We start from the raw sequence: 1,072,665 nt of genomic DNA on the forward strand, positions 1-1,072,665 counted from the left end.
GTTAGGATAGAGGTTTATCACATGTGACTCACCGCCGCCATCGCCCCACACAGGCAATGTGACTCTGTAATGGAATCATGCAGACAGCCTCATTTCCTACAGTATATGTTAGGGGTGTGCCAAAAAAATCGATTCACAGAAGAATCTAGATTCTCATTGGCAACGATTCAGAATCGATCTGAAATGTCCAAGAATCGATTTAATAAATAAATAAAATCAGCTGGCTGTTCGCCTCCATTTTTGTAACTAGCCTATACGGGACGTGAGCGGCAAATCACTAAAACAAAAAGGAAGCAAATGGATGAGAGGGAGATCTTTCGTTCCTACCATTTGCATGTGTTTTATGTCCTGTCAGTTTAACAGGGCGCGCTTGACAGGGCATAAGAACGAGCAGAGAGAGAGAGCCCCGGCCGCGCGCGCGCACTCACCCGAGCGCTGTCTGCTCTCTCTCTCTCCCTCGCGCATATGAATCAAAATCAATTAATACGATGGTGTCGGGAAAAAAAACTCTCCAGTGATGAAATGGTTTCTGTGTTGACAAATCTTGTGCGATATCCTAAACTGCCGAATGCATTGCTTGTTTTTTCTGTTTACATTTCATTGTGAATGCTGCTACGTCAGAGCGGCCAAAGCGTCAACAAGATTCCCCGTACTTTTTTACAAGCGTCCTTGACAGGGCGACCATAGCTTTTTTGCAGCTCAAGTCGGCGGCGGTGTGAACGTACAGTCAGCCGCCAGCTGCAGACCAACGCACACTGCAGTGCTTCACGAAACTCCCTGCCAACTCCGAGAGGGCAAAAAAAAAAAAAAAAAAAAAAAAACTCGGTCTATCGCAGCTTCATCGCCAGGTAGCTTAGGGGTAGGACTATTATTCATTTTGAAAGAAGCACTTTATTTTCATAACTTGTTATTCTTTAAGTTACTGTGTCTGACTGAGAAATATAGATGTTTTTTTGTGTTCACCGGTTGTGTTCTACATGATGTGGTAAACATCTATTTTCAACCATTTTGTATTATGAAGAAGCACTTTTGTTTTGTTCCAACTTATTTTATAGCTAGATACTAATGAGTAGCAATTGAGAACCAGACAATGTTTTTGATTTCTCACTTCCCTGAGAATTGAACTTAATAAATGTGAAAAAGACACTTTAAAGTCTCCGTTTGTCATTCTGTATAGCAAAGCAGATGAGAGTAGATCATGATCAGAAACCCGATTAGAAATCATTATGGATAAAATCGAATCGAATCGTTTTGAATCGAAAATCTTTTTGAATCGAAAATCGATTTTGAATCGAATCGTGGCCTCAAGAATCGGAATCGAATCGAATCGTGAGATGGTAAAAGATTCCCACCCCTAGTATATGTGTATATCAAAGTAAGTGTTAGGCAATGGCTCTCCACCAATGCAACTTAAAAAGACTTGCTTTGGCACAGCTCTATCAGTCGAAGAAAAGCAGTGTGTTTCGATTTGGGGGGGTTAGTGGAGCATGAAACCACTGAGTAACCATTTAGGGTTCAGCACTGAACTGGTATTCTCAGACGGCATACCCACAGAACATTCACTCACCATCTGATGCATAATGTAACAATACGGAAAACGGCAGTTTTTAATCTGATTTACTTGCACAAATTTTCCAGCCAGTGTTGTTATTTTTAACTAAAACAATAAAAATCGTTTTCTTTAATCTAAATAAAGCTGAATTAAAATATATTAGATTAAAAACGTAAACAAAAATTTTACATTTTGATTTAGCAACTAAATGAAATAAAATAAGTTGAAATTACTAAAACTAAAACTGAAATAAAAACTACAAAAACGTGAACTGTTGACACCGACATCAGTTCTGGCAGGTCACGTTAGTCAAATCGCATCAGCTGATCCACATCTACCTATAGGAATACGACGCTTATCACTGTATATAAGCTCCTTCAGTATTATCAGCAGCTATCGCGTTTCTCAGGAGCGAATTACCCTCCTCCGTCCCCAGCTCCTCCTCTCATCAGTCAGGATTTGGCATTTGGGTTTGCCCTTTGAATCAGAATAAATTCTCGAAATGTGTTGTACTTTAAAATCTTGAATTAATGATATCCGCAATACATTCATGTTGGTTCTGTTCAGTTTCCCCGTTATTGCTGCTCTCCCTGCTCATATCCATGCTAGGCTGCACAGATGTGCAGGGAGTTCTCGCCCAGAACGGAAACATAATGCCAATACAAACTGTATGCTAATTGTCAATCGTATTTGACAATAGTGGTCCTGACAGAAGTGACGTCATACACATGCGCATTATGTGTTCAGTCTATAGGTGCGAAGGGGTAATTTACAAAGTGGCATTGCCAACTACTGGCCTGGAATGCATAATACCGAGATTTTCGTGGATCGGTGTGAGAGGGGTTGTTTTGACAACGTTGTCGTCTGTACGCGAAAAACACAAAGTAGCCTACATCGTACTTTTTTTCTCTCATATGTGCTTTTGAGAGAAAAAAGTATGATGTACTTTGTATTGTTCGTTAGTATTTCGTTAGTATTGCTGTTGTGTAAATATAAAACTTAAACTAAATTTTAATGAAAAAAATATAGTCAAAATTTTAATAAATACTATAATAAATTATCTTAAAATAACAGACCAGCTGAACAGATGAACCAAGTAATAAATATTTGTATGTTGATTTAAGGTTCTGGGTTGATAGTGTGCACTTTTGAGGAAGAACCTAAATCACTGGATCTGCAAAAGTTTGCAAGGTTAGTGAAATCTATTTAGGTATATTTCACCTTGTTTTTTTGAGTCTGTACAGTATTCACTGGGAAACTGTGGTGTTGCTAGTGTCATGCTCTACTACAGTTTGTACTACAGGAATAGAATTCTTGGACAGAATAATCTACAATGTGGGCCAGATGTCACAAGTCTGTATATGTGAGACTACTAAAGTATAACTTGTTGCATTTTTCTTGGAATAGCAGCACATAAGCGCCACATATTTATAATCCACATATTTATAATCCATATTAACAGATTACAGCTTTCACAGTGCATGCGTTCGCAACGTGATACGGAACTGAGCCTATTTTTGCAGTGCTCAGCAGAAAATATAGTGAAAATGCACTATGAACATAGCTTTTGCGCAATAGGCTTTTACGAAGCAACATAAAATAATGGAGCAAACTACAAAAAAAATGTATTTAAAAAAAATTACATCTTTTGGCCTGATGCAAGTTCTGCAGTGACACACAAATCCCACTTTTCATTTAATAACCTCACTAAATCCAGATTTTGTAGAGGTATATTTATGGGGTTTATAGCTACATTTTGGCAAATGAGTTCTGTTTAATTAATGGTCAAATTCAAATGTGATTCCCCTTCTCATTTAATTTAGATTGCAAGACGATCAAGTTTAAAAAAATGAATAATCTCCCACGATAGCCAAGTTAGGGCATTTATGAAACTGCATAATGTAGTAACCTAGAAATCACTTTATTTTCTGCAAGCAGCAAAAGCGCTGTCAGTGTGAACTTTGGCCTGCTGTCGCAGTTAATGTGCTGATTCACTTACACACTGCTTAAGCGTGCCGTGCGAAACAGGCTTAAGTTTCAGGAGCTCGTGGTGCGGGCCTCTGGAGGGTTTAGACTGCATTAGTGACTCACTGGAAGAGAACAGGGATACTAGGAGAGAAAGTAAGATGATGAGATGGATGGTTGTAGAAAGGTCGTAGGAGGTAAAGGGACCTAACTCATTGCTGACCCCTGCAGGCTTGATGTCCGGCGTCTCTTAATCTCAATCACAGGGGAACGAGGGCTCATTATTCATTAGTGAGGTGTCTAACGGCAGCCTCGTCCCGTGGTCCCGCACTCATCTCCTGCTCCTTACCTCCGAGGCTTCTTTCTCTCTCATATGCGCTTTTTTCCATCTGTCTCTCGCTCTCTTTTCCCGCCCGCCAGGATGATGACCAGCCGTGATTGTGCTTTGGAAACCTGTCTCAGCCTCCAGCTAAACTGCTCATCCATGACCAATCGATGGTAGAGGAAGATTCAGTGTGTGTGTGTGTGTGTGTGTGTGTGTGCCTGGTCACCTGTGAGTGCATAAGTGCAGATCAGAGAAAATACCTTTAGGTTAAATTTCAATTCCATTGAGCATCATCTGTCCATCCCTGCAGCATCCCAGCTCCCCTCTGGAGCTCAGCCAACCTTTATTACTGAGCAAGAGAGGGAAACGGGCCTGTCACAGGAAAAGTGATAAAGCATCATTACCACACTGCAGAGGAGGAATGAGGGCATCCTGCTCTGACACAACTCCCTTCATAAAGAGCATCGCTCCAGCATATTGGACAGCCAGTCAAAGATCTCCAGCAAAGAACAAAATGACTAGTCTGGTCAAATCCTAGGCTGGTATTGACATATCCTCTTTCATTAAACCCCACTGCGCTGTACCTACTGCTCTTTCACATGACAGATTAAATATTTCATTTCACAAAACAAGTGCTGCCTAGATGAATCTGTACAGATTTATTCAAAAGCATAATTCAAGATTTGAGGCAATTAAAAGCTACATTTCTATGGATTATCTCACTGGCTGTCAAATTTAGTGGCAGTTTATTTAACAATTAAAACATTTATTTAAAAACTGTAAAAAAACTAAAAAAAACGATCTTCATTATTCCAAACTTTTGAGCACAAGTGTGTGTGTATATATACACACATGTGTAAAAGGTTTGATATAATTATGATTTTTATACATTTTTGAAATAAGTTTCTTATGCTTATCAAGGCTGCATTTATTTGATAAAAAATACAATTATTACACTTTAACTATTTAAATATATTTTAAAATGTCATTTATTCCTTTGATAACAAAGCTTAATTTTCAGCAGCCATTACGGTACTTGTGTCACATGATCCTTCAGAAATCATTATAATATGCTGATTTGGAAACCATGATACACTACCATTTAAAAGTTTGGAGTAAGTAAGATATTTTATATAGAATAGATATAGAATATTATTCTATATATGCATATTTTATTCTAATATGATTTTTGTGGATATTATGATTCACAATCATTTATGCTTTGATACGATATGTATTATGAAATGTACTATACAAATAAATGTGAATTGAATTGAAAAGTGTGGGGTATATATAGTGGGACCAAATATATAATATAAATCATATAAAACATTTTTTAAATGAATACTTCTATTTAACAAGGACACATTAAATTGACTCAGTAATATTAAAGACATTTATAATTTTACCAAAACCTTTTTTTTTTATAAATTCTGTTCTTTTAAGAATCCCGAAAAAATATATATCACAGTTTCCACAAAAATATTAAGCAGCAACATTTTAAATATTAAGATCTGTTTTTAATGATTGAGCACCAATAATAAAATAAACATATGGTAAGTGTAACCCAGTGCTAAAAGACTCGCCTAAAAATGTACCAGAAAAAATTCAACTGTTATCAGCTATACTTCTTCCTGTGATATTAAAATGCAGCAAAACAGTCATACAGAAATACTGCTGCCATTGCTTCAGCCTCATATAGCGTAACCATGGCGTGCAGTTGAAATATAGTCTTTATTTCTTCGTCCATATTTGTCTTCTCATCGTTTCAAGGCCATGAAGTAATGCACATTACTTTCCTCATTCAGTTCCGAAGTAATAAATTTGAAGAATTGTGGGGAGATTTTATGATCCATCGCTTTCTGTAGATGGCAGTATTAAGTCAAACATTTCTCAGTGTATTGTGCACTTCCTTGTGTGTGCCTGGAAAGTGTGTGTGACTATTTGTGTGGACAGAGAGTAACCTCAGAGACAAATTCATGCATGCCTGTGTGTTTGTGTGTCCACACAGCAAGGGACATTTCGTAAACAAACGGTTTGATTGCCATGGCTTGTTAGAGCTTTGTTTCAAATCTCTGTTTTATGTAATTTTCCCCATTTGTTTTCATAATACCTTGAATTATATTATCTCCAAACCCTTTGATATAGATATTTAAAGAGATAATCACGTCGTGACAGGATGGCTTTCTCACTATGCTTGCTGAATTTTAAGTTCAGCATTTTTCATGTCTCAAGTGCCAGCTTATAAATATGACAGATAGCCCTCCTGATGCGAAGAGGTGGCAAATGTCATAAAGGGCTGTTATTAAATTTGAGCTATTAAATCATTTTTAGTTTGTCCCATGTGTGAACACACACATGGGGTATAGGCAGAATTTGGCATGGACATGATGTGTGCTGCTGACAATCCATGCTGAGGCTTACAGGTTAAATCAATTGTTTGTTCATTTTTTGTAGACTGAAGCAATTCATTTAACAAACTGCTGTCATCTCCACCCATGATTAACAATCCCTCCAAGACCTCAAGAAGCATCATTGAAGCCCTTCCACTTAGAGAGACTGTAAGAAATCCCACAAAAGCCTCCCATACATTCTAATTCTGCTTTCTAGCTTCTTTCCATTTCATTATAACTCAAAACAAGTCTTAATTTAAGAAGCTCCCGCACCGTCTGTCGGCAGACTTTGAAACCGTTATGACAGATGTCACAACGTTGCCTTCCCCTAACATTGATTGGCTGCCGCCAGGATGGGTTTTGCCTGTCATTTGCATAAAGTTGAACGGTTCCCTACTTTTTGACACTTTTTCACCAATTGTTAAAAATTTCAAATCATCCCCATTTTTTAATACATTATTACAAATTAAAATAACTTTTTTTTTAATAGATTTATATTTATTTAATATATTTATATACAACTAAAAACAGAAAATTTCTTTATGCATTTGCTCATTCATTTACACAATAAAGGCGTTTGGGGGCATGAAAACGCCAACTTTTAAAAAACGTATTCAAAGTGCAAGTTTTTTAAAACGTTACCGTTATCGTCTCAGTGTAAACTACGAAAACGTGAATTTTGTGTAAGTGGTGACGTCATGCCCATGCATGTTGTTCAGTCAGTGATAGGCCCTTGTTTCTTTACAAAGTGACATCGCCAACTACTGGCTTGACATGCATAATACAGCATTTTTAGTACATCGTTAGCATATAAATATACCCTTATATCATAAAAAAAGATGCATTCTGTGTGAGCATTTGTGTTGCATTATTGCAAACCACCCCTGCAAATGTGGGTGTGTGCCAAAATTCACAGAGGGTCCTGATTAAACATGGGTGTGATGTCAGCGGGGCACCGAGGTGTCATGTTCACACATGTGCCAGTGGGCCTGTGGAACTTCAGCAGGTCCATGAGGTTCGCTGTGAGCATCACAGATATTGACAGGGTCAAAACCCTCCACGACACCGCTAGAATAATTATTAGTACAAGGGCTTTGCATTTTTGCATTCGCCATTCTCTCTGTGTTTCATTCTTGCTAATTAAGGCTAAAGGTGAGAAGATAGACTGAGAGAGTGCATAGAATGGCAATGCAAATCCCAACCTGACAGAGTATTCATAAACGCCAAGCAGTGGCGTCAGTTTACCAGGAGTCATGGAGAGTGCAGATGTCGTCATTAAATCTGACCAACTTCGCTGCCGTCATCCATATTCACTGAGTGACCAAAGAATCAGTACGTATGTAGAATCTTTGGAGTGACTCCCATCAGTGCAGAATTGTGACAAAATCTAGAGTGACGTGAAAGTCGAGTGAATTTCTATATGACCGTTCAGACTGAGGTCGCATTGCAAACCATCAGACCTGTATCTGGTTTAGGACCACATACAGAAGTGGCCCAAATCAGAATCAAAAAGATCAGATTCCATGTGGTTTGTGCCGTTCACACTGCTATGAAAAAAACAGACCTGTGTCACAGAAATCGTGTATTTTCGGATACGTTGATGTTGATTTTGGTGATCAATAAACATTTCTTATTATTATCAGTGTTGAAAACAGTTGTCATGCTTTGTAGAAACTGATGCATTTTTTTTTTCAGGATTGTTTGATAATTAGTAAGATCAAAAGAACTGAATTTATTTAAAAAATAAAATCTTTTGTAAAATTACAAATGTCTTTACTGTGACTTTTAAATTTAATGCATCCTTGCTGAATTTTTTTTTTTTTTTCGTACAGACCCCAAACTTTTCAACGGTAGTGTGAAAATAAAAAAATAAAAAATAAAATAAAAAAAGATTAATGACTTATGTTGCACTGCCCAGATTTGGGCTCCCATCGTTAATATGCTTTAGACCAGCTAGCTAAAATGTTTAGTTCAGTGTGTATGCCATGCCAATTAGTGCATTTTCCGAGTTGTGTGTCAAAGGTATGGCAACCTTCATAATGAAGCCAGAGCAACTTTTCTAATGAGGTTTGCATAGCTGGCATGCAATTATTTAATTACTGATTGCAAGATTTTGATACCTTCTCCCCATGGGGTCTTAATAATATAGTTGCTTGACACTAGGCCTTGTTTAACTCGGAGAGACTGCAATCCTTTTAATTGCTGACCTTTAAGGAAGGGCTGACCATTTATTAGAAGAAGCTCAATTACTCCACACTGGACCTCAGCACTTTATTATGGCTACAGAAAACAAAAGGCACACCACTGAAAACTCCACAATTAACAATAGCAACTTATGTGAGACTTTGCAGTAAAAAAGAATGGTTCTTAGATCCAGTAAATAATACTTACTTTTTCTGTGTGTGGTTTAAAATGTTAAAGTTCTAACAACAGCTTTCCGAAATACATAAATGTCTCTCAATGTAGTGTTTCTAATAAAATATTATTTTTTAAGGTGAGCCAATGGGTGGAGCAGGCAAGTTGGATTCATGGTTTTGTGGTTCCGATCTATTAACCCTCTTCCCAGCATACACTGGGCCATGAATAATTAAATGTTTGCTTTGTTCGACAGTTTGCTAATGTTGTAATTTATTTTGTTGTCACATTTAGTTGTCCTGTGCTGTTTTCTTCTACATAAAACAATCCGATTGTCTAAAAGTATTTCATGTCTTCATGTAGACAACAAGCTCTTTGTTCTCCACAATGTGCACGCGATTCAAAACAAATGACAAGCAATAATATTGAACAGTTCAAAAATGAAAGGAACAATTTGCTTTGGTGAGCTTAAAAAAGTTAATTAGATTTAGAATTGTTACAATGATGGCACATTTTAATGTATGGTGATTTGATATTTTGATCAAATTAGTGATTAGTTCAGTCAACGCATTTACTTAAAGTAGCCTAAATATGTAATATATTTTTTAATCTGTTGTTGTATATTTTTTTCAAAACAGGTTCTTCAAAACCCCCAAAAAACAGTGTGAGAACATCTTAATTTGTACACATCTGGCAACAGTTTGCGAAGCAAATATTCAGAATTGAACATGTTTACTTGCTATTTTACATTGCTAGTTGCATGAGTACTGAACAGGGTTAGCAGCAGAGAAGGAACTGAATTCAATTGGTTTTTGCCAAACACAGCTGTGACTATGCTCAAGAAAAATGAGTGCTGCGCATAAAGGAAGTTCAATCCTGAAAGCCTCCAAACTGTTTGTGCTTTGGAGGGGGTCATTGCTGCACAGACACAAGTGCTTACCCTGGAGCGAGCCATTGGCTGTGAATGTGTGGGCAGTCTATGACAGACCTTGCATTCTGTGTACTGAAAACAGTCTTCAATAGGTGTCTGCAGCATCTTCTCATGCAGCCCTGACCACTGGAGCACAAACAGACGCATACACTAAACACTGCTTTATCATTCAGAAATTCACAGCATGATTGAATGTGTTCAAAGCAAGCCATGTTTTCTTGGCAATGCATGTGTTTTTTTTCTCTCTCTCTCTGCCGTTTCTACAGATAAAAGAATTCCTCAATATTTCATGTCCATATATTTATTCATTTTTTAAGTGAGATAATGTCAAGTTAGATGGTCATGGGTTTATTTTGTGTCTGAGTCACCATACATTATCCCTTAAAGGGGTGGTAAAATGCCCTTTTCACAAGATGTAAAATAAGTCTTTGATGTCCCCAGAGTGTGTATGTAAAGGTTTAGCTCAAAATACCCCACAGATATTTTTATATAGCATGTTAAAATTGTCCATTTTTGAGGGTGAGCAAAAACGCACCGTTTTGTGTCTTTTCCTTTAAATGCAAATGAGCTGCTGCTCCCGGCACAGAGGGTGGAGCTTCAACAGCTTGTGTCCTTTTACCTCACACAGACATGCACTGAAAATGTCTAAAACTTTTAGCCTTAAACCGGAGTCAGACAATGATGGAGAGACTCAAGAAGAGGTGACAACATATAGAATGCAACAGGACATTTCTGAATGGTAAGTTGATGAATTTATGTAGCGTATGTGTAGTTATCTTCTAGTCATTGATTAGCATATTCTATTTTGATAATCTATAAATTGTGTTCCTGGACTCTGGAGGCGGGGTTTATGTAAATTCTAGGGTTGGTGATGTCACTAACCCTGGAGGAATGTCATGTAGTCCTTACCAGCCGTTTGTTGTAAAAAGCAATTTCTTTAAAAGCAAATATCTCCCTTTCCTTTGAACTTTGAGCATTGTAACTTTACAGATGTTGTTTATGCTCAAACAGCAACATTACACTAACTAAATTTAGAAAAGTGAAATCATAATCAACCACACCTTTAAATAAATGCTTTGCAACTGTTACCCTTATTGCAAATTGCAGATAATCACAAATCATATCTAATAAAATGTTACTTTTGCAGATATGACAAGGGCAGAAACTAATTACTCCTTGTTTAGAGAAAAGTTTTATCTCCAGAATTAACTTCGCTCACATTTTTGACTATATTTGATCTGTATTTCTATCTAGTATTGGCGTAGTAGGGAGCCAGTGTGAAATCGATTGCCTTGGGCTATTATTGCATGGTATAGGCCAACATGGGAGAACTTGGGTAAATATGTCAGTAGTGTTAAAGGGCAATCCATTAATATGCAGTTTCAGTGACCTTAAACATTTTTTATTGGTTTTTCTGGTCAATCATGCCTTTTTGTGAAATGAATAAAAAATTCAATAACCCGCTTTTTAATTGAATTTATAATTTCATATGTATCATTCATCAGTTCATATTTCTATATTTATTGTTTTTATAACATGCAATTGTAATTTCTGTAAATGGCACTTTTGAAACACCATTTGCAGTTTGATGACAGCATATAACACTCTTTATCAGCAGGGGACGATTTATAAAAGAATTGACCCCTTAAGGCCTAAACCACAAAAGAAAAGAAGTCAAACCAAAAGGTTAGTGTGTACTAAAGTTGCCTACATATTGGATGCATCCAAAGTCGCATACTTCCCTATAGGCGAAAAACAGTATATGACAAATGTAGTATGTCCGAATTCGCAGTACTCATAAAAGAGTATGCAAAAAGTACCCGGATGACCTACTTCTCCCAGCGAGATTCTGAAGTGTGCATATGATGGAAACAAAGGGCAAATTCCAAATGGAAGTGAGCATCTTTATGCTCTCTTCCCTTCAAAGGGCAGAGCTCTTGAAGTGGGGACTTTGGAGAGCAGGGCACTTGCGTGCCATATAGCCGTTTGGAACGTTCCCTTCTAGAGGTGCCCTTCAAGGGTGCAAAAAATGCAGTTTGGACTTTGCCCTTTACTATCCCATGAGGGCATGGGAGAGGATTTATGAATAGGCTTGTTTGACTTCATGAAGCGCTGCGCAGACTGATCGGTGGCTGACTTGAAGCAGTGCATGCCGGTTAGAAATGTTGTCCGACTTGAGAGAGCGCCGACGCCACGCAACTGACATATGCTATCAAAGTATTGCGAGAGCGGTTCGAGAGCAGCCGGACGACTCAGCCGGCGCAGCTTCTCAACAGCTCTGATGACATCACAGCTGTTCCACGATTGGCCGGATTCACAGCATGACAACAATCACTTGTGTTTCGTGTTTATTTGCGCACCTTCAGTTCCACTAATGCTCACAAATCTGTTTTTTAATAGTAAAAGCTCTTTTCATGTTGCAATGTTATATTGTGTCATGTTTATCAAAATAAAACTAATAAAAAAAACTTAGACCACTTCATAGGCTTATGTTGAACAGACGCTGTTTTAAGCAGTAAATAAAGTATTGAATGAGAAACGTGTATTTGGTAAATATTGCATTTATTTCACTTCAGCTGTGGTAAAGTATGCAGCACTAACATCACTACGGGAAGCAGAAAGTGTCCGACTTCACGTCTCCGTTTTTTTCCCCTCAGCTCCTCCCCGCCAGTACCCGGCAACTCTCGCCGATCCAGTCGCAGCCGATGTCCAATACACCTATGGCATTGAAGCAACGAAACTGACGCTGCAGGTCACACGAAAATGACAATATGGAGCATGTAGCTAGTACTACTGTATTACATTCAGGGCCTTTCCAAATACCTTTGCAGTTGACCACTTGTCAACTTACATGACGTATTTCCTGTATTTGGCCCAAGCGCTCGACTCAAGGGGGTAATTCATCCGCCGGAAACTGAAGCCTCCCCGGGCGCCGCAATTGTAGCAGAACTTAACCTGCTCTTAGCATCCCATTGACTCCCATTCATTTTGGCGTCACTTTGACAGCGAATAACTTTACATCTGAGGCGTTTAAAGACTCCATTTGTCCATTATTTATTTCTAAAGAAACACGACAATGTATAAAAGGCTCCATTACCTTGTACCGTACGTTATGGCCCCGTAGAAGCAGTTTTTGTAAAAATAGGCTAACGATTGCGTCATAAACACGCGACTCTCTGTCGCACAGTCGAGAAATTACCGTATAAACCGGCGGAGAAGCTCGCAAGCAATCGGGGGGACGTGGAGTCATAAAGTCTGATAAAGTCAAGGGAGAAGCCCATAGAGAGTGATGAAGTTGCTCCTGCTGCTAGCTCATGGACCGCTAATACTCACGCTCTCCGTCTCTGCGAGATTCGGAAGGGAGTGATTCAGATTTCTCTCGGCACAGCTACTAGAAGACTGACAGCTGTCAGACACGTTGCTCACGTCACCAAGCTCAGTTTGAGCCTGCGCAGTACGCCTGGCGATCAGGAAGTGAGTGCTTCAAATGGGCTTCACTTTTCTCCGTTGAAATCTATGGGGTCGCTGACGCTGTGTCCATCTTATATACTGTCTATGGCTCGACTAGGCGTGAAGACTGCAAGTGTGTGTAGAACTTTTGATTACCCGATGGGATTATTTAGATTTTAAATACTTTGCATTTTAAAATAAACTTCTAAATGTCTGGTCAGTACGGCCTAGTCCCTATAAGCTGTGTAACAGAAGACACAATTTAAAATTGTGGTAGCTACTTCTAATTAAGTGATAAAAAGCAGTTGCAAATGTTGTACAAAATGCACATAGCATATCTTTGCACCAATAAAATGACACTTTAACCATTTGTTTCACTGCCAAATTACATGTAATTATAATATCTGGTTATTAGTTTAACTTACAGTGAATGTTTTCCTCGCTATTGTGCGATTAAGGGGCACGCGATTTCCCGAACAATGCAGGATACGCTTAAGGTCAGGGCAACTTTTTGAGCAATGTTGCTGGGCAATCTTGCCGAGCAATTTTTGCTTGGGCACTTTCCCATTGAAAATGGGCAATCTTTTTCTATCTGGATAATTTAGATCGGTCGTGGGCCCTGTGTCTCATCTGGTTGCTCGTTAATGGCAACATTGCCCTGCAACATTGCCCAAAAAGTTGCCCTGTGCATCATCACCTTTAGACTCGATGCGGTATTCAAAATAGTGTGCGTTTATTGTGCGTTCAGGGCAATGCATCTTTTAGACATGGGACAGTCTTGGGCACTTACTTCCTGTCGCGTGCATGCGCTCTTAAATGGCCAAGACCGCAAGTGTGGGTAGGATATTTGGAAAGGCCCATATTACACACATTCATAGGCTACTATATAGAATGTCATTTTTAGCGGTCGTGAGGACATCATTATTTTACAACTAAGTTTGGAGAGTGTATTTCCATTTGTAGGCTATTTATACCACCCACTGCAGCCTAGGCCTATAGGCTAGGCCTATGTAGCTACGATAGACGTTCGATGGCAAATTAAATATTTGGCTTAACCTAGTGTATGGATCATTAAACACAAAACACAAATAGTGTCATTACTATCTAGAGATTTTGCATTCGGCAGTAAAACGGTGTTTTGTTTAAAACATCTTTAAGATAGTTGACGGTTTGTTTACTGCGCTAGGGGCGCCAAACACCTTGCGCAAGACGAATCTCAACAGATTGCGCTGCGAAAGCCTTTTAATTAAAAAGTAGGCTATTTTTAATTAAAATATTTTATTTAAATGTACTCAACAATCTGCACATGCTCACCTCTATTATGTTGTCCTGGCTACATCTGCAAATTATATCCATGTGGCTTTGCTGCGAAAACTAAATAGCCTAAATTTTAAGTTTTTTTCTCTCGCAATAGCGCATTCCTCATGTTACAATGCCCAGCGATACGTCAGGTGCCTGGAACCCGTTCATAGTCAAGCTCACAGTGCGTTATTGTCCTAATCTATCCGCACACTCTCCGTCTCGTTCTCTCTTTCTCTCTCTTTCTCTCTCTCTCTCTCCTCACACACTGTCGCCTGCAAGCTCATGTGTGCGCGCGCCTAGAAATCCATCTGAATGCGAGGAGTGAAGGAGGGTCGGTGCGCTCTGCAGACAAATTTCACTTGTCATTCCTGAATAACGGCGCTCTACCAGAGGGGCTGGAATCGGACTTCAGCAAAAGAAGTGCGGTGGCCTTCGCCCTCACTCAGCAACGATGTCCGAATATTTCCTCACCTTTCTCGTCATACTGGGATTCGGGGATATATTGTCAAATGTTCAGACACTAAGGGACGCTGATTCAGAGCAAGGTAAGACAGACGCAGCAGCTCTACAATGAAACTTGCACTCGCGGAGCATCCTCTGTCAGCGCATCTACACATTCTGGATGCGATGCGAGTATTTCTTCCGAAATGCATTGGATTGAAATGACAAATAGACAGGTTGAAGGTTGGAATGTTTCACTCGCGTGTTGTAGTTGTCGATGGTGTAATTCAGTTCCCTATGTCTGGTGTGGTGTACTTAGAACCAAAAGTGTCTGAATAGGCTACATGGTGTAAGAGCTTAAGCTCTCATACTCCTTGTAGTGTGATTTTTAAGACGGTGGGCTATGTTGGAGGATATAGTTTCAGGATGTCAAAATAAAATGAAAATGAAAAAAAAAGAAAGTAAATTTTTTGGGGGTAATCATGACAACTTTGTATATCTTTTTAGTTTTTTAGTTTTTAATTGAGACATTAATTAGCTTATTTATTCCGAAATGCATAATAGTGCAATACATAACCGTTTAAACTGAAAAAATTATTGAATTGGTTATTAATACACTTTATAATTTGTATTGAGAGACATTTCCTGAATTCCTTGCTTTATTAAAAAAAAAGTTAGTTTGTTCTTATTCTTGTTGTGTAGGCTATTGGAGTGAGTGAGTGATTTATGTTGCATTATAACATATAATAAAAAATAAAAATAAAAAATATATATATATAGCCTACGAGTTTAGTGTTTAGTGCATTACTATAGTGTTGTGTCTTACCTTGATGGTGTTATGTTTGTATGGGTTTGCATCTTCTCTCTATGGTCATTGTTGCTGAAAAGGCCAATTTTGAGCTGAACTCAAATGAAGTCATCGTATGGCCTTTTGTTGGACTATCTTTGTTAAATTCAGTACAGTAACAAACAGATTTTAATAGTTCAAATAGCCATCCTGTAATGCTTGTAACATTGTCAGTGTTATGTTGTATCATAAAGTTCTAGCAACCCCAAACCACTTCAAGTTGTGAATGTTTAAACTCTTTTGAATTTCACAATGTTTTATATGACTTGTATGTATAAAGGAGATATTAATTTTCTTTGACCTGCACCTCGGATGGTGTGCGTTTGCTTAAGTGTTTTATTAAGGAACTTGTATGACTTGCATAACATAAGCTTTTGTCTGAATAGTTGCTATGTGAGTGACACTGTCTGAGTAATCTAAATCAATAAGGGCAGATATTTAATGAATTTTGATGTGTGAATCAATGAGTATTGCAGGGTTTTTTTTTCACTTGCAGCAAATTCCTGTTCACCGTCGGATTGAGATAAAGCAAAGATCGTCAGCTTGTAGCACAGACAAATCTGTCAAGATTGTTTTCCCCTTGTGCTCTCAATATTAGACGAGAGATGAAAAAGAGATTCTGGTTTCAAGTATCATATCTGAATTCATGCACAATATACAACAGGCAGTTATAGCAAGCTTGTCTATTATAACCAAAAACAACGTTTGTAAATAAGGAGTGTTTACAAATGTTGTGCAGTGATTATGGCCAGTTTTGCAGCTATGTTGCAGAGAAAACAAGATTTGTTTTATTAAAAACCAAAGGGTAAAGTGTTGTATCATAATTAGAAAATTTGTGAATTATTAAAAATGTGTACATTAAACGTCCAAGTTTTGTAACTTAACCTTTCAATGCATCAATCACAATTGACAGTTCTTTAAAAGCCATTTTTATCCATTTATAGTGTGTTGATACAGTTAAACCATCTTTAATAATTTACATTTGACCCTTAAACATTATTAAATATGACTGTCCTCTTTATATGTCACTGTGTGTATTTATGACACCATAAATTCAACATGCCTTTGAAGCACCTCCCTTGAGTATCCAATACTTTTTAAAATCTCATTTATTTCAGTGGACAAATGTCCATCTCAAAATATAATTTTAAATAAATGATATATAAATAATAAATATATTTTTTCATTAACTTTTTTTCTTTTTTTTCTTTGCGATTTAACAACCAAAGGGTTAAGTCGAAGGTAAACACGTGCACTGGGTCTTTGTGTGTACTCATCCAGGTGTGTTCAAGGAGAGAAAGTGCCATTTTCAAAAGCTGCATATTCATCATATCAGACGAATGTAAATGTCACAGTGCCCTGCACCGATATTATCTGAAAAGTAGTTCTCTGAGGCTTGTGTTCTCCTGCTAAATGCCTGCATTTGTATATCCATCGTATGATGAATATGATGTCCTAATTCTCAACACTGCTCATTCACTTATCACTTATATAAAAAATAACAACAATCGCAGTGGATTCATCAGTGTGGTTGTGACTTTAGGTCTCTAGGATGCTTGATAAAACTCGTTCCACAGTCTGTTTAGTGAACCTTTAATCATTGTTTGCCATCTAATCTAGTGTATCGCAGCCAAGAGTTTACAGCACTGGTGCAGGCGGATGGAAAGGCATCATTGAAAAGTAGTTTACTCAAACCACACTTCATTATATCAAACCCTCTTTTATCTTATACGGCGACTCTCGCTTCAGATATTTATCGGCTATTACAAACAGATCAAGGTTGCTGGAAATGTTTCCCCCTTTAAGAGAGCTTGGCGTGCCCCAAAAAGCAGGTTAAGCACTATCCTTTCGTAATGAAATTGGGAGGACGCCCCCAGAGCCTAATTAAATGAGATTATATCTAGGCATGCTGTGCTGGCTTATTGTCCAACTGTGATTTTTACCTGGTATTGGAGGAAAGTCAATAAATGCACAAACAGAGATTGAATAAATGACCTCAGTCATGCAAAGGCAATGTTGATCTGCTACACACTACACACTGTAGGGGGAAATGCTTTTGTGAAACTCAAAGGAAGGGCAGATATCATTGCTGTGTTACAAAATATAGGGAGCTGCTTACGGAGGCAGTTATGTAGGGCATGATCGTAGCGCTCCCGATAGTTATATAATATTGTTATATTTTTATATCTAATTTTTCTGTGTCATGCCTCTTATGTTTATTGTTATTGCACAGTTAGCTTTAATGGCAACATGCAAATGAAAAACTATTGAAATCAATTTGTGATTTTTGTGTTTGCTTCCTATGTTCCAAATCGGTCATTTACGAGATTCCATGATGGGTTAGGATGCCTCCTTAAGGCTAATTCACACTGCGCCGACAGACACCGACCAACGGCAAAAGACACGTTCGTCGGGATTTATCGGATCAGTGTGTTGCCCTTGTTGGCGTCTGCTGCCATTGTCTGTTCTTGTTTTAGCCGATTGAACATGTTAATTCGGTGTTTGTCGGGTCATTTTGACTTCGGGTCAAACTGATTTACTATAATCGTGTGATTGTCAGCATTGGTCGGCGTCTGTTTGTGCGGTGTGAATTTGCCTTTAGCGTGCAGCTGCTATGTAGGTAACAGTGAGGTTTTGGAACATGCTTGTGTTTGCACAGCACTTTCACTCAACGTTAAAGACTGACCTTCTCAGGTTGGTCTACATTTATTTTCATAGGTGCTTTACGTCAATGTCTGAACAGTTTTACTTTAAAAAGTGTTTGTTTTCTTTAAATATATCTGCCATGTGGAACTCATTTAAAGGCTGTTTATGGTTAGTCATGAAAACCCATGCCTCAACTTCAGGTGTTTCCTCCCTCCCTACTAGGTCATTTATCCTGTGGTCTCAGTCTCCAAAGAAAATTAGAACTGCCACAGCTTGGTGAATGACCTTGTAATTATCCATGTGACACTCTATAAAACGGGAAGCAATAAGGCATGCTAATCCTGAGCCAAAGTACTTGCTGAAAGGGGGTTTAGAATGACAAGGGAGATGACAAAGCAAAGCTCTTGTGTTGGTATGAGCAGCAGCCTTGCTTCTGGAAGTGATTCATCTAGCACCTGTGTGGCAGGCTTCATTGTTTTTGTTGGCGTTCTATTGCACGCCCCATTTGTTCCGATTGAAGTTCGGTTGAAGTTGGCCACGCATTCAGCTGAGTCATTAAGTGTTCTGACCTTTGACAGATCGAGTGGTTGTGGCTGAGCTTTGCAGTTGGAGCTTATACTGCAATGCACAGGTAATCTGCTGGCCTATGACATCATGTGCATCTGTATTCTATGTTGACATGCTGGAATCTGCTCTGTGGGATCTAATGGAGAAGGTCAAGATGTTTTATTGGACCACAGGTTTTTCCATCCTGTCTGCAAGGTCCAAAATTAACTTTTTGCCACCCTTGCCAATTGGAATTTTCCGGCCATAAATATGTCTTACATTAAAATAGCTGTGTTTTGCATTGTTTGAATTAAAATAAATCATTTTGTCAGTGATGTAATGGACCGGCCACCCATCCAGGGTGTTTGCTGTGGGATAGGCTCCAGCATCCCTGTGACCCAATATTGGCCTAACGCTTTGGAGAATGGATGAATGGAAGGAGATATTTTTGTCTCTATGGCAATGGAATTATTTATCTGCCCTATTTTGTCTGCATATTATGACAAATATTGGAAATCATTGTGTCAATCAGAGCATAATTTACAATAAAGTCCAGTTATTTAATATTAGTTAATGCATTAACTAACATTAACTAACAATAAGCAATATATTTTTTACAGTATATTTATACATTTTTGTTATCGATAGTTCATAAAAATACAACTGATCATGATTAGTTCATGTAGTTAACTAATGTTAATAAATGGAACCATATTGTAAAGTGCTACCATGGTATTCTACTTTGTTAGGCAATTTGTACATTAGTGACAATCTGACAGTTTTACAATTTGATTTAAAAGGATAGATCACACAAAATTGAAAATTCTGACATTATGTATTCACCCTTATGTTGTTCCATACCTGTATGAATTTTTGAAGAATGTCTGTAACCAACCAGTTTTGGTCACCATTGACTTCCATTGTATATCAGAAAACATGCTGAAAACATTTTCTTTTTCATTTTATGTTCCACAAGAAAGTCATACAGTTTTAAAACGACATGTTAATTATGTTAACGACATTTTGAGTAAATGATGGCAGAATTAAAAAAAATTGGGGTGAACTATCACTTCAATTCATTGGCAATTAACACTTCAATTTACTTGCCAAATCTAATTTGTTCTCACATTGGGCTCTCTGAGTGTTCATTTTAGAGCCTGTGCCATAGTAATCACTTTACAAATATGTAAAGAAAAGTTCTTGAAAAGTATTCACGTCAGTGGCCATGGCTTGAGCACAGTATTTTGGATGCTTTTAATAGCACAGCCAGGAGAGTGCATATGTTGTTATAGTTTGTGATTTATGCACCCATTTTAATTGGATCTGGACAACATTGCATCATGTTCAGAAAACAGTCTGTCAGCTGTTAGATCTTGTAGAACACATGGTGGCCTGTTACCGTAGGCAAGTGCTTGGTGAATCACTTTTGGGCTGGGGTGGAGACCCATGTTCAGACCAGTGCATGTTTGTGCTTTTTCACTGTTGAATGAATTATTCAGAGGTTTAAGATCAAGCTTTTTTGGTGAAATGTGCAGCATAACTTAAGTAATGTGATTAATGAAGCAGTGGATTTTCTCTCTTTCCATATTTTGTCCTTCGTGGAAGGGTTCCGGTCTTTATGAAACATTATTAGAATACATGGAAAGAATTCAATTAGAATTTGACAAAAAGAGATAATGAATTACGGGTATGAAATTATTTATCAGTGTTTATTGTTTTATACTGAAGACTGAAATGAAAGATTAGCAAATATTCTTAATAAGCAAAACAGTGTGCTTTGTGAAAGGCAGAGGAAATTAATCATTATCTCTGTTTAACAGCAAATACATAGACGATTGCCTTCAATAAGAAACCGTTTTCAAAACCAGATATTTGCTACTTTGCATCTGACGAGTTGTATACAGTATTTATGTAAAAATAAATGACACAGCAACAGGTATTGAAAGGGAAAAATATATTAAAATAATACACTTGTGGTGTTTTTACACTTTGTTCATTTGAGGCGACTCCAAGCTGTTTTTATAAATTTTGACATGCAGTATGTACATAATCCAGATGGATTTGTTCAGAGTTCTGGTCTGAGCAGAGTTAATAATAAATACAGTCATTTATTGTTTGTTCATGTTAGTTCACTGTGCATTAAGTAACGTTAACAAATACAACTTTGATTTAAAAAATGCACTCTAAAAAATGCTGGGTTGTTTCAACCCAATTTTGGGTAAAATATGGACAAACCTAGCCGTTGGGTTAAATTTTTACATTACATTTTTAACCCAACATTTGGGTTTGTCCATATTTTACCCAAAATTGGTTTGAAATAACCCAGCATTTTTTAGAGTGTGTATTAGTAAAGGTTGAAATTAACATTAAGATGAATAAATGCTGTAGAAGTATTGTTCATTCTTAGTTATTGTTAACTTTGTTAACTATAATGAATCGTAATTGTAAAATGTTACACAATACACTAACATTCAAAAGTTTGGTGTTGGTAGGTTGGTAAGTCATATTTTTATTCAGCATTGACTAGCCTAATTAAATTGATCAAAAGTGACAGTAAAGACAATTATAATGTGATACAAGATTTTTATTTCAAAAAATGTAAATAAATCCAGGAAAAGAATGTTTCATGGTTTCCACAAAAATATTAAGCACAACTGTTCAATTCAATTCAATATTAATAAGAAATGTATCCTGAGCAGCAAATCAGCATATTAGAATATTTCAGAAGGAACACGTGACCTTGAAGACTGGCTGCTGAAAACTTTGCAATCACAGGAATAAATTAAATTTTAAAATATATATTAAATAGAAAACAGCTTTTTTTAAATTGTAATACGATTTACTTGTTTACTGTATTTTTGATCAAATAAATGTGGCCTAGTGAGCAAACAAAAGTTATTTCAAAAGCATTACAAAATCTTACCAACCACAAACTTTTGAACTTCAGTGGAGTTATACATGTATAGTTCTATTTTCAATTTATGTAATGCATTAATTTTATCAAAGCTACAAAAATCCTCTATTTTAAGTCACTTGGATACAAACATCTTGTAAATGCATAAATATAAATATACATTTTAACGTAAAAAAAGACGTGAGACAGTGTGAATACTAAGAGAACAGGGTACCTTTGCACCCCATTCACTTTTTGGTCCAGGGATCTGACCAAAAAGTCCTAAGGGATCTGAGTTTCATTCTATTAAAGAGGACTCAGACATGCCATAAGGGTTTAGATGGGTGTAAAACTAATGCTTCAGAGCAATATATGCAGACAGTGGACCAGAGCTGCAGAGATTCAACAGTCTGTGAGAACGGGCTAAAGTATAAAGAATAAAGCCTATCAGTCTGACACCTTGAGCCCAGAACAAGTAGTTTGGGCACTCTCATGAGGCATCTCATGGGCTTATAGTTAGCATGTAGCTGTTGATAATTAAAAAAGCATCATCACACAACCAAAGGTTCTTTCAGTCGATGAAGATAGACTGGTTTTCGATGTTATACCACATTAATAAAAAGCTTGTTTTTGGGCAGGCTCCTCAAGGTGCCCTGTGGATATTAGTGGTTCACTCACTTGACATATGGCAAACAAGACCACACACCTGGGGAGAGAGAAAGAGAGAGAGAGAAATCCCAACCCATGGCCAGAGGAGTGTTTGAGAGAATGTCTCTGCCAAACACCTCTACATAATGCCTGCTGTTGTGGCAGTGATTTAGGACCGCCAAACCAGATTAAAAGGGAACTGTCCCAACTGCCACCTGGCACACAGTTGTAGGACTGAGATCCTATTGCTGGAATGTTTTAAACCCATAGTGGAGCCTGATTCATCATCTATCTGTCATTCAGGAGAAAGGCATTCAAAAGGATTTAAGGTGGTTTGATTTAGTTTTACTTGCTTTTATCTTGATATACTTTGATAGAATGAATGATTTGATTCAGTTAATTACCACCAACTTTGGTTTGTAACCCCATGTGGTGGGACTCGTGCAGTGACCTACAGTACATTACATGCCGTTTCATGCAGCTTGCATTCTCTTTGTATTTTTGAATTTTTAAATTTTGCAATTTTCAAAACCATTGTAACATTTGTTAATTAAGAAAGTTTGTTCCCTTCCAAGGGAACTCGAGCTGCGTCGAGACGCGGTGGGAATGCCCCTGCGTGATTGCGTCGTGAAGCACGTGCATAATCAGTCCAATGGTGTGACGAGACGTCATAGGCAGGTGACGTCATATACCAGGAAACTTTAAACCACGCCTGAAAACAGACCACGCTAGCTTCTGTGCCTTCAGCAAGCTCTCTCTGTATACTGTCTCTGTCTATTTGGTGTTGAGACGCCCGTGAGCTATCTTTCTCCTGAGTCAGCATCGTTACTTAAAGCCCCAACGTTACCCACCAAGCCATTAAAAGCCACTTCAGCACTGGTAAAGCGTATTCGGCAGCGGGTCAGGCTGCGGCATGCTAGCATACCATGTCAAATTTGCAAGCATACCAGGCAGATATGCTTAGGGACATGGATGATTGTGAGAAATTTGAGAATTGCGTCGCGCAACAGATTTGTCTCTTCGGGCCACCATGGACACGGCCAAATCAGTAGGCCGGGTTATGGCAGCCCTGGTGGCCACGAAAATACTTTTATGGTTACATTTGTCTGATATGAAGGATAGAGACAGATCTTTTCTTTTGGACGCTCCGCTTTCGCCTTCGGGTCTATTCGGCGACGCTGTAAATACGGTCGTCGATAGATTTAAGGAGGCGAAGAAGCAATCAGCGGTGTTCCAGAAGTTTCTTCCTCACCGATCTAGGTTCAAAGAAACCTTGGTTCCTCGCCCAAGGCCCAGTGCTGGGAGCTTCTTGTCGTTGTGTAACGCTAACGATGGATGTTTCCCTCCCAGGTTGGGGGAAGATCATGAGTGGTCGCTCGACGAAAGGTCTATGGCAGCACCATCTACTTCCTTGGTACATAAATCTGCTAGAATTTATGGTGGTGTTTCAAGCTCTCAAGCACTTCCTGCCAGACCTGAGAGGTCACCATGTGCTTGTCCGCACAGACAACACATCGGTGATCACTGATATCAACAATCAGGGGTGTCTGAGGTCACGTCACCTATGCAAACTGGCTCATCAGATCCTCCTATGGGCCCAAGGGAAATTACTGTCTCTCAGGGCAGTATATATTCCGGGGCATCTAAATAAGGGAGCAGATATCCTGTCGAGGCAGGGGCTGAGGCCTGGGGAATGGAGACTTTACCCCGAGGTGGTGAAGCTCATTTGGGAGAAATTCGGTCAAGCTCAAGTCGACCTATTCGCGTCCTCAGACTGAGACAACTCATTGTCCCATGTGGTGATATCTATGCTCCCGGGAGTTTTGGAGAGGGTTCGCCGGGTAGGGGTCCATCTGTTACTAGTAGCCCCGTACTGGCCGGCCCAAGTTTGGTTCTCGGACCTGGTGTCCCTTCTAGACTGCTCTCCGATGGAGATTGGGGCAAGCATGGGGCATTATTTATCACCCTCGCCCAGAGCTGTGGAAACTGGAGACCATACTCCAATCTAGAGCTCCATCCATGAGGAGACTGTCTGCGCTGAAATGCCGGTTAACTGCCCTGTTGGTACAGTACTCGATTATCTGTGGTATCTGCTTACCACACTCCTCTTGGTGATGCATCATTGGGGAGAGATCCTATAATTTTCTTCGTGGCACCCTGAGGCTGAGGCCTGCACTGCGCACTAGAGCACCGGCTTGGGATTTGGCCGTTGTACTGGAAGGCCTACCGTTGGCTCCCTTCGATTCCATTGAAGAGGTTTCCGAAAAGTTCCTTACACTAAAATTTTTCCTTGCTATTTCTTCTAACAAGAGAATTGGAGATTTGCAAGCCTTGTCGGTTGCTCCTTCGTAACTGGAATTTGTACCTGGTATGGTGAAAGCCTTTATTGACCCTAGACCGGGCTATATTCTTAAGATATAGGCGGGCCCGATAGTGCTGCAGGCCTTCTTTCCTCCACCTTTTAATACACCAGAATCAGATCATGCTGTGTGCCCTATTCGGGCTTTGGATGGCTACATACACAGAACTGCCCTGTGGCGTAAATTGGATCAATTATTCGTCCGTTTCGGGTCACCAAGAAAAGGTTGGTCAACCTTCACCTTTGGCTGTTTTCTTTATCGGGGGTTTTTCTTCATGACATTTGTGATGCGGCAGACTGGTCCTCTCCGTATACATTTGTTCGATTTTACAACTTGGATCTAGGCTCCACTCCAGGGTCTAGGGTGCTTGCTTCTTAGTGTGCACAATGATTTCACACAGACCAGGCATTTGCTATTAGGGCGTCGTGGATTGTAGTGTTCCCACCGCGTCTCGACGTGTCTTTCGCATGTAATCCTGGTTCCCTGAATAGGGAACAAGTTGCTGCGTCGCCCTGCCGTACTCCCTGCATGCCTGTGATCGACTTGCTTCGGCCTATCAGAAGCTAGTGCGTTCTAGGTGGGCTTTATAGTTTCCTGGTCTATGACGTCACCCGCCTATGACGTCTCGTCACACCAATGGACTGATTATACACATGCTTCATGACGCAATCACGCAGGGGCGTTCCCACCGCGTCTTGGCAGTGTCTCGTTCCCTCTTCAGAGAACTAGGGTTGCATACGTAACATAAACATTTTTTACTATTCATTTTAAAATGTACAAGAGGTACCTTAAATAAAGATTTTTTTTTGTTTTTTTTTACCTCTTAACTGTCAGTCCCGTTATGTTATAATTTTAACTGTGGAGTTCATGGTTAAAAAATACATTACCCTTATTTTATATGGATTTGCAGTGCTTCATGGGATTGTAGTTCTTTACCTCATTAACAGTCTTGACTCTTTGTCTTGCATTTTATTAAATTATTTAATTTATTTGTGAATTTATTTTTGCTCAGTTAAAAAAAGTGTACTCTTACAGATCCCAAACTTCTCTAATGTGCATTTAGTTTCCAAAACACTGCTCACAAAACACCCCCTCCCACACACACACAAATGTCAGAAAATAGTTATATTGTCTATTTGACCATTATTCGGTTAGTCGGTTGCTACATAGTCCACTTAACTTTTGTGACCCATCCCTTATTTTAAATGCATTATGTGTTAATAGTATGCAATGTAATGCATGTTAGCTTTCTTTCTCGTTTCAATCTAAAGTCCTTTCAGCAACAACACTCACTGTGCAACTCTTTTCTGGTTGTTTAGGTTCACCACCTGCTGTGGTCTGTCACAGCTGACTTCTTTCTGTTTCTGACTCTTTTTGTTCTAATTAGATACATGCCTGCTTGTTTTTGTTTCTTTTCTTTCTGTACTGGAGAAGTGCATTCACCCTCTCTGCATCTCTGATGCGCCTCAGCGCTCTGTGAAAGCACAGGAGATAAAGCACTCAGCTTCCCAATCTCTGACTGTCTTTCACTTCTAGTCCTCGCTACTGGATAAATAACAGTCATCTGAAATGTTCTTCTGTACTCAGGCTCATAATGTAGAAAACAGAATGGAAAGAAAGCTAAAAGAAAACATGAAAAGCGCCCACCTCCTACAGTTTCTTTTTAGTAGTTTTATAGTAAGTGAACATGACAGAGTAGTATAATGGGTCACAGTTTTGAATTTAGTTACTGATTTTTAAAACTCTTGCAATTTTGTAACCAGTTAACTAAAGGTCTTGAGAGGTCATGTGGTACCTTGATTTTGACCTACAATATTTGGTGTGTGATGTGGGTAATTAAGTGTAAGATTTAGATCATACGGGCTTGTATGAAATAAGATATTTTTTCTCTCCAATTTAATATCTAAAATAATAAATCCTCCAAGTTACCATTTTATTGACATATATAAAATATTTCTTTTTACATGTATTATGTCATCTGTCTGTAATGTTTAGATTAAAATTTGTACTTTAAAAAAAATAGTTTTTACTGAAAAAGGTATAAAAATTCTACTTTGAAGTCATGTAATTTATTAATAAATAATTGTATTTCTTCTTATTGTTTAGGGTGATTTTTGTTATATTTTCTGTTGTTCATGTTAATATTTAGACAGGCCATTTACGATGAACTCTTATTCATCGTGTGGCTTTCTATTTTACTAGCCGTATTATCATGGTGGTTATCAGTACATTTTAAAGTAAAAAGCATAATAGGTTAAATAGAATGTAAATTAACACTATTAATGAAACATACAGTTGTAAATACAGTTATACCTGAAACATTGCCACTGTATTTTTAACAATGAATTTCTGGCAATCACAACTGCTGCTTTTAAACTGTAATTAAATAGGAGATTTTGTTTTCAATTTAGGCAAAGAAGTGTGTGGAATTCAAATGTCTAAGATCACATAGAAATGTGGGATTTTTAAAAACATTATGTTTTAAAATAATCAAGAAATATTTAAGATTCTCTGTTTCTAGGTCATGAAATTCTGAAATTCATGTTCTATTTACGTTTTCAACATTTTATTCAATGATTGTAATTATCCAAAAATTCAAAGAAACATTTAGTGGTCTCAAATTTTTAAAATCTCTCAGTTTGTAGTTGTAATACAGAGACTGATTGACCTCTACAATTCTTCTCACCATAGTTTGTCAGTTTGCCTGGTCTGTTTTGGTAAAAACCAATGAAAACATCCAGATGGATGTGAAAAGCATTTGTAGCATTTCAGCTGATTTGATTTTGAGAATTTTCTGTAGGCCGGTTGATGTTTCATAAGTCACCTGTTATGTTCCCCCACTATAATTAGGGAACAGAAAAACAAGAGGCTGAGAGAGTTTAAAACATTCAGCACGTCATTTTAAAATGAGCCTCAGCGGCTCTACCTCTGTGTGAAAATAGCCTTTCATTATGGAGCTTTTTCATTCCACTGGGATCCCTGCTTTTGGCATCGGTGCTTGTCACTCGCTATTTATCTCTCCTAAAGGCAATTAATTTCTTTGAAACAAAGAAGTCAAAGCCCCCTGGTGTAACAAGCCAACACAGGTGAAGGAAACCAGCTTAGCAAAAATGCCTCAGCAAGGCAGCTTGAGATTGCACTTTGTTTCTAAGGAAACAAAAACTCTTCACCAGGGGATTAATTATGATCAAGTAGCCATTCAAATCAATTGTAATGCCTGAATTTAATGTTGAGTTGATTATTAAATGCAGTCTATTGGAAACAACAGATTGCCCTGGAAAATAATGCCTTGTGGGTCATTCGCTGGCATCCCATGGCTTTGAAAAATCACTTTGTAGTAACTCTTTCAAAATGAATACAGCATGCAGATTACGTTACAGTTTAATGTTTGATCTTTTACCAAATCATTTCGTTTGGACGTGTTTAAAAACAACTGCTTTGTGAAATGCTTTATTAAATTATGTTTCGAACAAAAAAATCTGATTTATGCATTAGAAATATTTGTCCCTTTTCTCAATATTGTCTAAAAGTCTAGAGGGAGCAGCAGAATCAAATTGAGGGCCGAGAGTAACATTGGGTAAGCAGAGATCTCAACGTGGCAGTTTCAGAAATGATTTGCCTTGGATGGAAGAATGTGGATAATGCTGTCATGCTCCCTGCTGATTGACAGGACAGGAGGGACCTGAACTTCATCAAATGAAGTGTGCCGCAGTGGCTGGAGTCTGTGCTGTGTTGAAGTCATGGGTCGACTGCTGTTTTTGATTGCTCAGCTGTCATGCTGACTTGTCTGACACCGGGTGGAGAGGTCAGGCTTTGACTTTTTCTCACTACGTGATCTGGATCCAAGAGTTGAGCCCTTATGTTAGCTGGTTAACAATGTGTTTGCTGGTGTATCTGGACGGAGACTTCTTTAAAAAAAAAAAAAAAAGTAACACTTTGTCCTTAAGAGAGTCCACAGCGAGATCCCGGATTATTCCATCCATGCTGAAAGAGGAAATGTTGAGCGATTATGTGTGCGTTTGTGGACGCTCTGTTGCACTGATATTCTTAAAGTCGGCATGAGAAGTTGGTTTCAAAGGTGGAAAGTAACAAATTGTTTTTTTTAGCGTTACTGTAACTTAGTAAGTCGAGTCAAGTCAAGTCAAGAATATTTGTATAGCGCTTTTCACAATACAGATTGTATCAAAGCAGCTTCACAGTATTAAATTAAAATAATAATAAAACGTCCATATTTGGTAATGCTAAATCAATAGTAGGCTATTATTCATTGATTCATTAAATTGAATATCCCCAACTGAGCAAGCCAAAGGCAACAGTGGCAAGGAAACGAAAAACTCCATCAGGTGACCTAATGGTGACCTAAAACTCCTAATGGAGAAAGTAAAAAACCGGTTTAAATTTTTTTTTTTGCGTTACTGTAATTGAGTAGGCTAACTAGGAATACTTATTTTTTAAGTAGTTTTTAAAATCTGTAATTTTACTTTTACTTAAGAATGTTTTGTTTTAAATATATGCTACTTATCGATATTTTAAATCATCCGTTACTGAGTAAAAAAAAAAAAAAAAAAAAAAAAAAAAATGCTCCGGAAACTACTGCAATGATGGGCGGGAAAACAAACGCACTAAAATCATTAGAAACATAGATGGACAAGACAGACGCCCAGTGAATCAGAACCAGATGAAAGCGAAACGCTGTCGAATTATTACGAAGCGAACCCATGGCCAGTAAGGGAATGCTTTGGATACAGAAAAAATGTACGCATGGTTGTCCTCGAGTAACGTTACAGAGAAATGTGGACACAAAGTGGCTGCAAAATGAGAAAACATTGAACATGTTCGGGAGCACCACCCCTCCGTGCAGATAAAGGTATGTCCAGTTTATAAATTAATGCCGAATGATTTCCGTGATGCAGAGGGAATCCCAGAATCCAGTCACGTAAAACATGCACAATGGTGGATGGATGAATAAATCGAAAGTAGAGCTGTAATAAATCATATCGCAACATGGTCTGTGAATATTAAAGGGGTGGTAAAATGCCCTTTTCACAAGATGTAAAATAAATATCTGATGTCCCCAGAGTGTGTGTGTGAAGTTTTAGCTCAAAATACCCCACAGATATTTTTATATAGAATGTTAAAGTTGGCACTTTTTGAGGGATTGCAAAAAACGCACCGTTTTGTGCCTGGCCCTTTAAATGCAAATGAGCTGCTGCAGAGAGCGGGTTTCAAGAGCTCGTGAGTGTATGGTGCGTTCAAGTCCAGTGTTGCCAACTATTTTCAAAGGAAAGTAGCTAATGCCTTCCCAAAAAGTCACATTAGCATATTCGTGACGTCATCGCGTCGTACTTGCGTTCTGCTTGCCTAATGTGTTTTCTCTCTAAATTAATGCTCACATACTGTATTTAATATATTGTAATATAATATATAATATAGCCAAATTAAAAATAAAGCTGTTCTCATTCCTATAGCCTATATTTTTTTGTCAGACAATAGGCTAGAACGACTATGATAGACTAACTATGAGTGCTTTGAGGTCTCAGAAAAAGCGCTATATCAATGTAACATATTATTATTATTATTATATAGGCCTAGTGAATGACAAAAAAAATGTTTTTGCCTATGTGGAAAATTATCTGAATTGAGAGTTCGGGAACCGGATGAACTAAAGCTCTGTGGTATTAGTAAGTAGCCTATTAAGTAATAAGCACAAGAAAGAAAGGAACTTAAAATGGTCAAACTAAATTATTTAAATAAAAACCCAAAGAAAAGCAGATAAGTGCTTAAAGAGCACCTATTATGACATTTAAAATGTTCCTAATGTTGTTTAGGGAGTCCCCAACAACAGTTTTACATGCATGCAATGACAAAAAACACTTTTGTTGTCGTATAATATGCATTTATTTTTACCTGATTTGCTCACCGACTCCCAAATGAATCGTTCAACGACTCATTTTTCAAACCCCTCCTTTGCGCGACGCTAATCTGCGTTGATTGGTCAGATGACCCAGCAGTGTTTACATAGATAATACTTATGGTTTAAAGCGGAGTACAATGATGCTTTTATCAATTAAATTGTGTTATAATAAGGATTATAGTCCACTGCTTTGTAGTTTGTAGTAAAAAACTAAAAATAAGATAAAGAATGTAATGTTATGTTAGCGAGCATATAGCCCAGAGTTCATATTGTAAAAGCACAATCAGTCTTTGTTTGCGTTAGCCCGATGCATAAACATAACGTTTTTACAAAAAATAAAAAAATAAAATGTAGTTACGTTACTACGAGGTATTACTCTATTCTTTAAGACAACTCCGAAAACAACGACAAACACTTCACATAGGCTATCTCAATACAAGTGCCATTGAAGACCTAGAAGCTAAACGGTGCTTACACAACAAACAAAATAATAATTAAGCATGCTACATAAAACATAAAAGCAACAATTATTAATAACACTTACTGGTTGTGATACGGAGGAGGAAGCTGATGCAAATACACTTGGAACTGAACCTTCCTTCAATATCATCCGGCTCGCGAATCCAAGTTTGAGTGCATTTAAGTTGGTAAAGCAATCGTCTTGAAAATGGCGCGAACAAAGCACAAGGCTCGGACTATACTTCTGTGGTATAGTTGTATATATGAATTGTAGCCACTTAGTCTTCAAATGCTCCTCCTTGGGCAGATGAAAAAAGTTTGCTTTTGAGTCGCACTTCAGAACACAGCGTCTCGTCGCCATGATGTTTTCAAGGTTTCCCTGCTGGCCTTGGAGCGCAATAAGTGGGCGTATCGTATTCAAATAACTTGACAAGTTGACGTCATCTAGTCAGAGAAAAAGCTTCGGTCTTCTAACGATTCATAAAAATGACTCAGAGTCGACTCTTACTTTTGAAAGACAATAACTTTATATACGGTGCACTTTCATATTTCAAACTTTGCAGGATGTTTTTGTTCACTTAGATCTATGTTACACACTACATGAAAGGTAAATTTCAAAATTCCATAATAGGTGCCCTTTAATGTCGAGCCCTATGTTCATTCTCGATTTTTTTTCGTGCTGTAAAGCAGAACGGATGATGAGGTCATGTGCGCTCGCGCTGCCGTTTGCTTGAACTGAGGCGCTGCGCAGTGATCAAGCAGAAAAAGATCGCGACTATATTAAATTAGACAATTGTTATTGTCAAGTTTATTGTGCTTGCAATTTATTACTGTGACAAACAAGACAAAATAAGAGTGTTCTTGCAAAACAGAACATGACAAAATAATCGTTTTTACTCGATTGTACTATTTTGGTGATTGTTGGGAGCCAAAATCGAAATCGAAATCGAAATTCAATTAATTGCACAGCCCTAAGTACAGGTAAATTTAACGGCCTAAAAATCTAGCGGGGCTGGGGGACTCTCCCATGTAGGGTTGTAAAGGTATACAATTTTCACGGTATGATAGCCGTCTCAGAAAATATCACGTTTCACAGCATCCAGCATCAATACCATATGTATTTTATAAATGTATCTTTTTATGAAACTAAAATAAAACATTTGAAGACTTAAACTAAAATAAATTATGATAGAAATATAGGCCTATTACTATTGTAGGCCTACAGTAGAATGTACTTCTCAAAATATTATTAATAATAACAATAACAGTATTTGAAGACTTTTTGTACATTTTGTTGAATTTAATAAAAAAAAAGGATAAAAGTTTGTTCAATTTTCATTTGACCACCGTTTTTGATAATATATTTGTATTAAATCATAAAAAGATACATTTATAAAATACATATGGTATTGATGCTGGATGCTGTGAAACGTGATATTTTCTGAGACGGCTATCATACCGTGAAAATTGTATACCTTTACAACCCTACATGGGAGAGTCCCCCAGCCCCGCTAGATTTTTAGGCCGTTAAATTTACCTGTACTTAGGGCTGTGCAATTAATTGAATTTCGATTTCGATTTCGATTTTGGCTCCCAACAATCACCAAAATAGTACAATCGAGTAAAAACGATTATTTTGTCATGTTCTGTTTTGCAAGAACACTCTTATTTTGTCTTGTTTGTCACAGTAATAAATTGCAAGCACAATAAACTTGACAATAACAATTGTCTAATTTAATATAGTCGCGATCTTTTTCTGCTTGATCACTGCGCAGCGCCTCAGTTCAAGCAAACGGCAGCGCGAGCGCACATGACCTCATCATCCGTTCTGCTTTACAGCACGAAAAAAAATCGAGAATGAACATAGGGCTCGACATTAAAGGGCACCTATTATGGAATTTTGAAATTTACCTTTCATGTAGTGTGTAACATAGATCTAAGTGAACAAAAACATCCTGCAAAGTTTGAAATATGAAAGTGCACCGTATATAAAGTTATTGTCTTTCAAAAGTAAGAGTCGACTCTGAGTCATTTTTATGAATCGTTAGAAGACCGAAGCTTTTTCTCTGACTAGATGACGTCAACTTGTCAAGTTATTTGAATACGATACGCCCACTTATTGCGCTCCAAGGCCAGCAGGGAAACCTTGAAAACATCATGGCGACGAGACGCTGTGTTCTGAAGTGCGACTCAAAAGCAAACTTTTTTCATCTGCCCAAGGAGGAGCATTTGAAGACTAAGTGGCTACAATTCATATATACAACTATACCACAGAAGTATAGTCCGAGCCTTGTGCTTTGTTCGCGCCATTTTCAAGACGATTGCTTTACCAACTTAAATGCACTCAAACTTGGATTCGCGAGCCGGATGATATTGAAGGAAGGTTCAGTTCCAAGTGTATTTGCATCAGCTTCCTCCTCCGTATCACAACCAGTAAGTGTTATTAATAATTGTTGCTTTTATGTTTTATGTAGCATGCTTAATTATTATTTTGTCTGTTGTGTAAGCACCGTTTAGCTTCTAGGTCTTCAATGGCACTTGTATTGAGATAGCCTATGTGAAGTGTTTGTCGTTGTTTTCGGAGTTGTCTTAAAGAATAGAGTAATACCTCGTAGTAACGTAACTACATTTTATTTTTATTTTTTTTGTAAAAACGTTATGTTTATGCATCGGGCTAACGCAAACAAAGACTGATTGTGCTTTTACAATATGAACTCTGGGCTATATGCTCGCTAACATAACATTACATTCTTTATCTTATTTTTAGTTTTTTACTACAAACTACAAAGCAGTGGACTATAATCCTTATTATAACACAATTTAATTGATAAAAGCATCATTGTACTCCGCTTTAAACCATAAGTATTATCTATGTAAACACTGCTGGGTCATCTGACCAATCAACGCAGATTAGCGTCGCGCAAAGGAGGGGTTTGAAAAATGAGTCGTTGAACGATTCATTTGGGAGTCGGTGAGCAAATCAGGTAAAAATAAATGCATATTATACGACAACAAAAGTGTTTTTTGTCATTGCATGCATGTAAAACGGTTGTTGGGGACTCCCTAAACAACATTAGGAACATTTTAAATGTCATAATAGGTGCTCTTTAACACTTGGCTTGTCAAGGAAAAGTGGATTTTTTAACAGTTTCAAGTGAAAGAGTTTTACTTGCCCGACCGATCGAAACGCAAGAATGATTCTGATCTTATACAGTCAGTCAGTGTAAACCGCGATTGGTAATGGATAGTGTATTTCTGGTCGCTGCGCTGCCTGTCTATTTGTGAGAGAGACGTTAGTGGAGAAATCCAGAGGTAAAAATGTTGAGTTTTTTATTTTTCTATTTATAATATATGATATAGTTAAGTAACATAACACGACTAAGGGAGCTGTTCTATAATATCACGATTGCAAATGTTACATTGAATTTATAGTTTAATAAACAAGTAGCCTAGTTAATATGCAAGTTAGTCACTTACGCAATATTGACTGGTTTTGTTCTTTTTCACCGATGATAATAGTTACAAAAGAAAAGCAACACTAAGCCGTGTTTTGTTATTGAATGTTTCAGTATTTTTAACGAATCGTTTTAATGAATGACTCAATGATTAATTTATTAAGTCGGTCACTTGCCGCCACCTATTGGTTTATTGTTTAAAGGCATCATTGATTTTTTATTATTATTTGTTTAAACAATAAGTTCTATAATTTTGCAGTGTAAATTAATTAATTTGATTGATAACAGCCCTTTTTAATAAAGCTGTTTTTGATCAAATGTAAGAATCTGACATGAAAGATAATGCATCATTTTTGTGAAAGTTTTTTTTACTTGAAGCAAAGCAATTTTTCACCACTTGTGAGTTTGCAGGTTTGTTTAATATTTTAAAAAAAAAAAATTAAAATTTAGATTTTTTAAGAATTGTTTAAAGGTGTCTTTTTAATAAATGCAACACGTTCCCAAAGTCATGTGAAATAATCGTGTTACATAATCGTATTTCAATACTGACCAAAATAATCGTGATTATGATTTTTTCCATAATCGAGCAGCCCTACCTGTACTTAAGTAAATTTTCATTGAAGGAATAGTACTTTTACTTGAATAGAATATTGTATTATCAAAATATACTTTACATAGCCTTAAAAAAAAAAAAAAATCGCCATATTTTTTTATTAAAATGTCACATAAATCAGGCCAGGAATGATTTATTAACAAATCCCTCTGAAAATATCTTCAGAATACTGCTAAGTGTATAACTGGAAAGTTTGGTGTACATAGGTGCTACATAGGCTGAGATGTTTGTACTGGAGAATGACAAACTAATTTTGAGAAAATAGCATTTAAAGATTTTTACATTTGTAATGTAAAAAATCATACTTTTTTTTAGTGGAAACAACTATTTACAGACACAATATCTTATCATCATTATAATCATTAGCAACAACAATACAAACCACCTAAATCACATCAAAACTTATAAAACAGCAATTATGGCCTTCAACTGAACAGAAAAACAGTCAAAAACACACATCTAAATGTCAGAGTACGTCACGTGATGCATCTGAACGAATCATGTTGTCAAAAATTGACATCAGCCAATGAGTTTTCGCTTTTAGAGTTAAATGCCCATTGTACTTTCACGATTGGTTGCTGATAAAAATGAAATGACCATATTTGGATCCGACAACAATGTACAGGAGAAAGAGCTTTCCAATGGTGTGTGTGATGACAGGGTGCAGACAGAGATCGCGGAGCAGCGTGTTGATTAAGAACGCCAACTTTTGTTCAGTTAAGGAGAAATCTACAGACGCAAATAGACAAAGTGTAGTAAAACATTTTTTTCACCACAAGTCTGAAAGAAGACATGTTATTGAAGACAAATAGCCTAAAATCTCAAAATTGGCCAGTGAAAAAACCCAATGTTTTTGTCTGCCGTGTCTCGCCTTAAATAGTGCAGTTTTTTAAAGGAATAATTGAGCCAGAAAAAAGTCATTTCAGACTCACTGATCTTCTGTCACACACACACACACACACTCACTCACTCACTCACTCACTCACTCACTCACTCACTCACTCACTCACTCACACACTCACACACACACACACACACACACACACACACACACACACACACACACACACACACACACACACACACACACACACACACACACACACACACACACACACACACACACACACACACACACACACATACACACATACACACACACACAAAGGTATTCCTTTTTTTGTCCATACAATGAAAGTCAGTTGATTTGGATTTAGACACTTTCATTGTATTGTCAAAAACAGTTCTTCAATGTGTTTTTGTTTGGAACGACATGAGGGTGTGTAAATTATGATACAATATTCATTATTCATTATTTCTCCCTTTCAGCAGACTTTCACACCCCACGACTATTACATTTATTTTGGCATAAATAACAGCATCTCAATGCAATTTTAGGCTTAAGAAAATGAAACAAACATGCAATCATCTATCTATAGTTTATTTATTTATTGTTCATTTAATTAAATTCAGTTTTGGATCGCATTGTACCGTAATTTTGTGTTTCGAATGACACAAGGGCGAGTAAATGATGGAATATTCATTTTTGGGTGATTTAAACATCAGGGTATTTATTGAATAAGAATGTATGCAACATAGAGTAATTCAACAATTCAAAAGGATTTAAATGACAAGCCATTGTTGTTTTGAGTGTTGTGCATTAGTATTTTTATCTGGTTTCTTTACATACAACATTTGAAGCTGAAACGTGTCTGAATTAGACATTTTGATTGCTTGTAGTTCAGTGCACCATTATTTTTCTGAAGGTCTTGTTTTTGTCTCCTGCCAAGGCGCATAATGCTTCCTGCAGGGATGTTTTCCTGTTCATAAAGTATCTCGCAGTGCAGGGGATTTTCACTTTGAATATGCTGTTGTCCATGGTAAGTGTCTGTTTCTCGGAGAAGTGTACTGAAGTGGATAATTTGCAGTAACTGTCAAAAGCACAGTCTCACTGTGGATTGTCTAAGATATTACAAGCTAAGGACCAAGAAACAATCCTCTCCCTTTTTTTAGGGATGCAGTTTGTCAAGCAGTAACAGTTCAAGTTAACTTTTCGAGGACAGGAACTTCTCCCTATCTGACTTGTTCCACTTAAACAATCTTTCAAGTGGCTCATGTGACATTCAAAGCCAGACTCTTCCCTCTCCCACCGGATCACCCTAAACAGGTCTTGTCACAATAGCCTGTCACTAGGTGCCAAAATCTGGCTGAATGATTTAGCACATCCTGCCTGTCAAGTCCATTATATCTAATAGAGAACCTGATGCATAGATTCCGTCTGACAGTGTGGCTGTAATCAAAATGCCTTTGTACGATTTGGGCACCTCTTTGCTCCTGGATACGGCAGCCAGCGGGTGCCCTGGGGGACCCTTTGCAGATAGCGCCGCAAAACATTAATTTTCAGATCTGCCGAACGCAAGCAGCGGCCCCCGGCATTGTTTCCCCCTGGAGCCCAGGCGCTTCATTATAAAAAAAAGGTCCTCTCTCACCATCCTCCACAGTATTTTGACCTAATGACTTTTCTGAAGATTCAGTGAGGGATTAAAGCTCATCCTTATTTCTCCCTTTCAGCAGACTTTCACAGCCCACGACTATTACATTTATTTTGGCCGGCGAACAGCATCTCAACATTTGCAATGTTCCTCATTGATTAGACCGCTATGTTTTTCACATGGGCTTAAGAAAATGAAAAGAACATGTAATCCTTTCTGGTTTTAATGTCTGAACCTGCGTAGAATAGAAATGGATGTTAAAATTGGTGTAGGCAGATTGCTAAACATTAGAGTTGCAGAAGTGATGTTCAGCATGAGGATGCATTAATATGTATTAAGTGTGCTCCCAGTCAAATATTCTCTTATAAGAAAAATTTGTGATTGAATGTCACTGTATCATTAGTATTATTTGAACCATTATCAAAGTGAATAACATATTGAGGTTGCTATTTGTTCAATGCTTGTTGAGTGTGAATGCCAGAACAGAGAGCCATTAATAAAGCCCTGTCATATTGTTGCTACAAATGATTTGCAACAGCGTAGAGCGGGTTGGGGCGGGTGGGGAGGTAATTTTTGAGACATTGTGGAAAGGGAAGAATAATTGAAATCTGGAATGTGATATGAACAAGTTACCCCCGCTCTATATAACCATTACAACATGGTTCAGTGAATGTATTCACAACTGTAATACCCTTGCTAAGCCATGCGTGCTAACCTGCTGACAAGCCAAAAAATGTCCTCGTAGTAGCTGTGATTGATACGGCCTGAATTGAGACGTTTCTAGTGCTCATTAAGAACACAAAAGAATGGGAGATCACATTAACTGACTGATTCAACAGCAGCACGTGTGGTGGTTGTACTGTAGGTGCCGTGAAAGTGAGATGATATCCTCATGGTCATTGATTGGCTGATGTAATATGTGTTGAGGATGGAAGGATTTCATCTAGGGACCGCTAAATCTCTCAGGCACTGTGGAGGGTGAAATTACTAAGACGACATGCAATAGTTCCTTTGGGTTGAGTTATATGTATTGCGTTAAATGGATAAATGTTACGGCTGCATAATAATGACAAAAACCCCATCATTATTTTTTATTATTTTCCTTGATAATGATTTATTTTTCAAATAATAAAATGTGTATTATAATTTATGATATTTTTTTGTAGGCAACTGCATGCTATAATATTATTTTTTTTTGTTGTAAGCATTGATTACTTTTTACACCAGTAAAGCTGTTTGCTTTCTACAATTCTGATTGTTTCACAGCAGCTTTACAGCGATTAGTAGGAAAATAATGATCAATGATGCAAACAGAATTCAATTCTGCTGTAAAGCAGTTCTAAAAAAGTGTCATTATACAGAATTATTCTGTTCAGTGTTGATTCAGTTCTGTTCAATTACTGTGTAAACTTCATCAATTACGAAATGAGTTCCGATATATGCAACTCTACAGAAGACAATAATGTCGTTAAAGTGAAAATAAAAAAGTATAGATCCTTTTAGCAGCTTGAAAAACAAAACTGCTATTAAAAAAAAAATATATATATATATATTCACAGGAAATAAGAAACGTGAGAATTATAATGAATGAAGTTGCCACTAGCTATGCTTCCATCCAATGTTGTGAATTTAACTTGGGTCAAATGTTATCTTGTGTTTGGATGCCTGGTTTGGGAACGCAATCGTGTTGAGACATTTCTTTGGCTCAGGCATTTCCGAATGATCAAACCAAATTTTGAGATGCTGTGCAATGAAATTGGTCCACTGGTTAGTCCAGTTATCCAATCACATCATCTGATGAGGCAAAGTCACAATAATTATTTTGTTGCACATCAAGCGATTTATTTGGTAAATGTGTTTCCATTGCATTTTTTAAATATACGTGCATCTTGGCATTTCCATCCAGCGTTTTTTATGCGATATCCCAAAAATGCTCATATAGGTGGATGAAAACCGTTTACACAGTTTCACGAGACTGCTTGAGACCTGCTGTTCAGCGAGAGATTAAATGCTCCCAACAAAGCTTTATAAAGACTTTACTGCACAATTATCTTGTTTACTTGGTGTTCTTTTTGATTAGAATGCTTGCTAGTTTTGTTTTGCGTTGCTTGCTTTCAGTATAGACTGGAACTAAACGATGCAAATTAATACGGTTGCATTCTGTTTAGGGCTTCTTTTTGAGTGTTAGGTGATATTTCTTCAGCATTCATTTTTATAGGCCATCACAAACAGAAGTGAAAAAAAACCCACACCTTGCTTATTAGGAGCAGTTGTCATCACTGATTGGCTTATAGAATAATTCAAATGCCTCTGATTTACAATTGGTGATTGTGATAAGAACCTAAATGGGATAAGAACCGAGGGACCTGTCAATATATTACATTGATATCGGGTGCACACTACAATGATATTGCAATTCTTTATGTTTAGAGTATAGTCATTAAAAACTAAGCTTTTACTCTTTATTTGTCTTTGGTGCTTGACTGGTCAATCAAAAATATTATTGTGTAAAAATTGAGTATAAATTGTGATTAGGGTGAGAAACAGTATTATGATGCAATATATTGCAATACATTGTAATATCATTTTTTTCTGATTATTTGTGTAGCCGTATTATTGCCAAATACACCACTGCTGAACACCATACTACTACTAGTAAATAACAAGGACATGCATGGCAGTGAAAATCCATGTTTTTGGACTAGTCAAATTCTTGGATGGAGGAAAGGCTTAAGGGATCATATGCTGTACATTTTAAAACCGGTGCTTTCATATTCATTGACATCATTTCACAATGCTCCTCAGGCAGTTTGGTACATCGCCATAAAGCACTAGATGTTCCTGTTCAGTCATTTCTTGTGGCATGAGATAAACGGTTTATAATTAGCTAAAGGTAGCAATAATAGACAATCATCTGAATTATGCAGCGTCCTTCCTTTGTAACTCTCGATAAAATAGAAGTTCACATCAATTATTCTGTTGGAGGTCATTTTCTTGAGGTAATGTGATATGCACATATTCAAAACAGGATTGCTTTGAAAATAAGTCTGCTCACTGAAATATAGGGTTCACCTGATGTGATTGGAGACCTGGAACATGGCCAATTTATACTGAATACCAAGTATGCTTTTATTATGCATAGGCTGTACTGTAAAGTACAATGTGTGCTTATAGAACAGTGGACCTTAAAGATCTGGTGAGGAGACTGACCGCTGTCACTGATTTGGATTATAAGGAAAGGCTGTAATACAAGTAATCCACCTCTGACCACCAACACACAGAGGAAAGCAATTTAGAAATGTATAGGTGACATTAAAATTGCCTGCCAATCTCAGCACTCAAGCACCTTTAATTAAACAAGGAATCTGAGTTATAATAAGCCAGTGCCCTGGGAAATGCAGCAGCTCAGATTTCATTTTACAGACCGTTTTATTTGGCGACGGCGCTTCAGCCGCCCTCTCTTTTGCTACCTGATCACAGACACTGATCATTTCTCCTGGTGAGAAAATTGAATTTTCACCTTTTTATATTAGACCAGCTTTATCTAGTATGATTAGAAAAAGAGAAGCTTCCTTTATATGCCACTCTGGATTAATTTGATTTGCCTGCTTTCTGTAGCACACGTAACTTTAAAGATCCTTTGCAGTCGTCACCTAATTGAAATTTCCCCTCTACTCTGATCTACTGATTTATTCCATTTGCATCAAATTCTGCGATAGTCATTTGAGCAGAGAGGCATGAACTGAACTGCGGTTTATAAGATATTAAATCAAAGATTTTATTTCTTTGCCTGGCATTCTTGTACATATCCTACAAGGGCTCTCAATAAGAATATTACAAGGCCCTTTTATAGATTTTTACATGCCTTTCTATTGCGGTGCATTGAATTCAAAGTTTTATCATTGCATGCACTGTGACATGATTAAAAGCACACTAAATCAACACAATTGGGGAAATTGCAAGTATTATGGTTCGTAGACAGCCCTTGCTTTGATTGCATCTGCCCAGTTAATTATTTAATATACACTTAATAGTCTCTTAAAATATTTCTGGCATCAGCAAGGTTCAGCGTTTTCTCATAATATTTCGAAGGCAACTCAAATTGCACTGTTTGGTAAGCACTGGCCTAATGATTTTGTTTACTTTCAAGCAGCAATTTGTCCATACTAGAATAATTCATAATTGTTTGTTTTTTGAGGCTGTTCCATATGTCTTTGTCCATTCACCAAAAGAACAAGATGTCACAGGATGACTTCATAAAAGCACAGGATTCGAGACAGGAGAATTGAAATTGTGCATTTGTATGCTCTGACACAGCAAGCGAGACGATGCATAATATATGGGCATTTTTAATGCGATTCTGTGAGTCAGAGCATATTCTGCTTAACATGTCTATCATAGGGATGTGCAAAACTGCACATCTTAGAAATCAGCTAGTCGGTAGGTTGCCTGAAAGACTGGTTGGTTAATTGTTCTTAAGAAGGTCAGTTTCCTAGGCGGCTTTTTAAGTAAGATGCTTTCTTGCGTTTAAATACAGTTAGTTGTAGCACAACGGAATGGAACACAGGGATCTCGAGATTCGTTTTTAAAATGCATTTAAATATAAGTTTTAGTATATTTTTTACCAGTGTCTGGTTCCAACTGGGGCAAATTGTGTAGCTCTATACAAACAAGCACAGCAACCCAGGAGTTTATTTTATTTTATATATATATATATATATATATATATATATATATATATATATATATTTTTTTTTACATTTTTTTTTTTTAATATATATATTTTTAAAATCTTATTTTAATATCAATCACAATTTTTTTTATTAAAAAATATCATAATGAAAATTTTCCCCAATCGTGCTGCCCTAACGCAGACCTAGGCTGCTGGTTTCACTGGTTTACGTTTGGGAAATTACTATTGGCTAGCTTTAACTAGAGGTGAAGAATCTCCCTGAAGACAGAAGCGCTGAAGCTTAGTGGCACATTTCAATCAGAAGGAAACAGCAGGGGAGACGTCTTCCATGGGTGGAATCGTTAGTTCTGCTCAATATGGCCAAAAGCGATAGAAACGAGACAGAAAACAACAACAAGAAGAATCATTGCCATTCTGACTATATTTTGTCTGGGCACAGGTTCAGACATTTAATGTAACTGATGTCATTTTTTGTATGCTGCAAGTGTGTGAGATCTTTTCCCATGCCTTCTTCATGTTCATCTTATTCATTTACAACATTTATACCTGTCCAATACATGTTTTTTTTCTCTCCTTTGATTTTTTTTTCTGGCCAACTGTTGCAAGAGCCTGTGGTAGACGTTGTGTGTATTTCAGCTGAAGCACTGAACAATGAAATTACACTTTACTTTGACTTTAAAGGCTTCTTGCCAAGCCCCAGACCAGAGTGATCATTGCCTGAAGGCAGCCCTCGGAGCAGAGCCATAAAACCCAGGTATAGATGTTACCAGGGATGGACTTTGTACCTATCCATACCATTTTACTTTTGGAGAAAGCCACTGGAAAACCTGTTATGATGATGTTCTCAAGCTGACATTTGATGTATGATCTTTACTTTGTGTGAGAGCCCCTCTGCAAAGGTTTGGCTGATAGTACCACTGGAACCTGAATTGGGCTGGTGTTGGACCAGTGGGGAAAAAAAGAGTTGCGGTAACGGTTAATGGTTAATTTTTAATTTGATGGTTAGTTTGCTCTGTACACTTTACTAACTTTGAAAAGTCTGAGGTCAGTAGAATTTTATTTATTTATTTTAAATAAATGAATACTTGGCTTAGCTTAATATTTAGGTTGGCCATCAAACAATTAAATACATTTTTAAAATATATTAAAATAAATACATTTTTAAAATATATTAAAATAGAAAAGAGTTATTAAATATTTCACAATATTACCGTTTTTACCCTTTTTTATTAAATAAATGCAGCCATGGTGAAAATACAAGATGGCTTTAGCTTAGTTTATTTTTAAAATAAGATTTATTAGGATATTCTATTTTTACATCAGTCTTATTATATTAGTCATGAAAAACATACTGAAACCAAATTCACTTATAATTTAAAGAATTAGTTCACACAATTTTATATTTGTAAATTTTATATTATTCTACCCTAAATGTGTCATTATTTACACATGTCGTTCTTATATTGTGTATAGTCCACCCCCAAAAAAAAATTACGGTGAGAATTTTTTTTTTTACGTTTTAGTGTCAGTACTACATTAAACCACTTTATATAATGTTGAATATAATGTATAATAGTGCAATGCAATGGGGAAATATTTGTGGGTCCTAATAATGTAAAATGTCTTATGTTACCAGTAAAAAGTGTCCTACATTATTTTAAATATATCTCAGTGACCGAGTGCAAGCATATTCGTCTAAAATGATTCTGTATTTTCAGCTTCAGAATATTTTGAATATTTTCATTCTGGTGTCACCATTGTCCTGTGCATTGGGTTACCAGCACCAAGTCCAAGCCTATTAATTTACACCCACAATGTAATATCAAATGTAGCATTTTAATTAACAGTAAAAAAATAAATAATATGTCTTGGAGTAGTGCAATAATATTGTATCGTGAGTTCAGTATATATCTGTATCTACAGTATATCTATATTTGTGTATATATATATATATATTGTGAAACATTAAAATATTATCTTTACACATTTTTTGCCATGCAGTGACACTCAAGCTTCCAAAAACACTATTAGGTCACCATAAAATGAGTCTGAATGCGCTACAGTATATTACAAGCCTCCTGAAGCCACACAATAGCTTTGTGAACGAAACACACGACAGTGTATCTTTTTATTGACACTCTTAAAAATAAAGCTTCTTTATCGCAATTTATGGTTCCATGAAGAACCATTCCATTCCACAACAGGTTCTTAATAGTGGGAAAAGGATTTGTGGATTTTTAAAATGGTTTTAAAAATAGTTATTTTAAGAGCTCGTCGATGGTTTTTTTAAGAGGTTCTTTGGGGAACCAAAAATGGTTCTTCTAGGCATCCCTGTGAAAACACCTTTTTTGGAACTATAGTTTTTAAGAGTGCATGTGGCATAGAATGAGATTTGAGAGCTAAATCAAGGGGAACATTATCAGTGATAACAATCTAAATTTCAATCTGTACATCATACCATGCTATCATATGACTTCAAAAGACTTATAATACAGCGCACAGTGAGCGCACATGTCATATATACTAATTTCATGGTTATTTTTATGTTGTTTTTGGTCCTTTGTGAGCTTTGCAATCCATGGTCACTATGAAGTATTCCAAGACTATTTTGTGTTCCACAGATTTTTTTTTTTTAAAGCATGCTGATTTAGCATGACAAGAGGGTGAGTAAATAATACATTTTAATTTTTGGGTGAACTATTCTTTTAAGATGGTTACAAGACAACATATTGGCTACTTTCTGTTCCTTCTCACTGATTCAATCAAATCATACTTTGGCATCAGGGTGTGTTTTTCAGGATGCCGGCCGCTGTGGCAGGCGGGTTTGGCTGCAGATGCTCCTCTGTGATCAGATTTCCAGATACTTGGGTAATGTAGCCCAAACTCTTCTAATGAGAGAACAGCTCTGGGCTCAACAATACATGCCAGCGCACTGAGCCAATTTACGGGGTGTGAAACAGGATGTTTGCAATTGCACAATGCCAATTTAGTGTGTCAGTTATCAATGGCACTACAGCAGTTGTTGTCAAAGGCACTTTTTTGTAGATATGAAAATCACCATGGAATTGTTCAGTCGATGCGTGTTCATGTCAGTTTGTTGCAGGTCATGTATGTCAAATAGGTGTTGTGTTGTGGAATGGCGAGTTCTAGATTATTGGCATATGTACAGTTTTTAATGTATGCTTCTCTCATGAGTATACTGCTTCACATGGTTTGATCGGTGAGGTCGAGGGATTTTTTTTTTATTTTATTTTTAATTGGTGTGCTGACAGCATGGTGTGCTTTAGCTTTAGACAGCTGGCACAGTAAAACCATCTTGGAGATGTTTGGTCTTAAAATTCATTCCTTTTAAAGTACCAATGATACAGCCATATACATGTAGATTGCAGAAGGGTCGATTTGAATCGTCTTCCCTATAACGTAACGTAACGTAAACGTAAAAAACTTTGTCGCTGTACGTCGCTAGTCTCTGTACTATAAGGACGCTTGTGTGCATTCTCAGTGCTGTTGCTCTAAAGTTTTCTGTAGACTGCATGTGTAAATCACTATTTATATATTGCTGGTAAAACGAAGATATTCTAATTTTACTTAAAATAATTAACGATCATTCTTATTAGGCCTAGACTTAAACTAATTAAAAGTAGTATTCCGTTGTTTGGGAGTGTTGTGGTATAAACTACAGAAAAGCTGATCATATGATTAACAAAACAAATGATCGATTTATGAATCAAACTCACCAAGACTGCCGACAGTTTATTTTCCATGCATTATTTTGTTATATGTGGTCATATAAAACAGTGAAATTGCTCCGAAACTCTGTCCTGTCTTGCCTGCACTCGAGACGGTGACGTGTGAGCTCTACTGACAGGCTTCACTCCTATATCAATTCTCTGCTCAATTGGATAGTTTACTTTTCTGAACTTTCGTTGTTTGACTCACGTCACTCACACCTACATTCTGTCGCCAATGGTCAACAGGGCTTAAGTGTTGGTTTTCAATATGGCACTCAAGCATCCCCCCGACTTGTAGTTTTTTAAAAATGTGTATTTTTGCACAAGTTTTAATATTAGACTTTTGCAAGGCTTAGGACCTCCTTGAGACAAACATCACGTGCTTTTGAGTGCTTTAAGAAAAAAGAGTTTTCTAAGCCTTGATGTTTGTGTAAATAATAGTCATGATATTGCTATTGACAGAGCCATTACAGTACTGTATATTAATGTGGTAAAGTCAATTTTATATGTAATTACACTCTTTCAACAGTTCAGCTGTGAAAAGCTTACGTAAAAGCTTTTGTGCTGCACTATTTATACATAGTAGGGTTTAAAACTCTGAGACCACTAGTGATAAAGCTATTTTTTTTTAAAAATATATAATTGATTACATATACAAAACTTGTATGAACTACTTTCAGCATGAAATAGAAATTCACCCTATCTATTTTCTATATGGATGCTATTGATGTAATTGAGAACATCTCATCCATGCAAACGTTTTATTTTTCAAATTTTTTTAGACCTCGCAATTATTGATCAAAATGCCATAAATCAATCACGACTTATCTATGATGATGTATCATGTTGTCTGCCTAAACCCTGCTGCTTACTTACATCAAGCTCACATTCAGATCTGGCTCCATCCAATCAACCAATGGATTGAACCAAGAACCCAACCTACTTTTTTTCTTTTTCGATGGTCTGTTTTAGGGATGCACCGAAATGAAAATTCTTGGTCGAAGCCGAATATAATGAAACACTTGGCCGAAGGCCTATTGCATAAATTACCATTGCATAAATTAAATAGTCAAAATGTGCTTTTTACTATTTTGTCTTGCTTTTCAGAGAAAAAATAAATTACAAAACTACAATTTAAAAATATTTATTTAACATTGAACATTTAATAATATTTATTTAACAATGAACATTTTGTTTACATTCCAGCAGAAATTATACCAACAAAGCACAATATAACTTAAAATAAATAAATTGTTAAACTAATATTTTTTTTATTTGACCATCTTTGAGCTTAGCCTATATTAGGCCTATAACTAACTGCTGAAATAATGTAACGTTTGTATGCCTACAACAAAGTACATGTTTTGTTGTTTGATTAACATTAATATGACACTGACAGGTATTTAAGGCTGCTGTCATTTTAAGACCAAATGCTTGGATCTACTGGTAATACAGTATACTGTCACATATCCGGTTTTCACAGAGTGGTTAAGCCATAACCAACTGTATTTACGTGAGATACTCCACATGATGGCCAGTTTGACTGACACCTGTGTGTCAGTATTTCACCATTCAGGCGCAAAGAGAAGTGAATTCGGGATCGCGCGCTGTCTGAGAGAGCGCTTCTGGTGCACGTGATTCAGCCCGATACAACATTACAGTTATTTATTCACAACTTACTGCGCATAATTTATAACTTGATACTCTTTTTGAATATTCTCGTTAAACACACTCTGACTTGATCTCCGCGCTGACTTGAATTACATTAAATAGTGTTGTAGCCAAAGTTTTTGCAGATGCACCCCTCGACAATTCAGCAGAACAGTGTCTGCAAACGGCCATTTTTACGTCTTTCTCGGACACTTTAAAACGCTTCCACACTGACGACATGTTTGCTGGATTCATAAACTGCTGCCTCTCACTCTATGCTGGTTGCCATTTGATCGCGTCATCAAAAACGTCAGTGTTCGGTAAAATGTATTCTGTCTTTCCACTTATTCGGCAGAACACCGAAAGAGCTTTATTTTATTCGGACGGATCATTTTGGTTGCCGAACAATCGGTGCATCCCTACTAGTCTGTTTCACTCATGACAAATATGGCAGATCTGTCGCTACTTCAGTTCCATCGCAACTTTAATGACAGCAGCACTCGAACTGCATGAACTACACAAGTGTGTGTAAAACCTCATGATCATATTCTCCAGCATGATTTGAGAATGATGCAAAGAACAGCTTGTGTTTCAGTGGAAGCAAGAACTTAGTAGCATAGAAATAGTGCAGGATGTCTCATTCATTTAAGTCAATGTTTAAGAAATACCTTCTATCCCTTCCCTTAAAATGACTTCTGTTAATTGTGTTTTTACAATCCAAGATTTTCACTTGAGGTATCTCTGACTTTCTCACTTTATTATTTAGAAAGAAAGTGGCGCGAGGAACAAAACAGTTGTTAGGGATGGCGCTGTTTTAAAGGAAGTGATATATGACACAAATCCAATTTAAGTTTTTATGCTGAGCATGGTATTAAATATCTATATACATTAAGCACCAGTGTTGTATGGGATGAATCACAGGTGATTTTTCTAGTCTTTACTCATTTGTTTATGGTGCTATTTTGCAGTGTAAGCAGTATGCATCTCTGGGATCATCAGTCACTTGGGTCTGGCTCATTGGAATCGTGGGAATCAGCAGACTGCTCCAGTCTCGACATGAAACTCTCTGCCGCTCGACATTAACACAACAGCACAAACCTAATAAGCTACCATCAATCACTGCAGGTCCTCTGTGGTAAAATTATATTATTTAGGTGTCCAACATGTACCTGCATCTTCAATGTTTAGTCATTCTTTGTATATACAGTCATTAGGGATGAACCGATATGAAAACGTTGGTCGATAACCTATAATTCTTTATATTTGAAAGCTGATAACCGATATATTGCCGAATAAATCTAAACTAATTTATATTTAATTTTTGAGAGCCTTAAAAAACAAGTCTCACCATTAAAAGCCATGTCCCAATCACACAATTATAATGTTATCATAATTGTATGTAGCCTTTATGACTCTTGCGGTGCATGTTGCACTTCTGTGTGTATTGTATTTTCTTTTCTGAAGTGATTTAAATCATATTTCAAGCAATTTAAAACCATTGAACAGTACACATCTGAAGTGTCTCAACTGAAGGAAATAATCCATTATCGGCTTTAATATATTGGCCACATTTTCTCATCGGGCCGATAACATTAAAAATGTACATTATATCATCCAATATATTGTGCATCCCTAACAGTCATATTTACAAATTTATATTTTAATAAGGGAAATTTGACTTCTATATACAAATCCCAAACTTTTTAACAGTAGTGTAAGTTTATTACAAATTTTAATGTTCGATGTACTTCATTCAATTGTGATTGATTTCATTTTATATTCGCTGCATTTATTTATTTTAAACAATTACAGTCATTTAAAGTGTGATGCATAGACATTTGGATAGAAAGATGAAGCCAGGGCTTAAACACAAATCTATATCTTTCTATTTTGCTCTGTGACCTGAGAAGGTTGTGTTTGCTACGTTTTATGGGCCTGAGAGATTCAGCTAATCACAGCCGTCTCTTTTTCACCGCCAAAAAAATCACTCCCACACACACACATTCTCGTATGATTATATTAAAAGAAAATCCGTTCCTGCACTTTTGAAAGACAAATTCATTATGTGGAACAGACAAATAATTGAGGGTGGCTGTAATGAGCATGTTTGAGTCCATTGTTGTAGATCTTCACAGTGTCCACAAATGGAAGCTCAGTGTAGTGAGTCTAATGGCATATTGCTTTTTGATGGGACCACTAAGCCTCTTAATGAGGTTCAGATGCCATGCTCTACATGCAGTGTAAGGTTCTGCTCAAGGTAACATATTGTCCCCCCTCTTGTGACCAAACTAATTCTTTTTGGGCTTTGAGCAATACATGAACACAAGGGTTGAAACTCTGGAAAAAAAAAAAGCATGTTTTTTTAACCATGTGCCCTTTAACACTCTCCTTTACATGTCGTGTGGTCCTGACAAGGCGTTAGTTGAATGATTTAATTATGTATATTTAGCTATGGACATGTCTCTACCAGTAAGGTGCTGTTGGACCTCTGATTGGCTGGAAAGCAGACTGCAGACATGGCGGTGGCCTCCCTAACACCAGGTCTCTCAGTGCATGACCTTATTCCCTGTGACATTCTCCACCATTAATCTTTCGACGTGGAGTGATGGAGTACCCCTCCAAGTCACAATGTAGCTGTGTCACACTGTTTTATGTGTTTCTGATGGGTCGCTCGACCTAGTTGTGAGTCACTTTGCTCAGCCATGAGGTGGCTGTAATTTAATCAGCTCTACCTGAAGGATCACTGCCTCAGGAGTTTGTTTTTTGTTGAAAGCCATTCATGTTGTACGTGTGACATTGTGTGTGTTTTTTATCATATCAAACCAAGAGTCAATTTGCATGCAAATTGCCTTTGGCTAAGTATGACTCACTGACATTTATTTCAGTGACTCATGAAACAGCCCTGATCGTTTTCAGAATTTGTAACACTTTTCATATTTTGTAATTCAATTGTGCTTGATTACTCTGTTCTTCATCATTCCTCGCTGCATAGTAAATAATTAGTTTGATCAATGAAGTGCAAATTAAAATGTTTATTCTTCATGGTGGAATGCTGTTAAAGGTGTTTGTTGTTTATTTACCCTTATGAAGTTTCAGTGGCCGGTCCATATGGAATAGTCTTCCTTTATCTGTGAGGTCTGCATCGTCTGTACATGAATTTAAATCGAAGATACAGACTTATCTTTTTACCCTTGTAAATTCATTACAGGGCTCCAAACAAAAAAATCAAGTAAGGAGCCATTGGCTCCTATAGGGGGAAAAAACAGGCGCCAAATAATTTTTTTAAGAGCCACATAACAATGCATTTACTTTTAGTCACCCTGTTGTGTGCATGTCTCTCCTCTTCTTACAGTTTCAGCATTTTCATCTTGTGAATGTTCTGGGAACTGAAGCTTATTTGGGAACTGAATGTCACTTCCGACTTATGAACTATATACAGTCAAATAATTTTTTTTATATAATAAATAATAAATTCCCGCAGCTCGCATGCACGAGAAACTGCACATGCTAACGGTGCAGTCTGTGGAGCATTCTTCGCGATTATGTGATCGCGTGCATTTTTATGCTTGTTGTTACTGTCCCCGTGTTTTCTCACAGTCTCTTTTTTGAAATGGTTAGTTCCTGTAATGAACTCCGTTTTCCCCGCTATTTCTTCGCTCTTGAACAAAAGTCACAAAAAATTGTTTGTGTCTCGTGATCATACCTCAGTAGGGCTGCACGATCTTGGCCAAAATGATAATCACGATTAATTATCACGATTATTTGTTGATTTGTCACATAGGCTAATTATAACTGCTTTTTACATTCATATTGTGCTACATTTCCTGCTAATGTGCATCAAAATAAAATGGGTCCTCTTATTCACCAAAATTCAGTGCATCTCCAGAATAAATAAAAATAAATAATTTATTAATATTTTAAATTGTATTTATATACATTGTATTTATAATAATTATTAGGATAGACTAGAGATATTATCTTCTTATTATTATTACCTATTATTACATGGCTTGGTTAAATTCTAATGTAGAATGCAGTATGTTATTTCTTGATAAGACACAGTTGCCATGAAAAACATAGCGTTGTCACGGACACGGAAGCAATACAATCATTTTTAAATCAATATTTTGTGTCAAATTATTGATTTATTTGGAAGGTAGCCATGTAAGCGGGATCCCGATGTCAGTGAATACAATTCTGTAGTTGTTATTTGAAAGGTCTCTTGTTTTTTGAAGTCTCTCGCGCGCAGACACCCTCGGTCTCTCTCGCGCACTATTGCTCGCGCACAGACACACGCTGTCTCATCTCGCCCAGTTCGCTTCGCTTTTGTCCAGTCCGGCAAAACATTCTAGTTTCTACATCTAGAAACTAAGCTGTGCGGTGCAGGGAACAACTCTGATTATTGGCTCGTCATGGAGCCAGCGCTAGATTGGCTTTGCAAAAAAAAAAAAAAAAAAAAAAAACCTTTCATATGGAGCGTTCTATGAACAGAATGACGCATTTAAAATATCGCGTATTTTTTGTTAGCAGAGGTGTGTCATGCGTGCTGGTGATTGACAGAGATGAGGATTGCTTGAAGAAGTCCAATATTTTTCGCTTTGACATTTCTTTTCTGGCGCGAAAGGTGACATTCGCTTTACCCGCTCATATTTTGGCGCTTTCACTCAGTTCACACAAAGCGTCTCATTTCATGACGTTAACAAAACAAATGAAGCGATAGGCTACTGGTTATAAAACATGCATGTATGATGCAGATTTTACAATCAAAGGGAGTAAATTTGTATTGTCGCCAATGGCGACCTTGGCAGAAATTTCACTCGCAAATAAATATATTTGGTCGCAAATGCGACCATTTTAGTCGCAGTTTGGAGCCCTGCATTATAACTTTTGGTCTCTTTTAACTCAAATTTAGTTATGTGTTTATTTTATGACTGTGTTTTTACATTTTCTTTGTTCAGCACAGTGGTAAACTTTTGTTGTGTTTATTTGTGCTTTATAAATAAATTAAATGAAATGAATACTAAACTTGATTTTATTTCTTTCATTGAACAAAAAAGGAGACATTTTGATAGTCCCCTCCCCCTTTCTGTGCAAACAAAATGAACAGAGGCTGTTATTTTCAAACTTCAAAAAGGTCACCGTAAAGCACTGCATGGCTTATTTTATGTATACTGTATCAGTTTTTTGAAGCCGTACAGTTATTTATTGATACTTTTTCTCTCCATTTGAGCTGTTAACCACTGCGACCAGAATTAAACTGAAGAACATGTTTGGTCAACCAGATAAACCAGATTCATCAAAAAAGGTCTGACTCTGAAGACCGATTCATTCATGAATCAGACATTACTGCTTTTCTCATAAATAATGAAGATTTCTTTTTTGTGAATAACAGCCTATCACACAAATCTTTTACACCACTTCAAAAGACGTGTGTATACTATATAAACAACAATTTAAAAGATAACCTTTTTGAAAAACAAGTAATTTAATTTACCAAGGATGGATTAAATTGATCAAAAGTGACAGCAAATACATCTATTATGTTAACTTACAAAAGATTTCTATTTCAAATAAATGTTATTTTGAACTCTGTTCATCAAATAAACCTGAATTTTTTTTCTTGAGCACCAAATCAGCATACCGGTATTAAAATAATATCTGAAGAATGTCCCTGGGGCTCCTGAAAATTCAGCTTTTCCATCACAGTAATAAATTACTTTTTAATATTAAACTAGAAAACAGTCATTTGAAGTTGTAATATTTCACAATATTTCTGTTTTTACTGTATTTTTTATTAAATAAATGCAGCCTTGATCATAGACCCCAAACCTTTAGTGTTTATACATGAATGTACGGTATTGTCGTCCATTGAAGAAAGTCATACAGGTTTGGAACAACTTGACAGTGAGTAAGTTATGACACAGTATGTTTGTTTTTCTGTGAACTAATCCTTTAACAGTTTACTATGTTGTCTGTGTGACATTTAACAGTGAGTGTGCTCGACAGTGAAAGCCTAAAGCAGCGCAGACTGATATTACAGCAATGACCCTGGCCTTTTATCAGCCTCGCTGTACCATAGCCTTTAATAAGACTTTATGGATCTAGTGATGGGCAGGTGTGTGGATGGGGTTTATGGATCTGTTGATGAACAATATCGCCCTACTCTCATCCTATCATCACCGTGAGGCAGTACTAAATGAATGCTTTTCTCTCTGTTCAGTAGGCATTATAGCCAGAGGCTTCTCACAAACACTGCTGTGATTCTTGGTGATATGTTTTCATGATGAATTGTGGAGCGATCGCGTCTAGGAGAGTACTGTTTGTCCCAATGTCAAAGATGTGCCTCAGCTTGAAACATTTATTTTTGTGAGGACAGCTGTTGCTGCGGTCCCCTTTCAGCTCTCTGTGGTGCCAACCACCTTGGCATCCCTTAAAAAACGATGTAGATAAAAGGGCTGTATTTGAGGCCATGTCTCAGAACACACAACATATTGTCAGCCCTGAATAAACAAAAAAAAAAGAGACTCATGGCTCAGAATAGATCACAAGCTGTGATTGTACTGCTGCCCGTCTGCTGTAGTTTTAAGTGATACAATCAAGTAATCCCTCTGTAAACATTTTATTATGTTTAGCTTCAGCTTTAATTGCTTTGCTGAGGCATCAAGCGTGTGCCGCAAATTTGAACTTGTCCGTCACCGACACTTGTGGTCAAATTTGTTTTGCTTCTGTAAACACAAATATTTTCTTTTGTAGTATAGTTTCAAAGATAATGCTGGAAGTCTATAAACTGCATGTCAAAGTCTATTAGGCCTGTTTTCTGTTTTCCTGAGAAATTGGTTTTATTTTTAGCTCTTCCTCAAGAGACATCTATGACAATAATTAAATTGGTGTCCCTTAATGTAGGTTATTTATTTATTTTATTACTACACAAACATACATTCATTTTAAGCTAAATCATCAACTCTGTTTTTGGTATAATAGGTTTTAACAGGGTCTTGAGCCTGTTATAATGTTTTTTTGTTAATGGTATTGTAGAGGACACCATACCTTTCAAATGTTTAGGGTCAGTAATGTTTTTGAAGGAAATTAACCTTTAAAATAATTATTTTATTCAGCAAGGATGCATTAAATTAATTAAAAGTGACAGCGAAGAAATGTGTAATGTTACTAAATTTATTGATTAAAAAAATGATGTTCTTTTGACTTTATATTCTTCAAAGAATATAAACACTGATAAAAATGGCTGCTGAAAATTCAGTTTTTAATCAATTTAACCTCACAATATTACTTACTTTTTCTGTATTTTTTATCAGCCTGGGTGGGCATTAGAGACTTCTTTCAAGAGACTTCTTTTTATCTCTTTGTCATCCTGTGTTAAGCTAACAGTCTTTTTTTGTTGAAACGGTACAATCCTTACTTAATTCTTTGCCCTAGAATTTCAATACATTGCCACAAATCTGTCACATAAGATTTGAAACTATTGCGCATGTAGAATTTAAATGGACATTAGCTACTTACTAACTTTATTCCAGATTTCTCTGTGAGCCACCAAGGTTTCTGTACCCAAAGGCATTTGCTCTCAGAGCACAGGAGGGGCTTGCTGGTGATCCTCCTCATTTGAGTGGCTATACTGACAGGCAGGAGGAGGCAGGTTAGAAAGCAAAGCTGCAGTATTACTCCCCTTGCTCTTCAATTTCTCATCTCTGCCTTTGAAATGATACTGTGGCACCCATGAGCCAGAGACTGAATTAATAATGAACAGTCAAGAGACACCCAATGTTCAATTCAGCCAGATATCACCTTGGAGTGACTTTGCTCAGGCCTCAGGTATTGAATCCCGATGGGGGGAAAGATATTTGCAGCAGGGTTTCCTCCTTTAACCCTGCAAAGAGATGAATATGCCTTTTCTCTCCGACGCTGGCCTTGGCGCCCAGATTCGGAGCTCTCGCATCATTGTCACAGGACATAAGCTTCAGTGCAGGGAGTGCTGTGTGATTTTCAGGGTAATTAAACCCATGTCCACCTGCAGTTTCCTTTACTTGTGAAAAGGGAAGCGCTCGCTGTGCCTCAGAGTGGCTTGTTTTTCTTTTATTTGTTTCTTCACTGTAATCTCCACTGAGAGCAGCTCCAATTTTACTGGGCTGGCATCAAGAAATGAGATTGTTCTGCATTTCCTATTGTGCAAACTGATAAATTATGCATCAGTCAAATAGCATTTAGAGCCCGTTGATCAATACATGCCACTGTTTCTATATGACGAATCTCGGTAACGACGCCTTGTCATTCTGTCAAACATCTTTAGCCTGATTCGAAGCACGGTGAAATTTGACCCTGAGAGGAACGTGGATGAAAGAAGAGGCAGATAGACATACATTCCATTACAGGTTTCAATTGCTTTGCTCACGATTCCACCGAGCTGAGGAGCCATTTCCATTTGTGGTCTCATTTTTTATGCATGGCATAAAAAGTATTTATACAGTATAGCCTAAGTGATGACTTTCTGAGGACTTTTTTTTTTGCTAAGCCACTGGTGTTCATTTTGCTCCAACAGCAAAATATAGGAAGGTAACATGAACTTCAAACACGTACAAATATTTTGGAGCTGCAGCTTGGATACTTGCTTCAATTACTGTGGGTTTCCTTAATATCATTTATCCACCATGTTCAGCACTTTGTTCTTTGATTCCAGCTGAGTTTAGTGGATGTGGAATTAAATACCGCAGAGAACGTCTGCGGTCTCAAGGTGGCCACTGGCAGTGAAGTGAGGCGGTTCTTACTAAGGAGGTCTATAATACATGAAGAAAGCTATCCGTTAGCATTCTCATTCATCTCAATATCAGTGTCTTGGCTTGTGAAGGCCGCCACAGTAGTTTGTAGTTTTAACAGTGTTATTTTATTATTATCTATACACTGTTATATAATATTTTTACTATTTTGAATAAGCTTCTTTTTTATATTTTCAGCTTTTTGCTTTAGTAATTGTGCATTTTCATTTGAATTAGCTAGTATTTAAGTATTTATTATTCGTCTCATCGTCTTTATGATTGACACAAATAACTTGAAAAGTAATTCCACTGACAAGGTTAACACCAACTTAGACTCTGCTTCTCCCTTTGTTCGTTAATTATGTCCATAACAGGACTGACTCAATAACGTAGCCTTTCTTACTGATGTGACCTTTTCTTACTGGAGCTACAAATTGAGCATGTTGCTGACAGAGTGTTAAGTGTCAGAGTTATTTGTCAGAGTACTTTTGAGCCCATTCCAGTCAAATAGTCTCAGCGGTGTAATAGTCATCCCCCTCCCTTCTGTAAAAATAATACCTCTATACTGCGTGAATTCTCAAAGCTGTGCTCATCAAAAATAGCCTCCTCTAAAGACCGAAACTCTGAGAGGTGCCAATCCAGAGTTGAATTTTTGTACAGATGCTCCACGCTGCTATTCCACCTCCGCACATCAGATACACTCCTCATATACTCACCATTATTCCGTTACTCCTCATATACCCCCCCCCACCCCCCCACCGTTTTGAAATGGGAATCAGCTTGTGTAGAGGGGTCAAAGAAAGCAAATGGTCGGCAGGTCAGTTCAATTACACAGTGGGTGATTGTCTTCTCACTCTTCGAGGTAAGGGAAGTCTTCATGGTAACTCCCACATCATTCTATTGCTCTCCATTATCTCGCCACATAAACCTCTGTGCATGAGGTGTCTGGTCTCTGGAAACAAACAGGACAAGTGAGCTAAATAAGAATTTTTACTGGAGCACTTTGGCATCACTGGGCACTCTCAATTCTCTCCACTAATGAGCTTGTTAAACAAATGATAGAATATGTGCTAAAAAACAAAAGGCGAGTGATTGGCGAGTAGAGCAGAAGTTCATGATTACACTTCTGTGGTCTTTCTTGGCATTAAACATTAGTATTCACTTTCCCTCTGAACTGTGTGGGAAATGCCATCCCACACGGCATACAATTTGGCTAGGAGCCGAAAGGAAACGAGGGAAAGAATCGTTAAAGTCTGAATTATTCTTTATTTTGAATTAGCCTTTTATAAAGGCATCTTTAGCCTTGATTTGAATACTCGTGTTTTGAAAAGTGGATTAATATGGTACCAATATCAAGTGCTTGATGAATGTGAATCATTGGAAGATATTCTGAAGAAATTCTTGTCATTGTAAGGTCTAAGATTGCCTTTTTAAATCTGTCTAAATTGCCTGAATTCATCACCTGGGATGGAGCACTCTTTAAATGAATTAATCTAGTTTTGAAGGACGTACCTTTTTATGCACAAGAAGGAAACAGAATTAGACCTTGCTAAATGTATGTCAGCAGATGCATTTGCATGTCTGGAACTGAATATGAAATATGGCAAGTAGGGATGCGCAAAACGACAACATTTCTAAAGGTACCTGAAGGACTAGTCGATTAATCACTCTTAATGCTGCATTCCAGAGAAATTTTGAGGTGGGAATAGCAATGCTAAACAGTGAATATATACTGTATTGCATGAATTGTCAATTTTGTTTAGTTTTTCCTGAACCATTTTCAACAATTGCAGTTAAAAAAAAAAATTTAAATGTAAATTAATCTATTTTCCAAATGTATGTTATAAATCTTTTGTGATCCATGAAATGTTTAATTTGATATTGTAATGTTTAATCAAGATGTCATAATAGTTGGATCTTCTCAGATTTTTTTTTTTTTTTTTTTTTGGTGATGTATCCTGGATTTTTCCAATCATTTAAATCCCGCCCCAGCAAACTCGCGTTCATCTTTTTGAGTGCAACACTCACATCTCAAAATCCAATCAACAACCAATGCATAGAAGTCTAATTGTTTGTTTCATGATGTTGACCGTTGTGACCTATACCTATATCAACAGGGTTAGTTCTAGCTTTTGTATTATTGAGACATCATCTCCTTTTGTGGCACAAGCAGTAGCACAGGGAAAGGTAGTAGGGAGGGGAGTTGATGGTCATCAGAGATAGGTGGAATGAGGCGTGCAACAGCCAGGCACAGGGGCGGACAAGCAGACTTTTTTGATGGAGAGCACTGCCGGTTAATGATGACTTATCAAAACGAGAGACCGCGGCTGAGTGACTGCCCAGTAGAATGAGCTTTGTCCCTAGAGATCCTATCCTGGAGAGGACAAATTCCAAGCACTTAGCTTGGAATTCATCTCACTAATCGTGGTTGAAGAGATGAGAGAAAGGGCTATCTCGAGTCCCTGAGAGTGATGGAGACGAATCGGTGCCTCTATCTCTCGCAGATTGGATCTGGAGCGCCTACTGATGCCACTGGTTAGCTCAGACATGTGGTCATGTGATTCAGATTTCCAGAGTGGGTGCCTCAATCAGTAATTAGAGCTAAGTTATTATGACAAGCTTTTAAACGAGAGAAGCGTAATGTATCGACAGACTGATGTTCCACTCACTCCTTCCATGTTACAAAGAACACATTTTTTTTTATCTTAATGAAATTCCCTGTCAGTATAACTTAGTGAAACTGCAGCTCTTGAGTTTTTAGGCAACCTGAGATGGTATGACTGAAGTGTGTGTATGGGTTAGGTTTAGGGTTATTATATACAGTGGGGAGAACAGTATTTGAAACACTACCGATTTTGCAGGTTTTCCCACTTACAAAGCATGTAGAAGTCTGTAATTTGTATCATAGGTACTCTTCAACTGTGAGTGACGGAATCTAAAACAAAAATCATACAATGTGATTTTATGGATTTTTAAGTAATTAATTCACATTTTATTGCATGACATAAGTATTTGATACATCAGAAAAGCAGAATCTAATATATGGTACAAAAACCTTTGTTTGCAATTACAGAGATCATACGTTTCCTGTAGTTCTTGACCAGGTTTGCACACACTGCAGCAGGGATTTTGGCCCACTCCTCCATACAGACATTCTCCAGATCCTTGAGGTTTCGGGGCTGCTGGGCAATACAGACTTTCAGCTCCCTCCAAAGATTTTCTATTGGGTTCAGGTCTGGAGACTGGCTAGGCCACTCCAGGACCTTGAGATGCTTCTTACGGAGCCACTCCTTAGTTGCCCTGGCTGTGTGTTTCGGGTCATTGTCATGCTGGAAGACCCAGCCACGACCCATCTTCAATCCTTTTACTGAGGGAAGGAGGTTTTTGGCCAAGATCTCGCGATACATGGCCCCATCCATCCTCCCCTCAATACGGTGCAGTCGTCCTGTCCCCTTTGCAGAAAAGCATCCCCAAAGAATGATGTTTCCACCTCCATGCTCCATGGGATGGTGTTCTTGGGGTTGTACTCATCCTTCTTCTTCCTCCAAACACGGCGAGCGGAGTTTAGATCAAAAAGCTCTATTTTTGTCTCATCAGACCACATGACCTTCTCCCATTCCTCCTCTGGATCATCCAGATGGTCAATGGCAAACTTCAGACGGGCCTGGACATGCGCTCGTTAGACCCCTAAAATATATATAATATATATATATATATATATAGTGTGTGTGTGTGTGTATAGTCTACAGCAAGTATATATTGTACACACATGCATACATGTGTGTGTGTCTAGACTTGCTGTAGACTCTCTCTTTATATATATATACTTCAGTCATGGAATCTTAGGATGTCTAAACTCAAGAGCTGCAGTTTTTCAAAAGCTCCATTTTTAGATCTTAATGAAATACCCTGTCAGTATACGTTGGTGAAAGTGCAGCTCTTGAGTTTTTAGACATCCTAAGATGGTATGACTGAAATATATATATACGCATACACGTAAAACAGACAGACCGATTTAGGTCAATGTATGTTTATGTCGATTGATGCGCAATTATGTAAAAATACAAGTACATTATATTGTAAACCTTAGTACCTTGCATGATTCATTTAAATACTCTCCTCCCATACATTTTGCGTCTGAAAGGTAAACTCCTACAAATGCAAATTAAATGCGATCAGCCACAAAAATAACCCTGTCCACGGCCTTTCAGCGCAAATTTTTCACTGCTTTTTTTGTGAATCCTTACAGTAGTTTTTTAATGCAATAAAGAAGGTTTGCGCTGGTGCGAGCTGTTAGTAAATCTGGTCCCTAAATTATTACCTGTATAACAAAATTACAGGTTTATTAGAAACGACACACAATGTTTTAATGTAATGGTTATATTACAAAAAAGAAAAAAAGTTAAAGTCTGTTAATTTCAATAATAATAAAAAAGAAAAAAGAAACCACTTGGATAAATTCTCATAGTTAAAGAAACCATATATATATATATGCATAGATAGTATATATGCATATTGGAACCTCATGACTGTTGGATTTGGATACATAATTCGTCTAAGTCTAGAACACATTCTAACCCTCGCCAGTATGCGGTCAGCGTACCTTCAGCCGTGTCTTTTAATTGAAGGAACTGAGAGCCATTTCATAAGGGATGAGGAGAATAGATGTTTCACCTGCCTTTAGCACGCCAAGAATAGAAACAGAATGAAAGAGAATCTCCTGGTGCTCGGTAATGTAATATTACCCCCGGCCACATATTTTAATAGTCAGGGGTAGGTTTTCTAGTGAGGTTGCATTCATTTGCGAAGCCATATCTTGTCTTTGTGCCGCACTACCTGTGGGATGTAAGGATTTGCAAGACCCTGCTATTAATTGTGGGATTTTTAATTGGCTCAATCTCCAGATAAGTGTCAGGTTTTAAATGTAATATTTCTTTAAACGTAATATCATTCCAGTCAACCTTATTGTGCGATAGATCTCTTCTCATATTTTAAGCAATAATGAAGGAAATGAAGGATGATGTATGAACAGGAAATGTGAGAATCTGAAAAAAGCCGCCTGCTAGATGAAAATACCCACACCTGAGTTCAGATCACAATGCATTTGATTCCACTGCCAAATTACTTTTTAAATTATGCATTACTTTTTAATTTGTTGGGCTTGCAGTGGACATAGACTCGCTGTGCAGATGTTATATTGAAGATAAATTAAAAAAGAGGAACAGCATTACCAGACACTCATGGTGGAGGTTAAAGCCCCACCAGAAGGGGGCGTCGCTCAACCTCACCCATTTTTCTGCACCCGCAGGTATGCTTTTTTTTTATTTTTTATTTGCAGTAAATGACCGAGTATAATATTTCAGTTATCACTACATACAAATTAGATGAAAAGGCTCTGTATATTACCTTAAAGGGTTTCTTTCAGGGGTTCCAACCATGGGATCATTTTATGGATTTTTTTTTTATTACTTAATTTGGTTTTGATTAATTTTTATAATAATAACATTTTATGAATTAAACAGTGCGTAAACATACTTTATCAATAGGAAACATTGAAATAACCCATTAAATATAAAATGCAAATTCTCCTTATATAAAACCGTATTAGCATTAAGGGTTTTTTAAAATTGAGTTGAGAAGAGTGTATTATTATCATATATCATTATATCAATCAACATAAAAGAGTCATTATGGCACATTACATTCTATTTTTTATTAGATCCCTTTTCCTTTATTGAGAATGTTAGATCTAACACTTTGTCGTTACAGGCTTTAAAATTGTGCTCTGGAATATGCATAAATATGTAAAGATCACCGTTTGTATGTTAAAATATTCCACCAAGAGCTCACCATTTTCCCATGCTGATAGGAAATGGAAATTTTAAGCTCAGTTACTTACCATGCTCTCAGGGTAAAAGTGTACCCTAGGTTTTATCGCATTCCTCCAAACTGTACCCCGTGTCCTTAGCCCCCATTGACCTTGGTGACAGAAGTGATTACGACCACCTTCTAAACCCACAGGATTAAAACCAGTAGCCTGGTTGTGTAGTAAATCACTTCACCCAGGGTCCATAAAGCTCTCGTGTGCTTTTTCAGTGCACAGAGTGCCTTGCTAATGCCAACTGCATCGCATAGCACTTACTATCCATACGAAAAATGACCCAGCCTCCCGCTAATGCATCATTAACATTCCTGGATGCATAAATTGTGAAAGGTTCACGATTTATGCGCTTGCAGTGTGTGAAGAGCGACAGGATATTTGATGTTGCACAGATAAAGCGATTGCGAATGTTTCACAAAGAGAATGATTGTTGTATGTCCTCAAACTGTTAAAATGCCATTAATGAGAATGCTTCAGTTGTTTATGTTTACTGTGATTTTCATTTCATTTGATTTTATCAGTTATATTTGAAACATCTATTTGACCCACAAAAATTGCCTTCTGCCAAACGTTTCTCAATTATGTATATGCAATATAAATCCGCATTTGCTATAATTTATAACCAGAGAGGCTTCATTGTTTTTCCTTTTGAATGACATTGTACATGAATAATTGCTGAAAACATGACATGGTTACAATTTATTTTACAGTATGTGTACTTGCAGTAGGTTACTTACTCAAGAAAATACTGGTAATATAAGCTAACTACATGGGTTAAGGTTAGGTTTAGGGGTAGGTTCAGGGTTAATAACACAGTTATTGTAATTGCTATAAGTATATAGTATGTACATGCAGAACAGGACTGTAAAATAAAGTGCTACCCATTAAATTATTTGCCCTCAAATGTCAGTGATGTATAGTGCCATCCATATTGCTTTTTTTTGTCGTAAAATTAACCATTTTACAGAATTGCGACCAAGTGATTGGTTTGTACAGTACATCCTCATGACCTCCTTCAAGACTCGACCTTTGGTTATCATAATGAATCCTTCAGTTTTACCTCCATACTAGACTAGAACGCCAAAGAGTAGATGCCACCAAGCTGGCGTGGTAGCCGTCCCACCTGTAGCCATTGCCAGCCTCTGGCGAGGCACAATGAGCTGCCATCTGACGGGCCTGGCACTGCCCCTCTCCCCTCTCAAACCCAGTTAAACCCTCTAGTGTCTGTGCCATCGCAACACTGTCCTCATAGTGTACAGCCATCTGGGCCTGTACAGCCGCTTTAGGGGAGAAACATCAATTTCCATGTTTGCCTCTGAACCTGGGCGTGTTCCACCTTTGAATGAATGCAATCAGACAGTCCTTTGTGTACTTCAGATCTTACTTTGAATTGATGCTCACAATTGATGTTATTAAATGGATGTTATTAGAAAATCCTATCTATCTATCTATCTATCTATCTATCTATCTATCTATCTATCTATCTATCTATCTATCTATCTATCTATCTATCTATCTATCGTTCTATCTATCGTTCTATCTATCGTTCTATCATGCTGTCGTTCCTTCTGTTATTTTGATAACTGAATGTCGTTCTTTGTCTATCTGTCAGTCAAACGTTCGTTCTATTGTTTTATTAATCATTCTATCTAGATCATTCTGTCATTCTATCATTCTATTTATCGTTCTGGCATTCTATCATTACATCTATCCTTCTTCCATTCTAATGTTCTAGCTATCGTTCTTTGTCATTCTGTCGATCGTTCTTTGTCTATCTATCTGTTGATCGATCGATCTATGCACAGTATCTTTTCATAGTTCTACCTATCATTTTATCTAATGTTCAATAAATTATTCTATCTATCATTCTATGACATTCTATGTTTTTGAGCATTACACACTATTAAGTTCTTGTTGGCATTTTCCCATTTTTAAATGCAATGAGTACGGCACTTTTCGCGATCCAAACAATTCCAAAAGAATACTAATTATGGTTCAGCCCTATAATTTTTCCCCTTATAATACCATGTTTCATTCAGAAATATGTCATCATATGGTGGAGAAGTGGATTGCAAACAGTGTTACGTGCTGTCTTTAAGCTGTACCGTGCCATTGTTCACCACAAAAAGCCCTTTTTTAGGCTGTAGAAAAGAGGAAAATATGACACATTAATGGCATCATTAAAGTTAATAGAGGAAAAAGTCTAATCTATGATTGGTAAACACATCACTGCCAGGCTCTGTGTACTATAATTGAAATGAGAGAGAATCATTCATAACAGCAGCATTTTACTTCTATTTCTCAGCATCCTGATAAGATCAGAGGAAGTGGTGGAAAAACCTGTTTGTTTCAGCCTCCTTTATCAATTTAATGTTCTGCAGTACTGACATATAGCAAATAATGTGTTTATTGTAATCTTTCAATGCTTTTAATTATAAATGTTTTGCTTCATACAGATTTCATGAATTTTTTATGATTATATATATATATGATCATTGTTTAAGTTATTGCTCGAGTTGATCTCATAATTGGCCATACAATGCATTCAAATTTACATTAATTACATTTCAAGTCACACAGCAAGGACTTTTCTGAATGCCATATTAATGTTGCTTTTGATTGGCCGGTAATAAGAGGTTGACGATAATCTGATTATATACATTTATCTGATTTCAGTAGAATTAATGTTGTTGAATGTGACATTCTGAAGATTTTTACATATTGTGGTCGATTAGTTGGTTGAGATATACGAGATAAACTTCTATTACGAATATATTGCATTGAGGATATTGAGGGTTTTTTTTCATCTTGAAGCTGTGAGTAATATTGCAAAAAACATTCAGAATTGATCTTTTGCATTATTCAGAAGGTATTTTAAGGGGTGTCGCATTTATGAAAAGTGAAGTGTTCAGTTACTGACAAGTCAGACTTCATCCATTAGCTTTTTAACATTCAGCTGAGCCATTTGTTCCCAGTTGAAAGTCATGCAAGCCAATCTTAAAATCATTCTGTTTTATGATTATCCCACCACTGATAGCTCATATCAGATTAAACGTAGGTGTCTGCATCTTACACTGATGGCGCCAAACAAGACATCCACAGAGAGACTTACATTAAGAGGTCTATTAAGAGTGTCAGGAAGCTTTGAATATGTGTGGATGATTGTTACATGAAATTTTATACTGCCATTAAGGTCTTTCAAGTGCATTAATACTTCATGATGGCAAAATGACAAAAATATTTCAGCTAGATTCTAGTTTTGCATTTATTGTGTGTACATAAATGCATATATATATATATATATATATATATATATATATATATATATATTACACACACACATTTATTTTTTACCTTCTAACGTTGACAATCGTTATTTTTTCGAATGATAAGAACTTATTTTCAATGACCATTTGTTGACAAATATATATTTTAAAAGTTTCAAACTGTATTTTGAAACAATTTCATCTGTAATTGGCATTTTTAGCACACAATTATATCTAATCAATACACAAGTGTGGAAAGAGTCTCACCAATTATATGGTCATTCTGCCACCCTTCCAGAGTTATGACTGGCATGGCTCACTCGCTCTCTCACTCTCGCTCTCTTTATCTGTCTTTCACCATTTCTTTGAGCAGCGTTCTCTCATGACAGCCATGTAGCTGAAGCTCTATTTGTGGACGCTGCATGTGTGTTTGTGTAATATATAGGGCTTATGCGCCGGGCTGCAAGGGCTGGGAGTGTGTGGAGGAGATAGGAGAAAAAGAAAGGAGACCCACTGTTCGTGTCCTCCGCACCTCTACCAGGAACTAACGGCTGCCTCGAGCTTAGCATTGGCATTTTCTTTATTGGCTCATGACGGATTTGGTAGGGATGTTGGGAATAGGCCTGGCAGACCTCAGTACACACGTGGGGGTCAGCTGCATGATTTAGCAGTGATAAGAGCATTGGGAACGGCAGGATTAGTGAACAAGGAGGACGCCAATGAGACCAAAAACACTTGTCTGCTGAGATTTCTGCCTCAACTTCACACGTATAAATCTCTGGACTGCACTGATATATTGCCTCCAGGCCTGCATTGTTTACAACATGCTGGCTGTCCAAATGAGTTGTTTATGCCAAAGAAAGGAGGCAACAGCTATAAATCTGATGTGCAAGATGGGATGTTTGGGTTGGGTGGCACAAGGTTGCTACACGGCGCACACCTGTTGTGCTAAACCACGCAGATAGCCCGAGGTAGAAAAACGGTGGCGTCCGGCGGACATTCTATCATCTGCAGATGCTTGCGGAGGAAATGAGCTGTTATACATCAATAAGACAACATGAGCACAAACAGGATCACATTAGCAAGTTGTTTTCATTATCATTAGCAGGCGTTGTCTTAGCGCAAACACATCTATTTGCACTGGTTGGCCGTTGTAAAGTTACTCTCGGTAGCGTTTGTCACCTTCGTACAAATCGAGCCTCTGATAGTTTAATTACGCTGTCGCCTCCACCTGCGTAAATACAGCCTAAACCATCAAAGTACAGGCGCTAACGATTGCTCACGGGTAGATAATTTCAGTAGGACGGGTAATAGGAAATGAAGCCTGACACATTTATTTACAATGGGGATGCACAGTCTGTGGTTCCCATTAGCAATGTAAATATTTTTAGAGGACGTATTTAAATCAAACGTAATTTCCTCAAGGAAATCTGAGCAGCATGTGCTAATTGGTTTGACTTTGAATGAGACAAAATGTTAAAGTTCCTGAGTGTGCAGTGAAGTATGTGTGTGCGCGTGCAGCTGAAGTTACATGCAAATGCAGCTTTCGAGTGCTCGTGTAATCTCTCAGTTCTACAACTTTTCAGATCTAGCCTCCCGTAGTCGCTCTTTTAAAGCTTCTCCCAAAGAACTCATTTTATTGCCAGGCCAGGAAATGTCTTTATACTCTATCCAGAGGGAGACGTCTAATTTCAAAGACCATTTTTGAGAAGATTTGTAATAATGGCCTCTTGAGTATCTGACAAACATCCGTGAAATGGATTTGAACAGAATAACTCTGAGAGATCCTAAAAGTCATATAATTACAGTTCTTACTAAATGTCCATCCATCCATCCATCCATTAATACTTTCAACTATGTTTATCTTGCCCCAAGTTATAGTTTCAAATTAATTTCCCCTTTACTGGTCATTCAGCTGTTACATTTAAAATTAAGGGGCACACCTTAAATCAGCTTGCATAATTTTGCCCCACAATAACTGTATTACTACTGACAAATGCTTTGATAATAAATAGACTTAACATACAGCAATTATAATGTGCAGTTTTATTTTAAGCTCCAAACTAACATTTGAGGGCAGCAGCATCGGAGCCATGTATTTGGTAGCACTGCGGGGCTGACAATAAAGCACAGAGCTTTAATTATTATCATTCATAATGTCTTAATATTAATTCAAAAGCAAAGCGAGTGAAAAAATATAGATATTAGGGAGTCTGGAGCCCTGATAGTAAAAGCTGTGATATCACATCAGTTTTGCATTAAATGTTTTTACCTTTATTGCATTACATGTATGCATAGTGACTTTTTCTGTGCGTGTTGGTGTTGTTTTCCAGCTGAATATCCACTTGAGGTTCAATAAAGTATTTCAGTCTTTCTATCCAAACTTGGCAGACGGAGTTTCATTCATCCAGATGGAGAGAGAGAGAGAGAGAGAGAGAGAGAGAGAGAGAGAGAGAGAGAGAGAGGTGGGCCCAGCAGATGGTGGACTTAAGTGGTGGGGAACGGATGGGTGTTATAATAGTACAGGTGAAGGAGAGAGCATACTCAGAATTCACTTCACTCTAAGAAAAGTCTTGTAAGAAAATGTGTGCCATCTTACAATTTGTTAAAATTTGTATACGCATTGGTACTATAAAAAAGAAAGAAAAAAAAAAGTGTACATTTTCAAAACTCTTAGTACAAAAATACAAACTGATCACACACATAACACAGCTAGTCATTCTTTCAAAACCTGATTTCATTACAATGCTTTCATTACATTTATACACATTTCAGTCCACTTTATCATTGTTTCAAACACAAGATTATTGTAATTTGGTTTAATCTCCGAAACACAACAGTATGGTCTTCTTTCAATTTAGTACTTTTAACAATTAGTTTATGCAAACAGTGCAATAAACAGGTTTCAAATCAGCCTTGTTGCTGAAATAATTGCAGTAATACAGGCTACAGTTTAGAAACATTACAGAAACATACAGTACACTTACATTACCTAACTTATGTATTTTAATCCATAATGTTTGTAATAGTATCTATCTTCTGTGTGATTATCAAAGGGTGTGATGAAGTTATGAAACTGCCATGAGGTTTTGTGCTAGAACAGAGTTAGCTGGCAATACAGTAAATGTTCTCACTGTGCCATATCTGAATCTGTACTGTAGTTGACCTTTACAGATGAAGGGTGAGTTACAGTAATGTGACTGTCTCTATCATGGTAAACTGTTTACAGTATCACATGGCATACATACTGTTGTGTAAAATGCTGTGTTTGATGCCATCTGTCTTCCTTCTACTGATGCATCTCTGATCAATCTGATGTTAGAATCATTGACATGATGATGTTCACAAATTGCAAATTTCACACACACACACACACACACACACACACACACACACACACACACACACACACACACACACACACACACACACACACACACACACACACACACACACACACACACACACACACACGCACGTTTATCTGGACTTATTTATCTTTAGTTTCACTTTTAATGGACTTTCAGTTTTAATTCATCACGTGTTCCATTTTCTCGCCACTCATCAGTTGCCATGGATATTGCCATGAACTGCTGTTCGTCATCTTCTCATTATCACTGTGTATTTAAGTTCCTCACCTTCACTCTGTTGTTGTTTATGTGGGCAAGTTACACACACTGTAACTTTCTCTTCGTCGTTGTGGATTACCTGAGTTTGTTTTCATTAAAGAACCATTTTTTTTAGAGAAACCTTTTTTTAACTCTCCTTCGTCTTCACCTTCATCTTCATCCTTGTGACAAGTTAAAACATTTTTTTTTTTAAATTTTAACCCAACGTTTAGGTTTGTCCATTTGACCCAAACATGGGTTGAAACACCCCAGCATTTTTTTTAGAGTATATGTTGTAATTTTCAGCAAAATATACTTTACACTATAATTATTAGGGGTGTGACAATACATCTATATGGATCGATGCATCAGTCAAACGTCTAACGATGCGATGCATCGATGCCACACGTAAAATATCGATATGAGGTACCTTTATTTTGACACTTTCCGCATCCTTACGCAGCGTCCGTCTAAGCATTTCCGACAAAGCGTGGATTTTCATTTACTCACCATACTGTCTGCTGGTGTGTCTATGTAACGTTAATCTCCTCAGCTGAAATAGACGCCTGACAAGATTGACTGAACTTTAAACTCGTTTTATCACAAAAGCCGGTATTATCCGCTGTCGCGAGTTCATGTTTTACCGCAGAAACCGACAAGCACTTGTTGTTTGTGAACACAACCCGATAAGTCTGTTTTAGCGAATCAGCGCACCGTATTCAGGTCAGGTGACAAGACTACTAGTCACTTCGAAAAGACACGCTTGCTGAGGGGAGTTTCGTCAAAGTTGACAAAGTGATCGAGGATGGATAATTTCAACGAACTTGATGAACCCGTGATATAATCTTCGGGGCGTAAAAGGAAAATAAAAACTTTTTCACATAACCTTGCTAAAGCAGAATGTTACAATGGTGAGGGAAAAGCCCTCTGTATTGCGTGTAATCACAAAAAAAAAGTTTTTTAGGTGTCTGTGACAGCTGAGGAGATTAACGTTACAAAGATTAACAGAATGTTTTATTATATATCATAGCAATTACTTGGTTTTGTTTGAACCAACTCTGAAACATGAAATGTGGAGTTATCTGCTTTTGCTAGAAAACAAACTTTTTATATATGAATAAACACTTTCAATTTACTCTTTTAATTTTGTTACTTACCTGTATTTTTTTAGTTATTATAACTTAATTAGTATCTGTTAAAAGTTATCTGTTTTTGCAAATGAACTCTTCTGTTATGAGTGTTATATATTTTGGTTGCATTTCTGAGTTAAAAAAATGTCTCAGACTTTAATCTTTAAGATAAATACCTTTTCAATCTAGTCTGAATCTCCAGAGTATTTTTAACATTTGTATTGATATCCTACTTACCAGAATATTACGTCTTACACTGGCCATCGAATCAGTTGCGAATCACTGGGCTTTCATTGGGGGCCCTTGCAATTAAGGATCGTAATTGCTAAATTAACATGTATTATTAATATTTCAACCAAGATTTGATTAATGGACTGCAGTTTAAATATGTGCCCTTCCATCATTGAACTCCGTAATTAGTTGCCTGGAAGAAGCATGAGGGAGCGATGTGGAGATTAAATGTATGAGTGAACATCAGTGATATTTTTAAGGCGGGAAGAGTGACCACCAGCCAAATGCGTCACATGCAGAGATTAATATTTCAAAAGTTTCTGGGAAATTTCCCTAGAAGTTTGGTAAATTGATTAATACGGTCTTTATCTTCAGACACAGAAAAGCAATGCGAGCCCTAGGGATGCGTTAAAGAAGAGTTGTGTGCTGAGAAATCCGAAATGGGATCAATAATTTGAGATACTGTAAAGTCAATATTTCCTTCAAGTCAGTATTGGCAGGTCTCCTTGGTAAATTACTCTAATTTGACAACATTTCCAGTAGGACTCTTCTAAATTGTTCCTTGATAATTTTTTATACATATTATTTTGACCAAATCTTGAGATTAAGATGAAAATGATAATAATCGAGCAGCTGAATACCTTTATTTAATTTTTGAGACTATGTTAAAGTATAGTCCACCAAAAATGTTTTAAGTGCTCTTCTGAACACAAGACATTTATGACAAAAGCCTCTGTTCTTAAAAGTTCTTGAAACCTAACATTTTATTTCTGATAATTTGATGCTTTTGTTAAAATATTTTAATTAAAGCAAAGTGAACTTGAATGACATAATTTATGTGTCCAAAAATGCATTTAGTGGACAAGGCAGGAATTTAGCATTGGATCACACAAGTCTTTTACTGCCCTCACAGTAAGTCATGCAGTAAAAATTGACCACAGTCCTGCTGTTAAAAAGACCAATTGAAACTCACAGAAAAGACATTTGTAATGGTGCACAACAGAAAAACAAACACATTTTAGTTAGTTAATTTTGTTTTTCTTCTATCATCAGTGGCTGGAGTGGGCACCAGTGACAAGTTGGCACAATTCATATACTCTAGATGAGAAGATACTTTTAATTAACTACTCAGTCACTCAGTCATTCTGTACATAAGTGTAAAATGGTATAGAGTCGTGGTATAGTTTTTGTTTAGCATATAGAGGACCCAGGTTAAAATTCCAAATTAATGTTTTTTTAAACCAAGCAACATTTTTTTTAATTATGCATTCCCAATTTCAAGATTCCCTCATCATCAAATGCTCAATACAAGTGAATCTTAAATGAATCTTTAAAAATGCTCATTTAATAACACTGTTTAATGCAATCTTCAGCAGATCTCCGACTTTACATTAGTGTTTTGATGCCGAAACCAAAACACTTTTGTATTGGCCTAAAATATTTGCTTATTGCTAACTCTAAACGACACTTGACAGCCAGTGATGTACCATGCATTTTTGCTTCGAGAAAATTTTCTTTCAAAGTTATATGACATTTCCACTTTTCTATATAGTATGTTACATTGGCAATCTTTAGAAATTCACTTAATGTCTTGCCCATTCCTTGATGGGTTTAGCATGACATACGCTCAACGCACAACAGAGCTCATGAATGAGTGCCCCCACTTCATAAAGCATCAGTTGTGATTTGGGCTTGTTTGTTGTGCACAGTGTAATTAGCTGAGGCCATGAAGGGCACAGGCAGACGGAGGGACATCACTTGATTACGCCCATTAATCATGTCTCAGCGAGACAACCGTAGGAGGATTTGGGAGCTGAAATGGACTGTGTCATTTTCTTAATGCTCCATTTCAGCTTTCGTCTTCAAACCTCCGCTTACCAAAAACTCCTTGCTTATGCTCCACAAAACCGTCTGCTGAGTCATATCTATCACAGAAGTGGCCCTTTACCCAATACTTGTCACATAAATTCTACAGTGGACTTTTCCAGCAACTCATGTCCTGAAAGCGTGTGCCTGCAATTTGGTGTATAATTTGGAGTTGATGGGGTATTTTTTTTTTTTTATGCAGCAAAATAATGCACTACTTCCATTGTAAGAAAAAGGGCATAAACTTGCATCTCTCAAACTCGCCCTGAGAGAACGCCGAAAGCCTTTTGGCGGCGTGAGGCGTGTTTCTCCTCTAAGGGGTTCAGGTTTTTTTTTTCTCACTTCTTCCATTAGTCTGCATTCAGAGTGAATGTGAAAGCAATACCTGACCTGCATAACAAAGCTAAAGAGGTGTGATGCTGGAGTTTTTTTTTACCGGAGTTTAGAAAACAACAATCATAGCTTGCATGAGCAACACATTACGTTAGGTTCAAAATCAACATCTACAGCCATTTACGCATGGGTGACCCAAATTGGTGTCACGTTTGGGTCATATTTTCTCTCTGTCCTTTCTAGTCAATTTTACATTATGCAGTCACATTAAGGCAAACAAGTTTCCATTAGTTTAAAGTGTAATCCATTCGCTAAGAAGCTTTTTTTTTAAAATAACTATTGCGAATCAAATAATGTAACAATCATTTTTGATTCCTTTTTGATAATATGGAAACAGTTTTCATTCATTAACACTGTAAAGCTTGACATGAAATATTAAAACAAGTCTTTTTTTTATATCATGAAAATCTGACTTTTTCCATGTTTAAGTGCTATAATCTGGTCCCTGGTGCATCTACCAACCCAGAAAACATGAAAAGTGACAACCCAGTAACTTATTTTTGGTTCGCTTTTTTCTGCAAGCATGTCAAAAAATAAGCTGATAAGATTTCGCTCCCCTTCTGACGTTGGAAGGGGATCTTATTATAATATTACCGCCCCTTAATCTGCACGTTTCCACCCATGGCGCCGCCATTTGGTTTTCGCAAGGGACAACAGTGTAACCAGTTCTAATGCAGTGGCAAAAGTTCGAGCAAAGCATGCAAACTGTTCTGTCGTTGGCTGCACAGACATGCACAGGACACTATTTGACCAAAACATTTCAGAGCTGTCTTATAAAGACCTCAGGGAACGGTCAACTTGTGTAAAAGTTAAACATGACGGTACATGCAAGTCGATGAGATGAATCAATGTAACTCCACAACAAATACATAAATGTATCCACTAACCATTCAGAAACGTCCAGCTGCAGTCTAAAAGTTGCAATCTCTTCCTGATGCTCTCTGTAAGCCTGCACTCCGCTACTGGCTATTTCTGAGATTTTGGATGAGATTCGCGTCTTTTGTTATTGCTCGTATCCGAAGCTCGTGTAAAGAATCAGCCATCTTCTGAATGGGGGCGGGGAGCAGCAGCTCATTTGCATTTAAAGGGGCACACACAAAAACAGCGTGTTTTTGCTCACACCCAAAAAGGGTCAAATTTGCAACCTATAATAAATTATCTGGGGGGTAATTTGATCTGAAATTTCACAGACACATTCTGGGGACACCATAGATTTATATTACTTATGAATTTATATATCTTGTGAAAAGGGGCATAATGTCGCCTTTAAATGGAACAGTAAAAAAAAGAAAAAAAAACGTAGAAAAAAAAGTTTATCATATTTGAAAAAGTATCAGATTTGATACACCAGGCTTTTACTGCTTATATAAACTTCATAACAGTATGAGACTACATTCATAAAATGCATACATTTTAGATTTATATTTGTATCTCCCAATAATATGTCTTAGTAAGATTATATTTAAATGCTTTTTTATGTAGTTTTTGTTGTTGTGGGGACAAAACATAATGCAATGCATGGAACATGGTTGAGAGATGTTCAAATAAACGTGCTTCAAAAGCCTGATGTATTTTATTTGATACATCTAAAAAATGACGTATTGATAATCAAGTAAACCTAAGATGCTTCAGTCCATTAAGTGTTCATCTTGAAATATTACTAACAATTTAAAGTAAAAAACATTCTTACTATACATGTAGACATGTACCATGGCCTGAATGTGGACATTTCTGCAATTATTTGAAAATACCTTTTATTTGCTAAAAGTTGATAATGTCGATAATTTAGAGGCTTTAGAAATGTGTGCATCAAATATGATACAGTAGGCTTTATAAGGCTAATATTTATAAAATGTATACATTTGATATTGAGTCATATGAACAACAGGTCAGTAACTACACTGATTTAAGTCTCAAAATAAGTTCAGCTGTATGCGTTTGATTCATTTAAAATAAACTAATCAGAGTCAAATGTTTGGAAATGACTGCATTGTTGTCAGTACAATTTCATAAAATGTATTATTACACTGCTCTGTTTTGGGGTTAACATTTAGTAGCATGAATAATAGTGAAGGAAACTGTATTTTCGTATTGATTGAGTATTTATTCTCATTTGATATACATTTATGAATTTATTTGATTAAAAAAAAAAAAAATCTTCTTCAGAACAGGTTCTTGTTTCCCAAGCCTACACTTCACCTTTAATGAAACAACCTCTACTTTAGCGACACAGTAGCGACACAGTTGAGACCATTAGAAATGCTTGACAAAACTCCATATAGAAGCTATGAATTTCCTCAGTCCTTCTGTAACTATATGGTCACCTTGAATGTAGGTAGGCAGTCATGTGTTTCGTTTCTTTTCTTTTTTTTAACAGGCTTTTGACATTCAGGAGACAGACTCAATGTCTCAACATGGCAATGAACCTCACAAGTGAATTACTCCTTGCGCATTAATCAGTAATACTCACGCGGTGTACCTCTAAACATTTCTTACACATGATATTTCTACATAGCTTGTCAGAAGCACTGTCAGTTATCGTTTTAATTAGGCTTCTAATTGTTCGCTGTGTCTTATCTGTATGGTCCATACTATATCTCGGAGCAGGTGGGGGCAGCGGTGGACACTCTACGCATGAATCCAGCAGCAGGTCTGAGATTATTAATTGAGAGCATCAATAACGGCGAGCTTTGTTCTTCTTTGCCCCGAAGAGCACATTCATCATATGAGGTCAGTGCAGTCAGGCCGGGGAAAATGGGACAGCTTTGGCCACTAGGAGCCCAGATTCACTCCACAGTAAATCTCGCTGGCCTCGCGGCACTGACAAAGTGCCATAGCAGCTGAGACGCTTGGTGTGAGATTACTAAAGCATGTTTCTGCCTGTGGTCGTGTGCTGGGGATGATAAATCCAACCTGGTATTTGGCGCACTTGAATGAAGAACTGATGCTAGATACATAGAATTGGCTTTGACAAGCTTGATTAGGGTGACTGACTGTCCCTGTTTTGGGGGGGAATCCTCAGAAACCAGGGCTCTGAAACAAACAAAATTTTAACAGGAACATAAACGAAAACGAAATCAATTTTAAACATTCTGAATAGAAACGTTTAGCCTATTTGAAATGACCACTAACACGTTAATAACGTTATCTTATCGTTCTGTTTAAGATTTTATTTTGGCAGTCAACCAATCATGAATTCAAATAGTATGGTCTATGCAAATGTAGTCTCGCGTAGCCATACCTTCATTGGCCAAGGACCGCTCAAGGACCGCTCAGAAATCTGGTCACATGGATTTTAAACCAAATAAGGTTTAATATAATAAAAAAATATTAAGAGATCTTTAGAGCATTAAGATTTCACTTGACCTTTTAATTTATAATTTTCATATCCAAAACAAATGTACATAAACATGCAGAATGGACTGTTTTAACATCACAGGACCATTTTTAAATTGTAAAAGTGAAGATGTGAAAGTAATTAAAATTGTGAATACAGTAACTTAAAGCTACACTGTGTAACTTTTTTAGTTTATTCTTAGCTAAAAACACTTAGTTCTTTCAAAAATATATGTGCTCATTAATGTATATTTACTTCGTTCAAGTAATAAAGTATTCTCGTGAGTGTATAATATGCCATTGAAAATACATACGGGTGAGGGGTTCGAATGCCGGTCGCCATGTTGCCCCTCCATCTTGAAAGTACATTAGCCAAAGAGGGACATACCCGTTAATTCATGCTTCGCCTTTCGCGTTTTAACACCCGATGGCACCGTGTCGAATGTGAAGAGGGGGATTGCTTGAGACTGCTATATAAAAACCTGAAAGCCTTTTTGAAAGTCTGTTGCTGATGGAGGATCACTCTTATTCTCGAGGATATGTATCAGAGTCGCCAAGGAAGCAAAAAAGAGAATTAAGACAGCAACGCAACAGGCAAATCAACAAGACAAATGAGACGCGAGCACACACACACGAACTCTCCACGCACATATTCATATGAGACGCGAGCACAAACACACACACACACACACACACACACATCACACACACACACAAACTCTCCACGCACATATTCATATGAGACGCGAGCACACACACACACACACACACACACACACACGAACTCTCCACGCACATATTCATATGAGACGCGAGCACACACACACGCACATATTCATATGAGACGCGAGCACACACACATAATACCTTAAAGATGTGGAAAAGTCGATCAAAAGGGTCGATGCCAACAGCGCGCGATGCAGTATTTGCGGTAAAATAATTGCTGCAAAGACCGGTACCACGACAAATATGATGAAGACCTTGACAGTGCACGGTGTAAACATAAGAGCAGAAAGTTGCTCCGTCTTCGACTGGTAAATGAAGAGATACTTTGTTGATCACTCCAGTGTTTATATTGCAATAAATAATAACCTACTGAATGTAGGCCTACGTACATGGCCGTTCAAAAATGTGTTGGTTAGTCAGATTTTTTTTTTCAGTAAGGATGCATTAAAGTTATCAATGGTGACATTAAAACGTGTGTAATGTTACGAAATATTTCGTTTTTAAATAAATGCTTTTCTTTTAAATTTTTTATTCATCAAAGAATCATGAAAATGTGTATCATAGTTTCCAATAGTTACCTGATAGCTGATGTTAGCAATGAAATGGTAAAAAAATAACGAAAACATAAAACTATTATTCATTTTACATAGATGTCATAACCTATATGTTAACTGACAAATTAAATGACTGCAAATTATAATAGTTTTCTAAAGTAACCTCATCTACGGTGGCCGAGAGAGCTCAACGCGCTGCAACTGAAGAAAACACATGCAAATAAAAAAAAACACATGCAAATAGAAAAAAACACATGCAAATAGGAAAAAACACATGCAAATTAAGAAAACATCTTCATCAGTTTCACAACACACGTGTGCTCCAAATACTCACAACACAACCAAATACAGAAACGCGCTGCAAATAGAACAGAACACAACGGAAATGTTTCCGGCGAACCCAATAAGTGACGGACCCGGCTGTTACGTGCTTGGTGCTTACCATAGACAGTATGGTGCTTACTGCTTATAGCTACTTTCATTTTATTTATTATTATTTTATTTTTTTGCAAAACATACAGAGATGACACGTTTATGACATACAACTTTGTATACAATATACAAAACGTATTTACAATATGTTCAATGTTATAAGAATACTAATCAGATAAGAACAATGAGCTGAAGACTCAAATAAATAAATAAATAAAAAGATAGAGAAAAAGAACATGAGGGAAAGATATTAATCTATACATCAGTTACATTGTACACATTTTGTCATGTTACGTTAAAATAAGTTTCATAAGAAATGTTAGAATGCAGGGTCCAAATATGAGATACTCACACACAGATATAACGCATATTTTAAAAACTGTGTTGTATAAAATCTATATTTATTTGCAACAGTTATGTTAACAGCAATAAAACTATATTTCTGGTAAGAACAGCTATTCAGCTGACGGACACCGCACTGTGTTGTCATGGGAACGTCCCAGGTGAAAATAATGAGGAAATTACGTTGTCTTTCGTTGCTCCCTTCATCAAGTCCGTTCCAAGCGGCTACATAACGGCACACAAGTGCCCTGCTCCCTCCAAAGTCCCCACTTCAAGGGCTCTGCCGTCTGCCCTTCTAAGGGCGTAGGGCATAGGGATGCTCACGAGCAATAAGCACGTACCAGCCGGGTCCGTCACTTATTGGGTTCCCCGGAAACATTTCCGTTGTGTTCTGTTCTATTTGCAGCGCGTTTCTGTATTTGGTTGTGTTGTGAGTATTTGGAGCACACGTGTGTTGTGAAACTGATGAAGATGTTTTCTTAATTTGCATGTGTTTTTTTCTATTTGCATGTGTTTTTTTCTATTTGCATGTGATTTGTTTTATTTGCATGTGTTTTTTTTTTATTTGCATGTGTTTTCTTCAGTTGCTGCGCGTTGAGCTCTCTCGGCCACCGTACTCATCACTTGAAGGAACACTCATGGAGGAGGTCGAACTGGAAGCCATGTTAATCTTGGACTACATTGGCCACCGTAGGAGTTAAAACGAAATCGGAATTGAGAGGAACAGAAACTAATATTCACTGGATGGTCATATACCTTTTCACCGCTAGATGGGAGTAAAAATCACACACTGTAGCTTTAAAAAAGTGGGCAGTCACCTAAAATAGATACCTTCCCTTATTCATTTTGTAACACTCTCAATATTAGCGATGTTACATCAATAAAGATACAAATAGTTCAGTCATTTCCTGATGCAAAAAAGATGTGTATTATACAAACACCCAGAATATACACATGAGCAAAGTCCACCTTGTCGTAACTTATAGTATTTCCTATAGTCTTTGCACTAACAGATGAATTGCATACCTCTTACCGCAACCTTAGATAGTCCCAGACAAATGTACCCCAGCCATTTGTGCTGCATTGAATCAAAAAGTCCAATCAATCACGAAACACTCCAAAACTACACAAGTAAATCCTGCCAGCGAGGCATTTGCTGCAAACAAGGATATCCACCTGGTAAGCTAGAGGTCCGTCAATGGGAAACGTTTCAGAGAAAACAACACACCACACATTGGTTCCTACCCACATAAATACATATTAAATCGTCATTCATGAAGAAAAACACCAGACAGGAAGAAACAAAAACAGTCCAGTCCAGCACAGCATTAAAGGAAATGGAGTCAAAAGATCTTCATAGTATTAGAAATCAGGATATACAACTTGATAACCTTAATACAATTTCCATTCTTACATAACACACTGACATAAATTAAATATAAATATGTAGCTACATAGTTTCCTCCCCCAATCTATGGGATAGTAGGAATATGACCATAGTACCTTTTCAAATTAACAACATTAATACTGTCAGCTTTTTCAGGAGAAAAACATGTAAAACAAATTTTACATTGCATATAATATATATATATATATATATATATATATATATATATATATATATATATATATATATATATATATATATAAATATTGAGAAAAAATTGAATTTGTATGATGATTCAAAAGCTCCGACATGTTATTTATCAAGTACTCACATACTTCATACAAATCAGAAGGTCTTTCTTTCTGCTTTGATCTCATCTGTAAATACATGAGCTTGTGCTTCTTTTGCTGTTTTGTTTTTATCGGTTTTCTCTCTAGCCTTGGATGGGGATTTTTTTTTAAATGCTTCAAAATTGAACTGGATATTTTCTTTATGATTGGTTTGTGCATGTTCAATTCATGCACCATCAGTACATATGAAATAAATACCATAAAATAAATAAATGAAATGGCAGCCGCACAGTTGAGCCTAGAGTACTGAATCATTTGACTGCAGGCAGCATCATGAGGTGTGTTTGTCCGAAAGGACAGCTGTAGTGGACGTGTAGGAATTGTTTAAATATCTCGATGGACCAGAAAGCCTTATGAGCTACATTGAAAAGGTGATGACCAAGCATGGAGGGGCTCACATGTGACGTTAGCTGTGTATTTCCTTACCCTAAAGTTTTACAGACAATCACAAGCGCAGACTTTGAGGATACAAAACCTTTTTTGGCCTTTCTCAACGTAGAATAATTTAGAATGATTTGCAGTAAACAGTCAGTTTCAAAACCAAGAACAAATAAACCACTTACAAGCAATAGAACAAAGTGTAAACAGTGCTTGAAGTTTTTCAGGTATCTAACAGTGGCTTATCAAGTGTTTTTATTATTGAATGAATGTTTGTTTTTGATAGAACAATTCTCTCGCCTCTTCCCTAGTTTTGGATATTTATTTATTTCAGTGCCTTTTGAGAGATTTGTTTAGGAGAAAACAAAAGCATACCTTTTGGAAAACATTTTTCATTAAGAGTGCACTATAATGCCTCTACAGGCATCTTACATCTACTGGATTTTAGTTTTGGAACAGAATATGTATGGCTATGGGTTTTTCTTGTGACTAATTTTTCCAAATTATCCAAGCACTTAGAAGCTGCCCAGATTTATCTTGACTTTGAAAGATATGTCAGATAGCAGAGAAACCAACTCATTCATTCAAATCCTAGGACATAAAATGTTATGTCTAGACAGTGCAGATGCACTTTATGTACTAATACTAGTAGATAGGCTGGTCGTCATTAGCTAATTGAATAAATTCATTAGAAACATAGCTAAGGGAAATTTCTCTTTCCATAGAATGAAAGAGACTGTAAAAAGGATTTTAATGTTAAATGGATTTGAGTGAGTTTTGGGGTATATCTGTTTCTAAGAGAGCTAACATGTTTAGATACCTCTCCGGAGCATTACACAGCTTGGGGGTGGAAAAAAGTGGAAGTGAAAAAAATCAAGAGTAAAATCTGACAAATAAATGTCCTAGCACTAGTGCCTGGGGTGTCAACACAAGGGGGGGAAAACTCCACCATGTGGAACACTCGGCTGTATCTGAACTCTAATGTGATTTTAAATAACTAAAAGGATTAAGAAGGCCATTGCAAAATCCAGATTTCAAAGTGCGGTGAATTATGATGTTTTGCATCTAGTTCCTGTGCTTGTGTGCCGGTTTTAATCCTCTGGAGTGAGTGATTCCCAACCAGGGGTACGTATACTCCAGGGGGTTCCACAGGGCACTTAGAAATAAATATTTTTTGCTTTGTTAAACCTAAAAAAATTAATGAAAAAAAAATCTGTTAATGCAGAAAGTTATAAGGGTAGGGGACAGGCCACTCATATGCAAACAATCGGGAGAAATTATGGCACTCATTATGGCTGTTGTAGGAATGGAAATCACGTCTTTTGGTTAATCAGAGTTTGTTTACTCAGACGGTCCATGTGAAATGAACTGGATCAGCCTAAAACATACATTTTTTGAGCATGATTTAAAGAAGCTACTGCTGCTGTCAGGTCTTGCTGATGATATGAAATATGTTTTGAATTTAACAAGCAGTTGTGGAGATGTCAGTCTTTCTCCATTCAAGTAGATAGGAACTGTACTTGTAGGCCTGTTGCCCACACAGACAACAGCTGTCCAGGAGCCTTAAACTATTTTTGTTTTCTTTTTTAAGAAAAGTAAATTATTTTATGTGTATTATGTTTGTAGTAATATTAATGACAACCTAAAATTAAATACAGCAGAAAAGTGTTTCAAGTCCTGTTACATTTACCCATCAATTTCTTTTGCTCTACAGGAGTGTGTAGAGATGCATGATGTCTATGCAATTTCTGCCTTGAGGTGAATTGGAAAAGAAGCGTACATTTGCTGTGTCAGGTTTAGAGACATTCTACCAGGCTTTTATGAAATGGAATGCATAGGTAAGGGAGAAATCCAGTTTCTTTGTGAGGACAAATTTCAGCTCATCAGTTTTATTGCTGATCAAGTGGACATTGAATGGGTACTCGGTGTGAGTATGAAGACATCACTGTCAAAACCATGTAATTGACCAAACCTTCACCTTCCCCTGACCATGTTAGTGACGTATATACACTTAAATGTATATGACGTATATCAAATGAAAGTTTGACTGTGCTGAGGCTATTAAATGAGAACTGAACTGAACTGGATGATGACATCACTGTTTTCTCCAGAGCTGAGTGTAGCTGAATTGAACTCATTCCATAATTGATGAACTTTACACATGTAGCAAGTGGCTGAATTCTTAGCGACTACGCCAACCCCGAAATATCAGGGAATAAGTTCCACTTAGAAAAGACAAGAGGCGTGAGTTCCCGTACAAAAATAATATTTTATTAAAGCTAAAATAGTTGTCCAACAAGCATTTAAAACTGGAAGTCGCACTCAAATATGCATTTGGTCGAATGAAACCGACTAAAAGGAAAACGAACAATCGTTGCAGGGGCTGATGCTTCCTCTGTGAGAGCGGGCAAGTTCGACAGCACCAGGTACACAAAAGGACCCCGCCAATCAGAATCACACCCTCAAAGTTCACGGAAAATAATGACACATCAATTGTGGCACAGCCATAATGACAACCCTTGGTGAAGTATACAGTAGCCCAATGTGCAGCAAAGAACCAGCCCGCTTCAGGAAGCACTCAGCTCCTACAAAAAGAAAAGAAACCAAGAAAGATCACATTAGAATGTAAATAAATCAAACTAAATCAAAATGTAACAAAACAAAAACCAAGAAAAACACAAATGACAATATACTCAAAATAAACAGAATAGTTAAATGTTACAGGACCGTACACCTTTAAAGACAAAAACAATGAATTATACTGTCACAAAAGTATAAAGATCACCCCACAATTCTAATTACAGCTAATTACAGATAATATTGCAAAATAGCCCGAAACCACTAACTGTTACTACTGCATGGCGGGAATCGATACAATTAATGGAGACTGTTGCAAAACAGTAAGAATCACTACACCGAGGTTAGCAACAGTAGTACAAAACAAATCTACACAAAAACAAATACACAAAGAAATAATACCAACATAACCAAAAGTTAGTGACCGTAATAACCCCCACAAAAATCAATTCTGCACAAACATAAATAAACAACGAAATATTATCAACGCGACCACAGAAAGACACCTTTAAGCCCACTTGGGCATTAGACGAGGATGTGACTGGACACCAAAAGTAGCAGTGTGGCTCAAAGAGCGAAGGGTTGGGTGAGAACTGCTTTCACTCAGTCTCCCTTAACGCATGCAAAGAGGACCGTGATCCGATGACGTATACTCACGACGGCACATACAGAGACCATATAGTAGCTTCTTTAGTGGCTATAACAGCAACAGCTGGTGCTCCGACCTGGCTAGGTTACACTGCAATGCTGCACAGATGGGGGCCCTGAAGGCACACCACACCGAGACCAAACAGCGCACCACACACCGCAAGCCTTAGCCCAACGTCACATTCCATAGTACGTAGCCACGAAAGGAAGGGTCGGGCTTTTGACCATGACACACCTGAAGAGGTAAAAGCAACAGGCTTATATACTGCAGTGGAGCAATAGCTCATTGGTCACTCATTTACTGATTGTGACGTTTTACACGTATCAGAAACCAATCACACAGTTATTGATAAAACCAAATCAACACTGAACTGGCCTCAGCTGAATGAACTTTTTAGACCTGCTTTACAGCAGAATTGACCTCTGTTTGCGTCATTGAATAATTATTTTAGTTTATCCCTGTAAAGCTGCTTTGAAACTATCTCTATCGTATAAAGCGCTACATGTATATAAATAAAAGTGAAATGGTTGCAATTCATGAACCCTTTGGACTACAGGCATAATTATTTTAAATTATAGTAGTCTTTTGGTTTCTTTTGAAAGTAGTCATAGTTTGTTGTCCATTTTGTAGTCATACATTATTTTCTCTCTTCAGATAAGACCAGGATTTCTGAATGTCCCTCATACTTATTTAGAGGAATATTACATTGAATATTTACCAGATACAGTAAAAGTTCCATTTCAAGGCAGTCTTGTGAACACACACAGCTTTTTTCACTCATGCAAGTATAAGTTAGGTCTCAACGAATGAGGAAATACCAAAATATCAAAAAATGACTTTGATTGAAAAACTTTTTGATTTATAGAAATTAGTGTAAATCTTACTGCTCTAAACTTGAAGTTTGATGACATGTAACAAAGAAAAGGCTGGGAGAGGTAGAGTTAAATGGCATCATTAGCTCTAGCACATATCTCAGCCTGACAATCAACCACTATTGTTCTCTTGAACACTTTCCTTAGGCCACCATTTTGGTCACTGCTTTGACCTCATGACATTGCTTTCTCTCCAGCAAGAGTGGCCATTATTGAGCTTGCCCTCACAAACACACTCTAACAGACCCTCACATCACCCAGCCATTGAATTTCTGTTTCTGCTGTTCACAGAAAGAGTGAGGGGGGTATAATTCTGGTTTTACCTGTCAGAGAGGAGAAAAATGAAGGCTCTCTGAGCCTTTTAGGGTGGAAAAAGTGAACAGCATTATTTGTGTCTGGAATAGCTGAAGTGACATGACTCTTTTTCGGTGACAGGCTTCGTCACAGGTCTTTTTGGCTGCTATTTCAGATCCACTTTGGAAGCTTAAAGTAGTGCAGTGTATTTTGTATTGAGTCTTCTGCAAAAATGATTTGATTCCACTATAAGCAAAATGAATAAGTCTCAAATGAATAGGCTGAAATGAGCTTGAGAGTGGTTTTTATTAAATTTAGTGTTGAAATGTTTGAGGTTAGTCAGCATCTCTAAGGATGTGCAGTCAAAATACTTACTAACCTTCATAGAAATGTACTAACCTTTTTAAATTATCCCATAAAACAATTATTAGGAAATGCAGCACCAAATTTATGTTGTGAATGTGTAGCACTAGACATTTAATAAAGAGCATTTAGGTTAGAGGACATCACCCACACGATCTGACTTCATGTCATGATTCGATTAGTATAAATCACGATACTGAACTCAAGATACATTTTTGATACTCCCAAGACATATGGTTAAAGGTTAACAAAAAATTAACTGTTGATTTAAAATTAAAATATTCATGATTCTGAAGCTGAAAATACAGAATTTTTCAGCTCCAGAATCTCACTCTTTCACTGTCTAGATGTATTTAAAATAAGGTAAGCCACTTTTTACTGATAACATAAAACATTTGCCATTATCAGGACCCACAAATATTTCCCCATTGCATTATTATAATTATATTCAACGTTATATATAGTAGTAATTTTTTCACACACAGTAATTTTTGTTGTGGGTGAACTATACACAATACATATTGTCACTATCCAAGATACATATTTTTGAATTTTTTTATTGCGATATATTGTGACATGATATATTGTTACACTCCTAGTATAAAGCGAGGATCAGAAATTTAGGTTTCTATGAAATGATTGGTGAAGTCTGGGTTTATACAAAGTGCATTAGATAATAACAGGTATAGAGGAAAGTTACGTTAAAAAGGCGCAGAATTGTTTGGTATTTTAAGGTGTTCCCATGATGACTTAGCACAACTTAGATGTTATCTCATTTTATTTCTCTCTTCTTCTTTTTTTGAGATCCAAGACATTTGGTATTTTAGTCCTTCAGGCATTTTCAGAGTTAATAATTAATGTTATTAAATGGACTGTATGTCAGTCCAGATACCACAACAATATTTTTTCTCTGTAACTGTTGTTTTTAAATATTATAAACTGAAGTTTGGAAGCGATCCCAAATGTCACATTTGTAAATAATATGTGTAAACTTAGAAAGCAAATATGTTCAGAATGAGATGCCGAGGGTGGGAATCAAGCAAAACTGGCACAATGAGTACAAAATGGAAAACATTGGTGAAGCAAATGTGTGCTGAATGAAAAGACAAGTTGGCTACTGACACTAGTTGAAAAGGACATATCTTTCCTTTCCTGTGTGCAGCTTTATCCACACATCTAAGGGTTTCCCAGGGGATTTCAAAACCCTTTCCCTGGCCTTTAATGAGTACACCATCACTGTAGCACCCGGGCTGTCAACACTTCACGCACAGTTTGAATACAGATGCATTTGAAGGCCCCAAAAGACATATTACAGAAACTAAATAATTGTGAGGTTCAATATTGTTTAGCTAATGTCTGTGATTTAAATATTACTAATAGCTCTTGTTTACTTAAACAATAATGTACCAAGGAAATGCATAGTTATACCAAATATATCAGCCGGCAATATATCTTGCACCTCTAAATAATTTATCCTGATTTATGGCATTTCATCATTCACTCATAATTCAAAAACATCAATGCTTTGTCTCTGACTGTGTTGTATTCCCCAAGTATTATTGTAATCTTCCGTGGTGTGAATGCATTATGATTAACAGATTTATTTGCCTGCATAATGAAACAATTAAATTTCAAAGCTCTTTATGTCAGTCAGTTATGAATCATCTTTCAGTGAAGCTCTACCTCCCTGACAATGGAGCTAGATTTCTTCATATGCATCTGCTGTTGCTGTATGTATTAGATGCTATACCTGCTATTACGTGCTATAATTATGATGAACGGCGTGTCTGGATTTTATCCTTTTTAACAATGCACAGTGCTGCTAACAACATTGTTAACTGGCTGTATGAATAAGGTCACATGTCAAGTAATGAGTCCGACCACTGTAATTAGATACCATTTCTGCTTATTGCAAATAGCCAATTTTCCAATTTATAGCCCATCATTGTTTGTATAATGTTTTGTATTACTGTTCTAGTTTTCTAGACTGACAGACCCTGTATTTGCGTACATCTGAATCTTTGAAAACTTCAGTAGGAGATATTCTGAGATATTTAATTTCAGTTGCTTTTATCTTACCTTGGGCTGTTGAAGATGGATCATTTGAAATGGGCTGTTGTGTGAGTGTTCATTGTGTGTGAAAATCAAAAGCTAGCGGGATCAATACTGAGCCCTGAGGTTCAAGATTGTGTGAAATCAATTCAGCCAATTGCCATTCAGCATGACAGAGCCTTTATGACCCTTAACCCTCACATGCTCCGTACGCGCACCGTTTCAACGAATCATGCTTGTGCATATGACCGTCTTATCTTAACACTGCCTCCCATATTACTTTACTTCCTCTATAGTTAATGCCAGGTCAAACTTTACTGCTCTCTAGAGGTCTTTCACAGCAGATTATTTTATGTCCTCCATTCTTCTACCTGCAGAAGCAGATATACAGTAGCTAATTGATTGAATCATTTGCAGCCCAGATGTGCCATACCCTCTCTCCGTTCTCACAATTTAGGAGGCTTTTAAAAAGCCGTGATCGACTCACATGATGGATTTAAATGAAGCATTCAGGCCTCGTTTTGCTCTTCTTGTTTATTAGAGTCTTACTGGACCCATATAACAGTAAAATTAATATTGATTTTGTTGAAAATCATTGGCTCCTTGTCACTATTAATGGTTGTCAAAACAGTTTGGACTTTCTGATAGCATACTTTCATTTCGAATCTGACATCAGGCTTCAAAAATATCTCTTTTAAGAGCTTTTGAAATAGTTTTAATCTTTTGTCAAAAGTTCTAAGCTGTTATCATAGACAATAGTGCACTTAAAATATCTGTCAATAAGCTTTGAAGCAATGCTTTTTTATATCTTTCACTCTCTGTGTTTCTGGAGGTTATATGGATTTTTCCCTTTTTTGACTTCAGAACAAACTTAGGATTCCTTTTCACTTCATCCTTTTTCTTTTGCTCAAAGCATGTCAATGAGCTGCTAAAAAGCAGTTTAGGTAATTACAAATAGAAGCCATGCTTTAAGCCCATGGGAAGAAAACTTCTCACACTCAGCCCTGTGTAATGATTCTTTAGTTCGTTCATCATTTCCTTATCTCATTGAGCTTCTAGACCTGCGGCAATGACTGTACCAGCCCAGCCCTTGCTTGGAAATCAAGGGCTTCATAATTCAAAAGCGATGTGCTTTTTTGTAGTTTATCTAATCATTTATGGATTTAATAGTGACTGAATTTGCTCTAGTTTTTGTATGGTCTTGTAAAAGGTGGAAAAAAGCCTTAGTTTAAATGCATGCCAATAGATGAAGCGGTTATGTTAATTGTTCCCGCGGTAAGAGCGGACAGCTCTAAAAGTCTCTGGAGAATGGCAGGGTCTGTTGATAATTGAGGTATCCTGGGTTTATGCAAATTAGCTAAGTGACTTTTTCTCCATTAGGACCGTGAATCCAAATAATGACATAAATATGGAAAGATGCAAATAGACAAACTGAATAGTCAGAGTTTTAACCTCCTGTGCTGCCTCTGGGGATAAACCCTTACTGTACAGAACACCTGAGAGTGCGAACAGCGGTTTAATTCAGCAATTCGCAACCACCCACATTATACTGCAGCATTTCAAATGATCTCAGCATACGGAGCAACACTTTATAAGATTAGCCCATTCAGCCGTACTTATTACCACCCACATGCATGATAATGATTACATACATATTATCTTCAGCCAAAACATCAGTTATAACCCATTATTTTTTACCTCAGATTCAGGATCATTAGCAGCTTTAGGCTCCAACTTGATATTGTTACGCTAACTTTGCATTTAGCAATGACATGCGCTTCCCCGATTTTAGTGGAATCAGACTAATCATATCTTCTGAAGGAGGTTTCCTGCTGCGTGAACCCGCTGATTTCATCGGCAGATAAACTGTAAAGCTGCAATATCAGAAGAGTTTGGGCATCTTAAACACAGCCCCCCCTCTGCTGCTTCCCACACAGCGGGAGACTCCTACTGGAAATAATGGTCTAAAGTGGATAAATAAAAAGTCTTTGTCAAGTGCTCATTTGAGTAAAAGGCTCTTATCTCTTTCTTAAAAATGGGTAATATGGATTTCAAGGAACTCAAAAAAAACATCTTTTAATTGTGCTAATTTAAATATCATAGTGTATTGTTTGAGTGCTTTTTTCTGTTATCAGTGCTTCAGAGGCAATCTTTCTTGGCTGTAATGAAACAATGATGTTGAGAGAATAGAACCCTTCACGGCTACCTCAGGAAGACATGTTGTTTAGGGAACCTTGACTGGTGGTTCACCTCATGGAGTGACTGAGATACTGTCTGCTTTAGTGCCCATTATCTTCCCTGATTGATAATCATGGCATGAGAAGGGATATAAACCCATAAATGAGACTCAGCATTGTTAAGAATGCCAGCTGTCAATATGACCTTGAGTGGAGGAAAGAGATTTCGCACAATTCTGATGTTTGATAAATACAGAGGTCACTAGATGCAAATGAGGTCATTTAGATTGAACTAGAGGAGATTTATATGAACTGTGTCTTATTTATAGCATCATTTCTACAGCTATAAAATATAAGCTCATTTAAATTTGTTTTATTTTTTGTTCTTTAACCTTCTCTTTGGATTTATCTCTGTTCACAGCTTGGAATATGTCTCTTGTGAAGAACATTGTGAACACGTACAATGAACATTAACTGAGGTGTATTGAGTGGTGTACACTCCTTCTGTGAGAAACAATTTTTACTTAAAAGAAGTGTCATTGCCTCAAATTGTCTAGTTTTCACACTTTAAAGCTGCAGTCCGGCACTTTTTTGTGTTTAAAAATATAAAAAAAGACATTTTTGAAAAAAAAACGTAACCAGCCAGTGTTCAAAACGATCTGCTTGCCTTACCTCGATTCAAAACGGTAAGCTTGTAATAATGATTTTAATTCCAGTGGTACTGGTGGATTTCCGCGGGAATTTCGAGCATGTCTTTGCGTCATTACGTCACTTCTGTACACATAGAGAAGGAGTCCCCGGCTAGCGTGTGTGGATGATGGAGGTGGAGATTTAGCTTAGCACTTGGTATGGCGGATCCCGAAACTTTAAAGCGACAATCACCAGTGACAACTGGAGATTCACCAGTTGTAAAACCCAAAGACTTCGGACTTCAGATTGGCTACAGAAAAAATATATTTTTCACGTTTTGACGTGATATAAGCAAACGTTAGATTTAATCAGCATGATATAGCTACTGCAATGCTTCCCCCCACCCCCCGAATTTGGTCAGAACAAAAGTGAATGTTACTTACTTGTTCAGATGACATTTTCCGATGAAAATTCTAATGTTGACACTTTCAAAAAGTATACTCTGGGATTGCTGATGACGACGGAGCATCCACAGCGACGCGGCAGCCTCAATACATTGTGTTCATCCGCGCTGTTTCATGCCGATTTACTACCCACGCACATTTAATAATTCCGCGAATAACTGCAATTGCAGATTTCGAACAGAGATGGCGACAAAGAGGAAAAACGACGGACTGCAGCTTTAAGTCAGTTATAATTAAATAACTAAATAGTAAAATCGGTTGGTTTTCTTACGAATGGCGCCACTTAGAAGTGTGTTGCTTAATTTTTTTTAGACGAGTGCAGTAAGTCACAAAATAAAAGGTGTTTAAAAGGTTGAGAACCTTTGCAGTATTTGACGCATCTGCTTTTGTATTTGCACTGTATACATAACTCTGAAATGTGCACATAGTCGCCTATTATAATGTATTGTGAGTTTAAATCCATCTGATGTATACAGAGAATCAGATTGTGCCTTTATTTGTCTTGCATCAAGCAACATAATGAAAGGAAGAATATCTTGTGAGGAGGACTGTACATTTAAAGTCACACTCATGAATAATTCATTGTTTACAAGGTAGATTATACCAAGGAGTCGGCTACTCCGGCAATGGCTGTTAAAAATCTGACTGCGTTCCCTTTGATAATTTGTTGACATGCCCCCGCTGTTGTTTCGAAAATAAAAATGACCTCACTGGAAAAGTGAAGGTCAGGCAGAGCTTAATGAAGGCCCTGTTGTCCTTTCCCATTGATTTCTCTGCTAGCCTGGCTACACACAGTCCGACTGGCTCAGAGTTGCCATGGTAAAGGTCTTTTGGCAGAGGATGTGTTTCCTGGATGGAGTGCCTTGTGGAATTTGTAAATGTGCGGCACCTTCGAGCATCATTATCCCCTCCCCCCCCTCGAATTCAGCTGGTCAGCCACACATCGGCACTAACTGGAGTCCTAAGCGTGGTCTCTGTGAACCCCATTTGATGGGGTTTTTCGGTGGATACGCAGATCAATATGAATGAAAAGTGAAGCAGAACAAACATTTGGGCTCTGACATTCACTGGTGTTATATGGGTGAATCTTGCTGCCGAATGACATTCTCAAGACATTTATGTAATAGGTGTCAGATGATATTAATGTTAATCACGGTTTTCTGATCAAAACTGAGGCAGCTGACATTTAGATCAAAATACCATGTAGTATATGTCAAGGTGAGAATTAAACCGTTCACTGGCCATCTTGGATTGTATAGCTGAAAAACAGAAGCGGATGACGGTTGGATGTGTTTGTGTTAGACGCAAGGTTTACGATGGAGCATTTTTATCCGTTCACAAGTGTCAGAGAAGCATTATATGGATCATAACTAATCTCAAAGGATTTTCACAGCCTTAGAGTGACTTATAACACGATTTCCTATGAAATCCAACTAGGAGAATGTCACATATTACTATGTACATTGACCTTCACATGAAAATGCAGCTTTAGTTACACGTCCTAATAACTTTTTGATGCAAGGTAAGTGGATAGTTCCATGCTGTTGACACAATTCTTTCCTGTCAACTTGGTTTTAATTGACACTAATGATCTCTGTGGCTCAGCAGACTTTCTTGAGTTTGGAAATTGGGAGGTTGTCTTTTTTTATTATAGCTGCGATCAGAAAGCATGGCACCGGTAGGTTGTCAAGGTAAGGAAACGGTCTAGGCCGCGTTGCATGACAGAGAACAGTTGGAAAGATAATGAGACTGAAGCCGCTTGAACAGCTGTTCAGCATCCGGTTAAGGCTTGAATTAAATGTGAAGCAATTCATTTTGAAGGTTATACTGGAGCTTCATTGATTCCGGCTCATTAATGGTCCTCACAATTGTAGATAAGTAAATTAAAACAGTTGTTTTCTTGTTTTCTTCTCTTTGGCTTTATCTCTGTTTACAGCTCAGAATCTGTCTTTTCCCAGATGGCAAAAAAAAGTAATACATACAAATGATAATTACAAATATTTACATAGGCCTATATCTGGCAATAAAATATATTTTTTGCTAATGTGCAAGTTTGAATCTATTTACATAAATATAGTTTGGACACAAATTGGCAATATAAATATAATTTGTCCAAGACATAATTATATTTAAATTGACAATAACATATATATTCAGATTTTAAGTCGATATTTATGTGATGAAAGTCGAGTCAACGCCGACTAGTCGCCGGTGACATCATTAATGAACAAATAAACCTGAACCTGCTGAGACTCGAACACGGGTTGCCTTGTGCACAGCTATGGCATATGACACTGCGCTGCCCACAGGGCTATTACTCTTACAGAACAGCTTATTTTTATCAGGTTTTTTTTGTCTTTTGGTCGTTATAGTTCTCACAGATTTCTGCTCGCTCTAAATCATACAGATAAAGTATGACAGTAAAGATTACATTTATGTGAATGCATTAGTGAGAGAGTGATTGCATGAGAATTAATTCTACCTGGCAGCGTCTCTCTACTAATAGTGAAGCTGTGGGTTTTAGTTTCTAAGAAATATATGCTAGAACTTTTCAGTTTCTAAGCTACTTTATTGATAAATCACAGAATTGATTGATTGATTGATTGATTGTTTCTGTGTGCGAGCGATCTGCACGTGATGTGTGAGCTACTGTCTGTATGTGTGTGCGTTACAATGCAGCAGTGCATTAGTTTAGAATGGCGGTTAACTTGCGTGTACAATAATCTTTTTAAAATCCGATCAATTTTGAGCATCCAGATGATGGTATTTAATCAAACGTATATGTTGGAGCGCTCTCTGGGTATGCATTTATTTGTAATTTTAACTGTTGACAACGGGGCGTAAAAGTGGACTTTGAATATTTATTATCCGGTTGCGCCCTCTATAGGCCAGGATTAGCAACTAGTCGACGTCAAGTTTAAAGCGTCATAGCAGAGCATTAAAGTCTGCTAGTCTGTGCAACATCTAACATAAATGCCTATATATATTTTCCCACATTATACTGTAAGATTAGAAATGTATTTTTCTCGCCCCTTATCTTGAACAGTCTTTTTTCTCACGCAGTGCATTTATTTAGCATATATTTTAAATATATATAAAAATATGATTTATAGCTGTATGGGTAGCTGTATAGTTTTGCATTGAACAACAATATCATGTAAATGATTTCAGCTTATATGTGGCGTAGGCGCTTAGCATCAGACAACTGTTCTCATAATCAAACAAGATTGTCAGAGCATCCATCCAGAGTTCTGAAGGCCATCTCTTCTGTTCACCAGCTCCCTGTCACAGTTTTGCGTATTGAAAGCTGGCGGAACACAAAGGCTGAGGAGCTTTAATGAGCCAAAGTTCTCTTCTCATCGAGGTGGCAGCTTGTGTCAGAAATGAAGCTCATAATAGAATGCCAGTCCAGGCTCCACTGAACATTTCCTACTGTTATGGTAATGGGTTACCGCTACCTCATCAAAGAGTTGGGGCGATTTTGCTCCATTGTTATTTTTATCTTCCTCCCTCATGTCTTCAAAATTATCTCCGAATGACCGCAACATTTAGCAGTTCGGTGTAGCATTTGCTCCTTTCAGATGTAAATTCTGTTTTTGCCTCAGAAAACAAATGATGCAAGATTTTATTCCTTGACAGGCTTGAAGTGTTTTCTTGCAGTTTTTCTGTCTGTGCGTTTTGAACTGTCTGAGGAGAATCTATTGAAACAGAGAGCTTTGGAAGCATCAAACACTCGAGTCAAGAAGTGAAGGCCTCTTGAGGTGAGAGGGAAGGTAAAGTGGTCACTGGTCATTCCAATAATTCAAATTGGGCTAAGCTTTAAAGGGCAAGCTTTGGGGTTTTTATTTTATTTTAAATGGTAACCAATTCAGCTGCAAAGGTGCCTTCAAACTGGACTGGAAATCTTCTATCGAGAGACCTAACTCTGTAGCCAAACGGTTTCTCTCTGCCATTTCTCCTCCAGTTGAACTTGATTCAGCTGAACTTTTTTTTAACTGTCAGTCAACATTTTACTGCAAAATATGAAGCCAGGTAATACTGCACTAGGCAATAAGTTTGGCTTGAAATCCGTTTCAATAACCACTCATCCGAAAATATAGACACATCTTTTTAAATCCACTACAACAATCAAATCACCGTCACTATTCATTGGGGGCCGCAGAATTGCTGTTGTTTTTGTTAGTAAGAATGAAGGACAGAGGGCAGCCATCATCATATTCCCTGTAATTGCTTTTTGACTGATGTGCAGCTGCCATTGAATTGAATCAGGCCAGATTACCAGCCGAGTTTCAGAGCAACTGTGCCTCTAAAGAAACTGAATCAATTGTAGAAGAACCCACCCTCTGAACAATTTGCTAGATCCATTCTTCCCCATAGAACTAATCTTCAGTCATGCTGGAGAGAGATGCAGCGGTGCCTCTTATTGTAAGATGTGCAATAACATTTTTTTTGGCATTTTCAAATTATGTGCGATGAACTTGTGAAATCAGTTGTCTTGTGCTGAATTCCCATGCTGCTGCATCTGAAGATGTGTGTCTGTATATTTCTAACAAAACACCAGTTTAAAACACATCATGCTCAATAGGACATGTGATTTGTTCAGTTCCTATTTGTAAGTGAGATATTAAAAGCATAGTTCAACCATAAAAATGAAAATTCTGTCATCATTTAGACTCCCTCATGTCATTTCAAACCTGTATGACTGCAGAACACAAAGATGTTTTGAAGAATGTTGGGGTCCAAACGCCATTGAACCCCTTTGATTTGTATTGTTTGAACAAAAACGGCACTAAGTCCTTTTTAAACAACATGAAGGTGATTAAATGACAGATTTTTCAATACTAGTACATCCACTTCATGCATCGATTTTTCAGTTTTTTAAAATGAAATACTTCACTGTAGATTTATTGTGCTGTAGATTTAGTGCGATGTCCAACTAAAAACAACCCTGCACTGCAAAACAATTTTTTTTTTCTCACTATTTTTTTTTTTTTTTTTAAGTATTGTTTTCTGTAAAACATTATTGGAATTAAGTGACTGTTTTTAAACAGTCTGCCAAACCGACCCTTTACATTAAAGTTTATTTATTACCCCACTGGCAGATTTTAAAAATATATTTTAAGCATGAAGTTACAAAAACAAGACTTAATATCTTGCGTAATTTTGCTACACAAGTAAATGTATCTAGATTTAAGAATGTTTAGATATTTGTAAAGGTAAACAAGACAAAAATACTGAGGAATTATTATAATTTTTTTTCATTTTGAACAAGGTATTATTCCTGTAGACGAGGTATAATATATGAATTAATCATTGGCATGTAGCAGTGGACTTTTGTCTTAGTATGTGGAAATGGGAACCATTCTATCTACACACAAGCTCCAAAATGGACCACTATCAGCACTAAACATAGAGGTGTAGTGAGAAAATCTGTCCATATACAGTAGGTCGCGGCCTAATTTTGAGGCTTGCTGCTTGAAAGAGATAGAGAGATTGAGAAAGACAGAGAGGGAGAAACCGGGAGCAAGATGAAACCGTTTGACATTTATAATTCTGTCCCTTGATAGTGAATTTGCTCAGCGGGTTGTGTGTGTGTGTGTGTGTGTGTGTGTGTGTGTGTGTGTGTGTGTTAATGTGGTGCTGGTCCATAGCAAGGACAGAGAGCAGTGATGCATAGAATTATTGCTTGCATTTCTGCCTCAACATTTTGAAACTGGAATTGAAATTGGAGCATTTTGGATAATAATAATTTTGATATCTTTATAAATTATGCAGTTTGACTTTGGACATTCAGGGATTTAGAAGTGAAATGCAAGGCCCATTTGAGTGATACCTGCAACTTGATGATCTGACAAATAGTCATATTTTTCTTGCAAATATTGTTGGGCATTTCTGCAATGCTGTTGTTGTACTCATAACAAAAGAGAATGGATAATTTTTTTTCTTGTGATGGACAGAAGTAGCCTGGTTCTACAAGACTCTCGTACATTTCATTTGTACAGAGAGTCTGGCCTCTCTCCATTGACAAGCATTAATGAAGGTGGGTACTCTGGGCAGAACCAATAGTTTTAAACTTCAACAGAGTCCCTCTGGATCTGCCATAACCAATCGCTAACGTTTGGTCGTGACGTATGACGACTCAAGCTAGCGCATGACCCCCCCCCACATACTATGGAAGTCAATGGCTACCGTCAACTGTTTGATTACCCATATTCTTAAAAAATATCTTCTTTTGTGTTCAGAAGAAGAAAGAAAAAATTATAAAATGAAGGAGCTACATAAATGCCGTTTCCAAGAGTGGGTGAAAAAGAAAAATCGTGTTGCCTATCATATAAGGTTCAAAACATTTAAATAGACATCAAGTAGTAGAACACTTGTATATTCTGTATCTTAGATTATTACTCTTGACAGAGAGCTGGTTTGGTTTCTGAGAGACTCGTAGAGACAGCAACGCTGCTTGCTATTGTGCTGTGCCTATTTCATTCATTTGTGTAGGCTATCATATCGTAGGCTACAAGGTTCAAATCATTTAAATATACATATATAAAATAGAACGTGTATGGAGTATTTTAGTTGATATTAGGCTACTCTTGCCAAGCTCTGATTTCTGAGACACTCACGAAGATGGTAACGCGGCTATTTGATTTGCGCTCAATTCATTTATAAAGTTTACATTCATTCACTTCACACACTCATTATTACGTAGTGATGATAGAGGTTTATGTATATTGTGCTTTACCCTGGCTCACCTCTTATCCAGAAAACACGAGGACTGACTGTCAGCTGAATATTTTTTCTATTATTTGTTTTGAAGCCATTATTCGTGCCTTTTCGAATAAGCTATTCGGCTTCAGACGCATTCAGATTATTCCTGCCTGGCTTTTCAGTCAAACTAATTGTCATTACATTCATGTCACTATAATGATTCATTGTATGACTTCATGCATTTCACATGTACTTACTAATCATTATATTTATTAAACAATCATGTAATTTAGACATTTAATGACTGTATTGCACCTCATTCCATACTCCATCTCTGTCTCCACCCCCCTTCTCTCATTAGAGCCCATTTTGTGTGACGTTGGAGAGTTTCTGTGCGGAGACCAGCTGACCTGTGTGTCTGAGAACTGGCTTTGTGATGGGGAACCAGACTGCCCAGATGGTTCTGATGAAGTTCTGGACAAATGTAAGTAACCATTACACCAATCCACAATGCCTCACAACAGATCATTATGTCCTAAACATCTCTACATTCCCATATCCATTCGCCAAAAATCAGCATTACCCTATAGATAATTATGTTCCTTGCCTTGTTTAATTCCAGGTTGCACTTCACATGCAAAGTGCGAGGAATGAGAGCTGGGCATTTTATGGTGATGAAAATGTCCTGATTTTAATATTTAATTGTATTCACGAAAAGATTGATCAGTTTATGCTAAAGCCGTGTGCCCAATTGCTTCCTGTTGATGCAGGGCATTTCCAGAAGAGCTTAATTTATAACAGATTCCAGACACAGTGGGTCAACTATTCTCACCACTGGTATTCTATTATCATTTAGATTAATCATGTTCACTCTGTTTTATTTATAATGCTTTAAAATGGATTCCGGGTGTATTTATCGTGGGGATTTTGTGGAGCTCATTACCATAGATTATGTATCGATAGGAAATGCATTACAATCTGCATTTCACAACAAAATGTGCAGTGGAATTTAATGTGTTTTGAAAGCCAGCACAGACTACTAACGCAAGAGTGTTCTAACAGCACTCAACTGACATGGGTAATTTTATTCATGTGTTTGTGCATATTGGGCACCCTGAGGTTACCGTGTTGCTTTCGATAGTGGGGTAAAATCAGTGAGTAAACTGTGCAGCCCTCTTAATCCAGAAAGCTGTGCACAATTTTTGTCATGCCATTTATTTATGTATGTATCTATCTATGTATTTAGAACGGGCCAATCATATACAGTTGCCAAGGATTGAAATATACGCATAAGAAAAAAGTAAATGTAAATTGTTTTGGTAAAGATTATCCATCAATGATTAAACAAAAAAAGTTCTCAAAAAGTTAGCTGTGGGGTAATGTGCCATCTGCTTCAAATAATGTTTATAATAAGCTTTGCATCTAAATACAGGGATTTATTTTGGAAATACACTGGTCTTTTTAAAGTGGTAGCCAATATGGTTTCCAAAGGTCTGAGGGAGCTCTGGCAAAGCAAAATCCACCTTTCAAAGAAAACAATTAAAAATTTGGTTCCCACATGAATTTATGCACTTGAAGCTACTGTACCTCAGCCACATAAAAGTCTGATCAACTACTAGGACATAGTAGTTTATATTTCATTTTCAAATAATTCGTATTTTCCTGCAGCCATGATGGTTGGAATTGTGGTATAATAAAATCTTAGTTCTGGGATATTTTTTATTTTACTTTTCTTTTCTTTTTTTTGCTTTATTTTTTTTTTTACTTAATTTTAATAAACAACTCATTATTGTACATGGTGAAGTGTAAATTTCTCACATATTCCCCAATTATTCAACTTACCCCTCGACATTGCTTTATATAAAAGCTTGTTTCCGCCACAGAAAAAAAAGGTAATTGCTTCGTTTTATCTCGCAATTGTGACTTTTCCCCCTCAGAATTGGATTTTATAACTTGTAATTGCGTGTTTATATCTCACAATTCTGAGAAAAAAAGTCAGAATTGCAAGATATAATTTTGCAGTTGCGAGAAAAAAGTCAGAATTGCGAGTTTATATATTGCAATTCTGACTTTATAACTTGCAATTCTGACTTTATAACTTGCAATTCTGACTTTATAACTTGCAATTCTGACTTTATAACTTGCAATTCTGACCTTCTTTCTCGCAATTGCGAGTTTATGTCCGAATTTTGAGATACAAAAGTTGCAATTAAATTTTAAATTGTTTTATTCTGTGGTGGAATCAAGCTTCCATAGTTTTCACTGGAATTATTATTATTTTTTTTTTTTTTTTACACTTTCTTCTAATCTAATTTGATAGTGGATATCCTAAAACATAATTTGATGCATTAATTTCACCTCTATCTTTCTCCTTGACTAGAGGTTAACTTAATTTAAAAAAAAAAGAAAGTGTCACAGGTTTCCCCACTTCCTGTTTTGACTGCTATAATTTATCCTCACTTTTTATGCTAAGACACTTCATTAGTTTTGACTCTTCATAGAAAGGACTACATTTCTTTAAAGTCATCGCTCTGAGACAGAACTGGCATTCTTCTTCATTGATTAATTATAATCTTCAAATTAATTGAACTTTTCAAGCACCCTATTGCTTCAAAATTCATGAAAACTATTTTAATTGTCAAGTACAGCTCTAACTAATGTATCCCTCACAGTGGGACTGTTTGTAATATACTATGTCGCTTCTAATATTCTTCAAGTAATATTTGCTTGAGAACAACTTAAATGACTGTCTACTTGTTCTCATGAAACTGAATCTAATGATATAGTCATACTGTAGAAGCGTTCGCCTCTCCACACAAGTCTCCAGTTGCTTCATATCATTATGTTCAACTCTTAATCCTCTTAGTTTTATAATAAGATTAACCTAGACTGTTTTCAATTTCTGAGCCTATCTGTTACCTCATATTAAGTCCTTGGTTTTCATTTTATAGTTATTGTTTTTGCTGTTCCAGTTTCTGGACTGTGCATATTTCCAGTTTTGGCGTGCCCAAGTTCTGCCACCACAGAGAAATGTAATCACCACATTCCCAGGGCCTCCAGGGAAGGGCAGCTGCACGTTTTCAGTGCCACATGGCCAGCGGGAACCTGGATAGGCTGGCCATCCAGCATCCCTATGGGACCAGCTCGACATCTTGGGTTATCAGGGGAGCTGGGAGACAGCCCACTTTCCTGTAATGAAGAAAAACGTATTGCAATGACAGTCTAGAAGCGTTCCAGGCACATCGTGCTGCTACTTATATTGGTCAGTGGAGTATGTACAGTGAAAGTTTTGACATGAGTTATGAGTAGAATGACCATACGGCCGAAATAATCTCTGTATCGCTGAAAGGAATTGCGGAAAGATTGAAAGCTCACTGAAGAACAGCTTTTTAGGATTTTAACAAAAAAGATATGGGTCATTCCAGTGCTTTTGACTTTGTTCCATATGCTCTCGCCTTTTGTCTTGAGTGCAATGTTCTTTATCAGGAAATACAAAGACATGCTTCAGTGACAAATTGCTCTACTATTCCCCCCACCTCCACCCCTCCCTGAAGTTTGAATTGAACAGAGAGAGTAAGAGAGATTGATTTTTGTTTTGTTCTCATTTTTGTTCTGGGCAAAGCATTAACTCACAACACTCGGAAGGCAATGCAGACTGTGATCCACAAGGCGAGCACATGATGTTCTTGTTTTTGAAAAGATGACAGCTGTTTTCTTTAGACATCTGTCAAGTTAAGTATACATTACTGGCCTTTAAATCCTTCTTTAATCAACTATACTTCATAGTACCTGGGTTAAACTTTAACAAGAAGCTCTACGTAAAATGTATTTACTTGGGACACAAGAAATGTCAGTTTTTTCCCCCATTATTTTATCAATGTTTTTTTTCCTTCATTTTCATACTTTTTGTTTTGAGTTACTCTCTATATCAGTGAGCACTTTCTCCCTGATTGATTGTAGTCTTGAGTTTTCTTCCGGGAACGTATCACATTATCCCTCGTTTAAATAATTCCCGCCCAAGACATACACCAAAAAAAAAGGGGGACGGGTCATGGTTGTGTTAGCAGTGTGTGGAAACTTGTGGTGATGGTAAGGGCCGTGACATTTCCGAAACGCGCTCGAAGTGGTTGACCAATCACAACACACTGGTCCAGTCGACCTATTAGGACACATTGGGCCCTATCTTGCACCCAGTGCAAATGACTTTGTACGCATACACAAACTTGTAATATATATTTGCATTTAATCTTACATTCACATTTGCAGTACAACCTCAATAGGCACTTGCAACTTCTCGAATCTGTCCCTGCAAGTTCACATTTCTCGCCTTGACTTTTGCTACTCTTTTCGCAATATATTGGGTGGAAAACTAACTTGTGCACTTGCAACTCAGTGGCGGTGAGAGAGAAAGGGGGGTGTTCAAACGAGCTGTTTTATTGGTTGGCGCCTAGCCAATGAAATAGGACTTCTATTGTACGCGATGATGTCACGAAATCTGTGTTCTCAAACGGGGATGCTCTGAAATGCTATTATTAGTATGGTCATAGTGTTTACTGAGTTTGGTCTTTTTATAATATCGTTTATTTATTTTAATATCAGTCTAATGCATTAAAGGGTTGGTTCACCCAAAAATGAAAATAATGTCATTAATGACTCACCCTCATGTCGTTCTAAGCCCGTAAGACCTCCGTTCATCTTCGGAACACAGTTTAAGATATTTTAGATTTAGTCCGAGAGCTTTCTGTCCCTCCATTGAAAATGTATATACGGTATACTGTCCATGTCCAGAAAGGTAATAAAAACATCATCAAAGTAGTCCATGTGACATCAGTGGGTTAGTTAGAAGTTTTTGAAGTATCGAAAATACTTTTTGGTCCAAAAATAACACAAAATAAGACTTTATTCAGCATTGTATTCTCTCCCGGGTCTGTTGTGAATCTGCGTTCAGGACTCCACAGTAGCCGCGTTTCCATTACCCTTCAAATTGCGCAAATTGAAATTGCGAATTGAAAATACGCTCAATGGAAACACGTCAATTTCGCAAAAACTCTCGTTTATCGCAAACAAGTTTTTACGCTCGCATGAGGAGGTTTTTCAGCCAATTCGAAAAAGGAATATTTCGCAAAACTGCAATGGAAACAGTTTTTGCGCATTTACAGTCACCTGACTTAGAAGACGCGGTGTGTTTGGGGTCCGTGTACGCAAATAATAATAATTATCATCATTATTATAACATTTACTAGGCTACATATTTAGATGACGCTTTTATCCAAAAAAGGAACAAAGCAATTCGTCAAATGTCATTCATAATACGGGTTAGACAATAATAATACAGAGCTGAGATTATCACAAATAAACACAATATTTTGACGCATATCTAAGGGTATGTGTGGAGTGTGGAGCGCGCACTACGTGGCACGGAGGCGCGGGCGTGAACACTTGCATTTTCCGATTAACAGTGAAACAACTTAATATAGCCTACTCTATAATTTCTGGTCATACAGAAAATAATAATACATTATTTGTAACTACTTTTATTTGTGTAAACAATAACAAGAAAATGTTGTGCTTTTGTAAAATAAAATAAAACAATCAGGCGCGTTTTCATGATCTCCCTGAACTGGAGCGCGAGAACTGAAACAAAATATAGCCTATGTAGGCTAAAGCTTGAAATGTCCACTTTAAAACGAACAAATTCGAAATCGAAAGCTAATACATTTTGTTCTGATTAAGTAATCCGTATGAAAGGTGCATTTCTCTCTAAAAGAGCATCTGCTTAACAGCGGAGATGGAGATGTTTTTAGCCGAGTTAGAAAACAATAGTTTAATAATATTAATGGCTCTTCTTATTCAGCACTGCGGGAAAATGTCAATTCCAGGTTCTAATTTGGCCTTAGAAAACCAGTAAAATCGACAAGTTTTCCATATTAATTTGTGAATATTTCACATGTTTAATAAAGGGGAAAAAAGTCATTAAACAAACATCTGAAAATTCGTCGATATTTAGGCCTACTTTTTTGCGCAGCAGTTGGTGTAGCCAGTTTAAATTAAAATTGTGGTGTTCAACTTTGCGTTTTAAAAAGACAACCGTTTATTTTTCGTTTTTCAATTACGGGTTTAAAAAGGAAAAAACGAATGGACACAAAAGTAGCCTACATGGATCGTTTGGAATAGGAGACAGAGTTCTTTATTAAATTCATAAACAATAATTAGCCTATAGGAATACTGGATTCTAAACTTCAAAGAAATGCCACAATCAAAACCTCAGCGCAGAAATGAGGGTGAAACACCCAGAAACTCCTTATATTTCGTTTGGAATATAAGGGTCTTTCCCTGCCATTAATGCTTGGATAACACGTACGTCTCCCTCCATTAATAATAATAATGTCTAATGCGGTGGCTGTGAGATTATATAAACCAACGTCCGCTGCCGTGATTTTTAGAATGACTTTATCGCGAGAGAAAAAAGGAAGTTTTAGTCGCATAACATCGGTTAATGGAAACGCCGTCATTTCGCAATAGTTTTGTATCGATATTTAGATAAAAGCGCAAAACATTCGCGCAAATCTGTAATGGAAACGCGGCTAGTGACGCTGCTGACGTAAGACGCTGATGACGTGTTATCCGGTGCGCCCGAGCTTCGTTTACAGTCTGAGGGAGACGCCCGCTATATTCAAGCTATTCTACATTGTTTGCGTGGATATCATTTTTTTAATGGTGCGTAAATGTGCATGTCGCGGATGAGACACTTTTACAGCGTGCGTTTCCCTCAGTCTATAAATGAAGCTCGGGCGCACCAGATAACACGTCATCAGCGTCTTACGCCATCAGCGTAACTGTGAAGGATTGACAACAGACCCGGGAGAGAATACAATGCTGAATAAAGTCTTATTTTGTGTTATTTTTGGACCAAAAAGTATTTTCGATGCTTCAAAAACTTCTAACTAACCCACTGATGTCACATGGACTACTGTGATGATGTTTTTATTACCTTTCTGGACATGGATAGTATACCGTATACATTTTCAATGGAGGGACAGAAAGCTCTCGGACTAAATCTAAAATATCTTAAACTGTGTTCCGAAGATGAACGGAGGTCTTACGGGCTTAGAACGACATGAGGGTGAGTCATTAATGACATTATTTTCATTTTTGGGTGAACTAACCCTTTAAGCCATGTTAGCGTTTCAGAGCGTCCCCAATCGAGGACACGGATTTCGTGACATCACGTACAATAGAAGTCCCATTTCATTGGCTAGGCGCCAACCAATAAAACGGCTTGTTTGAACACCCCTGCTCCCGCACCCCTTTCTCTCTCTCGCCGCCACTGAGTTGCAAGTGCACAAGTTAGTTTTGCACCTAATATATCGAAATTTGAACTTGCAGGGACAGATTTGAGAAGTTGCAAGTGCCTATTGAGGTTGTACTGCGAATGTGAATGTAAGATTAAATGCAAATATATATTACAAGTTTGTGTCTGTCATTGTATTTCTGTGAATGGCATTTTACACATTTGTGACTACTTGTCTGCAGCTTCAAATTCAGAATACAGGTTTGTGACTATTGCCTGCGAGTGCAAATTTCAACATTCAATTTTTATTTGACAGGTTTTCACATTGGAGCTGTGAGTGTAAATGTTCACATACAATTACAAATATTTATTGTACAAGTTCTCAAATTCACATCTACGTGCTCTGGATTTTGCTACTAATTTACCTTCATATATAAGGATATCTGACAAAGTGGGTTGTCCGTCAAGAACCAGGAAACATAATTCTGAAGACTGCGAAATCACCTTTACCATCATGTAAATCGCGTGCGCTGGCAAATCCACCGTTATAATAGCAATCTGCCATGGAACAAGAGCGCCTGCTTTTAAAGGGAATGTGAGATGACGCTCTGATTGGTTTATTGCACGTTATGCCCAAACCACACTATGAATAATGTAGCTACTTCAGACCAACCCATTTTACATTTGCGTTGGACGCAAGAGTCGTTTATCCCGCCGGTAAAATAGCAACAGCCCTCGAGATCCGCCCACAAAGTTACTTGCGTTTCGCGTTTGATACTTGCGTTTCAGATCGTTAAAATAGGGCCCATTATGCTTTTCTGAAAGAGGGGCATCATAGAGACCAGAACTAAAAACGTTACTGACAGATTGGGAAGAGAAGTGCTGCAAAAATGTAAAATATATTCAATATTATGCGGGGGGTTTTTTTTACATTTATGCATAAAAACCTATTCTAATAGACCCCCCCAAAAAAATACTTTGTAAAAGGGCATAAAAAAATAAAAAAATTCAGTAGACAAACTTTTAACCAGCGCTAAAGAGGTTAAAATTTAGCTGAATGATTCACTGTCCCTTTCACATGAATGTAGATATATTCAGTACAATTTAAATACACAATTTATATACAACTATATGAACGTCAATAATGATTATTTGAATGGCATTGTAAATATCATAACAGAATATGTACATTAATGAATATTGTACAATGCGTGTAATTTTAGGCTTTGATTAAATTCCAACATTCAGTTTTATACAACATGTAACGGGGTTCGTTGTCTTTCTTTGCACTGAGGGCCCTAGGCTTGAAAATGGTTGACCCCAAAGCTAAAGAGCATATCTCACAATATAGCAAAATTGGATGGGAGTTGCGTAGAATTAAAGGGCGGTCTTGCAAAAATATCTAGTTGTCGCTTTCCATCTAAGATGCATAGAAATGCGTATGGATTTTATGAGCACAACTCTCAGGGCAGTTTCTTATGGCCCCTCTCATACTGAAATAAATGGAGAGTAATGTGCCTATTCCCCAGGAGAACTGACACCTGCAGAAAGGAGGTTTGAGAGGTAATGTAGCATAGCATCTTGTTATTGAGCTGAGGGACAGGCATTCGGCATTATGCAATATTTACCTCAATGCCCGCCTCTGAGCACAGACTGAAATGCTGGCAAAATAGACTGTGCGGGAGACATTTATGAGATCATCAGATGACATTTAACTTGATTAACATCTTTTGAGCTCTGTGTTTTATGAGGGCATGTACAGCACATTTTGGAAAAGAAAATACACTGGCATTGCATTAGATAGAAGCATTAGATCTCTTGCCTAAATGATAACAATATATCAGCCCTGGACTTTGGTTTTTGGAGAGTGTGTTGTGCAATAGTTTGGGACAATTTGTCATCTGGACATAAGCAGAATGCTTTTTAAGTTCAGAGCACAAGCTGCTGATATTTTTCACTTGTGATTTTTATATTGTCTCACAACATCAAGACAAGAGCAAAGCAGCTTGTTAGAAGGACAGTTACAAATTAAAGGGAATTTCATTATGCTGGTATTTCTCATTTCATTTTCCCAGTTGTTAGATGCAGTTTCAGCCCACACATATGGACTTAAAATGGTACAATTTCTGTGTTTATATGCGTCCGTACAGGCTGATTTTAAAATGTCCCTACCAATTCTGAAACCAAATCTGCGCCGCTATAATCGTGACAAATTGCCCACAGGCAACAGAACTCCAAAAGCAGCAAGTGGTATGTGATTAACCTGTTAGCCTTCAGCGCCACTTTTGAAAAATCCCCAGAAATAGCATACCCAACCTAAAAAAGATTCAATTAATTGACCCTTTGTCCTAAAAGCTCAAGTATGGTCTCATTTGAAAGCTGACACCTGCCACTTTATTGGAAATGTAGAATGAATTATTGTCATAATGAAAAAAAAATTATGAATAGCTTCAAAGTTGTGTAAGTTATTAGAAATTTATTTTTATGAAACATCTTCATGAAAATTAAATTGAAGTTGGCCCGTCAGCACTCTAGAAATGCACTCCAGCTAAAGACACATGTCTGACCATGTTATATTTAAAATTTGAAGGTGATAAGTCTAAAACTCTGTATTTTGTTAAATGTTTTTCAAGATCATCTCAAATGACTTTATTTTGAATTGACTCTAAAATGCAAACTTGTGTTTATTGTCATCTATTAGCATCTATTCAGTCTATTGTCTCTATTGTTTTGTGGTGCAAACGAGCCCCATTCAGTGTCACTCTCTCCTGCACACATTTACACCTTTCCAGCCGGCTTATGGCCATAAATATTATTTTCCTTTGTCTCCATTATAATCGCTAACGACTGGCTAATCACGGTGTTTCACCCCCTAATTTCTTTCATAATCTTCACTTCACATTTGAAACTGTATCAAATGCCTTTCTTAAATAAAGAAATATTTCAGTAAGCATTCCGATTTAGAAAAAAAATCATAAAAAATAACAGCTAGATGGCAGGTGCAACTAGAGAGCTAGCTAGCATGTTAGCTTAGCACACCATCAATACACGACAATTTATGAGATTAAAACCCTGTTTGTGCTCCAAACTTACTTTATAGTGCAAGTCGAGTGTTTTAAATAATCTTCTATGAGCTTATTTGGCTTCAAAAAAGAAAATCAGACAGAAAATATATGATTTGATATTATTCTGCACTATTGTAAAGTCTATACCGATTAGCATTACATTATACATATAATCTATTATTATAAAAATACCTGACATGGCTCGAAGAACACAGGTAAATCAAATATCATTGCAATCATGTTTATTGTCTTCAAAACATCTTTATCTGCATGTTATAGCGATCTCTGAAAGCTAACGTTAGCTGTGTTTATGTCAGTGACGTCCTGGAAGGTCACAGGTTATTTCTTCTTCGTGAGCTTTCATATTTGGAAAAAACTGTGCATAGAGCGCCCTCATTCTGCTGTATGGATTGAAAACACAGTACATCAGAGTATCCAGCGCTCTTTATGTATACATCGACGCATTTGGATATAAATTCAATAAATATTATTCCTGTCTATAGAAATATGATGTAAACCTATGATAATATATCAATATTTCTCCAAATCTGCACATTTTTGAGCCAAAAGCCCTGAGGAACGTTGTTTTGTCACGCGTTCTCAAGACAACAGCACCGGAGTTTTTTTCTGAATGGAGCAGCTGACGCTCATAATTCATATTAAAGGTATCGACTCATTTTTTCATTACATAAATCCTGACACAAATTAAGACATAACTGTCACTATAAGTTTCTCAGAATACAATAGTGGTCAAATACTGAAACGTGAGACTTATATATTTTTAATGATGTATAGTTTGTCAAGGTAATAACATTAAATATGATAGTAACTTTGAACTATTTAAAAAAAAAACGCTTCAGAGCGTCCTCGCTCTGGTGAAGGTTAACAGGTTTTAAAGAGTAAAATGTGTTTTCATCACCTTATTGTGGCTATCAAAATATATTAAATATATGCGTGTGAGTGTGTATAGCATATATATCATAACTCCAGACATCCAGGGGGTTTGGCATGTAAGCAGGGAGCTTTGGAGATGATCCTTTTAATTTAGTTGGAGCCTCTGTGCTGTGAGAGCCAAGCTGATTCACTTCCTGTGGATGATGCCATCTGCTTGGGGGCAGCAAACAAACAGACAGACCAAACAAAGGCAAAGCTTTCTTCGCTGTCTGTGTGTGAAGCATGCAGAGTTGGGTGCAGCTTAAATAAGGTTGAGACTTGATTTTATTTTCTAAATTGAGAGGTAGTCAGATGTGAATTTTTTACCCAGTGCGTATGTATTTTAGCTCATAAAATCACAGCTGGGTCATTTCTACTATGCAGTTTTTTATTATATATGTTTAAATGTTCTGGACAAAACATTAAATTATTTGTAATGTAAATAAATTAATGTATATTTTTTAAAAGACTGACTTCCTTGGTTACAATGCAGTAAAAAAAAATTAAAGGGGGAATCAAATTGGATTATTATTATTTAGTGCTTTCAGTTGATTATGAAAATGTACTAATTAATCATTAATAATTAATTTTTCTGTAATTAATTGCAATTAAAATATTTTTTAAATATATGCGTCCGTACAGGCTGTGTTTATATGCGTATAATAAAGTGTAATAAATTCACAGTTACTCTCCAAATGCATGTAGAAACAACTTATTTTTAACAGTATATTTTAAATATTTGTTGTAATGGCAATTGTAATGTTGTAATGGCATTTTATGAATGAAGGCCTGTATCACTGATACTAATACTGCTACTGATGTCTCTATGAAATTGATAGCTTTCAATTATAGTGTAATGGCTTTAAAAAAGACATTAAAATATATATATATATTTTTTTTTAAGTGAACTTAAAACAAACTTTACATAAACTCATTATAATAAATGTCATATTTACCTGTAGCCTATATACAGAAATCGAATAAAGTTATCAAACACTTTACAGTTTTGACTGCATAAATTACAAATTAAATATAGAATAATCCTTATTAAATCCTTATTTCTCTGTTATTTCTCTGTTGTTATTCTTTGATTAACATTAACAACAGACATCACAGCTGCAGCAACTGGTTTATTTAGACTGCTGTCACTTCAGATTTGCTGCTGTCCCATATGACTCGGATCTGACGCGCATTTCATTTTCTCACAATTCTTCAAGTTAATAAATTTAAGTTGTTATTTAACTAATTTAAGACTGCTCTTATGAGATTACTCAACACAATGTGCATTTTGCGCACAATACTGGGACGCCGTGTGTGTGTGTGTCACATAGACCGGACATTCACAGAAAGCGAGTTCTCTTTTGTCTTGTCACACTTGAATGGTTTAAAAGCATTTGCTGAGCATGATCATAATGTTGCGCTAGCCAAAGGATGACAGAAAAAATGGATGCTACGTTAAAATTCAACTGAACAAATTAATTGCATGCGTTAACATGCTAATTTTGACAGCACTATTATTATTATTAATTATTGTTGAAATATAATCCTTGAAGGTCACTTATAAGGTTACTAAACAAACAAACAAATACATATGTGGGGAAAACTTCGTTTGCACGTTTGCATGTAAACTGAGAAAAACCATAGACACAGTATGATAAAAACTGAGTTTTAGGCAGCCGATGTCACAGTATGTGACTATTTTCGGGATTCTGATTTGCTAACGTGGTCTTGAGCTTCTCGTTGCACTGCCACCTACAGGTTTGGCATGCTCTTGACGGCATATACACTGGTTCGTGTAACCAACACTTCTCTGAAAAATGACAGGTGTGCACAGATATTTTTAAAAACGGAGAGGGGTGAAATGTCCGTTTATGGAAAAAGCCGTCCACATGTAAACGTAGCCTCAAATAATACATTGTTAAGGGGCGGATCTATTAAGGCCGATATAATCTATCTATCTATCTATCTATCTATCTATCTATCTATCTATCTATCTATCTATCTATCTATCTATCTATCTATCTATCTATCTATCTATCTATCTATCTGTGATTTTCCTTTGATTCCCACACTTATACATACTGATAGTGGCTGTTCTTTCTGTTTATTCACTCATCTCTATAATATTAATGCTATATCAGGTCGTGTTACATTGAGTTTGTAAAGATTTTATCATACTATATTTTAGAATGCGCAATTTTTCTTGGCAGTTATTGTGCTTCCATAGTTAGAGATTCTCTTTTTTTTTTCTTGACAGATCTTTGACTTTCACTGGCGTCTTCTCTTTCACTCCTCCGCTTCTTTTGTTAGGGACAAAATCACTAGCTTGTCACCAGCAGCCTTGTGAAAAGAGCATATTTCAACACCTTGACAGCTTCGCTGTCACGATACCTCTGGATGACATCAAACTACTAAAGCCTACATTAGCCCCCTGCTGTTGTCGAAGAGAACTCTGTTGGTATAAGCTAAGCTTAGAGGCAGGAGAGCAAACAGATGGTTTTCATTCAGTGAAGAAATTGTCTACTGTGAGGCACAATAGCATAGGGACCTTCACCTTCCGCAGTAATGATGAAACTAACACCTCGTCTTTGTAAATAATTGTGCCTGTATGTTATGTGGTGGCAGTTTACAGCCCTTTCAAATATATTCTCAGTTAGACAAATAGAAAACTAAGTATAGGTGCATTATAAGATTATTCTAGACATGTTCAACTGATCATCTATCATGACTAATACATTTCCTACTCAACCTTGCTTTTGCCAAGAGCTACTGTATCTGCATGTCAGATAGCTTTCTAATCTCTAGTATCTAGTATCACAGACTTTCATTGTTACTGTAATTTCATGTATGTAAATGAACAATGTTTACTCGTTCTCCGTATTATCTGAAGCGAGTATCCCCACCCACAGAGAGTTGGATCGACAGAGGGTTATTAACAGAACAGTTATTGTACAGGTAGGTTCATAACTGAAAATTGTATTGTACTATGTCTACTTAAAACAGCATCATGGTAAAAATGGAACACCATGGCAACAGTTTTCTTATCTGTACGTGACAGCTTTTTGGTTCAAGCAGAACTGACAGAATGGCAGTTTCTTTCCGTTTCCCCCTCCGTTTGGCCTAAAACACTGTGGAACAATACAGGTCTACACAATTAGAACTAAAAGTTTGATAAGTAGTATTTCCTACTAAAGCAAGGAGGTGTTTGACTCTGGTTAGTCATTATGGGTGTTGAAGTTTTCCAATATATTTGGCCAAAGGGAAGACAACAGCCATTTTTTTCTCCGTTTTCACTAGTCAGGTAGCGCTGATCATCCCCCATTTCTCCTGTAGAGGCAGCCAAGTTTTATTGGAAGCCTATTTTGCCAGCTGTAAAGTACTGTGAAGTATCAAACTGCCTTTGTCACCACAAGACAGTCTGAGCTCATGTTGGTATTAATTCGTAATGTTTACTTGTACAATTTTCTACATTTGTACACAGTATAAATATGTTCATTATGCATGTACATATACCTACAATGAGATCACATTGCAAATGACCATATGAGTTTTGTTGGAAAAATCAACCTACCAATCAGCTTAATTATAGTTGTATTTGCATATTAAAGGCATAGTTCACCCCAAAAATTAAACTCTGTCATAATTTACTCCACGCCAAACATGAAATTAAATATTTTATGGAACACAAATGATGATATTTTGAAGAATTTTGGGGTCCAGTTAAAATTGGACCCCATTGACTTTCTTTGTGTGAACATTTTAACATTGAAAAAAGTTCAAACAACATCTTTAAGATGGCAGGAAGTGGTAGACAATTTAATTGGACAACAGTCATATTGTATTCAATGAAAGTCACCAAAGAACATGTATTTCATCATCCATTCAGCGGTTTGGGTGACCAACATCCCCTGAAGGCAAGAAGGCAAGCTTGGTGCAAAGTACAAACAGTAGCCTATTTACTTTAAAGGACAGGATGTGAATTGTATCTTTACAATTATTAATATCACAGAATCATTTCCTGTATGTGGATCCTCTCTAGTATATCTGTGCATCTCTGTACCCCGTGTGGAGCTCGAAACTGCGTTCTCCTGTGATTTTATTGAGTTGGGACGAAGCCAAGGGTTATTCTGTGTTCATGAGTACAGTACATTTATTCTCAGAGTAATGGACTGGCAGACTCGAAAACAATGCAGTAAAATATGTCCTTTGCAAATAATTGTTTGCAGATAATTTTTTTCTTTTTGGCTCGGTTTCTCAAAAGAAGCTATGCATTATTTATGTGGATGACATTAATACTAAGGTGTTTCCCTTGGAATAGAGCCCATACTGTGATCTACATAACAACAGACATCAAAAGATTGGGGTATATAAATTCTATCGGCTTTACTATGGATCCAAACACAAAGCCTTCTGAATGCATCAGGTTTTTGAAAGGGACTGAATAGCGGTGTTTAAAAATGCATGGAAGTGTGAATGTGCCGATTCTCCTGCAGGGGCTTTGGTGTGATGTATGGACACTTTATTGAGCAGTGAGTGGTTTTGAATGTGATGTATTAACATGCGGAGCATTGGAAGGCATAGCCCGGCGGAGGAAGTGATGGCTCCATTTCATAGGATGTTGATTACATTACTCCGTGATGATGAATTAGTTTAATTAAATCCAACCAATGATTTACAGAGGATACATGCCAATACATGGTGAGAAACAATGGGCTCTGTTCATATTACTGCCCCGTGGACTTTCTTATTGAAGTTTCTGTTCTTAATAAGCAGAGGTGGGTAGTAACGAAGTACATTTACTTCGTTACATTTACTTGAGTATTTTTTGGGAAAAATTGTACTTTTAAGAGTAGATTTAAATGTGGGTACTTTTTACTTTTACTCGAGTACATTTCTAATAAAAAAACGGTACTTTTACTTCGTTACGTTGAGCGATGTTCCTCTCGTTACTTTATTTTAATGCAATACGTGTTGTTAAATGCGTAGTTTATTCCAAGCGCGCTGTATCTTTTTTCTGGGCATGAGCGATGCTCAATTCACAAATGAATCACTATTTTGAGTCGATTCTGTTTAAAGACTTCATCACACAAGTGGGCAGATCTGTCTAAATCGGTTCGCGAATCAGTTTGTATGATCTGTTCAGTTTCCTGCACGCACTGAATCGTCTGAAGCGCTTTCAATTCACACTCGACTCGGAGTCGTAACAGGAAGATTTAAGAACATCAAGAGCGTTGGATGAAGTGGCCGTGGACCTACAGTACAGTCAAGTGAACGCAAATCTGCAAATGCATAATTTTTGCCAGCGATGAAGATCTCTATTATCTTCGTATGCTGAGGACGATATATCCCGTGGAATATCGTTCCACAGGACGATATTCGATTTAATTTCATTCAGGTAATACATTTTACAACCAAACAGATTATTACGATATGATAGCACTACTTCAAAGTATGACATTACCCGTTTTTTTTGGACATATACATTACTTTATACAATAAATAAGCTACCATTGTCCACATATGAAATGAACACCCGCCATCCCGCGGTAATGTGTGTGTATTGCGCAGTCGCGTGCGAACTCAAATTAAAAACGAATGCCTTTGCCTGCCTTAGACACTGTTGACCAGTTTAAACATGCTTGCAGAAATATACATTTGATTACATTTTGGAGAACAGACAGAAGAAGATCCGTCGATGTGCATTTGATCGTCGTTTGTGTTCAGATGTTCAGTAGCGGTCAGCGCGAGCACATGTGAAGAGTTTTAACTCTTTCTTCTCGGTGTCAATGTTTCCCTTTACATGCCTTTAAATGCAAAACTCTGCAGATTCACTATATTTCGACATTGTCTAATAATCCAACTGTAGTTGTATAAGTTACTATTATACAAACCAAAGGACAGGCAATGATTTTCGGGCTACAGATGGCAGAAATAATGTCTCTTCTGTTTTTGTGGCAAAGATAGCCTATCTAATTATGATAATAATAGTCATTTAAATAAAAAATATCTAAATAATATCATGTTTTATATATATATCATAGTATATATAGGCCTATGATCCGAAGTAACTAACTATAGCTACTTGAGTAGTTTTCTAATTGGATACTTTTCTCATTGGATACTAATTATGATAATAATAGTCATTTAAATAAAAAATATCTAAATAATATCATGTTTTATATATATATCATATATATCGGCCTATGATCCGAAGTAACTAGTAACTAACTACTTGAGTAGTTTTCTCATTGGATACTTTTTTACTCTTACTCAAGTAACTATTAGGATTGTTACTTTTACTTTTACTTTGAGTAAATATTTCTAGAAGTACTTGTACTTTTACTTGAGTACAGTTTTTGGATACTCTACCCACCTCTGTTAATAAGGAGGGGGAGGGATGCTGTGGTGTAGTAGTTAATGTTCAGGTGCTGGTCACTTGAGGGTAGTAGGTTTGTGACGTTTACTATGCAATGTTGTGTGCATACTGCATAGTCAAATTAAAGTCATTGTGAAAGGCCATTTTGTAAATTGTTTGAACCCTTATACATACTTGTATACTGTATCAGTATATATCAGTACACACACACACACACACACACACACACACACACACACACACACACACACACACACACACACACACACACACACACACACATATATATATATATTTTTTTATATATATATATATAATATATATATATAGTTTACAAGTATGTACATTTCAACAGTGATGCATATTATTTATTTATTGATTTGATTTATTGATTAATTGATTTATTGATTTATTGATATTGTAATTGATGTATTAAGGAATATAAGTGAACATCAATCAAACAATAGCACAATATTTGTGTAGTGAGTCATCTAGAATGGCTTGTGGGTAAAGAGAAAAAACATACCTGGGCAAATTTCTGAAATGTGAGTGTTTAATTCACCCTCTGCAGGGAGTTTGATTGACAGGCGATTTGACCAATCATAATCTGACAAAGCAGTCAGGAGAGTTAGTAGATTAACGTCGGTGGATTTGAAAAATGGTGTGTACTGACGTCTTTCCGCGGTTAAAACAACATTCCTTGTGATGTTCATTCATGTTTATTTGATGCTATAAATTAACTAAAAGGAAGAGATGATTGGTTCACAAGGAGCTTTAATTGAGGCTCTACAGCGATCTGTCACGACACATTAAATAGCCACAAAACGGCATTTATTGTTTTAATTTCTTAAAAAAGTTAGCAAATTTGAAAGTTGAGACTTTGTTTCATATCAAAAGTAACCTGCTCTGTCCTGTCTGTCAGTGTCCTCTTTGCTCCGCAATGTATTTTTCTCTGCGTGAGAACCATGGTGTGGCGTGAGAGTGGCATGGCTTGTCGGACATAGCAACAGTAACTAAAGGGGGTGGGTCTTTCTTTGCCAATGGTCAATTGGGCAAAGCCACAAAATCATCATCGTCATCCATAGACCTTAATAAGGCTGTCAGCTGTGCCATTAAAAATCAAACGCATCCTCATCAGAATTTACCGCCTAGTCTTTAAAATCCAATAAATCGAAGTGTTTTCATTAGAGCCCCACATATGGATGTGGAAGGGGAGACATGTGAAATATAGAATTCCTAATATAGAAATAACAAATGCGGACAGTGTGGCCTGAAGCTAATCTCTTTGACATTTGAAGATAAACCCAGGTGGACATGGGAATGAATGCCACTGTCTCTCGGAACCAATTTTAAGAACACAAACTCTGCACCCAATGCAAATGGCGTATGCAGTTTCTTAGAGTAAAAGGAGGGAAATTACAATGCTTCTCTCTTAGGATAGTGAAAAATACACAATGCCACTACACTTACAACAGCTTGACAGATTGCTGTACTGTTGCCAAGAGCATCAACAAGAGGCTGATAGCTAAAAGAGCTAATAAACAGCAAGAAAGAAGGAATTCAAGTGACATGTTTGTACATAACCACAAGGGTTGTGGCTGCTCAGTCAAAGGTGTTACATTTTCAGAGTATTTCAATCCTTGTTTGTATGAGTGAATTTAAACTAGATTTGTGTATCCTGAAGGAAATAACTAATGTTTACAAGTCAGGAAAAAAAAGAATACATTTTAGGTTTTCAGCTTTGGTTCTGTTTAAATGAAAGCCAGTGGTCACGACACTAAATCACATTCCATGTTGTATTTTTTGTAAAATGCCTTTGAGATTCTAATTTAAAAAAAAAAATTGTGCATGAGAAAGGAAGTCATATAGGTTATGAATATATGATTATGATATAATTTAAATTTTTGACTGAACTATCACTTTAATTGTGATTCCAAATTGTAGAGTGTATAATTTCAGTCTCAATCCCAGGGACGATTCTGGCAAGGTTCTCTCAAAGTTATGAACAATGAATCTTCCAGTAACGGTAATGGAATGTTTGTTCAGAATGATCTGGTCTTTAATAATGTTATCTAAACGTTAGCACAAAAACATGTATACATTGTTCATGGAACTTTAAAAATAAAAAATTTAGTTGGCCGTTCGTTTCAACCTTTTTAATAATTACTAACTTTCAGAGAACATTCAAAGGTAATGTTCCCATAATGCAAATTGCAGAATGATCCTATAATGTTTGTTTAACCAAGAAAAAAGGTAAGAAATGGGAAAGGTAGAAAAACTTTCTTAGAACATAGTTTTGTTAGCATTGGAACTTGGTACTGCAAACAGGATCTGTATATATTACTAAATACGAAGTAGAGAGGGAAATTTGCTCAATAGTCAAGGCGCACCACCTACATGAGTACTACATGAACTGTGGCTAAAATAAACAGTGCAAAAGAGTTGAGGGTCAGCTGTAGCCTAAATGGCTGAATATATGCGACGTATATACTAAAGTCAGCTAAAAATGGAGAGAAAGGAATGTTTTTTTTCCCTAGCTGCTAAGAAGATGACCAGCAAGATTGTGTTGTGATTTTCTCATTTTCTTCCAAGCTTTTGCGAGGAGATATGTTCTTTCAAATCACTTTAAAGGGCACCTATTATGGAATTTTGAAATGTACCTTTCATGTAGTGTGTAACATAGATCTAAGTGAACAAAAACATCCTGCAAAGTTTGAAATATGAAAGTGCACCGTATATAAAGTTATTGTCTTTCAAAAGTAAGAGTCGACTCTGAGTCATTTTTATGAATCGTTAGAAGACCGAAGCTTTTTCTCTGACTAGATGACGTCAACTTGTCAAGTTATTTGAATACGATACGCCCACTTATTGCGCTCCAAGGCCAGCAGGGAACATATCATGGCGACGAGACGCTGTGTTCTGAAGTGCAACTCAAAAGCAAACTTTTTTCATCTGCCCAAGGAGGAGCATTTGAAGACTAAGTGGCTACAATTCATATATACAACTATACCACAGAAGTATAGTCCGAGCCTTGTGCTTTGCTCGCGCCATTTTGAAGACGATTGCTTTTTAAATGCACTCAAACTTGGATTCGCGAGCTGACTGATATTGAAGGAAGGTTCAATTCCAAGTGTATTTGCATCAGCTTCCTCCTCCGTATCACAACCTGTAAGTGTTATTAATAATTGTTGCTTTTATGTTTTATGTAGAATGCTTAATAATTATGTTGTTTGTTGTGTAAGCACCGTTTAGCTTCTAGGTCTTCAATGGCAATTGTATTGAGATAGCCTATGTGAAGTGTTTGTCGTTGTTTTCGGAGTTGTCTTAAAGAATAGAATAATACCTCGTAGTAACGTAACTACATTTTATTTTTTTTATTTTTTTTAAAACGTTATGTTTATGCATCGGGCTAATGCAAACAAAGACTGTTTGTGCTTTTACAATATGAACTCTGGGCTATGCTCGCTAACATAACATTATATTCTTTATCTTATTTTTAGTTTTTTACTACAAACTATAAAGCAGTGGACTATAATCATTATTATAACACAATTTAATTGATATAAGCATCATTGTACTCCGTGTTAAACAATAAGTATTATCTATGTAAACACTGCTGGGTCATCTGACCAATCAACGCAGATTAGCGTCGCGCAAAGGAGGGGTTTGGAAAATGAGTCGTTGAACGATTCATTTGGGAGTCGGTGAGCAAATCAGGTAAAAATAAATGCATATTATACGACAACAAAAGTGTTTTTTGTCATTGCATGCATGTAAAACTGTTGTTGGGGACTCCCTAAACAACATTAGGAACATTTAAAATGTCATAATAGGTGCCCTTTAATTAAAGTGTTGCAGCACAAATATTCGTATTATTTGCATATATATGAACATTGCATCTAGGGGCATGTGCTCTTGTGCTGTACTATGTTTTAAATAACCATATTGAGACCTCAAAATCTGAAAACCCCATATGGAGGCGCATCCCTTCTGAGAACGAGATAGTACGTATACCATGGATGGAGCTATATAGGTTTTTTTTGTCTTCTAACTGTTGTAGAGCTGTCTTTTAGCTTGTGTTTTTATTGGACCTGAGGCTTTTCTTTGGTTCTTAGAGATATTGGTGAAAGTGGTGCTCAAAAGGCATGCCCAGGGACCTCATGTACTGCGGACAGTTTGCTTTTCTGTCCAAGGTCAGTTTTAACCTGGCTTTTCTTTCTCAAATGCCAGTGCACTGAACATTTCAAATGTCAATGACCTAAAGCAAGGGAGGGAAAATACATCACTGTGTAGGAGAGAAAATGGAGATAGCAGAAAGGATGAAGGGAAACCTTCTTACGGTAAACAAGAAATGACTTTAGGAGTCTTTAATGTGGGAGTTTATTATACAATGTCAGCGATGTTATAAAAATATTGGTAGAGCCGTACACATAATCATGTGAGAATTACTGGTTATTTACAGTATGTTTGTGACCTTAGAATAGGACCATCATAATACAGCTGCCTGTTGTTAAGAGATGTACATGTTTTATGTTTCTTGTATGATAACAAATCAGATTAGTCTCAGATATGTACAGTAGGTTTTGCAGTGTAAATGCTTGTCTCTGTCGATTATGTTGTTTGTATGTATATGCAAGTACAACATTTGCGGAAAAACATTTATTGTTGTATACATTTTTGCTGTGTTAACAACATTGGTATTGAGATTGAAATTCCGCAGGTATTGGTATTGACTACTGAAATGTTGGCATTGCGTCAACCCTTGTGCTTTCCATCGCAAATTTTTAATCATTTTCCTTGAAAGAATTCATTATTTGAGATTCCTTGATTAAAGAGACAGAATGGATGATTTCATGCGAAAGCCTTTCGTTACACATTAAGTAGATGGATTAGCAACTCCCAGCTGATCTTTCCTCTTTCACATTGAGAAAAGTTGGGTAAATATCACCATGGTTTTTTAATTATAAACAAAATGTGAGGAACAGGGAAAGGGACTGCAGGAAGGGTTTATTTTGGCAGTGGACTATCTTTAATGTGACATTGCACCCATTCCAGCAAGTTAATGAAAAGGCCAAATGATCCAAAATGTTCAGTTGTCAAGGCCCTACTTTGTATGGAGAAAGAGTGCGGACTCCATCTGTATGCTTATTGTTCAGTCCAAATCATTTGATTTCCTGAGACTTCTGGTTCTTTGGGCACCAAATTAAGGCTCGTATTTACATTTCATCCTGAAGGCCTTTTAACACCAGAGCCAGACAGCTGGCATGGCAGAAGATCTTGGACAATAATGAATTCGAGTGAAATAATGTGTGCATTTGTAAGAGGACTTAAACAGTTTTTTTTATATAGAAAAGGTATCAATGCAATTACACCAACTTTAGACTAGCTCCTCTTTTACCACCAGAGGTTGAATAACAATTTAGCACCTGAGCCTGCCTTCTTCAGCCTTATAATGCATTATCCAGTAAGCACTGAAATGCAACTGTTCATTTGTTAGCTTTTTTCACCAAGTGAAACCTGCACAAAATGTGATGCCAATTTAAAAAAAAAAAATCAAGTGATAATTGGATCTGTTTGATTTAGTCATGGGTCTAGCAGTCTTGTGTAGCCAAACCTTCTGTGAGACTCCATAGCAACTTTCATTGGCCAAGGACCGCCCTGACTGGAGTGGGCCTGACTGACATGTAAAGCAGACATGTACATTACACTTACCAAATAAGTACATTATTTGGTAAGTACTAAGTTTGCGCTGATCACATTTCCTTGAAAAAAAGTTGTTCATGTCTTAAAATAGCTTGAATGTAACTCTACACCCTTGCCTCCATTTAGTATACGCGGTTCTATGAATATGCAAATTAGCCCGCCTCCACTCACTCACACCAGCTCAGAGATCCTCTTGCTGACGATCACACGCTGACGCGATTGGTTACAAGGTAGTTTGTGACGTCAGAAACACCAGCGATTTCAAACCGCGTTTTTGAGACTGTCTTTGACTCACTGCAGTTTTAAGGAGAAAATACTCAGCAATGGTGTTGACTTTTTGTACATGGTTTGTCTCAAAGCATATTGAAAACACCACATAGACATACGTATAAAAAATGATTTTTACTACGGGGGGACTTTAAACCATACGCTAATTTGTACTGCTCTTGATTGTGTTGGTGATTATGGAAATGATCCAGCTGCTTCTGTGTTCTTTAATTTGCGCGTTATCAGATCAGTAGAGTTTTCCACTCCCATTGGCGCTTTTTTGGAATTGTGCTCTCACGCTAATTTGCCCTGTTTAGTAAATCTGGCCCTATATAGTGAACTTCACATGAGTCAGGACAACTTTGTTTCTATGCAGACCGTTAAAGAGCGCGACACACAAGTCTCTCTGAAATCCTGTAGAATTCAACCAATCAGATGACGACTTCAAAACTCCCAAAGTGCTTCCAATTTTGTGTGCCTTATGTATCAGACGTTCAGACAATGGTCTGTGGGCATGATGTCTGAGGCTGAGACTATAGGTAATGCCAAGGTCATGGTTAGATTCAGAGGGAACGCATAAACTGATAAGATAAGTTTTGGATAGAAGCATCTGTCAAATGCATGAATGTAAACAACATATTCAGTATAAACTGTTACTCATCTCCAAGTTTTTTTTTTTGTTTTTTTTTTTTTTTTGGACAGCTCTACATGCAAGTATCATAAGCATGTGTTTTCCGCCTCCACTTTCGTGAGTTTTCTCATGATGGAGGACGTTTTGTCACTAGTGCTATCTGGCTTCTAATTCGGTACAGGGTGAAGAGAAATAATTTCCTATCATCCTTCAACTGCACAGACGCCATCTGTGTTATTCGGCATGGTGCATCTGAAACTCCTGAATATTCATCTCTCCCTCTCATCTGATTAGATTAGTCCCCAATCAGTTTGTGAGTGGAATGATTCTGTATTTGACAATGCAGTTTTATTAGGATAATCACAGTTTGTCACAGCCCCTCACTCCACTGCGTTAACAGAGCAATGCATGTGACATGTGCCTCCTCAGTTGTTTTCCTGCTGTATTTACTCATGAATAATGGAAAAGCACATCACGAATGCATAATTAGAGAGATGTTTGCCAGTATATCTGTACAATTTTAATTGAAAATTAGCACGGATATTAATCAACATATTTGGGCCCGGAAATCCCTCTGACACTTATATCTGCCGAGTCATGTATGCATGTAGAGAGGCCGTGGATTGAAACAAATGATGTTTTAATTGAAAAGCCTGTCTTGTATCTTCTCCTCCAAATCTCTGAAGAAACGCCACAAGGTCGTGAGGTTGATTAGCCTGCCTTTTGTACTCACGTTTGAAATATGAGTATGCAAAGTTGAGGTCACTTACATTTGACTTTCCTTAATTTAGAATATCCTTGGGGCTCACGAAGAGGTGGTCTAAAAAGATTTTTTTCTGCACATTTCCATGACAGAGACAAAAAAATAAAACGTCTGTGTAATCAATGAGATGCTTTTGTGAAGAGAATTATTGTTATTGGAAAGCAGAAGTGTGCATTGGCGAGTAAATCATACGCTTATTATATGTTAAAGGATGACAATCCCCCACTAAACGACCCCCTTAATTATGGCGTCATTTTATCTTATGAAGTCAAAATGAAAGCCGATGAATAACCCCGACTCTTCCGGAGGATGTTTTCAGTGGTGCAGGATCAGAGCTCGGAGGAAACTGGGACTCCGGAGATTTGTAAGGGGTCCTGTCAGACGAGCTATAAATCTCACGCTAAGTGGCTGTGTTGCAGTTATGGTAATTGATACCAATGTAGTTAAGGTGCAATGTGACATATTCACAGTGTGCGAGATGGAAGTCGATGTTTCACTTAGACGTGTTTTATGTGTTCTTGTGGCTGCTCAAGCAGATGAGGGTCACCTATGTGCCTCATGAATCTTTAAACAGCTGCTTGGTGCAACCGTGTCAATAGATATCTCTGAGGCTTTGGCTCTCTCTCTCTCTCTCTCTCTCTCTCTCTCTCTCTCTCTCTCTCTCTCTCTCTCTCTCTCTCTCTCTCTCTCTCTCTCTCTCTCTCTCTCTCTCTCTCTCTCTCTCTCTCTCTCACTCACTCACTCACTCACTCACTCACTCACTGAATAGCTTACACTCTAAAAAACGTTGGGTTATTTTGCGTACCCAATAGCTGGGTTAAAAATATTGGGTCGTTCTGTTGGGTTATTCGGAACATTTATTGGGTTGTTTCTATAACAACGCAGTCCATTGGGTTAAAATTCAAATTTCAACGGCTGACCACCACCGCAAGTGTGATAGAAGATACACGGCACGGGTGAGTTAATATTATGGTGCGTTCACACCGGACGCGAATAGCGCGTCAGGCGCGAGTCATTTCAATGTTAAGTCAATGCAAAGACGCGTTACGCGCGTAAAATGCGTGTAACGCGTCTTTGCATTGACTTAACATTGAAATCACTCGCGCCTGACGCGCTATTCGCGTCCGGTGTGTGGGTGCAGTTACACTATAGTATAGAGTATCTATATGCATATTGTATACATGTTATTTTTTTTCGTTATGAAGTGACTTTAAGCTCTTACATAGTATTATTGCCGCTTTTTTTCTGTTTAGATTATTTCCATGTTTATATCTCCCCTGTCGACTGCTTTTCGTCCGCTATCTGCGACGGCACCGATGGTATTTCTTAATACTCGATTGTGATACTCTTCCTCACTTTCTATGTTCTTTCTAATAGCTACTTTGTGGGAAGTTATTCATATTTTCAGATATTTGACCGACGCGCTCGACTTCAAGACCCAGCGGAAGCCTGGTCCATCCAGTGTCGCAGTCACTTACAGGAAGAAGGTAACGTTATGCTGTGTTATATAAAGGCCTACATTGTAGCGCAAATGTCTACTTGGGCTATCCCAACTAGTGTGAATTTAAAATACTACAAAGTGTTAAACTAGGGTGATCATAGTACGTCCTCTTTTTGCACTCCTTCAATACGCCATTCAATGTGTGCCTTTTTTCATTGCCTTCGTAACGTACGTAATGTACGTAACGCAAACATTGGTCAAACTGCATCTCAATATTACCCTCATCACTTTTCAGTGGCACATGGCTCCTGAACAGCGTAAAAAAATCTCAAATGTAAATTCACAAACGATTTACAGAGAAAATTCCTGTGTAAAAGATAAACTATTTTATTATTTGTTTGTTATTGTTTTATTGTTGTGGGCCACAAGTTGAATGGAAGAATGTACTTCATGTATTAAGTTCAATAACATAGATGGTTGCGAATGCATTTGTCAAATAGTGTTTGATGCATTCACAAACTTTTGTCATAACTTTCCCACCATGTCCCATGAATTTATTACAATTCCCAAGAGGGTTTTTTTGGGGTTTTTTTTTTCAGTTTTTAAAAAATAAATCCAGAATAAATCAGAACATTTCTGTTCACACAGAAAGGAAAGCTTTGAGTCACAAATGCATTTTGGAACAATGCTTGCTCATACACACAAACACACACGCAGTGCAACAGTGCATTTGTGAACAGCGCCCTAACATTTAGGGCATCATTTGTGAGACATAACACCCACACAAACACAAATGCAGGTACACACACATGCATACGCAACTTCATTTCTGCTTATTGGTGTTGGTTTTATATACACGTTTTTTTATTTAAAATGTATATTTTTTTCTAGATTTGGTTCATTAAAATAAATAGGTATAATTTGACAATCGGAATCTAAATCTTTTCTTTTAGTGGCATTTTTATTATATTTTTCTATATTTAAAAAAGATTAATCCCACTTGATTTGATTCACCTAGCTTGATTTTTCATATTGAAAAACAAATGTCCACAATTTCTTTGTTACTGCACCATATGAGGTGTTGGTGTGATTTTAACTTTTCTTTTTCTTTATTCATTTTTAGATTGCTCAGGACTTTTTGAAATTTGGGGACATGCATCTCAACGAATCATTTCATATCGCAAGACCGAGAAGAGAGCCTTGCATCTTCCTGTTCAGACTAACATTTCTTCTGGTGAGAAAATCCTGCACAACAGCTCTGTACTTTCATGTCAAGTTGTAATATTTTGTCTATAATATAATGCACTTGTTTAAAGATTAATCCATTGTTCTTTTTGTTTAATGTAAAGACACTCTTGGTGATGTTGCTTTGAAAACCCTGCCAGCTATCCTTCCTCCATTGCCACACAAAACGGGCTGCAAGATAGTTTGGCCCTCTTACCAGGAGGCAAAACAAGCATTTGTTGATTTATAGCCTGTAGGTACATCATTTATGACAACACATTTTGGGTAATATTTGATCCATGTGTGCATATTTACCATTTCAAAATTCTATTTAAAGGTTGGAACAAACATCATTCAATATTTGGAGGTGGAGGAGCAACGGAGGCAATTCCCTCATGTCCTGCAGCTTGGGGATAAATTCACCTGCTCACAAGCCTTCGTCATTATGGGAGGAGCGGCACTAGAGCAAGACAGACTTTTACAAGCTGTGGATACATGCTTTAAATAATTTTATGTTTTAGACATTGAGTATCCAAAGCCTGTTTGGCAGTTTCTGTGCCGGGGGAGTTCCATCAACACACTGTCGCCTACTTGGGCAGTTTATAATTGGATAAAGTGGACTTGATTTTGTTTGTTTTGTTTGTTTATTTGTGTTTTTGTATTCCATGTTTCTTAGAATTTAAAACAGAATTGTAAATTAATTAATTTTAGCATTAATATTCTGTGCCTGGAGGTGTTCCCTCAACACAATGTTGTCTTATGAGGCAGTTTATAATTGCATTACTTTTATTTATTTATTTATTGAAAGAATTTCTTACCTTAAGGAAGTAAATTAAAGCAATTGCAACAATAACTTAATGAAATTTTTTACAACTTATAATGTTTACAACTGTTTATTTGTTTTTGTGCTCCATGTTTCTTAGAACTTAAAACATAATTCTAAATTAATTAATTTTAACATTAATATTCTGTGCCTGGAGGTGTTCCCTCAACACACTGTCACCTTTTTTATTTATTGAAACAATTTCTTACCTTTAGGAAATAAATTAAAACAATTGCAATAATAACTTTTGAATGTAATGCCTTTGAATGTAATGCCATTGAATGTAAATAAAGCATTGCCAATATACTGAAGTTGTAAGTTATTTATTTACATGGCAATAATAGTATAATAATAAAATAATAATACTAGGTTGGTTAAAGCATAATTTTGGCCAAATAACCCAACAAATTAGTTTTTTGTAACCCAATTTATTGGGTAAAACTAGTTACCTAATTTATTGGGTTAAAATAACCCAACATTAGGTCGGTGCTATATCAACCCACCATTGGGTTAGTTGTTGGGTCGTTTTTAACCCAACTTTTTTAAGTGAGTAGCAGTGTATAGCCTATGTAAGCATCTGTTAACTGTACAGAGTAATGCTTTCAAGTAAACACATTTGCATTTGTGGCTGCATTTACAGACTGTTGGTATATTTTTTTTTTATGGAGAAAAGGGCTATTTACAGAAATGCTATTATTTACTGTAAAACATGTTTTAGTGAACTTCATTGTTTATCTCGAGTCTGTCTTTGTAAATTCCTGAATAATGGTGTTTTTGCATGTTTTCAGCTACATATTTAATCATTGTGTAAAATGTATTTAATTTGAGTTTTAAATTAATTAACTTTTTGGTTATGTTCATATTTTGAATAACTTAAACAAAAATCTATAAGATTCCTTTAAAATGGTTCTGCAACTTTATTGCGTTGCATTGTGTGTCTCTCTGTGTGTGTGCATTTATTTGATCAAAAACAGTCAAAACAACAGTAATAAACTGTAAATAATATGATCATTTAAAATGACGCTTAAAAAATGCTTAATAATAACATGCTTTAATCAATTTGAAAATGTTTTTTATTCCTCTAATGGCAAAGCTGAACATTTCTTATTATTATCATGAGGTTTGTTAACGACTGTGTTGCTTAATGTTTTTTGAATCCGATAAGAGAATCCGATAAGAGAAATATATATATATATATATATATATATATATATGTCACGGGTATGGTGCGGATGAAGACAGGCAGAGGCACAAAGCTCCAATTCAAACTTTTACTAATAATACATTTACACAGAAACGGGTACAGGCAGCTGGGTAACACATCCAATACAACGTAACATAAACACACATTGACCGACAACTGAAAGGTGAAAGACAGGAACTTAAATACACAGAGGATGACGAGGGTACAACAGGTGATGACAATGAAGGATGATTAACTGATTAACTAGACAGGTGATGAAAATGAACTAATGATGATGAAGACAACAAACAGAAAGTCCATGACAAACGTGACATAACGCCCCCCTTCAACAAGGCGCGACCTCGCGCCGTAGAACAACAAAGGGGTGGGGGGGTGGGCGCCCTGGAGGCTGATGAAGGGGTGGCCGATCTGGAGCAGGAAGCCTCCAGGGCGGAGCAGGCCTTTCTGGCGGCCAGGGCGGAGCAGGACGTGCAGGCGGCCAGGGCGGAGCAGGACGTGCAGGCGGCCAGGGCGGAGCAGGACGTGCAGGCGGCCAGGGCGGAGCAGGACGTGCAGGCGGCCAGGGCGGAGCAGGACGAGCAGGCGGCCAGGGCGGAGCAGGACGTGCAGGCGGCCAGGGCGGAGCAGGACGTGCAGGCGGCCAGGGCGGAGCAGGACGTGCAGGCGGCCAGGGCGGAGCAGGACGTGCAGGCGGCCAGGGCGGAGCAGGACGTGCAGGCGGCCAGGACCCTTCGGGCGGCCATGGCGGTGTGGACCCTTCGGGCGGCCATGGCGGTGTGGACCCTTCGGGCGGCCATGGCGGTGTGGACCCTTCGGGCGGCCATGGTGGTGTGGACCCTTCGGGCGGCCATGGCGGTGTGGACCCTTCGGGCGGCCATGGCGGTGTGGACCCTTCGGGCGGCCATGGGAACCGTGTCGGAAGGACCTCCACGATCCCCTCAGAGGACTTATTGCCCCCCCCCAAAATTTTCTTGGGGAGGTCAGCACTGGACTGGACCAGCGGCGAAGAGGGCTCTGAGCTGACCGGGGCCAGCGGCGAAGGCGGTCCTGGGCTGGACGGGACCAGCGGCGAAGTCACTGGGCTGGACTGGACCAGCGGCGAAGGCTCTGGGCTGGACGGGACCAGCGGCGAAGGCTCTGGGCTGGACGGGACCAGCGGCGAAGGCTCTGGGCTGGACGGGACCAGCGGCGAAGGCTCTGGGCTGGACGGGACCAGCGGTACAGGAAGCTCTGGGCTGGACGGGACCAGCGGTGCAGGAAGCTCTGGGCTGGACGGGACCAGCGGTGCAGGAAGCTCTGGGCTGGACGGGACCAGCGGTGCAGGAAGCTCTGGGCTGGACGGGACCAGCGGTGCAGGAAGCTCTGGGCTGGACGGGACCAGCGGTACAGGAAGCTCTGGACTGGACGGAACCAGCGGTGCAGGAAGCTCTGGGCTGGACGGGACCAGCGGTGCAGGAAGCTCTGGGCTGGACGGGACCAGCGGTGCAGGAAGCTCTGGGCTGGACGGGACCAGCGGTGCAGGAAGCTCTGTGCTGGGCAGCGATAAGGGCTCTGTGCTGGGCAGCGATGAGGGCTCTGTGCTGGGCAGCGATGAGGGCTCTGTGCTGGGCAGCGATGAGGGCTCTGTGCTGGGCAGCGATGAGGGCTCTGTGCTGGGCAGCGATGAGGGCTCTGTGCTGGGCAGCGATGAGGGCTCTGTGCTGGGCAGCGATGAGGGCTCTGTGCTGGGCAGCGATGAGGGCTCTGTGCTGGGCAGCGATGAGGGCTCTGTGCTGGGCAGCGATGAGGGCTCTGTGCTGGGCAGCGATGAGGGCTCTGTGCTGGGCAGCGATGAGGGCTCTGGCGCAGGAAGCTCTGGGCTGGACGGGACCAGCGGTGCAGGCGGCTTGGAGCTGGACGTCAACCGTCCAGGGTCGAAGAGGGACCAAAGCGGAGAATGGTGTCGGGGTCCATCTCGACCACCGCCTCTACTGCGGCCTCCACGGGTCCCGCGAAATCTGGCCAGACGGGTTCCCTCAAACGATCCTCCATGGGCAAAGGCTGGGAGATCTTGGCTCTCCTTGGCCAGGACGAAAATTTTTACCCACTCGTCCATTTTAGGGGGGTCGGTCAATCTGTCACGGGTATGGTGCGGATGAAGACAGGCAGAGGCACAAAGCTCCAATTCAAACTTTTACTAATAATACATTTACACAGAAACGGGTACAGGCAGCTGGGTAACACATCCAATACAACGTAACATAAACACACATTGACCGACAACTGAAAGGTGAAAGACAGGAACTTAAATACACAGAGGATGACGAGGGTACAACAGGTGATGACAATGAAGGATGATTAACTGATTAACTAGACAGGTGATGAAAATGAACTAATGATGATGAAGACAACAAACAGAAAGTCCATGACAAACGTGACAATATATATATATATATATATATATATTAGAAACATTTATTTGAAATCTTTTGTAACATTACAAATATCTCTGTCACTTTTAATCAACTTGAATGTGTGAAGCAGAATAAAAGTAAGAATTTCTATAAATATATATTTAATAATATAATTTATTAAAAAAAACATACTGACACCAAACTTTATTTATTTTTTATTTATTTTTTGTTGTATAAATTTCTCCTGTTTGATTAAACTGGTTCTGCAGCCTTATTGCATTGCAGAACTTTACTTTTACAGTACGAGATGTATTGGCTTTATCCTGCTAATTAAATGAACATTCATTAGGATAGGTAAGAGGAAGGATGAATTGTAAATGAGAATCCTGTTCCCATTCTATTAGCCATTTCTCTTAAAGAACAACAGACAGGAAATGGTGCTGAAGGAAAGTTTTTGCCACAACATTAAATCACTCTGGGGCTGGCAGTGCATTTTAAGCTAAATTCAATCAACTGGATTGTTCCCCATTTTCATTTGCATCCCTTAAAGCTTAGCAAATTGAAACAAGTGACATTTGTCTGAACTCCATAGATTTGCATTGAACTGTCTTAGTAGTTATTAAAGTAACTACTTACAGTGCAGTGAAGTTGTGCAGATGATATGCTTTTACAAAATTACACCATACGCGTATGTAAACCATCATTCTCTCCTGTTCTTTAGGTACGGTGGAGGTGATAGTCAGATGTCCCCTAAATCACATACAGTGTATCGGGACAAGAAAGTGCATTCACTTCAACAAGCTCTGTAATGGGGCAAAAGACTGCGAGGACGGTTTTGACGAAGGAGTCCACTGTAGAGGTGAGTACCCTAAAGTAGGCCATTATAATGTCTGTGGAAGATATTAGCTATGCAGGTACTGTACTGTGATCTGTCAATATCAATAAACTCACAGTTTGGACACCATCCACATTTATTTTGATAGCCTAATGCCGCATATTTGTACATGAATTGGCTCTAGTGGAAGGAGAACAGGTGAATGACGCAGCAGGTGTGATGTTGGACACACTCTACTCTTGTTCACAATCATCCAAGCCACAATAACAAGCAGGTGGAGCCACCTGGGCTCTGTGATATGACAATACCGACTCAGCAGTTGGCATTGGGTGGATGCCTGTTAGTTGAGGCGACGCACCTCAGGCTGGCCAAGAGTGTGACCTTTGGTGAACTGGACGAGTGTGGCACCCAGCTGGGCAGTGCCAGGAGCATCTGATCCTGCCCTTTGATCTAGAGCCTGACTGAAAACAGGCCATTGACCCATTTAACCACACAAGATTATAATGTCAGTTGGATTGCTGGGGTTCCTGCAGAGAAGCAACATGTTATTTAGTCTAGAGAGACTAGTGGAAGAAAAGTAAATACTTTTGTATTGCTGGATAAATGTGACCGTGCATGTTTTTAGGTTTCATTACACAGCGAGATTCAAAGGTTTGTTTGTTTACAGTATTTACTTGCATACTTATTTACTTACATAGTTACCTTATTTATTTATAATAAATATGGCACATTTAAACCAAGCGTACAGTTAGTTCTGGCAGGTCACGTTAGTCAAGCTCGCATCAGCTGATCCACGTCTACCTATAGGAATACGACGCATATCACAGAATCCCCATATAAGCTTCTTCAGTATTATCAGCAGCTATCGTGTTTCTCAGGAGCGAATTACCCTCCTCCATCCCCAGCTCCACCTCTCACCCAGTCAGGATGGCATTCTGATTCTCCTTTGAATCAGAATAAATTCTCAAATTATGTTGTACTGTACATTCAAATATTGACCAAAAAGATATCTGCAATACATTCATGTTGGTTCTGTTCTGTTTCCCCTAAGGGGGGTTATGCTGCTCTTATCCATGCTAGGCTGCATAGATGTGCAGGGAGTTCTTGCCCAGAACAGAACCATACCGCCAATCCAAACTGTATGTTAAATGTCAACCATCTTTGACAATAGTGGTCCTGACAGAAATTATCTAAAAAAAGGGCAGTATTTTTTTTTTGTTGTTGTTTTTTTTGTATTATTTCTTGAAGTAAACAGAAAATTAATTGTAAAAGCAGCAAATATTTATTCAGTATTTCTAGATTTTGTAAATTAGATAAAAAATGTTAAACAGAAGCATTTTCACTAGGGATCTCTTTTGGATCCTACTGCAAATTCACTTCAAATTATATTTACTCTCACAGAAACAGTGGCAAGGTGTCTGTTTTTTATGGTCTACATTGCTATATAAAAAACAATATTTTATTTTGTGTTTGTAGTAGTATTACCCTTCTTGATCATATTAGCGCTTTCCTTATCAGGTTTATCTGCCCCGAAGGAAGGGCTAACCTCAAAACACATTTTCTCCGACAGAAGAACCAATCACCTTCCAGCACAAGGAAAGAGATTGGTCTAGTTCAGTGGGCAGAAAGATTAAGGTTTTGACTTGACGTATTGTAGATAAAGAGAGAGGTGCTCGGAGCCTGAAGTGATGCATCACAGAAAGTTATCCTTGGGTGTTAGGAAGCATTAAGAGACATTATGTTCATTGTTCTCCTCCTCCATTTGTTTGTTTTTAGATACAGCTAATTAAGCAACCAGTGCCTGGGGCAATAAATCCTTTTTTTCCCCCATTCTACTCTTGCTCAGTTTGCAGACTTCTGGGTTGCCATTTACGTTTGCAAAAACGGAACATTTGCAGTATGACTGCATTCACTGCCGTCATACTGCAAATGTTGTCATTCTTCTGTTTATTTTTTTACCTTTAAATTTATGTTTGTGCAGCTTGTACGAATGGAAAATGACATTAGCTTTTAAACCGCACGCAGCTGTTAGTAATGATACGTCAGACAGATTTACAGGTAGACAGAAGTGGAAAGTCTAGTCACAAGCAGGTGTTTTTGTTAGGGATTTAACCGTCTGCTGAAGTAAGCAACATGGTATACTTCATCAAAGGGGCTAATTGAATGAGTAAGCACTGGCCACTGAGGAGTTTGGGCCAGGACATTCGGCATGTGTTTCCACCCATACACCTGCAGACGGGAGGAAATGAGGTCACGGCGGAGAAGTTGGAGCATGGCAGCTGGGTCTCCGCTGAAACTTTCCCTCCCACTCAAGTAATGAATACATAATGAATCCCAGGAGGGCATTACATAAAATCTGTGCCCATATGGAAGACAAAGACAGCATTCTATTTCACCTTCACACACTTCGGCAATTCTTTATTTTAATGATTGTCCTTCAGTGAAGTGGAGATTTTCAGCGATGGCATGAAAACCTTTTATTTTTTTTCTCCACCACCTGGCTGCCTCTTTTTCAATGTGCAAAATCTCGCTCCTCTCAGCCAGCACTGATACGTGACAGGTGAAGCTGAGAGGCACGTTTGAATTTAGGAGCTTTTAGGTGGAGTTTTCAGAAGTTCCTCACAAGCTGTGAGAGTACAAGTGACAAGAAAAAGTCTCTGTGGCAACAGCATTTGGTCGTAGTCACGTGTGATTATGTGAATGTGTCTCACAAATGGGCTGCCAAAGACATTTTTGCCTGTTTATCAAAATGCCTAATGTCGACCTCGACAATTATCATTAGTTGTAATTTGAAGAACCAACTAATGATAGCCTGAAATCGATATGAAAACGTATTTATGGATTGTTGTTTATAGATTTATAAGGGCTAGTCAAGAGGTATAATTTTGAACTTGTTTATTAGTTTCTTTCTTCTTCAGATTGTATCAACACATCACAGGATACCGATACATGTATCATTATTTTCATAGAAATGACAATGAGGTTTTTTTTTCCGCTAATGAATGGTTTCAAACAAGTTAGTTTAGCAAGCTAATATCAGAACAAATTTCATTTCCATTGCCTTTATGCTGAAATGCAGTCACAACTGAACACCCTTAGGTAATTTAATTGATTGTGCTAGTTACGTGCTTGCATTATGTTCAGTCATTAAAAAGCAGCTCATGATTCCTTTTCTCAAAAGCAATTACATACCAATTAGAGTAATTACAGAAGTAGAAAATAAAAAGAATACTAAGAAGAAAGCTTAGAGAAAGTATCTTGCAGTACAGAGGAAGTCTCGTCTAAGCCCTGAAATGTGATTATAGTAATAATTCTCCATATGTGTTGTACGGTACATTAAAACCGCCTGCTTACTTTTTTTGTTGATGTTTTAGAAAGAAGTCTCTTATGCTCACCAAGGCTGCATTTATTTAATAAAAAATACAGTAAAAACAGTAATATTTTGAGAAATTGGTATTTATTTATTTAACAACGTTTTTATTTATTTATTATTATTATAACAAAAACTACATTTTCAGCTTCATTACTCCAGGCTTCAGTGTCACACAATCCTTCAGAAATATTAAAACATATTAAAACATATTTAAAACAGTTTTATGCTTATTATTTTTGTGGGAACCATGATACATTTTTGATTGTACCTTGATACATGATGATTTTTTTGATGAATGGAAAATTCAGAAGAACAGCATTCACTTAAAATAGAAAACATTAATAACATTATAACATTATAAACAACTGTCACTTTTCAAGTAATTTAATGTATCGTGGCTGAATAAAAGTATTTTTGGTTTTATCTTACTGACCCCAAACTTCTGAATAGTAGTGCAAGTATGATTTTGTATTGTATTGATGTTACCCATACATAATTATATTACTAAACAAAACCCTTGTGTAAAGTAAATGAATAAATGTGCACATCAGCCAGCATTAACTAAATGAAACAGTCATTCCCATAGTTGTACAGATTTGGAGATGGCATTGTTAATAGACAACTCTGCTTTTGCGAAGTAATGAAAAACCATGTCACAGATGTACCTTCCCTCCCTCACTTTGCCTCTCAACAGCATTCAATTATTTCACATGATTAACTTTTAATTTTCAACAATTCATATAAACAAATAAACAGTATCCCCCAGGGTCAGGACAACAGCGGTAACAACGGTACAAATATAAGCCATTTCCTGTTTTCTATTTGGATTAAAGAAAAGTGGAGTGCATTCACCTACACATAAGCTATTTGAATATTTATTGAATTTGTTTTGGAATATCATCCAGAACGCATTAAGCGTTCCCCTCACTAGCTGCTGGTCATTTTCTGATTAAACTGATGATGTTCAGTGGTACTGTTCGCTGTTGTTTGAAGATTGCTCATATTGTTAGTCTCAGTGGGTCACGCACCTTTCATTATCAGGGTACCATAAATGTGAAAGTCAAGTACCTCATTTGAATAGTATAATGGGAGTGTAGCGCTTAATGTGCAGTTGACTATGCTTCCTCTGGGGATAGTCCTAAACCATAATACAGGGTTAAATTTGTGCAATAACAAGCAATCACCGTTGACTTTTTTGACCCGTCTGAGCTCATAAAGGCATAGGCTAACTCTGGAGGATTAACCCTGAAACCAACGCTTCCTAATCCAGGATCCTTTGCTTCATGTTTAGTCTCATAGTCTGATTATTTTCACTAATAGGATTATCTGGAGGAGTAGGAACAGTCTTGTTTGCTGATAATCATGGAATAGCTGGCTTATTTAATATGCTTATGGTTTTTATGCATGACTTATGTGGCGTTTTATACTGAAGGTTGCGTGTTCTCATTGATATTCTATGACAACTAAAATCCAGTCCACAGCAAACATTTAACAAGTTAAACTCGACTGTGACTGACTGATTTCTTCTAGCTTTACCCACTTTCCTTTTTGACTTTTAAAAATGCATCAGTATTTGATGTGCTTCTGTTTATACTGTATCGTCTGAATCATCTGTCAAATAATTACCTCCTGTAATGTCTTGAAAGAACCCCTTACAATCTGCTGATATCAAATCCAATTACAGCGTTATTTTTTCTTTGCAGGAATGGAGGTTTAAAAATGTATTGAGATACTAAATGATTTACACTGATGCTATTGTCTTGCATATTTATGGGAATTTCCAACACATGATTGAATACAGAAGATCATTTATGCTTATTGCTCTTTGGGTTAAGATTTAAGTAACTATTCACAGCTTGGACATTCTTAAAATTCAATCAATCAATCAACCAATCAATCAATGAATTCAATCAGCTATTTAAAATATAATTTTTCTCTATAAATTTTTTCTCTTCCATCTTTGTTTTGTCTGGCCTATATCACATTTGTAGTAATGTGTAATGGAATTATGCCAGAGATTCGTGCACTTTCCATAAACAAACAGCTCTTGATAAATACGGCATTTACTTCAACATCGGAGATAGATGAATTTGGATACATGCTGAATGAACTTTAATTTGTCAAGAGAGTACCATTTTTAACAAATCGAATTCCTCTCAGAGAGGCAGACCTATGGCATGCTTATTAAACACTATTGCTTCTCCAATGACCATGGCTTGTGCAAAGATCAGCATCTTAATTTGGTCCCAGATTAATTAGGGGGCCTTGAAAACCAGGCAAAGGATTGAATTAAGACAGGCCTTGGAGAAGCAAAGGCCACAGAGGTCTCCAGAGCTGGCCTGTAATTAATCCATATGGGGAAGTAAAATTACAGACTTCTGCTGCTCTTTCTTTTCACTCATGTTCATGTTTGTGTGGGTGGAGTAATAAGTAGTTTTCAGTCCATATGTGTGTATCACTTAGAAGAATTTGGTCTTTATGTTATTGATAAGAATAAAAATGGTATGTATTTTGTGCCCACACATAGTTCAACTCTATCATTCATTCAGCACTGGTTTAATTCACTGTGCTCAATGTTCTGTTGGGCTTCCCATTGTAATGGATTATTTGGAGACGTGATCTAGTGGGGAGTGTATAAGCCCTGAAACAGTATGTGGTGGCGTTAATGTGGGCTCAACTCTATTTCCTCTCTCTATCCGAAAAATTTGCCAGTCAAGACAATCTTCTTTAAGTCACACTCAAAAAATTTTAAATCTTGTTTCATAATATAGAAAATATCAAACCAAAAGTCCCTTTTCAGTATGAATAGAAAGTTCAAAACAACAGCATTTATTTGAAATATGTTTTCTTTTATTAAATACTGTCACTTAAAATCAATTTAATATGCTAAAATCCATTGCTGAATTATAGTAGTTCACAATACAAGAGTTTACAATGCAAGGTTTATTAGAAATCTGGATCACATTTTAGATTGGGGTCCAATTCTCACTACTAACTAACTATTAACTACGACTTTTGCCTGAATAAACTGCTTATAACTGCAAAATAAGTGCTTATTAATAGTTAGTACTGTAGTTAAGTTTAGGTATTGGGTAGGATTAAGGAATGTAGAATATGGTCATGCTGAATAAGCCATTAATATGTGCTTTATAAGTACGAATAAACAGCCAATATTAAAAAGCTTGTATCCACAGAAGAAATTAAGTCATATAGGTTTACTTTTTATTTTATAATGTATTGTGTTTTATTCTATTTCAGAAAGTCTCAGAAAGTTGTTACCTATAGGGAAAGAAGTGAGCCAAGACTCCCACTGATCTCTTGCTATGTTTAAAAAAAATAAAAGGGTTCTAAAGATAGAATCTGTCCTTGACATTTTTCTGTAGGAATTTTAAAGGAAGGGTCCCTTAAAAAGGAGACAATTCCCGCATGGCTAGGCCAGGGAGTCAACGGCTTACTGGTGACCCGTCATGTGGCAGCATACCTTGACCTCGAGGACAGTTTTTGATGCACAAGGGGAGGCTGGCTCAGCACAGGAGAGACTGGATGCTGAATTTATGGCAGCGATGACGGGGCACAATAAGCGTCAAGTGCGCCTTGTCACTCGCTGCCAGCAGCATTCCGTTATCACGCCCCTCCTGTGGTGAGCCTTCATGTGGGCCGGGGCGACAATGATTGGAGGGGAAGCGAACCACCTGTCACAAGAAACATAAGAGCTTTGCCATGGAAAAGAGAAAAGAAAAAGATTTTTCACTTCTGGTGTCAAATTCACAAAACATTCTTATTAGCTACTATTTTCTTCTTATTTTATAACTTAAAGGGATACTTCACAGATTAGCATTAAGCTTTGTATCAGTAGAAACCGATAGTATTTTCGAATGACCGTGCTTCCACCCCGCCCCCTCATGTCCCTCTGAGACGAGAGATTTATGTATTTTTTGTCTAGAAAAAATCCTCTGATGACGCAAAAATCATAAGTTTGCGTCATCAGAGGCTTTCCTGGCCAGAGGCTAAAAACTACAGCCAGTAGTAGGAGCTAGTTCCGCATGTTTTCAACCCGCCCATAGTGGGTGGGATCTCACTCACAGAATGTACAAATAGTGTCAGCCACCTTTTTTTTTAAGCTAAGCTAACAGACTCTTGCTCTGTGGAGAAAGCTGAGTAGTAGGTGTAACCATACGTCCTCTTTCTCCCGGACATGTCCAGCCGGGACTGCCCGGGCTCTTCCTCCCGACCGCCAAGCAGGTCTCGCTCCTCCGCTGCAGCAGCTGCTCCGGCCGCCTCACGCTCGTCCACCATCCGCAACTGCTCCCGCTGCACTGCGGCCCGCACAGCCAGCCACGACCATTGGACCCGCGCACCAAACCTCGAGATCGCCCAAAATGTTCGGGACTCTGCTCCTGCTTTCCAGTCGCCATTCACTACGCCTACATTATTACATTATTTGACACAGACACGTACGTGCCAGCTTTGCAGGTCATGCATTCTGCTCCACGCGGATCTCGACCGAGAGGAGAACACAGGAATGTTCTTAGCAATGCTAAAACGCACATCAACCGATCACTTGTTTAACATTTATGTAAACACTACATTCAGATTCATCAATCGGAATGAATTCAGTCCCATTGAAACAAATAGTGTGCATTTAAACATAATGAATGGCGACCGCAGAAACCAAAAGCCGAATCTCGGACATCCCGAAATCCGTCGCGCGAATCCGACGCTCATGGCCACCCGCACGAGCCGCGGACGATTGAGGAACCAGAGGCGGCCGGAGCAGCCGCTGCAGCAGAGGAGCGAGACCCGCCCGGCGGTCAGGAGGAAGAGCCCGGGGAAAATCGTCACGGAGATTTACAATAAAACGGCGTCTTTTCAGTTTTGAGTCAACTAGTAGCCTATTTGTATCAATTCTTTCGATACTGGCCTCAAATCTAATCAAATCTGCCATTATCAGGTAACACCAAAGCCTTAATTTTTCTAGTTAAAAAATGAAAATGTTCTTAAAAAAAATAGTTGTGAAGGTCTTAATAATTTTTCAAGAACTCCAATTAGGAACATGCTTACAGATTTCTTAAAATTATTATGAGATTTTTTTTTTAATTTCTTCTCCTCCTTTTTGTGTGGAAACAGACCCTGGTGTTTACTTCTGCTTTTAAAGGAATAATTCCCCCCTAATTTTGTTTTGCTTTGACTCGTTATAGATGTGTTGTACATGTCACATGATCTTGTTTTAACAAACAAACAAAAAAGAAGTGTAACTTTACTAGCCATGAGATTTTCCAGCATCAGCGGAAGACAGATTGTTGTGAATATCCATCTGTCTGGCTACGTGTCGGGTCATGAGAGCACACCGATGTTTGAAAGCAGATATAAGGATTAGTCTTGGATATCTGTCGGCCTACCGTCTCATTGCCTTGTCTGGCCTTTTGTCTCCACAAAGCATGATGCATCCAATAAAAAGTTCATGAATGCAACTGCTCAAAGTTACGTGGTATGAATGGCAAGATCAGAGCTTAAACCTTTTTCAGGACTATCAAAACACAACCAGTCCTGAAGGTTTTGTAGGTGATTTCAGTTTATCCTCACACACTCTCTACAAATCCCCAACCTCCATCAGTCAGCCAACCTGATGTCAATAACCCAAACATTCACAATTACAAACAGAGAGCATTTCTGAATGGCTGAAAATGCATCTGCCTCTCTCTCGACAATTTTATGTTGTTTACAGAGCAGAAGAATTTCACAGCGACGGGTTATTTCTCAGGACACCTATTTCAGTGATATGTCTGGTAGTTGGGCCATTTTATGCTTGCTATTTAAAAAATGTGTTATGTTGTGCTAACATTGGCAATGAATGCCTTTTGATTAACCATTGAAAAGAAATACTGCGCTAAATAGCAATTACGTACAGTATTTAGTCACAGGTAAACATTCAGTTAATTTCTGACAAGATTTAGTGCAATTACCGATCACTCACCTTGATGCTGAGAAAACGTCCTCACATTTGGTTGATGGAATATTACAGATTTCTTAAGTAAAATTAAATTTTTCTAAGTACTTTTTAAAGATACACCCTATAATTGGTTGATGCTCTTGATTCAACGTGTATTTTGCATTTGCTATTACAAAAGCAGCTTCATCTAAGTGTGTCACGGGTGTTGCTGCTAAGACATGTTATGAAGCAATGAATCCATAAAAACCTGCTTCAGCATGCCAGCTAGAGTCTCAGCCTCAGATGCCATTCTCACAGACCATCTGCAGTTTGTTCACTGACCGCCTGATTCATATTGCACAGAATGACTGAAAAGCACTTTAGCTGTTTCATTTGATTTTATTTTATTTCTTTTTATCATTCATTTCCTTTAACTTTTATTTAAATTTTATAAAACATTTATGTCCAATGTTATTATTATTCTTTTTATGTTTTATTTAGGAATACATTTTTTTGTTTTTAATAATAAAGTCAAGATCCAAGAATGTCAATGAATGTTAATTTTATAACTATTATTATATTATATTATATTACATTATACTATATTATATTATATTATATTTAAGACAAATATTTCTTTATTTTTTTCAAGAGTCAAGAGTCAAAAATCAAGAGTACGGAGTGTCAATTGATGGTCATTTTATAATAATAATAATTATTATTATTTTATTTAAAGACACACCGCGGACTTTATGACCTAAAGATTTGAAGCATACGAGTTATTTTAAATGATTCCCCAGGCCAGTATACAGCGCTTGACACTATCAATGCTCCGAGCAGGGCTGCCCTCTTGAAATAGCGCCTATGCAAGTTTGGAGAAGACGCACCGTCTTTAACCAGGTCATGTGACCTGGAGAATGCCTGGAGAACGAATCGATTTTGCTACTATTTTTTCGCCTGCTCGACTCCTGGCCATGGCTGAGGCAAGGAAAAAGTTTTAAACTGCTTCTGAAGAGGCAAAAAAGAGAAAACGCGAGAGGGATCGTGTAGGTCTTCTTGACTTTTGCGACAGTGCTGCGGCGCTTGTGGCCTCTAGGGGCGCTCGACATGAAAATGTTACAGGTCTAGCGCCCCTAATGGCCAAAAGTTCCGCGGTGTGCCTTTAAGAAAAATATTTTATTTTAATAATAAAATCAGGTGTCAATGGATGCTATTTTTATAACTATATGATTATGATTATTATTAGTAGTAGTATGTTAAAACAATACAATAGGTTGCACAGAAATATAGAGAAATATTTTGGTTATGAAGAATAAATTTCAGATACATGTCTTAATTCTATAAATTAGTGCTCAGTTAATGTCAGTAATCAGACATGAGATGTAAGAAATCAAAGAACAGATTTGCATGCATTCCTTTGACAGTAATGAACGTTTAGCAGTCGCATGTCTTGAAATAGCTGAAGAAAAGCTTCTCTTTAAAAAAAAAAAAAATGTGTGTCTTATTCACACATTTTTTATGAGGCTGGTAAATCGGTTGTCTTTGTAGACTACTAATTGTAATTGTGCAGTTGAATCCACACCCACAAACGTCTGAAAAGTGCAGTGAACAATGGCTGGTTGGGTCTGTTGCCTTTCTCAGGAACTGCCAGATGATTTAATATGTGACAGCCAGACAGAGGGATTCAGAGATGTGCTGATGTGGCCTTTGTTGCTTGCACTGTATAAAAATAATTTTAGGTTGTTGCACTAGTATTCCACTGAGACCTTACAGAAAGAATGACAGGCGGCACAGCAAGGAAGGCAGACAAAAAAACAACTCGAAAGTGAATTTTGGGGTTGTCTTAGTAGAAAATGATCATGTTATGTTCATTTTGTCAGATATTCCACACACAAAATACAATATGTTTTTGCTGTTTGCCTTACAACATGCATTGTGTCTAATATCAGAGCTCAGATCAGTGAAACAGTACACTGGAAAAAAAGTACACTTAACTTTGTCTCTCTATTTTCTTTCCACAGTATAGAAATCATGATTTGTGATGTGTCCAGCCACCTACTTGTATGCCCATTTTGGGATATTGCGTTAAAAAACGCTGGATAGAAACAATATGCGCATAAAAAACTTATGGGCTCAATTGAAGCGGATACATTTTTATCCAATAAGAAGAAATGCGCATACTACGATTGGAAACACATTTACTGATTACGGTAAATCCCTTGATGCACAACAAAAAACTCACGTGACTTTGCCTCATGACACGTGATTCGAGTGACTTTGTATGTGATTGATAATTGGATTAATTGCATAGCATCTCAAATGTTGGTTTTATCATTCTGAAATGCCTGAGCCAAAGTCTATCATCAAAATGATTTGGATTAATTCTCTCCCAGAAGCGTCTAACATGATTGCCTTCTCAAACACCAGGCATCCGAACGCAAGATGACAGCGTTTATTGCGTGTCGTCTGTGCGCTCTGAGACGCAAGACATTTATGATGTAGGAAAAAAATGCCACAGTGGCTTCTCCAACAATTTCCCAGGAAGTGACTATTTTGTTCTCTTGAACATGGGATGGAAAAGCTGCTTTGTTCGCAAATGTTTTATGTGATATTCACTTTTTTTTTTTTTTGTGCATAAGTTAAATGAGCAACTTTGGATGGAAACATATATTTTTTTTTTTTTTTACTTGACTACAGTATATTCTCAGTTTATTCTCAGTAGATTTTCTTTACAATTATGTATTTACTTCTCAAACAATGATTTCTAAAGATTGCAAACATGTGAGGGTCTCATTGGTCATTTAAATTTGCACAATATAGCACAATATAGAAAGTTAATAGAGTATAAGAGGGGTCATTCTGTTCAGCCTTTAAGCTTACAGGGAAGGCTTTATAAAGTGTGCACATGCGTTGCAGGTCTTCAGATACTTCACAGGGGGTCATGGAGGTGTTGGAATATTTAAGGGTCATGCAAGATGAACATATCCAAATCTCATTCTCCTAGCTTCTTGTGAAGGCTTCTGGAGAAGGCATCTATAAAATGTAGCAAGCTTATAAACCTTTTTTATTGCAAAACTTGTGAAATTCACCCTAATACACAATATCATTATCATTTAAGGAGGAAAGAAAAATCAATGTAAGTGCCTAGGTCTTAGTCTGCATGTGTCATTTAGAGAGTGTACTTTGCATTTGTTTTTGGTACTCATTGCAATTGGACAAAAAAAAAGGACCATTTGGATTTATTTATTTTCATCCCCAAGAGATGTAGTTTATTAGGATCATGAACTTTTCTGCATGTGGTATTATGTAGCCAAAAACATTATGCAATTTCTGTGTCTGTTCCTCAATAGTGTTTTGCTAATAGTAACAGCAGATTCCTATTTGATTTTCAATTCAATACAAGAAAAAGGCTCTGGATATACCAATCAGACTGTTTTTAATGAAGGACGCCAAACAACCAGGACACTAGCAGCCACTTCCATTTTAAGCTATCTAAATATAAACAATTTGTTGTTCAGTGAATGTCCACTGTGGAAACTATTAATGAAAAACCTAATAGCCAGGTTGTGCACAACCCTTTTGTGACAGGTTGATTGAATTCTGAGGACCGAATACGATGAAGAATTGCTAAAAGCTTCTGCAGGTCTCCACACAAAACCTTTTTCTTTCCTCGTAGAATTTTCAACAGAAAGGTTAGGTATTTCTTCTAATTCCATCTCTTTTTCCCTGTGTGGAGCACCTCTCTGATTCCACCCGCACGGAGTGCTATTGATCCCCGCCTCTGGCTCACAACTGTCAGTACGCGCTGGCACATCCTTGTGCTGATGGCAAGGAAGGGCTTTTAGAGGGAGTGAAATCAAAAAGCAATTTACATGTTTTTCCCTCACTCTGAAACTCTTCCGCTCTCTCTCTCTCTCTCCTCCCACAGAACTCCTGTCAGCCTGTCACGAGTTGCATTGCCGTTACGGATGCATCATGACCAGAAACGGCACATTCTGCTTCTGTGCGGATGGGTTTGAGGTGGGAGAGGATGGGCGTAGCTGCAGAGGTAGGCTCTCTCAGGGTCACGGCACCAGACATCTCAGACGAATGATCAGCTTTGGGCAACGAGGGGGGGAGAGGGGTGGCCGTCCATCCCCAGGGTGTCTTTTCACACCTCCGTCCTGCTTTATTTGACGCGTGGCATTGACTCCAGAGAGGTCAAAGTGACTTCTCGGCCTGGTTTGGCCTAAATGAGACCCTCTGAGTATGATGTAGAGGCTGGTTGTTGTATACGATGGTGAAATATAGATCAACCATAGCCACTTTATAACTAATCGTCGCTGTAGTAGAAAACAGGCTCAAACTGGAAATTGTTAACAGGGATAGATGTTTTTTGTACCATGAAAACAGTCATATTTGAGGTCTTTTGACTTTAAAAGTGCATTAAAAGTGCAAAAAAAGCACAAATCCTTAATTTTCTGTTGTCAAAACACTAGATATTTTAGATAAACTATAGCTAACATTAAACAACATCTAACATAAAATTATCTAATCATGAATATCTATATCTATCTATCTATCTATCTATCTATCTATCTATCTATCTATCTATCTATCTATCTATCTATCTATCTATCTATCTATCTATCTATCTATCTATCTATCTATCTATCTATCTATCTATCTGTCTGTCTGTCTGTCTGTCTGTCTGTCTGTCTGTCTCTCTCTAAAATCTTAAGTCTAATAGAAAATGAACAATTTTCTGAAAGTTAAACTCTGACTTTGACTCACCGTTTGTTGAAGGAAGATAAAACCTTTATTTTAACACATTTGTACCCTGTTCGTAAAAGGTTCCTCCGGACGTTCAACCAAGACAAATCAGTTAATCACCGTTGGAACATTACACTCCACTACAGCTTTAACAGGCAAAGCTCTGGAGACTGGTGCAAAGCAGGCCTTGCCCGGAGATACTAGGTGGCATAGGGAAAAGCCACAGAGAGGCCACATTAAGTGGATTTTATGTATTTGGGTCATGTTTGAGCACACCTAATTTGTCATAAATGACTCTTCCTCTGTGTACAGATCATGATGAATGTGCCATGTACGGGACATGCAGCCAGACCTGCATGAACACCTATGGGTCATATCGCTGCAGCTGTACAGATGGGTACAGCCTGCAGTCGAACAGACGCTCCTGCATAGCCAAACACGGTAAGAGCATGATGAATTAATGACCAGGGATCTGCATAAGCCGCCTGAAATGTTGTCACGTCCTGATATTGTTCTTTCACAAGAGTGCACTGAGTTGAAACAAGGTGGATTATTACTCTGTGTGATATGAATGAAATTAACTTACAGCAGCACAGCTCTGCTTCAAGCCATCGTTGGAGCTGGTCATTTCCTGACCTTGAAAAACATGATCTAATGTGTGCTTAAAAAAAATGCAATGATGATTAGATAGCGCATGTACTGTATCTGAAACAACTTAAAGCGGTTCTGCTCAGTGATCATCATGCAAATAGGAGAGTTGTCACAAAGGCTATTATAAATTATATTACCGTATATAAATAGTATACATTATATATATATATATATATATATATATATATATATAGGCTATATATAATATAACCTATAAGATTTTGAGTCAACAATCAAATTACACAAGCAGGGGTTGTGTATGTTAATTTGAAAACCTGGTTCGAAAACCCTTTTCAGTTAATCCTTAAAAAAATATATATATATACAAACAACAATGTCAAGTTACTGTATATTAGGCAATCTATAATTTTATAATGTTTGATAACCAAAATAATATATATATATATTAGTTTTTGCTGTTTCATGAATTTATGTAGAATCATTTTACCGCAAACTATTTAATGGCAATAATATTTATTTATTTAAATAAATAAATTATTATTTAAAAAATATATATATTTCAGTACAGAAATTCTCAGTCCTCACCAAGCCATTTATTTCATTAGAAAGACAGGTTTGCCTTTTCCAAGTTAGATTATTTATATAAAAAAAGCTTTCAAGAATCACGCATGAATCCAGACTAATCCAGACTAAACCATACGGTTCAGCCTCTCATTCATAAGAACCTGGAAATTGAGGCAGTTTGCTTTGGACATTCTGCTACAGTCCTTATATCAGTGTTGCTGTGCCAAGGGACAGAAATAATGGAGCTATTGGTGGAAGATAAGCCAGACTTTGAGGATTAAGTGGAGGCTGAGTTTTATGAAGAGCAGGGCCTGAAGGACAGCTATTCTCTGTCTTTATCAGGCCATGCCAATGATTACTTGCCTAATGGCACCTGCCTGTTGAGCGTCTCCATACCAGCCACAAATCCAATCAAGTTTATCATTAAATCGGCTGCTTTTGTAATAAGGTTTTTTTTTATATATAGGAAAAAACCTCACTACAATTCTAAATGGATTCTAATCCCTTTTATAGATTGGTCATTTGTTTGGCCTCAGGTAATTGTTGTCGTTTTAATAAAAAGCGTGATTCATTTCAACCCTTAAATGTTCAATAGCTAGGTTTTTTTTCTACAGCTTTGAGAATTATTATAAAATAAGGAGAAAATTGTTAGTAATAGGAATCTATATATATTACAGTGGACACATATGACCGAGGGTGAATCATCAATAAGGCATCACTTTTATTTCTCTACACCTGTGGACACTGTTTTTCAGGTTTGCTGACGTTGGATTGGCTGCTGTGCTGTGTTTTGTTAATGGCGGACATTAACAAAACATCAAAAAATTCTTATAGTGCATTTAAGCATCATATTTGTGTACAAACTTCTGAGTTATATTTTTAAAAAGTTGATTTAAATACATTTTGAATAATAAAGAAAGTTGAATGTTGTTATAACTGACTTAGACTATAGCTTTTAGGACCCGTTGTGTCATTTGCAGTCTTATGCATTTTGGTGCTGTAAACCCACCCCATAAATGAATTATGTTCATAACACACAATTCATGAATAAAGTGCGTTACAGTATGTGCTAAGTGTGAGGGCCTCAAAGGATGCCTCGTGCAAAGCATTTTGTGACTTAAAAAGATGATGCGTCCTTGTATTGGTGCAGTGCGCTGCGACCGGTCTGCACGTGTTTTAAATTAAATGGAGATTACGCCACTGTACGCTCGGTGGGAAATAGCTAGCAGGCAGCTGCGCACCTTGCTGCTGGATGCAGAATCTGTCCCACGTTTAATCAATGTGACTGCTTTCCTATGAGGAATAAACTGAATATCATTACCCATAAACTTAACTGAACTCCCTGCTCACCCACATTAATATTAATTTAGCAGAAAGAGGTTGTTGCACTGGGATAACTATGAGGTTTCCATTAGATGAGAGTAAAAGCTCATGCATATATATTTCAATGCATTTACTTTCCGCGGCTGTCTGACAGGTGCCAACGGAGGATGACTTAGCCATTAGAAAGGTGAATGTTTAATAAGACTCTTAAAAAATGTATACACTGCAAAAGACTGTATTGATTGATTGGTGATGAACTGATGCAGGGAAAAAACTCACTGCGTGATTTAGCCTATAGAATGTAATTATACTGCCCATAAAGTTCAAGATATCAGGGCAAAAATGCCCTTGTATGAGTTTTTGTCTCATATCTATATCATATGATTATAGTTAAGCAATATCACACAAGTGCTCTTTTGAGCGAATCAAAATGAACCAATGATTCAATGGTCCGGTTTATGATATCAAAGGACCGCAAGAGCGAATCAAGAGCAATCGAGTCCGTCTGCTCTCTAATCGCTCTCGCAATATTTGATGCCATTCACCGATCAGTCTGTGCAGCGCCGGTTCAAGTCAAACAAGCCTATTTACTTCATTCCTGAATGAATCAGCATCTTGAATGAATCATTTTGACATCTACTGGCAGTTTTAGCTTATTATTTAGAGTGTCATTTCAATAATAAAAAAAAACATAATAATCACAATCATATAGGATAGTTTGCCCAACTCTCCTTTGTGGAACATAAAAAAAGATATTTTAAAGAATGTTAGTAACCAAACTGTTTTTGTCTGCAAATGTATCTAAATACCAATTCAGATCCTTCTGGAAAAAAAAGCATGGTCATTGTAAAATTTTGCATAATAAATTCTATGTTGAATCAAATAAAATATTTATCTCTAAAGTTACTTTTTTTAATGTCTACTTGATGGTTTTTTTTTTTTTTTTTTTTTTTTTACACAATAATGACCAAGTTATTTTTAGGGGGAATTTCTCTGGCGAATTTGATGTGCGACTAAATTGTGATTCATTCGATTAAACATTTTTAACGCTTGACAGCCCTTTTATAAATATATATATATAGTATGAATGCATTGTGAATATAATACCCACTTTCACTTTTTAAAATACATTGCAAAACTGAATAAGACCAGAAATGTCCAATGGACTGCTGCTTTTTAAAAATGGGTTTCTTTCCTAAGAGACATACTTCTCAATTACCTGTGCCCTTCGCAGAAGCCTTTATTATCCCATTGAAAGCATGGACTGCCTAGGAAATGCTCGTGTCACTATTTTTCTTTCCATCTATACCAGAACCCGGTGAAAACCCTGCATCGCTGCTGATTGGAGGCTCGGATAATATTATAATCACAGCCCTAAATGGGTCTCGTCTGCAAACCCTCAAACAACTGGACTCAAATGGGACTCATGGCTTGGATTTCAACCACAAAGAGGAATCAGTTTGCTGGGTCACATCTTCAGAGTCCTCCGGACAACTTCGGTGTGCCAGGATGAGGAAAGCAAGCGGCTTCACTAAAGAACAGGAAGTGAAGACGATCCAGAATCTCCACGGTATGGTTCAAAATCTCACGGTATGATTGTATGTTATACACTCCGGGTATACGTTGAGGTTATGGTGCAACAAAACTGATGCATTCGTTTTGATGGGTGATAAGACCAAGACAGTGAAATAATGAATAAGGCTTTTATATAGTGCTTTCATATGAACTGTACACCCAGAGTGCTTTGAGATGACAAAATGTATGGCTGTATGCCATTTAAAATGTATTTTGCCTTTTAAATTCCAGTTTTATGTCAAGCATTAATGTGAAGTAAGAAATATATAAGTTTTACAAAAAATGTCCTTTTCTCATGAGACCTAATGTTCTCCTTCTGAATAAAGTTCTGCTTGACTGCATAGTGCTTATCTAGGCAAGATGTATGGATGCTAAAAGAGCTTATCATTTATTGAACGCTACATGAAGTGCTTTATGCACATTTGGATAGTATATTCTACACAATGTATCCATTAAGATTCATTAAAAGATTCAAATGGAAAATGATTTATTACTCATTTAATAATTAGTCTGTTCATTTTTGGTCTTGAATCAGAGAATAAGAACATGTTCTCATTTCGGGATATTGATCCAAATAATAGCCTCTGTCTAAACTAAGACTTAATTTCTTCATGACTTAATTTCTTCATGAACTGAAATGAGCAAAGCATTTCTAGTGCAGTGCATTAAAAGCCTCTAATGGACCTCAAGTTTATGATTTTGAAAAGAATAAACAACTTGTACTAATATGACTTACTCTATGGGGCACTTTTAGTTTTTTTCAATGTTCATAGACCATTTGGGAGCAGACGTTCACGAAGTACAACATGTTCCTGGATCAACATCTTTGTTAATCCTGGAACAACTTTCCAACCAACCAATCAGATTTGAGGGACACGTTTACAGTTTATGTCAAGTTTAGGCTTACAACCATGGTTAGGCTTCTACATTAGTGTCATTCACCTATAATTTCCCTCTGATGTTAGGGATAACTTATGGGTAGGGTTGGGTTTTGGTGGGATAGAGGGATAGAGTTAGGACACAATTTTCAGACAGGAATGCTGTTCCATGATCAACTAAATATGTTGATCCAGGAACGTGTCTTACTTGGCAAAATAACAGTGGCCCAGATGTCACGGTTATGTTCCTGCAGCTGCGCTCACATTCTGGTGGCAGAAAAACTGTCATTTTCTGCCACCAGGTAGGCTCCACCCAGAAAACACATCATCACTGTTTGCAAACATCCAAATGGTCTATGGCAGGCATTTTTAATTTCAGTTAAAAAAAAAAAACAATAAAAAAAACATAATGCACAGTTTGTTTTACTTTTTCCTTCTAGTGTGTTTATTATGTTATTTAATGTGTTTAATTTGAATACTTTTTTAGCCATTTTAATATTTAATATAATATATTGGTATTATATAAAAATACCAGAATCTGTTTCATTCTGTATGCAAACTGGCACTAGCAACATTGAACAATAGAATATCTACTGAAACCATTGGAAATATTATGCTATGTAGACTATTTGCTTTCATGAATAAAGTTTCTCATGAATATGAATAATTAGCATTTCATGCCACAAGTTCTCAATGACTAGTCAAGGACATGCCATTAATGATAAGTCACATTTATATATTAGCTTGCTTTTTTTAAATTGACACAATTGACACATTTTCCTTTTTTCCAGACGTTGATCATTTAGCCTTTGACTGGCTCACGGGAAACCTTTACTTTGTGGATCAAGCAAGTGACAGGATATTTGTTTGCAACCAGTATGGAGATACGTGTGTTACAGTCATAGACCTCGACCTGTTGAACCCTAAAGCAGTCGCCCTGGATCCTCTAATGGGGTGAGTTGAAAATGCATGAAGCGAGATTTGCTCTTTGACAAGGCTTTTGATGAGCTAAATCCTCTGACATATATCACAATATTTTAGGAAATCATTTCCCCCGAATGTTTCTTGGCTGTGCCGTTCCCAGAGCTAAATATTTACTCTTCTTTTTGACAATGATTGTGCTACGACTCCCGCAGTCAGGAGTGTCATCATTATTCCATGATTTATCCAGCATCCCACAGTCTCGAACACCCTTGCAGAATTCTGCTTTACACAAGTTTTGCTTTGCTTTGACACCACAGAGCCACGGTTGAAACAAGGGATGGCAGATCCCTCAAGTCAGCATGGCGATTGTGGTAATGTTTCTGGAGAAATGAGTTAAGGAACACAAAGAGTCCTCAAAGGAGAGAAGGGAAGCATGATTATTCTAGTTATTAGCTCCTAAAAGGAGCGCTGTGGTAATATTCCCGGCAAGCTTAGAATAGGAATTCAGGAGAGAGTTTGTCCCATTTATTCATGAGAGTGCAAGGACAGGCAGAGCATTCTGTTCCGGGTTTTTTAATGAGACGCCTTGTGCCCAGTGAACCTAAATTGTAGCGCCTGTGTTCAGTAAGACTGAAGACTGCAAGGGGAGCCCAGGCCATCAATTTCACTTTCATTCTTCGGTGTGTGTGGTTGTCATCCCTTTTGTTTTCGTGCTGTGACTCTGACAAAAAACGAAATCCTGACTACCCTGAACGAAGGCGTATTTAAAAGAAATGACAGCTGTTTATCTCTCTGAGTCTAAATGCTGTGTTCTTTCTACTGTGATCATCAACACCCTCTGTGGTCTTTCAAAACCTTTCAAGAGAGTTTGAAAGGAACGCATGGAGGGACGAATTTTCTAGAGTTTGGCATTTTAGTGCTAAAGGGGTGTTTTATTGCTGACTGTGTAAGGCAGAGAAGGTCTGTAGGAATTACAATCCATTCTACAACTAAAAGAGCCAGACTCATGTTTGTTCACTTGAAAACACTTTTTTTTCTAATGTTTTGGCCATGTTTGTGGTGTTACCTGATTTGCATAATTAATTTTTTGTTCAGTGGGTGGAAGTTAAATAATTAATTCGAAGACACATTTTATTATATAAGAAGAATATGTTATCAATAAATAAACATATATACACCACTGTTGCGGATGCACACTTAAGAATGTCGGCAGAAGTAGTCGGTCGCCCAGGTACTTTTGGCGTACTGTTTTTTTAATACTATAGAGTAGGGAAATATTCGATTTTGGACATAGCGTTGGTCTTGTATCCCCGAAATAGCTTCCAGGAGGCATTGCAAATATGGCTGCTGAGTGAACAGACTTTCCTTGAAAGAGACTTTGGTGACGCCTAGCCATTTCCTGACGTCTTTGTTCATTACATGGTCCGATCATGTTAATCACAGGCTGGTTAAGAGAATCTACATCTCCATGACGTGCAGGGCTTGTTTGTTTCACCGACGCTGGCCAGGGCCAAGGGCCACAGAGCCAATGAACAAAAAAACAGCATTTGTTTTAAATCTTTTGTAATATTATAAAATATTATCCGTCCTGAATAAAGTTATCCATTTGTTAACATTTGAAACATTTGTTTCAGTCTTTTTTATTAATTGCAACCCCACGTCAAAAAATATTGACACTTGGCAAGATACAGCATTGCCTTGTTTTTGTATTATTGTTGAAGCTTTCTGTGTGCACTACATATGCTGTATGATACGGCTTTAGAAACATATGGTTCTGGTTTTGAGCTTTTCTCTGGTTCCCATATGTTTTTGAAAGATCCCCTTATTCACCTCGCAGTGCCGACTTGATGCAGAAAATCCGGTTTAGGAAAAATCTTGAAGTCGCCCCTTTTTACCCTTATCAAACAAGCTCAACACTGTTCCTTTTCCATTGACTGTGAATGTGCCTTTTTGTGTCCTTTTATGGTCTATGATGAGCATGTAATTGTACCGACTTAAACGCTTTTTTAAACAGGCTATTGGTGCGTTTACATGAACATAACCCACGGGAATGGCTCCTTCACATTTGTACATGCCCTTCAGTGCATCCAGCTAGTTTCCTCCCGGGATTGTGGGAGAGGAGCACAGCGGTTAAACCTCCAGGCTTCAGCAAAGTGCAGTTTACTACATTACATATCTGTTCTGCTCTTTTTGGTCCTCCTCCTGTAATTGGCGAGATGAGGTTGGAGCTGCTTGTGTGTGAGGGAGGCTGTGGAAACACAGGAGGTCTGTCAGCCTGGAGCGGTGGAGTGAAAACAAAAGAAATTGGGGCGGTTTGTGATAGTAGCTCAGCATGAGGCACAGTAGTTATGGATGGAGTTCACAAAACGCTAAGTGCATAGTTTGTGGTTGTGAAATATTTTTTTTCTCTCCACTATTTTTCAATTTCTCGTCTTCTGCTTTACTGAGGTAGCCTCCGTCCTCTTCTACTCATCTGGAGAGGCTTTATGTAAAATTTAGCTTTCTAATTTGAAACAAAAATCCCAGAGAGGGAATAAGACTGAACTTGGTTTAACCTCGCTTTTCAAAGTCTAAATTAAATTCCCCAAATCAATTTGAAAAAGCGGGGTGAGAGATTTTTTATTTTTTTCCCCCACCATAGAGTGTGAAACTTGAATTTGATTCGGAGCAAAATGAAAACAGAGCTGAGTGCTAATCTCAATACATCCACTATTACAACCCTCTTGTTTGGTAATCTGTCTTGGTGAAAGAACAGGGAGGCATTTTCTGTTCGGCATTCTCTACAGTAATGAAATTCCCCTACGGTCCAGTGTTTGGGTTGGACCATTGTGTCAACTTTCAGTGATTACTTAAAGCCTGGGTCTAAAGGTCTTAAACAGCAGATGAGATGTATGCTTGGGTCAGATTGGTTCCCATTGTGCTTTGTGGTTTGTCTGGGCTTATTGAGTTTGTTATCAAAACCACCAAACAAACAAATACATAAAATATTGTCGATTTATCATTCTCTGGTCATTGTTATGTAGTATTAAAATGCAACTATTCCATTCACTGGAAGAATATCTTCTGCATCCATGTCTCATCTGTTTGTATTATTAGAATCAGATGTAGGAAGTATTATACACGGCAAAGTGAACAATGGCGGGAAATGTTTGCCTCAAATACACAAACTCAGTCCTAAAGCACAGAGAAATGTACAGCATATGCACAGGTTATGGATTTTATTTTAAATTAAGCTTCATGGTGGTCCTCTCATTACCATACAGTTTATACGGTTTTGCTTGTGGGAAATATTTTAGACCTGTTGAACTTCAGTGTTAATTATGACATTTATATTTGTATAATACTAATTCTAATTCTAGATTCTGGTTGGATGAGGATTATATTTATAATTGCAGCAAGTTGCTGCACTGCTTGGCAACGTCTGCAATTATCCTAATTAACTATATTACTTAGCAGGAGAATATTTTATATGGATTTAATAATAAAAGTAGCTATTAATAAAAACAACAACAACAAAAAAACCTTGTTATAAACTATGACGCATGACCTCTCTTGGCTTATTAATTTGCTGAATGCAAACACAAAAAATGCCTTCAGTGTCGTTATTTATTCATTTGAGTTCTACAAATAAAATAAAATGAAATGTTTAATTAACTACAGTATAACAGTAACACATTTCCTAATACACAGTTCTCACAAGTTAACATGTTAAATGTGCACTATACAGATTGAACTACTGTATGTGTGTCTATTAAAAATAAGATGATTTGACCCAACCAACGCACAGATTAAATGGGGATCAGTGGATAATATCATTGATTGCTGTGTGAGGGTTTTTCTTCCATGTAATGCAGCAGGAGGGAGATACTGAACTTGCAGATACCTTATCATCTTTATTCCTCTGTCATTCATTTTGGTGTAATATTTGACATTAAAGATCTGATTCAGATGATTTTCCTGATCTGAATAAGTAATTCAAATAATATAAATATAGTTGTAATTAATTATACATATTTAGATCAGCTATAAGAATTACATTTATATAGCATAATTACCACAATCGACTAACCTGTTCGTCCAGCAAACACTCAGTGATAATTGTTTATTAATTGTAAGAAATGTTCATTTCTGGGGTATAGGAAATAACTGTCTTACCGTACAGTACTACTCCGAGCATGTAGACAAAATCTGCATGATTAGGGACTCCAGTACATGAGCATGAACCACAAACAACTTTATATATGAGGCAAACAAGACTTTATTAACTAGACTAAACACTTAGACTAATCAAACATACACATACATGTTGAGCAATGGAAAGAGAACTGAAGCAGAATACAGGAAAGCAATAAGTTATCACATTGTTTGAACCAGCTTTTATAAACATGCCATAGGAAAAAAAAAAACATTACTGGTGTGCATTTTGAGACAAAGCAATGGCACTGATATATTTTAAGATATGTTGCTTTCAGTTAAAACAGCTCAAACATGCATTTTAGTCTGGGACTAGGCTTAAGCCTTGTCTTTGAAACTGAGGGTTAATGTATCAAATAATGAGACAAAGTTTGATACTTGCATGTCTCGCCAATTTGAATAAAAGTGTCCTGATGTAATTTGTTGAGGCTCTAGTTGATCTACAGTATGCTGAAGTTGATGTGAGATAACCAGTTTGGGGATCTTTGCTAGGATGCTATACATGTGATTTTGTTCATCTACACTGTGCATTTCTGAATCATTCCTTCAAAAGAGTTTTAATTAATACATATGCAAAGCATCCTTATCTTTATGATTTGCTTTTGCTACTATGGCAACTAGAGGGCTGGTTCTGCATCTGTCTGTTAGCAGTGGTTTAGGGGTGGTTCTGTAGAACTCTACCTCATGGTTGGCGTGTTGGGTGAGGGCATTGTAAAAAAAAAAGAAAAAAAAAAAAGAATTGTTGTTCGATCAAATAATAAGTCTGATCATTATAATTTATATTATATATTAATTAGGGCTGTGCAATTAATTGAATTTCGCCAAAATAGTATAATCGAGTAGGCTAAAAACGATTATTTTGTCATGTTCTGTTTTACAAGAACACTCTTATTTTGTCTTGTGTTCTGAATGACACGCGCACATCTGCCCCTCCCGCCATAAACTCTCAGCACAGTCATAAATTGCAAGCACGCTGCACAATAAACTTGACAATAACAATTGTCTAATTTAGTCGTGATCTTTTTCTGCTCGATCACTGCGTAGCGCTTCAGTTCAAGCAAACGGCAGCGCGAGCGCACATGATGACCTCATCATCTGTTCCGCTTTACAGCACGAAAAAAATCGAGAATGAACACAGGGCTCGACATTAAAACTTGTCTGCTTGTCCGGGAAAAGTGGATTTTTTAAAAGTTTCAAGTGAAACTGTTTTACTTGCCCGACCGATCGAAACGCAGTCAGTCAGTGTAAACAGCGATTGGTAATATGGATAGTGTATTTCTGGTCGCTGCGCTGCCTGTCGATTTGTGAGAGAGATGATAGTGGAGAAATCCAGAGGTAAAATGCGGAGTTTTTTTTATTTATAATATATGATATAGTTAAGTAACATAACACGACTAAGGGAGCTGTTCTATAATATCACGATTGCAAATGTTACATTGAATTTATAGTTTAATAAACAAGTAGCCTAGTTTAATATGTAACGTTAGCAGAGTTAGTCACCTAACGTTGCAATTTAGACGCAATATTGACTGGTTTTGTTCTATTTCACCGATGATAATAGTTAGAAAAGAAAAGCAACACCAAGCGCAGTGTTTAACATAACGTTAGTTAACGTTAATGATAGAAAGTGATTTCCAGGCTCGGAATTGCTCACATGTGTAAAAACTCCTAGAGTACCTCTCTCTGTCTTGTGTTAATAGAGTCTCTTTATAATCTCTGTCACTTCATGATTTTCGTAACATTATAAACAGAAAGAAATAATCGAAATTTCAAATTTGCTTGTAAAACTTTGTAAACACAGCAGCTTATGCCATCAAAGATGGCGTCTCCGGGGAGGTCATGTGACATTAATTGGCCTGTGGGAACTAGTTTCAGCATTTTGAACGAATCGTTTTAATGAATGACTCAATTATTCATTTATTAAGACGCTCACTTGCCGCCACCTATTGGTTTATTGTTTAAAGGCATCATTGATTTTTTGTTAAACAGCTCTTTTTATTAAAACTGAATTTGATCAAATGTAAGAATCTGACATGAAAGATAATGCATATTTTTTTTTTTTTTTTTTTTTTTTTTTTTACTTAAGCAAAGCACTGCCTTTTTCACCACTTGTGAGTTTGCAGGTCTATTTCAAAAAGTACAATAGGCTACATGTTCAAATTTCGATTTTTTAAAGAATTGTTGAAAGGTGTCTTTATAATACATGCAACACGTTTCCAAAGTCATGTGAAATAATCGTGTTACATAATCGTGATTTCAATACTGACCAAAATAATCGTGATTATGATTTTTTCCATAGTCGAGCAACCCTAATATTAATAATAAAGTTGGTTGTGTTCTCCAAGGTTGGAAACCGAGATACATTATTATACATTTCTACTGTCACTTTTTATCGATTTAATTCACCCTTGCTGAATAAAAGCATTTTTTTAAACAAAAACCCAAACGTATGAATGGTAGTTTGTTATTATTATTATTTTATTATTATATTATTTATATTAATATTATTATTTATATTATGTAATGTATTTATTTCTTTACTTTAAGAGGCTTGTTACTGAAGTGTTGCATTTTTAAGATGTCATATAAACATTTGCAGCTTGCCAAATTGAAAATGTGCTCTCCAGTTTTGTGCACAATATGAATCAGACAGAGTCAGTGAACGGACTGTGGGCGGACTGAGGTTTTGCCATAGCAGGACAGAGGACTGAGAGTAGCGCATATCTGGTTTGTAATCCAAGAACAGCTTGTTTGTTACATAACAAAATAATGCAGTTAAGGTTTTTTTTTTCCTTGGATGAATTGTTCTTTTCTTTATGAAACAATGTAGAATCGATTTCTGTATTATGGTCTGAACTTATGCAAATGTGAAGGAAAAAACGAATCTGGCTGAGGAACTCGGAACAAGCAAAAAACACCACAGTGTACTGGAACTTTGTGTTACAGAAGCCAATTATTATTATTAATATTATTGTATTGTATTTGTTTTTGGCAGGCAGGAAATCATCACTATTACAAGGTTAAATTATTGAGCTTTCACTAACAAAAGATTTGAAGAGAGTCAGAAAACAAAAGCCTTAGAGATACTTTTTTTTGCATCTTTTACTAATATTCTAATCAGCTAAAAGTCTGACTTTGAAACATTTAATGAGTTCTGCGACTGCAGTCCCCAAGGGACAAATGAAATGACTTACAGGGAAAGGTTGACATTGCGCTGCAAAGAATTCTGGATAACAACAGACTACGAGATGGATCTGCCATGATAAAAAGCTCCTTACGGTGAAGTTTTTAATTTCCTTTATGTTTTATGTTTGCTTCTCTGGAGCAATTAAGCACTTGGGGACCTCTGGCTGCGTGTGAACTCTTTCCTTGTTAGATTCCTAATTAAATTATGTGTTTGCAGTATCAGCCACTAGGTATCTGATGTTGTTAGAGCTAGAACACTCACTCTAGCACACTTTGCATTCACTGGCAGACTTTTTGTAGCTTTTTGTAGCTTGGTCATTTAGCTTAATAATTTATTTGCACACAGAACGGGCAAAAAGGGAACCTTTTTCTTTAGCAGGGCTACTGTTATTGAAATACTTCAAAGGAAGATGGTGTCATTTGATAAATGCATTTATGCATGTCACTAATGAGATCTTGCTTTAATTGGCAACATGTTTTCTGGGTGGAAACAAAAAGAAAGTCTTATAGGAACAACCAGTGATGAAAAATACACTGCACATAAAATATATTGTATTGTGTGTCAAAGTAATGGGTACATTTAAATGAATCGGAAAGACATTCACAAAAAAATAACAATAATGTCATTATTTTAATCAGCCTCATGATGTCCCAAACTTGTGTACCGTATGCTTGAGCTCAAACTGTACGTATGGAAAAGTTTCATTTTGGGTGTGCTCAGTATGTTTTAACAAGAACCTATTACGTTTTTTTCCCCAAATTTTCATTATATCAGTAAGTTCTGTTTCTGAACTCCCTGAAATTAAAGTTATTTCTGGGAACGTACACGTCACAATATTCCTAATTTAAATAATTCCCGCCCAAGACATATGCAAAATCAAGGGGAAAAGGCCCGTTTTCGTTTCTATAGTAGTGTGTTGTCACCATGTCCAGGACACACTTTTTCTCACCCCGGATCTAACACAGTTATAGTGAGGGGCGTGGCATTAAAGCAGTTGACCAATCACAACACACTGATTCAGCACATAGCGCTTTTTGGAAGGAGGGGTTTCATAGAGACATGAACTAAACAGAGTGTTACTGACAGACTTGGAAAAGAGGTGCTGTGAGAATACTGCTGTTTCCATCCACCTATTTTTATGGATATCGCATAAAAAAATGCTGGATGGAAACACCAAAATGTGCATAAATTCTAAAAATGTGCATAAAAAATGATGCTCTAAATTGAGTCGGACAAACTTTTTATTCATTTTTAAACATGCGTATAAACTACGACGGAAAAACATTTACCGTATAAATTCCTCGATGCGCTTCAAAAAAAGTCATGTGACTGCGATGGGACAGCATAACTGGACTAACCAGCGGACCGTTGCACAGCATCTGAAATGCTTTTTTTGGTTGCTCTGAAATGCCTGAGCAAAGTCTGTTGTCAAAGTGGTTGAGTATAATTACCTCCCAGAACTGTTACTCGACTGTGTTCCCAAACAGCTGCTATCCACCTCCGAAAGGAAGATAACTTTATTTCGTTTCGTCTGCGCGCTGTGGCACAAGTCATTTATTATATACAAAATGGTTATATACAGTGGCTTCTCCTACTGCAGCAACTTCCATTTTTCTTAGTGATATTTAGCGCCAGTTTATCAGGAAGTGGCGATTTTGTTCTCTTCGGCTCACTGGTTGGAAACGGTGCTTTATTCGCAAAGGTTTTATGCGTTATTCCAATTTTGCTCATAAATTAAGTTTGCAACTTTGAATGGAAACATAGCTAATGAAAAATATGTGGAAAAAATAAGGTACATTTTGAACATTCAAGCATGAAAAGCTTTTCTAGCAGACCGCAAAAACAAAATGAAGACTTTGTAAAAGGGTATAACAGGTCCTCTTTAAAAAAAAATAACTTTTCTTTCATGATCTCTTGCAGGATGCTCTTTTTCACTGATTATGGGAATACAGCCAAACTAGAGCGCTGCAATATGGATGGCACAAACAGAACACGACTTGTGGATTATAAGGTTGAGCGGCCGACTGCAGTGGCTTTGGACCTGGTGAAGAAGTTGGTGTACTGGGCAGACGCATATCTGGATTACATTGAGATGGTGGATTACAACGGCAAAAACAGACACACTATCATCCAGGGACATCAAGTGAGTTCTTTTTGATACATTTTTTGACTTTGTGATGTATTTTACACTACAGCCGTTCAAAAGTTGGGGATCATTGAGACTTCTATACTAAGTTTCTTAAGCTCTTCAAGGTGACATTTATATGTTTCAAAAGTACAGTAAAAACAGTAATATTGTGAAATGTTATTACAATTCGAAATTAGTATTTTCTATTTGAATATATTTTAAAATGTAATTTATTCCTGTGATGTCAAAGTTTAATTTTTAGCATCATTACTCAGTGTCACATGATCCTTCAGAAATTGTTCTAATATACTGCTTTGGTGTTAAAGAAGAACAGCATTTATTTTAAATAGAAATCTTTTGGAACATTACAAGTGTCTTTACTGTCACTTTTTATCGATTTTACCTTTCCTTGCTGAATAGAAGTATCCCCCCCCCCCCCCTGATTAAAAAATCGTGCTGACCCCAAACTTATGTACTGTATGTGAAATTACAATTGCAATTGAAAATAACATTTTAACAAATGCTGTTTGAATTAATAACGTATTATTTTCTCAGACAGTTGTTCACAGATTGATTTCAGGTATTAATTGGTTATTTATACCCAGCAGCTACTGTATCTGTGTGGCTTGATCTGCGTTTTAATTTCTCACGCTAGTTTTAGCATTAATTAGTCTAAACGGACACATGGGCTACAGAAGCAGATTCACCATTTGAATATTTTACCTGAAGTGCACTTATGAGGACGGTAATTATGGATAATTATTATTCAAAAGTAGACCTCAGCTAAACAACCCAAAGATCTTCTCGCTGTCTGAAAGTGTAGAAGGCCAGAGCAGCAGATTATTGTATGCAGGCAGGTGTGGGTGCATTTGGTTTAATGGTGCTCTTAAATGTGAGCCACGATGTATTGGTGAGGGGTTGCTAACAACACCTTTCATTTCAATCGCAAATGAAGGTGAAATTTTGCAGGGCCTGGAAACTGTATCTTCTCTTTTTAATGTCATTGATTTTTTTAAGGGGTTCCTTATTATGTGATGACACCTTTTTAGTTAGGCGCCCTTCCATGCGAACCCTTATTTTTATTTAAAGCATGATTTGTTAATCGGTTACTCACACTCCACTGCTCTCAACTGTATTCAGTGATATACCGGTACTGTACATTGTGTTCATCTGCAAAACATTAAACATAAATTGGCCCCCAAAGTGTTTGGACACTTAAACCATATTTTTGATTATATAACAATATCAAACCAAATGCCTTTTTTGTTTTGTTTTATAGCTCTAGCATTCTTTTAATTAAAATGTTGCGTAAAATAGTTTTACATTTAAATTAAAATGGGTAGAGTTGACCAAATACAACAGTTTATTTGTGACTTTTCTTATTTCTGTTAATTGCAATTTAATTTTCAGTTGCAATTTTGATTTAAATTTATTTGGATGAAATGTAATACTATTCAGCAAGGATACATTACGGTACATTGATCTCTATTTTAAATAAATTTTAACTTTCTATTAATCAAATAATTGAAATTAAAAAGTTTTAAATTTGAATAAGATTTTATTCTGTTTTTACTGTATTTTTTATCAAATGAATGCAGCATTGATTAGCATAAGAGATTTATTTCATCGTACCGACCCCAAACTTGTGAATGGTTGACTTTATTTTTCATAGCTGTAACTTTTCTTAATCATGACTCAATCTCAAGGTCAATTACAATGTGACTTATGTTAAAATGTGTCTATATATTTCACAATGTCAATTTTCTATTTGATTTTTTTATTTATTTTTTATTTATTGATTGATTGATTGATTGACTGTGAAAACCACCTTTTATATATTATTATGAAATGTAAAAAAAGAGAGTCATATTTAAAGTGATGGACATCTGTGAGAATTGACTTCAAACATCTTTAAGTGTCCAATTTAAATAGGAATAGCCTTATTTTTCCAGAAGTCTTACCTTCTGCTGTAAAGGAACGTGAGGATGAATGATCTCCCTGTAGGTTTAGGTGAAGTACAATGCACATTTTAATGTGCATGTATTTGTGGGCAGAGTTCGGTGGTCCCAGTCTGCTCCTGTCACACAGACGTCGCTTGCAGAGGTAGCATGTAGGCTAGAATCCCTGCACAGAATCAGGCTGTCCCCAGAGAAACACATGCACTCTGTTTGACCCTGCCTGAACTGCCTGAATGCATATCAACACGATTCAGTTCACCTTCAGCTTATCTGAAAATCTGTAATAAAGATTGTGGTTGTTGCCAGGTCAAATTAAGTCTAATAACAGCTTTAGCTAGTGGCTAATTTGATTGTTGAATCAAAGGGAAATATCAAGGGCTGTATCTGTGCCGTTCTGCTTTCCGTTGAGCTTGCAAGGTAATATTTACCTACCTAAGTAACTTCTCAGTGCTCTAATCAACCTGAAATAGTCAATGCTCCTTTTTCTAGGTGGCACACCTGCATGGATTAGCTGTCTTTGAGGACTACTTGTTTGCAACTCGCTCTGAACCCTCCAGTGGAGCGGTGGTAGACATCTTACGGATAAATCGCTTCAATGTCACAGACCCGGAGACGCTAACCAGCATAGGAAATGCAAAAACGATACGGGTTTACCACAAGCTCAGTCAACCAAAAGGTAAAGTATAAGTTGCGCGGGTTTCGGTTGCTTGCCTTTCGGGCATGCTGTTGCTGTTCTGCATCAAACACTCATTGGTTTTTGTTTTTGTTTCTAATTGGGAACATATAAAACGTTATTAATATTTGTAATTTTTGCAGTGTTGAACATTTATTATAGTTTTATTTTAGTAAATGATTAACAATGTATTGTATTTTTAATACAATAATATATTCTTCTACATTACATGTAAGATGGTTATGGCTAATTGCGTATGTGACACCAGTCTCCTCTCCTCAGTCAAGGGCCATGCGTGTGAAGTTGACCCTTATGGTAAGCCTGGAGGATGCTCGCACATCTGCCTTCTCAGCGGGAGCTACAAATCCCGGAGCTGCCGCTGTCGTACCGGATTTAGCCTGGGAAGTGATGGGCAGTCCTGCAAAAGTCAGTCCGCCATAGCTCACAGCCTTTCTTTTGTTCATTCTTGCTGTTCTAAAGTGTTTTTCTGAAATAATAAGATTAATAATAATAATTAGGGCTGTCAGTTGGACGTTTAACCCTGATATATCATATAATTGTATTATTATAATTTTTTTTAAATGCAACTGTTTTTAAACTAAATCTAAAATCTGATTATGATTCAAGCTCTGTAGTTTTTAATTTTGGGTTGCAAAACATATAATACATTGATTATTGAGAGGTTTACAAATAAACGTTCATTAAAGCCCAATGTATCATATTTGATACTCACGTTTTAACATTATTTTTCTAAAAACTATTTATGGATAATCAATAAATGTTGTGAAAGGAGTGTTCTTCTTGAAATATTACAACTTATACAATATACAATTTATTATTACGTTTACTTATAAAAATCACTACAGATTTCGCAGGAAAAATACATTTTTATATTAATACTAAAAGGCATTCAAAAGATTACAGAAGGCATGATCATGTGTACAGCAGTTTTTTAAGCAAAGTTTTGATCATGTTCATAATTTAGAAGCCTTAGAAATTTGTGTATTAAATATGATACAGTGGGATTTATTGGTTAATACTATCAGTTATTAAATAAAAATAAAATGCAATTATATACATTCTGTAAAATTTGTTCTTTGCCAACAAAGTGGAAAAAAAAAATGTACTCAATGATTTTATGACACCTAATGTCACGTCATCCCAGTGGAATTGGTGATGGAATATCTGTTTGTTTTATTTGATTCTCGTCAGCTGGAAATTGAAATGTGTGTTGTTACACTATTAAGCGGGAAGATTGAGTGGTTCTTCATTTGCGCCTGTCTTGGCACTGACTTGGATTGACAGAGATGGAGATGGAGAAGAACTTTTAAGAAGATTGGCCCACATGGTTGTGATGGTATTTTATTGACTGCCTATAGAATGATTCATTACCACCATTACTGCCATTTCCACTCTGTTCCCCCATACGCAGATCCTCCTGATCAATGGACGTTTTACTTAGTTGACAATGAAAGCTATGGGTCAATTAATGATGGTCCTGAGTTAAGCATAAAGTGACTGCAATAATGAACCAAGCTTTGCGTTTTGAGACGTTTCTGATTTATACCTGCACCCAGATGTTCTACTTCCTCCCTCTTTCCATCAGATGAGAAGCTATGCTAAATGACTGTGGCTCCCTTCATCCAATAGTCCCTGTGTTGTTTGATATATAGGTCTCAAAGCGCTTAATTGTCTTTAAGGTAGTGGAGCTCTTCCACTCAGAATGATACATTGAAGTGATACTTATGTGATCTCACCCACATTGGTTTGGTCCATTGAGGAAGGAGGTGGATGTCCCTCTCTTTACCCAGAATGCTCTTCCTTTCCCATCGGCCTAACTCATTACAGAAAGACTGGGCCGCCCTTTGTGTTATGCCCACTGTGACTAGAGGTTAATTTATTTAAGCTTGTTACAAGCCCATGGATAACCTCAGCTTCTGTCGTGCGCCTTTGTGAATCTGACAACGGGAGATTTATTGTTTAAACAGAGTCCCAGTGAACAAAAATATCAATGCTGGAGCTTGTCAAATGAATCCTCTCAATCAAGATAATTTTTGCCTGGGGATGTTAAGTGGGGCTGATTGCTCCCTTCATTTCTGTAACTGAACGCGTCTGCCTGTGCTAGTTTTGGGATTTGTAGATCTTCACACAACTGATGTTTTATTTGGGCTCAAACTTAACAATTATACACTACCGGTCTCACGTTTGGAATAATTACGATATATGTTTTCTCTTTTCCAATGTTTCTCTTCTTGAAAATACAGTAAAACCCACAATATTGTGAAATATTATTACAATTTCTATTTTATAATGTACTTTATTCCTGTGATAGCAAATCTGAATTTTCAGCAGCCATTACTCCAGTCTTCAGACAGGGGAAAAAAATGTAAGATCTAACTGAACAGTTCAAGTACATTTTTACAGTAAAATTTTACTGTCAAATGTACAGTTTTAAGAAGTAAAAAAGGCAAATCAAATTATAATTTACAGTGAAAACTATAAACTGACTTTCCATGACAATTGTATACTGTAAAATTTACTGGTTGCTCTGTAAATATATTTAATATTTTTTTACAGTATTTTTTTTTTTTTTACAGGATTATTCTGGCAACCACATCTACCAGGATTTTTTTTACTGTAAAAACAATAGGGTTTTATAGTGTAATGTTACAAAAGATTTCCATGTCAAATAAACGCTGTTCTTTTGAACTTTCTATTCGTCAAAGAATGCATCATGGTTTCCAAAACATTTTAAACGGCAAAACCTGCTTTCAGCATTTATAATAATAAGAACCATTATTAATATTTGACTTTTGAGTACCAATAACAATTTGTAATAACTGAGCAAATCATCATTTTAGAATGATTTCTGAAGGATCATGTGACAAAATCATTAAAAAAAACTTAAATATTCCAATCTTTTGACCGGTAGTGTACTGTATATGACATACTGTAAAATTACTATGGGTTACACTTTCCATCTGTGTCTTCACAGAACCCAAAAACGATCTTTTCCTCTTCTATGGAAAGGGACGACCTGGGATAATTCGTGGTCTGGACATGAATGTGAAGTCAAGCAATGAGCACATTGTTCCTATCGAGGACTTGGTGAATCCAAGAGCTATAGACTATCACGCAGAAACCGGAAACATTTACTTTGCTGATACTACAAGTTTTTTGATAGGACGGCAGAAAGTTGATGGGAGCAGTCGGGAAACAATTCTCAAAGATGGTAATTATTGTAATCATTTTGCACTTTTTACCTTTTTGACCCTGGAATTACTTGAATTGAAATCATGTAATGAACAAATCATTTAAGGAATTGTGTTTACTTTTACAGATCTTGATAATGTGGAGGGTATTTCAGTGGATTGGATTGGGAATAACCTGTACTGGACCAACGATGGCTACAGAAAAACCATCAGCGTGGCCAGGCTTGAACAGTCTTCTGAAACCAGGAAGACTCTTTTGGAGGGAGACATGTCTCACCCAAGAGCCATAGTGGTGGATCCTCTCAATAGGTACAGAGCCGTGACACTCAATCATACACCTAAGTATGGATTATGTATCATACAGTGATTTGAAATGTTTATCAACATTCATACACAATGACTTATGATTTGGATAGAATTTTTTTTTTTAAGTTGCCGTTTATGTTGTAATCTTTCATTTTACGTAACTAGCAAAAAAAAAAAAGAAAAAAAAGAAGAAGAAATTAATTCAACATTAAATTGAGCATAAGTGACAGTAAATATTTTAAATGTATTAAATATTTCTATCCATCAAAGAATCCTGGAAAAAAAAATCAAAGCATCACAACTGTTTTCAATATTGATAATAATAATAATACTGATAATTAAAAAAAAGTCTTATCAAATCAGCCCATTATTATGACTCATGTGACACTTAAGACTAGAGTAATGGCTGCTGAAAATTCAGCTATCAGAGGAATAAAATATATTAAAAAAGAAAAGGGTTATTTAAAATTTTAATAATATTTCACAATATTACTGTATTTATGATCAAATAAATGCAACCCAGGGCATATTTTAAGCAAAAAACTTCAAATATCTTACTGACCCCTATACTAGTGTACAATTAAAACACTGAAAATTAGAGCATTGAAAGACACTAAGGGCTAAAGCTTAAACTAAAAATAATGAAATGTCGAATACCAGCCAATTAATATCCAATAAAGACTAACACTGATGAATAAAAAATAAGCTAAATTGACAACCGATATTGTGCCAAAATATCAGGCTAAGCTCGTTCTTTGTTTTGTGGGTATGATCATGCAGTATACATTGTATTAACTGAAAAATATGGTTGAAATATGCTTGGAAATGATTGAAAACATAAGTAATACTTCCCTAGTGAAAAAACATATGGCAAAATGTATTTAAAATACATTTATTTCATACCAAGTATACTACAAATCCATTAACATATTTACTGACCTATTGCTTGAGACTGATATAAATATTATAGTTAAACTTTATTTGGAGCACTTCTTTATTCCACGATACACACATTTCTTTATATTAAACCTAAAGTGTGCTTTTATCCCTATTATTAAGGATAGTATGATCTCTGTATAATATCAGTCTTTAAATGCAATAGTTCCACTTTAGCACAATCAAATACTTATCTTTAGTTGGAGCTCAGCACTATTTCCAGATAACTAAAGTGTATTAAGTACAACATGAGTGGTTCCAATTTAGCAGAATTTAAGTATGTCAATTTAGTATACCAAAAGTACAATTGCAGGGTACTTATATTAAGTACATAAATGTGTAAATGTATTTGTAGTATATTTAGTATAAAATAAATGTATTTCAAATACATTTTTAGTATATTTCGTTTTTCACTAGGGTCCTTTAAAACATTAGCAATCTGTGGTGAAATACTGATCTCTACTTACTTCCCACCTGCCCTGAAGGAACAATCATCGTTCCAGTTTATTTAAACATTTGTTTACACTGCATGGCTTCAGAGGCGAATGCAATTGTACATAGTGTAGTGAAGCATGCATGCGCCCATCCACGCGTTCCTCCATCTGTACTGGTTTGTGTGTGTGTGTGCGCATTTGTACCAGTAAGCTGACATGGCACGGTCAGTAAAAAGGGTGAGTTTGATGGCCCAGAGCCAATCTCATTATCACCCTCCCTGAGTGTGAGAGTAACTCATGAATCCTGAGGAGGTGCAGCCAGCCAAGGCTGAAGAAGCGAGATACTGCAATGAGGAAACAACCACTCTCGGCCCTCTCAGATTCAATCACGCAACCTGATCACTCTCTTTTTATCTGATTAAAAAGTACTTAAGTACTGGAGTACTGATTGGTCAATGGTCATCAGATCTTTTGGGCCAAACCACGTGGTATCTTAAGAGTACTTTGAGTACTTTTAATTTATTTATTTTTAAATCTCTGTAAATAAACGTCTTGTTTAAAAGTGTGCACTTGTCATTAAGTAATTAATACATGTTGGAATAGATTTTTGCCATCTTTAGTGAACCCAAGAGGTGTTGATTACTGATTCATTTGAAGAGAGGGAAAGCAAATGCAGAACAGTTTCATTATTTTCAGACACAATGGGTTCATTAGCTCAGAGCCATAATTATATTCATCGCTCAGACCTCACGTTTGTGCAATTTATGCAACTCTCTCTCGCATTTAATGAAGCTAATGTATCTTGAATGGCAGTGCTAACAATAAAATAAGAAATGGGCAATGACATGAAGCTAGAAACTGTTCCTTTGTGAGTTTGTCAACAGATACTCACAAATAGCGCACGTTTGCACAAGTAACATGTAAAAACGGCAACTTATCTCCCAGTCACCACTGCGTGTCATTCCCGATGGGATAACTTCAGTGGTGTGGAAGCGATTAAAATCTGCATTAAAAGCATCGTCTGCTGAACTGCCAGCTCAGAGGATGTCACACAGACTGCATGACTGCATTGAGAGTGGAAAGCTAAAGCTTTCTGGAGCTGGGGCTCAGACAGGAAATGAGAAGCGTGCCTCTTCTAGGTGCCATTGATGTGTCCTGTTTTGACAGGCAGTAAAAAAAAAGACGATGGTGGATGATGGAAATTTAGAGGAGATGTAAATTTTTGACCTCTCCAACAGGGCATCAGAGGATAGAGCACATGAACTTTGAACGCTGGCCAAAATAGAGTGATTCATGTACAGTACATCATACTTCAAAGCAAAGATATTTTTGTGGGTGTTTTTTGAGTGCGGTGAGTGAGTTGGATAACTTATCAAAGTTAAGAGATAGCAGAGTGAGACTTTTTAGGGCCCAAGCCCTGAAAGGGCGCAGAGCCCTATTGTTCTTCTAAGGGTTTTTTGTTATTCTTCTTTATAATAATTTTTTTTCAAGGTTTTTGCCACTTTTGGGGGCCTTAACGTGCTCAAAAACTCTTGAAACTTTGCACACTGGTCAGAACCCGCGGCCATTAGAGCCGGACTGAAGCTGGTACCCGGGCGTGGCAGGGGGGCTCGACAGCGCCCCCTGGAACGGGGTCCGAAAACTTGGTCCATAAATCAAACACGCTTGCATGAAATAATATGAAACTCGGTACACTTATAGATCTCATCGGTTCATATATCCTTCATGCTCTGACTTTTTACCCCAGCCCAACAGGAAGTCGGCTATTTGGCGTAGTTTAAAAAACACATGCAATGGAATTTAAAATACTCCTCCTAGACGATTCAAACAATCACCACGAAACTCGGTGTGCATGAACTCAAGACATTGAGGATGAAAAGTTGCGAGGGGATTTTTGATATCTCGAACGGTTTGGCCGTGGCGAGGAAACGAATTTATGGCGAATATTGGAAACAGGAAGTGTGTTATAACATCCTCATACATTAACTGATCTTGATGAAACTTCAGCAGTGTGTTCGCTGTAAGAGGCCGATCACATGGATGTGACTATTGTGAGTCAAAGTTATAGCGCCACCAACTGGCAGCAGGAAGTGTGTCACTTTCGAAATGCTTTGAAATCACCCTCTTATTTTTACCCGATTTGCTTCAAACTTCATCTGTATAATGTAAACACACGACAGATGTAGACCTGTGAAAGGATTATTGATATCTTTAATACTGTCGCCATGGCAACGCTTTAAACTTTTATATTCTTTTTGGATGCATTTGAGGCTCTTAACATGCTTCAAATTACATGAAACTCAACATGCATTTGACATTTATTGTGTAATAGACATGTGCGAAGTTTCAGAAACGGGCGTGGTAAGGGGCTCAGTAGCGCCACCTTTAGTCAAAAATGGGGTATTAGTTTTACCTACAGTAACCAAACTCGGTACGTATATTCTTCTCTTCGATCCGGACAACTTTCTAATTTACAGTCATTAGCTCCGACCAACAGGAAGTCAGATATTTTGGTTTGAATGTGTACTGTTTGGAGCATTTTCCCTCTGCCCCTCTGTGTGTGTGTGAGGAGGGGGGCTAGTTTAGTTTAACCATTTCTCTGCTGTGTGCAAAATCTCTGGCACTTTTGAGGGCCTTAACATGCTCGAAAACTCTTGAAATTTTGCACACAGGTCAGAACCCGCGGCCATCAGGGCCGGGCTGAAGCTGGTACCCGGGCGTGGCAGGGGGGCTCGACAGCGCCCCCTGGAATGGGATTTGAACACTTGTCCGTATATCAAACACGCTTGCATGAATTAATATGAAACTCGGTACACATATAGATTTAATCGGGCCGAACAACTTTCCCTGGGTCAAGTTTTACGCCAGCCCAACAGGAAGTCGGCTATTACGGGTTGATTGAAGAACGCTTGCTCTCGCATTTGAAACACTTCTCCTAGAGAATTCATCCGATGACCACGAAACTCGGTCAGCATGAAGTCAAGACATGGAGGATGATAAATTGGCAGGGGATTTTTGATATCTCGAACGGTTTGGCCGTGGCGAGGAAACAAATTTATGATTAAAAAAGGATGCATAAAGTGTGTCATAACTTAGTTATAGTTTTACCTACAGTAACCAAACTCGGTACGTATATTCTTCTCTTCGATCCGGACAACTTTCTAATTTACAGTCATTAGCTCCGACCAACAGGAAGTCCGATATTGTGGTTTGAATGTGTATTTTCTCTCTCTCTGTCTCTCTGCCATTCTGTGTGGGGAGGGGAGGGGAGGGGGGATGTGTGTGTGTGTGTGTGTGTGTGTGTGTGTGTGTGTGTGTGTGTGTGTGTGTGTGTGTGTGTGTGTGTGTGTGTGTGTGTGTGTGTGATTTTGGTTGGGTGACAGTTGTAGGTTACAGTTTGACAAGAGTTTATAGTTTAATAAAAGCACAATGTTGTGTTTCATTGCGAGTGTACACAAATATAAGGAAACACTTTGCATTTTGAATGATGGTCTGTATGAACAAAATGACGGAGTATGTTTTTATGTCTCCATTGTTCGATCGAGCCTCACACACACACACACACACACACACACACACACACACACACACACACACACACACACACACACACACACACACACACACACACACACACACAGCATTCCAGCATTGCAATCTTGACATCGCAGCATGTTCATTATAGCCTTAATAAAATATAATAATAAAATAGTCAACCTTACAAATAAAAAGTACACTGCTCTGTTTAAATAGTCATTTGTACAGTTTGTGCCGTTCATAGTAAGCACCGCTCCACTGTGATGTTTCCAAGCACATTTTTGCGCATTTGAAGAGGATAATTTTTCTATATTGGAACGTGAGTGTACAAAGTACAAAGCCTATAAAAAGAATAGTTTAGCATCCAAAAATGTTAATAATATATAATATATATATATAATAATATATATGTTAAAAATAGGGGAAAAAAAGAATTTACATAATATATATATATATATATATATATATATATTTTTTTTTTTTATATATATATATATATATATATATATAATTAAAGCTGCAAGCAGCGATGGAGGGCCCAAGCCGGTGGCACCGCCACCCGGTGCCTTTAGTTCCACTAAAGGCACCAGGGTGGCGGTGCCACCGGCTTGGGCCCGCAATCGCTGCTTGCAGCTTTAATTAGGGCCCAAGCCCTGAAAGGGCGCAGAGCCCTATTGTTCTTCTAAGGGTTTTTTGTTATTCTTCTTTATAATAATTTTTTTTTCAAGGTTTTTGCCACTTTTGGGGGCCTTAACGTGCTCAAAAACTCTTGAAACTTTGCACACGGGTCAGAACCCGCGGCCATTAGAGCCGGACTGAAGCTGGGACCCGGGCGTGGCAGGGGGGCTCGACAGCGCCCCCTGGAACGGGGTCCGAAAACTTGGTCCATAAATCAAACACGCTTGCATGAAATAATATGAAACTCGGTACACTTATAGATCTCATCGGTTCATATATCCTTCATGCTCTGACTTTTTACCCCAGCCCAACAGGAAGTCGGCTATTTGGCGTAGTTTAAAAAACACATGCAATGGAATTTAAAATACTCCTCCTAGACGATTCAAACAATCACCACGAAACTCGGTGTGCATGAAGTCAAGACATTGAGGATGAAAAGTTGCGAGGGGATTTTTGATATCTCGAACGGTTTGGCCGTGGCGAGGAAACGAATTTATGGCGAATATTGGAAACAGGAAGTGTGTTATAACATCCTCATACATTAACTGATCTTGATGAAACTTCAGCAGTGTGTTCGCTGTAAGAGGCCGATCACATAGATGTGACTATTGTGAGTCAAAGTTATAGCGCCACCAACTGGCAGCAGGAAGTGTGTCACTTTCAAAATGCTTTGAAATCACCCTCTTATTTTTACCCGATTTGCTTCAAACTTCATCTGTATAATGTAAACACACGACAGATGTAGACCTGTGAAAGGATGATTGATATCTTTAATACTGTCGCCATGGCAACGCTTTAAACTTTTATATTCTTTTTGGATGCATTTGAGGCTCTTAACATGCTTCAAATTGCATGAAACTCAACATGCATATCACATTTATTGTGTAATAGACATGTGCGAAGTTTCAGAAACGGGCGTGGGAAGGGGCTCATTAGCACCACCTTTAGTCAAAAATGGGGTATTAGTTTTACCTACAGTAACCAAACTCGGTACGTATATTCTTCTCTTCGATCCGGACAACTTTCTAATTTACAGTCATTAGCTCCGACCAACAGGAAGTCAGATATTTTGGTTTGAATGTGTACTGTTTGGAGCATTTTCCCTCTGCCCCTCTGTGCGTGTGTGTGTGTGTGAGGAGGGGGGGGGGGGGCTAGTTTTTTAGTTTAACCATTTATCTGCTGTGTGCAAAATCTCTGGCACTTTTGAGGGCCTTAACGTGCTCGAAAACTCTTGAAATTTTGCACACAGGTCAGAACCCGCGGCCATCAGGGCCAGGCTGAAGCTGGTACCCGGGCGTGGCAGGGGGGCTCGACAGCGCCCCCTGGAATGGGATTCGAACACTTGTCCGTATATCAAACACGCTTGCATGAATTAATATGAAACTCGGTACACATATAGATTTAATCGGGCCGAACAACTTTCCCTGGGTCAAGTTTTACGCCAGCCCAACAGGAAGTCGGCTATTACGGGTTGATTGGAGAACGCTTGCTCTCGCATTTGAAACACTTCTCCTAGAGAATTCATCCGATGACCACGAAACTCGGTCAGCATGAAGTCAAGACATGGAAGATGATAAATTGCCAGGGGATTTTTGATATCTCGAACGGTTTGGCCGTGGCGAGGAAACAAATTTATGATTAAAAAAGGATGCATAAAGTGTGTTATAACTTAGTTAAAGTTTTACCTACAGTAACCAAACTCGGTACGTATATTCTTCTCTTCGATCCGGACAACTTTCTAATTTACAGTCATTAGCTCCGACCAACAGGAAGTCAGATATTGTGGTTTGAATGTGTATTTTCTCTCTCTCTGTCTCTCTGCCATTCTGTGTGTGTGTGTGTCTGTCTGTGTGGGGAGGGGAGGGGAGGGGGGATGTGTGTGTGTGTGTGTGTGTGTGTGTGTGTGTGTGTGTGTGTGTGTGTGTGTGTGTGTGTGTGTGTGATTTTGGTTGGGTGACAGTTGTAGGTTACAGTTTGACAAGAGTTTATAGTTTAACAAAAGCACAATGTTGTGTTTCATTGCGAGTGTACACAAATATAAGGAAACACTTTGCATTTTGAATGATGGTCTGTATGAACAAAATGACGGAGTATGTTTTTATGTCTCCATTGTTCGATCGAGCCTCACACACACACACACACACACACACACACACACACACACACACACACACACACACACACACAGCATTCCAGCATTGCAATCTTGACATCGCAGAATGTTCATTATAGCCTTAATAAAATATAATAATAAAATAGTCAACCTTACATATAAAAATTACACTGCTCTGTTTAAATAGTCATTTGCAGGGCTCTACAGTGCGAGTGTTTCACTCGCATTTGCGCCTAAAAATAGTTATGTGCGAACTTGAAAAATAATTTACGAGCACAGTGTGCGAGTGACGGGCTGTTCTCAATACACTGAACAACAGCGTGATGAAGCAAAGCATCCCATTGATTTCACATGGAACTGAGCAACATAGACAGTATATAAAAGAGCAAGAGGACGTGACAGCGTCGCGACTGCGCGATGTGAACACATAGACAGTAGGCTATGTGTGAAAATAGCATGATGAGGCGCTTAACTTTATGCAAATGAGAGCGACGATTCGCAACCAAGCCGATCACTGAAATAGTGTGGGAAAGTGCGGGAACTGCTGGATTTTAAGTGAGAGAGTCAAGTGAGGTAAAAACTGGAAAGAAAATATTGGTACAATAGTTAAAAATGAAGAACATAAGTTTTTATTTTAAGCGAAAAAGAGATGAGGAGAAAGAGGAATCAGGTGAGACTATATGGAACAGGGTGTCCGCGGGGTCTTAAAAAGTATTAAAAGTTGATAAATCCATTTTAGGAAAATTAAGGCCCTTAAAAGGTATTAAAAAGTCTTAATCCCGATTTTATGAGGTATTAAATTTTGTTCAAGCTTTGTCCAAAGAATTTTGACTCCAAAAAGTATGCATGAATATATTTATTTTCCTCCCCATTAGCCTACTAATAAAAAACAACGGCTGTCGGTCAGTGAGATCAGATCGCCGCATACAGGTGAGGTGATGTCACATATTTTGCGAAACGCGCGGTTAGGTGATGTTAAATAAAAAAACTAAAACTATTAGGTGATGTGTCATCCTCTACATGGCACAAACAACTGTTTATTAAGTTAAAGGTTTGTTGCTGATTAGAACTTGAAGTAGGGCTGTGCGATATCTCTTGATCGTGGATGATAAATGTCTCCACGATCTGCTTTTGAAGAAATATCGTAGGATCGTGCATTCTATCAGTTTGCATTTCTGGCGCCTCCGTCTCAACATACTGTACAGCGCGACGTATATCCACATGAAATGCAGAGGAACGGGACACTGTAGTTCATAAAAATTAATTATTTGCATGTGCTTTAAAGCCTTGCCGGTTAAACATGTCATTCGCTGCTGATGCGCTGTTCTAACGAGCGCTTTTCTGAGCGCAATAACATCCGACGCGCACTTGCACTAAAGCCTGTTAACAGAGATACTGGACTAAGTTATCTTTCGAGTCGTATTGCGCTAATACTGTCAAATACACACAAGGTTTAGATAAACAAAGTTGGTTATGTCTAAAGTGAAAGAACAGTAGAAAAAAATTAAGAAAAAAATCTGGTTGTAAAATGCCTGTAGACTCGTTGCACGCAGATCTTAAAGTGACAGTAGCCCTAATAGTAAACATGCTGCCGCTTGTCCTTAAAGGGACAGTTACCCAAAAATAAAAATTCTGTCATTATTTACTCTCACTCTAATGTTGTTAAATACCTGTATTCATGTATTTCTTGTGCTGAACACAAAAGAAGATATTTTTAGGAGTGTGGCTAAAAGGAGTGTGGCTACTTTTTTGTACTGTGCTCCTAAATTTCTTTGTGTGCTCCTAAATTTTTTCATTTAGGAGCACATGTACTCCTTGGGAAAAAAGTTAGCGTAGAGCCCTGCTTTGTACAGTTTGTGCCGTTCATAATAATTTTTTTAAATTTTTCTATATTGGAACGTGAGTGTACAAAGTGTACAAAGTACAAAGCCTATAAAAAGAATAGTTTAGCATCCAAAAATGTTAATAATATATATATTATTATTATATATATAATAATATATATGTTAAAAATAGGTGGAAAAAAAGAATTTACATAATATATATATATATTTTTTTATATATATATATATAAAAAAAATTAAAGCTGCAAGCAGCGATGGAGGGCCCAAGCCGGTGGCACCGCCACCCGGTGCCTTTAGTTCCACTAAAGGCACCAGGGTGGCGGTGCCACCGGCTTGGGCCCGCAATCGCTGCTTGCAGCTTTAATTCTTCTTCTTCTTCTTCTTCTTCTTCTTCTTTATAATAAATTTTTTTTCAAGGTTTTTGCCACTTTTGGGGGCCTTAACGTGCTCAAAAACTCTTGAAACTTTGCACACTGGTCAGAACCCGCGGCCATTAGAGCTGGACTGAAGCTGGTACCCGGGCGTGGCAGGGGGGCTCGACAGCGCCCCCTGGAACGGGGTCCGAAAACTTGGTCCATAAATCAAACACGCTTGCATGAAATAATATGAAACTCGGTACACTTATAGATCTCATCGGTTCATATATCCTTCATGCTCTGACTTTTTACCCCAGCCCAACAGGAAGTCGGCTATTTGGCGTAGTTTAAAAAACACATGCAATGGAATTTAAAATACTCCTCCTAGACGATTCAAACAATCACCACAAAACTCGGTGTGCATGAAGTCAAGACATTGAGGATGAAAAGTTGCGAGGGGATTTTTGATATCTCGAACGGTTTGGCCGTGGCGAGGAAACGAATTTATGGCGAATATTGGAAACAGGAAGTGTGTTATAACATCCTCATACATGAACTGATCTTGATGAAACTTCAGCAGTGTGTTCGCTGTAAGAAGCCGATCACATGGATGTGACTATTGTGAGTCAAAGTTATAGCGCCACCAACTGGCAGCAGGAAGTGTGTCACTTTCGAAATGCTTTGAAATCACCCTCTTATTTTTACCCGATTTGCTTCAAACTTCATCTGTATAATGTAAACACACGACAGATGTAGACCTGTGAAAGGATTATTGATATCTTTAATACTGTCGCCATGGCAACGCTTTAAACTTTTATATTCTTTTTGGATGCATTTGAGGCTCTTAACATGCTTCAAATTGCATGAAACTCAACATGCATTTGACATTTATTGTGTAATAGACATGTGCGAAGTTTCAGAAACGGGCGTGGTAAGGGGCTCAGTAGCGCCACCTTTAGTCAAAAATGGGGTATTAGTTTTACCTACAGTAACCAAACTCGGTACATATATTCTTCTCTTCGATCCGGACAACTTTCTAATTTACAGTCATTAGCTCCGACCAATAGGAAGTCAGATATTTTGGTTTGAATGTGTACTGTTTGGAGCATTTTCCCTCTGCCCCTCTGCGTCTCTGTGTGTGTGTGTGTGTGTGTGAGGAGGGGGGGTAGTTTAGTTTAACCATTTCTCTGCTGTGTGCAAAATCTCTGGCACTTTTGAGGGCCTTAACATGCTCGAAAACTCTTGAAATTTTGCACACAGGTCAAATGTGGGGCGTGGGATTCGAACACTTGTCCGTATATCAAACACGCTTGCATGAATTAATATGAAACTCGGTACACATATAGATTTAATCGGGCCGAACAACTTTCCCTGGGTCAAGTTTTACGCCAGCCCAACAGGAAGTCGGCTATTACGGGTTGATTGGAGAACGCTTGCTCTCGCATTTGAAACACTTCTCCTAGAGAATTCATCCGATGACCACGAAACTCGGTCAGCATGAAGTCAAGACATGGAAGATGATAAATTGCCAGGGGATTTTTGATATCTCGAACGGTTTGGCCGTGGCGAGGAAACAAATTTATGATTAAAAAAGGATGCATAAAGTGTGTTATAACTTAGTTAAAGTTTTACCTACAGTAACCAAACTCGGTACGTATATTCTTCTCTTCGATCCGGACAACTTTCTAATTTACAGTCATTAGCTCCGACCAACAGGAAGTCAGATATTGTGGTTTGAATGTGTATTTTCTCTCTCTCTGTCTCTCTGCCATTCTGTGTGTGTGTGTGTCTGTCTGTGTGGGGATGGGAGGGGAGGGGGGATGTGTGTGTGTGTGTGTGTGTGTGTGTGTGTGTGTGTGTGTGTGTGTGTGTGTGTGTGTGTGTGTGTGTGTGTGTGTGTGTGTGTGTGTGTGTGTGTGTGTGTGTGTGTGTGTGTGTGTGATTTTGGTTGGGTGACAGTTGTAGGTTACAGTTTGACAAGAGTATATAGTTTAACAAAAGCACAATGTTGTGTTTCATTGCGAGTGTACACAAATATAAGGAAACACTTTGCATTTTGAATGATGGTCTGTATGAACAAAATGACGGAGTATGTTTTTATGTCTCCATTGTTCGATCGAGCCTCACACACACACACACACACACACACACACACACACACAGCATTCCAGCATTGCAATCTTGACATCGCAGAATGTTCATTATAGCCTTAATAAAATATAATAATAAAATAGTCAACCTTACATATAAAAATTACACTGCTCTGTTTAAATAGTCATTTGTACAGTTTGTGCCGTTCATAATAATTTTTTTAAATTTTTCTATATTGGAACGTGAGTGTACAAAGTGTACAAAGTACAAAGCCTATAAAAAGAATAGTTTAGCATCCAAAAATGTTAATAATATATATATTATTATTATATATATAATAATATATATGTTAAAAATAGGGGGGGAAAAGAATTTACATAATATATATATATATATATATATTTTTATATATATATATATATATATATATATATATATATATATATATATATATATATAATTAAAGCTGCAAGCAGCGATGGAGGGCCCAAGCCGGTGGCACCGCCACCCGGTGCCTTTAGTTCCACTAAAGGCACCAGGGTGGCGGTGCCACCGGCTTGGGCCCGCAATCGCTGCTTGCAGCTTTAATATCATTTGATATTTTAACAATTTAATAATTATTACATAACTATACAAAATGATTAGAATAATTATATATAATTATAAAAAAAAACAACATATTTTTTTATATTTTATTTTGCCTTTCGAATATGCATTCTTCATTGTAAATGTAAACATTTGGTTTTGTGTTTACACCAAATGCATTACTTAAATATCTTGATTATGACTGAACAGAATCAAAATACTTTCTTTAAAATATGTAGTACAATTTTCGATCAAATAAATGCAGCCTTGGTGACCATGAGATTTTTCAAAAACATGAAATAACACACTTTGAGAGTAGAGTGAACAGATTATGATAAGTTAATAGATAACAGAGTGAGATAACATCACATTTGAGAATTTAAAAAAAATAATTAAGATTTATTTAATTATAAAAATATTAGAATAATTTAATAATATATAATTATTTATTTTTTAAGAATTTTAAGAATGTTTTTTTTATATATATATCTATTAATTTAAAATGTATTCTTTGACTTTTGGGTAGATATTTTGGGTAAAATATTTGGTAACACTAGTTTAGGATCCATTTATCACTATTAACTAGTTGCTTATTAGCATGCATATTAGGATATTGGCTTTTTATTAGTACTTATAAAGCTCATATTAATGCCTTATTCTGCATGACCATATTCTACATCCCTTAATCCTACCCAATACCTAAACTACTAATGGTATACTAACAACTACCTTACTAAGCAAAAGCCGTAGTTAAAAGTTGGGTAATAGTGATAATTGGACCCTAATCTAAAGTGTGACCAAATGTTTTATTAAAATATCTTAATTATAAACTTTCTTTTTAACCCGTTTAGTTTTTATTAGTACAGTTTTGACTGTGTTGTTTTGACCCACCTGAATGGGCTTATTTATAGTAATGGGGTTAGGGCCCATCATTAGGGGTTGGCCATCTATCAGGTGAGCAGGTGGCACGTTGATCTTTGTCTGCTCTGCTGGATGGGCTTCCCCCTGAAATAACACCCGCCTGTCCTGATTTCTTTATCTCTCCCCCCCAAACAGTATACATCTCTTTGTTGATGCCACAAGCAGCCTGTGATAACATGATAAGAACGAACTTGCCCACCTCAGTAACTCTTTTAGTATCTCAGGTTCTGTCATTTGGACTTTCACGATTTACGTCTCTGTATCTCCATTTTTTTTTTTTTTATATATATATATTTTTTCATCTATGCCCACTTCATTGCTGTCCTATATTCCCAGCAGCAGACTTTCGAAACTGTGGTATTTTTAGCAGGGCAAAACTGATTTTGTAAACTCCTACCAGTTCATAGTGCATAAACCACAGTTTAATGGAGTTCTTATAGTCCTAGCTTGATGCTCCAGTTTAAAGGATTAATGAAGCCTTCAGTTTCTCATCTATTTCTCTGTCTCTCGCATTTCCTCGCCTATATATACTGTGTGTGTGTGTGTGTGTGTGTGTGTGTGTGTATATATACTGTATATATATAATTTTTTGCTTTTCTTCCTTTCTTCCTATCCTGGTGTTATGCCTGTTGCAATTTATGTCTGTATTATTTATTATTTTTTATTTTTTTATGGACAGCAAAGTGGCAGTAAAGATTTTCACGTCGTTACTCTCTCTCTTTTAGAATTTAGAAAATCCTCATCGAAAATTAATAGAAAATAAACTGGTCTTATTACATTTAAATTGACCTAAAAATTATATTCTATTATAAATATTACATATAACATTTTGTGAAGGTTAAAGACCTTTCACTGACCATTAGTTGGAAAAAGGGGGTGAAAAATACTATTTTTAAGAGCCGCAGGCCCTTTTTTGTACTCTACTCGTTGAAAATGCCATGTAATCTTTGCTCATTTTGGTTAGACCCTGCATGTTGTTACATTCAGAACAGAGCAGGATGAGACTCGGAGCATGCTGTTTGCCTTCTGAATAATTCATGGGGTCACGTAGCCAACACGCTGGGACAGAGAGCGCTTGATTCGCCCTTTATCCAATTCTGTTTTATGTGGTGCACATGAAGCAAGACTTCTATCATTGATGAGACAGAAAAGCTTGCGTTGACCGCTGAGTAGTACTCAGAGGCAGCAAATCCCTTAAGCACACTTACTAGGGAAAGGATCATGTCGAAACGTTGACCCAATCACTTTTCAAATATCACTAACCCATTGAGAGTAACAGTTCATGTTGGCACAGGACCTTTCAGTATATCCACAACTAAGAAAAGGAAATGCAAATGAGAGGACCAACCAGAGGAATACCTTTGATATGGATGGTGGCCTTGTTTTCTAGACCCTTTGAGCCACTCACAATTTGTCCTTGGTGTCAATTTATCTTGTTGTTTAACAGTTTTATCTACAGATCAAAATGATTTCCCTTAGGTGTGAGACGCTGACTTTTCCTAAGCATATTTTGTTTGTTCAATGTACATTTTTTTGACTTGGAGGCAATTTGTTTCAATCTGCTTCAGCTGTGAAATTCCTGTCTTAGCGAGTATGTTGTGATTGATATTCATGTCTGCTTCAAACAAAAACAAGAGCTTTTTTTTATGAATTACTCTTACTTTTGGTTTTGGTTGCAGTTGGATGTACTGGACGGATTGGGAAGAGGATGAGGTGAACGACAGCATCGGGAGAATAGAGAAAGCCTGGATGGATGGGTCCAACAGGAAAATATTTGTCACATCTAACATGCTGTGGCCCAATGGACTCACTCTGGACCATGGAATGAGTACCATGTACTGGTGTGATGCCTATTATGATCACATTGAGAGAATCTACCTTAATGGCACTGGGAGAATGGTGAGTAAAATGTTGCTTTTTCATAGCTTCGGAATCTTAATGAATTCCTTAGTTATTTTCACCAGTTTCTCGTAAAATGTCCTGCAATTTAAATATTAAATGTGACAATTGTTAACCAATTAGGCAGTGCTTCCTAAAGTCTGGAAGAGGATTAACATTTAGCTCAGGTTCCCTCATAATTTAATTGAAAACTTTCATAAAATATACCAATCTGAAGCCCCGTTCACACCACCAGCGATTTTGTCGCTGTGTGCCGCTAGTCTCTGTACTGTGAAGTCGCTTGTGGGCGTTGGTAGTGCTGTCGCTCTAATGTTATTGGTTGACTGGACGATCTGGCCATATCTATACTAAATACCATCACAAGTGATACAACTAACTTTATTTTATTTTAATTTGACTAGAAATTATAGGCTCAAAAGAAACAGTATGCTGTTGGGAGAGTGTTTTTATATTCCCATAGCAGTATTCAGTGGATTAAATAATTTACTAGATTAACTATCGATCAAGCAACAAATTAAACTCACTCATACGGTCATAAATTACTAAAACGTCATTCGTATTTGACAAATAATACAGTTTCTTGTCTCTAATAGTCAACACAATGCAGGGGAAACTGTAAAGTGAACTGCAGCAGTGCTAAACTTGCATCAAAAACTTACAACACTCGAACTATAAATGCATGAATTAAACTCACTGAGACTGTCGACAGTTTATTTTCCATGCATCATTTTATTATATCCATGAATGTGGTTAGTCAAATCATATAAGTGAAATCGCCCTCGAACTCTGTCTTGCCTGCACTCCGAGACGGTGACGTAACGTGAGCTCCACTGAAAGTCTTCTTTCCTATTGGTTGTCGCTCGCGAAAATCGCTTCTCATTTGCATAAAGTTGACATTTCTGAACTTTGGTCGCTTGTCTCCTGTCGCTTGACACGCACACATTCTGTCGCCAACGGTCACTGTCGCTCGTGTCGCCGGAAGTCGCCAGCGCTCCATTGAAATTAATGGGATCTTGTCGCTTTGTCGCTGCGTGTCGCTGGCGGTGTGAACGGGGCTTAAGGCATTAGTGAATTTAAGTACCGGTACATTTATAAAAAAAAGCCTTTATTTAGTCATGGCTTTGGCAATTAGTTGACTAAACTGTTTCCTGTTTTGGAAACCAAGTCTTTCCTTTTTTGTTCTGCAACATACTATCCACATTCATACAAAAATGTGAATTTTGTTTCTAATAAGTTGCTAATAAGGACTACAACTTTAATTCTGAAGTTTGCTAATGAGAACTACAACTCCTCAATTAATCACATTTTTAAAGCACACAGTGATTTCAAAATCTACATTTGAGGGTTGATTGTGCATAGTTTATGTTGCTGCACAGAATAGGAAAGTCTCTTCAAGTAATGTTGACCACAGACTTTATTTTACTTGGATCGAAAACCACTTTATAAAAACCCATTAGACATTCCTGAGGGAACCCATGGCAAATTACTTCTGGATAAGACTTCTGGATAGGCCCACGAATTGATGTAATGATTGAAGAGCTCTATTGAGACAAACTTTGACAGAATAAACAAGCTATAAAATGTATGATGAATGCATAGCTTGGACTAATTTGGTCTTACAAGAATGAATTTAATGTGAGAGTGCAGGTTGAGAGTTTGCTGGCATACTGTATCTTTAAAGCATTGAAACATTGTTCAATTTTTCATCCGTTCAAGTTCATCCATCAAGCCATTAGATATTAACCCTTAAAGGAACACTCCGACTTTTTGGGACTTTAACTTATTCACCCCAGATTTAGATCCATACATACCCTTTTCATCTCAGTGTGCTAGCTGGAGCTATTTACCTCCAGTCTTTGTGCTATGCTAGGCTAGCGGTGGGTGCATCAGACAGAGTTACGGCACGCACGGAGATGAAAAGGGACTTATCTAACTCTGGGGGATATGGTGAATAAGCTAAAGTCCCAAAAAGGTTGGCGTGTTCCTTTAAATACATGAATGCTTCGCCAATCTATATCTAACACAGATGGATCTCTACCTGTCGTGATACTATAAAAATCTCCTTATATTAGAGTAACAGTTACAGAAGAATAAAATAAAGCATATTTTGTTACCTTTTGGAGCTTGGAATGGTTCAGTTTGAGCAGATATTTTGGTTCAGAATGGTTCAGTTTGAGCAGATATTTTTAACATCATCACTATCCTCGTCAAAGCTAATTTCAGTACATTTAGCATCTGGCTCATATTCGCCATCTCAAACATATTCTCAAAACTATCATTTTCAACATCTTCTAAGTCAATATTTTGATTGCTGACAGCTTCTTCACCAGATCCACCATCAAGTAACAGTGACGCTAATACTTGATTGCGTTCAGTTCTTGCTCTGCAGTAAATCACTGAGCCACTTCAAGTTTTGCTGATGATAGTTCCTATTCTTTTGTTTTCTGCCTGCGGTAATTGAGTGAATCATCACTTTATCATTGTGTATCAGACATTACTACCTTGTGGAATAAACGTATTCAGTCATCAAAGATTCAATTATTGTTGCACACATTTTTTTTACTTGCACTGTTACACACCTCGGGTCTTCAGCGACCCTTTACAATTTTTACTGAAATGAATGGGAAAACAGGCATTCTTTTATAATATATTTTTTCTTGTTATATTGTTTATAATTAATTGATTGAGGAATACTAAGAAGGTCACTAAAGACCCCCGAGGTATGCGTTTAAGGGTTAAAGAGGAAAAAAGATGTATCCTCTACCACAGTTGTCACAACAACATGGTAATTCTGTTTTTCCACTGTAGGTTGTGTACAGTGGCAGGGAACTCAATCACCCGTTTGGGATTGCACAGTACCAAAATTCCATCTTCTGGACAGAGTACATGAACGCTTCCATCTTCCAGCTGGATCTGGTCTCTGCTGAAGTCACTCTACTGAGAAGTGAAAGACCCCCTCTGTTTGGGCTCCGAGTATATGATGCACAAAGCCAGCTGGGTAAAGTCACTTTAACTCTAAAAGAAAGTTAAATATTACAGAATTACACATTTTTCATCTTCTTTTAAATAATGTTTTAATGAATAATGGTCGGGATTTTTCTTTTTCCTTTTTAATTCATACAGGTAAGTTGGAATTTAAATTGAAATGGCCACAACACAGAGGAATTTGATTTGCAGTGACAGGAAGATGAATTTACTGGATTGAAATTCAAAGAAATTCATCTAATTTTGTTTGTTGGCAGAGCAGGTAACTTTAAGGTCTCTATCCTGAAAGCCTGATTCATGATGGTACCATTTAGAAGACTTTGGAGTATATTAAAGCATTCTGGGAAATTAATAGTTTTTTCCACTACGACAAAAAACAAACAAATATATATTAATGAAAATTGCTGTTCAAAAGTTTGGGCTCAGTAAGATGTTTTTTTTTATATTGAGTAAGGATGCATTCAATTTATTAAATGTTACCGTAAAGATAATTCAAATGTTGCAAGGATTTCTATTTAAAATAAATGCTATTCTTTTTCATTTTCGATTTATTAAAGAAAACAATCTATCATGGTTTCCATAAAAATAGTAAGGGTTAGGGTTGGGCGATATGACCAAAATCTTTTATCACGAGTAGTTTTATTTTATTTCACAATAACTATATACAACATGTAGTTATTTTTGCTGTAAATAAGTTTTTTATGATACATTTTTGATACCATGGCATTTTCATAATGCGCATCACCACTTTCAATATCCAGAAAAAAACAACTAAAGCCAACTACGTTAAAAAAATATATATATATCAAGCTCACTCTTATTGCACTTCAATGGTTTAAAATCACTTGTGTGTGTGTGTGTGTGTGTGTGTGTGTGTGTGTGTGTGTGTGTGTGTGTGTGTGTGTGTGTGTGTGTGTGTGTGTGTGTGTGTGTGTGTGTGTGTGTGTGTGTGTGTGTGTGTGTGTGTGTGTGTGTGTGTGTGTGTGTGTGTGTGTGTGTGTGTGTTATTCAAATACATGAAGCCTTGGTGATCATAAGAGACTCCTTTCAAGAATAAAAAAAAATCTTACCGACCCCAAACGTACTGGATGAATATTGTGATGAATTGAATACACAAAAGAGTCTGGTGAAGAAAAAAAAAACATATCACATAGGCTAGTGCATTCTTTCAGAAAATTCATAATAAATTACTTCTTTTTTTTTTTTTTTTTACACGCAGCACAGCTATTACAGATTTCCATGGCTTTAACTTTTATTAGCATAGACTCAACTGCAGAGCAGGAGCCGTTCTGTTGAGTGGGTGGGTTTAATCTGGTGAAGTGGGGGCTAAAGCTCTGTTTAGAATGTTTAACTCTGTGTGGATGTCTGAGGCAAGGAGGGTTGATTACTGTCATCCTCCCTCATAAGTGCCAGTCACAACAGGTAGAGGGAGGGACACTTCTCAGCGGGGCCCTCGCGCACGCAGACGAGCAGCACAGAGAACACAGGAGTGTGTTCGGCTCCCACATGCTTCATCTCTTACTTACCTGAGGGCGGTGTGTTTTCAGGGGAGCAGGCAGTGTGCTGCATGTCAGAGAGACTCACTCTTTTGAGAAAGACAACGAAGGCAGCTGGGACCAGCAGACTTATATCATGTTTTAAATATTCTCATCTTGACATCCAACTTACAACTCTCTAAACATTGAGATTTGTGACGGGTGAGGGAGTCCCGTTATGTCGTGTGCATCTCCTACCCCCCAAAAATATGGGCTTTTTGACAGTCTACATTCTCAGCAGAAGACAAATTTCTCCAAAGCGCTTGTCGGGAAAAAGATTAATTGTGTTTCCACTCTTTGCAATACCACAGATTGGCCATTACAAAGCGGTTTTTATCTCATTGGTTCAGGCAATGCCTTTCGACCACTCTCTAAATGAAACCTTATTATTGTCCCCATACCTCAACTTAATAAGTGACAGTTTTCTCACAAAACTGTGTTTTTCTCCTCTCCTCCCCCTTCGTAGGTGCCATTGCCCACACAACGAATTATGTCAGTGAAAGGAAAAGAGTGTCAAATGGCTCTCTTCTCCAGTGTTTCCCATAATTTACTTGACATGTGATTAAAAATAATGCCCCCTTGTTCCACCGGCATCCCAGAAGAGCAGGAAATTGGTTCTGAGTGGGCAGTGAGGAAGAACTTTATGTTCTCTGTTTCAAGGAGAGACATTGCTAAAAGCCATAAAGGGATGAACACATAAACAGCTGTCCTGCCAGTGGAAAAGAAGATTTGTAGATATCTGTTGTTTAGTCCTATGTTTGTTTTTTAGGTGACAATGCCTGCCGGGTGAATTATGGTGGTTGTGGTACCCTCTGCTTGGCTGTCCCGGGAGGCCGAGTGTGCGCATGTGCCGACAACCAGCACCTGGACAAGAACAATGTCACATGCTCTGGTAGGCTTTTATATATATATATATATATATATATATATATATATATATATATAATAAATGACAAAACCTAATTGACCATTACTAATCCCAGTGCTTATTTAATTTCATTTTTATTTATTTGTTTTAAATGCTTTTTTAATGGAATTAAAAGTTTACAAATAATTGTATTGTATTTTATTTTATATTTAACTATGCTTTTAAACATTAATTAAAAAACAATTATTTGTATTAAATAAATTGCAAATTTATTGCTTCATTTTTTTCAAGCAGCTCTCCTTAGTCCCATAGAAGTCATCAGTCACTCAATTACAGACAGACATAATCTGTTTATGTTGTTTTACTATTATTATTATTTAGTTTTAATGTTCTATTTGTCATGTTGCAATGCTGTAATAATGAGAAAAGTAACATGCTTGACTCATCTGAAAAAGTAACACTAGTATAATCTCATGCTCAGACGCCACATCACCCAAATGCAGTGTTTGACTATATTTTCCTTGATGTTCTTCCCCTTGAATTCAGTTTCCTATTGTTTTGTTGTTGTTTTTTTCTCCTGAAGACTCTGCAGGTCAAGAGGAGCCCCAGCGGTGCAGAAATGATGAGTTTCAGTGCAGGAACTGGCGCTGCATACGAGCAAATTGGATTTGTGATGGAGATGATGACTGTTTAGATGGCAGTGATGAGGAGGCCCAAATATGCTGTATGTACTTTGTTTTCTTCCTCCCTGATTGGGACGTATAATCCCTGTTGTGCCCGCTTTACTGAACCATCAAACCTCGGGGGCCTCAAGCTGTGTCATTTAGCATGCACACAGTGTCATATATGTCTGTGATGTATCACTCAATACAGAAATTTTCATTTTGTACAGGTATCACAGGTGCCATCCATTTTATACTGACCTAGTAACAAGATGAACACAGCAACAATGTTAATTTATCTTATTTATTTTATTAATGTTTTTTTTTTTTTTTTACGTATCTTATGCTCACCAAGGCTGCATTTATTTGATCAAATACATTACTATTGTGAAATATTATTATAATTTAAAATAGCTGTTTTCTATTTTAAAACAATTTATTCCGGTGATGGCAAAGCTGATTTTTCAGCATCATTATATATGCCAATTTAGTTCTTAATAAAAATTTCTTATTATTAATGTTGAACCTGTCTTCTATATTTGATGAATAGAAAGTTCAAAAGAACAAAAGAACCTAAACATTTGGTGTGTGTGTGTGTGTGTGTGTGTGTGTGTGTGTGTGTGTGTGTGTGTGTGTGTGTGTGTGTGTGTGTGTGTGTGTGTGTGTGTGTGTGTGTGTGTGTGTGTGTGTGTGTGTGTGTGTGTGTGTGTGTGTGTGTGTGTGTGTGTGTGTGTGTGTGTGTGTGTGTGTGTGTGTGTGTGTGTGTGTGTGTGTGTGTGTGTGTGTGTGTGTGTGTGTGTGTGTAATATATTTCCAAGTAATTTTTTTTTTTATAAAATCCTTACCTAGAAGTTGTAATTGTTTTGTAAAGAGAGGAGCCTCAAGGTGATACAAAATAGAAAGTAGCAAAAGTTTAATGTATACAGTGGTCTAATATACAGTTTAGTGGTCATTATGCAAACATTTTTAAATCCACAATGCCCCAAATTGGCCAGTCAAAATCAATTATTCCAGAGAGCTATATAATAATTAAATGATATATGCTGATAAAATATATACTCTAGCTTGAATTGCATTGGATAAAAGCATCTACGTACAGTAAATTTGCACAAGCAGGCTGTTTGCATATAATTTGTTGAAAATTAACAAGTTGCTAATTGACATCTTAGGGGAAAAAAGCGAATGCAATATCAACGCCCGTATCAAAGTTTTCTCCCACGCGCTGCATCCCACTGCACAATCTGCTCATGAGCTAATCGATAAGATAAGCACCCTGTTAAAACGTTGGGGACTGAGTCATTTTTCACTATGAGAAATACTTTAACGTGATGTTCTGCCAGAATTATCAGAATTGCAAAATCAATTTTCTGCTCTGCTGGGATGTCCTATAGTTTAATACGCCTGAAACGTTATTGCCTGATCCCACTTGAATCCGGTTTTCCATTTCATCTGTTACTCATTGTCTGGTGGGTACGCGTTGAGTATCCAGGGTTGTGAGTAATGGTAAGTTCTATTATTAAATAGAGCAAACAGTAGAGGAAAACACAGGCAGTACTTTAAATAAACTCAAATGCCTGAGGGCAAATGCATATTTTTGAGATAAATGTGAAGCTAGCTCAGGAGAATAGATGAATAGCACAATGAAAAGTGCTGTGTCAAAACAAAAGAAGAGTATTATGCATATGAACTCACTTATTTGTAGAGTGGGCTGTCAGCAGTATAACAAAACATGTCAACCCCCCCCCCCCCCTCCCCCACAAAAAAAATACAATAACGAATATATGTCAGGCTTGCAAATTGTTTATGTTCTTAGATAAAATATGTACTTTTTTGACGTGTGATTTATTTTTTTGCTTCCATTGTTCTTTCCAGCTAACCACAGTTGCCCGATTGACCAGTTCAAATGTCCCAATAACCGCTGCATACCCAAGAGGTGGCTTTGTGATGGAACCAATGACTGTGGAGATAATGAAGATGAGTCTAATAAAACATGCTCAGGTAGATTTTTACTCCCTCATACATAACAGATTCACCCACCAACATCTGCCAGTTATACTGTACCATTAACTCATTCTACTTACAGTGGGGTATTTTCATTTCAGAAATAAAACTTAGCAATCATACATTCAACGTACTGTGCTCTTTTAAAAAAAATTATAAATTTTTTCTTTTTTTTTTTCATTTCAGGGTCACACTAAATACCCTTAGAATCAAACTTTATCTTAATATCACTTTTATTATAATTTTTAATATTTATCCATTAACATAATATGATAAGTGGCATAACTAGGTAACTCAAATACACATTTCAGATATAAATTTATGTCACACTTTAGATTAGGGTCCAATTGTCACTATTAATAACTAGGACTTTTGCCTCAATAAACTCCTAATTACTAATTACTGCTAATTAATAGTTAATACGGTAGTTGTTAAGTTTAGGTAGGGTAGGATTGTAGGGATGTAGGATATGGTCATGCAAAATAAGGCATTAATATGTGCTTTATAAGTAATACACAGCTAATATCCTAGTATGCATGCTGATAAGCAACTAGTTAATAGTGAGAATTGGACCTTAAACTGAAGTGTTACCAACATCTTTTGTTGGTAGTGACATGCATATTTTCATGTTTTTAGAGGTTTTCAAAATTAAATTAGCAATACAAATATTAATTCTGTACATACTATTTCAGGTTGCAGTTAAAACTGTTTTAAAACACGTTTTTCAGTTATGAATATTTCAGTTTTTGTTTGCCATTGAGAAGCAAGTGACAGCATAGGACTCTGCAATAGTGATTTACCATTTTTGAAATGTTTGCTTGTTTATTTAATTGCTGATTCTCATTTTAAGCTACCTTCTTAGTTACTAAAATAGGGCAAGGAGCATTGACTTTCTAATGGGAGCTTGAAAATCGATAAGCATGTTTGTGCAACGAAGTGAACTTTCTTTTCCCCAAACTCCTTTTTTCTAACTAGAGTAACACCTGGCCTGTTTCCAGAAGTTAACACTCTTTCACTACTTTAAGTGCTGTAAGATCAATGGAAAGGAAGAACCGATGTGATAAATGCTGTCAACAGTCTGACATCCCTCTGATAAAGCCGGAGACGGCTCAGGCCTTTGTTGACTTGGCAGAAGCTGTTAGAGCAAAGCGATGTGGAACACAAGTGATTATACTGAATCAGTGAGGAGCTGAAATTGACAGCAGATGTTAAAGCGATTTAATATTTCATGATTCAAGATGATCTGAAGCAGAGAATTGCTTGAATTGGCTGTAAAATAGTCTCTGGTGTATCAATGAAATTTTGATCAGTAAGCTCAGAATTAAAGGATTGCCTTTTGGTGGGACTAATTCCTGGAGTCACACATCAGACTAAACCATCTTAAAGAAATTATCTTAGACTTAAGGCGAGACACTACAGGTGAATAGGGTAACATTTTAAAATAATAGATATCACCATGAAACTTCTTCAGTTGATTACTTACACAAGTTCATAAAAAAATGTATTACAAGGTTTTGAAATTTGTATGTTTAATTATGCAAATTAGGCATTATCTCATTAAATATGCGCAATTTTACATATATTTTCGGTAGATAGATCTGAACATATGATAAAGCCAGGTGCAAAATTCTTTTTTTCATTTTGATTACACACAAGATGAAAAAAGATGTTCAGAGGGATTTTCAGGATATTTCTGTTATGGTGGTGAGGAAGTACGAACCCAATCGCAGACAGTAGTCAGGGCAACACGATTTATTAAACAAATAATAGGGAAAACAAAACCCACGAGGGGGCAAAACATAGACAGGACAATGGAGACTAACTAGACTGTGACAGATAACTACAAGAAAAAACAAACAACTAATACAGGCAATGGTGCAACAGGACAACAGCTCTTCACGAGATACTCACGGACTGACAAAGGTTTGACAAGGATTAACAATGAACCGACACAGGACAGCAAACACAAGGGGGTTAAATAGGGAGACTAATGATAACATAACAGGTGACACAGGTAAAGCAATAATGACGAGACTAATGATAACATAACAGGTGACACAGGTAAAGCAATAATGACAAAACGAGGATAACAAGGAGGGCGGGGCTAGAAGACGAGACAACACAAGCACATGGCCCAACAAGGCCATGTGTTTGCACATAAAACATGGGTCTGTCATGATCCTGCCTCAAGAAAGACGATGACTAGATGGCAGAATCATGACAGAACCCCCACCTTAAGGAGCGGCTTCCAGACGCTCCTCAAGGGTACATCAAACACGGGACATGACGGACTGAGACAAAGACACAAACCAACTAAACATGACAAATAACATTAAAGGCAGACACGAAAACACAACGACAGGGTTGGGGTGCAACAATAAAAATAACAAACACTGGAGGGGGGGGCGGAGGAACAAGAGAGTTCATAGGGGAATGTCCAGGGTGGGTGGGTGGGACTGTGGTCTTGGGTTTACGGGGTGAGGGTTGAGGGCGAGGAATCCGAGCAGACTTGGACGGGGAGACACGTGGAACAGTCTTGGGGGAAACAGACTGGGGCTGAGTGCAGACAGGGCTGACCGGGGAAACACAAGGCGACTTGATAGGAGTCTTGATAGGGACAACAGGGGGCGACGATACGGGACGAATCTTGATGGGGGAAACAGTAGGAGATGAAACAGGACTCAAGACAGGGGATGTAGTAGGTGGCTGGGCAGTGGAGAGAGGCAATGCAGCAGCAGGCTGCGGAGCTGGAACCGGGTCATAGAACTCTGCAGACGAATCAGAACCAGCGCTCCTCACATCAGACTCGGAAGACGCGCTTCTCATGTCTGATTCAGGATTCGTATTCACTGCAACCGACTCAGGAACAGCGTTCTCTGCAACCGACTTAGGAACAGCCTTCTCTGCAGCTCTAGGCACGGGGTCTGGGGACAAGACAGGCTTGACAGGGACTTCTAGGATTTTGACAAGACGTGACAAATAATCAGACAGGGTCCTGGCAGCAATGACGACAGGCATCTCCTGACTAGCTGAAACCGACTGTAACACTGCTTTAGCAGCAGAATCGGCCGCGGCTCTCTCTTCAGCTCTCACGACTGCAGACTCATGAGCAACCCTCTCTGCTGCCGGCACTGGAACAGCGTTGACTGAAGCGGATTCTGGAACAGCGTTGACTGAAGCGGGCTCTGGAACAGCGTTGACTGAAGCGGGCTCTGGAACAGCGTTGACTGAAGCGGGCTCTGGAACAGCGTTGACTGAAGCGGGCTCTGGAACAGCGTTGACTGAAGCGGGCTCTGGAACAGCGTTGACTGAAGCGGGCTCTGGAACAGCGTTGACTGAAGCGGGCTCTGGAACAGCGTTGACTGAAGCGGGCTCTGGAACAGCGTTGACTGAAGCGGGCTCTGGAACAGCGTTGACTGAAGCGGGCTCTGGAACAGCGTTGACTGAAGCGGGCTCAGGAGGAGACAGAGATGGAGGACAGAAAGCTCCCTTCTTCCTCCTCTTTCTCCTTGGCCGCGGAGCAGAGACCAAAACCGGGCTTGTGACCAGTAGGGGAAGCTCAGCAGGGACCGTAACTGGTGCTGGGAGGACAGACTCTGGCAGGGTTGACTCCGTCGCTGAAGACTCCGAAGCAGACTCCCACGAGATCCGTCTCCCTCGCTTGCAGCGGAGACTTACAGGTGCGGATGACGCTTCAGGAGTCGAAGTGGGGCACCCCTTTTCCTCCTGCGTAACAACGCCTAAGACGTGACCCTCCGGGATCACGGGCAGCATGGCCGGCGATGACGACATGGGAGTCTGCGGCTCCTTTTGACACAAACGATCCACCACTTCTCGGAAAGAACGGTGGACCAGTCTCTCCCGTACAGCCAGAGGAGGAGGGGTATTGAGACCCGCGATGAAGTAACGGTTGACCAGGATCTCTGGCAAGAAAAATCTCTTCCCTTCCACGACCTGGGCGTACCGTCTCAAGGTCGACTCACCCTGGGGCGGAAAAGGAAGTTTTCCACTCTTACTGTCAGTGATAGCCGACTGCCACCATAGTTCCTGGTCGTCCGAATGTTGCTTGACGGAATCAGACATACTGTCTGCTGGGTTCTCTTTTGGTCGGTTCATTCTGTTATGGTGGTGAGGAAGTACGAACCCAATCGCAGACAGTAGTCAGGGCAACACGATTTATTAAACAAATAACAGGGAAAACAAAACCCACGAGGGGGCAAAACATAGACAGGACAATGGAGACTAACTAGACTGTGACAGATAACTACAAGAAAAAACAAACAACTAATACAGGCAATGGTGCAACAGGACAACAGCTCTTCACGAGATACTCACGGTTTGACAAGGATTAACAATGAACCGACACAGGACAGCAAACACAAGGGGGTTAAATAGGGAGACTAATGATAACATAACAGGTGACACAGGTAAAGCAATAATGACGAGACTAATGATAACATAACAGGTGACACAGGTAAAGCAATAATGACAAAACGAGGATAACAAGGAGGGCGGGGCTAGAAGACGAGACAACACAAGCACATGGCCCAACAAGGCCATGTGTTTGCACATAAAACATGGGTCTGTCATGATCCTGCCTCAAGACCTAAAGAAAGACGATGACTAGATGGCAGAATCATGACAATTTCAGGATATATGCTTTCATGACCTAGGAAATCAAAATATACTGTCCATAGCCTTAAAACAAATCAAATCATTAGCAACAACAATACAAACCACCTAAATGACATCAAACCATATAAACACAGCGTTTATGGCCTTTAACTGAACAGAAAAACAGTCAAAAACACACATCTAAGTGTCAGAGCGCGTCACGTGATGCATCTGAACGAATCATGTTGTCAGAAATTGACATCAGCCAATGAGATTTCGCTTTTAGAGTTAAATGCCCATTATACTTTCACGATTGGTTGCTGATAAAAAGGAAATGATCATATTTGGATCCGACAGCATTGTACAGAAGAGAGAGAGCTTTCCAGGGGTGTGTGAGATTAAAGGAAGCAGAGAGCGATCGCGGAGCAGCGCGTTGATTTAGAACGCCAACTTTTGTTGAATTTCGGATAAATATACAGACACAAACAGACAAAGTGTAGTAAAATAAAGACCTAAATGTGTATTTTTTACTTTTTTTCACCACAAGTTCGAAAGAAGACATGTTATTGAAGACAAATAGCCCAAAATCTCAAAATTGACCAGTGAAAAAAAAAAAACTATGTTTTTGCCTGCCGTGTCTCGCCTTAAATTGATTATCTCATATGTGCGTTTAAACTCTGTCCAGTGGGATTAGAAATCAAGAACTGGTACAAGATTGATTTTTTGACCGATTTATTGATTGATTCATTCATTAATTTATTCATTCATATAATGGTTTTGCTTTTCTTTGTTTGTCTTTTCCCCCCCCAAGAATTGTATTTATTAGTATTGTTCTATTGGAACAATCTGTTCTCTAAATATTTTCTAAACATATTTTTCTTAGCTCAAAATTTTTAGAATTACATTTAATGGAATCATTAAGGGGAATTGGAATAAAATCATTACATTCTTTGCAATTTGCATCTTGGGTGGCCACTGCTAAAAACTCTGAATGTCATAATTAATCAGATTATCTTGTTCCCTTTATGGTTTTGTCTTTAGCCCAGCCATGTCGGGCTGGTCAGTTCACCTGTGGTAATGGTCGCTGTGTACCAGAAGCGTGGCGCTGCGATCAAGATGATGATTGCGGAGACATGTCAGACGAGTCCACGTCCTGTGGTGAGTCACTGTCCTACTAGCTAATTGGCTTGGCAAATTTCACTGTGGTATAACTGGTGACTCTGTCAGTACTGTCATCACCAACCTGCCTTACTTAGGAAAAGTGTCTTTCTTTCCTTTTCCTTTATCTCACTCTATATTATCCCTCCATCAACAGCTACATGTCAATGTTCAGGGACGAGTGCAATGTTAACCATGCACATTCTTCCAGCCCTCGAGTCTGCTTTTAGAAGCAGAAAGGAAATGGGAATTAAACTTAGATGCAAGAGCGTTTAAGAGTGTGGCCGTAATACACATCAGAAATTCTCTGATGTTAAAAGCTCACCATAACTACATCCCAGACTCTGAAAGCAGACTAAAAAAAATGACACAGGGCTTTGAGAGAAAATGACCCAGGAAAGTTACCACTGCAAACTCCCACAGTGAAGTGACTATTCAGAACAGAAAATTCTGGAAATGCTGGGGTTAGACAGGTAGTCGTTTGAGGAGTCTCTTATTACACAAGCAATCTCAGTCAAGAAACATTTCATTATCATCAGTCCTCCTTATGGAAGTGTTATGCTGGTGTCATTTTTTTCTTGAGCCTTAATCTAATCTGACTAAACTAAACCATTTTAAAATTCTGGACAGTTATATTTTACTGTATATGTTTTTTTCCTTTTTACATGTCAGTTTCATACCATCACTAGCTCTCTCTCATGAGAATTGGTTCACATCCTGTTATCTGTTGACTATGCACAAAAATCAACATTCAAGCGTGTGACGCATTGTTTCCCTAGGGTCCCTATACATTTATATGTGCATTTAAAAGGTCTGTGTAAATGCATATTTTCATGGTATCATGGATTCATTATATATCACTTCTCCTTCCTGTCTTTTTTACTCCCTTGAGAACAAAATTTAAATTCTGACTCTTTTCATGCTATGCAGTAAACGTAACTTTCTGGGTTTCTGTCACCAAATGCTGCAAATTGCTCAAAGTGCCATTGTCTTGGTTACCTCTGCTGTGTCTTCGGCTGCCTCAGTACACTCTTTCACAAGCACTCCCAGTGTAAGCAGTAATTAGAGTGCATGCCTGACTTCATTTAATCGTAATCAAGCTGGGCCGAAAGACGGAGCTTCACTGGCTCCCACAACTGCACTGCGCACAACACGTCTGAAACACAGTGACACTCAGCTTGCTGTGTGCTAATTACCATTCTCAAAATATGTTTTGCCTTCTTACAATATTGGTATTCATGTGCAGCTGTGGCATTTTGGTATTAGCCATCACTACCATAAAGAAACAGGAATAGTTCATCCAAATATGAGCAGTTTGTCATCATTTACTCACCCTCATGTCCTTCTAACTTTGAGTTTTATTGATTTTTTTTTAATAGAAAAGAAGTTCGAACTGCTCTTTCCCATGCATTGAAAGTGGATAGTTATACTGCCAAGCTAAAGGACCTTTTGTGTTTTGTGGGGGTGGGGGGTTGTAAATGATGAAAACGTTTTATTTTGGTGAAATTGACCTTTAAACAAGATCCATAAAGTAATTTGCTATGTCTCTTCAGTATTGCTATGCAAAATGCAGATCTTTTTTTTACCATTCAAAATTACGAAAAAATGTTATGCTGATATGTGGTTTTTGACTATGATATGTCATGTGTGACAGTCAGGTTGAGCCTAATGATGCTCTGATTCAAAATAAACAATGTGTGGGAATTGTTATAAAAAATATCATAAATAAATGTTAATTTAGTTATTATTATAAAATCGTATTAATACATTTACGTAATGTATATTGTGTTATTTCTATCATATTTATTAACATAATTAAATTTGAATATACATTTTAAAATGTAGTTTTGCCTTAGGGTAGAGTAGTTTTAATTTAACGTAAATTGCTGCTGCTGTTTTATTTAATAGACAACAATACTGGCTTGTTGAAGTCCTATCTTGAAGATAGGATTTTATTATAATCTAAAAGATATGAATTTGAACTGCCGCTGTCTACTGCACAGATTCTTATAAGTGTTTTTTCCCCCTTCAAATCAGATTTCACTGGGCAGAGTTATCACCCCTGCAGTCTCACTTCTTGTTGTTGAACCTGATCTATTGTGAAAACAGGATGTTGAAAGTAGTAATTGCCAAAGTCAGGGGACTGGAACACTGTTGTGAAATTTAGAAGTGGGATTGTCTGCTGTCAACAATAACAGCAGCATGTTCTGGGAATGAATGTTCAAATAAAACTTTTTTTTTTCTTTTATTTGTTGACTCAACTGTAATCTTGACATGTAACAGTCTTCTCCTAGATTAGCAACACTTCGAATGATGTGCTTTCCAATGACTTCTAAGAGTTCTTATTTGTGCCGGCAAAGGTTTTATTTGTGAGGGGGAAAAACAATTCCCTAAAAGTAATTTTCTCTGGGAAGCCCTTGGGATCTGTTATTTCTGAAATCTCACGTGCTCAGTTTACTGCTGTTCATGTTTTGGAGATGTAACCCAGTGGAGCAAAATTGCCTCTAAAAATGGTGATACCGACGCACATATTCAAGCAATTCTTGCTTAATTCAGTATTACTTTTCACAAGTTCTAACCCAATTACTATATTACGGCCATCATTTCATGACAGTTTAATTGTGCGGTAATAAAGCAACATCAATATGCTTAAACTTCAAAGTGTCCTGAGCATGCATTTTAATGCATTTTGTTCTTAGATGGACTCTCCACTTCCACACACACACACACACGCACACACTGGTGCCCATGTTTTATGGGGACTTCCCATAGACGTAATGGTTATACTGAACAAACTGTGCATTCTACCCCCCTACGCTAACCGTACTCCTAAACCTACCCATCACAGAAAACTTTCTGCATTTCTAGATTTTCAAAACACTTAATTTAGTATGATTTATAGGCTGTTTTCCTCATAGTGACCAAAAAAATGTCCCCATAAGGTCCACAATTACTGGTATTACTATCCTTGTGGGGACAGGTAAGGTAGGGAATACCACACACACACACACACACACACACACACCATGTTTTATGAGGACATCATTGATGTTTGCAGCACAATATTTGAGTCAGATGACCAGTTGCTGAGAAATATAATGTATAGCGTTTCAGTAAAGAAACTATTTTATTAATAAAAGTCACGGGACAGCCTTATTAACAAGTTTATGTGCTCCTGAATGCTTCTGTATGTGCAGTTTAATGTTTAATGAAAGCAGCACATGAATATATAGAACGGTGAAGACTAACTTGAACTACCTGAGCATTAAACTGTTTTTATGCACACCTTCAAGCCAATCAGAATCAAGTAGATTTCCGTCCTTCAGATGAGACGTTAAACCGAGGTCTTGACTCTCTTTGGTCATTAAAAATCCCAGGATGTCCTTCGAAAAAGAGTAGGGGTTCAACGCCGGCATCCTGGCCACATTTGCCCCTTGGCCTCTGTCCATCATGGCCTCCTAATCACCCTCATATACTGATTGGCTTCATCTCTGTCTCCTCTCCACCAGTAAGCTGGTGTGTGGTGGGCGTTCTGGCGCAATATGGTTGCCGTCGCATCATCCAGGTGGATGATGCACATTGGTGGTGGTTGAGGAGACCCCCCCTTCTATGTAAAGCGCTTTAAAGGTTCCAGAAAAAGCGCTATATAAATGTAACAAATAATAATAATTATTATTATTATTATAATAAGTACGGTAATCAGACAGACCATGGTATAAATGCACATATATAAATAAGAGGGATTCTGTTAACACATCGTCTTGATTAAAATACAATATTTTTAGCATTTCATATGTAAATGTATGAACTGTAATCTATTCTATAACAAGAAGCTTGCTTATTCAGTCCCTACAAGCCTTGACCTGCTTGACTGTGTGGATTTTTTTTTCTGACTGAGCTGAGCTGAGAGACACTTTAAAGAGAATCAGATTTTGTTCCTCCACTGTGTGTCATGTCACTATTCCTAACATGCTTATGAGCTCTAGTGCTAAAAGCTTGTAAATGCGCTGGTGCTGTTTTTCTGTAGTAAGTCATCTTTATGTTTAAAAAAGAAAAATCCATTTTCACCAAAGGGATCGTGATCCACAGGTTAATAGCAAAACCTGCTGTAACTCATAATGTTGAAACAATAAGGTTTTGATATCTTTAAATCAACGCTAGTGAAGCGCACAAACCGTGCTATCACATCGCTGGTGTGTTATTGCTTCCTGGTGAGCTCTTATTGCCTCTGACTGTCTTCCACTGCATCTGTGAGGTCTCGTTTTCCCGTTGTTTGTGATTTCTTTTCATTAACCTTAGCTAGAAAATAGCAATAATTCACTGTGACATTTTGCATGACCTTCAGGGTGTCGTGGTTTCCGCAATACTAGCACTAAACCCCAGCGGTATGACTTGTGTAAAAATTCTAAAATGCAACGCGCTGCAAGAGAATAGTTACAGGTTCAAGTTCGCCCCAAAACTTGCAAGAAACTATGAAATTTCCTGAGGACAAAAGAGCCTCCAAATTTAATCTATTAGCATGACAGAGCAATCTGTGCCAGGACAAACTTCTTTTGCAATTTTTCAAAGCTAAAAGCTAAATGAAAAATGGGTTTTCTTCTCCGGTGTATCAAAGAGACAATGATGTATTGGATGGGGTTCAAGCGTCAGGGTTTTTGCGGCGAACGTTTCTCACGCTCTTTGTCTCTGCTCACAGCGTTCCCAACCTGCGAAGCTCTCAGCCAGTTCAGCTGCGCTAATGGGAGGTGCATTAGCATGAAGTGGCATTGTGACTCAGGTAAGTGTATCCAGAAGTAAGAAAATACTTTACCATTTGCTTTACTTGCTCTTCCATTTGGCACTATGATATATTAGCCTATATTCTTGGGAGCTGATAAAGGAAAGCCCGGCACTTTAATTCAATTAAGTCCATTGATCCTACTGTCCAGTCTTTTTTGTTGCACAAGAAATGCATCACATTAATAACCATTAAATATTCACAGATTATTTTATCTGAAATATCTCCATTTCAGATAAAGGAGAGTGTAAAATACAGACCTCTACAATTAATTGCCGGCCCTCAAGGTCTGCAATACATTATTGCCTGAGTGCGGCACTCAATGAACAACAATAAAACCTGCTCTTTTTACATGTTTTTCTTATTTCTTTCGATGTCCCTTTTTTCCCTTTTGTTTCTCAAATGTGATCATTCAGCCAAGATCAGCATATGGCGGTATTTCTTATCCAGGGTCAGGGCCTTCAGATACCTTGCTGATTTTTCAGTACAAAATGAGGCTTGGCGTAATTCGATGCCCTGAAGACTCTTGTCTGAAAAGCTCCTGTGGTGCTGTCCTCAGTTTTTGTCATTTTAGTTCTTAGTATTGTGCAACAAACCATGAGGCACAACAGGGTTAAAGACCCCCTTAAGGAAAATTTCCCATTTTCTGGTACCAAAGTGTATGACGATCTTAAAATCTATTTATTTTTATTGCGTTTTGATGGAACAACACAGTTTGTGAGACAATACATGTTTTAAAAAAAGACCGACCTTATACATTGCTGTTCAAATGTTAAAGTAAGTATTATCTTGGACCCTGGGTTGAATAAGTATTATTATTAGTAGCAGTAGTATTTATGAAATTAATACTTTTATTTAGCATGGAAGCATTTACATGTATCAAAAGTGACAGTGAAGACATTTATAATGTTACAAGAAAAATACATTTCAAATGTGATGTTCTTTTGAACTTTACATTCATAAAAACCGGGGAAAAAACATATGGTTTCCACCAAAATATTTAGAAACACAACTGTTTTCTACACTGATATTAAAAATAAATGTTTCTTGAGCAGCAAAACAGCATATTAGAATGATTTCTGAAGGAGCATGTGACACTGAAGACTGGAGAAAAAGACTAAATTACTGGAATACATTTAAAAAATATTAAAATAGAAAATATTTATTTTTAATGTAAATATTATTTAACAAATTTTTTTTTGTTGTATTTTTGATTATAAAAAATGCAGCCTCGGTGAGAAAAAAAAATCTTGCAAACCCTTAAACATTTGAATGATAGATTATGTGGACACAATACTGTCAAAAGATCTCTATTGCAAGTTAATCAGATATGAATTATGCTTGACTGTACTGTATTTGTGATTGTAGATGATGATTGTGGAGACAACAGTGATGAAGCAGGCTGCATTCACTCGTGTGCTAACGGCCAGTATAAGTGCACCAGCGGCAGATGTATCCCAGACCACTGGGCCTGCGACGGGGACAATGACTGCGGGGACTTCAGTGATGAAAACGTGACTTGTGCTGGTGTTGCCCCTGGTAGGACATCACCTTTCTTTATTTGACCATTTTATAGGGTCCTTTGGGATGTGCATTTAGGTAATTTTGTGCTCTCGGGGTGATTCCTGTAAAATCAAGCTCTGTCTGCACTTTGGTTGGCTGAGGTATGCATGTGTCAGGCGGATACATTTTGCTCTGTGAGCACAATTTTTTAAGTTCTAAAACCTGTATGAATGCCCCTGCATTTTGTTCCATTTGATCATCTGCACGTCGTCTGGATTTGATTATATTAGATATAACTTTATTGTTTATTGTTATCATTGTACAAAAATACAGACCAGTAAAATATAGGTAGCATCTAATCAGAAGTGCAAATATTAATATAGCATATAAATGAATGATAGTAAACTGAAAAGGAGGTGTAAATGGCTTTATAGTATTCAGCAAACGATCTGAGTGAAAATGATCATGTGCAGTGTCTGTGTACCAAGACTGTAATTAAGACCATGAGATAGAGATATTGCCCAATTTTCCATCGTAATCCCCCCCCCCCCCCCCCAAAAAAAAAAGTTTTGTATTAGAAAATTCTGAAAAATTGTCTGTACATTGCTGTCATTTCTGAGTACTCGGGTACTTAGTCACAGTGTGTATGCCATATAAACACATCAGAGTAATCAAAGAGCGTTTAGAGAGGTCGAAATTCCCCGTTACGTTGATTAAAAACGCATTTGTGTTCGTTTCTGTACATGACCAACTTAACCAACCTACGGAGTGGTTTCCAGAGAATCTGTTTAACACGACTAATTAGCAGACTAACAAAGAGCCGAACGATAGCGATCAAGTCAGTGTTGCTTGTAATTGCCTTGGTGCAATGTCCCTAATTTGGGGAACACAAGTTTAAAACTTTCTCTCTTTTCATACACTTGACAGATCTAATCTTATCTGAGCTCACTAGGGAACCACCTTACAGATTTGAATCTTTTAATCTGCTGTAATTACCTCTGAAAGCTGAGGCCAAGTCCTTCAATGCTTTCAGCTCACCAGCTTGTCACAGAAATGTTGGAGCCATTCATCAAACGGGCTCCTGACAGAGGTTCTCGGCTCCTGTCCGTCTCTGAGGGTTTGTCCGGCTCATATCATCCCAGTGCAGGGCTCAGATCACTGTATAACACATGCTCTGTATGTGTAAAGTGGAGGATAGATTGGTAACTCTCAGCATTAGCCTTAAGCAAAGCAGGGAGCCCTTTAGTCTTTAAGGGTTCGTAATGTTAGCTGTCTTTTTCAGGAGGCTATTTGTTTTGTTTGATGGCAGTCTGGGGATTGAGGTAGGTTTTCTGTATAAATATGTTTTTGGAGTATGTATTTAACTCCTGTCAATAGTCAGGGTTCAGAATGAATCAGAAACTGATATGGCAGGCTACAGTAAAGAAGCCTTTTCTTTTGTGCTTGTCCTAAGAAATTCTCGCCCCTGACCTTTCCATTGAAAACGCACAAACACTTTTTGTATTTGCCAGGGTCGGAGAGAATATTTAAATATGTATTAATGTGACTTGATACATCTCAGCCTATTTAACATTATTAAGGCTAGCTGAAGTAATTTGAACTGAAAGCGGAGTTAAAAAAACACTTATGAAACCTTATTTTCTTTTTCTTTTTTTACCTTTCTGTTTCTAATACATTCTTAATGGTTCCATAAATTTGTCAAATATTAATTTGAAGTATTAATTAAATATTGTTAGAAAAGCGTTCTTTAATTCCCAATTGATGAGATCATTTCAATATTGTCTTTATTAGAAGTGGCATAAATTCAATAATGGACTTTACATCTCACAATTAGCGTGATGTGTTTGATTCACTAAAAAGAACAGACTCATTTGTGCTGTGTTGGATTAGGAATTTAAAAAGCTGATAGTCAAGTACCAATAGCACCAGCTAAATGTTTAAGTGCCCATAGATTTCAAATTTGACGATTCTTTATGCAATATTGCAGTATTCATTTTAATGATTTATCTATGCACATCATATTTTCGTTTAATTCATGTGCCCTCATAATGTTTAATCGAAATAACTTGTCCCACTTGCAACGACTTCTCTTCTCTGATGATAATTTTTCAGCACGAGGGCGGGACAACCTGTCCTATAGCAAACCAGGTTCCAATGATCCAATCAATTCCCGATGGACAAAATCAAGTCACGTCCTAAATTTTTTCTCGTTCGACTAGATGTTATACTCGGATATAGTGAGATTTTCGATTCTACAGCTGGAATTGGACTATACTGGTCATGGTGGTGTATGTTTGATTCACTAAAAAGTACTGACTCATTAAAGTCATTTGTTCAGAACTGGAGAATTCACTGGTCACACTGTATGTGTTTGATTCCCTAAAAACATCCAACTCATTAGTGTCATTGTTTCAGGAATTGGACTACTCTGGTCACGCTGTATGTGTTTGATTCACTGAAAAGTAGCAACTCATTAGAGTCATTCAGGAATTGGAGCACCTCAGGCTCACTCTTTTTTTTTTTTTTTTTTTTGTCATGTCCAGCGTTGCCTCCTGTGGAATGCAGTGGAGAGGAGTTTCACTGTCGCGCTGATGGGACCTGCATCCCTGAGCGCTGGCGCTGCGATGGGGATAAAGACTGTGAAGATGGCAGTGACGAAACCAACTGCAAGGGTGTTAAGAGAATATGTGATCCCCAGGCAAAGTTTACCTGCAAAAGCTCAGGTAAGCCTACCAGGTGTTTCTCAGTACCAGTAAGTCTGCTCTGACCTCACTTTTTTTTTGTAACACTGACCTACTGCTATATTTTCCTCTTGTGTTCAATATAACATATCAAATGTAGTAAATTCTATGAAGCAGTGGGTGATATTTTATGCCATGATGTCATCCTTAAGCTTTTAGTTATCTTTGCCTCTTGCAAATTGAGTCGGATGATAAATCCAGCCTGTTTTTCGTTACATGGTGCAATCCTTTGCAATGTTAGAATTTGTATTTATCCAGAACGACTGAGATGAATGGTGTAACTTGTGAGCTTGAATGATTTGTACTTCAGTTATTTCTATTTTGGTAGCAAAACCATTATTCCATGTTAAGTGTTAGCTATTAGAAAAGGTGAGATATGCCATTTCTGTGCCACTGCCCACTAGCTTCGACGAATGGGAAATTAAGACATCTCAAGGTTTTCCAAACGTTCCTCGATCTGCTATTGGTCGGTCAAACAGACAGTTAGTCGCACCTTTGGTTGAGCCAATGTTGCTGTGTTGGATCAAACAGAATAACGTTTTGCTAACACTACAGAGACAGTGTTTACACTTTTCATGAAATAAACCTATGAATATTGTAGCTTGCTTGCAATCTTTTCAGCAGTTAAAGCTGCAGAACATGTTGAATGCATTGGGGTGGAAAAATGTCACATCTCACCTCTACACAAAAATGATTACATGCAGTGTTTCTTTTGAACATATTTTGCTGTAATTTGTATCTATCACACTTTTTTTTTCTCCACTCAGACCATAGTGAAATCAATCAACATGGGGCTTTTTTGATGTAGCAGTCGCCCTAATTGTAAATGATTGCCTTGAAAAGACATCTAGAGCCAAACCATAAAAGAGCTCAAGAATTGTTCGTTGTTTTGTTCCAATCCCTTTTGATGTAAAGAATGTGCTAAAATGCAAAGTACACCCTTTCCGGACCACTGCACTGCAGACCGAATGCCAAATCCCATATCATTTTGACAGGCTCAGAAAGTGTGTTCAACTGTTTATTTGATCATGAAGGTAGACTGAACGCAAGGAAACCTGACTGCCAACCTGACTGTTTTTAAATCCTGGGTTTTTAGTGTTGCAAAGCGTACAAGTTAAAAAGTTTGAGGATCATTTTATCCCTTAATTCTTTGATCACAAAAAATGGCATATTTAAAACAAAAAAAAGTTCTGTGAAAAACTACCTTAAATAGCTTGAATGTAACTCTACATTTCTACGTTCCTTTTCGCAATCTCAGAGTCAAACAGCTGCCATCTAAAAATCAGTCTTCTTAGAAACGTTTTGACCAACTTAAAACGTCAGTGGAGAAAAACATATACATAATTCATCCACTATATTGCTAAATGTGCCCAATTTTTCATATCAACTGAAACATATACCGGGATAACCTGGGTTCTCTTGAGACTCCCCTGCTCAGCAGTTAATGATACGCTAAAGCCCGGCCACACGTTGACATGATTGGTTACAAGGTAATTTGTGACGTACAGTAAGAAACACCGGCGATTTCAAACCTGCAGTCTTTTTTTCACTGCAGTTTTATGGAGAAAACGGTGTTGGCTTATGAATTTGCACATGGTTTGTCTTAAAGCATATAAACACCACAGACATAAACCACATTAAAAACTTGAATTTCACCACAGGGAGTCTTTAAATGGAAAATTACATTTTACAAATATATTAAAATAGAAAAATATTAACAACATTACTGGTTTTACTGTATTTTTGCTCAAACAAATGCAGCCTTTGTTAGACTTTTTTTCTAAACATAAAAATATCTAAACAGCCCCAAACTTTTGAACGGTAATGTACTGTATGTTTCATAATAAAATGTTTAAATAAGTTTTGCAGTTTTGATAAAACGAGTCTCTGTGGGTTAAACGAGCTGACACTTGCTAAAAGCTTCTGTCTGCATCTGACGTCATCACAGCTTGACGTTCCGCCACCTTTTAAAATTTACCCTGATTTATCTTCATGCTCACCTACAAACAACAATTTAAGGCTGACAGCTTGATTTATTAAGAGGTCTGACTGAATGTTGTGTCCCAAGGGAAGTGTATCAGCAAGAGCTGGGTGTGTGATGGTGACAACGACTGTGAAGACCACTCGGATGAAGACTCGTGTGAGTCCTCCATCTGTAAGCCCCCTACTCAGTCCTGTGCGAATGACACCAGCACCTGCTTGCCTCCCAGCAAGATCTGTGATGGGAGAAATGACTGCGCTGACCATTCAGATGAGGGTCCTTTATGTGGTAAGTGCATGCGAGGCTTTGATTAGAGCCTCATCTGCTGTACTGTCCCAAGATTTGATGAAAAAAATATAATTTCAACTCTAAATTAGGATTGGATGAGGCATGTTTGAAGGCACCTGTGACTGGCAGATTATACCTTAATGTGCCTGTGTTGCTTGGCAACTGTAAATAGACTACAATAGGATGATGACCTCTATTTTTTTCTTTGCAGAATATTTATTAATTCCATGTATTAGTATTTGTATTAAAATGCCAATTTATTATTATTATTATTATTAATAATAATTGCTTGGGTATCTGTTGAGCATAATTGCTTTTATCACATTAGCAACAACAACAAAAAACACTTGATCTTGAGCTTTACCGTAATTTGTATGTTTACTACAGTTAAGATCCTCCTTTTACCCATGATAAAATCACTGTAAAGCAGTGTTTTTATTTTATTTATACACGTTAGTATTCATATTTTGGATTAGCTTTTAATGGTATACTTTCAGTTTACATTTAAAATTTAGTTGACTTTTTATTCACTTTATGTGATCTTGTCTATTATATTTTATATATATATATATATATATATATATATATATATATATATATATATATATATATATATATATATATATATATATATATATTAAATTAGTTTTTAGTTCACTTTTAGTTTTAGAAATTTTAGAAGTTCTAGTATGTGGATACTATTGAGTATTTTTAGTATGTGGGTATATTCCTGGAAAAGAAAGACTGTACATTTTAAATGTGAATGTCTGCTAAAGTTAATTTTGTCCGCAGAGCTAACGGACATGGTCTAAAAGCCACAAATCTTTGATTTTTTGAATTCATCCGGCCTTTAATCAATGCAAGTGTCACAGTGCATATTTATCACTGGGTCCATAATGCTTGTGTTCAGAGCCTTATTCACTGTACACCCTGTGACTAACGCTAATTGAAAACGGCTATGGTATTACGTGAGATCTGGTGCATTCGGCAAGAAATGAGAATGAGAAACCAATGAGAACAAAATACCCAAGGAGTATAGATTTGGATTCATTCACTTGAGCAAATCAATATGTATTGTGTTTACCTCTCCATGGGTAAAAAGATTTTGATAATACTGTGCCTACACAGTCGGCATGTCTCTCAGGGCTACTTGAATCTCTTTAAGTTGCATCCTTGAGTGAGTGTAATGGAAAGCCTGCACATGCTCTGTAAACTACAGACACAGGGAAAAATAAGTCCCGTCTGAATCAGAGCTAAACATGAGGATCTGTTTGCCTGTGAAGCCCTCACTGGGGAAAGTGTCTCCTGAGAGTCACCGATGTATAATTCTCTCAGAAATGCGACTAGACAAACATTTCAGTGACTTTCAGTGCATTGCCAGCACTCGCCCATGGGAGCCCACCGTTCATGTTCTGAGGACGATGTGTATTATCTGTCTGACTAGACCTGCTTTTGGCTTGGGCCTCTCATTGCCAATTAGAGTGTGCCAATGGACCTTGAGTGGGTTGACTGACTCAGACCAGCGCAGCAGGACCCAATGCCATTTGTAACCTTTGGGAAGCAGCTATTCTTCACCTCCATATAGACTTCAGGGTCCCCTGTGAAGAAAATTCAATTCTCTCTTACGGCCACAGAGGGGATCATCATAATCAGTAGAGGCAAAGAGACCTTGGAAAGTGTCATTTTCAACAAGCTGTGTTTTCCCTCCCCTTTGTCTTTCTCTCTTAAAAAGGACCAGGTGCTTCTATGAAAAGAAAAGGTTTATCTATTAGAGATGAGAGACTAACAGTACCGGTGTTTGTCTGATCTGTTCTGAAAAGAGATGATGTATCCGAGACCCAGTTTGCATTTATTTTAAACTGAAGAAAAAGGCATTTTCCACCTTGAATGAGTTTGTTTGGCCTGCATAGCATGTGGAGTCGGTCATAATTCAGACCTGTGGTTTCTCGTTGTATCTGCCTCATGAATAATGGAATTACTTGCATAACTTCTTCTTTTTTTTTACACTCTGCTGGTGATGTTGATTAGGTCAGTGTAATGGCATAATGGCCTAGTCAAGAAAGACACACCGAAACTTTTGAGGTGAAGAGCGATAAGCTTTTAGTCTTGTGCAAATGTTCAATCCAAACCAAACCTTCTGTTTCAGTTCACACCTTGAATCTCATATGCCAGCAAACATGGCTTCATATCACCAGCTTTTCAAATTGAATCTCTTTTTGCCCTCACTCTTTCTGTTCCAGAGAAATGTTTGCAAGGTAATGGGGGTTGCAGTCACCAGTGTGCAGTGATCCCCAGCAAAGGGGTGGTGTGTTCATGTCCCACCGGACTCCATCTAGGCTCTGACAACCGAACATGCGAGACAGTGGACTATTGCTCTGCTCACCTAAAGTGCAGTCAGATATGCGAACAGCATAAGACCACTGTCAAGTGCTCCTGTTATTCCGGCTGGAGCCTTGATCCAGATGGAGAGAGCTGCCACAGCACAGGTATTTAAATTCCTCAGACTTGCAGGTTACCATAGAAATGTAGTAAGGGATTCACCGGTCCCCCAAATATATACATACATATATATATGTATGTATGTATGTATATATATATATATATACTGTATATATTAGGGGTTGCACAGACTAGTCGACTGTAATGCTCTGCCATGACGCTTTAAGCTTAATGTCGACTGTTCGCTTGTCATGGCCTATAGAGGGTGCAACAGAAAATAAATCTGTCAAATAAGTCAAACTGTTAAAAGGGCAAATAAATGCATACTCCGAGAGCGCTCCACAAGACATGTTTGATTATACCATCTCTATGCTCAAATTTGATCGTGAGAATGCAAATTTTTAAAAGATTATTGTACACATAAGTTAATCGCCGTTCTAAGCAAATGCTCTGCTGCATTGTAAAGCACACACATAGCTCGCACATCATATGCCGATCGCACGTGCACAATAATTCAGTAGCGCAGAAATGTATTGTCAAAACTGTCCTGTGAATAAAGTTCTAGCATATATTTCTTAGTAACTAAAACCCACAGCTTCACTATTAGTTGAGTGACGCTGCCAGGTAGAATAAATGATCACGCATTTGCTTTCTCACTAATACATTCATATAGGCTAAATTTAATATTTACTGTGCTACTTCATCTTACTAAGAACGAGCAGAAATCTGTGAGAACTATAACGACCCAAAGACAAAAGAACTGATAAAAATAAGCTGTTCTATAGGAGTAATAACCCTGTGGGCAGTGCGGTGTCTTATGCCATAGCTGTGCACAAGGCAACCCGTGTTCGAGTCTCAGCTTGAGGTTCAGGCTTATCTGTTCATTAATGATGTCACCAGCGACTAGTCGACGTTGACTCGACTTTCATCACATAAATGTCGACTTTAAAAAATCAAAAATTTAAAAGTCGTTCAACCTCTAATGATAGTGTTCTGTGAGGAACAGACTGACATTTGAGTATCACAAGAAAGTACAGTAGCAGTATTGATATAGACTAATTATGATTCTCAGTGAAACAACTGCACTGTGCATTTCTGTCTGCCCATAGTGGATCTGTCCACGGTACACAGCAATAAGAGCAACAGTAATACAATGACAGCGGGATACACAGACAGGAGCTTCCCATTGAGAAGCTAATGTCTTTATAGCAGCATGCCTGCCAAATGCTTTTAAATTGTCTCAGGGAATCTGAATTTAGGTCATTAGTCAGAATATGACAACAAGCATCTGTGTGGTATTTTATGGACTTAGTGACATGTATAGCTCTTGAGAGTAAGTTCTTGTTCTAGTAGACAGCTACATTTATAGCTCTCAGCAGGCATCTCCAGTAGAAAATATTTTTTGTCTCTTAGTTTTTTCTTATCTTTTTGTTTTGTTTTTGTTTTGGTCGGGGTGATGTTGCCTAGTTAGTAGATAAAGAGCTGGACTGTAAACTTTTTTTTAAAATATTCAATATAAATTCTATATAATAATATAATATCTATATTATATAATAATTATATATATATATATATATATATATATATATATATATATATATATATATATATATATATACACACCTCAAAAGACCTGCATCTTTTAAGACCCATTTCACCTGCTGCACTTTTAGATCCACATATGAGGGTTTCATTTTTGTTTTTAAAGACCACTCAAGTGTAAAACACCATTATTCTAAGGTTTCTCTAGAAGAACTGTTCCTGTAAATGTCTTTGATTCAAAATATCAGCTTCAAGACTAATTAGTGGTTCTGCATAGAAAACATTTGCATGGCTGACACTTCAACACAAAGCGCAATGCTCTTGTAACCTCTAATGCACAGGTGTGGTGTGTTAATAATCAATTTGTTTCTTCTCCAAGATCCCTTTGAGGCTTTTGTTATCTTCTCTATCCGGCATGAGATCAGACGAATCGACCTTCATAAACGTGACTACAGCCTGCTCGTGCCCGGCCTACGGAACACCATTGCTCTCGACTTCCACTTCAACCGCAGTTTGCTTTACTGGACCGACGTGGTGGAGGATAAGATCTATCGGGGAAAGCTCTCAGAGACCGGAGGTAATGAACACCCAAATTGATGTCCCATTCCCTCTCGGCCTTTGTTTAACCTAAGCTTTAGTTTGAGCAGATATTCTGTTTCCCAATTCCTAGTACGCAGTTCACGTCCCCAGAATAGTAACGCAATACAGTATGCATTGTGCGTACAATGGGTCTTTGAATGAAGCTGAAAACCTCTGAATACCCTTGTATTGTTTTGAAGGCTATTTTGAAGCTGCGTTAAGCACACATCTGAGTCTCTCTCTCAGAGGAGCAGGCCCCCAGAGCAGCTATTGCTCTCTCCTTTTGAATTTCATAAAGCTCTCCACAGCTGAGAATAATTGCAAACAGCTATATTATAGATAGCTGAAAAAAAACTTGTTTACTACTGAGGGAAAACTTTCTTTTCTTTAATGCCAGTGTTTTCTTTTCCTGAGTTTTTTTATTTATTTTCAGAAACCCTGTCAAAAAGCAAATGTTGCGTTTTGGATGCTGATATGGATGTTGGTATGCTGGTGTCCATAGCAGGTTTCTTAAAGGAATAGTTCACCAAAAAGAAATAATATTTTTGAAGAAAGGTTGACTTTCAGTGTATGGACAACCTTTTTTTATGTCATCTTTTATTTCATAGAAGTCATAAGTTTGGAATCAGTGTCAATTAAGTATTATTTAGAATGACTATTATTAATATATTTTCAGGGTATTGCAGAAAGCAAGGTTAACTTACCATCAACATATACCTTGAACTTGCGGTTGATTAACCCAAACCTTGCTTACTCGAGGTATGCAAGTTCAGTCAACCCGGAGTATGAAACACAGGCGTTCCACTTTCAAGAAGTGAAAAATCGGTCAAAATCGAGGGGACGAGGGTCTGTCCATATAAACTTCCCTCGTCCCCTCGATTTTGACCGAGGGAGCAAATCTACACCGATATATACACTTCAAGGAGCTCTACATCCCACAATTCAACTTGATTGTGGCATCACAGCAGATCACGCTTACCTGAAGTGTATAATATATCAAATGTTTTGATAATTAATCGCATAATAGTGTATAATATATTAATTATGTTGAGAGATTTAATCGCATAATTCTTGTAGCTACTTTGTTCACAGTCAAAGTTTATACAATTCTTTTTTGCGTTTGTATAATTTTATTTTTCTCCAGCAGCTTTCCCCAACTTATATGATGGTGTATGAAACAAAGATAATATATTATGGCTGTATAAGTTTATTTTTTATGTTTAGCTATTTTGCTTCCACATTTCTTGTAATATATCACATATGTATACATTATATAGAAAACGTGCCATTGCCAAAAAAAAAAAACACACTTTTGAGTGCAGATCCAATATGTTTGAGATGAGGGCACATAAACTTTTGAAGTTTATTTAGAGCAAAAAAATTAATAAATAATATATATATATATATACACACACACAATATAAAAACAGAAAACATTTTATCTCCCATATACATACACACCTATACACATATTCTGTAGCTACTGTACATACATATATATACATACATATACACATATATACACACACATTACAATTTTGATACATATATCCACACACATTATTTACACATATAATACTTGCTCAAAAGGGAGTGGAAATAAGTATAACTTATTTGCTCTCACCCCCAATTCCTTCCCTTATATTACCCCATAAAGCCGCTGCCGTTAACTGTTAAATCAATAATAATGTATTTGATATGATATTATTTATTTAATATTATAGTTTTTTACAATTATACGTTATGACCGTCTCAATATGCTCTGAATACCTCTGAAGTTAACTAACCCTGGATCATAATTTCATACATAATTATATATATATATATATATATATATATATATATATATATATAGCTTTAATATTTTAGTTTAGTTTTAGTAATTATAATACTTCAACTTCAACTTATTTATTTAAGTGATTTGCCAATCAGCACAATTTTTTTTTTTTTTTTTTTTTTTTAATTGCCGAAAGAAAAAAAATGTTTTAGAGTGAACTACCTCTTTAACTAGCTAAACTTCAAGACTCGTTTTGCCAGCTTCATCAGAAAGACATTGCCAGTTGACCTACATCATTTGCTAGTGAACAACACGACTAGAGCAGCATAAATCAGCTTAGAAATGCATTCTGGTCCAAGCTGGTCTTTTCTGCAAGGAGTAGCATTTTGAAGAGCTCAACACTTCAAAAGAAAGTTCAAAACGACCAGAATGCTTTGCTGTGCTGAATTCAAAACCCCGTCCACCCTATGAACTAGCGTGAGTGGTTTGTTTTGTAGGTGTGACCGGGGTCGAGGTTGTGATTCAGCATGGTTTGGCCACCCCAGAGGGACTTGCCGTGGATTGGATTGCAGGAAACCTTTACTGGATAGACAGCAACTTGGATCAGATTGAGGTGGCCAAGCTGAATGGGGAAATGAGAACGACTTTGATTGCCGGTGGCATGGAGCACCCACGAGCGCTGGCTGTAGACCCAGGACAGGGGTGTGTATTAGTCTCAAAATTTACCACATCCTAATTTTTTTTCCTCATAATCTGCTTTTCTTGTGCACAATCCCTTCAACATTATTCACAGCAGTGAGAGCAAACATTGAAAAAAAAAGTTTCATTCCATTTTTTGTTGTAATTTGCCCTCATAGAGACTATCTTGGGTACATAACAGAGCAATCATATTTCAGGGGACTTGTTTGTCATCTATTACTAATGATAGTTCTAGAATAATGCGCTGCATCTTGCTGTTTATTTGTTGTGGTGTGTTTCTTTTTTTGTCTCTTTGCTCTCAGCTGTGCTCTTCTATTGCTCAGCTCTACATTACTCATGGAGGCATGCTGGAAAAAATGCCTCAAATTTGACAGCATAAGCTCGGAAAAGACACACGATGATCCCAGTAGCATTTGAGGACCTTGAATAATGCTCATATTGACAATAAACAAAACACGGCTAGGAACGCACATATTTTGTTAATCAAAAGCTTTTCACAATATGCCAAAATATTTCTTTAATTTTGTTCAAATTCATTTTAGTTACTATCATTTATTGAAAGAAGCATTTTATTCTACCTCTTGACAATTGAAGGCTATACAAAACTGTATACAAATAACCAATTTTTTTATTTGATAATTATTTCTTAAATGGTTTATTATTTTAGTATTTAAGAATTTATTGAAGAAACATTTTGTTTCACATCTTGCCAATTGAAGGATATACAATATTTTTTTTATAATAAAAAAAATATACATTTTATTCAGAATTATGTGTGGTTACACGTACGCTTTATTTATTTTTTGTTTAACGGTAACTCACTGTTAGGACAGTCTTTTTTTAGTATAATTTAAATTAACTGCATTAACATTTAAGAGTACAACAGTAAAAGGAAAAACACCTCATCTTCACAATCTGCCAAAGCACCTGAGAGAATAGCCTGGAGCGTTTAATATGAAGCTCTTGGACTACTTGCTTTGTGGAATGCAGCTTTTTCTGTGGTCTCTGCCATTTTTAAATGTGTTTTTCATGATACAGTGATGCTTTTAATGGCAGATTTGTTTTTCATACCACATCACACAGGCACAAATAATAGCTCATTAAATAATTTTCACCCTCATTCTTTATCAGGTTTTATCATTGTGTTATGTATTCCTAATGTTGTACAGCTGAAACATTTTTCTTCTGTGAGCAACCCATAGAGGACAAATATGGTATCTCCACAGTCCAACTAGAGCTCATATTGGTGCTCAGTTGGATGACATACTGTAAATTATTTCACTGAAAGCTGAAAAGAACAATTATGGAAAATATTCAAAGACTGATTTCACACTTAGCAGCGTGGCACATTTTAAAAAGGACCTAATTCATTATAGTTACTCTAAAAAATGCCCCACACAGCTGGGTCATGAAGAGGTGTGTTGAAAATGTAGTTCTGAAGGATTAGCTGTCTTTGTGATTAGCAAGTCTTTTATTTATTGAAAGCTTGGTTTAATGACTGGATGCCGTTGGCCAATTAATTGGCCTTCTAAAAAGAAGGCAGCTACATCATTGTAGCAATATTCATGTGACGCCTTTTTGCATGTTTTGTGCTTACCTGCTAGGCTCCTACAAACATTTGGTTGTCAATTTAATTGTTTCTGATGCCTGATGCAGGAACCATGATCACACATTTCATTAGCATTTGAGCTTGATGCAACTATTTAGCATTTTATAATCCCTCTATTACCCCCATTAGAATGTGCCCTTTGCTTTCATGCCACCCCAGAGAACTGTGACACCAGTTAAAATGAACCCTCATGTTTGACATTGACTTCACTGGCAGACAGTTTCCTTACAGCATGCAAATAAAAACAATAATTTGAAATTAGTCTATTATTTTACATTTAAATTTGTAAGCTTTTTTAATGATATAAAGCTTCACTGTTCTCAAGGGCAGCACACTAGTTTATATTAGTTAATTTACTCTGGACAACTCAATAGTCAAGTGTCGTCATGACAGTCAAATAAATATTTTAAGCTGTGTTTTCGATGTATTGGTGTTTTATTAGGAAGAATATGATTTAGACTTTTAGAATGTTTACACTGATGGACTATGGTCAGATATGGTGCTTGACAAATGACAATGTGTTTAGATTAATACTTTATAATAACACCGTGTCCTAACCAGACTCGCCGCGACATGCAATAAAAGCTTATCTTTTCCATGTTAATCAGAGTTATTGTCCTAACTAGCCGCGACTTTTAAAATGGTTTCTATGAAAGTATGATAATGATAATCTCAGGTACTGTTTATTTGCGTTAAAAGCGTCTAATGTGAGTGTGAATATCATTTTGTGTCTTTTATAGCCATACTGAAAGCAACAATGGACAATTCACCTCAGATCTTCAAAATAAATGGAAACAAGGACGTTCAAACTGTCAACTCATTGTGAACAGATTCTATGACAAAGATTGTTTCAGTAACTCAGTATCTATTTTTAATAATGTTAGAATGGTGTAATATTTATGAATTTGATCCATTTCGTTGCAATTGCCGGAAGCCCGCCCATGCGCTCTTCTGATTGGCTGTGCTTTTTGATTGACTATCGCGTCTCATAGTTGCAGAGTGTCTGGTGTGGAAAGACAAACTGTTTGTGGCTGTAATCTTTTTGCATCGCATCTGGTTAGGACACGATGTAAGGGTTTGAAATGAACAACCGCCAGCCCGCCAATTGTGGGTGAAAATCTACTGTGGCGGATAACACGTATAAACACACTAGCCAATTTGGGAGGTTATGGTTCCTAAATTATGATCTATCACTTTTGCATGGCATCGCTATCAGAGCCCTTCTCCTAAAAAGAGCCTCAAACATTAGTAAAACAAAGCGTAAAGATGGTCGCACACTGAGAGAAACGCCACGCAGTGCCACTTCTTTAAAATTTGAACATTGTTTTCTACACGCATACCGGCTGCGCCGGCGTCTATTGAGATGTTCGAGGCACAGTGCTTCCTGTCTAGTGTGCTAAGCTGGAGCCCTATAGGAGACAGATAAGAGCCCACTTTTTCTAATCCATTCTCATAAATGCCGCATGTCCAATACTTTTGGGCAAAAAGCGGCCTAGCATCTTTAGGTAAACTCAAGGCAATTATAAGGGACGTCACAGAGAATTTTGTCTTTATTTATATATTAATTTATTTGAATGGTATCCGCAAACAGTGATTGACTGTCGTAAAGCTGAAAGCAATAGAATGATTCAGAATCAGATTTAATAATAAATGTATTTAAATCTAAGCTATGACATTGATCTGGTTTGTCTCAGATAGTTTTGGCTCGCAGAAGTTCTAAATGGCCGGTAACTTAACAATTTAGTTGCCAAATTGGCTGGTAAGTGAAAAAGTTAATTTCAAGCCCAGTTTATAATCGTTAACATTTTTATTCTGTATGTAGCATACTTTTCTGGACCGACTGGGATGCCACTTTTCCTCGGATTGAGGCAACGTCAATGAGCGGGAGTGGAAGACATGTTGTGTATAAGGACATGGAGATAGGGGCCTGGCCTAATGGACTCACCCTAGACCATCAGGAAAGGAGAATAGTGTGGACAGATGCTCGGTAAGAGCAAATAATAAAATTGCAAATGAAGAATTACATGTTGGTGCACATTACAACAAGCATTGAATTTAAGGCAAAATAGTTTAGCTTAGATGTTATGTTTTTTTTAAGCAATAATAAATACGTTTTGATGGTTATTAGTATAACTTAAACATTAAATTTAAATCAGTAATGAATGAAATGATGGTTTTACATGTGATTCACTTTTATTGTTTGAATCTTTTGCAATAATTGTACAACAAAAGCTGTTTTTCAGGAATGAAAAAACAAAACAAAAGATGTGCTTATTCTTTCAGAATTTCCCTCAGGAAGTTGTCATCATTGTAACATCTTGTTGATATGGACATAGAGTGCTGGTCTCACCTCATGTTTCTTTTTCCCTTCAGCTCAGATGCAATATATTCTGCCCTGTACGATGGCACGGGGGTCATAGAGATCCTCAGGGGGCACGAGTACCTGTCACACCCGTTCGCTGTGTCTCTCTTCGGAGGTGGTGTGTACTGGACAGACTGGAGGACCAACACTTTAGCCAGAGCGAATAAATGGACAGGCCGCAATGTTACTGTGATCCAAAAGACAAGCGCCCAGCCATTTGATCTGGAGATATATCATCCTAGCCGACAACCTCAAGGTGGGTTTTTAATTATTTAAGGGGGTTAATAATGAGTTAACAAAAAGCTAATGCATAATTAAATCATAAAAATGTAGCATTTAAATAAATAAATAATTGTAAAAAGTCCAAATTAAACGCATTAAATATGTCTTTGTTTGCCTGCGACCGTTAAACGGCATCAGTGATCATGCAAATGTGTTGATTTATTGAAATGTTACATACTTTGGGGCATTTTAAGTAAATATATTTCGTCAAGAAGGAGTTCAACTAACAAAGAGGTTTGGGAATCCCTGCCTTAAAATACTGCTGGAGGCAGTTCACTAAGTTTTAAAGTATAAACTTTAAAAGAGTAGCTCTTTTGTGCATTTAATAAATAAAATAATCAAATGGAATTTGTTTATTAAATAAACAGTTTGATTATTTTATTTAATAAATGCATATAATAGCTACTAATTTTTATGTTTACACTTATATTTATGTTTAAATACTGTATTTATGTACTGTCCTGTGGACAACATGCTGACAGAAAAAAAAACCCGCAAAGAAACTGATAAATGATCAAATCACTTGAAATCAAAGAATAATTACAGTGTTGTATATACACTTGCATCATGCAAAGAATTTTGCTCGAGCTAACTAGACTAACAAAGCCTTGTTGCCATAGGGACAACTTCTGTTTAGTATACGTATAACAGGCATCACAGTTTTCTTGAAAATTGCTGGAGGTGTTTAGGCATAAAATCAGAAGAAAAATTGCTACTGAAAAATCTCGCCCTGATGCTGATCATCCAAATGTGAAACAGTGTTTAAACTCTTATTTGACACTCCTTTTTCCTGTTAGCGTTTGTACCCCATGAGCTCATTCTGCATGCAAACCACATCACAGCAAGCCTTGCCGTTTTCACGTTGACCTAACGTGCTTAGCTGCACGTTATTGTAAAAAAAAAATAATAATATGATCTGCCTATGTTCGGGAGACGCAGAGAAGTTTTCCTGCATGCTCTGTGTGGTGAGGATTCATTTGAGCCGAATCCCGCTGATCATTCATTTCTTCTGCCAATTTGGAAGCCCAAACGGCTCTGTTTGAGAGCAGCAGAATAATTGAAAAAGGGGGTCATGCAGAGCGTAAGCAGGCCTGACGTGGACTCAAGATGGGCTCTTTCCTCAACCCAAATTAATTTTAATTGTTTCATGGTACAGTGTCACACAGGGCTTTGTTGCCAGCAAGGGCAGCAGATTATCTTCTGTTAAACAGACAGTGGCTGCTTGAATCTTTGAAGGAAAATGGGGAAACATATCATGCAAAGATCACTTTTATTGGCATTTTCTTTTTAATAGACCGAGCATGATAAAAAAAGTAATATATAGCCTATCGTGCTCAAAATATTACATACACCTTGCAGAATCTGCTAAATGTTAATTATTTTAGCAAAATGAGAGGGATTGTACAAAATGCATGTTATTTTTTTATTTAGTACTGACCTCAATCAAATATTTTACATAAAGATGTTTACATATAGTCCACAAGACAAAAAATAGCTGAATTTATAAAAAAATGACCATGTTCAAAAGGTTACATACCCTTGATTCTTAATACTGTGTCGTTAACTGGATGATCCACTTTTTCTTTTCTTCTTTTTTTGATGGTTGTTCTTGAGTCCCTTGTTTGTCCTGAGCAAAACTGCCCAATGTTCTTCAGCAAAATCCTTCAGGTCAAGGTTCTTAAATATTTTCAGGACTTGAAGGATTTTCCTGAAGAACATTGGGCAGTTTAACTTCTCAGACACACGGACACAAGAACAACCATTACAAAACGAAACAAACAAAAAAACACTCGTGTATACATATCTAATAGCATATATATATTATATTAGTTGTATATTTATAACTAATATTATTAACTCATCTCTGATTTTAAAAAATTGCATTTTTCATTTGTAAAACGTTAACTGAAGTTATTGTGATTTCCAAGTGTGCTAGGTGCCCAGATGTCCAAAAATGTAGCCTTCTGCGAGTGTTCATCAGCCGAAATAATCTGATTTGCATCATTTCAACCAGTCCAAGACTGTAGAGAGCCCTGCCAAAACGGCTCATGTCTCCTGCCACAGCACCGGCAGCCGGGTGACTGTTTTACACCGATAAGTGTCCACAAATTGTGCTACATTGCCAGAGAAGCCAATAAGTATGGCTAATCTAATTTTAAAGAGCTCATGGGAAGGTCTGGCTATTAAAGATGTCCAAAATCTGGGCTCTGGTCCCTTACAGTCCATGACAATTGTGTTTATGTTTGGCCTATGCAGTTCTGGCAGGATAGTGGCGGACCTCTGAGGGTCCGTAGGGAGTGAAAAGGGGCTACGCTAACTAGCCTAATGGGCTAAGGCTACAGCCGTTAGCCGGCCCGTGGTAAATGCATTATGTGTGGTGAAAGAACTGAGGGTTGAGTTTCAAGAGATCGACACCAGTTTGGAGGGCTCCCATTTTTAGTGCCTGTGTGGCCTTCAGTGTTGTAAGCACTTTTCCAGCACATTGCTGACAGGCAAACCACTTTGGAGTTCGCAGACACAGACAGGGTGTATCTTTCCCTATTCGGACAAGGCTGAAGCAGTGAAAATACAAATTATACTCTGCACTCTCTTTACATACAGCGATGTTAAGGTAAAGTCAGATGTATGTTTAAGAAGTTTTATGAAATCAGTGTCTGATTTTTGACTATGAACAAATCAGTACATCCAAATCAAGTGTCTCTATCATGAGTCAAGTGCACTCGCACTGTTTATACTGTATTTATTCGAGCAGCCATTTCCCCCCCACAGAACAGCTGAATGTATAATTAATTCTATGGGATTCTAGCCTATAATTTACTCACTTGAAATTATTTGTTATGCTCACTTGCAAAAATATGCTTTCTACATAAGTGAAATGGGTTCAGCATCGGAAAGAAATAATGGGCCTATATTCAAACACCCACTGGATCAATTATTTACAAGATGCAACTGCTTGTGGAGTTAATTGCATGTAGTTGCTCTGGGTTCGTAGAAGGGTTAAAGTCTCTTGACTACAGGCAGTGGTGCCAACTATATAAATAAACATAATAAATGTTACTTGAACAACAAATCAGCATATTAGAATGATTTCTGAAGGATCATAGGACACTGAAGACTGGAGTAATGATGCTGAAAAAGCAGCGTTCCCATCACAGGAATAAAATATTAAAATCGTGAACAGTTATTTTAATTTGTACAAATCTTACAGTTTTACTGTATTTTTGATCAAATAAATGCAGCCTTCGTGAGCATTAGAGACTTTTTTTTATCTATTTTTACCAACCTCAAACTTTAAATTGTTTTAAAATACATTTTATTTCAGCTATACTTGCAAGAAAACATTTCTCATTTTCATTTAGTTTAACTTATTGTACTTATTATGAAATAAACAGATATAAGAATGAATAATAAATAATGTAGATATAATATATAATAATATAACAACAATATTTAAATAAATAGTTTATAGGTATATAAAAAAAACAATAATAATAATTAAAATATCAAAAACACATAATACAAATATTTACTGTAAATACATGTATGTATTTTTATATACATTATGTTTTAAACTGTGAACATTTCCCAGCATTTGTAATTATTTTCAATTGACCTGCCAACTTCACCAAGAATGACTGAAATGTTGCAGTTTGTTGGGGGCCGTGTGAACCAGCTTTAAACTATAAATGACAAATTAGAGGATGATACTATATGAGGACAGAAATTTCTCTCTTCCTCATTTCAGCTTGCCTTTTAAATAGATCTTTTCAAGGACGATCTTTACCATCAATATGTGGAAGACCTGATGGTTAAATGACTATTCACACCAGTAGCCTTGTAGCCTTTATCTGTCTGCTCAACATTAACTACCGTTGATATATAGAAGCCCCTTTGCAAAGAGTTGTACAAAAGGTCTAAATGTGCCGTGGTGTCAAGAAGATCACAGTGGGCGGAAGACATGAGCTGTCAGCACTGTTCATTCAACCTCAGCTCTTTTCTTTATCCTGGAATTTAGATGAATGTTTTCACTTTGGTATTGCAGTCTTTTGTTTTGCTCCAATTTTATGTTCCCCTTTTTAAATAGACATCTGAACTGTCACATCTCAAACCAAAGGCCATCCCTCCTCATCAAGAAAAGTAATTCCGTCAGTTTGACTGTACAGTAACAGTTTTTTTTTTTTCTGTTGTAAGTCGGCAGCTGTTGTTCCTGGCTTCTTTTAGGAGAGCTGTTCTTCTTAATTCATAAGATGTGATATTGATTTATTCCTTGTTATGTTTTCTTTCCCTGGTCTAAATGCGTGTCACCATGGGTTTTTCAGCCTCAAACCCGTGCGAAGGAAACAATGGAAGAGGTTCTTGCTCCCACCTTTGTCTCATTGATTATAATCGCACGGCATCCTGTTCGTGTCCTCATCTCATGAAGCTCTCCCTCAACAACCGCTCTTGTGTGGGTGAGTAACGTCCTTCACACAAAACAGAACATGCACACATAAGTATGGATCAGTTTGAGCTTTCTAGAGGAAGTATTGACATATATATATATATATACTGTATATATTGTTTTGGCACACAAATCAGCCCTGAAGAAGTTCCTGTTGTATGTGAGGCGATCTGAGATCCGTGGGGTGGACATTGATAATCCATACATGAATGTCATGACTGCTTTGACGGTTCCTGACATTGATGATGTCACTGTGGTGGATTACGACGCTCTTGAGGAAAGGATATATTGGGCGGACGTTAAGACTCAAACAATAAAGCGGTCATTCATCAACGGAACAGGCCTTCAAACGGTCATTTCCGGAGGTGAGTCAAAACAGGTCAAAAACGCATGTTTTTCTATCTTTTTTTTAAATGTTCTGTGTGGTTAGTGTAAGGTTATTCTTAATAAACACCACCTGTGAGAGTTATTTTATTTCTGTGCTGCCTGTTAATAAGTTGTGTTATATTTTTTCTCCTGCTGCCACGTTGTAGGTTTGAGCTGAAATACCGTTTTATTTGGCTGACACTCAGTCTTAAATTGTTTTTTCAATTACTAGAAGACTGTGTTCACAGGCAGCCTGCATTCAAAAAATGACGGTTGAAGGAGTGTGTGGTAGAACATAAATAATATATTACGTGTTAGGAGAGCTCTCTGGGGATTGCTTCTCCGAAATGCATTAAGAAACGCAAAAGTAGTGCGAGATGTAGACTGTGGTAGATTTTCTTAAGTGCTGTCTGTTATCAAGCACAGTGTATGTATTAAACCTTCTCAAGCTGATTAGCATGCCAAGCATGTGCTTTTGCAAGTTATTTGCACACAACATTTTATTATAGCATGCGCAGAAGTGCTGCAGTCACCCATGAGGCTTGTTGTGATGTGCTCCTCTGTGTTAATGGCTATCTCTGCTACGTGCAGATATTCAAAACTGCCGTGGGCTGGCAATAGATTGGCTCTCAAGGAACATGTATTGGCTGAGCTCTGAGAACGAGGAGACGCAGGTCAATGTTGCCCGACTAGACGGATCTCTAAAAACCTCAGTCATCCATGGGATTGATAAACCAAAGTGTCTGACTGTGCACCCAGCCAAAGGGTAAGCAGCCCACATGGACAGATTGCAAGTATGATTAAAAACGATTTTTGTTTGCTCTTATTGCCTATACTTATCAGAAATGTCTTATTAATTGGTGTGAATATCTGAATAAATTAATATACATGTTATTTTCTTCCTCTTCTTCTTCTTAATAATATATTCTTAAATATATGAAATACTACCTTAAATACAAACCACAATAATTATTTTAAATGTTTCACCTAAAATGTTATTTTTTGTTTCATGGTCTAGAAAAATTTACTGGACTGATGGTAGTACAATAAACGTAGCCAATATGGATGGAAGTAACAGGAAAGTTCTTCATCAAAACCAGAGAGAACCAGTTGGTATGTCTGATTTCAGTCTATAAGAGAAAGCTTCAATATTACTTTGTCAATTTTCTCTCTTTGATTCCCTCGCAATTCTTACATTCACAGGGGTTTAAAGCACATGAGTAATTGTTTTTCAAAATTTCTAAATGAAATGCTTGTACTCTATTACATTTCTGAGGACAAAATCGTACTTTTTATTCTGAAAACTACACGAAATATAAGAAAAACAATTTTACGTAACTTATTTAAAACAGGCAGTGAAATCCATTTGAGTCTAAAATGTAACTGGCCACAACTATTATCTTTGTGAAGAGACCTCTGATTAGTCATCCCTATAGTTTTGATCTAAAGCAATTGCTGTAGTTAATTACCTTTAAATATAATCATTGAAAACTTGAACTTAAGTCAATGGTTTCTATAAACTGCTGCTGAATTTAAAGGCTTTGAGGATATTGTCATGCTTACGGACTTTCAGTTTGTTGTCATCAGTTTTATTTGTTCTTAGTTTGTCTTGACCTAGTTTCTCAGTTCGTTCGATTAGTCATTTCGTTAATGTTGTCATTTAATTAGCTAATTTTCCTGGTGTATAAATACGGTTCAGTTCAATGTCGGTCATAGTCAATGTTGGTTGTGTTTATGTTACCTGCAACCTTCCTGTGTATTCGAGTTTCCTTTAAAGGACTATTTTGTTAGATTTCCTGATTCAAGTCTCTTTTGGTTCTTAGACGCGTGACAGATATAAGTTTCATATATGTTACATTTCACTTCCACAGCCTTACAAAATACAAAACCAGGACTCAAAAAAAATTGTGGTTTAACAGGTTGATTTACAAAGTTTGTGCATACCTGGCCTCTTGATTCCATCCATATATGAACATTTACACAGCTCCCATCCTCCAGCTCAATGTGGTTCCTCTGTAGTTTTTTATACCCCTGTGCCTGTACATTCATTGATAATCAAATCAGATGATCCTTTTGTTTTAGAGGCAGTCTTGGAAAAGATGTGTGAGAGTTTAAAAGACTTGTCTGTTGTTGTTGGGAGTATATCATGCACTAGCCCCTCTCTCAATCAAAGCTGTCCTGACACTCAATTGAAATATCCTTCACTTGTCACAATCAATTTTCCCACTCTGTCAAACGCTCGCCGTTTCCACTTTTGAAACAGGTTTTAGACAGAGATTCATTTTAGTCAAGTGATTTAGTGTGTCTCAAAGAGGTCGCAACTATATTTCAAGCTGTAAAAAAAAACATCTCACACTCACACAGATAGATATACAGGATATATAAGGTATTTGTAATGTACCGGTAATGATCTGAACAGGATTTCATACCAGCACTCCAAACAACAGTTTCTAACTGACTTCTTGTTTTCCCTCAGGACTTTCGATTGACTTTCCAGCGGGGAAGATGTATTGGATCAGTTCTGCTAATGGGACTATCAACAGGTGCAATCTGGACGGCAGTGGCTTTGAGGTCATTGAAAGCATGAAGAGGGACTTAACTAAAGCTGCGGCTCTAGCAGTCATGGGTAAGTGATATAGCATCTAATTCCTTCTTCATTAGTCAGGCTCAGGTCAAAGGTTAACCACCATTAACCTTAAGAAAATGACCGCTTACATGTTGATTTGATGGCATATGGCTGATATTTTATCTTCATTTGTTTTTCTAATTAGTTTGAGTTGGAGAATATTGAACGAAATTACTGGACTTTGTTGCTTTGGTAACAGCACACCATGAGGAGCACATTTATAAGAAAAAATAAGTGAACGTTAAAAGTGGTAAAAGAATGTGTAAGTTAGTCTCACATGGCATGCCCTCAGACCATCTGGTTGGTTAGCAGCTGGCTGCTATTTATCAGTTTTATCAGAAACAAAATTGTGTTTAAAAGACACCCGGTTGCAACAATGAGTTTTTCTGAAGAAAAACTGGTTATTGGATTTTGTCAAAGTTTGCAAAGATTTTGTCATTGGATCTTGTAAAGGTTCTGTTTTCTGTTTAAGGCACTTAGCAATTGGACTAGATAATTGATAATAGATCTAGATAATTGATAATAGATCATTGGACTAGATAAGGATTGTATATTCCCCTTATTCCATGTTTATTTTTCTGTACTTTATTTTATACATAAAAAAAGACAACGTACATTTCCATTCATTTCTGTTCTGCTCACAGAGATTGCTGGCCCAGTATTTAAACGAGTCATGATTTACTATCCCTAAATGTCTGGGTAAAAGAACAAACTGTGGTTGGTAATGTTACATATTGGTCAGGTGGTCTTTTTATGTCAAAATGTGCAGTAATTTATCAGAATTAGTTACAGTATGATGATACATTAGACTTTTTCGATAATCAAGTATTGCACTGTGAGTCTACAGCTACTTTGCTTCAGATTGGTAAAGACTGACAAAATAAAAGCATTTTGTCAAAAATAGATTTAATAATTTCCGTTTAGCCCTAGGAAACCCATTATGGAATGAGAATAAAGACCAAATGTTGGTTCCCTGAGGAGCGTAAACATACATCTTAGAAAGTGGAGAAGTTTGATTGATTTAGCTTTATGCAGACCAAGCTAATAAAGGCTGTCTTGGAAGATATCCATTTTATTCAATGCAATTTTTAATCACACACTTTAGGCCTACTGGTATGACTCAAATTATAACTATAAACATTGTCCAGAAGCTGTAATTCTAGGGTTTATAAAGAAGTCAGTCATGCTGGAGAGCATGACGGGGAGAGAGTTGCATAACTTTCAAATGAAAGCAGTAAATAGCAAATCCTGTAATTGTGCGTTTTTACTTTTTTATATTAGACCATTTCTCTTTCTCTTTGCCTAAATGTATTACACTCTCTTGTTTTAGATGTCATCTGACATGTTTTCTCACATTACTCTCTGTCTGTCTTTGTGGGTGGAAACTTATGCCTGTTAATTATTCATTAGCATGTATTTATTTCCCTAAACCCCAGTTTTAACTGATTACACTGTCTGCATGCTGCAAAGGTATTAATCTTTGGAAAACCTCTATAGTCACGTTCTATTTTAGAGCAGCTATGATGAGCTGAAAAAACAAATGCAATTTGTAAGAAGTGGTGACACTCTTTTAATTAAACAAAGTTTGAGTCATTATTAAATTGGGAGCAGAATGCAGGCTGCCACAAAGACTAATGGGTTACTTTCAAAGAAGTAGCACTGTACAGCAAAATGATGCATTCAGTAGCCGCTATCTATCACAATTAATAGGCCTTTGTTCCATTGAGGAAATGCTTTCCATTACTTCTGAAAAAACCTATATGTTTGGTGGACAGTTATGTTTCTCGTTTATAGTATGACAAACTGCCAGAGATGTGTTTATGGTATGCATGTTTTTTGGGGGTTTGCTTGTGTTTGTACTGAAAATGCTTGCTATGCTCTTTCTTGGAAGACTATTATAGGATATGAGTCAAATAGTTCCAAGTGCAACAAATGAATACAGAAATGCAGATGGTTGATTATTTTAGTAGAAAGTTGTATACTGCATCACATTTCTGATAAGATTTTCTTTACCATGCGGATTTTGTCCGTACTGCCCATATAGTGTGCGTGTGTATACACTATCATTTTTAAAAAATGTTTTTAAAGTCTCTTATGCTTACAAGTTTTTTTTTTTCTTGTGATGGCAAAGTTTTCAACTTTTAACAGCCATTACTCCAGTCCTTCAGAAATCGTTCTAATATGATTTGGTGCTCAAGAAATAATTCTCATTATCAGTGTTTAAAACAGTTGTGCTGCTTAATGTTTTTATATATATATATATATATATATATATATATATATATATATATATATATATATATATATATATATATATATATATAATGCTTTAATGGATATAAAGTTCAAAAGAACAGGATTTATTTTAAATTGATTTTTTTTTTTGTAACAATGCAAAAGTATTTATTTTGATCAATTTAATGCTTCTTTGCTGAATAGAAGTATTTATTACTATCAAAAAATAAATCTTATATGACCTCAAACATATACACTGTACACAGTATATACAGTGGTATATGTATATATGTGTGTATATATATATATATATATATATATATATATATATATATATATATATATATATATATATATATATATATATATACACACACAGTATTCACCACATACCACTGGTATTATGGATCAATTCTACAATTTTTTCAAGCTCACACCTCTATAAAGGAAAGACACCTCTATAAAGGCATCTTAGAGCCTGAATAGCCAGGGGCCGATCACATATGCAGGTGGGCGGATGATCTCGCAGTCTCTTGAGTTGGTGTATAAGTGGATGATGAGTGGAATTTCACTTAGAATTCCATGTTTCCCTCTTCCATGCTGAATATGAACCAGTCAAATAATGGCATAAGATCATTTCCTTCTCTTAATGCCTTGCAGATGTACAGCATATTTACCTTACCATGCTTATGCAGTTGATTATAAAGTATAAAATATAAAGTAATCACATCCTCAATGTGAATACGAAAGGAAACAAGGCGAGGAGATGAAAGAGTCTCAGTGTGATTGATGTTATCTGTGTAATAAGTAAAGCAGACTGGGTTCTGCACGTATACTTATATGATAAGACAGCTATCCCTTCCAAGCACACAAAACACTGCTTTTCTTTCAAATACCGGCAGTCTGTGTTTTTATAATGCATACGCCACATTGCCATGCAGGTTACCCACAGAGATCTAAAAGAATGGTATATATTAATATGCAGCATGAGAATGTCATCAGAGAACAAAGAGTCAGATTCAGCATAAAGAGGAAAAATTTGGAATACATTACTTCCCCTTCAGCTCATGTGCACTACAAGTCAAAAATGTGTGTAACAGCCACATACATACTTCATATAAATATATATATATAAGATGCAAAAGCATTTGGCACGTTAGTATTTTCACCCCAAATATTTTTTAAGACAGTTATTTATATATTTTGCTGTAGTGTGTCAGTAGAAATATCAGTTCACATTTCCAAACATTCCTTTTTCCATTAATTGTAATAATCTAGTGATATTTTTGTATGCACAAGGAGTCTGACAACAGCTGGCATGCTCCACACGGAGATCTGATCTCACCATCATCGAGTCTGTCGGTGATTACATGAAGAGACAGACTAAATCCAGAAGAACTGTGGCAACGTCTCCAAGACGCTTGAAGAAACCTGCCTGCAAAACTACAGTTCTGTGTTAAGTTTTAGGCACTTGTGTAAAAATGCTGTAAAGTAAGGATCCTTAAAAAGTAATGTCATAAATAGATTTTATTCATCAATTAACTTTTATTAACTGAATCAAATCAATATTTTCTATGAACACCCTTTGCGTTTAAAACAGCTTTTGTCTTAGGTACACTTGCGCATAGTTTCTCAGGTAGCTTTGCAGGCAGGTTTCTTCTCCTTTTTTGGCACAGATTATAGTTGTTTGCTTATTATCCGCTTATCTCCTCAAAATTACAGGTTGACTGTTCATAGTTTTGAAAGTGAAGGAAACAAACTTTTCTATTAGGCTGTATGATTTCCGTGTGATGATGGGGGATAAGATCTCCAGTCTCTATCGGCTCTATCTCCCTCCTAGCAAAAGCAACATAAATTAGGGCATTTGCCAAGGTTAACCTGTATAACATGCTATCAGTTGATGTCCCCGTAAATTTACTTTGGTCTTGCTGTAACGGAAATGGTTTATGATTTCAGCCACCCGGCACGGTAAAATCAACCACCCTGCAGTATGTGTTGAGGGACAGGCCTTATCATTACAGAGAGCTGTGCAGGGAAATATACTCGGCAGAGACAGATGATCAGGAGATCGATACAAGCGGCGGCTGTTTGAAAGATGCGGCATCATTATTAAGCAAAAAAAAAAAAATCCAATGGCCGCCTTGCATCAAAGTCACATCCGTTATTAGAGCGTGAAACAGTAATTGAAGAGCATGATGACTGAAGAAATGAAAGCAATTTTCCTGACAGGATTCAGTCTTGCCACCTCCTCCTGGTAGAATCTTTAATGGGATGTGACCACTCAGGCAAGTGCAAGCTGCTGTTTAGTGGGCTGTGTGTCACCTTAAGACCTGTGCTGTTCTGTGATCAAACAGTTTAAATGGACATTACACCCAGAAGCAATCATTGATGTCTCTCACCCTGGACAGGTAAAGATTAATATTGACTGCAGTGATGACCTATGCAAGCAATCTTGAATGTCAAATACGCTACTGGCTGCTCAGGGTAGGATGTCATTTATACACAGCTGGCCTCACTACAAAAAGCAAATATCTGCTTGGAGACTCTCTGTGGCCTAAATGACACTATTGTTTGTTTCTGGTTTATGGAGGAGACATTAATATCTTGTTGAAAAATATTTGTGCTTGTACTCATTGCATACATATAAGAGTTTAATCATGCAGTAGGCAACTGCTCTGTTCTAAAACCAAGTGAGCTGCCTACAGAGACAGCTTTTTTAGGGTGACATTTATAGATGTACAAATGCATTGCTGTATACACGTTTAGGGTCGGTACGATTTTTTAAAAGAAGCCTCTAATGCCCTTCAAAGCTGCATTTAAAATACAGTAAAACTAATATTGTGAGATGGTAGTATAATGTAAAATAACTGTTTTATATTTTAATATATATTTTTAAATTATTTATTCCAGTGATGGCAAAGCTGCATTTTTAGCATCATTGCTCCAGTTTTCAGTGTCACATGATCCTTCAGAAATCATTCTAATATGCTGATTTGGTAACATTTCTTATTATCAATGTGGAAAACGGTTGTGCTTTTTTGTGATACTTTTTTTCTCAAGATACTTTGATTAATTGAAATATAGATATTTATAATGAAATATTATACATTTCTGTCAGTTTTGGCCAATTTAACGCATCCTTGATGATTAAAAAATAAATATTTAACTCAACTGTTGGGTTATTTTAACCCAACTGGAGTTTAACCCATTGCATTGGGTTAAAATAACCCACAGTTGGGAAGGTGCTATAATACCACCCCATAGTTTAGGTTATTCGTTTGGTTATTTTTAAGTGAGCATGCTAACGGTCTCTTGATGGGAACTGTGATTAAACTGATTTCGTTGATTCATTTTTCAGCCTTTTCATTCAGTGTCATTCGGTTAATTCAATCCTTCTTTACAAATACAAATATGCGTTTGATTTTACGGTTGCACAGCTACGACTGTCTCCTGTATTCCTGCAGCAGACAGATATGGTCTAGGCTCGGAGCCAAGGACAATCTCTGAGGCCCTTTGTGGCACACTCAGCCTTACAGAGCGGAAACAACACGAGGGGCTTGCTAGCTGCAGCGCCACTGTGAGAATAGATGCACTCTGATGGCTTTGTGAATGAAGAGCCCTTGTCTTCAGCCAGGGCACGTAGCCAGGCTGCCCTGAGCTCTGCCTCATTGACTCACACTGGGAAGGGAACATGCATAATGCTTAAGTCCTATCTCTTTACTTTTCTCGCTCGCTCGCTCTATCTCTCTCTCTCTCTCTCCAACCACCTCCCTCGCCCACCCGTACACTGTAGCGTAGCATAGTTTTGGCACCGAAAAAGAGCACAGCACACCACCGGATTATATGCGTGTGGAATAAAAAGGACAAACAAATGATAATGGCATGTGCCTCCATTGGCAGTCAGACCTACTGGGTCTGTGACTTTGGGAAATAAATAATTCATCTGTTTTTCCAGGTGGCAGGCTGTGGTGGGCCGATGACGATCTGGCTCAGCTGGGGACGGTCGCCAAACGGGATGGACGTAACCCGGTGGTGCTGCGCAATAAGACCAGTGGAGTGGTACACATGAAGGTCTACGACAGAGATGGTCAGAAAGGTGTGCCGTGATACAGTCAATGTTGCCTCAAAAATACTTTGACAAGTGACTGTCTTTGAAATGACTAACTGAAGGGATTTAGCATTTCTTTCCAGTGTTGACGTGCTTTGCATATGTTGTCGCTTTTAGCCTGTAGGCTTTAGTTGAGTCACAAACACGTAGCATGATTTAGCTACTTGATAGTACATCACCATTCTACAGAGCATTTGTTTGGACTTTGGATCTTTGTAGTTTAATATGAGTCATCAATGTTTAAAAAAAAAAAAAAGTCCCGTTTTCCTAGGAGAGAAATATTTCTCATTTTAAATGCATATATATGTGAATTAAGTCTATGTTTAGGGCTCACAAGCAATGATTCGCCTCAAAATGAACAGACATAGACTAAAAGCCACAGCACACTTTTTATTGAGAGTCTTTAAGTAGCATATAAAAACAAATGTACTGAAATAAACAAGGCCATACATTTTGAGCATTATACCATCTTGTTTAATTTATTTGTAAATTGCTACAGTAGCTCTAAATTAGTCAACTGTTTTCTGTTTTCTCTCAGAGATATTTCCTAAGCAGAGATATATTCAGATATTGGTTTTCCATTTTGTGAGTTATTCTGCAAATAATTCACACTAATGGCAGATCCATTAACGGCATTGCTGTGGATCCCACTAAACTGTCGACTTGAATAAGAAATGACCATTAAACGGGCTCAAATGTAAATCTATCCAGCCACCAAATTTCTCCGGCAGCAATTAGCCTCTCTATTCATAATGCGGAGCTGTCTTATTACTGTCGTAGATGTGCAAGCTGAGCTTTCCGTGAAAGCTTGTGCCAATGCACAGTGGTGCAGTTTCCCTCCCCTTCACTTTCAGTTATACAATTAAGACGAGAGTAAGACTTCCGGGAAGAGTGTGAAGTCATCTTGACTTGACGGCAACACTGACACCTTTCATAAAATGAAGGGAGATATTCCAAATTACGATCAGACCAATGTGACCGAGCTTGTTAATATATTGCGTTCATAAAAGTGTAAATTACATGCCTCAGAAACAGAGAATTTTGGGAAATTTTGTGGAAGGGATAATGGATTGCACAAAGTCAAATAAATTAAAGAGATTTCTGAAAACCCGAAAAGGGGGCTTAGCACAGGGTGCCCTGAGTCAATGGAGGGCCTAATCTCCCCTGAGGGCCCCATGATTTCTAACCCCTCATTTCCTCAAGTTAAAAAAACATTTTTAAAAACCTTATTTCGGAACTTAAGATATAAATTGAACAAGTTAACATATTAACTTTGATATGATGGTTTCATTCAGCTTTTTAAAGATATTAAACATTATCATTATATTCTTTTGACAGCCCTAGTTTTTAACAGTAGGACATGGGTTTTTTATTATAACGATCTCTGTGAAATTGCTTTTGGAATGATATCAGAACAGCAGTTTATTTGTCAATTGGCTTTCAAATGAAAATATTTCTCTTCAGGTTTACTGTATAGTTTAAATGTTTTTACCTCCTTTTTTGAAAGAAATTAATACTTAATTTAATAAGGATGCATTAAATTGACTAAAAGTGACAATAAATACATTTACAAAATATTTATTTTGTACTTTCTATTCATCAGAGAATCCTATAAATTATAACAATAATATAGTAATAATAAAATAATGTATCACAGTTTCCACAAAAAAAGTCACTGGTTGAAAACAGTTATTGAGCTTCAAATTAGCATATTAGGATGGTTTCTGAAGGATCATGTGACACTGGAGTAATAGCAGCTTTTTGAAAAATTCAGCTTTTAGCATCACAGGAATAAAATACAATTAATATATATTGAAATAGAAAACAGTTCTTTATATAATAATATTTCACAATATTTTGATCAAATAAATGCAGTCATGGTGAGCATAAGTAATGCTCTTACCAAACGTATGAACAGTAATGTACACATTAGCAATAATAATAAGTATAAAATAAGCCACACTGTCAAGTTAGCAGGGACAAGGAGAGAGGCGGGGATCTAATCGCAGTCTTTATTCCACAACCAAACAAACAAATAGAAACTAGAAAACTATAAACTATACAAAAAACTATAGAAACTAGCAAGGCTAACTATGGGAACAAAGTTAATCACAAGTAAACACTGGGAGCAATGTAAACAGAAAAACACTTCGAAATAACAGTCCAGATATCAAAACCAACAAAACTCAAACTAGTGGACATGTATCACAATTTAATAGAGATTATATATTTTACTCCTGATACATTTTTAATAATTTGCTTTGGCTTAAGTATAATGACAATGTTTAAAATTGTCATAATGTTGTCACGCAATATAAAAGGGTCATACAATGTCAAGAGATTGTTTGTATGAGCAATGGGAGATTTAAAGGGGTTCAGGAAATGTATAAAAGTCATTCATTTTTTCCAGTTTCATCTGACTGTTCAAGTAGATTGGAATACAAACTTCACCCATCACATTTCTGCGTTTAAGAAATATAAATGTTTTCAAAATGGTTTGGAATAGTTCTTTTGCAATAATGTAGAAGTGTTAGAGAAGGAGAAGCCCAACAACTACAGTCAGCACTGTCTCCACTCTCCACAAATAGTTTTCAAGACTTATTTTCAAGACAATTTCATCACCATGTTGTCTCCTCTCATTGCGGTCTCTCAGGTAGGAATGCCTGTCAGTTAAATAATGGTGGTTGCTCTCAGCTCTGTCTGCCCACATCTGAAAACACACGTACATGTGCCTGCACCATTGGCTACAACCTGCGCAGTGACCGTCTCTCCTGCGAAGGTAGGCAGCAGTCGTGACACGTGTCCTTGTGTTTAGCAGGAATGTCATGAATGTTTTCTTCACTTTTAACAACAATTCATGTCTGTTTTTTTCAGTTAGTTACTTGTTTTATTGTGTGGAAGGCGTCTAAAGAAAACTGTGTGACGTTCATTTGACCTCAATCTAACATCTCTCGCTTGCTGTTGTCTATCACAGGCTTGAGTTCTTTTCTGATGTACTCTTTTCATGAGGGGATACGAGGAATCTCTTTGGATCCCAGTGACCACGCAGAGACACTGATGCCCATCAGCGGCACCTTGTTTGCCGTTGGCGTGGACTTTCATGCAGGTACAAACACTGCACTTGCTATGATTCAGCCCTGCTATCTTCTATTCTGTTCACTAGAACCACTCTCTGAATCCTCTGTGTGCACAACAAAGATAAGGCATGTATTGCTTTCTCTGCATTACTTTTTAAAAATGTTGTTTGCTGTCAGATCTACAGTTTTTGTATTAGCTACATACCAGATCAGAAGGGACTCTACAAGACTGTATATCACATGTTGAAGAGATAAACCACTCAGATTGGTTAAACAATTTGATGCAAACAGTAACTCAGATAAATAGTCCCTATTGTATCTCATACTGTAGCTAGAACCATAAGGGACAGAAAGCAGTAGTAGATAATCTAGCAAACGAAAGTAGTGTTGAGATCACAAAGCTGATGGTGTTGAGGGGTTGTTGTCATACTATGCATTATTCATTCTCTGAATGAGGTTAATTTGACAGTGGTCTGATGCAAGATTATTCAGCCCGTTTCGGTGGATCATTTTGTGGTGACAAGTGGCATAAATGAAGTGAGCGTCAAGGGGGCAGTCCACATGTGATGGTACCAAATTATCGTTCTAACAGTCAATACTATGAGACATTTCCATAAACATGCAAACACGTATGCATGCATTAGCACAGACTACCTACTGTAATCATTCAAATGTGACCTGACCTTTCCTTCTCCCATAAACAAACAACCAACAAACACTGTGGTGAAAATACAGTCCATATAGCATTCCATTCAGTTTAGAGCTGATGCAAAGGATAAGTGCGCTATACAGACGATGTGAGGTTACTGTTACTGTTAATCTATGTATTTACTTGTTTGTAAGATATGATGCATTTATTTGTATTATTGTAATTATTCATATTTATTTTATTTTAATAAATATATTCTATATTTTGTTATTGTATTTATTTATTTAAATTATGTAAAGAAAAATAGCACTACACTACTGCTACTACTGTACTACTACTTCTGCTAGTAATAATAATAATAATTAGGTCTGTCAATCAATTAAAACATGTATATTAACATATCTTTTTACATATTTTATCTTATTATGTTAATATTTACATTCTATTTTAAAAATAATATAAATAAATTATGCATAATATTTATTATTAATAATAATAACAATATGATATGATATTATTATTCATTCAAAACATAATTATATGTAATAATAATAATAATTATTATTAATATTATCATTATTATTATTTTATATAGTACTATATTTTTATAGTATAGTACTGTTATATAGTAGTTTTATATATTATATAATAGTATAGTACTATTATATAGTACTATAATAGTATATAGTATATACTATTTTATATAGGTGGTGGTTGAGGAGATTCCCCCCTTCCATATGTGAAGCGCTAATTATTAATAGTAGTAGTATAGTGCTGTTGTCAATAAATAATTTAGCAAGAAAATCATTACCTTGGATTAAAGCGTACTTCATCCTTTGTATCTGCTCTAAACTGAATAGATGTTTATATGTATTCAAACAGATTTTCAGTCACCTTAATTCACCTTAAGTCATTGGACAGGTCTTTTTTTTTCCACGCGCGTGTGGGTTGGGAAACATGGCAGAATTGCTGACCTCAGCAGCAGGGCAATAGAGGCAGATGGTCAGAGAGTTTCTATGCAAATACTCTCGCCTACCACCAGAATCAGCGCATCTCAGGTGAAGAAAACCCCAGTCCAACTCAGCCTATGACAGCTGATTACACATGCATACCATTTGCATGTTATTAAGAGGCAGCCTGTTGGAGCATAAAACAGATGAGGGCCTTCCAGCTGGCTGTTGTCACATGTAAGAAATCCGTTAGCCATGTAAATTCAGCAATAACAGTAGGGTGCAAGTAAATAACTACTCTTGCCGCATTCGGTTGTAGGGCAAAAATACCATTTACATTTAGAGTGTGCTTCTGTCAAAACAATCTTTTAGTCATTGCTAATCATGTTTGATTTGTTTGCTACACAATTTTTGTTTGTCACTTTGAATGTCTCCTTACTAAAAGCTTGTTGGCAACTGTAGTTATTGTTACTGATAAAAAGCATTAGAAATTATTATGGGATCTCTTACAAACCTTATACGACGTTTCCAGGATATATCTGTCCTGTGCTTGCTTGCTTTATTTATTAATTTAAAGCTTCTGAGATGCATTCTCATACACTATTTATGTTACCAGCTTTGCTCCTAATGTGCATAAAAATGTCCTCCTTCATACAGGCAATGATACAATTTACTGGACAGACATGGGTTTAAACCGGATCTCCAGAGCCAAGAGGGATCAGACATGGAGGGAAGACATTATCACCACTGGCATCAACAGAGTGGAGGGCATCGCAGTCGATTGGATTGCTGGTTAGACACAAACATCATTATAAAAATGGAATGCTGCCATTTTTCTATCACTATCTGTCTGTGTATAGTTTTTCAATAAATGGTATTGCTCAGCCCACAATGTCAGCACTTTTCAAGATAAAATCTTTGCATTTTCCTTTCAAAAGTTTAGGTTTAGTACAATTGCTTATAATTTTTGGGGGGAAAAGTATCTTATGGTCACCGAGGCTGCATTTATTTGATATAATAAAATACAATGCAATTTAAAAAAACAGTAATCTTGTGAAGTATTAATATTTTTTATTTTTTTTAACCAGGTAACCTTTACTGGACAGACCATGGCCTCAACCTCATTGAAATTGCTCGTCTAAATGGTCTCTACCGGTCAGTTGTAATATCAGATGGGCTGGATCAGCCAAGAGCCATTGCAGTGCATCCACAGAGAGGGTACGTATATGCCTTTTAGACAATGGATCAGATTCAGCCATGTCTGCTGTTCAGTAATATAAATCTTTAGAAAGACTGCAAATTACTGAGTAAATTTTAGGGAACTATACATGTGTATTAGACCATATAATACAATGAGCTCTTGAGAAATGAAAATGCAGGGGTTTGTTTACCTTTTGAAGGTCAAATACATATTGTGATCTGACTAAGACTGTTTTGCTGACAAATTAGATTTAAAATGTCTTGGCCATCACTAATGAACCAAATGGATAATTTAAAACTAGCAGAAATGCATCTTTAGTTAGTCACAGGCCCATTTTGTAGTCCATTATGGTATTCTTTCAGTAATTAGGATCAACATATATGGTCTCCATGCTAGTTTTTTTTTGTTTGCCTTGATTTTGTTCTTCACACCCTACAATCAGAATCACACACTGAGAAGACACGTTTTAGACATATGAGCGTGTTAACCCATCTACCATATATCTGCTGACAGCAGACAGCATCAGGAGTGGGATCCTCTAAATCCCAGACATCCAAAAAAAGAGCCTCCCATTCAAGCCTAAGGCTATAAAAGCTGTCTTTTCCTTTCTCAGTTGAGTCAAACTTTGAATGACATTTCCTTGGTGGTGTAACAACAGTTATAGACTTTAAAGGAGTAGTTCACCCAAAAATGAAAATTCTGACATCTTTTACTCACCATCATGTCGTTCCAAACCCATACATGCAGCTTACTTTCTGTCAGCACAAAAGTAGAAATTCTGTGATGGTTGCTCTTTACTTTTTCCTTGTATTTTTTAGATAAACGTGTCTGCAAAATAATTAAATGTAATTGTATAGTGAATGGGGAAGCTTTCAAGAGTCAGAGGGGATGCAAACAGTATCATTAAAGTATAATATTGTTATGTTAACGGCTACAACCAAATCATTGAGATCCATACCAGACAGATTTGTGAAGTTTTAAGAATCAATTCAAACCATCACTGAACCGATTCATTTCAAAAGAATGATTTGTTCACAATGATTTATACTTCTCTAATTAATATGCCAAGTTGTTGTAAGGCTGATGTCAATTTATATTTAGTAATAAACAATTGTGTCTCTCAAAACATTATCATAAGGTTTCTGAAGTCTTGCATTACAATTATTTATTGAAAGATTCAGTTCAAACTAATGACCACTTGGACCACTTTATGATACTTTTGCATCCTTTTTTTAGCTTGGAGTCTTCAGATTTTTGTAGGAAAATAGATTTTTGATAGTTCACCAAAAAATTATAACTTGCTGTTAATTTACTCAAACTCAGGCCATCCAAGCTGTTAGTGGCTTTTCTTCTTCTTCAGCAGAACAGTAAAGAAGATGTTCAGCTAAAACTGTGGTCTTCTGTGATTCCTATAATGGAAGTCAATGGCTGCTATTAGTGTGAGATTTTAAAAAAACACATTCAGACAAAACAAAATTAATACCTGCGGCTCAAGAAGAAGCAAAACGATCGGTCTATGCCAGAAGCTGAACATTATTTACAAAATTTTTACCTCTAATCCACAGCCTTGGCAAACGGTCCTGAGCACGTTGGGTGCGTTTACAGTCTGCAGCGTGAGCTTCCTGTCGCATAATGACGTATGTGCTGGAGTGACCTCACACTTTGTTCGATTACTACAGAGAGGGAGGGTGTGTGTTCAACGTCTAAAGCGGTTTGAAAGTACCACTCATCACAATGTCTTATGATTTTGATGTAACACTAGACAACGTGGAATTTTTTGCACAATCATACTTGTTTATACCAGAATACTCTGATCAAGTGCGAGAGATCGAGGAAGCAGCGGCAGGGGAACGTCATCAAGCCTCGGGGAGACAGAGGTCTCTTGAAACGGGGTGGTGTTCTTGTTCTAAGTGTCATGCGATGACAACAGAAGTAGAGAGCCTCTGTTGTCACGAATAGAACATTGCAATGCCACAACTCAAAAAAATCATTGAGGCAGCTGCCTGACTGAAGATCCCGGCTTTTCTCCACTGCTGAGCCCAGCTTTTTGCACATAGTCTTTAGCTTGCCATGTGTAAACTGCAGGCGACACTTTGTCTAGTGGTACAGCGAGATAATTTAAATCATCGGCCATTGTGATGACTGGTACTTTGAAACCGCTTTATCCATCCGCACTGCTGGTGAACACACGCCCTCCCTCAAACAAACAGCGTCAGCTCACGTGAGGTCACTTCCGCGCATACGTCATTATGCGACAGAAAGCTCACGCTCAGGGCCGTTTGCCAAGGCTGTGGATTAGAGGTAAAAATGTTGTAAATAATGTTCATTTTCTTGCATAGGCCGATCGTTACACTTCTTAAGACCTTAATGTATCAGGAGTACAGGTATTTTGTTTTGTCTGCATATGTTTTTTGTTTTTTTTATCTCAAAGTGATGGCACCCATTGACTTCCATTATATGAACCACAGCGGAATACAGTTTCTTCTAAAAAATCTTCTTTACTGTTCTACTCACGAAAAGTCACCTACATCTTGAATGGTCTGAGGGTGAGTAAATGAACAGCAAATTTTCATTTTTGGGTGAACTATCCCTTTAAAGTGAATAAATGATGACGGAATTTTTGGCTGAACTGTTCCTTTAAGGTCTTTAATTGTTAAAATGGTCATCCGAATCAGATTTTTCCAATTAACAGTTACTTATTCTGGACCGAGTGGGGGAAAAATCCTTGCATAGGTCGTGCACGACTGGACGGTTCTGACCAAGTTACCTTGGTCAGTTCTGGCATTGCCTGGCCGAATGGAATCACCATTGACTACGAGGTAGGGTGACATGATTCTACTTCCTGATGCTCGGCTCACTCTCTCTTCTTCTGATGCTGATAAAATAGAGCTGCTCAAAGGGAGAGGTGCTCATTTTCAAATTGCTTTCTAGGAAAATAGATTATACTGGAGCGACGCCCGGACCGACAAGATAGAAAGGATCAACCTTGAAACCGGGGAGGGCCGAGAGATTGTACTGTCAGCCTCCAATGTGGACCTGTTCTCCGTGGCTGTGTTCGGGGCTTACATCTACTGGTCTGACAGGTAATTTATTATTTTACTAAGTGCTACACTCTCCAAAGTGGCCCACGGAGCCAGCTGCTCCAGTCTCAACGGATTAACCCCTTCCGAGCAAGGTTATTATGAGGCCTGCCGTATGTTTATGTCATCTCCCAGGCAGCCTCCATTGGCCTTATGTAAATAAGATGTACCGTAAGTCATCGCCAAGGTGACGTTTTCTCGGCTTTGCCGCTAAAGCAGCTTTTCTGTGTGTTTTAATGAGTCTTGCTGCTTTTAATTAGAAAACTGCCATCATTACGCCAATGTCAGACTCTCTCTCTCTGTGCCGTCTATGGCAGAGCCCACGCCAACGGATCAATCCGCCGCGGATTCAAGAGCGATGCCAACGACGCCGTGACGATGAGAAGTGGTCTTGGCGTCAACCTGAAGGACGTTAAAGTGTTTAACAGAGGCCGGGAGAAAGGTTGAGGTTTCAACTTAATGAGTTTATTTTATTATGCCACATATGTTTTCTTAAAAACAGAACAAGATTTATTCTGATTATCGCAGTGTGCATCCAGTGATGTTTGTCTATGCTTTTGCATGCAGGCACCAACCCGTGTGCGAGGAACAATGGAGGTTGTCAACAGCTGTGTTTTCACTTGGGCAGTGGAAGAAGGACCTGTTCCTGTGCCCATGGGTACTTAGCTGAAGATGGCTTTGCTTGCCAAAGATATGAGGGCTATCTTCTCTACTCTGAAAGGACCATCTTGAAGAGCATCCACTTATCTGACGAGAGTGATCTTAACTCCCCTCTTCAACCTTTTGAGAACCCAGATTACTTCAAGAACGTCGTTGCTCTGGCATTCGATTATCGGCAACAGAGCTCACACCACAACCGCATATTCTTCAGCGACATTCATTTTGGGAATATTCAGATGATCAATGATGACTGGTCAGGAAGACAAGTCATAGTTGACAGTAAGTCTAGTTGGTTTTATTGTACATGCTTTCTTGCAGAAATGGTTGTGAAGGGGTGTTTGGAAAGTCCTGCTAATTGCTTCTTGGTTTGGGTTTTGTGCTAGCCTTTTGATGATCATGAAAGATGTTGCTTCCACAGATTTGGGCACTTGTTTTTGGTCCTGTCGTCGTCCTGATGCAGACTCATTGCAGTGGCCCACATGTTGTTTAATGTTCTGCTGCTAGAACCATTCCAGCCTCTTAGCAGCCATTTGTGAAAGGCCATTTGTTGGAAAGCGTAAGTGGCACTGCCTGTGATGTACAGCAAGGCCTCCATGCATCCAACATCTAGTAAAAGTGTTGTAATAGCTACCTCCATTTTTCCACAACTAAGTGGGACCAATTTAACTGTCAAAAAAGATGTTTAAAACACTGCATCTTTTTCCATGATGGATTCTTGATGGATTAAAATCGCTCGTCTCATTTCCACCGTCCTCAAACTGTAACAGAAATATGAATGGAAGCGGGGTGATATTTTTCAAGATCCTGCCTGTCACTGCTGTTGGAAAGTTCAGAATATGGTTATTGATTTCCTCATGTATGCTATATACGGCAGACATTTCAGCCGCGATCAATATCCACGTCTGATGGTAGCCCACAATGAAAACCTAATATGCCTAATGACTGTGTATTATCCATTTACAATGTAATGAGACAAGGTTTTTGTTGTAAAAAAAAGAAAAAAGATGATGTACTACTTACAGTATTATAGCTTGTTCACTTCGTAATTTCTTATTCAGAACAGATGCAAACATAATTAAGTTCAAATGGCAAATAAGAAGAACGGTGCTCTAACGTAAATGTACACCAGAAATTCTTGAATGAAATTCTTCATGATGGATAGCAGAAATTCAGGGGATGTTCTTAAAGAAATAATTCACCCAAAAATTAGATTTATCATAACTTACTTTTATGGTATGCTTCTTTTCTTAAAGCTTATAATCTTCAGTCCTGAGAAAGAAACCCATACTTTGCTTTATGACAAAACAATTTAAGTAAATTATTAATTTTTTACTTATGTTTCCCCTTTGTTTTCTTTTTCTTTCTTTTTTTGCATGAACTATCTAAATGCAGTTTCTTTGTCCTATGTAAACAGAGAAAAATAAAGTCCTGAATGCCTTTTTGGTATTTAGTAACCCAGCTCATTTCACTTTGCTGAAGTTAATGGGATGCAGATATACTTAGAAAGTGCTGCATGATTAGTGCTTCTACCCACTTGCAGTACTCTCTGAATTCTCTTTTAACTAACCTCATTGCTCCTTAGGTGTTAGACCTTTTCATATTTCAGTTTTACTTAATTTGCCATATCTATCCTCTTGGTGATAATAAAAGGGGGTTTGTTCTGATTCTCTCTTCCCTTTGTTTAGCATATGTGACAAAATATAATTTACAGCAAAAAGAATCACTGCTTTTTTTCTTGCACGTGTAGTGTTAAGACATTAACTGCAGTATGTGATGTTCTTGAAACCTGTGAAATGTGACGATTCTTCATAGGAATTTCAGTGTTACAGCTAAAACTAAATTGCTGTTGAATGCACTACTTTTTTTAAAATTAGTTAAATGCTAATTGCTAAAATGCATTAATAATATGTCAAATTAACTAATTAAATTAAACAATGTCATGCACATTTTTCAAGTGACTAGCATAAAATGCACAATACATTAATACCGATTTTACTGAGAAGTAGGTCTGTAATTTAAAATTAGCTGTACAGTTTTGTTTTGTTTTTTTCTTTCTTTTGAAGAGGATGTAGTGTGTTGAGACATTTTTTATCTAGAAATGCATTTGACCATTCATGTGAACTTTCCATACCGCTACCACGCTGTAACCTTCACAGAGATATCCTCCACCTCTATCCATTTGAGCGTAAGTACCGCAGCCAGGGAGAGTGAGAGAGTGATCTTGACTACAGGTTGAAATGAGCCTGCTCTTTTGATGGCGTCTCCACACTTGAGCTCACTCACTTTTCCAGAGATGAAAGCCAATCCCAGCCATCTCGACTCCATGCACACTCAGGAAACACATACAAACACTCATGCACACTCTGCGTTCTGTCACCGGGAGAGGGCGAGGACGTTAATAATCCGTATTTCCCTAATTAAGTCATACATCCCCTGTTAATTACTCCCTGGCCTCTCTAACAGTTTCTGCAAAGGCAAGCTGTCAGGTACTTTTTATTGTGAATGATTAATTAGTGATGGATTTCTGCAGACTGTTCATAAAGTAGTATCTAAGATTTTTCAAAGTGTGGCATTTTTAGCCACAGCCTCTGCTAAGTCAACCGCAATTGCTATTTAACTGATGAGGTTTCAGACATGACAGCAGATAAAACCTTACAGTTTTATAATGCTTAGTGAGATGTCACTTTGATTTATTATGGTTTTCTGAATGAACTCACTCACTGTGTGATTTCAGTATTAGAAAACCAACATTACCATTTGTGTGTGTGTCTGTGTGTGAACACCATTGCAATGTTTTTTGTTATATTTTTCATTAAAAAATATTACATTAATTCATTACCATGGTCTAATTCCAAAAAACAGTATGATGGTATAAACATAATAGTAAAATAATTGTAAAAAATTCTTAAACTGAGCTATGAATACAAAAAAAGCACAAATGAACACGCAATTTATACATCAAAGAGAGCATACTTTTACTTCACCTTTCCATGTGACTGGTTTCAATATGTCATTAGCCAGCTGGGAAAGAAGCATGGTCAAACTGTAGTTTGTTTTCCTCTCCAGATGTGGGTTCGGTTGAGGGCTTAGCTTATCACCGAGCATGGGACACGATTTACTGGACTAGCTCCACCACCTCAAGCATCAGCAGATACACAGTAGACCAGAGCCGACAAGGAGCCTTCACCAGGCAAGCTGTTGTCACCATGTCTGAGGATGACCATCCCCATGTCTTGGCCCTGGATGAATGTCAAAAGTATGTTTTTTGGTGGTTGTTTTTTGCCTCACTTGGGTATTTGATATTGTTGGTCTGTAAAGAATACTGTCAAATTACAAAAATGACATTGACACATGCTTTTTAGAAATGTTCAATGACAATACTTTCACACTGAAAATAATATAATTTCACATGAGAGTTTGAGTTAGTTGTCATGTGCATTGAAATGCTTATTTGCTCTTAAAAACACCCCAAATGCACCATCATTGCTCATGTGACTTGCGAGAACCACTGAAGTTCAAATGGTGCTGTTTTTCTGCTCCGGCAGAGGGAAAGATTCCATTCACTATAGGCTAAACAAAATGGATACATTCACCCGCTTGACGGAGGAACCTTTGTCGACATGTAATGTGAAGCAAAATTGATTTTTATGTCAGGAGGAAGCATATTGACTTTTAAAATTGAGAGCAAATTGATTCATCACACACAGGAAAACTGACATATATGGAATGTCAATCAGTCAAGAAGGAAAACATTTTAATTAGTTTGACCTCTTCCTATGAGCCAAGCACCGTGTGAAATTTGTTGTGGTTGGAACATTTTTATTCCTGACTGAGCAAAGTAGCAGCTCTCTGGACATAATGGAATGTATATGCACTTAAATATCCCCTCTAAAAGAACCATTTGAGACTGATGAACAGCATTGATATTCAGAAAGATGTGCCGACCCTGAGTTCACTGACTACATTAAACCCTCAACCTTGGAGAGAATATGCTTACTTGGTTATCTGGCACTTTTTCAAATGGACTACAGACTGCTGTTAATTAGAATCTAACCTGAAATGATTAATTGGCATAGAATGTCAGCATGTATCACTAATTTTCAATTAGTCCATGGAATTAGACTGTGAAAGGAATTTTTTAAGAGGAAATGTCAAACAGGCCCTGAGGCCTTTCTGTCCACTACAATTTGTGATGTCGGTGATATTCCCCAGTCCCATAGAGCGGGTTTAAAAATACAGACAGACGACAGTATTGAATCATTTTTCTCTAGTGCCGTCTGTAAAATCGCATCTCTTCCTCTCATTTTCTGTCCTGTGTATTTTATAGCCTCATGTTTTGGACCAATTGGAACGAGCAGCGCCCCAGTATCATGCGCTCCACTCTTGCAGGGAATAACATGAAAGTCATCATTAGCACAGATGTATTCACTCCTAACGGACTCACAATTGACCATAAAGCAGAAAAGCTGTATTTCTCTGATGGCAGCCTTGGCAAAATTGAACGCTGTGAATATGACGGCTCCCAAAGACATGTAAGTATGACTCTTTCTCTGTTTCGTGGTGTTTCGGAGACTTGGTCGTGATTTTTTAAAAGAATAATTTTCCTGTCAAGATACATCATTTTTGTAGCACTTTACAGTAAGGTTCAATTCATTAACATTTAACAATGCATTAGGAATCATATACTAATAATGAACAATATCTACTGCATTTATTAATCTAGATGTATGTTAATTTCTCAAATATAATTTGACATTCATAATATTTGTATACATATTTTTGAATTAGCATTGAACTATAGTATTTTTTTATAAATTAACATTTAACCTAAATTATTAATGCTGTAAAAAATTGTTGTGAAAATAATGTTAACAAATTGAACCTTACTGTCAAGTGTTTCCACAAACTTAATGAAATGATATGCTAATTAATTAATCAACATAATCACAATTAATTGCATATAAATATTTGTTGAGAAAACCCCCCAAATGAAGATGATTCAAATGTCATTTATTTATTTGTATTATTATTATTAATTCTAGAGGGTTTCCTGTTCCAGTTTATTCTTTGTTTATGAATATTTTTGTATTTATTCTTATAGTTGTTGTTTAATTAAGTGCTTTTGATTAGTGGAAATAACAAACACCAGTTGAAGCAATTTCTACTCCTTTTCGAAAACATAAACGTCTGTTGGGTTTTGTGTCCGGTCACTACGTCTACATAATAATGACTTGATGACCACTCAAAGGTCAGCCAACCCCCTAGAGTTATTTGTGTCTGTTGACCCTTCACAAGATTAGTTTAATTGTAATTAATTATTCACTTTAAAGAAACACGACAAAGAGTTCATTAGAGTTCCTCAACCTCCCAAACTAAGCGCACTGATGGTAATGAAAGCTCCTGCTGGGCTGTCCTCTCAACCAGCCAATTAAACTGTGAAGAATTAAGCAAAACTAAATCAACATGGCTTTTGGCAAACTGCCTTACAGTTGGAATCTCCCAACTAGTTTTAGTGAGGGGGATTGTTCGGTAAGTCGGAGCTTAACGCTACGCATGGTTAGACTTTCTCTGATGAAACAGTCTGTGCGGTGCATCATTTACATCATATCCACACAGAGTTGACTATTATTATAGATGTTCATTTTCTGTAATGCCCATCAGAACTGAAAGCAAATGCATGTGGCTATAGTTGTTAGCCGAAAACTCTATTTGACATCTATTTGATCAGATAAACAGAGATAATTAGTGCTGGAGCAGAACGCTTGCACCCCTAAATTTAATTCTGAATCAATATGCTCCATCAAAAACCATCTGGCATGCTCCTCATTCCCCCCCTCATCCCCCCCTTCGGATCTCCAGTTGTTGTTTGCTCAAGCTGGGCTCTCTTAATCAACACCTGTCCTATTTTTCCCACCATGGTGGCAGGGCTAATGTGATCACGGCTACAAGCGTGTTCCTGTTAATGCTCGGGTCTCCAGAGCTGTGGGACATCCTCCCGCCCCACAGCCCGGAAACTCCCTGAAGGAGTCGTGTGATGTATATCCGTGTCCGTCACCATGACACCTGCATTAACACTCTCAGGATCTGGGCTAAACTGGCTGCTGGGGGATTATTTAAAGCACGTGTCCTCTACCTACACATTAGTTTTGGTCCCCTCAAAGAGACTTACCAGTGGTCGTCTGAGTCTGTTTTTGTCTCTTGTTTTTAAGTATAAGCCAATGTTTTGAGCCGTGTGTAAGATGCATTTCTTTATAGAACCATTTTTTTTTTTTTTTTATGGCTGATTATAATGGTGAATATTTTGACAGCAGGATGTTTGAAATTTTAGGGATGCACAGGAATTTTAGGGAATATGTCAGTGCCAAACCATATTAGAGATTTTTATTTATTTATTCCATCTGTCCATATTTGATATATAATCGTGCATGATAATTTTCTCTGGTTTTACATTTTGATTGTCTAACGCTCATTTTATAATATTGATTATTATTTTTAATATGCTTTTTTATTTAACAGTGTTAAATGTAATCTTTAAGAAGTCTCGAAATAAATATTTTTTTTTCATAGTGTACATGATAATACCTAATTCACTTTGTTTGAAACGTTTGATTTGAGCTTTTTAGTGTCTTAATTTTAATTTGTTTAGAAAAGCATTGCATAGCATTTTAATGTCAGCCCTAATATGAAATATTCCCACATAAGAGACTTCTTTCAGACACATTAATAAATAACATAAAACCTGTACGCAATTTTCTCTTTAAGTGACCCTCTGTATTTGTTTTTAGGTGATTGTTAGGTCGGGACCTGGCACGTTTTTTGGACTTGCTATCCATGGAAACTACATTTTTTGGTCTGATTGGACTAGGCGGGCTGTGCTACGAACCAACAAGTTCACTGGAGGAGACACTAAAGTTCTTAGAGCTGATATTCCCCACCAGCCAATGGGAATTATAGCAGTTGCCAAAGACACTAATAGCTGTAAGTATTCCAAAATAAATAATTGGGCACTTAAAGTGCCCTCTGAAACTTTTCATATCTGTGTTTCGTGCTTTGGATTCACAGCTGAGCTTTTGCTGGTGGAGGCTCTTTTTGATTTCTAAGGAATAGTAGGGATGATAAATTAGAATGGACTTATTTAGTAACCAAGCAAACTAAATTAGAGACATAATTAATTTTAAAACGTATCCTCGAGTCGAAGAGGATTCTCTGAACTGTCGCAAGTAGGACATTAAGAAATGGGTTTAAGAGACTCCCGACGGCTTGTGTTTGTGAGCCTGCTGTGAGGGGTTTTCTCCTTTCATTTGTTTGATCACACCATTTTTTGCAGCTGTCTGCCCTTAACCATTTTTACCTAGTGAATGTTACCAGTCAGCACCTCCAGAGAGAGATGTGTGTTCATTCCAAGACAGATTTGAGGATAACTGCTATTTTGATCAGAAATGTGATCTTTCCTATCCTGTACTTTCATCTGACACTATGCCAAGTTAACACACCATCTTTGATTTTTGAGGCTCATTTCCATATTCATGCTGAGTCATAGCGCAATGAATTAGAGATTCTGAAGGCTCTTCATAGGTGTGCTTCGTACAGCTCCCAGAGGTTCTGGAGTCATACCATTTTCTGACAGTCTGCACATTCATTTAAAACTACTTTGATCAATCTGAGTGAATGGACTGCCGGTGGAAATACTTTTTCATTAAAAGAATAATCATTTTTTTCATAATAATTTGAGTGAAAATTGCAATTGCAATTTGGTTTGTCATTGTGCTTTAATGACAGCAGCACTCACACTTCATGAACTGAACACCTGTTCTTCAGCATGCTTTGAGAATGATTATGCTTGTTGTAATGGAAGCAAGAACATTGATGTCTGTACAAAGGGAGTCACATGATCAATTTCACAAATTTGCTTATTTAATTGTAGTCCAGAATTTAGCACTTATTTAAATATAGCAGATTCTGAAATAGTTTTTATTATTATTAATTAAATATTTTCTTTGTTTTAAATATTGTCAGAATCCTCAAATGTTTTTTTTATTTTTTATTGTCATGTTTAATTGGATTTTAAATCCCTTATTTCCAATATGTGCACAAACTTTTGGAAGCTACACTTATAAAATAGTAATTTCCAAAGGCTAACACAGGAAAACAGTACCGTTTTCTTTTTCCATTTATGAGATTACACTTAAGTTTTAACATTTGAAACAACTTTTTTGTTTTGCTTAGAAATTGCACTTTTTGTCAGAACTCCAGGGCATTCAGTGAATAAGCTCCTGACGGTGCCGCACTTGTCGGTGTGCTTTAATAGTCAGCTTTTTTTTAAAGAAAGCAAACCTGTTTTTAGCTCAAAGTTTCATGGATTGCTCACTTCAAAGACTTTGGAATGACTTTTCTCTGGGTCATTGTTTGTTTGTTGTTTAAAATTGTTATTTAGGCTTTTTTTTTTTTTTTTACTCCGAACACTGTTGTGATTGTACGTGATGTTCCCTTGTCCCTCTGTTTCAGGTGAGCTCTCTCCATGCAGGGTTCTGAATGGTGGTTGTGGTGACCTGTGTCTCCTTACTCCAGACGGCACAGTCAACTGCAGCTGCCGAGGAGAGCGGATCCTGCTCGATGACAACAGATGTGTGTGTAAGTTTCGCATTTCGCATTTCACATCCACAGTGACTCTCAGGAAATACGAGACCCTCCATCTCAGAAAGATGTGAAGTGACTTTTCTTTAGCAATTCCAGCATTTATCCTGTGTTTAAGCAAACATCATAATGGATATTGCTAATCTACTGCAGAATTAGGGATTTTAACTTTTCCCATACCTTTTTTACTACGGACATGAATGATACCTCAAATCTTACGAATTGTCGAGTAGAGGCCAATTTTGTCCTATCTATTATTTATTCATAATTTAATTAAAAGTGAAATAAAAATACAATTTGATTTGAATATATCATTTTTATGATGATATATGTATTGGCTGATATATCAGTGCATCCCTAACATATAGGCTGTATATGTGTGTGTGTATGTATGTATGTATGTTAGGGATACATCAATATATATGCCAATAATTGGTATCGCCATGATGAATACATCATGAGTCATCAAGCTTAAAATGGTCCACATATTTTTAAAACCATACAAAGAGTACATTTCTAAGAACAGTATACATGTTGTAGACTGTTTTTTCTTCCTTGTGAAAGATTTTCACCCTAAAAATGAAAAACGATGTACATTTAGAAAAAAAACTTATACTTGCATTGAATACGGGTCATAATTGACTTGTAACCCACAACACTCATGTGAAAGCAACGTTTGCATCACTAAATGAGTCTTCAGAAAATCTAGTACAGTAAGTGTGTAATTTCACCAAATGATGATGCAACTTACAAAAAATAACACATTTTGTTTTGTTTTTATAGCCAAAACATCCTCTTGCAACATCCACACTGAGTTTGAGTGTGGCAACGGGGAATGTATAGACTACCAGCTAACATGTGATGGAATTGCCCACTGCAAAGACAAGTCAGATGAGAAAATGCAATATTGTGGTAAGTAGCCGATCACAACACTTTGCCATATGTACTCTCCGCTCTCACATCATGATAGCAGTAAGAACTCAGAATTGGTTTAAGGTGGCAGTTCCATTCCCTGAGGCTTCAACCTAATAAAATGAGCCGCTACTCCTTACTGCTTTCAACCAGAGGAGCAAATGGGAATAAGCTCAGAGCAACAGAAAGAGTAAATAAGAGAGAGGATGTGAAGCTTTTTTTGCTCTATTGTGAAAGATTTGCTCTCCGTATCGCTAGACAACAGGAGCTGCCGAAAGGGTCACCGTCCTTGCTACAACAGGCGTTGTGTGGCTAACAGCCGCTTTTGTGATGGAGTCGACGACTGTGGGGACAACTCAGATGAGGCATTTTGTAACAGTGGGTATCCAGTGTGTGAATATTATTATTGTGACATTTTGCATATAAATTTCACTTAAAGACGTCATTTATTTTTGCAGTCTATAAAAGAAAATAGGCAGCAAAAAATATATTGCGCTGCTAGTAGGTTTATTTTGGACCATGTTAGACCACAAAAATGACACCCAATTTTCAAGCTGTGAAAGCATTTCACAAGTCATTTTCTTTGGAGCTGTCTGGAAGACCCTGTTATCATCAGCGAATTGCGGTGCATATCATACAAATATCTGCGCACAATATTTCATTCATTTAAGCGCATGTCCAGGTGCTTTAGTCTCTCCGCTCTGTGTAAATGAAGTGTTTCTGTTCCAGATGTCACATGTGCTGCATCTGAGTCATCCTGTCAAGATGGAACTTGCATACCAATATCCTCCTGGTGCAACCAGGTCATCGACTGCGCTGATGCCTCGGATGAAAAGAACTGCAGTAAGGCAGCGTTGCCCATGTTGCAAAGCAGCACACGTTATCTTTATCCTACCATAATAATCATTATCTTGACGTATCTGATTATTATAGACTACAAATGTAGTGCATTCCTAGATTTAACTAAATTCAGCCATCATTTAGTTGCCCTCATATCGTTCAAAACCTGTATGACTGTCTTTCCTCAGTGGAACAGAAAAGGCACATTTTTAGATTAATTTTTAGTTCCAAGAATCTCCTCTCCGCTCTTTCCCATATAATGGAAGTGAAAGGGGACAAAAGGACAAAAAACACCATAAAGTCATTATAGAAGCAATCTGTTTGGACTTTTTGTGTTATAATCTAAGTATTTTGATGTCATTTGATACAGTAACTAGCTTCAAATAACAAAAAGAACAAAATTAAGTCATTATTCACTGAAATTCTTCTCTGCTGTCTCTTTAAAATCCAATATGACAGCATTGACATCAATGACTGTCGTTCAAAAGTTTGGGGTCAATATGGTCTTTATTTGATGAAAAAAACCCAGTAAATATTGTGAAGTATTATTGCAATTTAAAGTAATGGCTGTCTATTTTATTATATGTTAAAGTGTAATTTATTCCTGTGACAACAAAGCATTTTCAGTGTCAGGTGATCCTTCAGAAATCATATTTTATTATTATCAATGCTAAAAACAGTTGCGCAACTTAATAGAGTAGAAGGTTCGGTTTCGGTAACACTTTACAATAAGGTTTCATTAGTTAACTACTTTAGTTAACATGATCTAAGAATGAACAAGACTTCTGCAGCATTTATTAATCTAAATTAATGTTAATTTAAACATTTCTAATGGGGGTCGTAGAATATATACTAACCCAAACTTTTGAATAGTAGTGTAGTTGTATTTTAATGATACTTTCTTGCTTTTATAAATTACTTTAATGCTTTTTTTTTTTTTTTTTTACGTTTTGGGAGACCCAGCTTCATTCACTTTCATTATATTGCAAAGTGCAGCCTAGGTATCTTTTGAGTCGCACGAAAGAGAGTCATGTGAGCAGAACGATCCGTGATTTTGTAAATAATGAGGGGATTTTTATTTTGGGGTGAACTGTCATTTTAATTTTGATTATGGATTGTGTGTGTCTGCATGGATGATCATATGGGTTGGAATCATTTGCATCGACCTGTTATGTCGTCTCATGTGACCTAGATAACAAGGTCTTCCTTCTTCCCCCAGATCACACAGATTGTGCAGACTTTTACAGGATGGGAGTGTCAGAAAAGGTCTTCGTCAGCTGCAACACCACCTCACTCTGCGTTCACCATTCCTGGTTGTGCGATGGAGCCAACGACTGTGGAGATTACGCCGATGAGAGGAACTGTCAGGGTAACGCTCAGTATAACTCTCCATTTGTTAGCTTTGCAGCTTGAGGAAGCCAGGTTCCATTAAAATCGAATTAATTTTGTCGAAACACTATTTATGAAAGGGGTAATGAAGCAGAAACAAGCCCCTGTCTTTTCCTCCTTGCTTGAAGAGCCTCAAAAAGTGTGGAAAGCTGATGAATAATTATTGGTGATTGTCAGACTTGCGAAGAGTAGACATTTAAACACTCTCGCAAGCTGCGGTCCCTTCAAAACCGTTAATGAAAAGGTGGCTTGAAAATTAGTCTTGGCAGGTTTCGGCTTATTACTCATTAGCATGTCAGTGGTTTCAAATAGAAAGCAAGCGTGGAATTTATCGGAGTAGACCTGTTTGAATGGAGATTTACTTTTAATGAGGCAAGAGCACTTTTATACCCTTATAGCTCCTTAGGGAATTGCATCACATAAAGATTTCATCTGCCTGGAAGCGTTTTTTAGGGAGGAAATAATGACCCAAACAACCTCTGGACCAAATTCTCACTACACTAAGCAAATCTTGGACTTTTACGCTCTCCATAATAAAACACATATTTTCTCTGACTGCCGCAGTCTCCCACGGGCAGAAATGTGCAGAAGGCCACTTCGCCTGCCCCAGCGGGAACTGCATCTCCAGTGTGTGGCTTTGTGATGGCCAGAAGGATTGTGAAGATGGTGCAGATGAGTTCCAGTGTGGTAAGCATGACTGGTATTAGCCTCCCATTGCTTTCACTCAGCTTGATTTCTCATGTGGAGCGAGAGATTACGGCCCACCTCTTGCGATGGGCTTTGAATGCAGAAACCAATTCAGCTGCTAATACTGAGGTCAAGAGAAGCATATTCAGGTGATAAAAACCAATCTCCATTTGTGCTTGTGCCCTTGAAAGCTTGCGTGTATGTATATAACTGGAGCCCTGAAAGCATTTTTAGTTCACAAAAAGTTGTATGAAATGGACGGACGGACGGACGGACGGACGGACGGACGGACGGACGGACGGACAGACAGACAGATAGATAGATAGATAGATAGATAGATAGATAGATAGATAGATAGATAGATAGATAGATAGATAGATAGATAGATAGATAGATAGAGACATATGCACATTATCTAACTTGAACATGGAATTCAAAGGATGTTTTTCTCCATAAAATGGCTACATCTTTGCTCACCCTCAGCACTTTGAATGGAGATAGGATATCTGCAAATATAGCAAGAGACCATCAGGGAGTCAAGGTGAATCATGGGAATGTGAGATATATCGTGCTGTGACCCTTAATTTCCTTCTCCATGGTGTAACCCCAGGAGTGGACCACTCTAACTCTTTTGGCTGGCAAAATCTGTCTAGAATAGAACTGAAAGAAAAATAATAATAATATTTGGCTTCGATATAAACTGGCATTTTTTATCGCAATTTGCACATGCTTAGGCATGTTGTAGTATGCTATTTTGTTAACCTATAATTATATTCCTGCAGATCTCTGAGGTATTTTTAATAATGAAAGGATATGAAATATGTCTCTTTTATGTCTACAGTTCAGAAGTTTGAGTTTGGCAAGATGTTTATGTTTTTGAAATAATTGTCTTATGCTTCCCAAAGCTGTGTTTATTTCATCAGAAATATGGTATAAACAGTAATATTGTGAAATATTATTTCAATTTAAAATAAATGTAATGTAATTTATTCCTGTGGTGGGCTAAGCTGAATTTTCAGCAGACATTACTCTAGTCTTCAGTGTCACATGATACTTCAAAAATCATTCTAATGCTTATTTGGTGCTCAAGAAACATTTCTTATTATCTGTTTGGTGACCAAAAAACATTTCTTATTATCAGTGTTGAAAACAGTTGTGCTGCTTAGCATGGGCGTAGGTTTAGGGGGGGACGCTAGGTACTAGTCCCAATCAATATTTTAAAATGACAAAATTGTCCCCACCAATATTTGTGAGAGAATTACGAGGCGGCCGCCTCCGTCAAATTAGGTGCCGCCTTCTGCTCTGGACAAAACTCGGATAGACAGTCACATGCTCAGATACACTTTTTCCACCGTGACGGTTCTGTTGGGTTCCTGTGTCCATTCTGTCCTGTGTCCATCAAACATATTACATGCGCTTCTTGAGGCACACGCGCGCGGTGCGGTCTCTTGCTCTCTCTTCCTCTCTGCCGTGCACGCGCTACGCGGTTTGGAGCACAGTCTCTGTCTCGCGGGCGCGCTCGCGATTCCGGGAGATTTTAACTAATTCGCGGGCATCAGTGAGCCGCTATCAATATGCGGGAGACTCCCGTGATGTCTGTGTTTCTATACTGAAATAATATAGGCATTATTATTGATTTTCATTTGGCAATTTTTCAGCGCGTGGTGGGAGCGTTGGCGCTGACTGAGCATACATTTAATAAAATTAGGGGGAAAATGCCCTTTATAAAGGTAAAAAAAATATATATTCTGATAAGATTGTTTTCCAACAGCGACGCAATGACACATTGACAATTTAAGTTTGAAGGGAGTAAAGCCTCGGTTTAGGCTATTAAAGAAATGTAATTTTGCCAAAAGAAGAACTTTTATTTAAAATAAATGTTATTTTTAAATCACCCTACTACAATGTGACATTTTACCATATTATCATGCTTAACACTGATAATTTGAATAATTGTAATGTGATGATCAGATATCGAAATCAGAGAATATCATAGGTTTGGGCGGGTGGATTATTTATTTTTAACAGTGGATTCTGGTGACTCAAAGTGCACCAGATTAATGAATTTATCTTTAAAATGTACAAAATTTTCTTACGGGTGGGCATGCCCCCGGACCCCTCTAGAGATACCGAGGTCCACCCACAAAAGTACTGTGGAAAACAGAGTAGGCTATATGTTGGTATATGAAAAATACAAATTAAATTATCTTTTTAATAAAATACATCATCAGAATTTTACCAACTCCGCCTAGTTTTGAGCCAGGAAAAAAACCCTGTTGCAGCTATTTGCATCGATTCCCATGGCCAGGACGACAGTACAGGAACACCGTCATTTGATTGGCTGAAAAAATAAGGGGGTGGTGTGGGGGTGGGATGTCCCCACCAAAGCTGAGACCAAACCTACGCCCTTGCTGCTTAGTATTTTTGTGGGAACCATGATACATTTTTTTCTGGACTCTGTTGAAGAGAAAGATTATAAGAACAGCATTTATTTGAAATATTTTGTAACATCACAAATGTCGTTGCTTTCACTTTTTAATGTATTGCATCATTGTTGAATAAACTATGTATTTTTTAAGAAAAACGTTCTGACCCCAAAATTTTGAACGATAGAGTATACAAAGACATAAAAATATGTCGAAATTCGCCATACTACAATTATTATGGACTGACTTAACACAAGAAACAGAAATTGGTTCCGAACACATGCTTTTATTTTGCTTTTCAATATCTTTGGTCAGTTTTGCCACAAAATAAATGTTGTACATTTTAAATCCATATATCAGCTGGAATATTATTTTGTCATCTTGTAAAATTCAGAGGTGGACAGTAACAAAGTACATTTACTTGAGTACTGTACTTAAGTACACTTTTTGAGTACTTGAGAATAATTTTTTCTGGAAACTTTTCACTTTAACTTCACTACATTTGAAAGACAAGTATCGTACTTTGTACTCCACTACAATTCTGTCAAGGTCCTTGAGTAGAAAGTCAGTCAGGGGATGATTTAGGTTGCAGGGGTTGCATTTTGGTTGGAAATAAAAGTCGTGTTGACGTCAGAACCCGACGTTGGCATGACATCAGAACCCTACGTCGGAATTACGTCAGAGAACCCGACGTCGGAATTACGTCAGAGAACCCGACGTCGGACAGATATTGGATTTTGGTTGGAAATGAAAGTTGGATTGATGTCAGAACCCGACTGATGTTGGTTTCTGACGTCAACATGATGTTCATTTGCAACCACAATACAACTTCTGTCCAACGTTGGAGATTAACGTAAATCTGACATTGGATTCTGACATCAACCTAATTTTCATTTTCAACGTTGGGTTTGGTCTTCTAAATGCGAATTTTGTCATTGTTTTGGAGCACACTAGCTTCTAGATAATAGTAAAGGCCATTGCACACTGAGTCCGAAATTTTCGTATGCGTTTTTTCGTATTCGTGATTCGGTGGCTCTGAATTGTCAAACCACCATTCAAACACTATTCAAACTCCTTGTTACGGATGCGAAAAACGCAGAAAATCGAACCCGTTTCGATTTTTTTTATGACGGACGAAAGTTTCGGAGGCAGTGTGCAAGCGTGATTGACATAACGTGAGGTCGTATTTATTTTTTAATGTGCGAAAATTTCGGATGTGAATTTCGGACTCAGTGTGCAATGGCCTTAAGGCTAACATATTCATACTAAAAGGCCAAAAATCTTTAAATGGGGCACTATTTGAGGGAACAGCCATTTGGGTGTCCGAAACCATTGTGGAAGTTATTGAGAGCATTTATTCAATCTCACATTCAATCCCACTACTGGAACTAAGTGTGTTCTAGAAATAAATTTGATATTGATATGAGGGAAGGCAGGCATAGATTCAGAGGCATACGGCACTGTAAGTATTACATGTCAATGCATTGTTTTATTATTGTTGCATTTACTTTTTACTTCTGATACTTAAGTACTTTTAAAAACAAGTAATATTGTACTTGTACTTAGGTAACAATCGGTCTTTACAACTTTTACTTTAACGGAGTAATATTTGACCAGTAGTATCTGTACTTTCACTCAAGTAAGGAAGTTGTGTACTTTGTCCACCTAAAATTGCACTAGCATGTCGACGTCCTCAAAACTGACAGGGGAAGGACTTAAAGCTATAAGTTCCAATTTTAAGGGTAAAATTGCTGCTCAACACCTAGAACATACAGATAGATGTGTATGCAAGTACTATATGTTTGTGAAGGATGCCAGAATAAAGTGTGATTACACAACAAAAGTGCAGAAAACATTATTATTCTGCTTTATTTAATCTTCATATAAAAGCCACTTTGAGAAAGACTGACGTATTGCATGGTTTGTGGTTGCTGTGTTTTGAGAGCACAAGTAATATAAGTGTAATCCAGAGGTCTACTTCAAAGTCTGCTGAATTTAAAAATAAACTATCTCTAAAAGCATTCAGTTTATAGATGAGTTGTAAATTGTGGATGTCATTTTTTTCTAAGCACTGTTATTTGTGATGTGTAAACTATTCTGTTGATAGACTCCTCCTGTCTGTGGAACCAGTTTGCCTGTTCAAAGAACAAGTGCATAGCGAAGCAGTGGCTCTGTGATGGCGAAGATGACTGTGGAGACGGGGTGGACGAGAACGTGGATCTCTGTGGTATGCATTTGACCTCTCCTTCCATTCTGTGTGACTGTAAATGTTCCTTTTTTTATGTGCAAAGACAGCGTTTTGAATTATTTGAGTTTATGCACAGGCTAAATACTATGCAACTATTATAAATTGGCCAATTATAAAAATGCAATCATTTTTTTTAATATATTAGAACATATTGGTGGTAAACAATCGTTTAATTGGACTGTAATGAAATGTCAGTGAGATATTAATGACTTTGCTCTGTTCTTAATAATGGCAAATGCAATTAAACACAATAAATACTTTTCAGAACTTGATAAGCAACACTGAACTTCCAAATGTGTACTATGTGTAACCAGTCCTACTCGACCCTCTCTGAGCGAGATTTTATCCGGCGTCTCCGGCATGGGAGGAAGTCTCTAGTGCCTCTTGAGGCCAGAGGAATGAGGTTTAGATGCTTAGTTCTTACTAGCTTCCCTCTTTTACACTCACCCCCTCAAACCTCACTCTCATCTGGGTCACGGCACCAAATGTGACGGTCTCATTTGACCCGCTCCGGGCGGGTCAAACCGATGTCTTCGGCATGGAAGGCGGCACACAAGGACACTAAAGAATGCTAAAGGACACTAAAGTTCACAGTCTCTAGTATCAGACACTAGCACGCCTATTAAGGCCGGATGAATGAGATTTACACGCCCCCCTCTTACTACTGTAGCTTGCCTCCGTTACTTAGGCATTTGCTAAAAAGCTGTGTGATTCCTCCAGATATTCGTCATTTATATTATATAGACTTGAACAAAAATGAATGATGCATTACTAATAAAATATATTCCAGGCTCGGTGACCTGTGCCCCAGGGTTATTCAGTTGTCCAGGCTCGTACGCATGCGTCCCAAAGCGCTGGTTATGTGATGGGGAGAGAGACTGTCCCGATGGCAGCGATGAGCTCGCAGCGGCCGGCTGTGGTAAATATTCCCATTGATCTGTTTAAAATGCCTTCTGCATGTCGATGTGTTATCGATGAAAGCTCCCTTCAGGTGTTGTTCTAGCAGCGATGTTGGCCATTCATTATAATTGGCTATTTGATACGTGCTCAGGTCAGGATTTAAAAACTCAATGACATCCATTGAATAAGATATGCTTCACCACAGGCACTTCATTAGTGATGCGTTTTGCGTAACATGTTAAGAGTCCAGGCTGTGGTAGAGATGGGTTATGACTAGTACCCCAAGGTGAATAAAAGTCTTAGTGAGAATTAATTAAGCTCAAGGTTCTGATGTTTACCCCGCAGCTCCGAATAACACATGTGATGAGAATTCCTTCAGATGCCTTAACAAAGGCTGCATTCCAAAACGCTTCGTTTGTGACCATGACAACGACTGTGGAGATGGTTCGGATGAATCGGTTGAATGTGGTAAGCATCTTTCTGATTTCACACATCTTTCTGATAAGCAGAGCCATCATTGAGAAAAAAAAATATTTTTCCACATCTATGTCTTTGGTCACTATAGTTACCTGCTTTTCCCTGAAGGAATTTGTGAAAGCGACTTTTATTTATACAGTAAATTGAATAGCATTGAAATGGTAAAGTGCAGTATTTTAATAGAAAGAAATCAAGCAGTTTTCAGTTAATTAAAGCTCTACAGTGAGCCTTAGGCTGCTCTGTGCTCGTATTATTTGTACTATACATTCTTAATTAAGTGGAACAATTTCAAGAATAGTCAATATTGCACTTCAATTATTGGGGTTTCCTAAAATTTTTTTTGTGCTTAAAACTGGAACATCTGTGGGCTTTTTGATGGAGAACTTGGGCCCTGGTCTTCACAACATGAAAGCACAGCCTCTCCACAGGACATCATTCATGTGCATACGCCCTCATAATTTATTACACTGGAACTTATTGCACTGAGGTTAAAATATGTGGAAAATCTGTGTAGTTATTTATAACAAAAGAGATTCAAAGAGATCTCTGTTTCTTGAAACTGTCGCCCAAGATATCTGCAGATAATTTTACTAAAGTGTCACACATCATACAAAGATTTAGAAACAGTCATAATTTACTAACCCTCAAGTTGTTTAAAAAAAAAATGTTTTAATGATGTATATGATATATGCTTATTTTTCACTGAAAACAAAAATGATTTATCAGAGTGTCTCATATTTAAGACTGTAAAGATTCACATAGTCATTTGGATGTTCTTGAATCAAACATTGTAAAAAGAGCAGCTTTGGCATTCCACTAAATATCTGCATTTGTGTTTCCATAGAAGAAAAATGAATCGCTCTTTTTTTCTAAATGAATGAATGCTGTTTGGTCACAGAGTGTGTCAGTGTGCTGACAGTCGTCACTCTTTCCGCAGTGTACCGCTCATGTGGGCCGGATGAGTTCCGCTGCGCTGATGGCCGATGCCTGCTCAGCGCCCAGTGGGAGTGTGATGGTTACCCAGACTGCCCTGACCACTCTGATGAGCTGCCCCTCAACCTCAAATGCCTGGCTGCCGGTAATGGCCCAACAGAGCTGTGCCTGAAATATGTTTGACTGATGGATGTGGGGCTTACTGAACATCTGAGGGAACACAAGTGGCCAAGGAACGTCATAGATAAAAGCAGGGGGCTGAAGTGGATAACTTTGACCTGCGGGGATGGCATGTTTTCAGCTGAGCATACCAAGCATTTAAAAGGAAAAAAAAGACCTTGCACTTACTGGCAGTTACAGAAAGCCAGACATATCATTTGACTTTTGTTGGATTGCAACTTTAATGCCCTATAGCTTTGCAGAGTTAAAGCCATTCAATAATTAGTTTTTTCCAAAAGCATTTTTACATTTTCAGTTTGGGTTTTCAACACAGGTCTGTATTGCTTGTAATTCTTTGTACTTTTCCTTGATTTGTTTTCTTTGTTTTCACTTTCCTCCTTTATTTCTAGAGAGCTTATGCAACAGTTCCTTCTTCATGTGCTCAAATGGACGCTGTATATCTGAGAAGAGTTTATGTGACCTGAAAGATGACTGTGGCGATCACTCAGATGAGAAAAACTGCAATGTCAATGAATGTCTCAACCGCCGTGTCAGCGGATGTACGCAGGATTGTCTGGACTTACCAGTGGGATACAAGGTTGGTCAATAATATCTTTATGTATTGTACAATTGTTCAAGATTTTCTACTTTAATGTCCACAATCATCTAGTTTTGGTGGTGGCACATTATCACTGAAGTAGTCATTAATAAGTTAAGCAAAATGATCCATGTCAATTGCTCCGACAAGATTCGATGACCGCAGTGCATTTAAAGCTTTAGCCAGCGTCTGAGCACTTTTACTCTTACTAGGGAAAGGTACTCCTCTCAGAAAACGTTAAAAAAAAGATGTTTAATTGCTATTTGGAGCATTTGGATTGCTACATGACAGCTTAAATTAACACATTTTTGTGAAAACCTCAAATTCGACCAAAATGGACTTAATTCACTTATTTTGCCTGTAGCTTGTCTTTAGCCTGTGCACGTTCCGACTCATTTTGCCAGAACGGGTCACATATTTAAGCTTCATGTGTCCCTCAAGGCTGACTTTTTTCCCCAGAACTTTTCACAGGACTTTCAAAAAAAGAATTGAAGCAAAGCTTGCCTCCCTAATCAATTATGAAACATTCACAAGTTAATGTCTTTCCAACTATAACATCTGCATTTATAACTAAAAATATTTATTTATAAGCTTAAAAAATTATTTAAAATTTTTTTTTTGATGCAGAGCATTTCATTCTATTTGCAATTCCATATAATTGACCAGCAGCATCAATTGTATCATTTCAGTTATGTATTTATTAATTATTTGTTTGTACATGGTTATTCTATTAAAAGTATATTTATACATTAGTAAAACAATTATACATGTGTGTATTCTTTGTAATGTAAATCAATTGTATACAGTATTATTCAGTTTTCTGAAGAAATACACATCTATACAGTATATCTTGTGCACAGATATGTTATATGAAAAGGACAAAAAGATATTTAAAATCTTTGACTTTTTCATTGCGAGACAGAGTTGCCATATTGCAAATAATAGCAAGTTTCTAAACTTCCTTTTTTTCTGTTTTAAAGATGTGGCAGTTCTTTTCAATCTTGGCTTATTTTATGTGACTTCAAGTTTTGCAAATATGTAACTGTGATGAATTGATTTGCAGAAGCTGCTGTGTTTTTGTTTCTGCAACAGCTTTTCACTGAATTACTTGGGCAAACATTCAAAGAACAAAGAAAAAAAGCTATAGGAGCGATTTGTCCCAGTTTTGTTTCATTGGTACTTAATTGGCATACTCAGATCAAGTTTAAACAAAGACTTGTTCCTTCGGGAGCTGTCTAGAGGCATGCCTGAAGGAGGACGATTTCTGAGCTAATTCTCTCTAGATACAGACACATCTGCTGTGTTACTGATGGGCAAACTAGGTGTCAGGAGTGTCCTGTGATCATCAAAGGTGTTTGGAGGCAGTGTCATTCCCTGGCAGATTTCCAACCAGTCACCCCCAAAATCAATAAACACATCACTGATACTGTAGGTACTGTAGTTGAGTCAAAACCTGTAGGTAAAGAGTCTGACCTCATTCACTGTGGTAGAAATGAAGGGATCATAGGCAAACCATTGAGGTTACAGACTGCGCAAAAAAGCATCAGTCATTAAATCCAGCTACAATGATTTGGAAAATGAATTTGTGAATCTTCATTATCAGTAAAATGCCAGCAGTGTTTTTGTTTTGTTTTTCTAGTACAACTTTTAAACAAAATTATTTGGAACGACATGCAAATGACCTCAAATGATGATAACACAATTGTAATTTTTGAGGGTTATACCTATAAGTTTGTAAAATGGTAATGGCACTGAAACAAAGTGGAATTTTTCCAAGTGGTCTCAGCAGAGAGGTGTCTTTTTTATAAATAGCAATTTCAGAATCAAAACACCTCAATTGTTATTTTTTTCACCAATGTGTGTAGTGTAAGTGTTGGCCAGGATTTCACCTAAAGAATGATGGGAGAACATGTGTTGACGTTGACGAATGCTCCACCACCCTACCCTGCAGTCAGAACTGCACCAACACTTACGGTTCCTTCAAGTGTTTGTGTGTAGATGGCTATGAAGCTTCCAGAAAAGACCCCAACAGCTGCAAGTCTCTTTCAGGTAAGTATCATTTAGTGAATTCCACCCAGAATGTGTTTCAACTGAACTTGATGATTTCAGGCTTGGTTAACTTGACAATTGTCCGGCTCCATTGCATCAAGTCACCTTTATATTTCTCACAGCTGAAGAACCTTTTCTTATACTTGCTGATCTTCATGAAATCAGAAAATTAAGTGTTGATGGATCCAATTACACTCTCCTGAAACAGGTAAAGCTCTACGTCAACTGTTTTTCTAATTGCATAACTCCCATGTATTGTTTATTTTCATATCACATCATATCACACCTTATTGAAAGGTTGCCCATGTAATCTGCCCAACCGAGACTGCTGTACTGCTACATGAAATTGTTACTGGACTTCAGAGACCACATCATAAGATAGAACTGCTGTGTTTGTAAAAGCCTAATGGAGGACCAATTAAGCTGTGGTGACACAGCTGGGATAACAACACAGTGTCTATTGTCTCCGATGCCATTTAAAAAAAACACTAATTGAAGTCATTAACTACTCTCTTGGCTTGGTGGAACATCACATGAAATAATTAAAAACATCCCATTGCTGGTCTTGAAAGTGAGAAGTACTTTTACCTTTTACATTTAATATCAGTTTTTATATCAGCCAGGCTAACTGATTGATATTTTGCCATTTTGTGATTGTAATATTACATAGTATAAAAATGTTGACAGGTCAATGATATATAAACAAATTCTGTTCTCAAAAGCTTTAATGAGTTTTGATTACATATTATAAAAATATATATAATCCTGTATATTTCTATATTATTTCTATATTCTCTATATATATATTACTCAAACTTGCATCATTACAAAAATGTTGGGCTTATAACACACACAGAATTATCAGCAAATTGTAACATTTCCAATTGCGCAGCCAATGCAGAATCCAAAATGAGAAAAAGAAAAAGTTAATATTCCTGTTACAAATAATCACAAAGAAAACATAATTCTGTAATAATTCAAAATAAGTGCTATTTTCAATATATATATATATATATATATATATATATATATATATATATATATATATATATATACAGTATACAGGTATCTGCATTATATTGATCATCAGCCTGTCACTTGGCTATTGAAAAATGTATCTGGAAATTATATCAAACAAAATCCATTAAATATCCTTGCCTTTCCTTTGAGGTTCTACATCACGGTCAGTAATTTGTTTGCAGAGATGAAAAGTTTTCTTCTTTTTTTTCTTTTGCATATTCAACAGCTTATCTGACACAACGTGTTTGGCACACATTTATATTCATGCTCTATGAAATGTCATTTTGACTTTATATGTAACTTCAGATTGGCCTGGTGTAGCAAGTTGTGTTCCATGTGCTATTATCCACAGCTGGTGTCATTAGAGGCCTTCAGTCATTACTATCGAAATAATGATTCTTCGTGAAATGTGAGCTTCCTCAATTCTGCGCTCGTTACATTATTCATACCAATTGAGGCAGGGGAATGTCTATAGGGCTCTCAGAAAACTCTTCCCTTTATGGAGTAGTCTCATCAGCAGTAGTTCAGTTTCATTTATTTCATTTTGTTTAATAAGAGTGAAGGGAGGAAAGCTTTTGCACTTAAAAATGAGTGGACCCTGTGGCCTCTTCCCAACAACGGATGTCTTTGTTGACCTCATTCTAGCATAGTGCATCGTTTGCTCTGTCGAATGCTAGTTTGCAATTTATCGATCTGCCGTACAATATCCATAATTAAAGCATATTTCAGTTTGAAGCATGACCCGTGTAGTAAGGAAGAAATAATAGTCACCTGGTCTTTAGAAGCCCACTTTTATCACGCTGAATGGGTTAATTTTGCAATAATGTCTCGCTTGACTGTACATTGTTCTGCTTATTATTTATCATCTTTCTTCTACATCATAGAAATCACCTGGCCTGGCAACAATATTGCAATATTCATTTATAAATTATCAATATTAATTGCAATATTAATATTGATAATCTACAGTTCATATTACTTTTTATATGGAGTAGTTAACTGACACATTTTATTTCAGTTTAACATATGTTCCTCTTACAGCTCTTTTATTATAATTTTTCTAAGAAATGAACACTTTTATCCAGCAAGGATATTAAATTGATCAAAAGTGACAAAGACTTTTACGTTGTTACGATATATTTCCATTTAAAATAAATGCTGTTCTTTTGTATTTATTGTTCATCAAAGAATTAGCACAACTGTTTTTAAGATTGAAAACTTTATAACCAAATCAGCACATTAGAATGATTTCTAAAGGATCATGTGCAAATGAAGTAATGATTTTGAAAAATCTGATAGGAATAAATTACATTTTTAGATATATTATACAGTTATTTTAAATTGTGCTAATAGTTTACAGTATTACTGTTTTTACTGTATTTTCGATCAGATAAATGCCTCCTTGGTGAGTGCTGCATAAGCGACTGGAAAAATACAGTTTAATTAGGCCATTTTCTATACAGTTGGAAACTAACCATTTTGGCAATATATACAGTAATAATTATACATAATGTTTTCTCTATACCTGTACGGCCTTGCTATAAGTACACCAGACCTATTTGACCTGTATGGATCTCTTATTTGTGTTTTCACTATTGTCACATGAAAACATAACTACTTGTGGCCCTAAGTTAACACTGGCGGTTCTGGCCACAAGATAAAGCTAAATGTCTTTGTGGGTCTCACATTGCTGATGATCTGATGGGGGTATCAAAGCTTTTCTTCATCTGTCATCATGCCCGTCGCACGATCTTAACAGCTGTGATGAAGTGGGCAAAGGAAGGGGGGCCTAGTGAGCGGTAGACTGAGTGACAGCAGCCTGACGTGAACATGACAGTAACGAATGTACCGTCAGGATTCCCTCTGAAGGCTCTCTGAACTGCTTCCCTGGATTCTGAAGCCAGCATCCACGTGCATCCACCGCACACTGCGTCCTCTTCCAAAATCAATACGATGAAGAGACATCAAAAGGAATGTGGTCTCTGTATGTTTCGTGTCTGTAGTACATCCTTGCCAGATCCTGTCGAGATAAGCGTACGCGGAAGTAGCTAATTAAGCCCTCCAGCTAATTGAAAAGCAGAACAAATGCAGAACATCTCATTCTTTTTTGTTCTGCATAGTTGATCTATGCGTGCTGACTGCGGCCTTTACCCAGCTAATGCATCATGCTGGCTGCGCTAACAGTCACATTTGTTGTGCAGTCCATCTCGTGTTGTTACTTAATTCACCTCTATTACCTCTATGCTGTGTTTCTTTCTGACTCCTATAGGGCCTTAACAACATTATCAGCTTAGATTTTGACTACAAGAAGGAGTTCATTTACTGGATTGACTCCAGCAGACCCAGCGGCCGAAGGATAAACAGAATTCGCCTTAACGGCAGTGACCTCAAGGTACGTCTGGTTTCTTATTTAATTATGGTGGGTCACCAAGGACTGAAAATAACGCTAATAGGTCTGGACTAACTGTTATACGGCATGTTAGCAACAGGGATGCGATGAAGAGGTCTAAAGTCAACACCTGAGTATTAGACATCTGTAGTCATACAGCCATAAATATAAATGCTCTTTTTAGCATTATTTGAGGGACTCATTAAGGTCACATGGTTAGCGCTTAGATGCACATCTCTGCCGTGTACCTGCTGAGCAACACTTTTCCCCATCTCATTAGCTTCATTGCAGGGGCCAAGAGCCTCATTTGGCTTCATTACACAGTGTTGCCCCCTCCTGATTTATCACCCCTGCTCAGCACAAGCTAAAGCCATTTGAAATTCATTAGTATTTGTGGGTGTAATCTTCAGACTTTTGGAAATAGAGACAATGCATGCTGGTACAATATGTTTAGATTTGGTAGGAGACTTTTACCCATCATTCGCTGGGGATATAATGATGCGGCTCCTTTGCGGAAGAACAATTAAATTGATGATTTTATTAATACATTATTTAGTGACATGGAGATGCTGTATTATTATTTTTTCCCCACTATATTGGAGACTCATGACAATAAACTGACTTTGACTTAATATAAAAGTGTCTATTCTAAACAATGTCTCAGGGAAATTGGAAACATTTTGAAAGACTCCTGTCCCCCCACACAATCATTTTTCAACTTTCTAACTTCCAGAAAGCAAAACGGGTTCATTAGCACATCAAGATTAAAAAACAGCTTCTACTCCAATGCCATAAGACTGTTTATTAACATTGTTGACACATATATATGATTCCTTCACACTACACACTCATGTAAACTTTAATTAGTCATATCTCATCTCACATCGCTTACCGTAACCGTTAACGGCTTTTTACCATTCTACCTTGAGAATTCCTATTTAATTATTATATTCAAAATATACATTTACAGTATGTATACACTTGCATGCATCCTGCCTCTATGTGGCTGTACATGGCTATGTCTGTGTAGTGTTTGCTTGCACTGCCTTTTTATTTTTTACATTGTATGTTCATAGCTCTACGAGAAGCTCCCCATACAGTATCCATAATTAAATGATTGCCTGTTCCTTCAGTTTGAAGCATGACCTGTGTAGTAAGTAAGAGATAATATGCAGTCTCCTGGACATTAGAAGCCGCTTTTGTCAACCTAAATGGGTTTATTTAGCAATAATGACTAGCTAACTATACATTATCCGGCTTATTATTTATCATCTTACTTCTTCTAAGGAAGTAGAGAAAGAACATCATAGATAAGAACCAATATTTATTTATGCATATTTGTTATTACATAATCAGCTTTTTTCAGACTTTGGATGTATTATTTTGCACAATTGATAGATGGAAGCGAAGAGAAAGTTATAAGACAGCCCCTAGCAAAACAAATTTGAAATCTGGGAACAATGCACCATGGGTTTGATTTCTGTAAATGATGAATAACTCTTGCATTGGAGCATGTTTGGCATGATGCCTCAGGCAGTGCCTTTGGTGTGGTTCAATAAGGGAATTTGTCTATGAATATGTAATGGACCAAAGTTGATATGCGATTGTATATGGCCTTGTTAGGTAGCATGCTGAACCACTACAATCAACTTTCAATTATTTAAGTGATCTGTTTTGGCTCTGTGTATGTGAATACTATATCTTTCGGCCTCATTTACACTGTCAGTGAAATGTGACCCAATTCCGATTTTTTGCTAATATGTGATATAGATCGAATGCGTTCTATGACAGTGTAAACAGGAAAAAAACGAATGCATTCGTATATTTCGAGATCGGTTTTAGGCCTCATTCATATGTGGAAATAAATCAGATATGTGCCAATGCGACTGTCATGCAAACAGGCAGATCAGATTTTCAGAGGCATTAGGTAACGTATCCGCGGTTTAATGACGAGCAATCCCAACGCGCATCTGCAAAGGGACGGATAGCCAGACGAAGCGTTGTGTCGTCGTAGTAGAGGAATGTGGACACAAGTTGACGCAACATATCAAAGGTTGGCTTGCTCGTCCTAAAATTTCGGACCCACTGCTCCTCGTTAAAGCCCGCCATGATTTCATGAGAGTGCGTATCTATAGCAAAAAAAAAATGTATCGTGCCATTAGTTGTCACAAATCATTTTTGGTGAAATCCTTGTGGTGGAGTGTAGATTGATGTGGGAGAAAAAAAGCCATTTAAAGTAGTTTAACAAAGCTGCAACATAACAAAATGTGAAAAAAGGAGTACAAATACTTGTTCTGAGAATCTTTCATCATGGCATTTTGTGCATTCAACGTTTATATATTCAAATGTTGACATTTTAAATGAGTTTGCCTTCGTTTCCACACAAGGCGATCTTTCAAATCAGTGCTGGACCAGATCACTAGAATACCAGAAGCTCTTTCTTTCCCACTCAGAATATTAATGTTTCCTCTCATCCTCTCATCTGGAGGCACTTTCCTGATTGGGGAAATGTTCCTCAATCACTGACATTTCAGAGAATTTTTCAAGCTCAGCTTTGCTGGAATTACTGCTGATGGGGCGTTATTGTCAATTGGCATGGCAACATATGCCCTGTCAGATGACGATGATAGAGAAGATATCAAAGCATGTCATGTCTTGCAGTAACAGATTGCAAGCGTCGCCATTTTGACGGTAAAGTTTGTGTTTCACAAGTATGCAATGGAATATTAGATAGAATAACTAATTTAAAGGAATAGCTTATTCAGAAATTAATATTCTGTCATTATTTATTCACCCTCATTCTAAACCCAAATGACTTATTTCTTCTGTGGAACACAATAGAAGGATTTTGAAGAATGTTCTGGTCACTCGTTTCTATGCAATTACAATGAATGAAGACTGAGGCTTTTAGGAAACAGATCATTCTGATTTAAGAACGAAACATTCCATAAATGACACAAAAGTCATCATAAAAGTCATCCATCTGGAACCAATCATTTCAGTGAATCACCATCTAGTTTACAGTGGTCATAATTCATTCATGAATCAGATTGAGCTGGTTCTTGAGTTCAACTCACTAACTCTAGATACATGTCTGTTACTTACACAAATCTGACTTCAGAGGGCTTAAAATATAGTGCATCGAAGGGACTACTTTTAAGACTTTACTTTTATGGTAATTTGTATCCTGTTTTAAAGCTTGAAATCATGAAATTCCCTCTTCATTGTAATTGCATGAAAAAGAGCGATGAGTCCTCGATTACTCAAATTTTCTACAAAATGCGAGTTGGAAACAGCATTAGATTGATTAAATGACAACAGACTTTTCCAGTTTTGGCTGAACTTTTACTTGAAATACTTTTTTTTTGTTATTTACTTAACACCAACATTCCCATAATCCTACTTGCTCATTACAGAGATATTATGTGATCAGATTATACTGACTGGTCTGAATAATACTTGTTTGCTTTATTAGATTGTTCACCGTACAGCTGTGCCAAGCGCACTGGCTGTCGACTGGATTGGAAAGAACTTGTACTGGTGTGACGTGGAGAGAAAGACGCTGGAAGTGTCCAAATCCAACGGTTTATACCCCACCATCTTAGTGAGCTCTGGCCTGAAGAACCCCACGGACCTGGCCCTGGATGCTCAAACCGGGTACAAATGCTTCCTTTTCAAATTTGCACAATATCCTTTCTACTTTTCACCATCAGTCCAGGGAGACTTCATTTTGTCACGAGAAAAAGAATGAATGCATAGTCTCCCAGAACAATGGGAATAGCTATTCTCTGGTTAAAACAACTGTGATGAGATTGTGTCTCATGTTATATGAAGTTCCTGGATGAGGGTCACTCTCTGTCCCTCAGGTATGTGTTCTGGATTGACTGCTGTGAAAACCCTCACGTCGGTCGAGTTGGCATGGACGGCCAAGGCCAAAGCGTTATTGTGAACAAAGAGATCTACAGCCCCTCAGCTCTAACCATTGACTACACAAACAAGAGAATCTACTGGGCTGATGATAATCACATCCTTTTTGCCAACATGGACGGTTCTCAGAGGCACCGGGGTACAAAATGAGTCTTAAATTTGTTCATTTTCCATGTATTGGATTGCTACCATAACAAGGCAGAATTGGATAAAATAAACTTCAATAAAGCCTTTTAACAGTATGATATTGCAAGACCACAATCTCCTGTGTATATACGCATAGCATATGCAAAAAGAAATCAAAGATATGTTATTATACATTCGCAAAAGTTAAAATGTATATTTCACTTGAGAACAGTGAATTTGAGAGTTGTTAGATAATGATTTTGATTAAATCACTTATATATGCAGTAATTCATCTTTAATGATGGTGCATGGTATGATGCTCTCTACCTCAGTACCTCATGACCACATCCAGGGTGTGATGGGGCTCACACTGTTCGAGGACTTCATTTATTGGACCGACGGGAAGTCCAAATCTCTCCGCCGAGCTCATAAGACCACCGGTGCTAATGCTGTCGAGCTCCTAAATTCATGGCAAGCCATTAAGTCCGTCATTGTCTACCACCCACTGCGCCAGCCTGAAGGTAGACACAGTTTCAAATAAATAGTATATTAATTTTATGCTTGATTTGCCCAGAAATGAAAATGCTTTCATCATTATTTATTCACTCTTACATTACTTTTGTACAATATGGCAAGAGCTGCGTAACTATTCCTTTAAAATGAACTATTCAGAAACAATGCATTTCTATCCCCTTTTTACAGTCCCCAAACACCAATGTCAAGTGGCCAATGGAGGTTGTAGTCACTTGTGTTTACTCTCTCCTGGTGGAGGTCACAAGTGTGCCTGCCCAACTAACTTCTACTTGGCCGCCGATAATAAGACATGCCTGTCCAACTGCACAGCCAGCCAGGTCTGTATGCCAAATTGATGATTCCATGTCATTAGTCGGAACTGCAAGGATTGTTCCAGTTTGTGTAACCCATAACCAATTGACCTTTTTCGCTGTGTTGGACTTTTTTTGCAGTTCCGCTGTGGAACGGATGAGTGCATCCCCTTCTGGTGGAAATGCGATACAGTAGACGACTGCGGTGACGGGTCTGATGAGCCTGCGGATTGTCGTGAGTGCTCAGCTTCCAATGTTACCCAGCCTACAGTGTCTGCACTGTTATTTTGATTTTGAACAGTCTATTATATTAATGTGGTGTCAGAACCAGGGGTTTAAGAACAATCGAAAAAGTGTGTGGGCCACATTATAAACCTCATCAGCCTCTCTTTACAAGTATGATTCTGTTTTATATGCCTAGTTGCCACGGTTACACTCATATGAGACCAGCCTAAAAACATATCTTTCCAGAAACGTCAGCATTATTGTGTTTTTGTCATACAGATTTAATAGGGAGGCCTACTTGTGACAACTATGATTATAAAAATGCAGGCTTTGGTCAGACAACTGTTTTTCTGTTGTTCACGGTAGATGACTTCCTGTAAGCTTCTCAGCGCTCTAACTTGGGTCATGATTATTAATTACATAGTGTGATCTTGTGATTTGCTGAAAGGCAAAAACTGGAAGATGAGCACAAGCCATGTTGGATTACAGTTTATCGCTTGCATGTTCGTTTAAAACTACTGCTTGGCAGAGACTTCAGCTTAATCTTACTGTACGTTCACACCGCCGGCGGCGAGAGTGTCAAATTGGCCGGAAGCCATTCATTTTCAATGAGAGCCGTCGGCGAGCTCCAACGAGGGCGGCGCGTCTTGGACGGCGAGAGCGGCGAGAGCGGCGAGAAGAGTTGAAATTTGTCAACTTTATGGTAATAAGCTATGACGCGGTTCGGCGGCAACCAGCGGCAACCAATCGGAATGTAGAAGTCCTCCGCCTGAGAGGATACCAGAGAACACAATCCTGTAAACTTTGGTTCCGACCACATTAGTTCCTAAGCAAAATGGAGGAAAAGTTAATTATTTCTGTTGCGGGTTTCCCGTTATTGTACGACGTGTCCCTGTTTACATACAGGGACATTAATAAAAAGAACGACGAATGGAAAAAGGTGTCTGAATTTGTTGGTGTTTTGTTACTTTCACATTTAAAAGATTTGAATAGGTTAACTTATACCCTACATGTGGCCAGTATGCACAAAATATGATACTGATTTATGTTCAGTTCTTATTTGCTTTGCGGCTCCTTTAAATAAAGTTTTAAAAAAATCACGCATTCTAAAATCTACGTCAGAGCGCCAGAGAGTCCCCGAATCTCACGGCGTCGATGGCAGGGTGGCGAGAGGGAATTTTGCCGCTCTCGCCGGCGGCGGTGTGAACGTACAGTTAAATTCAGCATGAAAAAGTGATATTCACTTTATCTATTTTCTAAATGCATGCAATTGATCTTGTTGTGAACGATTAATTTAATATATTCATTCATATCATTTATTTATTTATTTATTTACTCTTTTTACCTTTTTAGTCAGAATGTCATACCTCAATCTTTCGGTGAAACAATAGACTTCTCAATGGTGATACCTGCCGGACTTCTTTAATAATTTTGTCTGCATAAACCCCACCCCTTTCTCACATTCAGATCTGCCTCCATCCTATCAATAGAAACCCCGTCCTACTTTTTCTTTTCGACAATCCGTTTCACTCAGATGTATGATTATTGCTACTTCCGTTACATTGCAAGTACTAAAGTCTTTGTTTTTACACACTTGACGACAGTATCACAAAACAAAACGCAGTGGTTATTTTCAAAAACAAGACAAGAAATTCTGTCATTTCTAAAACTGTCTTCCCCACCAGTTATAATGGCCTCTGATTGCACCACATGCCAGTGCTGTTATATACAGTACAGTGCGAAGATGAACTAGTTCACAGCTTCACGCTAGACTGACCTTTAAGTTGCGGGAAAGAATGAACTTTTGTTCTTTCATTTCTGTTTCCCAGTGAGCTTGTTTTTAGATTCACTTTGTGTCTTGGTGATTTCTTGAGCAGAACAAACAGAAAATGACAGGCTGCCGATGGCTGCTGTCAATAGGTGGAACCTCTGTTGTTCGATAAAGTGCAGGGGGCATTAAATATCGTAGAAGTGCTTTTTAGAGAAATAATGGAATGTGGGTTGACCCGCCCATTTCAGGCAACCTCACGCAGCTCGGGTTTAAAACACATACCTATGCGCAAATTGCTTTGAATCCTCCGGAGTTCACTGTTAATTATCATTTTTGCAGCGGAATTCAAATGCCAGCCTGGCCGTTTTCAGTGTGGCACTGGCCTTTGTGCCTTACCTCCCTTCATCTGCGATGGAGAGAATGACTGCGGGGACAACTCAGATGAGGCCAACTGTGGTGAGCAGAATAATACATAATGTACGAAAGCTGTTCTTAAATGCCATGTTCTTATCGACAGATCCATTGCTTTTCCTCTCCGTGTGAGTCTACAGGGTCTTCCTTGTAGAATTCGGTTCCTGTGAAGTATGTGGCATGCATGAGCAAAAAAAAAATCTGCCTGGAATTTTCATCAGCAGCAAATCTTCTGTAGCACAGCTGTCTCTGAATGTCCAATTATACAGACTATTGCTGCTATCAAACGATCAATATCCACTTTAGAAGTATTAGAATAGAGTACAGGGTGTTTTGTCATTTAACGATCGTAATCGGGATGTATTGGGCCAACATGGATTTAAGATTCAAGACGTTTAGTGCTTTTAATACAAAATTATATTGTTCCTCTTTCATCTCAGTTTTATTCTTATTGCATCCCGAAGCATTTCAAAGCAACCAAATTTGACCGGTATATGGATGATCTTGTTGCATTGACCCAGCATGATGACGTATCTAATGGTTTTTCTCACTACAATGTCTCCCCCATTTCCAGATACATACATCTGTCTGTCAGGCCAATTCAAGTGCACCCGAAAGCAGAAGTGTATACCTTTGAATCTTCGTTGCAATGGTCAGGACGACTGCGGGGATGGCGAGGATGAGACAGACTGCCGTAAGCAACGCCATGACACTCTGTGCTCCCTCCATTAAACATTTAACAATAATGGGCCTCATTCTCATAAACTAAAGGGTGTTGTGACAGAATTGTTCAAACTCTGCCAAATTTGGCTTTTCTCCTGTGAATTTAATGATCCAGACTGACAAATCTCAAATGTGGCTTTTATCCCGCCACATGAGTTGGCTGGTTGGGAGCTAAAAGGGTAGCCAGGTGCTTATTAGGTATTCGGGGAGAAAAGGCCCTTCCCTTGGAAAGGTAGCATGACTTGTCAGTGAGAATAGAGTCACCTGGGGTGGAAATGTGCATAAATTTTTGGAAAATTATTTTCTTTAATGCTTTTTCAACTAAACATTTTGTCCAACAGTGAACACATGTTACAAAATAATTCTGTCATTTTTTTCTTTCTTTCTTTTTTTTCTGAACAGTTAAAGGACATTTCCACCACAATGTAATTTCCACCACATCTTATTTAGAAAGGACTGTGGTGGAAATAAAGTGTTTTATTTTATATATAATTATATATATAAATTATATATATATATAAAACGGCAGGTGGCTTTTGTCTGGCTAAGGTAGTTATTGTGTATATAAAGATAATATTATGTTATAAAGATGATGTTGGCATGGTAAAAATGCCTTTACAAGGATTTTACTTTGCCCGTCATACAAAAAAATTAACTTTTTTATCATAAAAAAAAAGGTGCTATATATATATATATATAATTACGTGTCATTCAACTCCCAACCTTGATTAACATTTCTAGGCTGTCATTTTCTCCATTCTTGGGTGGTAATTGCAGAAGACCTTGTCATAACGTAAAGAAAGTGAAAATGTCAATTACATTATTCCTTTCTACTGAATCATGGTCATTATGTTTATGAATGACCTTTACAAGTACAAGTTGTATGTTTTTTTTTTTCCCTCGCACGCTTACAATAGCTTATCCTGCTATTTCCTCTCTGTCTTAATGTTCCAGCTGAGAGCACTTGTTCTCCAGACCAGTTCCAGTGTAAGGCCACCATGCATTGCATCTCAAAGCTGTGGGTGTGCGACGAGGACCCGGACTGTGCTGACGGCTCTGACGAGGCCAATTGTGGTGAGTGGCCACAGTTATTATTCACAAATCAGAGCCTTGGTCAGCCACACGCGCAGACCCATCTGAAAGTCTGATTGAGGCTAATGTCAATTCTGTGTGTTCCCACAGTCTTCTCTCTCTATGATGAAGTGAGGCCAGCTTTAATCATGAGCCACTCGGCTTTTATTAGCTGTGGCTTGTAACAATTCCCCTGTGCCTGTTTTGTTGCCTGAATGCCTGATTTAGTTTGACAGTGGCACATCAGCGGTGGCCTCACATATTGCATTCTTCCTCGGCTATGTGTTCCAGACATTTAAAGTGCCGATGCACCAGCAAAACAATTTCTGAGGGTTCGCTGGACGTAATTTGCTCAGAATAATTTTCTATACTCTATATTGAACAAGCGAGCTGTGTACCTCATTTTATTAGTACCACTCGTTTGATCTATACTGGAAATATAGAGATATACTTCAGAGGTTCACCTAGATGTCTCTATAGGCAACTGCCTTCTATGACTGAATCCTAGTTGAATTGTAACCTCATAAATGACTGATTTGGAACACTACATAGGCAGAAACATTCAACACGTGAAACGGGGGAGACTTTACTCACAGTAGATTTCAATAGTTTTCCCATAGCATATTGCTAAGCTTAAAACATGATACTCTTATAAACACAAAACTATTTGCAGATTTATTTCTTACTTTAAAAAAAATACACTTAAAAAGTTTGGTGTCGGTAAGATTTTTTTGAAAGAAGTTTTTTATGCTCACCAAGGCTGCATTCATTTTATTAAAAATACAGTAAAAACAATTATACTGTGAAATATTATTACAATTAAATTAAACAATTAAAGTGCAATTTGTTCATGTGTTGACAAGGCTGAATTTTCTGTCTTAATTGCACATGATCCTAGAAATCATTCTATTCTAATATGTAGATTTAGTGCTCAAGAAACATTTCAATGTTGAAAACAGTTGTGCTGCTTAATTTTTATTACCAGTAATAGTTTTTTTCAGGATTCTTTGATGAATCTAAAGTTAAAAAGCCTTTACTATCAATTTTGATCAATTTAGCATAAATAAATATATTAATTTCTGTATAAAAAAAATATATATAATAATTACTGACCCCAAACAGGAGTGTAAAATTATTTTATTTTACATTTTTTAAGTAATTATATTTAATTATTTTAAGTAAAATTATTTTATTTTATTTTACTAAGTTATTCTCGGGAATGCATATAGAAAATAAATGTAAAATCATTACATTAAACATACAGTACAGTATCTCATTAATATCATAACTCATTTAGTGCACAACTCTAAAAATAAGTTTTGTAAAAGGAAAAAAAGATAAAAGTGTCTTTTTGGAACATGCCTTAAAAATGCTGCCTTAAAAATTTCGGCTCACTAGGTTTTAGGTCAGAGCCATAGTCTTTTGAACCTTAATCATTAGACTGCACGCCGATGTTGTTCCTTTTTTACTCTAACATCATTGTAGATAATCATTTATTTACATTGTGGATATGACCTCCAAGTAGATTTTTAAAGGCAATTGTCCTCAATTTATGGTGTATATATAACACTGTGACACATCCCAGCAGGGATGATGAACATGGCTTTCCCAAATCGGCCAACAAAAGAAATTAAATCAATATCTTGGCTGTTGCAGGAGGGGAAATTACATTGTCGGAATATGATTGAGAAAATTGGTTTTATTGCATTGGCTGAACAATCTGATGTTGTTATGGATTATCCGTAACTCAGAGAAAAATCCCCCAAATGAGTGACACATCTATGGAACAGTGGAGGGGTCACTTTGTAATTGAGGCGTGACGGCTCCTCTGGTGTCTCCATTGATTTTCCAGACGTGACACACTTTATCTACATCGGACTGCAAGTCATTATAGATCTTTATCTTGGCAATTGATGTCAATTGGTATACCATTAATGTAACAGGGTAGCTTTATTGATACTTACCAGCTCACTTTTTGTAACTCTGGGGATTACAAACATGCATAAATAAGTGGAAATTACTCAAGATCTATGAGTAAATTCTGCCTTGTTGTATCTTAGAAGACCCTAATGGCTTGTACAGTATGTTGTGACATTCATCAGTGTTTGTGAAAGACAATTATTATTATTATTATTATTATTAATTCTATATTACAAAACAATAAGCAGGATTTTTTTTCAGATGCCAGTGTCTCTTGATGTTCCTTTAGAAACGTTCTATCATTATAGTAAAAGCAACATGCCTGTGCCACATAGAGAATATTTAAGGAGAAGAATCTGTCGAGGGAGATATTCTAGGATGCCCTTTTATTATTTCACACTAATGATAACTGGCAAGTATTTTCAGTTTGCGTCTCTTTGGCTGTGTTCTTGGAAAAAAAACATGTCTCTCAATCTACTGTAACAAAAAGTTGTGATCTGATGATATGATCCTCCTGTGTGTTCATTAATGTCACCATAAATCCAAAATTCACAATTCTTATTTTTTTATTGAATATTGTGATATTTAATATGAATGATTCATTGTTCACATCATTGTTTTATTCATTTCAAACCACAATGATCCAGCGATCCAATCCATTCCCAATGGACACAATCAAGTCCCACCCTACATTTGTTCTTGTTTGATAAGCCATTCACTCGGATTGTATTTACACTAGGGAAGAATAGACTATCGCAGCGTCTGTTTCATGCCGACTTTTACAGTTCTTCTTGGCTCTAGCACCTCAGAAAGTTCTTAGTTTATATAACATAAACACTACACGTACTCTGGAAAAAGGTGGAATGAGCTCCTTCAAAAATGTTCATCGCGGATTGTGCAGAGGTGACAAAGTGTTTGATGTTACGTGTCAAGTGTTCAGGTTATTGAGGATAGAAGATATCGGCACCACAGTCAGGTATCTCATCTTATGGTGTGTTAGCCTCTTGAGTGTGGGCATGTTTTGAACTTAGTGTCAGATCCGAGCCCAGGAACCCTGAGGAAATGATGATTACGTGTCGAAATGCAGTAGCATTGCATTAATATTCATGCACTTTTGAAGCCATTTTCATCTGTGTGTTTGTTTGTGTCTGATGAAAAAGATGAAAAGACCTGCGGACCTCATGAATTTCGCTGTGAGAATAACAACTGCATCCCGGACCACTGGAGATGTGACAGCCAGAATGACTGTGGAGACAACTCTGATGAGGAGCATTGCAGTGAGTCGCTCTCATCTCTCTGAGCACAGGAAAGCTTTTTCCACTCTCGTGTTTGTACTAAATTGTTTTAACTGTCAAGAAACATTGTCTGGAATCTTCAGAGGCCAGTTTCACAGAAGATTTCTTGCTTTCTGTCTGTTTGTTTACCATTTGTCTGTTCGGTTCTGATCTTGCTCATATTGCCACAAAGAAAGATCAACTATTTAAGTTTGTTTTATGCCAGGTCATTTTTTTACTTATGTTTCAAACCCATATGTTCTTTACATACAATGACTGTTTATAGTAATCATTGGCTGTCAAATTTTATTTTAAAAAAGGACAAAAAAACTTAACAGCCCATGGCAACTAGAAACTGTTGCGTGGATGAGAAGATCTACAGTATGTGAATGCTCTCTACAGTTTCATTTTTGCTTCCAATGAAATGGCTGTTTTTATCGTCAAATTTTGATAAACCAAATTGTTAGAATATTATCTGGAGAATACTTACTTTTTTCTTTTTTTTTTTAAGTTTAAAATGATGGTAACACTTTACTTAAAGTCTATATAAAGCATTATAAAAGTATTATGCCTTGTAATGCACCTTATTTATAATGCACTGCATGGTCTCATGAATAACTGTAATTAGTGTTATAATACATTATAATACGTATCTATTCATTGAACACACCTTTAATGCATGAAAACATGAAAACGACCAATTTTTAAAATGTAACATTGAATCTGCAAATATTATAATGTATTTAAACTTTATGTAAATGTGAAAAAACATAATGCATTATAATGTAAATTATGAATACCTTTATAATGCATTACACATAAATGCTTCAAGTAAAGTGTTACCAAAATTATTTTAATCTAATTTTATTTAAAATCTTACTTTCAAATAGCTATTAAAAATCACATATGCATATGTGGTTAAAACAACATGAGTTTGAATAAATAATGAGCACGTATAATGTCCAAGATGCTTTCGTTTTAATGGCCCTTTTTCGTACTTTATGTTGTTAAATCAACAGCCTATTTCAAACAGTTTATATTAACAGGTTTTTCTAACCACCCAACATGTTGTTCTAGCCATTACAGCCCGTGAACGGTGAGAACAGCCCTTTTATACGTTCTAATTGCTGATTATTCTGCAAATAGCTCCTTTTAAGTTCTTGGCAAACTTGCAAGAACCTTGAAAACAGATGGTGCAATGCCAATTCATGTCTAAGTGCAAGGCCACTTTGGCAGTTTTGATTTGCTTTTGCTGCCTCTCTGCTAAGGTTTTTACTTCAGTTTTTCCAGTGAGGGCATGGTCAGGGTAGCTGTGCATCTTTAGCTGTCTTATTGTGCTTTCATCTCTGCAGAGCCGGTGACCTGTAATCATAAGGATTTTGCCTGCGCCAGTGGGGACTGTATCTCAGCACGCTTCCGTTGCGATGGTGACTATGACTGCGCTGATAATTCAGATGAGGTCAGTGAATGCTAGATGTCATTTGAGATCAGCACAGCAGTTGTCTTATATTCCCAAACATTTCCTTCTAGCTATTTCAAAGCTGTTTAATCTCGGTTTTCATACACCATTAGTCCTCATAATCTTATGGCTTCATCAACGAGTGATGAAGAGAGTGGATAATTTTTACATTTGACATTGACAAAACTTTAAATTCTGTCCTGACTCTCTCCCTAATTATTATCAATAAACAGTCCAAAAATATCCAAAGATACTCTGAAGTATGAAATGACACCGGACTGAATTCATCCTTGCTTTGTGCTTTTTCAGAAGGATTGCGAGACTCATTGTGCAGAGGATCAGTTTCAATGCCACAACAATCTCTGCATCTCACGTAAATGGTTGTGCGATGGCCAGGAAGACTGCAAGACGGGGGAAGACGAGAGAAATTGCCTAGGAACAGGTAACTTTATCACATCTTATGGTCTTTAAAGCTGAGGTTTATCATTTCTGCACTACTAGCATCGCCAAACAGTTGCAAACAATTATTTCCCTAAATATTTCCCCTGTCAAACACATAGTCCCTCCCCAAACTCACACCATTGGTTGAACTCATGCTTGAGATGCTCAAACAGACAGAGCAATATTGTCATAGCTGTACAAAGACATACATGTACTTCTGCTTTTCGTCTGAATAAACCTACAAAGTATTTGCTTATAGTTGTCTCTGCACATTAACCTGGGATGGGTGGCAGTATGTAAACATTGAGAACATTAAACATTTCAGCTTTAAATGTTTTATAATTACATTCTGATAAGTTCAAATGCTTACTTTTGTCTTCCAAAAGTTGCATAATAAACGTAATACCGTGACTTAGTCAGCTCTCTAGTGTGTTTATTCCTTGGTTAAATTTTAATTTAACCTAAGAACTTATTTAGAAGGCTCAATATTTTATTATGTGCATATTTGCTATAAATCTCCTTTGAAAGTGCTTGAATTGAATTTAACTGTGAAGTGTCCCATTCCAGTTCCAACATCGTATTTTTCTGCACATTAATCAGAATATCTGACTCAAGTAAAAAAAAAAATCAACATTTTATAGTAGTATTTCTATTTTTGAGGTAAAGCTCACTAAAGCCATGCAACTGATTTTAGCATCAACAATAAAAAACAACAACTTCATATGGTCACATGACAAAAACTTTCGATTAAGTGGGTCAGTTTACAGTTTAAAATGTCACAAATTACCCCATTCTTCCTGTACACGTCAGTTGAATGTAGCTGTGTCAGAGTGTTTTTTACCCATCATCTGTTTTGCAGTGCTTCCCTCCTGCTCTCTAAATGAGTATGTGTGCGCCAGTGGAGGATGTGTGTCTGCCAGCCTGAGGTGTGATGGACATGACAACTGTCTGGACAGTTCTGATGAGGTCAGTCCTCTAGAAAGACCCTCTCACCTTACATAAAGCCCTCCGCTCTCAGAAACTGTGCAAAAGTGAAACAAAAACAAAGAGATGTACATGTAGATATTTTGGAAACACGTTTGAGGAAGATACTACTATCCCCTATAAAACCTCTCTAGGGGAAAAACAGATCACAACAGGTTAAAGTGGACAAGCTGGTTCAAGTTCAGTTCAAACTGAAAAACAACATGAAAAAACTTCAATTCTACTTTCTTAATCTCTGAGTGAATCACAGTTGAAAAACAAGAGGGATTCAGCTAAATAGGAACGTTGTAGCGGAAATGACTCTGTTTAGGGGGTTTATTAACTCCAATGAGTCACTATATTCATAAGATATGAATATTTATGTTGCATACATATATTAAATTATTTCCAAATATGGAATGAGTCAAACGTCGCCTTATATTAATACTTAATACGATTACTCGTAATAACCATTAATATAGGTAGGTTAATTTATGTTTAATCAGGGGAATTTAGGTAGAAACACCGTTCAGTTATTTTACACACGTATGTCCAGCAGACGTGCACGCGAAATTTGCATGGGGAACCACCAGTCTGTAACACCGTCAAATATTATTTCTGTGGCCACTAGAAATCATATTTTCGTGTTCTAGACAATTTAAGTATTATATTATAATAGGGTAGAGCTTTGTAACTTGATCTTTTTACGCTTTCATTGACTCAATAATGGAACATAGATAGACAGATTCAATTCAAAAGATTAATGGAATTTAATGTAACACAAACTAACGGTTATAATGTACTAAATCAAAACACACATGAGTAAATATGCATAATAAACAAACAAACTAAAATGATCGCGATGAGAGAGAGAGAGAGAGAGAGAGAGAGAGAGAGAGAGAGAGAGAGAGAGAGAGAGAGAGAGAGAGAGAGAGAGAGAGAGAGAGAGAGAGAGAGAGAGAGAGAGAGAGGGAGAGAGGGAGAGAGTTAGAAGTTTCTGTGAGGAAATCAGAGAAGAATGAGAACTTTGACAAAACAGGTTTTACACAGTTTACATCAAAATGAGACCCCAAAACCTTAGCAATATTTAGACAATCTTAACAGCAGTTCTTTCAGATGGTAAATTTAAGAATAATACGTTACTCTGTCCGTGCCCTTTCTGGTGCGTCTGTTTGGGACTGACGCGTGCGGTCACGTGGAAGAATCTTCAAAACGAAAGTGAGGAGTAACTCAGGTTCAGAGCGTACGCGTATTTTGTCGAGTTAACTTAGGCTTAGGCTGGTATTCTCTTAGGAAGAATACCGATTTGAGTTAGAGTATCAAGAAAATAAAGACTTAGAATAAAAACGAAAAGAAAGCAAACGAAAGCAAGCTTGTGGTGAGTGAGAAAAGTCTCTCTCTGCTGGAATACTGCACTGCACGCAGAGGAGAGCCGCGCGCTACGTTTTGAAGAGATTGAAGTCACGCCTCCCTCCTGTGTAAGGACCAATGGCTTTGGGGCAGGCGTGACCAAAACCCTCGTGGTTCGCTAAGAAACGCCTCCCGGTCGGATGCGCGTTGGAGATTAAATCCGTTATAACCTGATATAAATGGCAGAATGCATAACTTCATAATTTGAGTTGAAGATTCGAAATCAGTAGCCTTCCTGGAATAAAAGCATACCAAAGATTGTGTTTCTGGGGTTTGCTAGCAGGAAATTCCATGATTCTAAGATTACATGAGACTAAAAATAAACATTTCCATTCTTGATTATGACACACACTTATGTTATGACGGTCTATCATCTAGCGACCGTGACACACAATACAAATACATTTTAAAATACATTGAAAAGGGTTGATTTTGATCACAATGTCCAGGACCAGATTGTCTGTGTATGTGTGTGTGTGTGTTTGTTCAGAGTTCGTTCAGACCACGTGTTTGAACTTTTGGTGCTGAGCTCCGGGGAAATACAATGTATGTGCGTTTTCTGAAATTGATTTAATTAGCAACTCGTGGACTTTTGGGTCCAACATCTGTTTAAACAATTCATGGTTTTGTGAGGCGTCTTTTAAGTGTGTGTATGTATGTGCGCTGAGCTGATGAGGTCAGCCGCGAGCGTTTGTCAAGACACTGTCCTGTTGTCCAAAAAGGGTTAATCATTTGTTAATGATCCCCTGATCGCTGTGGACCCCCCCCCCATAGGGGAGTCGTGAACAGATTGGGTTTTGTTGATTTTCTAACAGAGCTTCTGTGAGTGAGTCACATGTCCGGCGCCAGGTCTCTTGTGTTGCAATCCAGGAAGGACAGAGTCGTGTGTGTGAATTAGATTTGATTAAATTAAATCAGCAGCACATAGTTCATCTGACATAGGCTACATATCCCCCCTGGATGAGTTGACAGGGCTTGTATTGGCCTGGTCGAGTCATCCTGGTACCCATGGTCAGATGGCAGGTGCATGGATGGGAGGAGGCTGAAAAGGGTTTACTCAGACTGAGGGCTGAGTTTGATGAGGTCCTCGACCTTCTCTGACGACGTGTCATCCCTTCGAGGGCCCTTCCGGAAACTTACGGCGACTGCCTCTGTGAGTTTGGCTGTAGAGGTTCGGTTTGCGGCGACTCTTCTGAACAGGATGAAGGCCAAGCCCAAGGATAGAGCATGTCCGAGGATGGTGGAGATGCACACGGCAGTGTCCGCTGCGTTCCATGCTTGGATGACAGGCGAAGTGTTCAGAATGGGTAGTCGGGACAGGGCCTGCAGGGCTGAGTCCAGGGAAGTTATGTCTACAATTTGTGACCCCCCTTGTGCAATCCACCTTTCCAGTTCTGGATCTAGAGTGAAGTTCTGGTCCCTGAAGAAAGACGGAATCTCTAGTTCGGATTCGTATTCTTCACTGGGCAGATGGTACAAGGCTAGGTCGTCCAGGTGGAGGATGGCTCCTCGTGGGACTTGAAGCCAGAAACTCTGATTAGGCAGATTGACACGTGTAGCGGTGTCGTGTTGGTCGTAGGTCAATGTTGCTGACCTCACTGGGGTGTTCACGAGCCATCGGTTTCCCACAATTTCGGCTTGCGTCTCGGTGACTTGGCTTCGGGGTTTAGCGTCAGCCGGACAACGTGCGTCGTTGGCCAGGTGTTGCAGGCCGCAGATTCCATCCGTATTGTCCCTGAGAAAAGGTTTGCTGGGACAGAGATAGTGGATGTCTTTGGTGAGTGTGCACATGTGCAGATTTGGGGCCAGGTACAGCTGTGGGTCGCTGTCATGGTAAGCTACTACTTCTGGAGTCCGGACTTTAAACTGGGTGTCACTCTGCCAGAATCCGATGTTGACAACGTCTTTGAGTCGGTAGATTCGGCTTGATTCTATAATGGGCAAATTGAGGAGAAAGCCCACCTCTCGCTGTGCTGGGTCAACATACAGTGGGATGGCACTGCCCAGAGAGTAGGCAAGATGGGTCTGTATTGGATCGGCGGGTGCGGAGATGGCGGAAGCCAGCACGGTTTGCACCATGCTCAAGGGTATTAGATATGGCGGGATTCTACCCATGGCTAAACTGTCAATGGAGGAGCTCACTTCTCGGAGCATGTCGGTCATTAATGCGGTGACCAACTGAGTTTGGGCAAAGTCATTTTGGAAAACTGTGAACAGTTGTTTCATGGAACTCACAGTCTGGTTTAACATGACGCTGTGGGTGTTGAGGACTGTGATGGTTCCTCTCAGTGTCTGGCCTATGGTGGTCAGGGATGCGCTCTGTGTGGTGAGCTGATCTTTCAGCTGTGGAAGTTCCGTCTGGATTTCTGCTACATGTCTTCGTACTGTGGCTATATTCACGGCGTTGACACTGGACATACCAATGTTGAACAGCGTGCCTACGGCAGCAGCGGCTCCGAGCAGCGCTCCCAGGAACCGTTTGGGACGTTTGTTATGGCCTCCCAGTTCGGCCTGTGTGAGGGTCACCTTCTCGAGTTGGTTCAGCATGTGTTCTACGTCGGCGTCGGCGTGGGCGAGGGCAGCTTCTGTCCATCTGGCACCTGCCCAACTGTACTGGGCGACTGACTTTGGGTAATGTGCTCGGTAGACATTTCGAGGGTCGAGTCGCACGTACACCTTCTGGGTATGGGTTCGGCAATTCGTGATAAGCAGTCCGGGCTGCTCTCTCAACACGATTCCCGAGGCCGGTGCTGGGGAGATGAGGTCGGGTGGCGGCTGGCTGCTAGTCGTCTGGAAGCACATGATGATCATCCACAGCAGCATCCTATTACAGGCAAGAGAGAGAGGTGTGGAGGAGAAGGGAGAGAGAGAAGGCACAGGTCAGCGGGGTTGTTCAGGGTATTATGAGACAGTTGTTCTGTTGAGACGACGGTGGTTGAGTCTAGCTCGCATTGGCTTCTTCCTGTCTGTCCCTGTTAGAGGTCACATATCTCTTAATCTGATTGCGGTGGACCCATCTGAGAACTGGTTCTCTAGGCCCCCGTTTTTGCTGGATTTGGTACGCTACAGGGGAAAGTTTGTTCACAATCTCATGAGGTCCAGTCCAGTGGGGCAGAAACTTTTTTGACAGCTGCTTGGGTGGCAAGGCATAACTGTAATACATGACTTTGTCGCCCACGCTGAGTTCCTGGTGTGATGCCTTTCTGTCGTAATAGGCTTTCTGTCCTTCTGCGCTGGTTTTCAGATGTTGCTGGGCGAAAGCGAAAGTTGTTTTCAAGTGTTTGTGGAGCTCGTCCAGGTATTGGGACGTGGTGTAGGCGGTGATGAGGTTGTGGTCTCCTGGCTGGTACAACAGGTGTAAGGGCAGAGTCATCTGCCGCCCAGTCATGAGTTCAAACGGGGACACCCGTGTTGATTCCTGCGGGGTGGCTCGGATGGCCATAAGTACCAGGGGAAGTTTCACATCCCAATCTTTCTGATTAGCCGACACATACTTTCTCAGCATGGCGACCACCGATCTATTTGATCTCTCGACTTGCCCTGATGAGATTGGCTGGTGCGAAATGTGAAGTTTCGCTTGCACCCCGAGGCATCTCCAGATCCTTTGCATGATCTCGGCTGTAAAGTGAGTACCTCTGTCTGAGTTTACTCTTAGTGGCAGTCCGAATCGGGAGAAGATGTGATTCATCAGGAGGTATGCTGTCGTTTGGGCAGTGTCGTTGGGTGCTGGTAGACATTCTACCCACTTGGTAAACTGGCACACCACCGTGAGAAAATACTTATTCCCTCTTGTTGACCGGGGAAGGGGTCCTACCCAGTCAATTTGGAGATCTGACCACGGGAACGTGATTCCTCTGCGTTGCAGTGGGGCTCTGTGGTTTGGGTTTGACGGTTGGAACTGACAGCAGACTAGACACTCTCTCACATACTCGGCCACGTCCTGTTGCATACCCGGCCAGTATGCCACCTGTCTAAGTGTGTCATACGTGGCTCTGGTACCGTGGTGTCCAGCATATGGTGTGTTGTGAGCGTGCGTCAGCATTACCCCCCTTTGGCCAAGTGGCACCACGAGCCTGGGCGGTGTGGTGTCATCGGGGGCAAACCACAGAATGTCGTCGCGCACACGGAGCATGTGTCTGGAGTTATGTAGGTGTCTGAGTGCTGAGTCAGCAGTGATGGTATCAGGTGAGATCGGGTGGCCGGTGGGGTCGGATAGGTGGTTCTTAATTGTCTGTATGGCAGAGTCTGATGCTTGCATTTCAGCAATGTCGTTGTTGGAAATCTGCGGGGTCAGCGATAGCAGCTGTGAAGCTGGGGCTGTAGCAGGCAAGGGCCGTTGGCTGCGGGTGAGTACAGCAACGGTGGGGGTGGGTGTCGGGTTTGGGGAGGACCACGGTTCACCGTGTAGGGCGCCCGCTTTTGCGAGGGCGTCAGTTTGGTCGTTAAAGTCTTTGTCCTGGCCTGGTAGTTTAGAATGTCCTTTCACCTTTTTCCAGTACACTGTGACATCGTGTGTGGTTGTGATGTTCTCACATTCCTGGAACAGGTGCTGGTGCTTGACTGGTTTGTTGTTTGCAGTTTTGAACCCATTCTGTTGCCAGGTCGGAAGATGGCACACAAAACTGAGTCTGGCATAGTTAGAGTCTGTGCAGATGAGAAGTTCTTTGATGTTGTGGACTGCAGCGATTTGCAGAGTTATGAGGATGGCTGCTATTTCTGCATACTGGGAAGACTGGGGACCCAGGTTGAAGTGTTGTGGTGGGCATGGGTGGTTGTCGACCCACAGAATACCGGCACCTGCCTTTAGGATGCCCTCGCTGTTGTAGGAGCATCCATCAACGTAAGCTGTGGGCATACCTTCGCATACATTCATGTCGAAGTACCTGTGACAGGTCAGTTGTGGCTGTTGGGGCTCGGGTGTGTCGAGTACTGCAGCAGGTGAGATGTCAGCGCAGTTCTGACATGCAGCCAGGCCGTTCCCCAGAGCAGACTTGTGATTCTGTGCATATCGGGCCTCCACGTTTCGTCCTTGGAGAGCCATTAGCCAGGTAGCGATGCGTGAGTTTGTGACCACGCCGTCTCTGATACGCTGGCTGTTCAGGAACATTACGGGCTGGTGGCAAGTCTCTATGATGACCTTCTGTGCTCCAATGTAACTGGAGAAACGCTGAATGGCCCATACGGTACAGAGCAAAGCTTTTTCACAGTCTGAGAATTTGCATTCTGGAGGTAGAAGCGTTTTGCTGGCATAAGCGACCACCTTTTTGTCTTGGTCGTGCTGTTGGTATAAGCCAGCACTGAGACATTGGTCCGAGAATCCAGCTTCCAGGTGGAATTCTTTTGTCGGATCGGGGTAAGCAAGGCATGGAGCGGTGCATAAATGTCTTTTTAGTTCTGCCATGGCGTGTTGTTGAGCGTCTGTCCAGACGAAGGGGCAGTCTTTCTTTAGCAGAGCTGTTAGAGGCCTGGCGATGTCTGAGTAGTTTTCGATGAACTGACGAGAGTAGTTGCAGACTCCTAGGAAACTTCGTAGTCCAGAAACGTTAGTGGGAGGCTTGATGTTTTGGATGGCATGAATGCGGTTTGATTGTGGTTCAATACCTTTCGGTCCGATTAGCAAACCCACGTAATTCACCTTGTTGCGGCACCATTGTCCCTTATGGAGGGCTATTTTGGTGCCCGCAGCGGAAAGCTGGTCCAGAACATAGTCTATTTCTTTCAGGTGGTCGGCCACCGTCGTGCTTTTCATGAGCACATCATCGACGTAGATCAGATTACCTCTCATCCTGGCGTCTGGGCAGGCTTTGTTAAGGAAGATGTTGAACTCAGCTGGTGAATTGGCGTATCCGAACGGGCACCTATTGAAGGTGTATTGTCGGTTGCCGAATGTGAATGCCAGCTTGTGTTGGTCCTCTGGGTGCACTGGAATGGTCCAGAATCCTGAGGCCACATCGAGTGTTGAGAAGATAGTGGCACCTCTGATTCGAGGTAGTTCTTGTTCAAGTTGGGTCATGGGCCATCGTGACAGCGGCACCTGTTGATTCAGTTTTCGATAGTCAATGGTGGGCCTCCATTTCCCATTAGGTTTGAGAACGGGCCATATGGGAGCGGAGTAGGTACTGTTGCATGGTCTAATGACACCTTTCTCCAGCATGGACTCGATGATTTCCTGCACCGGTTCATGCGAGGCGATGGGGATTTTGTACTGCTTGACGAAGGTGGGAGGAGCCTCTGGGTGCGTGGGAATGCGCACCGTGTGGAGGTGGGTGAGACCACAGTCTAAAGAGTCTTTAGCAAAGGATTCTTTGAATTTGTAAAGGACTTGTCGGAGCTGCTGGCGGTCTGTATCATCTTTAAGTGCATCGGCAACCAGTAGGATTTGCTGCACCTGTTGTTCAAAACCTTGATACGGTTCTTCAGTGGGTTTGTCATCGGTCGGGTTGGCTTGACAAGGCATAGCAGGTGCATTCGTTTCAGTGTCAGGCTGGTGGGAAACTGTGTACACTGCGAGGTGTTGGTCCTCTGTCAGCTCTGTTCTGCACACATGGTCTTTGGCTACTGACATGACAGATGTGATGGCAATGAATTGAAAGGGTGCTGTGAGCAATGTGTCATCTGCATGCCCGTCAGGTAGCAGTGCAGGCGGGAGGGGCCCTATGACAGGCAATGTCAGTTCAAAGTCATGAAAGTCGTGGCTCACTAGCCATCCGAGTCGGTAGGCTCTTGGGATGCTGATGTCAGTTGCTGTGCAGTTGTTGAACAGAATGTGGACTACCCGAGATGACACTTCGATGAGGGGTGTGGCTTCGAGTGTGAGTCCGAGTTCTCCAGACTCGGGTGAGGGCTGGAAGAAACCCAGGGTGTGGTTTAAGGTTTGGCCACGACGCAGGTTGAGCCGCACTGCGACTCCTTTGGTATAAGCAGGTACCACTGTTCTTTGTTCGTTAATTAGAGTGCAGACTTCTGGGATGGTCTGCCCTGACAGCAGGTTGTCAAGAGTGAAAGGGACAGGTGGCTGTAAAGTCAATGGGGCCCATACAACGTCGTTGAACATGTCCACATGAGCTTTGAGACGAATCAATAAATCTGCTCCAATGTAGACCTCGTGGGCTGGGTCCGGAAGGATCAGGAAGTAATGTGTCAAACACCGATGATTCCATTTCAAGTTCAAAACACAGATCCCTTTTGCAGATATCATGGATGATGGATGCGAGTTCAAGGGGAAACGTGTGCGTTTGCTAGAATAGGGCAGATCTGGTGTGTTGTCCATGATGGTATTGAAAAGGGAGAGGCTTATGGCTGAGTTGTCTGCCCATAGTGCCATAATAATGTCTGTTGTGGTTATGTCCTGCAGCTGCAGGTCAGTGTCCACTTGGGGGCAGTAGTGGTCAGAGTCTTGGGTGGTCTTGAAAGTGCAGAGAAGCGAACTTGAACTTTTCTCAGTTGTTGTGACTGTGTTCTCATGGCTGGCAGAGGGGGTTTCCGTGAACCCTGTGACCTGACAGTCTGGCCCAGCAGATTTGTGTGGCTGGAAGGGGAGGGGTTCGCGCACTTGACTCCAAACCTGGAGGTGTTTGAAGTCCAACAAAGGCTCAAAGCGACCCAGCAGGTCCTTGCCTATGAGAAATGGATAAATGTTCATCGGAGAGACGTAGACGGGATGGACTACGCTCATAGGACCGAGTGCAAGAAGGAGCGGTACAATGTTTCTTAGTTGAATGTCGTCTTGGCTGTAGGATTGCACTTTTAACTCACAGGTGTGGAAATTTAGAGTACGATTTTGTCTTTGAGCGTCACACTTCAGTTTTTCAAACAGTTGAGCAGAAATTAGTGTGAGATCAGAGCCGGTGTCTACCAAGGCTTCTAGCTTAGTGTCTTTTTCCAAGGTTATGGTTAAGTACAATTTTCGTGCCACTCCTTTCTCAATGAGATTCCCGAGGAGCTTTGGTGTGGGGTCTTGTGTGTTTATTGACACGCAGTGAGGGTAGGTTTCGGGTGGCTCGTTTTGGGTGCAGATTGTCAAGACAGCACTGTCTGGTATCTCGTTGTGAGGGCTGCTGCAGACCTGTTCATCAGGTGTTGTTGTCAGCCGGAGTGACTGGTAGGTGTTGTCAGTTTGTGATGCAGCAGTGAGTTTGTTAGTTGGTGACTGACAAACAGTGTTCTGGGGGGAAGTTTCCTGAAGGGGGTGAGTGGAGCTGCTATTTTGTGATGTAACAGCGAGGTTCAGGGGTTGCGTTTTCATAACAGTGTCTATTGGGTTGTCCACAGGAGGAGCGTCGTGAGTGGCGTTGGCTTTAGGCATACGGTGTAGTCATGCAGTGTCAGGTTTGTCCTTGTCTTCTTTGTGAGGTTTCTTTTGGAGAAACTCTCTCAGTACGCTCAGGAGTTCTGCTGCTTCAGACGTTGCTGCGCTGGTTTTGTTGGAGGTGTGCTCCAGCTTGTGTTTACCCGTGTCGCGTCGAGAGGTGTCCCTTGACCGGTTTTCTGGGCTTGGCGATCGGGGAGATGGGGGTTGGTCTCTTCTGGGTCGCCGGTCGGCTTCCCAGTTGCCCCCTCCCTTTTGGTGATGGGAGGAGCGGGGCCGGTCCCCAAATCTCCCGGAGCGGTCGTTTTGCTGTCTTGGACGGGCACCCCCTCGACCGCGCTGTCCTCTGCTGGCCTGGAATGGCCTTGACTCTCTGTTGACGGGTTTGAAAGTGGAGTTCTGTGCGCCCTCTAGTGTCAGTTCTGGGAAGTGTTCAGAAACAGGAAAAATTGTGGGGTGTTTTACAGTTTTTTCAGACACAGTTCTTTGCTTGATGAATGCTTTGTGAGCCAGGTCACGTAACTGTTGAATCGACATAGTCCGTGGACAGACGAGGACTCCCAGATGATTGCTCAAACTTTGGTGAAGATTCCGCAGGAAGAGTGTTTTGAAATTGAGGTCTTCCTCCATGTTGGCCTCATTACGTGATCCGAAGTACACCTGTCGCAGGCGTCCGTAATACTCTTGTGGGGTTTCCAGCCGGGCTTGTTTGAGATCCATCGCTGCGATGATGCCTTGGTCTGACTCTGGATCGGAGAATTCGCGGATCAGGGCTTGTCGTAACTGTGGGTAATTCATTTTGATAGTCTCTGGTTGGCGGTCTAGGAAACTTCTCACGGCACGACCAGATGTGATCCTGAGAAGGTATAACTTGTCCCATGTGGTGACGTGCGCCACAGTTTGTAAGTGAAAGTCAATGTCTTGTAAATAAGCATGCACGTCACTGCCCCCTGCGGGATTTGGGTTGAATGTGGGGATGTTTCTTGCCAACTTGTCCAGTTCTTTAGGAGCTGTGTGGTGGCTGAGGCTCCGCCCCTCCAGGATGGGGCCCTTGTGGCTGCTGGCTGGTGCAGGGTCGTGGTGCGGGCTGTCATCCTCTTCTTCAATTTTGGGGGTGTGGCTGCGGAGCGCAGGCTCGCTGGTGAGGGGAAACGAAGTGATGAGTGTCTCCCCGTCCAGCTCACCTTGCAGCTCCCCCTGCAGCCTGTAAGAGTGTTTGAGTTCTCTGTGGGCCAAGTCAAGTTCGTATTTAAGATCGTGTCTCTGCTGGGTAAGCTCTTTAATTTCAACTCGAGCTGTTTGCAAATGTTTTTCACAGGCCGTGGCCTTAGCGTCTCTGTCTCTTAGTTTACTGTGTGCTCTTTCAATGAGAGCTTCGCAATGTTGCAGTTTGTCGTTGAGTTCCTCCGAAGTTTGTTTCTCCGCCTGCATTTCCTTGTCCGTGTCCATCCTTAAGTCCTCCAGGGCCTTTTGCAGTCTGTCCACTTCCTGTTGGAGTTCCGGGCGTGTTCCGTCTCCGGTGTCGTTCTCCAGGAGTAGCTGATCCAGACGCTCCTGTGCGTGTTCCTTCTCCTTGCGGGCCTCGTCCCGTTGAGTCTGTAGCTTTACTTTTTCCTTTTCCAGATTGACGTTGTCGGTCTCCAGCAGACGCGCCTGTGCCACGAGGTAGTGAGCGAGGCTTCCGATGATCCGGCTCCAGTCTTTTGAGCTGTAGGCCTGCGTGGGGTCGTTGGACATGAGCTCGTCCATGTTGGTGTCCAGTTCCTGCCGGGTCAGGAGCTTTGGGTCGCCGGCGTCCTTGGACAGACAGCCAGTTGTCATGGCGCTCAGCCAAGCATGAAGACCGTCCCACTGTTCCCCAGGGCTGGATGCACGTGACATTTTGGCGTACTGTTGGCGAGACAAAAGAACACAACACACACAAAAAGGGCAAAGACAAACGTGTTGGGAGGTCAACGAGTTCTTAGTACGGTGTGCCGCCTAAAGAACTTTTGGCTAACTGACCTAGATAGTTTAGGAGGGTCGTCGTATGACCCGAAATAGAGGCTGCTCAGTTGTCACTCTATTGCTTAGCTCCTTGGGGTCTCTTTTAGTGAACTGAAAGAGACAAGTCACAACAGAACATGCAGAGCACAAGGATCAGAAGATTGCGGGGGGGAAAGGAAAATTTTAAAGTAAAATAAAACAAATTATAACAGCGCAAATAGCACCTAGGATGTGTCTCCGGGAAGGTATCCGGGGAAATATCTAGGATTCTGTGTCTTGTAATGACTATAATTATTCTTATAAAAAAAAATTTATATCAAGGTTCGGTTTACCTGCGGTGAACTGAGGTTACTCCAGTCGACCCCCCGCGAGCGCGATCAACTCTCCGGCGCCCCAAGCACCTGGCCGCCGCGACCTTGGATCCTTCGTTGCCCTTCTCACGGTTACGCCCTCTCAAACAGGGTGACTTTAAACACAACACTGGTAGTCCCAGAGATACCAACCGGCCGAACGTACTGCAAAAGTGGGTGCGTCACAGAACCCACCAGTAAACTGGAGTGACAGGGGCTGTCGACAGTTTGCTCCGCCTCCCAACAATTGACTTGCACGCTGGCTTGGTGGCTGGTACTCCAGAGCACCAGATTGCTGACGTCACTTACTGCGTGCCGTAACCAATGGTCAGAGCTAAAAGAAACTCAAGAGTCACTGCACGGTCGGCGTTGGCACGTCAGTCGGCAGACTCGCCCACAGAGGACAACCAGGGTCTCCCACAATCCACTGCCGGTGCTACGATTTGTACCTATACGACACACAATATGGGATATACAAGGGATTTTAAAATGAATTAAAATTTGCTTGCTTTTAAACCAAATTGAGTAATGTAAAAGTAATACAAACAAAACAAATGGAACCTGCGGTAGGTAAGGTGTTACCTATTCCCAAAGTAGAAGGTAGTTAGACAGGAGGAAAGTTATTGGAAAATAACCTAACCCGATCGGACGTTTAGCAGAGAACCAATGTGGGTGGAAGCAGGAAGAGGGGAGCGGTAGGCCGCTGCGACGGGTGCTGGAGCCTCAAGGGGGCTTACTTCCTCTCCGTGGATTGCCTTAACTGTTTGAAAAACTTAAATTTCAATTCAAAATTAATCGAAGTTAAATCCAAGTTTCAATTCAAAATCAATCAAAGTCGAATCCCAATTTAAATTTTAAAACTAATCAAAGTCAAATCCCAATTTAAATTTAAAATCAATCAAAGTCAAATCCCCATTTAAATTAAAAATTAATCAAAGTCAAATCCCAATTTAAATTCAAAACTAATCAAAGTCAAATCCCATTTAAATTCAAAATTGATTAAAGTCAAATCCCAATTTAAATTTAAAATTGATTAAAGTTAAGTCCAAATAAACCTGGGAGGAATTAACAAGAGATTAGAATGTTTCCTTATAATTATCGCAATACACACTGAAGTTGTTTTGTAATGATTATACAATAATACTTGGTGAAGGCCTGCTTGGGATTAGGTTACACAGAGTAAATTTGTGGCAGGCTGATAGCTGCCTTGAGAAGGGAGCTGCCTCAAGGGGGCGCTGTTCCCTTCAGGGTGATCAATGTTTGGAATGTGATGAATTAAAAGTGGGGAAAAACAAAACAGCTTAATGTGTTTCAATTTCAAATCAAATCTAAAACGCTGGGGAAAGAAACCAAAGTTTTTTTTTTTGTTTAGTGAAATAGAATGATTTCTAGTAACATTCACTGTAACATAGAAGTTATTAGTAAATTGTTAAATCAAACAAACAACCCGCGGGCCATCGAGGCAGATAGAAATGGGAACAAAGTAGAGCAGAGTGGGTTGAGCAGAGGAGTGGCTGCTGACCTGGAGGGGTACCGCCACAAGGGGCGCGCTTCTCTCTCCAAGTGAGCTACCAGTGGTTTTGGCTGAGAAATTCTATGATCAGAAGTTTTTTTTTTTTCAACTTCTGGAGCTCAAACTCGGGATAAAATGTCTCAGTCCAAAACAAAGAATTGTTCTCAACGATCTTAGCAAACTGTAAATGCAAATATGTATTTAGACAGTTTATTAGATAAACTTCTAATAACGTCGTGAATTTTTTTTTGAAAACACACTCGAGACGGAAATGAATGAACAACAGGTCTTTCCTGCTGTTGGCCACGAGGTGACAGTGTTGCGCTCACGCGGAACACAGTCACGTGGTGGTACTTTGAGAATGTTAGATTGTTTCAGCAAACACAATTTGTACGCGTGCAGTTCTCTTGCAAAACAAAAATCACACTGCAGATACAAGTTGAAGAAGGTCTCGGCGGACCTTCTGTGTCTGATCTTATACAGACACTGGAACGGGTTTCTCACTGGGTAGCTAGGCCAGCTCTATTCGCCCGTATTTATCGTTGCTAACGACATAAAATAAAGATCTTTTTTTTTTCTGACCCGGAGTACGTGCTCTCCCGGGATTTACAGAATACCGGTAAATATGCCTGTGAACTTTCCTTTTGTTCAAAACAGGTCTTTCGACAGATTTACACGAAGACAAGCAAAAGAGATTTTTCTTTCCCTAACTTAGACTGTTTCGAGACTGTATACTGCAGTTTTCCACATCCAGGAAAATACTGGTGGATTACGTTACTGATACGGCTTTTGCCTTACTCAGTTCTTTGAGTCGACTTTATCAATACAAAATTTACGTGCGAATAAACATTAAACTTCCAAAATCACACATGAACATAAATCTGAATCTGTTCCAAAATCAAGTTTGAAAGTGCCAGCGTTCGAACACCATATAATATGTAGCGGAAATGACTCTGTTTAGGGGGTTTATTAACTCCAATGAGTCACTATATTCATAAGATATGAATATTTATGTTGCATACATATATTAAATTATTTCCAAATATGGAATGAGTCAAACGTCGCCTTATATTAATACTTAATACGATTACTCGTAATAACCATTAATATAGGTAGGTTAATTTATGTTTAATCAGGGGAATTTAGGTAGAAACACCGTTCAGTTATTTTACACACGTATGTCCAGCAGACGTGCACGCGAAATTTGCATGGGGAACCACCAGTCTGTAACACCGTCAAATATTATTTCTGTGGCCACTAGAAATCATATTTTCGTGTTCTAGACAATTTAAGTATTATATTATAATAGGGTAGAGCTTTGTAACTTGATCTTTTTACGCTTTCATTGACTCAATAATGGAACATAGATAGACAGATTCAATTCAAAAGATTAATGGAATTTAATGTAACACAAACTAACGGTTATAATGTACTAAATCAAAACACACATGAGTAAATATGCATAATAAACAAACAAACTAAAATGATCGCGATGAGAGAGAGAGAGAGAGAGAGAGAGAGAGAGAGAGAGAGAGAGAGAGAGAGAGAGAGAGAGAGAGAGAGAGGGAGAGAGGGAGAGAGTTAGAAGTTTCTGTGAGGAAATCAGAGAAGAATGAGAACTTTGACAAAACAGGTTTTACACAGTTTACATCAAAATGAGACCCCAAAACCTTAGCAATATTTAGACAATCTTAACAGCAGTTCTTTCAGATGGTAAATTTAAGAATAATACGTTACTCTGTCCGTGCCCTTTCTGGTGCGTCTGTTTGGGACTGACGCGTGCGGTCACGTGGAAGAATCTTCAAAACGAAAGTGAGGAGTAACTCAGGTTCAGAGCGTACGCGTATTTTGTCGAGTTAACTTAGGCTTAGGCTGGTATTCTCTTAGGAAGAATACCGATTTGAGTTAGAGTATCAAGAAAATAAAGACTTAGAATAAAAACGAAAAGAAAGCAAACGAAAGCAAGCTTGTGGTGAGTGAGAAAAGTCTCTCTCTGCTGGAATACTGCACTGCACGCAGAGGAGAGCCGCGCGCTACGTTTTGAAGAGATTGAAGTCACGCCTCCCTCCTGTGTAAGGACCAATGGCTTTGGGGCAGGCGTGACCAAAACCCTCGTGGTTCGCTAAGAAACGCCTCCCGGTCGGATGCGCGTTGGAGATTAAATCCGTTATAACCTGATATAAATGGCAGAATGCATAACTTCATAATTTGAGTTGAAGATTCGAAATCAGTAGCCTTCCTGGAATAAAAGCATACCAAAGATTGTGTTTCTGGGGTTTGCTAGCAGGAAATTCCATGATTCTAAGATTACATGAGACTAAAAATAAACATTTCCATTCTTGATTATGACACACACTTATGTTATGACGGTCTATCATCTAGCGACCGTGACACACAATACAAATACATTTTAAAATACATTGAAAAGGGTTGATTTTGATCACAATGTCCAGGACCAGATTGTCTGTGTATGTGTGTGTGTGTGTTTGTTCAGAGTTCGTTCAGACCACGTGTTTGAACTTTTGGTGCTGAGCTCCGGGGAAATACAATGTATGTGCGTTTTCTGAAATTGATTTAATTAGCAACTCGTGGACTTTTGGGTCCAACATCTGTTTAAACAATTCATGGTTTTGTGAGGCGTCTTTTAAGTGTGTGTATGTATGTGCGCTGAGCTGATGAGGTCAGCCGCGAGCGTTTGTCAAGACACTGTCCTGTTGTCCAAAAAGGGTTAATCATTTGTTAATGATCCCCTGATCGCTGTGGACCCCCCCCATAGGGGAGTCGTGAACAGATTGGGTTTTGTTGATTTTCTAACAGAGCTTCTGTGAGTGAGTCACATGTCCGGCGCCAGGTCTCTTGTGTTGCAATCCAGGAAGGACAGAGTCGTGTGTGTGAATTAGATTTGATTAAATTAAATCAGCAGCACATAGTTCATCTGACATAGGCTACAACGTACATTCAGAAGCAAGGCGAGTTATTCAATTTCTCTGAAGGATTATGACAAAGATTCTTTGTTATGGCATAGCATGCACTGATTAATTCTGCACAATAAAACCAGCAGCATGTATTAAAGGGATCATGTGTTATTTTGTATTATTGGGTGTAATAAAATAGGTAAACATGCTTTAAAGTAAAAAAAAAAAAGAAATACAATATTGTAGCTCCTCTATTCCCAGTCTGTCTGAAATACACTGATTTCTACAAAGCTACTCCTTCCGAAAAGCTCAGATTGCTCTGATTGGCCAGCTGACCCAGTGCGTTGTGATTGGCCAAACGCATCAAGTGTGTCGGAACTGTAACGCCCCTCACCATAATCCCGAGTTTCAGCTACCAAGGCTTATGAAGCATTTGTAAACACACAGTTAATAATAATGTCAGTTCGAGCCCCAGTCGTATTCTGAAAATCTGGATATCAAGCCGATCGATCGGAAACAACTTTGCAAGCATGACTTGAGCAGAACGTTTTACAGTGGAAAGTAGTCTTTGTATATAGCCTGCATTGGCAATGTAATTGATGTGGCACACTGAAACTATTAATTAATAATTAGTTTAATCAGATACATCAGTAATCAAAGGTCCAAACCCAAAGGCATATATAGAACACTAGTACTATATATATTAGTTCAGAATCTCATGTTTGATGATTTGTGCATCAAACAAGCAATTCAAATAACATGATGGTATATTGTATTAATTAACTGTGAGATAAACATATGCACCTTATTGGAAACATAAATTGTTTTGAACATCTAGTATATTAGACTCATGTTCGACTCCATGGAAACAGAGACTTTCTGCACTTTCACAAGTACAGCAAACTCTTTCTCTTGAAAGAGTATTTTAGGCTTACGTTGTTCTGCTCACACCAGATGGACTGTGTCAAGGAGTGCAGAGAAGATGAGTTTCTGTGCAAAAACCATGCTCACTGCATCCCCAAACGATGGCGCTGCGATGACGTGTTTGATTGCGTGGACCACAGCGATGAGGAAAACTGTGGTCATGGTATGAAGATGTTCATATTTATGGTCAAACTTTAGTTTGGGGAACACACATTCACTATTAACTACAACTTTTGCCTCAATAAACTCCTAATGTACTGCTTAATAATAGTTAAGGTAGTTGTTGGTTAAGCTTACGTTTTGAGTAAGATTAAGGGATGTAGAATATGGTCATGCAGAATAAGGCAATAATATGTGCTTTACTAATAAACACCCAATATGCTAGTTATATGCAAGCTAATAAGCAACTAGTTAATAGTGAGAATTGGTCCCCAAACTAAAGTGTCACTGTTTATAATACAAATATTAGTGAATTAAAATATAATATTTTCTGAGACTTTTTTCAGTATTAAATTGTTTTGGACATGATCAAGTTGTTTATGTAGCTATGTGCTTGTTCAGGTTCTCATAACCCTTTTTACTGCAAAATATCCATGCGTTACAGTTTCCAAACCAGTTTAATGTTGTTTATTCAGATGCTTTCTTCTGCCGCCCCGATGAGTTCATCTGCAACAACACCCTGTGTAAGCTGCATGTGTGGGTGTGCGATGGTGAGGATGACTGCGGAGACAACTCTGATGAAGACTCGGAACTGTGCGGTAGGATATTCAACTCTCCCAGTGGAATTGCATGACCTACGGCAGCGCTTTTCACCAGCTGAACTTTCTTTTCATTTTCTGATGTTAAACTCTGTCTGTATGTAGGAGTCACTGACTGCATTACCAATTAAATACACGACATGAGCAAAACTATATCACTGATACTAATGATTCCAAGTTCCAACAAATGAGTCATTTATAAAACACTAGTATAAAAAACATAGCTTTACAATGCAGAGGAAATAGCTCACACTGTAACATTTTGTTCTTATTTCTATAGCCAAACTACCTTGTCCTCCAACAAGGCCATATCGCTGCAGAAATGACAGAGTGTGTCTACGGCTTGATCAAATCTGTAACAATGTGGATAACTGTGGGGACAACTCAGATGAAGATGAATGTGGTAGGCTCATTCACAAGTCTCTGATGATGCCTTTATCCTCAACAGCACAATGCGAAATCCATCTTTTGTGCCATACATTTTATTTAATTGACAAAAAAAGACCTAGTCTAGAATTTAGTGGTGTCATTGTTTTGCTAGCGGTTCCTGAGGTCTTTCGGATACAGACAGCAGTGCTCATTAATCATTCAAATGATCTTAGTAAATTTGATGGAAGACTCTTTGGGTGGTGCTGAATCAGATGTGTCAGCTGAAGTTTGGATTGAAATTGATGTTTTTTTTGTTTTGTTTTCCTATGGGGCCCAAAGCAGAGACTGTGTCAACTAGGCCCAAGCCGTGCGGGAAGGCAGAGTTTACCTGTAGTAATCGTAAATGTATACCCGCACAGCTACAGTGCGACCTGTTTGATGACTGTGGAGATGGAGGATCAGATGAGCAGGACTGCAAGGCTTGTACGTGTTTACCAAATCTCTGATACATCCGTCGGAAAACAAGCAATATCAGATTTAAGGCAGTCCTGGTGGATTACATGGACTCGTGCTGTGCATCTGGAATTGTCATATGAAAATCATTCAGGCTTATCTTACTTATTTTATTTGTCGTCAATGACCAAGCATCAAAACACACACAAGATCAACAAAAAAATCCCATCATGCACTGGGACAGTGGGATGCAAGTATAAAGTATGTCACTTCAAAGCTCTCTCTCTCTTTTTTATTCCAGCTTCAAATGGAGACATATGTGGAAAGAGGATGAATCCATGTGGGGAGGATGCAGTGTGCAATCATACAAACACAAATGCAATTTGCCACTGCAAACCTGGCTTTCAGAGAAATCTCAGAAGCAGAAAGTGTGAAGGTGCTGTCAGACTATCTTCCCTGATTCTGTTAACGTTCAGAAAAATGATTCACTGCTTTATCTGAGGGGGATTTAGACTTTCAATGTAAAGGTGTAGTGTGTCATTTCTGTGACACCAGCGGCACCAAACAGAATTGCAATCTGTTTGTTTGAGCAATTCTGTGCTTAACATTAGCTAAACCAGAGTCAGAAATTAATGGGTTTAAAATGCAGTAAAGTAAATAGTTGTAAAATCCCAGTAATGATTTTTTATATATCTGATATATCAGCGTGATATATTTCCTAATACCATTTATTGGTAACAGTCTATGTAATTAAGTAGACTGAGGATTCATTTTAATGAATTGATTAAACTCAGATTTAAAGTATTTTTTTATTTAAATGGTTTTACTTTGTATCCTGTCCTGTCAATCACTTTATCATTTTGAGGTTTTCTCACAAATGTTTTTTTATTCAAAATGCCTTTTCTTTTTATCAAGCAAGATTTTTTTCAAGGATCAAAAAATTGTCAAGTTTCAGTGTTTTCCTCTCTATGTGGTAAAACTAAACCAGAGGCCAAAGTTTAGCTTAAGCTCCTGAAAATGTTTTGCATTTAAAAGAACATTTCCAGTAAAAGGATTGTGCACTCACATGTAGAGTTTTTTTTTTTTTGCTGGAAATCAATGAGATTCAGTGAGCAGACCACATCTGACGTTTTATTACCAAGCACTCAGCATGTGAAAAATAAATCCTTATAGGTGAACGTCACACAGTTTGCACAGCCAAAAAAATATTTTCCAGAAAGTGCTGTTCCTCAATAACATACTTTTGTCCTTCCCTCTTTTTTTGTTGCAGAAATCAATGAGTGCCTTAACTTTGGCACTTGCTCTCACTATTGCACAAACACAAAAGGATCATACAAATGTACATGTGACAAAAATTATAAGGATATGAATGGTAGCTGCATAGCAAAAGGTAAGGATCTATATTTTCTATTGACTTGACCTTTGGCTTCACTGTGACATTTTATTTAGATTTTGAATCACTTATTAGATATTTTCATACATTAGCTCAGTACACCGGGCCTAGATATACATTTTAAACCATACAAAGCATAAGTATTATTTCTGTGGTACATTTATACTATATGTTGTCATACATATAACTATATATTGTCTTCTTCCTGTAAAGTATTGAGCTTGAATTACTGATTATTGATTGAGTAAAATGCATATTGCTGTGTTAGAATGATGTATCTGCATCTGTAATTGTCAAACTGTTGTCTTAAACCCTAAATGGAATTTAGCCACTTTTCATTTTTTTTGCATATTAATAACTCAACGGGCAGGACCAGAAGATCGAGTGCTCTACATAGCTAATGACACTGAAATCCGAAGTTTTGTGTATCCATTTAACCAGAGCCATGGACACAAAGTACATGCTCGCATCGAGGAAAATGCCCGCATCATTGGGATGGATGCTCTGTATCACCAACAAAAGTTTATCTGGGCTACTCAGTTTAATCCCGGTGGACTTTTTTACAAAGATATCCTAAACAGGAGTCAAACTAAAACAAATGTTGGCATCATAGTAAGTATCATGAGTCTTGTGTGCAGCATACGTCATATTTCCTCAGGAAAATGCTGGATGTTTCCTACTAGTTATTAATTTATATTTCTTCTAATTAATACAGTAATTCTACATTGCATCTCCTTAATGTAATGATATACAGCAAACATTGTATCTGCTTCTATGATGGTATATGTACTTTTCATTGAATTAGTCTATTTTACCGCATAATTGATGTATTTTACCACTACAAACTTTACCACATAAATATAGAGATTTCAGACAAGCAGGATATTATATTTTGATCTTCCCTGTGATTAGTTTGTTTGTTTTATATAAAATATTACTTCAATCATAGTTCAAACCTAGTATGCCTACTTTACCCTATCCGAATATCAAAAGCAGTTTCTGAAATTTTCATGTTTATTTATGAATAGCTTTTTCCTAAAAATACCTTATCGTACGCATAATCTTAAATATTCTGTGATGTCTTGGCCCACATGGGAATCACCTTGTTATCTGGGTGACTTTTGCAGTGCCCAGACTTCCGCAGACCCAGAGATGTGTCAGCTGACTGGGTGACTGGTAATATCTACTGGACAGACCACTCTAGGATGCACTGGTTCAGTTATTACACAGCTCACTGGACCAAGCTTAGATACTCTATTAATGTGGGGCAGCTCAAGGGACCCAACTGCACCCGTCTGATAACTGACATTGCAGGAGAGCCTTATGCCATTACTGTCAATCCAGTCAAAGGGTAGGGGCATGTTTAAATACTATTTAGGCTCCATTGTCTGCTGTTTATTTATTTTTTAAATATATACAGTGGGTGTCAAAAGTCTATAGGCACATTGAAAATAAAGTTTTAGAATTTAAATCAGTTGAAAATGTATGGAAACTTGTTTCCGCCACAGAATAAAAAATAAAAAAGGTAATTGCGACTCTTTATATCGCAATTCTGACTTTTTTTTCTCACAATTGCGTGATATAAAGTCAGAATTGTGAGATATAAACTCGCAGTTCTGAGAAATAAACTGACTTTTTTCCTCAGAACTGCATGTTTATATCGCGCAATTCTGACTTTATAACACGCAATTGGGTGATATAAAGTCAGAATTGTGAGATATAAACATGCAATTCTGAGGAAAAAAGTCGCAATTATCTTTTAAAACTTTGTATTCTGTGGTGGAAACAAGCTTCCATAGAAATGTTATGATTTAAAAATATTTAGGATTCTGAATTACTTATAGGTCACTTATCAAATAAGCAATTTTTTTTACACTGACTTCTGAATCTTGCTGTATATAAACTGGAATACTTGGTATAATATACTAATATTATATTTTTTAAATATTTATTAAGTAAATATTTGACCTGTTTCAGGATGATGTATTGGTCAGTAATAGGTGACCACTCACACATAGAGGAGAGTGCGATGGATGGCTCCATGCGTAGAGTACTTTTGGACAAGAACCTTCGGAGACCCACAGGTATGTTTTTGTATTTCTGTATTTCTCAGTGTGATGGGCATGCACTGTTTTGCAACGCTATCTCCTTGCTTTGAGTCCTCAGCTGTTTTTCTGTGAGTGTGATAAATGAGAGGTTGTTGTTTTGGTTCTTTCTAAAGGGACGTGGTCAAGGTCTGAATGCGTTGTGTAGAAGCTTGTTGGTCTCGCATCCTTTTTCAGTACATCACAGCACTTTCCTCATTTCCGAGTTTGAGGGAATGTTTCAGATGCAATGCCTTTAGGTAAACCTGCAGGCGTGTTCCTCAGGGAGACACTAAGTACCGCTACATTTAACCATGGCCTCCTTTACAGGGGCCAATATTACGCCTCCAGTGCAGCTTTAGGAATCCATCATCTCTAGAAAAGGAACAAAACTGCAACATCCGAGTCTTTAATCAAGAGAGGAAATGTAATGAGTCAAGCAATGCAAACTCAGAGAAATATGGGACAAACTTTTGCTGAGTTTATTTCAGGAAGAGAAAAAGGACACAGATCTGAAGCTTTTGTGCTGAATATGTCCACATTGAAGCAAGGGTTTCTTAAAGGTTATTTAAATGCATAAAAAGTTCAATTTAGCACCTTATTGACCTAAACAGCCTTCGTCCTTCTACAGTCTCACATTTATTTATTTATTTTGGTAAACATATTGCAGTTATGGTCAGTAATAACCTGTTCTCATTTACTGGATCGTTTTCTTGTGAGCTTTTGCTTTTGTGTAATATGTGTATATTCTGTACCAAGCTCTGAAAGTAACTCTTCCCGTCATTTATCTGTAGGGTTGGCGATTGATTACTTCAGCCAGCGTGTGTACTGGGCCGATGCCGAGCTCTCTGTTATTGGTAGTGTCCGTTTCGATGGCTCAGACCCATTGGTGGTCATCGATAGCAAGCAAGGTGAGAAGAACAGTTGAAAGGGAATCTTATAGTATTTCCCTTTGTTCATGTATCTTATGTGCCTGAATTCATTAACCATTGAAATGTTTTTTAGAAGATTTCAGTTTTGTCTAATGTCATTGCTTCACTTCATGCTTGCACAGGAATATCACATCCGTACAGAATAGATATTTTTGAGGATTACATTTATGGAACAGGACTGAAAAATGAAGTTTTCAGAATACACAAATATGGGAAAAAAAACATTGAACCTCTCGATCTGGGTATTGAAAAAACAACAAATGTCCTGATCTCTCATCGTTTCAAGCAGCAGGATGGTAAGAGACCACATTTTCTCTAAATGGTTTCTATTTAGTTCTTTTTCCATTTTCCAAGAGTTATTTTTATGGATCCTAAGAGATTATTTTATAGATTCAGACTACCAGGTTTTTGAAAGAAAATTAGTTTGCAGTGTTTTGAAGGTCAGAGTGATATTCTTCAACGATTGCATGCACAGTATTTTGAGACTGTCATAGTGTTCTGTTCTTATGCCTATAACTTTAAAGTAGGAATCCAAGTCCAGTTGACTAAGTCACCAGAGTTGTTGTATTTACAACTATTATTTCTTGGAACAAAGAAATACATGTTTTTGTTTTGTTTTTTACCTGAGGCGATCACATGGTTTCATTGAGACACTCTACAAAAATGAGTACAGCTCACTAATGTAATGTAACACCCATTTAATTTGCCTCCCCTATGCATTGCGTTTGTGACCGCATTCTAATATGCTGTCTTCTCTGAAGCGGGCCTCCTCTGCTGTCGTTCTTGGTTGCTCTTTGTTATCAGGTTGTGTTAATGGCCTCACAACCTAAAAAAGATCTTTCTGTTCTGGTGGGTTTGTAGTAAGGGGCAGCTGAGCCAGTCCCCACTGACTCATTAAAGTCAGAGATCTAGCCTGCTGGAGATACTTGTGCACTGGCAGCAAAAGCTAAAAGTATAGGTTTGATGTCCTCAGCAAAACACAAAAAATTGATACAGATGTCCCCTTATACTGTCGGCATCTCTGAGTAACGGCTTTCAAATCTGCAGGTTTTGAGGCGCCAGTTCGATGAGATGCTTTGAGAAATTAAATAAATAAGCTGAAAATGTTTTATATGGCACTTTTAGGTAGGTTACAAAATAGGACCTGGAATTTGACTTAACTTTTTTTTTTTTAATAAATGGTGAGTGAAGAAGGGTTAGCGTTTAGAATACGTGGATCATCAATCTCAATATTAAAGTAAATATTACATTTTGTGTAAATTTCTAGTATACATTTCTGGATAAAAAAAGTTATTTTTGCAGTTTATATAATTTCCTTGCAATAAAATAATTTAAATAAACATCAAAAAGCCAGAATGGGTAAATAAAAAAACACTTGCCTAAATTTAGTTATTAGACAAAATGTTGGTTTAGGAATGTAAAATGTGTATTAGGTAGAATTTTTCAGGTATTTATTTGTAAATACCGGTAAATAATTATCATGATTTTAAACGGAAGGTACAATAACATTTATATAAATTAACGCTGAGCTTCAAAGTTAAATGTATGATTTGTCGTTTTTGTATTCAGTGTCCAATCCCTGTCTACGGATGACCTGTGGTTTTATGTGCTTGCTCAATCCAACCGGGGCCAGCTGCACCTGTCCAGAGGGGAAGGCCTTGGTCAATGGCTCTTGTATTGACCCCATTGTCTCAGGTCTGAAGCCTCACTTTACTGTAGGGCTGCTCACTTTGATTTGTTCTTTGCTAAGCCTGCTGTGTTTTTGTCTTTTTGGGGGTCTATATATATATAATTTATTTCATTATGGTAAAGGTGAGCTGTGCCGACCTGCCTGTGAGAATGGAGGGCGTTGCTTGGGCAATGAAAAAGGAGACTGGCGCTGTTACTGCTGGCCCAGTTTCTCTGGAGAACGCTGTGAAGTCAACCACTGTACAGATTACTGCTTAAACGGAGGCACGTGCACTGGCTCACCTCTCGGTAAGAAACTCTCTTAGCTTTGTGTAAATGTAATAACATGACTGAATTATTTGCCTCAGTTTGAGTTTGGAAGTATTTAAATGGTCTTATAATCATTACATACATACTACATGCAACTATTGTGCCCAGCAGTTTCATTACTAGGTTTTTTTTTTAAATGCATTTTTTAAAGAAAGACATCTGTCACCAAAAATGTGTGGCAGTGTGTGTGCTAGTATTAACATAATCTACATTTATTCAAAGCAGCATTATGGACTCTGGTCTGTATGATTTAAAAATATTGAGCACTTTAGAAACGTACAAAAGATTGCTGATGACAAAATCAGCTGAGTGTTTGTGTCTGCACCTCAATTAAAATTAGTCAAGAGTGTCATATTACAGCTTCGTCTATCATAATCAATCAAATGACTGATGAAGCATGCAAGAAAGCAATTATTCTCAACATCAGAATCCTCTGAAAATTGACACATTTCATAATTTTCTCTGGCGATTGTTAATGGCCAAATGAGATGCAGTTATTATTATTACCGGTAAAAAGAATAGTTACTGAGCGACTGCTTTGCTCAATGTATAATTCTGGAGGTCATGTGAACTCAAAACTCAACACCATTTATTGAATCTAAACCAAAAAGCTCATTCCACCTCAGCTTTCTGACCTATAGTGAAAACATTTGAACACATGCACTTTGTACTATGTCTGGAAATTGTCGCTCTGCATGTCCTTTCTAAAGGATCTCAATGCAGTTTAGACACATTTTAGTACTGATTTTTGTTAAGCCTGTCACAGGGGATGCTTAATGTATCAAATGATGAGACTAAGTTTGATACTTGTATGTCTCACCCATTTGAATAAAAGTGTCCTATGCAATTTGTTGAGGCTCCAGTTGATCTATGCTGAAGTTGATGAGAGAGAGAACCAGTTTGAGTCAGAGGATCTTTGAAGAATGGAAAGACAAGGCCGCAGCCTGGCACAAAACTGGACTTTTAGCTCAGCGTCAACTTCATATCAGAATTTCTCAAAATCAGTGTGATCTTTAAACCATAAGGATGCTACAATTCCAGGGATCAGTGAGCCAATGTTAATTTAAACTTTTGGATGGAAAGTGTATGTTCCTTTGTCTTCGAGCATGGTGTTTTGCGTATGTAATTTGATTGGGTATTGATGGAGAAACTATTAAAAGTAGGCCTGTAAACGATTAATCGCATCCAAAATAAAAGTTAGTGTTTACATAATATATGTGTGTGTATTGTGTAAAATTATTTTGTATATATAAATACACATACATGCATGTATATATTTAAGAAAAATGTGTTATTTATATATTAAATAGTTCTATTTATATATAATATAAATCATATATGCAGTATATAAATGCAAATATTTCTTAAATATATACATGCATGTGTGTGTATTTATATATACAAAATAATTATACACAATACACACGCATATATTATGTAAACACAAACTTTTATTTTGGATTCGATTAATCGCAATTAATCATTTACAGCCCTAATTAAAAGTTCTTAAAATAATATTATGCTGCATAGGGATCGACATATGATGTAAATGATCATTCAAGAAATTAAAAAGTCTAAAGTATAAAACATTAATTCAAAGATTTAATATTAAACACTATAAAATAATCTGATCTGGCTCAGTCACTACAAACTCGTGGCCACAAAAAAACTGGATGTTGTTACCTAAACATAAGAAGCTGTGGCCACAAGATATTATCACGTTCCCATAAGTGCTATGTTGTGCTCACAACAACACTAAGTGAACTGAACATGTCCCTTCCCTGTCACAGTAATTATATGACTTCATTCATTTACATAGTTTTTTTTTTTTTAATGCTGGGCACTTTTACACTAAAGCTTTAGCTACCAGAGCTTAGTTCATTTGGTTGCTGTTAAAGCTGTTTTTAGACAGCTTCAATGTATGGTTCTTGTGGACTCCAGTACAGTTTACATTTATAAATTGCCTACTGAAAAAAGATACATTTCTCATCGCCTCTCTGCTGAAATTGCCTTCAGCAAACAACTCACATTCTCTGCAAGTTTTGGTCAAACTGAAAAGGACTAAACAAAAATAAAATGCCCACGTCTGCTACTTATGTGGACACATCTGTCTACTCCGATCATAGGGAAACCCACTTGTCGCTGCATGACAGGCTTCACCGGTCCAAACTGTGAGAGGCGGGTCTGTGATAATCACTGTCTGAATGGAGGCACATGTGAAATAAGCGCTGGAAACCAGCCAGTGTGCCGCTGCTTGGCAGAGTACACGGGCGACCGCTGTCTGTATCGTAAGTATTGTAAGAGATTGCTTGTACCCAGCAGAAATGGTCAGTGACTACATTTTAATTCAATAGGTCAGTGATTCTCATGGCAGCTAATTACATCCACAGTTGTGCCCTTTTAATTCAGTATCATCATAATCCATATTGCTTGTTTAAATCATCCAAGTACCAAGTGAAACAGAAAGAAAGAACTGTGGAGAAAATGATATGATCTCCAGAGAGGGTTTTTCTCTTGAGTTGTTGTATTTTCAACATAGAAGACCAGTCACTAAATTGTGGTTAATGGAACAATTGTTACATTTTGTCTCCACAACTGGTAGCAGCAACATAAAAACCCCATTGAAAGCAAATATTGTATTTGACTCAAAAGGGCATTTGCCAGCATTTGAACGACGTGTGCCCAAAGAGGTTTTCTAAATGCTACTGTAACAACCTTGAGGTGTTTCTGTGCTTTGCTGATAAAGTATTTGTTGTTATAAAGTCTTTGTTATTATAATTTGTTGCAAAACAATTTAATCTGCGCACCCGTAATGCATTTTTAGTGCTGTGCACCCAAGGGGTGACACATTTTCATCTTGGTACCAGTAGATATTTGATGCGGATAATTAAGTCTCATTAAAGCTGTGTAAAATTCTAATTAAACTTGAACATGATATGAAAGAAATGTGCACTTGTTATCTTAATTACCGACATATCTTGTGTTTTATTTTATTTTTTCCATGACAGATATCTGTCATCACCACTGTGTCAATTCCAAGGCGTGTACGCTGTCCGGATCAGGACACGTTGAATGCGTGTGTCCGGCTCGCTATGAAGGGATCAAGTGTGATGTCGACAAGTGCCTGCGCTGCCACGGAGCCCCATGTATCATTGATGGAGATACGGGAGATGTGGCTTGCAAGTTAGTTGGCTGTTTTTTGATATTGCTATAAAATTGTGTGTATGTTTTTTTTAGGCAATACTACTTGTAGACGAACCAAAAGAGAGATTTGAAAACAATCCTTTTTTTACAGTTCCGTTTGACGACGGTATTGCCATAGTAATTGCACATTTTATCTTTAAAAATCATTATTCATCTTAAGCAAATGAAGTGCAGAATTGATGTTGTGCCTTTAATTCTTCTCATTCTGCAAAATATAATTGTATCCAGGATAATACATTTCCAGCACCGATGGTGAACATTCATGTAGCTTATTATAATACAAAGCCTAATTTATGTAATTTATTTATAGGTTAGCCCAGGGGTGTCCAAACTTGGTCCTGGAGGGCCACTGTCCTGCAGAGTTTAGCTCCAACTAGCCTCAAGTTTCAAGCATGCCTAGTAAGACTGATTAGCTATTCAGGTGTGTTTAATGGGAAACTCTGCAGGACAGTGTCCCTCCAGGAGCAGGATTGGACACCCCTGGTTAGCCTGTAAGTTTCCACTTAAATTACCTTTGTAACAATCACATTTTTAGCTCATCCAAATTGTTGTCACTCTGCCAGCTGTACCAGCGGTCGAATCGCCTCCAGCTGCCAGTTGTGCGATGGCTACTGCTATAACGGAGGCACCTGTCATCTTGACCCCGACACCAGCCTACCCTTCTGCCAGTAAGAATGACTAAGTGCCTCCTTTTGTCCACATTCCAAATGCCAGCTATTAGTCCCACATGGCGCACACCCTTGAAAGCCTTACCATTCATTCAGAATGGTTCTACAGAACTCAGAGACTTTGACAGATTTAAAAAGCACAAAGGAACAATTAGGCCACACTCTTAAATGCCTAAAAGCCTACATTTGTTTAAAAATCGAATTACAGCGAGCCTGAAAATGAATAATCAGTGCTACCAAATATAGTACTGTAAGTTTGGGGTCGGTAAGATGTGTTAATGTTTTTGATGATAAGTCTCCTATGCGCTACCAAGGCTACATTTATTTTATCAAAAATACACTAAAAACTGAAATATTGTGATATATTATTACAATTTAAGCATATGTTTAATACATTTTAAAATGTAATTTATTCCTGTGATGGCAAAGCCGAACATTTCTCTAGTCTTCAGTGTCACGTGTTCCTTCAGAAATCATTGTAATATGTATAATATGTATTTATACTAATATACTGATTTGGTGCTCAAAAACATTTCTCATGATTATCAACGTTGAAAACAGTTGTGCTGCCTAGCATTTTGGGAAACTGTGATACATTTGTTTCAGAATTATGTTATGTCTATAAAAGTTCAGCATTAAAATGAAATAGAAATCGTATAAATGAAACACTATAAATACCTTAACTGCCACTTCTGGTCAATGTAATCCTTTCTGAATGAAAGTAATAATTTATTGGTAACACTTTACAATAAGGCCTCACTTGTCAACATTACTTAATGTATTAACTAACATGACCTAACAATGAGCAATTTATTACTGTATTTATTCATCTTTGTAAATGTTAATATTAACAAATACAACTTTTGATTTTAATAATGTATTAGTAAATGGAATTTATATGAACATTAAGATGAATAAATTATGTAGAATTGCTGTATTGTTCATTCTTAGTTATTGTTAACTTAAGTAGGTAACTAATGAAACCTTATCGTAAAGTTTTACCAATTTATTTATTTATAATTTTTTTAATCTTACTGACCCCAAACTTTTGATGTCATAATATCTGTATAATTTTTGGATTACATCTCTTGGACTATTAAATATACTGTAGTTGAAACTGTTGACTGCATAAAGTCCTGATTCATGTCAGCACGAGAAAGATAATTTTCACATGTTTTGTGCGAACATTCCCTATGTATGGGAAATCTCACTTTTTAGTAAACCGTACCGGTTAATTATTAGTGTAAAATCATGAATGGCTTTTGGGCTATCATATTTTGTTTCAGGTGCAGCAGGTGTTTTCTTTTTGTTGTTGTTTTTTGGCTTTGCATTGATAAATGAGGTTAGGCTCTCACAGCGCACGAGCTGCTGACAGGATGTCCACCCTGTGGACTTGTGTATATTGGGACAGCATCCTGAGAACAGCTGGAGTCCAGCTCTGTTTGGTTTGGCAGGCAGGAATGGATACATTTAGAAAGCCTGACAATTTGTTTTGTCGAGAATAAATTCGCTTTTCTATTGCGAGATCAGGAGCTGTTGAAGGCAGTGGCTGCTTGCAGAGCACCACGTGTTTAGGATGTTGATAATAGAGGTAGTAAAGGCCACAAAGCTTTCAGCTGTGACCAATGGAAAAATATTTGTCCCTCACACTTTGATTTGAAGAATTTCACTATTTGTGCTGCAAGTATTCATGGAATGAAAAGGGTTTCGACACCTTGGTTGACAGGGCTCCATATGTACATTTTGTTTTATTTTATTAAAAAACATTTTTGAACATTTGTAAGTAACATTTTAAGTATTTATTTATTTATTTAGACTGTAACATCACAATACAAGGTAAAAGATGAATTTAGAAAATCAATTCTAAAAATATGATAAGGCCTGAAATAGGGCTGTAAACGATAAACCGCGATTAATCGCATTCAAAATAAAAGTTTGTGTTTACATAATATATGTGTGTGTATTGTGTATAATTATTTTGTATATATAAATACACACACATGCATGTATATATTTAAGAAAAAAAATTTGTTTATATATAAAATAGTTCTATTTATATATAATATAAATTATATTAAAAATATATATGCAGTATATAAATGCAAATATTTCTCAAATATATACATGCATGTGTGTATTTATATATACAAAATAATTATACACAATACACACACATATATTATGTAAACACAAACTTTTATTTTGGATGCGATTAATCGTTTACAGCCCTAGCCTGAAAGCAACAATTCACAGTGTTAATGCATCTAGTGTATATGTTTGCACTAAATAAAAACAGTGCAGGTCAAGGCAAAACTCATAATTTTCCACATAACCTTTTAATTGCAAATGGTAACAGCCCTGCTTTGATGAATCTCAGTGAATCATGAGGTCCTATTGTCTTAAATTGCTATTATTCTGTTACGTGTAAAGACCCCAATAAATGGTTAGAGTTAAATGTTCGTTAATGATTTCCCATACGGTCTTTTCCTATGCAAGATATTTACTGTCATAATTTTGTTCCCATCAGATTTTATTAGCTGCAAACGCAGATTGTGACATAAGGCATGTATAACGGATGCTCTTTGAAGTGTGGTGGTTGGCAAGCATTAAATTATCACATATTCAGTCTCCAAACTTAAACAGGTTGTAAATGGTTGTTTTGAAAATCGTCAAATGCTCTATGCAGTTTATGTGGCATTTGTAGCAATGACTGGCATAATTGAGAGAATGGAATCAATTTCTATGCAAATTACCTCTCTCTTTTTTTATTGTGAGGTCCCGATAATGTATTTCATTCACTGGCTCTGAGTCACAGGAAATGTATGGAATGATGGATGTGTATCTGCCAAGCAGTCATCATAGTTGACCTGAAATGAATATCATTTAAATTAATTCCTTATCAAAGCTCATATATTTGGGAAGGCAAAGTTTTTTACTTCAAAGCACAGTTATTTACTTACAAAAAGGAAACACAACTAAGCATTTTTCTAATTTTTTCAGAACCAAAGAATATTCTCTTGAATACAAACAGATCACAAATTAAGTAATTTGCTTTAAAAAAAAAAGCTATATATACTGGACAACGTTTTGGAGAGATGATTTTGATTTAGATGTATTATTTCTTTCTTTCACAAGGTATTGTAGCTGCCAACTTGGAAATTCACAACACATTTACAATTTCATTACTGTCCCCCCTAGATATCTGCGATTAACTCATCTGTCAGCATCCAAACCGGAGACTGCTCAGATGCAGGCTTTACCTCTCTATTGCTTATCCACCACTCACTCTCCGTTCCAGTGAAATCACACAACAACAACAAAAAATTCTGATATGCATACTCTGAAATAAAATTTGGATTGTTTTATTTTTTACAAAGTCAGTCAGCAAGATTCCATCCTACAGCTTCATGGTCTGAAACTCATCATTTCAATTCGAGTTTATTTGTATAGTGTCACAGTAGCTTTACAGAAAAATGCTTGTTTCAAATTTAGAAATCATGGTAATTGAAAATCTGGAAGTTCATTTTTAGTCATTTTACAGTCAATTTTTCTAGGTGCACTGAAATGTTTCAACAGCTAGACATTGCTCATGGTGAGAGTGTATACTGTATGTAGAGGAGAAATATCAGTTTTGAGAATCTGTTAGACATACAAATAGAAATCCACCCAGCATTCTAAGAAAAAACTACAGTAAACATGAACACAAGGGAAAGATCAATGAAAAGTCATGGAAATCCATAGGTGGAAAGTCTGGGAATCCTTGAAGCCCTGCAGAACATAATATTCATATGCAGTGAATATTCCTCAAATACATATTGTTAATTTAATTTCATAGTCATAAAACATGAAAGATCCTAAAACTATAACTAAGACATACATACATACATACATACATACATACATGCATACATACACTTGCTGCTACTGTACATATCATTTGTTTCAGTTCTGTACACTTCTTTCACTTCTTACTGTCCTCACATCACTGCGATGTCTTGCAGCTGTACGGCAGGGTTCAAGAACCAGCGTTGCGATGAGCTGGCCAATCCCTGCGACTACTACTGTCAAAACGAAGGAATATGCACAATAACTGCCTTTAACAAACCTCGATGCAAGTAGGTCCAACTTGTTCACCTGATAAAGACATTTCATCTCCACCAGTCTCCATCCATCCAGCTGATTTACCCTGACCGCTTCCCCACTGTCCACTTCCCATGATCTTACCATCCTCAAGGACACACATCCCATACCCTCGGGATTTTCTCTTTTGTTCTGTATCTGTTTGGGATCCGTATTCTTTTAGCCTGTTTTATTTTTCTAACAGTGTCTGCTTAGGGAAGAATTAATATAGTCAAACAATTAAAAAATGTGACCACACTCGTGTACGGTTTTAATGTGCAAGATCCAGTCTTCACCCTCATATCATACGCCGATAAACAAACATCAAACATCTGTTTAATCATAAACATGACCCCCACTGGACCACTTCCATTTACAAAAAAGATGATTCATGAATTTCTTTCCGCTTTACTGCTTGCCATTTAATGAGTGTTTTCAATTTGTTTCCACTGCACATTTGCCTACTCTTAAAGTGATACTAACACACACACACACACACACACACACACACACACACATACATATATAAGGAAGACTCTTATGCTCTCTAAAAAAAAACTGTTATTTTGTGAAATATTACAATAAATAAAAAAACTAATCCTTCAGAAATCATTCTAATATGTTGATTTGGTGCTCAAGAACCATTTAATATTATCGTCAATTTTGAAAAGTTTTGAAAGTTTTTGTTCCTTTGTATTTTTGTGGAAACCGTGATATACAACCATTGGAAAGTTTGGGGTAAGTGATTTATTTTTATGAATTTATGAAAATTAATACTTTTATTCAGCAAGAATGCATTAAATCAATCAAAAGTGACAGTAAAGACATTTAATGTTAGAAAATGTCAGATTTCAGATGAACACTTCTATTCATTAAACAATCCTGAAAAAAAGTACTATGGTTTTCACAATTTAAGCAGTACAATCTGTTTTCAACATTGATAATAATAAGAACCCATATTAATAATTGAGCATGTGTAACCGGTCCTACTCGACCTGTTCAGAGCAGGATTCAAACCTAGGTCGCTAACAAGGACACTAAAGACTGTAGCCACTAGCGCGCCTCTTGAGTCCAGGGGAGTGAGGTTTACACGCACACCTCCTACTGGCCTACGTCCTTTAGACATGAATCATAATTGAGCACCAAATCAGCATATTAGAATGATTTCTGAAGGATCATGTGACACTGAAGACTGAAGTAATGACTGCTGAAAATTCAGCTTTTCCATCACAGGAATCAATTATTTTTAAATCTATTCAAATAGAAAACCGTTATTTTACATTGTAATGATATGTCACAGTAATACTGTTTTTACTGTAATCATCAAATAAATGCAGCCTTGGTGAGGATAAGAGACTTCTTTCAAAAACAAACTTTTGACCAGTAGTGTATGCATATATTGGTTTAGTTTTGTTTTAAAGCTTTGTGTGTAAGTAACAAATTGTATTTTTGGGTTAACTATTCCTTTAAGTATATGTTAAGCCTTTGTCTGTTTAAATTCATTCTGCAATGCCCAACAAAAACAACATTTCTTCTCTTTTCTGACTTGCCTTCTGTTTGTTTTGACTCTGTTGTTTTAAATCAGATGCTCAGCTAATTGGTCGGGGACGCAGTGCGAGAGGCCGGCCCCCAAGAGCAGCCGCTCCGATAATACAGCTGGAGGTGAGCTTTCACGCTTTATAAAGAGCTCTCCTCTCCTAATTCAATAAGGATTCAGTCCTTCAATTATTAAAATGAAAAGAACCGTTATTTCATCAGTCAAACGACACATCTGAATATACATCTGAGCTTCTCGTTAAATATTGGCTCAATATCTTTTGGGCTGCAGTACTGTTTATTTAATTTTACTGTGATGGAGTATCTAATAATTTCCTGTTCCACCTGCATAGACACCTGGGGAAATAGGCTTAATAGGGGCTTTTGCTTCTGGCTTTTTTCTTGTGTGAAACAGGAAGTATAGCTATCATTGTGCCGTTGGTCCTGCTGGTCATTCTGATTACTACAGTGGTGACCGGTGTCTTCATCTGCAGAAGACGGCAAAGGTACTTTTTGGAATAGTTTTTAAATATAAATACAGGCCTGTCATCTATTAAAAAAATTATCATAGTAAAGATTTTTAAATGTATTATAACATGTACACACATATAATGTGTTTTTCGTTACATCTACACTACTTGAAGCATTTCTGTTTTTTAATTAAAAAAAACTTTAATAAGGAATCTTTGCTCTATGGTATAGCCAACTCATTACAGACATTTATTATTGTGGATGATGAAAATATTGAATAGACCAAAAATGAATGCAGACTGCTGTTTTTTAGCCTGACATGCTTTTAGTGTTGTTGTATCACGTTCATTTGACAGTCCTAGTAATAGTCATTTTGAATACATGTTCAAAAAAGCACAGTACATATAAACAATGTAGTCCTAATTCAAGTGCTTCTCTGTCGCAGGGGGAAACGTGTACAACGGCAGCCCATAACTAATGGAGGCATTAATGTGGAGATTGGCAATCCATCCTACAACATGTATGAGGTGGACCATGACAACCACGCAGATGCCGGAAGCCTTCTCAAACCAAATTTCACACTCGATCCCCAAAAGGTTTGTGTTGGAATATTTTACACCCCCAACACAAGAAATGTTAGAGGTTGATCATGTATATCCATAAATTTCAATGTGGTAGATCCAGTAAGAACGTGCTTCTGGTCTATCCTGGAAAATATCTCTTGAGTAAAATGGCAAGTCTATATGTGTAATATTAACTGTTGCTTTACACCAGAGCTCTTATCTGTTGCCTGCATCCTCTCACCCAGAATATGAAAAATGTCTTTACCTTGCATATTTGCCTCATTAAAGCTGCGAACATTATATTTTTCCCCTTGCAAAGAAATAACTCTGACATGTTTCTAAAAACTCATGCCTTTTAAAAGCAACGCTAAAATGGCAGTAACAAAATGCTCGATTTCACTTGCTTCGTACTGACCGTTTGTTTCGTACCATGGAATATTTCTGTCTAAATAGCAGCGTTACATTGATGTTGTTTAGTGACAATGACGTTTTAAATGTCGACTGCATGCCGGGGCGACTGTGTGTGTTCCAGGGCTGGTGTGTAAAATCCAGTGACCCTTGCACGCTGAATATTCATTCTGTCCCTAAGGAAGTAATACCTGGACAGGTGAACGCCTTGGGCTCCTTTGTCTCAATTATGTAGCGAATCACAGTCATTCTAAATGACATTTTTGCATGCCTGTGATGTGACGGTTTGCATGAATGTGCCAAAGCGTGATAGTAAGTGCATGGCTTTATGGCTCGACTTCTGCTGTGTTCTTCATGTTTTAGTGGTTCATTTATGCAGGAGGTGAGGTTGATGGGGTTGTGAGTGACGCTTATAATATATTTATCATCCTTTGCTGACATCAGCATGTCACCATAAACATGATTGAATATGCTTTTCAAAGCACCAATCCAAATGATGCTACTGAAACCACTTTTGACTCCGGCTGCAGTGGAAGCAACTCCTTGAACCAACTTTAGTCCTGCACAACGTGTTTGTTTTTTTTGTAGTATTTTTAACATGATTTATTTAATGAAATAATTACTATTCATTTTTATACCGTTTTTTGCTTTACCGTTTATTATTATTATTCATTTAAGTTTTTCTTTCATTTGAATTGAATTGAATCTTTTTTTGTGTGTGTGAATGTCAACTGAATGTCAATTTTCCACAATTATCTCTCCAAACAGCCAATGAACTACTCCAATCCGATGTACTCGAAGATGTACCTGGATGGTCAGAACTGTCGCAAACCAGTCCTCAACATTGACGAAAGGAGAGAGCTACTCCCAAAGAAACTTGAGGGGACGATTCGAGAAACCGCCGCATAGCCTGACTACACTTTGTACTCTTTTTCTACTTAAATGTACAAAATGTATAAAACAAAAGGAAAACAAAAAAGATTTTCTATTTCCTATCGGGTTCAGATATCTTGTTTATATTTGATTTCTTGGCACCATCAGCATTGCGCCTCTATGTCTGTTGCGATACTTGGAGTCATACTTGTCCATCTATTTTTCTTTAAACTGTTTTGTCGCTGCACTGCACATGTGACACACAACTGCTCATTTGCACATTGTGGACAGTTAACAAAATTACAACTGCAAAGTATTTTCCTTTTAATTGGTGTTTATTTCTTCCTAAATTTGAAGTACAGTAAGTTGCCTTAGGGCATCATGACAGCTTTTGCCTTTTTTTTTTTCTAGTGTTTACTTCACATTGCACTGTGAGAGTTTTCATTTCCGTATAGTATTAACCTCATTTATCATATTTAATTATGCTAGAAATGCCATATTTATGCCATTTAAAGGGTTTTTGTTATATTCATGTACGACTTTATTCTTTATTTCCCCCTTTTCCGCTTTCTTCCACAACATAGGGCTACACAAGTCAACCACTTGACTTCAGTCAGTTCTTATTGAAGAAATGAGTTTATATCTATCCAGTGTTGTTTGTTTTTGCTTCATGAAGAGATTTTTCATTTCCACCAACCAGAAAAATGCTGCAATTATGAACCATGTTTATGAAACCCAACAATGTGGCATGCTGGGATAGCTCAGCACTGAATGGAAATATTGACCAAGTGCCGTCTCGTCTACGCCTTGACAGCATCTTTACAGAGCTGATATCAGTTTGATGGTCATTGAACTACAATCTGGTAGTTGTGTGTGAGACATGCTACTTTTCTGCTACTTTGCCTGCTTGTGGCTACATTTGAGCTCAGCAATACAGCTACACCGGCTTCATCAAGCAAACTAAAGCTGACTTCATCACTGTTAGACACTAGACCTAGGGCAAGATATCACGTATAGGTCACGGATCGTTCTTGACATGTCATGGATGCCAGAGAGAATCAAAGTTACTGTTACATGGGAGTTTTAGAGATTATGAATTAAATCACATCACCGGTTACTTTCAGAAGGGAAGCTACTAAGAGACAACAGATTTTATAATTTTGTATTTGATTTATATGTTGTTTGGCTGCTTGTATTTTGGAAAAAAATGTATTAAATGTAAGTACTTTTTTATATAAAAAGCAAATCAATATAAAATAAAGACATTTTATTTCCATTTCAAATAGGATTCTGTTTCACTCTGTACTTCACTTCTTTAAAATCTTGCTTTTGGTTTGAGCGACATATTCTGCTTTGTACTTGGGCAGGAGTGTCAGAAGATGGAAAGTCTGAGATGTGAATCAGTAACTTGAAATTGGGTGGTTCAAGTCACATTTCAGTAAGGATCAAATTCTCTCTTGCAGTGATTGTAAAACTGAATGCAAAGTATATAGTGAATACATGTACCAATGCAGTTTTTGGGTGGCCATTACAAAACATGCCTCAATTGCCATGCCTAATTTATTCAGACGAGCGCGTGGCATTGATGCGGTAAATAATTCCCAAATCTTTTTGTACAGGATTGTGTTTTAAGACAATAAGTCTTAAACTAGGGTGACATTATCAGGGTAAAATCCTTTAAATCCGTTTAATGAGGTAACAAAAGCCCATTCCAAATGAAGGCACGATTCCATGCTGAGTGCAAAGCTCCAACATTTCCTATTTCCCATGGGTGCATTTCTGGAATTAACAGAGATCATTCTTGATCATTTCCATGGGTTTTAATGTGCTTCCCTTTGTTACGGAATTATGTAACTCCGTATACTGTTTTGATTGTATATTGTTTGTATACTTTGTTGTGTTTTTTTTTGTCTCTTTCGTTTTTCTTTCATTTGTTCCAAGCAGGATAATACTGATCAGCTGTGAGATGGCTCCACCCCTTTGGTTACCGCGGGCTTAAAGGAATGCTTCCGGCTTCTGAAGGCGAGCTGTTGCGATTCCGGGCCGGTCGCACTTCTCCTGTCTCCTCTCCAGCCGTCAGATCATTTTTCCTGAGTTTGCTTATGTTATGTTTCTGTTATTTTCAGTGATGGTGTTTTTGTAGGGTTGACCTGCCCTTTTCTTTGAAATCCCGTTCGTTCTGTTTTGTTAGTGTATTTAGGGAAATTCGTTGGATTTTGATTTTGGATACTTTGAGGGAAGTTAGTTTTGATATTTTGTTTATTATCCGTTTTGTTTGTTATTTTGGGCCTTGGGTCTTCCTGAAGATTTTACACCCACTGGTTTGTTACTTTGGAGATATTTACATTTTACGTGTGTTTGTTTTTTCATATATTTTCTAATAAAACGTTTATCGTTTTTCTTACCGAAACTTCGGACTCATTGGTTTCTTTTGGTCTGACGACTGGGAGTGGGAGTCGTGTCTATTATTCTTTTTACGATTTAACCTAGACAGATCGTAATAAATGGGGGCTCGTCCGCTGCTTTTTATTAATTTTTTTTTCTTTAGGCCATATTTTGTTTGCTCATTTGATGTTTTCTCTTTTTTTTTTTCGTCTCCGGGGAAAATTTGTTAGAATATCTTGCTGGTGAGTACACTATTTGCTAAATGCATTTATTGTTGTTTCTGATTGGCAGTTTTTACTTGTGTAAAGGGGTTGGAAATAGTTATATAATGGAGTTTAGCATTGAATCCTTTAGACTTTCACCTACTTTTGAAGCATTGGAGAAATGTCGTAAAGCTGACTTGTTTTTGGTGGCTGACTTTTTAATATACCTATTCAAAGAGCTGGGACAAAGGAGGTAATTCGAGAAGCGTTGCGTGAAAAATTAGTGAGGACTGGAATTTTAGAAGGAGTTGAATCCAGTCCAGAGTTACGAAATGCCGAAGCGGGTGTGCAGGGTGCGGAAGCTACTTTTGAGGAATCTGTTGATGGAAACGCTACTGCTAATCCGCTTGTAGGTTTGAACACAGAGGATCTTAAATTGGCAGTTAGGCTCAAAGAACTTGATCTAGAAGTTAAACGGCAGGAGCATAACACACAGCTTTTGAAGATGAAGCAGTACGAGCTGGAAAGCCAAGGCGCGCGTCGTTTGCCGGTGAGTACTTTTAAAGTTCCTGTATCACCTGATAGGCCTACTGTTAATGTTGATTCTCATGTGTCACCTTTTGCAAATTCAAATGAATTTGACATTAGCAGACAAATTCGATTGGTTCCTACGTTTAGAGAATCCGAGGTTGACTCTTATTTTAACGCGTTTGAACGTATAGCTGCCGCCTTGCATTGGCCTAGGGAAATCTGGCCGCTTCTACTTCAGTGCAAGTTGGTTGGGAAAGCGCAGGAGGTATGTGCCTCTATGTCAATTGAAGAGAGTCTTGACTACGATGCATTAAAAGCGTCTGTGCTCAGAGCTTATGAATTAGTCCCCGAAGCGTATCGTCAGAAGTTTCGTTGTCATATAAAAGCTGCCAATCAGACGTTTGTGGAGTTCGCCCGTGACAAGGGAGCTCTTTTTGATAAGTGGTGTCAATCCAGTAAGATAAGTGATTTTGGTAAACTTCGTGAATTGGTATTACTAGAAGATTTCAAGAATTCGTTATCCGATAGAATTGTGGTTCACCTAAATGATCAGAAAGTGACCACACTTTCACAGGCTGCTGTTTGTGCAGATGAATTCGTTCTGACGCACAAAAACAATTTTTTTCCACCTAATCGTCGGGAAAATTCTCAAATTGGGGTGGGTAAAAATGTGAAATATTCGAAAACCGTGGTTCCAAATCAAGTAGAAAATCGTGAATGTTTCTACTGTCACGAATTTGGTCATTTGATCGCTGTGTGTCCAGTACTGAAAAAGAAAAATCAGTCACTAAGAGGGGACAATCCTAAAAGTGTTGGTTTCGTTCGTGTGAAATCGAAAATTAACCTCGATGAACAAAAGGTTGATTCAGTTTATGATCCATTTATTTCTGAGGGTATAGTGTCTTTCGTTGATCAAAAAGAGATAAAATCAATTCGGATTCTCCGTGACACTGGGGCAGCTCAATCGTTCATACTTGATAGTGTGTTACCATTTTCAAAAGATTCGTCATGTAATTCTAATGTCTTGGTTCAAGGCATTGAGCTTGGAATACTTGAAGTACCTTTGCATTTAGTGCATATCAAGTCGGACCTAGTTTCTGGTCCTATTAAAGTTGCCGTACGTCCGCAGTTGCCTATTAGAGGAATTGATCTGATCCTCGGCAATGATCTTGCCGGAGAAAAAGTTTTGCCATTACCCGAAGTGATCAATGATCCGATTTATGAACTTCAAAATTCAAAAGATTTGGCTTCTGAATTTCCTTCAGTGTTTCCTGTGTGCGCGGTTACGCGAGCGCAAGCTCGTAAGTTCGGGATGTAGTAGGTCTTTCCGATAGTTTCTTGAATCTGAGTGAACCTGTTAAAGAATCTCCTAATTCTTTTGATGTTCATGTGCTAGAGCGCTCTAAGTCGCTGTCCACGCATTCGAGTGCTGAAGTTGACCTGTCACTGTTCATTGACAGAGCAACATTCATCACTGAGCAACAACAGGACGTTTCTCTTGCTCGTTGTCGAATGTCAGCGGTGGAGAAAGATGATTTAGATGAGAGACCTATTGCTTATTTCTGGGACGATGGCTTATTAATGCGCAAGTGGTCATCAATTGTTTGTGAATTTGAATGCAATTCAGTTTATCAGATTGTGGTACCTGTAAACTCGCGTTCTCACGTTTTGAATTTGGCTCATGACCATAATTTTTCGGGTCATTTGGGCATCACGAAGACGTATAAACGCATTTTAAGACACTTTTTCTGGCCTGGTTTGAAATCGGATGTAGCGAAATACTGTCGGTCCTGTCACGTCTGTCAGCTCGTTGGGAAGCCAAACCAGACGATTCCTCCTGCTCCTTTGTGTCCGATACCCGTTGTGGGAGAACCGTTTGAACACCTCATATTAGATTGCGTTGGTCCGTTGCCTAAGACGAAAGCTGGCCACAAATATTTACTCACGATGATGTGTACTGCTACTCGTTTCCCAGAGGCTGTGCCATTACGTTCTCTGAGTACTAAGGTTGTTTTGCGGTCTTTGATTAAATTTTTTTCTACTTTTGGGTTACCAAAAATAGTACAGACCGATCAAGGGTCTAACTTTATGTCAAGGGTGTTTAAACAGGTTTTGAAGCAGTTGAATGTAAAGCATCATGTGGCAAGCGCCTATCATCCAGAGTCGCAAGGCGCTTTGGAAAGATTTCACCAGACTTTGAAGTCTATGTTACGTACTTATTGTGCTGATTCTGCGAAAGAATGGGACGAAGGCTTACCATTACTATTGTTTGCTATTCGTGAAACCACACAGGAATCCTTAGGTTTCAGTCCGGCAGACTTGGTTTTTGGACACACTGTCCGAGGTCCGCTCAAGCTTTTGAAAGAAAAGTGGATGTCTAAGGAATCCATTCCTACTAATGTGCTGGATTATGTGAGCTCCTTTCGTGAGCGGTTGCATAAAGTTTGTGATCTGGCTCGTATCTCTCTATCGTGTACTCAAGCGAAGATGAAAGCCCATTTTGATCAAAAGGCTGTTGCCCGTGGTTTCGATAAAGGCGACAGAGTTTTAGTTCTACTCCCAATTTTAGGATCTGCTTTGCAAGCACGTTTTCATGGTCCGTATGTTGTCGAGTCTAAGCTCAGTGAAACTGACTATGTGATATGTACTCCTGACAGGAAAAGGAAGACTCGCCTATGTCATATTAATATGTTAAAATCCTATGTGACGCGAGACGATGACAAAGAGTCTAATAACCCTATTGTCCCGGTAGCTTCTGTTTCTGTGCATGCGACATGTTGTCCCGACGAAGATGGTTTGACTCTACGAAGTATTCCTGTAACTGGCGTGCGATTGCAGAATTCGCAAATTTTAGCAGATTTAGAATCCTTTCTGTCATATCTGCCTAGTTCGTCTCGAAATGACATAAGTGAGCTAATACAAGCTCACAATGCTCTCTTCTCAGATGTGCCTTCTCGTACTACTGCTGCATTTCACGATATTGAAGTAGATCATACGCCGATTAAGCAGCATGCTTACCGTTTAAACCCCACCAAACGTGAATTAATGCAATCTGAGATAAAGTATCTTCTTGACAACGGTTTTGCTGTCCCTAGTAACAGTCCTTGGAGTTCACCTTGTCTTCTGGTTCCCAAGAGTGATGGTTCAGTTCGTTTTTGCACTGACTATCGAAGGGTTAATGCAGTTACGAAAGCAGATTCGTTCCCCCTTCCTCGTATGGAGGATTGTGTGGATAAAGTTGGTTCTGCTGTGTTCGTTACTAAGTTAGATCTACTTAAGGGTTACTGGCAGGTACCCTTAACACCTCGCGCTGCCGAAATTTCTGCGTTTGTCACTCCTGACAACCTATTAGAATACACCGTTATGGCTTTCGGACTTCGAAATGCTCCGGCCACATTTCAGCGCCTTATGAATTCTGTATTAGCCGGTGTTTCTAATTGTGAGGCATACTTGGATGATATTGTGATTTATTCCACCACTTGGGATGATCATCTGAAAACCCTTCTCGACGTTTTTAATCGCTTTCAAGAGGCTTCACTTACTATTAATCTCGCAAAATGCGAGTTTGGTAAAGCTACAGTAACTTACCTGGGAAAGCAGGTGGGTCAGGGACAGGTTTGCCCAGTTTCTGCTAAAGTGCAAGCTATTTTAGAATTCCCAACGCCAAGAACGAAAAAAGAACTGAGACGATTCTTAGGCATGGTGGGTTACTATCGCGGCTTCTGCAGAAATTTTTCAGATATTGTTTTGCCCCTTACGAATCTGCTCTGTCAATCTCGAGACTTTGTCTGGTCTGATCTTTGTCAAACAGCTTTTGATTCAGTTAAAATCTTGTTATGTAGCACCCCTGTGTTAAAAGCCCCAAACTTTTCATTGCCTTTCAAAATTGAAGTGGATGCGAGTGCGAATGGAGCTGGTGCTGCCCTCCTGCAAGAAGACGATCATGGCATGGATCATCCCGTGTGTTACTTCTCGAAGAAGTTTTTGAAGCATCAATTGCATTATAGCACTGTTGAGAAAGAGGCTTTGGCGCTATTGCTGTCTCTTCAACACTTTGAAGTATATGTGGGTTCTAGTCCGTTGCCCGTCAAAGTTTTTACGGATCATAATCAACTAACCTTTCTTGCAAAAATGCGGAACTCTAATCAACGCATTATGCGGTGGGCATTGATTGTACAAGAGTTTAATATTGAAATCTGTTATAAGAAAGGAAAAGAGAATGTGTTAGCAGATGCGTTGTCACGCTCTGTATAGGAATGACGTTGACTCTTAGTGGAGGGGGTGTTACGGAATTATGTAACTCCGTATACTGTTTTGATTGTATATTGTTTGTATACTTTGTTGTGTTTTTTTTTGTCTCTTTCGTTTTTCTTTCATTTGTTCCAAGCAGGATAATACTGATCAGCTGTGAGATGGCTCCACCCCTTTGGTTACCGCGGGCTTAAAGGAATGCTTCCGGCTTCTGAAGGCGAGCTGTTGCGATTCCGGGCCGGTCGCACTTCTCCTGTCTCCTCTCCAGCCGTCAGATCATTTTTCCTGAGTTTGCTTATGTTATGTTTCTGTTATTTTCAGTGATGGTGTTTTTGTAGGGTTGACCTGCCCTTTTCTTTGAAATCCCGTTCGTTCTGTTTTGTTAGTGTATTTAGGGAAATTCGTTGGATTTTGATTTTGGATACTTTGAGGGAAGTTAGTTTTGATATTTTGTTTATTATCCGTTTTGTTTGTTATTTTGGGCCTTGGGTCTTCCTGAAGATTTTACACCCACTGGTTTGTTACTTTGGAGATATTTACATTTTACGTGTGTTTGTTTTTTCATATATTTTCTAATAAAACGTTTATCGTTTTTCTTACCGAAACTTCGGACTCATTGGTTTCTTTTGGTCTGACGACTGGGAGTGGGAGTCATGTCTATTATTCTTTTTACGATTTAACCTAGACAGATCGTAATACCCTTGAATACATATGGTCACAACTTTTGGTGGTTATAGTTTCTGTAACTCAGAACAGAAATATTCATAGAAAGATATGAATTTTTTTAAATGGCAGCATTGATGACTCTACTGACTGCTCGTTGCATGTTACAAAAGGACCTGAAATTATTAAAAATGTACATTTCTCAGTCAACCTTTCCAGTATGCACAATTGTTGCTTGTTCTATATTTCATCTAAATCAAGGACATCGATAGAAAGTCGTCCGTCCCTAAAAGCTGGTTTTCCACTTAATGTTGGGACATGGCTGTGGAAATTTGCTCTCGTTTAAACACATCAGTGAGGTCAGACGCTAATGTTGGCCAATGGGGTCGCTGGTCATCCCAAAGGTGTTCAGGTCTGTGTTTGTGAAGGTCAAGGTTTCTAGTCAAGTTTGACGCAGTAAATCTTTATGGATCTTGATTGATTTGCTGAAGCAGAAAAGGCCCTATAAAGGGATACATGTTAAAGATCTTTATCATATCCCTGATGTATCATCTTTGTGTTGACTGTATCGAGGATTAAACATTTCACATGGTAGATCTTTTCATGACAAAATTAATAATTTCTTGATTTTTTTAAAAATGTCTCTTCTGTTGTTGAACTTGATGAAAGAGAACTATGGTGTCATACTTTATCTCCTCGCTGTTATGATAAAAGCTTGCTAATGACGATATCAAATGAAGCCCGTCATCGATTTCTTAATGGAGCTGGCTGGTTTTATTCATAGGACAAAATTCGGCAACGGTGTAATAAAAGTAAGCCGGAATCCAAGTATTCATTATAGCAATCAATAATGGGAGGAAAAGACATGGTAACAATGAACACCATTCTGCACACTGGCACACAGATTTATGTTTCTCATTTAACAACTCCGCTGTATTCAGGTGGACCCATCAATTGTGCTTATATGAAATAACTGAGACACAATTCATCTGGATAGATATGGAAATAGATATTTCCGTTTTCATTGTCCTAGACAATGAAAAAGGTAAATCACATGACAATTTCATGGATTGTTATTCTTGAGTTAAACAATACACAAGACATCTAGATTGACTTGTGTGATGAAACTGTTTTAACAGCTCTGCTTTAGAGACTTCTGATGGCGACTGAAATATGATGTATATTGTTTAGTGGCGCTAGTTAATATTTTTATGACATGCATCCATTATTCAGTTAAATTCTGAACATTATCTTGGGAGATGAGGAGAAGGATCAGGAGCATTCATAATAAGAGCGTGTGTCTGCCGTATTATTCAGTTTCATCTTGCGTTCTTTATTTCATACAGACACAAATGACAGATATACAGGAGCTTTAAGAACAGGAAGACATACTTCAGAAGAAAGATTTGACTTCTGTTTCCAAGCCTAATAAATTTCACTGTACAGGACAGGACAGGTACTTCAAAGTTTTAAGGTTTCCATGTCCCTTTCATAAGTTTTTGACAGCAGGAACCTATGCCAAAGAGAATATTTTATTGTAAGTCATGAATATGAGTGTGAACGAGTGTAAAATTCCCTCAAAAACAATGAAAATGTCTACCATTATGCCAGAAGTAAATGTATGCACTAGAATTCAAAAGTTTGGACTTGGTAAGATTTTTTATGTTTTTGAAAGAAGTCTCTCATCAAAATGCTCACCAAAGCTGCATTTATTTCATTAAAAAATGTAGTAAAACAGTAATATTGTGAAATGTATTACAGTTTAATACAGCCGTTTTCCATTTTAAAATATAATGTATTCATGTGATGAAAAAAATATATATTTCAGCATAATTAATCCAGTCTTCAGTGTTACATGACCCTTCAGAAATAATTTTAATATTCTGATTTGGTGCTTAAGAATTTTTATTATTATATATATACAGTATATATACTGTATAGTATATATATATATTATTTTTCTCTCTCTGATGAATAGAAAGTTCAAAAGAACAGCATCAGAAAATATTTTTGTATACTCAATCTCTACATTATAACAATTCATTTTATATAAGTCCCTCAAGGCCATTTTCCAGCAGGCATTTGAGCAATCACTATCACAATATCAATTCTAGTTCATTTCAAAGCCCACTTTGGTTGCACAACAAGGTCACTTTGTGAGGTATCAGCTGATCAGGTCAAACCTTCTCTCATGAAAGAGCTGACCTTCAAAGTTTTCAGAGCACTTTGGCTGAAATGAAAGACAGTGAGCAAACAACAGACACCTCTTCAGGGTTTCATAGATTGAGTCTCTGTGGGAGATCGGTTATAAGTTGGCCCCATGTCCAAACGAAACTGAAAGGTGCTGTTAGCCGGAAGCTATAGCATCAACACCATGCTAACACCAACCCTACAATCAAACACGGTGCATTGAAACTGAAAAGAATATCAATAGCACGTACTGGCCAAACCACTCAGACATTTAAAAAAATATGTCTGCCTGGTAATGCACACATCAGATTGCTGTAAACATTCACGATTCTCTTCAACACAGCATGTAACACATATGACAGAAGCATATAGCTTATTGGCAGTAGTGGGAAGTGATGTGATGATTCTATGCCACATAGTGTGCAAGTGTGAAAGGGACTTCCTGTAAGAAGCTGTCATCTCTCTCACTCCAGGCAGCCAGATAAAACAGCAGGGGAGATGATAGGCAAGACACAGTTAAACGTCTCTATTCTGAACATCAGCACTTCAAACACTGATGTGACAAAATTCAGGACCAGCTTTCATGAAACCGCAATGCTTTTTTCTGACATTTTTAGGATCTTTGTGGCCTTTTTAGCCAAAATCTCACTCTGGCGCTATCAACTGAAAATTCCGTCATCATTTACTAACTATGTCATTCAAAACCTGTGATTTTTCTCAGAAGATTAAACAAGCCAAAGGTCCTATAGACGGCATGTCGTTTTAAATGTTATTTGCTAAATTATGCTATACTTGTGCTCAATATAGGAGCACGTAAAAAATGGCACATTGCAACAGGCTCATTGTAAAAACCAACACATTCTCAACTCATCACATCAACTGTTGTTCAGGACCTCTTTAACTTAGGCCGTAACGCATATAATTCGTGCAGGGTACTCCGTTGCTTTCAGTGTTTGCCTCATGCGTCAGCTTAAGACGCAATTCATTATTTGCATTTGTAAAAGTAGAAGATATTGTAGATATTTTGAAACACGTAACCCCAACCCTACCCATTTCTCGACAATATAAAACACATAACAGGCAAAGTGCAGTCACAGATATTTATTATTGTAAAAACTGACCACAAACACAACTCATGATGCATTTTATGATATGGTTCTGAAAGCCATATCTTTATACGAAGAACAGAGTGGAACTTAAGGATTAAATTGCTGAAAATGATCCTGCTCCGTCAATGAATACAGTCATATCGAACTTTAAAAAATGCTGGGTTGTTTTAACCCAATTTTGGGTCAAATATGGACAAACCCAAACATTGGGTTAAATTTTTAAATTGCATTTTTGATCCAACGTTTGGGTTTGTCCATATTTGACCCAAAATTGGGTCAAAACAACCCAGCATTTTGGCAAGTGATGACTGGATGTCAATGGAGGAGAGGCTTTACTACGCTGAATAAAACGCTTATGTGAGGAAATAGCTTGTTTAATGAATCGACAGTCCATCGGCTAATCTTCAACATTTTATCAACATTTCAACAGTTTACACTGAAAAAAAAAAGTTTTATAAGAGAAGATTTTCCACATTTTCCAAATAAACAGACATTATTTTAGTCCAACCAAGAACTGTACAATTCATAATTGGCCTTCCTTTTAAAATGTGTGTGGATTTGACTTGGAGAACGCATTGCATAAAAAAAATGCTGTTGTCTTCAAGAACCTTTAGGAGATTTATTTCAAATAGTGTACAACTCAGATTGAACCACACTTCATTCTAAAACTGATCTGTGTAACACTCCCTGGCTGGAAATTGATGCACATGCTATTTTCTCTGGCGATCATGCCTGCAGACAGAATAGAATGAAACATTTCACCTTCCTCTGTATCAATAAATATAACATTAACTTTTCACAACTGACAATCATTTCCTCTTCTATTTCCAGAGGAGGTTTAGACTCAATTCCATCCATGCACACATCCAAAAGATGATTTCCATCAAGTGTGATCATCACAAGGATTGAATTAGGGTTTGCTGTATCCTTCTAAAATAGCCCTCTCTAAATAACTATTTCCAAACAGCTATGACATTTTTCAATTGGTTTTTAATTATTACTGTTCAAAACGATACTTACATTTTCTTGTATAAAAAAAGGGTTAAAAAAACTCTTAAACGTTTAATAGCTGAAGTTTAATGGACCTGCCACTCTCTGTAATGTCATTAATATCAAACTACAAAACTGACAGGAAAAAGGGAAAACTCACTGCTCTAAATGTGTTTGTTCTTCAATGCTGACAGAAATAATTACTTGAAGAACACTGCTTTCTTAATTGATCAATAGTTTCATGCTTCATGCCATTGTTTTAAATTAATGTATTAATATTTGCATTAATAATCAACTATACTCATTCAGTAAAAGAGTGATTCAATTGCTTATTGACTATTGTTGTAATTATTATGGTATTTTACTGGCATTGGTATCCATCCATTATTGACAAACCCAATCTAACATCTATTTAAGGCGAGACACTACAGGTGAATAGGGGACATTTTTTAGCAGATATCACCATGAAACTTTCCCAGTTGATTACCTACATTAAGATGAGAAAAAAATGTATTACAAGTTTTCTGTAATTTAATGTTTAAATATGGAAATCAGGCAATATCTAAGTAAATACACTAATTTGCATATATTAAAAAACGAAATCTTAGTATTGGATAAAGCCAGGTTCAAAATATTTTTTTCTTTTTGTTCACATATCAGATGGGAAAAAAATTACAGAGGAATTTATGGATATCTACTTTTGTTATCCTGTAAATCAGAATGTACTGCCTTACAAATTTTATTTTCGCCATGTTTTTTGGAATAAAATGTTATATAAATCAGGCTATGAATAATCTATTTACAAATCCCTCTGTAAATGTCTTCATAATATAACTAGGTGTACAAGACTGGAAAGTTTGGTGTATAAGCTGAAGTGGAGATTTCGGACTTGGAGAATGAGAGAAAAGTCATTTTGAGAAAACGGGCTTTAAAGATTTATAATCAGCCAATGAGATTGCGCATTCAGCCGTTTTACTTTCACGATTGGTTGCTTAAAAAAAGGAAATTACCATATTTGGATCCGACAGCATTGTACAGCGATCGCGGAGCACCGGGATGATTCAGAACTTTTGTTGAATTTATGAGAAATCTACAGACGCAAACAAGTGTAGTAAAATAAAGACCTAAATGTGAATTTAGGACTTTTTTTCACCACAAGTCTGAAAGAAGACATGTTATTGAAGACAAATATCCCAAAATTTTAAAATTGACCTGTGTAAAAAAAAAAACATTGTTTGTGTCTGCCGTGTCTCGCCTTAAAGGTGGGGTATGTGATTTGCAAAACGGCTGGCAGATTTTGAAAATACACAACTCAAATGGTCCTACGTTCTTTCCTTTGACTCCACCCATTCAAAGAACATGGACATGGATGGGGGGAGGGGGAATGGTACGACCGATTGATTGACGCACGTCCAATGATTCTAGGTGGTCTTGGAAATGATTGGCTGGAGTTTTTCGAGTCTTGCCCGTTCCACAGATGATTAAATTGCTTAATTTTTATTTCAGTGCTTCTAACTCAGTGGCTGTAAGTGGGTTAGGAATAGGATTTTAAGTGATTTTGAAAAAATGGCCAAAAAAGAGAATTACGTACCCCACCTTTAGGTCCTCCAATATAACATTGCATGCTCGGATATCAGAATTATAATTCTCCCATTCTGAATTCTATTGGATTTAAAATTGAGCTTTTATTGGCCGTTTCTTTCTTTGACTTATACAGTAAGACAGCAGTGACTTGAAGGGGAACCATCATTAATCTTATGGAATAGTGGACACACTGTATGTGCCTGTGTCACTGATTAGCAAACTCATCTGTCTTTTCCCGGTCTGTGGCTTCACCTCCCACTGAATTTGATGGATCTTCCTCTTCTCCAGCAGTCCGGTGGAGCAGTCAGCGTGAGGCCCAGATGGGAGAGGTGGAAACCGTCACCTTAGACACAATGGTAGTCTTCTTTAAAAGCAGACTGAAGGCTTACTGTGTACACTTGAAGTGATGGGCATTTCGACTGAAATATCTGTAATACTCCTAGAAAAAGTAAATGGAGCAAAAATTATCTTGAAACCTCATTAAAACAATTCTGTTTGTATTCCATTGCAAAGTCGAAGCTAGCGCGCCGTAATTTCAGTAATTATATTTTGCAAATGTGTGATTTATTTGCCAATATGACAATTAGCAAATATCATTCACTAGGAATCTTAATTTCCCCCTGAATCTTCAGAACAGTTACAAACAATCACAATTTGCTCAAAGGATGGAAGACAAATGTGAAAATGAATTATTTCCAGGGAAACATGCAGAAAAATTCATAATTTATTCATGAGAGATGACAATGAATCCAAACAGCCGCATGAATAATTGTGGAGCAATTCAAACATATCTTGAATTACAAGCAAAAACCTTCACTAATGACAAATTACAGCTTGCCAGCGAACGGAAAAGACTGTCATAATCCAGCTCACAGACTGACAACAGAAAAAGAGAAAAGAGAAGAAAACATGAAAGGGAGGTAGATTCAAAGGAATCCTGCTGGTTTCCTAGTTCAAGCCGAAGATGAGTGATTTGAGCTCCCATCAGCAGAGACCGGAGCACACAGAGGGAAACTGCTAACCGTGTAGAACAGCAGCTTTCCCTGCTCATCTGACTCAACTCATCCTTGTCAAGGTGGAATGGCTGTTTCCAGGTGGAAAAAAAAGAAAGGAAAGGAAAGAACAGCAAAAAGCCTGTTGGGGGGATCAGACTGCTATTGTTCTCTGATGATGAGCGAATGTTCTTCGTCAAGCTAATGGGACACCAACAAGGGTTTCGAAGAGAGCAATTCGACCTTGTTAAAGTGATCAAACAAGCTGCTGTTTGGATTAGAGCACACACAAAATTACACTTTTTGTTTAAACCAATAGCATATTATATAGATTCATACATATACATAATAACCAGTGCTGGATGTAATGCATTACTACCGTAAGTAATTAATTGCTGTAATTAAAATTTTCTGTAATTTAATTACATTATACTGTACTTCTGATTTAATTACATGAAATATGGACTATAGAACAATTCTATATAAAACTATATTGGACTTTAGCTAAATATTGGACTCTACATCAAAATGTAATGTCTAATTGTTTTTGATGTAACTCTTTAAATATGTTGGTCAGTTCAAGAATAATTTATGCATTTTTATATTATTTATTTGAAAGAATTAAAATAGCAGTTTCATGTCTATCCTTGTATTGTTCAACTGGTCAATGTTGATATGAGATTTAGAAACTAATAAGTATAATGCAATACTTTTTTAGAGAGGAAGTAATTCGTACAATCATCTAATTACACTGTTGAAAGTGACTTTTTTAGAGTAACTTACCCAACACTGATAGAAACATTTACAGTATGGCCAAAAGAGATGTCTGGACTAGGAAAATTGACATTTTCCCACTTTATTCACATATATTATTAAAAATGTGTTAAAAGATGTCAAACATATTGTGTGGTTGTGCTTGGAGTCAATTGTTTTATTTATGATAATGCAATGAAACAAAATTGTGCGGACATAAAAAAACAAGAGAGAACTAACAATGTATCAACTGATTATGCTGTAGTCAATGTATGCTTTTTTATTTTTCCTATGATATTTTTGCATAGTAAAATAAAACCTGCTGTAGTTTGACTTTTTTTGCAAAATAATTTTGTCAGAGAAATACCTTTACCGAGCTTTGTTCTTCCCTAAAATGTATTTATTTATTTGATTCATTAAAAATGGTAACACTTTACAATAATGTTCCATTAGCTAACTACTACAGTTAACAAGACCTAAGAATAAACAATACGGCATTTATTAATCATAATGTTACACTGTGTAGGAATTTCTCCCATCTAGCGGTGAAATTGTATTTTGCATTCAAACGAATAGTGCTCTCTAGCGCCTCGCTTTTTCAAATGCGTGTTGCAACTACGGAAGCCGTTATGTACCGAGAAGCTATGACAACATGTCTTCCAATAGCACTTCATCGAGTTTTCTTTCGGGTGATGAGGTTCGTGATTTCAAACAAACTGCAACTTGACACACAACGAACAAACGAATGTTACAGTGAATCACAGACTAAAAAGCATCTCCAGTGGCTCGGCATAAGTATGATCCTGCATAATGAAGTACCGGGCAGTGCAGCCTTTCAAATTTGCCGGGACAGTGATGCTGGCTTTGAACAAAAACGCGTTGTGGAAACGCGTTGAGGTAGCTAGTGCTTTTTATCCCTCTCTGTTATTATAGTTTTTCAAAATGGCGGAACACACGTAAATAAAGATAAGAAATGATTCGCTTGCGAGGATGAGTCAGATCATTGGCAGAGGTAATTTTACACCAATGAGGACATATTTATGAATAAAGACGGTGATTTTAGCTAATAAAATTCTTAAAAAACTACACAGTGTACCTTTAATTTCATAATTTACTACATTATTAAAATCAAAAGTTGTTTTTGTTTGTTCATGTTAGTTATACAGTAGTATATTTACTAACGTTAACAATGTTCAACTGTTCGTTCATGTTTGTTAATACACTAACTAATTGGCCTTATTGTCCACAATAGGCTACTGTACATGAGCTGTTGCAAATAATTGTACAAATTTATAGATTTACTTATGTACATTTTTGCATTTTACTTTTAATTTGAGGAACATTGGCACATTGACATTTATGTAAGATTTTATATTTTTGTCTCTCCTATCAAATGGCGTGCCAGTAAAAGCCAAGCAAGTTTACACCATTTACACATGTGGCCAGTTGTGTCTAGGGTGATAGCATGTTTATTCAACAGCAGCTAATATGGGATTCACACTCAGTTAACAGATCGCTTCCACCTGACAGACTGCAGCTGGAGGGGCATCATCTCTTCACACTCCAGCGGCCTGACTCACAACAACATGCAAATAATATGCTTGTGTAATCAGCGCTTCATGTCATTTGTTTCCTCACCTGTTACAAATAATCCCGAACTGTGAGCTCTGCGCTACAGTCTGAGAGATGCTACGGACTCAGGCCATCTGTCACTGATCACATCGTTTCCAAGAGGATTTTTTTCACAGGCTCATAAAGGTGTCATAAACAGATACACATGTTTTGACTGGTGGTGATAGTTGTGTGTAAACATGCCCGTTTCTTTAAATGTCTGTATGCTGTACTGTCCCACATCATCAGCCTTTGAAGATGTAGGACAGTGCACTTTCTCATCCTTTCTCTTCTTGTTTGGCGCAAACAGAGTATTCATGCTGTACAAACACGGATGAATGAACAGGATTAATGTTTTAATGACATGTTATTTGAAGGAGGAGGATTTGTTTTTCTATTATACACAAAGGAGTTATAGTTACAGGGGGGTGGGGGGGGGGTAACTTCATATTAGCTCTTCTCACCATAACATAGTCATTTGTAGAAAATGTATTTACATTGTAGGAATTACATTTGGGAGTGAGTGGGGTAAGATGTGTCAGAGTATAAACGCTGTTGGCTATATTCTGGATATTACACATTTTGGTAACACTTTATTATGATGGTCCCTCAATTCAGTTGACTATAAGTAATTTGCAACTACATGTCAACTAACTCTCAGTAGAGTATTAGTAGACTGTCTAATATCCGCTAACTCTTTATTTTGATGATTCTACTGATTCTAAGTGACTTTGCAACTACATGTTAACTTAATCTAACCCTTACCCTACAAGTCTACAAGTACAGTACTCTACTAACAATCTATTGAGAGTTAGTAGACAAATAGGTGCAACGTTACATATAGTCAACAGAATGTGTTTAAGGGACCATCAAAATAAAGTGAAACCCCCATTTTTTTTTTAAGAGGATTTTTTTTTTAAGGAAATAATATGCATAGTGATGTCATAGCACAGAAGAACCATTTTGGCTTCCCAAAATAACTTAGTGAACGGTTCTTAAAGAGCAATTTTTTTCTTAGTGTGAAGAAAATTGCAATAATCTGAAAAATCTTTTCCACAATGAAGAACATTTTGTGAAAAGGAAACGTTCCATAGATATTAAAAGGCTCTTTATGGAATCATCAATGCCAACAAAGAACCTTTATTTTTAAGATTGTTCTCAGAATTAAGCAGACGTGGAAGGGAAACGCTTCAGTTCATCCGTTTCCAGATGAAGTAATCAAACCCACACAATTTAATGTGGATTCGAGAGGGCCGATTTCATCTTTGGATAGCGTAAGTGGATATAAATCATTTAAATATGTTTTGTTAAACATAGTTTTGTGGTTTAACTGCAAATAGCAAAAGCTGGTTTAATCTAATCATGCAAGATGTCACATTAAGTAGACATATTACCACCGCATATTACCGTACATCAGGTTCTCTATTCTAGGTATTTACTCAGATCATTACATTTTCACCAAGATATGACATTTGGTTCAGAGGCAGAAAGGAATGCAATTACACAGAGTGTAAAATACACATAGTATTTCAATAAGCACTGCTAATCTCCAAAGCTGCACATCTGAGCACTGTTGTACTGCAGTACATCCATCTATTTTATACATGCAGTGAGATTTGAGTCTGAGCTCCCAGCACATGTACCTATTATCTGTGCCACAATCAGGCCTGGTGCTCTGGGAGAAACACTTCTGTCAAGAGCCTGAGCGAGAAAATCAGCTAACATCCATAATTACCTTGCCCATTTGGCTGTTGACAATTGAACTTCTTTAATCAAAACACAGCAGGCTCAGACTCCGCTCATCAGCAATAACAAGCTGGCCGAATGCTGAGGTTTCCCCAGCGGACACGCTGTATCCATCTTACTGTTGGTGTACTATTCAGCAGTGCAGTGTTGCAGTCTTTGATTTACTGTCACTGCCAAAGGTGTTGGTTGTAAGTGATAGCAAGATTGCACACATGGATTAATAGCCCATGTTTGCTGTCTTTTACAGCCAGCACCTTAGTTGGCAAGTAGAACGTTCCCGTGAGAAAATGTGGGGGAAAATTCAATATTGATTTAGAAGTAATGCAGGAGACATAGGGGCTATAGTTGACTCAAGGACTCTATCTACGAACCTATTTTGAGTCAAGTACTACAATTGCACAAATGCTTGATTTCTCTATAGTGATTTTTGTATGTTGGTTTCAAACAGCTATTTGGTCAAGATGGTCTTCAATTCTGTTGGCCAAATTAAAATGGCAATATCACCATAGTTTGCTATACAGTGTAAAAAAAAGATTTTTCGAAGTTGCAAATAAAACAAATATGATTGGTTTTACAAGAAAATGCTATTTCAATCTTTCTACTTTCCTAAAAAATCACATGTAATTCAAGTTTAACTTGCTGTGAAATTTACTAGTAATTTCTGAGATCAATTATTAGTAAAGGATAAATGTATCTTCTAAATAGCCAGAATGATTCATTTTTTATTTATTTATTAAACAAAACCAACTAATGATGGTAGATTAGAATTTCAATGCTATTTTCTCACGACATGGATATTTTTCATAAATATCGGGTCAGGGCAAGTTGTCACATGTTTTAAATGTAAATATGATATAATTTCCATTGGCCAGTTGTTTTATTATTTGAAGTCTTGGCTATTTTAAGGTATACACAAATTGGCTAACTGACAAAAATAAACCTAAAAAGACATTTAAGAACATGCTCATAAAAACATGAGCAAAATTTAGTTAAAAGTGTTAATTGAGCTGCCTAATGACACTGAAAAAAAATACAGAGGCTTATATTATCTAAGGCTATACAGAGGCTATATTCAATTCAATTCAATTCAAGTTTATTTGTATAGCGCTTTTCACAATACACATTGTTTCAAAGCAGCTTTACAGAAAATGCATTTCAAAAATATACATACAAAAATACAGTTAGTTAATCATGAAATTTAGGGCATAACATATCGCCGGCGTTGGGTCGTCTCTTCACAGGCGTCGAGTCGTCTCATCACAGGCGTTGGGGCATCTGAAGTCTCCATGAGAGGCTGGATACTAACTGGAGCTGACGAACTCTATTTGAGTTATCTCGGGACAGGCGTCCCGAGATAACAACAAAAAAAAAGGCAGATGGGAAATAATTAGCGTAGCTGCTGTTCTTAATATGAATGCATTTGATCTGATTTAACTGTAGTATAAAAGGTATGAGATGCATCATGTGAATGCTTGGCTAAAGAGATGCGTCTTTAATCTAGTTTTAAACTGGGAGAGCGAGTCTGAACCTCGGACAATATCAGGAAGGCTATTCCAGAGTTTAGGAGCTAGATGTGAAAACGCCCTCCCTCCTTTAGTGGACTTAGATATCCTAGGTACGACCAGAAGCCTCGAATTTAGCGATCTTAAAGAGCGCGATGGAATATATGGCGATAGAAGATCTCTTAAATACACAGGAGCTAAACCATTTAGGGCTTTATAGGTCAGTAACAATACTTTGTAATTGATACGGAACTTAATAGGTAACCAGTGTAGAGATGATAAAATTGGTGTTATATGATCATATTTTCTTGACCTAGTAAGAACTCTAGCAGCTGCATTTTGGACTAACTGTAGCTTGTTTACTGAGGATGCAGGACAACCAGCTAATAGAGCATTACAGTAATCTAGTCTCGAGGTCATGAATGCATGAACTAACTTTTCTGCATCAGAAACTGATAGCATATTACGTAGCTTAGCAATGTTTCTAAGGTGGAAAAAGGCTGTTCTTGTGACATTTGAAATATGATTTTCAAAAGACAAGTTGCGGTCTAGTATAACACCCAGGTCTTTTACTGTAGAGGATAAAGTGACAGGACGTCCATCTAGATTAAGGTTGTATTGTAAGAGGTTTTGTGGGCAGTTTTTTGGACCAATCAGTAATACCTCCGTTTTATCTGAATTTAATAGAAGAAAATTACACGTCATCCAATATTTTATATCTTTAACACACTCTGTCATTTTAGATAATTTAGTGTTATCATCTGGTCTAGATGAAATATATAATTGAGTGTCATCAGCATAACAGTGGAAACTTATTCCATGTTTTCTTATAATATTACCAAGTGGCAGCATATAAATTGAGAATAGCAGGGGGCCTATATCTCTATATGTTTTCCAATAGAAATGATCCCCCAGATTCTAAGGGAAAACCACTAAACTGATAAAATCATTGTCCATGCAGGCTCAAATGGTATTCCTAAACAGTCTGTTCTAAAACAGGACTTTCTTCACTTTCTGGACTGTTTCAACTACATCAGTCAATGTGCATATATCAGGCCCCATTCCCACAATCGGATGGGGCCATTTCATTAGGCTGCTGGGAGTAAACTTGGCTAGCCTCCACATGCGCTGCTCGAGGCATGCACTTCACAGACAACTTCAAATTGTTTTGGTAGCAAAGATCTCTCTTCAAAGCGATCGGGTTTCATCCCTGGGTCTCGAATGTTCATTTCCTTCTATACAGCATCTCTCATCCAACTTTGACAGCTTACATCAACAACAGCAACAACAACAACAGCTACAGGATGATCGGCACCACCAAGCAGCTGACCCCACTATCACAATCACCCCTCCGCCCAGTTGTCACTACACTAAGCAATATGGCTGAAGAAATTAATAATATGCATCTAACCAAGCTCAGGAAGCACTGCACACCAGAAGCAAATTAAGAAAATATCTCAACACATGTGCTGCAATTACGCACAAAACAACCAAATACTGAAACGCGCTGCAAATACTCACAACGCATATATAATCAGGATGAATAAACAAACAAACTCACCTTTCAGGTCATCGACAACACCAATGACAAGTAGACATTGAACAATAAGCATGTCCCAACCAGGTTCGTCACTTATTGGGGTCCCCTTGAAACATTCCCGTTGTGGTCTGTGCTATTTGCTGCTCGTTTCTGTATTCTGTATTCTGCACATGTGTGGTCAAGCTGATAAAAAATTATTGTTTTCTCCAGTTGGTTCTTAGACTGGTTCAGATACTATACCTAAGTAGCAGGAATACTGCATTACACTGGATACCTACACCTCCAGGCGTTACGTCATATCCTGTGGAGTTCCTCAAGGCTCAATTTTGGGTCCTCCATTGTTTAACATATCCATGTTTCTTTAAGCTGGTGTCATTTATCAGTAAAATATTTCCTCTCACCCATATGCAGAACTGCAGATGACATGCAACTCTCTTTCACTTGCACCTTCCACATCTATCTTTTCATTTCCACCCTGCTTGATTGTATAGAGAGCATACAATTGTGGATTTCACAGAACTTTCTACAGCTAAACAAAGATAAGAAACGGGTCTTTGTTATTGGTAATGAAGCACGGAGAACATCTATTGCTTCATATCTTGACTCTCTATCTATAAAAGCCAGTGATAGATAGTGATCAGGTCAAGAAATTGCGAATTATGTTTAACAGTGACCATAGTTTTTAAATGAACATATTAGAAATAACAGCATATTATCACCTCAGAAACATTTCCAAAGTATGCATTTCCTAGAGCACCTATTGCACCTTTAAGCAACATCCACTAAAGTTAGTCCTGGGATAAAATATAACTATTTTTACAAACTCAATGCACTTTTAAGTCAATATCAAATGCTAACTTTTGTCTTCAATGTTTCAGTGTCAGCACATTAATCATGCCTTTCATATTATGCTTCTATTATAAACAGTGAAGTGATCTTCTAACCTTCTAAAGCTAGTTTTGTGTGCTTTTCATCCTTCATTTGTCTGTTTTTGAGGCAATGTTTTACATCCTAGACCCTCTCATGTCCACTGCCATCAAGGAGCTGATATTTATGCATAGCTGAGTGTACGACTTGAAATGCAGGGTGAAAGCACAGTAATTATCTTCCAGGGCAATCAGACACTCTTATCTCCAACGATATGTGGGCTGTTATCTCTTGCTTTGTTATCTATAGGACATTTTAGTGGTCTTCAGTGTATATTTTCAGACGAATTTCATCAATCCCCATTAGAGCAAATGACCTACAATCAGAGCTTTTGTCCTTGAAACTGTTTGTTTTTGCCACTTAGAAATATAAACATATGTCTGGTGATGATAACTAAATAAAAATATACACAATCTTTGGAAGAAAACAAATGGAGGGGGGCAATTTTGTGTCATTCCCAAGTGGTTATGCTTTCTATGCCTACACAATATCCTTGGCCATGGAATTATGTCATTTTAATTTATTTTCCTCAAACATTTTCAACCAAAAAATCACCAGACATGAATTACATGAAGACATTAATGAGGATTTATACGAAAGCACTAATGCTATCTCCTCAAAATGCTCCATGGACTGCTTTCCTGTGGGGAAAATTTTTTAATGTAAATGTAAGATTCTATGGAAAATGTCTCATTTGTCAATCACTTAAGCTTACTATCTATGTTGCACTTTTGCAGTATCATAATAAACGTGTCAACTGTCCTTTTTGTTGTTTATTTTGTATACAGTATACAGAACAAAAAGAAGACCGGTCAAAACACAAAGTTTTTTTTAAATGAATCCAGTGCACTGACCAAACTTTTATTTATTTATTTATTTGGGGGGGAAGTTATTTGCAGAAGTTATACCTTCAAAATGCTAATGGTTGCTAATGGCATGGGAAGTGTTTATGTATCAATACAGGTGCTATTTTCCAGACAACACATTCAGAGATTCGGATTCAGTTTTATAGGGTAAAATTATCAGCACAGAGCAGGGTTGGCTGTGCACTATATTCTACAATTATTGAGTGTAGTTGCTGCTTCCACAGAATGATTACCTTCATTTTCCTGGGTCGTAATTGCAGAAGCGATATGTCTATAATCATATACTGTACATAATTAAGCCACATAACAAGCATCAATTCTCCTGTTCTTTTGTTTGATCTGAAAATACAGTCGAACAAGACTACAATTTATCAAAAACTATTAATCATATACTGTACATCTCGTATAAACATACAGTGCAAATTACATTTTAAATCGGCGATGTGGCAAACAATATATTAATTAAATCAAATATAGATTTGTGTGTTGGTTGCTACAACTACATTGATGCAAAGTTTAAACAGATTATAATGCATTCTGATGTTTCCAGCTAATCTGATAACAGTAAATTCAATTAAGATAATTTTGTTTTTTAATCCTACATTTGGAAATCACTTTTCCAAGAGTTAAATAACTGCTCTAACACTGCAGGGAAACAGTGTTACACTTATTGAATTGAATCCCACAATCAATAGCAGTGTCTTTTGAGTGAATTAAAGTAATTAGATTGAAGAATTAGTGCATCAGCACAAGGCTCTGGTTGTCTCCTGCACATTAGGGGCAATACCTACTTTTTCATGTCTAATACTCATTAGATTACAAAGAAAAAGAACAACGCAAGTCAAATCGCTTTTTTTAAGTTTCTGCATTGTTTTGCTCAACTGGATTGGGTTTAGTGTGTTTTATGAGTGAGAGAGAGAGAGAGAGAGAGAGAGAGAGAGAGAGAGAGAGAGAGAGAGAGAGAGAGAGAGAGAGAGAGAGAGAGAGAGAGAGAGAGAGAGAGAGAGAGAGAGAGAGAGAGAGAGAGAGAGAATTGAATGCAAATGGATTATTTTTCACTTCAAATTGCCACATAATAGTACTAATACCATCAGAATAAAGGCATTGAGAGCGAAGAAATGCATTAAAACTTACAATTTCTGTGCTTGATTTCCTTAAAAGCAACTATTAATCATGTCTTGGAAAATGATATATGACGTGCAATGTATAAGGTATAGACTCTGGATAGTAGCCTACATTTTGGATGAGCCTGATTTCTTCAAAGCTTAAATTCCCATTCCCCTCATTACATTCGGTTTCCCCTGTTACTGTCAGGATTGCAATTATGCCTTCTGCCAATTCACATCTCTGTCTTTTCACACAGGAAAAAGGATATATTTATTCAAACTAAAATAGATTTTTTTTAAATACATGTAATATTCCATATGCATAATAAAATGAACTGTTTTATGCAGTCTTCAGTTATGAATAATTCCACTGTGGGGATAAAAATGCTATGAAAATGCACAAGAGCATTTTGGCAAAAGTGTCCAATTGTGAATGCTGGCACCCCTCAGGGACATTGTGTCATTCTAAAGCTTTTCCTTCCTGTTCAGCTCTAACAGAACTTTAACATGCAGCAGTAATCATGTCATTACATTTGCTCACAGAGAGTGTTACATGAATTCACAAAGGTTCCTGTGCTCTAGAACAAGTGATACCTTTTGTGAACCTTTTGTGACCTGACCTGTGTCATTTTTCATGGCTTTCAGTCATTAAATATGCAAGCAGCCTTTTTGTGTCCATTTTTTTATTTACTATTTAACTTTGCCTGCCCCTCATCCTGCTTCATCAACATTATTTACATTTTATACTATATTATTAACGGGTAGTTCAAATAGCGTGGGGTGGGCAATGTTTAGTCAGACTGGCATGATGTGGTTATGGTTATCAGAGAGACTAGAGATTCAAAATTCGATTCATATCAAGCGATTTGTTAAGTGGTAAAATGCTCTTTTCACAAGATGTAAAATAAATCTATGATGTCCCCAGAGTGGGTGTGTGAAGTTTTAGCTCAAAATACCCCACAGATATTTTTATATAGAATGTTAAAGTTGGCACTTTTTGAGGGTTTTCAAAAACGCTCCGTTTTGTGCCTGGCCCTTTAATGCAAATGAGCTGCTGCAGAGGGCGGGGTTTCAAGAGCTGGTGTGTGTTAGCAGCTGCGATTACCTCACGCAGACACACTAAAATGACAGAAACTGTTCTGCCCTTAACGTTAAAACGGAGTCAGACAAAGATGGAGAGACTCAAGAAGAAGTGACAACATGTAGAACGCAACAGGACGTCTCTGAATGGTTAGTTGATGAATGTATGTTGCATATTCTGTCATGGTAATCTATAAATCGCTCGTATAGGAACTGCTGTGAGATGCACACAGAGTGACTTTCTATTGCATGTGAAAAGACGGATGCTAAAGTTTGAGCTGACTCACAAATGTACTCGTATACAACAACTTTTCCTCTTCTCAACATGGACTGCGTGTTCCCGGGTTGGCGGGGTTAACAGTATGTATTTTAGGGTTGGTGATGTCACTAACCCGGGAGGAATATCGTGTAGTAGTCCCTACCAGTTTGTTGTAGTCCTTTTCTTTAAAAGCAAATATCTTCCTTTGCTTTGAACTTTGAGTGTTGTAACTTTGCAGATGTTTATGCTCAAACAGCAACAATTCACACTAACTAAAGTTAGAAAAGTCAAAATTATACTCAACCACCCCTTTAAAAAATATTGATTAATTTAGAAATGAAACAAAGTGACTATGAATTAATCACAGAATCATTGACTCAAGCAATTTGTTGACAAACACAGATTAATCTAGTGAAACTAAATAAATATTGATACAATTTAAATGATTTTTTAAAACAAGAGACTTGAAGCACCAAAAGCTGGATTTGAAGCAGGGCCATTAACTAAAACTGAAACCCAGAATAAAAAAAAAAGTTACTAGAAACTTTTTTTCAGGTGGCAAGGCAACATTTCTCAATTTTAATTTAGCTTAACTTAATGTACTAAAATAACAAAAAAACTAAAAAAAATTAAAACTATATAGACATATTTGCAGAGGCCCTAAAAAAAATATGAAATGGGAGGAAAAAGGACTTCAATACTTTTTTATTATCTAGCAAAACTTTTGCGTTCCCCCAAGAAACTTTGGCTTCGCTTGGAAAGACCTCAAAAGTTTTGCGTGTAAACGCAAAGTTTCTCTGGGGAATGCAACACATTTGCAAAAGAACCATGTTTAATATTAAATTATTTTTACATCACCATGTCCCTTTAGGGGCAAAAAAAAAAAAAAAAACTTTTAAAAATGACAAAAACACACAACAAAATTACACAAACTTTAAAATGAAAATGAAACCTGAAAATATTAAAATAAAAACAGATTCCAAATATTTAAAACCTTTTTTTTTTACAAACAAAGTCCATATTAAAAATACAATGATAAATAATACAAATTAATTAAATGAATATGTTTTTTTTTTTTTTTTGAGAGAGAGAGATATGGAAAATTAAGTGGCTATCTTCGATAGCATTGATCTATCTTTGGAATAATATGATTCACTAATGAATGTAGCACTATATCTAGAATCTTGACCCTGAGGTTTAAGTGTCTTTTTTTTTCCTTTCCAATTTCTTCTTAGCAAATCAAAGGTGCACAGGTTTCAAAGGAGGAGACATGCTCTCTCTCTCTCTCTCTCTCTCTCTCTCTCTCTGGGCCATAAATCCTTTATAAAACAGTCTATAAATATGATTTATCTTTACTAACATATACTCTTGATACACAATTGCTCAGGGTTCACAAACTGTTTCTCAGAACTACATTTAGACTGACTGTACTTCAATATCTTTCTCAAAATGCACTGAGGCAATGATCATTACAGTGTTTTGTTTTTTGTTTTTTTTAATGAAATTCTTATTGACAAATTTATTTTACGTGTAATGGCAAATAGAGGAATGTATTCAATTCACTTCAGAGAAGTCCATCAACAAAAGAACTGTCTCTCATAGTCTGCTGTCACAGTATTACATGTAATGTCTACGTCTAACTGAGATTGTGCTTTGAATCAATAACTATTCCTGCAGGATTTATTGTCTCGTATCACAGCTTATCCTGGTATACAGGGGCAATCCATATTCCGTCGCACTGAGAATTACAATTACACCAGTGAAGCAGCCATTCAATGCAATTTAGAAGAAAAGAAGATGCATTTTAAAGTAATGACCATCTTTTAAATAGCTCCATCATGCTAATCTTTCAAATTAATGTATATTTGCCCTGAAGAGCCAACAATACACATATATGTTCATCTGGAAATGTCCTTAGCAGCAATGACATCTGAACCACATGTATCTTCCCTCACTGTGACAAAGTTTGGCAAATGTCTCTTCATTCTTGCTACAGAAGGAAGGTCTGCCAATGAGCAGAAAGAACAAAACACATACAGTATTACTGTGCTCACACATCTCTCCTCTTTCTGGTTCACTTGAACTTTCAGATATGTTTATATTATTTAAAATCTTAATGCCGACTAAAATACTTAAGCTTAATGGGTGATATAAAAAAATATCATGCCTTATTATAGGTACACAAAGTTGTAATGGCCATTCATGTCAAACCAAAAGTTCTCAATAGTATTATTAATTTAGTATAACATTTTAATGAGTGCAAACACTGAGTGCACTTAATTTTGGTGTTATCTATGGCATTGTATAATTTAAGTCTTCTATCCAGACACTATTGCAACATGTAATAATGTTGGACAAGGCACTGAAATGTATTGCCCTGTTGCCCTGCTTGACATTAGTGACTTCCACTCCTGAAGAGCTTCTGCACAATTAGATTTATTGTTGTCTCATTACAGTTGCATTATAGTCATGGGGAGCATTGTGAAAGCCCTCAATCTGTAATAATGACAGCCATAGCTTTAGAAGCAATACTGGAGTTAAATCTGGACTGTGGATTGGTGACATCATTTACATGGTCGCTATTTCATTTATCATATCTTTAAATTTCATGCTTACTTCAGAGAGTATGTATAAATAGCACATAATATGTAAATCATAGCATTTTATGTGTCATGTTTGTGTACAAACATTTGATGCTACAGGGTGGATATGCATGCATTCTAACTAAATGTCACAAAACATGCTTAAGGTATTCTAACATCTGAGAATATTTTTTTTTTAGTGATGTGCAATACATCTGTGTGTCATCTGCAGTTTTTTATACTGGAGCCGGGAAAGATTCAGCTTCAAAGTAGATTTCCAATTCCAACCTACAGTACAAGCTACTGATAATTTAAAATATTTAAAGCAGAAGCCATATGACACCAAAATTATTTTCAGGAAATCAACTCAAACAGTGAATCTTCTTTTCTTTCTTTTGTTTCTTTTTTTGAGGGAAAAAAAACCTCCAAAACCAACCAATTCATCAAAAAAAGAAAAGAAAAAAAAATGAATTGAACTGCTTGTTGGAAAAGTAAAATAAGCTTGTTACTGCAAAAGTCACTGTAAAACATCTGTCATGTTAAAAATGCAGTTTTGTAAACAACCATGATGGCTTTATGAAAAGAAAACCTTTACTTTTGTGATTTTTTTTGTTGTTGAAATATTAAAAACATTCTCTCAAGGATAATTAGCTTTTGGTTAGTTTTGCTGCTCCATTCTTTAACCTTCAAATTGTTAGAATGAGATGGAAAACTGAGACACAACTGAAACATGACATACATGAAAAAAGTTTTTGTTTTTTGTTACGACCCTGGTCTAGGGTCAGGGAGGTAACATAAAATAAAATCTTCTGAAAACCTGAATAAACCCTAGATAGATCCTATAATAATAAAAAAAAGTAATAATAATTTTTTTTATATATATATATATATATATGAAGACTTCAGATGCAAAAGCCTCTAAGCGTCATCTGAAATTTTCTTCTAAAATGAAAAAAAAATTATCAAGCTCGTATATTTAGGTTCAGTAATTTCACTTTAATGACAATTAATAGATAATTTTCATTGCCATTAAAGTGAAATAACTGAACATAGACATACAAGCTTGATAAAAATGACCATTCTAGAAGAAAATTTCAGATGGCACTTAGAGGCTTTTGCATCTGAAGTCTGTATATACACTATGTACAGAAAAAGGGCAACACAAATGTCAAAATAAAGAAACGAAATGATAAATGTGATTTCAAAGAATAAGGGCAAAAAAAGACAGATCACATGATATGTACATATGCACACACAATGGCCCTCATTTATCAATCTTGCGTCGAAACGGGCGTATATGTTGGCGTAAGATTATGTTTACACTACTCACCGCCTGATTTATGAAGCTGTGCGTACATTTGAAATTCAGGTGTACGCAATATACCTGCCCTTGATAAATGCCGCGGCTGAAAACGATCGTCATTAGATTAACACGCCCCTATATATTCACGTCTCCGCCTCCCCCACGCCCTCATTTTACGTCATGGACACACGGAAGACGGCAAAGAGGAGAAACTTCTCCGGTGGAAATGCATGGCCGTTTCTCAATATGCGTTCTTGTCTGTACTTGTGTTCTTGTGGACTTGTGAAACGTCATCAGTCGCTGCCCAAGTACTGTCCCAATTCAAAAGTTCACATCTAGCCAAGTCCAGTTCAAATCCCCGGATGTGTTCTTGATCCGCCCCTTTTACCGAGGATGCATGTAGAGGTGACTTGTGCAGACTTGAGACAGACAGGTATCCCAGAATGCATCTCGTCCCACCAGCAAGTGTTAATGGCAGAGGAGAAAACCCGCTTAATATCAAACTACTACTGTTATCGTGTCACGAAATGTAATTCTAAGAGTGTTTCAGTCGAGAATGTAGTTGTTTAAAGCTCAAATCTGAGGTTTATTTATAAAGATAGCGCCTATTTAAAAAATGTATCTGACGTTTTCGGAGTTGTGAGATCCAGGCGATCACCGGGCGCTCAGCGCTCATTAACCCCGACTGGACCAGCTTTTCCTCGGCTAGTGCTTCTGATGTTTGCCGCTGGCTCTGGTGTCTCTAGTCTAGAGGTTAAACATGAGATATAATTCGTCTTCTCTTGTGTATAACGGGCGATCTTTGGTCTCATTAATCTATAATTTGTTCCATGGCAAATCGTTTTGGCTGAGGGCAAAGTGAAGTTTCATAATTTTATATATTTAGGCTATTTTAAGCTGACTTTTGACTGAATTGTTTGCTTTATTTATTTTTATTTACTTATACTTTTATACTGGATATCAGATCATTAAAACGGACATTTAACAAAAAGAGTCAGGGTTGTGTAATTTTATTTTAGGCTATATATTTTAAAATATATATAATATTTTTTATATTTATTTTATTAGGCTATAGCATTCTCTTCACTGTACATGTATAATAAAATAAAATGACACAACCCCGTCTGTTTTTTAAATGTCAGTTTTAATGTTCAATAATGTTTAATATTTTTAAAATGAAAGCAAAAAGAAGCAGGGTTGCGTTTTATTTCGTGTTGTTATGCAGTGAAGATAATCAATGTACACGTTGCCTGAACCACATTTGTGTGGCCATTTAATGTGTTTAAGATTTTTTTTTTAATGAAAAGAGGCAGAGTGTTGTTTTATACCATATTTCGTTTTATTGTTGCCTAAAATATACATAAAGAGATAACCGGAGTAGCCAGAGCGTGCTGAGTGACGCGATCAAGAACGCCGCTGTCCCATTTGCAGAATAACCGGACTTGCGTCCTCTCGTCCTCGGGAGTTCGTTCTCCTAAGTCGAACTTGGCAAGTCTGAACTACCAAGGACGCAAGTCCGAAGTTTGCGTACTTGGTATTGAGAAACGCCCCATATGAAATGGTGGAAATCCAGTTTAAATCGCTGGTTGGTTGAGCAAATTACCTATCACAATGCATTATTTTACAGCATGTGTTTTGAAACTATTAGCGTTGAATTTCGCATGACATCACATGTATTGGGGTGTACAATAGTGATGATGATGTGAATAATTGCATGACAATTTGTAATATTCTTCTTATTAGTATTATGATTTTGATTATTAATGACGCTTATTGTTATCTAGAAGAAGAATGTCGTTGTTATTATTATTATTATTATTTGTATTAGTATTATTATTTAAAAGAAGAAGAATGTCATTTTAATTATTTTGTCAGTCTGAATTATTTTTTGGTCATTGAAAGCCTTTCATTACTGAACCCAGTCCGTGCGCACCTGCCGGGCTTAACTCACAAAAATAAACACTGAAGTGTATAATTTCTATGTTTTTTTTTTTTTTTTTTACAGTGGGTCATAATATATCATATATTTAGTTTGTCAGTGGATTTTGTGGTGTTAGGAATTGTTTTTCTGCGCATTTCAGCACTAACTCAAAACGTGCGTACATGTACACCACCTCCTGAGCTGGCGTAGGATTTGAGCGTGCCGTACGCCAACGTCCATATTGATAAATCGCAAAGTCCCCGTGGTTTTGGGTGTACGCCAGGTGTACGCTGGAAATTTGGTGTACGCACTTTTCATAAATGAGGGCCAATGAGAGGTTATAATAAACTATGTCTTTCACCGTCCCAGCTAGTCTACAATCTTATGACGTGTATAACACGATATTCATCAACTATTATTAATAAAAGAAAACCCTTCAGGAATACTGTAAAACAGGACTATGTAATCACATTTGTCAATAACAATCTGAATGAAATTGTTTTATTTGAAAACTGAAATTTCCAATGATTGTGTCACCATACTGTAAGCTTTCTGCAGGCTACTGTACATCGTTGGGACTGTCTTAATGAGTCTTTATAATTCATTTGATTCATTCACTAAATCGATTTGTTCAAAAATGCTGATTCACTTAAAAACGAATCTTACATATAATTCAGCTGTGGCTTCGTGTGGATTTTTTTTAAAGTAGAGAAAAATAGACAAAGTAACTGATGATATTGTGTATAAAATGTAAGTTGTGTTTGATGGCCAATATGAAGAGAACGTGCTGGATGGGAAGACAACCCTTTTTGTTGGGCCACTCAGAGATAATAAGTCAGAGTTGAGAAAAATTGTAAAGCCGCAGTCTTTGAAACGTCTGGAGCACTGCCTGAGCCAGTGCGATAAAAACCTGTGTTTTCTGAAAACCAATCACTAATACTCAGAGGAGCAGAGATCCAATTAATCTTTGGTGACATGATCTTCAGAGGGATGGCTCTTCTAATTTCTTGTGACATGCTGGGTGTTTGGATCGAATTTCTGAATGTTTCTTTCTCTGCCTTTGAGTTACAGATTGCTTTAACATTCACTGGACTAAAACAATGAACACGAAATCAAATAAACTGAATTTGATAATGCATCCTCGCAGTGGTCACTATTGGCTACATCTGTTTAATTGCTGTACAAATAAAATAGAGAATTTTGATTGAATTGTTATTGTTTAATTGTTGATTATCATCTATGATGACCCTAAAATGAAAAAAAAAAAAAAAAACGGTACAAAAATGTAATTAAAATACATTTATTACATAGTACAAACCATTAACATATTTACTGACATATCGCTTGAGACTTACTGATTATTGCACAGTGCACATTTCTTAATATTAAGCCTAACATTTGTATTACTATCACTGGATAGTATGACCACTGTATAATATCTTTAAATGCAAGATATTTAAAGTGTACCTTAAAGGAGAACTCCGGCACAAAATGAACCTTTGGTCTAATTACACATTGTTACCTAGTCAACCGTTATCTGAGATTCGTTTTCATGATTATCGAATGTAAATAGTTTTATCTCTAAAATCAGTTTAGCCTATAACGCTAGTATAACGCTAGTATATAGGGCATTGAGTAATGCCAAATAAAAACGCAGATGCAAATGCGCTGGAAATTTATGAGATTCTACACAGTTCAGCGCATTTGGATCGGCGTTCCTAGATCGACTGATAGAGTCTGTTTTTCAAAGATGGCTACGCGAAGTTGACTGTATGTATAAAATATCTTCTTATTAAACTGTCTGGACAGTGTCAAAGTTCTCAATGCTTCGGTTTGAAGGTAGGGACCCTCATTATGCAGCCCGGTCTCACCCCAAAACGTCATATACTGACGGGTCTTGACCATACGTCAACATACGACGAAAAGGGCACCCCTATAACGTCAATATGAGACGCAGACATAAGCGCACCAGCAGCGCCTCCTAGCGGTACCCTAACGCATACCTAAACCCAACCATACCCGAATCGTCACACATGGACGTTAAAGGGTACCCTTTTCGTCGTATGTTGCCGTATGGTCAAGACCCGTCAGTATGTGACGTTTTGGGGTGAGACTGTGTTACATTATTGTGGGGCTATTTTGAGCCTTGTTAGTGGTATTAACAAGCGATTTTTATTTGTCATTACTCAATGCCCTATATACTAGCGTTATACTAGCGTTATAGGCTAAACTGTTTTTAGAGATAAAACTATTTACATTCGATAATCATGAAAACAAATCTCAGATAACGGTTGACTAGGTAACAATGTGTAATTAGACCAAAGGTTCATTTTGCGCCGGAGTTCTACTTTAAGTATACTTGTAATAGTTTAATTTAAATATACTTAAGTATATCTTTAGTTGGACCTCAGCACTACTTTCTGTATATGGAAATAACTAAAGTGCTTTAAATACAAAATGACTTGTTCCAATTTAGCAGTATATATTAAGTATATATATATCAATTTAGTATACCAAAAGTACAAATGCAGAAGTACAGTACATACATATGTAAATGTATTAGTAGTATACTTAGTCTAAAATAAATGCATTTCAAATACATTTTGTTATATTTGTTTTTCATAGGGAAAACATATTAGTGTTGTTATTTAAAAAAATGTCTCTATTGGTTGATACAATTCAAAGTATTTAATCGCCTGCACCTCTCTAGGACCAAATTGGCCAAAATATATGTTAATTAGATGGTTGTTTACAATATTAGAATGCAACGTTTTCCAGATGATATTCCCTTTAACAGACATGTTACATAGTACGTTTTCTCAAGATATAAAACAAATCTTACATTGTTACATCAACAGGGTATTTGACTTATTCATTCAAATGATTTGTTGAAATACTTACGTTCCTGCTATGTTTAAGGCAAGAAACAGTATATAGTAGATATCCAAATTCATGGTATTCATAAAACAGAAGACAAAAAGTAACAGTAACCTACTATTTCAGGCGAGATTTTGAAGGACAGATACAATGGACTCTATTATTCCATGAGGCCACATGAGAGGATTTGTGAATGGCAATGAAGTGATGCAAGTGACGCATGACTAGACAATATGACAACATCCATATTACACATTACACATTCATACTATGTATTTTTTAGTGGTCGCAAAATAATAACTTATTTAAAAAGAAGTACCTCAGAGAGTAGAAGATTGCTGATGCAACCTGATTCATTCAGTGCATTACTGAACCCCCTATTCAACTGATTTGTTCAAAAAACCCATTTCATTTAGAAACTAAACAAGTGACTATCTTTGCGTATGAGTTATTGAATAATTTATCCAATAACACAAGAGTTTGTGTTTTGTGACAGTCCATTGGACTGCTGAATAAAAGTAATATCACACACAATTACATTTGTGTTACAGTGAAAAGAGTTTCACTGTTAAATTGTTTTGGAGGTCTGCTGTTTTATTAGATCTTGTAGAATCATGCGTGCGAGTACATGATCTCCTGGCCAGTGTGTTGTTCCATTTTCCTCTCAGTATGGATGAACACGGATCCCTTTGCAGAATGTTTTTCCATATCCAGACAAGTTTAATTCAAGATGCCCTGAGACAAAACAAGTTGGTGCTTAGCAATACAAAATGATATTATTTAATTCGTACAACAATTACGACCATCTGAATATCATGTTGAAATGAGATTAATTAATGCATATGTGTGCACTAGCTCTGACAGGAAGCTTAACCAAAACTTTTTTTTTTTCTCCTGAGAACCCATAAGCCTGAAGAAAAAAGAAAAAGAAAATGTACTTTGGCATAGATGTTGTTTGTATTAATGGAAAAAGTTGAAAAGGACCTTGAAGTGAAATATAGTCATGCACAGCCTTCCCCATATGTTTGGATGATCCATCACTTGAAACCAACCACATAGAAATTAATATTCAGTCCCATTGGTGGAACAGAAGAGTGCATTTCCAGCAGAGCTTCTGCGGTGGGCACTAATTCCCTCCCTGAAGCCCGGTCTCACCCTCCTCCTCATTTCCCACAGGAGCAGGAATGATTGGAGGGGTGACATATCAGCTTCCCACCACCCCACCACTCAGGAGATTCAGTAGCTGTGCTTGGCCGCAGCTGCCACGCTTCAATTTATCATCCTCAAAGGGGACGCCTTGGGACCTCAAACAATCCTGATAGGATGTCCCATCATCAGAATACTGTTAATATTGGCACTCGCTGTGACACTCCAAGGGATTTTTGGAGATGTCAAAAACAGTAGAGGTCCATTTTTTAGGAGGTGCTGTATATTGTATTGGGAATAAGATGTTGGAACTGAACACCCTAACTGGGGAGGATTAATTTTCATGCATAATTAGACAAATCCTCTATGATTGCATCATCTCCATTGCAATAAATGACATACAGTTTAATGTAGATTACAGATCTAGCTAAATACCTGGTTTTTCTGGTAATGAGTTTAAGCAAGACAATAAAGAGAGGGGGGACATAAAGAGATCCAGAGGAAATAATAAACATGGCCACTACCACAAACCACCCCAATTTCTTTTGTTTTCACTCCATTGCTCCAGGCTGACAGACCTCCTGCACTCCCTCACTAGCGGCTCCAACCCCATCTCGCCAATTAGAGAAGGTGGACCAGAGACAATTGCCCTTGTCTAATAACTAACTAACTAACTAGCTTGCAGCCTACTGAAGACTTGAAGAGAAAGCAGCCACTCTCCTTACCCACACTAAAAACATCCTATGCCGAAATTTAAGTTGCATTAATGTGTTGATCCCAAGTGGTCAGGATTTAGCTGGTTTGCCAACTTTGTAGGAAATTATAGAAAACAAAAGTATATTTCTCTTTAGATGGTCATTAAAAATTATGTATACTTTTATTGTATGTATATGCTTATATTTATGATATATATTATACTTAGATTTATAATATACCGTGTGTATATACACATATGGTTCCTATCATCAGAATACTCCATCACATATTTCCCACTATACACCCACTTTATTCCATCATATTCTGTTGCAGAATGAGCACACAAAAAAATCCTTATATTTGTTAAGGAAGTGAAAATGTTTCAATTGTCCAAACGTCTATTTAATTAAGACCAAAATTAATTGAATACAATGGTGACATGTTTTCTCTCTCAAATAGCATTGTGAATTTTTAATTGGTATCCTTAATGGTTTTGTGCCAAATAATACCGCTCAACTGAATAATATCATCTGAAAATGTTGACTGCTTATTTAAACTACTTTACATTGTAGCATCTTCTAGTAGCTACACTGTAAAACTGTTTTTACAGAAAAGTCATGTTGATTGCTTAACTGTAAATATATGGTTAACATTTTTAAATGGTTTAACATCACATTATATGTAATTTTACTGTAAAATAGTGTCAAATATATGTTTTTTTGCGAGTAAAACGTCTCGGTTACGTATGTAACCCTCGATCCCTGAGTACAGGGAACGGAGACGTGTCGTCGGAGGAGTTCCCTGGACGAAAGGGAACTATGAATTATCATATAATTTACAGTAAAAAAACAGTAAAAGGACATTGCCAGAAGTCCATGCGTTACACATCACATACAGTATGATAAAAAAAATATATAAATAATTTGTCTCTTCTTATTTTTGTTATCAGTAATGCACATTAGTGTGTTTTTTTGTTACATTTTATGTGCTTTTTAGTTAATGTTTTCTGCATTATTCTTGTGTCATGTGTGTTACCCTGATGGTGTTATAAAATGTTAACTGCAGGCATCCTAAAAACTGGAAACATTGTCACAGTATTTTTTTACAGTGATTTTCTTTTTACCGTAATTAGTTTTTTTTTTTTTTACAGTGTACAGTTTTAAAGTAGCTTATTCCACATGTGTCACAGTGTGTTTCACACTGCAAAAGCAACAGATATAAAATGCTAAATCTTTTGCAATGTTTTGGCTATGATTTACATGTTTTTATTTAGGAGGCAGATTGGAAAAATGTATCAAAATGTTGGGATGTTTGTTGCCATGATTAGCGACCGTGGGTAAAGTGTAAAATTTCAAAGAAAAACATTTAAAAAATAGCCTTTTAAATGTTATGCAGATTAAATATACCCCAGCATATATAAGGTGAGCATTTTATTTTTATCAATTCTATCTGCATCCGACAGTTACTTCAAAAGGAAATGCTAATTAGAAACTGAACTTCAAAGTCATGCTAACATCTGGCTAAAACGCAAGTTTAAGGTGTAAATTAATTTCACTGTGCATGCAATAACAGTTGTGAGTTATCAAAGTTTTAGACAACATTTTTTCTTTGTCCTTGTCTAGCTTTGTTATGTGTAATCTGTTGGTGAGTTTGTTCATGCTTAAGTTCTTGTTTTGCCAAGTCTTTGTTTTTGTGTATCTGCTCATGTTTTGGATTAAATAAAACTGCACTTGGGTTCAGTAAGCTCACTTCCAGGGGATCCTGTATGTTATAACAGTGAGGTGGTCTAGTACTGAACAATATTGATACACAGCTTGATGGATTGCATCAAACTAGTCCATTTCAACAAAGCACAAAGTTCATTCGACCAACGAATGACCGACAATCCCTTGGCCAGCTGAGGACCTGAGAGTGATTTAGTGTAGTGTGAGGACCAAGGCTTGCATTTGTGACTTCTGAGGCCAAATGGACTGTTATATTTCAGGTGTGTTGTGATTTATACTCCCCTCTGCTACAGTTTAACTCAAGGGGCTGCATTCTAAAGCCAACAATAAATCAACATGTCTCTTTAGAAAAACCTTTTGTTTCTCACTAGTCTACTTCTCACCATTAATTTACTGCGGATGTAGGTTTATTCCATAAGTTTTTTTTGTGGTAAAGGTTTAATGTGTATGATGTAAGACAGTAGCAAACATCCCATAGCTGTTCAATATGCAGGTGAGGTTACAGAAATCACAGTTCATCTGTTTAGGAGGTCATTTGCGCACGCATAAATGACAATTGCATTTTGCATAGTGAGTTGATTGGTTCTTTAAAATAACAGCCTAATGCTTTATTCTTCACAATAAACGTGCTTATTTAGTCATAGCACAGCACAACACTTTTAAATTAATGAAGTTAAACATTGAGAACTTTAAACCTAGAGATACTTCTCCATGTAAATGCTGGTATGATGTATTAACAAGCACTTTAAGTTAGTTTATCTGGATTTGTCATTGATTTATATTTGAAAGCACTACAATATTAGCTTTATAGTTTATAGATGACCAAATGTTTTAGCTATTCCAATTCCCCTCCTCCTTTCTTCTTTCATCAGACACGTTGAATAAAAGAAACTCACATTTTCAAAAATTATGGCGCAGTGGTGTACTAGTCATGAAATCACCAAAGATGTCAAATAGAGTCCCCATAGAGTAATCTGGAGTTAAAGTGTAATAGTTAATGTAATGGTATTGACCATTTAGGGGATTATTATATAAAACTGATTTCAATTACCAATTGAAAAAAGTTTTACTGATCGACTAGTCTGGATTTGCTTTTGAAAACGACTCAAATTGAGGAGGATAGAGAGACCCTTCAGGCAATAAAGAGAAAAACCTAAATGCCACACAAGGTTGCTACTGAATGGAAAACAGGATCATTCCATTGGGGGCACATTTAAACGTGTAATTGCATACAACCAAATTAATTTCCAAGGGGATATGAATCCACTGAGAGCTGCAGCAACTGTCATTACTTCCTCCTCCTTGAGAACTCTGTTGTCGCTCCTAAATATTTTATGATGTTCCTGATAGGATTTCTCTCTAGCTCATTTATGCTGTTTCAAGCTGTAACATTACGGATTTAATCATTTCTTTCTGCCTTTGGAGAACCTGCATTCGGGCAGGTCAGTTCACAAGCGTGCCACGAATGATCTTAAACATATGTCTGATCTGAATTTGTCATTGATATATTTGATAGTACTACAATATTAGGTTCATGGTTTATTGATGATCAAATGTTTTAGCTTTTTCTTTTATTCTCCTTTCTTCATTTATCAGGCATGTTTGATAAAAACAACTTACAATTTCAAAAAGTGCGGGGCAATGGTGCACTCCAAACTAGTCGTGACATCATCAATGATGTCAAACAGAGTCGCCACAGAGTAATCTGGAGTTAAACAGCCCAAGGGCACAATGACAGCAGTTCAGTCTACGATTTAAACCTTTACCTGTGCCAGTCCTAATCTTTAACCACTAAGCCACACTGTTGCCTAACAACCTGTTACACCAAGTATTCTGTTAACTGACAAAAGAAATACTGCTCTAGCATGCCTTTATCCCTGTAGGTATACAGCACAGAGGGCATGTATCATAGGGTGAGAGAGAGTCATAGTAATTTATTAGGAATTAGGGGAAGTCAAACATGACCCAAATACATAAAACCCACTTAATGCCGCCTCATGGTCCCGCTCGAGGAACTTTGTCAGCACGGTAAATGCACAAGTCCGCTGCATTAATGCCAGTGCATTACTGGTCAGTGTATTCATTGCCCTGCATTACAGATGAGTTATGAGGGAAATTTGAATGCTTTTCTGCACAAAACATGTAAAATATGTGTGGAACGGATGGTTGTCAGGTAAGGGGCGCAGTGTAAACCTAAGGCACTGACCACAAAAGCCATGGAGGATTCATCTCATCGCAAGACTTCAGCTAAAAATAGGATCAAGCCCATTTTCTGGTGTGGTATTCTGCTCAGGGCTTTAGTTGGCGCCAAGGGCACAAGAAAATGCGTTTCCATTATCGAAGAGCATCAGCAGCTGATTATTCAGCAGCCCTATTGAATTATCAGCTCTACGGGTCACCTGTGATCTCACTCATTACCCCTTGCTCCGACAAAGTGTCCACTGCCATACTACATTGTAGGGCTTTTATTCTCACTGGGGTCTGAGAGGAAGATGTACAGGAAGTCTGTATAACACCTTCTGTAACAGAACTAAATATATTGGTCCAGCCAGTATCACTTCTTTGAACTTTTTGTATGATAAAAATGTATTGTTATCCAATTGATTTATCAGATTCTGCTGAATAATGAATGATAAAATACAAAAACCGAGTCTTCTCTGTAGCAACACTTTCCACTCTTTTCCTGCTTTCTCACCCTACTGTGCTTAAATGATGTGAATATGAGAACTTCAAGCCTGTGGTAAATGGCAGTTCATTCATTCATCTTGGGTCTAATTCATACTCACAGTTCCTTATTTTCCTGTGCTATTAAAGGGCAAATGGAGAGAGACTCAACTGGGGTAGATTTGAAGGCAGACACACTTTATCATGGTGAAGTTTAAGGCCATTTGGGGTGCTATTCCTGTCATCATATTCCATTTCACATTAGAAATCAGGTCAGACAGTTTCATAAACCATTCATGTTTGCTGGGAGGAAAGTTATAAATAAAGGCCCATTTTTAATTTGCATTTAACTAATGAGAATTTACAATATCATATGACATTTTATAGTGTTTATTAGACATGATTATGCATTAATAGTCTTGTATAATTTTATTAAATAAATAGAGGCATAATTATCAAATTGATAAATGGCTCCTTCCTGGGATTCGGTAATATTTCAAATTGGATTTTAGTTTTTTTTTAAACTGCATATAAATAATTTTCTAAATAGCCCATATAATTAGGCACATATTAAACCTCCAACAAATCATATTTTCCCACCTCAGGCATTTAAGACCTTTTATTAATTTGCAGCGTTCTTCAGATTTAAACACCCAGTGAAAAACTCAACGTAGCTACAGTACGGCGTGAGTTAAACGCAGAAGTATAAATTGGGCTTTGCACGACAATGAAAGGAAAACAGGGAGCCACACAACTTTTCAGGTTTTAGTATTTATTTATATTTTTATTTTGCCACATTTAACTTTGTTGGACTTTCACAAACAATGTTGGAATTTAAAGGGCACCTATTATGACATTTAAAATGTTCCTAATGTTGTTTAGGGAGACCCCAACAACAGTTTTACGTGCATGCAATGTCAAAAAACACTTTTGTTTTCGTATAATATGCATTTATTTTTACCTGATTTGCTCACCGACTGCCAAATGATTCGTTCAACGACTCATTTTTCCAAACCCCTCCTTTGCGCGACGCTAATCTGCGATTGGTCAGATGACCCAGCAGTGTTTACAGAGATAATACTTATTGTTTAACACGGAGTACAATGATGCTTTTATCAATTAAATCGTGTTATAATAATGATTATAGTCCACTGCTTTATAGTTTGTAGTAAAAAACTAAAAATAAGAAAGAATTTAATGTTATGTTAGCGAGCATAGCCCAGAGTTCATATTGTAAAAGCACAATCAGTCTTTGTTTGCATTAGCCCGATGCATAAACATAACGTTTTTACCACAAAAAAAAATGCAGATTTACGTTACTACGAGGTATTACTCTATTCTTTAAGACAACTCCGAAAACAACGACAAACACTTCACATATCTCAATACAATTGTCATTGAAGACCTAGAAGCTAAATGGTGCTTACACAACAAACAAAATAATTATTAAGCATGCTACATAAAATATAAAAGCAACAATTATTAATAACACTTACAGGTTGTGATACGGAGGAGGAAGCTGATGCAAATACACTTAGAAATGAACCTTCCTTCAATATCAGCCGGCTCGCGAATCCAAGTTTGATTGCATTTAAAAAGCAATCGTCTTCAAAATGGCGCGAGCAAAGCACAAGGCTCGGACTATACTTCTGTGGTATAGTTATATGAATTGTAGCCACTTAGTCTTCAAATGCTCCTCCTTGGGCAGATGAAAAAAGTTTGCTTTTGAGTCGCACTTCAGAACACAGCGTCTTGTCGCCATGATGTTTTCCCCTGGCCTTGGAGCGCAATAAGTGGGTGTATCGTATTCAAATAACTTGACAAGTTGACGTCATCTAGTCAGAGAAAAAGCTTCGGTCTTCTAACGATTCATAAAAATGACTCAGAGTCGACTTTTACTTTTGAAAGACAATAACTTTATATACAGTGCACTTTCATATTTCAAACTTTGCAGGATGTTTTTGTTCACTTAGATCTATGTTGCACACTACATGAAAGGTAAATTTCAAAATTCCATAATAGGTTCCCTTTAAATGTCAAAGTATGATTTTTTTCCACATTTGTTTACTATGCATTGATCTTGTTTCAAATATAGCCTGTTTTTCATGCAATAAATCCTTTAAAATGTAATTTTGAGCTCGTATTTATTAATATTACTGTTATTATAATATATAATACTAATTTTGCATGCAGCTGCCACACACAAATATAATTAAAATGCAATGATTTTATTTATTTATTTATTGCAAAACTGTGCAGCCCTTTCCTATATCTCTATCCATGATATTGATCCATAGAAGGATGATTGGATGAGGGATGGATTATGTATGCATATCTATCTATACAGATGCACAAATAATATCAAACTATACAGATAAAATAGTACTGAATTATGTGTGTTACACACAAGTGTTACAACTAACCCCTCTGTCTGTTACAATTAACCCCGCATATGGGGTAAGTTGTAACATTTGCACTTCTTACTTCTTGTAAGTTGTAACATTTGCACTTCTTGCACAGCACTTCTGTCACTTGTACTACAACTGTGCAACTGTACGGAAATGGTAGGTCCTAGAAAAAAATGTTAAGTGTTCATTTGTAGCAGATGCATGTTGCTTGTGTAAAAAAAAAAAAAAAATGAATCTAACTTAATTTTTTTAATAATTGAGCCAAAACCAAAATGTGTTAGGTTGTTCCCTGCTCTCCCCTACTCTATGTCAATGTAAAACAATCAACCCATAAAGAAGACGAACAAGGCAACAATATTACAGTAATATTAAAGGGGTCCTATTATGCCCTTTTACGTAATATTTATGTACCAGAACGTTTCATGCTCGATATTTTTTAAAAAACGCATTCTTTATTTTGACTTACGAAATAAGAAATATGCCGTGATTGGATAAGCTGGCCCAGTGTTTTGTGATTGGCAGAGCTTAGCGCGTGTTCGGAAAATGGCACGTCCCTTCATAACCGCAAGGCAAGCTCTACTCAGATGTAAATATTAACGATTGTGTCAATTTCAAACCATTTCTATATTAACGAACTAGACTCTAGTTACTAGAGGATTGTGCTGAACGGGATTTCAAGCACGGACTTTGCAAACACGGATTTCACAGGACGTTTCAGAGCGGTATGTTTTTTTCTTAATTTTCTTATAGATGTTATCCACCATTTAATCATATTTGTTGGAAAACTATGGTAATAAAAATACGTTAGTAATCGATCACAAAGTCATGGATCATTTTCCTAAGGGGCTCTGAACAGTCTTACAAAAGCAAGAGCTTACAAAAGCAATAGTAAACACTACATCAATATACTGTAATGTTAGTTAGCAGGCTAGTGGAGAGAGCTGCCCTTCGTTTACATCATAGCCGGGTTGACACCAGACCCTTCTCAGTTGTAACTGAGAGTGTGTGTCTGTGGAAGGTTCATTCACAGCCAAATCTCAATTTTGCCGGAAGTTCGTCAGGGTTTCATCATAGGGGCTATCATAGCAACTACATAAAGCTTATAATTGGAACTGTTAGAAAACACAACTACAATAAGACATACTTACAAGTTGTGATCAATAAACAACATATTTTCCCGACAAAATGGGAATGGCTACGTCTTTCAGGAGAAGCTTTTGTGCGTATAGCTCTCTTAGGCTACTCTCTTCTGGAAGCTGTTCTCATTGTGCAGCGCACAGACAAACAGTGAGGTTATAATGTTAAAGGACAAGTTCGGTATTTTACACTTAAAGCCCTGTTTACAGATCGTATCTGACGAAATAGAACGGTTAAGATTAAACTTTGGACACATGCTCCTGTCCTGAGAATTTTAGGTTTATTTAGCTTCCCCCCCCCCCCCCCCCCACCCCCACAATGGTTGTCTATGTGCACTGGCAGATTCCTTCCTAAAACACATTAAACTTTCGTTTACAAAGACGTGAAACTCACCGAGTGGTCAGGGGTGTTCACTGATATGATCCCAAAAAAAATCGCTGAAAAAGATGCTTTCCAACAGGTTTTATCGTAGTGTTTGTCCACCTCCATTGACTTGTATTGAATGTGCTGTGTGAGGTACGATATTCCTCCGCCGCTTCTTCTTCTGCTTCTTCTGTGTATTCAATGAAATGCCAGCGGTTTGCTTGCAATTGGCAAAGGTGCATTATCGCCACCAACTGGTGTCTATTATTCAAGCTCTCAACGGAAGAATCTGGGTGTGACGCATTTGGCAAAATAGGTCCACAAACGCTAAATAAAACTAAAATTCTCGGGACAGGAGCATGTGTCCAAATTTTAATCTTAACCGTTCTATTTCATCAGATACGGTCTGTAAACAGGGCTTTAAGTGTAAAATACCGAACTTGTCCTTTAAGGAACAGTGTTTTTCCTGTGTTCTTGATACTTAAGAAAAGGGAGCCTTCAGTGTGTTACTCTTAAGAAAATGGAACCTTTTTAAATAATAAAACTGATTAATTAAAAAAAAAAAGTTATTTTTCGTAATTCGTATAGGCCTAGGTCATCAGTTTAAATCATAATGGTCATAAAAAGGTCTTAAAATGTCTTAAATTTGACTGATTAAACCCTGGAGAAACCCTGTCTAAAGTAGCCCAACATGACTTCACCCGCTTTCTTGCGTGTACCCGGGGACAGGGTTTATGTAAATGTTAGGGTTGATGTCACCAACCCGGGAAGAAGCTCATTGTAGTCCCTACCAGCCGATTTCTGAAGAAGAAAAAAAACTCCCTTTGCATTGACCTTTGAGCGTTGTAACTTTGCAGATGCTCAAACAGCATTACACACTAACTAAAAGATTAAAAAGTGAAATCATAATCAAGGACCCCCTTTATAAGGCCTACTGATGTTTTCTGCGGTATTAAGTAATACAGTTGATAAATGAGATGCAAGATGGCCGTATTTGTGCTTGTTTATACCGAGAGAGTGAGTTTGTGGTGATTTCCAGGCAGAGGATTTATAGAACAACTTCTTGGCCCAAACTCAGCTGATGAGCTAAAATATCACCACTAAAAGCAGGTGACATCTGCCCTGCTGAAAAGTGATGAGAATTCATTCCTTATTGGACTGCAATAAATTACCATCCAGGTCTTATTATTGTGCTCAGATTTAAACCTAGAGAGCCTGAGGCTTCACATGGAAAGTACACCCCATAATTGGGTTAATGTTGCAAAATTTAATAAAAAAAATGAAAAGGAATAATTTAAGTAGAGACATGTAGCCACTTCAGATCATGTAATTGTGGAAATACTCTTAAAAGATAAAGAAAAAAATCAGTCTCTTGGTTTTACAAATTAATGTTTGACACTATAATATTTTGAGCAGACGGATGAGTTCAAACGTGTTTGACTGAATTAATTTTAATAGGGTTTTGAAGTTAGTGAATGAGCCTTGAATAGCCAGTCATGGGTCTAGACACCACTGCTTATGGTCAAACTGACATAAAGTGGACATAGTATCTAGTTAAATAATTAGCCTCAGTCAAGCAAAACACTGATCTTCAAATCTTTGATGGCATTAACCTGGCAAACTTTAACCAATCCACCATTAAATAAATTAATCCACAATGCATTGTGTGAATACCTATTATTTGCATATTGTTTGGATATATATTGGATAATTGAATATATGATTAGTTTAAAATATTGAATACTCTAGAACCAGGGTTATTATTATAACTTTACTATAACGTTATTATACTTTACTATTACGTTTATTATAACGTTATTATTATAAAACCATGACAAACTCTACTTTAAATACAATACACATTAAATGTAATAAAATAAAATATACAAAAACTTATTTCATCTAGCGAAACAACATTTTGCATTTTAGTTTAGCTAAATGAGCTAATTATCTTGATGAGCTAAAAAACTAAAACTGAAGTAAACATTTATAAAAAAATATATACATTTAAAAAACGTATAGACTTTAGAACAAAATTACTTAAAGTGAAATTCACAGGAAAAGGGCATTCGAATTTCGAAACATAAAATCTTATTAAAAATATCAATAACAACTATATCTCAACAACAGAAAAATAACACTGCATGTAGAAAATTGTTATTCTACAAAATTACTAAATTGATTTGAATAGAAACAAATCCCTTTGTGCCATTATTCATAAGTTGTGTAAATGTAATATGTAAAAATGTGTAAAAAATCAATATGCGAGATGGTCAGTGAACGGGCTTTGTGCATCTGTGGTCTGTGGGCGGCCCATCTGAGGCTGAAACTAAACTGTGTTTGTGCTTTAATTTTATTCCAAGAACTTAAACTCAAATAATCCCCAAATTAAGTTCTAAAGGTTTTAACACGATCTCATTCGCACTGTTCACAGATGTGTTCCGGTAATGTGAAAGGAGAAGTTTCAGAAAAGTTTTTTTTGCCACTAATAAATTCAAATGAATTTTGTGTACTTGGTTGAAATCCATCTCATTAAAACTGCTCCACCACTTTCCTCCTGAGGTCACACATAGTCAATTGTATGATTTGATTCACCGCAGTAAGGTCTAGGTTTCATCTCATTTTGATACAGCACATTAATAACAGTAATAATCTAGTTAACTATCATCATCTGGCAGTTTTCCTCATTCCTTCGTTATTTCCAACGCCAGTCTGTTTATTCACAGACCCCTGTAGAGTGGCTCCTTTGAAAGTCTTTATTGGTTTTCCCATGTGCCTTTAGATGCTGTGATGAACATCTGTTCTGTGTGCATACTGCTGCAGTGTAGGCATAAAGTGCAACCTTAGCCCTGGTGAATAATAACCATTGACAGCCGAGTCTTGCCCTCTGGTGAACTGTTCTTTCATGATTCCAGAAATATCCATGAAAAATCCGAGACAAGCCTCCAACCCCACTGCACTACAGGAGACAGACCTCATACTGTGAGGCCTGCAAAGTTAAAGTAAGAGGGAAGACATTTTGCTCTTAATCATTTATTATGCTTTCACATTATGTCCTGAAACATTTATTTTACTGTATGTCATTCATGCCACAACACAGAAAAAGAAAACAATAAGCAAAAAATGTAGCAGACTTGTAGCAAGTCACGATATGGCAGATATACAAGTGATATTGCATTTATACAACAGGGTGATATTGCGTTTATACAACAGTTTGACGGCACACGTGAGTACATAAGAAACAACAACGGAGTGTCTTTAAAACCTCTCTTTTGTTCAGAACTACTTCCTTCCGCCATAGATTCAAATCTCAAGTTGACAGTTTAATAACAGTTTAACAGTTGAGCCGCCCAAGCTCCCGTTACAAATTCTAAAACGTCCCTTTAGAACTAGTAACGAAGAAAAGTTGAGTTGCTTCATTGAAGCTTGTTGTATTACTATAGTTAGTATTATGTTATTATGAGACAGAGATCGGCTAAACGAGTGTATTACCTGCATCTGATATAGACCCCTTTTCATTTAGTAAACATGGTGACGTTTTTTGTGGGGCTTAGTTGGTTGCAGAAATATCCCTCTGGCCGCTTCACTAATGTTAGTTTGCCAGTTTTGTTAGCTTGTTTTTTAACAATGACTGGAGAAAATCTAATTTTATCTTATTGTGCAAGGTCACTCACTGTCCAGGACAGCGATTGTTATTTGCAAAAGCTAATTTTAACGGATGGAACCAGATTGGCCGACCAGTACACGCTCAGTCAATGGATGGACGATCTGACAGGATTAACGTTAACTCTACCTCCGGTTGAGAAGCTGACATATACACCTACCCGATAGAAACCGAGCGTAAAGAGAGGGCATTTACATTTATAGATGCCTATAACTATGTGCTGAATGGCCATGTAGGCTACAAGACTTGTGGTACGATTCAAAGTTTTGCCTAGCCAGCGCCAAGGCCAGAAGACGACAATGTAAAGATTGACATTACGGTGCAATATTAATTATCTGAATATTTTCTAGAAATAAAAATTCCAGATAAAGCATATTCATATATTTGACTACCCTTTCTTACCAGGTTCTTCAAAAAGTCTAGTCCCAATCAACCAAAACAACAATCATAGATGATTCACAAATAATCACAATAATTTAGAACACATTATGTGATAAAAAAGTAAAATTGGAGCCTGTACTCTGTCGATTCTAGAACCCAACAACACAACAATATGACATTTAATAATAATAATAGTAATTTAAGCTCCTTATTATGTAGTCGAATCTGTGCTGGTTTGTATTGTCCGCCTCCAGTTTTCACTCTGTTTTGCCTCCAGCTAGCGCCGTGACGTAATTGTGACGTCGGCGCAAAAGGGGTCTATAGCATTCATTCTTCTGGTCTATGTCCATGATATTATATTAAAAAAAATCTGTTTGAATATCCGCTGAGGAAAGCGATATGTTCGTTTTTGCGCTAAACAAATTCCTCGTTCTGACTCACTCGTAAAGACAGTCTTTGCTGCCATCAATGGCGTTGTAACTTTCACCGAAGTCCATATCATGATCAACTTTCTCAATATCAAATACGGCATATTATTTATAAAAAATATATATATTTCTTGAACAACAATATTTAAATGAACAATAGGAAATATAAAACAATAGGAACAATATAAAAGACAATAGGAAATAAACACAAGCAAACAATTCAGTCAAACTTACAAGCAGCTCTTGTTCTAGACAGGATTTAAGTGAAATATAGCCTAAATAGTTATGGAACTTGTTTTTCCCCTTAACCAAAATAGATTTGCTCCGGAACAAGGTAACCGATTAAAAAGACCAAAGATTGCCTGTTTGATATACCCCAAATTATTTCTCATGTTTAACCACTATCTACACAGGAGCCAGCGCAAATTCCTGAAGGACTGGCCGAGATGACGCTGACGCTGAATGTTGACAAAAATGGCGGATTCGGCGGATTATAATTGGGTTTGATCGCCTGTCAATCAAACTCCTTGCGACTCCTTGTGAATTGACAACTCACCATGACGTCACAACAATAATAGAAATTCTTTCAGGTGGCAGAAGCCAAGCGTTCCTATGGACACGGTAGTAAATAGCTTGGAAGGGAGACCCACCATCGGCAGTAAAAAATTTATAAAAAAAAAAAAATTTATTAAATATAATGCATTTTTTTTATCATAACAACAAATGTATTTTATAATATAAGTAAAAAAATATAATAAATATTTAATATAGTAGGCCTACACCGAATTAGCAAAATACTCTCTATAGCTCTTTTTTTCTAGTCAAAGTAACGAGCTATAGGCTATATCATGGTCATTAAATGGCTTTTCTGAGGTAAAAGTTATGTGACATAATTGTTCTCCAGCTGTTATATTGACCTCTTTGCGTGGTTGAAAAACACTGATTGGTCGATATTATGTGTGCGGAATATACATTTCGGTAAGTTGCGTGAGAAAATGGATGAGTGGCGTGAGAGCGTGTGAAAAGTGACAATTGCGTGAGTCTCAAGGTCAATGCTTGAGAGTTGGCAGCCCTCTTTTACTTCCGGCAGTGACTGGCAATGAGTCTGATCTTCAAAAGAGACAAGTTTACTAATATTAGTCTCGAATTTCCCCTGCTGAAGATAAATGCTCTGCTATGATTTTGTAGATGAACCGTTTTGAGAATACACGAAGCAGAGTTGAAGGGCAAGCAGGGTTGGCAGCAGAAAGGTAAACGTTGGATGAATCATATAATGTAGAGGATCATTAAGATTTCCTACTTTTAGCACTACTTTTGACGACACAACATCCACTCGCTATAACCTCCTCACCCACAGGAAATCGATAAAACCCAACACTTTTGCTGTATATCTGGCAGCTCAACCCCAAACACAACACGTTTTCATCATCATTTCAACTTTGATTAACAAGAATGTTTTTAACTATGTAACTGTTCCAGTAGCCGGCTGGATCTCTTCAGTTAGTCAGTAGAAGCCGCTCGCGTTCTGCCACCCGGAAGTACCTTGGTGCCTATTGTTTACAAACATTCTGAAATGCCATATTGGTGAATATTTCACAGCTGGAAACGGCTCTCAGCCAATCAGATTCGAGAACCAGAAAAACTGTTGTATAATATAATAAAACTCCACTGACTTTCATTGTAGATGATGGCAGAATTTTTTGGGTGAACTATTTTATTTTGTGTCATATTAAAAACATAAATACAACAATTGAGAAAGCACTGCTGAGTGAGAAACTGTAAGGGGTCTTTTGTGGCTCTGCCTGTATGTCTGATCTGTAGATGGCTGAGACATGACAATTGGGCATGGAAATCATGCTCTGATGTGGAAAATTGCCCCATTATTTTATCATCAAGGGAGAAGCGAGGTATATAAAAACCAGGGACAACAGATGCTGAGTGGGGAAAGGCAAACAACATTGTCGTCAAGATTGTCTTTTGGATGATGTGGTCATCTACGTCTCATAAAAACGTCATGTTGTGCATCACACGTTCACTTACATTTTCCACAGTGCACAGTGTGAAGTCCAAACCATTCTGTGAGCTGTATCTAACTGATAAAACCACTTTGGACGTTATGAACTGAGAAGTGATTGAAAGAAGCATGTAAAATTACAGCATTTACAAATTCACGTTTTCCCCTTGACAACTTGCTTCAGAACAGATGGCTTCACAATCAGGGGGTAGAGCTATTAACAAATTCCTCTCGGACTGGGCATAAGTTGAGAGCTGAATGCCAGGACATGGCGCATGTTCCTCAGCTCAATGAGGCTTGCAGAGAGAAAGAAACTCAATGTCTGACACATTGGCATCAAATCTCTCAGGTTTACCGTATCAAACTGTTTCGCTCCCAGGCACATAACTGTTCCTGCTATCAAACTAGTGAACCATGAAGTTGAGAATTGTCCAGACAAATCACAGTTATCAAGATGTCATTATAGCGTAGATGCCACCCTGGATCTGCAAATGCTGTTTGACAACAAATATGTTCTCCTTGCTAAGATAATACAACACGCTCAAAACTAAACCGCAGATCTCATGGGTCACCCTGCTAAGTCAGCAGAGAGGAAGAGCATGTGTTGACTAATTTCTACTGTAAAGCTGAAACAGTTTCACAAAAAGAGTGTGTGGCTAGATCTTGTTAGCTGCTTCTTACAGAGCTAATGTTTATGTACAGGATAATGTACAGTCAGTTGGTCTTAATAGGTCATTGTATCGCTCTGAAGGGGGTTGTTTTGTGATAATAATTGACTGACTATATTTTATCCTACTTATTCCACGACTACCTGAGAGCGAATCAGACACAAATGACTCCTTCAGAACTGTGAAAGCAGCAAATTCCAAATCAACACTGCGGACCCTAAATCAGATGATCTGTCATTTGGGACGTCATTCAGCTTGAAACAGACTAACTCCAAAACAGAGAACACTTGTAAAAAAGTAATCCCAACTAGAGGAAAGAGCACTCAAGAAGTCAACGTTAGGCAGACGGATTGGTTTGGAGATGGCACAAGCTTGAGCCACATGAGGAAAACACCAAGTAGCATTTGACCCCCAAGACAGAGATCCAAAACAGATCATCTTTCCAAATGACCTCTTTCTGACCTCTTGTCTACAACCTATATACAGTATGTGACTATTATGCTAATTCATGCAATTATTATTACTATTGAATTGAAAGTGTGTCTTGTTTACTATCAGCATAAATGTCTTATCTCAATTTTTGTGTAAATTAAATATGTAAATCATATTCCTATTATATAAATCATTTCTAAATTGTACTCCGCTAAGAGCGGGAAACTTAAGAGAGAATGGGACTAATCAGTTAACATGTAATTTACGGTGAGATGAGGAGAAATAGTCACACCGAGCAGCTTGCTCTCGTCTCACTTAGGCTACTTTTTTACTATTTCCGTTGAGAGTCTCATGTTCTAAGTCAAGTTTTGCCGCAAAACCCGCCATGAACTTTAAACTTCGGTCACGAGAAAGACTCCGTTTCTATTCATCCGCCAACACACAAGAACATGTTAGAATCATCAATAAAGTGTCGTTTGTATTTAAAGAGAAGTGTTCTTGTGTTATGTGCTTGCGGATTTAATGTCTTAAACTGCTGATCTTGTCACCTTGCTAATAAATTGTGATTTCTCTATAGTTTGGATATGAAATATCTGCTACAGAGCTGATTCAACTGAGCGCTGGATGAGTCATTTGTCTGCCGTAAAAGTAGTGATTCTTTCAAAATTCCCTATAAATTCATTAATAATTCCCTTTGACCTGTTTTCCTTACATCACCAAATAAATTAACAAGTGGACACAAAATAGTGATTTAAGCTTGTAGTTTAAAGCTTCTGGCAAAAAAAAAAAATCAAATACTGCCGCAATATTACATTATTAATTTTGATATTTTAGTTAATCTGCAATCCAAGTTATATATTTTTCTATGTGCTAGTTGACATAATTAGCTACAATGATACTTCTTCCTCTATTTTAAGTTCTCATGCAGCTCTTTGTCTCTTATTAGTTTCTTCAGTTGGCAGAGTGATAAAAGAGATATAAATGTATGCTGTAAAAAATGTTTTGTCAGGTTACTAAAGAATGTGATTAATATCATTAACATTTGGTTAACTATATATATATATATATAATTGATTAAATACTATCAATATCATCAATGCAGTTCATTTCAAGATCCTCTGAGACAACAAAGCTAGATTCTTTGTTGCTTCCAATATAAGCCTGGTAAAACATTCACCCTGACTGTCAAACATCACTCGCTCTGGGACAGCCTAGCGTTCAACTGAGGATGAGTTAATCCAGTCGCTTAATTCTGTGCTTACAACTTCAGATGAGGTAGGAATTGTTTGTCTTTGATCTCTCAAGGGTTCGCTCTCGCTCCCGTAACCTGAGCATCTGGTCACACAGATCACTGATCAAAGAGATGAAATCACTCAATGAAGTCAGCGAGTCCGGTCAACAACAGCAGACCCGAATCCGGCTGTGGTTACTGAAATTGAAACTGTATCATCCTCTCAAATAAATGCACTATTTCAACAGAGTTGTTCAGCTCATTGTCCTAAAATCCAGATGAGAATTCACATTTTCTTGCAATTGGATTCTCCTGGAACATCAATTTGTTTTTTAACAAATATTATCATTTTTATAGTAGGCTATGTTTTTGAAAGACGCTTACTGTATGGTAACATTATTAAAATTTAAAGTGACTGTTTTCCATTTGTATATATTTTTAAAATGTAATTCATGAATAAATTTATTAATTTTGTGACCCCAAACTTACGTATATACAGTACAGTGTATAAACCACTACTCTAAAAACCCTTTCGAAATTCCAGAGGAATCCCATTATGAATGATCCATCCAGGTTGGCCTAAAAATTAGGGCATCGGTTCCTTCAGGGCCTTATATAATCTGAAATGATCTGTTTAGTTACAGAATTTTCTGCATCTTGAAATTGAGGCTCAAAGAAAGGAACACTGCTCTTAAATCAGAATATAACAAATGACTCCGCATCCTTTGAATGTATGCCAGTGATTAAAAGCATCAAGACATCAATATGATGTCAAAGTTAAACACTGCATGAATGTTTAAGACACCATTGTCTAATTACACATGATTACTGTAATTAAGAAGTTCAGGACAAAGGGTCGAGCAGTTACTCTATTTCCTAAATGGTAGCTGTCAGTTCGGCAGCAAAGCTCTCAAAAATTCCACTTTCTTTATCGCTCAGTCCAGCATATTGATTCTTTAAGGCTGGCCAATTTTGCAATCGAGGAGCATAGCAAGGTTAATGAGGCAGATGGCACATAAGGAGACTTGTTAAAAGTCTTTGTTGATGAATATCCTTTGTTACAACATTCTGCATTGCTCCAAAAATGTCCTTAGAACATATTTACTCCCCCTACATTTGTTTCTTCAATAGAATATTGTAATTGTAATACCTAAAGTAAACATTATAAATATATATACAGGTGCTGGTCATATAATTAGAATATCATCAAAAAGTTGATTTATTTCAAGAATTCAACTTAACAGGTGAAACTAATTATAAAAAAGGTGTCAGGAAGGAGACCCAAACTTGTGACCTTTGTGAAAGACTATAATTAGGGTTGATACTAAATCTTCAATCTCCCCAGGTTGTCCGGTTAGAACAATAATGATGACGGATATCTACACTCTTATGCCACTATTTTAATGAAACAGTTTGACAATGATGTGAGTTTGTTCATGGTTTCTAAACAGAACAGACAAAAATGGGTTCATGAATAACATTCATACACAATTGTAACAATAAACAATATATCAAAAGTGCAAAATATTAACTAACTGGTACATATAATACTGCGTTGAATTGTACAGACATAATGATTAAACTGCCTGTTTGGCTGAAAAAAATCCACCAATATTTAGTTCTATAACATTTGGCTAAGAAAGGGTTAAGTCGCGCGCCACGTCTGACATGCAGAGCGCGCGTGCTGGTGTCGCTCGATCAGAGTTAAAACCTACGAGGCGCACAACCAAACACAGTGAAATCGCTCTGAACACTACAAAACACGATGAAATTGCTCTAAACACTTTCAAAGATATATGAAGGTGTAAAACTATCATTTAACCTAAATATGGTCTATTATTTAGTTCCAGAAATGCACACATCGATAGGCAAAATAAAGTGTAAGGATTCGAGCATATACTGTATTAATCTAAGCAAGAAGTAGACAACAATATTTACATAGACTCACATTCTCATGGACGCATGAAGCAGAAATGAAGAGATAAAGATATTTTCCCTCAGATATACCAGATCGGGAATAAAGCGAGTGTCTCCGATTACAGTTACATACTAAGTATAGTAGGCCTACGGGGTTGCGCGATAATGGAGACTGTCTGATTGGTGGAGAAAAAAGGGAATGCTGATTGGTCTAACTGTTGCTGAGCACTTATTAAGTGGAAAGTGACACCACAGTAAACTAAATAATAACTTATAATAACACAAACACAAGATAAAGTCAGAACCTTATTAACACTAATATATTATATAGACTCATTACATGCAAAGTGAGATATTTCAAGCCTTTATTTGTTATAATTTTGATGATTATGGCTTACAGCCTATGAGACCCACAAAATCAAAATCCCAGAAAATTAGAATATTACATGAAATCACACAGTAATTACACAGTAATACCATGGTCATTGAACCGCAGGTATTGGTTCTTTTGGCAGTGTGGGCAGATCCTGCTGGAAAATGAAGGAAGCATGAAGTGCTCTGAAAATGTCCTGGTAGACATGCAGCTGTGTTGACTCTGGATTTAATAAAGCACAGTGGACCAAAGTCCTCTTTTCTGATGAGAGCTAATTTTGCATCTCATTTGGAAATCGCGGTCCCAGAGTCTGGAGGAAGAGAGGAGAGGCACAGAATCCACGTTGCTTGAAGTCCAGTGTAAAGTTTCCACAGTCAGTGATGGTTTGGGGTGCCATGTCATCTGCTGGCGTTGGTCCACTGTGTTTTATGAGGTTCAAGGTCAACGCAGCCGTCTACCAGGAAGTTTTAGAGCACTTCATGATTCCTGCTGCTGACCAACTTTATGGAGATGCAGATTTCATTTTCCAACAGGACTTGGCACCTGCACACAGTGCCAAAGCTACCAGTACCTGGTTTAAGGACCATGGTATCCCTGTTCTAAATTGGCCAGCAAACTCGCCTGACCTTAACTCTGGAAAATCTATGGGGTATTGTGAAGAGGAAGATGTGATACGCCAGACCCAACAATGCAGAAGAGCTGAAGGCCACTATCAGAGCAACCTGGGCTCTCATAACACCTGAGCAGTGCCACAGACTATCGACTCCATGCCTCGCATTGCTGCAGTAGTTCAGGCAAAAGGAGCCCCAACTAAGTATTGAGTGCTGTACATGCTCATACTTTTCATGTTCATACTTTTCAGTTGGCCAGCATTTCTAAAAATCCTTTTTTGTATTGGTCTTAAGTAATATTCTTATTTTCTGAGATACTGAATTTGGGATTTTCATTAGTTGTCAGTTATAATCATCAAAATTAAAAGAAATTAACATCTGAAATATATCAGTCTGTGTGTAATGAATGAATATAATATACAAGTTTCACTTTTTGAATGGAATTACTGAATTAAATCAACTTTTCATGATATTCTAATTATATGACCGGCACCTGTATGTTGAGATAATTTGCACTAATATCAAATAATCAACTATATGCTTAACATAGTATTATGTGTATTTGGTTCTGGTTGGCTTGCACTAAACGCTTTAAGCTAGACAACTCTGCTTTAGTCTCATCAGACAACAATATTCCCTTCAAGAAGGCTTCAAGTTGTTTTTAAAATGGCTTCTAGCAAACTCTGGGCACGACTTAATATTGCTATTTCACACCCTCCCAAAGAGGCTCAGTCTGTAAAGTGCCAAAGAGATTGTTGACGTCTGGATAGTTTTCATTTCATTGCCGTATAGCTGGCCTCTTAGACCCTTTTCTGACAATTGCCCTCCTTGTCCTGATGCTCAATTTGACCGGAAGGTCTGATCTTGGGTTGTGGCACAAATTTAATATTTTGTTTCAATGGACTTCATGTTGCTTGGAAGGTTCAAAGACTTGCCAATCTTTTTTATGACTCTTCGTAGCCTTTCTCCCCTCAACAACATAATCTCGACAGCTTCACATGTTCGACTGCAGGATTGATCTGAGCAGTTATTTTATGGTTGAAAACCTCACAAAGTCAGATCAACTTTATTTATACTGTATAGCCGAATATTTGTTGTGCAATCAAACAATGGAACACTGGATTCAAAATGAACATGAAGCAATATCAGTTTACATATCAAATTACAGTACCAGTTTACTATACTGTAAATTGCATTTTTTTTTCTGAAGAAATTTATCCTGAAAAAAAAAAATGTTTCCGCAAAAATATCAAGCAGTATTCAATATCAAACTGTTCTCAATATTGATAATAAATGATTCTTGAATAAATGATATATATATATATATATATATATATATATATATATATATATATAGGTTCAATGTCTCACTTAACACCTCATTTAAGACTCCCTTAGTTTACGCACCTGAAATAACACAGGATTCTCGTGTGACGTACAGTGAGTGAAATAAACTCTTCTTCTCCTATTACAAGTCTCCACCGGGTCACAGAACCACTTATGATTACCCAAGTGAGATTCAGACATGACCTTTTAGAAGAGTAAATATAGTGCTGCCCTCACTTGACTGGTAAAGAGTTCTCAAGAACATGTGACCAACCCGACAACCCATCGTTACCCTGATACCTTTAAAAGCACAGTTATTTGCATATTTCAGATTTAAAATTGATTTTTTTTTTATAACAATATCTAGATAACCTGAATAATATTACAGACTCTTCTAATGGTCCACAAGCGCCCATAAACATAATTTTCGTAGTGTGTCCTTGAACTGAATTGTTAAATCTATATCTGCCATGGCGGTTCATTCCACAGAATGCTTGGCTGGCTCAGGCCTCATGCTTTGATAGCCATCATGAACTGGCAATGGTTTCAATCAGAGAGATTGTGTGTCCATCCCACATCAAGAACCTCCTCAGCCCATATTCTCTGCTTCAGTGTCCATTCTGTGTACATCTTTATCCCTGGGGGGAGGGGGGGGGGGGGCGGTTGGGGGAATGAATTGCTCCAATGGAATTTAGTCGTCACCTTCATTTATAGCACTTTTTACAATACAGATATTTTCAACGCAGCTTTACAGTGATAAAGCTGTCCCAGGGACAGCAGATGTAAACTAGCTATTAGCTAATTCTGGTGCAATTATTTGTAGTTGTGCATTGTCCCTGTAAAAATAAACAATAAAATGAAAATGAAATGATAATAGTAAATGAATACAACAAAGATTCATTATCTTTGATTCATTTTCTAGCTTAACTTTTTAATTGATTAATTTCCTTTGTAAAAATCATTGGTTATTGACATTAGTTATTATTTTAAAAGTCCAGTTCAAACATCTTTCACTTTTAGGTGAAATTACACTTCACAGTGTCTATTGTGCTTTTTACTCAATAAATATAATTTACAATGAAAATTATAAAATAGCAATGAAAATAGAAGTGTTAAATTAGAGGCTGAAAACCAGACTACATGTTGTTTATTAACTTATGCAGTTGTTCATACTGTAATGTGCAAGCAAGTATGGCTAAATACAGTAATAGGATTAAAAATATTACTAATTTAAAAAGCAAATGCAAAATAAATGATTAGTAGTTTGAGAAAAGCATAATAGAATTTAACATAAATTGTTAAATTTTAAATTAGACCATTTCTATTATTGATTGCTATCAGGATGTGAAGAGAGTTTCAACCATTACAACAAAAAGTGTTTATTTTTAATTCATCACTGCTTTTTTTCACTGACCTTCAAATCCTTGTACGTTTAAATGTGTATTAGCTCTGTCCTTGGCTATACATCCATTGGACAGTGTTACTTTGACAATGATTTTGAGGGGGGGGGGGGGAAAGAGGCAAACAACTTCAATGGTGATAGTTGCCTATAGTGATCAAAGCTCTGGATCCCAGAAAGGCAGATTCATGAACTGTCACCATTGTTCCTTTGAGCAAGCTACTTAACCTCAGGCTGTTCCTGGAGGACCAGCCCTTTACTAAGTGAACTGTGAGTCATTTTGCATAAAAAGCATCTGCTAAATGTCAAAACCCGTATAAAAGCCTGATAACATATTTACAGTCAAAGTGAGAAAAGGTCAGAAATATATGAAAAGAGAAATGCCACATTTAAGATATTCTCTAATGGATGTCAGTGAAAGCTCAAGTGGCTCGGTGAAAGAGAACTCCTGATTACAATAAAAGAAGATGTGTTAATTATTTGTTTAAAGGATTAGTTCACCCAAAAAATGTATTGCAACTGTGCCAGTTGAACTCAAGAACCAAATAATTTAGACAAGATTTGTCAACGTAAAGTCATGATGTCATATTGAAAATTCAGAAACTCAAGCTAGAAAAAAATAAAATAAATGTTGTCTGTATTTTACACAAATCTATATGACTTGAAATGTAACGCCAGTCAAATGCACCACTTTAATTATTTTGTCAATTTGGAGCTTAACAACCTCAAAACTCATGCAAACTTCTATTGTAATGAAAAGAGTGTTCAGGATATTCTTCAAATATTCAGCTTTTCTGTTCCATGGAAGAAAGACAAGTGGATGTGCAATGCATCAGGGCAATTCAATGATGACAGAATTTTCCAGTGAACTATTCATGTAAAGCAAAAGAAAATCCAGATGTGAACTTACCAAAAACAAGTTAGATAGTGAATGACTTGAAGCATAAGTCCTTTGGGTTCTCTTTGCCCCAGGAAATATATTATTTATTATAAGCATTCTCTTTTATAAAAAGAATGAGTTTGGGCTGAGCTGAATCTTATGTCACTCTATACACCAAGATAAAATCACAATATCTTAAATATGAAAGGGATATTTCCATCTGATCAATGTTAGTCACATTTTCATACTGTTTGTTTTACTGTTTATATTGATTTCACAAGCAGAGCTGAAAAACAATGCAACAGGCCAACGTTCCCTCGTGAAACAAAGTTGTTTTCTGATCTTTTAAAAGAAACATATGGTTGTAATAATAACAAATATCCTAAAAGGTTTATTTAATAAATAGGTCAGCACTGATTAAAAATAGTGTTGTAAGTAGTATTGTGTGTACTTGTCAAATAAATGTCATTTTGACAGACCAAGAGGGAAAGTCAATATTACCAATAGGTCAGATGTGCAATGTAAATAAACCTGCCCAAGCAAATCAAGCGTATTAGAACAGTGGCTTCAGTATCATGTGACCCAGATAGTAATATTTGTTTCCTGTCCATCACCAGTCCAGTAAAACTCTATCAGATGGAACCTCTCAGGGTTTAATCAATGACATGGATTTGGGTCACTGTTGTAAATGTCTATCTTACTTCAACGGGGTGAATCAGTGTCATTCCCGTAATAGGATGTTGGCAGCTTACACAGGCTGGTGTTTTATGATGATAAGTTGCAAGTTTCCAACTAAATTATACAACAGACTTTAATAGCAATACAGTAGCCTGCTTCCATAAACGATTTGCTGATGACTCAGTTTTAGTCATTTTATACTGCCGGCATGGTTCCCAGATCAAAGAGGCATTGTTTCTTCATAGCGTACTTGGCATAGTTGATATCTGCATTCAAACTATTCATCATCTTGACTCCATTTCAGTCATATTGATTATTAAACACATTACTGACTCTTTTGATTAACATTTGATTAGAATATTTAAAGCCACAAAACTTTAAGTTTACATTAAGTATTGTAAATATGTATATTTATATACACACATATTGTAGCTTAAGTAATTTACAGTAATACAAACACCTAAACTGTAGTACGCTGACAATTATAGCATAAGTCATTTGGCTTGGTTGGACATGTCATTTAATTTATGAGTGCAGTGGATTGCAAACAAGTATCTATCAATCCCAGTGACACAGACGGCTAATGCCAAAACAAGAAGTCCCACAAGATCTAAATATAACAATTTTGCTTTCTAGCATTTCTCCAACTGGCTTTGTTTCAGGGCCCAGATTTTACATTGAACATCAACATTAGTACCAATATTGCACAAAATAAAACAAACACATATATACACTCCTCCCTTTTGGAAGCTTATGAAGTTTACTTATTTTGCTATGCGGAACTGAATATAAAAAATGTTGGACCCATAGATGACCTCACAGAAACTATTGCCAAAGGATCTCAAAGCTATCTCAAAAGCCACTCGTACTGTTCAGTCACATGAGACTATAATCAGTTCGAGTGACGGATCGGTGATGTTTTGCCATAAATGTTCACTTTTTGGCTTCAGAGCAAATCTGCCTTGAGCCTTTTGTTGTTTCTATGTGTAAAGCCATCAAGCCATTGTTTTCTTTTGGCACAGCTCACCCCTCTTGGAATTCAATAAAACTGACTGCAGATCATTAAAAAAAAAGAGACTGATGTTTAAGACTTTGAACAAGAGACATTTAGCTAATGGATGATTAGAACAATGCCAATTATATATTTGTGTATGCCTGAAACCACTAAAACTGCAAGGCAAGAACAAATATTATGGAGACAGAACACTTCAGAGAAATGTTAATATTAGAACCCCTTAATATTAAGATTTATTTTCATTCAGCCAAAGCAACCTGCAATGTAAAAAGGACTTATAATCAATGTTTCAGTATTGCACTAATGGAGATTATGAGCTACTGCTCTGAGATTGACAACTGAGACACAGGAATTTAAGGTACATCCATTTTCTGATATTTTCAATGTGGTTTTCTTTTGTGAACCACTGAATCATTGACACTTTTACATTTTGCAACGGGTGATTTTCACATGCAAACATTCTACCAGACAAATAATATATTTAAGTTCTAAAAATGCACTGTATTATCACAAAATATAAAATAAAAAATTAAATTGGGATATGAACCTATTGAATGGGATATGAAACAGGGAAAATGCAAATGGGTGGAATATTTCAAACAGTTCTTGCTCCCCATGTTAACAAGGTTATGGCTTCCTATCATTAACATTCCTGAGTCAACAATATGCCTTTTAATGTGACAATTAAATACGCACATTTTTTCCTGTCTGTTTTATGTAACAGTGGATATGTTGTGCCTGATTAATCTTGTCAAGCATAAAATAACAAATTATGAATGTTTAATGGACTTGGCTCCAATGAAAAGTAAAGTCAGTTCTTCTGACACAGATATTGTTCAAATTATTCTTATAATTAAAGTGAATGTGTGTGTATGTGTGCGTGCTTGTGTGTGTGTGTGTGTGTGTGGGGGGGGGGGGGCCCTATAATCCCTTTAAATATATTGTATAATAAAAAATACATATTTATCACATTAAACTGTATTATAATAATGAATTTGTAATTAACATAGTTACATAATAATAGTGAATTAATAATAATAAAATCATATTATTTTCTTAAAAAATAGCTCACAAAACACTCAACAACCGACTTTTGTGTTTACCGCATGCACTTTATAAAATGGCCTACTCGCCTACCTGTGCCAGACAATGAGCAGATCTTTGCAGATGAATCCCCGCTCTAGGCTATATCACACTACGGTTTATGCACCAAACACTTGGCTGATGCACAATAAAGTAGGAGGGACATGAATTTGCTAAGGAGCAGCCGATGAAAAGCCCTGCAGCCCATTGGGACACAAAGAACTGTCCAGGCCCATTAAAAAAGACATGTTTTCAAGCACATCTCTTAAAGTGCTCTCAATACAGAGTCACTGCAGCAGCCTAAAGAGTTTGCATAAATGGTGAGAAGCATAAATCCTTAATAGAACAGAGGACTGTGAACAAGCTTTAACAAACTCGCATGCACTCAGAAAAACATCCACCTACCCTGTTTGACCACTGAGTTCATTATTTGTTTCAAAGCCAGCATACTTCTTTTGATTGCTAGCAAGAGAAGATTGAAATCAAATTATATTGAGAATGATTTAGTTTCGTTGTAAAGACAAAACCCCATAAACAACTGCATCCAAAGACCTACTGAGAAAATTAATAAAATTGCACAAGGCAGCATGGCTATGTGACTTCTGTCCACTAGAAGAGGTCAACACTGTAACCTGCATCGTAAAAATCAGATCATCCCAGGCATTTAAACATGTCACCTATATGCTGTCATGACCGTCATAAGTCTCATTGGATAAAGATTCTGCACATAGTCTATCCACTGACTATCTCATGTACATTGCACATACAAAAGTAAAGCACTTTTGCAAGTGGCAATCAGATTGCCTGCATGGCTGATATGGAATTTATGGGGTCAAAGAGGGCAAGCTTGTATTAATTGGGTTCAGAAGGCATCAAGTTAAGATTTGCGAGATTCATGGCATCATCGGCTGAAAAAAGTCACTTCTATCATTGCTGCAGTCAATATTTGATTGAGTTTTTTCCAGACCATCTATTATTGTGGTACTAACTATTTCAGATAAACTCGCCCATTAGCGATACTAAAAGCAAAAAATCTTTTTAATAAAGCGGTTGGTCGCTTTACATGTCAAACTGTCTATTCCAGCTTGCAAACTGTAAAATGAAACCCTATTTGTTTGTGTTGAAGTCTGACGCTGCTAAAAAAAATTCTCAAATGTTACACTTCTCATTTAGCAGAAAGAACATTGACTGTTTATTAACAATATTGCAAAATGCCATTTAAGTCAGTGTGGTTACACAGTTAATTATGAGTTACACGTTTTTCTATTATCTAAAGCACAATGATGTTTGGTGATCTTGAGGGTATTTTGCATAACTTCAGCAACGCCTCATTACAACAAGCAATGGAAATGTTGTCTTAGCAGTCTATGTAAATAGCTTGGCTTATGAAACATCCCAGGGTTCAGCATAATTGTTCACCAAGCACCCAGTTGACATCAATTTGTGTGACAAACTACTTACTCCTCGCTCATCAGGAACCTGCCGATCCTTTGATTCCACAATAGAGGACTGTCTACATCAAATAGCTTCACTCTGGGTGTCTATGCTTTCAAAGCGCTGATGAGCGCAGAAGCCTACTGAATACTACACTAGCTGTTCATTTATCTGACATCTCTAAGATTTAGTAATTGCACTGTTGATTTGGCTGAGAATGGCAATCAAGTGCACAACAAACACTTACAGAGCCTCTGTTCACTAATTAAAAGAGGTTCCATTGCATTTTTTGTAGCATGACAATACCATTATATCTGGACATGTTCAATGGTAATATTCGTTAAAGTACCTTGGTGTGTGTACACTGTACAACTAATAGCAGTGCTGTTGGGGACTAACTAATTCAGTAGCAACGATTACTTTAATTATATTTGTCAGTAGTGACACAGTAGCTGCGTCCCAAATAATTTAGTTTGTTTGGTAACAAGCTAGTTTTCCCAACAAGTAGAAGTGTCAGCACTGAGGCTGTCATGCACACTGCTTCACATCTGAGTGGTACAAGGGGGGTGGAGTGGTACAACGATATGTACCGCAACAATTGCAGAGAAAATAACATTGTGATGTCCAGAAATCTATAGTAAATTGAGTTTAATTTATCGACACAGAAGTCATGTTTAGCGTGATAGTTTCTTTGCATCTACTATAATATTAGTCCCGAGATTCTTCACATCAGTGAATAAATACATTCCCATGGATACGCTCGTGTCTTAATGGTCTGGTGATAACTTTTGTTCAGCTCTCGACCTGTGGTTTGAAGCATAGTTTCTTGTTTGCATGACATGTGGACTTAATAAATCCTTATCTTAAGTCAAATAAGCAAGCTGACATTCAGTACAATCTATACATTTTATTTAGAATATATACAAATGTAATTTACATATTTTAGTTTGTCAAGAGATTTAAATCGTCGTTTTTGAATAGTGTGCATGTGCGAACGTGGTCTACTATGTAAGAACGAGCCTATGATTGAATCTGGAAATAAGGCTAAATAACTGACATAAATTAGAAATGGTCCTCAGATGCCATGTCTGTAATTTAAAGCAAAACATTTAGCGTTAATTCAATCTCAAACAGTTTAATTAAAATAAGTTATTACTCTACCACCTGTGTGACGTCATAAACCAACGTGGTTGAACGACCAATTTGCAACAATATGGTTTCGGGAAGCAGTCGTGACTAGCTAGTTGATTTCTTCAATGATGCATCGTATGGTAGTTAGCAGCGAGTTATGTCGTTGTTCGGGAAACTCCCCCTGATTAGTAAAACGACTCACTTTAAGTCCCTGTGCAGAATGCGGAATACTGGTAACGCTTTAATTAAACATTACTGGTAAGGTTTAATGTATTGACATTAGTTTATGCATTGGGTTTTTACAGCATTTATTCATACACTCTAAACAAAAATGGTGCTAAATAACACTAAAAGTGGTTCATTGGCTTGTAATCATAGGGGAACCACTTTAAGTGCCATATAGCACCTCATCTTTGTCAAATGGTGCTATGTAGAACCATAAGAGCACCTTAACAACCCCAAAGAACCGCTGAAGAACCAAACTGGGCTTAACAGGTTCTTAAAATGGCAGTGGTGCTATATAGCACCATAAGCACTGCAAAGAACCCCTGAAGAACCGCTTAAGAACCACTTTTTTTTAGAGTGTAAAAAACTCATTTTACATGTAAACTTACATTACATAACTTACATTAACAAAAAAGCTGTAAAATAGATCACTGCTAGTTTATAATACCTAATGCACTATCAAATAATAATAAACATATTACATTTCTGTCAGGACCACTATCGTCAAATACGATTGACAATTAGCATACAGTTAGGATTGGCGGTATGGTTCTGTTCTGGCCAAGAACTCCCTGTGCAGCCTAGCCTAGCTATGCTTGATATATATTATAAACAAATATTTTCTTAAATGTTACTTTAAATTATGAGTAGCTACTTTAAATTATAGCTTGCCCGTCATTTTTACATGTATCGGATGTGATCACACCATGACACCACAGTCTTATTTTGTAAGGATTGGATAAGATAATAATAGGCTACTAGCCCAGGTCTGAATGTGTCTTAATGTATAAGGGTCTGAGGCATAACAAGATTGGCAAAGAATTATTACTTAGAGCAAGGACATCAATCAGGAAAGACTGAATTCTCTCTTAGATGAGGCACATCAACCCTCGCCACAGCTCATTATACAATATCTGACCAGAGCCGTAACCACCGTAGATATTAGAAAGACACGTGCCCTCCAACATCACAGTTTAGTGATTGACTAATATATTTTTCAATGATTTGGTCCCTCCAATCATCCTGAATACAGTATGGGTATGTTCTTGTATCTAATGTAGCTTGAAATTGTTTGGTACAAGATGTTTGATTTAGCCATTTTGGCTGAATCTTGCATCCCTGAAATGTCTTCATATTCTTCACAGATGACACACATGCACAGCATCTCATTAATTAGCTAATTAGGTAGGTAATTTGTTTCTTTGTTTTCCTTCGACTCTTCCTATCGCTCCTAGATACACACACACACATGCATACTCACACACATAATGAAAAAAAAGATTCAAGACGGTTGGTTTCCTGCTGTTGTCATAGCAACTTGCTCGGTTTAAGTGACAGACCTCAGGTCTTGAACATGCAAAACTTCACAGGGACTGTGCATCCTCACGGATGATGCCATTCTCTGAGTACCTATCCCACAGGAAGGAGAACTCTGAGCGTGATGTTGATTGACTTCAGCTCAGCATTCAATACCATAGTTGGCCTCAGGCTTGTCGTCAAGCTCAGGGACTTGGGTCTGAATTCCTCACTCTGTCTGTGGATCCTTAACTTGCTGACAGGCAGATCTCAGATCAGGGAGGGGGGTGGGTGGTGGGCAGCTGTACCTCGTCGAGCCTAGAACCTCATACTTCACGCTTCTATATCAACATCATAAAAGCACCAAGTAATCGAGTTAAAAAATAAAGGTTCCAAAAAGAGGGCTTTTGCAGCAATACCATAGAATAACCATTTCAAATAACCTTTCAGTGAACAGTTCTTAAAATAACCATTTTTGTAAAGAACATTTTTACTATTCTGAAGAACCTGTTTCCACTAAAAATAATCTTTTGTACAATGGAAATGTTCATTTAGACAGGTTGCAGCCTATAGGCCTATAGAAAAATTCTGGCTCAAAGGAACAATTAGTTCAGACATATACTTGAAAGCATTCCTCTGGTCTTTAGTGACCTCGGACGTCATTCACTACCCTCCTTCTCATTCATTTTTTAGACATCAACCCTCTTAGTGCCCTATCTTGCACCCAGCGCAAATGACTTTGTACGCCGACGCATGTATCATTCCTATTTTGCACCCGACGCACAGCGGACTTTTCCCTCCACAGACGCACGTCGGTAAATTAGGGCGGTTCAGCAAAAAGAGGAGGCGTGCTCTGGCGCAAACGTTCCCTGGTGCTATTTTGCAGTTTTTGACAACGCGCATACAGTTTGCTTCTCTCATACACAGACACTGCAGTTCATATTTTTGCAAACCATACATAATTAGAAAAAATATTACCACACGAGGAAAATCATTGTGGTGTCCATGATGATGTGAAAAAATAGGCATAAATCTAGTTTACACATTTACCCAAGTTATTCAGGCTAATTGTAGTAGTGACGGATCAAACCTGTTTGATCAATAGTGGCAAGAAACATAAGGACATCTGACAAAGTGGGTTGTCCGTCAAGAACCAGGAAACAAAATTCTGAAGACTGCGAAATCACCTTTATCATCATGTAAGTTGCCGTTATAATAGCAATCCGCCATGGAACAAGCGCGCCTGCTCTTAAAGGGAATGCGAGATGACGCTCTGATTGGTTTATTGCACTCTACGCCCAAACCACCTATGAGTAATGTAGCTACTTCAGACCAACCCATTTTAGATGGAGATCCGCCTACAAAGTTACTTGCGTTTCGTGTTTGATTCTTGTATTTCAGATCATTAAAATAGGGCCCTTAGTATTCCTCAATCAATTCATTATAAACAATATAACGAGGAAAAAAATATTAAATTATCAATTATAAAAGAATGCCTGTTTTCCTATTCATATTTTTTAAAGATTGAATAGGTTCGCCAAAGACCCGAGATGTGTAACAGTGTAAGTATAATTTTTCTGCTCAACAATAATTGAATCTTTGATGACTGAATAAGTGCAATTTACCTTTATTCCACAAGGTGGCAATGTCTGATACACAATGATAAAGTGATGCTTCACTCATAGTTACCGCAGGCAGAAAACCAAATGATAAGTATCATCAGTATCATTAGCAAATCTTGAAATGGCTCAGTGATTTACTGCAGAGCAAGAACTGAACGCAATCAAATGTTAGTGTCACTGTTACTTGACGGTGGATCTGGTGAAGAAGCTGTCAGCGACAGTGTTACAAAACATCTGCTCAAACCAAACCCTTCCAAGCTCCAAAAGGTAACAAAATAGGCATTATTTTATTCTTCTGTAATTGTTACTCTAATATAAGGAGAGTTTAATATTATCACGACATAAAGATCCATCCATGTTAGATATAGATCAGGGTCGCTAAAAACCCGTATACATAATAATGATTGGCAAAACATTCATACATTTAAGGGTTAAACTTTCACATGCCAAGGGGGACTTTTATGGTACTTTTGAGTGCTTTTTTAAGTTTGAAAGCTGTGCCCCCTGTCATTGTAACTGAATTGAATAGAACGACCAGAATATTTCTTTAAAAGTGCTTTTTGTGCTTCACAGAAGTAATAAATTCATGCCGGTTTGGAACAACATCAAGGTGAGTAAATGATGACAGCATTTTATTTGTGTGTGAACTAATCCTTTAAACAACTCAATCTAGTTATCTGAGCCATAGCCTTGTGATTGACTCCGGCCTTGGCCTTATTTTGAGAGCAAGGTTTAATTGACAACTGGCTGAATGAAAGGAGTGTGCTTCCTAACTTCTGCCATGTGGACTAGAATTATTAAAGATACTCTGACAATGGTCTCTTATTGCTACCGTGGCAGGAAAAACACTACTCCATAGCTTGAGGGCCAGCTTGGTGAGGCTCAGGAGGAATTACTACCCTCAAGCCATCCGGATCTTAAATAATGATGCATACTGCTCACCTTCCCCAGAAGAGTAACATAGGCTACCCTTTCTTTCTTTAGCTGTTTATTACTTTTTCCACTATTCTCCACAATAACCTTTAGGCGCTTCAGAAAGTCTTCCCTGCTATTGCAATTCTGCACATGTGACACATAAAACCTTGAACTTGTCCTTTAGCATTTTACTCATCCAAATCCTGTGCAGCTAAATCAGTCAAAAAGCATGTGAGCCAATACTAGATCCTCCGCTACATATAAGAATATTAATAAAGCAATAAGCCACTAGAGGCTGTGCAATAGAATTATAATTTATATATAGTTATAGAACATAATCTGTTTTATTATATATACTGCACTGGTATAGAATGACTGCTCACAGACTGCTATTTTGAGGATTAATCAGTTATTACACAGGTTATATAAATAAAAATTATTTATTTAGAATGTTCTGGGACATTCTTTAGTCTAATGGGAGAAAAAAATACTACTATTATTACAAGAGCTACAGCACTTTATGATTTTTGTATTAGTTCTACCTGATTTATTGCAGTGGCTTTCTGGCTTAGGTTCTGATTGGTCAATGGCGGCACACAGCAGACAAATATTTCTGTATAATGACTGTTGCCCAAAGCAGCACTGTCGCTGACCACTTACTATTTATTTTGCGATAATGATTGACCGAATGCACATTTTCCCACATTTTTTCATACTATAAAAATACAGTATGTGTAGTTTTCATACTGTGTTGACTGTACATCTGCAGATGAGCTGTATCCATCCACTCTTGTTTGAAGTGCATGGGCGCACCCTATTGGACATCTAAGAAATAAAACAGAGAGAGAGAGAAAGAGAGAGAGAGAGAGAGAGAGAGAGAGAGAGAGAGAGCATGTCATGTAGCAAGTGAGCAAATGAAGCAGTTATTCTTCATGCAAATATTCCAGCAAAAAGTGCTCTGAATCTGTCAGTAAAGGCAGTTTGAAGTACCTAATTACATTTGAATTCATGTACAGATAGCTCCCAAGACGCGTTCATAAACCCACTTCAGATATCAAGAAATCATATTACTGAAAAAAAAAATGAAAAAAAAAAGAGGGGACAAGGGTGGATGTTGAGGCACTTGGGGTGTAGCGATACATTTTTAAAATTTCTACAGGGGAAAAGATCATGTTGGAGAGAAATATTCAAATTTCACAACTGCTCACTTTGGTTTTACTCATTGGTATGGAAATCACGATTGGCAAATATGCAAATGACTCTGCCTTCTATGAAATTCTGAAGGGCATGGCGACACTGAGAGAAATGCCAAAGAACTGGGTCCCTCATGATTAAGATCCGCATCCTTCCCCAGGTGAGTTAGTCTCCAGAGACTTTTCATCTTACTGATGCTTTCCTGGATGCTCAACGCTGGCAAATGACAAAAAGCACCCTGAAGTGGCTCAATGTGCAGATCGCATTTATTTATTTCAGGGACGTGTTTATTACCACAGCCTTGGCTACTGCAGGTGTTCAAATTTCCTCTTTGTCCTCTAATGGATCTCTTCTCAATGATTTACTGACAAACAATTCCTACCAAGGGACATCTATGATTTATCCTAAGATACTCCCATGCAGATCGCAAAGTCAGAAGAAGAACCAACCATTCATTGTGTGTTTTGCAAGACAGGAAAGTAATGAGCATGTCCACTGAACCACTGGTGAGTTTGCCAATTAGTTTGTTAATTCAGACCTAAAGCAGAAACCACTCACACTATGTGTCGACAGAATTAGTACCTCTCTCTCTCGCTCTCTCTCAGAGTATAATTGTTTCCTAGCACCCCAGAGGATTTCTTTATCCCAATACAGAGTGACCTTTACGCAAATGCAAGTCATGTGTGAGACAAGGGCCGGCTCAGAGCTGTGCATTAGAAGACTCACAAACCCTTTGTCTGAATTCACCCATGCAGCAAATAGAACAACGGCTGGTTTTTCCTTATAGCACACCGCCAGAAGAACAGTGTCAGTGTCAACCGAACGCACGGCGAGCTTTCTGTGATCACAAACGCTAGGAATGTCTAATTAGCACCAAAGAGAATAATTCAAGCAGGGAACACGACAGCTGATGAGTCCATTATGGATTCTTGGCTTTTATACTCCAATATGAAAAAACATCCTGGTGAGAGCTTGAAGTTGAAGTGCTCACGGACTGGCTTCCTCCGTCAAAAATAGGGTGGTGCACCATTCAGAATGCAACTAAATTGCAATTCAGTGATGGAACTGGAGTTTAATTTGAATCGAAGTAACGAACAGGATGCAGAATTGTAATTCAAATTTAAGAACATAATTATAATGGTCATTTTAATTAGAAACGAATATTACCTGCTGATTTATAATTCAGTTCCCATTTCTATTCGAATTCCAATTCAACTTCGTGTGATACATTGCCAGTTTAATTAAAATGACAACCAGGGAACCGAAAGGGGGATATTTCTGAGTTTGGTCCAACCCTAGTCTCGCGTAGCCAGACCTTCAGACTGACGGCTGAAGGTCTGGAATTCATAGCAGCTTTCTTTGGCCAAGGCCTGCCCGTAAGGCCGTTCGACCGACATGTCAAACAACCAATTACAGTTCGTTTCGTTCAGCGTCACGTTTCGGGGCGTGGAAATGTCCCCACAACAACAGACCGGCGTGCAACAAGTCTCCACTAAGTGCCTCAAACAAAACTCCTGGACATCTCTTAAAGAGTCTATGCCGTGAATCTCGCATACTTTCTACGTTTAGCTGATCTTGATAAATGCTCATTGTCACTCATGTAAACACAACAGTTTTTCTTCCGCAATCACACGTCTGCGCTTTGTTTCCCGGCGGACCGAAAATAAACGCGACACTCGCGCCCCCCAGAAATCCGTTGAAATTCAACCAATCAGATGACGACTTCGACATTCCTGAAGTGTTTCCAGTTAAGTGTACCATATGCATCAGACGTTTAGCCAACGTTCCGTGGGCGTGACGTCTGAGGCTGAGACTAGTCCAACCCTAACAGACAATAAAAGCAGAATGTGAGTATATGCACTGCATTAAACAGAAATTAACCTGCTGTATGACAAACATCTTGAAGGGCAAAGCAAAAACAGGCCATGAAAACACCCAAACAGACCTCTTTATTTAAGTTACTTCCTGATTGACAGCTCTAGTGTATGAATCATTATCAGTATACACCACATTACCTGGAGCTCTACTCTTTCCGATTAAGTCAAAGCTGGCGGTAAAATATCAATCACCTCCAAACAAACACCATTAGTAAGCAGCGTAATGGAAAGCTAACACAGTGATGTGTGTGTGTGTGTGTTGGGCTCTGTCTGTCTGTGAATGTTATTACTGGTCATAATTTCTGTGTGCGATAACTCCCTCAACCCTGAGAATGACGATTTGAGATTGCTTGCCATTGTTTGCTCCCCTCTAGTGATCTGCTTTTAAATTGACTCAGTTTGCCACGTGAACTGGGCTGACCCTTTGTCTTTCCTAAGTAGGAAATTCAAGAAAAATATCAAATTATCTATAACGTCCACTGCGGTTTCTTGAACCCGCAAGAAAATACACAAGCTGTGTGACTTATCGACACGGGAGGCTGATTTGTTTGCGAAAACATCCCTGCATTTCATCACGATTGATTGATGTAGCAGTTTATGCTGACGATTATGAAGCCAACACCCCTAGACATTCAATTACATGTTTATGTGTGTAATATTGATTTTAATAGTAAATCAATTACTCATTTTCCATGACTGACATCTAGTTTGCCTCTATTTGCAGCTGGCGTCGATGAAGTCGTCCGTACTCTCAGAGTACAGATAAAATATAGCATGTTGCACAACACTTTGTGATTTTTTTCTTTCATTTTATTTCATGCGACAGAGGTGTAGTCTAGGCTATCTTTCCTCTGCGCAACCGTCTCCACCTCTATTACCCTGTGCTGTCAGGGTCAACAGTCAAAGGCACCTCTGTTCGTTCCTCTGTGCCACCGTAGCCCCCCATTATGTGTTTCTGGGACCCAGTTTCAGTCCAGGCCATTTGTCACGTTCACCGAATAACCCACAATCATTTAAAGTCAAAAGAGGCATTGTGCATGGTTGGTAAGAAGTGAGCGGCAATGGAACTTTTTTGGAATAGTGCCCAGAGGAACAGGGTCTAGATTCCATATCCGTTTGACTTCCTTCTCAACCCTCTTCTCATTTTAAAATTAAATGAGTGTTTCAAAAAATTTACTAATGCACTTTGTCAATGCTTAGTCTGAGCTCTAAGTAATCATCGTTGTTGATGTTGGGCGCATTATTGAATAGGTAAACATGACATATAAGTGCAGTCTGTCAATGTGACCTTTTTTAAAGATTTGTTTTTCAGTTTATTTTCAAAAGCATTCATGTTATACCAAGAAAAAGAAAAACATTAGGAATTAAACCACTATCTTATATCAATAAGATACCTCAGCTAATAAAATACACTCAGACCAAAAGAAAATCATTCTAATTAGAGATGCACCAACATTAAATTGGTAGTTCACCCAAAAATGACTATTGTGTCATTAATTACTCACCCAAATGTCATTCCAAACCTGTAAGACATTCGTTCGTCTTTGGCACACAAATTAAGATCTTTTTGATGAAATCTGAGAGCTTTCTGTCCCTCTAGACACTTTGACGCTTCAAAAAGTGTATAAAGAGATCGTAAAACGAATCCATATGAATCAAGCGGTTTAGTCCACATTTTCAGAAGAAACGCGATCGATTTATATGATGAACAGACTGAATTTAGGCTTTTATTCACATGTAAACACTGCGTAACACGAGAATGAACCTCATTGTTTCACGCACGTCAAGTGAATATGCTTGAGCTTTTGTATCACAACTGATATGTTTATAAGTAAATACAAGCCTAAATTCAATCTGTTCATCATATAAAGCGATCGAGTCTCTTAAGAAAATTTGGTCTAAACCGCTGAATTCATATGTATAAGTTTTACGATCTCGTTATGAACTTTTTGAATCATCAAAGTGGTAGTTGCCATCTGACAGAAAGCTCTCGGATTAAATCTTAATTTGTGTTCCTAAAGATGAACGAAAGTCTTACGGGTTTGGAACGACATGAGGGTGAGTAATTAATGATAGAATTATAATTTTTGGGAGAACTATCACTTAAACTCTGGCCGCTACTGATAGGCTGATAAGTATTTATTGTTGTGATATGGCCAATAACTGATAAATGAACAATATTATAAATAAATACATACAAAAAGATATGACACCAAAATATTGTTCATCATTCATTTTAATTAGAGACAGTTGTTTTCAAATATTGACATTTGAATCGGACTATTTGCTCTGAACACATGACACAGGCATTAGAAATAAACATTTGAGACGCAAGCTCACGCAAGACGAGAGCCAGATTAAGATGCTGCAGACATCAAAGTCTGCATGAAAGGCTGCCTAATGCTTTATCATCACGTTACAACAAGGGGAAGACAGATGCACGCAGAGCTGTTCTATCAGTCAGGTGATTACAACTCCCCATGGAATACACCGCTGTCATAGGCCCCTCTGATAACCACTGTATGACGACGGCAAGATGCAATTAAGACCACCACAGAGAGCTCCAACTGTCATGCACTGAAAAACACACCACATATATTATTATGGACACAATGAGATGTTTGAAGTCAGTTTGATTTTGGTGAGTAATCACAAACGCATACTTGGCAACTACATCTTACATTAGGCACAGTATAAAAAAAGAAAAACAAACAAAAAGACAAACAAACCTCTTCAAAATTGAGATGAAGGATGGAAACTACTGTATGGAGGGATCAGTAGCTGTACGTTTTGTTCAAGGATACAGCAGAAACTGACAGGCTGTCAGTTTCCACACTGTTGAAGGGCTTCAGCAGTCAGTGGCAGCAAAGCACAGGCTGCATTTGTATTCAGCCAAAGTTTAAGCTACATAATTGGTTGGCTCTGTAGTGAACTTCTGTATCCCGTGGGATGTGATATCTCTCCCAGACTCACAAACTACCACTTTACCACAGTGGTCATGAGAGAATAAAGACAAATGTGGGTTCTTGTTTACATTGAGTTTTACCTCTTTTTTTAGGGCAATATTTAAAGACAGCTTAAAAAGGGAATATGTCAATGTAATGTTTGCATTAAAGTCACCCTGTGGTGAAAATCAAGCTTTTAATGTTGTTTATATGTCTATGTGGTGTTTTTAATATGCTTTAAGACAAACCATGTGCAAATTCATAAGTCAACACCATTGCTGAGTATTTTCTCATTAAAACTGCAGTGAACCAAAGACAGTCTCAAAAACGCAATTCGAAAACGCTGGTGTTTCTGACGTCACAAACTACATTGTAACCAATCACATCAACGAGAGGATCTCTGAGCTGTGAGTGAGTGGAGGCGGGGCTAATTTGCATATTCATAGAACCGTGTATACTAAATGAGGCAATGGTGTAGAGTTACATTCAGAGATTTTTTTTTTTTTTTTCATTAAAAAAACTTTTAGATTTGTCATTTTGGTGATCAAAGATGAGTTTTAATGGATAATATTATAGGGGGACTTTAAAGAATTAGTATTAAAACAATATATAGACTTCAGCAAACTGTTCCAGTCATTTAATTTCAAGTTAAGTTTATTTGAATTTTGTTTTAGCCATTAGTAATTGATTTAAAACAACAGCGATGAGTGTTAAAAGGTTCAATCCTTTAAAAATAAACAACAAATCATGTTTATATAAGCTACACAGACAACATCTTCATCTTTAATAACAGTAAGTTAAATTACTAAAACGTCTGGAGCTTCTCAGTGCAGGTCGTTCATTGAAATGTTCTGGAAAGTGATGTGCTTCGACTGGGAAAAAGGTGCATTATGCTGCAGGTGTTTCAAGTCCAACAATATTCCTCTGTGGTCTGTCAAATTTCACCATTAGTTGCTGTCATATTCTAATGCCTTAAGGTCAGGACTACTCTGTCAGCTGGATTTATCACATTTCAAACCCATCTAGATATTTCATCCGACATTCCTCCAGGAAATTTAACATCATGATAATCCATTATTTTTTTTGTGCTCTATCTACATCACTCTAGTTTTTCGTCAGCCACTCGTCTGCAACTTCATTCAGAGGAGAGCCGTACACGAAACTTCCTCCTTGCAGTGAGTCTAGCTCAGCCAGAGCAATAATGACCTCCTCTGGGAGCAGGGCATCTGTCTGTAATGCCTGGCTGTTGGCTCTAATAGGAGTTTGCCATTCTGTGTGTTAACACTAACAGCTCTGACACCCTATAATGTGCCGTCCACCTCTTCTTTAAACCTTATGATTGGTCTACGGGATTCAGATGAACAGATGTCATTACATCCAATCTAGCTCCATCAGAGGCTCTATTTCAGCGGGCGGATAAGAAGGCCGTGTCTCTAAATTGCAAGGTGGATGGAAAATTAGACAGTGGGAAAAAAAAGAAAAAGAAGAACAAACACTTGAAAACATGGCCGCATTTTTGTTATTCATGGAAAACATGAAAAGATGCGGTTTTCAAAAAGCATCTATTTGAACAGTTCTCAAAACTAAAACATCATCTCTATTTAAAGCCTTCATGGAAGACTTTTATAAATCAGCCATTGCAAAGACTAATGACTAAAACGTTGACATGACGGTCAAGCGCATCTCAGCTGATTAAAGGCAAATCCAACAAAGTAAAAAAGCATAATTAGTCTCTCAAGGCTTTTTTGAAATTCACTGTCAGATATCCTTTAAAAAGTTTCTATCTGAAAATACCTAAATGAATGAAAAGCCATTGAGATCAACTAATGAGTTCACGCTGACCCTTAGATCTTCAAGAACGCATCACATTTATGTTGATTATTTTTCATTCACCAGAATGTTAACTTTACACTGTGTTAATGGGTCACGCTGTAATTAGATCTTATCGTGAGAGGTTTTCAGCTCGGACGTCTTGTGCTTGACCTGATTCTGTGGGTAATTAGCAGTTTCTCTGAACGCTGTTTATTTGGTTGTTGAACAGGGCTGTGCTCCCAGTGCTATATGCTGTAGCTCATCTCTTAAGTCCTCATAACAATGGAGAACAGCATTATGAATATGCAAAGGAGCAGGTCCCCTCCAGGCCTGATAAACGGAAGCAGTGAGCTCCTATGATTAGATTCCCTCCACACTGTTGTGGGGAAGTCGTCAGAGGCATGAGCTGAGTCTTAAGAACAATTAAATGAATAGATGAAATAGTCCATTTGAACTGAAGGACAAATTATTATTATTTTCATTTTAAAATTGAGATAATGCTCAGAGAGAATTTTATTTATGTAATTTTTTCAGTAAACTATATCCTTTTGACAAAGCAAATTGGGTACATTTATTTACATTTCTGACTTTGAAAATTACTTTCATCCAAAGCAGCTAACAGTGCATTGCATTATATTTAAAACCAAGAACATCAAGCGTAGCGTTAGTTCTGTCAGGTCACGTAAGTCAAGCTCGCATCAGCTGACTCTCAGCTGATCCACGTCTACCTATAGGAATACGACTCCCATCACATATATAAGCTCCTCAGTTATATCAGCAGCTATCGCGTTTCTCAGGAGCGAATTACCCTCCTCCATCCCCAGCTCCACCTCTCATCAGTCAGGATTTGGCATTCTGATTCCCCTTGAATCAGAATAAATTCTCGAATTATGTTGTACTTTAAAATCTTGAATTAATGATATCTGCAATACATTCATGTTGGTTCTGTTCTGTTTACCCGTTATTGTTGCTCTCCCTGCTCATATCCATGCTAGGCTGCACGGATGCACAGGGAGTTCTCGCCCAGAACAGAACCACACCGCCAATCCAAACTATATGCTAATTGTCAATCGTATTTGACGATAGTGGGTCCTGACAGAACTGGAGTCTATGCCATTGCTTTTTTTTTTAGCTTTACAAGTGCTATAAAAAATTCAAGGAGGTACTTTTATTAGACTAGTAATGAAAATCATGCAGTGCCTTGACTTAGCTCTGCATCTGACCTAATACCAGAAATCACATTTAGCAGAAACTCTGAGGTGTTTCATTGTACTTCTGTCAAACTTCAGAGCCTTATCAGCTTTGCTGTCCTACTTTGCTATTTCATCCTCCGGAAAGAAGTGGTGGTCAGTGGCAGTAACAACTTACACTGTGCCCCAGCAAGACCATGCAGGCCTTTACATCTAATATCCGCAGGGCTCTGGCCTCTGTGTGACAGTCTCTGGGCTGAGCACGGATTCACTTTTTCCCTGCTGATATTTCCATCTCAGCTGCTATCAGTTAATGAGAGTCAGACTGTGGTTCTGCACCTGCGGAGAGCTGCAGAATCAATCTGGAGGATTGCTGGACTACAAAGTGATCTTCAGTACCATGGACAGAGATTCAATCATCAGCCTACAGCCTCATCTGTCCCGACTGAGTCAAAGGAGCATTATGCTAAACAACTCATTTAAATACTGTAATGACATTTCACACAGGTAACAGAATTACATTTTTGCAATGGATAAAGGCATAAGCTATAGGCAAATTACAATTTTCTCAAAACAGTTGCACTGCTTTGACGGTAAACTTAAAAAATATACATTTTAAAAGGATGATTTAGCAGTCATGCATTAGTTATTCATCAAATGATGATGAAATATATTATTGGATGGATGGATGAATGACTATAATTGACAAAGAATAGATGGATGGATGGATGGAGAATAATTGACAGAAAGAATAAATGATGGATGGATGGAGAACAATTGACAGAATGAATGGATGGATGGAGAAGAATTGACAGAAAGAATAGATGATGGATGGAGAAGAATTGACAGAAAGAATGGATGGATGGATGGATGGAGAAGAATTGACAGAAAGAATGGATGATGAATGGATGGATGGAGAACAATTGACAGAAAGAATTGATGATGAATGGATGGATGGAGAACAATTGACAGAATGGATGATAACAATTGAAAGAAAGAATGGATGGATAGATGGAGAAGAATTAACAGAAAGAATAGATGATGGAGAAGAATTGACAGAAATAATGGATGATGAAGATGAATTGACAGAAAGAATGGATGATGGAGAAGAATTGACAGAAAGAATGGATGATGAATGGATGGATGGAGAACAATTGACAGAACGATGGAGAAGAATTGACAGAAAGAGTAGATGATGAATGGATGGATGGAGAACAATTGACAGAACGATGGAGAAGAATTGACAGAAAGAGTAGATGATGAATGGATGGATGGAGAACAATTGACAGAACGATGGAGAAGAATTGACAGAAAGAGTAGATGATGAATGGATGGATGGAGAACAATTGAAAGAAAAAATGGATGGATAGATGGAGAACAATTAACGGAAAGAATAGATGATGGAGAAGAATTGACAGAAAGAATAGATGATAAATGGATGGAGAACAATTGATAGAACGATGGATAGATGGAGAACAATTAACAAGAAAGAATATGTGATGAACAATTAACAGAAAGAATAAATGATGGATGGAGAACAATTGTCAGAAAGAATGGATGATGAATGGATGGATGGAGAACAATTGATAGAAAGATGGATGATGAATGGATGGAGAACAATTGATAGAACGGATGGATAGATGTATAGGGTGCTTCTTCATGAACTGCTTTGCATAATTACAGAATTTGCATAATTTCTTTCAAACAATGCAGACACCATGTGCAAATAAACACAATTGGCGGCTACAATTCATTCTCAGTGATTTCCCCCTTAGACCTTGCAGTGTGACATTCATCAGTTCTGTTCTAAGATGTGCAATTTGCAGCCAGTGAAATAATAGCTTTAAGATTTATTTGAAGTATTGTTCAGCGAAGAAACCAGAGATGAAATATTCAGCCTTGAGATATTAGGATATCAGTAAAGGGTATTGCTTTCTTTAACAGAAAAAATAATATGACTGCAATAATCCTCAACAAAACAGCTGACTTTTTAAATAAGAGTCTTATTACAAACACTTGAGTGAATATTAAGAGCAGTGCAACAGATACAGAGATGTGTGATCGCATCAGGGGAAATGTCTTGGACCTATTAGTGTCTACCTGCGGATATAGGAGAAAATCTGCGGCTGGACTCAAATTTAGTCAGAAATCATTACTGAAAAAAACATGATCAATCACAGAAATATTCTTTCAGAAGACATAAATCATGGAAAAAAGCAGGAATGTGTTGTGTTAAATATGAGGAAAATATCCCTCTATACGCTTATTTTATAAAAGTTCACTGGCTTCGGGATTCACAATGTTGAAATGGGTGCATAAATAGTTCTCACGGAGAACTATAAAAAATGCCCAGAGGGAGACTTCTTGAGACATTTGCCTCGCTGCTTCTGCCTCTGAACTGTAACCACAGCCACAAATGTTCCCCAAGATTGTCTTAAAATAAGACTAATATCAGTTCAGATCAGTTTTCAGCACATACTTTAGTGGTAATGGTTGCTTTAATACAAACAGCAAGCTCTCATAAACATCAAAACATCTCTTTTTGATAAAAGAAGTTATAAAAAAAAGATGACAACATCAATCATGTACCAATGCAAGGTTTATGAATACACATTGTGCACAGGGTGAATGCAAATGACATTTGAAAGAAGCCTTTTGATCAATATGCAATCTTAAATCCACTCATCCACTACTTCTCTCTTCCAAACAGAACTATACTATCTTTTAGAAATGTGAAACAGCCTAAGACACAAAGTAAATGATCTATTATTCATAATTTTCTCACATATTTTGTTGTTCTGTATGGGTTTGTACTAATAATACTTAATTCCACAACCCAAATAATAGGAAGCAGAGACCTTGTCTAAAGCGTAATACCAGATCTTATATTAAATATATATATATATATATATATATATATACATACATACATACATACATGTATATGGAAACACAAAAGCCACTTTAAAAAAAAAATATTTGACAGCAATCCTTATTTCATAGTTTGAATAATGGTATAAGATTATCTATTTAAGTTATTGTCAAATCTTCTGATTTAGCTTTTCCCTGATAACACTAATGGCTTGAGCGGATATATAAGGAAATGCGTGCATGGAAAAGCATGACATGTTCTTTACTGATAATGGCAAAGGGTGGATATCAGTGCAAAATTGCACGTTTCTTAATTACAGAAGAAAACATACCGTATAATCATGCATAACCTTGCCTAATTGTAGTCTCCATTAAGGTACTTATTGGTTATTGCTACCAAATGCCATGTACGTGTAACAAATGGCATGCATTAGAAAATGTTCATGCGAACCACTGATCCTGATCAATATATTCAGAAACAGTTGCACGTGGCAGCCAGCAGCACAATCTGAATCTGTGGAAACAGCAGGACTGCCATCCAGTGGAGAACTGCAGCACTACTGCGTTAACACCGCTCTCTGTTCTTCTGCTGCCCTGCCAATAGAGCAGAATATTCATAATGCAGTGGTGAACAAAGTTTCAAACTGATTATTACCTTGTGATGAAATGTTGATATTCTCTACCTCTGCGATTTTTTTATATATACTGTGCAACATATTTCTGCTGATGAATTTGAGACCCAACACTAGAAACAAATCATGCCAAGTCAATTCATAAATAAGCTTATAATTTTAGATTTTCTAAATGTATATGTTGAGCCCATTATTAATAATATTAATAAAACAAAAAAGTAGTTGTTTTTGTTAATACTAATATATACTGTTTATAATAATAATAATAATAAACATAATTGTTACATTTAATATTTAAAAATAATTATACATTTAAACCAATAAATGTAGTCCCGAAGTCTTTATAGTTATTACCCTTAGAAAACACTATTGTTATTAACCAGCTTCAACTCCTCCCTCCAAATGCCGGCGTAATGTATCCGATCTTTCAACAGAAGGAGCTGGATAAAATATTCAGAATGCTCAATCTACAATCTGACTTGTGATGCAGTCTGGAATCATAATCACAACATGTCGGTTTGTTTGTCCAGACGAGAACTGGTCCCTCGACTGAGCCTAGTTTCTCCCAAGGTTTTGCCCTCCATTTATGACATCTGATGGAGTTTGGGTTCCTTGCCACTGTCGCCTTTGGCTTGCTTAGTTGGGGACACTTAATATTCAGCAATATTATTGATCTGACTGCACTGACACTATTGGATGAGAACTGAAATGAGCAGGACGATGACATCACTGTTTTCTCCAGAGCTGCTTATAGCTGAATTGAACTCATTCCATAATTGATGAACTTTACACAATTCTTGTAAAGCTGCTTTGAAACAATCTGCAACGTATAAAGCGCTATAAAAATAAAGATTTGACTTAATCTAATACATAAGGTAACTTGATGGCTTTCAATCTTAGAAGTGAAGAACAAGTGATACAAAGGAGGAAAAATGTTTATTTGGCAACATACTTGACATTGTTCTTCTAAAAGCAGTGGAAAACTACAATACAAATAGCAGTTTAGGTTAGGTGATATTTGTATAAAAGAGCCGTTTTAAATGATTGGTGAAACCGCAGCTCCAAGCTCAGAGTGCTAAACAAACACTAAATAAAATGTGTCTTATGTTCAGTCTGAAAATGCTGCAAAGTCATGATGCTTGTTGGCACATTTTCACGCAGAATACATTCTTCTCATAAGACAGTGGTGAAAATGTAACAAGTATTACAAAAATATTTCAATAGAACACCAAAGCATAAAGGCAGATCAGTTCACAGAGGTTAGTAACTTGTAGTTAGGCATGAGGACTTCCTGAAATATATACTTTTGAACCACCAGGTGGCGCTATTGATCAATGCTTCGCATTCTGTCCTCAGTACCACGTGTGCTTTTCAATGGCGCCATTCATAGCAGGTTTTCAAAGTTGAAAATCACAGTACTGACATCTACAAAAACATTCCTTGCTCTCTAAACCATGATCAACAGGAGTTGAAATAAAAATGGATAGATTTGAAAAAACCTGACACAAAAATACTCAAAAGATGTGCACTAAAAAAAAAGAAAAAAAGATAACTTTGCCAACTAAAAACTGTGGAGGGGAAGATATTATAAAGTTAGTGTTGGGCACATGTTGGCCAACTACATTTTATAAAGTCCTAAAGTGCCACAGTCTTCTTTAACCAGTAGCCATAGTGGTCATCATCGTCCATTAAAATGTATGCATACCATTCTTAAATCTAGTTGTTTGAAATTAACTAAGCAAATAAAAGATTGTGATAAAGGCTTACCTCTCCGAGTACAAAACCTTACGCATCAAGTTATTTTAATAAAGAAAAAGCGCTCTGATGGAGTTTCCCTACAGAATTGCAAGTAGATTTGGTGAGGAAAAGTCCATGTGTAGTTCAAAGTAAACAGCATCGCTCTTTGAAGCTCTTCTTATTCTTCTTATTTTTTCCCTTCCCGTTTTTGTCGTTAGTTTCTGACAGCTTTTTAGCACGGACTTCCCTCATTAGATCAAAAAATACCTTTGGAAAAACAAAAGGTTCATTATTGCTCAGTATGACAAGGTTGTATGAAAACGATAATTATCAGTGCAAAAAATATTGTTACTTTTTTATTAAATAATAAAAAAATAAGTTAGAATAAAGAGAAAAAGACTATTCCTTTTGTTGTGTCCCTTTGCAGTTTAAACCTCCCTCATTAGATTAAAAAAAAAAAGAAAATAATCCAAAATTGGATTTTGCTACATTTATTAAACTGTAGCCACCATCATATTTCTGCATTCAAGGCATCTATCATTCCGGAATACAGACTGGATGCATATTATCATAGCAAGTGTATGGTTATGGGCAGCAATGGAACAATTTGTTACTATGCTTCTAAATGGTAAAAAAAAAAAAAAAAAAAAAGATCAAATGAAATAAATAAAAAAAAGAAAAGAAAAAAGATGAAAATCACACACGCACGCACGCACACACACACTTAAAAGTTATACATTTAGAAAAAACAAGCAGAAAAATTACCTTGTCCACATTGGCTCGTGTTTTGGCAGAAGTCTCTACATACTGCACACCCCACTCTTCTGCTTTTCCTCTGGCCTCCGCCACTGAAACCTTCCTCCTATCCTCAAGGTCCGACTTATTTCCAATCACAACCAGTGGAATCTTCTCCTCCTCAGCTTTAACCCGCAGGATCTGCTCCCTGCAAACACGCACTGACACATTTAATGTTGAGTGGTCCAATTTTCCGACTATACAAGGCCACAATGGGAGATCCAATTTTCTGATTATACTAGCTTACAATTCAAGTAGCAAGAATGGTGCAATCTTACTGACCTGAATTCTGCTGTGGCTGTGAAAGACTCGTGCTCTGTTATGGAGAAAACCAACAGGAAACCCTCCCCGCTACGGAAATAATTGTCTCGGATGGCCGCGTAGTCTTCCTGCCCAGCTGTGTCCAAAATGTCAATCTGCACCTCTTCTCCGTCCAACACCACTTTCTTCCTGTAGCTGTCGGCCTTTGTGGGCTCATAATCTTCAACAAACTAAAGGAGAAAAAAATACCAATAGAGTCTCCTGCATCTACCAGATTTTGTACCACATATAGTCTGTTGACTTACCTCATCATACATAAACTGAAGTGTGAGGGCGGACTTTCCTACGCCTCCACTGCCCACCATGATGACCTTGTGCAGGGCGAAGGCGCTCTGACCCTTACTCTTATTGGCTGCCATTTCTAATGGTCTCCGTCAGGTACACCACAAGACGCCCACAGACAAACTGGCACCACCTGTGGAGAAACAAAGTGTTATGGAGAAGCTGAACCATCAACACAAGAACAGGTGTTCATTTAAACTTTAATTTGGATCATGGTACATAAATCATACAATACAAATATATTTTATCAGGCTGGTTCCAAAGCAATTTAGAAATAACACTATACTTTCATAAAACTTTCGGACAATTGTAAAGGTAATCCTTATGGCATGTTTCGTAATAAATTCACCCTAAATAGATGCAAATTATGTATTAAGTTATTGGTATTACTACAAAGCCTGTTGGATTAAAAAAAGGGTTTAAACTTATTTTTATTTTTGGAGGCTTCCTCTGGTCACTCACATATCACATTTACAAAAAAGCAACATATTTTTGCCATGTACATGATTAATATCACAATAACCTAAAAGGAGGACAAAAACATTTCCCACGCATTTATCAAATGCAATACCATGATATTTTTCAAAAGTATATTGGAGCACCAAGTACATGTTCCTGGATCAACATTCCAATCAACCAATCAGATTTGAAGGACAAGTTTACAATGTATGTGAAGTTTAGGGGTACAACCACGGCTGTGTGCTTCAGTGTTATTCACCAATGTTTCCCCTCTCATTTTAGGGATACGTTATGGTTAGGGTACTGTTTTCAAACAGGAATATTGTTCCAGGATCAACAAAAAATGTTGTCTTTAAGGAACACTCCGACTTTTTGGGACTTTAGCCTATTCACCTTATCCCCCAGAGTTAGATAAGTCCATACATACCTTTTTCATCTCCGTGCGTGCTATAAGTCTGTTTGACGCACCCACCGCTAGCCTAGCTTAGCACAAAGACTGGATGTAAATGGTTGCAGCTAGCAAATTAATCCAAATAAGTGACAAAATAAAGCAAACATTTTCCTATTTACATGTTGTGATTTGTATAGTCACAGAGTGTACAAAAAAACAAAGTCACATGAGACACAGACTTATTTTAACTGTATAAATACTGGGAACTATATTCTCTGAAGGCAAGCACTGCTACTTGGGCGGAGTAATAACCGCAGCACCTGAGACGCGCCGTGGTGAGGAGCAGAGAGTTCGTTCAGAGCGCGTCTCAGGTGCTGCGGTTATCACTTCGCCCAAGTAGCAGTGCTTTGCCTTCAGAGAATATAGTTCCCAGTATATACATCCAGTCTTTGTGCTAAGCTAGGCTAGCGGTGGGTGCGTCAAACAGACTTATAGCACGCACGGAGATGAAAAAGGTATGTATGGACTTATCTAACTCTGGGGGATAAGTTGAATAGGCTAAAGTCCCAAAAAGTCGGAGTGTTCCTTTAAGGGAAGCTCACACTACATGACTTTTGGTTGGACTTTGCTGTCACAGACAGATTTCCAGGGTCTGCGACAAAACTCCCGGATTGCGGCTAGATCAGTGCTTGTTGCGTCACCGATGCTTGTCAAGAGCGTCAGAGAAGTGATCTGACATCTGAGCACGTCTCGAGCAGTCACAGACGCTCCCATATTTTCAAACCTGTTTGTTATTATTGCAACATGATTTTGTAGTGTGTGTAATGCAACAACAAGGTGGAACTAATCCAGCCATTCAAAGTGCAGATGGTATAAATAGAAAAATCACGTAATCACTTGAGAGTGAATTTCTCAATACATCAATACATTCACATCACAATACATTTGTAAGGGTCTTTTTTATTTGCATCTTTCTTCTTCTGGACAGCTGTAGCAATGGCTCTCACTTGCCAACGCAACACCAGGGAAAACACCCATTTATGAAATTAAAATATTGTGGAAGGAAAGCCCTGGGTTTATTTTTATGAGCAGCGCTGGTACTTTTCCTATCCACAACATGAGCACAATAAACCACTTATGATGCATTACTTGAAAAGTACACACAACAAAAAAGTGAAACCACATCAACTGAGTGATTCTGGCATAAATGGCACTTAAAAAACGATGTGTACTGACGTCTTTCTGCGGTTGAAACAACATGCCTTATGATGTTCATTCATGTTTACTTGATGCAATAAATTAAATAGAAGGAAGAGATGATCGGTTCACGAGCAGCTTTAACTGAGGCTCTATGGCGATCTGTCATGACACATTAAAGAGCCACAAAACGGCATTTATTGCTTACTTTTTTTTTATGACCAAATTTTAAAGTTGAGACTGTTTCATATCAAAAGTAACCAGTGCGCTGTCAGAGTTCCATGATGTATTTTTCACTGCGTGAGAACATGTGTGGCACCGCGTGAGAGTGGCATTGCTATAGCAACCGTAACTAAAGGGGGCGGGTCTTTGCGAACGGTCAATTAGTGATATGATGCTTACATAGACCGTATATAAGAGGTTACTTATTAAATTGAGAAGTGTAATTTGAGCACTATTTATATGGTGCATTATCTTTGGAGAACCACAGCTGATTAATGAGGATGATACTTAAGCTTAATTAGGTCTGAAATCCGAACAGGCTATTTCTGCATCTTGTTTTAAGACCATTCATAAAAGCATAATAAGATCCACAGAAGAATGTTTCATACTAGTCTTCTTAAGCAGAGGAAAGGGGAACATGACCCACTGCTTCCAGCTATTGTTCCTCGTGGTCCCCAAAAAAACAAAAAACTCTTCAATAGGAAACTAGGACATCGTGCAGGAAGACGCAGGAATCTGCTAACGAAGGCTTATTTAAAGCTGTCCATTTAAGATGCTTGTTGTCCCATTTAGTCATGTCGGGGATGGGCAATATCCCAAAAATAGCTAAAATAATACAATTGTATAATATATTGTACACTATCATTCAAAAGTTTAGAGTCAAAAAGAAGTCAGTAAGACAACACTTGATGCATTTATTTGACCAATAAAATCATGCATAATAATATAGGCTATACCTCAAATATTTACTGGTAACGTAACATCTTGTTACAGAAAACAGTTGTGCTACTTAATATTTTTGTGGAAACCATTTTGATCAAAACCCTCAAAATAACATTTATTCAAAATAGAAATGTTTTGTAACAATTAAAAAGTCTTTATGTCACTTGATTTAAATTGAATGTGTTTTGAATGTAATGCATCACTGCTGAATAAAAGTATGAATTTCTTTTTTTAATCTTACCGACCCCACACATATCCAATAATGTAACAAAAACAAATGGTCAGTGGTTTTATTTGATTGTAGATAGCAGCACTTTCTAGAAACACTTAGGAAAATAGCTCAAGTGTTAAAAGATTGTACTGGTAAAACCCAAATGACAATACTGTGCACAATGTCATCGTTACTGAAAATGCCGGTTAAACAGGGTTAAACAAGGGCTGGGCAATCTAAAATGATGGCAGATATGAATATGACCTACATATGCATGCTTCTTAAGCTTCTGAAACATTAATGATGGCCCTCCTCCGGCTGGGGGAGTTCATTAGGATTCCCTGAGTACTGTCCATTCTGCAACACTCGTTCATCACCAAACCCCTGTGAGTATAGGGCCTGTGGAGCTGCCGTGCCTCTAAAAGCGGTGAGCATTCTTCAGCTGTGTCGCCCAGTGAGCCGCTCTACAGCTGAGGGAGAAGCTCAGAGATCAATGATGGTTCTATTCCCACGCAGCGCAGATTCTCTCATTTTCAGCTGTTTAGATGGATGACAGATTAGAAGAGGGTCACAGATTTCATACAGGAGAGGTATGCCCTCCGCTTGAGTGGAGTGGCAAGCTGACCTATTCAGCTTCACCCTCTCTGATTGCAGGGCTGCTGCGGACAATCACGGGACACGCCAGGAGCTCAGGCAATGATAAAGAAGAGGCCAGAGCAAAGCAGAGCAGGTGACGGTGAATGGGTCAGGGCCAACATTAGTTTAGGGCCAACATTAGTTCATATGGCACACTTCATTCACTGATAAAGGATTCGAAGGATAATTGTAACAAAGGACAGAATATAGCTAAATTAATCATCACTTTAACTATATTAAAAACCCTGGTGTGATGAGTAACACAAAAATGAAATATGGGTAATATAGTGCAATAGTAGTTCACACTTGCGGTATTGAGATACAGAAATTATTTTCCCCCTTTTGTGTAGTTCCTTTTTTCTCTCTCGATTGTACAGTCTTTTTTAAAAGGAAGTGATTGTTCCACTTAATTGTGATTGGCATTTTAATGGCGTTCCTAAAAATCAGCTGTTGCCAGCCATAGGCAAGATCATGAGTTCAATTGCCAGTTATCACTCTTACTGAAAAACACAGCTTTTTTGATGAAAACACTTGCCAAATACATAAATGTACCTTGGATTGACGTTGCAAATCAATACAATAATTAAACCCCTTTTATTTGGACTTTACTAAGTGTTTTAATGTCCACTTTCAAAAACATTGAGGTTGGCCCTGACTCTGTTTATAATACTAAATGTGTCAAAATTACTGCATGCAATTAATTAACATATACTACTGTTTAAAGGGCACCTATTATGACATTTAAAATGTTCCTAATGTTGTTGTGGGAGTCCCCAACAACAGTTTTACATGCATGCAATGACAAAAAACACTTTTGTTTTCGTATAATATGCATTTATTTTTACCTGATTTGCTCACCAACTCCCAAATGATTCGTTCAACGACTCGTTTTTCAAACCCCTCCTTTGCGCGACGCTAATCTGCGTTGATTGGTCAGATGACCCAGCAGTGTTTACAGAGATAATACTTATTTTTAACACGGAGTGCAATGATGCTTTTATCAATTAAATTGTATTATAATAATGATTATAGTCCACTGCTTTATAGTTTGTAGTAAAAAACGAAAAATAAGATAAAGAATTTAATGTTATGTTAGCGAGCATAGCCCAGAGTTCATATTGTAAAAGCACAATCAGTCTTTGTTTGCATTAGCCCGATGCATAAACATAGCGTTTTTACAAAAAAAAAAAATGCAGTTACTTTACTACGAGGTATTACTCTATTCTTTAGACAACTCCGAAAACAACGACAAACACTTCACATATCTCAATACAATTGTCATTGAAGACCTAGAAGCTAAACGGTGCTTACACAACAAACAAAATAATTATTAAGCATGCTACATAAAATATAAAAGCAAAAATTATTAATAACACTTACAGGTTGTGATACGGAGGAGGAAGCTGATGCAAATACACTTGGAACTGAACCTTCCTTCAATATCAGCCGGCTCGCGAATCCAAGTTTGATTGCATTTAAAAAGCAATCGTCTTCAAAATGACGCGAACAAAGCACAAGGCTCGGACTATACTTCTGTGGTATAGTGAATTGTAGCCACTTAGTCTTCAAATGCTCCTCCTTGGGCAGATGAAAAAAGTTTGCTTTTGAGCCGCACTTCAGAACACAGCGTCTCGTCGCCATGATATTTTCCCTGCTGGCCTTGGAGAGCAATAAGTGGGCGTATCGTATTCAAATAACTTGACAAGTTGACGTCATCTAGTCAGAGAAAAAGCTTCGGTCTTCTAATGATTCATAAAAATGACTCAGAGTCGACTCTCACTTTTGAAAGACAATAACTTTATATACGGTGCACTTTCATATTTGAAACTTTGCAGGATGTTTTTGTTCACTTAGATCTATGTTACACACTACATGAAAGGTACATTTCAAAATTCCATAATAGGTGCCCTTTAAGTGTCTCCGTTGTCACATGATCCTTCAGAAATCATTCTAATCTGCTGATTTGGTGCTCAAGAAACATTTATTTTTATTATCAAGGTTTAAAAAAAAGTTGTTCTTCATATTTTTGTGGAAACCATGATGCTTGTTTTTTAGGATTATTTGATGAACAGAAAGTTCATAATTACAGTATTTATTTGAAATATATATTGTTGTTACAATGTAAAAGTCTTTACTGTATGAACAATTGCATGCATCCTTGCTTAATAAAAGTATTAAAGCCCAAAATGATAAACGGTAGTGTACAATGTTTAACATAGTAAATTTTTATATTTTTTTATTTTTTATTATGGTTGACAGTCTCAATAAATACAGATTGTATACCGGTACTTATGAAATGATCGTGCTCAAAGCTGACATTAAACTCTGCTCATAAACTTGAGGTATTAAAGGCAAGCTATCTTGATCGCAGAGAATAAATATTTCAACAGCTATAAAGAACTTTAGCTTGAAGTTGTCTTTCTGGAATTGATTTGACAAAATAATAATAACAAAATAAAATAAACTACACTAAAAAAAAACAAGTAAAACTTACTTCATTTTTCTTTGGCAAGTTTTTGCACGAATATTTTTTAAGTAAATTTCACACGCATATTTTTTAAAGTAAATTTCACATATGGAATTAAGTAAACTCTACTTAACTAAGTTAAGTGAAAGTAACAAAGAAAATAAGTATTTTTACTTGGCTAGTAAAAGGTTGAGTAATATCTATTTAGTTGAAGTTTCCTTTGCAATACATTTCACTCAGACAATATAACAATGGAGTACTAATATAGAATTTACTTAGTTTTTTTTATTCTTGCCTGAACTAACTTTTTCATGTAAATTACAGTTTTTGTCTGTAATATTTACTTCACCAAAAAAATAAACATTTTTATCAGTGTATATAGATCCTCTGACATGCTGTGGGAGAGGAAATATCTGACCTACAGGAAACCAGATGACTTTCTTCACTGAGCTAGGCTTGTATAAAACTTCCTGCCCGGATTGATGGAAAAAACAGTGGGGAAAACTAGGCCAAGAACTGATAGGGCTCCAAACATCCCCCTCTCTCCCTTTCCACATCATACACTCACTTCCTTGCATACTTTCCCTGTGCGCTCTCATACCCTCGAGACCAGTGCCAGCTGGGAACAGACAGCAGAGCAGAGATAAGCTCTCATCTACAACAGAGACCGCAAAAAGGAATGTACAGCGGGGAAACAAATACAGTACAAATAAATAACATGAGCTAGTGTAGGCAGGTTATAAGCTTTGATTCAACGGCAATGCCCTGGTGAAGAATGGGTAAACAAACAATGCACACGCGCACACATCTAGGCTATAGAAACGTATGGAAGCCTTTCAAACGAACACACCTGCATTTCTTACTTGTTACACATACTAGAATAAAAAAAAATCAAATAAAAAAGACATTAATAACCATTTAGTAGCTAATTGCTCCAAATAACAAAGCACATTGGAAGAAGAAAAAAAAAACGGGGGAATTATTTTTTTTTACCTCTACCTGTATTAACCATTTATACAAATCAGAAAATGAATAAGAAAATAGCACTGTTAATGTCAAGTTTAATTTATGTTAATGCCCAGCTACAAATAACAAAGTAGGCCTACATTGGGGAAAAAAACTAAAACCTCTAGTACCTACATTACTAAACTCCAAAAATATAGCCTACTATATAGCCTACATACAATTCATTGTGGTTTCCAGTTGAAATGAACACTAGAGGAAGTAAAAAAAAAAACACCTTTCATTCTTTTCATAAATTATGATTTTTACAGGGGTAGGTTATTTATTACAAAAGACTTTATGTGTGGTTCCTTGCATAATACTACGCTATGACCTATGATGCAGTGCGTGCTTTGTTAAACATACACATTTTCACACTTGCATCATAACATAATCAGCTCCATATGGGGTTTCTAGCGTAGTAAACTTGCTTGGTAATATTATTAGTGACCTGTGAAGGTCAAGTATAGTAACCCATACTCAGAAAGAATGTGTCCTCTGCATTTAACCATCCAAGTTAATGCACACATTAGGAGTAGTAGTGAGTAGTGAACACAAAAACACTGCAAACCATGGACACTCACACCCAGAGCATTGGCATTTTTGCTGCGGCGCCCAAGCAGCGATTGGGGGTTAGGTGCCTTGCTCAAGAGCACCTCAGAAATTTCCTGCCTATTGAGAATCTAACCCACAACCTTCGGGATACCAGTCTGACTCTCAACCCCCCCCCCACCGCAGTGTACCTGGTACAGAATTGCACTTGTGATGCTGAGCACACGGGTGTTCTGTGTTTGGTTTAGGTTTGGGTTAAGGGATGCACCGAAATTTCAGCTACCAAGAATCTTCTACCGAAATGGTTTTGTAGTGCCAAAATCAACAATGACCAAAACAGAAGCTTGCCTTATTGCTTTTAATATGAAGTAAACTCAACTTTAAAATTCTGTCGATTTTTTTACAAAAATTCATACAATAAAAAGTAATTTTGGCGCTTTTTAATGCGCCGTGCCAGATCACTCGGCAGCACGGATCAAGCGCATGTGAACCAATCATCTCATGCCTCTTTACTAATATACAGCTCTAAATAAACATGGGTGAACACCAGAAGGTACGTTGAAAGATACAGTATAACTTACCGAAATGAATCCTGTATCATACATCTCTCAATGTTTCAACCCGGAAAATGAGTAAATAAAACAGCTTGCAGGCCGCTATACAATGTCACTAGTTGGAGGCGAGCAATTTAAGACTAATACCACAGTATAGAAGTAATAAAAGCATGAACAGCCATCACCAGAGATTTGTCAGGAAGAAAGTGTTGGATTTTTGACAAAAGACGAAGTTAATAAAAGCTAGATCCAATTACTGATGAAATATGTTTGTCAAGTTTTAAAGATTTATCCTAAAGAACACCTAAGTTCAGCAAACGCAACGAACTAAAAGCAGATACGCTTCCCAAATCAATGCTATTGGCCTCTATTAGTGGGACCAAAAACGATCACCTCAGTTACACCTCAGTTATAGCCCACAAAAAATTGTGGCCTAGCCAAGATTTAACCTCGTCTAAGCACATTAATAGAGATGTAAATACTGAAGGATAAATCAGTAAATAGAGCTGGGTATTGTCGGCGTAAAAATGGAAAGACATCGCTTGTCTTCCTAGAATGGAACTCAAAGGTAACATGGCTATACAAAGAAAAGAGGGAAGGCACCAACATTGAACATTGAGGAAGACCACAGGCGAGATGAGCAATGGAAAAGGAAAAACTACCTAACTTGAGTAAAAACTTTCTGTCAGATAAATATGACTGAAAACATTTGATGACAGTTCATTTTAACCCCAGCCATGACTCTAATCTAGAAATCAGTGTTGAGTGGTCAACACACAGTATCAAATGCTGCAGATAGGCTAAATCTAAAAGAACAAGGACCACAGAGTCACCAGAGTCAGTAGCTAAAGGTAATTTAACACTCTCAAGAGGGCGGATTCAGTGCTGTGAGCAGACTTAAAACCAGATAAAAAAAAATTTAAGAAATAAAAATACAGTTGAGAAAAGACTGAAGTTGGTAAAAAAAAACAAAATTTACACACCTTAAATGGTAAGACAGAAATAGGATGAAAGTTATTAAAAACAGAAGGGTCCAGTGAAGGCTTCTTGAGCAAGGAAGTGAAGAGTAAGGAACTCTTTGAAGAGTACTCTTTAAGAGTAGCAGGAAGGAACAGAACCAAGAGACACAAAGAAAAAACACCCCCGCCCAACAGTCAACAATTAATAAAAAAAAAAAACTTGGATGTATAATATCAAGAGAAAAAAAGGAGGATTTTTGATAGGTGTCAATTAGGGCAAGGTAAAAAAAAAAATGATTCTCACAGATTTTAAAGATTTTAAAGGGGCTGGGTGTTGTGAGGTTTTGCACTCGTGCACTCAGCCCTCACAACACCCAGCCCCTGTCGGTGATTGGTTGAACACTATTTATTTTGGTTTTGAGTGGTTGGTAAAGGCAATTGTTTTTTGTGTGCAGATCTGAGAATAGGCTGCCTAAAGAGACGCGTTTGTTTACAAATGACCATCTTGTACCATCTCCGAGATGTGCCACGTATTCCGTCATCAAGTTGGAAAGGTCACGAAAAAAAATAATTAAAACAAAGATGTCAGACGATTTTGAAGTTGGAGGAGAAAATGAGATGCAGTTTTTCGCTCTTATACCTTTTTGAACCGGAGTACACACAAATAACTTTGATAGATGACGTGACGCGTGACCTTACTAACGTGATGACGCAATGCGCAATCCTGGAATGTTTTCCTAAAAACACCTTAATTTCTTTTCGACTGAAGGAAGAAAGACATGGATATCTTGGATGACATTGGGGGTAAGGAAATTATCAGGAAAATATTTTTTGGGAAATTTCTAATTTGTGACAGTACTTTTACTTAAACTTATTTTATTCTGGCATAATGTTCTGGTGTTTTTAAGGTCATGATCATTCACTTTATAACTTAACAGTTATTAGGTTAAGTTAATGCCGATCTTCTCGGTGTTGAGGAATACCCTAGTTCACAGAATGTTTTTTTTTTTTTTAACTCACCGTCATGTTGTTTCTATCCTGTTTGCCTTTCTTTTTTCTGTGGAACACAAAATGACACCCTGAAGAATTTTATATTGAAAATAATTTCCGGAATGTTTCTTGTGTTCAGAAGTCTGGATGGAATAACATTAGGTTGTAACCTGACTTTTCATTTGTGATGGGAATCTTTTTCTTAAACTCATTTTATTATGGCATAATGTTCTGGTGTTCTTAATGTCATGATCATTCACTTTATAATTCATTATTCTTGTGTTATCTGGACCGCAGACGGTCATCAGCAATCTTATTTGAGAAAGAAACATTCCGGCCATTATTGCCAATATAAAATTCTTCCAAATTTAATTTTGTGTTCCACATAAAAAAGAAACCCAAACAGGTTTGGAATTGGAACAATATGACGGTGAGTAAAAAAAAAAAAAAAAAAACATTGTGAACTATTCCTCAACACAGAGAAGATCTGCATTAACTGCCAACCAGGACCTGCTATATTTTGTCAGATTTTATAATTTATGAATAAACTAAAAATGTGCTAAAGCTGTGCCGAAAAGCAAAGAATCTATCGCCCAAGGAGCTTGTTTCTCCCTCATACTCAAGGTGAGCATCTCTGCTGAATACTAACCATCTAGAGCTGGGACACAGAGGCTTCATTCAGATATATAAAGGCTATGGTGTTGAACTGGGACGCTACAGCCATGTTGTTATCCAGAAGGAGCATGGAGAAAGGTAAATCTCTTCTGATGGACAATCTCTTTACATATTGCTATTGGATAATATTTTCACACTAATATGAATAACCAAGTAAGAGTAGCAAAATAATTTCCAACTTGCCACGACTCCCTGCTCAGTGGGAAAGGTGGACTTCATTTCAACAGCACTGTGAAAACATTCTCCAGAGCAAGTGAAATAAACGTCTCAAGTATCTCCCCTTTCATTTACAGGGAGGGGAAACAATTTGCTTAGCTGTTAGGCAAACATAAGGAACTTTCCATTCAAATAAATGACAGGTAAAACCTTATGCAAGCAACCAATCTGGAAACAGACTTTTTTTTTAATTGTTACTTAAATTAAAGTTACACTTAAGTTACTATGAGCAAATGTGAAAAGGCATCTACCGATAATTGAGATTGTTGATCTTTTTTCCAATTATGGGCAAAACTGATAATTATATGACCTATAATGTATAAAAGTCTGTAGCAAATATTATTTTTTAAAGAAAACACTGGAAGAGACCTCCATTTACAAAGATGGGCCGAACCACACAGCAGATCCCTCTGTTTATCTCAAACCCTTTTCACACATACTCAGAGACAGGCTCCATTGGGCTCTCACGGGGTTTGCAGGGCAAGAGAAACATCCCATGTGGGAGCATTTACAAGCACAAAGTCAAACCCAAGAGACAAATGACTGAACTAGCTACTGGCCTCACATTCCCCAACATGTTCATCATGACCCTCTGCAAGATTACACAAGAATAATGAATTATGATTCAGTGATGATCATAACATTAAGAACACCAGAACATTACGCCATAATAAAATGAGTTTAAGAAAAAGATTCCATCCTGTCACAAATTAAAAGTCAGGTTACAACAACCTAATGTTATTCCAGACTTCTGAACACAAAAGAAAAAAAAAATATACAGAACATTCCGGACATTATTTTCAAAATGATTTAGGATGTAATTGTGTTCCACAGAAAAAAGAAAGGCAAACAGGTTAGGAACAACATGACGATGAGTTCTGTGACATTCTATGAACTATTCCTCAACACGAGAATATCTGCATTAACTTAACCTGTTAACTGCCAACCAGGAACTGCTACCTGCTGGGGAATGTGGCAAACCAGCACCTCTTGCCTAAGAGGAAGTGCACAGAATATACTAATGATGCTGGTGGTGAGACGGCCTATAATAAAAAGCAGAACTTAACCTAAGCTTTAACCAACGTTTTTTTTTTTTTTTTGGTCAGAAGATCACATGACATAGTAAAAGAGAAACAAATCTAAGGGAAACTGATGACATTCATAAACTTGGCTAGGTTTCTTCAAAAAGTACCCTGATTCACCTCAGAAAGCAATCACTACCACAGAGGTGATTTTTTCAGGGGAAGAAGCCCAGCTCTAAAACATTAACAAAAAAGTTTGACACAAAGACATGATTTTACTGCAAACAGGGTATTCATGAATATGAATTGAAATATGTTCAAAAGCCCACACTGTGTGGGGTCTATTTCAAATTAATGCTGTTCTTATGAAAAACTACATGTATTTTCAACATTGATGATAATAAGAAATGTTTCTTGAGCACCAAATCGGCATTAGAATAATTTCTAAAACGATCCTAATCTAAATCTAAATATTTCTCAAGGATCATGTGACACTGAAGACTGGAGTGATGGCTGCTGAGAATTCAAAAAATTCAATTAAAATAAAAAAACAGCCATTTTAAATACTGATAATATTATTGGTGAGCATGACTTTTTAAAAACAAATATTGCCAACCCCAAACTTTTTAAAGATGGCATATTGTGAGGTATTTGGCAATACCTGCCCCTATAGGCCTACACCTGCAAACGGGGTATAAAATACAATATTATAGATAAAACATAATATATGCATCATATAACAAAGAGGGGCATACAATGAATGATTCAACTTTTCGGCCTACATTTTCCCCCTGTAATCTGATGAAATTCTACACCGACAGGGTCAACAGTTACACATCAACATGACATCTGGAACATTTTATGACTTAGATAGCGAGAATGTTCGCTCAATCATCTAGAATTAGGTTTAATCATAAACTGAGTAGAGAACCATGACTTCACTGTTAAAGTGGGATATTTTGTTGAGGAACATTTTTTTTAAAAAGCATCCGAGCAGGTGATTACTGACAAAACAATGAATATGCTTATTCTACAGCCAGTCTCAATATCAAATCTAGTCTTTTTTTAACACCCACACATCAGCAATAGCCTAAGCCTCTAATACACATTCAACACCAAAGCAGATGCATGTTCCTTTTTGATTGATTTAGTGATATCAATATTATTAAAGTGGCCCTTTTTACAATGACTCACTCTTTCTAACACTTCAGCTTTTTCCAGAGCACATTTTTGCAGTTCAGGGACCATCAGAAACTCTATTTGAGAAAGACCTGATGGCAAATACATTAATAAATGAAATCCAGATATAAAAGTAAATAGTAAAATGTAAACACCGGAGAGCTCCGAAAGTATGAAATATCACCTAAGTAAACATACGTGTCCATATTTTAGTTAAAAAACATGACTACAGAGAACAAAGTCTCAAAATCTTTCAGACTCTAAACCTGCTCAAGTACCCAATGCTACACAGACAACTGGTTAGGAATCACTAACCTAATTAATGCCGAAAACGATGAAATAGCTAAGTAAATTGAGGCAACATCAGCTCAGACGTCCACGTCACACAAAAGACAGATTCTGTCTGCAACAAAGCACAGAAAACAAATTGCAAAGCTTCAAACAGGTAATTATGTGATGAACCCAGAGGCTTGACTTGTTTCAAACCAGCCAATTGAACAAGCCCCATCAACCTAAGGAGAAACTGTTATTTCAGTGTGTGGTACTGCACAAGAATGCAAATTGTTGTTCGTTAAATAAGCATAGTAGCTTACAAGCTAATATCACGCAAGACGCTATCACTCAAGGTATTAAAAGGTAAACAAAAGTTCAGAAATATGAACAGGTCAAGTACTACAGCCAGGGAGTTGATCAAATATGCGCATACAATACTATAATAATAAATGTAAAGATCAAAAATATTTAGGTAACCTGTCCATGATTTTACAAGTCCCATACTGAAGGGCACAGCCACTATTGCCAGAGGTCACACCCAAACATGACTGGTAAAAACTGTGACCACTCAAAATTTAAAATAAAAACAAACCAAAGTAGCTGACATAACAGATTCTGCTCAAGTCAGACTACATGCAGGCTTGCTTTCAAGGTTAATATACGCTAGATACAAGGACATCTGAATCTATATTAATAATAATCAAACTACTAATGAGAAAGAGAAGCACATATTTACAGCCATCTTTCATTAATGGTCAAAAAAGCAACATGGTTTACTAAAGTAAAAACGATTCAGAGCTGGATTATTTTGTGTAAACAAAGGAATCAGCTGAGATGCAAAAAAATAAGGGAAACGCATGCAATGCATTAATGTGCTACATTTTTACCATTAGCCTACATATTATTTAGGTGAATATAGGAGGCTCAGAAGTCCTTGAAAGATTGGTAACAAGTATAATTAACACTTTTCATTCACAAAAGTAAGTGAAACATTCCCTGAACACTTTGATGTCCAAAAATATAATTTATTGTTCAAAATATTAATAATAATATTGTTTTACGTTCTTAACGGTATCCAACAGAAAGACAAAACAGCCACACTACAAAAATAATATAGGTCTAGGTCTATTTTTTACTTATGGGAAATACAAGTTTAGCAATAACTACTACAAACTAATATTTGGTCCCAAACATAATGTCACTTCTGAATGACAACTTAATTGTGCAATTTTTTTGGGATAAACAAGATTCTAAATAAGAACACAATTGAATTGTATGCGTTTAATGTAACGTTGTGTATTTAGGTATGCATATGTTTCAGTTCTTGTTAGAGGGTCCAACAGAGAAACTGAACAGAAAAATAAGTCATATTTAATCAATTTGACTTATTGTTAGTGAGTTTAACGTGCCATATTTTGCCGTTTTACTACCTAAATGTACTTGCTTTAACGTTAGCTACTACTTTATTTGATGAAAAAGAACAGCGATGTAACGTTAAGGGACACACGCTGTACTATATTCATTGAAAGTGTTATATATATTTGATTCATACACGTAAGTTACTAGGCTACACAAGAAGAACATAACGTTAAACGTTGGTGCTTTGAAAATAAACCTCCACATCAATCAAACACGCGCAACATCCGCAAAAAACGCCCGTCTCGCGTGATCTGTCATCAGCTGGGTACAACTAGCAAAATAATTATAACGGCTGTCTTATTCAACTGACATTTTTCATAAAGAGTGAAATATGCACAGAGGGACTTCTAACAACTGACTGTGTCGACCAGTAACAAAAGCTTGAGCTGACGTAGTAGATCATTTCTAGATTTTAAAAACGAGCAAAAGAATGGATAAACAGGAACACAAATAAATACACATTAAGTTACCTCTCGGTGACTTTGTCCTCCACAGTCTCTTCTGCTATCTCGTGGAACGCATTAATCGCCAGTTCCGATACACCCTGTAGTAGTTCCTCTGCAGCTGAAGCTGCTGGTGTCATAAACCCCACCCTCGTATGCAAATTAACAGGATATGATGTCGTTAACCGTAGAACCCGCCCTCGTGAGGAGGGATAAACGGGATATGATGTAATGAACAGAATTTTTTTCTTGATGTAATGAACAGATATGCTGCTACCATCCATAAATTGTGATTCAAGTAATGTTATGTTTAGAAAGTCAGTGTATATTAGTCAATGGTATGACTTTAATAGAAAAATACTGTATTCATAACTGCAACTTTTATAAAGTTTGCAATCCTTATGCATGCCTTTACCTCAGTAATATTAACATTAATATAAAATATTAATATTTAATATTTTAATATGTAATATTAATATAAAATATTAATATTAACAAAAACTGTTCAAATGTTGGTATGATAAGACCTTGAATGCTTCAAAAATGATAACTATTTTTTTTTATCCATTCAAAGGCAGTGAATAACTGTCACAGAAACTACCCTAATCATAATATACAAAAAATATAACACATCACACACACTGGTTTTAAAAGTCTGCATGAACTGGAGGTTGCCATAGTCTCTATTGTGATGTATATCTAGGCTAAGTAAAACGGCTTCTCGGTCAAGAAAAATGAAGGATGGATGGGAAGGATGGATGGGACTCATCCCCCTGATGTTGTGTTGATTGCTGTGTTGTCAAGTTGGCACGCCCTCCCATCAGTGAACACGTCATCAGAGAAGAGATGTCGTTGCAAAAGGAAGTTATTTTGATTAAAGATTATGAGGGGATTAGCCTGGGTTTCCCCAGACTGCCTTTGCGCAGCGCGATTTTATTATCAACGAGAATTGGGTCTGGCGTTAGCCAGGCTATGAGGGGATATGAATTTGAAATAATAATTAATAATAATACTGCATGGATAAAAAAATTATAATAAATACGGCCATATTCCAGAATTTTTTTTATAATGTTATGGTGACTTTAAACTAGCCAATTTTATGCCAAGGATTAACAAATATTAAATATTCCCTTTCTAAAATATTAAAAAATGTATAATTTATTTTATAAAGACCTATTTAGACTGTATTTCCTAAATAAGTTATTAATGTTATATGAAAAATATTAACATTGCAAGCTGACGTTGTAAATTATTTCTAGTCTACCCCACTGGTAATGATAGCAAAGATAGCGTACAGTAAGGTTATGATGCCCCCTATTGTTGAACTTAAATTAATAAATTAAATTATAATTATACCATATACAGACAAATGACAATATAAAATTCAGACAGTTATAACTTATACAAGTGAGCCAAACAGATTCTAGACTAAAGACTATAACGACTAGTCTACTGTATGGTTTTGAGTTTCTCCAGAAATTGAAGTAGGCCTACGTCGCTGGGCCTTCTTCAGGAGGTGTTGTGGTTACAAGAGATGTCCTCATGGACTGTGGAAATTTAAGCTGGAGGGACACACACACACGCCACACCTTATATTTCTCACGCTGAGGAGTGAGGGGTAGCCTAACTTGTCCCTCTATACAATTAATGGAGGCGCAGGCAAACGGAGGGAAGTTCTCTGCCGAGTTCATAGCATCTGTCTCGAGCTATTTTTTTTTTTACAGTCTATGGTCTCGAGTTATACAGAGTTAAATGCCAGCTACCAGCCAATCAGAAATTAGAATTAGTTGTTTCCGTGTAAATTAGGTGTTCCCGCTGCAAGCACGTTCGTTACTAGGCAACACGGCACGCGCACACACGGAGTGGAAGAGCAAGATCTGGTGCGGTTTGCTGTAGGATAGGAACCTCTTCATTTATTTATTTTAGCATTTTGATTTTACGATTCCTGGACGAAATCTCTTGCCTGTGATCAAAGACAGTGAGAGCTGATGTTGAGAAGTAACGTATAGCCAAATTCGTGCTACATTATTTTTGATGCATGAACAACAAGAGTCAAAAACTCTCCAACTGCTTTTAAAGGGGTCATCGGATGCAAAATTCACTTTTATATGGTGTTTGCATATAAATGTGTCTATGGTATTTGCAGTGTGTGGACACACACAACCATACAATGAAAAAAATCCATTCACTTTTTTTTAACCCTTTCGCACACAGGTGTGATTAGAACGGTCAGTGCATCAACTGCTAAATTCAAACGTGCTTTCGCGCGTTGGCTGGCTCTGAGCCTATGGACTATGACAGCGCTTGTCATATATCACAACTATTAGATGTTTTCAACCACATAATGTTTGGTTTAGGTTTCAGGCATTTAAAATCACATAAGTAGCATACTAGCAAACCAATGAATTTGAGTTTGTAAAATACACACTGATGTATATGGAAGCGGCAAGAATAATCCTTTCCATTATAATAATTCATCAGATACACATTGTGTAACGTTAAGTAGCTTTACATTTTACCCTATTCTTCTCCCAGTTCACCGGCCACTTACTATCATGTATTTCGTGAAAACTGGAGGAATTGTGTTGTAAATCCAACAGATCCGATTCTCTAAACTGTGGCACAAACTAACAAAATTTAAGCGAATTTGGTGGGGCAGAGGGGCCGCTGCTGCAAATATTTGGGTAGCTCCTCCCCTAACAGATCTCACTCCAAACTTTTGATAAAACATGAGAGCCCTGCTTTCTGGAAATCAAGGATCCAGTTGCAGAGTGTAGTGTTAAGTAAAATAATGGAGTCATTTACTGGTACGTGTTTAAAGTATAATGAGTGAAGAACCGAAGTCAGTGCACAGCATTATGACAAAAGTGTCTTCACGTGACCCTCTCCTTCATCCACAGCTGAGTGGCTCTGTCTGTAGGCATCATGGGAGCAAATGTCTGTATTTAGCCAAGACATTTTGGTTGGTGGGGATTGGGGAATTATGAGGCTATGACAATCTTCTTACTGAAATGGCATGTGACCGATGATGACATAGGCTACTCCTCGGTCCTCACAGCTCACACGTGACAGGTTTAAACATGTTTGTATCATGGGCATGTTCTGGCTGTGTTAAGCACATTTCGTGGAATTTCTGGTATGCAAGGAAATGGAACACTGGTCATAAATTAAGTAGGAAGACTCTGGTAGGTTTCACAGACCAGGCTGCCTCAGAGTTTACAAGCTCGTGTGCTCGCGAGGTTAAAGACTCTTTCTTTCTTTTCTTTTCTTTTTTTACAGTCTATGGGTTACAGTCAGACCCTCTTGAGAGAGAATTAACGCAACAGAAGGTTCTTCGCCCCTCCTTCTTCTCTTCTACTCTGTCTGGCAGCGACACTTCACAACATCGTTTATCTTTCCGATGAAGATCGATCAATGGGAGGACACAGACATTCACCGACGATTTTTAGCGGTAAGTTATTAGTAAACAACGTAATATAAACGGTTACATTACAGTCAGCCAAAAATATTTGCGCTTCTCTCGACGACCTCTCCACTCGTTGCTATCAGTTTTGAAACAGTTCTTCATCGCGGTCATGTGACACGTTGAGGACTTTCTTTAATAACAAATCACATATAATTTTCTGGTTTAATCAAGTAATTACTCAGCGACCACTGTAAAGCGATTAGGTAAAAATGTATCTTAGTTACTTTCACGTGCCCGTTTTAAATGTCAATAGTAGATGTATAACGGGCTGGGGCTGGGCGTTTACGTGTTAAGAATGATCACGCGGTGGTGAGCAACACATAGCCTAAACGTGGCCCTTTAGATCTACTGTATTTACTTTATAGTTTACTTTAAGATTAATACGACGAATCCCTTACTTAACGTCACATGTCTAGTTATAGGCTATTTTAGTTTTAGTTTTTTAGGTTTAATGTGAGGTGTTTTTTAAACGATGGAAGATATTTCATTTTCAAAAAGTTAACATTTGTTTAAAACAATTAGCATACTTTGTATATATTAAACCATAACCAAACATTACATTTCAACAATTTCCTCTGTACAAAGTTAGAAAAGAGTGTGAATGAGAAGATACATATGCCGGAAACTATTGTTGTCTGTAAACAAAAACAAAAATGAAAGAACAGGAAAAAACATCTGTTCCCTTATCAGTTGGTAAGCATATGATTGGTTCCTTTTATAATTACTGTGTATATTCATATACATACAGTATACATTATGTCAGTAGTGGCAACAAGTAACTTTTTTTGGGTGAGATAGTCACTTTAAGTCATTCAATTAATTCCGTGGCTCTATTTTTGTTGGTGAAATAGACAATTGTAACAATAGTGTGTCAAAATGTATTTTTCTCTTTTGTGTATTAAACTGTTTATATAAAAATAATATTTTATGGTCTAAAATCTCTGTTGCTTACTAGATAGGCTACCTGTTTTCTAGTCAAATATTTGCTCAACACTAACCTAATGTATTACCTATCCGCATAATAAAAATCCCTTTCATTGCAATATTCTTGTTCTGCTGTGTCTGCTATTCTAGAAAGTATTGTTAACCTGACTTCATTAGTAGCCCTTGTGTATTTCATGCTTGTCTTCACAGGGATTAACCCATGAGACTCTCAAAGCCCAAGCATGAACCAGGGGAGCGGTGCTTGTTTGTGGACCCCAGTGCCGCAGAACTGCCCTGCACCATCTGATCGTTACAAGCATGCTTCTTGTGCCCACAGAGGACATGTTTACTTACTAGGTGGTAGAGAAAAATGCTCACTGAGAGATTTCTGGAAATATAATGTGGGTATGTATGTTATTGTTATTTATCTGTGTCTGTCTGCTGCTTTGGACACTTGCACTTGTTATTGCACAGCATATGGTTCCTGCAGCATTTACTGATTATAATTCAGGGGAAATGTCTATATTTTTAGTCTGTAATGAGTGGGCCGAGCTTCCTTGTAATAGTGAAGAAGCACCTGAAGAACTGGAGGAGCACACCATGGTAGCACATCAGGTAATTTATAAATTAATTTATTAATAATAATAAACTCACAGTTGGGGATTGGGTGTTCACAAGTTATAAGGAACAATGTGGCTGTAACATCTTGTCTTGTTTTGTTTTTGTTTCATGTCAGTCATGTCCTTGTCATGTGATTCCCTGTTTGCCATGTGATCATGCCATGTGTCTTGTCATTGGTTTATTGTCTGATCATTGTTCACAGGTGTTACTTGTCTTGTCATTAATCTGTGTATTTAAGCCCTCATGTCATGTTTGCCATGTGTCTTTGGCCCCGTTTACACGTACATGGTTGTTTTGAATAATTTTACCATTCATTTGTTCCCTTTGTTTACACGCAAACAGAGAATTCGCCTCTGAAACCAATCCTTTGTAAAAACTCCGGGCAGAGTGGAGATTTTGGAAAATTTAGTTTGCATGTAAACTGAGAAAAACTGAGTTTTAGGCAGCCGACGTCACAGTATGTGACTATTTTCTGGATTCTGATTGGCTAACGTGGGCTTGAGCTTCTCGTTACACTTTAAACAAACACTTTTCTAAAAACTGACAGGTGTACACTACACAATGTTATTTTTGAAAACGGAGAGGGGTGAAATGTCCGTTTATGAAAATAGCCGTCCACGTGTAAACGTAGCCTTTGTCTTGTATTTTGTTTGTTTGAGTAGCCGCTGTCAGGGAGTCGTGTATTTCATGTTATGCCAAGTCAAGCCAAGCCAAGTCTTTGTTTTGTAGTTTGTATTTTGTTTTATGTTTGGGATCTTTGAATAAACTGCACTTGGGTTCTGCAAACTTGCCTCCAGTGGATCACTACGTTACAGTGGCATTGTAGAATGTACATTTTCATATATTTACATAGATTTAAATTTTCATATCATATTTCTTATAATCAAATAATTATTTCCACTTTTTATTCTTAGGAATTTCTCTATGTCTTCGGAGGAATGCAAGATTCATCGTATACTAACTCAAAAATTCCTTTTTGGGTGTTTGATATAGGTATTTTTTATTGCATATTCAGTGGGGGGAAATTCATAAATTCATTCAAGTGGAATTTTACTACAATTTGTACTACAATTTTATGACAAATTATAAACATAACAATCTAAGATAACAATTTTATTGATCAAAATTAATCTGAATTTCAGATTGTTTTATTATTATTTGTTTTGCTTTACTGACAGCAGCACTTGAGTAGCATAAATGGAGATTTTGTTTTACCACAGCAATATGTAAATTTGTTGTTCACCTCTTCAGTTTTATATTCTCTGCAGTTAAAGAGTGCTGGATTAACTGGAAAACATGGAGTGAAACTTTACAGGTAAACATCTTTGATTTTACAAGACTTACAGCTGAAACACTTTAAAGTCCTTTTATGATAGAAAACTGTTTTTCCAGGGAGTGACACCAGCAAACAGAAAAGGGCACAGTGCTGTCATCTATGGGTCATTTATGTATGTCTATGGTGGATACATTGATATAAGAGGATCAACAAAAGAATTCTGGAAATTTGATTTTGGTGAGTGTTATTACATATTTATGCTTTATGGTAAGCAAGCACCTCCTAAGACATTACCATTACTGTTATCCACCTCAGGGAGGATTTGTGTAATTTACATATAGCTGAATGACCTTTCCAAACTAATTATATTTACTGCATGTTAGATTCCAGGATGTGGTCACTACTAAGCAGTGCACAAGGTGGGCCTGGTCCCAGACATGGTCACTCAGCTATGACACACCAGGACTGTATGTACCTCTTCGGTGGCTTGCAGGGCCTTAGGGAACAGAAGGACCTGTGGAGCTGGAATTTTGCCAGTCAAACCTGGAGCCGCATCAATTTCCAGTGAGTTTCTTTATTAACATTCATCATTCCTTCATTCTTTAATTCTGTCTGTAATATCCATCTATATTCCCTGGCTTCATGATCACAATTGCTGACTATTTTTTCTCAGTAAAATTGTCATACAACTTCTAAACATTCTTTTATCGTGTGAGCCGTCACATGTAAAATGATCCATTCAATTCAATTGTTTTGAAAAAAGCTCAGTGTGGTAAACAATAGCATTCATCTAAACAAAACTGACATACTTGAATAGTAAGGTAAGCAGTCAGTATTAACAAAAAAGTAGAAAAAAACATTTGTATATAGCGAACATTTCCAGGATACACTCCATGGTGAAAAAACATCTAACCATTTTGACCTGTACGACTCATGCTATGACAAAATCTTTGGTGGCATTGGCCAATTAACAACATATTTAGGATATAGTTGAGATGTCCCATAAAACAGCTGTGCAATTGGATATACAGTTTTTAGAGAATGTTAGTTCTGTTTCAAAAAATGAGCCAAAGCGACTGAGGAAGAACTAATCAGAAGCATCTAAACACATATTTCTTCCTCTGCAGTTCTGGTCCCTCCAGGCTGGTTGGTCACTCTGCTGTATTGTTCAAAGACAGCATGCTCATCTTTGGTGGATGGGAAACCCAGAGTTCCCCTCAAAACAGCTTGTGGAGGTTCAACCTGAAGACCGAGACCTGGAAGAAGCTTGCATTCTTGCCTGGATCTGCCTCTCTGTGCCGGATCCATCACTGCAGCATTGGCCTAGGCCAGAGTTTCCAGCCAACAGCACCAAACAACATCTTTTTCAGGGAAATACCCTACTCTCACAACATCAATAACAAGCTGAGACCATTTAAGAACAAGTGCCAACCGTCCCGCAGCACAATGCAAGAGCCCTGTATTGAGCTCCAGACTTTCTACATGGACAATAAGTGTTTACCAGATTTGAGTACTGCACTGAAAGACACTAAGCTGAAAGGAAGCTGTCTTACCTTTGAGAATCAGGAGGCTGTTCGCAAGAAGGGGAATAGTGGTGACCTGACAGAGGAAAACGAGGACGCCATGTTTCTCCATATGCCTGACTTGCTGTTAGTCCTGGGTGGTAAACCCCTACAAGGACAGCATATGATTTCAGTGTGGCATATGACAGTGGCATAAATCTGATGTTTTCAGTGCATTCTACTTTCTCTGTGAGAAAAGAAAAGGCATTAGCAGCAATACCCATATCCTTGCAGGAGAACGTTTGCATTAAAATGGAATTCAGTCATGTACAAACTCTTTACAGCGTCTGTAATTATTACCTTGAAGGTGAAGTTTGTCATTTTGTATGGTACAATACTTTCTCCTCCAAATTGATTGTGTATAGACAATAATCGACAACTATAAGTTAGATATTTGTAGCTTGATTTCCCTGAAAAATGTAAATACTTGCACTCTGAGGTGCCATCAGAATATTGCTCTGTATGTTTCATTGACACAGACTGCAATATTTCTTGACTGTGATTCACATTTACTCTGAAAAAAAACACACCAATTGGGGCTTTTAACTTCTACAGAACGTGTAATTTCTGTAAGAGCCGCACTACATTGGTTAACCTTATTATTTTACTGTGTATCAAAGTTTTCTGTGAAATACCGGTCAAAACTGCTAATTTGAATTTTATTACATGATAGTAATCAATCCAAACATTGTCAGATTTTGTAATGTTCTCTGTGTGTTTTGTAAGATCCACGGATATTGCTGGCAGAACAGTAGCATCATGCAACCTTTGCACATTTATTTTCTTGCATGCCTTCACATTGTTTCAAGATGGCTGCACTTAAATGATTTAATAAGTAATGCATTACACGAGTAATGTGGAATCCATTCTCAACAATTACAATTTGTTACAGCAGTATGTTATCATTGTTATTTATTTTTTTAGATTTAAAAAGTAATCTAGAAAGGTTTAAAAACATATTCATACAGTAGAAAACTAAATCTGTAGCATGTATTAAATAAACTATGCTAGCTAAAAATAGTTAAAATAGTTCTATATTAAAAATATATATAAATTATGCATATACAGTACATATAGTCAAACCAAAATTTATTTAGACACCTTCAACATTTCTCACATTATCATTCGCTATATTTATTCGCTATAGTTTAGAAAATGGTACTAAAATATGACAAGAAGTTATCAAATCAGTTGATATTTCACTGGTCTCACAAATGAATTAGGTTGAATAGCTGTCAGCTGTTAAATTTAAGTACACAATTAGATAATACCAATTTAGGTCAACAAATTACCCCAAAATGCTTAATTTTGTTCAGTATGTGGTGTAAAAAGGTCACATTATCAATTAAAGAAAAAACACTTAGGCAAAACATGGTCAGGTCAAAGTGTCTGAATAATTTTTGGTCCCAAATTTGTATACATTTGTCCACTGAATGAATAATTATTGGGCATAATATGCCAGTTTACTTTATTTAGCTATCCTCACTTACATAAATGAACTATATTGTCCTGCACCCACTAGTAAAACAATGTACAAAATTATATCTGGAGTCTGAATAATTTTTGTTTTGACTGTAATACCAATTATATTATAAATTGACCTGTACACATTTCTACATGCATGTAGTAGCCTATTTATTACCATTTGAGGGCGACAAACTGCCAGTCGCACCATACAGAAATTCAACAAATATACAAATCAAACAGATATTTAGCATATTCAACAATCACTTTAACTCCTTAACTATCATCCACAATATAAATGGATAATTTACCAAGTAAATGGTATTCCATTATGAAAAATGTGACTATTCGAAGATATTATCCCATTGCAAGTGACATCAAAGAACTGAACACAAGACAATGTGTCATCTTTAAATAGTATTTAACTGCATTCTGTTGGGAATTAATTACAATTGTTATATATTAGGAGAAACCACATGTGTGGGTAAAAAGTGTTTATATATGCTGATGATAATCCATATGAAGAATGCCACTTAAGTCATCTTTACAGAAGTGGCACAAGTTATATATTCTGAAGTGGCACAAAGCCCTGTTGTGTATTTTTGCAGAGAGATGGCATCAATACACAAGAATTACAAATGCAAAAGCAATGTTATTAAATTCTTCTTTAAATTATAATAACCTTTACAAATTAATGAAGACATACCGAGGTGCGCCTTGACAATGTAACATGTATTTATTTTGTTGAAGCGATAGATGGCGCCATATCACCACAACGTTACATTGTAATCCCGCTCCTACCCGCACTACAAAAAAGCGATTATCACTGAAATAAACCAGTGTTCATTTGCCAAACAAAGCGACACTTGAGAGAAATTTATTAAAAATTGTCTCAGGCCTTGCAAAAGCGTCCCCATCATTTAAGAGTATATTTTATCAATTGAATCTAAAATGAATGACAATTATAATCATCATCAAACCATACATGTGCTGCTTTATTACATAAAAAAGCACAATGCATTACTGACGTCAAAAGCAACAACTGCTTGTAGGCTATACTTTACTTTTATTTAGGCTACTTAAATGTAGCCTATTGTTCTGCCTTTTGAAAGAAACAGATTTAAGCTAGGTTATGACAAACACTGCAGTCTTGTATATTGACATTGAAAAAGTCCATGTGTAAAAGGTTGTTATAGCCTATCATTTGCAGATCCAGTGTCATGCTGGATAGCGTAAGCTTTTTTTAGCGTATATTAATCTCTCGCGTCCAGTTGGCTGGCTGGGCGTCCCACGTGGTTTGAAGTATAAAAAAGTTAAAGCGCGAGGTGCTTTTAGTGTCGTGATTACGAGAGAAAAGACCAAAGGACAACATCCCTCCTGAGGCTGAAGAAATACGAGAGAACATACACAATTTACAACAATATTACTGAGAGAAGAGGAGCACGAGCACTTGACATTCAGTGCAATTTTGTCCTCAAACAAGAAAGAGTTTTGACTACACTGAACTTTAAAGGAATACACGACTAGTAGCCGGTTTGTTTTGATTCTTCACACAAGTCAATTTGTCAGTTACCCCGGAGATGAGGAGTTTTCGCGCTTTTTAACTGGCGTCAAATAAGACTGATATTTTTGCGACTAGCCCTCATTATTAATCAATGCGTTTACCGTGTTTACACTTTCTGTGAACGTCTCTCAAAAAATGACCGCAAGCATGATGATGAATGGAGATCTGTCAAAGGAGGTTGTTGGAAGTACAACTCTCTCTTGTTTATAGATCAATTTAATTAATGAACTGATTTGTTTGTTGTATGGACACGTTATTTAAGAAAATGAGTATTTACATCCTCTCTCTAACCTGTGTAATGGCTTGCATGCTCTCAGTTCAGTGTAGTCTGGGAGCTGAGACAGTATCTCAGGAGTCTCAGTGTGTCTCTTGTGGACTTGGGCATTCGGATGATTCGGGGCGAATGGACACGGACTTTCTGGAGGCGGTTAAAAGGCACATATTGAACCGACTGCAGATGAGAGAGAGACCAAATATCACTCATCCCATTCCCAAAGCTGCCATGGTAACGGCGCTGCGCAAACTTCACGCGGGTAAAGTTAGGGAGGACGGGAGGGTTGAAATTCCCAACTTAGATGGACATGCTGCCTACAACGAGGTGCAAGAAGAAACGTCGGAAATAATCAGTTTCGCCGAGTCAGGTGTGTACAAGAAATAGCATGTTGCATGGCTACTTTTACCTTAATTGTAGAAGTATTGATATTGTTTATTATATTAGTTATGAAATCATATTTAAGCATATTTTGAACATAATTTAAGCACAGTTAAGCATAATTAAGTACAAGGTTTTCAATTTCTTGCTGTAATTTACATTTATGGAGGGAATTTATTTTAGAGGATGTAATCATCAAACACTAAAAATGTTTTACAGATGAAATATTTCATTTACAGGTCGAATCAATTTATCAACACAGGTTTTCAATACTTTGTACCAAAAGTATTAGCAGTTAACTAGATGCACTTACTATAGGGTTAGGGTATAGGATTGGGGTTTGGTTTAGGGTTAGTTGCATGTAATTATGCCAAATTTATAGTTATTACTATAGTAAATAACGTGTAACAAGGACACATTAAAATAAAGTGTTGCCATGGTGTCAGTACATGCCACGGTGACCTCCTTGTCTGACTTTAGTAAATTGTGACATTCAGTGGGTCTGTTTCTGTTCCAAAACCACTGCAGTCATAGGGAACACATTCTCCAGTTTCATAGGCTGTTTCATGTGTAGTTGGAATCTATCTATCTATCTTTAATAGATTAGATGTAATGCTTATAGTAAAAAAGAAAAGATGTAGGCTAATCATTATAATCACAGAATGCACACACATGCATGCATGCCTCTCTCTCTCTCTCTCTCTCTCTCTCTCTCTCTCTCTATATATATATATATATATATATATATATGTATATATGTGTGTGTGTGTGTGTGTGTGTGTGTGTGTGTGTGTGTGTGTGTGTGTGTGTGTGTGTGTGACTGTGTGCATTCTGTGATTATAATTTAGCCAATACAAGATTTTCATGACAAAGTTCTTGCAGTGATGCAGTAAATTACAGTACTGAATTGCTTTAAACAAGTGTTGCAATTTTGCTACTGTGGGTCTTTGAGGGTTAATGAGACATGCATCCTTGATCTACTATTTGTATGATTATGTAACTGGAGCAATTAGAATACATGACCCTCTCTTAACATACAATTAGATGTGCTGACAGAAAATAATGAGTAGTTTGTCAAATGATGACCTTTGCTAGGTGGCTGTTGAGAAAATTAAAATCCTGGATCATCTTCGGGAACGCCAAAAGAGCATCAAAACCATGGCAATCAAAGTATTACAGATAATTTGTTAATAAGAGGGCAAGAACATGTCCACGCCTTTTGCCTTATTGACAGACAATATAGCAATAAAAAACTTTGAAATGAATATGAACTTTGAATTAAAATTAATAAAACTAATGCCTTTGTATTTACTTCAAAGGAATGTATACTACTTAAATAGTTAAATAGAGTTCCCATGGTCATAGGTAACCTGGAATGTGACGTAATTATGAAATGGTCTGAAAAGTAATGGAAATATAGTGAATGTATATTCAATTACTTTTAAAAACACTTATGCAGCAAGTAACCCTGTCTGAACACCTGAATAAGTCATGGAAATGCATTGGTCAAAAGGAATGGGAACCCTGTAACTAGCATAGTTACCCATTAGTTCCAGTGCAAAGAGAAGCAGCTCTGGATTTAATTTTTTGAACCAGTTCATCTATTATAGCTCTGCGGTTCAGCTCAATTTACAGGAAAATGTATGGAGCTTGTAGAGTGATAAAAACATGGATAACATTTTGCACATTAAGTTCTGTAAATTTGCATAAACACAATTATACAATAGAAGCAGATTTTAATATAGAGATAATCGTAATCTGTCGTCATTATTATGAAGGATAATATTTTTAATACATTTTCCAATATCTGGGTTTGATGCACATTCGAGCTTACACAACTCGGTTCTTTATCTTCTAGTCTCACACACTGCAGCACAATTAGCTTGGACATTATCCGGACTTCTTGCTCCAATAAGAATGATCTGAACACACTCATGACAGCGCAACAAAAGAAGGCAATTATTGAGCGAGTACTGTGCGTTCTTGCTAAACCCAATATGTCAACATTGGGAACAAAAACAACAAAAGAAATCCCTCAGAATAATGCATGAGACATTTGAGTCGTTGTGGGTGACAGAGGCTGGGGTGGGGGGATGGCCTTCTTATATCCTACTCTGAAAATGCATTTCAAATATCAAAGCTCTATCAGGCCTCTTTTCAGTGTCCCCTATTATTCACGACACCTTTGAACCACTGAGCAGCAATGCATCATGAAACTGGCTCTCCGAACCCCCATCTGCCTCAAGGCCAGCTGGCACTAACCCCTCAAGTGAAGGCTGCCAGCCATGGCATAGCATTAGGACAACCCTAGATCTATTCTGCTCAGAGGTACAAAAAGAGGAATTTGTGAGGTATGCAATGTGCAAATCACTGCAGCTGCAGGCAATTGTGCTGCCTCACGTGTTGCATGCTCTTCCCTGCTGTTATGCGCTATGGTGGCAAGCCAGAAGGTGGCTCCTATCTCACTCCATGTTTTAGGAGAGCAATAAGAAGAGGACTGCCAAGGTACAGGAGAGGACGGCTGCCAATTTCAGGTCTCTATTGACACTGTCCTATGGGCCATTTCAGAAGTATTTGGTGTCCCGTAGCCACAGAAGCGGAGCGGTAGATGCTCGCTTCTCATTTGTCAGCGTAACCATTCGGACTCGCTGAACTCTTCGGGACCAGTTCAACACGGGGTATTAAGACTTCATTATTAGACATTATTCAGTGTGGCACAGTGTCCATAAGGTCAAAGAGCCAAACTGATCTCTTTAGAAAATCTTTGTTTTTTTGACATTTGATCCAAGCAGGGAAATTAGAGCCTGTAGTGCTAACTGATTGGCAGACAATCAAAATCTAATCAGGCAGCATGCCATGGTCTTGATCTTATTGATCTTCAACAAGTAGTTCACATTAAGCATTTAAAGCACGAGATTAATCTTCAGTGAAACACAGAAACAAACCTAACGTCCTTTTTCTCAAAAGTACAGTCGCCCGTGCTTATTTTGACAGTATTATGCATGCTTGGTGTCTTGTAGGCTATTGGTTTTTGAGCTTAATTGATTAATAAACACATTGTTAAGAAATGACTCCAAATCTAGAGTAAAATTATTTTTATCTACCAATGAAAAATATAATTACCTGGGAAGTGGCAGCTAAAAAAAAAAATTGTATAGTGTTTTACAATAACAGAAATAACTGTTTGAAATGTGAAATGCATTGATGAAGTGAATATTTGTCATGCTGACTGATTAGATAACTTACCTTTTTGCCTGGTCTGACAATCAACTAGATCAGAGAAGATAGAAGTTAAACGCAGACAGTGAACCACAGGATGCAGAAGCAGCAAGCATACTGAAACTTAAAAAATATTTGAAATATTTTGAAATTAACAGCTGAACCATTAATTTCCTTAAAATAATGTTTTGACAGTTTTGATTTAATTAAAAGCTATTTGATGCAAAGGCAAAGATGACAATGTGATGTAGGTAAGTGTTGATATTGATGGAGAGAAAGTATGCCACAACACATACTGCATCTTGTCTCCCTTTTCGCATTGCCATGGAGAGTGCAAAGTGGACAAGGCCTTGCCCTGTTAAATTCAGTTTTAGCAGGAGCTGTTGAGGCAGGTTGACACTCAAGCACATGGCCATACAAGTATATGTGTATCCAGGGGGCTTATAAAGGCAGGTAACACAGTGAAATAGTGGAGTAATCAGTTCAGTGAATGTGTTCCCTATCATCATAGAACATACTTGTTCACACCTGACACCTCTCCAGGGCTTGATTCTCTGTCACTGATAAACTTTGACTATGTGCCTGCACTGTGGGATATAAAAGTTTTTCTTTACAAACTTGGTTAGGGTTTATCAGAAATGTTGACAGCTAGAATAACTATTATAACACTTTTACTGGAAAATTAAGCCTTACAGTATTGTCATATAATGATTAGTTTGTAGTTTTGAAAACATTTAAGACAATTTTTTAAATGTTCTGAAAAGCAGGGCGAGCCAAGTGCATGTAAAGGCACTGCTACTGTATGTGAGATCAAGCTATGAAATGAAGAAGCCACCTATTGTGGCAAGTTGTTGACATTAAACCAAACTAATCTGTTTGCTAACATGGTTGTTTTACTATTTCAAAACGTGCCAAACAGCTCTGGCTCTGATTCAAATCAGGACTACAGAGAACATGATTCATGTGCGGCTTTCAATATAGATTTCCCTAATTATATCGGGTGGTCAAATAAATCATTGCAATCAAATAATATATACACACACACACACAAATTAACTCTTGCATCTTGGACTACGCAATTCACTAGTGGCCAGTGTCATGTAAATGCCTCATAATGTTTTCATTTGAAGGGCACACGCTCAATGCTAGGCTGTGCCACAGCACTCTCCTAATACCTTTCACAGAGCATTGTGTTGTCAGTCTCTGAGGCTCCAGAAGCTCTGGGTTTTCACAGTTCTCCCTGTGAACTCAATGAACCCCCTGGGGCAAGGCCCACGTCCGACAACCCCCATCCTTTCACCCGGTCCAGCATCTTCAGCCCAAACCATGAGGCCAACTGGACTTGGGCCCAGACCTGTGGCATCTAGTAAATCTTGACAAGTTGGGTAGTTTATGTCAGTGAATGTGGCTAAGGAGAGGTAGTCGTCAGCAGAATCACAACCAGTTTGTGCTATTTCAAATCTGACAAAAGGCATAAACAAGATTGTTTTGTAAGAAAGAACCACCATTAACAAACTTCTTTGGTCTCTTACAGATGATGTGACTCCATCTAAGTCCAGCCTGTACTTCCTGATTTCCAATGAGGGGAATCAGAACCTCTACGTGTTGCAGGCACACCTGTGGCTGTACTTCAAGCTGTTGCCAGGTGCTCAGGAAAAGGGACTGCGACGGAAAGTGACAGTGAGAGTGCACTACTATGAGCCCGGTGGGCAGAACATGCACTGGCCCGTGATGGAAAAACGTGTGGAGTTGAAACGCAGTGGTTGGCACACCTTCCCTGTGTCCGAGGCTGTAAGGGAAATGCTGGCGAAAGGGGGTCGACGTCAGGACCTCGACATCCACTGTGAGGGATGCGCAGCTGCCAATGTTTTGCCCATCCTGGTGGACCCGAGCGACCCCTCACACAGACCCTTTCTGGTGGTTCGCGCCCAGCAGGCAGAAGGGAAGCACCGCATCCGAAAGCGTGGCCTGGAGTGTGACGGCAACAATGGCGGTTTGTGTTGCCGACAGCAATTTTACATTGACTTCCGGCTCATTGGCTGGAACGACTGGATCATCGCGCCAGCAGGGTACTATGGGAACTACTGTGAAGGCAGCTGCCCAGCTTACATGGCAGGTGTTCCGGGCTCTGCCTCGTCGTTTCACACGGCAGTGGTTAACCAGTACCGCATGAGAGGCATGAGTCCTGGATCAGTCAACTCCTGCTGCATACCTACCAAACTCAGCACCATGTCCATGCTCTACTTCGATGATGAGTACAACATCGTCAAGCGCGACGTGCCTAACATGATCGTGGAGGAGTGTGGCTGTGCCTGAACATAATCCATGTTAGGACATGTTACGAAAGCAGTGACAGTCATATTTATGGTCTTTCTGAACCACATGCATATAGATTGTGTTAATATTTGTGCACTCACAAAGTACAATCACGCACATGTGTGTGTGTGCATCAAGCAGTAGATCATCAGATGTATGACAGGGGGGTCCTTCTAATGAACAAAAAGGCTTTGGGATGATAAGGGAAATGGAACAACAACCTGTTTTTTTTTCTAGTTTGCCATTTCTAGACTTAAAAAAAATGGCTCAATACTTTCCTCTCCAACTGCAAAAAGGAGACAAACTGGTGTCACACTTTGATACAAGTACTTAGAAACTGTTTTACAAGCACTGGCATATCTCAATGTCCCTTCTACTTCAGAACACCAGCACTTCAACAGCTTGTTTATGACAATATGACGAATCATTCCAGCTGAGGGGGAGATTTCAAAATCAGTGCATGTCATCATCCCAGTCTTTCCAGAGGCATTCCCTTAGCAATGACTCTAGTTATCTGCGGCATTGTTAAACCATTGTGAGGCTTCTACTCAAACTGCATAACACCTCTGGACAAGGTCATCTTGAAACTACTTCTGCTATTCTACTAATGTGTGCACGTCTCGACTGCATAACTAGAGCATGAGGTCTAACCGGTACAGCACAAACTTCACCGCTTCCTTCATCTGCACAGTTCTGAGACTGACAAACGCTTGCAGCGGTGTGCATTCCGCGGAGCCACTTCCATTCTGTCCAGCTGGTTTACAGGGAGTACAGCACTTGCGAAAACTCTCGAAATGCACAATTTAAAGCACTTGCATAATGCAAAGCCTTCAAAGGGGTACAAAGAGGTGGACCTACCCTTGCCCATAGTCCTTTTAATATAAAGTGCCGCACGAACTATGCAATGTATAGTAATCCTGAACTATGTCAAACTGAATTCTTCTTTCTGCTTGTCTTTAAATCTTTATCAATACTTGAAATGTGATCTTTCGCTTGCTTTCCAAAGCGGATGATTGTTACGATGTTTGCACTGAAAAGTTGCGGGATTAGTAAAAAAAAAAAAAACTGCCATTGAAAATGTTATTTTTATAGTAAAACTGAATTTTGTGAAAAATGTATTGTACCTAATTAATTGTACCAAAGAGGCCAATATTTTAGCTATTATAATAAGGTGGCAAGGCCATTCCAATATTTGTAAAATAATTATTGATAATAATTATTATCCTTCTCAAGAGGCCTAATAATCAGGGTACAACATTATGGATTCCATTTGTAGCTCTGTCTAATTTTTTATACTATGTACAGCAAACCGATGAAACAATCTCTTCCTTGTCTTTAATTTTCCAGTCTTCTATTTAATAAGAGTTATTTCTTAGCTGTTGTTACAAAGTCATAGTTAAACGGATGTCATCTCTGTACAGATTATGTAAAATAAAAATATTCTTTCTTAAATATTTTGTAACTTTAAAATAAATTCTTACTTTGCATCCTTGTGAACAAATTGCTTTTAACAGCGTATCAAAACTACAATACAGATTGTTCATTGACAGTCTGACTGCTGCATGCATTTAAAAGAATATACCCCCTACCCAAGTTAGTCTGCATATATAATTCTGAGTCATGCAACCGCTGAAGTTCTGCAAGTGCGCTTGGTTAACATAATTTGAGGAACACATTGCCTTAACTTAAACCACACACTGAGATATAGATAAACAAATGGAGTATATGCTTCAGTATATGCTTATAAATCAGCATATGCTAAATCAGTATGCTTATATATACACCAGTTAATAAATGTAATGCTCCATGGTTTCAATATTTGTCATTCTTAGTACATTCTTGGCTCAGAGTCAAGAGGGCTCTCACTGAACAACGTGTAGGCACAGAGACTGATTACATCAGAGTGGATCCCCTGAAAGCACTATCAACAAGTACTGCCTTTTCTGAGCCCTACAGGTATAAATGCAAAATATGCGGCACTAAAAAAAACCTTAGGCAAACAGAGACCAGACCAGCACACCTACCAACGGTCAGGGCGTTTCAGCCAAATCCTGGTACAACACTACAAAACAACAAGCACTTTTCAAAACATACCACATAACCCAAGTCAGATAATTACCTGAAGTGTACCTGTCTAACATCTGTCAAGAAAGGCAGATAAAGTGGTGTGAAAAATTACTTGTTTGTAGAAGTCATCTCCAAATGACAGCACAAGATAGATATGAGTCAGAACTGACACCCACATGTAACAAAAATAGTTTTGGAGGTTGGTATGTATGTATTTGTTTGTGTAGGTGGGTGTTCGGCGTGAGAAAAGTAAGAGAGGCGTTCGGAGAGAAGGAGCAGCAGGTAGAGAGGTACAGGCAGAGCTGTCCCGTCATGTAGCGGAGTGTTAACGGTGCCGCTATGACTGCTGGAATGTTAATGACACCATAGCTACGCTGCAGGCAAACTCGTGAAGCCACACACACGTTAAGAAAACACCTCAAACCATCTCACATGACAAAACACATACAATACAATCTGTACACAACATCTGAGGTTAACAGGTGTTAAGAGATTTATGGGGACCAAATTGAATGTAAAACAACATATAGATGCATACTTGCCATAATTTGTCATCAAAATTACCATTATTATGGGTAAAAATGCATTCATAAGCAAACTTATGGATCTACTTGGTTCACATGCACTCGAAGTTTGAAGTGCAGTTCCTAAAACGGTGTTTCTGTGTCAATCAATTTCATGATTTTTTAAAAACAAAACAAAATTGTAAAAAACATGAAATGTATGTACATACACGTACAAAATTACAGTAAAGACTTTCACATTGTTAAAAAAATCTATTTCAAATAACTGCTGTTTTTTTTCACATTAAAGAATTATATTAAAAAAATGGTTTCCACAATTAAGCAGCACACCTGTTTGATAACATTTAACGTTGATAATAATAAGCAATATTACTTGAGCTTCAAATTAGTATATTGGAATGATTTCTGACACTGAAGACTGACTGCTGAAAATTCAGCTTTACCATCAGAAATTACATTTTTAAATATATTTCATAATATTTTCACAATAGTGCTGCTTTTACCATATTTTTTATTAAATAAATGCAGCCTTATAAATAAGAGACTTCTAAAAACATTTGAAAATCTTACCGACTGTAAACTTTTGATATAGTGAACATTAGTAACTGTGACTCAGCTGTATAAATCTATCAAGAATTTCCCTGTGCTTTTCCCCTTTTTATTTTTACAGTGCCATGACGTGTTTTCCAACAGGCAATGTTCGATTTGTTATAATGCATTTTATTTGCATTTGGTTTTATTGCATTAATGAATAACTACACATTTATCCTGCTCCAAATTTTAACATGCATGCAATTTATTGTCACAGAATTTTTGACCCTAGAATTGACCTGCACAAGGCCTGTGAACACTCAGAGGGATTACAGGCCAGAGTAAAAAAGCTTGAGAACTTGCAAGCATACTTGAGTGGCCCAATGAGCAGAAGGTTCATTAATCCAGCAATTCTCCAATGTCTGCACACTTATGCTACTTCAAACATTTAAACGAACAAACTAAACCAAAAAGTTTAAAGACTTTAAAGCTCAAATCTAAATCTAAAATGAATGATCAAAGATCATTCCCAACTGCCATGTTCGAAGGAAACACCTTTTACTTTGCAAGGAAACAACCTAAGGTTTGTCACTCTCCACCTCCCTCCTCCCCTCCACATTGACCCCTTGACTCCCTGAGCACTAGCGTACATTCAAGCCAACAAAGCTTCCATTTGTGCCATGGTTCTACCTAGTACCGACTGGGGGATCAGGGATCAACGAGGGTCACCTCTATAGGGAACCTAGGAGAGAGTCGCCACTGTGAAAGAGCTGATAGTACAGTGTATGGCATAAAAAGGGCAACTAAACACTGAAAGCCCACAGTCAACCACCCCTAACCTTCTGTCTGGCATCCAAAACTCATTTAATATCCATCATAGCCAAACACGATGTTGATGTTGGCTTTGGTCTGGCCATTGGCTGAGCTAAATGAAGCTGCTTTTGTGGCAGTGTTCTGAAGGATGGGATTATTTTAACCTTTGGAGAACGGAAGAAAGGCAGAAAGAAGACTTGTACTTGTGAGTAATTCCCCGCGCGTACGCCACAGTTAAAAGGGGAGCCAAGAGCAAACAGCTGGCCTTTTGTTCAGCCAGGCAGAGTTTCTGCTCGCATTCATGTGACGTGGTGCATGCAAGGGCTGAAACCGCTGACGGTGATAGTGACAATGACGCGTACAAGTGAAACTGCAGCACAGCTCTGCCTTCAAGTTCACAGACAAAGGCCTGCGACTCTCTGATCTCACAACACAAGGAAAATATGGGGGGAAATAAGGGCATATTTGCATCGCCGAGCACACTGTGCGTTTGTGAGAGGGGGAATTCCATTGGAGGGGATTTCAGGTGTGGTTGTACATTCATCGCAGGCCACTTTAAAGCGAGCCATCATGCCTGCGTGGCTCATCACGGCTGACTGAGGGCTCATTATTTTGCAGGTGCCTTATTGTTTTCCATTGTTCAGCCTTTGGGGATTTTTTTATGATTTGACCAAAACAGAGATGCTGACTGTGGGCGTCTCAAGATGCTGCCGTCTCCATCACGAATGGAAGAAAGAAGACCTTTGTGAGGAGAAACTGATGTCGGAAGAGACGTGTAAGAGAGAAGGGCAGTGGAAAGAGTAGCGGAATGTCGCTCTTGGGTGACACGCCTATTGGTTAAAAGGAAGCTAGAAACAAAGGCACAAAGAGAAGGCAACCTGATCAGATGAAAAGACACACAGAGGCTTGACATGCTCTTCTACGCTAATGAATGTGGACAAAGTCAATATATATTGAGGGAATGCTCCACATGGAAGGGAATATTAGGCATCATATCATCAAAATATGTCTGGAGACAATGTATAGGCCTAACTTCAAAATTGACAAGTGAGCCACAGTTGTGCACGCTGCTTCTTTCTCATGGACAAAGCCTCATTAATAAAGGCCTGAGCTGTGAATTATAAATGAAACGTTGACTGACCTAAACTGAATGATTCCCTGAATCTTAAAGCTCTCACACAGGACAGGTTACAGTGCATCCAAGATTGTCCTACATGCTGGATTTTATAGGTCTGAAAGAATTTCATGTATTTGTCAGGTCTGTGCGCCAAAAAGAAAAAATAAGGGTGCATGGGGTGTACAACATTTGAGTTAAATAAATGTATTATCAGGGCATTTAAAGTGCACTTTGTCTTGTTGAAATTTTCAGTGTGAACACAGTAATCACATACAAAATTTCTACTCTAAAAATTGCTTAAAATACATCTATTGCCTTTTTATGGGACCGGGACCAGTACCTGTAACAAGATAATAAAATGTAATTATAAAAAGGACAACATGTGAAATAATAATTTTTATTTAATAAATCAGCAAAATGTTGCTTTTTATTCAAGTAATCAAAGACATAATCAACAGATTCATCAATTACCAAAATAATCAATAAACGCAGTCCTCTTAAAGAGACAGCAGCAAAGCAATATCATGTCTTTTAACATGTAGGAACAGTTACTGCCAGTTTGAGATATGAACAATGTTAGGAGGATGTTTATTTTCCACCGTTATCTGATTCAACACACAGCGATAAAGGCAAAATGGATGTTAATTGGAAAGCAGTGAGGGACCCAAGGACAGTACGGCATCAAAGAACAGAGAGCTGGACTTCTGCGAGACTATATCTGTCAGACTTTGGGCTTTCCCCTCGGGGGTACAACACAAGTCAAAGGCTACGGTTATCACCCGATTCAAATGAATTTCACAGAGCGCTGAGTCAAAGAGGGAATGAGAACCACACACAGCGTGTGGTTCTCCAATGCCTCTGATGATGATGCCTTGGCTCGAGATACCATCTTAATTTTTTCCACTCTCAAAGGCTGCTCTATGTGAGATTGGAAGCGTGCCCGTAATCTACCACCAAGGAAGCGAACGCAACAAAAGCCTCTGTTTTAATATGGATCCCATTGTGGGATTTAATGTAAATACTTTGATTGATGACATTTTCAGGTGCATACAGAACATTCCAAAGGCCTGTGCCAGAACCTCGCCACAGGTAACTATTTAATGGGGGGAAACAGAAACAGGAATGCTGTGAAGAGGGCATACAAGCACAACACAAGATAACAGTTTCTATTTAGGAAATGTTTGCCTTTGAATGATACATTCATATTCATTGTCCGCCTCGTCCCCGTTTATTCAATAATAAGGTGAGGCATAATAATGTGGTGATTCAGATTGTTTTACCCACTCTACAGCAACCAAAGCTCAACAACTGCCAAAGCTCAATCCCACCATACAAAGCACATGTCAGTCTTTAATGCTGTTTTTCCCAGTTCCACAATGATGACATGAGCCATTTGCCCAAAAAAGGTGGCATTGGGTGTGGATTGCTCAAGCACGACTGACTGAGGTAATGACTGTGGATTCCACACATCTTACCTAATGCCCTTAAGCATTGAATAATCCCTCAGTTATCTCAGCCACTTCCTCATGTTGACCACAATTATCAGCTGATGTGAGGGCCAGCAGACAGGCGACCGAGTACCAGGCCAGGGTCAAGATTAGATTGGGAAGTTGGACAGCTGTTTGCATGCTGAGAGCCAATGAGAAAGATATGCAGTGTGTGCTTCAAGAACAGCAGGCCTTTGCCGTACTATCGGTACTGACACATAGACACTCACAAAAAAAGATGAAATTGCCTCCAATGCTAAGTTCATGGTGCTGTAATGTGTGTGAGTGTGAGAAGATCCAGACGTGGTATGTATCTGATGCAATGTTATGTTAAAGGTGGAGTAAACCTTTGGGATTTGTGGATTGCAGGTAGGGAAACCTCATAAATGTTATAGGCATGTCTCATTTGAAAAATAGCAACCGTTATAATTCAGTACACTTGCTTTTGCATGTTAATAAGTGATGAAAAACATTTAGGGCCCTATCTTTCGCCCAGCACAATTGACTTTGTACACCGACGCATTTATCAATCCTATTTTGCACCTGACGCACAGCACACTTTTCCCTCCACAGACGTGGAAACATTAAACGTTAAACGTGAAACGTTATTTCACGTTACGCCCAAACCACACCTATGAATAATGAAGCTACTTCAGACCAATCCATTTTAGATTTGCGTCGGATGCACGAGTCATTTATCCCGCCGGTATAATTGCAACAGCGCCGGAGATCCGCCCAAAAAGTTACTTGCGTTTCGTGTTTGATACTTGCGTTTCAGATCGTTAAAATAGGGCCCTTAAGGTGATTATGAGACATTATTATCCAATACAGATTGTTTCAACGCAGCTTTACAGTGATAACAGGACAATGATTCAATGATGCACACAGATTTCACTTTGGCTATACAGCAGCTCTAAAAGAATGAATGTGTTGTTATTGCTCAACTGAAGTCAGTTCAGTGTTGATTCAGTTCCGTTGTAAAGATCATCAATTATCAGATAAGTTCATTTCATCAACAAAACAGTTCTGCAGAAAACAGTGTTGTCATCGTCCAGCTCAGTTCAGTTCTCATCCAATAGTGTCACTGTAGTCAAAACAATAGTATTGTTGAATAATAAGTGTCCCCAACTTAGCAAGCCAGAGGTGCCCGGACTCCATCAAGTGACAGAATGGAGAAAAAAATTGGGAGAAACTAGGATCAGTTGGGGAGCCAGTTCTCCTCTGGACAATGAACAAAGACGGTGTGCTGATTCAGGCTGCATCACACAACTCAGATTGTTTATCTGTAGCATTCATCCAGTTCTGTTTGCTTAAAGTTTGGATTCACCACACCAGTATGGAGACAAAATTAGTCTTATGGTTATTGTGGTCTTTGGTGAGGATCTGTGCCGATGGTGACCAGACCCCTGACCAGATATCCCGAAATTTGAATGCCTTTTAAATTACAGTTCAATTCCTAAATTAAATTTGAATTATAGCAAAATTAACATAGAATTGCAATTAGAGTTTTAATGGAAGAAAATTTAATAAGAACATTTAATTCTGATGAAATTCACATACAGGCAGATTTTGGTTTAAATTTTAAAGTCTTGTTTAAAATTATAAAAATAAATAATTTAAGTTATAGATAGATAAGACATGATGATAGATAGATAGATAGATAGATAGATAGATAGATAGATAGATAGATAGATAGATAGATAAATTAGACAGACAGAAAGATTCCAACTCATGGATTTAAATGGAGCCTATTCTTCAATTTTGCACAACTATATGTATTATTATATGACATGAATAATGTTATTGGCTGATATTACTAATGACATAAAAGTGCATTAACAGGAAGGTGTGGTAAGTCGTAATTCCGATTTGAATTTATCATCATTATTATTTTAGAAAAGTGTGAATGGACACCATCTGTGCCCCGGTTTGTGACTTTAAAAATGTCACCCTAATCCAGAGCAATTTACAAAGCAAATCTAAACTTCCAGAATCAATACTTTAACAAATCTAGTTGGTTAATGTTCCCTTTAAAATAAAGCGTCTAAAAGTGTGTTTGTATCCAGTAATACAAGACATATATACATCTCTGTTTTGCTTTCTGAAGCCAGTCACTCAGACTTGATATCAAGCCTCTGACTGAGTGAGTCAGTTTCACAGTGAAGGGAGGAGGATTCGTCACAGCAGATGTTCAGCTGTCCAGTTGTAAACATGAAAACTCTGGCAACAACAACGGAGATAAGGGAAGGAATGGAGCTTTCTGCAAAGTCCCATGACTCACCAACAGGATTTGCTCATCCCTGCGCCAGCAGACCACAGAGAGCGCCTGTGAAGACATCTGACTACAAACTGACCGTAGCGACAGGCTTCCATGTTGGATATGTGCCTTCATTACTGTTTATTTGTAAGATTATATCATGGCAGCTCTGAATATGGAACATTGTGGCATTCGCACATAATAAATGTTTATTTTTATTTTTACATTGGGTAAACAAAAAGGAAGATGAAAAAACTAATACAGGCACTCCAAGAAGGAATGTCAAGTTTACAATGGGGAAAAAATCAAACTTATGACTTACGACAATTTAAAGGAAGGAACACCAAGACACAAGTAAACAAATTATCAAATGAAAAATTTTCTGAACTGAATGTAGACAACTTTTAGAAAATTTTAACAAGCTAACAAGTCTCAAAGGCAGGACTCCAGAAAAAAGAGATGAGAAGCAATTGCTTCTAAAATGATTGTTTTAAAATTATATTGTTTTTTTTTTGTAGAAAAATTACAAAAGTACTCTAAGAAAAAGATTACTACAGTATCCTCACACCTATGTTCCTTTTTTAGAAAGAAGTTATATCTGCAAGGATTTCCAGTTCATGATTGAATAGACTCGATGATTACGTTGGCATTAGTGGAATTGAATTGGCATGGTTCTAATCATACTTATCTGATATTTACAATGAAACGCTGAACTGACTTCAGCTGAATAATGACACTATTTTATTTTAGAGCTGCTGTACAGCCGAAATTAACTCTGTTTGCATCATTGAATCATTGTCCTGTTATCACCGTAAAGCTGCTTTGAAATAATCTGTATTGTATACAGCGCTATATAAATAAAGGTGACTTGACTTACACAAATGGTTGTTCTGAATTACTGAATTTGTTACTCTCGTGACCCTAACTGTATCCTGCCATATAAATAGCACTATTTCTGTTGTAAATATGTTTAGTTTTAAATGGTTTCGCGATTGGTTGGTTATCTCGTGAATCATCATTAGTTGACCCCTCAAGAAACCAATCCGAAACTGCCTTCTCCGTATAAAGACCCGGAAGTGGCAAGAGGCTAGAGCCGCGCATTTTCTTTCGTTTGTCTTAGGAATTGCTGTTTGTAGCTAGCCTCCTCGGTTATTGTTTTTTTTCTTTCTTTTTTTATTAGTGAAACTTACTTTATGTTAAAGTTTGTATTGTTTGATTAATTTGTGACATGACACTACTGTTCATTTGAAATATCTTCCCGGACCTAGAGAGGAGGGATAGTTAGTATGTCATGTGACCTACAGAATGCAACACATTAGAGATCGTGTTTGTTTATATACACCAGGTAAGGAGCGGATACTACCCCATTTATTTATGTTTGTTACTTAGAATGGTTTAGTTTAACTTTTTTCTTATACATTAAATGAAAGTTTTGTTGACTTCTTCGCTTTAGCACCGCTCATTGTCCCGTGTTTTGTTTTGTTTTATTATTTGTATTTATATTCTGTAATATTTATGTAGTTTCATAATTGCACTGTAAAAACAATTAAGTGCATTATCTTAAAAAAAAAAAAATCTGTCTCTGCCTGATTCATTTCACCACACAAGTCATCAGTAACTGAACCCGATTCTTTTATTTTATTATCTTCAAAATGTATCTAACTTTATCACTTATATGCCTATGTTACATACCCTATTACCCCCAGACATGTTAAATAAGGAGACATAACTGATAGAAGCAAGTCCACTTTAAGGACTTTAATAAACTTGTGACAACACCAATATTATAGATAACACTGGGTGGGGCGGGGAGTTATTGTAGCCAACGTAGTGAATTCACTTTTGAATGTGCGCCCGTTTTTCACTTTCAAATTTGTGATCACACATATTCTGTGTATGAGCGATGATACTCGTCCAAACACAGCTGCACATTAAATCTCCAGTCATCTTGGTACACAGTGTTCATCAAACCCCCAGCACTTACAAACACTTTTAGCTTGTTAACTTGTATGACAAGGTCCTGTAAAGAAGAAAGAAAGTGAAGGCTGGAATTTGCTCCAGCACCTGAAGATTAGCTCAGCATTCCTGACCGGGGCTGATGCCGGAATGGTGCAGCCATCCTGCTCTGATCCGTAAAAAAGGCTCAGACAGGACCCTGTGCCTGCTGTTGCATGTTCACTTCAGGTATGGTGCAGGGCAGAGCGTACAACACTCCTCGGGGTCAAGGCCCCTGTGTGCATTTGACTAATCTCTTGGTATGAGTGATTCCATCAGTCAAGAAGGCAGTCGCTCGGCCCCACTGCACGGTGCAATTCATTAAGGGGCTTATACAAGCTCGTGGTGGGAACGCCGAATACCTTTACCCGCTTACATAGATTTGCCTATAGCTACTTTAAATATATGTTTGTTTGACTTCACATTCCTTCGAAATTCTCCAGTAAGTCCGTTTCATAGCTGAGAATGTTGGCTGTGAAATGATGCAATTTTCTGGCTCTATACACAATGGCAGGAATGAAGAGATTAAACCAACAGCTGTAGTTCCTGTTTATTTCCAATGAACTTTGTAAATATTACATATCGTGTTACGCCCTTCCTGTGCCATAAAAAAAATCGATACCGTTTTGACAATTTTTTACAACTGTGTACACCATATTGTTCAGTCTCAAATCAACAGCTCTCAGATCTTCAACATAGCTTCAAAGCTTTAGACCCCTTTATAAAACATGCACTCGGAGCCACAAAGAACATGTGCAGTTTGTGGAATTCTGTACAATTACGTGGTTTCACTAAACTAACAATACTGAGATAATCAACACAAGTTAATATATTATATTACATTTTTATACAATTTGCTTGCAGTGCACTGCTTAGACACGACTATGTCAGTAAAAATAAAAATAAAATAAAAACGAAATATACACTACTGTTTAGAAGTCTGTGGTCAGTAAGATTCCTTTAATGTTAAGTCCACTCAGTCACATGATCTTTTAGAAATCATTCTAATATGCTGATTTGGTGTTTAAAATGGTTGTGCTGCGTAATATTTTTGAGGAAACCATGATAAAAAAATTTCAGAATTCTTTGGCGAATATAAAGTTCAAAAGAACATCGTTAATTTGAAATAGAAAATGTAACCATGTAAAACATTACTTTCACTTTTTATATATTTAATGCATACTTGCTGAATTAAAGGGGTCCTATTATGATTTTTCACTTTTTCAAATTTAGTTAGTGTGTAATGTTGCTGTTCGACTCATTTGGACTACAACGTGCTTTTCCCGAGCTTTGTGACACAATATTACTCATTTAAATAATCTCCACCGATGGAATACGCAACAACAACAAAAAAGTGAGGCCTGGTTGAGCTGCATTAGAGTTATCAAAGAGACATGATGAACTTGGAGAGGTTCAAATGTATTTTAAATACTATTCCTGAACATTATAACCCCAGCGTTTATCTGTGTGCTGCGCATTGATCACAAATTGTGAGTATGTCTCATTATTTGTAGTTGTGTTTTCAATTAACAATTCCAATTATAAGTTTTATGTTGTTGCTACGATGTAAATAAAGGACAAAGCTTGCCTCAGCTCGCCTACTAGTTAGGGGAGTGACATTTCCCGAATACCCACTAAGAGGTGCCAATCACAACACTGGGTCAGCTAACCAATCACAAGAAATATATAGGAAATAAATAAATAAATAAATATATATATATATATATATATATATATACATACTGTATATATATATATATATATATATATATATATATATAGACTGGGAAGAGAGGGGTGTAATAATGTAAAATATGTGAAAATAATGTGTTTTTTGAACAATCAAGCATGAAAACAAATTCTAGTACAACCCCAAAAACAAAATCAAGACTTCGTAAAAGGGCATAATAGGATCCCTTTAAAGTATTAATTAATTTCAACAAAACAAAAACAAAAATGTTTTACTGACCCCTAACATTTAAATGGTACTTGAACAGTGTGAACATGATTTAACCAAGTACAAATTGTTCCTGGATCAATATTTTTGTTGATCCTGGAACAACATTCCAATCAACCAATCAGATTTGGAGGGCAAGTTTACGGTTTATGTCAAGTTTAGGCTTACAGGCTTCTTCTAAATCAGTGTTATTCACCTATCACTCCCCACTGATTTTAGGGAAAACTTATGGGTGGGTTAGGTTTAAGGGTAAGGACAGGGTTAGGACAAATTTTTCAGACAGGACTATTGTTCCAGGATCAACAAAATATAGGTGACCACCTAAACAGACAGAAGCTCTTTTTGAAATTTGTTATAAAACATGTTAGTTGTCTAGCATAATCTGGTTGCCTTCACCACTTTCAAGTTGAATCAGCACCAGTGGCTGAATGTGTTGACACTGTCAGGGTCCGGGTCTAGATATCTCAGACAAATAAACAAACACAGAACAGACCCTCCACAGCTATTGCCAGACAGGGTACTTCCTCTGTAAATGTGTCTCCACCTCGTCCCTGCAATGCTCACTACTCTTCCCTGTATCCCAACAAACCTACATAGGCGAAACCCTCACTCTTAACAGTTTCCTGCTACAGTATATTGTAAATGCAGCCAGAAATTAATTGATTTTCCAAATTCCAAATCATTTCAAATTGAAAACAATTTCCTTCTGGGAGGAATATTTGCAATGTTGTTAAGGCAGATATGTGTGTGTCTTTAGGTCAAACTGTGACTGACAATCTATATCTGTCACTTATTAATATCTACGCATTGTTCAAGATTACCAGAAGCCTTCCATTGTGACCCCTTACACTTCACTGACCCAGAAAACATGGCTATAATTGATAGATTTTGCTTTTCTTGGTTAAGAGCGTGTCCCATCTGTGTCGAATTAGTGCAAAAGGTAGGGCAAGTTGGGAACAAACAAAGAGAAATTCAGGTACAGTGCAAGGTAGTGCGAAAATAGACTTAAATGTGAGTTTGTGTAAAAGTAAAAGTGCAAGTTAAAGAAAAAGCCTGCAAAGTTTGGTAAAGTGAATGTAGGGGGGACTGAATTGAACACTGGTCCTAAAAGGCCATCCTTTAGAGGCTGGAGCGTGCTGCGAGGGGAATACCAAGCTCTATGAACAATGACTGCAGGTCAGGGTCAGCGCAGACAGGCTTTCAGAGTGGTCCACACTAGTGTAGAGGGGAACAGAGACCGCCAAGGCAGGCTGAAGAATAGCTCTGACCTGAAACGGCAGCACTTCTGGAATAAATTACATTCAGTGGTCTATTATGTTACAAAATTTGTGTACTTTATTTTCTGTTGTGTCAAGAACAATTTAAAATAAATGTAGGATGCAAGTCTCTCTATTTTATATAATTAAATATTTTTAATGATATTCTTCTTTATATATTAATGTATACTAAAGATGAAGTATGCAACTGGCACCTCACAGAATTGAAAAAAAGACTGTTTCCATATGGTTTCTCAAGCGCGCTATACCTAATATTGGCTGAATAAAAATATAGTCCCACCCCAAACTCACACTATTGGGCCAATGGGTCAAGGTTTCAGCATGGTCCGATTCGCCCCTGCTTGTAGATGTTGCAGCTAAACACTCTCTGGTGGAAAGGCATTTTTTTCCATATGGAGCTGCATGTGTATGGCAAAATAAAATGTTTAGCAAGCAACAAACAAATTTCAGATATTTATTATAGTAGATGTTTTCCCACTAACTAATTTATTTATTATAAATGATCATGTCTGAAATCATGTAAACTAGCTATCAAAAATACAGGGTTTAAAAAAGAGAGAGAAGAGTTCCAAGAACTTAAAATGTAAAAAAAAGAAGAAGATATTGTTGCCTATCAACTTGAATGCTGTAATCCAGCATTGCAGTGTAGTGTAATCATGCAGTCTGAAATGTAAAAAAAATAAATATAAAAAATCATTATATGAAGAGAAAAACTGTTGTATGTGTAATGTGTGTGTGTATACGATATGTACATAGGGGAATGAGATACACCTTAAACACCTTATTTAAATCCATCTTTAATATAGGCTATTATATAATAATAATATATAATATGTTATGTAATATGTCATTTTATGATAAAAAAATTATTGTCAATTATTATATCATATTTTTGAGGATTTTAGACATTTAAATGCTATAAAACTCTAGAATTTAATAATTACATATGTTGTCCAAACCAATGTTCTTCCTTTCTGAATGTTTTGCATTTATGAACTCTTTTACCTGTTATTAATTTTGGTAAGACTTTATTTTAAGGAGAATTAGTTACATGTTATGTACTTGCAATATGCATTATTACTTACAAGTAACTAACCCTAAACCTAACTCTAGTAAGTACATGTAGTTAATTAATATTACTCAATACTTATTTGAGGAAGTACAACGTAATTACGTCACCTTAAAATAAAGTGTAACCTAAGGTTTTGCAGAAAAGACTATTGTAACAAGTATTGTGAGTCACAATAGTATACTTGTTACAATAGTCTTTTCTGCAAAACCTTAGGTTACACTTTATTTTAAGGTGACATAATTACGTGTACCTATGGGATAAGTTGTCCCAATTTGTGACAACTTATCCCATATAGTCCAACAATATGGCCCCTTTCTAATTGATCAGTAATGGAGTGCTGACAGCACACTGTCTGTCAGAGATATTTGAAACAACTTCATACACACGTTCTTCCATTCCCCCCAACCCTCTCCAGCACTCTCTCTCTCTCTCCCCCCCCCCCCCTCCCTCACTGTAAACACATGCTTGAGCGACGCTCCCTTTAATTTGTTCAGCCCCAAACCCTTTGAATGGATGAGAGACCCTTGAGTCTAGCTTTATATTTACTCTTCCGCAAAAAGAACTTTGTATTTATATGCAGTCCCCTTTATCGTCATTTGTTTTTTTTTTTCCTTCTTTTTTTTCTTTTTTGCTTGCGGTTTCTCCTCAAAGCCTCTGCAGAGATTCAAGAGTTGTAAAGCTTATTCTAAATTACAGTAATTGCTTTGCAACATTAAAAGCTTATGGTCTCTTCAGCAATAAGAAAAACATGTATTGTTAGAAGTGCCTTTTGATCTTGACACTTTTAAAAACCAGAACTCCTCTAATGTTGACAAAAGAGTCACTTTAAGGTCTCGATCTGGAATGCCAGGGAAACCAGAATGAGCGGACTTTGTGCATCACTGTGGGTTTTTCGTGGGTTTCCTTTCCCGTCTGGATGAGGTTTAGATGATGGATGCCAAAATAATTAAACATTGAAGAAACAAACAGATTCACATTCGATCCTTCTTTTTTCTTATAAAACAAAACTTCACACATAGCGTGAATCCAAAACATAAGTAACATGGCTATTCACACAGTCGACTCGAATTTTTCAGTGAGAGCTTTGATTGAAAGTTTCTTACAAGAACCATTTTTTCCAATGTAAAAAAACTTTTGTGCAATGGAAAGGTTCCATGGATGTTAAAGGTTTTACATGGAAATCGAGATAACAATACAGGACCTTCATTTTTTTTAAATACGCTCGTGAAAGTTGAGTTTAATGTTGCTAAATTCAACTTTTTTGTAAATAATCTGCAACTTCAATTCGATGGCATCTGATCTTTTAAAAACTTTTCATCAGCAAGACATATCGAAAATTCACTAATGCATACAATTAAACACTACACATGCTGTAATTAAGTCTATGGGAAAACCAGTATTGGTCATACACAATTAATTAAACACACCATGTATACTAATTAAACGTAACACGTGATCTGAGTTTGGATAAACAAAAAGACTGTTTTGACCATTATTTATAATGCAAGAAAATGTATCCTGCTTCTTGTTCGATTACGCATAAAAATACTAATAAAATAAGAAAGAAAACAAAATCATGGCAAAAAACAAAGTCAGAAAGTTTCCTTTTTTCTATTTTAATGAGATTATGCTGAAACGTACTCTAAAACCTGGAAATCTCTTCACACACAGGACAATCAAGGATAAATTGGACCAACCCATCGAATGACCCCAAAACACTAGTAGGAATAGGCCACTCGTATTCTCTGACAGTGCCAGTTGATTCATGTCCCTTTCCAAGTGCCCACCAGAGACCAATCTGTGTTTGGCCCGGCCAAGAAGATATCATTGGCTAAAAAATAATTCATGCTGTATTCTGCCATGCTCTTTTCTCTCCTCAGGGTAATTTTTCAACAATAAGCTCTCCAGTGAATAACAGAACCTCCTTTGTGGTAAGGCTCCTGGGAGGGCCCAATTTCTGCCAAGTCAAACAACGGCTCAGTGCTCAAGGCTGGTAAAAACGGAGCGAGGGCCTCACAAGACACTGGGGCTACATAGCACACAGCAGGTACCTGGTTACACGCAGCCCGACCATGTTAATCAAGACATCAATCAATACAGCACACAGACAAAAAAAAAGGATCATTACTTCAAATCAAAACGAATCAGTGAATGAAAGATGACTTATGCAACTATCACCATGTAATCATTTGCTCATCTGTTTGTTGTTCCAATCTTGTGTGACTTTTTCTTCTTCTGTCAAACAGCAAGAAGGACCAGAGGCTGTCAAACTCTAAACATAACAAAATAAAAAAAAGTTGTCTTGTGCTTAAAATTCAACATATTTTAAAGCAGTGTTATTTTAGTATTGTTTATAAACTATTATTCATATTTCGAATGAACTTTTATTTCATTTTAATTTATTTTAATTTAATTTAGATTATTTTGACTTGGAGAGGTTACATTTGTTTTACAGTGCAAGGTAAAGTTTTTTTTTTTTTTTAGATTTAAGTATTTTATGTGTTGTGTTATTTTATTACAGCTTTATTTCAATCACCAAAATGATATTTTTAATAGTTTTAATTAACAATAGTAACACTGTTTTGAAGTGTTTGAACTGTGGTTACCATTCACTTTCATTGTATGGAGAGCATTCTGCTGAATAACTGATTTTGCGCTGTGCAGGGGAAAAAAAAGTTTAAAATAGGCTATTATTTTAAAACCGAATTTTAGAATCTAAGGGCCCTATTTTAACAATCTAAGCATATGGTCTAACTAAGTGCACTTAGGGTGTGTCCGAATCCACTTTTGCTTGTTTACTGGTGGGAAAAATGGTCTGCGTACCCAAAGGGGTCTAAAAGTGTTGTCCCTTGTGGAGAGCAGGACGAGGTCGAGGGACGTGAGAGCGGCGCGAGACCGGTGGCGTGAATACTGATGAGCGACACCTGCGCGACGCACCGGTCTCGTATCTCTCACGGAGGAGCAGAAGCATAAAAGGAGCAGCGACGACAGTGAAGATCGAGAGAGGAACAGGCCTGCTTTAATGTTGTGTTTTGTTTCTGTTGTTTCTTATACTTTCATTTTGTATTTGTTTATTTATTTATTGAAGTTGTTGAAATGTCCGCCGATTCCCGCCTCCTTCTTCCCATAACATCCAACCTTGCTACATCCCTATTCTCTTAATGAGTAATGAGTGTGTTTTGGGTGTAACATGCAAAAAAACAATCAGAGTCTCATCTCCCATTCCCTTTAAAAGCCAGATGCACTTGCACTTGATTGGTGGTTTTTCTATTTACATGGCAATATTAATCTTTTACATTGTTGTAATCCTTTTATTTTAAATATTTGGCATGTTTGTGTGCTGCTGCGCGTCCCTAAGCAGAGTGTACGTGCGTTGTGCTCCCGCCTAGGCTCATATTACTAATGCACCCTTTAAATAACAAACAAAATTGTTGCTTCAAAATACCATTGCTATTAGCAAAATAGCATTGCAATAGTATTAGCAAAATAGCATTGCGCCAACAAATGTGCCTGAACACAGTTGTTTTCAGACCAGTAGGCCCATAGACGATCAGATGGGCGCCAATGCATTTTTAAACAACATTGTGCAGGACGTGAAAATTGTAACTTCTTCGGGCTGAAACTAGCAAAAAACACTTCTGTCACGCCTGGCGCCGGGTGTATGATAGAGTCCTAAATGTTATTACATAGATAAATCCTGAAACATTAATGACCAGTTTGTTTCAATATCTGTATTTTCTGTAGTGTTTTATAGGTAACAGTGAGGCCTGTCCACGTGTAAATTCACACACACATAGCTCATTTTCATTGACACAGCAGGCAGCAGAGAAACTCAAGAACGAGCCTCTTTAAATGAATGATTCCCTGTGCACTTATTTCTGCATTCGCTTGTAAAGATCAACAGGGACTGTGTCAACACTTTCCACTGTTGTAATGTGGTGAGCTTTACAAGCTCATTTTATGCCATTTTGCACCATTTGCCTTAATAGCAAAGCCTCAACTGGAAACAACAGCAAGTCCTTCAAATTAATGCTGCAGGCTCACAGTCAAAAGCTTTTTTTGAATAATAATGCTTTTGTTAAATGCATCTGGAACATGGCCTTCAGCAACAGGGCACATTCCTCTAAGTGCCCTCTGACACAGCCTTGACCATATCAAGGGTCACATCCCAACACGTGCTTGTGTCTACACAGGTCAATGACGAGCACAAAGCGAGTGTCAATAAGTGTGCATTATCAACGTTAGATCTGAGAGGTTCCGACAGAGTTGATGATCCATGTTGTTTAGAGATCATACTAATTCGCCTCTTTGTGAATCTATAAATGAACACAAGCCTGGTCAACGAACCAGCACACTTGTGATTGTCGTGCCCTGTAAATCATGTCTTGATAAGATCACTATCAAAGGATTTGCTCTAAGCCAAAACAATATTTTTGACAAGCAAAGTTAAAGGATTTCTAAGATGTTTAGCATACCTAAGCTGAAACCGCACATTCAACTGTTATCAAACAACGCTTTTCCATCATCGGGCCAAACCGTTCTCATCGCTTAACTGTTCTGTTCCGTTCCATTCCTGGTTAGCCAACCGTGCAGAGAGTTCTGGGCAGAAAACGGTTTGTAATCATGCCGTGCTGAACCGAGCTCAAGTGGATCTACAAGAGCTCCTTCATTCTATGAACTCTGGCCTCACTCTGTACTTAGGTCTGCACTAGACAGTAGATCCAGTAATATGACCTCTATGACGAAACAATGTGTTCTGTGTAGAAACGGGGAGCTTGACAGGTTTAAAATGCAAAGTCAAGTCAGTCAAGTCAAGTCAAGGCTTTATAGCGGTTCTTGAATAAATATATTTTCCAGCTAAAGTTAGTTTTGATTGATTCACTTCCGTCGCAACGATCATTAGTTATTAAATTAGAGACCGCTAAGACGACACCGTTCTCTCTAAACAGACTTTAAACGCGAACCTGTGAGAAAAGCTGATGCCGCTCACATGCGCATTAATAATTAATTCTATAGTTATGCGCATTTGAATATATGTGCGCAGGTTTGTTATGAGGCCTAACATGGAATTATAGAAGTTAATAATGTATTATATGAATGCTAGGTCAAAGAGATGTGTCTTTAATCTAGCTTTGAACTGACAGAGTGTGTCTGCTTCCCAGACAATGGTAGGAAGACTGTTCCAAAGTTTTGGTGCTAAATAGGAAAAGGATCTACTGCCAGCAGTCGATTTTGATATTCTAGGTATTATTAACTGGCCGGAATTTTGAGATCGCAGTAGACGTGAAGGACTATAATGTGTTAAGAGCCCGCTCAAGTACTGCGGAGCTAAACCATTTAGTGCTTTGTAAGTAATCAGCAATATTTTAAAATGTATACGATGTTTAATAGGGAGCCAATGCAATGTTGACAGAACCGGGCTAATATGGTCATACTTCCTAGTTCTGGTAAGAACTCGAGCTGCTGCGTTTTGAACTAGCTGTAGTTTGTTTATTAAGCGTGCAGGGCAACCACCCAGTAGAGCATTACAATAATCTAGCCTTGATGTCTTGAACGCATGAACTAGTTGTTCCGCATTTGTCAATGACAACAAATGGTGTAATTTAGATATATTTTTAAGATGGAAAAATTTGGTTTTACAGATACTAGACACGTGACTTTCAAATGGCAAATAAAAGGGCAAATAAAATCTAGAATCATTGGAAACTCTATGTCTAACGATGTCTATGTTGCAAACTTTTACTACTGAAATGCCTGTTTTTTTATCCATTAATACTAGTGCTTTTGAGGAATAAATATTTTGGGAAAAAATCAAATGATCTAATGCAATTACTGAGTTACACATTTAAAATATTTTAAAGCCAAAAAAAAAAGTTTCACCTATTTTTCCCGTCATGCATGGCTGATGAATTTGCACCAAGTTTTATACAATGCCTTTGCAATCAACAACAAAATATACGGGAATAGTTTTTCTCTTTCATTTTAAAGGTTGGTAATTAATTAGTTTGCTATCTTAACTATACAAGTTGCAGTGTTGCAATGTTTTTAAAGAGATCATAATACAAGAAGGATCCCTTGAAGATCCATATCCAATAAAGTATGGGAAAATATTGCCATCTATATTTAAAAAAGCCAAAATAAGCTTTCTTTCCTGACAAAGAATTCTTTAGTCATGGTTTTGTCAAGACACACTTCTTAATAGGATCCGAAAGCTCCCCACGAGGGCCTGTTTAGTTTCATGGCCTTATATTCCGATGCAAGGAGCAGAAAACATAATAATGACAGACTCATATATGATGCCCTTTTATTATAGGACGACAATGTCATAAATAGGATTAAAACTAGCCACCGTCTCCTGCTGGAGCCTTGCGTCCTGCTTTATGTAAGGCCTACTGTATCATGGTTAACCACATGTGATACAATGGCCAAACCACATGTGAGGAAGCGTGTCAATAAAAGACGCATTAATCAAACGCTACAGCTCTGTGTTGTGTTTGCTGAGGTTTTCAGCATCTAAATGAGAAATATATGGAATAAAGGTGAGGTTAGGCTGAAAGAAACATGCAACATGGAGGACTGCTGCAAAACACTCCCATAAGTCATACATCTTTACAGTCTTTCATAGCAAAGACAGTGAGGAAATGTTTCATTAATGATTGAAGAGGAAATTATGCTTCATTTTAGGCTGCTAGAACATCCCACTTGCATGAAAAATTATTGTTTATCAGATACTTCTAAGGCACATGTGGTCTTGACCATGCAGGCTTTTGATCCTTCTCCCTTGATCTTTTCAGGGATGATTTGGATTCTGGGGGTGCTAACAAATCCAGGTGTGATTAAGACTGAATAGATGCAGAAAATAGCCCTCATGGCCCATATAACAGGCTTTCTGAGGTAGCCAACACCTGGTTCATCTCTCCTCTGTGTATATGTGCTGTGACCCAGCTTTGAACTCTACAACCTGCCCAACACCACTGATCTCCTTGTTGTTTATGAATGGTAGTTGGTCCCTCTTCATTGAAAAGCATGGCGGGTGAGCAAATGGCATTTATCTTCAGAGGAAGAATCTTCTGCTCTTTGCCCAGCCCCTATGATGGGTCTTGAACATAATATAAACTTCTTACACGTAGCATAATGGGGAGATGACAAAATTATTTGGAGGCAGAATAATGATCAAGCATCTGTGTCTTTCAAAAAAAGAAGCCAGGGAAATAAAAGTGACAAATCTCCTTAAAAACCTCCTTAACATCTCTATTGTTTCTCACAGTATGGTTTAATATAAATAAAATGGTGATTTAGCAGGTCAAGCTTCTCAGAATTTTCTTCTGAACAAAAAAAAAAATTCCTTAATAATCTTAAATGTTGCTTGTGTCTCAACAGTTTGGGAGGTTGTCTCACAGTGTGCTCAATTTTGCCAAGATACAAAAGTCTGCAGAGATTTCTGTATGAAACATTTATCCTCAGATTCAGTTAAAACCTAAAGTGTGAGATCCACAATCGTGCAACTCGATATCTCTCTTAAGAAGATTTAGGAGAAACATCTGACTCAAATGAAATGAAAGCATGATAACTGCATTACTGTAGATCTTTTGAGCTATGTAAAAGCAACAAAAATGTCCTCTGGGCCCACACGACATAAAAATCACAACGAGATCCTTTTAATAATATCTCTTCTTCTTCTTTTTTCCAGACAGCAATAAAATTGATTAGATAGCAAGTAGTGGACCCATGTCACCGACATTTTAATCGATTTTTCTGCTGTAAAAAGGCACTCAAAATGTCTTGTCTCTCAGAGTTTCAGAAAAGATGTCTCACACTGCGATCAGATTTGTTAAGGTGCCAAAGTCAATCCATTGTCATAGATTTCAATATGAATTCACTCACATTTCTCATCATGTTCTTATAGATCAAATAATCTGACATCCTGTCATCATTAATTGATTTAATAGACATAAATGGCAATTTGATACAACTTAGAATTGCCTGGTAAAACTTTACAATAGGATTCATTAGTTAACATGAACTAAGAATGACAAATACTTATTTAACATTTATTAATCTTAGTTAGTATTAATTTCAACATTTACATTTTTAAAATCAAAAGTTGTGTTCGTTAAAATTAGTTTATGCACTGTAAACTAACATGAACAAACAAGTAACAGCTGTATTTTTATTATAACATTAACAAAGATGAATAAATACTGTAACAAATGTATTGCTCATTGTTAGGTCATATTAGTTATAACATTACCTAATGTTAACTAATGAACAATTACTTTAAGCCATCTGAAAAAGCAAACTTTGAACAATACAATTTGTTTATGCCTCCAATTACGTCTGTAAGTTTAATACTTTGTGACAATTTCAATGCAACTTAAACCAATCAGAATCAAGAATACAGAAATACCTCAAGCATGATTTATCAATGGCTTAACAGTGATCAACTGGACACTTTGATCTCTAAATATATAACAAAATCCTTTTCCCTTCTTAACATGCACTGTTGCTGATCATCATTTTTCGGTTGCTCTATATTTTTGTTGCTTGCACTGAATTTGAACAGCTGTTTTTTTGTTCAATAAATGGAACCTTATCCTCTCTCCCTCTCTTCACTAAGACAGCATTGATTTTGTCAAACAAAACCGCTATTGTCTCATATGAGCTGAATAGACAGAGAAGCATAAAGCACAAAAGTAAACTGTCGGTTCAAAAGAGATGAAACACCACAAACACTGACATCTGGATCCTCTCAGGGTTTAATCGTATAAGGTAAATGGGCATTTTCAGACTTTAGGATTAGCTCTAAATTGATGGTCTGGACACTTTGTTGTTGCCTATCATTATTACATTTTTTTTCAATTCTTTTGCTTTATTTGTCTTCTGTTTTCAGGTGCAAAGTGGAAACACTATATTTAGTTTAGCTCTATTCATGATATTACCAAAAACAAGCCATTCTATGATGCTAATGAAGTAACCATTCATAAAAGGAAAGGACACATATGGTTTAGGCCTTTTTGGTATGATGAATAAACTTTGAATTCCTGAAGTCCTGCCTCTTGCAACCCCCATGCCACGGAGAACAAGGTGTAAAAAAGAAGCATTTTCCTGAGAAGAGTCACGTATGCTAACAGTTTACAGCCACTTTCATTCCATTACAGCTCTATAGAGGGAGTGTGGAACTATTTGATGGAGACTGGGGAATGTTTGAGAGGAGGGATAGAGGGAGGGAAATCACGCAAAACACTTTGTATGACCTCGCTGCAGTATCATAACCACAGACACATGGGGATACAAAGAGTATGAATAAGTTATTTTATAGGTATTACAGGGCTGAAGGCCCCCTGGGGAAAAGGTCTTTTGATTTAATTTTTTCTCGCAACACTAAACAACTAGAGAATCCACCACAACACTTTATAAACACCTGCTTGACGACAATCAAAGCAAAATTGTCTTGATTCGTGGTCATCACTGGATGTCTAAAAGTAAATATGAATATATTTTTACAAAAATGGTTTTACCAGTACTCAAGTAAATAAACAAATAAATGTATGCCTGTATGTACACTACCAATCAAAAGTCGGTAAGATAAATAAAAAAATCTTATGTTCACCGAGGCTGTAGTATTGTAAAAAATTTAAGATAACCGTTTCTATTTTTTTTGTGCTGTCAAAACGATTAATCGTGATTAATCACATCTCACATAAAGGGTATGTTTACATAATACACACTATATGTGTTTATGTATAATATATATATATGTATATATATATATATATATATATATATATATATATATATATATATATATTATTACATATATATATATATATATATAGTATATATATATATATATATATATATATATATATATATATATATATATATATTATTACATATATATATATATATTATTACATATATATATATATATATATAGTATATATGTATATACATATATGTGAGACATACAATATATATACATTTAATAATTTATATATAATCCCTATAACACTAATTTTAATATATTTTAAAATGTATTCCTGTAATACAAAGCTGAATATTCAGCAGGCATTACTCTAGTGTTTAGTGTCACACGATCCTTCATAAAATATTCTAATATGCTGATTTGGTGCTAAAGAAACATTTTTCTTATTATCATCAATGTTGAAAATATTATGCTTAATACTGCTTAATATTTTTGTATAAACCATTATTTTTGTTGTTGTTCAAAAGAACAGCATTTATTTAAAATATATTTTTTAAATAATAATATAAAAGTCTTTAGTTTACTTAAAAATATATATTTTTAATATTAATCTTCAATATCTTTTATTTTTATTCATCTTACTGACCCACAACTTTTGAACTGTGTAGTGTATTAATATAAGACTGTCTTACATTTCGAGACTAGAAAAAAAAAGTTTTTTTTAGCTAAATGATACATACATTTGACCAAGTAAACTTGTCAAGCTGTTGGGTTAAACATCTCTATAAGCCAGAGTATTACTTGTGTCAGAAGCTGGGGCTATCCAAACAACTATTATAAAATTACAATCCATAACCCAAACATGGTGAACTGCAGTTAAAACAAACATGGGAACACACAGGAGCAAGAGAGCAGAAGCTCAGCACAACAGCTCCTTTATGGAGAATGAAAAAAAGGTGACATGACCATCTGACAGAATAATAACAAGGTGTATATATGGCAAATTTAGCAATAACTGCTTAGTTTCATGCATGCTGTCCACGCCACGCTCAACAAGCATAGAGCAAAACAAACAATAGCTTAGAATTGTGTTCCTCTGAGTAAATGTTTGCAGCTCTGTTTAATCAGATAAAGCACAATGCCACAGGTTCACGTGTTTCACAAGCTCAAAGAAGAGACTCAAATAGAGCCTTTCAAGATGGCCGCCAGGGTGCAGCCACAGTGTTTGGCAGGTCCTGTGTGTCTGCCACAAAAGTATATCAAAAACCCTTGGATTTTGCCATACTTGTCTGGTCTTCTTCTGTCCTTCTACCTCCTCTTGAGTTTAACGTGTCCAAGGAAAATGGATAACTTAACTCTCTATCCAGCAAAGAGTAGCCAACATCTTCTGTATGCAAGAATCCTGGATTGTGGAGATGCTAGGCCGCCCCCAGGTAAATTTGATCAAACAGCATCTAGATCATTCCCTGGGGTTGTGAATCTTTTGATGATAATACTTCTGGCTGGTGATGTTGAGCAAAACCCTGGACCTGTTTTAAGTCCTGTGCTACAGCTACACCCTGCGTTAACACCACCTCTGCTACCTGGGCTACAACAGCTCTCTGGGCTAATACCATCACTGCTACCTGGATTACAGCAGCTACCTGGACTAATTCCACCATTGCTACCAGGGCTTCAGCAGCTTCCTGGGCTAATTCCACCTCTGCTACCTGGGCTACAGCAGCTTCCTGGACTAATACCACCATTGCTACCGGGGCTTCAGCAGCTTCCTGGGCTAATTCCATCTCTGCTACCGGGGCTACAGCAGCTTCCTGGGTTAATTCCACCTCTGCTACCTGGGCTACAGCAGCTTCCTGGGCTAATACCACCATTGCTACCGGGGCTTCAGCAGCTTCCTGGGCTAATTCCACCTCTGCTACCGGGGCTACAGCAGCTTCCTGGGCTAACGCCACCACTGCTGGACCCTATTACAACTAAGACCAGTATGTCACCACAACCCATCACACGCATGCGTACACAGAGGAACCCTGTATTTAAAAAACATCGATCGTGTAAGTTATTTCAGACTTTTAATCAAGCCAGAACTATATGGGATCCACAGTGTAAAAACAAAGGGCTTTTAGGTGGCCATCTGAACATACGCAGTATGGCCCCTAAGAGGGAGCAATTGGAGCATCTTCTCATTAACTCAAATGTAGATTTTTTGGGACTTTCAGAAACTTGGCTTAAACCATCTTCCCCACAAGCAGTGGTATCATTACAAGGTTACAATATATTTAGAAAGGATAGGCTTCAAGGAAAGGGGGGAGGGGTGTTACTGTATATGAAGGACTCTTTAAAATGTACACAAATAATTTGGCCTAATGAAATCCCAATTGAATGTGTTGGAGTTAAAGTGTCACTCTCAGCAGAAATGTCATTTACTGTTTTATGTCTTTATCGCCCACCTTCAGCAAAAGTAGATTTTTATGATCAATTTAAGGCACTTTTGAGTTGTTGTGACTTTAATAATGAGGTTATTCTAATGGGAGACTTAAACGTAAATTGGGACAACAAAAGTGACAGAAAGAAACTGAAAGAAATTACAGATAATTTTGGACTAACACAAATGATCAGTGATCCCACTAGAATAACAAATCGTTCTAAAACTCTAATAGACCTGGTGTTCTCTAACAAACCAGATAGAATGTTAAAAACATACAATTTCTTGACTGGCTTGTCTGACCACAATGCCATATTCTTCTCTAGAAAGCTGACTAAAAAACGATTGAGAAGTGTCAGTAAAAGCACTAATATTAAGCAAACATTTATTCCAAAGAGCCAAGAACAACTTTTAACTGTAGCTCTAAATAATTTTGATTGGTCTAGCATACTATCTTGTGATGACACTAACAAATGTTGTGATCTACTATACTCCTCTATTAAAGGGGTTCTGTCTCAGTTTCAGAAAGCAGGCCATTTAAAGAAAAGAGTTTATTCCTTGCCTTGGATCAATAGTGAGTGTAAACAGCTTATGACACTCAGAGACAAATTACTTAAAAAATCATTACGATCTGGATTAACTACTGATCGATTACATTTTGTAACTGCAAGGAATAAAGTCACACAAACTTTGAGAATGGCAAAAGCTAATTTTTTCATGACTGTAATTAATGGTGCCAAAGGAAATTGTAAGCTAATTTGGGAAAATATTAACAAACTCCTTGGTAAAAATAGGCACAATGTTGATAAAGACCTTGAACTCAAATTTGCCAATGAATTGGTATCAGAGCCTCTCAGCCTAGCAACTAAATTAAATTATTATTTCCAAAGTACCATTGATGAGATTGCACAACTGTTTTCTAATTCTTGTGACTCTCAACAAAATACTGGTAACACCGACCACCATATGGATGCCTCAACTCAAAATTCAAAGTTTAATATTCAAATAATTACAGAAAATGAAGTAGAAAACATAATCTCTAAATTGAAAAGTTCTAAAGCAAGGGATGTGTTTGGATTTGATACCAATCTTCTGAAGCATTATACATCTTGTATCTTGGTGCCTGTGACCCATCTTATTAATTTATCAATCACGCAGGCAGTCGTCCCTTTGAGTTGGAAGGTGGCAAATGTCATTCCAATATATAAATCGGGTGATAAATTAGACCCTGCTAATTATCGACCTATTAGCATACTCCCTATCTTCTCAAAGATAGCAGAAAAGTGGGTCGCTAACTCTATTATTGCACACCTTAATGATTCCAATCCGGGTTTGCACCCTATGCAATTCGGATTTCGATCTCTTCACTCAACTGAAACGGCTGTCTGTGTTTTTGTTGAGAAGGTGAAGTCTTATTTAGATAAAAACAGTTGTGTTGCGGCTGTTTTTGTTGACTTTAAGCGTGCGTTTGATACTGTGAATCACCTTAAGCTCTTGTCTAGACTGTCAACATTTAACTTTAGCAATCAAACCATTAAATGGATACAGTCTTATTTATTAGATAGAAATCAATGCGTGCAAATAAAGAATAGTAAGTCACCCTATGTTCTCTATACGCATGGTGTCCCTCAGGGATCAATTTTAGGTCCCCTGCTATTTTCACTTTATGTAAATAACTTGCCCAATGTGTGCAAAAATGTGGACACAATTATGTATGCAGACGATACGGTAATTTTTACACAAGCCAAAAGGGCTGATGATGCAGCCCATCAGCTTACATTAGCCTTAAATGACTTACAAAAATGGCTGAATGATTCATGCTTGTGCCTTAATGTAAAAAAGACCGTATCAATGTTTTTTAGTAAACCTAAAACAACCGTGGCCGCAGTGAAAGTTTGCTTGGGGGGACAAGAATTGATTAATGTTGAGGAATTTAAGTATTTGGGAGTGCTAATAGACTCGAAATTATCTTTTAAAAAACACGTTAAAAAAGTAGTGAAAATTGTAAATGTTAATATACGGAACTTTAGACATATTCGTACATCATTAACGGATACGGCAGCGATTACATTCCTGCACTCTATGATACTGGCTCATATTGAGTACTGTATCACAAGTTGGTCCTATACGAGTCATGCTGCTATTGGGCCAATTGAAGTATGCTACAAAAGAGCATTGAAAATATTAGATAAGAAACCTTCGTCATATCACCATTGTCAAATTTTAGATAAATATAAGCTTTTAAATTTTGCTAATTTCAAATTATTTAAATCAGCCTGTCTAATCTACAAGGTTATACATGGTCTGGCGCCTCCACCATTGAGTGATTTTATTAAACAAAAGTCTAGCAGTGCTGCCGGGTCTCGAGTGACTAGATCCACTATGAGAGGTGATTGTGACTTGGCATTTAGGCGGACCGCCTTTTCACAGAACGTCCTGTCATATCAGGGAGTGAGTTTCTGGAATAGTATTCCACTGTTAATGAGGGAAAGCACAAGTCTTCCTACCTTTAGGAGTAATTTAAAAGTGTGGCTGAGGGACACACAAACATGTAATCATGTTTAGTTAATTATTATATATCAAACGTAAAACAGAGTAAATGCATTACAAGGGGGATACAATTATCAGTGTAATACGGGTTGTGCTATAAGAGTCAGTATAACATGGGTTGTGCAATAGGGGTTAGTGCAATGCGGGTCAGTGCAATATAGAATGGTGTAATATGGGTCAGTGCAATATTAGGTCAGTCAGGGCATGTGCAAAATTGTGGTTTGTGCAATACAGTCGATGATTTTCTTTTTTCTATATGTCTTTTGTTGTCCACTCTTGTTGTTATTGTTTGTTTTAACATGATGTGATCACTGTTCTTGTCGTTGTCTCTCTGTACATAGTTTGTATATAGTGTATTTGTATGTATGTATTCATTTGTGTGTAACACCAACCTGCCAGGGGGTCTGCAGATGGAAATTAGCCTAAGGCTATAATCTGACATATTTACATTTGTGAAAATGTTCATTAATATGTATTGTCCCTTTTTGTTTTGTTTTTCAAAATAAAATTAATAATAATAATAATAATAAAAGAATGCAGTCCTAATTAGGGGTCGGTCTCAACATGTTCATCCGCTTTAGTTTCCTGAATAAATTATTCACATGAGATTAAAATAAATCAAATAAAAAGTCACAGTTATAATGTATTATATGGTGTAAACTTTCAAGTTGCAATATAAGATTAGGCTATAGTAGTTGCATTGCGTTCTTAGAAATCCCTCTCAATTCTTAGCAGAGGTTTAACTCAGTAGGCCGATTACTTATTTGAAACAGTTTTGTATTAAGAAACCTAAGCTGTAGTCCTCAATGAATGGCTCAAAGCATTTTACACAAATGCCATTGAGTTTACCTTGGGGCTTAAATCACAGAAATGGTGATTTAACAAACCTTGTAGTAAAAATTCAACATGCCTTCATCTGCCCCTTCTTATATTTAACATTGCGTACGTCAAAACCATGGGAAATACTTGTTTAAATTCTAAATGAAATTGTGATAGTTGCACATCCCACCTAATGAATCGGCACGGAGCAGTGTATTAACCCTGATGGGATTTATGGCGGGAGAGAAGCAGGTCGCACTTGTACATGGTCGGTCCCCTGTTGATTGTCATGAGTGGAGCCAGAGAACATAAGCCGCTCTGAAGAGAACAAAGAACATGACTGAAAGGACAAGCCATCAGCCCCTCACTCTATTCAAGACACTCCCTCACCTTTCTCTCTCTTTCCTCGTCGCTGATCCCAGATCAGACCCTCGCCAAACGCTTACATCTTTTCATTTCCATGCATAAGATGTGAGATTCCCGGGGGGTGAGATGGGGGGGGGGGGGGGGGTACTAGTTAAAGTTGAAGTGTGTAATTTATGTACCATAGTGCACTAGCATCCAAACAAAACAACAAAAATAATGACTGTATCCCGACAGGTTTCATGTTTCTCCCCTCGTCTTCCAATGGTCAGTCAAACAGCCAAACAGATAAGTGTATTGATAATAAATATCATTATAATATAATATTTTACACACACACACACACACACACACACACACACACACACACACACACACACACACACACACACACACACACATAAATAATATAATATATATATAGTCAACATTTTAACATTTTAAGTGGATCAAAACCTTTCATCAAAGTTATACATATATATATATATATATATATATATATATATATATATATATATTATATACATACATATGCATATTTACACACACATTTACTATACACACATTAAAAACATCCATTTGATCATTTTTATGTGAAGGCTACCAGTTATGTCACGTCCTATGTGTATGCTGAGCTATGTTCTCGCAGTGTTATTTTCCGGCATGTTTTAACAAGACGTGATATCGCTGTTTATGTCAGCCCTGAAAATGGCTGTTTGTGTTTTTGTTCTGTATTATCATAAGAGACTTGCCTCTCTGACAGCAGGCATGTTTGAAGCCTAGATCATGTATTTCAAAGGGGATTAGAGATATGTTGATAGCTATAGGGCAAGATCATGTTGTCTTGTACGACTGGTAAACCACATTGAATGAACAATGAGCTAAGTATTTGTTGTGGCGTATGCCAGGGATAACAAGTAAAGTATCAAGCCTTTGATATGGAAAAATACTCAGGCTTAAATTACAGTCAAGTTTTGAACATGAACATGACTTTTTTCTCTCCTCTCTTTCTCTCTATCGTTAATAGCCAATGACTTAAAAAGTCCTAAGTGCTAAACCACAGAATTCAAGTAAAATCCGTTTGCCTAACAACCACCAGCATGACACAAACCATTTTTTGTCAATAGAACAGGTTTAAGAGATTCCAAGCCTTGTCACAGAAGTGTCCTGACCTTATTCAGTGACCTAATCCTATGAGCTCATACTCTGTGTGTTCACTTGTGAGTTCTGCATGACTGCTGCTGCCCTAAGAGATGCAGGGAGGGAGTTTGGGCTCCGCTGGTTCCCTCTTCGACACTGACCTCATTCACATTATCAGTGCGGTGTGAGAGAGGTGAGCCCTCCCGGTCTAATCTCTTGACCCCCAGTGCATTAAAGTGACCGTTAGTGGACATGCAAGGTCGGTCTGTCACCCCAACCCCCTCAAAACTGAGCTAGCGGTGGGGGTTGGACCGTGTAAGTTAGTGTGGAGGGGTAATGGAGGCTGACATAAGGCATAGCATAGCCGATGAACGATGTGGGAGTCTGCAATAATGCTAGTTTTGAGAGGTGCGCGTTTTGAGCAACTCGCACGCCTCAGTATCACCCTCTGACCCCCCGTGAAAGCCAGGACCCTTCTTGCTTATTTACTTCCGAAGAACCGAGGTGATTTCAAGAGGTAGAACATAATCTGTTGATTTAAAGGAGAATTCAATGCAAAAACATAGTTGTTCCAAACATGTATGCCTTACTTCTGCAGAAGACACAAAAATGTTATTTCAAAGAATGCTTGAACTTTTTTTGTACACACTATGAAAGTCAACAATGGACTTCATTGTACGGACCAAAAATGTTTCCTTGTTGTGCTTCATACAGGTTTCGTAACAACATGAGTAAATGGTGACACAAGTTTTAATTTTGGACTATCCCTTTAAGCCCTTTTTCCCCTTCTCATCTTCTTATGAGACACTTTATGTGGGGGTAAACTGCTCCAATAAAACTATTTTCATTATGAAGCTCCTTTAGCGGTGTACTCATTGTTAACAATAGTAAACAGTTGGAAGCCCCATTCAAAGGGGATTATATCAGGTCAGGTGCATTTGGACCTTGATTACTCTTGACATATGTTTGACCATTCTGTTACTGCTGCAGAAGGAAGACTTATTAGGGGGCAAAGAAAAAAAAAGAGGTCATCAAGGCCAAGACGCCCCTGACATCGCAAGCAAACAATCCTCCGGTTTGGCCAATGACTGCTGAGCTAACACGAGGCTTCCTGTTTTTCAGACAGAGGAGGTTGCTGCCGACACGTGAGGATCCACCAAACACACGCAACAATGTCTGTAATCAATGTCACAATCATGACTAGAGTTTTTTTATTTTTATGAAATGACAGAATGGTGGCAGAATTTTAATCTTTTTGGGAGAACAATCCGTAATTTTTTGTTTTGTTTTTAAATAATGCAATAAAAAATATGGATTCAAAGCACCTGTACTGAAAACTGTACTTTTTAATTTGACATTGCACCTTAAAAATGCCTTGCTAATGGCAAAAGTTGAAAAACAGCAAAAAATTCAATGGCGACTTAAAGTATACTTTAAAGTATATTGTCAAATTTTTTTTTATAATTGTGATGTCAAAATACAAGAAGTAGATTGCAAAATAGATAGAGACTTACACTACCATTCAAAAGTTTTTTTTTTCTCAAAGAAATTAATACTTTTATTCAGCAAGGATGCATTAAATTGATCAGAAGTGACAGTCAATGTATATCAAATAATAATGGGGAAAAAACTATGGAAGCTTGTTTCCACCACAGAATAAAAAATAAAAAAGGTATTTGAGACTTTTTACCTCAGAATTGTGTGATATAGTGTGTTATAAAGTAAAAAGTAAACTCGCAATTCTGACATTTTTTCTCGCAATTGCAAGTTTATATCACGCAATTCTGACTTTTATAACTCACAATTTTATAACTCAGAAAAAAGTCAGAATTGTGAGATAAAAAGTCACAATTACCTTTTTTTTTTCTGTGGCGGAAACAAGCTTACATAAAAAAACGTATCACGGTCTCCATGAAAACTTTTTACAACATTAATAATAAGATATGTTTCTTGAGCACCAGATAAGCATATTAGAATGATTTCTCAAGGATCATGTGACAATGAAGAAATGAACATGAAATTCAGCTTTGCCATCGAAGGAATAAATTACATTTTAAAATAATGTTAAAAAAGAGGACAACTTTTTTATCAAATACGGTAAATGCAGCCTTATAAGGGACTTCTTAATGTTTAATTGGTTAAATTGAGAGAGAAAAAATATATACACTGACATTTGCGGGGTTTTCTCAGCAAATATTTATACATGTGATTAATCTGCAATGAATGGGATTAATTAATTAGCACAATGTGTAATTAAATCACAGCCCTTGTTTAAATCCAAGTGTCTGGCTCAGATAATTACAGAGAAGTGTTCAAGAGAAGTTTAAGAGAGTGGCGAGAGGCTCAGATAGAGTAAACAGTCTGTGAGGATCTTGACATCACTTACCCAGCTGGGCCAGCTGGACTTTTATGAAGGCTTAAGACCAAACCAATGCTACAGGTGTTCCACACATTATCTCAATACAACAAGAAACACAATCACATGTGTCTGTGTGCAGATTTCTGCAGTTCATTATAGGTCTAGGCTAGCACGGTTGAACACAAGACTTGCAAAATGTTGCATGAGGACATCATGGCTGGCTCTTTTGCCAGAGAAAGGGGCATCACATTTGTGTCTTATCTAAATATTCAATATGACGCATGGGACCCTGGGAGTAAAGCCAAAACTGGGCATTCCCATGAACTAGATTATACATTGTATCTACAGACAAGACACTGTTGTGGATGGATTTCATCCTTGTATCCTTTTGTTTTCACTGCACTATAACGCTTTAATAAACAAGACTACTTAATACTGAGAAATAACAAGATACATGCTCCTCAAGGTCTTGTCAAGACAAGGGAAATATCTAACCAATTAGCATAATGTTCCTTCACATTAATCACAAGTGAATGAGTCACTGCCTTACATGAAGGCAAGGGTGTACACGGGCATAAATTACTTTGAAATATTGGTGTGGCCCATTTAAGACATATGTAAATTGAATCACCTTTAAATGTTTCAACAGGCAACCAAAGTAACAAATTAAACAAACTGCATAACCCAGTTAAAATAGGGCATTAAGATATATATAGTAGTATGGGTTGCTTGGAAATTTGATATAGGCATATCTGTTTAGGTTATAAATCCAGTAACCTGCTCCAAGACATTTGTGATATTTTATGTATAAATCTTAAATAAAATTGATAAAAATAATGATTTTAAACAAAAAAAAAACTAAAGCATACATCCAAGACAAATATTATAAGAGAACAGAGGCGCTCAATTAAAAGTCAAAAGAAGCATGTACTGTACAAAGTAGCTACTTTCCTACAAAAAAATAACTTTTTAAAATCGTTTAAAGACAAAAAAGAAAAACATCCATGCTTAGCAATTCAGAGAAATAATTGGTCGTGAGAGTTAATGAAAAAAAAACATTTTAAAGACCAACTAAGCAAGTCTAAATAAATAAAAACAATATTCTGTATGTATATTATTCATTGACATTGGCACACATGGGGAAAAATAAATATCTACACAATGTAAACAAGTTGGGCATTTTTTGAGACATTTAATTTTCAGATAAGTGTTTGACGTCACATATGTGTTTAACACGTTCTTAACCCTTTTCTGATTGAGAGTACAACAGCTTGCATTGTGTAAGGCAGTGGAAGGGAGGACTAATTCAAAGATTTCACAAGGAAACTATTACTCTAGAAGGTCAACAAAGAAGAGCTTTATGTACACACACGCACACATAGCACAACAATGGAGCCATCCAAGTCTGAAGCACTGTAGAAGAACTTCATCTCAAATAGAACGGTTATTTTAAATTGTATTATATTTCACAATATAACTGTTTTACTGTTTTTTTTTTTTTAAATCAAATAAATGCAGCCTTGGTGAGCATACAATACTTCTAAAAACATTTTAAAATCTCACTGACAGTAAACTTTTGAACATTAGTGAACATGAGTCACTGTGACTCAGCTGTATAAATCTATCAAGAATTTCCCTGTGTTTTTTCCCTTTTTATTTTTACAGTGCTACGACCTGTTATATTTGGCAGTGTTTGATTATTTATAATGCATTTTATTCACATTTGGGTTTACTGCATTAATGAATAACTACAAATTCCTCCAAATTATTTCAAGGACAAGTGGGAGACAACAGTAATCTCATTCTAATGGAATTTCCTAAAGAATTTATAGCCATTTTAATACTACATAAAATCCTTTTCTTTCTACCCAACTCCCCTTTCCCTGAACTGAGAGCAGAACAAATGACTGAACGTACAGTTGAGTTATTATATTGCAATACGCTTACAGTCAAAATAACATTTGTTACAACTTACTACACTTAGTAGCTACATTTTATCCTAAAACTAAAAGGACAAATTTAAATTCTCACACTTCATACCACACATCACTATTAACAAACAGATCTTATTACTGCAGTACAAGGCTCCTCTGTGTTTTCAGCAGGAAGTTTTCCGGATTTCTTTTTAAAAGCACAGGTACTGTATGTTCCAAAACACACACAGATTGCAGCAAACCACCCCAAATCATTTATAAGCTCCCATTTAGACACAAAAAAAATCTGTTTAGCAAGTCGAGTGACAAAGGAATGATGTCATAAATGGCAGTAAATGAACTGCCATGTGACCATTTCAAAAAGAGATGTTCAAACCAGTGAACATGAAGAAAGGGGACAGTGGACGCAGCGGGGCCTGTGAGTCCCGCTGTAGTCACAAGACTAATCTGGCAGGCATGTGGCGGGGAAATAATGACTGCATGCCATCAGCTTGCTCATTTCTACACGGGGCCATCCGAGGACGCAAATCCGACACGCTTAGCTTCTGCCATCTCTGACCCGAAAGCCTAAGGATGCCGTACAATTACAGCCTTACAATGACATTTGATGACAGTACTGAGCTTTCCAGTACACGGCTCATAATACAGTAAAGACATATTGCTGGCGCTGGCGCCGCTACTCTGTGCCAGATTGGCCACCCCTCAAAGGGCTCAAAATCCCATAGTTCTTTCTTTACCACTTTCTTTTATCTCTTGATCTTCAAGCCGTCCCGTATATCCTTTTTCCTCAAGGTGCCTCAATTCAGCCCGATTAAGCCCGTGTAATGTACAGTCTCTATTGACGTGATAAATGACAACTGAAAAGTGGAGGTTCTGACCCCGACTCTTTCTCTTCCTTTGGAGATGGTTCGGAACAGGGCCTCCCAAGGTGGCAGTCTTTTTTATGTCTGGTTTCATGAAGGCGTATTCAATGATAACGGCCATCAAAATGACAGGAGCCTTTATGATAAGTGCGTCCCGCCCAACGTTGAATAGATGGACAGTGATAGCGATGCTCATTGTTAGCACGCTGGGGGAGTAGTATATCCTATAGAGTGGGCGGAGCCTGTGAGACACGGCGGTGAATAGGCGTGTAAGGTGTCCATGCCCTTTGGTGCCCTTCCAGGTGTGGGAAACACAGGGCAGAAAGCACCTGCAGGGCCTCCGCGCTAAATCTCATTGTATCGCGTGCCAATATGGTGGATGATGGTGTGAGATTCTGAGCCCGGAAGAGTCTTGTTTCATTCATCACAATGTCTGTGAATGGACCGAGAGATTCAACCTAATACATTGACAAAGACACAAGTGCACATCATTCAAAACCTGCCAGTATGGTGAGACAATGAGCAGGCTCCTTAGATGCATGAGATAGCATTTACACAAAGAGCCAAATGAGAATTAATCTCTGCCACATGTCCCGAACATTAAACTGCTGCATCAATCATTATGTTGTTTTAGGGCGCAGAGTCGGCAGCGATGTTTGCTTTGCTTTGCCATTCCTCACATTCCACGAGGAATCCTAAACAGGACCTTTTTAAATGGTATCAACACAACATGGTAGCATTCCTCAAGACAAGTTTTAACAAATAATACAGCTATGTTACATAAGCATCATTAGATATCCTGTAATTAGCACTACGTACACTTAAAGGGATAGTTGCCTAAAAATCATCATTTACTCACACTCAAACCATTAGGACTTTCTTTCTCTGAAGAACACACAAAATATATGTATTTTGAAGAGTGTTTCAAATGCTTTTGCCCCATACAGTGATAGTCAAAAGGGTCCAGAACACTGATTTTCATTTATGGACAAAAAAAGTCATTTTGTATGCATGTAAGGTGAGTAAATGATAACAGAACTGTTCAGTCAGTTCAGGGGGATTTGATCAAACCTAAAACAGTAAAGTTGGGACATATTGTACATACAGTGGCATTTTGGTAAAGGGGATGAGGAATCTGATCTGTTGTACATTTGACAAAGGGTCTAAGCATAAGCTTTGGCTTTGTAAGCCCTGCACAAACCACAATGAATTTGTTGTTCTAGGCCATCCGCCATGCTGTACCCTTTCTCCTTGCCACTTCTGCCCGAATTTAACCTCAAAGCAATATAAAAGCATCCTGTGGGGGGTATTTTCCTGACCGGAACATAATTGACTACGGAAGGGCAAATCGGAGCTGCAGTCATGCAAAACCTGCCCTGAGAATAAAAACGACTGCCGTGAAAGAAAAAATGTTCACTAATATTGGTAAAAGATTAAATGTCTGTGACTATTCTGAGACATCTCTGCTTCTGGATAGAATCTTTAAGGATTAAAATGGTTAGAGGGATGTGGTACTGTATCATTCAAGGCGACATGGACTTGTAGGCATATCGGATTAAGGAAAAATAAGTATGTCATTGCAATGACTAAGTGCTTTCCCAGAAGCACAGACTTCCGTTCAAAACATGCAGATTTGGTATATTTATAGCACTTTGCTGAACTTCTTTTACATAACTCTTTCTGACCTATTTATCCATGCACAAGAAAAGATCAGGAAGTATTTTTGCATGTTGTGGATTACTGCATATCCCAAATGTTTGCCCTGCATCTTTATCTCTTTTTTAGACTCAATTTACAACCAAACACCATTAGAGTGGCTGGAATATGCCATCAAAGCTCAGCCCTGTAATCGGTTAATTCCCATTTAAATTTAAGTCCAATTTAAAATGTATCTTTTGGATGTTATGTCAGGATATGATGTTTTTCTGAACTCTCTTAAAAACAAATGTCCATACTCTGAAGCAAATGATGGGGGATTTGCCACTCTAAACACGGATTTTGTGTTGATGAAACATTTAAGTGGTCATTACTTATTCTTTGTTGTTTAATAAACAACAAAAAACTTGACATTACAAAATCAAATTAGTTGATTGCACTAATCAGATGAAATATTGAGTGTTATGATCATGTTAAGCTGAGATAACTCAGTATGTAAGCTTCTGGGAGGGAGGGGCGGGGCCTATTTAAACAGGTGACAGTGAGCAGAGCGCGCTGTTTAAAGTTTGAACTGAAGAGTCTAACTTTACTCGTCCTGGCTAATGCTGCACGCTAAACGGGGATTTTTGACAATTTACTCTCAGTCATTGAGTTCACATAAATACATTCACAGAAAATAACTTATTTTGTTTGATACATTTGACTTAGATTTGACAGTAAACTATACTGACTTCCAGCCACAGCCTTATAGATGAAATCAACTGAAGAGAAAAGAAGACATTACATCTCTGAAGATCTCAGCAGAGGAGGATTAAACAACTCCACAAACAGCATTACCGGCTTCACTTATTACTAACCAGACTTTATTTCTGTCAGACGTCTACAGTTCTTTGAGAAGTTATTGAGAATTAACAGAGGTTTAGATGTTGATCATTGATTGTTTAGTTTGTAGTCACCATGATGGTGATAAGTGTTGGCTTTAGTTGGGCTCTTACCCTTGACATTTGAACATTCGGTTTTCTCTGGCTGCTTTACCTGTGTGTTTTAAAGGCACAATTGTTATAGCAAAAAAGCCAAGAGTAAAGTGATCCAGTGACTATGGCTGTGTATTGATGTTGTCAATATGTCAGTGCTGACTTAATTACACCAATAAGTCGCACCTAGTTTCATCTAGAGTAAAAACATTTATTGTCTGGGTCTTTCCATATGATTGATTATGAAATTCCAGTGATTTTACAGCAGGAACTCCAACAGAATTGTTATAATTTAAACAATTTAAAAAAGATTATGCAGAAAAATATGAAAAAAGGCCATGATATTTTGTCACACACAGAGATCAACAATCAGCATATGAATCTCAATAATGGTGACACTCAAATGAAAAGCTTCATGTTGCAATACATGCTGGGTATACCTAATAGTAAACCTATACTCAATTTTTTTTTTTTTATGTGAACGAATGATTTTCAGTAAAGACTACTAATGTAAACTTGATTTGTACTGCACCCACTTAAGATTCTATGTTAATACATCTTAACCTGTTTAGTTTCACCCTGTGTAAAAACTAAAATGGATTAGTGGAACCGGTTTAAAGTCAACTAGTTTGGGTTAAGAGCGCACCTGTTGGACAAAAGCCCTTGAAAAGCACACTAATATGGACTTTTTCCACAGGTGGGAAACTGCAGGTCTAAATTAGTAAATGAGTGACAATATTTGATTATTACAAACAATCAAGCAACAAATGAGACAATATTGAACATAATCAGGGTTAGGTATAAACATTATAGTGACCACAGTGAATGGATAAAATGAAACCACAGCTTTGGGATAGTAACAAATCAAACAATGATAAAAAATAATCCAAAATTGTCTTCTTTTTTCTTTAATCTCCAAGAAAATTATATTCTCCGACTAATCCTCATTTAATGACCCTCACCCTCCAGGAACACCAATCTTTAAAGAACAGATTGAGGCAAGCCTGTTGACTATATGTGGGTGGTATGCTCAAAATGTTATGTGACCAAAAACTTGATGGGCAGAAACCAATTTTTTTATATATTTCATAACAATTGAAGTCTGGCATCAGTTCAAAAACAGCTGCATTATGCGACACGAGTTAAAAACAAAACAGTAAAACTAATATAACAAAACACACTCTGTTGACAACAAACCAAATTTAACTAATGTCCTATATACAATTATCCTTTGACTTAATTGAATTATTGAATGACTTTTCGATCACAAATAATATATAAAATGGTTTAAAAAACAACAACTCCAGACTGCAAATCTCACCCACCAAAAGAAAAAAGCATCATACAAATGTAATGGATTAATTCAGCTTGGTTTCCTGATGGTGAAGCTCTCGATGCTTAACAGGAGGGGATGGGGAAAAAGAACCTCTTATGAGATTAATTGCCAAAACATTAAGCTATTAAAATCTTATCTTACAAATGAATCATTTAGAGAAGTCCTGGAATTTATTCATGCTCAATAAAGGAAGATTAAATCCCAATTAGCAGTCTTTGTTTCCATCAGATAGGAATCAATGAAGGGTCTGAGGATGCGGTGCGGCCTTACAGAGCCCAAGACTCCTGCGGTTTTCCTGATTAACTCTGTCCTCACTAAAGCTGAAGGATATCCTGCTGTCTTTCTGTAAACCACAACTTGACAGATGCCTCTTTTTTTTTATCAAACCCACTTTCCATAAACACAGGAGTCAGTTGCTTGCTTTCAAGGGTCATCCAAAATATATTTTTTTCATACCATTAACAGTGATCTGCTTACTTTTGCTTTTCATTTGCAAAAACAGATGAGGAAACATTGTGTCCCACTGCAATTCAAATTAGTATGGTTTTCTCTTTCAGAACTTCTTTGATTGGTTAATCATGAATCTGCAAATTGACAATCCACTCCACTGCTTGGATTTGTGTATAGAGTTTGCAGAGTTTACAGTGGGATCAGACCAAATTTGATCCACTGTCTATGTGTTCAAATGTCTGATTCTTCCAGAAATGAAAAAAAAAACACACAGAAGAATGCAACCTGTTTGCTACCATCTTTGCTTATTGTATAACAGCACTTTATGAACCAATTACCTGAGCTGTAAGTGCCATCTGACTAATTATTCTGGAGCCGCAGAAAAAAGTAATAGTAATGCAGATTGGCGAACTTTCTTAAACCTGAGCTGGCATGTCAAAATTGGCATGGTCACAGGCAAAACATAATTATGAAATATTTTCAATTCATACACAACCCCAAAAATAATTTCTTCAATATACAGGAATAGTTTTGAATGACAGATAAGTTCTGGTAGCATAAAGATGTAGTTACGGCTTTTACCAGCAGAGGCTAACTGAACCACATTAACCAGTGTAAACTACACCACAAGCCAGCAGTGTGAAATCTAGCAAAGTCATTTCAAACTTCAAGATCTTATAATCATATAATTATATTTTTGTTTAAGTTTTTTTTGTATCATTATTAGTGTTTTTGAGTGAAGTATTTCATGCTCATCAAGGCTGCATTTATTTGATAAAAAATACAGTTGAAACATCAATATTGTAAAATATTACACTTTAAAATAACTACTGTAATGCATTTATTAAGGTGAATTTTCTGCATGCATTGCATTAGAAAACATTCTAAATTTGGTGCTCAAGAAACATTATCAATGTTGAAAACATTTTGCTGTTTTTGAAATGTTGAAAATAGTTTGTGGAAACCGTTTTTTGTGGAATACATATTTTCCCCAACGATTCTTTCAAAAGAACACTATTTATACATATTTAAATTTGTTGGTAACATTATAAATGTCTTTATTGTCCCTTCTGATCAATTTAATGCAACCTTAATGAATAAAATAATCACTGGCTTCCAGTAACGAGAGTCAAGTTCCGGCCGAAGAGTGACCTCTGACCAAGACGCATGTCAATGATGAACGCTGAAGGGTAGAGGATAGAGCAAAACAAAACACCGCTCACGATATTTTTTAAAGAGTAATGTTGGAGGAGCTTGAATTTGTTGCCAGCCCTATTTGTTTGAACCGCGAGAGGCGTCTACTCTCACCTAAACTTTCGCAACTCCTACATCCTACGTCATGCGTCTGGTCAGAGTATAGGACAATAGCCGTAAGCTACTGATTATAGTTTATAAAGTTATAATATGGATTTTGTTTTCTTACAAAAGCATCACTTCGCTTAAGGCCTTTATTAACCCCCTGAATTGATTACTTTTATGATGGATGGATGCACTTTTTGTGGCTTAAAATCCAAATTATATCCACTATAAAGCTTGGAAGAGCCAGGATATTTTGTAATATACTGTAACTCCGATTATGTTTGGCGGAAAGAAGAAAGTTATATATATATATATATATGTGATCATTTTCATTTTTGGGGGAACTAACCCTTTAAGAAGCAGAGATGGTGAACAACGTGTTCTGCGGGTGTTTCTCCCACTATGAAGCACTGAAAAGCCAGTGTCATAATCAGATGTTGCTATACTGATGACCTTGTTGTTGCAAAGTTTGTTGATGGCGACATAGTTAGTCATCTTCCAACGAAATATCTGAAACAGTTATAAATTATATAGCAAAAAGTATTTAGACACCTGGACAGCACTTGCTTGTCGAACATATAATTTTCTAAATCGTGGGTATTAATGGAGCAATTTCTGCAAAGGGGTCTTGTCATTCTGGAGCAGAAAAAGACCCTTCCCCAAACTGCTGCCATAAGGTAAGAAGCTCACAAATCTCTAGAATGTCACTGTATGGTGTAGCATTAAGATTAAGGGTCTGAAACAAACCTGTTAATTAGAAGGGGGTGTTCACATACTTTTGGCCATGTAGTGCACTTCAAAGACGATCCATTTGTTTTTCAACTTGAAAATGACTTGAAATAACCTTTAGAGGGATAGTTCACCCAAAAGTGAAAATTTGCTAATTTACTCACCCCCAGGCCATACAGAATGTATTTGACTTTTTTTCTCCAATAGAACAGTAAAGAAGAGTTTCAGCCGAAACCGTGGTCCTTGGTGACTCATACTGAATAATGGAAGTCAATGGGTGTCATTACTTGAAAAAAAGTTACCTACATCTTGGATGGCCTGAGGGTGAGTAAATTAACAGCAAATTGAATTGGTTTGGATGAACTATCCCTTTAAAGGTGAATAAGTAACCGCAACTAGTTTTCGTTTAAAAAAGTTTCTATGACAGCACATTATGAGAGACGAGATCTATGGACTAAATATACTCCACTCCCCAGTGTTTGATCCAAGATCCAAAAACAGAGCAGCAGCCACTGCAATGCAGGGAAGAGGACAGGACAAGCAAACATAGCTAGTTGCTCTCACTTGGCTTTGACTCTGATTCCAATGGTGTGAGCTGTTTTTTCGGTGGTAAATAGACAATGTTCACATTGTTTGGGAAAGACCCATCAGTCATGCTTGAGATTCTGACTGAACCATTGCCATAAGGTAACTGAAGATGGGACAGTATCATACACTGAATTACTAGTTCTTTTGTCAGGGGATTTTTTGTAACTATTGCTCAAGCCATTAAGAAGACTTCTTATACCATGTCTGTGCAGATGGATAACAAAACGTATATGTGCAAACGGCCGTCCTTAGGGCGGTGCAACGGGCACAATCGCAGAGGACACAATCGTAGAGGACATGGCGAAAGGACCGAGGGTTAAAGGAAAGCGATCGAGACCAAGGAGGGAACCCCTCCGAGACCGAGACCCCCCTTTTATTAGTATTCATCAAAGAAGACTGAAAAAATATACATCATTTACACAAAAAAAAATGTTGCATGCAGCACAGCTGTTTTCAACTGATAATAAGAAATGTTTCTTGAGCACCAAATCTGATTTCTGAAGGATCATGTGACACTGAAGAATGGAGTAATAATGCTGAAAAAAAAGCTTTGCCATCACAGGAATAAATTACATTTTAAAATGCATTACATATATTATTAAATTGTAATGCATCACATATTACTGTCTTTAACTTTTACTAAAGACACACATCTAAACTAAAGTACAGGATCAAACCTAGCAAAACAATACAAAAGAAGCATTCATAAAAATGCACTACCAGCTAAGGCTTCTATAAAAGTCAGAATTTTACAGGACCAGCTACAGTACATTTTTTTATTTGCCCTGCAGTCAAGCAAAACGAAACTCTTAAATATAATGATTATCCCCTTCAAAGTGAGAGGGATGAACTAAGACATTTCTAAAAGCGGCTATAATGGTTGCTACGCCCCTGTGTTCTCTACGTCCCAAACACACATGACAGAGCATCACACATTACCAGAAGAGTGACACTTTTCTGTTTCAAGGCATGCACAAACACGTATGAAAGTCATGAACACATGCTCACACTTACATGTGCACACACGTACACCCACATACTTTGACAAGCTCCAGATGTGTCAGCATTGAATTACATCACTGAGATGTGATGGGTGACCTTTCAATGGACTTTGCTGCTCAAGCCACGCTGGTTTTACCAAAGTTATGTGAGGACAGGCAAGCATCAAACTGGATATGGACTAAAATGTGGGCACTGGACATTACTGTCAATGGCTCATTTCCCAAATGCTACTCGTTGTTGGGTTTTTGCCTTAGCAAACAATGACCCATCCATGGTGGATCAGTCTTTGTTTGAGATTTATGAGATAGATCAAGCATTAAAGGAATTGTTCAGCCAAAAATGAAAATCCTGTCATATTTTCTCACCCTCATGTTATTTCCAAACCTGTTTCTTTCTTCCATGGATCACTAAAATAGATTGTTATGGCATTGGCTGTACATCAGCACAGATCAGACTCAAAGTTCAATTGAGTTAAATTAACAGTGTCATGTGACTTTTACAAGCACAACAGAACGAACCAACTTGGCTTTTGTTCATGCAGTTGTATTCACTTTTTTATCACAAAGACAGCATAAGTACCCTGCAGCTAAGAAATCAAAGGGGAAAATAGTTATCTAAGGTTATGTGCTAAAAACAGGAATAGTGCTGCTGAAAAGAAAACACGCTACATGAATGCACATGCATAAACAGCCAGCAACACGGACACACGAAATAAAAGCTACAAACACAGAGCAAGGGAAGGAATTCCAGTGCATACAAGGAAAGAATGTTTGTGGGATAAATACATTTTTATCATTTTAATGGGCCTTTTACATGCAGCTGTGTTTAAAGACACTAAACAAAATTGAAAAATAAAGACTGTTTACAATATGTTTCTAGAACCCACAGTCATTGGTCGGCCAAATAGATAGCCCCGCCCAAAAATCCTCTCATTGGGTACACAGTGTATACAAATTTTGTATAATCAATCTACGAATAGCTTACTTTCAGTTATCTCTGCATATTAAGCTGGGAGGAAAAAGTGTGTTAGCACTGAAAACCGTTTTAAGAAGCTTTGTTTTAGGCCCCACGATTTCATGTATTGCTGCACAGCAAACACTTACATGTATAACTGAGCAATTATTAAAGTAGCTTATCCCTTTGAAGTGCAACAGCACAAGTGTGGGATAATCATAATGCCATCAGTTCTAGTTTGCTAACTTTAAATAAAGGGCATTGGTATAAACCGTTCATCACGGTTGCTTACGTACGAAATCAGCTTTAGTCAGCTTGTTCATTTTTCTCGTTTCTTTTTATCCTGAGGATATTAAACTCTCACATTTCCAAACTAAACCAACCACAAATCCTACAAAACACAGACTCCTATAGTAACATATCAATCACATGTCTAATTATAAAGTTAATCTTGTTCATTTTAATTAATAATTACAAAAATATTGCAAAAACAAATTGATAATAAATATTTATATAACAAAAAGTTAATTACATACATAAATAAATAACCCATTTAATTTAATCGGACTGTAAATTGTTGTAATAAAAAAAATAAAAAAACATAAATTTTGAAGTGCCACCTAAATCACAAATTCTGTAATCAGCTGATGCAATGTCCAAATATGCCCATGTGAGACAGACAAACAATTACTAAAAAAAAAGAAAGAAACTCAATTTAAAAAAAGAACAGGAACATACACATTTGCAAAATGGACTAGCCATGGACACACTTTCAGCTGTAAATTCAGTTTAAGAAAATAAACAATATACATTTCTATAGTCAATTTGTAAATCTTATAGACCTTAGGGTAGGGCCATATTTAATTTTTTTTTGCATGAATGAAAACGAGGCAGTGAGGTACAGTGTGTTCAATGGGTTGTACTGTTGTTTACCAACATGCCAATTGTTCAGCTGACAAAACATCTTTCCAAAATAACTTTGTGTAGAAAAAAACTCCAAACCATTTCAAAAGTTGTAAACTTATACAGCGCATGCTATTGTACAGTACATGCTATATACCTCACAGCCTTGTTTTCATTCCTGTCAAACTAATAAATAAGGCCCAACCCTGACCAAGGTCTATAGGAATTAAAAAAGTTAATTTATAGAAATCAATTGATTGTTTACTTTATTATAATGAACTTGCATAAAATGTTATAGCATAAAAAAATTATTTGGCGTAAGGTCAATTCAGCTCCAGTGTCTTCTTTTGGGTGCTTTTCTAAGCACTGCTGATATGCAGTTCATCTAATAAATCAACTATGATAGCATATTGTTAAATTTGATTAAAATATGTAATCATTTGAAAGCCCTGTGGGGTAAAGGGGGGGCCGAATGGTTTGTTTTTACACAGTAGCTTTTGGCTCTCAACGGGACTTTGTTTTTTTTGTTGCTGTTTTTTTTTTCACATGCGAGAAGGGTGTTAGACATTAAACATTTAACAGCTCTGGGCCATTTGCACTTGGTGTTTGACTGTGTTATAGGTCCTGCTGTGCTTCTCTGCTCTCAGCGCTGACTGTGGTGAACCGCCACTCTGAGCTCCTGCCAGTGTGACTCAGTCAGGCTCTGCCCACAACCTCAGCTGCCACACAACACTCAAAACAGAGTGCAGAATAGAAAATTATGTTGACTAATTCAAAATGCAGGGTCTTCTGACCCCAAAATTCATTGCTTTGAAAAATCACTTGCTTGAGCCCAGGGTTTTCTGAACAAATGGCTTACATAAAATTATTACTCTGTGCTAAACTTGGACAGGAGAGAGTATTTTGCCATCGTAAAAAAGATAATGATGAAGACATCACATTCAAAAGGGGAACAGTTCAGGCTCAGAGTTACTTTGAAATTACAATGTTAAAATCCATGGCATATTAATCTTAGGGTCCAACAAGATGTGTTGAAACGTGCTTGTTCTGACGTGTTACGTCTGTTGTTCTGCTTAGTAACCTGCACCACACACGTTCACCCTGATAGACATACATAAGCTACAGACTGGAAATGTCTTCAGAGATAAATTACAAACTTCTTGCTGACTTAATGAGCCATGATACGTTTTGACTGATCTGAACTGATGTTGTATGATGTTCATGAGTATGAAATGCCAAAATGTCATATTTCATTTAATTCCTTTCAAATGAATATAATTAATATTGTAAATGATGTGTTAAAGCAACTATTTATTGACAATGACACATTAGCAAAACCATGAAAGTACTGAATATAAAAAAACACATACATATATATACACACACACACACACACACAGGTGAAACTGAACACACATGGTCACTAACTGTTTCCCACCCGTATGCACATACATGCGCATAAACATACACGCACGCGCACACATACACACGCACACACATTCACAATATGGTCCATGTGCAAAAATTATGTCAGTGTACAAAATGTTCTATTTTATCTTGCGTGCTTTTTTATTTATTTATCTTTTTACTAGGTACATTCTTGTTTTTGTCTTACATTTATGTGTACTAAGTGAAATTGCTGCTAAATTTCATTGTTCATTTCTTGGGCAATGACAATAAAACTTTTCTATTCTATTCTATTCTAACTCAAAAAATTAGAATTGGACAAGTCATCTTGTCCAAAGACACAGAAGGCATGACGTGAACAGTCTCTGGCTTGGCAGGACTGACGTGAAGAAGCTCGGGCTCGGCAGGACTGACGTGAAGAAGCTCTGGCTTGGCAGGACTGACGTGAAGAAGCTCGGGCTCGGCAGGACTGACGTGAAGAAGCTCTGGCTCGGCAGGACTGACGTGAAGAAGCTCGGGCTCGGCAGGACTGACGTGAAAAAGCTCGGGTTTGGCAGGACTGACGTGAAGAAGCTCAGGCTCGGCAGGACTGACGTGAAGAAGCTCAGGCTCGGCAGGACTGACGTGAAGAAGCTCAGGCTCGGCAGGACTGACGTGAAGAAGCTCAGGCTCGGCAGGACTGACGTGAAGAAGCTCAGGCTCGGCAGGACTGACGTGAAGAAGCTCTGGCTCGGCAGGACTGACGTGAAGAAGCTCAGGCTCGGCAGGACTGACGTGAAGAAGCTCAGGCTCGGCAGGAATGACGTGAAGAAGCTCAGGCTCGGCAGGAATGACGTGAAGAAGCTCAGGCTCGGCAGTAATGACGTGAAGAAGCTCAGGCTCGGCAGGACTGACGTGAAGAAGCTCAGGCTCGGCAGGACTGACGTGAAGAAGCTCAGGCTCGGCAGGACTGACGTGAAGAAGCTCAGGCTCGGCAGGACTGACGTGAAGAAGCTCAGGCTCGGCAGGACTGACGTGAAGAAGCTCTGGCTCGGCAGGACTGACGTGAAGAAGCTCTGGCTCGGCAGGACTGACGTGAAGAAGCTCTGGCTCGGCAGGACTGACGTGAAGAAGCTCAGGCTCGGCAGGACTGACGTGAAGAAGCTCAGGTTCGGCAGGAATGACGTGAAGAAGCTCTGGCTCAGCAGGACTGACGTGAAGAAGCTCAGGCTCGGCAGGACTGACGTGAAGAAGCTCAGGCTCGGCAGGACTGACGTGAAGAAGCTCAGGCTCGGCAGGACTGACGTGAAGAAGCTCAGGCTCGGCAGGACTGACGTGAAGAAGCTCAGGCTCGGCAGGAATGACGTGAAGAAGCTCAGGCTCGGCAGGACTGACGTGAAGAAGCTCGGGCTCGGCAGGACTGACGTGAAGAAGCTCGGGCTCGGCAGGACTGACGTGAAGAAGCTCGGGCTCGGCAGGACTGACGTGAAGAAGCTCGGGCTCGGCAGGACTGACGTGAAGAAGCTCGGGCTCGGCAGGACTGACGTGAAGAAGCTCAGGCTCGGCAGGACTGACGTGAAGAAGCTCGGGCTCGGCAGGACTGACGTGAAGAAGCTCAGGCTCGGCAGGACTGACGTGAACAGTCTCTGGCTCGGCAGGACTGACGTGAACAGTCTCTGGCTCGGCAGGACTGACGTGAACAGTCTCTGGCTCGGCAGGACTGACATGAAGAAGCTCAGGCTCGGCAGGACTGACGTGAAGAAGCTCAGGCTCGGCAGGACTGACGTGAAGAAGCTCAGGCTCGGCAGGACTGACGTGAAGAAGCTCAGTCTCGGCAGGACTGACTTGAAGAAGCTCAGGCTCGGCAGGACTGACGTGAACAGTCTCTGGCTCGGCAGGACTGACGTGAACAGTCTCTGGCTCGGCAGGACTGACGTGAAGAAGCTCAGGCTCGGCAGGACTGACGTGAAGAAGCTCAGGCTCGGCAGGACTGACGTGAAGAAGCTCAGGCTCGGCAGGACTGACGTGAAGAAGCTCAGGCTCGGCAGGACTGACGTGAAGAAGCTCAGGCTCGGCAGGACTGACGTGAAGAAGCTCAGGCTCGGCAGGACTGACGTGAAGAAGCTCAGGCTCGGCAGGACTGACGTGAAGAAGCTCAGGCTCGGCAGGACTGACGTGAAGAAGCTCAGGCTCGGCAGGACTGACGTGAAGAAGCTCAGGCTCGGCAGGACTGACGTGAAGAAGCTCAGGCTCGGCAGGACTGACGTGAAGAAGCTCAGGCTCGACAGGACTGACGTGAAGAAGCTCAGGCTCGACAGGACTGACGTGAAGAAGCTCAGGCTCGACAGGACTGACGTGAAGAAGCTCTGGCTCGGCAGGACTGACGTGAAGAAGCTCAGGCTCGGCAGGACTGACGTGAAGAAGCTCAGGCTCGGCAGGACTGACGTGAAGAAGCTCGGGCTCGGCAGGACTGACGTGAAGAAGCTCGGGCTCGGCAGGACTGACGTGAAGAAGCTCAGGCTCGGCAGGACTGACGTTAGGCGTATGTTGAGAGGATACTGTGGGTTTGCGGAGCTCCTCATCCTCAAATGACGAGCCGCTCAACAAAAGAGCAAAGTCCATATACTGCACCAGTGTGCAGTGAGGGGTATTGGCAGGCATGAGGGAAGAAATAGGCTCATCTATTCCATGGCGAAACATATCCTTCAAGACGGCATCATTAAAGTCCACCCCATGGCAAAGCTCACAAAATTCCTCAACGTAATCCTCCACTGGACGGTTACCTTGACTGAAGCAGAAAAGACGGATTGCTGGGTCCATGTTGAGGTCTAGTATTCTGTTACGAATGCTACTGGAGGCAAGCTGGTTGAGAACCCAAATGCAACTTTAATTCCCAAACATAAAACAAAGGCTGAAACTAGAAACTGGAAGAAGAAAAAACATTCAATACTAGACAAAGACACAGGGCAAACATGAGGGGTTAAATACACAAGACTAACAACTCGACAAGGGGCACCTGTGAACAATTAAACAATGAACCAATGACAACATGACACAACAGACAAGGGAACACATGGCAGGATCACATGACTAGAACAAGGGATCACATGACATACATGAAACCGGAACAAGGAACAAAACCCAAACCGTGACAGGAGCAAACCCACCACAAGTTTACAAATACTAATGTTATTGTGTCACGGAATGTAGTTTTAAGAGGGTTTTTTTCTAGGAGAGAATGTAGTTGATTAAACTTCAAATATGCCGATTTCTTTTGCTCCAACTGAGAGGAGAAAACACTTCCAATATCTTTGGAATCCTAATAATTTCTTCCTATACCTTTTTAATGTGTACAATATATAATCTTGGTAGAAAGTTAGATTAGTCTGCTTCAACAACAACAGATTGCCCGCATCTTTAAAAGCCATAAATAAACCAAAAGAAAATACTTATTCACCCCTGCTATATCAGACTTTCCAAATTTATGAGGGAAGTAAGATGAACATAATGAGAGTTTCACATGTATACACAAAAGCAAAATCTCATAAAGTGTGAAATGAGTGAGAGTAAAATGACAATTTCAGAAGACATACAGGAGGCAAACACTTTGAATATTGTGCAAAAGTTAATTTCAGTAATTCAACTTAAAAGGTGAAACTAATATATTATATAGACTCATTACATGCTAAGTGAGATGTTCAAAGCCTCTATTTGTTATAATTTTGATGGTTATGGCTTACAGCTATGACAACCTTTTCACAATATTCTAATTTTGAATTTGGGGTTTTCATAAGCTGTAAGCCATAGTCATCAAAATTATAACAAATAAAGGCTAGAAATATTTCACCTATATCTATATAATATATTAGTTTCACCTTAAGTTGAATTACTGAAATAAATGAACTTTTGCACAATATTCAAATTTTTCGAGATTGACCATATATCAGCCTGTGTGTAATTCACAAGAGTCAGCCATTGACTCCACATCTGCTGTGCACTGGTTCTGGTTATGTCCCATTTAGTGTAAGAAAAGTCGTTTAGAACATCTTGTGGGGAAAAAAACAAAACAAAAACACAATCCGTTTATTGTCAATTAAGCTAGTCAAACAGCCAAGTATACTTCCCAGCATTCCAGCATAAAAACCAGGCAGCAGAGAAAAGAACATTGCAATTGTGGTGTCTACAAATGTTTGAGACATATCCGAGGCTTTGAAGTTGTTTCCTGCTCCCAGGCAGTTCCCGTTCTTAAGGGCAATTTGGGTTTCAATCCAACAGGTCCAAATTCTTACTCCCCTTTCTCTCCTTCCTCTACCCAAATATCTTATTTTTTCCTCCTCACTTTACTGTAAAGTACTCCACAATCTCCCCAAACATGAGCAAAACCACCATCCATTGAACTAATTCGATAAATCACAGTTATTTATCGGAATTGGCTTTCAAAAATGTGCTTCTTTTTTTATTTTTTTATAGGCCACCGGCAACCTCACAGTCCAGTTACAGGAAACACAACAACATGAAACCATTTTAAGATGTTTGATTCAACTGCAGAACGTAGAGCATCTGGTATATTTGACTATATTCTATAAACAGCTGAAACTTGCGTCTAGCCGTGTACTCATTAAAATGTCAAAGCAAAGTGGCATGTTTACGATGTAATTTTCTGTTTACATGTTTAATAAAATACTGATGGCTGATTTCAGTCAGAGAACAGCTGCAGAGCAAATTTTGACTACTTAATCAGGAAAAACAATGTTGTGAAGACCAGTTATCAAAATAGTTATTAAAAATGTCCGACATGAGAATGTAAATTCTGTAGTACGGAGACAGAATGTGCCGGGATAGAATGCGATTAAAGGAATAAATGCAAAACTAGGTAGCCAGGTCTGTCATGGAAAGCCCCTTTTGGGTGCCTTTAATGTTTTGCAAAACAAGAAGGATGAACTATAGTTCATTTTCAGAGGGTGTATCAGAGGAAGGACAGAACAGCACATGATGTTCCTACAGTCGGTGTTACAATTACAATCTCACTGTGAATTAAAATAGAAAGTCACATTTAATGAGCAGATTCCTAACCTTTCAATTAACCAACATGTGACTTATAGCTAATGAACTTGTTCTCAAGCACTTATCGGACTAAATTTGTTTTCCAAATGCTGTTTGAGTTACAGTTATTAACATTGGATGCCTGCAAATTCATGCACTAATTTGAATGGGATTGGGATATCTGTGGTTTTTATTAACATGGAGGATTGTCTGTGAGACCTTCATGTGGGTGTTACGGAAGGCCATGTGTTCTGGATGCGTGCGTCACTAGACCCAATGAAACTTACAAGAAATAATTCTAACAATTCACATGTAATTAAGGGAAGGAATTAAGGCAAGTTATATCATATCTGACACAGCCACTACAGATCCAATTTCCCATTTGGATTCTCTTTAATCATTTATTTTAATCATAAGGGAGAGTTTTAAACCACAATTTTGTATTTATTTTATTTTTTAAACTACATCAACTATGAAGATTATCTTTAGTTAAAGTTTTCAAACACGTTGAAAAACAAAAATGGAAAAAAACACAAAAAAACAGATACTGGTATATAAATGCTTTGTAAATGGTAGGATGAGTAATATCTAATAGTGCTTATGAACAAATTAGAAAGTAATTAGGACAAAAGATAATTCAATAGATTCGCAATTGAAAGTACACTACCATTAAAAATGTTTGGGGTTGGTAAGATGTTTTTGAAAGAACTCTCATGCTTAACAAGGCAGCATTTATTTGATCTAAAATACAGTAAAACTAATATTTATGTGAGATATTAATACAATTGTAACAAATTTTTATATATTTAAAGCTGAATTTTCAGCAGCCATTACTCCATTACCACGGCTTAAAGGGATACTTCACAGATTAGCATTAAGCTTTGTATCAGTAGAAACCCGGTAGTATTTTCGAATGACCGTGCTTCCCTCCCTCATGTCCCCCTGAGACGAGAGATTTATGTATTTTTTGTCTAGAAAAAAATCATCTGATGACGCAAAAATCATAATTTTGCGTCATCGGAGGCTTTCCTGGACAGAGGCTAAAAACTACAGCCAGTAGTAGGAGCTAGTTCCGCATGTTTTCAACCCGCCCATAGTGGGTGGGATCTCACTCACAGAATGTACAAATAGTGTCAGCCACCTTTTTTTTAAGATAAGCTAACAGACTCTTGCTCTGTGGAGAAAGCTGAGTTAGTAGGTGTAACCATACGTCCTCTTTCTCCCGGACATGTCCAGCCGGGACTGCACGGGCTCTTCCTCCCGACGGCCAAGCAGGTCTCGCTCCTCCGCTGCAGCAGCTGCTCCGGCTGCCTCACGCTCGTCCACCATCCGCAACTTCTTCCGCTGAACTGCGGCCCGCACAGCCAGCCACGAGCATCGGACCCGCGCACCAAACCTCGAGATCGCCCAAAATGTCCGGGACTCGGCTCCTGCTTTCCAGTCGCCATTCACTACGCCTACATTATTAGTCACTGACACGAACGTGCCAGCTTTGCAGTTCATACATTCATTCACGGATCCCGACCGAGACGAGAACACAGGAATTTTCTTAGCAATGCTAAAACGCACATCAACCGATCACTTGTTTAGCGTTCATGTAAACACTACAAAACAAATGTAAAACAAAACACTGAATGAATTCCGTCCGATTGAAACAAAAGGTGTGCATTTAAACATAATGAATGGCGACCGCAGAAACCAAAAGCCGAATCCCAGACATCCCGAAATCCGGCGCGCGAATCCGACGAGCCACCCGCACGAGCCGCAACACAGCCACGGACGATGGAGGAACAAGAGGTGGCCGGAGCAGCCGCTGCAGGAGAGGAGCTAGACCTCTGAGATGGTCAGGAGGAAGAGCCCGGGGAGACTTGTCACGGAGATTTACGATAAAACGCCGTCTTTTCCGTTTTGAGTCAACTAGTAACCTATTTGTATCAATTCTTCCGATACTGGCCTCTTTAATCGGTAGGCGTGGCCTCGTAGGGCAGCGAAGAAAGTGCATTCTGGGAGTTGTTGTCTTTCATCCACATGAGCCAAACATACATATTCTGGCTTTACTCAGTCTAGAAGGCACCAACTTCTAAAATAATTTCACATTTCTACTACATACATGGCCCAATTTAAATACACATTCATCTTTCCAGCGGTGAAGTATCCCTTTAATATTTTTGTGGAAACTGTGATAGATTTTTCAAGATTCTCTGATGAATAGAAAGTTCAAAAGAACAGCATTTATTTGAATTTTTTTTTTTTTAACAATTTATAAGTCTTTACTGTCACTTTTGATCAATTGAATGCATCCTTGCTAAATATAAATATTATTTTTTCTTTTTTTTTTAAATAATCTTTCTGCGAAAAGAGGATGCGTTTCGGCGCAAACGTTCCCTGGTGCTATTTTGCAGTTCCAGAAAAAAATTCCGCAACGCGTGTTATTCATATGGTATTTTAAGGGCGCATGCTTGACCATAATGTAGAGTGTGCACAAAGCGCATACACTTTGATTCTCTCATCTACACAGAGACGCAGCAGTATTCATTTTTGCAGATCATACATTACAAGGAAAAATATAAACACACGAGGGAAATCATTGTTGTGTCCATGAAGATGTGAAAAAATAAATCTAGCTTACACATTTACCCAAATTATTATACGCCTGTTTAACCGAAGCTAATTTGGGTGGGTTTCTCCAATCCCCAATGTCACCTCTCTGTCTTTTATGGCCCTGACGAGAACGTCGGTCTCCTCGGCTGTGAACCGCTCCTGGCGTTCGCCTGGCAAATCCACCGTTATAATAGCAATCCGCCATGGAACAAGCGCGTCTGCTCTTAAAGGGAATGTGAGATGACGCTCTGATTGGTTTATTTCACGTTATGCCCAAACCACACCCATTTTAGATTTGCGTCGGGCGCAAGAGTCATTTATCCCGCCGGTATAATTGCAACAGTGCCTGAGATCTGCCCACAATGTTACTCGTATTTCGCGCTTGATACTTGCGTTTCAGATCGTTAAAATAGGGCCCTATATGTAAATCTGTAAAATTAAGTAAATGTAACAATTTTTTTTTTTTTTTACAATAATGTGAAGAAAAAAAAATGTAAACAATGCTCATGGCATTAAATGCAGAAAAGCAGTGACAAGACCAGAAGTCATCAATCGACAAGTGTAAATAGACCAACAAATATATTATAAAAATAAATAAAAACAATACACGCCTCAGAACGCCTCCTGTTAGAAAAGCCCTCAAGTCTACATTTACATTTAAATGTATTCATGTATTCATTTAGCAGATGCTTTTAAATTTTAAACAACAAAGGAAATCTGTCATAGGAGCCAAACATATTTGCAGGAGACTATGCTGCTACATCAGACAGATTAACAAACTGAATTGCAAAAAAGAATTGATGTGGACTGCAGGCCAGTGATAGGCTGATGTCCTATGATTAAAAACAAACAATATTCTGACCTAAATTTTAAATCATTTACATATCATGCAAGTCAATTAAAGTTTAAACGACTTACAGTCCTAATATAAATAGACTAAAAAGCATCATGTGCCACCCTAAACGGAGGCATCAATGAAAGCTTAATGGCAGCTGCTTAGACTGATAAGAGCAGAGAGAAAAGGAGGGAAGCGGAGTGACTGCAGCGGGTGAGCTGGGGCCGGGCTGGCGTACGAGAGCCCCAGCTGCCTGGGTGTCAGGGTTAGTGGGACTTGGAAGCAGAGAGATAATCAGCTTTATTAGTGCTGCTAAAACCAATTTAGGAGCAGACTCAGGGGATCAGACGGGCCAGCTGTCCACACCACCCCCACTCACTTCTCATTTCCACCCCGTTTCAGTTCATTAAGTGGGGCGGGACAAAACACAACCCAAAACAACAGGTATTATAATTCAGTTGATACGCCTCTGTTAGTTCTTAATCATTCCATAATTATGCAAGAACACATTTATTGCATTATTTCCACAACAATTCTTGCAAAATTATTATTACAAAATCATTACTGTTATTACAGCAGTTACATAACGAGTAAAATTTTTGATTTTGTGAGCCAAAAACAATGAAAAACAACAAGCAAATATATTCACGGATTTAACATTGCCTGTATGTTGATCATTTTAAACCACCATCAATGTCCAAACAATATGTAGAGGCAACGCATGCATAACAAACAGTGAGTGTGATGACATCATAGCATTTCCTTGACTGACGTCTGCCTTGTAATTACACATTGGAAAGGAAAGCGCAAGAAGAGGAAGGGGGGGGGGGGGAACGATGAACTCAGAATGAGGTCATAGTCGTCTTAGAAAGAGAGGCTGAATTTCCGAGAGTCTCGTGACGAGGTGGCCCAGATAGACACCTTTAAAAAGTCTCACCTAAATCACTTTCCAGTCGGCGAGAGAAAGAGATCAGTCTTCGCCATCTCACTCTCAGTCAGAACACTCCGACTGGGAATGAGAGCACGGTATACCTGCAAGTGGGAGTGAGGTAATTAGCTTACATAAATAAGTTTGCAAGAATTACCTGCTGTCAAATACATGCAGGTAGCACTAGCAAGCAGTGCAATTATTTGAGTAAATTAGGATTAAGGGGAAATAAATCTTGCGATTTGGTTTTACCTTCAAAAGAAAAGTATTAACTTTTAAAGTGCCCCTATTATACTATTTTAAAGTTTCCTAATGTTGTTTTGGAGTCTCCTACAACAGGTTTACATGCATCAATGGTAAAAAAACTGTTTCATTTATCATTTCCTCATAATATGCATTTGCACATCACCACATTTTCAATGATTCTCAAACGATTCGTCAGATGAATCAATCTGCCGAATCAATACCAGACAGCTCTCAGTCTGTTGTGATTGGTCTACCGCGTACAGCTTGCAGCTCAGCTTGTCCAGAGGCTTCCTAACCCGTAAACGAAACACAGTAACGAACAATGATTTTACCATATCAATCCGAGCGCGAGGCCGATGATGAAACAATGAAAGAACTAGTTATTCAACCCGAACCTCCACTGCAAAGACGACTAGAGCAGGACGTTTCTCAGTGATACGCTACTCAGTTTGAGGTACATTATGAGATGTTGCAACTGTAATTCCTCACCATCAGCATTAACAAGTACATGTCCATCAACAAACTGATTATTTACTTGTACTAATTTATTTGCCAATTTATTGTGGTGAACACGTGGAAACTGTATCAATAACAGTCCAGGTTTGCAATGTATAAGCCGAGCTCTAGCGTGAATGACTGATGTTCACATTACATTTATCCAAAGCGACTTACATTGCATTTCAAGCTTCACATTTACATTCTTATCAATTCTTGCTTTCCCTGGGAATCGAACCCATGACCTTGGCATTGCAAGCGCCAACGCTCTACTGTTTGAGCTACAGGAAGGCCTGTAACAAACGTTGGTAAAACAAATCTTGCTCCATGCTTAATATTTCCTGAAAGTAGTGAGAATGACATACAATCTGCATTAATAGACTGTTTTAGGAAATAGTGGCCCACAACTGATTAGCAGAAGTATTTCAGTAAGACAGTGATAACATGAGTTAGCAGGAGACCTACACAATATAAAACTAAAAAAAATTAAGTATTTTGAACACCATCTTTCAAGAGCAAGGGGTTTGCAAATCCTGCATTGAACTCAGAAGCAGTCATAAGTAAAATAAAGGGAACACAGAAAAAGTTTAGAATTATACTGCTGTGGAATCGTGGTAAAAAATACTTTTAACCACAGATGCTTCACATGCTCGTCCATGGGCAGAGAAAAAAAAACTGGCTTTACCTTCACATTGTAGAGCACAGCGTCTCCTCGACATGATGCTGTGCAGCATCCACAGGAATAAGCTGCCGGTTTGAGAGCGTTCAAGTTTTCTCTGGTGTCTGCGTGCAATAAGTGGGCGGGCAATATGCTAATGTTTCGTCTTAACGTCACAACGAACCGGCTTAAGACTCGTCTGAAAAAGGATACATTTCATTGACTCAGAGTCGACTCTTACTTTTGAAAGACAATAACTTTATATACGGTGCACTTTCAGATTTAAAACTTTGCAGGAGGTTTTCATTCTTTTAGAGCTATGTTACACACTACATGAAAGGTCATTTTCAAAAATCCATAATATGGGCCCTTTTAAACAACTGGCTTAAAAACGTATACACAGGGTCAGACAACGAAGATAGAACAAAGAGTGAATGATGCACAAACTGATTAGATAATGTGTGCATAACCTGCCACAGCTCTCTAGACGAGCATACTGACAATCAACTCATCACTAAAAGTCGGAAGCTTGTGTCATGCCTTTCAGACAGTGCGTGAATAGTCTACTGAATTGAGTTCTCTTTCACGTCTTCATGCGTTTGAACAGACAAAATGCACATATCAGTGAGTATCCTTCCTTGTGAAACATAGTCAGTTATGTCTTCAGTGAACAGAAACATTTGTGAAAGAAAACCTGTGTGTAATAACAGTATTTTGGATATGTGCAGCTCTTAAAGTGACAGCAGCCTAATAACCCTATGCTGTCTTTGTCCTCTATATCCACATTACAACAAAATATAAAAAGAAAAATACCCACGGCTTTTGACTGAATAATTTTGTAACTTTGATAAGGATTTATTAGGGTGTAATGATACATGTAATTGTATTGAACCGCTCGGTACGAGGCATTTGGTTTTAGTAAGCATTACGAACCTTTTTTCCTGCCGACCAAAATTCGAGCTGGCGCAACCACCACAAAGTTGCGCAACATCAAATGGCAAACGTAATGAAAGCAGAACGAAACTGTACAACTCATTATTTTGTCCTTCACAGACCGTTTATCAGTTTGGACCATCAATGTCAGTTCAGCGTGAGCTGATCTTGATCGAGTGACACTGTTACTACACAGCGCTAAGAGATCCAGTAATAAAAGCATTTGAAATCGCCACTGAAGTAATAACATTGCTGCGGGATTTAGTGAGAAGCATTCAAATTGCTTTTGTGGAAACCAGGAGAAACATTGTTCCATAAATGAACTAGTTATAGGCTTTAAGTCCACAGATCAGCAGCATTCACCATGGATTTAGTATAGTAACACTAACTGTAACCATGGAAGTTTGGCAGAAATAGTCAAATGCTTTCAAGTCACACATATTTTTCCAGCACTTCAAAACTCAAATATTATCATATTTAACAGTTATTTTTAATGTGATGACGAAAACATTATTTGTTCATCCTTCAAATATTACCCCCATATATAAAACTAAAAGTTTCAAGATTTAATTCAAAATTTAATTTTTTTCTTTCTTTTAATAAATAGTACATTTCTCTGGCATTTCTTTCTTTTTGCTGTAACGAAAACGTACCGAACCGCGACACCACTGTATCGTATCGAACCGAACCATGAATTTTGTGAACCGTTACACCCCTAGGAATTATATTTAATTTATACAGTGAGTGTTATTTTACATTAGTTTTTTTTTAATTCAATTTCTGTACCTGAAAATTGTGATGTTTCATGGTATCTAAAAATTTTAACCACTAGCCCAAACGGGACAGTAGGAAAAAATCCTACATCGAGCCCTTCTGGTGCAGCTCTAAATATTCACTGTGCTATTAAATATGATAGAGCAATATAGAATTATCAGTGAAAGTAACCGAAGCTCCTACAATACATTTCAACACGCATAATTAGAGTTGAAAATACCTGAAGGACATACATATTTGCTAAATTAATTTAGCTAACTAATAATACATATTCTTTTGCTTTCTCTACCATATACCGGTATTTAAAAAATAAATGCAATGAATATACAGACCATTGATAAGTACCAAAAATGAAAGTATCGGTCTCATTCTGGAAAAAGTTTGTGCATCCCACGTAATAAATTCTACGTTGAATCAAATTAAATATTTAATTCTAAAGCTACTTTTTGCAATGTCTATTTGATGCTTTTCTCATTTACCACAATAATGACTTTTAAATTATCTTTTTGGGGGTAATTTCTCGGCCTAATTTGATGTGTGATTAATTTGTGATTAATTCAAGTCATTAATCGGCACATTTAATTAATTAGATTAAAAAATTGTAATCCCTTGACAACCCTACACACACATTACCTTTACATTATTTTACTTTATATTAACACACTTAACTTGAGGAGAACTCAACTTATATAAAAAATTTAAATAAAAAAAATAAGAAGAAGAAAGTCACTTCTGAGAAAAGATATAATTTGTTTGCATTCCATTTGTATATTTATATTCTAATGCCATTTGTTTCTAATGCAATGATAAAACAAAACCTAAAGATTTTGAATATTTCTGAATTCTGATCAGGGACATAAAAATGAAATTAAAAAGATGTTATATTATAATTAGACTTAAAAATTGGATTAGTTCCATGTGAAAGCTAAAAGCCTTGGCTTTATTGATACGTGTTTGGGTGACCTGATGTAGTACATCCCGACTTTTGCCACCCTAAGCTCTTGTCTACCTGCGTGTCACCCTGCACGTATGTGTGTGTGAGCACACACAGAGGGAAAACACAGCTCCCTCAAGTCTGCTTGAGCCAAATCCAACTTAATCCACTGTTTAACAGTTGTTTAAATAATGCCTATTAACATTAACTGGGCTGCTGAATGGGGGGAATTTACCTCACACAAAAACAGACAGTGTGGCCTAGAGGGAAGCCCAGAGCAGCAATTAATTTGAAAAAGAAAGCAGTCATTCTCCACGCTTGTTATCCAATTCTATTCATATCAGCTGAGGAGAGCCGATCATATCTGTCTGCTGGCTGCTCATTGTTTGTTCAGAAATGTGCCATCTGATGATATGAATTCCATTCAAATTCATGCCACAATATATATGTCAGTTAACAGGGGCTTGGGGGGAAAATGCGACTGTCTACAATTAACAAAAAAATACTCCCAAATTCAAGATAAGGAGGCAAAAAAATACCCTGTACTATTATCTACGACTGCAGTAATGTGAAATGAGAATTAATCAAAAAAAGAGTTGTTTGCAGCATTACATTTAGATCTTCTCACATTGAATCAGAGATTTATTTACATGTTTTTTTGCAACATTGAGTATTATAACAAATCACCCGACATTGAGTATTACCAGAAACTACTGATCTACTCGGATTTTCACGCATATCTATCTCTAGGGTTTACAGAGAATGGTCCGAAAAAGAGAAAATATCCAGTGAGCGGCAGTTCTGTGGGAGAAAATGCCTTGTTGATGCCAGAGGTCAGAGGAGAATGGCTAGACTAGTATGAGCTGATAAAAAAGGCAACAGAAATTCAAATAACCACTCGTTACAACCGAGGTCTGCAGAAGAGCATCTCAGAACTACATGAAAGCATGGATCCATGGTGTAATGGTGTGGGGGATATTTCCTTGGCACACTTTGCCACAGCCTTTCTGAGTATTGTTGCTGACCATGTCCATCCCTTTATGAACACAGTGTACTCGTTTTCTCATGGCTACTTCTAGCAGGATAACGCGGCATGTCACAAACCTCAAAATCATCTCAACTGGTTTCTTGAACATGCCAATGAGTTCACTATACTCAAATGTCATCCACAGTCACCAGATCTCAATCCAGTGGAGCACCTTTGGAATGTGGTGGAACGGAAGATTTGCATCATGGATGTGCAGCCAACAAATCAACTGCAGCAACTGCGTAATGATATCATGTCAATATGGAACAAAATCTCTGATGAATGTTTCCAGCACCTTTAATCTATGTAACGAAAAATTAAGGCAGTTCTGAAGACAAAAGGGGGTCCAACCCAGTACTAGCAAGGTGTACCTAATAAAAAGTCTGGAGAGTGTATATTATATATACAGTATATCTCAATTATTGGGGGCAAATATTGCCCCTAAATGGAAAAGTTCATTTCTGACCCTGGTCTGTGCAAATGGTTCTATGTAACTGCGTGTTGGCAGACCGCACGTCTGTAAGAGAGAAAGGAAAGCGAGCTGAATGCATCCTTCTGTTTCGATGGCTGCTTTCAGCGGTAATGTGGCAGCAGGTCTGACAGCAGTGGGTTAGAGGTGTGGCACATTAACTCGTAAGAGGGCAAACACGGCTAAAAAAGGCTGCCTTTCTAACAGGGCTTTAGGGGATAGAGTGATTTACTATGCCTCTACTGCATTATAAACGCCTCTCGGCTTTAATGAGCTCTTGACAAGCAGCGTGTTTGCACAGCATTTTCTTTTATTTTGGGAGCATGACTTTCTGATTGCAGAACATTAGCCGAGTATTCATTCTCGTGCCTGAACGCAACCCTTTCAACGCTGCACATGTTACGAGGAGCCTATTTACAGCTCAGCCACAAATGTATAAAACAATACTTTGGTCCTGATGAATGTATAATAAACAGTAGAATTAGAAAGGAATGTAGCAGAGTAAAACATAACGGTCTCTTACCGTATTATTTCAAGGTAAATCAAAAAGTGTAGTTTCATATCCAAACACCTTATCCAAAGTTCAAGTTCCACTTGAATGTTTCATGCAAATAATGTTTCATTCTCTAATCACAGCTAGATACAAATGCATGTATCTTATCAAACAGGTCATTTTCACTGTGACTGTACCGCGATTCGATTCAAATAACATACTGTAATGGTTTGGGTTGGATATGTACCAAGAGCCAAGGACTTTTGTAGTCTGGGCCAAGAAAAAAATAGGGCAGATGGTATTTGGTACACTAACGTGGAAGTCATCCAGGTCTGCTCATAAGGTCAAATCCTTCGGTCTGGACTTTGGTGACCATGCAGACCCTGGAGATAGATACTGCACTGAAAAAAATATCTGGTGTAGGATTTACTTTAAAACAACTTTCACACAGAAATTGCTGATAAATGAATTTCACAAATGATTACAAAGAAACAGCAAGTAACACATTGGATTAAACGTGACTCTTTAAAAGTAGAAATACTGAAATTGTGAAACGCACTCCATTAATATATTAAGTTTTATTTACACAAAAAATGACAGTGTGAAAGGCCACAAAACTCACTTAACTGAGGTAAGGAGGATTATTTTGTTTTACTTGGATGCAAGTAATGGCAGAAGATTATTCCAGATTCTCCCTCCTTTACAGCACTACCTTATGGAAAACATAGAATAAAAAATATTTAATATTAAGTCAATATTTTAAAACTGCTCAAACATAGCAAACAATAGGCACAATATTTGCCCACACCACCTCTGCTACCAGAGGTCATCACCACATAATCACGCTTCTCGACTTAACACCTACACAGCCTAAAGCAGGGTGTGACTACTGTGTAAGTGTGTCACCCACATCCCGAATCAAAACAAAACAGACTTAGCCATAGCTTTACCTGAGGTAACCAGACACCTCCTTAAAGGAGAAAAGTTTGCCTCACAGTATGTGTCAGGAAGAGCATTTAAGCCTGACAAACGGTAAATAAGGGCATCAAGATGTAAGAGAGACAACAGTACATACAAGTATCCAAATTGGGAAAGACTGGGGATAGACACAACTTCACAAATTACAGGCCTGTTTTTCTACTGCCACAATTTTCAAAAATGCAACAAAAAAAAATAATAATTAGATAAACAATTACTTTTTGACATTCATACAGATTCAGATCAAACAGTTCAACATCACTGGGAATAATTGATTTAATTATTTATATCATATCATATCATAGAGAGGGTTATTGAAACTAAGTTTTCTTGGGGTGAGTTTTCATTTTCAGACATAAGTTAATATTGTTTGTTTTTTGTTTTGTCTATTAGCTTTTATTGTATTATTTTAACATATTCTAAATAAAGCCATTCAATCATTAATTCATTCAATTGATGGAGTGTGTAACTTCTCATTTTCTTAAACAACCATGTTGGAACACACATCATGGCCATATTAAAGGATGACAATGTCAAGGTTCATCAGGGTCAAATTTTGAAAGAATGGTTGGGAAGGACATCTACTCCAGCACATCCCAAAGACTTTCAATGCATTTAAGGTCTGTACTCGGGTGCTAATTCATGTATGGAAACGATTCTCCATGCTCCCTTCCCAACAATATTTTCACAATTTTGATGAATCTGATGAATCTTGACATTGTCATCCTGGAATATGGCCATGATGTGTTTTCCTACTTACAATTTTTGAAATTGTTAGTCTTTTGCTGCAGGCATTCCTGTGTCAGACTTCCCAGAACTCTGAATAAACACCACCCCACCTTTTCCAGTATCTCTTGCTACTCATGGTAAATAAATACCATACGGATGTTCAGGAAGGAGGAAGAGTCTTTGGGAGAAAAAAGGCAATAGGTAAAAGATTCAAAATTGTGCATATCCTTAAACAAACAAACTTTAAAACAAATATAAGGCAAAAAAAATCTCCTTGTTCATATTTCCCAGTTATAATATAAGCAAGACCCTGAAAATATTTGTACACAGGAATTTACTCCGTGGGTGGCTGATCTGATGGAGTAGGTACGTTTTATTGTTAGCTGGATAAGCACGTATCCAATGCACCTTACTTTTATAGAAAGGGGGGGGGGGGGGCAAGAACAAGTTATCCGGATGAACTCAAGAATATTCACTTAGGCCTCCAAGCCCTTCTAACAATAAACTCAATAGATACAAGAACACATGTGACTCACTGCTTGTGAATGAAAGCAATACTCAAAGGATGCAATGTGCAGTAATATGATATTAAAATGTATTGACCAGTGGCCAAATAAATGATTGGCTACTTCTGTTGTAGGTAATTTCATTGAATAAAAGAGGTTATAACGAGCATAAATATGAAAGACTTGAAAAATAAGTTACCACTGGGATACATCCAGATGCTCTCAATGATGAACTTGATCTTCAACCTTCGCATCTCTGGTCATAAAGCTTCCTCGAAAAGTGGATGTCAGGTGTGTTACCCAACCCCTACACACAACAGAAAATAAGAGGTAATTGTCACTCGTCAAAATGTCAGAAGTGCCTTTTTCCATACAGTGATAATGCATAATGATCACTGACTGTCAAGTTCAGTTGCAACACTGCTTAGTTAATTAAAAATGATCATTTGCTTTTGTTCATGTATTGAACGTGTGCCAGGATCACCAGTGGTGTCCCTTCAAAAATATTTTTTTTGATTTGCTTGCTAGGATTTGTAAGGTACTATTCTTTGTAAAAAAAAAAAAAGAAAAAGAAATGACTTATTGTTCTATTGGTGTAATCAGCTTGTGTGTTCTGATATGAAAACATGATGTTCAGTGTGTTTGTTTATTTAATCCGTTTGACTGTCTGGAACATATCCTTCCCAACAAATCGGACTTACTATCCAATCAAGCAAAGGGCATTTAAAAAAAAAAAAAAGATAAATACTTAAAAAACAGGAAAACACAAAACCCTTAAGTGAAAAAACAAGTATAAATAGGAAAAACAGCTTTCTCCCTGGATTAAAGTTTCTAGCTCCTACTTTTCCCCCCCTAGCAGATCACAGGTCATTGTCTGGCTGATGTTACGTGACCTCAGTGGGGGTTTTTGTTTCCTGGATTAAGCCAGTGCTTCTGAAATGGGGGCGGATGGAGTAAGTGTCCCGGTGATGTTAGTTTGTGTTGCCAAGGCTGCTGTGCTCATAGAGACAGTCTAGACTCCGGTAGCGTTTTAATGAGATTTGCTGTGATTAAGTTAGTGCTCATAATACAGGCAGCAAACCTTAGTCATCGAAACAACGAAGTTTAATCGTTTTTCTTAAACATGCAGTAATAGAAGTAAGCAGACAAATAAAATGTAGCTTGATCAAGCTACACAATATGATACACTGCCATTTGAAAATGAAGACATCATCATAACGTTCACCACGTTTGAAAGTAAGGAAGGTAATTCAAGGCCTCTGGTAGGCATTTCAATGGGCCCAGGTGGACTGCAGTGGTTTGAGGTGTTAAGTGACATGCAGAAATGAGAGGAATGACTGCAGCTGGTGGGGGGCTTTAAGACAAGCAAGAGGCCCCAGGACATTCTCAGATGGACTGTCCAGTTTACAGCCCATGTTTATGACAGGTATTCAGAAATACCCAGAATTCTTGGCTCTCCCCTCTAGTAGATAGTAGAAAAAAGCCTACAGACCTCAGACACTGTTCAGATCATATCAGAGACTTGTGAATATGATCACTATAAGTAGCATCGCATTTTCTAAAAAATTTTTTTTTATAAAATTATAGAATACAGTTTTAGGCTGTTTTCAGACTTGTTTTAATTGGTCCGAATCAGAGTTTGAAATTTAATCATGCTGGTCTCTTTTCACAATGTACTTTTGGCTCTGCGAGTGGATTGCATTCAAATAAATTAAAAATACAGAGAGTAAATACACTCTACAGAGAATGAAATATACAATACTATTAGTAGCTAATTATATTATAATACTAAAATAATACTAATGCTCATTTCTCCTATTTCAAATACTGTAATCTCCAATTTGAAAGCTTGAAGTGAAAATATCACTTGTTGGAAATTCCAGGGAGAATGTCTAAAATAAATGTCCACTTTTGCATTAGCTGACCTCAACAAAAAAGCAACAGTAAGTGTGTACAATGCAGGTTCATTTCACCACAAAGCTTCCAGAGATCAAGTTGATCAGTGATCAAGCCCTGTGAGCACAGTACCATGAAGTGTAAGTTATTCAGATAGCAGAGGTTAATGGCTTGTTGGTAGACTCTATCTAAGCCATGAGCTGCATTGTAAGCCGGAGACACTTTCTTCTCTCTGATCCAAGCATATGAGGACCATGCATTCTTGTTGCATTCCACAGGTACTACAGAACTCATGTTCATCGCTTATAAAAAACAAAACAAATTTAGCACTCAACTACTGGCAGAGTAGAAGTGTTATTTGGCAATACCGTATCATTCCCAACGATCTGTAGGGAACTATTTCAATTACATTAAAAATGGACTGTAATATTATTATGAGATCTATTTGAGATGTGCCAGTTTGGTTAGAGAAGTCACCACCTGCTACCCCAAAGATGGAGGAAGCAACATGGTGGAAAAAGGAATGTTGATTATGGGAAAAAATAGGAATGAGAAAAAATCTTGTACACAGAGTTAGTGGAACGTGAGAAAACGCAGCAAAGATACATCCCTGAGAATCTCAGTGAGTGGGTAGATTGATTGGCATGGAAATGGGAAGATAACATCAGAAGCAAAACTGCAAGAATAAAGATGTTATCAGCTGGTTTTGTCCACATCATGCACCTTGACAGCAAAAGAGATGCAACAGCTTTGTTGAGTGGATAATCTTTTTTTTTTTTATCCAATAAACATGCAACTCTTTCTTATGCAATTGCTTCGTTGTCCATCAAACGCCCACAAAACCACAGCGGTAACATGAGAAGTAATTTGATCGCTGATGGGATGACTATCAAAATGCGTTGAAGTGCTTAAAGTACTATTTAAGAAAAAAACATATCGAGGAACATTTGAGGTTCATTTTCCCCTCTATTCTAAATTCTCAAATGCCTAAAATAAGTCTTGATTTCAAGGGCTCTGAAATTTCATCAAGCCTACCTGCCAAAAGAACAATCGCCCTTACCCTTTGGCAAAAGGACATCAAAGAAGCCACAAAGCATGTGTGGAAAGGCAAGTAGTGAAGAGTTAATTCACTGCTCTAACAGTGAAGCAATGGAAGGGTTACAAAAGCACAACAGGGCAACCTAACAACCTCTGACCTCCTCTTCCTGCGGTGCTCCCAAGAGGAATCAAGTAACTCTGATGAAGCTTATATGATCCCAAAAGTGATCCACACACCATTGTAGCTTAACCTTAGCTTGGGGGACTTGGTTAAGTGATCTCAATCCGTCATATGCAAAACAAAGGTCTGGAAAAGGTCTTGAACACCAGAGATGCTTCTAATAAAAATGTTTTGTGCAAAAACACACTGAATATTGACAAAGCAGCTAGACACAGGTTGGGTAGATGTTCTCACTTTGATCCTTAAACAACACAGCACTCTCTGTCATTATCAGGCACATACTTTTCTGGGTGGCACAATCCAGGAACAGTATTGGAGAGCCTCACCCAAGTGACCGGCGAGCAGGAGGGTTTCCTCTTTTTACGCATACACGAATATCATCATATCTTGCATATCCAAACTCATATCAAGATGTAGCCTCACCCGAGAATCCTTACAACTCTCCCTGGTGTTTGGGATTGAAAGGGAGAAGATAGCATTCAAAGCACTATACCCAGAGAGTGACGCACGAAACTTCAGCGTTTTATCGTAACATCAGACACATTCCTGTCAGTTCACGTTTTGACAGCACCAACACCGAGAAAAGAACCATGAGAGCCACGATTCATCCAATATTAGACAATGCAACCCATAGACAATATAGCTAGATATCAGACGCCAAAAAAAAAGATGATTGAAGTGGAAAGAAATATCCGCAGTAAATCTTCATTACGTCAAACATTACAACTCAAGAATAGAGGCATTGTGACTCTTATCCTCTAGAAAACCTGGTAAATATTGTTTCTGACACGGGAGGGGTGCATACTATTTATATTTAGGTACTATAGTTAGCAGCAGATGTTACAGATTTTTTTATTATAATAATTATATTACATTGACATATATTTGAATGTATTTCATATAGTCCAAGGTCAGTTTTATATTAAAGGTAATTTAAAGTTAAACTTTAAAAACACTAATTTTAGCATTTGCTAATTGCAGCATTTAAAATAACTGATTTTAGTATTATCTTTTTCCTTTTTTTTGGCAAAGTAGTACAGATTTTTAATATCAAATAAAAAAAATTATTGTAGCTTATCAGTACTGGCCAGAATATTTTAAATCAGCGTTTATGAATTTCAGACATGCTCTCCAGCCAAAAGCCACCAGTGTCATTATCTGTAGTTATCAATAGTGGACTAGCTTAAAGAACTTGATTATAAACAGATTTCAGTGATAAAACAACAGGAGATTTCCTTGAATAGATCATACCAAAGGCTATTTCTGCGGTATCTTTTAGGACACACAGCTGCTCAAACCACCTGTTAAAAACCACAGTCTCATTGGAATGTCACAGGAAAAAAGCTGTTTGTGCTAAAAAGTAAAGGCTTGTTCTTCCTCTCCTCCTTGTAAAATAGGGTAGGATACACCAGCACAAGGGACATGGCACAATTTAACACACAAAAAGTGTGGAGTTCAAGGAGAAATAGGGGTCAGAGGTGAACTCCTCCCATGACAGAGGTTCTCACATACTAGAAGGTGGGGGTAGAGGGGGTCCGGGGCATGTAATCAGAAGGGTGGAGGAGACCAGGCTATAAGTTACACACCTGTCAAGCTTTTACATGGAGAGGTGAAAGAGGGTCACCATGCAATTTGTTTGCCCACTGGATTTTCTAAAAATACTGTGGCGAAGTTGCTGGGTGATTCTTCTCGGTGTCAGTGCTTAAACAAGGTCACACGCTAAGTTTAATGTGTGTGTGAATGCGTGCAAGCGGACAGACACACCCGTAAATATCCAAGTGACTTCTGGGAAAATATATAAGATAACATGCGGTAAACTAATTACTGTCTTAGCATAATTTGCACACACTCGATGGCAATTCACACAGAATGCATTCCTGCGGTTTAGTGTGTTATGATCTTTGACCGCTGTGAAACACTTCACTTGCTATTCAACATCTCACGCCATTAGACACAGTTTTACTCTTTTCCATAAGAAATCAGAATCAAATTCAGCCCATGCTAATGATGCATGCGAATTGTGTTCTCTCATAGACATGGGTTTGAACCTGGCCTGCGTCATATCCCCAATCCCATCCCTCTCTCTGCCTCCACTTCAATGTCCTCACTTAACCATCCTATCAAATAAAGACAAAAAATCACAAAACAATACTCCCCTGAAATTCCACTCCCCTGAATGATTCTATAATGATTCAAACCCTTTTATCATAATGCATGTACAGATTATAGGCAATTTGGAACAATTTAGTGATCTAATTTTATGCAGAACTGTCTGCACCGCACCCAGACACCCAAAAATTTTAATGTTACATAAAAAAACATCCCTATAAAATCAGTATCAGTCGGAAAAGCAAATAATAACGTTAAAAAAATACTACAATATTTAGCAAGCAGCATATGAACAAACCTGCAATCAAAAGTTCACTGCTGCCCTCTAGTGCCCAAATCAACTTCTTTTCATTATCAGCTTCCCAAATTATGGCACTCACTTCTTCCAGGTTCTCAGTGATACAGCATCTCTATCATTAAAGTAAAAAGCAAGCCAAACCGCACAGAACCACACATTACGGGAAAACCGGAGGCGTTTTTCCAGGTCACCGTCCCACTTCAGAAGCCTTTAATTTTTTTTTTCTGGAAGCGCAAGTTTGTCATTAGCAAGGAGGATATTATGGTCAGGTCGCGTGCTCTGGCTCAGGCACTGCTAGCACGACATGGAGGAAAGAGTCGTTTATGAGTCACAGATGAGTGTCGCCTGTCTGGTATAAACAGATTTAGCACTAGATTAGCATCTTGGGTCGGACAACAGCCATGTACGGCCCCACACTCAGTTTGGCTCAGTTCTAAACTCGTAATTGCGAGAAATAAAGTGAGAACTGTGAGATATAGGGCTAAGCTTGCTGCAATGTGAGTTTATTTCTCACAATTCTGAGAAAAATTATATATTAACACTATTATTTTTTTATTATTATTCTGTAGGGAATAATCTCTTTTTTTATTAAAGGAGATTATGATTAGTGACAGATTTAAATTATATTTAAATGGATAGTTTATGCAAACATTTTAATTCTGTCATCATTTACTCACCTTGTCATTCCAAACCTGTTTTAGTTCATTTAATGAAAGCCAATGGAGTCCAAAACAACACTGTACCCCTATCACTTTAATTTTATAGTCAAAAATGTCTTGTTTTGTGTTCTATAGAAGAAAATCATAGAGGTTTGTAACAACATGAGGGTGAGTATGGGGACTGAATTATTTCAGTTTTGGGTGAACTATTCGTGAAAAAACCCCCCGATTGAACCATCTTTTGACATTTATATAGATTGTGACATACAATCTGCCTAAAATAAATGGGTCAGCCACAATCTAAACCATGGGCATGAGTCAGTGGAGGGCACAGTATTCCCCCACCACCAACAACTTTCCTGTTCTTTGAAGTGGCGACACTGGTCAAAACAAAAAAAAACCTTCCCACGACAAACCAGCTCAATAACCACCTCCTGAATGTTCTTTCCGTTAGTTTCATGGAAACTTTAGCATGAAAACGTTAGACTTGCTTTGTGATAACATCGATAGGGCAGTTAAACAATGGGCATTAATTTGGGGTTCAAAGAAAGTCTAGCCATGATGGGCCTCTATCTCAATCCACCAGCATGACCAACCTCAACATGCTTTCAACCACTTACTTATTTACATTAACAAGCAAACAATGCTATTTCTGACAAAGCTAAATTGGGATAAACCAAGCACTAATTATCCAAATAAATTGTTAAAAATACCAGATAAAAGACAAATAGTTCAAAAAAGCAATATAGCATTTGTTATATGAAGCAGTCTAATTTGCATGTAAACATTTAAACGATGCCATTGAAAAGACAAAGGGAAGTAAATAGCATCTGGTTAGGCCCAACCAAAATGACAAACACGAGTTCTGGTCACAGGGTTCTTGGTTTGACAATAATGCTTGGTCTTGACCAAGAGCTTTCAAATACAAAGAACCCTAAATAGTCAACAACAATCATTTTTTATCTAAACAGACTGACAACACAAACCAATCACTATTTTCAATTGTCCCATACAGTTTGTAACTCAAAGATTTCCACAAGTCGAACTATTACGCTGGAGATCATTTGAAACTTTTGTAAAACTAGTAGAAATGTTTTTAAAAATAATAACACAAACATACCTTTTTATGTGGCATATGGAGTTTCAAATATAAAACTGTAGGCTATCTTGAATTTCCCTGTTGACGACAACGTGCTTCAGCATAAAATAATACAGTTAAAACTGAAACTATTTGTTGGATGGTATTTTAAGACTTTAGTTTTAAATCTAAATCTGGAGGTAGTTAAAACCTGAGCTACGACAAGATCATAAATTTGGCGCCACCCAGCGACAACCCAGCAAACACGTTTACGTTGTGGCAACGTCTGTGGCACGTTGCATTTCTACTATGGCAACGTCGCTGTCTACGTGCTCGCAACATTGTAACAACGTAGACGCGACAGGACTGAATGCAACGCTGTTGCGCGACATTCAACTGAGACGACGTTCTGCTGACAATGTTTTGTAGTTAATTTTTTTAATTAGTCATATGCTAGATAATTATATACTTTTTAAATATTGTTTATCCTGATTGTTTATGGGCTCAACAGTAAATTAATTATAATCAACACCTGCAAGTGTACACTTTGAAGAGTAAAAATGGCATAGAAGGTTAGCTAATTAAACTTTATTAAAACTGCATATGGTAATCAAATTGCCCTTCCAAAAATCATCCATTTGTGAGAGAAAAATAACCTTACAGGGAGTGACTAACGTCAATTAGCATGAGAAGACATGAGAAAATCTAGCAAGGAAACGAATGAGACGACAAATCAAAGAAAAAATAAACAGGTGTGGCGCAGTTCACTTACAAAAAAAAAAAATCCGTGCGTTTCCAAAAAACGGAAAAAAACATTAACGTGCACAAGTACACGCTTGGCAGTTGGACTGAATTTGTGTCAGAGTGTGTACCACTAGATGGCGGTGTCTCCATTACTCTGTTAATGCTTTCACTACAGACACTACTGAGAAAAGGTGAATGTGGTTCTACAGGTGTGAATCAATTGCAATCAGCCAGATGGAGTTGCTAACACTCATTCAAAGCTTCTGAGATAATGTAGCTACAACGATTGTCTTTTGGTATTTGATGTAGTCTATGACATGTAACGTGAGTCAGGAAAAAGCCAGCCTGCATGCATTTTAGTACAAAAGGCCTTTGTCAATTTCTTCATAAGTTTTACGAGACATATCATGGAAACTTTAGATAGACCCAATGTAAATTCAAAACCCCTGTTTGATGTAAAGGGGGTCATTTTATGTTAGTTAAGTAATCAACTTAAAAATGTATCAGCCCTATTTTTAAAGACGCACTTCTGTCTGTAGGCCTGCCTACTCGGCATACCCTGCGAACAAATGTCTCATTCAATGTCTTTTAGTAGTATGTAATGCACTTCTTGAAAAACATATACTGTGTATGGAAAACAGTAATTTGCTTACATTATGTATTATATGAATGTACAAATTAATGGGTTGATTTCACTTTTATTTTCTTAATTCTTTTAGTTTTTATATAATTTATTTAGACATAAGTAAATGTTTGGATACATTAAAAACATAATGGTTTATAATCCATATGTTAAAGATGATTTGGAATTATTTGGAAAGTGTAATAATATCTGAATCATCTTTAATTAGTTGCAAGTAGACTACTTTAATCCCAACACTATGACTAGCACCATTCCAATACATAAACGTCCCCTATTTCTCCACTAGGTGGCGTTGTGTTGTATTGTGCTTACGTTTGGCAAAATAGTATACGTCCTTGCTTTAAAAAAATCTAGACTGATGGATTTATAGTGGTTGTAAACCAGTTGAAGGCCATCTTGGCCATGCTGGGATAACTATCTTGAACCAGCTAAGACCAACAAACTAGTTTAAGCTATATTTTTTTTCTTTCAGCTGGAATTACAGGTTGTGATCATCTGCAATGTGATGCAGTGCATCAACCACAAAAACATTAAGATTTTTTTATTTATTTAATTGATGATCGAAATGAACATACCTCAACAGACACACACAAAACTTACAAAAAGTCTAAAAACTTAAATCTCCATGCAACTTAGGCTAAAGTTTGAAAAAATCCGTTACAGTTTAGGCAACAGTTCAAAACTTTTAGAACACTTTTAATTTAACAAATAGCCTATTAGAAAAACCACGACATGATTATTTTTTTATTTGTAAATTATGGGTTAAAAGAGGTAGGCTATGCTTGCTATATGAAAGGTGCAAATTGCCAGTTTAACAAACCCCAACCAAACTTAAACTGCTCATCGATTATCTTTAAAACAAGTAAAATATTCGTATGCAAAGGTTTTTCAAATCTCCAGTGAAACTTGAAAGCAAACTCCTCAAGCCTCATGCAACTACCTTTGGTTTGATGTAACCCGGCCCATCTGGTGAAGAGAGTGAGTGGCCCAAAACTCAAAGAACTGGGGGGAGAAGTGGAGATAGAGGAGGGCAGATCGGATTGAAAACAAATCACGCCAACAGATCTCCCACCGCACATCACAACCGACGACTCAACAAACTTGCTTGGGGTACATTTCTGCCGTGTTGACGGCTAAATTACTTTCTAATGTTCGAGTAAGTACAGTCTTTTGAAGACGCGTGTGATGGATCGTCAAAGTTTGCGAGGTGCAACTGTAGCGCTTCGTCGTCCGCGAATGATGTAGTTTTGCTTAAACATTTGCTCTTGCAAAACAAAATAAACCGCTGATGGAGTTTCGTGACAGAATCACTTATAACATTTCTGTTTTAAGTACAATTGCGTTGTTTTTCGGATGCACGCTGGACAACTGAGCAACTGACGAACTTTACAACATCAAAGGAGGTAAATATGTATTTCGATTTACTCTTAAGGTTACTGATCACAATGTGTACGCAGCTTGAATGTGTTTTCAATTCATTAGGCTACATCATTCAGTTGTTACAAGTGTCTCGACATTCGGTGAAGCTATTGAAATGTGTAGGCTATAAACTACATATTATGCTGACGAGAAGAGGTTTTGGCTCTTTACATTTCGTAAAATATTGTGACTTGCAAGCTCAAACTTTTGTCAACTTGCGTCCCAGCCAGGTAGGGATGGGAATCGTAAGGAATTTAGTGTTTCCGATTCGAATTCCTCTAAACGATTCCGGTTCTTTAATGGTTCTAACGATTGGTTTAGTAGGCTATTTTAATTAAGTAATATTTGGATATGTAGCCTATGCTGTTCTCGGCAGTCTGTTGCCCAATTACGAGATAATGTCAGATTTGAACAGCCCACAACATAGGCTATATGAGAAACCAGATACAGACTTTTAAACATGTTTATGCTTTTGTGCAATACCTGAACAACAAAACGCAGTGTGTTGGCTATTTTTACATTAACGTTGTCAACGAGCATTCACTCAGTAACCACTTTTAAGTTTCCAAAACCTTAAATACAACCCTCTAACATTTGGTTTATTTTCTAAGCATGATAAAAGTAGCCTAGCAACTTGTAGATCAGTAAGTGAATCAGATGTAGCTATTCAGTAATCGACTCATTCATAAGCCCATAACAGCTATTCGTTCGGGAATCAAAGCTCACTTATCACGTTGTAGTTTTTGAATCACTAAAAGAACCGGCTCACAAGAGTCATTCGTTCAGAATTGGAATCATGTCATCCCTTCATGAGTTGGTCTACGCTTTTCACGCTGTTTGTCTGTGATTCTCCTAAAATAACCGTTTGATAAGAGTCTTAGTAATCGCACTACACCGGTAGGAAGCATGTTTAAGATTTAGTGAAAGTGTTTACCCTGAATATAGTGTAGGAAGTTGACAGAACATTGTTGGTGAATCGAATGTCTAGAAAATCAATAGTTCTTATATATATTTTTTTTAACAGTTTCTGAATAAAAACTGTTTCTCAGTTCCTTCAAAATGTTGTGTGTATCATAGTTCATAGGGTTGTAAACTAAAAAGTTCCTAAAGAAGATTTTTTAATACGATAGCCTATGTATGTCTATACCAAGGGCAACATCATCAGTACAGGCAATCCTAGAGGCTATGTAGGCTTTTCTTTGGTTTTTCTGTTGACAAACTCAAGTTACTAGTTGCCAGTAACTTTCTACAAAAATATTGCAAAGAATTTAATGTATTATGTAAATGTAATTTTTGTGTTTAAAGGATTGGCAAAAAGAGTGGCAAGAGTGTGCCTTGTTTTCCTGAAAAACCGAAAAGTGTGTGCATGTGTTAAATTTAATGTGATGCCCAGTTGAGAGCATTAGCATAAGAATAAAAGGTCTTAGTGAATTTCCCATTGTGTAGAATGAGAAGCGCCAGCAGTCAGAGGCAGTGAAAGGATTCAAAAAGGGGGAAAAAAATGATGGCCCATTCAGATTATTCAGCCTAGTTTGGGCTATGGTCATCAGCTTCTGAAACATGGGTCGACCGTGTCACTTTCATCTTCCCTTCCTGCTGCTCTGCACATTTTCACACATTTCCCTCTTGTCCTGCTGCCTAAATCAGAGCTGTTCAGCCTTGGAATTCCGCGGGAGATTTTAACAAACGCTCATAAAAAGGGGGACCTTGAATGACATTACACATGCACCGCACAAGGACAAGACAATGCAATGACAATCGAAGAAAAAGTTTTAAGCGTAACTCTACTGTTTGGATGTAAAACATCATTGAATTTTCTATAAAGAAAATAGGATGTATTATAAAGGTTAGTCACTGTTAAATCAAAAGTGAAAACTCTGTTTTGATGAAATATTGCAGTATTTAATATAAATGAATTATCCATTGTACATCTGTTTTTTTTTTTTCATTCATGTGCCCTCATAATCTTTCATCAAAATATTTTTTGTCTTGCTACGACTTCTTTTCTCACATGAGATCACAGCAATAGCAAACAGCAATTGCTGTCAGTTCAGTGACATGATTCAATGATTCAATTAATGTCCAATCAATTCCTGATGGACAAAATCAAGTACCGCCGTACATTTTTTGTTTTGTTCAAGAAGTGTTTCGCTCTGATATACGTCACAATAGGAAAGAAAAGACTATCGCAACTTTCTTTTCATGCTGACTTTTATGATAGAAATACAGTTATTTTCATTGTACATCCTCAGCAAACAACGGAAATTAATTGTCAACAGAAAAAGCCTAAATTCTTTGGAATCTCAAAGAGATGAACTAGAACTAGACTTTGTATCTTGGTCAATGTTGTGTGCCGGGCAAGACCTTGAATCTCTTTATCGGTAAGTAAAAGCTTTGAGGAGAGCCTGAAGTACACTTGTGCCTCAAAGTGAATTGATGAGACTTTAATGGCCGTTTAAAGTGCTGTGAAAGACAGCTGTGTTTCAAGTTTGTGTGTTGCGTCTCTAGTGTCGGACTGAATTGAAGATGAGGGCAGTGTGGTGAGAAAACAGAGAGATGTGAGAAGTGGTAGCTGCTTACATTCATTTGCCCTCTCAAAGGCTGTTCTTTGAAACCCATCTCCTCAGCTTTGGCCCGTAGGACACGGGACAATCCCTGCATTTTAGTAGTTTGTGTCGGACACCCCTCCAGACATCCGCCTCATTCTCTCACAAGTGTCTGGGGTTAATAAGGATCACATCACATCCGGTTTATGAGTGTGGATGGGGTCCTTTACAGCTTTTTCCTCACTTATTCTCTCATGCAACTATCAGGGCATTGTCAAAGGGTTAGTTCACCCAAAAATGAAAATTCTATCATTAATTATTCATCCTCATGTCGTTCCAAACCTGTAATAGTTTCGTTCATTTTCGGAAAACAAAGGAAGATATTTTGGATGAAAAACTACCAGTTCCAAAAGGTTATAAAGAGATATTAAAACTAATCCATATGAATTGAGCGGTTTAGTCCAAATTTTCTGAGGAGACTCGATCGCTTTATTTGATGAACAGATTGAATTTAGGCTTTTATTCACATATAAACATTGATCAGCGTATATAAACCGAAGCTCAACCGAACCTGCTTGACGCGTGAGAACAAACCTCATCGGTTCTTGCGGAGGCTCAAATGATTAGTTCTCGCATGTAAAGTGAACATGCTTGAGCTTCTGTTAACCACAACTGATGTGTGAGTTGATGAATGTTTATATATGAATAAAAAAATTATCTTAAGAGTTCATGGTATAAAGCGATCGTGTCTCTTCAGAAAATTTGGACTACACCGCTCAATTCATGTGGATTAGTTTTTCAATCTCTTTTTGAAGCGTCTAAGTGGTAGTTGCGGAGCTGTCAATGGAGGGACAGAAAGCTCTTAAGTTTTATTAAAATATCTTTATTTGAAGATAAAAAAAAGTCTTGCGGGTTTGGAGTGTGAGAGGAAAGAGGGTGAGTAATTAATGACAGAATTTTCAATTTTGGGGTTAGGGTTAGTAGGGTTGAACTATTTATTTAAGTCTGTACAGAAACCACACACGCGCGCGCAAATGTATATAAAAAGACTTTGATATGCCATTAAATGGCATATGGCAAATAAGTGAAAGGCCATAATGTAATAATTTGATTGATTGACCTCATTAGTCATCATCAACTGTTGCCAAACCTAAAGGAAATAAGGCCCATTACATGGAGTCCTAGTGCCTTAGATGAAATAGCAAGTTTTCATTTTGAGGGACTGCTTGATCTTTTACATCTCACCATATGTGTGTGTGTTTTTTTAAATAATAATGCAGCAGTGCAGTTTTATATGAATTCCAGATCCCAGTGCATTGGGTAAAAGTTGTTGGTTTAATGCATGCGCATGTGTGCGGGTAAAGAAAGAACACAAGCAGGAACGCTGTTCACCTTCCTCAAATGCCTGTTAAGCTGTAAGCCTTCTGCTTTGTTCTCTTTCACAAAGTTTTATTTTATTATTATAAAAAAAAAAATTGCTCTTAACTCTTTCATTTCTTTTGTGCTGTGGGCTGGTGGGCCACCATTTAAAGACAGCTGGAAAATGAACAGTTGAAATGTATACTGTTTACATTAAGTTATATTTGACTTGCCATTGCTGTGACTCTATACACAGTGAATGGCTAACGTTTCCCAAACCACACGTCCACCTGTGATTCATGCAAACCTCCAGACACAGTGTGCGGAGGACGGACCTAAATTTATTTTATTAGCTGACCATGAATAAACATCTTACTAGACCAAAATTACAAGTCTGTATTTGAATTTTAGATGAGGTGTAGTGACAGCTGAGTCTGTTGGAATATCCCATAGAACATGAAAACAAGCTGTGGTGCTGGGAATTATATGTAGATAACTGTCAGAATTCAGTGGTTCTCAAACTGCATGGGAGTTTCCCCGGCTGGTAGACGGCACAACTCAATATAGCTTCTTTTTTTTTGTTAAACTTTATTTATTTTAGTTTATTTAAATATGTTCAGTGTTTTATTTCTAATTTATGATCTGTATACACCTTTCTACAGGAGCAATCAAAGTCCATCCACCACATTTATATTCTTGAACCAGAAAAAGACCACTGAAGTAAATACAATTGTTATACATGACTAGCATAGTTTAATTTTTGAAAATATGACTGTGTTGGTCATTTTTTAGGGAATCAAGAACTTACAATGCAACCAGTGTAGATTGATTCCCAAACGATTGACTGTATTGAGTCGATTATTGTTAGTGAATCAAAAACAAATAGAACAACCAGTGTATTGATTCTCAATTGATTCTGAATCGATTCTTCTTAGTGACTAAAAACATTATAGCGCAACCAGTGCAGCGTAGATTGATTTACAACCAAATGATTCCAATAAGTCATTTTTTTTTGTGGATCAAAAACAGTGCAATCAGCGTAGACTGATTCCTGAAACGAATAACTCTTGAATGAAGCATGTTTCTGCATTATTTGTTTGTTTAGTGCTGTTGTTAAAAATTAGGACCAGTTATTGGATTGTATGCTGTCTCTAAAAAGTCAGTGACAACTCGATACAAAGAGTGTGTTTAATTAATTTATCATTGAAATTATCTCACCATTTTTGCAGTGGAATTGCATGCATTTTTGTTCAAATATCCTTAACACTACTAAAAGAATCATTGATGACGCTGTTAAGGAACTGGAGTTGTTAAGATGAATCCGAACAGGAATCGATAAATTCTTTACAATTCCCATCCTTGACTTGAGTGTTTTGATCAAAGGTGGTACTTATCCTGAAAAGTTTGTGAGAAAAGTTAGTAGAAGTTTTACTTAAGAACCATCTTAATGTGAGAGGACAGAATATAAACCAGTGAATGTCAGGATAGGCATTATGCGCAGCTTACTATCAAGTCAACAGCCAGCGTTAAATCAAAGTACCGTGTGACACTGTGGCCTCTGAGGGTTAGCTTTGATGTGCTAGCTAATTAATTCCTGAAGGGCTGCTGACGGGCTATCCAGTTCTTCATTATGGGAACCTCTTCACACTGACTGTCTGTATCGTTATTAGAGTTATTATCATCTTCACAGCCTGTGAGTCGCAGTTTACCCTCTCACTGTCGCAGACTCAAACAATAGCACGCTGTTCCTTCCAAGTGTTTGTTGTCAGAGCTAATCGGATGCAGAAACCGAGTCTGAACTGCACAGAGGCCACCAGCGGTTCGGCAGGGTAGTCTTCTGTTTCCGGAGTTATTGGAAACGGAGAAGTCGATGCAAGGGAGTTGTGATTTATCAGGCGGCCTCCAAGCTCCTGACCAGACTTGCAAGGAATGAAGTGGGTAGATGGATCAGTCTCATTGCGTTCCATAGGATGAGCAGGGAGATCCAAAGAGGAGCGCTGAATTCCTGCCAGGCCACAGACTCCACCAACAGACTGGAAGACGAGCTGGATGTGTTGAGCAAGGAGAAGCCATGTGGTAATCTTTAGCAATCAGCCCGCTTGTTCCCCCATCACACATGTCCACTCCCGCTCGTGGCCTCTCCCTGAACGCCGTGCTGGATCTCGGCCAGGCTCACTGTGGAATTCTCTCACTACGTTATGCTGGATGAGGATCATGTGTGTCCCTGTCATCATCTCGCAGTGTATTCCCGGTGCAGCTTAAATATATGACTCCCCACATTGGGGTAGTTAGAAGAACAGTGTGCTTCTCAAAGACTAGAAACATTCATGAAAAGGGATGGGAAAATAGTTTTTTCATTGTACCACAATTTTTTTTGAAAGAACCTTTACACAGCCCTTGTCATACAAACAACAATTCTTCATATAGGTGCTGAATGCTGATGAAAAAAGTACCAAAAGGATAAAAAAGACGCAAGGATAACCAAGTTCAGTTTTGGTCTATTCTCTACTCAAAACAATAGACTGCTGGAAAAAAGATGATCCTAAGACCCGGAAGCGAGCTAGCATTTTAGAACTTCTGGTTCCATCGTCCTTAAGTCTGTGGGCGTTTTTTTTTATGGAATTTTGTTTTGTTTCGTTTGTTTGGTTAAATGGCTGAAATGAGGTCTGTGGTAAGTTCAGGATATTTTATTGTTTATTCTATGACAAAATACATCAGTAATACCCTACTCCATGTTTTTTTTAAGCTTTTATATGTCTTGAAAAAGACTTGCTAGCAAGTTGCTAAATGGGACTAGAGGTTGTTGGGGACGTTAAACATCACACCGAACAGTAAATCATCGACTCATTTGTCTGCTTTTACAACCTTATGTTTATACTCTTGAAACTATTCTAATTCAAACTTTTCAACTTGATGATTTTAAATAATGATTCAAAGATTTGTCTGAAGTTTAACGGTGTTAACGTTGAAGTCATGCGACCATGGCTAACTACATTTTTTATACTTGTGAGGATTTTTGTATTTTGAATTCAAAATTCATATCATTTGTATTATTTTATGAAGATTATATTGATAAGCAAAGTATGAAAGAGAATCATAAAGTTTTGTTGGTATTTTCTACAATAATCCAAAAGCCACTGGAAAAATCCTATTTGCTTTTTGTTGAAGGAACCAGGGTGATGCAAACTGATGGGTTGGCCTACAAAACTACCCCATCCCTGCAGCAGTCTATTGTATATCTTCAGAAAACTTAAGTTTGGACCACTTTTATGATGCTTTTATGGTCCATTTTGTATTTTTTGGAGCTTTACAGTCCCTGGTCACTCACTATATAGCACCATATTCAAAGCAGTGTCATGAAAGCGAGGCTTTGAGGGATAGACTTGCTGTGTTTTCCATGGCATCTGCTGTAAAAAGCTCCTATCACTGATCATTTTCCACTGCTTATTTTGTTTGGAGGTTTTTGTCTACTGCAATTCCTTGAAAAGATATTTTAGCTGTTGTTGTTTGGCAAGAACTAGATAATAATTGACCAAAAAAGGTTTGGAACAACATGCGGCTGAGTAAATAATGACTTTTTGTCTGATTTCTTCAGACAATTAAAAAAAATCATATTCATATTAGTGCTGACTGATAATGTGAATGTGTCTAATTGTCCAACACACACACACACACACACACACACACACACACACACACACACACACACACACACACGGGTAAGTGTCAGGGTGTAAAGCAGCTGGTAGAGTTGGGAATCCACACAGACACCATCACACGTTACAGATACCAGTGTTTCTCCACCCTCTGCACAGCTGACAGACCCCTGACTTGCAAAACAGACAACAAAAAAAGCTGTAAAATAAGATCACACATGCCGACACCATGAAGAATCATCAGAGAGATCTAGATAACAGAAGATTTCAACTTTGAACTGAGAAGATGAGCATACCTAGGGTTCAGGTTTAGAATGACTTTAAATGTGACCATGATGATGGACTGATATTTTCAAGTTTGTGCATGTATAAACCAAACAGTGATATTATGAAATGGACTCTATGACTCTAAATTCTGATTGGATGAGCCGCATTCTTTGCTGAAAAATTCACTCCATTCATAAATTGTGAGTTAGCTAATGAACTACATTACTTGATTTTGTGTATTCTGATTATTAATTAATATTAAACAGTAAATACATTTAAACAATATGAAACATTTTATTATAGCCTTAATAAAACACGTATGCAAAACAACTATATTAAAAACGTTTAATACTTTTCTACACTGTTAAAAAAAAGGTCTGCCTTAAATTTAAGTAGAATCAACTTGTATGTTTAAGGCATTTCAACTTAAATGACATTAAACTGACTTAAAAAAATTAGTTGAATCGTATTTAACTTCTAAAAAAGTTGAAGATTGCTTAACTTATTTTGATGAGTTAAAGCAATGTAAAAACATGTTGTTATAACTTATTGATCATATACAAATTTTTGCAGTGTATGGTGATTTTCCTATTTTTTTATTTATTATTTTTTTATTTTGAGTAATTGACTTCTTACAAAAAGAGAAAAACAATTGTTAAAATACATTGGAAGTTTTAGAACATGCATAATCCCAAAAACATTCATGTGCTGGTTATGCGGTCGGCATTCATAATGTTTCCTTAGCCTAAATGATATTTACCCTAAATGATACAGTACACCCTCAAGCTGCCGAGCCAAACTGTACAATAAAATGCGTCCCATTCAGTAAGTTAGCTGCTAATTACGTTGAAACTACATTACACCGCAACTATAATTGCCTTCACAAGCATGTAATTAACATTTGTGTCTGTTTCTTTCTGGGAGGACAGACGGAGGGATGACAGCTGGGCCTGTAGCGAGAGAGCGCTAACTACCCATTTGGTTTAGTGACCCGAGCAAATGGTGTGCAGAGAGAGCAAATTCTTTCATGAGATCTGTGATGTGACACGCAACAGCTGCACTACGCTCTGTTAAAGTATCCTCTCAGTAAGCCTCACCTTATTTATAAACACTTGTAGTATAAACACAGCTCTCATAACGATTTAATTAGGTGCACAAACATATACAACGACATTCTCAGCGCACTCAACGGAGCTTCGCTGAGACCCTCGCTGGGACAGTTTCTTAAACGATAGACTCGGTTGTAAAGTAAACATCTGTTTCAGATTTTTAGGAGGACAAAGAGATCAAGCACAGGATATTGCATATATGCAGGGGTTTAGGGTTGGGGGGGGGGGGGGGATGGGTAAGGTCATCCTCTGGTCTTTTCCCTGCTGGTCAGTGCCAACTCATCAGGTCTGTCAGTGTTGAGAGGAGGATGTTATAGTTCTGCTGCTTTGCTATGAATCTAATCTCCGTGCTCATTCATATTGATCTCTGCATGAGGTTTGTTATGGAAGTCAGTAGTAAGATATTCAGATTCCAACATTGACTGGGTGCAGCATTGTCATATTCAGGAATATAACAACTTGTTATATTTAATGCCTGTTGATATGTTGCGAGCTCTTAGAGCTAAAATGCTCACGAACAATAAACATCTAAGAAAAATTGAGGAAAATGTAAAATATTTTTGTCTGGTAGTAAGCATTAGTTGAGAACAACATTTCAAGCTAAATTAAAAAGTTGAAAAAGATTAAAAATAGTGCATTTGTTTTAGAAGAATGCCATAAAATCTTGACTTCAAATGATCAAAATCTACTGTAGAGATTTGCTGAACTGTATTCTTTTGGATTGGGTTCCTTGAGTTAAGGAGACTTTAAAAGATTAGTTCACCCCAAAATGAACAAAATTATCATCATTTAGCCTCATGTCGTTCAAAACCTGTAGACAGCACGAGATTTCTGTCTCTTAAAAAAGTTTGTGATGAACAGATTGTAAAACCAATGCATATGAATTGAGAGGTTTAGTCCAAATTTTCTGAAGAGACTCGATCGCTTTATATGATGAACAGATTTAATTTATGCCTTTATTCACATATAAACATTGATCAGCGTATATAAACCGAAGCTCAACCGAACCTGCTTGACGCGTGAGAACAAACCTCATCGGTTCTTGCATGTCAATCAAGCATGCTTGAGCTTCCGTTTACCGTATCTGATAAATGTTTATGTGAATAAAAGCCTAAATTCAATATCTTCGTCATATAAACCGATCGTGTCTCTTCTGAAGTTTTCGACTTAATGGCTCAATTCATATGGATTATTTTTCATTACCTTTTTTTTATGAACTTTTTGAAGCATCAGTGTCAGTTGCGTAGCTGTTAAAAGAGGGACAGAAAGCTCTCGGATTTAATCAAAAATATCTTCATTTGCATTCCGAAGATGAACAAAAGTCTTATTGGTTTGGAACGACATGAGGGCGAGTAATTGATTACAGAATTTTTATTTTTGGGTTAACTACCCCCTTTATATGTCCTGTTTCAGTGAGTAGTGCATTATAAACTTCTACAATAAAATAGTAACTTGTTACTGTAATCATCATGTTTTTTTCTGTTTGCACTGCAAGATATTACCATATATTTTTCATTCATAAAATTTGTGATTGTTCTTGTACTTTTATACATGCACTACCATTCAAAATGTAAGATTTTGTTAGTTTTTAACAGAAGTCTCTTATGCTCACCACAGCTACATTTATTTGATAAAAAATACTGCAAAACCATGATATTGTGAAATGTTATTACAATTTAAAATTACGGCTTTCCATTTAAAGAAAAAGTATTCCTATGATGGCAAATCTGAATATTCAGCAGCCAATCTTCAGTGTCACATGATCCTTCAGAAATCATTCTAATATGCTGATTCTAAAAATATTTTTGTGGAAACGTGATACTTTATTTCCAGTATTATTTGAAGAATATAAAGTTAAAAAGAACAGAATTTATTTAAAATAGAAAACTTTTTACATTGTACATGTCTTTACTTTCACATTTGATCAGTTTAATGCATCCTTGCGGATTAAAAGTATACATTTCTTTTAAAAAAAATTCAAGATGGCATACGATAATGTGTTATTATGTGTTGTCACTCAAAAGTGTTGAGTGATGTAATTCTGTCTCAGTGGAAGTAATTAGAAAAGTGGTCCAATTATAATGTAGAGAAAGCGATTAGTGATTTATTATTGATAACCGTTTTGGAGTAACTGCCCTGACCCTGCTGACCTGGTGACATTAGATGCACTTCATGCTTGTAAAGTTATCCATGTTCCTGGATTACAAGGTTAAATGTAAAGAAATAATCTTGTCTAATCACTTTGCTCTACTATTACACTAGAATTTTTCTTTTGAATATAACTCTCACTTGCACTAGAGAGATCCTCAAATAAGTGGAAGCTCTTATTCCATTGTGTTGTGTGAGAGGCAAGCTGAACACAGTTGAAAATGAATGATGCTCCAAGCCAAACATGTTCATGTCATTAGCATACAAAAAGTGTTTATTTATCTGTTTATCCTTTGGATTGTTTTTCTGCTAGCTTATGATGCTATTGGAGTGTTGAACAGAAGCGTGGGCTTCTAGAATTGCAGTCATCATTTATTGATAAAAAATTGTCAGCTCTATAAGATGGTACGAGGTGTTTCTTCAGCATCAGTTGGATTGTTCAGAAGGGCCACATGGTTTTCTCTCTCATTATCTGTTTTTTTGTCCTTTTTTCACCCTCCCAGTCCTTTGGGGTGGATGGTCTTTTTCACACCTGTTGCTTCCTTTCAAAATGATGACAGGCATAGAAAGAAGCAGTCAAAGCTGCCTGTCATGCATTCAGGGAAAATGAAGAAAAGTTCATGGAGCTTTCTGGAAGAAAAGCACTTTTGACACTTTTGGAGTCCACATAATTGCTGGTGTTAAGTAGTCGGTGTAATTGCTTTCCTAAAAATGGAGGGAAAGTTGTGCGAAGATAAAGTGGATTGTGTCCAGCTTTATTGCTTGACTTCACTCGTCTTTGTCAAACTATTGGCGGGAAGGGAAATCAAATTTACAAGAAGTATAAAGTTAATCAAATGTCCTCCTTGCAGCTCACTTTTCGTGGAAACACAATCAGTTCTAATCATTATCTGTGATTGTGAATTTGTGAAGGTGGTGTACATGAGTGTTCAAAGGGGGATTTTTGTGAGCGGTCACGGCCCAGCAGTAGGTGGGGTAACGCGGGAGGGGGCGGCTATGCGGATTAGCCTGCAGGCCTGCGTGGTCTCACACCCCTCTGTCATGCGGACCTGAGATTCTGATCCTTTTCGCACGCTGCATTTGTCAAAGCAGCCACGCAGAAGAACAGAGTTGCTTTCTTGTCGTTTTTCCCCCTCACCGCCACCTGTCCACTCGGTTATGTACACCTACTGTCAGATCTTCTCATAAAAGGGTCAGAGTTAGGTTTAGACTACAGACCGTGACACGAAAATGGCAATATGGGGTACTGATATATTGGCTATGCAAATCAAACGGTAGAATTTTGGCCATTTTGGGATGATTAGCCATTCCATGTTAGCCTTTTAGCCTTATTTTTTGAACCAATAGCTAACAGCCCTGCCATTTGAATAATGTGCGATTTTTCTCATATTTTTTGTGAATTTTGAAATTGAATAAGTATTTTTATTTCATACATACACATGTATGTGTATTTTATGCCAAAAATCATTAAGATATTAAGTAAAGATCATGTTCCATGAAGATATTTTGTAAATTTCCTACCGTAATGTAAATGTATAAAACATTTATGTTTGTGAGTAAATGCAGCACAATCGCGAACATAAATGGACAACTTTTAAAGGCGATTTTCTCAATGTTTTGGAAGTTTTTCAAATAGTACATAAATGGAAAGCTTATTTATTCAACTTGCAGGTGATTGTATGAATCTCAATTTAAAAGAATTGACCCATGTGTCTGGTTTTGTGGTCCATGGTCACATATGTGTACACACACACAGTACCGGTCAAAAGTTTGGAAACTTTACTATTTTTAATATTTTTGAAAGAAGTCTCTTATACTCATCAAGCCTGATTTATTTGATTAAAAAATACAGAAAATACAATTAAAAATACTGGTAATGCTTTTTTAGTTGAATAAACTTTAATTGTTTTTTTTGCTGCAAAGTTGAATTTTCATCCGTCATTACTCCAGTATATCCAATATGCTGATTTATTATCAATGTTGGAAACAGTTGTGCTGCTTAATCTTTTTTTTTTATAACCTATGATACTTTTTTAATGGGTCAGATGTTTTTTTATCTAAAAAAAAAATGAATACACACACACACATATACGTGTATATATATACATTATTGAAATGACTCCTTGTATGATGGATGTTATTGAAATGATAATGATTGATCATCTTTGACAGGTGATTATGAGTCATTGTTACTGTGCGTCTATATTCCAGGGCAGCTTTGGCTGCAGTAATAGGTGTTACTGGCAAATAAAGGTGACCAGTGCCAGTAATAGCATGTTTGTGTTTGACTAATGTCCTCAAACAGGGATTCATTTCATTTAACATTCTCTTCTAACAATCGTGGTAATGATATGGAACAAGAAAAACTTTGAGTCCTGGAAGGTGGTTTCCATAAGAGACGTATAGAAATGCCCCAGTTGTTATAATTGGCCTGTGTACATTTGATGACAACACTCTAAGCTCTCAAAACAAACAGACAAGTCATGAGACAGGGCGGAGGGAAGTGAAGGATTTTTCTGTAGATTTGTAGTTCATATAATGGAAACATTTCAGTCACTCCCTCTGAAGATTTCATGCATTTTTAGGACTTTCGAGGGAAGTGATGATAATAATAATATTAACAGGTCCGCTAACCTACTTCGTAGCATGTTTCAGGTCATCTATTTGTGTGACTCGGAAGACAGTAAAAATTATTTTTTCTCTTTCAGGAGTTCACAAGCAGCATTAGGAGGCCTCAATATTAATGGATAAATGAATCCTTTGACATCTACAATGTTTAGTTACATCTATGAAGAGGTGTCAGGATGGCAAATGTACCCTCTTGGCTAACAAGCAGTGAGACAGATGCTAGCCAACTCCAACAGTCCACCTCTAATCGGCTTATCTTGGCAAAGGGATGTTTGACTGGCACGAGAAAAGGCTGATGAATGTGGCCACAGGTACTCTTACAGGATACTGAACATAAGAAAATTACATTTTGAATTAGCATGTAGAAACAACATTCAAAAGGAAAGCATAATTTAGTTTGCATGCATCGTTTTTCCTTTTGGAGCACACTAATAATAATAAGCTAGTCATTATCCCTAATCTGCTGTTGTGATATGATAAATGCAGACATTCTGGGGTTTTTTTTCTTTTTTTCATTTGTTTGTTTTGGTTGAAGGAAAATATAAAGTGCATCACAATTATGACTTTATTTTACTTGTTTGTTTTTTTTTGTTTTGTTTTTTTAAACAGGCTTCCAAATACCACAGTCTATAAAAGTAAATAGCATAAAATAAATGTATTTCAAATACATTTTAGTATGAGTATACTACAAATACATCCGCATGTTTATGTACTTAATATAAATACAATGAAATTGTACTTTTGGTATACTAAATTGGTATTTAAAGCCTGCTAAATTGCAACCGCTAATTTTGTACTCAAAACACTTTAGTTAACCGGAAATAGTGCTGTGGTCCGACTAAATATATACTTAAGTATATTTCATTGTGCTAAAGTGGAACTATTGCATTTAAAGACTGATATTATATGAAGCACATTTTAGGCTTAATATTAATAAATGTGCATAGTGCAATAAAGAAGTGCTCCAAATAAAGTTCAACTATATTAATGTCAGTAATTGTAGTATACGTATGAAATAAATGTATTTTAGATACATTTTGGTATAGGTTTTTGGGGTACACTGTAAAAAAATATTTTCATGATTTGTTATCACAACTTTTTATCTTTTTGTCAAATCAACTTCGATAACTAATGTGTGAAGATATCAAACTATTTTGAGTTTCTGTTTATTAAACCATTCTTCTTCATTGTATTAACTCACATTTTTTATTACAACGAACTCAACATTTTAAGGCAACAAGGTAACTTGCTTTTTTAAGTTAAACCAACATTTTTTTTTACAGTGTAGGGTAGGGCTTCTCTTGATTATGGCAAGAATTATAATCACGGTTATTTTTGTTAGTATTGAGATCAGGATTATTTAACATAATTACTCACTGACTTCATGCATTTATTCAACTTTAAACCTTGCTTATATAAACATATAGTATAAAGTATAAACATACTTGTCAATTTGCTGAAGAACAAACAACATGGCCAGCCACAATCCGAGCCTGAATGGCCTCAGTCTGGACCTCTTTTCAGTCCTAAACCGCTCGCTGTTTGCTCTGAACCAAGGATAATCTTGTAGGTTACACAAAGTTAAACAAGCGGCGTGCTGCCAAGTCATCTGCCTTCAGCACAGGCACTTGAGCGCTCTGACAGAGCTGCCATAGAGGAGGTGCTCTGCACGCTCTCTGCTTTGTCTCTTCTGGTAACATGGCATTTCTATAACGGTTCCTCTAAGCTCTCAAAACAAACAGACAAGTCATGAGACAGGGCGGAGGGAAGTGAAGGATTTTTCTGTAGATTTGTAGTTCATATAATGGAAACATTTCAGTCACTCCCTCTGAAGATTTCATGCATTTTTAGGACTTTCGAGGGAAGTGATGATAATAATAATATTAACAGGTCCGCTAACCTACTTCGTAGCATGTTTCAGGTCATCTATTTGTGTGACTCGGAAGACAGTAAAAATTATTTTTTCTCTTTCAGGCTCATCATGGAGACCACAAGTCCCAGCACCACAGAAAAGAAGGAATGCAAGGGGTCAGGCCTGGATGGCAGTAGTTTCTCAGACCTTCCCAAAAAGCCCTCACCGACAACAGCATCTCGAGGTACTGTATTCTTGAATGGAAAAGGTGCATTGTCTTATTTTTCTGACGTTTAACTACTTTCTTTCCTATCCCAGTAAATTGTGTTGAGGCGATTCGTAGCTTGACTTGCGAAGTGGGACTCTGGCGCTTTCAAAACTTTTCTTTATTTGTTTTTGTTGTCCTACTACCAAAGGGTTACAGTTAGCTGGTTAGCATGGCTCAGTTTGCCCCTGGTGGTAAATGCTGAAACTCCATCGATGACCAGGAGTGTTTGGGAAACCAGTTTAGAACAGTGTTATTTTAGTATTATTTATATACTAGTATAGTATTTGTTAATATTTTTAATAAGCTTTTATTGTTATATTTTCAGTTTTCATTGTAATTTTTTAAATATTTCAACTTGGCTTTAATTTATTTTAATCTATTTTATTTTTAGTAATTCCGGTACTTAGATTAGTAACAATCAGTTAGATGCGATGGCAGCATTGAACAACAAGTTTTTCATTTAATATTTATATTTTGTTTGTTTTATTTCAATTATTAAAAAACAATTTTCAATGGTTTTAATTTTACTTAACAATAACTACACTGGTTTGGCTGTTACTATTATTATTATTTTATGTTAAATTCGGTATGCTTAGTAGTTTGTTAAATTATTGAATAAAAAATATATTTAAAATCATTATTGATAATAATTTTGACATTTTGTAAAAATTTTAGTTGTAAATTATTATTAAGACCCTGGAATACGCCATATTAGAAAAGACGTGTCCATATATCGGCTGAGAGATGTATAGAAATTCATTGCGTGTCGGACCGGTTTGCTCGTGTATCACTTGTTGACTCAAAGATGCAAAGGAAAGAGTGAAGAGAATGGACGAGAGGCTGTACATGTTTAAAAGATGTCAGTGAATGTGTGATGAAAACCCTTCTCTAACTAGGTTGAAAGACCTTGTTCTTACCTCCAGAGTATAAATGTTATAAATTTCTTAAAGCTTCAGGGAGAGCAGTGGACTGCGCTGTCCATCTGACAAACATGAAGATGGTGAAAGACCTTTGAAATGCTAATGACCTGCTCATATTATGGCATCGCACTGTTTAATGAGGGGTTTGGTGGCCTGCCATAAGAAAGCAATGATCATAAATTGTTTAAGACAAAAGTAGAAATAGGGCATTGGTGTACCCGCTCTTCAGAAGGGTGTTATTTTTTGTCTCCGTGTATGATGTTGTGGGTTATTTTGAATGTGAAAATTCATATTTAAAACGTAAAAAAATATGACTATATAGAAAATACTCAAGGATTAGTACTTCATTTCAGTAGTTGCCTGCTGAAAAGACTTTTTAATACAAACCTCTGTGACGGGGAAGGCCCTTGTTCATACCAGTGGAGACCAAGTTTTACAAGCATAAAAAGATGTAGACAAGGAAGTTGGGATCTTTTTATGAATTTTGCTTTAATTTTAGTGTTACACTGGAATGATTCTCTCAGAAATTCCTAACCTGTATGACTTTTTATTTATTCTGTGAATCATAAGGAAACATTTTAAAGAATGTCCTGGTCATTTTCTGTATATGCAGTTACATTAAATGATTGTGATTGTGTAAAATTGAAATACTGTTGATTGACATGAATATAGCCATTGCTGCTGATATGGTGTTAAATCTTAAATGAATGAATAAATAAATAAAACAATAAATGGATGAAGCTTTCAAAATGTATCATTTAAGTGGTCCATATGACTGAAAATAAGCTGTTGTTCATTGAAAATATTGTTATTCGCTCTAGTTCTCCTTAACATGTTCATAAGTGTTTATGAGAGAAGTAGCAATGCCCAATTCATAAACAAATGATTCTTATGAGTCGGATGTTTTCAATGAATCACTGATCCAGTTCATAACATTGGTCTGAATGGTACGTTCACAAATCATATTTAACGGTTCTCAAGCTACTAAGTACTTTCTGTACTTCAATTCCATTTTGAATTCATTTAAAATATACAGGTGAAACTCAATTTTTTTTAATATCGTGCAAAAGTGACCCCAAATTCAAAATTAGAACAACTTGGTGCTTTTGCGTAATATATATATATATATATATATATATATATATATATATATATATATATATGTAGGCTATCATTTTGTGTTCAACAGAAGAAAGAAAGTCATACAGGTTTGGAACAAACGGACAGAAACTATCCCTTTAAAACTTTGAAAACCATTTCTGTAAAAATATTTGGAAAGTTACATATACTCATTCCTGTCCCTGGATATCTGCCTCCCTGTATGGTTTATTTCAAACCCTGCCTGTAATTGCCAATGAACCTGAAGACTTTGATTTGATGCTGGTTGAAGTGTGTTTGACTAGAGTTAGAGGATCTGAACCCTGCAGTGCGATATAGATCTCCTGGAGCTGGACTGAACTTATTTAAAGCATTTCTGAGCTATTCGATAGCTTTTGTTTCATCTCACTTTTATGTCTATTTACAGCTTTTATGGTGCAGAATTTGTTTTATTGAGGTCAGTTTAGTGGTTACAGGGGATCTGCAGGATTTATTAGCTGCTCGGTCCAACTTTTGTTCAGTACCTCGAGACAATGTGTGCTCAGTGTAGGTACATGATACGAAGCAAGAACAAGGAAAGGTGTCAATGTTTCAAAGGAAAATCTGCAAAGAAAATTCTCCGACCACAACACGTTCTTTCCCAGCAGTTCAGGCCAAATTTTAAACCGGTGTTCTCAAATTTAATGTGTCCTGACATGATCCGACCAAAGTCAGTCCAGTTGGCGGCCATCTTTGTAACACCCTTGGGCAGTTACTTCCAATGATGCAGGCACAGCTACTGCTGTATGAACGGCAAAGACCGAAAACTGTTTGCAATACGTTTTAATAACACACTACCATTCAAAAGTTTGGGGTTGGTACGATTTTTTTAAAGTCTCGTTCTCAGTAAGGCTACATTTATTCAATCAAAAATACAGTTAAAACATTAATACTATTGATTTAAAATAACTGTCTATTCAAGTCTTATGTAATTTATTACATTTTACATTGTAAAATTGTGGCTGCACCACATCAGACAGGCTTAATTATAAAGTTTGGTGCCAATTAGTTTTGTTTGGATACCTGTATGTGGTGAGGATATTATCCTGCCCCTGCCTGGTATAATATCAGCAGATTGATGACAGGTGGAAATAATTTTTCCAGCCCTTTTTCATTTGTGGAAGCACACCGAGCGGCTCTAGATTGCTCACAGACACCATGTCAGAGAAAAAGAGGTATTTCTTTATCCCTTCTAAATAGTTCTCCGTAGAGACGGTGAAGAATGGGTAGGGAGGCTGGGTGGGAGGAGCAGAGAGCAGTACAGCGGGCAGCCCAGGGGAGAGAGGCAGTCCACCAGGGGTCAAGCCACTGGCAGAGAAAAATGTGGCTTAAAAAGCCGCTCTATCCACAGCCCACTCTAAAGGGACAGCCACTAATCTTCCTGAGAAAGGGATTTATTCTCTTTTTTTTTCCTCCGCCTTTCCTTTCTGTTTCTCTAAATGAGGCCCTTCCGCTGCAGTGGGTTTTCTGGTCCAAAGAAAGAGGATCTCTTGACAGGATAGCATGAGCAGGCTGCATTTATACTGGAGTTGAAGTTTTTTTTGTCTTAGTTTTAAGACATGACAAAAGTTGTATGCACATATGACTTTTCTTTTTGCTGTGGGACACAAAAAGTGATATATTTTTTCTGTAAAATTCTCCAAAATGGAATAAAAGCACCATAAAACTATCATAAATAGTAGTCTATACAACTTAGTGCTTTGTTCCAATTGTTTTTAGCTTTACGATAATTTGTGTGACGGAATTTAATACATTAATCTGTACCCCTGCCCTGTACTTCGCACATTGGGTGACAAGCGCAGTGCTATGTCTTCCAACACTTGTTATCTATTAGTGTTTCAGTAATAAGTTTGTCTTTTTGTGTCTTGAATAAAGTCTATGCTTCGTAATCGTATAGAGAAATATCAGATAGATCGCCCTTTTGCTTTCCTTTTACATTAGTGGCACTTTGTTCATTCTTTAAGTGAACATTGGCCTGTACAGTGATTCGATTCACTTTTCTGGACTGCCGTCTTGTGTAACCGGCTTTAGTCAATATGCTAGAACCATTGGCTTTGTTACCATTGGCGATGTGATTTGGCTAAACTAGTGCAAACCCTACAAATTTAGGGCATGAAACGAATAGTTACTTTTTCTCTTGCTTTCGAAACTACCTCAGTCAATACTGACCCCACCATTGCCCGACACCCGAGAAGTCATGCAGGCAGCTTACAGGAAGGCCTATTGACTGAATCTGTTTTTTTTTTTTTTTGGTTCCTGTCAGATGTGTGACCGCCCACTATCTGGAACAGGCTGCTGTCTTTGCAGAAGATTGATATAATTTTAGAGTGGGAAATACTTTCATTTCGGCTTCCCAAAAGGTGACCAAGACTGTGTAAAAGCACCTAGCCTTGATCCTTCCTCGACAAGAAAAACTAAAGGATAGTTTTATTGCTGTCGGCGCATAATGTGTTTAATTTTTCTTCCCATTTTGTTCTTTTGTGCTGCTTGTTCTCTCTGTGTGGAAACAAGCTCTTTCACCAGCGGTTAAAGGGATTTGTGCAAAGTTTCCTTCATGTGGCTTTTATAAACAGTTAAGTAAATGGCTTTCCAAGATCCCCCTGCTCTCCTCATCTTAAATTTCACATGGGGGACTGACCAGCCCCAAAAGGGGATTTAAAGATTAGATATGGTAAGTGAAAGCAGGGGGATGTCTTGATTTTTTTTTTGTTTTTTTTCGAAGAGTCCACAGGCATTTGATTGTGGCATAAAGTCTACTTGAAAAACATGAGATTCTGATCAAGAAGTTAAAGAAGTAGCTCCGCTCCCTTCCACACTCATTAAAGAAAGTAAAAGTCAGAGAAGTGGTGCCCTACATACGGAATGAGACTGGAAAAGGGAAGTCCAGTGCGCTTTTCCTTCAAGTTTGCTTGAATTCGGTCACATGGGTTTTAGTCTTTTTACTTTTCGACAGTTTGATGTTAAAAAAATGTCTGGTGTATTTCGAACATTAGTGTGCTTGAAAATAAAGAATAATATATGTACACTGTTAACATCTGAGTTCTGAGGAATATTTAAAGTGCTCTGAAAGTACTTTTTTCTTTTTCTTTTTTTTAAACGGCCTTATGCATTGCAAACTTTGAGAAGATTCGCTATTACAAGGGAAGACAAACTCGTTTTGACCCATTTCAGATGTTGTATCTGCCAGACATAACGCGTTGACAACGATACACCCACCACACAAAGATACAATGCATAACTGACTGAGAAATGAAAGAATGTGCCTCTGATATTACTTTAATGCTGAAAGGCTCCTTGCTTCAAAGCCCCTTGTTAAAAGTCAAAAAGAGGGAGCTTTAGGCAACGTCTGCGCACATAAATCTCTCCATACTGGAGACATCCACACACACAGGGTCCAAAGACAACATGTTACATTCCAGGGCGTTTACAAGCAGTGGGAGAGGAGTAAGGAGCAATATATGGATGCTTCGGGGGATTAGCCCACTCCCCTTCTCCTTCCCTGTTCATCTCTGCCTCCTTTTTTCTCCTTTTTTTTTAACAGCGTGCCATTCCCAGCATGAACCGTTTAGTCCTGACTTTAAACTCTGAGATAATTCCATCCATTTTATGTTTCCTAGTGTGTATTCAAAGGCTTTGGAGACATGCTCACACACAGGTGTTTTTGGTGGCCCCTTTACTGTCATTTTTACTTTATTGAGAATGAAAGATTAGGAATACATATATAAGGCTTGGGCTCAGGCAGCATACGGTGAAATTAGGTCTGTACCAAACACGTCTATACTGTCGTTAATGAAAACAGGGTGTGAACCTCTACCCACACACACACACACACACACACACACACACACACACACAGTACTAAGCCAGACCCGCATCCCAGTGAAGCATGACAGGAAGAGAATGTCTGAAGTCTTCCAGACATTTACAGAGGATAAACAAAGACAAAATGTGTAACTTTGCTTCATTACAATACAAACAGAACTCTTTTTAAGCATTTGTAATGATGCACTCTTTTCATGTATGTAGTAATTCACGGCATAGTACAGGCATTTAGGGATGCACAAACATATTTGGGACCATATTAAAGATGTTTATTTTCTTATTTATTGCTGTCAGTCAATATTGGATATTTAATTGCTAATTTGATCCGTTTTTACATTTATATTGCCTCATTTAGAGTTCATCTTTAACAACATTAACAATTGAATTACATTGTTAAATTTAATTTTTTAGCAAATCAAAATGAATATACATTTTTCATTTTGTACATTTATAATGTTGCAATGACTAAATGTGACTAAAAGTGGATTTTAGTTTGTACAGGTGAAACTCAAAAAATTTGAATATCGTGCAAAAGTTAATTTATTTAAGTAATTCAACTTAAAAGGTTAAACTAATATATTATATAGACTCATTACATGCAAAGTGAGATATTTCAAGCCTTTGTTTGTTATAATTTTGATGATTATGGCTTACAGCTTATGAAAACCCCAAATTCAAAATTAGAATATTGTGAAAAGGTTTTCATAAGCTGTAAGCCATAATCATCAAAATTATAACAAATAAAAGCTTGATATCTCACTTTGCATGTAATGAGTCTAGGTGAAAGTAACTCACAGTACCATAGTGAGTTGTATGCTGTACAAAAAAAACATTATAATTTAATTTTCTCTTACACTAATGTTATAACTTCTAAATGCTGTCAGGTGAAGCTTCTTTTTTTTAGTTGACTGTGAAAGGTGTTAGAAACTGTAAACCAAGAGGGGCGGAGCCCCAGCAAATGGTCTGGGTTTTTTTCTTCTTCAGAATATGGGTACCATTGTAGGAGGTCTGCACAGAAATGTATGTTAAATTTAATATCTCAAAGCACATTTATTACTACAATCAAATGCACAGCTGCAGAGCGTCTAGAATATGCTGCTTTCCAGGAAAGTTTTCCCACAGATTGGCGGTTGGTGTGTCAGCAGGTTGTCCTGTGTTGAAGACAGGCGGAGGGGGGCCGACAGCAGTAGTCATTTCTGGACACGCTCCAAGGACAGGGCCTAGATGCGCTATAGTAAACTGTGCGACCAGCAAAATAAGCAGAGGGGGTTGACTGTGTAAATGCAGTCAGTCAAGTGATAACAAACAGAGGAATCCTCCGACCGCGGGTGGACAGACAGACGCACAGAAGCATGCGGCGGCTCCTTTGGTCATTCATTCAAGTACTGAATGTCAGTGGCCAGTGCTGTTGTAGCTCTGTCATACACTTTTTCTTGCACAGTATTTTAGATAGATTGGCAAATTAACCACGTCAGGACTGTATAAACACAATCCTGTGCGGTTATCTTTGTGCCCTTGATAGGATGGCAGTGACCTAGTGATGGAGCTGGGCTACTAACATAACAGTTGCAGGAATAAATCCAGATAGTAGTAACACATGATCACAGAGGTACTGAGATACTGTTGTCCCCTCCAGCAAAGCACTGACCCCAAGATTGCAAATGGGAGACTGTTTCTGTTATTAATGGACTGTAGTCACTTTGGGTAAAATATGGATGCTTGCAAGTAACAAGTACTAATCCTGTTAAAATGGTCCTGCAGTTAGTATTGTAAATCACTTGAGTGAAAAGGTCCACAAAATGACACATAATCAAAATATTAATGCAATATTGTATCTAAAAAAACCACACAATTATGTCATTATTTTACTCACCCTAAGCCTGTATGATGTGTTGTAATAGTGGTGGCTTTTTTCCACCATGCAATTACAATGAATAAGGAAATTGCTCAAAAGCATCATAAAATTTGTCCAAAGCACTTGTATGCTGTATTCCAGATGTTTTGAAATTGTTCTTGAGCTTTTGGTGATAAATTATTCAGTAATAATTGTCCCCTCCAATGAGCTGTTAACTCGAGAACCACTGCGAATAAATGAATGAGTCAGCGATTTGAACTTGAGAACCAAATCAGTTTGATTCATGAATGAATCGCTCATACTGGATTTGTGAACCAAATATCTGACTAAAAAGATTGATTCACAAACCAAATAGCGACTTCTGTCGTGAAACTCTCGAGAGCTGGGATGAATGTGAAAAAAACATTTGTAAATAGTGATGTAAAATTCAGTCTGGTATCGGAAAGACATTCAATATAAACAAATTTATTGCATTTCTAAGGTGCTTTTGCGCCATTTTTGAAGAACCGTTCATTGTAATTGGAAAAGGGCAACTAGTACAGTCTTGAAAACATCTTTAGTGTTTAACAAAACAAATTAAAGGTTTGGAATGACGTAATGGTGAATAAATGATGACTTAACTATTTCTCTGAGACTTGGTTTTCAGCTAAGACTCTAATGAAACTAAAAATCATTCAGAGCGAAGACTGTCTAAAGAGGTAGGGGTAAAATGTCTGCTGTGCACTTTTCTTCATTTGTAAGGAGAAATTTGAAGCCTTATGCGGGGCTTGCCATGTTAGCTAGCTGGCTCTTTGAATTTCCGCCTTGCAGATTTGATTGATTCGCAGAACAAGTGCCCGTAAACCTGCTGGTCGAAATGTCAGAGAAAACAGCGTTAAGAAAATAATACATGGATAGCTATTTGCTCAGATTTGCTGAAGCATTGGCCTCAAGAGGAAGCCTCAGGATGTACAGTATCATATGTACTGCTCACTCCTCTCCTTCTGTGTGGCCTGTGGGCAGCAGGGAAAAGCTGCCAGAGACCAAAATCTTTTGGAATTTTGAAAGCTTGTACATGGGAAATGGAATCAAAATGTTTCCTTACTCATTTGCTTCTTGTAAAAGCCAGCTCACACTGCTGGCAGCAGCTTACAGTCTTAATCATTCTTAAAACAATTTTCCCAAAATAAGTCTGGCTTATGTTAAGAGAATAAGTAAAAAAAAAAGTGTAGCTTTCAGGAAAATGGACATCATTTCCAAATGAAATCCATGCCATCGGAATACTCATTCGGCTGGAACCCACGCCTACACACCCAAACGGTTCAGAAAGCAAGTTTTTTGGTCATGCAAAGTCCAAGTTCAAGGTCCGTCTGATTCCTCAGGTATAAATTGGTGTGAATTTAAACTCTGTTGTGGCTCAGGTAATTTCCCACAGTGTAAACTATGCATTCTTGGTCTGTGCTTCAAAGAGGGGAAAAAAAGGTCATTGCATGGCACCAGCAGATACGGACTTGTTCCCGGCCCCAGCGTTCCTTCTAAACCTCCTCCTCCTGGAGCCGAGCGGTTTAACCTGGATCCAGTGGGATAGTATCTTATCTTTGACTCACACGGCATGAGACCGATGGAATAAACAAGACATGCACTTGACATGTTGTGGCATGGAGCCATGAAGGTATCAACGAAGGTATGAAAGATCAAAAAGTAACAGGAAGCAGAGTAAAATCTCAAACATTTCAGCATGTATTTTTTTTTTTTTTTTTTAATTTCAAATAAATGTTCAATTGAACTTTCTATTCATCAAAATGGTCACGTTTCCACAAATATATTTAGCAAAACAACAGTTATCAACAACATAAAACATAAAAAATAAGAAATGTTTCTTGAGCAGTAAATCAACAGAATTATTTCTGACGGATCATGTGACACTGAAGACTGGAGTAATGATGCTGAAAATTCAGCTTTGCCACCACTGGAATAAATTACATTTTTAAATGTATAGTAATAATATTTCACAATATTACGTTTTTTTACAGTTTTTTTTTTTAACAAATAATGCAGCCTTGGTGAGCATATGAGACTTCTTTGAAAAAACATTTTAAAAAAACGTCAAACTTGCTGCTTAATGTTGCATGATTACAACATTAATGTATTTTAATATTTGTTTTAATTAATTTTATTGATTTAGTTGTTGTAATCCTACAATTAGCATTTTTTTTTATTATTCTTATATAAATTCTTATGTCTTAGTGTTTTTGTTGTTGTTGTTGACTGTATTTGTATTATAGAAGAGAGAACAAAGAATATAACTTTTTGTTCCCCTCATGTGTTTCTGCAACATTTCGGTTAATTCGTTGTGTGTATTCATTGGCTCTTCACTAGTGTTTGGGACACAGCCAATTAGCAGACTGCTCCAGGTAACGTTTTCTTCTGTCGAGCGAGTCTCGCCCTGCTGGCAGCGACACAGAGGCGTCTGGAGCCAGAGGGAGCTGTGCCGGCTCTGCCGAGAGCAGGAGGCCAAAAAGGAGCATAGTTTCTCCCACACAACCCACAACTTAATAGCATAAACATCATTGCCTTTATAATACCATTGTTTGCGCAACCACAGAATAGTTAAATGGATTGAGCGCAATGTTGACTGAGACCTTGTCACTGACAGACTGAATTGTAGTGTTGGACCAGTGTGTAAATATGCTTTCTCTTATCTAATTTAAGTAGTCCGCGAATACCGCAGGCATTCAGAGCCGGCCTCCGCTGTGTCAGCGCACAGATATCCAGTCTTTTGATTTGCTGTTTTACTTTGCTGATAGATTTCAAAGGAAATTTATTTAACAAAGTGAAGTATTTTCTTAAGATTTTATTTAAAATTCACACCCAAGGGAATGTTATCTTATGTACACACACTATTTATTTATTTATTTCAGTTGATATTGGATATTTAATTGTGCATGGTCATTTACTCTTTTACATTTATATTACCTAACTTTAAATTAACCTCTAAAAAAATATGAATAATTTAATAACATAACAAAGTGTCATTTTTGCTTAATGATTACACATTTTTCATACTGTACATTATAATGGTGTGATGCCTAAATTGTTGATTTTAGTTTTTTTTTTTTTTTTTTTTTCATTAATGTACAGCAGCATAGATTCATTTTGGGAATTTACTTATTTGATTATTTACTGGCCTTTAATGCTTTCCATTCAAAGCAGTATGCCTACTGTTATTAGAGGCTATATTTTTTTTCCAGAATCAGGCATGTCTGAAATCTGTTATTGCAGGTGGGGTCATGCTAACTCTGGAAATGGAGCCTGCTTATCCCCCTAAATAGACCTTGTGTTCTCATCTGTTTGTGTAGCCCACTTCTGACACCTCAAGAAACCTCGAGCTGGCAGGTTGTCAAATGCTCTGAGACAATGTAATTGGCGTTTAACTGCTAATGACAATGTGCTCAAACAGAAGAATACTCAGTGTGACACACTCACATGTTCAGTTCACACAAACTATATTTATACATATTTATGTATTTATCTATCTGTCTGTCATTCTATCTATCGTTCTGTCTGTCTGTCTATCTATTGTTCTGTCTGTCTGTCTGTCTATCGTTCTGTCTGTATATCTTATCTATCTATTTATCCGTCTGTTGTTCTATCTATCGTTCTATCATTGTCTATCGTTCAATCATTTTATCGTTCTATTATTCTGTCTGTCATTCTATCTATTGTTTTATCGTTCTCTGTCTGTCTGTCTGACGCTCTATCTATAATTCTGTCTATATATTGTTGTCTGTCTGACGCTCTATAATTCTGTCTATATATTGTTGTCTATCTGTCTGTCTGTCTTGTTCTATCATTCCCTGTGTATCGTTCTATCTGTCTGTTTGTCTGTTATTCTATCTACATGTATCTTTCTGTCTATATTGTTCTGTCTCTATCTGTCTATCTATCATTTTATAATTCTATCGTTCTATCATTATATCATTCCCTGTCTGTCTGTCTGTCATTCTATCTATCGTTTTGTCTGTCATTGTTCTATATCTTTCTTTCTTTCGTCCCTTCTATCATTCTATCTATCGTTTTATATATTGTTGTATCTACTGTCTGTCATTCTCTGTCTATTGTTCTGTCTAGCTATTCTATTTGTCTCGTTCTATCAATCTATCTGTCTATCTATCATTTTATAATTCTATCGTTCTATCATTATATCATTCCCTGTCTGTCTGTCTGTCTGTCTGTCATTCTATCTATCGTTTTGTCTGTCATTGTTCTAAATCTTTCTTTCGTCCCTTCTATCATTCTATCTATCGTTTTATCTATTGTTCTATCTATCTGTCTGTCATTCTCTGTCTATCGTTCTGTCATTCTCTGTCTATTATTCTGTCTATCTATCATTCTATTTGTCTTATTCTATCAATCTATCTGTCTATCGTTCTGTCTAAACTTGATATCTTTGTGCCCATGTCATGTCAGCTCACTGTAAGTAAGTCTTTCAGAAACCAAACGCTGATGCAGGGCAGCATCTGATACCCATTGAAGGATCAGCTCGTGGATGTGAATACATCTGTGGCACATGTGTATCTTCATCAAGACGGCGGCAACTGTTAAACTTCAATGCACTTTGAGATTACTTCGCGAGAGAGGATAACTGCTTTTTAATCAGATTTCTCGGTAAAGCATGGTTCTGTTTTACGCCACCGTTTCTATCGCGACAGACGTTAGAAAACCAGATGTTTATTTTGTGTGCGTGGATGTGCTACTCTAATTGCCGTCTCCGTTTACATTTGTAAACATGCAATTGCATTTAATTTCTTTTGCGGGACATGAACGAAGATACTTCGAGGAATGTTTTTGTTCAAACAATGAAAGTCAATGGGGTCCAAAACAACACCGTACCCCATTGGCTTGATTTTTATGGACAAAAAAACAACTGATTTTTCAGGGTACCTTTTTTGTGTTTTACAGAGGGTGAATCATTTATACGTTTTGGGTGAGCTGTCCTGTTAAGATACAAAATATAAAGATAACTAGAGTGAACACACCCTCCTTAGCAAACTCTAAATGGAAAACAGGAACATTTTTGAGGTGCTTTGATTACTGTCTAAATATCTTTGTAAGAGAGAACTTCTGGCAGTCATTTAGATTTTTGGCCTAGTGACAAAAACTGATTCAGAACAAAAGCTTCATCAAAGGCATCATGAGCGATGAATGCAAAATTTGGGTTCCATGTTTTAAGACGCATTAAAAAAATATTGAGACTCACGTGCTGCCCCGCAGGACAAATCCACAGTCTCCATGTGAGTCATTTTATTCTGGAAAATCACCTGGTGTTGCATTTTGTGGTTTAGATACTGTAGAACAGGCTGGCCGAACTGTTTCATTGTACTTCACTGGCTGAAGGCACAGCAAAACTTTTCTATTCCTTAGTCTGTCATCATTCAATAGTGCAATTTTACCTGTCAGTAATTATCAAATTAAGGTGTCTAAAGTGACACCCCTCTCTATTATGTGTTAATGACCTGCCTCTTAGCTCAGACAGAGTGTATTGTATTGCTCGTCCTGGCTGTCAGGATGTGACCAGTTCACCACAGTGGCTCTTAGTCTCCACTTGTTTTAAGTATTCACAACACATATCTTGAAGCTTGTCGTCTTCTCTTTCTTTGCCTTGAGCTAATTGCTGACAATTATCAATCCTAATTTTACTCTATCGTCATTTCTGTGACCACAAGTAATGAGAACGGATTAATTCAGACAGGTCAGTACTCTTGAGTGGGTGCAGACTTTAAAAGTTAAAAGAAACTTTAGCACAAAGATGTTCTGATGGTCTTTATTGTCAGTTTTTCCTGCAGGTGTAAGGTTTGACTGTATAGAATGAAAAGGCACTCATATAAAATTCAAAGCCATCTTATCTTTGTAGTCTACTTTCTCCTATTCGGCTGAACAGTATACAGGTGTATCTCATGCAAACCTGCAACAGATCACAACCAAATTTACCACAAAATAAGAAATGTTTTTTTTTTAACATACATTTTGTGCTTGAAGCCTATAGTTAGGACCACTGCACTTTTTTACGTTTTGATTTTTATGACAAAAAAAAGCAATTCATTCTCATTACACGTCTAATGCATAGGCATTTTGCTTCTCAGTTTTTAAAAACTTCAGAAATTAAAGCCAGTACAAAAATACTACCAGCCAGGAGTGTTATTTCAGTATTAATTATATACTATTATAGTAATTATTAATATTTGTATTAGCTTTTATTTTTGTATTTTTAGTGTACACATACACACACTCACACACATACATGCATATCCAGTCTTTTGATTTGCCGTTTTACTTTGCTGATAGATTTCAAAGGAAATTTATTTAGCTTCAGTTTAAATATTAATTTTACTAAACTAAATTTGTTTTTTTTTACTAAAATTCTACTTTTAGTACTTAGAGTTTTTAATAAAATATGTATGTTTTATTGTATTTCAACTATTTTAATAATCAAAAAAATAATAATTTTGTTATAGTTAATAAAAAAACTGCTACATTTACATTTATGCATTTAGCTACTAGGATGTAGGCTATGTATGAATATTAAATATGATATCATTGGGTTTTGTTGTTTTTTAGTCTTATGGTAATGGGAAAATAGTGTAGTTAGTTGTCATGAAGCAACCATTATCCCTCTTATTAGATGGTTCCATAAATATTGAAATAAATAAGTGAAATATTTTTTGATTAGTCATTATGCAAACATAAGTATTTCAGAGAGCTGTTTAGTAGTTTTGTGGGCTGAAATATGACCTGGACATGTTAAGACTGTAACCACTGCATTAGAAGTTGTCTTAATGCTGCTCACTAATGCTGTAAATTACAGCTCCAGAAGAGTTTTGGCATTTCCCCCTGCCCCCATCCTCCCGTCCCCTATTTAGCACTGCAGGCTCCATCTTCAAACAATTGGCTGTTTGCCCGCTTTGTCTCTGTACTAGTTAGCACCGTGCCATTGAGCTGTGAGGTCAGTCACTGGCACTTTTCAGTAAAGTGTTGGAGGGCTGTCTCAGACCCCTCTGAAGTGTTTACCTAGACCCCTTTCTTCAGCTTTAGCCCTCCCTGCGGCCCGCACTAAGATAAATATTGCCCTGTGTAGAGAGCTCTCTGAGAGGCAGACAGAGGCAAGCTTCTGCTCGTCTGACAATATTTACAAGAGCTCTAAGAGGAGTTAAACGAGTGTGTGAACAAAACGTAGTAGACTCACAGTTGACTTTTGTCCCGACGTTAAAGACAAGGATGTTTTGAACTTTTAGCTTTGATACAAGGCACCACTAAAAATGGCTCATGCGTGTGTGCACAAGTTTGCTCCAAAACATTATATATGATAGCAATAATTTAATTAAACAGTGACGATTTTACACACAGTTTTCATTCATTCCCAGAGAGGAGCCCTTGTTGCTGTCTGACCGCAAATGACCTTTTGGACCCCACTGACAATGAAAATCATTGTTTCAAATCAGTTTTTTTTATCAAGTTTTTATCTTTTTTATATCCTATCCTATATCCTATCCTATCCAATATGCTATCCTATCCTATCCTATATGCTATCCTATCCTATCCTATGGGGAAATGCTTTAAAAAAACAGTGTCCCACACAGTAGCAAGTAGCATGGGTCTGTCCAGGCAAATATTATTGGTCGTTCACAATGACGAGGCGCTCTCATTAATTTGTCTTGTTTGTGTTCTTTCATTTAGACTTGAATGAAGAGAGACATATAAACTAACATTTGCCCACGTCTCCCCTCTCTGACCTCCCTACCAGTGTGGGTAGGGGGAAAAAATCTACACGTGTTACTCATGGGTTCTTGTTTATTTAGTTTTATGCTTTCATTGCCGCCAAGTAAACATTTCAGTTGCAGTCTGTTAGAAAGTCACTTTTGCAAACTGTGGTTTCAGAGGTATGGGGCAGGGTAGCAGATTACTATGTGTGCTGCATTCAGAAGACCCTTACATTAGAGCCGGTCTCTAGTGCCTCTTTACCTGGGTTCACCTCAGCAACCACCAAAACATAGGATTAGTTTATTTACAGGGAGATCTTTGACTGAAAACGAACAGGATTTAAAGCTGACACGTTTAAACATTAATTAAAATTTCAACTGGAATCATATTCATTCTGTACGTGGATATTAACGTAACGCTCTCACCAACCACTTAAATGACATGTTCAGCATTCAAAACAGCTTGGTCAGGCTAGGTGAAGCCAACTGAAAAAATACGCTTACAGGATAAGGTCCTGTGTAAACATTTAGAGCACTAAAAGTAGTAAACAGGTGGGTTCCCAAATTGGAAACAATGGTGGGAAAAGCATGACTTGACTGAAAGGTTTCCCACAAGAAAGGACATTCACTGGATAGCACAGGACTACCACAATGATTTATGGGCACCAGGCTGCATGGCACAAAGAAACATGCAAGTTCCGGAAACTTACTCATCACCGGAAAGGAACAGGTCTGCTCTTCTTTACTTCCCCACTCAACCCTGTTTTTACCTCTACTAGTGCCAACATTTTTGTGAAGTAGAGCTAGGCAGTATGACATTTGTCATTTATTAATTATTTGATGGTAGAAATGCGTCCTTCTCAATGTTTGTTCTTAAAAACATACAGTGTAACTAAAGGTTGAATGGTTCCCAAGCAACATTGCAACTGCATGTGAATATAGAATTAAACTGTAATGTGGTCACTAGCTACGTTTACATGGACGCCTTTTGTTTCAATCGGAATGAATTAATTCTGATTGATGAATCCGAACGTATTGTTTACATGAACGCTAAATAAAGTGATCGGGTTGATGTGCTTGTTTATGTCACAAGCTTCAAATCAGAATTGATTTTTTTAAATGCGCACACTGCAGGAATATACTGAGTTTCCCGCTGTTTGTTTATGCATGCTATTCTCCTACATTGCTTCTTTTCTTTGTTTCAAAGAGCAGACCACACTAGGAGACGACGAGCACATGAACTGTTGTCCCATGCTGGTTATATTTATCAACCAGTAAAACAAGGCGTCTGTGGATTAGAACAAGGACTGGTAGCAGGACAGTTGTCCTACTCCACTTCACAGGTGATGAGTCCAAGGAAACCTTTAGAATGACACGACAGTCATTTATGACACTTGATTCAATAACAACCGCTTTTTCCACGCGTCATACACTATTACGCCATTTCTGCGTTATTGCACATGCACAGAACTCTCCAGTTTTGGTTTTCATTCCGATAAAGTGTTTACATGTACTCTCGATCGGATTGGAAAAGGTTTACCCCTTACAATCCGGATTAAATTTCAATTGGATTTGGCCAATTCATTCCGATTGACGTGGTTACATGTGACTTTTTTATTCCGACTGTGCTACTAGTCAGATTACAATCAGATTATTAGGGTCTGTGTAAACTCAGCAACTATTACAAGTGAGCAACTGTCCATATACCAGTTATTTGCATATATTTGTCCATGTCTCAGACAAAATGTTATACATATTGTTTTTTTTTACTTTTTAAGCCTTATTTTAAGATTTTTTTTACCTCAGACATAATGTAAATCTTTTGTATAGATGCCAAACTTATTTCTCATGAATACTTTTTTTGATATACATTCATCAAGTTCAATAAATAAAATGTGTACAAAAAGTATTAAAAATTAAAAAGTAATAAAAAGTATTTGTACATTTTGTTTAAAATTTGATTTATATATGCTCATTACCTCCATGACCTCCCATAATCATGGGTCATCCAGAATTTGAGACTCTTGTGCACCCTCCTTCTAAACTTTGTGAATCATGGTACAGGCGGAATGCACCCCTTTTGTCTGGGAGAAAGAAGCTCTCATCCTCCCATCCCCCTTTCCCTTCTCTAATGGGAGGCCCCCATTCCGGCCTGTTAGACATTTTTCCTTGCGCAACCCCCCCCCCCTCCGCACTCTGTTGCTATCCCGTAAATTGAGCTCTCCCTTTGGAGGCACTAATTAAGAGTCCTAATCCTCTCATCCGCAGAAAAGAGGAGGGCTGACGGGAAACGTTTCCTTGCAGTTCATTATCTATGTGTCCAATGGCGCTGATGCTGGCAGTGCCTCTCCTGGTCGTAAATGCTGTAAAAAAAAATTGCAGCCGTCTGTAAATCATCTCACTTTCTCAGCGTGATGGCATGAGATGGCTATCGTGAGCCAAGACGCTTCTGGTTAAAGTAAAGAATGCTGCCAATTTCGGCACTGGTGGTAATGACAGGACTCTTTGAAGCATGTAGGGTCCAAACGGCTGAGTAAAAAGTAATGGATGGCAATGAAAGGCATGAGCCACGGGGATATGGCAGCAAGAGGGGAAGTTTCATCCACGGGAAGTGATGCATTCACAATGGAAAAGAATTTTAATGAGGGGTCTTATTGTCCGTGGCATTGAGGCAAAGCATTTGTGACCTGGAATTGCACAAAAAGGATGTTAAATGCTGAGTAACAGGAATGAGTGCTTTGCTGCGATTACTTACTTCGTTCCAACCTGCCAGGAAGACCACTGCCTGGGTGTAGAAGAATAACAAAGAGGCCGAAATGGAGAATGAACCAAAGCTTCTTTGGTTTATGAAAAGCACAGAATTGCTTAGCGTTTGTGGCCAGAGGCATCTGAAGTAGGAATACAAACAGAAAATGGAGGGCCCCCCTAGAGAGGGCAAAGAAGAGGTACCGCAACCAGCCTGTCTGACCCCCAACTGAGGCATCCACAAGACCAATAACAGTGTGCCTTCACAGATGTTTTCAGTTTAAAGGGTTTACAACAAATTCTTTCACATAATTCCCCAGAGCATGTTGCAATCCGAGCCAACATTTTGTTAGAAAGTCAGGATCCTGTTTTATGTGAATGGACTATTAGCTTAACTGTAACTTATCGCACCTGGAAACCTCTCTCTGAGCTTGAAAGTCTTGTTTTAAAGCATTGTTCACCCAATAATGATTTACTCGCCCTCATGTTGTTCCAAACCTGTATGACTTTCTTTCTTCTGCATAACACAAAAGATGATATTTTAAACAGCTGTAGTTCTTTACAATGAAAGTCAGTGGGGTCCAAAACAACATTGGAGCCTGATGGGTTTCATTGTATGAATGGCGACACTGTTTCACTGAATAAAGAAAGTCATACAGGCTTCCAGTGTTTATATATTAGAGATTATAGGTGAAATTAATGTTAGCCGCAAAAAAAAAAAAAAAAACGGTAAAGTTTGGTAGCCTACATGTAAGTATTACAGTGGAGATTTCTGGCTCATTGCATGAAAAAATATATATTTTTGAGAAAATGGCCTGTATTGTTATTGAAATCTACAGACCAAATAGAAAAAGTATGATAAAATAAACACTCAAATGTGTATTTTGGGTTGTTTTCATTACACTAGTCTGAAAGAAAACAATTAGCCCAAAATCTCACAATTTGACAAGTGTATGAAAAAACTGTTTTTACCTGGTAGTAAAGTCTTTGGTACTGTAGGTCTCACAGTTGGCCTTAACATTAAAACTTTTGGAAACCACTGCTTTATGCAACACTGGGGAAAATATCATCTCACAATTTTGAGTGTTGACTTTTTCTAGTCTACTCAGATAACAAGGTCTCACCCCCATGTGAACCCAAGCAGGGATTCCCTCAAATGAATCACTCTGTGGCTCTTGAGCTCTTGCTTTGTCTTAATGTGAGAATACTTCCTTCACGGCCATAGTTCCTGTTGTAAAAGATCTTTTGGTGGACCAGTAGTGCTGAAGCAGCTCTGACCACTGTTAGTGCATCCATTGTGTTAATGGACATCCTTTGTATCAGCCGCAGTGCAGAGGCCAAAGGGCCTCGTGGAACACCATAGAGACCAACGTTCCCAAGAGAAGATGAAGAAAATTAACTCCCTTTTCCGTTTTTAGATTTGTAGAGCTTAAGGGAGTGCATAACCATGAGCCTGTATTGGAAACCCTCAATCACGCTAAGCTGATGTTTTCTGGGTTTCATGGGTAAGGAACGATAGTGTGTACTCTAAGGAGCAGTAAATCATTGATTCAAGCAAGCACCAAAGGCACAAAGTAGCTCTTAAGAGGATGTCTAAGTGCCATTTTTAAAACCACAAATATCAGTGCTGTGACCCCGCAACCAGTCATCCAATGAGATTGAGGCATGCTATATGGATGTCAAATCTTCAGTATGATTGTTTTAATCCACCCATTTTAAATGACTAACTTTGGTTTTGAGGGCTTTGGCATCCCGCAACCTCATAATATCTACAGCCCTGCAGATAATAGACATCTTAGTGCAAACGTATGTACTTAATCTTGACAAAACACATGTGTTCAGTGTTCACTTTATTGATTCAAATATCCTTTAAGTATAATTCATGTTTTGTAATTTGGTATTAATTTCAGTCCGTTGTATTCTGATTATGTTGTGAACTTTTTTTGTGTGTGTACTTTCATTAAACAAGGATGCATTAAAGTGATCAAAAGTCAAGTCATTAAACCGTTATAATGTTACAAAGATTTATATTTAACATTATTAAATATATTTAGAATATTAACATTTCTGAAGGATCATTTGACACTGAAGAATAATTGCTGTTGATAATTTAAGTAATATTTAAATGTAATAATATACATTGTAATTATATTTCTCAATAATACTGTTTTAAAGTATTTTGATGCAATAAATGCAGCCTTGGTGAGTATTTATTTATAAAACAATAATTGTTTCATCAGTAATTTTGACGACAAGATTAGCGACTCTAATGATAAATCAGGTGGGTGATTAGCTTTACATGTAATTAGTCTTGCTGAGACTTTTATCATCATCTAAGTAGCACTGTTACACCAAAAGCATGTTAATGTGTAGCAAAACACACACTCGCATACATAGTGCCAGCTCTATACCTTGTGCTGTGATGCATTGGGGTTATTTGCTGGTGACCCCACTGCCCTGATAGGTTGTGTCCAAGGTCTGAGACACTGTGGAAGTATCGAGACAATTAAGGTAACTAGTCCAGCGCCTCAGAGAGGCTTAATAAATCACATTCAGCTCTCAGGGCTTATAAGGGCCAGCAGCATGCTGGAAATTTTGTGAGTGATTGGATGGATTTTGCCAGTTGTTTGACATGGCCTTAGACTGCCGGAGAGAAGCCAGCGATTGTAAACATTAACAGGAAAGGCACATAAGGCCTGCCGAGGATCTGGAGCTACTGTATTTATGACAGGGTTTTGTAAACCTAGGACCTGCTATGAACTAAACCTCTGTCATTAATGACATTAGGAAAACATTAGTCAAAAAAACTTCAAACATTAACATGATACCTGGTGTCTTAACACATTTTAAAGAAAACTTTTTTAAGACTAAGTCAACAAGCATTATATAACGCATGACAGGTACTGGTATCACTTCACTACCATTTAAAAAGTTTGAGTGTTTTGTTTTGTTTTTTTAATACTTTTACTCATAAGGACTTATTCATCAAGTATTATATTGATGTAAAGTGACAATTTGTAATGTTACAAACGATTTATATTTCAAATAAAAACTTTTTTTTCTTTTTTTTATCAAAAAATCCTAGAAAAAAATTGGATTTCACCAAAATTTTAAGCAAAACAACGGTTTTCAACTTTGATAAATATTATTTTTGAGCAGAAAATCAGCATATGATTCAGAATGATTACTGAAGGATCGTGTGACTGGCTGTAAAACTATGGCCTTAAAAAAATGCAGCGTTGCCATCACAGGAATAAATTACATTTTTAAATCTATTAAAACTAAAACAGCTCATTTAAATTGTAATATTTCACCAATATTAATATTTTTACTGTATTTTTGAGCAAATACAGGAGCACAATTTCATAAACATTAAAAAATCTCACTTTTCAAATTGTATGAAATGCTTCAAAGGTTTGGTTTAGGCTGGTTAGCAACAACAAAACAATGCACTAAAACTACGCAGAACACCTAAAGGCCCGGGTGCACTTCATTTTCCGCATTCTGCTCCGTCTCTTGCACAGTTGAGCACGCGGCCCTTTCAAAGTATACTCCTTATGCCGTGAGCGCGGGAAGACATGAGTGGACTTTGTTTTTAAGACCTCAAGTCACTCGCACATGCACTGTTGTAAGCGAACCCTCCTGATGATGAAAATTACGGTGCGCGGACCCCGAAGTATACTTTGGGCTTTAGCATAGCAACACTCTGGCAATGACCAATATTTAATTTAATTTAATTTTTGGGACAAATTTCCTTTCAATGTAAGAGGCAAACAAGCAATTCTTACAATATTCTAATTCGACACATCTTAAAGGATCTACAGTTAACAAGAGGTATATCAGTTATGGCTGTGGTATGTATGCCATAACTTAATCTACTTGGCCCTTGCCAGAAATCCTCTGTTAATAAGAAATGTATCGTTTTACAAAGCCCCTGGGGTGTTAAAAGAAGAGTCATTCACTTAATACTTCCTTTCAGTGCTGGAAGCAGTTTTCGCACTCTTCCCTAAACCCCTAATCCTTCTGCCGCCACAACTAACGCCTTGGGAAAAAACCATCAACACAGGCTAAATAGGGATGTTATACAGTGTGACATTTCCCAGGTGCAGGATGGATAGAGAAGACAAGCCTCCTTTTTTCCCCTGTGCATTTAAACGTTGTGTACTGCTGCACACCGATGTGTGACATTAAGTCAAGAAAGACCTCACTAGGTTGTTCAAAAATGGGAACAAATTGCACGCTACCATGATCGGCTGACTCCACTGGTGGCTAGCACTCGGCCTGCGGCTTCCCAGGGTTCAAGGCAGCTTAGGGATCTGGTGTGGAGCGGTTTGCATGGTGCTGTGTAGTTAGGCCCCTTGCCAGGCCATTCTGCTGGAATTTCCTGTCTGAATCGACTCCCTCCTCGTTCCTGGAGCGAGACAGAAAAGCCTTTTTAATTACACCGCTGCTGCCTGGCCTCTCAGGATATTATTATTGTTCTTGAGTGCTTCCTCTAAAGATGAGCTACTCTCAGTACAAAGCCGCCTGTCTCTCGGCTCCGTTCGGACATGAAAAGTGAATGTTTTTCCTCTACTTTGAGTACCCGTTGATAATGTCTACCACCTGCTATTGTCTTTAAAAGGATATAAAACCACAAGCTAATCCTGTAACAGAACGTGGATGCCTGCTTCTCACCAGGTCCTGAGAGGATGTTTTGCACATTTAAAAAATCATAATGGGGGACTGAAACAATACTACTTTTTGTAACCTAAACATGGTGCCAATTAAAAATTTGAATTGAGTGAATTTAAAAAAAATAAAAAAATGTTTTACTAAAGTTTAATTTTAATTTACTTAAGTTTAATTTAGATGCATTATGATTTGATTGAATTGGATTGCAGCCAAAAAATATATATTTTGAGGAATTTTTGGGTCATATTTTTAACCATAGAATGTGCATAACATAATATTTATATATTAAAATAATTGAAATTTACTTTAAAGTCATTATGAAATCAAAATTGACCATTCCTATTTTCTGTGGAATATTCAATCAGAAAATGTCAAAATCTGTGATTTTATTCATAAGAATAAAATTAAGATGTTCAGTTTTAAAATCAAATTTGAGAAACCATCGAAAGATATAGAACATTCTTGAAAACATTCTTACGAACATCTCAAATGTTCTGTATTATTATTATTATTTTCATAATCCTGGCCACAGTCTGTTTTAGGGATAATGTTTATGCTCAAGCCTCTTGCCTTTGGTAAGAGGGAGCATATCATGTTTTTTAATCTAGAGACGAAAGTGGGTCAAACCATAAGATCACACCTGTGTATCTTCACGAGCGGTGGACTTTGGTCCTTATTTTTGCTCCAAAAAACAATGGATGATGATGAAATAAGCCCTTCTCAGGCCATCCTTGCCTCATAAGTATATCTCTGGTCACAGTTAGTGCATCCAAGATTAGGTCATTCAGTGGTTGCCATCCAGAGAATGACTATTATATGATGTTTGATCTTTTTTGCGGTGAACTTATGATGTTTAATGTGAAGCGTTGCATTAGCTCAGTGAGAGAAAAAATGTAAAGCTGCTCTTAGTAATGAACACCAAGCATAGCTTTCTAAACGTTTTAGCTCATATATGATCCTCCACGCTTTACAGCACCAGTTCCCATCAGTCTTAAACACACAGGAATCTCATAAGTTTCCAACGGCTTACTCAAGCGCTGACATGCTGCACACTTGGCCAAAGCATCAATGAATATGTTATGTATATGCATGTGTATTCTCATACACGCAAGCCCTCATTACGTTGGCCTCTACACCAGGATTTGAGAAATGCCTCTCTATATCCAACTCACCAAGGAAAGGGAGTCCACCTAATTGGCAAGGAAAAATGCTCTACTACAGCCTGAAAGTATGCAGTCATTTTGAGCTTTTGAGATGGATTTAAGCCATCACACCATCATCCCTCCCTGCAGTTGTGAAGTAGGCTGCTTACCTGTCAGTTGTACTTTCCGCTTCTGACAGTGATGAAGGGGTTGAAGAGTTGATCATTTCTCCAGGACAAATTCCACTGGAAATACCAACATTTTAAATCCAATGCAAGCTCAAGTACATTACCATACGCTGTTTTTTTTTTTTTTTTTATAAAGCTTTGGTTTAAAAAATGTGACTATTATTATAGCTCAAAATCTTTGAATTGAGCAGACATTATTTTTGGATGAAGAAATTATAAACCCCAATAAAAAATTAACTGATTGTGTTAGTCAATGTATGCATTTTCCTGTGGGCTTTTAGTTTTTCTTTTTGCAATGTTTTTGCTCATACTTAAACTATTTGAAAAATATATATTTTTAAAAATCCTCATATTTTGGTTTAATCAAACTTGTAAGGTCATTAAAAACACATAACCCTTCTGGACATCACTTTTGGCCACTGTTGTATAATTTTATATGTATACATAAATTACATATTGAATATATTATTTATATGTATTATTATATTAATATTTTTATATTTGGTAGATTGATTGGTAGTCTAGTAAATTAGTATGCATTTGGCAATGGAATTAAATAATATTTATATTAATAATAATTAAAATAAGGATACTCAGATTACAGCAATTTTATAAAAGGGTCCATTATTTTGTCTACTAGAGGATTTGTTGTTTCTTGTGCAGTATTGTTTTTTTCTTCATTTTCTGAAAGAAGAAAAAAGTGATTTTATTTGATAGACCTCTTTCATACTTACAATTCCAGTAAATAACATACACTTATTGTGGCCTCAGTAGGCGTGTCGATTTCTTTTTTACCGTTATTGATCCCATTCCCTGTGGTGTAAAATCTGCTCATACTAAATGATAAGAATAACTTGCAGGTGAATGAAGTGCAGTTTTTTTGCACTGAAAAATTGTGCAGAAAACTTTTTTTGTGAATTCGCCCCAGTTTGTTGGACACATTCTTTTTAGTCTTGAATCGGGATAATGCATGCTTGAGAGTCACCATGATGATTGGAGTGAAAGCGGCAGCTCTGGAATGCTGACTCATATAGGTCTCCTCCTGATGGGCCCCTGAGAGGCTCCTGTGGCCCTTCCCCACCTTGATCTACCCTGATCTCCTCACAGGAGAAGATAATGATCTGAAGACTTTACCCCCATGTTCTCCGTTCTCAGGTCAAATCTGACTAACCGGTGCATGTTATGCCCAAGAATTTTAATACAGGCGAGGAATGGGCACAGACAGACACGCACAGGAGATGAGATGATGAGTCGATCCAAAAATAGTTTCGGGAGCTCATTAAGAGCAAATAGTAATGACAAACACACATTTAAGACGCAGACAGTGTACTCTATTTAGTGCTTACTCAAAGATCTATAACCACCACCTCAAGTAAGTTCCAGTCATTAATGAAAGCATGTTGGTTTTTAACAAGACCCCCTTAAAAGCAATCAACCTTTTTATGACAGGAAGAGCATGTTTCAGTCCTCTTTTTTCTAGCCCAGACAAATAAAAACTCATCATGAGAAACTGTAATTCACTCATTGCACATGTAAGACCACTAATATTTATGAATCGTCTGTAAGTTTTCAAGCTCAGTTTTAAAATCAAACATTGTTTGGAATTAGCATGTTGCTAAGCTAACAACACTGTACTCAGGCTCAAATAGGCTACATAGCACTTTTGAACAAGAATTAGTTCCAAGACACTCTTTTTCTTCTTGTTTCTATGGTGTTATGCATAACGTGTTTGCGTTTAATGTGCTTTGAATCAGGGTTATTGTATATATTGTATTGTATTGTGTTGTATTGTATTGTAGGCTATTGTATTGTAGGCTATTGTATTGTATTGTATTGTATATTGTATTGTAAAACAATACATGTAAAAATATTTTTTTACTTGAAATAAATTTAATTTATTTAATTTCAGCTAGTTTCCAAAATCTGATTTTCATTCAGTTTAACTAGATATACTAAAATAACTAAAACTGAAATAAAAAATAAATTACATGTTTAGGAACAGTGGTACAAAAAACGCACAAAACACCCATCTTGGATTTTGGCCTCTGTCTTATTTGTCTTTTTTTCTTCTGTCCTTGACTCCATAGCTCCTCATTTATTCTCAACCTTCCACACGCCGATTCCGATCGACATGCGACACCATGAGGGGAGGTACCATTACGAGCCACACCCTCTGCACTCCATGCATGGGTAAGTTTGCTTTGCACTTCGACATTCATTTTCCTCTGTCTGCACTGATGGAATCATCATTAATCAAGTCTCAAAGAAAAATAACCTGTTGAGTCATCTTCCGTAGAAAGCACACAGATTCACAACATGCTGTGGTCAGGTCACGCCCAGTACAGCAGTTTGTCTTCTGCGTGAAAGATTGTTCAGCTCTAGTCGGAGATGTGCAACACATGGAGAACAAATGTCCGAGTAGTGAGAAACAAATGCCAATGCTTCAAGCAGTTTCATATCACATACAAAATATTAGCATCTCTCATCCTTGTAATATTTCATTGTTTTGGACAGCATCTGTGAGTCTGGCATTTACTGAATCTGTTTTGGAAGGTTTTGACGTTTAAACCTGGGAATAATAAGAAAGTCTTGGGTTTAAATGTATTAAAAGCAAATGAGACAAACCAAATAATAAGATTTTTTTTTTTATCAGGTTAAGCGTTCACTCAAGTTAAGTTAAAAATCATAATAAAAAATAATAAATTACAAAATATGAGCATTTTCACATATGAAGACTAACCTGAGAAACAATCCGTGCATTTGCATTGAAAATCCCAGATTTGATAGCGGTACATACTGTGAGCCCAGCGACACTAAACAATTTATCACAGGATAGAACAGCCCGAGAAAGAGAATTCCTGGCCTCTCTCTTTCTGTGTGCTCTGGCTTCTTTGATTAATGTGTCTTGGCCTTGACAGAGGCCCCCTAATTCATCAAGACCTTGATTTAGCTGTCCTTTTCACTGCCTGTGCCCAATTCACCTAATTACATGTATTGCACAGCAAATTAAGCACAATGTTATCTTTTGGAGTAGTAGTGGCAAGGGTCTTATTTAGTGATCGGATCCTATAGAATGATTCATGATACATAGGTTTTATTCTTACCCTTAGGATATACATCTTTGCCATGTAAGAGTATTTGTTAGAGGAACATTTAGAGTGTGTTCACACTTATAGTTCGGTTCGTTTGGTCCGGACCACAAAAAAAAACATTTAGTCCTGGTCGTCTTAGCGTTCACGTTGGCATTTTAGCACTGACCCTAAAGGCATAGGGATATGTTCACAACCTGATTGGTCAGCTTTTATTATGTATACTTCACTTCAGAACTTACCGAACATCAAAAACAATGCTGTGTGCTGGGATAAATGCACTCGTTTTATGTGCATAGCCTACATACTGTATGATGGTATTTTGCCCTGATAAGAACTTGTGAAGAGCTTATAAAATGTGTAAAGTAGTCAAAAAAACTTCAGGAATCCCTCCATCACACACACAAGTGAAGATATTTTGCGAGGAGACGTCTGTACTCTCTGTACCGAACTGTAATGGGCAACATCGCGACTCACTTATTCAAAGCGTTCACACTTATTCAAATGAACCGCACTAACAGAGCAATCGCACCAGGGTTCGTTTTAATCTAACCAAACATGCCAAGTGTGAACACACCCTTAGTCAAACATTTGTGAAACGAATAAATACAATTAGATCTGTCATCTGTGCATTGGTGGTAGGGATTTTTCAATGTCTCTTTCTGTATGTTATAAGGGAGTCACTGACTCATTAAACTAATTTGTTCAAACATACTGATTAATTTAGGAATGAAACTAGTGAGTGACTGTCTTAAAAAGCGATTAATTGATTTGCTCTCTTAAATGATTCATGCAAACACTGATTCATTCCGGGATGCCATTACAGTGTTGCAGCGGTTGTAAGTTACTCAGTATTAACATCTTCATTTATTGTAACATAACACTGGCAATCGTGATATTTTGGCTTGTGACCTGCAGCTTAAAATAGTGGTTTGCGTCTATTCAGATATGCTGCAGATGTGTTTGCCAAAAAAACTCTTCCAAACCAATCCAATATCTCCCCACACGCATAAATAGGAATGACAAGTCTTCAAGATGAATGTCTAAATGTTTGTAGAGTATTTCAACATGTAAACAAAGCAATTAGCATCCAGAATCTAGCTTTCCTTCCCCCAAACCTCAATGACAGCAGAGTGAATGAGAAAAACACATCATTTGCTCGAAATGTTCTTTTGGAAAACGGTTTCAGATTGCAGTGGTATCAAGCACCACGCAATATTTTTTCAAACCAATGAATGTACTAAAAAGAAGTTGTCTGAACTAATACTGTACGTCTTTATATAGTGAAGGGAAACTTTGCACATATATTTTGGTAAATGTTATGGTAGACGTAACGCAGTTCAGATGTTACGGGAAAGAAGGAGGCAGGAACCGGCGAACGTTTCACACAATTTGAATACATAAACAAATACAAAAATTAAAGTATAAGCCAGCAGCCCCTCGCGGACGACTGCTGGCCACACAAACCGGAAACAAAACACAACATAAAATGAGGCCTGTTCCTCTCTCCATCTCCACTGTCATCGCTCCCCATTTTATTTCACCACAGTAGATAATGCATGTTTGTTAGTTTTGGACATACAGTAATACTGCAGAGAAAGAGAGTGACTGGAGAGCATGCATTGAGTTTGGAAAAGGTTCCCACGGCTCCCACTAACTGCAGTCTCTGTGGGATAAGATGTGATTCATCTAAATCAGAGCACCTGACCAGAGATGTGGCATACGGATATTCTCTCTGGAGTCAGCAGGGAATAGGCATATTCTGAATATTTCCACAGAGCCTGCAGAATGAAATAACACATATTGTCAAAAAGCGGGCATTTATGAAGTTCACAGAAGCTATATATAGGATACATATATATTCATCCTATAATATATATAACTTAAAACCATAATGTTTGTAGCCATTAAACTTGTCATGGCCGTTTCAAGTTACATATCAACTTTGCAAAGGTTTTCTACAGCGGTTAGGTCACGAGGAACATTGCTAATGACTGCTGTAAGATGGTAACTGTACCTTCACGATATTGTTGCATCAGTTGCTGACTTTTTTTGTGTGTGTGGTAATGGAGACACTAAAAAGAATGTCAAATGGAGACAGTTATTGTGTTTTGTTACTATGGGCTGGTACCACCCATGGTGCTACGATGGAAGACTGCTAAAAATGACAGGTAGCTATTAAGAAGAAGCTCTCTAAATGCACCATGACATACCCTGTCTATGACTAAGGTCTCCTCAACTGTTCAAGTACCATCTTGTCAGAGAGAGGGCGTAACAACAAGACCTTGGCTATCATTCTTGTCAGTAGGGGCCCACTTTTTCTTATCCCCTGACAGGTAAAGTTGTAAATAATGGCTTATTATTGAGGGTTCAAACACCCAGAGCAGTTTTCCTGATTTATTAATGCGTTGACATGTTGTCTTGTCGATTTCGACTGTCTGGCGAACATTGAGAAATGTGGGAATGTACCCAAAACTGGGTTAATATGTGTTTATGTATATTTAAGAGTTGTCTCTCACTGTTGTTGACATACTTTCCCATAGTAGTTCAATTATGGTGGGCAAGACTTCAAAACAACTGTAAATATTACTCCAAATCTTTAATTATGTGCCAATAAGGCTGAGAATTTGTAATGACATTATGCTTAAAGTCAGCATGAAATCAAAATGAATCCTGTTTACTTTTTTAATGCACATTGCTAGACTTCTTGTGCCTGATTTGATTTACAGAAATAAAGAGGGTTGCAATTGGTGTTTTATGTTGGCTTTAAGCTTTAGTCTGGGGTTTTAAATAAAAAAAAATTAAAAAGTGTGTAAAGAATCAGTACATTAAGAAAGAATACTCTCTCACTATCAATAGAGTTTGTCAATGTAAAGAAGGCAATTTCTGTCAAGCTGTCTTCTGCATCTAATATATTTGTGTGTTTTTAATTAACCATTTAAATTGACATCTTTTGATGTTCAGTTTGGGACACTGAAACCAATGGTCACAATATTTACAATACAACCATCATGACATTTTCTGTGGTGATGCCATCTGTTGTCATACTGTTGTCAGTGGTCAAGATGACAGCCAACACGTGCTTATGGCCACATACAGATAATAACACACCTTTGCAGTTTGCAAAATCATAGCACTATTGCAGGCGAATATTAATTTTGAGCACTTGCTTCACCCCCACCCCCCCTCTACAAATGGGGGGGAGGGTTTGGTGGTTTGTGTATGGCGAGTCTGTTTTCTTTCAGCTCCTCAAGAACAGAGACGTCTTTATGGCTATCCTTTCAAGGAGGCTTATGGCAGAAAGTTGGCAACAGGACAAGCCTGGTAGTCTGCAGGCGTTTACTGGAAACTGAGCACGACTCCGGCTGGGTGCAGGTTGGCCTCCGAACAGAGATGGTATAAATGAGAGACTGAGATGAAGCCAGACTGTGCCAAGCATAATGCATCTGATACCTGCCATTCAGATAGTCACTGTAGGCCTTGCTCACATCTCATTAAAGGTACAAAAAACGGTTTATCCCTTTTTGAAAAATGCATGCATTAAAGCAATGGTTTCAAATTCTGTCATCATTTACTCACCCTCGTGTCATTTTAAACCTGTAGTCTTTCTTCGGGTCAACGCAGAAGGAGATGTTAAGCAGAATGTTCACACTGCTGCATACAATGAAAGTGAATTGTAGTCAGGGCCTGTCGAGCTACAAAAATACATCATAAGTGCAATAACTTCTCATGAAGTCATAGATTAGCTTTGTGTGATAAACAGACCAAAATTCAAGTTATTTATTGAACTTAATTCCTTCCCTCGGTTCTTAAATGTTGTTTGCGCAATCTGAATATGCACATATGCATCTTAATCAATTACTAACCACACAACCAATGGCGTTTGGCATCATCAACATCAAACCTACTAGTACATGTCTTGACGTCATATTGGGAGATTTTTTTAAAGTCCCCCTGTGTTGAAAATCAAGCTTTTAATGTTGTTTAAATATGTCTATGTGGTGTTTTTAATATGTTTAAGACCGCAATGGTGTTGCCTTATGAATTTGCACATGGTTTGAGTATTTTCTCCTTAAAACTGCAGTGAACCAAAGACATTTTCCTCACACAAAGCTTAAGGAAATTGAGAATATAATAATTTTACATGTTTGGCCCTGTTTACACTTGTTTATCCTGAATGGCCCTGGTATTAAAGGAGAACTCCTTTAGAATTTTTAGAATTTTAACATTGAGCTCAATTTTTAGTACATTTGGAGTGCTGTCAATACAGAGAACAACGACAAAAATCGGTGTTGCCTACAAGGTGGAAGTCCAAAGTAGTCGATTGTCGAGTTCACGCGCATAGGTTTAGTTACTATGATCACGCGCGTGAACTCGACAATCGACTACTTTGGACTTCCACCGAAAACAGGAACTAAATACAGGTATGTGCGCTGGCTGATATAACATAATTTTTATTCATATCTTTCACATCTACTGCAGTCAGATTCACTCGTGTTCACTCTGAAGGAATCACTCAACATGGCTGGGCACTTGTATGACACATCAGGATGATAAGAGAAATAAAAGCAGGTTTAAAACTTGCCCCATTCAAGTCAACAGGGTGCAAATTTTAAAAATAGGATAACACGGTGTAGGCAACACCGATTTTTGTCTTTGTTCTCTGTATTGACAGCACTCCAAATTTACTAAAAATTGAGCTCAATGTTAAAATTGACCGGAGTTCTCCTTTAATATGTGTTTTGGTCGATCAGATCACATTTGGACGACACTAAATACAGGTGTAAACGGGGTCTAAAATATTTTGAGCTTGTCCGTTTTGGGCTTGACCTCTGGAAACAGGGCCTATGATACTTTTAAAGTGTTTTTGGTAATTTTTTGCAACCTGACAGGCCATGGTCACCATTCACTTTCATTGTATGCAAAAGAGCAGGACTGAACTTTCTCCTTGGTTTGGAAAAACATGACAGTGAGTAGATGATGACAGAACTGTTACTTTAAAGATTTGGCACATAACTAAATGCATTTTGATGGAGGCAATCTGTAATCCTCTTCATTCACATGTCAAACAAATATAAACAACGCACACTTTCATAAAAGAAACATTCCCCTTTCATTCAGGCAAAGGCTTTTTTTCCTCCCCCATTGAGTATGGTCTAATTTTCCTCGATACAAAATGAATGTGTAGCTATAGTGGTAGCCTGCTTGCCATCAAATCCCCAGAAGAACTGACCATCCCCCCCATAATTTGCAGCCCGAGCGCAGAACACACCCTTGTGGAACGCAGGCTCTGATTCATACGCATGGTCATTTCCTCTCCCAGTGGAAAGTGAAGTAGTATGGGGACATAGACAGGTCTGCTTTATTTAACACTGTCTGACATTCCCTCTGTGTTCAAGAACGCTCCATTTAGGGACTCAACTGTAACCGAGCTCTCTCGAATACTTAATTCTGATTGGTCAAACACCGCATTAGCCAGTCAGAATCAGTTTGACATTAGGTTCAGATCATATAATTGGGTTTATTTTGCAATAATGACCAGCTGTTTTTTTTTTCTTTCATGACCTTCCTGTATCTCAAACAGTAGATCATGGCAGTATAGCAACGGCAAGGTCATGGGTTCACTTTGAATAAAATGCGTAAATGTAAATGTGGGACATCAGGTTCTGATCTTGCTCTCGTCCAAGTGTTTAACCACTGTATACTAATATGTCATTAAGGGAACCACACGGAAACATCTCTTCAAAGTCCTCTTGCTACTGAAGATCAGAGATGTGTGCTCTACTTTTGGAGACGTAAGAGTTACAGCTGCCTCCTGGCTGGTGTTCTTTGGACTGGCGTGATATACCTGCCAAGACGTGACACATTTATATCCTCACCTTGACCTGTGGGCTATCTGTGAACTTCTGCCCCATTATCTTGTTCTACACACCAGCCTCTTCAAACAGTGACTGAGAAATGGGGAGGGAGTATTAAGCAGTCTCATCATAACACTTCAGGCGTGTGTCTTCAGAGGCATCAATCCCACACAAACATTACAACCAACCATGTACTACAGCTCTCTCAGTTTCGACTTGTTCAAAACCTCAGGCGTAAAGGGAGGAGTAGCTTGTCTATGTTTAGGAGTTGTGGAAAAAAATATGACCAGTTTGACAGTAAAGGTCTGAAGCCCAAACCCAAGGTCTGAAGCCCAATACCCTTTTTGACCCAATTGGTGCTTTCAGATGTTACATCTGGACCTGGAGCATTTTTGAAGCCCAAAGTGGGCTGAGCCGGCCGTCGCTCCCGGATAATCGAAAATGGCCAAAAAGGCAGGATTAGCTGAGGTGACGTGATGGCAAACAGACAGCAGACAAATGGCTGGTAGTGACAACAGCGCAATCCACCTGTCACTCAAGTGGCCATGGCCTTAATTATGCATAACTTTAAGGCTTAATATAATTTAAACAGGTGAGTTATAAAAAAAATAAAATCACCCCCTCACAGTTGTCATGAAAGGCAAAATTAGCTATATAAACCAAAACCCCTGTTTGTACCAGACTGCATACTGTAAACTTTTTTTTTTCTGCTTTTAAGTTGTGCATATTAACATGGGGGTCTTGGGGATTGACCTTCTTTTGGAGTCTCTTGTGGCCAGTCAATGAATTGAAGTTTAAGTCACTTCCGTGTAGGATTCAAGAGAGACATCGGAAGGTTGCCGCTTGGTATATACATATGTTTTTTTAATATATATATATTTATATATATATATATATTTTTTTAATCTCGAAACATTATTATAACATTAAAACAATAAAAACAACAATTTGCCGATAAGAAAAATAAACTTAGTTAGATCAGCTCTATAATTAAAGATATGTTTTCTGGGGGGGAAAATCGGAATATTTATAATTTTGCTTCTCAGGTAAACTTTTGAGAATGTTTAGACATTTTGAATGGAAGACAAGACAAAGTTTTAAAGTCTAGATTGTCGAATCGCACGGTTTATGAACCATTTTATTACTTTACTTTACTTTAATATGCAACATATTTCAAAGTGAAAAAATCTTGGATGAAATTTAATTGTATCCATCAGAAATTTGTTGAATTGTGAAAAGTGAACGTTACATACCAGATGGGAGCCAGATGGATTTGTGATGTCATCAAAAAGGAAAGTGAATGAATCGTGCAACATACAAACAGGAATATGCATTAAGGAAGTAAATGGTAATTTCCTGATGAGTTCCGAGTTTGTTTTAAGTGAAATAATTAAGGTCCGTCACTGACACAGTGATAAAGATAGGGATTGTAAAAAGTATTTTTACGTGACCTAAAGACATGGATTTGCACAGAGGTTTCCTAATTACGCTACACTTAACCACTTAAACTATGTGGCAGCCTGTCTTTGTGTAAGAAACTAATTGCGGTCGTCTTTTTCTTTGTCTTTTGCTAGACCTCATGGATTAGCTGGCAGTCCAGTTATCTCTGATATCTCTCTCATCCGACTATCGCCTCACGCTGCAACTACCGGAGAATCCCCCTTCAACCCACCACACCCGTATGTCAACCCACACATGGAGCACTACCTGCGGTCAGTCCACAGCAGCCCCACTCTCTCCATGATCTCCGCAGCACGAGGACTGAGCCCTGCTGACGGTGAGTGTCATTGTTCTCCATGTACCAGTGTCCGGTTGTCGCTGACAAATACACTACCGTTCTGTAAGAAATGAATACGTTTGTTCAGCAAGGACACTTTAAATTGATAAAAAGAGACATAGATTTGTATAGTGTTACTATTCCACATAAATGCTGCTCTTTTGAACTTACTATTCATCAAAAAATATTTTTTATGATTTTTATTTATTTATTCATAGCTTACACAAAAATATTAGGCAGCACAACTGTTTTCAACATTGATAATAATAACGAATGTTTCTTGAGCAGCAAATCATCATATTAGAATGATTTCTGAAGGACAATGTGACACTGAAGACTGAAGTAATGAAATTTAGCTTTGACGTCACAGGAATAAGTTACATATTAAAATAGTAAACCGTTCTTTTAAATTGCAATATTTCACAATATTACTGTTTTAATTTTTTTTAAATGCAGCCTTGTTATGTTTAGCATAAGAGATTTATTTCAAAAACCTTTAAACCTCTTTCCAACCCCAAACTTTTGAACAGTACTGTAAGGTCAGCTGTAAATTCAAATTTTAATTTACTCACCCTCATATATTTCTATATTCATATGACTTACTTTCTTTTGTTAAAAACAAAAAGAGATGTTTAGCAAAATGTTCACATTGCTTGTTTCTGTACAATGGAAGTGAATTGTGACCAAGCTTCAAAAATGAACAAAAACCACCATAATAGTAATGTTATTCGTGTGCTGTAATTCAAGTAGTCTGAAACAATATGATAATATTGTGTGAGGAAAGATGGTAATTAAGCACTTTTACATTAGTTTTATTGTGATTTTTTATGTTTTGTGCACTTGACAGCCCCTGGGAAATGTGTGTGCGTGCGTGTGTGTGTGTTTTGTTTGGTACATTACTGTAGACCTGCTCTTACATGGCATATAACCCTGAATATACAAATAGATAATATTGAGAAAGAAACCATTTCCCAGACATTATCTCCCTTGCCAAAAAGCATGGTCCTCTCACTCAGCCCTGTTACTATAACAGGTTGGGACGAGCACCCCGAACCAGAGATAAGTCACCAAGCACATCCTCCTTCCAGTAATGGCTCTGCTTTCACACTTAAATAAGCAATGTGGAAAAGATTGTGTTGGTGATTAAATGGTGGCAGAGATAATTGGAGGAGTTGAGCTTGAATGAATCCAAATAAAACCTAAAAATCCTTCTTTTTTTGTCTCATATACACAGTGTTCCCAACAGTTCACCTACACTTTAAAAGGTCTCACATATAAGAATGACAGGTGATTAATTCAATGATTTGCATAAAATACCACGCTAATATAGTCTTTTTTTTAGCTCTACATCCATTGTGTCCGCACATTATACAGTCAACTAACTTTGTGACAGAGCTCCAGTCTTGCAGAAGTCAATCACGTTCTCTGTTTAACAGACGGTCCTTAAAGAATTGCTGATTAAGATCACTGAAGATGTCCCAAGCCCCAGAGCAGTGTTCTGACTGCTGATCTGCACTCATTGGTCCACTGCCTCAGGGCTTTTTTAGCCTCAGCCTCTGCTGCACCCCTCCTCACACCGTTTCTGAGCCCCTCTAGGGACGCAGTTATACGATCCGGCGAGCGTGGAGAAAATAAACGGCCTTGTTCTGCCATGAATCCAGCACAAACACACGCCTGTTCTTTTTTAACCTCGCTGGGGCCTAATTGTTCCTGATAGAGCTGTTATGGTATGAATGGCCAAGCAAGCAAGAATGGGGTGGAACCCTCCCCCCCCCCCATCCTGAGCGTCCCATAACTTAAGCAGCATGGGCGTGAATTGGTGTTATTTCTTCGTCGTAGGCGAGTGTTACGGAAATAACGTAGGAGGCACTAATGGTTATCTGACCTCAGCAGACAGAAAAATAAATATATCACTTGCATGTATTGCCTTTGACACCTTTAGATTAGCGTTTACTAGGTGCAGGTGTTAAAGTTTAGGCAAGGGGCTTAAGGGGAAGGGGAGAGCAAAGTAAGCTGTGCCACTTTTTACTTTTAGGCATATTTGAAGATGTCTACTATAAACTATATATTAAATAGAAAACCGTTATTTTAAATTGCAGTTTTTACTGTATTTTTGATCAATTGAATACAGAAGATTTTTAACTTTCAATGTTATTAAACGGTTCATTACTCAGCATTTGTAATATTTAATATTTGAAGGCAAAGCTTACAATCAATATTAGTTAAGCCCCTGGCACAACTTACCCCAAATCATCTGATACACAAAATGCTTCATTGAATAATTTATGGCTAGATGATTTACATGTTTTGTTTTTAGAATTAAAAACTGGTAAGCATTTTTTGACTAAAAATCCAAAAATGTTTACAACTTTTTATGTACATCTCTCATTAGGAGTGGTATACTGTATTTACAAACTGTATAAGGTCATGTGACAAACATTGTGCTGGGGACTATACATCCAACCCCACTTTTCTCCACCTATGTGTTTGTGTGACTCCTAAACTCTTCTCTGTCTTAGCAGTGACCCATGAACACCTGAAGGAGCGGAGCTTGTTTGGCCTGCCCCCTCCCCCCCCTGGGGCCAACCCCTCAGAGTACTATCACCTCATCACCAGTCACCGCAGCCCTTACGGAGACCTGCTCATGCAGACGGGGGCCGCGGCTGCTCATCTCCCTGACTACATGAGCCCAGTGGACAGTGAGTTATTCTCCACGAGTGCAGCACGAACCAATATACTACATTCATACTATCACCTTAAAGGGGTGGTTGATTTCATTTTTCTAACTTTAGTTAGTGTGTAATGTTGCTGTTTGAGCATAAACAACGTCTGCAAAGTTACGAAGCTCAAAGTTCAAAGCAAAGGATGATATCTTCTTTTAAAAAATAGCTTTTTAAGGATTACAACAAACGGCTGGTTCGCATCATGAACCCTAAAATTTACATAAACCCCGCCCCTGGGAACAGGATATATAGATTATAATGACAGAATATGCTAATCAATGACTAGAAGTTAACTACACATAAGCTACATAAATTCATCAACTAACCATTCAGAAATGTTGTCTACATGTTGTCACTTCTTCTTGAGTCTCTCCATCTTTTTCTGACTCCGTTTTGAACATAAAAGGCAAAAAAAAAAATGTTTTATTTTCAGTGCATGTCTGTGTGAGATAATTGTAGCTGCTAACACACCAGCTCTTGAAGCTCCGCCCTCTGTGCCAGGAGCAGCAGCTCATTTGCATTTAAAGCGACACACACAAAAACAGTGCATTTTTGCTCACCCTCAAAAAGTAACTATTTGAACATGCTATATAAAAATATCTGTTAGATTGGCCTTGTCAGATTTCATCTGATTAGCAGTCATCAGTTTACATTAATTCAACTAATTAATGCGAGGCTTATTCCAATTACTATTATAGCGACCCTGTGTTAGGGTAGCCAGAAGTGTTTCCAGTAACATACTTTTGTTGAATATTTTGTGGGCTTTAAATCAATCCGATTACCAACTCATGCATCTTTAACTGCATGTCGCCATATAAACAGCATGTTTTTACACTGTAAATGATATTCTAATATTTTAACAATTAAAATAAGGAAAAACTGCTATTGCAGTTTTATAAGATAAACAAAAAGGTAATTTGGCTCCTAAAAGTAAAAATTTATGAGCCACTGTCTCCCAAAGGGCTCTGGGTTTTTTTGTTTGTTTGTTTTTTAGACCCCTGCTTCTCCAAGAGTGTAAACACTGTGGCTTTGTGGTGCTTTCACAATATTGTTCTGTAGGTTTAAATGGGCCGACATGTCAATTTCTGTTGACTTGCTGTATATCAAGCAGGACAAACAGGGGGAGTATGGAAAACCTGTTTGGAGATAATCTTTATTTCCCCAATTCTGTTTAATGCCACTATTAGCGCTGAAACTTTAGACATTTTCAACAATGTTCATTAATAAAAACTATATGGACATTTAAAAAATGACAAAAACACACAACAAAATTATTTTGTTGTGTGTTTTTGTCATTTTTTAAATGTCTATATAGTTTTTATTAATACATTTTTATTTATTTACTTTTTAGATTTATAAAGTTTTATTTTAATACTTCAAGTTAGACTAAAAAAAAATAGAAAAAAAATTGCCTTGGCAATTAGCTGATATAAAATATGTTTAAATTTTTTTTTATATTTTATTTCATTTAATTGATTTTATTTTAAATAAAAAACAAAAAAAATTAATGGTTTTAGGTTTAGTTAACGATAATAACTCTGCCCAGTATGAATAGCTAACTAATTTGCTACACTCTGCAAAAATGTTTTTTTTTTTTTTAATAATAGATTAGAAGCTTTCCACATCAAAGAATAAGTCTTTCGATCTTCACCTGTGTATAAAACATGACTCACGTGGCAATCGGCTGTAAAAATGAGCCATCTCAACAATTTACGAGGCGTTTCTGTTACGGCCTCTAATTCAGATTGGGCTGCAGGTGTGATGTGTTATTATAAGTAACATTCGACTTCCCTCCAACCTCACCTTAAAAGGGAAATGCAGTGTTTGGAGGAGACTTTTTTTTGTAGCTGTGGCTGTAATGCCAGGTCTTTCATCTCTGCTCTTTGTTTTCAAGGATGTGTAATGGCAGCTATGTACCCCCTTCTGCTTCTTTGTAATGTGATCCAATTAGTCATGTAATGTACGGGTGTATGTTCTTGATCTTGTAAGGTACTGATTACTCCTGGCTCAATAATGTACCATTGTTAAAAGATGCCCAGAGGATCACGATTGCATGTCGTTGCGTAATCTTTAGGGGTGAACCAGGGCGAGTAGGTTGCAGGTCTCACGGTGCCAAGCAGGTTTTCGGCTCTCATCCAAAGTTTAGGGGAGAAATACAGTGTTGTGAATGGGTAACTCTGTGAGAGAGGATGAGGGGGAAGTCAGTGTAGGGTGTCTGCTCAGGAAACTTGCGATTGTAAATAATCAAGCTGGCACGCACTCTTGCCTTGATCCAGTCCAGCCACCCACAGTAACTCTTAGTGCCACAAATCCACATTTTTTCAAGTTTTCAATAATTTATATCAACGTACGTTTATTTTATTTCAAGTAACAAAAATGTGTTTTTATGGTTTTAATTTATTTTAGTTTACTGTAATTACCCTGGCCAGTACAAATAGCTAATTTGAAAGTAATCAGGCTGGCACTCACTCTTGCTATGATCCAGTCCAGCCACACACAGTAACTCTTAAGGCCCCAATATACTACAAGTGAAATCAAAGAGCAAACTGGTGTGACGGCCAAAGTGAAGTTAGTTTGGAGTTTGTTTTTTGGAGTTTAAAACAGCTTCCCAAAGTGAATTTTATGGAAAAGTTTGCTCTGGCTGATGAACACCTTCAAGCTACCATTGGTCCGTGCTTATTACGTAATAGTTGGGTGTAATACGCAGGTAAAAACATGAACACACTGGAGAGCTGCTTTATAGTAGAAACTGAAATTGAAATTCAAACTGAAAGTGACACTAGTCGCGTTGTATTACAAATTTGCTTCTTCTAAATATCGATACAAAACTATTGCGAAATGACGGCGTTTCCATTAACCGATGTTATGCGACTAAAGTGTCCTTTTTTCCTCTCGCGATAAGTCATTTAAAAAATCATGGCAACGGACGTTGGTAGATTTATATATCACAGCCACCGTGCGAGACATTGTTATTATTATTAACGGAAGGAGACGTAGGCGTGTTATTGAAGCATTAATGGCAAGGAAGAACCCTTATACTGTGAGCGGCACATATGGTGTTTCTCACTCATTTGTCATTTCTGCTCCGATGTCTTGATTGTGGCATTTCTTTGAGGTTTAGAAACCAGTATTCCTGTAATTATTTTGTCTTTTATGAATTTAATAAAGAACTCCGTCTTGTATTCTGTCCAAACACACCGTGTCAGCTACGTCAGGTTACTGTAAATGCGCACAAACTGTTTCCATTGCAGTTTTGCTAAATATTTCTTTTTCGAATTGCCTGAAAAACCACCTCATATGAGCGTAAAAACTTTTTTGCGATAAATGGGTTTTTTTGCGAAATTGACGTGTTTCCGTTGAGTGTATTTTCAATTCGCAATTTTTAATTTGCGCAATTTGAAGGGTAATGGAAACACGGCTAATGACACTGTTTTTTTTCATGTTTAATACTGTAAAGCTGCTTGATTTGAAGCAATCTATTGTATAAAGTGCTTCATAATTAAACGTGACGTGACTTGACTAGAGTGCCGAATTGCAGAGCTCGTGCAAACATATCCACATCGCCATGATCGGATGCTTTCTTAACTGCTGTTTTCTCACTATTGTCATTTTTTTTTTTTATTGGAACACATCTTTACATATTCATTTAAACACTACTCCAAACAGTGTGGTATTTTGAACTTATTTTTACCTCGAAGCGAAGAACAAAAAAGAACTACGAATATATTGGGGCCATTGTGCCACAAATCCACGGTTTTCCTTCAGTTTACTTTTATTTTATTGCATGTAACATAAATGTTTTTAGTTTTAGCTAATGATAATAACCTAGACAAGTACAAATAGCTAACTAATTTACTGCACTTAGCGAAAATTAGTGTAAAAAAGCTTTCCACGTCAAAAAAAATTTGTCTTTCAATCTTCACCTGTGTATAGAACAGTCCAGCCACCCACAGTAACTTTTAGTGCCACGCACCCGCTCACATCACATTCCCCAATTACTTCCAATCACAAGTCAAACACGGACCTTTCGTTTTTATGACTGTAATGAGTCGGTCAAGAGAGTACCTGCATCTCTGACTGCTAACGCTGGCCGCCGCAGAGCTGACTGCCCACAGTTTGTTTAGTGAGGCTTGTTAGCTCAACACATCATGGGGCTTTCCCCTTCCCGGCTTGTGTCTTTGGGCTTCTCGTCCGCCTGGCTTGATGTGGTCTCACTCTGGGCACTCAGGTGTTCACGGCTCTCCACACCAACCCACAGACACAGGGCTTTCATTGATGGCCGATGTCAGCTCATGGCGTGGTGGCATAAAGCAAGCCCTTCAGTAGAGCAAAGTCCTGATAAATATGCATTGCAGAGCCTAGCGTTTGTCTTGGAATGGTGTGCAGATAAAATTTGTGTGTGTATTTAAAAATCAATTTACGTTCTAATAAATTCAGCAGACCCACCACTAGAGTGAGTGTTCAGCATGCACAAAGTGGCCCTCTTGTTTTTCCCTTCATGATTCCCATTTGCCCATCAGCTGACTTGGAGAGAGAATGTTCGGGTTTTCCTGTAAATGGTGATCGTTGTTGTAAAAAATGAAAACTGTGCACATGGAAAATCTGTCCAGCTTGTCATTTAGAGCCAACATGTGCAGCACTGTAAATTTATTTGGACATTCGGCAGTTTTACACGCACCACTGGGTCAAACCAAGACACTAACTGGAGTCATGCGGCATTGAATAGGTTGTTATAGACTTCACTGTAAGGCAAAATAAGCATTTTGACATTTCATATAGCTGTAAACCTCACTGTAAAGCTGTATTTTCTACAAACTCCACTTTGGATAAATCCACCTATAAGACACCATTACAATACATGATGAGTTGAAAAACTAAAATGCTATATTTGTGACTATATATACTTGTGATCGATATATATACATATAGTTAAATATAATATTTATAAAACCTTTATATTTATAATTGTTTTATAAATATTAGATTTCATTATTGATTTTAACTATTTTGCTTCTTTCTTTCTTTTTGCCAAGCAAATTGAAATAAATATATACTCTATTGTAGTGAATTTTGCTATTTTTTCACTCATGGAGTGGCTCACATGCCTTTGGTGCCGAGAGTAGTATTTAAAACAAATCTCTCGTCTTTAAATATGATTAGTATGTAACCCCACATCAGTCATCCATGACTTATAAAGGTAAGAGTAAACTCTTAAGACGCAAGAATGATGGATCATCACCCCCCTCTTGAATTTAAACCCAAAAAGCTTTGAATACATGTAGCTCACTCCTGCAGATCACTTTCCTCCTGCCAACGATGTGAATGCCAAACGCATTTGCCCCAACAGGCCCCAAAATAACAAATAGAGGAAAACAATGAAAGGAGTCGGCGTCGGCTATGAGTGCACGTCTTGCTGAAACGCTCCATTGCTGAGCCAAGTGCATGTGCATGCCAATGCCGTGCACTTTACATGTTAATTATGGTCTGCGTCTGACAGGGCGACACGCCGATTGAAAGCACAGTCGCCACTAAAAACAACACAGCCGCATTTCCCCATCACACCCAGACGGGTTTTTTACTCAATGGGCACGTTCCTTAGGCCCTTTTTCTGTACTTTCAGTGAATCTATTGCGCATGCAATGTTATGAGAAGTCTCAGTCAATGCTTCTCAATGGGTGAGATGGGAAATGCTGGCCTTACGCCCTCTGGATGGATGAAAGTGAATAAATAAATCACCACAGCCTCCGGCTCACAGCCTGATGCCCAAAACAGCAGGATAATAGGTTGAACAGACCTCTGTTTTATCGATGGCTCAATTCAGCTCTGCTTCTTAACTCTACGTTGAAGTGAAGGGGTTTGCAGCCTCTAATTGAGTTGCTTACACAGGAATGCTTCAAGATTATGAATGGAAAGAGGGGGGAAACAAGTGCTGAACTCATTTGTATGGCATAGCCAGAGGGAACGGTTTAAGGTCCCGTGATAATAGCTACTGCCAAAGCAAATGTCTGCTGTCCGGCTACAGGCAGGACTCTGGTGTTTTGGAACGGAGGTTTTTGGGTGTATAGGAAGGGAGTCTTGTCACCACTGCAGCTCAGTCCAACATACTCACACACATATGCCTGCACAACAGACTAACACAAGACGCTCCTATTTTGCACTTCAACATTTATTTATTTTTTCAATTGCAATACACTCGTTCAAAAGTTGTTGTTTTTTCCCTGAAAAGATGTACTGTATATTTATCGCGGTTTCCACAAAAGTATTAAACAACACAACTGTTTTCTAGATTAATAATGATAACAAATGTTTCTTGAGCACTGAGAAATCTGCATATTGGAAAGATTTCATGTGACTGAAAACTGAAGTAATTTCTGCTAAAAATTCAGCTTTGCCATTACAGGAATAAATTAAATTTTAAAATATAATACAATAAAAACAGTTATTTTAAATTGTAAACAATAATTCTGTTTTTACAGTTTTTTTATCAAATAAATGCAGATTTGGAGTTCTTTCAACAACAAAAAAATCTGTACTGATTGCATAATTTACTTTATTTATTTACTAGTTTCGTTTTTATATTCAAGTATTTACAGTATGATTATTCGATTAGTTGATTTTTATTATTTGCATGATAGATTGTCATTGATCCTCGAAAGGAAATTAAAGCAGAGAAGGAACATAGGAATAACACATTCCAAATAAATTTTTCTGGCATCCCAATAAAAACATCAGAGCAGATGCCTAATATAATTGCCTCTTTTGTATACGCGCAGAGAGCGCCTGTAATTATAAAGCTATATATCAGGCCAGATCCTCAATTAGAAGCACCTCCTCCTACCCACCATTCCCCATCCCACAGGGTCGACAGGACTGCCTGAGCCAGCCTCTGCCACCACCGCCTCACAGCACTGCACATCTGGTTTAGCTCTCTCCCAGGAACCTGTGCACCCCTAAATTAGAGACACTGCCTATAAAAACAGACCATTGCAGAGTGTGTGGGACTCGTCAGCTGAGGGCAGGCCAGACGCTGCTACCCCCTGCTGTTCTCTTCACTCTGTGGGCAGCGGCCTGCTAAGTGCTGCCACACGCCGTCCCATCAACGTGGCAGTGGCACAGCAAACTGGAAAAGTTCTTAGACAGAATCTATTAGGGGTTTTAGGAATATTTTTTAGGGGGGGGGGGGGGGGGGGGGGGGTTGGAATAATTAAATCGAGAGACGTTCTTGAATTTTTTTTTATATATATATATTTTTTATATATATAACTAATGAAAAACTCATTTTAAATTTCTTGTTTTTGTCATTCTGTGGTTCCCCGTCTGACCACAGACTCGCAAACTATTGCTGCTCCTCTCTAACCAAAGCCAACCTCCCAATCTTAAAAACACTGAATGAAATGACACATTTATTTGTTCTTGCTAAGATGGAATTTTAAAAAAATTATCAAAAATACTTGCCTCTAGCTGTGCGATTTAATCGTAATTGATTTTTGATTCTGACTTCCAAGTTCCAACGATTACGAAAACTGATGATAATCGAGATAAAACGATTATTGTGCCACTGCCGCCTTCCGTCAAGCGCACATTCCTTTCCTTGACAGTGGTGCGCTTTTGTTCCTCCGAAAAAGCCCAAACTTAACATCTAAATCAGATGTTAACATTATAACATGAAACATGCAGTCTATTGTTGCTAAACTGCAGGACGCATTTGATATTAAACTATGTTATTAAAAGCGCATCCGATAAGCCACAAAAGAAACACTGTTACCGGGCAGCTTTCTGTGCATTCGCTCCGAGTCTGAGCTAAACACGAATCAGCAAATGTACGTCGGATACCCACCTAAACAAGTACACACAAAAATGTCAAAATGCCTTTTTGGAGAGTTTTCATGTAAACACTGGGTTTTGTCTGATGTAAACGTACACGGTTAAAAAAAGAAAACACTTGTGTAACAGTACTGTATATTGGATCCGTGCATTAGCTCTTAAAGTGACAGCAGCCTAATAAACCTGCTGCAGTCGGTCATTAATAAAGCAATAAGCCCCGCGAAGCCGTGTTTTACAGTGGATTTAGAACAGCTAAGGGGCGTTGTTAGGCACGACATGGAGCGGAGTTAAATCTTAGTAAAGTAAAACGGTTACTCCATAAAAATATTTATTTTATTCATAAAATAAACACCAGCAACAAAAAATATAACACAATCATGTATTCCTCCGCCAAGCAATGTAGTTCCAAACTGGTTGCTAAACAACACATGCAGCAACAAAGAATCACAAACGGCATATGCGCAGTAATACTAATGTAATGCGGTAACAGGTGTGTGTTTGTTGAGTAATTTACAACGGCTTTGAACACGGCTCAACCAATCAGAATCAAGGACTGGAACTATCCGTTTTATAATGATAATCAAACAACAAATGTCAAAGGAAAATCACTCACTGATCTTGACTGAATAACTTATGTAGCTTTAATAAGGATTCATCTATATTTTATATTTAATTTAATTTTTAATAAGACTTTGCAGTGTTGTTTTACAATTGATTATTACTTTTTTTTGGCTATTTACTTTTTTAGTTAGTACATCTTCCTGAAAAACTTAAACTGTTTATTGAATTTGTATTTTCGTTCTGTTGTATTTATTTGTCCATTTTGTTTGTACCGGTAATTAGTTTTTGTTTTATTGTATTGCTGACTGTTAATTTGTCATATGTAATTGTTTTGAGGACCATTTTCTTACATTACTTTTTGCTGAAGTATCTATAATTGTGAAATTTCGCTAATATATAAAAATGATTACATTTCCGTTTGATGTAATGGTGCAGAATGACTCACTTTACCTTTAAATGAAGCATTGAGGAATCAAATGTCAAAATCTCATTATTTTATATTTAGCATAACAACCTATAATAGTTGCTGTTTGCAGTGCACATCAAAACTGTTGCTTAAAGAATGGCAGGGGAGTAATTAACTGGTTGGAGGCTGTGGATTTGTGAGAGTTTGACAGGCGTCTGTTTGAAATGTCAGTTGAAGGTTTTTTGTGAGGTGCTCATGTTTGTGTGTAGTTTAATGGACCCATTACATGTTTCCTGTTGTAGCACCTTTGCTGATGCCCCCCTGGAGGGCAAAAAAGCCTCCATGCCCGACTGCTGTTCTCTGTCCGCTTACACCAGTGCTTAATGCACAGCACCTGTTTACTACAGTTCAGAGCACATGCATAGAAACATGGCCTTTAAGTCAACACTCACTCAGCAATTGGAATGCAAATGGAAATGCAAATTATACAGTGTTTACATTTTGTGGAAGGGTACTTTTGTCATTTTCAACTCTTTTTTCCCCCCTTATAATTATCAAGTGTGAATGTGGATATGATTGTTGCATAACTTTTGACATCAGCATTTGCAGCTTCATAAAAAAAAAAAAAAATTGGAAATGTTTTTTAAAGAAATTAATACATTTATTCAGTAAGGGAGACTGTAAAGTACAGTAAATACTGTCATTTTAAATACTGTAAGTGCTTTTTAAATAAATATGTTTTGTATTATTATTATTGTAATAATACTTCACAATAGTAAAATAAATAAATGCTTACTCTTACCAACCCATCAACTTTGTATGGAATTGTAAACAAAAATAACTTTGCTATTTTTTTGAAGATGATTAACATAGACAGATGTATATATATTCTTGGAGATAATCATCAACGGAAAGGCACTCCTAAAGAATCTTACTCAAATCTCCTCTAAGTTAAACATTATTTGCTTGTTTGCCTAATTTTACTCTCTGATCAATGTTGTTTAGTAGCATCTGTTTGGCATTCTGCTGAACAACCTCATTGGGTGAGATTGGTATGATTAGGCTGTTAAATTGTTCATAGTGAGTTGTTTGCAAGCCAACATAGGAGTGATTCTGGAGATAAAGAGAATTGAACGGATCTCTTTAAGGTGAGAGTGAAAAAAGTGTCTTTTCTCTCCAGTGTCCCGTTTCCCCAGTCCCAGACTGACGCCGAGGGTGAGCAGGAAGCGAGCGCTGTCCATCTCTCCAGTCTCGGATGCCAGCATCGACCTGCAGACCATGATCCGCACCTCGCCCAACTCTCTGGTGGCCTACATCAATAACTCCCGCTCCAGCTCGGCTGCCAGCAGCTCTTACGGCCACCTCTCCGTCGGGGCCATCAGGTACAGGAATGACCATTCTCCCATCTGTGTTGATTTCTCCTTGTAAATGTTTTTGCAGGTTGCCCATTGTTTGAACTCACACTAAATGCGACTATTTCCTTTTTCTCACATCTCAGTCCGTCCTTCACATTCCCACATCCTATCACACCAGTTGCATACCACCAGCTGCTGTCCCAACAGAGAAGTCTGAATGCATTTGGACACACTCCCCCCCTCCTACAGCCTTCTCCTTCCCTCAGCTCCAGGCAGCAGACGCTGGTGGCAGCTGCTGCACTGACCAACAACAGCGCCGACACCAACACAGAGTCCAGCCAGGTGATTTTACAGAGGTTTCCGTGCGTGTTTTCAGGGTTCTTGACTTGAGAAACCTGGAAAATTCATGTTTATAATATGCACTACTATTCAAAAGTTTGGGGTCAGTACGTTTATTTTTTGTTTTTTGAAAGAAAGAAATACTTTTGTTTTAGCAAGGAAGCATTAAATTGATTAAAAGTTACCGTAATCCTGAAAAAAATTAATCACGGTTTACACAAAAATGTTAAGCAGCAAGACTGTTCAACATTTGGTAATAATAATAAATGTTTCTTGAGCAGCAAATCATATTAGAATGGTTTTTGAAGGATCATGTTACTGAAGACATTTAGCTTTCCCATCACAGGAATTAATTACATTTTAAAATAGATTTAAATTGTAATATTTCCCAATATTGCTGTTTTGACAATTTTTTATCAAATAAATGCCACCTTCGTGAGCATAAGAGAATATTTTTAAAAATCTGACTGACCCCAAACTTTTGAACAGTAGTGTATAGTTTAAGGATGCACCAATAAATAATTATTTCAAATAATTGCTTTCATATTATGGCCAATAATCAATAATTGCAGATGTTTAAATTCTATACTGTTGTTTTTAAGTAAATTAAAAACATTAACTAACAACAAAAATAAATCAAACGCTACCAGTGAATTAAGGGATCACTATATTGTAATGTACTGCATGAAGATTTAATTGTTAGTATTTTTAAAGATTAACTTTAAATAGCGTTTAAATAATGGCAAAGGTGAATAGCATTGCTATAGTGGTACAACATCACTTCCCAACATAAAAAAACCAGGGAATTCAGGCTAATCTGAACTAATCTTTTCATTCATCCCTATTTTTTCATGAATCAGCTTCTATAGAAGGCTGTGTAATGCTCATCGACCAAGGATCCACTCCCATGTAAACACTGTGGCCATCCAGAATATAAACTTCCTCTAACCTTCTCTCACTCTATCCAGACACTCACCAAATCAGTTTTCATTCCAGCTTTATTGCTGATCTCCAAACCACATACACACACACTAAAGTTATGAGAAACACATTTCCCTCACTTTTGAGCAAACCATGTCAGGGTTATTGAGTTAATAGAAAACATGGGCCTCTGCCATACTATAGTGGTTGGAAGAAAAGGCACCCACACTTCAACGGAGAGCCTGCATGTTCACAGAGACTGTCTGTTGAATTATGAATCCATCTGAGGATCAAAGTCTGTACTCGCTCTCTGGGCGTAATAATTTCTTCCTTTTCATATTTCCATCTGACAGATGCTCATAGTGCAGTCTAAACTGTTTAGTCTCTGCGGCAAGTTGCTTTGTGAAATATGGCATCTGGAGCATGGTGCCTTTGTAGGCGTGAAATCACCACTCATGCCAGAAGCCAAACCGTCGACATGGTGTCTCCAATGACTCTTTCTTTGCTCTCTTGCAGAATGCTGGTGGAGATCCTGCTGTCAGCAGCACTGTCAACCCTATGATATTCAAGAGGTCAAAGGTGAAGACTGAAGCAGATGGACCCCACCCCATCTCACCTGGATCTCAGGTTTGTGGGATCATGTTCACTATCACTTTAGGTCATCTTAAGGTTTTTTCAAGCTTCAAAATGGACTCAAAATAACTATTAAAGTTTCATTAAATAGTCCATATGATTTTTGCTCTATATTCCAAGTCCTCTGAAGCTAAACAATGGCTTTGCGTGACAAACAGCTCTTAATATAAGTTAAAAAAATGTAGTAAAAAAAAAACATCCATGAACAAAACGTCCTTTTTTTCCCTAATCTTTTCAATAAATGATTGATCCACTTCAATAATTGGCCCAGACCTCTTTATATGTATCTCTCTGTTCATCTCTGCTCACCTCTTTTAAGTCTCTCTTGTATCTTACTCTTTTGATGAATTCTCGGCTCATTTCCAGTTCTGTGACAGTGTGCTGGTAAGATACATGAGGAGAGGTGTGGAGTGTGATCAGGGCAGATGTGAATTGATGAGCACACAGTGGGCCAATAGTGGGCCAAATATAAACATGCTGTAGTCAGCATGGACCTCTTTCAAAACCCTTCATATTTGAGGTTTCAACACTTGGAATGAAAGAAACCAAACTCTGGATAGTTTCAAAGGAACCATTATCAGTTGTTGCTTTAGTGCTTTTAACAACATAGCACTCGCTGATAGACATACCCTTGACTTTTGACTGGATATCACACAAATTAGCATGTGGGAGGTGACATTAGATGTGGCCATGAAGCATTCCGTTCTCTCACCACATTATAGAGGTTTCGAACCATTTAGCTTTAAACTTCATTAAAGCTCAAAAGCATTCTTAACATTCCCAAGTCTTAAGAGAAACGAGGGTTGCAAAATCGACATGACCACCAACAATAGTTCCCATCTGATTCTCAATAACTCAAGACCTGGATCAGTTCCCTTAGGAAATAAAAAACACTAATGAGATCTCTTTAGTATCTCTTTTTTTTCTACCTAGACCACAGTGAGACCATTCCTTAGGTACCCTGCTTGTCAGATTTTTCTTCTGAGAAAAACAGCCTATTAACTTATCATGTCTCTTCTAGAGTATCAGACAAGCATATCTCAGGCTTTGCCTGGATTTCCCATGATAACAAAGTCTGGTATCAGAAGTCAGAGATCACAATATGAACTCAAACAGTTCTCATCAAATTCTTCCAAGACCAAATAATCAAAGCTACACTATCCATATAAGTCAATGGCGTATAGCTTATAGCTCTGTGCTTTTACAATATATCAACTATATATTCAGTCTCACAAGCTAAAAATCAAACACAGAGCAACAACATTTTCTCTTGACTGACATGTATGATAGGCTTAATAAAATAAAGTATACAAATAAAGTTTACCAGTGTTGTCTCCTCAACAGGATCATATGGAGTTACGGGAGGAACTTGATAAAGACGAATGCAAGCAAGAACCTGAGGCTGTGTATGAGACCAACTGCCACTGGGAAGGATGTTCCAAAGAGTATGACACGCAGGAGCAGCTAGTTCATGTTAGTCACACTGTTCTATTAAACTCCTGTTATTTTTAAATGTATTCTAACTCACTATTCATTTCCACAGCACAAGGGCTCTTTTTCAAAACCTAGTGAGCTGCCTTTTCTGTCTCCTGCCTACATTATGCAGCAGCATCCTAACTGTTATGGAACTTTATTAGTTTCACTAAAAGAAAAACATTACAAATCTTCTCAATTGATAAAGTGTCTTATTTAATGTATTGTAATGTATTCCTTTGATGGTAAAGCTGAATTTTCAGGGCTTTTTTATAGATATTTTTTAAAGGATTATTTGATGAAAAGTCAAAAGGACAGCAATTATTTTACTCATTTAACTCAACTTTTGTAACATTGTATAGTGTCTTTACTATCACTGTTGGGCAATTTAATGCATCTGTGTTAGAAGAATAATCTTATAAAGCATCTTAATTAATAAAAAATAAAAAAAGCCTTCATGTTAGGGGTGCGCATATGATGCCTTAACATGCTGTCAAGCTAGACGAGCTATTTTCTCGTAATGGTCATTGTGACTAACCAAAACAAACACAAATTGCCTTTTTAAAACAGGAACAACTGTAAATAATTAGAAACACTACACATGTTGGACAAGTTTCTCATCGACAGCTTTAGCCAGAGCTGTAACTGATCCTTTCCTGTCACTGACACGTGTAAGGTTAATGAGCATGTTGATACCCGCAGAGGTGCAGAACACATTCACTTACACACACATGCTCTCGTATGTATGGCTCCTGTCTCTGTGCACCCTCTGACCTTTTAACTTCCCTGAGGCCATATAGTAAATCCGTCATCATGCCAGCAGCTCTGGAGTGGCCCTTTCCACCTCTGACACCTCAGTCCCTCTGCTGGGCGTTATTAACAATCTGAAAGCCACAATGTGACAGATACACTTGGGCCCAGAGTCAGACGCACTGCTTAGACAGGAACACCCCGAGCCAGTCTGGCTCCTCGTGAGACCTGGACCTGGAGCTTTGGAATTCTCTGGGGTTCTGGATCAGTGGGATTAGGTTCCTGCCATTCTCCAATTCCAGAACAAGCCCAAACTGGTCTAAGCTGAGCCTAGTGTTTTTTTGTTTTTGTTTTTTTGTTTTCTAAAACCCACACTAGACTAATATAAAGGCACAAATAAACATATGGTCTTAAGTAGTTGCAAGTGAATTGTTGTTGGGGATTACAAGATTGCTGTCCGTCATTATTCGGATTTCAAAGAAATACGATAAAATGGTTTTGGAAAAGCGAGACCAAGTGTAAGGTATAATTACAGCCAGAGAAGACAAGGAAGAGGAATCAGAAGTGGAAACAAAGGAATGTTTAGAGACCAGAGCAAAACTGAGAGCCTGGACTTCCTTCCTACACACCCTTTTTAGTCCTAAGGCTATAGTCTGTGCTCTCTGCTTGCGATCTAAATTATATACCTCAAGAAACAAAATAATGGCATGGTTTGATTTTATTTCATGCAATCCTTCCCTGGAGAACTCCATTCAGGGTTAGGTTAGGTGCTGTTAGAAGAATACAAAGCAAGTACTGTTCAAACTACACAGAATACAGTTATTTGTGTGTGTGTATATATATATATATATATCATTGCAGATCTATTCCGCCAAGAGTCAAGACCAAGCATATTACGTTGTCACATCCTTGTCAAGTTCATTGCAGTTAATGAATTAAGGCCATTGTTGACATTCATGTTGTTACTTTTCTCTACCTGCAGCATATCAACAATGACCACATCCATGGAGAGAAGAAGGAGTTTGTGTGCCGATGGGAGGAGTGCTCGCGAGAACAGAAGCCTTTTAAGGCCCAGTACATGCTTGTGGTTCACATGCGTCGACACACTGGGGAGAAGCCTCATAAGTGCACAGTAAGTGATGCACCACTGCTCATCGGGCCTTCATTTCATTGATGGTCCCCCAATAGACATTCTGACTATAAGTATCTTTGCAAGTACATGTCAACTTATTCTACTAACCTTAATCTTAATCCTAACCTAACAGTCTATTAATACTCTAAAGAGAGTTAGTTGACACATATTTGCAAAATTACTTATACTTAGAGATTGTCTAAAGTGCAATATCGAAATAAAGTGTAACCACCCTTACTACCTCCCCCTCACTATTTAAAAACCTATATCGCCTTTACTTTTAATTGCAAGAATACACACTTCTATTTCTGGACCCACAAGTAGAGCAAGCTATTGCTTTACAGAAATAGGCTTGTTTCTTATTTCAGCAGAACATGTGATTTTAAACAGGACACAATTTCATCTTGGCTACTTTTATTTTCCTAAAACATCATGAAGGCACTCTGATCTGCTGTCTTGCGTTTCTAGCCAATTTTAGTGGCTTGAGATCCTATTAAAAAGTGAACTTCTGAGCGTGCTGATTGACAGGATGGAGACATAATTAAAGTCTGATGAGAGGAAGGTGCCATGGTTCTTTATTAAATGTTACTGAAGTTTCCACACACCTTCAGTGTATGTGTGTAGAATATATATATAACCCAGTAGATTGATCATAATAACTGAGGATGACATGATCTGAACAAACTAATTTATCAAAGCTATCACAATAAAAAATATTTAAAATGATTGTAATGAGAATTGTATAGAAAATATGCTTTATTGTCCAATAGACTACATTGTCTTTTAAGAAAAATATAATTTCTTATTTTATTTTTGATTTAGGGGTGCAATATAACCCAGACATGTTCTTGACAGGTTTTATAAGATTCACTCATAAAGCTGTTTGGTTTTGGGTTCAGACTGAAGAGGGCTGACATAATGACATGCTTTTCTCTTTCTCTTACTCTAGTTTGAAGGTTGCTCGAAAGCATACTCTCGACTGGAAAACCTCAAAACTCACTTGAGGTCCCACACAGGGGAGAAGCCTTATGTATGCGAGCATGAGGGTTGCAACAAGGCATTTTCCAATGCTTCAGACCGAGCCAAGCACCAGAACCGCACGCACTCAAATGAGGTTTGAGCATTTAAAGGGTTAGATCAGGATTTTAGACATGAATCTCTATAGCTTCCCCATAAGCAGTGTGGTGCATTGACCATGACTTACCCCCGACAGCGTCCTGTGAGCCGAGCTCCGGTCCAGTTTTGGTCAAGATGAAATTAGTCCGGCAAGTTTGCTGGGGTCACGGCAATAAAGCTTTTTTCTTCTCAAATCAATATGTGTTCAAAAGAGTGATATATTTAAAGCACAAAACCGCTGTCTATGGAGAGGTCAGACCTCGTAATGGCTTAGCACTATTTTCTTCCCCGTCATATCACTGCGCGCTGCCGCTACCTACAGCCAGCTGCGAGCCGCGCACGTGAAACTTTGTTTACAACTCGTAAAGAGAAAGATAAAATGTCAGACTACAGCAGCGACGATGACAACATTGACTTCGACACACAGCCAAAAGGTTATTTTTACGAACCTGAATACACAGATGACGAGTTACGCCAGATGGAGTTAGAATATGGAGTTAGTGATATGTGTGAGGAGAAAGCGCCACATCTTTGTTTGTACAGTCCGGATAGTCACAAGTCCGCACCATTTTGTACAAAGCTTGTACAAACTGATCGCTCTTGGTGAGTAGCTATGTTAGCTCGTTCGTGTAGCTGTTCTGAGCACGTAAACACTGCTGTAAACACTGCCGAACAACTGAAAAAGTGGTGTGCGCCTGCGCAGCTCGCAGCTGGCTGTAGGGTAGCGGCAGCGCGCAGTGACATGACGGGGAAGAAAATAGTGCTAAGCCATTACGAGGTCTGACCTCTCCATAGACAGCGGTTTTGTGCTTTAAATATATCACTCTTTTGAACACATATTGATTTGAGAAGAAAAAAGCTTTATTGCCGTGACCCCAGCAAACTTGCCGGACTAATTTCATCTTGACCAAAACTGGACCGGAGCTCGGCTCACAGGACGCTGTCGGGGGTAAGTCATGGTCAATGCACCACACTGCTTATGGGGAAGCTATAGAGATTCATGTCTAAAATCCTGATCTAACCCTTTAACATCTGTTTCATTATGTGCATCTTGTTTCCCATCTCATTGAGACCAAGAGATTTGATTTAAGTCAGATTTGATTGCACTCTGAAAGCTATCTGTCACTCCTTTGCAGAAACCATATGTGTGTAAGATCCCAGGTTGCACAAAACGCTATACAGACCCTAGTTCTCTCAGGAAACATGTGAAGACCGTTCATGGTCCAGAAGCACACGTCACTAAGAAGCAGCGTGGTGATGTGCCACCTAAACCTCATCCCCCTAAAGGGAATGGAGAAAACGAGGCTCACACAAAGCATGCAAGGGGAAGAGCAGACGGGTTAGGGGAGCCCAACAGCACCACCCGAGGAGTGGAGGATTACCAACATGTCAAGTCTATCAAGACGGAAAACACGGTGGTAAGAATAGTCAGTTGTGTTCTTAACAAATGATTGCATCACTGATGAGAGGTTCTGTCAAAGTTTTTGACTAAAAGCAGTTTTACACGGTGCATGGTAAACACAAGTTCCCAGATTATTTTCCAATGGGAAAGAGGCAGTACAAGATTCATTACTGTGGTATGTAATTGAACAATCAAAAGTGATGTTATTCACAACCAGTACAATCAATTTGTTCTGGTCAAATAACACGGAAGAGAAAACAATGCCCATTGTTGCTGCTCCATGCTGCTGCTATTTAAAATGTAAGATTGTGTCTAATCTATTTTATGGAGGGATAAATGCCATAACTACTTATTTTTGTTAACTAAGAAATTCGTTTTTTGCATGTAAGATATGCAGTATTTACAGTAATCACCTCATGCAGAGATACAGCATGTGCAGAGCTTGCTGTTTATCGTGTACTGTGTGGAATGCTCTTAATGCAGAATTCAAACTAATGTACTAACCATTTCCTCTACTAATATACTAACACTGTCCTTTCTTCTTAACTAACTTGCTTCTCTTTGAAAATAATGGACAGACTGTACTAAGGTGAGCACTGGAGAAATCTCTTTTTAATGCATGGCCAAGTCAATATAAAAAAAATATTAAAAACTTCAGTAATGTTTGATTTAGTTATACTGTGAAAATCTCTGTAACCGAAACTAAATAAAAGTTGTAAAAGAAGTGATTTGATGTTAACTTCATTGCATACGATAGAGGCCAACACTTTTGCCCCTATCACATCCTGCTTTTAGTGTAAAAAGTTAATTCTCTGTAGAACTACCAATTCAGTTTATTGTAGACTATCAGTAGAAACATTTTAAAAAGAAAAAATATATATTTAAATATGTTCACTTATATGCAAGTAAGCTGTACATTTCACAAGGAGAAACCCAAAGGAACTTGCCCTTACACATTTTTGTATCTAACATTAATGAAGAACTTCTCTTAATGCTAATAATAATAGAACGGTGGAACTGACCTCTGCTTATGACTGTCCCTCTGTAGATGTATCAGTCCAGCCCTGGTGGTCAGTCATCATGTAGCAGTGAGCCATCGCCACTTGGCAGTGCCACCAACAATGACAGTGGAGTAGAGATGGCCATGCACAGTGGAGGCAGTTTGGGGGACCTGAATGCTTTAGATGACACGCCTGTAGTAGATTCTACTGGTTCTCCAGGTTCTTCTGCAGGAGTAGGTCTTCAGCTGCGTAAAAACAGGGGAGGACTACTACATCTTGATCACATCAAGAAGGAAAAACTAAAAACTGTAAGAGACTCCTGCTCCTGGGCGAATGCTTCACCTCAAGTCCGAAATACCAAGCTGCCTCCAATACCCACTATTGGTGAGTACTGCAGCCAAAAAATGGGTGATTTATTACTTTGGAAATTGAGTTCCATGTTTGCATTCTTATGCTTTGTGAGAAACTAACATTACTCTCATTACTCTGTTTTTTAGACTCATTGCTGGAGACTTCAAATATGGGCACTCAGATGCCTGGACCTCCAACCCAACGTTCAGGAGATTTGTCTTCGTATGAGATGACAATCCTAAATCAGCTGAATGAGCGCAGAGACAGCTCCACCAGCACGATGAGCTCAGCATACACGCTAAGTCGTCGGTCCTCTGGTATTTCACCCTGCTACTCCAGTCGTCGCTCTAGTGAGACTTCGCACTTTGGAGTCCGCAACAACAACATCAGCTCAGCAGATTCCTATGACCCTATCTCCACAGATATGTCGCGGCGCTCCAGTGAAGCTAGCCACTGCGGTGGTGCAGGTGGACTCCCAAGTTTACTAAATCTCACGCCGGCACAACACTACCGTCTCAAGGCGAAATACGCTGCAGCCACAGGGGGTGCGCCACCGACACCTCTACCGAACATGGATCGCATGAGTCTTAGAACTAGAATGGCCCTGTACAACGACTCGCAAGAAAGTTCAACACATTTGCACCATTCCCAAAGTGTAGTCAATTCAAGACGCTGCAGTGACACCGGCTACAGTGCCCCTGGCATGATGCCTCATGAAGTCCAGGCTAATCTTCTGCGACGAGCAAGTGATCCTGTTCGTCGTACAACTTTCGACCCGCTCTCCTTGCCAAGGGTTCAGCGATTCAACAGCATCAGCAACATGAACTTTTCTCGTCTGCCTGCATTAGATCGACGTGCTTTCAACTTGCAGAGCAACACTTGTTCTGATGGCAGCTTGCACCGTCATCCCTTCAGCCAAAGGCCTCCTAGTATTTCAGAGAACGTTTTAATGGAGAATATTGCCAGTGATGGAGGTGATCAGCAAGAGGATGATTTGGTGCTTCCGGATGACATGGTACAGTACCTCAGGTCCCAGAATGGTAGCTCAAATCAGGACCCAGGGATTTCTTTCAATGGTGGTCATCCACTAGACTTCCATGGTAATATGACCTCTCAACAACAACAGTTCTACGGGCAACGGCGAATTAGCATGACAAGCAACAATGGAAGCCATATAGAGCCTATTTTTTCACATCCAGAGCAAATGGCCAATACACAAGACATGAACAAGAACAACATGCCTGTGCAATGGAACGAGGTCAGTTCTGGTTCTGTAGAAACAAATGCAAGGCTTCCAAAGCAGCAACAACTAAGAGGGAACTTGGCAGTGGTTCAGCAGAAGCATAATTTTGGCCCTTACCAGGGCTTTGGCTCTAATCAACAGATTGTACCAATGAGCCAGAATCTGGCTAGCATGCAACAGGGTTATCCACAGAGGACCATCCAGAGAATGAACTCTGTCCAGCTGTGTCGGCAGTCTATTACCAATCCATGTCAGAATCTCGGCGAGCAAGTAAACCCTCAACCGGTATATCGGCAGGACCTCAATTTCAACTCCAGTCAACACCTAACATGCAACAGCATGGGTCCGTATAATGGAAGAGTGGTGCAAAACCAACAGATGCAGAATTTCAGATCAAACTTTACACATTTGAATAACGGCAACCAGCAAAGTTATGTTCCCCTTACTCAGACTGCCGGTCAAAATTCAGGCAGAGGACTGATACAACCCAGACCTCCATCCGATCCCAAACCTTTGAATAGGCAACACTCAGGGTCAGGTATGGTTCAGCAGAATGGTTGCTCCCTGTCTAACGCCAACTCGTCAGAAGCTATCCCAAAGAGACCAGGTGACTTTGGTCAACAGAGCAATGGGAACGGCACTGTGTACTATTCAGGAGAGATCCATATGTTGGACCCCAGTGTGGATTACGGTTCACCCATGTCCCCGTGTGCAAACCAAGCCCCTGTTGCTTCAGTGTCTACAATGGCGTCTCCTGGGGTTAATCAGGTCACCAGCACAGTGGACTCTACTCAAACCCTTGAGCACACTCAAATAGACTTCGATGCCATTTTGGATGATGGAGACCATTCAAGCCTAATGTCCGGCACATTAAGTCCGGGGATTCTGCAGAGTCTTTCGCAGAATTCTTCACGGCTCACCACCCCTCGTAACTCTGTTACTTTAGCCTCAATACCGGCAGGTATTGGCAACATGGCCATTGGTGACATGAGCTCAATGTTAACGGCCCTTGCAGAGGAAAGCAAATTCTTAAACATGATGGCTTGAGAATTAAACAATTTATTAAAAAATCAGGGGTGGCTTTTAATGTTCTTTAAATGTAAAGACATTGAACAATAAAGTGACAAAGAATAAAAATGAACACTAATTTGTTCTCTAAAGGAGAGAAAAACATGTTTATGCATTATTTCAAGAGCAAAGGCACTGAAGTACAGTCTCTTGCAAAAGTTAAACTTGCAGCATTCAGGTGGACACAGTCAATTACATTATCAGACATTTGCTAACACAACTGTTGTATGCAACCAGGCTGGCAAAAACCTCAAGATGATGTTTCACAAAGCCATATATGTTTAATGTAAGTTTGTTTGTTAATGCTTATTAGTGTACATCAGGGTAATGGTTATTGGACTTGTATAAGTCTGATTTTCCCTTTCTCAACAGTGCACTGAAATTCACTAAGTGCCTCACATAAAAGAAGTAATAAGATTTAAACTCATATAATGCTATGTAATCTGGTATGTAGCTAAACTAATAGAGTTATGGATATTTTTATTGCGTTTTGCTGTTTTGTTTATAGTTATTCCATATCCTTCATGCTTTAAATTATGTGTACTGCATATTAACTGCACATGCTTCTTCATAATGTGCACAATGCTCTGATGTACCCCCTTGTCACTCCTAAGAGGAATTATAAGAAACTGATGGACATAAATGTCTGCACATTTCCTCTGAGCTGGTCAATTTCATCTGTATTGACAGATTCCCTCGAAGCATGCTCCAGGAGTTTCAGATCTCTGTAGTTGTTTCTCATCTGGCTGTGTGATGTTGAAGGGCAGCATTACGTCCATGGACCGCAACCCGTGCGTCCATTTGAGATGTCTTTAAAGGAATATGCAAGTACTCTGTATGCTCTCAGCGGACATCACATCCCAATTAACAGGTCCATCACCCTCTTGAGCTTGTGATAAACCACAGGCACATACTAAAATGACTTCTGCCTTTGATTTAGGACCGTTACAAGAAATTCCCACCAAGGACAGATCGATTCTGAAAGTCTGAACTATCGTAGTTGGTTGGTATTTTGTGATGCCATTTGCAGAACTCAGCATATGTATAGCTTTTGTACATTTTCAATACAGCATCTTAATTTTTCTGTTTACTGGGTTTGTTTTGTCTCTTCTTCCGCCTGCTCCTTGTGGAGCAGGTATTTCAGAAGCTCTCTAGCGCACCCTTTTGAATTTAAGAAATAAGTGTGGAAAAAGTGCAAAGTGAGCATGTTCATTAAAATGCAGTCGCAAAAAGTAATAATATCATCATTCATGAGCTTGTCATAACACAGATATCTGTTCATTTGTATAGGTTTAGGTATTTTGTAGATGTCTACTGGACCACTTGCACTGAGCTTCGTGACGCACTTCCGTTTGGAAATAGTACGTCTCACTTATTTTCGGTTATGTTTACTTTCAATGTACTGTGGTCAATGAGTTGAACAAACGCCACCTAAAATAAGTGTCCCCAATAAGATAAAAAAAGTGGCAATTTTTATTGACAGGAGAAGGTATTGTGATGTTTACCGTGAGCAGAATTTTCCAAATTTATCGAAACATGAAGTTTTTAATCCAATCCAAGCCAATCTGAGAAAGCAGCGGGTGTTACAAATTGGCCATTATTTCACCACAGGGTGTCAGTGTTCTAAACTAGTGACCACGACGCTGAAGTGTATGATAACAGATTAATAACATAAATACGAACCACAAACATTTATTCATTTATTTGGATTAAATATTTTAATCATTCTGTGTCATTTATCAATGTCAATCTTTTCACCATTCACATGTTTATGAAGACGAACATATGACTGCTGCAGTTTAGTGGATTATATTTAGCCTATTTATTATCCAGAATGCACAGTTGGAAAGAAAATATATTTATAGGAACATTTCAGCTGGCTCAAGATAATTAATACAGAGATCATTATTAATTTTTTTAATCAATTGGTAGCCATACAACATAGTGATACTAATCTGCATTATCGTGTATAGGTGCAACGCGAAAGTAGTTGTGTAACATTGTGTAACAGCATTTATTTCTAAATTTGTATGCATGACAACAACTTTGAATGCTTTTCTTCAAATAGCATAAACCTTAGTTTGAAAATGAACAAAAACTAAATGCATACTGAGCACTTCCTATAGTATGAATTATTGATTTTAGTTGAATAGCTGCGTGGGGGCTGGATTATACACATAGGGAGCAAAATTATTTAATTCCAGCCTTACAGATTTTTTTTTTTTTTTTTTTTTTTTTTGAGGATTTATCTGATCCACATCCAAATAATTTCTCTTGCCTTGTAATTCTTTATTCTCTCAGAGAAATGATGGAGGAAATATAGCCCCAGGGTAAATCTCAGAAGCATGAAGAACAGGAGGATAGCATAAAGTGGAGTTGACTAGCAACTGATAAGGCACCACACTGACGATTCCAGAAAAGTTTGTCCAACAGTACCATGACATGGTATCGTTATGTTTCCAAAGTTTGGGGTTGGTTAGGTTTTTTCTTCTGTTTTTGGAATGCTCACATGTTATATGCAAAGCTGCATTTGTAATATTTTTGTGAAAACCATGATATTCATAACCCTTTATCATGATTGTGAGATGAATAGAAAATTTGCAATCAAAATCTTTTTTTTCAAAGATCAAATCAAAGTCTTTACTGTCACTTTTAATCAATGTAATGCACCTTTGCTGAATAGAAGTATTCATTTCTTTTCTTTTTTATCTTACTGACCCCAAACTTTTGAAAGACCCATGGACATTGTGCAGAGGTCCCATCTTAGGAATACATCAAACAGCTGAGAAAAGGTCAGTTGCCCGGTTAAGGGGTTTACTTTTTAGGCCAAGACGAAAAAGTATTTCAGGATGAACAAAATATGCAAACTATATATTTATTCTAGGAATAACTTGGCACCTATGCCGGCTTTTATGATATATCATATCATCATATATCCCTGCATCATAAAGGCTTCAAGGGCTGCTTCAGTGCATTAAAAAATTGTCTCAATTTGACCTCAGGAGAAGGTCATCACATTAAACTAATCCAGTTTACTGCGGCTGTCCTCTGTACTTTCATTGTGTTGGTTAATACTTTCCATCAAAGGATGCTCGCGAAGAACACGGGCTTCGGGATCAAAGACGTCTGACCGGGTCAGGGTTTGGGGCGCAACTGCACCCTCCTCTCCTTACCCAGCAATGCTTTGGGTTATGAGAGGCTTTTGGCTTAAAAGACATCCATGCATGAATGGTGACATTGTGTGTAGTGTGAGCTGAACAATAAGAGCTCTTCACTTTGATCTGTGACTTTAAGGACCGAGCACTGCACTAGGAAAGTGAGATCTGTTGACTATTTTAGGCCATGCTAAAAAAAGTAAATGTTAAAGTACTTTTTATTTCCATCCATTCAACTCTGTACTTGTCATAATGTCAGTGTAGCATCTCTTCAGTAAAAAGGCAAAAGATATCTTGAAGATTAAGAAAGGTAACACTTGCTAAACAGAAGTTGTCCGCACACTTTAATAAAAATAATAATAATATTCAGAACAAAAAATACCTTCATCCCCGCCTCTAGGACCCTCACCGATTCCCAGGGGAATTTTCCATGTAAAGATTGCATTTCTTACTGGCAAAACCTATCAAATTAAATAATTGATAACCTGAAAAACTACTGGTTTTCTTTTTTAAGCACATACAACTTACTTTGATACCAGATAGAGCCTGCGATACTAATACATTTACAACATTAATCCTTTGACTGAGAAACAAATGTAGTAATTTTTTGAGAATAGACTCTGTAGGCAAGTATCACATTTGCTCGCACCCGTAGAACAGAATTCAGTTGGTGTGGGTTAAGATTTTGTTTGTTTTCGAGGCAAAATGTCTGACATGTGATTGTGCTGTTGCAGCAAAACAGCTAAAATGTAGTCACAACACAACAACATAAAGAAAAAAAAAATGTTGCCTATTTAATAAATAAATTAAATATAAAACTGAAGCAAAATTAACCCAGAGTAGTCTCATAGATATCATATATTTTCCAAAAAAAGCAGCAGTTCTAAAACAAATTGAATAAAGAACAAAACAACTGTTTATTGTCACCACACTGTTTGTACAGAGATTGGCTTAGTTGAAGATTTAAAAATTTCACTGGATTTACATTTCATTTTTATAAAAAAGAATGAGGCAATGCAATAAACAGATGATTGCGACATTTTATGGTTTAAGTGTGTTTTTCAACCTATCTCAGGGTATTTTCATAACAATAAAGTATATGAATAATGCAGTGCTAATTGACATACTTTATTACAGTAACGAAACTATAAAATATAGCCTATTTTCTGCCTTATTCTGTTATAAAAGATGGCTTTAAAGTCGACATGAAATCAAAATTGACCCTATTTACTTTGTTAGCGCATAGTCCTGTGGTGATTGGTGAACAATTAACCCGTGCAAGTTAATACACAGAAAAAAATTGTTTGCCGTGGTAATCTTTAATCAAAATCTGAAATCCATAAAATCCATGATGACAATGCACAAGTGTGATGTACATAAGTTTAGCCTGCATACACCAATAATAAAATTGACATTAGGAAAATACAGGAAATATTTGAGCAAGAGATAAGAAAAAATAAAGTGTGTCAATTAGACAAAAAAAATTATTAGGGGCAGTTCACACAGAACACGTTTTTCCATTCCACTGCGCTACTTTTCCCATATTGTTCGATGTAAAGCGCTAGACCTAGATGGATGTGTTTGACCGTTGAATTCACACCTTGCGTCTTTTGCAGCATCACGTGCAAGGCACAGCGTTCTAAAAACATGGCACTCAAGTAAAAATAAGTTACATTTTTGAAAGAAGATCGCAAGAAGCATCGTTTTTCCCCATTCCACTGCCCGTGTCTATCGTTTTTCAAAGCAAAAACACGTTCTGTGTGAACCAGCCCTATCACTTGACATTGTGTCCCCCTCACTTCTGAAATGACAGGTCATTGTACCTGAATCTGATGCCCAGGATATCTCGTAACAAGGGTCACATTTCAATGTTAATAATGTCATTGTTCAATGTCAATTATAATGATCATTTCATTTCCTGATCATCATATCACACTTATAAAGTTCCAGATGGCTATTAACCTAGTCCATCTGATATCCATCATTCCACAGCCAACTCTTTCCTCACAGTTCACCCTGGACTTAATCCACAGCCTGAAGAGGGAGAGTATGTTCATTAGTGTGCTGAGATCTTGGAAACCATTTTTTTTTTGTGTGGTGTGGTGTTTGAACAGGATCTCTGGGGGGCAAAATATTCTCTTGTCCAGAGCCAGTAAAGAGGAGAGGATCTTTGAAAAACAAGAGAGGGGGTCAGAAGAAATTAGGCTTCTTATTTTAAAGTGATTCAACAGAAGTTTAAAAATCTGAGAAGTGCCTAGATCAGAGAAAAAGGCTTCAGTCCCTGTTGGCATATATCTTTTATGGTATTAAAAAAAAGGGTAAACTTTAACAAAGGTTATGACTGGCTAAAAGCCACTGTTAAAATTAATTTGGCTATTTATTTGTGCTATTTAATTGCTATTTATATGATAATATATAATTACAAATAAACCATAATGGAAAAAAACCTTATCCAAATAAGTTTTACAGATCTTTATCGGAAAGGGTTTTTAAAAAATGACATGCTTTTTCAGTGAACTATAAACAATTATTGCACATGCACCATGTGAAAAGTCCTTAAGACACAAATAGTTTACAGGCAAAAGACAATTAATTTCATGGTTACAATAACATTTCCACTTATTCTGAAAAACACCATGGAGAAAGATACCCAGGGTCCCCGATCACCTGTGAGAACATGCCCTGCTGCAGGGACGAATGAGGACTGCAGATGTGGACAGACAAGACAAAGTAAATTCCACATATAACGCTTTTCCACTGCATGGTACGATGAGGTTCCAAGCGAGCCGTACCAATTCTAAAATGTGACGTGTAAACACTGTAGATCACTGATTGAAACCGGGGTGGAGCAGACGGCAGAAGGACCCCTGGAGGAGTTGATGGTGGACACTGCCATGGATGATCTGATGGTGGAAGGAACCAGGAGGAGGCAATGGCAGGATGGAAAAGGTGGACGCCCATGGGCCCAATGCGGAATCGATGGTGGGAGGAGCCAAGGCACAGTTAATGGTACGACGACCAGCGGTGTAGCCGAGAGGTCTGGAGACCCTGGTGGAGCAGAGAGACTGAAGGGACCCAGGGGACAACGGAGGTCCTGGATGGCAGTGCGGTGCCGCAGCGATGAGCTGCCGAGGTGGAACCTGGGCGCCGGAGGATTGAGGAGGAGTGACCCTGCTGAAGCCACAGGAAAGCCAGATGGAGCCGAAGGGGTGGAGAGCTGAAGTGCAGCGGAGGGCTCGAAAGTCTGTGGCGCGAGCAGGGCGACGTCCGACCAAGGCAGAGCCGGTGGGACGAGGAAGCATGGTGAAGCCGAGGGGACGACGGTCCCGTGTGGAGCCAAGGCGGAATGGACTGCTCAACGGGGTAAGTTGGAGCTACGGGCCTGGAGGTCTGAGCTGGAACACAGGAGTCAACACACCTTGGCTGAGCTGGCGAACTAGAAGTCCACGGCAGATCCGAGCAGGTAAGAGCCAATAGAGGAGCTGAGGGACTGAAGGGTGCCAGTGAAGGCGGGGCCGAGGGACAGACTAGCCTGGGCAGTAGAGGTGTATTATCAACAGGTAGAAGTTGGCACACACACCTGGTTAGATTGGGCGGATACTTTCGGCCCCGGGACAGACGTGGTCTCATACTCAGGCTCCGTTGTGGGCATTGGCATTAGCTCAGGGTGCGTGGCAGGCATTAGCACAGCCTCCAGCTCTGCGGTGGGCTGGAGCTCCTTTCCTGCCATGGGCGAGTGCTCTGGCCCTGCAGTGGCCGTTAACGCTTGCATCACATCACCTGAGTGTTTTTTTGTTTTGTTTTTTAGAGTGTAAATCACATCTTTTGAGATTGACCCCTTCCCAACCCTCTGTGTTCAGGGCTTCATTATTCCACTTCTGTTCATCAAATGTCTGTGAAAATTGTTCAGTTTATGTCTCAGTTGTTAAATATTTTTATGTTCATACAGTTAAAAGTGGGAGGATGTTTCTTTTTATATGTAACTTCCTGAGGAGAAACTTCTTGAATGAAATGACCCAACTAGGCTGAGAATCCAGCATTTACGTTAAAAAATAATAATCCAGCATCTTTTAGATTGTAGTCTAGAGTCTTAGATTTGTGTGTGTGTGTGTGTGTGTGTGTGTGTGCGCGTGCGTGCGTGCAGTGCAGTGCAGTGCATTGCTCCAAAGTACTATAGCCTATCAGTGTTATTGTGGAAATCTCAAGTTATTCTCAAATGTTTTTCAGATGACGAACTGTTCACCGTTTCTCTTTGTAACACTTTACTAAGTCTGATCACTGAAATAATAAGCATTTCAGAATAAATTAAACCATCAATAAATAACGATTTCAAACAGTTTTATGTCTGTTGAATTTGGCAGCTTCTTCTTTTGTTAAATATAGTAATTTCGTAGACAAATAAACAGCATGATTTGGGCTGAGGGCCAGTGTGGCCATTTTGAGGTCTTTAATGACCCAGGAGTCATGGACTGAGAAGATGTTCAGCCGATCAGAGTGAGCATGAGGCAAGCAGCCAAAACAAGCTTTGCTCTGAGAGAACTCATCTTTTGTTTCAATCTGAAATTAAATTAAATTAATTGAATTGAAATGAACAATGAAATGAAAATGAATCACAATACTTACATATGTACATATGTATGTAAATATGTAAGTATTGTACCACAAAACAATAAATAATGCTTAAAAATATGTAATATTTAAGGCCTTTTCGCCACACTGTCATTTTGCTGTGATCTCTGATCCTTTTCTGACCCTGATCAGAGCAGGACACGTTTCAATAACAAAAATGGTGGTTAAACAAGGGAACCAAACAAAAATACACTGGACATTTTTTCTTTTTCTTTTTACTAGATATTTCCAGTGCTTTCACATAACGTTACACTGGTTATTTGCTGTCTGTCAGATTGCACAGCCAAATACAAATCCCAGGATGCCCTCTAGTGTTAGATTGGACGAAATACCGCTTGATAGCCATAACTCTCCACAGTTGTTGATTTCTGGATAAGGGTTTGCCTATTTTGGAACCATTCTATGAAGATTGTCCTCACAAAAAGCTGTCTAGCTTATAGAGTTTATTGGAAATATTGACTTTTTTCAGGAATTTTATATTATCTTATATACGTTCTTTTTTTCTTCAAAATTTGGCAGGGGGTCGAAATTCGGCACATCACCGGCTCATACCGGAAAAGTTAATTGCTGATGGTAAAATCACATGATGGAGTAGCTAGGCCTAGGCTATCTTCAATTTGGGAAACTTTTGTTGTTTCCTTGTGAAGGAAGCTCAAGAATTGAGAATGGTCTCTATTTGGTGGAGAAACCTGCATTTAGGAACTGATCCCCTTCAGAGGCCAGACCCAAAGTTTACACATCTCCTGCCGGGGGTCAAATACTATGCCCCCAGCCTGTTATAGAAAGTCCCTCCTGACTGGAATCTGGAAGGGGTTCTTGTGTAGCCTACAGCTGGTCTTTTTATAACAAATAATCACTGGCCAATTCAAAGTCTCTTAGTTTCAAATCTTTGCCCCAAACACACAGGATTAACATAGCCTATGGGCAATTGGGCAAGTGCCCATGCACACTCAAAAAAATACCTCATCAGTTGAATGTATATGACACTACGTCAGGGGGGCACCACGCAAATATTTCTTTCACTTTTAAAACAAGCGATTCATTCTCAAACGTATTTCTAGCCTAGGCCTATATACCCTTTCATCAGAACGTTCTAAATTTCCTGAATGTTTTGTTGAAAGTTTCAATTTCCAATTGGAAATTTAGAACCAAAAAGTGACGTCAGTATTGGTGACGCCCAAAAGTGACGTCAGTATTGGTCGTGGGTTCGTCACGTCACCAAAAGACTACCAAAAGACGTTGTGGCATGACCCATCATCTCGTGACCACAGCGCTTGGTCGCTTCCTTACCTTCCCACAACGTTGTCTAAAGATCAGCTGATGACCAATTATTGTTGATGTTGTCACAACGTACTGGAGACGTTGTCACGTTGACCAGCACGTGACATCGTCACAACGCCATATTGTTTGCTGGGGCATCATATTGAAGTCCCCGACCCTGTTATCCAAGTCTGTGTGCCACATTTTGTTTGAATGGCAGGGCATATGCGGCAGTGGGTCAGGCCGGGGGTGCCCTGTACACAATGGCTGTACTGCAGGCATACCAGGCTGATCTGCTGAAAGACCTGGACCAGGGCCAGTGTCTTTCCCCTGAACCGATGGCAGAGCTGAGCTGTCCGGGGTACCAAGCAAACTGCTGTCGCAATCAGTCCATCGTGGCAATCGTGCCCACGGACAGAACCTATAGGTGAACCTGGCTGACATCGGGGAGAAAGAGAAAAACGTTGTCCTTGCACTAGTGCCACATTTCAAGCTTCCCGACACATCCGTTGAGTCCAGATCTGCTCCTAAACCCTCCTAAAGGGCTTGGCCAGACGGTGAGCGTCACCACTCAAGATCCGCCTTCTCATCTGAGTAGGTCGCAGAGAAAATGCGACTCAAGGAGAGTCAAACAAGATCTAAGGGAGGTGATTCAGAGAAAGCGGTCTAAACGATCTCGAATCATTGAGGAGAAATAACATCTCTCCTCCTTCTCTTGCCCTATTCTATTTTTTCCTACTAAATGGCTATCGTTCGTCAACTGTTTGAACATTTTCTACTTTTGATGTAATTTCTAGTGAGAAATTACTATTGAAGTTATTAAACATCCGCTTAGTTACCACCATGCTCTCTCTATTTTGTTGTAGATCGTTAGAGATTGCAGAAACGCCCAACCACCCATGTTCTAAGGACAAATTTTAACATTTGTTTTGGAGGGGAATACAATGCCGTTTCCTATGAGGGCACACACGTATTTGAAGTTGGTCACTGTAGTTGTGCTGAGGTATATTTTTAACCTTAAAAAAAGGTCTCCTTTGCTCAAAAGACATTTATTGAAAGTCAATCGTGTATTGCTTCTCTCCCCTCTTTCTCTCCCTATCTCTCTTAGACAGATCTCAAAAGAAAATAACCAGAGGACCTTTAAACTTTACAACCTTATTCAGAACAACCTCAAATATCTTTACAGTTATCTTTATGTGGCTTTAATCAGATCTTCCCAAAATCCTCACTAAATGCTTTTATGATACAATTGTAAAAAAGTTTATACATATTGCAAAATGTTTTTGCATTTGAAATATGTAGCATTTCTTTATTTATTGCTCAATGCCATACATGACACTTTTTTTTTTAATTTTGATATTTTTGTGATGCCAGTCAGATGTTAAAGTCTCACCTAGGTTGCATTTATTTGATCCATATGCAGTAAAAACAGTAGCTAATATTGTGAAATATTATTTCAATTTAAAATAACTTTTTATTTTGTTTGAGAATAAAACATTTTTTACATATATTTTAAAATGTAACTTATTCCTGTGATGGTAAAGCTACATTTTCAGCAGACATTACTTCAGTCTTCAGTGGACATGATTCTTCAGGGGGAAAAAAGAGGATTTGGTGCTTTAAAAAGATTTCTTTATTAATAAAGTTGGAAACAGTTGTGCTGCTAAATATTTAGGTGGAAAAGGAGATAATTTTTTTCAGGATTCTTTGATGAATTGAAAGTTCAAAAGAACAGCATTTAGCCTATTTGAAATAGATTTTTTTGTAACAATGTAAATTCTTTACTGTCACTTTTGATAAACTGAATGCGTTCTTAAAAAACAAACTTGCTGACCGACTTAAAAAAAAATGATTGATAATTTTTTATCTTTATAATCTCTCATAATATGATTATCTTTAATATTATTATCTTCCTACTAACTCTTATTTGTTTGGATAACATTTTTAACTGAAGAACCATTCAAGTTGTTGTTGTTCACAGTAGCCTACCTAACTTCCGTTAGCCCTCCGCCTGTTACAGAGGAGCTGCACTGAAGGGGGCACAAGTGTAGGCTACTAATTAAGGCACATTTACCAGAGCCCAACCATCCCAAAAGTCGGAAAAATAAGAAAACACACGGGATTTTAATACCTAAGTGAAATATTTTCCTTAGCTGCCTTCTGCAGCGTTCGTTTATTTATTAACAGTTTGGAGTTGGGAAGCTCCCGCAAAAAAAAAACATAATCTGATGCATTGTTTGGTCTCATGTGGCATATCGACACGCCCGGTTCGGACTCGGAGTTACCGATTCTTTGTCATGAAGTAGAACATTAACCTAAGAGGGTTAAAAAACCGCTTTAACAACACCGTGAGGCGGATGAGTTTAACTCTGTGTGGAGGGACGGACTTGGACGCGTGCTCAGGAACGTGTTAAAATACACACTTGGATTCATTGAAGACATGGGAAAAATAAAGGGTAGGAGGGCTTTTTAAAGCTTAAACTGTTTTTAAATTCTTTGAATAGATGTCTTTGACGTGGCAGTTATCTGTACGTCAGATTTTTGAGTCTGTTGAGTTTGATGTTTTTGGAAATGTAGGCTACTCATGCATCTTTAAAACAGTTGTAAGGGTTAATTTGAGTTTAAACAAAATTTGCGTCATTCATATATTAATTATTTGATAAAGCCAATGCTAAAATATGATACACTGCAAGAAAATCGATTACTTAGGAATTTCCAATGCAACGTTGCGCATTGAAAAACAATGTTGTGTTGCAGCGGGAATACGCATAGGCTACTATGACTTGTGTACACTTTTGCAACTTCATGATGCCTAAACAAATATAAATTGCACTGCATGATGTTGCCTTTCTGTGTCTGTTGTTGGCTAGGGGGAAACCTGTACTCATAGTTTCTAATTGTTTTTGAAATTCCACACTTTTATCACCTAATTAGGTGAATTAATTCTCTTTTTCTCTTATTTTTTCTACTCTAGAAAAAGATGCAGAGAACTATGGAAAAGAACAGCGCTCACCGGTGAGAGTTTAACCTTTTTTTTTTAGCAACTCAGCATTTTTTTTTTTTTTTTTTTTTTTTTGCATTACACATGAATGTAAAATATGAACTAGCTAGACTCAATAAAAGTTATTAGCTAATGACTAAATAAAACGTACCTCAGACAGCAAATAGCTACAGGTATCTAATGATTGCAAGTCATACATGCGACTATGTAACAACAGAGGTCTAGAGTAGAATATTATGAAATATTCCAAATGTTAGATGTCATAGATGTAATTTATGATCCTAGCTCTAATAAAAATGTTACCCATATGCTACCATTTAAAATTATTATGAATGAACCGGATAATGTTTCTTTCAGTGGAAATGTGACATGCCTGTTTGTAATCAAATGCTACTTTGCTTATGCACAGAAATTATGTGGGACTAACTACCCTGTTAGCATTGCCTTCATTGTGGTCAACGAGTTCTGTGAAAGATTCTCTTACTATGGAATGAAAGGTAATTCAATTTTAAAATATATATTTATATATACTTTTAAAAAGCATGGAAATCTTGCATTTTGTATCAATGTATTTTCTATTTTTTTTATTAATTACTATGCATCTTATTTATGCAGCGGTGCTTACGCTTTATTTCATGCGCTACCTGGGCTGGGACAAGAATCTGTCTACAGCTGTGTACCATGCTTTCTCTGGCCTGTGCTACTTTACTCCACTTCTGGGGGCTTTGATAGCTGACTCATGGTTGGGGAAGTTCAGGTAAGTCTTGTTTTTAATACTCAATTGATGAATAATGGGGAAAGTTGATGTTGAAAATGGCATTTTTTTATTCTATTCACAGAACCATCATCTATCTGTCTATAGTCTATGTGATTGGTCATGTGGTCAAGTCTGTGGGTGCCATTCCTGATGTAGGGGACAGCACTATTCATATGTAAGCTTTTTTTTATGCCAGTTAAGGTGTACCATTCTACTGTGAGACCATACAGTATATGTTTCAAGTGAAATAAGTAATTCCCTTTTAGAGTTGCAGTGAAAAAAAAAAACGTTTTGTTGTTTCCTCATAGAGTTTTGTCAGTGCTTGGTCTGGTCCTTATAGCTTTTGGGACAGGAGGGATCAAACCATGTGTTGCAGCTTTTGGTGGTGACCAGTTCGATGAGGAGAATGTAAGTCACAATACAAAATGATATCAGATAATGGCCGTTTACACATGTTAAATTCTGTTGTTTATTTTAATGCTTTTTTAATATCTCAATAAGTCATTTATTTATAAAGCACAGTAAAATCAGATAATGAGCCAACGTGCTGTAAATAAATAAAATAAATAAAACAGCACATAATTAAATGCTTAGACAAAAACATATATAAAAGTGTTTTAGGAGTACACTCATGTGATTTTAACTCTAATTGACATGGGCTAAAAGACACTCAACTTATATCTAACTTCTTTTAACCCTTTTTTATTTAGACAGACGAGAGGCGAAAGTTCTTCTCCATCTTTTACATGTCAATCAATGCTGGAAGTGTCTTGTCCACCATTGTCACACCAATACTAAGAGGTCAGAATCAAGATAAGCTTCTGGCTACAATTCATCTTTTAAAGCAATACAAATATATTGCAGTCATAAATTGCCATTCGTCCCCTTGGAATTATAAGGTTCTATCTGACATTTTTGTCAAAATTGAGTTATTCACATATTCTTATTCTGTGACAACTTATTTACATTATGTGATGTTTTTTTTTAAGTTGTGTACATTTTGGGACTTTTTATTTAAAAAACAAAAAGGTTCTATCTACAAAGTCGAACTCTAACTTGGCTCTATAAGGTTCTATCTGCGTGAGCCAATCAGCACTTCGAATGCACAGAAGCTCTCCATGTTTAAATTCATGCCACTAGCAGATAGAGAGTATTATAAGTCTGTGTTTTAAAAAATGAGTCATAGAGAGTATAAGTCTGTGTTTTAAAAAATTAGTCACAGAGAGTATTATAGTTCTGTGTTTTTAAAATGAGTCTGACATTTTTTGTGATTATATAGTCAGTGAATCATTTTTCAATGATTATTAAACTTTATGAATTAATTTGCTGAAGCATGTCTGTGTTCTTGCAGTTTTTAAAAATGTCTTCATTTTTACAATATTAAGCCTTAAAGGTCAAATAGTCAACAATTTAATTGATGGGGTCTTAATTACAACAATAAACGTTATCATGTTATTGCAGCCATACTGATGTCTAGAGAGGAAGCCATTTTACCTGGCCCACTTTAGGAGGAATAAAGTCCTGCTCAGATGTATTACAGTAGCTGCTTTCTGTCTACTCTAAACACAAGAAATATTAAAGTAACAATTTCTGCAATAATGTGTTTAATTACCCACCAAATTGGTACCAACAATTAACATCTGCACTGGACAAAATATTTAGACATACCTTGCTTAATTTGAAATGTCCTAAATACATGGAAGTGCTAAAAATATGAAATAAATGTCATCGGAAGGATAACATTTTACTTTCTAACACATGTTGAGACATTGTTACAACATTAATTTTATATTTAATGTTCAAATAATGTTTTATTTGTTTTATTATAGGCAGATAGAACCTTATAATTCTAAGCGAAAAGTGTTTTTTTAGAATTAGAAGGTTCTATCTGCATTTGACCTATTCCAAAAATCCCCATTTACAAATTTGAGAGGATTTTGATATTGTATATTTAGAATACATTTAGGGTCCCTGTTATTTTCATGTTTGAAAGAAACTTGTTCCCTATATACATTTTCCTATATGTAATGCAAAAACTTTAAAGCTCAATATCTCAAAACTGCTCAGAACGCAGATAGAACCTTATAATTCCAAGGGGACGCATTATCATGTCAATTAGAGAATCATTATACTCAAACTCCATAGGTGATGTGAAGTGCTTTGGAGGAGACTGCTACGCCCTGGCCTTCGGAGTTCCCGCGATTTTAATGGTCATAGCCTTAGGTGAGGGTCCTCAGTTTTCTAGGAATTTTAGGTGGAAGAATGGAAGGAATTTGGGAAGACTTGGTAATCCTAAACTGATTGTATTTGTGAAACCAACTGTCCTCAGTCGGCATGTATATTTAACAAACTCCTGGTCATTTATTTGGAAATCCCAGTATGTTATGATAGCACGTTAGTGAATCCCATTCAGTGTAGCATGAATACCGTATGGAAAGAGAAGGGATTCCGCCTTCGTCTGGAAATATAGTGGCTCAAAAAAGTATTTGGAGACACTTTAAAATGATTAATGTCTTTGCATATAGATAGATAGTGCTTGTACAATATGAACCAATTCCTGATTATTAATACACTATGGAGAAGAGCATGCTACTTCTACACCACTCCTATGGTCATTTCACTTATTAGGCATCTAATTAATCCTGCACCTGTTCATGTAGTGGTGTTTATTTCTGGAAGTGGACTATATAAGAAAAGTCCTCCGGAGGGAAATATCTTGGTGCGTGTCTGCAAATGTATTGGGGTAAGTTAATCTTATCAACAGCTCAACAGCTTTCTTTAATGCGTTTCTGAAGTTTCTGAAGCATGAAATGAAGGTTAACGGCCATATTTTACTTTGTGTTTGCCAGTTTGCTATACGAAATCGATGGAGGAATTCCAAGAACAGCCCAAAACAGAGTCACTGGCTGGATTGGGCAGAGGAGAAGTACCCGGTATGTTTTAATTGCTATACAAGAAATGTATCATGAAATCCTTGTTTTTCTCCATCTACCAATTAAATACATTTGTTAAATCATGATTTTGATGTTTTTTAACAGAAGCGGCTCATTCAGGAAATTAAAATGGTGTTCAGGGTGCTGGTTCTCTACATTCCATTGCCCATGTTCTGGGCTCTCTTTGACCAGCAGGTAAAATGTTTTATTCAGCCAATGTCCTTTATATGGCACTCAACACTCAACTCAACACAGTATTTCACTTAAAGGGACAGTCCACCCAAAATTTAAATTCTGTCATAAGGAACAAGGAACATTTCTTGATTCCTCATCAGATTCATCATAATTTCTTTGTATACCAGAAAATGTCTGCTGGACATAATGATCTCATGAACTAGTGGAAAAGACACTCTTGATCACAGCACTGTACAACCTCTTAAGATACTTTATAAGGATCAGAGAATTAATAAATGAGAATGTTGTGAATAAGTTAATTAAGAATAGCTCTCTTTGTTCTATGCCAGGGTTCACGCTGGACTCTCCAAGCCACTCGAATGAACATGAATTTTGTAAGTCTTTTCTTTTGTGACCTTCAATAATACTTCAATAAGGAGTTAATACTTTATTTCAATCAGATTATTCTTAGGTAGTTATACATTTGGGAATGCAAGATTGTTAGGACAGTGAAAGCAATTGCCACATATCATTTTATAGTATTATTTTGTGATTCTAAGCAGTTAGGCAATATAGCAAGTAAAATAAGATAACATGGTGTCCTTGATCTGATTTTTCTTTGATAACAATATACAGGCTTAGCCATCATCACTGTAGAATCCAAAGGTTATAAATATCTAAGACTTTATAACAGTTATTGTCGTAGAAATTCAAATGCTGCAGAGTTAATTTTTTCCTTTTTTTTTTTACTGTATATATCCCAGCTTAAAAAAAACATTCAGTAAATAATTATTATAAACATAATTATTTTAGCTTTTAGTCCATGTATATCAGTTTTTAAGATGTCTGTATGCTAATGTGCTCCTGAAAGATGACAAAATGATCACCTTTCTTCTTTTAGCAAAAAATCTGAATAATGAGTTCCTCATTTATGTTTTACAGGGCGGAGGCTTTATACTAAAACCTGATCAAATGCAGGTGAGACAAACAGACAGAGAGGTCATCAGATAAGACACACACACAAAAACTAATGCTTCATTATTGTTTTTTTAATATAATAGTTTGTGTTGTAAACTGACTTGTACAATGTGAATGTGCATTTTCTATTTTAACTTTATCTAGTTTAACATTTTTCATAATTTTGAAACTTTGTTTATTTACAGATTAAAATCCACAAGAAAAGCCAGATTTTAGATCTAGACTTTTGGACCCTATAAAGCTTTGCTTTGTATATACAAAATAAATTACATTTATTATCGATTATATTTATTGAAATGTTAGAACATCAATTTAAATCTTAGATAATACTTTATATATATATGGTTAAAGATAATAAGGGTTTATATGGCAAAAAATACCTATAAAGCCTCACACAAACATTTACATTCTTTTGTGCTGTCATACCAAATTGACCAGTCAGTTTATGACAGGTTGTAAAAACTGAATTTTATTGTTATCACCTTCATAATCAATGTCTTATGGTGTCATTCAGTGGGTGTGTGTTTCTGTGTTGTTAAGATGCTGAATGCTTTGCTGATTCTCGTGTTTATTCCAATCTTTGACATGGGCATATACCCGCTGGTAGGGCTGTGTCGGATCAAACTCACGTGAGTGCTGTGTAAAAGCACATGTCAGCAAAATATATATATTTATGCATTTGAAAAAACATGAATTTATGAAATAAATAATTTTACAATGGAAGCCCATAGGTCAAAACATTGGACCAGGGTAAAACGATACAGTATAACCTTAAGATATAAACATTAAATGTTAACATGACACTCTTGATCACTTACTGTTCTTGTCTGTGTAAAATATTTTTTCTTGTTCATTTTCAGTCCACTAAGGAAGATGGCAATAGGCATGATCCTTGCTGCTTTTGCCTTCTGTGCTGCAACTGTCGTAGAAATTAACGTCATTGTATGTACATTTCCAAAAATGCACCATATTGCATTTAAAGATTTTCTGTAGAACCACTAAAAAGTCTTGAAAGTTAACTGAAAGTGAAATTTCTCTGTGGCCAGAAAACTGTTGTGGAACCCCCTCCTGCCAAAGAAAGCCTCATTCAGGTTTTCAATCTTATGGATTCAGATGTCAGAGTGCAATTTCTAGGACACACTGTCTTCTCAGATCCACTTACACAATATGAGGTAATATAACTCCAGACAAACATAAGTGCATTTTATTGCTTCCATACTCAAAATATACTTGTATACTTTTCTGTATATATTACTTATATATAATACTGTTCAAAAGTTTGGTTAAATTTATACTTTCTATTGAAAAAATAAATGCTGTTCTTTTAAACTTTCTATTAATCAAGTAGAGGTTTTCAAAGTGGGGAGGTGTGCAAAATAGTAAAAAATTAAGTAGTCAGATTAGTAATTTCAATCAATACATTATAGCTGAAACAATACTTTAAAAAGCAAAAAGAAGCAGACTTTTGGACAAGAGACGTTATGTTTCTCCTCGATCAGATCATTTTAAACTAAACTCCTGGAAAGTTTTCAGTCCAAGGATCCAGTAAGCTAATGTATTCAAACAGTCACTCTCTCTCTCCTATTCTGTGATTGTTTTGGAACAGCCCAAGCCTTTTCTCCTCGTGCTGTGAAATACAGACTGAACAAGCGGCTCAAAACACCAAACCGCAGCATGAGCATATTATACGCAAACTACAGTACATCTCTCAGTTGGATAAAGCAAACCAGTGTTGCGCTAGTAAAGTTTTGATGGATGACGATTGTAATCAAGGTAAAGACGATTACCGTGACAAAACGAGAGTCCGTTATTATTGATGTGGAAACAAACCGTGTGTGTGCACTGATCGCGATTGAAAATTAGTAAGAAATTGGGGGCTGGGGAGGCGCCATTGTGTATGTTGTGTTAAAAAAAGAGAGGCCCACTGTTTTAAAAATTAAAATTCTGTCATCATTTACTCACCCTCCCACCCAGGTTGTTTTAAACCTGTATGAATTTCTTTTTTCTGCTGAAAGGAAGGAAGATATTTTGAAGAATGTCGGTAACCAGACAGTTGATTGACCCCATTGACTCCCATAGTAGGGGGGAAAAAAATCAACTATCTGATTACCGACATTCTTCAAAATATTTTATTTTGTGTTCAGCAGAAGAAAGAAATCCATACAGGTTTGAAACAACTTAAGGGTGAGAAAAAAAAGGCCATGCATTATGTGATTTTACCACAGTTTAAGGAGCTTTAGGCTCTCAGCTTTACATCATGTCTATGACCCATTCTAAAAGAGCTGTAACTCACTGCAACTCGTGCTATAACTCCTGTTATTGCTTTATTTGATTTAGGTTTAGTCAGTAAACAACAGATTTTTTTATTTTATTATACAGGATCCTTCGGGATACACAAGTCTTCCACTTACTGGTGAATCCCAGCTCCAGACAGTGACTGTCAGTCACAATGGGGCAGAATACCAGTGTGAACTCAGGTTCACGGAACGGGCCGCCTACAGTCTCTTCCTGCACCGTCCTGTACAGCCTGGTGGCTCTGTATGCAAACTGGTGAGACACTAGTGAATCATCAGCAAAGATTCTACCAGCATATACATCATACATAATTTGATATTTTTTATTATTAAAACAAATACAGGTGGAAGATCACATCACCAAATCTGAAAATGGGGATGCGTATCTAAGGTAAATGAATACTTGCAGTTGCAGAACATTGTTTTATATTGTTTCAAGTTACTGTTTAGCAGATTTGTTAAAGTTTAGTGCTTTGCTGCAATTATCTAACCTTTGACAAAGCAACTGGGATTGCCTGAAATTGTTTTCAGTACACTTTGCATATTTGTTTATTGCAGGTTCATCAATACCCACACTGAGAATATCAACATAACTGTTGGAGAGGAGGAATTTTATGCAACTGCTAATTATGGGATTTCTCACAATATAAGTGTACTAAGGGGAGAGTGAGTATTTTAATCCTACAGTACATCTGTTTCATTATCCATTAATAGTTTCAAGCAACCCCTCTAACTGATCAGTTTTTCACATCTGCATTTACTCTTCTTTCAGATACAATAGAGTTGTTTGTTTAACAGACTCCAGTAAATATGAGATCGATCTGGGACTACTTGATTTTGGTGCCTTCTACACTGTCATACTCACAAAGGTGGGTGATAGAGTTCAGTTTCTAGTTAATGTTTTCCTGCTACTTATACTTTACTGCAAAGTTTAAGATGTAGTTTACTCAGCTCAATAAGAACTTGGTTGAAGATTTACTGGCTATTTTTTTGCTGGTAAATAAGATAATGTAACATACAGTTCTGCAAGCTATATATTTTTAAATGTTTCTGTGGCACTTGCATCACCCAATAGACGATGAGGCTGCGTCCGAAATCGCATATTCAAAATAAGAACCTACTCGAGAGATTTAAGTTATTACTTCACATCTGCTAAAAAACACACTCTATATAGTATGAGTGTGTGTAGTATGAATGTATTCCGGACGTACTACATCTGCCATGTTGTCATTATCATGTGACCTACCAGCATCAGTTACGTCACTTCATTGCCATTCACAAATCCTCTCCCGTGGCCTCATGGGAAAGTAAAGTGTCCATCGTAGCTTTGTCAACAGAAAACGTAAAAAAAAAAAAAAATTACTTTATATATATTTAGTTTTATAGTATTTATAGTTTTATAACAACTTTCTCCAATATTTAAATAGAATACAGTACCCATTTCAACCACTAGCTGTCAATATTACATAATGGACTTTTACGATATTTCAAACAAGAAGCAAAAAATGCTTTTATTGATCAATATCTTGACACAGATATGGTTAATTTCTACAGAAAAGCAATGATCTAACACTCACAAAGATGGAGGATGTCCAAGCCAACAACATTAACATCGCCTGGCAGATTCCACAATATGTCTTCCTCACCGCTGGAGAAGTTATGTTCTCTATCACTGGTTTGGAGTTCTCTTACTCACAGGTAAGTCTATCAAATGCCTTGTACTTTTAGCTTGAGTGTATACATTTGTCATTCTTATGCTGTTGTGCGTAGGCACCGGCAAGCATGAAGTCTGTTCTCCAGGCTGGATGGCTTATGACTGTGGCGTTTGGAAATGTCATAGTGCTGATTGTGGCAGAGGGGGCCGGGATGGAACAGGTAAGCAGTGGGCTTTCTCATAAATGTGTGTATGGTTTTGTTGCATAGATTCTGCACTGAACTGCACTTTCTTATACAGTGGGTGGAGTTCCTCCTTTTTGCTGGCCTTTTGGTGGCTGTCAGCATCATCTTCTCCATCATGGCCTATTTCTACACCTATGTGGATCCAGATCAGCTGGACAAGATTTTCAGAGAGGACACAGACGATGAGAAAGTGAAAAGTTTAAATGGTATGAAAAACGAGGCGGTTTCCATGGCTGACATGCCAAAGCAAACCAAGATGTAGCAAAACGACTGTTTTCATTATGAACTATTCATATCCATTAATTGTGATTAAGCTAAATGATGTTGTTATATTGTTTCAAGGCCTTTGTGGCATTATTCTGAACTCTACTGATCAGGGATTACATTCCAGTTGATTTAAGAGAAATGTACTGTGCTGAAGGAATTATTATGCTTTTACATGATATGGTACCTTTTGAAAAGTAATCTGTTATTGAGCAGTTCTAAAACGTAATCGCTAAGTATGTGATGGACTTTTTACATATACAACCATTCAAAGATTTGGGGTCGGTAAGATATTTAATATTTTGAGATAATATTCTTGCGCTCACCAAGGCTCCATTTGTTTGATTAAAAATATTGGGGAAAACTGTGAAATAGTATTACAATTAAAAATAACTATTTTTTTTTAAGTATATTTTAAAATGTAATTTATTTCTGTGATGGCAAATTTTAAGTTTTACTCACATGATCCTTCAGAAATCATTCTAATATGCTGATTGGGTGCTCAAGAAACATTTCTAATTATCAATGTACACATTTAATGTGTTTTAACACGTTCATGTCAGTCCCATGTTGTTCTGGTTGCAATAATGTAAAAGCCTGCAGTCATTTTTTGATTAAAAAAAAAACTGTGCTGATTAAAGTATGCATTTCTTTAAAAAACATTAATCTTACTGACCCCAAACCGTAGTGTATAAACTTCAGTAATTTCAATGTCTAAAACTATTAGTCCAACAATGCTATTTGCACATTTTAAAGCTCACATTATTTACATAATGTTTGTCACTCTTGCAGTATTAAGATGGAATTAGTTTTCTAATCTAAACTACAGTTTAACAGTTAACCTGTGATTTCATGTACTAATTTGGAAGGGATTGGAAAGGATGAGCAAGACATATGTGATATAATTATTATTTACAATAATAATTACAATAGAGCAGATTTCAGCATTTAATCCACCAACTAGTTATTTTACCCTGAAAATTGGGTAAAATAATAATTATGTAGGTGTAACCGGCTCAATTCTGACCACCTATTACGATATGCGTTGTGTTGTGAAGTTGAAGGAAGACACGGGACAACTGGATCTGCTGCTGATCTGGAGAGTTTATTTTTTGAGAGCATGTAAGTTAGATGGTGCTGGATAGAATAAAGAGAATACAGCATGAAATGCTTGCTTCTGTGATTTTATCACCTCTCCTCAGCGCGCTCAAAGCAGACAGAGCACATCACAATGACAGTAAATAATCAAATTTACAATAAAATGGATGAAAACACATTACAAACAATATTTAAGGAAAATAAATTGTCACAATTAAATAAATTGTCACAATGAACAAATGTGAGCCATACCTGGATGGAATAAAGAGAATACAGCATGAAATGCTTGCTTCTGTGATTTTATCACCTGCACAGATCAAAGACCAATTAATTAATCGGCCAAAATCACCGCATTCAGTCGACGCACACACATACACTCAAACCGCTGTACTCCGCTATAAAACTATATCCAATCCATCCATGCATAAAACACTTCGTAATACATTTCTAACAGTCTTAACATGAATATACTTAAACATTATGTACTCAATCCAACTTCTGAAAACTTTAACACATCAAATTAAAACAAGTGATGTGTTATGAAAAATGATGCACCGCAATTACAGACATTCTTATCTGGCAGGATTAGTTTTCTAACCACAATGTTTTTGATTAACTCCTGTACAACATTACTGTCATATCAGGTACATATGTTTAAATATGTGTAACACATGCAATATGTGAACATCTGATCACTTTATATATTACATGATTCATTATTTTGGGTCTGGAAAACATTAAGTATTAAAATGGAGTATGGAGTATTAAACATTGTTGACAATGATGTGATTGTTTGTAAAGAAAGGCTCATGTAATAAAAAAAATAATCAGCATGGGATCTTTTATTTATAAAAGTACTGTTCATCCGGTATAAATTAAGACCGAAGTTCTCTTTGTCGGCACATGATTAGCCTTGTAACTTGAGCGATGACATCAGGGTGTACCAGGAACTCTAGCATGTCATTGGTGGATAGGCGCATACCAGCAGCTCCTTGTGAGGATCCTGGGCTTTCTACTTCCTGATGTGCATGCTGACCAGATCTCTGACTAAATTCATTGTCACTTCTCTGTTCTGGCTGTGAGGGGTCATTGTATTTGAAAGAAGATGTGTCCTTTGGGCAGTTGCATTTAGGTTTCTGAGCCAAAATAACAGGAATGAGATGAGGTCCGAAGGGAACAACAAAAGTGGATGCTGGAGTCTTTAACAGTCCACTGGAATCACGTTTTCCCGCCTCTGCTCTAGGTTGGTCTGCAAGCAAGGACCAGCCTTCAGTGTCGTCTGTCCTCTTGTCCATACAGGCCTTTACTGCTAGGTTCAAATACTGCATGTTTTCATCATGAGAAGAAACTCTGTCCTGAGACACACAAAAAGATAACATACGGTGCAGTTAAGCAATATCATTTAAAAAAAAATCATTGTCACCTTTGTACTTCCAAACCCATAATCAACCCATTTCTTACACAAAGCTATCATATGGCTTCAGAAGACTTGGAGTTCACAAATCATATCACTGTCATTCTGCCCTGCAGAGATGCTCAAAATGTCTCCTTTTAAAAATAACAACACATGGGTTTGAAATTGTATGTGTAAATATGACCTCATTATTCATGACATAAATATTCCCATGAGCTATTCCTTTAAAAACAAAATTCCAGATAACCACCAGATAAAATAATGTTAAATGTCTAACATACTCTAGTCCATCAAAACTTGTTTATAAACCTAATGTTTCTATATGAACCCTATTATAGATTCACATTTTATGAGTTCAGATCAACTGAGAAACTACATGAAATATTTACACGTATTGAATTTAAAAAATCATAGTAAAGTTCAACCAGTTCACCACAAATACACACTTTCTTTTATACTCTACCATTCAAAATTTGGGGGTTGGTAAGATTTTGTATTGTTGTTAAAGAAATCCCTTATGCTCACCAAGGCTACATTTACAGTATCATAAAAAAACAGTAATATTGTGAAATATTATTATAATTTTAAAAACTTTTCAATTTTTTTTTTCTATTTTAAGATGTAATTTATTTCTGGAAAAGCTGAATTTTCAGCATCATTACTCCAGTCTTCAGTGTCACATGATCCTTCATAAATCATTCTAATATGGTGATTTGGTTCTCAATATTTTTGTGGAAACTGCAATACTTTTTTTTTTTGGAGAAATATAAAGTTAAAAATAGCATTTATTTGAAATATATATATATTTTAACATTATACATGATTTACTGTCACTTTTAATGCATCCCTGCAGAATACAAGTATGTTTTTCTTTTAAAAATAAATGAATATAAGATCAAGATGTTGATTCAAATATATAGACATTGATGTCCATGTTATTTTCAACATGCAAATGATGAACTGAGCACAAGCGCCCTCTGTAGAACAAAAGATTACACATTATATGTATCTTATTGAATTACAGAAACATTTTTTCAACATTACATGGGGTTTGGTGCGAAACTTGGTTTTGCTGAACTTTCACTGCTTTATTGAGATTTCAGGCCAGTTCTTCAATAAATCTCTTCTCTTAATCTTATGCACTGTTTCATATGTTCTGAATACCTCAGTGGGATTGAGCCAGTGGTCGTCGTTGTCTAAGCTGGTGGTGTTTTTCAGGGCACACACAATGGTCTTAGTGAGAGCTTCTCCAACTCTGGCCTCATCGTCCATGTCCTACGGCAGAAAAAAAGAAGAAATCACATCATGTGCTTACATATGCAACTTTTTCCTAAGAACCTGATTGAAGCACACATGAAGAGTCAACTTGACTAATCAAAATGTTATGCAATTGTAATCATCTAGATAGTTTGAGTTGCAGGGTTTGCTATGCATTATGGGAGCATTTACAGTAAATGGCAAAGTGGATAGCTAGCCCTCACCCTCTACAATTTAAGACATTGGTGTTATTTTAGACAGCAGCAGGTTTTTTGAAAATTATATTTCCCATGTTACAAAAACAGTGATCTTCCACCTTAGAAACATTGTCAATTTATGGAAAATGTTACCTAGTGTCTTCATTATTCTAATGCACTAATAGGTGGTTTTCTACATCTACAGTTAGTCCAACATTCAGCTGCTAGAGTTCTAACCAGGTCAAGGAAATATGATCATATTATCACCCCAATCTCATCATCTCTACACTGGCTAACTATTTATTTCCATATCGATTATAAAATATGCTTACCTATAAAGCCCTAAACGGTTTAGCTTATTTGAATTTAACCAGTCTTCTATCACGCTCTTTTAGGTCACAAAGCTCTGTACTTGATAGTAGCAATGATAACAAAGTCCACTAAAGGAGGCAGAGCTTTTACACATTTGACTCTTAAACTCTGGAATAGCATTCCTGATAATGTTTGGGGCTCAGACACTGTTTAAATCTAGATAAAGACACATCTCTTTAGCCAAACATACACATAATACCTCACATAAACTTGTACTTTAATCATATTTTGTATCCAGCTTTGCAATGATTTCAAGCATTGACAACACTGGATCAAAATACAATATCCTTGTATTGTAATATTACCCTGATATTGTAATATTAACCTTATATTGTAGATGTAATTGCAGTCTAACATATTTGTTGTGTCTTAACTGAATACATTAAGTTAACTTATGTACTATAGTATAGCTGTATTACTGCCATATGGACACTACTTTGATACACTCATCACTCGCTGATAACAGAATGGTATTTCTAAATTTTAACACTGAAACTATAAAGCTTACAGAAAACAACAGAAATAAATCAGCAGAGTCATAAAGGCAAAAGTGTCTTACTATCTCAATCCAGGAGTTCACACTGACGGTCACTGGATCCACAGACTCCACATAATGCCACCAGTGTCTGGGGACAAACAGAACCTGAAGAAAGACAACAGCAGTCAGTCAATACTCTGATTGAAGATATTCATAACATGTCAAACAATGACCTGAATTCAATCAACAGACAATAGCTGACATAAAAATCTGAGGCCACTGATTAAAATGATTGTATTTTTAATAATATAATTTATCATCACATATTATAAAAAAAATCATGAATTATGGGAAAATCAGAAAATAAAATTTTTAGTGAAATGTTGAATTATTAAGATGAATTTCAGATGATCTTAGTATTTTGTTTGTTCCTCTTTTGCTTTAATGACAGCAGCACTCAAGCGGCATTAACTGTGAAAAATGTGTGTAAAACCTGATGATCATGCTCTTCAGCATGATTTATGAATGATCCAAAGAGTAGATTTTCCTTCAGCGGAAGCAAGATCATCTGAGTGTCTTTACAAAGAAGTCACATGCTCAGTGTCACAAATTTGACCTAGAAATAGTGCATGGTTATGGTTATCCTTGTAATGAATTACGCTTTTGCTGGTCCAAGATTATGGAACAAGATCAACCTGCTTTGTGGTTAGGTCTTTGCCAACTTTAAATAACGTCTAAAGTCACAACTGTTCTCTCTTGCATTTTAATACATTATATTAAAGGGTGTTTTATTGGTTGTTGTTCTGTTGTCTTTTTTTATATATATATATTATTTGTAACTTACAGCACTTTGGAGTTACTGTGTTGCCTGAAAGGGGATTTAAAACATATACATTTAAACAAATATACTGTGTGTATATATATATATGTATATATACATTTAAACAAAAATACTGTGTGTGTGTATATATGTATTTATATTTATTTTTTATTTTATTTTTTATTTTTTCATCTAAGAGTTTTGGACAAAACTCTGTATACTGTGTGTACAGATGTAAAGTGCATATTGAAATACTATTTACCACAAGGTGGCAGCTGTGCTCTATATAACATCACATCATTTGGGTCATAAATTCATAAATCCATATCCTAGCAATATTTATAGCAATATTCTCACATACAGTGGTTTTTAATCTAAGCAAACTCTCTATGATAACAACAATGGAGTAAACAAATAATCAGCTAAAAACAGATCCGTGAAAAAGAAAACAAACACTGAGTTGGTGTGCATGAAACAGACTGACATAAAAACATAATTTAAAGTGGCCACACAGTTAATGTGGTACTTTGTTCAAAAGAAAAAATTATATGGGGATAAAAATGTGTTTCCAACAGTGTTTCTTCAGTATTATTTACAAACTAACATAGTAAAGTTTTAGTAATCTTATGTGCTTTTTTTATATAATTATGTTTTAATTTTAATAATAGCAGAACTTCTACTTATTTCAGTTTGATTTCAGTTCATTTAAAATGTCTTTTTACCTCTAACATTCCAGAACTCGAGGTACACTGTAAGTACCTTGTGTGATTTGTTCCCATGTGTTTGCAGTGAGAGGTAGTGGAGCAGCGTTAGCTGTCTCACAGAATGGAAGTTTGTGTCTCCCGTCTTCATTAGTATGCTGTGAAAAGTGTGAGTGCTCCCGGAGAGTACGCTCACAGTGTTGGACCGCCGCTAATTGCCTTGCCACCGTCTCGCCTCTCAAAGAGCTTGATCAGAGAGGTTTCACACACGCTGCTGGAATCTGAAGGAGGGGGATGTGCTACAAAACATGCACACAGCTTTATTCTGCTGCTGTCGGATTCATCTACGCGTCGCTAAAATGCACACATAGGAGACCAACTGGTGTAATACAGGATCCAAAAAGACACTCAGGGAATGTTATATTGAATGTTTTGGAAACGTACCATCCCATGACATCACTTGATGGTATTTTATGGACAAATCTCGACTTAATTGCACAACTGTACACTAGATTTGCTATGTGATATCTGGGATTCAGAGACAAGCCCTCTTTCGCTGGCAAACAACTTATGACAACACGTTTGATATTAGCTTTGTAGGCAATATGATTTGTGATACATTAAAATAATAAAATAATTTTAATTAAATACAATATTAAAAATATCAGATTTTTTAAAAGGATGAATGGTAAAGGAAAGGCAGCCAACAAATGTCCGGAACTTCTTTAATACCGTTTAAAAAGCATCCTAGCATGCTCCGCATATTTTTCACATTTGCGTTTTTTCATACTTTTCTAAAATGTGGCAAAATTTGTGGTCTTTAAATAGATTGACACACAGTGAATGTAGTACTAATCACAAAGGATACAAATACTGTACTGTGACTGTACAATAAAATTGTTTCTCTTATGACTATACAAGCTGTATACACAGAGTTGTAAGATTAAGATAAATATTTATACCTTTTACGTCACCATGTTGGATTTATGTTGCCATAAAATTATGAGTCAATAATGAGTAAAAGGTAATCCCAGTGTCATTTTAATATAATTTATATAACAATTATGTTTATTAATATTTTTAATGAGTACTAATTTGTACTATTCTAAAATATGGCTAGTAAAAATAAAGAATTAGTAGATGTGATAAATGTTTTGACAGGAAGTAAAAAAAAAAAAAAAAAAAAAATCATGCAGGCCTACCTGACCAGGCTCCAGAGTAACAGTATGGACCCGAGCTCTTTTGAATGCTGGGAACTTTTTCAGGTCTGGATGGACCACGCTGACCTGGCTGAACACGCTGGACTCCTCGTATGGGATACGTGTTGGGTAGAGGCAGGGTGCATCATCGGGAGGGAAGAGATGCCATCGTTTCCTGGTGAAAGAATTACTTTATTGTGATACCACTGAGATTTGCCTAAATAACATATCAATCACAAATATTTCAGGTAACACTTTAGTTTAAGGTCAAATTCTCACCATTAACGAGTTGCTTATTAGCATGCATATTACTAGGATATTGGCTATTTATTAGTACTTATAAAGCACATATCAATGCCTTATTCTGCATGACCATATTCTACATCCCTTAATCCTACCCAATACCTAAACTTAACAACTACCTTACTAACTATTAATAAGCAGTAATTTTGAGTTTATTGAGGCAAAAGTCATAGGTAATAGTTAGTTAAAAGTGAGAATTGGATCCTAATTAAAACCCTGACCATATTTCATTGTATTATAGAAGGTTTCACCACAGGCACATTGGAGGTTGCTACTGAAGGCGCCAGCCGAGCAACTACCATTGAGATAAATGGGAACGCTTACTGACTAGATTACCGTAGCTAGTTTTCTCAAAGTGTTTTGGGTCTACTTGCAAGAGGTATTATACAATATTGTGATTTCTGTGGCAGGCCGTCTTGACACGAGGAGTCTCAATAAGCAATTACAGAGACAAGACAAGCTCCACAGAGAGATAAGATGGAGGAAGAGGTTCTTTGTTGTCAGATTCGCTTCTCTCGATGGAGCAAATAACATATCTCAATAGCTGTTCACATCACTACACTTTCTGTTTATGACTCGCTCTTTCGAAGGCAGAAGAAAAATGGCTTTCTTTCAACAGCTCAGGATTGGATCAGGAACTCTAACATAAGATGAGATACAGCTCTTGTCAATATTTGTAGAAATCACATGGTGTTACCTCTAAACCATGTTCATAGAATAAGCCAAATTGGCAGAGGCTTACAGTATCTTGTTCAGGGGTCTATCGACAGCTGGTCATCAAAAACAAGTTTCATCTCAGGTCAAACTATTAAATCAGAAGGGGTTATACAAGTGCAGAAAAATACAATACCATAGTGGTGTTATAGGTTCTTTTTTATTAAATGGTGACATTCACCCCTTATAATTGGTTTTCAGGGGCATTTAAGAGGGCATATTGTTTCTAACATATGTCAAATACAAATACTGAATCTACTATCTACTACATGACAGATATTGATCAAATAGGCATCATGAGAAATCACACCTGTCTCTGTGACAGTAAATAGCAAAAAATATTTAAATCTGACATTCTCTGACTGGCTTTTAAACAACACTGGATGTCTTTGCTATTAAAAAATAGCTATATTTGTTAATTGAAGTAACACTGTATTAAAATAAGTATTAAATTAAGTATTAAAATATTAATATTAAATGAAAAACAAACAAAATTTTGAAATGCTGCCTTATTTAACTGAAATAAAATAACTTTAAGCTAAAGTACTGAAATTACTAAAAATAAAAATAAAGCTAAATAGAAATAAAAAAATAAAAAGCTAACAAAAATGATAAAAGCACATAAGAGAACGTGATAACTGAAAATATAGAAAAAGCAAATTCAAAATATTCATTAATGCTAATATCTCGGGTTTGTTTGTCACTTTTGGAGGCATTTTGCCACATAACCTGGTAATGTCAGTGATGTTGTGAGTCAATCATTGAAATCAACCCCCTTGGCTGGTTTTATGAAATCTAGTGTAAAAAAAAATCAAGTTTTGTATTAGAAAGTAACTTAAAAATGAATAGGCAAATAAACTAAGTTGTGAGAACCAGTTTTTTTTTAATTTATGGCTTTTAGCTAAACCTTTTTTTATCAGGTCCAGATCTTGAGAAAGTAATTACTGTACATCTTTGGTCTTCACATGAATGGACTATTGTAACTCTCTTTTTTATGGTATTGATGCTAGATCACTAGCCCGCTTACAAAAAGTCCAAAATGCAGCAGCTAGGATGATCAAGTCTGCCAAAAAAACATGACTCTGTTACATCTGTTATGTTTAATCTCATTGAAATGGCTGCCTGTACGGTATAGAATTATGTAAGATTCTCCTACTTGTTTTTAAGGCTCTTCACAATCAGGCAACTTTGTACATGTCCAACATGTTTTCAACATATACAGTACTCCCCCCAGATCCTTGAGATCAGAGAATCAGCCTCTTCTATGTGTCCTTCTATGTAAGTGCAATAGAGCTTTCTCAAGAGTGGGTCCAAAACTTGGGAATGATCTCCCCGTCTCCTTTAGATCAGCCAAAGCTCGAACTATTTTCAAATTTAGGCTAAAATCACATCAGTTAAAAGCTGATGAGGTTTCGAGTACGCCTGTGTTTGCTTTATGTGGTTCTATGTATTTTTTATCTCTATGTATTTATTGTTGTTCTTTATTGTAAAGCACTTTTGGCAACCCGTGTTGCATTAAACTGTGCTATATAAGAATGAATAAATGAAATGAAAAACAAAATTGTCCGACCCTGGTTCCTACCTGCCTTGGATCTGGAACACAAGATTGCAACCATATGAGTCAAGGTGACATGGAGTGTTAGCACCCTGTGTGCCAATCCAAAGTGTGCTGTCTCGTCCATCTCGGCCAGCAAAGCCAAAGTCAGACCACATCACATCCTGCATGTTTGTGTTTACAAAGAGCAAAAAACAACTTGATGTCAATTCTTTTCAATATAACAAACAAGAAACACTCAGAGATGCTGCCCTTGAAGGGAGATAATGGAACCATTACCATGTCCAGAGGACTGTAAATGAGATGGTATGTAATCAAGCCCTCAGCAATGTTTAAATGACCCTATTCATCATTTAAGAGAGGCCCATGTCTGCTCCCTGTGCCCTAGCTGGCAGGGAGAATATTGGCACCTCATAAGCATTTGTTATGATTTACAAAAACTGAAAGCTAGAAACGAACATTAGGTTATTGTTCCCTTGGCTGGGGAAAACAAAACAAAATAAATTGCCGCAAAATATCATTAAATGTCTACAGAATGACAATGATGTGCCATAGGATATGTTTTACTGAAATGATAAAACAGCAAGTACTGATTAATTGCTCTTCATATCTCTTATTACAAGTGTTGTGATAAATTTTCATGAGATGTTGTAACAACTCTAGGCTACTAAAGAGTTTCAGAGAGCTCATAAAATAAAGGTAAGCATCCTCGGGAGACAAGGCAATAGATACTAATGAATATTCGACTGTGTTTATTGATCAAAGCTGATGTCATTGACCTGCCCTGTGTGCTGTAGAGCGCCACTTCATGAAAAATTGGTCGCTCTCGAGCATAACTGGCATGCGGAAAAAAAGGCAAATGGGTTAATATGGTGCTTGATGAGGTCTGAGAGCATGATTGATGGTGAGAGGAAATTAAAAGAGTAGTGTCTTGTCCATTTATTTTATTCAAATGGAGCTCACTTTAGCAAAACTAGATTTTTTTTTAACTAGAATTTGTGATGGCAAAATGTATAGTTTAATCAATTATACGAATACATACTACAATATATTGCATAATAATAATAATTGTAATAATGTAGAATTAAATATTTGAAAAATATGAATACAATCTGATTGTAAAGCAATGGAAAGGGAATTCACAAGGTTTACCTGAAAGATGGCAGGTTTGTCCTGAAAAAGCTGGGCAATGTACTTGTAATCAGCATAAGCCCAGAATTCCTCGCAGTGATAGTCAGAAAATGGCCCGTGAAGTGATTCACCCTCATTGGCAGTCCAGGACAGAAACTCTTTAACGGTTGCTTCAATGTAGGAGCACTCCGTTTCAAAAAGAGGAGCTGGTGCAAACAAAGTGAAACAAAGTAATTAATGAATAGACTATCAGAGAAAGAGACCACAGAGATTTTCTAAGCGGGTTTATTCAAAATGCATGAACTGGAAAAGCCTTTGATAATGAACTGTTTTTGGTAAGAGGCAACATATATTGAAATAGTTTACTTTTCATATTATAGCATGATATCAGTTTGTTTGATTTGAAGTCATAAAAACTGCAAGTATAACTATCACTGGAAATTGTTGTTTAAAATAGTTGGTAACTCTTTACAATAAGGTTAATTGGTTAACATTAGTTAATGTATTAACTAACATGAACTAACAATGAGCAATACATTTGTTACTGTATTAGTTAATACAAATATTAAATATAGTATAACAATATATCTATTCATTGTTTGTTCATGTTAGTTCACAGTGCATTAATTAATGTTTACAAATACAACCTTTGATTTTAATAATGTATTAGTAAATGTTAAAATGAACATTAGCTAAGATTAATCAACGGTGTAGAAGTATTGTTCATTCTTAGTTCATGTTAACTAAGGTAGTTAACTAATGAACCTTATTGTAAAGTGTAACCAAATAATTTTAGAGCAATAGTGTTGTCACAATCCTGTCTCTGCTTTTCACCTGCATTTCCCTTCAGTAAAAAGCTAAAACAGCTTTCATGGATTGTCCATGGATTGTTGCCATTGGTTTGCCAGAAGTGCCAAAGGCATTTACTAACCTGTAATGGGAAAGTTCCCATTGTTGACAAAATATTCTGCAGGCACACTATTACCATTTTTCAAATCCACAAATTAACCATAAAATAAACTTTTCTTCAAATAAAGTCTGTTAAACTGAAGTATTCCAAAAAAAAAAAAAATATATATATATATAGCCTATATATATTACCGGTAGGCCTTACACCACCTTCAGAAAGTATTCACATTGCGAACATATATAGTGTGATTTCTCAAGACAGTTGTCTACCTCACCAAAGATTTTAAAAACAAAGGGGAGGAATTCTCTTGAGAAATTGTAGGATACTGCATGTGTTGTCTCTTCGCAAGTAACTAGACAACCTTATAGTGTTGCTTGGGATACCTATTCTTATTCCTGGAAATCTAACTTCATGGATTTAAGTCCAATCCTCTTCTAAAACACCTACCCGTCATCTAAATTTAGAAAAATGAATGCCCTGATTATGTTTTAAAAATATGTTGTGGACAAATGCAGTTATTTTACTCTAATGAGCTTGCTGTTCAATGTTTGTGGCTTACCCATATCATCATTCCTTTTTCCAATACGGAATCGAACCCTCTCTGTAAGGCAAGTTGACAGGTGCTCCACTGTCCAGTGTAATGCTGGCCAGTCTTTGGTCATGTTCAGGAACACAGCTGGTTTCTGTAGAAACTGGACAATCCTCCTCACCTCTTCTGGGGTGAAAGGTTTTGAAGCCATTCTACAGAAAAGCATAAGATAAGGATGATTAAGATTTTAGATTCTGTCTTATATTATACAACACATATTCAGTAATCTTTCAGACAAATGTAGGGGTTTAACTTTAAACCACTCAGATCATGAACATATATCACAGTGATTGATTGTGATAAAGAGAATCACAAAGTCAAAACCATATCAAATTCAAATCAATAGAACTGACATGTTCATATTAAAATGTAAAAACACAGTCACTGCTTGTGCAGCATCTGTTTAAAAGTTACATTTTTGCATCTACACACATGTAAACTCAACTAAAATCCATTTTACAGCTAGTAAACAAAACTCACGTGAGACGTACCACTGTTTTTTCTCACAACACATGGAACACGAAACAGCGGCCATGTTGGCTCCATAGAAGAGCTGAGGTCCCCTTAAGTTGATAAAATATATGATCCAACATGGAGAACAAAGACGTTCAGTTTCACACGTTACGTCAATTCCGTCTCGACGCAGCGCATGCGCATTAAAGTTTGGAGCGCTGCTGAGAGAGTGTCATCGGTTGTTTTTGTTTCGATGGGCAGCTGACCATTGAGCGACTGCCCTAGTTTTTCAACGTGTCATGTTAAAGACATTGCTGGATAGCATAAAGACATTTTAAAACGTGATAACACGTCTGTTCAATGGGTGCCGTGGAAAGCACCGAGGGGGAAAGGGAACCTTTGCTGATTCCAGCCCAGCCGGCGACTAACACCACACAGCCTGCGTTCAGCAGGGTGTATGGGAGAAGATGGTTTGTTCTCACCATGTTTTCATTGTTGGCTTTTATGCAAGGACTGGTGTGGAACACCTGGGGCCCGATCCAGATCTCAGCCAAACATGTGTTCGAGTTCTCATCGACAGATATCGCGGTGCTGGTGATGTGGGGTCCAGTGGGATACATGCCCTGGCTGCTGTTTATTTGGTTGATGGATAAGAAAGGTGAGTTGTTTTGCTTTTTGTCTAGTGCCATGGCAACAATCTGTAAATACAAACAAATGATGACAGATAAATGTGCCATTATTTAGACAGATGTTTATATTGTCTTGGATCATTCCACATAACTGAAGGTGTTTTAGTAAATAACCAGAGCCCATTTCATAATTTAAATGTCTAATGTACACATTTATGTTTTAACAAATTTGAGATGTCTGTGCAATTGTTTAAATCTCTTTTTTATGCATGTTGTTTACTACAGAGAGCTCTTTAAAACCATTTTATGGGTGACATATCCAAACTATAATGTGTAATTTACCTTAAACCCTTAAGCATACTTTTATACAACTGTCCTCTTTATAGTCTGTCATTGTGTTCTGAATAACAACATACATTTCTGACAAATGTGTTAAAGCCAAGTGCCTTTTGAATATTTATACTTTATACTGACTTCTATTAGTGTGGCCTTGCCAGACGTGTAACTTAAAGTACACCATTTTGAAAAAATAAGAAATGTTGCGAATTATTATGTTTTATACAATGCTTTATGTGGGTTAGCTGAACAGGATGCCACACAGGAGGACTCATTACCTCATATGAAATAAAGTAATAATTATTAGTTCATCACATGTTAGGCCACAGAACCAGTTCCCTAACATCATATGACACAAGTCATTATGTAAGCATGGCGTCATTAGATGCAGTTTTTGTATTCATGCTTGCCATGCCAATGTAATGAGTTTCTAAGTTGAAGAAATTACAGACTTAGAAGCCTTGAATGAAATATGTGAAACAGACATAAATAATATATAATAGTAAAGTGGAAGTTAATTATGTCATATCATGTTCTTCATATTGTTCTTCATATTGTTTGTTGATGTTTAGGGAACCTTCAGTTCACCACCTTATAGAATCTCAATTCCCTTTTCATATATTTCATAAACTTCAAATTAGCCTACATATTTTGAGGGGAGCCCCTGTTTGCGAAGATATAGGCAAATTGTTATTTGAACAAATAAAACTGATGGATTGTACAGCAAAAATCTACCAATTTCATGGAATCATGGATTCTCACCCAAAAATCATAACCCAAAAATTATAGTGATGCACCAAAATAGTTTTTTTTCCCGAAGTTTTAATTTAACCAAAAACTGAAACCACTAAATAAATTTGGTCATTGGGTACCGTATTTCAAATCAGTATGCTGTTCAGTGCGTTGTTCATAGGTTATAAATCAGCCGTAGTAAAGTAAAGCCATTTTCGATATTTCAAATGGACACATTTTACACATTGCTGCTGCTCGAGCTTGCATCCTTGTTGGTCACAGTGAAGTGCGTCTACACTGCTAACACGTGTACCTTTTGTAACTTATTCATGTTGTGTGTTGTGTGCACAAAATAGATGCTGACACAGTCAAAACAGATCATTGAAGAAGAGCAAATCGTTTCGGTCAATGATTTCAGCCCTCCAAAGATATTGCTGACAAAAAGGACAGAAAACCTCTAAGAACAAGAACTTACACCATGTGTTCTGAATAAGAACACAAATGGTTTTAGAACTTCTGCAGAGAAGAAGACAACAGCTTTGATTTCAATCTTTTCCTCACACGAAGTTATCATATGACTTCAAATGTTGTAAAAAGTGCATTCACGCCATGCATGTCGTAAATACCGTAATTTCGTGATTTTAACTTGTAAAAGCGATCATGTCCTCGTAGAGCTCGTAATTACAGCTCGTAAGATTGGAATTGTCTGAGAGCTGTGACTGCTGTACCAGATTCATTTAGGCGTTGATAGTGGTGCCATAGAAACACATACTAGCCTACGTAAACCGTCACGTGTTGTCATTTTGAGACAACGTCAATTTCGACATGGCGTGAATGCAGCAATAGACAACATTTATGGTGTTTATTACATGGACAAATCCTTATATGGTAATAGTTGCATAAAGATTAGGCTACGTTTCACATAAAAAAAATTACCGTATTCTGGTTTCAAAGGACATGAAGGGGAGTAAATAATGTTGAGTGAACTGTCCCTTTAATATAAGAACCATTGTGTGAGGAATCTGTTTTTGAGCCTTGAAAATTACATTTCCGAGCCTTCCTCAAATAACACTCTCGTGGTTTGCATTTGGAAAAGAGCGTTTGGTCAAACAGGACAGAAAGCTTGTGTTTTCTCCACTGCCTTTCACTTTATCTTACCTGGAAATAAGGTGCATTTTCAGATATCTCAAAGACTTGATAATGTCAAACAAATGTCTTCAGCTCTCAGTTTCCCCGTGCTTACACCTCATTCATTAGCTTATACACCTAGTCGACGTTTCAGTTCTGTAAATTAACACATTAGCACACTTTATTAGGTATCTTTGATAAGAAAGTGCATGTTCTTTTGTAAATATATGATGGAAAATGCTTCCAAACACATTTTCACTCTTTATCTTGAATGGGAGCATTTCACCTTCCCTTTTCTACTCAACACGAAAGAAATTGCCACAGGCTGTGAAAACCATCTCTGCCAAAAACCACAGTGCGCAGTTTCTATATTAAACTCAAAAACATTTGTAAAGTTCATGTTTCGTGAATCCAGGAAAATGCATTTCATTATGCATCCTGGACAAACAAACATTTGTTTTGCCACCAATAAATCACATTTAATTCTTTTTGATGGTTAAAAAAAATAACCATCAAACATTCTCATCTTCTCTGATTTCCTAATCCTAATATCTTCAAGATAAGCCTGCATAATTTGCCAGTATCTCGGAGATGGATCTACATCAACGACTAATCTCATCAGTTAATTAAAGCTTACAAGTTATTATATCTGTCTGATATGTCTTCTTTCCTTCTTCTTTGTCTTGTGCCAAAGGTTTGCGAGCATCTCTGCTGCTGTCAGCGTTCTTCATGGTGCTGGGCGCAGCGATACGAAGTGTGCCCCTCAAAGACCTGCACTACAGACGCTGGTAAGACTCACACAATAAGTTATACTATATGAAGCATATTGGTTCCTCATCATCAATTGCATAATTATGTAATTCCTCATTTCCCAATGAGATCATTCATGAGAAGATCAGAGATTACTTCCCAAACATCTTGAATTGCCCAACCTTGTAAGTGCTTTTATTACAAAATGCACATTGTTTTGGTAGCATGGTGTATTTAAAGTCAGCATGAAATGATACATTTCCATATCTATTTTCTAAATAGATAGCATGATCTTATTGTGATCAATTCATATGTTTCATTTACTTGACCTCGTCATTTTTAATCAGAGTCTCATAACCTGATCTTCTGGTGAAATGACACACTTTTCTCTGGTACAATTCCCGCCATATATTTCACTTGGATGTATATCACACACACAATCTGTCGCAATGTTCGCGACTTTAACGGTCCTTTAGAAAATGTTGATGCTGTAGTATTGCTATATGCTGTAGCGGACAATGTTGTCCTGTCTTTCTGAAGTTTTCTTTAGGTTGGTGGCACATTTTATTGGACATTTGTACTTGTGTATTTGACTGTTTGAGGTCCAATTTAGCACATCCAAAGAAATAGTGTTGACAGCCTGTGTTTTATGCCTTGAATATATTATTTTGTATAATTATGGCTTTTGTGATCTAGCTGTATTTGTGTGGTTAGATGTAGTTGTTCATTTCATCAGTTCAATACTGCTATCTAGAGAGAAGGGTGGCCAATATAAAAATACAATTTAATGATAATAAATGTATTTTTCACAATATTTATGCCGACTTGAAATGCGCCGCCACACATAAGTGAAAGTGTGTTATCCATTGGCAAAAGTGCAGGGTACTGCTGCATGATTGTACCACTTTAAAGATGTGACCTTTTCATTTGTTTAAATACATAGTGGTGGCACACTCTGACTGTGTTCTGTTTGCTTTAGATTAGGATTCTTTTACCTGTAAAATTGAATGTTCCTGTCCTCTACTGTGCTTTGTGTCCTCTTTCCATTTTCTCTCGCTCCTTATCTCTTTAAGCTTTTTCATTCACACATGGCTAGCATCAGCACATGAAGAAATCACTATAGCAAACTTCTCATTGCACTTGCGAGAAAAGGAAACAAACCTTTTTATTATTATTAGTTTTGACAAAGAGCTAACTACACTCCAATGGACATTTTAGCAAGGTTATATAAATCACGTTGGGTGCATGTAACTTTGTTAGAATGGATTTTTTTTTTAACTGACAATATAAAACTACATTATAAGACATCAATGAGCATAAATCATATTTTTTTATTGAGGAATATAGAATATTATTCGTTTATTGAATTTAGAGAAGTTGGGGCTGGTTGTGGACTGCTGAAAATACACTATAATGCAGATTGGCACTCTTATCTGTATCTGATTTATGTTAGTTACCATTTTTATTTAAGCATCGGATAAACGCGTGTAGTTAGCAGGGCCAATTTCCATTTTTCAACCTAACTTTATGATAATTCTTATTTTTTATGTTTGCTTAATAGTTACTTGGATGAAATAAGGCTGTAGCTTAGTTTCACAGCTCCTACAAAACTGGAACAGACAGTGACACATTGACCTTCTCAGTTATATAATCTGAAATTGTGCGTTTGCTTGATATAACAGGAAAAGCTTTTTAGGACGGTTACATGAGTGAGAGAAAGCAGAGGTTATGTTGATTGTTTTATATATTTATATATTGTATCACAAGCACATTTAAACACAAAGACATTGCAAGCAGCTATTGCCTGAAGTGACTGTTAATGTAATGGCTGATTTCAACACGGGGGCACTTAATGTGTCGAGTCTATTGATTCATACAAAGTGACTTGACTTCGTCGTGTGTTATATATTTTAGATGGCCAGTACAGCTAATGATGTATTGTTTAAATACATTTACAGTTTACACCATCAGCAAACTGTCTTCTCTCTGTGTAAAAATAATGATTAAATCTCACATGTAGGCTTTACTAAAATTAGCAGTTGGTAGAACTGTAAAAGTACTTTTTTAGCCTTTTTAGACTTTAGACACAACTGATATCTGTGTACATTAATCCCTGCCTGAAATAAAATGAAATATTCTGTTGGTTGTTTTATTTATAAAATTCATGGGATAGAGGTTAAAAACCATATGCTCCTGTTTCTGTGTTTGAAATTCTGTTTCCACCTCAATAAAAAAGCTGTGAGTTTTAGTGCGAGCTCATGTAGGCATGCCTGCTCCAAAATACAACATTAAAAAGTTATCTTTGTGTGCAAACGTGTTACCCTTGCCTTGTAGTGGCTTGTAATTCCAAGGGAAATTGGATACGTGTTTAGAAGTTGGTCAGATGTCCTGATGTCGGATATGTATCTGATTTAAAACAACATTTGAAAGTGGCTCAGAAAGGATGCAATTTAAAAAAATGTACACGTGTGCAACAAATTATGATCTGTGTGTAAACACAGCCTAGACCCCATAACTGGCACACTGCTTCATTTGAGAGTTAAACACTGCCTGAGTCATTAGATACGTTTGTTGCAACTATAAAAGTTGGGATTATGGAGTGCTACTGTAAGCCTCTGGTTAAGCTCAGGTCACAGACACTTGAAAGGTGTTAGCTAGTAGAAGGAGGCCATACACCTGCATCATGGCGCGGTGACTTCTGCTGTGAATTGACCTACCACTAGGTGTCAGCACTTGCATTAATAAACTGTAAAAAGGTCCTCACTAAAATGTAACCATCTTGCATATCAAGTGATCTAGCATGTGACTGATGGTAATCATTGATATGCCACACTAGAAAGAGTCGTTCTGATCTGAATGTGCTGTTTTGTTTTAGAGTTCATGGTTTAAAGGCAAATTGGACAACATCAGATATCAGCTAGCTCAGTTTAGACGGCTTCATCATATAGAATAAATTTTTTTTAAATAAATCCAAATGTGAAAATGATGTCATTGTTTATTATTATTATATTGTATTTGTATATGTTTTCTTTAACACAAAGCTCTTTTGAATACGGTAGTTCATGTACTAATGTCAATCAGTTTGTTCCTTCAACAAAGTTGTCTTATGGCTTCAGAAGCCATGTGTCACATGGACCAGTTTTATGCTGCTTTTATGTTTTTGTTTTTTTGTCCTTGAGACTTTGCTTGACTGATGTGATAACAATATAAACAGTGGTTGTATGCCAAAGACCAGTGTACAAATTCTTCTAAGAATATTTTTGTGTTTGTGTGTTCTATGGAGCAGCATATGTGTTTGGAACGACAAGATGAATAGTAAACAATGACATAATTTAAACTTCTGGGTGAACTGTTTCTTTAATCAGACCTATTCATGGATTTCTCAGATTTTCAGTTACTTGTTAACCTAAATCTTTATTTGGAAGCTTTGGTTTGGTCTTGGAATGACTCTGTGCTGAGAATTAGCCTGATCATGATAGAAAAGAAAAAAAAATGACAATGGCGTTTGATTACAAATGCCAATTGTTGTTCTCAAATCAACAGTGATTGTGGTCGCAGCTGATGTTTTCCAATAGGAGACACACACAAATTAAAGGCCGTTGTGCATGTCAATTTTTGGCGGTGAGGAGTGACTTGGTTTGAGCCTCAATGTTCCTTGCAAGCCAAACTGAACTAAAGTTTCAGGCAGTCTTTTTATTGAATACTATTTCTTTTCCCCTCTGTAGATTAAATGAAGGACATTATTATACCATGTCTTTATTGGCTGTGATTTTAAGGCTGGCAGTATGGTTTAAATTCTCCCTAGTCCCTCTTTTATTCTGGATTTGACTTTCAGTTTAGTTTAGTTTGACTTGAAATTTTGGCCGTATACCATTATTGGTTTTGTCAGTGTAAAGCACCCCATTTATAAAACATGTTACTCGGTCACTTTCATGGAGGTTATAAAATTTGCATTCGAATCCTGTTAGGCCAGCAGTTTTGAAAGAAAGCAGAGAATTCTCCCTTATATTGTTCATGCCAGATCAGAATAATCTAAGGCTAAATTACCACTCCTCTGCTGCCCTTACATTTCTCTGTGCATGAGATTCATTTCACCCTTTTTATCTCTTTAAGTCTAAATCAAGGTTTAGCGGATTGTCGCCTGAAGAAATATAGCATAGGATTCTCAGCAAGTTTTGCTTCAGGACATCATGCGGCGAGCGACCCAACATGATATTAAAATTGTTAATCATACAAATGTCAACACAACTGGCCTTAAATCTAACATTAAAATGTAGCCTATTAATATTACCATGAACTCCTAAGAACAATATGATAAATTGATGTGGCATGACATTTGATGTTGAAATTTTGATTCCTAGTAATAGTATCTTTGTATTTTATATTGCAGTCACTCAAGACAAATACTACTTTTTGCAGTAACTAATTACTAATAATATTTCAGTTATAATATTACAGTTACCATCCATAAAATAGCTTGTTACAACATTATTTTAGTTGCCTCAACTGCTACTGATTTGAAATCCAACAATCCAATCATTCCTAGATTCATATACTTTCACGAATCATGACTCGTGAGTTGTGCGCGTGACGTCACCATTGCAGCAAGCTAGCTTGATATGGAAAAGCTTACATTCAGCGGCTGGAAATATTGACATTATGTTTGGATGTCAAGAACACTATTGTCAAATGCAAGTTGTGGCATACTTTACTCTGGCATTTCATGGCTTGCCCATCCACATCCCTTTAAACCTGATATACATTCCCACCTATTATCAAAAAGCTTTCTCAAAAACAAAACAAGTTTCTTACGACCTTATGTGAATTATTTTGACAAAATAGGCTACATCATGAGATATAATCATATATGGGTAACAGGTGAATTATTGCTACAATTAGCATCACGCTACACATGACAATTGATTAGATAAACACTACGCTACTCAACTGTAAACCACCATTGATTGCTTGTAATAATCTTCCTCTGAGTCATAACAGCGATCAGGGAAGTGAGAATACAGGGCGACAGCACTGAAACAGATATTCTCACCAGATTGCATAATTCAGTGGATGAATAGAAATTATGATTTGTTCTAAAGCAATATGAGCTAAATTATTTAAATATACCCTGCTAACATTCACAAAGAGGTGTACTTCCGAATTCAGAATTTTGAGGGAAACTTTTGAGGAGAGGTTTCACTTGAATTGAGGTGACCTTGAATTGTCGCTACCAAGTGACTGTTCTGTTCGCACCAAAATCCTGTAGAACTTGATTAGATGCATAGCCTTGCCCTTAACACATCAATAATGTTCTTTCCTCTCCTCTACAGGCTGATTAGCTTCAGACTGGAATTCGGTGGCCTTGATGTAGTAGTCATTCTTTGTACCAGAATTCTCATTGTTTCCAACCGTAATTGACAAACGTAATGTCATAATAATGATCAGCTCAAGGTGTAGGATTTAGAATAATCTACGATCCAATTACGAGCTACGTGAGAGGTCTCACAATGATTGCAATCAATGCAAATGTAGATATCTTCTTCTTATTCAGGGGAAAAAATCCCACAGTGCACTCTAGTCCATTTCATTACAGGGCAGAACACAGGCTTTAGCGTGAATATAGTGTCACAGGAGCTAATGTCAGTCAAGAACAATGCTATAGGAATGCATAAACGCCTTTCTGCAGAATCAGATGTCAACATGCTTGAAGAAAAGAGGGGAAAATAGTCAAGGGAGCTTTCACACAATCTTTGATTGGGGATTGAGGAGAGCATTGCATGCTCAATGACTTAGTTTAAACCAAAATCTTTTGTGGACTGTAAGGTCAAGAGCCTAAAGGGCTGTTTAAATGTTGTGTATGATGTGTACTGGCCAAACCAAATGCTATCGTGAGCTGGTTTTAAATTGTCAATTCTCCACTTAGTACGTCTTAAGAGGTTTTTCTTTCACAAGCCTCTGTGAAGAACTTCACATCTGCATGATCACAAGAATAGACCTTTAAATATTTTGTTCAGTTTGACAATTGCTAGGAAGAAACTAGAAAACAACTTGACATAAGAAACCTCTTGATCTTTATGACAGTGATTACCATGAAGGTAAAAGAACATTTCAGTCTGGTTTTGTGTGCGTCTGGGCTGTAGAAAATGGGAAAGTGTTTTAGTCACTCTCCTCCATCTTCGCCAATGCTGAAGATCTATTCTGGGGACAAGCACTGCAGTGTTTACTCAGGCAGTTAGGCTATCACAAGTCACCCCACTGGGACTCAGTCATTCTGTCTCACAGATAAAGCTCTTTTGTTTCCCCTGCTATCAAACCTCAACTCTGATAGACATGGAGGAGTGCAGCAATTTGTGTTTAGAAACCAACTAAACTCAGGTGATTGAATTTGTAACCGTTTTTTTAATGTAAATGGTTAATAGTTACATGTTTTCTCAGACATTTCTCTGACTTGCATTGATTGTAGAATATAAAGAAATAAAAATATCATAGATATTTGATGGGCCTTTTTTGACAGTAAACAACCGCCCAGAAAACCCAGATCACTTAATCAACACATAGCATTGTGCAATGCTATTGACTTTCATCTTTCATATTTTTTCTCCTTTCCTTCAAATCTACAGGTTGATTCATGGTGGTCAACTTTTAAATGGTTTAGCTGGTCCTACCATAATGAGTGCCGGCCCTCTCCTGTCTACTACTTGGTTTGCTCCTGATCAGAGGGCTACAGCCACCGCTATTGCATCACTTGTTGGTTACCTGGGGTCAGCCTGCTCCTTTCTGATTGGTCCATTAGCTGTCCCTGCACCCAATGACACCGAGTTCCGTCTACTGGAACCAACAAGTACCATCTACTGGAACCAAAACCACATAGGAGAAAGGATACAGTTTGTGCTTTACGCAGGTAAAGTGTATTCAGTAGTTTGTTCTTTACGCAGGTACTGTGTTGTCAGCTGACAATCTAGCAACAGCATTCATTCTGAATCAATATTAAATTATTTTAAGCATTTGCCATACAGAAAGGCAATCACAAGACAGCCATCCATGGTGGCTCTCCAAATACCACGTAGTTTGCGTTCACCTCGCCATAAAGACTGCCTCGCATTGTTCTGCTTAACTGATTCAGAAAATTAAAACATTTAGAGAGAGAGAGAGAGAGAGAGAGAGAGAGAGAGAGAGAGAGAGAGAGAGAGAGAGAGAGAGAGAGAGAGAGAGAGAGAGAGAGAGAGAGAGAGAGAGAGAGAGAGAGAGAGAGAGAGAGAGAGAGAGAGAGAGAGAGAGAGAGAGAGAGAGAGAGAGATCTTACCAATAATAGATTGATACCAATAATAGATTGATACTCTGTCTCTGTTTAAGTTGAGAGATGTTGCCTTTACTTTCGTACACAAAAAAGACATTGATTTATTGGTAGTTTAGAGGTCATTGTGACACTTACTGCAACATTGGGCATCAAAATGCAGCCACATGCACTGGATTTTGACACACTCCCTGAAGAAGAAAAACTCTTAAGATTGGGTTCTGCATGCTGAGTCGAATGATTCCCAATTTATACATAACGGCCTTTTTGTGTGTTGGCCATTTAGAATTTTGTCGTAAATTTCTATATTTTAAAAATGCATTGGCGTATTGTTACGAAATTTGGTATGTCTCATCGGCACCATGCCTTGAAGGTACTGAAAAGTTTTGAGTAGTGCCACCTTGTGGTCGAAAATTATGATATTTTAAAAATGCTTATAGCTTTTGATTCATTTTGCCTATTGAAATGAAATTGGTCTTCATAGGTTCTTTAGGTCATGCCTAGAACATACCAATTTTGCCATAGTCAAAATTGCCACCTTTCTTTTTTTTTCTTTAAAAACCTACTTTTTAAAACTCCTCCTAGACCGCCAAATTCGAGTTAGAACATCTTCAGCCCATGCTGGCATAACATTATAAATGTTGTGTCATTAGATTAATTTATTTTTGTGTACTGCATCAACAAATTTTATGACAATGGCATAATGCCAAACTGCATCTGAGGTGATTGGCCCTTTAATTGCTGCTTGCAGCTATATTTGCGTATTATTATTATTATTATTATTATTATGAGTATGATTAAGCACAGTTAAAAATACTAATATTAATGTTTTTGTGGAAACTATGAAGCATTTTTTTTTTCAAAATTCTTTGATGAATAAAAAAGCATTTATTTGAAATAGAAATCTTTTGCAACATAATAAATGTCCTTACTGTCACTCTTGATCAAATTAATATATCTTTGCTGAATAACAGCATTCATTTATTTCATAAAATCTTACTGCCCCCAAACTTTTGAATAGTAGTGTATATCTTAATTATTACTGTGATGTTAAATTTCTGTACTTTATGACAGAAAGGACAGATTTATAGAAATTATATTGTAGAAATTAACTAGCTGAATAAAAGTGGGGTCTGTCCAAGCAAACTGCACCTATTTTATCATGTGGACAGCGCCCAGGAGGACACAAAATTTAGGAGCTCAACCTGAATCCTATGCTGGCAGACTCAGTACATCTGGTTTTGTGATACTGTGTGCCAACAGGTTTTTCTATTTTTTTTTTTCTTGGCTACAGCAGTGCCAATACTGAACTTGGTCACACCGTCACAAATTCCAGCCCTGGATGAGCTCGTTGGAAAGCAGGAGCTTTTCGTGGACTAGGGTTAATGAGCTGATCAGTTGTTTCATTGTGCATTTCCTCCCTCTACAGAATTGTAATAAATCTGCTAGACTCATGGTTAACTCTAGATTAATGTGAGCCATCTAATGACCGTTAATGATGTTGGTTTGGATGCTACTCTCTCTCTCTCTCTCTCTCATTACTTTGAATTTAGTATCTGAAAATTGCACTGAAATGCCAGACGCGTTAAGCTCTTGTTCTAATTAACAGAGATAGATTAAGTCTGAATCCGTAAAATCTTTGTGAGATTTGATGTTGACACTGTGGCCGCATGGTAAATGTTGTGTGATTTTGTGCACTTGCAGAGTTTGGGATGATTGCAGCACTTTTCGTGGCTGTGCTGTTCTACTTCCCCTCCAGGCCGCCCATCCCTCCAAGCGTGGCAGCGGCTAGCCAACGTCTCAGCTACAGGAGCAGCATCTGCAGGCTGCTGAGGTATAATGCTGATCCTGCTTTACTACACTGATCCAACTGTTTTGAAAAGAGAACTGTTAAAGGAATGGAGGTTTGGAAGTAAGAATAGTTCAACCGAAAAAAGAAAAAAGTCTTCCACACTTACACAAACTTAATTGGTTCTTGTGTCTGTCACATCACCCTAGGTTAAAATGCAGATGCACTGAAAACTACAGTATATTGGTCAATTTTTTGAATACTAACTTGGATCTATTTCACACAGAGCAGGTTTAGAAAGGTTTTGAATACACTAATGTTTAAACGTTTGGGATTGGAAAGATATTTAATGTATTTAAAAATTAGTCTCTTATGCTTACCAAGGCTGCATTTATAATATTTTGTAGCATTTTTTTTTTACAAAATAAATGAAAAAAGCAGCAATTTTCAGCAGCGATTACTTCAGTCTTTAGTGTCACATGATCCTTATGCTTATTTGGTGCTCAAGAAACGTTTCTTTACACAGTTACACAATGCTGCTTACAATTTTTGTGGAAACTTTGATAAATGGGAAAAGAACAGCAAATAATTTTTTTTATAACTATGTAAGTCTTTACTGTCAATTGTGATCAATTTACTGCATCCTTGCTGAATAAAAGAATGAATATCTTTCAGAAAAAACACTCCCTGATCCCAAACTTTTGAACGGTACTGTATTACCGTATTACTGTATTACAAATCATAGTGAATATTTTAATAGTGAACTTTTTTTCTTTTTGCGGCTTGAATCACTAAATGTACTATGGAAAAGAGCAACTGGGCAATATTCTGCTAAAAATCTGTCTGATTAGTCAGATCAATCCAGCTGATTCGCAATGGCATAATTAAGAATGAATTGGCGATAAAAATAAATAATGATAATAATTTAGGGTGAACTGGCCCTTTAAAAATCCAAGTGCAAAAATTCCAAATTTTCAAAAGACCTAAACACAATATTTACTGTATTTGAAAATGGATTCAGAGCATGAATATCAATGTTCCTCATTGCCATTCAAAAGAGATTTTGCATTGGGTATATCAGCACATGGACATAAAAATGGACATCTGTTATTTTATGCCTTTTGTAACTTCCACATACTGTCTCCCTGATCTCAGCAAGGTCTTTGAAATTTTACTATTGCTTTTACAAAAGAGAATCTTAATGAACAGGGTCTTGTCATTGTGCCACTCACCATATGCTGCAGTTGTCATTTAATACACATCAAAGACAAGATCCTCTCCCTGCAGATTAATTACCAAGTCTTATGATGTCACATTCTGACCATCCTTAATTAATAGAACATCTTAATCCGTACATTTAGAAACCCCATCAAGGCCAGTGTGACCACGGTGGCATTTTTACAGCCAGTCAGAACCCTCTTGATGTAGTCTCACCCGCAATGCTTGGGGAGGTTGATATTCACAGATCAGAGGAAGCATCCCTGCTTTGAATGTGTTCTCACATCAACACTAGATAAATTGGCTGAAATGTGTGGACTGGAAAGAACTGTTGAACTTCCACTTTTGGAGTGAGTCTGCAGTTCGACCCCCTCCGAGGAACGCCAGAACTTTCCCACTCACAAAAAGAAGAACAAACATGAATGGACGGAGACTGTAATGCTGTCTGGAGTCCCTCCGATAGGCAGAGTTCCAGTAGCCGTTTCACATTTGTATCTGAATGAAGCAGCAGATTTGGTAGAGCTTTGTAAAACAGCTAGTCTATGGGGACAGTTCATTGGATACGGACCATGATTGTATTTCACCCTTGTTTCTGAACTCCTAAGTCCTTGGCTCACCTGACTTGGTAAAGCTTCAACGTTTTTAAGCCTGATTCGTTTGTTGCAGAGAGCATCATTATTTCATTGTTCTTTTATGGGAACCATTATCCAGCATTTGATTACTGCGCTAACTGTGATGATAGAATTGTATTAGTATTTATGAAATGTGTGTTAAAAATGACCATGTCTTGCAAAATCCTCATCTTGGGGTATTAAATCCCAACTGAGCCTGCCAAGGACAAATAGCACTTAGCTGATGATCCTTCTGGCTTGATGGCTCCCCCAAATCTGTCAAAGAATGGAAAGAAAGGCTTTCTCATCATATCCCATAAGCTAAATAAGCTCTTGGTGGGGAAAAAAGCTGCATAGATATCGATCTCTCCCAGCTGTGAGGTTAATGAAGGGGGTACTGTTGGGAGAAAGGGTTCTCCATCAACACCTTTTTTTGCTATTGCCGCCTTCAAGGCTACAGTAAGACACTGAAAGCATGCTTTGATTTCTCCACACACTTTCCTGGTAATAGACTGGATGTTGATGGTAGAACTTCCTTCACATCCAACAATTCATACCTGGAGGTAATTATGAGTAACATGACACGTTAATCGAAATTTCTACAAGTAATTACGTGTGCATTAATTTGATAGCCAATTTATTTTTGAACTTATTATTTAATATGCATCCTCCTGGTCACTTTTATAATAAAGCCTTTAAATTTTCTCTTTAAAGCCTTTATAAATCTCACACACTTTTAGGTGAAGTTTCTAAATCCAAAGCATCAAAAAACATTAAAACATTGAACCAATTCCTGAATTTGAAATGAGATTGCGAACATTGCAAATGTTTACTTTTTTTTCTAGAAAAGGAATCTATAGAAATTCTATGGAAAAATTTTTATGAACCAGGTTGGCAAAATCTTTCCTTTCCTGGAATCCCTTGATGATTTTTTTTTTAGATATTGTAATTCAGTAACTACTTCCACTTCCTGTAGGTCCAATTCAAGTTCTAGTTCAGATACCTGTGTGGTGCAGCCAATTCAATAAAAAATTCATAAATTTAAAAAAGAAATTACACAAGCCTGGAGATGTCTAATCTGTTTGTGCAGCATCATGATCGCACCTTTATGGGAACCATTATCCAGCGTTTGATTACTGTGGTAAAATTGATGATAGAATAGTATTAGTGTTGATGGACTTGGTGTTAAAAATAGCTGTGTCTTGCAAAATCTTCATTTTGCGGCATAAGATCCCAACAGAGCCAGCAAAGGACAAATGACACTTAGCTAATGATCCTTCTGGCTTGATGGCTTCCCAAATCTAGGGCAGGAGGAGGATGGTGCAATCAGACTTTTTTCAATCAAACTAAGTGTGAAAACAGCCTTGAAGACTCAAATACCAAGAACCAAACTGCAACAAGTAAACTCCATAATGCACACCGCTTCAAACGATAAACAAAGCATCTTTGGAGAGCCCTCGTGATTGGTTCCAGATGCTTTGTTGTTTTATGGGGGAACATTTCCTCTCGGGTAAGTCGGGGAGACACTGTTTGAGACACTTGAGGGAAAATAGGTAGAGAAGTGAGTAAGAAGGACCGGTGATTGTAATTGGGTTGGGAGTGATTGGAGGCCTGCCAGAAGGAACACATAAGGGCTGATTCCACAAAGGGATTCTCGACCTGTTTCAGTCTTGACTACAGCAATCCTGTGACTGTATGGATGCTCATAAAAATGCTAATACATGAAGAAAAAGCATCCCTCATAGCAAGGGATTTTTGTATCAGGGCAGGATTACCTCAAAATTGACAGTACACTAAACCATGCACTGTGCTTGTATTAATGCTTAGAGCAACTTTGTTGTTGCTTAGCTTCAAGAAGGATTTGTTGCCATGTAATACTTGTTAGCGAGTCTTATAGATACTGCTATGAAAGAGTAAAGTATTTCAGCTGTGCCCTACAGATATATGATTTATTAAAAACATGCAGATACTGATTTTATGCATAGCTTTGCCCAGTGGGTCAGTTAGATTTAATTAGATGCTTAAAATAATTCCTACTTGGCAAAACTCTCAATATCAAGATCTAGGCCTATATTACCTAAAGTAAGCTGTCTGTTAACATTGCATATTCTCAGTGGCAATTTTTCAGTTGCTGGAGGACCTCAATAATTAAAAATAACCTCAATATTTTTTTTTTCATGGTAGTTTTTTTTATTCAGTCAATTCATTATCATGTCATATTTGTATTAATTTAGTCAGTGTTACTCTGACTAAAATGGCAATTGGATTAGCATGTAAATTTCAAGGTCATTTTGTGCAGATGAAAGTATTATTATGTACTCAAATGTGCAGTGTCCTCTTAAGAATCACATTCGGTTGAGGGCTAAATCAATGTAAGACAGAGCGCCGCTTATGGGCATGTCTTTATTCTAGCATTGTGCTGGCCTGATATCTGCTTCTGCTATCAGTTCCGTCTATTTCCCGTATTAGGGAGATTTTTATCTCTCTGTCACTGGGCTGCAAGGTAGGATAAATGTTTGGTGACAGGCTGGAAGGCATAGGAAGGAAACTCTACAATCTGTGTGAGATGCACAAGCTTTGATGTTCAGTGTCATGACAGTTCTGAAAGATCTGTTGCGCTTTCAAAAATGTGCGTCGTACACAGTCAAAATACAGCCTAGTATCTTAAAGTGCTTTCATATTGTTCTATTTCTAAAAGTTTTCATCAGTCTACATCTTTGCTTTTTTTTTTTCTCAGCAACATGCGTTTCCTGATGATAGCGCTCGCCTACTCCGTGCCCACAGGGGTTGTTGCCGGCTGGGCCGGCGTGTTGGACATGATTTTAACACCTGTTCAAGTCAGCCAGGTAAGACATATTCCATGCTCCATGCTGGGCCCATTTAGATGTTACATTATTTCCTGGAAAATAAGTATTGCAAATAGACAAAGACCTGTTTATTTTTGGCCGTTTCCATGTGTGTCTATGATTGGTCATTGCAGCCACATACATTTTATTTTTTCCATTCAATTATACCGTAATAACTAGATGTTGTCTTTTAAACTATATTTCTCATACAAGATGTTGTTGTTAAAACAATACATTTTCAAGACATTTCAATACATTTCAAAACAAGATGCTATATCATTAAAACACTTTTTCTCATTAAAACGATATATTATGTCATAAAAATGATATGCTTTTCCTGTTATAACGAGATAATATTGTTAAAATGACATATTTTGTACCTACGTGACGTGATAACTTGGGAAATAGGCATTTATCACAGTCTGCATATCGTCACATCCGGCTTCGGTTTGTAGCGTAATCGAATTTCCTCCTGTATTATTGTCAATGGTCGGTCGCCAATTTTGAAAAGAAAATCAAACTAAATTGGCTGAACTTGACAATAAAATTCAGCATTTCAAATGGTTTAATTAGCCTTAGGTAATTTCCATTTTAATGTGCAACGTTTTGTGAACGAGGCGTTAGCCAGCACTGCCGGTATTGCTGCCTCAGTCATGAGATAAGGATCTGCACGCTGCTCAAGTTACTGCCAGAGGAATAATTGGAATACACTCTATTTAAATTTTAATGTTATGGTTTTTATTTGATCGTTAAAGATGATTCGTTTTTTTATTTTTGAATAATCGACTTCAGTTTTAACACTTGATGATTGTATCGGAAACTAAAGTCAGAGCATGAAAGCAATCTGAACATTATTATTGTTTAATTTGTAGTCTTTACTCATAATTAATGTTTTATTGAACGCATTACCTGAATGAATAATGCTGTGTCATGTGACATGTTGTTTGAATTTAATTCTTGCATTTCTTTAATAAAAATTATGGTCAGACTCTGAAATATTGTGCACACAAATACAGTAGGCTTGTGTGCGCCTCTTTAAATAATGAAATATGCATAAAAAAAATTTCATCATACCCGACTAATGTTTATAAACTAGTTTTTGTGTTTCGATTAAGAAGCAAATGTCGTTATTTCAAGAAAATATATTGATTTAACAACACATTATCTCGTTATTACAAAAACATATTGTTTTAACGACATACAGTAGCATCTAGTTGTTACGATAAAATATTTAGTTTAAATTACATCTTTATTAAGAAATAATTAAGTGTAAAAAATGTGGCAGAAATGCACCACCGTATGTTTCAGTAGATATGTGTCTGAAACAAGCATTTATCAGATGTACAAATCATTTGCACCTTCTATCATTTTAGTTATGATCAAAATGAAATGTAATTCCTTTGGATTAAACGGTTATTGACTCATAATTAACCCTGGGTGTACAAACACACATTGAAGTATTGACTGGAAACTGTGACCAAAAAACTGTTTGCCTTTTCTATACGTTCTCATTTAAAAAAACTGGCAGGCCTGAATGGGTGGACTTTGAACTTCAAAACAAGCTGTTAAAAACATCTAATTATAGTTTTGAAAATCCAAAGCTATCCACATGTAGATAGCCCTCTCCAGCCGTTCCCTCTCCAAACAGAGCTCATCAGAATCTAATCAAACATACATGCTCAAGACGCTTTTATTTGCATACTCACAAAAGTACTTCATCTTTGATGGGCCAACCACAGCTTAATGAGATGAGCTCTCCACCTCAGAGTTTCTGATTCTCCCCAGCCTCCTCACATTTGCATCTGAAATGTGAGAGTTATGGGCCAAAGCAATCACACAACATTCTAGGCCCAGCTGAATTACTGGCTTGCAGAGACAAAAATTATGTTTTCAGGTCTTGTAGTTTCTTTTCCAGGTAAACTAAGTGGTCTTTGAACCGGTATTGGAAAGAAAATCATGCAAGTTGAAGATAGAATGCCTTTTTTCCTTTTTCCACAATATTTCTCTGCTGCCAAAGCCATTGTGAGACTAATTTGAATATTCCGTCTTCTCATTCAAGTCTCAGTTCTTTCTTCTTTTTTTTACAACAATTGAAAGCGTGCGCCTCAAGCATTTCTTTCTCCCATTTTAATATTTCACTATTGTTAAGAAAGTCTTTTTTCCTAGTCATTTAAATTTGGTTGAAGAGGAATAAGTGTTATCAGACAAACTGAAATTATATATAGATTTCTAGAAGTCAGATTGTTAAAAAAAAATTATAATAATAGACGTAACTGCTTACAAGGCAGCAGTGTATTGATATTCCTCAAACATTCTGGTTAGGGATTTGTTCCAAATCCAACATTTTAAGTGTTAAACTTCTACAAATCATTCAGCCTGGATCACATTGAAAAACTAAATTAGGATTAACTGCAGAATTCATAAACCTTGGCTTTGCTGGTAACACTTTATAATAAGGTTGTACTGTATGTATTGTATAGTATGACAGTTATCATGAACTAACATTTATTCTAAGGTTGTTTATTCATCCTTAATCAATTAATCAATAGGACCTTATAATAAAGTGTTTTTTCAAAATTTACTTTACATTGAATGATTTCTCTGTTGACTTGGATAGAAAGCAATGAAAAGCTTCCAGTCATGGTGTGAAAGTTTATATTGTAAAGATGTTAAGTTCTTACATTTTGATTGGTGTCAGAAGTCCCTCACACAACAAATAAGTTTCCACGTTCACACACAGTAATTTGTGAGTGGAATGGTAAAGCCCTGAGGCAGTAAGCATGTCGAGCAGTACAACAATAATTATCTGCAAGTGTATAGTCCACCGCTACATTAATCAGTCTTGTCTAATTGCTTCATTAATGGTGAATGGCCATTAAGCCTGCGCACAATGTCTGTGAACTGATTAGGCAGACACCCTTTGCCCTTGGAAAGTCATCATCAAACTCAAGGTGCTTTGCCGGGGTTGAGAAACATTAAGAGTGACTGTTTTATTAAAGCTGCCTCAAACTGCTCAGAACAAAGGCTCGCTTTTGTGATGGTGTGTGTAGAACTATTTCGCCCTGATTAAAACTAAAGGGGGAGCAATGTGGTTTTCTGATTTTAAAACCCATTCCAGTGAGTGATGCCATGTTTTTCGGCCCTAAGGCTTCCGGTGTAAACATGTTAGTGAGTTAAGATCATCAAGCACGGAGATCTAGAATACCTGAAGTAAGTGTTTGCTTTCACTGAAGTATGCAATATATATCACAACAGAACATATAACAAAAACATCATACATTATATTGTATCAGTATAAAACGGTAACGTCAATGTAATTGGGATATATGCCATATCATTCTCCACCTTGTCCCGAGTTCTAACCATCACAATGCACTATACTGCATGACAGAAAAATTTGAATTCGAAATAATGCTTTGGACACACACATGATTTACACTTTTTGCCAAATGAAATAGCATAGGGTATGAAATTGCAGCGTTACAGACATAAATCACATAATGGGAAATAGCAATTAATACATCCAGAGGCGCTGTAACCAGGGTTCTTACTCCCCCCAAACTTTTAGTTCACATCCCCATTGGCAGATATTAAATTATGAAATCTACCTCTGCTGCCTCGCATTAAAATCGCATGATATATGACTTTCTGATATATGGTATGTTCACTGTAGTTTAAGCACTTGAAGTTTATTTCAAATAGATAAAGATGTCTTTTACCCCTGCAGTAAGACATTTCATCAGCACATGTATCCTCAGACCTTATAAATCCCGGGAGCAACGGTGTCTTAATGCCGTTTAGTGAGAATGTGCTTGTCCAGACAGGGACCGTGTTAAGAAGCTGGAGAAATTGAAAATGCACAGTGCTGAATCTCCACACGTGCTAAAATCAACATTAAATTTGATTGTGTGTATTCTAGAACGATGAAGCTGTCAAATAAATGTCACGCTCATTTGTGCACAAATTAAGTGTCACACAAATCACACTTCACGAGACTGACCTTACATTTATGAGAAATATCCAATCAGTGTGTTATTGACCATTTTAAAGGGATGGAATGAATTTCAATTATTTGAACGTGTCCTGATGTTAAATTGTTGATATTTCTGTTCATCTTGGAGGTGAGCTCTACTACATCCCAAAACAACGTGGAATTGTTATATTAGTTAGCATGAATCATGAATGTTAATTAGCTACTGTGACACTCTGGTCTAGGAAGATTAGCTTGCAATGAGCGAAGTAATATTCATGAGCCCACTGTTCTCTGAATAGTGACATTACAACCCAGCCAAAGACGGTGAGATTCAGCTCAGGGTACAGTTGTTTGTCCTGATAGCCACAGGTAAGGAAATGTTCTTTTGTGTAATGAGTGTTTTGCTGAAGGTGCTTTCCTGTGCAGTGACAGTCCGGTGCATTGGGTGAGAGATGTTGTTCCTGATGGCAGAGAGCTAAGCCAGCACTTCCTCTCCATCAGCACCCCCAGGGGATCAAGGCTGATGCCCAGACCGAGCCAGCATTTCTAAGCGCTCTGTTAGCTTAGCTTGCTATCAAATCAGCCAAATCAACGTCGGATGCTGTAACTTTTTCTGACTAGAGTCATTTTTCTCCTTGCATGGTATATTATGGTGGATGAGAGACGAGTGTATTCTAGAACTATTTTTATTGGCAGTTGTTTTACTAAAGAACTTAGGCCGAATCAATACTATTGCAGTGTTTCCCACAGGATTTTGTGAGACTATGGGGGGTGGACCTCGGTCTTTCGCACATGTAGAGATGGAGTTCGCTGCATTCACTGTAACCGAGCCACTCTGAGACACTAAGGCTACGTTCACACTGTGAGTCTTAGAGCTCAATTCCGAATTATAGCTTGGATCTGATTTTTTTTTGTTTAACTGTTCACATTGCTGTTTTAAATGGGGCCAATATCAGATTCAAGTGTGAACAAATCATGGTCCCGAACTGACCTGCATGCACAAAAGAACGATACACGCAGCACGCTATCATACGGAAGTAAAGACAGAGAACTTTAAAGGAAGCAATTATGCTTTTATTTATTGTGATCTGCTACGGGATCCAGCTAATTTATAAAAAAAAAATAAAAAAAAATGAGGGTGCAAAAAAAGAAAGCAGAGTTTTTTAAACATTTATGATATGAGGCCTCATGGTTTGCTTGTATATAGAACTATTTATTCAGCAAGGATGCATTAAATTGACCGAAAATTACTTTTATAATATTATAAAATGTTTGATAGTATGATTTTTTATTTAAAATAAATCATTTTCTTTTAAACTTTCTATTTGTCAAAAAATCCTGAAAAAAATGGCCATCTTTGCATCACAGAAATAAGTTACATTTCAAAAGGTTATTTGAAATTGTAATAATATTTCACAATATTACGTTTTTTTAAAAATATATAAATAAATAAATGCAGCCTTGGTGGGCTTGAGACTTCTTTCATAAGCAATAAAAATATATATTTTTTAATTCACCTTTGTTTTGACAAACAATATGTAGCATTTTATTTGGTTCTCATATAGGAATTTTTTGGGTATCCCTGCTTATCAATACTGTGGTTGACCTCAGCCATGCCTGACACAGACCATCTGTTTTATGAAGTCTGCTGCTGAACCAGATTGCTCATCAAAGATATGTCCGTGGACAGCATGAAGTCTGCCAGTTTATTCCTCTCTGATAGACAGTTGCTCAGACTGTAGATGCTCCTGGCTCACTCCCCATCAGGCTGCTTCATCACGAGTGATGTCCAGCATCACAAGCAGCGAATATCCCCCTCTGATCACACCTTTCTCTGTTCTGATAGGTGGACGCTGGCTGGATTGGGTTCTGGTCTATAGTTGGAGGCTGTGTGTTTGGTGTGGCCATGGCGAGGTGAGTAATGCCTGAGAAATTATGGTGATGTTGTCATGCATGTGAACTTGTTAACATTTACTGTACATGTATAGTCCAGTGACATGGAAAAGAGAAGTAGCAGACCCTTAAACATTAGTCACATAAGAATCCAGGAATGAGTAACTGACTAATTCCTGGGACTGTCAGCATGCTAAAACTCTCTCTAAATTCATCTCCTTTAAAGCGCTGTTTTTACAGCCAACAAAGCATCGCTTTTGTAACAAATCCACTGCCTTCAGCAAAATATTTCAAAACAAATATTGTTAAACTCCTACATTTGCATCTTTGGCCATCTCAGTGGTTTCAATTGGTGTCTCATTCATTCAACACCTTTAGTTACGCATCAAGGTAAAAATAGTTAAACTTTTATAAATGCTTCTCAAGACCACTGTTATGTTTTGCACTCCATCCAGCTGCTTTGGAACTCTCCATACCAGCTGATAGCCTGTAATCGTAATTCAAAAAAGGAAACCGAAAGCTAGGACTGCGGATAATGCAAACTGTAAACAAAGCTGGACTTGCTCCTACCATTTTCAAACAAGTCTGGGTCTCCACAGACGAATTCAATGAAAATCATCGCAGATGAAAAATGAGAAGAGCTTTCTCTGTGTGCCATCTTGATATTGTCATTTGCTTGATTTTGGTACTTCCATTTTTCTTCTCATGCACTGGTTCGCTAAGCTGAACAGCCAATCAGAGTGACAGGCTCACTGACGAGCTCCACCTCCAATTCAACATTCTAAGTCGGCATTAAAATTCATCAGCGAGGGTCTGGAAAAATATGTAGTTTTCACAGCTAGTAAAATTATAACTTTTAAGACCAGCACTGGACTGCTTTGGGAGGGTGGCAGGTGGTAATCGTACAATGGCTACCAACTTCCACCTTTCAGCGAATCAATTAGGGCAAACGTCACATAAAATAATACATATTCGTGAATATAACCCACGCCTGGCACAGTTTGTGTGCTGAGCCACTGACAGAAAAAAAACTTCTTGCGGAAAGAAGATATGAACAACAGAAGAGAAGTTGTTGTTTTTTCACAAAAATATGCATTTTTTATATATTTATACTTGTCACGACAATGTTTTAGGCCTAATTATTAAAGTTTCAGGACAAAAATGCTAGAATGCTGACGTTTCTAGAAACTTTCTAAGGTTTTATTTAGCTTTAAAATGGTCTGATATGACTGTATCCCTGGCAACTAGGCATATAAACCAGTGTCAAACTTGTGTCATGCTTTTCAGATCGTTCCTACGCTCCTGCTGGAAAGACATTTATTCTATCTTCGTTAGGCCACTTTTTTTCAGGGTGTTTTGGATCCTCCCTGATCCCAAAGCTAATTTATTCTTTCTGCTAATTTATTAAAATCAGCTTTTGTTATGAACAGTGAGTGAAATGCTAATGAAATGGACACGTCGCACAGACTGATTAAGACACTTAAAGAGAAAACTGTTGTCTGCAAAAAGCAAGAGATTTGTCTGTCCCCGATGACTAAATGTTTGCAGGAGGGCTCAAATCAGTACATCCAGTCAGGTTTTGCATTTTGAAAACCTTTTCATTAGGAAACTGCATTTAATCAGTTGCCACATTGCTGTGTTGGTTTTGGGGTTGGCACACGCATTACCATTAAAAGATAGGGAGGGACAATGTGGGGTAAAACATCAATGAAGACTTTTGAGCTGCCCTTGTTGTGTGTTATTCAAATCGAGTCATGAGCCACAAGCCCGAATGGGGATTGATAAAGCTGATTGAAGATTGCACACCCCGCCAGTTTCTTTGGCACTTTTACGTGTTCGCTTTTTTTTTCTCATATTGGCTGTTCATTTGGGACAGGTTGCAGAAAGAAGCAACAGATGCCCCACTAAGTCTCCGCAGCAGCACGGTCCTATTAGTGGTCGTTTGGCGAGTGATCTCTCGTTAATGGGCCCCTGTGAGTTACAGGGTCCAGCGCCCTCCCTGTGCCACGAATCATGCAGCAAATGCGTTAACATGAGTTATTATACACCACCAGCTCTCCGCCGCAGAGCGCATCCCTTTGGGTCAAGTCTATGCTTTAGAAAAATGGATGCATTAAAAGTGAGCTGCAGGGGCGATGGCTGCACATTCTAATTGATGCGATTCCCGAGGAGGATATAATAGCCGCGAGCCCTCGTCAAAGACTCGTCCTCGTTCGCCGTTATGGTGGAGTTATCCTAGACGAGTGAATCATAAGAGGCTGTCTCCGCAGGTCAATTAACGGTTTGTGGTGTGAGGTATACTGAGCGGTTGGGCAAACACTGGGATGCCTGACAAACCACCAGACTTTAATTGTCAGACAGCAGTCGGGAGGTAGGGGTGACATTGATTTTCGAATGAAGAAGGCGATGTTGTTGGGTCAAGAAAGTGAGGTTGACAACCGAAGTTAATGCTTTATATTTAAAGGGATAGCTCACCCGAAAACAGAAAGCATGTTGTTCTAACGTATTACATGTATTCCAACCCATATTACTTTTTTTCATGGAACATGAAAAGAGAAATGTTGAAAAATGCCCACAACACCATAAATGTGTTTTAAAAGTAGTCTATACATCTTATATGCATAATATCATTGATGTCTAACCTAGACTGGCACATTTTATTTGAATATATCGGAATGTTAATGAGATTTGAGAGCTGTAAAGATTTTCTGTGAATATTTAAATACATCTATGTCCTCACACAAAGCTATTTAATTGCATTAGAAGATTTGAAATATGCCTTTTGAGACATAAGGGACACTTTTTGGGTTTTTTGGAGCGTGACTTCCTTTTCGGTTACCATTGACTTCCATTGTATCGAGCTGCATGAACAACCTGATAAATTTCTCCATTAGTGTTCCACCGAATATACAAATTCACAGGTTTGGAACGACATGATGGCAAGTAAAGGATGACAAAACTTTCATTTCGAGGTGAATAATTACTTTAAAAGGCATTAAAAGCCCATAAGCCATTATTAAAAATAAGTCTTGCAACCCCGACACAACAAATCACAGCTAACTCCTCCATGAAGTGTTTTTATTATGATGGCTTAGTTTCATCTCTGTTGTGAGGAAAGGTGATGAATAACATGCCCTAGTGATATTGCTATGTATTGCTGCCGTCATGTTAGAGGTGCTAAATTGTGTCTGATGCCTGATGAGAGGAGACGGTGTGAAGAACTTAGTCAGAAGCTATGAAATATCTTATATTGTGAGGATTTGTTTTGAGTTATCTCCAGCAGGCTTGCATTTGAGGGACAAGATTTTTCGCGTGCGCCTGGTCTCTGACGTATGTGCCGAGAATAACATCTGTGAAAAAGTTTCACCTGCGCCTGCCTATAATTTGCCTCCTCTGTAGTTCTCTTTTTTGTACGTATCTTGTTCTGTCACCTTTGAGCTATGACTCGAGATTCGAGTTTCTCTCTCTCCTCCTGTTTTCTTATGTTTTCTGTTTTTGCCCTCAGGTTTGCTGACTATATTCGAGGGATGTTAAAGCTGATTCTCGTGCTGATGTTTGCCGGTGCATCCTTGGCGGCCACCTGGTTCACTCTCACCTGCTTGACCAGGCTCACTCACCTGCCCTCCACTAAAGGTACGCTGTGGTGAAAAGGACAGTCTGTTCTGCCTTGTGCACATCCACAAAACTGTCGGCCCGCGGGGAGTCTGCTAGGCGAACAGCAGCATAGCAAGCTGCAATTTTATCTGTGAGAGGGAGCCAGAGGAACTCATTAATGCCTGATCAGTGAAGAGAAAAAGGGAGTGGGTATCTAGAGAAGCCGGCCTGAAACAAACATATGCCCCATAGATCAGCCAGCTCAGATATTTCCATCAATTATCATTTTATGGTTGGCACCTGACTTTTTTTATTTGCTCTCTCACAGAATTCCTGGCAGACAGAGCTTTCAGACTCATGGGCCATCTCTCCATCTGGCATGATTTTATATCACACACGCATGTCCCGTTGCCATCCGTGCCTTCCCATGCCTGTCGTGATTCATATCACTCACTAATGAACACAAGACTATGTTGTGGCAACATCAATTCATCAGAATTTATTCTAGATGAAAAAATTATGCAAGGAATAACTGACAATGGACCTTCGCCTACCGTGTCCATGCAATCTAATGGTGCCACTGTCATTTAATACAATTATACCATGGTCATCACATATATATACCAGTACTTCCTTACATCCAGTTTGTCCAATTAACGCCAGCCACGAGCCAAATGTAGCTGTGTTTTGTGCAGTGGCAGGTTTTTTTTTGCTTCTCTTTCAGTCACTGCGACATGCAAGATGTCTCTGAATGGCATTCAACAAGAATTGCCATTGCTTAGAAGCAACAGTGCATGGTTGAATAAACACATTTGATTGTGAATGCAGTGCAAGCACTTTTCATAGAACATGCATGCAACGAGTTTTCATGCTTTATTGCTAACTATTTTGTCTTGTTATTATTATTATTATTATTATTATTATTATAACTTTTATTTATAGGTGCCTTGCTTGACACTCAAGGTCACCTTACATCATCATCAACAACAATAATCAGATACAATTAAAAGATAATGCAGTTGTGGTCAAAGGGAATAAGCTATTCTAAACAGATGAGTTTTGAGTTTGGATTTGAAAAGTGAGAGAGAATCAATATTACGGAGGTCCGGTGGAAGCGAATTCCAGAGCTGAGGAGCAGAGAAACTGAAAGCTCTACTCCCCATAGTAACACGGTGGACACGGGGAACGATGAAATGAATAAAAGAAGAGGATCTAAGAGTACGCGTGTGTGTGGGTATATGGAGGAGATCAAAAAGATATGAAGGGGCTAGATTATGAATGACTTTAAAAGTAAGGAGAAGTATTTTATAGTTGATACGATAAATGATATGGAGCCAATGCAGCTGTTGTAAGATAGGAGTGATGTGATGAATAGAAGGGGTGCGAGTAATGATACGAGCAGCTGAGTTTTGGACCAGTTGAAGTTTATGAAGAGTTTTATGTGGGAGGCCAAACAAAAGGGAATTACAATAATCTAAACGGGAGGTGACTAAGCTGTGAACAAGAATGGCAGTGGAGTGAGGCGTGAGGAAACGGTTGATATTACGAAGATGATAATAAGCAGACCGGGTAACATTATTAACATGAGATGTAAAAGAGAGGGTGCTATCGAAGATGACACCCAAACTCTTAACCTGAGGGGAGGGGGAGATGAAGGAGCTATCAATGAGAATAGAAAAGTTATGGAGTTTGTTTAATGTTGATTTTGTACCTATAAGAAGCAATTCTGTTTAATTGCTATTTAATTTAAGGAAGTTTGATGTGAACCAGGATTTTATGTCAAGAAGACAGTTAGTAAGGGAAGATGGTGGAAGTGTGGAATTAGGTTTAGTTGAAAGATAGAGCTGGGTGTCATCTGCGTAGCAATGGAAATTAATCGGATGTTTACGGAAGATGTAATCAAGGGGAAGAAGATAAATAATAAACAGTATGGGCCCCAGAACAGAGCCCTGGGGCACACCTGTTATGACAGGGACAGAATGGGAGGTGAATGATTTTAACTGAATAAACTGAGTGCGGCCTGACAGATATGAATGAAACCAGTTAAGAGGTGTGTTAGTAATTCCAATAGAGGAGAGTCTGTCCAAAAGGATGGTGTGTGAAATAGTATCGAAGGCCGCACTCAAATCAAGCAGAAGAAGAATGGATAGTAAGCCAGAGTCAGCCGCTAGAAGAAGGTTGTTAGTGATCTCAAGTAATGCTGTTTCCGTGCTATGAAAAGGACGGAAACCAGACTGGAATTGTTCATATAGATTATTGTAAGAAAGATGAGTATGGAGTTGAGCAGCGACTATTTTTCCAAGATTTTGGAGATGAATGGAAGATTTGAAATAGGACGGGAATTAGTCGTTTGGATCTAAACCAGGTTTCTTAAGAATGGGAGTTACAGAAGCTGTTTTAAGAGAAGGAGGAACAATTCCAGTGGTAAGTGAAGAATGGATGATTGTTAGTAATTAGGGGGGACAGAAAAGAAACAGTAGCTTGTATCTGAATGTTCTAAATGGTACAAATAATAATATAGAAATTATGATATTCATTGTGTAACATTATGTAAGGAATAATTGGCCACATTACTACCTTGACTTTTACATTTTTCAAAATGCACTGGTGCCACTGTCAGTTCTTCTATTTATACCATGGTTACACGTATCTCAGATATTTCTCATGATTACAACTACACTACACTGAAAAGTTGGGAATCATTCATAATTAACATGTTTATGAAAGCGTTTGATGCTTTTATTCACCAAGGTTGCAGTAAATTGGTCAAAAATTGCACCACTGTTTAAAAGTTTTGGGTCAGTAAGTTTAAAGGTATTCATACTTTTATTCAGTAAGGGAACATTCAATTGATAAAAAGTGACATAAGACATTTGAGTAAAAGACATTTACATTGTTAAAAAAAATTCTATTTTAAATAAATGCGACAAAGTATCACGGTATCTATCCACAGAAATATTGGTCTTAAAACGGTTTCATTATTGGTTATATTTCTTGAGCACCAGATTAGCATATTAGAATGATATTAGTAATGGCTACTTAAAAATCCAGCTTTGCCATCACAGAATTACAATATGTTAAAATATAAAAACTTGTATTAAACTTTGTTTAAAAAGATAGTAAAAGTGTGAAATATTATTACAATTTAAGGTCTTTTACTGTGTTTTAATTGAACAAAAATGCATCCTTGGTGAGAAAAAGAGTCTTTCAAAATCATAAAAAGAATTCACCGACCCCAAACTTTTGAACGGTAGTTTTTTTTTTTGCAACATTTCCCAGCAGGTGTTGTTTCCATAAGTTTGTTTAACTTTTTATGTACCCCCACACCTCAAGCATCAAGTTATTCATCTATAATAATCTTTTCTTATTTGCCAACCAATCTTTTAGTTGTTTAGCCCATTTTGTAATGAAATATAGTGTTTGCTATGTACTTTTCACTTACGCTGGCTGAGGCTCTGATGTGCTTTTCCCTTGTTTTTGTGCATTTGGGCCATCCTTTTATCTTTGCCCTGGTTAGAACCAGTTTGGGTTTGTTTAAAACAGTACTGCGCGCCCACACGTGGAGTAGCTTTTATCACTGTGAATGACAATAGACTGATGAGTTTCTATGGCAAGGTGTTTCTTTTGGGAAATTTTTTAAAGCAAAATTGGGTTTTGGAAATGAAAGTGAATTTAATATTGGAGTAAAAGACATTTTATTGCAATTTCCACACTTCATTAAACTTCAGCTTTGCTAAGATAATAAGAAAGATTTCTGTAGTACCAACTTAGCACATTATAATCATTACTTAAAGATGAGGTTGTAAGTGTTTTCTTAGTTGATTAGTGTAATATCTGCTGAAATGGGGTTTCCCAACGCAGGAAGAAAAAAATTTAATTAGAAAGGTTTTTTTTTCCACTCAATCAGTTTCAAAGTCTTTCTCTTCCTGTGTAAAGAAGGTATTATTCTAGAACTGTATTTGAGATTCAGCCCGCTCTCTCTCACTTTTTCTCTCTTTTTGCTCCTTTAGCCACTCTCTACACCTCCTGCATCCTGGTGGGTATCTTCATCAACAGTAGTGTGCCCATCTTCTTGGAGCTGTTCATTGAGACGGTTTACCCTGTACCCGAGGGCATCACCTGCGGAGTGGTCACCTTCCTCAGCAACCTCTTCACTGGACTTTTGCTGTTTTTCCTCACCTTTTACTTTACAGGTACCTTGATATTTTTAACTCTTTGAAAGCAAGGTTTACAGCAAGGGAAACAAAGCTTTCAGTCAGCCTAAATAAACACATGGCAGAGATATGGACTTAGACTTAGGACAGTGTCATTGTCCTTCTCCTGAATGATGATTCACTTTCAGTGCAAAGCTGTTTGCATGAAAAAAAAGTGCAGGGAGATTGACTTGTCTGCCCTGTCTTGCTCTGTAAATACAAGCTCCCAGCTGAATATTGATGAGTCACTTTCTGACAGGTTTCTTTGGATTGACAGGTAGTCCGTGATAGTTTTATTCTAGCTCTTGCTATTGGTGGACACCGTTTGTCAGGTTAACACAAAGGCTGTATGTGTTTTTTTTTCATTCTAAAAACAGCATTTTGTTATATGGTGTGCCTACATAGCGCATACAAGACATACACATGATATGTATACATGTAGATAACATAACAATGATTTCAATGATTGTTATTTATTGATGGTGTTCAGCGTTCACGAAGACATTCACCAAGTATGGACGATTCTCCCAAATCCTTTCTAGGAAATGTCCAGTTCACATTTCACCCCCAAAAATAAAGAAAAATAAAATCTTATTTTGCATAAAGAAAATGCAATTTACTGTCAGAAGTTTTTACATTTGTGATTTATATATATTTTTTAAATGTAAAGTTAATATCAATTCGTTATTAATTAAATTTAAGGTAGTGGTACAAATACTACTAAGTAAATAAATACTATGTATAAATAAATAATATTAATTATATTAGAATATAAATATTTATAGTATTGTATTATTAAAATATATAAAGTAATATAAATATATAGTCATCTTGTTAAAGTCTGTTTTTATGCATTACAATAATAAGATTTGGGGATTTATTTTTCCTGAAAATAATATCATAATATTAAGTCATAATAGCATTTTATTTGATTTTTGATTTTACAGTAAAAGGCCAATAAAACGGGTGAAAATCACAAAAACGTGCATTAAAGGAGAGATGTGGGCCATACATGGGGACCAGAATATCATATAGTAGTTTTTTTACTTGAACCAGTACCTAGCCAACACTAAGAACATCCCAGAAACCAAATAGAGCATCTCTGAAACTTCATAGCCATGTCTAGGAAACCACCCACAACACGTGGTGCTTGCCTGTGAAAAACGTACCACCCCCATTTTCTTTAGAAATGAGTTATGAATTGTACTGCCGTCAACCTCTTTTCACACTGACCACTGTCAAATCCAGATGTCCGCTGTGATACTTATCCCCCCATTCTGTCAGTGGCCTTGAGTGACCGGCTGACAGGTCTCTGTTTTTATGAGCAGTTAGGTTGCTGGACGGCTCCCAGGTGTTAAGAAGGGCTGTGAAAACTCCTCAGTCTTCCTGCTGATCCGTTGGAGAAGATTAAACTGAGATGAGTGAGCTTAACTGGCTCATCCTTTCAAATCTGATCGGGTTATCGGTTCCAAATGAAGCCATGAGATTCGTTCTGCTTTTGTGTTGCTGTCAGAGCCGCAGTTGCCCGCCAACACCGTGCCATGGCTGAAAATAATGTTGGAACAATGAGGTCTCTATATATAGATGGTTATTGCGTTGGCATTGGTATTGAGTTTTGAACGCTTTCTGTTTAGGCCAAGCGGTGTGTGTAGGTGCTGAAGAGATGATGGATGGATTTCTGTTTGTTTCATCAGAACCATCCTGCAACCTCTCGCTGTTTCCACTGGCAGAAAGCCCTTCTCGACATAATAAGCTCTCTGTTAGCTAAACTGCACAAAGTCGTCCTCTTAAAGGTGTAGTTCCACTTAAAATTGGACTCATAGTTAAATTAATAGAACTTTAGACAGATGTTTAAAATTATGTGCATGTGTATTTGATGAAATCTAGTAATATCACCCTTGCGCATTGATGATGTTACATTTAATCTGTTGTTTTCATTCGCATTTTTCATATTCTTCATAGGATATTTATTTGAAGTAATGGCCCAACTGTAAAAGTGTTGCTATCTAGTGGACCCACCAATTATTGAAGTCAGTTCTAGACATTCTTCTAACCAAGTAAAATTTGGATGCTGGAATTTTTACTCCGTCTTGTAATGTGTACAAGACGTTCTGACAAACATAAAACCAAAGCATGTATTCTGCTTTAGGGCACTGTTACACTGCCGTTAAAAATGTTGTGGTCAGTAAGATTAAATTTTTTCAAATTAATACTTTTATTATGCAAGGAGGCATTAAATTAAATGTTACGTATCTCTGTTTTAAATAAATAATTTTTAACTTCCTATTCATCCTGAATAAAAATGCTTCACAGAAGTATTAAGCAGCACAACTGTTTTCGATGTGGATAATAATAAGACATTTTTCTTGAGCACCAAATCAGCATGATTTCTGAAGGATCATGTGACACTGAAGACTGGAGTAATGATGCTGAAAATTTCGCTTTGCATCACAGGAATAAATTCCATTTTTAAATATATATAAACAGAACGTTGGGCCACTGGTGAGCATCCGTTGGGCTGGTTTTTTTGGTGTTCTCCACATACATCTCTATTTGGGCCCTCGTCGTGACAGTTCAGCCGATTCAGCACGTTGAATTATGCTTCTTAAGCTCACATGCTAGTTGGCAGTCGGCTGTAGTCTATGCAGTGCAGCTTTTTGAGTTCTGTTGAGTTCTGTTGTTTACCTTGTTGTAATTATTGTTTATTTTGATTTCATTGCTAATATACTGTAGATCTGAATTATTGTGTAGATTGGCTACCAATGTGCATTGAAAATGGCCTGTTTCCTCTCATATTGAGCCTGCCTCGATGTTCTTTTATTTTCCAGATCCTCTTTTTTTTCAGCCACCCAAGGTTGTATTGATGTGCTTTTAAGAATAGCACCTGCCTGTGACCGATGATACGTTCACAAATGTCTTACACTTTCTTTGTATTTACTTTAAAATGAAATGAAAGGGATGTGCTTCATTGAGTGACCGTTGCTGTCCTTCCCAGCTGGCCATTTAAATTGGCAAGGTTGGTTCACTCACCCTTAAATCCGAAAGCTGTGAATAGCTGGTAAAGATTGAACATTCAGCCTTTTTTGATTGTGGCTTAGTAAAGGACATGTCACCTACTGTTTGAGGGTGGCCCGTCTGTCAAATGGCAATAATAAAATTAAGGGTCCAGTAACCTTTTATGGAGACCCAGAGTGTGTACTTCCTGATGGGGTATGCCTGCTCTAAACTCTTTTTTGCAGCATTCGATTTAGCACGTTCAATTGCCTGTGAAGGTAAAACCTTCAGCAAAATCAAGTTTCCTAGAGCTTTTCACACCATGCTTAAACCAGAGTTGAAGCTGAGGTGTGTCATTTTTTCAAGTACATTTCTTAGTGATGAAATATTTGTTATAATGCGCATATACTGTACTATGCCATATGGTTGATCAAGCGATATTGTATTGTATATTTTTGCACATATATTAATTGTGCATGCTAATTTCCTCATTTTAGTTTAAGACTTGTCACTTAAAGTTAATTGTTAAAAACAGTAATTTAATTATAATCTCTACACAAAATAAAATTTGTGTATGTATGTACTGTATATGTATGTGTTATATATATATATAGTTTACCATTTATTCATATAATTGTATTTATTCTATAATATTAATTATAATTTATTTTAATTTTGGTTTAATTTTTCTTATTTTTTTTATATTTTCCCTCTTTTTTTAACATATGTATATTTAGAATCACATATGTATATAACAAATCAAACTCAGAACTGCAAAATATAATTCTGGTTTAATCTAATAAGGAGAAAACAGCCTACAAACTGTCAGTCATCCTCTCTTGATTCTGCTTGGGGCCAGAGCAAGACATTAAACTGATCTGAAATATGCCATCAGTCTGCCAGCTGAATAGGGAGCGATTAAGAATAATTACAGCAATAAGAGGACCATCTCAGACACCCCAGCTCGCTTGACAGGAAGTGAGGAGCCCTGTGGGTGAGTGAGACGGCATTGGGCCGCCCGGTCACGACGCGAGACAGCGGCTGTAGGACGTTTCCCCCCTCCTTGTCCTCGCTTTTGTCCCAGCGCTCCGCGTGTAAGAGATCTTGAGTGTCACGGTGAGTGGCCTGTTTACGCTGTCATTCCACCGTGGCCTTTTCAGCACATTACAGCCCATGAGACGATGGCAGGATAGAGACAGGCTAAATTGCACCCTTAATAACAACATCTCTGCATTCTGCCGTCAGGTATTACGAGGAAGGAAATGCGACATAACAGTTTGACTGCTGTGTAAACTGACAGACAGGATATAATTGCTGTGCTCCTATTATTGCGAGAGAAGGAGGGAGAAATCGAATCCTTTAAACCAACTTCTTTTGTATTCTCCATAGCGGCGCTGCCTCAGGGAGAGGTTGGGCCGCTCTGTCCAAAGTTCTGCCTTCCATTAGCGCTGGAAGGGTTGACTGTTGGCGACTCGCGGATTTTTGGGGGGCGTCTGATTGGATTACCTGAGCCGAGCCGAGCCGCTCTCTTCATTAACATGCGCTGCAGACATCCTGCCTGGTGATGCTACCTCTCTCTTTTAAATTGATGAGGCTGGAGCGGGCGTGCAGCACAGACATAATAGCCAGATAAACACAACTCCATTAACCTGCCGCTATACCAAGCGCAGCTGAAGGGCTAGTAAGGCCTGATTAATGAGGGGGCTTTTTTGGAAAGAATCCCCGCTTCCCATTTCTTCGAGTCGACATGGCTCTATCGTCCGCCGTACCTGGTTGTGTTGACTGTGCTGCATGGCTAAATCATATCATTTATCCCAAATGGGCTCAGCAGCTGACCCAGCATGCATTTCACCTTCTGCCATCGATTGCAGCTCTCACTTCAGGGGCAATTGATCAACCTGTTATCTGGATACGGGACGCCTCGAAATTGAAATCCACTTCTCTATTAAATTAAGTTGCGCTCTTTCCTTTGTCCTCGAGGGTCTGTGTGTTTGACCTGGTTTATGTTATATTCAACCCAGCGCTCTATCAGAGCCACAGCAGCTGGTGTGAGGCTTTCATCTATTGAATCGCTCACTGCAGTAATGTACTCTGAATGTGTTTGCACAGCTCTCGCATGCAGTTTTCAGCGTCGTCCTTTAAAAAAGTATCTTCGTATTCATGTGCAGCGCATGTGAAATGATTCAATTGCTGGTTTAAACTTCAATCTTATGTAAAACTTCTCGTAACTTGAACTGTCCAATGAAAGGAATAGAATGAATGAATGAGGCATTTATATAGCACGTTTCATATGTACTTGAGCAGCTGTGGGAACCTATGTGTGTCTGCTATCTCACACAGTCTGATGTATTTCAAACAATTATTAGTATATATTTGTTTTTTTAGTCTATTTGCCTTTGGTTATTGGAGCTTGACCATGTATTTGATTATTGGAGCTTGACCATGTATATGATTATTGGAGCTTGACCATGTATATGATTTGGTCAGTAGGAAATGAAGGGCTGTGATGTCTGTTTTGCCAACTGCATTTAGTCAATGTGAATTGCTGTTTGTAATTGCAGCTCTGTAATGTAGTGAAATGGGCCATTATATATATAAAAACTTTATTAGAAGACTTAATTTTATCCATCATGAGTTTATGGGATTTTGAAAAACAGTACCTAAATAGCTATTTGGCTATTGAACACAAAAAAAAAAACACATTTACATTAATTTACCTCATACTTAAGGCATGGTCACATGGCAAAAAAGGTCTATTTCCACTGTTAATAATGTAATGATGCAAGCACTGCTCACACAGAAGTCACTTTCAAACCAAGTAGCATTCAATTGGTCAATGCGGCAAATTCTTGTGGAAATGTTTCACCCCTGCTCAAAAATTAGAATGTGTGAACTCCTGTTGGAATGACTGGATTTTTTTATTTTTTTATGTAATGCTGCTAATGCATGCTTAGCTGTGAGAAACAAATTGCATTATTTTCTTGTACCTTACAAATGTACCTAACCCTTTTAGGCCAAGTAGGCTTGCATTGTTATTTTTGTATGTTACTGTTTATTATCTTTCGGTGAAGTACATGGTATTCGGTGCTCTAAATGCTGTCATCACTAACCACAGTCATCCTTGGATGCTAGTTTTTTTTAAGGTACTACTAAATAGCTTTTTTAGGTACTAAAAAAAAAGAAAGAAAAAAAACACATTTACATTCGTTAACTTACCTGATACTTACAAACGTGAAGAAAATATGTCTAGAATAGTTGTTTAATGAATGACGTGCTCAGTGCTGTAGGGGGAAAAGATTGTAAACATTTTTTTGCTTTTTTTTATTTATTTCGATGAATAATGCAGAAAAAACGCTATTTCCAAAAGTATGATAAACTCGTGTCTGTTCTATCATGCACTGATGTGCGTGCTATCCAGCGCTCCTGTCATCGCTAACCTCAGTCAACCTTGCTATTTTGTTTTTCAGAGCTGTCCTGGTTGAACTGGTGTTTGACAGGATCCTGCATCTTCAGTCTCCTGCTCCTCCTTTTCTTCAGGGAATCGTACGACCGCCTCTATTTGGACGTCTTTGTCTCTGTCTGAGCACACCGAGTGAGCTTTATCCCGCAGAAGAAGACGGAAGGCTTGTATCCCAGCAGAGTGCACAGAAAGGTCACACAGCATGTTGCTCACTTTAATGGATCAGTGCTTTTTTTTTTTTTTTTTTTTGAAAGATGTTGTAATTGTGAAATATAGGATCAGCAGTGATGGCAGTGCATTGTGTTAGCATCATAACTAACTGTAGGAACTGAGACTTGACTAAGGAGGAAAGGAGTGTAGATACTGACCTTGACATTCTGCCTTCTGAATGCATCCCTTTTATATATTTTATTTGACTTTTTTTTTTTTTAAACGATCAATGGAAATGATTTGTTTACATACTGTCACGATATAAGGGACATTTATTGCGCAGAGATGCAAGCACAAGCGGATCTCCTCGTGGATTTGGCAGTGCCCCATGGTGATGACTCCTCTAGTGCTCTCACCACATCTAATGGGAGTGTAATGGATAATTATAGACGAGCTCAATTAGCCGCCTGGCGGGAGCTATGGCCGTCTGTGGACCGGGGACCTCTTAGAGCTGTAGTGTCACTTGTAAATAGCCTGTGGGATCCAAGCTTTAATTGACCTGTGATAGGTCCGTCAATAAGTGGCGTATGCCGTGGTCCTCAAGTCTTCTCGTTTTCCTTATCAGCCCATATTATGCAAAGGATTATTCACTCCACTGTGGGGTTTAACTAATCGTTTTCACAGCGATTGGTCCGACTCTGTGTCATGTTACCTCAAAATGTCTGAGGTTGTGGTTTATGAGATGAGAGATCTATATTCATGTTAAGGTAGCCATTTGTGTTCATCTCTAGCTGTAGCATGCGCACAGTGGGTGTCTGTTGCACAAGCCTTTGAGCCTTTTTACTGAATTGTTTGCAATCGATTATGTTTTAAGAGCATTTAAACGTAATTTATGAACTCATTTTAGGGATTAATTCACTAATATTGTCTATAAGGGATTGTTAATGGTTTTTATGTCTGAGCGTTTTAACATGGCATGAGCGACTGCTGGAACAGTAAAACACCAGCAATAACAGCCATGTTTGGTAGCCTTTCGTGATTTGTGGCACAACCTCATGCATCGACGAGTGCAATGTTCCCTCTCTCCCTGTCGTATGACCCGTGAACCCACTGGTCTGTTCTCTCCTGCATTTTTCAGCATCACCATAAAAATGGAGCCCTTCTGATTCTAGACTACTTCATCGCATTAGTTGCGTGCAACTTTGCCGTGAAAGGTGAAATTTGCTGGCTTGAGACTTGGATTTAGGATTGACGGTTATCTGTGGAAAGGAAAAAGCATTTCATGGACATGCTGAATTCTTTCAGCCCTCACATTTCCACAGCTTTTGCAACTGAGAACTTTGGACACACACACAGTTCTGTTCTCCTCTGGGAAAAGCCTGCTTGCGAATCACTTTCCGTGTTTCTCTGTACAGGACGGTTCTCTTTTACCTGTGAACATGCCTTAATTAACAGTGCCCTTTGTTCTGTCCTGCTCTCCACTGTGATGTCGGTGCTCGTGCTCGGTTCTGTCACTGTAATGTTAATGATAAGTGGCACAGGAGGGGGGCGTACGTGTTCTTGTCCGTGTGCAAATACATGTCGAAGATTTTTAGCACCTTATTAAAAAGATGTTTTTAAAATGGAATCGTGTCTTATTCTCCTCTGTCATCGAGATGTTGACCCGGCTTCTATGTAATGAGCAAGCGTGAAAGTTATAAAACATATTTCTGACTCTGAATTATGATTGGATGAGGCATTGTAAAATACTACAATGATTAAAATGTTGGCAGTGTTAACCAGTCATTACAGAATGCCGCCTTCCTTGGAGGAAACAACTTTTTGTCATCATGGGCATCTATATGTATGAGGTCATGTTTTTGGGTTTTACAGACGCTCCACAATGCCCCACACCCTTCAAAGCATGAGATCATAGATGACACCGGGACTGAGAGTGGGCGTACACAGCAAGTATGTGTTGTTTAGCATATTGTGCGGGACACCAGCCAAAAAACCTGCGGTTTGCATGCAAGCCTATAGATTATTGTTCTCATCTGATAAACTTCAGATCATTTCATTTTTTATAATACAAATTTCAATGAACAGTTTAATTTTCATAGAACTAACAGTTAAAAGTCATTTATTTATGTTTAACTTGAACAGACTTATATGAGTTCATTTTAGGCTTTAAAAACCTTGACAATAATATCTAAAATATAATAAATATATTGGATATATATTACAAAAACAAAAATAAATACTGTTATAATATGTTATAAAATTACTCTATTGGTCAACTTTCCATTCGTGAATAATATAATACAACATAACATAATATATACGGTAATTATGTGTAGAAATGTGCATTTATATTATACATTTATTTAATATCACACTTCACTTTGTACTTTCTATGTGTATATATTCACTATTGTCTCCACAAATATAGAATGAGACATTTATCTCCTTGTCTGTCACTGTATTTTTAGGTTTGTGTGAAACTAACAACAATTTGCAATAATGTGAACGCTAAATAAAATTGCTTTGCATTCATCCTTGTTTATGCTTTCGCATTAAAATCGGTCTGATGGATTTTATATGGATTAATGTTCCTTAGACACACGGAAACAGTGAATGCCAAGTTTAAAGACTTTTTTTATTTAAAGACCCCCCCCCCCCTTCTTTTTTTTCTATTTTTCTTTTTTTTTTTACCTTTTCCGCTTTCAAAGAATGAAGTATTGAAGTTTCTTAAGTTCTTTTTGTTTCACAGCACTGCTGTCAGAGCATTGAAAGAACATTGATCCCTTTCTTCATCCCACCATAGCTGAATACCAAAAAGGATCATTTAAGCTTGTCGCGTCAACTTTTCAGCACATAAAGCCTCCGATTCAAGTGTTACTTTTCACTGTTGACAACAGCAGCAACAGGCATCCTGGGAGAAGATTGTCTTAAACAGGTGTTTTCATTCAGTGACAAGCAATTTCATACAAATCCATTTTGGCTTTGTTCCCCCCCTCCCTCCCTCCATGCGCTCTTCCGCCATGGTTCCTGTTCTTGAGCACACGACACACACTCTGCTGTAACCAGTGCTCACTGTCAATCTAGGTGACACTTTTATAGCCATTGATTTGTTTTCTGTTGCAGCTTTCAGTCCTCACATGCTCTGTATGCCCTTTCATGTTTCTGGCAAGACGTTTCCCAGCGGACTTCTTCTGCGAGAGATGAACAGAACCCTTGTCTTATGAAAAATACAAATAAAGAGAAAACAAAAACATAGGGTGGTTGCATTCGGTTTCACCAGTTACAGTTGTGCTTATAAGTTTACACACCCCTTGCAGAAACTATACAAATCTTATATTTAGCCTGTTTAGCATGAAATGAGTTTACACAAATTGACATGTTCAAAAGTTGAATGAATGAGGCATTTATATAATGCTTTACTATGTGTTATTGTACACCCAAAGTGCTTTACAATCATAAAGAGGGTCTCTCCTCACCCACAGTGTGCAGCATACACTTGGATGGAGAAGTTTAAAATAGTTTTTTAATATTAACAGTAATGTAAGTAACTTTTTTTAATTTATCTAACTTTTAATTTTCACATTTGACAATAAAAAAAATCCGACTTTGCTGGAAATAGCAAACAATGATCAAATGTGTTAAACAAGATTCAAAGAAGAATGTTCTGTTCGTTTATTTATAAAGCATGACTAAAAAGCGCATTGATCATTGTCCTGTACAATCATAGTTAAAATTTTTTTATAAAAATAAGACATAAATGTAACAGCAAATAACATCATAACAAAATTATGCATACAAGCAATAGTGGAAATACCAAATAAAGATGATTTAATAAAATACATAAATACATGTAATTGAGCAATCTCTACAGCTTCTCAAACACAGTCACTTGTAAACAGTGCATTGCAGTGACTTTAAGGATACATGATTGCAGTAAGCACCAGATGGCTGGCAGGGATGTGCGCAACATGGTCACATGCATTACCAGCCATCTCGCTCCAGCCCTGACTGTGATAGCCTGCTGAATAAGAAGCTAGGCATGGAACCCGCACTTCCAGCAAATCAATAGCAAAAGTCCAACAAAACATAATGGAGCTTGATGATAATCAGTGAGCATGTTTGGATGGGGACTCTACTTGGCTGAATCTCATCAAGGTGAGTCACTTTCGTTCCAAGACCAGACGGGAGATGGAACGAGCAGACGGCATGTTTGGATTCAGTTGTGCGGCTCTAATGTGCGGAGACGTGGCTAAACCAAAGCAGCATGTCTCGAGACTTCAAGCAATTAAGAGATCCAGGCAAGCGGAAACGCAGCGGTCAGGAGAGTGACGGACTCTTTGATCATCCACTCATCTCATTTTAATCCCACAACACCTCTGCGCTGACAGCCATGCTCTACTAATGAAGGAAGCGGACTGCCATAAGCTGGCTACAATGGCGTAAACCAAACTTAATATGTATTGTTTTAAGACCGTTTTATATTCAAAGCTGTTAGCAAAAAGCTAAGGACAGGGGTTCAATTCCCATGAAACACATGCTGATAAAATGCACACTTTAATCATGTCTTTAATCAAGTCACCATTATTTATATAGCGCTTCATACAGACTGTTTCAAAGCAACTTCACGGTAGTAAATAATACAAGTATGCAATCTTCATGAAATATGAGACAAATTAAAATTCTGCTGTAAAGCAGCTCTAAAAAAGACAGAGTCATTATCTCAGTTCAGTTCAGTGTTGATTCAGTTCGGTTCAATAACTGTAAAGTGAATCAATTATGAGGCGAGTTCAATGCAGATGTACAGATGACAATAGTGTCGTTATAGCCTGGGAAAACCCAGACCACTTCCGGCAAATTTAGATTTGCTCTGCAAGTGGGTCTGGCAAAGAGCCCATTGAAACCCATTTCCAATCCGTCGAAATCGCGGCACCAATCAGAAACGTTGGGGCGGGCTTTACACGATGACGACAGAGCAGCGACGGTGACGCAGATTTTGTACATTACAAAGATGTTAAAACCCGAGCAAAAAACAGCACTCGAATCCTTCATATCTAAAAAAGATGTGTTTGCTGTCTTACCAACTGGATTCGGAAAAAGTCTGATATACCAGCTTGCCCCGTTGGTGGCTAAACGAATGGGCTCTGTATACGTCATGTCCTTCATCGCTCTGATTGGTTTTAGATCTATCCAATTGCGCCCAGAGCCATTTGAGCGACGTCCGTTGGTGACGCCCCTGTGGAAATGAATTGTCTATGGAGCTTTGCCAGACCCTAACTCCGTTACAACTGAGAGTGGTCTGGGTTTTCCCAGGCTAGTGTCGTTATTCAGCTCGAGTCAGTTCAGTGTTGATTCAGTTCGGTTCAATAACTGTAAAGTGAATCAATTATGAGGCGAGTTCAATGCAGATGTACAGATGACAATAGTGTCGTTATTCAGCTCGAGTCAGTTCAATGTTGATTCAGTTCGGTTCAATCAGTGTCGAGGTTGCAAAATGTGTCAATTAGGAAATGAATTCGGTATAAAGCTGCTCTACAATAGAGTCACCTTCCAGCTTAATTCAGTTCAAGTGTTCTTATCTTACGATAATGTCTGTGTTGTCAAATTGATCATATTACTGAATATTAAATGTCCTTGACACCCCGAAGCAAGCCAAAGGAGACAGTGGAAGGAAACCCAAAATTCATCAGGTAACAGAGATGGAGAAACAAAAAGCCTTGGGAGAAACCAGACTCAGTCGCAGGCCAGTTCTCCTCTGGACAAATGAACGAACATGTGATGCAGCCTGGAATCTTAAAAATCATACCAAGTCAGATTTGTGGCTTGATATTATTCAAACGTTGTGCATCCAGCTTCTTCAGCTTGACACACCGGTTTTAGGATTCTGCATGTGTAACAGGGCGGCTAATGGACATCTGGATTACTGTTGTGTTCCCTCATAAACGTGAGAGAGCAGCTTGCAGAAAGGGGACCTGTGCAGTTACATGGGCTCGATGGAGCCAGACAGGTCAGCAGTTATGACTTTGATCTATTCAATCATAAGAGTACTGAATGGAAATGGCTAGAGATGTCAGAGGATCTGAGCTCCATTAACCTGTCCTTGCCGGATCGCGTAGCAATGTCACAACAGCTGCTCACCTGCCAGGTTGGAGCACATAGGAGATGGTGCCAGTCATAATTAATCATGTAGCTCATTATACAAAGCGACTTACTGTACACTTAGTACATGAATTGCATGTTCAGTTCAGTTCAAGCTGTTTATTCATCTCGGAGAGTGACAATGTTTTGTCAATTGGTATGTGTAAAAAATAATATTATAAAAAATGTATTACGTTTTTACTTTATAAATGAAATAATTAGAGTTTTTTTGCTGTAATGTAAAAAAAAACAGTTTATTGTTAAAAACCCCTTCAGACATTAGCATCACATGTGTGAAACTAACAGCACATTTTCTGATGGTTCCTGGACAAAGTTGCTTTATTTATTGAGACTGGTGTTTTGTTATCCGTCTCCCTTTTCTTCTGCTTTAAAGTTTCATGTTACGAGTGCTTTTTCCTTACAAAAGGTTCTGAGCAATTTCTGTTTGGCAGTGACAAAAAGAAAAGCGTGCTGTATGTTTCCTGTTGGAAATTTGTAGCGCTATAAAAAATTCAGTTCTGTCTCTTGTTCTTCTTGTGCACTGCAGTGTAAAAATAACTTTCTTAAATGATGAAAAACTTTCTTAATAACAAATGTTTGAATAAAGTTTTTGCTTTAAAATGACATTGTTATACTTTTCTATTTAGATATTCACTTTTTTGGGTTGCGAAACTGCTACATTTGTGCCAGAGATATTCCAGTCAAATCAATGTCGAAGTTTTCCTTTAAGTTTGTCTCAGATCATGTTTCAGCTTTTATGACATCATGCAGTAGATTAAACAACACAGTAAAGTTTTGTTAAAAAAATGCCCCGCTAAGCCGACGCTGTTTAAATGAAGATTTTTTTTTATATATATAGAAATCTGATTTTTGTCCTATTCATTTTCTTTGTGCAAAACGTATAATAGAAGTTCCATTTAGCTCCTAACCGTATTGGCTTATTGAGGTAATTTAACATCATTTGGTCTGCTCCTGCATTCATTAATATGAATACTCTGGAGGCAAAAGGACCCTTTATCACTGACCATTATGGCCACCCACCCATTCTTTAATGTCACATCCAAAAAAGAAGAAAATAATGACTTTGAGAAGAGTCAGTAGAAGCAGAAAGCTGTGAACACACGATGAGGTGATCCAAATGTGTTTGACTTTGGAAGAGTTTAGCACATTCTTCGCTGTGCATGATTCATCTGTGCGTGTTATTCCAATAAAAATAATGGCGGTTACCAGGTTTATTCTTGCCTATTTCTTAGGTAAATCTTATTAAAGCAAAATGTATTGAAGATATTTAATTTAGAATAAAACGTATCGTCCCATTTGTTTATAACCACATTACCGTGCTATAAATAGTCAGCATGTGTAGCTGTTGAGGAAAACATAATAAAGAATACCAGTTACAGCAGCAATTGTTCTCCCCTCCATCCATGTTTAACATTTTTATGGCAGTATGGAAGATATCTGATCAATGGCATCTGGTTGCAGATGATATCAATAATTTCCAAGCACCTGTTATTTCAGAGCGCAAACACCGTCTCTTTTCCTCAGAGAAAAGGAGAGATTCTGTGCTGTAAAGGAGAGCGGTTTAAGAGAACTTAATGGTATCAAAATTATGTCGAGTTTCCATGTTGTACATACAACTTGAAAGAGCTTTCATGACCAATTTCCAACTCAAATGTATGATTCCGATAGCATGACCAGAGGTCACTTTGAAACAACAAACTAGAATCTGATGTGAAATTCATTGAGGAAATGTTTCCTCTTGATTGAATCATGTGTCTCTATAACATACGGAGTCACCTACAGTGACCTAGGAGAAAAAAAAAACCAAGACAACAAATCCGTGCCGTAATAAACCGTACCCATGAATTTCCAATCTGCGCACTCGGATTTGTAAACCGTACCTTCGTTTTTTCATACCTACAAATTACTAAACCATGCATACACTTTCGCAATCCGTTCCCACAGTTTTGTAATCCGTACGCACGGATATGAGGCCTTTCCTTCATTTTATAAATCTGTAGTCTACCGAAACAAGAAGAGAAAGAATCAAGCTACCGTTCTGTTAAAAAATCATTTGGATAAGCTATTGTTTAAAAAACATTTTGACGGCAAAAAGAATTAATCTTTGTCCCGCCAAAGGTTTATTAGATCATTTAATATGACGATATGTACCCGTACCCGCTGATAGCCGGCTGCTTTAAAATGCTCCTGTGAGTGTTTGTGTGATGAAACATCAAAGGTTTCTATTTACAACGTATTTTTGTGAGCCATGTACCCATTCACAGACATCTGTTAAATGCATGAACGCAATGGCCAATCAGATGTGTTTAAGTTAGTCAGGAGTTTAGTTCAGCACGAGTTTTGCACGCTCGTGAATCCTTTTATTATAACCAACAAAGTATAAACACGGTGTCAATATGATTCATTCATTGCACAGCTTCATTGATTATAACAAGAGTGCAGCTTTGTGTGCTTTACCTGCTACCTCACGTTGTGATTGACAGCTGTATTTAAATGTGCAATTGAAGTGATAACCATGGTAATTAATGGACGGAACAAACAATCTGATAAACTGGTTAGCGCTGTAATGAGCTTCTACCAACGGCTGAGGGTGTAACAACAATTTTGACAACTCTCTGTTCTGACCACGGTTTTCAATCCCTTTACCTACATTTTTTCCTCTTTTGGAAAGTCATCGAAATTATATTATAGATTATTTATTTTGCTTTAGGAGCAAATAGGAAAACAAAATCTATATTTGTCATAGTTTCAGTTTACTCAACTACCCAACGCTTATGAGAAGTTGAACCCATAGAAAGGTCCATTGAGTTGCATTTCACATGTGGAATTTTACTACATCTTTAGTTATAACTTCCTAAATAACTTAAACTTAAAGGATGTAGGCTACAACAAAATAAACACGTCACAATGAAAAAAAAAAAAAGAATGGTGCTACACATATTTTTACCCAAAATCCTTTTTCTCTCTTTGGAAATATGAAATATTTTGTGAGATCATCTTAGTGTAGGATCCCTGTATACGGAAGATATCGGATCAATGGCATCTGGCTGCAGATGATATCAATAATTTCCAAGCACCTGTTATTTCAGAGCGCAAACACCGCCTCTTTTCCTCCGAGAATAAAGCAGAGATGCTGTGCTGTAAAGGAGAGCTGTTTAAGGTTCTGAGACTTACTCATAATGGTTTGCTCATTTTGTAAGCATGCAAACAGTCTCTCCCGGTCTCCCTGTGGAGACCAAACACCAAAACTATTTCAGCTTTCTTCACAGACATCATAAGAGAACCGTGTTTATCTGATGTGCCCCAGTGTTTTTCACAGAGATCATTGGCTATATATTGAAAACAATTGTAAGCCATATGCGTTGGGTGCAGATGCAAACTGATTTCTTTAAGTAATCTGATAACTGAATTTCCAGTCTAATAAATTCTTTCCAAAATACTCCCAAACAAAATCTGTGTAACCGCTTTATGCAGAGTTATCCGTGAGTCTGTATCCATTCTGTAATTTACATATAAAATACATTAAAAAAACTGACATGACTACACCTCTTCTTGTATGTCTCCCATTTATTAATTAAAATAAATTTTGATAATTTGTTTGTGAGCCATAAAGTCAAAGTGGTATAAAAACAACTGATATACAATATTTCCATGGCCATGACACTGGATTTTACACCAGGTGTGTTAAAGAAGTTACAGTACAGTACTGGTGAAGACGCATTACTCTGCAGTTCCCGACTCTGTGCTGACAGCAGCACAAATTGATTCCACGAGGTTAGCAGAACCAGCCACAAAAGCATCTGTCTCGCTCCTCGCCACTGCTCTTTTCCGATTCTGCCCCTACCTTCAGCATACGGCTGAGTCCTGGCATGACGCCAGCTGGCCACTCAGGGGAGGACAGCGGTGGTCATCTGTCAGTGCCAGTCTGTCAGCAGATAGTGGCTGATGGATGGAGCCGCGTGCTCGTCAATAAAACACACTTTGAAATGATTGCAGTGCTGTGCAAAGACCAAGCTGTAGTGCAGCGGGCTCTGGCCTTCACCCTTCATCTCCAAGCATTGCCCTGCTGGACTCATGCGGGTAGATTGAGATAAGTTTGGCTTTTATGCTGAAGAACAAGTATGTATTGTCTTCAACAGGGAGATGACATCATTCACCCTGAGCTTGGAAAAACCGAACACATGGTTCACCCAAATGCAATCCCTGTAATTTACCTCATATCATCCCAAACATAAAACTTTTTAAAGGTCATTTCTTTGTCTGTACTAAAGCGTAAAAATACCATAACACACTTGCAGAGATTTAGGAAACATGCTGGTTCACAACATACTTGTTCTGTGTCCGAATGTTTTTGTTTCTGTCTCTGCAATCCCGCCGACTTTACCCAATAGTATCGACACATCCCGGAAACCAGTGTATTGCAGCCATGAAGACAGCAAATGAACTGGGCAGATTCTACCGGAAATAAAAAGCTCTATGACCAGTCCTCAATCTAGCCGTGTTGGAGGGGGTGGGGGAAACAATTCTCTCCAATATTTTGCATTTGGACTGCAGTACCAATTTCCACCGCTAGCTGTTAATATTACATACTGCACCTTTAATGCATAGTTCTGGTTCCGGTTGAAAAAAATTAGTTGGTCACTGGAAAAATTGTGGACTGGAGCTTTCAGGCTCCAAAAAGGGGTCCATCCTACTTAGTCACATAATAACTGTTCTGATCAAAAGTAATTGTTCACTGAAAATCTTGACATCCACCCATGGGCACATTCATGAGATAAAAAAGTAATGTTCAATTAGCAAAATGTTCTTTTGAGCCAGATCATTTCAATGAATAGTTTGATCCAACTCACAAAATATGAAAACAACTCGTTCACAAAATTGACTGGTCCGATTCCCATTCAACTCTATGATCCGGTCACAGTGGCACTGGAGGAGAATATTTTCAGTGGATAACAGTTTACATTTTTAGCTTTTACTCTAAAAGGCTAGGAATACTTGGAATTACTACTACACTAGTCTGGTTAAACTTGAAAGCTTCAGACCCCATTCATTGTTACTGCCTGGAAAAGAGCAACCTCTGCACTGTAATGAAAACATTTTTCTTTTGTGTTTCACAGAAGAAAAAGTCAGATCGGTTTGAACCGACATGAAGGTTTTCATTTTTGGGTGAACTATTCCTTTGACTGAATGGAGCAAACATCAAAACTGTTGAAACTAGAATTATTGATCATCCAAACAACTATATAAAGAGACTTTGCCGGTTCCTATCGACTCTCACTCATTCAAAACTCTAGACCATCTTCTTTAAAAATAAGAGAAACTTACAGTCCGAGCAGTGAATAAACTCCCCACACTCACGGGGTAAATCTTGGATGGTGATGCCAACTTTAATATTAATGCCATCAGGTTGAGTGAAAAGGGCAAACACGGCTTCATGTCGAAGACCAACATCTATTTTTCTCTCTAGTGTGAAGGGGAAAACGGTGTGCACGTGTTGTCAGCATTTAGCTCCAATTTTCCTCAGCCTGCCAAGCAAATCCCTACACATACAAATGGGAGTGTATGATAGCCAACCTGACACTGGATTGAAAAACATGACAATTTGAAAACGCTTACCTTTCACTCTGCGGGAGACAGCGAGGTGACCTAGATTGATGCAGTGTGGGAGTAGTTGGGAAAGGACGAAACAGCTCATGTTAGACCGGGTTGGCATCAAGGTTTATTATCTTTTACAATGTACAATATACAAAAATATAGAGTACCAAAAATTCACAGTGTCTAAAAGGCAGTGATTACAGTCTACATCGCATATCTAACCACCAGGTCAGTTGCATAGAAGGGCACCAAGCCTTGCAGGGATGGAGCGCCTCATTGCGTCGTCTGGCTTTATGCGTGTTCCATAGCGGAGATACTCCTTTCAAGACCCGACTTACACAGAGCAGCCGCATTTGACCAACGTATTATCTGGGCAGGCACATGGGAGCGAATCTGGGGATTTAGTTTGACCTTCTAACTTTAAATAAGAGCTTAGAGTCTTGCCTATTCTTGATTTATTTTCATGCATACAGTGGAGTCAAAAAGCCTTTGAAAGACATTTTAAATCTGTGATTTACTTCAGGTAAAAAAAAAAAGTTTTTAGACTGAATAAGAATACATAGAAAAAGTTTTTTTTTTCAATTCAACTTTCCATTCCAAATTATACTAATAACATTATTTGCAATTATAATTAGGCTACATAAATGCAAAATAGGAACAATTTGAGTAATGCTCTGAAATTTTTGGACCCTCTATAGAAAATGTATCTGTAAAGTCTCGGTGTGTGAGCCACAAAAATAGTCAAAAAATTAAACGAGTATGAAGTAAAAAAAAAAAAAAAAAAAAACCTCTGCATTAAATACTTTGAACAGGATCCAACAGCGTCAAAACAATTCGAGGCAAATGTATTTGAATGAGTATGATATTTAAGTGCCTTAATTGATGTAACATTTGTAAACCAAACATAAAAAATCATCAATTCATATGAATTATGCCCAAATTCATAAAAAATAACAACATTCTCTAATAGTTTTGTAGGGACTGTAGTGTATCATCCTTGATGTTATCAGGGTTGGTCAACAAGATGGGTCTCTCTACTGCAGTTGAACTCTGGACATGACAGGCTCCATCCCCACACAATCCCTATGGTTGGTATATTTACACCGCTGCGGCACGTATTATTTTACAACTATAAGGCGTTTAAAAAACAGTGTTAGCTTTACAATATACATGTACATTATACTAACCTTTGCGTGGCGTTACTTTTTTTGTGGTGGGACATTACTTAGTTACAACCCATGTACTCATGCTTAGCTGAAAGCATGGTTGGCTTAGCATTCAATAAATGAGCTTGATAAAATAGCTTAGTTTAGTTTTCAATGCCCTTTAGAAACCAAGTATACCATAAATACTCCATCCTGGTGAGAGTTGCCATTCCTGAAACGCTTTTATCGATAACTGAAAAGTTGCATCTGGAATGTGGGCGTGATGCCGCTGGGAAGCATGTCAACACATGAGCAAAACAAGATCTGAGTTGGGCACATAGTGCTGCACACAGATTATATTTTCCTATATTGTTTGATGTGACAAAAACCGTGATCCATTGATCATTTCTGTGAGAGTTGTTGACTCAATTTTATGAATATGTGATGCTCATATACCGATGTACGCCTTCGCTCGTTTCTCTGATGAATGTGATGATGGTTAGGAATACACCATCTGGAAACAATAATAAAAAATAATATATGAAATGTTCTGTATAGCTCCATCAATGTTTGAACTCGTCCTCTTAAATAAACTCTATTGTCCATCTATCCTACAACTGCTGAATAGTTCCCTCTTTAAAATAACCGTAGAAAACAAGTGCCAAGCTATCAGTATTTCCTACATTTTTTTCATAATAAAATATAGTCCGTCTCGGTTTGAACCCAGTCATATTTAATATGACCACCGGGACTTACAGTAACAGAGTAGAACATGTTTGCTTCAGACCTAAGCATATTCCATGTTGGTGCAATATTCCTCAATTCCCATGCATTCGCAAGTAAAAAAAGGTGTTTCAACTTTTTTAGGGGAAGAATAAGGCATTCTTCTGTCCTTATGCTTTGACCGTGCTGAAAATCTATATTTCGTTTCTGATAAGAGTCCGTTCTGAATAGCATCCTATTTTAAGCTGTTCTTTTTCTTGCAGCTTGGTTGCGAACTCATATCCGAACAGTCCACCCAGGAGATGCATTGATCCTGCGACTCGTCCTCTTTTGTTAGAGATTTGCCTTTCAAAGGTCGGAAGTCAGTGGGAAGTCCTTACATTTGCATCCAAAGGTAACAATACCACCGTTCTAACCAAACCTGATAATGTCACCATTGATTGCTCTCTTTTGTCTGGTGTCCGGCTATTCTTCTCTTATGTAGTTTTAAAAAGAACTGCCACAGCGCGGCAGATTGCATTCCCGTAATGAATATTGCTAGAGTTGTACGGGATGCCAGCACAATTTTCTCTTCCCACCTTCAGCTTCAGCAAAATCTCCTTCCAGTAACGGGAGTTCTGCAGAGATCAATCAAGACATCCGTTTATCAAAGTCAGTGTAGCTACACAATCTTTAAAAAGTGCTGTTTGAGTCACTGGACTTTTCCCCCTTTTAAGTCAAGGCATGACTTAGGAGACACAGTCTTCAGGGGAGAGAGTTTAGGGGGGAAAAATCAGCTGGAATGTTGGAACAAGCACCACATCGGGTGCAGAGTGTCTGGGTGGGAAAAGGGAGGTGAGCGGCCTTGTCACCATGGCGATAAAGCTACGGATGGGCACACATGTCTCAGCTGTGGTTATAGGTTCTGCAGGGAGAGGGTGAGGAGTCTGGGCGGTAGTCGTATTTGCCCAGCGCTGCGGGGTAGTACGTGGTGGTGTACACATTTGTCTGCTGAAGTGGAGTAGGGAAGTAGTTGGTCCTCTCATCCGGCAACAAATTGTTCTTATTCAGAGTCTGTAGAGAAACAATATAAAGGAGAGTTACATGAGCTGAGAGGCAAATCAATCTCTGAGATGAAACACGGGGTTGTAATATCTGCGCCACTATTGTGTTTGAGCAGCCCAAAAAAGCATTAGCTCAACCAATGGCATGAGTTTGAACAGTAGATTGTGTAGGCTTTGCAATGAACTACACCTATGGACCAGAATATTCCACAGACCTTCAAGTGGGGGCTATTGAACAACACCGAGAACGGACAGCAACATGCTAAAAACCACTCAGGACACAAAATCCAGAACACTGTAGAAAAGAAATTTGGTTCTTTTTTTTTTGCCATTCGGTTTGGGGTCACTAGTGGAGCAGAAATTACAAACTGCACCTTTAAATATGTAACGCACCACTGAATGGAACCCAGAAGATAAGCTGTACAATTCAAAAGTGGTGAACTTGTGGGTCATGGATGAAAGTAGCAGCGTATGAAGTGTAGTGCTCTCGAGAAATATCATTTATCTAGCTCCAAAAAACCTGCAGCTCAGTTACTGGGGGAGTGAAGCTATAAAACACACAAGATTGATTTGAGTGACTCACCGTAGCCGAGAACTGCTGTGCAACAATTAAACTTTTCAATACCTGGCAAACAATAGCTCTACAAAAGGACTGAGATCTCCATTTTTAGTCTGAACAAGATAGATGGAATTGCCGTTTTATCCAAAAGTCAATGAGTGACAACAAGTGAATGTTTGTCTACTGTTACGAAACCAAATGACATCTTCCTGACTGTGGTATCTTCTGCAGACTTCCGACAAACAGCTCCCTGCGCAAAATCAGAATATTCATCCTGATTTACAACGTGGCTCTCAGCGGATGCTTATTCAAACACCCATCAATCAGAGGGAGTCCGTGTCACACGGTTAATATCACACCGCCATCTGTGCACCGACGTGACCTGGGAACGCATAGACAGAGGCCTGAGTGACGATCTTTTTCAGCGGGCGCTTCTTTCTCCATCCACTCGCATTGCCCAAGTCTCATAATGAGTTTCGAGTGAGTACTGGTCATGCAGAAGATCGATGGAAAAAGTGGCAAAAGGCTCGCACAGGTGTCACAGCAAGGACACGAGGTGGAAGGAGAGCGAGCCGAGCCAAACTAATTGGATGAGCTCGACGATCAGTCACAACCAGCTGTGGGAGTCCACTGAGCGGCTGCTGCTTAAACAGCCTAATGGAGCCCATTAATAAAGACGGAGTGTGTGCCAGGAGCCAGAAGAGACGGCTAAACAAGCGGCCGCGGGGAGAGGGAAACCAGCGGTAATCTCCAAACTATCAGTTATCTAGTGATGCTCATTTTGGACTAAACAAACGAGCGTGCTCTCCGGCTGAGTTTGGTTTTCTTGACTGCTCACAACTTTTTCTGCTAGCTCATCTGTGGGAAAACGTAAAGGTGAAATATGTCATGTTTTGATGTTAAAATACTCAGCTTAATATGCAAACACTATATAAAAGGCATTTGTTAGGCGCGTAAACGCTGTCTCTCTGGCGCCATCAAAACACTAAGCGGCCTGACCAGACCAACATCCGCAAAATAGATTTAAATATAGTTAAATGTGTAGAACGGAGCTGTTAAACACTCTTTTAAGTAGCTGAAGCCAAAATAAATAACAATATAAACAGGACATGCAATCTGTCAAAATCCACTGAGATTTATGTGGAATTGTCCAGCCATATATTCCACGCTGCCTACATTAGAAACTTATCTTCAGACTCACACAGAATCTGCACAGATCTACTATGGCCGTTATTCTTAAAGTTATACATATCTCTGCCTTTTGAGTGTCCATTAATTATTATTATTATTTAATTTGATTATGGATTTAGCTACAGTATCAATGGGAGTGCAGTATTCTGAGCTCAATTTTAGTTTAAATCCACCAAAATTCAGAACAGAAAATACAATAAAAGGCTGCAGATTGACACCATATGAATATACATTACCATGCAAAAGTTTGGGATCAGTAAGTTTCTTATCCTCACCCAGGTTGAAATGATTTGATCAAAAATATAGTAAAGACATTTTGAAATATTATCACTGTGGCAAAAATGGCAAAAGGAGATTTTTTAATCTTCATGTGTCACAATCCCTCAAAAATCATTATAATATGCTGATTTGGTGATAAAGAAACATTTCTTATTATTATCACTGTTGAAACTAGTGCTGCTTAATATTTTTGTGGAAATAGGGATACTGAACATGTTTTCTAGGAATCTTTGATGAATAGAAAGTTCATAAGAACATCATGAAATGGAAATCTTTTGTCCCAATCACCTCTCCCATCACTCTTGCGAGCTAATGGCTGCTATTGGAAGCGAAGCGGAAAAAGCCAGACTCTGGATAAATACGCCCAAGAGCAAGATCCTTTGTATATGCTACGTCTGCGCACATATTCCAGTACACATTGACCAACAGCCTCTGGACGAAGTTGATCAGTTTACTTATCTCGGCAGAGTTGTGACGGCGGACGGCGGCTCAGACCAAGACGTCGCGAGTCGACTTGGGAAGGCCACGGCGGTTATGTGGCAACTATGGCCAATCTGGATGTATAATGCAATTGTCCTAGGAACAAAAATCCGACTTCTAAATTCAATCTTCATCCCCACAGACATCTACACGAGTGAGACCTGGAAATTGTAGGCAAGCATCACCAAACGTCTAAACGTCTTCCAACAACGATGTCTTCGGTCTCATACTGTAACCATGTCAGCAAAAAGAAAATATACAGACCGAACAACTGAAGCAAGGACACCCGAGAAAACAAGGCGGCGTACATTCATCGAAGACTTACGCGCCGTTGACCTACCATGGGACGAAGCCGAAACAGTTGCGACTGATCGAGCCCGCTGGAGATTGCTTAGCGCCCAATGCGCCGCACGGCGCAGGCGGATCTAAGTCTAAGTAAAACAACAACAACAACAACAACTATTAGTTATTTTCATGGACCGCAGAGTGCATTTGGGACACATCAGGCCCATACCGACAAGAAGTATTAATCCCCCCCATCCTACTTTTAGCAACTACATTGTAAGCCACAATAATTCATTGCACATCTTACTGAAAGTCTTGCACATTGTGAATAAAAATATGCATGACTGTAGCAAATAGCCGCTGATAACTGCAATATGTGACTTTGCAAGGATGTTACACGTCGTTATAGCTAATGAATTCAAAACACATCCCTGACAAATCAAAAAATCTCCCTGCTTCATGCTAAACATTCCCACATAATGTAATTCCTTCGATTTACACTTCAATTATCAATCACTCAATAGAATCAGAGGTAATTCCTTGTGATACGGGCCATGGACTGCTCCTGGGCAAAAAAACTGCAAAAATGGCTAAATATTTAGTGGTCTTTTAATGGCCTTAATCATTTTAATCACAATTCAATCACTGGTCAGGAAATACAGTACTGTATAAAACTGTATATAAAGTAACTTAGCACGGAATAGCCTTCCCCAACTTGCAGACAGCTTTTTACAGGAAAAGGGTCAGTGTTGTTCCACTCAATGTTAATGGGTTTAAACAGTTCATGAGTAGTAGAAAAATGTCTCCCAGTTCGTTCGAGTTTAATGTGAGACCAAAGATTCACTATGGGGTTACAATCTGGACTCTAACCAGGCCAAAACATGAGCTTGTCATGAACATTGGTTGTCTTTGCAATTTGGGGAGGATTTGTCTCGTTGAAAAATAAGATCTGATCATTCCTGTTTAGATAACAACTTTTCATTTGTGGGAAGAAAGCCATTCTGCAATATCCTCCTGTACTCCAAAGCATTACATGACTCTTCTCTGTGAAGCAGCTCACCAATACCAGCAGCTAAAAAGGCTCCCCACACAATGACACCTCCTCCTTCATGCTTCACTGTGGTAGACATGCATTTATTATTATATTTCTGTCCAGATTTTTGAAGACACCGCTCTGGAGCATCACCATGCAATTTGTTTCAATGTGATTCATCACTCCACATATTCTGGCAAAAACGTCCTTCTCTATTGGATTTTTTTTTTTTTTTGACAGCAATGGCTTTTTAAGTAGTGTATTTGCTTAAATTTAGCTCATTTCCTGACCAAAAATGTGTGGTTAAGACTATTAAAAGCTTAGCGTTTAGCCATTTTGGGGTTGGCCCTTTTGTTTTGTTTTTGCCCAGGGGTGTACATCTAATATGGGTAAGATTAAGTGCAGCAACATTATACACAACAACAAAAACAATGGTCCTACTGACAGTTTTCATGGCATAAAACAGTGTAACAGAAAGAAAAGTGTGACCAGGGTGTCAGCACTGACCTTGAACTCCATGGGTGTGTATTTCTCATTCTTTGGTGTGGTGTTGCCCTTGTAGTTGAGGTGGTTGGGAGTGGTGGGGTGGATGACGGCAGACTCCTGCGAGGGCTTGTGGAACCGCTGGCAGTACACATACACCAGGAAGGACAGCAGACCGGCACCCAGGAAGCACGACACACCCGTAGCTATCAGGTGAAGCAGAGTGAACCCTGGGAAAACAAGAGAAGGCAATATTACACTAACCGTTTGTCTGCAAATAACTGTAATATGATGTCACTCTCATCCAGACCTTTGACTAAATATACTTTTTTTATAATGAGACAATATAGTCATCCTTGTCAGTGGGAACTTTGTGATGCAGCACCATTACATTTCTCATCAATAACACAACATGTCTGTAGCCATCAAACAGTGGTGGGCAGGTGCTTGAGAGCATCTGGCTGAATGACGCAGTACCAAGGGACAGTGCTGTGATTAGCCGGTCGATGTGATGGACCAGGCATCCTGCCGGTCTGACCCGTAATGAGTGCGAAATGTGATTGAGGAGAGTGAACGCCAAACCCCCGTCATGAACTGCTCTAATTGGACAACGATCACTCAGGAGAATGCCACTGCTGGACATTGATGGGTAATATGTGCTGCCACCTGGAGAAACACCAAACTGGCACTGCGGCGCCATCTCTGAAGGCAGCCACTGCCCAATGTGACCTGGATGCGCAACCTAAAAGGCACCGTTGTGCCCCCTCATGTATTTTTCATCTGGTGCATGCACTGGAAAGGCAGCGAACCTCTGCCTGGGAGCACGACACATAAAAAAAAAGATCAGCAATGTGAATGAAGTTCACTCACTTAAACCTGGTTTTCGATTCCATTTCTTCCTGAGTTCTGGATGAAAAGGAGCTGACGTGAAACATGACACACAAGCAGCACACTGCTACATGTCTTTGAGCATTCAGGAGAGTGCATGCACAAGCGCACACTGACATGCGGTGAACACAATACAAACACATCTGTCGAAGCACTTACCTCCACACTGCTGGTCCTTCTCATAGCTAGATGCCGGGAGAATCGCTGTGAAAGAAGGAGATATATAGTTAGGGACTCTTCACAGAGGATGAGCGATGGCCGTGAGCTCTTTCTGAGCATCTTGAACTGATGTTGCATATATTTCAACTTGAAACAGCATCTTCAAAACACAACGCTCGTGGTTCGAGATGCATCGGAAACGCTCATAGACATCCATCTAGAGCAGTAGCTGTCAACTAGTTTTGCTTCAGAATCGAAATTCCTGTAGCTCAAGTAGTAGAGCATGGCGCTAGCAATGCCAATGGCTCAATTCCCAGGGAATGCATTAATTTACGCTTTAGATAGAAGTGTCTGCCAAACACATAAATGTATGCATGTATGTAAATTTTACTTTAGACATGAAGTGATGACTACTTTTGTTCATATAAACGTAAGGAAAAAGTGTCAAATGTTGAAATCTTTTAATATTACCATGAACTGCATAGACCCGACAATATGTAAAATTATTTGTAGTAGTAAGACTACTATGTAGCCTAGATGTCATCATTAAAAGACATGAAAAGCGCTTCCTCCTTTTCAAAGCTAATAAGCTTATTTATTTTGCCATCACAACTATGCACAATTACATGGTTAGTTGCAGTTTATTTTATTAATGCATTTAGTGTCCATTTTTTGGTCTGTTCTGCTGCCAAATTTTAGGTTAGGACCAACAATTTTGAGTTGCGATCAACAATTTGATGATAAACCAACCGTTTATAAATGGAGCAGACTGATGCAAGAAACAGTCTAATGTGAATGGCTTATTACACACTCCCTTCTTTTTCCTCCAATTGTTGAATTGCAGCCAAAATGTCAATCACTCCCCATCTTATATCACTCCACTCTCTTCATTCAAAAGCAACCTTCCTGGAAGTGAGGCGATTCAAAGAGCAGTAGAGTGGTGAGGAAGACCGTCTCCTGTTTTAAACCTGAGGGATGAGCAGGGCCGCAGTGATAAAGTACAGGAAATCACATCAAAGGCTCGCAGTCAGTTGGGTCGCATAAAAGTGATGAAATTATTACTGCTGTTCTGCCATTTTGACAGTTTTCAAACACCCCAATTATTCAAGAATAAACAGCAATGCCAGTAAAAATCACTTGCAAGCAATTTTGTAAAATACATAGCTAAACTTGATTTAAACACTCGTTTAAAGTAAATATTTCATTTTGGTTGAGGTAATGGGGTGCATTTAAATGAAACGTGTTTTTCACTGCTGCAATACAGTCTGAAGTGCACTATTACTGGGCAGATTCATGCTTTTTAAGCTCTATCTGAAATCTCCACAAACAGCAGAGATGGGTGTGGGAGGGAGATGTTTGGATTGAGATGCACAATTCTCCTTGATCTCCACATCGTCTGAGACACCTCAGGATTTGGAACCCTTTTCCCAAAACTGGAGAGAAATTGGATGAGAGTCTGCCTTGTGGCATAACATTAATATTAATTAGAGTGCCTGATTCACTTGGTATTCTGCTCTGATAACTCGTGTTCTTGCAGGCTGGGTGCGTTCAGTTCTTCACTTTGAACACTTCCACTCCTCCAGCAAGAGTAATGAATAAGCACAAGTAAACATATTACATCTAATCTATTAAAAACAACAGCGAGTTTGACAGGGTTTTAAAGTGTATGTTTATTTAATAAGACATTGCAATAACATTGCAATTGGGAAAAGCTTAGCCTCATAATGGAATAGTCGGACGGCGTGTGAATATATGTGAGAGTGTATATATAGCTCTCTCTCACCTGGGATCTCATTGCAGTCTCGGTGCTGGGAGCTGTTTCCCACACACGGTGTGGATTGAGCCCCGCACACTCGACTGCGCAGCTGCAGGCCCGAGTCATCACACTCAGACCACACCGACCAGGCCATCCACCCACCTGCAAACAGACACGGCCACAAACACAGGGTTTAAAGAAACAGTTCACCCAAAAATTTACATTCTATCATCATTTACTCATGGTCATTCCAAACCTCTATAACTTTCTTCTGTCAAGCACCAAAGTAAAAATATAGTGACTTGCACTATATTCAAATTCCTATTCCGAAATCCAGTTTTTAATTTTAACTCATTGACTCAGTGACCCAAGTTGCAGTGGTTAACTGCTCAATGGTGAAGATTTATCAGTAAACAATGACTTAACTTCTACTTTTATGACAGTGTTGGGTGCTTTTTGAAGCTCAGTCCCCATAGAAAAGAGAAATCAGTACATTTACAATTTCTCCTTTTGTAGGTGCAAGGAAGAATGAAAATCCAACATAACATCAAAATAATCAACATATCAGTGAGTAAATTATGAAAAATTGTTAATTTCTGGGTAAACTATCCCTTTAAATATAGCGCTCCAATTTTGGCCATCCTCACACAGTTTAGGCGGCAATCTAACCAGAGCGGCCCACCCACACACATGAAACAAACACCACCAGAGTCACACGGGGAGGCAAAAATAATCACAGTCTGAGGCAACACTTTCAGAGCAAGTGTACCAAGAACTTTACTTTGATTTTAAATGTATTTGTTTGCTGGGAAAATCCAATCTGTAAATATACACATTCCTTTCATGTTCCAGCTTTTAAGATGCTTGTCTAGACCATACAAAGTCTTAAAATTCTCTCAGAGCCTAAAAAAAAATTGTCATTCATGAAGGGGGCCAACTGGGGCCAAACGTTTGAATCTAAAAGACTTTATTATCAGTAGCAAGCAACTAGTCTCAGAGGACATCCTGGCATTTCGTAAAATGCAGATCCACAGTTAAAAATGATAAAAGGTAGCCCTTCATTTATTTTCCAAAAGCAAACAATACATCATATAGAATTTTTTAGGCAGCAGCCTACAGTAACTGAAATGGAATTTTATAAATGACTGATACGGAATGTTCTACATTCTGAGTTTGCTCTTAATATTAACTGAAAAAAATATTTTAAAGGCTCTTATTTTTTGTTTAATTGTTAATTAAACTCCAGATCTGCCATTGACAGCATGGATTTGCGATTCTTCATAAATTTAAGTTTAGTCTTAAAGGAACAGCTGATTATTGTATGGCAACAGAATGTGACCACAGAGCTTTGCACTGCCAGAGTCTGCTCGCACGCAGCACACTTCCATATGCATGCAGCTCACATTTGGTACCATCTGCAGCCTGGAGGACCCAGAAGCCCCTCTCTGAATCTAAAGAGTGTGTTTCTGATGATTGAAAGGTCTGAAATCATGCCTTCAATGCAGTGATGATCAGTTGGTCATAAATAAACCACCCTGTTGAAAAGAGCAGCATTCGTTGTGTTGTGGACGCTGCTGTGCTCGCCAGGCTTATTAACTCTTTCCCCACCAGCGTTTAAAAAGAGAAAAGAAAAGCTTTTTAGATAATTTTAACAAAACTTTTATGGCCCCCAGAATATTTTGTTATATGAATATCTGAACATGCACTATATCAAAAGAAAGAATAGACCTTCTGCTTTTCAACAACAAAAAAACATTTTATTCTAGTTTCATGCATTCTTTTTTTTTTCAACACTTGAATATGGGTACTTTTTATTTAAAAAAGCAACATTTTAAACAAAAAGCTAAGAAAATCACGCTTTTGTTAAAGACTATGTCCAGATCGGATTTAGAAAAGATGAGCAAAACATAGATGTGGTAGATCGCTTCCATTAACACCTCAAAAGCTTGCACAGTCCTATATCATTTCCTGGGCCGACAATTTATTTGGTAACGTTAGGCAGTTTTAAATTATATGCTGTTTAATGTTCATGTTATTTTACATTTCTATCGCTAGTTTCAGCTTCTTTTTTCCACTTGTGTTTTGATTCTGAGATTCTGTACTCTTTCAGAAGATGTGTAATAGTGCTCCCTACCGTATAACAGTGAACACATGAATTGATGGAAATTTCCGTCAATGGCAGGGAAAGAGTTAAAAGGGTAAAGTCCATCTAAAAAAAGTTAAATTCTGTCATAATATACATACTCAATGAATTTTTCAGTGTATGGACAAAAACACTGAGACCCTTTTTCAAAATATCTTCTTTTGATTTCCCGAGAAGAAAGTAAGTCATAGTTTTGGCATGAGTAAATGATTGGCAATTGAATAAATGATGACAGAATTGTAATTTTTGAGTAAACTATCCATTTATCTATTTGCTGACAAATACAATGCTGGTCAACCATGCTAATCTACACTTGACTCTTCAGCAGGGTTGAAACGTCATGTGTCTGATTTGTGGTAATAATGGCTGTTGATGGACAGGTGACACATTGAGAAGCAACTATATTCTACTTACAGACAGAGGTAGAGCTCAATTTGGAGAACATTGAGGTTTTTTTTGTAGCACATTTCACTTAAAGCATAGTTTTTTTCCCATTCATGGTCTTGAATTGGAGCTGATCTTACCATCACAGGTGTGTGTGCTGCAAAGGGCCTCCTCTGTGTGCAAGCCGATGCAGATGTCCCCTCCATTGGCAGGGACGGGGCTGGTGCATGTGCGTGTTCGTTGATAGTGCCCGCCTCCACAGGGCACTGAACACTGTGACCATGACGACCAGCAAGACCAGGCGCCGTTAACTGCACAGACCAAACACGCACAAACAAATACGACATACAAAGACAAACACAAAACAATCAGGCAAGCAGGGGGACACAATCATCCACGCATCAGATAGCGGACGCAAATGCAACACAAACAAGAAAGACGTTGCGGAGGATGCAAACACGATGTACCGAACACAAAGATACAACAGCATCAAACAGGCAAACACACAAAACAATACAAAAAATGATTGGAAACTCGCACGAGGCAGACAAGGCAAGCAAACATCTGTTATGGAATGTGATGTTGATCCAGACATTCAGAGTGCAGGAAAGAATGTCGCACGGGTCTGTTTCAAACTGCTTTATTTGACCCACAAAGCTCCTCACCGAACACTCGAGACTTGTTACAGCGAATGCCAGCTGTTCACTTTCTTTTCTTTTTTTAGTCTGGCTGAAAATTACAGATTAAGCAGATGGCTTAAATCTGGTTGGTCACCATGTTCCAAAAAACCAGCTTTACCACCTTAAGCTGGTATAGCCTACTCGTTTTTTTTGTTGGTTCAAGATTGTCTACCAGCTAGAAACCAGCTATCCACTAGCTGTGATGTTCCAGATCACAGCTAGCACTTTAAACTAGGTTTTCCAGCTCTGACCAGGATTGAAGCTTTGTTGTTGTGAAGTGTCCTTCCACTTTAACAGGCCCTGCCACCATCCTCTCGACGTCTCATCAGACTGATGGAGGAGAAGGTTAGGGGTGGCTCCTTCTCTCTGCACTAGAAAGCACCGTTTAACTTCAGTGGATTAGCATGCGTGTACTGGGGCATGACTGAAGTGTGAAGGAAGAGCGATCACAATCACAGTGAGTCCAGCAACCTCGCACACTGAGAGAGAAGCCAGGCGTCGGATTGGAGTGCACGTCTGAGGTCAAAACGATGATTAAAATGGTTGGCTGATGTCAATGATGTGTTTGAATCCATGTGCACTACCCCCTTCCACTCCACTTTATTATTTCAATCTTATTTCCTCGTCCTGCCTGAGTAGAAAACAGCATAGCAAATACTGTGTGGGAGATGTTCATTTGTCACACTCAGTGAGAGTTTAGAGCAGACAATGCATTGGCAAGTATCTGCCAATATGTCTAAAGAAACACATAAACCATCTGTTGGGAACTTACAGGGTGATTGGTCACCCTGCACTTCCCAAACATAGCACCCTTAAACTGTCTGTTATTAGCATACTGTCCGTTAGCACACTAAACTAACCATTAGCATTCTCTGTTAGCACCGTTAAACTGTTAACAGCCTTAAACTGTCTGTTAGTAGTACACTTATACTGTTAGACTCTCTAAATGGTCTGTTAGCCTCACTAAACTTTCTGTTACCATCCTTAAACTGTCTGTCAGAGTCCCTTAAGCGTATGTTAACACCTTAATGTCTAATCTGTCCGTTAGCATGGCCAAACTCTGTTAGCACCTTTAAACGGTCTGTTAGCACCCTTGAAATGTCAGCTAAAATCTTTAAACTGTCCGTTAGCACCCTTAAACAGCCTTTTAGCATCCTTAAAAATGTCTGTAAGCATTCTCAAACTGTCCGTTAGCATCCCCAAACACTCTAGCAATAGCATAATGTAGCATTATGCTTAAAAACACAGAAAACAAAAAAAGCAACTCCCTGTTCACCTATATGATGCCATTTCATTACAAACTTCCCCATGTAAAGTCCTGTTGCTAACTGGAAAGGTCATATGATCATGTGATTTAAAAAAAAAAAAAAAAAAAAAAAAAAAAAAAATTGTATTTGATTTAACCTTGAGTTCACGTCTTTTTGTAATTATGGTAAAACCTCTTAATTTGACCACAGCAGGTCCCGATGGGGCTTCAGGTTTCCATTAGCTAATGATATCAGTCATACACTTCTACTCTAATGGAAGCAGAGGCTTTCCCATCATGGTGAGCAACTACCTTGATTATGAGCATATGTGGGAGTCTATTAATGTGTATATGTGTGTGCCTATGTAAATGAGCTTGTGCTTACAAGAGCGTTTCTGAGCGTGTGTGTTACCTGGACAGGGCTGTGGGTTGCAGTCCTGATATTCTACTGAAGATCCCCGGCAGGCGGTGGGAACACTTTTGCCTTCTGCACTGGTGCAGGTGCGTTTGCGAGTGCGGTAGCCTTTGGCACACTCCTGAGTACAAGTTGACCACGTCTCCCACGAAGACCAGCCAGAGCCCGTCAGTCGTACACCAGGCGTCCTGAGAAGCTCCTCAACTAGAGCTGTAAACATTTATTGCATGTTACCAGTTTTCCAATATAACCATAACTGAATTGAACGGTTTCATAATTAATAAACTTTACACAGCTATTGAACTGAATTTAACAATGAACTGATTTGAGCTGAATAATGACACTATTGCCATTTTAGAGCCATTGCCATTTTTCTATTTATTACTATGAAGTTGCTTTAAAACAATCTGTATTGTATAAAACGCTATATAAAAAAAATGTGAAATAACTAATTCCATGACAATAGTGAAGTCCACACCATAGCTTAATGATAGCAACGCAGAGGAAAATATAGTTGGAATCACAAACAGAACGATTTTTCCAGCTGATAAACAATACAAACATTGACAGGCGAGATCAGAATCCACCTGACTTTAAAGAGCATGCACATTTAATGTGCATAACTGCAGCGCGCTTATAAAAATCGGAAAATTATCATCCATTGGTGTGGATGCAAATATAGTTATCGCTACAGTTCTTGTTCTTGCCCCATTAGTCTTATAAGTATTGTATTATTTAAAGGAATAGCCTTTTCCTGTGTAATTCAAGGTTATCTAGAAAACAACACCAATGTCATGCTGTGTTTTACAGCATCTATGACAAAACATTCTGGTCACAGCAACCTGCACAAGGTGAATGCTGACACACTCTCGTCTCTAATGCATTCCTTGTGCACCTCAAGTGGTTGACCTCCTCTGAGTTTAGATAGGATGCTACAGTTAATCAATGTGGCGTCCAACATGCGCAAAGTGGGCAAGTGCTGAACTGTGACCCTGATATGTCATCGAGCCAGCAGTATCGGCTGACTCAAGTCATATCTGCTCATTTAGGTGTGGGTGTGCATGAGAAATAAGGATCTATACACTCACAGTCGGTTTCACAGGTCACCGTCCCGTCATTGGGGCAGAAGCGTGTCTCCACCTTACGCTTGCCCAGTTGGAGCTCGTGAGGGTCAGCCAGTTGAGCCCGGCAGATGTAGCGTACTCTTTGCTCCTGCCGTGCCCCTCCCTGGGTTATGTTCACTGGCACCCAAGGGGTCCATGGGGTGTTTCGACGCACCTCTGGACAGGACTCCAGATTACACGCCTGGTACTCCTGCAATGGGATTTTCAAAAGATTGACACACTGATGACATCATCCAGTTGCTCATTCCTCATACACAGGGAACATTACCTCAGTTCCTAAGATGCATGAGAAGCTCCACAGCTCACCGTTTTTGTGCCATCACCGTGAACAGTTAATAAAATGTAATGGCTCCTAGACACCCAAGGGGGTGTTACAGTTCTTAGCAAGGAACGTTAATTTGAGTCCTAATTAAGTCGATTAAATTTGAATTAATTGCAGCTCTTAAGAGAGTTGGAGAGCAAAGAAATCTGCCTGATTTAAAATGTAAGAGCAAAAGAGCATTTTAGGAAACTGAGTGCTGTTTTGATTTGTCTTGATTTATTGTTCACTCCTTATAAGAAACCATTGTCCTAAAATCCTTTAATGGTATTTTTAAATGGTTCTTCAGTTAGTGTGATTACTTGACTAAAAGGTTTAGTTAGAACAGGGACATAGCTATTTATTTTTTCCTGTGTAAATAAAAGACATTCGATTTCAATGAATTACTCTGCATGCCACAGTTTTTCATTACATCACAGGTGACAACTTCCTGTCTTTGTTAACGTCAAATTTTAACATCACAATTATTTTTTGTTTAAAAATGTATCCAAATGGAAACAGTTTATAGGGGAAACCGGGCAAGTTGTGACACTTTCCCTACAGTGAATATGAGTAAGTTCATGTTTATAGGCACATCCCTTAATGTCTTGGCTACAAAAAAAACAGCACACATATAAAAAGAATAAACTCAGTTGGAAGTGGGAGGACATTATTTATACACGTATGAAAAATTTGTTTTATAAATTTTCATTTTGAAAATGGATGTAAATAACTACAAGGGCGTTGGCAGGCTGTGTAGATGATCAGGTGAAACTAAATGACAGTTTTAGAACTGCATATATTTTCAAAATGAAACAGATTTGTTAGGGCCATTCAGTATATCTTGAATCACAAATAAGCTCCACTTTTACAGTGCATCACACATATCTTTCTGAGAGGAGAGCTGCTTTGGTTATCATGGTCAAACAGGAGGCTTCAAGGCTACAGTGTGTGTGTGTGTGTAAGTGTGTGTACTTTAGGTGTACGTACCAGCGCACACCCTGGACAGCTATTTCCATTCTCACAGTTCCTGGAGCGCGAATGCACCCCTCCCCCACACTCTGAGCTGCACTTGGACCAGGGTGACCACGATGACCAGAAGATGGGCTGAGGGCACGACACCTTCTCGTTGCAGAATCTGGTGAGCATGAATAATATGTTTGACTGATATCATGAGTTTAAGTTGGTCTGCACTGAGTAGATAAAACTCAAAAGAAATGTTAGCTTAAAGAATGTTAGCTCATATTATAATAAGAAAAATGGCCACAGGTTTGACAATTAGATACTTGAACTTGAACCAATGACATTTAATGTTATTAACAATGTTACATCTAACCTGCACCACCTTTGATTTAACAGTTGCAGCAGAGGGGAAGATTATCAGATAATAATGATTTTAAATCTGACTTAATGCACACACACACGCACGCACAGGGTTTGAATTTTTTAATGGGGACATTCCATATACGTAATTATTTTCATAGTGTACAAGCTGTATATTTTATCCCCATTTATACCCATCACAAAAAACTTTCTGCATTTTTCAAGACACATAACTTAATCTGATTTATAAACTGTTGTGCTCATGGGGTCCAAAAATGCACCCAGAAGGACAAGGATTTTTGATATTTCCGTTTTTGTGGGTACATCTTGTCACTGTAACATAGGGTTTACCAGAACCACATACAGTACACACACAAATCGCCTTTTAATTCTCTGCATTTCACCTCTTCTCTAGCTTGCTTCCTAATCTAGTTGTCTAGTAAACCTGGCATTGTATATTACGAACATTGTTGGCTCTGTGATAATTTGCTTTTGTTCCTCTATTGTAATGAAAATTGAAATCTGTTCAAAACACAGAACTATCATATGATGTTGGAAGACTTTTTTTGTATTTTTGTTGTGTTTTTATAGTTCCTTTTTGTCCTTTTAGAGTTGAACAGTCCCTGGTCCCTATGATTCTGAACACTTATTTTATTTTTTAAAAAGTAACCTAATATAGTTTAGAACAAATAATGGGGAAAATAATGTCAGACCACAAAAGCAAAATGACCTTTTTACCATTTTCAGAGGGTGAAATTTGAAATCTAAATAATGACTGTTTTGGTTTAAAGACTCTGACAAACATTATAAGTGGATCTCAGGGGTCCAATAAAAAAAACTAATCAAATTAAAAAGCAAATTAAATATAATTTGAGGCTCCTTAATTATATTACCTAAAATTATGACACTTTTCAAGTTGTGTTTATTTTATTTTAATTTAAATGTGCAAAGAAAAGACTCTTTTCTTACCTCTGTTCTCTGCTTTGCCCCACACACACTCGTCCGCCATGCCTGGGTGAAGGATTGTTACAGGATCGCTGGCGGACTTCAAACCCAATCTCACAGCTTGTGCTGCACTGGCCCCAGGACGACCAGGGTGTCCATCCTCCATTCCTGCAGAAAAAAAAAGAAAGAAAAAACAGTTAATGTCAGTGAATCTTTTTCGGCAACACTGCCGCATTTGATAAGGCTAATGTGACGTGATGGAAGAGAAAGAGAACAGCTTTGGTAAGGAATTTTGATTTGGAAACGTTCTCAATTTGCTAAAGTGCTCTGTTTCTGCAGTGTATCTCGCATGATGAGAGAACTGCCACTTCTAGTAAAAACACAATTCAGTTTCAGCACCTTGGATGCAGGATGACACAAAAAAACACACACACAACTTTAGACTTGCCTTGAACAGTTGGACACCTCAATGGTGGGACCCTCACAGTTTTTACCTCCACAGCGAGGGGACGGGCTATCGCATGCCCGCGATCGACAAAGACACGTACTGGTGCCTTCGCCATCATCATGGCTACAGGGTTGCCATGGAGCCCAGGGCCCGTATGCACCATCTGCGGTTTGGTTCCTCAGCTGGAATTAATGAGAAAAAAAACTTGTGAATTTGAAGGTTGGGTGCGTGCAGAATCTCAGTCCTAAAAAATAACGACCACAAAGCAGCTGCCTCAAGTGATGTTATCAATCATGCGGCATGGCACCTTTCACGCAACACAGATTTCAAAGCTGCATTGGGAGACTGACTGAGAGCTATGGAGACGGCGGACATGTGTCGAAACTTCAGTCATGCATGAAGCAGTGAGTGTGGTGGACTCTTTAAACGGCTGGTCCTTACCGGGCAGGCAGTGATATTCTGGAACCACTGGCTCATGTTGGAGCTGTCCTCTATGGTGGTGCAGCGGCGCTGCTTTCGGTCCCAACCACAGTAAGGGTCCCTTGCATCCAAACACGTCCTAAAATAGAAGGAGAGAGAACAAAAAATAAAAGGGAGATAGTGTATGAATAGTACTGTATATAGTCAACATTAAATTAGAATGGACCTTATTTACTTTTAAAATGCACGTTCTTGGTCTGTGGATCAATTCCAAAGACAAGAACAAAAATATATATATGTACTGTATTTATATATGCGTATGTACATTTCTAGTTTCAACATTGTTTGTTGTTAAACTGTATGCAATGTGACCAACTTTTTTTTTTTGACCACTGAAACTGTGAACAATTAACTAATTTACTCATGGAGCTGCATTAAGATTTCTGTATATTTGGCATTGAACCGTATTGGGCCTTTAAAATTAAGATACCAAAAGGAAAGTTGGTTAAGAACCAGAATTTATGGAGCAAATTACATGGAGCAAAAAAAATGTGTTTTCCCTTTTTTTTAACTCTCACCGGTGGCAACAAAGACTGCTAAAGTAAACAGATTTTACTAATAGACCTATCAATCTCTGTGTAAAAATAATAATAAAAAATGCCATCTTTCTAAAGTAATTTTTACCCCCATGTAATTTGGCTCCAAATCTCTGATGAAAATATTAATTTTGACTGCAATTTTCTGCAGAGTTTAGCTCCAACTGTAATTAAACACACCTGAACAAGGCAATCAATGTTTTCAGGATTACTAGATAGATACAGGCAGGTGAGTTATTATCAAGGCTGAAGCTAAACTCTGCAGGACGGTGGCCCTCCAGGACCGGAGTTGCCCATCCCTGCTCTAGAGTGACAATTCATTGAAAATGCTTGCTTGCTTTAATGCTAGTAGACACGTATTGTCATTGCAGTATAGTGAGGCACATTGAGTTGCGCTGACTGTGAACTTGAAAAACATGAAGGTAGCAATTCAACCTTAAATTGCTCATATGATAGGAAAATGTATGTACAGATAACCCCAATCCTTAGCCCTACTTCCACTGAAAAAGATAAATCATATGGATTTTAAACATCACCGCAACACATGATGACAGAATCTTCACTTTTTGCCATTTTACGATAGGGTCATCCAGGATCTATGTAAATGAAAGTGTTGAAGGGCAATATATTTTCCTTTTGCCTTTATATTCCTGACAGACTTGAAGCGTTGGAGTGGTTTAGCACTCAGCCCAGCTCGAGCTCCCTTCTCGGCAGGATTCAGTCTTGGCACTCTGCACTGTATCAACACTCTGTGTGTTTCCTCAACCTTGAGGCTGGGACGCCAAAGGGCCAGCGCAAACAAACCGATACACTTGTGCCAAAATCGAGCCTTTCAAGCTAAAGGGAAGGTTGCGAGGCTGCTGGTGCTTTACTAACACACCGCCCCAAATTCCGGAGCCCTTGAAACGGCACTCATGGCTTAACTTCATTAGTGGGTTTAGATTTAATTACACCTCATTAAGCCTTTTTTTTTTTTAGCAGCTTCCAAATATTTAATCAATTTCGAGGTGTTGCGTAGCAAGGGTTTTGTAGAAAGAATGGGAAATTCTCCCAGGCGTGGTTTAGATTTGTTATCTGGGAACTGTAGTGCCTAGGGCTGCTGTCAGTTAATGTGCAAGGTTTTTTAATCTACGATGTTAAGCAAGGAAAGCAGATTTTGGATATCTCCAGTTGAAAAGTCAATGGGAATTTTCATTTGCAACCCATTTTTCTTTCACTATCTGTTTAAGAGTGCAACAGGATATTCACTTTGATTTTATCCTATTATTTGTCTGGGAATCGACTGGATCATGAAAAGTGAAATAGCTATGTTATCCCATAGCCAGCATGGTGATGTCAGAAGAATTTTTAAAATTCCGATATATTTAATTATATAGGCTATAGTAAATACATTGAATTTATATTTTTGGAGGAAACTGCAATATTTTTTTTTAGTATTCTTTAATAAATAGAAAGATTATAAGGAAAAAAGAACATTATAAATGTCTTTACTGTCACATTTGATGTACTGTACTGTTTAATGATTACGTTTGATGTGTTTATATACTGTATCTTGTTTTTTCTATCAACACAATTGCATAGAACATACCTGTCTGAGTGCCATAAATATTGTTTTTTCAAAGTTTGCATGCCTGTAACGCTAAAAGTATTAAAGATATATTGATATCCTTAATAAACTTTTCTTTTGGAATCTTCATTTTCAAGGCCCTATGGTTCAGTCCCATAGATATGGGGATCTCAATACGGCTCCATGTTTAAATTGTTCAATTGTACACGTTTTCAATGGCCAAATACCAAATGTGGTTTACTTTTCAAACAGCTGTTACGTATTGTGTTTAAAGAGAAATATCTGAAGTACAAATAATACTGAAACTAGAAATGTATCTCGTTTCCCTCTATCAAAATAATTGCATAAAACACACCTCTCTGAGTGCAAGTACAAACAAGTTTACATGTTTGTAACTCAAGAAGTGTTAAATATATCTTAATTTCATTTTAGATTCTTGTTCCTATGAAACTTTTCTTTTGGAATCTTATTTTTTTAAGGCTATATGGTTCAATCCCAGATATATTGGGATGTCACGAAGTTACGATACTGCTCTGTTTGAACTCTGGTTAGCTCCAGAAGCTTACATTTACATTCATGCATTTGGCAGACGCTTTTATCCAAAGCGACTTACATTGCATTTCAAGGTACACATTTACATTCTTATCAGTTCTTGCTTTCCCTGGGAATCAAACCCATGACCTTGGCGTTGCAAGCGCCAGCGCTCTACTGTTCGAGCTACAGGAAGGCAAAAAAGGAAGGCAGCTGTTAAAATTAACAAAATTCTTTCTTCCAAATATCCTTGAAACTGATTCAAATAGAGATTCTTATAAATACACTTTTGAGAGCAAGTAAATGTGCCTCAACTTGACCATTTCAGTGTATTCTTGGCACTCAGAGAGGTATGTTCTATGCAATTGTGTTGATAGAAAAAACAAGATACATTTCTATTTCAACATTATTTGTTGTTGTTCAGATATTCCTCTTTACAATAAAAAAGTATCAGCTGTACTGGTTTTTGACCACTGAAAATGTGAACCATATAGGTCTACCAAGATACAAAAAGGAAAGTTTGTTAAGAACCAGAATCTAAAAGGGCATTAAGATATCTTTAATATTTGTTTAAAGTTACAGGCATGCAAACATGGGGCAAAAACACAAGTGCTTTTTCCCATTTTTGAACGGTCACCGTTGGCATATGCAACACAGATGACTAAAATCAATAGATTTCCCTAATAGACCCACCAATCTCTGTGTAAAAATAAAATAATATAAATAATTAATTGTAACTTTCTACAAAACAGTGGATTACTCAGTAAATATACATCCAAGACATTTAATATGTTGGCTTTCGTAACTACTTATCTTTGTATTTCTTCAGAAAAAATATAAACAAAAGAAAAAAAATTGAGTCTGGGAAGTTTCTGAAATTTGGTTGATTTGACACGGAATGACCCTAAAGCAGGGGTGTCCAAACTTGGTCCTGGAGGGCCGCTGTCCTGCAGAGTTTAGCTCCAACTTGCCTCAACACATCTGCCTGGAAGTTTCTAATATGCCTAGTAAGCCCTTGGCTAGCTGGTATAAGTGTGTTTAATTGGGGTTGGAGCTGAACTCTTCAGGACAGTGGCCCTCCAGCAGCAGGATTGGACAACCCTGCCCAATAGGAACTGAGTGACATGCTCATGTGAGGGATTGTGGGAGTGACAGCAGAGCAGAGCAAGCAGTAAGAAGCAGTTTAGATATACTCAACTTTATGCAAAACTGCCTAAGTCATCCTGATTCAGTCAAGTCTTTTTGAAAAAGGGTTTCTGCATCCAGACAATATGGGTGATGAAACGAATATGCATCAATTGCATCAGACGTGAGGTGCATGAAACAGGCCTGATTATCATCTTATCATTAGTTTCTGACTACGTTTTGGCAGCTATAACGCAACAGTAATAAACAACAATAAATTCGCTGGAGCACCCCAAGCATCATATATAGTGCATGGTTGATGAAATAAATGGCCCCAACCAATTAAAGGATGTGAGGATAGAGAGAATAACGACAACTTCCTTGTGCACATCAAGGCCAAATTACCCCCATTACAGAGGGCAGAAACACAAGCCCTCAGGGCGCTGACCTACGAGAACTACCCGTTTAAACAAAAACGTTTGCAGTGATTTCATTAATTACAGTGGAAGATCCACTCCCACGGACCAAAGTGAAAGCCAGCCGTCCATGTAATCTCTTAAGACTATGAAAATGTGCCGGCATGGAAGGAATGCTGATTTGACATTCCGGTGGGCATACAGCAGTAGCCTGTTTTACTGATGAGCTCAGGACACGGCCCTGGGGCACTGCCAGGACTCGGCTGCTCTCAGGACTCTGCCAGCTGACCTAGTGGAGAGAAAAAACTCAATTAACAGCCTCCTGAAGGTGTTTTTTTTCTGTTCTCCTGAGTTCTGCAACTTGAACTCCGTAGAGAGAGATTTTCACAAGCTGACCACGGTCTCAGAAGAAAAAGGACAAGCACAGCAGAAAAACTCAGCCGTCTAGCCTTGCAACCAGTCACACAGCTCACATATTTTAAAAATAAGCTGCTGTAAAAAATAAGTTAGTGCACTTGAGGGCCAATTCAAAGAATTGCACCTTAATTCAAGGTTCCTGTGCATGGAAGAAGTGCTTAAACACAAACCAACACGAATCATACCGCTGTATAATTTAACATGGTTTTCTTACAGCGCACTATTTCAGCAGCAAAGCCACAAGACATTGCTTGTAACATTTTAAATAGTGCAAAACAAAAAAATGAAGTAATACATAAAACAATGTGGCAAGGCAGCGGACAGAACACAATCAATCTTCTGCGGTTTAATAGAGGTTTTAAAGTCATTGGGAGGGCTGTAAAAAAATACTGTCTTATTTTATAGGCCTTTAAAAAAGATGAACAAAGACAAATAGTTATTGCTGTCCTTTTAATAGCAATTCATGCCCTTTTCTTAGTAAACAAGGGCCAAAGTTTTGTTTTTTATGGATGCACTATGAACACTACGCTCAGAATCAATAAAACTAGCTAACCAAGCTACGTCACACACATTTAGTAAACAAACACTATAATTGTCAATTAAAAATTTCTGCATGTTACCGATGATAGTTAATAATTTCTAGTGTGTAAAATAGCCCATAAATTACAGCTTTTCCACACACACACACACACCAAACGCTGACAGCTTAGCTTAGACAGAGATAAGATGGTCAGATGCTTTAATGGCTTCATCTCAGGAGAAGAAGAAAAGATGCTATTTGTCAGAAGTTCAGGACAGCGGAGTTTGAGACATATTGCTTGTCTTAATCAAGAATGGGAGAAAGCGCATGAGAAAAATGGCTTCAATTTTGGGACTCTGCCAATGGAGAGTCAGTTAAAAGCCTGTGGTAATAAATGCTCTCACCTTCTGATTACTTTCTTTCCCTGCCTTTCCTTTCTCTGCAGCTCCTCCAGTTGCTCAAGTACTGGGCTGTGCTCAAACAAGCTGCAAGCTCTCAAACCCTGTGTTTTTTAGCACCCTGTTGACAAGCTGGCTGTAAATTGTTTGGGTCAGACGGGGCCTCTGAAATTAGAATTTCTTACAGACTGTCTATAAGGCTTAGCCACAGGTAAAGGGCAAAGACCCTTTTTAGAAAATATATTTATCACCACATGATCAGGGGGAATTTGATGATGTTAAATGACAGAAATTATATGTTTTTGATTAGAAACTAAAGTTGTGCTTACAAATTGGAAACTACATTTTATGAAAGCACTGACTTTTCTCACTTCATGGAAAATGGCAGCATCTTCAACATTTAAATGTAATTCACCTTTGGCTAAGCCCCACCCCCCGTTTGGTATCAACATGTGACCGCTCTTTCTACTGAAATTGTATCAAACTTTTATAAAGCAGCAAATAAAGTGTCCGATAGAAGTAGGCAAAAGGGGCTGCAATATGCGTTCGAAGGCTATATTCAAGACATACAGGTGAAACGCAAGCAACAACAAGGCATCCACATAGAGGCAAAAGCATATGAAACAGTCAAAAAAATGAACCACTGCATATCCTACTAATCGAGACGGAGGCTGGGACTAACAATATCAAGGAGCAACACTGTTCATGCAAAGCTGGGTAGGTCTCTATTCACTTCTATAATCGTTATTACAAAGCAAACGGACTACGCAAGTATAAAGTTGTATTTATTAGCAGCGTGTGCTAGCGTATCAACAATTAGGGCAGAGAACCGAAATCATAACCTAAACCAGCATAAAACTGTCTAACTAGTATAACTTCACAGTAAGGTTAAAACCTAAATTTATCTTAGAGCACACAAAAGTGTGCTTGTTGATCCTTGAGGGGTTTCGCTGACTGTGAGGACGTCCACACAGTTTAATCCAAAAACGACACTTGTCAGGATTTGACTTCGGTTTTGGGAAGGGAAAAAAACGGACACCCCCCTCCAACCTCTATGGGAAACGCGTATCTGTGTTACAAATGCCCCAGGCACAACATTTAACCATATTTTTGATAAAACTACGAGTCTGACGTTAATAGCCTGCCGAGACCAAAAATATGAGACGCCTGTGTTAAAGTCAATGGAGCGCTGTGAAAAAGTGTCGGACCTCTGTGGGAGCTCGTTCTTGGCTGCGCTGTGATTGGTCAATCTACATTCTAGGGTGTGGCTTAGCCAAAGGCGAATTAGGTACATACATCTATGTTTTTCTGTTGTTTGTGCTATTTTATTATATTGTTACCTGCTGCACTTTCTTTGTTCTTATTTTTCAAAAGCATTAAAGGTAAATTAATGTAGTGATTAAATATTTTGCCATCATCAACAACACAACCACACATGGTGGAACCTTTTTGGCATTATGAGTGTTGCCATAGAAACAAATCATGTCTGAGAACGTGCTCAGCTCAGAGTAAAATCTCAAGTTGTCAGCTTGTAAATGCGCTAATTTTAACACAACATGAACGCAGCATTATGGAGGAGACAATTATACTGGTGCAACCTGAGGTTAAGCACACAAAGGTGATCGATCACGATTCTCTCCCTGCGAAATTCAAACCAGCAATTTTCCTAAAACCTAAGTCAAACCTAAGACTTTGTCATAAAACTAGTTTCATGACTTGTAATTAAATATAGCTGTTTATTATAATGTATTGTTTTAATGTTAATGTTTTTGAAAAAGTCTCTTTTGTTCACCATGTTTTTATGCTTTTACTGAATAAGTACAGGAAAAGGAGTAATATTGTGAAATATTTTTAACTTTTCTATTGTAAACTATTTTAAAATGTAATCTATTTGTGTGATGTAAAGCTGAATTTTCTTCTGTGTCACATGATCCTTCAGAAATCATTCTAATATGCTGATTTGGTGCTCAAGAAACATTATTATTGTCAATCCTGAAAAAAATCTAGCTGGTTTTTGTGGAAACCCATGATATAGTATATATTTTTAGGACCCTTTGATGAAGAGAAAATTCAAAAGAACATCATGTTTGAAAGATTTTTTTTTTCAATGTAAATGTCTCCTGTCACTTTTGATCAGTTTAATGTGTCCTTGCTGGCTAAAAGTAGTCATTTATTTGAAAAAAAGTACTTTCAACTTTTGAAAGGTATGTAAATGAAAATGTTTAAATATTAAAGAATAAAAACATCCTTGTTCTTGATTCATTGAAAAACATGCCTTTATTTTAACCTAGAAAAGCAGACCATCTGCTTATTCTAGCTTCATGCATTCTTTTTTTTTTTTATCAACAATTGAATGTGGGTAAGTTTCATTTAAAAAAAAGCAATTGTTTGAGCTAAAAGCTGAGAAAATTGCGTTTTTGTCAAAGACTACGTCTGGATCAGATTCAGTATGCTACAATGAATAAAACAGAGTGAGTAGATCGAGTCCATCAACACCCCCAAAGCTTCACAGTCCTAACCACTTCCTGGGTCGACATTTCACTTGGTAACATTAGGTCGTTTTGATTTATATGCTGTTTATTGTTGATGATCGCATTATTTTTCATATGCATCTGATTACATATGAGATAGCTAGTTTCTGCTGCTTCTTTGTCTGTGTTTTTATCAGGAGATTCAGTAATCTTTCAGGAGATGCGTAAGCGCCCCCTACCGTATACAGGTAACAGTGAAAACACGGAAAGCCGTAAAACTCGTCAATAGCAGGGAAATGTTTTCTCAGAAAAGAAGAGAGAACCCGTAAATGACGCGAAAGAGTAAACTACAACAGCTATTTGGTTGAAAGTAGTAAGTATTTTCAGAGCATATTCAAGACACAAGGCTTAAAAAAATATCCAGGACTTCTTACATCCCCCACAATCCATAAAGCAAGAGAGATCTAAAACTGCAACATACAGTGATTGTTACAGCAAAGATCCTCCAAAAACACTCTGATGTGACCAAGCATCTCTGTAGACATTGAGGACATGGGTTTGCCACATCACAAGATGTGGGAAAGGAAAGTTGTAAAAACATATTTGTGGTTTTCCGAGTAAAGCTTGTGGTTTGGGCTGTTTATGGTATGCTCTGCTTGCGGAAGATGTGTGTAACCACAAACCCACATTCCTAACAGCGCTCCGAGACATCATCATCTCATCATCTAAACATCATCACATCATCAAAACTGTCAGCACTGACTGCGCTGCTGTCTTTGATTAGGCTGCGTTATGTAAAATAATTCAGCAATAGACCTTAGTCAGGGTAGATGCCATAATTAATTTGATGAAAATAAAGCTGTGAGGAGTTATGTCTTAATCCTAGATCATGTCATATTTTCACAACCCATGTTTATTTTTTGTAGTTCTTTGCTCATTGGAAAACTTTTTGGAAAGACTTTTTCAATATTTTGTTGGCTGAATCCAGACCGAGTGAACCCAAAGCCAGCCTAATTATTTAGTAGGCTACATCACTTCTCTAAGACCAATTAGTCGAGATGTTGTTTTTAAACAAATGACGCAGTTTTCACATCCCTACTAAGATCCATTGGCACATAGGTGTAAATATAGTGAATATCAGGAGAAATCGGTAGAAATCACGGTAAGGATCCAGCCCATCAACTTGCACATTTGTTTCATCCCTGATTAGGAATCGCCATTGTTAAGTTTATCGATCTGGCCCAGTCGGTTGGTCCCTTTAGATCCCGTCAAACAATCAGTCGGCTGATTAAAGTAAATGAGTTTTTTTAAAGCAGAGGCGAGAGGCTAAGGCCAATGAACATTAGCAGAAAAAGTGAATTGCGAGGGATCAAACTTTAATTATCACACTGCTTTCAAACCAGAGCCACAAACAATGTAGATTAGGTAATTAATAAACACTTCTCCAAAGGCAAGAGTGGAGAGACTCTTTTTCTCTTTTCATCTATAAAAAGAAATAGCTGCAAAGGGGCAGCAACTGTGAACAGAAGCATAACGATTTTAAAGTAATTATACGCAGAGCCATTACATTTTGAAAAGCCATGCTATTCTTTTTGTTGGTTTAGTTTGCATTGATTTGATTCGTTTCATCACAACAAGGGCAAATAAGAATTTGTCTCTCACATCACTGATGCAATCTCACATGCCTTATTTGCATTTGACCTACAGAAATGTTCTTTAGGTTGCTTTGGTCCAAAAGACAACTTACCAAACAACAAGAAATGTGTTCTATATGGGGCGCCAATATGAAACTTGGATAAAAATAACTTATTTCACAAAAACGTCTATACAAAAAATATTATATCTAAAGTTATACATATAAGGTATTATTAGACATGCATTGTCCCAACTACTATGTCCTGAGAATCATTGAATGTGACAGTCCTAGGTTCTGAAAGAAAAGAAAAGAAAAAAAAACGTTAAAAGTAGTGTCTCTTTCTTCCGAGGAACACAAAAGCAAAAATTATGAAGACTGTGCTGTTAGTTTTTCCAAAAAAGGCACAAAAATACCATAAACATGACATCATTTTTATTTTTCATAAACATCTAAGCTATAAAATGTATAAATTTCGGCATATTTCCTATAGGTGATTGGCGGTAATCTTCCATCACTTCAGGACCTTTACGCCTCTAGGACTCTGAGGCGAGTAGGTAAGATTGCAGCTGACCCCTCCCACCCCGGACATAAACGGTTTCAGACTCTCCCCTCTGGCAGGAGGCCGCGGTCCATCAGGACAAAAACCTCTCGCCACAAAAACAGTTTCTTCCCGTCTGCAGTTAGCCTCATTAACAAGGCCCGGGTCCCCCACTGACACTCTTGCAAATTATACAAATGTCTTTGCACATGCAATTACTATTTTATTTGATATCATGTACAACTTGGCACATTGCACATATTTTTTTATTTTTTTTTATTCTTATTGTTGTATATATATAAATATATTATCGTCCATTCCATATTGTATTTGTATTGTCCATTCCATATTTGTATATTTTTATATTTTATATGTCAACTGTATGTTTTGTCTACGTGTAGCACCTTTGACCACAGCAAATTCCTCGTATGTGTAAAACACTACTTGGCAATAAAGTTACTTCTGACTTCTTATACTTTAGAAAGTGTTTTCTGATCATTCTGGCCAAATTGGGCTATTAAATGCTAAAAATTTATTTACTTTTTATTTATAATAATGGTAAAATATATAAAAATTTAAGATACATAAAATATTAATATTGTGGAACTGGGCTTTTTATGCTATAACAAATATTACATTTATGAAGCATTTTTAAATAAATATCACAAAACTGGGTTGTAATATGATCATATATTTTAAAAGCATTTTTAAATAAATATCAAGCGTAGCGTCAGTTCTGGCAGGTCACGTTAGTCGAGCTCGCATCAGCTGACTCTCAGCTGCTCTCCCTGCTCTTATCCATGCTAGGCTGCACGGATGCGCAGGGAGTTCTTGCCCAGAACAGAACCATAACGCCAATCCAAACTGTATGCTAATTGTCAATCGTATTTGACGATAGTGGTCCTGACAGAAATGGCTGTTACACTAAATGTTGGGTTGTTTTTGAAATGCGCTTAGTATTACAGCTAGCTATATTTACAAAATGTCTTAGCAGGATCAAGATCATTTATATTAGCTAGAAGGATCAAGGATCATCGTTATATATTGTCATTTCATCCAGCTCTAAAACCTGCTCAATATTAAATCATTAAGGCATTATAGACTTAAAGAATCACTTTCTGTAAAGATGCTTTAAAACAATGTGTATTGTGAAAAGCACTATACAAATAAATATAATTTGACATGCAACATTCCATAATAATATAATGGAGGTCTCTATTTAAGGTCTCTAGCAGCTGTCCTCCTTCTCCATGAAGATTCGCTTCAGTCAAAGCTCAAAGAGAGGAAGCTGGCTGGTGCAGAAGGAAGTGAATAAAAACCGCAGCTCATATGCAGGCCTGTCACACCTCTGTGACGTTTCATATGAGAGTACGGCTTTAATGAAATGTCAAAGCGCTGTGTTCAAATGTGAATGTACTCTGAATGTGGCAGAAATTACGGATTAAGGATTAAGGACTCTTTTCTCTGGCCTGCCCTTGGAGCCCAGTGTGATTGTTCCTCCCTGCTGGGTTTTAAATAGAGCTGGCAATGTCCGCTTCCGCTCCATCTCTCACATCTTCACCTTGTTTAGTATGCAACAGCCTCAGCTTTCACCACATAGCCTTGTGTGTGTTTCTGTGCATGAGCGAGAGCGTGCACACATACTGAGATGTGAAATCAAAGTGCTGACTAATCATCTGCTCGCAGTCAAATATGTTTGCCCTCACAGAAAACCATTCACTCGAGACGGCACCCTTCCTCTTTCCTTTGAACCCTCCTAGCTTCCTTTATCTCTCCCTCATTCATCCAGACCCACACTCGATCTTTCACCTTCATGCACGGCGCGCAGAGAGCGGACAGTGCGCTCTATGTGCTCCTCTGGCAAATTGAGCCTGACTGTTGTCCCCACCCTGCATTTGGAGTGGGAAGTTGATGGAAAGCTTTGATAGAATACACGGGGGCTGTCAAACGTCGCTCCTCTTACTGCTTCAGTCACTCGTGAGGAGGAATTTCTTTTCCAATGACAGATCAAGGGTATAATTCCAATGAGGTGGGTAACAAGAGCTCTTACCAATGTGAAAGGAGCCATTCATGCACCTCAACCTGGGTCTGCTGTCACCCAACACCTACAGTCCAATGAGAAAGCAGGTATTGTCCCTGAAATCTAAAAGGCCCTAGGAATGGGTCACAATGGTCGACTATTTGTCAACAACCGACTAGTCGATTAATCACATACACATATATACACATATACATGTACAGTGTGTGTGTGTGTATATGAAGACTTCAGATGCAAAAGCCTCTAAGTGCTATCTGAAATTTTCTTGTAGAATTATCATTTTTATCAAGCTTGTATGTTTATGTTCAGTTATTTCACTTTAATGGCAATGAAAATGACCTATTAATTGTCATTAAAGTGAAATTACTGAACTTAAATATACGAGCTTAATAAAAATGCTAATTTTAGAAGAAATTTTCAGATGGCACTTAGAGGCTTTTGCATCTAAAGTCTTTATATTATATTATATATATATATGCTGTTACGTTAAGGCAATCCTTAAAACGTATATAAATGCATTATTGGTGTTTAAATGCCTTTAAAGTGAGAATATAAAAATATTATGCAGTATTAAGTAGAAATTATATATTATAGAATATATTTACATAAATAATATATTTATAATTTATATTATAAAATAATTAATTTTAAGATAATTCATTTATATTATATAAAATAAAAAAGTATATATAAATAGAATTTTAGACTATTTGCTTGGAAAAATGAATCCACTTCAAACCACCTCCTCTACAGCCATAGACATTGACACCGCATTGGCCACTGTCTTGTGCGGTCTTGCCAAGAGCAGCGTGTCAAGTTAAAAATAGTGAAACCCTTCAAAACCTGTGCAATCTGTTCCATTCAGTCACATCTGATCGGGGTAATCTGGGAACCTAAAACTAGAATAATTATTCAAGGCATCCATAAGGCTAGTTAAGAGACTGGCAATCCAGCAACCAGTCTGGAATCTTGAAAAAACAGAATCTTGATTTTGAGAGCTGTTTGCAGCACAAAATGTACAGATAAAACATGTCACTCACAATTCTGTTTTGTAGCTGGAGCATCTTGCCAGAGGGATCTTGAGCACTTTGTCATTCAGGCCAACAAAAAGAGTCCTGTCGCCATGGAGAATTTGAAGGCTCAGGATTGGCTCACGCAGGCCAGGAGGGAACAGTTGCATCTCCTCTAAGTAGCAACCTTGCAGGCTCTTATTTGTGGTTGCCAGGGCCTTAAGAATAGTTCCATACTCTGATAAGTCAGAACAGAAGGCAATGCATAATTACACAAGGCTGCATAACTAATGCTATTCATATAAGGATTTGGTGGTAAACTTGTTGCACAAAAAATACAAAACTGAAGTTGTCTAACTCCTCAAGGCCTAATTACCTGTGCCTATGTACATGACATGGTGCAAATTGTCCTGCCCCTGTACAATGTCAACAACCAACTTAGAGAACCGCACATCATCCTGCCAGACCAGCGGGTCCACAGAAACTGGCTGAACCACGTCATTCATAAGGTAGAGCCGCTGGGCGTCCTGCAGACTTCGTTCAGTTAGTCCTTCATTAGGCCCTTCTTCCTCGATGGTCCCACACTGTTAAGCGTCATTCGGGTTAGACTCATTAATTAGTGCAGAGGTCAAGCAGGGCAGTGCAAATACTGTATAAACTCACAAAAAAACTTTTCCACAAAAATTACAACTTCTCACCATGTCATTTTATAGGAAAGTAGACAATAACTGTGAATTACGATGCATGCAAGTACACCCAGCTGGTATTGAGCAATTACTCTCACAGTGCCGGGCTGATAGAATTTATCTATTGGCTGTTTGTTCCAGACACACACACAGAGAGAACAAAATGTAAAAGTGATGCACCTGGAAGTTAGGGATGGGGTTCGGGGTGGGGAGCCACGTGGAGCGAGGGTTCTCCTGGGAGCGGAAGGGCCCGTTGAAAGCCTGCGTGATTGCGCTGAGGTTGTACGCGCAAACTGCAGAGGCAGCAATGCTGTTCCTGCATCACAAGAAAGAGTCAAATTTAGCAAATGAAAACATATACACACACTGTAAAAGACCACCAATATAAAAGATATTCACAATTTGCTAATCAGTTTTCTTTAATATCGGGTCTGCAGATAAATGCCATCAGGTTCATTTGACTTAAATTGATTGTTCTCTAAAATAATATGATGGATCGTATTTTCATTTTTGTGTCTGAGGTTTCCCACACACAGCATACAGCTGATGGACCTCTACACACCACGTACCTTACCAACATGGTATTGTTGGTATTGGGCAGCAAAAAGTTATACAATCTAGGATCTTGAGACAAACATAAAAGTTCATAATCTGATCCCATGAGGATCTTGCCAGCTGCTTCTGGCATGAAATATTCTTAAATGCATCGTGACTTTAATTAACTCCCTTGATTTGAGTGGCAGGTGGCCCAGAGACTGCAGTAAGCTGTCAGGCGCAGAGATGAGCTCTGCAGTGGATGGATTGGGTGGTTATTTTTGTTACCAGACTCACTCAGTTTTGGACAGATGACAGTGCAGTTTCAGAAGCTGTTGAAGTGACAAAGAAAGGACCAGAAAGGACCCCAAGTGACCAGAGCCATATTCAATTTAATTTGGTGTGAAAAAAAGTATATATGCTGCTTTACTGCTTATACTTATGACATTATGATAAGCAGCAGGCGTTAAAGGTCTCCTACACATGACATGCTCTGTATAGCCTTCAGCTTTGGAAGTCAAGTCTTCTGACTATGAAGGGTACAGTAGATCTCATGGCTATTTAGATGTTAGGTCACAGGTTACACGCATACAAGGAAAGTAGCATGGCGTCAACTGAGAAGATAACTAAAATTGGAAAGTTATTCTCGTTACCATACTCATTATTTTGTGCTGTTGAGACCGCACATAAATGAGCAGCAATAACTGTGGCGGTAATGCCGGAGCCACAGACAGATGGGTCCAGGGGCAGAGCTCCAGGACGGGACCTCGGCCTGCCAGAAGCTGGTGTCTGGCTTGGGCTCTTGTTATGTGGCATGGACTTGAAGAAGATTCAAGCCTGGTTCAGCAGCTCGACTCTGGGGACTACATATGAGGGGTTCAACATGGAAAATTAGCGAGGTAAAGTGAGAGGCTCTTGGCAGTGCAGCTCAAAAGGCTGTTGCGCAGATGAAACATTGGCTCTAAACCGGTCAGCCTTAGGCTGCGAGGACAGAGCAGGCTCTGACAGGACAGCCAATTATCTCAAGCTATTTCACTCTTACATTCAAAAGCATGTCTCTGAAACTTTGTTATGAGACACTAAAGGGTTTTTTTTTTTCTAGAGAGAGAGATTTTACTTCTATAGAGAAAGGGAAAAACTAGTGAGCTGCTTCCCTGCCGACTGCCTATATAAGTGGCTGCGGCTTCACAGCAGCAGAATACACTTGCTAGTATTTTTTTAGACTTTTAAATACAGTTACATTTACACACAACTTAACTATAAATAAAAGAGACACCATATTCTATAACCAAATTGACACCATTAAAATGTATGCCACATCATACAGTGCGATATGTCTTCTAACCTATACACACCAAGGACGATAACTATAATGGTAACTATAACTAAAAAGTTCTAGTTAATAACCATGATTCTAAATCCTTTAGAATAGAGAATCCCTTTAGAATGATTTTTTCCAGTTGATGAACGATAAAAATACTGACAGCCAAACAGAATCCAACTATAAAGAGCTTGAGCATTTATGGCAGACAACATAACTGGGTGGACGCTAATAAAGTTATCAATATAGTTATTGTTTCTTGGTGTGAACAGCTCTATACAGTCATTATTCAGGACTTTCACAATAAAAAAGGGTGTGACGTCAAGTGCGTCATTCAGAAAGGAATTGAAATTACCATTTAAATTCCAATTCCAGATTTTAAAGTTGGCATGAAATGGAAGTTACGATAGTCTTTTCTTCCCTATTCTGACATATGCGAGCAAGGTTTATAGTATGTACACACACACGCACGCACACACACACACACACACACACACACACACACACACACACACACACACACACACACACACACACACACAGCATACATAAAAATGCATGAATGCACTGTCTGGTCAAATAATGCATGCCTATGCTAAGTCACCGTGGCATTTTATTGCATTTATGCTTGTGCAGATGTGACTTTCACACATATGATTGTGCAGTTTTAAAAGCTCTTGAGGTTTGTAAAAAGTAAAGTACAGAGTTCTGGTCCTATAACCCTTTGGAAGGTCACCTACTCTAGCAAATCCCACGACACGCCCGGCATTACACGCAGCATATGGGAATGAAGTCTTCTCACTGTGAGAGCAGATGACTTCTGAGCTTTCCAAGCGACACGTACAGTAGATCACATGCTTATTTAGATGAAGTCATGTTGAGTTATGGTGACAGAATAGACAATATGTCAAAAAGCACAGGGTCATTTGAGGTCACCCAGGAGGTCCATAAAGTTCATTTTGACCTAAAGTAGGACAGTACTCAAGGGAAAAAGGAAAAAAAAATAGAAAGATACATCAGTGTTGAAAAAAACTTTAGTGTTTAAACTTCAGTGGATACTTGCATTGCAGCAAAAAAACAGAGCCAACTCAGCAACATTCCACAGCCAGGACTGAGGCAAGATTATTCATAAATATTTTTACAGCATAACAATATCTGCTCTTGTAAAAACATGGACTCAAGCATAAAAAGAGTATTAATTATCAAAATAAAAGAATTTCATAGTTCATTCATCTGTGTAATTAATTTATTATTTATTAACGTATTGCAACAATATATTTTAAATGCAAAAAGTGTAACGTTTGTATACACCTTCTGCATCTTCTAGAGCCTTCATATTTAAATGTAATACATATTTATATGAAATATTATTATATGAAATATTTATATTTATAATACATATTTAAATGAAAGTTTATTACACAATATTCATATTTACAGTACGCTGTTTGGTGCGCTGATTTTACAGTTATAGCACAACATCTTCAGTTTCAGAAAGATGAAAAACAACAAAGCAGAATCCCTCAATACCATCACCTTCATACAATCTACATGAAAAACATAGAAAGGGAATAAACACAAAGCAAAGATTCCTGCTATGGGGTATAAAAAACTCATTTCAAGGTGGATTTTGTCATACTGCATCACAGTGTGCGAAGAGATGCACTTGGTTGTTATTCGGCATTTGTCGTAATTCAGGCATGAAAGTGTGTGTATTCACGATAGACGTATTCATTCACACCTGCGGACCTGTTTTCCAGAGAGGTTGTCTGTCATCATACTAAGTGCCAATAGGTTTGTTCCACCCTGTTAACCTGCGGGTCAGTGACAGAACTGAGGGTGATAGCTGTTCCTTCAAAAAGTTAATAAAAAAAAGAATCCTCTTTAAAATATTTTTTAAATTTGTCTCTCTATAAACATTTCCTCCTTCCTCATACCAAATTGTACAATAGGTCAGGAGTGGCTAAATAAAGGAAAATGTACAGTTAGCCAGTCATATCGCAAAATAAACCCAGAAAGGGTCACCAGGAGTTAATAAAATCCTAAATTTAATTAGATGAGAACAAAGAGACGCTGAGTGATATCCGAGACATGAAATTAGCATAGCTTTATAGGGAATCATTTGCCAATTATCCAATAAAATGATCATACAAAAAATTTGATTTGACCAATCAGAATCAGGAGAGCCATGCAAGAGGTTTTATAAAGGCAATAAGAGAAAGAGAAAGTGATTTTAGCACAGTTAAGGCCATTACAGAAAACCCTTTTAGAAAACCAAAGTAATATCTCTGCAAAGTGCAACCTCTCGTGACTTATTGCTTTTATAAAATGCAGCAACAGCAATTTCATAAAGCATACCGATGGTCAAGATAAATTTATGAACAATAATAATCATAAAACAGCTGAGGAATCTGAGCCAAACACTGTGAAAAGCTTATAAATTACTTTGATGCATAGATAAAAGAATAAAAAATAAAACAGGGAAAGAATAGAAAAGGCCTGTATATAATATCCATAAAAAATAAAAAAATAAAGTTCATTACCTAGAGTAGCTTTTCACAATACATCTAATACATATTAGATGGCCGTTACTGTCCGTAAGCTCAGTGTGAGAACATATACTGCTTTGACACCTTCAGCCAACTCAATGAAAGGCTGCCAATACCTCGGGACAAACTACTACCAACACTTTCAGCCATTTTTGGCTGCTCTCTTGCGTTCTGTCTCACTGCACTCCTCCCATGCCCGTCCTCCCTGTTTTGCAGCCCCAAACCCCAAGGAGCATTGCTTAAGGTGTTCAATTTACCACAGACAGATGGAGACTCTGTTGTTCTGATTGCATTACCATATTCTGTTCCTACTGGGGCAGTGAGCGAAAGGGGACAGGAAAAGAGACAAAAGAGAAACAGAGATAAAATGAGAGAGAACGAGAGAGATACTGTAGTATGAAATATAGGGAATGAGAGCAAGAGAGGCAGTATTGAAACTGTACTACTTGCTGTATGTTCGAAAGGTAGTATACAGTCCAATAGTAATAAAAGGTAGTAGATAAAACTTTTTGGTCGACAACCAACAGACAGTTTGCAGATTGCTTCAACAAAAATTATATTTTACATTTATGTATTTTTACAGTATCTCTAACAAGTGCTGCAATACTAAATTCAAGAGAAAAGATGTTGTTGTGTGTGGCATGATAAATCAAATGCTATAACATGAAATGCAATAAACAGTGTGTAATGTGAAGTATGCAGAAGGTGAGTATAAAATATTGAACACAGCTAGATATGGATATAAAGAGAAAGAAGTGATTGATGACAGTCAGAAGATTTCATTAAAATATGAATTAAGAAAGTCTGACAGCTGCGGCTTTCACCATTATTAGCTACTAGCTTTCATTTCATATTAAATTAATATTCTTAACAAATACTTTGTTAGCAATGTGACTTGCAATTAAGGGCAAAAATATGCTTGTTAATCTAGTGCTAATTTATTTTCTGTACAAACTGTAAAAGAGATGCAACACATTCATGTACGACTCTCTAAGGCCTTCTCACATTTCTTGAATAAACGGAAACAGACTTGTTTCACCGGTTTCTTAAAGGGATAGTTCACTTCAAAATGAAACTTCTGTCATCATATACTCACCCTCAAGTTGTTTCAAACCTGTATGAATTTATTTCTTCTGCTGAACACAAAGGAAGATATTTCGAAGAATGTCAGTAACCAAACAGTTAACTGGTCCCATTGACTTCCATTGTATTTTTTTTTCCCTATTATGGAAGTCAATGGGACCAGTTAACTGTTTGGTTACTGACATTCTTCGAAATATCTTCCTTTGTGTTCAGCAGAATAAATAAATTCATACAGGTTTGAAACAACTAGAGGGTGAGTATATGATGTACAGTATATGTATATGTTATAGTATATGATAACCTTTAAGTTCAGGTTAGGGCTGCACGATTTGGGGGAAAATGTCATATTGCGATTATTGAGGTCAATAATGCGATTGCGATTTGCGATAATAAACAAATGGTTTCATGAGTCAACTTGCTTAGTTCTCAAGGCAAATGCACACACAGATTAGTGATAATGCTGAAATGTGTATTTCTCAACTCAGTGTTTTCAAATTAAAATATTTTTTTTTTACAAAACTAAATAATGACATCTTTGCATCACTGCAAACTTGTTATTGTCTCGATAGTACAAGAGTATAAAATGAATAGAACAATAAATAAGAACATTTGTATGCTCTTGAAAATAAGATATTTTGAACATTCTGTCCAGACAAACAGAGACATTTAATGTGTATTGTGATTGGCAAAACATTTGGTAACTAAACAGAATTTTGTTAAGTTAAGTGACAATATGTTACAATGTTTACATGGTACAATGACTGGTAGGCTACTGTTTTTATTAATGCTTGATCTTGTGATTTGATTCCGATCTTGATTATAATGATGTAAATAATTGGTAACACTTTAGTTTAGGGTCTAATTCTCACTATTAACTAGTTGCTTATTAGTATGCATGTTGCTAGGATATTGGCTATTTATGAGTACTTATAAAGCACATAGTAATGCCTTATTCTGCATGACCATATTCTACATCTCTTAATCCATACCCAATAGCTAAACTTATCAACTACCTTATTATTAATAAGCATATATAAACAAATTATTTTTAAAGTTAAAATTAGATGTGTTATGTGCTTTATTGCATGTCACTCAAACAACTACACAAAATGATGCTGTTAGATGACTAAACTTACACATTGGTGGTGAAGATGCCATAGATGAGGTCCTGTTCAGGCAGGTAGAAGGTGCTCTGTAGCTCATTGTAGTAGAATGGGATCTCTCCCGACCGTGAACAGTTGAGTCTGGCTTTCGTAAAGGTGGTCCACGTGTCCTCCAGCAAGAAGCGGCCTCCTATGTCGTTCTTACACACCCGTGCCACCCTTGAATACACCGTCTTACCGCAGTCGTGCTCCACTGCGTTTTCCCTCAAGAAGAAGAAGGTGAAAAGACCCACGTCGTAAGCCGAGATGAAGTGAGGCTCTGAGGGTGAAGGAAAACAAAGCGTTGCAAAAGACCTTTGGGGTAAAACAAGCATTTCAAATGGCAGGACTCTCAGCAATGCAGCATTGAGTAGCTTAAATGCCAAAACAATAATTTACTTCCACAGCAAACTGGCCTGCATCCCTTTTCATTGAATTTCTTAGTTCCACTCTTTCTGAATATCCGCTTAGGCCTGCCTTGGACTGGAGCAGAAAACTGTGTGCATGTGACATGCAAAAATTATTCTGAATACACAAAGCTGTCCCGTCGGTCCAAGTGGCACTGGTCTGGATTGCATTAGTCAGAGTTAATATCGCATACACTGAATAATGTCTTACCCCTAAGGCCTGTTTATTCCCCAGCCCATCCAGTAATGCATGCCGTAGATATTCACCTGTAAATAGGCATGGCTATAATAACTGCTGGGGCCATCACAGCGTTTTATGAAAATTAGATTACTGTTATGCTGTGAATCCCAGGAGAGGCATCGATAGCCATAACTGTTTTTGATTCAATTTTAAACACAATAAAAACCAAATCTCAGTGGACACTGATCCAGAAACAGCCTGGAGAAAATTCAGCATGGATTTTTAAAAAAAATGATACTGTTCTATCTGCATAAACTGACTGCGACAGAATTATATGGTTGAAACTGGACTGGACCTTTGTGCATTGTATCATATGCTGGTCCAAAAATCACAAAAAGTAGCATTAACGCAAACCAAATGACTTTGTGCAATATTCAATGCATTCATACTACTAAAGTTTTGTGTGGGAAACGGCAAGAAAAGTATTTCTTCACTGCAAACATTTTTTTTAGAAAATTACTAAACAACACTTTTATTTCAGGCTCATGTTCTTTTTAAAGGGAATTATAAATCCTGTGGTGTATCAAAAATACTATAGTATTACAGTTTGATGCAATCACTGTATCTTGGTAAGTATATGAAAACATGTTTTAAGTTTGTGTCACTAATAAAAGTACCATGGTATTACCATGTTTTTGTCCCTAATGCTATGGTTTAGACATGTACTATGGCAGTTTATATTTAAAGTACCTTGAAGCACTATGTAAATACAGTTGTATAAATATTAGATACATACTATGCTACAATACCATTCAAAAGTTTGGGGTTAGTAAGAATTTTTTATTTATTTTTTAAAGAAATTAACACTTTTGTTCAGCAAGGATACATTCAATTGGTCAAATTGTCACAATAAATTTGATTTTAATAAATAATGTCCTTTTGAATTTTCTAATTATCAAACAATCCTAAAAAATGTATCACGGATTCCACAAAAATATTAAGCAGCACAACCATTTTCAACATTGATAATAATAAATTTTTCTTGAGTACCAAATCAGCAAAATGATTATTACCGTTTTAATATATTTTTAAATCAAATAAATGCAAATAAAATCTTGGTGAGCATTAGAGATTTTGAACAATGCTGTATACATCAAATAACATGGTATTAACGTCAGTATTTTGAGTGAATAAATGATGACTGATTATAATAATAATAATAATTAATTTGTTACATTTATATAGCGCTTTTCTGGGTACTCAAAGCGCTTTACATAGAAGGGGGGGGGGTCCTCAACCGCCACCAATGTGCAGCATTCACGTGGATGATGCGACGGCAGCCATATTGCGCCAGAACGCCCACCACACACCAGCTTACTGGTGGAGAGGAGACGTGATGAAGCCAATCAGTGTATGGGGATGATTAGGAGGCCATGATGGACAGGGGCCAATGGGCAAATTTGGCCAGGATGCCCGGGTTAAACCCCTAGTCTTTTTCCCAGTCATCCTGGGATTTTTAATGACCACAGAGAGTCAGGACCTCGGTTTAACGTCTCATCCGAAGGACGGTGCTCTTTGACAGTATAGTGTCCCCATCACTATACTGGGTAGTTGGGACCCACACAGGCCACAGGGTGAGCGCCCCCTGCTGGCCTCACTAAAACCTCTTCCAGCAGCAACCTAGTTTTTCCAGGAGGTCTCTCATCCAGGTACTGGCCAGGCTCAGCCCTGCTTAGCTTCAGTGGGCAACCAGTCTTGAGCTGATACGGCTGCTGGCTTGGACATGATGAATTTTCACTAACAAAAAGTACTAAAAAATGTTTTAGATATGGTATCAGGGACAGGGTAATGCTACATCTTTTTGGACATGTACCACAGAAGTCTAATGCTTTTTTGGACGTATTTGAAGCACATGGTACCATGAAAACACACTAATATAATATAAATATGTATCACATTACGTGGTAAGTGTAGTTCATAAGTTCCATGCCATTGCCCTTTAATGCCTAACTGTACCATGGTACATATTGTAAGGGGTGAACTTTAAAAAAAAAAAAAAAAAAAAAAATCTGTCCAGATGTATTCAGAGAGGATTGTTATTGTGATCAAACAAATAATTCTTCAGCTTTCAGTACATCATAACTTCACTTCCACACAGATCAGGGTGAAGAAAGTGGTCAGTGAGAAACAGAGAAAACCAATACTGATGCATTCAGGAACTACAACAATTACTTCTCAGAGACTGCATGAATTAATCAAGTCATTTTGCTAAGCTGGAATGTGTGCTGAAGTGTGCTGATTTGTGTGGGACTGAACATGACAAACTGTATTTTCCTTCTTCCATGCTGAACGTAAATACTGCCTCATTTCCACACCGCCACTCCATCAGGGATCCCTGTATGTGTGTGTGTTTATCTGTAGGCCGCAGTCAGGAGAAAACACTAAGCTGGGAAGTGAATTACGAGGCCCAATAAGCTCCAGAGAGGCGCATGTTCTAATAGCCACGCTGTTGGCGATGATGATATTTCTCATTGAATCAGAGCTGTGCTAAAACAATATCACATCTCACTTCAGGTCAGACCCCACACGGGCTCAGTGTTAAAAAAACAGTCAGCACCTGGCACGACTGGTACAATAACATCCGGATGGATTCGATTGTGTACACTTGAGGTTCATGCCGTTCCTCACTGAACCTCAGTTGAGAAATACGTTTTTAATTCACACTTCATCTCCATTTAGGGTGTGTTCACACTTGGCATGTCTGGTTCGATTAAAACTAACCCTGGTGCGATTGCTCTGTTAGTGCGATTCATTTGAACATGTGTGAACGCTGCCATCTGAACCCTGGTGTGCAAGAAACAAGCAGACCAAGACCGCTTAAAACATAGGTCTGCTTCCAAATGAACAATGGTGCGGTTCGAATGAAATATGAACATAACACGGACCAAATACATGGACACAAACCAAAAAAGGCACGTCACAAGATGCGACCCTTAAAAGACGTCTCCTCGCAGTAGATCTTCGTTTGTGTGTGTGACGGAGGATTCCTGCTGCTTTTTTGACTCCTTTTATAAGCTTTTCACAAGTTCTCAGCTGGCCAAAATACCATCATATGTAGGCTACGCAGATACAACGAGCACATTTATCCTTGCACACAGCATTGTTTTGGATGTTCTTAAGTTCATATGCGAAATATACGTAATAAAAGCCTACCCATCAGATTGTGAGCATACATCCCTATGCCTTTAGGTTCGGTGTTAACATATCAATGTGAACGCTAAGAGGACTAGCACTAAAAACATTTTTTGGTTCGGACTAAACAAACCAAGCAAACCGAACTACAAGTGTGAACACACCCTGAGTTTTTATCCAGCTAACACACATGATTGAAAGGTTAGCGGTTTCCCTTTGGCTGTGCTGGAAAAATCTATATTTGAAGAGAGTTGTGCAAACTATTAACTAACATTAACTATAAGACAAATAGCTACTTTAGCTACAACACTTACAAATAGGACAAACTCACAACTTATGTAAGCGCTAACTCCCTATATAAATAAAAGTCCTTAATAAAAGTTGTTTTTACATGTTATATATCGTGTTTCGCTTTGAATTATGTGATATTTTAGAAGTAAAATAGCCATTCACATTGATTTCAAACTTTCATGTGCTGATTTTATTCAAATATGGTCAATATATGTGTCCTTAGACTGCAGGTAAATGTGCATGCTTCAATAATCTCACTTTTTGTCTTTCTCTCTCCTAAAATGTGAGCCTACAGTGGAACTACAGGCCGACTGGGTGACGTGAAGCGTTTAGCTGCAATTTCACCCTCTCTCGGCCATGAGGAATAATTACACTGCAGGATGTCTGAACTTTACTTTGTTCCACCCAATTCTATACTTTCACCACCATCTCTAACTTTCCAACCCTTGTCTATGTCCTTCTCCTTTCACCTCAACTACTCCCTGACACATCCTCGGTGGAGTCTCACTGTATGACTTACAGCTCTCATCACAACTTTCTGCTTATTCTTTTTTGACTGGTGGTGGATGAATTTTCTGTGGCAAAAGGCACAGTGTCAGCAGCTGGGAGATTATTGACACCTTTTGACTTTTTGCAGGAAGTGTGCTGAGTTTCGTTCATCTCCATGTTTGACTGGTTCCTCCCCTGACAGGCCAGGGCTGCTCTAAAAATCTACCTTAGACACAAAAGATGAAACTGCTTTGCTTTTCTCGCTTTTTGTTGAAGAACAACCTAGGTATCATATAGAAACTTGTCATGCGCACATATGTCAGATCAAACATGGATCAGGGTTATTATCGTTAACTAAAACTAAAACATGTTAACTGAAATAAAATAAAAACTCAAATTTTGTTTCTTTTTTTATTTTTATTTTTATTTTATTTTTAATGTCAGCTAGTTGCCAAGACTACATTTCAAATATTTTTTTTCTCTTGGCAAATCTGAGCATTTGGGGAACATTTTGATATTTATACTAAAAAGAGGAGATGGAGCATGTGAGGTTTTTTTTAAAGGAAGAAAATCTGAAAAGCAAGACACTTCAGCAAAAAGCACGGTTTGATTTCCATTTAATCTCGTTGTTGTCTAGTGGAAACAACTTGTGATTTTTCTTTCTTATGGGTAATGCTATAGCAATTGAATAAAGTCTCATCGCTTTCATTTGAAGAGCACAATTTGGCAATTTGGCTGCATATTAGTAGGACAGAAAAAAGGAAGGGCAGCAACAGAAATGTTGAAACATTCCAGACGATCCTTGGAATATGATACTTTCAGACATAAGATGATGAGATTAATGTACCATTAAGCCATTTGGAGTTGTACTGGGCGGTCCGCAGAGGCGGCATTCCTCCTAGGCTGCGGTAGATGACAGGGTCCCGGCCAGAGAAATCGATGACTGTGGCGGCGTACAGCTCTCCACTTTCGGTCACCACAGCCGTCGAATTATGACGAGGGTCGTAGGGGCAACGGGCCACTCCATTCACCCTCTCCAACACTCTGCTCATGTTCCCTGCCTGAGCGAAGGATAAGGCATGGATAACACACACACACACGTCATACACTTGAATAAAATCTCCAGTTGAGACATCCCATTTAACTGATGCTTACCTCTCTGGTGATACAAAGGGGCTGGAAGGCATTGGTACCGCAGGTGATCACCTCAGTCTTGTTGACAAGCAACACACGGATGTAGTTTTGACACTCCACCTGCAGGAGGAGATACATTTGTCAATATGACATGTTCAAATTACTATTGTAATGCATACCATTTTAAATATGTAATTGAAAACGTATGGAAATAGCAACACGAAAACAGCAAAACTGTTACGAGTTTAATTTAATAATATTGTGAAAATAACTTTTGACAGTCCCATTAAATAATAGTTTTATATTTTTTTTATATTTTAAAATGTAATTTATTCCTGTTATGGAAATCTTCAGTCACATGATCCTTCAGAAATCATTTTTTTAATATGCTGATTTGGTGCTCAAGAAACATTATTATCAACATTGAAAAGAGTTCTGCTGCTAAATATTTTTGTGCAAGTCATGATAAGAATTTATTATATATATATACAGTATAAATATTTCAGGATTCTTTGATGAACAGAGTTGAAAATTTTGAAATAGTAAGTTTTGGTTACAATGTATGTCTTTACTGCCACTTTTGATCAATTTAATGCGTTATTGCTCAATACAAATTAATCTTCCTATCTTACTGACGCCAAGCTTTTGAACTGTAGTGCAAACTGAAAAAAAAAAAAAAAATCAGTTCACCCAGTGGGAATTTTTTGCAGGATTCTGGCTCAATCATATCTGCTTCAATATTATTATAGAAATGATTATCATTCATTTATAATGTATAACAAAGGATGCTAATATGCCATTATTATTATGCCATATTTCCTGTGAGAGCACTTATTCTTCACCAAGGAGTGCGATTACTTCAGCTTTCATTTGTACTACAATCTATAAATAATCCCATCTAACAATGGATCGGCGAGTCACGGCATCAACCTTCTTGTGCAGTGAACTGTAAAAGTGACAGCATTTCAAACAGGATTGGATATGATAAGCACTCCAACGTCACTGAGGCATAAAGCCACGTGGCTTAAATGAAAAGTTAAGGGACTGTTGATTATGCCATCTATTTGAGATGAGAACTCACACCATGTTGGTTTTTGTAGTTCATCACTTATAAAAATAAGTAAGAAGCAGATCAGTCTCATTCTGGGAAATTAAATAATTACAGCAAACTCCAAATTCCAAAAAGGCTAGGTCGTATTCAGTCAGCATGCTCAAATTCTTGAAATAAACAAGTTTTCGATTTGGTTAAAAGTGGTGGTGAGAACCGGTTCTTTACAGACATTCTATAGAGCTAAGCTTTTTCTTGCAATGCTTTAATAATTGCAAAAACACTTTTTCCTGCAACGTTTTAATCTGCTAGGGGGTTTTTCATTTTGCCTTTCACATTCAGCGAATGATAAGCTCAAAAAAGAAAATACTGACCTTTGGGCTTTAAAAATACTGAATAAGTAAGCTCAACATATTGCCCTCCCACAAACCTCAACAATACCCGACCTCTCTGGCCAATGGGCTGTCAGCATTTTCTAAGAAATGTGCCCATTCAACAGAGAACCTGGGGGTTTAAAGTTACCTCCGTCTTCCCTTTGCTTTGACAGGACCTCCTGGTGTCTTCGTCTGGGCCCCATTCCGTTGCCTAGGAAACCAAAATAAACCCCAAAAAAGTGACTTGCTGTGATTCGCAGTTGCCCGGCAGCTGTTTGCAATAAAGCAGGAGCCAGGTTACGCAACTGTTGATGATAATATTGCATGTAGCCAGATGCATCAAAAGACATTAACCTTATTGTGGTGTTTATTGTGTAAACAGCATGATAAGTGGGCCAGCGGCTTAAAAGGGTAAGGTAACTAGACAGTTGGAAGACCAGATGCAATTTGCATGTAAATACCATCCCCTAGTCTCATTCAACCACAGAGACCTCATCGTCTTCTCTTTTTTTCGCCAGCGCAAGCCACTCCATTTTCTTCTGTCCAATTATGCCCCTTTAGAGCTGCGTGTCCAGCCAACAACAATAGAGGCAGCACTTAAAAACTGCAATCCCGCTGTCTTAAGGTGGGCATATGCACAAAAACACATACTTTTACAAATTACTCGGTTATAAGCACAAAGCCACAACCTTCATCTCTCAGCTTGAGATACCATGGGTTTCAGATCTTGCCTGAAACTCTAAATATAGTCCATTAGTTTGTATGGCACTAAGGGTATGAGAAGGTTCGAAGGAAACACTAACCACAGGAAACCCTTCGGTGTGGACAAGAAGATAAATGCTGTGGCTCACGTGAACCCTGACTGATGGGACTGAATCAAAATTCTTATAATCATAAAGGACAGAATATTTGAATACAGTACCTGAGGAAGACTAGATGGCAAAATAAGTAGGAAGAGAAAAAGTCGATTACTTAAATTTATTAACGTATCCAGACACAAAGTTATTGTGCTTAAGAGAGATTCAATATATATAGGTTCATTTTTCCCACATGCCAATTAAAAAAAGGAAATATAGCCAGCAATTTTGTATTTAGACTTGATTAAAGTGGGATTTTTCATGAAGACTATACAAGAGACACATTGGTTAAAGAATGACAGTGAAATCAAGACAAAATTAAAAGGAAAAGTGAAAACACAAATCTATTAACTATTGATTCCAAAATTGAGATGAATGTTCATCAGGTTGAATGGAAAGGAAGTTTTAGATTAAATTACCGACCAATGTTACTGGACAAAGAAAAATACATCAATCTACAAGAAAATAAAACGTGAAAATTTAAAAAAAAACTTTGCCCCCCATGCACCATAGATCTCAAATGTCATTTGTATTTCTGAATAGGAGAAACTTTGGCTAATTAAAATGGCAAACTTCATTTAAAGGCTACAAACCTAACACATTCTATAACTGTAATAGAGAACAACATATGCACACCCAAAGCATCCCAATGTAAGCAGATTGTAATTGCTGATGGTAATTCGTTTAGTGTATTAATAGTGTATTAATTAATGGCATGTCTTGAAGCACCATATCTGAGTATACAGTATGTGAATGAGATTTGAGGACTAAAGCAGAGGCAAAGATTTTTGAACGCCAGCAGCACCCTTTTCCATTTACTTACAACATATAGAAAAAAAAGCTCATGAACCAATTTGCTAGAATCGTTTTTTCAAACCCAAAGAAAGTCATAAGGGCTTGAAACTACAAGGGTGATTAATTAATGTTAGAATTTCCACATTTGGGTGAACTAACCATTTAATACTGAGAAAATTCCCAAATTTGCAATGATTAGATGTATACATCTAGCTACCTCCTTGGTGGTCAAAGTAGTTAACAACATCAAATCTATCAGGTACGACACAATGCCACACAGATCTGGTGCTCTTTTGTTTGTGTTTGCATTCACGTGTTTCAGGACTGAGGCATGTTTGTGATGGATGCCTAAGTGGTGAGTCATCGTTCAGGTCATTAACATCTTGTCTGTGAGCCCCTGTTTTCTGGAAGAATCCGTCAGCTTAACCCTGACCTTAGCCACGGCAGTCCCTCTCTTCACACCACATTGGAACAATGCCAGCCCTCCAATGCTATTCCCAAAGACCATTCTGAAGAGGCAGGCTGTGAAAAGCACACTGTATGCCATGTTTGGCGAAGGCTTCAATGTGAAGCTGGAAACCCTGCCACCACTGGGGGGGTCAGTATCCACCAGGCAGTGGCGGATGGTGTTGGGAGAGCTTTTCACTGGTGGGAGGTTTGAACCTTTGAATGATAAATTACCTTTGACAAGCGTTATGCCAAAGAGGATGAGGTAATATATAGATTAAAAGCAAGCAGAGGCAATGACGTAATTGTTTGTTCATTAAGCCAGAGATTTCCAACCCTTTTTGTCTTATATCTCTATAACCGGATCAGTATGGCTCAAGTACCCATAAACACCAAACAGAAATTGCGTATAGTTCTTATATTAGATTTCGTAAAAAAATAAAAAAAATAATAATAATATTTTTTTCAATAATCAACTTTGTTTCAAAATAAAAAAAATAAAACATGGTCATAATTATAATAATATAATGTACGGAAGAGGATTAGGGCCAAGCAATAATAACAAAAAGAAAACCATTTTGAGATTAAAGTCATTATAATGCGAGATTAAACTCGTTAAATTTCGTACAATCTTGAGCATAAACATTACATTTCGAGAATAAAGTCGTTGTGTTTCGAGAAAAAACTTGTTCAATTGCAAAACTGTCTCCATGGTTACTTCGTAAAAAAAATTGCATTGCTGCCACAATACCATTTTCGGTCCCCATGTCCGCGCGGATCCTCTCGGGACACCCTCCTATGCTAGTAACTGTTTTTCTGAAGTAATTGGCTATTACTTTAGGATCGTTGTTGGTTGTGTACGCCTCCATCCACAGAATGTAATGACTGTAACCATCTATACAGCCATTAATGGCAATGCCGTACGGTTTTAATTTGTCATAGCTGTCCATATGCCAGAGTGCATTTGGGCCAGCGTGCACTGGCGTCTTCTCAAGCGTCTCCTTCGTCGAAATTCCACACGTTTGTGTACAAGATTGTATTTCGACTTTGTATTTCGACTTTTTTCCTCGAAACACAACGACTTTATTCTTGAAATGTAATGAGTTTATTCTCAAGATTGTATTTCGACTTTTTTTCTAGAAATTTAACGAGTTTAATCTGGCATTTTAATGATTTTAATTTCAAAATGGTCAAATTTTTTATATTATTGCTTGGCCCTAATCCTCTTCCGTAATAATGTGATATTATTATTATTAAAGAAATATATCATTTTGTTTCATTTCAACCTGAAAAAAGTAAGTTAAATAAATAATAAACCAGCTACAATAAATCACTTTTAAACTAAAACAACTGGTACTGCGAGTGAAAAATAGACTCATAAAGTAGCTTACAGTACTCTCAAACTTGAGCAGTTTGAGCAAAATAGAGACATAAGAAAGATAAATGACAGTTTCACATCTCTATGATGCATGAATAACAAACGATGCACTGTAAAGTAGTCCAAAATGCACTTTTTTTCATTTAGGATAGCTGTAAAACTCCCTAAAGGGTACAAAAGATGCTGAGATCACAGATGAGCATCCGTTTAGCTTACAAAGCTGTCAAAGAGAGAATCACAGTGAGGCATGTGTGCTTAGACTGTGCAGTCTAATGTGGCTCTGCAATTGTATCTCACTAGTCTAATGAGGACACCGCACCATGTATGTGCACTAGCTCAGAATTCACACTTGGCTCCACTATTTGTGGCATAATTACTCAAACTTCATCTGTTCTAATAATGGTGGCGGCACCAAGCGCCCTGCCCCTGGCATCCTCATGAAATACTATCATGAATTTTTCATGGAGGGATAAAATAGTTGGGATTATTTATACATAAATTAGCGAGGCACAGAAACAACGCTGGGCAAGAAAATGCATTCCATTCACTTCAAGTATTGAGGAAATGCTAATACGAGCACAAGATAGGGCAGGACGGTGGAGAATTACCCAGTTTGCAGGATGTGTGCTTCCGTTGATAAGGCTATTGTCTTGGTGGCACATTACAAGTGTTATAAATGAAAAGCATATCATGGGACACTGCACCTGTCCTCAGGGAAGCTTCAGGCACTTGTTACTTTTCATTATGAAGACACATTTTCCTTTAGTCAATTTAAAATGAATCTTCCCATATGGTGACAAATGGATATTTACAAAATATTCATCAAATATATCTCACTTAATCATACAAGGTCATAAAAACGGCATGTATAATAAAAACAGAAGATTTGTTTTGTTAATGAATTATATAATATGAAAAATATGAATAATTTAAACATTTACACATCATTATGCACAAATTGTAGCACATTTTAAAGCAAAAGGCTCAAACTAAACTCAAATCTACTTGGTTTTTAAAGTACAGGCCTGGACACCGCACGCATTTTTTGATTTCATGTAAACAATATATATTTGAATTTGCCTTTTTTTCTCCCCTGCAGACATAGTTTTGAATTTTCTTATACAGTATGTGAAACCAAAGCACCTTCTTAAGCATCCACTAAATGTAAAAAAGAGGACAAATTAACAGATAGAACAAAGCCTGAAAAGATATTAAGACTTGTCTTCAGGAATATCTTTAAAATGTTTCTTACTCCACTGGCAAATCAAGTCTTATCTTTCACAATTTTGGTTCTGAGGTAATGTTTTTTTTAAAGATGTTTGCATATTTAACCAGAAAACAAATCAAACATACTGAATACTAATCCTGGCAATGCAGGACTTGAGTTTGCGTGCACACTCCCTTCCCTCCAAAACTTCACTGGTTTTGGGAGGAAAATGTAATTTGCATACTCATTAAGTAGGCCCCTGATTAAAGTGAGATGGCTCCGCCCCCATCTTGCTGGCTGGAGGTGCGAAGGCTATCCGTCTCATTGGCGGATCTTCAAGGTCTGTGTGCTTCAATAGGCAACCCGAGGCACCGCCCTGTTTCGTCCTTTAAAAGAGTGCCCTATTCAAGCAGCCCCATCCCCATTTACCACCGCCCTCAAAGATGTGACATGACTCTCAATACCTTCGCCTCATTGTCTAAGAACGCTGAACCTCACACAAGAGGGCGCAGATCCGCACTCTACCATCTCCTCCTACCCTCACGGCATTGGTTCACCCACAACCGTCTCTCTCTCTTCACATTCCAGCACAGCCTTTTCTCCCAACACCATATTCACCATCAGAAAAACAGAGCCAGTGTAGCATGGGGGTGAACATCCAACTCTGTAGACCATGGTTTTTTTTCTAGGGGCGTGTGTGTGCCCAGGACATGCAAATAAGGAGCCCTTTGAAGGTTCACAGCTGTGCCGTCTGAACACATTTACTTTAGGTTAGAAAAACAGGATGAGAAATAAAGCAACAGGTCAGTGTCTAATGCATAGCTCTAACAATGTGGTTGCACTACAACACTGGGATAAAAGCATGCAAAGTAAAGGCGCATCTGGGTGTGAGTGATGGCTTTAATTTAAGAAGGCCATTTTGAGTGAACCCAAATGCCTCAGCGAGTTACGAAACTCCCAAGCAAAAGAGCAATGACCTACGGCACCACCCCAGTGCTTTTCTGATACCGGTTTGAGCAGCCTCTTAAGCATAAATCTTATTAGATATCCTTAAAAATAAAATAAATATTTTAAAAAAATTAAAAAAGGGGAAAAAATATATATACATATTTTCGGGGGGGGGGGGGGGGGGGGTAGTCTTCACAGCTTTGATTTTTCATCTCGTTTCAAATATATCTTTAATTTGACTGGAAAACAAAAAGTTCTCATTAAAGCTGCAGTCCGTCGTTTTTCCTCTTTGTCGCCATCTCTGTTAGAAATCTGCCGAGAAATTATTCGCGGAATTATTAACTGTGCGTGGGTAGTAAATCGGCATGAAACAGCGCGGATGAACACAATGTATTGAGGCTGCCGCGTCGCTGTGGATACTGTAACGTTACTGTCATCAGCAATCTCAGAGTATACTTTTTGAAAGTGTCAACATTAGAATTTTCATCGGAAAATGTCATCTGAACAAGTAAGTAACATTCACTTTTGTTCTGACCAAATTCGGGGGGTGGGGGGGAAGCATTGCAGTAGCTATATCATGCTGATTAAATCTAACGATTGCTTATATCACGTCAAAACGTGAAAAATATATATATTTTTAAGTCTTTGGGTTTTACAACTGGTGAATCTCCAGTTGTCACTGGTGATTGTCGCTTTAAACTTTCGGGATCCGCCATACCAAGTGCTAAGCTAAACCTCCACCTCCATCATCCACACACGCTAGCCGGGGACTCATTCTCTATGTGTACAGAAGTGACGTAATGACGCAAAGACATGCTCGAAATTCCCGTGGAAATCCACCAGTACCACTGGAATTAAAATCATTATTACAAGCTTACCGTTTTGAATCGAGGCAAGGCAAGCAGATCATTTTGAACACTGGCTGGTTACGTTTTTTTTCAAAAATATCTTTTTTGATATTTTTAAACCCAAAAAAGTGCCGGACTGCAGCTTTAAGAAAAATATTTTACATACAGTGTTAATTTTTACAACATATCCATAATGTAATAATAATATACTTTAATAAGATTTAATAAGAATGTACTTTTCTACTTCTACTTTTTACACTTTTCTTTATTATCTTACGGCATTTCACCTCATCTTCATTATCCTTCACAAATAAATAAAAAATCTTTTGTTAAACATTTTCGTCAGTCATTTCGTAACAAGACTAACAATGGATACAAATGCCTGCTGCAAGTCGAGTGAAATATTGTTTTTCTTTAAAGAGGCATTTCCCGCTGGGTTTCATTGCTGCAGTCTCCTTCCACTGTCTATATGTCACAAATTAGCCCACCAGTGACAAAGACTGCATAAATAATTAAATCTGGGCAAATTGGAGAGGGAAATTAATCATGAGTGGGTAGGATGGAATCAGCCCATATTCATCAAACTCTGAGGTCAGAGAGTTGAAACCTGCACCTTGGGCGACCACTGAGTGATCATATCAAAAAGAAGACGCTTAGCGTTGCTTTTCTTCATTTTGATCTCCAGTCTGGAGCATCCTTTTCCTGAGGCCTGAGCCGTCCCACGAGAGCCGAAATATGAAATATGTAGCGTGCCTCAGAGCTGCCGCCGTGATCCTGCGAGCCTCTGTCAGATCATTAGAATAAATGAGAGCAGCAGCCACCATTGTGCTCATGCATTTCCATCTGTTGAGCCGGATGCTGTTTCATAATCACCGCAGAGTATTTGTGAACACTGAACATATTTCTAACCAAAACAAAACCAGAGCAGAATCTAAACAGCTCTTGTTCCCAGCTGCTATTTGTTCACGTCGGGTACTTCCTGTTTTATTGGTAACAGCTGAAGAGGGCAGTCACCTCTTGACCACAAGGGTCTCTGTCCAAAGCAGCTGTAACAATGTCTACTGAATGCATTGGTACAGAGCGCTCTCATGGTATTGTCTGTTGACAGGGAGCAGAGACCTCTGTCTTGTCAATGCTGAGGGTGGCAGCTCGGATGTTTGCATTTTGGAAATAGACTGACCAGTGTAGCTTTCAGTGCAAATGTGTGTGAATTCTGTGTGTAGACGGAGTGAAGTTGTATTGACCTCTGAGGATGGGAAGAGAGACCACAGGGAGGATGGGAAAGATGAGGAGAATTTGTGATCAGCCATACTTTCATGTGTTACAAGGGATCATTCATCCAGAAGATCATTCTGTCATCATTTACTTTTGTTCTAGACCTGTATGACTTCCCTCATCATGTATAATACAAATATATTTTGAAGAATGCTTTAACCACAATGTTTTGGCCACACAATGAAAGTCAATGGGGTCCAATATTGTTTTGACTAAATAACTGATTTTTTAATCTTTCAGGAATATTCTTTTTATATCTCTAATGATTCTTTATAATCTGAGGTTAATTGGCTTCTTTAAGAGAAAAGCATCTGACTGGGTTCCTGATGGTGCTTTGGGCTCTGAAATGGGTCAGGAGTCAGGACCATTACCCATTTTTTACACCTTTACAGGTCTTGATAGCCAAACTGAAACATTGTGTATAATGTCAGGGGAAATAGTGATAGAAAAAAAAAATCAGGCATGACCCTATTTCGAGGAAATTCTCAAGGTGGTTCATTGTAGAAACACATAATAAAAGGTTAATCTTAAATGCTGTTATCTTAGCCATGCAAAAACCACCAGAAGGAAGGCTGTGACAGCCAGATTAATCTCTCGGTTTAGGTTTACCTGTATAGCTTTTCATTTATTTATTCTCTGACAAGCACTGATTTATTACCAAAATCCCTCATACATTTTCAGAGGCTAAATGAAAGATGCCCAGTTGCATGCTAGTGCTGTCTGCCATGACATTTAGGCCAATTTTTTAAAAAAAATGCTAAAGCAAAAGTTACACACCAAAATTGATGCTTTCCTTAGTAAGAAAGACTAATGATGCATTGTATATACGGTTTGAAAGTCTTGATTTTTGAAAAAATTATGCTCACAAAGGTTGAATTTATTTGTTGCATACATTTATTTGTATAAATAAAAACAGTAATGTGAAATATTATTGCATTTAAAATAACTGTTCTATTTTAAATCGATCTAAGCCTTCTATTTTAATACTTTTCATCTGTCAGGACCACTATCGTCAAATACGATTGACAATTAGCATACAGTTAGGATTGGCGGTATGGTTCTGTTCTGGGCAAGAACTCCCTGCGCATCCGTGCAGCCTAGCACGGATAAGAGCAGCAATAACCCCCCTTGGGGTAAACAGAACTTAACCAACATGAATGTATTGCAGATATCATTTATTCAAGATTTGTAAGTACAACATAATTCGAGAATTTATTCTGATTCAAAGGCACTCAGAAGGCCAAATCCTGACTGACGAGAGGAGGAGCTGGGGATGGAGGAGGGTAAATAGCTCAGGAGAAACGCGATAGCTGCTGAAAATAGGAGCTTATAGTATGAACAGTAGTATATAATTAGCTTCTAATACACAACAAATGACAACAACCTAGAAAAAGTAGCCGCTAGCCATTCTAATACAATTGTGTCCGATATAAAAAACATGACGATACATCAAACACTTCCCCACAATTCACTTGGGTCTATGCATGAACTTGGAGCACAAAACTATGAAGCGAATCAGACCGAGCAGTGGCTGGAATCCTCAGTGGTATTAAAATCTTATCCTTTTCTTTCCTTCAGTGTACTTTATGTACTTGCATGGCACAAAAACAAAGACAGAGAAGGGAGTTGTGAGACAGATTCCATTGAGAGATGGAGGCAGGATGCCATTATGAGTGTGCGTTTGCATGCAAGCGAGTGCAGTCTGTGGAGAGGAGAGATGATGGAGACTTGAGATAAACAATGACAGATTCCTCAAACTAACATACTCCTGCATGACCCATCTGTTTACATTCCGGTCCAGTCGAACCAAGGGCTTCATCTCATGCGTGGCTCCTCAGCAAAAGTGAATAATCCTTTCCCATAGCTCTTCAGCCCCACACATAACATCACATCACTTCACAGTGACCATGAGGTCAAGATTCTGGTCGTGTTCAATCTCCAGAAGTTCTGGGCCTCTGATGTGTCAGATCTAAGCTTCTTGATATTCTGAGACCCTTGGGTATATAATACCCTACCATTCAGAAGTGTAGACACAACCGTTTGTTCTTTATTTTTACTACTTTCCACATGTTAGAGAAACAGTAAAGTCATTGAAAATATGAAATTACACAAATGTAAATATAGGAATTATACATTGATTCATTTTAAACAAATCAAAACTCTTTAATGTTTATTATGCTTTCCCTTATAATACTCACAAAATACGGTCCAGTTCTCACTATTAACTATAGTTGCTTATTAGCATGCATGTTACTAGGATAATGGCTGTTTATAAGTACTTATAAAGCACATACTAATGCCTTATTCTGCATGACTATATTCTACATCCCTAATCCTACACCATACATAAACTTAACCACTAACTTACTAACTATTAATGACCAGTAATTAGGAGTTTATTGAGTCAAAAGTCATAGTTAATAGAGGGTATACGCGTAACGTCACCGTTGGCCGGAGTGACTGCGGTCACGTCCACTAAGTGGCAAAAAGACTGAGTGGCAGCATTTGTTTTCAACGTCAAAACACATCTAAAATGGGAAAGAGCTTAGCGATTGACTGTACAACTTTTAACAAGAAATCTGACATATATGTTATACAGGCTGCCGAAAGCTACAGAACAGAGAGGCAAATGTGTCACTGCAATTCATAGAAACAACTGGACTCCTCAACTGACAACTCAATGAAATATTTACCATTTTAAATTCTGCATAATTGGGCATTTTTAAATAAACACTGACAAAATACTATACAAGATTCAGGGCTGTACGATATGATGATACAGTATATATAACATTGATATAAGTGATCACCCGGATTTAGACCTACTTATAATGTTTTTATATAAAGCGTTCACAGGCAAATTTGCTGCATGTAGTTCCACGGCATACCCTCTATAGTGAGAATTGGACCCTAATCTACTGTTAAGTATGATTAAAAATGCACATATGTGCCATATTCTCCAATAAAAGAGGTGTATGTAGGCACAATTTTACATTTCAAGGATGTAAGCATAGGCCTCCAGATCAAAGATCATTAGAAACTCAGTCAAGTGTGTATAAAATTCTGTCTGGTAGCGTAGATCCTGGAAAACTCATACCCTAATACATCTGTCCGACTTCATCTGTGTTTTTGTGAATGGAGAAATTATTCCAGTTCATTTCGCAAAAAAGCTTTTAGATGATGGCTAAACTTTTGTTTTTTCGGAACAGCATGGTGCACGATCATCTATTTTCACATTAGATACAGCCATAATGTAAATGACTAGCCATGAGCACATCAATTTAATACTATAGGCTTTGAGAATGAATCATAATGATATTTTTTCCTGAGCAATTGCATTAGTAAGATATGACAGATTCAATAATGTCTGTGGAGGCTCTGACTGGCTATATGCTCCAGCCACAGTTCTGATAGACTAAGTTCATCTCACATTGTAAACTGATCTGTGCAAATTTGATTCATTCGCGCAAATGTGTACCAAAGGGACGGGATCATCAGTCGAGAAGGAAAGAGAAGCTGACAGAAGCTGTGTTTTGAAATTCTTTTGTATTGCTCATGCAATATAACCTACTTGCAGCTTGAAGGAGTCTCAAGGAGGTACAGAAAGAGCGCAGTGTGTAGGTGGGACCCAATCACGGTACCTTGGGCTCCCCCATTGTGCCGACATAGTAACGCCAAAATCATCAGATGTTCCTGATCCCAAGAGACAGCTGGTCCCCCATGAGGAGGAAGCAGTGGGATCCTGCTGCCTCATGCATCTGTTTAGATCTTGAGAAAGAGCAGCCGCAACACAGGGCGCACAGACAGCATGGACTGATCTCGTCAAAAACACTTTCTCGGGATAGACAAGTTTGGCATCTTGGGGAAAATAAGCCTAATGCTTTGATGATGGTGGTAGTTATATAAACATGGCATGCTTTTCATTTTTCAATCGTGTCTACGCACCCTGGGTTGATTCATAATGCAGTAGTTGAAAATAATGATAAAAAAAAGAATGTCACCATAGACCCAGGTAAATCAAATCGCTGGAGTTCAAAGTTAGAAGATATACTACAAGTCAAAAGTTTGGTTTTAGCTTTTAAGAACAGAAATGGAGATATGGGAATTAAGGAAAGAGTTTCTTAACTATCTGGTCCAAAGGGATATACATCTATACACACACAGTATATACAGCCCGATCTCATCCCATGGCGTCATATACTGATGCTTTTGACATATCATCTACATCCAACGCACATGGCACCCTTTAGCGTCAATATGAGACGCAGATAGACATGGGCCAGAAGGCGCCTCCTAGCGGTCTAACCCTAACCCTACCCCAGACCTAAACCCAACCATAACCGAACAAAGCTCTGTGCGTGTCATATTGACGCTAAAGAGTGCCATGTGGGTTGGATGTAGACGAAATGTCAAAAGTGTCAGTATATGACGCCCTAGGATGAGAATGCGTTGGTATATAAGACTGTTACTTTTCAGGAATTTGGAAAAACACCTTTTTTTCTTTCTTTTTTTAAAATACAGTGGATACTGAGGCTTTATAAGGCCAGACACTTGCATGTGTCATTATATAATTATCATTATTGATATAATTTTACCTAAATCAAGCTCAAATGGAGTTACAAGGTTTTTGACCAGCGAATGTGTTTTTGATCATCATTAGAACAGCTGCAACTGAGGCAATAAGTGCATTGCATTATGTTTTCATAAATTTACAGGTTACAATGTTTATTGTAGCTATGTGGGTTCTCAGTTTCTTCTGTCATTTGGCGAAAATCTCAAAGATGAAGTACAAACAGGCTATTGAAGACAGTATTGGCTATGACTCCACGACAAAATCTATTATAAGATATTCTTCTCTGTTCCTCAATTACATAAAACATTAGCCTTTATTTATAGTGAGTAAAGAAAACTCTGTACTTATTCAAACAACCAGTTCAAGCACAGGCAGTCCACAATGCGAGCAGCACTTCATTCAGGATCAAGGCGGGGTAGAGTTATGACGTTTGACCGACAGTGTGAGGCTCCACTAGATTTAGGAGGTTAAGTTAAACTCTTTTTAATACTGTTCATAGGTTAAATATTTGTGAAACCCACAGACAGGCGTAAAGGGTCACCAATAGTAATGATTTATAAAAAAATAAAAAATAAAAATACGAAATACGGATTTCTGTCAGGACCATCGTCGTCAAATACGATTGACAATTAGCATACAGTTAGGATTGGCGGTATGATTCTGTTCTGGGCGAGAACTCCCTGCGCATCTGTGCAGCCTAGCATGGATAAGAGCAGGGAGAGCAGCAATAACGTGGAAACAGAACAGAACCAACATGAATGTATTGTAGATATCATTTATTCAAGATTTGTAAGTGCAACATAATTCGAGAATTTATTCTGATTCAAGGGGATTCAGAATGCCAAATCATTTGTGTATTAATATCTAGAGAGGGCGAGAGGAGGAGCTGGGGATGGAGGAGGGGTAATTATCTCCTGAGAAACGCGATAGCTGCTGATATAACTGAAGGAGCATATACTGTATATGTATACAGTGATAGGAGTCGTATTCCTATAGGTAGACGTGGATCAGCTGAGAGTCAGCTGATGCGAGCTTGACTAACGTGACCTGCCAGAACTGACGCTACGCTTGATATACTGTATATAATAGAAACATTTCATATGCATGCATACATTTTACAAACCTAATTTCAAGTATTTAAAAATCAAATAAGAGACTAACTCTAGTCAAGCGTGTCCAATTTTTGACTGATAGTGTATGTTATACCGGGACATGGCAAATTTCCCTTATTCATAGTTTCACGGAAATGAGGACAGCAGGTGCATACCCATGGGTCAGTGCAGTGAATGACTCAAGGGGTAAGAATCAGCTCTTTGCACCCCATCCCAGCTTGGCTAAAGTTGAAAAGGCTCGCCTGAGCTGTTGCTCTCTTCTGCCAACGGCAGCATGTTTGGCACCAAGACGTACATTTCTGAGATGATCTGGCTTTCTGTCAGCCCCATTACACTCCTGGCAGAGAGATGCAGGATAGCTCTAATGGTGCGGGGAGAAGGACAAAAGGAGGCGAGAGAGGTGGCACACAGGTGGAAGTGTGGACAAAAGTACAGCAAGCAGAATGAAAAGATGAAGAATGTGTGAATGTGATGGGAATGAATGAATGAGACATCAGTGTGCTCAGTGACAATGGCTTATTCGAAGAATAAAATGAAAGCGTATAATAGAATATCTTGCTACAAGATATGATATATACAGGTGCTGGTCATATAATTTGAATATCATCAAAAAGTTGATGTATTTCAAGAATTCAACTTAACAGGTGAAACTAATATATTATATAGACTCATTACATGCAAAGTGAGATATTTCAAGCCTTTATTTGCTATAATTTTGATGATTATGGCCTACAGTTTATGAAACCAACAAAATCCCAGAAAATTTGAATATTACATGAAATCACACAGTAATACCATGGTCATTGAACCAGGTTTTGGTTCTTTTGGCAGTGTGGGCAGGAGCAAATCCTGCTGGAAAATGAAGAAAGCATGAAGTGCTCTGAAAATGTCCTGGTAGACATGCAGCTGTGTTGACTCTGGATTTAATAAAGCACAGTGGACCAAAGTCCTCTTTTCTGATGAGAGCAAATTTTGCATCTCATTTGGAAATCAAGGTCCCAGAGTCTGGAGGAAGAGAGGAGAGGCACAGAATCCACGTTGCTTGAAGTCCAGTGTAAAGTTTCCACAGTCAGTGATGGTTTAGGGACGCCATATCATCTGCTGGTGTTGGTCCACTGTGTTTTATGAGGTTCAAGGTCAACGCAGCCGTCTACCAGGAAGTTTTAGAGCACTTCATGCTTCCTGCTGCTGACCAACTTTATGGAGATGCAGATTTCATTTTCATGATTTTCAGATTTTCATTATAATCATCAAAATTAAAAGAAATAAACATTTGAAATATATCAGTCTGTGTTTAATGAATGAATATAATATACAAGTTTTTTTTTGTTTTTTTTTTAAAGAAATTAATACTTTTAATCAGCAATTCAATTCATAAAAGTGACAGTAAAGACATTGTTGCAAAAAACTAATTATTATTTCAACTAAATACAGTTTTTTTAAGTTTAAGAATAATGTGAATTATTGAGGACAAATATTGTGAAAAATATTAAAAAAATATTGGACAACTTTTTTCAACATTGAGTCTTAAGCTAAAGCTTTCATTTGCTCTTCTTTTAATATCATTGCTATCTTGCTAGAAGGAATTGAGATATTAAAGAGATATAATTTGTGTATTAATTAAATTAAATAAATTTTTATTATAGATTTAGATCTTTTATAGAAATTTGCTCTGATTTTAATTTAATAACAAAAGCTGCGGTAATTAGTATTTTGGGACAATACCAGCAACTCTTGTGAAATGGAGAGATCGAAATAGTCAGATAAATGGAGCTGAAAAGATATTGCTATTTATTTTGCCAATGCGCACAGGCCTTCATCAGGGCTAAAATTACAAGTGTACAAAAGCTAATTTAAATACAAACAAGGACAGAATTCAAACTTACGGATAACCAATGAAAAAGTCACTAGTATTTTTGGCAGACGCTTTGGTTACCATCCAGCGACCATGGACATTTTTGTTAGGGTGTCCGCACCTACAGGTGCTGGTCATATAATTAGAATATCATGAAAAGTTGATTTAATTCCATTCAAAAATAGAAACTTGTATATTATATTCATTCATTAAACTTACTGACCCTTACTGAAGCTTTTGAATGGCAGCATAAAATTAAATGTTTCTCATCACTGCTATCGAGACCAAGAACTCAAATAAGTCTCAAGATCTATGAAAATGTGACCTTAGTTGATTTGATTTTCCATTTCATGGATTAACTTTAGTAGCACTGACTCTATAATTTCTGTGTTTTGTGAATGGGTTTCGATTCAGAAATCCATGCTTTGTGTTTTGTCAGATCAATTCTGTCACCAGCTGATTTCTTTCATTTATGGGAATTTCCTTTAACTTCACTCTGGTATCCAGTGTCTCATTCCTCAACCTCTTGCATGTGCCCATTTTAATATTCTCCCCGTGTGCTGTTTAGGCAAAGACACTCTCAAAAGCTGGCAAGGTGCTGCTCATCGATTTGGACCCTGCTCCACTTGTGATGCTCCAGTTACTCGAAATAAAGAAAGATCTGCCTTGTTTATTCACAGTTTGGGATCGCCCAGGAGAGATACACAGGCGAAGGTGAGATGGAGGAAAATTAAATTGCACCTAATCCTCTCCACTGGGACAGCGGTGAAAACTGCTACAAATTTAGTAACGCCATTGAAACAAAACACTAGACGCAGACATGGGAATATGAGAATGGAGTGACTTGTGCAAACAGATGTGCATTTGGGTATCTAAGGTGAGAGAGAATAAAACTGACTGATGCTCAATTTTTATTTTCAACCACAAGCTGCTTCATGCATGAAACATCAGTGCTCTTCGAGTGAGAGCATTCAATAAATGTGTGGTGCATCTCCCAGACACGGCAGAGAGATTACTGGGGGAATAAAAGAGATATATGCAACCACAAGAACAGGTGGGAAAGCCACCACAGTCTCATTTCATTGCTTTATTTAGACCTCAGACAGTCCTGGCTGACCTTCTTGGGGTTTTAGCACCAAGCCAGAGTAAACTCTCGGTACATTCGCCCCTTGCGCTCTGTGCCAGACGATGCCACTTCCTTTGAAGTTTGTCCAGGCGGTTTTGGGAGCTGACCCATTAATTTCAGAATCAATAACCATAAGCCAGCACTCTCTAACACCCAAAGGCTTGATAGCCCTAGCCAAAAAGTTACAAAGGCCACATCAAGCAGGAATCATTAACTAGTAGAAGAGAATGAGCGTTATTAAACACTGTAAGTCTGTATCTTACCTGTATTAGTGAAATGTTGCTTAGATTTAATCTGAAGAGGTAGTTTCTGCAGACAAAAGAGAGATTGAAAGAGAGATTGCAAAAGGTTAGTTTGATATAATCTATCCACTGGAAAGATTCAATGACACATTTCATTCAATGAAAATATGGTGAGAGAAATAAAAAATTATTTCTATAATTTTAAATATTTTTTCTTGTTACTTTACTATTTACATTACTATTTATATTACAAGCATAACAATTTGAAACACAAATTGAAATATGTAGTTAAAATGTAAGCAAAACATTTTAACAAATGATATACAGTATATTACACGGATATTGGCTGTTTGCTAGTACTTATAAAGACAAAAGAAAAGTTAGTTAATAGTTAGTTAATAATTACCCAATTCCTACCCAATACCTAAACTTATCAACTACCTTACAAACTATTAATAAGCAGTAATTAGGAGTTTATGGAAGCAAAAGTTGTAGTTTATAATAGTTAGTATAGAACTATAGAATATAGAACTATAGAATAGTTAGAGTGAGAACTGTAACCTAATCTAAAGTGTGACCTAAGTTTTTACCTCGCTCCCACTATAAGTTCATTCCTGGTGAGGTCAAGGGTCAGTTGGGAGTAGTCCCTTACACCAGGATGGGAAAAAGTGGAGATCAAAGGACTTAGAGCTGTAAGACAAAAGAAAATCCAGGTATATTAGTGATACAATAAGAAATTAACATTTCATAAAGTGATTGCCATTTGACAAACCTTAAAAGTTCAGATATATCAGAGCATACAAAAATAAATTCCATTAAAGAACTCATGGTGTAGCATAAAAGATGGATTAAGCTAAATGAGTTACGCAATGGAGGTCACTAATCCGGGAAAATGCTTGTAGTTTCTTCCCATGAGTTCCTAAGAACATGTGAGGAGGACCAGAGAGCTCCGCTCAAAACTAGCTGGGCCTCTTCAAGGATACTGACTCTAATTCAACATGACACTTAGTCAAAACTGTGCTTACCCAAGAAATCTCAGAACATAAAAGCGCTGTTTGATACAAAGTTTCAGAAAATACAAAACAATTTGCCCTGGCAGACTCTTACAGCACAGACTGGGTCTATTGAAGTGGAATTACATGAGACAGAAAGAGCATTATGTAAATATAAAAACCACTTGATCTATTGTTAACCTTAATGTGGCTTAGTAAATGGGATTTCACTGTAAAGGAACCAAAAGATTTGTTATCCTTCCATACAGAATAGGATTTTCTCAGCAGTATTCTGGATATGACATGCCCAGCTAAAATTCTGAAATCCTTCCCTAATATTACATAATTTAGTTTTCAAATGTTGTTTGTACTCTGAGGGTTCATATTGCATGTCAGGCTCAAGTATCACTTTACTCAGAAGTGATAAAAGCACAACTCTTACCATTCATGACCAATTAGTCTACAAAAATAACTCAAAATCCAATGTACCTCACAAGATGAAACTTCCGGAAAAACAACAAAAATAAACATTTAATATATGGGAATGCATAAAGTAAACAAGTAAATTGTTAATTATATAGGTTAATGGTATGTGTGTGAATTATATAATATTAGTTTACAGAACAATGTACTAAAAATGGAAAAGTTTTCCCTTTGCGTTTTTCACATACAGACGACAACGTTGTCAAAACGATCCCCGTTCCCACGCATCCACAAAAATGACTAAAAACGCCGTTTTTCACCAGTGTATTTTTGCAGCTTTCTCACACTATTGGCCAGTGCAGCGGTGAAACTGGTTTCCATTAACAAGACATCCATAAATACCACTTCACACAGTCCGAATCTATCGCAGGGGATGGAGTCATCCAGATGCTGGGGTCATTCAAAACAATCAGTCATTCACATGGGAAGTGGGAACATGAATCACATGAATGTAAGTGTATGTTTGCATAGAATTTACAGGAAAAGATGGAAAAATATTGCGCTATGCCACTAAATTAATATATTAACAAACTGAATGACTTGAACCATATGGCTATATTATTCAGGCCTTATTTATGGAAAAATAATGACAGGGCAACAAACACTGTACACATCTGTACTATAGGCCTACCCTCATCCATCTCACCCGTGTTAAAATGTTGTTATGAAGTTTGATCACTCTAATAGAACGTGTTCGGAGAGAATCATAGAACATTTTATTGGATATCATACATCAAGAACAGTTACAGCAGTCTTACAGACAGTGATTAATGACTGAGAAGATCAAGACAGGGTCTGTTTTATATTTTTATATAACTGTAGTACAAGCTTGAAGCTTATGGAGTTTATCGATCCGTTACTGTGGGTCAGGAGTGAGACAGCTCACAGTCTATAATATAATACAGGGGTTTCCAACCTTTGATGTCAGCAAACCACTATGACCAAAGTTATTTACTTGAAGGTTAGGGCTTTATTTACAACATGAGAATTTATATAATGTTAAGCTTTCAATAAATATGGTTGCAAGTTCATTTGTAGGTTACATTTATGAAAGATAAAAAAAAAACATTATGCATAAAGAAAATAGTACTCATTTTCGCTACGTTGACAGTGTACATTTTTGGGATTGGCAACCGCATTTAATAACAGGTGTGAGTCTCGAAATGTCCGGTTCACACCAACGTCTCAAATACTGTCTGTATAAACGGGAATCAAGCTCATATTCTCTTACCACTAACCATAGCGACAGTGACCAAAGTAATATCAAAGATGTCAACATCCATAAAACTGAAAAGTCTTATGACTCATATCGTTCCAAACCCGCAAGTCTTTTGTTCATCTTCGGAACACAAGTGAAGATCTTTTTGATTAAATCTGATATCTTTCTGTCCCTCCATTGACAGCTACTCAAGTTATGCAATTACCACTTTGACGCAAAAAGTTAATAAAGAGATCTTAAAACTAATCCATATGAATTGAGCGGTGTAGTCACAATTTTTCTGAAGAGACTCGATCGCTTTATATGATAAACATTTAATTTAGGCTTTTATTCACATATAAACATTGATCAGCGAACAAAAACAGAAGCTTGAGCTTCCACAACTGATGTGTGAAATGATGAATGTTATATGTGAAAAAAAGCCTAAAATCAATCTGTTCATATAATCGGGTCTCTCCAGAAAATGCGCTCATTATAGCGCAACCAGCTAACCTTCGTCAATGAGCTTCATAAGAAAAACCAAACTAGTTGACCAGCATTTTCTGCCAGTTAGACCAGCAACAAACCAGAAAAACAATAAACAAACAAAAAAACAGAATAGACTTGCTACAGTAGGACCACCATGAATACCTATTCCAGTTTTAGCCAGGTCCTGCGGGGCATGAAATGAGTGTGAATGCTTCATAAACAAAGCATAAAACAGGTGCACTGCAAACCGCATAGATTGTGCAGGTTGAGGGATTGTCCTGATAACCTCGGAGTCACCTGAGTTAGTTCAAACCACACCAGAGTTAAACGTCAGGCGCAGCATGAACAAAATCTTTGCAAAAGCAAACAAACAGACTCAGCTATTCAGCTGTGTCCTCCAGGGCTCAAATACTTTATCCACAAAACCATCATAACATAAACAGCTCTAACTCCCCTTCTTAGTGGTTTCTTAAGAAAATGTGTGTCCACCACCACCAGATTGAGGTTATCTGAATGTTTGTTTTTATTTTGCTTACAGAAGTTGTGATCGTAAAGTGCCCTTTCTAATGGACTTCTAAGCCTCGGTGAGTTTTATATAAACTGTGGTTTTATATGCACGGATAGCTTCCACACATCATCAAGTCTGCCTGGCGTCCAGCAATCCATATGCAATAAAAAGGGATAAATATGAGGGCAGGGCCAGAAAAGGGTTGATGGACGATTATTGCATTTTCCTCACCAAACACGCAGTGGAAGAGATTAATGCGTTAGCCAGCAAATCCGAGGGACAAGAACAGGTTCAACAGTCTGCATCCAAAACGCTCCCGAGGACATAAATCATAATCATTATGTTTTTTTGTTCTCGGAGATTTACAACTGACTGGTTCTTAATGCTCCACGCAGAGAGGAAGACAGAAGTGGTGATTTTGGCCGCGCTGCTGCAGGTATTGATTGCAAGACTGCTGTTGTTATGCTACAAATCACACAAATGCTAGCTAATAACAGGCCCAGATGGAAACTGCAGACTTTTTTTTTTTTTGCTATTGGGGAGGGGGGTTAAATATGGATTTAAACAGGGCTGTGTGTACTCTTATTGGTAGCTGAAGGCATAATCAAATTTGCCAAAATATTGAATAAATGAACAAGGGAGGATGTGTAGAACTCTATTTTTTTACAGTCTATGGTAGAACTACGAATAACGGGAGTTCAGATTCTACAGAAATACACCAAACTTTCAGCAGTCACAGAGTTCACATGCACAATCGTACGCTTAACAATCTGACAACGTGTATGGTCAAGGAAACAAGGAAACACATTGAATAGTTTCTGAACTTCATCTGATCAAAACAACATAATAGAATGACTGTATCATGTAAAATCTACATGGATTTTTTGCCCATCTTTCTCCAATTTTGCTCTGAGAAAATACTAGAATGCCACTCAAGGAGTTTATATGCGAGTTAAAACCCTGCTCATTTCAAATCTCATGTAAACATCTTTGTTTTCTTTGACAATCAGGTTTTTAGAATAAGCATACCTGGATAGTTATCAATATGTTAACATACACAATGTAGGACATTCAAAACAGAACAACGAATATTCGCTATGATCGTCACAAACACAACTATAATACAAGCAATTACTAAAGAAATTAAAAAGAAAAAAAGCTGACTTTATGATGTCATAACGTTCAAAAATCCTGTAAACGTAATTTTTTTTACAAATATTCTAAATGCACTTTCCCCCCTCTAAGTAAAAAGTTTAGTTCAGTAATCAGAAGTGACACGCATCTATGCACATAAACAAATGTAGATGATTAAAATATTCAAACAAGGATCACAAAACTACAACACTATGCAAATGAAAAGCCATTAATGCTAATCCACAAACAGCAAGATCATGGATTTTTAACATTGCCCTATTATGTTTCTTTTTAATCATGATAGATAAAGCATAATTTCCATCTATGTTTGCTGAGTTCATTGCTTTAAGCTAAATACTAAATACAAAAACTATTAAACTATAATATCTGAAATGTGGTTAGGGAGTAGATTTGGGAATATTTTATGCAGTGTGAGGCTAAAAAAAAGAGAGTCATCAACGAGGAATACTTTCCAAAATAAACAAGTAATCAAATACCGTAAGAGAACCAGTCCTCTCTCGAATCAATATGAGAAAGTGAATATGGATCAGCATTGACTGCTGTAGGCCAAACTCTTCTGTAAAGCAGATGGGTTCACAAAGCACAACATGTAAGCTCTAGTCTGTCCTGTGAGAGAGACAGTCATCTAGTCCATACTTTGCATCTCTTCGCTCAAAAGACTGGCCCATCTCTCATTTGAGCTCAGAGAATCTTATCAGAAGATGCAGGCCGGAGCTTATCTGAGCACAGTCCGAATTTGCTTTTGTTTTGTCTTCTGGTCTCCTTCCCTATGCCTGCCGTGTGATTTTCCTGCTGTTGCATCCCCTGTTGTTACTGCTTGAGCAGAGAGAGCCACAGATATCGAAATCCTCTTACGCAGACTGCACTCTGATTATAAAAATAGGAAGACAATGAGGGCCCCAAGAAACGCCACGGCACAACAAGAGAGGACAGACGGGGGCAAGGGCACTCTGGGGGTGAGGCCGTAAATCGAGGGCCGGTTCAACTCAGGCAAAGATCTGAAAGAGCACCTTTCACAAAGCCAATGAGAGAAACCTGAGCTGGCAATTTCAAATGGCCATTGAAGCATAACACGTAAACATACACAAAGGATAGGAAAGGGCGAGCAGATAAGGGCTACTGCGTGCTATCAGTTCAAACCACTAACCAAGTTTACATTTCATTTACAGTTAGCAAACGTAAACCTTGCGTTCCAACTGAACCCCAAGGCTAGGCTCACTTGTGAACACCGACAACATCCTGTACTTTCTGTGTCCGTGGTGACAAAGGGCCCAACAACATGACAGGACACAGTTCAGGCATCAGTGCCTCTGAAAACAAGGACCTATTAGGTGGAGGGAGGCAGCAGTAAGGGCCTGAAGTTAAAGAACAACATTGTTTTTTTCTTCTTCTCAAGGTCCCCTTAAATGGGGCCGGCGGTTAAACAACAGCACTATTACCTATTAGAAATTGGTTTCTGAACATGTTCTACAGACGAGACGAACAATCTCAAGACAATTACAATGGCTGGGTGAGTGGAAGGTAGACAATGGCTCTGTGGCACCACTTCTCTCGGGACAGATTACTGTAATTCCAGCCTAACAGGTTGGGACTTTGCATTAGGTTCTTGGTATTGGACATGCAAGGACACACCATACCCAACATTAGCTCTTAAATCGTGCTGTTGTCAATGTCTACATGGCCAATAAAGGACCGAGATCCAAATCTGGAAACTATAGATGTTGGGTTTATACAACAATAGGCTAAATTCAGAAAAAGAGCACGGTTTTGTGTTCAAAAATACAAGATACAGATTTGAAGAAAAAAACAAGAAAAAAAAAAAACAAGGTCTAGAGAAATGTTTTTTTTAAGTGTAACTTTTTTTAAACCTTGTGTGGTGCATTTTAAGGGCAGCACCATTATGTCATGCACAATATTCTGCAAAAGATGTGAGATGTAAACACAATGGTCAAAGACAGTTGTCTAGCGCATTTTTACATAGCAAAAATAATAAAGCAGCAGCGCAGTGGGATGCAAAAAAAAAGTTTTTTTTGTGCGAACAGCCCTTAATAATAAACTGTGTCCGTAGGTACTGTTTTAGTTCTTCTACATTTATATGACCTTTGTCATCTAATGCTCACTATAAGTTAATCTGTAAAAAATATGAATTTACAGTTTTTTTCAATCGCTAACAAGCGCTTAACCATACTTCAGATACTTTTTCTAAACTCTTAACACAGACTCACACCTACAAAACACAATTGGCCAAATGGATAATTTTCTTCTCAAAAACACATTTTGTTAAATATATACTAACTTTTCATTTCAAAATAGAACACATCTTTCTCTGCACTCACTAACTTTACCAAAACACTGGAAATCTGACTCAAAATGAAATTATTCTGTCAAAGAATAACACTTGTTTTCACTTCGCAATGTACATGCAGTCAATCAAAGTACACCAGGTTTCAAAATACTGGCTATTCTTGACATTACAAAAACTGCATAGACTTTTATGTTTCTTGGTTGGGAACTGTATGTCCACATGTAGTAATGTTCACATTCAAAAGCATTCCAGTAAAAGCAAATCCTTTACTGTTTACTACAGGAGGTACAGTAGAAACACGGTTTGATAGAACAGAAAAAGTTTTACAGTATTGCTTACAGTGAAAGAAATATCCATGAAATACACAAGAGCATTCTGAACCCCAAAAAACCCAACTTTTTTTTTGTACTAAAAAAGCACAAAATTACTGTATCTAATCTCTGCGATCTTCGGGGTTAGGCCACATGTTTTCATCAACATCACATCTGATATTATCCAAGGCGATGCAATCATGAACTGTGATGTCCCTGCACCAGCATCCATGGCTTCAAGGAGGGACATCTGGTCATGTGGCTGATGGTCATAAACCGTCCACCTCCATGCAGAAAAGAACTCCTCTATGGGGTTGAGGAAAGGTGAATACGGTGGAAGGAAGAGACTTACCAGTCTTGGGTGGACTTCAAACCATGTTGTTATTGCTTGTGAATGATGGAAAGCCACATTGTCCCAGGTACTTACAAAGGTCCTCATCTTTTCATGAGAACCAGGCGCTACTCTGGACCCAGGCGCTGGTGGAGATCATTGAGAAAGGCAAGGATGCGCTCGGTATTATAGGGTCCACTGGCTCACTGCATCTCTCACTGGGCCTGCTCTTCTCCCTTCTCCTCCTTTTACTGTATAACTGTCAATGTAATAGAAAAATATAACCCCTGCCACTCTAAGCCAGTCTAAGCCAGACTGGAATCAGCTGTGGTTGGCACAATTTACCCAACATAAATCAGCTCTGTGTCAATTATTCAATTGTTTGTTTATTATCAGCTGAGATATATTGTTTTTAAACTGATCATTGCAGATGCAGAGGTTTTTATACTGTATCTAATGTTTGGAATATTGTTTTTGCTATTGTGGGATGTTGTGTGTTAACATTCGTAAATACTACAAAAACAATCCATAGTTTTGTTGGGAGGTATAGCTTGTCTGTTAAGAAAATGTAAGCATTATGGAAATGTGCTCACTGACTGTATATTGTTTGAAAACGACATGAAATGTGTGAATGGTATGGCCACAAAAGACCGATGCTGTGCTAATTGTGTTTAGAGTTTTGAAAATGTGACAACTGGCTGGACAAACGCTTGTTAGCGACTGAAAAAAACTGTAATGACATTATTAAATGTCTTTAGCAAACCTTAAAATGTATCTATTTAGAATACCTATTTTTTATTCTGTACACAATGTTGTTATACCTACATTTACTTGAAAATTACAATAATTAACAATTATTGTAATAAGTTCTTAGAGTTTAATAAAAAAAAATATACAAAATACACAATGCTGAAAATAATGACAATTAATTAAAAAACTTACAGTGATTTACTATTTCAGCACATTTTGTAGCTGTTACACTGGATGGGATACAGCCCAGGTTATTGCTGAAATATTGCATGCGTTTTAGCGGATGTTTGTTGAATAAGTCTCCAGACTTTCAGAAGCATGAAATTTCTCAACTCTGTATGCATGTGTTTGCAGTGATATGTTGATATCCTTGTAGATAGACTAGTAGGCATGCAGGTGTTATTGTGCAAGCTTATCGTGGTGTAGAAGAAGAAAAAAACACAAAGACACACACCCACACAAAAAAATCCATCCAAATGATGTCCCCAGATATCTAAAACTGAGATTTCTTGTAGTACCAGCATGCTACTGCTGCTGCTGGTTTATAGATATGCTTGCCATGATTTTAGAGGGGATTGTATCACGTATTACATGCGAGGGAAAAAATACGGATTTTCTCTGAAAGGGAATAAGTATCAGGTTGCCTTCGATATGGTATTATATAACCACACACTTGAGTTTCTTAAAGTGGCAGTCATACCATGAAAAAAAAAGATATGTGATTCAATGTACAAGGTTCAATGTAAACATACTCGGAATTTCAAAACTGAAAACTTTTCCAGGCCACACAGGCCATCTATTGAAAGGAAACTGCAGAAACGTCTCTTTCCGAACTTCCACAACTTTCTGAAGTCAGATGAATGCATTAACACATGACTGCCTGCATTTGCACATCAATGATGCCTAATCGGTGGTCGTCAACTTGGACCAGCCAGTCGTGGTGAAATAATATGGAGGAAGTAGGATATATTATTCTGAAACACAGAATTACACAGAGAATTGAATGGTACAACCACACACAAAGGTTTTGGTGTGATTTTACTAGCATTATCAGTGGACCTCAAGAGACAACAAAATAATTGAATATATTACACATTAAATGTTTAAATACACAGCCTTATCTTACACTACTTTCCTGGTTTCTAGCTTTTTTTGCAATGAAAAACAAGCCTAAAATGCAAAGTATTTTGTCAAATTTTTCAGTTAAAATATCTAAAAATTTTTAAATAAAAATGTACTTGAGAAATTTACTTGAGAAGCAACACTGCATAAGATATTAAGACTTGTTTTAAAATACTGTATATCATAAATATAAATATATTTAGGCCTGGTTTCACAGACAGGGTTTAGATTAAGCCAGTATTAGGCCTTAGTTAAATTTGGACATTTTAGTAGCTTTTATAAACGTGCCTTACAAAAAAAAAAAAACATTACTGGTGTGAATCTTGAGACAAATCAATGGCACTGACATTTTTATATATGCCAGTGCAAGTTGCTTTCAGTTAAAACAGCTCAAACATGAATTTTAGTCTGGGACTAAGCTTAAACCTTGTCTGTGAAACCAGGCATTAGTGTTACTGAACTGGCAGATGTTTTTCTTGTTTTTAACTTATTTACTTGTACTTAAACCAAGTAGAAAAACTAAAAACAGTGCAAAACACTCAGACACATTCTCTTTAAAAAAGTCTTCAACTAAATGTATCTCGTTTCAAGGAATTTTAAACCATTTAAAAAAAAACAAAAAAAAAAACATACAAACTCATTAAGAAGTCATAGTTTGCAGTGTAAACTAAAGTATACTTCTAAAGGTTGCTAAACCCATATCATGAGCCCCGGAACGGTTTAGCCAAGAGAATGGGACCAACCATGGCGGTCATGCTCTACCATGCTAAATCATCTTAAGAGTATCATTTCCATGGCTTAGAATAGTTCAAAGGCATGTGTGAATCTACAGACCTTGTCAGAGATCAGAGATAGAGGCCCCCAATGCGCCTCAGGTGACTCCATCGAGCAGCCGCCAGAAGGCGTCAATTAAAAAAAAAAAAACGTTCATCCATCAAAGAGCCTAATCTCAAGTTCAGCCAACACTTCCATTGTACCAGGACTTCCATACCACTGCTTCAGCATAAAAGAAAGCATTAAGGTGTGCTATGGGACTTCCATGCCATTGAGAACACATAAAGAGGGATTTCGAGGTGTGCTGCCTTACAATGCAAAGCTAATTGTTCAGCAGCTCTTATGATGAATGCTATGCATACCACAATGCCTTTGCTTTGGAAGCTAAAATGACGGAAGGGAATAGAATACCATTAAAAAAATAGATATGTACAAAACGAGAACGACAGAAAAACAAAAAAGATCCTTGCTTATCCGGCTTTACGATTTACTGCTTGTTTACAAATTGCAGCGTTTTATAACAAGGCCGTTTGTAATTCCAGTCCTACTTTAACACTATGAAAAGAAACAAAATATCTTGTTGCTTTAATAGCAAAGCATAAAATGACAAATCAAAATGCAGCCTGAGTTTTTTCGGAAGCAATAAATGGAAATGGCCATAGGCGATGTCTATATGAGCCATGGCAGCCTTAATGTCCAAGCAGGTTTCATATATTAAATAGAGCCCCCCGGTCATCAATTCCTTTTGTTTCCCATGAGGCATTACTCTGCAATCTTTGTCATGTTCCTCAGCGAGTCAAAAAGCACGCTGCTCCCACCCCATGGCCAAGACGATCGTCAACAGATTACATTCACTACGAACACACTCTGTCGTCTAAGTAAATATGTTCTTGGAGTAGAAAACACCTTTGTTCCATGGGTATGGAAAAGATTTTGTAAGCGATATCAAGGTATGTCTGCACATTCTGTTTTCGTTGTGTGCTAGGACATTGGAGGATAGGAATCTTGACCATATGAAAGACGTTTATCTCTTGCTATCTTCAGCATGCTCTATCACTGTCTGAAATGTGTGGAAAACCCAATGAATAAGATAAATGGAACAAAAAAATTTAGATCTGAGCCTGTCTAATACACAGGGACAGTAGGAAAACAACTAGGCTGGGCACTACATTCCCAAACACTTGGACTTTGTCAGAAAATTGAGTATAATGGTGGTGAACATGCCTGGCCACATCTTGCAACAAAAGATTAATCATTGCTGTGATTATTGGCAATTAAAGCTATGCTTTATAAAGGTATGCACACTCCCTAAAATGATGTGCAAGCTACCTTATGTGCCGCACCTTCAGGCATGGGTTAGCCAACAAAAAGACTGCCAATGTTTAGCCATACAACTAAATATATTTTCCTGTAATATGACAGTAGCAGCTATTTTCAAAAATAGCTTTTCCAGTTCTTGGGACTGTCTTTCTGTATGTACCGTTGGTAAAATACAATTCAGCCTATTGAGTTCATTCATTTAAAAACTGATTGTTTTTATGCCACATAAATATTATAATCTTTTTCATCTTCATTCATTCTTTTTTTTTAAGCAGGTTAAAAACTCATTGAGATTAAAATCTCTTTTACAAGAGTGACCTGGCCAAGGAAGCAGCTACAATAACATAAACATACAGATACACATAAAAACACAATCAAGGATCACAACATCAATTTACCAAAGGAGAAAACACATAATCTGTTAAAAGAAACTTAAACTCGTTTAGTGATGGAAGCATTGTCAGCTTTAAGAATGTTTTGTTAATTATGCCAAGCAGAATCTGAAAAGTTTTAAAAGAAACTGCAGCCTTAAATAATTCAATGTAGTTAGTTACTTTGGAACAATTTAAGATTGCTGATTACGAATGAGAAGGAATTAGTAAGTCATAAAAAGTCATTACTAGTGGGTTACCATGATCTTTACTTTAGAATTAATTATACATTACTCGCATTAAAGGCCCCAATATACTTCAAGCGAAATCGAAGAACTAGCAGATGTGATGTCATTTCCAACAAAGTTTCATTTTTGGAGTTCGAAATAGCTTGCCAACCTTCCGGAAAAGTTCGCTAGGGTTGGTAAACACCTTTGTAGTACCATTTGTCCGTGGCGATTAGGTAATAGGTAGGTGTGCATGGAGGCTTCGCCTTCTTTCACGTCGAAATCTCTTTTAGTTAATTTATCCTGTTCAGTCCGTCAAGGTCAGATGTTCGCAAGTGAAAACATAAACAAAGGAGAGCTGCTTTACAGTAGAAAATAAAGTTGTACTTCTGATTAAATGAGACACTGACACTGTTTCTCATGTGTAACACGGAAAAGCTGCTTGCTTTTAAGATTATTGTATAAAGTGCTAAATAAATAAACGTGACGTGACTTTCCTAAGGTGCTGAATTGCACTGAATTGAACTTGTGCAAACAACTCCACGTTGCTATGATCAGATGCATTTATTATGGTTTATTAAAAAATGCTTGCTGTTTTCTCAATTTTGTTGTCTGTTTATTGTGTAATTGAGAGGAAAGCACGCAACACATATTCACTTATTCATCTAAACGCCGCTCTCAGCAGTGTAGGTGGCGTCAGATGTTTGCTAACAGTTTACCGCTGCTCATGTATTTCAAACTTAATTTTACCCCTAAGTGAAGAACAAAAAATAACTTTGCCATGAGTATAGTGGGGCCTTAATTATGAACCTGTATGTAGTAGTTCTTAGTAGTCCTCCGGGATATATGAAAAAAATTGTAGTTACGTAGATGGATGTGAGAGAGCGGCGCGAGACCGGTGGCGTGATTAATGATGAACGACACCTGCGCGACGCACCAGTCTCGTATCTCTCTCAAGTCCCTCGACCTCATCCTGCTCGCCACAATAAGCTACTAGTCAACTGAGTGCTTTTACTTACTAATAATCGTTAATCAAAGTTTCTTGTTAGTTAACATTAAAAACTAGAATGTTAATATTGCAATACTCCTTTGTTCCTGTAGTTATTAATTAATGGTGGAATAGTATTCTAAAGTGTTACTGCTACTTTGTGTTAGTAGCTTGTAGTGTAGCAAAGTACTTTTTAAAATAGTACCTTGAATGAGGTTTAAAGGTGAAGCATGTAAGTTAGCATCACCAATTGGAATTGTAAAATGTTTTCAAACTGGTTTCCTGAAAACTCCCCCCCATTGGTCAGAAAAACAAAAAGCCTCGCCCCAAACTCATACTACGTTGCTAAGCTGGGCTGGTTGGATAACCAAACAAACAAAGCAATGTTTAGATATCTCCACTGAGAAATGCTTCTTACACTTCTACCAACAAATGGCACACTTAAACTGTCTCTACAAAGACGTGATAGAAGAACATATTTTAACATTGATACTTTCAACAACTTTAGATTAACTTTTAGTTCGGCAAGCTAGAATTTCAAAAGTAGCTTCCCAACACTACTGACAAATACTGCAAGAGATACCAAGAGATAACTGAAATATTGCTGTAATATCCCAGGAGTGAGAATACATGTACTGCAAGAGACATCAATGCTCACCTTGAATAGAGACGATGGGGTGCTCTAGGCGGGTACACTCTGGCCTTGTGTGGGGTGCTGGGGTGGGGGAGGGCTCTGTGGGGAGAGGGGGCCTCTGGGATAGTATAGCAGGAAATGGAAGAGTGATGAAACAGAGGATAAGGCCGGGCACAGCCAGGGAAGCCACGTACCGTGGCAACACTGTCATGTTGACGGAGGCCGACCTCTCCTCTAGCTGCCAAGGCGGGCCTCTGGAACGCACCTGTTCAGAGAGGAGACAAAGAATCCTTGTAAATATACCACTTCTTTTGGTTTCATTTCTTGCACCTTCTTTAAAGTTTTCATTTTATGCAGTTCACACACGTTTACTATAAAGTGAGTCGAATAGTTTGGCAAAATTTCACTTCATTATGATTGCGTCAATAAAGTTTTGTTGACTTTGAGAAAAAGACAATGAGAGAGAGAGGGGGAAAGAAAATGTATTTGAATCTCTATGAACAGAAAGTGGTAAAGGAGTCATTATCACGATAAACATGTAGTATATGTAGTCCCATAAACTAATTTTTTTAAAAAAATAGAAATTAACATAATTTAACTGTTGTATAAATTAAATATCACATTTGCAATTGTGCATGGGAAAATGGCACTCTTGCTCGTGTGATATTGTAGTATAACAACATAATATGATACAAATATAAGACGAAAACTCATTTGAGGACATATACTTATAGCCTAACTGCACACATATTCACGCAGTGAAAGCACGAGTCAAATGCAATGTCAGCTCGCAGTGCCTCAGCCTCGCACATCATTAAAACAATAATTACAATATCATCATAAACAATACATAATCGCACACCCCTACGCACATAAAGAATGAACTTACAATTGATCTGACATTAGCCATTTTCTTCTTCTCTCTTGTTTCGCGTGCAGGAGACAGACCTAATATACTGCCGCGAATTGTCATGTAAACAAGCAAATCCACAAAGAAAGAATAATAAATGTACGCTAATTAAATCGTTTTAATTTGGAAAGCATTTAGATATGTCTAAGTCAATTTGGTATCTAAGATTTAAGACTTTTCATAAGTAAATATTAGACGTTAAGACTTTGTATGGCCTTAAATTTAAAAAATCTAAAACCTAAAAATCTAAAACCTTTTTAAGGATGCGTGTGAACCCTAAAAATAGACCAGGGTTAGATGTTTGTTTGTTTTTTACATCCAAAACTCAAAATTGTCCCCAGCACAAGAGGTCATAATAGAAATTGAACTTCAAAAATTCTTATCCAGAATTCTACATGGTTCATCATCACAAGCAGTAACTAATAAGCCAGAAGTTCAGAACTTGTGCTGTTCCTGGCTGTGTACAACGGCACCTGGAAAAACAACTACATTGGACCCCACAACAAACTCTTACAAAGTTATCTAGCACTTGAAAAGTAGCAAGGTAGACCTTTCAGCCTCACAACAATTACGGTAAAAATCACAACAATTACGGTAACAAAATATGGAGGATCAAAAAACAGCTAAATTGACCTGTGATGGCTGGTAGAGTGGAACTGGGGTAGGAAGCAGAAGTGGTGGGTGTAGTTGTTAAAAGTTTCTGGCAGTAAGTGGTAGCCCAGCTTGATCAGCATAAAACCCCTTAAGTACCGAGGCACTTCCGTCTCCTTCATATATACGGAGGAGTTTTAATATCACGGCTGATCTTATTAGAGGTGAGGCATGACATCTCCATCTCTATTCAGAGCAGCCCCAGTGCAGTCATATTACAACACCGAGCAGTTATCTCAATCGCTGCGCTCTCCGCAAGCAGCTGCCCGTCAATCTCCTTCCACACGTTATATGCTTTCTGCTCAAATCATAATGTGTCACACTTCAGCGAGCAAACCTATTGGCCTAGGAAACAAAGCTTTAATTGAACTCCCACATTGTCCTTAGCTGGAATCTAGTATCCTTAAGGAACCCATTAGCAAAAAAATAAGCCCAATTTTCCTGATATGGTCGCAAATTCAGAAGAGATGAAAAGTGAATTCAAACTATACCCATTTATTTCACAACTATCATTTATTTCACTTTCACAACTAACAATCTCACTTTCAGCTCCTCCTATTAGTGGTCGACACCGCGGATCGGTGTTTAACATGTTTTACATAAAAAATTGGGATTTAAATGTATATTTTATATTTAAATATTTGCCATATGTTGATACTTAGTAAAAAAGTTTTACTTAATCTTCACAGCAACTATTGAATGGCTGAAAGGTGCTTTGTAGTTACAGCATTTACCAGCAGGGGCTAACTAGACTAACCAGCAAAACATTGACCCTACTAAAACTTGCTGGCTAAACTAGTTAAAAAGCCTTTCAGAGACATCAGCACACCAGAATTGTTTTATTCTGTGGACAAATGCTGTTAAAAGTTGTGCACCTCCGACATTAATGCTGTTTCAGTGAAGACATGATATATGGAGTTTATAGCCACAAAGAAGCCAGCAGCATATCACCATCTTTCATGCAGGGCCAAAGTTAATCTTGTGCCATGTAATATTATTTGAGTGTTTTAAAAACAAGAGCGAATCCATGCAATTTACCAAGATGCACCCGGGGCTAATTTACAGTTTCACCGTTTGATGATGAGGCAATCAATAACAAATTATTAGCTTGGTTATGTTGCAAATTACAATGATGCCTTCTCAATTATACCTCTCGCAACAGCGGGTAACTAATTAGGCAAATGAACATGGCTTCCTAGTTGCTTTACAGTCAACCGTCTGTATGAGACAGGGCTATTCACAACACTAACCATATCTAGATTTAAAACGATCACAACAGAGAGTGATCACAATTTTTGTTGACTTGTCAAGCTGAATTAAGAAATGAAAATGTTAGCAGAGCATAAGTGCAAGTGCAAAGGCAATGATCAAGAATGCGAATGCTACAGAAAAGCACACATCCTCTTTGCATACTGTATGCACTTCAAGTGCAAGACTGCTTATTAGAGGTTATGTAATAATTGATGGCTGGGTGGGTGTATTGGCTCATGTGTAAAAAGTGTTGTTGCCTATTTAGTAAGCAGGAGAAATGAAAACCAGTCCAGAAACTTTGATGGGGAAAATTAATACTTGACCTTATGCTAATATTTAAAATGTGTATACACAGAAAAGAGGGAAATATCATAAACAATCATCCTTAGTGAATTTCACATATTTTGAAATAAAATAATTTGATTTGCTATGTAGATTATTGGCCGACCAATGTGGGCGTTAAAATAATTACATTTAATAAGACAGATAACATTTATTAATTAGGATGAAATTAACTTAATTAACTAACATGAATTTTAAAAAATTTACCATTTTTAGAATTAACCTTTTGTACACTTACTATTTCCTCAATTCCCAAAAAATCCCACTTGTTACGTTCCCTAACCATCTAGGGGTCGGAAGGGGAGGTAACAAAAGGAAAGAAAACGTAAAATTAACGAAAAAAGAGAAAAGGCGAGAACACACTTCAATCCTCTGTCCCAGAGTGAAGACAACACCAGATGATATGTAATAAAGAAAGGATTTTATTTACAAAACCAATACCAAAGTAAAGACAAAACATAGGTAACTAGGGAGCAATGGCTCAGGGGAGAGCAAGGCCCAAAATAACAAACAAAACAGCCCACTACCTAAATTTAGGAGGAGTCCTAACTAACCTAAGAAAGATTAAACAAAAAGAAATAAACAACATAAACTTCCCTCAACTCCCTCGCTATACCAAAAACAGGGACATAAACAGTATTAAAGAAAAAGGCACTCACCCCCTACAGCTTCCCTCACAACAGTAAGTACTAAACAAGTTAACAAAACAAAATACCTTCTGCTTAATTTTTAGTTGTAGTGAGAACAAGATCTCTGAAAATAATGATCCTCAATAAGTTCTTAATGTTTCAAAAAAATAATTTTATTTTATATGTACAGTAGATTAGTGGTGAACCACTGTGGGTTTTTCATTGCTGACATAGATTTCCATAGGGCAGATAAATCACCAATCATTTTATTTGATGAGACATACAGTAGATAATTTTTTTTAATTATCAAATATATTTGATTAATATTACAAAAAAAAATTACGTATTCTTAAAGAATTAATATTGATATTTTTACTTATTTTAACTTACATAAAATAATATAACTAATATAACTTATTATTCACAATATTTATATATTAAAAAAAGTGTTTCAAATGGAATTCACTTTGTCATTGACATACATATTGGTCTGGCCAATCACTACATCTTTTTTGGAAATTTATGGAACCTGGAAATATGGCTAACTGAAAAATGTTTATGTTGTTTAAACGTGCTTGGGGTTTGACGTGACATCAATGATGCCTATTTGCGTTATTCAGTGAGGTAATAAAGAAGAAGGATGGATAATATTATTTCTAAATAACAGATTGAAGAGAAAGCAATAAAATACTCACTACTATTCCATTATCATAAATTAGAAAAAGTGCATTCTGATTTAAACAGAATCCAAAATTTTCCAGAATGCCATGTACACCATTTTGGTTTGGGATCTGAAATTTTTTGTTGGGCATGTGCGCTCTAATGAGCAGGTTTCTGCTGATGTTGAAGTGCTGCTGTGATGGAAAAGAGGTCAGTCTGAACCAGCTGCATTAAGCCCAAGAGACGAGCTTGGGTAAAAAAAGAAAATCAACAGATAAAAAGCAAATTTACACAAGCAAGCACATGTAAAGTTCAAAAGCAGTTGTTAACAACTTGCATCCCAACAGTGATTCAACAGCTGTTAGCTAATTAGTCCCAATGCCAAATAGCGAAGGCGTTAAGGATCTACACAGAAGTGCCCATGCACAAGCACCACCCACACTAACAAATTAAGGCTCAAAACAGCTGGTGCCACTTCTAAACTGGCCTTGGAGAGTGGGGCGAGCTGGCAGTGCTTACGAATGCGGTGCGCTTACCAAAGTGGTAGAAGAAAGATCAAGCCAAAGAAAGCACTCAAGACTCTTTCCCTCCGGCATAGTTGCAAAATGGCCCATTGCACTTTATGTCTGTCTAGCTATTTTAGAGTGTGAGAAAATAAAATTCCCATCTGGGACACTTCGCTGGTTTCACAGGAGTAGTGGACAGTCTGAGTGGACGGTCAATTATCCATGGGCCGTGTGCACTTGGCTTAAGGAACTTCCCTTGATTAGACTAATGAATGCACATGCAGTGCTTCTGTCAATAGCGCCCAGATCAGCCAGGATAACATGCGCCCAGAAGGCTACCCAAGCCCTAGCATATTTCCATGGAAACAAACCCAACTAATAAAGAAGTCTGTAATGCCGGCGGAAAATTGTGAACGACTGCACAGGTCTGTTCACCCCCTTACAGTCAAGGCCTTTATGAGACAAGGAAGCAGATATAGTCAAAGAGCAAACACAATCTCTCTTAATGAGCTCCACTTCTTCATTTAACACCTCATCAAATGACAGCGATGTCAGACGGGGGCATCAAGATCTGTCAGCGAGAGGGAATTGCAATGAGCCTGGTGCTTAGATGGGAGCAGATTTTAAGATGTCAACAGCAGTTTCTCATGTTCCTCCTGGGCTGTCTATCTGACAGTAAGATGAACAACAGAACATAATCAGCTTCAAGCACACTGGGTAGTAACACTGAGCTGATTGCGCCATCAAATCCTATAAAAAAACACATCATTAACACCATATTGTCAAACACGGTTGCATGAGTATAAGGAGTTACAGGTGAGATGACTTAGACAAGTGAAACTAAAAATAATAAATAAGCAGAACAACTGTTTTCAACATTGATAATAAATCGGCCAAAATCGGCATTTCAGAATGATTTCTGAGGGGTCATGTGACATTGAAGACTGTAATTTCAATTTTAAATAAATTAAAATAAACAGTTATTTTAAATTGTAATATTTCACAATATTACTGATTTTATTGAATTCACTGGCAACAATTTTGACTTCGATACCCTGGGGTAAAATTGGCATGTAGATATTTGTAATGTTATATCATAATTTGGCAGCAGATATTAGGCTGCTGTAACTTTAAGACCTGACACACACATATCCATTACACTGTTACACGTGTGTTTTCTTTCTCAACTGTTTTACTTAAAACATAACTGACTGTGTTTACGTAAATGCTCGCTAAGACCGGCACTATTTTGTGTGTATTTGACTATTTAAGCGCAATGAGCAACTCAATTTAATACATTGAATTATATATGATGAATCTTGCTGGTATTGTTGTGTTTTCTAAGAATCATTCCCACCATTAACTTGCTTGTGCACTGACAAATAATTGGATGACATCAGTCTATGAGAGAAAGAATGGAAAATCACTGTGATGCAACAAGTCTCCAAGCAAGGCATTGACTAGTGAAATCCAGCATTCCCTTCCTGGTCCCAAATAACAAAAATGTAGGTTTGTGAATTACTTTCTTTCCACTTTCCCTCGTGTCAGCACAAAGCTTCTATTGCATCATCTCTTGGCCTGTGAGCAGGTTATAAGCTTGGTTAGTTGGGTCATATACTTCCAAAAATGTATCCAATAAGTAAATATCGATCCTTCCAAAAGTAAAACTTAAAAGGAGAGTCTTCGACATTACACAGGCTGTTGGGCTGCCAGCTGTGTCTCTGGCTAGATGTCATATGGCTTTGGCAGCAATAAACCAGCAGTGTTCCCCATAATCTAATTACATTCTAAACTTAACTCGAGTATCTTAACTTGGACATTAGTACAGCTACAGTACTTAAACTTATTAAATATTAATTGCAGAAATGTGTTATTTTTGACACCCCTAAACAGTGCAATAACACAATTAATTTGAATATGAACTCATTATGATTGCATTACATCATCCACATTAGTCGAATTCTACATTGATCCGTCAGGTTGAGACATTGCTTAGCAATCTTAAACAACTCTACAACTATGCCTTAAGGCACTCACACACACAACAGGATAATCTGACCGATTTTGGGCCCAATTCTCCCCTTCCTCCAATCCTAGGTAAAGTCATGATTATCTTGATGGTTCAACAGATTATTTTATCAGATTTACCTGTGGTGTAATCATGTGTGTTAAGAGTGATTGAATCTGCTTGGAAGAAAGTCGGGGACACACCGATCTCAAATGTTGAATATTTATAATCAGAAATCCTGTTTTGTGGGGGGAACCCTAAAGACAAAGCACACACACACTGTAGATTGTCACATGGAATGAAACAATACCAAATCAGAAAACAATGGCGCGTTCGTATTAACGAAGTGGGAAGTCGTGTTTATAATGGCAGCTGCATTCAAGTCACTTTCGTCTGAGTCAGATGGCGGTGTACTTTCTCTTAAATAATTACACAAAAATACAGCAAGGTTCTTAAACTCTACTCTAGAAAATGAAGAACAAGGAATGTGCATCAGGTGTGTTTTGCTTTTTTATGTTTTTAATTAATTTATGAAGCCACTGTATACTTTATCGTTACATATTATATTGTTACATTATAATGCTATATTGTGTAGGCAATTAGCTTATTTATTGCTGTAAATAGAAAAGCCTGACAATATTTCTGCTAAATACCTTTAAGTATTGTGGTATTCAGCCATGTTGTTCACTGTGCCCCAACTCGTAAAGACTGGGGCTTAAAGAAAATCCTCAGCTTCCCACTTGTATTTAAAAAATTGTTGTGGCATTCGTGTACGTTCAACTCGTAAATACGATCTTTGCGACCTGACTTGAACGAACCAAAAGCTGAAGCATAACACAACGTCATCAAAACATGATTTTTTTTTCCCTAAAAATTTTTTAAATAAGAAATTCAAAAATGGTTTAGTGTGGGCCAGCCTTTAGTGCGGCCTACGACTGCCAGGTACTTCAAGTCAATGTATTTACAACAGATGGGGAGAGGTGTAAGCCAGGTATCCGAGGGAGTATGTTTACTCCAGGCAAAGTTGATTACCACTTGTGCTATTGTCCAGGTTTAGCATCTTGCGTGCACTCATAAGTCCTCATAAATACTAAATGTAAGAGAAATCAGTCATTTAGGTGGCGCATTATGCCGAGGTTACCTTGTCATTAGCTCAGACACCGCAGGAATGCTGATGAGAGCCAGTAGAGCACAAAGCATTTAGGTACCCACCAGCTCAGATCCTGCGAGGTCTCATTTGCAGCGGAGGGTTAAGAAACACCTGTTTCTCAATTAGAATAAATATACAAAAGGAGATTCACAAAGGAAATGGCACACCGTCAGCTCATTGTCTCCAAATTAAATTGGTTTCTGGGAAATCAAATACAATTGTAAGTGCTTCACACTTGTCATTTTCTCCTTACATCATTTTTGAGGTCCAATTGAAGAGAAATGAAAAACAAATTAAAACACATTCAGACTCTAACTGCTTAATATGTTTGTGAAAGTGTTAAATAATATTTATTTAACCAGCAGCCATATCAACCTGTAGCCCGAGACTGGTTGCCCACTGAAGCTAAGCAGGGCTGAGCCTGGCCAGTACCTGGATGCGAGACCTCCTGAGAAAACCAGGTTGCTGCTGGAAGAGTTGTTAGTGAGGCCAGCAGGGGGCGCTCACCCTGTGGTCTGTGTGGGTCCTAACGCCCCAGTATAATGATGGGGACACTCTACTGTCAAAGAGCACCGTCCTTCGGATGAGACGTTAAACCGAGGTCCTGACTCTCTGTGGTCACAAAAAATCCTAGGATGTCTTTCGAAACGAGTAGGGGTGTATCCCCGGCATCCTGGCCAAATTTGCCCATTGGCCTCTGTCCATCATGGCCTCCTAATCATCCCCATATACTGATTGGCTTCATCACGGTCTCCTCTCTACCAGTAAGCTGGTGTGTGGTGGACGTTCTGGCGCAATATGGCTGCTGTCACATCATCCAGGTGAATGCTGCACATTGGTGGCGGTTGAGGAGATTCCCCCCTCTAAGTAAAGCGATTTGAGTGGCAAGAAAAGCGCTATATAAATGTAATGAATTATTATTATTATTATTCATTATTATTATATTGTCAATAAAACATGAACTAAATTAACATGAACTAAAAATGAACAATTCTTCTATGGCATTTAATAATATTTATTCATGTTAATTTCAACTTCATGTTAAAATCAAAACTTGTATCTGTTAACATAAGTTACTGCACAACATGAACAAACAATGAAGAATTTTATTTGTATCAACTAATATTAACAAAGATTGATAAATTCTGTAAAACACATATTGCTCATTGTTAGTTTATGTTAACTAACGCATTAGCCCATTTTAACAATTGAGATATTATAAAAGTGATGCCAAATCTTTGGGATTCAATTGAGTCAAATCCCATTTAGTGCCATTTCTAAGAGAGAGAGAGAAAAAACGAATCATCAGCTCAGCTACAAATATTACAGCTCCGCTCACCCCGTGCCCCAGATCTAGTCTCAGGTCGGTCAGGGTTACATTAAGCATGTCTAATTCTTCAAAGCCTGAGTCACACCAAATCTCTTTAATGCCTGCTCCAGTATGCCCTACCAGGGCCATTAGAAGGACAAAGGGGGCCCTAAAGGCAGGGGAATGGGGGTCTACACGGTTAAATGGAGGAATGACTGAATTCAGAGCGAAATGGAAAAGAGCTTCATAAAGGACCCTTTTGGTATGAGGGTGAGGGGTGGGTCACGGCAATCACAGAGCAAAGTCGCTCGTCTCACGCATGAGTGTGCCCGGTAAATCGCCGGGAGGCTGTCCTCCTCGCTAGCCTCACGGACGGCACAAAAAGGATAATCAGACTCAGTCGATAGGCCAATACTTCAGGCGTGTCCAGGAATGTATCTGATAACGTATCAAAGCTCCATTCATTGAAAAGGACACATCAGAAAGAGTGTTCATGCCTTCGGGGCAGGTTGGCATCTGTAACGATGCAATTTCACACTTATCTGGGATTCTTGTACAAAGAGCCGAGCTACTGTCGAGAGCGTAGGTAGGTGTTTTGAGAGCATATCAGCTTTTTTTGACCGAAATCTCTGAGCTTCTACGTGTGTAGGAGTAGTACTTCAACAACAACGCACAAAAGCTTGTTGGCCGCGTGTCAATGTGTGCACGACAAAATTAGGTTGCAACAATGGCAGAACACAGAGTTCGCAACTTTACGTGAGAGCTCGATCCCAGTTCTGGATGTGTTTTTTAACAAGGGTCTCGACCATCCAGCAGAGTGGCTCTTTTTCGTTGTCATGGCTCCAGATATGAAGTCACATACACACACGAATACACACAATACACATCATTTGTCATAGCTGTGAGACAGTTCCATTTGGTGAGGGCCAATTGGGCTACTAGTGTCTGGCAGAGTGAGAGCGTAATCTGCACAAGCTGAGGAAAGCAGCGAAGCGACGCTGGTCGTGATCAGCTCAGCCATTTCGCCCCTGAAGTGCCACTTCAAAAGAGCCTGAAAAGAGCGAAACCTCAACAGTCCTCAGTGCACCACAAACTCCATTAAAAGCGCAGCTTGATTGCAAGAGCCAGCCTTTAATCTTTTGAGTTATCGTATCAGTTTGTGACAAACTATATTAAAGAAAGAGAGACAATGGACTGTGATTCGGCATGTTTTGTTAGTTGCGGAAGGGTCATGGAGAGATGTTGATTAAGAAAAGAAGTACATTAACATTAAGTTTGGCAATTACGGGTACCGATCGCTTCCCAAGGGTCTAATCAAGCCTGTTCAGAGGAGGTCTTCTGCAGTTGATGTGCAATAGGTTACGAGTGTGATTTAGCACAGTCTGTGGTGACAATCTCTTTAGTTTTCAGACAGAAATGCAGGCCACTAGATCACAAAACCCATCTAACGCACAGCATTCACCTCGATTTACAAAAGTAGCCACTCTACAGCGGGAAGTTCGCCCACATAATCACACTGAGCTCCAGACTAAAAGAAATCTTTACTCTCAGAGGGGTGGGAAATTAGGACCATTTTTCACCAAATGAGCCTCCAAAAACTCTTATACGGCAGGTTTCTGGTTGACATGCTACTCTAAAGTTCAGGCGCTACACGAAAAGTTTCCAGCAACAAGTAATTTGTCCATTAACATTGAAAAACATAAAAGCTGTGACAAATTCACAGCTATTCGCAACATATGATTTAATATACAATATCATAATATTTTTGATATAGCTGGAGCATGATTTTGGACCAATGAGATGTCACTGTGGGCTAAGCTACTCACCAAACAGAGCTTTCATAATAACTGAATCTGCAAAAATCCTTTACATACCCCAAAATGTTATCAATGTTGGCCTCTTTCGCTCTGGCTACCCATGCTGGAGAACCGTGTGGGTGGTCAAACCCAATCTGAGAAGGCGGCAAAAGTGCCAACCTCCAATCTGAACTTGTGTCAGCTTGTATTATGTCCTCACAGTCTAGCCAGGTCCAGCCGTATCCAGTAACGCACCTTTCTCCAATTGCCCGCCAGCCTGTAATACTGTATGTGTCTATCACAGATAGCCTGGGGTTACACATCATCTCAACTCTCAGTGCTCACTGACACGATCAGATTGCATGCGGAGCTCACGTCACCTCTTTGTAGTTCAAGGTATGTTATGTTAGATGATGATTCATTGGTTCAACATTCAATAGGCTGAAAGAGGTCTGGAACTGAACCAATGATTTCAAAGCTTGAGTAATGTGATAGGTGAGATTTCAAGGCATCTTCTCTCCAGCAATCCTCTCACATATGGAGTATACATTTACAACACTGCAAAAAATCATTTTCTTAATTAGTATTTGTGTCTTGTTTTCCACTAACAACATCTAAAAATACAACAACAAATTAACTTGAGAAGCACATCCAAAAAAACTTAAATCTCCCAATGATGTAAAAAAAAAAAAAAAAAAAAATTCAAGATACAGTATATTCACTTAAACAAGTCTTAATATTTTATATAGCGTTTTAGTTAATTGAAATGGAAAACACAACACTTTTGACAAATGACCTTTGACTGTGATGTCATCTTGATGTTTTGCTGGCACTAAGCTATTAGACAAGATGGGGAATGGGATCAGTAAACAGCCAGCTCATGTGCCAACCACCAGGCCACAGCTCCGACAGCTAGTATTTCTAAAACTGTAATAAAAGAAATTAAATAATGAGGAAAAAGGACAGAATCAGTGATGCAAGGAAACATAGTCCCTTCTTATACGCACACTGAGACACTAACTCGCTGGGTGGGATGAGGGGGCGGCCTTTCAGTTCCACCACAAAAATTAGCCGTAAAATTGTGACTGTATTCCCCTGAGTGTACTGGAAGTCGTTCAAAAAATCATTTACATAATGCATTAAACGCCTGCAGGAATCTAAAAAGATATTGCTGAAATTTACACCTATTTTTAAAGGAACAGCTGACTCAAATATTCATTTAAAATTCATTTAAAAGTAATTTACTCACCCTAATGACTTTCCTTTAAAAGGTGAATTTTTTTAAGCATATCCTGGGCAATATAATAAAAGCGGTTGACAAAAAGCACCATAAAAGTCTATACTTAATTATTATAATCTAAAGTTATTTGAAGTCACACAATACATTTGCAGGAGGAATAGCCTGAAATTTGTAATAAGACACTATTTTGATGGATCTTGTGCATTATTTTTTACGCTTAAAAGCTCCTTTCCCCATTTATCGTAATTTCACTGAAAATAACAACCTACTACATTTTTCTAAATCTCTCCTTTTGTGTTTATAGAAGAGAGTTATACAGGTTAGGAATTATATGTGAGCAAATGATGACAGAATTTTACATTTTTGGGTGAACGATCTATTTAAGAGCATGAAGTGAGCCACAGTACTAGATACTGAAAAGGTGTTGTAAATTACAAAATGATAATAGTGCAGTAGGTCTGTGACCTCCACAGATAGAGTTCAAGGGGCAGAGAAACAGCTGCAGCTTTTCCAGGGACAATGAAATGATGGACAGGGATGTGCGTCAGCATTAAAGACAGGGTTGGGACTTCTGATGTGCTTGCACAAAAGTGCCATCCTCTGCTTCACACCGGCGTATCTATTAATAAAGTGCAACTCCTTAGCAAAGTGACTCGGGTCAAGAGGTCAGAAACTGATGGCTGCGGCACAGAGAGTGAGATGAGGCCATCTCACAGCTTAAAGGACAAAACAGAGCTAAAAGATAAAGAGACTAAAGCTTTTAGTGGTCTGTTATAAACCCTGATTAAAGAAGAATGTTTATTCTATGCTACAGCTCTGTTGAAAGGGCCATAAATTTCACACAATCTCTCTGACCCCTTCATGCCTTTGGTTGTTGTAACTTGTTTAGAGTTCATTTAAAGTAGCAAGACCCATTACCACATGAGCCTGTTACCGTAAAGTGGCATTCTGGAGAAACTGGGTCCACTCCTAGCATCAGTGTTGACAATTTACTCGATTTAACTCAATAACACCACATGCAACTTGTTAGAAACTAAACAAACCCTGACAGCGACCCTGGGAAATTTAGCTGATAATTAAATTGATTACAAGTGACTTCAAAAGAGATTTAGCCAACTGGGACTTGATATAATATCCATTAAAGAGTACAGTCATACACCATGACACAACAGACCTCACAAGTATATATACAACAACATAGCCTACTGTACACAACACCAATGCTCCAAGTCTTCTTGTGGCATAAATGAGAACTAAGTTACAAATATACACACTACTACATATTGGAACACCATTAAACATAACCGTGCGCATGTGTACAGAAATTAAAATAACAATTGACGTAGTACAAATGACGTAGTCTGTTATTAGTATTGTTAATATTATTAGAACATGAATCAGTTCCTTATATACATATTTATATATATATACCCATCATATTGTTTCATGATTATTTATGTACTGTAAATCAGTAGGCATGTAATTTATTACCGTTTAAAAATATCAACCACAAGATAAAACTGAAATGTGTGGCTGTTTATAAAGATAGAGACCTCTTATTGGATCAAATAAAGGTCGTAATATTCGACTTCACGTTATTTTATGGAGAGCTTATGGCCTAAGCTTTGCTTTAAAAACAAAAAGAACAACAGCTAGCAGTCCCTGGTGTTAAATTTACATCACAATTAAATAAATATTTTAGAAGGGACTGGTGCAACTGTACCTTTGTGTCTTCAAAATTGTTAACTAGCTTAACCGACAAGATGTGCTTAACTAGTTTCACCAGAAAAATGCTGGTTGCATTAAAGCTCAGCTTGTGAACAGCATGACTCGCATTAAAACCAGCTTAAATCACCCTCGATCTTCATTTAAATACAAGCAAACTCATTCTTTCTAAATGTGTAATTCAAAAAACAATCATGTCCTCCTTGTCAGACGCAATTGCATCCTTGTTTCTGTCAATGTTCTGCTTGGTGTAACATGCACACGTGTCTCGTAACTTATCTGATTGTTTATAGCTAATTATCTGGGGGTGCTGAAGGTGAGAAGCAATAACGGATTGGGCGGTCACCCTGAAGGTTCAGGTTCTGTGTGTTATTAATAAGACACCACCGCATTCCTGATCCCATCAGCTGGAGGTGGACCGGGGCATTCGCGTCCGCGGGGGAATTAGAACCCCTTCTGTCAGCCTGGGGTCACCAGAAAACGAAGGGGCAGACTGGATTCAATCAGGAACCCTGTCTAAATCACTCCAACACAAACACACACGCATATATAACACCTTTCGCTATCAATAAATCGGTGAGAGTCAACAAACAAAACAATGAAACGTGGACCAAAGCCACCTCAATGCTCTTGTAATCAATCCTCCCAGGAATTTGGAAGGTGCACCATTGAAGTTTTTGGGATAAATGGCTTGAGGCACCAATAAATAAATCCTCAAAAGTCCCTCCATGCAGGTCATCTCCAGAGAGAGTAACCTATGGGCTAATAGATGTGACAAAGGATGAACCAATGCTTCAGTCTGGATCGTATGGATGTGTCTCTTCAATCTTGGAGTGAGTTATCACAGGTAGAGACTGACAATCACAATAATACAGGTACTTGTATAGCCTATGCACATTTTATGCCAGTACTTGAGTCCGTGTGTGTGTAAATGGGAGAATCTCCTCCGGCTCAAGTGGCTGGATGACCATTTATTGCCTGAAGGTTTCCTGAGAGTTGTCAATTTGGACCTTAAGATGAGTATGAACATATGCTCACATTCAACTATTGACTTAAATTTAATCCTAGAAATATGTTGATGAGTAAATTGATTTTATCAATGGTCATTTGAGACAAAACTGCCACTTACAGTCTCAAACAAGTCTCCACTGACCATCTGCAATCAGATTTAGTCAAGTAAAGGAAATTATTTGTTTTGTGAAATTAAGTTAAATACAACTTTATTTTAAGCTTTATTAAGACCAACAGATTACGTTTTTGTGGGAAACAATTTTCTAAAAACATTTGTGAATATGCCACATTTACTGCTGTTCTGCTTGAAATGGTATTTTACATAAGTATAGTATAGTATTTTGGAATATTCATTTAAAGCTGCACCTAGCTGACAAAGTTTAAATCTTTTGTTTTGGAACAATGGTTACAGAACATGTTACGTGACCTTAGTGTTGTCCAAGCATCAGGACACAATAGTGTTTTTACACTACAAATACAATGGCGCCATGCATAAGTAAACCCCCAAGAGACCATGCATTATTTTTTTTTATGATTTAGCAAATGTTATGTTCTTGAACTTTTTTAATGAGTTTTTTTGTCTCTAAACAGAGACTTTATTTTCTTGACATAAATATTGTTTTCTCTAGATCCCATCTTAAAAATGTACGGGACATCTACAAAATAATGTTTGGAAGATTCCACTTAAATAGTTCACCAGAGAAATTGTGAGTGGAATATAGATTACAAGATTTTTTAAATGTTAATTTCATGAGAAAGCTTAAGTTGTGATCATGAGAGAAAACAAAACAGAAAAAAAGATAATAATGCATGCCCTCTCAGGGCTTTTGTATATACCTGATAACTGAATCCGGTTTACACTTATGTAGTGCTGGCCACTTGGAAAGGATCCCCTGATATGGATGTTAATATCAGGTGTAAATGAGCCCTTTTAATCTGTGAAAGGCACATATTAAAAGTTACTAAAAGAGAACATCTGCTATTTTTGAACAGACTAATGCAGTGAAACAAAATATTGAAACTGTGAATGACTTAAAATTGGTTTTAGATTTGTTCAAATGTTTTATAGTGTACGAAAATGGGGTGGAAGTGAGAAGAACCAGTTAATTCAATTATAAATGGTCACTTACCATAGAGAGCAAGAGGAGGTAATGGATCACTGGTGCAGATGAAAAATTGAGAGGAAGTAAATGGTGCACGTTTACCCTGATTTCTATAATAACACATACACGCTTCGCAGTTCTGTGATAAATCGCAATGAAAGCCTGGGTGGATCTTCACTGCTGCTGGACAGGATGTTTTTTTTTTTTTTTTAGGTTTTTAAAAACTAAAAACCATGACTCTCTAGGAGAGGTTCAAATATATAGATTGGATACATTACACACAAAAAAGCAGCAAGAAATTGAGTTCAAGATCTCACTGCGGGAAAAGAATGATCGAAACATGGCTCAGTAATTAGCTGACGGGAGGCTAATGGGCAAAGCTACAAATAGTCACACAAGACTCGTTCCCGTCTCTATCACAGCTGCTTTGCTGTTGATACTTCTAATACCATTACTACTGAGACATCACAGCTGGAAAAAAAACCTCCATATAAAGTCAAATGCTAACAGAAGACAAATTCAAATATTTTTCATAGCAATTAATCAAAAATGTAAGCTAACATTCAGTCTCACTGACAGCAGCATTTTATGTTCACTTCACATGACATCGAACCTACAAACTTATCGTTGATGGTGCCATGATCTACAAATTGAGCAATTTGATCTATAACAGGTGACGTTGCGATAAAGCGCGGTTGTGTGTCTTTGCTAGGATCTTTGTCAGGCCACATTGATTAAGGATGAGCGTGCAGCTGTGGGTGGGCAGAGGCTCCAAACGCCAGCCTCTCAAGTCTGCTTATTTCATTTAGACTAAGAGCTTTCATTAGTCATCACCATCGACTTTAATAAAATCTCCCCTTAGATGGTAGAAGAGAAGGCAGTGCCACCAAAGTGAGCTTTTCATTTGTTGGTGAATGGTAAAAGTGAAAATCTGCTGTGTAAATCACTTAAATGAAGATAAAGTGACCTTAATAAAAGGGTTTTTGTACAGTCTGCCACAAAAGGAAGGCCAACAACATTTCACCACATGTCATAAATCAGTGTTTTTCAATGGGTGGTTCCTGACACAAAGATGGGCCAGCAAGGAACAAAGAAAAAAAATGCTAAATTCAAATAAAATGTACCTAACCCTATACATGTGCATAGGTACTGAAGCAAAATAAATGTATATATTTTATGTAATTAACAATTGAAAAATAAAAAAATTACTTTTATTCAGCAAGGATGCAATAAACTGATCAAATGTGACAGTAAAAAGATTTATAATGTTACAAAAGATATATATTTAAAAAAAGAAGAAGCGTTTAACGGTTTCCACAAAAAGGAGTACAACTGCTTTCAACATTAATAATAAAAAGAAATGTTTCTTGAGCAGCAAATCAGCATTTTAGAATGATTTCTGAAGGATCATGTGACACTGAAGAATGAAGTAATGGCTGCTTTGCCATCACAGGAATATATGATACATAAATGCAGTATCAAATAGAAAACAATTATTTTAAATTGTAATAATATTTCACAATATTACTGTTTTACTCAACTAAGATTGAGTTAACAAGGAGACTTTTTAAATTACATAATTTTAAATTACGACCACAAATATATTTTAACAAAAAATGTAAATGTCTGTTTAAGGACATTTTAAGCAATACATTTTGTACAATATATTTACAAATGTATTTACAAAGTAGAATAAACTATCTTGGTTAAGCCACTGCTGGATGTCCAATGTAAAATCGGAAGCAAATACACCACCATAAAGGACCACTAGATCACTTTGGAAGGGTAAGATATTCATCATTTTGTATCAACTGTGAGCATGAGAAATGCTGGAGGGGATTATAATGTTCCTGCTGAGTGGAAACCATTCAATCAGCTTTTCCCAAAAGCCTGCGAACCACTTACTCATTCTAAACATCCAAGCAAGATTATGTGCAGACTCCTGGAAATATGATGAAAGACAAACATTGTCCAAATAATTAATCAAGATCTGAAAATGTGCTGGCCAGCCCTGCTGAAAAGATTATGTTTGTTTATGCGGTATCTTGTGGTTGATCAAAAAATGTCTTGCTAGTTAAAGGGATAGTTCACTTTAAAATAAAAATTGTCTGTCATCATATACTCAACCTCAAGTTGTTTCAAACCGGTATGAATTTATTTCTTCTGCTGAACACAAAGGAAGATATTTTGAAAAATGTCAGTAACCAAACAGTTACCAGGTCCCATTGACTTCCATGGTATTTTTTTTTCCTACTATGGAAGTCAATGGGACCAGTTACTGTTAACTGTTTGGTTACTGACATTATTCAAAATATCTTCCTTTGTGTTCAGAAGAAGAAAGAAATTCATACAGGTTTGAAACAACTTGAGGGTGAGTATATGATGACAGAATTTTCATTTTAAAGTAAACTATCCCTTTAAGATAACTAACCCAAAAGTGCGACCCACTGCATCAACAAAGAATTCAACTGATGTGTACATATAATATTCTGTAATACAAAATATTTGCTATAAAAATCGCCATTGGGGCTAAAAAGGATCCTATATTGTGGCCCCATAACCTTATAAAGGTGATTTGCAAATTATAACCAAATTTGAGGCTAATTACTCTGGCTCTTCAAAAGCAATGCTGAATTCTAAATGAGGGGTCAGTGTTCTGACACTATGAGAAAGATGGATAAGAAACTTTGTGAGCAGGCTTCTCTATATGGATCAGTAGATATTGCTGCTGTGCCTCCTTTTCTGACCCTCCTCTCTGCTCCCTTCATTTCTAAGAAACCGCTGTCTGAGAGTGCAGGGCTCTTTGAGAACCTCCACCTTCTAAGAATGCTCTGGCTCCTTTCTTTTCTTCCTTCAGAAGGCCCACAAGTCTTTTATTGGTCTTTCGCTCCCTGGCTTTCTTCTTGTCCCCTCCTGGTCCCTGCTGAGGAACAGTGAATTGATCTGCAGCTCTAAGGCAAGTATACATTCACAAGCACAGACTTCACACACACACACACACCCTTCCTGCAGTTTGCCAGTGATTGTATTCACACGCACACGGAGCAATCTTCAAAATGAAACCTGTAACAGGATTACCCTGAGACACCGCATTGTGTGACAGACACTGGACAAACGAAAAAATATTGCATTTCCTGATATTTCTCATTTTCAAGCAATGCTGCCAATCTTCTGGGTAAAATAGCAACTCAAACAGTCAAAAGAGGCCCAAAATGAGAGCAATACTCAGAAGACACAAGAGATGATTTCATTTCATTTTGACAATGAAAATTATGCCAGCAGTCTTCAAAGACTATTAACATGATCTGTGATACATTTCTTTCTTTAAATAAACAGTTCACCCATCAAAATCTTCACCCATGTCGTACAAAACCCCGTATGCTACAATCTTTGTTCTATGCAAAACAAAGGAACATTTCTGAATAATTCCAAAAAGCCAAAAATCACTATTTAAGCACCATAAAATTGGCCCATACTTCTTGTATACTATATCCCAAGTCTTCTAAAGCTATACTTTGCATCTAAAAGTCTGACATTTAGGTCATTATTTACTGATAATGTTTTTCCATTCCACATATCCGAACCGGCGTGTCACACATGAGAACCAATAACGTTTTGGCATCAATGAGTATTTTTGAATCAATTTTCAGAGAATAATGACTTAAATTACTTGGTCTGTTCCTCACAAAAAGCTATTGTGTGACTTCAGAAGACAGAATATAGAGTACAATAGACTACATTTATGGCATTTTCTTTTTGGAAATTGACAGACATGACCACTATGAACGCTCATTGTACGGCAAAGAGCTGCATAATGAATATGAATATGCAAATGAGCCATGCCTCCACTCATACAGGCCTGCTACAAGTCGATGTATCAAAATGGTAATGAGTTTTATGTATCGCTCTCTAGAACGCATAAACGGTAAATGATATGATTATCCTTTGGCTTGACTACATTATCAAACGGCGAATAATGTGTTGCTAATGTTATACAAACCATGTCAGACAGCTGCCATCTAAAAATCAGTATCCGAAACGCTTTGAACAGCTTAGAACATCAGTGGAGAAAGACTTCTAGTTCATCATAACATCATCATATACTTTATATGTATAATTCACCCCCTATATTGCTAAATGTACCTGATTTTTCATATCAACAAAAAAATATACCGGGATAACCTGGCTTCTCTTGAGACTCCCCTGCTTCTCAGCAAAGTTAATGATATGCTAAAGCCTGCTCACACATTGACATTAATGATTGGTTACAACTACAAGGTAGTTTGTGATGTAAGAAACACCAGCAATTTCAAACCGCGCTTTTGATAGTAATATTAATTAACTACATGCACTTACTATAGAATTACAGTTAGTTACTTGTAATTATGCATAATTTACTGTTATTACTATAATAACATGTACTGTAACTACATCACCTTAAAATAAAGTGTTAAACAAAAGTTATTTTGGAACCCAGGATGGTTCTTTTAATAATAATAATGATGTTTATTTTATATAGCGCCTCTCTGCAAATTCAAGGTCGCTTAACAATATTAGAAGCAAATAAACATGATGACAGCAAACAAAAAAACAAATGAATGTCAAATGAATGTAAAAAAACTAAGTGTGACTGTAAAAAATTGTAAAAAACCATTTAAATAAGAGTGTAAACATTTTTACTTCATCTTTTCAGTGTAACTTTGGTAACACTTTATTTTACAGTGTAGTAGGTACATGTAGTTACTTAATATTTCTCAGTACTTAAATATATAATTACACTGTAACAATGACACCTTAAAATAAAGTGTACGTAACTTTTGTTCTAGTTTCCCCTGCACTTATATGACATAGTTATTCATAGACAGTGTGAAGTTCACCTCTAACCACTGACATCTGGAAAGCTCAAGTCGAGTTGAAATCTCAGTGAAGTGGGGCTAAAATGCTTTAGGTGAACAACAGCTCTCCCAGGTAAAATGTTACGAGGCAGTAAAATCAAAACAGTCAGACGGCTACATTGTCAGAGGATTTATGGAGTCTGCACAGGTCTCTTCTGCTCAGCCAAATGAAAGAATGCAAAAGAAAGAGACAGGCGGCATGAAAACATATGGGTGGAATAATTAATAGTGAAGGTTTTTTTTTTATAGCAAGCAAGTAATTTGTGGAGAACCACCCAGCTATGTGGTTAATTCATCCGTGAAGAACATTAGGAATCTTTATCTGTGTTTAGCAGCTGTCATTTACAAACTCTACATATACGTCTGACAACCCAACCAACAACTGTAGTCCATCAAAGGCATAATTGTCATTATGCTATGGTCCTTGGGGGATTTCATGTAATTTTGCTGGGAAAATGACAAATTAGTGAAGTTGTCAGTTTGTTAGGAGCATCTAAATTATCTGTCATTTCACTCAGCGACGCCAAAAGAAATATGAACAGCTCTTTGAGAATCAATAATTCTTTGGAGGCCGCATATCATGCAAGGCTTGTCATTTCTGGCATATTTTACAGCTGAGAACAATGGGAAATTAATGTTACAAGGAATAAGATCAGTTTTAATGGTGGCTGCACCAGAAACTTGGATGGAAAGTAAATTACAATAATTTACTATAGTTCAGTTTAATTAGGAGGAAAAAAAGGCATCCGTTGAATTCTTTTTTAATTGGTATAGGGTTTCACAACATGATTTCTTGTTACCAAAGTCCTGAAGCATGACTGGGCTTTGTACCAGGAAATGAAAAGCAGCTGATAATCGTAGCAGACTCAAAATAGAACAACAGAGCTGATATTGGATAAGCTTGTTAGAATTACCATTAAATCTTTTCCTTCATTAACAATCACAGACTGATGCCTGTTTTTTGTGGTGACTATTTTTTACATTTTTACATCTGATTTCAGATAAAAAAAATTATTTTATACATTCTGATTGCACGTATTATATTGAGTCACTAAGTCAGATCATATTTTCTGAGCTTGTCATATTAAGTCCACATTTTTAATTTGACCTGAATGATTCATTGGTGCATGTATATTCCAACAAATAGAAAAATGCCAGATTATCAGATAATCCAAATGTAGTAACTTGTTTTTCCTCTGAAAGAACTTTCCTTTTAATTTAGTAATTAGACAACAGTTATGTAGGCATTGCTTTAGCAAACTCGCCTTTGGTCTGGCTGAATTCTGGTCCGTAATATATATATATGTATACACGCACATACAGGCATATATACGGTATATATACACACACAAATACTGATACATAAGGTTTAGATGAATCATTAGGGTCCTGACCTACAGTAATCTTCAATAGGTGTATTTATATAAATATCAGTGTTGTCAAATTAATAAATCTCGATTAATTGCATCTAACATATATATGCGTGTATCATATCTGTCTGTCTCTGTGTGTGTGTGTGTGTGTGTGTGTGTGTGTGTGTGTGTGTGTGTGTGTGTGTGTGTGTGTGTGTGTGTGTGTGTGTGTGTGTGTGTGTGTGTGTGTGTGTGTGTTTATACACACATATACATACATTATATAAACTTTTATGTTAGATGTGATTAATCACGATTAATCGATTTGACAGCACTAAAAAATATCAACTGATTTTGACTTTTTTCTTCAACTGTTTTTTTTTTTTTAGGAGTTTTTTTTTTTTTTTTTGGCTGCATCTAGTTTTCCATTATAAAATGACTTCTGAGAATCTTTAAAAGCATTTAAGAATCAGTTGAAACTCTACTTCTAACTCAACGCACCTCTAACTCGGATAGAAACTTCACTTTGTCAAACAGCATTCTGCCTAACTGGAGAGCTGATTTAACAAACGTGACTCAAATCACAGTTTCTAAATCCAGGTAGTTCACACCATACAATATATGACTAACCTTCATGACCTGAGACTTAGGGAGTTGAACACGCTGTAAAGATTATCCTAATTAAGGTATATTCCTCTCTGTAGACATTCATAAAAATGCTAGAGAGCCATTGTGACATTTAAATCAAGACCTGGAAGCTGAGAACTATATGACCTTGTGTAACCGTCCATATTAAAATAAACTAAGGTTAAGACATCTTTTCTGCCAGTTGCCTTCACTGAAGCTATAAAGCGGTTATATTGCACAAGCCTATTGCACCTTTTTAACTGGTTAAAAATCAACCCAATCTTTTACCCTCCAACCCAGAAAGAAATTAGAACTGTTAAAATGAAAATGAGTTGGAAATGATGTGGTTACAAGATGTGGCGGATGGCGTTTAATTTGTACCATTTTACAGAATAATTAGTGGTGTTTTCTTTGTTTATTCTAAACCTCTAAGTATTAAACTAACACACTGAACTGGTTTGTGGTACAGGAATGATACCCCAATTAGCGCAGAGAGGTGTGCAATTACTTTTCTAAGTGATCAGACTCATTATATTTGCCTGGTGGGCAATAAAGCAGGTAGAAAAAATCCTAAAACTTAATTTATTTGGAAGGATCTGAGCCATATCTACAAGCAGAATGTCATAGAGATTTGCGGAAGGTTAATTTGCCTCGGACCAGTAAGCATAAGCAACCACCTACACTCTTAGAAGAAAAGGTTCTATATAGAACCTTAAAAGGTTATATAGGCGCTTCGTATTTGGAACCCCTAAAAGGTTCTATATACAGAACCCTTTTTAAGGGTTTTTAAGAACCAAAAGGGTTCTTTCTTGTCATTATAGAACCTTTTTAGCATAAAAGGTTCTTTGGAGTTGAGTAAAGAACCCTATGGTTCTATATAGAACCCCAATGAACCCTTTTTTTCTAAGAGTGTAGAACCTTTTAGGGGTTCCAAATACATAGCGCCTATAGAACCTTTTAAGGTTCTATATAGAACCTTTTCTTCTAAGAGTGTAGCAACAACCCAAACGTATAATGGTGGAGAGTTGCACAACTAAGCATTTTCATAAAATGTAAAAATGTATATCACAGTTTGATTTTATATATGAATTAATACAATGGGGCTAAAGGCACACCTTAACAAAAATTAGCTTTTCACTACTCCCATAGCAGTGATGTGCGGGTCAATGTATAAACAACCCGCACCCGACCAACGTTTTCAACTAACCCGCCCGCAACTCGTACCGCAAAAAAAAAAGAAAGAAAATATTGTACCCGACCCGCTTCCTGACCCGCGTTTTTTAAAGTAGCTAGTAAATGCTCATCGTAGCGTCATGAGCCATAGAGGAACTAGGGGTGCGCATTTTTCAGAATGCTGTATGATATAGCCTAGTGTTTTGTAATAAAGGCTTGATTTATTTATTTATTTCGTTTCATTTTCTTAACAATTAAGATGCTGCATGTGTTTATCCAGTCTAATCGACGTGTGCGTCTCTCCCCCGACTTTCCCAACAAAAATCCCGCCCCCTCTCAGAAAATAGGCTACACAAATAGGCTACTTTTACCTCACACACCAGGCCCACCAGCAAGGGGCAAAAAGACAAAGTATTGATACAAATTAGATAATTAGCTATACATTTTTTTTAATAATGTCCAAGTTAATACTTGTTCAAAACTATAACTTTAGTTTATACTAAAGTTTATACTATTTTCTATTTATTTTGATCAATACAATAATACATTTTTGTTCAATAAATATACTGTCATTAAAATATGTTAACAAAAATATATTTTAAGAAATTCAGAAACAAAATTAAAAGTAAAGATTCTGAAAGCATTGATTGAGATCCCATAATAATAATAATTGTATATAGAGTACAGTAGTAACAATAAATTATATTTTATGTAAATTATACGTTTTTAAATAATATGGTTTAATTATAAATATGGTGATTATCTCTGAGGACACCCAACTTAATTTATGATATTTACCCTCTGAATCTAACCATGTCATGTCAACAAATGCAAAAGTCGGCCGGGTGTTTATCATCATGCTAATTATTGTGTCTTTCGCCCTTACAGCAGGGGTGCTTTTGAAATTCATTAAGAATGCCTTCATCGCCAAATATATTAAATAATTTTAGCGATTCACACTTGCTACTAAAATCTGCAACTTTTTAAAAAAACATCAAATATTATCAAATAGCACAGGATAGTGCTGCTACCCTCAATCGGGTCAGGGATCCGCCAAATGTCCACGTGCATCTTGAAAAGCGGATGTTTTGGAAAGTGCTGGGAAAGGGGAAATAAAATCAAAGGCACCTTTTAGCCCCGTTGTACCCTACAACTCATTTAATAATACACAGGTGGTAAGCATTCAATTGTAAAGTATATAACTATATTTGGTTATATAGTAAAATGGAGGAGTATATCATTGCAACACAAATGAAAACTCTACCATTTCCAAAAAATGTCTGCACTGCATTCAATGTCTCAGAGCATAAAAGATCTTTGTGTATATGCCACACTTCAAGAACAAAAGAAATGCCCTCAGATCCCATCATCTCAATGAATCTTTTAAGACTCCCTTCCCTTTCCTGCTCAAGCTCACTTCACAGAGATAGACATATCCTACCTGTTTGCCGTATCTGAGGGCGAATACTTCAAAAAACTACTAATAAAAATAGATTCTGAGAAGACAGGCTGCTAATGGGGCTTCATGACAGCCCGTAGGATTATTCATTATCATTCCAATTTCTGAAACTAATGCCTCGATGAGCCCCTTTCATTCCAAGAATGAACTCTACAGGTGAACAAGGTAAAAATATTCCATTTCCCCCTCGCCGCTGTGAAAATGGGGCTGTGACTGAATGCATGAAGACGCAGTGTTAATCAGAGCCATTGTGCTTCAGGTGTAGTAGAGAGAGACACAAATCATGAAGTGGACTATAATTGAGGAGCATAATTCAGTTATTTAAATTCCAATCTTTGCCTCTTATCTGACATTAAAAGGGATCTTTAGTGGCATTTTCATTAGGATCCTAAAATAACAGGATACAGCTCATTGTCTCCTGCTGCTTCCTTCTTTTTTCATCTTCATCAAAGAGAGTGAACGCAAGCCGCTGGACGACTTCCAAAAGAAGGATCACAGTGTACGGGAGAGGCCAGGTCTATAATTGGGTAAAGGACCGACTGGTTGCTCTAATCCCTCTCCTGAATCATTAAAGAAAAAAACACAATTGTGCAAGTAATTGATGGCTAGTTTCGGTCTGTTTTTCCCACATTTTCTAAGAACTGTGCATGGGCCGTCCTGAGAACGAGTAGCGCTGGACACAATGTTGATAACCCTGCTGAAAAGACCAAAATTGTTGACACATATAAGTTTTGGATTCTTGTGTTCAGACTTCTTTACAAGCTAAACTTGCTTGGTCAACTAGCTTAAAGACTGGTTCTTTACAAGGCAGTGGATCTCAACTCCGGTCCTGGGGACCCACTGCTTTGGACATTTTATTGGTCTTCATTATTTAACACACCTGATTCAGATCACCAGCTCATTTGAAAACAGCTCCATGAACTAAACTGAGGCTGAATCTGAAATCGTCCCCTATACCCTCAAATAGGGCATTATTTGAGGGGACTGCCATTCGTAGTGGTGTCTGAAACCATAGTGGACGTTATTAAATGCACTCACTCTATCCCACATCGCACAGCAATAACGGGTGTACAGCTGATGTACACTCAACGGCTGTCCGAATTCGCTCACTCATTTTCATTCACTCCTTCAAGTGAATGTAGGGAATAGTAATTGAGGGTTTAGGGAGCTATTTTGGATTCAGGCTGAGTGCCAGATAAGGGAGACATACAAAATTTGTAGGACCAGAGTTGGGAACCACTGCCTTATGGTGTGGTCACATTAGCGAAATTTTGCAGGCAAGAAAGGCCATTGTTCATTGTCTTTTATCAATAGTGCAGCAATGTATGAAGCACAGCTCAAACACTTTCACACCAAGAAGCTTTCTGTTGGTCAACACATGAATTCACACAAACAACTTGAACTGGTGGCGAAACCAGCGTGGGGAAATATTTTGCCATCACGCAAAATTCCTGATTACATCGATTCCTATTAAAATGACTGGATTTCGCCCATGCATGAAAATTCACCAAAAAAAAAGGTAGATAGTGACGGCACCTTAACAGTACACAATAATGGGCATCATACGGACACATTTGGTATATTTAACAATGGTGTGTCAAGTTTAACGTTTTTGAACTCTTTAAAATGCAAGCCACTGCTCCAGTCTGAAAGTCACCATGAAACAGTGTTGAACTGTTGATTAAAATAAGAATAGTGATATTTTTATAAAACAATAACAACAGATTGTATTGTTATTGAGTGAATTATACCTTTAGGTACAGTTTAAAATGTCCTGTACTTTCAAAAAAAAATATTTTAAAACAACACTTAATATCCTGATCATGACCCTAGAGCCATACATACCATTCAAAAGTATCTTAAAAATTACAGATCTACTGTACAATGTTCACAATATACTGCAGAATTATTTGTTTGGTTTAGTCTATGACTGCATACCAAGCCTATTCATAACACACTGAAAAATTACTGGAATAAATCCAAGAGGAACATATTTTCAAGTGAACTGTCTTGACAATTTTTTTTCTATTAATTTTCTCCTTACACTTGACAAGTCATTTTGGGGAGGGGGCGCGTTATGTCACCCACTATGCCCACTCCAGGCAACGGCCTTGTTTGTAAAAGTAAATATATGTGGCAAGCACAAGAGTGAATCAGAATTAATACAATTAGAAAAGTAGAATTGGAATTGGAAATATGATCATTTTGCATGAGCCTAAAATATTTTCCCTCACAGTGCAGATCTCTCCTGAGTTTAACTTCTGAATCATGACCTAGAAAGCAAGCCACCCCGCCTCCCCAACCCTCCAACACAGCAGCAAATCATCCCAGGAAGCTTCCACTGGAGGCCAATCTCAATCCTTTCCCTCAGAACCACACATCCACATACATCTTAGAAAACATTGCACAATGTTTGAGTGATTTGTCCACTGAACATTGTAAAAACATGTGCAAAAACATGCTCATAAATATCACTGTCTCCAAAGTTACATTTAAGAATGCAACCATTCTTGCTTTTCTCTGGATTAATATGCTTATCAGACACAATCATGCTGTCATGATTAGTGTTCCCTGTCTTGTCTATTAGTTTTCCCAGGTGTCTCTTATTTTTCCCACGCCCCCTTGTTATCCTGTTTAGCTCGTTTGTCTCTGATTATTTAAGACCTGTGTTTCTGTCCTGTCCTTGTGAGTTCTTGTTTAATGTTTAACGTTGATGTTGGTTGTTCTCGTTCCCGAGTCCCGTTATCCTGTTTTCTAGTGTGTTAATAAAACGTGTGCTGCATCTGGATCCTGCCTCTTCTCTGCTTCAGCCGCACCGGCGTTACAGAAGAACTCACCACAACGTGATCCAGCAGCCATGCCTTCCTGAAATCCAGACGTGCAGATTCTCCGTCTCCATCAGGAGAATCGCTCCATAGAGGAGTACGTCGCGGAGTTCATGAGACTTGCGCCTCTCGCGCAAATGAGCACCCAGTGCTTGAAGATATTCTTCCACGGGGGATTATCAGACCCACTTCGGTCACAGATGCCCGGACCTGATCCTTCCGTGACTCTGATCCAGTATGTCGAGTGGGCTCTTTCTATGAGCGGTTCGTCGTCCGCAGTGGGCTTAGCGGAGGAGGTACGGGTGCTTCACGTGGGCTACATTCAACCGGTGCTTCTCACGTGCTCGGCCAAGCCTACGCCGCGGGAGGTTCCCACCGAGTCCGCGCTGCACGTCAGCCCAGCCGAACCCGCGCTGCACGTCAACCCAGCCGAGACCGCGCTCGACGGACCAGAGCTTTACGTCAGTCTCGACGAACCCAGTGAGCCGACTGAGTCAAGTGCATCCTGTGAGTCTACTGAGTCAAGTGCATCCTGTGAGTCTACTGAGTCAAGTGCATCCTGTGAGTCTACTGAGTCAAGTGCATCCTGTGAGTCTACTGAGTCAAGTGCATCCTGTGAGTCTACTGAGTCAAGTGCATCCTGTGAGTCTACTGAGTCAAGTGCATCCTGTGAGTCTACTGAGTCAAGTGCATCCTGTGAGTCTACTGAGTCAAGTGCATCCTGTGAGTCTACTGAGTCAAGTGCATCCTGTGAGTCTACTGAGTCAAGTGCATCCTGTGAGTCTACTGAGTCAAGTGCATCCTGTGAGTCTACTGAGTCAAGTGCATCCTGTGAGTCTACTGAGTCAAGTGCATCCTGTGAGTCTACTGAGTCAAGTGCATCCTGTGAGTCTACGGAGTCAAGTGCATCCTGTGAGTCTACTGAGTCAAGTGCATCCTGTGAGTCTACTGAGTCTACTGCATCCTGTGTTTCTACTGAGTCTACTGCATCCTGTAATGAATCAAGCCCAGTGAAGCGCCGTCGCAGAAGGAGGAGGAGGACTCGTTGGGCTCGCCAGGCTCCGGAGGGCGTTCCCAGGCGCCTCGCCCTGCCGGCCCCGCCTCTGCGCATCGCCCTGCCGGCCCCGCCTCTGCGCCTCGCCCTGCCGGCCCCGCCTCTGCGCCTCGCCCTGCCGGCCCCGCCTCTGCGCCTCGCCCTGCCGGCCCCGCCTCTGCGCCTCGCCCTGCCGGCCCCGCCTCTGCGCCTCGCCCTGCCGGCCCCGCCTCTGCGCCTCGCCCTGCCGGCCCCGCCTCTGCGCCTCGCCCTGCCGGCCCCGCCTCTGCGTCTTGCCTTACCTGCGCATCTCGGGCTTCGGGAGCCTTTTCCGGTGGCGGTTCCCAGCCTGGAGGTCTTGGATTTCCCCAAGTATTTTTTGGGGGGGGGCAGGAGGTGCCCTGTGAGGGCCATGAAGGATGCTTCGCCCTGGAGGGCCATGAAGGATGCTTCGCCCTGGCCGCCGTCACGTCATGCTCCGCCCTGGCCGCCGTCACGTCATGCTCCGCCCTGGCCGCCGTCACGTCTTGCTCCGCCCTGGCCGCCGTCACGTCATGCTCCGCCCTGGCCGCCGTCACGTCATGCTCCGCCCTGGCCGCCGTCACGTCATGCTCCGCCCTGGCCGCCGTCACGTCATGCTCCGCCCTGGTCTCCCACGCTCCATGGCCCAGGCCCGCCTTGCCTGTGTCCTGGTCCCGTTCCCCTGCACGGGCCTGGCCCTCCGTCCCTCCCCCAGGATCGCTTTCGCTCTGCCCCCCGCCTGGTTCGTGTTTGGAGCGTCTGGAAGCCGCTCCTTTGTGGGGGGGCTATGTCATGATTAGTGTTCCCTGTCTTGTCTATTAGTTTTCCCAGGTGTCTCTTATTTTTCCCACGCCCCCTTGTTATCCTGTTTAGCTCGTTTGTCTCTGATTATTTAAGACCTGTGTTTCTGTCCTGTCCTTGTGAGTTCTTGTTTAATGTTTAACGTTGATGTTGGTTGTTCTCGTTCCCGAGTCCCGTTATCCTGTTTTCTAGTGTGTTAATAAAACGTGTGCTGCATCTGGATCCTGCCTCTTCTCTGCTTCAGCCGCACCGGCGTTACACATGCGCTCTACTGAATAAGAGCAGAATAATTTTATCTCTCTTATAACGGTCAACCTCAAACAATGAAAGCAGTCAGCTTAATTAAGACAGATGCATAGTCTCACAGAGCCAGACTTTTGAGTATCTGCATAAAATTGAGTCCAGTTTCCAGCTAATTCTGGACAAGAGACATGAAAGTGACCAACCACAGTTTTTTTTTTTTTTTTACACGCTGTTTAGGATCTCAAATAGGTTGTGTGAAAATTAATTAAAACTAATTTAAACAAATGTACAGCAGGGTTTGTCCCATTTGTAATTTGGGTTGGTAAAAAAAAAAAAAAGAAAGTAAAACAGTAATATTGTGAAATATTATTAACAATTTAAAATAGTTTACCTATTTAATGTGAATTTTATTTACAATTTTTTTTATATATATTATTTCTTCATGTGACGGAAAAGCTGAATTTCCAGTCGTCAATATCACATGATCCTTATCATTCTAATAAAAATGCGGTTCTTTTGAACTTTCTATTCATCAAAAACTCCTGAAAACATGTGTACACAACTGTAAGAAATGTCACCAAATCCGCATATTTCTAAAGGATAAATTACTTCTAAAGGATCATGTGACACTGAAGACTGGAGTAATGATTCTGAAAATTAAGCTTTGATCACAGGAATAAATGACAATTTAATATATATTAAAATAGAAAATAGTTATTTTAAATGTTAATAATATTTCCCGATATTACTGTTTTACTAAGTGCTTTTCCACTAAGTGCCTCACACTACACTCTAAAAAACAATCTGATGCCACAACCATGGGAAAAAAAACAGTCAACACATGTGATTAGTCCTCAGTAATGCATCAACCTAGTACCTGGTGTCAGATTTCTACCAGCAATATGCATCTGACAGTCAGCAAATGGACTTTGGGCAGTTCGTGGGCACGCCGTCTGAGGTCAAGACTGGAGACAGAGTAAACCAGTTAAAAGTCATAAGGGAGAGAGAAAGTGGGGAAAGGGCAAAGAAAGGTGAGCACAATGAGAAAAGAACAAAAATTGGGGAGTAGATTTATGTTTCCACGGCTGCTCGAGTCCCAAGGAGCATTAGCTGAACTCATGAGCTGTAGACAGCTAATCTTTTGTTATGGGGAAATAAACACACAATGTTAGCCACCGTTTTACAGCCGCTGATCCAAGGCGGATGATAAAAGATCCAGTGGGCCCAGACCACGCGGCTTAATGACCCTGAGAGCAACACACAATTTATTGGCTCTTGGTCCCCATCATCACTCCCTGCCTCTAATTTATGACGAGAGAGGGAACTGGACTCAATATAAGAGAAAACTGCATTCATAGCACAAGTTCTGGCTCTCTTTCTCAAGTTTTCCATCTTGTAAGTAATATATGATAACATGCCGGTCTTCGTTGTTTATTCTGCTTGATTTATGAGAGCTGTGTATTGATTTGATGTAGCTGGGAACAGTTGCATCACGTCTTACAAAGAAAGAAAGTTGAGCACTGAATTAGGATGCATGTCATTATGAATGACAGCCATTAAAACAATGAGTTAACTATTAAAATGAATGGGTTAATGAATTGCCATAGTCCTAAAATCTTCAGCAAAACCATGTGTGGTAAGAATCCACTGGGAGGCACCTAATTCTTCCCATTGTAATTGGGTCCAGCTACAATATTAGCGCCCTAAATTCCAAAATCCACAAAGCCGGAACCCAAAACAAGCAACTCCACCTCTTCCCTTCCGCTGAGACCAAAAACATTGCAAGCATGGCTAGTTCTGTTAAGATATTGCAGCTCTGCACAGATGTTCCGCTTCTCTGCCTGGACAGTTGTCAAATCGAACTTAATTGGTTTGCATTTGAGGAAATGGTTGTTCTTCAAGCAGTACTTTAGGGAATTTTGTCATGGCTGCCTTGTGGCCGAGCTCTCTACCGTACGGCCCCTTCTGCCCGGTGTGAATGGCTCCTCTGTGTGACCAGCCAAGGATCTGCCAGGGGGACCCTCTCTTTGTAAGGTGAATGGGCACAGCTAGACCATCTTAAGGCACACTAATGTACCATGGCTGGACCACAAAGAGCGTGTAGTAATTTGCCAAGCATAATGGCACGTCTTTAATTCGGCCGAGGGGGAAAACAGACCCTTAAAAGCGAGCTTACAGATGAGGAGTCCCATTCTAGTTCCTACTCTATTCATATCGTAAAAGGGCTTGTTTTCTTCCGGCTCATTGTCATCCTGAACCAAATGTCGGCAAACAACAGTGGGTCGAAATTAAAACAACGTGGCAGCTCCTGGACTCACTAAACGGGCCCAGAAGACCATAAACATAAACAAAAAAAGTGAGTCTTCTCAGGAAGACACAATGATTGAGACCAGCTGCTAAAATTATGTCATTTAGCAGGATTAAGTCACTGATGGAATAAACTTTAGGAGGAAGATGCAATGTAGAGTAAAAAATATACCTAACACGGAAGGGGGGAAGTGCAGTAAGTGCTTGGGGACACAGAGGGTTGGAACCCTGGCTGACCCATCAGAGAACCTGGTGAGTGGGAAAGTTGCCTTAGTGCTCAACATCCAGGTGTCTGGCAATTCGTTATCTTCAATCCCCAGACAACCCTAAAGTCAACTCCAAAAGGTGCTGGATGCATCTTTAAACACTTACACAAGCCACATTTCACCCAAAGTTTAAAAAGAAATGTTGCTTAAAGAAAATAAAAACTATATCAGGACCATTGAGACTCTCATAACCATAATGCAATCTTTTTCATATTACTGTAGTGCAAAAAAAAAATTATTTAAATGTTAATCTATATATACATCATGGTATAGTAGTGTCTATTATAATGCCTTTGTGTAGATTTAAATAGAAAAACATGCTAAATAATGGTTATGAGAAACTTGGAGGACCTGCTTAATTCTTAGAAAAATCTCTTCATGAAAATCTTATTCTCATAACTGTATTGTAAAAAATAAATAAATTACATTTTTAAATATATTATGCACCATTGTAGTATTTATTATAATACCAATAACTTATGTAGATTTAAAGGTAGGCTAGGCTATTTTTTTATGAACACTTTTTGTTATAATGATTGAAAAACTCTTCACATCCTAATAGCAATTAATAATAGAAGTGGTCTAAATATTAAAAACATGTACATATACAGTATCTTCGGTGGAAGTCTCAGGACCAAAAAATATTTGTTCAATCATTGCATTCGGTTAGGATTTCCTACCTCTGCGTACCCTGCTTGCGCAGACAGCCCCTCGTCATCAGTGCGTTCTGTAAGGCTATGTAGAGTTGTAGACAGACAGTCACTGAGCGCCACAAACGGTTCCTCCTGAACTTAAACAATGAGCTTATGCTGAGTTCACGCCATGTCATAACCATAAAATATTTTTTTTAAAACGTAAGACCTTTAATACGTTTTTGTCTCCATACACGGAATATACATTACTTTGATTGCTAGTTGTTCAGAGAACAATCAGTCGTATCCATGTAAACGGATGCTACATCGTTAGGCTACGTGAACAATCGCTATATTGATGGTCGATTTGGACACCAAAAGCAATCATTTGAAGGCCATACAGAAACTATTTATATATATATATCTTGACAATAAACTCTTGAATGTCAGTGTATTCTTACTGTTATGGGTGAAATGTGATGAACATTTTTTTTTACTTTTTGTTGTGAGCTTCATCCAGCTATACAATTACTTGGGAAAGTCAAGTAGTCAAGGGACTACATCTACCCTAGCTAATGACAAAAATCAATTCCAGTGAGGCTTCTTCATATAATTTGGTACTTTTACACAGACATACAAAATGTATTTTCAGATGAAGTCTGAAACATGAAAAAGACCCTGGTGATTTGTCAAACACATCAACATACAAGCTTTAATTAGCTTACAAACAGCCAATTAAATATGTCAGCCTCTCTTACAGTTTCTTTTGAGGAAAGGAAAAAGAGCCTCAGGCTGTGCTGCTCCATAAATGGCTGCAATGAAAGTTTCAGCCCTTTCTCTTTGCCAGAACGCTCCTTTTCAAAACACTCAATTTCTGACATAGAATAAAGGGATTTGACTTGAAAGGCTCCCTGACTTTGTCCACGGTCACAGAGACAGAGAAGCAGAGAGCGAGGAGCGTCGGGGAGACAAAAACAAAAGGCAAAAAGAATCAGAAGGAGAATACGTGGAAAACCTCACGCAGATTCTCCAGGAAGACTAGAGATCTAGAAGACTAGAGATGACTTATGAGTTCCTGTTAAAGAAAGCTGTACTCAAGTATGAAGCAGATGATTGAAAGGGCAACTTTAAAAATAGTTTTTCTCAAAATTAACTTATAAAACATAGCAAATGCATACTAAATACTAAACTTTCTGAATGTTGATGAATAGCCGATAAATCTAAATCTAAATTGCAAAAGTCTCACCATTAAAAGCCATGTCCAAAGCACACAATTATAATGTTCTCTTTATCATTTTATGTAGCATATATGACAGACTTGCGCTGTACATTGCACTGCACTTAACCATATTTTCCTTTTTGAAGTTATTTCAATCAATTCAAAACCATCATATCAAACAGTGTGCATCTGAAGTGTCTCAGCTGAAGGAAAGAATCCATTGTTTTATCAACCTTAATATATCGGCCAAATTTTGCAATAACATTAAAAATGAACATATATCGCCCGATACCGATATGGTGGCTGATATATATCGGGCATCCCTAGTTTCTCATGTTTCATTTAGATAATGGTATCTGGCAAAGTGTATAAAACAAGCAGAAACCTACTTACAGAGCCATCACGAGCATGTCATCTTCGAAGCTTCAGGGCTATTGCGGAAATGGGTAGCAATCCTTCTGTAGCCTTTGGAGAGAGAATCAGAGGAAGCACATAAGGGTTATATTTAGTGAAGCAAGAGATAGAAGGTATGCATCATCCTACACTCTTAAAAGTAAATGTTCTTTATTGACATTGATGGTTCCATGAAGAACCTTTAACATCCATTGAAACTTTCCATTACACTAAAGAATCTTTGTAGTGGAAAAAGGTGCTTCAGATTATTCAAATGTTCTTCACACTAAAAAAAAAATATTTTAGAAACTGTTTACTAAAAGGTTCTTTGGGTAACAAAAAATGGTTATATGGCATCGCTGTGAAACCCCACTTTTGGAACAGTTATGCTTAAGAGTGTGTACACTCATAAAGAAACCACTAACTCTTTCAGTGGAATAGAAACCAAGGCCGTGGAATGCTGTTAAAAAGGAGATCAGAGGACAGCTACTACATTGGGTTTTGTATGCTGCACCCCTATGACCTGCATTATTTACTGGAAGTACCCCCTGAGATTAAGTACACATTAGTAAGAACCACTAATGATTATTTCCACAGAGTTTTTTCAAACATTCTTACCACCCTTTACCCTATCCTGGATGTCCACTGTTGAACAAAAAGTCAGGGTTGCCAACCATCCCACATATACAACAATTCAAAATTTTGGGGTCTCTAAGATCTTAAAGGGATACATCAGCATTTAGCATTAAGCTTTGTATCAGTAGAAAACCTGTAGTATTTTCGAATTGCCATGCTTCCCTCCCTCATGGCCCCTCTGAGACGAGAGATTTATGTATTTTTTGTCTGGAAAAAATCCTCCGATGACGCAAAATGACGATTTTTGCGTCATCGGAGGATTTTTTGGCCAGAGGCTAGAGACAACAGCCAGTAGTAGTAGTTCCGTATGTTTTCAACCCGCCCATAGAGGGTGGGATCTCACTCACAGAATGTACAAATAGTGTCAGCCATCTTTTTTTGGAAGCTAAGCTAACAGGCTCTTGTGCTGTGGAGAAAGCCGAGTAGTAGGGGTGACCATACATCCTTTTTCCCGGACACGTCCGGCCGCCGAGATCGTCCAAAATGTCAAGGGATTCGGCTTTTGCTTTCTACAGTTGCCATTTATTGTTTACATGCACACCTTTTGTTTCAATCTAACGGAATTCATTCCGATTGGTGAATCTGAATGTAGTGTTTACATGAACGCGGTTCAGCGAAAAGAGGAGAAAAGGTCTCACGAAGGCTGCATCGTTTTTATCAGTCATTATTCCAGTCTTCAGTGTCATATGATCATTCAGAAACCATTCTAATATGCTGATTTGGTGCCCAAGAAACAGTTGTGCTGCTTAATTTTTTTGTGGAATAGATGATGAAAATAACTGTATTTTTTATAGCATTAAAACATTATATAGAACTGAATAAAGTATGAATTTCTTTCAAAAAAGATATAGTACAGACCCCAGACTTTTGAATCCAAAAGTCTGCAATATTTTGCAATACGGATCATCTTGTATTAAAAGATGAAATTCTACCATTTGTCCCGTATAAATATGAATGAAAATACAGAGCGCGAGACCTGATAACATAAAGTGCATGTCATTCAAACCAAGTTTGAAACATAAATTATGTTGAAAGTAAGAATGCTAAATATGAGATCAAGCAAAGTGCTTTGAAAATGTCAATACAACTGATTAAACTTATATGATTACTGTTACATACTGTAAAATATAGTTTAAAAAAAACACATCTCTTAGGTGGTTTCATGATGATATTAATTCATTGTGCAAAAGTTCAAGATAAATTAAATCTTTTTCTTGAGCTCTACTTCATTCTTATCAAACTCTGCAATTAAAAGTGCACTATGGCATCCCACAGCTTTGACAACATCAGTCTCTGTACTGATAAGAGCAAAGCCCAGTTGTTCAGGACTTAATTAAGATTAGGAAGAGCAAAGAGAGAGGCCGCTCCACTTCATAAGCCTCCACAGAACAGGCACTGGGGCTTTGTGCTCTCTTCGTCTAGCAAAGGTTAGTCCAGCATTGTATAGTGCAAAGCAGAGAGTCGGAGTAAGACACCGGGCCAGAGTAATTAGGGAGTAAATAATGAAGCCCTTCAACGAACCCTTGGTCCTATGATCTGATTGACCGGCGTGCCAAGGCATGTTCAATAAATCAATTAACAACTACCGAGAATTACTGCTTTAAAAGGTCACTGAAATCGAGACGTTTCAGCCACAGGCCGAACAACCTCAACATCCCCAGATTCCACAGGTGGCTTATTTATCTTCCTATGTCCTTTTTATGACACTCAATTACACTTCTTTTTTCTGTGCAGGCTTTAAAATTGAAATACCTTTTTCGATTAAATTTTTTAATGTCTTTATTGAAAAACATGCAGGCTTGCAGCAGGCAGGAGTGGATTATGGATCAGGTGGCCAATGAGTCCAGTGCCCCAGAGCCTCAGACTACCAGTGTCACGGGTATGGTGCGGATGAAGACAAAGGCAAAGGCACAAAGCTCCAATTCAAACTTTTACTATAATAAAGCTTACACAAAACGGAAACACTCACGATACACTGTAACATAATCAAACAAACATTGACCGACAACTGAAAGGAGAAAGACAGGAACTTAAATACAGAGGATGACGAGGGTACAACAGGTGATGACAATGACGATGATTAACTGATTAACAAGACAGGTGATGAAAATGAACTAATGAAAATGACGACAGAGATGAAGAAAAACACTGAATGAGAAAAACAACCTAAAAGTCCATGGACACAACAGAAAACACATTAACAATGTGACAGAACCCCCCCCTCCCCCCAGGCGCGTCCTCGCGCCGTAAAACATCCAAAGGGGTGGGAGGGTGGGCGCCCTGGAGGCTGATGAACAGGTGGCCGATCTGGAGCAGGAAGCCTCCAGGGCGGAGCAGGACGTGCAGGTGGCCAGGGCGGAGCAGGATGAGGGCGTGGCCATGGCGGAGCAAACGGACCCTCAGGCGTCCATGGCGGTGAGGACCCTTCGGGCGGCCATGGCGGTGAGGACCCTTCGGGCGGCCATGGCGGTGAGGACCCTTCGGGCGGCCATGGCGGTGAGGACCCTTCGGGCGGCCATGGCGGTGAGGACCCTTCGGGCGGCCATGGCGGTGAGGACCCTTCGGGCGGCCATGGCGGTGAGGACCCTTCGGGCGGCCATGGCGGTGAAGACCCTTCGGGCGGCCATGGCGGTGAGGACCCTTCGGGCGGCCATGGCGGTGAGGACCCTTCGGGCGGCCATGGAGGTGAAGACCCTTCGGGCGGCCATGGCGGTGAGGACCCTTCGGGCGGCCATGGCGGTGAGGACCCTTCGGGCGGCCACGGCGACCGTGTCGGAAGGGCCTCCACGATCCCCTCAGAGGACTTATTGCCCCCCCCCAAAATTTTCTTGGGGAGGTCAGCACTGGACTGGACCATCGGCGAAGAGGGCTCTGAGCTGACCGGGGCCAGCGGCGAAGGCGGTCCTGGGCTGGACGGGACCAGCGGCGAAGGCTCTGGGCTGGACGGGACCAGCGGCGAAGGCTCTGGGCTGGACGGGACCAGCGGCGAAGGCTCTGGGCTGGACGGGACCAGCGGCGAAGGCTCTGGGCTGGACGGGACCAGCGGCGAAGGCTCTGGGCTGGACGGGACCAGCGGTGCAGGAAGCTCTGGGCTGGACGGGACCAGCGGTGCAGGAAGCTCTGGGCTGGACGGGACCAGCGGTGCAGGAAGCTCTGGGCTGGACGGGACCAGCGGTGCAGGAAGCTCTGGGCTGGACGGGACCAGCGGTGCAGGAAGCTCTGGGCTGGACGGGACCAGCGGTACAGGAAGCTCTGGACTGGACGGGACCAGCGGTGCAGGAAGCTCTGGGCTGGACGGGACCAGCGGTGCAGGAAGCTCTGGGCTGGACGGGACCAGCGGTGCAGGAAGCTCTGGGCTGGACGGGACCAGCGGTGCAGGAAGCTCTGGGCTGGACGGGACCAGCGGTGCAGGAAGCTCGGGGCTGGACGGGACCAGCGGTGCAGGAAGCTCGGTGCTGGGCAGCGATAAGGGCTCTGAGCTGGGCAGCGATGAGGGCTCTGTGCTGGGCAGCGATGAGGGCTCTGTGCTGGGCAGCGATGAGGGCTCTGTGCTGGGCAGCGATGAGGGCTCTGTGCTGGGCAGCGATGAGGGCTCTGTGCTGGGCAGCGATGAGGGCTCTGTGCTGGGCAGCGATGAGGGCTCTGTGCTGGGCAGCGATGAGGGCTCTGTGCTGGGCAGCGATGAGGGCTCTGTGCTGGGCAGCGATGAGGGCTCTGTGCTGGGCAGCGATGAGGGCTCTGTGCTGGGCAGCGATGAGGGCTCTGTGCTGGGCAGCGATGAGGGCTCTGTGCTGGGCAGCGATGAGGGCTCTGGCGCAGGAAGCTCTGGGCTGGACGGGACCAGCGGTGCAGGCGGCTTGGAGCTGGACGTCAACCGTCCAGGGTCGAAGAGGGACCAAAGCGGAGAATGGTGTCGGGGTCCATCTCGACCACCGCCTCTACTGCGGCCTCCACGGGTCCCGCGAAATCTGGCCAGACGGGTTCCCTCAAACGATCCTCCATGGGCAAAGGCTGGGAGATCTTGGCTCTCCTTGGCCAGGACGAAAATTTTTACCCACTCGTCCATTTTAGGGGGGTCGGTCAATCTGTCACGGGTATGGTGCGGATGAAGACAAAGGCAAAGGCACAAAGCTCCAATTCAAACTTTTACTATAATAAAGCTTACACAAAACGGAAACACTCACGATACACTGTAACATAATCAAACAAACATTGACCGACAACTGAAAGGAGAAAGACAGGAACTTAAATACAGAGGATGACGAGGGTACAACAGGTGATGACAATGACGATGATTAACTGATTAACAAGACAGGTGATGAAAATGAACTAATGAAAATGACGACAGAGATGAAGAAAAACACTGAATGAGAAAAACAACCTAAAAGTCCATGGACACAACAGAAAACACATTAACAATGTGACAACCAGGGGCCTTCAATGCCTCAGGACATGCTGTCCGAGATTGGAAAAAGAAGCTGAACCAGGGTGAAAATAGTGCAAGTTGACCACTGGACCCCCAGGGTTATAAATAAAGTACAATCTGGCCAAATCTGGTCAATATTTTTCTGTGGAACACAACAGAAGAAGATCTTTTGTCAAAATCCATGTGTTTTTTTTTTATTTTATAAAAATCGACGGGGTTTCATGTTCTTTTGGACCCTGTCGACTCTCGCACGAACAAGAACAGCAGAAATATTCTTTAAAGGGATAGTTCACCCAAAAAAGAAAATTCATTAGACCCGTAAGACTTTTGTTCATCTTCAGAACACAAATAATGATCTTTTCGATTAAATCTGAGAGCTTTCTGTCCCTCTATAAACAGCTACGCAACTGACACTTTGATGCTTCAAAAAGTTCATAAAGAGATTGTGAAACAAATCCATATGAATTGAGCGGTTAAGTCCAAAATTTTCTGAAGAGAGATGATCGTTTTATATAATGAACAGATTACATTTAGGCTTTTATTCATATATAAACATTCATCAACACACACATCAGTTGTAGTAAACAGAAGCTCAAGCATGTTCGCTTGATGTGCGAGAAACAGTGAGGTTCATTCGTGAGTGTTACGCAGGACGTTTGAGCTATCCCTTTAAAATAAAGTGGGATGGTGCCAAGGATAACTTTGTGGACCATGATTTGACTGGCCGTTAGTATAGACTAACTTGCACTGCACACAATGTGAAAACTAAATGAGAATGTTAGCCTGGTATAAAATACATTGAATTACGTGCATTTCCAAAAAGATTTTCAATGAAATGCCACTAAAGAGCTATTCTATCAAACTGCTATAAATCCCTCGAGACAAATGAGTAATCGTGGCTAATGATATGCGATAAGCTTTGTTTAAGGGTCTCTTTGGGTAATATCAACTTTAAGGTTACAATTCATAGCTTTACCATTTAATGCTTTTTCGCAGCTGGAATAAGCCCAGGAAAATGATCCATTAAAGGATGACTAAATGAGGCTTATGCTAATCACCATGTTGAATGCGACGAACTGCACACTGTGGTAGGAATACGATGTGCCGGCTCAATCTTAAACACGTTGTTGCTCGGGTGGGGGATGGCAGTGCACTGTGGGCGTACTCTCCAAACAACCAGGTGTTCACTGTGGGATAAACATTTGCTAACAGGCTCCAACAAGATCCCCAGGGCCCAAGATTAAGGGAGTCTAGCGAGCAACAGATTCAGAATGCTGCTGCAGGAGGGAAGGAGGGGGTGAGGCGAGCTATGGTTTGATCTCAGAGTTTTAATTTGCCTGTGACTGTGGCAAAATGATTGTGTCGCTTCAGCAGTAGTTTTTCCAAGAAGATGATAAAAGTTGCTCCTTGCATGTCTTGCAACCTACTGCTGGCCTTCCAGCTCTGAAGGAGTATAAAAAATAAAAAAATACTGAAGTGGTTGCTGTTACACACCGGATTCAACAACAGTTTGCCTGGAAAAAAAAACCCAAAATGGCAGCGATTACCTAAGCCGATAGCTCACAAATATTTCTAAAGCTACACAGTGACAAGGAAAAGGAATGAAGTTTGATTAAATGCGATTCATTTCTAGTTTTAACATTATTTGTTCTTCAGCTGTTCCACTTTGTAAGAAAGAAAAAAAAAAACATTCGGTTTTTGACCACTGAAAATGTCTACAACTTAACAATTTAATAAGGAATTTAACCTTATAGGGCCTTAAAAATATGGATACCAAAAGAAAGTGGTCCCACTTTAAATTGGGTGTCCTTTACTACTATATACAAACACTTAAATTAATAATTTGATACAATGCACTTATTGTTTACATACATGTTTTTACATTGTACTTATATTTTTAAAAAAATACCTGCATGTAATTAAATCTGTAATTACTTTGTTATAACATCTATAATTACTCTGTTGACCGTTCCCTTACACCTTAACCCATTCCACCAAACCTGTCCCTAACCTAACCCAGATCCCACCCCAGTAAGAGCAAAAGTGTTTTGCAATAAAACATGAACCCAATAAGTACATTGCACTTATTTTTTGATGTACATAGTAGTTAGACACCTAATATAAAGTGTAACCAGGAAGGTTTGTTAAAAAAACTAAATATAAAAGGATATTAAGAGATCTTTAATACTTCTTGAGTTACACATATTAACTAAAAAAATATTAATATCATCAAAAATGAGCCGGCAAAGTTTTCGAAATTTGGCTGATTTGACACGGAATTACCCTATAATGTAAAGGAAATATTAGCAGTATATAAGGAAACAATATATATATATATATATATATATATATATATATATATATATATATATATATATATATATATATATACAGTATAGAGCAAATTTATGCAAGTTCAATGAAAAATGCTTTTTGCAGCCACTGGTACATGCAGGGGCAAACTTGACCATGCAAACCAACCACACTCTGGCAGAAATCGGAACAGTAGGCCATATGCAAGACTATTCTAGTATGCAAATTCAGACTTTGACCATTTGGTTTGAGCATCCTGGCAAGTCGTGCAGAATTTTTTATTAGCTATGATCACATTAAGGGCTGAAAGTGTTAAATCTGATTTGGGCCATTTCATTTGATGTGTTCAGATCAGTCTCATATATAGGATTCACAATGTGACCCAAGTGCAAACCACTAGAGAATTACTCTATCTCTGCAAGCGGCCTAAAGTCAATGTCACCCTCATTAAGAGCCCAAAAGGTTTCCGTTTTAATCATTAAAAAGAAAAAAAATCCTGCAGTGAGCAACAGCGGGCAGCATCAGTAGAAAGACGGCGAGGTAGAAACTAGGGTGGTGTAAATGTCAATACTGCAGGAATATATGTTCTTGCACATCAATTTAAGTAAAACTAGCAAATGCATCACAATCCTGCAATGTTAGCAGGGTCGATATGCTATGGTTTTTCATTTGCGCATGTAGCACACATGATGTTATACGAGTCATTTACAAACATGAATATGAACAAAAGACTGAATCTGAAGGGGGGGGAAACAGAACTGATCATTTAGACTATAATGTGAACATAGACATTGTCTGTATCAATTGCATGTAGTCAGCAGGAGGCTGGGTATGCTAGACCCACACAAAAGGTAGCCAATGAAAGGCTGAGAGACGCGGCGGTCTAAGGCGAGGGGACCTCCTGGGTCGGCGGCCCAGTGTGACTGCGGTCGGAGGAACTGCAGCTGCAGTAATTATACCTCCCACAGTGGATCTAATAACGCCCACCCCTGAATCAATGCAACAAGCCTGGAGTGGCACCACAATATGGCTACAGTATTTGTCAACAATTTGTGCTTGACGTCTCAATTCATATCTGTAACATGCTATCTGTCAATAACATACTAATTACCGGTATTTACTCTAATATATTAATTTGACAACATCTGATTATGTCAGATTTATTTAATTGTGCACCAGTCTGAGAAAGAGAAAGAAATCTCTAAAGTTTGCCCCTTCCTCAACTGCTAGCTTATTAAGTAGCTCCTCAAAATTACAGTTAGAAAGTTTGAGAAGTTTGAGGTCGGTACGAAGTCTCTTTAGTCTTATCAATGCTGCATTTATTTAATCAAAAATAAAGTAAAATAGTAATATTGTTACAATTTTAAATAACTGATATTCCATTTATATTTTAATATACATTTACATTTTCAGCATCATTACTCCTTCAGAAATCATTCTAATGTGCTGATTTGGTGCTCAAGAGACATTTCTTATTATTATCAATGTTCAAAACAGTTGTGCTGGAATAATATTTTTTTCATGATTCGTTGATTAATAGACCGTTCAAAGGAATCGATTTGTTCAAAATAGAAATATTTTAAAAACATTATAAATGTCACTTTTGATAATGCATCTTATAAAATTATTCATTTCTTTCAACAACGACAAAAAGAAAAAATCGTACTGTCCCCAATTTTGGAACGGTATTGTATTTAGTGGTTTTCTATAATGAATGCTTTTAAGGAACAACTAATTACTGGATTTCACCATTTGGTGGAAGATAAACAGAAATCAATTAACTGAAATATTTTCAAAGATATTGAGGCACTTAAGTAAATTAGATATCAACAACCAGAATTGTCTACTCGATTTTCCTGGATAAAGTCTGTGAAATAGGCTAACCAGTATGTTACTTTTGAATCAAAACACATTTAGATTACAAAGTCTACAAATATTTCAAGCACACATTTCCTCAGTGGTTTAGAGTGACTTGCTTGAAATAGTTTTTTCCATGTCAGCCTATTCATTTTAATAGTATATTCCAGATAAACCTGCCACATGGTTTATGAATGTCAAACCTTTGCTTTGTGGCTGTTTTAGTCTACCCAGAAAAGGTTTGAAGGGGAACAGACCTTTTGCAGATAGTCAAACATATGGCTACACAAAACTACATCCAACTTGTTGAATATTTCTGTTACATTTTCTTTACAGACTTTCCAACTTGACTCTGCTATTGATGGAATATCTGCCCATAAGAATTTAATGGGCAATATTAATTCCAAAACAAATAGTGGTTCAATAACATCCGAGGGAAATGACATTATATCACAACTACACTGACAGCAAAACACCCATATGTTTGAAGTTGAACTGCATAAAACATTCCTCACAAACGCATGGATTCAAATTGAACGTGTCTTAGGAGGAAGTTGAGTTAATATATGCGTGACTGAAGAATTTAAGATTCCTGACAATGAGAGGGCAATAAATTCCAGACAGGAATAGGACAGATTGCACGAGAACATAAAGTGAAGCATGTAAATGCGGGATTTCACAGAAAGCTGCATTGGAATTGCTTGAGCTTTGCAGAGCACCTTACTGCCTAAAAAGTCTCCATTGTAGTCTCCGTCTGTGCCGACCACATCAAACATCAACGACATCAAAAGCCGAGATCACAGCAGAGCATCTACAGCACTCAATGCCTGGTGCCATCAAAAGTTCACCTATTTCAGTTTATGCCAAATAACTTGCTTCATCTTATTGTTGGAGTTCTGAAGCTAATGAACACCCTGGAACTTTTCTATAATGAAAGTGAATTAAAGTCAATGGATGAAGTGCCAATCCTGTGAGTAATTACTGCCAGTCAGATGAATCACAAAGCCAGAGAGTGTGCTCCCTCTTCTGATGGTCAACAGGGTGATTAATGATTCAGAGTAAACCTCTCGCTTTAATGAGATCATTACAGAAAACAAATAACCCCTGGATAGCCGACCTAACTGTCTTTTCTCCAAAACATCGGGGGCATGCACTTAGTTTACTTAATGTAAACATGTTAATCCATCTATCATTTCTCAATATGACTCTACAATATGACTTTATGAAATATTATAAATTCTGGACTGGAATGAAGGAGCAGGCACTCAATACAACAACACATTACTCATCACAATCTAACTCATTCAGTATTCTAATTTGTATTTTGAAGCATCTGCTTTGATGATTGAGGGGCAGACTAAAAACTAAACAACTAAAAACAGAAAAAAAAGTTTAATTTACAGGACAACAGCATTTTGGGGGCCTGAAAAAGCTAACTTTTAAAATAAAACTGTTTTCAAAGTGCAAGTTTTTGAAAACAATACCGGTTTTGTCTCCGTGTAAACTACAAAAACGTGAATTTATGAAAACGGTGAGTGTCGGTGACGTCATCCTAATGCGTATTACGCGTTTAGTCTCTAGGCTTTGTAGTTTTTCTTTACAAAATGACCTCGCCAACTTCTGGTCTTTCAGCATAATGCAGCGTTTTTAATTGTTTTCGAAGATCCATGTGAACGGGTATCGCTTTTGACAACACTGTCAACTATACTCGAAAAACTTTTTAAAGGGATAGTTCACTTAAAAATTAAAATTCTGTCATAATTTACTCACCCTCAAGTTGTTTCAAACCTGTATTAATTTATTTCTTCTGCTGAACACAAAGAAAGATATTTTGAAGAATGTCAGTAACCAAACAGTAGTCTGTACCCATTGACTTCCATAGTAGGAAAAAAAAATACTATGGAAGTCAATGGGTACAGACTACTGTTTGGTTACTGACATTCTTCGAAATATCTTTCTTTGTGTTCAGCAGAAGAAATAAATTAATACAGGTTTGAAACAACTTGAGGGTGAGTAAATGATGACAGAATTTTAATTTTAAAGTGAACTATCCCTTTAATACATTTTTGACGTGTAAATGTACCCTGAGTTGTTTTATTGTTAAATAAAATAAAAAGTTATATTCTTCATTTGGGCATCACCTGCAGCTATAACAGATTGGTTACCCGATGAAGCTAAGCACGACTGAGCCTGGCCTGCAGTTGGAGGTTGCTAGTAGAGGTGATAGTGGCCATTCACCCTGCTGCTTTTCCATTGTTTTGCTAAACATTAGCGCTAGACAGTTGTGTTTGACTGTTGCGCTTGCGTCTTGTGTCTTTTGCAGCATCTCATGTCTTTTGCAGTGTCTCGTACGACACAACCTTCTAAAAATGCGTCTCAAGTTATAGTTAAAGGGGTTTTGTTGTCTCTTTTATCCCTCTTCACTGCTTCGCATCTCACGTTTTTAACTGCAAAAGCGAGTTCTGTGCAAATGGCCCCTTAAACGAGTAGGGAATGCTAATACTGCAATCTGTATGGGTGCAAACCAGGCAAAATTTTCCCATTTGCCCCAATCCATCATGGTTCCTTAATAATCCCAGCTATATAATCCCTCCCCTCTTTAAAAAGTATAAACTACAATGTAAAAGTTCCCTTAGACTAGACTTGAGTTGGATGACTAGCAATGCACAGCGAAGTCCTCAATTAAAGAATACTTCTGCTTGAAAGATATCCCAACGTCTCCTGGTCTCTGCTTCGATGGAAAAGTTCACAACACTATATAACGCTCCTCTCCACCAAAAATTGGTGTGTGGCAAGCACACTGGTGAAGTTAAGTTTCGCAAGTGCTTGCCTTGGAGTGCCTGAAAAGCAATATTATATTGAAAGCTAGAAAATTTTATAAATATTTAAATATTTATACAATCTACTCAGCACAAAGTATTGTTATTCATCTGGACATGCGATATGTATCTCTGTCATGTTGTTGAGAAAGTCAGTCTCTGTTGGCTGCTGTGCCCTCACAACTACATGTTACAATGACCTCTGGCTGCATTCTACATCCAACATGATTGTTTTGCTTTGCTCTCCTATCACAGTGGGTCAGATGGAGCAGTATAGTGCGCTCTGAGCAGCAGGGAAGAGGTTCTTATCAGCAGCATCTCTGTCAATGTCATAATTAAGACTTCAGAGGGCAGACGTAAAGTATATTTGAGATAATTGCTGAAAGGATCAAACGTACACTCGCTCACAGATAAATGTCTGTGGGGTCTAATGTTCATTAGCGGCGGAGATCCAAAATAGATAAGCAACACATTTGGAGATAGTGACTGGAGGGCTGGTGGTTCAGCTTTTGAACATAAGCAGTGCGACAGAAGTCACATTTTCAGTCTCAGCCTTTTCTTCTACAGCAAAAATTGCAACGAACACCAACAAAGCAGCACCTGCCTGCTTCATGACATCACAGACAACATAAAACCTGCTGAAAAGTCCAGTTATTGTACTGGTCTATCTGCTCCAGCTAGCACTGGCTAACATTAACTATTGTAGACCAGCCTGGAAATTCAAGCAGGTTAACACTTATCTTCTCAGTAGGGAACCACTGTCACCATGAGCCTTTGAATAAGATGTATTATTTTTGAAAAGGCAAAATAAAGAATTAATGTTGCAGCTGAAACAATTCTGACAACTGATCTGATATTCCGCAAGGACTTATTTAACTGTCAAAACACTGCCAAAATGATCACTGACAGAAATTGGTTTGTTAACAAACACTTCCAGTATAATAAAAAAATGTTTCCATAAAGCACTCAAACTATTTTAACACGAGTCATTTATGGCCATGTTTCTGATTATTAAATCCACCTCTCAAAGCCTGATCCATCCTATTAATTAAATAAGAGGTGCTCTTCAGGGTGGTTAATGGTTACCCATCAATTCAAAACCCCACACTTTGCTCATTGTGACAATGTAAATCTATCTCAAAAGAGATGTGATGGGGGTATCTCTTTTCAAAACATATCTGACATTGGCATTGAATTCACTTCTATTGAAAGTGGCACTACCTTCCAAGTGAGAGAGAAGAGAAGGGGGAAAAAAGACTAAATGCAGCATAACGGCAGCACAAATTGTCCGTCTACGCTTAACAAGCTTCTATTTTATGTCTTGTTTATTCCACTCACAGCACAGTGGCAGCAGTTCTGTCATTTTACAAACCCTAATAAACAGAAGCACGCTTTTGTAAAGTCAAAGCATGGGCTGCAGCTACATTGTAAACTGCTGAGGGCTGCCGGGCACGGTGCCAACTAAGACGCAAAAAGACATGTTTACTGTTAACAGTGGGAGGGAAATGGGCTTTTGGGGGGAGGGGGGGAGGCAGGGGCGATTCCAGGATATTTTAAATGGGGGGGCACAGGGGGGACCAAGAACCAGTCAGGGGGGGCCAATCAGAAAATTCAACTGAAAATAAATACTGGTTTAGAAAATATTAAGCAAGATCACCAAAATATAGATGGTATTAGCCTACATTTTTCTTTTTTGCATGGATTAGGGGTTGTCAAACTTTTTGGAGCCAGGGACCCCTCCCTTCATATTTATAACAGTGACTGAGCCCAAAGTTAATGAGGGAGCGGGTACTGAAATATTTTTGCACAAATGGTCTTCACCCAGGGTCGTATACAGAGTTTTCTAAATAGCCTACTGAGGTCTGAAAAGTAATCTTACTAGGGGGGTTCGGGGGCATGCTCCCCCGAGGAATTTTTGTCTTTCTTGATCTACACATGTGTATTTCAAGGTGTTTTAAGGCAAAAACATTGGATAACTACAGCTTTCCAATTCCATTCCGTCTTTGTTATTCCAATACTTATACACATTCGAGGTACACAAATATAGCCTAGCCTATATTTATACAATAATAATGGAAATATGTTTAATAGGTGATTGTGTTATTTAATTGCGCTTATATCCACTGTAATTAGCGGGAAAACACATACAGTATATCGGTGTTAAATAGAAATACATTGTAAAATGTTATCCAGGTCTCATCCTGGGCACAGTATGCTGACCTGTAGCTATATTTCCTTTCCCAAAGCTGAGCTTTGGATACTTTGCATACTGATTGTTTCTATTGTTCGTTTAAAACTTCTAGGCCTATATCTAAAATAGCTGTTTAGTTTAGCTATTTAAATCTTATCTCGCACTTTATGACTGTTAACTGCAGCGTCGTGCGGGAATTCACACTGGGCTTGTAGCTTCGATATTTCAAAATATATTTAGTGTGTAACTTACATACTTTCCTGCTGTTTTAAAAACGCGCAACTGTGCTTCCTCTTTGCGCGAGTCTCAAATCAAGCAGTGATTGACAATGGTGCGGTGGTGTCTCTTTCCTCCTGATTTACAAACGCGCAACTGTGATCACTTCTTCTTCGCGTTCGCGCTAGTCTCAAATCAAACAGTGATTGACAGCGCTCTGGTCCAATGGTGCGGTGGGCATTTTCAGGTTGGTTGACAGCAAATCTAACCCAATGAGATTGGAGGGGGGGCACCAGGGGGGGCCAATCATATTCCAGGGGGGGCCGGTGCCACCCCGTGCCCCCCCTCTAGACACGCCCCTGGGGGGAGGGGGCATGTGAAGTTGGCTCATGTTGGCTTAGCCTTAGATCTAAACCTCCAAGCATATTTATGGAATGATCAGCCCACCTTAGGCCAGATGAAATGGAACTGGTACCCATAGGGGGTAGAGAGTCTGATGAGGTGGCCCTTAAGCTTCTTTCCCATGAAGGCGTGAGTAATGGAAGACTTCAATTACATTGGTTCCATACATGTTTTCAGCTGGTGAGTCGTGACCCGAAAAAGGGATTGCAGGTCTTTTCTGATAGAGGCACGGCCAGCAGGGGAACTGAGGTATATGCTAAAATAATAAAATGCCACCAGCCGCATAATCAGGGGTGCACATAAATGGTGCGCATGGAGAGGAATCTTTCTCCATCTCTGGACCTGGTAAGACAGCAATCATGATGATACGCGTTCACATTTACTTACATTTAATAATTTAGCAGACGCTTTTATCCAAAGCGACTTACAAATGAGGAGAGAAATAGAAGCAATCAAAGTAACAATAGGGCAGCAATATGCAAGTGCAGTGACCAGTCCCAGTCCCAGTTAGTCTAGCACAGTACACGTAGCAAGGTATTTTTTTTTATACTATTTTTTTATAAATAGATGTAGAATAGTCAGTGTTAGTATTAATGGGTTAAGTGTTGCCGAAAAAGATGCGTCTTCAGCAGTTTCTTGAAAATGGCTAAAGACTCAGTAGCTTGGGATGAGTTAGGCAGGTCATTCCAACAGCAGGGAACTGCCCAGGTAAATGTCCATAAAACAGATTTGTTAATTATTGGGGGTGCAACGAATCGCAGTTGATCCGTGATCCGTACGGACCAGGCCGCACGGTTCAACACATATACACAAAATTATGTCAAAATACCTGTCTTGGCAAGTATTGTCTTATGTCATAAGTGAACAGTTGAGAAAGAAACCAGATGCGTGTCAGTATATTCTGTCCTTGCATTCGGTCTTAAAGTGACAGCAGCCTAATAGTCCTTCTGTTGTCATAACTGTTAATAAAATTAAATTAAACAAAACATCATTATCATCTACCATGTTCGAGAGAAAAGAAGATAGTCAGAAGAGCAGTCAGGAGGAAAGTGATGACGACAGCTTGTAGGATAAGTGAGCTGGGGTTAAGTGTGAGTACCAAGCAGCATCTCCAGGTGCTCCCTTGAGAACCAGACCAAAAATGGTTGGGCCAATGCAGTAAATGGTAATATTAATATTACATTTCTGATTTTACAAAGCAATTTTGTGTGCTAAAAAATGTAGTACTGTGAAAAAAACTCTGAATCTAAACATGTATATATCCATAGTATTTAAAGGCTAGAGAAAGCTAGGGGATTGATTTTGTAAGCAGCTCAATGGAGTCTAATGGTGATCTGAATAACATGCAACTCACATTGATCAATGAAGCCAATACAGTCATGCCAGACAGATAAGGTACGTCTGATCTCAAAAAGTAAGTTCAGATGGTGAAATAAATGAAAATCTTTTCATATGCATTTGCTGCATTTCCTTTAAACCACAAAGAAAAACCCAATACCAAGATGACTGAAGATCCTATGCATTATTTACACTCACCATATTGATTTTTTTGGGGGTTGCATTATGTACTCTAGGGACATATTGCCTGGATTCACTGATCGACTGAACCAGTTATCCATTGCTCTTCCAGAGGATCCTCTATCCACCTCCATGAGCACCTTTGTACTTCAAAGTGTGTTGGCATGCGGGACCATATCCCCCTTTAAAACCTCTAAACTTTTAAAAACTCACCTCTGGGGAAGCTTTCAATGGGGCCCTTGTCGAACACCTAGCACTCTACTGTTAGAAGGAGAGGTCTATAAGGAGGTATATTTACTTGAAAACATCAAACATGTTGCTCGCCTGATTTACACAAGTGTGCTATTGTGGCACTTCCTTCCTAGGATGTATATTCCTGTGCATGCCATCTTCCCTGGCTTAAGGAATGAAGAAAGTCAGAGTAGCACGGCGGGTAGCACTTTAGGTTGTAATTCAGTGAGCTATAAAAGCTTTACAAATGAAATATGTCCGGAAACTTAACTATAAAGGAAGTACAAATCCTAAAACACTACAGTGACAAGTTCGCTTGTCACTAGCTTTCCATCCATCTATCCATTTATCACTATCGTTTTGACATTTGCTATGTTCAGACTACTGCACACAAGGGATGTGCCTGAAGCTGAATACGTTATTCAGAAAGTATGGATAATGGCTTCAAAATAATGACTTACAAATAATAGAAAAAAAATAATGGTTGGACTGATTATCCAACAAGCACACTGACAAAGAGATATTTTTAAGGAACATTAATTAATGCAATGGTGATTATGTGAAGCCATTATGACGTGTGCACTTTATGAAAGCAGTGTAATTTCAAGTTCAGAAGATTGGATGGCCACATTTTACCCCATATCTTATTAATGTTTTTCAGCTTTGTTTTACATAAAGGTTATAATAAAACAGAAATTATTCATAAATTATACAAGGTATTTTATATGGAAATTATAAAAGGGAAAAACAAATTAAAAGCTGGCAATTGAGCTGGCATCATTCTAGATAATTTCATCATTTCAACAGATAAATACAGTACACAGACAATGGCTTCACTGCACACCCCTACAGCCTACAATAATTATAGCAAATGAAACATTATACTGCATGAAACATGATTCTAAGAAGCAAACTGTGGATTGGCATCCATGCCTTGCTATAGCAGGAAAAGCTGAACAACGATAAGATAACTTCAGGAATTTCCATATGGGTCACACGAAAATAAGACAAATGTCTGAGAACCACTGTGACCTGCTCTTGACTAATAGTACAAAGACAAAGTCATCCATCTATGTTTATAGATTTTGCACTGAAATCCCCATTACAGGTTATCTCAAGTGAATTAAGAAAAGCCATTTAGCAGAAAACCCTCCCAGCCCAAGGATAATATTAAGATCCTCACTCATTACCCTACAAGGACACAAACTTGGAAGTTGGAAGTGGAGACAGGAAAGGGTCTTGAGTCATTTGCCCGCATTGCCCACCAATCAATACACAAAACCAGCATAATTCATTTCTAAATAACTGATATGTGACCCTGGACCACAAAACCAGTCACATGGGTATACATTTTTTTTAAAAATGGAGATACATCATCCGAAAGCTGAATAAATAAGCTTTCCATTGATGTATGGTTTGTTAGGATAGGACAATATTTGGCTTGACATACAACTATTTGAAAATCTGGAATCTGCGTGTTCAAAAAAAATTGAAATATTGAGAAAATCTCCCTTAAATTTGTCCATTTATGTTCGCGATTGTGCTGCATTCACTCACAAAAATAAATGTTTTATATATTTACAGTAGGACATTTACATTATATCCTCATGGAACATGATCTTTACTTAATATCCTAATGATTTTTGACATAAAAGAAAAATCTATCATTTTGACCCATACAATGTATTGTTGGCTATTGCTACAAATATACCCGTGCGACTCGTGACTGATTTTGTGATCCAGGGTCACATGGTTCTCAAATTCAAGTAACTGACTTTAATTATTGTTTTTTTTCCTCCTTTGCACGGTACACACACTATACAGCAGACATACTATGAGAAGTATGCTAGTGCTTGTTACAGATAATGAACAGCCATGATCATGAAATAACATGTCAACCTACACCACTCGGCGTTCTTCCTCTATGTAATTTCCAACAAACTAGCAGCAAAAGCCAAGCCCTCAGACTCTCCATACATTTAACTCATCGGTATTGGTCATAAATCTGCATAAAAACTTGTTTATTCAATGATGAGTGCAGGATGGGATTAGCATTGCTCATGGAGACGGGGCGGACCCCGGATGTTCTGTTGATCTGGACTGGACATTAATCACTGTCAAACAGGGTTCAGTCTATCGATGTGTTTGAGACAGACCTTCGTGCCCCAACCAAGAGCTACTCCTTATCACTATAGAAACAGCAACCAACCACACTACATACAGGCAAGACCAGAAAAATTGTTCTTTGTACTCAAAAAAAAAAAAAAAGCACTATTTAATTGACAAAGTTGGAGGCCAATGTTACAGCCAAAACATAAATGCACACTTAAAATGCAGTCTTTTAGGTACGAACTTACCCGATAGGTCTAGCTTTTTAGATCTGTGGTATGCTTAAACACTTCTTGACTTAATATGCATCACTTTTCCCACGGCTATGGAAACCTAGTCTGATCTTATCGTTTTTCCCTCATGGGGGCAATATATAGACTTTTATGGGATGTTAGACATCATATCAACATCTGGAAGAAAGGCAAGGCCCCAAGAGGAAGATCACTTCAGGTCAGAGAGATAAGAGGCTCAATCCACGGCATGAATCTTGAATGCACCTGATAAGTGACTCTGGTGGCTTTTTTCTCCCATTCGGAGGCCTTTTGTTCATTCGTCTTGCTGTATTCAAAAGCGGCTGAAAGCAAAGGGCAATTAATATCTCATTTTACAGACAGAGTTTACATGGTTTGTCATTCTGGATCTGAAAGGTATTCCATTCACATCTACATTTTGGAAATGTGCCGGGCTATTGTGCCTTTTTCGAATTACCTATCAAAATTCAATATCAGAGTTTACTCTCCTGAAAATGACTGTCAGCCAAAGGATGAAAGAAAGAATTGTCAAACTAAATAATAACCCATCTTTTTATTGAGCTGAATGAAATTGATTTCTCTGTTGCTTTTAGAGGTTGTGATACAAAAAAAATCTGGTGTGCAAACACTGGGTTAAAGATTGACTGATAATTTGAGTCATTTAAAGCAATCTTTGCTTGTATTGAACTTGAAATTTTGTTTTAAATTTCAGCAACTCATAATTTAAGCAAATTAGTCAAGCTTTTCTTTTCTAAACTGGTGTTATTAATGCTACTAAATACTAATTTTAAAAAAAATTAAGGAACATATAATATTCAAAATAAGAATCAGATTATCATTCTTTTTTTGCAATAATAACAATATTTATTTATCACAAAAGTTTCTCAATTAAGACGAAGACATTAAGCTAATTTTTTCAGTATCAAGAAAACGCCCAATTAATAGGCCTAATCAAAACCTTTTAGCATTTTTTTATAAAACAATATTTGTAGCTTGTTTATGAATCAAACAACCCAATTGGTGAATCTACTGAAAACTGTATTTAAGCTATAGTAGAAATCTTTAAAAGTAGAAGACTTTATAACTGCCTTTTATTTCTTATTTTAAATTATATTTTTTACTCTGATTCAGAAACAGGCTTCCATATCTATGGAGTAACACAGATCATTTGACTGCTGCAAATAGCTCATTCCCCTTTTTCCATCAGAAAGCACTGAGTGGTATTATAATGAGACATTTTACCTTGTGAAAAAGATATAGGGCAGAACACGTACATTTCAGGGGAGATAGCAAAGTACCTCAGACCTGGGGTATTAAATCACTAGAATAGGGACAATGTTCCCACCGTGCTCCACAAAAGCACTAACACCCATCTCCCATAGTTGTGCAGGGTCACCCATTGCACTGAATGGGCCCCCTTTCTCCAGCTTTTGGGGGCTTCACCAACAACACCATCAATGGGAATAGTGTTCCTCCCCCACAATGGGCAAATCAACTGTGGGAGCATTTTGGTCTCTACCCTTTTCCCCGTCTCCTCATTGAAGCCTCCTTGGACCGAACAATGCCAAAGAAAAGATGCATGCCTTCACGTCCGCTTACATACAACTGCATCCCTCCCTTGACAGCGGGGCGGAGAAAACCAGCTTTACAAATATTAAAATGACAATCCACCATTCACCATGACAAACGACAAACAAATAACTTGAGTTCTCCAACTGGAAGCATTTGCATCTAGATACGCTTTCCATTTATTGAAGACATTTCACCACTCGTCTGACTGGCTTCGGGGAGCTGAGGGGAACTCTTAGGAGAAAACTTCAGCCTGCTAAGGGACACGATTTCTCAATTGCCAAAAAGGTGTGATTAAGGAAGTATAGCGTTCGTTTAATTAGAACCCACAAGAGTGAGCAATGCGTCTCGCTTGATTTGTGTAAAAACATCTCCATGACAACATAAGACATAATTGTCAGTTCCAAGGCTTAATTGTTTGTTGCATTTCAGATGCCGTCTGTCTGCAAGACATTCTGCAAAAAACCCAAGAACAAACGCATTGACAAGATAAGACTCCAGACAAATTGAGCGCCTTCAATCACATCAAGTATTAATTAGGACTGCAGACAGCGAACAGCTCAGTCGTATCACAGATCACATTTCACAGACCGAGTAGTGCGCAGCCATCCGTCCACACCAGGTTTCTGACATTCAGAAGGGTTGCGCTATGGACAGTTGCACATTTGAAAACAATATTTGACCGGGGTTTATCAGAAGTGAACAGACCAAGACGATAATCCAGCACCACGATTTGTTTTTCCAGTTGAGACCCAGTTGAACTGTTTGGAGAATACACTTAATTCAACACACCCCATCATCCCTCCCTCCTCTGCAAACAAAAGATAGCAGGGCGTTCCTACAATATTCTTGAGAAGTGGCCAAGGGCCACCAAACTCCTTCTGTTCCACGCCTTGATAGCAAGAATAATAATGAAGCAGTTCATGAAAAGCAACAATTCACACCAATCACAGCATCAAAATGGAGAACATCACAAAAACCTTTATTCCCTTTCAGAGACGGCCTGGGAACACCATAAGCTAAGTTTCCTCTTTCAAAACCAACGACGCCATGGGTTCAGGATATGTTGCATTTCCGCCTGATAATTCTTTGAATAGTTAAGTTAGCACTTTTGTGTTGAAACATTTGTATCTTCAAAACTCTTTCTCTCTCCCTCTCTCATAAAGTGTGACATGGATCCAAAATAATGCAATTCGCATTAAGTACATAACAGAAAATGTAACAAAACACCCAAATGTACATTAATGACAAAAATAAGAAGAAATGTATTTATTTATACAAAATAAAATCATGAGATGTGTCCCCCAGGGACTTACATGAATTATAGGTATATGAACTCATTGGACATTGTTTTTTTTTGTTTTTTCACTGTAAGGGCCCTATCTTGCACCCAGCGCAATTGACTTTGAACACCGACGCATGTATCATTTCTATTTTGCACCCACGCACAGCGGACTTTTCCCTCCACAGACGCACGTCGGTAAATTAGGGAATGAACTTGCGCTCGCGGGGGCGGTTCAGCGCAAAGAGGAGGTGTGTTCCGGCGCAAAAGTTCCCTGGTGCTATTTTCCAGTTTTAGAAAGCAATTGCGCCACTGACCAGGAAAAAAACAGTCTAAAGACAGTGGTGCGTTGCGCGTTAGTGATATGGTATTTTAAGGGCGCGTGCTTGGCCATAATGTTAACGCGCATCCACTTTGATTCTTTAATATAAATAGACGCAGCAGTTTTCATTTTTGCAAATCATACATTATTACAAGGAAAAATATTAACACACGAGGGAAATCATTGTTGTGTCCGTGAAGATGTGAAAAAGATCTATCTAGATTTTTTTTTTTAAATATCTAGATTAGGCTACACATTTACCCAAAATATACGCCTGTTTAACCGAAGCTAATTTGGGTGGGTCTCTCCCATCATCCCCAATGTCACTTCTCTGTGTTTTACGGTCCTGACGAGAACGTCGCTCTCCTCGGCTGTAAACCGCTCCTGGCGTGCGCTGGCAAATCCACCGTTATAATAGCGATCCGCCATGGAACAAGCGTGCATGCTCTTAAAGGGAATGTGAGAGGACGCTCTGATTGGTTTATTTCACGTTACGCCCAAACCACACCTATGAATAATGAAGCTACTTCAGACCAACCCCTTTTACATTTGCGCCAGGCGCAAGAGTCATTTATCCCGCCGGGAAAATATCAACAGCGCCGGGATCCGCCCACAAAGTTACTTGCGCTTTGCGCTTTGACACTTGCGTTTCAGATCGTTAAAATAGGGCCCTAAATGATATTGTAATTTGTAGTTTTTACTTGCAAAATACATACATGTACATTGACAGTATTTTACAGTACAATGAAATATAATGGAATGTTCAACCATTTAAAATGTTTCACTGTGTAAGGTAACGGAGTTATCAATTAATAAAAGAATAAACTCATGCGCATGGTTTCCAGATTAGGAAGATTAAGTAAAACAATGCGTGAAAAAATTATGTAATCTCTGATTGGGGAATTAAAACTGCCCGTTAATTAATGCAAGATAATGGAAATATCCTGAAAAAGTTTTTTCATTTTACATAGTCAACCATCTGTGGACACAGTGAAGCTCGAGTTGATAGGCTAGTCAATTTTTCAGATTTTCCATGGAATGCAAGAACAATGATACAAATTAAATAAACAGTGCTTTTCAGGATTTTCAGGTAGATCTAACAGTAGTTAAATACAGATTAGGTACAGAAATGTAATAAGATGAAATTAAAATAACAATGCATAGTCTTCACTGTATAAATTAAATATAGTTGAATCCCTATTAAAGTTATAAAAGTTATTCAGTCAAGAGCAGTGAGTAGAAATGGCGTTCTGGGCGCGTGCTTCAAATGTGTGTGTGAGTACAGAAACAAGTTTTCTTTTGCGTCTTCTTGCGCTTTAATTTTTTAATTTTTAAATTGCTAAGGCTTAAAAATGCATGCAAATCCAGCACTGGCCCGATCAAGACCGTGACCGTTCCGTCAACTCTTGGCCATCGGGCAGTCCTTATTGTCGAGCCCTGCATTTAGATAGCGTGTTAATTCTCTTCACATGGCATAGAAGCCTCTCTGTTTCTCTTACGTAGAGTGAGCGTGTGAGAGAGAAAGCAACAGAGGGCGCTCTCAGCCAAATGAAATCATACAATTTATTCAAGACATTCAATTTAAGCAAGACATTTTTAGTCGGCTAGCATGAAATTTGGTTGCAGTGATTTACTTGCATTTTAGAGGGTTGCCAGTGGGACAATATCAGATGATTATGCTAAATTAATGAAGAGAATCGTGATCAAGATTAAAATACAATTAATTGTGTTCTGTGTGAACGGAAAGTTTTACAATGGCTATTTACAGCACCAAGAAGTGCCTGTTAGAAACCTTCCTTTAAATATGTTTTTAAAAAGTCTCAAGCAATGTGTCAGGTCAGAAAGTGACAATCTACATTGGCGGTTACCGCACGTACACCCTTCTAAAGTGCTTTGAAACACAGCAGTGTGCATACAAAAAGTGAGTTTGAACTAGCTCTTGAGTGTGAAATAAAAATCAGTCTAGCAAACATGCCATTTCCCTCAAAAGCTAAAAATGGACAATAGAGAGGGTTTGAAGAACCTGAATGATATCGACTCATGAATGCCTCGGGCACAGCGCACACACGCACGCACTTTAGCTGGAACATATTAGCAGACCGGCTCTTAAGGAAGATATCATTAGGATAATTCAGTAAGATGAATTCTGCCTTGAGAAGATTTAATATTCAAAATGAAGAAGTGCTATAACAGAGAAAATGCTTCTACAGAGATTAAATAAGGTTTAAAACTGTATTTTGAAGAACTGTATCATGAAGAAACCGCTAACAGCTTTTCAGAGGGAACATAATAAATGTATATAGCTTTAAACCTCTATTAACCCTTATCCTGCCATCATTTACTCACCCTCATGACATTCAAAACTGTGATTTTAATACTCCTGCTGAACACAAAGGGTATTTTAAAAATGGTTGGTAACCAACGTTTCAGTGACCATTGACTTCCCTTGTATGGGGGAAAAAATACCCCAAAATATCTTCTTTTATGTTCCACACAGAAGAAAGAAAGTCATACAGTTTAAGAACGAAATGAGCGTGAGTAAAAGATGACAGAATTAAAAAAATGTGGGTGATCTTTTGATTTAATCTCAGATAACTAACTAAACTAACTAACCCTAAAACAAGGCAGAAGTACACTTGACATTGACACTCTATTCCATGCAGTCATATCTACTGCCAGTCAGATCAAGTTCTTTCCCATTAAACTTTTATCCACTCGGTCCCCTCTCAGATGATGATTCCGCATCAGAAATAATTCACATGGCACATCTTATGTATGCACCGCTAAAACTTTGATAAGGGCTACCAAGTAATCAATTCACAAGTGCTAAAATTATTTATGCTGATATCAAATGATCAGATTTCCTTCCATTTTCAGGTCTCGTTACTATGTCACTCACTACGGTTGCATGTAACCGATGTCCAGATAAGGCTACTACTTCTTTACTTTCAAACTGACAAGGGATCTCATAAGATCATTACACATGAAAACCTACTTTACATATGAAAAGAGAGGCCTTATGCACTATGAAAACACATGAATCGACTGGCACATGTGGTAGTGGTGTCGGGGGGAGCTGTATGAATATTAATAGTAATACACAAAAGCCTTTAGTGGACCGGCAAACAAACAGACTCTTTGGTTAAGAGAGACGTTCACAAGCCGCCTCAAGCACACGTAGACAAATACAATAGCTCCAGACTTCCTTCATCATATGAATGATGACAATCTACTGTGGAGTGTCCAACCCCTCGAATGAGTCATGCTATGACTATAAGGACACCCTTGAGGTTTTCTCTCGAAATCGATGTTGAAAACATAGTCTGATCCTATAGAAATCATTTTCAAGAACCCAAAAAGAAAGAAGCATCATTAATAAACAATTGAGATGCTTGATCCTAAGTCTCAGCTCAACAAAACCCACGCTTTTCCAAGAGACATCCATGTAAGCATTGCGGTGAGTGGTGTTTAGGTAGAATAAGTGGACAGACCGTACTTGACTAGAATGAGTAAGTTTGGGTAAATATGTCTCTGAATCCGTCCAATGGATAGTCAAGCTAAACATACTAAACCAGACCACTTTAAATAAGAGACAGTCTCAAGTTATAATAGTTGAGAAATATCATATGATTTTTTTGGGGGGAATACTAGCCTATACCAGGGGAAAGTTGCATAAACATAGTTGCACAAACAAGTTAGTTCACCAAAAAATCTGTCATTAATTACTCACTCTTGTGTTGTTCTAAACCCGCAAGGCATTCGTTCATCTTCGGAACATGAATGAAGATCTATTGAAATCTGAGATCTTTCTGTCCCTCCATAGACAGCTATGCATCTGACACTTTGACGCTTCAAAAAGTTCATAAAGAGACTTGATCTATTTATATGATAAACAGATTTAATTTATGCTTTTATTCACATATTAACATTGATTAGCAAACAAAAACAGAAGCTCAACGTGATGCGTAACAGGAAATAAACCTTGTTGTTTCTCGAACGTCAAGCGAACATGTTGAGTTGATGAAAGTTTATGTGAATAAAACATATATCTGTTCATCATATAAAAGCAATCGTGTCTCTTCAGAAAAATGTCGACTAAACATGTTTGATTGCAGTTAAATCTCCGAAGTAAAGTAGATCTCCGGGATTTAGCAGCCCTGATTTAAATTGCGCCAGGCCAACAGGTGATTTTCCTTCTCCAGCATCGGCGTTTGTGTGATATCATACCAGCCTTGCTTTGGCTGCAAGACTCGACACTGCCCCCTACCGTTTTTGACCAGCAATACAGTCTATGTTTTGTACACCTGCTCTCCGTTTCGTAAAGAGAACTAGTGTTGAACATTACATCATTTACACCAAACTCAATCATTTCAATTCAAACGATTTGAAAAAAAGCAACGAAAATGAAACCAAGTTTTAAACCTGATAGGTTTTCATTTTTTTAGGAAATTGAAAATTGAGCCACGTGAGTGTAACAAAGACGAGGCACATTTAGCTCATTATTAATGCGCGAGGCTGACAAATTAAGCCCCAGGCAGATCATAAACTAGAAATGTTATGTCTGAAGTCTCCAACAATCGGTTCAGCTCCAACCTACATTTCCTAAAATATCATTGTTTTGTTTAGGTAGGCTACTTGTTCTCTTTGCTGACCATAGTATCTCGTTGTCAAGTATAGCCTATAGGCTACTTTTTCTCATAACCGGTCTTATGTTTTTTTTTTTGTTTTTTTTTTACTGCTGATTTTCGTCATTGGCGCCTTTGTTTTTGTGTTGTAGCCTAAAGCGAGCTTAAATTAGCCTATAGAAAGAAAATCAACTTTACTGTTGCTGTTGTAGCCTATACGCCTATGAAAAATCGTCTGTATTCAAAAAGAGCCTTATACATTTCTAAATAGCATCATCATTGCACATCATTCACATAAATCTGACACCTGAGAGACAGCATCCTTCACTCACAAACATAGCTATACGGGGGGGGGGGGGGGGGTAAATACCGTTTTCTGTTTTAGACAATAAATAAAAGATGAATACCTTTTCTGTTAATGCTTAAAGTTGCTCGAAAACACAAAGATATAGCCTAGATGTTAAATCCTTCCCTCCACCTTTTCTGAGAGACTTTTATTCGCACATCCTGTGCAAAAGTAGATTATTCTCGGTGAAAAGTAAACATGTCCAAGGAAAAACCCTCAAAAGAGAGTGAGATATTGCGTGTTTTACTGGGAGCTTGTGAGGGCGAACGTTTCGATTCCAAAGCAAAATTCCTCGGATCTTGAACAGAACGTGAGCAGCGAGTAAATTCCTTGTCAGGATAAAGGAATACTCTACTGAATCCTGTTCATATAAAACATTCATGCTCTTTAATAAAATGAGAGGAAAGGTCTGCTTAAAAGACATGACATTCCCAATGAGGGTTTAGTGATCACCATAAAGAAGAGAAAATATGCCAATATCCAGTTTTTATAGATAACCAGTAGTCTTAGATAGCTAATTTAAAAAAAAAGCAATATTACCAACAACAAAAAAAGCAATATTAGCCTACAACAACAAAAAAAGAAATTACTGGTTCATGCAAATCGACTGGTAATTTAAAATAGAGCTTGACATTATTTGAAATTGAACAATAATTGTCATTTGGAGAAAAAAAATTGGCGAATAGGCATGTTCTTCACAAATAAAAGAAAAAAGAAAAAAAATCACAGAGTCGCTAAAATGTTGATAGTCAGTCAAATCTGACCGCAGAAGTTCTTAAAGTAGCTACTTCACAATATCATCCTATACACCAAGAACATTAGACGCGGTTTCTAAAGCCAAAAGCTTGTAAAGGTGAGGTAAATATACTATCTAAAAGAGTGTTTTTACCTTCTGATGTTCTTCCTCTGAAGTAAACTCTATCGTACGTAAAACGCAACGCATAAACCGCAATCTCCGCTTTGCGTAGGTCTCCTGTGCAGTATCCCTTTTCTGTGAATGACTTCCACCGATCGACCTGGAGCAGCTGCTTTACTGCGCTGTGCTGGAAAGAGGAGGCTACTACAGAAGGACAGCTGCAATTCAAACGAATAGGGGTGCAAACTCTGCTATGAAGCTCCACCTCAAATGTTTGGCTCAGTGGCTGCAATATCTGATGAAGCTCTCATTTTACCTTTTAAATATATTTCTGTAATAGAAACCTTGTTATCCTGTTCCAAATGATCAAAAACATCGTCTTTTGGGATTCGGCAACACCCCTATATCCAGCCTGGATAGTCTGTCCCTTGAATCGGTGAGGTACCATGGCAATTAATTAACTGTTACTTTGAATCGCACTATGTTGCCAAAAGTAGCAATGTGTCATATCAACATGTCTTGGTTTTGGTTTGGTGCAACCCAACAACCCTGACAAATATGTGATACCATGTCATATGGGGATGGCATGATACTTGTATGTGTAGCTATCATGGTACAGTACATACTATTATTACGATTACCATATTCATATATCCAAGTTTACCAGACTGGTAGGCTATTGCAAGCCATTTCAAGGAAGTATCAAAGAATGTTCAAAAACACATGGGAGGCCTATTACAGTATATGTGTATATACTGTAAATATAAATAGGCCTGTATGTAGCCTACCCAACAAATAGTGGGCAACTTTTAAATGCATGTGAAAACACCACATGTAAATCTGTTGGCTTGACTCTTGAAAGTTGCTTTTGTAATTAAACATTTTTGTAATTCACATTATGGCTGTGGAAATACGCTCAAACACTGCAATATGCAATATGCATTAAGCAGCTGGGGATGTGATGAGCGAGGTGACTCAAGAGTCAAGACAGTTGTGTGGTACCACTGTCACATCCAGGTGGTGGCACTACAGTGTGTCTGACACCAGCATGATCATTACAAATATATAACAGTAGTTATTAGTGTAGGCCTATTATTTAACGTCTTCCTTAAGGCATAAAAGAACATACTTATTCCATATTCATGAAATAGCAACACGGAGGAACTACCTTGGAACAATTTGAAAAATAAATTATTTAAATATATTATACAATATTAATTTATAATACTGATATTCCTGACTGTTAATTCTTATTATGGCTGCTGATAGTGATAAGTTGCTAAGGCAACGATTGACTACAGTCAGGCAAAGGAACTTACTTGTCCAAAAGAATAGTTTATTGATTATTATTGAGCTGTTCAATCAATTTGTACACCAAACAAGTAAGCCGTTTTAATAGAATAGGCATACTTGTTGTTTCTATTTAGGCCAGCCTATGTGTAAAATAAAGTCAGTGGGTTAACATAGTTTTACATTTTGTTCTAAAACAATTTAGGCTCCACATTAAATGTGAAATTTTAAGCCGCCGTGTTGCTAACAAACAGAGGTTGCTTACAAGTTGTTTGCACCCTAAAAAATCTTGTTTTATAAAGTACAGTTACTGTTATTTACAGTCTATATAGTTTTTACACCACCACTCAATATTTATAGAATCGCTATGTGTTCAACAAGTTCACACAAGTTTACTGTGTATATATATATATATATATATTATATATATATATATATAGGCTATATATATAGGCTATATATATATATATCTATATATATATATATATATATATATATATATATATATACAATCTTAGCTATGATTGTGGTTATAATTTATGTCACAGCCCTGATGTGTCAACTCCATAACACAAATTATAAAGAAATAATAAGATCATGTATTTCCCTCATTGTCGAGCCATTCACAGCAACACCAATGGTTCTTTGTAGCATAGGCCTATCATATTTAGTTGATATTGTAAGATTTTCAGTGTAACTCTGGTTCATTGAATTGCATAAATGGAGCTAAAAGGAGTCTTGAAACCATCCTCTAACTCAGTTCAACATTCGGATTAATTCAAAACAGGTAGCCTAATTATTTTCAGTTTTGAAGCTTTTGTTCAAGAACCAGTAAGTCATTTGAATATACTTTTCACCGTTTCTGCATGGATGAGAAATAATTTACATGAGCTAAAATCACACACATTCACAAGTTGCCTATATTTGTGTAGCTGTAGTCTATATATGCCCCCGTTTACGGCGCCCTTACTAAACTACATTTCCGAAGAAACTACATTTCCTAAGAAGCCCTGCGCTCTCCATGGATTTGAAGGAATATGGATTGCGCTTGCGTGGCCAGACGTGGCAGCGGCATCATGGCTTCTTGGAACCGATACGGGAGACGAAGGAGACTGGTCGAAATGTTCGTATTCTTGTCATTGGTGAGTCTTTATAAGGAATCTAATGGATCAATAATGTGAAATGCGCATATCGGACAGATGTTTTGTATCTAAAGTAAGACGAAAACGAAAGGAAAAGGGAATGATCTTCTGTCCCTCTTGCAGCAGTAGCTCAAAGTTGACAGCAGAACAGAGAGACTCAAGATCAATCCGTCTCATTCATCAGTTCTCAGGTCTTGTTTTTGGTGGTTATATACTTGAAACTGTGTGCTTCACATGCATAAAGCATCAATTGCTCACCATGCAACTATCTAATGTCAAATCGGATTCAATATTGGTTATATCTGCTATAAAACGAGGGTTTCGCTTATTTTATTAATGCATATTGCTTTAATATGTCATGTTAGAGGTTTTTTGAATTAGGCTATTGTTGAGGTCCTGTTTGGGTGAATTTGTAATGAATTATTATTATTTTGTACAGGTTATGTTATTAAAAAATGCATAAGGAATGCATAAAATTCAAGCACACTATATATGCTCCTGTTGATAAAGCATTAAAAGTCATTTTAAAATATTTTAAGAACTTAAAGTAAAAAAAAAAAATGTTTAGGTTGTGCAACTGTCTGAAAATTGTCCAAAAAGAGACTTTTTTAAAAAAAGATGTATTTTTTTATTTCAGTTTTTTATAAGTGATTTGGTAAAAAAATATTGTTAATATTTGAAAAAGTTTTGGCCATCCAATCAAAGTGAAACATAGCAGACCCCTTTAGACCCCCATGACTGTGTGTCATTTAGTTTTTAACTTTAAGTCCTTATATGAAATGGCTTGTTTTGTTTATGACCAGTGACGAAACTTCTTCACAAGGAAATTTGTATCCAAGTATTTAAAAAAAAACTTGAACAATGTTTTGAAACTTTATTAAAAATTGGTCATACTGTTAGCTGTGTACAGTACACTGTATTTAAGGTTATCATTTTTGTATTTTTTGTACATGATGATTAATTATAGCACTTTGCACTTCTAAAATCTTTAAATCAAAATAGAATGTTTTTCATACTGTGTGTGAAGTGTGTTTTTCATGTTTTTTCAAAAGTTTTTTTTACAAAATATTTTGTATCATCTTGATCCATTTATAGCATGTATACTAGTATTTGACAGGTTCCCACATTACTGATTCACTTTCAACAACACATGAAACCATGGTTCTAACGTTCCTACTTCTCTATTATGATTATATTTTAACTGCATCTTACAGTTTGTGTTAGGGCATGCTTCATATTTACAGTAGCAATGTTATTTAACCTTGATCAGAGGTCTTTCTTGTTCTGCTCTTGATGAACATGACATAAGTAAGCTTGTAATGCTTAAAGCAAATTAACCCTCATTTACTTCAGTTTAAAGTGCATTACCCCTGTTTCACAACTGATTTGTGAATCAATGTGGGCCGTGTCCTCAACACCAAACTCTAATAGCGGCTCGGCCACGTCAGTCAACTCTCATTACGCAGGAGCTTTCCTGTTTCACATCCTGTTCTGTGCCTGCCACCGCAAACAAAGGTACTCTCCTGTACTGTTGGTACTTTGTGGTGGTTGGGTGGGGGAATAGAAGCCTCTCTCTGTTATCTGTGCTTCCCTCCAGCCCTCCTGCTTGTCAGAGCAATTTATAAAATCTCTTAATCTTGATTACAGGCACCCCACAACCCCCTCTACCCTCATTCCACATTGCTTGGTCCCGCAGCATAATGGATACGACTAGCTGTGTTGTGCACCTACAATAAATAACAACTCATTGTGTGAGAACGTTTGACTCATAGATTGACTGTTTCAGTTGCGGAGTCATTTCCTTCTGTTTATGAATTACCTACGTCAGCTTTGCAGAGCCGAAGCCCCCCCGTGTTGTTTGGCTCAGCAGGAAGACTAGGCATGTTTGAGGAGCGGTACGATTTGTGCTGAATCAGTGAGACCTTAAATGTGAAAATCAGATTCTATTTATTAAGCAGGTTTGCGATGTCGTTTCGCTGTGTATGTTAGATGACAGCTTACGCTGCTGATTAAGCAAGATGTTTTTGTGTTAAATGTTGATGTATGACCGATCTTTTTATTTTTTTTAAGTGTTTCCCATGCTGTGCAAAACATGTCAGCAAGGTCCACTGCTGAAACGCCGGTGTCCTTGAGCGGAAGATTTAATAGCAGGAGCAATATCATCCATAAACCACAGTCAAAGATAACATAGTGGACATACCGGTAATTAGATCACTGAGGAATTATATACTGTGCTATATAGTAAAAGTTTAGTTCTTTTTTTCTTTTTAAATTCAATAATGGTCTACTGTTAAAGGAATAGTTTGCCCCCAAATGAGAATTTTATCATTGCTGACTTACCCCCTTGTTATTGATTTTCTATCTTCTCTGAACTACTATAGTTGATGTTAGAAGGTAGAATGTCTGAGCTCATGGCATGCAACTGAAGTGGATAGTAATTTATAATGTTAAGATGTAAGACATAAAGTAGCTCATATAACTTGGTCGCTATATTCTAGTATCCTGAAGCCATGATCTGTACGATCAATATTGTTCATATTTGCTGCATTGATTCAGTCGTGAGATTTGACAATAAATAAGTCGATTTTAAATAAGACACATTTTGGTCTGTTAATCGCAAAAAGCTATCGTACGTCTCCTATGGATACGTTTTATAATATTTTATTGGTAGTTTTCAAAAGCCATTTTCATTGAATGAAAAATTCATTAAAAAAGCCAAAGACATTTTCTACAAAAAAAAATCTGTTTCAAATAAATTCTGTTCTTTTGAACTTTTATTCATCAAAGAATCCTGAAAAAATGCATCAGTTTCCACAAAATATTTAACAGTGATAATAATAAATGTTTTTTTGAGCAGCAAACCAGCATATTAGAATGATATGATCATCCTAACATAATCAGGATCATTTGACACTGAAGTAATGATGCTGAAAATTCAGCTTTGACATCACATGAATAAATTACATTTTAAAATATATTAAAATAGAAAACAGTTTTTTTTTTATTGTAATAATATTACTGTTTTTACAAAATTTTCAATTAAATAATAAATACAGACTTGGTGAGCATAAGAGACAAACCAACCCCACACTTTTAAACGTTAGTGTTTAATTTCATCAATGCATAAAATATGCCGGCTGTGCAAATATAGGTGATAGTATAGGTTTGTATTACATTCGATGTACTATTATATACTACTGTAATATAACCCGCTATTAGCCTTGCCATGCTCTACTTTATCTCCAAATATCATTTAGCACTTTGGAGTTTCAGACTATACTTAGAAATAACAGTTTCTTCTTTCAAATTTCTAAATGGATTTGGGGTTAAAGAATAGATTGCTTTTGAAGTAAATGGAAAACCCTGTTTCTATTGTAAGGATTCCATTCTTCTGCATGTTGCTGAAATCTTTGTCATATCTGTCTGTTGAAGAATCGTTTATTCCCAAGTTAATGATTTACAGACCATCCCTGTTGAGTTGAAGAGTCCACATGGATTTCCTTGAAAAGCAGCAACTAATAGATTCAGCTAGGAATATGCAGAACAATGTGTTCCTCATCACCCCATTCCTTCCTTGCATGTTCTCTTCATTCCCTTGAGCCAGAGCTGCTCTTCAGATGAAATTGTAGCGCAAAAATATACTTTTTTTTTTCTTTCTCCAACTTGTTCTGTTCACTTCACATTGATCGACAGGAGAGTTATCAGGCCTGTCTATCAAAGCTGTTCAGTGGATGATTCTAACAATCACAGTTTTGTGCAAAAGCTGGGGTTGTTAAGATAATGCCCAAGTCGAACACCACTGCTCAGGGAAAGCCAAATGAAAGTCTTTGTAGCATGTGCAGGACGTGATGATTGCCAGATAGTAATGGGCCCGCTCTATTGGTCGACTGTCAGGTTTGGACAGTGTGTTTGAAGAATAGGTGGTGCACCAAAAAGGGATGGAAACCTGATGTGACTAGACATAGAACACTAACTCTTTTGTCTCTGAATGGAGTTGAATGCTGCAGTTATCTCTGTACTGAAACTGATCGTGTCTTTGTATTCTGTCCTGTATTTTAACATTAGTGTCTCTTTTAGCAGTGCAAATACTGTAGAGATACTTTTTAAAATGTTTAAAACATGTTGTAATTGTCTAGCTCTAGAACAATCATATAACAATACTTTTTTCATTTGCAACTATAATTTTACCCAAGGTTTATTACAAAAAGTCATCATTTATTTTGTTTATTTAATTTTATACATTTTTCAACCTCTCCCTGACCTTTAGAATTATTCAGCCCTTTTTATTTTTGCTTCCATGCCTCTGAGACTTCAATGATAACACTTCCAAATGACTGCATTTTCTTTTCTTTTTTTTCTTTTCTTTTTTTTTATAAACGGGAAGAGCGTTTGCTGTCTGGTTCAATATATTTTGCATGGCTTTATTTGTCATTAAATCTTTCCCCGACAGTGGTTTTTTTTTAAGTTGCCAGTCACCATCAGCATTTTTGAGCATTTTCAACATTTTGTTGTATGAATATCTGAACATGTAATATATCAAAAGAAAGAATAGCCTCTGCTTAAAAAAAAAAGCATTCTTAAAACATTCTTAAAGCATTCTTTTTTTTATCAACATTTAAATGGGGGTGAGTTAATAAATTAAAAAAAGCAACATTTTGAGCAAAAATCTGAGAAAAAACAAGTTTTTGTCAAAGACTAAGTCCAGTTCGGATTCAGAACAATGATCAAAGCATAGAAGTAGATCAAGTCCATCAACACTCCCAAAGCTCTGACATTTTATTCAATAACATTACACAGTTTTGATGCTGTTTACCGGTAATGTTGAGGATAGTTTTTTTTTACATATCTGCTTACTTATTCTATCGCTCGTTTCTGCTTCTTCTTCACATGTCTTTTTGATCAGGGTATTCAGTGCTCTGCCTCTTTCAGAAGATTTCATAGCGCCCCCTTCTGTATAACAGTGAAAACATGGAAAGCCAGAATTTTCATCAATTGCGGGGAAAGAGTTAACAGGCTTTTTGCAAAGCATGAATTGCATTATTGTTCACAAACTAATCTGTGCTTAAATGTGATCAGACTGTAATGATCAGGGACTTTGTTTAAAGTCACTCTTTCCTAATACAAGGGTCCTTTGTGATGATATGCAGAGCTGTAGGTGCTACACACAGCCAGGAACAGCACTCGTTTTGACTGAATTTACATATTCATATTTTGTTTAGAAATAATAGCTTATTATAATGCTTTCTTCTTACTGCCTAACTTAAACATTTTGAAGACCAAATAGGCATTGTTGACAAGTAAAGGAGAGTGGTCATGTTCATCTACCTGATGTCAAGAGGTGCAATAGTTCAGAACGAGCCATTTCAGCGTAGTTTTTTCTCTTTTAAAAAAATCTTTCATGATATGACCCATTTAAAGTTGGACTTGAGTGACTTGCTGAAAGTAAGCTGGTCCTTTCAAATACTTCAGTGAGTAGCTCTGACATTTCTTCATAATGCATCACCATGTCTGCTCCGCCTGTCAGCACGGCTGAATTCAGAAAAGGTGTGATTTTTCAGGTCCCTCAGCTTTGCAGTACTTTAATTAGCCCTGACTTTTATATTCACACTTTCGCTGGCACCCAAGGTGCTGGGGCCGCTGGGATGTCACCCCGTCGGCACAGGGTGTTCACTCCACTGGACCCCATTTGGTCATACAGTGTTAATGAAAAGCACACCACTGAATGAAACTCCTCATTTCAGGAAGGAACTGATCGTTGTCTCTGATCAACTTTACTTACCAGTGGCAGGTGCATTAAGAAATATGTAGGCCTAATATATAATCCGTGTTGGGTGTAATTAATTACAGAGTAAAGTAATACAATTACTGTAATTTAGTTAGTTTTCCCTTGAAAAAGTAAAGTAAGGGATTATTTTTTATTTTATTTATTTTTTACACTCCAAAGCCTAGTTTTACTCTCACCTGGGCCTAAGCAAGTGTTAAAGGTGAAGTATTTAATTTCTGCACCATTGGTGGCGCCAAATGGAATTGTGAAGGTAAAGGGTCTGCCATTGTTCAAACAAACAGGTAGTCCTAGGTCAAACTTGTGCCATTGGTTGAGCTAATGTTGTTACGTCAGGGACAATCAGGCCACTCAAACATATTACAATTCCATTTGCCACTAGTGGTGCAGAAAATTACGTCCTTTACCTAAATTTACCCTGCCTGCATGAGGTTTCCAGCTAAGACCTGGGATGTGATTTTGCTAGACTATGAGAGACTTTTTGGGTTAAAGGGATAGTTCACCCAAAAATAAAAATTCTGTCATCATTTACTTACCCCCAAGTTGTTCCAAACCTGTATGAATTACTTTTTTCTGCTGAACACAAAAGAAGATATTTTAAAGAATGTGTCGACTGTTCATTTTTGTGTGAACTATCCCTTTAACGTTTGTCCAGATGTAATGGTGTTACTCAACAGAATGTGCAGTGATGAATTTGGTGAGGTCACTGGCCATTGCCTCTCGTGTAGAGAATTTGAGTTGTGATTTTTAATGATGCTTGTCTTGGTTTGTCATTTAGAAAGATGGAGGTTGTCAGTGTCTGACGCACCTGTTTCTCTCATCAACCCTTCCGTGGGACAGCCCAGTGATGATTCCGATCAATCTTTGCAGACTTTTGCTGTTGTTACTGTCTGTTGTATGTAAAGCTTTTTGCCTCTTTTTTGGGAGAGGATGGAGAATACATTGTTCTGAATCATATTTTTCTCTTACACTGTTAGTAAGGTTTTTTTGTTGTTGTTAGTTTCATGACCATTTTGTGTTTTCCACCCTTGATTCTTAGAAATACATTTCCTAGTTTTGATTGATGCACCTTTAACACACCTTTGCATATTAAATGAGCAGAGCACTGACTGCACAGGGATCATGTATTTTTGAAACACAAAAATAAGTTACCATTTTAGCGCTTTGGGTTCCATTATTCTGAGGTCAGTGGGTTTTTGGTTAAATGCTTGAACGGTATGTGGTTAACACAAGCTGAAGATATTTCCACGTTTTATTCTACAACTCAAAACACATTAGTAAAACAGCTAACAAGAGACACACTACTCACTACGTTTACAGCCTTGTTGTATTTATAATGTCTTGCAAACTTTTTTTGTAACTTTTAGGCTTCAAAAGTTGTGAAGGTTCTTAAGCAAAATGTGTAAGAATCATAAACTTGTATTGGTCATGACTCCAATCCAAAAGCCAATGGAAAAATCCTATTGGCTGTTTGAGGAAACGTAGCGATGCAAACTCCCAAGATGGAGTGCATCACTCTATGCATCACACATACTGTTAAAATCAGACTCATATGATCAGGGTTTGAGTTTAAAATGAACTTCAGTTGCTCAGTGCTAAAGCTGAGATCCTTCTAAATTCAGATGTTTATGTAGCTTAGTTTCAATGAATGCTTTTTTTTTTAGACCTGGAAGGAAGTTTTGAGTTCTGAAAGTTTTCGTAGTACATCAAGCTCTTATCTCAAAAGATCAAGGTAAATTTGGTTTCTTATGATAAAACCTCTTTAAAGTTTAGCCACCTTTAATGTGATGTAGGCTTGACGGTGACTCACATGGGAATTCTGTATTTACTGCATGAGTGGTTCTACAAAAAAAAAAAAGTTTTTAAAGTGTAACTGTGAATTACTGTCTTTGTAGGTTTCTCTTCAATGTCTAGGATGTGGAAACTCTACCGACAGTCTCAAAGGGTGTTGATAAGCTATCAGATGGCATCCCGACAGACCAAATGAGTTTTCTTTCAGCGTGTCATTTTGTAAATAACATTTGATCTGTCTTGTCCACTAACGGATGAGCATTAATTTCTACTCATTGTGGTAGTGTCTTTTCCCTTCAAGCATGTGGCATGGGAAGATGATAAGAACGTATGATAGGTTGGGTCACTGTCTCTGTTTGCGACATGGCCTGCCTGATCTTGTCATTTTCCTCTTCTTTAGATGACAGCACCTTTATCGGTTGTCGCTTTATCAGCTTAGCTCCATCCGAACTGGGAAGACTGATGGAGAGTGTGGCAGAGAGAGCAGAAGTCTCACTTCCGAGCACAATTTCGGGAGCTATTTTGGGGGAAATTATTTTTATGCGTTTTTTATTTTTATGCATTTGTGACCAACCCTGACTTTGTTAAACTGCTTTCCAGTTGTTTCTAATCAGTAACAGAGTGATATAGGTGTATACTTATGTGATGTTACTTCTTTTATTAATGGCTGTTGTCGTTTCTTTTCGGTTTGACACGCTGTCATGACTACACAAATGCCACAATTGTATTGTCATGCAGTTTGGCATATTGTTTTGAACCGCCTGTGGCGTTTGGCCTTGACCGTGAAGAATGATGACCTCTGTCTCACCTCCTCAGGTCGCAGTGTCATCCGCCCTGCAGGCAGCGAAGGTGTCTCCACTCATAGAGAAAATCAATGACCACAAGGATTTCAAGAAACTTCTGAGGACCAGAACTAATGTTCTTGTTTTATACACCAAGTCAGGTCAGTCTCAAAACTGTTATTTTTCAGATGCACAGATGCAACAAAAGTACTACAGCTTTAGCAGCCAAAGATGCCAAGATATCTTAATAAACAGATCAATTTGAATCACAATTGTCAATAGATGTAGTTTTTGCAAATTTTATATTTGCAAAGGGAAAACATTTTATTTATTTATTTTTGTAAAAAAATAAAAAAAATGATTTTTTGGTAGAGAAAAAGTTAAGAACTTTAATGGGTTATACCATTTTAAGGTGATGTAGTTACATTGTACTTACTTAAATAAGTACTGAGTAATATTAATTAACTACATGTACTTACTATAGAGTTGAGGTTAGGGTTTGGTTTAGGGTTAGTTACCTGTAATTATGCATAATTTACTGTTATTACTATAGTAAGTACATGTAACAACGTCATCTTAAAATAAACTGTTACCCTTTTAATAAAAATTATTGAATAAAATGCAAACATAATCGATATTCTAGGAAATGCACTATAGAAAAAACTAGAGACATTTATAATGTTGCAAAAGAATATGTTCAAATAAATGACGTTCTTTTGAACTGTCTGTTCAGCAAAGAATCTTGGGGGGAAAAGTATCACGGTTTCCACAAAAACATTAAGCAGCACAATTGTTTTCAACATTTATAATAATAAAAAATGTTTCTTGAGCACCAAATCAGCTTATGAGAATAATTTATGAAGGATCATGTGACACTTAATACTGGAGTTATGGCTGTTGAAAATCAGTGTTACCATCACAGGAATAAATTACATTTTAAAATAAAATAGAAAACAGTTATTTTAATGTTTATAAAATTTCACAATATTTCTGTTTTTAATGTATTTTTATCAAATAAATGCAGCCAATGGTTGTGTACATTGCTAACTATAAACATTTTATCATTTATTTTGTGGTTGGGTCAGTGATAATATTGGCTGAGCAGGTAATCTGAATTATTGGCATAACTAGTCTAGCAACAAATCCTTACTGTTCCAGCCCTGTGCTAGCTATAAACATGCAGGCTTTAACTTGCTCAGCAGGATTGTCTGCCATTCTGCCAGAACAGTATTTAACCTTAAAAGAGAACTCGCCATGGAAGCAGATACATTTGTTATGCCCGAGAATGCAATATGTATGTCCATTGTGATTTGCATCCTGGCACATTTAGGAACATGATGCATAAAGTCAAGCTTGCGTTGCTAGAAGTGTATGTGTTATGCCCTAAGGGAAAATTCATTGATTCTGCTACAGTATATGCCAACAAACCTGTTACTGTCTGTCACAATAGGTACGTCAAGTTTGCTTTCACTACCAAAAGCATGTTGGCGCCTTTACATACAGTTGTGGTCAGAGTCAATGCCACCCCTGGTAAATATGATCAAAAATGGCTGTAAAAAATAAATCTGAATTTTTTTATCCTTTGATCTTTCATTAAAAAAAAAAAAATTGTTGCAAAAATCTAACCGTTCATTCACATTATTACAAATAAAATATCTCTGAAGTATATTTACAATAATATTTACCTTTTATTAGCACACCAGGGTGACTAGGAACATGAAATTGTCTAGCTATATCTAATTGTTTCACAGGTGTTTAAATATGAGGAAACACAAAGGCCAAATTCCCTTATTCATCCATCACAATGAATAAAACCAAAGAAAATAGTTCTGATGTGAATCAAAAGATTGTTGAGCATCACAAAATAGAAAGTGGCTGTAGGAAAATAGCTAAAGAATAAAAAATACCCATTTGGACCCTCAGGGCAATAATGACGAAGTTCCAATCAACTAAAGATGTTACGAATCTGCCAGGAAGAGGACGTGTGTCTATATTGCCTTAATGGACGGTGAGGAGGAAAGATTGAGTGACCAAAGACTCTCTAAGGATCACAGATGGACAATTGCAGAGATTAGTTAATAACAAATATTTTATCCCCATATACTGATTGGCTTCATCACGGTCTCCTCTCCACCAGTAAGCTGGTGTGTGGTGGGCGTTCTGGCGCAATATGGCTGCCGTCGCATCATACAGGTGAATGCTGTACATTGGTGGTGGTTGAGGAGATTCCCCCCTTCCATATGTGAAGCGCTTTGAGGTCCCAGAAAAAGTGCTATATAAATGTAACAAATTATTAATTAATTAGTTGAGTCTTGGGGTCAGAAAGCTTATAAAACAAAAACCAACCCCTACATCACCACATGTTGTTTAAGAGGGTTTCAAGAAAAATCCTCCTCGCTCGTCCAAAAAAGAAACTCCAGAATATTCAGTTGTCAGACAGGACTGGATCTTCAAAAGAGATTCTATGGTCAGATGAAACATAAAAAAATTGCTTTTTGGCAGCAAAGCCGTGGTTGGCTCTTCCATCAGGACAACGATCCAAAACAAACATCAAAATCAACACAAAAATGTGTTATGGAGCACAAAATGAAGCATCTGCCATGACCGTCCCAGTTCCCTGACCTGATGAGTTGAGTTGAGTGAACTAAAGAGAAGCACCAACATGGATCTGGAAATCTGGGGAGATTCTGAAGGAATGGTCTCTGATCTCTTGTCAATTGTTCTCTAAACTCATCAGGCATTATAGGAAAAAAATCAGAGCTGTTATCTTGGCAAAAGGAAAATGCAAAAGTATTAAATTATTAAAAGCAATAAAAGAGTGCCAATATTTGTGGCCAACGTGTTTTGGAGAAAAACATTTATTTCATAATGTGATTTCCCCGCACTTTCATTTCTTTTACTTCAATGAAACAATGCAGATTTATTTTTTACAGCCATTTTTTTACCATATTTACCGGGGGTGCCATTCATTCTGACCACAACTGTACTTGACCTTCTGTACAGCACACTTGGGGTTTTCTCTACTTACCATACTCATTAGCTGAGAAAATATAAATCTTATAGCCATAGACAGAGAAGAACTTAAAGAACAGAGAAGCATAAAAACTTCAGCACCCTCAACTTAATGTAATGCCTTTCTCTCTCCCAGCCATTAGAAAAAGAAACCACCCCCTAACACTGCATATTCATTTGCATCACTCCTGGCTGTTATTAGCAAATCTAGCAGGCACAGGGCCATATATGGGTACCGTATGGATGAACGGTCCATAAACAATCTCCCACCCACAAAGCAAGGAAAGAGCCTCTCAAGGTTTTGCTGTGCAAGATTTATTTGTTTCATAATTCACGACTCATTTCGAGCGCATGAGGTCATTGGATAAGACTGTGTATCGAACAGTGCGTTTGATTGATGGCTGACTAGCGCTGCTCGTCCTGTGCATTTCCATTAGATGCATCCTGCTAACTGTGATAGTTGCTTTAGACTATAGGAACACATTCATGGTCAGGTGGTGAACAGGCACTTCTCATTCAAAAAGGTATTGGCTTCAACTCTGTTCATTAGATTAAAACCAAGACGTACTGATAGACAGAACTTTGAAATGATTGTACCTTTGACCTTGGCCGATGTGATTAATGGGAAGAAAAGCAGTGGTGTAGTATTAGATCCAAGACCCCACAAATGTGTAAATCTGTGGTGTAGTAAAACTGTCACTGTGTTTTTACACTTAGTACTTTCACGCTGTGCGCTGTTGTTCCATACCGAGGTGTTTTGGCAAATTGCTTTCATTATCAAAGTGAGAACTATAACTAAAATAAAGCTTGTGAAATTGGAGAACAACATTCACTTCACTTTTTTGGGGATTTTTTAAATATATATTATTTATTCATTTATATTTGATGAAAACATTTTTGGTCTACCCTTTTTGTCACAAAGTAAACGTAAATATTGCACTTGCCCTGATGACAATCTTAATGTGTAACAATGTACCGTAATAATTTTAAAAAATAAATAACTTAAAGGATAATTCCGGTATTTAACACCTTGAGTCTATATTGTAGTTTGTTTTGGATGAACAAGAGTGGTGGACAACATTTTTTTGACAATGGTTCCTCTCTCGAGTTTTTGACTATAAAAGAATTGGCCATGGACCCATTTAACATTGGAGTCAATGTGCATGTCCGAAAATGTCATTAAAACAGCCAATAATGTTCGTTTACAAAACTGTGCAACTCACCGAGTGATTAGTGATGTTAGTTGATGTTCCAGAAACAAAAAGTGTTGCGAAATACAGTTTCTGTCGTGTTTTATTCGTCATTTTCGAGCACTCAGTCCTTCAACAGAATTCAATGGGATTTTACAAAATGACGAATAAAACACGACAGAAACTGTATTTCGCAACACTTTTTGTTTCTGGAACATCAACTAACATCACTAATCACTCGGTGAGTTGCACAGTTTTGAAAACTAATGTTAAAGGCTGTTTTAATGACATTTTCGGACATGCACATTGACTCCAATGTTAAATGGGTCCATGGCCAATTCTTTTATAGTCAAAAACTCGAGAGAGGAACCATTGTCAAAAAAATGTTGTCCACCACTCTTGTTCATCCAAAACAAACTACAATATAGACTCAAGGTGTTAAATACCGGAATTATCCTTTAAGTTAGATTTTTTTGACTATCTGGATTCATGTACTCACCAAATAATGTAGTGTATTTGTACATATCCGATTTTTAAATGTTTTTGAAAGAAATTATGCTCAGAAATAGAGTAAAATAGCAATATTGTGAAAATGTTCTGTTTTATATATTCAAATTTTACTAAGACATGACTCCTGTCTGCTGTGTCACATGATCCTTTAGAAATCATTCTGATATGCTGATTTGGTGCTCAAGAAACATTTCTTATTATTATCAATGTTAAAATATTTGTGTAAACCTGTGATTATTTTTTTTTGGATTCTTTGATGAATAGTGTTCAAATGAACAGCATTTATTTGAAATATTTTTTTTGTATTATAAAGTCTTTAGTCATTTATACTCTCGGTTTCACCTGAATGTTATTCTGAAGAGAGTGATGGGAATCATGTTTGTATGTGAATCCACATCATTCCTTTTCCTTACTTTAATTTTGTAATTATTTATTTTTGTATGTATTCATAGATTGCCCTGCAAACACATTTTAGTTCAAAGTATCTGTGTTTGAACTAGCAATGGCTTGCTTAGTAGGCTATGAGAATGCAGATCAGAAGCATTGGCTGTGAAAATTCTTTTGTAAAATTATTTTTTTAAAAAACATTAAATATTTGAATGGTATGTAAAATGTTATTTTCTTTAATTTCATGTATTATGAAAAAAATGATAATAAAGTGAATTCAAGCATTATAATTGAGGCTATTTATAGCATGGGGTCTCTGCGGGCGACATGCAGGCTCAATGTGGGCTTCCAGGTGCCATGGGGACAGTGTTGGAGACCATCCGCTTACACTGGATACAAGCTTATGGTATTTAAGGGTGTTACTGTCTCTTCTACAGTCTTCTAAATGTGTTTTTTTTTGTGTGTCCTCAGCTTCGTCTGGAGATTCTCATCTAAAGCTGCTGTCTGATGTGGCTCAGGCCGTGAAAGGTCAGGGTACCATCGCCTGGGTGAATTGTGGGTGAGTCTACATCGATTTGGCTCTTGTATTTGAGCAGGTTACTGCTAGTGTACTTTTTTGCCACTTACTGTAGGTTGAGGCAACTGACATCCTAATCAAATTGTTGGTGTTTCTCTAATACTGATAATATATTAGATAATATATGGTCTTTATACCAGCTGTGACGTAATAATATAAACAGCAATACATGCGGTATGAAGGTAATAGATGCCATTTTTAGACTAGAGAGGATATTTCTGGTCAAACTGTATGTTAATGTAGAACCTTGAACTATTTTAAAATGTCCAGGAGAATTATGCTGTGTCCGAAATCAAATACTTAGTATGCGAAAACAGTACACAAACAGAGTATGTACGAATAGTATTCGAAAAACACTAGGCAAAAAGTACCCGGATGACCTACTATTTCCGCCGAGATTCTGAAGTGCGCATTCAATGTACACTTTATAGCAAATTAGCTCTATGAAATATTAATAACCAATCATAACTTGTTATAATTGATTATGAATATTTGGATCAGTTAATCGGATTAACTTGATGTAGCTACATTAACATTACAACCAATTACTCAGTTCATCCCGTGAACCCTCAATATTGGTTATTAATTCATTAATAGAAATGTACATTTCCGGGGCATGGGAAATGTCTTTCTTTCTTACTTATACTACTAAGAGCAAGTAGCCAAAAATCTATGATTATTGACTCCGGATATGAGCTTGAGACACAGACACAGACAACCTTACGTGTGATATGAACAAGACTTTCTTAACTAGACTAAACATTTAAATTACTCTAACATACACATACATGCATACATACATACAGGAAAGAGAGCTGAAGCAGAATATAGGAAAGCGAGAGGTTATAGCATTGTTTGAATTATCAGCAGATCATCAGCCTTGAGCAAACCATCAGTTTAGTTCTAACACGCCCTTCTAAGGCACAGGTGTCGGAGTCAGTTCCTGGAGGGCCACAGCCCTACAGAGTTTAGTCCCAACCCTGCTTCAACACACACACACCTGCAATTTTCAAATTAGCATGAAGGAATTGATTAGCTGATCAGGTGTTTTTAAAAAAATGTTTAGGGTTGAAGCTAAACTCTGCAGGGCTCTGGCCCTCCAGGAACTGACTCCGACACCCCTGTTCTAAGGGGTAAGGATACTTAATGTATCAAATAATGAGACTAAGTTTGATACTTGCATGTCTCGCCCATTTGAATTAAACTGTCCTGATGCAATTTGTTGAGGCTCCAGTTGATCTTGGTTGATGTTATCTTGATGAGAGAGAACCAGTTGGAGTCAGAGTGAATGGAAAGACAAGGCCGCAGCCTGGCACAAGCTTGTGGGTCCTTGGGGGACTTCTAGTTCAGCATCATCTTCACATTAGGACTTTTCAGGAAGGACCACGAGGGTAAGAGTAAGAGAGAAGCGGATCTTGTGATCAGCGATTTTATAGCGTGAAGATGTCACAGCCTCTGGGGGTCTGTGAGCCAGTAAGAAGTGTTTCCTTTGGAGGGAAAATTTTACGACCCTTTGTGTTCTAGGAGGCATTTGAATATGTAATTTCATTGGGTGTTTAAGAGAAGAATCTTCAAGATTCTTATAATTCTAATGCGTCACAAAGTTGGCAAAATGTAATGTAAATTAACAAATGAGGGACGAAGTTTGGAGTTTATAGAGACCAAACGTGCCACGCATGATTTTGGTTCACCATAGTTTGCAAAGTTTGAAACATTAACCCATTAGAGTTTACAATAAAACATAGTTTTGGGGGGAGTTTCATAGACCTCTGTTGGGAGAGTGAGTTTGCTGGATTATTCATTAAATATAATGAATTGTTAGTGCATGTCTGATTGGTCCAGACGCTACAACTTTACTATCCCATGAGGCCACGGGAGAGGATTTATAAATAGCAGTGAAGCGACGCAATTGACGCTGGTAGGCCACGTAATACTAGTACGTCTGAGTTTCATTCATACTATTCTATTCATATTATATATAACATTCTTTTTTAACAGTCGTGAAGTTCAAATTGAAATGCAGTACCTACTCAGAGAGTGTGCGAATGCACCGTTTGATTATTCATAATTTGCCCCTTAAGCCTAAATTATTGCACAGGTCATGTTTATATCAGTCTGTGGTGATTACCTTGTATTGTCTTGTGGCTTATCTTGCTCCATTGCATTCTAGTTCAGTTCATGCGAGTGCTACAGCTCGGCATTCTTCTCATTTCTCTGCTTTTAGAAAGAGATATCACAAACATAGTTTAGATGTTTCTGATAATTAGCAATCAAAGCTTGCCTCTGAATCATTTATTGATAAATGGTAGGATGTGAAGCTTGTTCTAGCTTAGCCAAGCATGGTTTCTTTTTCCAGAACCAATGCATAAAGCACCTTTTTGAGACCATCTTGGGTACATTGAGTTTATATAAAGCTGGGTTTAAAAAAAGTAACTCCTCACAGGCAGCAGTGTGATAGAGCAAAGCAGAGATACGCCCACACATTTTCTACAGATGACAGGGACCTGAGAGATGGCCAACTGCAGTCCACTGGGGGATACCATTAAAGAAGTAGGTCATGGACAGAGCGGGATCAGTGTGAAGAAAATGGGAATGCAATAATCCTGGAGTCTGAACGATCCAATTGGATATTTTGCGAAAATTTGTTGAAATAGGCCAGCTACTTTTTCTCTGAGCCTTCAAACTTTTCTTGTCTTTCAACTTTTCCACTCAACTTGTTTGAAGACCGCCATCTCGGCCAGTAACGGTTTTTCCTCTTTTGCAAATTTTGAGCCTTGGATACCCACTTCCAAACCCCCCTGCACACAAAACGTATTGACTTGACCCATGATTCATGCTTTAGAATAGCGTATGGTGCTTGAAAATGATGACCATTTATTTTGGAGTACCGAACAGGGTCATAGAGGCTGAGGACGGTATGAAGGTGTATGTCTACGCATGTGTGCTTATTGCCATCTGTGATCATGAGTCAGTTCGTTCAACACACAGCATGTCTAATTGAGTTTCCCACATGACAGCCTGAGCTCTGATCTCCGCCGCACCTATCTCGGTCCTCCCACAAAGGCGTTATGTGGAAAATGCGGAACGCTAATGATGGTGTCTCATCTACCTTTAAGGGATGGAGCCGGTTGGGGGCGGATGCTGTCAGAAGCATAATTGAATTCTGTCTCTTTGAATTTCCATTAGCATGGGGCTTTAGATCGCTGCTGAGTCCTCTCTGCTCCTATTTGTCCTTATGTAATACATTTCCATGCTCATTATCGCTCAAGGGAAGGGAAGTCTTTTCAATGGAGCGATCTGGATCTCTTTGGGAGGGTGTGGGCGTATGTGCGGTGACAGTGGGACCAGGTAATTGTGGGTCTTTTCTGTTTTCAGATTCTTTTGAGGTGTGGGTGTTAAGATAGAGTGCTCTGTTGTTGTTGTTTTTGTCATTGGCTGTATGACAAAGATGAATTTGTCTGGAACTGGAGTGTTCATTTTTTTCTGCAATGAATTTAGCGAGCACTGAATTTTGAATCCCTCTGTGGCACTTTGCCATAAATAGGATACAAATAGGGCCAGAAACCCTTAGAAACAAAGGCTTTTTTTATCAATTGGCCAGTTAAAAGTAGATACTTAATTTGCAAAAATTTGATCGTCAGCCTTAGTCAGGAAGTTAAACTAAATATTAAATGAGCAGTTATGTATCCTGTGGTGGATTTTTTTTTAAGATAGTAAACTATTTTTTAAACTAACCATGATTCTAACATCTAAACTTTACTTCCCTATTCAGGCCTAACATTCTAACACTCTGAAACACAATGTACTAAACGTTCTGTTCTTTCTAATTGTGTCTATGGAAAATTCTGAAGTGCTGACCATGACAATATCAAAAATATACTGTCTGTAGTATGTCATGATATATTGATATATTAACTTTACACTTCTTTTTGAAGATTTGAGATAATTTTGGTTATGCCAGTAACAGAGGGAAAAAAGGGGGCTTGATTTTTCCATTTGAACCAATCATATTGAAGGTGACATGTTAGTCACAATGATTTTATTTGTTGTCTCCATTCTATAAAAACTGTTGTATCCGTGTTTTCTGGTGGGATTCTCAATGAAATTAGTCTGAGATCTCCCGGCCGTGATTACAGCATTTGGAGGACATTTGCAGAGGTCTGTCATAATACTGCAGCAAGTTAGTTAGGGGAATTAGTTAGAGTTAGGAACTCAGCTGAAGTCGACTGTAGACTCGCTGGAGTATAGAGACTATACGTCGACGTAAGACGTTAGAGGACGTCGATTGAAGACTGGACCCAGGGGATGTCAATTGGAGACGTGACCCAGATACATAGTTAGGTTTAGGAAAAAATCTACCACAATCCTCAGTTCATTTTCTATGATTTGCTGTTTCTGTTATTGAAATGCACATCAAATTTAAATTTCTAGAGCTAGCTAGTTTGAAACCAAATGTGTAATTGTTGTTTTTTTATTTAACTTGTATCTCCCATAAGTTAAAATATTGTTGATTGTCGATAGTTTTCTTACAATAACTTGAGTAACAGGGTTGAATTGTTGAGCATGATAAATGTATTACTTTTTGTGTAAAAATTGAGAGCTGCAAATTTTTACTTATCATGTAGAAAGGGTCCAAATGACTTTATTACATAATTTAGACATTTGTGGTCCTATCATACACAGCGCAATGCACCGCCAGATTGCTGGTCTCAGTCCGACGCAGTTTTAATTTTCACGTCCTGCTCCACATTGTTTAAATAGCAAATGCATCTGCGCCCATTTGTGCGCCCATGGGCGTGCTGGTCTGAAAACGAGGTGTGGTCAGGCGCGTTGCTATTTTGAGGCAACAAATATAGACTGCAAAACAAAAATTGCGCAATTTTTTTTTTTCTTATTTAAAGAGCGCGTTAGTAATGTGCGCCCATTGGCGGGTCCACAACGCGCGCACACTCAGATTATTAAACACCGGGACGCACAGCAGCACACAAACATGACAAATATTTTAAATAAAAGGATTACAATGTAATAGATTATTATTGTGTACATAAAGATATGGTGGAATCCGGCTTGTCCCGTAGATGTTCTGCTTGCGCACTTTTACCTCGCGCACGAGCAGATCCGTTTGCTCTCTGGAGACACGTTCGGTCTTTCCACTATCAAATTCCATCATGTAAATAGCGAATCCGCCATGGCACGAGCGCAACTGGCATTTAAAGGGAATTAGAGATGAGACTCTGATTGGTTTAAATCCCAAAACACACCCATTACTCATTAAGAGAATAGAGACAACCCTTTTAGACCATGCGCATGGCGCGCAGACCATTTTTTCCGTCGTTAAACTAGCAAAATTGGATTCGGACACACCCTAAGTGCACTTGCGCCTAGATCGTTAAAATAGGGCCCCTGGATGTTTAAATCTAGCTACCCATACATTGATTTTATGTTAGATACGTTTATCTAACAGATCTAATATTTCCCACAATAAAACAAAGTTAAGTCTATTAATTTTCTCTACCTGAAAATTATTGCTAATCAACTGAAAAACTAGCACTGCATAGTCTTCACTGCATAAATTAAATACAGATTAATCCTTTTTTAAAGTTACAAAAGTCATTCAGTCAAGAGCAGTGAGTTTTTTTTTTTCTTTGTTGTTTGATTAACATTAAAACAAAGACAGCAGAGATAGGCTGTTGTCACTTTAAGAGCTGTATGGATCCAATAAACTGTTACACATGCGTTTTATTTCTCAACTGTTTATGTTGAAAGATATAACAGGCTATGTTTACTAGGATACTTACCAAGACCGGCATTTTTGACGCTATTTTTTTTGATGAGAAAATGATGTGAAAGAGCTTAATTCAGCATTTACATGCTGTTAAAGAAGCAGCTTTCTGGGCTTCGGACGCGTGCGTGCACACAACTTCTCACACTATTGAATGGAGTTCTCTTTCGTGTCTTCTTGAACTGTCCCGAGCGACGTTTACGCTGACCCCGAGACATCAGGCAGGTCTTATTTTCGAGTCCTGCTTGGGATGAAAAGTATGCCGGATTGTGGAATGTTTGCTGTCCACACAATGTCTATCACCAGTACCACATACTCGTACAAAATCCATTTAATGCTCAGGACTTTTTGAAGCATGCTCTTCAGCTGTAAGAAGTCACTAAAGCAGAGCGAGGAGGAAAAAACATTTAACTTTTCTTATCTGGAGACCTGTGGCTCTGAATTCAAGCAGGCAGACTTTATGTATAATACACTGAAGCAAATGAAGCTGAATGTCTTGTCCTTCAAAAAAAAGAAGAATGACAGGGTTTGCCAAAACTTAGAAGCGGCCCTTACATTAGCTTATTGCTGTGGTCATCTGTCGCTTCCCATGAGCGGTCTCGTATTGCTGCTACAGCAATTTATTAAATGTCTTGGGACATTAATTGTATCACTTCACTTTTTGGCTGCATCAATTTGCATGACAAATGTCCTTCAAGGGTCTGTGTTATAATAGAATAATGTGATTATAATATTTGTTGAGCATAATTCGCTATGACTTGATGTTCGCTTTCGCCTCTGTGTTTGCACAAAAAGTATGAGGTTAATTTATTGTGCTTGCAGACACTGTACTGAACATGGTTGCTTCAAACTTAGTTTTCCTTGCATTTCTACTAGGGTCGTGTGTCATTCATGCTTGAATTGATAATATCTTTAATATCCAATTCAATACTAAGTTTGAATTCAGGTAGCAAACAAAGTGCAAAATTGTAATTAAGAAATGATGTCTGGAAAGATTCAGAAATAGATGTGAAGATTGGCGGCAGAAATATCAATAATTTCCGTTATGCTGATGAGACAACCTTATTAGCAGAAACCAAAGATGGTCTTGAAACACCTTATAGTAAAAATTCAAAAGGAAAGTGAAAAGATGGGACTCCAACTGAACATCAAAAATACAAAAATGATGTCAACAGCTGGAACCGGTGCGGAGAAGAAATTGAATATGCTGAGTACTTCTGCTACTTAGGATCTGTGATCGACTAAACTGGAGACTGCACACCTGAAATAATGAATTTCATTAGGATGTAATGCAATGCTAAGCATGCACCAAATCTGGAGGAGCAAAGACATCAACCTCACAAGTAAATGCAGGCAATCCAGGCAATTGTTTCCTATATCAACATATGGATGTGAAATCTGGATACCAACAGAGGCCCTGGACCGCATTAAACCAGAGATGTCACTTGAGGGAAAAATTACCAAACTGGGGCTCATCTTGGCTGTGTGATGCAGACAACTTCACTAGAAAATACTATAATGCTTGGCACAGTTAGTGGAACAAGAAAAAGGTCCGCCAAAAAAACGCGTTTGCTCGACACCATCAAAAGTATCACCGGCCTAGGCATAGAACAGCTAAAAAAAGAAAGCAGAAGACCGGAAAGCATGGCGGAAATGGCCCATAGAAACGCCAAGAGTCGGATACGACTGTAATGGAATTAAAAAGGACGTGATTATTATAATTGGAACTTTGTCCAAGCTGATATCTATCAACACATCTGTTTTATATGTACTATATATATGTGATTATTTTATGTGATTTGAATATTCATGTTTTTTTTTCTGTACGTTTCTTACCTCAGGGATTCAGAAGGCCGCAAACTCTGTAAAAAAGTCAAGGTAGATCCCAGCTCAAAAACCAAAGGAGTCGAGGTCCTGCATTACAAGTAAGAATAGTCTTCATTTTCTGAGATCCATGCAACAATGGAAGATGAAGGTCTTACGAATTATTACTGAGAACCGTGAACAATTCATGTTGTAATTTTGTGTTCTTTTTAGGGATGGGACCTTCCACACGGAATACAACAGACCATCCACATTTAAGGTAATTTTTCTGAAAATTGCATTTTGATGAAGGCATCTTGAACAAAAATCAGAGCTTTCAGAATCCAGCTTATCAATATTTCTTTGTCGGACATATGGATTGACAATCTGCTTTTTCAGAAAATACAGTCTGTGCATTTTCGGGGGCATACTCTGTCATCTGTTAGTGGATGATTCGCTCTTTGTTGTTATTTACCCGCTTGACGCCCACAGTTTTCCCATGACTGTTATTTCATAGTACTCAGCCTCAAGCACCAGAACCAGAAGTCCAAGCTTCATAAGTAGACGAATCAAATTCGTCTCCCATTGGTTTCTCTCACCTATCTCATTCTCCACACGCCTTTCAGCTCAATTATGAGCGAATGTGACGAGGGATTGATGAATGGCTCTGGAATGAGGAGAGCTGTAATGTGAATATGTTAAAAATGAATGAGCTGAGCTATGCTGGATGATGGAACCGTGATGGGACATCCACTGGTGTGGAAAAAATGGAGAGCTCTTATTAAATGCACCTGCTGTTAAGTACCACATATTGCTCTTCATTTTCCCTTGGTAAAGCAATAACACTGTACTTTCAGCACTTTATGTCAAGGGAGGGATTAGTTCCTAATATCTAGGATTCATAAATTAGGAACTAAATTAGTGTAATTGTGCAAGAGTGAAACGTTTTTCATTGGTGATAAGTCTCCATACTTTTAAATCCAAGTTAGATCATGCTTAGAACAAGTTTGGGATATTACCTAAATTAGCAAAATTAGCAAAAGTCAAAATTTCAGTAGTCAAAATGTAAATGTTCAATAACCAATTTATGCCACAGCAAATACTAATATGCCAGTGAACACAGTCCTTTTAAAAAGTTTATTTTTTTTAATGATTATGTATTAAGAACTGAGTCAGTACTATACTACAGAAATATTTGTGGTTGCATTATTATATATATAAATTATTTTAGTAGCATGAAAGAATGTAAAATATTTGAACGTTGTTACAAATAAATCTATTTCAAATAAATGCTGTCCTTTTGAACTTTCTGTTAATCAAAGAATCCTCAAAAAATGTATCACAGTTTACACAAAAATATTACCGGTAAGCAGCATATTGTTTTTAACACGGCTAATAAGAAATGTTTCCTCTTGAGCAGCAAATCAGCATATTAGAATGATTTCGGAAGGATCATGTGACACTGAAGACTGGAGTAATGATGCTGAAAATCCAGTTTTGCAACATGGGAATAAATTGCAAATTAAAATGTATATAAAAATGAGACTTCTTTCAAAACATTTGAACAGTAGTCTACACCCTATTATTGTAGATCCGTACCTCTTACAGTGATTCACTTATAAGAAATGATTAAATGCACTTGCAGTTTCTTTTGACAGTGAAAGATGATTCTCTAATGGTCTCTTTTCAAAGTTTCTATCTATTCTCACTTCTCTTTTAGTCCATGGTGGCTTTCCTGAAAGACCCTGCAGGTGCCCCCCTGTGGGAGGAGAACCCTGAGGCTAAAGATGTTGTTCACATAGAGTCAGAGAAGGTAAGTATCGCTCTCTGAAGCACACTGCAGCGAAGATCGGTTTTCTGCTGAGTATTTATCAGGTGTGGGAATGTCACACAGAACAAAAGACTTGTAGCAATCTGCAACAGAAGAACCGTCCTATTCTCCTGTCTCTAGAGGCTAAATCTGGCAGCTGGACTGTGAATCCAGGAACAAGTGTGGTTTTAAATGCCTGAAAAAATAAAAAAATTCAAGTCACAGCGTTGAAATTATAATTGTGATAATATTTTCCAGACATTACATTAGTGATAAACATCTTTTTTGTCAGGAAAGTCAAACTATGAATTCATGGCCCTATCATACACCCGGCGTAATGCAAGTGTTTTTTGCTAGTTTCAGCCCGACGCAGTTATCATTTTCACATCTTGCGTCATGTTGTTTAAATTGTAAATGTATTTGCACCTATTTGTGCGCCCATGGGCATGCTGGTCTGAAAACAATGTGTGTTCAGGCGCATTGTTGGTGCGTTGCTATTTTGAGGCAACTGAAATTGTCATTGGCCATTGACCAACAAAAACCTGGTCTAAAGTCGTTAGTAATATTAGTAATATGCGTCTATAGGCAGTCGCACAACACACTTACACTGCTTATTACACACACAGGGATGCGCAGCAGCACACAAACTAGCCAAATATTAAAAATAAAAGGATTACAATGTAAAATATTTATATTGTATACATAAAGATATATTGGAATCCGGTTTGTCCTGTAGATGGTCTGCTTGCTCGCTTTAACCTTGCGCACGAGCAGATCCATTTACGCTCTCATTCAGTCTTTCCGCTGGCAAATTTAGCTATGTAAATAGCAATTCACCATGGCGTGAGTGCAACTGGCTTTTAAAGGGAATGGGAGATGATTGATTTATTGCACGTGACACCCAAAACACACCCATTACTCATTAAGAGAATAGGGACAACACTTTTAGACCATGCGCCGACCATTTTTTCTCGTCGTTGAACTAGCAAAAGTGGATTCGGACACGCCCTAAGTGCACTTGCGTTGTGCGCTTTAGACCATGCGCTTAGATCGTTAAAATAGGGCCATCAATGTTAATTAAATATTTTATATTAAAAAAAATTTGCGTTGTACACAAATAGATTTAAAAAGAAATCAGACACTGCATATGGCGGTGGCAGATTCAGTCAAAAACTGCAACACTGTGCTGGTGTGTGAGAGAGCAATATACCATGCTAATGAAAGAGGCCAGTGAATCTCAGCTCTTCTTTGTTTGTTTACTGAGATCATTTGAAACTTTACAAAAAGTTATGGCTACTCAACCCAGTTTTTGACTCACTCACTTTGTCCTGTTTGGCTCGCAGGATTTCCGGAAACTGCTGAAAAAAGAGGAGCGGCCCATCCTCATGATGTTTTACGCCCCATGTGAGTCACCCCTGTTTGTAATCTTCCACCACTAGACACTTCGTATGATGCAAACTGTGTGCAATCATGCAAGATGTGCCAAATTCTAGCAGAAACAGATCTTGTAAAGTGTGATTGAGTGTGCCTGAATCAATGCAGGTTGTGAATGTGGTCGTGATCTCATTAAGATGTCCAGCATTTATCAATGTACCATTAGCAAGAGTTTAACTTCCAAAGACTCATCTTGATTCCTTGTGTAGTGCTCAGAGGAACCCAAAAGCTCATTACTGCAGTAGTAGATGAGGAATCCGCTGAAATCATATTTAGATTGACATTTAATTTTTTCCCTCCAAGGCTCCAGACAGTATCCATTGAAAAGTGCTTCTTAAGGTTAAATTGAACTTGTAGCCATAAGGTGAATTAGATCATCGCTATTACTATTACTCATAAATACATTTAGGGAATAAATTTAACAGTTTGGGGTCAGTAGGTTTTTTTTAAAATAAATTAATAATTGTATTCAGTAAGGATACAATAAATTAGTCAAAAGTTACAGTTAAAACATTTACATTTTTATGGAACACTTATATTTCAAATAAATGCTGTTCTTAATCATTTTAACAGTCTCCACAAAAATATTAAGCAGCACAATAGTTTTCAACATTGATAATAATTAGACATGTTTCTTGAGTACCAAATCTGCATAGTAGAAATTGAAAAGTTATTTTAAAGTGTAATAGTATTTTACAATATTACTGTTTTTACTGTGTCCTTGATTATATAAATGCTGTATTGATGATCATAAGAGGTTTCTTTCAAAACCATTAAAGTACCTTACCGACCCCACTCAGATTTGGCAACGGTTTAAGTTGGTCACACGGATTTGGCACTTTGACCAGATGGAAAGCTGCTTGGTTTAAAAGTGATGGCAAGCTGCTTGGTTTAAAAGTGATGGCAACACTTAAGTTTAGGGTCCAATTCTCACCATTAACTATAGTTGCTTATTAGCATGCATATTAATAGGATATTGGCTGTTTATTAGTAATTAGTTATAAAGCACATATTAATGCCTCATTCTGCATCCATAATCTACATCCCTTAATAAGGAATAATTAGAAGTTTATTGAGGCAAAAGTCATAGTTAATATTTAGTTATCGTAATAGTGAGAATTGGATCCTAATCTAAAGTGCGACCAAAGGGACTGATGTGTTTGCTGTGATTTATACATTGCTACACTCTATTGAAAATAGACCTTTTTTTGCCCATGAAATTTCATCTAAAATGTAATTAAGGTGATCGCACCGTAACCTCTAACATCTCCTCTACATGTAGGGTGTGGTGTATGTAAAAGGATGCAGCCTATTTTCCAGCAAGCAGCCACTGAGACAAAAGGAAAATATGTAAGTACAGTAGCATGATAGAATCATGCCCTTTCGATTCCTCTGGTTGTTTTTTATTTATTTTTCTTAACCAAATGTATTTTTCTCAAACAAATTTATTTTTTATTTTTTTCATATCTGGTACAGTTGTTGAATCACTTAACAGGTGGATGTTTTGTGAAACCATTGATGTCTCTTTTTGACAGAACGTTTAGTTCCCCCTCATTAGAGCAAGAGGCAATTTTGCTTAAAAGCCCTTCTGCTGATTTCATAGTACAGTTATAGGATGTACTTCCTGCTGTTGAAGTCTATGGTGAAGTATAGATTATATGCCAACTCAGCTCAATATCTCCATGTGCACTGCCGTGAGACTCAAAGTACACTTCACCACACATTTTTCTCTCTCAGTCCTTCTCTTTTTTTTATCTCCCTCTGTCTTTCTCCCCATCTCACATCACAGAATATACACAGAAGCACAAACATAGATGGTTGAACATTCATTCAAACTCAAATTGTCCAAAGTGAAACGTTTTTAAAGGAGACCCCACTGTGAATGTCAAAGCTGGAATGTTGTCAACGTGGAAGCTTGTGTAAGTCAAGAGAACATTTGTTAGTATCGTGCAGCTGAAGGTTCCTATGTTCCTTTTATCCAATGGTACTCTGAAATGTATCGCATGAAGAAAAACCACACAACAAGGAGATTTTATTTATTACTATTATGTTAACAATAAGGTTTAATTTGTTAACATTACTTAATGCATTAGGTATCATAAACTAATAATGAACTATGCTTGTACAGCAATTATTAATCTAGTTTAATGTTAATTTCTTCACTTTTACTCTATATTACCTTTCAAAAGTTTGTCCTTGGTAAGATTTTTTTTTTCTTTCATTTTTTTGAAAGACGTTTTACCAAAGCTGCATTCATTTGATTACAAATTAAGTAAAAAAAAAAAAAAACGTAATATTGTAAAATTTTATTACAATTTCAAATAATAGTTTTTTATTTTATATTTGTTTTATTTACTCCAGTCTTCAGTGTCACACGATCCTTCAGAAATCATTCTAATATGCTGATTTGGTGCTCAAATTATTATAAAAAAAAATTATATAATCAATGATTAAAACTGTTGTGCTGCTTAATATTTTTGTGGAAACCGTAACCATTTTATACATTTTTTTTTTTTATTCAGGTTTTTTTATAAATAGAAAGTTCAAAAGAACAGCATTTATGTAAAATAGAAAACTTTTGTAACATTATACATGTCTTAATTGTCACTTTTTATCAGTTTATAACATTGTTGCATGAGTAGAATTATTAATTTCTTTCAGAAAAATCTTACTGACCTCAAAAATTTTGAACAGTAATGTATGCTAACATTTTTAACATTTTAAATTTCATGTACTATTATTAGTATAAGTATTATGAACATTAATTAACAAGGAACACTAGATGATCATAACCCTGCATTAATAAATTCTATAAAAAAGTCAATTCTTAGTTTATGATACCTAATGCATTAATTAACATTAACGAATTGAACCTTATTGTAAGGTGTTACTATTATATATAAATATTTTTTTATTATTATTATTATTTTCCCCACATACGGAGGGATTTAAGCAGTATTAATTTCTCTAACCCCGGACTGATGAGTTGGCACTAGAAAATAAGCTGCTCGTTTAGAAATGTAGATAATGAATGGGTAGCTTTCTGGACACGGTGTAGATTTGCTGCCTCCTGTGTTTCTGAGTTTGCACGTGTATGTCGAGAAGCTGATAGCGCTGCAGAAACATTGATGGATTTGGGAAGTAATCGCTGGTCAGCAGAGTTTGTCTGCATATTTCTCATTGGCCTGACGGATGCAAACGAGGCACCGGAGACGATTTGTGACACTCTGGGATAATATGCATTTATTTTAGAATTCATTATCAAGCATGGCCTGTCATAACAGCGCAGTTTGTTTGAAATTAGGGCACAAGGTATAGTTTTTCAACTTAGCAATGTGACACGCCATAGAAATTGATGAGTTGTTTTCATGTTTTGATGCATTCACACACAAAGTAAATTAAGTCTGTAGTGACTAAAGTAAATTTCCTCCAAAGCCAAAGTGTGTTGAAATTGTATTCGGGATGCGATTAGCATGTCAGGTCAACCCTGCAATGTCATGAAAGAGTTGGATATTTACCGCGTGCCACTTCACTGCATGCCATCTCTATCGACAAGCTTTCTGCGTACACTGATGTGGCCATTCATCTTCATTTTCCTGTGTTTGAGGTGCTAGACAGGGATTGTTTGTTTGGAGTCTAATTCATTGCTTTGGTGTAGGTGTTGGCTGGGATGAACGTGCACCCGGCGGAGTTTGACGGGCTCAAACAGGAGTTCAGCGTCAAGGGCTACCCAACCTTCTGCTACTTTGAGTAAGTTTGATTCTAAACGCTTCTAAACACAAACAATGTCACCAATTGAACTAAATCAAATGGACTAATTTGCCAAACATTAAATCTGAGTGAAATGGCTATAAAGGATCTTGTATTTTTCAGCCTTTTGATGTTACAGTATATATATATTTATTTGTTATTGTTGTCAAGTAAATTAAATGTCCTTCCTATTTTGTGGAATTAAATAATGTAACTTAAATGAAAGAAACCTAATGGCCAAAAAAAATTATTCAAGTTTATGGTGCAAGCTAAATCATTGTAAGTATTTTATATATATCGACCAGCACTACCCATTATACTTTTTTTTTTTCTTAACCCCTTAAGTGTCACCGCCCATTACATATTTAAAACAGTAATATCCTATACTAAACCTAAACTAATCTTGACAAACTATATATCAAAAATAAATGACAGGAGTCGTAATTTAGCAATTTGCAACAATAATATTTTCATACTCCTAAGGTGTGTTCAAACCTTTATTTTGAAATTGCAATGAACATGAAAAATCATGAAAGAAGGGTAGAAACCTCAGTTTGTTTTCATGCCAAGAGTTCAAAAGATAGCATCCATCTAAATTATTTTAGAAAAAAAGGTCTGAACATTTTTTTAATATAAAGAAAAAATACATACGTGTTCTTTTTATGTTTTACTTAGAGGTTGAATTCATATAAAAATATGCCAAACTTCCAATACTATTTCTGAATAGGATGTCTATTTCATAAATTGTATCAAAATCTTACTGAAAGCTAATTTTTTTTGAGATATCAACCGAAAATTTAAAAACTTAAAGGGTTAATCCAGTTCTGCTTTATTATAACACTAGTGTTATAGGGTTGTACATTTGCGATGCATTTGGTCTGAAGGAGCCTTGGAAAGATGGATCAGATTGGTACTTTTTCTACAGTCCAATTAAGGGCCATTGGCTCCGTCTCATGTAACAAATGTTTTGAAAGGGTTTTTGGAGACGTCAGTGCTTTTCGTAGAACCATTCACCAGTTCCTTTATTATCCAAAGGCCCAAGTACATGAAGTGACAGCATCAAAACTGTCTACTTGGAGTGTTACTTTTAAATGTGGTAAATCAACGTTTTTTTATCGTTTTAATTTCATGTTACTGACAAAAATACTGTTAAATAATGGAGAAAGAAAGACCAAAATAAAGATTTCTCATGAAGCTTTCATTAAGTTGTACTGTTCATCTATCAAAAATTTCAAAAATACATAAAATATGGTAATTCTAGTAAATATTTGTTGAAGTATTTTAAACTTATAGTTGCTCAAAATATTCTTAACTGATGCACAACGTAGTATTACGGGGTAAAGAAGTGAAATGCATTATTTGAAAATTACTTGTTTCTTCCACAAAATAATCTTTGCATATTAAATTCCAAAGGTTAAAATAAATTCATTTCTAAGACATTTTTGGGGCAGCTTTTTATATGTAGCATGTTAGAACTAATAGCCCCAGCAAAAGGGATGATTTATGATTTTAAATGAATCAGAGAATGTTAATGTGTATTCTCCGCATGAGGCAATTTGTCCAGAGTCTTTTGCATGTATATTTATACTCCCGGCTGCAGCTGTGTGCATTTAGCTTCTGTTTTTGTGCTCCTTCATTATACAGCTGTTTTAATTACTAGAAGGTAATTAAACACGGTCCTTCGCGCAAATGCCAGATCTTTGCACCACACCTCCCCACCTCAGCACTGCTCTTTCGAATCAATTGATATTTCAGTAATGCATTATATGTCTGTGATCACTGATCAAAGTGGGCATAATCTTTTTTTTTTTATCTTAAGCAATTTTTTAAGATTTATTTATTAATTTTATTTTATTATTTTATTTCTGCTGTGGATGTCACATGCTGGTTGCAAACAGATCTGCATCTAAGGTTTTGAGTTCCCTTGGAATTTGAAAATGGAAGGCAAACATTTTTTCAGACTCCAGATTTAGCCTGACACTAAAGTGATAATTCTGTTTGATGGACATGGGTTTTCCACTTTATTATTATATTTCTTTGTTTGGGTTGTCACAGCGCTTGTGGATCCTAACTGATTAGTGACAGTTACAAATGGCAGTCTCCGCTAAGCTCTCACTTGCTGCAGATTATTCGGAGTCACGGAACGGGAGCAGATGATGGCAGATAAAACTTGAGTTTCTAATGTTTGAAGCATTCTTGCACATTCTGCTGTGTGTTCAAGAGCATTTCTGTATACATTCATGATCTGCTTGTGGTTGTATGGATTAGTAAGAGCACAAAGGCCGCTTGCTGAGCTCTTTGATTATGCTAAGGGCCCTGGGCCAAATGGCTTAATTAGCTTTGAGTCAAACGCTCGTTTAAAATGTTTATTTTGGAATGGCAAAAAGCGAGCAGCGGTCTTGGATGCCTTGCGTCTATTTTGTGTGGGGGTACAAATATCCTAAGCTGTCTAGTGCAATTTATGTTAAGAAAATAAGTGCTAATAAATATTGACTTCTCCCATTTAGTATGTCCTTTTATTGAAAGAAGGCAAGATTTGAACTATGTTTTCTTTTTTGTAAATCAATGCTAACAGCTTTAAACAAACTTTCTGTTTCTGTTTTACAAACTTTTTGCCATGTTTTTATACAGACAGTAGAGAGAGGACAGGAAATAATGGGATCGTGATAGGACACGATCGGCCTGTATTGATCTGGAGTCTCCTGCAAGCACTGTGGCATTGTGTTCTAATCACTAAGCGACCTATTTTACAATCTAACCCTCCACCCCAAAATTGTGTCCACCTTATAAGAAGGGTGTTGATGTCACTTTCCCACCGGATCATGCCCCCCTTAGCCGCACTGAGTGGAAAAAAAACCTCCAAGTGCTACTCGCTACAGAGTCAAATGACGTCCAGCTCATCTCTCTGGACGTCTAATGGGGTGGAGGGATAGAGTTGTGGGTAGGGTTAGGCTGTGGTTGGATATTTTAGCTCCATCCATTAGGCCCACATTACATTTACACCTGAGGAGGAGATAAATGTGAGATCCAACCATTTTCTCTGCAGTGAGCAGCGGCAGCCTCTCAAAAAGCCTGCAACATGACTGGCTTTAATAGAGGAAACTGCGAGTAAAACAAACAATTATCAGTTTAAACTAAAGGTTGGACTCAATATAGTGTTCTTTACAATTTACCAAAGATCCAGTGATCCATGGTTTTTGACATTTATATGTGCCTGATTTCGACGTCGCGGAAATACATAAAGCAAATTTGTCTGTGAACGCTTTATATAAATACAATATAGGTAGGTCTAAGTCCAGGTGATCACTTATATCAATGTTATTTATATCGTCCAGCCCTAAAACTTGTATATTTTATATCAATGTTATATATATCGTCACTCCTGCCCGAAAACTTGTATAGTTTTTGTCGATGTTTATTTAAAAACGTCCAGTTATGCAGAATGCAAGATGGTACTGTAAATATTTAATTGATTAGTTGTCAATACAATATATAACAATACAATATATACTATAGGGTATGATTTTACCCAAAAATTCAACATATTGGCTCAAAATAACTGCAAATCAACGTTTCGCTGTCCAGTTGTGAATTGCATCGATCCATTTGCTTCTCTTTTCTGTAGCTTTCGACAGTCTGTAAAAATATCAATCGCAAAGCGCTCTCCCATTCTAGATGTCTTTTGTGTGTGTTTTTCATGGCATTCACGTCAAAACCAATGCTACCAGTCAATCTTTTTGCCCATCAGTTGGCGTGACCGCAGTCACTCCAGCTGACGGTGATGTCACGTGCATACCCTCTATTGGTGAAAATGCTGTACAGTTATTTTTTTTGCTTCAGTTATTTTTTTTGCTGTTGATGAAATTATTTGTTTTTGTTTGGATTTCCTCAGCCAGTTTATGATTAATCAAAAATGTATTCTGTCCTTTTTTGTTCTTTTTCCAAAAAGGAAGGGGAAATTCTTGCATCACTATGAGAATTACGGAGCCACCTCCAAAGACATCGCTGATTGGTTGAAAAAGTGAGTCAATAAATCTGCACTTTTTTTCAGCTTTCAACAAACACACACACACACTTCATTCATTCTAACACCCTTTACTATCTTAAAAGCTGTAAAGAGTCACCATGTTTTGAAGAGATGTGACATCTCGGACTTCTGCCCTCGGTCTCCACCATTATCCAGGGAGTGTTTTACAGGAACTGTGGTGTGAAAGAAATGATGTGCAATGTAAAACACAGTCCTCTGTGCCTTCTAACAGAGATGTGATGAGGCTTTAAGCTCTCTGCAGTGTCTTAACCAACTATCAAACTGACAGAGTGACAGCCTATGTACACGTCTCAGAGATTAACTGCACTAGAGCTGTGGATGCAATGCAACATGTAATTTCTGGATTGCATGAATGTTCCAGTCATGCAGTGGCCCAATATTTTGCTTGGCAACATACATTAAAAAAATTGCTGATGCTGTATATTACAGGTCAAGAACCAGACCACATGAACTTGGCCAGAACATCCCTGTAGTCAGTGTAGTGTACTGAGCAATATTTATATTGTTAAAGTTTGAACTTGAAATTAAACCAGCGTGGAAAGAATTCTGCTTTGCAAATTGAAAAATACACAGCAGGTCCAAAGTTTTTGGCTCTGTATTTATTTTATTTTAAAATTAAGTAATGTTTTTACTCAGCAAGGATGCATTCAAATTGCTCAAAAGTTGAAGAAGAAAAAAAATCTATAAAATAATGTTACCAAAGATGCTGTCCTTCTTTTCATTCATCAGATAATCATGAAAAAAGAATAATGGTTTTAGCAAACCATTGCTTTGTGGTTTGCTAAAACCATTTAGCAATGCTTTGCCATCACAGGAATAAATTACATTTTCAAATATAAAATAGAAAACAGTTATTTTAATTTGTTATAATATTTCACAATATTTCTCTTTTTACTGTATTTTTGATCAAATAAATGCAGCCTGGTGGGTATAACTTCTTTTGAAAACAAATTCTTGCCAACCCTAAGCTGAACAGTAGTATTTGAAAGATTTGATGCCACTAACCAGGCAAAAAAAATCCAGTGATTGCTTGTTCCTCAAAAATGATCACTGTAGCAAACCGATACATTATAAACACTTTAAAAGTATATGAACACAATAAAAGTTGCTAACCAATTTCTTTGGAACTAGCGTTTCTGTCAGCTCTTACCATTTTTTGTGTGCTGTATACCCATGAGACAGTCAGTGTAGGGACTGTGGGTGGTCTATAGTTTGTGAAAAACAGAAAATCATTATTGCAATCCCATAAACTATATGACAGCTGCAGTTGATTGACTTATACAAGTGCATGTTAAGAGATTCCAATTGTGACTTCCTGCTCTCAAAACACTTGCAGATGTTCCTGGCTTGTCTTGTAGAATTAAATTTGAATGAAGTAAAGTATGGGTGGTGGGCGATCTTCCCAAAAAAATAAAGTTATGATCCTATAATACATAATCACCATCCATGATCTGAATTACAATCTTCCCACTGTTGAGATGTACTACAGAGAATATCCAAACTGGAACAAGCCTATGGATTTATCTCTTTGTGCAATTTAAAACACAACATTGAATAAAAGAATCAGTTGTCAAAATGTTTACCACGCATGAAAGACACATGATAGAAACATGATATAATTTGGCCAATCAGCACAACCATCTAGTAGCCAGTCATTGTTGTCGTTTTAACATTGTTATGAGGATATAAAAGATTGCGATCTCCATGTTTCGCTTGAAAAGTAGATTGTGGACGTCTTCAAGATTGATCACGATATAAAATCGTCAGATCGCCCACACCTAAAGTAAAATGAAACCTCTAGCAAACCCAACCATTCAGTGTACTTCATTTTGAATGAAGAAAAGGGAAAACATTAGCAAACCCAACCATTTAGTTAATTTTACCCACTGAATGGTTGAGTTTTCTAGTGTTTGTCTCTGGCAAAGCTGCCTCTGGCTAGTCTTTGTTCAGCCGACGCACTTCTAGGAGCCAAGCTTTTGACTCTTTGCGCTCTACGAGGGAATGATTTGGACTGTTCTTGTACGGGCACAGGGCCGATCAGGAGACAGATGTGAATTGCAGGCTCAGACTAGCTCTCTTCAGTCATGTGGGTGTGACCGTTCCCCACCAGATGTAGTGTACTGATGTATACTGGCAGTGTCCAACTTGGAGCTTAGGTGACTCTCATTAGTCCTTTGGAGAGTTTTGAGTCATTAGCTGAGTCATGAAGTTCATAGGCTTCGAGACAACAAAAACATATTGACTAATGGAAATGATTTTAACTATTTGTGTTTGTTGCGTAGCCCTCAGCCTCCACAGCCTAAAACTCCAGAGGTGCCCTGGTCAGAGTCCAGCTCGGCGGTCTTCCATCTGACCGATGATTCTTTTGAGGCGTTCCTGCAGGAGCATCCTTCAGCCTTGGTCATGTTCTACGCTCCCTGTGAGTATTAACAACACGGCTCTTGCTGGTCATGGTGACTGATTTTTACAAGTAGCATCTTTATTGTTCCTGGAAGAATATACTGTCTATCAACCAATATGATTTTAGGGTACGGTTAAGGGCTGGCATTGGGACTTGAATGACATTCAAATTTAGGTGTAGTTAAAGGGATAGTGAATAGGGGTGTGCCGGTTACAGAATTGGTGATGACGGTTATGATGTGAGTCAAATGTGACGGTTCGTAACATAACCGTCGTCTGGGGGGGGGGGGGGTCTGTTATAAGACAACTTAGTTTGAATAAACGAGCAGACACTGATTAACTACTTGCTATACGTTTATTTATATAAGACTACGGCTATCCCACTATATCCCGATATATTGCGCTTATTATGATCCTATCTAAAAAATGGAAGAAGAAAAACTTTTTTTTTTTAATGTTTGTAAAAAATATTTTAATAACACGGTTTTGGCGGTTATAGAGTTCTAATGACGGTGTTTAACTATAACCGTCGGTCTCACGGTTATATACTAACCGTCACACCCCTAATAGTGAACTTCAAAATGAAAATGCTCAATTATGTCATTCCTAACCCGTACGAATTCCTTAATTCCTTCAACTTGATAAATTAAAGACAGTGACATCCACCTTTTTTGAGTTCCACAAGAGAAAGTTAATCCTACAGGGTTGTAACAACATGAGGGTGTGTAAATTATGGCATCATATTCATTTTTGGGTGAACTATCCCCACTTGTTCAAATTATGTTGGCAAGAAAGTTGTCAAAATTACTGAATTACCATGTTTATTTGGAAATGTTATTATAATAACACCATAATGTTTTGCACACATTCTAAGGTAGAACCATTGTACTATTTGAAGTACATTTGAGTGTCATGTAAAATCATTGTACAGTACATGGATATTTTACAGTATGAGGATCATTAACAAGTCATTTTTTGTAAGTCTAATTAGGAGTTCAAAGAGAGACAAAAAAATATTTATCTTGGTTGAATTGCACTTGTGTGCTGTTGATGTTTTTGTCTATCAATTTTATTCTCAGATGAATCTGCCAAACACAGATTTGCTGATATGAGCATGTCGGCAGTATTTCAGTTTCTCGGGAGGTTGCTTTTATAGTGATTTAAGGAAGATGGCTCTCAGGTTTCATACATTTTTGATCAAACACCTCTGATAGAACATATTCATTTCCTGTACAGCAAAGGGTGTATCCTACCAATCTGCCACTGATCCTATAGTACATACACAATCTCTCTCTCCACATGAATACATGGAGAAGGTACGGAATGACTCGTTTACATTCTCATCAGCTAGACCAAATGCAATATCCTTGTTTATACACAAACCTCGGTTCATATGCACGCAGTTATCATCATGCCAATGACAACATCGGTTTGTCCTCTCGACACACATAATCGACACTGCTGAGTTGGTTGAAAAAAAATGACCCTTTCTCTGCATCGGATTAACTATGAGAAGCGATGCATACTGACCACCTTCAGTGTGCATATTTCGTGAATCACTTCTATTAATAAAAAAAACTGTTGCATCATTCTTAGCAAAAATGCAAACACATTTATAAATCAGTGACCAGATTTTGTTCATATTCCCATAGTGTAAATAAATGCATAATAAATCCAAGCTTGACGTAGTGAGCTCTGGCTTACGTTTACTGGAAAGGCTGTTATGATTATGTAACAGGTGGAGAATTGGAAAGGAATATCTTTAAATACTTGGAAGGGAAATATAATTTCTTTCCAGATGATTCTGATCATTTCATGTTGTAGTCTTTTATGGATATTTAGTTGCTGCTGTTTTCATGCTATGTCTATTATGCATGACAGCCCTGTTGGAAGAAGAAAACAGCTTAAACTGGCCTAAGATCATGGTTTGTTGGTGTTTAGCTGGTCTCCCAGTTTGACCAAAACCTCTTTAAAACAATCAAAGCTGGCCAGGCATCAAACCACCTCTGGCTAATCATTTATAGCAGGGTTTCTAAATGTTTTGATGTATAAACACTACCTTTCGTAACTTTAGATTGGGTTTATTGTGTATTTATTAAGTAATACACAATACACTTAAGTAATATTTCTTATTAACAAAACAGCTTAATATTTTTGTGGAAACTGTGATGCATGTTTTTTAGGATTCATTAATGAAGAGAAGATTCAAAAGGACAGCATTTATTTGAAATCAAAATCTTTTGTATTGATGTAAAAATATTTACTGTCGCTTTTGATCAATTTAATGTATCCTTGCTGAATAAAAGTATTAATTTCTTTTAAAAAAATCTTACTGACCCCAAACTTTTGAACTGTAGCTTACATTTGTTGAACAAAATCTTTCACAGAACTACATGCTTGTTTTAGTTTTTCATACTGTTAAAAACTAATGCTGTCAATAGAATAAAAATGAATGTCATCATTTGTGATCAATCTAGAAAGCAGAGTGAAGTAGTATTATTATAAAGTCTGGTGAATGTAAAAAAATCTTTATGCTAATCAGATTTGATTAATATCTTAAAGTGCACATTAACTTAACGGCCCTACTGTTTACATTATGTAAAAACATTTTTGTTTCTCAAACTTTTTTTGGTTATGTGCTAATGTAAAAATGATTCACGTTCAGATTTTCTTCCTTGTGATGGTCTTTAGGGTGTGGCCACTGTAAGAAGATGAAGCCAGAGTATGATGAAGCTGCTGAGTTCCTCAACAAAGACCCAGATGTGAGTTTCTTCATACTAATTCTCTGACATGAAGATTGTATATCTGCTTGTTGTAAAATTCATACATCCTTAGACTTTGCAAGAGGGAACATAGAGGCAGGATAGCACCTGTGTACTTAATGAAATGGTTTTAGATGTGTCATTTTTGCTTTGAGGCATTCCTTGTAAAAAGTCTGTGTCCAATTGACTTGATTGGAAAAAGCCAATTGTAATTTCCCATCATCCTAGACAATTTAATATCACCCTGTGGCAAATCGCAAAATAATGTTTTACTCTTCGCACAGTCTGTCCTTCCATGATATCATGTTTTTTTAAGCTTGAAAGTTACAACATGAGACAATTACAGTTCACAAACATCTCTGGCCATGTTGTGCGAGTGGTGTGTTTCTCGTTTTCCAGGGCTGTCCGCTGCGCTGGCTCTGTTCTCTAGTCCACAGTTGCAGGCCAATTGCAGTCACCAGAGCCTTATAGTTGGAGTATTTATCTCATTTTCCATTTCCTCTGTGCCGTCCCTCTAGCCTTCAGCTTGGAGCTACTCAGAGTGATGCTCTTCCCAGAGTTCAATAATGGCACGTTATGCATTATCTAATGCATGCTCTAGTCCTCACATCTTCTCCCTTGAGAGAGCTGAAGTCATTTATTTTTCTCATTCCTTTTGCTCTCGGCCCTACACACAGTTTAAACGTGTCAAAAATATTTTGAATTTGCGTTTCACTGAGAGTTTGGAATAAGGGTGTTTAAATGTGCATATATGATTGGGTTGCGAACATGACATTTCGCAAGTGGACGGTGGAGAAATTGAAGCGGCCGTGCTTATCTCTCAAGTGTGTTGTTGAAATGCTGTGCCGTTACTTTAATGAGATGTGTTTGTGTATTGGTTGTCAAGCAGTTTGGTTTGCATACACTTCTAATTGGCTCACAGATCCGATAGCTGTCCATAGATTACTTGGCCCCTGCAGGGTTGGTGCCTCAACTCAAACACAAATCCTTTGTTTGTGATAATGTCTCAGGCTCTCATTATAGATTTAAGGTATCCCACTGACAGATGTTTGCAAATAGAGGCAGTTAATTAAGTTTAAGCTGAGGAAACATTCATAATGACAATCCATTCTGCATCTATATGGTGGGAACAAAGCTGTGCCAGGTTGTGCTGTCATTTCATTAAAAAGACTTTGTTGTCTCAACAACTCCAACAAATTGATTGCGTTTAACCTGGGGGTGTAAATGCATAAATCTGTCTATACATTAGGCCTTTGTGTAAATATAATTGTCTGCAATTTGTAGGGTATATTATGCAGCGGTGCTCTTTGTATCCCACTCGCATAAAAAAATAACAGATATGATATTTCTCGAAATGCACCCAATGCAAATTATTGTTTTTTGTTGTCGTTGTTTTGAAATCACATGAATTAACATGTTAACATTTAACATTCCCTAACATTTTAAACCAGTTCGATATAAATAAGACAGATATATTCTATCTTTAGATATACAGAAAGTGGTTTTAAAATGTAACGTTTGAACTTGAATTTGAGATAATTGATGGCTGTATTCTCTCCTAAGATTTTGGAAATGTTGAATAATTATGCATCTCATCTACTCCATCTACAGGAGGTCCCCCACAGAACACAATCAGTATTAAAATGACAACTTGCTCTGTTCTCAAATTATGTAGCCTCATGATTTTAATTAAGTTGTGCGTAGACATTTGAAACTTAATGAGTTCCATAATTGCTGGAAAGTTTTCAGAGAGTGATTTGGATTAAAAATGAGCATCTCTAAATTGCGTGGCACCTCGATCACATAGAAAAAGATCAGTTTGCAATTGAATGTTTTTTTTTTTTTTTTTTTTTTTTTTTTTTACAATATGTCCAATATGTAGGATCCATGTTGTTTATGATCTTTATGCATTTTGATTAATCGGCTGTCAGATAACATATATTGTTGTTTTTCAGCTGAAACTTTTTAAGTAAACACTGCTTTTCTCTCTTTATATATCTGTATGGTTTTAGAGCCCAGGTGCATTGGCAGCAGTGGATACCACCATTCACAAGTCCATCGGAGAGCGGTTTAAAATCTCAGGCTTCCCCACAGTGAAGTACTTTGAAAAGGGCGAGGAAAAGTACACGCTTCCTCAACTTCGGAGCAAAGACAAGATCATCGAGTGGCTGCAGAAGTGAGTTAACTGTCTTTTCTACTCTGCTGTTCCATGGTTTACTGACCATCAGCATGAGAAATTAAATGAAATGTATTTATTATTATTTTCATCTCTCTCTCTCTCTCTCTCTCTCTCTACTGTCCCTATATTAAAGAGTACAAAATGCCTTGAAGAGGTGCTGTTTTTGCAGTGCATCTCTGTAGAGGCATTAATGTGCAAAACCGATAAAACACAATGGCTGTTTTTGACTGTGGATGTAGTTATGTAAGTGGATTGAGGTCTGCATGGGTAAATGCTTGTTTTTGCTTTCATTTATTTCTTCACACTTTGTAGTTTATTTATTATGGAGGTGGATTTAGTGCTCAGCTAAGGTCAGGGACAGGTGAGGCATAAATTGTTTTTCGTAGAGCTGCTCTTACCCTCTACAATCTCTCAACTCTATAAATAGTCAGGAAGGTCTGTTATAAATACTAAAAATGTGTCCAAGCACCTACTTTGTGGTTTTGTTTTATATGTTAAAGTGGTAACTGAATGTTACATAGTTAAAACAAGTGCTAGACTTTTGGGGGGGATGTGAATCTTTTCAGTAAGATGGTGCAGAATTGTTTGAAAGGGCCACACACACTTGACCTGGATGTTTTTCACGCATTACTGAACTTCGCACTAAGTGGGCCACGTAACTGACAGGGGTTCAGTCAATGGGAACATGCTCTCAAAAACACACACTGACTGATTCTAAAGAGCGGCCTGCATGTGGGCTGGGAGCCTGAGAATTTACTTTTACACTGCTGCCTCCCTTGACTTTTTGGGATGTTCAACGGAGCTTGACTTCAATCAATCACTGCTAAACTGACCTCTCAGTGGAAGAGCTTGCCCTTGCTGTGATCCTGGAGCAGTCCTGCTGTGCGGGCATCAACTTTGAGTTGAAGTGCATGACTGTGCCATCTCACAGGTCCTAGAACGCCAGGGCCAAGTCTCATGGCATTACTGCAGACTTGTAGACATGCAACTTGGTAATACCATGGGACATGGGAAGTCAGAAGAGCACAAGTTTAGATTTTCTTTAGTCCTGAAGTGTATTCATGTTAAAAAAAATATTGAGTGACATGCATATACAGGGTTTCAGACTGCAACCATTTTTTTAGACTGTACAAGCATTTTTTGCTTGTTGGGCAGGTGCGACCTGCACATTTAGATTTATTTTTATTTCATGTTGAAAAACGAGTAGGGAGCGAGCGATTAGTCAACTGCGCGGGTCACGAGTCCTTGGTGTGTCTCGCTGTCGTTGCGTCTAATGTCACAGATCAGTCAAAAATGGCGACGCAAACCATTGGCCCTGTCCCATATATGGCACACTTGATATGCACTTACAGTTTTTTGGACTTACAATGCCTGCCGCGTGCGCGTGATCGTGAAGTACACGAGAACGTAGGGTGTCCCATTTGTAATTTTAGGTTTCCGAAGGGTGCTCGCTGCTCGCACGCGCCCCCTTTGAGGTCAATATGCACACCCTCGATGCGCACTATTGCCAAACCCGCACTGGTGCACACTCTGCAGCAGACTTCTTCCCGGCAGCTAAAGTGCCAAAGTGCTTCTGGCCTCGGTGTGGTCTACAACACGCGGGGAAAACCAAGTTTGCCGAGGCAACCGGTACCGCACAGTTTAAACATGACACACAAGAGCAGCTTGAAGCATAAAATATGCCGAGACAGATACATTAATGAAACTGCATCGCCACTTCCAGCAGCATTTCACAGACAGGAAGCTAACATTCAGTCAGCAGATGATAGTGAAATTTAACACAGCATATTTCATAGCTAAGGAGACATTACCATTCACCAAATTCAAGTGACAAATTGAGTTGTTAAAAAAGAATGGCGTAAAGTTGTATCCTGCATACAGCAACGACACAGCATGTGCAGATTCACTCAAACAGAAGACCCATGAGAAGATTAAGGACGCCACTTATCTCATTCATGATCAACATGATCAATGGTGACCACATGCTTTGTTTGCATATATGGATGTTTAAGCTTTGGTTCTCGTACTGTAATGATATCCCTGTGAACTTAAAATAAAACAACACATTGTAATTTCTGTCAGTGAAGTCTATTCATTACCAAAGCATTTGTCAGTAATAATACAGTTATGTAATATTTGCGTTGCAGATCGATTTAAAGTGTGCCCCTACATTTTCTGCATGTACAGTGCTCCTGGTAAAAGGCCCTCAAAAAGTATATTCTCATTGCAGTAAATAACTACAATGATAATCACAAAAATACACTAACGTTCGAAGGTTTGGGGTCAGTAAGATGTATTTAATGTTTTTAAAAGAAGTCTCTTATGTTTATTACTAAAGCTGTATTTATTCTAATATGCTCATTTTCTGATCAAGAAACATGTCTTCTTCTTATTAGCAGTGTTGTGCTGCTTAATATTTTTGAGGAAACTTTTTTTGATTTTTTGGATCAATATAGAAAGTTCAAAAGAACAGCATTTATTTGAAATGAAAAACATCAATGTATCAATGTGAAAGTCTTTACAATCACTTTTGATCAATTTAATTAACCTATGCTGAGTAAAAGTATTAATTTCTTTTTTTTAAATCGTACTAACCCCAAACGGTCATGTATATGTAATGTAAAAAAAAAAAAAACTATTTATGGCCCAAGCTGATTTTTTTACAGTGTCCTTGTTACACGTTTTACATGTAGTTACTATAGTAATAACTATAAATTATGCTTAATTACATGCAACTAACTTACTTGCCCTATAGTAAGTACATGAAGTTACTTATTATTACTCAGTACTTAAATGTATAAGTACAGTGTAACACGGACACCTTAAAATAGTGTAACCTAATTATTATACGTTTTTTACATGGAATTCTGTGGCATTAGTGTCTAAATGTTTTTGGAGCCATTCAGTTTAACTAAATTCACAGGTGTAAGTCTAATTACATCAGCTTTTCATTCAGTATATTTAATTGATAATACTAATTTGTATAGTTATTATATAATGGCCTAACTTGGCGGTGAGTATTAAAGTTTCAGAGATCTTAGCCTTAAAGATTACCTATTAAATCGCAGGCTCTCTCTCTCTCTTTCTCTCAGTCCCCAGGCCCCACCTCCTCCAGAGAAGTCGTGGGAGGAGATGCCGTCCAGCGTGAGCCACCTGGGAGCCGAGGATTTCAGGGAATCTCTGAAAAAGAAGAAACACGCCTTGGTTATGTTCTATGCTCCATGTAAGCCTTCTGTTTTTTTCAAAAATACCGCAGCTGTAGTTTCTGTCTCGAAGCACGAATCCAGCCGCCTTCTAAACCTTTTAAAATTATGAAGCAGTATTTTGTTGCATCCTCCTAAAACATCATGTGTGACGGCAATTATATGGAGCATTGAAATGTGCAGGTGGCGTAACATCTGCCAAATGACACCATAGCTTCCTGCATATCATATTTTACTATGTTTAAAATATTCAGAATAGGCCATACTGTAACAGTTTAAAAAGATGTTTGCATCTCTGTATGTTTCTGATATGGTAAAAACCATGGAAATGGAGATGAATTACTTCCTCTGTTATTATTTGTGAAGTCGAACACAGTTTAATGCAATTAATTTCAATTCATCTGAGTTATATAGTGCTTTTATCATATTACATATTGTTCCATAGCAGCTTTACAAAGAATTGTGCCGTACCAAAAATAACTCAATAAACAAGAAAATGGAGACCATGGCAAGGAATAAAGGCATAGAAAGAAATGAACACGCCCCAATTTTCATTACTGTAATGCAAATTATTTTTGGTAACTACCTATAATAGTATTTATATAATATTTTAAGGCAGTTGCAATATGTCAAGACTGAAGCGTGTTGCTCTTTTATATTGTACATCTGTGACAAAAAGCACCAGATTGTAGCCAAATTGTTGTGACACTCTTCCAATTTGCGTAGATGCCACAATACATTTCAAACTGTTTCAAAATCTGGCCAACCAGATCGTCAGGTTGGCACTAGCTTAAGAGCTGCGAAGAGCAACAACAGCCAATGAAATTGTAAGAGGAACTTAGGCTAGACAGTGGGAAGCAGGAGCCAAAAACAAAACATCAAACTGCTGCCCACGTCTCCCCCAATACTGTCTCCTCCTCATTGGCATTCGGCTCATTTTCTTCCTTCATGTTGTTTGTTGACATGTTGTCAAGAATTGTAGTGTTGCTATGTTGAGTTTTGGTGTAAACAAATCTCAAGATCACAACAATAGCCAGGGAGACTGATCTTGTAATTTGATGCACGTTTTCTGCTGTTTGTGGTGTAAAGTTTGCTCCAAGATGACATAAAGCAAGAAACTGTTGCTGAATTTGCTTGCTAGAATATTACTCGTATCTTTCTATGGCAGAAATAGTGAAAGTAGTATGCTAGTATGTGGTTCAGCATTTGTGCTGGTCATTCTGTTTTGTAGTGTACTTGTATAGAAATGATGGCCATCTAAATGTGTTACGGCAATGAACAATGAAGGGGAAATGTGCTTAATTTGTCATGAAAATAATGTCAGAATATAAAAAACACATAATGGTCCTATTTTCTCTATGATATGGTACAATACTTGTTTACTTACTCAATTTAAATGATCCGTCTGCGTATGTGTTCTTTAATTTGAGTGTCGTCAGTAGATCACGCACAGAACTTTCCACTCCCATCAATGCTTTTATGGGATTGCGTTTTCATGCTAATTTCCCCTGTTTAGTAAATCTGGCCCTTAATGTTTAGACATTGGCTTTTTTCTTCTTTCTTTTTGCCCAGGAGTGTATATACATCTGACTCGATTCATTTGTACTGAATTTGCATCAGTCATTGGACTTTTTTCAATCTGTTGAGCATCAGTATTGGTTGTACACACATTTGAGAACACTATTTCATATTAATATTCCTTTTTTTGTTATCATAACTGAGGCGTGTAACATAATTGCAGACTTGCAGTGTGTATTCGATGTACAATGGCATAATTATTTAACATTAGACTGTATTGTCATCATACTCTATCATCATACACTACACGTCTACTGAACTCTCAGTCTCACTGGATCCTTTAATTACAACCTTTTTTTTTTAGAAGTGTTATACAAACAAAAAGAAAAGTAGCTTTTGTATTGGGTATTAAAGACTGTTAATCAACTGATTAGTAGCACAAATTATGGTGTGAATAGTGCCGATTAAAAACAGAGCTATGCAGAGCCTTATTGAATGATTCCATCAGTGTTGCTTTGTTCTGGTGAACGGCACCATTTGATGAACACTATAGTTGGCATCCTGTATTGCTATAGAAGCAACTTTTTTAGTTAATGATAGGGCAGGTCTTTGCATTTGTACACACTGAAGGTTTAAATATCACCTAGCGACCCTGATAACAGTGGTAACACTTCGGAGCGAGCATGATAGTTGAAATGAGATGTTCTTATCAGAGGGTATCAAGCAGACTCAAGGGCTTTAGTTCTCACAATCCACTTCCAGTATGTCAGATGTCAATGTCAAGTCAGCACACAATTTCTACGGAGTAAAAGTTTCAGTGCACTGGAATTATTTTGACAATTGGACCGCCCTAGAAATACTTCACAGGGCAGTGCACTTACTACTGAACTAAAGTCGATTGAAACGCTCCCAAAATTTCGTCTTGCATATGATGAAAAATGATTATGCTCTGTTATTTTAAGTACAGCTTCTGCCCACGCTTTGAGTTCTTGATTAGCGTATCTATCTGGGCACGGAGTCAGACTCGCATCGACCTTGCATGAGTCTGGAGGCATGCCCAGCCTTTCTTCTCCTCATATAATGGCAACATGAGCCAAAAGTGGAGGTACACAACTTTATGCTCCATTATTTATAATGACCCCCGTGTGTCTTAAATTAGACGCCTTGTTCCTCACACAAATAGACCTTTGTTTGCTGCCCTGCAAATTATGACCCTGCCATTAACCGCCATTTAAAAGTCACCATTTTTCCAAAGTGAACTTAAATAACTTTGTTCAAAACGTAAAATAGCACAAATGTGGTCAAACAAGATTGCGTGACAACCTACACTAGCACAGTAAATGAGACGTTTTTTAGCTTTAGGCAGCTGTTTATGGATGCAAGTTGTTTGTTTGAAACATGTAACACAAAGTGCCATGCATAATTCATAATAATAACACCGTCAGCTTCAAAACCACCTTGCAAGAACATGATGGAAATGAAAGTTTAGGAGTTATGAGGGTAGAAACTCTTGCCTATTCTTTAGGAAGTTTGATGGACATGCTTTGCCTCAGGAAAGCCACCGTTGGGCCTATGAGAATAACAAAGCAACTTTCGACATGCTATTAAGATTGATTTAGTCATTTTAACCTGCTACACACAGGTGCATTTGTTTGGCTTAAGTTAGTCATGTGAGTAATGTCTTTATTTTTAAACAATTCAGTCATTTTCTTCTGTTCTTTCGCTTTAGTATTCATCTCTATTTGTGTATGCTGGGATATATCACCTCTTGCTGTTTGTTCTCTGCATTATGAGGTGAGACAGCTCGATGAATACTTATATCTTACTGTTTTCCCCAGGGTGTCCGCACTGCAAGAATGCCGTCCCTCATTTCACCACAGCGGCCGAGCTGTTCAAAGAGGACCGCAAGGTGAGGCTCAGCGCCATTAAGGAGATTTCCAGACACTCTAAATAACAAACGCTTTCAAATGACTTCCAGGTTCTGTCAAGCGCAATCAGGTTCTCTCTCTCTCATTCAGACAGCCTTCACACATCCCAGAATTTAATCTCTTTTCATCTGCAGAACATTCTCAAGGACTTCAATGTCAGAGTCCCTTTGCTGTCTGATGCAGTCGACCTTCAAACCTCACTCATTATACTTGTAGTTTTTCCCCTGTTGATATCTGTATTGTAGTGTAGTGTGTGGCAGATTAGGCAGTTTTAGCCATGTTTTGTTAGTTTAAACTTTTTGTCAGCACCCACTATAAGACTCAGCTTCTTCTACCCTTGCATGTTTAAAGGGGTTGTTGCCTGTGGCATTGTGGGGGAATTGTATTTGGACTTTTTAGTCCAATATAAATTGAAAAAGGTGATAGCACTTTATTTTACTATAACAAGTACATAGTATGAGGAACAGGACTGTAAAATAAAGTAATGTTGCTCATAAGATGTGCTTGCTATAGTAGTTACAATAACTAGGTACTAACCATGAACCAACCCCTAAATCTAACCTTAAACCATGTAGTTATCTTGTATTACCTAGTACTTCATTGGGAAAGCACACTAAGTACATACTTTAAAATAAAGTGCAATCAAAAAAAGTGAAATGACGTGAAGGCCAAGTATGGTAATGCATACTCTGAATTTGTCCTCTGCATTTAACACATCCAAGTTAGTGCACACACATTAGGAGCAATGACTAGTGAACACACTCACGCACACACACGCGCGCACACACACACACACACATACCCGGAGCAGTGGGCAGCCATTGATTGGGTGCATAGATGCTTTGCTCAAGGGCACCTCAATCATTTCCTGCCGGTGTTGATAATCAAACCCGCAACCTTCGTACTGTTATTCTGCCATTATTTGGTAACAGTTGAATATTATATTAACAGGTAATGTACATTTCCATCATGTAGTGAAGTAGCTAACATGAAATGACAATGAACAACATTTCTACAGCATCTGGTTTTTTTATGTTTATTTATAAATATACACTTCCGTTCAAAAGTTTGGGGTCGGTAAGATTTGTTTATGTTAATAAAGTCTCTATGCTTATCAAGGCTGCATTTATTTGGTCCCGAATACAGTAAAACAGTAATACTGTGAAATATTATTATATTATTCAATATTTAAATATATTTTAAAATGTAATTTATTCCTGTGATGGCAAAGCTGAATTTTGAGCAGTCATTACTCCAGTCTTCAGTGTCACATGATCCTTCAGAAATCATTCTAATATGCTGGTTTAGTGCTCAAGAAACATTTCTTATTATTCTCAATATTGAAAACCGTTGTTCTGTCATTTTTTTGTTTGGAAACCATGATACATTTTTCTTTGTATTTGGTCATTAGAGAGTTTAAAAGAACAACTTTATTTGAAATACAAATATTTTGTAGTACTATTATAAATGTCTTTACTATCACTTTTGATCAATGTAATGCATTCTTGTATAAAACTATTAATTTCTTTAAAAAGAATCCTACGGACCTAAATCTTTTGAAAAGTAGTGTGTATATATAGTATGTACCTAAAACTAATGTTAATTAACCCATTATTATTATTATTACCTTTATTTCACCATTCCCTCTCGCATGCATGACGTGCTTTGGCTATGATCTGTGGCATTTTGTCATGGGTAAGGTCTGACAAGCTTCAGTCTTGTAATGTGCGCTTGGCATTTTTTTTTTTTTTTTACACATTGCATTCACTTTGACGAGCGTTTCAACTTTTCCACGCTTCAGACACGACTTTCTAAGTAACACTCCATCTTAGATGTCTATGCACTGACTTTTCAGCATTCTCTAAATCTTTCCTCTTTCTCCCGAAACGTCTTTGAAAGTAGCTGGCTCTCTTTTGAATCTTCAGGGGCCTGTAAAAACATGTCCCTGGCTTCTTTTACTACAGAAATTTATCATTGGCCATAAGACAGTGATGTTGAATTGTTGTTCGCAAATGTCTATAATTCATCAGGCACAACGTCAGTCCTCTTCAATTTCCCTATAGCTCTTAAGTTTGCGCATAATCGTTATTCATATGAACTGCAGTTGGAAATTCACTTTGCCAAGATTCAAATGGAGCCAATTTTGAGCTAACGCCCTTAAAGATATTATTAAAAACAGATATTGTTTGTCTGAAGAATAAAAGCTTGGTTCATGAAGCTCCATCTGCTGGTTTTTCCAAAACAGTGAGCCACTTCACATCATTTAAAATACAGTCATGGTTATTTTCCCACATGCATAAACCTGTGCTTTTTTCTGTCAGTCATTGCACTCAAGAGGCATATTAGACCACATGAGCATCAGAGCATTTCATTATTTACACATTTGATCACAGGGCTGTTGAATGCTTGATTTTAATTTGTTGACGAACATACAAATCATGCTGTTGTTGTTTTTTGTAAATACACATCTAAACAAAGACCTAAATCTAAAACCTACAAAGATCTAAAATCTAAAACCTTCAAAGACACGGACCATGCAAACACATAATACAATAACCAACTATAGTATAAACATGACAATTTACATGTAAATTACCTTTATTATCTATGGAAAGCACACTTTCTTTTTCTTGCTGTCTCTCTTTCTCTCTCTTGCATACACTGTGCAAACACACACTTGCACATAGAAAACATACACATGCTCAGAAATGCTGCCCTGTGATCAACCTTTTCAATTAGCAAACTATGAAAAAAATGACATGACATTTCACGGTAACGATGTAGTAACGTAGCTGTTCTTGAAGCAATTAAACTTACAGCTTCACTATTAGTAGAAACGCTGCTGACAAACATTATTGAAGTCACACGCTTAATCTGTTTCTCATTCTCTCTCATAACTGCATTAGTCTGCATATCAGTGGCCCAAGCCTTCGTTACTAGCTATAAAATAACATTTTTGAATTAGCAACAGAGTCTTGGGATGAGATTCGTAAGAAATTGGTTCTACACTTGAGCACAGGAAACCTGACAAATGTCTTGAAATAAAACAATGGGTCTCACTCACTACGCATGCGCACAAATTTGTGCATTTCTCTCTAAATACACCGTGGGTGCCCTTACATTAAAATAGCCATTATGCGCCACCATGTTTCTACAGTAGCCTTAAAGGGTTTGTTCAACCAAAAATTAAAAGTCTGTCAGTAATTACTCACCCTCATGTAGTTCCAACCCTGTAAGACTTTCGTTCATCTTCGGAACACAAATTAAGATATTTTTGATGAAATCTGAGAGCTGGCTCACTCCTTCATAGGCTGCTAGGTAATTGATATCTCCCAGCCCAGAAAAGTTAGTAAAACATCGTTAAAATAGTCCAAGTGACTACGGTGGCTCAACTTTAAGCTTATCAAGTGACGACATTACTTTTTGCGTGCAAAACAAAAATAACGACTTTATTCAACTGTTAATTTTCTTCTGTTTGGGCCTTTGATGTGAGTTCACGTAGTGTAACAGCGCAGCGCTTCTGGGTTGTATGTCAGAACGTAGGCTCACTATTGGCTGACTCTGGTCATGTGTGTGATGCTGGCCAATAGTGAGCCTACGTTCTGACATTCAACCCTGAAGCGCTGCGCTGTTACACTACGTGAACTCACATCAGAGGCCCAAACAGAAGAAAAATAACAGTTGAATAAATAAATAAAAAATTGTTTATTGCACACAAAGTATTCTCATCGCTTGATAAACGTAAGGTTGAGCCACTGTAGTCAACGCTTGGCGTTGCTCGAGGATCTGACGAGAGTGCGTCTTTAGAGAGCGGCATATGTTTGACGAGAGGGACAAAAGTCTGTACAGTAAAGGTTGTGCAGAAAATACTTAAAAAGAGATGGTTTGGGCGTGTTTTATGTAAATGACTAACCTTGTGGAAGCTGCCATTAATTTAGAATACTCCAAATTCACTAGCATTAGAATGAGACTAAGAACAAATTCATGTGCATACGCATGTGTTGTGAATTAGGTGGAGATTTTTCATGAAAAGTTCTGTGTGTACAAATAAAAAAGAATCCAAGCGAATATTAGTGAATGAGACCCAATATCTTGAGGTGTGGTAACCATGGTATAAACAGAATAATTGACTCCAGGTCGTTGAATTATTAAAAAATGAATGCACACCTACGTTTCACATTGTGGCCGCATTACCACATTGGGTATGCATAATTTTTCAATATTTCAATGGCCTGTCGTCAGTTATTCCTTAGTTCAAGTCCTGTATATAAAACTGCTCATTCATTCACTTATCCATTATTCACCACATAGTGAATGCTATCCTTCACTATATGGCGAAAGGTTGAGTGAAAATGAGTTACACATAAGGGGAAAAAAACATTTCTGATCTCACCTCCCATGCTGAAATACATTTCCAAAAAAGCTATTTTTAGCTTTTTTTTAAGATGTATACAGAGACAGAAATGGAAATTGAAAGCGGAATACAATTTTGATATGAAAGAAATGGCTGCCATATTTGAGTAAATATTGTGTTGGGTTGACTTAGGAAGAATGTAATGTCTTTAAAGGGAATTCAATTTGAATGAGGGTTTTTCCTCTGTGCAACAGTAGTAAAGGCAGGGCAGGTCCAGAACATATGGATTAGGGTAGCTATAAAATATGATTTTAATTGAATTTCATTCAAACCACATATGGATGAAGTTTGGATTGGGTTTGCTTTTCAGACTACTAACAACCGAGTTGAATATTCCAAACAATCAAAAAAAAAATGTCCCTGGTATTCCAATCTATTTTTATTCATTTTAGCTTCAAAGGAATTCTAGAGCAGTTCGGCAAAAGAACAGATGGATTTGCGAATGAATGTGACCCTGACACTTAAACAAGAAGGTTTGTTTAGATTGTATGTAGAATGGTTTGTGGTTCTGGTTCCACTTAGTCCAGTTATCTCTTCCTGGTTTCACTGTTCATCCTCTTTCTCATTAGTGCTTATTTCCTTCATATACAGTACATTAGTAAACATCTTGAATGGCCTTCTAGCAGTACAGTGCCTCCAAATTTTAATGTGAAGCCTCTTTGCACTTTGTTTCCTGTCTGACTATTAAACATTTTTGTGTGTAGTAAAAGCTAAACAGATGCAGTCCAATTAAATACAACAACTGAAAAAAGGCTAATGGTGTAAATCCTTGTCTTGGTTCAGATGTTCTTTTGTTGACCCGTTTTAACTTAATACCACCAAATGCAAAAGAAATAACTTATTTCAGTTTCTTCTGTAATATTCATGAGCTCACTGGCTGTTTAATTTCCTTTGCACAATGACCTGAGCTCTTTCTCGGTGAGGTTGATAATTACTGTCTGAGAAGGATCTCGGTGCCTTTGTAAATGACTTTTTTAACCTCATCCATCTCATAAACCACCCTCTGTAAGCATGAAATCCTCACAGTCTTATGTTGCTTACATCCGCTTATCGGTGAGGTTATAGCGAGATCAGTCAAGTGCCAGGAGGGTATTCCACCAACACATGAGGATCAATATCAGAATTGGCCGGCAACCAAATGTACAATCCCTTTCCTCTCGGTTTTCTCCTGTCAATGTAAAGATCGACTAATCACAAGCACATTCATGTCAACCTCCAGTGAAACCCTGTAATCTGAGAGGATCATGTTTGATTGGTGTAGCAAGATCCATAGCATCTCTTTCATGGGAATTGTTTTTGTCTTAAAGTCCCCCTGTAGTCAATAATTGTATCCCTTAAAACATTTGATCAACAAAATGACATATTTAAACTGTTTTTCTCGTGTGTGTGAACTCTACACCCTCGCTTCATTTATTATAAGTGAATCCATGAATATGAAAATTAGCCCCGCTTCCACTCAACCACACCAGCTCAGAGATCCACTGAATCAACTTTACTGAATTAAAAGCTGCACAATGGTATCGCTCTTCACAGCGTCGGATTCATTACGGTAATTCATATGATTAGCCTTTTGCTTTACTACGTTATCAAACAGCTAATAATGTGTTGCTAATGTTACACAAACCATGTTCCCGTTCGCCATCAGACCGCTGCCTTCTGAAAATCAGTATCCTTAGAACGTCAGTGGAGAAAGGCTTACAGTTCATCATATACATCATATGCATAATGTACCCGCTATATTAAATCTACCCGATTTCTCATATCAACATAAAAATATACTGTGATAACCTTCTCTTGAGACTCATTATTCTCTTGAGACTCATGATTACAAGGTAGTTTGTGAGACACCAGCAATTTCTTGCTTTTTTGAGTCTTTTATTTCAGGAGAAAATACTCTGCAATGGTGTTGACATGAATTTGCACATGGTTTGTCTTAAAGCATATAAAAAAACACACAGACCTATAAACAACATTTTAAAAACTTGATTTTCACCACAGGGGGACTCTAAGAGTAAGAATACCACATGGCAATTTCACTTAGAGGAGAATTTATTAGGAGACGGCTGAACTGATGCGATCGTATAGCGTCAAACACGGTTTCCTTGAAGATAAATATTGAGTTATGTAAATGGGGCTTTTTTGTTTTCACCTTTCGAGTGATAAAATGCAATGAATACCAGTTGACAGGGCTAAAATACACCTTGACAGCACCTTTATTTAGCAGGGAAAAAAATGATGGAAATATGCCGCTCGCCAAGAGACATTTATGGTTCACTTGTTTGTTTCACTAACTGCCATCCTCCGATATCCTGAGCATTAATCTCTACTCTTGTTTTAATGTTGGGGTGTTTGCTATATTATTGTTTCCTACGCTGCTTTGAATGGCCTTTTCTCGACAGGAGCGTATTACTCATTTTTCATTACCCTAGAGAAAAAAACGGCAGGCTAAATTCAGGAAGTAGGGGTGCAGCGAGCGAAACCGTTCAGTCAGTGCCAAAGCAGCTGTGCTGTTAGATTTCACAGTTACGTTTTCACACATTAAAACTCTAAAGGGTAAAGAAGTTTGATTTTAGGTGCTTTTGACTACCAGCTTCAGTTTTTTTATGTTGCTGTCATTCCTCCTTAATTGTTTTTGCCATAACAGAAGAAGGTTTATATAAAAGCAAGTGGTCATTAAGAAGATTCAAACCTGCTGCAATGAGGCCTTATGGATTATTGAGCAGTGTTTTACATCGCTGTAAATTAGCCCAATAAAAAAATCAAACCATTGTTCAATTCAGTCCACACATTGCGCAATGGTTATCAATGTAGTTGGGTTGTTTGATTAAAAATATGTTTCAAATATACAGCTTTCTCTAGGGGAAGTAAATCTTCCCCTAAGTTTGGCACAATGGGTCTGCATAGCGCTGAGGAGTGTAAGCAATGACTATGTTTACATGTGCACCAAAAATGCGATTATTTCCAATAATTAGAGTAAGAACTTAATCGCAGTAAGATGTTTATGTAACGGACGTAGGCCAGTAAGAGCTGTGCTTGTAAACCTCATTCCCCTCAAGAAGCACGATAGCGACTGATGCTATCGGCTGTGGTCTTTAGTGTCCTTGTTAGCACGCCCGAGACGAGACCCCAGTTCGAATCCCTCTCATAGTGGGACGAGTAGGACCGGTTCCATTTGGTGCCGTGACCCGGATGGGAGTGAGGTTTAGGGGGATGAGTGTAACAGATGTAGGCCAGTAAGATCTGTGCGTGTAAACCTCACTCCCCTCAAGAGGTGCGTTACCGACTGATGCTAGTGTCCTTGTTAGCGTGCCCGCCTCCCACGCCGGAGACCCTGAACCCGAAGCAGGTTGACTAGGACCGGTTACATTTACTTGAACAAAGCAAACCTCTTCACTCCCGTTTACATTTCTAACTTTGATTATTCGCTAAGTAGTGTGGTTATTTTTACCACCATTATACAAATGATGAACTCCTATACAGCAGGCATGTAACTGGCCAATGTTTTAATCTACTTTACATCAAATGCAAAACACATTTGATGTATTGAAAGGTTATTCAGTGCCGTAACAAACATCGCAATGCTGCTGTAATTAACTGGGTTTGCCTACGCTGCATCGCTTTCTTGGCACTGCCTCTGGATGATACGGAGCAGAGACTGCGCAGCGAGTTGTGCTGACAAGAGTTTAGTGATTCGGAGTGACACATCATTGCACATTGGTCAGAGCGGTAATAATGTGATTAAGGTGTTTACATGCTTGTTTATTGCGGTTAAGTTCAGTGTATGCCAGATAGTTTTGTATGCAAGATAGTTCAATGCGAGTATGGTTACTATGATTGAGCTTAAATCGCATTAGTTTGAGTGAAGTATTGCGTTTACATGAGGTAAAGTTTAACCGCAATATTGCCAAAATCCCATTATAATGGCATTATGAGGGTGCATGTAAACGCACTCATTGAAACCATGATCTGGAAGCATATATTCCTCCCCACATGCTACATTCAGCACAACTCACATACTCGTGCCTTTTTAACTTTGAAAAAAGTGTACTCTTATGTCTCCAAAAAGTCCTGATCGATGCTGCCACAGCTTTGTGCATATTATGTTACCATAGTAATACTACTGGATCTGATACAACATACGTAGGGGAAATAAAGGGGGTTAGTCTATGACAAAACATTAATTTAAAAATAATCATGCTTTAATTCCTTTCAGATTGCATATGCTGCGGTGGACTGCACAAAGGGACAAAACCATGAGTTGTGTAAACAGGAAGGAGTTGAGGGCTACCCAACATTCAACTATTACAACTATGGGAAGTTCAGCGAGAAATACAATGGGGAAAGAGGGGTAAGTGATCTTTCATGCGAGTGATTTGAATATAATACAGTGGCACACTTAAAAAAGAAAAATATCGCATTTGACAAAATATCAAACTAAGTTGCATAATTGTAGAGAAAGCACAAGCAAACTATTAAAGTTATTTATTGGGTTTGAAATGATAATGATTGGATCATGATTGAGATCCTTCTGATTGTCAAACTTCAGGTACGATTAGATTTGTGCACCATCTAGTTCCAACCATATGTATTGTGCTAAAATGTGTATTTATTTAAACATGTTCATTATTGTTTGTTGTGTTATGTTTTATGTTATTTCAAAAAAACGTATTGAATGGAATGGAAGCCCCAGGGCCCACAGTCTTCACTGAATGCCATTTGTCACGACGTGACAAAAGACAATAGAACCCATTATAAACAGTGATGCTGTCTACACTGGATGCGGCATGACGCGACCCAACAAATCCCTGACCGAAAACTGATGCCTTGTTCTATTTATTATTGTTCTATTTATTATTGTTCTATCTATTTACTTCAAGCACTCATGATTCTTCTCATAGAAAGGACAAATAGATTTGCTATGGTCGCTTTGTCGCATCCAGTGTAGTTTGTTTGCAAATCCAGTAATTTGTTTGCAAATGCCACATGGTTTATTTTGTCTAAATTGTCTTTATTTTATATAAATTTCCTGAATTCGAATTCAAGCGTCCAAATATTTTTTTGGAGCCACTATGGTGATTATTTTCACATCATGATATAATCTGTTTTTCACTTCTCACTGTGTATACTGTCTACACCATACAGGAAGCTGGCTTTATTGGTTTCATGAGAAGTCTCAGGGGCCGGGACCAAGAGAAAGTGGGCAAGCGGAAGGAGGAGCTCTAATAGTGTGGGCGTGGTTCCTGTAGATGGGAGGAGCCTATCATTGCACTGTGACTTGGGCAGGGACATCCCAGCACTGATGCCACAGACTTGAAACCTCAGCTTAAAAGGCTATTTTTTTATACAGCTGTGCCCTTATGTTTATAATACCAATGTATGACCATCAGACCACTTCAGATATTTTTGCTTTGTTTTGTTTTTTGATGTCCTCCGACATTCTGTGTAATTGTTTCCAAATACTGTGACTTACGTTACTGAAATCCACACCTGAAATCTATGCAACACTGGGCCCTCAATCGCCAGGGTCCCGTACGTGTGATGGGTGGCTGGTGTTTATTGGGGAAAACCAGTTTCATCACTCCCATTCCAGCTAGGAGGAATAATGTGTACAATCGTATCTGCAAATATTTTTGTAAAAAAGGAAAAAGGAAAAAAATGCCGTATGACATCATCAAAAAAAAGATGGAGAAAGTTGTTGTAGCTGAACTTTTGTGGCCTTAAATGTTTGAATAACTGTCGTCCAAATATTTTACTATTTTCAAGAAATACAGTACTAGGGCCAAAATACAAGATTAAATACAAGGACATGTATTCAAAGTATTTTCCCCCCTCGTTTTATTGTCAGATGTGACAGAATAAAATGATGTAACAAAACTGGAAATGCAAAACTAAAAAAAATGGATTGAAATAATTTATTTCCCAAATGAATTCTGGAATCTTTGCAATTCTTGGCCCTTCACGTTCCACTGTAAGTTATTGTTCTGCTTATTTTAAAAGTCTTGTCTGGTTATGTAGTCAATGACCCTCCCCTCTTCTGATTTACAATGCTACTGTAGATCTCTAATACACATGGGCATTTCCTCTTCTAAGCATGGATACAAAATTTGATGATGGGTCTTCATTTATTCAGAAAGGAAGATGGTTTGCTTTAAGGCATGTTGAGTGATTCTCATTGAACACGTCGCGCTGGTTTAAACAGTGTAGTGCCGGAGGATCCGGTTTACTTGCTCTCTGCCAGATGTTGGCACTCTTAGTGATACCACAACCCTTCCCAATATCTCTGTGGCGACTACACTATTGAGTGTGTGTGGAAAACTCCCTGCTCTAGGCAGTATACATATTTAATGGTCTTGTAGCTGAACTTTTGTTGCATAATTCAGAAGGTTGGTTTGTTTCATTATAAATAAGGTTCTCAGGGATAGCGAAACACAATTGAAGAGCACTAGCGCTCATCGTAATTTGCAATCCAGTTGAGTGTTCTCTATTCATGTCGCCGAATTATGAATTGTTTACATGTGTCTTTGGGAGATGGAACACACACACAAAAAAAAATCATTGAACAGGATTTCAGTTTACATTTCCTTGCCAAATTTGCGGCAAGAAGCATTGAATAAAACATGAGCCAAGGAACGCTGATGCATGGATGTCAATTATATGCGAGATAATGGCTTCAAGTTCAAATACTGTCTTTAAGAGTGAAGAATAAAGATCACATGCTGGATTTGTATCATGTAGCTGATGGTAAAAGGGTCCAAATGCGGGGAAGGGTACAGATAGCTTGTCAGAACATGTTCAATAATTGTCCAAAATGACAGATGTAATGAAATGAGCACTTGCACAGGTTTGTCTCATTACGTGACACTGTTGTCGAGACATGGTTCGTTTGTGCATTGACATTTTCATCAATATTTGGATGGTCAGGGACTTTCATCTGGTTCCTTTTGAGTTATTCTGTTGTAGAAAGGTGTGCTTTGTCTTATCCCAAAGGTCTGTGGAATGTGGAAGCAACCACGATGCCAAGAAGTCACTGTCGCCTTTATTTTTTTGTGCCCAGCCATATGTACAGTTTTGCTGCATTGATGAACACAATGCAAAATAAAAGGCATTCGTTTCCAAGAACCATTGTCCAAATTATTCAAATCATTTTATGTTAATATTTCTTATTTGGTAATAAACAAACATAGCCATGGAATGCAAGCAGGGCTGTAATAGAGCTGCACTCTTTACCCAGGGGATGATGGTGAAAAAATCCATAACTTAAATTGAAGGCATATTATAATAATTTTAAAATAACAATATTATAATATTTTATAATAGAGACTTGGTCGGGCTCTTTTTATCATGCTAAAAAAATGCCCAGAAAATAGTAGCCTAGCCACATTGCATCACTTTGGCATCATACCAGTGAGTTTTGTACAGACAAGCTACAAAAAAAAGCGTTTTTTCGGTATAATTTGTTCAGAGCTTCTTTTTGTACAAAACCAAAAGACAAATGTGGATTAGTTTGCTGACTTTGTCTGCCTGGCTGACAGATCATTTGTTTTCTATTTGTAAACTATTGTCTGTAATAAGGTGACGTACTTTAAATTGTTTTTAACCTTTTTAAATACATGCACACATGCTTATTAGATATCAACTTTTATCCTACTATATGAAATTAGCCATTTTGTCAGGTTAATGAAGCCAACAGCGTGAGGCGTCTGACCCAAAACTGCTATTTTTGGAGCTGTTCTTTTTTTGTTCGTCTTTTTGTAGACACGGTCATGGTAAATATGGGAAGATATGTCATTACTTTTGAAAAGGAGAAAATTATTCTTCCCCTGCTGTCAATTAGCAGCTATGCTGTCATGGTTGCTACAACAGCGTATAACAAATAAACCGGTACCTGATGAAACCGAGAAAACTAGCACTACTGTGCGGTTTCTGAGTAATTTCGTATCAAACTTTTCTGTCAGGTGTTTCTGTTTACGAAAGTTTTCCTGGACTAATTCTGTCATGATCTCAAATGATCCAAGGCCTTTGCCATCAAACCCCACAGGAACCCTTGTAAGAGGCATGAGCTGTTTGCCAGATTGGAAACTCAAGGGATGAGTCACTTTTGGACATTTAAACTGCTGCCCGTGGAGAAACACCTGCTGGTGAAAAGCATGTGTTGTCAAGTGCAATATGTGACTGTTTAATGGTTTGGAGAGAGGGATGGTTCCATCAGAATTACATGGAGGAAGCTACTGAGGGTGCAGGCAATTATTTTGCCTGGATGCACCAGTCAGAACCAGGGGTAAAAAGAGGACAAGGGAATGCCAGCATAAATGAAAGTAAAGAAATGGAAGATAAATACCCGTGTGTAATACAGAGTACATATGTTCCTCTGTATAATTGGGTGATGCCAAAAGTTAATAAAGTGTATCTATTCTCACTGACCTTAAACATCCAGGATATAGTGAGCTGTCATAATCCAGACAGACTGTCAACCACCTCTTTATCAGCAGGAAATTGTTTGCCAGTGCAGATTGAATGCAGGCAAAAAAACTTTATATCCATCAAATATTAGCATATAGCAAGGGTGGGCCGTGGGTGATACCGGTAGAAATATCTTCTATCACACTTCTGCTGAACAAAAAGAATATATTTTGAAGAATATGCATCACCAAATAGTTGATGCTACCATCAACTACCGGTTACCAACATTCTTCAAAATATATTTTTGTGTTCAGCAGAAGAAAGAAATTCATACAGGTTTGGAACAACTTAAGGGTGAGTAAAATAATGACAGTTTTCATTATTGGGTGAACGATCCCTTTAAATTCAGATTGTTATGCTGTTGAGTTCAGATTTGTGTGTGTGTATATATATATATATATATATATATATATATATATATATATATATATATATATATATATATATAGCCTATATATATATAAATTACCGTAATGAATTGCTTTTGAGCAAAGTTAACTGTTGTCCTCCCCTCGGTCGTACACACACAATAAGTTAATGAGTAACTAACATTAGCATATAGACACATTATTGACTCTTTTTATCATTTCCGCCAACGATAATAGCTTCAAGTAGCAGAATCGTAATTAGTTTTTGAACGAATCCAGTGTGTTTGAACGAATCAGTTGAGTGAATGATTCAAGGCTGATTCATAAATAAAAAAAGTCACTTGGCCGTTTCTCAATATGCGTTCTTGTCTGTACTTGTGTTCTTGTGGACTTGTGAAACGTCATCAGTCGCTGCCCAAGTACTGTCCCAATTCAAAAGTTCACATCTAGCCAAGTCCAGTTCAAATCCCCGGATGTGTTCTTGATCCGCCCCTTTTACCGAGGATGCATGTAGAGGTGACTTGTGCAGACTTGAGACTGACAGGTATCCCAGAATGCATCTCGTCCCACCAGCAAGCGTCAATGGCAGAGGAGAAAACCCGCGTAATATCAAAATACTACTGTTATCGTGTCACGAAATGTAATTCTAAGAGTGTTTCAGTCGAGAATGTAGTTGTTTAAAGCTCAAATCTGTGGTTTATTTATAAAGATAGCGCCTATTTGAAAAATGTATCTGACGTTTTCGGAGTTGTGAGATCCAGGCGATCACCGGGCGCTCAGCGCTCATTAACCCCGACTGGACCAGCTTTTCCTCGGCTAGTGCTTCTGATGTTTGCCGCTGGCTCTGGTGTCTCTAGTCTAGTGGTTAAACATGAGATATTATTCGTCTTGTGTATATCTAACGGGCGATCTTTGGTCTCATTAATCTATAATTTGTTCCATGGCAAATCGTTTTGGCTGAGGGCAAAGTGAAGTTTCATAATTTTATATATTTAGGCTATTTAACTTGAGCTATAGGCTATTTTAAGCTGACTTATGTTTGACTGAATTGTTTGCTTTATTTATTTTTATTTACTTATACTTTTATACTGGATATCAGATCATTAAAACTGACATTTAAGAAAAAGAGTCAATTGTGTAATTTTATTTTAGGCTGACAGTTATATATTTTAAAATATATATAATATTTTTTATATTTATTTTATTATACATTCTCTTCACTGTACATGTATAATAAAATAAAATGACACAACCCCGTCTCTGTTTTTTAAATGTCAGTTTTAATGTTCAATAATGTTTCATATTTTTAAAATGAAAACAAAAAGAAGCAGGGTTGCGTTTTATATTTCGTGTTGTTATAAATATATGCAGTGAAGATAATCAATGTACACGTTGCCTGAACCACATTTGTGTGGCCATTTAATGTGTTTAAGTTTTTTTTTTTTAATGAAAAGAGGCAGAGTGTTGTTTTATACCATATTTTGTTTTTGTTGCCTAAAATATACATAAAGAGGTAACCGGAGTAGCCAGAGCGTGCTGAGTGACGCGATCAAGAACGCCGCTGTCCCATTTGCAGAATAACCGGACTTGCGTCCTCTCGTCCTCGGGAGTTCGTTCTCCTAAGTCGAACTTGGCAAGTCTGAACTACCAAGGACGCAAGTCCGAAGTTTGCGTACTTGGTATTGAGAAACGGCCACTTGTTTCGCTGCTGAATGATTCAGTGTTTTTAAACGAATCTGTTGAATGAATGATTCCCTTATAACACGATCACTTGTCGCCACCTACTGGCGTAACTGTAACTTGCAGAGAGAGTCGCTGAAAAAAATCCCTATCATTAATACTCAGCAGAGGTGGGTAGTAACGAAGTACATTTACTTCGTTACATTTACTTGAGTATTTTTTGGGAAAAATTGTACTTTTAAGAGTAGATTTAAATGTGGGTACTTTTTACTTTTACTCGAGTACATTTCTAATAAAAAAACGGTACTTTTACTTCGTTACGTTGAGCGATGTTCCTCTCGTTACTTTATTTTAATGCAATACGTGTTGTTAAATGCGTAGTTTATTCCAAGCGCGCTGTATCTTTTTTCTGGGCATGAGCGATGCTCAATTCACAAATGAATCACTCTTTTGAGTCGATTCTGTTCAAAGACTTCATCAAACAAGTGGGCAGATCTGTCTAAATCGGTTCGCGAATCAGTTTGTATGATCTGTTCAGTTTCCTGCACGCACTGAATCGTCTGAAGCGCTTTCAATTCACACTCGACTCGGAGTCGTAACAGGAAGATTTAAGAACATCAAGAGCGTTGGATGAAGTGGCTGTGGACCTACAGTACAGTCAAGTGAACGCAAATCTGCAAATGCATAATTTTTGCCAGCGATGAAGATCTCTATTATCTTCGTATGCTGAGGACGATATATCCTGTGGAATGTCGTTCCACAGGACGATATTCGATTTAATTTCATTCAGGTAATACATTTTACAACCAAACAGATTATTACGATATGATAGCACTACTTCAAAGTATGACATTACCCGTTTTTTTTGGACATATACATTACTTTATACAATAAATATTGTCCACATATGAAATGAACACCCGCCATCCCGCGGTAGTGTGTGTGTATTGCGCAGTCGCGTGCGAACTCAACTTGAAAACGAATGCCTTTGCCTGCCTTAGACACTGTTGACCAGTTTAAACATGCTTGCAGAAATATACATTTGATTACATTTTGGAGAACAGACAGAAGAAGATCCGTCGATGTGCGTTTGATCGTCGTTTGTGTTCAGATGTTCAGTAGCGGTCAGCGCGAGCACATGTGAAGAGTTTTAACTCTTTCTTCTCGGTGTCAATGTTTCCCTTTACATGCCTTTAAATGCAAAACTCTGCAGATACACTATATTTCGACATTGTCTAATAATACAACTGTAGTTGTATAAGTTACTATTATACAAACCAAAAGGACAGGCAATGATTTTCGGGCTACAGATGGCAGAAATAATGCTTGTCTCTTCTGTTTTTGTGGCAAAGATAGCCTATCTAATTATGATAATAATAGTCATTTAAATAAAAAATATCTAAATAATATCATGTTTTATATATATATCATAGTATATATAGGCCTATGATCCGAAGTAACTAACTATAGCTACTTGAGTAGTTTTCTCATTGGATACTTTTCTCATTGGATACTAATTATGATAATAATAGTCATTTAAATAAAAAATATCTAAATAATATCATGTTTTATATATATATCATATATATCGGCCTATGATCCGAAGTAACTAGTAACTAACTACTTGAGTAGTTTTCTCATTGGATACTTTTTTACTCTTACTCAAGTAACTATTAAGATTGTTACTTTTACTTTTACTTTGAGTAAATATTTCTAGAAGTACTTGTACTTTTACTTGAGTACAGTTTTTGGATACTCTACCCACCTCTGATACTCAGACACAGTGAAAGGCAAGCGGAATGATAAGAGTCCCTGTGCTGTTAATCAATACTATATGTACATTCATTTCTAATTAAATTTTTGAGACCATGAATCTAAAGCCTGATATATTATTTTGTCAATACTTTCCTACAGTGCAAATTGCCTCTCCAGTTACATTGCCTTGTTTTAGAGCATTGTTTCACCTGCTGAAATGATCAGTTAGTTCAACACAGTCCTTTCAGCTTCTGGCGTGAAAATGAATAGCCCGTGGAAATATTCAATAATACACGTCAACAGGACAGATCTCTCAGTAACAGAAGTCAATGGCATAAATACAACCCCATTATGTGTGGACTAGACGCCAACCCCTGCGAGGACTTCAGATGATGCCAGCTCTGAGTCAACATGCACCACTGCCAGATTTTCCATATATTGTCATCATAATGATCACAACTTGTCATAGCCTAATTGCTTTAATGAGATCATTCCCCTGCCTAAATTAGGCTACAGGATAAAGGCATGATTTGTATTATCTTAGAACTGTACATTTTTAACATAGGCTAAGGCTAGACATTACTTTGACACCTCTGATAACAGATTACTCTGAATTGAAATGTAGATTTCTGTAAAGCTGCTTTGATATGTATTGTGAAAAGCGCTATACAACGTTGAATTAAATTGAATTTACTGGAGGAATAAAGATTTCCTCCACCCTCGCTCTGAAAGAATAATAATCAAAAGGATGTGCACCACTTGCCAAGAAATCAATACAAGCTTATTCTTCCCTTGTTTCATAAATGTGGCAGTAAAAGTAAAAAAAAAAAAAAGAGCATATGTTTTTGCAGCAGAATAAGAAAATACATTTTTGAGCTGTAATTGGGTTTTATGAAAAAGACATAGAGGCTGAGTCTAGCATCCATTGAGATGCATAATAATTATGCTGTTGTTTTTAATCATCCATAAAAATGATATTACACAGACCTATACTGGATCAGTCATTATAGGGGTGCTTTGTAGGGATGAATGAGCATTTGACGAGCTTTTCCTAGAGTGTATATCGGCTTTACCCAACCCACTGAGCTTGATCTTTTACTCCTATATGTTACTGCAGTATTTTCAGAGGTACACGGCACAGTCAGCCCACTCTACATCCTGTCAGTGTGAATGACAACATCTTCACTTGTCACCCTGACAGTCCTGCACTAAACACATAGCTTTACGACTGCCAGCTATTCGTCAAGCTGTCCGTGTGGAGCATCAATCTTTAATGCATGGCTTTGAGAAGTGGATGATTCCAGGAGGTCACTTTAGCCTGAAGAGCTCTCTGTTTCATCCTTATAAAGACATGGAATTCAGAAGAGCGTGCGATGGATGAATTTGAACGATTCACATCAAAGATCATGTTATTACTATTTCAACACTGACAGAACTACAAAAAGTTATTCTGATTTTGTGGTTTATGATCTTAAAAAATGTGAAGATGTTCTCTTTAAATTAAAAGCTGGGGCTGCAAAATTGATGTGTATGATGTGTATGCGGAAGTCCAACATTGATGAAACCTTATAGGATAAGATTTCCCTCCACCCTTTCCACTTGACCATCACTAAATCACATTTGACACATTAATTGACCGTCTCTGCTCTATTTTCATCAAGTCATCCAACAACAACATTTGTGATGTGATTTAGTATTCCATCAAAACAGTTTCGAGTTTGTTCATCTATTTTTTTGTCACTGAATGAAATTGATTTACAACCCCATTTCCAGAAAAGTTGGGACATTTTGTAAAATGCAATAAAATCAAGAATCTGATTTGTTCAAAGAAAATATTTTTTCAAAAATGCTACATGCTACACCGAAAAAGTTGGGAGCGTAATAATAAAGGTCAAAAGATTATAGAATATATAGATTATAGAAGTGCGTCCACATACACTCACAGATGCACTCACAGTGTGGCAAGATAGCTAAGGAGGTTGATTCATATTCATACTCTCTCTCTCTCTCTCTCTCTCTCTCTCTCTCTCTCTCTCTCATGTTAAGTGATGGCAAAAATCGGAGGAAGAGCTACTTTAATGTGTCAGATCTGTAGGTTGCACGTATAAATCACACCTTAATTTAGCCCATTTAGTAGGCTAATTTATATAAATAAATAAATAAATAAACTTCTTATCCAGGGGAACATTACACCACAGAAAAAAAAGTTTTTGAATCCATGATACTAGGTTTCATTTGATAATGCTAACACAATACAAAAATTTAAATAAACTACTTAAATTCACATGAATTTTAAAATCTTAGAGGGAGTTTTGTCATTTTTATAGTTTTTTTTTTCAGTTTTAATGCCAAATTATTATTTTATAAAAATCGTAGTGTCACATCCAATCTCCCCCAAAAAAATGATTTACACTGATTTGCTGATGTTCACTTTAGTGACCCTGACCCATAATGCTTTTCCTCCAGCCACGTCACACCGACGAACAGAGCCGAAGCGAAGCCGAACAACGACGAAAATGAGACGAACACAGCCGAAGCTTTATCAAACGTGAGCAGAACCGTCCGCTATGAGACCCTGCAGGAAGAGCTCAGCGACCACGATAGTACATCAGCAAAATCATTCAAAAAGGATTATAATGTCTTAATATGTTTTAAAACGGCTCATGTCAGTAGGTATGTAAAGCTATCAGTGATGAAAATGCATGCAATGTCACTCACGCTAGTCTTGCTATGGTAGCAGTGGCATCTACTCCACATCACTGCGTATAATTGCAATGTGTAGTTTTAATGGTTCGCTTTTAATTAAAGTCTAATAACCCCGTATAATAAAATGTGTGGTTTTGGTGAGTGCATAGAACCATCAGCCGATGTTATGTGATAACAAGCTGTCAGCAAACGTGCTAATGTTGTTATTATTAGCCTAGCACAGTGTGTCTACTACGTAGAGTTGAATATTAAATAATTTATATGTTGTTAATTTAATATCTACTTTGTATATTACATTATGTTTTGTCAGCAGAAAACACGGGAGTGGGAAAAATGTAGTATTATTTGCACTGAATGATTAATTGTGTCCTGTTCTTCCAGGTGTCCACTGAGCTGCCTGTAAGATGTCTATGGTCCTGTTTGCCTCTGTGGTGAGAGTGAGGGATGGTCTACCTCTCTCGGCCTCCACTGACTATGAACAGGATAAAGGGCTTCAGGAGACCAAGAAACATCTCAAGAGTCTGTCCAAAAAACTCAGCCAGTTTCCTGATCGCTGCTCACTTAGATCTGGCATATACAACATCAAGTGAGTTATCAATGCAGTTTGCTTGAGGGTGTGTGTGAATGTTTTTACACCATTTTTAACACTGTCTTCAGTGTGAAAACAAACTGGTGTTTGCAGTGCACTACACTGGAAATGCATTTTATAAAGGCATTTTTGACATGGTCTGCCGTCCACAAGTTTCTTTAATCCGCAAATTGCTGAGCTAAATGTCCTGTTGTGTGAGAGTTCCTCAATATTTAATTTTGTGCTTAATTTTCTCAGAATTCCCATACACTGTACAGGAAGTTGTGGTGGTGTCCACTGAGGCTTAATGCAGAAACTATTGTACATGCATCCATTCAGTTTGGTGTGAAAACATTTTGATACATTTGCGGCTAAAGGAGCAGTTCACCCAAACCTAAACATTTTATCATCATTATTTACTCACCCTCACTCTGTTCTTTTCCATACAATAAAAGTATATAGAGTGACATGGGCTGTCCAGCTCCAAAAAAATAACATAAAAGCACAGTAAACGTGGTCCACTCATGCACCATTTTGGCGCTTCACAGGTTGTGGTCACTGCATGTTAGCTAATAGCTATATGCATGCTCTAATGGTAGCCGTACCATTCTTCATTACCATTACCGTACCATTACCATTCAGCATTAATACTCGAATACCATTCACCATTAATACTCTAAATGTTCTGATCCAATCTGACTTGTAATGCTGCCTGAATCATAATCCTACAATGTTCACTCGTTGGTCAGAGAACTGGCCCCTGACTGAGTCTGCTTTCTCCCAAGGTTTTTTTCTCCATTCTGTCACCTGATGGAGTTTTGGTTCCTTGCCGCTGTTTGCCTTTGGACATTTATTATTCGACATTATACTACAGGGCCGTTGAATGCTTGAATCTGATTGGTTGACGAACGTTCTGAGGTGTGCAATTATTTTCAGGGAACTGCACGGCTAAAGTAGTTCCAGGCACGTCTTGACCTCATTACAGCTCCATATCACTTCGCGTAGTCAACTGTAATAACGGAAAATATATACAATTCATAACAAGAAAAACCGCAGCCCCATGCGCTTGATCTGCAATTTCCAATGTCTAACTTCACAATCAATGGAAACATGCAGTTTAATTTGAATAAATAAAGTATAGCCTACAGTCCTATACATAATCAATAGAAAATTAAACTGAATATTTAAATAAATTGATAGGCCTGTTGCATGGGTTTTCGTAATTGAAGATAATATAACAAATAAATACAATTGATAGGCCTATACTTGTTAAAAGGGCTTTGTGTTTCATTTATTAGTCTAGTCTACTGTCACTAATAGAAAAAAAGAATGAACGAATTAATTAAAACGAATTGAATTAATAAATAAATAATAATATTGACGCACATGCTTCTCTCTAAGGCCAGTTATGAATGTAATTTGATACTTAAGACTGATCATGCACGCGTTTTCAGCACGTTCAGTCTGTGTTCACAGCGGTGTTTAAAATCTGCTGCATTCACAGTCAGAGAATGTTTCTGGTTGTTAAGTGTGTCCCCAGCATTAGTCTGCTATCAGCGGCTCAAACCTCCGCTACTAACTCTAAAATGACGTTTTGGAATTAGCAACGGAGCATGGGTTTAGATGCGCAAGGAATTAGTCCTACATACAAGAGCGTTTTAATGACAAAAACTTTACAAACGTCTTGAAATACATAATCTGAACAATATTTCGAGGTGTGGTAACTGTAGTATAAGCGGAATAATTGACTCCAGGCCGTTGAATTATTATAAAAATAATGCACACCCGAGGTGTAACGGCCACTCTGCTTCGCGTCGTGACCGCATTACCACCTCGGGTGTGCATTATTTTTATAATAATTCAACGGCCTGTCGTCAATTATTCCTTACTTATTACATGGCTTGGTTAAATTCTAATGTAGAATGCGGTCTGTTATTTCTTGATAACAGGCCGCTGCTAAGGATAACACACCGTTGCCATGAAAAACAGAGCGTTGCCATGGACACGGTGATCTTTAGCGGATGCAATAAAACCAGTTTTAAATCAATAAACTCCTTTTTAAATCATCAATATTTTGTGTCAAATTATTTATTTATTTCTCTGCTTCACGTCGGAGTCCTGATCAGCCTGTCGGGATTGTATTCGCTATAACAACCGCCTCGCTCTACATTATCCCTTACATATTATTGATCTGCCTTATTAAAGGTGGACAATGATGCAATTTTCTTCTAGAAACAAACTTTGTTGTATTATTTTCATGTTATCACTGTGAAGCTGTTTTGATACAATCTGTATTGTAAAAAGCGCTATAGAAATAAAGGTGACTTGACTTAAAAATGTATCCTTTTGTGGAAGAACTCATGCACTTTTGGTAGAGCTGCACGATTAATCGTTAAAAGAATGCGATCTCAATTCAAACCAGACAAAATCACACCAGAACATTCAGATCTGCGTTGGCGCTGCCACTGACCCAGAGTGAGCAGTGTCATGTGTATAGTATTAAACGGCTTCACGCCGTCTTTTTTCAACCACATGGTATTATTATTTATGTTACAAATATATAAAAAAAATATCACAGAAGTACTGGGATATAAGGTAGCAAACAAAATTTAATAAATCACCTTTTGAAAGTAACGTGACTAAGTTACTGTTAAAAAATTACTTTGCTGTAAATACAACTAAAATACTGTATAAAATTATTTGTCATTGAATCATTTATTCAAGAGATTCGTTCAAAAACGCTTTTTCATCCAGTAATAAAAAAGTGAAGTATTTATAAGGGAGTCTTTGAATCATTCATTCAACTGTTTAGTTGTCTGTTCAGAATCCTGAGAGAATCATGATCTCTATTTGAAACAAAATCATGATTCTCAATTTATCCAGAATTGTGCAACTCTAACATTTAAAATGCCATCAGGACTGAATGACAGATTTTAAATCAGATTTTGGGGGACCATCCCTTTAATTAAAACATCCCAGCAGAAACCGATGACACAGTGAGGGTGGAGTGCTCTGATTACCAATTGTTCTGATGCCAAAAACTTCCCCTTCAGCAAGGTCTAATTCAGATGCGTTGCACTGAGAGACCCAGGGGTGACCGTTTCATAGCCTGGCTGCTATTCATCACTCCAAACTTCACAAGCAGGCAGAAACGAGTCATCTCTTTCTCCCTCTCTGGAGTGCCTCAATGAATCGTTTCATCTCTTAAACAGACGTTAACATGGAGAGACACGTTGACAAAGTTTCTTCTTTCCTGAGGCGAGTTACTAAACCGTTCAGATCCAGAGCAGGTGTAAAACAGAGAGTGAAGGGTGAAATTTTTTTTATTTTTTTTTTTATACGCTTTGGATGTTTGGATTGTCATGTCTTTGGCAAGGACTTTCGAGTCCATTGAATGACCTTCCCCACCCTATCTGTGACAGATGTCATGTTTTCACACGTTGCTACCCAACACTGTCAATGTATGTCAACATAATTTGTCCCTAACTTAATTAAAATTAATTTGACTCTAAATGTATGATGCAAACTGTGACTTCTCTTGCCTTCCATAGTTTTACAAGCTCTCTCGGAGTTGGGTACATGATGGTTTGCACAGAAAACTATCCCAATGTCCTGGCCTTCAGCTTCCTGGACGAGCTTCAGAGAGAGTTCATTGTCACGTATGACACCAAGCGGATCAACAGCGCTTTGAGGCCTTTCTCTTTTATTGAGTTTGGTGAGTTTCTAGAGAGGATTGGGACAGGTTTCAGAAATAGTTTTTTCCAGAAGGGGACTATTTGTTTTCATATAAAAATAACATTTAAAGCTTTGGGGTCAGTAAGATTTTTAAATGATTTTGAACTGTCTCTTATGCTCACCAATGTTGCATTTATTTGATCAAAAATAGAGTAGAAAATGTATATTATGAAATATTATAATTGTATAAAAAATGCACACTGTGCTTCAGCATCATTACTCCAGTCTTCAGTGTCACATGATCCTTCAGAAATCATTCTAATATGCTGATTTGCTGCTCAAGAAGCATTTCTTATTATCACAGTTGAAAACAGCTGCTTAATTTTTTTGTGGAAACCAAACCACAATATATTATTTTCAGCATTCTTTCATGAAAAAACAGGTTATAAGAACAAAATTTAATTAAAATACAAATCGTTTGTAACATTATAAATATAGCACTTTTGATCAATTTAATGCATCCTTGCTGAATAAAAGTATCAATTTGTTTTAAAAAAATGAAAAAAAGGTAACTGACCCTCATATATACATATTAGTTTTTATTTTATATTTTTCAAAATATAAATTCTCAAAATTGTATCATGTGTATCTTGAACTACATGATGTCTTATGAACAGTCAGTAGTTTAGAATTTGAGTAAACATTAATGGTGTTGCATCTAATGTGGAACATTTAAATGTAGTCTCTTATGAGGCTCCATTTAGGCTCGGAGTCTTTGGATTTATCTCTATAAATATAAATGCATCCTGCAAACTTTCAATTTAATGTGATTTGAAATCAACCGAAGCCATTTGTAACATATAGACCATGTCGTGATTGAAGCATCTATTCACTCTGCCGTTTCTATGATTTCGACAGATAACTTCATTCGGAAAACCAAGCAACGTTACAATAGCCCACGTTCCCTCTCCACCAAGATTAATCTAGCCGACATGCAGACTGAGATCAAGCTCCGGCCTCCTTATCAGCTCTCCGCGGAGGACATTGGATCAATCAACGGCTTCTCAGAACACAAGCAGTCTAAATATAAAGGCATTGGTAGGGAACACACTGTGAACACAACTTCCCTTTGTTCTCAAGAAGTAGAACATTTTGAAAGACCACTCAGAACAGCCTAGCATCATGGCAGAAAGTTTTGCACCACAGGTTTCCTGAAGCCAATTTTAAAATCTAAGTTACTTTGCTACTGTTTGACACGGATTTTCTGCTTGATTTCTTCCTGCAGCTCCTAATCAAATGTTGGAGACCGTCACCCTGTCGGGCATCGTCGCCTGCATCCTAAGTGTCCTGTGCGGCGCTCTTAATTTGCTGCGGGGAGTGCACGCTATAGAAAGCGTATTGCAGGTAAGTTAAATCATGCACTAATATGCTGCCACTTTTATTTTGGGCTTTGTTTCATTTTATTGATTAACACATTGGACTAAACATTACTTGTAAATGTATACGTGCCATTGTAATATAATGAATCATACCTAATGGATAGTAACAGCACTCTTGAATAATTTGTCAGAGTTCGCACTTAGATGTAATGTGATTTTCCTCTACCATAAACAACAGTTGTGCTTTGCTTTTTATATTGCACTGATAAGTGAGCCCTCGAGTCCTGACTCTCCCTTTCTAATTCATCCTGTTTTAGCACATGGCCTCCTGTTGTAATTTGTCCACTCTTTAACACACAACACTGTATTTTTTCTTTTTCGGCTCCATCTGCAGAACGAGGATGAAGACTTTAATTACGTAATTGCTTTTTTCCTCGGAACCGCGGCCTGTGTGTATCAGGTAAGTGACGGCAGTCAGACCGTGAATTACTGTCGGCCTGCCAGGCTTCATTTCTTCTGCTCTCTGTCTTGGTCTGACCAACCATTGCTAATATATCACACTTTTCCTCACTGTCGTGTAAAAGCGTAATCTGGGAAATTGGAGAAACATTGCCTTTTTACTAGCATCAAAAAACAGCAGCTGGCATTGTAGATGCTTTTTATTAGCAGTAGTTGTCAACATTGACAATAATAAGACATGTTTATTGAGCAGTAAATCAGCATATTAATGATTTCTGAAGGATCATGTGACACTGAAGACTGGAGTAATGATGCTGAAAAACCAGCTTTGCATCACAGAGAAAAAAAGAGAAAAAACTTGTAATAATATTTCACAATATTACGGTTTGTACTTTATTTTTGGTCAAATAAATGCAGCCTTGATGAGCATTAGAGACTTCTTTCAAAAACACGAATAACTGTTACCGTACTGCTACCAGGAGTTTACTATTAAATCCTAATCTAATCATGACAAACTATATATCGTTGGAAGGTCTCCTAAATATATATTTGACCACTGTTTTTTGTTACAAATTATTTAAAAACAAAAATAGATTAATTTATGACAAGAGTGCACCTGAATTTTTTTTTACATTTGCCTTTGTCACAAAAAGTCGACGCACACACTTTTAATAATTGGAGCTTCAGTTTTCATGCTAAAATGTTAAAACAAAGCATATAAACTAGTATTTGTCCATAAAAAATGATAAAAGAATATTATCCTCTAAAAAGTAAAAATATATATATTTTTAAATATATTTATTATCCTCTAAAATATAATATTATCTTTTTGTATCGCCCTTTTTTTTTTTACAACACATATTTTAGGAGTTATCATAAATTAGGTATCATTCGAAAGCTTACTTTGCGGACGTTGTGTCACCATAGTTTTCACTTTACTGGTGCTTTCACTTCAGCAATAATCTGTGTTTTCTTTCAAACAAGACCAAAATTAGGTCTATATTCCAAAGCATTCTTGAATTACAATCATTTAAGTTTGAATAGTCCATTTTTACGTCCATTCTCAAAAAAGTGGGTGACAGTTAAGGGGTTAAAAACCATCCCGACCCCATGGTTTTGAATAATAGGGTCTAAACCTCACTACATTCTCTTTATTTAATTATTTATTCAAACAAAGCTTGTCCTGAATTTGCTTATTCATGCTTAAAAATGTCCTCTTGTTTCTTTTTCTAGTGTTATTTGTTCGTCTACTTCTCAGTTTGGAGGAACATCAAGTCATTCCTGGCCTTTGCTATGATCTGCCTATGCAACATGTATCTGTACGAACTCCGTAACATGTGGCAGATCCTCTTTCACGTGACGGTGGGTGCGTTCATCACTCTGCAGATCCACCTGAGAGGACCGCAGGGCAAAGCACCCGACTACAACGTTTGACCCCCTTGAACTCTTTTAAGACTGCACAACAGCCCAGCATTTCAACCCAATCTGAGGATAAAAGAACTGGATTGTGAAGCAGGTTTTACTCATTGTTTTGATATTGCTCAAGATACACTTCCTGCTGTTTCACATCCAGTGGAGATCAAAGATGGAAAACTGCTGTTTTGGTTAAAGCAAAAGGTTCATAACGGTGACTTCATACGTGCACAATATTGGATTCATGCATGAAATATTTAAGCAAATTGCTAGCAGGTAATTCAGATGTGCACAATTAATATATTTTCCAATAGGGAGGCATTGTATTTATAATTTTTAATTGACGCCAGTACTTAAAAAGACAGCTCACCCAAAAATGAAAATTCTGTTGTCATTTTTCGAAGAATGTGGCTTTCCTCCATACGATGAACGTGGATGGTTACCATGGTCTGGCAAAGATAAAATAAAACACAAGCATCAAACCACTATAAAAAATAAATCATAAACTGCTTAAAACTACTTAAATATATGCAGATTTTTTAATAAACGTAAAATACGTTACTTCTATATGCAAAATCTTTACATCTATTGTTTTATATTTTTTATTTGATTGTCATTTGCTATGTAGTGCTTTCCCCTTATTAAAGCCGCTACGAACACTGTCTTGTAATTCTTTTTGTCCGATTTTCAAATCGTTTTTTTTTTTGCTTCGTATTAAAGTTTGTAATGTTGTGATTCACCTTGTAGCTGGTTAGTTTGGTTCAATGAAGGCTATGTGAAACATATTTCCAGAACCAAGGGCACTGAAAAAGTGTGTGGGTACCGTTGCACTCTAGCTGTGTGTGAGAAACAGACCAAAATGTAAGTTATTATTCAATAAAAACATTGCTTGACAATTGTGGTTATTATTCCCCTTTTTATTGTATGGTAAAAAGCTGCTTAGACATTTCAGTTAAACATCTCCTTTTGTGTTCCACCGGATAAAGAAATGAATATGAATTTTCATTTTGGGTGAACTATATCTTTAAGTTATTATTTTAGACAATTGTTCCTCTATTTTGATTGTTAAAGCCAACTCGTATGCAATACTTTTTATAGCTGCCTATATATATGTGAAATGTAATTTTCACTCATTTCCAGACGCTTTTGTATTTTGTCATACAGCTTAATTTGAGTGTCACTGTGTATGTGGTCATTAGTCAGATGTCTCTGCCCTGAAAGCATAATCAGATGTGTTATTTATCAATCATGTCTATGCTGCCTGCAGGTGTGCTTCCTGCAAATGAATGTGTTTGGCTAAGAGGGAAATGGAATCGCACTAATATACAGACTCCGTTGTTTTCCCCGTTTGCTGCCTTTTGTCAACGGGTCTGTTCAGTGACCATGTTGAGCGGACTAATGTTTTATTCTGTTTCTATTCACCTGGCTTGTTTTGCATCCTGTTTTCATTGTGCAAATGACAGGTTGTATGGATGATTGACAGATTTAGGGTCAAGGGGTTTCAAAATTTCTCAGATGTACATGCATTTCCTTTTCTTTTTCCCACAAGTGTCAGGGATCTAAGATTGCAACTGTGTCTTTGCATTGCAAGCACCTCAATGCTCTCTCTCCAACAGTAGTGCATTGCCCTCTGGCCTAATGTGTGTTTGTGCCATGTCCTGAAACCATCAGTAAAAACCTTGAATTTGTATGAATATGCTTGCATCTTGTGTTTTTTTTTTTTTTTTTTTGTTAAATGCATTTTACACAGTAATGAAAATCAAAGGTATAGTTCACTCAAAAGTTTAATTTGTTGTCATCATATACTCAAACTCACAGTTTTGAAACAAAATGAGGGTCTATCTTCTGTTGAACAACAAAAAAAGATATTTTAAAGAATGTTGGTAACCAGACAGTTGAAGGTAGCCATTGACTTGTTTTTTTTTTTTACTTTTTCAAGTCAATGGGTGCAGTCAACTGTTTAGTCACCAACATTCCTTAAAATTACTTATTTTGTGTTCAACTGTAGATAGAAACTCATACAGCTTTGAAACAACTTGAGGGTAAGTAATGACAAAAAAAATATTTTTGGGTGAACTCTCCAACAACTTGAACAGGGATAGCTTTCACTACTCAGATGAGACACTTTGTTTTTTGCTTCACATTAAAGTTTGTAATATTGTGATTGCTGTTTGGCTTGAAGATACTTCCGGAACAAAGGCCACAGAAAAAGTGTGTGTGCATTGTCGCACTCTAGTTTTGTGTTATTATTCACTAAAGATCTTGCTTGAATGGCCGTGGTAATTAATCACATATATTGTATGATAAAATGCTGCTTAGACGTGATTTAGCTAAAAACTTTCTCTTTTCACGTATGAAAATGCTTGAATACTTTGAGTCAGTGATGTCAAGTGAGCTTATGCAATTTATAAACTAACTGCTATTCTTAAAATCTAAGAGCTGCAATGATGATGATGATGATGATGATGGTTGTGGTTATTAGAACAATTCACTTGGCTTATAGAAGCGTGACTAATGAAAGTAATGTTCTCTAGGTGATGCTTTTGTGTATGTGAAAATTGCAGCCCATTTAGGCTTATTTGTACTTAGTGAGGGGAAACGTCTGTACATTTGTGACGTCTGTAATTGATGTTATTTTTTTCCAGCTTATGTCACATGGTGATCTAATTTTATAGTTGCACAATACTCCGTAAAAGTGCATTTTTCTTAAAAAAAAAAAAAAAAAATTGGTCACGGTTAACATATAGGCTATAGGACTACACATTTTAACAAATATATGGACAAAAATAAGAGAAAAATTAAAAAAAAACTGCTACAACAACAAAAAAATCACCTTGTAATTTTCTTCCTTGCGGTTCAAGGCTCCCATAACGGCATCATCAGGGTGAGAAATGGTTTGAGTTTTTGTTTCTTTGATTTTTATATTGTGCTTCGCCTCAGGTCTTTCTAACCTTTTGACTGCTGGATCAAACCCAAACCAGTTGGCCATTAGACTGTTTTTAATGTCAATGAAATGCCAGTCCCACGCCCAGCACAATGGCCTTTCTTTAATGCTTCATAAAACAGCTTTGCTCAGTCAAACTGACCAGATCGGACACATGCAGACTAAATTCAAGTGAACTCAGACGGGGGTATTTCACAAGCACATTAATAAGATAAGAAAGGTCAGGTATGCCAGTGGGGAAAGTGTACTGAAATTATGTGAATTATGACATGCTTGGGTGACCAAACAACCGCTCTGTGGGGTTCTGTTCTTTGTCCTCGTATTTCTGGACACGTTTTGTCTATGCTCTGAAAACAGCTCTGTATTTGAGGTTCAAAAATAAGGAAAAAACAAAGGTGCAGATTGTTATACAACAAACATAATGAGGTTAAAGCATTGTGCTAACCTGTACAATGAGCTGCACACGTTTTCATTTTGGCACATTGACATTGAAGGCAAGTAAAGCTGGAATTAATTGTTTGGCTTCTAGATGGGCATTTAAAGCGCACTGCTGCCACCATCTGGGCATTTAATGTGACATCCTTAATGTTATTTTTGTCCAAAAACAGTGATACAATCCGCTTTATTTTTCAGGTAAATTAAGCGCGGAAGCAATTAATTTTAATGCGTCTGGCTTCCGGTGCCATATATCTTCCAGTTATTTTTTTGCTGTAAATAGCTCGTTATGCTGCTTGATAGCCATAATGTTTTAATTAATGTATTGCCTTATATAAAAACGCTTGTAGTGCAAACAAAATACTGTTTACTGCACTTGATGTATTCAGTTATTCTGTCTTCTAGCGGCTAATAAATCGGAAGTCTCGCATATTCTCACACACACACACACACAAAACTTTAATAAGGTCACAATATGGATTGGCACGAGGCAGAAAATTATTATGTTAAAGTTTAGGCATGGTGCCACTTTACCTTTAGCATAACAACCGTCTGACGTCCACAATCATCTGAAATTAGATGTCAAAAGAAAGGGCCAAACTCAATTTAGTATGCAAATATTATAATGATGTCAGGTAACAAATCGTCGGTTACAATTTCAATGTTTAAGAACTTTAAGAACTTTTTAAAAAGTTCATGTCACCTTCCATTTACTTCTCTATTATACGGGAGTCTGTCTTTTGAGTTGAGTGGACCAACAAAACAAAAAATTCCACAGAGAAAATAAATAATAGACACTACTCAAGGGCAAGGCCCTACATTTCAATAGAGTGCTGCTTTGCAAACATAATCATTGTAATAATCATAACTATGTGGTTTCAGAATGAGTTTAATGTTATAATAGTTTAATTGGATGTAAAAAAAAAAAACAATACAGCATTGAGTTTTGACATGGCATAAGCAACCCAAGATGAAGCTTCACTGGAATAGTAAATGCCAGTACTCAGCAGGACAGAAATGTGGTATTTACTTGACATCTCTTATCTCAGTGCTTTCATTTGGATGGCAAACACAAGTGAATTAAAGCTGAAGTTTGTAATTTATGTTAAAATATTCACTCCACCCAATATGCAGAGATAATACCTATAAGTAAGCCATTCAGAAGTTAAATTCTGTGATAAGATTAAAACTCTCTTCTGTTGCGTTGTCAAAACGCTGTGAGAATCCCGAAAACGGCAACACTGGCTCAACCAATGGCGTGAGTTTACGGGTGGGACTAACTTATTGTTTAACCAATGGCACACATTGGGGCGTGTCCAATCCAGTTTGGTGCTGCTAACTGTGGAAAAACTACACACTTCACCTTTAACTTAAGAATTCATATGGCACCCGCATCGTAATTTAAAGGCCATACTATACATGTATCACGATGACATTAAATACAAAAACATTCAACCATATATGTTATTTTAAATTTGCTGGCAAGAAAGTGGCACTGATTTTCTTGTGGGAAATAAAGACTGAAGTGACTCTGGAAGCCCAGCTGAGTCCAAGTTGTGAGAAACTAGAACAGGACCAAATATAGTTAACGGTTTCATAACACTTTCAAGGAAATGCAGATTTTTCCTAACACATTATCAAAACCCTTGTATGGACTTAAGATCTTACAAAAAAAAAAAAAAAAAAAATTGTTTATGGACTACCCTATATGTTTGTGTACAAACTCAAATTCTTCACATACAAAGGCCTCATTGGAGAAAATGGACATTCATTGGGTCGTACCATCACACTGAGAGGGAAGGGAATGCTGGTCGAGCTGCAGTGCATAAATGGTGAATATTTGTGGCATAACGGAAACATCCCCAAAGGATCCAAACTTGTCTCACGCACCATAAACACAAGGCTAAAATCAATATTTGCAGATGTGTTTGCCAAGCTTTAAACGACTGTGGCTGTTCTGAAACACTCACTTGTCATTTCGTGTCCTACAAATCCATTTTCTACTCATAATTACATTGTAGTGCACTTGACAGGATACAGAAACCCTTTTTGGAGAAAGGCCAAACCTATTCTCCTTACTTGGTTACAAGGCTAGCTACTGATTTTATTTAAATGGGTACAGCGACAAAAAAGGGTGACTGATAATTAGCAAATTACCTCTCCCTCCCGTTCAAATGTGCAGGCCTGTAGCGTTCCATTATATATATAAATATCTAAATACACATTGGTGTTTATAGACATTATTGAAATATATTAATGTACAAAATATATCATCTAAAATAGCTCTGACAGTTTGGCTTTTAGAGTCAAAATATAAAATGTTAAAAATACAAAAACAGCCACATTTGGCCATTTTCCTCTGTCTTTAATGGTGTCTTCAGTGTAGACAAGTGTGTGTGTGTGCAGTTTTGTGAATTTAAGTTTGTTTGGAACACAAAGTTGAAGTCTCAAGCCACGTTCATGCCACCAGAAACTTTCTCGTTACATTGTTACACGCTGGTTCTTTTTTGTTCCATCTCATCCCTTGCTGACATCATCGCCATTTATCTGCACAAACGCTAGGCTCACACACACTTAATTCTCATATAATACGCATCAGTATTTAATACTGTCCCTGCGCATGGTATACATAAAAAACACAAAATTGCGGACTACAAGGACAAACTTTAGTCGAGCTGATTCTCAACTACAGTTGCTAAATGAAGACTTTGCGTCGTTGGACCTGGCCACAACCCGGCACTGAAAATTAATGGCTTTGGGTCGTTTCGAGTTGCGGGCGGCGTGAACGGGGCTTCATTCTCAACTCTAGATCGCTCAGAGGTAACACTGTCAACACTAGCTCCCTTACCAGTAACAACCACAGTCGCTGCAGCAAAGTTCGGGGAACCATAAAGGGTTTGTAAAGCTGCTGTGCTCACTATGGCCTTCTACCATATATAAGCTCATTGTGATATCTCTATCTATTGCGATATCGCCACGCAACAGGACCGTATGAACAGAACTCTTTAGTCTTTACATACACTGAAGCCAATATACCTGTAAAACACATGTTTTATGTGTATATGATTCATCAGTGTTTTCATGCAGTCTTGATTTGGAGCCGCCAGGACCAGTTGGTGGCGTAAGATCGCAGTCCCGCCACCTGAGAGAGCCAAAGCCAGGTGCATCTCTCCTCTCTTAGCAATATAAGAATTATAGAAGACAGGGAGAACTGCTTTGTATGCCTTGAGATTCCTTTGTTTCTTTGGTCTCTGAGGTTGAACGTCTTTCTGAGCTGTTCCATACCTTAAATAAAGGGGGCAAAGCCCTCCGTTAATCCTATCGGAAGTCTCAGTGTGCAAAGAGGCCACTCTTAGACTGGCTTTCCAAACGCATCCTATTGTGATCGGTCCAGGAGGATGCCCGTCAACAGCCTGGCTGGCCCGGACCAAAGCGTCTGCTCACCATATCATCTCAAAAGTGTTCTGAATGTCAGACGCTGACTGTTAACTGCTGTTGGGTCCTCCGTTTAGGAAGTAGGTCGCCATTTCTCCTTTGCCCTTCACCTTCACAACGCCTCTGTACTCCAGTGTGTAGTTGTATGAGCTGAGAACCTGGTAGAGGTCAGTTGTAACCTGATACAGAGAGAAACGAAGAGCACATAAGCATTTATGATGGACTGAAAGTTTGTAAAGCACAGTTGACAGATTTACACATCCAAATATTTAAGACCACTAGTGAAAATGCTTCTGTTTTGCATTTTTTAATCATTAAAAAACAAACAAAACATTTACTATTATCAAAAATACATTCTTTACCAATTATATTTATTTCAAATTATATTATTCATAAAAATGTAAGTGAATATTTCAATTAAAAATGTAAAACAGCAGCACTCAACATTAAATATTTGTTATTCGTTTCGCATCACGTTTCTTTGTTTAAAGTCACCATGAAATCCAAATCGACTATTCTTATTTTTTATGGAATATTGCAGTATTTTTATAAATGATGCATCCATGCACATCTTTTTTTTTTTTTTTTTCATGTGCACATGTAATCTTTAATCAAAATAACGTCCCCTCCCCCTTGCAGTATCATCTCTTCTCTTACTGGCAAGAGGGCGGGATAACCTGTCACTCACATGAGATCGACCAATAGCAAACAACATTGATCCAATGATCCAATCAATTCCTGAAGGAATAAAAAATCAAGTCCAAACTAAACTAGCAAAAGTTTCATTTAGATTCTGAATCGCACATTTTCAATACGGACACTATAGTAGTATACATAGGATATCTTAAGAGTTATTTGATCTGGTCAGTCACAGAGACCAAGAATACATCTCACCTGTATTCTCTCAGGTACCCCAGTGCTGTCCATTCGGCTGGCTACATTCACAGTATTCCCCCAGATGTCATATTGTGGTTTACGAGCCCCTATGACACCAGCCACGACGGGACCCATGTTAAGACCTACAGGAAAATATGCTTTTTTAATTTTACAACAGTAAAATCATGGTTCATTCTATAAAAGTCTTTGACTAACAGACTATAAATACTACAGGAATGTAGCATTTATTTAAAGGGAAAGGGGACTTTCATAAAATGACACAAATTAAACATACACATTAGGAAGCTGATTGATAAAATGTATTGGTTATTTAAAGGAATCATTTAAGGGTGGCTAAGCCAAATCCTTACCGATCTTCATTTTGAAGTTATTAAAAGAGTGCTCATTGATGTACTTCATCTGGTCCATGAGGCGCATGGCGTAGTCGGCTAGAGCGCGAATGTGCGACCTTCCTGCTTTATCATAAGTGGAGTCATTAAGCCCAGACGCAGCCATGTAGGTGCTGCCAATGGTTTTGATTTTTTCTAGTTGACGAAACTGATCCTCACTAATGATCTGCAAGCAAAGAGAAAAAAAAATTATGACTTCCATGTAGGAATGAGAAGGCATAATAAACGTCTACATTTCTAAGAATGCACACAGTTTAGGGAGATTTGAAGATGCAGGTCCAGTTTCACACACACAATTTGAATTTGAAACAAAGACCAACTGTTGCGAAGTAAATATGCAAATATGCAAAAATGCAAGAACTAAAACACAGTAAAATCCTAGTTAAAATAATCAAGGGTTGTTTCTACTTTTTATGTTTTTACTATCTTATTAATATATATGTGTGTGTGTGTGTGTGTGTGTGTGTGTGTGTGTGTGTGTGTGTGTGTGTGTGTGTGTGTGTGTGTGTGTGTGTGTGTGTGTGTGTGTATACTGTATATATATATATATATATATATATATATATACACGCACACTTAAATTGTGATTGTTTTTATTCATATTTTTTATGGTATTTATTAATAATTTTCAAGGGAATTAGGCTTTTCACAACCAACTGCAGCTTTTTCAAATAAGGCTTAGAATAATAAACACTTGTAAGTTAGTCAAATGTACAGTATCACACTCTAAAGTAGTGTAAAATCATCTTGAAAGTCCTGAGGTTGGTCAAAAATTGCTGTACCTCATCAAAGTCAGCGATGATCTCGTTGAGCAGTCTCAAGCACTCGACGCCTTCATTATTGGCCTCCAGTTCCACATAGAACTCGGAGAAGTTGCTGATGGAGGCAAACATGACAGCCACACACTCGCACGACTGATAATACAGCTCGTCGTTCCGCCGCTCGCGCGCCAGAAAGTGCGCAGCTACATCTTTGGGCAAGATGTTGTGGAGAAGCCGACGGTTGTAGGCCTGAAGTTCTTCCATCTCCTCCTTCTCCTCTGTAGCCTGTGAATACAATACAAATAGAGGATGATGCTACAAATAAGGATGAATAACTAGATAAACACTGCATTCTTGTTGCACCAAAGTGACTGAAATAACTTGGCGAATCTATGCTGAATTCACATCATCAGACTCTATTTGTATCTATGAACACTCAAAAGGCAAAATGGACAAAACATTTTTTTGAAAGAAGACTTTTATGCTCACCATTGCATTTATCGAATAATTAAGTAAAACCAAAAGTAAAACCAGTAATATTGTGAAATTTTCTTAGAATTCAAAATTTTAAAAAGTAATTTATTCCTGTGATGGAAAAGCTAGATTTTTAGCATCATTACTCCAGTCTTCAGTGTCACATGATCCTTCAGAAATCATTTTAATATGCTGATTTGCTGCTCAAGAAGGATTTTTTTTATTATTATCACAGCTGTAAACAGTTGTGCTGCTTGCCAACAATGTAAAAGTCTTTACTGTTACTTTTAATCAATCTAATACATGCTTAGGGAATAAAAATAGTCTTTTTTTATCTTAATGATGCCAAACTTTTGAACAGTAGTGTAAGCTACAGCAAATAATTAAGAACAAGAAGCAAGAGTAGGGAAAATTTATCCAACAAATTGATTTGATGGAACAGGAGGCACAGCGATTTTTTAATAAACAGCTTTTCTGTCCAATTACAAAAGTGTACACAGATAAACACACCTGTAACTTCCAGAGAAAGTCCAGTCTGGCAGTGGACTCCACCTGCTGTGCATGAAGGTAGAGCGCTAGCACAAACACCGTGATGACTACTGGAGTCATGATCTTTAGAGGAACCCGCATGTCTGTCACACAGCTACAACACACACAGCACTGAGTGTCAACAACTACACACTAAAGAGCACATCACAACAGTATGTAGCTACATATTCACACATTTGATTTACTCCTATTGTGCAATCTTTATAGGCATGCAATGAAAACAACATGCTCACTGATATTTCTTTCAGATTAGGGTTTCTATTTGACTGGTTTTATCTTACCTTGTTCCATTAATATACTCTCTGTGAATACAAAGAAAAAGCAAATGTATCAGAAGGATGGAGCACAACAGTCAAAATGTTATTTTCAGATAGACTCAGTAGAACTGATGTACAGGTGAAACTCGACAAATGTGAATATTGTGCAAAAGTTCATTTAGTTCAGTAATTCAACTTAAAAGGTGAAGCTAATATATTATATAGACTCATTACATGCAAAGTGAGATATTTCAAGCCTTTCAATTTTGATGATTATGGCTTACAGCTATGAAAACCTTTTCACAGTATTCACATTTTGGTTTTCATAAGCCATAATCATCAAAATTATAACAAATAAAGGCTTGAAATATCTCACTTTGCATGTAATGAAGTTGAATTACTGAACTAAATGAACTTTTGCACAATATTCAAATTTTTGAGTTTCACCTGTAAGCCGAATCAGCAAGCAGACAATCAACAGTGGATTTGTTAGCATGGGTCTATGTAGTGGTAGGCTAAAGCTGACTGAATTAGTAATTTTCTGAATGAAAAAATATTGATACTGTGCTTGGTCCCTACTTACACTACTGTTCAAAAGTTTGGGGTCAGTAAGATCAAGTAGTCAGTAATAGCACAACTGTTTTCACCATTGATAATAATAAATGTTACTTGAGCATCAGCATATTAGAATGATTTCTGAAGGATCATGTGACATTAGGCTGCTAAAAATTCAGCTTTGCCATCACAGGAATAAATTAAAATTTATCAACAGTATAGTCAAATAGATAACAGTATACTGTATTTTTGATCAAATAAATGCAGCCTTTGTGAGCACAAGAGACTTATTTCAAAAACATTAAAATCTCACCAGCTCCAAACTGTTGATTGATAGCTTATATAATACAACTTTGTTGAATATTTAGCAGTCCCTTAAATTTGGAAGAGACAACCGTCCATACTTTAAAAAAAAAAAAAAAAACTGCCATTTAAAATACAGCAAAATAAATAAAATAATTCTTTATAATTTTGATGAGGATGATGATGATGGAAAGGATGCTGATCCAAGAAAATATGCTACTTGGCTAAAATCAAGATACTCACATGGCATTGGCCATGACCAGCAGGTCCACATTGTCAAAAAGGCTGACCTCAGGCACCTCCATGATAAGCACATACAGGATCTCGATGAAGAGCATGAGGAAGAGTTTACCAATACTGCTGACCTGTAGGAACACTGAGCAGGCCAGTAAACTGAGCAGCACGCATGATGAGAAGTACTGCAGCAGAAGAGAAAAACATTCAGACATTAATCTTTTGCTTTCCCTCCAACTTATCCCAAGTATGATTGATCAAAAGACACACATTTCAGAGCAGTGCCTAAAATTAGACCCTTGAAAAATAAATGCAAAGACATATCACTGCAGGAAAATCCAGATGAAAGATGTCCAGCTGTTTTTCTGGGAACATGGTACTGTAGCTGGTTTCGAGCTGCTCATTGCTACGGTTACAAAACTGGACTGATCTGAGAACAGTGCCGCACCTCTGGGAAATTGCAGGTGGGTGACGAGCTGTTGCAGAGGCTGTCCTGAGACCAGAGAGAGTAGTTGAAGAAAGAGCTGCGGACATGGCAAGCGTTCACATCTCTGGGGGTGATGTTAAACTCCTGTCCTAAACACGTCTTCAGGTCATCTGTACTGCAGGTGAACTAAAGGACAGATAAAGATGTTACATGTGACATTATTTAACTTAACTAACTTTTCAATGTCAAAAGCTTATTACTTAAAAGCAGGCGATTTCTGTGCCATTATCAACACTATACATGATTGAAAAACTAAAGATTTCTATTTTTGCTATTCTGTTTGGTGCCTCTAGTCCTGTAAGTCTTTAAATACAGTATTGTGACAGGTTAAGTGTTAGTTTTGCTGTATGGTTAAATAGCAAAGGCATTAAAGCCCTTGAATCTTGAGGTTAAGACTCGTGGGACTCACAATGTTAATGAAAGCGGAGAGAAAAACCAGGACGATTGTGAAAACTCCCACCAGGGTGCTGTTTAGTCTGGACTGAACAATCCTTTTAGACAGAGTTTGCAGAGGCACAGGGAAAAACTGTCAATAGAGAAAAAAACATGAATTAAGTTGCTTATCAGAGTAACGCCACAGTATCTGAAAACGATTTGTCATCACATGATGAAAACCAACTTTTTTTCTTTCTTTTTCTTTTTTTAAATCAAAGAGCTGCTTTTTTGAACTTTCTACTTGAAAAAAAATTGGTGGTTTCCACAAAAAGAAAGAAAAAAAAAACAGCACATGATGATAAAAGTTTATTGAGCACCAAATCAGCATATTACAATGATTTCTGTAGGATTGTGTGACACTGAAGAATAAAGTTATGACTGCAGAAAATTCAACTTTAATAAATGAAATAATAAAAAAGAAATCTATATTTTTTAATTAAAAAAGACCTTGTGGGGATCTTGTGGGTTCGCAGAGATTCAGGCTTGTATGAAAAGACTTTTTACGGGTCAGGAAGTTCAGAATCTAATTCCACAGCATCTCTAAGGAAAGACCTGTGCCGCCCCTAGCCGCCCATGGAGCAGTGCAGTGACAGTTCCACTTCAGTGTGCACAAATGAGCTGCCAGCGCTTTATTGTGTCTGTCTTTGTTCTGTGTGACTCATTGTCTCTGGAGACCTGCTCAAAGTTATGCAGCTAAAAGCCCAATATCAATCAAACCCGCTCAGGTTATTTTAGCGGAGAAGGTTGATAAACACTTGGATTTAGCGATTATGTGTTTGTGAGAGTGTTAGGATATGGTCTGTGAAGGATGTGTTAAGAGATGTGTTATTTTATAGGGCTTGTTTTTGTGTTTTGCGGCATTTTAGGGACAAAAAGGGCATGTTGCTCTAAGTTTGACCTCTATCATTTCTATTATAATTATTTGAAATCACCATTTACTATATCTATATAGTTAAATTCTATAGTATTATTATCATTAATTATGTCTGAACTTCTTTATATTACATATTAACATTGTATAGGCTAGATTTCATGTGTACAATCCCAATATTTCACTTACCCCAAAACAGGAGTAAATGGCTGAGATGAACATGACGGCCATCAGGAGGACCAGACACACCACATAGAAGCCAATCATCAGCCCGGAGCTGCAAAACAACAACACACAGGTATAGTGAGGGAACCAGGTGAATAGAAAATAGCTGTATGTCATTTTAGACATAATTATTATTTTATGTCATAATTAACATAGGGTCTGACACGGAGGAGAGACCTGCTTTGAATGTTTTGGCTGCTCGGGTAATAACTGTCTTCACCTTTACGAAGTCAAAATGAATGAAAGCTTCTGTGTATGTGACACTCCCATTCAAATTCAAACAAAACCTTCGCTAAGCCCGTGGCTTGTTTGAATGGTTTAGAAAACATTTTCCAGGATCAGGTTTTTAACTGAAGTGTACTTACTGCGGCACAATGACGATCTGAATGAAGCAGATGAATAAAAAGACGAGGGAGGCGCAGGCTACGTATGCTCCGAACCTGGCGTCTACCTGCTTGGAGTACTGACAGAAGGTGAGGAAAGAGGAGAAAAAAGAGCGGGGTTACAAAAAAACGTTTAAATGGCATGTGAAAGTGGTGTTGAACTGACCGAAGGGAGTGTATGAATACTATGAGTATAATTTGTGTATATGTATACGAGTATAATTTGAAAAATTTACTTTAAGATTATCCAGGCCTGGAAATCACAACAGTAAAAATGTCCAAATTGTTTAAGGTTTTCCACAAAAAAAGGGAACTTTTTAATAAAAATATTAAATATTTAAAAAAGTGTGTGATAATGTTGCAGTATTGCTTGGTTTAATAAAAAAAATAGTACTTTTGAGTTCAGCAATCATTTTTAATATAACTTTCTAATGCTCGCCAAGGGTGCATTTGTTTGACCAAAAACATAGTAATAATAATATTGTGAAATATTATTACAATTTAAAATAGCTGTTTTGAATTTTAATATAATTTTAAATTAAATGTATTCTTGTGACGGCAAAGCTGGATTTTCAGAATCATCACTACAGTCTAGTGTCACATGATCCTTCAGAAATTATTCTAATATGCTGATTTGCTGATAAAGAAACATTTATTTTGATTAATGTTGAAAACAGCTGTTCAGCTTAATATTTTTGTGGAAACTGTGGTATATTTTTTTCAGGATATGTTGATTAATAGAACGTTAAAAAAAGGCATTTATTTGAAACATGAATCTTTGGAAACATTATAAATGTCTTTACTGTAATGCATCCTTTTTAAATAAAATAATAATTTATTTCTTTTAACAACATAACAAAACAGTAGATATGTAAAATATCTAACAAAATAACATCAAGTGAATTTCTCCAGAAAAGATTATGAAGGATAATTGCTTAGACATTCTGAACAATGAAAGACAACAAAGGCAATAATTATCTCCACTACAAACCGGAGGCAAGTCTCTGAAAGAGTCATCTAATCAGAGCTAGAAGTACGAGGACCAGCACACAACCTGCTAAATGTGTATGCGACTGCAGACGGAGGAAGAGACCGTAAATGCAGAGGATCCGAGACTTCCTTTCCATTACCCTTTCGTCACCATCTTCACAAAGAAACCGAGTCTTCTAGTCACAAAAAGTTTGGGCATGTCTTTGAGGTGAGGGATGTCAGTGGTGACTAATGCTTTGAAGGTAACAACATAAAATGACTTAAATCACAGCGCAGCATAAAGACGTCAATTCCTGACTCATTCCGAACCTGGACCTTGAATTTCATTGCCTCTATTCATCTTAGCAGCGTGCCACATCTTTGAGCTATGCTGAATACTTTTAGGCCGCCTGCACAACAGTACTAACATAATACACTTGTGATTGGCTCTCTGCTTTATTTTTGCTATGCAATTGAAGAAACACTTTACCAGTAACATTAACTAATGATCTGTTAAACGGTCACAAGTCACACAATTTATAACAAAACCTCAAGGCGGCTAGATCGTTTTAGTTTGATGACGCATTTAAATCAGTAGATCTGACAACTATCAACTATTATGTCCAATATAGCACGGAAAACCAATTGTGTAAGCTTATCAGGCATAAAAACACGATCATAAACAGGTAAACAGGTTTAATAAAGATTTCCAGTGGACAACTATGTAAACAATGTTCATTTTTGCCTGTTCTTCACAATAAGCCTTCATATAGCTTCAGAAGACCTGAAATATAGTGCATACTGTGTGTTATATTGGTTACTATTATAGTGCTTTTATGTCATTCTTGGAGTTTGCCAGGTGTGATAAGCGTTACTTTTTTGTACTATTATATCATAGTATACATTAGTATACTATACTATATTATAGTATACTACTATAGAATGTATTAATATTTTGAAAAAATTTCAAAATTCCACGGAACAAAAATATTGTGTGGAACGGATTAGCATTAGCTAATGAATCGCGATGTGGTGTTAAGGTTTATCTTATCATTGAAGCTGGTCACCTAAATGAGAGCCATACCTTCTTCTCCAGGTCAGGTTCTCGGAATGTCAGCAGAAATTTCTTGACGTGTTCGGACCGTAACCGGTCGATGCTCCGAGCATCAATGGCGCGGCCCAGAAATTCGTCCACCTCATCCTCAGGGTTCAGGTTTTCTTGCGTGTTTCTGAAAATGAAATGTCCAGATAAAACAAGACGAGACACTGTTTTTCCACCTTCTTCCTCCCCTCTTATTCTTACAATCGGACCACCAAAAAGTAGAAGCGTCGGAAGCAAACTGGTTTGCATATCTGTACTCACACCTTTTGATATCTGCTGACTAGTTAATAAGACAAGCACAGCGATGCATGCATAAGCATCAAGAGAGCCAGGATTCCTGGTCTTAAAAGCAAGCTGTTCAACACTACTGTAAAAGCGATGGAAATGCTCACACTGTGTGCACATGTTGATTAGTTCATTGGTAGTTCATTTACATTTTAATATATTTTAGTAAGATATTTGGTCACACTTTAGATTAGAGTCCAATTCTCACTATTAACTTACTATTAACTATGACTTTTGGCTCAATAATCTTGTAATGACTGCTTATTAATAGTTAGTAAGGTAGTTGTTAAGTTTAGGTATTGGGTAGGATTAACCCGCTGGGGTCGGCAAACGCACCGGCGCGTTTTGCTCGTTTTTTTTTTTTGCATAGCAGCAAAATAGACTTAAAATACGACGTAGAATATGGCCATGCAGAATAAAGCATTAATATGTGTTTTATAAGAACTAATAAACAGACAATATCCTAATAATATGCATACTAAGCAACTGGTTAATAGTGAGAATTGGACCCTAAACTGACCAACACAAAGCTGAGCTTAGTTGTTGAAGTGCTTGCTTCATTGATAACTGATGAGTTGAGAGTGTATTGGCTATCCACTTTCGAAGTTCGAACCTCAAACAACCAGAACTAATAGTCTGAAGTTTAATCATATTAGTTTTACTTTTTATATAGGCTAGTTATACAAGCAAAGCTATAAATGCACCATTCAAAAGTTTGGGGTCAGTAAGATTTTTGACAGAAATTAATACCTTTATTCAGCAAAGATGCATTAAATTGATCACAAATTCAATACATTTATTACACACAAAAAAAAAAAATTTCAAATAAATGATGTTATGTATCTTTGAAAATGCTACCGACCCCAAACTTTTAAACACTTGTGTATATATAACAAATTCTGTAATCATCTATTAATAAAATAATTGGCATGCAGGATAGAGATAGGGAGATGTGTTCCATATACTCACTTGTCTTTAGGATCCTCAAATCCCTGAAACAAAATTGGAAGAGAAAATGCATTATACATCAACGCAGAATAAAAGAGCACAACAGTGACTCCTTCTGGAAAACTTCAACAAAAACAGGGCAAGAAAGCTTCAGAATTATAGTGGTTTAGTGAATTCAAAAGCAAATGAAAACTGTTTTGCCCTGGAAGATGTTTGGAACACATTCTTCTTTTTGTGTGTTTGAGTATATATATATATAAAACACACACAAAAAAACATGATTTACCCAGCACTCCATTCCAAAACAAGCCCCTACATCCCACACATAAATCTCTATTCATTTCCTTTACTGTCATAGAGCACACAACAGACCAGTGACAGTTACAAGAGATAAAGAAGGGAGTGGTTGGGGAGTAAAATAAATATATGATATTCAGGACGATCATTTATGGACAACATCCGCAACAATGTTGTAAACCGAGAGTTGCTGTGAGACTGAGGATTTAATATTACTGCACTGATATAACCAAATACATGATGACTGACATTGTGTATAATCAAGCTGAGAGCTGATTCTGTTTAGGGTTAAAAGTTAAAATTCAGATCCCAATGAGAACAGAAGTAAACAGAGCTGGCTAATGAGGCATTGATTTATCATGGTAGGACATGGGAAACACGGAGAGGAAACCAAATAGGCACATGTTGTACATGTGCTTTAGCGGTTGGTGTTTTGTCTTTTCCTTTGGGGTTTAAACCATGATTTCACACACAAACATTAAAAGTTACAAAACATAGTGAGCAGCCAGCGTACTGCCTAAAAGACAGCTGCCATTGATTTGGAATGCTTTACACAAACAGCACGAGACATTCAACATTTTTTTTCAGCGGTTTTTGAGATTATGCAGTTTCTCAAATTGTGCAGAAAATTGCAGTTTCACTTGTATTGGTGAAGACTGCTGTAAACCAGTAATATGAGAACCCCAGTCTCTACAATAAGTGCTTTGAATAAAAGCATCTGCTAATTGACTACTTACTTAATTCGTATTTATTTATTTAAACATCAGATATGTGGGTCAAGGAACAGTCTGAATGTTCCCATTAGATATCAAATGACCGTTTTAATGGTAATTTCTAACCACTAAACATTCAATTATGGGAGTAAAAAGCATCCATGGGACATGTTACTAGATGCATAATAACAGTCAGTGAATTTATAGTCTCAGTAGACTCAGATGCACTCCCACACACAGGCCTTCATGTATTCACTTGACAGAGACTATGACCCAGTCAGTATGTTGATGTGTTACACCATTTGTTTCTCTCTTTGGACTGAGCAACACATTCTGAGCCAACACAAGCTTCTAGACAATACAACAGACAAAAGCAGGTGCTGTTTTTATTATGAAAGATATTCTGCTCATCAGAATACACTGCATGTTTATTTGCCTTTATTTGCTCAGTGTTTATGTAGGCGTGGATAGATATCTGGCGTTTACATGCCAGCCCGGCAGGATATATCGGACAGGATTATCTCTGCCACTATCACCACCAAAAGCAATTGCAGAAATAATTACAAACAGCCCCCCCCCCCACCCCCCCCCCCCCACCCCCCCACCCCCACCCCATCTGCTGTTGGTTGGACAAACAGATATTCCCAAAGCAAAATCCAGTGATCTAGCCAATGTTGCAGAGTTATGCTGTTCAGGATGCTTAAACCAAGGGGTTTACTGCTACCCTCTGCTGATAGATGCTGTAACTACACCATTTATTTTTTTAAACATTCAAAAGATGCTGCCTATCATTCAAAAGTTTGGGGTCAGTAAATAAGTATTTACTGTTCACCAAGGCTGCATTTATTTGATATAAATTGTTTTGCATTTATTTGATTTATTTGATCGTGAAATATTATTACATTTTAAAATGACATTTAGAATGTTTTCGGTGGCAAAGCTGAATTTTCCAAGTAGGTCTCTGCAGGACGGTAATGGGAGTTTAGGGTTTAGGGTTTTCGGGGTGGGGTCGGGTCAGGTCGGGTCGGGTGAAGAGCATCATTTTCATTACATGATTTATAAACACACACCAGTATGAAAACACCCACAAATTTAGAAACGCTCACTTTTGTTTCCTGCAGAGACCCCATACTCACATTTTCAGCATCATTACGGTACTCCAGTCTTCAGTGTCACATGATCCTTCAGAAATCATTCTAATATGCTGATTTTCTGCTTGTTTTGTTCAATATTTTTTGTGTAAACTGTGATAGCATTTTTTAAGTATTTAAAAGAACAGCATTTGAAATATTTTTTTTAAATGTTTTTTTCTTTACCGTCACTCTTGATTTGAATGCCTCCTTGCTGAATAAAAGTATAATTCTTTTTTTTTTTAAGAACTTGCTAATTACAAACTTTTGAAAGTGTTTTTCATGACAGTATAGTAGATGTTCAAAACGGATGTGGAATATTTATGTTGGAATATTCAGTGTTGGCGAGTAACTAGTTACATGTAAAGGCTCATATCTAATAAAAGAAAATGAATGCCGTTACTTAATTTAATTACAAAATAAATGTAACTGTAATCAGTTACAGTTACTGAGAGAGAAAAAGTGTTGTTAAATTACAGTTACTTATGAAAATGTTAACGATTACAACGGGGTTACATCTGAATATTTTTGGTAAAAAGCTAGGATATGTTGAATATTATTGATTTGTTGCTTTGCCTGTTTTTGATGTGCACAAAGCCTCCTGCTATTTAAAGGCCGTTTAGTACAGTAAAGTGATGCTATTCTGATGCGTTTGACTGGTTCTCTTCTTTGAAATTGCAGCGCTATTTTTTAAATGTGCATAAATGTATGCATTTGCAGGTTAACCCTGCCTGGTTTAAATGTTTGAAAATGATTAACAGTTGAAAACATTAGTTAGAAATTTTGAAAAGCAATCAAAAAGTAAACACTTACATTAATAAAGTAATTGAAATAGTTACACTACTTGTAATCTGTAACCTATTACATTTTCTAAGTAACCACTGTCTGGGAATATTTTAAATTATAAACTTGGATTGGAAAAAGTGTAGACATCTATTTTTATAATGGAAATGTCAATATTCCTGTTATGTTTTATTTGACAACTCAATTTGAAGTGTGTCAGTCGAAGAAAGAACAAGTTAGGCTGGATTTCTGTGTTCTTTCTTACTATGTTAACCAAGATGGGAAGGAACAGGTGATTCAGACAAAAAAAAATAAAAGAATATTCCCATGGAGGGCACAGGAACTAATTGCTGGTTCCACTTTGCCTGATTAAATCCCTCAGGCCGGTATGTGAGGCAGTCCAGCTTTATTTAATTAGAGTGCCGTTCCCTTCGGGTTCCAGAGCCGGGGAAAAGCAGAGAACTGAATGAAAGAACAGGGACTACACAAAGGGCAGAAGGCCCTTTACATGTGACCCTAAAGCAATGTCCTTGGGATTGTTTTGGCTTAGTTAACACATGGTACAAAAAGCCTCCCCTGTCAAAGGCCTTATCCTCCAACAGAGGTGGTAATGGGTTTTAGACATGGCAATTAGAGTAAATGCAAACCAACTGTTTTTCAACAATCAGACAATGTTCTCATCCTTTCAAAAGTGTAGCTTCCTCACCATCCTCTTCATCTCCTTGGAAACCTGATTGCCACCCAGGTGATTGTAGAAGGGCCGGTCGGTCCAGTGAGTGCTATTATGAGTGACAGAGTTGGTGCGTTGCCGGTTCATCTTAGCAATCATGGCCTTTTCTTCTTTCTGTGAAGGGAAATATAAAACCAGAGCAGTATTACGGTCCATGCTTTTAATGTCACAGTCATTAACTAGCTTGTCTTTTGACGTCAAATTTCCCTGAATTTATCTATGCAGCTACTTTGCATCCATCTACTGCCCTGCATCATGTGAGTCATGCATTTGTTGAGCACTAGGTGTTTCTGCTTTAAAAGGATGTGCATATTAACAGAGAATCATAGCTTGTCAAACCCACCGTGTTGTTAATGTGCGATTCAAAATACACAAGAGCAAGGACACTCTAAAATGTGTCAGTCACCTGAATTTATTATACAATTGAACTGATATGGATTCTCACCCGTTTCTGACTGCATCCCACAATGAGGTAGGTTTCAATGTTGTGCTTCTTGAGATATATATTTCTTTCTCCACCAAATCCAGGTTCCACATCATAATCCCCATTCAGGTAATTCAGGGTAGCCTTGGTGATATGGATACGCCTGAGATGATAAAAACAACTTTCATGTGCCAGGAAGTTGCCCTGAACTCAATCAAAAGCAGCACATTCGAATTCGGAATGGAATACTGATGTACTGAATATGTGGCGCTACTTATTGTATACACATAATGACATATTTTCACATGGATTTTGATTGGATCGATATCTACAATATTTAATGACAATTCTTTCAATTCGTACATGCATAAGATAACAATGTACAATGAGAATTATTTTATAATCATGTTTATAATTCAAGACAGAAATACTACGCACAGCATACATACAACAGAAAGCAGCATGCTAGTATGTTATTCCGAACAAACTATGGTGAAAAAAGATAACTGGAGAGACACTTAGAGACATGTCTGATCATATCTTGCATTTTCAGATTTTAAAAAGTGAAGAGACCGAAGGAGTTCAGGTGAGAAAACACGACCAGAAAATAAATAAAAATCCAAAGTTCATGAACCCACCCTGCTTCGCCCCCAGCTTCCATGTGATTGGCCAAGGTGACATCGTTGGACCAGACATCAAACTGCCACTTCCTTAATCCCAGCACCCCGCAGTGGACGCGCCCGCTGTGTATACCCACACGCATGTTGACGTTGACCCCAGTGACTTCTCTCACCAACCTGAAGCACAAAGACAAAAATTTTTTAGATATACCTGCTATTATTTTTCTGAATCATATATTTTTATACCATGCATCAACAATATGCTAAATTTAAACTCTGAAGGTGAAACTAAACTTCTAGTGTTACTAAAAAGAACCGTGAAAGCTGTTTAGATGTAAACTTTGTTGAAGCGTGTGGGAAGAATGACATAAGTTTAATTTAAAACTACTAAACTTGAAGTCAGCAGCAATCAATTGAAATGAGAAGAATGCAAATGTGTCCCAAAAAGAATGCCCAGGGGAATCTGTGAACAATTTATTCAGAAGAAAAAAAAAAATATATATATTATAAATATATAAGCTTTTGAGTAAAGTTATAAGTGGGATAAATTTGTGATCATTTTCTTTAAATGGTGGCTTTCTCTTTGCTAGCTTTCCCTTTTTCATTGTGTCCAATTTACCAGTATTTCCTACATTTTGACCTTGGCACACTTTAACCCACAGCTACCATTTTAGTATATGACATAATTCATAACCTTACCCACTGACACATCTCATCTCACTTTATACCTTTATTAAAAAGTCATAAGGTGGATCAGCGCTCCCTGAAATGCACCTTTCCACTCAGCACATCAACAAGTTAACAGCACATTCTGATCCCGACGTCACACAGCAAACAAGCCATCAAACTCCTTTGAACATTGAGGGCGACAGGCAAGTCTGCGGAAAATAGTCTCGTCCTGTGATGGGGCGCTGGGGCGGCTGGCTGCAGCTCAGAGAAACACAGACACGTGCTCAGTGGAGCAGAAAGCCAGTCACCGCCATTCCTGCCTTAACAAACAACTGCTCAGAGATACTGAACATTAGAGAAGTCAGGCCTGTGGACACGTTCACATGCACGCAAGACAAATAACTTGGAAACAACTCAATTAAGAGATGACTGACCTGACCAATTAGAAGAGCAGGACAGACCCCACAGAGGGTAATTCAAAGTTTCTAGAAAAAAAGACGTAATGCTTATAACGGTTTAGTCACGATTAGTAAGGCAAGTAAATAAGATTAAGTGTTCTCTCTTAGCTCAGCCTTTCTGTGAACCTTCATACGGTCCAGTAATAGCCGCACTTTCCATGAACAGGGGACAAAATAGGGCCTGAAACTCCTAAAAAAGCATTTTTTCAGTCAGTTAGTCAGTGCAACGATGCACCTTCAGAAGACGTTGATCAATGTACAGTACATTTCAAAGGAATTCCAATGAAATATTATATGAGCAGATTTATTTTCGGTTTGCAAATTTGTAACCCTGTTATCAAAATGTCTAAATATAGTTTAGGAATTTGCAATTTTCTTTAAATAATTATCAAAGGGAAAACATTTTTTGAGGTCTCCTACAACAGATTTGCATGCATCAAAGGTCAAATATGCTTTCACTTTCTCATAATATACATTGCACATCACCACATTTTTTTAATGCTTCTCAAACGACTCGTCCGATGATTCAGTCTCTCTAAATCCCTCCCCTCTGCGAGCTACTCTGCTCTGATTGGTCTACCGCTTACAGCGCTTTTCAGAAATGAAATGTCCATTGCCATAGCTGAATTTCAGTTCCGGAGGCTTCCTAAAGCTCAGCGACTGTGCACACTGTAAAAACAGTAGCGATGTCGTCAATCTTACCATATCAATCCGAGGGCGGGTCTGAAGATGAAACACTGGAAGAACTAGTTATTTAACCCGAACCTCCATCGCAAGGATGTCTTGAGCAGGGCGTTTCTCAGTGATACACTACTCAGTTTGAGGTACATTATGAGATGTTGCAGCTGTAATTCCTCACCATCAGTGTATGTCCATTAACAAACAGCTGTGCATGTTTCTAATTTATTGCAGTGCACATGTGAGAACTGCATCAATAACAGTGCATACGTTAGCAGAGCACTAACGTGAATGACTGATGTAACATTCAAGTTTGTAAAACTAATCTTCCTCAATCCTTTATCTTTACTCAAAGTAGTAAGAACGACAGACAATCTGCATTAATTGACCGTTTTAGGTAATAGTGGCCTACAGATTTGCAGAACTATTTCAGTAAGACAGTGATAACATGATTAGCCGGACACCTACACAATATAAAACACAAAACTACGTATTTTGAACACCCGGTAGAAAATATATACATCAATAATTAATCATTCTTACAGGTGGGATTCTGAGAAGCAATTTGGTCCAAATAAAGTGGGGACTGTCCCATCTTTTACGGATAGGCGTTTTGTAAATCCCATTTAGACCTCACAGAGATTTGAGATGCAATTGTCTAAAGGCTGTTGTATCGCTGTGGTAATTTTAACCACTTTGGAAGTGTTCACAAAGAGAATTAGCTTTTTCGTTGTTCGAGGGCAGCCAATGAAGAAGGCGTTAGGCAATTGTGTTGTGGGATTCGAATTACTGACGACTCGTTTAGGATGTTCAGAGTTGATTCTATCTTTTGAGAGACAATGACTTTATGTATCGTTCACTTTCGGCTTCACAACTTTGCAGATCTTTTACATTCACAGACAGCTACATTACACATTGCATGAAAAGGTAATAAGGGAGGAAACCATACTATTATAATAAAATATGATAATAATGACAGATTTGTATGGGACATCAAAGTGTATCTATATTCGTGGAAAGTGTCAGGTCCTGCTTCACCATAGCGTCTCTTTTGTGTCTCCCGGGAGGCATTTAAAACAAGACACAAAAGCCTGGCTGTTCCTGTCTGATGAACAGAAGCAACACTGTAATACTCACGAGATCGCTTCGATCATGTCCACACCCATCTCCACGCAGCAGTGCGCATGGTCGGCACGGGCCTCGGGCAGCCCCGACACGCAGTAGTAGCAGTCGCCCAGGATCTTAATCCGCAGACAGTGATTCTCCTGCAGACGCGCAGAGAATGAGCAAACAGTGAAAAAGATCAGGCTAGTGTAAACAGCATCAACACATTTTGGCTCTTTGAGCTACTGTAGTTCACCATGTTTGCATTGGTTTCTACAAAACCTTCACTCAAAGGTGAAATAATTTATTAGTCATCAGAGTGTGATACTGATAATCTCACACAGGGAATGTGTTACATATACCCTTTCCCCCATTAAAGCCCCTTCACATACCGCACATGGTTTTTCCTTTTAAGGGTGCGGATTTTCACAGGGATTTATATGATTTATGAAGACAAAACAAACTCAAAACCCCAAATGCCTGTTCCCAAATGGCTTACAAAAAGGTCAGATTTTAATCTGAGTCTGCAGTGTATTTTTCATGTAGTAAGTTTGGCATCCCACTATCATGAATTCAAAACTCCAACCCAATTTGTATACGATATACGATAATATTTTTTACAATAAAATAAATCAACAAAATTCTGTCCTTATTAGTATAATATGATCAAAATTAATACATAAAAAAAATCATAATATAGCATATATGAGGCTTTTACTGTGTTTTTGCATTCTTTTTTAAGCTTGAGACATGAAGCTTCAAGAAAAAGAATAAGAATGTTCTTCAAACATTGGAAGGAACATAAGGTTGAATAAATAATGACAGAAATTAGAGAAGAAACCAGTGAAGAGCAGAAGAGGAAGCCTTGGGCTGAGCACAGGACTTACAGCAGCAGGCCTGGGTCTTATGACAGCCACCTGAATGTCACCCCAGTGCATGCCTTGATTTAACCCGCTGCCTGTACAACAACCTCTATTGTTGATAATCAGGGGGAAGTGCGCATGCACACTTTTTTGTGTCTTTGCTCGAAGGTTTTGGGAAGTGTGCAAACATCTGAACAGTCACCAGATGGTTTCCACTTTGAGCGACATCTCTCTGCAGCAGCAGAGTATATGTGCACGAATGCATGGCAACTTGGCAGCGATGAGTCACCACCACTGGTGGAGATAACAAGGAGATAGTTGGGCTGGAAAACAGCGGGAAGCTCAGTGTGCGAAGCGTGATCGCAAACACTCATTTGACAGGAGGGAGGGCTTGTCTATCCCAGTCAGCTGTGTGAGTGGGATGCAAACGGAATTAATATGATTGCATCTCAGCTTGCCACCGTGTTTGGCTAAAAAAAGAAGAAAAAAAGAAAAGCTGCTTGGCTGAGAGCGTGGGCTGTTCTATGGACACTTACGGCGGCTAGTTTGTCGAATCGTGCAAAGAGCTCGTTGAGGGTCATCACTAACTCCTGGGCAGTACACTGGGAAGCCAGACTGGTGAAGCCCTCAATGTCAGCAAAGAGGATACTGCGGATAGAGAGAGAGAGAGAGAGAGAGAGAGAGAGAGAGAGAGAGAGAGAGAGAGAGAGAGAGAGAGAGAGAGAGAGAGAGAGAGAGAGATATTAAACAAAGTCGGAGGTTTCATCAGCTAAAGGCACTTTTATATCTTAGGTGTTGAAAACTAACAGATTTCAGTGTTTTTCTTGTTTTTGTATGAAGGTCTCAGTAGATCCGTCTTGAAACAGCCTTTTATTTTTTACCATGCCATCATCATTTAGATTTACTTTTCAAATACTTTTATTTATAGATTATTGTTGTATCCTTCTCTAAGACCTTCAATACTAAATCTGATTATTATATAAAGATGATAAAATAATGAATAAATTATTTAAATATTAATTGTATGTAATTCCCACAATTGTGGCATTCATTTCAAGCAAACATTTTGTCACTGTTCCGAAATCACAATCATTAACGGACCCTTCCTCAATACCAAATATGGCATCTTATTTATATAAAATAATATTTATTGAAAATTTGTATTTCACTGAACAATATTAGCCATTAGAAAAGTATAAGAAGTTTGTACAATAGGAAATAACCAAGCAAACAGTTGAGTCAAAAGTACAAAACTACAGAAAGTACGGAGCTAGTTCAGGATTTCAGTTAAATAAAAATATTAAGTTATGAAACTTAACTTTGCCCTTAGCCAAATAGATTTGCTCTGGAACAAGTAATAGATTAATAAGACCAAAGATTGCACGATTGATATACCCAAAATGAATTATACCTCGTGTTTAAACACCATCTACATAAGAGCCAGCGGCAAATTAACAAAGGACTGGCTGAGATAAATCTGTTCTCGGAGGGTGCATGAGCGTTAAAAACGGCTGCTTACGGCCTGGAGTTCACATCTCCGAAAACATCTTACTGTCAAATAGGCGCTATGTTTATATAAAAGTCACATCTGTGAGGTCTAACTACATTCTCGCCAAAAACAACTTTTGAATACATTCCGTGACACTATAGTATTTGTAAAATGATGGTGTTTGCTTGTCCGCCATGACACTCTCTGTGAAAGAAATTCTGTAAGCAGAGTGATACAAACGGTGAAACGGTTCCTGTGGTGATACTATTGGATACTGGTAGAATATTCAATAGCCAATCAGAATCGAGAACCAGCATTGTGGATAAAAGCATTTGCCAAATAAATAAACCCAATAAAAAGCAGGTCATTCTCATTTATCATCTCAGGCTCTTATCTCCACACATTAGCGCAGTGCACATTCACCTACACTGTATATTACACGGTTGCCACGGTTACCTGGCTGACAATTGAAACCCTCGCCCACAGCTATTCATTTCAATTGACCATTTGCGAGGCAGACTTTACATAGATACAATATGAGCTAACTAATGTGATCCCAGCATCACAGCTCCATTACCATGCCAATGGCACAGCAGACAGGTTCGTTTGGGAGTGCGCACTCTCTATAGCAATAGATGACATTCACATTAAGAGAATGTTGGGCCTACAGAGACAAAAAAGTGAATAAAGCACGATATTCCCCTGTGGGAGCCGGTAACAGATAGGGCTCTTCTTTGTGCACCTCGAATGAAAGACAAAACAAAACCTTGTGGGCTGTAATGACTTTTCCTATTCAATATTCATCTACAGAGCTTTTACTAAATGCTGACATTGATCTAGCTTTATTTCAAACAGCTCCGGGCTGGTCTGACACTCAAGCTAGCGTGACAGTAGAGAGGCACTGAGGTTTGACTGAAGCCCAGGTTCCGGGTGAGCGTGACCCCTCCGTTCAGACTTAATATCAAAGATGATTTCCAGAAATGTTTAAAAGGGGCCCAGAAGGCAGGCAGAACAACAAACTCATCTCATGTGATGTGCGCCACTCCATTTTTCGAGGCACTCTGGCCGCTTGGTTCCCTGAAAAAGCCTGCTTAATGACTTTCAGTCAACCGATCTTTGTCTGGGTGAACTTTGACACTGCAGACCTTCTATATATTTTTCCAAAAAAGACGATGAATTCAAACCTCAATTAAATGCTTAGATGTTTCAAACATTTAGCTGATTTAAACATTGCATGACTAAATATAAAAAAAAAAAATATTATAAATGAAAAATTAATAATATTAAATAAACAAATTGTGGTATCATTAATGTCCTTAGAACAAAGAGCTAGACGAGTTCCACTGCCAAGTTAAATTTTATATTTGTTTTGCTTCTAGTAAATAAAATCCAAAGAGACTTTTCAGGAAAATCCATAAGCAATTGATCCTAAGCTAAGTTTGCTCAAATCTCTTTGAGAATGAGCAATAGTAGCAAGCATCAGCAATTATTTAGCACGGAGTGTATTTTAGACCTCATTCGCTTTGTGAATTTATTTATTTTTTTGCCGGATTTAATTGTTCAAATTAAATTATTGGAATTATTGGAATTGATTTGTGTCCCTTACATGCCCCTGTCGGTTATATGATACGATTCAATGCACAAAAGGACAACAAACCCCTTAACTACATTTAGCCCACTTCCTACTTCATGATGTCAATACAACATAATGAATTAATGATGCCACTTCTTCATAGTAAATCAAGTGTACAAAGAACATCATGAAATTTTATCCTATTCATAGAGACTGAAAGCTGTCTGAAAGCTGACAAAGAAGAAGCACAGGAATATCTTATTACAACAGCCCTGATCAAAAACAACTAAGCAAAAGCATCACACAATTGTGAATTGAATTGAGCTGAATTGAATCAAATTAACTTGGCCAAGTATGCCTAAGCATACAAGGAATTTGTCATCGATACACAAGTCTCTTAGGTTCTGGCTTGAAACTAAGTCAATCAAACTAAAACAAGAACTTTGTGTAATCATAAGAAAACTCTTTGTAAACCTATTGCTGTGGTTTCTCCTATACCTTGTTGCTTCCCTGAAGTTGCAAAGAACTTGTCATTAGCACAAATTGGTCATTGGAGGAAGAGCCATGCGGCCATTAAGTACAGTGCTATGCATAAGTTTAGACACCCATGCTAAAGTTGCCTAAAAAGAGGAATAAAAAATCTTCTTTTGGAAATTTATCTTAATGCCTTAATTTAAAAAATGAGGAAAACTCAAACCTTTAAGGACACCAATTTTCTTTGTGAATGAATAATGTATCGTAAAAAAATAAATGTTCTTCCTTAAAATACAGGGTGCATAAGTTTGGACACCCCTATGTTAAATTCCCATAGAGACAGGCAGATTTTTATTTTTAAAGGCCAGTTACTTCATGGATCCAGGATACTCTGCATCCTGATAAAGTTCCCTTGGCCTCTGGAATTAAAATATACCCACATCATCACACACCCTTCACCATACCTAAAGATTGGCATGGAGTACTTTCCATAAGATCATCTCTCAATGCAAATCAAACCAGCTGTTAGGCTAACTGAAATAAAACCATGCCAATCTCCAGGTATGGTGAAGAGTGTGTGATGATGTGGGGATATTTTAATTCCAAAGGCCAAGGGAACTTTATCAGGATGCAGAGTATCCTGGATCCATGAAGTAACTGGCCTTTAAAAATAAAAATCTGCCTGTCTCTATGGGAATTTAACATAGGGGTGTCCAAACTTATGCACCCTGTATTTTAAGGAAGAACATTTATTTTTTTACGATACATTATTCATTCACAAAGAAAATTGGTGTCCTTAAAGGTTTGAGTTTTCCTCATTTTTTAAATTAAGGCATTAAGATAAATTTCCAAAAGAAGATTTTTTATTCCTCTTTTTAGGCAACTTTAGCATGGGTGTCTAAACTTATGCATAGCACTGTATGTGACTTTGGAAAAAAGGTTCCTGTTGCCTCGATGTGTGCAATTTATCATAGAAGACATGCATTACAGTTCTTGAAAAGACAACTGATAAGCATGATAACTAAAAATAAACACATTTTATATGTTTTTATTACATTTATTATGTAAAAAAAGCATACAGATGTATCAATTTTGATTGAACCATCCCTTTAAAAATTCACAAATAACTAATAGGACAAAAACAACATTCAAACCCTTTCTTATACAATATAGCATGCTGAACCCCTTATATTAGTCACAGATCAAAGGTTTCTATATAGCTGACAGATCTATTAGAGCTGCTATAAATAAAAGCTCAAATAAAAGGCCTCCCCTGGGTGGGTGGATTAAGGTTAGTTGACTCTGAAAGTAGACAGAGTGCAGTGCTCTCTGAAGGCAGGCCTGGAGCATCGGGACTGCTACGAGCATCACAGACGGATCTTTAAACCTCATTTAATCGTTAACACGGAGGTGACTCATCAGCTCCCTGCAGCCTGGACCAAAAATGTCGCTGCAGTGTGGCACAATGGCAGGACGGCTCTTTAAAGTGAATCCAAACGCATTACGGCCTCTGGAGTATTTCTGCTGTCCATTATGAACACACTCTGGGTCCTTTATTAGGTGCTGGTAATCTAGGGCTTTTAGCGTGTAAACATGAGGCAAAGTATTCAATCAAATCCAGTTCTAGAAGAAAGACTGCCTAGCTTTCTGGAGACCAGTAATGCCAATTATAAAGGAAAATAGCTGTGGTTAAATGGGTCAAGAAAAAACATTTGGAAATTAACATACATTTGTACTGTACATGTAAGAATTTTCATATTAATTGCTTTTTTATTGCCAATGTGTGAACAGCTTGTCACGAAACTTAAAAAACGAGACCTTCCTCGACTTCTTAGGTTGTCTATGAAAGCATGTAGACTGATTTTAATGTGAAAACAAAAGAATGTGACGTTTACGTGCACTCCCGAGACTCTCTGTTTCGTTCCATGACACACTTAAGTTCAGGATAATGACGAAAGAGCTATTCTGTACTGGGTCATGCAAAAGAAAGGGATTAATTCAAACCATAGTCTCACATAGCCAAATCTATAAAGTCTTTGGTCTCAAACATACTTTAAAATCAAACTATCATAACAGTACAATTTGAACTACCTCATCTGTGTCGACATGATGCCGTGACTTGCATAGCTGGTGCAAACATATCCACATCATTATGATCGGATGCTTTCTTAACTGCTGCTTTCTCTCCGCTGTCATTTTCGATTGTGCTTTTATTATGTTGTGCTTTTATGTTGTTGTTCTGTTTATTTTTGCCATGACTATTGGGGCCTTTAATCACATTCAGTCTCTAGTACGTTACGTGTGCAGGAGTGTGAGCACGAGCAATATGTTTCTGTCTGCAGTTCACTTAACGGCCACCGGTGTCGCTAATGACAAGGGTTTCTGAATTCTACATATAGCCCCATTAGAGAACATTTAAAGGGGACCTATTATGAAAATCACTCACTGCTCTTGATTGAATAACTTTAGTAGCTTTAAAAAAAATATATACATTTCTTGCTGCTGTTAAATGCTCTGGCGAGGAGATAAACATGGCGGACTGTGTAAAGCTCACTCAGGGCAGGATCTATGCTAATGGGACAGAGTCCGCCAGCAGTTGTGGGCGGAGACTGTGCAATCTGATGTCACTGCTTATGATTTATGGGGATTTTAAAAAGGAGTGGGTGGATGTCGACACACATTTATGTTCAAACACCATCTAAAAGTAAATTTTGCATATATTTAAAAATGTAATTTAATGGCAAAGCTGAATTTTTAGCATCATCACTCTAGTGTCACATGATCTAAAATGCCGATTTGATGCTCAAGAAACAGTTCTTATCATTATCAGTTGAAATCAATTGTTCAAACAGAGAGTTCAACAGAACAGCATTTATTTTAAATAGAAATCTTTTGCAACAAAGTAAAAGTCTTTACTGTCACTTCTGATCAAATAGTGTGTCCTTGCTGCATACAAATATTAAGAAGAAAGTATTATTCTTGTAGAAGCTGGTGAGATATATACTGTCTCAGTAGGGACAAAACAATAGTTCATGCCAGTGGGAATGTTAATGGATTTGTAGTGACAGCAACCCTAAGGTCAAATGTAGCTGCTCTCTGAACATACCAAATTATCATGGGAGCTAGAATAGCAAAGTGTTGACAGGGAAGTTACATAAATGCCAGGAAGTTTAATAAGAGGAGTGTGTAGTGGGTCAGCAACAGTCTGGTGAGGGACATCAGCATGAAAACCATTTCATCCAAAAAGAAGGGATTTTGCATGAAGTCACACTTCCTGCTTATATAACATGGCCTCTTAAATCCATCAAGGGTCACTGCTTGAGAGGTCTGACCTCTTGATCCCTCTCCCCTGAAAATGCAAGGTTTGCTGCTTTCTTTTCACCCATCAGTTCAGACTCTCAAAACCATAGTTCATACTACCTGCATTTTTTTTTACCCGTTCTATACTGTAGCTTCCTAATAGCTCTTTCCCCCTCACCAGCTCAAGCTGACCCTATAATTCCTTAATTATGATATTAGATCTATAGCTGTTGTCTAAAAGCCTGTAAAGTCTGCCTGGCTCCTCACAAGTGATTTGTAGAAAAATACAAATTAAACCAATCAAATAGTTAATACTGAAAATTGGACCCTAAACTACAGTGTCACCACCATTTCTAATGAATCAAATGAACTAATCCAATGTGCAGCATGTGAGCAAGTCCACTAAATGAAAAAAAAAATGTCGAAAAAAAAAAGAATAATATCCTGGCAGAAAATGACCAGTACTTTTCCCATTAAGTTTACAGCATTTTCCTTCAACCCTAAAACACATGCGTACAGTACATGCAGTGGTGGACAAGTCCTCAAATCAAGTACTTGAGTAAAAGTAATATTACTCCAGTAAAAGTATTAAAAGATACCCCCATTTAAATTTGACTCAAGTACAAAAGTAATTGATTTTTAATTTATTAAAAGTAAAAAGTACTGATCAATGCATTTTTATTTGTACTTGTATATATTTGCATACTTTTATATAAAACAATGTATACATTTTATATAATCCTACTGCTCAACCTGGGAAGAGGAGGTTGGTGGGTTTGACATCACTATGAATTATTATGAATTGTCAAGTAGCACTAGTCAGTAAGGAAGATTAGTGGATGCAAATACAATTTGTATTTATCTGCAAGTAAGAAAACATTTTATTTTATCAAAACTTGTCATACACTATTACAATGAAGGCCATAATTTACCAAACAGGGCAATTTAGCATGAGAGCGCAATTCTAAAAAAGCGTCGATGGGAGTGGAAAGTTATGCGCGTGATCTACTGATGATGCACAAATTAAAGAACACAGATCATTTCCATAATGACCAACACAATCTACCACTTAGAGTCTGGTTTAAGACATGCTATTTTTGGGGTGATACCAGTAAATTGATGAGCGCAAACCTTAGTAAATCACCTTGCATGATTCATTTAAACACTCTCCTCCTATAAATATTGCGTCTGAAATGGAAACTCCTTCAAATGCATTTGAAAAATGGGTTTGCGCTTGCGCAATCTGTTAGTAAATCTGGCCCTAAATATATTAAAATATAAATTTAGGCTACTGATACTTCATGTGTGCAAACAAGTAATACACCAAATATAACTTATACTGTTATATAGTCACATAAAATTTTAAGAAGAACACTATGCAAACATGCTAGTTTTATATTATTTGAAACTGCTACGGTAGATGCATGGGCATTCATTTGCATTATTTTAATGTAAAAACATTACACGTGGACATGTCCGCATTCAAGCATTACACAGTGGGCTTAAACAGCTCACTTAAACAGATTAAGTTCACAAAGAACTAACAGTCATGACCTAAATATGACTTTAATTTACAATTATCAATCCTAGAATTTGACCTTAATAACTTACTTTTCGCACCATCAGTCACACGCATACTCAAACTCAGAGGATCTCCTGGTTCTTGGCTCATTTTGAGTCAGACTTGTGAATTCACTGAATCGTTTACTGAAGACTCGCTCTGAACAGATCATTGAATCAGAGAGTTGTTGACTCGAGAACAGGAGCAATCAGATCAGTCCAATTTTTCATTCCTCCAGCCTCCTCTTCCCATAATAGTGTGGGTTTTGTTCAAGAGCAAAGACTCAAATACAGACAGTGTTATATAATCGTCCTCAGCAATTAAACTACTGGGTTCTCTAGTAACAGACTTATCAATATCCCACTTAGCAAGATATCGCTTGGCTGCACACTTACATAATTCCTCTGATCATGAAGCCTGTATGGTGGTGGGGGCTTTACTGGAAAAGGAAAACAGACAGACCCTCGACTGCAGACGACAGCCCAGAGGGCCAGGAGTCTCACTGCCCACTGGCGCACAAACCTCAAGTTCATGTTGCACTTTGTTGCTGTAGTCTATCTGCCATTCGATTATAGAAAAGGGCTGGCAGAAAGTATCAAGCCCCAACAGCCATTAAAACACTGGAGGTCACCAAGTCTCTGTGCTGTTGTTTTCTAGGTTATTTTAGTTGGCAGATCGCCGTCTCAATTTTTTTTTGATAAGTTAAAAAAGATTTCTGCTCAACTTTGCTACATCGCCAATGATCACCATCAATAAATTAAAAATAATAATAATAATGGAAAAAATGTGCAGTAAAATTCTGTGTATTCATGAACTCGAATGAACTGATAAGAATGTAAATGTGTACCTTGAAATGCAATGTAAGTCGCTTTGGATAAAAGCGTCTGCCAACTGCATAAATGTAAATAAATGTAAATGTAACTCGTTTTAGTTGTAATATGGTGTGGCAGGCATAAGCCGTGTCTCAGCTCTCTGGCGCTAAATCCAACTCCTCCCGTCAAACGCTTTTATTTCTTGGGTTAATCTTCACCCCTCCTGGGGCCTATACCCCATGAAGTCGGTTTAGGTATGTTTCAGTTTAGTTTGCGGTTGCGCCAACCCTGGGTTTTAGGCACCATGAAAGTGGTTCGGCTTTTTAGCAGTGTTCATCGCCAATCGCAGTTTCACTGTTTCACAGCATATGATTGGCTGTTCGCTATTGATGTCACACCTAAACTCCTAAACTCAGGATAAAAGCCTAAGTTGACAGAGAAAGTTGATGATCAGCGTCATGATACCAACAAAGCCTGATTGGATTGGTTTGGTTTTGTCAACTCAAAACTAATCCTGTAACCCTGAGTGTGTTCAACTTCCATCATGGTACAGGCCCCAGATTTAGAATTCTTTACAGTGGAGAATCAGAAATCATCACATGGATCCCAGAGTTCTCTTATGTCATGGACCTGAGACACTTATTTTTAACACGAAGTACATAAGAAGCAAACTCAAGTCTTCAGAAGACAAAAGCTGAAGAACAAATCAAAGATCAACATGAAAGAACGAAACAACAGGTTACACCTAATAGGGCCTCTTGTGATCGTGAGTGTCCTAACTAGCCTGGTGCTGTGGAAATCAACTTTAAATGAGTGGGAATGTGTCTGGAGCTGTCCAGAAGAGCTGCCGTGACGTGACGCATGGATGGTCAGTTGGAGATAGAGATGAGCCAGTGTTCTCATCGCTAAATCCACAAGAGGGTGCAATATCTAATGCTTATCAGAATTATAAGACACTTACAAGCTCTGTTCCAAACCTAGTGAGCTGCTTATCAAGACAGCATTTCATCTGAGACAACACAGCATATGCTCCATAAATATAAAAATAATTCATTCATTTAGTAATAAGGAAACTGTATCATGTTAGTGATACAGTGATTTTGTGTTCGCTTATAAGCTAACTGTCTATGAGGGAAGCTCACTAGGTTTTAGAACAGAAATAAGCACTCAACCTTAATAAGTGTTAACATAAATGGCTTAAAAATATTTGTAATGATTATTGCAGGCTTTAAAGGCGCTTTGAGGTGCAAACTATCTTTCGGGCTATTTGAGGAGTCACTCTTACCTCACATTGTCATGCTTTTGAATATAGATCTTGTGGAACATCATATCCTCTTGTTTGGCATTTATGTCGGCTTTCATCTCCATGGCGACATGTCGAGGAAGCACAGAGAGGAGAAGGCGTTCCTGCAAATGATGACAGTGATGGTAAGGGGGAAAAGAGGGGAAAGACACAAACAAAGAGAGAATCAAAGACATCGTATCATAGTAACAAGGCATGGTATCACCTCAATATTTCTGCCATACTGTCAAGAATAGAGCAAAGGACACTGCAGAAAATTACATGAATTCTACTTTAGTCCTATACCACAAGTACTGTGGTAGCATGGTACAGTGATGGTATCAGATGCTAACATCATGGTATTTCGATATAGATAATGATCAATTTTCCCTCAATGTATTTGATTTTAATTTATTTGATATATTTTTTTAATTGTATATTTATTTATCTGAATTTATATAGTAACTAAAGCTTTCTGTTTTTAGTTACTGTATAAATTCAAGTAAAGAAAAAGAACCAATCAAATACAAAAGCACCAATAAAAAAAAGAAGAACCAATAAATAAATGAACAAATTAAATGTCATGTTCCATATATTAAAAAAATATTACACTAACCGTGGAAGGATAATAGTTATTTAATACTGGTAAGTTATCTTGAGGCCATGCTGTTATGTTTGAAAGACTTGATATGAAAAAATAACATATCACGTGTTTGTCGAAATAATGATGCGTGGCTCCTGTGGGCTTCTGTGTGTGAGGAAACAGCCATTATTTTTTCCCTTTGGTGCCACTATGAATCTCCAGACTGTAGGATGTGGTTCTAATCTCACAAATTAATCAGCACTGCGTGTCTCCATGCACAGGTTTCCTCATAGCTTCAGTTCCATACTGAAAATCATTGGACATGTGAACGGACTCCAGCTGAAATGCAGTCCGTTCATTTAGCTCTAATTCAAGCAATCTGCACACACGTTTGAGTCGGTCTTCTGGGCGTACTTTTTTCCTCATTCGTACAGCTTAGAGGAAACATTTGCATTGAACGATTATCATGCTGCTAATATAATTTAATATAGTTTTCACATGGTTCTCCTAGGTATTTAAAATGAATGCTATATATTAATCATGGGCCCGTAGCCCGAATCTGTATGCATGATTAATTAATGCATGAGACTGTCTAAATACCAGCAGAATTCACATTTTTGTTGTAAAAAGAGACACATTATGCAGAAGTATAATTTGCTGTTATGTGTGTTTGTCGGAGCCTGCAGTTGCTGTGTGACGCACGTTCGCTTCGGGCGTATCGTGACGAGCTGGACGCGCTCCGAGAGAAGGCCGTTAAAATCGATTCCCTATTTTCGTTTTCAAAACTTGTGTTGGTTGGTCCGATCGATTGTGCAATCGGTTTTCAAACGTAAAGTGACATGAATATCTTTCCGTTATAAGACAAAATATCACAACAAGTGGCTTTTATTTGAAAGAATATATGGGAACACTTTACTTGAAGGGGTGTGCATAAGACTGACGTCATGAATATGAAGGAGGTTTTATTCATGTTTATGACAACTGTCATTAAGTGTCATTCGCTCAATTATGACATTTTTAATGCAAATATGACATTGTTTGAGATGTCTTTGTCATGACAACTTGAAATAAACCAATACATCATAATCTGTCAGTGTCTTGGTAATGACAACTTGACAATACTAAGACAACATAAATTGTCATAAATATGTCATAAACATGACATAGCAGATTCATTATCAAACTCAAGAACATTACAATATTTTTTTCATTTTAATGACAAATTAAATTTGTACCACTGTAGTTGAGGTCAAGAAAAATATTCATGACACAGTTATAATGGCATTATGACAGCCAATGTCAAAACCAATCACATGACAGTTTAATGTAAAGCTAAAGTGGGTTTTTAAGTTTGATCATTAATAATTTTCAGACATATTTATGACAGGTTATGTTGTCTTGGTAATGTCAAGTTGTCATTACAAAGACACTGACAGGTTATGATGTATTGGTTTATGTCAAGTTGTCATAATAAAGACATCTCAAACAATGTCATATTTGATTTATAAATGTCATAATTGAGCGAATGACACTTAATGGTAGTTGTCAAAAACATGCATAAAACCTCCTTCATATGTGTTATGTCATGATTATGAAGGTGTCATGTCAGTCTCATGCACACCCCTTCAAGTAAAGTGTTACCGAATAGATTATATCAGTAAAATTTAGAACACGATTTCATTTGTTTACATTAGTTAAATGTATTAATTAACATGAACTAACCATAAGCAATTCATTTGTTACTGTTGTTGTTGTATCTGTGTTAATTGTATCTGTGTTAACGTTACTTAACTACCGGTAATGTTAACTTATGAAACCTTATTGTAAAGTGATAGCATTACATTTATCCATCTACACTACCGTTCAAAGGTTTGGCTCAGCAATGACTGCATTTATTCGATCACTGATCCCATACTTTTAAACAGTTTATACCTGTGCCTAGGAAACCATCAAGCTGAGCATGACCAAATCTTTCATATTCACAGAATGACACTAGAAATGAAAAAATGCTCTGTAACCACAGGAGTCCTCTTGATTTCTGTTGGACTTTTACCTGTTGCTGGTTTTCTCTCTGAGAGTGCAGACGAGCTTGAATACATTCTCTGGTCTCCTGGAAGGCTTGTCTCTGTGAGCCTTCAGCTGGGTAGTGTGTGCACACGCCAACTATATTAGTGCAGGAGAAGATCAGGACGTTGGACACGAGCTGTGAAAGAAAGCAGAATACAACATCAAACAATTTGAAACGTGACAAGTGAGCTCTTTATCCTTTAGAGACCCAAATAATGGCATTGATTATATGCGTGCTGACACCTTAAAGGGGAATTTCACTTAGAAACATAAAATTCTATCATCACAGACAGAACATCTGAACATCACATTTCATGGACATACAGTTCAATTAGAGGAGGGGTGGGGGCATCATTGTGTTAGAAAGGAGGCCCACTGTCTTTGACTTTAAAAACCCCGGACCTGAAAATACATGAAATTACGACTATAACCCGCCACTTATTGGCGTATTATGCACTCCCTTATAAATTTAGTCACACGTTTTGCTTTTGAATTTATATTTGGACATTGTGAAATCACTATAAAATATTGAATCATCAATAAATACATTTTTGTTTGGCACTTTTTTGTCCTTAAATAGAAAAAGTCACAAAGGCTCATGAAAACAAAAACTTCAAATTGCGACTGAATTACATAGACAGCAAATAAAGAGCGCTCCTTTTATAATCACTGAAGCGGTCGGTCAGTTCAGTATGATACTATAGAAGAACGATGGTACATTGGGAATCTTTGCACATTACTGTTGTTAATAAGTTAATATTAGCAATAGTAATTTAACAATAAAAGAATAGTAATTTAATAGTAACCCCCAAACAAGATTGGACCCCAATTACTTTATTATTAAATAAAATACAGATACATTTTTCAAAATATCTTCTTTTGTGTTTCACAGAAGAAAGTAAGTCATAATGTTTGAAACAACATGAGGGTGAGTAAATGACCATTTTCATTTTTGGGTGAACTATCCATCTACTATCTATTTAAGAATCCACTTGTTATAAAAAAATAATGATATTAGTTTTATTTTCAGTAGGTTCATCTCAGAGCACTCTAATACAGTTTCAGTCAACTTGACAATCATCTGGATTAGTTTATCTATGATTTACTGAAAGGAGTCTGTTGTGTAAGTCTTGGCATTCTGGGAGTTTCACACTAAAACATTTCTGCCAATTTTTTTATGATATATAGTGTGAGCTGGTATTATATTCAAATACGTAATTGTTACTATTACATTTAGTTACTCCAATGCTGAATATGTGGTTACAGCCTTGCTGTCAAGAAGTTAAAAATTGTAAACCAGAAGAGTTTCAAAAACACACACACACACACACACACACACCTTGACTTTTACATTGTGATGTCCAAGATGAGTTTGTGGTTAAGAGAAAGCAAACCCAGGATGTCTGCAAACTTAAAATAGAGCGTATGATAAAGACTAGCCAAACAACCTGAAGCTGTTCAGTGTCAACGCGTTTCAATTTATCAGGGTTAAAAAGGCCCTCCTCCCTCTCTTCCACAAGCGGGGTCAGGAACAGGGCGTCTTGACTCCTTCTAAACACTGGTATCAGGGGCAGCGAGACGCATTCCCATTATCTTTGCTTGAGCTGGACTGAACTTCAGTGGACATACTGTATCTCTGCCATGACCTCAGGGTCCAAAACACAGCCGCACCAGAGCTTCACCCTTATATGGACTGCGTTAACATAACTTTGTTTTTGCTTTATTTTGTCTCTAAATTATCAGATTTGAGGGTCTATTCTACTTTACTCTTTATTGTGTATTTTTGCTTTAATGATTAGTATAAAAGTTGTAATTATTCAGTGATTAGGATGCACCATTCATTGTCAAAAAAAATTTTGACACAAAATGACACAAAAAACATGAAGCTGCAATACATTCCAATAAAAGATGCATATTAGCTTAACACTTTTGCTGTGCGTGACAAGGTGACCATGACATTATCAGGGAAAGCTTTAATATGCTTCTGCTTTTATGTTTTTATGAAAACGCTAGTGACATCTAATGAAACACAATGACACAAAAGCATGAGAAAGTGGAGAAAGTGGAGAAAGTGGAAAAAGTGGAGAAGGGCAACCAATAATGATTACGAACGGATAAAGTGAACACTTGGACGGACGGATGGATAAAGTGAACACTTGGATGGACGGATGGATAAAGTGAACACTTGGACGGACGGATGGATAAAGTGAACACTTGGACAGACGGATGGATAAAGTGAACACTTGGACAGATGGACGGACGGACGGATGGATAAAGTGAACCCTTGGATGGACGGATGGATAAAGTGAACCCTTGGACGGACAGACGGATGGATAAAGTGAACCCTTGGACGGACGGATGGATAAAGTGAACACTTGTACGGTAGGATGGATAAAGTGAACACTTGGACGGACGGACGGATGGATAAAGTGAACACTTGGACGGACGGACGGATGGATAAAGTGAACACTTGGACAGACGGATGGATAAAGTGAACACTTGGACAGATGGACGGACGGACGGATGGATAAAGTGAACCCTTGGATGGACGGATGGATAAAGTGAACCCTTGGACGGACAGACGGATGGATAAAGTGAACCCTTGGACGGACGGATGGATAAAGTGAACACTTGTATGGTAGGATGGATAAAGTGAACACTTGGACGGACAGACGGATGGATAAAGTGAACACTTGGACGGACGGACGGATGGATAAAGTGAACACTTGGACGGACGGATGGATAAAGTGAACACTTGGACGGACGGATGGATAAAGTGAACACTTGGACGGACGGATGGATAAAGTGAACACTTGGACAGACAGACGGACGGACGGACGGATGGATAAAGTGAACACATGGACGGACGGATGGATAAAGTGAACACTTGGACGGACGGATGGATAAAGTGAACACTTGGACGGACGGATGGATAAAGTGAACACTTGATTGGATGGATGGACGGAAAAAATCAGCTGATACCCGATATGGTGCTGATATATTATGTATGCCTAGAAAAGATCAGCATTAAGGGCGGAATATAATTTCAGAATTCAGGTTTGGAACTACAAGTTAATAATGACATAATTTTCTAATTTTGGTGAACTATCTACTCAGTAAAGAAATGCAGGAATCACAACAAGAGAACTCAGAAAATAAGTAGATAAGAATTAAATAGAGAGACTGAAAGCGAAGTGTGAGAAAGGACTGGTTTTGTGTCACACATCCAAATGAACACATCTAGACCTCCATTTAGTACATGCATGTTGATCCCTCAGCGATCGCAGTATCAAGGCTGAGGGAGTCTATGACGAAATGCTGTGTCTGCCCCTGAAAGTCATTTCATTTCAGCTCAGTTAACTTCTGCAGATTGAATATGTGATATCAGACTATAACATTATCTGGGAGCAGCAGCTGCAGCTGGGCCAGTTGTGCATTGACTTCACCAATGCCATTAAAATACATACAGTAGACACACTGCAATGAAAATATTCCTGAGCAATAATCCTCTATTAATACACTCCCTTTTCATGTTCCGTAATGTCCTTATTAGGAAGTTAGGAAGGTGGAATCCCTCTGTCACCGAGTAGGAGGGGATGCATAATAGTGCTTCTCAGCCGTAGGAATGCGGGGCTATCAGAGTGGGAATAAAAATAGTAGGAGCTTTTTTTGTTTTAAACGGATTAATGTATGCATCACGCTTCTCAAATTAGCCTTTTGTGCTCCATCTTCATGTGTTATTTATTCATGATGAATGGTACTAATGCAAACTGCCACCTTGACAGATGTAGCCAATATTCTACATTTGTTTGACATATTCATAATGAGCAGAGCAGCGGGAGGATGGGTCACTCATGGATCCTCTGGGAAGCCAATCACTCACTCACTGTCAAGGCCAGTCAGTACAGCAAACCAGGTGCCAGTTCTGCTGTCTTAGCCAGTAGTGTTGTCACGATACTAGAATTTCTAACTTCGATACGATACCTTGAAACATATCGATATTCGATACCATTTTCGATACCACGGAGAAAAAAACTGCCACAATATTAAGTTTTTTTTTTTTTTTTTTTTTTTTTTACTAAATATAAGTCTAGAACATGACAATGAGGTATATTTTACATTGAACAAAAATGTCCTGAGTTCTATCTGTTAATATTTTTTCACTGGACCAGAGCTAACATGATCCGTTGTATTTTTATTACCAACTGTTATCAAAGATTAAAATATACTGTAACAAATGCATTGCTCATCGGTCATAAATGCTGGTTAATACATTAACGTAATTTGATGAAAAGATTTAAATGCAAACGTGCGTGCATCACACGCGAAAACAGTGCTCACTGGATCGACATGAAGTCAAGTCACCTTTATTTATATAGTGCTTTTAACAATATAGATTGTGTAAAGCACTTAACAGTATCAAATTGGAGGATAGAGTGTCAGTAATGTATAATAATAAGATTAAACATAACATTTTCAGTTAAAGGCATTTCATTATTGAATTCAGAGATGTCATTGTCTAGCTCAGTTTAAATAATATCTGTGTAATGAAATTGATGATAATCGCTAATGAAGGCAAATTGCAGAATTAAATAATTTTTTTAATATAAATAGGCACAAGTTAATTTGGGCCTACATTTGACCACAGTTAAAATATTTACTTGTCTAAGATTCCTCAGTCAGATTATAATAACTTTAAGAATTACGGTGAAAAAACGAGACAACACACACTCATATCAACAACAATACAGGCCATCTTGGTTAATGTTTGAGAAAAGTTCAAATGAGAAGAGTTACAGCGTTTCCTTTAGGATTTTTTTTGTGAATGTGACAGCTCGGCTGGGTGTATCGATACTTCGAGAAATTAGTATTGGTACCGTTCAGATATTTCAGTATCGATAATTATCTAAATATCTATATTTTTGACCAAACTATTAGCCAGGAATCAAAAATGTTGGTCAGAGCAATGAGAACAAGATGACAAGAAAAGGCTCAAAATACTGAAGTGATGATATGATACATGTTTTGATTATGTTTTTTAGTCTCAAGTTTGACTTTCGACGTAAAGGGATAGTTCACCCAAAATTAGCCCATGATTTACTCACCCTGAATCCATCCTAGGTGTATATGACATTCTTCTTTCAGACGATTACAATCAGAGTTATATTAAAAAATGTCACAATTTTTGGGTGAACTAACTAACCCTTTAAAGTCTACATCTGCTTAGACAAAAAGAGATAATCTGACTGTCAAGAAAAGCAATCAACCACAGTAAAAATATCTTTCAAAGATTTGACTAACCTGGCAAACTTTGTGGCAACTCAATTTTAGCAAACCAGTACTGGTAAAAAAAAAAGATATATATATATATATAAAAAAAGGATATATATAAAAAAAGGATATATATATATATATATATATATATATATATATATATATATATATATATATATATATATATATATATATATATATATACACAACTTCCAATCGTCAGACAAAGTCTATTTTAAAAGGTCTTTTAACTATAGGTTAAATTTAACATTACCAACTTTATTTGACTTTTCATCAAAATGAAAAGGTCTGTCAAAATAAAGTTTTACATTAATAATGTGAAATATTAACTAATTTTGAATTCAAAATGATATTGAATATAGATTCCGGGGTATAAATTACTTCTGAGTTTACGGAACTTATTTTATTATGTTTACTAAAACCTCAGAGACCAAACGTTGTCAATCAAGCCAATCAGAGCAAGCTCATGCACATAATAGGACGTTGAATCTCAATAGCAAAAAATCGTCATATGAACACACTGTGAAATGGATGATCCAGCTATGCATTATTTCAGCAAGGTGAGCAAAGGTAATGGTAAAGTAGCCTATGAGCTGCAAGCTCAACCTTGAGGTCCAACACACCTAATGGAGAGCTCTGGCAGATCTGAGCTAGATAAACTATGCTATTAAAGAAAAAAAAAGTGATAATGAACATGAAATGGCTGGTTTGAACAGTATGAACACATACATACTGTACAAACACCTTTAATGCTTCAAGGCCTGAAACATGCTATATGCAAATAAAAGAATGTAATGCATCTACACAAACCTAATGCATAATTGCTTAATTTGAAATGGATGCGCTGTATTCTTGTTGTGTTATTAAAGTTTTGAATTTAAGTATTATTTCTAATTTATTTTCATTTTGTCCATTAAATATAAAACAGTTTGTGTTCTATGACAGTCTATGACTGATAATACTTTAGGGCTGCCAAAGTAAATATGTTAACTAGCTTATTTAAATGTCTTTCAATATTTTTTATTTAGAAGTCGGGCAGGTTATTTTAAAATGTTACTTCCATTTCCAAAACGGCTGTTGGTTTTTGTTAACAATTATAACACTGGTTGCAAGGGGTGCTATAGTCCCAACTTTTAGTCAAGGTTTCTTCTAGTCATGGTAGAGCAACAGTTTAGTAAATACATAAGGGATTCAACTATTTTAATGCACGATGTGGAGGCAAAGAACCCTGAAGTATTTACTAAACTATTGCTTACCAAGACATTTAATTTCCGCTCTCTGTGTGTGAGTGGCGTATGTTTGTGTGTGCTTCAATGAAAACAGTGCATTAATATCAAACAGTGATTAAACTGACTTGGAACAACCTGTGCATTAAACGGTTGTATTGCACACCTTCCAGCCAATCAGAATCGAGTATTCAGACAGACCTTGGTATTAAGTACAATATATACTCCTCCTTACATGATTTTATAACTATCTGAATTACAACATATCCATCCAGTGGCACACACATTTGTAGGTAACTTTTTCACTACCTTGAGTATGAGTCTATATGTTACTGTCATGCAAACGTGTTGCCCAAGCATTTGCCTCTGCATTTGAATACTTGTTTACTGGCCTTTAAAACAAGAAATATGAGAATGCTGGCCTCAAATATTATAGTCAACATACTGATGTGCCAGGAGAAGGTCCTCCTCATGCATCTTTGATGAATATGGATTTAATAACAGACAACGGGCGCAGTGCGTTTATGAAGAGCACAACCTGAACAATAAAACACAGTCAACAACTCATTTTCTATGCAATATAGTCGTCAATCACGTGGGAGCAAAAGCAGGGATAGAGCTGTCATCCCTGTTCCACATGGCCGTTGGAGAGGCATGGCTGGTTGAGCTGTCTGTGTTCACAGAGGCGTACTGCCTCAGACAGCATGAACTGTAACTAGGGAACAGGCAGCGCACAGCAAAACATTATTTTAGAGAGATTAATGATTGCTGGCGGCACCATAAAAATCCCACCGAGTAAAATGTGCCAAAAGTCAATATTTGTCCGAAAGCGAGTCCCCCATCTTCCCCTCTCCCCGCCTCTTTCTGATAGTTCTGCTATCTGTATTGGTTCAAAACAAAGGCTACATCTAAAGGATTTTAGCTGTTTAAGGCAATGAAATATCTTATCAGCAGTGTCGGGAATAAAGCATCAAAAAATAGTAATAACTACTACTAGCTTTTTTTCAGACTACTACCATTCAAAAGTTTGGGTTCAGTAAGATATCTTTTTTTAATAAATACATCCTTTTATTCAACAAGGACGCATTAGAAATTGATCAAAAGTGACATTAACAATGTTACAAAAGGTTTCTATTTGAAATAAAAATCTGTGCTTTTGAATCTTCTAGTCACGAAAGAATCCTGACAAAAAAAAAAATGTATTACAGTTTCCACAGAAACATTAAGCAGCAACATTGATGATAAGAAATGGTTGAGCAAAATCTGCATATTAGACCGATTATTTTCTAAATGATCATGTGACACTGAAGACTGAAGTAATGGCCGCTGAAAATTCAGCTTTCCAATCAGAGGAATAGATTACAATAGGAAGGAACAATCGTTTGTCATTAAAAAGAAGATAAAGAATATTTTGTCACACTTTGTCACCATTTCTCTCTCTCTTCCAGGAAATGTCTTTTGAACTCTTCCTTGTGTTCCCTTTTTCATGGAATGAAGCTCATGCGACTTCACACAATAGAAAGGTCATGACAGTAGAAATCCCCAGAGTCGGCTCTTAAATACAATTATCTGCCTACAGGGCTTTATACTGATCACGTAAAAAGTAGGTTTCGATAAAACATAGATAAAGATGACAATACACTTGAGAGACGTCCATGTCTTTTTGAAGGACACCTCTCCATGTGAATTCAGCCCAGAGACCTTCAGAGTGCTCTCACAGTAACACTGGTGTGATCCAGGTCTGATTTTGAAAGGGTTCTAAATGTCACATTCTGAGTCACACCTTTGTAGAAGACCACTAAGACCTATTGGCAAAAAAAAGAAAAAGAACAAAAAAAAAGAATAGAAAGCATTTTAAATTTTTCATCCACCACATCAAAACAAATAAAGCATACACACACTCCAAATATAGCCACAGCAAACACCAGCCACATGTGGCTCTGGGCTTTGGCAGCCCTTTGATGTCACTATAGTGAGGCTCTTATTTCCATCCACATCATTCAGATGTAAGCAAGAGACAAACCTTAATACATTAAATGAAGTATATCCCCCTATCAACGTCATACAAGTAGATGTAAAACAAAGTCAGAATCATCGGAATTAAACCGTATACACAGTTTATAAATAGACCAATAGCAAGTGCTTTTGACAGTTTGTGCAGATAATGCTGCAGTGACAAAGTTTGTGGTTTTAATGTTTTTAAAAAGTATTTTATGCTGCATTTATTTGATCGAAAATACGGTAAAAATAGTAATATTGTGAAATACAATTAAAAATAACCGTTTTCCATTTTAACATATTTTTAAATGTAATTTATTCCTGTGATGGCAAAGCTGAATTTGCAGTATTCATTAGTCCAGTCTTCAGTCTCACAATTTAAAAAAAAAAAATTGTAATGCAATTCTATTTGGTGCTATTTATCAATGTTAACAGTTTTGTTGCTTAATATCTTTGTGGAAACGGTGATACTTTTTCATGATTCTTTGCTGAATAGCACATTTAAAAGAGCAGAATTGTGAAATAGAAATCATCAACTTAATGCATCTTTGCTGAATACAATTATTATTATTATTTATTTATTTATTTTTAATTTTATTGACCCCAAACTTTGGAATGGAGTGTAGGCCTACATCAAGTTGAAATCAAAAATACTGATTCATCCAGTAATGAAACAAGTGGAGTCTAAAATAATTTATTCAAATCAATAGAAATAAAAAAATAGACTGCAACGATTAACATTTTGTCAGAACCTCTCGTAAATTACGTTATTTTGTTTTGTTGTCCATTCAGAATGGTGGGAGGACTGTGATCTCTATCGTGATTCTCAATTTATCCAGAATTATGCAGCTCTACTCTAAAAGGAAATAAATCAGCTTCAGGCCGCTGCTAAAATATGACCTTGATCAAGCATACAAAACTAGCTTATCAGACACTTATCAATTTTGTATACAGAAAACTTCACCAGGGAAGACATACATTCACCGGGAGAAAGAAGCTGGAAGATTTCCAAGGACGCATCTTGCAAAGCAGAGCATTGAGGATCTTGGGAACCTCTCCCTTACCTTAGCAGAGGAATAAAGGTGATAAAAATGGAAAGGATGCTTCTCTCTAGTGGATGGTAGGGGTGTAAATCGGGGCCTTCATGACGATTCGATACGATACCGATTTCTTAAGCCAACGATTCGATTATTTTCGATACTTCAGAATTCCCCGCGATACGATTCGATTCGATTCGATACGATTCAATGCTCGATATTTTTACATGATGATATCTATTAAGTTTCAAAATAAATCAACAAAAATAAATCATTTAATTAGCCTTTTATTGAGAATACAGAAACAGTATTCTATCTATTCACATAATAATGTGTATGTTACACTATAGCATTTGTGCTCAATGCACTGCAAATGAACAGAAAATAGAACAGAGATTCGACGTGTTGCTGCAGTATCTTATCTCACACTGACAGGGGACATTCTAAAACGACCAAACTCAGTACACATCATATTAATAAACCATATTATGTATAAAAAATCAGATGAGCCCAGAATATCAACGCGATCGACGCGTTAAGCGTTTTCTTATAGTGGTTTTCTATGGTAAGAACATGCTTAACGCGTGATTAAACGCGTCGCGTTGATATTCTGGGCTCATCTGATTTTTTTATACATAATATGGTTTATTAATATGATGTGTACTGAGTTTGGTCCTTTAATATCACTGTCTTCGTACAGTAAGCCAGGTTAAGCGTTTTTCACGTTAAGCGTTTTAGAATGTCCCACTGACAGTCTTTCTCTTTACAAACGGCAACATCTCTTACCAGTGCTCCATCTATTTTCCTGAAGCCAAAATACTTCCACACCCATGACTTGACGCCGACTGGAGTGTGTAACGTTTCACTTTCATTGCCAGCTCGCTCTGACGGTTCCATCGCTCTTGAAAGTCAGACTCAACAGTGTGTGAACTGTGAACATAAACGTAATGCGCGCGGCGCGTGAAGCAGTGTGACGTAGAAGACAATAATGAGGATATCGCCACCCGCAGCTTAGGAGTAGGTTGCACGCATATGTCGGAGTGGATGCTGAAAAATGACAGGCGGCAAAATAAGCACATTAATCGATATTCTTGCGGACGCAACGATGCATCGAATCGCCGGCTGTATAATCGATGTATCGATACGAATCGATTGATATTTACACCCCTAGTGGATGGATGTAGTCATCGTTTGCTGTTACTTTACTCCATACATCAACAGACATTATGTGCTGATGCATCCATAACAAAAGCAAAATGGGTCACCATTCAGAAATATAATTTTATGAATGGGCCAAAGAACATAGCTATTCAAGTAACTGGCCGTATCCCATTACCTGCCCTATTTTTAAAAAAACTGACTTTCAAACAAAATATTAGAAATTTGTGGTAAGAAAGACGTTAAAAACTAGTCAGTCATGGTGCCTATCCTAAGGGTTAGTTTATCTAAATTAGGGATGCATCACCAATATTACAATTCTGACCAATAACAAGCCAGTAATTATGTTCTTGGCAAGGCTGATAAATGGATGACAATATCAATTCTACACCAATACGTTTAAATTAAATCAGTAACAACAACTAATATCAATCATTTTAAATGCTATAAAAGTACAAGTAAATTTAGGCATAAACTATAGAATTTATTATATAATTATTATAAATAATTTATTTTATAGCACGACTTTTTTTTGTTGCTAATGTCTATATATTTATGGCTTGTTATGGCGCTTTTAACAAATAGTTTTTAGTTCTTCAGACACCTTTAATGTATGGAAACGAGCACAAGGGGCAATCTGATCAATTTCAATAAAGATATGTTAAACCCGTTGTTAAACCTGTTCCAATCCTGTAAGACTTATTCTTCTGTGGAACGTAAGATACTTTGAGAAATGTCTCATGGGTTTTTGTCCATACAATGAAAGTCAAAATAGTTTAGTTACTAACATTTCTCAAAATATATTTTATTTTCATTAGAATAAAGACATTTAAGACAATAAAAATTTACAAAACTGCAAAAAGCAAGAGTAATCAAAGACTATGGGTTTCATTTACCAACCGTGAGTATGCACTCATTTGTGAGTGAAATGTGCCTACAATTTCACCCCCCAAAAAAACATGATTAATCAATAAATCAATATGCCATTGTGTTCTTGATCAGAAAGATTCTCAAGCATTTTTACAGAGCGTCATATGTTTGCTGAGAGTGATGAAAGGCTATAATGGTGTATGCAAATTACTATCATTTCAATTGTCACTCATTTAAAACACTCCAAATTAATTAACATTAGAACAAGGTTAAAAACAAATTCACGTCCATTTTTGTGAGAAGTTCTCCAGTACATATAAATAAATAAAAAACACCCAATTCCTTGTAAATAAGACCCAATGACTGACTTGCATACACTGAATTATTACATAGATTTTTTTGAGTAACTATTGAATGTAAAATGACAGCACTGATGATCTTTTCTCAAACGGAGCCGTTTCATCAGAAGGTACTGTTTACCGTTGTAATTCTGTTCCCCTTACTGAGGGTGTAAATCAAACCTAAGACATTTTGGGATCTGAGATGGAATCCCTGATCCTGCAACGTGTCCATAACTCCAATTCACCATGACAAGCGGATGTACACGGCATTCCATCAGTGTTGACAGCCATCAGCTCATCCTTATATCATTTCAGGCTTTAGTACCAACATTATCATTTGCCAGTGATTTTTTTTTCTCCAGTCTTCAGCTGGAAAATCCAGGATTACTCCACTAGGGAATACAATTCTCTATGACAACTGGAACAAACTGTTGCTAGGAGACAACAACCGCAATCACACTATTAAACTTCAGTAAATGTCAGTCTTTAATGAATGTCATCACCCTCATTATGATTATTAGCCTTATTTAAATGACTGTACTGCTCATTATGCTAAGGGTGGATGTTGTTTATAATCAGCCAATGAAGTTATTTAACAAGTACCTGGTTTTATGCATTCATGACGCACTAAAACCTCCTGGAGGATGGGTTGAATAGACTTTTTGTGGCTACAACACGATGCTTGGAGAGACACATCCAACAGCCTTTCCAATTCAGGTCATCTGAGGTTCATCCAGGTAAAAAAAAAAAAAGCCATTAACGGGCTCTAAATGTCACAAACCAATCAAGCAGTGTCCTTAAAATACAACAGTGCTTTCACACTAATGACTCCTCAGAGGCCTGTTGCATGAAACCGTTTTCAAAATTCTTTTGAGCTCTTTGTGATAAATTATTTCAATTCAGTTGATTCACAAGCATTGATATAGTCAGATATGTTCCTTCTCAAACTCTTGCTGCAGCAGCAGATTATTCCTGCCTTGTAAATGCGTTTAAATTCATGATCTTTTTCATAACGATCTCTTCATCTATAACAGAGTGAATTGCGCTGGCTCTCTCGCAAGAAGAGAATCACACTGACGCTCTCCATGTACCGTGTGATTGGCTGTTCGTACCATGTCACACTTTCAGGCCCTGTTTACGCCTGCTGTTAAGATGCGTTTTGTACGGATCGCAATTGGACGACGCTAAAAATACAGGAGTAAATGAGGTATACAGGTGTAAATGTGTAGTTGGAAACGCATTCGACCAGATTACTTTCGTAGTGTAAACGCTCATGAAGAGGTGTGCGATATCACGATTTTTGCTGCTTTTGAAGAAACATTGCATTATCGTGCTACAGTGCATTCTATCAGTTGCAGTTCTGGCACCTCTGTCTCAACATACTGTACAACGCGACGTACATACACAACACACGTTAATACAAAGGTACGGGACACTACTGCAGTTCACAAAAGTTAGTTATTTGCATGTGCTTTAAAGCCTTGCTGGCTAAACATTTAATTTGCGTGCTGATGCGCTGTTCTAACGCTTTTCTGAGCGCATACACCCAAAACGCAGGAACTAACAGCCTGTCAAACAGCGCCTACTTACTGGACTAAGTTATCTTTAGAGTCTCATGCTAATACTGTAAAATACACACAAGTTTTACATAAACAGAGTTGGTCTTAAAGAGACAGTAGCCTAATAGTAAACATGCTGCCGCTTGTCCTTAAAGGGATAGTTCACCAAAATCTTTTTTAATTCTGTCATTATTTACTCAGGCTAATACAGGTTTGGAAAAACATTAGAGTAATTTATTTATTGTGCTGCACAAAAGAAGATATTTTGAAGAATGTGGGTAACCAAACAGTTGCTGGTCCCCATTGACTCCCATAGGAGAAAAAATATATACACTGGGGACCAGCAACTGTTTGGTTACCCACATTCTTCAAAATAACTTCTTTCTTTCTTTTTTCAACAGAAGAAAGAAACTTATTCAGGTTTAAAACAACGTTAGAGTAAAATATGACTATTTTCATTTTGGGGGAACAATCCCTTTAATGTTAATAAATAAATAAAAACACAAAGAGAAAAATCACTCACTGACTGAGAACTTTAATAGTAGCTTTAATAAGAATCAATGTATAATTTATACAGTGAAGTCTATGAAGTGTTTTATTTTCATATTTGTTCATTTAATTACTTTCTTCAATGCTATTGTTAAATACACCTACTGTATCTGAAAAAATAAAGCACTATTCATTTCAATTGTATATTAAGTAATATTGTAATATTTTATTTGTTATTAAAAAAAATAAGAAAAAAAATACACAATGACAAAGATTTTTATCTTTGCCACTTTGGCATAAATGTCTGCCTTTTTTTTCTTTTTTTCCTACCTAAGGCTTTGTTCTTAAAATAGGGACATTACTTTGGCTGTAATGCTCAGTCACTTGCAAAATAGTTAAACCAACTTGAAAAAGAACCGTGATAAACAATCGTGAATTGTGATTTTCCTGAAAAAAAACATATGACATTTTTGCCATATCGCCCACCCCTACGCTCATGTATTCGAAAGTTTCTGAACAGCCACAGAAAAACACCAACTCTCCGCCTAGTCGCCTACTGACCTAATCCGTAAAAATTACAGGAAGCGCACTAACCAAACAGGATTTAAACTTTGTCGGATGAAGACCCAAGTTTGGTTTGAAGATGAAAAACGTACCAAGCACAATGTTCTCACCATTCTATTTCGGCTGTCAGAGCAGAAACGCAAGCTGATGCCCTCCGTATGTTTTTCTTTTTTCTCAAGGTGCAATCATGTGTAAATTGCGGAAGCTCACTTTGTAGATCGGAAGATCTGAAAAAGCCCATACATTTACCCACCCATAGACCCTCCCCTCGAAGAAATCAGGACAGAAGTGGTTGAAAGTGGACAAAAGAGACGGATTAAAACACCAGGTGTAAACGGGTGTCTCCCTTGTTTACTTGTGATCCGATCGACCAAAGCGCATCTTCATACCAGGTGTAAACAGGCCCTCTGATGCACGCGCTCTAGAGTTGATCACAAACCCTGGATCAAACCCTAAGTTGACACAGAACGTTTACACAGAGCGTTGTGAGCCCGCTGAACCTGATCTAAACCAAGTTGGATTTGTTTGTTTCATGCAACAGGCTTCAGGCAAAAAACACAGATCTGGCTGCTCTTGTTGTCAGGTGCATTACACCATCCGTGCCAGGAAACAACTGCTATGAGATGTTGTTGTATTATTCTTCCCGTTTCTAAAGCTCATTTTTCACTGTTGTTAGCAGCTGACTTTAAGCGTACAGTTCAGTGGCACACGGAGAGCAGTGACAGATGATACCCAGAGGAAAACTATCGCTCGGAGGTTGTTCTTTCACAGCTCAAGAGGCATAATGTTCTGTTGCGCATTAACTTAGTCTCAGATGTTTCTCCTAAAATCCCCTTAGAGGAATGAAATTAGAGACAAACAAGACCATCATTAAGTATAGAACTATAAAACTCATAAGACCACTTTGAAGTTTGTCTTGTGATTGCAGACTTCGGTGTCACCATCATCGAGAACTCTTCTGAAACTCTAGAGGTTTTCAATCCTGGTTGTGCGGAATCTGCGGATCCACATCACTGCATGTTTTATAATATGTTTCCGTTATTAAACATACCGGATCCAGATCATCAGCTATTTAGCAGAGAGCTTCATGAACTGAAATAAGCATGTCAGATAACAGAGACATACAAAATGTGGGTCCCTGAACCGGGTTTGAAAACTACTGATCTAGAAGACACGAGATCTGAGATGCAGAAAACTCAATTTGCTCTGCATTAAGAAAACAAATTAGATATTTACAAATAAATGAGCTCATTTGTGATTTTCAAACCAGTCCAACAGCCAATATTTGGCCATATTGAAATTGCTATCAGTGGACAATATCTGTGCCCATTTGGCAGATTGAAACAAAAAAACTATTGGCCGCTTTTGTCACTACCATAATCTACAGACAACCCAATCGATGAAAATTCCACATTGTTGTTTTTTAGGTTAGACAAACACAAAATAAAAAGGGTAATTTCAGCAATTTTGAGAAGGTTTAATTGATTATTATTAAATGAAATTTGTAAAGAGTTAAAAGTGGCCAACATCACAATTAGCCATTGGCCACCCATATTGGTTGACCACCAATGAGACACTCACACACACTAGCTGTTTCCATTCAAAGTTGTGAATTTAACTTGAGCAAAATTGGTATATCGCATTAAACATTTCCAAATAAAGCACGTTTTCCATCCAATGAGTCAAAAAAGAACAACATCGTTACTTCCTAATAAACAGGCACTAAACACCACTAAGAAAAGCAGGAGAAGCCATCATATATCATTTAAATTTTTAATCATATATATTTGCACCTCAGATCGTGCAGACGAAACAGATACTTGAGGCAGAGGCGGATACTTTGGGAACGCAGTCATGTAAGAGTTCTGGGAAGGATTTACACCGAGCCACTTAAACGACAGACTTAGCAAAGGAATTTCAGCATTTCAGATGCTGTGTAATGAGATCGGTCTGCTGGTTAGTCCAGATATACCGTCCCATCGCGCAAAGTCGCATTCACTTATTTGATGTGCATCAAGAAATGTATTCAGTAAATGGGTTTCCATCGTAGTTTATGCGTTTTCTTATCGTTTTTTTTTTCTTTCTCAAATCTCAATTGAGTGCATAATGTTTTATGTATCCACTGTTTTTTTAATGCAATATCCCAAAATTCACCTAAAATTAGGTGGATGAAAACATAGCTACTGAGACATGGACTCCATTCCAAAACCTAGTGAGCACTCTTGATGTATGCCCTACATAGGCAGCTGCACCTTCTAAGAAATTTCTTTAAATGGAAGCTCTTGATCGATTTGTAATGCAACTCTCTGCCATAAATAGCATTCCCAACACAAAAGACAAGAGAGAGAGACTAAATTTACATTTGAATGCAACTGAGTTTAGTTAACACTACAACCCAATACCGTTTAAAAGTTTGGAGTCAGTAAGAATATTTTTAAAGAACTGAATCCTTTTATTCAGAAAGGACTAATTAAATTGATCAAAACTGACAAAGACTGTTACAATGATACAAAAGATCTCCATTTCAAATAAATGCTGTTCTTTTGAACTTTCGATTTATCAAAGAACCCTGAAATAAAAATAACCCTGAAAAGTATCAGTTTCCACACAAAAATTAAGCTGCACAACTGTTTTCAACATTGATAATAATAATAAGAAATGTTTATTGCGCACCAAATCAGCATATCACAATGATTTCTGAAGTATCATGTGACTCTGAAGACTGGAATAATAACTGCTGAAAATAGTTTTATATATATCAACCATTTATAATTAAATGCTGCCTGCCTTTTAGAACAGACTTTGTGTTTTGAATATGTATGATACTTTAAAATGCTGTCTACATAGGTTTCAGAACAGAGCCTTGGAGTTGGGCTCATACTTTCTAACAGCCAGCCAAATGGCAACACAGACCACAGATGCACATCCAAAGGGATGCAAGATGGTCCTCCAGTATGCTCTGCCTACAAGGGCAAAGGACTTACAGCATTATAGGATAGCTGTAAGGTCTATCATGTTTAAAGTGGTTGGAAACAACTGGTCTGTTAGCATGAAAAATTAAGTAGGTCATGCTTCTGGATTGGTCTCTTTGTTTTGAGCTGACTGCGAAGAAGGTCTGCAGAATAACACATGAAAGTGAATGCAGAGAACAGACTTCAGAAGTCTTCAGATAGGCTTTGCCGAAGAACATCGAAGAGAAAAGAAGTAGGTGTGTAAAGACAGCGAGAGCGATAAAAAGGCAGCGAACAACAACAACAACTCTGTGTATTTTAACTGAGGAACATGTCTGCAGGCCGGTCACATGAAACTTGTTTTCGTTCGGTTTTCTTCAGTGAGATCTGACCGCCTGCAAATGGAGGTTCACTTTAATGTGTTTGACCTCTGTCTGAAGTTGGTGTTCAGGGTTTTCTCTATGGGCTTTGCATCAGATTCACTTTGTTTACTAACATGGGGGAAATCCAACTTCATTTCTATTTATTTGTATAGCGCTTTTCATAATAAATTCTCCCAATACAAAGAAAAGAGACTTCGAAAACACTTGCTCAGCAAGCCAAAGTTGAAAAATTGGCCAGGAAAAAAAGAGTGCTACTGCTATTGTAAAATCCTATTCCCAAAAACTCCATAAGTTCTACACATCGCCTTGTGTGTTTATGTGTTAATTATTTGGGATAGTTAGAAAAAGCTTTAAGCTACTAATAAGAGTTTAGTACTCCTAACTTTGTAACCAAGTTTAAAGGGGTCATGAACTGGATTATTTTATTGTATAGGCCTAATGTTTCCTGGGGTGCCCTTATAATGTTATAATCCAAAATTGTCATAATTTAGAAATAAAAGGCATTTTTCCAACCCTGATTTGAATGCTCTGTTTGAAGGGGTGTGTCTGCAGAGAGACTTCAGTGTAAACGCCCACTGCTGTGATTGGCTAACATGTTTGCATATGAAATAGCTAGTATTACAAGTGGAACTCTCTCGAAAACTTTTACTACGTTTTTACTATTACAGCTATCGAGATTAACGAATCGTGAAAACTATTGATCATTTATCTATTCCCATCACTTGAAAGGTTGCAGTGATGAGCATTGAGCAGATGACAGACAGTAGGTTGATCACGTGAATGAAGTGATCTCATCATTGCAACACAATTTCTGCACTCTCACGAATGCTTTCACCAAATAACAATGCAAACACGATGTAGGCTAAATACAGTAAGAGCAGTGTAACAGCGTCATTGATTTTATAAAGATTTTTGGCAAGTGTCCAGATAAACTTGTGATTGACAGCTAAGGCGATTGAAAAGGGAGCGTTCTTTGATCGCTTTCTGTATATAATTTAATCACAGTTCAAATAAGATTATTTCCGTCCTACTAAAACCATGTGAAGTTGATCATTTAGTCACTGGCTTGATTTAGGCTACTAATGCATAAACAGTAGCCTATTGAACGATTTTGAGAAATAATCTGTCTAAAATTTAATAATTATACATCAGAAATCACTGATCACAGATCAGGCATTAGAATAAACATGATTACCTACATGTGGTGTTGCTGGCAGATTCATATTGTAAAAGTCTGTTTGCAAAGCCTGCGCTGAAATGTACCGAATACAAAAAAATAATGCAATGCTGAGACATTCACATTGTTGGAAAAAAAACACTATCCTAGCATTAGGATTAGGATCCTTTGGAAGATGATGGTATTGATCCTGTGTCGATCTTTTCTCGTTCTCATGTAACTATTCAGTATACCGCTCTAGACGTAGGCGTTGATATTCTTCTGCAAAGGCGGTCTTTCGCCTGCCCTGTGACGTCATGAGTTTTTTTTCTTTAGATCCTATCATTTTCTGGCCTTGGTTTCAATAAAAGCAGGTTTTGGAATAACACGGAAGTTTTGAGTTTTTAAACTTTTTGTATAGTATTTGTATAATAACAAACTCTTAACTGCCAAAAGATCAAGGAAAATTTTATTCTCAGTTCATGACCCCTTTAAATGCATTCAGTTGAATACAGCCAATTCTCAAAATCAGCACAGAAAATTAATATTTCATCTGAACCTATAAGTAGAGATAGTTGAGATGTTTGCCATCATAATTCAAGTGGTACGGAAAAAAAACTCAATTGGGTATATAATTATATATAAAAAAAAGAATACAACAATTAATAAATAAATAAAACAAATATATAAAACAAACAAAAATGCAAGCAAGCAAACAGAACACAAACAATTAGCCTAAACAATCCAAAGAACAAACAAACAACCAAAAACAAACAAATAGCCTAAATGTGAAAAAAGCAAGCCGATAAATATGGTAATATTTCTCCTGGAGTACAAAGGCCAAACAATGCCTTTACCAAAAGGATATTGGCTTTTCAAAAGGTGCTCGTCTTCACTCTAAATTTTATAATAAATAAAAAAAATAGCTTTTTCTAATTTACTGTTCTTTTCTACGGCAAATTAGAAATGGCCACATAATAAATACATAGAAGCAAAGTAAACATGCCATATAACAACCTTAAAAATGCCAATTATATACAAGAGGATTTTTATAAACCTGCATTTTAAAAGACCTTGTACCGATAGTAGTCCACAGTCCTTGAGTAAATGGACTTCTGACAGTACATTTCCACTTCACTGTGACTTTGTGTTATAGAGAAAAATTATGAAATGAATGCCGTAACAACAGACACACTTGTTGAAAACAAACACAAGGGCTTCAAGCTTACAGTGGTGCTCATATATTGCCCAAGGGATCATGCCTCTTTAGAGAGCTACAAAGAGTGGCAAAAACATACATGGCTGAGTGGCACGTATATAAAAGATGCATTTATGTGGAAAGTAAATGATGACTTTTCATTTTGGGTGAATTATCTTTTTAAGAACTTTTTATATCACCTCCATATAAAGTCAGTATGAAATTCTCCAATTAAAGGACTGGAAATTCCCAAATGAAAACCTCATCTCTAATATCTGTATTTGAGAAACAAAAGCATTAATTTAAGAGAAAATTTTGTTAAAATTATTAACAGCGCATGCATCTTAACTGCTGGGAGATTCTGGGACACACCAACAGTCCAGAAGGCCCTGGCCAATCACAAAAACCATAATGACTTTTATAATGTCCCCACTGAAGCATTCGAACAACCTTCCCCATATGACGCATCAAGTAATATACTTGATGGCCTCTCAGGATCCTGACAGAAGTCGGCCACAGCTCTCCGGAACAGGTTTTGTCTGTTTCCTGGAGATCAAAGGCCCGGCAGAACACGGTCCAAATGACCCTGTGTTCATCAAACATGATCCTGTGTGTCAGTATTGTTCATCAAATGTTCATCATTTATATGCAAGCCCAGACAGAAAAAAAAATACAATAAATACAACTATCCAAGATGCGAGAGAAAAAAGAGAAACGTTGATCAGTAATTCAACTTAAAGGTGAAACTAATATATTATATAGACTCATTACATGCAAAGTGAGATATTTCAAGCCTTTGTTTGTTATAATTTTGATGATTAGGCTATGGCTTACAGCTTATGAAAACCTTTTCACAATATTCAAATTTTTAGTTTTCATAAGCTGTAAGCCATAGCCTAATCATCAAAATTATAACAAACAAAGGCTTGAAATATCTCACTTTGCATGTAATGAGTCTATAATATTAGTTTCACCTTTAAGTTGAATTACTGAAATAAATGAACTTTTGCACAATATAAATTTTTTCCGAGTTTTCATCTGTACATTCAAAACATTGGGGTAAGTTTTTGAAAGAAGTCTCTTATGCTCACCAAAGCAAATTTATTTGATCAACAATACAGTAAAAACATTAATATTGTGAAATATTTTCAGAAGCAAAATAGTCTTCATGTTCACATGATCCTAGAAATACATTTTAATATAACATACTAACCCTTAATTTTATGTATGTTGAACAGTAGTGCTGCTTAATATATTTGTGGAAACCATGATATATCAGGATTCTTTGAGTAGAAAGGAAACGGGAACAGCATTTATTTGAAACAGAACTTTTTTTTATAACAATGTAAAAGTTTTTACTGTCATTTAGCAATTTAATAGAAGTAGGCTAGCCTAAAGTAAAAAATATTTTTAGTTTACTTTATAAAGTAAAATTCTTACTGACCTCTTACTGAAAATTAGAGCAACTCATTCAATGTCAAGAAGAACAAATGGTTAAATGTATTAGCAAGTTGTAAAATATTGCAAATTGATAACCCTCATGTTTAGTTAGTTACTCCCCAACAATGCAGTGAACCAACTACAGATGTCTTCTTAGACCTTGGATCAGAGAGGCTTGTGTGACATAAAAAGCTTTTGATTGTGCATGTATTCTATATTGAAAAGAGGATATTGCCTAGTGAAAGGAGGAATGAACAAAATTAATTTTTTTGTGTGCATCTCTCTCTCTCTCTCTCTCTCTCTCTCTCTCTCTCTCTCTCTCTCTCTCTCTCTCTGGAGACGCAATCCCACTCCACCTACAAGCTCTCTGCAACCGTCATTGTTTGGTCGTTCTTCTTAGGAAGACAATTACAAAAAAATTGAGTAGCATAAAAAAAGGCTGCTTATGCTGAAAAAAGCTAGTTAATTAAATGGATTCTCTAAAAAAAAAAAATCCCTTGCCCACAAGTGCATATGGCATCAATTCTGGAGTGTGGGAATCTCCAAGAGAGAAAAAAAAAAAATATGAATGAGAAGTAATGAATTCCAATGCTGCCATAGCATACATCGATAAAGCGGTCTGTCAATCTCACAGTGATACAGTTTCAACCAATCCATTTCAGGACCAGAATGCCAAATGTAAAACATTGCCTGTCACTCAACAGATATTTTTACTTCCAGTCCTCACTATATGTTCTCATATCCTGAAATATTCAAATTGTGATGCATGCAGTCAGGGTTTCAAAGCCTGGGTTAAGAAGAGACTATCAACTTCAACAAAACATAAATAGTGCTAAAATAGCTACATGCTACATACAGCCTTATATGAAATACAGTGAGCATTAAAGCGGACATATCGTGAAAATCAGATTTATTTTTCGTGTTTAAATGCTATAATCAGGTCCCCGGTGCATCTACCAACCCATAAAGCGTGAAAAGTGACAACCCAGTAACTGTTTTGGTAAGCCCTTCTCTGCACGCATGTCAAAAAATAAGCTGATCAGATTCCGCTCCCCTTCTGACGTAGGAAGGAGATCTCATCTCACTATAATATTCACGCCCCTTAATCTGCACGTTTCCACCCACGGTCCCGCCATTTGGTTTTCGCAAGCGACAGCAGTGTAACCAGTTCTAATGCAGTGGCAAAAGTTCAAGTAAACCATGCAAACTGTTCTGTGGTTGACTGCACTATTTGACCAAAAAATTTCACAGCTGTCTTATAAAGACCGCAGCGAACTGTCAACTTGTGTAAAAGTTAAACATGACGGTACATGCAAGTCGATGAGATGAATCAATTTAACTCCACAACAACTACATAAATGTATGCACTAAACATTCAGAAACGTCCAGATGCAGTCTAAAAGTTGCAACCTCTTCCTTTTTGCGCAAATCATTTTATACCAGACTGCTTTGAGAATGAGTGTCAGTACAAGTTTTAGGGATATAAAGTTTACCAGTTTATTAAGCCCCCCCTGAAAAGGTCTGTATATATTTGTTTACTGTTAGTTGTAACTTGTTTTTGTGTTTTTGTTTAATTCGCTGTGTATGTTGATGATAATGCAAGGGAGAGAGAGTTTATATTACTTTAATGCGCACTTCTTGTACTGGGTTTCATTCAGCTCTCATGGTGATTTTCTGGAGTAAAACGGACGCTTCATCTTTTGTGTGAAGTATAATAAACTTCATAAAACTCATCAGTAAAATGTTGGCCATCATTCGGACAGGGTCCGCTACTACAGCAGGCTTGTACTAATAGTAGTGGATAAAAGCAAGATGACAAATAAGTTATAACCGAGCTCTTGAAGCTCCGCGCTCTTCTTGAAAGAGGGCCGGGTGCACCAGCTCATTTGCGTTTAAAGGGATACACACAAAAATGGTGCGTTTTTGCTCACCCCCAAAAAGTTGCCATTTTAACATGCTGTAAAAAAATATCTGTGGGGTATTTTGAGCTAAATCTTCACATACACACCTTCGGGACATCAGAGACTTATTTTACAACTTGTAGGAATATAATAGGTGCCCTTTAATGCAGGAAATAAAAGCACATTACCTTATCATGATCACAACATCATGAAAAACAGATATAAACACTTATGTTTCGTTTAACACAGTGGTTCTCACAACCAGGGAGCCTCAGCAGACCTCCAGGGAGGCCATAGGATGACTTAGTTAAAATTATTAGGCTATACATTTTAAATTACACTACATTTTCCCACTACAGCAATAAATTACACAGCCAAAAGACAAAAGCTTGAATTTATGTTTTCATTAGCAACATCTGCAGTTTATGTTGGAAATACATCCTCTATTTTTATGCTCATTAAATGCATAATGTCTTGGGCTAATTCACATGTTTCACCTTTTGGTCGCTTATGGATTATGGTTACAGGGGACAAAAGTTTGGACAGTGGGCAGTATTGTTCAGGTCCTCTGAGCCCCCATTACTGAGCTCAGGCAAAGCTGCTAATGTGGAGCGCAGCTAACCAGAAACAGCTCTAAGCCCGGGCATGAGAATTTCAACCTCTTACAGAATACACAGTCAGTCTACAAACCGTGCTGTTGACACACTAATGACATTCCTCAACTTTGGAGTTTAGACTCCAAAACTTCTTAGGCTCTTAAGAGTACAAATTGTTTGTCAAACATTAAAAGAGATCAAAATATCCCAGAACTTATGTTCAAAATTTTATAATCATACATTAATTTATTTTTGTTGCTTACAATAACAAAGCACTTTCAATATCAATATCTGAAAATAGGTGGATCTCTATAAAATTTTATGGTCTAGAATTTCAAAGGAGGTAAGTGGTCTCTGCACAACCAGTGACGCCAGAAGTGTAAAATCTGGAAGCAAAACTTTTTTCTAGAGAATCGCTTTAGCCACTATTCCACCGTCGGGCCAAACCCTTTAATTGCTTAACCATTCCATTCCGTGCCGATCCGGCCCAGTTGGTACAAATATGATTAAAAAAAATTAACTGTGGAGCTGATAGCTGCCGCTCTTTGGAATGTAATACAAATGCATCAGTCATTGTCTTGAAAAAGCAGGGTTTTTTTACAGATGAAATGAGGACTTAGTCAGTAACTGGCAATCTGGCAAGAGACAAGTGACCAATCCAGGGCAACGACGTCACTACATGTATTTTACCAGCATGGTTATCTAACTATGCAGAGAATTCTGGGTCGAGAGCGGTTTATAATCATGCAGTGCCTAACCAATCTCAAGTCGTCCTCTCCATGACAGTCCTCTTTCTAAATATCTGAACGTACACTCTTAACATCAGTCAATCAAGCATTATATTATCATAATCAAGCACTATTTAGGCTACTGATAGAAATGTAGGCTAGTAATTAGAAGTAAAACTTGGTAACCATGTATGAATGCATTGCATATTTGTTATTTCTGTAAAAATAATAGATGAGCGCCAGCCAATGAGATTGCCGTTTGTGTAGTTCCGCCCACTACCCGAGAAACCGGAATATCTTCTACTTGTTCTTAAAAGTTTAATAAAAAGTTGAATGCTGCACAATGAATAGGAAAATACAACAAATAATATTGTTTACATGTGTAGCACGTTGACTCGTGCACCTTCACACTCAAGAGTACGCTGCGCATCATTTAGTTGAATTAAAATAGTACAGATCGCTTCACAGGGAGCGAAACTCAAGCGCTCAGTCAGAATGTTCAGAGAGTGAAATAGAACTTATACTTAGCCTCCAACACACACACTGGCTAAAAACTACGAGTTTATTAGCCAATGGCTAATGATAGACATTATTTAGTAGCCCAGAGTAAAGATTTTGTTGTAAATGCAAGTTATTTACTCCCATTGTAGAGGGTTGCTTGAACAAAAAAAAATTGGCAAAAGACCACTGCTTAATCTCACACCTTTAGGTATTGGAAAATTGGCACAGGAAGCCAAAACTTTACTGTGCGGGACATTTTAAAAACACATTTACCACATGCAGCTGGCCACCGGTTTTGCCCACTTTTACCTTCACGTTTCTAAAGTTCTTAACACAATTTCAGCAAATAATAAATGCAACTCAAAAGCTCTTACTCCTTGTTTTCCTAATTACAAGATTTCTAAAAAATGCATATCGTTGGCTTTGAGACAATGGAAAGAGCAGCCCAGAGGGCCAGGCTAGCAGGGGGAGCAGAGGGCAGGAGGGCCCTGACTGCCAGATTGGTCCCACTGAGCCAATGTTTCCTTCATATGTTCAAGTCCTGGCACCATCCTTCATACCAGTTCACATGTAACCAGGCAACTGTACAGTCGGCTGGACGCAATGCCTAACTGAAAGAGTACAAGTGCTCCTATTTAATAGAGAATGAAAGGAGCTTCATGCTAGAAAGTCAGATGTCTGAATCGTTTTAATTGAAGTGACCAAATGATCCTGATGAGTCATTACTCATTACATAATTTATTCAACGGATTCATTCATTGAATTAAGACAAAAATGTATTCAGTGACTGACCTAAGAAGTGAATCATTGAATTAGTCACTGAATTCAGGAATCAGTGTTTTTAAAACAATTCAGTGACTGGCCTAAGAAGTGAATAATTGAATCAGTCACTGAATTGGTTTAAAAACACTGATTCCTTCAAAACAAAACTCAAGGATGCAAACGGTTGCTTCTAAAATAAATACAGGTTTACTGAATTATTTTAAAAACATGAATTGTAATTAGCCTAAATGACATTAAATTACAAGTTGTGTTTGTTTGGACACTTGCTACAGCAGAAATGTTGAGGCTAGAAAATTTGGAATTAGAATAACCCTGCTCTAAAGTTTACTCCCATTTAATCCAATTGCTACATGAGGTCCATATATGGCATGGCTGAGAATTTCTCTCCTCAATAAAGTATGATTTCATGCGACTCCTTGTGTATCTTTAAGAGTGCTTTGCTGGAGAAACATCAGAGTGGGATGTTTTTAACGCAGCATAATGATAACCACAGCATAACGCATATTTAAGGATATCTCCGTCTTGCCAAAAGCACAATCTGTAATTTCTGGGCCAATTTTAAACCAAATCTAGCCTCCTAAGAAATGAAACAGAGCAACAGAACCTCGAACATGAATATAAAATAGCTAAATCTTTAACCAAACTCCCTTTTTTTGACTATGTATGTATACTTAAGAAAAATGTCCTACCTATCCCTAAATATCAGTATTGACTAGTAGTATTCACTAATGTCAATCAATAAAAATAAAAATAAAAAATAAATATCGAATGAATGACTTCTTGAGATATTTAGGGTTCAGGAAGCATGATTAATTGCATTTTCTTTTTGCATTTAAAATAATAATAATTACCTAAATTAACTTGACGGCCCTAGTTTGTATATAACTTCTACCCAAACTGTCAAAGATTCCAGCTTTTCCTCCCACTGGAGTCTTGACTATTTGCAGAGGCTCTTGCTACCAAGGCCGCCAAAGTGTCATTCAGTTGCCGTGGCAATCGCTCCTTGAATACAGTCAAGTTCATCCTCTGTGGCTGGTGAACACACATATTCACCTCATTTCTGCATAAGCCATCTACAGCAGTTTTACAGCTCATAACAGCAAAACATGGTGGAATGCAAAAATAGGCTCCGGAAAAAGGAGCAAGATTAAGAAGTCAAATATTGCATCAATTCATTTAAAAATAAATAAAAAAGAGCAATAAAATTTAGATGAACATGAACATGAACTAAAGAAACGTACATCGTTCACCCTGATCAAATTAGACCACATTTGCACATCAGCCCATCTGATGTGAACAAGCAATTTAATTCTTTCCTGTTGCTTAAATGGATGAAAACAAGCTAGACCGAAAATCCGGAAGAGCGATGATTTAAAACAAGAACATTTCCTGAAAAGGTATGGCATTTAGACAGGGAGAACATGAAGCTTCCTGTGAGCGACTGAGCTTTGTTGTTAAATGATGTCAGATCTACTCCGCTGCTCGGAGATAAATCAGGTGTAATGGATTTATTGAGGCACAACTGTGCTAAACGCCATTGTTCTTCATTGACTAAAATGGGATTGGTGTGAAAATCTCCCTCTCGCTCATCATTCTGCACAAGGAGGAGAGGGGAGCAAAGTTACATTTCTTCTCTCTTTTGCAAATTACTATAATGGCACAAAATTATGTCTGTTCATCAGCTTAAAATTGTTAACCTAGAATTCATAGGACATCACTATTCCAACCCTCCCATCAGTGGCAAAATGCTGTGTCAGTGCTGTCACTAATTGCTCAAGTTTTGTGGCTGCCAATCATATCTAACATAAAACACTTTCCGGCTCTCCTTAGAAAGCAAATTTGATCATGAAACTTAATCATATTCTTTTTCATAAATTGTGAAATTTAATACTTATGGATGTTTTAAGTTCTTCATTTTTCAACAAAAAAACACCAAGCTGTGAAAACCCACTACATGATCCCATGTTGACTTTAAAGATATAGGCTATATTGGGGTCTTTGTCTTTTGTGCATAACCTTTTTGAGTGAGAATATTGCAAAATATTGATTAGTAAATGCTTTGAAACTACTTTTCCAGCATGCTGCATGGTTCAAAACAATGAATTTAACACTGGTCCCTGGCACAATTGCAATCATATGAAACCAATCCATACTACCATGCGAGATTTAATTTAGATCATTTTATTCATGTCCCAGGCCTGAGCACCTGTGGCCTTGTTTCAGTCACCTGGATTTACTACAGCCACCCTGTGATTAGCACAAATATCTTGTTATATTAACAAGCATATGGGCTCACAGAGTGAAGCCACAGCTAGACAGCTGGGATATTGTTTCCCTGGATGGAGCTGCTCTGGTCTTTCCATGTGCCACACAAATGCTCGCTGTTGTATTCATGGAATTCACAAAGCTCAGAGCTTGGATCCAAATAACAGCTGTTACTGATACATATGAGAGACCCGTGAACCTCGCTTTGTTTTGTACAGCCTAATCACTTAAGGCAAACTGGAAAAAAAGCTACAAGGAGAGGCAAATAGGAGCAAGAGGGGAACATACGTCACACTAACGCTCTTTAAACACGTCCCAGAGGACTGATATGGTGAGGTCATCAATTTTCCACTTTGTTTTAATGCATCTGAGTTTTTTTTCCATTACTTTAAATGGACTGGTAAGAAACTCATTTGAGGCATGCTAAGTGCTAGTGTATGTGTGAATCATAGCATTACAGAAATTCTGCACACTTGCTCTCACATTTTCTGAGCTGATAATTTTGTTAAAATCTTCGGGATTCTGTGGAATGGTTTAAATATGACAGCGTTAAACAGTTCAGAGTATTACACTATTATTAGTAACCTAAAAGCATTATCAACTAGCCAAAATATATTTTTTAAATCATTCAGTGGACATTTACGGAGTTTTCTATGAATTTCTGCGAGCAGATTCTTTGCTGGCCTATAGTCATATACAGTATTGGATGACAGTAGAATCCACAACACAGCATGTGTGTCTCTAGGCTATATTTGGTAACACGATGAGTAGGCTAAGCTTTATCAAACTAATGTAAAGTATTACAGAAGCACTAGGAGGAAGATGAGCATTTATTAACTCTGATAAATGATCAGAAACAGCTCATCTTAAAAAGACATAACTCAAAGGGATAGTTCGTCCAAAAATAAACACCCTCATGTCATTCCAAATCTGTATTACTTTCAAGAAAGTCTTCAAAAATATTAATCAATGAATTTAGAACAATTAAGGATTTGTTAATCTGGTTGACTGAATGTAGTCAACATGAATTGTGCACTTATGATACTTTTTCATGCGTTTGCGTCCTTCAGTCCCCTTTGTAATTGCATGAAAGAGAGCATGAAAAATAGTTTTTACATTTCCCCAAAACATTCAAGAAAGTAATACAGGTTTGGAGTGACATGAGGGTGAGTAAATGATGACAGAATGTTCATTTTTGGGTGGAGTATCCCTTTAAATGTTCATTGATGCATTCCTCAAGTGCTCCAGGTCTAAGCATCAGTGAAAGGCTGTCATGATGGGGGTCCTGGGGCTGTCAGCTGGGGCTTGCCATAAAATGATAGTTATGAGTTATGCCATGTCTCAGGATGTAGACAGACCTGGAGAACTTCTTCATCCCTGCCTACCATAGCCACACTGAATGTCTGTGTCCCCAGAGACAGTTAGGGTTTATTCGCTACAACACTGAAATCCACTTGTAGGGTATTTTATAATAAATCTTTTTTTAAATCAGAGACATTGTACATCTTTTGTCAAAAAAGTTTCACGTTTACTGATTTTCCAAATGCTTATACTATCAAGGAAACTTACTGCATACTTGAAATGTGTTAATCAAGCTTTGTGGCATAACATATTTCAGTGTCAGTACTTTAACTTGTGCATACGCACAGACAGGCTCTGAGAGAAACATAACTCATAATGATTATTACAGTATAAAGCATAGTTTCCTTCCTATTGTTAAAAAAATGTTCAAAATATTATAAATAAAGACTTAAGGTAGGTGTGTCCTAACTTTTGACTGGCCGTGTATAAGAAGGGAGCTGACCGATAGGCTAAGTGTTTTGGCCTAAACATTTCCACTGGGATTGACTGGGTTGAGATTACAGAATATTTTTACAACCATCTAGACACGTGAGTAGTTAAAAATGGCTTCAGATTCTCCAGAGACACCAAAACTGAGTGTGGGAGTCTAAAAACTATGGGAGAGCAAACTTCAGTCTCTGAAAACATGGAGTTTCACATGTGAAGCTTTGACTTTATAAAAATTGGGATGGGTTTTCACACATCTAGCCTATAGGCCTAGACCTTATGCACCAGAGAAACAAGCACGCAGCCATCTTTAGAAATTTTGTATTTGAACTTTAGTTTTTGCGGTAGCTCTGTATATTTCTATGGCATCGCAGTCGAAAAGTAATTAGCTGGTGGTGAAGAGGATTTCCTTATTATAATGTTAACGAAAGTTATTATGGGCATTGTAATGAACGAGCGGTTCATTCATAAATCTGCAAGATCTTACCTTCATGCTGTGGAACACAATGAGCGCAGTGCTGAAAAGGGGCGGGACAACAAAGTATATAGCTACAAGACATTTTGTTGTAAGATTTTAAAAGATTTAAACGTACATAATACACACACACACACACAAAGCCTACAGCCCACAAATACTTTCTCAAGGCTGTTTTGGGACAGAGCGAATGAACCTCCTGTGTTGCTGCTGTCATCATCCAGTTAACAGGTCGACTCGACACAAGACTTGCCAGCCTTTGGCTCACTGACACGACCCTGCACATCACTGTCATTATCTTACAAACTCCCACTGGATCAATATTATCTAGATTTAGAAATCCCATATTTTGCCATCCAGGATCAGGTAATCCATCTTTGTTTGGGATGGTTTTTCAAAGCAAAATAGGATTGGATCACCCTGATAAAAGATTCACACTTTTTCAGATTACCAAAAATCAAGCATAGCGTCAGTTCTGGCAGGTCACGTTAGTCAAGCTCGCATAAGCTGACTCATCAGCTGATCCACGTCTACCTATGGGAATACGGCGCCTGTATATAAGCTCCTTCAGTATTATCAGCAGCTATCGCTTTCTCAGGAGCGAATTAGCCTACCCTCCTCCATCCCCAGCTCCTCCTCTCGTCGTCAGTCAGTATGGCATTCTGATTACCCCTTGAATCAGACTAAAATTCTCTAATTATGTTGTACATTAAAATTAATTAAAGGGATAGTTCACTTTGAAATTAAATTTTGGTATGTTTTAGCTTACCTAGAGTGCATCCAAGATGTAGGTGTCTTTGTCTCCGCAGTAGTTTCAATTTTGATATTTTTAGGTCAAACCGTTCTTGTCTGTCAGTCATATAATGCAGGTATATAGGTACTGTATCCAAAAGCATGCAGAGAGGTCTCTAATATGCAGAGAAAAGTCCAAACCGGATTTCTTCCCCGGAAACTAATCTAACCGCCTTCGATTGGACGTTGCATTTTTAAACTCAGCAGAAATGCGTGTGATTGGCTGTACGGCTCAACGTATGCCTTTGTTCAGGTCAATCAAAGGCATAAGTTTAGCCGTACAGCCAATCACACGCGTTTCTGCTGAGTTTAAAAATGCAACGTCCAATCGAAGGCGGTTAGATTAGTTTCCGGGGAAGAAATCCGATGTAAACAGATCACTTGGACGTCGTTGTGTAAAAGAGATAAAAACGATATAAATACTGTTCGTTTTATCACACAAACCGCTTGTTTCGTGTCTTAGGCCATCAATGTGCACTTACGATGGGGAATTTTTTTATTTGGACTTTTCTCTGCATGCTATTAGAGACATCTCTGCATGCTTTTGGATACAGTACCTATATACCTGCATTATATGACTGACAGACAAGAACGGTTTGACCTAAAAATATCAAAATTGAAACTACTGCGGAGACAAAGACACCTACATCTTGGATGCACTTCAGGTAAGCTAAAACATACCAAAATTTAATTTCAAAGTGAACTATCCCTTTAATGATACCTGCTGCAATACATTCATGTTGGTTCTGTTCGGTTTCCCCTAAGGGGGGTTATTGCTGCTCTCCCTGCTCTTATCCATGCTAGGCTGCACGGATGCGCAGGGAGTTCTCGCCCAGAACAGAACCGTATACCGCCAATCCAAACTGTATGCTAATTGTCAATCGTATTTGACGATAGTGGTCCAAGTGGGGTTATTTTGCAATGTAGGCTGCATGCTAGCTAAAGACCAACAGGTAGAAGAGTCAATATAGGGGTCACTTTAAGTGTTTTTATTTGAAGAGAAAGAAAACAAACATACCCATCCCTTTTCAATTGCCTTAAAACAATCAGACCCCCTACGGAGCCACTAAAGCGACATGTGGTGATGGTGAAAACAAATATGGGAGAAAAATTATATATTTTAATGCTTTTGCGTTCTCTCACAAATGCGTTTCCCAAGAAACTTAGTGTTTATTCGCAAAGAACTAAAGTTTTGAGAGAGATTGCACAGTTTCTTGGGGGAACTCATATTTCATATTTATATACATCTTTTCACCATGGCCCTGTAGAAGAAAAAAAAACTTTGAGTATTCCCAAATTAGTTAGCCTAGTAAATCTAATCGTTATCTAGGCTAATAGTTTAGTTATCCAATAATTTAGTTTCCCTAATAGCTTTTATAATTAAATGTATAATATATCAGCACCACTATATGATGAAGTACATGTGTTCATTTCAGCAAGGTGGGTAAGACCTTGTATAATGCGAGATAACTTTAAAGTTCAACGTCAATTATACAGGGCTGAATAGTTGACTATACCCATGTGCTTCCCTAGTGGCATTACAACAAATTATATTGCCATCAACAATACAAAATATTATTATTGTCAACCTTAATGATGATACTGTTATTCTACCAAATGGCAGGTGTTACGAGATAGGCCTACCTCCAACTAAGTTTCTTTTTTTAGCCGAGCGATGGGATTCATGGGATGCAAAATCAGCTTCATGGGATATTTTCTATAAATATTAATCCAGTTAGATGATAAAAGAGGAGTGAGGAAAAAGTACAATCAAGGCAACGGATAGCAGAAGCGCACATTAAATTTTCATCACAGCAGTTTGAGATGAGAAAGAGCTTGGCCTTTCTTCTCTCCCTCAGAGAGCTGGGTCATTCCACTATATATAGCATATATTTTCCACACCATGTCCAAGCAATTCTACTTAAAAAAAAAAAACTAATTTAAATGAAATTTTTTTTATTGTTAATTAAACATTAGAATTTTATTTGATTACTCATTTAAATATTACATAATTAAAAATTAAGCCACAATTTAGACCAGCCTATTTTTTGACTACTTTATTATTTACACTGTAAGAAAATCACCAGAAGTTCACAGTAAAAAAAAAAAAAAGCCTAGCCTAGCAAACTTCTTGAATTTTCCATGTGTATTTTTGTTAGCCTAAATAATATATACAGATAGCCTACAACCTTTAATTTGAATAATGTTAAATAATTTTTCATTGTTAGTTCATGTTAATTTAGTTACCTAATGTTAACAAATGGAACTTTATTGTAAAGTGTTACCCTTATGGTTAACAGTATCATTTTCAAAAATTCTGTATAGATAATGTGCATGTGTAATAAAAAAATAGAAATAATTGAGATCTGGATTTTATGGAATAATAATAACAAAATGTTGCTAAATGTAGGCTACTACCACTCAATTTAGTTTTCTCAGCTGGTTTGTAACATTACAAAGTAACCAAACTCCATTGTTCAAATGAACCCTTTATAGTCCAGTGAAGAATTCGTTTTATATTCTGGTCCTGGGGACCCATCACTCTGCACATTTAGTATGCTCCCTTATTTCTATACCTAATTCAGATAAATCACCTCTTTAGCAAAAAAAAGTCTGCGTGAACCGAAAGTTGCAAACGACTTTTCTCCAGTGTTGTGACGTATTTCCAAGTGAAAGGGAATATTGCACAGAGGGCAGGGTTTTACTTTAGCGCTCCTCCTCTCCATCTCAGCTCATAGCCGTCAAACTGACGTCATCAGAAAAGGAACGCCATTCCAGACCGGAAGTAACTTTTCAGATTTTGATTAAAGATAATACCACGGCAAAAAAATTATAAATTGGTGTATTAACTTGCACGGATTAATTGTTAACCACAAGACCAGTAATATGCGCTAACAAAGTAAATAGGGTAAATTTTGATTTCATGTCGACTTTAAGATAAGAGACACAAAATATGCAGAGCGGTGGGTGCAGTAAAGTCATCATGCTGGACAAATAATTATTTTACAGCTCACGGCTTAAGGCCAAAATGGCATTCATTACACCTTTTCTAGTAAAATATGTCAAGAAACACGTCATATCTCACTCCAACTGCTAGAGTGAGAAGCAAATTAAATGTTTGTGACATCAAACTTGAAATCTGTTCCTAGTCAATAGGACTGGGTTATTTACAAAACAATGGCATCTGTTATGTGGGTGAGCTTTTTCTTTTGCAGAAAACCATTTTTATAGCATCTCTTTAGAATGATAAAGTAACGAGAAAAAAAAAACAATACACACACAGCATACATGCATACTGTACCATACACATACAAGCATGCATACTGTACGTATAGGCTACATATTATTTAAACATTTATCATCGTGTAGTACTAGGCCTATAGTCTAAAGACTACAATCCCACTGTCTGGAATCAGTTAAAATTATGCAACAGTATTACATTATTATTATTACTACCGGTATTATAAATGATGTCCTCCAACATCTGCAAAGCATCATTTGTTTTCAAGACTTGCTATAAATGGAAAGTATAACAACAGCTGTCAACCACAATGTGATGTTTTCTTATTTTAAACAAACGCGGTCATATATTTGAATGCTTTACCTGCTAATTTAATTAGATTAGATCTATTCCACTGAACTTTCATGCACATTTCTAACCCTGAAATAGAACGCATACAAATTTGATTTGATCTTTCCTGACAAAAAAGTCGCCTCACACCGATAAGGACACTGCGGTAACAACAACAAAGAAAAACAAATAAGTGTTCATTTCATATTAAAATGATTTGAATATTGGCAGAAGAGCTCATTTGCCTGCATGCCACAAATAGAAGGATATAGTTTCTCTTCCTGGAAAGGAAGGAGAGAGAGAGGGAAAGAGAGGAAGAGAGGGAGAGAGAGAATATGAATTGTAACTTATGCTCTTTGAGGAATGTCAGAAAGAAAGAAAATCTGTTCAGTTCATACTTCTCAATTATTTTACAAGTATATGTAGCCTATATTTCTAATTTGAAGCCTGATGATCTAGATTCTGGAATAACTTGAATCACACTTTTCGTTTGTTCTGCATTAGTTAGGTAGCCAATAGGAAAGCGCTGATCACATTTGAGTGTTTAGCTAGGCTATATGTTCCTCTTGACTCTTTGAGCTGTTTCTCTATCATTTAACCAAATGGTTTTGTGGGACATTTAAGGTACAAGTGTTTGACAGTGTTCTCCACACCCTAGCTGCATGTAAAACATTGTGAGAAACTGCTTATTTCTGCTTGCCATACAAAAATGAAAATGAAAACAAGGCCAACTGGCTTCCCTCCAGTATCCTTTTGCAATAGTGACAGCGCTATGGAAAGGGCTTGGACAACTTTTGAAGACTGTTCAGGAACCTGACAGTGAAAATGAGCAATGATGCAAACATTGGAACTGGCTTAGGGACCTACAATTTATTTCTAGAGTGAAGAAGGCATCTGCTTCTGATCACACTAAATGACTTGGTTACAACAAGATACTAAACCGTTCAGGTTCATCAACTACTAAGAAGAAAAATGCAGAATATAACGAACAAATATGGAAAAATAGCTAGGCTACTTTTGATCTCTACTTAAAAACCTGGGTTGCAATGGTTAATAATTAGAGAAATACAATTGCCACAACAAAGTACTTGGTACATGGCATTTTCAAACAAATAATTCTAGGCCATTTTTTCTCAGAACTAACTTTACCTTTAAAGTATTTCGTTATAAATAATTGTAAAACAAATTGCTCAAAAAATGATGTATGAAGCCATCCCTTCAAGTTAAAGGGGTACTTGACCATTGGCAAAATGGGCTTTCAATAAAACTTGGCTGCCATGCAGTCGAATGGCGTAGTAAATTGGTGCTTACCTTTTGCCAAATAGGTTAAAAAAAACTTGAACAGAACACCCATAATGCACTGGGCATGTTGCCATCCAAAGCCATTCTATATCCTATTTTGCTATGGATACACTTCACACTAGAGTCAAATACCGCCTTGCTTTAGTAGGAAATATTTCTCAGCAAACTTTTTGTCATAATGGTGTAGATTGTATTGTTCCCGGGTGGAAGGATTCAAAGAATAAAAGTTTAGCGGGAAAGAGTTATTTTTGGTTTCCAGTGAAGGATCCAGCACGTTGTACACAGTAGCTAAAGGCTGAATAATCATAATAAATATGGAGAGAACACCATAATGGAAAATCTGGAAAAACATGCTTGTTGTTTGTGATCAACATTTCAAACTGGATGACAACGAACAGTGTTTTAGGCCAAATGGAGAGGGAAAAAAACTGAAAGAAACTGCCGTTCCATCAGCTCCGCCTGAAGCAAAACGCTGTCACATATGGTAACCATAATGCTGTTTAAAGTGTACACAAAGATACAATTTTCATTGATAAACATACGCTTACAACAACTGTCTTGTTAATAACCCTCTGTCAATATGATTGTTGTGGGCCGGGATAAAAAAAAAAATCATGAAAGCCCTGGCGCTGTCAAAAGACTTTTGCTGACAAATTTCTCGGTCCATGTAACACGGAGAACGAGTAAATGTTTATTTACATATATACTACAGACATTGTAACAATACAAAGCGGTTGAAAATAGTGTTGTTTAAATTACTTTGTTTGAAATGTGAAAATTATATCCGTTTCTTTGACATTTAGGCTAACATTTGCTTTTCTCAAATATTAGCCTGAAGGGTCTAAATGCTATACTTGCTTTGATATTATTCCATCTAAAGCACACACTTTTTGTGTGTCCAAATACTTTTAAATATTATACTTGCCCCAATGTTTATTAACAAAAAATAAAAAGTGGGCCACTTACACAGCAGGTTGACACTAAAATTACATGACAAACATGTTGACTATTAGCCTACATCCAGTAGATTCAGCCTGCCATATATAATTATAAAATTAGCATGTAGGCTATACATGATTTGACACTATGTGGGTCTAACAAACACACAGTTTGTAGGCGGCAACAAGGCTTATTTCTGAAAGCAAATTAGAAAAAGATGGGTGACAAATAAAGGAGAAACAGAGGGTGGTTCTGCAATAAAAATAACATGCTGAGTTTGGTTTGGATCAGTATGCATTCCAGAGTCTCCACAGAAATAATCGGCTCCACGCGTGGCACATCTCGCATTCATCTTGTGTGAGAGCATTACAGGAGTAAGGAGAGAGTGGTTGCTAAATATTGACATAATATCAACAATGAAAATGACCAGATGTCTGCCAATACATTAATTCAAATCCTGTTAATTTCATGTAGCCTAATTCATCGGATTCATCAATTCAAGAACCGAAAATTTGTTGAGAATGTTGAGATCTCATTACGAGTTGATTGAAATTAATCAACATGGAAAATGTTTTGAAGATCGTGAAGTTAAAACAGTGAGAAAAGTTTTTGCTATGTGCTATTTTGTTTATATAATGTGTGTGTGTGTGTGTGTGTGTGTATATATATATATATAGGCCTATATATATATACAGTCAAATAGATTAATCACATCTAACAACAGTTTTTGTTAATATGCATGTATGCATATAGGCTATACCCCTCTGTTGACGAAAAAATGTACGTATTGTTTTTTTTACTTCCTCGGAAGGTACGAAACTTGGTAGGCCTAAAGGTTTTGGCACTTGATGTGAACACACACACACACAAAAAAAATCAATGGATGTGATTTTGAAAAGGTTAAATGCTCCTGAAAAAATATAGCTCCTCGCGGTAATTGTGAAATGAATGGGGTTGCAGTTTTAGAGTAAAACGTATTTTTGAAAATGTATTTCATATAAAAAATGTAAACCGTATTTTTGTGCATTTTTCATAACAATAAATGTAAAATTCTGTAACTTTAAGTTCACTTTTTTTTTTTACTTTTTTCACTTCAGCAATAATCTGCCAAGTGTCGTCTTTGAAAAGATATCAAACATAAGTCTGTGCTCTAAACCGAAAGATTTACGACAGTTTAAGTTGGATATTTTCAGGTCTATGCTCAAGTGAATAAATGGATTATAAATACAGCGTAAATATCATTTAGTACCATAAAATCCCCTAGTAAAAATGCTAAATATTAAATAAAAAACATAATTAAACTAAAATATAATATTCATTTTATTGAAATAATAAACAAATCTGTAATTTTTGACCGACACGTGAAGAGCACCAGAGGATATACAAGTGCTGTCAAATCGAATATCGCATCTCACAAAAGTTTTTTGTTTATGTTTGTGTGTGTATATATTATTATATTTATATATACAGTGTGTGTGTGTGTGTGTGTGCGCATTATATATATATATATATATACATACCATACACACACACAATATATATACACAATATAATACAAAAATATGTTACTCAATATATGATAAATAAACTATCACAGAATAACTTTATAATGTGCCTCAAGATGTGGCTCCTAATAAGACATCTAATATAAGCATATACTGCAGCAATTGTTTAAGAGAGGTGCGTGCGGCCACCCACACACATCAGAGCTTGATTACCCTCAGATATACCGTGACAACAGAAAAAACAACGCAAGGGGGGAAGAGAAGAAGAGGGAAAAGGCCCACAGCACCAGGCACTTGCACCTTAATTATCTCAATTTGAACCTCTAATGGTAAGATCGCACATTCACTGGAGGTGGTTAAGAGATGAAAAGCAGGGGTCCTCTCACAGGGAAGCCCTGAGTGCTTCTGGATGTTGTTTGTGAGAACAGGCCTTGGTTGCTAAGATACAAGAAGCACAATTGAGGGTCTGCACTTATAAGAGACATGTCAGAATCCGATCTTGTGAGGTAACACAAACTCACTCCTACGGCTGCATTATAAAAAATAAAATACAAAACTTCAACTTTCCCAGAGCTTACACAGTTGTAAGTCCACTCTTGAAACTTGTAATGTCTTCAAGTAACCAAACAAGGCCTGCAATTAAGTTGATTGCCTACTACCTCACAATACAATACACACTGAAGCATAAATATCAATTAGTGGAGGTTTACTCGTTAAATAAAAACATACTTCCACGTCCAGGCACTCATAGTATTAAAAAGCCTACATATTTAAAACACCAATGTCAACCCAAACAGGCCTTCATCAACCTGATGCTTAGGGTTTTTTTCTTTCTTTTTTTTTTACCGGATTAACAATGTAGAAACAGGATGAAAATGTAACAATAAAATGTTTATCGTTAAACCAATACCCGTTTCAGTACATAACTCATGCAGCCAATCCTTTTAGAGGTTTCTTTTTTTAAAACATTGATGCATTATTGATAATTTAGCAGTGTTATAATTCTACTCGTATTTTCATGTTGAAACTATAGACATATTTGCATGTCATATTTTTTTTATTTGTCAACATTATTCAGTACCTTGAAATGAAAAATTGACAAAAATGTCCATCGCTAGTTAAAAATTACAATATTTTTTCAAGTGTATGATGTACTTGTTTGTTTTAATAGGGGCTTTTATTGCTGCATGCAATTATTTGCATATTAATGTGATTAAATTGTTGAATCAATTGACAGCTCTAATTTATTATAATGACAATATTATTAATAGTAGTATTAATAATAATAATAATAATTCTTAGTATAATAATCATCAATAATGAATGATCATTGCTATTTTTGATTAGAATGTATTATTATCAGAGGTGTAAAGTCCAGGTTCAGTAAGTAAAAGTGGAACAGTATTTTGTTCCAATCACCTGGATTTGCTAATTAGCCGTTTTTCAGCCAGGAGACAGAACTAATAAGTGAAATCAGTAGAGCTGTGAAACGATTAGCCTAATTGCGATTAATCGCATCCAAAATAAAAGTTTGTGTTTACGTGTGTGTACTGTGTATAATTATTTTTTATATATAATTAAATACACACACATGCATGTATATTTTTGAGAAATATTAGCATTTATATTATATATAAATATAAATATTTGATATATAAATAAAAAAAAATTCTTGAATATATGCATGCATGTGTGTGTATGTATATACAAAATAATTATACACACATATATTATGTAAAAACAAACTTTTATTTCGGATAATCGTTTCACAGCTCTAGAAATCAGCTGGTTGACTTCATGGGTGGAATAAACATATGGCAGGACTTTTACTTTCTGACCCCTGGACTTTACACCTCTGATTATTATTATAATAATAGTAGTAGTAGTAGTAGTAGTAGTATCATAATAGTAGTAGTAGATGTAGTAGTAGTAATAATAATAATAACCTAATAGAGGTGTCTTCAGTAGCAAATTACCGGTAGTTTTTGTGCAAAAATTTCACTGATATTAGTCAACAACTGAATGTATGTGATATAACGTAAATCGACTACTCAGACAATGTAAAAGTGCAGCAAAAGTTGACAGTATATCAAAAGATCATCTGTGTGTGAGCTCTGCATTAGTCCCTAGAGGTTGTGCTTTCTTCAGCGAGCCGCTCTGCGGAGCACGTAGTCAGCCTGGCCTGTTGAAAGGTTAAAGTCAGCATGAAACGGAAGTTGTGATCATCTTTTCTTCCCTATCGTGACGTTTACCCGTTCATTCATTATAATTACTGTAATATTCCATAAAAAAAGAAAGAATTGTCCATTTTGATTTGATGGTGACTTTAATGCTTCCATAGGGGTTGACTCAGAAAGGCAAATTAATAGCAGTTCTTTCAAGAAGGACAGGGAGGACATCTGTTTTGAATTCCAGTGGGTCTGCATGTTATAGAGTGGGGCAATTCAATTAAAGCAGCCACAAACCATGTTACAACTGGATGTGCCATGCAGGACTCTGTCCACCTCTTCTCTTTTACCCCTAAGGGAAGCGTCTATGCTAGCTTCTCTAACGGAGTCCCACCTCCAGCTTTAATGAAGCACACGGGGGAAATGGAGCTGGAGATTGTGAACTGTCAATGATCTGTAAGACAATCCTGAAAAGCACCTTTGATTTCTTCTTATCCTTGCCTGGTCCTGCTGTAATGAAAAGATGGTGTGGAAGACAACTTGTGGATCTTAAAATGTAGCCTAACTAAAAAATAATTGCAAAATGTCGTAATTGCAAAGAATTTGCTAACAAGTTGCAAATAATTAGCTGTACTCATCAGGACTTATTCGTGCCAAACCAAGCCAGCTCTAACACCTCCAGAATTGGTTTTGAAAGTGGATTCCCAATGCTTTTAGAAAAAAAATATGCTATGATCTGTACATATATGTTTAAAGAAAAAAATCCTAAAAAGTACAATAAATAGGACTAGCCTAATCAATTTGTATTGAACCCAGAACGCCCGTCCACAGGCAAGGTTGTTGCATGATTTCATGAAAGTATGATGTATTGCGACATCAGAAACGAAGAAAGAACAAAATAATGGCTATTGTTACGCTTGACGTAAAGCAAGTCAAATTTGTAGTTTTCTTATGTCTCATTCGAACTACAGAAACGCTATCTAGCAAACTTGCATAGTGTGGTTAGCAGATATAGGATCGCAAAGCGAATCCAAAGTGCCTTTCACCCTGTTACGACTTGATGAACCACTGATACGATTTTGGAAACATTATTTTAAGGTAAAAAAAAAAAAAAGTTCTGTAGTGTTGCTTTAAATCTCAACTGAGGAACACAAAAGTGACCTGATCTCACCGTCGTTCCTGCCCCAAAACCTCTGACCTCATAAAAAGCAGCACAGATCATCACAGCCAGATGAAGGCTAGTCATCTATGGGAGCACTCCTAATACATCCTTTATCCCAGGATTTCTATAAAACAACATTTATTGGAGAGTCCTGCTAGGTCCCGTGTAAACAGAGAGAGATCTGATATGCTAAAGACAACAGCATTGTGTGGAAAGAGAAACAAACACAGCAGTCCGTTCCCACACACACCATTCAAAGAGTCAGTATTTTCAATGAAAATATAATTATATCTGAAGACAGAGGAGTTTAAAGCACATTTACTATAAAATGTAATAATAAAGAGTCGAAAGATTGCAACTGAGCATGGTTAAGTATGCAGAGTTTACATAACTTCGAAAAATTATATTAATAAATCATTAAAAAAATATTCAGTAACTCAAAATTGCACGAATAGCCTACAGTACATGATGTTAAAAGCTGCATTAGTCTACAGTACTAAGTTAGATCTTTGTATTTGATTGCATTTTTTTTTAAAGACTGTTTTCCTTTTGCACAATTTTACTGCGCAGGTTATCACAATATCCACAAACACGTCATTAGTACAAAGAGACTGCAGTTACATTAATCTAGCACATCTCCATCACTCAACTTATCTTGACCAAGTCACCCAAAAAGAGAAAAACTGAACAGAATTTAAGAAAGCATACTTTAAAGCATGTGCTCAACTAGCCTACATCCAGAGGCTTTGCCGAGAAAACAAGTGTGAGTCATCAACTTTTGTTGCTTTCAGAACCACAAGAACATCGAAGTGCTTTTCAAAAAGACCTATCGTTGACTAATAAACATTATTTCAGACTCATTATTTAAGTATTTTCCCCCATGTATAAACACTCTCTAAAACTTTAGCTGAAATGTTTGCCAATTCTTCTAAAGGTCTAATGAAAATCTCAGAAGAAAAAAAAAAATACTAGAGAACTAGCCATAGTTAAAGCAGTTGAACAGTGCAGTAATCTGTTCTTCAGCAATAAAAACATGATCAACAGCGCATTATAAGAATTTGTGTAATTGAAAAGCAATAACGTATGGTTAAAAAAAATTAATTGCACAAAATGAAATGTTAAAAATGTTTACTTTCTGCAAAATATGTATGTTGCACAACACTGCACGTGAGAATAGCTGTGTAACCATTCTGCTTTCAATTCCATAAACTCTATAAAGAGTGCAGGGAATGGGAAATGGAAAATACGGAGTGGAGCTGGAGCGGAGTGATTACAGAACACTTGAAATAGGTGAGGGGGAAATGTGTCACTCCGCTCCCCTCACACAACCTTGTCCAGGCTGGCTGTCAGTCCCTGCGGTGAATCTAGCAATGCTTGATGCTTTGACATCTTTTGCAATCTTCATTGACAGAGGTGGGGAAAAATTAACGACCTGAATAATTTCTCATTATTAACCTCGTTTACACAACTTTTGCCTGAAAACAGTATCACACGGAATGGTAGAACAAATACGGCCAAATGACAACCACTGACAGAGTGACTGACTGAGCATGCATTAAAGTCAATTAATTAATAAATCAAATGAATCAATAAAACAAGGGATTACTTCAAATCCAAGCAATAAAGTAATGAAAGCATACACTGCACTCACTTGTTTCCACAAAAAGACGTCCATTTCGTTTAACTTCCATGAGACCAGCACATGTATGGCAGACAGTATAATTCCAGTGATGACCGCTGCTCTCATCCGCACCGGCAGAAGTGTATAAATGACATAGATGAAAAACACGGTCCACCAGATGCCTTCAGACGCGCTCCGCGGCTCCACCAGCAGCACACCGATCACATGTACAGCCAGCACCACCAAAATGAGCACATAGCAAACTATCCACATGTGATCCTGATGGAAGCCGTTCCTGTTGCACACCACAATCAGCGTGAGGATGAGTACGATCGTCGTGGAGAACACCACCACGTAAGTGAGCCGACACACTCCTCCAGCGCAGTGGAACCCCAGCATCACTGCGCACACCAGCACAAGAACGGCCATGAGCATCGTCAAACTGCTCTGGTTGAGTCGGAAGAAGTAGCGCTGGTAAAGCCTCTCCAACTTCTCCGACTGGAACTTCTTGGATTTGAAAATCTGCATCACGCCGCTGCAGCACGCGCTCATGGAAAAGTTAACTTCAGGCATGAGCTCCTCCTCTGGCTTGGACTTGGTTCTCCTGTCCTCCAAACCTAACTCCACGGACTTGGGTCTCACTTCTCCATCTCGGTACCTCGGGGACGATCGGTTATTGTTGCGACTCTCCTCTCCCTGTTCTTGCCAAGCAGACTTGGATCTGAAACTAACCCGGCTGACGGTGGTCGTGGCTCGGCCCGGTTGTAGCTCGAAGTCATCGTCCTCTCTCCACCGACTGTTGGACCGTATGAGCTTTTTGCAGGAGGATCTGGCCGAGTATGGACATCCGTTCGCCACGGACTCAGACTCGCCCCAAGCGGATCTGTGCTCCGTCCCTCCCCTCAATACAGGAGCGCCAGCGCCGGGTGGGCTCACGCTGTTAGATCTGGACATGATCTCGTCTAACAGTTACTACATGGAATTTAAGACTTCAGTGTGCGAACCATTGGGGTTTGACACCCTAACTAGGGGTTTCGTTCAAAGAAAAGGTCGAGGGGTCTTACAAGTTTGTTTCGTACAGTGTTTTCAAATAACGTTTCAGTAGCCACGAAAGTCAGAGTCTGCGCTCGCGAACAGAAATCAAATCACCTTTGCTTGAGGAGGTGACCATAGCAACAGCTGCTTACTGTTTGCATAATATCCAACGATGCATAACCAATATTATTAGGCTACTTATCAAGTTATTATAGTTTACACGCCACGATTGTTAGTGTTTTTGTTGTGCAAGAAGAGCCGAAACCCAAACAGGGGAAAAAAAATTATCTTCAAAATTTGACCACTAAAAGTCAACGAAGTATTCGTAGGCTACACTGTATAATCTCAAACTTGTCAATCATGTATATAATCCCAAATAAATAGTTTTTACACTAAAGAGGAGGTGTTTTAGTCATTATATGAGGGCACATATTATATTCAATTTATTTAGCCGATTCAAAACACAACGTTGCAGTCAGCTGGTAATTCAAAACAAGAAAAGAAAATCAAAGTTAGATCCACACGTGGATCTCATTAAAAAAGAGCTAGTAAAAGTGTCCCCTGAAGAGTTTTTCATTTCAGCATTTCGCATACTGCTTTTATTTAGTAGGACCAATGTGAAGTGAGAAAAATGATTGAAGTAAAAACTCTCTGGGAAAGAGAAACGCATTTTGCTAATCAATCCACTCTTTTTACATCATCATAAATACATAGAGGACTTTAAATAATTAATTATGCTATGCAAAGTGATTTGGGACACATACTCAGTTGGCTAGAGCACATTAGAGGACGTAACGTTAAACGGCAGAGGGAGTAATTGTGCGCCACATTTCAATTCATAGATTTCAAAACACCTCTGGGTACAAATTACGAGGCTCAAACCCCCCAGCGGGAAAAAAAAAATATAGGGTTCAAAGTTTCAGCACTAAATAAAAGTTAGATAAGTTAGTCAGAGAGCGTTGTTTCACCTGTCGACAAATAAACAGAAGCCGCGTTCGCTAGATGAGGTAACCATAACAACAGTAGCTGCTCGCGAGCCTTCAGTTTCGCACGATATAGGTCCATAAAATATGACAAGAACTATCATGTATCACTTTAATATAGATTTATATATCACATATTTGTCTCAACTTAAGTGTTTAGCTTAAAGTCTTTCAGATAACTGAAACTTAGATTACTGTGCAAGTGGCGCCAAATGACAGTTTGCGTTAGCACGAGATGTAACGTTACCTCGAAAGAATGTGCCCCAAACTAAATGTACATTTAATAACTTAGCAGATTTCTTTCTTTCTAAAAAAAAAAAGAAAAAAAGTTGGTTTCAAATAGTCGGACCCCCTTGAAGTCACAGTATGATTCGCACACTTCTTAAAACTGCGTTGTTTAGTCCAAATCAATGAGAACTGACCCTACGCCCATCACGCTAGATCTCCACGTTTTCATGACAGGGGCAAATAGTGTCCGCAAAAGTGTGGTTTGTTTGGTAAGAGACGACCGTGCATAGTAGGCTACGACTCCATGGTGCGTATGCATTGATGCATTGATCCACACAAGCTGTACACCTGTGAATATGTGGTCGCAGCCCACTAGATGATTACATGATCACGATTGCTGTGAAAACCTGAGCTTTCCAACGCTCCTTGCATGGTAAGTTGCGTCACCCCAAGATGACCTCACAAGTGTCCTTTGGCGAAGGAGTCTTCATCCGTGCTGTGCAGATAGATATCTCCAAAGCTCTTGATGCAGTGGCAGCAACATCACCAGCGCTGGCGTATAGATGAGAGATGAATTGTCACGCGACAGGAGCGTCGAATCCGCCCTGCTCGAAAAGAGCTGCGTATTGACTGTGACGGACGAGCTGCACGTCCTTTCCCTGCAGATTCTCAAGACCGAAGCACACAGAATTGATTAAGCGTTATCAGCCGTTTTGGTGCTTCTTGTCTTTGTATTGCCATTCAACCAAGTATGATCTTTAGGCCCCGCCTTACGTGCGATTCTATTGGATAGTTGGTTGCACAAGTTGCCAATCAAATTTTGTATTGGTCAACCCATGTGTCAGTGCGATAGAGATTTGGATAAGTGGGCGGGTCTACCTACACAGCTGTATGGAAGGGAGAAAGCTGTTTGCTCAACATAAACTAACAAGGTAGCAGGGGACAGGGGTTATATAAATATTTTCAATTTTGTAAGTTGCTTTGCTTTGGATATACACTATATATATATATATATATAATATATATATATATATATATATATATATATATATATATATATATATATATATATATATATATATATATATGCAACAAAGATAGCTAAAGTCAACCGATTTAACTAATAGACCTACCACTCTCTGTGTAAAAATAAACTAATGATGGTGAAAAGATAAACAAAAGAAAAAAAGATTAACAAAAGAAAAAATTTGAGCTGGGGAAGTTTCAGAAATTTGGTTGATTTGACACGGAATGACCCCAATGTATATAAACCATTACCGCTAGACTAAAGTTCAGACATGCTAAATATTAAAACCTTTTACTGGATGTTTTATGTGAATAATGTGCAGGAATATATATATTTTTAAAGGTCATACTTCAATCATTTATTTTTTATTTATAAGTTTATTTGTATAGGGACAGTACAAAAAAATCATGATCCCAGTCAAAGCTGGAAAATATGTATTGCACATAGAGAGAAGCGAAAGCTAATTTGCATCTCAGGTCCATAGAAAGGCTTTTCTAGACAAAAAAAAAAACTACTACTCATAAAATAAAATCTACCTAAATTATACATATCAGAATGGAGCTTTCCACTCTAACATAAAAAATAAAATAAAAACTTCCACATTACATTACACTTTTACATTCTAAAATTATTACATTTAACTATGCGTGCAGTTCTGGTTTATTTTAAACCACCGCTTTACCTTCAGTGTAAAGGACTTTATTTCAAGTATTGCCTTAAACTCATTTGGCAACAGGTTCCAGAGTTTGGAGCCCTCAACAGAAAAGGCTTTTTGCCCTTGTGTAGACCTACGAAAATGAATCCTACAATTCCCACCTGCCGAACTCCTAGTGATTCTACTTGTATCATCCTGTCTCTTTATCAACTTAGATGGTGCCTTATTGTGCAAACATTTAAAAATCAATTTTATATCAGATTTTTTAAATTTGTAAAACTTAGCATATTACATTTGTTTAAAACATGGCAGTGATGCCATCGAATTGGCTTTTTATCCATTATATTTAAAGCTTGATTATACAACATTTAAATTTTTTGAACATTTCTTGTTTGAGTCCAAACTGTAATACAGTATGAAATGCCGGACAAGATCATTGCATGCATATAAGATGTGCTGCCTCAATTGAGATATATTTTCTAATGAGTCTGAAACAATTTAGATGAATCCTTACCATTTTTGAGAGCTTTTTTATATGTTTGTCAAATTTAAGTTGTGAGTCTAAAACAATACCTAAAAAAATAAACTCATCTACCTCTTCTATTTCTTTATTATTTACTAAAATTATTACTTTTTCTTTTTCCTTTCTATTAGAAAAGCACATAAAGACAGTTCGGATTCAACTGACATATGTTTTCCCATGATAGTTGTGTCTGTTTTTTTATCATGCATGTCTATTGACAAATTTTCAATTTTAAATACCGGTATGCATGATCATATCAACTGGCAATAGGTGTGTTGTCACAATTATGTTATGTTTGTGTTTCCTTTAGTACCTGTGTTTTCTTTCTGTGTTGTGATTACAAGCTCATCGCATTAAAATTTTGACTTGAGAGGGCATTCCGTCCTATTTTTTTTTTAAACTAGGAAACTAGTGTATTTGATCATTCCGATGGTATGTGAAGGCAGCATTAGTTATATGATTACTCATTGATTATTCATCATGTTCACCTGTTTCTATAGTGTCCTTTGTCTTTGGCTACTCCATTTCAGTTTTTTATTCTCGGTTCACGTTTACATTTATGTGTGTCTCTTGTGTTTTCTTGAGTTTTAAAATTGTAAATAAAGATGATATATTCTGGAATATCGTACTCGTCTTCATCATCGTGCTCAACTGCAACCCCAGAACCTTTGTGATATGTGAAGTGAATTGAGCTTTTATGTGACAGTCTGAGAAGACAAAAGATCTTATTGTTTGCAATCAGCAGAGTCATGCCTCCTTGGTTTTGTTTTTTTCATAGGTCCCATGATTCCCACCCTTTAAACAGATGAGATGCTGAGATACAAACCCTAAGGAAATTTGCTTTTAATCTATTTTTCCAGTTTTAATTCTGAACACTCAATAGAATTCTTTTTTAGACTTTAAAAACTGAAATATATTGAGTGTCGATTACATTTAAAAAAATCTGACATAAAGATAGGATTGTAGAATAACCTTGACCTCAGATTTCAGACTGTGTGTTGTAATGCTGATTTTATATAATTATTTGACAAGAACACATTAATTAACGTTATGTATAACTGACAATGAGCAACACATTTCTTACACTATATATTCATCTTTGTTAATGTACAACTGTTCATTGTGTCAGATCCGGATCATTAAATAAAATTACAGATGCAACGTCTGATTTTATTAATATATTACTAAATATAGAAATTAACGCAAACTAAGATTGATAAATGCTTAGAAGTATTTTCCATTAACTAATGTTAAAAAAGCCACCTTGTTGTAAAGTGTTACCAATTATTTTATATAATAGCAGGAAGGATATTGTGTTCATTTGGCTTTATAAACCTTTCTAAATAACAAAATAAGCACATCAGTGTCAAAAATTCAATACAAGCTCAAGGCTAAAGTTCCAATGAAATTCAAAATGTAAAAACATTGCTTTATAATTAATTGTGTTTTTATAGCCCCGTGTACAAAATATTACAATAGCTTTTATATAAAATATATTTTTTTTTAAACGAGCAGCATACATCAGCAGTTTAAATATCAAGACCTTATGCTTGAGTTAGGAATAGATCTCTACTGCCATCATGTGAAGAAAGAATGAACATGGTAACTAAGAGTGAACACGTGTACTAAAATAAATAACCTAAATAAAGACACAATACTTCTAATTACATTACAGGCTAAATACTAAAATATGAGGAAAACAGTGACTTTAATTTTAAAGAGGCATATATATTGACACAAACTAGCTTTGCTTCCAATGTTATGGTTTATTGTAAATATATATCATCGTATTACTATTCATACAAAGTTTGCTGGTCCCATGCAGATCTTTAATATCAAAAGCTTAACAATGTTGGCGTTTTTATTTGAGTTAAGGGTCATGCTTCTATTAACCAAGGTACAGCCACACCACTTTTACATGCAGTGTTACTCAAAGTTGCACTCCAGCTTTTCACAAGCATCCATCCATCCCATGCTAATATTTTCATGAATCGGCTTTTGTGTGCAATAGTGTGGCTCACACTTTAATACGAGAGATATTTGTTTGCGCTGGGGGGGCTGAATTGGCTGTTCACAATTAGGCAGACAGGCAATGAAGCGTTAAGTTAGTCTTGACTCTCAGCTTTTTCTCCACATTATTAGATTGGACTCATTGGAGAAGCATGACTGGAGGCACTCAAATCCAATTGGCCCCCGTTAGCCGAGGCTTGTGTTCGTTTCTGCTCAGCATGCGCTCCCGTAGCCCTCTCCTCTCCCAACCAAACACTTCCACATCACCAGCTGTAAAAGCTCCTAAAGTGTCAGCTGCAATCTCCTTCTATGACAGAAATGCACATCTAGTACATTAGTAGTATTGACTGTGAGGTCCGAACCCAGCAACTCAGCCAATTTCTTTGGGCGATACACCTCTTTTCTGAGCAAACGGCCACAAACCAACAACATAGATCCAATACTGAATAAAACAACCGTTTAACATTGATCCTTTAAGAAACACAGCACAAAACAAAGAAAGAAAATGCTAACAGTAATCATGATGGGAACATAAGCAGTGTGGAATATTAGAATTCAAGTACAGTTTGAGTTTTGACTCATACTCAAATACAAAGAAAAGGAATGAGTTGATTGAGAAACGAGATATTTAAGTCAACTAGATTCAGTTGTCTGAAATAGTGTACAGAACACACAACACAGGAGAATTATGGGACATTTCTTCTGGTTAAAACCACCAGACGCAGCTAACTGTATTTTTGCCCTTTTTTTTAATTATATTTGCTACAATATTTGGTCAGTAATTCTACATTTAGAATTCAAAATAAAATAAAAATGTCACACAGTAGCTGATGTATTAGTATGGTAACAGCATTCCCCTCCCTCTAAACTGAGGGAAAGCCATTAGTGTAGTTACAGGATCCTTAAAATCACAATCTGCACAGTTCTTGACCAAAATAGTATTAACAAACATTCTGCATATTATCTGGCCTGTTTTTCGACAAGGCGGCCTTGTCCTCTTTTTTTGAAATTCTGTAAATTGTGGCTTTTAAAGGTTATGCGCTTGTTTCCGTTTTGCTATCAGTCTGCTGTGTGAGGCGCACTGCGGGCAGAGTTATTCCACTTTGCTGTATTCCTCCATGTGACCCAGAACTTTCTTCCTCTGGCGCATCATGTGGAAGTAGAGCTGAGGAAATACTGAGGAACACAGACAAAGACGGTCATTAACAGGAACAGTGATGTTCATTCACTGGACAAGAATGAGCTTCAAGAGATTTTGCTACACAAGATCAACTGAGGAATCGGATTATTAACGGATGGAGGATATCAAAACAAAGCATTTCGAAGAAAATATGATGTGTAATCTCTCAGCTTAAAAATTAAAACGTACAGGGGATGTAGGAGATCATGATGAGGATGAGGAAGGTGTGGTAGTCGAAGGAGAAGTTGTACTTGTTAGGCAAGGTGATGGAGTAGAGCCCTGTTTTTTGTACGTATGGAAGCGCGGCGTAGATCGTCAAAAGTTCCCCCGACACTCCCATAGGGTACAGCACAATAAAAAATGTGTACCTGTGAAGATCATAATATGTAAAACACTTTTGTAAAAATAAAAAGCCAGTGGACTGACGACTCTTGAGAAGCTTCACCTTGCCCATTTGATGAGGTAAGGCAGATGGTTGAGCAGGCTGAAGGTGTAGAAAGAGTAACGGATGATCTCCGTGACCGTCCAGGCCGCCACAAAAAGGAGAACACTGTCTTCGCTTTGGACCTAAAAAGAGAGCGAGCTTTAAGTCACAAGGGGAAGAGACAAATCTTCTCAACAAGCCGCAAAATTTAATCAAGAACCATGCAGTTATGTCTGCTACCATTTCATCGCAATTCACTGAGGCTACTTGACACACAAAGATGGACTACTGAGGACATCAGAAACGGAAGCACTTCAAAACGCATTCAGGCCTGTCAAAGGCTCTAACATCGCCTCTACACACATACAGGCTTGAAAGGAGGTTATTTTTGCTACAGAAGCATACACAGGCACACATGGACACTTTGCATATTAGTATTATTCTTTAGTTTTGGTTCAAGCAGGTTTCTCGTAGGAGTAACTTACAGACCTATACACTTCAGCTCAGACGTCTTTCTCTGGGATAAACAATCAAAACCTGATTCTTAGTTACAAAGAACTTTAAAGGTGAATACAACAAATAACATTGTTTTCTGCACACTAAAACTCTACTAAGTTTGGCTCTCGAGGAGCATTGAAATAAAACAGCTGTTGAAATCCATTAGATCCACTAGATGGCAGTAGACTAGAGCAAACAAGACAAACATGGAAATATTGCTTATTATGGCATAGGGAACATTAATGATAAGAGTAATTTGAGATATTTATGGCAGACGATTACTTGATACTGAATTTTCATAACCAGGTTTATAACCATGGGAATCCTAATTAGATCATCCTAATGAATCATAATATCCCATTAGACCATAGGTCACCTGAACTAGTGTTATTGTTAACTAAATATTTTCATTAATTCAAATATAGCTGAAATAAAATTAAATATAAATATTCAATTAATTTATTCATTTAATAAAAAATACATATACTTAAAATGTATTAGTAAAAATACTAATAAATACTATAACAGTATATAAATAATTATAAAATGACTCGTGCAAGTTAAACATAAACTTACTTCTCTAACGCTGTGTGTCACTGCCCAGGTAAGGAACACCCGTGACATCACTTGAAACCCAGTCAGGACCACCGAGGAGGGAACAATTCCTTCACAAAATTTAGAATGTTAAGTAAAGAGATTAATAATTTGTGTTTTTTGCAAGGTGGATCTAATCAAAGCAATCATGCAGAGATTTGTTTAAATGATTTCTATTCTTTCTTTATTTCAATGCTTTATACTACACATTAAGAGAGACATAAGACAGAAATGAATCATCATATTAATATAATTCAAGAGAGTAAGGACGGTTATGAGAGACATAAGACGGAAATGAATCATTATATTAATATAATTCAAGAGAGTAAGGACGGTTATGATATGACAGAGTACTGCAGGACTGGTTGTTTGCTCTGGGAAAGGTCACATTAAGCTTTAAGTCCCAGATAATGAGGTGTGGACTGTGAACTCGCTCCACGGGTGCAGTGAGACTCCTTATCACATTATCACGGTCAGACTGGCAGAGAAAGCAGCAGCCATGCTGGCGATGGCACTGCTGGGTTAAAAAAAGCTTCCCTGATATAGACAATCTGATCTATATACTGTGCTGAGTGCATATTTATAGGAGAAATTAATAAGAGACTGTTATTAGCAGCAGCACTTACCCACAGCACAATGCAATATCTGTGAAGAGAACAAAGAACAAATATTATAAGGTGCACTCAGCCTCTAGGAAATATATTTTTTAGCATAAATAACAATCTAAAACAACTCTACAGAGTTATATATATATATATATATATATGGTTGTGATCGAAATTATTCAACCACCATTGCAAATTTCAAAGACTTTCAGCTGTTATGAACAAATCAAACAAAACTCATTTAAATAACTTAACAAATGTTTCAAGTGGTTTCCCCAAATTCCAAATTAGGTAACTGTAGAATCTTCAAGGACTTCATCTGCAACCAAGCATTGGTCAAATTTGAGGTATGCTTGGGATCTTTGTCCTGTTGGAAGGTCCAATGACGCCCAAGCTTCAGCTTCCTCACTGACGGCATGATGTTTTCTCCTAGGATTTCCAGATACTTTAATGAATCCATCTTGCCTTCCACACGCTGCAGGTTTCCAGTGCTAGAGGAGCGCAAAGCAGCCGCAGAACATCACCAAGTCTCCACCATGCTTAACTGCAGACAGAATGTTCTTTTCAGCATATGCTTCATTCCTCTTCCTCCAGACATACCGCTGATCCATAGGGCCGAAAATGTTTCACCTCTCCACCGAACAGAATCCCAAAACTTCTGTTGCTTATTTATATGATTTTGAGTAAATTGGAGCCAACTTTTCTTGTGCTTTTGGGTCAGAAGTGGTGTTCGTCTTGGAGTTCTGGCATACGTTTAGTATGCACCTTATTGTGCAGCTGAAACCTCAGTTCCTGTTGCCACCAAGTCTTGCTGACAGTCTTTTGCAGTCACTCAAGGGTTTTTCTGAACCTGCCATCTCAGAAATCTGGTTACAGATTCTGTAACCAATTACAGATTGATAGATTCCTTTTACCGCCCCATCCAGGTAGTATAACTTCTGTTCCTTTAACTTTGAACATGCGAACTATGCTTCCAACGGTGTCTCTAGGAACATTTAGTGCCTTTGATACTTTTTGTATCATGTTCCTTGTTTGTGAAAGGCGATGATATCTTCTCAACTTTTTGGACCATTCTTTTGACTTAGTCATATTTCTAACATGCTGTCAAATGTAACACTCAACAAACCTAGCTAGTTCAGATATTTCATGTGTTCTAGCTCAAGCACTCCAGGTGCAACTAATGAAGCCCTTGATTAGTTGCATCATGTGTGCTTGAGGCTACGTTTACACGTGGCCGGTTATTTTCATAAACGAGAAAAGTGTTCGTTTACACGAACCCGTGTATATGCCGCCAAGAGCATGCCAAATCTATAGGTGGCAGTGTAACGAGAAGCTCAAGCCCACGTTAGCCAATCAGAATCCCGAAAATATAGGTTGCACTTTTGACGCAGTGCAAGTTCTGTCGCAAACTGTGACGTCGACTGCCTAAAACTCAGTTTTTCTCAGTTTACATGCAAACGTAGTTTTCCAAAATCTCCACTCTGGCCGGACTTTTTAGAAAGAATCGTTTTCAGAGGAGAATTCTCCGTTTGCGTGTAAACGAGGGGCACAACCGAAGGGAAAGGTCTCCATTTTTCAAAATAAGCATGTACGTGTAAACGGGGCCTAAGATTTGTGCTGTTGTAAGGGATTGTATATAGGGGTTGGATAATTTTGAGAATACAGAAGTCATTAAAAGTTGCCTTTTTGGTCGAATTTGTGGAAACCACTTGAAAGTATTTTTTTGACGTTCAAAAGTTAGGGGTCTGTAAGATTTTTGTTTTGTTTTAGCAACACATATGCTCACCAAGGCATTAATTTAAAACAGCAATATTGTGACAGATTTTTACCATTTAAAATAGCTGATTTCTATTTTAATATATTAAAAGCAAAATTTTCAGAAGCCATTACTCCAGTCTTCAGTGTCACATGATGTAAAAGTCTTTACCGTCACTCTTATATTTAATGCGTCCGAAAAGTATTAATACTTTTATAAAAAGCGACTTACAATAATCAAATAAATTATTTATTTATTATTTAGCTATACATTTTGATACACATTACACTTGCAAATAAATAAATAGAGCTAAATTCATAATTATAAATGAATGTAAATGAATATAGCTCCCATACAACTCACCTCAAGGAGTGCACCAGTCTGAAAGAATTTTAGGGGCTTCTCTATCGAGTAATAAAGACCATGGTAACTTCCTCTGGCCAGGTATGCTCGGACAAGACCAACTGCAATCACCAGCCATCTAGATAGGAAACGGTTCATAGAGTAACTTTGTTGTGCCACTTTTGCCCTTGAGTTGAGAAAATAGGGCATTTCTGCAATGCACACAAACGTGGGACTGCATGCAAATCTCTTACAACACAGCACTTAACGGCCAGTAGTGTGCATGTAACAGTCTCATTCAAATAGCCTACATCCAGCACATTTACAGCTATTCACATGCATTGATGTAGAATGCATTAAATATAGCTTTTTAATACACTCCAGTTTCTCAAAAGATTTTTTCCCCTATACCATATCTGTCACAATAAAAAAAAATATGCAGCTCAAGTGATGATGAAGACAGTATCAAAACCATAATACTCGCAGGGGCACCACCTCATTATCTGAAAAATCAGATTGACTTAAGACTTAAAGGGATAGTTCACTTTAAAATTAAAATTCTGTCATCATTTACTCACCCTCAAGTTGTTTCAAACCTGTATTAATTTATTTCTTCTGCTGAACACAAAGAAAGATATTTTGAATAATGTCAGTAACCAAACAGTAGTCTGTACCCATTGACTTCCATAGTAGGGAAAAAAAATACTATGGAAGTCAATGGGTACAGACTACTGTTTGGTTACTGACATTCTTCAAAATATCTTTCTTTGTGTTCAGCAGAAGACATAAATTAATACAGGTTTGAAACAACTTGAGGGTGAGTAAATGATGACAGAATTTTAATTTTAAAGTGAACTACCCCTTTAAGGCAAAGCTAATAAATGAAACGGCATAACAATCAGGACTGGATTGTAATTGGTTTTCAGATTGAAAATAATAAATGCACACAGTACAGGACAAAGTTTAATACAGTTAATGTCCATTTGAGATAGCATGAAATGGTCTCTAACTGATAAGAATTGACTGAATTGCATCATCAAACTATTCCTGATTGAATTCTGGACTCCAACAGACATGACGAAAATGTAGCAAACCCTGTTTGGTTACTGCTGATGCAACCTCATTGGGAAGTTCAATTAAATTGAGCGAATCAGTTCTTTCGAACACTTCATGGTTCCTCCTATTCAATCCAGTGATTTAAAGATTCGTTCATTTAAATAATCGATAAAAAATAACTATTACAGAAGAGCGGTTCGTCATTTCCAGGCCTGGAAAAGGGATATCAAATCTTAAAAATCATGGAAACTTATGAGGTGATTTTTTTTTTTTTTTTACTAAACATGCTCAGCTGAAAATAATTTAATCGTTATGCGTGTAGGAGTGCAATCACTAAAGATAAAAACTCAATGCATTGGTCAAAACACCAAGTGATTAAACAAATCGCTCGTTTGGATAAATGAAAACCCGGTTCTTCGATTTATTTGAGGCATTATTCGTGTTTAAGTACTTGCTTTCGACGTTTCACATTTGCAGTAAAATAGATTACTCAATATGTGATAAACGGTTGTTATTATTATGTTCAAACATATTATCTAACTTATATAAATTGTTTCAAATACTGTTGTTTATGGTTCCAACATGTAATCCCATCTCAGAATTGGGTCTACTTCTCTAGCAAATCGATTCGTTCCCGAAACGGACACCATTGTGCAACAGTTTCGGGGTTACGAAGGTGGACTGAGTCGTATCAAACGGCTGCAACTGATGACTGAACTGTATTGTTGCATGTAAATTAACAAAGACAGTAAATTCACTCGTACTTCCATACATGACTAGCCTAGAAATCTAGACGCCCCTAGCGGCAGCAAAATGTATTTTGCAGCCAGGGCCAGTCTAGCAACTCTCAATACACATTCTAGCAGCAAAAACCCAGATTGGGTCAGGCCAATCACGTCGTGTATAGAGCATGCGGGGCGGGCTTAACATATGACGACAGAGTTGCGACGGCTGGCATAGGCACTTGTAAACAAAGAATGGCGGCAGCAGCTGTCGAACAGCAGTCTTTCGAATCGGCTTTGGCTGCGACTCTGGAGGACTTGGAGTTAAGTTTCTCTTTAAGAAAAGAGCAAAAAACGGCACTTAAATCATTTTTAAAAAAGGAAGATGTGTTCGGAGTTTTGCCGACTGGATACGGAAAAAGTTTAATATACCAATTAGCTCCGCTGGTGGGAAAACGTCACCTTCTTCGTTGCTCTGATTGGTTGTAGCGCTATCCTATTGCGTGCAGAGGGATTTTGAGAGACAGCCGTTTATCCCGCCTCTCGGAGTAAGCCTAGTCTATGGAGAGTGTCCAGACTAAACATCTTGATGTAAGTCTGGCTGGCCAGGCTAATACATGACTAGACCAACGACAGAACAGTGCATTCATGCAACCAGCCATGAAGATTCTATGGCGTGTTAATAGGCTTAACGTTTCCAAAAATGTAATAATTTTTAAACAGAATAATTTCAAAATATTTCAATATCAAAACAAACGGTCTTAAACCATTCCATATAAACTCAAAAGGAGGTTTAACCGCGATTCTGTCCAGCACTCTGACAGTCAGAGTCTGTCTGAAAGCTAACCATTCATTCTTTCTTACTGTCACACGGTTGAACAGAGAGCACGGAAGCGCATTTGATTTTCACCATACCCTGCTGTCATAACCACGTTGTAAATGACCAGATAAGCGATGGCCAGCGTGCCGGGTCCCTTTTTCCTCTTGTTACTGGAATCACTGTGCGCTGTTTTGCTGGTCCCCATGGCAGGTGCCGACATGACTGAACTATCATTAGAAAAACTGGTTCATCCAAAGGGTCCCGGTGACTAAAGGCGTGTGGCCTTGCTGACATGTATAGAAGGTGCTTATGAATGGAGCGCCGCCTGTCGAGGAAAGAGTGTAAATTATGTTTTGTTTGTCACATAGCTAACGTTACAGTTTGGATTCACCTTATTGACGGACATTTACAGCAACAACAAAAAAGTAATGATGACAATAATAAATATAATACTAATTGTAATATTTGAGTTAAATGTTGGATTACAAAGAGCTCACAAATATGTATTCCAGTCGCTAGATGGCAGTGCGGGCTCGAGTTCAAAACGCACTTGCCTTTAAAAGGACTCAATTGTGATGCCTGTCAGAAAAACAGATTTATAAAAACGAAATAAATAAATATTTTAATTAGGTAATTTTGTGGTGTTAATATAAATTCTGAATATAGTTTAAAATCAAGAATGATTTGACAGCTATGACACGTATGCGATTTCTGACAGGCATTGCCTTTGCTTACTAAGTTTACGGAAGAGCAACTGGTGGAAGTGAACGCAATTTAATGGATGAGAGAAGGAGAAATCGTCGATCTACGTAGATAATACGCTCGAATTTCTTCTTTAATAGATAGGAAAAGGTCGAAAAATGCCTTTATTTGGTCAAAATCCGTTTGATCAGGATGTGGGTGAGTTTGACTGTTGTTTTTATCGAAGTGTTGTGATCTCGACAAGTCAACAGGGCCGATACAGCGCTCTGTTTACTGTCACATCCCCAAGATCCCTGTTTTCTGTTTTGTTTATTTCTTCTATTACTCTGATACATTTATACATTATATATCAGGATATAATTGTTAAAGATTTCAAATGTAAATAATGTGGCTGACCTCATCCTTAAAATATTCTAAATTCCTGGAACTTGTTAGATTAACATTTCAGTTATTCAGTTTAATTAACGTTACTATCTGTCAAAAAGATTTTTGAGCAGTCTTATATTTCTTATATATCCCTTGATATTTATATATGATTCTATATCGGTTAATAATACAATACAATATAATAAAAGTATAAAAAAATCTAATATAATCTAATATAACAGAAAATAGTATAATTATTATATAATAAAATAAATCAAAATGCTCTGCTCTTTAAAATTTCTAGATTAAAAAACATTTTTAATATTTTTTTTTAAATCCCTTTCCAGTAAGCATGAGTGGAAGAATAATGGAAGTTAATTTGTCAAAAGGCGTGGGATGGGAACCCAGTAGCATACATGTTGGTTTTATTTTCACAGCTTTGTCCTTTGAGCTCAGTGTGTATGAACTTGACACTGCATGCTCCTCTATGGAGGAGTTTAACTCACTTGAGTATTGTTCATTCTATTTTAAGGTGTACTGTGCTAGATTTCGCAATGTGATTTTTCCTTTAAGAGTTAGTCATTCAAATGTCCCCAGTTTTGTTCTTGAAGGAGGGGATAAATAATCTATACTAGTTGATTATGACAGAAATGGTTGTGCCTGTTGCGACAAGCTGAATACCGGTATGTAAAATAACAGGCAAAACAGGCTGCTTTGTCTGTTAAACGGGATGCACATATTTTCCTACTTCGGTGGTGTTTTAAAACGAGGAGGCAAAGTGAAGTCCTCACATATTGTTTTTTATATATAATGTAAATTAATGTCCCTGTTACACTTACTTTTCCTGGTCAAATATTTTGTCTTCATCCAGGCCGATTCGAGAATGCGCACGAAAACAAGAGGCAAGATTTATCGCACAAACCAATCATATCAAATCATAGCGCGATGGGGCATTGAGCCTCCCGCTGTAATTTCACATCTGGGTGTTGCTGTTGGACAGTGTTACTTTATAAAAACAAGTGACTTATACTTTTTAATGTCACATTTTGTAATATTTGCATTGTTTTACTTTTGTAGTATATCATTATTTTGTCATCCAGGTTTTTAAGGATACTCCCTCCCTTTCTTCCTCGGAGGAAACACCCTGTCCTACTTTCTAACTACTTGACAAATACTTGTCCTTCCTATCATGTAAAACTAGTAATATTCAAACATGTATATTATTATTTTTATTTATTTTTACAAATTGTTCTATTTTGTATTGTGTTTGTGTTTTCTGTGTTTATTGCCTTTATGTAAATGAAAGGACGTTTAGACATGCAGAGACTTTGACTCCCTTTTAGATTTTTAGCATTGAAATGACTCCGTTATGATATGAGACAACTTTCATTGAGTTTCTCATTTGGATGCTCATTTGCATTTTCAGAGAAAGCAACCAGTGAAACTAGCACAGCAGAGGACTGGGGCCTCATTATGGACATCTGTGACCGGGTTGGGACAACACCGAATGGGTGAGCGGAATTATCAGCATACAAACAAGATTTGAATAACTATCTCCCGGTTTCACAGACAAGGCTTCTAAAAAAAGGCTTCTTTTTCTAAGACATGTTTATAAAAGCTACTTAAATGTCCTAATTGAACTAAGCCCTGTCTGTGTAACTGGGCCTATGTATTTTTTTAATGTTTATCGTGCCCCTCTTTTGACGTTTTCACTCTTTTTCTTTTATAGGGCAAAGGACTGTCTCAGGTCAGTCATGAAGCGAGTGAACCACAAGGTCCCTCACGTCGCTATGCAAGCGTTAACGGTGAGCTCTTCATCTTCAGTTCCCATTATAGTAAAACAGAGGTGCACACACAAGAGTGTCTACAGTCCAGAAAACAGTCATATGGGTTGTCACAGTGTTGACGTTCTTGGGAAAATGAATCGGTGAATGGCTTGCGTATAGTCACTGCACACTAAACTGGGATCGGAGAAAGGGAAGCTTTAAAAACTCCAGAGCATCTGGAAGTGACAGGCATCTCTGTGGGCTTCCACTCTGACTCCCCAACATCGCAGCCTTCAAAGATTTCTCACTCTATTTTTAAATCTTCTCGAATTCTTTCTCATCTGGATGTAACTTTACAAAAGTGAATTACATGGGTATTACAAAAGAAAGGAATGGGTTGATATGCTCTTGTTTTTTTGTTTTTTTTATTGTTGAATTTGTCATTATTATTATTTTTATTGAATGTTACAAGTGTGCAGTAATAGTTATTATTAATCTTTATTAAGGTATTACATTTAATTGACACATATTTAAACGGTTATATAAATGTTACAAGTGTGCAATAATAATAATTATTATTATTAATCTGTATTATGATGTCACATTTAATTTAAACGCATACATTATAAACGGTTATAGAAATGTTACAAGTGTGCAATAATAACAATGATTAATATTATGATATCACATTTTATTTACAAATATTTATAGTATAAACAGTTACAGAAATGTTACAGGTGTGCAATAATAACAATAATAATTATTCTTATTAATCTTTTGTGGTGTCAAATTTAATTTACACATATTTCAATTAAAAACAATTATAGAATTGTTAAATGTGTGCAATCACTGTTTGTATAGAACATTTCAATGAATCGATCAAACCTGTTCACAAATGAGCAAATCTGTATTTTAAGCAAATAATAGCTGTTCAAATATTGCTGTAATTCCCCTGTTTAGTTGCTAGGTGCCTGCGTCTCAAACAGTGGAAAAATCTTTCACCTAGAAATCTGCTCGCGGGAGTTTGCCAGTGAAGTTCGTAGTGTGTTAAACAAGGTAAGGAACTGCAGCTTGCTGTATAAATATTAGTGTAATTCTGTTCATTAAGGCAAATCCTGGTTTCAGAGTACAATAAATATTGATAATTGTCACTATCCTCATGCTCTTCTCCTCAGGTTCACCCAAAGGTTGGTGAGAAACTGAAGGCCCTGATGGTGGAGTGGGCCGAAGAATTCCAGAAAGACCCGCAACTGAGTCTCATCAGTGCCACCATCAAGTCCCTCAAAGAAGAAGGAGTCACCTTTCCCACTGCAAACTCCCAGGTAGGTTACACTTGATTTCCACTTTAGACATTCTACTAACTATGAGTAACTTTGCAACTACATGTCAACTAACTCTCATTAGACTGTTAGGTTAGGTTTAGGTGTTTGGGTTAGTAGAATAAGTTGACATGTACTTGCAAATTACTTAGTTCACACCTGAACTAAGGTTCACACCTGGCCACTTCACGGGTTTTCTCAGATCGGATGGCTATCTGATTTATCAAAACGATTCCATTTAAACCTGGTCACATAAATGCGTTTTTGCAAAACGGATATAAATTTGATCTTCAATTCCCACGCTATATGCAGATTTAATGGAGTGCACGTCACCGAAAGCAACTGTTATGAGCTGCATTTTATTGATAATTAGCTAAAATTTCAAAATCAAAGACAGCAATAAGAGAGAGTGGCAACAGCCCTGGTAAGATCATTTAGTTTCTTTACTTTTAATGAAGATGATTGTGTGTTAAGTGTCTGCGACTTACTTTCACTTTGATTTGCAATAGTTTGCACGTTGGCTTGATGAATAGATGCTCGGCTGCTCATCTGCGGTGACGCGTGCTGCAGTAGCGCAGTCATATCTTTCTATAACATGACATATAGCCTATAACATGCTCTCACACGTTTATTTTTTAGCATTTTTGGGAGGAGTAAAATGTACATATGTGGTTTCAACAACCAGATGCATTTACACGTGTCCAGTTTCGTCTGGAATGTGGCCCAGACCACCACCTGGTGGTTTGAGCGATCAGATTTAAATCTGTCTGGAATGCGCTCCGGAGGGCATTTACACCTGGTCTTTTACAGAAAACATATGAAGTGGCCAGGTGTAAACAGCTACTTATGGTCACTAGAATGTCTGTTGGGGGATCAAAATAAATTGTTTACTAATACTCTAATGACTGGGAGTTGACATTTAGTTGCAAACTAAAGTTACATATAGTTAGTACGGTGTCTAAAGTGGACCATCGAAATAAATTGTTACCCCCAAGTATTCCTACTATCAACTAATAACATGATCCTGTTGGATCTCACTGTGATGTCAGTGGTTCATAAACACAGATGCTGATGAACAGCCAGCAGCTGCTGGTATTTGGCCTAGATAAATGACCCTAAAACTTGGCTAAGTTTAAATTCATAGCGACTTTTTACATCACAGATCAGCAGAGTTCATTAGTTATTCAGTTTGTTTTTCTGTACTGGTAAGGTCACAGAAATCTGTGACAGATGTTTCCGTGTCTCCTTGTTGTCATGCCATGGCATGTATGTAATGTAGGTCATTACAATGTTGTTTTGAAGTTTCTGTGGCTGTTAATATCAGATATTTGCATCTTAAAATGTAAGAAATATGGTTACACTTGACTTTAAGGTGTCCGTGTTACAGTGTAATTTCACATTTAAGCACTTGAGTAATAATATTAATTAACTACATGTACTTTTAATAGTTATTACTACAGCAACTACATGTAACGTGTAACAAGGACACTGTAAAATAAAGTGTTAATGAAAATATTTGTACATATGTGTGTTTGTTGACATTGGTTTAATTATTATATAATTACTGTATATCATACCTAAAGTACCGATACACTACCCTTCAAAAAGTTGGGATCAGTAATCAGGATCTTTTTTTTCTTTTTCTTTTTTGAAAGAAACTAATATTTTAATTTAGCAAGAACACTTTAAATTGATTAAGTGACAGTAAAAATGTATAATGTTACAAAAGATTTCTATTTCAAGTAAATGCTGTTCTTTCAAACTTTTATTCATCAAACAATCCTGAAAAAAGATATTACAGTAATGAGAATAACTGCTGAAAATTCAGCTTTGCCACAAAAGAAAACGATTGAACTAGAAAACAGTTATTTTTAATTGTAATAATATTTCACTAATATACATTTGCCAACCTAAAAAAATACTTGCAGTGTATGGGCAAAACTTGAAATAGCACGGAAAAAATAGCATTTTTTAAAAAAAATAGCTTTTGTTTTGGTCAATCTTTGAAAAATATTTTTTAAAGACATTAAAGTATAATAACATAATTCACATAATAACATATATTGCCCATAGTCAAGAACCACCTCTGTATGAGAATTGCATTATAAATTAAACATGGCTGCTTCTGAAAACGCATACTCTCTTGAGTAGGTACATATTTTTAATAATTACTTGCTTTGCAAGCACTAAAAAAGTATGTTCTATATGAATGTAATCTGGACAGACTACATTTGCCATGTTGTCATTATCATGTGACCTGCAGTGTCACTTCACTGCCATTCGTAAATCCTCTCTCATGTCCTCATGGGACAGTAAAGTGTCCACCATATATGCACTTCTAAATCTCGCCCAGAAGTAATAGGTTATCCAAGTTCTTTTTGCCTACTCTTCTATGAGTACTGTTAATTCGGGCATACTTTTTTGGGTCACGTACTGTTTTTCGCCCACTGTATAATAAGGAAGTATGTGATTTCAGAAGGAGCCATGTGACTAAACATGACCACTGTTTCTCACATGACATATCTGTTAGCACTTTAGCTATTTGTATAAATCAGCCAAGTGCGTCTGGAATGCTAAAGCATGTGTGTAAACTAGAGACAAGAAAGCCAAGCGGCTAGAATGGAATTTCCTGCCTCAAATTTCCCTTTCTGACCTCATGGCACCATGAGATGTCAATTCTTCTTTGTTCTCTTTCTCCTCCATTTATTGTGTTAGACTACAGGATTAGTGCATGTGAACATTTCTGTATCTGTTAATAAGTGCCAACTATGTAAAATAAGTCACACGAATTTACTGTTGTTACTCAAAGGTCATGTTATCTCAAAAACCTACTCATGTAAATGGGATGTGGCGTCGGTGGTTAACCTTATCTGATCAGTGTCAGTTTTTTTGCTTCTATTTTTTTTCTTTGGTATTTACTGTAGTACATCTATAGATGGCGTTATAGTTCTGTGTTCATTCATATACTGTACACAGCTGTTCTGCAATATAAACTATAATTAAATGTATATTATATTTTATACACTATTATTCAAAGGCTTGGGTTTAGCAACTAATTCTTTTATTTACCAATGATGCATTAAATTGATCAAATGTGACAGTAAATGCATTTATAATGTTATGAAAGCTTTCTATTTCAAATAAATGCTGTTCTTTTAAAAATTATATTCATCAAAGAATCCTGAAAAAATGTATGTCAAATGATTTATTAAGCAGCACAACTGTTTTCAACTGATAATAAGAAATGTTTCTTGAGCATCCTAGAATGATTTCTGAAGGATCGTGTGACACTGAAGACTGGAGTAATGATGCTGAAAATTCAGCTTTGCATCACAGGAATAAATTTACAATTTAAAATATATATGAAATACTAATTCACAGTCTTAGTGTTTTCACTGTAACATTGGTGAGCATAAGAGACTTCTTCCAGAAACATTCAAATTATATTACCGACCCCAAACCTTTGAATGGTAGTGTAGTACATGCATATAATATACTTTATTTTAGAAGTAACTTTTTTGCAAATCAGTGCTGATCTGTTATCATGTGATCTGTAATTGCAGAGCTCTAGCACAAAGCCTATTAGCACTCCTGCCACCAGCAGAGCCCCTAATGATGATGACCTGGCCAAAGGTGAGGAATGTTGTTCATAACTTTATAGTTTTTTGATATTAGGGTTTACTTAGTCTGATCTGACAAATGATTTTGGGGCCCTGCCGAAGCATCATAAATTATTTGCCATTGTAACTGTGGATTCAAACCATAGTCTTCTTTACCCAGATAATGAGTGTTTGTATTTTGCTCCGTGCAGCCATTGAGCTGTCCTTACAGGAACAGAAACAGCAGGCAGAGACACGACCCCTCACCATGATAGCTGATCCACCCTACAACACAAATGGAGGGAAAGAGTCGCGTAAAGTGCGCGCACTCTATGATTTTGAAGCGGCTGAGGACAATGAACTCACTTTTAAGACTGGAGAACTTGTGCTCATTCTAGATGACAGGTAAACGAATTGTTCAAGGGCATTATTTTTATCAGTGTTGAATCAATATTGAATAAAATTAAATAAACAAAGAATAAAATTTTTATTTTATTTAATTGTTTATGCTTTCTTTAAATTTCTCATATCCCATACTTTGTTGGTTGTCCATTATTAAATGATAATGTTGCTATTATCCAACAGTGATCCAAACTGGTGGAAAGGAGAGAATCATCGAGGAGTAGGCCTATTCCCTTCTAACTTTGTCACCACCAACCTGAATGCTGAACCAGACCCAGGTAATACACTTTATAACCTGGATGATTTGTTTTTCTACTCAAATTGCACACGCAGATCTCCTGAATTCTCTTTCCTGTAGTGATGTATGTCGAGAAGACCGTAGTCCCCGAAGAGCCCATCGTTGAAGTCAAAGCTGAACCTGAGCCTGTGTATATAGATGAGGTGAGTGCTGGATGATCTTTGGGTGACTCGACCACACCTTACCACTAATCTAGAAAAGTGTCCAGAATTAACTGATATGAAAAACAGGCTCTAGAGGAAGTTCTTTTGGTGTCTTATATTGATTGTTGTTTTCTACAGGAGAAGATGGACAAAACTCTCTACCTTCTCCAGAACACAGACCCTGCAGATCCCTCACCTGACATCCCAGAGCTGATCACATTAGAAGGTACCAGGATGTCTTTAATGTCTGCTGAAATCAATTGCATTTTAGGTGTAGGGGTGGGCGGTATAAACAAAATATGACCAACTCTTTTCACATGACTGGTTTCAACAGTTATTAAAGTCAGCATGTAACTAAACTAAAGTTGAGATAGTCTTTTCTTCCTTATTGTGACGTATATCCTAGATAATGTAGTACAGGACTTGATTTTTTGTCCATCGGGAATTGTTTGGATTGATGTGGTTTGGTTTGCTGTGATCTCATGTAAGTGACAGGACAATTGTCAGCAGAGTGATTTTTCTAAATTGTACTACAATGAGGGACCAGCGCAATTATGTGTTGATTTGTATTAAACATTCGAGATAAGAAAATCAGGGGATTGTGATCTGTGTAAACTAACACCGGGGCACAATTACCTCTGACATTGTTTTGTCACTGTTGTCATATGTGACATTGTACACAAGTTTTGACAGTTCCACTAAGTAAATGATGATCAACCCGATTCCAGTGTGTTAATCTTTTGTTCTCTTCATGTTCTAGATGCTTGTGAAAAGATGAACCCAATGATTGATGAGAAACTAGAAGAGATTGACAGGTTTGTTGAAATCAAAACTTACCCCAAAACAATCAGTTTGTTTTCCCAGTCTTGGCATATAAGAAAGAACATCTCTCTCATTCCCACAGTAAGCACTCCGAGTTGTCCGAGCTGAATGTGAAGGTGCTGGAGGCTCTGGAGCTGTATAACCAGCTAATGAATGAGGCTCCACTTTACAATGCATACTCTAAAATGCAGACTCTCCAAGGCACTTACCCAGGAGCCCCTACACCTCTCAATATGCAGGTTGGTCTAGCCATCTAAATAGAAAATTAGTGGCAATTCAGTCCATGATATTTTCTAACATAATTCAAATTTTTTTTTTTCAAAGCATTATTCTGATTTCTTTCTTTATTTCTTGTCTCTCTCAGGGTTATCAACCATCTGGAGCCTACATGTCTTCTGGTGTTCCACAGGGCTATAGTCTTACGGACCAAGCTGGCCCTCTCTGCTCTCTTCCTCCTTCAGTCAATTCAGCGGGCCCCAGCCAACCACAACCTCCTTACATCAGGTAATATGAACTAAAGGACACCTAGCCTCCCTCTAAATCTCAAACAACTTTTGCCGGCTCTACATGTATATGAATAGTTCTCAAAATGCAGCTTTCAAATCCTGTCCACACCAACAGTGAACCAGGACATATCTATTAATACCCGACCGCCAATATACAGCATCACCAGAGCTGATATATATTGGTCGATATTTGGCTTTTTTTTTTATCGCATCAGTTAAGTTTTTCTGTCTGGCTGATAACTGTCGGTAGCGGCACTTTTGTTTGGACAGCCCTGATAACTCCTGCTCCTGAGTGCAAATGCACTGGAGCTTTCATTCTCAGTCTTCGCAAATTACTGCCCTTGTTTAACAGTTCTGTCTAATTATAGAAAGGCAAATGCCATAATACTTTTTTTATATACTGTCGGCATTCAGCAAGTACACATTTTATATAATTTAAACAAGCCTTTTCTAATAAATATTTAAGTCCACATACTTCTAGTGAATCCAGCTGTTAGATCTTCTGAAGCGCTCCAGTATTAATGGAAGTGTAGCCTGCGTAAAAACCCAAAGCATGTATTCCGTGCGTGATGGTGCATCTGTGCAGAGGATTCTTTTGTCAAATATTTATTTTTTGAATTATATTTTTTCTTTGATTTTCAATAACACACACACACATACTGTGTATATACATATAAAGATAGAATAAAACATTTGACTTCATTAAGAAAGTGCCAAAGAGAAAACCAAGTGTATATATAGATATAGACATCGACAATCAAAAATCCATATCGGTTGACCACTAATCTATGTCTTTTCAGTTACTGAGAAATCCTTTAAAACACCATGCCAGGCCAATATGCGATATTGCCCCACTGAGGTTTTATGTTTAAACACCACAGGAGAAGGGTCTAATACTTTTACTTTTTTTTTTTTTTTTTTCTAGCTACTTTGTTTGTTTGTTTTATCATTCCGATAGCGGAGTTGGGAAAACTGCCCTAAGTAACTTCAAATTGTTTATTTCTTACAGCGGCCACATGAATGCACAATACGTGAACCAAGCTCCTGGAGCCCCTTACCCGCCACAGATGGGCGTGGCTATGGACATGTCAGCCTATCAGAACGCTAATCCTGGTCTGCCTCAAACATCCTATCAGATGTCAGCTCCAGCCCAGCAGCAACAAGCGGCCTTCTACCAGCAACCCCTTCTGTAAGACTGTACGACAGGTCCGACTCCACGGCAATTAATATCCAATGCAAATTCCAAATGGTGAAATGAGGTCGAGAGCATTTTCCTCTCGTCTCTATTGATGTCAAGGGGTATGCAAAGATTCGCGGACATTTGTCTTCGCAGGACAGAGATGTAATCCACTCGAAAGGAAGCAAGCATTTCTTTTTCTCTCCCACTCATTAACCCGTGAAGCAGTTTAGGGCAGGTGTTCAGAGTTGATGGAACGAGTCACACTAACCATAAACCTAATTTTCATCATCTTGTGATAATCACCAGCATATTCGTCTTTTTTTCTGATTGTGAATTTAAGACTAAATGGTAAAATGCACATACATGATATTATTCTTCACTTGAAGAGACTATTCTTTAAGACTTATGATTAATTGTTGCCATTTTCCATTTATTTCTGGGTTAACCGACTTAACTTTAATTTCTTGCCTTTCTAAAGCAAATGTGGGTTTTTTTTATCAATGGCATCGTGCGTTATAGAGAGGAGAATTGTATGAAGAAGATTATACATGGATCACCAAATCTGTAATGATTTTATGTGCCAATACTCAGAGCACTTGTATAAACTCCTGCAATCGAAATGGCAGTTTTAGGTTCAACACGCTGTTAGTGATTCCAGAATTATGGGACAGATTTAGTAGGTACAACCACATGCTTGAGACTTTCATGTAATATTCATAAATTCCTTTACAACCTGTGCTTTAGAACTGACTGGTCACAAATGCAATCCCTTTATGGTCAATCCATATGTTTCACTGTATAATGATATTTATAATATGCAAGAACCGCTTGTGTTTGCATTGTGGGTGTTTGCTGTTGTGTGACTTAATTTAAGCATGTAAAAGTGCAAACAGTATAATTTTCATCTGGTCTATGATTTCCTCTGCTGGAAATGATTGATTAAATTTTTTTATATTTTTTTCTTAGCTTCAGAAATGTTCTTTGCTGATGTGCTCAGTCATTTCTCGTGAGAAATGTGAGAACATGTATAATTCCCTTACCATATAGACAGCTTTCATTTGTGTTAAAATGGGATTAATGTAGTAAAATATAGATGAAAATTGTCTTTATTATTTTTTCATAATCTGCTCGGAAAAAAAGATATTGTATATTAGATGTTAAATAAATGGCTTTGTCTGTATTGCACCTTAACTTTATAAACATTTATTTACCACCAGATGCCTTGTTCTTTCACGAGACCGAATAAACATAGAAACCAATTCAAAAGACTTTATTTCAGAAGCTGCTGTATATTTGTAAACCTGTATGTTTTAAGAGATTTAGAGGGAAATCTGTATTGTACTCATGGATTCAATGTTTTGTAACATCAAGATTTCTTTGTATCCTGCCTGCTCATTTTTCAAAATTCTTTTTGTAACACAGTGAACTGTTAAAGTCTTCAGAAAATAAAAACTACCTGTTTCAAAGGTTACTTTTCTGTGGTGAATATTTTCCCAGCCTTCTTCCAATCTTGTTTTGGAGATGCTGAATGTTAATATCTATTAAACATAATTTGTGCATCAAATCCGGTTATTTTCTTGCTAAGTTATGCACAACTGATATCCTACTAATCATCAACCTCATGGGTGAATCCTTCCTCAAAGTGTCTGTTAAAAAGGCAACAACTGCTATGATACAGATCCCTTGCAATTTAGCATTTCCTTATCAGCTTTTTGTGGATGCAGCACACGAGTTAAAAAATATGCCCTTCGGTAATTCTCTTGGTTTTCATCTGATATGCTGATGAATCTATACATAGGAGACCGCTTTACAGAGTGTGTTGCAACAGGCCACTGAGACTGTAATATTGTCATTTTTAAAATGGGTCACACACATTAGCGTTCATTTTATAGTGTAGTCATTTATGTATTTAGAAACAAGAGCATGTAGGTCTCCTACTTAAGGAGAGTAAGGCTACTAAAGGTATGAATCTGGTTGTATTGACTTCCAATCTTTTACAAGCCAACAATAGACAAAATGTATTACAAATTATATCACCTAAAAAAATACATCACCTTTACTTGTCACATTGAATAGCAGCTGTTTTTTTCTCTAGTAATTTAGTAATGTAATAACAATTTGAGAATTTAAATGACATTCACTGTAAAAAAAAAAAAAAGAAGTTGCTGCCTTAAATTAAGTACAACCAACTTGGATGTTTATGTCATTTCAACTTAAATTACTTTAAACTGACTGTAAAAAAACATGTTGAATCTTGTAACTAAAAAAAGTTGAAAATTGCTTAACTTATTTTGATGAGTTAAAGCAATGTAAAAACATGATGTCATAACTTATTGATCATAAGTTGTTGTTTTTTTTGCTGAATAATCTTTTTTTACTAAATGGTTCAACAACTACCAAACACTTTTAGATTTTAAATGTAAAAAAATGTAAAAATGTATTTTTTATTTGTTTTGATGTGTAAAATTGTGCGGTTAAATTTTAAATTGTAAAATTAAAGGTTAAATTTGATTAATGGAAAGGAAGAAAAATAGCCCATTCACCAGTAGCTACTTCCCCCTTTTTTTTAGTTAGTGTGTTGTTGTTGCCATATTATTTAATTAGCCTATGTAAAGCATTGTAATGTTCTGAAAAATAGCATAGTGTCCTACTATTTTTGTTTAACACCAGACAATTTGATGTAAAAATGTAAAAGGTTAAACATTGGTTGAATTTTGCTTGTCCATCAGAGGGAATTCTTTAGATTTGACTGCATGGGAAATACTTAAAGCTTCACTGTTTTTAAATCATGTAGATTTTCTCTAGCGAAGGAGTTTAATTGATTTAGTAGGCTACATTTTGCGTAGGACTTGTGATGCTCGATTCGCGAATGAATCGGTCAGCAAAATCGATTCACAATTCAGTCCGATACAGATTCATCGAAGCTTTTCAACCAGAGCACGTTTGCAGTGTTGCCAGATTGGGCGGGTTCCCGCCCAATTGGGCGGTTTTGAATTTGATTGTGCGGGTAAAAAAGGGTTTGGGCGGGTGGACAAAATTTGGGCTGGTTTGGGGTCAGTTCGGCGGTTTTCAAACATCTACATTTTAAAGTATAATTGGTTAAAAAACTAAACTAAAGTGTGCATGTAGTGCATAAAATCGGTCATCATGACATTACAACACACACACACGTGCAGCGCAGAGTCAGCTGGCGTTGGTGTTGACGTCACCGGCGAGCACGCACTTTCAGCCAATCAACGAGGGATCAGCAGGAAGACGCGATTTAGCGCGATAACTTGTAGCTGTATATTCAAGTGATCGTTAATGACAAAGTGACATGCAGTAAATTGCATCTACAGTAAAAATTTAGATAGTGAGCAATAAACGTACACATGTGGGGGTTGATGACTTGATGGTGAATAACTGAGAGGAGAGCACAGTAGAATTACTTGAATTGAAACTGAATATGGGACGACACAGAGTCATTTCCATTGTCATGTCATGTGCACACTAGCCTAACCAGACATCTGCCATTTTTACACCGTCCAGACTGCATGCACTCTTGTCCCTGAAAGCTGCTGAAAAAGGTTTGAATCAACGATGAATCAGTTTTGACTGCTAAATTCTGCGTTATGTTCTGCAATGTGTTCTTCCGAGGGCTAAGTCATTGTTCATTTCTTGATGCCGTTTTGACAGTGTCCACCTGGACATTTAAAGTCATATTTGCCCTGGTTTGATGCGTTTTCCTTGGAAATTTGTTTATTTTTAAAAATGTTTATTTTATTTTTTTACCATCGTTATTTTGTTTTAAGGAGATACAAATTGTGCTTATCAACCTTGAATGACATGGCCATAAAATTATATCACATTATTTTGGTAGTCAAATTTTGGGCGGTTTTTTCTTGGAGTGGGCGGGTTTTGGTGAGCTGTTGGGCTGGAAATCACCGTCCCAATCTGGCAACACTGCTTTGGTGCAGTTTCCCGCTCAGAAAAAAAGGAACAGAATAGGCCACTCAAGACCGGAGCACAGAAAATAAAATGATCACCGATAAAGTGAATATTGCCGTAAAACCATTGAAACTGAACATGCAAATCCTAATTTGTTAGCGATGGAGAAAGAAAAAAATCGAATTTCAACATCTGCTGCACTGCACGTGCTGTTTATGAATAACTCGGGCTTTTGTACTCCTTTTCGAGATGATTTGTTTTATAATACACTTGGATCATAATACAGCTGACTATTTAAAAAAAATTGGTATTAATTTTATATTGATAAAACAAATCATATTAATAATTAGCTTAAATTTAGTATGTCATGATGTAGATGTGTAACTGCTGTCTTTACGGGGTAGTTGTGCTATTGGCTACATTTTGGGCGATTTTGGGTTATCTTGCCAACACTGCTTAATACATAATTTCTGATGACCTCTGTTGAGCAGCTGTGGGCTACAGTAGCTCGCGATGCTCTAGTGGTGACCGCTCGCGCTGCATCTACACTACAGCTGCACTGAGCACTCATAGCGCGCGCACTGCATCAGACAGTCACCGTCCGTGAGCGCACTCAAGCCTCGGACACCACAGCGAAACTGGAGCAAACAGTTCAGTATCCTCCGCCGACCCAGTGGACCGGGACCGAAAGGCAACCTCCACCGTGGACCGATGAACTCGCAGAAATGTCCCGGCATATCTACACCCGACACGGGATAGGCGATGGGGTCCAGAAGCCGATTTTTCAGGTAACGTTAGGGACGCTAGTGAAGGTGTTGATGCGCTGTGAGTCTGCTGCACCATACACTCGCATAGTTGTTGTTGTGTGTGTGTGTTTATAAAATCCAGCGGTTTGCATTTATCCATAATGCACATATTTCTTTCAAGTCTACCAACAGTGACAATATGCTTTCTTTTGGAGGGTTTTTACTCAATGTAAATTACTCATTTGAATCTTTGCATAATAATTCATATGTTCAAAACTTGTCACGTGTTTTATCTGTAATACCGCAATGCAAACTATTAATTTGAGTTTAGCATCTTAATTCCTAATCATAGGCTACCATGCTCTATGTACTTTGTATATACTGTAGAAATTACCTGAATAGATCTCACAAGCAGAAAACCTCTAAATGTCCTTGTAATATTTCCATTAACTTATGATAGATGACTTGATGTTGTTACACTTACTGTGTTGATACAAAATGGCATACCATTGTAGTTGCATGGTTGCCTACTTCAATGTACATAAAAGCTTAACATGGTATTACAATTGTACGTTCACGTCTTGTGTAGGTTTTGCTCTCCTGATATCTTTTACTGATGGTCAGAATGATGTTTACCTGTTCTCCCCTTTTCATATTATTTCACACTGAGCAAAATTCCTTTGAGTTTTGTATTTTAATAAACCTAGCCTATGTATAATGTGGAATAATAGCTTAAAGGGACAGTAAAAATGCTGTCATCATTTACTCACCCTGATGTTGTTCCAAACCTGAATGACTTTGAAATGGATCGACAGACTCAGTCACCATTCACTTTAGCTGCATTTTTTTTTATACAATGTAAGTGAATGCTGACTGAGTCTGTCAGTCCCTAACATCTCCTTTTGTGTTTTTGTGTGGAACTTAGAAAGTCATATGAGTGAGTAAACGAAGAGAGAATTTTAATTTTGGGGTAAATCCCTTAAAACTACAGGCTGCTTATACAGTAATACGGGATCATTAAAAACAAATCCCGAACGTGCTAAAGATTAATGCATGTCAGTTTGACGCATTGGTCCTTAATTAGGCTGCTAAATAATTCATGTTCTCATTGATTTCTTTGCAAAGGATGCATGGCCTGACCCAGTTTGTAAGCATCAGTGCTTTTTTACGGAGCAGATGGCCATAACATTTACGTTTCGCTGTTTCTTTTGCAACAAACTCACTGAAAACATCCGTCCATAATATATTTTAACCGCATGATCAACCCTGAAGGGGTTCGATGTAGGACTGCATTGCGGCCAGCCATACTGAAGGGCAGTTTCGCCTTGCTCAACACATTGCATTGATGTCTATGTGGCAATGCAGAGTTCAGCTTCCTTGTAGTGATGCGCTTTGACACCTATTTCAATAACCTCCTTATCTGTCAAGCTTTTAGTCACGTAACACCCTAGATAGGGTGAAGATCCTCATGTCCGCTGTATTGAGCTACACAAAACAGCTGTGATTAATGCAAGTGATGAACTGAACAGTGCATTTGACTCTTAACAGTAACTTGTATAACTAACGGGCCCCATTGAGACCCCTCTGACAGTGTTGTGGTGGGATATGTGTGTGTGTGTGTGTGTGTGTGTGTGTGTGTGTGTGTGTGTGTGTGTGTGTGTGTGTGTGTGTGTGTGTGTGTGTGTGTGTGTGTGTGTGTGTGTATGAAGGTGCCCCTGTTCTGCCGGGAGGAGAGATATGGATTAATAGCTTGTTCTCTTCCTGCAGGTGAACAGAGGCACCTACTCACGGCGCAGTCGACTTAAGAGATCCGACGGTAGTACGACATCCACCAGCTTCATCCTCCGTCAGGTGAGAGGGGATGATGGAGATTATACGGAAATAATGTTTATAAATGCAAGGCATGCTGTCTCCATTTAGCTGGTTTGATACGACTCTCCAAATCACTCTCACACTTGCTTTTGTTTTGCATTGAATTGTTCTCTTTTGTTTGAGACTTGGTTTCAGAGGGTAGCTCACTCTGCGTGGGACAATTTTTGAAGAGTTTTGAACAGTGACTAATATTCTCAGTGCAATTGAGGATCCACTTTCCATGTGCCTAATGTGCAAAACTGGGTTATGTAATACTTTTTATAGGAGCCAATGAGTTTGCATTTATCATTATATTGCAATGCAAATAAAATCTTTGAATTTAGCGCCTAATGCCAATCCATAGGCCTATACTCTGATATACCTTTGGAAATGCACTTTGTAGAAGTTGTATAGTTCTCAATATATATGCTCAAAGAATTATACTACTGTGCAGCTTTTTGAATGGGTCATTTGGTTACCAAGCAACAGATGAATTCTCTCTGTCATCAGATGAATATGAATTGCTCATGGCTACCTTTTCAACTGAACTTGCTTGACATTTAGCTGAATAGAGCTAGCATGGATCTTCAGAACATCTAAAAAAAATTGATTTGAGATTTGAATTCAAACCTCTAAATATTCTTTCAGACCATGCCGTATGAAATCAAAGAGTGCTGAATGTTTTTCTAATGGAAATATGGAAATATGATCTATTCGAATCATTGTCAGATGCATCTAGATGCACAGAAGAAGAAAGTATCCCAGGGGAAACCAATGACCTTGATGCCTGCAATGTGGCATTTCTAGCTGTCGCCGAGTCTACCCTTGCTCGTCTGTTTGAGGACTGTACAGTATTCCCTGCAGAGTTTTTGTGCTGCTGTAAAGCAAATAGCTTTGCCTCTGTGTATTAATTCATAATGTGGATAGGATTAAACTTTCATTCCTATACTGTAACCAAATAGCATTTACTGTAGTTGTTTTTGTTCATGTACAATAACAAATCTAGTCTAATGTTTTTTATTATTATATTAATATGAAGAAACATACATAAAAAAATCTAAACAAAAACAATGATTTTTACAGGGAATACCTCTTTCCAGATCAATTATTACTTTAAATAATTCATAACGTGAATAGTTTTAACCATTTCTATGATATGCTACGATAATATCACCATAAAGATATATGTATTGCTATGTTAAACATATATTTTGTCCATGAATTATAAGGTAATTCATACTATATACTTTCTATATATTGTTACAGTATTCTTTTTTTTTTTTTTTACTATTTTAGAATCAATTTCCATGTCTTTTAAAATATTATATAATTGTTCCTGTATGGTAAGTTAACTATCCACTACTATACAGGACATAAAGGTTGTCATATTTCTTTTATCATCTCTCTTGTTTCTTGTGATATGATCTCCTTTTCTGCATTACCTGCATTTACTGCATTTTTTTTTGTATTTAGCAGTTTATTAGTTGCAAATTTATTGGTGCTATAATGAGACTTTAACTCTAATTGATAAGTCCGGTCACCTCATGTACGCAGCCCATATGCTGCAGTCTATCTCAAAATGATTCTAGAATCTAGGTCCCCAAAGAACCTTGGGAATTCTGCATTTTGACTGACTTCCAGGATATTCTATTTTTGGCCATAAAGGTGGTTTCACAGCCAAGACCCTTCATTGAGGACAACCTACTTTACAAAGTTTTCATATAATATATATATATATATATTTAAATATGACCATAAGAGTTTGGTTTAGGCTAAATTATTCTAAATTCAAATTTAGAAGACCTCAGATTTACATGGTAGACTGTTAGCAGTAGCACACTTCCAAGTCCCTGTAAAATTTAAATGTACAAAAGATGTATATGAAATAATTTTATAGAGTATAGAAACGTCTTGCTCAAATGAGGCTAGAAAATCCAGAGGTGGTTAAAACCTGCTGAGATCGAATCTGATTTTAAAATGATTTGTTAACCCAAACCGTTGGGAGTCGTTGCTGTTTTTATTGTTATCCATAATAACGCATTTAAAATTCCTGATCATTGGGAGCATGTATAAATTATTCATCTGTCTGGTATAGGTCACATGGCTAAACTCTTTAGTAATTCATTTATTTCTTTGCTTCCCTGCTGTGTTTATTGACCATAGCCCCCCCAGAAAGCTCAAGAGCAGTGGCTGACTGTTAGCATGACTGTTGATTTGGTGATCTAATGTTGATTTATAAGATTTATGGATCATTAAATAGTGGAATAAGGAAACAAGGCACATAATCATTGACTGCAAAATAGCGAATGGGTTCATCGTACAATTATTACAGCCATTCAAATGAAAGTTAGGTATTAAAAGGAAACCAAATATATTACAATATTAAGATATTAGTTAGCTATGCTTTTAGTAACAGGCATTTATTCTGTTTATTTTGATCTTCCACTTTGTTCCATAAATCAGAGAAAGAAAACAATAAAATGAAAAATGAAAAACAAAAAATCATTAAATCTGAAAATATCAGTAGTGATCTTAAGGACCTCATGCCATTTAAAGCAACATGTTAAAGTATTCATATACATTTGACTAAAATAATCTATAATAGTAATATTTTTTTATTTGTGGAGGTATATTATTTAATATTTCATATTAAACAACAATATTAATTCACGTTCATTTTAAAGATAGATTTGCCATTATTATCTCTTCATATGCTTCTTGGTGGATAAATGGAGATAAAACTGTTGATTGCTCTGTTTTCTATTTATATTGATGGACTCCTTCATGGGTTCATTTGATTAAAGTAGTAAGAGTAGATTAAAGAGTACAGAGATTTTACTCAGAGTAAAGATTTTACTCAGAATAATGTGTTTCAGTGAGTAGAAAGCAGGCATGTTGTAGATGAGCATTCTGAACTACAGGGGGCGATGTGTGCCAGAGTTTTATACTCAAGAGAGAACCATGATTAATTAACAGCTACACCGTCAGTTCATTCTCATGTAATTACTTGAAAAGACCTGATTGTTCTTGGTTTTCTTATTATTTCAGTAGCTGGAGTGATATCATGGGAAATATAAATCAATACCAGAATTAGAAATGCAAAACAAGCTGCTAGTGCCCTGGGTCCCTGCTTGTCCCAGTGACCTCGAGGTGTTGTTGTTGTTTTATAGCTTCTCCACAACCATGGGGATGTAATTAAACAAAGCAGAGGTATTGATACTCCTGCTAAAGAAAAGTCTGGTTCAATACCATCATGTCAAGCTCTCGTTTTATGTTTCTTCATTCACATTTGCCATAAACTGATGGTTAGAGAGATTTAGGGACCAGGGACATTTGTAGGGATGGGTTTTTGCATTATGCCATTGTGGTATATATATGAATTGCATTATATAGTTATATATATCTATACTTATTTTTTTTTAGAAGTAAGTATTTAAAGATTTAGGGACACACATAATGCTTCTCAATTTACATGGGGGGGGGGGGGGATTTCAACAGTTCCATTTGCTGTAAGCATGCACTGGAACATGAATAATTAATATTTGCAACTGTTGCATTTATTTGACCATCTGACTCTTTGATTTTGGTGTCATATTTAGTATTGTGTTGTGATGTCAGGATGCGTTTGTTTTTCTATCTAAAGTTATGTTTACTCGTGTGTTTCATGTACCATGTGGAGGTCTCTGTTTGGCATTTCAATGTTTTATGAATGTTTTTGTCTCAAATGTTGCCATTAGTTTAAGACAGCAAGCTCTTTCTCTCAGACAAAACACATAATATCAATTATATAATAATATTAAATAATTTACACAGTATAATTAACAATATAAATAAATTGAACTATTTACATTAAGATTTTAACTAAGCTAATAATGTTGAGAAATCTAAAATTCAGTCAGGTGAATTCATTTTAAAACTGTTGCCTTAGTTGAATTTTGCAAAAACCTGTTTTTTGTACAGTGTATGTGAACTGTAATACACAAACTGTTTGTGAATATTTGTGGAGTCTATATGTGAACATGGGTGAAAGAAGGAGATGAAAAGAGAAAGAGGTGAGATGCAATTTCAAGATGGACAAAAATAGAAACGGCGAGGAAAAATTGCAGGAAACCCAGTGGTCAAGGAGTGGAATGCTGTCAGCACCCTGCAGACCCCTTCTCCTCCTCTAACATTCAACAGAAGAGAGCACTTGCCTTTTCTTACTGGAGCTCCCATCAGCCAATCAGAAGACGGTTTCGCTGCTTTGTCATCAGCCTCTGATTGAGGAAGGCTCTGTTTGCTTGCTCTGTTTGTGGAAGCTTGATAAAATGCCAGGTCTCTGCAGCCTCTGGGGTGAGCCCCAGTTCTCTATGATGTGATCGATCACGCTTCATCCTCATTAATACAATACGCTGGCTTCAGGAGCAAGAGAGCGACTGCCGTTTCCTTGACATTCCTCCTTCGGTGGTCTTTCTGTGGGCAAGGGGATTGTAAGAGAGCCCTGTTAGACATACTCTCGCTGGAGCTTTCTTATCCCACATTTGCATTTGATCATTAAGGTGGTCCCTTGGGAATATCAGACCTCCATGTACGACAATTTGTACCTTCATGGATTCGAAGACTCGGAGGCGGTGAGTAAGGGTCTATGCATCTTCATGGTATTTTCAATGAATGCATGCTCACACAAACGCTCTGGGGATGGCTGCAGGAATTCAGCTCGTAGATGGTGCTACTGGTACCAGTGAGTGTTTTGGGGGAGGGGATCTGTATGTGTGTGTGTGTGTGCATGTGTATGGGTTTTGTTTCAGTATAACCTCCACTCTTTCTCTAAACCATGCTCTGTTCCGCGGATGCATCGGTGGAGTCAGTGTGAGTGGAGAGCATCAGTCAGCTGTGGTGGTAGCCTGTTATCCCGTATCATTGAGCTGTTGCTAATAATGTCACACTGGTTTAGTTCCTCTTAGCTTGCAAGCATTGTTGTTTTTGTTGGATTTTTAGTGTGGCCTTAGCTACTCTCAAACGAAATGCTTGCTTAAAGTGGCACTTTGTTTCTGCTTGTATTGTTGTGGGGCTCATTAAGTGTCATTAGATCAGACATAAACAAGTCCATTGGACGTATGTCTATGCTGGTTACAGCCATGTCAAGGCCAGTCTCCTTAATCAAGCGGTCACAAGTTTCAACACTTTATAAGAGATGCGGCTGTTGCTCTTTGAGATGCGGCTGTTTTCTTACACCACAAATTATTCCCGTTCTTACCATAGGCAAAAATGTATCTATGATCTTATGCATTTTTTGGCTGAATCGGGTTTTATAATATAGTGTAGGAATTTTGACTCATTGATGCATTTTATTTGCTTAAAGGGGACCTATTATTCCCCTTTTCACAAGATGTAATATAAGTCTCTGGTGTTCCCAGAATGTGTTTGTGAAGTTTCAGCTCAAAATACCCCTCTGATCATTTATTATAGCATGTCAAATGTGCCCCTATTTGGATGTGAGAAAAAACATGCCTTTTGTATGTGTGTCCCTTTAAATGCAAATTTAAGAAGAGGGCGGAGCCTTTACAGTGCTTTGGAATGATTACTCCGGCAACAACAAAACTGGATAATGGAGAATGTGACGCAGCTAAAATTGTCAGTAGGAGTGTTTAACCTTACATGTTCGAACCCGGAGTCGGACACTGATGGAGAGACTCATAGAAGTTACAACTTTTAGAATGCAACTGTGCGTTTCTGAATGGTTTGTGGATAAAATTATGTTATTGTGGAGTTAAGTTGATTCAACTTATTGACTAGCATGTACTGTCGTTTATTTAAAAATCTTTATTTGTGAAGCAGTCCAGGCGTAAAATGATTTGCGCAAATATATAACACTTTTAACGACTTTCTTCGTCACATTTTCTTCATGGAGTCTAGTCATGGAGATGCCTGGAGTCTATGGAGATTGGTACATCCAATAACAGATGATACTTGGCTCGTTTTCCCATTAATGTATAAATTATTATTATTAATTTATGGCTAGTATTATTATTAAATTAATATTGAGACCTACAATTTATTTGCCTACCCTAATTTATTAACAGCATCACAACATAAGCACATTTTGCAACACTGATACGCACGTATGAGGATGGAGCGCTCCTCAATTAAATTTTTTTTAATAAACGAGTACAAAACTACATCCCACAAAATTTTATTGCAAGGTGATCTATTGAAAAATTGTGAAGAGTGTTTGTTATAAAAGAGACTTATCATTCTTATAGCCTTGTTGTTTAAGTCAAGATGAAAACGGCATTGTTGCTCATCAGCATTTTGTGTTGTTTCCATTGCACATTAACAAAATGACACTAATAACAATAAAACAATACAATTACAAACTAATAATTTTCACTAAAATTATATAGGCCTGACAACAGTCTTTAGGTTCAAACACAGCACAAATCAGTGATCTGTGAAAATTAAAAGCAGCTTCAAACACCGACTTAAAAAACAACTTTAATTTTTTGCTGTCATTAATGTATGGTCCACAAGAGAAATATTAGTGGGGTGGTTGAGTATGATTTCAATTTTCTAACTTTTGTTAGTGTGTAATATTGCTGTTTGAGCATAAACAACATCTGCAAAGTTACAACGCTCAAAGTTCAAAGCAAAGAGAGATATTGATATATGCTTTTTTAGGACAACAACAAACTGCTGGTAGGGACTACATGACATTCCTCATGGCTTAATTACATCACAAATCGTAAAATTCGTCCGCCCCCAGGAATGTGGTTTATAGATTATCATGACAGAATATGCTAATCGATGACTAGAAGATAACTACACATAAGCTACATAAATTCATCAACTAACCATTCAGAAATGTCCTGTTGCATTCTACGTTGTCACTTCTTGAGTCTCTCCATCATTGTCTGACTCCGGTTTGAACATAAAATGCTAAAACATTTAGAAATGTTCAGTGCATGTCTATGTGAGGTAAAAGAGCACAAGCTGTTGCAGCAGCTCATTTGCATTTAAAGGGACAGACACAAAAACGGTGCATTTTTGCTCACCCTCAAAATGTGACGATATTAACATGCTATAAAAATATCTCTTGGGTATTTTGAGCTAAAACTTCACATACACACTCTGGGGACATCAAAGACTTATTTTTTACATCTTGTGAAAAGGGCATTATACCACCCCTTTAAGCTAAATTAAGATGTTATACAGGTAGGTTACCGTTATCAGTTTTGTTGAGGTAGATTCATCGTTGTCTCTGAGAGAATGCACCAAGAGCTTGATCAGTTTTTGTTTTCACTTTCAGGGAATAAGTCAGTGGTTTACATGCATGTTCTTAACATGATTATGCTTAATAAGCAGACAATGCATGTGATTATGTAAACGCATTAACCCGTTTTCCTTTATCGAAGCAAAGTCCCTGTCGACTCCGCTAGATTTTTGCCCATTACCCTGATTTCTCCCGGCAAGTAAACACATTAACCTGCGTTCTTTGGGCTTATTGAAGTGCACTTATTTGATAGGCTATATGGCAGGAAAGCATCCTTATACTGTGCATCTAGACAGAGCAAGCTTTTCACGGTAGTAGAGAGGAATATATCACAAACTCCTACACTTACTTGACCCAAGAAATGATAAAAATGTGTTCTTATCTCATGCAGAAGTAGCCTACAATCAAAATGCTCCGTCTGTAATGGCATGAGAGGATAATATGTGTCCGTAAGTTTCCCTCTGACATGTTGAAATACTCTTCAGTTTTTATTGTTTTATTAAAAATCACAACAGACAAAACAAATCAGTCAGACACGGATATAGGCTCACTAACTGGAATAAACTTATTTATTAATAAACACTCCACTTTTGCTAGCAAAATAGAAAAAGATTCTCATATATAAAATAAAGTATTTAAATAAGCAAATTAATTAGTAAAGAAAATAAGCAAACTTAATGATCAAATAAGTAACCCCCCCCCACACACACACACACACACACACACCCCACACCCCCTGGTGCTACATCGAGTAAACAGAAATGGCGGACTGTTGCGGCTCACTCAGGGCGGGATCTATGCTAATAGGGCAGATTGTCACCAGTCATGGGCGGGGCTTCTTACGTAAGAGTAGGGGGAAATCTGGAACTGCTCGATTGGAGAGACGGTTTATGATTTATGGGGATTATTAAAAAAAGGAGTGGGTGGATTTTTACCATTATAGGCTGGTTGTTTGCACACACTGTGGAAACACATCTGTGTTCAAACACCTTATAAACCATACATCCTCATGTCAGTGAAAATCAATATGACTTTCTTTCTTCTGTGGAACACAAAAAATATATATTTTGAAGAACACTGGGAACCAAACAGCATTGGAACCCATTGACTTCCATTAAGACGATTTTCAAAATATATATTTATGTTCCACTGAAGAAAAGAGTATTTTGGGCAATATGAAGGTGAGTAAATAATGACACAATTTAAATTTTTGGGTGAACTATCCCATTTTTGACCCTGCCACTTTTGGAGTTTTCATAATAGGAAGTTGGCCGTTCAGAATTGTGAGTTGATTTGAAAGTAGGCCTTTTATTTTCTATGTATATTTTGGTGTTACTAATATGTTCTGAGAAAAGAAAATATTTTTTTCTGTAAACCTTAACAATAAATATTAATGCAAAAACCAGCACATCTTGTATTATGTCTATACATTAGTTATTGTTTTTTTTCATCATTCTGACATGAGGATGTATTTATAGGTGCGTTACCTGTTTAAACCAGTGTCTGACTGGTTCAGAATTGGACACTTTGTCTTGAACGCAGCGCTGTATGTGTTATAACACTCCATTTTACTCAATACATTCTGTTAAGCTTTCGTTATTCTGTGGCTCTTAGAAGGAGATCTTTATGATTTACCTCCACTCACCTAACTGATAAAGTGCTCTAACGTTGTTAAAGGACAAGTTCGCAAATTCATTTTATTAAAAGCCCATCTTGTCAGCTATGAATTACTCTATAAGCTCTGTTTATTAGGCAGCAGGTGTTCACACAATATACCAATAGGGATCCAATCAAGAGGCTCCAATTAAGATGGTCTCCTTTCCATAAGTAATAAAAAATTTAGAAGTCAAAAATCCTCAGACAATCTATCTATGTGTTCCCAACTTTGAAACACAGAGAGGCTGTTTAATTTGTGTGGAGGACAATTTAATACCCTGCAGCAAGTATTTTCTCTGGAATTATATGGTGCAGAAATATCATGGAAATTATGTAATTAGAATGAAATGATGACAAAGTAGCTCAGATCTGGTGGCCTCGGATGATCTTAATATAGCCTTGTGGTCTAATTGTGTCTGCCTCTCTTTCCTCCTCTTTCCTTACAGCTTATGAATATTAAAGGTAATGGAGGGTTCAAGCGGGTACTATTCATTGCGTGTAATTATTTCATGTATCCTGTTTTTTGCACTATTGTTAGCCTAACCAGAACGTTATATTTGGAATTGTTTTCTAATAAAATCAACTGCATAAATTTCAATCTACCGGTTTAGACATAAGCTCATACCGCAGTTAATGTGTAAGTGATTGTTCTTTCACTTTCAGTAGTTTTAAGATAACTGTTTTTGAGAAGAACAGATGATAGTGATTGTTCTTTTGAAACAATTCTTTTGACGGTATTGTTAGCTAAATTATCACAGCACAGAGACAGCGCTCATAAAGATAATAAACGATATTCGCTTAAATACTGATTTAAGAGAGTGTTTTAATGATCAGTGCTGGTACTACTCGACCTCAGTGCTGCATTTGACACTGTTGATCACAACATACTTCTTGACAGGCTGGAAAACTGGGTGGGGCTTTCTGGGATAGTCCTAAAATGGTTCAGGTCATACTTAGAAGCGAGAGGTTATTATGTGAGTATAGGAGACCATAAGTCTGAGTGGACATCCATGACATGCGGAGTTCCTCAAGGCTCAATTCTTGCGCCACTCCTATTCAACCTGTACATGCTCCCAATGAGCCAAATAATGAGAAAGAACCAAATTGCTTACCACAGCTATGCAGACGACACACAGATCTACTTAGCCCTATCGCCTAACGATTACAGCCCCATTGACTCCCTGTTCCAATGCATTGATGAAGTAAACAGTTGGATGTGCCAAAACTTTCTTCAGTTAAACAAAGACAAAACGGAAGTCATTGCGTTTGGAAACAAAGTTGAAGTTCTCAAGATGAATGCATACCTTCACTCTAGAGGTCAAACAACTAAAAATCAAGTCAGGAATCTTGGTGTGTCTCTAGAGTCAGACCTTAGCTTTAGTAGTCATGTCAAAGCAATAACTAAATCAGCATACTATCATCTAAAAAATATTGCTAGAATTAGATGCTTTGTTTCCAGTCAAGACTTAGAGAAACTTGTGCATGCTTTCATCACCAGCAGGGTGGATTATTGTAATGGACTCCTTACTGGCCTTCCCAAAAAGACCATAAGACAGTTGCAGCTCGTACAGAACGCTGCCGCCAGGATCCTGAGCAGAACCAGAAAATATGAACATATCACACCAGTCCTCAGGTCTTTACACTGGCTCCCAGTCACATTTAGGATTGATTTTAAAGTATTACTACTGGTATATAAATCATTTAATGGCCTAGGACCTCAATACATTGCAGATATGCTCACTGAATATAAACAGATCACTCAGATCATTAGGATCACATCAACTAGAAATACCAAGGGTTCACTCAAAGCAAGGAGAGTCCGCTTTTAGCTATTATGCCAGCCGTAGCTGGAACCAGCTTGCAGAAGAGATCAGGTGTGCTCCTATAGCCACATTCAAATCCAGACTCAAAACTTCTGTTTAGCTTTGCATTTACTGAATGAGCACTGTGCCACTGTACGTCCGACTGTTTGCACTGTTTTTTATTTTTTATTCTAAACTGTTTTAATTATTCTTATGTCTTTTTATTAATTTTAATTTCTTCTCAGTAAAGCACTTTGAATTACCATTGTGTATGAAATGTGCTATATAAATAAACTTGCCTTGTCAAACTTGCCTAAATTGGACTGAATCGGCAAGGGCAGTTTGTGTTTTGAATTCATTGTATGAATTTTTTTTTTTTTTAAAGTCTTCTTTTGTGTTCCACAGAAGAATGAAATGCATACATGATTTGTATGACATGAGTAAATAGTGAAATTTTCCTTAAATAACTCACTCTCTCAATCAGTGAACCATGCAGTCTCAAAATAAAATGAAAATCAGGCTTACTATGTTTCTAGAACTAGTAATGTCTGGCTCTGCAAGTGTTCACAACTAGTTCACAAATTGGACTGAACATCGAACGGACAAGTTCAGTGTGCAGTAAGTCACTGACTCGATTCCACTTTTGGGTTGCAAGTTGCAACCCATCAGTTGAGAGCCACTGATTTAAAGATCAGTTTAGTCAGATATGAGAAGTACCTTTCATGGCTTACTATGGGATACAAAGCTTTCATCATCTCTTTTTATGGTTAAGTATTTGCTTTCATCAGATGTGGCCCTAAATGGTAGTGATCTCATGCTCTGTTGTGGAGAGATTTATCTGTAATAATTACCCACTACGCTTGCCTGGGTCCTCAGCTCTCATGATTCATCTTCATATCTGCTCACCGGAGGATGCTTTTTCACTGGCCGTTTAATCTGCTTTTGTTTTTAAAGAAATGCAGGGCAAGGATCTAACATCATACTGGACTTTGAAGGCCCCAAATGCTCTCAGACCCACTGGCATCACCGAAAAATGTTCACGGCGTGCAATCTCTGAAGATAAGCAGAACGTGTGGCTTGACAAACCCAAGCCCACACACTTGACGTGGCTAGATAATGGTGTACGTACTGAGGCCGAGTACATAAATGCTGCATGTGGTTCAGCCGTCGTTTGGGTGTGTGGGTTTGCTTATCTACACTGTGGTTTGGGGACAAATTTGTCCCCAGATGTTAGCTCAAATCGTCCGTAAAAATAATTATTTTGTTATAATAAAGAAAGAGTACTAAGTAAACATTAACTTGCAGAACTCAAAACCCTGTCCATGGTTGGAAGAGACCATCTGTTGAAACCAAGATGCAAAAATGGTGGAGGAAAAAAAATTCAAAGGGGTAAAAAAACAAAAAAACAATCCCTTTAAATCATTGCAACTGGGGAAGTATTGATATTTGTATATATTTTATGCAGTACTTTAGAATTGTATTCTTTTTACTTGAGGACCATTCATGTCTCCTTCAGCTGTTGGAAGCACAGATTTCACTATGTGATAATAAATAAATATCAGCTGGATCATTTATAAAACTGTCTTGATGCTAAGTAGGTTTTGATAGTTGAGGCACAGAAATAATTTCCGTGGGCATTCATACTAAACCGAGTGCTTGAGTTAGAAATTCTAATGTGCCTCTGCTCTGCACATTCTCATATGAAGGTGTTTTAATCTGTCCCTCAAGCATGTTTATTCAAAATAATAAACCTCAAGGTGTAGATCACTACATTTTCGGCATTATTTGCATTGTATTGTATTGTATTGTATATGTATTGTTATGGGATGAATATAGAATTAATATTTTGAGATGTTTTTTTAATTTTTTATACCCAATCCTTTTCCTGGAGATCTACCTTGCTGCAAAGTTCAACACTGATCAAACACAACTGAACCAGATAATTAAGATCTTCAGGAGCACTTGATATTTACAGACAGGTGTGTTGAATCAGGGTTGGATCTGAATGCTGCAGGTACTTCTCGAGGGACAGGATTGGACTCTTCGGCTATCTCTGAGGCATGTTGCATCACTGCCTTATCAGGGTAATGACTAGGCAGCGTTTGTGCATGAAGGTATTTCATGAATCTGATTTCAGACAGACTCCTAAGGCAAAATAGAGCAAGCTTTGGTGGAAACTAAGTGAATATTTAATAACTACAATAGTAAGTTCTCGCTAGCAATGACATCAGAAGTGGAAAACGTCGCTCAAAAATGTACATTTACACACAAACGGACCACCAACCGCAACTTTCAGATGCCATCTTTATTTTTTAGCTCAACTGTCATGGAATGGAACGCACAGTATTGTGGGATATCAAAGGCAGCGGATGATACATCTATGCTGCCTTCAAAAATAGATCAGATGAAGGTATCTCAGGAGACAGGAAGTGAAGCTAACATTAGATTTGGACGTGCCTTGAAGCATTCCTACATTGGAATGCATCCTCTGAAGGCTGCATTTTTAGGAATGCAAGTTTCATCTTTCTGTCTAAGTATGCCAAGTCTTTTTGTAAGCAAGAGCAAACTGTAGTCTGATTGTTGTTGTAACATTGGCAGTCTATTTTGATTTATCTTCTTGTCGGTGTCTGGTTATCTGTTATTAGTTCAGTTTGTCTTCCTCCTCCCCTGCTTGTTTGTTTCTATGGTTACATATTGATTAGTTAGTTCTGTTCAGGTGTGTCTCGTCTTATCTTGTTAGCTCTCCGGTTTGTTTGTGTATTTAAGCCCTGTGTAGTTCAGTCTTTGTTAGGTCTTAAAGTTGTACTATGTTGGTTGTTCCGTTCCCGAGTCTTGTTCTTGAGTCTGTATTTGTGAAGTTGAGAGTTTATTTAATAAAAGACTGCTTCACATGGATTCTACTTCAACCAACGTGACAGTTGTATTGTATACAAATGCTCAGTGAACTTAATTCCAACCTCCCAAAAATCAGATGGGTACAGTTGTTTTAATCAGACTAAAGCTTGAATAGGATATTTTAAGAAGATTAATTACTTAAAAAATATATATGAACATGTATTTTTAACACTAATGTATTACTTATAAAGTGCATGTAAATGTACTGAATGTTTTAAATAACTTGGCAGCACAATTAAAGTCAAATTGATTTGATAGTCCAAGTTGATTTCGGAAAGCTCTCTTATGGGATTGACTTGAACAGGTCAGTCGACTGAATCATGCCTTCAGGAAATAGAAATAAACACTTGTTAAACTTCACACGTTTTTTGTGCTTAAAGGTGGGGTAGACAATTTCGGAGAGGCTAGCAATAGCAAGCTAGCTTTGAAATCATAAGATTCTCCTCTCTTCAGAGCATCTCCAAAGCCTCCTCCAAAACACATGAAGGCACACAGCCAGAGAGAAGGCTTTAAATTACCTCATGTCTCAAAGCACATAACATTACAGCAATAATGAACGTAAACAACTTAAGGAGCTCTGACTTTTACCACCTGACTGCTGCAGATTCATTTCGGTGTTGATAGTGTTGCCATAGTAACGCATAAATCCGAGTCTGAGGACGTGAACCGATCTGAGTAGAATGTCACAGATTACCATCTTTTAATTACTGTAATTGCGGCATGACGTGAACGCAACATAAACTCCATGTTTTGGTTCAGGAGGAAATGTAAATGGTAGCTGCAGTTAGTTTCTGGAGCTCAGTGACTATCACACGTCTACAACACAACAGTCAACAACTGCATTGCCTTCAGGAACACGCTGATGACGTGTGATGTCTGCGTGAGCAGAGTGTGTGGAGGTATGGAAATACAAAGGTTGACAGGTAGGACAACCTATCGTTGCGTTTGGACCGATTGCAATGATTTGATGGACATTTTTTGGTCCTGAGACTTCCACAGAAGATATATGTACATTTTGTTATATTTAGACCACTTCTATTATTGATTGCTATCAGGATGTGCAGAGAGTTTCAACCAGTATAACAAAAAGTCTATGAAAAACTTGGTGTACCCTACCTTTAAAGGCATCATTTCTGTGCTAGTAGCACAAAATGGAACTGCAGTCTTGATTGAGAGAACAGACAGGGCCAGAACACCGACAGTTTAAGGAAGAAAAGGCAGACTGGATATATTATTTCAATACTTCAAAATATTCCAAATATTTCAATACTTTAAAAACTGATAATTATAATAAAATAAATCTGTAGGGTTAATAACGGTTCACTTGAAGATGTTTGAAATATTTGATCTTAGGTTTAAGTCTGCTGCTGGCAGCCTGTTAAAGAGGAACTGTGCTATCATCTGCTGGGGAAATGTTCCATCTCTCTCCATCCAACCATCAGTATCGCTGAGTCGGCAACAGAGGAAGCAAACCAGCTGGCCACGGGTGTAATGTGTTCCAAAGTGAAGTGATTGCCTGACTGCGGATTCTGTAAATGAATGCATATTGGTTTGGCTTAATCTTCATCTGCTAGCCAGCTCTGTCAGATCCTGCAGGCTCACCCAATCTTAAGGACAATTGACTAATGCTTTTATTTAAACACTTTACTTTTCGCTATTTTAACTGCATATTTATATGATTAGAAGCATTTCACGAGTTCACAATTACATAGAGTGGGTAAAGTTTAATGTGTATTTGGCGTGCTGTCCGGGGGGAGGGCTCCGAGCTCGGAGTTCGGCCCGAACCCAGAGTACTCCAATCGTATGTAAATGGTTAGGACTAGAAGTGTGGAGAAGGGGTGGTGGAAGGATGCTGCTAAACTGTCAATGGATTGAGGTGAGACTGCTGAATCTATATATACCTCTTATCATTGATTGCTGAGTGCTCTTCACTCTCCATCCTCCCAAACTTTGTTAATAACACAGCATTTATCATTGGATACATGCATTGCACACCAATATGCTGATAACTACCAAAAATCTGTTTATTGAAAACTCAATATACCAGTTAACCTGCAAATCAATACCCTGACAATACAAGTAAACTGCGTTTACAAGACTGTTTAAAAAACAGGTTATTCCCTGGTGGTGAAGCGTCAATGTATTTCACTCAGAGAGTTCTATGCGTTATGTGTGTTGTGATGTTACAAAAAAAAGTATTTCAAAATGTCAGCGGTAAACTTGCACAGACTCATTATCCTCTCATATTTGAAGGTTCTACAACTGTACCACTTGTCCTTTGGCTGCACTAGATGAGAACACATTTTTTATATTTTTCTTGGGTCAAGAAAAAGTCAGAGTTTGCGATATATTTCTCCTCCCTTACAGCGAAAAACTAGCTGTGGCTGGATGCACTTAAATCTGCCATGTAAGGAAGCTTTCCTGTCACATATTGCACATGCGCACCTCAATAAGCCGATAGAATGCAGGTCAAGGTGTTTACATGCTGGGCGAAATTGGGGTAATGGGCTAAAATCTAGCTCTGTCGATCAGTTTATTCTTAAGCCAGTTATCCCGATAAAGGAAAACGGTTTACCAAGTTTACATTTCCACACACATTGTCGGCTTATTAAGCATAATCAGTTTAAGAAGATCCATGTTTTTTTTTTTGGATGACACCATCAGATCAGACCCTTGTGACCCACCAGTTGAGATCCACTATACTAGATAAAACAGTACTACTTGTGATGGACTTGGACTAAAAAACATGTTTTTAAAAGTCATTGGGCATCAGCTAATTTTGAAGACTCAGACTGTTTGTGTTGCAGTATTAAACTAAATAGTTTGATGGTCCATTGGTCCTGCTGAAGAATGAGAAGATGGAACGAGTTGTGGTGAGGATGAAACACAGGGGCTTTGATGTCATTGAGAGCAGATGCAGAGCCTGTCACTTGACTCGCCTCAATGCACATCGCCTTATGTAACACTGGTCACATGACTTTTCTGGCCATGGAGGTCCATGATCTAGTGTGATGGCCAATAGTGAGGGCAATGTGAAGACCAGGGTTGTGAGCTCCAAAATTTCAGTGTCAGTGATATATAATCATCAAGTGACCAGACCAAACCAGATATCTATATCTACTGATGGATATTCTGTATTGCCAGTCGCAATACAGTTGCTTCCTTAGTTGCTAAGCTACTTCAAACAAAAGAATGATATCTTTTGTGCCTTTCGTCTGCTTCCTTCATCCCCCGCAGTGGTAGAGACATCTGTCATGGCACAACAGTGAGTAACCATGAACCTACAGAAGTGGTGAGATCATAGAGTTAAGGCAGGCTCACACTATATGACTTTTGTCTGGGTTTTGCTGTCGCAGAGCAGACAGATTTCCAAGGTCTGTGACAAAATACTCGAGTCGTGTCCAAATCGGTGCTCGTGTCTCGAGCAGTCACACACACTGCTATATTTTCAAACCTGTTTGATATAATCGCCACGTGATATTGTAGCGTGAGCGATGAAACAACATGGTAAACTGCTCTAATGATATCGTGCACCTTAATGTACACGAATGCAAGGTGACAGTTTGACCATAATTGTTTTATAAATAAACTAAGAAATGGTGTTTTATAAACAAAGTTTGGGAGGAGCACGATCAGATAACCAATCCAAATTACTTGTCATCAAACAATTACGTCTACCCTAATCAGCATGACAAGAAGCATATATATCCATTCTGTCAACTCACCTAACATTCCTTGACAGTTTTCCAGCATCCCTCCACCACCCCGACTCCTCACCCTTTTACAGCCAGGAATACGGGGGGAGTACTCTGGGTTCGGGCCGAATACCGAGCCCGGAGCCCTCTCCTCGGACAGCACGCCAAATATGCATACCATTTATTCCATCTGACTTATTTGTAAGTGTGAACTCGTGAATAACTATATTTGTAAATGTAAATAAGTGGTCTTTGCAATATACTTAACATTATGATATATTTTATTTACCCAAACAGACATGGACAGCCAGCCGTGTGTATTTCTACCCAATTTTCTTTTTTTTGTCTCATCTTTTTTCTGCACATATGTCTTGGACCGCGAGCATGAGCGGCTCTCTAATGTCTTACGTGAATTTGTGTGAGAAAACGTTTTTCCGTTGTTGTCCCGCTTAGCTAAAGATCTTTTTTGTGCATCTTATCAGCGTTGTGTTGTGTAATATGAGCACTGTTAAGACAAGATGAGGACAGACGACAAGAAAACTTGTAGTGTGTGAGCACCATGTTACTTCATGTAAGTTACTCATAGTTCTGTAGTGTGCGCTTGCCCATAGATGAATGTCTCCATGTACCTTTGAGGGAGTACATGAATAGAATCAGTTTCTCTCTGGTGAGGCATTTCTGCTGGAATGCTTGTGTGTGTGTGTGTGTGTGTGTGTGTTGGCATATGGGCTTTCTCTGTCAAAGAGACCAATGGCCAGATTCACTTACCGGTAACTGGGCAAACTAGCATGACAGCCCAATTCCAAAAAAGCTCCGATGGGAGTGGAAAGTTCTGCGTGTGATCTACTTACGATGCGCAAATTAAAGAACGCAGCCAGATCATTTCCATAAGTCTTTGTCTGTCAGATACTCCCATTTATGATGTTCTGTTAGTCCATCATCTTTATTTTTTGCTCTAGATTAGGTTTGGTGCAGTACAATCTCTCTGCAGGTTGGTGTTCGTTACATATAAGCGAGGGACAGTGTGTATTTTACAGCTCTTGTGATGGTAACAATATCAGACTACTTCAGCCAAGATGAAGACTCAGGAACCCACTCCAACACAGAAAAGATAGACATGGGCATCATCTGTCAAAACTGCATCAGGGGATACACTGATGTTATTTATTCTGACAGCTGTAATACATTTGATGTAATATTTTGTAAGATAATATGACACATTATACTACCTTCATTATTATTAAAAATCGTTTAATCGTTTATTTTTAGGGGGTCTGAGATGGAATATAATTTAGGCGCGCTTCACGAACATAGAATTTGTCCTTACCTCATTGGCTATCCACTGTAAGTGCATTAATGTACTATTTTTACCGATTATTTTTTGTAATAAGTAATCGACACGTCAAAGATTCTGTAGATAGATTATAACATTCCTTTAATGGCATATACAGTAGTTGCTGGTGTTGGAGGAAAAGAAGTACTGTATAAGATGCGGGATGACTGTATCGCATATAAAGAGAATACTAGTGGATTATAGGATTAGTGGATCTGTTCTTATGGGACACAACTAGGCCTATATGGTTAATGAACCTTCAAGGCATCTGCTGGCTTTGAGCACAATCTTTTGATTAGGAGATCAAAGCACATGTTGCTTTTGCAATTTTAATGCGTCTGAGTAAAGTGCCATTCTGTTTTTGACAGACTCCTCCATCTCACTTAACGTGGGGTTTATATCTAAGATATTCCTTCTGAAGATGCATCTATTCTTATATCGGTTTGCAGTTGTTTTTTCCTGCTGTTCAAGGAAAATAAAAGACTATTTATGTTGTGTAAGTTCAGATTTGATGAAGTAGTTATCTTAGAGGAATAAAAAGACAAGCACTTACTATAAATTAATGTGAATAATAAAGCTAATAGCAAGATGATTTGTTCTTGGAAGAATTTGATGATAAATGTTGGACTGCATATTTAAATCCCTGACTTTTCCCTGATATTTTTTGTAAAATCTGAGGACAGTTTGTGATAATTTTTAAAAAGATAATTTTTTTCTCAGGAGGAACTTTTGAGAAGCAGATTTGCTCTCTATTTATAGTAAAGAGATCTTTTTGGAGTTGGTGTTGTTTTTTTCTTGTTGTTTTTTTTACTATTGATCCATTCTCCCTTTCTCTTTCTCATTCCCAGTAATATATTACAGTATAATCACTTGACCACGATGTCATAGTTCTGAATCTAAGGTTGTCAGCTTCAATCATTTAGTTCAGATCTGCACATGATCAGTCTGCATCAGACCTGTTTACTGCACACTTACAGGACTTGGTTTCATAAGTGTCACATCTGCCTCGTCGCCTGTTTGTGATAATGTATGAAGCGTCTAAAAGGAATTTAACTTGTTATTCGTGATTTCATGTTCCTCACGATGCAAACTGGGAACTGTCTTTTTCTATGCCTTTTCACGCAATATTAAGGTGGAATTCCTAGTATTTTCCTTGTATAATTGATCATTTCATAGGTTTGTTTGGGGTTGGTAAGATTTATAGATGTTTTTAAAAGAAGTCTATTGTGCTCTGCTCACCAAGGCTGCATTTATTTGATAAAAATACAACAAAAAACAGTAATATTGTTCACAATATTGTGAACAGGAATAATGACAGTAATACAGTCAATATTAGTCAATTTAAAAATAACTGAAATCATTCTAATAGACTGATTTGGTACTCAAGAAACATTACGTATTAATGAAAACTGTGTTGCTTAATATTTGTGGACATGTCATTATTCTTTGATGAATAGAAAGTTTATTTGCATTTGAGCAGCATTTATTTGAAATAGAATGTCTTTTCTGTCACTTTTGAACACTTTTGAACAATTTAATGTGTCCTTGCTGAATAAAAGTATTGATTTCTTTTGAACATTAGTGTATGATAATTACAGTACTGTATTTTTTAATCAAAAGGTCTGTGGTGGAAGAAATATTGCAGTGATACACAACTAAATACTCATTTATCTTACCCTTTTATCTTAACCATCATTTAAACTCCATCCCTATCCCATGAAGACATTCATGCTTACCACATTCTTCTTGATAATGTGTCATTTCACTATTACTGCTGCCTCTATTTTTAAGGCTATCTGTGCTGTTAAGCTTTACATAACCTTTTTTCCTACCCTTAATCATGAGATATTATTAAAACTATCAGCTTCTGCTTGATGCACTGCAATGAAAAGTTATTTAAAACTAAACATTTCAATAAAGGCTAAACCTATTTAGATAAAATAATAAAAGTACTGTGTGCCTAGTATAATACAAGCATTGACAGGAATGACAATACATTGATAGGTATTCACATGTGTGTGCAGGGCTCCGCCGATTCCTACACTAGCCGACCGTCTGACTCGGATGTCTCTCTGGACGAGGAGCAGGGCGGCAGGCAGGAGAAAGAACAGCAGGCCACCGTTCAGCTGGAGAGGGCAAAGGTCAGACTGTCTTAACCAGAGATATATCTGTATTTATGCCTTTTTTATTTTTGAATTATCCAAATAGTTAAAGAGGTCCTGTTATTCTTTTTTACATTTTCAGCTTTCTTTAGTGTGTAATGTTGCTGTTTGAATATGAAAAAGGTCTGAAAAGTTAGAAAGTCCACTCCAAAGGGAGTTGAGTCTGAGACGTACTCAATTGTACTCTTAATTTGTCTTCCGGGAACGTTCACGTCACAATACCCCTCATTTAAATAATTTACATCCCAAAAAAAAGGGGCAAGGCCTGGTTGAGTTGTGTGTGGAAACTCACGGTTATGACTAATCGCAACACACTGGTTCAGCCGACCAATCGGAGCACATTGTGCTTTTCGGAAGTAGGGGCTTTATTGAGGCAGGAACAGAGAGAATTACTGACAGACTGGGAAGAGAAGTGCTGCTACAATATAAAATTGGTATATAGACTCCAAAAACAAAATCAACACTTTAAAAAGGGGCATAATATGTCATCTTTAAAATGTTTTCTAAATGCAATTAGTTAAAACAGCACTGCTATGCCATTCATCACTATGTGCTTTACTGAATATCTATTTCAGGCCAAGGCAGTGGCTTTTGCTGTGAGAACAAACGTCAGCTACTGTGGTGCCCTAGATGAGGATGTCCCTGTCGCTGGCACTGCCATTTCCTTTGATGCAAAAGACTTCCTTCACATCAAGGAGGTGACGAAGGCATTTCTATAATGAGAGCTTGTCTAGCTGTCTTCACATATTAGAAAGTTTATAAATGGACTTTATACACATTCCTTTGTCCTCTCTGTATTTCCGCAGAAGTACAACAACGACTGGTGGATTGGGCGACTGGTGAAGGAAGGTTGTGATATCGGTTTCATCCCCAGTCCCTTAAAACTGGAGAACATTCGCTTACAGCAGGATCAAAAAAGGGGCCGCTTCCACGGGTAAGACTGGAGAACATGAGAGTAATGGGTGTTACACCAAGCCTTATAGGTGAAGTATACAGTTTCTTCAACATTATTGGCACCTAGCGGATAATAAAGCAGATTTTCAAACAACCTTGCAAACACCTCTTTCGTGTGTCACACGGTCACCTCCCCCAAGTCAAACATCACAAACCGCTCTTGAGGGTGCTTGTGGAGTCATGTCTCAACAGGTATAAGTTGGCTACTTTCAATAAAAGTACATATTAGGAATACTTTTAGCTGTGTTGCTATGCGTCATGAGTAAGCAATTGAGTAGACTAACACCGTCTAGAGCGAACTCGAGTCATGATGACCTGTTTAATCTTTCTAAATGTTGTGAATATTTGGCTTGCACTTCTGTAACCGAAGCTGAATGTCTTTTATCATTAAATGCATCAGCCATAGTCCCACACCCTCTAGCTCAGCTTACTGTAGCCAAACTCATGCTTATTTGTTGAGCTGGAAATAGATTGACGGATGTTCTATTTAGAACACAAGATAGGTATTCATGGGCCAACTAATTTTGGAATTGGTGCAATGTCCTTTCATATACTCGTAGATGTTTATTGAAAGAAATGACACATAAACCCTTTGAATGAGATACTGCATTCTCTTTCAACAGCAGTGTTGAGTCACACTGTAGTTAAACCTTACCACTCTCTCTGATAGTGTTTGAAGGACAAAGGCATTTATACTTCATTACTGTTCTTTCCTTAACAAAGGGGGGGTAGTGTTTCTAAAATAAGGATCAAATAATAAAAATGTACTTGCATTAAATATAACAGATGAAATGTTTACATTCATAGCATACACTATTCTAGCTGCTAACATCTTTATCTTGATACAGACTGGCAAAAATGTACCCAAAATTAATAAAAAATGCAAAACTTGATTTGATAGTATTGCCACAAAAATGAATTAAAAACACAAAACTACTCTTCATTTCTGAGATAGCTGAACTCCAATTAGACATGCAATGTGATGAGCTTACATTTTTTGTTTTAAAAACTATTGTAAAAAAAGTAGGTATAGTTGGTATAATATACAGTAGTATATCATATATTATGTATGATAGCGACCTAAGTGGTCACAGGAAGGATGTAAACACAGAAGCGATGTTGGTGTCCAAAAATATGTTTATTAAAGTGGATGCGCAAAATGTGCAAATAAATATGGTTAAGAGCGTAAGTAAAACAGGTTATTAATAAAAACAGTCTAAAAACTAGAACTGCTAGGTACTAAAAATATTTACCTCTTCAGCAATTCACTGCGCTCACCAGCACTATAATAACCGTGTTCAAATTTACTCTAAAACCATAATCTGTCCACTAATATCTTGCTGCTAGTGACAGCCATCTTAAATACACATCTTTCCTGCTCTTACTAATTGGAACATACCATGTTTTTAAACTCAACTCTTGCCTCACCATATAATAAATACATAAATAAATACATAAGATTATTAAGAACAAGAGTTAAAACCAACATCAGTAAATACAATAAAAAAGGATGGATAAAGCCAAAACATACATTTGCAAAACATTTCCATAAATTAGCTAAAATGAGTGCTCTCCTAGGTTCGTGCTTTCTTTAAGGCCACGCCCACTCAGATAAAACAAGGAATATAAACCAGCGAACCTCACGTAAATGTTGAAATATGCATAAGAACAGTACGAACACAATAAAAACAGTGATGGAAGACAACTTCAAGGTCTCTCCATCATGTCTGTTAGTATTCCATTCTGAACATAGACCTTAATTAACTCTAATTTGCTCTTTTCTTTACTCCGCGCCCACAGGAAGACCAGTGGAAACTCCTCCTCCAGTCTGGGTGAAATGGTGTCAGGCACCTTCAAGCCCAACCCTGCTTCTGCAGGTCAGCTTCAGTCTTTACCCTTACTAAATTGTTCCAGACCACTTCAGATTTACAGGCTGATTTTGTAGCAATTTCCAGAGAAATTATGGAATGTTTTTTTGACAAAAAAAAATGTAAGTTTTTTCGCAATTTTTTTCACAATAGCAGTGATAATGGAAAACATGTGTTCAATGTATTAAAAATTATACAGAAGAAATGCTAGACATTGAAATATGTTGAATTCTTTTTTTTTTTTTTAAATAGTAGATGTACATCTGATTTTGATGTACAGTATTTGTTTTTGTGCCTCTTTTTAAAATTCCTTTTTTCCACCATCCTAGGTAAACAGAAACAGAAAGTGGTGAGTTCATTGTATTTAATTTGTCAATTCTACAAATTTTGTAAAATGGCCTTATTATTGTTACAGACTGCTGTTTTCGAGCCATTGCAGGATTTTTCATGTAGTAATCAATATGGGGTTATTGTAGTGCAAATAAACAGAATATTATTTTGCGTCTAAATTGCTGTTATATTGCAGGCCGAGCACATTCCTCCATACGATGTGGTCCCTTCCATGAGGCCGGTGGTCTTAGTTGGCCCATCACTTAAGGGATATGAGGTAGGTCTCCCCCAATCCCTTTGGTGTGTGTGTGTGTATATTTAGACATGGTAACCAAGGCACCACTTCTTAAGCAGCAAGCGAGAGGGGATGTCGGTTTGTCACTGAACAGCAGTCATCATCTCCAAGCAGAGTTGCTAAGGCAACAACCTTCTGGGTACAACATGCCAGTCTCAAAAATGGAGCATGGTTTGAAATTAGAAACAGAAAAAAAACAACCACCATCCCAGAAATCAGTGTGACAAGTGTGTTAGCATGCATCGCCTGAATATTAGAGATGAGATCTCAAGGCATGCAAGGCTTGAAGTGTATATCATGATTGATCTGTGCTAAACGGCTGTTTGCTCATTTAATTTCTTTATGCAAGCATGTACTGTATGTCATCTGCTCCTTCACAAACATTATTTAAGACAGACTGCACATTTTTGTTGTTTCCTGGCTAAAAATATTTTGTTGTTGAAGTGCAGTAGATGTTTCCCATTGTTTCTTAAGTCTTTTTTAAAAAAAGCATTGTTGTTGTTTTAAGTTGCCAGCCACCACCAGCATTTTTGATAATTTCCCAGAATATTTTGTTATATGAATATCTGAACATGCCATATATCAAAAGAAAGAATAACCTCTGCTTTTAAACAAGAAAACCCAGTTTTATTCACTCCTTTATGCATTCTTTTTTATCAAGACTTGAATGTGAATACATTTCATTAAAAAAGCAAAATTTTGAGCAAAAAGCTGAGATAAATTGTGCTTTTGTCAAAGAGTACGTCTGGATCAGATTCACGATGATCAAAACATTGATGGAGTAGATCGAGTCCATCGACACCTCAAAGCTTCACTGTCACTATAGCTCGTCCTGGATCGACATTTCATTCAGTAACATTAGGCAGTTTTGGTATATGCCGTTTAATGTTGATGATCGCATTATTTTACATATGCAGATGTGTCATAGCACTCCCTACCATATATATATAATAGTGAAAGCCTGGATTGCCAATGGCAGGGAAAGAGTCAATACATTTTTCAAATAAAAATCTCCTTTTTTTTCCTTGTGTTTACTCTCCTGTCCTCATGGGTTTGAACACAGGTGACAGATATGATGCAGAAAGCACTATTTGACTTCCTGAAACACAGGTTTGAAGGCAGGTAAGGGTCAACTTTTGATGTTGTGGATTTTAAATAACTTTCTTGTCAATGTGATAATTTCACCATATTTATTTCCTAATTATAGGATATCAATCACAAGAGTAACCGCAGATATCTCTTTAGCCAAGAGATCTGTTCTGAATAACCCTAGTAAGAGAGCCATCATTGAGAGATCCAACACCAGATCCAACCTGGGTATGTCAGCTCCTTTTTAATTGCCATTGAGCATTTAACTAACATAAGTTAGTTTAATGGGATAGTTCACCAAAAATCATTTACTCACCCTCATGTTGTTCAAAACCTGACTTTCCTTCTTCTCCGGAACACAAAAGAAGATATTTTTTGAAGAATGTTGGTAACCAAACAAATTTTTTTCCTATTGACATCCATTGTAATTTTTGTCCATACAATGGAAATCAATGGGACCTAAACTATTTGTTATCAACATTCTTCAAAATATGTTATTTTGTGTTCCAGAGAAGAAAGAAAGTCAGATTTGGAACAACATGAGGGTGAGTAAATGATAACAGAATATTCATTTTTGGGTATCAGAAGTATCCCTCTGATTAAATATTTCCTACTAGTAAACATGTTCCCAAATATATGTTCCAATAACTTTTTGCTAACATTCCCATTAAGTTATGAAAAAAAAAAAAAAAAAAAAATCCGAAAGTTCTCTGAATGTTTAAAAAGTAGTTTGGTTGTGTAATTGTTAAGGAAACATTCAATTTGATTATTTATGCATAAATAATGGAAACGCTACTTTTGAATGTTCTCTGAACATTCTGAAACATTTTTTAAAAACATTAGACGACCGTCCAACTAAAAGGTTTCAGGAAAAAAAAACTGTTCCGTTAGCTGGGTTGACATCCTGCTGACACTTGGTTTTTGTGAATTTTTCCTCTTTCTGACAGCGGAGGTTCAGAGTGAGATTGAGCGAATCTTTGAATTGGCGAGATCCCTTCAGCTGGTTGTGCTGGATGCCGACACGATCAACCATCCAGCCCAGCTCATCAAGACTTCTTTAGCTCCCATTATTGTCCATGTCAAAGTGTCTTCTCCCAAGGTAAACAAAAAAAAGTTGTTAGTAAAATTATGTTTTTTTACCATCCCCTTTGCATTTCTTTAACACAGATTTTAAAGACGTATTAACAGTATCTGTTAGTTGAATTATGTTTTTGTCTCTGTCTTCAACAGTAATATTGTGTGTGTGCTTGCAGGTATTGCAACGGCTGATCAAATCACGTGGGAAGTCTCAAAGCAAGCATTTAAATGTACAACTGGTGGCGGCAGACAAATTAGCTCAGTGTCCTCCAGTGAGTATCCAGAGTAATCTGAGCATAGTCCGATTCTTCTCTGTTGAAGACAGTGTTCACAACCCATTTTACTTTCATAATTTGACATGCACTACTGACAACAGGTGTAATGATGCTTAAAATTCAGCTTCGGATTACAGGAATAAATTACATTTAAAAAAATATATTAAAATAGAATGTAGAGAACGTAGAGGCGACTCTACGTTCTATTTTAATATATTTTTTAAAATGTAATTTATTCCTGTAATCCGAAGCTGAATTTTCAGCATCATTACACCTGTTTTCAGTGTCACATGATCTTTAGAAATCAATCTAATATTCGGATTTGCTGCTCTAGAAACATTTCTTATTATTACAAATATTGAAAACGGTTGTGCTGCTAATAATTTTGTGGAAACCATGATACATTTTTCCAGGATTTTTTTATTAATAGAAAGTTATTATATTTGAATCAGAAATATTTTGTAACATTATACGTCTTTGCTATATCTTTTAATCAATTTAATGCATCCTTGCTATGTATTCTTTAATTAGATGTTTGTTTTGAGTCTTTCTAACCACAAACTTTTGAATGTGTATTTCTGAGGGAAACAATCATTTATTGGGATTTTTTTTTTTCATCTTTAATTGGGATTTCATTGGGGTGTGAAAAGTGGACGCTATGTGCCAAAAGGGTGGGAGGTGTTTGGATGGAAGACATTGAAAATTAAGGGTGTGACATATCATAAAACATTGACTACGTTGCTGTTCCTGCCCCATTCCAGGAAATGTTTGATGTAATTTTGGATGAGAATCAGCTCGAGGATGCATGTGAACATCTGGCTGAATTCCTGGAGGCCTACTGGCGCGCAACTCACACTTCCCTCAGCACTCCACTAAACCCTCTGCTGGGCCGCAACCTGGGCTCCACTGTGCTCTCGCCATACCCCACAGCCATCACAGGACTACAGGTGAGTGAAGGCTTGGGACTTAGCCAGAAAAATAGTTTAGAATATTTCAATATATGCTAATAAGAACGTGGAGAAACATCTGATATCGGTGACCTTTCAACAGAGCCAAAGAAATAAAAACAGCAATCACATCAGCGACAACTCTCCAATGGAGCGACGCAGCTTGATGACTTCCGATGAGAACTACCACAACAACGAGCGGCAAAAGAAGAGTAATAACCGCCTGTCCTCCAGCTCCCAGCAAAGTCGAGACCACTACCCTCTTGTAGAGGAGGACTACCATGATCCCTATCAAGACGCATACAAACCTCACCGCAACCGGGGCTCCCCTGGGGGCTACAGTAACGACTCGCGGCATAGACTCTGAACATTCAAACCAGTACAGCCAGAGCTATGAGATATTTCTCATGTAATTGTGTTAGCCCTCTCTGAAAATGCAGTGCATTGCGTTCACTCCGGCACAGATTCCCATCTATGGGCCATCTTAACTAAAGGCAAAATCCAAGCACCCGGTCCATCTATGTAAGGCAGTTGTTTGCAGCCATGAGCATCTTTTGTTACCGTAGGCAGTTGGGGGTGCTGATTTTATCTGCAATGGTTGAGATAAGATGCTCTCCAGGAGGAGTGAGAACTATAGCACCATATGTTCCATCCAATTTCTCCTAGTTGAGGCCTAAGCTCTGCATCTAATTGCTTACCAAAGCCCTGCACTGTCTATATTCACAGGACTCTTTTGTGGTGGCATGCTAATTTTCACCCTGAACTAGTGCCGGCATGCAGAAATGCTCAGCAGTGCCAAGAGCCAATCAGCACAGAGCCCTTTTGCACGATTTCAGTAGCCAATGGAACTGTCATGCATTTACTGGTCTGTTTCTTCCTGTCTTAGTATATTTTTGGTGGCCCAGAGTCAGACAGCCTCAGGTCCGGAGCAGAAAGCTTCATAGGTGCCAAAATCTAAGAGGTTTCTTTTTTGGCCCTGGTCTTATTTTCGTAGTGATGCTATCCGCAGTCAGTGTCAACAGACACTTTTCAAGCAGAATACAAAATGTTGCAACAAATTGGCCTTTTATATGCACACCATAATGCCTATAGTTCGCTTTCCCCAGGCCCACATGTGTGATGCTGGCTGCGTCCGAAAGCTTAAAAATGCTGCCATCGGAGGATGCATTCCGAGGTAGGAAGGCATCAAGGCAAGTCCGAATCCAATGCTAGCTTAATATCCTGTTTCGTGAGATAGCTTAGTCTGGTTGATTTTTGAAGGCAGGTAGCATGTATCCTTCTTTGCCTTTGATATCGCACAACACTGTGCGTTCCCATTCTATGACAGTTGAGCTAAAAAATAAAGATGGCATCTGAAAGTTGCGGTTGGTAGTCAACCAATTTGGGTGTAAATCTACACTTTTTACCAACTTCTGATGTCATTTCTATCGAGAAATCACTAACTGTAGCGATTATATATTTGCTTAGTTATCACTAAAGCTTGCTCTATTTTGCTGTAGATCATTAAACCGTTACGCTGCCTCAGAAGTCTGTCCGTAGTCAGTTTCGTTAGGTACCTTTGTGTGCAAACGCTGCCTACAAAGTCATTGCCTGAAAAGGCACGAGGCAACTAGTCAGCTGCCCAAGTTTTCGGACGCAGCCTCTTTTGCAAAGAAAATAGGCCAGACAAGCCGTATCAGGTGGATTTATCACTTTAAATTACTCCATTATTTGGTAATAATAGTAAATGAATGAATCCCATGAAATTCTTTCTGAAATAGCACAATACTGTGTATCATAGAAATATGCGGCAGCTGAGTGGAGATCCAATCTGTCATTGAGTCATGATAAAGTTCCCCTGCCCTATTAAGCTTTATGAAACAGTCATTGACTATTATGACTACTACTAATCTTGAACTATTTAGTGTGTGCCTGACCAATAGTATAGTCTCTGGTTGCTGTAGGCGGTACGAAGTATTATAATTAAAATTAGACTTTAGACAAACTAAGATGCAACGTACAAGCTGTAAAAGGAAATGTGCATTGTTTTGTCACGGGTTGGCTTGCAGCACGCATGGCGAGACGTAGGAGTCATTATTTAGAAATATGTAACTCTCAGCAAACCAATGTAATCCATAAAAGAGAACTGACAAAGTACTGAGCTGAAAAGGGAGTATATACATCGCAAATATAACGATGCACAGGTGATAATAATATATAACCAAGGAAACAAACAAGGACATAATCAGTAACCAAGGAAACGGGAACTAAAGGAAATGAACCAGAATATTAAAATAACCCAGCATCCGAATATGCCTACTTCCATGCTATTTGTAGGTGAAAACTGTATGTGATCCGAGTAGTATGTCCGAATTCATAGTATTCATAAAACAGTAGGCGAAAAGTACCTGGATGACCTACTACTTCCGGCGAGATTCCGTTGTGCGCGTTTGATGGACACTTTACTATCCCATGAGGCCACGGGAGAGGATTTATGAATGGCAGTGAAGCGTTGCAACTGACACTGTATGTCACATGACAATGACAAAATGGCGGATGTAGTACGTCCGAATTTCATTCATACTACATAAAACATACCTTTTTAACCGTTGCGAAGTAAGTTTCAAACCAAATGTAGTACCTACTACTATATAGTATGCGATTTCGGACACAGCTTAAGAGTCCATAACACAAAACACAGCGTGAAAGCTTTATCTGTAAAACATGTTTTTCTTTCATTATTTTTATTGAGCCTGTTTGCAAAAAGCTGTTCACTCACTGTATTTCTACAGTGCTCAGATGAACAAATCAAGCATTCTGCCTTTTCATGTGCAAAACTACTTGGTTGTGCTGATGGTTTATGTAACTATGACTTTTTTCGATTTTATTTTTAACAATGCTCCATCTCATTGTTATTTGTCTTTTTTTATTCGTTGTGATAAATGGCTCCAGACAATGCTTCTATTTGATGTTAGCACAGTTATTTAAATGTTGTCTGGATCTTGACATTTGCATTTTTTATTGGTATTACAAATCACAACAGTTCTGCGATCTGACTTGATTACCTTAATTGTGTTGTGGTGTGTGTGTGTTTTGTAATGCACAGAGAGAGAACAAAAGCAGTGTTGATACTTATCCTTCAGTGGCTTCATATAGTTGGTTTAATCATATCTGAGTGTTAATATTATATGTTTTACATGTGATTGGTGTGGAAATGACTGGATTGACCCAGTTTCCATTCTGCTTTAAGTTCTACCTGAGAGCAGTTGCCCTATATGAAGAGGTAGCATTGATAGTAATAAACTACTGGATTTGCTGTGTGCAGAACCAGTAAGAAAGAAATTATGTCTGTCAGTAGGCTATTTTCAGAATATATTGTACGTAGCATTAGATAACATTCAGTGAACGTTTTTGAAACGTTTCTTACTGGAGTTGAGGGGCGATGTAGTTTGGGTAAAGTGTCCTTATTCTCTGATCACTGCCACCCCCATTTACCCAGCCCACCTCCATTATCCATGTGCAATATTTCATAAACTAGAAAAAACACTATTCATTTGTCCTGTTTAAAGCAGGTTCAGTACCACTCGCTGAGTCATATGTAGAATGTGAGGATTCACACTATAAATGGATTTAATTGGGACCTTATTGGGCTACTGGGAACCAGTTGACTAACAGTATTGTTATGAAATTATTTTTCTTAAAATAACAATCTAGACACATTTAGTCTCTTTATGATACCTCTTTCTATTTGAGGACATTGTCAAATGAACTAATAGTTAATATATATTGTTGTTTCCAGATGTACATAATTTTTGGCAGTTTTTGTTTTTGGTAAAGAAACAAATGTTTGTGTATATGCCATAATTACATCTCAAGGTCCTTTGGTCTACATTTTAAATTTAAATCATTTTTGGTGTCAGTATTGTAGCCAACACTGCAGGACCAGCATTGCTTTATATATAAAGACTTTAGATGCAAAAGCCTCTTAGTGCCATCTGAAATCTTCTTCTAAAATGAGCATTTTTATCAAGCTCGTATATTTAAGTTCAGTAATTTCACTTTAATGACAGTTAATAGGTAATTTTCATTGCCATTAAAGTGAAATAACTGAACATAAACATACAAGCTTGACAAAAATGATCATTCTAGAAGAAAATTTCCGATGGCATATATATATATATATATATATATATTAAATTTCAATCAAGACATTCCCTGTTAGTAACTTTATGCCTTAACTTTTTAATAAGGTGTTTTTTTGTTTTTGTTTTTGCAAACAGAAAGTTTCTTTCTGTGCCTCTTTGAGAGCTCTGGGGATGTATTTAAATGTGTGTTGAGCATATTCATCCTATATTTAGTTTTAAATGTCATTCTGTATGTGGTTAAATTGTTCAACAACTGATCAGACCTAATTCATTCAGTGAAAACAAACGGTGTACTTCCTATAATCACACCACTACCCCGGTATAACCATGGTGAATGAGTTTCACTGACCCTTCCATCCTGAGAATCGTGTTTGTTTTGTTTTTCTCAGTGAAAGTTTAATGCAATGGCATGTTGGTAAAGGACGATGAGAAATGAATCGAAAATAAATGACAGCCATTTACTATGCAAATGTGTACAGTGCTGCATGCTAATGCTTTACCTGCCTCTTACCTGCGACTTAATGGCTTCAAATGGAGTTCAAATGGAATTGTGGGTATTACTTGTGCAGGATGGTATTTGAGAGTAATGCAAAACTGCATGCATAATATTACATTTGCATCATCAGATTAAAGAAACACTATATGTTTTTGGGGAAATAGATGTGTAAAGAGAAGTAAGTTTTCTTTTGTAAAAATAAATTTGAATGTAAAAAGTATTGTGATGATTTCATTTCTGTTTTTGACCGATTGAAAAATCAGCGAACCTGCAACCAGGATCTTTCACTCTGTTTCAGACCTACTTCAGTCAATTATAACAATTTATTTAATGTAATTTGTACATCTCTTATTTTCATAAGTGAAAGGAAAAGTTCCATTTTCAGCCTCTTCTCTTGTGACTAAGAAATTGTAGATTCTAGTAGCGCCATCCTCTGGGCTGACTGTGCATGTTCACTACATTCATTTACAAAGAAAACATGTATTTAATACACAGTACATTTTCTGGTAAACTTAGCATAAATACATTTACATTAAGCCTTAAAGCACAACTTTCATCATAGAATGAACATTGAACAGTCTGAGGTTCGATTACAGGTTGACTGGTTTTGTCGTCCCACTGGGTTCTGGATGAGCTTCTGGCTCTTTTGAGGTGCTGGCTTTGACCACCTTCTCACTCGTGGCCCGGTTCTGTTTCTCCCTCTCCAGAGCTTTCTCCATCTCTGTGTAATAATCCAGGGCTTTCTGCACTGGGTCAATAATGTGTTGCTGTTAGAAGGTTAGAAGTAAGTGTTAAAAATATTTGTAAATGATCCAATGAACTGCATGAAGGAATATTCACATTTTCCACAGAACTGTTTTTCGCGATTAAAAGCAACATTAGACAACATCGCATCAGAAATTAGAGACCGCAGACTCTTGAGTAAGTGATGCTTGACCATTTTTTTAATTATATTATCTCAATTATTTTTACTAGGCAGCATGTCATATCAACTAATCAAATTGCATGATTTAGCTTACTTAATATTTAAAGTTACCGGTAAGTGCAATTTTAAGCTAACATGCTTGCGAGAAGAAAATCTAGTTCACTTCAGAATTAAAATTTCCTGATCATTACTCACCCCCACGTCATCCAAGATGTTCATGTCTTTCTTCAGCCGAAAAGAAATTCAAGTTTTTGATAAGAAAAGGTTCTTGTAACGAAATTAGCATTTGTTTTTTTTTTTGTTTTTTGTTTTTGTTTTAGAAAAAAATGACCGATCGTTTCTAGATAAGTCCCTTCCTCTGCTGGGATCGTGTCGAGCCTTAAAGCTGCATTGAAACTGCAATTATTTGGACCTTCAACCCGTTGATAAGCGCTGAAGTCCACTATATGGAGAAAAATCCTGGAATGGTTTCCTCAAAAACCTTAATTTCTTTTCGACTGAAGAAAAAAAGACACGATTATCTTGGATGCCGTGCGAGTGTGTAAATTATCAGGAAATTTTAATTCTGAAGTGAACTAATCCTTTAAGCCAGGATTATACCCTTAGTTCAATTAGGACATCAAAGTGGCTTTAATAAATGTGCCTTAGGAAAAACAATTATGGGTAGCTATTCTCTAGTAATACGTCAGTGGTACACATATTGCGCGGTGCATTATGGATTGAATAGGTGCACTCGACAACGTCCACTATTGTTTCGGAAATGCTGTCTCCTCAAATAGTTCCCTATTTAATGGTATAAGAGGCGATTTCAGAAACAGCCGAGAGTGGCCCTCCATGAACTGAGTTTGACACCCTTGATTTAAGACAAGATATCATAAAATATAACATCAGAAAATACTGTCAACAGTAAAAAAAGAAAAGAAAACAACCACCATATTTTTGGAACAAATATTTAAATAAATCAGGTGAATGATACATTAACAAATTAACCCCTCCATCAAAACCTTGAGAAAATATAATGAATATAAAGTAAGACAATGCTATAAGTGTACAAGTTTTGGATATTTTTGTTCCACTGGTCTGAAAGAAGCCCAAAATCTTTCCCTAAAAATGTTGATTACCTGATTACCTCTGAAAGCTATGTCACAAACATGTTCCTCTGGGAACTTCCTCACCTCCAGACAGGGGAACAGATTGGCCAGTTCGATGAAGAGAGGAAAGAGAACGAAGCGTATGAAACCAGTCTGAGAAGACGGTTTGTTCACTTTGTCTCGATCCATGAACGGGGTGACGGGAAGACCTTCCAACTTCTCCATGTCACTCTGGACAAAGATTTCAGTTTATTGTTTAAAATGAAATTAGTACTGTACCGATCCCAACATGACACGGGGAGAGGTTTGATTATTATACAAAGTGCGTAAAAACCAGATGTTAGCAATATTTACAGTACCTGATTGAAGAACTCCTGCAGCAGACAGTCCAGCCATGGTTCTGCCACATCCATGGGTCTCGCCTCATTGGAGATGTCACTTACTTTAATAATGATCATCATCAACTGTGAAATAAGCAGCCGGACAGAAAGTGCCTTAAAGTGGATCATCGTCAACAACAGTCCTAAACGCTTATTGCAGCTAAACTAGATTTAAACAAGATTTTTCTGAACACAATGTCACTTATTTTCTTGTACTCGCCACCATGATGCTATAGGGTGAAATGGGTTGTTGTCAGGGTGTTGCTATGTGGTTGCTAGGGTGTTCTGGGTTGTCCTTACCACATCTCTGTGATCTTTGTGGCTGAAGTCGAACACAGGGAGAATGGTTTTGAACTTGTTGAGGATGTCTGTATGTCTGGTCATATCAGTAGCGAGAATACATCTGTAGTAATGATAAGAAGTTCAGTTTCAATCTAGTGTTTGGTTTAATATGGATAGAGTTGTTAAGAATGAAGATGAATAAACGATATACTTAATTATGCCTTCTCTTATTCTTTTGTAGTGCTCTGTCGACAAGTTTCGGAAAATGTTGCTTTCATTCTGAAAAATAATTAATGATGATATTTCTTGCACATAGAAAATTAGCATACTGTGCATAGGCACCGGTAAAGATAATGATTATGAATGTGTCCAAAAAAAATAGCAGGGAGATATTTTGATTATTTATTAATAAACTAGTGTTAAACTAGAAGAAAGAAACTTATTTGGCTTTAAAAAAAACTTGAGAGACTAAATTATGAAAATTTTACTTTTTGGGGGAACTGTTCATTTTAACCCTTTCATTTTATTAAAACAACAAAAAACTGAGAAAATCACTAACTGTTCTGAAAAACTTCAATAATAGCTTCAATAAGTATCAATGTATAATTTATACAGTGAAGTCTTTAGTGTTTTATTTTTTTATTTGTTCATTTAATTTCTTTCTTGAATGTTTCTGTTAAATACACCTACTGTAGCTGAAAAAAATAAAGCACTCTTTATTTCATTGTATGTTGTGTAAATAGAAATAATGACAAAGATTTTGTCGCTACATGATATTTTTGCCAGATTGCCCACCCCAGTGTCATATTCTTATTGGCTGATCGTCTTGATTGTTCACAGGTGTTTCTTATTAGTCTTCATTAGTCTTGGTGTATAAATAGCCCTCATGTTTCCATTGTATCTTGTCTAGTTTTGTTTGTGTAACTGCTGTTTGTAAGTCTCATGTAACAAAGTCAAATTCACGTTTTCTGCCGTCTTATATCCGTGTCGGTGCTGGTGTCCATGCCTGTGTCCGTGTTGGAGACGGTGGTGTCCGTGTCCATGCCGGAAACGGTGTTGTCCGTGCCGGAGGCGGTGGTGTGTGTGCCGGAGACGGTTGGTGTCCGTGCCGGTGACAGTAGTGTTCGTGCCGGAGATGGTTGGTGTCCGTGCCGGAGACGGTTGGTGTCCGTGCCGGAGACGGTTGGAGTCCGTGCCGGAGACGGTGGTGTCCGTGCCGGAGACGGTTGGTGTCCGTGCCAGAAACGGTGGTGTTCGTGCCGGAGACGGTTGGTGTCCGTGCCGGAGACGGTGGTGTCAGTGCCGGTGGTGTCCGTGCCGGAGACGGTTGGTGTCCGTGTCCGTGCCGGAGACGGTGGTGTCCGTGCCGGAGACGGTGGTGTCCGTGCCGGAGACGGTGGTGTCCGTTTCCGTGCCGGAGACGGTGGTGTCCGTGCCGGAGACGGTGGTGTCCGTTTCCGTGCCGGAGACGGTGGTGTCCGTGCCGGAGACGGTTGTGTCCGTGTCCGTGCCGGAGACGGTGGTGTCCGTGTCCGTGACGGAGACGGTGGTGTCCGTGCCGGAGACGGTGGTGTCCGACCCGTGCCGGAGACGGTTGGTGTCCATGTCCGTGCCGGAGACGGTGGTGTCCGTGCCGGAGACGGTGGTGTCCGTGCCGGAGACGGTTGGTGTCCGTGTCCATGCCGGAGACGGTGGTGTCCGTTTCCGTGCCGGAGACGGTGGTGTCCGTTTCCGTGCCGGAGACGGTGGTGTCCGTTTACGTGCCGGAGACGGTGGTGTCCGTGTCCGTGCCGGAGACGGTGATGTCCGTTTCCGTGCCGGAGACGGTGATGTCCGTTTCCGTGCCGGAGACGGTGGTGTCCGTTTCCGTGCCGGAGACGGTGGTGTCCGTGCCGGAGACGGTTGGTGTCCGTGCCGGAAACGGTGGTGTTCGTGCCGGAGACGGTTGGTGTCCGTGCCGGAGACGGTGGTGTCCGTGCCGGAGACGGTGGTGTCCGTGCCGGAGACGGTGGTGTCCGTGCCGGAGACGGTGGTGTCCGTGCCGGAGACGGTTGGTGTCCGTGTCCGTGCCGGAGACGGTTGGTGTCCGTGCAGGAGACGGTTGGTGTCCGTGTCCGTGCCGGAGACGGTGGTGTCCGTTTCCGTGCCGGAGACGGTGGTGTCCGTGCCGGAGACGGTGGTGTCCGTTTCCGTGCCGGAGACGGTGGTGTCCGTGCCGACGGTGGTGTCCGTGTCCATGCCGGAGACGGTGGTGTCCGTTTCCGTGCCGGAGACGGTGGTGTCCGTTTCCGTGCCGGAGACGGTGGTGTCCGTGTCCGTGCCGGAGACGGTGGTGTCCGTGTCCGTGCCGGAGACGGTGGTGTCCGTTTCCGTGCCGGAGACGGTGGTGTCCGTGCCGGAGACGGTTGGTGTCCGTGCCGGAAACGGTGGTGTTCGTGCCGGAGACGGTTGGTGTCCGTGCCGGAGACGGTGGTGTCCGTGCCGGAGACGGTGGTGTCCGTGCCGGAGACGGTGGTGTCCGTGCCGGAGACGGTTGGTGTCCGTGTCCGTGCCGGAGACGGTTGGTGTCCGTGCAGGAGACGGTTGGTGTCCGTGTCCGTGCCGGAGACGGTGGTGTCCGTTTCCGTGCCGGAGACGGTGGTGTCCGTGCCGGAGACGGTGGTGTCCGTTTCCGTGCCGGAGACGGTGGTGTCCGTGCCGACGGTGGTGTCCGTGTCCATGCCGGAGACGGTGGTGTCCGTTTCCGTGCCGGAGACGGTGGTGTCCGTTTCCGTGCCGGAGACGGTGGTGTCCGTTTCCGTGCCGGAGACGGTGGTGTCCGTTTACGTGCCGGAGACGGTGGTGTCCGTGTCCGTGCCGGAGACGGTGGTGTCCGTGTCCGTGCCGGAGACGGTGGTGTCCGTGCCGGAGACGGTTGGTGTCCGTGTCCGTGCCGGAGACGGTGGTGTCCGTGCCGGAGACGGTGGTGTCCGTTTCCGTGCCGGAGACGGTGGTGTCCGTGCCGGAGACGGTTGTGTCCGTGTCCGTGCCGGAGACGGTGGTGTCCGTGCCGGAGACGGTTGTGTCCGTGCCGGAGACGGTGGTGTCCGTGTCCGTGCCGGAGACGGTTGGTGTCCGTGTCGGAGACGGTGGTGTCCGTGCCGGAGACGGTGGTGTCCGTGCCGGAGACGGTGGTGTCCGTGCCGGAGACGGTGGTGTCCGACCCGTGCCGGAGACGGTTGGTGTCCATGTCCGTGCCGGAGACGGTGGTGTCCGTGCCGGAGACGGTTGGTGTCCGTGTCCGTGCCGGAGACGGTGGTGTCCGTGTCCGTGCCGGAGACGGTTGGTGTCCGTGCCAGAAACGGTGGTGTTCGTGCCGGAGACGGTTGGTGTCCGTGCCGGAGACGGTGGTGTCCGTGCCGGAGACGGTGGTGTCCGTTTCCGTGCCGGAGACGGTGGTGTCCGTGTCCATGCCGGAGACGGTGGTGTCCGTTTCCGTGCCGGAGACGGTTGGTGTCCGTGCCAGAAACGGTGGTGTTCGTGCCGGAGACGGTTGGTGTCCGTGCCGGAGACGGTGGTGTCCGTGCCGGAGACGGTGGTGTCCGTGCCGACGGTGGTGTCCGTGTCCATGCCGGAGACGGTGGTGTCCGTTTCCGTGCCGGAGACGGTGGTGTCCGTGCCGGAGACGGTGGTGTCCGTTTCCGTTTCCGTGCCGGAGACGGTGGTGTCCGTTTACGTGCCGGAGACGGTGGTGTCCGTGTCCGTGCCGGAGACGGTGGTGTCCGTTTCCGTGCCGGAGACGGTGGTGTCCGTTTCCGTGCCGGAGACGGTGGTGTCCGTGCCGGAGACGGTGGTGTCCGTGCCGGAGACGGTTGGTGTCCGTGCCGGAAACGGTGGTGTCCGTGCCGGAGACGGTTGGTGTCCGTGCCGGAGACGGTTGGTGTCCGTGTCCGTGCCGGAGACGGTTGGTGTCCGTGCAGGAGACGGTTGGTGTCCGTGTCCGTGCCGGAGACGGTGGTGTCCGTTTCCGTGCCGGAGACGGTGGTGTCCGTGCCGGAGACGGTGGTGTCCGTTTCCGTGCCGGAGACGGTGGTGTCCGTGCCAGAGACGGTTCGTGTCCGTGCCGGAGACGGTTCGTGTCCGTGCCGGAGACGGTTCGTGTCCGTGCCGGAGACGGTGGTGGAGATGGTGGTTTCCGTGCCGGAGACGGTGGTGTCCGTTTCCGTGCCGGAGACGGTTGGTGTCCGTGCTGGAGACGGTGGTGTCCGTGTCCGTGCCGGAGACGGTGGTGTACTGTAGATGACTACTTTGATGCTCTTAAACTCATAATTAGATTCTGCGACTTTAGCCGGGATTTCACAGGCGGGGTCACAATTACTCATCCTCATGTCGTTCCAAACCGTAAAACCTGTTCATCTTTAGAACACACAAAAAATATTTTTTTTATGAAATCTGAGAGATTTATTGTGTTCCAAAGATGAAATGGTTTTACTGGTTTGGAACGACATGAGGGTGAGTAATTAATGACAGAATAAAACAATTTGGGTGAACTAACCCTTTAACACACACTGCATATAAAAATTCAGTGTTGTCATATTTCGAATACCTCAACTGTATTGAGGTCATTTATTTTATTTGTTCTTATTTTATTACTGACTGTTTACTTGTTTTTTTTGCAAATTCAATTCAGTTTGAAATCAAGCTTCCTTGTGCTGTGTGTGAGCTACTGCAGCAGAGTTACCCAGTAACACAAAGTTAGATTATTGTAATGGTTATTGATCAATGTTTAAATATGTCAACAAAAGCCAAAAATTCAGTTCATCGTATAAAGTGGACGTGTATCTTCAGAAGACTTGAATTAAACTTTTCCATTCAAATAGATTACTGTTACAATGAGTTTTGTGCTTTTTGAAGCTTGACAATAATGCTTGCCTTGACTAAATGGATGGACAAAAATGTAGATATTAATTTTTAGTATGTGGTGGTTTTCACGACCATTTTTCAAGTTGTCATATTGAAGTTAGAAATTCCAGTATCATGACCACTAATTAATGTCCTTCGTCAATAAGGTAAAAATGTGTTAAAAGTATAGCTATTTTATATGATTTGATTGAGTATTTATTGGTAGTACATTAACTTTCACCAGCTAAAAAGTAACTAGTACTAGTTTTTGAGAAGAGTAATTTGTACTTTTTTGACACCAGTACTTTTAAAATAATTCGGTTCTCTTTCCACCACTAGTGCACATACATACAGAATTAGAAGTATTGCCATACCTTGCATTTTGAAGGGATATAAATGGTTAAATATATGCTAAATATAAATATTTTTTAATTTAAAATGTAAAAATTCATACATTTATTTAAAATATGTATTTAAAAACTTGTGATTGTGATTTTTTATCTAGAACAAACGCTTACCTTTTCCAGGATTTCAAAGGCTACAGCGCAGTGGTGATTTTCCAGTGGGGAGATGTCATTGTATCTCAAGGCAAGCTCAGTTCGGGCATTAATCTGAAACGACACATAGTTTCTCTTTTCAGAGAAACACTTTATTACTGAACAGAAGCAGAATTGTGACAACGTCCATCTCACCTGGTAGGCGTTGTTGTAGCCGGTGTGATCTAGATCGTGACAGACGGCTGAGGTCAGCATGATGAGGAGGTCAATACTGTCAATCTTGCTTTTGAGATCTGTTAGCCATATCAGCCCATACATCTGACAAACAAATGGAACCAGATATTAGTAAGGATTTTTCTTAGTGGGCCAATTCAAAAGCAGAGTTAAACATTTATAAATGAGTTATTTATTATAATTATATATATGAATTTATATATTAATAATATTTTTTATATATAGAAATACCATATATAAAGAGTAATTCATATATCATTTATATACAATAATTTTATTTTTATTTAAATTCATATTTATATACAAATGACATTATTGTGATGGATGGATGGATGGATGGATGGATGGATGGATGGATGGAACGATGGATGGATGGATAGATGGATGGATGGAACGATGGATGGATAGATGGATGGAACGATGGATGGATGAATGGATGGATGGAACGATGGATGGAACAATGGATGGAACGATGGATGGATGGATGGATGGATGGATGGACGGATAGATGGATGGAACGATGGATGGATAGATGGATGGAACGATGGATGGATGGAACGATGAATGGATGGATGGATGGATGGACGATGGATGGATGGATGGATGGATGGACGGACGGACGGACGGACGGACGGACGATGGATGGATGGATGGATGGATGGATGATTAAACAATCACTGACCTTCAAAAACATGAATTACAACTCATACACAATAATTTTCTTTTTGTTATGGCTTTGATAAACAACAATCAATCACTGGATAGAGTGATTCTAGTTCAATTACAATTAACATTTTTGGCAGTAGCGGTTTGAGTGAAATGACGGCTGTGATGGAGCAGATTGAGAAGTGGACAATTGGAGTGATTGGAAGAAATCCCGAAACACTGATTGCACCCACTCTTACCATCTGAGTGACGCAGAAGCAGTGCTTGAAGTTGTGGAAGGGGATGTTATTGTAGCGTCGGTACACTTCATAAAGAAACTGCTGCAGCACGTCCAGCTCAATGTTGAAGGTGGAGATGAACTCCAGATCTGTGTACATCACCTGGAGCAGCACCATAATCTCAGCATCCTCCCATTGCCTGCAATAGCACACAGTCTTTATTTGAGGCTAATTTAAAATGAACAGGTTTATTTTCCTGTTAACCCCTTAGAAGGATCTAGTTGTGTTAATCTGAAGCTGAAGCCTGGTTTCAACAAGATGAAGGAAGACTATTGCATTAATGAACACTGAGCTCCAGCTCTTTGCTCACAAGAAGTGCTTTTGATTTGTAAACCACAAACAGGACCATTGATATTGATATGAGGCCCTTGGGCAGATGAAAGGCCTGACCTCTGCCATGTTCTTTATGCTTATTTTAGAAGTGCTGTGCTTTGCTTCACTAACAATTTCCTATTCATGTGTGACAGGTGCAGGACTTTGATGTGTTGCAGCAACTGGGTAAAACTCCAAGGTGTCCTTTTTTTCTTTTCTTTTCCCCCCAAAAATGTTCTTGGTTATTATGTATAGTGAACATAAGAAAGTATGAAAGTGTGTCTATGTGCATTTCTGTCAGAAATACTTCACTATAGGAAACACTTACCAGTTATCAAAGGTTGGTGTTTTAAGATACTGTCTCACCTTTTCAGAAACCTCCAAAGAACTAGAGAAAATAAATCAGAAGCAAAAAACTTTTTTCAAAAAACAAGCAAAAATGTAATTGCCTATTACACATTTGTAAGTGGCAGGAATGTCACCTCATTTGGAGGAACTTTTCCCTGACATGCTCACACTCCTCACGGGTCTTGTGCAGGGTTCTTTTATGGTAGAAAGGGGAAGGTTTGTGGGTGCCTTCCGACATATCCTTAAACAATCCCAGCCAGCTCAAGTGCTCAACACTCTACAGAGAAAGACATTATTTCACAGTATAAAGTGGATGCTGAACACTGGTGGTGGTTGAGGAGAGATTACCTGATATGACTGTAAAGCGCTTTGAGTGTAGCCTACTGTAGTACATATGAAAGCGCTATATAAATGCCTCATTCATTCATTTATTCATTCATTCATTCATTCATTCATTCATTCATTCATTCATTCATTCATTCATTCATTCATTATACTTGGAAAACTTTATTTTATAGATGGATGGATGGATGGATGGATGGATGGATGGATGGATGGATGGATAGATAGATAGATAGATAGATAGATAGATAGATAGATATAGATAGATAGATAGATAGATAGATAGATAGATAGATAGATAGATAGATAGATAGATAGATAGATAGATAGATAGATAGATAGATAGATAGATAGATAGATAGATAGATAGATAGATAGATAGATATACCTCAAGTTTCTCTCTGAATGACTCCACCTGTCTCTTCATCTCATACACAATGGCAGGAGTCTCTGCTGCTTCAGCTAGAATTTTTTTCTCCAGGCTCTGTAACCTGTTCATAAGAAAATCACGCTGTGAAATAATAATAATTTTCTCCAAAGATTTTTATAAAACTCATAACATTTATTCTATTTTTTGAGTGAAATAAGAGCCAGACATTGTGGAACATATTAAATGTGTTGGCCAACTTTCAAAGCCCCGTCCTCTCACCAAAACCCCGCCTCTAAAGACGTGTCAGCCAACCTGATGTCAGTAATGTACAAAATGATTGACTGGTGACTGTTTCTGCGTGCTATTTGATTATCCCCCAAAAAAGTCCCAACCAACCTTACCTTTTCTCCATAGAAGAGAGGTCAAATCCCAGAGCAACGGCCAGCTCTGAACCTAAAAGAGTGTTCAACATGATCCAAATAGTGGTTATATGTGACATCTATCATGCATGTAGAAAATGATGTTTATTCATTATTTAACAATACAATAACTCTAACTGTCTAGTGTTCTGATCTTGAATACCTAACAGCTCACTGTTGCAGTCTGCAGCAACCACTTCCAGCTTATAGAAGGACTGAGGACTGTTGGGAGCCAGCTGAGGGGAAATATTAATGATATTGCCTTTAGTATTATAGAGTTTTAAGATGTCATGAGGTCCCGCTTCAGCTGCAGCTCGGAAAAGATCTGTGATGAAACACATAGACATTTATGATGAATGTTTCAGATGTAATTCATCATCATATTTCTCATCTTCATGAATGACCACGGAAACTTCCTCAATTCATATTGAATATTGGTGCCATATGGTCCCTTTAGGGCACTGCTTTGCACTTGAAGTCTAGTGTACTGTCAGCACCACCTGTGACTCAAGCTGTCTAACTGAAGTATGATGGTTTATTTGTTTATGAGTTTAATCTGTGACTACAAATTCAACCATGCACACTGAGTCAAAATACGGAAGATATATAAAAAGTTAATTAAAGCTCTGATAGGTCTCTAGAGAACTGGATACTTAGATTAAACATCCTCTGAACATCTCTTATGTTGTTGCCTATTAGCTATCCAGGTCAACAGAATAGCACTTCATATGCGCGCTGTAATTGAGAGGTCCTTAAAGAAGCCTGGCTGTTGCAGTGCCCTTCAGAATGAGATTGAGAACGGTCCCCAAGGATGTTTTCAGCAGAATAAAGGCTAATGAGGACAGAGAGCCAAATTGGTCATAACAAAAACTTATTTTCATATAAGAAAACCTATTTGATGTTGATGCATGAATTAAAGCTGCTGTCGTTCATAGAGCGAGACTACTTTTACAATCTGCTTTTTTTATCTGCATATAGTATAATAATGCATTATATAATAATAACACATTATATAGTGAAGAATTTACATGAATTTAATTTCAATATTTTAACTTTATTTTATTTTATTGGTTAAGCAGTTCAACATTCAACACATTTCAAGACACTACAACATACTTTGGAGATAATATATTATATTTAACTTGATATATTTTGACATTTGAGCATAATATTTAACTTTGTGCCTTGAGGTCAGCACAACAAAAAACTTGACAATTTATTGTTTAAATAAGTATAAAATTCCAGTCAGACTAAAAGAAATGGATAATTTGAGACAATCCTACCTTTAACATCTTGTGCAGGACAGTCAATGGGAAACTCTGCTTGTTCTGGTCTTCCATTCACAGTAAAATAAATAATTTTAGTTGCCATGTCAGGTGATGCTCTGCTGCACTCTCACCTTTGCTGAACGATACAGTGTTACATCAGTGATTCAGGCTATCGTTCGTTCAAAACCCCGCCCCTTTTACAACATCACTATAAGTCCAACCCCTTCATCCTCAACCCTGCTCTGTATTTCTGAAAGTTATTAATTCTATACCTGAATTAAAAAAATGTTTTAATGGATTTTAATAGCTAAATGTTTATTTATTTTATTTATTAATCTCAGTGTGCCTCTTAATCATTAGTATTAATAATATTATTTTTCTTTCACATTGAAATCATTGTGTGTTTGCAATTAGCCTACATAGGCTAATTCTTAGAAATAGCTTAAAATTATGATAATTTAATATAACGTAAAATTGTATATAACATAAAATATAATATAAATATAATTTAATAGCCTATATCTGATCATCTAGTGTGTGTTCAAATGGCTAGCTCAAGTCACTTTAATAGCTTTAATCCTTTAATAACTGTTGGGTGAACAAGTAAATCCTCACTGGCATACAGAGGTAGACAGTAACAAATCACATTCACTTTAGTACTGAAGTACACTTTTTGAGTATCTGTACTTTACTTGTGTATTTTTTTATTTCTGGAAACGTTTTACTTTTTCATTGAGTAGAAAGTACTCAATGTCAGTCAGGGGATTGGTTGCAGGGGTTGCATTTTGGTTGGAAATGAAAGTCAGGTTGACGAATCCGACGTCAGATTGACGTCAGTAAGGCTAACATCATCCTAAAAAAAAGTTAAATAGGGCACTATTTGAGGGAAAAAACATTTGGGTGTCCGAAACTATAGTGGACGTTATTGAGTGCACTTATTCAATGTCACATTCAATCCGACTACTGGAACTGTGTTCTAGAAATAAATTTGACATTGATATGAGGTCAGGTAGGTCTATAGGCAGATTCAGAGGCAAAATGTGCTGTAAGTAGGGCTGTTAAACGATTAATCGCGGTTAATCGCATCCAAAATAAAAGTTTGTGTTTACATAATAAATGTATGTATAATTATTATATATATATAAATACACACACATGCTTGTATATATAAGAAATATTTGCATGTATATACTGTATATAGATTTATATATAAATTATACATATTTTATATATAAATAACAAATTTTTCTTAAATATATACATGAACGTGTGTGTATTTATATATACAAAATAATTGTACACATTACACACACATTTATTATGTAAACACAAACTTTTAATTTGGATGCGATTAATCACGATTAATCGTTTAACAGCCCTAACTGTAAGTATTACATACAACAATTCAGAGGCATAATGATAAGTATTACATACAACAATGCAACAGTAATAAAACTTTTGCTACTTATTTACTTTTGCTTTATATTTTCTACTACTACTTATTTTATTTAAGTAAAAATCGGTCTTTACAACTTTTACTAGTGTAACGGAGTAATATTTTATATTTGACCAGTATAATCTGTAGCCTACTTTCACTCAAGTAATGAAGTTGTGTAGCTACTTTGTCCACCTCTGCTGGCATATGATATAGACAGTATAAGAAAGGATATAACTTACTCGAGTCAAAGCAAGAGTCTAAATTTAGTTTAAATTGACTAAATTTAAGTCTAAATTTAGACTAAATTGAGTATAAACAGTTCTGTATAATACAAGTTTTAGAATTATTTAGTTATTAATATTGATTAAAACACAATAACTATACAATAGCAAAATATATAATCAATCTATACCATATGAACAATGAAAGAGTAATAAATAAGTAAAAAAATAAAAAAGTTTTAAAACGTTTTAGATACAGCGGACTTTTATTTTTGTGGACTTTTATTGTGACGTTTCCTGAACGAAGCAGTCAGTTTCCTGAAAGAAGAGCAGCGTGGTTTAGAAGACGTAGTACGACACTAGGTCTAAAACGCATTTATTTCAACTATTTTCTATTTAAATATGACAGAAGGCAAATCATCAGAGAAGCCGGCGAAAACCCTGCTGGCTTTGAATCCAAAGGAAGAAGCAGAGTTTCGTAAGAAGGTCCAGCAAGTGAAGAAACGTCCTCAAAAGGTATGATGCGTGACCATGTGGCGTGAGTGTAGCCGTACCAACATTTAGCTTCATGTTGAAGCATGGTTACAGCTGAATCTGTCCTCTAATCAGTCGTCTTTATTTGCCAGAATTAGGTTCGGAAAGAATAATCATTTTAATAGATCTAATGACATTAATTTACTAAAGTGTTATTCAACCATTTTGTTTCACGTGCAAGTGTTTTACTTAGTTGACTTTCCTAGTTTTGGATTGAATGGGATATTAATTCTGATTTTCGCCCTCAGGGTCAGTCACTTTCTCCAGGAGTAATATATGTTGGTCATCTGGCTCGAGGATTGTGTGAGCCTCAGTTGAAATCTTACTTCGAGCAGTTTGGGACAGTCTCGCGATTAAGATTGTCCAGGAGTAAAAAGGTATGAAGTGCTTGTTTGTAGTTCACGTGATTTACAATCCACGTGTTCTGTACTTTTAATTATTCTGTTTAACAAAACTGATATACATTTTTTTATTTTTTTTATTAAATAATGGCACAATATGAAAATTACCCATGGCATTTGTTGCTTTGGGTAAGATAACTGTGCCGACAGTAATCTGGTACATTTAGCTTATTGCCAACTCCATGTTGTTGTGCAATGAAACCCATGTGCCAACACTTTAAGCACACAATAGTCATACTAGTAATGCCTTGAGATTTTAACTTGAGTATTATTCAATTATCATCTTTCATAGACTGGCGGGAGCAAAGGATATGGATATGTGGAGTTCGAGTGCAATGAGGTGGCTAAGATTGTGGCTGAGACCATGAACAACTACCTTATGGGAGAACGACTCATAAAGTGTGAGTTGAGTGATTTTAAAGATTTTCCATGAATATTTTCTTACATGGTATGTTGTGTTAACATTACTGTTTTGTCCTGTTCAGGTCATGTGATACCACCCGAGAAGGTCCATGGAAAGCTCTTTGTTGGCTCCAAGATGGTCTTCAGGAAGCCAAGTCAGCCTGCAGTTACCCGGTACAACAAAGAACACACGGAAGATGATCTGAAGAAACTTGGTTCCAAGCTTGCAAGCAAAGAGGCTAAGCTACGCAAGAGACTGGCAGCTAAAGGCATTGACTATGATTTCCCAGGATTTGTAAGTACTATGTTGTTTTTAATCAGAACTTTTAAGATGCTTTATTCTATTGTTTGTGTGACCATGTTTTTTTTTCAGGCAGCTCAGATTCCTGCAAAGAAGTCTCAATCAGAAGCAGATGTTTCAGTATGCAGTGAGGTACACTGAAGTCTTTTAATATTCACTAATATTGTGCATAGCCTTGGCACATACTGAAAATTACCTCAGTTGTAACCATTGACTGGAGTAAGATAATTGTGCCAACAGAAAATGGTACATTTTAAGCTTATTGTCAGTCAGTGTGACTCACAATGAAACCCATGTGCCAACAGTCATTGTAGAAAATGTCTAAGTTATGTAGTCTTACACAGTTAGTGTTTAAAGACCATTTATTTGCATTTAGGATATCACTCCAGTGTGCACCCCATCAGTTTTGGAGAGGAGGAAGTCGATCAGAGTTGAGAATGAGGATGATGACGACGAAATAATCATCAAAGTCAAAACAGCCCCAGAAGACAGCGAGGATGTGGAACATAGTGAGGAAGAGTCTGATGATGAGGATGATACTGAGGAGGAACAAACAGCTTAATGAAAAGACTTCAATCCCTGTTTTTAGAAGGGACACTGGACTCACATTCAGAGCCGTGTATATGTGATAAGTTCTCAGTCCTCCCCTACGGCTGGAGAAGAAGGACCAAACACATTATCCTGGTCATTATATTGTACCTGTGAGCTTTATGGAGATAATGTGGTCTCCCAGAGGTTTCTAAAATCAGATGTGCAATACACACTCAAGATGTGTAGTGTTACTTAGAAAATTAAATGGCAGGATGGATATTCTATTTCTGACAAATTTTGGTATGATGTATATTGTCCAGTTACTATCTTCTGACTTTGTAGCTTTGCAAAATTGTAAAAATGTGCTTAAACCATTAAAGGTGTATCAATATCTTTAATGCATTTTACAGCAATTTTGACTAAACAGTGGTTTGTGTGTTAATCGTCGCTCTGAAGGTGCTTGCATGCAAGTTAAGTGGTATTGTTGAGAAAACGGATATCAATAAAAAATTCTTCTCAGAACAACCCCTAGATGGAGCCAGGAGCCGTTTCCATTGTTTTAGTTTTAATGTAATGGCAAGCTGTATTAACATTGGGTTTCTTAAAATGTAATATGTTTGTTAATAGTATGTGGTAACTAATTTATTAATCTAGTTAGACAAGCATATTTTTAAATATTTTTTTATTACGTCTGTATTTTGGTGATGGTAAATGACAAAGCCACATTGCAGTTTCTTTCTACAATACAAAGTATAGTATTATAAATATACATTTGTTTTTCAAGTAAAAATTTAAAAACTGCTTAACGATGCTGATCACCATTAAAATGCGTTATCAGTCTGTGAAAGGCTCCATCAAATTTATATGTATGTATATAATAAAATGATTAAAGATTAGTTCAATAAAAGTCTTATTAAAAAAGTTCCCAAAAGCAACAACTTTTAACTAGTGTCTTTTAATTAGTTGGAAACAATGAAAGGTGCTTGTCGCTATTAGAATGCTTACTAGGATTGAAATACCCAATCTACTACCAGTAAGAAATATATGCTATATTTTTGAGGACTCAATGTAAAATTGGCCTGCCATAAAGGTTCATTGTTTTAGCTACACAAGGAAAAATGACCATGTGGCTGCGAGACAGAAGGAAACCAGAGGATTTCTAATGTGCGGATGTAAACAAAATATATGTTGGTCACTGTGTAGAGTAGAAACACTCAAACATAAGAGCCAAAATCGCTAAATACAGAGGTGTAAAGGTGCTTTTAGAGAAATTACTCCAATACATGCATAACAAAGGGACAAAGGCACAGCCCACATTTTTAAACAATTGCTAGAAAAATCATAAAGGCATAAAAAGAAACATGTTTGTCATGGTACATCGTTTGTATCAAAGCTATAAGCGGATTGCACATTCAATCGATAATAGAACAGAGGTGTGTGGCGCATGCGCATTCCGGCTCCATCATTGTGTCTACAGGAGCAGCCAGCACCAGAGAGACAATCCTTCTCGTTTACCTTTAGTAAACCAACCCGTGTCATTTTACACAGGACCCACCGCTAGATTCGGCAGAGTGAGTAAATAACCTATTGTTTCAACCAAGCTTGTCGTTTACGTGCCGGCTTGGTGTAAATCGCCGGAGTTTTTACAATGTATTCGGTCGGCTAGTAAGAGCTAGCATAACCGGCTAGATGATCAATGAAAAAGAAACAAAATCATCCAGATATGATATGAAAACACTTAATTAAATTAAATACGGATTCGGATTTCATAAAAACGGTGGTGATATTTGAATTGTTAGCGTATATAAAAGACAATAAGATCGTTTAAAGCCTTGACTTAATTTAGGGTGAATGACAGATAGCTACTACGTGAGCTTCAATTACATTGATGCTGATGTATGATATGTCATTGACTTTGTTTAAGCCTAAGTTACTTGTTTTAATTTAAAATTTTCTTTGTGTAGTATATCAGTTCAGTTGAATATACAATGTGATTTTGCTTTGTTTGAATTAACGTTACATCACGTTTTCACCAAATGCTGGGGATTATTGATGTAATCGTATAATAAATGTAGCTTGTGTCCAGCAGGGTTAGTTGATTTACTAGTCATCCCGTTTTAAAACAGACTGACATGTTGCTGCAACACTAAGTAAACCAATTAAAGCTGTAATCAAATGGCTGCAATGTATGTTTGAGGGAGGCATAGGTCAATCATGGTCGACAACTTTGAATTATCATGCAGTGTGTGTTTTACATTAAGGTGCCATCACTGATGACTCAAAGATGAACTCCTGTGTTCAGATTTGAATCTATGGAGAATTAGGTCTCCTCCCACCATTGTGTAGCTTAGATACTGTATGAAGTACAGGCACAGACTTGTAATGCCTAAACTAAGCAAAAACAAATCCGCTTGTGACAGTGAAGATAAAAAAAACACACACATACATTGTCATTAGTCGTCAACATACAAAATCATCGGTTTTGTATTTTTCTGTATTTCAGTCTACATAATAATTTGAGTAAAAATTTGAATTTAAAAATCGGTTTATATTTGTTTTGATGGAACTAGTTTGTGCAAAATATAAATTTAACTTTGTCATTTTTCTCTCTTCCTTTTTAATTATTATTATTATTATTAACATTATTTGGAATCCTGAAACTGGAATTTTAAGTCTCTTTTAAGAACATTTTCAGTGTTCTGCCCTGATCAATGGACAGTACATTTTTTGCTCATTTCATTTCAAGTCTTTCAGAAAAATTGGATTCCTGCGAGCATCAGGTAATCTACTTAACAGAGTAATACACTTTGTGGTGACCAACTGTGATTGCAGCCAGATTATTCCCATGATGCCTTAGGAGATTTTTGTCTCAATGCAGTATCCTAGTGATGGCATTACTGCGGTTGTTACCGTTGTTCTGTGAAATTTCACAGACGAAATCCAGTAATTTCAATTGGAATCTGCGCGATTGGGAGTGTTGCGTGTGGCCCTCACTTACGGCGCGGTTCACCTTAAATCTGACAACACATCATAATATGATTTATTGAAAATAACAACACGTAAAACAGTCAGACAAAGTTCTGCTAATGCATGTTTATCTCGAAGGATACACATTTTGGGTTCCCAACACATTATAACAGCAATGATCCAAAAAAAGTTAGTATCAATATTACAATCAGTGTGTACTGGATCCGTGCAATTATATCCTAAAGTGACAGCAAACTAATATTCCTGCTGGTTTTAATGTTAATCAAACAACAAAAGACAAGGAAAATACAGCTCTAGATTGAATAGCTGTTGTTACTTTAATACTTTTAAACTTTAATAAAATAACCTGTTATCGTACCGAAACCGTAGGACCCCTAAAACCTTGATACAAACCGAACCGTGAGTAACTTGAACCGTTACACCCCTATTGTATGGACTCAAATTGTATGGACTACTGTTATGTGTCCTATTTGTTTAAGTAAATAGGTTTGAATGGTACCGTATAAGGATGGGTTAATGACAGTTTTAATTTTTGGCCGAACTATCCCTTTAATCCAAGTGGAATTCCTCTCTTGCTGTATCCCACAAAGCTGTGCAGCTGATGCGTGGTGGTCAGCGAACAAATAGTGAAGAGAATGCAATCCGGACTTTGAGTTATGTCACCACCATCAAAGGGCTTTTCTGCTTTTCTCATAAGTGGCTGCTGATCTGAGCTGACTAAAATGCAGGTCTTGCCGCACTGGCATTTGATATCCAGAGGTGGTACTCGACTAATAGCTCTCTTTTCTCATCCTGAGCAGGGAGGACCTCTGAATTATGAAGCAATGCTCCGCCGGACCCTCTCTCTCCTGCTCTAGTTACCACAACTCCTGCTGCTGCCGCTGCTAGTGGTTTGGCTGCCTTCTAAAGGGACAAAAAGGAGAACTTGCAGTCCTCATCAGCTGTTGTCTAGTCACATATGGTGCATCGTTTGAATTCCCGAGTCGACATCCCTCCCGCTCAGCTTCTTGCCACCCTGTGGCACTCATAGGATTCATCAACACGGGATATATAAAAAAAAAAAGCGTGTGCTCTTTGTTTTGCCTGGACTGCACACGCTAAAGGCCATTTTTTTTAAACGTTTTTCCTCTCCACTGCCACACGGGTGGTGGCAGGACATCGTAGGCCATGGAACCCAATATGGAGTACTGTCTGACTCAGGTGCTACAGAAGGACGTGGCCCGCAGGTTGCAGATGGGTCCGGAGCTCATCGACTACATCACAGATTCAGACAAGTGTCAAGACCTGGAGAGTGACCAGACTGCGCTGGATAAAATGGTGGACGGTATCGCCACATCTTGGGTTAACTCCAGCCACTTCAAGGTAAGAGGGATTGTATAGCATTTAAATGCTTAACTGTCATTTTCTGCAGGTTTGATGGACATTTCAAGACTGTAAATGGTGCAGGGTGATGTATTATGGGTTATAAAGCAAGGGCCTTTCTTTTGGAATCCTCCTTCAGGCACTTGTCTGGCATAGAATTGAGGGGTTGAATCGATCCCTTGAGCGAAACAGAGCAGGCTTTTGAGGTCACTGGAACATTTACAGGCCTTTATTTTGACATATTCCAAGATCAGACACAATGAGAGACTTCTTTGTGTCCGCGTCCTTGGAAGATGATTGAGCATTTGCTCACCCAGAAATGAAAATTCGGTCATCATTTGCTCACCCTCATGTTGTTCCAATCCTGTATGTCGTTCTTTTGTTGAACACAGAATAAGCTTGGTGACATGTTTTCCATGTAGTTACAGCTAATGCAAAAGAAAGTCCTTTTGGTTTGATGTCAGAAATTTAATTTTTGGGTAGCCCTTTAAATGTAGGTGTGGCACGCAAAATATTCATATTCATTCTTTTTTTTTTGTTACCAGAACTCATGCTGACCTTAATGTTGTTATTATTATATTTATACATGATTGTTTATGCAATAGGTGTCTATGGCCTTGTCCACACGAACACGGGTATTTTTATAACCGTGACTTTTTTTACGCGGTCCGCCCGTTCGTCCACACGGAAACGCAGTATCAGGTCACTGAAAGTGAACATTTTTGAAAACCCCTGCCAGGGTGAGGATTTTCAGAAACGCCGGTTGCAGTGTTGTCATGTAGACAGTAAAACTGTAAAACGGAGTTTTTGCCTTGCGACGTCAAAGTGTGCGCCGTTATCCGCTGTGTTTGACGTCAGATTGTGCGCCGCTGGCGGCTTCTGATTGGCCAACGTGGCTTTACGGTTAGGGTTATATCGCCGCCTGCTGGTGTGGAATGCTCTTGACGGCGCTTGATAGCGTGTTTTTGCGTTTTCATGTAGACGGAGATTTTTTCAAAAACGCAGGAGGAAAAACTCCGGTTATAAAAATACCCGTGTCCGTGTGGACATGGCCTAATATTGAATATTGTCTACAGTAGACATTTAAGGAGACTGTAAGGTGAAATGTGATGGTTTATACTCAATTACTGGATTCATGTTCAAGAATATCAAACTTTAACACCGGCAATTAATGGAGATAAAGTGTTTAATGGGAATCATGCCAAAAATCCTCTTAAGAAACGACTACGAGAGATTTTTATTTCAAATCTTTCGCCTCGACCTCATAGAATTGCAGTGCTGAGGCAGAGCCGCCCAACTGTTTTTCTGTTTTGTGTAGGTTGTGTTGATTGTAATATATATTATTTTGACAGTGTTCCGAGGCTGTTTATCTTTGATGTCACTTCCTCGAGCAGCTTGTAAACATAGAGTAGCAATTATGTCAAGCAGTTAGCGTCATGAAGCGCAGCTCTGCTACTTTTTCTATTCATTTCAATGCTGTGACATCATGCATGTTGTGTGAATTCTGTGAAGGCTCTGTGTTTTGCAGTCATGTGATTTGAGCATTAGATTGAGAGGTACTGGGTGTGGGTCGGGAGCACATTTTTCATGAACAGCCTCATTTGAACTCTCTTCTTCTTTAACTCATGTTTCAGCCAGTTGCTGTGTGATACCATGGATGGATCATATTTCATAACAGCCATTAGGATTGGTGATAGTTAAAATGATAATTTATCAGCCTTTTGATATAATTCAATGTTTAGCCTAACTGTAATGTATTTTCTAAAAATGTTTCCACCCAAACAGAGAAACCATCATTTCAACAACCACACAGATACTGTAAATAAGTAGATTCAAAATTATTCAAATGGGATCCAAAATGTAATGTGGGAATTAAAAGTATTTTTTTCACTAAATTGATGCTATTTAAGCATTTGTTTTGTTACATTGGTGTATATGAATAAGAGTAATAAATAGCAGTATTTATTTGTAAAGGCTATTTAACAAAAATCTGATGCAGCAAACTCATTATTCTTTGAAGTCATGACACAAGGAAGGATTGCTCAACCACAACTAGTTATTGTAACATAATAGCCAAATAAAAACGGCAATAAAATCATTGCAATATTCACAATGTTGCTTAATTTATTTTCTGCAAAATCAATGTGAATATATATTGTGATTGTTTGATATATGTCGCCCAGCCCTAATAGCTTTCTTAGTAATGCTTTCAATGCCATTTTTTTGGGGGATGTCAGTAACCAGTCAGTTGCAACTGCGTGAGAACAAATGATTTTGCTCGCGTTGCATTTTATTCACAAGCACCAGCCTTGACGGAGACAGCAATTGATGTTGGGAGTAATGTGGAAAGTATTCGGGCAGGGTTTGGGTGAGGTTGGCTCTTCGTGTGAGATGTGTCCGTATCAGAAGACAGTTTGGTCTTTGAAGCAATGCTGACTCTGTTTGTTACTTTACATGCTTGACAGCTTTGGCTTCATCATGGTTTAGGTTGTAGTTAAACTAAATTGATTAGCTGACTCATCCAAAAGTTGCATGTTAAACTTTTATTTATTTTAAGTTAATGTCTTTGTGGTTTGTAAAAGCAGTGTTTTCCATACATTGATTTATTTGTGACGGCCCATCACAAATAGATTTTTTCCCTTTTTTTTTTACTATTTAAAATTGATAAAATCATACTTCATTGTAGAGCTGCGGGCAGTGTGTTGACTCGCTCAGCACCTCTCTCTCACATGACAGCAAAGAAATTAAAACATTGGGGTGTTTCTTAAAATGCGTTACTCACTGTACTTGCATTCCCATGGAAACATCATCAGTCACAGATGTTACTGACAGAGAAGACGGCTCACCAAGTTTACCAGGACTTTAGTAGTAGGTTACCAGGAGGTTAGTAGTATCATGAACACGGTCATCTGCACAAATTTGTCCAAAACTCGTGGATTAAAGTTAACTCTGATAAGAGTCTATCTATGTTCTTAACACAACGCTGTCAATTGCAGAGACCTAGCTCCTCAAATAAGTTATTTACGAGCATGTAAGGGGCCTAGCAACCAAGGACAAGCTTTGGGTTGTCGGTGTGCTAACTGAGATCGACTGTAATGTTAACTTCTTTAACTCTGACGCTGAATGTTGGTGGCTTCAATCAGGGTGAATATTGAAAAATATTTTTCACGAATAAAAAGGCCACGTCCTGAGGAGGCACAAACGGTTTTAAAAAACAGAGTTAGAAACTTACATGGCAGGAAAGGTACATGATTAGGTATCGATTTAATTTGATTCGATATTTCCAGGCTTCAACCAGTGCTGCTAAAACAGAGAGGCAATCAGGAAGAGATCGAAAATGAAGAGAGAGATTACCTTATGAATATTTTTTCAGAAAGTCCCGTATAATATCATGTTCAAACAAAGGTTGCAAAATCTGCCATAAATAGTAAGGCTGTCGTGTGGGGGACATGTTTAATTATGTACGTTTTTCGCAATTTGAAATATTTGCATTGATTGGAGCATATTTTTGTTTTTTGTATTATTAGTCTACCCCACCCCTCCCCCTGCCCAGGGGAAGTGCCACCACAAATAGTGTAAGTCTGTGGGAAACAATGAAAAGGTTTTGTCCTGTTGGTTGTGGTTCCTTCACTGTTCTGATAACCCCATTACGTGATCGGTTTTGCCAGAATTAAAAGCTTTTGTGGGTATCTCTATTCTAAAGCCTTTTGTGCTTTATTAAAGAGCAAATTATGGGCTGACATGTTTGCACCACAATGATGTTTATATGATTGTGAATGCAGTCTAGACTTTCAATCCAAAGACTTGTTTAGCCAGTGAAGGACAAAAACGCTCTCAACGCTTCTTACCACGCAGGATCTACATGTAGCACTAAGCCTCTAGATGTTGCCTATAAATCAGCTAGGCTATTCAGCTGTCTATTCATCTTAACCCAAACTGCCTCTGTTTTTTTGTTTTTAAATTAGTGAGTTACTTATTTACTGAGGTGTAATGGGGCTGAACAAAATTCAGCATATAGTAATTCAATTTCAGTTCATTATGAATTTATATTGAATTTGCCACACCATACAGAATCGGAATTGACAGTAAGAGGAATTTATTCTATTGCAACTAAAAGTCCAGAATAAATGTAATCATTAATGTTGACTATTAATTCCGTAATTTGTGGAATATATACAGGGTACTAGGTCCTATATCATACATGCAGTCATCAAAACAGATTTTGATTTTGCCATATAGCAACATAATAATTTTTTTCAGATGAATTAGCCTAATATCAATTAATTAATATATCATATTAATGAATATTATTAATAGTAATATAACATTAATATAATTGAATGTTGATTATATGATATATTTAGCTAAATCCATACAAATGTTCTAATAGTACGTATTTGTAAAAACAATTGCATAATTCCTCCATTCTATGCTGGTTTTTCTGTACTGGTTATTGATCAAATGCAATTATAGGCAGTTTAGAATTATTGGCACCCTTTAGGAAAATGAACAAAGATGAAAATGTGTATGACACGTTTGAGTAAATTCTACAAAAAAATTATCAAAAAAAAAATATTAACTGCAATTACAACAATATAAATTATAGAAATTTCCATTTGAAATGTATATATCTATTCAAACTCAATTCAAATTCAGGCATTCTCAGTTTAATTGAATGAACAATCAGAGCTGATATCTGTCAACCAGTCCTGTAGATGAATTTAAAATGTGTCTGTAGCAAACCACTCAAGTTGCTTAAGAACAGCAGAATATTCAGTCTTTAAGCAGCTTACAGAGAAAATGTGGCCGACTGGGGTGAGAGAGGAAAATGGAGGGCAAGAGACTGTCATTTTTTGTCATGCTGGTGCTGTTAGTCCTTTCAACCACCCTTGACTTTATAACAGTGGGACGTAGATGTGACTTTCATAGATATCAACTGTTGTGTACGGCACCTCCCTTTAACCATTGTCGTTAAGTGTTATGTTTTGCATCCAACAAAAACGTTTAATAATTTTCTGTCTTTTTAACTGTTCTCCATATCCCCAAAACTAAATTCTCGTGGCTGGACATGTGGCTTAATTGCTAATTCTCGTTCAGATGGTTTGTAAACGCTTTTTCTATATTTGCCTGTAAAACTCCTTTCACAGGCTGTTTTATTTCACAATTAATGCTACAGATCTAAGTTTTAAGTTTGATAAAACAATTTTGTGGTATAAAATTGAACTAATCCATAGGAAATTGACCACATTTACTTCACACACTTGCCTGTTTTTCCCAAGAATCATGATCCTGAGAAGGCCCCATTTGTGCCAATAGTTTCTATGAGTGACTTATGCTTATGATGCTTTTGGGAAATGCAGCCCTGGTCTTATTGTGAACGATGCACACATTATTCCAAAGAAAAACAATAGAAAACACTTTTCCCGATCTAATCAATTCCCAACAGATAAAGTCAAGTACCACCCTACATTCTTTCTCATTCAATATCCCATTTTATTCTGAAATGTCACATTATGGAAATAAAATGAAGTAACTTTTGTGCCACTAACAGCAACACCAAAGAAAACCTCAAATCTAATGGTTTTGAATTCATCAGTGTTTAAGCTTTTTAGAAAGTCATCCTGTCACTGGCTTACTTATAGTTTTCTTTAAACATGAATAAGAGAAACTTATACAAATTTCTTTAAATTTAGGAAATTTAGCAAACTGACAGAAAATCGCTTAACTAGCAATGCCATTGGTTCAAAACATGTTCATGTTAGTTAAACTTTTATCAGCATCATGCCTTATTTTGAAGCGGTGGTGGAGAATGTTGCTGTTGTCATTTGAGCAAGGCTCAAAGTTTAGTAGGCCGCGTAACCTCTTGTAACGTTTGTTTAGTCAGCGTGCGCTGGAATGTGGAGTTGAGAAGTCATCCTATATTTGGTAGGTGGACCCTGCACATTATGTCATCATGCTTTCGGCGTGTGCAAGAATGAATTCAGGAAAAATCTGACATTGGACAACAATTAAATGGTGTTAAAATGTTTTTGAATGCAAATATTTTCATATTTTGCATGTTTCTGGTTGGGTTTCTAGTTTTAAAAAATTTGCTCACGAATAGTGATTGTCTGATATAGCCTAAGGCTAGGCCAATAATATTTGACCATTTTGAGATTATTATTATTTTAATTAATTTTTGTGTACGATACACTACCATTCTGATTCAAATATTTGGGGTCAGTAAGAATCCTGAAAAAGTATCACGGTTTTCACAAAAATATTAAGCAGCAACTGTTTTCAACATTGATAATAAAAATAGTTTCTTTATTTCTTTAGTGTCTGTCATGTGACACTAAAGACTAATGGCTGCTAAAAATTAAGATTTCAGATTACATTTTAATGTATATTTAAAAAAACATTTATTTTAATATTTCACAATATTACTGTTTTTGCAGCCTATGGTGAGCAAAAAAGACTTTAAAGAATCTTACTGACGCCAGTAAGTGTAGCCTATATTTCCTTTCAGGAGTTTTGTGTTCAGGAGTTCTAAACACATTAAATGGTTAGAAGTGAAGATCAGCAATACTCTTCAACCACATTTCAGTTGAATTAAATAGCAGTGCATCCATCGGCTGATCATCTCTTCACCGTCTCTTTGACCTGTTCTCATGGGTTTTCCCCTCTCTTTTTTGCATGCTTTTCCTGTTCTGTCAGTAAACATTAATCAAGCTTCCATAGCCTTGTCTCCTCACCTTACTCCACCATCACTCCATCCTCTCTCTTTAAACACGCTGTGTTGTTCCTGCATGTTTGCGTGAGCCTCCTCTCTTATGCAGTGTGATGGCTTGTACGTGCGTGTGTGTGATGTGCACACAGCCAGGCTGGCGGCAGGAGAGCGCCATGATGGTCTTGACGCAGGGGGTTATGGGATACCGGAGAACAGTGGGGGAATGACTGCATGCTGCGAGCGGCTGCTGTAGCGCGTCTCTCTTAAGCTACTAAAGCTTCCTGAAGACGAGACTCTGATTTAGTTGGCAATCTTCCACCTCTGCCTCTCTGCCCAGCTGTTGCCCTCTCTTCTCCTCTCTCCTTAGACTCCCACAGTTTTACATCTCTCAAATATTTATTGCTTAAATCATTAGAGAGTTTAGTACATCGTTTTATCGTCTGCCATGTTGCATTATTGTCAAGGTCTAAAGTACATTTCTATAATTGGCAATAGATTTGAATTGATCAAATGTTTTCTTAAACATTTGAGTTAAAGACCTTCTTCAGACATTAACCTGTTGTTTAAAACATGGTAATTAAATAACGATTGTCAAGTTATGACAATGTGCAGAAGTTTTTCCGTTTATTGTTCTAGCGTGCCTATCCGTCACCACCCACTGGCACTGAATTTGTTTAGTTTATGTATTTATTTATTTTGGTTGACACTTTTTTTAAAACTTTTTTTTAATTTTATTTTACAGTATTTCAAAAAAAAATTAATGCATTTTATTCTGCTTTTTATTGCATGTGTCATGTGAACAACATCCCAAAGGCGCAGTTTTTCCCGTGCTTGATTCTTTTCAATTCCACTGCATTAGATGTACCGTTCCACTGCTTGAGCATGAAGAAAGCAGCCTGTGGGTTTGTGTACAGATGTATTGCTTTACTAAATTGTTGGGGAAATAGAGCTTTCTTTTTATGTAACCCATCTCCGGCCTTGTGCTTTTGTCATTCTTACTGAATGAGTGGCTTCTGTACTCTGACTGAATAGGCCTTTGCATGTGCTTGGACGAGATAATAATAACTCATCATGTGCCAACCTTGCCATTGTTTGTTTTTGTGTTGGAAAAAAAAAAAAAAAAAAAAATACAGTTATGAGCTGCAGATCATGTTACTGATGTATAACCACTTAGTTTTATGTAGTTCATTGTGCCTAATTGTGCAAATTCTTTCAGTTTTCATGGTGGTTATTATGTAAGCACAAGGTTTGGGTGAATATTATTTCAACTCTTATGATGCATGCAACATTATTTGCTCAGTGTCTTTCAATGGGATTTTTGACATCACAATTGTTGCGTTTTACTGACACAGGTCAGTTTATTTGACAAATTAAACTTGTGAGGTAACGCAGCGCTGTTTCACTTGGTCTACTCTACACTATCACACTAAACTGCATTTGAGTGTGTTGAAAGTTATAATGTTATTTCTTGGCTGTGTTAGTTTGGCTGTATGAGACTAGCAGTAAGCTAGATCAGCATAAGAATAACATACTGATCTAACGTTTCATCATGCTGAGCTATATAACATTGATTCGTTTTATGTACATTTGCTCACCTGTCTAATAAAGTACATACAAGAGCGGCGTCTCTGTCAACAAGTCGAAGTCAGTCGCGGACGCGGAGCTCTCGGCTTTTGTCCCAAAGTCTGCTTGCCATGGTTCATAATGTTTGAACGAAACAACAACAGCGCGAGCATGCTGCTAGACGTAACGCAGTTGTCCACGTCTGTCGCCATGGTTACTATGGCAGTACAAGCGAAAAATTTCAAAGAACAAGGGAAGTTTTGGGATATTGTAAGTACACAACTGCAGGAAATATATCACACTGTGCGTGCAAGTGACTTTTGGGTATTTTATTACAAAAATCTTACATATTGTACCTTTTAATATTACAATAAAAGATTATACAATTTTACATGATTTGTTGCATTTAGCAGATTTTTTGTGTTTTAGTGGGTGGTAGACTTAAGGTGTCATCCCATAGTCTATAATTCTCCTGCCAGGGCCAGAGATTCACATTTGTTAATAGCAAATATACTATTGGCAGGCCCACACAGAATTAGTGCACACAGAAAGCTCTGTGCAGAATTGGAACGCTTCAGCGGATAGCCTACCATTTGTGCCTTTTTATATTCCATTTCAGCAGATTTTATGTTGATAAAGACTTGGCCTTTTGAAATCCTACCAGATTGTTTGTGCTGGATTTCTAAAATGTTTTGCCTTTTCTTTGTTCTATTCCTTATTCTCCATCTCTCTACTCTGTGTGTCTCTGTCTCTTTTCTGCCATTGTGTTCTATCAATGAATCCCTTTATGAAGTCTAATGAAGTCTGTTAGTGCTGAATAGCCACACTAATCCTACTCACAGACTTCTACTGGTTTGCTTTCAGAATCTGAAACTGATGTTGAACCATCAAGGCCTACTTGTTAAACAGAACACATTATAAGCGTATACTTACACTATAGGCACCGTTGCCTTGTACTTGAACCCAAGCATGATTGCCCACCCTCCACTCCACTCATGCTCTCACTCACTTTACGATGCTTTTTGTTTTGAATGAAACGGAAAGAAACACACTCTTGCTAATAGATTGACTAATAGATTTAGCCCATCACTTATGTAGCGCGGCGATTTTCACTCTGTCAAATTCTGTAAATTTTTCAGTGTTTTACGCATTACTGAAAACAATTGCCTGTTTGTGTTGAAAGACAGAAAGTTGTCTCGAGCGTTCTTTGTGTTTGTTGTTCTTGTTCATTCTGCTCTGGCAACGGGATGTGTGAAATCGGTCTAAAGTAAAGTTCAGTAGTTTTTAGAGACACTTCAAAAACAGGTTGTTGAATTTCACCTTCTGAAGGGTTACAGAAAACCTAGAGGAACGTATAGTGAGAATGTAATTACAGTTGTTAAATTAAGTTTTACCTTTTAGATCTAGCTTTTGCTTATTTAGTTGCTTTGTTAAATTGTTGTGAAACCGCACCTTCCCAGTACTATGGTAGCCAGGATCATGGTATGGTATATCGCAAACAGCCCGCATTAAACGAGCCATATCAGCTCATCCAGGCTTATGAAGGAAATGGAGCTGAACTTCACTCCCATATTGAGAATTCAGCCTTGCATACAGCTGATCTGATTGCTGAGGATAACACACGTCTTTGTTGTTCATGCAGACATCTCTCTGTCAGTCTTATTTTAGTTCAGCAGGGAGATGGAAAGGATGGCAGAGGTGCTGATGTGGACGTGAGGGGAGGGAGTGTCAAGAGCTGTTAATTCAGCTACCCTTCAACAGCACAAATCACCAAAACACCTCCAGTGCCTCAGTGATGAACCGAACTCTGTGTTTGTTATTACTAGTAATTCCTCCTTTTTTGTTTTTCTTGCTTTGTTTTAGAGGATCGGTTCATACATTATTATGTTAGACCTGTTATAAGAGACCCTGATCATCTTTGTGTTTTCCTAGGGTTGCCTTGTTGAACAGCATACAGTATAGATCTGCCTTCTCTTGAAATGCGTGAACAGCGTCTCGCTCATTCAATTTGAAAATAATTTTGTTTTGATTCTAGCTAGTTTAGATACAGGGCTGAGTGACATATTTTGTATATTCATAGGGGTTGCACAGACTAGTCGACTTTAATGCTCTGCCATGACGCTTTGCTTGACGTTGACTAGTCGCTGATCATGTGAAAAAGATGGATGCCCCTTCACTCTCTTCCTATGGTGAAAAGTGAAGCCGCCTAAGTCTTAATATATAGACATCTTGCGCAGACTTGATGACATCTAACGCGGGACCTACTTCTGCGCAGTAGTGAGCATGTGAATTTTGACACTAACAATATGGCCGCCTTGCAGAAGACAACAGACAGAAGACCTCCCAGACTGTTCTGACTTATGTTTGTTTATTCCAAGCGTGTGAAATGTGAAGCTGAAATGAAACAAGCGTGTGAAGCAAGTGTTGAAATGTGAAGCCAAAGCGTCTCGATCGCCCCCCGGTGGCTGGTCCCAGTATAGGTAATAAAGCCCGCCTCCCCATGAAGTCTAATAGACGTGATGGAAATGGAATGTGACGTCATGATTGACGGCTTCTCTAAACGAAGTAGTCACTGAGGCACCAACGGCTTTTTTGGGGGATTTTCAGGAGGAGATTGGAGCTTCAACTTTAATTTCTACATGTCTATAACTGTTTATTTCACACAGGAAATGTAACTGCTTCTGTGGGAGTGAGGGCGGGACCTTGATATCACAACGTTAGATGTCATCAAGTCTGCGCAAGATGTCTATATATTAAGACTTAGGCGGCTTCACTTTTCACCATAGGAAGAGAGTGAAGTGGCGTCCATCTTTTTTTTACAGTCTATCTATGTTTTATACCTTCGAGTCTAGATACTCAATATTGATTGAATGAATGCAGGTTTTAAACAGTTTATTGTACAGCCAAGTTATCGCTGGTCTAAACTAATGTGCTGCTACATTGTAACATGCAAATACAGACAGTAGCTCACACATCACATGCAGATCGCACGCACACAGACACATCCAGGAGCTGTCCTGTGATTTATCAATAAAAAAAAGCTTAAAATCTGAAAAGTTTTTTGAAGTAACTAAATCCCACAGCTTCACTATTAGTAGAGATGCTGCACAGACACTACTAGCATAAGTTCACACATCGCTCTCACTTTTGCATTCAAATAAATGTAATCGTACTGTGCTACTTGATCTGTATCTGATTAAGAACAAGAAGAAATCTGTAAGAAATATTATGACCCATAGACAAAATAACTGATAACAATAAGCTTTTATGTAGGAGCAATAGCCTTGTGGGCAGTGGTCTGACATGCCGCAGCTGTGCACAAGGCAACCCGAGGTCGAGCCTCTGATCGAGCTTTAGGCTTCTCAAGCCAACATCGAAGTTTGTTCATAAACTTTAGCCCCTAGTTGCAAATTAGGGCATGTTGCAACTTGCAAAGCATTCCCATTTCTTGTGTTTTTATTAATGACGTCATCAGCGATTAGTCAACGTCAACTTGACTAGTCGCATAGCCTAACTATCTACCTATCTACTAAGGTTGTTCAACCCCTAATATATAGGACGGGTACATGATGTTGAAAGTCCTGAAACACCCCAGGATTCATCAATTGATGTATGTGTACAGTTAACATATTTGAGATATAAATAAGATTATATTAATAAGATTAAGTAAACATTTTCTTTCAAAAATCTATTAATCTTTTTGTTACTTGTACTTCTTTTAACTCCAATTCTAACTATTTTGAATCCAGTTTTTACTCAATTTAAAAAGGCATACTTCAATTCTGAATTACACACTATAAAATTGGACAGTTTTTAAAATATAGCCTAGCTTTTTGTCTGGTCTTTACGTTTAGTCTAGTTTCACTCTCTTCTTTCCTCATGACTTGAAGTGTGAGAGCGTCAAGAAGACAAATGTTTTAATAGACTATATATAATTGACATTTACATGCTACTTGTATATCCACAGTCTTTCACTGATCCACCCCCTCTCTCACACTGCTGGAGTCTTACATTTTGTCTTATTTAGAGAGTGAATCTAAAAATGGAATCACACTTGCTTACATTTCTTGCCTTTTTTTACCAATGTAAAAAAAGACCACACACACTGGCTTTGGACACCCCAGCAATTTGATGGATTAGAGAAAGTTGCCTTTGACACACGCAACACTCGTGCACACTCAGCCGACTTCAGATTTCCTGCACTGGTCAGCACCTGCTGTCATTAAAGCTGCATGTGTATTTTTGATAAGAGGAAATGCTCTTTGCTGGAGATCAGCTGTAGTTGTTCTGCGTCCGTCAGGTTTCCGTTTTGTTGTCCACATTCCTCTCTCGCTGTGTCAGGACGGCCCCCGCTTCGTCCCAAGGACATTCTTGAGTGGATATTCTAAGTAGTTGGAAAGTTTCCTCTGACCACTAAGTGTAGGCTTGTGTGGCATGATATTGTGAAGAAAAAGGAAATGCTAGGAAATGTCATAGACCTAGTTGATACTGCTTGACTTTTGATGGCCTTTGTCTGTCTACTTGCACAGCAACAGTGACTGATTTACAGGGCTGCAATGATAATAAATACTGATGATAAGTTGATTTTTTATTTGCATGGCCAATAATAAAATACTACACTATTTTGTCAAAATAAATAAACACATTTTTGTACCATTTTAAAAACTACTAAAGTGAACTTCAACTTGGGCATCACAACATAGGCTAATGCATTTTCAGATTTGCTAAAGATTACATTTAAAACTGAGTATTATTAAAGTAATCATGTTGTTAAAGATTCATGTTCTGTCAGTGCTAGATGATGTTAAATATAAATTATTTGGTAAATCTAAATTTAGAATATCAGATTCAGGACATTCACAATTAAATGTCCTGTAGGGCCTATATAACACAATTCTGATATTGTCTAATATGTTTGAGATGTATTGTGCAGTTAAAAAAATAAAGTAACAGGGTATTACCATTTGTCGTCTTTTTTTTTGGAGCAATGTGAACTGAATAGGCCTATATAATTATTTAGGACCATGATATCAGTGTAACATCTGATACAGTCACTGTGTCCCATAGTACTTTGTTTGTAAGGGGTTAATGTTCAGAAAATGAAGTTTCTTCTTTCCCTCAGGGTGTTTTTGCAGGAGTTGTTTTTGTTTTCTATGAAAATGTGCTGTTTTATGAGTACGGTGTCTTACTGACGCCATTATAGTGTGCTGCAGGACTGGTTAATTTGAAAAGCTTTATTGTTGATGTTATTATCAACATGTAATGAGATTTAAAATGTAATGTGTTTTTTTCATTTCACAGAGGAAAGTGTGCTCAATACTGTGTGCACAAGAGGTTTTAAACAGCCTGTAGAGAGTTCTGCAGCTCAGTGAACCGCAGTGATCTCCGTGAGGACAGTCTGTGTCTGGACAGTGCTGTGTGTTCTCTCTCTCTTACATAAAATGCAAGGTGATGGGGTTGAGATCAGGGCAGCAGTGATGAGCTTTCTTGAATTCATGCATGTTTAAATATGGATGCTGTTTAACAGTGGTCACGCAGGTCACATAAATTTGCCTCGCTCACATTTGACATTTTAATTAGTTTACTTGCACTATTATTGTTCAGTAGCTTGTTGGTTGTGCTTTCTTGTATAACTTTTCAGCCCTATTGTCAAACAGTAAACAGGTCCTTGTTAGGTTGCAGAGATTTGTGTTTTGATGTAGGCCAGCTTAGGTTCAGCTCGTGGCTTGTGCATGTTGTTTTGATCGAGATCATGCCTGCAGTAATCGGTCCCATGAGCTCTCTGAAGATCTTAACCTCTCCCTGTTTTTAGTTACCTAGCCATAGCCAATATCATCTATTAGAGATGCTATAGTTGGTCCAACAGCTTACATCTCTAGCCCAGGGATTGTTGACTTTAAAAAAAATATATATATATTTTTTCTAAGTACGCCCTGTGATTAAAGGATATTACTATTGTAATACAAAAAATAATAATATTTGATCATTGTAATAAATATTTTTTACGCTACAGTTTGTTGCATAATTTCTCAAATTCTTCACTTTTCAATGTTGAACCCTCAAGCTTTCATTTTGTTAAAAGACTGTTCAATGACCCTTGAGTCATTGTTTAGTAGACGTTACTACTAAAATGCAAGTGCTTTGTTTGTGCAAAAAATGTACCTCTTTATTTACAAAATATGAATCTGCTCTCGCGTAAAAAAACATAACATGAATGTGTCGTGGTGCTCTTGTGAACTCGCATCGGAGATTCATATTTTGTAAGTAAAGTAGTATCTATGTTTGTTTGCGCAAACAAAGCACTTGCGTTGCGAGGCTAAACCAGTGGAGTCACATGGATTACTTTAAGGATTACTACTTTTCTGAGGCTTGAAAGTGGTAGTTGCGTAGGCTGTCAGTGAAGGGACTGAAAGCTCTCGGATTTTTCTAAAATTATCTTCATTTGTGTTCCGAAGATAAACTAAGGTATAGTTCACAAATGCACACTGTAAGCAATATGCACAAATGGAGTTCACGTGGAGCAGCATTTACTGTGAATTGAAGATTATAAGCTTGTGTGTAAAAGAACACAGAGCCATGCTTCACTCTGAAACATGCAGTGCATCAGACTGCATCAGAAGTCGTAACCTTTTGCGGTTCGAAAATCACACTAAGAATATCGATTAACTAATTTAATAATTGATTATCTTTACAATGGAACTAAATCAACACTGAACTGACTTCAGCTGAACCACAGCCAAAATGCTTAATTTTCCTGTTATCACTGTAAAGCTACTTTTAAAAAATCTGTATTGTACAGATACGATATTGTGCTATATAAATGAAGGTGACTTAATTTTATGTTGAATAATTGTGCATACCTGTATATTACATTTTTATGATTTAACTAATTATTTGCTTTTCATCAACTCGAGAACCCTTGCAGTTCCCCCTCAAACCTCCATTTGGGAAACCCTGTCCTGATTTAGATCATTATCTAATTTGAGTTTTTAGGGAAAGTGAAGTAAATTAATTTACATTTTTTTACCTCACACAAAATCTATCATAGGGCTTCGAAATATAGCACACAAGCTGCATTGACCACTTTTATGGTTATTATAATGTGTGTGTTTTTGGAAGCAATCTGGCAGCACTCGTAAGAACTCTTGTGAGCAGCGAAACATGCTCTCATCTCAGGGAACGTGACTGTGCTTTGATGCCAGAGCCAATACTAGTCATAAACAGAGAAATAACAAAAGTGTAGTGGGAGGCATTTATATTGAGTAGGATGAGCCAGGCTTCTCATTTCAATTGTTTCTCAAGATAAATTCAAGCAGGAAAAGCTTGGCATTGGCGTTTTCTCTTTTCAGACTATTAGCGGGACCTGCCGTCAGGCCCTCAGGCCTTTTTATCAGTGACTCAGGAAGCCAGTCTACTGCTTGAGAACAGCTGTGGTGAAACATTAGTCTTATATTACAGATGGCATTGAATGTCCCTCAAACACTGACCTGAGACCAGCTTATCTAATAAAAAGCCTTTGAACTCACAATCACTCTAAAATACAAAGCTAATGCGCCCATTACTTTATCTTGGTGGTAGTGCGGTTGCAGGTATGATACTAATAATAATAATAATAATGGCCCATGACATAGAGAGCAGGTTTATGTTGATTTCTTGCGTCTATGTCTGGGCCTGTCGACTCCATCCCAGCTGTTCTTCCTGACTCATGGAAAACCACAGAGAATACTTACAAAGCTAACACCAATGAACAAATCCTGCATAGAAGCAAATCTAGATACTTGATTCAAGTTGACATAATGATCGATAGTTGGCAATGAAACAAAGTTAACTTGAGTTCAGCTTTTATAAGCTTATTTTACCAGCTACATCA

The 1,072,665-nt window shown here is 37.6% G+C and overlaps 18 protein-coding genes and 1 long non-coding RNA gene across 28 annotated transcripts in view; 12 read left to right on the top strand and 7 right to left on the bottom strand.

Annotated features, from left to right (window-relative positions):
- Nucleotides 1–14,724: 14,724 nt before the first annotated feature.
- lrp1bb (low density lipoprotein receptor-related protein 1Bb) lies at nt 14,725–320,120 on the top strand (the record flags this gene model as incomplete). Its single annotated transcript, XM_079617452.1, has 92 exons — nt 14,725–14,818; nt 97,451–97,573; nt 129,925–130,062; nt 143,269–143,388; nt 144,405–144,533; nt 147,904–148,161; nt 149,836–149,998; nt 159,270–159,492; nt 161,925–162,111; nt 162,391–162,534; nt 165,104–165,340; nt 165,449–165,629; nt 180,801–181,020; nt 183,829–184,018; nt 186,310–186,432; nt 186,992–187,132; nt 188,943–189,068; nt 194,727–194,843; nt 199,540–199,620; nt 200,989–201,159; nt 203,667–203,846; nt 205,933–206,133; nt 208,374–208,619; nt 210,494–210,691; nt 212,968–213,172; nt 216,601–216,765; nt 217,152–217,396; nt 221,742–221,873; nt 222,001–222,228; nt 222,821–222,995; nt 223,248–223,342; nt 224,706–224,855; nt 231,046–231,186; nt 233,852–233,977; nt 234,173–234,304; nt 236,532–236,666; nt 236,963–237,092; nt 239,768–239,894; nt 240,007–240,158; nt 240,473–240,597; nt 240,723–241,094; nt 243,882–244,071; nt 245,143–245,347; nt 247,601–247,793; nt 249,321–249,446; nt 250,233–250,361; nt 250,620–250,739; nt 251,091–251,204; nt 252,421–252,570; nt 253,155–253,277; nt 257,811–257,930; nt 258,742–258,870; nt 259,197–259,319; nt 260,266–260,406; nt 260,831–261,018; nt 262,884–263,067; nt 263,190–263,275; nt 266,357–266,479; nt 269,952–270,133; nt 270,343–270,542; nt 270,862–271,050; nt 271,232–271,380; nt 271,495–271,588; nt 273,689–273,805; nt 274,335–274,454; nt 275,438–275,557; nt 278,635–278,751; nt 280,101–280,207; nt 280,517–280,649; nt 281,508–281,614; nt 299,048–299,180; nt 299,653–299,775; nt 300,056–300,178; nt 300,484–300,627; nt 300,899–301,033; nt 301,868–301,987; nt 302,361–302,602; nt 303,118–303,341; nt 303,968–304,074; nt 304,869–304,985; nt 305,129–305,302; nt 306,576–306,701; nt 306,819–306,983; nt 309,131–309,292; nt 310,013–310,187; nt 310,772–310,876; nt 314,878–314,991; nt 316,581–316,657; nt 316,947–317,037; nt 317,448–317,598; nt 318,098–318,172; nt 318,742–320,120. The coding sequence occupies 92 exons, from the start codon at nt 14,725–14,727 to the stop codon at nt 318,880–318,882; spliced, it is 13,929 nt and encodes a 4,642-aa protein (XP_079473578.1). The 3' UTR covers nt 318,883–320,120.
- Nucleotides 320,121–402,116: 81,996 nt separating this feature from the next.
- On the bottom strand, nt 402,117–420,124 carry ralba (v-ral simian leukemia viral oncogene homolog Ba (ras related)). Its single transcript, XM_079619864.1, has 5 exons — nt 419,952–420,124; nt 404,298–404,467; nt 404,014–404,222; nt 403,702–403,879; nt 402,117–403,203 (listed from the first exon to the last, which is right to left on the bottom strand). The coding sequence occupies exons 2-5, from the start codon at nt 404,409–404,411 to the stop codon at nt 403,081–403,083; spliced, it is 624 nt and encodes a 207-aa protein (XP_079475990.1). The 5' UTR covers nt 404,412–404,467; nt 419,952–420,124; the 3' UTR covers nt 402,117–403,080.
- A 2,702-nt stretch (nt 420,125–422,826) lies between these two features.
- klhdc3l (kelch domain containing 3-like) lies at nt 422,827–429,308 on the top strand. 2 transcript variants are annotated; one of them, XM_079619862.1, is made up of 9 exons: nt 422,827–423,109; nt 423,204–423,375; nt 424,525–424,719; nt 424,847–424,929; nt 425,850–425,928; nt 426,204–426,250; nt 426,328–426,448; nt 426,595–426,775; nt 427,339–429,308. In XM_079619862.1, exons 3-9 carry the CDS (start codon nt 424,557–424,559, stop codon nt 427,928–427,930), a joined length of 1,266 nt encoding a protein of 421 aa, XP_079475988.1. In that variant the 5' UTR covers nt 422,827–423,109; nt 423,204–423,375; nt 424,525–424,556; the 3' UTR covers nt 427,931–429,308. The 2 variants fall into 2 exon arrangements, with proteins under 2 accessions (XP_079475988.1, XP_079475989.1); XM_079619863.1 differs by having other exon boundaries at nt 422,900–423,060.
- Nucleotides 427,765–510,704, bottom strand: LOC307002330. The gene is made up of 3 exons (XR_013798466.1): nt 510,469–510,704; nt 503,367–503,474; nt 427,765–427,882 (listed from the first exon to the last, which is right to left on the bottom strand). It is a non-coding gene; the product is annotated as an uncharacterized lncRNA (long non-coding RNA).
- On the top strand, nt 430,571–438,483 carry inhbb (inhibin subunit beta B). Its single transcript, XM_079618165.1, has 2 exons — nt 430,571–431,442; nt 436,207–438,483. Exons 1-2 carry the CDS (start codon nt 431,046–431,048, stop codon nt 436,986–436,988), a joined length of 1,179 nt encoding a protein of 392 aa, XP_079474291.1. The 5' UTR covers nt 430,571–431,045; the 3' UTR covers nt 436,989–438,483.
- A 2,047-nt stretch (nt 510,705–512,751) lies between the features above and the next one.
- gli2a (GLI family zinc finger 2a) lies at nt 512,752–589,394 on the top strand. 2 transcript variants are annotated; one of them, XM_079619861.1, is made up of 14 exons: nt 512,752–513,216; nt 528,920–529,041; nt 555,372–555,474; nt 563,806–564,008; nt 566,531–566,707; nt 576,703–576,904; nt 577,021–577,219; nt 578,654–578,764; nt 580,115–580,243; nt 581,976–582,125; nt 583,075–583,239; nt 584,378–584,659; nt 585,692–586,028; nt 586,142–589,394. In XM_079619861.1, exons 2-14 carry the CDS (start codon nt 528,927–528,929, stop codon nt 588,283–588,285), a joined length of 4,317 nt encoding a protein of 1,438 aa, XP_079475987.1. In that variant the 5' UTR covers nt 512,752–513,216; nt 528,920–528,926; the 3' UTR covers nt 588,286–589,394. The 2 variants fall into 2 exon arrangements, with proteins under 2 accessions (XP_079475987.1, XP_079475986.1); XM_079619860.1 differs by having other exon boundaries at nt 512,823–513,216; nt 566,528–566,707.
- A 9,972-nt stretch (nt 589,395–599,366) lies between these two features.
- slc15a2 (solute carrier family 15 member 2) lies at nt 599,367–610,744 on the top strand. The gene is made up of 23 exons (XM_079619865.1): nt 599,367–599,806; nt 600,325–600,365; nt 600,761–600,848; nt 600,967–601,108; nt 601,191–601,283; nt 601,417–601,516; nt 601,819–601,909; nt 603,254–603,331; nt 603,769–603,851; nt 603,958–604,041; nt 604,147–604,236; nt 604,566–604,610; nt 605,158–605,193; nt 605,734–605,822; nt 606,054–606,135; nt 606,240–606,365; nt 607,573–607,743; nt 607,832–607,878; nt 608,046–608,153; nt 608,260–608,356; nt 609,042–609,185; nt 609,258–609,362; nt 609,442–610,744. The coding sequence occupies exons 1-23, from the start codon at nt 599,791–599,793 to the stop codon at nt 609,646–609,648; spliced, it is 2,163 nt and encodes a 720-aa protein (XP_079475991.1). The 5' UTR covers nt 599,367–599,790; the 3' UTR covers nt 609,649–610,744.
- A 266-nt stretch (nt 610,745–611,010) lies between these two features.
- On the bottom strand, nt 611,011–623,063 carry hspbap1 (hspb associated protein 1). 2 transcript variants are annotated; one of them, XM_079619868.1, is made up of 8 exons: nt 622,880–623,063; nt 622,359–622,540; nt 620,911–621,095; nt 619,786–619,922; nt 617,190–617,361; nt 614,548–614,631; nt 613,327–613,437; nt 611,011–612,103 (listed from the first exon to the last, which is right to left on the bottom strand). In XM_079619868.1, the coding sequence occupies exons 2-8, from the start codon at nt 622,537–622,539 to the stop codon at nt 611,624–611,626; spliced, it is 1,350 nt and encodes a 449-aa protein (XP_079475994.1). In that variant the 5' UTR covers nt 622,540; nt 622,880–623,063; the 3' UTR covers nt 611,011–611,623. The 2 variants fall into 2 exon arrangements, with proteins under 2 accessions (XP_079475994.1, XP_079475995.1); XM_079619869.1 differs by having other exon boundaries at nt 622,869–623,063.
- A 138-nt stretch (nt 623,064–623,201) lies between these two features.
- Nucleotides 623,202–662,215, top strand: slc49a4 (solute carrier family 49 member 4; the record flags this gene model as incomplete). Of its 2 annotated transcripts, XM_079619866.1 has the most annotated exons (9): nt 623,202–623,499; nt 626,361–626,454; nt 633,037–633,317; nt 635,415–635,544; nt 640,066–640,174; nt 645,994–646,061; nt 649,546–649,673; nt 653,645–653,827; nt 660,289–662,215. In XM_079619866.1, the coding sequence occupies 9 exons, from the start codon at nt 623,202–623,204 to the stop codon at nt 660,402–660,404; spliced, it is 1,407 nt and encodes a 468-aa protein (XP_079475992.1). In that variant the 3' UTR covers nt 660,405–662,215. The 2 variants fall into 2 exon arrangements, with proteins under 2 accessions (XP_079475992.1, XP_079475993.1); XM_079619867.1 differs by lacking the exons at nt 653,645–653,827; nt 660,289–662,215 and adding an exon at nt 649,963–650,621.
- Nucleotides 662,216–672,288: 10,073 nt separating this feature from the next.
- Nucleotides 672,289–813,680, bottom strand: sema5ba (sema domain, seven thrombospondin repeats (type 1 and type 1-like), transmembrane domain (TM) and short cytoplasmic domain, (semaphorin) 5Ba). Of its 4 annotated transcripts, none has more exons than XM_079618760.1 (24): nt 813,487–813,680; nt 785,485–785,556; nt 749,972–750,212; nt 736,580–736,679; nt 736,011–736,056; nt 719,475–719,537; nt 717,926–718,024; nt 717,618–717,831; nt 712,205–712,490; nt 705,762–705,897; nt 705,272–705,479; nt 704,926–705,133; nt 691,654–691,771; nt 691,213–691,394; nt 690,789–690,932; nt 689,487–689,634; nt 688,163–688,388; nt 687,072–687,284; nt 684,874–685,044; nt 682,234–682,368; nt 680,451–680,495; nt 680,274–680,309; nt 679,428–679,633; nt 672,289–675,103 (listed from the first exon to the last, which is right to left on the bottom strand). In XM_079618760.1, the coding sequence occupies exons 3-24, from the start codon at nt 750,156–750,158 to the stop codon at nt 674,936–674,938; spliced, it is 3,339 nt and encodes a 1,112-aa protein (XP_079474886.1). In that variant the 5' UTR covers nt 750,159–750,212; nt 785,485–785,556; nt 813,487–813,680; the 3' UTR covers nt 672,289–674,935. The 4 variants fall into 4 exon arrangements, with proteins under 4 accessions (XP_079474886.1, XP_079474885.1, XP_079474887.1 ...); XM_079618759.1 differs by having other exon boundaries at nt 680,274–680,324; XM_079618761.1 differs by lacking the exon at nt 680,274–680,309.
- Nucleotides 813,681–815,714: 2,034 nt separating this feature from the next.
- pdia5 (protein disulfide isomerase family A, member 5) lies at nt 815,715–874,061 on the top strand. Its single transcript, XM_079618119.1, has 17 exons — nt 815,715–815,885; nt 824,275–824,401; nt 829,811–829,898; nt 837,540–837,623; nt 837,736–837,781; nt 839,222–839,314; nt 840,655–840,715; nt 842,028–842,095; nt 844,404–844,495; nt 848,445–848,516; nt 850,826–850,962; nt 853,635–853,705; nt 855,718–855,881; nt 858,977–859,107; nt 862,444–862,514; nt 871,161–871,295; nt 872,090–874,061. Exons 1-17 carry the CDS (start codon nt 815,781–815,783, stop codon nt 872,168–872,170), a joined length of 1,626 nt encoding a protein of 541 aa, XP_079474245.1. The 5' UTR covers nt 815,715–815,780; the 3' UTR covers nt 872,171–874,061.
- A 7,583-nt stretch (nt 874,062–881,644) lies between these two features.
- sec22a (SEC22 homolog A, vesicle trafficking protein) lies at nt 881,645–892,192 on the top strand. The gene is made up of 7 exons (XM_079617618.1): nt 881,645–881,883; nt 882,298–882,502; nt 886,036–886,199; nt 887,078–887,257; nt 887,445–887,563; nt 887,933–887,998; nt 889,231–892,192. Exons 2-7 carry the CDS (start codon nt 882,321–882,323, stop codon nt 889,429–889,431), a joined length of 912 nt encoding a protein of 303 aa, XP_079473744.1. The 5' UTR covers nt 881,645–881,883; nt 882,298–882,320; the 3' UTR covers nt 889,432–892,192.
- A 1,471-nt stretch (nt 892,193–893,663) lies between these two features.
- On the bottom strand, nt 893,664–974,692 carry adcy5 (adenylate cyclase 5). Its single transcript, XM_079618120.1, has 21 exons — nt 971,751–974,692; nt 927,945–928,094; nt 925,312–925,433; nt 915,354–915,465; nt 913,988–914,115; nt 911,064–911,222; nt 910,447–910,588; nt 909,978–910,115; nt 906,370–906,392; nt 905,098–905,242; nt 903,027–903,124; nt 902,626–902,713; nt 901,540–901,656; nt 901,092–901,256; nt 900,653–900,828; nt 899,576–899,596; nt 899,256–899,388; nt 898,293–898,556; nt 897,472–897,676; nt 897,119–897,243; nt 893,664–896,403 (listed from the first exon to the last, which is right to left on the bottom strand). The coding sequence occupies exons 1-21, from the start codon at nt 972,672–972,674 to the stop codon at nt 896,275–896,277; spliced, it is 3,564 nt and encodes a 1,187-aa protein (XP_079474246.1). The 5' UTR covers nt 972,675–974,692; the 3' UTR covers nt 893,664–896,274.
- A 3,088-nt stretch (nt 974,693–977,780) lies between these two features.
- Nucleotides 977,781–986,499, bottom strand: hacd2 (3-hydroxyacyl-CoA dehydratase 2). The gene is made up of 7 exons (XM_079618256.1): nt 986,274–986,499; nt 983,602–983,719; nt 981,504–981,522; nt 980,860–980,948; nt 979,807–979,928; nt 979,551–979,729; nt 977,781–979,357 (listed from the first exon to the last, which is right to left on the bottom strand). Exons 1-7 carry the CDS (start codon nt 986,396–986,398, stop codon nt 979,275–979,277), a joined length of 735 nt encoding a protein of 244 aa, XP_079474382.1. The 5' UTR covers nt 986,399–986,499; the 3' UTR covers nt 977,781–979,274.
- A 408-nt stretch (nt 986,500–986,907) lies between these two features.
- Nucleotides 986,908–998,752, top strand: stam2 (signal transducing adaptor molecule (SH3 domain and ITAM motif) 2). The gene is made up of 14 exons (XM_079618257.1): nt 986,908–987,078; nt 988,673–988,757; nt 988,976–989,051; nt 989,973–990,068; nt 990,188–990,334; nt 993,895–993,964; nt 994,143–994,335; nt 994,516–994,610; nt 994,691–994,773; nt 994,912–994,999; nt 995,534–995,588; nt 995,678–995,834; nt 995,960–996,099; nt 997,111–998,752. The coding sequence occupies exons 1-14, from the start codon at nt 987,039–987,041 to the stop codon at nt 997,292–997,294; spliced, it is 1,509 nt and encodes a 502-aa protein (XP_079474383.1). The 5' UTR covers nt 986,908–987,038; the 3' UTR covers nt 997,295–998,752.
- A 2,948-nt stretch (nt 998,753–1,001,700) lies between these two features.
- Nucleotides 1,001,701–1,033,677, top strand: cacnb4a (calcium channel, voltage-dependent, beta 4a subunit). Of its 2 annotated transcripts, XM_079617932.1 has the most exons (14): nt 1,001,701–1,001,996; nt 1,003,722–1,003,805; nt 1,024,460–1,024,576; nt 1,025,173–1,025,295; nt 1,025,404–1,025,531; nt 1,027,352–1,027,428; nt 1,027,749–1,027,768; nt 1,027,946–1,028,026; nt 1,029,108–1,029,166; nt 1,029,252–1,029,361; nt 1,030,081–1,030,232; nt 1,030,387–1,030,482; nt 1,031,247–1,031,432; nt 1,031,536–1,033,677. In XM_079617932.1, exons 1-14 carry the CDS (start codon nt 1,001,934–1,001,936, stop codon nt 1,031,797–1,031,799), a joined length of 1,560 nt encoding a protein of 519 aa, XP_079474058.1. In that variant the 5' UTR covers nt 1,001,701–1,001,933; the 3' UTR covers nt 1,031,800–1,033,677. The 2 variants fall into 2 exon arrangements, with proteins under 2 accessions (XP_079474058.1, XP_079474059.1); XM_079617933.1 differs by lacking the exons at nt 1,001,701–1,001,996; nt 1,003,722–1,003,805 and adding an exon at nt 1,008,340–1,008,415.
- Nucleotides 1,033,678–1,036,459: 2,782 nt separating this feature from the next.
- LOC307001230 (high affinity cGMP-specific 3',5'-cyclic phosphodiesterase 9A) lies at nt 1,036,460–1,048,448 on the bottom strand (the record flags this gene model as incomplete). Its single annotated transcript, XM_079617453.1, has 13 exons — nt 1,036,460–1,036,819; nt 1,038,153–1,038,299; nt 1,038,428–1,038,532; nt 1,038,749–1,038,851; nt 1,038,942–1,039,009; nt 1,044,130–1,044,426; nt 1,045,248–1,045,425; nt 1,045,927–1,045,986; nt 1,046,081–1,046,223; nt 1,046,677–1,046,779; nt 1,047,060–1,047,111; nt 1,047,241–1,047,402; nt 1,048,361–1,048,448. The coding sequence occupies 13 exons, from the start codon at nt 1,048,446–1,048,448 to the stop codon at nt 1,036,643–1,036,645; spliced, it is 1,683 nt and encodes a 560-aa protein (XP_079473579.1). The 3' UTR covers nt 1,036,460–1,036,642.
- A 1,807-nt stretch (nt 1,048,449–1,050,255) lies between these two features.
- On the top strand, nt 1,050,256–1,052,799 carry nifk (nucleolar protein interacting with the FHA domain of MKI67). The gene is made up of 6 exons (XM_079618401.1): nt 1,050,256–1,050,520; nt 1,050,787–1,050,915; nt 1,051,232–1,051,340; nt 1,051,425–1,051,636; nt 1,051,715–1,051,774; nt 1,052,019–1,052,799. The coding sequence occupies exons 1-6, from the start codon at nt 1,050,407–1,050,409 to the stop codon at nt 1,052,202–1,052,204; spliced, it is 810 nt and encodes a 269-aa protein (XP_079474527.1). The 5' UTR covers nt 1,050,256–1,050,406; the 3' UTR covers nt 1,052,205–1,052,799.
- Nucleotides 1,052,800–1,053,597: 798 nt separating this feature from the next.
- Nucleotides 1,053,598–1,072,665, top strand: part of clasp1a (cytoplasmic linker associated protein 1a) — a 60,495-nt gene continuing 41,427 nt past the window's right edge. For both annotated transcript variants that reach the window (XM_079618756.1, XM_079618757.1), the window contains exons 1-2: nt 1,053,598–1,053,744; nt 1,055,962–1,056,748. The gene's annotated coding sequence lies outside the window, so the exon portion shown is untranslated. The remainder of the gene's footprint in view (nt 1,053,745–1,055,961; nt 1,056,749–1,072,665) is intronic.

Source organism: Phoxinus phoxinus (assembly GCF_949152265.1).
Source record: "Phoxinus phoxinus genome assembly, chromosome: 7".
Lineage (NCBI taxonomy): Eukaryota > Metazoa > Chordata > Actinopteri > Cypriniformes > Leuciscidae > Phoxinus > Phoxinus phoxinus.

What these genes read in the sequence shown, in the direction of transcription:
- ralba (XM_079619864.1), bottom strand. Translation starts at nt 404,411, where the DNA reads ATGGCAGCCAATAAGAGTAAGGGTCAGAGCGCCTTCGCCCTGCACAAG. An exon ending in ACAGCCACAGCAGAATTCAG is followed by an intron (nt 403,880 to 404,013) that starts GTCAGTAAGATT and finishes GCGTGTTTGCAG; the next exon opens with GGAGCAGATCCTGCGGGTTA. An exon ending in CACGAGCCAATGTGGACAAG is followed by an intron (nt 403,204 to 403,701) that starts GTAATTTTTCTG and finishes GTTTTTCCAAAG; the next exon opens with GTATTTTTTGATCTAATGAG.
- klhdc3l (XM_079619862.1), top strand. Translation starts at nt 424,557, where the DNA reads ATGAACCAGGGGAGCGGTGCTTGTTTGTGGACCCCAGTGCCGCAGAAC. An exon ending in TTTCTGGAAATATAATGTGG is followed by an intron (nt 424,720 to 424,846) that starts GTATGTATGTTA and finishes CTATATTTTTAG; the next exon opens with TCTGTAATGAGTGGGCCGAG. An exon ending in ATTCTGGAAATTTGATTTTG is followed by an intron (nt 426,449 to 426,594) that starts GTGAGTGTTATT and finishes ACTGCATGTTAG; the next exon opens with ATTCCAGGATGTGGTCACTA.
- inhbb (XM_079618165.1), top strand. Translation starts at nt 431,046, where the DNA reads ATGGACACGTTATTTAAGAAAATGAGTATTTACATCCTCTCTCTAACC. An exon ending in AATCAGTTTCGCCGAGTCAG is followed by an intron (nt 431,443 to 436,206) that starts GTGTGTACAAGA and finishes GGTCTCTTACAG; the next exon opens with ATGATGTGACTCCATCTAAG.
- gli2a (XM_079619860.1), top strand. Translation starts at nt 528,927, where the DNA reads ATGGAGACCACAAGTCCCAGCACCACAGAAAAGAAGGAATGCAAGGGG. An exon ending in AGAAGCCTCATAAGTGCACA is followed by an intron (nt 582,126 to 583,074) that starts GTAAGTGATGCA and finishes CTCTTACTCTAG; the next exon opens with TTTGAAGGTTGCTCGAAAGC. An exon ending in TCAAGACGGAAAACACGGTG is followed by an intron (nt 584,660 to 585,691) that starts GTAAGAATAGTC and finishes GTCCCTCTGTAG; the next exon opens with ATGTATCAGTCCAGCCCTGG.
- slc15a2 (XM_079619865.1), top strand. An exon ending in CTGTGTCGGATCAAACTCAC is followed by an intron (nt 605,823 to 606,053) that starts GTGAGTGCTGTG and finishes GTTCATTTTCAG; the next exon opens with TCCACTAAGGAAGATGGCAA. An exon ending in TGGAGTTCTCTTACTCACAG is followed by an intron (nt 609,186 to 609,257) that starts GTAAGTCTATCA and finishes TGTTGTGCGTAG; the next exon opens with GCACCGGCAAGCATGAAGTC.
- hspbap1 (XM_079619868.1), bottom strand. Translation starts at nt 622,539, where the DNA reads ATGGCTTCAAAACCTTTCACCCCAGAAGAGGTGAGGAGGATTGTCCAG. An exon ending in TTACTCTGGAGCCTGGTCAG is followed by an intron (nt 614,632 to 617,189) that starts GTAGGCCTGCAT and finishes GTCTTTCTTCAG; the next exon opens with GTTCTGTTTGTCCCCAGACA. An exon ending in TGAACTCCTGGATTGAGATA is followed by an intron (nt 613,438 to 614,547) that starts GTAAGACACTTT and finishes TTTCTGCCGTAG; the next exon opens with GACATGGACGATGAGGCCAG.
- sema5ba (XM_079618759.1), bottom strand. Translation starts at nt 750,158, where the DNA reads ATGACAGTGTTGCCACGGTACGTGGCTTCCCTGGCTGTGCCCGGCCTT. An exon ending in TCCAGCTACAAAACAGAATT is followed by an intron (nt 691,772 to 704,925) that starts GTGAGTGACATG and finishes CTTCTATTTTAG; the next exon opens with GACGTGTTTGGATGCAAGGG. An exon ending in GAATCGAAAACCAGGTTTAA is followed by an intron (nt 679,634 to 680,273) that starts GTGAGTGAACTT and finishes TTGTTTTCCCAG; the next exon opens with GGTTCACTCTGCTTCACCTG.
- pdia5 (XM_079618119.1), top strand. Translation starts at nt 815,781, where the DNA reads ATGGATTGCGCTTGCGTGGCCAGACGTGGCAGCGGCATCATGGCTTCT. An exon ending in CCAACCTTCTGCTACTTTGA is followed by an intron (nt 844,496 to 848,444) that starts GTAAGTTTGATT and finishes TTTTCCAAAAAG; the next exon opens with GAAGGGGAAATTCTTGCATC. An exon ending in ATCGCTGATTGGTTGAAAAA is followed by an intron (nt 848,517 to 850,825) that starts GTGAGTCAATAA and finishes TTTGTTGCGTAG; the next exon opens with CCCTCAGCCTCCACAGCCTA.
- sec22a (XM_079617618.1), top strand. Translation starts at nt 882,321, where the DNA reads ATGTCTATGGTCCTGTTTGCCTCTGTGGTGAGAGTGAGGGATGGTCTA. An exon ending in TCTGGCATATACAACATCAA is followed by an intron (nt 882,503 to 886,035) that starts GTGAGTTATCAA and finishes TGCCTTCCATAG; the next exon opens with TTTTACAAGCTCTCTCGGAG. An exon ending in CTATAGAAAGCGTATTGCAG is followed by an intron (nt 887,564 to 887,932) that starts GTAAGTTAAATC and finishes CTCCATCTGCAG; the next exon opens with AACGAGGATGAAGACTTTAA.
- adcy5 (XM_079618120.1), bottom strand. Translation starts at nt 972,674, where the DNA reads ATGTCCAGATCTAACAGCGTGAGCCCACCCGGCGCTGGCGCTCCTGTA. An exon ending in CAAAAGCATGACAATGTGAG is followed by an intron (nt 915,466 to 925,311) that starts GTAAGAGTGACT and finishes CTCTATCCGCAG; the next exon opens with TATCCTCTTTGCTGACATTG. An exon ending in TCTCCGCTTTCATTAACATT is followed by an intron (nt 901,257 to 901,539) that starts GTGAGTCCCACG and finishes TCTGTCCTTTAG; the next exon opens with TTCACCTGCAGTACAGATGA.
- hacd2 (XM_079618256.1), bottom strand. Translation starts at nt 986,398, where the DNA reads ATGTCGGCACCTGCCATGGGGACCAGCAAAACAGCGCACAGTGATTCC. An exon ending in AACGTGGTTATGACAGCAGG is followed by an intron (nt 983,720 to 986,273) that starts GTATGGTGAAAA and finishes TTTCCTATCTAG; the next exon opens with ATGGCTGGTGATTGCAGTTG. An exon ending in TGACACACAGCGTTAGAGAA is followed by an intron (nt 979,929 to 980,859) that starts GTAAGTTTATGT and finishes CTCTCTTTTTAG; the next exon opens with GTCCAAAGCGAAGACAGTGT.
- stam2 (XM_079618257.1), top strand. Translation starts at nt 987,039, where the DNA reads ATGCCTTTATTTGGTCAAAATCCGTTTGATCAGGATGTGG. An exon ending in GTGCTCATTCTAGATGACAG is followed by an intron (nt 994,336 to 994,515) that starts GTAAACGAATTG and finishes ATTATCCAACAG; the next exon opens with TGATCCAAACTGGTGGAAAG. An exon ending in GAATGCTGAACCAGACCCAG is followed by an intron (nt 994,611 to 994,690) that starts GTAATACACTTT and finishes TCTTTCCTGTAG; the next exon opens with TGATGTATGTCGAGAAGACC.
- cacnb4a (XM_079617932.1), top strand. Translation starts at nt 1,001,934, where the DNA reads ATGTCCCGGCATATCTACACCCGACACGGGATAGGCGATGGGGTCCAG. An exon ending in TCCAGAAGCCGATTTTTCAG is followed by an intron (nt 1,001,997 to 1,003,721) that starts GTAACGTTAGGG and finishes CTCTTCCTGCAG; the next exon opens with GTGAACAGAGGCACCTACTC. An exon ending in AATTAGCTCAGTGTCCTCCA is followed by an intron (nt 1,030,483 to 1,031,246) that starts GTGAGTATCCAG and finishes GCCCCATTCCAG; the next exon opens with GAAATGTTTGATGTAATTTT.
- nifk (XM_079618401.1), top strand. Translation starts at nt 1,050,407, where the DNA reads ATGACAGAAGGCAAATCATCAGAGAAGCCGGCGAAAACCCTGCTGGCT. An exon ending in ACTATGATTTCCCAGGATTT is followed by an intron (nt 1,051,637 to 1,051,714) that starts GTAAGTACTATG and finishes TTTTTTTTTCAG; the next exon opens with GCAGCTCAGATTCCTGCAAA. An exon ending in ATGTTTCAGTATGCAGTGAG is followed by an intron (nt 1,051,775 to 1,052,018) that starts GTACACTGAAGT and finishes ATTTGCATTTAG; the next exon opens with GATATCACTCCAGTGTGCAC.